The sequence below is a fragment of the Triturus cristatus genome, chromosome 10 (assembly GCF_964204655.1).
Source record: "Triturus cristatus chromosome 10, aTriCri1.1, whole genome shotgun sequence".
Taxonomy (NCBI): Eukaryota; Metazoa; Chordata; class Amphibia; order Caudata; family Salamandridae; genus Triturus; species Triturus cristatus.
In genome coordinates, this window is record NC_140593.1 from 374,743,748 (window position 1) to 375,897,180 (window position 1,153,433).

A 1,153,433-nucleotide genomic window follows, 5' to 3' on the forward strand; every position below is an offset into this window, starting at 1 on the left:
CCCAGTTCCATAGTCTGCACCTGAGGCCTTACGCCACATCCACGCGTTTATATATATCAAGATGAGACGAGGAGAGGAGGGTTCGTTCATTTGGGACAGTACTAAACGACACAATCACGTTTTACATCAGGCACATTCACAAAGTGCACACACAAGTTATATTTGACAAATGTACAGTTTAGAGACTCGTGGAGGTGACCGGGAGTTTGTGACAGACGTCTGTAATGTTGACACAGACCACCATTAACCGCGCCCTCTCGCGCTCCTCTGTCATCTGGAATTCCCTTCTGGGGCTTCTTTGACTCGGCCACAGCCCGAGGACCACAAGCTGGTTCAACCAGTGAAACTCGAGCACCGCTGCAGCGATGCGACGAACTTCATTTCTGTAATGCAAACTGGTGCTCATGTACAGCGCTCTGACACCTTCGGGTCGAGTTGCGCTACATAAAATTTGTAAGATAATGTTCCATAGGTGTTACGTAGATCACTCTGTAAATAGATTTATTTGAGTTATTCCTTGGGAAAAATGCGTCTGCATCTGTTAGGGCGCTATGCTATGGTATACATTCCTCCTACATTGATGGACGTGATGCCGAGTCAAGACTGACACATACAGTCAGTTTTTGCCATTTTTGTCAGGCGGACTGCACCGGTAACCCTTACTTCTAATAAGAAGAGTGAAACTACAAGTCCCACCATGCACCGAGTTAGATGTTCCTTGAACTCTACGACTGCTTGGGGATGGCTACGCACAACATGTGTGAAATGTCAACAATGCGCGCGCTTCGATCTTCTATGACGTAAGCATTTCGATTCAACGCGCAGGTGTTCTTGTGAGTTTCTAAAGTCAGGCAAAAGGAGGTCCAGGATAACCCAGTTCATTGGTTGTTAAAGGGCGACAAGCAGGGAGCGAGTCCACCCGGTGGCCCAGGGACCTGTCCTGCAATGCTGATGAGAGTCGAGGCAAGCTCGGGCATTGTGGCCGAACTCCTTTGACCCCCTTGCAGTGACTGACTGGAAGCGCTCTTCCCTGCTTCGAAACCCGATCCCTGCGATGCATCAGTTATGCAAGAAAGAAAAGGGGCTGGCCCATCGCAGCGCATCCCCGAGGAGTTAAAAGGAGTGCCCAGGCTTGCACCAGGGAGCGCACAAGTGTGTTGTGGGAGAGTGCTGCGCTCCTGGGGACACAGGTGGACCAGGCAGGTGGCAAGACTGACGCTTTTCAGGTATATATTTACGTTTTGTCTATCAGGAATGACTGATTTATAAAATAAATGTATGTATGCGTTGTCCTGCCGCTAGCGCTCTGAAGCGTCTGTGAGGTACCAATAGCACTGTAAGGAGTTCAAACAATGACAACTGAATTATTTTATGATGCGCTAGGCTCAGAACGGACTCCGTGCGTACCTTAGAGTCATTTAATCGAGGTTCAGGGAACGTGCCTTTGAAGTTTAAGACCTGGGCTTTTCTTTTGCTTGTTGAGAAAATTGTAAAAAGAGACATGCCCCTTTTAAAGTACTAGTGCGTTTTTTTTATTTTACATTTTGTGTACTATAGGGCACCCGGTTGGGGCGGAGGTTGAAACGGAAAACACGGACTAATAATCTCCCTAGTCATTAAAATCCAGTCTCACAGAACCGGTTCATCTCTTGAAAAGCCCCCTTTACCTCTGTTTTTACCCACGCGCTAGCCATGCGAGCGTTTCACAATTCAGCCCTTTGAGACATAACGACATCAAATGGAATCATTTTAAATACATTGAATCGCATTGGGACCGCCAGTTGTTTTGCAAGTGGCAGCTTTATTTTGCGTCAAATGATAACACGTTTTAGCAGCACTTCGAATAGACGCAGACGTTGTGCAGCGCGATGTTAAACGAGTGCTTGAATTTTTAGATTCACATACGTCGCAACTTTTCGGATATTGGAGTTGAACGTATAGGTAGAAGAGACGTGTCTATAACATATTTTTGCAATTACTATTTTTCTAAGCTAATACTATGTTTTCCAAATATCTACATATATATAATACACATTTATTTTTAAAAATATATTTCTATCCAGTAACATCAATCCACAAGTTACTGCTCCTAAAGTTTGCCTCTGTCAGTAAATTGCTGATGGAGTGTCACTCTAACTGAAGATGCCACTGACTTAGAGTCTTCAGATGATTATAAACATGTAAATAGTTAAAAAATTATATTTTTAGACTATATTATTATAAACAATATTTCCCCCCGATATTGTTGTACTTGCTATTATAAATGTAGAGGTGCGATATTGTGGTAAACCATATTTTTGACACAATATTGTTTACAACAAGTGTCAGTGATAGAGTAGGTGTGCCACAGAGATGTGAGGGAAGGGAAGAGTTTTATTAATGTCTTGGGACATGTCTTTGTTTTATGATTTTATCTATGCAATTGGCAAGGTAACTACGATCCCAACCAGAATCCTCTATTCAGGGTCCACTCATCTGATAATACATTGATGCGCAAAGTATGGCCCAGGGGCCCCCTTGACCTTTACATGCGGCCCCACTGACCTTTACATGCGGCCCCCCTGACCTTTACATGCGGCCCCACTGACCTTTACATGCGGCCCCCTGACCTTTACATGCGGCCCCCTGACCTTTACATGCGGCCCCCTGACCTTTACATGCGGCCCCCTGACCTTTACATGCGGCCCCACTGATCTTTACATGCGGCCCCCTGACCTTTACATGCGGCCCCCTGGTCAACAGGAGCACTGGGCTGCAGTTTACTCGGTTTAACTCTAACAATAAAAAGATGTTAAATAGATAGGCAAGCATTTACTTCAAGGTTAATTGGTGTTAAAGGAAGGATGTAACCACTTTACCGTAGAAACACCATCATTTTCAAACACAACTTGCAGCAAAAGTGTAAAAATCTCAGTGTCTTCAAAATTCAACAAGTGTACCCAGTTAACATGCAGAACATTTTCACCTTAGTACAACTGATTATATCCGTGCATTTACAAGTATTGATTTAAAAGTGACAGGTTTCAAACATGAATTTAGAAACATTTCTTCCATCTACCCTGACAACAATGCCAATAGTGAACTAAAGAGGCATGTCAGTTATGTGCCCTCTTTGGGTGGCCTGGCTTCCTAATATTCATGAACAACATTATAGTTTAGTAAATCAAACACAGGGCAAGGTTTTGTACAGCACACATCCTGAAGCCATGTATTTTGGGGTCCTCTTAAATGTGGCAATGAAGAAAAAGGAGGGAAAGTGAAATAAAACAGTTGCCTAGGATCACACAATTTGGGAAAGTGGGGAAGCTGGGAATAATCCCAGGTTTTCTGCTTTCACATTGTTCTATTCAGCCGTTAGATGTATATGTTAGACTTCCCTTACACTCCCCTTACTGCAAATCAACCCCGACCCGACACCAACCCGCTGGCATCAATGTGGCCCTCGGCCATATCACACATCAAACCTTTGGCCCATGGTAAAATGTTTGCAAGTACCCATGTGATAAAGCACGGATCCTTTCGAGGACGAGTCATGGAGGCAGCTACCTGGATCAACCTTTAACATAATCCTGGATCAGAACCAAAATACTAGCAGTTCAGGAAAATTCTGAAAAAAAGAATATACATCAACCTTCATTTAAACACTGCTCATGCTCAAACGTCACGATTAACAGCAGAGGTATAGGTGCATACAATAAAGTATCGGAACTGCGATTCTGAGTGCAATGGGGGCGTGGCCAAACGCATAACTAAAAATAAAAAAAATCTATTTCCTATAACTATATTGTTAGATTTACTCTTAGAGGTGACTGCATGTAAAACAAAAAGCATATACCTTAAACGCAAGACAAATGGAAATTAACCTGATCTTCGCAGTGCTGTAGACCCCCTACTTTCCTTTCGACCTGAAGCAACTCCGGGTCATCATTAACCGTGCAGGAACTGTTGTTCTTTGTTAGAAAGTTTGTGAACAATTTAGATAAAGCTTAAAAAGCTTGGAAACGTCATTCCCAATAGATCCCACCCACTTCAACCTGTGCTTAACATCAGGCATCATTATCAACAGTCTAATCAGACTTGAAAGTCCCACCATTTTCCTCTCTACACATACCATCTCCAGCACACTAATGTAATATAATTGCCACGTATAGCGCTTTTCAAAACTTCTCAACAAATAAATAAAATTCCATTGCCCAAGAACATTGCCTACAGTAAGGAGACAATCCTCAATATTTCTTCATCCTAAACTGGATGCACATAAATTTTCGCCGGGCATCATTGGCGCGATGGAGGCAAATCCGGTTTTCCTTCTAGGGCCTATTTCAGTTTTTTAAGTTTAAGTGACGTAGGAGGGGTGGCCGCACATTTGCATAAATCAGAAGCCCTTTGCTGGCTCTTTGTTCCCATTGCGACCTTATGACCTGGCTCTTCATCTGCAAATTCTCTTGTTGCTGTCATCTGCGCCGTGCTGAGTGAAAGTAGTGGCCAACGTTGAGTAGGTCACAATCAGGTTGCACAGTTGTATACACATAAGTACCTTAAAGTAGTACACTTCCACCAAAGTAATCAATTGTTTATCCATTTTATTTTCTCCTTCTTGTTCAACACTTTTCTTATTTTCCATCACGTCAAAAGATGTAAAATTCGTAAATTAACTTTTAGCGTATTAATGTTCTTAGTATTGCCCATCCTGCGCCGTGCTGGCATTGGTAAGACATTTGGGGTCTCAGAAAGCTCTGTTACAAATCAAGTCAAAGCAATCACAAACAACTCCACGACTTTTCTCAAACTTCCCACCCCTACTTAAAGGGTTAACAGACACCCTTTTTGTTCATTTAGACATTTCAAGGAATATCATTTTCAAGGAAAGGTCTTTCCTATTCCACATCGCCTCTGAAAACCATCTGAGAAACGGACCCTTTATGTTTTTGTTCTTTTGGGTGTCTCCTCTATTTTCACCCTATATATTTAAGTTTAACGCCCTGAAATTACATGATTGGTTAATTAGCTCTTAGGGGCCAGGATTGGCTATGCTTCTTTACCATCATGCTTTTATAATGGTCCATAGCGACCGAAAAATTAAGCTTATTTCATTAAAGTGAACTCGCTGGTGGAGTCTGGGAATCGAACTGTAGACAGTCACGGTGTCTATTTATAGCACCTACGACCTCAGTGTGCACGCGATGGGCTCCCTCAAAGTCACTTAACTCGTTCCTCGCTTTAAATTCTAGTTCAACCTGTTAAAGAAACTGCTTCCTCGAGACAAGTCTGGGCGAAATGTACATTGAATAGAGCATCCTTTTACCTGACCTTGTTTATGTAATAAAAGCAAAGTTCTACAGTTAAGTCCATTCACATGCAAATAAGGCAGTGCACACGTTTTAAGGAAAACAGTGTGGGCGGTTTAATTATTATGTGCAGTTCAGAAATGACTACCTGGGAAGTGATGACGTGCCCTTATAATAATTCTTAATTAAAAGGTCAGTAGCCTATCTTATGGAAATAACAACCTAACATAATCACACATGAATACAAAAAAGAATATTTTTTGTTTTAATATTTAAAAAAAATCACAGGTATTTTTTCCATATATCAAAAGCGCAACTGAGCTTTGTAATGGCTGAAAGTGACAATATGTTTTTTTAACAGGCATAGGCAACTGTAATATGCTGCTCAGCCAGGTTGTGTGTGTATGTTGGAATGTTGGAGTTAGAATGTTGGAATGGTTTGAGTCAGTTGGTCTATGGGCTGAGCAGCGTACAGGCTGCTCCTGGTGGGGCTCGTTATTTATATACTTAAATACCTGTAACTTCAATCATCAATAAATATACTTGAAGTTACCAACAACGAACGGACATTTCATCATTCATATTTCCACTTATTACAATTGGTACCAGAAGTGGGGTTATTTCTATTCCCCACAATTGACGACGATTGGAAAGACCTTGCTCTTCAACCCTCAAGAAACTTCAAGTATATTCAAGATAAAGAAATTCAAGATAAAGGAAATCCTCGAAAAGCAGCTTAAACTTACTTGCACCGAGAGCCCCACCAGTGACCTCCCACCGGTCGCCCACAACACCAGAGTGCAAGTCCCTGCTTGGGTTTCTTTCTACTGCCTGCAACTACGAGATCTGAGGGTTGTTCTTGTCGCGCTACGAACAAACTTTCTACTGCCTGCAACTACGAGATCTGAGGGGCCTGCTTCCTGCAGTTCTTCCGACATCCTTCGCCATTATTTTGGGTTTCCTGCTCAGATTACAGAGCAACTTTCACAGAGCCCAGATCGAGGGAAAGGTAATCTGAACCGGTGTTTTCAGTGCCAGCTGGGGAGATCTGATACCAAGTAAGAAAAAATATTTTACATGACTGAAGGCCATTTGACAAACCCAGGAGTCAGCTGCATTGTCAATTTCGCTTCGACAATTTAAGCTGCAAAAAAAAAAAAAACGGAACTGTGTAATTATCTGCTGCCATCTACTGGAGGTTACCGGGAATCTTATTTGCCTGCAATTTCGTTGTTGAAAGGAAATGTTCCGTTCTCTTTCACTTCGGTAATTAGTGTCATGCGACAATTGAACACGGCGCAGGTACTGTATTGGTGTACTTGTGTGAGACTTCCTAATTTCTTTTTAGTCAAGGCCACATTGTAATTTTCGGGCTGATTTAATACTTTAAGCTATGTTGCCATTTTACTTCGTTTTACTATTGGCAGTTTAAACGCTCATTCGTTTTGAAAACATTTTAAAAAAATCTGCCACGAGCACATTCAGAGCGCGCAGCCTACCTCTCCTCAGCCTTACATCCTGCTGCCTCGTGAATCCATTCGTCACTCCACTGTGACGTCTTCAGTTTGTTCAGACATATTAAGCTGATTTGGTGCACGGAGATGCCGGGAGCCATCCGGCGTGGCGTCGCCGTGCGTGCCGCCATTTTAAATTTGCCACAACATCCTACTATACAGTCAGCTTTTGCCAAGCATGTTTGCTTTCGCCAACCATGTCTGTTCGCTATGCGGGATGATAAAGTTATTACAAGTTCGTTTTCATGCTGCCTCAAGTCCTTTCTTCAACCCATCATTTCAGGGTCTCCAGAATGCCAGTTGTCAATTTTAATGTTTATTTCAACAACATGGATTTTGAGACAAGCTCTCTCTTTTGAGAAATTTCAAGCGTAATCGAAGTACTGTACTTTCACTTTTTAAACAGTGCCACCTAGCTGTTATCCTTTTATCACTGCACCTCAACAAGGAAAATATAAATCCATGCGATTTAGACACTGAAAATGCAGGTCTTCGAGAGTTCCTTCCGATCCATTAATTCAACTTCTCTTCGTGGAACTCACTCCGCCTGAAGTTTCTAGAAAGTGTTACTTTCCTTGCCTGCATCGGCCTCAGTTTTCTACTTCGTAGATGTCACCATCAAAGTAGTGTGCTGTGTACTTGTCATTCATGATACCTTTATGTGTTTTTTACATAAGTACTTCACGATATATGTTGGCAGTCAAATTTAAAATAAGTACTTCATGATATCTTTACAGTTATGTTTAAAATAAGTACTGACAGTCTTATTTAAAGTAAGGATTTCGATATATTTTGTTGTTTCATGTGGTACCACCACATCTCGTGCACATTTGTTTTTCATATTGCATTTACTTTGTTGTATGTGGTACTACCACATCTCGTGCACATTTGTTTTCATATTGCAATTACTTTGTTGTATGTGGTACTACCACATCTTGTGCACATTCTTATAAATTGCTTTTGCCTTATTTCGAGTGGTACTACCACATCTAGTGCACATTTTTACAAATTGTATTTACCCTGTTTATGTGGTACTACCACATCTAGTTCACATTTTTACAAATTGCCTTGTTGCATCTCGTGCACATATTTAAAAATGTTTTGTCTTGTTTCATGTGGTACTACCGCATTTCGTGCACATTTTTTAGAGATTGCAGTTACCTTACTTAACATGTTCTACTGTTTATGTGGTGCGTTCCCACATCTATTTAATGTGGTACATCCACATCTTATGCACTTGTTCTACTGTTTATGTGGTGCGTTCCCACATCTATTTTATGTGGTGTTTCCCCATATCTATTTAATGTGGTACATCCACATCTTGTGCACACGTTATACTGTTTATGTGGCGTGTCCCCACATCGTTTTATTGTGGTCATCCCACATCTGTACTCGCAAATTGTTTTTGCGTCACGTTGTGCGTTTTGCTTTCCTTGTTTTCTTCTTCATGTTCTTGATTGTACTCTTGTACTTCCTTCGTGTCGGCCCGGCCAGCTTTCATGATCTTTGTACTTGAGTCACTTATTGCTTTGTTGTGGGTGTGTATCGGTTGTTTCCATGGGAGAAAGGGAGATGGGTGATTGAGTCGTCTTTCGTGCCTCCTGTGATCCTTATTGTTCCTTCCCACTCACTATTTTCTCATTGTTTTGGTTGTGGGTGTGTATCGGTTGTTTTCATGGTAGAAAGGGAGATGGGTGGTTGAGTCGTCTTTCGTGCCTCCTGTGATCCTTATTGTTTCTTCCCACTTACTATTTTCTCTTGGCGTTTTCTGCGTTTTCTTTCAATTTTCATATCTTGCCATGTTTTCGCTTAAGTCTTTTACTGTGACTTTTTGTTATACCTTTTTAGAGTTTCTCCCTTTTCATTGTTAAGAAGGGAGATGTTGTAATATGCTGCTCAGCCAGGTTGTGTGTGTATGTTGGAATGTTGGAGTTAGAATGTTGGAATGGTTTGAGTCAGTTGGTCTATGGGCTGAGCAGCGTACAGGCTGCTCCTGGTGGGGCTCGTTATTTATATACTTAAATACCTGTAACTTCAATCATCAATAAATATACTTGAAGTTACCAACAACGAACGGACATTTCATCATTCATATTTCCACTTATTACAGCAACTTGTAACATACACTTTTTAAACTACTTTTAGTGACAAAACAAAATGTGCTGGGTATATTTTTTAAACAATAAACTTCCTATCCATTTCTGTTTCTCTTCTTGTGGTGTTCTTTAGCTTGCTGCAAACTAAGCACAAAAGTGTGAACCATTTGCAGGTAGTTAAGCAATAACTTTCATCCTCGGGCGAAGGGGCACGGAATCCCCTTTCTAAAGATAGTGGTGGTACCCCGTGCACCCACGCCCACCCCTGACTTGAGCTCTGAATTCAATAGCGAGTGCTCAAATATGAATGAGCTGGTGGTTTCAGGTGCTGGGCGCCATCACATAATTATCAACACCGGCACTGATGACGGTCTGCCACATGGTGGCGATATTTGTCTAATTAAGAAATGAACGCAACAGTTATAAGTTAAATATACATACAAAATTACTAATACCTGCCGCCCGGCTATCTGATAGTTTTGGGGGCCTGTAACAGCTTGAATTGTCACATTTGTCGGAGTGTGATGTTAGTACCGTCCTTGGCGGCGCCGGCAGGGGCAATGGATGGTGCAAGCTACAGGGACCTTCTGACAAGGGCTCTGGCAGTTTTTTTTTTTACAAATTAAGCACTGGATACAACAAAAGTACGGTAGTGATACATTTTTAGAATTTAAAAGTAAAAACATAAATTAGGGGCGTAAACATGAATTCTCTTCAAAAAAGCACAAAGTAAGAAAATAGAAGTGGAGGGAAAAAGAAAGGAAACGCAAGAGAACAGGACATGGGGAGATGAGTGTCGCAGAGGTGCATGATGCTCTGAATCAATAATATTCTGTGTCATGGGCAGCTTTTTGGAGTCCCATATAAAAAGGGTTACGTTTAGTCACATGATATAACTGATTTGAGTCTTGTGTTCAATGACAGGCTTAACTAGTGATCCTGGCCAATAACTCTACCATGCACCCCCCACTATATAATTCAGATGAAATATGGCTTACTTAATACATTTTGAGGTTTTAGTTGCAATTTTACCACAACAAAGGATATATTATACGCATTCAAAAAACCAAGGGGTGACTAAGGTCGCATGTGGTTGTATTCTTGTCCCAATTTATTTTTAGGTAGATGGCAGACTTTCTCGGTATTTTCTCCTTTTTTTCTACAACCTTCTTTCACTGCTCCTTATCTCCACCTAGCATTTGCTTGCCACACATTTAAAGGCATTGTGTTACGCCAAAGCCTTCTCAGTATGAATGGATCTTACTCCATCTTCAGAGACTGCACTCAGACCAGTTCAAGTATGAAGTGCAAGATGCACTTTGCAGTACTCAAGTGTTTTAGAATTGCATCACTTAACATACAATCATGTAAAATGATTGTAGTGTAAAACTGGAATGTAGTGGTGGCATTCTGCTATCTCTAAGTAGATCTGCTGTCCATTGTTGTTTCAGCCTCCTATTAATGTGCATATACCTTGGCCACTGGAATTATGCGGTTGTGCAGCTGCAGCGTGTTTTTTGCACGATTCTAGATTTGACGCTTTTCCCACATAATCCAGCATCCTCTGCAGATTTCAACACAAAATATTGCTTCTAGCTCAGACTGTTCAAAAGTTACCGAAAAGCAGTGACGCGTGTTCCTGCGCAGTGGAAGGCCCTTTTTTAAATTTTGAGTGGTCACCTTTCTGTTGCTTATTTCTATGTATGGGTGTTAAACTGGTACTAAGGCGGTGCAACCTATGCCAGACGGTGTTCACAAGTGTAGAAGCATTGGCTACCAGCCTTTTGGCAAATCTTGTTTCAAGAAAAACTTTACAGCTGAGAAAGCAGCCAGGCCATCATTCTACAAAAGTAATTGGCTAAAGACAAATATTTTTTGGTTTAAAAAAGCACATATTACCATAGTAGCACCTAACGCTGAAGAGAACTACTTTGTGTGTGGATGTGCTCCTTGTGAAAGCTATAACTGACTTATGAGTCCTAATCAGTGCAACATTTGTCCTGAATTGCTTGTGTTCCATTTCAGGGAACACCTGGCCTAGCAGTATGGGCTGGGCTGTTCCCATTGGTGCTGGGTCAAGGCTGATTTGCATATAGCTGGGTCCAAACTGAGGTGGCATGTTGTACAGAACAAAGATGGACTGGTATGCGGCCTGAGTAATTACCAGTAGCTGAGATTAATTCAAACATTCCATCCATCACTTTTTTGTATGCTTCCTTCTGAAAGGATGCTGTAACTTAAAATGTATTCTGCTAGTGACCGAACAGGGGCGGGAAAAAAACCGTGAATGACACAACAGACCAATGGATGAAGTCTAGCTGAAAACTCTTATACGTACCTATGTTATACACATAACTGTTGAAAAATCAAAAGTTCTGGGCTAACACCAGACCTAAAATAGCCAATTGGTTTGCTATTGATTGCCAGTCTCTTGCCTTTGCTGATGCTTTTTTACAATATTTCTGTAAAACCTTCTTTTCTACAGAGAGGCATGAACAGACATACTTGAACAGATAGACAGAGAAAGAGAATTAGACAGACCAACAGAGAGACTTGCACAGACAGACCAAAAGAGATACTTAACAGACAGGCTTGCGCAGAGAGACAGAGAGACTTGCACTGACAGACCATCAGACAGACAAGCTTCCAAAGACCGAGAGGCTCGCATAGACAGATACAGAAATGTTTGCAAAGATAGACAGGCTTAGACAGACCAACAGATAGGCTTTGATAGACAGAAAGATGGAAAAGGCTTGCACAGACAGATAAGCAGACAGAGTGAGTCTTGCACAGACAGACAGACCGAGATGCTTGCACAGATAGACAGAGGCTCTTATAGATAGATAGGGTTGCAAAGATTGACTGAAAGGGTTGCAAAGATTGACGTTGCAAAGATTGACTGAAAGGGTTGCAAAGATTGACTGAAAGGGTTGCAAAGATTGACTGAAAGGGTTGCAAAGATTGACAGATAGGGTTGCAAAGACAGACAGTTGCAATGTTAGATAGGGTTGCAAAGATAGACATATGGTTGTAAAGGTAGGGTTCCATAGATAGATAAAACACAAAACTTGAACATGTGGCAGAGTTAAAATTAGTGATATAATAGTTAAATGTCAATGTACGCATGACACACGAGCACTTAAAGCAAACTAGAAAGCCATATAATAGGACATGTGACTAAAATGACTTGTACATATAACTGTAGCTATCAGTTAAAATACATACCAGAATAACATCCAGGACTGCAGTTAGACATGCACTTCATTGCACGCATACTAAAACAAGCATTTGCAATGCAAGCAGCCTTGCAATTGTGAAAGTTAGAGCTCTTGGCTTTGAAAATAACAACGTTTTTTACTTTTGTTTTGATATTTGCAGTGGGGTGATCATATTTGCATAGTGCTATTGCCATTCGTATGAAAGTTGTGGTGCTGGAGAACCAGAAAATGGGAAATAGGTTATGAGGGAGTGGAGACAAAAGAAATATGCTGCCTGGAAAAAAAAGTAACAACATCCTGGAAAAAGCAAACACTCATTGGGAATGCAAGATTAAGTAAAGCATGTGAAATGTGAGCAGGAAAAACATGGGTACCATAATGCTTTTACACTTATTATTCAGAAATAACGAGTGTTTTTGCATGAAAAGTTAAGGACATGACTACAGGGCCCACAAAGGACCCCTTTGAATGTCAATTGCTTATATCCTTACAAAATATAAGCAGTATGGTTTCAAAAGACCACATCCCTGAACATAGAGTAGCAGGTACACATTTCATAAACTAAAATAAGGAAAACAGCTGATAAGGATTGCATTAAACGTTTTCCGCTCTACACATCAACCGGGTATTGCAATACCTCCAGAAATGGAGCACTTCCCCCCACCTGGGAAAAACCATGTTGTTCAAAAAAGGATGAGCAAATGAAAGTAGCACTTCACTGGAAAACTCTGTAAAGTGGTGCTAATGTGTGTGGGTGTGAATAAAACCAACCTGGCTACTTTGCAACCACTTTTTTTTTTAAATTTCTTTTTCCATTTGAAATTCCTTTTTTCCCTTAATCCCGAAGCTCCACTTTGGAATAGAAACATTTCTTAAAAAGACAACAATTGCAGCAAAAGTGTTTTCTTTCTTTTTTTGGATCCATTTTACAGGGGAACAAATAAAGGAATCGAGAGGAAAGAGTGGGTAAGAGTCGTTTGTTGAGGTCACAGTTTTTAGCAAGTGAGGAGGGAGACCGAGACAGAAAGAGTTGTTACAGCAGGTCTTGTGGAAAGTTCATGAGCACCGCCTAGGCTCGACCTAAAAATTACAATGTCATGAAAACAATTTCAAATGGAATTTGGTTTGCAGAGAAATAGAGACAGTCAGAAAAGAAAAAAAAACAAAGCCTCTCCAAAAGGAATTTACAACACCATTAGTAGGAGATAGGAACAGATAGGAACTGATAACACTAGAATGTGCACTGTGTTCCACATGGAAGAGCTGGTAGAAAGCTTCCTGCTATCAGACTCTAAACACAAAGCCAGCACTAGAGTAATTATTTTATTTGATAGGTTTTTTATAGCGTTAACTAGACCGGAAGGTATCAGCGTGCTCTACAGAACTGAGAGCTAGGCAATAATCCAGTCACTGAGTATATGACATGCAACAATTTTAGGTTCAAGTGCACACAAAATATATACAGAGGAAAAAATAGTTTGGCAATGCGGGTGAAATACACAAAATATATACCCAGAAAATAGTTAGGCCATGAGCGTGGTAACTGATTGTGGTCAATTTGCACAATTATGAGTCCAGAGACAAAAAAGAGATTCTAGACAAAAGAAGCAAACAAAAAACAGCCAACTGTTCAACAGGGTCTGAGCTAAAAAAGAGAGACTAGTAGAACCGAGTTTAGAATTGCTCATGTGTTCCAGTATTTGTTGAGGAGATGGCGTTTCAGGTCTCATTTGAAGCCAGAGAAGGAGGGGTTGCATCGTACATCCCTCGGGTGAGAGTTCCATATGCCTGGAGAGTTACCCGAAAAAGAGCGAGCCTGGGTTGATTTACTTTTTAGTTTGGAAGGAACTAGGAGAAGTGTGTTGGAGTTTCTCAGCATTCTGGTTCTTCCTGCTTTTGTGAGTTTGTTGTCTAAATAGTCAGGGGTATGTGAGTGAAGGGCTTCGTGGGTCAAACAGGCAGTCTTGTATGAGCATCTTCCTTCAATCGGAAGCCAGTTAAGGGTCTTGAGGGCAGGAGTGATGTGTTCATTCCGTTTAATATCTGTTATGAGCAGGGCTGCCATGTTTAGTACTGATAATAAAGTAAAAATAAAAACACTGGCACTGAAGGGGACTACCCTGTGCGGGGATGTGCACCTTGTGAAAGAGCAAAATGCAGTCATTCAAAGTGAGGTTATCCTGTGGCTGAAGTGGGCTGACCCTCTGCCCCATATTGTATGCTGTAGTGGATGGAAACAAAATGTGAATGCCATGCTAACGGAATAATGGATGAAACTGAAAGCTTCTTTAAAGAAGTACATTATGAAGCCAGACCTAAAAATTGGAAACTAATGAAGTAATACTATCACAAAATGTGCAGCATTATGCCACATAATTAGCCTTTTTTGCTGCATAATTTAACCAACGCGGCTGAATATTTTGGCCTTCCCCTGCCAGATATTCCAGTGGACCATGAGGTAGAGACTTCAACAGACTAATAAGAAAGACCCTAGCCTGAAGTATGAGTTTATTATGTTAGAGCAGAAGCAGTCACCCAAGCAAACATCTCATTTTAATTATTACACATTCACCTGTATTTTATTTTTCAGTTAAAAAGTGTTGCAAATGTGATTTGGTTTGATTGTGATTTGGTTTGAGCACAGTATTTTTTAAATAAAATGTCAACCAGGGTTTGGAAACGTTATGTCAGCTGTCAATGTTTCCTCAACCTGCAAACGTACAGACACACCTGGGAGGCATGATGCAATAACTCCAAGAGACACGACAGCCATAGTTCATAGCCTCCTTTAGCAACAGCCTTTTGATAGTTGCTGACTCATCCTCCCTCTTGCTGCTAAAGCTTCCTCTTGCCTCATAACAATACCTGTGCAGACAGGAAGTCTTTTGTACTGTGGCTTTGTGGGATTGTTAATTTCCTTATAAAAAAGTAAGGTTCAAACAAGAGATGGCCACATACATCTGGGAGATGCATTATAATAGACATGTCTCTAATACTCCTAAGACATACTGACTTAATCATTGAAGCATTCAGGAGGTTATAGAACGACTACAAGTTGCCCTTTCGACAACTTGAAGTCATAAAGTCTGACAAATGGGTTTAGAGCTGCGTAGGTCCTATGTGGGGTCCATTAATTATTTGGCTGGTGTATATAGCCTGAACTGACCCAAAGTTATTGGAGCACTTTCCTGAGCACCAGTTACATTACAGAAAGTCACATTCATTTTTAGGCGAGGGATTCATTGATTTGCCCAGAATCATCGGATGTTGAGTTGACGCCAGGACTCAAACCTTGTTCCAATTTTCCAAAGTCTGCATCACTGGCCCATACGTTATTGTCCTCAGCTACTTGTAGGGTGAGTGCAGTGGTTGGGGGAGGGGAGGATCTGGGGGCATGACGTGCCCTTACACTTGAAATATCATAAAAACAGTTCCCCTACTTTTAATTCCAATTGGACGGGTAATTCTGATGGTTGAAATGTACCAGCTGCAAAGTAAGTCGGGGAGTCTCCTGTGTTGTGAAACCAAGGGAGGGGCAGATAGCTAAACCAGTTTTCTTGCCAGGGGGCCTCGTAGAAACGTAAATGTGCACAACTGATTAATCTGCAGATGTATAGGGCGCTTGGAAGCCGATATTAGCTCTAATCGATAGAATCACTTGTAGGTTCCTGAAGACACACATTTATTCTTTTTGAGTTGTATTTTAAGTGAGCTACCAGCTAAGCTGTGAAGTGTGTGCTTTTAAAAGATCGTTATAAAAAATATTACACTGCATACAGTCTGAGTATTTCCAAAATCTATATTTTGTAAGCACTTTTTTATCTTTATCTACATTGCACACTTTGCAGCAGCCTATATTATACTGTGTGTAATGGAAGTTTAAAATAATTACTTACATATTCAAAGTGCTTTTTGTCACAGACTGGGATCTTGTAGCACTAAACAAACACATCACTATTCTCCACTGCACCAAACAGGATTAATTTCTGTGGCTCTCTGGTGCAGTGCATTAGCTAATAAATGTTTCATAATGTACGATGGTGCAGTTCTCGCTGATTAAAATAACTTGTATTTAATTTTCATTTAATCTTTGCGTTATTTTATATGTAGTTACTTGAAGGTGAAAGACCGAAAAAAGTAACAAATATTTTGTTCCTTAGCCATGCCGTCCTCTACTCCCAGTCACCCCGCCTCCTTTGAGCACATCACCGCAGTTCCCATACTTTTTAGGCCTCGCCTAGGCAGCGCTTGCGCTGTCTCGTTGAGACATGCAGTATACACTATAGCGTGGAAGCTCCACCCATCATTTCCATTGGCTTGTGCCTTAAAAGCTGATTCCGATTGGTTGTAGGCTTGTTAGTCCCGCCTTTTGATAGACATATCTTGATGGCCCCTTTACTGCACAGACTACTCTCTTCCCATGCCTCCACTCACAATCTGATGCCTTCTCGGGCCACCCCTATTGCATTGCCAATGCTTGTTTTATTTGTCTCTCCCTGCCAATGCTTGTTTTTTGTCTCTCCCCACCCCCATTTGAGATCTCCATTTATGATTTATACAGCCCACGCGGAGACTCAAACCCTGTTCTTCAGCTCCAAAGTCGGCAGCGTTATATGTTGAGCCACCTTCTCTCTTTGATTCTCTGCACTGTTTGTTTCAGATGCTACATTTGACAGTGTTTGTTTTCATTTTATTTGTCTCGCCCCTCCACGTGTGTTGTGTTTTTTTTATGTGTCTCTCCCCATCCCCTTCAGATCGCTGTTTATTTATGATTAGGTGATACAGTCCAGCTGAGGCTCAAACCCTGCTCTCCAGCATCAAAGTCGGCAGCTTTATAGTGTAAGCCACCTCCTCGCTTCAAGACAAGCCCCCTTAAAGGGGTTTATCTTTGTTTCCCTCACTGAGTCACCCTCCCACCATGCACCCACCCTTAACCCCTTCCTCCCTCTCGCTCTCCCTGTGCTCTGCACTGATTTTGGAACAGGGAAATTCCTTCCTGCTTGTATTTAACTTTAAAGGTGGGGTTGCTCCTGCAAGCACATAAACGCTCCTGCAGCGCTGGAGAGAAAGAGAGGAAAAGGATGATACAGGGTGAAATGTGGCATACTTCAGCCGCACTGTAGCTTGAAATATTGCAGTTGTTTGTGCTTTTGCATGTTTACACAGGTGCTGTTCAGCGCAGTGACGCTGTGGGGAGAACGGGGACACAGCGTCTTAGGAAGGAGTGCGCGTGAGGCAGTAGCCAAGGCCGGTGTGTGATTTGCATCTCCCTGTCTGTGCAGCGGGGCCATCGGAGGGCAGGACACGGCAGCCTGAAGTGAGCAAGCAAATGTACCCGAAGCTGTGCTTCATTTGGCGTTTTAGTGAAGAAAGAAAACAATGTTTTATCCCAGGCAGCCCAACCTAGTACAGCATACTGTTCTCTGGTTTGCAATATCCAATTTTGTGTATGATGCCGGGAAGGAATTACACGCTAAAAGGTCCAACCCGCGGGATACCGAAAGGAAAACAGAATGCGTCTTTTATGAAAAGGCAAGGGATTGAAGCCAACTTTGTTTTGAACGCAGCAAGTGTAATTAGCTGCTGCTCTATTGACTCAGCGGAGACTCCGGCTACACCAGCCCATTTATAGTTCACTTTACTGTACAGCACAAGTAGCAATAATTCTCCACATGTCCTTGGCTTTTATCGACATAGAATTAGCCTGCAGTACTCGGTCCTGCCTATTAACGGAGAGCAGCTTTTTTTTTGGTTTTGTATAGCAAAACACCCTTGCCCCCACGCATGTTCTCTTCGTGGGGAAGTTACTGTTTACTTTTGTTTTATCGAGGAGTCGCAATTCGTGTGATCCTAATATAAAAGGTTTGCTCTCTGTGCTTTGCCCCATACATAGACCCCCGACCCCCACCTCTGGCAATTAAGCTGGATCTCACCCCTGCATTGTGAGCAGGGGCACCTTGCTCCGAAGACTCCATTAAAACAGATTAATGTGCCCAGACGGCCTGGGCAGTGGAGAATCAGTTTAAATTTCTAGACATAGCAGCTGAATTCTTAAAGGAATACCCATTAGCCAGAACTGTCATTCAATACAGAAGAAGGAAGAGAGCGAGAGGGCAGGCATAGCAGCCCACATTTGCTCCATGGTGGCGCGATAAAGGTGCTCTACGTACTCATCGGTCGTCCTGGTCTTAAAAAAATAGAGCATTTTTGAAAACCACTAAGATTATTACTGAGTGTAAAAAATGAATGAAAGAAGCGGAGATGAAGAAATGAGGATGCAGAGTGAGAAACACTGGAAGAGAACGAGCGAGAGGAGAAAGAGAAACAGTGGAAGATAGAGTAAAACGGCAAAACATGTTCAAATAGGGAAGTAGCTCACAGACAGATGCAACTCGGTAAACATCTCCATGTCAATGCAGTTTGGAAATTTGAATACATTTTGCAACTCATGCAATCAGAAATCGATTGTTCATTGACCTCAGTAAGACATGTTATAAAAGATGTCATTGGTAGTGTGGGACGTCGCTGCCATTCAGAGCAGCCTCGATGTACTGCAGCCTCCTACCCATTCCATCATTAAACGAGAACGTCACTGGGTCCTAATGTTTATCGATTCTGACTTGTTTATTTATGATAGTCCAACCTCACGTATCCTAGAGCAGGTAACTAAACCCGAGAGCTACTGTTTATGAATACTATGTAAATAAATAACAATGCTTTTACTGATATTAACTTTCTGAATTATTTAAAAGCGTAATGTCCCTAAACTTAAGAGGGATAACACTGGACAACACCGCCATGTGGCAGAGAACATCATTTTTTCGTCATTGGCATCCTTTTCCACCCCTCCAACATAATATACATTTCCCATGAATAAACACACAACACAAATTTTGTTGGGTAAAATTGCTGCAGGTTTATTACATACACCGTTATGTAATAGGTGGGTTATCTTATGGGCGATCCAAGGGCAGGCAACCAACTGGGCCGCCTGATTAGCCAGGCAGCACTGGGACGAACCCCGCCTGTGCTGCCCTTACTAGTGATCTACTTACTGAATCACGTGACAGTTGTTACCTTCTTACTTACGCCCCTTTCAGGGCGGAGCGTCACATAGCAAACCCCCCGGTTGTTCAGGCCCACAACCGCCCAAAGGACTAGCGGGGCGCCGACACGGTTTCAAGGACCCGCCCATGAGGCTCCTCGGATTTGGCTCTGGCACCCCCTATGGTACCGTGCAGAGGTACCCTTGGTACCGGCCTGCTTCCAGATCGCCCTGTAACTCCGCCTGCAACGAAAAAGGAAAACATTACAATATTCTCTGCCCCCCTCCTGCCACCACCACGCCGGGTAAGCAGTAGGGAGGGAGATGGCGTGCAAGGCGATCAAAGAGGTTGCCAAAATGGTGGGGGAGGGATATATACCTTCCCCCCCAAGTCCAGGGACGCCCAGGAAGTGACGCCCCTTGTGCGCCACAACCAGGCAGGATAGTAGGGGGGGCTCCAACCAGAGTGTCTGCCCCCAAAGGGGGCGGAGGTGTGGGGTGCCCAGGCGACACTAGAGTGCTGACCTCTCTAGTGGCCCCCTGTGGGTACCTCGGTCAGCAGCAGTTCTCACAGGTATTATAGTCGAAAATACGCACTCATGACCCCTTCATGTGAAATAGTTACCAAGTTGAAATACTAAATGCATTTGACTAAATTATCTTTACGCACACGTCAAAGCTGACAGCAGCAGTAAACTGTACTGTAATTCTACCTGGGTGTACTTTCTGCAAATGAAGGCTTAAAATAGCCAAACCATCACTACAGTAGTGGTCTCCTGATGGAAAAAATGTGTTCTTGTCACAAGCTCCAACATGTAGCACAGCGCCCCCTGTAATGCCTCTGACTGCGTCCAAGGTGCACGCACGATTCAGCTGCCTGGTTTCTTTTCCAGACCTCAAGCAAGCAAGCTCTGGCTCTCCATAGCCTGCCTCTCCCTCCCCCGAGTGAGCCCCCACCCTCCATATGAGGCAGCACCAGGCTCACACACAATTGATAAAAGTAGTTACTTTAAGGCGCGAAAGGAAAGCGCCTTAGGGTAACTACTTGTGTCATTATTGACTGAGCCTCGAGAACACAGTGGTATTTGTCTGCAGGGCTGTCAATATAATATATTAGAGCGCAAGAAAGCACCTGCAATGACGGCCCTGTTTAAAAGGCGAGAGGGGATCTGCTGATCGGATGAAGCTCCGGCTTCTGTGCTCGAAGTTGTGCTAAGTGAGAAGGGGTCGGCCCTACCTGCTCCCCCAGTTTGAAGTAGGTGATAACCTCTGCTAGTCTGTCAGTTCCCTTGCATATTTTATTTTCAGTTATGATGAATAGAAGACAAAGGCAGTGTCCACTTCTCCTATGCTGGCATCTGCACGAGACGAGTGCACGTCCAACTCTTTCTTCCACTTCCTCCCTCTTTTTCTGTCTGTCTCGCTCCTCCTCCCTTGCTTAATCAAAACCGTGACTCCAAGAAACAGCTGGTACCCTCTCTTTACTCTCTCTTTCTGAGTGACATTACGAGGGACAGTCCGGTTTGAATATCTGAAGGAAAACGAAGTGTCCGATATTTGTAAAAGGAACGTTCTTTACTGAAATCATGTAATTCTATGATGGCTTCTCTTTGGTTCTTACGCTATTGCAAGGTTTCCTCACAGGAAGGGAATAAATTGACCGCAATTGTTTTGGGGTATTTTGGAGAAGTGTGGTTGTTTGTCTGAGGTATTAACGAGACACCAGGATTTCCTTGTAAGCATCTGTCATGGGGAGTTTGACCCCATTGGAGTAGATAAATTGCTGCTTACCACTCAAGAAACTTTGCACCTGGTGTTCAGCACAGATGTTTTGCCACAGTATCGACACAGCTGCATTACATGGCAAACAGTTACACGAAGTATTTAGACTGTCATCACTCCAAAAACAATGTTTTAAGAGTGGAGCAGTGGCGGCTGGTGACATTTGAAAGTGGTGTGGCGTAAAACAATTGTACTTCACTGCGGCGAGCGAGCGAGCATGCGAGCCTGAACCACCTACGGGGAGTTTGGGGGGTTCAAACCCCGAGAAATTTTGTTTTACAACCCCACACCCCAATGAAGGAGCCGCCACAGGGAGAGGATGTGGTTTATGTCCAGAGCTGCCAACTTTGGATCCAGGGAACCAGGCTAAAGCCTCGGTGTCAGCTCAACATCCTGTGAGTCTGGGCAAATCACTTAATCTCCACATGCCATGGTATAAAACAACATGAACGTGCTTGTGAAATTCAACTGTTGCTCATGTAAATTGCTCCAATACATACCTTTGTGTCGAGATTGGGCTATAGAAACTGCAACAACAAAAAAATCTCTGCCCTGGATGGTCACTATTTAGGCACTAAAAGTCACTGTGGCGGAACTATATACCCACAAGATGCTTTTTCAACTCACCAAACCTCTGAAATGTTAAATAATTAGCCCTGATGCATAGTTATCTACTTTGCAGTTTCAAGCAGTCCACCCAAGGCCTGTCAGTGTGTCAAACAATTTTGAGAGAATAATGACAGTGAGCAGAACACAGTTAAGCAGGACAGGGTTATATAGGCTTACATACATGTGTTTATATTGAATGGAAAGATTTGTGGTTCTCAAAAATATAAAAACATGTAGAAACCGCAACATCTCATCGAACGGGGAGGATGCAAAAGATTAACACGCCATGCGGCACATTTATTGGACAATAAAATAATATAATTTCGATCATAGCATAAGCACACAGGATCCGGTGAACCCAGAAACGAACTGCACAGCGACACTACCTGGACTAGTTTCTTGAATTTGATTTTCAAGTTAATACTGGTGACGGAAAGCATACTGGAAAGCTGGAGGGGTTCAGTGATCCATCGCATCTTCAAGAGCGGGTTAGCCAAATCCCTTAGTAACTACAGGTTGATATCACTTCTCAATGTGGACCTCTAATTTTTGTCAACGTTACTAATGCAAGATCTACAGGAGTGGGCGACAGAGGCAAAAAGGCTGCCAAAGAACCAGACAGGGTTCATTAAAAAGCAAAGAACATCCACTAACCTAACGGCAGTAGGTCTCCTAATGAACAGAGCATGTGACACAAGACGCCGTTATTCATACTACAAAAGAATGTGTTTTTTTTTTATTATGGGCTCTTGTGCTTTCCTCATCCAGTGCTCTCTCCATGCTATGCTTTTCTAAGGTGTGCTGTCCAGTCCTGTCCACCTCAGCTGTGTCCCGGTCACTTTTCCATGAACCCTATCCGCTCTAGGCATCCGTCCATGTCATGAACTGACTCCCATCATGTCCACCCCAGCTGTGTCCCGGTCACTTTTCCATGAAACCTATCCGCTCTAGGCATCCGTCCATGTCATGAACTGACTCCCATCGATCTCGTTATCTATATTCCCCTTCCCTGCACACCCTCACCAGAGGCAGAGACCTAACAAAGAGAAAGATGCCTGGGTGCCCATCAGTCACTTGTTGGAGACAATTAATGCGGTAATATTTCGTTTTTAAGTAGGGGTGCTTTAAAGGAAAGTAAAGCCAGTAGGCTGAAGCTGTTGCCTTGGCATTCAGAGATGGTCAGGGCCTAGAGAAGGATGTGATGAACCCTTTCAAATATCCTTAGTTTTATCTTGGAGACACCTGTAGACATCAAGCGCCAGTGTCGTGGGGGAGTGTCGCGCAGGGCAGGGGAGGGTGTCGCGCAGGGTGTCGCGCACGCGGGGGGTGGTGGTGTCGTGTGGGGGGGGTTTAAATAAAATCCTACCTGTCCTGAGCAGGTCCGGGTCCGCGCCGCCTCGGGTACGTTACTTCTGGTGCCAACTCACTCACTGGAACGAACAGCCCGTCAGTGCTGGCTTGCAAGACGCCTCTCAGCCAATCCTGGTGCTGGAGCAGCACCGGGATTGGCTTAGAGCAGGCTTACGCTCCGCCCGCCTACCCATTAGGAGACCGAGTTTTGAGCCTTGGCTCAACCTCGCTCTCCTAATGGGCATGCGCCAGACTCGGGAAACACTAGTGCGCATGACTGGGCACGGTGCAAAAATCGCCCTCCGTACCCACTCATGCGCACTTGTGAGCTGCTGGCTGCCTGTCAGTCAACATGACGCCAGACCGCCCACCCCCTTCAGACTCTGAAGGGGGTGGGCGGTCCAACGTCATACTGACTGACAGTTCTCCCTCACAGAGGAAGCTGCGGGCACGAGGCGCGGGCGGGGGGGCAACGCCCCAACGCCCCCAATGGACGGACCGCCACTGGAGTGGAGACGTCAGTCGACCCTGTATTTGTCATGAATGACCTGTATTATTGTTAATGTCAGTGCAAACAACACACACGGCTTTTGTTGCCAGATATGGCCGTGATTGTAAAGTAAGAGTAGCGGACAACCCTAATATATATAGATACGTGGAGTGATTTTGGGGTTCACCTGGTAGCAAGGTGTTAAAGTGAAATATTATGTGTTAACATGATCTTTACCAGTAAGCAAGCATTGTGGGTAGCTGTTCATTTCATTCTGCTGTAGTGATGTTTTTTTTTTTTGCAAGACATTGTTTTTCATCCTATCCTCTTGGGCATGAAAACCCATTGTTAACTGGTCACTTATGTATCAGTTTGGAGGCGATTTAACATCGGAATCGCTTTTGAAAAATATTATGGCTATATGTTACGTTTTTTTCAAAGTGAGATGCTGCCAAGGTTTGTTGTTGCCTGGAACTAAGAATTATTAGTTCAATAATATTTTTTTCAAATCTTGTATTTTCAGTGATATGACCACCGAAAGCCCTGCTTTTATATTAAAAACAGAGTTTTGGACTATACCATTCCCCGCTGAAAGGCAATATTTCTCTACATGTGTTCCCATACCTGGCGTGTCACACAGTTTGGTGCTTACTTTCCCTCCATATTAAAGAATAGTAGATGTTTCACCACCTAGGCAAATATGCCGCATTGCTAAATACATATAAGGTCCCAAAGGCGAGACCGATGCATTGCAAATGCTTGTTTTTAATGCACTTCGACCATTGGATGAGTGTGGTAGAACCCTCTACCATAGTCTGCTTGTCTTCTGCTAAGATTAACATTGTATAGGTTTTTCACATGCTATTTTAGTCTGGTAGACAGATAGGACCCCGTCAACAATGTGATGTTTCTGTGCTAAAATGAACGGCAAATCATCCATTGTTCTTGAATAAAGTTGCAAATTGTATCTGCTGAGTTCCCGCAGCTTTCGTTCTTCAGAAACCTCTACTCCTTGAGATTCTTTGTTTCAGTACTTGGTTGGTAAAATAAAATATTAGTTGGATAATGAAGCCTCACAATGTGCAGCATAAATAATGTGTTTAATTGCATAATATTCCTATTTATTTCACCATAATTGCCATAATATTCAGTCCACTTTGACAAATATCTTGGTCCTGATTTTTTTGATAATTCGAGGGCTTTGAGTTTGGTTCACTTGCTTTCAGAACTGAGAAGCTGAGACAAAGCGCTCTGAAATAATAAGTATGTTGTGGCTTAGGACAGGTGTGGTAACTTATTAATTGTTCATTTGAATGCAATTCAAGAGCAGTTTGTAACTTCTCAACATGTGGAAATAAAAAAAATTGTGCAAGTCATTGCATGCCATACTTATTTAATGGAGCATTAACAGGAGGTTAGATGATTCAGCCTTGATTTGATGTCAGTGAACCAAGAAAGGCAGATGAATGAGAAGAGCATTGAGGGATGACACACCATAGAAACAATCAGAAGAGCACATAGTTACACAGGTTTAAAGGTCTCCACTCTCTGTTTATTTGCATTAATCAGGAAATATGTACACATTTTTTTAAACTTTGTTTATATTTGTCTTGGTGGTACCAGACAATCAGTCATCGACCCCAGTTGCATGCTTAGTACATGCCATAAAACCATTGTTTTCTGGCTCTCCATCCCCACTCCACGCACTCTGACCATTCCTACAGCTAGGCTTACATCTGCCATCATTTTTTCATTCACTCCTTACCATGACCTATCTCAGTCTGCTTCTGGCAAGTAACTGAGAGGAGGATAGTCCAGGTGACCGCTCGGCATGCAAATGCGAGTTTCTTTGATTGTGTACATCTGGGCACCCAGTAAAGCTGGTCTTCATTTTAGTATAGCATGTACATCTATTAGGAAGACTGGAACTTTGTGCTGCTTGATGACTTTAGCTTTTGCTTCCTCTTCAAGTGACACCTTGGTTGATGAGATAAACTATTACAACAACTAAAGGGAGAAAAGCAAATCCTATTTGAAAGGCATTATCTAACAGAGGGTACGAATGAGAGTAAGATGCTGTTTTGTCCATAATAAATGCCTTTGCAAGGGTAGACCAGCTGCTGCATATTGATTTCTGTCTCAGTGATGAGGGGCAACAGCATTCCACTAGGCCTCATCAACCCACCTCAAGTTTCCAGGATATGTGCTTTGATGTGCTATCCCAACTGATTTGCTTCTAACAATGTGGAGCTTGTATGGGTAGTAGATAAGAATGCGAAATAGTAGAAAAATACCCACCCATTACTCCATGACTGCCTGTTAGACCTGGCATCCATGGCGTGGTTTCCCTCTAACTTTTTGCCTTTAGAACTTCTGTTTTTTGCTGGCTTTGTTTCTGCTGGCCTTAGGACTTTGCAGACTTTGCCACTTTTAACCAGTGCTAAAGTGCTTGTGCTCTCTACACAAAACATGGTAACATTGGCATATATTCAATTGTCATATTTAATTTCCTACTAAGACCCAGGTAAAGTGCACTACATGTGCCCAGGGCCTGTATATTAAATGCTACTAGTGGCCCTGCAGTACAGATTGTGTCACCCACTTAAGTAGTCCTTTAAACATATTTCAGGCCTGCCATTGCAGAGGCCGTGTGTGCAGTTTAAACCTGCCATGTCGACTTGGCAAAATAAACCTTTTGCTATGCCCAAACCATCCTTTGTAATACAGCTAAGCCACCCCTAAGGTAGGCCTTGGACAGTCCCAAGGGCAGTTTGCAGTGTATTTAACTAGTTGGACATGTACTTTAAATTTAGCAAGTCCTGTGAGTGCAAAACTATTTGATTTTCGCTACTGCAAGTCCCAACTCTCCCATGGGATAACACTGGAGTTGCCTTCTTACATGTTATAAGTGTAATTTCCAAATGGGAAGAGATAACTGGTTCATGTTTGATGTCTCAGGAAACCTACTTTAAAATGCTAATTTATGGAAAACTCTGATTTATAAATTACAATTCTAAAAATGCCACTTTAAGAAAGTTCACAGACACATTTGCAAAACAATTTATTTATCAAAACCACCAGATTGTAAAATGAGTCTGGTTCATTGACGATATATTTTGTGTGTGGAATGGGCTAGATGATACTTCAGTTTTTCAGCTAGCTAAATCATAGTTCGGCTGGAAAAATTCAGTTTGACAAGCAAAAGTTCCACTATTACATTTTTGGATGTTTTAGTAGTTGGAAAATGTGGTTAATTACAAACCATTTTTTACCAAACCTACAGACGGAAACAAGGCATTGCATTATGCCAGTCATCATCCACAAAGCATCCTTGACATTATGCCCTATGGACAATTTCTAAGAGTTGTGAGAAATTGCTCAGAGAAAAGCAAACATTTTTTTCATGCTAAGGTACTGATGGATAAACTCAAGGAAAGAGGATACCTGAAGAACTCTATGAAAAGACCATGGTGAACTCCACAAGACACCCTCTTGGAACAGAAAAAAGTGAGGACCATGACAGACCACAGGGTTTGTGTGTCTACACTCTGTCCTAAAACAAACCAATCCAAAAGAACTATCAGACAGAATTGGCATTTGATTAAAAATTGGATACATCTTTTGAAAAGCCATTATTTGCCTTAAAGAAAGAATGTGTATTATAGGTAGTCAATTCATTTAGGCCTACACACAACCACGACTACTATTGAGAAATAATTTGCGTCCACTATGGAATTTATCACCACTGGAGGGACATTTCAATTGTGGCACATGTGTGTGATGCAATCACACAATTGAAGGTTCATTGTTTCAACATTAAAACATCAAATGGAAACAAGACATTTTCAAATTGTAAAGCCAAAAATGTGGGGCCCGATTCTCAGAAGTAATCTGAGACATAATCCTAAACTTACTACTTTTGGTATTCACAGAAGGCATTTAGTAGTAGTAAAGTTAGGATTTTGTCTTAAGTCTGTCTTAAGTAAAAATCCTAACTTTACTACTACTAAATGCCTTCTGTGAATACCAAAAGTAGTAAGTTTAGGATTTTGTCTCAGATTAGTTCTGTGAATCGGCCTCAATGTTTATACAGTAAGATGCCCGTGTTAGCAACAATATATTGGGAAAACTAATCCGGAGATTTGTCAAAAGATCACCCAGCACCAATCAAGAATATGACGGAGAGTGATTGTGGTTCCCCTGGTCAGCAATTGGATGGAAAAACAATATACTGAAATAGATCTGCACTGTGCGATCAATAATAAAACCTGACTCTTGAAGAGGGGATGTTAATCTGAAATTGACAAAAAAATGAGACCGGCCTCATTTCGTATTTTAATACTGTCTCTAATGGAACAAATCAGATGATGGAAATTCAGAACCTGTCTACACTGAATATGAACCCAGTGTCATAAGTACATATCCGTTTTTGCTATATTCCAGCTTTTCATACGGTAACTTTTGGGTGCTGTAATTCTATCAGAATTTCTCTTGGTTTAATTGAGGTAGACAAAATGAACAACCTATCCCAGAATGCCTTATTTAGTGACTACTGATCAGGGAAGCACCTCGAGTCATCTGAACCGATTAACCAATTAGCTGCAATTGTACCAAAACGGAAGTTGTATAAGTCCTGGTAGTTTGAAGTTTAAAGGAGAGAGACTGGGGATTAGCGTCCGGTTTAAGTGAGCCCCGCTTCCATTTGAGATTGAAATAGTGGCAAAGAGGTGCCCTAGGAAGCTACCCTCCACTTACACCTCATGGCCGAATATCTTTTGCCCTGATTATTTATTTGTCAGAAATGTTAGCATCATACCATTCCCTAGATCATGGATACTCTCAAACATTTTCCAGGGGGCCAAAAGGTTTGCCTGTCATGTGATTTGAGGGCCGTATTGAAGGCCGGTTTGGGTGGGGGGTGTAAGGTGGGCATAGCGGAGGCAAAGCATATACATATAAAGGAACATTGCACATTATGAAGCAAGAACATCTGGGATCAATTCCAGCTTTCCCACTTGACCAGATTCTGTGATCATAGACAATTGCTTTTATTTTACTTTACCTTCTTTTCCTTTATTGATACATATAAGAGAACCTTGAAATATTTGACTTCAGGGTGCACACTGTATGAAACCTTCCCTTGCATTTTATTTACTAAGTTATGATGTCAGCCATGTATAATAGGCACCCTGGCTGCTCAGATGGTAAACATAACTGACATGCCTCTTAGTTCACTATTTGCAGAGTTACCAGGGTATTGGGAAAGCATGAATGTTTTTAAATTCATCTTTGCAAACTATCACTTTAAAGAAAAAAAAATTGCAATGCACTTATATAATCTAATCTACTAAAACGAAATGCTTCAGCATGTTAATGAAATACTTTTTTAAAGAGACTATCAGATTTGTACAGTCTTCAAAAACTGAAGGTGCATGTAAATTTGAATGGTGCATAACACCTTAATTACTCCCTTTCACTTTGTTCAGCTGTAAATAAATGTGTGCCCCTTTATTTAACATAATTCTCAACGTTAGTAACCAAGTCGAGAAACAGCATCCTAGTGCTGCTGTTGACCCCGGGGCCGCATGTAAAGTTCCGGAGGGCCACATGCTGCCCCTGTGCTGTACTTTGAGTATCAGTGCCCTAGAAGATTGTGAATTGATTCACTTCTTCCAGCATTCCATCCATCTATTGTTTTGCAATGTTCACCCGAGTGGGAAGGATATGCCGAGATGTGGGCCCCTTGCTTGCTGAGCCACTGGATTTAAATTGGCCAGGCTGATGAGGGGTGATGCCCCGAAACCGGTCTCAGGACTCTTGTTTTCCAGTCCAAGGAGGTAGGGCCTGGCAGTTTGGGCTGGACTGTTTCCATGAGGATCAGGGTCTCCAAGACTGATGTGCATATGGCTGGATCCAAACTGGAAGGGTGTGACTGAGCAGAAGAATGATGATTTAGTCCCAGGCTGACTGGGTGTGAATGCTTTAAACTATTTTAGCATGCTGTCCATCTATACGTTTTTTTTGTGGGTTTTTTTTTTTTTTGTATTTTGTATTGAATTTATAAGGCGCACAGCTACCCACAAGGGGTCTCCCGGCGCCAGTAGATTCAGAGAGTACATCAAAGAAGTTGTGCGGAGAAGAGCCAGGTTTTTAAGTCCTTGCGGAATTTGATGAGAGATGGTTCCAATTTCAGTGTGGACGGGAGAGAGTTCCACAGTTTGGGGGCGATACAGGAAAAAGAACAGCCGCCCATTCTGGACAGTTTGAAGGGATCCTAAAATTGCCCTGAGTGGACGATCTGAGAGTGCGAGAGGGGGAATAAGGTTGAGCCAAGGCCATGAGATAGCCAGGAGCGCGCCCTTGCTTGATTTTATGCAAGAAGCAGAGGGCCTTAAATTTGATTCGGTGAGTAATGCGAAGCCAGTGAAGATCATTGAGAAAAGGGGAGATTGCGGATTTCCACGGGACCTTACAGAGGAGGCGAGCTGCAGAGTTCTGTACCAGCTGAAGTTTTCGCTGAAGCTCCTGAGTGATGCCAAGATATAATACATTGCCATAGTCCAGGCGAGAGGTGACCAAGGCCTGGATCACCTGGCGTCTGGAACCTTCTGGGAGCATCCCTAAGATTTTACCCAAGATGGAAAAACAGGTGGCCGCTACCTTCACCACCTGCTGACGCATGGAGAGAGAGTCATCCACTATAAAACCGAGATTGCGGGCATGAGTCACTGGAATAGGTACAGGACCCATTTCAGCCGGCCAATGTAAAGGACCCCAGAGATGTTTTTGCTTGCCCAGGATGAGCACTTCAGTTTTATCTCCGTTTAATTTCAGGAGATTAGTCTGCATCCAGTCGGCGACTCGCCTAAGTCCAAGTTTGAGAGTGGAAGGAGAATCAGCAGTCGCAGAGGAAAGGGAGAAAATGATCTGGGTGTCATCGGCGTATGAATATAGGGAGAGACCAGAGTCTTCGACGATGGAGGCAAGGGGCTTCACATATATGTTGAAAAGCAGTGGGCTCAGCGAGGAGCCCTGTGGGACCCCGTGCGCTGATGAACGAACCGAGGAAGAGGAGCCAGACGAGACCACCTGAAAAGTGCGATGGTCTAGAAACGAGGACAGCCAGTCGAGGGCCGAGCCCGACACCCCTGCAGATCTCAGAACTTTCAGAAGAATGGAATGTGAGACCGTATCGAAAGCGGCGCTTAAATCCAGAAGAATAAGCGCCGCAGTCTGGCCGTGATCGAGATGCAAACGAAGGTTCTCGGTGACCCCCAACAGAGTGGTCTCAGTGGAAAATTGGGCGCGGAAGCCAGATTGGGAAGGATGTAAAAACCCAGTGGACTCCACGTGTGAAGTGAGGTGTAGGTTGACATGACGCTAAAGGATCTTAGAGAACATGGGCAGTAGGGAAATGGGCCGAAAGTTGGCGAGAATTTTAGGGTCGGCGCCAGATTTCTTCAGAAGGGGCACCACCAGAGCCCTTTTCCAATCGTCTGGGACAATGGCTTCCCGTAGAGAAGAGTTAAGAAGTTCTTGAATAATCAGGAGAGCATCAGAAGAAAATTGACGGAGGATGTTCGGTGGAATGGGATCCAAGGGGGAGCCTGAATTAACTTTGGCGAGACAGGCTGACAGTGAGTTAGCATCCAGCAGAGGCCATTTGGAAAGCAATGTGTCCTGAGCTGATGGAGTCGATGGAGCCTGAGTGGAGGGGTTAAACACATGGACATGGGGGATGGGGGACAGTGTATTATAAATGGCTTCGACTTTAGATAGAAAGAAGTCCGCTATTTCATTACATTGCGCTTCTCCAAGCACAGGAGGTGTGGGGCCAGTGTTAGAGCCAGCCAATTTCTTGACCATGGCGAATAGGGCTTTAGGTCGATTTATAGCCTTAGCAATGGACTGAGAGACAAAGAGTGCTTTTGCTTTTCGGCAGGCTTGATGGTATAGCCTGAGTGCTGCACGATAGATTAGTTTGTCATTACTCGAATATGATTTCCGCCATAGCCTCTCCAGATGTTTGCACTTAGATTTAGTGATTTTTAAGGCATCGGTAAACCACGGGGCGGGAACAAGATGGGGGGTAGGTGGCCTGCGGCGCAATGGAAGGTGGTGATCTATGTTAGATGTAAGCCAATGTGACACTTCCTGAGCCAAGGTATTGCACTCGATTGATGTCTGGGCAGCTGGCCATCAAAGCGGCGTTAAAGGCCAGGATGTCAAGTTTAGACCAGGCTCTAGAGTGAGGAATCTTCTCGAGAGGAGGCGAACACCTATTGAAGTCAGCAGGTAGTGTGAAATGGATGGCAAAGTGATCAGACCAGTCAAGGGGAAGAGCAGGATAGGTGCAGTCAAGCGGAATGTTAGAGAGGACAGGGTCAAGTAGGTGCCCAGCCTGATGAGTGGGACCCTTGTTAAGTAGTATTAGATTGATGGCTTCACAGTCGGATAAAAGTGAGCCACCTAATCGATTCAGAGGGTCCTCTAGATGGAGATTTAGGTCTCCTACAATAGTAAAATTAGCTGCCTTCATAACAAAGGGGGCGATCTGATCTGTAAATGAGGTTAACCACTGTGTGGGTTTGTCAGGGGGACGGTAGATGAGTAAACCTGATAAGGTTAATCGTGGAGAAACCACTAGCTTAAAAAGTGCGGCTTCGCAATGAGGCAAAGGGACAGCATCCAGAGAGCCAAAATGAATGTCTTTAAAAATAATCGCGATTCCCCCGCCTTTACCGGACGCTCTGTCTTGCCTGACAATAACATAGCCGGGTGGAAAGGCACATTCAATGTCAGGACCGGAGGTCACCTGAAGCCAGGTTTCCGTCAGTAACATAGCATCAGGCTGGGTGGAAGATAAAAAATCAAAAATATGTTCACTATGCTTGGGCAGGGAACGGCAATTAATACTCCAGAACTTGTAGGGAGAGGGGCGTAGTAGATGAGAGGGAAAAGAGCCAGTGGGGACGAAATTGCAGTGCGCACATCTGAAGGGGGCCGGGTCAGAGCAATCCAGCGAAGAACAGGAAGAAGAGGCAACATTAAGGCTGTGAAGCTTCGTCGGGGTATAGGATATTGAATGGTCAGTGGCGGGGCCCACAGGTGCAGAGTTTCGGGACGCCGGGCGCCTCCGGACACGGACGGGCGCAGACGGGCTTGCCTTTGGCGCACCTTCGGCGCGCCGTCGGCGTGCCCGCTACACCCGCCCGCTGCGCCGTCGGACCTGGGTCTGCATTATGTAGGGGTTGAGGAGGGAGGGGCTAATCACAGCGCAGGTGCGACCAGACCCTGGAACCCAGCAGCGGCAAGCCCAGCCTCCAGCGCCGTGAACGCGAGGAGTGGGCGAAGCAGCCGAGCAGGGTGAGTGCCAGAAGCCAGTTTAAAATAGCGAGTGCAAGCGCTAACAGCAAAGATCAATTTGTTTTAAAAACCAATTCATACGCTCTAACCTCCGGCTTTCCGCCTCAGAGGGATGTTACAGTGAATCTAGTGCGAGCGGGGGAAAGGTGCAGATTTAAATAGGTCAACTGGGCGGGGCAATCCCAGCGCAGGTGCGACCAGACCCTGGAACCCAGCAGCGGCAAGCCCAGCCTCCAGCGCCGTCAACGCGAGGAGTGGGCAAAGCAGCCGAGCAGGGTGAGTGCCAGAAGCCAGTTTAAAATAGCGAGTGCAAGCGCTAACAGCAAAGATCAATTGGTTTTAAAAACCAATTCATACGCTCTAACCTCCGGCAGGGTATGTACCACGGTCCAAGTAGGGACCCTTGCTTCTAGTCAGGGAAAGGGGGATACACTGTTAAGATAACCCCTGCTCACCCTCTAGGTAGCTTGGCCTGAGCAGTCTAGGCTATCAAAGGCAATGTGTAAAGTATTTGTACCAACACTCACAGTAACACAGTGAAAACACCACAGATTTACTCCACACCAGTTTTAGAAAAATAAGGTATCTTTACTAAAAACTTCACAAGACCAAATACTACAGACAAACCAACATATAATTCAAAAAGGTTACTTTAAAGATAGTTCAAGAGTTTGCAGAAAGTACTCCAGGATGTAAAAGTCAGTGTCTTGCACAATGCGAATCTCAATGCACAAAATGCGACACTTTCGTGCCCAACAGTACCTGTAGTTGCGATAAGGTTCCCAAAAGCTATAACAAGGAAGCTTGCAAAGGCGATGCGATACTCCTGAGATACTGGGGAGGCTTTGCAGCAGCCCTGCTTCACGCAGCAGAGGTGGATGCGCCGGCTCCGATCTGTAAGGGGAGGATGCGATGACTTTGGCCTTCGTTGCGTAGGTTTCTTAGGGGGAAGCTTCACGCGACACGCTTCGATGTGGCACGATGCGCGGCGCAGCGTTGACTTCCGGCGCCGCAACTCTCGATGCGCCACGGAACGGGACTCTGCGTCGACGCACACGATGACTGGAGACTTTTCACGCACCGGCAGTGGTGCGGCCCGCAAACTGGTTCTGCGACGACCCTCGCAATGTCAGGAATCTTCACGCTTCGGGATGATGCTCGATGCACTCGGCGATGCGGGGACCCTGCGTGTTGCGATGGTGCCGCGAGGAAATTTTCCACGCACTCTCGTTCTTGCGACACGCAATCGGATGATGCGTTGGGTACCAGTTACTCTTTTCACGCTTCTGCTTCCCAGCTCCCAAAACACAGCAAAACGACCTCCTGAGGCCCCAAGACTGGGTAAGCACTCCAAGGCAGGTCAGAACTCCCTCAGCAGAGTTCCAGGGGAGCTGGTGGTGAAGTCCTTTTGTTCCTGGGACTTCTTAACAGGGAGCCAGCTCTTCTCAGGCCCTTGGAGATCAGAATCAAAAGAAGGGGACACAGCAAAGTCCTTCCCCTCTCCTTGGCAGCAAAGCAAAACAGCAAGCAGGCAGTCTTCTCCTCTTCAGTTCTTTTCAGCTTTCTCCTTGGCAGAGGTTTCTTCTTAGTTCCAAAGTGATCTAAAGTTTAGGTGTCTGGGGTCCTCTTCTTATACCCCTCCAAGTCTTTGTCTCTCTGTGTTTCAGTGGGGGGATTCCCCTGCTCAAACCGGTTCCTGGGTGTGCTCTGCCCTGGAGCACCTGGTTCCTTTCAGAGTGAGGGGCAGGGTCGTTAGACGCTCAGCAGGAGGTGGAGCCTTCTTTGTTCCAGCAGAGGCAGAGTCCTCAGCCTGGCCAGCAGGGGGTGGAGCCAGCTTTGTGCTGGCAGGGGCAGCCCTATTCAAACCCAGGGACTACTCCTCCCACCCATCTAAAGCAGATCTCCCTATTCACCCTGCTGCTGACTCATCCAGGCTCCTGGAGCCACCTGGCCCATCACATGACACCAGTCAGCCAACCAGCACACAGGCACACAGGAAGGTTAAACAGGAGAATAGCTACTTTCTAAAAAGTGCTATTCTCACACAGTGAATTTAAAAACCATCTTGCTAAAAAGATGTATAATTAAATTCTGAACACAGAGATACCAAACTTGGATTTTCTATCTTGCCCTTATGGGAAGATAGACATGTAAACAGCCTTCCCCATTCTATCCTATGGGCAAGATAGCCTCTCAGCAGTGAAAAACGAAAATAGCTGTAATTCACTACCAGGGCATGTTACACACCTCAGTACATGCCCTACCTTTCAGATACACTGCACCCAGCCCAGGGGGGTACCTATGGCCACCATAGGGATGCCTGACATGTACAGAAAGGGAAGGATAAGGCCTGGTCAGTGGGTGCACTGGCCAGGTCGACATGGCAGTCCTGGACTGCACATAGGCACTGCAAGCAGGCCTAAGACATCATTTTAGCGCTACTCCTGTGGGTGGCACAATCAGGGCTGCAGCCCACTAGTAGCATTTGAATCACCAGCCCTGGCACACCCAGTGCACTTTACTAGGGGCTAACAGGTGAAACAAATATACCAATCATGGATGACCAATCAATATAACGATTTATACAGAGAGCATATGCACTTTAGCACTGATCAGCAGTGGTAAAGTGCTCAGAGTCCTATTGCCAACAACCACAGGTCAGAGAAAATAAAGGAGGAAGAAGCAAAAAGTTTGGGGATAACCCTGCAAAAAGGGCCGTTTCCAACAGAATCTGTCTGTGCGTGGCTGTCACAGTGGCTGTATAGGTGTGTGAGTGGATATCTTAGTGGCTGTGTGAGAGGAAGTGGCAGTATAGATGTGTAGTGGGAATATGAATAGCTGTATGGGTGGCAGTATGAATGTGTTCGTGGGTATGGGAGTAGCTTTATGGGTGACTAGGTGGCTGTGTTATTGGCTGTATTGTCTAATGAGGGGGGAGTGTGAGTGGCTGTTTAGATGAGTAAGTGGCCTTGTGAGTGGCTGCATAGGTGTGTGAATGGGTGTGTGAGGAGCTGTATGGGTGACTTAGTGACTGTGAGTGGCTGTATATGTAAGGCAGTAGGTGTGTGAGCGGTTGTATGAGTTACTGAGTAGTTTGAGTGTCTGTATCGATAAGTGAGTGGGTGTCAGTGCCTGTATTGGAGAGTAAATGTATATGTGGGTGGGTGTAAGAGTGAGTGTGTGAGTATGTTAGTGGTTACATGGATGTGTGACAGGGTATGTAAGTGGGTGTGTGAGTAAGAAGATGTACGAGTGACTATAGGTAAGTAAGTAGGTGTGTGAGTGGCTGTGTGGGTGAATGAGTGGGTGTGTGATTGGTTGTATGAGTTAATAGGTGTGTGAGTGGCTGTGGGTGAATGAGTGGGTGTGTGATTGTTGTATGAGTGAGTAAGTGACTGAGGCTCTATGGGAGAGTATGGGGTTGTCTCAGAGACTTTAGGTGACTGAGTACATGTGTTAGTATCTGTATGAGTAAGTGAATGGGTGTGTGAATATCTGTATGGGTGAGTGACTGGTTGTGTTCGTGTTGTAACGAGCGAGTGAGTGGGTGTGTGAGTGGCTCTATGCATGAGTGAGTGGGTGGATAGGTATTTGCATGAGTCTGTGATTTGTTATGTGAGTGGTTGTGTGAGAGTGTGTGTATGAGAGGTGGTATGGGAGTGTGAGTGATTCTATTTATGATGTAATCAGTAATGTCACTGACCATGTCATGAGCGATGCATTGTGGGGGCATAAGTTATAGTTAGGTCAGGTAACTGTAACTGCTGAATTTTACTGGTTTTGAACAAGGGAAATCTGAGTCTAACTAGAACAGCCCTGTTGCCTTAGTTTTTTTCCGTGAAAATATATAATATACACCCTTACCTGCACAATACTTACATTTTCGTTGTAAGTGCATGCATGGTACAGGCATAGTCGTTGTAAAATCCTGCATGGTAAAAACATGCTGTGTTCAGCTGTCGTTATAAAGGCTGTTTCCCGCTCTAACATAATGCTTTCGATCCTTCTCATTTATACTGCCAATATTATCGAACAGTGTTAAAGTTGTGCTCATTCATTGTATCTTTGGAGAACATGGCTAAAACATGAGTCTATAGCTAATGAGACCAGGTTGGGCAGTTCTTCCAAATAAGGATCATGTGTGCTCAGTACCACTCCAAAAAAATGTTTGCTAAATAATTTGAATAGAAGTATCAAATGTTTATGAAGTCATTAACTCAGTAGGATTTTCTGCTGCATCAGAATCTTAGACGGCCTGATTTAGATATCAGCGGACAGGTTACTCCATCACAATGGTGACGGATATCCCTTCCGCCTAAATCTAAATCTCATTGGATTTTATTGGATATATATTTCGGTGGATGGGACATCCATCCCCCTTGCGACGGAGTAACCCATCTGTTAGTATCTAAGTCAGCACTTAATTCAATCTAAAATACATATAATGCTGTTTCAGCATGACATTCTTTCCAATACATATTTGTTAAATTAAAACCCACTGCTTTAGAATGATGTGACAGTAGAAGAATATTTCATATTACCTGCAACGTTTGTCCTTGCTTGTCAAAGTTATCTCATCTACAGCACTTAAAGAGGCACTTACATGTGGCTTCTGTTACTTTGCATTTAAACCTTTTAAACTAACATTAATATTGAGTTTTGGTTTGTACAATGGTAGTCCTTTTAAATTCTCACCTTTCTATTATGTAAGGTGTCACCCGTTTTGTTGGTATTATATAACTGTTAAAATAGTTTAATAGTCATGCATTTTTGTGTATATCTCATCGTACGTTTCCATGAAAATGGCACACTAAAAACAGTTAAGCTTTGACATCTACCAAGACAAACAGCATCATTCTTGCGTTGACAAAGAATGGACGGTGGCAGGTTTTGTGAATTTACTGCAAAGTAGTATTTGGCGGACACCTGTGATTAGTTGTCAAGGTTCTTGTAGACAGCATTGTGTGAGCAGCCTCCAGTCTCTCTTTGAAAGAGCTGCAATTTTTCCTGGAAGAGTCACATAACAATAACATGTTGCCACAACATCTTGCAGGAGCCATCTTTTGAATTCCTACTTGTTTGTGGTAGGCGTGTAGATCTGATGACACCTCAGCATGACTTGCTCTTTCCAGTTGAGCTGGTATGAACATGAATTGCGATGTTTCTTTGGATGATTCTATCCTGATAGGTAGTGACAGAGCGAACAACATCCCAGCGCCGCTTCTCCATGCTGATCTGAGGCAGAAGTATGCTAGACATGAACAGAAATCTAAACCTTCCCATCGGTGGATCTGGTAAAAAAATTTGTAAATCTCCTATCTACCTAGGCATGCACTTAGGCATAGGAATACATGATTTCCCCCATAAATGTGGACCTATGTAACCATTATATCTTTATTCAGTTAAGTCTATTTTGCAGGAGCACTTCCAGCGGGAAATATTGTCTCGGTTAGTTTCATTTACCACAATGCGCTTTACGTTCTGATGAGGCGTGCGGCTTAAGAATTGCTTTCATTGCCGGAGTTTTTGTTTGCCTCCTTATGCACAGTTTCTTTTGCAAGAATGTAGCTGTAACATAGCCCATGCATAATATGATGTTACCATTCATAGGCCGCTTTCTACAAATGTGTAGCTTGAGTTGATTTTTCTAATGGAAAACAGATGGCAGACAGTTTCTAGAGTGGGGTCACAGGTTCCGTTTTGTATTCCCATTTCAACCTTTCCACTCTTTCCTGATTGTTCTGAATAGGAGATGCCATTCCCCCATTCTGGTTCTTAACCTCGGTCGGTTGTGGTGTGGAGAGTGTGCACCAGGTCAGTGAAGGGAGTTTGTGGGCCGTTTTGAGGTGTGCAGTTACAGCGACCAGTAGAGATGAATGCATTCTCTGTCATTCGCCAAGCCTTTGCCAAGTTCATGCCCCCTGTCTGTCTGCCCGCAGATGCCACTGGCCTCTGGCGCATAGGTTTGCAAGGCCTCTGTTTTCTTCATCTCAAACTGCCTGACAGAGGCAGAATTAATAATATACACAAGCAACTTATTTGCCTATAGGAAGTGTGAGTCAAAAAGAGCTTTTGTGGTTAAGGAATGCTAATTCTATACCACCAGTCACATGATTGCCAAATATATATAACAATGAAGACATTTTTGAGTGCATATTGTTGAGGGCACTGCGTAGCGCACTGGCTGTGGTCAGGGAATACTTGATGGGCGCTTTTCATTGACCTGTTTCCATGAAAGAATTTGGGATGGTGCGAGTAGAGGGTGGTAGGGATCTTCTCACTGTAGCTTGAAATTCCATTATAGCATTATTCATCAAGAAAATAATACCTGGGGTCGTTTACAAAGTGTACCATTTATTTTCTTAGTTCGCTATGGGATCTGTGCAATTTAACGTTTGGTAATATTTGTGTTTGATCGTTTCACATGCTGGAAGGTTTAAATGGAAGCAACTACTTAGTCACTAAAGGTCTGCTTCCTGCAGAAAAGTGCAGGTACTGTCCCTTTTAATGTGCATCAATTCTGTAGAAGAGTACTGAGGCTGTACCATTATTACCAAGGCTTTCTTGTATGAACAGTCCCTAATACTGTACCAATGAATGTAGTCCCAGAGGAGTATATTATAATAGGAAGCCTAAAGGTGGTGGTACTGATCCAGGTACAACAGTCTACTGACAAGTGCTAGTACTGTCCATAAATGGTATAGCAGCTTAGTGCATTTGCTGTATATTACTACTTAGCAGTTCTGCTGAGAAGTGGCAGGCTAACTGCTGTTTAAAGTTTGCCCCTATGTTAATATGGGACAGTAAACATTTAGGGGTCCATTACGATGGCATGCGAACAAAGACCACCCAAAACTGTAAAGGAGCCAGGGACCGACTGCCAAAGTCACGGCGGTCCTGCCATGTAAATTAGGATGCGCCCGCCACACTGGCGGGCGCATCCTGGTCCCTTTACATTGCGGGTGGATCTGCTGGCTGCAGACCCACTCGCAGTGTAAATGGACTGCGCACGGCTGTGCCATGCACTACATGGCAGGCACCACGTGGTGCCTGCCACGTAGTGCCTGGCAATGAGGGGGTACCATAGGTGCCCCCCATGGGCACTCCCCACCCTCCCAACACCATGGGGGCTCGCTACGGGCCCCCAACAGCAAAGACCACGAGCCTTTCCGTGGCAGCAAAGCCGCCATGGAAAGGCTAATTTCCGCACCTATCATAATATGGATGGTGGTGTCTCACAGAGACCGCCTCCATGTTATGGCCTTTTTCCGCCGGGTCGACAAGTCGACCGGCGGACGGTCTTTCCGTCCGCCAGGGTCCTACCCACCATACTAATATGGCGGGGGGAAATGGGTGGCGGGCGGGGAAGGATGTAGAGTGGATCGCCACAGCCATGCAGGCAGTGGCGATCCACCCTACATCCTAATCGACCCCTTAGTTTGGCATCTGTGTGTTTCCTACAATATGACATATACAATGTCCTATTAATTTCCCTTTGTCTTCTTTACAACCCACTGCCCCCTAACAAACCCACTGGCATGCCTACTTCAAATGCCGCACGTTTGGGTGACTTTTTGAGGTGTGTCTTATATAAATGTTTTTCATCCATTTAGCCATTGTGTTCTAGATGCAGAGAGCCTGTTTTGATGCTGATCGCTGATGACTCTCCTCATTGAGTTTCTTTCCTCTTTTTACCTTTTCAGTAGTGTACAAATACTGTGTGGGGCATTGTTTGCCTCAGCCTTACAGGTTTCAATCCAAAGGCACCTTCCGTCGGAAGTCAGCCTTCACCTTCCTTATTGCTGCTGTGTCCTCCTGACCACATGATCGTGTCCGATAGGACACTTTGGCAATCTCATAACTGACGTATGTCTTAAAGAGTGGATTGGGTGAGGTTTTGCACTAGCAATTACATTAAAGATAAATATGTTAGTTCTACTTCAGTGAAGGTACTTGTAGGACCTGGCCCTTTCTGCAGGGTTATTCCCAAACATTTTTCCATCCTCTGGCTTTTTTTCTGTGTGACCTTCATTCTGTTGGCTTAAGGACTCTGGGCACCTTACCGCTGCTATTCAGTGCTAGAGTGCACGTGTTCTCTCCACTAAAACATGGTATGTTCGGTTTACACCTGTTTGGCATATTTTATTTACTTGTAAGTCCCTTCTCTAGGGGTATGCTATGTACCCAGGGCCTGTAAATTAAATGCTACTCGTGGGCTTGCAGCACTGCTTGTGCCCTCCACTGACGTAGCCTTTCAAACCTATCTCTGTCCTGCCACTGCAGGGTCTGCATGCACAGTTTACTGCCACTTTGACTTGGCATTTAAAATTTCTTGCCAAGCCATAAACTATCCTTTTATTATACATCGGTAGGCCCTAGGTAGCCCTATGGTCAGTGTGCTGTGTAAGTAAAAGGTGCAACATGGGCCTTTATGTGAGGCATGTCCTGGTAGTGACAAACAGCCTATTTTGTTTCTCACTGCTGTGAGGCCTAGTCCTCTCATAGGCTAGCATTGGGAATTCCCTTACATGAGTAAAGACTTGTGTATCACCAATAAATCATCTGTGGTATTAAAATGGTTAACAGAAAATGGTTCTAAATTTTACATCCAGTAAGTTCATGCCAAATCCATACCTCTGAAATTGTTGAAAAAATTATGCTTTACATTTTTTCACCAATTTCAGGAGTATGGATTTGGCATGAACTTACTGGTTCTTACATGATTTATTGGTGATACACAAGCCTCTACTCATGTTCACCATCAAAAGTTGAGTTGTTGTTTGAGATTTGAGATTTGTACTAGATAAAGACTAAGTTTCAGTTTCTTCTATTTTTATAGGATAAATCCCCTGATGAAGGGCACTGTCTGAAATGCATTGGGTGTATTTATGTGACAGGTATATGAATCCAATCAGAATCATTTATTATGGACATTAAGAAATTAACAAAGAATGCAAGTCATGAAAAATAAATAGAAACATTAGAAAGAATTCTTGTAAAGAACATTACACCTTTTGGAATAATTTTATTTTAAGTGATCTTAGAGTGCGATTTGGGGAGGCCCCCCCTTACCCTGGGGACACCGCATCATAGTCAACATTTAGAAGGTGGGCATTTATATGTGCTTATGACTTTGTCATTTGTGCTATGCAGCATGAATCCAATCCATGTCTAGGCCTGGGTGACAGCTACACTTTGTTCATTTTTTCCAGACAGCTCTCAGAGAAAGAGTTGGGTGTGACAGGGTTACAGCTGCATTCTGATTGTCTTCCTGGGCTTTACATTTAAATAGGTTGTGTGCTGCCCTCACACAAAGGGCTGATGTACCCCGTACTGACGTCTGGAACCAAGGTTGGGTTGAAAGAGGGCCGCTCCTGTGGCATGGTGCGGCACCCAGGAATCCCTGTGCTTGGCAACTGGAAGTACATGTCCTACAGAGTAGCTGGTTTTGCTTGCCCTGAGGCATGGGTTGTGGTCCATAAATCTCCTAGCTAAGCGCATGGTGAGCACTCAACCCTTCCCAACAAAAGCAGCTTGTGTGGTGTTCTAGCACCGCCCCTCTTACGGAGAGATGTTGCACCAAAGACACATTGCCTGGGCAATGTGAGTGAGTCCACCTCAGTCAGACTGGCTGACCCTGCCCACCTGGGAGCAAGTGTTTTGCACGTGGGTCCCGCTCCTGAGACCCACTGCCATTGTTGGGAGAAGACTCCCTGGACTTAACTGGGTTGCCCCAAAAGGTACTGTGGGGTTTACGGAGACCTGTAGAGGGGAGACCGCCATCCCGTGTTCCTTTGCAGGCGTCCTGGCCTTGTAAGAAGGGGCAGGGTTTCACTGTTGGCAGCTGCACTGCGTGCTTGAGGGCAGCCGCCTTTGCTTTTCCCTACACGACGGAGACCCGGTGAGGTGGCCCCATTGACTGTGGCAGTGTATGTACCCTCGCCAACCCCCTTGGGGCGCACATTGACTGACTGTGGTATTGTGGCGTGGGTTCTCGACAGAGGCCACTGCTTGAAAACTTTCCACATTCAGAAAAACTGCCCAAATTACTGTAACCTATGTAGTAGGCGCACAAGTGCCCCAGTACCCTAATTTGTTTTTTACTAGGCCATAGTGATTACCGTAACCATGCTAATAGTAGTGCAGGGATTCCTGTGTCTACGGTTACTTACTGTTATTGTTGTGCTTTTCTGCTGCATTTTCTTGCCCTCCGTATTCACTGAGATTAGGAAGTGTGTTTTGATTCTCATATTGTCAGGTTAATGAGTACTATTTCAGCATTGGCATTGTGTGCACATTATTTATGATTCATTTCTTTTAGGTCTGAGTTCATGTATAATATACTATATATTTTTGAATTATTCTGTGGCGTCTCTATGTGGTGTATTCATGGTGTTTCTATGTGAGGGTGTTGCACAAACGCTCTACACATTGCCTCTGAAGATACCATGCAGTGGCTCTCAACTGTCTCCATTAAATTCATGGAGAGTTTTTCACGCTATTCTTAATTTTATTTCACTTTTGTCACTGAATTCCATTTTCAAAAGACCAGGTCCACCCATTAACATTATACACGACACACTGGAAAATTTGTAAAACTGGAATGCTTGCTGGCGAGGTGGAACAAGTATTACAGTTCCTAGAAACAGCAGAATTGTAGTATGAATCAGTCAGTCATAAATACTTTTTTCTGCCTGAATGCCATAAAAGTTTTCACTTCTTCAGTATCCATAAAATAATAAACACCTGATGGTTAGAATACAGGAATATGCGTCATAATTAAAATTCAAGAAAAGCACCAATTTAAAACATGAACCAGGAATTAAAAGGGAAAAGCCATCTAAATAATTGAGGTACATAAATATACAATTGATAGGCAGGTGTTAAAAGTTAACAAGTTCTCAGCTTTGCACTCATCTCTTGGTACACCCCCCCCCCCCCACCCCTCCCGGTCCCTAGATTTTGCCAGCTACGCAGTAGGGCAAAGGCAGGTGTATTCAGAGATTATTCAAATGATGAGTAAACAATAGAACATCTAAAAATATGAAAGATATAGTTAAAAACATTTACTAAAATTGGCATTGTCCAGCCTTTTGGGCATTTTTTCCTAATGCCCCATAAAGGACTAAAGAATTTGGCAACCACACAGGCAAACAAGGGTCTTACATTTTGCAGGGCTTCTGTGTGGTTGCAAGTTTCCTACTGTTTGCAGATAGGTCTTAGCCAATTTGCTCTAGGGAGTGCATACGTCGGGCCGACAAACCTTAAATGGCCAACCAATTCAACGGAAGCTTTACAACCAAAGCAGCTCTGAGATATCGGTGAATTGCGGTGCCATCTTCCAGTGAAATAATTCAGGGGAGAGTATTGAATCTAAACTGGTTGTATAATGTCCTATTGTTTTGGACTTGTTTGATATCTATCGCTTCAAAGAGCAGCCCAGTTTATGGTCCACACATTCTGATGTTAACTTCCCCTAGACACGCTGAGTAACTCAGCTTGTGCTACCTAATCCCAATATCATGTTTTTACTTGGCCTTTTAGGGGGAACAAAGAAAGGTCATTATTTTCCCAAGTTCCTTGCAACTCCATGTCAGATAAAAGTCTCCTCACGTCGCCCAGCTCGTTGATTTTATTAGATTTGTCCAGGCAGCTGACTTTCGCGATGGCATTGGCATAAGGGAACAATCAGGGAGTGGACTTGATCATTATACAAAATAACAATGGGAGGAGCTAAGCTTTATAAAAAATTGATTGCCTTCCCATATCCAGCTTTAGAGGATGGAGTGGGGTATTTGTGGCAACATCACCGGACTCCTTGGGAATTATGCTCAAATCTGGTGAGTTTATCCATTCTTTCAAATTCCCGCAATTCTGACCCATAGAGAGCAGAGCTTGCTGCTTTTAGATCGTAGATTTGCAACGCAGCAGCAACCTGTTTATAATTGAGGTACGATGTTCTTTCCCTCAAGGCCCCAACTATCTGTTTGTGTTTCAGGGTCATCTTAGTTACATGGGGTTTCCAGGATATATTTTAAAATAGTTTTATGCCTAGATGATGAAAAGTCTACATCTACTTATGAGGATTCCATGCAATAAACTTAGTTTCAGTCATATTTATCTCTAAGCATCGCATGTCACAGAAATCATTAAATTGATTGAGGAGAAGCTGGAGCCCACCCGGCGTTTTAGACACCAGCAAAGTCTTGTCTGCAAATAGGAAGGTCACTACTTTTTCTCCTCCTTGGGTGGGTGCTGGATCCTGAGATAAAAACTGGACAACCCTATTCATGTAAAGGGGAAAAATGCATAGGTGCCAATAAGCACCCTACTCCCTGCTGACCTATATTGGGTCTGGGAGTTGCCCTTAATTGCCCCACCGAACTCTGGCAAAGTTGGCCTCATGAAGGCAAATGACCAAAGTAAAAATTTCACTTGGCAGAGACATATCTTTTAGTACTTTGCACTGATTCTTTCTTGGGAGAAGATCAAAGGTTGTTTTTAGATCGATAAAAGTAACATTTAAGCTACCCTGGCCAATGACCACAATTTCCAGTATAAAAGAAGGAGACGAAACACCTGATCTATTGTCCCCGTCTTTTCTCTAAAACACGCTTGGTAAGGTGTTAGGATTTCCTTGTCTCTAATCCAAGCCTTGATCTTAAGCAAAAGTGTATGACAAAACACTTTTTGAATTGAATCAATTAGGCTTATGGGCCTATAGTTACAAGGTTAGAGCCCTATCGATCGCCTTTCCTGAATAGGGGAATCACCTCAGCCCCCTTCCAGGGCCCTGGAATTGAGGCACCTTATGCTATAGCATTAGAAAGTATTAAGATATAACATGACCAGCTGATACTATCATGTGAAAATAGGTCCCCTAGAATGCAATCCGGGCCCAGGGCTTTTGCTTGAACAATTGAACCAATAGAAGCCTCAATTTCACCCAAAGTAAATAGGTCCCTGTTGACAGTCTGGGAAAATATTGGAGAGTCTGCCAAAAGATCGGGCATGCCAGAGTCTGAATAAAGGTCTTTAAAATGCTCATGCCAGTCAGAGCCCAAGATATGATTTGCATAGGGCACCGATTGGTCACCCCATGCAACCAGAGACCAGAACCTTTTTGAGTCCTTCCTTAATGAGCTGCCATCTAGTCTCGCCCCACTCTCTTTTCGCTTTCAAAGGGCTGACTTACAGGCACTTGTGGAAATTCTTACATATCCAGGATCCTTGAATTTGATGGCCTTAAATAGTTGGATCCTGGAGCTTCTGCATTCTTGATTAAACCAAGTTTTTGGATCCCTATTCGTATGAGTCAGCACATAAGCAACTTTTTATTATGTCAAGAGACGACTATATAGATAAGAATTGTACTGAGTAGAGTACCACTTGAAAATGGGAAATACCATTTATGTTGAATGGAAAACTTGCTCTGGGCCGCATTACTGATTTATGGTCGTCAAAAGCTTATCCATGTTACATTGTTATATAACAGTAAATATGCACATGCCTTCGCTTTCTGGAGTATGATCTGTACATTTATGTAAAATATATGAGCTGTAGGACTATTAAACATCAGACAGGAGTCAGGCATGCATGAGTGATGGACAAAGTGAGGTTTAAGGGCACTTGAAACAGAAATGCTCCAATTGACAAAAACATACTCCAAGTAGGGGGTAAACAGCCACAAAAGGAGAAACAAATTGAACAATTCCTATATCTGTATGTTCAATTTTTAACTAAAAGGTCATGACGGACAATCGTGAGGATAATTAGGAGTGACATATTTGAACTTTCTCACAAGCATCGCTTTTTCAATGCACTAAAAATGATGACACAGACTCCCGCCTTTATTTGAACCGAATTGGAAGCACCTTTTAGATTAGAAAAACGCTCTAGAAGTCGAAAGGGACCAGTCACGTGTCTGTTGCAATAAAACATGGAATGCACATTCTAAAACTTAAAAAAAGATTATTTGCGATTCGTTTAGGGATACTAATGTTTGACAAACTAATTTAAGATGCAAATCGATGTCAATGTGTAGGCATATGCGATGTGACAGCTGAAACTGAAGCCAACGTGCCCCTCATTCCTCCAACATGCATACAGGCCTCTGGATCTACCGGCTCGAAAAAGCAAGGAGAACATGTCCTGAATGTGTCCACGAAGCAGTGACCTCACTCCAATTTAACCGAGCCAACGATGAAAGCAAAATATATAGCCAATGTTACATAATGAAACAACACAAGGATGGTCCATGGGGACACAGTACTATCAATTGACTATAAAACGAACCAATAATGCTAGCTGATAAACACTGAGTGTAACCGGAAATGAAAATATAATTCTGGGCTCCTATAAGAAAGTACATGTCTACAGTTGCCTTTATGGAGACGCCAGTACAACTGTGGCATGTGTTAGATGGCACATAGACGTGTAATGACTACAAGGGCGGACTGTCATGAGGTGATGTGTGGATAACCCGGCTTGTTTTGCATCCCCTGGAGTTTGGACTCGTTCAACTTCTTTCTTTCTAAGTTGCTTACCCCAGTCTCGGCTTATGAACACATATTTGATGAGCCATAGTCTGGTTTGATCTCAGTCGGGAACTCCAGCCGGTCTTTTATTTTGGAATACACCGTTCCCCCACGCAGGATGCAGGCAGACTCCAAGTTTCCGAACATATAACACAGGAAACTCCATGTGCCAGATACGTGCAGAGGAGTGTTTTCTTCGGATGAATATTATTATGAATGTGATTGGCATTTTTTCAAGTTAAAGTGTGCAACACAATGTTTTGAGTAGTATACCTGGGTGAAACTTCAATATTTATAACTTTAACTAGTCACGTGGTCCAATAAAACATGTTCCATTGAGAAACTTTAGCAATAAACAGAGTCTGACACATTGACTTTTGTACAGTACTACCATGGAGTCCAATACCTTGTTCATGATCATGACTGAACCATCAGACACAGATCTGTGCTCTCACCACGGCTGCAAGTAATGAGATTCTGTGCTCTGGTTCTACTTAAATATATATTTACAAGGACTGGAAATAGCCAAGTAGCTTTTCAAAAATCATGTATGTAGATGCACAGAGACTGATATGCTATTTATTACCATTGTTGAAGGGGAAGAGACCCCATGAGGCACTGCCCCCCTCCTCGCACTTTAAATAGCACATCACACTGTGTGCCTATTTATATACATAATATATATAGGTATATATGCAATACACACGTTTGAAAGAGAATGTTATAAACCTTGGCAAAATTAAATAACGAGCTAATAAGTCACCGTCAATCTAACAATATCTGTACAGCGTGATTTACCAAAAACCAACCAGAGTTCTATTTGTATTTTATTTTATGATCTTAGAAATTCCAGCACTGTAAAGGCACTTTACCAACTGAAGCGAGATGAAGGAAGAAATCCCAACCTACCCGGAGAAGAACATTGCTGCCTTTGGTAAGCAGAGTGATACCATTCGGTTCTTTTCTGCTGTTGAAATTCAATATTGTGAGGCTATCTAACATTATGCCTGACCAACAAGGTCAAATGTGGCTTCTAAAAGCTTCAGTAGGTTTAATATATGGCTTGCAGTTTCTTTTAGAATAAACATGAGGCGGCTAGGCAAGAGGTCTAGTGAGACACTGTCTTTCAGGATCCAAGAAAGATGGTTCCATATGATCATATCATCTATATCAAATATACATCAAATACAGAGTGCTTGAATCTTGATCTTGCGTAACTATAGCCCTACAAATATTAATTAATGAATCAAGCTAAACTCATTTCGTATACATTTTACTTTTGGGTTCATTTTCTACTCCAACTCCAAATCTGGCATATTTGATTACATGGCTAGTAGTAGGATCAGGGAAAGAGTATGATGTAATCAAGAGGGTCTAGTCTTGAAGAGGCTCTCGGGCCTGGGATCACTTAGTGTATATCCCTGTTTGGCTGGCCATCTGAGCTCTACCTCGGTTGTAGCGCTTCGGCCTAAACCCTGCAGCACCTCAGACACTCTGGAAGCTGTATCTTTACCTGTTTCTTGACGGTGCTTATCACAACAAGCTGAAGCTCTCAACCTGGATTCCTAAAGCTTGATGAGATCGTCCCGACTCTGACTCTGGTGAGCCACAAAGTAGCCTGCTCGGGACAGCTGCCATCCTTGGTCTGGTAAGACCTGTCACTCCAATCTCACCCACCTGCCCTCTATGCCTGCCAGAGGTCCTGGGTGATTGGCGGTGAACGGCAGAGTCCACCATTTTGCCAACGGCTTTTCTGGGTTGAGCGGGACTGGAGCCAAGAATCCTCTGACCGTCCTCGTCGAGACCCGTCTCCCACCACAATGCTTCATTCAGCCAATGAGCGTTGTCCCCATTAGTGAGGCCGGAACCCGGCTTCCTCCACTCTTCACCTTGCACCTATATTAGGGGTTCTGCTGAGCACTGTGCTGGCTTGTCTCCACTCCTTGCAGGAATCATGATGTCAACGGCATCCCTACCCCGGTTTTGCAATCAATCGAGCCCACCCTGCTGCCAGGCATGAAATCTGTACGGCTGGGAGACTCTTGCTACTGCTCTGAGCCCTGATCCACTCAGCCAGGATGCCAAGGTGGCGGCTGATTGCTGGATCCTGGCATGATCCCCCACATGTTTTTCTGGGTTGGTGCGGACTGGTTTTTGCCTGGTGTGCATCCTACAATATTGACAACTCTCAGTTTAAGGCTGAACTTCTACACATTTCTCCCTGCAGCTAGTGAGTGGTAATAGTCTGGTTGACTTTAGTTTTTTGGCCTGCAACCTATTTATCGTCTCTCACGCGTGATTCCAGAAGAATGAGCCTTATTGTTGTAGTAGCTGTGTCTGACTGGGCATGCTTGACTCTCTAGCCTAACCCATTTGAAAAAGCAACCTCAGCCTCGTATCTGATCTGGGACGTCATTCTGTTCTCACGTAATATTTGAGGTTTTTAATTCTCTTATGTTTGTCCTCTTCCTTTTTCGACTCAAGAAGGCACCTATGTTTGCTCCTCTTTTTGCTTCTCTTTTCTTTACACAGCTCTATTGATATTTATAGAAATTGACATAAGGCTGTGGCTCCTTCCTGAATACAAAAATATACAAGGAATTTTCAAGCCTCTCCATGATTTAACCTTTACTCCTGCTTCTAAAAGGGCAGACGTCTTAGAAAGTTACCATCATCATTCTCTCTTGCTCCCCATGTATACTGTTTCCCAGCATGGTGCTACCTCATGCCGACTAGCGGAACTCCCTTCTATCCCCTGAAGGAAACAACTCATTCAGCATAAACTACCCTCCTAACCTAACCAAAAATGCCTCAAAAAATCTGAAACATAAATCCTCATACTAGGTAAAGAAACTCTTATCAAATACCCCTTCTTCTGCTACAACAAAGGAACTGTACAAAATGGTCTACTCTTCTTCACCATTCGGCATGCGCAGTGGAGTAAAGTGTTATCCTCTCTACCCAATATCACCACCACAAAGAATATCCCTCATAGGCATAAATTCACAACCAAGTCCTCACCATTGTATAATGCTGTAGTCACCATCTCCAACTATAATAACAGCACCATGCTCCTTTAATCATCAGATCGCATTCGGGATCTTTGTCAATCTCTTCTCCTACATCAAGAATAAGTTTGACACAGCCACAACTCCACCTGCCCCCTCGCAAATACCCACTGAACTCTTTCCCGGTAACAACCTTCTCTCCCCCACCCCACTTACTCCTCTTCTCTCCTTTCTTCTCTAGCAGACATCTATTCATACACAACAGCAGTCCGATTTATCCCTTCCTATGTAGACACTGCCAACATTGTCCAATGACAACATCATCCCTCCAACACCCTTCCCAAAGCTTCTAAAGTACCTGGTACTAAAACACCTGGCAACCGCGACAGTTTACACAACACCCTAGCTTCACCAAGACTTTGATACTGGACACTACCTAGAATCATACCCCAAAATGCCCTGATTCAGCCAGTTCTCAATATCACTGTGCCCCCTCTAAACAGAAGCCCTCTAGAAGCCGCCTCACCTGCACTAGGCTTGAAACCAAAAAATTGGATCTACAGTTGATTAGGACTGACATCCATAATCTCATGCACATCACCACCAACCTAGAACATAATTGGTCTATACATATGAATCACCCTCAGAATCATATCTTACTAATTCCCAAACGCCCTACCACTGCCAGCCCTGTTAATGCCGGGACTAATCAATTTAGCTGCAGTTGCAAACCAAATCCTTTCTGCTTCTCCCGACCCAATAGGCTAGTTAGACAATTATTGAACAATTATATACTTCCCCCTCTTAGCCACATTTAACCCTGCTTTGACGGACCACATTATATCTACTAGAAAAATTCAGACTATTATCACTCACCCTATCAGGAAACACTACCCCAGCTCTAGGTACATTAATACTAAGAACCTCAAACCAGTACCCATCTCACATACTTCCAAGATTGCCACCAAAACATTCCTCAAATGGTCGTGTAGTATATAGCTTTAAGATGTATAAGAGTCATACAGTTCTAGATTGTAGAATGTATTGTGTGTGTGAGTTCTGTAGTAAGACAGTTCTGCTGTGGAGACTGTCAGCGTTGGTGGTGTTATTCCCGTGTGCGGGGGGCTGTAATAAAGAACTCATCTTATACCATACTTCTTGAGTTGGACTTCATTTATGAGTATACTACATTGAATTGGCGACAAGGATGCTCAGCCCCCTGCCAACGTTTGGAACGAGTGCGTGATTTCAGACTCAATTTGGGAAATTTATGGATTATACGACGAAAGGAATCACAACGGAAGTTACAACTTGTGCGTGAGTCCAATTGCGCTTGCTAGCAATCCGTGAGATAGTTTTCTTTTTGTTTGTTTATCCATTTAGTCAACCCTGCCAACGCTAGTGCTGCGTATATTTGAAAGTGCGGCAGTTATTTTAAGACTTCAGTATTGCTTACCTCGCGCGAGTGACGACGTCCATTCTTCAGCGCGTAAGCTTGCTTTGAAAGACGCTTCTAGCTGGTGGCAGAGCAACGCGCAATACGTCAGTCTACGTGTGTTACGAGGTCACGCAACGTGACCCTGGCGGCCATCTTGGTTATCTGATCAGTGCTAGAAATGCAATACAAGTGAAGCATTTCGATCGGAACATCGTTTCAGACAGTTTTCAGTTCAAGAAATTTACCGTTTTGCATAGAAATTCCTCCATTACCATTTTATTATTTGCCATACTTATTTATAGTAGACATTTAAAGTTAAGTGAACATGGATGGTGAATCTAGCACAGTCTCCACTGCAAGCAAGAACTCACAAAGTACAAATGTCAGCATAACTCTCAGCAATCCAAAAGAATTCTTAGTTAATCCTGGAGAACCCGTTATTAAATGGCAAGAATGGAAAGAGTATTTCATTAATTACATTGCTACCTTGGAGGATAATGGTAGTATTATGTCTCCTGAAAGGAAAAAAAGAATTTTAATGCATTGTTTAGGACCTGAAGGTCTCAGGGTATATAATCAGATGCAGAAAAATGAGAGGAGCGCAGATGTTGACGTGTTCAAGTGCGCAATTGCTGATCTTGATGAGCATTACTCACCTATTGTGTGTGCGGCAGTATCTAGACGCACATTTTATAAACGGAAACAGGAGACTAATGAATCAATCGAAGATTATGTCTCCGCTTTAAAGAATCTTGCCATAAAGTGCAAATTTGGGGCTTTACATGACGACATGATTAGAGACCAAATAGTCATGTGTACAAAGAATAAAAGTATCCAAGACAAACTCTGGATTGAAGGTGACTCTAGCCTTAAAGACATCATTACATTAGTTAAGAAGGCGGAATTGTCAGAAAGGTGTGCTAAAGCTGTTTCTCATTCAACTGAGACAGTCACTGTTAATAAAGTTACTGACACCAGAAAAGACAAAAGTGTTACGTACAAACAATCTAAATCGTATCAAAGCAATTGGAAACCACCTTACACCAAGAAAGAGGAAAATTCTTCTTCTCAGTCCGGCTTTGTATGTTACAGATGCGGAAGTACTGCGCATACTGCGAGATTTGAAAAATGTCCTGCTAAATCTACAAAATGTTCTGTATGCGGAATCGTGGGACATTTTTCTAAAGTTTGTAGAAGGAAGCGTTATAAAAAATCACATGTAAGTTGCATCACTAACAGCAATTCAGATTTGTCAGACAACAATGAAGATGAAGACTCTCCAGAGAACTCGAGTATTTCCAGCGGCATTACAAAACATGTTGTGGTCAATATTACGAGCAATGATAGCAACAAACCTTTATGTATGATTTCCTTTGGAGGTGTGGTGTTACAGGTTGCAGCGGACTCTGGGTCTCCTTTCACTATCATTGCTAAATCAGTTTGGAATGACAAATTTGTTAATGCCATTGGTCCACAATTGCAACCCACTGATGTGAATCCAGAAAGTTTCACGGGGCAAAAAATTGATATGTTGGGTTTCAGATCTTTAATTTTTGAGTTCAAGGGTAGAAGAGCACTATGTAAATTGTATGTAGCTCAAGATGGGCCTTCAGTTTTAGGTTGGAGAGACCAACGTTCTTTAAGTATCATTTTGAATCCGAATAGTCCTGAGCAAGTGCTTGTCATGTGTGAAGCGGAGAATACTAAGAAATGGGTTTTAGAAGAGTTTCCAAAATTGTTTAGTGGCAACATTGGAAACCTTAAAGGTTTTTCGCACCAAATTTTGACCAAACCCAATGCAGTTCCTAGAGTTCATAAAGTACGACACATTCCATTAATTGTTCGAGATGAGGTTAAAAATGAATTAAAGAAATTATTAGATGCAAATATTATTGAACCAATTGAGGCATCTGAATGGATTTCTCCCATAGTGATTGCTAGACGGTCTAATGGGAAATTCGCATGTGCATAGATTTGAGATATTTGAATGAGAATATAATTGTTGATCAGTTTCCTCTCCCGAGAATCGATGAAATGCTTGCACTCACCAAAGGGGCTAAATGGTTTTCAACAATTGATTTGTCATGTGCATATCATCAAGTTTCGTTACATCCATTGAGTAAACACCTTACAGCCTTTTGTACCCCTTTTGGTTGTTACCAATTTCGTCGCATGCCATTTGGGTTAGCATCCGCGGCTGCGGTATTTCAAAGGCTTATGTACGAACTTCTGGGTGATATGCAAGGTATAATTTTCTTTCAGGACGATATTCTTATAATGGGTCCTAATAAGAAGGTTCATGATGAGCGTTTAAGGAAAGTCATGAATATCTTACAAAATAAAGGGGTTACGGCGGAGCTTTCAAAATGTAAATTTGCAGAAAATAGTGTAACTTACCTAGGCCATGAAGTAAGTTCTTTAGGTATTAGACCCAAGGCCAGCTTAGTAAGAGCCATTAAAGATGCTCCCCCTCCCAAATCTAAAGAAGACCTTAGATCCTTTTTGGGACTAGCAGAGTTTTACTCTAAATTTGTGGACAAGTTTTCAGAAAAAACTTGTGTAATGAGATCTCTTCTCAAAAATAAGGCACAATTTATTTGGTGTAATTCATGTCAAAAGTCTTTTGAAGAAATAAAAAAAGCTGTAGCGCAAGCACCTAGTCTCCAAGGATTTGACCCTGGTGCACGAACTATTGTCACCACTGATGCCAGTAGCAAGGGGTTAGGGAGTGTGCTTACACAATTGGGTGAGAATAATGCAGAAGTTATTATTGCCTTTGCTTCAAGATCCCTTACCCCTACTGAGGAACGTTATTCAGTTGTTGAAAGAGAGACCCTGGCTTGTGTGTGGGCCCTAGAACATTTTAGAAAATTTCTTTGGGGTAGGAAGTTTATTTTACGGTGTGATCATAAGCCTTTGACTAAGTTACTAACCACTGAAGGGTTAACCAGTGCCACAGCCAGGATAGCGAGGTTATCAATGAGATTGCAAGATTTCATGTACGAGGTGCAATACGTTCCTGGGGCTAAAAATTTTACTGCAGATTTTTTGAGTCGCATGTCTTTACCTTTAGTTGAGCTCGATATGAATCCTTGGAATGAATTCTCAGTAGCTCACATTTCGTCAAAAGTCCAGTGCAGTTTTAGTAAAGAGGAATGGCTTGAAGCAGAGAATTCAGATCAAATTCTACTTGTTCTTAAACAATTAATTATGAAAGGATGGAATGGAATTGATAAAAAATTTGTGAATGATGACTTGCGTGGTTTTTGGGAAGTTCGGAATGAACTGAGTCTTTCAGACGAGTTTGTTTTACGGGGTGACAAAATTGTACCACCGAAAAACTTAAGGAATAAAATAATTAGTTTAGGCCACGAGGGGCATTCAGGAATCACTCGCACCAAATTGCGTCTAAAAGAACTGTATTGGTGGCCTAAGATTGACTTAGATGTAGAAAGGTGTGTAAGATCGTGTGTTAAGTGCGAAGTTTCGGATAAAACATTGAAAACTTTCAATCCACCTTTAGCTTCTCCTAGTTGCCCCAATTTTCCTTGGGAAGTTGTAGCTATTGACTGCATGGGACCAATTTGTTGGCATGATAATTCGCAGAAATACATTTTGGTACTCGTCGATACCTTTTCACGATGGTTAGAAATGTGTGTTGTGGATACCATCACTACCAAAACAGTGATAACATTCTTAGATGATATCTTTTTAAGAGAAGGTTTCCCTAAGTTTATCTTATCTGATAATGGTGTACAGTTCAAATCCTGTGAGATGAAAAATTATCTGAGTGCTTCTGGGGTTCAACAGAGATTCACAGCATTATATCATCCTAGTGGCAATGGTATTGTTGAGAGAGCTAACCGCAGTATTAAGGGTGTCATACAACTTGCTAACAAAGGTGACCTATCTTGGGAAGAAGAATTAAAAAAACTCCTTTGGGCCTATAGAAGTACTATTCATGGTACTACTGGTAAAAGTCCTTTTTCCTTAATGAGAGGGAGGATTCCCCATTCAAAGATTAATCCAGGATGGTTGAATAAAAGTGGGATGGTTTTGTGTGATATTCCTGTTGTAAGAGAGAATATCAAAGATTCTCAAATGAGAAACAAGTCCTATTATGATTTAAAACATGGTACTAAACAAGTTAATTTACAGAGTGGTCAATGGGTTAGAATTAAAAGTGCTAGGAAAGTGTCTAAGACTGAAAGCAAGTTTAGTGAGCCCAAATTGGTTGTCAAAGTTATGAATAACACAGCTTTACTTCAAAATGGTGAGGTTTGGCATTGTAGTCGTCTGGCACCAGTTTCATATAGTTCTGAATCTGAAGAGCGGAACAAATGCAAGAATTTTTGGTGGCTAGATACATGTAAATTGTCACAACATATTGATGATTCTAATCCAAATGATGAAAATGTTAATCAAAGGATATCTTCTGATGTTAATTTGGAGGTTTCACAAGATTGTAGTGTTGTTCCAGATAGTGTTCCTGTTCCAGAGGTTCCATGTGATGAAAATGTTTCTCTGGGGGGCAATCATCAAAATGTTCAGGATCCTGTTTTACCACAAGTGTCTTGCGATGAAAACATTGTTAAAACGTCTAGTGGTAGAATTGTCAAGAAACCAAAATTGCTAGAAATTTTTGATTGTACTTAATAATATGTAGATTTTAAGTTACATTTATTTATTTATTTATTCATTTTTTTTTTTATTTTTTTTTTTGTTTTCATTAAAGAAGGGGGATTGTGTAGTATATAGCTTTAAGATGTATAAGAGTCATACAGTTCTAGATTGTAGAATGTATTGTGTGTGTGAGTTCTGTAGTAAGACAGTTCTGCTGTGGAGACTGTCAGCGTTGGTGGTGTTATTCCCGTGTGCGGGGGGCTGTAATAAAGAACTCATCTTATACCATACTTCTTGAGTTGGACTTCATTTATGAGTATACTACAGGTCGTTCCTCAATTGTCAGTCAGCAGTGAAAAACTCTGCTGACATACATGATCTTCCACTTAAGTTTGATCAAAATTCTCCATCAAAGAACATGACATTACAGCCAAGCCAACACGTGTTTCGCGAGTATCTCGCTTCTTCAGGGCTTCAAATTTTAAGAAGCGGGTAAATCTTACAAATATTCAAATTCCCCAATTTTTCTTGTAACCTCAATCTTTTCTTTTGAATTATCATCTGTTATCAGTTATGAGCTGAGCCATCGTCTGTTTCGTCTCGCCAATTGTGATTTGGTTTCACGCTGCACAGCGGCCTTTCTTGTAGACCCCTCAGGTGCTGAGGCTCTCAACCTGTATTGCTAGAGCCTAAGACCTTTCTCACCCACCTGCCCTCCATGCCTGCCAGAGGTCCTGGGTGATTGGCTGTGAACGGCAGAGTCCACCATTTTGCCTACGGCTTTCCTGGGTTGAGCCGGACTGGAGCCAAGAATCCTCTGACCGTCCTCGCCGAGACCCGTCTTCCACCACGATGCTTCATTCAGCCAATGAGCGTTGTGCCCCATTAATGAGGACAGAACCCGGCTTCCTCCCCCTCATCACCTTCCACCTATATTCGGTGTGCTGCAGAGCACTGTGCTGGCTTGTCTCCACTCCTTGCAGAACTCATGATGTCAACAGCATCACTACCCCGGTGTCGCAATCAATTGAGCCTGCCCTGTCCCCAGGCACGAAAGCTGCACAGCTGGGAGACTTACTGCTCTGAGCCCTGATCCACCTAGTCAGGTGTGTGTTTGCCGAGACCCTCAGCAATTCCCCCTCCTTCGGTGTGGACTCCAAGAGGTTCTATCTCGGGGCAGCGGAGCCATGCCAGGACTCCTCTGCTGCAGCCTCCGGCTTGGTCTGGGAGGGGCAGGTTGCCAGGCAACACCAGGGATTCCTTTGTGCAGGCCGTGCTCTTGCTGGGAGATCTGCAGGGAGTATTGGAGCAGGCGGATTTAGTTGCTCTGCTGTCCTGGCAGGCCAAGCATCCTCTGCTGTACCATAGAGCCACTTGGACAGGGGGGATCCCAGAAAATGTATGCACACACGGCGCACAGCCAGGTTTGTGGCAATACAGCGCTCACCACACGCTGATTATGAGGAGACAGCAGAGAGATCACCACGCGCTCTCAGGCCAGTTGAGGGGCAAGGAATGAAGCACTCCTCACACGCAAGGAGGGCACCAAACACTCACCCTGCGCTCTACTGGCAAGGACACGTGGCATTAGCAGTCCTCCTGGGAAAGCACTGGGACACACCAGCAAGGTGCAGACAGGCAGACCAGCATAAGAGTCCTCAGAGAAAAGTGGCAGTCCTTATTTTAGGGCAGCACATCAGTACTACAGAGGAATCAAGTCCCACAGCAGTTCCTCCTGGCTGTCCAGCAGTCGTCTGGTCCCAAGTCCCACACAGTTCTCTACGAAACATGGGGTCACAACCCCTGTACTTATACTCCCAAAGTCTTTGGTTTGGGGGACTTCAAACACCTTTTAGAAGTTCACAACACCCACATTCAATCCCCAGCCCTGGCTTCAGACCCACTACAGGGGTGGGGGGGGGCAGAGACAGCATTGTGAAAGGCAGTCACAGCCCTCTTCAGGTGCTAGCAAAACCCCTCTCACCACTCTAAATGTAGACCAGGCTATTCAGCCCAACTGTAAGTCACTCAGGAAAGGACCCATCTCAACCCCTTGTGGCTGTCTAAAGTGAATGCATATCCCCAGCCCCTGTCATTCCAAAACCAGACAGTGAATACACAACCAGGCAGGGCACAGAGAGCTATAAGCAAACAGAAATGTCAAATTCTAAAAGTAGCATTTCTAAAAAAGTAATGACAAATCCGCTTTCACCAATAGGCAGGATTTATCACCATTATTCCAAACATACCAAACATAGCCACACTTCCCCTTTGATATCAGAAATTACCACTGAAATGCATATCAGGGAATCCCCAATGCAATCCTATGAGAGGAGCAGCCTCACAGCAGTGAGAAACCAAATAGGCTGTCTGTCACTACCAGGACATGCCACACAACAAGGGCACATGACCTATCTTTTACCTGCACAGCACCCTGCCCATAGTGCTACCTTGGGCCTACCTTATGGGTGACCTATATGTAGTAAAAGGGGAGTTTAAGATGTAGCAAACAATTTGAATGCCATGTCACTGTGACAGTAAACTGTGCACAAAGGCCCTCCAGCAGTAGAGGCCTGAGACAGGTTTGAAAGGCTACTTTGATGGGTGGTTCAAGCAGCACTGCAGGCACACTAGTAGCATTTAATTTACAGGCCCTGGGTATATAAGAAACCACTGTACAGGGGACTTACATGTAAATTAAATGTGCCAAACCGGTGTAGACCAATCTTACCATGTTTACAAGTGAGAGCACATGCCCTTTAGCACTAATCAGCAGTGGTAAAGTGCCCAGAGTCATATAACCAACAAAAACAGGTCTGAAAAAGTACAGGACGAAGGCAAAATGTTCATGGATAACCCGTCAAAAAGGACCAGGTTGAACACCCTTTGGTGAGCAGTTTCAAATCCTTTCCTCCTGGAGCTAAACCAAATCCAAGCCTGCAACAGCTGTACCCATAACAGAGGGGCCACCTTATATTAAATCATTGCAAAAGTTAACACCAATCAAATTGAATCCATCCTATCTTGCAACTGGACTTACCACCATTGCATTACTTCCTTATAGCTGAAAGGGCTGTCCTCTCCATTGGCCAACCTGTGTAAGCTAAACATTGGGTCAGAGACACACATGACATCAACCCAATCATGCTGTCGGATATTACTAATGGTAGCCTGCTCCCTCCCCTCAATATGTATGACACTCATGACCTCACTGATCACTACACCAACTCCATGTTGAAAATCATGGACACTATTGCCCCCAAACAACTAAAGAGAGTCCGGTATAAAACATTAAACCCTTGGTTTAACTGTAACCTTAATCAGTAATGGCGATGCCTCGGACTTGCTGAAAGAGCATGTAGACTGACCCCCTTTATAATGAACCTCAAACTCCTTCAACAAAAACTGAGCGCCTACAATAGGCACATTTTACATTACAAAGTAGCATTTTTTTCGTGTTCAACTAGACCCCTCAATAAATCGACTCACATATTTATTTATTTTTAATTGTCAAAAAACAGACGAACTGGAAAAGTAATGTCCCTTCCTCAGACAACAAAACTCTAGCTCATAGCTGAACTTTCCCTCCTTCATTGCCTAGAAAACCATGCAAATACCACCCATCCAAAGAACACTATTAAACTCTTAGCGTTCCAACATCCCCAACACCCTACTCCTTATGCTCCGAAAGAATGCTTAAGAACTCTCCCCATAAATCTAAAAACAGTGCCACCTGGTCCAGCTTTCTAACCGTTGAAAGTGACATCTCAAAACTGCTGATATCTCTGAACCACTCAAACCACTACAATGATCCTCTTCCTGCCAAACTCCTTAATGAGACCACTCACACATTACTCTCCTTGTGGACTAGGATCACCAATGCTTCACTTACCCAAGGCTCTATACCTGATTGTCTAACAACTGGCCAGGTCAGTCCCATCTGAAAAAAAGCCATCTCAGACCAGTTTGCGCTCAAGAACTACCACCCTATCTCCAACATCCCAACTTTGGCCAACTCCTGGAAAACTATGTGCACCTACAGCATCGAAATCACATTGAGCAATTCCAACTCCTCAACCAATGTCAAGCTGGGTTCAAACTGGGCTATAGCACCAAAACTGCCCTGATAAACATTGTTGACAATGCTTTTCGCCCACTTGATCAAAACAAATCTTGCTTACCAATCTTACTTGACCTGTCAACTGCATTCAACACTGTCAATAATGAGAATCTACCAAACCTATTGGAAAGCAGGATGGGTCTCTCTGGCACCATATTAAAATAGTTCTCTTTATTCCTACACAACAGATCACAGTGCATACCAATCAACCACGCTCTAGCTGATCCCTGTCATGCTGGGTCTCCCCAAAATTCTACTCTAACCCCTACTCAGGGGTTAGAGTAGCACACTGACAAACTCAACACTGGTTGACTCGTAGCCACCTCAATGCACACATTTTTTTATTCTTACTGATCTCACAGTCCAGCATCGCCCCTGGGATCAAAGACTGGCTCCCACATCTTATTGCCTTGAACTGTACCCCACATATCATTGACTTCACTAAATATCTAGTAATCGTTCTGGACAATAAACTCTCCATAAAAAACATAAAATTGGTGTCTGGACCAGAGGAGCTAACCATCAACTACAAGCATTAAGGAAACTAAAATCATTCCTACCAACATCAGATCTCAAAACAGCAGTTCTAGACCTTGTGATTTCCAAATTAGACTTTGGTAGTGCAACCCGTGTGGGCCTTTTGAATATTAAACTTTCACCGCTGAAGGCTACTTTGAATGCCACTGCAAGGCTCATCACTGGCTCAAAAAAAAAAGGAATCCTATCACCCCGGACCTGCTCTCATTGAATTGGCTATCAAGCGAGGCTAAGATCCGTCTCACGGTTGCCTGTATGACCTACTTGAGCTACAAATATGCATCAAAAAGAAAACCTACAATTAACCTTTTACGACATTGCCCCAAAAATCTGGAACTCTCTTCCTCTGGAGACCAGGTACAATCCTTCCACTTCCTTCTTCAAAAAAGAAGTACAATTTCTACTATCAAACAGATTCCTCTCACATTGAACCCTTACATCCCTCTCCTAAGGCGTGACTCTATTTACTGCTTGCCTGAGATCATCATGACACCAATTGCAGTTTCCCCAATCCATTACCTATAAGGGACTATTTGCTCTTAACTTTGCTCCCATTACTCGCTATGTAATTTTTGCTTATATGACCAGTAGCATGTTGGTCTATATCGCTCTGTCACCCAACTGGGTCTTGTTCACACTATATAAAAGTCCAAAAATTAAACCATTTGGAAAGGTGTTTTTTAACGTCAGTATTTTTGTAGTTAATTTTTCAGAGTTGACTTTTTCAAACCTTATTTTTGCATTCTGTTTTCACAAACTATATAAGCGATTCTGCTTCACAAACCATCAAGATTACTCTTTTCAAATGTAAAGAGCGAATTCTGAACTTCCAAAATATTTGGGGGGAAAACACGAATTAGGACTTTAAAAAAGGCAGTTTTGCATTGCAAGTCAGAAACTCTATCTGGATGGAAGTGCAGAGCCAGTGTCAGATGTACAGGCCAGGTAAAGTGATTCCTGAATAAAGGCTTGTAGTATCACACCTCTAGATGTAAATAATTCATGGACCTGAGTTCAGTTCAAGAAACCACCAGTTCATATGAAGCTGCATTCCAACAAACACGCGCTGTGTAGGTGTGTCCGCTCAAAGACATAATTTCTAGAAAGATGCTTAAGAGGAGTACTATGACCTGACTGGGATAATCTCTTCCACGTTAATCTCTGACAAGCAGAAGCGACGCTGATACTGGACAGTGATGGAAGGTAAATTCAAAGACTCTTGCATACCTACTGCTTAGATTAATATAAACAGTACTACGTAAGGAAGCAAGTAATGAAAAACAATGTAGACGGCCGCCCCTAGAAAATAGCCCCTTCCTGAAGATGCGTTTAGTTACTTATCCATTATTTGAGTGAGCAGTATAAGTGGGTTTTTCCTTAAATGTGTGATTTTTAAAACCATAGCCGGATTACAAGGTTTGCACAAATGTTTACACACAGTAGCAAATGGAGCTCATTACGTTTTGCCCCACAGAACATTGTGTGCAAGGCAAGGTATAAAGGTGCCAAGTAGCACCAGTTTATTTTGCACATTGTGAACTTCCTCAAAAGTAGTCCTTTCAAGGAGTAGTGTGACTGTTTTAATGTTAAATTAAAAAAAAAACTGTAGAGCTTCAACATGCGAAAAGCAATTTTCCTGCCAAAACGTGATTCATTTATGGTTTGAAAAAAAAACTTCGTAGTTCAGAACTGCGAGTATTTCTGTGTTTGTTCTATAAAGAGTTACATTTTGGTTTAAAAATATGAATTTTACTGTCTTATGAATCGAAAAGTAAAACAGCTAGATTGTTCTTGCTACGAATGCTTAGAGGAAGATAGTCGTTGCAAAAATTATGTCGCTGCTGCCTAAGGCAAGCAAAGTTTGTTCAAAGAGTTTGGAGGAGCAATTGTATTGCACACCAACATTTTCAAACAACATTGTATATGAGCATGTGTAGATTACTTTGAGATTAATTTTGCTATGTTTATGTGTTTCTCATGTTCTTAGTATTATTTCACAGTTTTTCTTTTATCAAAAAAGAAGAGCAAACACAAGTTACTACATTTATGTTTTTATTCATCTATTTCAAAAAGATTATGCGAGGTTTTTTGTTGTGAAAGTGAGAATTGCATATTGAAAGTGAATTTGTGATATGAAAAGTCTCTTAAATAAGAGGTACTACCCACTTTGCCTCTCAGCTGTGTTCGGATTCATGCTTTCGAGTGCAGCAAAGCTAACAATTATGCCCCCAGAGTGTTTTCCAGTAATCGTGGGCAATCCAATTATCATATTTTTTTATCCTATCGCACACATCTGTCTTTTTTCCAAGAAGTCTGCTTTCTCCTAATGCATTGGAACCTCAAAAACCCCTTATCCCGCCTCAACCTTTCAATAGTTGCAAATTGTTCACCTGCAATCTATTAAGTATGCCTACTACTTTCTCAATTAATGGTACTATGTGTGTGTATGTGTATATATATATGCTACTGGAAGTTTCCAGTAGGTAGTTATAGTAAGGACCTAGTTTCCATAGGAGAAGTGTTTTTTGAGTTGCTTATAACTTTGGCGCCGTTTGACGGATCTTTATGAAATTTCCCCCCAGAAGTACCATTTTCTGTCTAGTTGTGCATGAAAAGTTTTGGGGTGATCTGTTAAGTGAGGGCCAAGAAAAAGTAGGGAAGAGTGAAAAAGTGCTTTTCACATGTTAATTCCTAGAGAGAATTTAGGACACAACTACAGCCCGAAATGCTGAACGGAATTGCACCAAATTTGGCAGAAAACTAGGTCTTGGTAGAGAAAGCAATACTTTTGGTATTTATTGTAAATCTGTTCAGTAGTTTTGAATTTATCAAAGAAAAAACAAACTTGCATATCTAGAGACGGTAACATTTCCCAAATCCTCCCAATCTCGTTCAGAGATCTGATTGGCTGCAACACTTCAACTAGGAAGCATTGGCAGCCATCTTGGGAATCTGCCACAGCTGAGCCTCCCCAAAAATGTGAAAATAAAGAGAAGGGGGTAAGGTAGGAATACCCTGACTCCCTAGCCGTGGTACTAGGGTCCCCCAGGGACCCCGCCACTGCAAAAAATGCATTTTGTAAAAGCAATATTGGTGTGAAATTGTGAGGATTAGCAAATTCGAGTAAAAAATAAAACAGTGTGGTCTCCATGCTTGTTTGAGTTCGAGCCTCCAGGTGGGCCAAGTCACGTGGCTTATTTTGATACATAAATGGGAAAGGATGAGCATGAGGCCCCCTTTCGATAGCCGCTATGGGCCCCAGGGACCGCCACTTCCCCAGGGTCAAGCGATTATTAAAACCTGAGGAGGGGGTCTGTGCAGCCACCCTCTGTAGGGTTTTTATGGCCCCCGGGGCTTGATCGAAAAAATAAGAGAGGGCTGTGCGGTCACAACTCTTTAGTTCTAAATTGTCCTGGGGACCACCACCTCCCCGGGATGAAGACATTTGAAGGGAGGGGCCACACAGCCACCCTCCCTGGCCATATTAAGCCCCAGGGAAAAATCACATTCCCTGGTCCTTGCCAAATTTAAACAAGGAAGAGGCCCGTGCGGCCACCATCCCTCTCTTCAAATTAATTTGCACTGGAGAGGTGGTGTTTGCCAGGGCTAAATATCGCCTAAGAGTTAGGTTTTGTGGCTCCCTCCCCCTTCATATTCCTTCATCCCTGACAGATGGTGGTCCCCAGTGCAATTTATAACTAAAGAGGGAGCTCTGCGCAATCAAGTCAAGGAGAGGTGACAGTCTGTGTCTATAAAAAGCCTATTTAGGGGGTCTGCGCAGCCCCACCAAGAGCAATTAATGACACTGGAGGCCGCCACACCCCAGGGCTGACTCCCTATGTCCCTGGGTGCCCAGCCCTAAGTACATAGTGGTTTGCTCTCACATGTTGGGAGCTTTGATGCTCCGGCCAAGCGAGAGCAAACAGTAAGTCTGCCCTCAGTGGGCTAAAGTAGAAAAACTATTCCTGCTCTCTGGGAGCAGACTTAATCTGTTTTACTTGCTGCTGTTAAGGACCATTCACACACCCACTCGCTCATCAGTAGAGCCACACACTGACTCCCTCACCCATACAACCACTCAGACAGCCACTCATTAACCCATACACCTACTCACACAGCTACTCACTCACCCATATAGCTACTAACTGTGAGAAAGTGCCATCTTTCTTGCATGGTATGCCCCCACTTTTTGCTGAATTGCTGAATGTACTTTGACTGAGTGTGCCCTGGACTCATGCCAATCGGGTGCCCAGGGCCTATGTTCCTTCCCTAAAAACCAAATTGGCAAACCCTGGCCACATGCCAGCCCCTGGTAAATGGTACCCTAGGTACCCAGGGCCTTGTGACCAGGGAAGGCCTCTAAGGGCTGCAGCACTCATTGTGCCACCCTTAGAGGTCCTGTACCCTAACACACACACCCTGCCCTTGCAGGCTGAGTGTCTGGGTACAAGACAAAACAAAGAGTCGACATGGCACACATCCCTACTTCTAATCCCTGACATCAGCCCGGAACCGCGTACCCTTCACACTCTGCACCCGCCAAGCCTGGCCTGTGCCGGAGTGAACAAAGACCATGAGGACGACCCCACGGCGACTGTGACCCTGGGTCTGGCACCCAAGAACTTCCCTCGACGCTCCTGAAGATGCCTGCAGCCTCAGAACCAAGTGCCCCCCAACCGCGATCAACAGAGGGTAAGATTTCCTGACACCAAAAGGCACCCCTGCACCCGGCGCCCCGCGGCCCCCTGTGCCCAACTCCGGGGTACCTACCTATCCTCCAACTACCCAATTTACCTCTCGAAGTGGTGGTGGCACCTGAAGAATCTTCGTCTCCAAGCTTGCAGTCTTTTTCTAAACCGGAGCTTTCCCATTGAAATCAATTGAGCGCCCTAGGACTCAAAAGCACCCTGCACCCAGCCGCCCGAGTGGCCCTGGCAGTGTAACCTCTACACCTATCTACTTCCCCATTTGCCCTGAGCAAGTGACCATGAGCCCAGCTCCCACAGCCGCGTGGCCTGCTAGTCAGCAGCCACCAACTAAGGCCCCCCTGCCTCCCATGGGATAACATTCGGCCTAACTCTCTGCACCGACTGCCCCTGTGCTGCTGAGAGTGTAACAACTGTACCTACCTGACCCCGGAAGACCCCTGAGTCTATGCCCAGAACCTTAACTCTGCCAGTCGAGTACTTACCTTAAAGCCGATAACTCAATTTTCTTTATTGCGTAGCATTGACTGTTTTTTCCTGAAATTTCTTCTGTGTGGACTTTTCAAAACCTAAAATATTCACCAAAAATCAGCCGAGTAACGAAAACAAAAATACTCACCTGCTATTAGGTGTGCTCCCAGTGCTGGATCTTGGTGCCCAGCACTGACTCTGAAAAATATTCACAACCGTACTTACCAGTAACCCAATTTTCTTCCATAGGAAACCATTGACTGTTTTTCTGTGAAATTTCTTCTGTGTCGATTTCAGCAAACTTTAAATATTTTTTTAAAAATCGTATAAATTATGAAAACGTAATTACTTACCTGTTTTGGATAAAGGTCCCAGTACTGAGTCTAGGCACCCAGTACTGGATTACAAAAGTAACGAGAACATACTATACCTGCAACTTGAATTTTCTTCCATAGGGAATCATTGACTGACCCAGGACTGAATCTAGGATCCAGTCCTGGAATTCCAAAAGTAATCCTAAAAGTAATCTATTGCAAATAACTTGAAACTTCCATGCATGATTGTGTTTAAAATTGTGTTGCCTATTGCAACCACTTGTAGCTTTCTACAACAGTCAATTGCATATTGCAAAAGTATTTATATAAAGCATCTCATTCTGAGAAAGTATATTTTAATACCTATTGTTGGTTCTAAAATAAAACAAGTATATTTTTTTATATATAAACCATTGGCCTAGAGTTCAGTTATTGAGCGTGTGAGACCATTTGCTGACTGAGTGTGTACAACAAGTGCTTTACACTGTCCTCTGATACTGCCTTACTGCTCGACCAAGCTACCACTTTAGAGAGTAAGGTTATATCTAACGTTAGCCTCTGCCAAACCTGTGGGGTCTGTGGACTCTGTACACCCTGTACCTATTTGGGAACAGTATATACAGAGCCACTTTCTCACACTAACACACACACTTATTCACCTATACAGCCACATACACACCCACTCACCCATACAGCCTCTAAATAGAGCCTCTCACACACCCACACAACAACTTACATACCTATTCACACATACATACACGCACTCACATGTCTACTCACTCACATAGCCACTCAGTCACCCATATAGACACTCACACACCCACTTACCAGTATAGGCACTCACTCACACACTCACTCACCAATACAGCCACTCACATACTCACTCACCCATACAGCTAATCGCATGCCCACTTATTCACCCATGCAGTTACTCACACACCCACTCACACACAGATACGCACAGCCACTTACATAATACATGTAGTATCACTCATTAGTAGTACACAAAGTATACTAATTTAACATTTGTAGTACCTTAGTATAGATGTTTCACATTTATAAAACACTTACAATTATTAGATGATGTCATCAGTGAAGTAATTTCTGATGTTATCAGTGATTTCACGGAGCATGTCCTGAGGGATGTAATATGTGAGGTCATAAGCAGTGCATTGCGGGGACGGAAGTTATAGTTGGCTCAGGTAACTATAACAGGCTGCATTTCAATGGTTTTGTATGAGGGACATCTGAGCCTAACTATAATGTCCATGTAACCTTTAGTTTTTTTCAGTGAATTTTTCAGTTTTTTATTTTTTTATTATAAATTTTAGTTCCTAATTATAACGTCCTTGTAACCTCTGAACAGATCTAACATTCTGCTCCACAGCCTTTCATTTTCAGAAATGGTGCTCCTTTCCACGGCGAGCAGCAATGCAATTCATTTTGTTTTCCAAGATGCTCTCAGCATTGAAAGGTCACTTGACCGTACCCCCACCGTCTGGCATTTATCTCCTCGCTGCTTTTTGCCTCAAAAATGCCATGCATTTCACTCATGGCCGACGCGTTTTGAGGCAACGCTTCTTCTTCATGGGCAGAAATACGCATTGAAAGTCATCTCATTTCCGGTATCCTTTTATTAGAAAATTTCCCTGATTAGCTTTTGCTTTGTGCATAATGATTAGTGCATTATGGGTGTTATAGTCCAATGAGATGAGTTACAGTTCATTCCTATAGTAGGTACAATGTCGTGTTACAAATTATACAATATATCTCCATCAACTCGTACAAAACCAGTGAATTTTAGCTGTTATTGTTAGTGAGCTAACTATAACTCGCACCCCCGCAATGCTCTGCTATGACCTCACATATTTCAACACTCATGACATGGTCTGTGACATCACTGATGACATCACTGATAACATCACTGATAACACCACTGATCGTCTCATCCATCCAGTGACCTTGACTGTTTTAAACAGTTTATGAGTAATAAATATATATACCAATGTATATTGGTGAATCAGTGAGTGTGAGATTGCCTGTATGAATGATTTAGTGGTTGCTTGACAGACTGTATAAGTGAGTGATTAGATGTCTCAGTGAAAATATATGGGTAAGTGACTGGTTGTGTGAATGTTTGTATCAGTGTGTTAGTTGGTGTGTAAGTTGCTGAATGAGTGTGTGAGTTTGTTGTTAGTTGCTATATGTGTGAGTGATTGGTTGTCTGAGTATCTATATGAGTGTCTGTGTGGGTGGGTGAGTGTGTGTGTGACTGCCTGTATGGATGAGTGATTGGGTGAGTCGGTGGCTGTAAGGGTTAGTGGTTATCTGTCAGGGGCTCAATGGGTGAGTGAGTGTGTGTGTATAGATCTATAAATCAGTGAGTGGCTCTGTAAGTACTGTTACAGATGTGTGAATACATTTGAGAATGGTAGTGTGGAAGTTGGAGTGGGTGTCTAAAAGGTTGTATGGGGTGTGAGTAGGTGCGTCAGTCATTCTGTGGATGATGTCATCAATAATGTCGTCTGAGATGTCATGAGTGATGTCACTGACCATGGCATGAATGATGTAATATGTGGGGTCATAATTAGTGCGTTGCGAAGGCATGAGTTGGAGTTAGCTCACTAACTATAATGGCTTAATTTCACTGTTTTTTTACAAACGAATCCTGAGCGTAACTATAACGTCCCTGAAGCCTTTGTTTATTTTCAATGAATTTCTATGATTTTTTTAATTCTATTTGCTAACTATGACATCCATGTAACCCTTAGTTTTTTCATTGACTTTCTAAGTTTTTTTTTTTAATTTGTAAGTAAATCACTGACTCTTTGTGATATGCAAGGTTCTCTAAATGTGTCTGTAAGGGCCTGCATAGATTTCCTCCTGGGTGTATTAGTGAATATTGGGTTATTTAAGTGTGTGTGAAACTGTCTCCATTAGCACAAGATGCATATCGGTTTTAGTGTCTGTCTGCTTTTCTTTTTTGAGTTTAAAGAAAGTTTATTGGATATAAGCAGTAGATACATCAATAATACAATCTAGCATATAGAAGCAATACCAATAGAAAATAGGCTATATATAATAAGGAAAGAAGAAAAAGAAAAGAGGGGAGAAGAAGGGGGGAGGGAGAGAAAAAGAAAAATATATGTAAATCCTATAACAATACCATAGAACAGTATTATACACCAAATATAACAGGTACGTCGTAATGAATCTCACTACCACAAATTCACTTATATATTGAGAGTATATATAAAATAGAACAACATTTAAGTTACCTTAATGGAAGTAACCTTAATTTAAGGAGGCTTGGAAACTTCTTCTATGGCTGGAACATGGGATGGTAAAGATTGAGCAGATAAATCTAAAAAATTGGTAACAGGAAGCCACAACAAGTCACGTTTAATAGCCAGAGTAATCGGGTAAACATAAGCTCTATCTAACCTATGATTATAACAAACGCCATACCACCAGGCTTGAAAAGAAACATTAGAAGCATTTTTCCACGACTTAGTGATCTGTTGAAAAGCAACAGCAATGAGTAAGTCAATAATAAGAGTATTAAGGGAAGTGGATGAGGGCCAAACTTCCGCAACACCACCTAGAAAAATATGAGAGAAAGAAAAGGGGATATGCGTGTGAAATATTTTGTTAATTTGCTGCCAAACTTTAATCCAAAATTGATGAATGACTGGGCAAGTAAACAACATATGTTTAAGGTCTGCAACAGGAGCCGGACATGACCAACAAGTAGAGGGAGAGAAAGGATTAATCTGATGTAATTTGGCTGGAGTAATTAATAGTCTATTATATATAAAAAATAATGTTTGTGTAGTATTTGCTGCCCTAGAAGATTTCCTTATCTTAGTCCAAATGTTATCCCATACTGACGTGGAAAAGGAAGTGTTTAAATCGGATTCCCAATTAGTTTCAACTGCAGATTTGTCTCGAGTCTGATTAGTGTGTCTCAATTTCTTGTAAATTTGAGAGGCTGAGGGGTTCGATTTCAAGAATGAAATCGTAACAGGAGAAGAAATGATCTGTGTGGAGGGAGTCACGAGTTTATCATAGGAACTTTGGGCAGCTGAGGTCAATAATTTATATTTAGAAAGAAATGAGGCGGGAAGAGAGAAGCGTCGTTGCAATATGCGGAAAGGAATGCAAGTATCGCCCATGAAAAGTTGATGAGTCCATTTAAGACCAAGATTGAACCATTCTTTCCAAAAAAGAGTCCGATTTTTGATCTTAATACAGGTATTATACCAAATCGGTGATTGCAAGAAATGGGTACGATCATCTAAACCATCTAGTATAAGAGGATGAAGAGTTTTACGAGTATGCTTAAGAATGGGAAGGGAGAATTTCTGATTAGTATTCGATATGGATAAAGTCATCAAATGAGAGAGGGTAAATGAAAGAGGATTCAATATCTACCCACAGAGGTAATGATAACGAATCAGTCGTATTTTGAGATAATAAGGAAGAGGAATTCTTAAGAAAGAAGGAAGTATGGTATAATGCAAAATCAGGGAAATTAACCCCACCCAAATTTTTAGGTTGTTTAAGTTTGGAAAAAGACATCCTAGATTTTTTGTTCTGCCACAAAAATTTTGATAAAATAGTATATATTTGTTTGTAACAGGATTTAGGGATGTTAACAGGCAGATTAGATAAGAAAAATACGATTATAGGGACCAACATCATTTTTACAGAATCCAATCTACCCCACCAAGATAAAAACAAGGGATGCCATCGTGTTGTGGAACTAATTAAAGTTGATTGGAGGTTCTTAAGATTGAGCGATACAGTTTCCTTAATAGAAGGAGTGAACCATAAACCTAAGTATTTAATTTTGGTAGGATTCCAGTGGAAAGAAGAAGATACAAAATCAGCATGAAAACAATATTTATTTAATGGAAGAATTTCACATTTATCTACATTAAGTTTGTATCCTGAAACAGAAGAAAAAGAAGAAACTTCTGAAAGAAAAGCCGGTAGAGAGGTCTGAGGGTTAGATAGAAATAAAAGAATATCATCAGCGTACGCCGAGATTTTTAAGTGTTTATCGCCATAAGGGAAGCCAGTAATATTGTCGTTCATCCGGATTTTAGATAAAAAGGGTTCTAAAGTCAAAATAAATAAAAGAGGAGAAAGAGGACAACCTTGTCTGACACCACGGAGAAGCGGGAAAGAAGACGAAACAAGGCCATTAGCTAAAATAAACGATCTCGGAAAAGAATAGAGTAGAGAAATATAGGATAGAAATCTAGGGCCAAAACCAAACCAAATAAGAGTCGAAAAAATAAACTGCCAATTAACCCTGTCAAAAGCCTTTTCAGCATCCAAAGCTACGGCTGCTAACGAAGACTTATGGGATTGAGATTTACTAAGGACATTGAAAAAGAGGCGAGTGTTATCTGAGAGACGACGACCTTTAATGAAACCACATTGTTCTTTGCCAATTAAATGAGGTAAAATATTATCCAAACGAAGCGCAAGAATCTTTGCAAAAATCTTATAGTCTAGATTGATTAAAGAAATAGGTCTGTAGTTTTTACATAGTGTATGATCTTTACCCTCTTTTGGAAGAAGACAAATCAAAGCTTCTTGAAAAGAACCTTCATATTTTCGGGAAGATATAAAAAACAGGAATACATTAAGTAGTTTGGGGATAACTAATTTGGAAAAGTGGGTATAAAATTCTATGGTAAAACCGTCAGGACCTGGAGCCTTCCCCTTTTTAAGTGACTGAATAGCAGTAAGAATATCTTTAATCTAAATATCAGACTCTAAAGCAGAGAAGTCAACATCTAAAGAAGGAGGCGGAGGGATGGAAGCTAAATACTGATCAATGTCAGATAAAAGAGGAGTAGATTCAGGAGTATATAGGGATTTATAGAAATTAGAAAACTCCAAAAGAATGTCTTCATCTTTATGAAGCACGGCATTAGCAGAGGATACGATAGAATCAATTTTAGTACGTTCCTTTTTGATCTTGAGATATTTAGCAAGAAGATTGCCAGATTTGTTCTGCGCACTATAAAATTTAGCACTAGACTTGAGTAAATATAAATTTGCAGAGTCAGTAGAAAGCTTATTGAAAGAGAGTTTAGCATTAATTAATTCTTTCAAGGTAGATTGACTTTTCGATAAATAATAAAGATGTTCCAGTTGTTTGATTTGTCAAGTAAGTGCTTGAGAAGAAAGAAAAGCTGCACGTCGTTTTCGGGCAACAAAGGATATAACAAAATCTCTAGAAGCAGCTTTAAAGGAATCCCATACAAGTTGAGGAGATAATTGAGGGGATTCATTTTCTTCAAAGAATAAGGAAGCGAATTCGAGAAAGGCAGGCGAGAACTTAGGGTCTAAAAGGAGAGAGTTATTGAATCTCCAGCGTCTATTTCCTTTAATGGGAGGAAGTAAATCTAAACTCAAGGACACCGGGGCATGATCAGAGAGTAGAATAGAGCCTATGTCCGAATGAGAAATGTGCTGAAGAAGAGCTTTGGAAATAAAAAGATAATCTATTCGGGATTGGGAGGAGTGAGCAGGTGAATAATAAGTATACTCTTGTAGTGTGGGGTGGCAAAGCCTCCAAGAGTCCACAAGAGCTCTTTGAGAAATAGTAGACATGAATTGAGAATGCATAGAAGACGGGACAAACCTGGAATTCCTGTCAATAAAGGGATCCACAATCATATTGCAATCCCCCCCAAAAATTAAGTAGTCATCAGTACATTGCATTAAACGGGAGAGAATTTGAGGCCAAAACAATTTATCCGGGGAAGTGGGGGCATAAACATTAAAAATAATAAGAGGAATCTTGTTAATTAGTAAAGAGATCACAACCCATCTACCCTCAGAATCATTATCTTGACTCATGAGTTGATTATCTAAGCGTTTGTGACAGAGAATAGCAACGCCATTGCGTTTTCCGGAACCTGGTGATGCGAAAACATGGCCCACCCAACATCGTCTCAATTTAGTTACTTCAGTGTCTGGTATATGAATTTCTTGTAGAAGAACAATATCTCCTTTTAAGTTTGCAATATGAGACAAAACTCGTTGACGTTTGATAGGAGAACCCAAACCTTTAACATTCCAAGATATAATGTTTAACGACATATTAGATCTTATTTAAACATATTCAAAACTGTTCATAAAAGAATATATTGTGCATAAAGGCAGAAGTAATCAAAGAACACAGCAAAACATGAAAACAACTTCTTATTGTGGAAAAATAGCAGTGAGAAACAGAGAAGATCAGGAAACAGTATAGAAAAATGAGAATGAGGATAGGAGAAACGTTTTAGACAAATGAGAAATATAAAAGAACAACCAGAGATAAAGAAGAACAGAGGAGTGAGGAAAAAGGAGGGAAAGAGAGAAAGAAATAGGGAACAGAAGGACAAATTAAAGCTAACAATTGATAAAACAGTACAATAACAGACAAACGTACCACAAAAGAACAAGAATAACGGGGTAGGTGGAGCCATATGGGGAGGGCCACACGTCAGACGGGAGGACGCAGGACGCGAAGCACACAGAGAAACACCATCCAGGCGAAACGTAGAATATTAAGTAGGGGGGCACGGAAACCACAACCTGGCAAAAAAGAAATAAAATAAGATAACAATTAATGTGAGAAGTGATAACGACATCAAAAACTTACGAAAATGACTGATACACACGAAGTGTACATTTACGGGTAGATACGCAACAAACACTACACAACATATCATGGTTTAGAGATATCCATGGATATTCCTTTACACGAGTCCAAAAATTGCTGCAGGACAGCTGGGTCTTCATAGTTGGTGGTTCTGTTGTTAAGAGTCACTTTAAAAAGGCAGGGGTGGAATAAGCCATAACGGGCATTCAAACTGCGTAGAGCTGGTCTCATATCTAAAAACCTTTTTCGACGGTCAGCCGTTATTTTGGCATAATCCTGAGCGAAGAAGAGGTTGGAACCGTTACAGGAAATTTTCCCTCGTTGTTTGGCTGCTTGTAAGACCTTAAGTAGATCCGTATACTCCAGAAAGTACAAAATTACTCCTCTGGGTTTTGTTGACGAAGATGGAGAACGGGGACTCTGGCCCAAACGGTGTGCACGCTGGATATTTAATGGAGGAGATTCCGGAAGACCAAGAAGAGTCGGAAGAAATGACTGAAAATAGGATATGGCGTTAGAATCTTCAAGACCTTCAGCCAAACCATAAATGCGTAAGTTATTACGCCTATTACGATTTTCCAACTGTTCAACCTGTTGCTGAAGACGTTCAACATCTTTATGAATAAGAGGAACCTTGTCAGCGAACTCCTGAACAGCGTCAACACGTTTCTCCAGACCATCAACCCGCTGCTCAGTGTGAGACCAGTTATCCTCTAAGCTCAGCAAACGAGTGTTGGTTTCCTCCATATAGGGTTTGAGGGCACGGATCTCCTCAAGAATAAGTTCCATTGAAAGAGGCGTAGAAGAGTTAGTGGGAGATGGAGGATTCGCTTTCCCTCTTTTCCTAGGTGTGAAGGGAGCTGAAGATGGAATTTTAGACCCCTGTTTGGAGCCCAAACGGGTCGTAGAAGAAGAGGAGCTTTTTATGGCCATAGAGTCACTGAGAGCTTCATCTGTAGTTTCTGGTAAAATAGTAAAAGGATTGAAGTCCTCTAAAGAGGCACCAGCGGATTGCGGCACTTCTTTACGGCTGGTCCGAGATGTCGCCATAGTGTAGAGTTGAAAGAGGGAGATTCGCAGAAAAGTTCCAGAAAACAAAATCACTGTAGAAAACTTCCAAATTGAGAACAAACACAGTACCTCTCTAGACGCAGAAATGCTGGTGACGGCTTCAAAAGAGACTGACCCAGAGAGTATTGTTACGCAAAGCAAGCTGGCAGAGGTATGGAGTCTTGACAAAGCAGTTTTTAACCCACAAATCCAGAACCAGACGTGGAGCCAAATAACTTGAAGTAAATAAATAGCACAGCTGCAATGTTCAAATACGAAGACCCAAGCGCATCATAACACAGGAAATCAATGAGGCCATAGAAAAATTCTCGTTAGGTAATCATTTCAGGCGAAAATACGCAACTTCTGAGGTAAAATAGCAGGGAATGCGAAAAACGCCTGAGAAATGAAAACAAAATGGCGGCCGCGAGTGCATTTCGGCCGTTTTGAGGAGAAAAAGCTGTTAGAAGCTCACCAAACGGTGGGAAAGATATTGCGTTGCATCAGGATACACTTCCGACGCTGATAAAAGCACTTTCCGCACTCCGAAAAGGAGCGAAAATATCCTGGAGAGGGTGTACTGTGTCACGGCACTACGGAGCTCCCGAAATCGGCGTCCATCACCGAAGACGCCGAAGCCACGACCCGTCTGTCTGCTTTTCTAGTTAGATTTAAGTTTGGGCAGTTACTGCCCATGCAGGTAAGAGCAGTGGGGCGGGGCAGCCAGTTGGGGGGGGATTTTGACAGTCAATGAGGAAAAATTCATTATTTATTCAGCTGTCGCAATCCCGGCCCAAACGCCCCACCGCTCTTACCTGCATGGGCTGCGGCTGAGTCTGGGTGTAGGCTGGATGTATAATTGGGCATATAGGTAAATGTGTCTCTTAGGGGCTGCATGCTGGGTGTTTTACTGTGTCTGTGCTTTTGTATTTAGCTGTGTCTGATTGAAACTTGGGTGGTAAAGTGTATGTATAATTAGGAGCATAGGTCTGTAGGAGTACGTGTACCTCAGTCAATCTTCAGAGTACATGTCTGAAATTTTAAGCATAGAGCTCCCTACACTATGGCCTAGCTACACCCTTCCTTAGTGCGGCCTCATATGTTATAAAAGAGCAGTTTAAACGATGTGTAGGGTTTCTAAGTAAGAAGACAGCCCTAACTGCATGGACAAGTCAATTACACCACATCCAACACATAACGTATAGGTTTCTAGCTATGCATGTCAGATTAAAATGTGGGTAGCACATTGCATGTACACTTCAGAACAAAATTCTTCATAATACATACAGTTCACTCAATATAAGTACATAGTAAGCACACAGCACCCTACGCTATGGCCTAGCTAGCAGCCTCATAACATGTTTTAGAAAATGTACCAGTATCTGTTTTGAAAGCACTAGAAATATGAACGTACATTGCTGAATAAATACCACAGTGCCTGTATTATGAATGACAAACATGTTTATAATTGCCTTTGATACAGCTACGTATATATGTACTTTGTGAGCATCTTAGTGAGCATATAAGTGCTTCTTTTGATGCACCAATGGGTGAGAGAGAGCCTCTATGCTTTACAAACATGTCACCTGCATCATAAGTGCTATACTGTATATAGTGCTTGCCATAACAGTGCCTAACACTCTTATATTTCATATGCCAATATAATTATGCAGCATATCTCACTATGTATGCACATACAAATCTACCCTGTAATTCTGCAACACCTACACTAAAAAGTATGTAACCCATACCTATCAACTTTGACAGATTCTTAATTCATATACAACTACAGTGCATATTTTCCACTTCCAAATGTGAGTGTTCTAGTCTTCTTTTATAATGGAACAAATAAGACTACAACTCCCAAAATTCAAATAAAAACATTTGTTATAAGCAGCATATCATATCTACACTTATAAAACTTTGACATCTTAAACTAAATTATCACATGTAAGTTTAACCATTAGTGTGCAGTCTTTTCTTCTACCACTTACAAAAGGGAATACAAATGCAATATCGAGCTCCATGGAAACACATTCTAAACTAACTTGACTGACACCTGGTCTGCAAATGAGACAAACTGTGTCTTAGTTACCTATTAATATATATGTATAAAAACACTTACAATTTCAATTATATATCATTCTTTTTTGTTTAAATACTTGTGTATATATATTTCAAAATCTTTTATTACAATATGACATAATTATATACATTATTACTCAATTTTTTGACTTGCAAAGAAATCTAATTAACATATCAGAATATTGAGTGTGTTGGTAAAATCGCTTTTATTTCTCTTTTTTGATGAATGCAATATTCTCAGTGTTTGTAAAAACTTACCACAGGAATCGCATACCACTCTCATACAAAGCAACCGTAAATGGCAACCTTCTGCACTTTGCATAGCCTGCCACTGCAAAAGTCAGCAAATAAAAACATTACTTTCATATTTCATTGTTATAACTGCATTTCTGAATGGTTACTGCCCGTTAACCCTATCCCTTTTTTTAGATGTAGCCCAAAACTGGCCTTTGTGTCAATAATTGCGAAGTAATCGTGATCATGCAATGAATTCGGGAAAAAAATCCGAAAAACCTACTTTCCTTTACAGTTTTAACATTTTACTACACTTTTTTGCGAGATCTTCGCTAGGTAATCTCACTTACCTTATAAAACAATGAACCAAAACCTTTCCAATTTATCAAAATTAATACCCGTCTCTTTAACATCCTTCCCCCAGTACACCCTCTGCAGAATCTCCATAATAACCCACTAGAACCAGTAGGTCACACATTCACAGCACATTTCAGAAGGGCCAGACTAGATACAAAATTAACTACAAGAGGTGTGGTTTTCTGCACATACTGTAAAGCATATCCCACTACTATTACATTTGTTTCTATTTACCAGAGCCAATCAAACATCTATTTACTAATCAGTTCCAAATGCTACCTATTTTTTTTACCTACATATTCCCCCACTAAATCAAATGTTTAGTATTTTTCGAACCAGCATCACACATGCATTTTCACTATCTTTCATAGTACCAACTGTGATATATAGCTGCAGACCTGTCCAGTGTGCGGCGACTCCGTCCTACAAAATGCTTAGAGTGTGGATTGTGGGTTGCAGCTATGTCTGTTGGGCTGCTGAGCCTGCAAGAAAGAGGAGTATTAACGGGGCCTTGGGTTTGGCTAATGTGTACATTACTTGAATTGGGCAGAGAGGATTAAAGTTTCATTAATTACTGCCTTTGGTTCAAACCATTGTGGATTCACCAGCCCCAGACCTCATGATTGCGCACTGTGGTGGGAATTACCTAGGCATCTTAACTGGAGTAGGACTAGACATTCTAATGAAGAATACCTTTGCTGAATTGATGATGATTTTCCCCTCGCACTATCTTGGTATATGCTAACATCTGTCAAAGACAAAAATGGAAGTGATCTAATCAATTCTGTCCACAGATTGACAAAGCCAGTAAACATATTAATAAAACTGTTTCTGCTTTCCTCAGAAACCAACACATGGGTTCTATCTATAACCACAACCTGCATTTTAACAAGCATGAAATCAATAGAAGTGATGGAGTTCACTTTACAAACGAAGGGAACAGGGTGTTTCTAAGCAACTTGAAACTCTGCGTACAGTCTTATCCAGTGGTGGCTCAGGGGCGTTGCCTCACTCACTGCTTTGCAGCAGCGAAAGTAAAAATAAAATGATAATAACTTGACGTTATCATCATTTTATTTGTTCCTGCTGCGTCAGCATGGGGTGGTGCTGCTCTGCTGACAGAGTAGGGATGGAGTGGCGGGCACACTGAAGTGTGCATGATGCTTTGGCTGGCCATCTCTGGCCGGCCAAAGTCAGGCTCACTGTTAGAAATGGGATTTCTGGTTGGCTAAGGCTTGCGCAAACCAAGCCGAAACAACCACTCTAGAGCAAGGGAGTTACACGCTGAAGATAACCCCTGCTCACCCCCTTGGTAGCTTAGCACGAGCAGTCAGGCTTATCCCAGAGGTAATGTGTAAAGCGTTTGCCCAACACACAAACACAGCAGCCACCCACTAGGCACACCACAAAAGTAACTCCACACAAGCGTATATCAAAAATAGCCTTTCTATTATCATAAACACATTAGACACATAATCACACATTTACACTGTGCCAACTGGCACTAGGCAATTTTCACAAGGTATTATATACAGGACCAGGCCAATCGGGCCATGGTCAGAACCATCAGAACAGGTAAGTAAATACAAAACACAACCAGTAACTACTGGTACCATAATGACCTAAGCATTATCACATTAGCATTAGACACCATCCTAAAATATCATAGCATGACATTAGGCAATAAATCACATTAGGCCCAAACCTCATCAGCGTACGTACTGGGCCTCACCAGCATAATCACAGTATGCATAAACATCCTAAACATATAAACACATTATCTCATAGGCATCACAAGCATAAATCACATTAGGCATAACTCACGGTGCATAAATCACATTAGGGCCTGGCGCCCTTTCAACCTGACTGCCCCCCTGGCAAACTGGCCTTCTCAGAGGACTCAAATGCCTCATGTCCCAAATGTCAGGGCGTGCTGCTAATGCAGAAAGATCCACAAGTGTGCAATTGTGCAGGCCTAAACGTTGCAGCTGCCACTAATTGCTGTGCAGCTGTGAAAATTACTGTAGGCCCTGGCACTCACGGTGCCCTCTGGAGACCCCATTGGGACTCTCTCAAGCAAAACATGCCCCAACGTTGCAGCTGCTGAGCTTTCGCAGGGCAGCTGGAGGAACGCACAAAGCAGGCCTGAGCATCACCATGCCTTTTTAAGTCCCACTCTGGGACTTCCGAACAAAATTACACTAAATTTGTAGCTGCCCGCAAACTGCGGTGCAGCTGCGGAGAAAACACGCACTGGAACCAACAGCGCCTTGGGAGCACAAGACAAACGCTTCAACCTCAGCCCACACTCACTGGTCTGCTGGGGGACTGTGTTCCTCCGTGCTGCTGAGAAGTGCAAGGCTCCGGTCTCCAGGCACCTCCCTCGGTCTGGGACAGGTGCCGGGTATCCTTCCTACTTCGCCCGGTTGGATGCCTCCTCTCCCTCACTGAGCATGTGGGGCTGTCTCCAGACATGGGAGCCTCGCCGACGATCCGGGCCCCGCTTGCCTGTTGTCCTTGGCACCGGGCCTCTCCTCACTTCACCCGGGCCCCCTCCTGGGACCCAGGACTTCGATGTGGAGTCTCGAGGCTCTGGACTTCCTGCTTCTGTTTCGCGCAGGTCGGCCCACCCATGATCAGGCTTTCAGGATGCCTGACTTCCTCGGCGGCGGCTCCACACCGGCTTCTCTCTCCTGGGTGAACGCGGGTTGGGCTCCCACCCTCAATGAAAGTAACCATGGATGGGCACCTACTCGTCCACCATATCAGAAATGCGGGGTGGGCACCCGCCATCAAATAAAATCAAAAAGCTGGGTGGGCACCTGCTCGCAAATAAATCACGGAAGCGGGGTTGGCACCCGCTATCATTAACAGCATAAAGCGGGGTGGGCACCCGCTGTTATTAGCACAACCAGCGGGTGGGCTCCCGCTCGGTTTCACAGCACGGTGGGGGAATCTCCACGCCGGGATTCCCTCGAGTCGAAGAGCAACTCAGCGCTGCAGTGCCTATGCGCGCCTCTTCTTCCAGGGAACAGAGGTGCTCACAAGGTGCTAGGAGCCACAGCTCCAACAGCAAAAGCACTAAGGGATTAAGGGGCATAGCAGGGCCCAGGGAGGACAGCACACAGGGCCCTCCAGCAAGAAGGCAAGCCTCCTGGGCCCCCAGCAGCAGCAAGGCCCCAGCAAATCCAGAACAGCTCAACAAACATAGGGTCACAGCCCCTAAATTTATACCACATTTCCCTTTGTCTGCAGAGCACAGGGCTTGGGGGGACCAGCTAGAACTGGTTCTGAAGCACTCTGTTTACAGTGCTCACACCCTTCTTTGGGAGATGGGGGCTCGGCCATCAGACACTCCACAGGGAGGCAAAGCCAGCATTCACTAGGGCAGGCACAATCCTATTCAGGGACCAGGGACTTCTCCTCCCACTACTCCAAACGCTGACTCACCCTGCCCCTCCTGGAACCACACACACCTCACCAGCCCCAGTCACTCAAAAGCCAGACATGCAATTCACATCAGGAAGGCAGACACATAGCACACAGAAATGCCACCTTCTAAAAGTGGCAATTCTAAAATAGTTATAATAAATCTACACACACCATTGTGTAGCATTTATTATTCCTATTTCAAACATACCAAACTTGACCACGCTGCGCCTCTCATATCAGGAATTACCACTGAAACACTTATCAGGGAATCCCCAATGCATTCCTATGGGAGGGCAGCCCCACAGTAGTGAGAAACCAAAATGGCTGTTTGTCACTACCAGGACATGTCACACACTTAAGGTAAATGTCCTGTCTTTTAACTACAATGCACCCTGTCCATAGGGCTAGCTAGGGCCCACCTTAGGGGTGACTGACATGCAGTAAAAGGGGGGTCACAGACATGGTACACACTTTAGGTGCCACGTCCCAGCGGCAGTAACACAGCGCGCACAGACCCAGCAATGGCAGAGGCCTGAGATCGGTTTGAAAGGCTACTTTGGTGAGTGGCTCAATCAGCGCTGCAAGCCCACCAGTAGCATTTAATTTACCAGCCCTGGGCATATGAGATACCACTTTACAAGGGACTGACAGGTAAATTAAATAGGCCAAACAGGTGTAGACGAATCTTACCATATTTAACACCGAGAGCACACGCCCTTTACACTGCACAGCAGTGCTAAAGTGCCCAGAGTTCCATGGCAAAACAAATCCTCTTTCAGCATCTAACAAAAGCATGATTAGCTTTTTCGTTTCACATGAAATCCCGAATTGATATGGTGAAAGGAATTTCCCATGATTTTTTAAAAATATTTTACAGATTTGGGAATGTTTTTCAGCAGAGTCAGGCTACTCCTTCCTATGTCTCTCTCCCACCCAGCAAAGAATCAAATATCCATCCAGTCGGGTAAGCATACAATTCTAACTGCAGTCTGAGTATTCACCCATTGGCATTTACTTTCCCTTCCGATCTATGAAGAAGTACTACAAAAGCGTGACCTCGTCTTTTATAAATATTTCAAACCTTCCATCTTTGACACGCTTAGTTAAGGACCAAAAATGTTTACTCAATGTGTTCTTGTTATTGTTTTTGAACAATAATTTTTTAACTTGTCCTTCCATAAGGTCTTAAGTGTGGTTTCAATGAAATGTAAATTAAGAGTTTCCATCTGAATTGTAAAACTGGCTAACTAAGTGACATTTTACAGCAGATGTGACCATAGACGGCTATGAGAATCCAAGCTTTGAGAATGATGAAAAACCTGCTCAAAATGGGACTGCTAAGAAGAGTAAAAAAAAGTAGGTATTTCTTTGTCACAATTTTCAGCTACAATGTTTGTAATATTTTGCACAGCCTAATTGTTTGCTTTCCCTTGCAGAGATAAAACTGCCAAGCAAGCAAATGCGCCAAAGGGAATGGTCGGACTGATAGAGCTGGTAGGTATATGCAATAGTGTTCTCTTACAGTTTGTTAGCCTTCTTCAAATTATACATTTTTTCAATCCCAAAACTGTATATATTGTCTGCCATATCAATATGTAAGTTGATCAGAAAATGTACTATAGAGATGGCTAACACTCCGAATTAAACAGTAATCCTAATTTGAGCATTGAAATGCCTCAGAACATGTCTCTGGGTGCAGGTTCTGTGTTCCAGATGTTTTGAAGGAATTAAAATCTCTGTTGATCAATAAATATACAGTAAGTAAAGAGATGCACAGGAGAGAAGGAACGCATCCTGCAATATAATGTTGGCAGTCTTTTTTGCTGTATCTTTGTGTTGGCTTTAGAGCTCTGAGCACTTTACCACTGCTGACCAGTGCTAACGTGCATGTGTTTCTCCCCTAAAGATGTTGACATTGGTGTATACACAATTGACAATTGACATATTTCGTTTACTTATAAATCCCTTGTAAAGTGTCATATCATATACCCAGGCCTGTAATCTAAATGCTACGAGTGGGCCTGCAGCACTTGTTGTGCCACCCACAGTATGCCAGATACCGGTTTAAGGCTGCCATTGCAAGGCCTCCATGTGGAGTTTACTGCCATTTCGACTTGGCATTTAAAACCCTTTGCTATGCCTTAAACTCTCTTTTTATTGTACATACATCACCCCTAAAGTAGCCCTAAGGGAACAGTGCTGTGTAGCTAAAAGGTAGGACATGTACTTTTAAGTTTCACATGTCCTGGTAGTGACAAGCAGCTGACTTTGTTTTCAACTACTGTGATACCTACTCCTTTTCATAGACTAGCATTGGGAATTCCTTAAAACACTGTAAAGCTGTAATTTCTGATTAGAAACCAGTAGCTGCATCATGTATCATATATTTGTAGGGTGATGATGAATCCTCTTTAGTGGTAAAGTTGGATTTAACATTACTATTTTACAAATGCCACTTTTAGAAAAGGACATTTCTCTTCTCTAATTGCTCTGCGTGCCTTACACCCTGTCTCCTATACACATCTGGGTGGGTGACAGGTACACTTTGTGTATTTCCTCTAGACAGCCACAATCACAGGAAGGGTGGGTGTGACACAGGACTCCTCTATATTCATCTACATTCTGATAGCCCTTCCTGGGCAGGAAGAGAGGGAGGGAACGGACACTTACACCTTCATAGGAAGTGTCCTTTGCCCAGAGAATTGCTGGTTTACCCCCAGAGAGAGCCTGGCAGAGAGAACTGGGATTGGAAGTGGTTCTTGTGCACTTCCAGGGCCTGCTTTGAAGTCACCCCCATATCAGAGGCTCAACTGGGTATAAGTACTGGGGTTCTGACCCTACAAAGACGGTACACTACTGGACCTGTGAAGAACTCTGCCAAGAGTAAAGACTGCTGGGCCACTTTGCCTTACTGCTGCTCTGAAGAAACTGCTTTCTGCCCTGCTGAGGTCAAGAGCTGGACCCATCTTACTTGAACCCAGAGTGACTCCAAGGACTTGCTGGCTTGCCCCCTGTTCTGAAGTCTCAGGGTCATCGAAAACTTCCTTCAGCCCTACAAAAGCACCTGGACTTTGCTATCTGTGAGTTCTGCTCTGCCAAGGGGTGCCAATCCAGCCCTGGGCCCTTGAAAGGAGATTTCTGCTGTCCAAAACCATCAAAATTGATGCAGTGATGACTTTGTACCGATTGGAACTGACACATTGCCCTTCAACGCTAATCAACAACATCGTCTCGACAGACTGCACGCCTCAACCAACAGCTCAGCTCGACGACGCAGTGCCTGCATCAAAAAAGGGTTAGTCTTCATTGACTGCGTGGATCTGCGTCAACGCCGCACCTTCATCTACGGGATCAACAACAACACGGCGTCTTCTCCACTCCTGGAATCGAGTCTTTGACATTTGCTCCATCCAAGCTACTTTGCCAGTGGGACCTGCATGAGTCCTGTAGCCGGCCTGCCCTCTATCATAGTTAGCCTAAACTTTGGATTTTCCCTGTTTAGCGCAATGTGAAGTAGCCCCTTAGAGCTATTGACTGCTAAGCAATAGTTTTGGTTTATTCCTAAAAATTTCATAACTCTAGTTCTACCTATTGAATTGTTGTCATTTTGGTCTTGTTTTACTCATAAAAATACTTTCTAAACCTGTGAGGCATATTTTTGTTGATGTTTTCATTGTGTTACAGTGTGTGTTGCACAAATACTTTAAACATTGCCTCATTCAATAAGTATGACTGCTCTCTGGCAAGGTACAAGTGTGTGTGTCTAGCTTTCCCTGACTAGGATTATGGTTCCCACTTCGACAGGGTGCATACCTCTATCAACTATAGACCCCATTTCTAAAACAGTTGTTCTTCAAAATACATCCAGCTGCTACATCAATTATAAATTGACTCCCATATGTCCAAATATGAATGCCATGTGGGCTGTCCATGTATAATGCTTCTGTATCTGTATTGATAAAATTGCAAAGGAACATGTAACAAAACCCACCTCGAGGCAATGGAGCCGACCCTGTACCAGGGTCTGAACATTGAAATAGAAATGGTAGATGACACTGATGAGAGAGCAAAGTGACATGGTTCTATCGTATGTTCTGAACCAACTGTGTTTTGTCGAAGAAGAATATAGGATGCCTCTGGGTTGCCACTCTGTTTCCCTGCTCCCGTGTCATCCCTGAAGTGTCTGAGCCACTCCATTGCACCTGTTGAATCCTCAAATAGAAAACTAGTGAGTGAGTTACACAAGCACTTCACTCTCTAGGCATACGGACAGTAGGTGAGCTGTTTGTAGGTGGGCTGTGCAAAACCTGGGATGATATTAACTCCAGTGAACCAGAACCTTCCATTTTGACGCAATTCTAATTCCACAGAACATGACACGCGCTGCGTGATATTCTAGGTGATGAATACCTCGAGCCCCCAGAATTATTAGCTTTAACACACATTATACGGACAAAATCCCCAAAGCGAATCGTAGCTAATATTTAAAACACATCAATGTCATGCAGAGCGAACCATTACACCAAGGCTCGTTTGGCATGGCAGCGGGACTTGAATATAGAAATAGCTGACACTATGTGGACCTTCTGCTGCACCAGTACCAAACGTATCTCACTTAACGGGAGGCATAGACTGGTACACTTTAAGTACCTCAATAGGGTATATTACACCCCGGAAAGACTTCACAGATACGGATTACGGGATGACACATGTGACCGCTGCAGTGCACAACTAGCTGATTTCCTCCGTTTGGCCTTGACCTGCCTAAGGGTGTCTGCCTTCTGGGCTCAGTCTTTAAGGAACTAGGTCAAATTTCTAAACTAGCCTTAGAACCTGACCCAATGCTGGCATTACTGGGCTACTCCAAATTAATACCCAAGGGGGCCAGAAGGTTGGTTGATATGGGACTGCTGATGGCCAAACGTAGGGTGGCAATCAACTGGTGTCGTGGACCACTCCCCACGATCATTCAGTGGAAGAGTGACATGACATTCTGTAGTGCACAGACGGAACTTTACAGCGAACTGCTCCCCCTAAGTAACAGACCTAAACATTTCTGGGAATTATACATCTACCTATTCACCTCAGCATGCGATGTTAGCGAGACACCTGATTTAACGCAAGACTAGAACACTCAGAGATTTGCATTAACTTATAGTAACACTGTCGATGTGAACTTTTCATTCTCTTGCTAGATACAGTTATAACATGTTAAATCGACGGACGACTATACATGGGTGGGGAAGTGCTACTGGGAATGCCTAATTCTTAATCGTGACCACTAAAAACCTGTAATGTCTTCAATTGATGCTTACTTTCTCATATCTGACAAACAAGTGTACAGTGCAATGTTCTTCTGATATGCTGAGTCTCACTGTTGTATGTTCTAAGAAAGTCAATAAAAATAAACCAAAAAAAAGAAAACTAGTGAGTGCGGGTCGCAAAAATAGACAGAACAAAGCTTTGAACAGGCACTTGAATTGCGCACTCAAAGAAACATTTGGTTATCAGCACATCTTCAGGTCACTCGTACACCTCCACAAGCATTAGAAGAAAAAAAAAACTGAGCGACCTCAAAAGATCTTTCATGGCAGTGTCAAGTGTGTCCTGATATTAGAGATATTGGACATAGGACAAGGACAATAAAATAAAGTTACATTTCTCCATCATTAAGTCATGTAACTATTTCCCCTGATTGAAACTGTGCACAAGTAAAGTTTTGGACCGTGGAGTACTCGTGGAAATATGCAACTGTCTTAGAATTCCACAATCACTACTGACATTCTTTGCAATGCCAAAAAATCAGAAATGTCTTTCATGCTTAGGAGTGAGTGTTTCATTTGCGCTGGTCATTGCCAGTGTTCACTATCAACACCATTTTTTTCAAACATGTAGCTAGAAAGGAAGCTTTTCTTCTGAATATCTGTGCAGAGACTTGCTAATTGTGAATGGTACATGTTGTTAGGTAAGCATTGCTTGTTGTTCCACCACTTCCAGCTTTGGAGTTCTGCATTTTTGTTTACACCAAATTAAGCACTATTGGGAACCAATCTGCCTTAGTAGATTTCCAACTTTGAGAGCAACGCTTTGCAAATCAGAAAAACTGTCTGAAAATGTATCTTATGATCATTTTAAAAATCTGCAAGACTCTGAACCATGAGGACTGGAGGTGGGCGTCAGAGTGCAGGAAAAACAAGTTGCCTGAGGGTATGCATGCATTATTTTTAACTGTATTTCGGTGAAATGCCTAACTTTATTTCATTGTTTTTCATTACAGTTTACCTTTGCTGATGGGCTTGATACATTTTTGGTGATTCTAAGTCTGCTATGTGCCCTTGCCAATGGCGTCGGATTGCCACTTATGATCATTGTCTTTGGTGAAATGACTGACAGCTTTGTCAAGAGTGGTCAGACAAATACAACTGCAGGTAAATATATATTTACAAATACTGTTCAACCCAATAATTGAGTCCACTTAAATTGCAACCAGAGATTTGTGTAGTCAAACTGATCATATTTCATAAACAGTGTCCAACACTCCTAGTTCACTTTGATTAGGAATTTTGCATTTCCTGTTGAAAGTCAATAGTGATTTAATATATTGAACTGGAAAATGTGGGCATCTTCTCAATTTGGAACAATATATATCATCACAACAAAAAGACCTGGTTATAAAAAACACTCATCATCGATACATGAGTTCCATCAAATGGGTACAGAGTGAGTAAATTGGTGAGTACCAACCAGTAGCTCAATGGATAGTGCTTAAGTGAGGCACTTTCTGACCCACCTCACATTTTTTCTTTATTATAATTAATGAGCCCATTTTGAGACTGTTGGCCAATGGACTTGTGACCTGAACTGGGTGACTGATGATCTTTTAGCAATGACTAACACATATAGTGGGCATGAATAGATAAATGAGCATAGCCTTACCAAGGAGTGAGATATGATACCCATTTGATGGAAATCATGTATAGGTGATGTGTTTCTTCTAACCAGGTCTTTTGTTGTGAAGTTCATGAGTGGGGGGCGTCATGGTTATTAGTTGCCTCTTATGCTGCTTTTGTTGATATGATACCTGAAAGTATTTGCAAACAAAAAAGAATGTCTGTCCTATCTATAGGCATGTATGTATGTAGTCTTTCTATAGTGTGAACTTAGCTAAAAGGCAACGGAGAGCTGCAAATTGTCAAAGACAAGCATAAAATCTATGCATTATGATGTAGTGTTCTCTAAGGCATTGAACAAAATGCCAGACAAGTGCCCCAGGAATGGGATGTACAATGACTTTGATACTCAAAATAATCAAGATTTTGAGATTGAGGCAACAATGAAAACATAAAGGAGCAGCATTTAGTTGACCCAAAATGATTCCCCTTGCAGCTTTAGTATAATTTTCTTCATGGTTTACAAATTCTTTTTTTTTCTCTTTGCAGCAAATATATCAGTGCTATCCAATTCCACTTGTTTCCAGATTCCTGATTTTGATATAGAAACTGAAATGACAAGGTGAGGGGAAACCCATTGTTCGTTGTTGTGACACTAATTGCTGGCCAAGTGAATATAAATATAATATTTCCATTTATTGATGACCTCATGGCTTCATTGCAGCACTTAGTATGGGCTCCATCCTGGCAACTCCTGATGACTATATTTTTTCATTAGTATTCGCTAGTGGGTCATAGATTGTCTAGGAAATTCTTTATCTATGACAACGGATTAATGGCATTCTGCCAATAAAAACAAAGTAAACACTGAAGGTACATGCCAGACAGTGCCATTATTATTGCGGTGCTTGTGAGTTCCTCGTATTGCTGTTTTAAGGATTCTTACGTACACAAGCAAAGGCATGTATTAAGTACTTATGTTCTGAACAACTTTAATTTATTACTAATTTTCAGCTCATTTTAGCTTTCAATATGGCTTGCAGAATCGGGCGGCACTCATAAACAGTTGAATCACAATTAACTTAAGAGACGATGTGTAAAGAATTTGTGCAACACACACAAGCACACAGTAACACAATGAAAGCACCACAAAAACTTGTCACATGTTTAGAAACATAGACAACAATTGTATAAGTAAAACAAGACCAGAACAACAAAAATCCAATAAGTATAACTGGAGTTATGAATTTGTAAAGAATAAGCCAAAAATAGTGCTTTGAAGTCAAAAGCGCTATGGGGTTACTTGAGGTTGCGCTATACTGGGGTAAACCCAAAGGTCATGCCAGCCACAGTAGAGGCCGGCTACAGGACTCAGACAGGTCCCACTGACAAAGTACTTTGGATGGCGCAAGCATCAACATCGAAGACTCAAGTCGAGGAGGCGATTTATTTTGGTTGGAGGTGAAGCATCGGCGCCGATCTATGCAGTCGATTGCTTCGGCATCGAACCTCTTTATGATGCTGGTGCTGCATCAATGTCGATCCGCACTGTCTGTCGGCGGCGAGTCATGCAGTCTGTTGAGGTGATGCCGTCGATCAGCTCCTGAGCTGGTGTTGAAAGGAAATGCATCAGTTTCGATCAGCACAAAGTCATCACTGCATCGATTCTGATGCAAAAACATCTGCAGAACCCACTTCTGAGGCTCAGGACTGCATTGACACCTCAGGCAAGGGAGGACTCAGATGGCTGAGTTTGTAAACGGTCTTTGATGGCCCTGATACTTCAGGAAACAGAGGGCAAGCCATTGGAGTCACTCTGGGTTCAAGTGAGATGGGTCCAGTCCTTGTCCTCAGCAGGGCAGAGATCCGCAGGGCAGCTCAGCAAAGCACACCAGCATTTCATTCAGAACAGTCAGTCAAGCAGAGTGGCAATCCTTGTAGCACAACAGGTTTTGCTCCTTGCAGAGTTCTTGATAGGTCCAGTAGTGTACTGTCTTGGTAGGGTCAGAGCCTACGTACTTCTACCCAAATGAGCCTTTAAAGTGGAAGTGACTTCAAAGCAGGCCCTCGAAGTATCCAGGTCCCCTTTCATCCTAGCCCTGTCTGCCAGGATATCTGTAGGGGGTAATCAACCCTCTGTGTTGGACATAGGACACTGCCTATTCAGGTGCCCGCTCCCTCTTCCTGCCGAGGAAGAGCTATCAGAATTTAGATGAATGCGATGAGTTCTGTCAGACCCACCCTTCCTGTGTTTGTGGCTGCCTAGAGGGAATGCACAAAGTGTAGCTTTTACCCATCCCAGATGTGCATTGGAGACGGGCTGCATTGCACAAAGAGCAGTAAGAGAAGAGAAACGTCCACCTTCTAAAAGCGGCATTTCTAAAACAGGAATGTTGAACCCAACTTCACCATTCCACAGATGTGAAACTTGATGCAGCTACTCCTTTCTAATGACAAATTACAGCTTAAAGGTGTTTGAAGGAATTTGCAATGCTAGCCTAAGAGAGGAGTAGACCTTACAGTAGTAAAAAACTAATTTAGCTGTTTGTCACTACCAGGACATGCAAAACTTACCAGTACATTTCCTACCATTTACTTACACAGCACTCTGTCCTTAGGGCTACCTAAGTCCTACCTTAGGGTTGACTAATATGTAATAAAAGGGAAGTTTAAGGCTTGGCAAATGGTTTTAAATGCTAAGTCAGAGTGTCAGTAAACCGCACACACAGACCCTGCACTGGCAGGTCTAAGACAGGTTTGAAAGGCTACTTGTGTGAGTGGGGCAATCAGTGCTGCAGGCCCAGTAGTAGCATTTAGATTAGAGGCCCTGAGTATTTGGTATACCACTTAGCAAGGGACTTGTAAGTAAACTAAATATGCCAATAGAGTATACACCAATATCGCCATGTTTAGGGGAGAAGCACATGCACTTTAGCACTGGTTAGCAGTGGTAAAGTGCTCAGTCCTAAAGCCAACAAAAAGAAGGTCCGAAAAAGAGGAGGACATTTGGGGTGAACCTTCAGGGAGGCCATTTTCCAACAGTGCTTCTGTTTGAAACCTCAAAACAATGGATAATTTGGTTAAATTTAAAGCAAGTAATAGGTGCTGTTCCACTCACATTGCAAGCAGTAGAGAACCTGACTGTTTATAACAACAATCGTCTCACAATTAAGAAAGAGGGTTCAGTGGTAATTGAAGACTAACATTTTTTCCTTAAACAGGCAATACAGGCACTTTATTTGGTAACCTCACAGAGAGGTACCTATCTGAGTGCAATTATATCGGCAAATGATACCTATGTGAGTTTGATGGTACAGCAACAAACCACATGGGCTTCTTTATGATGCACAATAGGAACTTACTTCACCATAACTGGCTATGCTGCAATGCTTGTTTGAAAAGGATAGGATTGACTTGAATGTGCTGTACTTGGCTGTTTGGAACAGGATTCATTTTAACCAGGAAAGTCACAAGTGCACTGTACAAAATGCACAGCCGAAGACGCAAGAAATCTCGATATGTAGGAAAATCTCTAGTGCAGAAAGGAAAAGACTGAGAACCACCTTCAGACTATCGAATGTACCCCAAACGAGAAATGTAAAGATAAAACACAGCATGGAGGATGCAAAAAAACAGATAAGAAAGCCAATGAGTAAATCAAAAAAACATCAATTGGATTTCTATGAAGAGCATTTATAGTTCCTCTAAATAAAATGCAATTTCTCTTACTTGAAATTTCACATAAATATGCTAATATGTTACAGCTGTGCTGTTTTGTTGGTTTTTAAACCTGAGCTCATTAAAAAAAATTGCTTTGTTTTAATCAACAGATACGCATATTACTTCATTGGAATTGGATTTGCTGTGCTTGCATTAAGTTTTTTTCAAGTATCGTCAATTTTGGTGGCTGCTACCAGACAGACTGCAAGAATCCGGCAAAAGTTCTTCTATGCAGTCCTTCATCAGGACATGTCTTGGTTTGACACTAATCAGATTGGTACTCTGAACACTAGATTAACAGAGTAAGTAGGTGTATCTTGATGGATATTGACTCAATACATGTCTATTTCCATTGATTGAAGTTAGCATTCATGTTACTGAAGTATATCAATTCTAGTTGAATTGACAACCCTTTCACTGTTGTGTGTGATGCTGGTCAAATGTTCATTATACATTATTATATGATAGAAGGTGCTGCATTCCAACACCATGAACTGTATTGTTGTTCAAATTGGCATAGTATTGTTGATGAAGATGATTGGCAAGTGGACAGTTTGCATGTTTGGTGGTAAAAGTAGAATGTCTTGGGCTAAAGGCAGTGGAAGTTTCCTTGGGAGGGAAGTAGCTTGTTCACCTTTTTGATGCCTTGAATGAAACTAGTGGATACATTTTAGACCTTGTGTACTCAGACCAGATAGTCCTCATAAGGCAAGCATGCAGAGTATTTACATTGTGCTTGAAAGATTTGGCAACTTGATTCCTAGACAATGGGCTATATTAGTCGCATTGGTGGCAGGAGACAATGAAGTTGTTCACAAAGACTCTATACACCTGTTTGATTGAAAACAAGGCTTTGAGTTTAGAGTTCATTCCTATATTGCAGCTCAACGATAAGCCACAATATTTGGTACTGTTGCTTGATGCGAATCTGTCTGAATAAAATAATGGAGAGCGGATAAGCAAGTAAAGAAGGCCCATTAACAAAGTCTGTCTCAGCTCATCTACTTTCAAACCTCATCCCCTCTTGTAGCACCTTTGGTGCAAAAAAGATACTTCTAAATTCTCTGGCCACAAGAAAGGTAGGTAGATTGGCATGTTGGCTGCCTAGGAGGTGATTGCAAAACATTCTGCGCTGGTCCCATGATCAGCAAAGTAGTTGATGAACAGTCCAACCATAGAAAGCGTGCTGGGTTGACAACATCAAAGGCAACTGGCAGGTAAATTAGGACAAGAACATAAGCGAATCATTCTGCAAAAGTCTGGATGCTGCTTCATAAAATTATTCGTGCATATTCAGTCCCATGTCATGGAACAAAGGGGCCCTGACAGGACATTATATCTCAAGAGATAGTTGTTATTTGCAAAGGTATTAATAGTGCTGCAGTAACTAAGTCATCAAATTTGCTAATCATGTCAGTTAGTAAAATGATAATGTGAAGGAAATAGAAAAAACTAGGAAAGGTTTTTAGTTTTTTGTACTTGAACAACTTCACCTCAACAGATTTCCAACCATTCTGCCATTGTTCTAATTCTAGATTCTAATCACTTCTTGAGTTGCAGCTCAATTATGAATATGACCATAATGGAATTATTGTTTCTACAGGTTACTTTGCACATTTAGTGCATACTAAGTTTCATTTCAGGAGATGACCCTTGTTATGTTATCTGGATTGGTATCGCGTGACTGATCACCCAATAGGGTATCCAGGCACTGGAGCAGGTGTATAGGTCTGATAGTTCTGTGGGGGTTAATAGAAGAGGCAGATTTTCAGCTTCTTTTGGAGTTCAAGTAGGGAGAAGGAGGCCCTAATGTGTAGAGGAAAGCCATTCCATGTTTTGGATGCGATGTAGGAAAAGGCTAGGCTTCCCATTCTGATTTTGCGGATACAGGAGTATGTGTGAGATCGATTGAGGATGAGCATAGGTGTCTGGTAGCTTCGTGGAATTGGAGGCGGCTGTTGAGTTATACTGGAACTAAGTTGCACAGTACCAGGTATGCATGTGTGAGGAGTGGTTGGAGACTCCAGCGTAGAGTGTGTTGCCATAGTCTACTCAGCTTGTGACAAGTGCTTGAGTGAAGGTCCTGGGAATATATTTGAAGATTTTTCTGAGGATGTGTAGTATAAGGAAGCAAGAGGAGCTGACTGAGTTTATACATGCTGCTCTGTTGAGTTTTCTTACATGGTTGGTAGATTTTGATGTGGGACCAAGGTCTGATGGCCGCTAAGAGGTGCTCCTGAGGATCAACACTTACTTCTTGTTGGAGTTGAATTTTAGGCAGTTTTCATACACTCTGCTACATGGATCATGCATTTGGTTAAGCTGGTTCTGGTGGTGGTGAATTTGTTGGACATTGATAGGATGAGCTGGGTGTCATTGGCGTATGAATTGATGGAGATACCATGTTCTCTGATGACATCGGCGAGTGGTGTCATGGAACCGTTCAACAGGGTTGGGCTGAGTGATAAACCTTGGGGAACTACGCAGATCAAGTCCTTGGGATCTTTTATCTTATTCCTGTGAGGAAGGATCCTATCCATTGGAGGGCTGGTTCTTGGATGCATTTTTCGTGTAGTCTTTTGATGAGGCTGGAGTGAAATATGGTGTCGAATGACGCAGGTAGGTCCAGCAGTATGAGGACAGTGGTTTCTCCTTGGTCCAGCAAGGTGTTGATCTTATCTGAGGCAGTGATGAGTGCTGTTTCAGTGCTATGATTGCATCAAAAAACAGACTTGATGTGGTTTAGTATGTTGTGGAGTTCCCTTCTTGTGCTGGAAGGGAATAGATGTGTTCTTTTACAGAATTATTTTATAAAATTATTTCTCAAAATGAATATGTCAGAATTTTGAGGCTTCCATATTTGTGAAATGATTCTCTAGAATCTCAACACTGTCTTATTTTATATTGGCAATGTAATTAGCAACAGCTTTAAAACTGAGCTGTCCTTGTCATCTTGATTCTTTTTGTACACAATAGCACATTTATTTGATCTACGAATAGGCATTTGATAGTGGTGGGATTCCAACTCGCAATATTTGGATATTTTGGCAGCAATAACGGTCCTAATGCAAAAGTGAACATTTCCTAAAATTATCCTTAGTGTAAGACCTACAACAACTTTCTTTTCAATAGATATCGTGTTTCAGCTGGCATCCCTTTCCCTGTTCATTGATTCACTAATCTGCTACAACATTTAATGGATGTGTGTGTCCATACTGTTGAATAAAGTAGTCGTTGAAAATACAGAACAAATCCATGCATAGTTAAGGCGTACATTCTAACATCAGTGATTGTGACTGTGAGTTACTCTCTAAAGCATCTGAGAGTAAAGGCACCAACATAAAGCAGTCCAGTTATTTTCGGAATAAAACTCCTCAGTTTTAGTTGATTTTACCAGTTTCTACCTGCCATGATTCCACAAAGAGAATCTCGCAGAGATGATATCTTGAGAATTGGTGTACTGTTTCCGTTGCCCATTGTCCCATTGTCTCTCTGTTTCACTGCCAATGTGGGAGGGTTCCTTATGACTCGATTTAAAAGTGCATGTTAAATAAATGGGATAAAAATTAAGTCTTTTATAGTAGCGTGTTAAAGTTAGATAGAGCAATATGTGTTTTTGGACCAGTCCCATATAGGTATTTACTCACAAAATCTGAACTTTAGAACAGTGCATTTATAGAAAGTAGTGAAAATTGTGGCAAAAATCAATCTAATAAAATGTGTTATTGTTAATCCATTTTAGTTGAAGACCTTTCACCAGTACTGTCTTTCCTTCTAAGTTTTTACTTACTTGAACTGAAATCTAAGGACAAAATATTGTTTCTTGAAGGCAGATTATCTACGTATGCCTACTGGTTTATGTATGTCAACATTGATAGATTTATCGCAAAGGAGCACGTGCCAAGTACCATTTGTAACTAAGTACTTTGGGGTACAAAAGATGATACACAAGAATAGATAGTGAAGCAGTTAAGAAGAAACCAAGTGACAGATTCTAACCATTAAAACTATGCCATTAGCAGGTAAATCTCCCTTTAATTTAAAGAAGCAACATTGTAATAGCCTTGAGGTTGGTGGTGGCCTAATTCAGCTAGCCTGTTACTTCCCAGTGATAGGTAAGTGGGGGTCTGGTTTTAGCCACTATCCTAAGGGTAAAAACCGCTTGCTCTACTAAAAAGGTGTATGAAATTGAATAGCTGATTATATATGGGATAAAGTACCATCTACCGTATATTAAAAGGTTATTGCAAATGACAGAGGAGATCCGTGACCATATAGTGGAATGAGGTCAATGGCCAAGATGCAAAATCCTTGTAACATGCAGCAGAGGATATGTTATTCCTTAATACATTGTCACAACATCATCCATCCCAGAAATTGCTTCAAATCCTTAGTGTCTTGAGCCTTCATTTGAATGAGCGATCGAGGTTGCAGACATGAAGAATAAAAGCATAATCTCTGGTGCAAATGTAAACACACCAAAAAACAGTTAGTAATTTTTTGCCAAAGCATATCAGTTTAATGTAATTCAGATGTAAAATAACAGCAACTCTGAATGAGTAGGAACATGCAGGAAGATTCATTCTTTTCAGTAATGAACTACAGCATGCAAAAATAAACTTGTTTCCATACATTTCTCCTTTGTACTGGATCACTGTTCATTTCCGAAAAACAAAACGGAGGAAGGAAATGTGTTTAAACTGTAGCTTTAATAATGCTCTGTGACATGTCTTTGACCTTGGCTGTTGGATATGGCTGCAGGCGTTATGACGTCACAACTCAAGTGTAATATGTTAGTACAGTTGAGCAACCAAGCCATGTTCTTATTGCAAGTGACTAGAGATGCCATAACTCGACTGTAAATAGGAATCTAGAGACAGATTTGTATACCTCCATGTATTATAAAGTAATTCACTTTATCACCATTTTATAGCAATGTTGCATAGTTTAGAAAATGTGTATTTATTCATTTAAGATGTGTTTATATATTTGTTATGCTACACAATAAATGAAAGCCAGCACACCTATCAGAACACAGGCCATTGCTTTGCCATCATTTCTGTCAGAGACAAGGAAACATACCAGCAGTGTGACAAGGCTTCCTCCATTTGAATTTTATGTTTAATCTAAATGAGTCCTTCAACTGCCATTTTATTGTTCTTTTTAGTTGTAAGCACGAATACATCATGCAATGATTTTTGTGAAATAAATACAGATGGAAATGCATTATCTAGACCTACTAATTGATAACTGGGATGATGTAAGTGAATGTACTGTTGCTAACGTTTAATTGCCTTAAACAGTCCTAACAGATTCCACCTGTTGTTTACTTTTCCAGTGACATTAATACTATCAATGAAGGTCTGGGAGACAAAGTTTGTATTTTTGTACAGTACTTTGCCACATTTGTGACTGGAATCGTTATTGGATTTGTGAAAGGCTGGAAGCTCACCTTGGTTATTTTATCTGTTAGTCCACTCCTTGGAGTATCGGCGGCGGTTTGGTCGAAGGTGAGTATAAAGTAACGTATTGTGCAAGATATGGTTTCTTTCTTCATGTTAAATTTGTACTGTTGGCATTGGAACAGGGCAAAGCAAAGTTTGTGTGAATACGTGGTGTAGCCACAGCTGCCAGTCAAGGTATTTTATCCTGTAGCCATTTGCATACTGATAGCAGCAGCTTTGAAGTACTAATTGAGGGGAGCACTCATGTTATGGTGACTCTTGGCAACTGTGATGAGATCTAAGATCTGACTAATTTCAAAACATTGGCCTGATTCAATACCCATTAAACAGAGCCTGAATCCTCTGTGAAAATCAACAGGGTAATTATTGTTTAAGTAATGGCCATCATTATGTTTGAAAACAGTCCTGGCTCAGTAAGATAATAATTCGAAGGTGAATTTGGAATTGTATTTGTGGCAATTTACTTTCCTTTTGAAATTCTGCATCAAACAACTGTGGTTCATTGTAAGATGTATTCTATCCAGCCCACCATTGAAATAAGCTTCCCCTAGTTATGAGGAAAGAACAGAATATTCTTAGGTCCAGGAAGACCTTAAAAACTTGATTGTTTCAGTACATATACTAATGGCTGAGGTTGCCATCTTGTAACCTACTTTACTTTGTCCAAATCCTCACATATTTGCTAAAGCTCTAGAATACATCTATATTTGATGACCGCACCGTGCTTTATAAATGCACAGGTGCAAAATGGATGCCTAGAGCAGGTGGCTGATACTGGAGCTCCGAGATAGTTCACCCCTATTGACCTTCCTAAATCTTGCCACATCAAATACTGGCCAAAGTAAAGTTCTCAAAGACTTGATCAAGACTGTTCACAGTCAATCTGTGGATTTGCTTTGCGCTGTGAATCACCTGCATGGGTATCCAGGCGCCTGCAGGGTGCAATAGGCTCAGTCAAAGAGCCAAGTCTTGAGTGATTTTCGGAATTCCGATAGAGACTGGGTGGTGCAGAGCTGCAGGGGGAAGTCGTTCCATGCCTTCGCTGTGAGGTAGGAGAAGGAGTGCCCTCCTCCTGTGCTTCAGTAGATGTGGGGGTGAGCAATCAATAGGGAGGCTTACTGGAATTGTCTGGACGATTGGTAGAAAATCAGGTGGTGGTTGATATAGGCCGGTCCCACAATGTGAAAGGCTTTGTACACAGGGCTCAGTATCTTGTATGGGGAACAGCCATTACAACGCAGTTTTTGCCACGCAGTGCAGTTACATTGCATGCGTTACAACGCATGCGATGTTACAACGCTATGCCATTACAACGCAAGTCTGTACATCGACTTGCGCTATCCCAACACCTTCTCTACTCTTAAGTGGACTGGAGTTGGAATAGTAAATTACACTTTTTTAATGTTAGCACGCCATCTAGCGCAAGTCGATGTAAAGACTTGCGTTGGAATGGCATAGCGTTGTAACATCGCATGCGTTGTAACGCATGCGATGTAACTGCACGCGTGGTAAAAACCCACGTTGTAATGTCATACATCCGTCAATGATGAGTCTAGCCGCGGGGTTCTGGATGGCCTGTGGTCTGTTGAGAAGCTGAGTGAAGTTTCTGTAGTAGAAAGCAATGCCATAGTTGTCTGCTTGTGACGAGGGCTTTTGTGATGGTGCGCCTGATGTTGGTGGGAAGTCACTTGAAGATCATTTGTAGCATGCACAGAGTGGAGAAGCAGGCTGAGGAGACTTAGTTGACCTGGGATTTCATGGTCCGCTCTCTGTCAAAGATGATGCTGAGGTTTCTTGCGTGATCGATTGGGGAGGGTTCAGGTCCTAATTCTGCAGGCCACCAGGCATCGTCCCGTGGAGGGGGTTTGGAATTATTGACGAAGATCAGGACTTCTGTTTTGTCGGCTTTAAGCTTTAGGCATTTCTCTCCCATCCAGTCAGTGATGGTTGTCATGCTGCTGTGGAATCTGGCTCTGGTGGTGTTGGGATCCCTGGAGAGGGGATGTTGTGCAGTGGCCAGAGCTGCCAACTCAGGAGCTGGGGATCCGGGTTCGGGTTTCGGCATTGGCACAACGTCCTGTGATGCTGGGCAAATCACTTAATCTCCACCAATTCCCATGGACAGTGCCTAGATACACCAACTGGTGATAAGCCTTGCTATATAAATCTACAAACTTTGTACGGTTTCTAAGAATTCAATAGGACTGTGTATTAGATCAGCAAAACATCCTAATACAGAGTCTGACTTCTTATATCATCAGAATATGTTGGTTTGGCTAGCTCACAGTACCACATCCAAACTCCTAAACCGTCAGAGTTATAGATGCTGTCGGCAACCTCGAACATGACCACTCTTTTTCCCAATAAATTCATGGAAGCAGATCTATCCCTTTCAGTTGTCACTTTTGCTTGGCCCAAATTTCACAAAGAGAGAAGCCAATCATTAATTTTCAAATCCGAAGATCTCAGCCAAGGAGTAGCAAGATTAGGACTGTTATTGCATGTAGAGGGATTTCTTGCAGGGTAGGGAGAGGTGACAAGGAACTACCCAGAAACCCTCATGGCCTACTGCGAAGAACTAGCCACATGCTATAACTTGATCAAATCATTCAAAGTTTGTCGTTTTTGTTTACAACCACAAAAACAAAGTTTGAGTACCTTAGATAGCAAGTACTGGCGCTAGCACACCATAGGACAGGCCAAACTTTTTTTATCTTCAATCTATCAATTCGGACTATATTTCCAACTTTAGGAGACCAGCCAGAAACCAGTGGTTGCACCTTCACTTCATCATTGGCAGATCGAGAATTCACCTCAGAAGTCCTGTAAGACAGTGAAACATTCATTGATGTCAAAGGGCTAATTCTCTGCCACTGCCCCAGAGTTATCAAGACCTGGTACAAACATTGGAACCCCAAAAAATGGTGTACAACCACCCAACATTCATCTAGGCAGAACATTTAGAGCTCTTTGTTACGAACTGAACTTAATACCCTAGCTGTGAATGACTGCTGTAAGTCACAGTTCTTCTATTTCACTATCAAATTTCCTTCAGGATGATAGGGAGTGGTATAATGTACCTCAACACCCAGGGTGCCCATAGTGTCCCAGTATACCTTAGCGGCAAAAGCCGGGCCCTGGTCTGAGTGGAATATTGCCACTGCAAATGTACCGATAAAGACTTGCTGATCTTTAATAACAGTTTGAATATCAGACAATCGCTGTGGGCCACACCCATAGCAATTGAGAACTATATTCAGCTGCCACTACAATATATTTGAAGGTACCATCTGTATGGAATGGTCCCCAATGATCTAAATAGACACATTGTAATGGCTTATTTGAAACTAAAAGTGGTGAGCAATGGTGGAACCTTTTATTTGTTGGCAAACATCACAACAATGTACAAACTTTCTAGTTTGCTGATAAAGACCCTGCCACCAGTATCGTTTATGTAATAAACAGTAGCCACCACACCTGCCTGGGCAGATGCCAAACCCTTATAAGCAGCTATTATAAACACTAACCTGTGGTCCAGGTTGAGTATCATTCAATCACCCAACCCATGAATGAAATGAAATGAAATGAAATGAAAAAAGGTATTTAATAAAGCGCACTGTGGCCAAGCGGCTTCCTGGCGCTAGGGACCTGAATCAGGACTCACAGGATCAGCTCGAAGGACTTAGGAGGGGAACGCCTGGGAGAAAAGAAAAGTGTTGAGGGCCTTACGGAAGTGAGAGTAGATGGGAATAGAACGAATAGAAAGGGGAAGACTATTCCAGAACTGAGGGGCCAGGACTGAGAACCGCGTGCCACCCGTTATGGATTTACGAAAGCGGGGAATGTGCAAAAGGGACATAGAGGAAGAACGAAGAGTGCGACAGGGAGCATACGAGGAGATGAGAGAAGTGATGAAAAGAGGGGCAGAACGGGAATAAGCCTGAAAGGCTAGGCAGGCCAATTTGAAAAAAGATCTAAAGCGGACAGGGAGCCAGTGAAGAGACTTGAGCGCAGGAGTGATGTGAGAGGATTTAGGGAGGGAGAGAATAAGTCAGGCAGCTTGATTTTGAATGGCCTGAAGTCTGCGGGATTCAAAGGCGGGAATACCCACATACAGACCATTTCCATAGTCGAGGCGGGAGGTGACAAGGGCCACGACTATGGTTTTAAGAGCATCAGTAAAAAAGAACCGTGAGATCTTCCGGATAAGACGGAGGGACAAAAAGCAAGAGGATACAACAGAGCTAATCTGGTTGTGCATTGAAAGGTCATGGCTGACTTTGATACCAAGAGTACGAACAGAGGCAACAGGTAAGGGAGGGGGACCGAAAGAGAGGGGCCAGTGTGCGGGAGACCAGGGATTGGAGGGACCACCAGTGAGGACAAGTTCCGTCTTGTCCGGATTGAGTTTCAGGTGATTGGCACTCATCCACTCAGAAATAAAAACTAGAGTAGAACAGAACTTAGGAAGAGAATCAGGGGAAGAGGACAGATCGAAGATGAGTTGAAGGTCATCTGCGTAGTTGTACACAGAGACCCCCAGCTGAAGAAGAGATGTGATAAGAGGTTGGATATAGAGATTGAAAAGAAGGGGGGAAAGAGAAGAGCCCTGGGGAATGCAGGCAAAGGGAATATTGTCAGGACTCAATTGGTAGGAGTTCTTGGCTGAATAGACTTTAGGTAAAGGCTTGCCACTAGCTGAGGCAGTGACCGCAGCCACCGTATATGTGTGAAATGTTTGTGAATTTGCATTTGCTGCAGGAAAATTAACCCAAGAATAAAAAAGAAATTCACATTTATGCACTTAATGAGCCTCAACCACAAAGGTTACGTCTCCACTTCCATTGCTGAGCCCATATCTATTTATGTGATTAGTTACCGTTTGTCTACAATAGCATTAATTACAGATTGCACTGCTATATTAATGAATGGAATTCAAAGAAAAACACTATAGGGGACTATCCATTTAAAAGACCACGCTTGATCAACCTACAGAAATAAATAGGTACTTCCTATTAAACCTGAGGAGGATAAATCCTTATTGCGACGCACATCTCCATATAAATGTAATAAAGGAGCCTTGTGCACACTCAAGAACTACTCGGGAGACCCATTAAATGGATACCAAACCTAGAACATTGGTATTTCCTATGAATTTTTATCGGACTGTGTATTAGGACAACAAAACTTAATAATACAGAGACTGTGTCTAGTTATATCAGTAAATATTGGTTCTTCTAGCTCACAGTACACATCCAAACTCCTAAACCTCCAGAGTTATAGATACTGTCAGCAACCTCGAATATGACCGCACTTATTCCCATGGAATTTGTGGAAACAGATCTAACCCATATATTTGTCACATTTTCAAATGTTTATTGAAAATATCTAATCCTTGTAGGTAAAACTTGAATTTCGATTATTAACCAGATGAGACACATCATTGTTTATTAGTATTATTAAAATGCAAAAAACACAAATAATTAAAAAATGTTGATCATTCCTAAAATTACTCCTATCTACCACTAATACCCCTGAATTAACGAGAACATGACAAGAGTACCCCATGCCGGGCTCAGTTGGAATGATAAAACCTCATACCTTGGTGAAATGTCTCAGGAAGCCAGCTTCAGTGCATTAACGAATGCACTGAGTGTGGAAGCCTGAATTCATCTCTGCCTGCACAGCTATCCATCTTAGAATGACCATAGGGGCCTGTGGAGCTTCGCCTCATTCACAGCTCTCTGCAGCATTCATGATAATTCCAGTGTGAAGTGCCTCTTGCCTACACACAAAACGGATGCTGTTCAAATAATAAAACAGCCTCATCTCATTCTGCAAGAGACGCAGAAAACATCTTCACTTATTCTGGGTAAAAGGAGTTGTCTCCTACAATCACATAATAAAGCAAGGACATCGCATTCTAGTATGTTTCCCTGAAATGAACAGTGTAGAATAACAATGTCTAACTTATAATAAATGTGTGTGTGTGGCATTTTATCATGTCAGTGAAAAACATGTTCAAACCACCATCTTAAAAAGATGCTAAATAAAAAAGGAAAACTAAAATGGAGACTAAATCTGGGAATAATGGGAAGAACCTCACTCCATTTGTTTTTTTTCCACTTTGATGACCCAGATGACTTTTTCAGTTAAAGCCTTATTAGGGCATAGTTTACAACAGTGGTATCAATAAATTGAATGATGACATTTTATAGGTCACATTAAGAAGAATGTGAGGAAAAGAATTCAATGCAAAATAGACACATGATTAAATATATAGCAATGGTGTTGGCGTAGTTTGTGTTTAAGTAAGATGGAGATAGATGAAAGCATTCAACACGTGTTTAAATCTTCAAACTAACCAGTATTCTTAACTTTTAAATCTGTCTTTCCAGCTTTTAGCAACATTGACTGTTAAAGAACTGTCTGCCTACGCGAAAGCAGGAGCCGTGGCAGAGGAAATTCTGTCCGCTATAAGGACAGTTGTTGCCTTTAATGGACAGCAGAAAGCACTTGCAAAGTATGTTCTTGTGAATTTTTATTTTATAAACAAGGTGAACTATGATTTAAAACAGTGAGCTGAATATCTTTAAATATTTTACTGCAAATGTGTGTAGCATGTCCAAATGCTCTTTCCTTTGTCTTGTTCTTTTTAGGCGTTTTTGCTGTGTGTTAATCTGGAAAGTGTAAACCCAAATGATCACAGAACAATGTTCACCTACAGGAAATGTATCCATTGAAATTGCTGCCTTTCTCTAGAACCTTAAGCCTTGGCTGAACCCAATTTTGTCAAAGAAAAAAAAGATTCCTACAAAGCTCCTTATGTGTAAAACTGACTATGGGCCAGATGTACAATGCTTGCATTAGGACTCGCAAATTGTGTTGCTTTGCTTCACAATTTGCGAGTTGCAAAATACAATGTACAACAGTATCACAGACAATGTTAGCGATTCCCAATGGGGACGCACATTGCATTCCTCATCAATATTCATGAGGCAAGTGCAATTTGCCACCCCATTGGAAATGGCTAGCACTCCCAGGGATGGTGGCCTGCTGGGGTCAGCAGACCACCGCGTCTGGGACTGCTTTTTACATAAAGCATTTTTTTTAATGCAGCCCGTTTTCCTTAAAGGTAAATGGGATGCATTTAAAAAAGAAAAATGAAACGTTTCCGTTTCGTTTTGTAAAGGGAGGCAGTGGTCCCTGGGACTACTGCCTGCTCTTCAAAAATATTTTCGCACCCATTCACAAAGGGGAAAGGGGGCACCTTCCCATATGCAAATGGTTTGCCACCTACTTGAAGTAAGTGGTAAACTGCAAGTGTTTTGTGACTGCAAATGCGGTCTCAAAACAATGGTACATACCATTTGGACTCGCTATTAGGAAGTGACGCCCTTGTCATGCCCCTAGTGAGTCACAAACGCTATTTTGTGAGTCTGTGACTTGCAAAATAGCGTTGGTACATACCACCACACCACTGTTTTTTTTGCGGTCGCAAAAGGGTTGACTACCCTTTTGCGACTGCAAAAAACAGTCATACATCTGGCCCTACACGTACAATGTGCAGGAGAAGTCTTCTCTAGAAGTGTCATTGGTGTAAACGTATTCAATATGTTAATAGCAATTAGATATAGCTGGATAAATCTGCATAGCTTCAGTATACCATGATACATAATTCACTTATGGTCAATCTTTTGAATGTCTCATTGATATAAAATGTTGAAATTAGACATATGACCAAGGCTACAACTAGTTTCTTTGAGGGTGACAAAAATTGTAAAGGAATATTTTTTCTTTGTATGTTTTTTCAGGTATGATGTGAACTTAAAGGATGCAAGAGATGTTGGCATGAACAAATCACTGACAACCAACATATCAATGGGCTTGACTCAGTTTCTCATATTCGCAGCTTATGCGTTGGCTCTCTGGTATGGGACAAAATTAACTGTTGAAGAAAAACAAAACTACACCATTGGAAATGTGCTTACTGTAAGTAAGTCATGGAGAATGTTTCGGAGACTGAACTGAAAAATAAGAATGTATTCTGTAAACAGCAAATATCCAACCAAGCAGGACATTGTGGTTTTTCACAACATTTAATTTTAGTTGCATAACTAATGATATGCAGAATTTAATGAACGTATATTTCAAGGATGACTGTAAGTTTTGGAAGGTGTGCTGAAGTTATGCACTCGTATCACACTTACAATTAGTGGGTATTCAAAGAAAATGCTAGGGAAGCGTTCCTTGAAAATGTTAGCAAAAATCACAATGTCCTATGTTGACACTGTCCACAGTTACGTTCAGTGTCTTCCCACATTCATGTACACCTCTAAACATGAAAAATAATTGCCATTGTAAGTGTGGGAACATGTATTAGATGTTATTGGGAAATGAAAGCCTTTTTGTGGAAAACGTCTTTTAGTTACAGGAAACACAAGGAAAGGATAATTTTGTAAATTTCTTTCCCAAAGCTGTAGGGTTAGGGCATCCAAGATTATCCACGAAAATTATTTTTTCCCACAATGCCACTAAATATCCCTTTGAAAATGGGGAACTCTGGAGCCCCTCCCAGTCTCACCACATTATTTATGACTGGTTCATTCTGGTGTAAAAAAAAAAAAAGAGCAGGGAAAAACACCACAATATTTCAGAGCGGTATGGGAAAGAGATTGCCATGTAGAGTGTGTGTTTTACAAATCCCATAATCCTTCAACAGCAAAATTGTGATCAATCTGCTGTCATGGGCATAATTGACACCGGCATAGGTCAGGAAATTTGATAAAATTGAAACTCTAAATAGAGGGGTGTGTGGCCAAGATGGCAACCAGAGCAGGACTTTGAGTGGCCGTGCCCAGTCCCCGCCTGCAGCCTTGGTGAGATGACCTACCTCCGCCCATCATGGGGTGAGTATGCCCCCCATGACTCCCACCTTGGTGGAGAGCCCAGCTTGATTGGATACCCGGCTGTGAAAAGCTGCTGTGAAGTGGAGGGGAAGCAGGGGCAGTGGCCACAAGATATTCCTTGGCTGGGGCCCCCCACGACCTATAGGGGATAAGTATGCCCCCCCTGCACTCCAGACACCCGCCCTGCCATCAGATCTCCGGGGTGGCTGACCCCAGGGATGACTGCTGTGCATGCTGAGCGGGTCTTCGGGCCGGGGGCTTGAGGGGCCCATCCAGGCTGAACTGGCTAATGTGGACTGCAACCTACCCATGCAGGCGAAAGTAGAATCAGCATGGGTGCCCTCCTACATTATGAGGGAATCCCTGCTGCCAGAGGGGAGCCTCATTCCAAAGCCCTCTTGTTTTAAATGCGAAGATGGTGAAGCCTAAACAATCCAGGACATGTCCTTACCTGTCGACAATCCTCTGGCCCAGGACAGTGGGGTGATGGAAGGAGAAGGTACTTTGAGCAACCTGGAGGCCACTATGGTCAAACATTCATGCCAATTTTCAGCAATCTTAGAGACATCCTGGACACTAAAAACACATTAGAATTCAAGATTGATGCGGTCTCTGAGAGGATGTCAGGCTACTTGGGGTTGACCAGGAAGTGGCAGGAAGAGTGGATGTGACTCAGCACTTACATCACTGCGTCCCACAGTACAGGCACAACTGTCACCGCTACAAGGCATGCGAATGGATATCACCACCTTAAAGCGTACAGCTGAGGATACAGAAGGGCCATCAAGATGGTCATCAACATATGCTTCTTGGGCTTTCCGGAACATTCAGAGGGCCCAAGTGTGGAACCTTTCGTTTAGCACTGGCTGGAGTCCACAGTGCTGTTCAGCAAAGTAACAAAATACTTTTTCGATCAAACTTGCACACCACCTACCTGGCCATTCCCCGCCCCCAACCCCTCCTGCCAGGGGCCCTTGCATGCCTGAAGATATCATGTCTCCTGAATTTTCAAGACTGGGATCTGATCCTTCAACTTATTAGGACAAAGGGCCCTTGGCAATTTGAGGGCACGAACATTACTGCCTATTTGAACTTTTCTGTGGAGGTGCAGCAATGTGGTGGCTCATACACTGCAGTAAAATAGCAACTGCATAGCCTTGGTCTCAAATATGCACTCCTCTTTCCTGCAAAACTCAAGGTCATTAAGGAGAAGAAGACCAGCCTCTTCTCAACCCCTGAAGATGCTTGGACATGGTGGCATGCCCATGGGCCAGGCGTTGCCTCTGGAGACTGCCCAGCAGGCAAAGGATTGGTTGGTCCTGAGGTCACACAGTTGCCACTCCAAACGGCCAAGGCATCATTCAACCACCAACCAAACTCCCAGGGAGTGGGCTTAGGTAGTGGCAGAGGTGTTGCAGCAAAGCTGTAACCCCTTCATGAGTCTGCAGCTGGTTTGGATACAAATGATTATGCAGACTCTCCTGATGGGTACTGCTTGGGCCCGGTGGTGACATAGCTTTTCGCAGACTACCTGATGTAGAGGAATCTGGCTCACATGGCTAGTAAGCCCCGTGTCCAGATCCATGGGCTGGGTGGACTAGGGACTGGGTTGGGTGTGGGGAGATTGGATGTAGGACGCCCAGTGTATTTCAATGAGCCCAGTGGGCTGAGGACCACAGAACGCTAAATGCCAGGCACCCCAGTTCACGATATTGGACTTGATTTATACAGTTTATTTATGTATGCTTATAATGTATTTGTTTTTGTAATGGCTGGATACCGGATTGTGACTGGCCAGGGAGGGTGCGAAGGTTAAGTGGGGGGGGAGTTCTACTGTTTGTATGTTGTGGAAATACAACTTTACCCTATATGCATCACCACCAGCAACATCATGCGGTTGCATGTCTGGGAAGGTCGGGGGGAGGTGTTCACCAGACTGAGGTGGTCACCTGGGCCTTTTAGCTACAAACACATTTAATGGCTGTGCCAACCCAGACACAAGCACCACAGTATAACCTACTGAACCTGAAACATGAGGGGCATGACCACTCCCACCCACCAGGATAGGAAAGAACCACAGGAGTATAACCCATAAACCAAGCTGAGATCTGGGTAGGTGCGGTATAAATACAACAATATCTCAGCCGGATTCATTAAGACTGATTATATTTGTATGTACAGGACATTACAATAAAGGAACAAAGGGCGAGATATTTGTTAAATGTGCTCTTGGGCATCATATATTTTTTAGAAGACCAGAAAAATACACAACCGTTGTAACAGGACAGTTAGGCATGAATGCGAAGGCAACCCAAAAGAAAAGTGCACATCGTGCTCGTGACAGGAAGTTACGGCGCAAGTGACAACGTGAAAAAACACACTACAGCGCAAGGCACAAGCAAACCGTAATGTAAAATATATACAAGATAAAAAGGTTCACACAGTAATTATTTCAGATAAATAGATTGTCATTTTCAATATTTTGGAGAACCAAAGTGCGAGGTGCGCCTGAGGCGTTTTTGGCTGGTGGCCGAGGGTCGACTGCGTTTCGATCCTGTTAAGTTAGGATCATCATCAGGACCGGGTGGCCTATTTGATGAGTGCTGTATGGAAAGAGGGAAGTATCAGAGCGGCTGGGGGAAGAGAGACGGGGAAGGAGTGGTAGAAATGAAAGTTGGAGGGAGGAGAGGTATGCCTACCTGATGCACGTAAGGAATTAGTGCTAGTGTAAGGAGGGGCTCGCTGTAGTATTCGAATCAACTAGGCAGGACGTCAGTAACGAACGTCCGGGCAATTTCTGAGGAGAGAGACGATGTGCCGTAAGAGAAGGAGCGGGGATGGGGGGGAAGAGGGGGGGTGCGGAGGGCGGGAAGAAAGGAAAGGCAAAACCTAAACAGGAAAATGCAGGAGAGAACTCACCGGCCAGAAGCGGAAAACGGGGGGAAAAGGAAGGAGCAAGTTGCAGGGACAAGGCCCTGATCAGCTGTGCCAAGGTTCGGGAGGATACCTATTCAAAAGGGGGTAGCGGACAGGGTGATTAGTAAACCTCTGTATAGGAGAGGAGGATACCAATGAATCTGCAGTTTTGGGCAGTCGGGGCATACTTTGAAGCGAAGTGGTAATTTTGATCTCCGAATAAATCCAACGGTTATGAATCACCGGGTCGCCAGGAGCTTGTGCAAGATACAGCCGGTGTCTAACAGGAGAACGTAGGACTGGCCATAAAAAAGGAATGCTTGCGCCGAGGGTGATGACCCGGGGGGCGCTGATTGGTTCGCAGGGGAGGGGGCGGGGCGTAACTAGGGACACCGGATTGAGGTGTCCGCAAAGAAGGAAACAGAAGAGGTGCTCGAGAGCTTGAGTGAAGGAACGGCAGATATCCCGGACAAGGATAGATTTGTGGTGGTGGCAAAAATGCTAATTATGGGATGAGGGCAAGGTTTAGGCAATTCGTGAGATAAAACAACTAAGAGGAAAAAACAATTGAAAAGCTGTAAGCATGGCATGGTACATGATTATAAAGTGAGACAATTGACATTCATACACAGAATTAGCAGTATTATAAAACCATGTGAAAATACAGGAATTCAATATGTAAGGTATCATATCAATACACATAGTGTTGAGGCTTGCGGCTACGCGCACATCGGATGTACTTTGGGGACTGAGAGTAGATCGGCTCGTGGTTGATGTAAATGACCGGCATATCATAATCGAGCAAGGGTACATCAGATCAAGATGAAAAGGGTTTCAGGTTGGGAATTGAATGGTGCTGTTCCACTCATCAATAGTGTTCAGACTCTGGTTAACAGAGTTGCAGCGTGTTATCCATTTGCACTCGCTTTTAATCAGTAGAGATTGCAGATTGCCACCTTGAAGTGGAAGACAAGGTTGGTCAATTACTTGCCATTTTATGTCAAGTTCATTGTGATTCATCTCAAGATAGTGAGCTACCAGGGGGGCTGTAACGATTTTGCAGTGTATTCTGCTTTTATGTTGAATAATTCTTTGTTTAACCATCTGTGTTGTCTGACAAATGTAGATAAGGTTACACGGGCATTCAATGGCGTAAATCACATTCTGGGAGCGATAGTTGGTGAATGTATTTAGGGTGTATGATTTGTTGTTGTATCTGAATTCCTTGGTGTTGGAGGTAAGTTCACAGACGCTGCATGTCTGGCATTTATGATGGCCGAGAAAAAGTGGTAAACCCCAGGCGGCAGTGATGGTATTGGATTTGATGGGGTTGGTAGGCCAAGTGATGGCATGAACTAAATGGTTGGATAGATTGTTCCCTCGTTGAAAGGAAAAAATTCTTGGCTCTTGGAAGGATTTGTTAGTTCTCAGTAGTGTCCAGTTGTATGAGATGATTTTCTTCACTTGATTGCTGCAAGGGCTAAATTTGGATACAAATGGAATTCTAGAGTTTGTTTTTTAAAGTTGTGGTGTGAGTAAGAACTCGCGGTGGCAGTACCAAGCTCCTTTGCGTGCACGTGAGATCAATCTTCGTGGATATCCTCTGGCGATCAATTTTTTGAGTAGGACCTCGGACTCCCTGAAGTAGTCCTTGCACCACTTACAGTTCCTACGAATGCACAGGAATTGGCCATATGGCAACCCATCTTTGAGTCTACGAGGATGGTAGCTCAAGGAGTGTAGTAGAGTGTTCCGTTCCGTGGGTTTACGATAGAGCATTTTTCCAATTTTTCCTTCTTAGATCTTAAGATCTGACTTAACCATTAAACCAGCAGATAAAGGCGGGGGGATCGTAGTAATGGACGATGACAAATACGATCTTGAGATCAAAAGACAACTCTCGAATACTGCTCATTACCGCAAACTCACCCAGGATCCCCTACCAGACCTGAAAAACAAAATTCAAGGCAAGCACAGACCAGAAATATCATTTCCACAAAGGAATTCACCTTCCTCAACAACCCACATCCACGCACACCAGTGATCTACGTCTTACCAAAGGTCCATAAGGATATCACTAACCCACCCGGGAGACCAATTGTCTCGGGCTGTTATGTTATGTTATGTTAAATGAAGCTTGTAAAGCGCACTGACACCAATGGTTTCCTGGCGCTAATGACAAAAGAGTGAGAGCAGCAGCAGAGTGACAGACAGCAATAGGCAGGTTAGCAAGGAGGGGGGAAGAGGGAAGTCTTTAACAGTTTCCTGAAGTCGAGGAGGGAGGAACTAGACTTGATGGGGAGAGATAATGAATTCCAGAGGGAAGGGGCCAGAAGGGCGAAAGAGCGGGCACCGAACCTTTTAGTTTTGACTCTGGGAACAGTCAGTAAGTGGAGGTAGGCAGAGTGTAGATTACGTGATGGCTGGTATGCCGTGACTAAGGATTGCAAGAAGGCAGGGCTAGTGCAGTGAAGTGCTTTATAGATGATGCACGCCATCTTAAAAGCTGCCCTTTGACCGATTGGCAGCCAGTGAAGTCGCTGTAGTAGTGGTTTTGCCGACTGCCACCTGGGGATTTTATAGATAAGACGGGCTGCCTGGTTCTGGACAACCTGAAGGCGATGCAGAAGACACTGAGGAAGACCATGATAGATGGAGTTGGAAAAATCCAGGCGGGACAGGACCAGGGAGATGATGACCTGGATTAATGCAGGGGATGAAAGTAGGTGGCTGATCTTACGGATCTTCCTGAGCTGGTGCATAGAGGAGGAAATGACAGCCCCCACTTGGGCTTTTAGAGAAAGTTCAGCATCGATTATCACGCCGAGACTTTTCACTGTTTTCAGCGGGACCGGAAGAGGGCCTAATTCAGTGGGCCAGAACTGTGGGCCCCAGTGACCAGAACTGGAACCAGGGAGAAGTAGTTCAGTCTTCCCCGGGTTCAACTTTAATTGATTAATATTCATCCATTCCAAAATGTGGATCATGACAGAATGGAAGGTTTTAACAGCATTAGGGGAGTTCAGTGGGAAGATGATTTGCAGGTCGTCGGCGTAGTTATACACCGTGATATCCCAGTTCCTGAGTGACTGAATGAGTGGGCGAAGGTAGAGGTTGAACAGCAACGGCGAGATGGAGGAGCCTTGGGGGACTCCACAAGTAGTTGCAGTTCTCCCGGCTGTGTAAGGGCCTCGGCGTACGGCCTGAGTTCTGCCGGTTAAAAAATACATGATCCAATTAAGGGCGATGCCCTGGATGCCCGCCTGTGCAACACGGCGGAGGAGGATGTTATGGTCCACCGTGTCAAACGCGGCGGACAAGTCCAGGAGCACCAAGGCTTGAGGAGTACCAGCGTCCGCATTACTTCTCAGAGTATTCAAGACTGCGAGAATGACCGCCTCGGTCGAGTGGGCAGGTCTGAGCCCAGCTTGATTGGGCTCAAGGAAGCCAGAGGACTCAATAAAGTGTGACAGAAATTGAGTAACGTGGGCCTCCAATAACTTTGAGAGGTAGGGGAGGAGGGAAATGGGACGATAATTAGAGAGTTCTCCCGGGTCTGCTCCAGGTTTTTTTAAAAGGGGCACCAAAATTGCCTCCTTAAAAGATGCAGGGACAGAGCCGCTGTTGAGGGAGCTGTTCAACAAAGGGAGGATGTGATCCGGTAATTTAAGACAGATGTCCCGCATGACTGAGGGTGGACAACAATCACTGGGGGAGCCAGATTTGACTCTAGTTGCGAGTCGAGCCAATGAGTCAGCGTTAAGAGCAGGGAGCGTCGTGATGACTGAGTGGTTATCAGGCATGGAAACCTGGGGGGATGGCTGGGGAGGAGAGTGGATTGAGTCTTTGATTTTTTTTTATCTTTTCGATAAAGAAAAGGTTGAGGGCATCGCAAGTTTCTTGAGAAGGGGTCTGAGCAGGAAGGGTTCTGTCATCGGTGGTAAGCTCATTCATAATTTTAAACACTTCCTTGGATTTGTTGGCTGCAGAGAGGAGCCTGTCCGAGAAGTGGACTGATTTGGCTAAAGTAATGGCTGCTTTGTATTCTCTACGCACACTAATGTAGAGTAATCTAGCTGCATCAGAGTAGGTGTGCCTCCAGATACGTTCCTGTTGGCGTACTTTTAGTTTATGTAATTTAAGGTCATGCGTATACCATCTATGAGAGGAGGCATGTTTAGTGGGGGGGAATCGCGTCAGCGGGGCAAATTGATCGCTGGCCGACTTCAGCCAATTAGTGATGTTGCTGTCTAGTGTGTCGCTATCAGGGCAGGCTGTAAGATCCCGGGCTGGGCTGGTGTCTGCTAGGGTCGTGAGAAAGGCCTGGGAGTCCAGTGTGCTCCATTTTCGAGAGAGCCCGCCAGCCATACGAGGAGTCTGTCCTAGAACCTCTAGGTAAATATATAGACGCAGTGATTAAAGAATTTGTCCCTCTTACAGATACCTTCATACGAGACAGCATGGATATGATCAAGACCATCGAAGACAGACCATACGATATCGAAACAGAACTAATGGCGGGTCTTGATATAGAATCTCTATATACGAACATTCCTCATGATGAGGGTATCTTAGCCATCAGTGAATTACTTGAGAGCAGACCAAGACCTACCTTAATCCCCACAGACTTCATCATGGACCTTCTGCACATTGCTCTGGAAAATAACTATTTTCTTTACCAAGATGAATTCTACCTACAAATCAAGGGGGTTTCTATCGGCGCTTGCTTCGCCCCTAATTTTGCTATCCTCTTCGTCCATAAACTAGAAAAATGTCTCATACTTACTCCAAATAGCCCGTTTAGATCACATATTTCCTTGTGGCGACGCTACATTGACTAGGTCCTTCTATTATGGAAAGGTTGCGCTGAGACTCTAACATCATTTGTCCATTGGCTGAACAACTCTCAACCTCATCTTAAATTCACTTCTGAATACAGAATCAACGACCTACCGTTCCTAGATCTGACCATCCTTGCTGAAGAAGGAAAAATTGGAACAATGCTCTATCGTAAACCCACGGAACGTAACACTCTACTACACTACTCGAGCTACCATCCTCGTGGACTCAAAGATGGGTTGCCATATGGCCAATTCCTGCGCATTCGTAGGAACTGTAAGTGGCGCAAGGACTACTTCAGGGAGTCCGAGGTCCTACTCAAAAAATTGATCGCCAGAGGATATCCACGAAGATTGATCTCATGTGCACGCAAAAGAGCTTGGTACTGCCACCGCGAGTTCTTACTCACACCCCAACCCAAAAAAACAAACTCTCGAATTCCATTTGTATCCAAATTTAGCCCTTGCAGCAATCAAGTGAAGAAAATCATCTCATACAACTGGACACTACTGAGAACTAACAAATCCTTCCAAGTGCCACCACTTTTTTCCCTTCAACGAGGGAACAATCTATCCAACCATTTAGTTCATGCCATCACTTGGCCTACCAACCCCATCAAATCCAATACCATCACTGCCGCCTGGGGTTTACCACCTGTGCTCGGCCATCATAAATGCCAGACATGCAGCGTCTGTGAACTTACCTCGAACACCAAGGAATTCAGATACAACAACAAATCATACACCCTAAATACATTCACCAACTGTCGCTCCCAGAATGTGATTTACGCCATTGAATGCCCGTGTAACCTTATCTACATTGGTCAGACAACACAGATGGTTAAACAAAGAATTATTCAACCTAAAAGCAGAATACACTGCAAAATCGTTACAGCCCCCCCTGGTAGCTCACTATCTTGAGATGAATCACAATGAACTTGACATAAAATGGCAAGTAATTGACCAAACTCGTCTTCCACTTCGAGGTGGCAATCTGCAATCTCTACTGAATAAAAGCGAGTGCAAATGGATAACACGCTGCAACTCTGTTAACCAGGGTCTGAACACTATTGATGAGTAGAAAAGCACCATTCAATTCCCAACCTGATACCCTTTTCATCTTGATCTGATGTACCCTTGCTCGATTATGATATGCCTGTCATTTACATCCACCACGAGCCGATCTACTCTCAGTCCTTAAAGTACATCCGATGTGCGCGTAGCCGCGAGCCTCAACATTATGTGTATTTATATGATACCTTACATATTGAATTCCTGTGTTTTCACATGGTTTTATAATACTGCTAATTCTGTGTATGAATGTCAATTGTCTCACTTTATAATCATGTACCATGCCATGCTTACAACTTTTCAATTGTTTTTTCCTCCTAGTTGTTTTATCTCACTAATTGCCTAAACCTCGCCCTCATCCCATAATTAGCATTATTGCCACCACCACAAATCTATCCTTGGCTGGGATATCTGCCATTCATTTACTCAAGCTCTCGAGCACCTCTTCTGTTTCCTTCTTTGCGGAAACCTCAATCTGGCGTCCCTAGTTACGCCCCGCCCCCTTCCCTGCGAACCAATCAGCGCCCCCCCGGGTCATCACCCTGGGTGCACGCATTCCTTTTTTATGGCCAGTCCTACGTTCTCCTGTTAGACACCGGCTGTATCTCGCACACGCTTGTGGCGACCCGGTGATTCATAACCGTTGGATTTATTCGGAGATCAAAATTACCACTTCGCTTCAAGGTAAGCCCTGACCGGCCAAAACTGCAGATTCATTGGTATCCTCCGCTCCTATACAGAGGTTTACTAATCACCCTGTCCGCTACCCCCTTTTGAATAGGTATCCTCCCGAACCTTGGCACAGCTGATCAGGGCCTTGTTCCTGCAACTTGCTCCTTCCTTTTCCCCCCGTTTTCTGCTTCTGGCCGGTGAGTTCTCTCCTGCTTTTTCCTGTTTAGGTTTTGCCTTTCCTTTCTTCCCGCCCTCCGCACCCCCCCTTCCCCCACCCCCCCTCTCTCTCTCCCCCCCCCCCTCCCCATCCCCGCTCCTTCTCTTACGGCACCTCGTCTCTCTCCTCAGAAATTGCCCGGACATTCGTTACTGACGCCCTGCTTAGTTGATTCGATTACTACAGCGAGCCCCTCCTTACACTAGCACTAATTCCTTACGTACATCAAGTAGGCATACCTCTCCTCCCTCCAGCTTTTATTTCTACCACTCCTCCCCCTGTCTCTCTTCCCCAGCCGCTCTGATACTTCCCTCTTTCCATACAGCACTCATCAAATAGACCACCCGGTCCTGATGATGATCCTAACTTAACAGGATCGAAACGCCGTCGACCCTCGCCCACCAGCCAAAAACGCCTCAGGTGCACCTCGATCTTTGGTTCTCCAAAATATTGAAAATGACAATCTATTTATCTGAAATAATTACTGTGCGAACCTTTTTATCTTGTATATATTTTACATTACGGTTTCCTTGCGCTGTAGTGTGTTTTTTCACGTTGTCACTTGCCCCGTCACTTCCTGTCATGAGCACGATGTGCACTTTTCTTTTGGGTTGCCTTCGCATTCATGCCTAACTGTCCTGTTACAACGGTTGTGTATTTTTCTGGTCTTCTAAAAAATATATGATGCCCAAGAGCACATTTAACAAATATCTTGAAGTCTCTCGCCCTTTGTTCCTTTATTGTAATGTCCTGTACATACAAATATAATCAGTCTTAATGAATCCGGCTGAGATATTGTTGTATTTATACTACACTCCCACCAGGAGACATCACATTCACACTTATTTGAAGAGGCGCCACATGCATAAGGCACTCTTATAGAGACGCACATGACAATGGGGAAGTTGTGTGAGCTCTGGGTGAAATGGAGGGGGCAGATATATGGGACAATGATAGCCCCAGGGTCCCCTCCATGACAGCTACAATGTATGTCTGGAGGGGAGGTGCATGGTTGTGGAAGGCTACCTAGACTGCATGTCCCCTTTACTGCTTGCAAGTTATGCTCTGAATGCCGGCCACTCGACATTCCCGGGCTGCCTCACTCAGGCTCTCCTTAGTGACCCATACATCCCTACCATTTGGGGCGGGGACTTCAATTGCAGTGCAGTGCTTGGCTCCTTGATCCTACACACTGAGTACTTGGTATGTAGGCTCTTGGATCACTGCCTGCTTCTGCAAATGCTGCATTGGGGTAGAGCCCACCCCGTATTCTTATGTGGAGACTCCAAACAGAGGCACTCCAAGATATTCCCTTAAGCGATGCCCTAGCAACGCATATCGCAAAATCGGGCTTCCCCGCCCTCAGAAATGGAACGCTCATAAGGTGGTTGTGAGGGAACAGTGCATCATAATGGTGTGAATACTTTGCTGCTTTCAATGCCTTGCTGTCCCCCCCGGTTGCTGGAGATGTATGAGGCGTGGGAGAGGGGTTGACTTCTGTATTCACTCATAGAATTTTTGATAGTTGTGTTGCCAAAACTGGGCCGGGACCCCTTGGATGTTCCTTCCTATAGTCCACGCTCACTATTAAACTAGGACTACAAAATTGTTGGAAAGGTTTTGGCAAATAAGATACTCCCTGGGATTAGTGTGCTTGTACACCCGGACCAGAACGGGTTCCTTCCTAGATGTACCACTTTCCTCAACATTTGCTGCCTTCTCCGACTACTGAGGGACCCCCCTCCGAAGGGCATCTGGATCCCAGTAGCTGTCTCCCTCTACATAGAAAGGGCCTTTGATAGAGTGGAATTGAAATTCGGGTTTATGACCTTGAGTAAGATGTACTTTGGTTCAGGGTATCTTCGGTGGCTCCATGCCCTCTATGGGTAACCAGTGACGTTGGTTAAGATGGGACTACTGATATCTGAGATCTTCGATATCCAATGAGGAACCTGGCAGGGATGGCCTCTGTCCTCCATGAAATTTTACCTGTCCATGGAGACATTGGCCTTTAAACTGTGCCTTTGGGCCTGCCAGTGGGGGAATTGAGTTGCAGGAAATCCAACACGTGATCTCCTTATATGCCAATGACACCCTCATCTATTTGCGTGACATTGGTACCTCACTTTCGGGCTTAATCTACCTACTGGATCACTTTCGGGGGTATCTGGTCTCAGAGTGAACTGATCCAAGTCCTGCCTGTTGCGCTTTACCTTATTCCAAAATAAGACAGGGAAGGTCTACCCCCCTCTCGCCTCTCATGGCAATTTGTCATGTTCAAATACCTGGGCATACAGATTTTCCATTCCAATGGTGACCTTGTGGAGTAAAATGTGGGTAGAGAGATAAACTCGATCTGGGGCTCCCTGTCATTCTGGCTATTGCTGCCACTCTCACCTGTTGTCCGGGTGTTGATCTCTAAGATGCTCATACTCCCACGTCTGTGGCACTTCTGTGCAGCCCTGTATGTTGTGATTCCCACACGCTTCTTCAAGGATCTCAAAAGGAGGCTGGTAGAACTAATATGGGGAATGGGCAGACTCCGGGCAGTGCTTGTGTCCTTCCAGAAACAAATGAATGCATGGCCCTCCCAATAAGAATCTTCCTGACTTACAATGCAGTATATCTGTTGGTCACTACACACTGGAGGTGGGGCAACACAACCACCTACAGCAGAACTGCTATATGTGACTTTGTCCCACGGGGTGTTCACAAACTCATAACGACCCTTGCAAACAAGCAATGGAGATAGGCCTTGCAGCAGGTTAAAGGGGTATTGCGTAATCCGTGCTTTCATGTCCTGCAGTTCAATTGCTTACATCAGGCTTACCTCACACCGCGCTATGCCTCAGGTGCAGCTCACCTGATGCAGGCTTTTTTCACATGGTGTGCCAGTGCTCCGTGATTGAGTGGACTTGGAAGGAAGTGGTCAAGACCACTTCTGTGCTGGTCAACTGAGTGGTCTTGGCAGGCCGTAATCCTGCGTGCTAGGCGTTCACCCAAGGGGGATAAATACATGCACAGATTTTTAGCTTGAGCGTTTATATTGTCCCAGCTGCAAATTGCTATGTAGTGAAAATCGCAGGTGGCTCCAGAGGTGACATTCTGGGGCTGTGTATTGCTGAAGTGGGTGCATGGCGAGGCAGATGTTCTAGCAGAAGCACAATGGCAGGGCGTAGACGAGACAAGGGGAATGATCTGGAATATTTACATTCAGAATCTTGAAGCACGAGACAACTTATGAGCACCCTGACCATCCCTGCACGCACCTTTTACAGCGTACCCCTGGGATGGAAATCCAATATGGCTGGGGAAACTGACCCTAGGTTGGGCCCTGACAAGAGGGCTACTGGACCCTGGATTGCCCAGAGATAAACTAGTGTGTCCTGCCCCTGACCCGATCGCAGTACACGATTGGGGTTGCAGCCCCTCACATGCCTCAACAATTTATCCTACTGGTGAGATCCCCATATACTCACATCCGACTCGGTGATGCAGCGAGTGCCAGGTAAGTGTTTTTTGTTTTTTTTAATTTAATTTTACTTATCCCGTAGACTTCCCCGTCCCACCATCCACAGCTCTTATCTGTGCTGGCCGCCACTGCCTTAATTTACACATTTTTGACTTTGAGGTGTCTTTTGGTCAACGTTGCAGTAAAGGGTTTTTACAAAACTTCTAAACGACTTTCCTTTTTGCAGCTGTCCACATTGCCCCATGTCTAGCTTAAATTGTTTTAGAGTTACAATTGGCGAAGCGTGTTAGTTGCTCCGTCTTTTAGTGACAGTGTGGCCTCTTTTCCCGCACATTGGGCTTCCGCATACACTATGTCACAACTGTACAAGAAACAATAAAGATGCTGCAGTGTGTAATCCAGGTTGCAAAATCAGTGATTGCCATTTGGATTTCTCCCTCACTGGCAGTTTGAATATGCAGTGGTTTACAGCTCTTCTGAAGCAATTTACTTCCACTTGGCGCTGGCCGACTGTATATATTTATATTGCTGCTGTAATTATTTGCCCAGTGACCCTCCAGGTCAGACTGGCACAGAAGAGGCACCCATTAGTGTATTAATACATTTTAAAATGTGGTCTTAATGTGCACATTTAGGAAGTTTGGAACTTGGCCCACTGTACAAGTGTGTTGCAAGTTATGAAAGAGTGCATGGATTTGAGCTTGTTATTTTTTTTCTGTTATGACAAACCTGTTCACTTTCAGTTATAAATGCTGGGCAAATGCAGTGAATGTGAGCAAATGCTTCTCTGCAGTAGGAACAAAAGCTACAGCCTGTTTTCATGCTCTTACATTTCCATGTTCCCTCTCTCACATCCAAAAGTTTAAAGTGTAGTTTTAAAAACAGTACTTTAGGATCCTGTGAAAAAGCCAGGTCAAGGTAGCTGCCGTGCTGATATTTTGGCTGTCCTTACTATTGGTGAGAAGTGTTGCTTTGTCTGGAGGGATTTCAAGTCGGTTTCTCTGGATTTAGTGATTACTGTCATCTTCAGAGTCTGTTTGAAGGTTCCACTGTATAGAACACTATCTGATTATAGTTAGCTCTGTGGGTTCAGGCCAGCTATTTTGGCTTGGGGACCTCTGACACTACATGTTTTACAAATACATAACTGCAGTTCCATTTTTGAGGAGTTTCCTTGGTATTCTATAAAGTACTGAACCGCATGAGACTACCAAGTATCCTGCCTAAATGTTTCTTTTGAACGCAGTCTACAAAACAACGTTTTTAAGTGTACATTCCCGTGGTGTAAAATCGCACATTTAATTTATAGCTGCTTTCAAAGGTTCTTTTTATGTTAGACCATGGGTACTCACAAACTTTCTCTTTGGGGCTAAAATTACAATCTGGTTTGTAGCCTAGGGCCTCACTGATGGGCCTGCAGGTGGGGTCACTAGGGGTGGGGCTAGAGTAAAAAAATAAAATCGCCACTTTTTTATAACATTACTAGACCATGTTGTATTTCAAAATCAAATGTATCTACAAAGCTACAAGGAGGACATTTTGATAATACATTTTTATTATCAGACAATAGCAAGTCAGTTGGTAAACTCATCCTCACTGGGTAGTTTGGGGTGTCCAACATGATGTAAATAAAGCAGGTGCATTTCAATGAAATAGCACTATTTTATACTACTCTGTGTTTATAGTACAGGAAATCTCTTCCCAACAAACCTCCCCCGAAAGAGACACAACACACGCTTTGTAAACAGTTGTAACAATATTAGTACTTCACAAGGGCCCTCTGAGACCTTACCGCATCCCATCTGTCACTTTAAAGGGAACAGCTTTTTGTCTCCTGTGGTGACCACAGTTAAGGCATCTATCTAAAATCCTGCAAGCGACTGCTTGAAGAGGCCCAGACACCTAGGTGCAAAGGCATAATGCATTCTTGTATGATTAATTTGTGTAATTATTGGTAAATGTTCTTTTTGAAGTGCAAGAATTTTGTTGCAACTCTCTTTGGCTGGAGAATGCCACCTGCACCCCACAGCTTCCTCCGACCCTCACAGCAATGCATGTAAACACTGGCAGGCATTCCAGGCATTAGCAGGTGCATTATATCTGGGAGCCCTTTACAGGCCTGGGAGGAAAGCCAAAAAAACAGCTCATGGTTCAATAAAAAAGAAATTGTCACTTTTTCTTCAAGGGTACCGAGTCTCGGCAATTTGGTATTCGGTTTCTATTTAGCGAGGCAATGGTTATATAGCCAAAGCATGACATCACTTTCTGATTCGCATTAATTGGGAAAAGCAACGAGAAAGCACTAAGAAAATGGGGGAAAGGAAGGAGAAATCCGTGAAAAAGGAGGGAAAAGCATGGAAAAAACAGTCAGAAAATGGGGGGAGGGGGAGAAGGCATTGAAAAGGGACGAAAAAGCAAGCAGAAAGTACAAAGAAAACAGGCGAGAAAGCAGTGAAAGAAGGAGGGAAAGCACTCAGAAAACGGGAAGGAAGGAGAAAGCAGTGAAAATGGAGGGAAAAGCAAGGAGAAAGTACCCAGAAAACACGAGGAAAAGAAGGAGAAAGCAGTTAAAAAGGAAGGAAAAACAAGCCAAAAGCACTCGGGAAAACAGGGGAAAAGGGAGGACAGAGCTGCGAAAAAGGAGGGAGAAGCAAGCAAAGCATTCAGCGATCCTACCTTGAATGGAGCCCCAAGCTGCTCTGTGGGAGGTGAGGAGGAAAGCAGGTTGGCCCGATCTTGGCAGGCCCCCTGCTGCAGTCCTCGATGGCATCTGCAAATGCAGGCGTGAGCAGGCTGCAGACAGCATCAGAGGTGCAGGCTTCAGGCGGAGAAGTCGTCGGCAAGAGGCAGCAGAAGCTTTCCGAAAGCCCCCCTAAAAGTCAGATGTGAAAGCACAACAACTGACTTTTAAATGGCCTTTGCTTCCCACCAGTGCCATGCGTGACGTCACAAAGGTGGCGCATCAGTGCAACACCACCGCAGCACCACCTCTGCATTAGCGCAGCACCATTTCAGCAGCACCACCTGACCATCACTCTGCACCACCACACCACAACAGCGCCAGCACAGCACCAACTCCGCATCACTCAGCACCACCTTAGTATCAACCAGCACCAGTGCAGCACCACCTCAGAACCAGCACAGCACCACATCAGCATCAGTGCAGCAACACCTCCGCATTCGTTGCTATTCCCTCTTAACATACCCACCAGTCTAACAGTTATCTGCTGCATAGCTTTGCTTTGTGTTCACCAAATGCCCATGTGCTCGCTAATTTGTTTTTAAAATGTTTCCATATTACATTTCTCTTACCAATGTCATGCTATATTCTTTTTGTCTCTGTGTCCCTGGACTCATTGCTGGGCCTTCCATTTCCCTTAATACGCAATACAATGTCAGAAACACCTTTACGTGCTCAGATTGAGTCTTTCAGGCGTATGTGAAGCCTCATTTGCCCTTGTATTTCGGCTCATACTTGGCTAGTCACCCTTGAAGAATGAAGCACATAACGCTCTTACATGCTCGTTTCATACTGCCCCATAAATCTTCATGAATCTGTGTGGGCTATTTCTGTTTCGTGATGTACCATTTTCTGCTATTTACTAAGATGATGAAATTATGAGTTGGGCCTTTGATTTAAAAAAGCAATGCTAGAATGTGACATGTGAGGGTGTGTGCAACATTGGCAGCTTTTCGCATTTAGCATATCTGCCGAAGGACCCTTTGCGATAGTAGTTGTATATGCATATAATAAAACTACCTTGACTGTTGGGAATCCCTCTGTGATACGATTCTACACTTTTACAGTGTGCATAGTTGTTATAACAGAACTCATAACAAACACTGCAATAACTTGGCAGATGAGTATTTTTTGCTTATTGGAATATGTGTCTCTGAGTCTGCGCTAGCGCTTCCACGCACACACGTTTCCTTCAGAGTCTTAGCTTTAGCTCAGTACAATCCATGCAGCCATTAATCCCTTCTCAGGAGATGCTGTAAAACATGTGCCAGGCCCACTGACTTCTGTGGGTGAAGGACAAGCACAGGTAATTTGAAATGCCCTCACAGGAGCTATGCCTGGTTAGGGGTCCTCTGTAGAAGTTTTCTTGAAAACGAAGTCATGTGATAAGCATGTTGTTTTTGTGCAACCGAGACACATGAGAAAAAGATTGAATTCAATTGCAGCTGAGTATTTTTTTCAGAACCGCTACTAATCACTATGTTGGGCTAGCTATCAGTCATACTTTGTAAGTGCTGAGCCCTGAGTAGAGCTTAGTTTATGGGTCTCAAATGCACTGCTTAATCATGTTCATTTATCCGTGATACATTCCTCAGTAAAGTTGTTTGTCAACTTATTGTGTTAAGCATAACTTGTTTACTTGGGGCGCCGTGTTGATGAAAGAAAGGCGCGTGCCACTTCATTTGCTGTGCTCTCTTTTTTTTTTACTTCCCCTGTCATCAGTGGTGCCCATACTACTTTATTTCCATGTTTTTGCAGATACAGTGACAGAAACCTTTTAAACATGTGCATACAATCTCATGGAAGTTCACTGAAGCCAAATCTTTTGTCAGAAATGAGTATGTCCACTCAATTTATAAATTCAGCTTACCAGTTCAGCAGTTGATAACAAGTGCTGGATGCAACAGTATTTGCATGTGTGCACCCTCAGCAGTCTCCTCCCCCTCTCCTCTGATGTTTTATGAATGGCGGGGAATTTGCATAGGCTCAGGTTGCAGCGCTTATTGGTCAGAGCTGGGAGTAAAGGGTTAGATAAGCCACTGCCTGTCAGTTCCTGAGCATGCTGGCCATAACCCTTCCTCTGTAATAACGTTCTAATTTGATGAAAAGCTGTGGAAATGATATTGTACCCTCAGTTCTCAAAAATAGAATGAAACAAGACGTTCGCAGTGTTTTAGGTTCTTAAATAGGCAATGGCTCGCGACGAGACCAATATTTACCTTTGTTTTTTAGCTGCTGCCTTTTCTGTCTTTTCGACAGCCTAACACCTAAAGTTTTGTTAAGACATGAGAATTTAACTATTTGCCCCCTCTGGGCTTGAATAAGAAACACTGACATCCTTTGCTTAGGCAAAAAAAACTGCTGCCTTATTACAGCTTAAACATGGCTTGTTCCGTGTTAGACCATCCGCGAGCCTTATGTTTACTGCACTCCACTTCACCTCTGTGTGTTTTTCTGCATTCCCAATATTGCTCCATCAGCAAGTGTTATTTTATCGCATAATTTCCAGTTCAGGATTGTGACAGTTTCAGTGCTGAACGATCACATGTTGTTTCCGACTGGAGCAGTGTTTGTGTGACACGACAGTCCCATTGAGCCACTGGAACCGAAGCATGCAAGGATGGCGGGGATCAGTAACTGCTTTCTGAGACTTATTGTGTTTCTGTGTTTACCTATGTAAAGGTTTGCCCAGTGGAAGACACTAAGCACTTTACATTTGGGGGATGGGCATAGTATGACTCCACAAAATAGACTCTTCAGTTTTCCCATTTACATGGTGTGAACTATGTGACTTGTATTTCCAGTAGGAGTGTTGGTATCTTAGATGATGCGTCATATTGCTGCTACTATCCGATTTAGCAGACTGTAAGCCTGTGGAAGGTTTATTGGCCTAATCCTGCGCAATTGGTATCATGTGTTCACGCATATACAAAACAAGCTCTGTAAATAGTGTATTGTGATCTTAGTGCAGCCAGACTGTAAACAATACTACAAAAAAGTAGATAACTATATCTTGTCACTTCATCTTTTCAATAAGGAATTTTTCAATCTTTCTCCAAAAACGTGAGTGTGTCCATGTTTAGTGGTGTAATATATCTGGTTAGCTCTGCTCATCTCTCCCTCACACTCCCACCTCCACAGACCTGTCCTCTCTCACCCTACACCCCCACTTCCCCTCATCTCTCCCTCACTCTCCCACTGCCACCTCTCATCCCTCCTTCACACTCCCTGTCTCCTCTCTGTACTGCCTGCTCACACATGCTGCCTTCCTGTACCTCCTTGCACTGTGCACTCGTGCACCTTTTGCCTCCCCTCCTCGGGGTGCCCCTCCCAGTCGTCTCCGTGCTGCTCTCACTTCTATACAGAAACTGAAAGATGTGCACCGTCTTTTTCGTTACTCTCTGTCAGATCACATGCCTCTCGTGGGTCAGTGCCCATCCTTGGTACTCTGCCATCAGCTGGTTGGCAGTCATTGCCTCTCCGAACACCTGCCCTACTTTGACGTTATTAAGATTTCTTTGGGAAGAGCAGCTAGTCCTTCTCTCTCTCCCGTACTCATTCTCACCCCTCTTTCTCGCTTTCTCATGCACTCTTCCTGCCTCTCTCATGTGGTTGACTTTAGGTTTTTGAGTGCAGTTTCTTTTCCATGCCTTTTTAAGGTTGCTGTCCCTGAATCCCAGGCTCTCCTCCTTCTTGGTGTGTCTTCTGTGTTCACAGGCACTCCCTCTTTAAGCATCTGTAGCCTGCTCCCCTTCTTTCTCTCTCTCTCTTATGCTCCTCTGTCTGGAATCCATTCACCACTTTGTGCACAAACTACCTGTCCCTCTCTAACTTCCTGTCTATCAATTTTGTGCAATTCCAACCCCATCTATCCACCATGCCACATATTTCCACTTCACAGATCGGCCCCATACCATACAATTCCACAACTAACAATGCAACCTGCATAATTCCACACCACATACTTCTACTCCACTCCAAGCCAATACACATGGTTAAAAGACATTGTCATTCACAACATTAATAGCTCTAACTCTCGCAAATGTGAGACCTATTGGCATTGCCAATGCTTGTTTTAAAATAGCACCGTATGTTGGTCAGTCAGTATTTGTCCGGGAACATTATTTCCGTTGTGGTTCCATGTTTCATAGTGACACTGCAGTTGTTACACAAACATTTTTCTTTAGTGCATTTATTGTTCTAAATGTGCAGAATCTGTATATGGTGGGTATATAAATAATTTTTAACCTGAAGCGGTCTAGCTATTACTTTTGAAAACTGCTAAATATATGAATTCACAATTTCCTTATCAGTTAAAGGCAACCTGCAAAAAAACAATTAATTTAAACTTTAAAGCAGAACTTACTGTGGTTGTTTTTGTGTGATTTATTAGCTTCCATATTACACTTTTACATTTCTATGGAGAATGTGACCATTGTAAATCAGAAAATACATTCCTACCATTTTTTACTCATTTATGAATAGGTATCACAAATCATTCTATGGAGCTTGTTTTAACATTAATATCTTTTGAAGGGCACCACACCATCAGCTGCCAAGGTTTTGCTTATTTTTTACACCTAACTTATTCGGTGACACATGTTTGTTTTGGAACCCTAGGGTTTTAATACATTGACATCACTTTCAATTGTCCTTACTCTGAAAAATGATCGGCCACCACTGCCACACTTCCCCGGTCTCAAGTCATTGCATGAATATAAAAAAATCACTGAGAAATCTTTCCACAGACCAGTTAACAATACATTCTTCTACTTGAAGACACTCAGAACTTCTTATTAATAGCAAATTGACTAATCTGAGGCTATGTGGTTAAAATTTGCAAAGATCCAACCCCAACTGCCCCCTTTGGCTAGGGGGCATATGTATCAAGCCCTTTTCCCGTTCGCAAAGGGGACGATTCTCAGAATCGGCCCGTTTGCGAACGGGAAAAGGCCTTTTGGGATGTATCATCCCAAAAGGGAAATCGCAAATTAGAGAATCGCAAAATTTGCGATTCTCTATTTTGCGATTACATTTAAAGAATCACAAATTGCGATTCCTTAAATGCGATGTAGCAAGCACCTAAGTTGTGCGAATTTTGCATAAGAAATCACAAATTACCACCAACTGACAGTTGGTGGTAATTTGCGAATTCTTTGAAAAAAGCACTTTTTTGCTTTTTTCAAAGTGCCATGTGACACACATACATGCCCTTAGGGCATGTATGTGCGCCACATGTGCACAAATGCTCATTTCAGGGGTGCATCAGGGTGTCCTTATGACACCCTTGCAACCTTGAAATTGCATTCTCAATTTGCGATTCTGTAATTGGGAATCGCAAATTGAGACTTTCTTCCCATTCATTCCTATGGGCCTCTACGCCCATAGGAATGATTGGGAAGGTATTCCTTAATTGCGAATCGAGATTTGCGATTCGCAATTAAGGAATATTAAGGAATCGCAATTATTCTTGCGATTTCTACATGCATAGCATTTTGCAATTCCTTAATAGCAATTCGCTAAAAATCGCTGTTAAGGAATCGCAAATGAGCTTTTTCATACATATGCCCCTAGATCTCCATAGACAAGGGGTGTCCAAAGTAGTCCAATCAGGCCATATCACTACAAGATATTCAGGCTCACTACAATACATATACATGCAATTACATTGAATGAAGCTTCCTTACATAGTTTATGGTTATCCATTTCGCTTGGATACCCATACTATGATCCCTTTCTTTCTTGCAAGTTTCTGGTGAAAAAATGCCTGTGGCATACTTTCACATCAATGGTCAGTTGCCGGGCTGGCAATGGTCATTGTTAGACTATTTGTAATTCTACACATTTGTGCAAGGACTTTGGAGCATATAAGTAACACTACGTCTTTCATACCTGAATCTGATCATTTAAACCATTTTAACTGAGTGTTTTAACTGGTGTGTTTTTTTCATACTTAGGTTTTCTTTGCGGTTATCATTGGTGCCTTCTCATTAGGACAAGCTTCCCCCAATTTGGAAAGTATTGCCAATGCTCGTGGTGCTGCATGTGAGGTGTACAAGATTATAAAAAAGGTACTGTGAGAACGCTACTTTTTGATGTGCATAGTATTTTTGTATGATGTGCAGACCTATGTTGTTTTATTTGAGTTAGTTATATGTTATCCTTTGTATAGCAGTCTCTAACATTAGCATGGCACCAAAGCACTTTCTTAATAAATAAATGGATAATTTTGTTTCCGACGTGCCTTTTACATTTCACTGTGGTACTGCCTAACATATTATTAATATTTGTTATAAATTAAGTAAAAACAGCACTTACTATTAAAAGATTACATAGTTTACAAGCTAGTTCCTGACTTTTAATGTTGCATGAACATTCATAATGTTGTTGCTACATTGCATGTCTCACAACATTTGACCAATGCACACAATAAAACACCCTTTATAGCTCAGCCAATAGAGTAAATTCCCTGCCACTATTATAGTTTTACTCTAATAAATCCAAAGACATTGAAGCTAAAAAGTTCATATTTAACAACTTCTGATGTAGAATACTAGTCAGTTCTGTCAGTTTATGCACTGTACAAGCAAACATTAATTTTCTGGGTATAACTGTTAATGGACTCAACTATTTCAGTGGGGACAACAAACCTTTGAAAACAACTAAAAGTCTGAAACATCGGTATGAAATATTGGCTATTGCAATGAATAGTTGGGCTTCTACAGTACTAACTTAATCAACTAATTAAATCATGGGTGAATTCTATAGATATTCTTCCTAAACAATAACAGTAATTCATCACTATTTCTCAGGAAGCATGCACTTATATTTGTTTTCATGCTGAAATTTAAAGTGCTTTTCAGTCTGGTAGAGTATGCAATAATTATTTCAGTGGATGTACAATGAATTGAAGCTCGCCATTTTGAAGAGTAATTAAATTAAGTTTGTATTTACATTTCCCATTTACCTCAACTTGTGATGGAGCCATTAAACATTGAATACATTGGGCATTATCAAATTTCAATACCAGTACATGATTTGACAATGTCTGCATAGTGAGCAGGATATTTGTACAGCAGTTTTTGGTATGCCATATTTAAATAGAATTCCTGTGCCAAATGATATTTATTTGTATAGCATTAGTGTATTCGCAGCAAACCTAGCTAGTTGTACAAATGTTTTGAGTCAAAAGACAGAACTAAAAGGGTTTAGAGAATGATATTCTTTATATTAAAATAGAATTTACACATGATGATACCTCCAGGAATACGTTTGGTTTCAGGAGGGCCAGTTAGTTGCATTAAAGTTGCATTTTGAATACCTTAGCATACATGTGCACTTTCAAAACAGAATAACATTACATTTCACATACTGGGATTTTTTTTGCATATTATACTCGTTATGTTGCATGAAGGATGATCAAAGATAACCTACATTATGTTACTCTTGAATGGGTGACCCGAAACCTTTAAATATGTAGTATAGGCCTCAACTCTTGCTCCATCTAACGGCTCCAAATTATTTTAATTGAGTTGAGGATTCCAAGGATTCAAACCATATTTTGTACTCATTTGTTGATAAATTCTTAATGGTAGGTTATATGATGAATCACATGATTGCATGCATCACTGGATAGCCAAAACATCCTGTTTAAATATGTAAACTCATAGGTCAACAGCTTAGGCAATGGCAACACTGTTGACCGTCTGCTCTCAATCTCCTGCTCCCACAATATGATGCCGTTTGTTCTATAACTACTAACTCCTTACTTCTGACTCCCTTAGATGTTGTATTTCATGTCTCCACCATACATTTAAAGGTGTATATACTATCCTTGATGTGTCACCTAAATGTACATTGTTTCAGGTCAAACGTCTCACCAGTGCAACATGCATACATTATTTGTGGAAGTAAGCCAGAGGTGGAGAGAGCATAGTCTTTTCCAATGATGCAATAATGAACTTGGAGGAGACTCCTTCACCAGTAGTTGAATTGTAGTGCTCTCAACTATGTTACTAACCAATAGAATAAATATCTGTTTTTCAGGAACGTTTAATTGACAGTGGCTCTAAAGATGGATTCAAACCAGATAGATTGGTTGGACGGATGGAGTTCAAAGACATCCATTTTTCATACCCTACTAGGCCTGACGTTCAAGTAAGTTAGTGCTCTAAATTCAAGCATCTATGTTTATATTAATACTACTAACATATGAAGTAGAAATAGTCAGTTAATATCCCATTCCCATGTACACAACATAGCTCACACATCTATACTATTGAGTTAGAAAATAGTATGGAATGTACTCTTTGGCAGCACCAGGAGTGTTTATTTATTTATTTATTTTTTAAAACTTGTTTTTATTAATTTTGTGATGTTGTTACCAAGACAAATAAGAACAGCATATAATGCAAGCAGCACATCAGCAATCCACAAATCCCAGACATAGAAAAAAAAATGCACACTTCGAGCAGATTTGTACATCATGCACAGTCCACAGATAATGATGAAGCAGTGTTAGGGTTTAGGTCCATCAGGTATGCTCATCGCCCATCGAGGCCTATGCCGCACGCGGTCACCTGCGTGGGCCATTACACAACTCATCCTCATATCCCGTCAAAGGGGATCATCTCAACGTGTCAGCAATATCTGGCTTCATCTGAAGGCGGCCAAATTACCCAGCATTACAGGTAGCCCCATGTTTGCCGACTATATATCCACCTTACCACAGATCACATCTCATAAATCTAATCAACACATATTACCTTATTCATATCGTATGTTAAATTTGCATCCTCCTCTCACCTCCTCCCCCATCAACGCATTTGTGTTATCCTCGCCAGTGTGAAGTTGGAGATGATGCTTAAGGGGTCTCCATATGTCTTTGGGTCGGTATTTGTGAGGTAATGTTTCAGCATATATAGCACCTTGATCTTGGCTGTATATCAGATCGTCTAGCCACTTTTTGAATTTAGGGGCGCGCCAGGAGTGCTTATTGACTGAGTAATAAATCGTATTAAATTGTATTCAGTCAAACTGCTGCTATTTAGTGGGCAGAACTGTTTAAGGCAAAGTCAAATAATGACCAAAGGAAGTTTTGGGCTGTTAGATTCTGGAATGAAAATGGGCTTTTATTGGATAAGGTAGTAATTTATCTCATAATACACGGCTCACCTACATTAGTGCTCTGTGTATGGAAAGTCTCTTGTCACTTTTGGATTCATCACAGCAAATAACAAGCATCCTGGAAATATGACCATTGGTAGCCTCGAAGGGCTTAAAAAAAAAAGCTCCAATGGTACACTAAGTCCAAAGCGTTTGCCTGCCACTCTTTTTAAATATATTAGGAATATTTATTTTCTTCTCTCTTCTCACACTACCTACAAACAAAGATCATAGCGGGCTCCTGGCACAGTTCAATCTCACAGCCACGACACATAAATCGGTCAATGTAGACTTATAACTCTATTAGAGGTTGAGGCCAATTTTGTTGAAAGACTGCCATCATATGTAAATTGGTTCCGTTTGACCAGCCTGATTTTCATCTAGCTGCCTTTATGACTGATAAAATTTTGTCTCTTTCAATCATGGTCAAAAATCTATATAAAGTAAAAATCAGCATGTTTTATTGATTTTATAGCGGCATTCAATTGAATACAAAGAAACCATTTAACACAAAATTTACAAATGGGCCATACCCTCACTGTTTCTTCATGCCATTTGGATGCAGAAACTCATTGGTCAACACCATTCTGGGATCAAATAAAAAAGTAACCTTAAAGATCTATACAAGTAGAGGTCTGAAGCATGGGTGTGCACTTGCCCCTCTTATTTTCAGTCTATAGATGGCTGATTCAAAGGGCCATCTTGATACTCTAAATCCTCATCCTCCCAAAATTGCCAAGCAACACAAAACATCCTAGAAGTATGCTGATGACATTATTGTTATACATATTACTACAGATGGCCTACAGAGGTTATTAGAAGTCTTAAATGTATTTTGTAAAACTGATCACATGAGTACTAATCTTGATAAAACTAAATTTGTAATCTTTGGCAAGTTTCGCAAATATGGCTTATGGTAGTTAGGCAAATATTTTAAAGAGTAGGAAAGATGAATGCTATAAATATCTAGGCATTTGCGTTGATAGAAGATGCAGCTTTCATCAACACCTCACATCATTAAATCCAAAAGCAAATTCCTTATATTTTGCCTGAACTCTCTAGGAAGGTTGATTAAAAAATCACTCACTTGTGCTAGTACTTGTGGTTACAAAAGCTAAAATAATCCCTTCATCAGCATATGATACAGAGGCCTTTCCAGGAAAACTTGCAAGGTGTCTTTATCTCACACAGTGCAATACCTATGGGCCTCAGTTTAGGCTTACGCATTCAACGTGTCAGGAACAGATCAGAATGGAGTATGGCCTAATACTCTATGATATCTGCATAAAAAATGTTTAAAACTCAAAACTGGACTTTCAAATATTATGTATGGAAAGAGATCAGCAAAGGGAAGTCCCTGGAGACAAAATATAAATTCTACTCTCGTCTTTTTGAAAATCCATGAGCTTTAGAACACATAATTATCGTTTATTGTTTTTAGGTTAATTGTAAACCCTTGTATGAAGAAAAAATACAGTTTAGAAAAGTTCTGATTGAATGGTCATCTACTCATACAAAAAAAGTATTCCCACATAAACATCTGGCAGACTCCCAATCAGTATATTTTAAGACAAGATCTAATGCATCTGAGGTGTGTCTCAACAATTACATACTTTTTGCCAGGCTAGGCCCCATGTCCAAACACAAGCAAATGTGAAATTTGCATTATAAATCGGAACCACTTATTTACACATTATGCCCCTGTCAAATCTTTAATACAGAGTGCATGCAATAGCTGTGCTGCCCCTTCACTCAATTTAATGTGTAGATGCTGCCATCCAAATACGGTCTACTTAAGGGGTGAACAATCGCAAAGTGTAAAAATTCATTAAGGTCACTGAGGCTTTATTACTTCATAAAGGCAATCAATTGCTTTAAATTATTTTTGCCAGCCTGTGATTAACAGCATTTATATTTTCTGTACTGATGGGTCTAGATAGGTTGTTATTTTATGTATCCTCAGCTGAGGTAATTGTGATTGATTAATGAAAATATTGTCCGAATAGAGTAATCCCATAGGAACAATGTCATATTTTAAAACCTATTATGGAAACAATTTTGTAGTAGTAGATCATTCGATCTTTCATATAACATAACAAGTTGAGACCGCTATTGTGCTACTGACTTTTGTATTGATCTCATCTTAACCAACTGCACAAATTAACAAGTGACTTCATTAGCAGAGCTCTCTGTTCATTTTGTGTAACTAAAGTAACTTACACAGGGGGTATTTTACTACCATGAGTATATACAGTGCAGCTAACATCAAGTTATTCTTTTTAGATTTTGAAAGGCTTGAACCTGACAGTTGAGACTGGAAAGACTATTGCTCTTGTTGGGGCGAGTGGATGTGGGAAAAGTACTACAATTCAACTTCTGCAGAGATTCTATGACCCTTTTCAAGGGGTGGTAAGAACTTATTTTCATCAAGATCCTTAAGAGATCTAATGTGACAGTAATGGAACACCATGTGCTCATGACCATATGCCTAAGAAGTATGTTTTCCTAGCAAAATAATATAGAATTTTCATTTCATTAGAATACATCATAGACCTAAGTATGCACATAACATACAGAAGTGTGTGTAAATAGTTTTACAATCACTTGGTCCATATGATTAATGAAAGTGGCATATGATATTATCTTCTGTCCTTAAAGTGGTTTGTCCTGCCTGCAGATAGTTGAGTTTCTAGATTCTTCACCCGTAACTGTATTTGGCAGGTGGAATGTATATGGTCGTTCCCTTGCTTTTCTGAATTAGCAGCTTTTGGTTCCAAATCAATCCGTCCATTTTATTCATGAAAGTATTATATGATATTATGTTCTGTTCTTAAGAGTGATTTATCCTGCAAGCAGAAGGTTTTTATTTTTTGGATAGTTCACCCTTATTGTTTTTTTACATGTGTAATATATATGGCTGCTGCCTCAATTAACGACTTTTAAAAGCTTGATGACTTTTGCCATTTCATGGTTGCTATCTGGAATAGAAATCACTAGGATACCATCTCTGTTTGAATGATTGTCCCATAAAGTAATTGAGAGTGGGCAGAGACGTCAGCTTTTTTATACTGTTTAGTGTTCTTTTCTTATTTTGTCTAGTGTTTTTATTGTTAACCTGGCATAAACTTTGTTTAATATATGTTCAGTATGTTAATGTTTTGTTTACTGCACATATTGTGTACCTAGACTTGTATCCTTATTAGATTGTGGTGTTAATTTTTTGTAGTCTTCATACAAAATAGAGTCTGTGATCAGAGTTTCTAGACCCTGGTAAAAGTGTAGGCTCAATTGCACCTCACCAATTAGAGAGAAAACAAGGTGAGCTGTAGCCCATGTACTGCCAAAAAATGATGAGAGTGATGCATTCTGGGTAAATATAAGTCCTGTGGACAGGATTATTGGTGAGTTCTGAATTTCTTTTCACCATGAATAGACCTACTCAAGATTCCCCGCTTGGAATATGTTGTAGGATTTATTTGTTTAAATTAATGTCCTATCCTAGTATATATAATGTGAATAGTTGTAACTGTAAAAATAAACAAAACAATGGCAATAAAAACTGCTCATAAATAAATATTTTGATGGAACTAGTCTCTGTTCTCCAGCTCCTCCCTTCTTGTCTCCAGCAAAGCTGTTTTAGAACCAAAGGGCCCCATACGAATTTCTAAGTTGGCCTCTTACTGACATTATTTAGTGGAACACCAGAAGTGTTGTTCTGTTTGAAGAAGGTCAGTGTTTATCCCTGTGCTCAGTAGCGTTTGTGTCTCTGGCAAGCTGACAAGACCAGACTCTCTCTAAGATGCCTGTCTGTGGCATTCATGACGGACGTTTACACCTACGATCTAAGTCTTCCGCCTTGCACATTTCTATGCCAGTACTCAATTTGTGAAAAGAAAATCTGCCGGGCCCTTGTCAGGAGCCCACTGCAACTTGCAGCACCCATTGTCCCTGCCAGCGCTGTCAGCACTGCCAGTGACCGTTCCAACACCACTTCTCCAAGTGTGGCAATTCAGTCTATTCCAGACCCCCACAGCTGGAAGGATGGCTTGGGAGCCAAGTATCAGTTCTTTCTAAGGTATATTGAATTAACAAACAACTGTTCATGGGCCATTTTTTAAGTTATACGAACAGCGTCACCATGTGGCAGATCATCATAAGTATCGGTGTTGACAATTAAGTGCCAGTGTCAAGCACCGGAAACCACCAGCTCAAAATAAGCATTGTTCTGTGCCTAGCTACAATACACTTTTTAGAATTATTTTGAAATGGGCAGGCCTCTCGTTGAATGATGTCAAATGCAAGAATTGACATATTAATGTTGCTGTACTTCCACATAATTCTATAATGCCTTATAAATCATATGAATATATATGTGAATAATTGGTACACTAGTAAACTATTATATTTTGCATTACCTCCTCTTTGATTTATTCTTTCTGTGGCATTTGCAATTGATGATCATAAATTGTTCCTTTTGAAGCCATATTTTGTGCAATTAATCTTTCAAAATGTGGCACAATGAAAGCATGGCACCTCATACCTATTACATACATAATTTAAAAAGGTGGACTGTTTGAGATGAACTCAATTGGTGCTTTAGTACTGAGTCTAAACTCTAGTTTAATTTACATAGTTCTTTACTACCAGGTTGTTTGTAAGAGCAATACTCTTTTGTTTTCAAGGTTTAGGCTCCAATTCACATGGTATTTATAAAATAGTACCATCACATTTAGCATCAAAATGGCACAATTTTTAGGAGGGTGCAAAGTTCCTATATTGTGCAAACAAAAGGCCTAATTACGGTGGCGGAAGGACCGTCGCGCAAGCCAGCCTAGTGGTGGCGGTCATTCCACCATTGGACCGTGATTTCCCCCGCCCCAGATTACGATGGTGGTGGGATCCAGTCTGCAACCGCCTGTAGACGCAAAGACGGTCCGCCAAGGAACTGCCACAGGCAATCGTTCCGATTACCTGGTGGAGCGGTCTGCATTCATAAAATGGTGGCGGTGCCTAGCAGGCCATTGAAAGTCTGGTGGAGATTGGTTTTTGGGGTCCGTTGCGGTCCCCAATGTGTTTGTGGGGTGGTGTTGGTGCAGTGAAATGTAGGGGGGTACCATGGGTACCTCCCCAGTGCACAAAGTGGCAGGCACCATGTGGTGCCTGCCGTGTAGTGCAGTAAAATGCACAACATGCATTTTTAACATTGCGGTGGGTGCTGTTGTCTGCAGCACCCGCTGCAATGTTAAAAGTGTAAGGTGTGACTACTAGGGTGGCGGTCACATCCTAATTTTTTGTGTGGAACCACCGCATGTATTGCGGATGGTCCCGGTCGCCACTACGATGGCGGACGGACTCCAGTCCATCAGCCATCGTAATCGGCCCCAATGTGTCTTGTAGATCCTGAATATTGCTTTATCACTTTTGCAGGGAGTGCTTTGCTTTTTGTAGTTTTTCCTTGCAAATTGGTTCTGAAAATGGATGTGTCATTTTCCCATAAGCAAACTTTAAAATTGTTTTTCTCAACACTTTGAAACTTTTTGAAAGTTCTCAAGCTATTTATTCCCCCTCAGTATAACATTATATGTAACGTGAAAAGCCACATGCACATACCTCTGGAAATTATGGGTAGTAATCAGGTTCATGACAATTATGAGATGTTAGTTGACAACACTTTGAAACTGTGATCACCCCTTACTATTGTTGGAAGTCTCAGAAGTTCTTAAGATTTTACTACCACAAAGTATGAACTTTCATCTTGTACTTCAGACCAGAATTCATACCCATGCACTGGTGGATGTCTGATTACATTGCGGTCAGTGATGCAGCTTCCTCAAGGTATAGGTTCATCCACTAAACTTCATAAATGTGACTTAAGGCTTACGTTTGTTTGCAATACAGACAAAAGGAGTCAAAATACCAGAAGAAATTCTGATCTCAAACTACCCACTATACACGAAGACCATCTAAAAGAACTGATGGATGGGAAATGTACAAGATTATGACCCATGAATATCCTAAATAAGAAGCAGGTGTAGCTAGAGGGAGCATTTGCAGTGAGCAGATGGAAATCAGACATAAATGTTGAAGCAACTACCACGATTCTCATGGACTATAAGTAACATCATAATTAGTTTTCTGCTGTGGAAAGCAAAGTGACCATGCCATATCATTCATTTTTGTAACTGTTATTCTTTTTTAGTTAAATATCAGAAGAACTCTGGGTTTTGCATTTTTTTTTGTGCCAATATATGGGATTAAGGTAGCAGACACCTCCAAAAGAACACTGGGTTAACATAGTAATGATAATGCTATCTAGTTTATACTATCCTAAAGCTATTTGCACTTTTTTTTTGTATCTGACATTTTAGGTCACAGTGGATGGCCATGATATTCGAACCCTCAACATTAAGTGGCTGAGAGAAAACATTGGAGTTGTAAGCCAGGAACCTGTCCTGTTCGGCACCACAATAGCAGAGAACATTCGCTATGGAAGGGAAGATGTAACTGATGCTGAAATCGAACAAGCAGCTAAAGAAGCCAATGCTTATGACTTCATTTCCAAACTGCCAGATGTAAGCAGACATTATAATGTTTTAATACAGCAGTATTATCCTATGTACCTCTGATTAAGACATATATTTCACTGAGTCACTTGATACTCAAAAACAGTTGTATATTTGTTATGTATAGACATTGTCCACAACATTAGTTTTTTTTTTTTTTTGAAACCGTTTATTACAAAATTAAAAAAATATACAAAGATGGGCCTACAACCTTCAGGCCGGCCGCTAGCAAACAGAAGGAGCATATGGTACAAACAATAGCGCGCATGCTGCGGCAAGGGGAAATGCACAGGAGTTAGCAGCGTTGATAGCCACACCATCCGGACCCCACATAACGGTTTCTTTTTGATATAAATAACAACAGGAAACAAATCCACAAGGCAACCCACAATCGGAAACAGCAGCATGTGCTCCCCTAGAAGGGGGACCCTACCAATCCAACACACACAACATTAGTTTTTGAAACACATCTATTCTCTGCCCAACCTTAGTGTAGCAAAGAACCGAACCCTGAAGTTTGCACTCTTAGGATGCCAATCTGCTACCTTCCTTTGAAGGTGGAGAAATGTAATCCGCTACACTGTACCACTAACTATAATCTCCTTGTAAGCCTTGGATCTCCACAGACCCCTGATTACAGGACAAAGTAGGTTGCACTGGTGAGTGGCTCGCATAGAACCAGTTTTAAAGTAGCATCAGCTCTCTTAATGTAGGAGAATGAAGCACAACTTTGGGCAAGGAGGGGGAGCGGATGCTTAGATGGTGGTGCAAGCGGAAGTAGGACTAGAGGTAATATTTTGGTATTGGGGAAGTGTAAGTGGAGGGTTTTGATGAGGGCAGATGGGAAGCATATTTTTTCATTTGAGAGAACTTAATCGGAGCGCATTTCCCAAGATGGATAGGAGTTATCTGGTTATACATTTTCCTTTATAGAGCACGGACAGTGCCACACAGACTACAGAAATAAAGGTTTGAACACGTTGAGTTTGCTTAAATCTTGCTATCATGCTAAGGGAGCACTTAGAAGGGTTTAAGAGGACCCAAAACACCTTTATACTATCCTACAGAAAGATGGTGCATTCATAGACTGCACCCATAGTTTCTTCACCCTTGTATCTGCACTACTGAATACAAATAGTGTACCTGTGCAACCAGCAACTGTGGCTTCCTCAGACCTAGTTCTGAGAGTGTGAAACTCACCATCCTCTAGTGAAGGTAACAAGATGGTAATGCCAAGACTACTACTTTCCGAGGCCCATCATGGGAGTACTATAATGCAAAGTGCTCCATGATATAACACTATAGATGAAGGCAGGGGCATACTGAGTCATGTGGTCTTTCATGCCTCAGAAGAATGCAGTTTGTGATAATGGGTATGGGAAGCCACTGCCCATGGCACTATTCCCTGTTAAATATGATGGTGCTAAACTATATCATGCACAGTTTATATAGTATAGACCACTCTATTAGTAAAAAAAAACATTTAGCTGGACTCCCTATGAATGGGGCTATTTCAGAGCCAAAACTTGAAACAATTTTCAAGTAATCTTCTTCCTACTCCAAGATGCAATACATACTTTCAAAGCAGTATGCCAGATGTGCCCAACATTTTTCCATGGAAGGATGTTATCCTGCCCGATTTACAAAAATAAAATCCCCAAAAAATCCACATTAGATACATCTACATGCAATTACTCTAAAAGGGATAGTGATTAAGCTAAATGGCTGTAATGGCTATGGCAACACCTGAAGAATGTTTTTTGATTAATTTGCCTATCCTAGAAATCTTTCTATTATCAAATGTTTCACATAGTTGATAATCTTACTGCATATATTGAAATTAACTATTTGTAATGGTGCGTAGATGTTTGTGTTGGTGGAAGCCGTTTTTTGACCTTTTGATAAAACTGAATTTGTCACAGAAATTCAACACAATGGTGGGTGAAAGAGGAGCTCAGCTGAGTGGAGGGCAGAAGCAGAGAATCGCTATTGCTCGCGCTCTGGTGAGGAACCCAAAGATCCTGCTCCTGGATGAAGCAACATCGGCTCTTGACACTCAGAGCGAAGCCATTGTACAAGCTGCTCTGGATAAGGTACTATATTAGTGTAATATCACAAATGTTTTTCTGCAGTGTATTTTTAATTTTTAGATGTCATGCAATATTTTGCAGAATCAGGACCTTTAAAATCCCTTGTAGAGAACAATAATTTGGAGATTACAGACTACTGATCTTCTGCACAATCATTTACTTTGTGCTGATCTACAGAAGAAACCAGTTGAAAACTGCTCATTACTTTACATGAGGTCTGCTCAGTTGCAAGCGATCTGAGTGCATCTCTCTAAAGAAACTGTGTTATTAAATAATGTTGCTACAAGACAACACATTGGGTATTTTGAAAATATTATCAGAGCTCACAGGATGGTTTACTAGTTAATCACTCAATGCTGACATCGGTGTGGCACCTACATGTCACAAGTTTCAAACTCTAGGGTCAGACTTTCATCCACCTAAATATTAAGAGAAAGCTTGCATTACAAATTGCTTTACTTATACTCTTGCAAAGTCATTGAAAGACTAACAAACCCCGTTGCACCAAAAAGTTATCAGATTGCTAGCATGTTGTTTCTCTTCCCAATTACTCTATCACTGTATTAAATGCATTGTGGCATATTATGCTCTATGATGTCAAAGTAAAAGGTAGAGAGAGAGAGAGAGAGAGAGAGAGACCACCATCTCACTTCCCAGCCCTCAATTTGCCCCAATGCATCATGGTGAATTTAGTAGTATTCTTTTATTTTTATACACACACTCACTCTCTCACTCTCTCACTCTCTCTCTCACGTTATTTATTATTCCACTGTTGAGTCAAGGAACGGCCCATGATTTACGAGAAGCAAAGACTCATATGACTCCTCATGCTGCCTACCCTCCGCAATGATAGTAAATAGCATATTACACTTTGCAAATATGCATATATGGTATATACCATGCCCTTTTACATGCGTATTTCCTAAGGAGAAAAGTTATCCCAGGATGCAAGGGGTTACATTTGTAAAATATGGTAAAGGCACTTTGCAGAGGCTTCGTGACTATTGGGGTTGTTTCCATGTGTTAATAAAAATGTAGCATGCAATCTGAGGCAGTAAACTGTTTTTTTTCTCATGTTTTTTTTGCTCTGCCGGGGTAATAAACACGAATCGGACCATTGCACAGTACTAATAGGTGTGTTAAAGTGCATTTTTTCATATAGTAACTCTAAATATTATGTTACTTGGTCACGTTTATTTTCATTGTCATGGTATATATATTTTTATGCCAGAGGTGAACCTGCATATGCATGAAGAAAAGTATCACGGAAAAAATATATCTACAATCGTTCATGAAAAGAGCACATTTAATTACCCCTTCAAGAATATCAAATAATCATATAGAATACATCTGGCATCATTTACAATATATCACAAGAAAACAGGCGTTTATACAATGAAAGATACAAACACATATATCACATAACATCAATTAAATGTATAACACACAACAATTAACCCAAACGCAAACAATTTTCATCAGTGTCCCCTTCTAAGTATCAGGCGGACCACTTGGAGGTAGTCAAACTAAAAAGTGGGGGACACAAGCAATGAGGGCAACTATGACCCAAACGTTATTTCAGGTGTCCCAACGACAGTCTGTGAATCACTGAAGCTCAGGTGACTCCTCCATCCAATATCTGTCGACGTGACCACGTTTCAGCCAAAGAAAACTTGAGGCCTCTTCAGGACAGGGGTTAAATGACAACTATAACAATAAAGGGGAAGGGGGAAAACATTAATCATATCTACATGGACCCATGACTAGGGGTGGTGACCAAGCCGTGCACACAAATCCAAGTGCCCACAAAGGGACCAGATACACCTTACATCCCAGAGTGATTTATAAAGGAAGAAAGGAGATGGATATGTGCCACACAACGCAGGGTGACAGGGAGTATCTAATATCATCCCTCACCATAGTGTGCAAACTAACTAATTAAAAGAAAGTGACACCATCTAAAAATGTCTCTCACTGGACCACCGTCCTAATGTGCTATATACATATCCCAAATAACGAGACCAGGAATAAAAAAACCTTATATCCCTACACCTACAGTCCTGATACACTTACATGTATCCTCTAAATATACCACTTCCAAAGCTGCTCACTAGATATCGAGGAAAACGTTCTGTCAATGACAAGGAGAACAGAGCAACAAAGTGTCACAGGGGCTGCTGAGGTAGTAAATCAATATACACAGAGTAAATAATTTACATTCGTCAAACACGTAGGTATGCACCTACCTTGTAAACGCTACTCGCGCTTCTATACTGTTCCTTCCCTAGAGATCAAAATCACCGGTTCTCCACACAGTTTCTACGAGATAATGGAAAAAAGCTGTTTTATATACTCCGCGACTCTATGCCCATCTTCAGCGGTCTAAACCGAGGTAAAAATTACACTTAACCTGCAGCCACCCCCGCTGCACATGGCCAGCCTCTTTAGTGTCCATGTATCTCTTTATTTTCTCGGCAAACAACTGCTATTCATGCAGTGCATTAACATGATTTTGTATCAATGTAGGGAGCTATTTACACAAAGTGCATGTCACGTATTTGGGTGACCATTTTTTTCACTTGTAGAATGGTGGAAAATTTCTAGATAATGGATTTGTGTGGTGAACTGGAATGATCAGCTTGAACATCTACCAGTTCTTTTTTCCTTAGTTTCCACCTAGATTTCACACCCTCTTCTTTTCTAGAATAGTAGGAAAAGATTTGCCCCGCCCTAAAAAACTGTAAAGTCAAGAACTATTTGAACGTGGAACAATTAATTTTCAGGAACCAACCAAACATCTGCAAGGGTCAATATCGATGTGCAGATCCTCCGTGAACCCTGGCAAATAGTAATGGGTGGGAACTGCATGCTCTGGTTTTGTGATCCCACAATTTTTAAAACATGAAGAAAAAAAATCTAATGCTTCATATGTGTGTTGTTGTTGTTGTTGTGATTTAACCCCTAATTTCAAACTTCATGTTAAAATGTGTTTTCATGCCAAGCATAATGTTTGAAAAGGTTTACAGGGTTTGTGGTACTCATTAGGTCGAGCCTAGGGCACACCTGGGGTATAGTGCACCCTTCCTGTATGGGTGACTTAACTACATCTCATGCAGTGTATGGGGAATGGCACACAGGGCTGTGTGCCCTGTCAACTCTTTGGTTTTCTATGCACTAAGACAGGCAGCCTGCAATGGCAGGTTGCATGGTCTTGGTGAGGGGTCCCCAGTGGACCATCTAGAGTACCCATGCCCTACGTACCATGGGTACCATTCACTGGGGACTTATAAGGGTAGCCGACATGGTGCCAATTGTGGTAAATCTTTAGGGAAAGAACACTGGTATTGGAAACCTGGTTAGCTGGGACCCAATGCACTGAAGTCCAAGTTGCATAAACAACCAGGCTAAAAGGGGGCATACTGCAACAGACACCCAGTTTCTCACATCCCTACAGTCCCTCACATACCCTGTTAAACACCCATACAGCCATTAGCACACCCAGCCACACATCCATACAGTCACTCACCCTGTCATTCACACATCCAATCAGAGGCCCAGAGTGCCACTCACACATCCACACAGACACTCACACACCGTCATACACCCAAACAGCCATTCACACACCCACTTACAGACCCAGAAAGCCACTCCACTACCACATCCACTCATAGATCCACAGTCACTCACACATTCCACTCACACATTGACTCACACAGCTACTCACACAACCACTCACTTATTCACACACCCACATAACCACTCACACACACTCATACAGCCACTCACACACTCACTAAAGACCCACAAAATCACTACCACACCCACTTGCAGACCCACACAGCCACTCAAACACCCTTTAACACACTCACACATCCTCTTGCACACCTACAAAACCATTCACACCCCTACTCACATGCCCATACAGCCACTCACACACCCACAAAAATATTCTTTCATCCACTCAAACATCCATTCACACACTAGCATAAAACCAAAGGTTACAGGGATAGTATAGTTAGGAAATGGCATTAAAAAATGTAAGACATTTACTGAAAAAAATAAAGGTTACAGGGACATTATAGTTGGGGTCAGATTTTGAGCACACAAAACCATAGAAATTCAGTAGTTAGTTAGCTATCTCAAGTAACTATAACTTCTGCCCTAAGGTAACTATAACTCGAGCCCTCACCATGCACTGCTAATTACCACACATTACATCACTCATGACATCTTCTGTGACAGCATTGTTAATATCACTGCAACATTTGCAGTGAAATTATTAATGAGAAACTGTGCATGGGGGGGGGTGAGTTAGTTACCTTAGGGCACTAGTTATAGTTACTTGAGATAACTTTTTTTTTTTTTTTTTGTTTTTTTTGTTTTTGTTTATTGGCATTTGTAATTGTATACACACAAAACAAAAACAATCATAACATTGCGGTCACGTCACAACAGCATCCTTCATCCAATTTTGTCTATACATTCCTAAACAGGAGTTTCCTATACCCACCGCCATTGATCACATGTGCGTTTCACTCATTAAGTCTGTTGCTGTGATTGCAAATATTGGGTTAGATACACCCAGTAGTCTTTGGGTTGCGATCTAGCTGGAAGTTCTTCCTCATAGGTCTTCAGGGTATCTCTGCAGTATGTTAGGTCCGTGAGCCAGTCTGTGGGCTTCGGGCTGCGCCTGCCATTCCAACATATCGAGACCCTCCTTCTAGCCATTAGGAGCGCAATCATACAGAATCTGCGTTTCAGGGCCCGAAAGTCAGGCAGTAGCCCCAGCAAACAGGTTTTGACCTCACATCGCACTTCCCCGCCCACCATAGCCCCAATCTTCTGCGTCACCTGCACCCAGTATTCTCCAACTGCCTCACATGACCAGGCTAGGTGCATGAAATCTGCCCCGTCTGCCCCACAGCGCTCGCATCTAGAGTCCTCCCGCAGCCCATAGCGGTGCAGCCTGGTCGGTGTGTAGTATGTTTGGTGTAAGTATTTGAAATGCAGGATGCGAAGATTGCCGTTGGGTGTCAGCATGCCCGTTAGAGTACAGGCGGTAGTCCATTCATCCTCCGTTAGCGGAGTGTCCAGACAGCCATTCCACTTCTCCATGGAAGCAGTCGTGGTTGCCGCTATGTCCTCCTGCATCTTCGTGTACAGCGTGGACACCAAGTGTTTTCTCGCAGGTGTGGTGATCAGCCACTGCAGTGCGGTTAGCCCCGGGGGTTCCAGCGGATATGTTGGGTATAGCTTTTTCATAGCCCTCTGCAGTCTGTGATAATTGAAGCGAAATAATGCAGTCATGTTACTAATAAATGTCAGGTTGTCTAGTGTTTTGAAGGTCCCGTCTTCGTACAAGTCCCCCATAGTATCAATGCCCACTTGGCGCAGCAGCTCCAGTCCCACTTTCTCCTGCGTGACCGATATAGCCGGGTGCCACTGAAGCCGGAGTGCCGGGGCATATAGTGGCAGCTTATTAGCTTTTCTGCCCATTGCATGCCACGCCTTGTTTGTGGCATCAATAGTGTTTATGTCGTTCATGTGCAAAGGGGGCCTGCGATGGGTGATAATCGCCTCCAGTGGAACCGGCATAGCATCCCCTTCCTCAATTGCTGCGTGGGTGAGAAACGGGACCTTGTGATACCAAAAATGTGCATATTGTGCCTGTGCGCAGAGATAGTATAGACAGAAGTCAGGAACCCCGTACCCCCCCTACTGTAAGGCAGCGTCAATGTCCGCATCTCTACCCTAGCCGTCTTTCCCGCCCAGATAAGGCGGAGGACCAGCGATGTGATCCGTCGGAACACCTCCGCTGGAGGATGAATTGGGATGTTAGTGAAGAGATAGAGTAGCTTCGGCAGCACCACCATTTTAACAATAGCGATTCGGTCAGCCAACGACAGTGGCAGCTGAATCCACCTCCCCACCTTCGCGTCTAGTGCGTCAATCACCGTTCCATAATTAGTCCGGATCACTACCTCCGGGTCCCTGTGGTACCACACACCCAGATATTTTATCGGGTCCATCTTCCATTCAAGGGGATAGTCCATAGGATGTGGTTGCGTGCTGTCGGTCAGTGGAATGATCATGGACTTGGCCCAGTTTATAATGACCCCGGATTGCCGTGCGAATTTGATATATTCCCTCAACAGGCTATTCAGATTGGCCTGCGGGTCTCTCACAAAGAGTAGCATATCGTCTGCGTATAGTGATATGTGTAGTGGGCGCTGCGGGAACTGCAGGGCCGAGTAGTGGTGCCCCTGTCGTATTTTGCACGCAAGGGGCTCCAGTGCCAGCGCGAACAGGAGGGGGGACAGGGGGCAACCCTGCCTCGTCCCTCTCCGAATATCTATGGGGCTTGAGATATATTTATTCACTTTAACCCGTGCCACGGGTGCGTCATATAGTAAGTTGATCCATTGGAGGAACATGAGCGGGAAGCCCATCCTCCTCAGCACCTTGCTCATATAAGTCCATTCCAGAGAGTCAAAGGCTTTGGCCGCGTCCAAAAAGACCGCCGCCGCCTTCGTCTCAGGTGTTAAATAGTGCGCGATTGCAAATAGTGTTCGCGTGTTGTGTGCCGTGGAGCGTTCCGGTATGAATCCAGATTGGTCAGGCAGGACCAATCTGGGCATGAGCGGATTAAGCCTGGCCGCAAGCAGTTTTGCCAATATCTTGTTGTCCACGTTTATAAGGGACAGCGGCCGGTAAGAGTCGCAAAGTTCCGGGTCCTTTTGGGGCTTGGGTAGCGCCAACAGTAGCGCCTCTCGCAGGGTGGGCGGTAAATGTTGTTGCTCATGGGCATTGCCATACATTTCCACCAAATGTGGGGCTAGGCGGTCAGCAAACGCCTTATAAAATTCGCCCGTGAATCCGTCTGGGCCCGGCGTCTTGCCGTTCGGCAGCGATTTAATAACCTCAGTGACCTCCTCGACCGTGATGGGCTGGGAAAGGTATTCGCGGTGTGAGTCTGATAGCCACGCTATCGCCACGTCTTCGAGGTAGTCCGCGAGTTCGGTCTCATTGGCCGTTGGCCTGGATGCATAGAGTTCACCGTAGGCGGCCACAAATTCACCCAGTATTGCTTGCTCACCATAGTGTCGCTCCCCATGTCGCCCACGGATCACCTGTATGTTTTGTGGGGCCCGGCCCTCGCAGATGGCAGTTGCTAGGCGCCTGCCCGGTCTGCCGCCCTCCCCGTATGCCCTCGCCACTTGTCTTTTAGTGGTGTATTTAATTTCGTCGTCCGCTAAGCCCTGGAATTCGGACAGTGTGTTCCTAATGTCCCCTAGCAACTGGACATTCTGCGTGCTCTCATATTCCCGTTCGAGGAGTCTCAGCTTGTCTTCCCTGACTCGTATTTGCTGTCTGATGTCCTTTAGGATACCTGCGTTAGTGCTGATGCAGACCCCTCGTATGGTGGCCTTGCAAGCCTCCCATAGTACTCCCGGGTCGGTCGTAGGAGTCGCATTGGTGTCAAAAAAGTCCTGTATCGCCTTCCCAATGGCATCCGCATAAACAGGATCCATCAGCGCTTTGGCATTAAATCTCCAACTGAAAGGAGGCGGTGTGTAATTCGGGAGCTCCATAGAGAGGAGCACCGGGCTGTGATCTGAGAGTGTTCTGGGTAAGTGCCTAACTTCTCGTGTCCACAATGCTATGTCCCCCGACACCAGCCAGTAATCTATGCGGGACCAGCTGCCGTGTGATGCAGCTACGTGTGTGGCCTCCAGCTCTCCCGGGTGTCTACTTCTCCAGATGTCAGTGAGTGCTCTGTCAACCATTATGTCATGTAATACACGTAATGCTCGCCTGTGTGGCTCCGTCGTCGTTCCAGATCTATCAACATCCTCCGAGAGCACAAGGTTAAAGTCCCCTCCCCAGATCACGTGAGGCGCCTGTAATTCACGTAGTTTACCCCACATTAAGTGGTAGAACTGTGGATCATCCACGTTAGGCCCGTATACATTCACTACAGCTAGTCTCTGACCCCTCAGGACCCCAGTCAGTATGACAAATCTCCCCATTGCATCCGTCTCCACCTTGTCTATCGTATAATTCAGCCCCTTTCTGATCAGTACCAACACCCCCCCCGCGCGTAGGAGGAGTAGGATGAATGGTGTACCGATTCGGCCCATCTCCGTCCCACATTCAGTCGGCGCGCCGGAGCGCAATGTGTCTCTTGCAGTAGTGCAATGTCTATGCGTTGCCTGTCTAGGTAGGCTAGTGTTTGCCTTATTTTCTTGGGGTTACCTAGCCCCCGCACATTCCATGTTAGCAGCCGAAGACACCCTTCACCCATTCTGTTCTCAGCCATCGAGCCGTATCAACCTGTTTGCACCAGTCGCCCCCACCTTTAGTGAATGCTCCCAGCACCTGGCGCAGCGGGCAAGGGCCCCATTAGTCCCCAGCAACGGTAATCGGATTTCAGCGATGCATCTCATGCGCAGTGACCAACAGTTTAACAGTTCAACCACAACCCGTGTCCCCCCACCCACTTTAGCACCCCAACCATGCCAAAGACACACCCCAAATTTAACATTAAACATCAAATCAACTGAAGTCGGGGATCACCCTATTCGGGGGGACCGCCTAGAGCGCACCATTCCATCCAACTTAACGGATGGGGACGGGATCGTATTATGGTTCAGAGCTCAGCAGCTCCCATGTTAATGTAGGCATTTCAACAACCCTTTCCTTTACCCGGTGCAGCAGCCCTTACGAATCATCATCCCCATTATGCATTAGCATTATCTTGCTATTCAGCGGGCAGTGCATAGTCCTTCGCTTAGTACCCCTCAAACGTCAGACCCTCGGGGCCCCGTTCCAGCCCAGACTGCCAGAGACCATCAGTCTTGTTATCCAGTTAATCGGGTCTCTCCTAGGCCCGCGACGTGTGTGGCAACGCGTCACACAGTAGTCAAGAATATCATTATGTGGGCTCTATCGCTGTGTGGCATTGTCACTTCGGAGTCCCACAGGCAGGAGTCAGCGCACAGCTCCGCAGAGCTGTAAAAGCAGCAAAGGTAATAGACACCACTCTGGCACAAACCCAAATATACTTGCTCACAGTGGGCGAACTCACCGTCTCCACCAGACCGAGTGTCTCAGTTGTGTCCTTGCCAGACCCCTCATATCTCGACCTGGTCGCAGGTTCACCCGGTTGTGCGGAGCATCCTCACCGGTCTTCTCGTGGCCCAGCTTGTGACACGTCAGTCCGAGTCTGCACCCTTATCAGCCCTTTGTTTCTCTTTGCGCTTGGTTCCAATTTGTTTGAGGAGTTCATGCGCCTCGCGAGGCGTGTGGCACAGCGTCGCCCGCCCTCCATGTGTTACGCGCAACCGGGCAGGATAGAGCATTGCATAATCAATCCCCAGGTCACGCAGTTTTTTTTTTGACCGGATTAAATTCCTTCCTCGCCTGTTGGACTGCGAACGTGAAATCCGGGTAGAAGGCCAGTGTATTGCCTTGGTGCGTGACCTGTTGCTTCTCTCTCACGATGCGGAGGATTGCATCGCGGTCCCTGTAGTTGAGGACTCTGGCGACTATAGGGCGCGGGGGAGCCCCTGGCTTCGGCCTCGGGGCCAGTGACCTGTGGGCGCGCTCAACCAGGAATAGTGGGGACAGGTGTTCTGCGCCCACAACGTCCTTAATCAGCCCCTCAACATAAGATTCCATTCGTCCAGTGTTGGTGGACTCCGGGACCCCCGTTATTCTAACGTTGTTTCGCCGCGATCTCGCTTCTAAATCCTCCGTCTTGTTTTTTAGCGCCTCCAGCAGCCTTTCCGCCTCCGTGCATCTTTGAGCTGTGTTTTGTGAGGCGTCCTCTACCGCTCCGAGCCGGGTCTCCGCCTCCGTCAGCCGCTCGCCGTGCCCATCCAGTTTGGCCGCCATGTTGTCGACCCGCAGCGTGATGGTGTCCAGTTTACCATGGATGTCGTGCAGGCTTTGCTGGATGGCCCGCAGCGCCTCCGCCATGCCTGAAGGAGGCAGCTCTCCCACGTCCGTTGTTTCGTTTTGCGGCGGTGTAGCGCCCTTGGGCTGACGCTTAGTTTCAAATGCCAGCTTAGTTTGCGATTTGTCCGGCTTCCCCATCGCGTCCTGGTCCTTTGCCGGCCAGCGAAGGTCGCGCTCGCAGAAGTATTGGGCTGCGCTGTCCGCTCCGCCGGCGTGGTGTGTATCGGCCCGGCAGAACAGCGTGTGCAGATTTCAGCACGTCTCCCCTCTCCTGCACCTCTGTTTTACGTCGTGGGCCACCACTTGTTGTCAGCCGGTGCCACCCAGCTCCACCAGGTTCCGACTGCCACCCAGCATACGTTATCCGAGGAGTAGTTTCACGCGGCCGTCTGCTCTTCAGCGGCGCCGTAAGGACCCGGCTGCCCGCATGTCACCGGGCATCCCCAATGGCGGTCATCAGCGCACAGCAGCGGCAGCGGCGGCGGTCCCGTGTAGTGGCAGTCGCGTGATTCAAAGACCCCAGTCGAGTCTCCACCAGAGTCCCGGTGCAACAAAGCGGCCTCAGCTTCCACCGCCGGCTGCCCCCCGGCACGCGATCTCGTCGGATCCAGACAGCCAGCTTTCACCCCCTCCTCGGATAGGTCTACATGTGTGACTTCGTTAGGTACTGGCAGCAGTCCCAGCAGAAGGCTCGCAGGGGCAGTCCGGGTCGGCGCCGCATCGCTGTTTTTACCTCCGACTCACCGGCATGTCCATTGCATGTCTCCGCATTTAGAAGCACGCAGCGTCCCATGCGTGTATCTGGCCAGCCACCGACCAGCCAGTCGCGGCGTCCCTCAACAGCGGCTCCGTTCCGATCTCCCGGGCGCCGCCATCTTGCGAGCCGCTGCTCGCGCCAGACGTCGTGCGGGGGATTTCAAATTTCTGGGGCTAATCGGACGCCCTGCCGTCTCTCACTCGCTCCATCTGCGGAGCCCACCTTCCGATCGTTTCCGAGACGTTTGCGGGCTTCAGCACTCCGCAGATCATGCCACTCGCGCCATTTGTGCGTCCCGTCCGGCGGAGCTGACTCAAAGGGCAGCCATTTCGCCGTGCGCCCTCTAGCGCCCCCCTACTTGAGATAACTTTAACTGGTGAATTTCTATGTTTTTCAGTGTAAAATCTGAACCCAACTAGAAAAACTCTGTAACCTCTGTTTGTATTGTAGTGAATATATATAAATATATATCATATTCTCCAAATCTAAAATCCAACGTTGTGCCAACTGGCTTCTGATCATCGGTGGTACAATGCGCTACACCCAAGGCAAACTGTTCCCTCCATAGATAAGGCATAGAGCACAGCACTCTGTGGCAGAATAGTAGGTATAAAGTAACTTTATTGCATCCTCAGCGGAGTAAAAAACATCAACGCATTTTGGCATCCATAGCCCTGTTCATGATGTTGAGCGCTGTTTTTCAAATTGACCTAAATACATTGTTCAAAAGAAATACACAACACAAACAACGGACCAGCCTGACTTACGCTGACTAGCCCCATCTTGATATTTGTAAATAAATCACTGTCACTAAACAAATGTATAGATATCCTGCAATAACTTCATTGCTTACAATTTGCACAGTGTATCTTGCTGTTTAAAATTCATAGGACATACAGCATTGTGCACGGAGTGTATCATATTCTGAACTTTCAGTGCTGAAAGAAGCTTGTAAATAGCAACCCTGTGACATGCACATTTCTGTAGTCAGAGTTTGACTTCTCATGTGACAGAAACTGAGAGCTATTGTGCCACTATTCACAGCTGAACAAATTGTATTAACATCCACACCTCATGTACTATTTATGGGGGTCTGCACGCACCCCAAGACTGTTTTGACTGGGCACCTACATGACCTAGTCTACCATTCTACCTCCCATCAAATTGCCTCTGACCCAGACAGAATCTGCATGACCAGTACAGTCTCTAAAAACACCTCTCAATCCCCTTGATTGGTCACAGCCACAGTGTTCATTGGACTCTTCTGTTCACCTGCCACATGCACTGTAGAGGCATGTTCAATGTGGTCTAAAAGCCAAAGTCTGTGGTGCCAGTGAGGCCATATTGATGAATTTTGTTTAGTTCATGTATTTCTTTTATGTAGTCCTGCAGACTTAGAAGTGTTTGGACATTTTACAATGAAGTAAAGGAGGCAAAGTTGCAATGGTAGATGGTATGTTCAAATTGTAATGGTGGACGAAGTGCAGGAACGTGCCTCATGCAGGTGAACTCTGCCTGGCACATCAATTATGCCATCACATCATGAGTTGGGGTGCTTTTGCTCTAAGAGTAGCTTTATCTCCCCTCCCCCCACATGAATACGCTTGAGTTGCTAAGCATATTTAAGAACGTCTTACGCCTACGTTTTTTTCTCCAGACTGTCTGGGATAGTAAACATTTAGAGCACGACTACGCAACGTTTCTCCATGTGTTCTATTGCCTGAGAATATCCAAGAGGGCTATCATCCTGTAGGTGGTGAGATCTGCGGTGTCGCCTTTTTTGTGAATCGGTTGCAGTAGAGAACCTTTCCAGTCTTCGGGGATTGTTGCATTAGTCAAGCAAAACTAATATAGCGGCGTAAGTATAGTTGCCCAGAACTCAGTCGATTGTGCACATCGGAAGGTTTGCTAACTTCTTCAGTAGTTATTTGTTCTGCCCCGATTTTTTCTGATTGCATTATGCTGACTGGTACTTGGTGAAAGTAATTGGTTGTCTGAAAGGGTGCTGGAGGTAGACTTGCAGTACAATGTTTTCACATGATTGATCCATTTATGGCTTTCGTCGGTCGTAGCCATGCCCAGACAGTGTTAATGTATTGCCAAAATTCTGTGTGTGTTCCTGACTGAGAGCCACGTATGGTGTGATATTTTGTCGCCTACGCTTTTGTAATTACGATTAGCTTATCTCAGTGTTCTCTTACTTTGTTGGATTTTTATGCAACAAGGTTGATGTTGACAACACGCCCTTTTTTTGGACCCCCAACGAAGAGTTTGCTTGTTTGCGCAGCAGTAGATGGCACAGCTCCGATGCCAGATTTGATCATTTTAAGAGTAAATCCCCTTCTGTGAGGTCGCTGTTGATTTTTAGCCAATTGTTTTTCCAGGCTGCCAAACCAGATGTGAATTTTATTCCCCTTTAAGCATCCCTAGAGCATGTGAATTTCTTCCCTGTAGGACGAACCCACAGTATTAATACGTGTTTGCAGTGAAATTGCTGTGAACAGTGGAAGATGGTCTCTTGTATGCCGCTCTGGTTTTGAAAATTCGACTACTTGTTTGTAGAGAACATTGCTAATAAAAACATGATCAATAGTTGATTTATGGTTCTACATAGGTTGTTTTATTCTGGCGCGGGTGACGTCATGTGCATCTTGTATGGACCTCAGTCGGTAAGTACTGAGAGATGATGAAAATGGCAGTAAGAAAAGTGTGAGTATGGGTCAGCAAAATTTAAGTGGGACTCGTACAATTATCCTGTTGTGGACAAAGTATAATTTGTGTGCTCTGAAAACATTTAACTCTGCTACTTTCCTGAGTAAAATGCTCTCTTCCCATTTCTTGAAGGCTAGAGCTGGGCGCACCACAATCGTGATTGCTCACCGTCTCTCTACAATCAGGACGGCTGATGTAATTGCTGGATTTAACAATGGTGTGGTGGTAGAACAGGGGTCACACAATGACCTCATGAACAAGAAAGGAGTCTACTACTCTCTGGTGATGCAGCAGGTAATACCATTGAAGTATCTCATCTGTCTAAATTGAGGTTTTTCTTCATGTTTTCTTCCTCTGAAGGAATTGAGTTAGTGTGCTATGCATTATGGATGTTGGCAGATATTATTCTCCTAAATATGAAGTCTTTCCTTAACCTCATTTATAATGGCCATGGCATTGCATGTTTTCAAGGAGGGCATCTGGGGGCAGTGGAAGATGGCAACTGAAATCGTACTGCCAGCCCTCTTGCTTCTCTTGAAAAAGATACACCTTACACCCACTCATTGGGATCCTGAAACCAGGATGTGTTGCCAACAGGTGCAGCCCATTCACCATATCAAAGCTTTGACATTTTTCTTCAGTGAAAATGTAGACTATTTGGCAGATTGGGGCTCTAAGTTATTGACACTCAATGTGTCTAGAAACCCTACCTAGGTAACCATCCTGTTCTTTGTAAATGGGGTGGCTCATTTTCGGCAGCTAAGCTATGATTAAAGCAGAAGGTGGAGCAACACAAAAGCCCAGGGATATGAAGAGAACCCCTGCATCACATTTATGCCTGTCTTAAAGCTCAGAACTGGGGAAGAGGTCCAAATGTTCCTTGTTTGCATTAAGAAAAATCACATCCTTGGTATGCCACTGAGTTTTATTTTTGTGATTAGAACCCCCACTTCCGCTTTGCACATCTTGGGATACACAAAGGTGAAATGCTTTCCTAGTACCTTTTATCTATTTTGTTCTTCCAGTCTTTGTCCAGCTTATCTAATTTCTGTCCAACCTTATTAAACCAATTCCATATATCGAGTCAACATATAGCAAGCAGTGTGTCATCTCTTTGGCTCCTGCGGGGCAATTGCACAGTGCCTGATGGGCTGGGCTGGCAGATCAGTGTACGCACCAGAATTTTACAACTTATAGCCCAGTTGGCTGGATTTCACTGTTGATTTCCCTGATATTACCACAAATATTGCCTGTAGTAAACACAAATGCATGCCACCTCCCATACAACCTAGCTTTAAAAGTTCAAAACTGCCCTGATTTGCAAATGTGGACTTCTTTTTTAGCGATCTGGTTTGATAATTGGGGCTGCTTTGATTTTAGTGCTCAGGCTGATTTTTTTATTTTCCTAGCCTGACCCTGATTGCTCCCCAGATACAGCTGTTCGGCACTCCACCATCAAGCCAATCCCTTTCATGCATGTCAGATTTCCTTCACATGCATTCTCAATACAGTGCCAAATATGGCTGCCATTTTCTCACCTTTCCGATGTTTTTTTTTATAATCATGTCTTGCTTACATTTTTCATATGTATCCACTTTTGTTGTCTCCCTTTCTGTCCTCTTGGAGAATATATAATTCCACTTCTCCACACTCCATTCTGAGTAACATTTATTTGCTCTCCCATTGTTGTGCTTTTCTTTCTTTCTGTTTGTCTTGCTCCTTCTTTGTAGATCCATTTCAGGCTTTCTTTTCTCAATGTGTCTCTTGTCTCCAAGATGCACTTCCTGTCTTCTTGCATATTTGTTAACTTCATTCTTCATCTCCAGCTCTTTCCCTGTTTTCCATACCCTTTTTGTCTCCAACAGCTGGAGCAGGCATACCTGGAGTACCTGTGGTGTGAAGCAGGGTATGCTACTCTCTTAGGCTTCTTTTCTAGGGCGAGATTACACTTACATTTGCACTCACTTCAAAATGTGTATTCTAATATTGTCCTGCAGGAACCTTACACTCTATCAGTATGCTTATCAGCTGCACAGCACAAGGGTCCTTGTGAGCAGTAGAGGCTCGTGGAGGGAGTGCTGCGGGGCGGGGAAGGGAAGGGGCAGGGTGGGGGGTAGTAAACTCTGGCTCACGGCTGACTGGAGTAATGTAAATAAAGAAATAAATAAAACACATTTTACTGCGTGCGCTGAAACGCAAAATGGCGAAGCAGCGCGCGCAATGAAATTTGTTTTATTTATTTACATTACTCCGGTTGGCTTTGAGTCGAAGTTTACTACCCCTCACCCTGCTCCTCCCCCGCCCGCCCGCCCGCAGCACTCCCTCCACGAGGCGCTACTGCTTGTGAGTTACATCGAAAGATCTCTCCAATCTCCCCTGTTTGGAAGGCAGTTAGAAAGACCAAATGTGCTTGCATGAAATAATTAAAGGGTAAAATGGGTAGACCGACCATAGACACTGAGATTAGATTGCCACCTTTCCCAGAGAAAAATACCAGCTACTTGTTCATGTTTAAGCTTTTGCAAAGGCTGACCTTGATACTAAAGTAAGACTTTACATAAAATTGTTTGAATTCGTTTATAACATGGCTTTGCACTCTTTGTTTACTTTAACTATTAGTCATGGAATTGTAACGCAGCTCCAAAACACGTTTTAATTTTTGTATACTTATATGTGCTATTTTTAGTATGTACTGATAAAAAGAAAAAATACGTGCCTTGGGCGGTTTTCCTAATTATTGTACCGGGCAAGACACTAAAATACAGGTCCTACAAGTAAAAAACACAGCCTGGTGGATACCATAGCTGAGATTCAGTTCAGTAAGCTATAACTTACAGTTTTCTCTGTAAAAAACAACTCAAGTGCTTTGAAAGCTAGACCTATGCATCCTCTGTGGTGCAAAAGATTGGCAACATTCACAGGGCCTTTGTTCAACATAATCCCTTTATGCATATCTGGGATGGCAGAAACTGAGCCCCCACCCCCCCACCACTTTATGTGTAGAGGCATATTTAGTAGTGTGCACTAGATAGCAGTTAATGTCATTTCCCTTAATGTCTTGAATACTGGCTACCAAAGCTTCCATGTTCCTTGCAGGATGTGACGGTCTCACACCCTGAGGGATCACAGTTACTATATTTCTTGCAAAAAGTAAAAAAAATTGTAAAAAAGTAATGCGATTTAAAGACCATTATTGCCTGCAGTCATTAAACTGGTCTTTGTGTGTGGTAAATCCCATTGTTTCATATGTGCTCTGCTAAATTATTTCCTTTTGTCTTAAAGAGTCAAAAAAAACATGAGGTAGAAGAAAATGAATATGAATACACAGATGATGACATTGATGAAGAAGAAGAAGAGGAAAATTATGAGACTATACCAGAGATCGCTGATACACCAGAAGTGGAAGCAATTAGACGGGAAAGCATAAGGAGGAGATCAAGTCGTCGATCAAGTAGGAAGATGTCTTCCAAAAGAAGAAAGAGTAAGAAGGAAACGGAGCCAGAAGAGAAGGTATGCATCTTTTTTAAAGTCAATGTGTCTTGAGGATACGCCTGTCTAAAATGTGCGTGGAGATTACACTTGCAAAAACACTTGTAAAAGCAGTTGTTTTGATTCTGAGACCGCATCATACAACATGGTGATGGATGGAATACTTGAAGTAATCTCAGCCACTATTCCTGCCACATTCAAATCCATTGTTTTTCACCCATCATGACAGTCTAGACAGAGCACTGCCCTGGGATCTCATTCTGTGACAGGCCATTTACATTAGAAGTATCACTTGCAACCTCCACAAGCTGCACCATCCTTCAGCAATGACATTCAAACTGGCACTTGGGAGTGCAAATCTCTGCAGCACTTTGGGTTCCCATTTTTGCAAAAGACTATAATACCCTCCACACTATACCTGAAAAATGACTGTTGGATTCATGTGATCCACTACATGTTGAGTGCAAGTGTCTTTGTAGAATTGAAGCTGAAATTGCAATGCGCATATGACCCCTGGCAAATTTCAAGGGAATAGCCGTTTCTCCTCTACCTTGCGGTACACCGGTCCTTTGGACCATTTTTACAGTTGCAAAGTACAGAGTGGTTAATGCCCACTATGCGTATGTGCTCAACATTTATAAAATGTAAGCTGTCCAAATTTAAAAGCTTAGAGTCTTGTGCAAGCGGTAGACAACAGGAAGTGCAACTGTTGTTCCCTTGCCCTGCTTAATGTCAGAATCTCAGTGTGACGCTTGTTGTGTCATTTTGACCTCTGTGGCTTGACTGGAGAGTGGTGACAATGTCAACAGACTGGGATGTCCATACCTAGGAAGGAGGTCAGCTGTACTAGGCAGGTGTCCAGTCTAACAGTTTACAACAGGTCTCAAGCAGAATCCTTCTCCATTCATTTGAATAGGGTGGGTGGCTCACGACTATTTGTGAATTGTGCCTTTGCAATGCAAGCGCTTGGAGCATCCCTTGTACTGGAAAATGAGATCATTATCACACCACGATGCAAACAAATGTTACTGCAAACAGCATGTTTTGAGAACGAGGCCTAATAAATGATCCTCCTTTTTTGGAAAACTGTGCAGTAATCATTATCTTGCTGATTTATATAACATAGTTGGAAAAGTACATACGGAGGCTTATGCCTACATTCACAATCAATTTCCAATGATCATGGCATTAACGAAGTAGTTCATGACTCCTCCTGGTAATCCCTACAGTAGCCGGTATCTTGAAGTAAGTCTGACATTCTTTATGAATTATGTGTTAGTCCCATGCTAACAATTTATGCAGCAATAATGTTGCAAGTCCTTAAATGTGCTATACAAATGTTATTCCCTTTGAAACAAAATACTTTTTCCCACATAGAAAAACCTTCCTCAAGACTACTGCCAATTTTGGCATCCGCCTCACAGATTTTTTTCTGTCCTTGAAAGGTAGAAGGCTCAGTAAAATATTAAAAGCATGTTAGTGAGTCCTCTCGAGTTGTGTGATAATGTTTCTGTCTTTGCTGTGTAGCGCATGTGTTTTGTGGAAAGCATGTTCTGAAATTATTCATGGATTTTACATTATGGATTTATTTTTGCCTTTCATTACCGTAGGAAGTGCTTCCTCCAGCTCCTTTCTCCAGACTTCTGGCTCTGAACAAACCTGAATGGTGTTTTATTATTCTTGGAGTGACTGCTTCTGCTATTTGTGGTGGCATATATCCTACGTTTGCTGTCATATTTGGAAAGATGATTGGGGTAAGTTAAAACTTTGTTTGTACTTTTTGTTAATGAAAGATAATCTTTCGTCTGTCAAATCCCTGCCCTCTTGAATCCAACTTTCTTTCACAATTGTATTAACCCTGGTAATATCATCTTTCTTTAGCAGGTTTTTAGGGACCTTTCTTAATCCCATTATGTGTTTCAACTGCGAAGATCTAATGTGTCACGCATGAATTCCAGTTAAAATGAAGGTAGAGCACCCCAGACACATTCTGCTCATCGAAATGGCCAAAAGTACAACATTTGTTAACATAATACATTAAATCGTATCCACTAGTTTAAGGAGGAAAATGGGCTACCTTATAAGGACCTGATTCACAAAGTAATTTGCACCTGCAAGTATCAATTTACAGGTTTTAGTGGCCTGTCCTTTTTAATGAAAATTATCATGTTTGTTATTCACAAAGTATTTTACACACAGTTTTCTAATATTTGGATTCTTTTGTGCGAACATATTCTTCTCAGGGACCGGTGTGGGTTTGAGAACATCCACAAACATAATTATGAGTATTTACAAATATTACCTTGGTCAATTCGCACCATTACTTACTTAGAAATGCTCAGGGATTTAGTCCTGCAAGGGAAGGAGTAAATCCGATTTCAAGGACGGAATTGGAAAGGAACACTTCTAAAAATCAGTGGGAGTGTTGGATAAGGTGTTGCACAAAAATTTTCGGTAGTACTCCAGAGTACATGCTTCTGTCACAGCTGCCCAGACATATCCATAGAAACCTTTGGGAATTAAAAAGATATTCAACATATTCTCATCCTCCTCCCCCCCCCCCCCCCCCACCCAACTGCCTGACGGGGATCTGTAGGCTCAGAATAATGTTGAACAACTGCTATCAGCTAAAATATCTTACTACTTTGTGTTTAAATTTGATACAAAACATCATAACATGGATGCTATTTGTTACAATGTTCTTCTTTTTACTTCATGCGCAAACCAAAACCTAGACAGACACGATAAACATGCGATTTGCTGCATCGAAAGCAAATGTTGGAATATTGCTGATTTCTTTTAGGGGCACTGACTATATGACAGTGACACAACATATTCTTAAACCGAAAAAACACATGGTCTCAATTCATCAAGGAAAGTTTTATGTGTTTCTTTTGCCATTTCTTTTTAAGGCATTTCAAGAACTTGATGATGCCAAAAGAAGTGAAAGAACGGCTCTACTCTCGCTTATGTTCTTTATTCTGGGATTAATCAGTATTGCTGTATACATTGTTATGGTAAGCACATTTGTTTATTATTTGTTAAGCTTTATTACTGTAACATCCAAATGGCTGTTAACATCCTAGTATATGAGACGTTTTATTTTCAGGATGAATTGAAAGCATTGTTTTATTCATACAGTATAAATACAGATAAAATATACAATTCATGTGGGAAACGGGAGTTATTCAAGCTTTGACTTCTAAAGTTTGAAAGTGCCATCTAAGCATAATGGTCAGCAAGTTTGTATCCCATGGTCGTGCTGAAAAGTGGGTGATTTTGTTTTGCCTTATAACCCTCGAGTAATAACTCTTTCTTTTAAGTAGTTTATGTATCTATTTACAGTTTTATGTATCATGTTATCTAATTCACAGATGTCAAACTGCAGTATACGATAAAATCAGTGTCTAATTTGAGCCGCTGGTTTCCAGTGCTCGACACTCTGTTGTCAATAACGGCACTTAATTGTCAAAATTGGCACTTATTACAGTCTCCACATGGTGGCACTGGTTGTCCAGTTTTTAGATGAGCAGAACAACAGTTGTTTATTATTTGTATTTTTCACATTTGTAGAGTGCATTATACCCAAGGGTGTCAAAGCGCTAGCAAAGAAAAGAACTGCTGCCAGTGAAGTGACAGTTCTATGCATCACGGAAGGGAGATAATCCAGGTTTTCAGATGCTTGCAAGAGGTAGCATGGGAAGAAAGACTGGCAATATGAGTTGATATAGTGTTCCATAGCTTGGCAGCAGAAACTCAAAAGAACCACCCCCCTCCCATCTGACTTTTCGAAATCTCTGTATCTCCACCTTCCTAAGAGAAGCAGACCTTGGCTGTCTATTAGGGATGTACCAGTGGAATACTGTTCTCAAGTGCACTGTCCCCTGGCAATGGAAGGCAGTATGAACTAGACAGAGGGCTTTGAAAGTCACATGCTTCCTGACTGGCAGCCAGTGCATGGAGCAAATGCTCTTTCTGACTGACAGACATTTGGGAATCTCCAGGACAAGATGGACAGCCACATTCTGAATAGTCTGAAGTTTATTGCGTGTGGTTTTGTTAATATTTAAATACAGAGCAGTGCAGTAGTCAAAGTGCGATGTAATGAAAGCGATGACCACTGCAACTCTGAGCTTGGCTGGAATAAGAGGAAAAACTTTTATTAGAGTTCTGATAATGTAGAAACAAGAGGCAGCAATCATCTTAACCTAAGTATTGAAGGAAAGAGAGGTGTTAAAGAACGCTCCTAAATTTTTTGCCTCTGTGACTGGGAGAGATGTAGCGGGCCAGAAAACTCTGGTCACCACAGTTAGGACTATACTGACATTTGTTCTCCAAAAATAAGGATATCTGCCTTGTCATTCAATTTAAGCCAATTCTCTTTCATCCAGTTGTTAATTTTAATCATACAGCATTTGAACTTTTCAGCCACCGCCAGAATGTCATCGGATGTGGATACAATAAATTATGTATTATCTGCATAAGAAAGTACTTGGAAGCAGAAGGACCTAATCAACTTGGAAACATTATGATGCGCTTGCCGCCTGGCCTAATGAACTGTGATCACCGTCTAAAGTATCAAAGCCAGTAAGAAACCTCGGAATGACCATGGACTCCAAGCTATCGATGAATGCCCAAGTGGGTAAACTAGCAAGATCAGGCTTTGTGTACTACAAAAACTCTGCAATGGATCTTCCAACATTTGGGATTCCCACACAAGGTCCAAGCTACCATCTCCCTTGTTCTGTCTAAACTCGATTACGCCACTAGCCTCCACCAGGGATCCGCTTTAATGATCATGAAAAGACTACAACGGCTCAGAACTTGGCTGCCAGACTACTCCTGCATATCAAACTGCGAGACCACAACTCCCCTGTCTTGAAAGCACTGCATTGGTTACTGGTTGCCAGAATATCCACGGTCAAGCTGCTTTGTATCAGCCATAAAGCGATACATGGAACAGGACCACTCTTCATCAGGAATAAAATGACCAAACACCTTCAACAAAGGAACCTCCGCTCTAGAGTGGCACCTCGCCTCAACATTCCAAGGTACAAGAAAAAAAACATGGGTGGCACATCCTTCTCTGTTCAAGCAGCCAAACTATGGAATTCCTTACCCCCCTCCAAACATAAGATTCACGGACAACCAAATTATCTTTTCCCCACATAAGCACCATACGCAAACAGAAATATACAGCATATCCCTCTATATATAAGCATTTATTTGTGCCATAGATATGTACCTATATATGTGTATTACTTGGTATAGAAATGCAGAATAATTATGTGTTTAAAAAAAAAAACGTTTTTAAGTACAACACTTCAAAACCAGAGTTCATCTAATGCATCTTTAATCTACATATAAATACTTCCTTTATGCATCTATATACCTTCCATGTACTTGGATCTATATATTTATTACTTTTCTCCCAAAAAAGCATATTCCATGCACTACCGTAGTTCTCACCCTATACCTCTATCAATATCTTTAATCTACATATACTTACTTCCTTCATGCATCTATATACCCTGTCTTAACCGCTATGCCCCACTTTCTAGTTTAGCTGATCAGGATTGACTAAATGACCAAGGGGAGACAATAGTAAATCTTATGTTATTAAGTCCCCAGGAGTACACTGTTGATGAACAATTAATAAAAACAACTGAAAGAAGTACCCAAATAAAGTTTAAATCATGAAATAAAGCCGGGATCAAAAACAAGCTTAATGATAACCTATGGTTAGATAGCCTTAAACCGGTTCAATTACTATGTCTCCACGAGACTTGGCACACTCAAGAGCCATATATCAATGGTTTTGTCACTGTCTCATCCCCAGCTATACCATCTGCCTCCGGGCGAGAAAGGGAGTTTTGGCAACTTTTATCTCTACTACAGCGCCAATCGAACTTAAAAAGATGTATAATGGTTCCCCTTATTTTCAATTGGTCCTCTTAGTTATGGGGGAAAATCAACCCTTTATTGTAGTGAACTTTTATAATAACATCTTCAATGTTACCCGTTATAAAGCTGTGAATGAGCTGGAGAAAGTACTGGCTGACTTTGTATGTATATGGGTGGGGGATTTTAATATAAGCAAATGTAGTTTTACTGACATAACTGGGATTAACTTACAACATTTCCCGCATGACAGCTATGGGGAAAAGTTCAACAAACTCTTGTGCAAATATAGTCAAGAAGGTTTTTCATCAAGAGGGAAAGAGGGAGAAACAACAAACTCAACCTTTCAAGGTAAAGGAAATCCAACTTGTATAGATCACATTATAGTGTCCACCACTGGCCTTAAACACTGTGGTCTACCAAATAGGGAATTCACCAGATTTAGCTACCACGCCTCATTGACTTTCTCAATAATTGTTAAAACAAATGGGCCGGAGGAAAAATGATTGTTGCCTAACATAGTGGCAGTTGGAAAGAATACAATAAGCATAAAATGGACAGGTATCAATGAAGACAGTAGGCTGAATAAGGTTGTTAAAGACAATAAGGAAGGTTTCTCCATTTGCACTGACATTGACTCCCCCCTGGTATGATTATGACCGCTTATGAGAAAATTACTCTTGGCTGTATCTATTTACTTAAGAAAAGAAAGCACTACCACAAAAAGGAAGGTAAAAGACTGGTTTAATCATGACTGTACGCGGGCAAAACAAGAGTTTAATAAGGCCCTACACACAGCATGTAGGGATAGGCATGAAATCAAACGACTCAGACTACTATTTAAAAAGGCCCTAAAAGCAGGAAGAGTGAGATACGAGAGGATGCCTGCTTTAAATTGAACCAACCAGGGATTCCATTCTTTTTTGGAAAGTGATAAACTCACCAATGTGGAAAGACGAAGAAGATCCCATTATTAAAACAGTCATTACCCCCAAGTGACTGGCTTACCCATCTCAGTGGAATTTTTAATGCACCTACCAATAATATTTAACTGCCGCCCTCCTGTGATTCCTCTCCAAGAAATAAGGTTGGAGGAGGTAATTACAGCAATAAATAGGATGAAACCGGGTAAGGCACCGGGACCCGATGGGGTTCCAGCTGATGCATACAAAAATTATATACAGTTATGGGCACCAATTTTAACCCGAGTTTGTAATGCAGCTGCTACAGGATGAGTCCCAAAGACATGGAAAGATAGTAGAATCGTCCCCATCTTTAAAAAGTGGAGTCGGGGAGATGCGAGATGCCACCGCCTCATCTCCCTCCTAGACTCATCCATTTAGATCATGGGGCAATAGTCCTTGAAAGAATGGAAAAGTGGGTTAACGAGAGTAACATCTTGACCGACACCCTATATGGCTTTAGGGGGAGATGGGGACAGTGGAGCAGTGCATAAACCTGCATCTAATCATCGACAAGTATACGATGGCTAAGGATGATGCTTTGCAGACCTAAGCTCAGCTTTTGACTGCGTAAACCATGCTAAATTGTGGGAAGAAATGATTGATGTGGGTACCCCTGATGACATCGTCTCATTTTTATCCCAATTATATGCGAGACTGACATCTAGAGTAAGATAGGGGAGGGAAGGAGAGTGTACCCCCAATTTTAAGGTGTCCAGGGGAATTAGACAGGGGTGTGTTATTGCACCCCTACTCTTCTCACTATATATAAATGGGATCGACACTACTCTCCAGAAATTAAATACTGATGCCCCAAAAATTGGAGTACGACTGAACCCTCTGCTACTGTATGCAGACGATGCGGTTTTCATCTCTAGAACCGCTAATGGATTACAAAAACTGATCGAAGCATTCATCTCATACCATGGAGCAGAGACCTAAAAGTAAACCTGACCAAACGTTTGTGATGGTCTGTGGTCGAGGCTGGGCCAAGAAAAAGCATCATTATGTAAGGGACTATAAGCTAACAGCAGTACAAAATTTCTCCTACCTCGGTATTTTATTTTATTTTAATAGTAATTGGGCTCCTTATTTAGACCAGTCTAGAACCATAGAGGCGATCTTTAGATTTTGAAATAAAATAGGTAGCAAACCAATCAGTGTTATGCTTAAAATATACGGCAGTAAATGCCTATCAGTAGCAACCTACGGCTCGATAGTGTGGGGCAATGGCAATCTCAATACATTGCAAATGTATGAAAATAATTTTTTCTGTCATTTGCTGGCCGTACCAAGATCGACCGCCACATATCTCTTGCATAAATAGCTGGATGCACCATGTGTGGCCGAACTAGTAGAAGCAAGAGCTTTGTGCTTGTGGCAGAACATTTGGTGCAAAGATGGACAAAAGTTTATAAGGGATACAATTAGGGATTGCTTAGCTTTGGAACATACTAACAAAATCCCATGGCTAGCATACACGGATAAACTATTAAAGAATATTGACAGAGAACTATCGGTTAAAAACCCCACAGACATTTTACAGTTTAGTAAAAAATAAATCAAAAAATTGTATATGGAGAAATTAAGTCCGGAGAGGGCTAGGAGGGTTGAGGAAAAAAGAAGCGTATCGAGATACATGGCACATATTGAGTCAACTGGTTTACCCAATTATTTGGTTAAAATTGTGAACACTCAGGATAGATTTTATATGACAAGACTGTGTCTGGGTACAGTTCATGAATTGGTAGCTTTCCCAAAACATGAAGAAAGGCAGAAAATTGTTTATAAATGCCCACGTGGTGGGAAAGCAAATCAGTCCACTATGCACTTTTTGTTGTTTTGTAAATGTTACCGCAACATTAGAAAAGTTTTTACGGACAATTTTATTGCACAGAAACTATCTTTTTATGAGAATGCCGTGAAATGTATTTGTACTCTTGAGAATGAACTAGTCTGTTGCGCTGATGCTGGTTTTATCAGCAGGGCTGTATATAGAAGGAAATCCCTTGCACACCTAGACAATCTAGTCTACGAAGCTGATCGAAGTATGCCTCTTGATTGAGAAGTAAAATTTAATAGACTGAAGAACATGGTGTTTTGTTCAAATGAAGTCTTAACAGCAATTGTATGTATTATTTAAATTTTATTGATAGTAAGTTTTAAACGTATGTACTTTTATGGATAAAAAAAAGTTTTATGATGATGCATGCCTGTCCATGTTGGCTTAGCACAACTGATCTGGTGAATAGGGCTGTGGCTTTAGTACACAGCAATGTTAGTTTTTTTTTAATTACAGTTTTATTCTAATGTTAGTAAGCTTGTGCAATGAGAAAATAATTTTGACACTTTCAATGCAAGACTGCAACATGCTTCAACTAACCAGTGTATTCTCTGCAGTAAATCGTTTGTGCATACTTTTGAAAATTGGTATGATAAATGAAAGTAGCAACCTACAGTTGGGTTGGTCAGAATATATATAATCCACACAAATCTTACATTCATCTCTTTACCATTGTTTGTTCAATTTTACAGGGGTTTACATTTGGAAAGTCTGGAGAGAATCTTACAAAGAGATTGAGATATGAGTCATTTAAATCATTGCTAAGACAGGTATGTCAAAATACCAATGTAAAACCTAAGCAGCAAATGTAATATTACTAGAGGGTTTAATTGTCTCTGTTGTATGTGTTTAAGTGTGGTAAATGAATAGGCCATGTCACAATACCTGGGTATCCAAGTCAACAGCATGTCATTGAGCTTTAAAGTAATACATAAATGGGACATACTGTACTATGCACAATTCATGAGTAAGTCATAATTACAGAAGGAGCTTTGAATTGGGATCTTTGGTCTGAGGGCATGCACTATAATGTATCAAGGGTATAATTAAATAGCCCATTTAGTGATTTCTTTCTATTTCTAGGACATAGGGTTTTTTGATGATCACAAAAATGCTGTTGGAGTTCTGCTAACACGACTTGCCACTGATGCTTCTCAAGTCAAAGGGGTATGGAAAAAAATCATCTTTAAATACGATTTTAAAAATACTAAGATATACTTGTGAATGAGTAACAAGCTATGTTTCACATTTTTCAGGCCACTGGAAGTCGCTTGAGTCTTGTTACTATGACTGTGTGCACGCTGCTGACAGCCATCATCATTGCTTTCGTGCATGGCTGGCAGTTAACATTGCTGATCCTTGCCTGCGTACCTATCCTCATTGCTGCAAATGTCATTCGTATGCAATCAATTGCTGGCAATGCAACAAAGGGCCAAGCTGCTTTGGAAGAAGCTGGAAGAGTAAGTTTGGAAGCACATTTATTTATAGTGTTATTTAGGCTGGCACCTCTCAACATTGAAAACAACTTGAGTGACAGGACTGAGAATTTCAGTTCTAAATTAAGCAAAGTAAGGGAGTGGTAGAAATTGTAAAAAGAGCAATATTCAATAGTTTGGACTATTCTTCGATTGAAGTATCTATAGAAGTGGACAACATTTAGTTTCAAGCCTCTGTAATAAATGGAATAAATGATAAATCCAAGAGAAATCAAGGCTATTAACTGATCTGACAGAAAATATATAGCTATTTCCCACTGCCAGTGAATTTTTGCCAAATATTGAAACGTTATGAATATGTTGAAAACAGAAAAAAGTGCATTGTTTGAAGTACCAAGTTCCCCAAAATGGCTTTGTTACTGTACGGTATTGCTGTGATTAATCACATTTTAATTTTGGCAATAATCTGTTTAAGGGCACGTTTTCTATGATGTAGTAGAATGCTTTACTGTAGCGTCCACCCAGGCCTCAGCACATGTAAATGATTACACCACACACGGAGCTTGGTATTACACATCTTTATTCCTCAGCGTGTAACCATTCACTGAACATTTTAAATCATGAATTCATTCCCCACACCTGAGAACTTGCATCACTATTCTACTGAGTACACCAAGAACCAAAAGGGTCCAGTCACCTCTAAGTCACAAGACACTACACTTACCTTTAAATACAATAAGCATTTACGTTAAAGTATGTTGTCAATGATACTTACTCTTATAAATAGTCCTTTCAGTATTTATAGCTATTAAAATGACCACTGAATTGGATCCACAATGGATTATGTTCAATTGATGTATTCCAGATTAGTCCACAAATACCTTTGTAAGTCTACAGTAAGGTGTGTACTCCAAGGACCATGCTAATCTAAACATTAATCATCATGGCAACCACTTTACAGAAGTTGAAATTTACTACTGGAGTTTTGAAACGAGAGCTTAGAAATAATCCCAAATCAAATGTCAGCTGAATTTGTGTTTAAAGTGTGAATTTTTAGAACTCAGCTGCACTTTTGCAACTAGTATTCTGTCAAATATGGCTACATGGTGTGTCAAAGAATGTATATGGTGGTGCTGGTAACTCATTCACTACTATTATAGGTGAAATAGAGGTAAATAAAATGAGAATTCATTACTGTACAATAAACTTTACAACTTTAGTAAAGCTGGATGGTGGGACACCAGCAAGTAATTAAGCGTTAACACAGTTCTAGTACAACAGGAAATACAAGCAATACCTGAAAGAGAGTGCTAGTTATGTATTTTTTGAATTTACATTGTTCTAATTCTCAATTTAAAATGAAAATTTCTATAAACCTGAATGAATTTTTACTTTTAATATTTTCTATTTAATTTAGATCTCAACGGAATGTGTTGAGAACATAAGAACTGTTGTTTCATTAACGAGAGAAGATGCATTTTTCGACCGATACATGAAGAGTTTGGAGGGACCTTACAAGTGAGAATCACATGAGAATCTTTTTGATGATGTCCTTTACATTGCACATTTTGGTTTCTTGTTCTGGTAGAAGTTAATCTGAATAATACTATGTATTCAGATGGTAAATCCCTTGATGTTTTCCATGCATGCAGGTACATTTCCATTAGTAAAATTAATATGTGCTAGAGTTGAGTAAATCCAACTGGAACCAATTGATCCAAAATGCACTATGAGATTTCTTGGTATTCTAGTTTGGGAACTGAGTAGTTACCATCAATAAACCTTATTGCGGTAAAAAAAAAAAAAGGAAGCATACATAAGACTATTAAAACATTAACAGCTCATAGTAGAGAAAATATTCGATATTTGGATTACTAATTCAAATTAACTTTGCATAGTAAAATTGTCACCAAATTGTACAGAAATAATAATTGTTAAGAACAATAGCATCTTTGCAGATATATACACCCTAAGATGATCTAAGAGTGCAAAGGATTGGGTGCAATTATCATCATGATACATGAAATGAGTTGTTAAAAAAAAAAAAAATTCCTTTTGTGGATGTATACCATCAACACTAATCTTGAAAGAAATAGGTTTAATCTAGGATGCACAATAACCCTTTGTTATGCCACTAAAGCACATCAAAAGACACTCCATCAAATCCAGTTACATTTAACTCCTGGCATTTCTCTTAATGGCTAGCTCCAATGTAAAAAGTTAGCTACTGCATAAACGGTCAACTCATTTGTTTGAGCATGCAGCAATCTGAATGCCACATGGCACTGTTTGGTGCCAAGCGGCCTACACATTGTAACTATCCACTGCTTCCTCAGAAGCTCTTAACCCGGAGAAAAAAAGAAATAATGTAAGGGTTTCGTCCACCTGTAGGCAAACTGGACATACATTGCTCAAATCGGTTGTACTCTTCCAATCATTACAAAAACACTTAACGGAGACGGTGCCATACTGAAACGAAACTTAATATACAGTTGTCTGGCTGATAGTACCAAAATAAAGTAAAGAAAATCTTTAAACCGGCAATGATTTTTAAGAGCCATAATATTTGAAGTGAGGGTTCCTAAATTCTTACTACTGACTTTCGAGCCCCAAATATAGGCCCAGCATAGTTCCTTTACATGGACTCTAGCTAGAGGCTTCTGTTGACTCTTGGTTTTCCCAGTAGTCCTCTAGACCCAATGGTGACAAAGTTGCCTTTAAATTAGTTATCAATTTTACTTTCTTAACCTGGTCCAGGTCTGCAATTTCCTTAAAAACTCTAAATTAGTTTTCCAAAGAGTTCCACAGTCTCCACCAGTAAAAGAAAATAGGTCTTAATTTGGCCTTACTCTTGATCGATTTCATACTAGTGTCCCACAACAAAGTGAACATTGGGGTACTCTTGCGTAGATTCTATAGTGTTCTTATAAAACCATTTTCGTCTGTTGCCAAAGTTGATAGCTAACTGTTGCCACACAGCTCGGCTTCATATAGGGCACTCGCTATAGCCTTTGTCTGATAAATGTTAGGAGCTGCTGATATCTGCCTTGTTTTTAAAGAGTTGTACAGTCTCAATATCCCCGTAACATCGTGGCACATGTTTAAGCCACTTTTCCTAATTTGGGGAAGCCACAACATTTTTGCTGTTAACCTAATGCCCAAATAGTCCAAATCAATCACCCTCTCAAAGCTACGGCCGCCCAATTTTATGGACCCTGTAAATGCCTTGTGTGGGTTAATGGATGTAAACTGATCCATTAGGGTCTCTAGGCCAGCCGGTGTTCTAGACACCAGCAACATATCATACACAAATAAAAGTATGGGAGCTTTTTGGCCTGCAATCATTGGTGCATCGCTCCGACACTAGTTCAGTGGGGTCACCACATCTTTCAAATACAAGGAGCAGAGAGTGGGGGCTAGTACTCACTCCTGTTGCACCCCTCTCTCAACCTCTGTTTGTTCTGTAAGCTCGCCTTGTTGACTCCAACATACTTGTGCATTAGGTGTCTGAATTTAGGAAATTTAAGATACCGGACATGGAAGGGGGATCCCCTATAGATCCAAAGCCTCCCAGAGATTGACACAGGAACATTGATTCACAAGATCTACAGATGGATTCTGACTAACACGAGGAAAACAGTCACCCAGGCCCTAGTCAGCAGCAGACTCGACTACGGAAACGCCCTCTATGCCGGAGCCCGATCCAAGCTCATCAGCAGACTACAGAGAATCCAGAATGCCTCCGCACGCCTGATCCTTGACGTCCCGCGCCACGACCACATCACCCCCCACCTGAGGAACCTGCACTGGCTCCCCGTCGACAAAAGAATCTCCTTCAAGCTCCTGATCCACGCACACAAGGCACTCCACAAAACCCCGGCCCAGCCTATCTCAACAGTCGACTCTCCTTCTACGTACCCAACAGGAATCTCCGCTCCGCTGACCACGCCCTGGCCACGGTCCCACGCATCTGGAGAACCACTTCCGGAGGCAGGTCCTTCTCCCATCGCGCCGCCAAGACCTGGAACACCCTCCCCCTCGACCTGCGACAAACCGAAGACCTGCTGACTTTCAGGAGACAACTCAAGACCTGGCTCTTCGACCAGTAACAGCACCACCCCCCCCACCCCTCCCCCCCCCCCCCAGCGCCTTGAAACCCTACCGGGTATGTAATGCGCTTCACAAATTATGTGATTGATTGAATGTGGTTTTTAAGTCCACAAAAACTGCATAAATGGGCTTTTTGGATAACTTCTGTTTTCTAGTGTATGGCCAGGAACCTGAACACCTGATCTATGGTACTAACATGGTTTCTAAACCCTGGCTGCAAGTGCGACAAGGCATTGGCACCTTCAATCCATGTGTCAAGTATGTTCAGAATCCTCCTTGAGAATGCTATCTGGGAAATGTCTACTAGACTAATTGGTCTATAATTCAGTGGTAAATCCTTAAAGCTCTTTTTGTGGATAGGTACGATCTCTGCAGCTTTACAGGGAGAGGGGATCTCAGTCCCCTCTAATCTTGTGTTTGCAAGTCTGTTGAAGTATATAGCCCAACTTTCCATATTGGCCATAAAAAGATCCCCAGGAATCCCATCAGGGCCCATAGCTTTGTATGGCACAATGCTCCGGCTGGCCTCTAACTCTATGGTCAGTCCAGGTTTATGGGTAAGAATCTTGTAGCTTAATGGTGGCAGAATCCGCCTCTCCTGCCACATTGTGTAAAATTGAGAAGTGCATCCGCCAGACCTGGGGCTGTATGAAGTTGGTCAAGATAGATTTTCCACACTGACCCCCATTGTCCACTAGCTGTCAAAAATAGATTCTTTTATTTTTACCACAACATGTAGGATGTCTCAGAATTGGGTATACCAACCCCTGTGAGCCTCCAGCTGCACTTTTTAATATTAGGTCCTCTTGGACCTTTATGGCAGTAGTAAGGTTCTTTTATTGGCTTCCAAGATCTTTAGCTTGGTCGTAACTCTTGCCAATTTCACTGTACATCTATTATTTGCTGGCCTAATAACCCTGGAGAGTGACAGTGAGGCATCCTCTAGATGAGCTATTCTATCCACCAATGTAGAGTGATTAGCATTGTGATCATTATCATTCCTTGCAACCACCTTCATATCATTGACAAACCTCCACGTGCAAAGAAACAAGGACAAATTCCTGGGTAATTATACTTGTGTTGGGCTTGAAGGTCTGATCTCATACAATCCATTACAAGCCTGTAGGCCACAGGACAGGATTAGAGGCATCAGTTGGTAAGTGGCGTCCATGCGCTGCTTCATAGGTGGTGCTCCAAAGAAGAAATACCCAATTCTTCATCCTCCACCTCGCTGGGGTAATCACCATGGCTCAAATGTTGTATTGAAGTTCCTCACGACGATGAAGAATTCACGGGTATCAGAGTCCCCCTGTGTGTCATTAAATGCTTCGATGTAGGTCTTTCCCCGTCCCCTTTCACCCATCTATTATAAATGTTGTACATGTGGATTCTACGGCCAGTCTAGCTAGTAAAAGCGATGCCCTGAATTTCAGAGGAAGCTGTGTTAAGTAGGCCTATGTTGGTGATCAATCATGATTGTACCCAGATTGTTAGACCACCGGAAGGACAACCCATTCCTGTATAGTGGATAGGAATACAAACCTTCAAATGGCTTATCCTATACACAGGTTCCAAACATCATGTCTCCTGGAATAGGCAAATATCAAACTGATCTATAAACTCACACCAATCAGGATCTCAAGGTTTGCTTTTCAGGCCCACAGGTTCCAGGACAAAATATTGATAGCATTTAAATCTTTACTATGTTCCTGTTGCTGCACAATGGGGTCACCTCGACTGATGACCCTTAATTCAGGTCCCGCCCCCCACTTGTGACTTTTTACATACCCTCTCACTGAGCTGTAAATCACTGACTCAATCGGGTATGTTATAGAGGGGCCTGGGGCTGTATCAATCAACCATTGATGTCCCCAGTACTTCTCTAGGATTAGGGATAGTGGGGTAAGAATGTGCAGCATGGGGGCATGGGTGCGGCGGTCTATATGTATCTGAGAACCAGGCAGGTGTTTTTTGCATAGGCACACTATTTAAGTGTGCCATACTTTAAGTTCCATATAATAAAAGTTGATTCCTGATGGATCGTGGGATCTGTTGAATTGGATAATGTCCGAGCCAATTGGAGAACAGCAATTATGCACAACTCTTATCAAATGGGTGCATTTGTTTTTAAGTGACTCTTCGTTCTCTCTTACCCCAGCATTTAATTTAGGCACGTTTTCAGGTAAACGCAGCCGGGATTCCTAACCGCTTCACTATGCTTCTCCCTATTTAGAGTCCTCCTCTTTGTAGTATCACCCCCAGAAGTGTTTCAATCACCTCGATTAGAATGTCAATATCCTCAAGCATCAGATTAATCTGGGGTTTGCTAGCTGGATCTGAAGGGGTTAGCTTAGGGCTTTTGTGCATTTTCCCTGGCAAGTTCTCAGTGGCTTTGTGCTTCCCATGTAAACAACTCCCATAGGACTATACTTATGTTGGAAAACAAATTAGAAAAGATAGGAGAGGACTCACCCTTGTTGCAGTGAAGAGGGTGGCCTTGTGAGTCGAACTTGGCTGGGTGGCTGAGTAGCATATTTTGTGCAGACCCATGGCTAATTGAAGCTAACACAATTTCCCAAAGTCACAGAATGGGTAAAACCCTTTGATATATTAAGCCCTATATCTATTTAAATGGGGGAGAGCATTATGATGCTGGCCTCTGGCTATCACCAAACAAAGAAAAGCTTGTTTTGAAGGAACATTCCCAGATATGTGCCCTGAAGCTGTCACATATTGGTGAAATATATTTTCATACTTATATGTCAAAGGGCCAGCACTGTTTCAAGATATACAGAGAACATAATCAAATATACAGATGATATCAAACTCTGAATCTTTACAAATTAACTCCCCAAAAACTATCAAACACATCTCTCTCTAAATGTATATCCATCTCAAAATATGAGACAATACTAGTATATCACTGTCTGAATACTGTCTGGTAGAAAATGTGGTGTCCTAAATATGGTCTAGAAAAATATTTTCCCATTGGATTCAGTATTATAAAATGCACATACATTGGGTTAATATTTGTATAAATGATATTTCAAACACAATATTTATGTCATATAATATTTATGTAGACAATATTCTGACCTACATCACAAAGTAGAATATTAAGTAGATCTCAGAAAGCTGAATATCCTGATGCTCTCAATTGTTTTCCAATGGAATGGCCTTCTACATGTATGTAGTTTGAACTTGACTCCTAATAGTAGAGAAGGGTGGCATGACAGCTGTATTTAAAAAAATGCTCACACAATCTATCTCTGGTCCCTGTCCCAGAGCATGCACATCATCTGCTCATCTAAGGAGGGGCCATCTAGAGAAGCGGTAAAATCTCTTCAGCCATAGATAATGGCACTAAAATAGTGTCCTTGCATACTTAGAAGTATTACATTAAAAATGTTTTATAGTTTATAAAAACCTGGCATGATTTAGACAGTAGCAGATCTAAGGAGTTGTTTTTTTCTTCAACGTTCAGGAATGTTTTGCTTGTATAATTATGAACAAATTAGAAATGATACAAGTTGGGTAATAATTTGTGACAATTATAGGCCTTTGGACACTATGGGCCTGAATTAGATCTTGGCAGATGGATTACTCCGTCACAACGGTGACAGATATCCCATCGGCCGTAATATAAATCTCGTAGGATATAATGAAATTTATATTGTGCGGGAATAACCCGCCTGCCAAGACATAAACCAGGCCCTATTTTACCAAGCCTGAGCATTTGTGCTAGTTAAAGTAGGCAACTCATGGCTGCTACTCTCAGAATTCAGACCTGATCAATTAGAGCCAGCACCAATAGACATTTATTTTGACACTTAATAATATGTCTTTAGAAATAATTGAAGTTGTGTTTCTGAAATGGCAAATGTCCATACAACTACTACTTTTTGCCAGAGCAGAGAACTAATATCAAATTACTAGATACTCACTACAATAGAGTTGTGCCCCAGATGACTGAATTATACCTACACCTAAAAACATAAACCTGAAAAACACACTGAGTCAATCTAAAATTGAAAATAAAGTAGGCATAGTGATTACTCATTAAAGATAAAATGGTCCATGCTCTAGAAATTTGAGATTCCAATCAATAGATCACCTTTTCATGAAAGAGTCCAGTATTTTTCTCTTGAAACCAGGTGTTTGACCAATAATTAGAACAGCAAATTCACCCTTTAATTGCAGACCTGCCTATAGCTCTTGACCCTATCATTTTAGGACTGTAAAGGAAGCTATGAGTTTTAATTTCTTTCTCAGAAATAAATACATGTTTGTTTTATTTGAGTTCTGATGTGTGTTTCAAGTGAGGCATGACATTGGTATGTAAAACTGAAAAAACAGGCCTGCATTACAGCTGACCACGTTCCATCTGGAGCAATGATTCCTATGCAATTCTCCCACTCACAGTTCTGACTGGCACCAATATCTCTGTTTCTGGAAATCCCAGGTGTACTTAATATTTCTGGGCCTAGATACAACTGGCTGGTTTCACATGTGGAGCATACAGTGCTCACCCCCACTCCACACCCATGCCCCAGACATTCCATGTTCTCTATACAAAAAGATAAGCCCAGGCCAGTGCCAGAGCTCTAGCTAGTCCCCCTCCACCCAGAGCACAATACAGGTGGAGCAGGCAAAACTCCCTCCGTCTCAAACACAAGGAGATGATGGACAGAGCGCTGAAACTTTTCAGACACTCACCCCCAGTCACAGATCTGGGTTGAATCCATCATCGTTCTTTAGCTCACTTCGCCACCTCAGTTCAGGCCCAGCTATATGCAAATCAGTCTTGACCCTGTGCCTCATGGGAACAGTCCAACCCGAACTGCCAAGCCAGGTCTTCCCTGAACCAGAAACCAGCATCCTGTGACCGGTTTCTGGGTAACACCCTTCATCAGCCAGGCTAGCTTGAATCCAGTTGCAAAGTGAGCAAGGCACCCACATCTTGCCATACCCTGCCAACTTAGGCCAAACAAAGCAAACACAAGGAGATGATGGATGAAGCGCTGAAACTTTTCAGACACTCACCCCCAGTCACAGATCTGGTTGAATCCATCATCGTTCTTTAGCTTACTTCACCACCTCAGTTCAGGCCAAGCTATATGCAAATCAGTCTTGACCCTGTGCCTCATGGGAACAGTCCAGCCCGAACTGCCAAGTAAGATGTTCCCTGATCGGGAAACAAGCATCCTGGGACCGGTTTCTGGGTAACACCCTTCATCAGCCAGGCTAGCTTGAATCCAGTGGCAAAGTGAGCAAGGGACCCACCTCCGGACCAAAAACTCCCTCAGTATACCATCAATCTACCCTAACCCTGACCCACATCTTCACGTCCAAAGATGCCCTCCTTTTTACACACTGTTCCAGCTCCGAGTAGGTGGGAAAAGCCAGTAGACTTCACCCTGGAAATGAACAACTCGTTAAAAGAGCTGATTCTTCAGTCTGAGTAGCTAGTCCTCATTCATGGGAAAAACCTTGCAATTTATGTGTGAATATATTCACAGTAAATTGGAATTCTAGCCCTCTAGTATCCCCTCACCAAACTCTTAATGAGCGCCTTAGGCTAGCTATTAGCATTTCTGTTCCTTTTGTTTTTTTAATGTTTGGTGTACCAAGCAACATACAGTAAGTAAAAATGTATTGTTTTTGATTAATTGAAACCATTACAAAACTACATTCTGATAAAACATTTTGGTTAATTGCAACATACAATTTAAACGGATTGCTACAGTAATTCTCAGATGTACATAAATTGTCAAAAATTGCCCTGAAAAATAAAGTTAACTTAACTAAACCTGAATCATTTTACTATACAGGGATTCGTTGAAAAAAGCACCTATCTATGGAATCACGTATGGGATCTCCCAAAGCATTAACTTCTTTGTTAATGCAGCAGTGTTCCGGTTTGGTGCATGGCTTATTGCTCATTGTCTCACACAATTTGAAAATGTTTTTATGTAAGTATAAATTTATGATATTCAGTCATCAGAATGCTATTTAATTTTTCCTGATATAGATTAATTCAACTATCTGAAGAGATAAAAGGTCATTTTAATAAAGTATCACCACATGTTTTTGGCTCAAAGTGAAACTAATAAAATAAAAAGTATGCAACTCATTTGAACAATACTGCTGGTGCTTTTCTTTGTGAAAACACTATCGCCAGGTGTCTTGATGGTTACAACGTTTGTGTAAAAGATAAAAATGCAACAGCTGACAAAGGAAATAAGGTATGGATTTATTGTCATGATGATATGCTAGCAAGATACAGTAATCTACCTTGATGTGATAGTCGAACAAGGAAAAACTGTGTTCATAATGGACCATAACACAAGTAAGATTTTTCAATGAGTCTAGGTAGATAGTTTTCCTCCAAGTGTTTTTCACAATGAATTATTGCTTAGAACAAGCTTGTGCAGAGTTTTTTCTGTAGAAGGTAACCTCTGTCTGAACCACATCATGGGTTTTTGACCTGTTGAAATGAGTGCTTAACAGTTATAGCTTTCATGTATTACTTGGAGCATTGCATTTTATCAATTTTAATAGAATAAAGATACCAAATCTTGGGTCTTTTTTGTTTAATTAAATTAATATTTAAAAGAATTTGAAAAATAGCATTAGAGATGCAATACTAAATGCTTCTCTTATTAGTCTGGATGGCCAAAGGGCAGAAATGCAGTTAGTATGATGGTGACATTTAAAGGGACTAGATTACAGTGGTGACTGAACATTTGAAGCTATTCTGATTCTATATTTCCACATGGAGAATACTTTTAATTGTGTAGAACATCCTTGAAAAAGTGGCCTGTTCACTGTGAAACATGTGCTAGCTGATCTTTTTGTCTAGGGTTGTGGGACACATAATCTGTTATGACATTTGGTAATTAGAATTCTGACACAACTAATTGTTCAACAAGCTAAAACATGTAATAGTTTTCTTTGAGAATAACCGTGCACAGCAATCAGAAATAACGTATTTTGGAGAGAGTAAAATAATTGATAGCTTTTCTTTATAGATTAGTTTCCTTATCTAAGTAACATGAAAGAGGTAATTGGTGAGCTTTCCTGCAACTAGCGCTAAACATTTTCTTCCATTATTTACCGCCAAAATAGTAAATTTATTAGTAAAATTGCTCTTAATAACTTGTGCTATTGGGCTACATTTATTTGTACTGCCTGGGCCTGAATATATTTTTATATTGTCAGTGAAAGTAAATCGTATCCAATAATATGTTATTTGTAACACGTATACTAATAAACACAGACTTCTACATTTATTATTACAGTGAAAGATGGAATTACCTCAATAGAGCACACATCTAACTTAAGGAATAACAGATTAATGACTTACAGGTTCCATTCTACAATTAGTTTACAGAAGAAACCAACTCAGGCCATACCCAGAGGGCCTATGTATTATGGTTTTATTTCACTGATCAGCCTTAAACCTTTGTGCTCTGGTTATGGTTAAATTGATTAAATACATTTTTAATAATTAATGTACATAAGAACATAGCCTAGTATAAATGATGTATGCAGATGTGCAGAGTGTATTATGCTACTTATCAACATTGCCAAGGGAGGGCTGGGCATGCTGACCCCTCTTATGACGAATGATGCATCCACATTAACAATGGTAATTAATTGCATATTAGTCTATTTACACTATGCACGTCTGCATGTATGTATACATTTCTGTGTCATTAAAAAATCAATGTGGCCTAATATGATGTTTAGACCAACTGTACTAATAAACACACATTCAAACATTCATTAATACAGTGTAGATGTCAAATTTAAGTTAAACTCTTTACGACAATGTGTACATGAAACACATGTACTGCCTCATAGATTTGCACGTAACAGTTACTTTATAGAAAGAAACAACTCTTCTAATAGTCATGAGCCTTTCCGTGTGATTATACCTTTTATGCACAAATTTAACTTCTTGCATTCTTGTTTTGGTTAAATAACGTTTGCTAAAGCAACTACACATGCCACGGTGTACTGATGTGCAGAAAATATTTTTATTTTTATTTTTACATTATGCTGACCAGGCAATACAAAGAAAACACATTATACACTAAACAATAAAAGGATCTATAAAATTCACTGCTTACCTTTCTGTAATGACCAAATATCCACATACAAAACAGTTCGCAAAACACTAAAAATGAAAGTGCATTATCAAATGTTATATCATTCTTCTAACATCATTCCAAGGTGCATAAAATCAAAAATAAGATATCCTATTATCAATATAAAAAGCAAAAAACCTATTCTAAAAACAAACCAGTTGTCCTTGCTGATTAAATATAATCGCTAAGCATTATCGTATCCCATAACATATTCTTATAATATCACAGTCTAAAATTATTTTTAAAGGATCCTGGATTTAGCGAACCTTTAAAATTCTGAAAATCAGGTGTAACAAACGTTTCCATTCTATAATAGATGTCCTTAAAAAACAATGTAACCCAATGAAAACAGAACGAGTTTTCAGAAGGGACAAAGAGGAATATCCATTCTATCATGATTTATCATTCTCTAATGTATAAATGCTGGCATCTGGCCAAGCCTGAGCATCAGTGACCACCTTCTAACAATAGTAATCTTAATATCACACAGATAGGATTGAGGACACATCTGTAATCCGTTTCCAATAGATGGGACATTTTAGTTTTTTACCCACATCTTCTAAATTAAAACGTTTGAATTTATGTTTGACTACTCGCCTTAGTACACTCTTCCGTTGAGCTACTGATATACACTCTGTATCAAATGATGGCTAACTATCAAGACTGTCCTAAATATTCTGTGGGTTTATAATCCATGGTGCTACTTTATTAAATCTGTAACTAATATATAATTAGCTCCCTTAGTGAACCCTTAACTGCATTAGAAAGACAGGCCTAATAATGGAGGATTATTTCCTGGTATGTAAATACTATTTTCATCAGGAACAGCACCAGTCCCAGTGCACTATTACTGTACCTCTCAGGAGGCCTAACCATTTTTTCCAAATATTAATTTCTATAATCAAAAGGCAGTTACATTTTTTTCTCCAAGAGGACTTCACAAAAATTCAAGAGCAAATGTATTATTTTCGAGTTATAGGTGTCTCTAAGAACTTTTCCAGATTTAGGCCCCAATTCAGAGTCCATTCTACGCAATACACCCACTATCTTGCTCTTTGTTCCTGTTGATCAATAAGTGCTTTAAAATTTAGATAGTATTTAAAAAAGAAACAAAAATACCTATAGTCCTTAACCACCACTAGTTGTGCACCATTTAGCCACCATTGCTGATTATTGTTTTTCCATATACTACTGGAAAAACATCAATTTAGTCTCAGTGAATTCACTCTGCAGTATTCTGAAAAGCATCTACTTGCTTCAAAAAGCCTACCGGAGTGAGATCCAATATAACTATCATCTGCATAATACAATGTGGAAACAGCCTCTGCACCTAGTTTCGGTGGAAAGGAGTGAGCCTGGCTTAGTCATTGACGCATCAGCAATATAAATAGAAAAAAGCAGAGGGGATAATACACACCCTTGCCTTAAGCCATTAGGGGTCTGCATCCTCCTAGATAGAACACCATTAGTCCTATTTCCACTCCTGTCCAAGACCTCTCATGGAGCTGGATTATCAGTTTTAACAACCCAAGTGGAATATTCTGCTTAGACATTTTCTCCCACAGAAGAGCCTGGTTGATTGTATTGAATGTCGTTGGCAAGTCTATATATGAATCATAAAGAGTCTGTTTTCTGATGAAAGCATAATCCTCAGCTAACAGTTTCAATATTAGACATCCATCAACTGTTGAGTGATCACTACGGAAGCCCAATTGTACCTTGGAGAGTACTGCCACATTTATTGTCCACCTTTCTAATACATGCAAGAGATGTTTAGCATAGATTTTACTTGGGATATCCAACAAGGTAATCATTCAAAAACACTTGGGAGATACAAGGGGCCCCTTTTCATAGAGCGGAACTCTTATACTTCCTTTCCAGGATGCTGGTATATCATGACCTCTAATTATAGCTATAAACACTGGGGTAAAAACTTGAGCCCGCAAACTAGGTTTAAAGCGGTACAAAAGGGGGTGGTGATGGACGGAGCATCAGAACCAATCAAACACTCCCACCCAGTCAACAGATCTGGGTTTGATCCATCACCGTTCTAGGTTTAAGCTTAAGTATATTAGTGGATAATCCATCTATCACTTGAGCTATTTAACTTTATTATTTCCTCTACTCATCTTACTGTGGGATTTAAAGAATACTGCTCCAATACCACAATGTCAATTTTTTATTTTATGAGCAATTCATATCGCCAAATCTTAATGTATATAACTCACCAATATACATAACCCACGGTCCCATTGATATTACCCATTGCACCCCAGAAACGCTTTGTTCTTTCTTCATGAGGCTGCATCTTTTTCCCTTGAAAAAAACTTTCCTTAATTTTTGTGTGAGCTTCTTCCTGTATAGTCTATTGAAAAACCGTTTATTAGCACCACCCACTTTATAGGCCACCCTTATTTTTTTATTTAGCTCAATCTTTGCCTAGTCATTTAGGGTTCTTTATTTACCCTTGCATCCCCTTCTGTTCTTAAGAGCAGTTGATGAAGCCTCTCTTACAGAGGATAACAATTTATCATTTTCTTTCAGGAAGACCATTCGTGGTCCATTATTCTGATCTCTCAAGACCATATCGATTTTGTTCACAGTCTGGTGTTTCAGTTTTGCAGTCTGTATTATCCTATGCTTATGTTTCTGACGTATTGGTGAACTATTCTGGCACCAATCCATTAAATATACCAAGCTGTGCATAGTGAGATAAAGAAGTTAAAGATCACCACCTATTAACATACCAATTTAAAAATCTTCACCATCTGAACACTTCATAGGAAATTATAGCATAGTCAATTAGACTGCCCAGTTTCTCATTATCAAAAGTATTTTTCCCAGCTGGTCACTCTTACACCTTCAGTTGATTATTGTCCTGTTCAGACTATCGCCAATTTCCCGGCTTTCACATCCCCAATATTTTTAGCAAGAACTTGGTGTGGTATCCCAAATACATTATCCTTCTCCGAAGATAAATGATCATCCAATGCTTTGCTGGGGATCTTTGCATTAAAATTCTCCTACCAATAGAATTGAGTCACTACCTATTAAGTCCTGAATTTTAAAATATTGGGGTGATTTTTGTTTCCTATTAATATCAAATCCTTTAGCTATTAATCCTGTTTTTTTTGTGTGAAAAATAAGTATTTACTTTGATTAGGTCTGTACCAGACTTCCTCGCTCATATTCCCTTACTTATTCTCAGACCTAATGTTATAATAATTAAAACTCTTGAAACTCAGTAAAATGTTTTTCACCTGCATATTATGTTTTACTAAGACCAAAAATGCTTGTCACCTTTCAGGGCATCCATATTTTCCCTTAACTATATCCACACTGTAAATCGTATAGTCATTCATACCAATCTCATTAGTTTCAGAAGTCTTTCTATTTTCTCAAATAGGCAATAATGATCTTATATTCCTTTTCAAGCCAGCTATGTTCCATGACGGGACCAAAACATCAGCATCATCAGGACCTTCGGATAGGTGATCTTATGGCCACTTTTTCCGAGTTATTTGTTTCTGCCACCCAATTCCATTTATTTTCACACTTCACAGGTGTTTCATAGGAGGTTGTATAGATTTGCCTTTGTTCACCAATTTTGTTATAACAATCCTCTCCATCCTCTAACCAGGTAGCTCTGATTAGCGATGTGACTTAATGTATTGTTTGACAGTGCCACACTTTGTATGTCTTGGGTAACAATCCGGTTGGTTCCAGCCTCCCACTGCTTATCAAATAAGTCTAAAAGGGACCCAAAAATTCTCATCGTAGCATGCACATCGTATCTCATCAATTGTATTAAGAACTACCTCAGCAACTATCCTGTAGTGAAAATGAACCGTATAGCCACGATGCTGCTATATTAGTAGCCTTTGGGAAAGATCCCACTGCAATATCCTTAGAAACTACTTAAGACAACTTAGATATTGCATTAAAGAGAGACAATATGTTAGATCTATCTATATCTACCAGCTGCATAATCCAATCTGCGACACTGTAAGACTTAGCAGGCCATCTACTCCTTACCTGGCAAGACTTGCCAAAATGAGGAACCACTGAATCCACCTCAGCCTTTCTACCACCCTTGCAATACCTTTCCGTTGTCTTATCAGTACCCCAATCTAAATGGCTTTTGAAATGTCCACATAACAGTAAACTTTTTTGAACATTTACCAGGCCTGCTGTCTCTATTCACTCTTTTTCTGTGCCTGGACCTACTGACCCTGCGATCAAAGTTATCCCAGATCTCACCCCGTGTTCTTCCACCTCCTGCTCCTCTGAATCACTTACTGACGTGGTCTCAAACTGCAGCACCATTTTCCATTTTTATTGTAATCCTTTGTTTCCGCAATCTTTTAGTTTTTTTTTTTATTTATGGTGGACCTTGCTAACTTTTTTTTCTGGACTAGCAGGAACGCTTTATCTATCTTTTCCTTCTCTTTCTCACACTCTACCCCATCCAATACAGCCTCTAAATCTCCTACTGGACTAAATAAGTTCTTTTCTGTAGAAGCTATTTGTGAGCCAAAGTCGACACCTGTGACTGAACGCTCCTCCTTCTCACCTTTACTCAAAAGTACCTTAGGATATGTCACCTCTATAGCATTCATCTAGGTCCACATGTGACAGGCAGTTTTAGCTACCATCTTCACACTAGACCTTGCGATCCCAGGTGCTTTAACTGTATATATAGCCGGACACTAAGCTCGGCTGATCTGCACCTGGCCGAGTACCTCAGGTGCGCAGGGCTACAGCAGTTGGCTGCTTGTTCAAGGCATTGGCGCCCGCCATTTGGAACTCTCTACCTCTCTCTGCCTGCAGTATATCTGACCATTGGATTTTCAGAAGGACTGTGAAGACTTGGCTGTTTTTCAGTTACTAAGCTGCCTCCTCCTCCTACTCTGCTAGACAGTCAGCACCGGGACGTACTGTTGCTGGGGCAGCCATGAACTTTATGAATATTTTAACATAACATACCTGAGGGATCATGGTTTTCTTACACTTGTACTTCTCGTTCTTCATCCTTAATTCTGATAAGAATTGCAATATTAATAAATTAGTAACCACATTATGCTCTCGGCCCTTCACTAATTTAGAAATTAGTGAATAATATGCTATTTATTCCCATTGTAGAATAAAGGGAGATGTGTCATGACCCAAGCTTTCACCTCCCATAAAGCATGGTCTTCCCCTACACTCAACATCAATAGTAATAAAAATCATATTACACTCTGCACTTCTCTCCCTCTCTACACCACACACACACACAATAGTTTTGCAGTGGTTTCAACGTTCGTATTTCACAGAAAAGAGGTCTAACTGTGAATAATTTCCTGATAATTGGCTTCCCCCAAAAAATGAAAGAGTTAAAATGCGTTTTTTAAGGCAGCACTTAATCTTTCATCTACTGCTGTTAAAAACAATTTCACAATGACAGTGCTGCTCTCAGAGCATTAATCAGCAAACCTGACAAGCTCACCCTTGCAGGCTCATCATTGAGCTAAGCTTCTACCAATGAATCCTCCTCAGTGTGTGAAAATAAAACCCTTTCACCAATAAGTTATGCTGTGCCAAATTATCCTTAACAAAAACACACTTTTCTCAAAATATTGGCAGGCATATCTGCAGTCTCATGCTATTAATGAATACTAAATGGATGTCTATCAATGCTCAATTTTTCTAAAGAGTGCTCAAGTAATAAATTATGTAAAATACATAATGAGTAAAATGGTCTTTTATTACCATCTCATGGTTCAGGTGGCATATATACTCCTTTTTAGGCCTCGTGGTTAATATTTGCACATTTGGGTTCTCACAGGGAATTGTGAAATATGGAACATATTTCATGATTCTATGTGAATTATGAATTTCTATTTGATATTGAACGTCCCCAAAACGTACAGTTCGCAAGACTACTAGGAGTATGCAGCATGGAGGACTAAATTATGCAACTGGCAGTATTTTCATCCATTTGAGCTACAAACATTTGTGATGAAATCACATTATGTAGCAAATACCAAAAATCCATAACAATACGGTAAACACTGCAGCCACAGAATCCCATACATCCACTCACCCACACCATTGCCTAATATTTTATCAATAATTTATTGGAAAAGGGTAAACAAAGCTAAAACATTAGTCAGTGACCATTGTTAGATGCACTTTGAACAAAACAGTTTTTTCTGACGAACTACCTTTTTGACTTCGTGCTCACACAGCAGCACTTCAAATACTCTGCAAAGTATTACCTTCCTCAGTCAAGAAGAACTTGGGACTGGAACAAAGTGTGGTGGCTTGAAACCCACTTTGATGTACATTTTCCAGACACTCAAAGATTTCAATACCTTTTGGGGGGTTCTCTTTCAAATGTCAATACAGGCAGCTCCCCAGACACAGCATTTGTGCAAGGAGATAGTTCTCACAGCAGATGGCAATGGAGCTGGCTCCAAGCAGAAATATCCAATTTTGGGCCTTGCATTACCAGGAACAGACCTAGGACATTACATACATGGTAGAATAGTGTGATTCCAACGTCAAAACTAAAAGTTGGGATGCCAGTTTCACATATAGATTGATCATCAGGGGAAGGGCACATACCTGTTTACCATGCAGGGGATATACTCGTCCTAAAACCAGTTCTGTATCATATGGTGTGTATCTAGAAGAGCCTCACTGCAATAGGCATACTCTATGCAGTACATTAATAATTAAATGTACAAACATGCATATAGGCAAATTTTTAAAAAACTGAATTACCTCCACTAGCTATTGCTAGGAAAACTCAAGTTAGTCACCATCAGAATGATTAAGTCACTTAATCGAAAACCCCATTGATGGTGTTCGTTCAAATATTTTTTGCGGAATATGCATGATGGTGCTGGACTTGCGTTTACGCTGAGACATTGTCATCATACAATGTACAAGCCACAATTCATTTGATTTTGAGTGTCACATGGCGTTTTCGTGTGCCACAAATGCCTACTATCAAAGTTGTATTCCTTATTAATTTACCTGGACTGCTCCAAGGAGTTAAATGGGAATAGAGCACATAAAGTAATAACTTCATTTTGGTTTTAAACACATCTACAAAATATTTAATTGCAAGTAGAGTGATGATTTATCAGTGACAAACACTGTCATTGAAACAAAATGTGCACTGGATTTCCCATAAATATTCTCATTGAAACACTGTCCGTATTCAAGGTCATATATCGGTATAAATTCACACTCCAACGATTGAAACATACTTGTGAAAGTATTGTGTTTTAATTTAGTGTTACTATTTACATGGTAAAAGTAAGAGGGTTTAGCAACATGTTTAGCTTAGTTTGTTTAGTTTGTGCACTTTCATGAGTTAAATACAGCACAAGGAGAAAGAAGATGGTATGGTCCCCAAGAATACAAGATCTTGTTGAAAGTGATGCTTCTCCTAGATAATCTGTTACAAGTTAAATCAGGTGATGGATATGTTGGTCCATGCAGGGCAGATCCATGCCAAAGCTTTGGGATATCCACATAAAATAGGTGTACATACAATGAAGCAAAGGAAAATAATTTAGTAAGTGACAGTACTGTGACCTACATTGAACACCCCTGCAATAGTTCCTCCTCACGCAATTTTTTTATTTGATTTCATAAAGTCAGTGTTGTATTGATATTTGAGTTAATTCTTGGTTTCTATATGCAGTGTATTTTCAGCAATCATGTTCTCCGCTATGAGTGTTGGCCAGTCCTCTTCCTTTGCTCCTGATTATGGCAAAGCAAAAGTTTCTGCTCAACGAATCTTTCAACTTTTGGACAGAAAGCCACTGATCGACAGCTATGATGAAGGAGGGGAACAAATGGTGAGTACTAACACTTAACATGCATTTTCCTCATATCAAAGAGGCAGTAGACTTACTAAATAACAATATGATTTTTGAATTTTATTGAATTTCTCAGTTTTTCATCAGCTAATTCCAATGTTTAACCTTTAGACATAAATGGTTTTAGTTGTATGCAGTTATTTTCTTTTTCCATATTTGCATTTATTTTGAACAACAGAATGTATCAAAGAAAGGGAATAAACTTACAATAAAATGCTATGAAGCAAAATACATGTGCTGCGTTTTATGAGTCTTTAGGGCACAGTGCTTCAACAATTCATGGTAGACAAAAGTGGTAATATCAATTTGGGAAATTACATTATTTGCAGTGGCCTTTTTCATCTTTATATTAAGATGTGGCGAAATAGCTATATTAGGAAAAATAAATTCACTAATAATAATACTACTATTGACAGAGATGCCACAGTTAAGTATTGTGAGTCATTGTAAACTCATAGATTGTTAAGAGGTAATGGACATGGATTACTATGCTTGACAAGAAGAGCTTAACAGCATCACACTTAGGGCCTGATTTAGAGTTTGGCAGAGTGTACTCCCTCGCAAAAGAATCCACCAAACTGAGGAACGCCCACCCAATTTACAGTTGGGCGCACCTTCAGTATGTCGCCAGCAGAGACTACCCAGTTGCTGCCACTGACATACACCTCTGATAGCGCAACAGAGTAAGGGTTGTCTAAGGTTTCACCATTTGTCCTTCGTATTTGAGCTTGCAGTTGGTGAACAAATAATACTTTTCACTGTCCGTCACAGATAAGGGGCAGTGAAAACTCAAACATTGACCCCAACTCAATGGAAGAAAATGCAGATGGGAGAGGTCATTGTTTCTTTTTAAATTTCAAAAACAATATCCCGCTTTAGGATTGTGTTGCTGGCACCGTCTGTCAAAATGTCAATGCATTGACAGGAACCGCAGTGACAGGTTCCTGCTAGTGCAAGAGACTGGTATTCCCAAAGGACAACCGAGTACTTTACTTTGTTTTCGCGATGGAGTAAATCCCATCTGCAAACTTTAATCAGGCCCATAAATAGTTATTAATTTATTTTTGGTCACACTTACAACCATGCAGTGGTTCTTAATATTGTTCTACCTTCACTGAATTGAAACATATGTGCTGTTTTCAAAACAATTAGTTTACTCCCTCACAAATACCTACATAAAAAACACATTGTTAAATGCTTTATTGACATATGCAATGATTTCCTGCTAGGAGTCAAAGAGCAATGGAGGGAAACAATTCAACTATGCCTCTGGCAACGATCCTGGGTTACAGTAAATCATCTCTGACAATTTCTTTGACATTTATTACAAGTCTGGCAAATAAATGAATGCAGAAATATAAAAAAAAAATGTTTTATGTTGAAATTATAAACACAAATTAGTACTTCTTACGACAAACAGGCTAATAAAGCACCCCACCCCAATGAATATTGTAAAGATTGGCAAAAGTGATTAGTTACTTTTTTTCTCTAGCATTCATGTCATTAGAATTTTCAGGTCAAATACTTTCTTTGAACGACTAAGCATACTAAAATGGAGCTGAGACAAATTTAAGGTGTGAGATTCTAGTGACTAACTATTCATAAATTAAATATTCAAATCCTATCACAAGACCTGTTTAAATCCAGCTTTACCACTCACTGTAAAAATACAACAGTTAGTCAATGTATATGTGTGTTTTTTTTTACTTTTAGAATAACTTTGAAGGAAATATAGAATTTAAGGAGACAAAGTTTACATACCCAACAAGACCAGACGTCCAAGTTCTGCAAGGCCTCAATTTAAGGGTTGCTAAAGGACAAACGCTTGCACTGGTTGGAAGCAGTGGATGCGGGAAGAGCACCACAATTCAGCTACTGGAGAGGTTTTATGATCCTGCTGAAGGCCAGGTGGTAAGGAGCAATGCTATATTGTTTACATACGGTTTATTGAAAAAAGTCCATTAATAAAAACTTTACTGAAGTGAATATTACTGAAACTTGTCAAGCTTTGGGGTAAAATAATTTATAATTAGCATGAACATTTCAAAGGGTAAGGAGCCGGTGCACGTGCTCAGACTAACAGACTGCTATCTTTAGTGGCTGCGCAGAAACCACTCGCCCTTCAACAATCTGCAAAGGGCAAAAGGTAACCTGCAAGCAGGTCCTCGTGTCAGCTCCCCCTGGGAGAGTTCTTCTGTCCAGCTTCCCCGCAGTCTGCTATCCTCTGCTGCCTGTCTACCTGTCTGTGCCTCCTCTGCTCGTTTCTTGCTCTGTTTAGCCTTTACTTCTCGTTTTTCTGCCCCCTGTTTGGCCCTCTTTGCTCTGTTTTGCTTTTTCTGTTTTTTTTGCTACCCTCTGTTTTGCCTTTTTAGCTCGCTTGTTGTTCTGCCCTCTGTTGTGCCTTTATTTGCTCGTTTCTTCGCTCTACCCACCACTTCCACAAGACCTGGCTTTTCAACAGAGACCTCGCACCCCAGTGCCTGAATATTCCCAGTGGTGACAGTGTGCTCTATCAATCAATCAATAAAGGAATTTGTAAAGCGCACTACTTACCCGTGAGGGTCTCAAGGCGCTGAAGGGAGGGGGGCACCGCTACTGCTCGAAGAGCCAGGTCTTGAGATGTCTTCTGAAGGTGAGCAGGTCCTGGGTCTGCCGAAGGTGGGTGGGGAGGGTGTTCCAGGTCTTGGCGGCGAGGTAGGAGAATGATCTGCCGCCGGTGTTCTTTCGTTGGATGCGGGGGACGGCCGCGAGGGCGAGGCTTGCTGAGCGGAGCTGGCAGGTGGGGGTGTAGAAGTTGAGTCTGTCGTTCAGGTAGGCTGGTCCGGTGTTGTGGAGTGCTTTGTGTGCGTGGGTGAGGAGTTTGAAGGTAATCCTCTTGTCGACGGGGAGCCAGTGCAGGTCTTTAAGGTGGGGGATGATGTGGCTGTGTCAGGGTACGTCGAGGATCAGACGTGCGGAGGCGTTTTGGATGCGTTGTAGTCGATGCAGGTGTTTGGCTAGGATTTCTGCGTAAAGTGCGTTGCCGTAGTCCAGCCTGCTGCTGATGAGGGCCTGTGAGACAGTTCTCCTTGTTTCGGATGGGATCCACTTGTAGATCCTGTGGAGCATGCGGAGGGTGTTGTAGCAGGAGGAGGAGACCGCGTTGATCTGCTTCGACATGAAGAGGGAGGAGTCGAGGACGAATCCGAGGTTGCGTGCGTGGTCGGTAGGTGTGGGTGCCGTTCCCAGCGTTGTAGGCCACAATGAGTCATCCCAGGCCGAGGGGGTGGATCCGAGGATGAGGACCTCCGTCTTGTCCGAGTTCAGTTTCAGACGGCTGCTCTGCATCCATTCGGCAACGGCCTTCATTCCCTCGTGGAGGTTCGTTTTGGCGGTGTGCGGGTCCTTGGTGAGGGAGAGTATGAGCTGGGTGTCGTCGGCGTAAGAGATGATGTTGAGGTTGTGCTGACTGGCTACTTGTACGAGGGGGGCCATGTAGATGTTGAACAGCGTCGGGCTGAGTGATGATCCCTGGGGTACGCCGCAGATGATGTCGGTGGCTTCGGATAGGAAGGGTGGAAGTCGGACTCTCTGGGTTCTGCCGGAGAGGAAGGATGTGGTCCAGCTGAGGGCTTTCTCATGGATCCTGGCTTCTTGAAGGCGTGTTTTTAGGGTGCGATGGCAGACCGTGTCGAAGGCGGCCAAAAGGTCCAGGAGGATGAGGGCTGAAGTTTCGCCGTCTCGAGTTGTCGCCTGATGTCATCTGTGGCGGTGATGAGGGCTGTTTAAGTGCTGTGGTTTCCTCTGAACCCGGACTGGGACGGGTCCAGGATGTTTTTGTCATCGAGGTGGTGGGTTAGTTGCGCGTTGACTATTTTCTCGATGACCTTCGTTGGGAACGGGAGGAGGGAGATGGGTCGGAAGTTCTTGAGGTCCTTGGGGTCCGCCTTGGGCTTCTTGAGGAGGGCGTTGATTTTGGCGTTCTTCCAGCTGTCCGGGAATGTGGCTGTCTCGAAGGAGGCGTTGATGACCTTCCGTAGTTTGGGTGCGATGGTTGTGTCGGCTTTGTTGAACACGTGGTGAGGGCAAGGGTCTGACGGTGATCCAGAGTGGATGGAGTTCATGACCTTGCGTGTTTCTTCGTCGTTGATGTTGGTCCAGGAGGTCAGGTGGTTGGTCCAGGTGGTGTTCGCGGGGAGGAGTCTGGCACGGTCAGGTTGATCGGGATGTTGAAGCTGTTGTGGATGTCTGCTATCTTCTGGTGGAAGCAGGTTGCCAGAGCGTTGCACAGTTCTTGTGAAGGCGGGACGTCGTTGGGGTTGGAGAGTTCCTTCACGATGCTGAAGAGCTCTTTGCTGTTGTGTGCGTTGTTGTCCAGTCTGTTTTTGAAGGAGGATCTTTTGGCCATTCTGATGAGGTGGTGGTGTCTACGAGTGGCGTCCTTGTGTGGCTGTAAGGTGTGCAATCATGGAGCCATTTCTTCTCCAGTTTCCGGCAGGCGCGTTTGGAGGTCTATAGCTCGTCGGTGAACCAGGTGGCTTTCTTGCTGGCGTGGTTGATGGGGGGTTTCCTGAGTGGTGCGATGGTGTTGGCGCAGTCTTCAATCCATTGTCTGAGGTTGCGGGCTGCTGTCTGGGTTGGTGGAGGCCGCAGGTGGGTTCTGGGAGAGGGTGGAGGTCAGTTGGTCTTTGGTGACTTTGCTCCAGCAGCGACGTGGGAGTTGTTGGGTGTGGTGGTGCGTGGTTGGCTTCTTGAAGGTGAAGTGGATGCAGTGGTGGTCGGTCCAGTGGAGTTCGGTGGTGTGGTCGAAGGCGACGTGGGTGCCTGTGGAGAAGATGGGGTCCAGCGTGTGGCCGGCAGCGTGGGTTGGTGTGATGACGAGCTGTTTGAGGCCGAGGTTTGCCAGGTTGTCAATCAGGGTGGTAGAGTTGGCATCGTTGTTGTTCTCGAGGTGGAAGTTCAGGTCCCTGAGGAGGATGTAGTCTGTGGAGTCGAGTACGTGGGTGCTGGTGAGGTCAGCGATGGAGTCGCTGAACGGCGCCCTGGGTCCCGGGTGTCTGTAGATGAGCGTTCCTCTGAGGGTGGTGTTGGGGTCAGTGTGGATTTGGAAGTGCAGGTGTTCGGCGGTCTTGAGGGTGTCCTCTGTGTGGGTGGAGACCTTGAGGGTGGACTTGTGGATGATGGCTATTCCTCCTCCGATTCCGTTGGTGCGGTCTCTGCGGGTGATCTTGTAGCCGTCAGGGATGGCTATTGCGATGTCGGGCGCCGAGGAGTCGTTCCACCAGGTCTCGGTCAGAAAGGCCACCTCGGGGGCGGCGGTGTCAAGCAGGTCCCAGAGCTCGACGGCGTGTGTGCATGCGGAGCGGGTGTTGAGGAGTATGCAGCGGAGGTGGTTGGGTCTGGTCTTTGGAGGTGTGCTGGCTCTGTTGCAGGTGAAGCTGCAGCTGCGGCAGGAGAAAGGTCTGTGGGTGCGCTTCGGGGTGGCCTGGAAGCAGCTGTGGTTTCGGCCAGTATTGAGTGCATGAAGGGCGGCAGCGTCGTAGCGGTGTCTGGCGTAGTGGCTGATTGATTGATTGACGCCACATTATTTTAAAAAAAAGTTTTCACCATACACAGAAATGTAAAAAACTGCTTGTGGGCTTCTTTTCTGTGCTACCCTTGTCTAATCAAATTCTATTACAATATTGATAAAGTTCACGTAATTATTTTACGGTGACAACATAATTCCAAGGTATGTTGTAGATACACCCTTTTATTTTCTTGACAGTTCTCTTTTTTCTAGTTTGCAGATGGAATGGACACCAAATCCTTAAATCTGCCTTGGTTCAGGAATCAGATGGGAATTGTGTCGCAGGAGCCTATTCTTTTTGACTGCAGTATCTCTGAAAATATTCAGTATGGCGACAACAGCCGAGTTGTTACTCAAGAGGAGGTGGAAGAAGCAGCTAAATCAGCAAATATTCACAGTTTCATTGAAGATCTTCCAGAGGTATGTAAATATTATAATATAATTTTATTCTATTGTACTAGTTGAACAGCAATGATATTCCTTTCCAGTAATGCAATGTATGGTAGCAAAGTGGTGAGAAGGTGGCTATCTTGGATATCACTCGGGTAGTCCCTGGTATGACGTCAGAAGAACTGTACACATGCAGAGCTGATGAAAGGGAAATTCTGCCTCAGCCTGATTTTAGAGAGGAGTGTTTATTGAACAGAGCCGGAAAATAGGACAATCCTGTGAAGACTTGATTTAAAAAAGGAGTACCACTTTTAGGAAAGTTGGGGACAGCTAATCACTGCCCTCTAATGATTTCAGAACAGAAGAGAACTTTTTCAGCTGAAATTGTGTTTGTTTTGTTTGGATACTTATTACTTCAGAATGACCTCATTTGTTCCACAGAAGTAGATCAGCTGGTCTGTCTCTTTCTATTCTTGAAGTTCTGTTTTGTTTTCAAATGCAGAAATACAACACAAGGGTTGGAGATAAAGGAGCACAGCTCTCAGGGGGTCAGAAGCAAAGAATCGCCATTGCAAGAGCGCTTGTTCGAAAGCCCAAGGTGCTGCTCCTTGATGAAGCTACGTCTGCTCTTGACACAGAAAGTGAAAAGGTTTGTAATGTCACAGTATTTTAACTAATAATGCCATTAACGTGTATTAACAGTTTAATCAAGCAAGAGTTTCTGACGTCAACAGGCAGCAATGCATACTGGACAAACGTCCTCTTTATCAGGGGCCCATTTTGCAGTGCAAGTTTTTAAAGACTGCGTTTCAATCCTAAATTGGAAATATAATTTCCCATCTAGAGGTAAAATAATTTGATCCCAGTGTGGTTCCAGATGAAATGTGGATTTAAATTCACAAGTCTCCAATTAATGAGTGACCAATGCTTGCTCTAACTGCATTTTCGTCCACCCACTGCCAATAATGGGCTTTCAACAGCCTTGGTATTAAAGGCGGACTTAAGAGTGGACTGAGCCAGTAGTCCCCAAGACCAATGTCTACAAGCAACGTGTGAACCTGTCTCAGCCACGGTATTTTACAAAACTTGTCTGTAGTCATCTTATCCCTTAATGCGCCACCATATTATGCCAGCTCAGGCGGAAACCACAGCGTCTCCAGAATAACTAAGTCTGCAATTTGGCTCTCTCTGCCAAAGGTCGTTGACCTATCTCCAACATCAAAGGTTTAAAGGCGGTACTTTGCGGTAAATTGAAAAAATTCTGCAAAAAGCGATTTTCTGATCTTCTCAGGGAGGAAAGGTCAGAGAAACCTCATAACTCTGAACCATAAAAAAAGGCACCAATAGCTTTAGCATCATAAATTGGCAAAGTAGTAGCAATGGGTTTCATTAAGGAGATATTGCACTCTCTGACTATAGCTCCCATTATTTGTTTGTGCTTGAGAGTTAGTAAATGTAGCTGAGGTTTCCATGAAAGGTTCGGGGAGATATTCACTCCCGAATAGCTAAAGAGCTTTACACTATCAAGTAGCACACACCCCAGCTCAAGTTTTCCTTTGAAAGATCTGTGCTTATCAAAGAACGTTATCTTTGACTTCGCGCAATTGATTTCCAAACCTCAAAAAGGAGCTCTTAATCCTATTTATAACAGACCTATCAAAGAGAGATGACCAAAGACAGAGGTCTAGATGGATATAATCGATAAGACTAGAATGGACTGCGCAGTTATATGTGTCCGCACCAAGTCCATCAAAGATGGTTCTGCCTTTAGTGGCTCTAAAGCCGACATGTAATGTTGAGGCTTTCAACTGTAAAGCAGACTCTGTCCATCTCAATACTGGGGGAAGATCGAGCTTTAGTACACCTCATCTTCATTACTTGCATCACTAGAGTCATCATTATGTAAGGGCTCATATGTGGTTTTAAAATACCCCCTAGAATCAAACCTGGATAAGGATAGCGGGCTGACAGGAGTTCCTCCAGGGCTGTGATAGTATGAGTTCTTAGTCCACCCCTAACACCTCTGGAACATATATATTAAATATATCGATATTCATTGGCCCCTCTCTTTCAGCCGCAAGGCAAATAATCAAAATGTCTGGTGAGTCAGTGTTGAGCAATTGGATTTCACAGTCCAAAGCCATTCTAACCCAGATGGTAAGACCCCCAGAGGGCCGTCCAGCCAGTCCACAGATAGCAGGAATAAAATAATTCAAATAACCAAGTCTGAGAACAGGTTCCACACGCCAGGTTTCTTGGAGGAAACAGATGTCATACTGCTCAATAAAAAAGTTCCTATCAGAAAGAATGAATTTAGATTTCAAGCCAGCGATGTTCTAAGATGAGTAAAAAAGCCCATTATTGGCCCTGGAAGGTTTTCTAAGGATGCGTTGGTTTACTGGCACTTGTTTGATTTTGTGAGGAAGAACTCTGCTAATAGGTAAACCACCTACCTTCTGGCCATCAGTATCTGGGGTGATCATATGATGGTCACCAGGTCTTGAAGGCAAAGAGTGTGAAGTAGGAGATAATATTTCAGATACTAGAGAAGATTTACTTAAACATGGGCCAGTAACGGCATTTCTGAGTGCTTTAGAGAGAGCTCCCTGTCTAGCTGGATCTGAGTCAGATTCTGGGGTAGCCAAGTGGTCAACATCATTTCCACCAAGAATACTAACGGATGGCTGTCAATCCACCATCCTGAGTGGAGAGTTAGCTCGAAAAGAATTAAAAAGGCTACCTCTGTCACTAGGTCGGACAGAGGGGTAGGATGGCCCCTGCCAGGAACCATTTACTAAAAGTGTCTTGAATTAATTTTCTACTGTGTTGGGGGAAACGTCCTAATGTCCAGAGCTACTAGATTGTCAACCAAGAATTTAGACATTAGAGTCAATTCAAGATGATCATATGGACAATGAGAAACAGTCATCTGTTTTACACTAATAATGTTGTCACGAATACTAGATCGGCAGCCCCTTACATGACGAATCCAATGTATTGCCTTATTTTTTAGGGATTCTTCCCCTTCATAGGGGGACTTTTGCAGTAGTTTGGGTACATTCATCATAAAGATGGCAGCATGATGTCTAGCCTTTCTAACAGGTAGCCCTTTGACAAAAGACAGTGGGTGTTGTGAAAAATCGGGACGATCTGTTACACATCCTGGGTGCGGTATCTGTGAAGTTACACTAGTTTTAACAGAATAGGGCTCCATGGGCCTAGATAGAACACAGGCTTGGTCAGAAATAGATGAAGAGATAGGGAAAGAGGTAGAACATATCACAGAGGAAGGTGCAATCACCTGATTAGATAAAGGGACAGATAGGAGAAATAATCAGAGGTAGTGTGCTGATTTCCGGACCTCCAGTTTCTATGGTAACTACTTTTGCATGTTTTAATGATTCAGTCAGCGAGCAAACCAGTGATTTTAAAACCCCTACTTCATTTCAGCAGTTAGGGTGGTATAATAGACATGGTCGCGTGGGGGAGATGTAGGAACATTAGTTGACCTAAGTATATCTCCACATTTATTGGGAACATCTTGATCACTTAGAGCTTCAGATAAAACAGCAAACCAATTGTTGGATATTAATGGATCCGCAATTGAAGCTTGTGATGGTGTATCAGGAGCCAGGTCAGTCAAAATGGACGGTGATAGAGGAATCTCTTCCCCATTTAGGGAGGCCGACTGCGTCTGCTTGTTTTGTATATTAAACATTCTGGGTATTTTTTCCTCCTGGCTACTCACACCCTTGGAGGGGGGAGTTCTAATCGCTGAGGAACCTGTATCAGTCGGCGCTGATGTTAGAATAACTTCACAATTGCCAAGTAAGGTATCGATTCTATCCATCACACGATTGCTGCCGGCATTGTGCTTCCTTTTCTTTACTTTCTTAAGCCCCAACCCAGCCCCCCTCTCTGCTGCTTTTCTTTTCCACAGCACATACACAGCGGGGAAGAGTTGGCGCTCCACAGGCAAGGAAAGTCCAGGTGTTCTCCCACAGCAGGAACGCAGCAAAAGCAGTTCAGTAACATGTTAACGGATCACCGTTTGTGTGTGCTACAGTCCAAGATACCATTTTGCGGATGCCAAAGGTTTGATTTTGTGAATCGGACTGTTTGCAACTGCAAAACAGCTTTAGTTCATCTGGCCTTGAGGTGCTTAAAAGCAGCAAGTGGGCCTGGAGGAAAATGGGGGAAGTACTGGTTATAACATTTTATACTTTCCAGTCTCCCCAATTAACAATAAATCACTTATTGCACTGACTGCTCAACCATCCATAATTAACTAAACCAGCCATCTACAAATAGGAGAACCATTTAAGGGCAGTTATTTAAAGATACCACTTACCTTAGCACAAACAGCAAACTAAAGCTCCTTACCCAAATACGGGCAAACAATAAAGAGACACAGCACGGCACAGAAGTACCTAGAAGAACGATCTAGACAGTCCTGTGTCTGGCAAGGAATGGTTGTTCAGCTGTTTATAAACTAAAGAAATTTCCATTATTGGCAGACACTGCCTACTCTCCGGGCCAGACAGGGTTTGTATTCTCCCGGTAAATCCCACTGGGCATTCCCCGGTGGGCTGGAGCTCGTTTTAAAAGACATGTACCCTCCGCCACTTTCTCCAGCTCTTAGGTGGATTGCAGCAGACACCGGGTGGGCTTCGAGAGAGAGCAAGAGAAGGAAGAGGTAAAAGCGATCAGAGGGAGAGGAGACAAAGACAGAGAGAGAGAATTGATGGATGGAAAGAGTGATAGCGGAAGAGGAAGGGAGAGTTGCTGGTTGCGGCATTTTTTTCCAGGGCTGCTTTTGGTTCCCTGCTCTGTCCCTGCCCACCCCATCCTAAATGCATTCACATAATATATTTTAAACCACTTCACTTGGGGTTGAAAGATCATTCGAGATATGACGGATGCAGAGCAGAGCCTGTCGAGGCTCGGTTTTATCTGCATATACAAGACTTCAAAATAAGTGTACCAGGAACTATCCCAAACAGCAGGCGCTTCCATACAAACTTCTATCCTGATAGCTCTGTTATTATAATTGAATACAGAATACTTTGACACAGTTGAAAATTGAGATAGACAGATTAATACCAAATATGAAAATGTTGGTAAAAACCTGTTCCATGAGAACGTCACAGTCCATTATGAAACTGCAGATTAGAATGCTTGTTGTCCTGGGTTTTATACTGTAGTAGGTGAAGCTGTCATGGATGTAACAATGGTATTGTTATGCAACCTTCCAAACAGAGATGGGCATTTTGTATCACTATACTGCTTTGAAAGTGCAATTTAAGTAACAAAGTTTAAAAAAACTGAGCAAAAGTCTCACTCCCTGCTTTATTAATTAATAATGCACTATCTCTGATGTCACTTGAGATTGTAAATGGGATTTTCTTCACTTTTAAGAGTTGTGTATGCTTACAACTTTCAGCTACTACATTTTCTATGCATACTTATAGGGAATTATTATCCAAATGAGGATACGATCTATACTATAAATGGATGCAAAATAAAGTAGGAGTTTCTCGACAAGTCACAACATTGACAAGTTTGTATCTTTGCAGGTTGTACAGAGAGCCCTTGACAACGCCAGACTCGGCCGGACCTGCATTGTTATTGCTCACCGCCTGTCGACTGTACAGAACGCGGATATCATTGCAGTATTTCAGAATGGAAAAGTGGTTGAGCAAGGCACTCACAGCGAGCTCCTAGCAAAGCAAGGCATATATTATGAACTTGTAAATGCACAAGTTTCCCATTAGCAACGATTATTACTATATATGTACATATTTATATTCTTGTTATATTTGAAGTATGTGAGTATTTTTTGCAATAAAATCTGGAGTGAAACCTGTGTGTAAATTAATGCTTTCTCAACAGACCATCTAAATATTTTCTTCCATAACTTATGCTGGATGATGTAGCATGAATATTTGTAAGGGATTTTAAGAAATTATGAAAAGACAAATGAGCAATATTAACATTTAGGGAGCTAGATCAATAGCGTAGGCCTTTCCAGAGCATCAGATGTGCCATGGACACCTGCCAGCTCGCTCCTGTCAAGATTTCATTTCAGCAGCTAACTTGAAAACAAAAGGCTACTTTGCGCATCACACACGAGCAGCTTAAAATTATATAACAAATGCCACAGTATCACCAACTCGATCTTGCTTTTTTAGACTTTAGAAAAATAAACTAAACCATCAAAATACAATATTCTCGCAAAACGTTCAGGAGAAACAAGTTTAACATTTCTGTATGGGTTACTGTAATTATTGGGTGAAAGAGTTCAGGTTGGTAGCCCAGTGTTGGGGGAACAGTAAAGAAGTGGTAGAATATGGCTTTCACTACAGGTTTGGGTGGTGTGGTGATGGGGTAGTCACACATTGCTGGTCATAGCAGTTTAGTTCTGATAGTGCCGTACTGATGGTAAAAATGTGGATCTGGTGGATCAAAGTGCTGTGCTGGTTAAGGCAGAGCAGCTGTGGGTCATGAAAGGAAGTACTGGTAGCTGTTAGTGCTTTGCATGCCAGGGCAGTAATCCAGGGAGGGTGGTGAGATGATTTGAGGTTGTAGTACAATTCTATTGGGAGTAGTTTAGATCTAAGGTGGTAGTATGATGCAAGAGGCAAAATGTGGGTCTGGAAGGTGGTAATGTGGTCCTGGCTGAAAGTAGTTCTGGAGGTCAATCAATCAGGTGGCTTATAGAGCACGACTACCCACCCTTAAGGGTCTCACGGTGCTGGGGGTGGACTGCTGGTCAGTCGAAGGCACTGTGGTTCAGTCCAAGAGCCAGGTCTTGAGGTCCTTCCTGAATTGAGGCAGTGACTGTGATTGCCTGAGGTGGAGAGGAAGGGTGTTCCAGGTCTTTGCTGCGAGGTAGGAAAAGGATTTTACTCTGGTTGTGGTCTTGCACATACATGGGACAGTAGGTAGGGCCAGTTGGGCAGAGCGAAGGTCTCTGGTGGGTGCATTGAATGTGAGGCAGTGGTTGAGGTATGCAGATCCCACGTCATGAAGGACTTTGTAGGCATGTGTAAGGAGCTTGAAGGTTATTCTTTTGTTGACTGGGAGCCAGTGGAGGTCTCTAAGGTGGCCGGTGATATGGCTGCAGCGGGGTATGTTGAGAATGAGTCTGGCAGAAGCGTTCTGAATGTTCTGAAGTTTCTTGAAGTTTCTGGTTGATGCCGGCATATAGTGTGTTGCCGTAGTCCATTCTGCTGTTGATGAGTGCGTGGGTGAACATCTTTCTAGACTCATTGGGGATCCATTGAAGATCTTTCAGAGCAGGCATAGCTTCTGGAAGCAGGATGATGAGACGACATTGATCTGGCAGCTCATGGTGAGCGAGTAGTCCAGGATGATTCCTAGGTTCCGTGCGTGGTCTGTGGGTGTGGGTGGGGGGGTTCCAAGTGTTGTGGGCCACCAGGAGTCGTCCCAAGGCAGAGGGGGTGGAGCCCATGATGAGGACTTTGGTCTTCTCTGAGTTGAGCTTGAGGTAGCTGTTCTTCAGCCAGGTGGCAACAGCCTTCATCCTGTTGTGAAAGTTGTTCTTGGCGACTATGGGTTCATTGGTGATGGAGAGAAACAGCTGGGTGCCGTCGGCATAGAAGAGGATGTTGAGTCCATGGTTCATGACGATGACTGTGAGCGGGGCCATGTAGATGTTGAAGAGAGTGGGATCAGGGAGGAGTCCTGAGGCACTCCACAGCTGATCTCTGTGGGTGCAGAGTGGAACTGTGGTAATCTGACTGTGTTCAGCTGGTGAGGAAGGAGCGGATCCATTCCAGGACTTTCTCACGGATGCTGACGTCATGGAGTCGTGTGCAAAGGCGGCTGTGAGATACAGAAGGATAAGGCTTACAGTTTCGCCTCGGTCGAGGAGGCTGTGGACATCTTCTGTGGTGGCGAGAGGGGTGGTCTTGGTGCTGTGGTTGCTTTGGAAGCTGGATTGTGAGAGGTTCAGGATGTGGTTTGCTTTGATGAACTCAGAAAGTTGAGTGTTAATGGCCTTTTCAATGACCTTGGCTGGGAAGGGTAGAAGTGAGGTAGGTCTGAAGTTCTTGAGATCTGTCGGGTCGGCAGAGGGTTTCTTCAGCAAGGTGTTGATCTCTGCATGTTTTAGTGTTACGGGAAGGTGGCAGAGTTAATGGAGCAGTTGATGGTGCAACATAGTTCGGGGGGGATGGTGGTGCTAGCTCTATTGAAGGTGTGGTGCAGGCATGGGTCCAAGGGTACTCCAGGGTGGATGCTTTTCATGATCTTGAGGGTGTCAGCAGGGAGGGGAGTCCTTCTGACTAGGGTCTGTTGTCATTGGGTGCTGTGGTTGCGGGTGGGGTGGAAGGTTCTTGGGTATCGGCTGTTGAAGCTGCTGTATATCTCCTTACTCTTGCAGTGGAAGAAGGTGCCAAGGTTGCTCCACCATCTCTTCTCGAGCTATCTACAGGTGCGTCTGTACTCCTGAAGGGATGAGGTGATAGTATAGTGTTCAAAAGTAATAGGGTGGTGTTGGGAAAGTTGCTGAAGTTATGAGATTGTACTGCAGTGCTGGGCACTGTAATGTGGTAAGGACAGACCTGTGCGATCATGCCAGGGTAGTGGTGAGTGACCTGTTCAAAAAAGGTGATCAGAGGTTAACAATATGCTTAAAAAATTCATCTGGATGACAACTGGTCTGGTTTTTATTGGCCATACTTTCACTTTAATTACTTTCTCAAGAGTAAGATTTATAGTATGAATAATGGGAGCTCTTCCTGGTGGATGTAAATCCTCCATAGAGCTGTCATGCAAGTTAAAGAATTGCCCAACCCATCCTTCATTTGCTCCGATGGCATCCAGGACTTTCAGGTTACTACATCCCTTTCTGTCAAGAGTGACTTGCTCCCAGAAACTTGAAGAATAAGGGTCAGCCCAAGCATTTTCCAACTCATTCGCATCTTTTATCACACGCATCTATAGAAGCAGGACAGGAGGTAGGGCTTTCTGTTACCCGTCAGTCAAACCCAGGAACGACCTCCCGCAGCACATCCGGTCAGCTGCGTCACTTATGGATTTGGGCAAGAAACTGAAAACCTTGCTTTTCAATTGATCCTTCTCGCAGAACCTGCACGCACTCAATGCCTGGATATCCTCAACAGTGACAGGTTTCATGCTCTACAAATCCATGTTACATTACATCGATATTTGCCTCATTTGACTATTCTCAGAGAAGTAACTTGTGGCACAAAAGTATCCTTCCCAAATCCTGAGTCCTCTAAGTCAGTAAATAGCCATGGCCTAGTTGGAATTGAGTCTTTGCCAATAGTATATAAGATTTATATTTCACCATTGTAAGAAATTGGGCTATTGATTGAGCCCCTCACCTGTGACCGGTACAAGGCCATTTCAGACCCGGTTTTGCTGCCTTGCACCTCCTGCGTCACCTCCTGCATCGTCTCCTTTGTCTCTCCTGTCTCTCTCACTCTCCATTGTTCTTTCTCATCTCTTGGTCAGCTTTTCCCTTTTGCATTTCTCAAGCTCTTTTCTGACTCTTTTTCAAGTAAGCTATTATTGGCTTTCACCCCGGCTTCAGACATATTGGAGGCCAGTGCTACGCGTGCAGCAGAGGTCACAGGTGTTGGTTTTGAGGCATCAGTCAAACAATGTCTCTTAAGCGTGCTCCTGATACCCAAGGCAAGCGCCATAATTTTGCTCTCTTAGGACTTGTACTGGCTAAGCGATGCATTGCCATACACAGGGCCCACCTTATACCCCCTCCCCCCGGCTGTATAAGTGGAGGGCAGACCTGCATGAGTGGTGAGTGGCTGAGGAGGGCCAACTGCGCTCGGTCCACACTGATGAAAATGCAGACCATGACCTGGAGATGTGGGGAACTATGTTAGAGGGCCTGCTGATGAATGGTGGACCAAGTGCAGAGGATGTGGCCTCCTCACAGATGGTGGCTCACAATGCTTCTGAGGGGACTTCGGGGATGATCCCCTGACTGGTTGAATGAGTTGGTGCATGGCCTATGATAGCATGAGGTACCTGGTTAGGAATGCTAGAGACTGAGTAGACTGCGGGACAGACCATGCCCTGAAGTGTAGGCTCTGGTGGACAGACATGGGATGGTTTCCCACATGCCCCCCTGTCTGCCACATCGAAATAGCTGGATTATACGACTCACTGGGCAGATTGTGCCTCACAAGATTGGCACCCCAGGCATGTATTCGATCTCCCCCCCCACTCATATGAGATGATGTTCTGCCCCCTCTGAGATAGGGGGGCCACGTATAATAGTTCCCTACCTGCTACTTGAGGATTCTTTTAGGTAATACTGCCTGACTACCTGTCGCTGCCAAAATTAATTTTAATTTGTATTTGTTAATTTTGTTATTGTACAAGATTAATATCTATGGGAGTTGTTCTATGTGCCATACACAATGACGTATGCCCAGCAATGACACTTGTGAGCTGAGCACATGAGCGAACATTGAGGCCACGGTGATATCCTGTACTAGTTACCTGATGTGTAAGGTAAGCTGTGATTCATTTTTACTGCTTTGTGACCCGAAATGAAAACATACAAAGTGAAATCTGTGTAATACAAAACATTAATCCGTACTGAAAAAACACGCTACTATACTTATGCCATAGAAGCAGCAAAAGATTCAGCCAAAGAATTATTTGCAACTGTAAAAAAGCTCACCCGTCCCCCTGAAAACATCATCACCAATGCTAGTTCAACTTTCTGCAATTCCTTTGAAAACTTTTTTCCAGGACAAGATCAAGGCAGTTTACAGCAACTTTGCTTTTCTAGAAACAGCTTTCTGGACAGCCATTATCTTCAAACTACCACCTGGCAGCATACACTTCTGACCTAGCAAAGCATTCAGTAGACTCACCCACTTTATTGTCTTTCTCGCCTCTCACGTTAACCCAAGTCATGAACCTGTTGCACCAAACCAAATCAGGTTCCCTGCTTGATCCCTGTCCTCCTAGGATATTCCAACTGGCACCTGAAACCATTCATCACATCTTTTGGCTATTTTTATCTTAATGTTCAACATGGGCAGCTTCCCCACCAAATGGAAATTTGCATCAGTCCTCCCACTGCTGAAAAAAAAAAACTTTGACAATGACGCAATTAATTACAGGCCTATATCCAGTCTGCCCTTGCCCAACAAAATGGTGGAAAAGGCGATGAACATGGAAATTAACACCTTCATAGGGACCCAGGGATATCTTGAACCAACCCAGTTTGGTTTCAGAAACCATCATAGTACTGAACTTGCCTCGAACAGTATATGCCGCAAGCAGTGTCCCTTTGGTACTTTTAGACCTCTCCGCAGCATCCAATACTGTCAATCATAACACGCTACTTGACCACCCCGTTTCAATCGGGAACCAAGGCCAAGCACTTTTACTTCTGTAAACCCTTCTTAGTGATTGCGAACAATTTATGGCTCTGGAGAACTTAAAATCACTATCCTTCACTTTCTCGTGTGGGTTTCCTCAGGGCTCCTCGTTGAGCCCTACACTTTTTGATGAGTATGTGGCACCATTGGTGAAATCGATTCAATCCTTTGTGTTCTGGGTGGTGTCTTACGGTGACGACACCCAAATTGTCATATCCGTGGCCAGCAACCCTACTGATACTCTACACACTTCCACAACTGTCTTCTAGAGGTTGAAAACTGGACGGCATAAAACTGTTTAAAACTCTATCAACAAAACTGAGGTCCTACTCTTGAAGCAAAATTTAATTTCGGTCACCTTCAAGGTGGCCACAAGCACTAGGATCTCTCACCACCACACCATAAGTAAGGTGAAGAATTTTTGGGAGTTACCTTTGATAGTCCTCTCTTGTTCAAGGTCCACATCAATACCAACACCTCTGCCTCCTTTGTTATGCTGAAACTTATTAAAAGGATCTTCCCCTATATATCACAACACCTAAACAAAAATGGTAACTTCAGCCCTTATTCCATCAATGCAAGAAGGCTGTGTGGACCCAGCCGTATGCAAATCAGTCTTGACCCAGTGCTTCATGGGAACAGTCCAGACCGAACTGCATCCTTGGACCAGTTTTGGGGTATGTCACCCTTCATCAGCCAGGCTAGCTTGAATCCAGTGGCACATTAAGCAACTGTATTTTGCTCTCTTGCCCTAAGTGTGCCGGGTATGCCCAGACATGGGTACCAGGCTCTCTGTACCACTGGAATCAAGCTATCCTGACTGATGAGGGGTGAAACCCCGAAACCAGTCCTAGGATGCTTGTTGCCGGTCCAGGGAGGACCTGGCTTGGCAGTTCAGGCTGGAGTGTTTCCATGAGGTACAGGGTCAAGACTGATTTGCATATGGCCAGGTCTAAACTGGGGTGGCATGGTGAGCAAAAGAATGATGGATTTGACCCAGATATCTTGACTGGGGGTGAATGTTTTGATTTGTTCAGCATTAAGTCCATCAATTGTGCTTTCTCGGCCTAAGTGTGCAAGGTATGCCCAGACGTGGGTCCCAGGCTCACTTTGCCACTGGGATCAAGCTATCCTGGCTGATGAGGGGTGAAACCCCGAAACCGGTCCTATGATGCTGTGTTCACTGTACATGGACGATGTCGCCCTCTTCTGTGCGGATGGGAAATCGGTACAATCCCTGCTGGAGGCGTGCACGGACTTTGACAAGGCATCAGGGGCGAAAATCAATGTGGACACGTCACAGGCAAAACTCTTCGGGCGATGGGACCTCTACAACAAGCCTCTCCCCTTCCCCATCGAGGCAGGACTGATGAACATCCTCGGCGTCTGGTTTGGAGGACCAGGGGCAGTAGCAAAGAGCTGGAATGAATGCCTGGCCAAGGTGAAGCAAAAACTGGGCCTCTGGAGCCTGAGAAACCTGAGCATTGAAGGGAAGGCTCTGGGGCTCAGGAACGACGCACTGCCCATGCTGCAGTATATGACACAGGCCTGGCCACTCCTGGCCAACGTAGCATGGGCCATCAACAGCATGGTGTTCCACTTTGTCTGGCACTCAAAGATGGACAGGGTGAAAAGATCAGTCATGCAAAAGGAGCACCGCAAATGGGGGAAGCAGTCCCCGACATCTCAACGATCCTCAGGGCCTTCTTTGTATGTGGCTGACTCCGAATAACCCTGTCAAATATGAACAAGGACCACTCGGCCTACAAGGTGTTCCACTTTTTCCTCCTCCCGGTGTGGAGACAGCTGGGATGGGATAAGTGGGAGAACGCTGTGACTTTCAACTGGGACCTCCCATGGTACTACAGGGAGGTAGAAAAGTTTGTGGAGGAATTTGGGCTGAACAGTGTTACTCCTAGCCTTTGGAAACCCAAGGCCATCCACAAACTGAACAGGACCAGGGTCACCACTGAACCAGTGAGCGACCTGCCACCAGCAACGGCAACACATGTGTGAGGAAATGTATCCTCCCCAACTCTGACCAACAGACACAAGGACATTGAATGGATGACCGTGAAGGGGGGCCTGCCAGTGAGGTCATTCATGCACAGCAGAGGCCTGTGCCAACACAGGAACTGCCCAAGGGGATGCACTGCAGAGGAATCCGCACACCATCTTTTCTGGTCCTGCCCCTTTGCCCAGAGACTAAGGGCTGCCTTATGACAAGAACTGGTAGCCCTATCCAGGGGTGCTGGAGACTCCTCTGTTGTATGAAGGACATTCTCCTGTACGCCAGGACCTGCCTGGTGACCAATGGAGAGGTGGTAAACAGAGAAGGGTGCCGCAGGATGGTGCTCAGCCTGCTAAGAGACTATGCAGCCATGGACAATAAGTAATTTGTGAGTGTTTTACGCCCGTAATTGTGGACGCAAAGCATTCATACATTGGATTGCGCTCGCTATTAGGAAGGGAGCACCCCTTTCGAATAGCGAGTCGCAAAACCTATTTAGCGAGTCGCAAATAAATTGCGACTCACTAAATAGGCTTTGTACATGGCCCATGCTGTTTTTGCGTGCTCAAACGGGTTCGGAAACCGTTTGTGCATGCAAAAACGGTCGTACCTTTTGCCCTTACTGTGTTAACAAGGAGTACAAAATACAAAATTTTTTGACAATGCAAAACAAGTTGACAAAACATGACACTCACATCTTTGCTGTTTGTAGGTTGTACAGAGAGCCCTTGATAACGCTAGACTCGGACGGACCGGCATTGTTATTGCTCACCGCCTGTACAGAACGCGAATATCATTAAGTATTTCAGAATGGAACAGTGGTTGAACAAGGCACTCGCAACGAGCTCCTAGCAAAGCAAGGCATATACTATGAACTTGTAAATGCCCAAGTTTCCCATTAGTAATGGTTATTAATATTATATGTACATATTGCAAATATAACAATAAAATTAAATTAACAGTATTGTTATATTTGCAATATGTGATTTAAAAAAAAAAAAATCTGGAATAAAAACTGCGTGTAAAATGTGCCCTCTCAACCTATTACCTAGCCATTTTCTCCAATCATTAATGTGTGATAATGCAGGAAGAGTCATTGCAAGGGGTTCTAGGATAGAACCAAAACTCTTATGAGCACTATTAATATTTACGGACCTAGATCGAAAACGCAGATCATTCATGGGCATCTTATGTGCCACAGACACTCGCCTGCTGGCTCATTGTAAGATTTCATTACACCAAAGCATGAACCAAATGGCTTCCTTTGGGCATCACATACGAGCCCCTTAAAATTATGTAAATAATGCCACAGTATCTCCAGCTATGGCCTCGATCTTGCCTTTATATACGTTTGAAAAGTGAACTTGAAAAATATGAAAATTATTACATGGCGACAATCAGAATGCCCAATTCTCTCAAATCATTCAGGGTGAACAGGTTGAAACATTTCTGGTGGGCAGTGTAGTTTTGGAGTGGAAGGCTCATGTCGTGAGCCAGTGATGGACCAGTAATGCAGTGGTAGAATAAGACTTTGAATGCATGGGTATATAGTGTGATGTTAATAGGTTGTGATGTTGTGGTTGAAGGTATTCGCGCACTGATGGTCACAACAGATTCGTTCTTTGGGTGGCAGTGTTGTGGTGGCGATGATAATGTGGATCTGGTGGATGGAAGTGCTGGGCTGCTGGAGGTAGAGCGGCACCTAAAATGTAATACACTTCTGGTGACTGGACATACTTTGATGTGGTGTGGCAGGTCGGTCACCTAGGCAGGGTAGGTTGGTATTTTGGGGTAGTACCGCAGTTCTGGAAGAACTAGTCTTGTATTGGCCTGGTAGTATGATGCAAGCGTCGAAGTGTGGGTCTGGAAAAGATAATGTTGTCCTGAGAGGTGGTAGGGCTGGAGGTCATGGTGTAGTGTTTGGAAGTTATAGTGCTGCGTAGTAGTACAGTGCTGGAGAGAGTAATGTGGTACAGACAGAGGTGAAATTGTATGATTGATAGTAATGAATGACCTGTTTAGAAAAGGTGCCATTGGTCAACATCATGCTTTGAAAATTATATCAGGATGCCAACTGGCCCGGCTTTTGTTGCCAAGTAATTTCCTTAATGCTAGAATACCTTTCTGAGGAATAAAACTTACACTATGTTTAGAGGGAGCTGTTAGAGAATTGCTCCACCCATATTTCATTTTCTCTGACATTATCCAGGTCCTTGAGTTTACTACATCCCTTTACATCACAAGTGAATAGCCTCCAGAAACGTGAAGAACAAGGGTCAGCCCTTTTATTTTCCAACTCATCCCAGGTCATCTTTTATGGTGTAGAATTCCTCACTCTGTGTATCTTGTAATATACTAATATTTTCACCTTTTTGTCGTGGTATCTTATGATTAGGTATATAATTCCATCTTCAGTAGCCTGCCCTTTCCTTGCTTGACCTGAGAGCAGGAATATTGGCCAGTTTGCCTTAGCTATCTCCTTGTTTGTCTCGACAAATGCCTGGATCACAGGCGAGTCATCTATGGTGGGGATGGGCATTTGAAGAGAGGAGCCATGGGTGTTTTACAACTTTCCCTGAGATGGTAACATGACCTGTCCTTCTCCAGTGACCCCATCGCCTTTTAATAATCAAAGGTATCTGTCCTGATCTACAATGGAGGGTAAACGTGTATTAAAGGAGCAGGCTAAAGACCGGAATAAGTATCGTTCTTTAATGTATCAATTATACAAAAACGTTTGCACAGGTAACAAGACATAACTCAGAAATCATAATATAATCAATTTCACTGAAGGTTCTCACCCCGGAACAGAACATACACACGTGTGGCTTGCGGAAGCCGCCCATTCACACTAATTTGTGAGTGCACATACATTGCAATATCATTAACCACTAAAGTTCTTTGCAAAAAGAATTATAGGGTTTGCACTTCTCCATAGGAACCCATATAGACCACAACAGCAAGTAAATCAGACATCTCTGGAAAATGTTATGATATACTATTCCCGAATTAGAATTTTAAAAGTAAGCAAAACAAATTCATCTGTGTTATTTTAGGCAATTTCAAGCACTTGAGGGTCCTTAAATTAAATGTGAGGTTGGTCATTTTTCACTCGAAGTCAAGAGCTACCTAAACAGCCCAAAGTACTACCGGCAGACCAGGTGCAATTGGTGGCCTGCATATGGGTCATTGGTAATTATCCAAGGGGCAGGGCTCGGTCAACCACGTTTCCTGGAAAAACACAACCTCATAGTTGCTATAAAAGGAAAGCCAACTTGGGCTATCCAATTTCCCAACCAGATCTGCAATATTTGAGAATAAAAATGCACAGACCAACCAGTTGTTTTGGGGATACCATCTGAGCCTCACCCCACATTAGCAGAGGTAGATAATCCCTCAGTCTAGGTGAGTTCAACTGAGGAGCATTCCAGGCTATTCGTCCATCGAGGTTTAGAATTAAACCTGTTGCTAGTTTCATACTCGCCAAATCTAAGGACTTAGGTAGTATGCTACTTTTGTTTAACGATTCCTACTGCCTACCGATTTGGAAACGCATTCCTCCATTTTGTAATAGCTGCTGGTTGCCTGCGATGAGATCAGAAAACAGTGTCTTCCAATCATATCTGTGAACTCTTTTCAGCTCTAAAGTCAGGCTTTTATTTAATGCTGTTTTCTTTGATGTCATATTACAATTACAATTTTATTTTGTGCCCTTTGAAAGATTGCCATTACTATCATTTGAAAAATAGATGCAGACAGAATGCACCAGCTTTCAACCCCAGGCCTTTGAAAATGATTTCTTCTGGGCATTTTAAGAATGCAAAACATGGGGCGGAGCTAGAGGCGGAAGAGGACGGCCCCTCTTTAAGAAAGCTCCGATCCGTAAGACGTCTAGGCATCAGATCCCTGCATATTATCAGTGCTACGTGCCAGGTCCCTCATCAGGAGGCCACTGCAGCTTGCACCACTCCCTGCCTGTGACTGCGCTTCCAATGACAGTACCTGTGTGTTAGTAAGTGTGACAATTCAGTCTATCTGAGGCCCCCCAAAACAATAAAGAATGGCTTGGGCCGCAGGTATTAGCTGTTTTCATTGTATATTGATGTAATAAATATCTGTTGTTCTGCTCATCTCTAAATAATACAAACAGTGCAAGCATGAAGCAGCTGTCATAAGTGCTGGTGTTGACAATTAAGTGATGCTGCTGAGCACCGGAAACCACTGGCTTGAATTAAGCACTGATTAGAGTCCTTAATCTGCCCAAATGTGGTGATTCTGAGAATCTGAACACTTGCAGAGCAGAAAGAAGTCAGGAGTTATAGTAGCGGTAGCAGTGTTCTGCTGAAATTCGACCTTGCGTTCAGGGGAGAGAGAGGCCGACCCTAGTAGTATTGGGCATCGGGGGTTCCTATCAATAGGAACCCTCCGATGTGCCGTTCCCTTCCAGCTCCTCCACTGTCACTCGCCCACTCCGCCCTGGCTGACAATGCTTTGACTGCACTCCGGGACCTCTGTTCATATTAGAGAAGCTGCAAGTAAAGCTGCAATCCCGGTGATGCACATGCCGTTCTAGACCTATGGCAGGCCTCCAGCATAAAGGCATCCCCAACAGTATGGAAGCTAGCGGGAGTCTGCAAAAATTGTCTGCGGCAAAGAGGTACTAGACTCCAGCAGTGTTGGGTGTCGGTGGGCAAAGCATTTTGGTACCTGGTAAGCCTACACCCACTACTCAAGCTGCCTTCATAGGCAGTGGCGTAACGAAAGTTGAGAGGGTTCCCTTGCAAGGTACACTTTGGGCCCCCCCACCCTCCTCCGGATTTAATCCGGAGTTCTCAGGCCCGAGTACTGTGCTGAGGGGCTGAGGGGCTGCCTGCAGCTGGGCCCCCCCCCCCCGCACCGCAGGGGCTGCGGGGCCTGTGTTACCCCCCTATTTATAGGCACTGCGTGGGGGAAAATATATGAGCTACATGCAGTTAAATATGACCTTGTGCCAGCAGAATGGGTGATCTAAGGCTATGCGGACCTGTTGAGGGATATAGGAGGCACTCTGATATATAGGTTTTATGCTTCATTATTGTGGAAGAGGAAAGTAAAGATGCTGCTGGTACAAAGAGCCCACAGAATACAACTTTTGGTACTATTCAAAGTAACACAAGGAACATTCCACAGTGGAACATATAAGTAGCCAATAGCATAACATATAATGCTTACCTAAAGTAAAGGTTAACATAGAAAAAATACTTTCTTAACATGCCACTCATCCGGTTTCCTTTTTCTTTTTAGAATGTGTAATCAAACTAAAGTAGACAAAAAAACAAACACAACTGTGAAACATACAAAATAAATTGACCTAAGAAAATAGATCATTCCGTATATCTTTTTGGCAGTCAGACAGTCCTATCGCTCCTTCTCAACAATTCATTCTCAGAATCTCTTAACATACTTTCGTGCTTGTTCTTTGATATGAATTGGGCCCCATCTTTGATTTTTGTTCCATGTAATTTTTTTCCACTTTGGCTATTCTAGACAAATTCCACCATTGCCCATTTGACACACGTACAGCATTACCTCTCAACTCAGTGACCGAAACAGGATCTGGAAACCTCAAAAAACCTTTTCTCTGCAACACCGGATCTTTAATACAAACCATATCTCCTACTTTAATTCTAGACTTCTTGATAACCCTGTCCTTGAACCCAGCTTCTCTCTGACATCGTAAAATTCTGTGTTTGTCACTCAATAGCTGAGCTTTCTCACAGCCACTCGAAATGTCACAACTCTGACCCATTATATCCAGCTTCCAAAAAGAAAATAAAGAGGATACCACCTTTCTTCCTCTCATAAGCTTACAAGGTATCTCCCCTGTGACCGAATGGGGTGTGGACCTGTAAGCCCAAATGAACTCTCTTAAAGCAGTTTCACAATCCATCTTAGATCTGATAGCACATTGTATACACTCCACCAACACTCTGTTGAATCTTTCAACGTTTCCATTGGCTTGAGGATGATAAAGGTGAGTGCGTACATGTTTCACACCACACTTATCCAGGAATTCTTTCATGGCAAAAGAAGTGAACTGAACTCCATTGTCTGTGAGAAGCTCCTCTGGCGTTCCTTCTCTTGAAAATACATCACAGAAAAAATTCATCACAGCCCCTGTGTTAGGTACCACCACTCCTTGCACCTCCACCCACCTTGAAAGATGATCCACCAATACTATGAAATACCTCATTCTGGCAGGCAAGATATGAAAAGGTCCCACAAAATCTACAGCAATTCTCGGCCACACTTTAGGATTGGTTACAGGAATGGGGGTAGGTACAGTAGTGATCAAATGCTTATCACTAGAGCAACATTGTGTGCAGTTGGATGTATGCCGTTACAACGCATATATTTACATTGCGGTACATTACATCGCGGTTTTGACAACGCAAGTCGTTACAACGACTTGCGTTGGAGGGCGCTGGACTTAGGAGTAGTATAATTTACTATTCCAACTCCAGTCTACGTACAGTAGGGAAGGTGTTGGATAGTAAATTATACTATTCCTTGTCCTAGAGCGCCATCCAGCGCAAGTCGTTGTAACGACTTGCGTTGTAAAAACCGCGATGTATTGGCATCGCTATGTAATCCCCGCGTTGTAAACGATGTTTCCCGTGCAGTTTCTCACCAATCTCTCTACATCAGTGTCGACACCCGGCCACCAGAAATCATTTCTTATTCTGCGTTTAGTCATGCCTAAATGTCTGACATGCTCAGTCTCGAGAAGCTTATCTCCTCTTACCAACACCTCACCTTCCAATTATATTTCTCCGCTACCTTGCAGTATGGTTGTAATGACGTCTCCGGAGACTTTTCTCTCGGCCATCCCAATTTTACCAATGATACCACCATGCTTAACTTCACATCCTCATTTATTCTCCAGCACCACTCAATCATGTCAGCACAAATCACTCGGTCTTCATCTTTAGCAATTATGCACTCTTCAATTTCATCATGTTCAACTTCCATACAGTCATTTTCCACAGGCAGACGAGATTAAAAAATCTGCTCTAAAATTATTACCACCTGCAATATAGCTTATTTCGAAGTTAAATTCTAACAATTGTGTCGTTAGTCTGTCTAACCTGGCTGTAGATTTTATCTTCATGCCTGATAGGATGTTAACCCATGTTAACCCATGGTTTGTGATCCTTTCTAAGGTCAAATGTTCTTCCCCAAAGATAAGGTTTACATTTTTCAACACTCAAGACACAGGCTAGCATCTCTTTTTCTATCCCTGTCCACATCTCTTAACTTCCTGGACGCAAAACCTACAGTGACTTAAGCACCAGTGCACATCTGGGACAAGACAGCACCCAGGCCATATGCACTGGCATCTACAGTCACAAATATGTCACAACCCTCATCATATGGTTGCAAAGCAGGTGCTGACAAGATACTCTGCTTGATACACTCAAAACTATCTTGACATTCACTGGACCAAATTAAATCAGAATTATTTTAAGTAGATTCTTGAAACATGTAGTCATTTTGGCATAATTTTGTATATAATTGGCATTAAACTTACAAAGCCCTAAAAACAATCTAAGTTGTTCTCTGTCTGTGGGATGTGGTGCATTCACTATGCCCTCAGCAATACTGTGTTTAGGTTTTACACCTTCAGACGTCAACACATGCCCTAGATATTCTATTTCATTAACACCAAAGACACATGTGTCCTCTCTGATTGTTACACCATAATTTTCCAACACAGACAAAACTTTCTCAACACACTTATCATGCTCCATCAGAGAGTCAGCATAGATCAGAATGTCATCTTGGAATACAACTACATTCAAAACATTGACAAACATCCTTGTCATTACTTTCTGGAAAACCGATGCCGCTGCGGGCAGCCCAAATGGCATGTGGCAATATTGAAACATCTCATGAGGTGTACATGCAATGTACACGCCACACAAAGCGCACTACTCGTTGACAAAAATGCTTGATTCTCAACAAAGTAAATGCAATTAAACAACCATATGTGATTATGAATTCTCTTTTATCATTCAATCGTAATGTTTCTTCGACATGTTAGCTAGGTCAACATATACTAATTCATTACGCTCCATAGAGCTTACACAAATGTTAATAATGGTACATGGCAGACAATGTTACATCACGTTGCTTTGTCGTCAATATCCATTTTTTAACTAATTAAAAGCTTCTTTTTCCTTGCTTCATTTTTCCAATGCAATTTCTGGTTCCCATAACCCTTTAACAGGGGAACTGCAAAAGTAACGTTTGGATGTTTATACAATCAAATCATAAACCGACAGGAATAGTATGTAAATTAAACACATAAATGAACAATGTATCCCAGAGATGCTTAATTATAAGATGAAACCATATTTGGTGTGTTCTCCAGTCACAACCAAACTACTGGTTTTCGTGCGTGTATAGCACAGGACATGCCATACAATTCGCTCGTGCAACCATTGTGAACATCAACTTGTTTGTGCAACCCCCGAAAACTATAAGTGCCTACATGCCAAAACTCCTTCTCCACAAGCGATGTGCTCAAGATCTTAACCAATAAACATCCCGTGCCCAAATGTAAAATTCAACACGTACCTAAAGAAACATATCTGAAATATCCGGGATCAGTTATTCAATACGAGCTTCACCACTGTGGGGAATATAATTTATGCTAAAGGCTGAATTGTCATCCCATTTTTACAAAAATCTAGATCTGTTGGTTCTGCCACATTACTTACTTAAAAGTAAGCCTCCAGAAACTGGCAACTGCTGCATCTATATTTGTTGTACCACTCGTAGTGAATTCCCGAGGTCTGAAAAGATACATGCTGTAATTATCTATTTTAAGAGTTTCTGTGCGAGACTCCGGCGTGCGTTTTTAGCTGCTTCCCGGCATGCAGTGAATAGCGTAACCGTCATCTGAATTCAGATAAATGTGTGACACGAACGTGCGTGAAAAGAAACGTGAAGTAAGAATACCTCCCGCTGGTTAATTAGAGCACATATCGCACCTCACAGAGCCAATGATCGGTACCCATTACTGACACCAGATATCTTTGGTATTCTGACTACTCATGACAAACATACTGAAAATGTACCAACAAATATACAAACAAAATAGACATGGTACACTAAACTTGAACCACTCTGCATTCAGCCCATGCTGTTGCCTATGTTTGATTGTGTGCTGGAGATCCACTGAAGTCTGTATAACAGGCTAATGTCTGACAATGGACACTTTGATCATAAAATTCATGCAAAACAGTTTTCAAAGTTGCATGACAGTGACAACATAATAGAAACTATTATAAAAAACACACATCTCAATTTTATCATTTAACCCCTTTGCTATCAATGTTTGGCGTAGTTTGATCCAAATGGTCTCTCTACAGGCTTGATGTTTGTGTGTGTCTCTGTCCTGTGTAGGAGTAAGATTTTACAGAATAGTGAAACGCAATTGCGGTATGTTATGCTGTGTGTCAAGCCAATGTGTAGCTAAGAAGGAATTTCTGTTTTGTGTGCGTATCGTACTTTTGTGCTCAGTGATTCCTTTCTTGATTTTTCCATCAGGTGTGACAAAAGCAGTAAGATGACGAGACTGCTCATTTAACACAACCTGATGGTATGCTGTCCTGAGATCCAATTTTGAAAACCATTTAGCCTGTCCAACAGTATTAATCAAATCTTCAATACGCAGAAGAGGAAAATTCTCCATCCAAATGGAATCATTAAGTGATCTGAGCTCAACACAAAGACGTAATTCTCCAGACTTCTTTGTAGCTAGAACCACCAGAGAAAGCCATAAACTGACATCCACTCGCTTAATGATTTCATTATCTTGCATTTCCTTCAGAATTAAGGATAACTCATTTTTAACACTATATGGTACATTGTGTAGTTTGTGTTTTATAGGTACACTATTCTCTTTAACATTGATGGTGTGGACAAAATTACTAATCTTCCCCACTTTGACTATAAAAACATTCCTGAAAGATTCTTTCCATGACTTTTGATCAGAAACAGTATTATCAATAATGATAGGCTGCTTATGACCAGGTCTAATCATAAGATTCAAATCAGCCTGATGCCACCACCTTAACATGTTAATGGCTTTGCGAGCCACATAAACTTTCTCTTTGATAGTGTTGATTTCAAAGGTGATATTTGCACAGTATTAACCATCTAAGTCTATCCTACTGCCATTGAAATCAGTGGTAATTACATCAGGGGGCAGTCATTCCTTGCCAATCCAGTGTTCATCATGCTTTTCACAAGAAATAATAATGGTATTTAGGCACCTGAATCCAAGAGTAATGGAATATAAATCCCATCAATGAGCATAGGAATATGAGGCTCATTATATTTCTTGTCACTGTGAACACAACCAATTTCTACACATTCTACAGACATCAACTCATCTATTCTTTTTTTTAATGATCTCAACGTCTTCCAATGTTTGTTCTTGTACACTCCTCCCCACCAACATGCCTACCTCGTCTACACACTTTACCAAAATGGCCAATTTTTGCACCTCTAACATTCCTGTGCAATAGCAGGAAAATTCTTAAAATTTGATAAATGTAATGAAGATCCGCATCTGAAACACATTTGCTTGTTTGGACCCCAAGTGGACCCCCTCCCCCAGTTAGGATTCACCGAAAAATCTTGCACTGTAGATTGTTTGTTATAAGAGACACTTTGCCCCTGTGTTTTGAATTTTGCAACAGATGTGTGTGTCAACACTTACTAATTGTTTAGAATCTTCAAGAGAGGTTTCTATACTGTTAGCAATGTCCAGTGTTTCATCGAATGAAGGATTTTTACAAGCAAGCAATCTTTGTTGAACTTTCTTGGAGTAACATCTTGCAACAATTTGATCACGTATTAACTGAGAAGTAAAATGTTCAAATTCACAGTACGCTGCAAATTCTTTTAAGGCTGTGACATAAGAATCCATGGATTCATTAGGCACTTGTACCCAAGTGAAAAAGTTGTGACGATGCACCACCAAATTCACTTTACCTTCAAAATGCGTTTCTAATTGTTTTACAGCCACTTCAAATTCATCGTAGTCTTCCTCACTGACGAATTCAGGGAAGTTATCAAAAATATTTTGGCCTTCAACACCGAAATAGTAATAAAGCAAATTGCGGTTACGATCAGGCTTGAACTTCAGGCCATCCATAGCTCCTAAATAAGCTTTAAATGATCTATACCCCAACTGCCATCTTAAAGGAGGCTCTCCAGGATCTTGCAAAAAAGGACTAAAAAAACATTCACAGTGTGCTAATCACTAAAATCAAGTAAGTGAATAACCATTAGTATTTTCTTTTTCAATGAAGCGAAATAGTGTGCTAATCACTGGGACCAGAAGGTGACCAAATGAAAGTGTGCAAATCATTGCAATGTACAACAAGCAAGTTGCACTGTAGAAGCTCTAGCTGGTAATCCCACCAGAAGTGAAACTGTCAGGACAGTGGAAACTACAGTGGACACAACACAGCGGGTAATGCTGAACAAAAACCTTTTTGTCTTGAAATCAAAACAGCATGCATCAAGAACTGGCAGCGCGCACCAAGAACAATGCTTTGCCGAATGTCGAAAGCCTTGCAGCAACCTCAGAATCCTGCTTGCTGTGACACTTGCACAAGAAACACATGCTTGCACGTTGCAGCAATCTCGTATTCTTGCCTGCGAAGGGACACTCTCTTGCTCGACAATGGTAGAGACATGCTGAATCCTGCTTGCGAAGGCACTTGCACGAGGGACACTCGCGCACGTGGGGATAACAGAGACACACTAAATCTCCACGCACTGCACAGGAGCATTAGCCAAAGTCAAATTAAAGTTAAAAATGTAAAAATAGAAATATGCAGCATCACTCTTAATTAAACCGCGAATTAAGTGAAACTGGATGAAATCCTTCGGCACTTTAAAAAAGGAAAACAGTACCTTGTGAAGGGTTCTGATTAAATGTAGTAACTGGCACAAGAGTAGTATCCAAACACAATCCCTGGCGTCCGGACATTGGTAGGTCCCACGCGTTGGAGCACCAATTCGGTGGTGACTTTCTTCCGTCGTTGTTCTGGACATCCAGGCTGAAGCCCTGCGTCATCCCCTTAGAGGTTCGCTAGTAGGACAAATTCTCTTACACTTAACCTTTTTTTCCCCCTTTCTGGATTACCGTTGAAGCCATGATACAGGGATGGTACTCCTTAGGACATCCTTCTGACCGTCTCGTTGACTTCAGAGTAGAATCGTTTTTTTCCCTCCTGTCCTGATGAAACGGCACTCATCCATTAGGAGATTATAGGACCTTTTAACCACCTTCACCTCTCACCACACATACTAGGATGCAGCAGGTTGAATTCTCCTTGCCAGCCACGACTCCTGTAGACTGTTTATAGCCATAGCATCAGTGCCCAGCGATTAAAGGTTCTTAAGGGCACTCATAGCTATTTTTTAACACACTCACTGCACCCACTCTACTCACCACACTCCTGCCCCACCACCTCATCACATAGGGCCTCCCGGCTTACAACACAGAAGACCTCTGGCAAAGAGCCCCCTTGCGGGGCCCGTTGGGCATTGCAGCGCCGGCCCAACGAGGAGCTTCCCTATGATGAAGCATGACACCTCTCACAGTGTGTGAGGGCCCTTGCTCCTAATTGGAGCTCTCCCCTCTCTCTGTTCCTTCTCTTACCTGGCATTCTGGTTCCTTCTGACCTTCCCAACCCCTTCCTTAGGAACTGCATACCCAATTGTTTGACTCCTATGTTTACGGGCATGTAGGCTGGACCTATACCTTAAAATCCCTTGTCCCTCCATTTGTGTACACAAGAGAATCCAAACCTTAGGATAAACACCATGAAGCCGGTCGTCGCTAAATTTTTTGACTGAAGAAGGAGGCACTCTGATATGTAGGTTTTACGTTTCTTTATTATGGAACAGGAAAGTAAAGATGCTGTTGGTACAAAGGGCCCAGAGAATACAACGTCTGGTACTATTCAAACTAACACAAGGAACGTTCTACAGTGGAACACATAAGTAGCCAATAGCATAACATATAATTCTTCCCTAAAGTAAAGGTTAACATTGAAAAAAAACTTTCTTAACATGCCACAGGACCATACAGTGAATGACCCGGCAGAGACAGAGCAATAGCCATCACAGCCAAAGCACACACAGGGGCAGGGTGACGATCACGGAGGAGAGGGGATGGGATGAGTGTGTGTCTGCTTTCACTCACTCACTCCCCCAGGCTGATAATTTTGAGTGCTTGCGAAGCACTGAAACTTTAGAAGACCTTAACCCAGTATCACTAATTGTATGAGGAGGAAAGATAGTGACCTGTTCGGTCCCAGTGATCATATACCTTTTGAATAAGGGAGAAAGTAGGTCTTCATCCCCATAATATACCCTTTTACAGCATAAGGACTAAAAGCTGAGTCCCAGCTGGAAACAGAGAAGCATCATAAAGTTCCTTGCAGGGAATGGATTTCAGAGGCCTGTGGGTCCACGCGATAACTACAATCAGCCAGAAACATTAACCTCACTGTACGCCCTACCCCCTATAAAGAGTGAGCGCAAGGGACTCAATTGACTGCCTCCACCCCCAGCTATTACGGTATGTCTCAGAGAGGTAGAGACTACTTTTTACAGCATTACACGGAGATCCGCACGGAATCCATATAGTGAGGGTACATATATCTTGAAAATGAAGGGCCAAACATACAGCATAGAGAAGGAACAAAGACCGACAGGGTCATCTCACCAATTACCTCTTCAAAGTAAAGAGACTCTGTGGTATGGTCATATACGCTCTTTGACCTGTAAATCAGCAACCAGGCAATTGTTGTTCTCTTAAACAATTTGGAAACCTAAACAGGCAAGTCAGCAAAACCCCCCTGTCACCTCCACAACAGACATGTAGGCATCTTAAAAGAAATGAGGAAAATTAGTTCAACTCTGGCTAAGATGGGTGCTAAAATTATGGATCTTACAACGGAAGTAAAGTCTATGCAGCAGGACATATCCGCTTCCCAGGGGTGCCTTGATAAAGTCAATTAGAGACTCACATCCATAAAATCTGTAATTAATCACAAGCTGGATTGGGGTAGACACATAGAGTATCTGAATAAAAAAGTGAGGGATTTGGAGGACAGGTCCAGAAGAAATAACTTTCCTGATCCTAGGTCTTCCAAAGAGATCGGAAGGCAATGGCCTGGCCACACTCTTGCAGATCTTCATCCCTCAGATCTTTAATATGTCCATTCAGGAACATTTGGAGATACAAGGCACATAGGCTGATGGAAACCACAGTCTCCTGAGAACTCTCGGCCAATCATAGTATGCACACTAAGACATCCATCAACATATCCGACACATTATACAAACGGCCAAGAAAATTGGAGCCCCAATCCTGCACGAAGGACATAGCCTCTTATTCACAGCGGATTTCTCCCTCTCCATGATGCAAAAGCGAAAGCGCTTCCTGGCTCTGCAACTCAGACAAAAGCAGATAGACAATAGACTTGGCCTAATGGAACCATCTAAAATGTTAATAACAATAAATGTGAAAACCAGAAACATTTAGGGCCATATGTAGGTACCTAAATACCGGTCGGTAACGGCCGAAAATCGGTAAATATCCCGTTACCGACCGGTATTTAGGCAATTGAGATGTAGGTGGCTGGATTTCAGGATTCGGTAATTTACCGAATCGGAATTTTAAGAAATCGATAAAATACAGATTCGGTAAATTACCGAATCCTGAAATCCTATGTAGGGGGCACTCAAGTGAGTGCATTTTTGGTTTCTGGATTCGTTATTTACCACCAACTACAAGTTGATGGTAAATAATGAATACCTTTTAAAAAGCAATTTTGTGCTTTTTGAAAAGTGCCATGTGGCAGACATACATGCCCTTAGGGCATGTATGTGCGCCACATGTGCACACATGCACGATTCAGGGGTGCAACAGGGTGTCAATGTGACACCCTGCCACCAATGAATATGCTCCCCCTATTACCGAATCGGTAATAGTGAATGGCTTCCCATTCATTCCTATGGGCCTCCAGGCCCATAGGAATGAATTGGAAGGGATGCATTATTACCGATTCGGTAAATACCGAATCAGTAATACCGAATATTACCGATTCGGTAATAATTACCGAATGTTTACCTACATTCTATTTACCGATTCATAAATACAGAATCGGTAAAATTCGGTATTTATGAATCGGTAAATATAAATTATCTACATATGGCCCCTAATCTCCTAGGTGATCTAGAGCAATTCCTGAACTCTGGATGGAGAGGATATGGATGCCTTGACAACGAACCAAGAAAAGGATGGGGAAAAGAGTACCACAGGGGAATCTGCCAATATATCACCCCTGTTCATCCAGGACAGGCAAGGGATTCTACAGGGAATCGGACTGCACAGTTGAATTCTAGAGACTTCGTAAATCAAAGGTCAATGAAAGCAATTAGATTCCACTGTTTCTAAGATCGAAACGAGATCGTAAGTGTTCTGTTAAAAGATTATTGATGACGCGATCATGACATTACAAAAAGAACTGAAGTGCTCTCACTCTACGGTAGTCTCTGGAGTTTGTATTGCTGCCAGCTGACTGCCTCCGCACTCTCGGTAGCCGCCGTGATGACCGCAAAGCCATTCAGCAACACTCGCTTCCGATCCGATCAGAGGAGCGGGAGAATAACGAGCGTGTGCAGCCGGGCGTGGTTTCCTTTTATAGGAGGGACGCGCCCATGAGAAGAGTCACGCTGGAAAGATGTCCGTGGGGGCGTGACCAGATCTCAGCTGTCAGAAGTACGGCTGTGGGACAAAACTTGGCACCATCTAGTTCAATGAAATAATGCAACAAATAAACATATAAATAAACAAAAGGCAAAAGGTGTCTGCACAAGTTTTTAAAGTCAATGCATGGGATTCTCTTAATGATACTAAGTGTGGCATGAGATCTTGGCCATTTTTGTACATTCCTTATGACATTTCCACCAGTAACGGGTAGAGGAATGGCACAGTGTATTCTGCCACAGACATTGTGTGAAGAAGAACATGCGCGGCTCGTGCGTCTGTCACGAGGTATGCAAGTGCCCCTAGAGTGGCAGCCCAGAACCATGACAGCACTGTGGTTAGAAGCAGTCATTCAGTGAATGATTCTGGAGCGATAACGCCCTCTAAGAACAGCTCTAAAATGTGTGGGGTGGAAATATCGATCCATAAACCACTGGCTCACAAGGTGATTACATCTTAGATTGATTTACACAGGAGATGGGTGTTTGCGACATTGAAAATCATGGACAAAAATGTCATAGTAGCTTCAATATATACCCATCCAACTTGGGGCGAAAAGTGCTGTGGCAACAAATGATGGACGGAATGCTGGACAGGTGTGCCTAGACGTGCGGCCCATGCCCACTGCACCACTCGATTCAAGCTAATCTGGCTGATGAGGGGTGATGCCCTGAAACAGGTCCTAGCATGCTTGTTTCTGGTCCAGTGAGGAACTGGTTTGGCAGTTTAGACTGGACTGTTCCCATGAGGAGTGGTCAAGACTGATTTGCATACAGCTGGGTCCCAACTGGGATGGTGTGGTGAGCAAAAGAACAATGGATCAAACCCAAATCTTCGTGACTGGGGGTGAAGTTTGCATTGTTCAGCATTCCTTTCATCAACTGTTCTTTTTGGTTTTGTCAACCTAAGTAGGAAGGATATGCCCAGACATGGGTCCTATGCTCACTGCGCCACTAGCTTTAAGCTAGCCTGGCTGATGAGCTATGAAGCCCCGAAACCAATAATAGGATGCTTGTTTCTGGTCCAGGGATGACCTGGCTTTGCAGTTTGAGCTGGACGGTTCCCATGAGGAGCAGGGTCAAGACTGATTTGCTTATGGCTGAATCCAAACTGGGGTGGCGTCGTGAGCAAAAGAATAATGGATTAAACCCCGATCTTTGTGATTGGGGATGATTGTTTGCATTGTTCAGCATTCCATCCATCAATTTTTCTTTCTGCTTTTCTCATACAAATCATCTCAGGACAAAGCTAAATTGAGGGAACACATCCAATTGTTTCTGCTAAAGAATGAGGGGTCTGTATCCTCCACTAGGACAGTGGGCTTCCAACCTTTTAATGGTGTGCCCCCCCCCTACCCCTGGAAAAAAAAATCATCGGCCCCCCTCAGAGGTTTTCACAATTATTTTATTAAATTGGCAATGTTAAACATGTCTAGACTTATTTAAACATTACAGTTAAGTTCTGTTACCCTTTTAAAGATACAATAAAATACATGATTGCCAAACATACTATTATGGTCAGTCAGGTCATACTAACGCATATAAATATCCATAGTGTGATTCTTAGTAGTAGGGGTGGGGGTTTTGAAGAATGTATGGAGTCCCTTCCCTTTTGATATATACTCCCAGCTAGGATATTAACAACAAAACATGTTAGTGATGGCCCATTACAGAGCGGCTTACTGATGCTCATTATTTTCAGCTTAAAACAAAGCACTGTTATCAGCATAATGCTTGTTTTGGCCAGAGCCTGCCCCCTCCCTTATCACTTGAGGCTTGCCTAGGGGGGCCCGGCTCCCAGCTTGAAGACCCCTGCTCTAGGATGTTGTGGGCAGTGGGCAAGGCAACCCTAAGGGGAATGATGATAATGATGGTCTCAGGGATCATAAAGAGGATATTTAAGTCTGACCTGGTAAAACTAGAAGGCTTGGTTAACATACTCACACAGGCTTATTCAAAACAACCTACCCAGCAGGTTGGGAGGCAACTGGAGGGAGCAAAAATATGCCTCAACTACCTCTTTGCAGCTGCAGCTGCAGCAGAGAAGGCCCTAGTGAAATTGAAGTGGCAGAAATATGATCAAGGTGAAAAAGCAGGATGACTTTTTGCAGCCATACTGAAACAGAGAGAGTTGCAACTAACTATCCCAGACACTAGAGGAACAGGGGAGAATTTGTTAACCACCCGACAGACATAGTTAGCAGCTTCGAAGAGTATTATGCACACCTTTGTACTTCAGAACTGCAACACAATGAAAGGCGCATTGCAGCACTTTTGGCACCCTTGCCTCTTCCTGTTCTCACTGACAAGGGTAGAGCTCTGTTGTCCAGGGAGTTCACGACGGACGAGGCAGGGGGAGTTATAAAACATCTTCCCACTTGTAAATCGCCCAGAGAGGATGCCTTCCCTGGGGAGATGTACAAAATTGGAGGTGCTTTACCTATCTTCCCGATCACTGCTTCTCTCCAGTAAGTGACAACTGCAGGAGCATTAGGTCCCATCTTGAATGCAGCCACTATTTCTGTATTATTGAAAGAGGGGAAAGATTTACTGGAACGTACCAGTTACCAGCCAATTTCTCCTTTGAACTGAGATCTCAAAATCATGGCCAAAACACTGGCAACCCATTTGGGAAAGCTAAGACCACATCTGTCAAAGACAAGATTCCTTTGGGCTCCTTTAAGCATTCGAATGCACACAACTATCAATCACACACAGGCCCAATCACCAACACGGATAGAAACCAAAAGAATAATATAAAATACAATATACAAATTAATTTTATTGTAAGGATCCTTATGAGATTCAAAATTTCTATAACAAGTTAAAACACATGTATCATCAATACATTTCAAATGTTCACATTAGTTAAAAACAAATCATACAAACAAATCATACAAAAAAAATGGGAGAATATAGTAGACGAAGGAGACTTTAAACATCTGATAAATCAAATGAGCACACTAAGTACATAAAAAAAAATATATATGGGTATACATGATGACCCTGGTTCAACACTTAATGGTGTGATTTTCTCCTGATTGAACCCTGTATTACTTAGGTGCGTTTTCCAAACAGAGTGACGCGTTTTGGTGGTATTCTATGGTCCACCACCTTCTTCAGGCTTACAAATATGATTCAGTGTCTCTCAACACAATTATTTAAAAAACATTGCATGAAAGTTATATTTAAAATTTGTACTTTGCCAATAGACATATAATTAATACCCTGTCAAATTTTGTCAAAGTCTAAATTCAATTGAAACAAAAAAATTATAAATAATATACAAACATGTATATTGAAAACATTTATATTAAAATCTTGGTTCCACTAGTGGTGATTCAAATGCCCGTACCCAACACACAGACTCATACAGCATCCGTCATCAGAAATACTCTCATGTTTATAGTTCCAAAGTGTTACCCACCAATAATATGATAGGACAATATACATGGGGGAATCTGTCTCCTCCCCATTTGCGGCTTTCTTCTCTCATTGGCCACACAGTTTACATTAAAATAGGGGCAAATGCCTGTACCCATCACACAGATGAAACACATGAGTTGAGCTGAGCTTCACTGGACCATTGAGCCAGAACACAGCCACTCAGTTTGTTTTTAAGAAGGTGGATTACCATTCTAATAATGTGGACTATCCAACCTTTTTTAACATCACTCACTTGCACCACATCTACATCTGCTACATCGGGTGCCCGTCGGGCATTGCAGCGCCGGCCCGACGAGGAGCAAGTCTATATGATGAAGCATGACACCTACCTTGCTGGGTGTGTGAGGACTCTGCGGGCTGACTGACAAAGTCACCGCAGGGGACCCTCATAAGAGGGCGGCCCCTTTAGTGCCACAGGATGGCACACTGGGCAGCCTAGTGTCCAGAGACCCCTTCGGGGTTCCGCTTGTCACCTCCGGCCGGGGTGGGGTTCGGGAAGAGTTATAAATTCCTCCCCCGCCCACCTGGTGGCCTCTTTGTCCCCTCGCCCTGACGCCGTTTCGGTTGTGCTGGGGACTGCTGCCGAGGTCGAGAGGAGGGACCACGAGGTTAGTCTATTGCCCCGTCCCCCGTTGGGGTCCCACCACTCGGGCCATGCCCACGTGGGACCCCGTCCCACATACTTGTGCCCTGCTCAGTCCCCGCGTGGTCCGCTCCTGCCGGTACCGGTGTGGCTTGGGGCTAGGGAGTGGGACGGGGGCCAGGGCTCTAGGGGTGTTTGTCCCTGAGGCAGCAGCCTCGCTGGCCGGCACAGCAGTTGCCGGGGTCGCGGCCTCTACCACTGGGGGGGAGGTAATCTCCTTCTCCAGCACGACCACTCATTCCACTCGGTGGTCATTGATCAAGGTTGTGGGCCCGACCGATAGGGGCCCCACGTGGCATCTTCCGAAGAAGCCGGGCTAGCAGGCGAGTGGGATCCCTCGGTGGGTTTTTCCATTGGCATCAGCACCAATGGGTCGCCTGTGGGTCTAGCTCGGTTCAGGCTCAGGTCGGGGTTACCAGGGCCTGGGACACCCAATGCGTTGGGGGGGAACAGGGAGCATCGCGGTGCCCCCCACCCTCTTTCCAGGGTTTCAATCGAGCCCATCTGTGCGGAGGCAGCTATGCATTTTCCCCTGTCTGCCACACATGCTTCAGGAGCTTTGTCCCTTCCCTTTCTGGGCAGTGCGGGGGAGCTGATGGCTTGCGCCAGCGGAGGGAGCAGTCCTTGCCGCAGGGGGCTTCCAACGCGGTGCCTCCGGCTGCTGTACTGGGGCCCGTTTGGGAAGGCGCTTTAGGGATGGGAAGCACAAGGGCGGAGGTCGTCACGGTACTGCCCGCGACGTGTGACACTGCCGGTTGTAGAGGAAGTAGTGACATGAAGTGCTAAGCGAGGATGTTTTGAGGAAGTACGATGGCTTGTATCCCGACCTGGTGCTCTTGCTGTTCTGGTCCCCGCTTTCCCTGCGAGCGACGGGGCTCGCCCTGAGGGGCTATTGTTGTGTTATCCCCAGTCTGTGGGGGCCACCTGGGGGTGTGGGCCGGACACGGGCTCTGCTCGCCGGACCCAGTATGAACACGCTTGTCAGCCCCACTGCTTACGTGCAGCATCACTGGCCCCATGACCTTGATGTAACATTTGCGGCACTGCACGTTGCACACGGGGGCCTGTTGTGTGTGCGGGAGTGGAGGGCAGTGAGCGGCGCATTATAGAACAAGGATGTGCAGTACAGGGAGGGGCAGCCAACCTGGCATTCAGTACGATAAAGCTGTAATACTAGATTGCCAAAAAAGTGTGCATTTTCCCCACCCCCTGCTGCTGCCCTTCCTCGGTCCTCCTCTGCTGCTTGTTGCCACCACCCGTGTGGTCAGGTGATGTTGCCAGGACACGGATTCACCTAGTGGACCGATTTTCCCCGGACGGCATGTGTCCCACATGTTTTCACATAGGCCAGTTTGCAGCCCCCCTCCTGTTTACACAGGTGGTGGGGCGGCTTTGATGCCATCTAGATGGTTCCCCTCCACTGTAATACTTCTTATGAACAACAAGGTTGTTGACGTCCCACGCCTCGCTCTGAGGGTGCTGAGAGTGGCGCGTTCCCAGTTACGGGTTTTAAGGGTTTTGTTATGCCACATCCATGTGTACCTTCCGTGGCAATGCACCCGTTTCCAACAACAGAAGTGGTGGCCTTATACCAGCTTGCCACCGGTTGAGGTAGGCGGGCCCTCACCGGCCGAGAGTTTCATGGCGGGGGGTGGGGGGGGGGGCGTCACTTGTGACTTTAGGTGTATTATATGCTGGTTTAAGCACAAAAGGAGAATGTATTTATCAGAGTTTGCTAACCTCAATGTTGTTATGATGTTACTTGTGATATCATCATCTGGATGCAATGAACGAAACGGCCATAGACAGGTAGGGGGGCACACTAGTCCTACACAGTTTCGTAACAGATGTGTTTCAAGCACGCACTCAGTTACTTTGGCCACGCCCCACTTAAGAGACCCACGAGTCCCGCTGCTGCCAGTTCTTTGCAACTTGGAAAAGAAATGCAGCAGCTGTTGGTATACATGGCAGCACGCACCCCCGTGGGTAGGCTGCAGTGGGACCTTTGGGTTTAGAACAGCAAGTGAGTACACACCCCAAGCGATACCATGATCATTTCTGAGCTGCAGTCACGTTTCAACCCCCCCGCAGCGGCGGTTGCGACATTGCTGGATTAGGGGGCGAACGGAAATTATTTCCAGTTTTTGTTCGGCTTTTTTCCCGCACCACAATGCCCCGTTTAGACTGGAGGGGACATTGGTACGCACTGGCAAATAGATTTGCCCGTGCCTCCGCCGTGCTTCTTTTGGCCTGATGTCTTCTTAGTTAGGTTGATTTGCGGGAGGTAACTGCCGACAGGGAGGGGGGAGCCTAGGTTATCCGGGCAGGCGCAGAGGTAATCCGCCCCACCCACCCGGCCTGCTCACTGTGGGGCCCCGCTCTTGTCCCGAACCTGGTCTGCCCTAGCTCTGGTTCGAGTCTTGGCAGTGGTTTGCACACCTGTGATTCTGGGCATTTCCCTCACTCTCCCCGTGTCCAACATGTAATACCAAGGATACTCCATGTATTGTATGCCTTTTGGGGGGGGGGGGAGAACACAGAAGAGACTGATGCCATATTGGTGCAAACTGTGCTTGCAGGTGGGGGATCATGGGTACAACGGAAGCAGGTGGTCCACTTCGTTCATGGACATCATTGCACACGTGTCATTTCATTTTATTGTCGCACGGACAACCCATTTTAAGGAGTACGGGGGCATCGCCTAGACATATTTACAGTGTAGCTCGGTGATCTCCTGTGATTCAAGTCTTACAGTGCGATAGGATTGTTGAGAGTAGCGTTGTAGGCAGTCGGAGCGTTAGGATGTGCTGCGATACTGGCACAATTGAAGGAGGTAGTTTATGTGTCTGTTGTGAAGATATTTTTTCAGTCGCAGTTACAGCTTCATTATTTTGTGTATAAAGTGGAATTTATAAGGAAAATCGTTCCATACGGCTGGTCACATTCCACAGTCAAAGTTAGTTGCTTATAACATTGAGTTAAAAAAAACTAACCATTACTTCTGACTCACCACTGGCTACATCTGTGTGTGGGGGGAGCCTCTCGGTGCGTCTCTCCTTCCAAAACTGCAAACTTACAGCACTAAGGGCTCTTCCATGCCTGGTGCTTTGCAGCAGCTGTACGATCCTCTCGGGGTTTTGTTGCTCGAACTGGTGCAATTTCTGATATTTATGTTTTCATCGTCTTCTTGGCTTGATTATGCTTGCGAAAAAGTGTCACTCATAGTTGGTTAATTTTCACTATTACGTTGAATTATGAAAAGGTCACACATAGCAATCTAAAACTTTGGCAGCTTTGTTCTATGTGTTTTGATCCCAGGTCCTCTGCCCTCCATATTCGGACCAGATCCTCTTATGGTACGTGGAAACACGTCACTTACGTCATGCAGTGAGTTTGGTGAGTAGTGTCTCGGCCGCTTGTATGCGTACTTCGTGTTCTGGTGAGCCGCAGTTCTGAATGTTTAGGTCAAAAGTTGCCTGTGTAGGTTTAGCTGATGTGGTCAAAGCGTAGGCCCACAGGTAAATACGCAGGTGGGACAATCGTCTTCCAGGGGGTCCTTTCAAGCAAGCACAAGGGGCAAACAGACATTTTGTGGGGCACGCAAGGGGGGGAGACACAGGGCAAGTTTCAAAAGGTCCCCCCCGGGTACATGCCGCCCATTTAACAACGGATCCTGCTCCTGGGGTAAGATGTGCAATTCCTGCATGCGTGTAACACATGTGGCGGGCCCCACCCAGCGGTTTCTTGCCACACAAAGCAGGATAGACAGCCAGCCGACAAAGGTGGGCAGCAAAGTTGAGGCAGAAAGATCACCAATATCTAAACCTCCCCCTCCTCCCCACCCATCGCCCACCCACGTGCACCACCTAGTCCCCGAGAGCGACTCAGACCTATCCGGGAGCCTTTTCACCACAGCTAGTCCAACAACACCCGAGCACTCCACCAAAGGCCCTTCCCCTTTCAGCCTGGCCAACATCACGTCTCTCCTCAGATGGTACCCCAACGTACCAGATAGCCGCATGCTGCTGTTTGGGTTTAACGAAGGCTTTAAGATCCCCTATGTGGGCCCCCGGGGCAACAGAGAGGCCGACAACCTCAGATCAGTGAGAGAGCAACCAGAGGTAGTCCAGGCCAAGGTAGAGAAGGAGAGGGCCTTGGGCAGGGTGGTGGGTCCATACTTGCAACCCCCGCTGGACAACTTTGTGGTCTCACCCCTGGGGGTGGTGCCCAAGAAGGACCCGGGGGCTTTTAGACTGATTCACCACCTCTCTTACCCAGAAGGCACATCAGTTAACCAGGGGCTAGAGGAGGGCACCTGCTCCGTGTCTTATTGTACTCTGGATGTGGCATTGGACCTAGTCAGGAGGGCGGGCAGAGGGTCCTGGTTAGCCAAGGCGGACATCGAATCTGCTTTTCGCTTGCTACCAGTCCACCCGAGCAGCCATCACCTGCTGGGTTTGAAGCTAGAGGGCATGTACTTTTTTGACAAATGCATGCCCATGGGTTGGGCTGTGTTGTGTGCATATTTTTGAGGTGTTCAGTTCCTTCCTGCAATGGGCCCTCCAGGAGACCTACGGGGTTGTAGGGGTGACCCATTACCTAGATGACTTCTTGTTCATAGGGAGTGACGGCACGCAGGACTGTAAGCAGGCCCTTGAGGATTTTGAACAGCTGGCCAGTCACTTGGGGGTCCCCCTCGCGCCAGGTAAAACGGGGGGTCTGGTGCAGTTTTTAACTTTTCTAGGGATCGAGCTTGATACCATCGCAGTGAAGTCCAGATTGCCGACAGACAAGGTCTGTGACCTAGCACAACATATTCAGTCTGTGGTTGGGCAGGGCAGGGCCACCCTGGAATGCATTCAAGGCCTCCTGGGGAAACTGAATTTTGCAGCAAGGGTCAAACCAGCTGGAAGAGTGTTTGCCAGAAGGCTGGCCAGGGCCACCGCCAAGGTCACTAAGAAGCACCACATGGTAAAACTAAGCAAAGGCATGAGACAGGACCTAGCCATGTGGGCGGAGTTTCCGGCCAACTTTAACGGCTCAGTAATTTGGATGGCTCCCTGGGCAGGCAGCCCGGACCTAGCTCTATTTACAGACGCATCAGGCAGGGAAGGATTCGGGCCATTTTAGACAGGGAATGGTGGGCCGAGAAATGGCCCAACGCCTGGCACAAGAAAAGGATCACGGCCAACATCACAGTGTTAGAGTTATTCCCGATTGTGGTGGCTTTCCACTTATGGCCTACAGTACTGACGGCTAAGAGGGTCCTTTTTTGGTCTGACAATCTGGTGGTAGTGCAGGCCATTAACTCCCAGTCAGCGAGTTGTCCCCTGGTTTTGTGCCACTTGAGGGAGTTGGTGTGGGCTAGTCTGTACAACAATGTTGAATGCACGGTGCGACACATTCAGGGTGTGCAGAACACAGCGGCTGACGCTCTCTCTCGTTTTCAGTGGCGCCGGTTCGGGGAGGCATGGCCGAGAGAGGAGGGGACCCCTTTCCCAGCGCACCTTTGGTTCCTGTTGAAGTGGAAAAGTGACTGAGGGGGCTGGGTGAGCTATCCCTAGCACCCAGGACAAATAAGAGATATAAGTCCTGCGTGTTTAAATTTTGATCAGTGTTTGGGGCATGGGATGAAGGTGAACTATCTTTAGAAAGCAGAGTGCAGTCCTTCATATTGTGGGCTAAGGACAATGGGAAGAGTCATTTGTGGATATCGGGACATCTTGCAGCAATCAGCCACCACGCTAGACTAAAGGGCCAGTCAGATCCAACAAGACCCTTTGTGATCAGAGCTGCAATAAAAGGGTGGGCCAGGAGTGAAACAAAGGCACCGGACAATAGGTCCCCCATAGACTTTGAGACACTGCAGGGGATGCTAGATTGGATGCACAAGGCCACTCACTCTGCGTTTGAGGCTGCATTGTTTGCTGCCACGTTCAGCCTGGCTTTCTTTGGGGAACTTCGAATTAGTGAGTTGGTGGCCAGAGCAAAGAATGATAAGTCTGGGGTGGCACTGAAAATACAAGATGTGGTGCTCTCAGGGGATTCCCTCAAAGTAATGCTAAGAAGGTCTAAGACTGATCAGAGGGTGGAGGGATGGGTTTTCTGGCTGTGCAGTCTGGGGGATGGCAGGTATTGCCCAGTCAGTCTGTTTGCCGCCTATTTGCCCTGCGCCCGGCAGCAGATGCTTACCTTTTCCTCCACGCAGGCTGCACCTCCCTTACAAATTACCAGGTGGAACACATTATGCACGCATGCCTGGCGCTGTCTGGCAGCAAGGACCCTAGCAAGCGTTTCTGCAGCCACTCTTTCCGAATAGGGGCAGCAACTACAGCATTTAACCCCTTGTGTGCCCATGACGAGCTGGACTCGTCATGGGCCGCGGTTGCGCTGTGCCCATGACGAGTCCAGCTCGTCATGAACCCAGCCCGCTAATGCAACGCCCGGCACAGGGCGGGGAAAGGGTGTGGCACACAAGGGGTTAAGGAAGGCTTGCCAGCAGAGGGTATCAGAAAGGTGGGGCGTTGGCAATCCCACTGTTTCAAGAGATACATACGGTCATGAGCCCACAAACTTTATTGGCCTTTCAGCAGCCGGGTCCTGGCGACTGACGGATGTGTGGTGTGAAGTTTATTTTCTGTTTACAATTGTGTAGGGCCATGAGCCACGTAATTTGATTTGCTCGCAGGAACCGGTTTTCCGGGTACTGGCGGCAGTGTGTTGTGTAGTGTAATTTTACTGTTTCATTGTGCGTGCTGTGTTGTTAATAAACGTTTTGCAACATCACATTTCTTTATTTACCAGGAACAAAGGTCTGGGTGATTGGCCACTCTGGCGTCAGCAGATTGGCACAGTGGGCTGAAAGCAGGAAGTGGAGCCATGGCTTTTCCAACACCGAGATAACCTAGCTAGGGTATCCGGGCATGCGATGGAATGGGTTGTTGGACAAACTACAGCAGAGATTGGTGGGAGTTACCAGTCCCCCGAACATGCTAGTTATACACCTGGGGGGTAACAACCTGATGGCCCTGGGCAAAAGGACATTGCTTCAAATCATGAAAGCCACAATTTGCAAATTAAGCAATCAGCTAGGGACATGTGAACTGTGGTGGTCAGAGATCACTCCACGGCTCCTGTGGCAGGGAGCCCGATCAGGGGAAGCAATGGAGGCTGCGCGCAGGAGACTCAATTGCGCGATGCGTAAATTCACCGAACAAATGGGCTTTGGATTCATAAGACATGGTTTGCTTCATGCTAAATCCACAGGTTGTTTCGGGGACGATGGGATACATCTCTCCAGAATAGGCATGGACTTGTTCCTCCTGGACCTAGGGGAGGCCCTGGAAATAGCGGGATGTAAGTAGGTGCGCCGGCCTTGGTGGGGGGCCCTGGCTGCGACGGTCGCCACACCCAGGGCTGTGGCGGGGTTACTTGGCGATCCAGAGGCAGAAAAGTACTCAGGGATACCCTCTTCAGGAGCACAAAGGGTGCTGAGGCCGAATATCCCCAGGAAGTCTGTGCGGTGGACCCCATCTGTTCTACGGGCGGTTACCAACCTCTACAACCGGTGGTCACTTGAATGCTCCGCCCCTCGTAGGGGGGGGCGTGAGTTATATGGTGGACCAATGGTTCACCGGAAGTGGGAGGGGCTATCCCCTCACCACAACCTCTAATGCTCCGATTGGCTAAGGCCACGATGCAAGTTGGCCCATCAGGTGGTAGGCCGCGCGGGGCGGCTTGCCTTTGGATCGCCTGTAAGATAACCCACCATGTTGGCATATTTGGTATGCTAATAAACCTGCAGCAATTTTCTCCACCAAAAAGTTGTCTTGTCTGCTTATTTATGCTACCTGTATGTTGCTGCGGGAGGGCCGGTGAGTGTGGCCGATATTGGCACTATGCGGGTTGACCGACAAAGTCACCGCAGGGGACTCTCATAAGAGGGCAGCCTCTTTAGTGCCACAGGATGGCACACTGGGCAGCCTTGTGTCCAGAGACCCCTTCGGGGTCTCGCTTATCACTTCTGGCCGGGGTGGGGTTCGGGGAGAGGTATAAATTCCTCCCCCGCCCACCTGGCAGCCTCTTTGTCCCCTCGCCCTGATGCCGTTTCCCTCCCTACCGCTTACCCGGCGTAAGCAGGGTGGGGGGGAGGATGTTCTAATCTTTTTATTTGTGTTGCAGGCGGAGTTACATGGCGATCCAGAGGTGGGAAGGTACTCAGGGATACCCTTTTCAGGAGCACAAAGGGTGCTGAGGCCGAATATCCCCAGGAAGTCTGTGCGGTGGACCCTGGGGTGTGACGGCACCCCATCTGTCCTACGGGTGGTTGGAAACCTGTACAGCCGGGGGTCGCTTGAACGCTCCGCCCCTCGTAGGGGGGGGGGCGTTCGTTATATGGTGGACCAATGGGTCACCGGAAGTGGGAGGGGCTATCCCCTCACCACAACCGCTAAGCACCGATTGGCTAAGGCCACGATGCAAGTTGGCCCATCAGGTTGTAGGCCGCGCGGCGCGGCTTGGCTTTGGATTGCCTGTAAAATAACCCACCATGTTGGCATATTTGGTATGCTAATAAACCTGCAGCAATTTTTTAAGCACAAAAGGAGAATGTATTTATCAGAGTTTCCTAACCTCAATGTTGTTATGATGTTACTTGTGATATCATCATCTGGATGCAATGAACGAAACGGCCATAGACAGGTAGGGGGGCACACTAGTCCTACACAGTTTCGTAACAGATGTGTTTCAAGCACGCACTCAGTTACTTTGGCCACGCCCCACTTAAGAGACCCACGAGTCCCGCTGCTGCCAGTTCTTTGCAACTTGGAAAAGAAATGCAGCAGCTGTTGGTATACATGGCAGCACGCACCCCCGTGGGTAGGCTGCAGTGGGACCTTTGGGTTTAGAACAGCAAGTGAGTACACACCCCAAGCGATACCATGATCATTTCTGAGCTGCAGTCACGTTTCAACCCCCCCGCAGCGGCGGTTGCGACATTGCTGGATTAGGGGGCGAACGGAAATTATTTCCAGTTTTTGTTCGGCTTTTTTCCCGCACCGCAATGCCCCGTTTAGACTGGAGGGGACATTGGTACGCACTGGCAAATAGATTTGCCCGTGCCTCCGCCGTGCTTCTTTTGGCCTGATGTCTTCTTAGTTAGGTTGATTTGCGGGAGGTAACTGCCGACGGGGAGGGGGGAGCCTAGGTTATCCGGGCAGGCGCAGAGGTAATCCGCCCCACCCTCCCGGCCTGCTCACTGTGGGGCCCCGCTCTTGTCCCGAACCTGGTCTGCCCTAGCTCTGGTTCGAGTCTTGGCAGTGGTTTGCACACCTGCGATTCTGGGCATTTCCCTCACTCTCCCCGTGTCCAACATGTAATACCAAGGATACTCCATGTATTGTATGCCTTTTGGGGGGGGGGGGAGAACACAGAAGAGACTGATGCCATATTGGTGCAAACTGTGCTTGCAGGTGGGGGATCATGGGTACAACGGAAGCAGGTGGTCCACTTCGTTCATGGACATCATTGCACACGTGTCATTTCATTTTATTGTCGCACGGACAACCCATTTTAAGGAGTACGGGGGCATCGCCTAGACATATTTACAGTGTAGCTCGGTGATCTCCTGTGATTCAAGTCTTACAGTGCGATAGGATTGTTGAGAGTAGCGTTGTAGGCAGTCGGAGCGTTAGGATGTGCTGCGATACTGGCACAATTGAAGGAGGTAGTTTATGTGTCTGTTGTGAAGATATTTTTTCAGTCGCAGTTACAGCTTCATTATTTTGTGTATAAAGTGGAATTTATAAGGAAAATCGTTCCATACGGCTGGTCACATTCCACAGTCAAAGTTAGTTGCTTATAACATTGAGTTAAAAAAAACTAACCATTACTTCTGACTCACCACTGGCTACATCTGTGTGTGGGGGGAGCCGCTCGGTGCGTCTCTCCTTCCAAAACTGCAAACTTACAGCACTAAGGGCTCTTCCATGCCTGGTGCTTTGCAGCAGCTGTACGATCCTCTCGGGGTTTTGTTGCTCGAACTGGTGCAATTTCTGATATTTATGTTTTCATCGTCTTCTTGGCTTGATTATGCTTGCGAAAAAGTGTCACTCATAGTTGGTTAATTTTCATTATTACGCTGAATTATGAAAAGGTCACACATAGCAATCTAAAACTTTGGCAGCTTTGTTCTATGTGTTTTGATCCCAGGTTCTCTGCCCTCCATATTCGGACCAGATCCTCTTATGGTACGCGGAAACACGTCACTTACGTCATGCAGTGAGTTTGGTGAGTAGTGTCTCGGCCGCTTGTATGCGTACTTCGTGTTCTGGTGAGCCGCAGTTCTGAATGTTTAGGTCAAAAGTTGCCTGTGTAGGTTTAGCTGATGTGGTCAAAGCGTAGGCCCACAGGTAAATACGCAGGTGGGACAATCGTCTTCCAGGGGGTCCTTTCAAGCAAGCACAAGGGGCAAACAGACATTTTGTGGGGCACGCAAGGGGGGGAGACACAGGGCAAGTTTCAAAAGGTCCCCCCCGGGTACATGCCGCCCATTTAACAACGGATCCTGCTCCTGGGGTAAGATGTGCAATTCCTGCATGCGTGTAACACATGTGGCGGGCCCCACCCAGCGGTTTCTTGCCACACAAAGCAGGATAGACAGCCAGCCGACAAAGGTGGGCAGCAAAGTTGAGGCAGAAAGATCACCAATATCTAAACCTCCCCCTCCTCCCCACCCATCGCCCACCCACGTGCACCACCTAGTCCCCGAGAGCGACTCAGACCTATCCGGGAGCCTTTTCACCACAGCTAGTCCAACAACACCCGAGCACTCCACCAAAGGCCCTTCCCCTTTCAGCCTGGCCAACATCACGTCTCTCCTCAGATGGTACCCCAACGTACCAGATAGCCGCATGCTGCTGTTTGGGTTTAACGAAGGCTTTAAGATCCCCTATGTGGGCCCCCGGGGCAACAGAGAGGCCGACAACCTCAGATCAGTGAGAGAGCAACCAGTGGTAGTCCAGGCCAAGGTAGAGAAGGAGAGGGCCTTGGGCAGGGTGGTCGGTCCATACTTGCAACCCCCGCTGGACAACTTTGTGGTCTCACCCCTGGGGGTGGTGCCCAAGAAGGACCCGGGGGCTTTTAGACTGATTCACCACCTCTCTTACCCAGAAGGCACATCAGTTAACCAGGGGCTAGAGAAGGGCACCTGCTCCGTGTCTTATTGTACTCTGGATGTGGCATTGGACCTAGTCAGGAGGGCGGGCAGAGGGTCCTGGTTAGCCAAGGCGGACATCGAATCTGCTTTTCGCTTGCTACCAGTCCACCCGAGCAGCCATCACCTGCTGGGTTTGAAGCTAGAGGGCATGTACTTTTTTGACAAATGCATGCCCATGGGTTGGGCTGTGTTGTGTGCATATTTTTGAGGTGTTCAGTTCCTTCCTGCAATGGGCCCTCCAGGAGACCTACGGGGTAGTAGGGGTGACCCATTACCTAGATGACTTCTTGTTCATAGGGAGTGACGGCACGCAGGACTGTAAGCAGGCCCTTGAGGATTTTGAACAGCTGGCCAGTCACTTGGGGGTCCCCCTCGCGCCAGGTAAAACGGGGGGTCTGGTGCAGTTTTTAACTTTTCTAGGGATCGAGCTTGATACCATCGCAGTGAAGTCCAGATTGCCGACAGACAAGGTCTGTGACCTAGCACAACATATTCAGTCTGTGGTTGGGCAGGGCAGGGCCACCCTGGAATGCATTCAAGGCCTCCTGGGGAAACTGAATTTTGCAGCAAGGGTCAAACCAGCTGGAAGAGTGTTTGCCAGAAGGCTGGCCAGGGCCACCGCCAAGGTCACTAAGAAGCACCACATGGTAAAACTAAGCAAAGGCATGAGACAGGACCTAGCCATGTGGGCGGAGTTTCCGGCCAACTTTAACGGCTCAGTAATTTGGATGGCTCCCTGGGCAGGCAGCCCGGACCTAGCTCTATTTACAGACGCATCAGGCAGGGAAGGATTCGGGCCATTTTAGACAGGGAATGGTGGGCCGAGAAATGGCCCAACGCCTGGCACAAGAAAAGGATCACGGCCAACATCACAGTGTTAGAGTTATTCCCGATTGTGGTGGCTTTCCACTTATGGCCTACAGTACTGACGGCTAAGAGGGTCCTTTTTTGGTCTGACAATCTGGTGGTAGTGCAGGCCATTAACTCCCAGTCAGCGAGTTGTCCCCTGGTTTTGTGCCACTTGAGGGAGTTGGTGTGGGCTAGTCTGTACAACAATGTTGAATGCACGGTGCGACACATTCAGGGTGTGCAGAACACAGCGGCTGATGCTCTCTCTCGTTTTCAGTGGCGCCGGTTCGGGGAGGCATGGCCGAGAGAGGAGGGGACCCCTTTCCCAGCGCACCTTTGGTTCCTGTTGAAGTGGAAAAGTGACTGAGGGGGCTGGGTGAGCTATCCCTAGCACCCAGGACAAATAAGAGATATAAGTCCTGCGTGTTTAAATTTTGATCAGTGTTTGGGGCATGGGATGAAGGTGAACTATCTTTAGAAAGCAGAGTGCAGTCCTTCATATTGTGGGCTAAGGACAATGGGAAGAGTCATTTGTGGATATCGGGACATCTTGCAGCAATCAGCCACCACGCTAGACTAAAGGGCCAGTCAGATCCAACAAGACCCTTTGTGATCAGAGCTGCAATAAAAGGGTGGGCCAGGAGTGAAACAAAGGCACCGGACAATAGGTCCCCCATAGACTTTGAGACACTGCAGGGGATGCTAGATTGGATGCACAAGGCCACTCACTCTGCGTTTGAGGCTGCATTGTTTGCTGCCACGTTCAGCCTGGCTTTCTTTGGGGAACTTCGAATTAGTGAGTTGGTGGCCAGAGCAAAGAATGATAAGTCTGGGGTGGCACTGAAAATACAAGATGTGGTGCTCTCAGGGGATTCCCTCAAAGTAATGCTAAGAAGGTCTAAGACTGATCAGAGCGTGGAGGGATGGGTTTTCTGGCTGCGCAGACTGGGGGATGGCAGGTATTGCCCAGTCAGTCTGTTTGCCGCCTATTTGCCCTGCGCCCGGCAGCAGATGCTTACCTTTTCCTCCACGCGGGCTGCACCTCCCTTACAAAGTACCAGGTGGAACACATTATGCACGCATGCCTGGCGCTGTCTGGCAGCAAGGACCCTAGCAAGCGTTTCTGCAGCCACTCTTTCCGAATAGGGGCAGCAACTACAGCATTTAACCCCTTGTGTGCCCATGACGAGCTGGACTCGTCATGGGCCGTGGTTGCGCTGTGCCCATGACGAGTCCAGCTCGTCATGAACCCAGCCCGCTAATGCAACGCCCGGCACAGGGCGGGGAAAGGGTGTGGCACACAAGGGGTTAAGGAAGGCTTGCCAGCAGAGGGTATCAGAAAGGTGGGGCGTTGGCAATCCCACTGTTTCAAGAGATACATACGGTCATGAGCCCACAAACTTTATTGGCCTTTCAGCAGCCGGGTCCTGGCGACTGACGGATGTGTGGTGTGAAGTTTATTTTCTGTTTACAATTGTGTAGGGCCATGAGCCACGTAATTTGATTTGCTCGCAGGAACCGGTTTTCCGGGTACTGGCGGCAGTGTGTTGTGTAGTGTAATTTTACTGTTTCATTGTGCGTGCTGTGTTGTTAATAAACATTTTGCAACATCACATTTCTTTATTTACCAGGAACAAAGGTCTGGGTGATTGGCCACTCTGGCGTCAGCAGATTGGCACAGTGGGCTGAAAGCAGGAAGTGGAGCCATGGCTTTTCCAACACCGAGATAACCTAGCTAGGGTATCCGGGCATGCGATGGAATGGGTTGTTGGACAAACTACAGCAGAGATTGGTGGGAGTTACCAGTCCCCCGAACATGCTAGTTATACACCTGGGGGGTAACAACCTGATGGCCCTGGGCAAAAGGACATTGCTTCAAATCATGAAAGCCACAATTTGCAAATTAAGCAATCAGCTAGGGACATGTGAACTGTGGTGGTCAGAGATCACTCCACGGCTCCTGTGGCCGGGAGCCCGATCAGGGGAAGCAATGGAGGCTGCGCGCAGGAGACTCAATTGCGCGATGCGTAAATTCACCGAACAAATGGGCTTTGGATTCATAAGACATGGTTTGCTTCATGCTAAATCCACAGGTTGTTTCGGGGACGATGGGATACATCTCTCCAGAATAGGCATGGACTTGTTCCTCCTGGACCTAGGGGAGGCCCTGGAAATAGCGGGATGTAAGTAGGTGCGCCGGCCTTGGTGGGGGGCCCTGGCTGCGACGGTCGCCACACCCAGGGCTGTGGCGGGGTTACTTGGCGATCCAGAGGCAGAAAAGTACTCAGGGATACCCTCTTCAGGAGCACAAAGGGTGCTGAGGCCGAATATCCCCAGGAAGTCTGTGCGGTGGACCCCATCTGTTCTACGGGCGGTTACCAACCTCTACAACCGGTGGTCACTTGAATGCTACGCCCCTCGTAGGGGGGGGCGTGAGTTATATGGTGGACCAATGGTTCACCGGAAGTGGGAGGGGCTATCCCCTCACCACAACCTCTAATGCTCCGATTGGCTAAGGCCACGATGCAAGTTGGCCCATCAGGTGGTAGGCCGCGCGGGGCGGCTTGCCTTTGGATCGCCTGTAAGATAACCCACCATGTTGGCATATTTGGTATGCTAATAAACCTGCAGCAATTTTCTCCACCAAAAAGTTGTCTTGTCTGCTTATTTATGCTACCTGTATGTTGCTGCGGGAGGGCCGGTGAGTGTGGCCGATATTGGCACTATGCGGGTTGACCGACAAAGTCACCGCAGGGGACCCTCATAAGAGGGCAGCCTCTTTAGTGCCACAGGATGGCACACTGGGCAGCCTTGTGTCCAGAGACCCCTTCGGGGTCTCGCTTATCACTTCTGGCCGGGGTGGGGTTCGGGGAGAGGTATAAATTCCTCCCCCGCCCACCTGGCAGCCTCTTTGTCCCCTCGCCCTGATGCCGTTTCCCTCCCTACCGCTTACCCGGCGTAAGCAGGGTGGGGGGGAGGATGTTCTAATCTTTTTATTTGTGTTGCAGGCGGAGTTACATGGCGATCCAGAGGTGGGAAGGTACTCAGGGATACCCTTTTCAGGAGCACAAAGGGTGCTGAGGCCGAATATCCCCAGGAAGTCTGTGCGGTGGACCCTGGGGTGTGACGGCACCCCATCTGTCCTACGGGTGGTTGGAAACCTGTACAGCCGGGGGTCGCTTGAACGCTCCGCCCCTCGTAGGGGGGGGGGCGTTCGTTATATGGTGGACCAATGGGTCACCGGAAGTGGGAGGGGCTATCCCCTCACCACAACCGCTAAGCACCGATTGGCTAAGGCCACGATGCAAGTTGGCCCATCAGGTTGTAGGCCGCGCGGCGCGGCTTGGCTTTGGATTGCCTGTAAAATAACCCACCATGTTGGCATATTTGGTATGCTAATAAACCTGCAGCAATTTTCTCCACCAAAAAGTTGTCTTGTCTGCTTATTTATGCTCCCTGTATGTTGCTGCGGGAGGGCTGGTGAGTGTGGCCGATATTGGCACTTTAGTTCCGACTAGGAGGATCCCCCCCCCCCCTTCCTCTATTCCTCTTTCTCTTTGTCCGCCATGTGGGAACAGCATACCTTTCTTGTTGATGACTGTTTTAGGGAATGTAAGCTGGACCCCTTATAAAGCCCTGGAGTCCCCCCTATTTTGTTTGAACATATAGAGGTGGCCACTGTGCTGGCAGTCATCTCTAAATTTGGCAGAAGCCAGTCTGTCAGGTTGGCAGAGGCGATGTCTTTCATCAATCTCTAAATTGGACCCCTTAACTGCGCTCGGAAACAAAACTGTAAAATGAACAAGGATTTTTTTTTCCTCAAGGACTCAAGAAAGTTTTGCATAAAATTAAGACCACTGCTGTAGGTGCTGGGGCTGGGGGACTGAACGGAAGTGTGTCTGTGCGTCCGCACAAAATTATAAAATCCATTTGGCCCATGAAATTCTATTAACTTCCGATGAACGAAAAAAAATCATTTACTGACCACAAGAGGGTACTCTACAACTGTATAACATCGACCTATTATAACCGTTCTACTGCTTTAGTTTTGCTAAAAAAATAAACGGTCTTTTCTGCCACCTCGTGGTATCTGTCGGAATACCTCAACATCCATAGGCATCGTCTCAGGTCTGCACTTTCTGGGTCAGGTGATTTCATCGTCCAGACCTCGTGATTTCACTCAAACTCTGGGAGAAGCGGAACCAAAGGCGGTGCAGTTCTACGTGTGCTGCTAGCTGAGCGTTGGTTTGACCCGTGGAAAGGACGCCGTCACGCCAGTGTCGCCTTTCATTTCGGCGCATTAGCCCTGCGAGACCGCACCGTCGCTGCCTGCAGACCGCCGGTAGGAGTGTGTGTATGGTGTTATGTTTCTGCTCCTGGAAGGAATGGTCTGTTTTTTCGCCGCGGCGCGTTAAGTCCGTAAACAAAGCTAGTCGCCGCTGCTGGTGCTTGCTACAGCACAGAAATGCCAAGCAACCATTATTTTCAAAAGCGAACTTTAAAAAATCGTATTTTTTTCCTGCTATGTTTTTCGAGGAATCTAAGCTATCATTCCGACCACCGGGAGCCACAAATATCCATCATTTAAAATGCGTTATATTGTGACGCGACAATGGAAGGATTGCATATTACACAAAGACGACTGAATATGTTTAGTTGTTCGTGAAACATTGACACACTTTACGATGGTGCTCAAAACAGTCTCGTAAACTTAGCAAGGTTGTTATGTTTTCTGCCCTGGGCCGTTGTATCGATGTGATAACACTTTCTCTAGGCCTGCAGTGGGATGTGAGTTACGGCTTATGCTTGGCATCCTTGGAAGGGCGGTGGGTTGCACTTAAATTAGACCCTGCGCTCCAACAGGAGCTTCACTTAGCCACTGACTGGTATTAATATCCAAGACTAGAAGCACCATTCTTCCACTGCATCACACCCACAGATCTAATGACCATATATTCAGGTCTGTAAACCGCACCCTCGGGACCTTGAATCCTTTGGTGACTCCCATATCCCCTTCACCTTTGCTTATCATCGGGTCTCTGAATCCCCTATCTGCAGTCTGGGACTAAAACTCCTTCTAAATGATCTTCGTTTCGCATTAATATGAGCCCTGAGGTTAATGGTCATCCTCCGGTCTCGAGACGTCTGTTCACTCTCAGAGACCATTGGGCTTTGCTCATCCCAGGTCCTCGAGGCCTGCTATCAATTTGTCACTAAATTACCAACTTCCTAGTAGGACACTTACTCTAACCTCCCGCTTTCCAGTCACCTGAGGCTCCTGCCCAGGTTCAGAGCCTGATGTTCCAGCTTTCTCTCAGGTGCCTTTGGAATCCAGCACATCTTCTGGTCATCTGATATCCATATTCACTCCTAAGCCCTGTAGTTCTTGTTTACTTTGGCCCGAATGCCCCAGGACACCCTCACTTCCTTGAGAACCATGTTCACTCTAAGAATCTGTGAAGCTTATATTTACCCTTAGTTCCCTAAGTGCTCTGCTCACCTTAAAGGCACGAGGCTCACCAGATCCCTGAAGCGCCTGTTGGCCCCCAATCCTCACAGGGGGACTTGCGGGTGAATGTGCTTCAAGGATGTTTTCTCACTTAAGGTCCCTGACCCTCCAGTTCACCATCAGGTCCCAGAGGTTCGGTCCCACCCTCCATTCCCTGATACCGTGTCCACTCTCAGGACTTCAGGGCGTCTGCTAGCCAACAGGGCTCCTAATCCCCCCCCCCCCCCCCCGCCACCCCCAGGTGCCAGAGGCCCTTGCTCTCTGTGGCATCTGGCTAGGCTCAGGGGCCAAGAGACTCTTCCTCATGGGCTTTGAGCAATGAAGCTCTCGCTCATCCTCGGGTTACTGAATCTCCTTTTCAGTTTCACATCCCAGAAGTTCGTGCTGCCTTCAGACCACTGACTTTCCTGGTCACCCTGAATTCTGCTGAGACTTCTGCTCCAGTAGGTGGTCTGAAATCTCCCAGCTAAACCAAAGGCATTGGTGACTGTACACACCCAGGCCTTTAATGGATCCTCCTTTTGGTTGCCACACACCAGCCTTTCTGCATTTGATATTTTAAATGTCTAAAACAGCTTGGTAGCTGATCGCTTTTATATTTTGGGCAGGCATGGTCTGAATCTTCTTGGCATGCGACAAGAAATCACTCAATCTGCTTTCTTGAATGTTATCTTCTATATATCATCTGTTACCTTACGCTCTTTTGCTTACCCACATGGACAGCCAAATTGTCCCTACACTCTGGCACTCATTCCTCTCGCTCCCTTTTTGCCCCCTTATTTCATCTTCATCCAGGGCCTCTACTAATGTTTCTGTGTCTCCATTTATCATACCGATTTTTCATTCTGTCTCCCGATTATTTCTTTCTCTATCTCCCTCTGCATTCTCAGTCCCACTCCCCCCCCCCCTTATTTTTCATCTTTTTCCTTGTCCCTCTCTAGCCCCTAGTGTGTGTCTCCGTCTCTTCTCCTCCCCCCCCCCCCCCAGTTTCCCTCAAATGTGCTCACTATCCTTTCTTTCTGTCTATAAATCCCACACTCTCAATCCTCTGTCTTCATGTCCTGTCTTGTTGCAGTCAGCAACTGACTGATATAGAAAACCTTGGCGTTTACAGACGAGGGCCATTGCCAATAGAAGTTCAAAGGCTTGTTGTCCGTGTTTCACAAGATTTTCAAAGGTTCATGGAAGTGAAGGGCCTTGTTCTACCTCTGGAGGTGGGCAGACTAAAAGCCTTTTTTACAGTTTGGTGGTAATGGAAAAGTGCCTAATTCTGGTGGAAGGGTTAAAACCAACAGTGGCGGCTCGCACAGGTAACACTGTGAAGCGGGCCAGGAGCGGGGTGGGGGGTAGTGGAGTGTGTAGTACGACAGGAAAGGTGAATGTAAAGAAGTAAATAAAACCACTTGCCTTGCGCTTGCCACATCGCCGAGTCGTTACCTGTGCGAGCCACCACTGAAAACCAAAAGCAAATCCGCTGGCAGGATTTCCTTTACCATACTATCCCATTCTTAAAGGAAATTCCACTGGCTCTCCTTCCAGTAACCTCCCAATCTCTAAATCAAGCCATGCACTGCTGTAATGTTGCAGAACTTGGGGGCATATCAACAACAACCGGCGATAATTATCTCTAAGCGCACTTAGCGCTAGGATAATTATCGCCGGCTAGCGTGAATTTTTATCGCTGATATAGCGTGCTATTAGCAACGCTTATCTCAATAGCGATAAAAATCCACACGCTAACAGGCTAAAATGAGATTATCGCTGGAAACCCAGCGATAATCTCACGTTACCTTGTTGATAGGGACAGGCAAACTTAGCCATGATATCCTCCTTCCATAGCATATCATGGCTAAGTCAGAAAAATACCAGACGTAAAAAAGCAGCGTTAACCGCGGTTAGCGCTGCTTTTTTTGTCTCTAACAGGGTTAGCGGCATTCTTGATAATAGGAGAAATGTGGCTTAGCGACATTTCTCCTATTATTTTACTCTGGAACGCCCCCTTTGCATCTCATTAGAGATGCAAGGGGAAGCGTAGAGTAAAAGGGTGCTAACATGCAAATTTGCATGTTAGCACCCTGTTGTTGATAGGGCGCTAGTTTTATCTCTCCTTTTTTGGCTTTTAAAGCCAAAAAAGCAGAGATAAAGCCCTTGTTGATATGCCCCTAAGTGTGTGAGACTCTATCCACTTGTCCCTATGCTTATTGACTAGGCAACTTCTGAGACCCCGTCCCCCCCCCCCCCCCCCTTCTCCATTATTCATTCACCTCATCCTTCACCAGTCTCTATCCCTTTGCTGTCTCCCTTCTCTCCACTTTTGCTTTCCACCCTTCTCTCTCTTCACGCTAATGTCTCGTTCTACTGTTCTCCCCACTCAGTATTTCCATTCTCCATCTTCTCATTAGCATTTTAACTCTTTGTTTCTCTCTGCTTCCTTCCTCTCTGCTGCATATTTAATTTTCTTCCTTTCTCTTTTCTCTTATCACTCCCCACCATTTGTTTGCCTGTCCTTTACTCACCATGCATTGCTTTCTCTCCCTCCTTTAATTTCTCTCACCCCCACCGGATATTCTGCCCCTTTATCATTGTGTTCCAGGATGGAAAAACAATGGGTTTTCTACATCCGCATAGTCCAAAAAGCCATGCGAAATTATTTAAACATTTTTATTTTTTAGTTTGATTGCTCTTCAGCCATCCATAGCTCCCTCCCCATTCCACAAGTGGGGGGAATTTATTTGGAATGAAATTCCCAAACTCAGTCCTATATGTCATGGCACATTCTTTAACATAAGCCTGGCAGCAGGCACCTGCAGCTTCTTTGTCTGATTGTTGAGGCTTACTGCAGGGAACAGAGACCACGCCTATCCTGACTCCCCATGCAAGACTAGTTAATTGTGCTGCTCAGAAGCAACATCTCCCCCAAAGGGCCCAATGTCGCCTACTGAAGCTGATATGAAAGAAGGCACACCATATGTTATGCCTGCTCAGGACGGCCCATTGTTATTCTGCACATGACAATGAACCGGCCTGAGTTTGCGGCTTGGTCATACTAGTGCTCACCTATGGCTTCAGCTGCCTTTTGTGTTCTGCACCAGCAGCAAAGTTGACCCATACACGTGAAGCCACTGTATCCATCCCCATAAAGCCCATCAGCTGACCTCGGCAATCTGCCCATCGGACAACGGTCAGTTGCCCTCCCTAATCTTGGCCAATGGTCCAGTCACAAATCCTGAATGATCTTTGCTGGTTCTCGCATTATCTAACCCTTTTATTGGCCACAAGATGTCCTACCTTCTGACAGCAAGAAGTCTCTCTATAGACGTAAAAACAAATAATGTTACCAGAATATCCATTTTTTGCAAAAGCGGCATGTCATAACCACATTACTTTGAAAGAAACAGAAAAAGTGGATTGGCCAACACACATAGTGCCACTGTGTGTCACAGCCAGCGAGGAACCAATGTCACAGAGTGAAACACAAGGTGGGCTGGAAACTTCTACAAAGAGTGGGTTTCCAGCTCCTGATTGGAAGGGCTACACAGCTGACGTCAATTATAGGCTTTTGTATCTCCCCAGGACATCAGCAGCATACTGAGAAGCTTTTGTGTTTTTTTACATTTTTTATTTATTTCCTTTTCTGGGCTGGGGAGTGAGGGGAGGGATAAAAGAGCCCCACAAGCAGTGCTCTGCACAGAGTCCCTCTCTCCCACCAAGCCCCAAACAGTGAAAACATTTTAGAAGTTGCAGGTCTGCTAACATTATCTTTATACAATTGCATAAAACCGTGGTTCTAGAAGTACATATGATAAGTAGTTAATTTGCATGTTGTGTCTGCAGTGTAGTTACACGTGTGTGTGTGTGTGTGTGTGTGATGAGTAATCCACTCAATTCTTGTGCTCAAAGCTGTTACCACTGAGTATGGATCCCTTGCTCTTTAGATATGTTAATTAACGTTCAGAGGGTAAAAGCTTATATTTCCATTGCATGTTTTGTATTGTTCTACCACTCTGTAACATGCTGTTGTTCCTTGCAATCTAAGATATTCAGTAAATAACTTTGTGTTGCATCTCTCTTTATTTGTGTGTGAGAGAGAGAGAGAGAAGGAAAAGACCTCCACTTTAATGTCTAGTACCTTCAGGAGTCAGTCTTCTAAAATAGAGACACACGGTGTGACTCTTCTGAGCTTTACTGATGAACATAAAAATTTACTCGGTCTGCCTTTCTACATTCTTTACTTCCTCCTCCTCATACCTTTGCAGCCCAAAACATAGCGTTTTAAAAAATTCAGTTTTAGGTTTGATCATGTGAAATGGAAATCTTGCAAATTACTTGCCTTGTCATTTAGGGCCTAGATTAGTTTTCGTTGGGCTTGGATTATTGCGCTTGCACATTTGGTTCTGCTCTGTGTATTCTCGGTCCTCAATGTTTCAAAATGGTTGCTTGGTGTGTTTCTCCCCACATATTCCTGTGGGATGTGTGCCTGGGTTTCTGGTAAATCCCAGTGTTTCACAATATGCTTTCCCTCTAGCCAAATCCAGGGTCAGAGACACAATAATTCTTTCATCATGAAATGCTTTCGACCCTCTTTGTTAGTTGCCCAATGGAATTTGTGGGGCCTTTTTTATTCATGGTGAAGTGGGCTGTCCTGTGTGCAGACCTAATTCTGCTTACCTTTACTGGGTTTCCTCCTTCCATTCATTGGAAATAATTTCTGGCTGGTCTCCTGCATGGCGAATAAGCAATGGCCAAGGTGGGCAAACACAATTGACTTACAAAATCAGTTACAATCATGAAGTCCCAAAAGTTTAAGTTACTAATGCTTATTGGCATTTAACTTATTTTGTGTTACTTTAAGTGCACCACTTTTGTCTAATAGAATTGATTTTTTTCAGGAAGTTATGGCTAAGATGCAGAAGAAGATTAATTTGTTTGTGATGGTGACCCTGGCTGTGGCTCTGAATTTATGCAGTGCTGAGAAATGGATGAGTCCTTTCCGTAAAATGTTCAAAGGGATACATGTGTCCACACCAACAAGAGGAGACCCTGGGAAACCTCTGTTCCTCACTCCATACCTTGAAAGTGGAAGGATCCAGGAAGGTACAAATGTATTTAATTTTTTCAATATATAAAGGCAGAATTTGCTGTTCAAAATATTTGTGCCTATAACGGTAGCTGTTTCAAAATTTAAAACACTTGAAGCAGAATGGGCTATTTTTTTTTTTCAGCCAGCAATTTATGCTCCTTGAAACAAAATAGTTACATATTTTGGTAACGATACCGAAATCTAACCAAACTTTTCATTTTATAATATTCTATAGTTGTCTTTGTCTACTGTGTATTCTAGCTTTCAATTCTGTCCATCAAGAAAACAATACTTTAGAGTAAATACAGTTTCACATTATGGATTGCATTACAATCCTTTGTAACAATTTAACATGTGTTTTATATACGGGTAATAAATTTACTAAGAATGTGATGTCAAAAATCTATATAGAAAGATATTGTATGGATGGTGGATTTGTCTTTTGTATGCTAGTCTACTACAGTTATAAAATGATGCCAAAAAGGAAGAGAGAAAATAGAGGGAAAAGCTTGCAAAGGAAACCATTTCAGTTCCTGTTGCTTGAAAGATTAGATCCAGACAAAAGGAGCGCAATCCCTCTCTAATGTTCACCCAGTCTAAAGTCTTCAGATAGTCAGTCCAAATTTCAAATGCAGCTGGACCGAGGTGTTCGCTCACTAACCTGTACAAATCCAATGTTTTACATTCTAATAGAAAAGAAAGCAAACCATCTTATGAATTAACAACACGTCTCCCTACCTAATTTCAAGGCAACACACCCAAGACTAACAACTCAGCTCAACAACACATAAAATAACAAGTCTTACTCATTTAAACACTAACCAACAGTCCATACCCTCTTGACCTTTACCAATGTGTCTGTTTTCATTCATCAACAGCCACAACCGCATGGTTCTAAGTCCCAGCAAACACCTTGCATGACTTTAACTACTAACACACACCTTCACTCTTTCTTTAAATCAGGCTTCCTAATATGCACCACATAACACAGCTTAAGACACCTCACTTTATATTTATTATCCCATATTTTATATACTGTGTGATGCTTATATATGTTTTCCTCATAAACAAAGTACAGGTCCAATCCACGGCTGGCACGTGCTTTGGACTGCTAAAAACGATGAGGAATTTCCTCCCCCCTCCTCCAAATTGCACATAGGAAAACAGTGGCCCAGGCTCTGAACATGTCCAGTCTCGATTATGTAAACGTGCTGTATCTGGGTCTTCCAAACTACCTAATAAATCGTTTGCAGGTAGTTCAAAATGCAGCGGCCAGGGCAGTTTTGATAGTGGGGCCTAGAGACCATATGTCTTCTCATTTGAGCGCCTTACACTGGCTTCCAGTAAGACAGAGGATTTGTTTTAAATCCCTGGTTTTAACGTTTAAAGCTATGAATAAAATTGGAGCACCATACCTCAGAAATAAGATTCAGCTCTATAAACCCTCCAGAACACTACGTTCGTCCTCCCAACAACTAATAATTGTGCCCAAATTTCTCCTTTCTCGAAAGGGCGGGCGCTCCTTTCAGGTGGGCGCAGCAAAACTATGGAATAGCCTCCCTCTCATGCTGCGGCAAGAATGCGACCTTTTAAATTTTCGTAACGGCGTGAAAACTTGGCTCTTCCAAAAATAAGGTGGTAGTGTACTCTGGTTCGCTCTTTGTGTCGGGGTCTGACCAGCGCCGGGACACTCCTTGGAGTAGCTGTGCGCTTAAGAAATACCCCATAACATAACATAACAGAACGACATTCAGCCAGTGGGGTGACATCTACTCCTCACCATAAATGTGAAACGTTTACGCTGAGGTAAATAGAAAGTGCAAATAATTTTTAATTCACCCCTCTCTGAATCCCCCAGTGTGCTATCTCAATTTGCAGCTTCCACTAGACCCAGGATGTTCACGACATAATAATTTTATATATAAATTCCACATTCTGTGTTCCATGACACATATATAATGACCGAATGAGAACCCAACGCTGTGAGTTAGTAACAACGCTGTCAGTTCAGTAAATTTTATTTTAGTATATCTTTCAACCAATAATACTTTTTGCCCAATTATTACTGACTTTGCTTTGCAGTTTTTGAGGAAATGTTTCGCGTATCATACTGCCTTTGAAATGTATCTTTCGAGGGGTAAGGAATGTGGTTGAGCCATTCTAGCACATAGACGCGTGTTGATCTCAGGGACACGGCCTCCTGTTTGATGGCACCTCGATGCAGTTCTGATCTTGAAGGGGTCTGTGAGTACCACTAATAAAAAGAGCATGCCCAACTGAACAGGGAGGTAAACTCCATTTCTATAAATTGAAGAAGGCAAAGAAGTCTAAGAAGTGTAGCCAGCCAGCAGAGGAATAATCTCTTCTAGTTTGGGTTGGTGGGACATCTGCTTCGTTTTTTAAGTTTAGGAAAACACTGGGGAAGCACCCAAATTTAGTAAGATATTGTTGTCCTCGTGCCCAAATATCATTCATAGTGCTCTGTTAACAGGATGCAATATTGCTCTTGAAATTATAAGTTTCGAAGTAGAGTTAACAGGAGTATTATTCCCTCATCACTTTTGTTTCCTCCCTTGATTTTGCCTTCGTAGTGATCACTGAATACATCTTCAAACTTGATTCAGTCACCATTGCCTTTTAAGGATTTTAGAGAATAGTTTGAGCTCCGAACATATGGTAGACACTGAGCTTGTTTTGCTGCTCTGTCTTCCATTTGCAAATTTAATGGTGTGTGGAATTCTTGAATATTTCGTAGTGCAGACGAAAATTTCTTCCCAAGAGCTCCAAAACTTGGTTCCTTAATTCGTTTTCAAATTGATAAAACAAGTGCTCGCGGTATCCTAAATTCCATATCCTTTTTTAGAGTAAGAAAGTTCAGAATCATAGTGATGTGTTTTAGCTGAGATCCAGAGTCTCTGGTATTCATGACTGGGTATTCTTTCCATCCAGAATTGCAGACTTGTCATGTTAGCATTGGCTACATCTCAAGAGAAGGAAGGTGGGTGGTGTATCTGCACAGTAGATTGTATGACCTTAAAGGACATCTATATTAAATGTAGTAAAGCTGTATGTCTCAAATAGCCTTTATGGTTTAAATCTTTTATTGAATTTTCAAAAATATACAAAAAGGCTCCCACCCAGGAAAATAACAACACCTTGCTCAGTCTCTGAATGGTGGCTAGGTCCCACACTTCTCTGCTGCAGTCTAAATCAAACGTGGACCAATCTGGAGACGCCATAGTAATCTACAATCAGATGTTATGGAGCAAACCATATATAAAAAAAAACTTCCCCCCCCCCCCCCCTCCCTTACCCCAACCCACCCCCGTTCCACGTCCATCTGTCCCCCTTCCCCCACTATCTCAGCCGCTCCCAAGCCCTACCCGTCCGTCCGCCCCTCGGACAGCCGCAGCAGGCGCAAATAGCGGGGACAAGTAACCTCCCTAAACTCTGAGGACAACAGTGCCAGAAAGGGCTTCTACAACTCCCCATATTTGGAGCCCTCCCCGGTCAGTGTTAGTGTGAGTTTTTCCATGCCTATGCATGCCACAATTGGTATAACCAGCCCGTAAACGTTGGTGTGTTGGGAGTGCGCCAATGAGTAAGTATGTTCTGTGTCGCTGAGCCCAACGCTATGGCTATCTGTCGTTCCCTACGCGATTTAAGCAGGTATGTCAAAGGGTTTGGGAGGCCCAACAGTATGTACGCCGGGAAGCGCGGTATCGTAGTGTCGAAATGCTTGTCCACCTCCTCGAGCACCTGGGTCCAGTATGGCTGGACACACTCACAATCCCAAAGCAGATGGGCAAAGGTGCCTATCTGCCCACATCCCTTCCAACAGTGTGCGTCTCTCTTCCCGTCTATCGCATTTAAGCGCTCCGGAGTGTAATACCAATAGGTCGCAATCTTTGTGAGGGTGTCCGTGAGTCCCATGTGGTACGCTGAGTGTCTGGCCCTGTAATATATCCCCCCCCCCCCCCCACTCCTCGTGAGTCAGATTCCTACCGAGCTCCCTTTCCCAACGTGTCCGTCCTACGTTGTAAGTGTGCGCGAATCGCATTTGGAGCATTCTATAGAGATCAGAGATTAGCTGTTTAGCTGATGATCGTGTTATTAACCATCGCTCGTACTGGGAGAGCCGCCGGTCCGCAAATGGGCGATCCGCCCATCGAGCGCCCAGTGTCGAACCTGGAGGTATCGGATCCGTTCCTCCTCTGGTAACCCGTATTCCTGCCTGAATTGCTGGAATGAGTGCACCCCCTCCACATCATACATATGATAGAGGAAACGGCAGCCAGCCGGTTTCCACCCGCTGAAAGCCGCCGAGTCCATTTCAGGAGTGAACTCCGGATTGTCGAACAGGGGTGTAAGCGGGGAGGGAAAGGTGGTGAGATCATGAGAGACGTTAGTACGATCCCAGATTTCTAAGGGAACGTGGGTGATGTGAGCGGCGTAGAAATTGGGAGGCCTGTGCTGCTTTCTCAGGAAGGGGATTTCTTGTAGAGGCCGGGCCGCTACCGCCTGGTCTTGAAACAGCCAATGTTTCTCCGACTCCCAGCGGCTCCACTCCACCAGATAGCGTAACTGTGCGGCCCGGAAATAGAGCTGAAGATCGGGGATCCCGAGTCCCCCATTTTCAGGTGCGAGAGTGGACAACGACCTCTTCATGCGCGGCTTCCGCCCGTTCCAAATTAACTGGGCCAACTCTGAGTGAGTCTGCTGAAGCCACCCCACCGGCGGTTACAGAGGAATGGTGCGAAAGAGGTAGAGGATCTGTGGTAGTATGGTCATCTTGACCGCCGCGACCCTACCCAACCACGAGAGGGGATAGTACTTCCACTGCCCTAACTCTCTGCGGATCTTCCGGCGTAAAGCGGCATAGTTGAGGGCCACCACTCGTGAAAGCGTAGGAGCCAACTGGATCCCCAAATAGGGGACCGATTCCTCTGCCCATTGAAAAGGGAGTGAGCTCTGCAAATGTTCCCGGGTGGAAGGAGTCGGGGAGAGGCCAAGAGCCACCGACTTGTCCGCGTTCACCTTGAACCCCGCCACTCGTGCAAAGGCATCGAAGTCCGCCATGCACGCCGGCAGTGCCTCCCGTGGGTTTGATAGAGACAATAGCACATCGTCCGCATATAGGCTGATGGTGTGAACATGACCCCCGAACTTCCGGAAATTCCCGGATTTTGCCTGATCTTCTGGGCAAGGGGTTCCATATATGCAGCAAAAAGCAACTGCGACAACGGACACCCCTACCTCGTGCCCCTTGCTATAGGGAAGCTAGTAGACGTGTGGCCATTCACCCGAACCATCGCTGACGGAAATTTGTAGCAGTTAAAAATATGGGTGCGGAATTTCTCTCCCAGCCCCATCCGTAGCAATACCTGCTCCAAGTAGGGCCAGTGAACGCGGTCAAATGCCTTTTCAGCGTCGATCGCGAGCAAAATGTATTCTCCCGCCGTACGAGAGGCTTTCTCGACCAAATGCAGAACACGTTTCGTATTGTCGGGGGCCTGACGTTCTGGGATGAACCCTGCCTGATCTGGGTCAATTAGGCGTGGCATATAAGATGCCAGTCGGCCGGCCAGGATTCCCGATTAGAGCTTAAGATCGACGTTCAACAGCGAGATGGGGCGGTAGGCCCCACAGCGAGTCCGATCTTTGCCCGGCTTGGGGATGACTGCTATGTGGGCCCCCAAGAGGTCTGGGGGGATCGCCCCCGCGATCGAGAAGGAGTTGAAGAGCCGGGTGAGAAGGGGCGCCAGCAAGGTGCAGTACTTCTTATAGAAGATGGCGGTGAAGCCATCCGGCCCAGGGGCTTTTGCCGGTTTCAACCGGGAGATAGCAGCAATCACCTCCTCAGGGTGGATGTCTCCATCCAGCTGATCTGCCTGGACCTTGGTCAGAGTTGAGAGCGTGACCGAGTCTAGGAAGGCCGCCCCATTATCGGCAGTCGACTGAGAGCCGGTGTACAAGGTAGCGTAGTATGCACGAAATGCATCAGCAATGTCCCTGTCTTCCGTAACTCTCGTACCGTCCCCCTGGCGTTTCCGGACCTCCCGGAGTTTGTGCGCGAGAAGGCGCCCGCACCTATCCCCTCCCGTGTAGTAGGCATGTTTTAAACGAAGGGCCGCGTATTCCGCTCCATCCTGATAAAGAGCAGCCAGCTGCTGTCGAGTGGCTCTCAGCTGCCGCCACACCCTAGGGGCACCCGTCCTCTGATGCATCCGCTCCAACTCCTTCGTTTTTTGTGTAAGCTCCTCCCGCTTGCGTCACCGCTCTAGATTGTCGGCAGCAGAGATAGCAATGAACTCTCCCCTAAGGACCGCCTTCATCGCCGCCCACTGTGTCGCTAAAGTTGTCTCGGTATTGGCGTTGTGTGCAAGATAATCTGTGATCGATCTACGAATCTGCCCCACCACCTCCTCCCGGTGTAGCAGGGAGTCTCTAAGGCGCCATATCCTATCCGGTCGCACCACCGGCGGCAGAGTCAAAATAGTAAACACCGGAGCGTGATCAGAAAGCGAAGCCACCCCTACCTCTGTCGTGGCCATCTATCTGACCGCGGAGGAAACCAGAAGGTAATCCAGCCGCGCATATGTTTTATGTGCATGAGAGTAATAAGAACTCCCGACTCTGAGGGTGGAAACTACGCCACAAATCATCCATCCCTAAGTCTCGTAGACGGTCAAGGCCCGCCGCTGAAAGTGCACCTGCCTGATGTGTGCGCTGACAAGATCTATCTTGTACGTTATCAAAAACGAGATTCAAATCTCCCCCCCAAGAGGATATGGAGGTCGCTCGTTGCCGTGACTTCCGTGAGGGTGGACTGCAAAAAGCTCTCCAGACCCTCATTGGGAGCGTAGAGAGAGCCGATGGTAAAGGTTAAGGCTCCCAAGGCAAACCTGTAGATCAACAGCCGTCCTCTAATTTCCGCCTCCTTCTGCAAAACCTTCCCCCTAAACCGCTGGGCCACCAGGATCGCTACCCCCGCAGTCTTGGTGAGGCTAGAAGAGAAGAGTTGTACCGGAAACTTGCGGGACCTGAGCCGGTGACAGTCTTGAGCTAGTAAGTAGGTCTCCTGGAGGAGACAAATATCAGCCTGGGAGTTCTCCAAACAGGACAGCACGGCTCTGCGCTTTACCGGGTTGTTAAGACCCCTAACATTAAGGGTTAATACTTTTTGTGTGCGGCGCCATTCACTCCATCTCGCCATCTCAGAAAATGCGATGTGCACTGCGCAGCCCGTGCATGAGGAATGTGCCGTGGGCAAGCGGTGCGTGCTCCCTGTGTGTTTGCAACCGTCACAACCCCACCCCATGATGGACGTGGAACCCCATTCCCTCCCTCAACCCGCTCCCCCCAACCCCTACCCAAACATCCCAACAATTAAACAGCAACAGTCCGTATCCAGTGTCCTCCACCTTCCGGTGGATGGTGATGTAACAACATAGGGTGAGGTAGCACAATGAGAAGGTCCCCCTTCCACAGGCGGCTCGTTCAGAAATCCAGTGGTGATGCCGGCTACAACGGTCACACAACTCCGCTGGGCGAAAGACTACGCAGACCCGCGGAGACTGTCTCTAGTGCTCATTGCTGTCCTCTGAGGATCTCCGCCACTGGAGGTTTCTTAGCGCGCTTACGTCTGCCCTGTTGGCGCCAGCAAGGTCTGGCCGCCTTTGCCTCCGTTGGGCCCCCCTCAGCACCGCTGTCTTCTGCCGGTAAATCCACCCCCAACAGCTTTGCCGCCTCTGACAGGGACCGCAATTGGTAGAGTGTGTTGTCAATGCGGAACACCAAGCGGAAGGGATGTCCCCAACTATACCAAATGTTGCGCTGCTAAAGGTGCGCCGTAATCGGCTTAAGTCTACGTTTATGGAGCGTGAGGGCCGATAGGTCCGATAGGTCCTGGTATAGAACCGGCGCGTGGTCTCGGAACTTCACTGGGTGTTGTTGACGGGCTTTACGCAGTATGTCCTCTTTGGTGCGGTAGTCTTGCACGCACACTAAGATGTCGGGCGGAGCGGCGGATGAGGGCCTCGGGGGACCCACCCTGTGTGCCCGGTCGATCCGCAGCTCCGACTCCAGTGGGCGTTCTAGGATAGGATTAAAGAGCTCTTTCGTGAATTCAAATAGATCTTTTGAGTCCTCGGTTGTTCGCACTCCCCGAATGCGTATATTGTGGCGTCGAGACCGGTTTTCTAGGTCTTCCACATGCGACTGAAGGTCGACCTGCTGGTCATGGACCCGAATGATCTCTTGTTGTAGCGCCGCCAGTTCTGTGTCGCGGCCATCACTTTTGTCCTCCAGCGTGGCGACCCTTTCCCCGATGCCGTCCACATCCCTGCGAACTTCTTTAAGTTCCGCCGCAAATTCCTTTTGAAGATTTTGGATATCAGCTCTCAGGCCAGTGAACATGGATTCTAGAAATTACTTGGTGATCGGTTCTCAAATAGCCTTTAAAGCACTGAAATGGAAACATGCAACACTAATTCAGCAGTGGACACTGGAAGCCTTTGTTCAGCTAGAAAAAATCTGGCAATAGATGGTACTGCTTGTACAAACATTTCAGCTTAAGTTGGCGGACCATATTTGTGCATTAAAGGGGAGGAAAAGGGAAGCAAAAACTGGTCTTTGGAACAACAGGCAATGGAATGTTACAGGCATTGCAACCACCTAATTCAGGAACTGTGTAGAACAATTAGAATGGGCTTAAAAATGCAACTTAGTAGATCAGGAATCGTTTCCAGCAAACAGCAACGTGCGCAGTGAATGCAACTCAACAGATTAATGCATTGCAAAAAGCAACAGGACAGAAACGGGCATTGCAGCATCGTGAGTCAATAAGTCACAGGCTCTGGGATCAAAACTGTTGGCTTTTCCTCTGTTAGCTTTCATTACAGTTGTTCAGTTCTATTACATACGTTATTTTCAGGAGTAAGAAGCTTTGACGCTGACAAGTGATGGTATTTAATGTTTGGCAGGGCCATAAAAATGCGGCTCGCAACCCCACGGTGCAGCTCACCCAGGCTCAAACTGAAGAACTGAAATCCTGGGATGAATGATCAAAAGTATGTAAGAGACACAGGTGCAGATTTAAGAAGATGGATCGATCTAGGAATGGTGATTGCCTAATGAGGTCGAGCTGATGAAAGCTACTGAGGACCAATAAAAAAGACATTTGTGACAGACTTCAGACCAAAATACCAGGAAAGAAAAGCAAAATGGGGAAAACCTACTACTTGGTTAGAGGGTGAAAGAACCACACTTCCGATATGGCCCATACTGGTAGGCACAATTTCTGTTGATAACCTATTGATGTGAGGTTAGCAAAAATGGCATCAGTTTTCACTTGTCCTTGGGCCCTATTAAGTTACTCTATTTCACACATCTCTAGATAGCTTCCCTTCAAAATGACTGAGGAACTAGCATGGCCGTAAATATGATGAGGAAAAGCAGCTTGTCTGGGAAGGATCTTGGACTGAAGCAGACAGGTCAAAGAATGTTAGAGATGTTGAACCCCACCACACAGATGAGGATACTAGTTCCCCAACATTCCAAACTATATAACCTATAACACCTGCTGCTCTTGGGTTCATCATAGGTGTCATTTTCCCCCACTAGATCATTATCTGATGCTGTCTGGAAAATGGGGTGTTTACCCCCAGCACTCTTATCATCTTTGGCTTCACCTTATAAATTGGGCCTATGGTGCAAGACTATTTCATGATATTGTCAGCTCAGTATCTGAGATCATCATCGAGCGATAAATTGATATTCTTCAATCAAGCCAAAAAGAAATGCATCTAAATAAATGCATTATTTCTCTTTAATGGCCAACATCACAGATTTCATCCGGATTGCACCTAACTTGAATTCTGCTCTTCATTTTTCAATATGAAGCTATTCCTTTTAAATGATCTTGAAATATTCTTCCTCTCTCCAGTGTTACCTTTGTGCTCTGTGTTCTGGCCTTGTGTGAGAATTCTCCTTCATGAAGTAGTCTTCATTCAGCTAGACTCTAGCTTCTTTAACTAATGGGATACTTAGAGCTCTAGTTTTTGACCATACTTCTCTAATTCTTTGATTTCTCTCAGCAGTGTATGTCAAAGGCTCAATCAAAATCTGTATCACACAATTTGCTAAATGTAGTTGTTCTTTTATGTTCTGGTAAGAGGAGGGCATGGCTGGCAAGATGGCCGACCGGCAGTGCTGAGCGAGAGCTCCCGGCCTGACTTCATTGTCATCCTTAATCCTGTTGCCCCAGAGGACCTTCAGAGTGTGGTACCCCATCCCTGTCGAGGGCTATGTGCGAGGGTTGCTTTGTTAGCCTCCTGACTAATCCGGGACAGAAAGATCTCCACCATAAAGAGGTGCCTTGCCTGGACTGCAGCATCGAGGAAGGTCGGGGTGGGCTTTGCACCCCGGCCAAGCACGACAAGGGTGAGGCTGGGACTGGCATCCTTTCCCTGGGCAGTAACGGAGTAGTGAGACTCTCCACTGGAGGCTGGGCTTGTGCCCCCACCCCCTGAGCAGGAGGTGAGGTTCCCTATATGGCCACGCCATAGAGGGCTGTTAACGATTGGCAGGGGACCAGCAGCCCACCCCAGGAGGCAAAAATATTGATCCAGGTGCATGCGGCATTGGGTGCTCCTGTTGTTTGCCTGGGCCCCCTTGGTGTCAGCGCAATATGGACCGGACTTACACACAGGTGGGGGGGGGGGGGCACTGGAAGGCCTGTGAGTTCAGGTGCACAAGCTCAGTCGGGACGCGTTGAGAGGGGAGTCCCTGCATTCCTGAGATCGCTGAACTGTTTTAATCCCCCGCCTGAGGTGGGGCAACCACAGGCAGCTGGGGTTGTCTGCCACAGGCACGAGACCTCTGGCTACCTGCGCACCCAGGAGACATGAGAAGGCCCAGTTTGTCTCCCAGCTGCAGTTCCTGATTTGCTCCGCAGTGATGTCTGTGAGGCATTGTTTTGCACCGAAGCCAGAGGGCTATGGTGAGCCTGTGGAAGATAGCGGAAAAGGCCTGTTCGAGGCCACACGCAGAGAACAGTAACTGTAGAGACAATTGTGGCGCCCCTGCTCTGCTGATACAAGTGGAAGCACCAGGTGAGTCCTGAGCTGTGCTGAATTTGTATGCGGACCCCAAGTGGATGGGTGATCCTGGCCTTACATCACAGGTGCCTTGCCTGGGGTGTTAGCGGTTAATATGTCTACAAGGGATTTTCTTTCTTTTGCTCAATCTAATATCTATTATGAAAACAATGGTCGCAAGCTCTATCCAGTGCCTTACATCAAATAATTAAAAAAAAATTAATTGACATTCCAAGTTTCACAAATCTGCCACAGATAATTTCACAGAGGTGTAAACTTTTTGAAACGTAAATTTATAATGAAAATCTTATCAGAGGGTACAAAAAACGATTACAAATTATTAGTGATAGAGATTCAAAAGTGACTTGTTGTTCTAAGCATCTCATTATTACTGTTGTGGACACCTATTTCAAACAATATGTACAACAGCAAAAATGTAACTGGTCAAACAGAAAACAAATCCTCAGATGAACAATTAACAAACAAATGGGTGTAGTTGTCTAAGGTTCAGTCTAGATAGTGAAGACATCTGTTAGACCATCTTCAGGACGGTAAATTCATATGTTGAATGACCCCTAGAGGACTACATGAGCGACTTCAGAATGTAGTAAAGTTCATTAATATTGTCCGACGTCTTTTATCCCCCTTAGAATTACTAGGCCTCCAATGACACAGATTGTAAAAACCTTTAATAAACCTCAGCTGGGACCCTCATGGACGCAGATTGTTAAAAATCCTAATTTAATGACAGTGGCCAAAAGTTTGGTCCCGTCTTTAACAGGCAATACAGATACTGACTCTCACCTTTTTCAGTCCTGGCTCTCTAACACCAGCAAGGCCATTACGCCCTTAGACATAAGGAGCAAGCCGCTAAAACCAAAAAATGCAAATACCCCCTGGTTCACGCCCATATTGGCTCTTGCACGATTGCATTGTAGGCAATTGGAGCGGCAGTGGAGAAAGGGATATACGGAGAAACAAAAAAAAATTTTCAGGGAAGGTAGGAAAGCATATTTCTCCCAAATTCAACTGGCAAAAAAGGAATTCTTCACAAACAAAATCAAGTTGGCTCAAGACAATCAGAAGACGATTTTTCAAATTGTAAAATCTTTCACAACACCGATGGCGGAGCAAAGAGAGTTGCCCGCCTCTCAGTCACTATGCGATCAGATTTCCTTGTTCTTCGAGGAAAAAATCCTCACAATTCAGAAAAACTTTCCAGCTGGCAATTGCTCCCTTGACTCTTCTCCGACGAGTAGCTCTGCCTCTCTTGTGGCTTTCACACCTGTATCGTTAGATATGACCCTTATGGCCACGAAAAAATGTAAATCGGGGTCGCCCCTGGATGCCTGTCCTCCATCGGTTCTTCACAAACTGTCAGAGGTAGCAAACCCCTTGATTAATCAGATCGTTAATTCGTCCCTTAGCTTGGGCATTGTCCCAGCAGACTGGAAGTTGGCACTGGTTAAACCATTAAAAAAAAAAACAACACATTGATTCAGCTGTGCTCTCCAATCAACGCCCTATCTCACTTCTTCCAACCTTGGGTACAATCACGGAAACTTTTGTCTTAAAGGAGCTTACAAAATTCATGGAAGACCAACAGATTCTTCACCCTTGCCAAGCAGGATTCCGACCCAAACATTCCACGGAATCAGCCCTTATTGAAGTTTCTGATGCCCTGATGCCCTGAAGATGATTGCAGACAGAGGTAGGAAGGGGGTACTGATTCTGCTGGATTTGTCAGCTGCATTCGATACGATCTCTCATGACATCCTTTTGAGACGTCTCGAATGCAGCGGCATCTCAGGCACGGTGCTGAAATGGATCAGATCCTTCCTGACCTCACGGAGACAGGCTATAACCCTTGGTCCTTTCCTCTCTTCTGAACGACCCATTTCAGCAGGAGTCCCCCAGGGATCTTCCCTAAGCCCATTACTTTTTAATGTCTACATGGCCCCTCTTATCACTCTGATTAGTTCCTTCGGGATTGAGATTTCTGTCATACGCAGATGACACTCAAATGATTATCTCTTTGGAGAACGACTCCACGCAAGCTGAAATGAATTTTAAAGCCTGTCTAACTGCTGTCCTCCAATGGATGTCGATTAATCATTTGAAGTGTAACACCGATAAAACAGAAATTCTCCCCATAGGGACTGGCACCTCCTTCCACCCGTCAATGTGGTGGCCTGATGGGGCTACCCCACCCCCTGAGGTGGTCAAGGTCGCCAAGAACTTAGGAGTCCAATTTGATAACTCCCTTTCCTTTCTTCCTCATATTAAAGCAGTCGCAGGAACGTGTTTCGGCTTAATTAAAACTCTAAAAAAATTCTTCCGGTTCCTTCCTTTGTCAGCTAGAAAGTCCGTAGCAGTGGCCCTGATACTTTCTCGTATGGACTACTGCAACGGGCTACTGGCTGGAGCAAATAGATCAGTTCCCAGAAGATCCTCAGCGTCTGCCGCCTTAAATAAACTTCATTGGCTCCCGGTCCACAAAAGAATTCTCTTTAAAATCCTTCTTATCACGTTTAGGGCAAAGATGAAGATTGGTCCTAAATTTCTGTCGGCACGTGTCACTCCTTATACTACCACCAGACATCTCAGATCCTCTTCGGCAAACCTTCTAAAACTACCCAACTACAGATATAAACTAAAAGGTGCAAGAACCCTAGCCTTTTTGGGTGCCAAAGCATGGAATAAGTTGCCAGCCCAGATTAAACTCTGTAATACTGAACTTTCATTTAGGAAAGATCTCAAAACTTGGATTTATGGTATATCGGACGACTGTTGCTTTGCTCTGATTTAATTACTCTCAGCAAGTCAATAACCTGTGCCCTCACTACTGTATGACGCCAGCGCCAAGATACTCCTCACGGAGTGATAGTGCGCTATACAAATACAATCTCAAATCAAATCAAAAGAAGAAAGCTACTAAATAGCTAATGTTGTTCCAAGGAGGTCCGGAGAAGGGTGCGACACAGTGGTGTCAGCACTCCTTCAACGGTCCTCATGGACCAATTTGTTTAAATTCCATCGTTACCGGTTACTTAGTATTTGAAAGGGACGGGCACTGCTCCATCTGGCATTCCGCTGCCAGCAGTCGGCGTTGCCTTGGGTGTGGCATAGCTGGAGGACCCAGCCTGCCCCCCCCTGCTGCTTGACGTTTAGTGAGGCAGCGCAGAGATCACCGGCCGGCAGATTTGGGGTTACTACCCAGTGACCACTGACCCTGCTTATGAGACACAGGAACTTAGCACCCACCGACTCGCCTGGCAGTGTCTGTCTGCCTCCTGTAGCCCTATGAGGGGAGACATTCCCCGCGCCATGACCCTGGCAGTCCTGCTGTTGGTGTTGTGAATTGGAAGTGTGGGAAGCGCAGATTGCTGGAGTACCGTGAGAAAGATAATCGCACCAGCACAAGGAGGAGGTGTCCCGGGTGGGTGACGCAGTAGGCTGCAGGGACAGAGGGGGTAAGTTGGCCTCGCCAAGGGGAGGACTCGGACAACTGCGCCTGGCAACCAGGACCCTGTAGATGCTTATTGTGCTCTAACCCATCACTGAGCAAGCACAAGGCAGCCAGAGGTGCACAACAAACAAAAATGTATCCATTCACAGCACCCCGGAAACAGGCGGAGGCCTGACCGGAGATGGCATTGAGAAACCGCGGGACCCGCAGGAACCAACAGGGGCCCAGATCCTAGTGGCTATCGAGGCATCGAGCTCAGTGGTTCAGGCGAAGATCGAAGCCATGACATTGGAAGTTAATCTTCTGAGAACGGATCCATGCAAGGGGAAGAATGATAAGTCGAAACAAAACAGCAGGCGTCAACAATGTAAGAAGAAATGACTGCGCTGAAAGCCATGGTGGCCACTCGAGTCCCGATCACAATTATTGGAGGCTCGAGCAGAAGATGGAGAGGGATGCTCCCCCTGATGTAATCTGAGGTTTGTGTGGTCCTCTCAAAGGGGAGAGTGTGCGCCCTGGAGACATTCCTAGAGGACTGGATCTAAGGTTCACAGCTCTTTGTGGTGGAGAGGGCACACATGTTGTTAGCCCCACCACCGCGGCTGGGATGAACCCCAAGAACTGTAATAGGAAAGATCAATAACTATAGCGATTGGGATACCTTTCTACAGGAAGTGCGTCAGAAGGGAGAGTCCAGACTTTGAGAACCATTTGCAGCTTCCTGGACTAGGGGAAGGGTTGTGGGGGCCATCGTCATTTGCAGTAACACAAGATGGGAAAACACATGCAATTTCTCACATGGAATGTGAGGGGATTGAATTTGTTTAAGATATAGAACTCATGCCTATCTCAGGCGGGTGGGAGCTCACATCGCACTACTACAAGTGACACACTTATTAGATACCTTTTTGCCCAAAAATTACAGAAGAAATGGAGAGGACCACTTTTCTCATTGACCTACTCCTTCTATGCCAGAGGGGTGTCCATTTGGATAGTGACTGATGTCTCGTTCCAATTGCGTGGTCACACCTCAGATTGGCAGAGCTCTATGTGCTCCTGTATGTTTTAGATGGTGGGGAGATCTGCCTCCTTAATTTATGTGCACCAAGTACTGACGACTCTGGATTTTTTGGGGGAACTGGAGGCTGAGCTCCAGCCCTGTGTTGGAATGCCCATTGTATTGGTTGGGAAATGTAACTGTGTCCTGGATTGTCAGCTGGATAGACCCCCCCCCCCCTCCCTGTCTCCCCCCCCCCCCAACCCCCCCCCCCCCCCATACTGTGAACAAAATCCCACATGGTTGTGAGTTTGTGAGAGACAATGGCCATGTTGTAGTTTGTAGACATCTGGAGGGACCTGCACCCCACAGCCAGGAAACGTTTTTGCTATACACCTACTCACAGGGCTCATAGCCGACTAGACCGCTTCTTATTAGCAAACAATGGAGCATTAAACGTCCAGGGAGTGAAAAATCAAGTTTGTTTATTGCCAGACATTTCACCCTTGTTATTGGAGTGTGGGATGAAGGGGACACAGACCTAACATCCCACTGTGGAGGTTGTGGCTAGAGTCGCTGGGGGTCATTGAATATAAGGTAGACATGCAGCAGGTGCCGCAGGACTACTTCAACACCAACTGGAACTTTGCTGGGTCGCGCTGAATAGAGTGGGAGGCTTTGTAGGTGGTTGGTAGGGGTGAAAGCCTCAGCAGAACCTATGAAAGAAACAAGAGCAGGAGCTGAGAGAGGGAGCAGGAACTCCCTACTAGACTACAACGATGGACGGTGAGGCAGGCGGGGGGAGTTTTTGGGCTTACCAAGACACACTGGCGGGTCGCTACCACCTGGGACAGATTAGTTTGTCATGTGTGGCGTGATTATAGGAAGCGGCTGCACAGGGAGGGGGACCAGTTGGGACAAATGCTGGCTTTGGTTGCTCAAACTCGAGCGAACCCCCCCACCCCCCCCCACCCCATGTAGATTCTCTCCCGTAACCGGTCGGACGGCCTAATAGCAGTAGGGCAGGCAGCAATTATTTCATTGCTCCAAGATCACCTGGAAGTGGTGTACATGAGACCAACGGGCAGTGGAACTGCAGATTTTCTAAACCAAGTCAATTTTCTCCAACTAACGCAGGCCCAGACAGAGGGGCTAGATGAAGACATACAATTGGAGGAGCTACAAGAGACCCTTCTTTGACATGGCCCGTGGTAAGTGTCCTGGGGCCTGATGGTCTCCCGGTTGAATATTTTCAGGCATACTCTGCCTCCCTGCTTTCTGCTCTATTGGAGAACCTTCGTGAGGCACTAAACAATGGTGCCTTGCCTACCCATATTTGAGAGGCGCTAATAATTATGCTCTTAAAACTTGGTAAGGACCCAGCAGGCCCTGTTTCATACAGACTACTGTCCATGCTCAACGTGGACATCAAGCTACTAACGAAAGTGCTGGTGCTTTGATTAGGGCAAGTGGTAATGCACCTGGTACAGAGTGACCAATGCGGCTTCGAGTCGGGGATAGACACATGAACCTGCGGCACGAAACCCGGGCGTGTCTGTGGGGGCAGTGTTGGTTGCCCCGAGATTGAGAAGGCATTTGATACCCTGTCTTGGGAATATCTATTGGAAGTACTGCATCAGATGGTATTGGGACAGGGTTTTAATCATGGCTTCGCCTTTTATATCCAGAACCCAGAGCAAGGGTGCGCACTGGACAAGCAGTGTCCGATGCATTCAATATAGAGAGAGGGCCTAGGCATGGGTTTCTGCTGACCCCGCTCCACTTTGCACTTGACATGGATCTATTGGCGATACATCTGATTGCCAAACTTAAAGACTGTGGTGTGCGAGTGGGCAACGTGATAAATATTGTGTCAATGTACGCGGATGACACCCTGATAAATGTAATTGATCCAGATCACTCAGTGCCCCGCCTCCTACAGCTTATGGCTGACTTTGGGAGGGTGTCTGGCCTACATATCAACTGCCAAAAAACAGTGCTTTTTCCACTGGCGTCCTTAGTTGATAGTGCAGAGGCCGAGCTCCCTGTGGGGAGGGGGTTGGGGAAGTGTTCTCTTCCGGTGCAAGAAGTGGAACTGGTACATGCAGTCCCCCCCCCATTTCGGAGGGAGAGGGGAGATGTGCCCGGGCACCGGTGCAGTAACACCAGATTTAAGTTCTACTGCTTACATGGAGCATACCTGACACTGCAGCATCTGCATAATGTTTATCCAAGATGCTCTGCTGGATGTATGAGATGCTGGCTGCCCCTGGCTGACTTTGGACATAACAGGCGAACATAACCGGGAGTGAGAAATTTTAGGAGGAGATATTGCGAGAGGTGCATAGTGAGGGGTGCAAAAGTTAAACTAGCAACACATCATTGCCTTCTAGGACTGTTATCACGCCCTAAAAAAGGTTGCAAGATGAGATACAGATTTGCCTAGCTGGGACTGGTACGTGCCAGATGACACATTGCAATTCACTGGGCAAGCCTTGTGCCACTGACTGGGAGGGGGGTAAATGGAGGGCTGATTTACTGGAGTAGGCAGTGGCTGAGGAGTGTCTGCTCCAAAGGGTCCGCTCCGATGATAACACGAAAAGGGACCAAGAAATCTGGGGCACAATGGTAAATATTCTGGGAAACAACAGTGAGGCAGCGGATGGTGTGTGTGTCCTTTTTATTTATTTTTTGTCCTCATTTGTGCAATAATCTACCAGAAAGCAAACAAGAGGGGCTCCGCGCTTCCCTCTAAACGGTAACGTGGTGAAGCATGAATCCCCAAACTTCCTTTCCCTTGGAGTCCAGACAGAGAAGGACTTGGGGGCTACAGTCCTAAACCATGTACCCGGGAGTTATTGCATAAATTGCTAAATCATTGGATATTTTTGGGTCGGACATTGCACAATTAAATAAGTTAATATACCTGTGAAAATAAACTAAATTGAAGACTCCCGATCCCAAAAATCAAGCTTCTTTATGCCCTCCCTGTTCTTATCCAACATTCGCACCCTTCGTATTGAGTCCAACCATTCCCTCTTTGAAGGGGGGTGCAGACTTATCCACTTTATGCAGAGCTCACACCTTGCAAGTAGTAGCAGCATAAACAACCGGTTTCTCTGTTTCCTATCCAAACTGACACCTGACTCCTCCTCGTTCAAAACTCCAAAGATACATAAAGTCATGCTTACCTCCAGGTTTACGCTCAATATTGTTGTGAGAACCAGACTTGCATCGTGCCAAAACACCTGGAGGCTGGGGCAGCTGAAAAACAAGTGGAGATCATCGGCTTCTTCCTCCCCACACTTAAAACAGCTTTTTACAACCTGCCTGATCATCCTTGTCAGCTTTCTCAGTGACTAATAAGCCCTAGGTGTCATAAACAGATGTTTTTTTTCTGAGAGAGGCAGCACTAACAACACACCATAATATAGACATCGATGTTTGCCAGAGATTCTGTACGTCTTCCGACGAGAAGTCTTTCCTCCAGATTTCTGTGGGAATGACAAACTCCTCTACTCCGGCAAGCACAAACAGCCAGTACCACTCGGATACCTCTTTAATTTGTCCAGGACCCTTTAGGAATTTTTTCTTCACATCTCCATTTCCAGCCTTGTCCTTTGGGAGTGCTTTTGTCCAACTAACCAACTGATTATACTTAAATCTGGAGATGTTCCCATTCGACAAAGATAATTGTTCCCAATCCACTAAGGTCTGCCCATTAAGTAACTGGTTCCATCTTGTTGTCCCTGCATCTGCTAACGGGGATGAAAGTTTATCTTTTAGACACTCAGGGGTTCCTGGAGAGGCCCATATTGGGGCATGACTTTTATAGTACAGGATTCACGCTGCCCTTATGATTTGAAACCATAACTTAAAAGCTGCGTGGAGAATTTAGATTTTTCACAGCCTGTTGGGCAGAAAATCTGGATTTTATTTAGGACACGGAGGCCAAGATTATGCAAATCTTCTTTATTGCCACAGCTCAGCAGTAACAATAAGAGAATATAGAACTTCAAGGAACATTCCATTACAGTATAAAGTCCATGAACATGCAGCCATCTTCCTTCTTTGTCAGAAGCTGCGAACAAGAAATAAACTCAGAAAAGAACATGACTTCAAATTGATGTGGAACGAATAACTCCTTTCTTTAACAATCCGTAGACTTCTTATTCTGCAAGATAAAAGACACACCAGGTCAAAATATAAAATCCCTAGGGAGGGTTAGAAAAGTGGGGGGGATAATCTTGGCCTCCGTGTCCTTAATAAAATCCAGATTTTCTGCCCAGCAGGCTGTGAAAAAATCTAAATTCTGTGGCACGACACGGAGGCCAACATTATGCAAGTTTAAAGTGAAGCAAGAACATTATCAATCACATTATTGATTGGTCTGAAATACCAATTCTTAAACATGCTTTCATTTGACCAGTCAGCTGCTCTAAGGATATCCTGGAGTCCTCCACCTAGCATAAAAGCTTTAGAAGCAGAAGCACCTCTGAGAGAGTGCGCACCAAAAATAGAAACTTCAACACCATTCTCACTCATCACTTCTTTAACCCATCTAGCAAGCGTGGGAGAAGAAACTGGATTATGAGGAGATCTGTGAGAAATCAACAGTTGAGTTCAAACTCTTCTCAGACTTACCGTCCTTCTTTCATACTCTTGAGACAATTAACAACTCATAGACTTTCATTAAGAGGAAAGAAAGGGTAGAAAATAGAGGAAGACATAGTTTGGGTTTTTTTCTTAAGATAAAAACAAACTCCCTCAGGCTGGTAAGACCTGTTGAAAGGATCTAAAGCCTTAACATCCGAGGTTCGCTTGAAAGAAACCAAGCAAAGTAACACAGTAAGCTTATAAGAAATGCGTTTGAGGGAGAGGTTAGCGTTATCTCCCCAGGAAGAAATAAGTTGTAATACCAATTTAACGTCCCATAAGGCTGAGTATTTCGCAGTTGGAGGATTAAGAACTCGCATGCTTCTCATAATCTTTTTTGTTAAAAGGCTTTGTCCAACTGAGACACCATCAACTAAGGAGTGACCTGCAGCTATTGCCGATCTATAGACATTAACAGTTCTATAACTTAGGCCAGAAGCGAAGAGTTCCGATAGATAGTTAACAACGTGTACTAAATCATTTGAAACAGGATCATAATGTCGTTGAAGACACCAGCGAACCCATTTTTTCCAAGCCAGTCGATATGCCTTCCTTGTTCCGGATGCCCATGACTCAGATATGAGTTGAAAAGCATGTGGCAAAAGGCCAGGGATTTGCCATTGTCGCCTGAAATCTTCCAGGCCATCAGAATCGATAGACCTTGGTCTATGAGGGAATGAGATTAGCCGTGAGGACCTAGGAGTAGTTCCCCGAAAGGAGGTATTAGAATTGGGAAGTCCACAGCTATCTCCAAGATGATAGGGAACCATGCCTGAGACCTCCAAAGGGGGGTTATCACCACCATGTTCTGAAGGTATCGGCGAGTGTGTAAAAGAAGAAGAGGAAGCATGACAAACGGCGGGAAGGCATATGGCTTTAAGCCTTGCTAGTCCTGGAGAAAGGCATCCACCCCTATTGCCTGAGGGTCTGGCTTCCAGGTGAAGAAATTCATTAATTGAGTATTCATTCGGTCTGCGAAAAGATCTGTCCCGAAGGGACCCCATTTGTCTTGGATTGTCATGAATAGCTCGCTGTTTAACTTCCAGTTGCTGGAATCCCTGATATTCCTGGAGAACCACCAGTCCGCTACTCCATTGTTCAAACCAGGGATATGTTCCGCAGTGACGGACAGTCCCCTGTTCAGACAATAGTCCCAGAAGGTTTTCGCTACTTCGGTAAGACCCTTTCAATGAGGTCCCCCCATCTTGTTTACGTATCTCACTGCAGAGACATTGTCCATGCGTAACATTATAGAGCATTTTATTGAGTTCTGGGTGAAACTCCGAACCACAAAGGAGCCTGCTAGGAGTTCCAGGCAGTTGATGTGTAGTTGCTTCTCTTCGGGTGTCCAAAGACCTCCCGTCAAAGTTGCCACATGTGGCACCCCAACCCTCTAGACTCGCATCTGATTCTATTTTTCAAATATGGGGATTCCCCAAAGATGGCTTTGCCATTCCAGGCTTCTGTGTTTTTCAGCCACCAAGATAGTTCTTTCCTCGAGTCTTCGTCCAAGGAGGTCATCTGAGTGTAAGAGAGAGACGATTTTAAAGCTTTCGCTTTGCGTCTCTGGAGGGCCCTGTAGTGTAAAGGGCCTGGAAAAATCACCTGAGTGGTTGAGGAAAGGAGACCCAGGATTCTGGCTTAGAGTCTCAAGGGAAAGACTTCCAAGGAAAGTATCTTTTTCAGTTCCTTTCGGAGTTTCTTGATCTTTTCCCTTGGTAATTTGAGTTCTGCGGATACTGTATTTACCAAGAAGCCCAGGAACTGAGTTTCCTGGCTTGGGGTAGTGCAAGGTTTCTTGGCATTTATGACGAAGCCTAGATGTTCCAGAAGGCGCATAGTTAGATTTGTATGGTGAGAGACTGTCGCTTTGGACCGACCCATGATGAGACTATCGTCCAGATAAATTATTAGTCTTACCCCCCTCTCCCTTAGCCATGCTACTACTGGACGTAGGACCTTGGTGAAGCACCAGGGGGCTGAGAATAGTCCGAACGGGAGAGAGCAAAATTCCCAGAGTTTTCCCTCCCAAGTGAATTGGAGGAACTTCCTGTGTGGGGCCAAATTGGAATGGTCAAATAGGCGTCCTTTAAGTCTAGACGTGTTAGCCAGTCCCCTTTTCTCAGGACATCTCTTAGGAGGTGTATTCCCTCCATCCTGAAGTGGTGGTAGGATACCCATCCATTTAGACTTTTTAAGTTTATGACAGGCCTCTGTCCCTTGTCTTTCTTCTCTGCTAAGAATATATTGCTGATGAAACCTGTTTCTGAACTCTCTATTATAGCCCCTTTTGTCAGTAGATCCTTTACCTCCTGAGATACTAGTTTTTTCTGTTCTTGAGACAAGATTATTTCGGGAGGTGCCTTTGATTGGAAGGGAATGTCTGTAAATTCTATTTTGTAACCCTTCACGGTTTCCAGAACCCACCGGTCTTGAGTTACCAAGGCCCAGTTCCCAGAGAAAAGGGCCAGTCTCCCTCCCACCTTTATGGGGGTATCTGAATGGTATTCGATATTCTTACCTGTTGAGAATCCTCTGCTGGCTCTTCTTTTGCCTCAAAATGGTCTACCCCTGTTTCTGTGTCTTTGAGGGAAGAACGGTTGGTTCTGGTAAAAGGACGACTGTTGATATCTTGATCCTCGTCCCAGAAAGGGTCTTGGGGTAGCTTGTCCTCGGCCGGGGAACCGACCCTGCATTCTCCCGGCCCTTCCAAAAATTCTGTCCTGGAAGACATTTTGAATGTCACGTTGTGACTTCTGAATCGAGCTAAATGCCCCAAAATATTTGGCCATATCACAAATAAAATCTTCTCCAAAGAAGAGTCCTTGCGAGGAGGCTCCTCCCTCTTTGTTTGCCAGTTTGATAAGTTTAGGGTCAATCTTAAGGAGAACGCCCTTTCTGTGTTCATTAGAAATGGCAGTGTTTGCATTGCCAAGGAGGCAGATGGCACGTTGGACCCATTCACGCAGTTCTTTAGGGTCAATGTATGCGCTCTTGGCCAAGTCAAATATTTTAGTTGAAGGTCCAATAGTGTAGAGTAGTCGGTCCTGGCAAGACCCAAGACTTTTATCTATCCCCTTTCTAGGGTCTTTTGCACCCTTTGCGATGAAGGCAACGACCTTAGGGTCAAGTTCAGTGGTCATTGCAATTTTATCTGGGAGGGATGGGCGGGGGCATTCAGACCTCAGACTGGATCTGACATTCTTGGCAATCTTCCTTCTCAGCCAAAAGCAAATGTAGTTCGCTACGTGTTGGGAGGGTAGCCATTCAGGGGAAAGGGGATGTTTGATCAAAAGAGGGTTGAACATATAGTCCCTGAAGGGATCAGTAATACCCATTTTTGGTCTGAGGCCTTGTTTGCCTCTTCAATGTTTTCCACAGGTTCATCTCCCATATCTTCCGAATCTGTATCAAAGCCTGATGAGCATGAAAGATCTATTTCAGCCATATCATAACTATCAATATGTATAGGGAGTTCAGGCCCTGTTTTATGGCCTAGTGTGATGCCCGAGGTATCGTTCTGGTCACTGCCTGAGAGAGCTGCCTTTACTGTTTTCTTGGTTTTATTTAGCACTTTTTTCAGTGCATTGTGGTGCAGCTCTTTTCTTTGGGCCTTGACTGTCCCTTCCTTCGCACCCAAGATATGTGTTGTGCTGGTAGAGGGCTATGCCCTTGATAGAGATTCAAATTTCTTAGTAATGGTCTCATTAAGTGAGTCCACAACCTTGTCCATGGTCTTAGTAACCAGACTCGCTCTTACCCTCCAAATTGAGTTCAGGAGATAGAGACATTTTGTAAGACAAAAGGTGTTAGGATAAAAATGAGAACTTAAATTCCCCTTAACTCTCCTGACTCTTGATAAGCAGGGCAAAGTCTTTATTTTTATTTTTAAAGGGTTAAAGGAGGGCAAGCGTGTGTAAAATATGTTGATATCTGAGGGGATGGGCGTAGAAATCTGGAAGAAAGACAGCACGGTGCAAAATGAGCGAAGAAACCGTTGCAACTGTCAAAATGTTGCTAGCTGTAACCTGGAAACCATGCACGTCTACAGCGTGCGTGGCGGTGCCCAAGTGACTTTCCTTTAAGGATCGCCCTTCCGCGTAAGGGAGGCGATCCTGTTCCATGTTACGAGGTACTCTGCGGGAGCAGGCAGGCTCTGTCAGCACACAAACGAGAAGCTTGCGGGAGCCGGGAGGCTCGAGCGAGGTAAAAAACGAAGGCAACGCGGACCGCAAAGATTATGCGGTCGCGTCTCCTTATGTTTGGATCATTACGAAGCGTTGCCAGGCGATGAGGAAAGTGACGATAAATGCGGCCGGGAATGAAATACCCGGCCGCATTTCTGTACTCTTCCCTCTCGCTGAAAGCGCCACTAGGCAACGGGGGCGATTCAAACCGCGCCAGTAGGAGAGGGCCAAAAGTGGTTAATCGGTGTAACGCAGAAGCGTAAACTTAAGATCTATATTAAAAATGAACGAAGAGAAACAATACTGACTATGTAGAGTCAAGGAAAGAAACACAAGCGCATGATAGGGTCAATAGGACCCAGTTATGCGTGAAAGAGGTAAATACAGGTTCAAAGAGGTATAAACAAGCTCAAACCTGTAAATAAATACAATAGTCAGGAATATACAGAATAATAAGGACGAAGTAAATGAGAGTACTTATCTCTGAGAGCAGCAGCAATGAAGAAGGAAAATGGCTGCATGTTCATGGACTTTATACTGTAATGAAATGTTCCTTGAAGTTCTATATTCTCTATTGTTACTGCTGAGCTGTGGCAATAAAGGAGATTTGCATAATGTTGGCCTCCGTGTCGTACCATAAAATCTTTAGTTTCACCTTCTTGAAATATTTTGGATGCCCGAATTTATACAGGAGCCCGTCCCCCTCTCACTGATTCATAGCTTGTAGGTACGTAGGATACTTCCAATGATCCTGCATTAAAATTCTCATTGCCTTAAATTGAAAGGCCTTACAATACTAGAACATATCCCGGCTAGCAATTCCCCCTGATTTCCCCCCCCCCCCTCCCCCACGAAGCTTCTTCCACGCAATTCTGGGGGCCTTAGAGGCCCAGATAAAGCTGGTCAAAACTCCCTGTAATTTGTCAAACCAGACCTTCTTAAATTCTAGCAGTATTGATGCGAATAGAAAGGTAATCTTAGGTAGTATTGTCATCTTCAAAATGTTTGACCTGCCTAAAAAGGAGGGTGGAAGCCCTGCCCAGGACCTTAGTAACCTCTTAATCTCACTTACTACCCTCTCAAAGAGCAAGCGTGTCACATCTCCTAAATTTTTATACACCATGATTCCTAGATATTTCTTTGAGTCCCTTACCAAGGAGTTATTACTCTGAGAGTTCCACTCCCATCACTTTCGATTTCTGCCAGTTTTTCTGGGAACCAGAGACCTCCCCGAACTTGCTCAAGATCACTGATATTATTGGTAAGGAGAGCGACAAGTTAGTTGTAAACACCATCAAGTCGTCAGTGTATAGGGCCACCCTCTTCTCCCATCCCTGGAATACAAATGGGAGAATTGTTTGACTAGCTCTAAGTTTATTTGGAGGGGCTCAATTATAGATGTCAAAAAGAAGGGGAGAGAGAGGACACCACTGTCTTGTTCCTCCTTCACATAGCTATCTTTTGGGTAAGATTTCCGTTAACCAATATCCTGGTGGAAGGGTTCTTATAGAGTTTCAGAACCGTGCCCAAGGCTGTCCCCACGCCGCACCTCTCTGTGACTTTATGCAGAAAAGACCAGCTGACCCTGTCAAAAGCCTTTGCTGCATCAAAGGTAATAGTTGCCAGGGGGAGCCCGTTTTGAGTTGCTATATCAATGGTCCCGACTAACTTGTCCGTTAATTCATGGATCTGCCTGCCCTTGATGAAACCCCTCTGATCCAGATGTATTGGATCTCCTACGACTTCCCCTAATCTCGCTGCCAAAATCTGAGTAAAGATCTTATAATCACTGTTCAGCAGTGAGATAGGTCTATAAGACTCACAAAATTCAGGGTCTTTCCCTGCCTTATGTAAAAGACAAAAAGTGGCTTCCTCCCAGGATGTTGGTATGTTGCGCCCCCAACAAAAATCAAGTTAAAGAGGCCAGTCAAAAAGGGAATGATCTCTTCTTTTAAGGGACAGATGAATCTCATTTGGGAGAGTATCCGGGCCAGCCGCCTTCCCCCTTTTCAATTCCCTATTGCCCCTGCTTCTTCTTCAATTGTTATTTCTGCATTTAACGACTCCCTCTGCTCCTCTGACAGTGTTGGTATTTGCAAATCTTCAAAATACTTCTCTAATTGCTCCATTGACGCACCTTTCTCTTCTGTGTATAGTGTTTGAAAAAACTCTGTGAAGGCTCCCTCTATCTCCCCGTCCTCACACTTAAGCGCACTTTGCCCTTCTATGCTGATGGCTGGAATTTTGTTTTTAATTTCCAAGCCAGAGGTTTGCAGCACCCCTCCCCATATTTATAGTTTGCAAGCTTGCTCGCCTCTAACTATTCCCTCCAACAAACAAGATAACTCTTCCTTCCTTTCCTCCTCAAGCAAGCTAAAACCCTGGGCCCCTTATCTTTGACTCTGCTTCTTAACCAATCCTTCCAGTTGTTCAACCGAACCTCCAAGGAACCTATTTTGCTCCTGGTAGCCTTGTGCTTGAAAGCAGCCATATCAATCAGCCTACACCCTTATATGCATCCCTGACCGTCTGCGATGCAGTACTCGTGTCATTTATATGGAAGTATTCCCTAGTTATCTTCTTCTGTAGAAGTAGACCTTAGCAAGGCCTACCGGTGCTAGGGGTTCACCCTTCTTTGCGCACTAGTCCTCAGACCAATAAGTAGAGATTGGCACAGAAGCTGGAATATCAAGAAAATAGTTTAATAAACCTCATGAGGTGGAACTACATTCATACAAAACCCTCAGGCAGTGTATGAGGTAGTACAAGGAGTAGAAGAACTGTGGGTCTTTTATACCACCGCAGGAGCTCAAAAGGAGGCGGTACAAGTACACACAAGAATAGCTATTCACTTACATGAATTTACAGAAAATGCTCAGTCAACAAAGTTGGAGGAGAAATGAGTTGCTGACATCAGTTGAAACAGCCTGACATCTACGAACTAAGGCAGGTGCATTCTAGAAGCTGGGCCTCTCTGAGCATGTGCAGTGCTCTGGCTCAATACTGAAGGAGTTAATTATAGTTCCTGACTCAAGTGAAATAAAAGAGCAGTCAACAGTGAAGAGGGAGAAAGCTCATGGCGAGGCACATGGTCAACTAAAATGGCTGCTACATACAAGATGGATTCAGCTCATGCTAACAGCGATCTCTGCTAAATTCCCACACTTAACTGCATCACCACTTGGGGATCTAATAATAGAGCTCTGTCCAACGTCTATCTTGAGGGGGGGGGGCCCTAATTTCCACCTTCAGTTCCAGATGAACCGCTGAATGATCTGACAAGTGGGCTGGCATATGTTCCACCTTACTAACCATCCTACTCTATCCTTTATCCACAAGAAAATAATCAATCCTTGAGGCGTGGCCATGTCTCCTAGTCTTAAAAGTGTACTTTTGATCACCCACCCCCTTCTCTCTCCATACATCCTGCAGTCCAAAGTCTTGCATACAGCATCTGAGCATTGATCACATTTGAGGTAAGTTTGACTCTATGGATGGCTTCATAATTGGCCACCTATCCTTCCTAGGGTCTAGTAATAAGTTAAAATCACCTGCCAAGATTAGGGGGGCAGTAAAATCCAACAATTGGTTATACAGGGATTGTAATGGTGAGGGGTCATCCATATTCGGCCCATAATAACCAGCGATAACATATGGTCGCCCCTGAATCTTAGCTTTAACTACCACCCATCTCCCTCTGGGATCTGAATAGGCTTCTATTATTTCCACTTTCGCTGCTTTCTTAAGTATGATAGCCACCCCTTTGACACAGCAGTTTTGATTAGTGCATATCGAAACATCCACCCATTTTAATTTCTTTGTTGCCTCTTCCCATTCCGCTTTTAACAAATGTGTCTCCTGCAAAATAATAATCTCGCTATCTACCACTCGCAGATATTGCAATATCTTCTGCCTCCTCCTCCTTGCCCTCAGCCAGTTGACATTCCAGGATAATATTCCAATCATCTTTAAGATTAGTGTTATGCTTCAGACCCTGCATTCTCCCTCCGACCACAATCACTCTAAACCACAAATTTGGACATATTTTTTTCCTATTTGTTCCCAACTCCCCTGTGAAGCAATGTGTATTAAAAAAAATTGTGAACACCCCCCACCAACCACCCCCTGGAGAACCCTCCCATCCTTTCTTGGGCTGAACATGTTCACCCTTCGAGGCCCTGCCTGCTCTGGTCTGGACCCTATCTCGCATCAACTACTGTGGCTTAATCTGGTTTATAAATAACTCCACTTTTTAGGGATCTCTGAAGTTATGCATCTTGTTTTGCCACATAACTCTTAGGGATGAAGGGAAACGCATTTGCGCTGTTGACACCAGTGATTTCAGGTCCTGAATAAATTTGCCTAGCTCCCATTGGCGATCTTGGGTGACCCTGGAGATGTCGGAGCGGATCCTAAACAACCAATCCTCTTTTTTTGTATATACTCTCCTTAAGCGCCTCAGCTAAGACCCTCTCCTTCGGAGAATAGGACTGAAAGTTAATAAACGTCCACGGATTTTTCCTTGCCCCAGAACTCCTGAAAGGGTCTCTATGAGCCCTTTGTATATCTTTCTCCAGTACTGATGGATCCAGACCTGGAATAAACTCGCAGAGCAGATTCACTAGAAAACTTTTGACACTTTCACCTTCTTTCCCCTCCGGGATATTTAACAGTCTCAATTTATTTCTTCGGGAATTATTCTCCAAGGACTCCACTTTGTCCCTGAGGTCTTTTTCCCTTGATTTTAGTGCTTTTATTTCCTCTCGGTTTTCCTCGACCTCCTTGCCGAGATCCGTCAGAGAGGCCTCAACTATTGCCACTCGGTTCATCAAAGAGGTCATTTTTTTCCTCCAATGCCTCACAAGACTCCTGAAATTTGCCCTGGTTTCTCTCAGAGACGGCGAACTTCTCTCTCATCAAGATCATGGACTCCATCAGTTTTCCCACCCCAGAATTTGATACAGCTTCTTTAGATGTCTGTTGATCAGACTGCGTAATAGTTAAACTACTGGGGTTATCGTGATTTGGAGTCAGGTGTTTACTCCAGTCTTGGCTTTGTACGCTGTCTTGGCCCCCATGTAATTCCGGGGTCTAAGACTCTACCTGAATCGCTTCCTGAGACATTTCCTGATCGCTCCTCACCAGAACCTGAAACCTATTACTGGGTGCAATACTTGCCTCTGCAGGTCCCCTGCGGCTCTCTTCCGAGGCAGGGGTTTGTTTTTTCCAGCATAGTCAGTTCACTAGCTCAAATGAAATAACAAGGGCCCCCTGTCCAATAATTGTATAATTCCTAGGGCAGGGTACTATAAAGTAAGGTATAAATCCCTAGGCAATATAATTCAAATATCTGTAATCAGTTGGTATATATATGCCCTACAAGTGCAATTTAGATATCAGAAAAAGTGGAGTGCAACACTATATAAATTCAACTAACACTTACTAAATTAAAAACATTCATTTAATGACATATTAAAAAACATTTCATAATACAAAGTAAAATACAATTGTATGGACATTAAAACATTGTGTTTTCATCAATAAACATAATAACTACAGTTGCATAAGTGCATATTCTTTAGTGGCTGACGAGTAGATTCTTTTTTTCGACGCGCGTTTCGACGCAAACCTGCGTCTTCATCAGGAGAGGCCACACGTTAACTTTGTTTGTATCTCCTATAAATTTCCAATGGTCAGAAAACTTTATTTCTTTTGCTTTATTGTCAATCTTTTTGGGATGATTACTCGTGAATAGTTTTGTTCACCAGATTTAAAGCTCTCTTCCTTTTTATATCATGATAAAAGGTGTGATACAATGAATCGAAGTATGCTAATATAATTTGTTCCGTCTTTCGATGATAAATGATTAACGGTGAAGACGGCAGTTTATTAGGCGAATGTCATCATATAGATATAGCTTCAGATATTCTTATCGATGTATATACCGGCGGCGTCTCTGCGTCCTACTCGGTCTGTTACGTGTCAGACTCCGGGGAAGGAGAAGGCAGCCTAGCTTGCACATTCAAAAAAAGAGCGCAGAGACTTTGGGTTAAAGAGCCTCACCCTTTACCCTAGACGGGTCAGATAGCGGTGGGGCTAGAGGTTTAGCGTGCCCTCCCTTCCGTTTCTGTGAAGTATACACTGGTAGAAGAGCCGCACTTTTAATTGGACAGATGATGGGGGTGGGGGGATGCCTAATTTCCTTGTTCGTAAGCAGCATCTTATTTCCTGTTTCAAGTTCCCCTCCCTCTGTTGAGGGGTGTATACAGTTTCCTCCTTTTCTTTCTCCTGGTTCCCCTGGTCCCCTCCTTTCTTCTGGTGGCTCTATCCTGAGCTTACTGGGGGCTGCAGCCACCCACACACTGGTTGAGGACTGAGTTGAATCTTGGAGGACCCACAACACGCCCACACCCCTTAGTGAAGGCCCACATGAATTTAGTGGCTGGATGGGTAAGTGATGTGCATAAGACCTGCGACTGTTGAGGACACAGCACTGCTAAGTGCCCCTCCCCACCCCTTCTGTGCTCCAACGGACGGTCTGACTCGGGTGTGTCCGCTTGTATATGTGTGCATGTGTGTCACTTCTCCATCTCCCCCCCCCCCCCCCCCCCATGAAATACCACTCCCACCCCCTCCACTTCGTTGAGGGTGGAGTACTCCTATTGGATGACCCCCTCACACCTTTGGGAGGATGTGACACTGCTATGCTGCAGATCTATTTGTTTGTATTTTGTTCTGACTCCGGGTGTCACCCTGATGGTTTTATTCCACGCATCTGTATGTCCCGTAACATTTGCAAAATGTGAAAAAGAAATGTTGAAGAAATAAACCTGTTCTGGCAAGAAATCGGTTGATTTGGTTGGGGGTGGAGAGGTGGATGCTTAACTCGGGCAACCGCCATAATCCTGATCAGGATGAACCACAAAAGTCACTAAACTAACCTGTGCTTAACCCTTTGGTAGCTGGCACAAAAGCAGTTGGGCATAACTTGGAAGCAAAGTGTAAAGATCTTATGCAACACACAAAATGTAATAAAGTAAAAACACAAGAATAATCCCAAAACTAATTTTGAAAAATTGAGTAAATTTATAATCAATAAAATGATACCAGAACAACAAAAATCCAATTTGTAGAACCGGAGATTTTTCAGTTTTAAGTAGAAACGGTGCTGAAAAGAGCCGCTCATGGCTATCTGGTTGGGCGAAACCGAATGACGGTCAAAAGTTCAGGCTGACCGCGATGGAGCGCGGGTTGGATACAAGGACTGGGTTAGTCCCTCTGAAAAAAGTTACCTTCTCAAAGTCTGGGGGCGTTTGCGGTGATAAAAGAAGTGAAGAACGGGGAGAGTGTTACGGATGTTAGTTTCTGTAGCTCGAAGTGCAGGACTGACCGCAGATGGTCGTGGCTGTAGCACGAAGTGCATATCTCAAGTAACCCGTCATTGTTGGCAGTTGCTCTGGTAAAAAAAAAGTCTGGTTCACCCATTGGTGGTCATCGCGGGTGGAAGTGTCTCGATGAGAACAGGCCTATTCGCGGTAATGAAGAGACCAAAACTTCAGGATTTAATCTTTCTTCACAGAAGGAGCTCAACTGATGCCAGCCAAAGGTCTGGGACATGGGGTGGTGCCCCTTGGGGATCAGGAACTCACTCCAGCAGAGGCCAGCAGGGCTCAGGCAGGTCCCGTTTCAGTGCAGCTGGTCAGTTTCAGGGAGGTCTTTGGAGCTTGTTGTGTCCGTATTACTCAGACAGGAGATCAGCCAACTGACCCATGGGGTTTACGCGGGTAGCCTGTGGTGAAGAGAGTAGGTCCAGCCTTCATTCTCAGATAGCAGGGCAGTCCTCAAGCAGCAAGGCAGCCTTCTGGGGGGGAAGTCAAGGCAATCCTCAAGCAGCAGGGCAGTCCTTTGGCAGACAAAGCAGGCCTCAAGCAGCTGGACAGTCAAGCCCTTCTTCTGTTACGTCCACTGGTCACGGAGAGTACTGAAGAGTGGCTCTGGAGGTCCAATATTTGCATCTGGAGCCAGCCTTTGAAGTGGGAGGATTCCCTATACTACCCACAATAGGTTCTGGAAAGTTCTTTCCTTTTCCTGTCCAGACTCTAAGAAGTCTGAGATGACCAACGACTAGTGTCAGGTTCCTTTGTGGGTGCTGTAGACAAGACCTTTTGAAGTGTAAGTGGTGCAAGGCACAGCTCTGCACACCATCATTTTGGCAGGATGGACCATCCTATCCACATATACTCCCCTTTTTGTCTCCCTGTCTGGAAGGAATACACCACCCCAACAGCATAGCCATTCAGCCATGTGACCCAGAATACTGGCAGAAGGAACAAATAACACAAGAAAATGCCTGCTTTTTAAAAGTGGCATTTTCAGAATTGTGATTTAAAATCAGACTTTACCAATACAGATGATTTAAAATTCATTTGAGTCTAAACAGCATATCTCTAGCTGCTCCCAATCAAAACTTATCAGTTATGGGGTTAACTTATAACATTTTAATGTTAGTCAATGGGAGGGATAGGCCATACAACAGCAGAAAGCGACTTTAAAGGTTTTTCAATGCTAGGTCATGTAAAACTTAAACCCACATGTTGTACTTTTTACTTTTTAAATACAATACACCCTGCCCTGTGAGCCTAAGACCTGTTTTAAAAGCTAATGTAGCATGTGGCACAATGAGTGCTGCAGGCCCACTTGTACCAAATAATTTACAGTCCCTTAATACATACAGTACCATGTACTAGGCACTTACAAGTAAACTACACATGTAATTCAAGTAGATGCAAGTTGTACCATGCTTTTCGTGAGATAGCAGAAGCACTTTACCACTGGTTAGCAGAGAAAGAAAGTGTACTAATGTCAAAAATATGGGTTCTGCAACACGAAGCAAAAAACAGGGGGAGACCCTGCTAAAAGGGCCAGGTCCAACAGTTCACATTAATATTAGGTTCCAAGTCCAATAATAAAAGAACATTCATCACTTTGAGTCCAGAAACTTCATTTGTCAATAAAATAGTCACAGGCAATTTGCTGTTTTGGCTTTGCTTGGTTACACTTTGTTCACCCAGCTAGCTTTTGCATAACCAAGATTATTGCCATACTTGTTCTTATCTAATGAAATCATGAGCTGGTTCTTTACTTTTGTCTGATGCCTGACCTTTCGGGCCCAGGCTATTCCTTGCTTTATAGCTTTTAGGTGCTAAAATACCTTCATTTATAATTGCAAATTACCATTCCTGATTCCCATTATCAGGATTGGTGTGATTTTGCACTTACAAATGGGAACTCTCCTCACTGCCTATCCTTCTTGACCTTTCTGCTCCTTTTGATACTCTTTAACAGTATATACTGGTCTCCTCTCCCTTTCATCAATTGCTACCTCTTCACCTGTAGTTCAATAGATCTTTGTTTTACCTTGACTGCTCTTACACTGTGGCTTGGGCTGGTCACAACACTCTGGATTTCCTACAGAGTTCTGCATGCTTTGGTCTAGGGTAATCTACTTTTCCCACCTGCAACTAAACTACTCCCCGGGGCTCCTTGGTCACATGCTTTGATCTTTCTTGCCACCTTCATACAGATGACTCCCAGATCTCTTTCCATCTACTGTTGTAACACTACTCTGCGTAAGATGGTCTCAAATACCTACCCTCTGTCCAACCATGGTTGTCTTCTCACTCCCCCAACCTTAATCCTTCTAAAATAAATGTTGGTCTTCCCCCATGCTTGTCCTCCTTTTGCATGTATACTTTCCCCATGACTCTCTTTCTTGATTTGCAGGGTAAAATAACCACATCTTTTTTAATTTTCCTCTTTTCTTCCACCAGATCTCTGCAAATACATTTTCCTGCTGCTTTCAACTGTACTATCTTAGAAATGTCTACCCCTTCTGAAATTGAAAGCCATTAGGACACTTTTTTCTAGTCTTACTTTATTTTGTCTTTTTTACTGCTCTTACTTTCTAGTTAGTCCTTTGTCCCTTCCACGCTTCGTTCGGCTCAGTTTTTAACTCGTCCTCTGCCTTCTTTCATCAGGTCTCTATTCCCCCCCCATTTTCTCTGCAATGACTACCATTAGGGCTGCATCTCCTGAGGCTTGAGCCGGGAGATGGCAGGCTGTTTACTCGCGCTTTCTATTCTGCATATTTCCACTGCGTGGAGGTACCATTGCTGCTACATTTATTTTAGGACTTGTAAACTTTTAAACAAATTTTAATTGTGCTTTTAATTGGGGCAGGAACTGTTGGGAGTTGCATTTTACTTACCTGAATCTTGGGGAGCTTCTACTTGGCTGTAGGGGCGGGGGCCGCCATCTTGGGGGAATCACGGTCGGCGGTTCAGCTTCTTTGGCCCTGACAAAACTTAAACCCACATGACGCAAGTGCGCAGCGGGCGCGCCAAAGGCAAGCCCGTCTGCGCCCGTCCGCGTTCGGACTGCGCTCTGCGCCGAAACCCCAGGTTGTACGACTATAGGTAAGATACCCTCTCTTACTTATTCTAGCAAACAGCTACTGGTGTTAAATAGGTACACAAGGACATTTGGCTGTGTCTGTCTGGATCCTAGTACAATGTCTGGACCAATAATAAAGACCTGTACGGGGTGTCAAACAACCCTTCCAGGGTCAGGTATCACATATCCAGCCAGGGAATCTGTGAGGAAGGGTTTGAATAACAAGGCTGTTCCTGCTTTTAATTGCTTTCTTTTAAACGCACGCTCTTTGGTGAAACACAGCATTGAATGTGCATCTCTAATAGAGGCAAGTAATGTTCAAATAGCCTTTATAACGGAAACATGGACTGATGAGGCATCTGGCCCAGATCTTGTGAAGGCAACTCCTCCTGGATTTTTATGCTACACTGCAAATAGACCTTCTAAAAAAGGAGGAGGACTGGCAGTTATCTATCACAGCTCCATTAAAGCTAGCTTTGACATAATGCTTAATCCTTTTTATAAAGCGTTCTCCTTCTCGCTCAGCCTCTCTGATCATTATATGCTATTGGGGAATCCTAGTGTACAGACCTCCTGGTCCTAGGAATCCGTTCTTAGCTGAGGTCGGCACACTTTTGGAAGCTGGCTTGAGTCTTGACTCGTACACTATATTGGGAGATTTTAACTTCTATCTAGAGGCTGTTGCAGATAAAGATACGCTAAACCTTTTAGATATAATGAATAGTGTTGAGTTAAAGCAATTAGTGAAGGGACCCACGCATTTGGCAGGGCACACGCTAGATGGGATTTTTTCAAATTTCCTATTCCTTTCTGTTGTAAATGTATTACCTCTTCCATTATTATGTTTGAATTGACCATTCAAGAAGGCCGGGATAGGGATCCCCCTTCTAGGAAAACAAAGGAGATCATAGCCTGGAATAGGGTAGGAGAGAAAGAACTTACTGAGCTGCTGTTTTCGACTCAGGCTTCTCTGCCCTTGGAGGTGGAGGAAGCTTCTGTTGCCTACACCGCTTGGATAGAGGATGCCTGTCATATCCTAGCTCCTAAGAAAGTAATAATTTCCAAGAGGATACAGCCCACGGCTCCTTGGTATTATCAGGAACTAAGGACCCTAAAATTGAAATGCAAACAATTGGAACAGTCCTGGAGGAAGGACTATCATCCAACTAATAGAGTTTTATATAAACGAGGCATCCTACAATATAAACAGATGCTTTTTAAAACTAAACGTGAGTTTTTTGCTGGACAGATTAAATCAGCTAGTAATTCCTCTAAGGAATTATATAAAGTTGTTACTAGGCTTGCACATCCACCACCTGCAACTATTTCACCCAGCCAGGCTCTCTGTGAAGAAATGGCCACGTTCTTTCAATCTAAAGTGGAAGCCATTTACAGCACTTTTAAGGACCCTGTCGGTAGTACATCTGGGGATTTGTCCCATGACGTTGAGGCAGGGCCCGGACCAAAATTTAGCATTGATAGTTTTCCTCCAATAAACTACCCAGACACATTTAAGCTTCTTGTATCTGCTAGATCAGGCTCACCCTACGACCCGGGCCCAGTAGCAATTGCAAAAATGGCTTCTGAACCTTTAGCTGGGACGCTTACAACTCTTTTCAATGCTATGTTCTCAGAAGGGCTTTTCCCTAAATTGTGGAAAATTGCGTCTGCCCTGCCGCTTTTAAAAAAAAACCTAGCCTAGACAGCAAAGACCCAAGCAGCTTTCGCCCCATTTCACGCCCCCCTTTGCCCTCCAAATTGGTGGAAAAATACATGAATACTATTGAGTTCTTACCTATGGAAAGCTAAGGTTCTGGATCCCACTCAATTTGGGTTCAGAGAAGGTCACAGTACCGAAACCGCCCTCCTTGAATCCACGGAAGAGATTAGAAAAGGGCTGGACCAGGGAGGAATGGCGGTGTTCTTGCTTGATCTCTCCGCTGCCTTTGACACGGTCCATCATGGTGTATTGATGGATCGTTTATGGGGTTGCGGAGTGAAGCTTGGTCTCTCCTTAAATCATTCCTTTCAGACAGATGCCAGACTGTCTCATCGGGTGAGTTTGTTTCCACACCTTTCTCCCTTCCTTGTGGGGTGCCTCAGGGGTCCTCCGAGAGCCCTACGCTTTTTAATGTATACGTCTCCTCTTTAGCCCCCTTGATTGAATCCTTCGGCTTTGGTTTAACATCTTATGCCGATGACACCCAAATTGTCATCTCCTTGCAACCAGGTCAGGAGGAGGCAACTGGTGAGAGGCTTCATGATTGTATGGGGGCAGTGGGAGAATGGATGTTGCAAAACTGTTTAAAATTGAATGCTGGCAAAACAGAGGTGATTCGGTTCGGTAACAATCTTAATCTCTGGACCCCTAGCTGAGGCCATGGGGACTCTTCCAGTACCCTCCAGAAAAGTTAAGAACCTGGGGGTGGTGCTGGATGAACACCTTGACATGCGTGATCAAGTAAATGCCGTGGTCTCTGCTACCTCTTATACCCTCAGGACCATGAGAAAAATTCTGCCCCTTCTGCCGGCCGACTGCAAGCGTACAGTGGTTACGGCCTTGATCATGTCAAGACTTGACTATTGTAACAGCCTATACTTAAGTATTCATGAGCGCAGCTTACAAAAACTTCAGATGCTCCAGAATGCAGCTGCCAGGTTGCTCACGGGAACTCCGAAATTTGCTTCCATTTCGAGTTCAATAAAAAAACTTCACTGGCTGCCTGTAAAAAAGCAAATACTTTGTTTGGTTTTTCGAGCTCTCCAGGATACAGGCCCATTCTATCTGAAACAGCAATTTCAGTGGTATGTGCCCGGAAGATCCTTACGTTCATTAGGAGCTAAACTTACTGTAGTGTCCACCTCTAAGAGAGTTAGATGGGGAGGCAGAAGTTTTTCCGTTGGGGCAGCCAAGGTCTGGAATAAACTTCCTGTTGGCTTAAGAAACTGCAATGACTTATTTGCTTTTAGGAAGGCGCTCAAAACATGGCTGTTTTAATTTCCCCTGGCCAAAACCGTAGGAGGATTGTAGCAAGCGCCGGGACACCTTCGGGTAGCTGTGCGCTATATAAGTTTTACTAACATAACATAACAGTCCTGCATACATTTTCACTGACACCAAAACGTAGAAGTAGGTTTCAACCCCCCTCCTTTAAGGGCACCTGATCTTGTTGAATTATTGGCTGGAGAGGACAATCCAAACCGAGCTCAGATCACCTTGATATCATTGGAATAAGATCAGTTTGGAAGAGCCGGCTAAGGGTCCTGCTCTGGTTGCAAACTCCCCTCAATATGTAATAGAATGTCACCCTCTCTCTTCCATTCTTCATACTCCGCTCTGCATGTCATTTTCCTCTTTCATCCACCCCCAACCACCAGATGTCCGGTCTACCTTTCGATCATTGTCTCTGCTTGCCCCTAACCACTGGAACTATCTTCCCCTCTGTATATACACTCTACTCTTCCCCCTTAACATTTTGCTGCAGATAACCTCCTCATTTCTGCTTCCTACCATTGATTGTGGTAATTTAAGCATTTTTAGGTCTCGCCTGAGAACTAACGAGGGCTCAGAGTCCACTCATTACTTACCATTGGTTGGCTTCTGAACGCAGTAGACCTGTTCTTTCATAAACAGTTAGTCAAGTTTTTATCTGCATCAGAGAAAAGCAGACGTTATGGTATTGTACCCTGTAGGGCCATGGGCATGTCTGCATGTGGGTGTAAGCTGCCTTCAGATCTAGTGCAGTAGAGAACAGAGAGCTGTAACGGACATGAAAGGCTGCTGTCAGAGCTCGGATGTGACACAAATATTCATTTGTTTTCACAAAAAACAAAACTTGTACAATCAATCGGCCTCCTCTAGTATATTTAAATTTGAGTTACACGCCACATTTATGGTGCCTAGTGCAGTGCTGTGCGCTCTTGTCTCAGGATCCTGGGCAGCATCTTTTGTGGGCATTGTTGATTACCCCTGGTAACCCAATCCTCCAGCTGGTCGTGGTCACTAATTGAATAATTAAGGTACTCTTGATGTGTACTTGGCTCTTCAAGGGTCCTAAGTAGGCAAGCATGAAATTTCGCACTATTATTTTACTATCCTTGACTCAAAAATGCTGGCTATGGCTGTTACCTTACCTCTACCCAAAGGCTAGCAGGTGGTGCCTCTGGATGATTTTCTATTTTTCATCCAACGTTTCTGCTTCTTGCCTGAATTTCTACCAGCTGTGAATGAAAAAGGGGGCTTGGTCCGCTGTTAAATCACTGTATTCAGTAATACCCCTATAACGCCCTTCACCAGGTGTTTTTTTTGGTTTAAGCTTTCTTGCTGGAACAAGCGTGAGGAACTCAACTGCATCTGTCTGAATGCTGCCTGAATGCACAAGTTGACTAAACAAGCAAAGACAATAGGTCTGGCCAAGATCTATTGGCGTTTTCAATTTTATAAAAAATTACTATCCATATTTTAAAGCAGCACAGCTGCTGTGAAGCTTGGCTGAAAGGATAAAAATGTCAAAAAGTGATATGATGTGACCAGCGTTGACTGAGTCATTGCACTTTTTGATTATCATTTTTTTTACTTTCACTGTTGCACAGCAGCCACGCTCCTGTACAGAATGGCTTTAAAAAAAAAAAAAACTCTGACAAAGGCAAAACCTATTACTTGTTAGTTCCTTCAGTTTGTACACAATCTTAAGTTAACATGGTTGTAGAATGCTTGCCCAAAGTGCTACCACATGAATTCAACGAATTTGACAGTCTCGTGACCATATCATCTCAGCATATCTTCTCTCCAAGACTGGGTAATGAGCTTTCCATGGTTGGTGCTCCTGCAAAGGTTGTAGCTGAAGACCACCTGCAAGTTGGTGGGTATTCATTGAACGACTGTGGGTAGCTTTCCACCTTAACACTTTCAGAGATGTTCTTCGGTCGAACAGGTATCTCCTTTTTCAACATAGCCAGGTGGAATAACATGCCCCAAAAAAGTGTGGCGGAGCACCGCCAGGGGATTCTCTTTGGGGTAAAACCCATGTCCCCATGAGAAACAAATAACGTTTGCTTCCACAACGCACCTTAGCATGACACTTCTGGATGTGAAAAAGGCGCAGGAGCATTTCTGTATTCTTACCGGGTATAACATGAGTACTCCTGGGATTGTGCAATTGTTGCAGCTTGAGAAAACCTCAAATTGTTTAAGAAATCCATGAAACCTAGACATAGACTTAAAGCATAGCTGTAGGCCTGCGTGAATAAATTTAGACTTTCAGCTAGTGAGTATTGTGAATTTGATCCTTTGCCATGAGGTTAGAAGTGCCAGATGACACTCATCCATAAAGAGTCATTTTTAGGTCTTGTCCGAGCCAGCGCATGCACTGTCTCAGGCGAGACATTTAGTAAGTGGGTTTTCAAAGTGCTACCTACCGGCTTTTGCTGGCCTAAAGCTTGCGTTCACGCGAGCGTGAACGTGCACAGCTGCCAGCTTTCAGCGCCCGAGGGACCATCTGGAGCGTGATTACTTTCACTTTTGGCGCTGCTGCGCGCGAACTACTCGCGTGTTTGCCGGCGCGCGCGTACCCCTGCTTTCACGTTTTCCGTCTTGTTCTGTTATTTCTATTTGCGAATTTAAACTCTAATCCGATACGATCTCTATCATTCTACTCGCGATGAACCGACTCGGCCACACATTAACTTGACGTTGTAAACTTCCGACTGCTTGATGGCGCTGCTAGCATGCAAATAACAAAAGAACAGCTTGAAATTAACTGATCTCCTAATAAAGCACCCCATAGACTCCGAGTCGCTAATGGCATCAGGCATCTTGTATAAAACTGATGTAACCAAATGATAACGGAGTCCATTATTAATGACCCTTGCCCCCCCCCCCTGATGTTTAGACATCATGGTCTATTCAGTGTGTGTTATAAAACTTACCGTTGTGATTAATGACATCACAGCCGTCAACAGGGACCTCTTCATTTATATTTCTGATGGGGCTAATACGTACTTTCTGCCTTGGATATATCTTGATTAGGGGTGTGCTGCAATTCTGCAGCCTTCGCATAGGTCTATGAAGGTTACAAAGTATAAATCTTTGGCTTATCCTGTATAAATAATGAAATGTGTGACAATTTATATCACAAATGCACTTATTTAATACTGAAAGAATAGTTCTGCATAAACTATACTTTGCAGACAACGTATCTTGTTCTTCCACGTAACGCTAATGCACGTAGAAAAGTAGTGCCAAATGTACACTGCATACCTTTTCCTTTTGTATGTAGAAGAGCTCTGCAGCGGGTAAGCTTGCTGCGAAACATCTGTGTATGTATCTTGTGTACGGAATCTATTCCATCTTGGGCAGGCTGTGTCCGACTAGAGTGAGGCGGTTCTTGCTATGCAGTCAAAAGTACCTCTCTCTTGCAGTGTGGAGACAGCATTTGCAAAGGTAAACCACAAATAATGGCAAATTTAACAAAGGTTATCAAAATGAAAGATTGCAAAACTTTGCTGCAGAAACACAAGCACACAGAATAAACACTCCTTACGTTGAAGTACATTACATAAGGGCCCTGCATCGCTTCTGAATCTGCAGCACCGGGGGAAACAACCAACAAGCATTGGCATAGCCAATAGGTCTCGCCTTTGGGACCTTATAAGTGTTTATCCATGCAACAGTTGATGTTGTTGAACCAAGGATGTTGTGCTGCATGACTAAATACTTATAAGGTTCCAAAGGCGAGACCTATTGGCTATGCCTATGCTTGTTAATGATGGGGTAAGACACGAGGCTTAAGTGTTTCAGAAACATAGATTCTCCTTCTGAAAATGTTTTTTTAGATAGCGTCGCATTTATGCGCAGAAAGAAAAATGATTTTAAAACTTTCTTACAATTTTAATGGTTTAATTTTCAGCAAGAGAGTTGAGTCTTGTGGGCCCGTTGCCAGGGTACAACGTCAAGAGCTACTCTGGGTATTTCACAGTGAACAAGACCTACAACAGCAACCTGTTTTTCTGGTTCTTTCCCGCGCAGGTAAGATTTCAAGCTGTAATTGTGACCCGTATGACCCAGGCCTTTCAAGCAATGCAAAACGCCAGCTGCCTTACTCAAACTACTGTATGTTTTACAAAATGTGGTACTTCACTTTCGCGTCCACTTATTGATTTTTGTAGTTGCTTGTCTAGAAACTGAGCTTGCTTAGATACAAATGTCACTGACAGGCCTTGGACATTTTCATAGTAACAAAAACCGCATGACCGTCTTGGAGTCATCCCAGGACACCATAGGGAAGCTCTTTAAATGCACTTGGAGCACTCCGAGTGAAGCATCGAGTTTGCAATGAACTACTGGGGTGGTTTGGTATGGAATGTTTGTTACCTTGTGAAGATAGTTTTTATTTTTTGGAGTGTGGTACTGCCTGGAAACGTGGTTATGAAATTTTTTCGCGACGTTACATGGTGCTCCCATCACATGTTTATGGTTTTAGATATATGAAGCGAGTGACTGTGCAACAATGTTATAATCTTTTGAAGCGACCCATAGCATCTGTTGTGGCCTCTTTTAAAAACCTGTGGGCACCCAAACCACTAAGAAATATTTTAATTCTGTGAGCAAACCTTGTATATGATTTGAAAATCCAAACCAGGCAGAAGACATTATTTCAAGACGACACAGTGGAGTTTGTCACATCTTGAATCCGTACGTTTCGCAGAAGCTTAGCAGCGAAAACTTTAGTGTTTCCTTATGGGAGTCCTCTTAAGTAGGGATGGAGCCTTCATGCTCCCTGGCATCTTTGCAGCAATTGACCTGTGAATTACACCATTATCTTTCAGCACCCTTATGATTAGAACGGTAGTTAGTGCTCAACTCACTCATGGGTGACCTAATTCCTGCTAAGCTGGAGATAACAAGTAATGCGAAGTGTGTTGTTAGTTGACCTACTCTGCAACACACAATGTCATGGAACTCACCGACTGAACTTAGCTGCATTATTTGAACAATGTTAACAAAGTTGGGCATGAAGCAGTGCTTGAATAACCTTCCTCCTGATTTGGCTGCAACCTTAGAAGGGAGTTTTATCGGTTGTCAGCAGTTCTAGGTCATTTTAAGATGTCTGGAGTTACTGCAAAGGACTTTTTTGTTAGACTATACATACCTCTTGTTCTTTGTGTCTAGCTAGCTTATTAAACATGTGAATGAAGCCTCCAAAAAGTCCAGTTATTGCTTTGCTTAAACTACGGGTTTCCTTACTAATGTACATTTTAAGCCAAGCTGTAGAGAAATAAACATTAGTTTCAAAAGAACACTAACATTTGTTATACAACAAAATCTTTGGCCCCATTTCTTATGGACTATCATGTTCAAGTGCCTCTTTTTGACAAGCAATCAGTTGTAGACCTAGTGTTTCCATGGTTTATAGAGTCCTCTGTGGTGGCAAGCGTGTGCATAGGTTTACATTCTGTGTTCTTGTATGGTATTGCATTCTGTTTTTTGGGTCTAGCTTAGACACAGCTTTACATTTTTTCACCAGCCTCATGTATTGAGAAAAGTTCATAAATAAAAATGTGTAAATATTACACAGTGCAAATCGGTGCTATGTAGTTGTGGTTCAGCTGTACTGTCTATTGAAAAGGCATTTTTTGGTTTGCATATAATAGCTATGTATAGTTAGTGTTCTTGTTTTGGCCATCTTTGTCCATTGGTCTATTAAGCTGTCATTATCATTTTCTTCCAATCAACGCAGAATACTGCATTTGTCACCCCACTTCAGCCATTGCCTTGCTTGACCCTGTGGTGGACATCATTTTGCCTGATAATATGCACATCTGTCTGATAAGAAGTAGAAATTAAAACCAAGGCTGGTGGGCCAATGCGTTACTGTTGTCAATGCTTGTTTTTCATTCCATTCTTCATCTTATTTTTTTTTAAATATTCTTTGTGTGTTTGGACTATGTGTTCAGGTTACAGTAATTTAAAACCTACAGTACCTTTGCTTTCCGCCAACAAGAATCTTGTTTCACTATGATGTGCCTTAAAACTAAAACAGATTTTTACTAGCTATAAATACACCTGCCTGCTTTTTTACACCAGTACTGTCGCATTAAAGTGATATGCATTTTTTTAAATATACACAACTTTTAGTGCAAGTTCATGGCCACCATGTTTAAGCTGTGGCATGTTTTGTTTCCTTTCTTGTGTTAATTTTGTGACCTGGGCAAACACAAGAAGAGGTTGGACGGAGTGCTGAAACTTTTCAACTACTCAAGAGATCTTTTGCTCACTGTGCCACCCCAGTTCAAACCCAGCCATATGCAAATTCGTTTTTATCCTGCTCTTCATGGGAACAGTCCAGCCCAAACTGCCAGGTCTGGTCCTCCCTGGACTGGAAATAATCATTCTGGGACCAGTTTCGGCGTTTCACCCCTCATCAGCCAGGCTAACTTGAATCCAGTGGAACAGCGAGCAACGGAGCCACGTCTGGGCATACCTTTGGCCACTTAGGGCGAACATAGCAAACAAAAAGATGAAGGACGGATTGCTGAAAACTTTGAACCACTCACCCCCATGTTGCTGTGTGCGCCCTAAGTGGCTAAGGGTATGCCCAGACGTGGGTCCCTTGCTCGCTGCAGCACTGGATTCAAGCTAGCCTGGCTGATTAGGGGGTGATACCTAAAAATTGGTCCCAGGATGCTTGTTTCCGGTCTAGGGAGGGCCTGGCTTGGCAGTTCGGACTGGACTGTTCCCATGGGGAGCAGGGGCAAGACTGATTAGCATATGGCTGGGTCCAAACAGGGGTGCAGCGGTGAGCAAAATAATGATGGATTAAACCAAGATCTGTGGGTAAGTGCTTTAAAAGTTTGAACACCCCGTTCATCATTTTATTTTTTTTTGTAAATTTGTGACCTGTGCCTACAGAAAATGGAAGAAATCAATCCGCTTGCCAACCCAGACCTTTTGGCATTCCCAATTGAGAGACAGTTAAGTAACCGATGCCAGTGTCTAACAACCCTTCCATGTTTTGAAAAATTTGTGCTGATTTTGTTTTGATTGAACAGGTTCTTGGTGACATTATAAGTTGCAGCCCTTTTTAAATGCATATTAAATTGCTTTTGTGAAAAAATGCCTTAAAAGATTTATCAACTGTGATTGATAAAAGTACAGTATAATACACCATGTAAGTGTTAATAAAACAGCTATGATATATAGGATCTCCTGTACCCTTTTGTTTGCTTTTTAGTGAACATATTTATTAAACTTACTTAATTGCTTTTATGTGGTACATTTTTTTTTTTATTGAGCAGAGAAAGGAAGATACATTATACATGGTTTCAAGCATTACATTTTAAATAGCAACGGAATATATGCAAAACAGGAAAAAAAGGAAAAGAAGATTAATTCTATTATATCATACAATGCATCAAAATTCAAATCCATGGCAAACTATAGAGCCACTCCATTAATCTTTTAAAGTCTCAGGATAAAGTGCAAATGCAATAACCGCAAATCATAACTTCATAAAATAGAGTACAAATGCAATGAAGATTAATTTCACCTAAAGTGCAAATGCAATATCAACGCAAAAATTCTATCGATGAAATGAACCATTTTTGGGTCCTATAGTATAAAGAGTAAAAAGATTAAAGTGCAAGAGCAGATAACAACCAATAAATACATTAAAGATTCACATCCAGGGAATGCAAGACATGGCTTCATGGAGTAAAATGCAACTGATAATGCTCAAGAAGATTAATTCCATATAAAGTGCAGATGCAGTATCAACAAATAATTCTATCAATGAAAAAAGCCATACCTGGGTCCTATAGTGCAAAGAGTGAAATAGTTAAAGTGCAAGTGCAGCTGACAATCAATAAATACATTATAGATTCCCCGTAAGGGAATACTACCCCCCCCCCCCATGGCTCTCTCCCCGGGCGAACTTTTTTTTTGTTTGTTTGTTTTTTTTTTTTTTTTCCCCCGCCCTACTCTTTTAAAAAAGTTATCAAGAACCAATAGATCCAAAGCTATCCTTAATTACAAGTAGTTCTCTAAACACCTTCCAATTTTTATCAAATTTCATTATTCCCCCAACTGTCCTAGCATAGGCCTCTTCAAATGTAAAGGTCTTTTTCATTTTATTGAACCAAGCTAGATGATTTGGTATCTCCTTTGATTTCCAATTTTGGAGTATCAGAGAGCGGGCCACCATACAGGAGATTGCTATAAGAGCTTTATCCGCGCTGGATAAAGATCGAGGATGTGATCAATGGTCTCCCTCTCAGAGTCACTGAAGCTGAGACTAGAATATCCACAATCGAGGATCAAATGAGCTCTGTTTTGTTAGAGTCTAGGGAGGCTGTTAAAAAGAGAAGATATCTTGAGAGTAAAGTCGAAGAATTAGAGAGTCACTCTAGGAGATCTAATCTCCGGATTGTAGGGTACCGGAGGGGATTGAGGGTTCTCAAACTCTCCATTGGGTCAACTTATTTATAAAGCAGCAAGTTATGCCGGAACACGAGGGGGATCTTTCCATTACCAGGGCGCATCGTGTTCCCGCTCAGCCTTTCCCTAACTCTCCATTCCCACGGACGATTCTCCTCAACTTTGCCGACTACAGAATAAAAGAGAAAATTCTGTCAAGCTATTCAGCAACTGCAGTTTTCAATAAACGAGACTCAGAAATGTCGAATCTTCTCTGACATGACTGCGGTGGCGGCTCGCAGAAGAAAAGAGTTTAAGATGTTGCATTTATTCAAGGCGCATGGTGCCCAGGCTTCGATTGCCCAACAGTCCAAGCTACGGGTCCTGGTGAAGGGGAAGTTCTTTGTTTTCGGACCTTGAGGAGGCCCAGATATTTTTGAAGGAGCTGTCTAGACCCTCTACAGAATCATAGTGGTGAAATTCTTAGGTCTGTTGAGTAAAGATACTGTAGAGGGCCTAGTTCACTTTTCTCTTTCTTTTTTTTTTGTATAGAAGGTTCTTGTTTTCTTTATCGGTTTTTATTGCTTTTTGTTTTTTGTCTCCTGCTAGGGGAGGGGCCGGCCCATTTTGGCCGCTACACAGGGTGCATAACATGCCACCCAGGATTGATGATGGGGGGGGGGGGGAATGTGGACAGCGTGGTCGCAGGAGAGGGGGGTTCACATTTCCAAGGGGGGGTGGGTGTTTAGGGTTTTCGGGGTTAGGGGAAGGGTCATCACAGAGAAAAAAAGAGCAGAGAAAAAGGTTTATGAAATGCTTTTTCTGATGATTAGACATGGCAAGCACTAGACTACAGATTTTGTCGTTAAATACCAATGGTCTACTGAATAAAAAGAAATATGGTGCACTTATTAGATGGGCTTCCTCATTGGATCCTCATGTTCTTTTTCTGCAGGAAACACATTTAAAAACGAATTCCCCAAATTTATACATCCCTAAAAAAAATTCTAAGGCTTTCTTTGCCTCGGCCGGGGTAGCAATGAGAGGGGTTGCAATCTATTTTTCTAGCAAAATAGATTGGGAGTTTTTGCAGGTTCATAGAGACAATCTCAGGAGATGGATTTGCGTAACAACTGTAGTCAAGGGTATAAGACTAAACTTTATAAACTATTATGGCCCAATTACTGATAATGTTATACCCCTGAACCAGATATATGAAATGCTGTTTGTCTCTCCCGGTCAAACTATTTTTGGAGGAGACTTCAACTTTATCTTAGACACAAGGAAGGATACTACTAAAAAAACAAACAACTAAAACCAAATACAAAAAAATAATGAGAGCAATTCAAGAGGAATTCTTGTTGGTAGACTCTTGGCGGCAACTCCACCAAGATACAGACTTTTTTACTTTCTACTCCCATCGGTTCCACTCAGCCTCCCGGATAGATTATTTTTTAATATCTAGGTCATTACAAGTCCCGAATGCATGGATCGGTGCTAATCCCTTTTCAGACCATGCATTTGTTGGGAGATCTCTAGTCTTGGGGCAGGGGCTCAGGCAACGACCCAGATGGCAGATGGATCGCCTTCTCCTCCAGAACACAGAATGGATTTTGGGGTTTAGAGAATGGATCCAGCAATATTTTATGCTTAATGATAATACTGCTCCCCCATTTGCCATCTGGGGCGGCTTCAAGGCTGCAGCTCGGGGCCAAATAATAGCTATGATGGCCAGCCAGTCGAAAACGCGGAGACTGAAAATAGCAGATCTACAGAATAAGGTTAATCAAGAGTATGCCTTAATGATTCAGCTTCAGGCTAACCACTATAATGAGGCTAGTTCAGCATTAAGGGAATTTTGTATCCTAGAGGAAATTTCTATTTCTAAAATCTTCCAACAAAAAATTTATGAGGAGAGCCAGCTGATTGGAAAGCTACTAGCTAGCTCCACGAGAAAAAAACCAGAATCCTCTTTGATTCTCGCTCTTAAGGATCCGGCGTCTGATGATGTTACAGTGGATAGAGATAATATTGCACGGATATTTCTTCAACATTATGGCCAGCTGTATTCAACAGAATATCCCACTAGTAATGAACAAATCCGGATCTATCTCTCAGATATAGATCCTCCCAGGCTTCCGGAGAATAAAGTTAGAGAGTTGGACGCAGATATAGGGGAGGTAGAAATAATAAAAGCAATTAAATCAATGGCTGGGGGTAAGGCGTGTGGTCAGGATGGGTTTCCTCTGGAATTTTATAAGGTTTTCATGAAAGAACTGGCACCCCCATTAAAGAGACTTTTTAACAAGATTAGAAAGGGTGGAACAGTACCAAGCGAGTTTAAAGAGTCCATTATAATATCATTTGTAAAAAAAGATAAAAACCCGGAAGATGTTAATTCATTCAGACCAATAAGCCTACTAAACTCCGATTATAAGATTCTGATGAAGCTGTGGGCCTTGCGTTTTCTCCCTATGGCTCAAGAAATAATTCACAGGGATCAAACAGGATTTATCGCAGGTCGATCTATGGCTATGAATACGCAATTTTTAATACACGCCCTTGATTTTTTTAGTACCAATAAAATTCCCGCGGCAGTTATAATGGTCGACACGGAAAAAGCCTTTGACCTCGTGAATTGGCAAACATTATTTCTTACTTTAGATCACTTTGGCGTTCCACAACAAGTAATTAATATGCTTCGAAATATATATCATAACGCGAGCACCAAGGTGGTCATTAACCAAGAACAGATAGGGGAGGTGGCAGTAAAACGGGGAACGAGGCAGGGATGCCCACCGTCCCCCCTACTGTTCACTTTTTTTTATCGAACCTTTGGTTTTAAAAATTCGAAATAATGCTGCTATTATTCCTCCAGTACCTGCTATGTCAAAAGTTAAGCTATTTGCTGATGATATTATTTTATATCTAACCCCGCAGAAAGAGAATCTAGATCGAGTTTTTTCTGAATTTTCTCGGTTCCAACAGATCGGTGGCTACAAAATAAATGGAAAAACAACCTGAGATACTCGTTTTTAATTCGGACCCTAACTTGTTTCCTATCAAGTTCAGGGCTCAAGCTAAGAAACTAGAGCCCATAAGATATTTGGGTATCTATGTTACGAATCAGTATCATATATTATTTGAATTGAATTATCTGAGGACTAAGCAGAAGATAAAAAGTCTATTAGAACAATGGTCTGTCCTCCCACTCACCATTATAGGGAGAGTCTCTATGATCAAGATGTCTATCCTTCCCCTTTTAATATTTTTATTTTTAAATGTCCCTATACGTATCAATCAAGTATATTTTAATGAATTAGATACCTTGTTTAGGGAATTTATCTGGCCCAAAAAAGCCCCCAGAGTTAAATTATCTATCCTGCAACTTCCCATAATTCAAGGGGGGCTAGCGCTCCCGCAGGTACGAATCTATTACGAGGCTGCTTTGTTAAATTTTGTGTCTACATTATTTTACAAGCATAATTTTGACTGTTTTTTTTGTTGATAAAATGATCTTAGAAGCAGGAGCTCAATCTTCTTCTTTTTTTCAAAAAACATCTAAATTACCTAAAAGGACCCGCTATAAGTCTCTCCGAGATTTATCTTTTAGGCTGCAGGCAGCTTTCAAGAAAGCTAGTTCTTCTGGCTTTCAATATGTTACATTGAGGGAGTGTAATAACATCGGTTTGCACCTTCAATCTAGACATATTGATATATGGGAGGAATCTGGGTTCTTTCTACTTAAGCACTTTATTGTTCAAAATAGTCATGTCCTGGCAGGAAATCACCTCAAGAGCTGAAGGCCACAGAAAACCCACGTTTCTTGAGTATCTTCGGATAGTTCATGTTATTTCGAATACGGCAGGCATTTTAAATACTCCACACAAAATCATGATTGATTTATATGCCTCTAATTGTTGTGGGTTGGCTAAGTGGTACTCTTTATTGAGGAATCTGGTCCAGGACAGGGCTGTATTAAACCATTTGGAAAAAATAGCTCGGGAGACGGGCTGTAGGATTAATCTCCAGGAGTGGGAGAAAATCTGTCTCTTGGGCTATAGATCCCTACGTGCTGCCAACTTTAAAAGAATGTCCTTTTTATCAAGGTGGCTTGTTTATTGGACACCCTCCAGAATACAGAAAAAATTCCCCGAATCTCCAAATAGGTGTTTTCGGTGTCAGCAGGAGGATGAAGGTGGCTGGCATCATATTTTTTACTCTTGCCCTTTATTGGACCAGTTTTGGGGAGAAATCTTTAGCGATTTGGGTACTGCCTTGGGCAAGTGTTTCTCTCCTCAAGGTGAAATCGCACTATTTGGAGGTGTGAGGGACGAAGCTTTATGTGGTACATTTTGATGTACAATCCTATTTCTTCAGCACTTAGAACACATACAAAGGACCCTCCCCCAATACAAAACCATTACATATTCTAGCCATTTCAGGGAGACATGCTGTTGACACCAAAAGCGGGATCCTGCATTCGTTCTATCTTTCAGATCAGTGTGCCCACCAGGTGTGCAGTGTAGAACGGAGTATCCCTCCCTCTTTCCCCCGAGGTCAACATGTGAGTCATGTCACTCTCAACCTAAGTTTACATTTTATTAATGGAGAACAAATGTAAGAAAGAATTAAGCCCAGATAATCATGCCAGAGAGTCAATGACCATCTGACTATCCAGATAATAAATAAAACAAAAAAGTAGCAAGCTATAGAGACTCCTAGCGGCTAGTTGATACTGTCCGTGTTCCAATCCCCCCATGTTCACTGCAAGCACGTGAGCTGTCATGTGCCCCACAAGCCAGCCTTGCACTCTGATTTGCCCATCACCAGGGCTCTGCACTGTCAATCAGTGTTTTCGCTCTTTCCCCAACTGAGTTATGCTTCCTTCCCTAGCTAACAATGGAATATCATCCAGGATTGCTGCCCAAACTTCGATCGAATCACTCTTCCTCTTCTCTCTATCCATCTCCTACCTCAAAGGTGTGCTTTCACAACTGGCCAATAGAAGACGTGCAGACCTCCAGCTGTGGAAGCTAGGACATCCAGGGGCTTTCCAGCTGAGTGCCTTGCCAGAACCAAATGCAAGTCTGCCAGCCTGGATGTGAGTGCATTGACCTTAGTTCTTGGGAACAAACCCAGCAAGCAGACCCCCACAGATTTCGCAATGGGTCTATCAGTCACCACTGTGACAACTCCATACCATATGAGAAAACTCAGCATCTGGTTCCCCACATCCGAAACACCCCACCTACGATCCTGGGAACATAAGGTTCACTCACCTGGGTGTAATGTACATCCTGTACAAGTAGTAATACTGTACCAACTTGAAATGTGCATTACTAAAGACCTTGGTAATCTGCTCAAGAATCCTGGTCCAGTCTGCATCACCAATAGGGGTGAACATATTCGCTGCCTAATGCTTGCGCAGTGACTCCAGTCCCCCTTTCGATTGTTCCAGTAATGCCCAATATTAAAGCAATGTTGTGTGCCTGCACCCTCCAGAGTTGCAAATGCCATGAAGGCACACATGCAGCAGTAGTTCACTCGCACTGTGTGAGAAAGTGCCATCTTTCTTGCATGGTATGCCCCTACTTTTTGCTGAATTGCTGAATGTACTTTGACTGAGTGTGCCCTGGACTCCTGCCAATCAGGTGCCCAGGGCCTATGTTCCTTCCCTAAAACAAAACAAACCCAAATTGGCAAACCCTGGCCACATGTCCGCCCCTGGTAAATGGTACCCTAGGTACCCAGGGCCTTGTGACCAGGGAAGGCATCTAAGGGCTGCAGCACTCCTTGTGCCACCCTTAGAGGCCCTGTACCCTTACACACTCACACTGCCTTGGCAGGCTGAGTGTTTGGGTGCAAGACAAAAACAAAGTCGACATGACACACATCCCTGTGTGCCATGCCCATCACCTACACTGCCATGGCATACATAAACCGCCCCTCTAGCTGGGTGCCTTATGCCAATGGTGTGGGCACAGGAGCAGGAGCCCTGTGCCCCTACAGTGCCCAGGTCCATTCCTGAGCACTGTAAGTGCAGTGCTGCCATTTAAGAGTACATGGTGCTGAGAGCTCGTCAAACACGAGCTCCACAGCACCATAATGGCAACACTAAAGACTGAGAAGTTTTGTATCAAACTTCTCAGCACATTAAACCCACACTGATGCCAGTGTGGGATTTAATGTACCAAGCACCCCAGAGGGCATCTTAGAGGTGCCCCCTTAAACCTAACCTACAATCCACGTCTGCTCTGAGGCTGCCTAGGCTGCCACCCAGCAGACATGTTGCTGGACCCCTGGGTAGGAGAGCACCTGCTCTCCTGGGCCTGCAACAATGCCCATCCTGGGCGAGGTGCTAAATCTCCTCCCCCAGGATGGGCAGGGGGAAGCTTCAAAGGCATGCTGCCCCTGTGAGCTTCCCCAGGCCACTGCAACCCCCCACTCTGGTAGGAAGCTTTGGCCGGAAACCCCAAATAAGGACAGGGAATGTGCCAGCCTGCCAACCCCACCCCTCAGGTGGGGGAGGCAAGGTGAAGCACATCTCCGGGCTCTCGCCATCTTGAAGATGGGGATCCCTACCCTATCATGACTAGGCTACTGCTCCCGCTCCCACAGGAGAGAGGCAGGATAGGGGGTGTACCCACCCCGGGACAGGGACCCATTGGTCCCTGCCCTTCACCTACCTATAACGCCCCAAAATCTAGTATTTTAGGGGCACCCTGAACCTTCCTTCCCCAGATTCAAAACTACAAAGAAGAGCAAGAAGAAAGAAGACCTGCCCTGCAGATGCTAAAAAGAGGAAGACACCAACTTCTTTGGCCCCAGCCCTACTGTCCTGTCGACCCTCGAACCTGCTCCTGCTCCAACCCGGCATCTCTCGTGGCCAGCAACCTCACAAACCCCGGAGGACCTGGCTACCTTTTGGCTCTAAGCCCCTGGGACTCCCATGAGTAGAGGCTCTACTCAAAACCTACCTCTAATCCCTGGCTGCAGCCCGGAACCGCGAACCCAGCACACTCTGCACCAGCCAAGCCTGGCCAGTGCCGGAGTGAACAAAGACCCCGAGGACGACCCCACGGCGACTGTGACCCCGAGTCCGGCACCCAAGGACCTCCCTCGACACTCCTGCCTCAGAACAAGGTGCCCCCCTACCGCGATCAAGAGGGTAAGATTTCCCGACACCAAAAGGCACCCCTGCACGCGGTGCCCCGCGGCCCCCTGTGCCCAATCCCAGGGTACCTACCTATCCTCCAACTACCCAACTTAACTCTGAGAGGTGGTGGCACCTGAAGAATCCTCGTCCCCGAGCTTGCAGTCTTTTTCTGAACCGGAGATTTCCCATTGAAATCAATTGAGCGCCCGAAGGCTCAAAAGCACCCTGCACCCAGCCGCCCGAGTGGCCCTGGCAGTGAAAACTCTACACCTACCTACTTCCCCACTTGCCCTGAGTAAGTGACCAGGAGCCCAGCTCCCACAGCCGCGTGGCTTGCCAGTCAGCAGCCACCAACCAAGGCCCCCTATCCCTCATAGGATAACATTGGGCCTAACTCACTCTGCACCCGGCCGCCCTAGAGTCGCTGAGGGTGAACCAACTGTACCTACCTGACCCTGGGGGACCCCTGAGTCTATGCCCAGAACCTCAACTCTGCCAGTCGAGTACTTACCCTTAAACCGATAACTCTATTTTCCTCATAGGGTAACATTGACTGGCTTTTTCCTGAAATTTCTAGTGTGGACTTTTCAAATCTTAAAATATTCACCAAAAATCAGCTGAGTAACGAAAATGAAATTACTCACCTGCTCTGGGGTGAGCTCCCAGTGCTGGATCTTGGTGCCCAGCACTGACTCTGAAAAATACTTACAACTGTACTTACCCGTAACACAATTTTCTTCCATAGGAAATCATTGACTGTTTTTCTGTGAAATTTCTTCTAAGTGTCAATTTCTGCAATCTTTAAATATTCTTCAAAAATCGTATAATATCTGAAAACGTAATTACTTACCTGTTTTGGATAAAGGTCCCAGTACTGAGTCTAGGCACCCAGTACTGGATTACAAAAGTAACGAGAACATACTGTACCTGCAACTTGAATTTTCCATTGAGCTCAATGCATTGTTGTGTTTAAAATAGAGTTGCCTATTGCAACCACTTGTAACTGTTTACAAAAGTCAATTGCATATTGCAAAAGTATTCATATGAAACATCTCATTCTGAGAAAGTAGATTTTAAATCCAAGTTTTGGTTCTAAAATAAAACAGCATATATTTTTTTATATATAAACCATTGGCCTAGAGTTCAGTTATTGAGTGTGTGAGACCATTTGCTGACTGAGTGTGTACAACAAATGCTTTACACTGTCCTCTGATACTGCCTTACTGCTCGACCAAGCTACCACTTTAGAGAGTAAGGTTATATCTAACTTTAGCCTCTGTCAAACCCTGGGGGACTGTGGACTCTGTACACCCTGTACCTATTAAGGAACAGTATATACAGAGCCACTTTCTCACATTGGTGGATCAGCGGTGGGATACAAACTTGCATTTGTTGGACTACTTGGTTACCATCTGATCACACGACAGAACTCTTAAAATTGCCTTTAGAATTCTGATAGGTCTTTTCCAAAATTACTAAAAGTCTTGCTAGGGCCTTGCTGAAGTCCCATTAGAATTTTAGAAAAATAAGTCACTATAGTCAGGGTAGAGGATTAGAACTGTCCGGTTAGAATGACTCAAACAAACCCAGCTGTTAGTGACAATAATAACATGGACCTGGTGGAGGAGCTCGACCTCACACCTCACTTACACTTGTCTTTCAAGGAATTGAGGTCCCTATGCAAACTTAAAAATTTACCAAGGCGCCTGCATCCAACCAAACTAGGGCTCCAGGAGCTCTTGGCTGAGTATGCTAAGGACGACCCATCTGAACATGGTGATGGCCAGTCCGATGAGGAAGGGGAAGCAGAGGAGGTTGACAATACCCCCCCCCCATACTATCCTCTAGGGAGGAGAGGGCACCCATACCCTTCAATTCAAGGATTAGCAGCTGGGCACCTAGAGATTACACAGGTGACTCTGGTACCAGAGAGAACACTGGGGGACCCACCAGTGAAGAGGACGGCCTAATGAGGCTGGCCAGAAGACTAGAACTGGAGTCCAGGCTCCTGGCTCTAGAAAAAGAAAGGAGAGAGATGGGTTTAGCACCCATCAATGGTGGCAGCAATAACAAAAATAAGGATAGGGAGGAAACTTCTGACCTTAAAATCCCCAAAGGGATTGTCCCTAAATTTGAGGAAGGTGATGATATCACCAAATGGTTCACAGCCTTTGAGAGGGCTTGTGATATCAGAAAAGTAAGGAAACCTCTCTGGGGGGCACTCCTGTGGGAACTGTTCTCTGGTAACTGCAGAGACAGGCTTCTGACCCTTTCTGAGCCAGAAGCAGCATCCTATGACCTCATGAAGAAATCTCTGATTGAGGGATTTGGATTCACCACTGAGGATTATAGAATTAGATTCAGGGGGGCTCACAAAACCCAGACCAAGTCCTGGATTGATTTTGTAGACTTCAGTGAAGACACTGGATGGTTGGTTAGCTGGACATGGTGTGCAGGATTTTACTGGATTGTACAATTTATTCATGAAGGAACATATATTGAGTAACTGCACAAATGAAAAGTTGCATCAGCATTTGGTAGACCTAGGTCTAATTTCTCCCCAAGAATTGGGAAAGAAGGCAGACCACTGGGTCAAGACTAGGGTGACAAGGACAGCCACTGGGAGTGACCAAAAGAAAGTGGTCACAAAACCTCCCAGGGGAAAGGTGGTGAGAATCCCCAAGATAGAAAGTCTGAGTCTTTCAAAGGGCCCCAAAAACCTGTTCAGGTGGGTGGGACCCAAACTACTCCCTATGTGCCTCAACCATATAGGGGGAAGAACTTTGATCCCTTAAAGGCCTGGTGTAATAACTGTAAGAAGTCAGGACACCTAACTGTAGCATGCCCCCACAACAAAGCCCCTAAGGCACCCAGTACAGCTACTCCTGGGGCAGCAAGTATACAAATGGGGTCAGAGGTGTACCCTGAGCAAATCTGGGAACACACTGAAGCAAGTCTAGTCTCCTTGAGAGAAGTGGAGTTTGCCACTGTAGCTGTGTGGCCCCCCAACTTAAAAAAATACTTACAGTACCCCTGGGTGAATGGAACTAGGGTAGAAGCTCTGAGGGATACAGGTGCCAGTCTCACTATGGTGAAAGACACACTGGTTTCCCCTGAGCAATACTTGATTGGGAAGTCTTACCCAGTCACCAACGCTGACAGTGTCGCCACTAGTCATCCCATGGCCATGGTAACATTAGGCTGGGGGGGGGGGGGGGGGTTACTGGCCTGAAACGGTAGTGGTCTCTCCAAAGTTGCCAGCTGCCTGTCTGCTTGGAAATAATCTGGAAACCTCAGCCTGGGCTGAGGTTGAGCTAAAGGCCCATGCAGCCATGCTGGGCATCATTGAATTGGTGTGTGTGCAAAACGGAGCAAGAGGAAGGGTGAAAAAGTAGGTCTGGAGCCTGAAATAATGGCCCAGCCAACCAAGAGAAAAGGAAAGAAGACTGGGGAACCAGCTTCTACACAGCCAAACATTCAGGACCCCTCTCCCCAGGGAGAGGATTTGGATACCCCTGAGCGAACTGAGTCCATGGAGCTAGACCCTTACCAGGTTGAACTCTTGGGCCCAGGGGGACCCTCTAGGGAAGAGCTGTGCCAGGGTCAGCGAGACTGGCCCACTCTTGAAAACGCCTGAGGCAGCAAGCTGTTTCAGAAGCAAGGGGAGATGTCAGTGGTACCCACAGAGCTTATTGGGAAGAGGGATTACTGTATGCTGGGGCAAGAAACCCCACTCCTGGAGCCACCAGGAGGGTGGTAGTGCCACAGAAGTACAGGGAGTTCCTCCTAACTTTGGCTCATGACATCCCCCTAGCTGGACATCTGGGGCAATCCAAAACTTGGGAAAGGCTAGTGAGTCACTTTTACTGGCCCCAGATGCACCAAAAGGTGAAGGAGTTTGTCAGCTCCTGTGTTACCTGTCAAGCCAGTGGCAAGACAGGTGGCCACCCAAAGGCCCCCCTCATCCCACTACCAGTGGTGGGGGTCCCCTTTGAAATGGTAGGAGTGGACATTGCGGGTCCACTTGAACCTCCCACAGCCTCAGGGAACAAATTTATTCTAGTAGTGGATCATGCCACTAGGTACTCTGAAGCAATTCCACTTAGGACTACTACAGCTCCTGCAGTAGCCAAGGCCCTCCTGGGTGTCTTCACCAGAGTGGGGTTTCCTAAAGAGGTGGTTTCAGACAGAGGTTCCAACTTCATGTCTGCTTACCTAACACACATGTGGAAGGAGTGTGGAGTGCAGTATAAGTTTACTACACCCTACCACCCACAAACCAATGGCCTTGTTGAGAGATTCAACAAGACATTGAAAGGTATGATCATGGGTCTCCCTGAAAAACTCAAAAGGAGATGGGATGTCCTGTTACCATGCCTGCTTTTCGCTTACAGGGAGGTACCACAGAAGGGAGTAGGTTTCTCACCCTTTGAACTTCTGTTTGGTCATCCTGTAAGGGGACCACTTTGTCTTGTAAAAGAGGGCTGGGAGAGGCCTCTTCATGACCCCCAAACAAGACATAGTGGACTATGTGCTTGGCCTAAGGTCCAGAATGGCTGAGTACATGGAAAAAGCATCCAAGCACCTTGAGGCCAGCCAGGAGCTCCAGAAGCACTGGTATGACCAAAAAGCTGCACTGGTTGAATTTCAACCTGGGCAACAGGTGTGGGTTTTGGAGCCAGTGGCACCAAGGGCTCTCCAAGATAAATTGAGTGGCCCTTACCCTATCCTAGAAAGAAAGAGTGAGGTCACCTATCCAGTTGACCTGGGCACTAGCAGGACACCCAAGAGGGTCATCCATGTGAACCGCCTCAAGCTCTACAATGACAGGGCTGACATCACCATGCTAATGGTGACTGATGAGGAGCAGGAAGCAGAGAGTGAACCTCTCCATTACCTCCTCTCCTACAGCCCAAAAGATGGATCAGTAGATGGTGTGATCTTCTGAGACACCCTCTCTGCCCAACAGCAGACTGACTGCAAGGATGTCTTGCAGCAGTATGCTAGCCTCTTTTCCCTGACCCCTGGTCTGACAAACTGGTGTACCCATGATGTGGACACTGGTGACAGTGCACCTGTCAAAAACAAAATCTATCGACAGTCAGACCAAGTCAAGGAGAGCATCAAAGCTGAGGTCAGCAAGAGGCTGGAGTTAGGGGTCATTGAACCCTCTGAGAGCCCCTGGGCCAGCCCAGTGGTTCTGGTCCCCAAACCTCATCAACAAGGTGAAAAGAGAGAGATGAGGTTCTGTGTGGACGATAGAGGGCTCAACTCTGTCACCAAGACAGATGCTCACCCTATCCCAAGAGCAGATGAGCTGATGGATAAATTAGGGGATGCCCAATTCCTCAGTACTTTTGACTTAACTGCAGGGTACTGGCAGATTGGCATGGCCCCAGGAGCAAAAGAAAAGACAGCATTCTCCACCCCTGATGGGTATTATCAGTTTACTGTGATGCCCTTTGGGGTAAAGAATGCCCCTGCCACTTTCCAGAGGCTGGTGAACCATGTCCTGGCTGGAATGGAGTCCTTTAGTGCAGCTTATCTTGATGATGTTGCTGTCTTTAGCTCCACCTGGCAGGATCACCTGATCCACCTTGGAAAAGTTTTAGAGGCTCTGCACAATGCAGGTCTCACTATCAAGGCATCCAAATGCCAGATACGGCAGGGCACTGTGGTGTACTTGGGCCACCTTGTAGGTGGAGGCCAGGTACAGCCCTTACAACCCAAGATCCAGGCCATCATGGACTGGATAGCTCCAACAACCCAGACCCAAGTCAGGGCATTCCTTGGCTTGACTGGATACTACAGGAGGCTTGTGAAGGGGTGTATGGGTCCATTGTGACCCCCCTCACAGAACTCACCTCCAAGAAGATGCCCAAGAAGGTTAACTGGACAGTTAGTTGCCAAAAGGATTTTGACACCCTAAAAGAAGCAATGTGCTCAGCACCAATTCTAAAAGCTCCAGATTATGCCAAGCAGTTCATAGTGCAGACTGGTGCCTCTGAGCTAGGGATACGGGCGGTCCTATCCCAGACCAATGATGAAGGCCAAGACCAACCTGTTGCTTTTATAAGCAGGAGGCTACTCCCCAGAGAGCAGCGTTGGAGTGCCATTGAGAGGGAGGCCTTTGCTGTGGTTTGGTCCCTGAAGAAGTTGAGGCCATACCTGTTTGGTACTCACTTCCTGGTTCAAACTGACCACAGACCTCTCAGATGGCTAATGCAGATGAAAGGGGAAAATCCAAAACTACTAAGGTGGTCCATCTCCCTACAGGGAATGGACTTTGAAGTGGAACATAGACCAGGGACTGCCCATGCCAATGCAGATGGACTTTTCAGGTTCTTCCACTTAGACAATGAAGACTCCATAGGGCAAGGTTAGTCTCATCACCTTTCGTTTGGGGGGGGGGGGGGTTGTGTGAGAAAGTGCCATCTTTCTTGCATGGTATGCCCCCACTTTTTGCTGAATTGCTGAATGTACTTTGACTGAGTGTGCCCTGGACTCCTGCCAATCAGGTGCCCAGGGCCTATGTTCCTTCCCTAAAACAAGCCAAACCCAAATTGGCAAACCCTGGCCACATGGTCAGCCCCTGGTAAATGGTACCCTAGGTACCCAGAGCCTTGTGACCAGGGAAGGCCTCTAAGGGCTGCAGCACTCCTTGTGCCACCCTTAGAGGCCCTGTACCCTTACACACACACACTGCCTTGGCAGGCTGAGTGTTTGGGTGCAAGACAAAAACAAAGTCGACATGACACACATCCCTGTGTGCCATGCCCATCACCTACACTGCCATGGCATACATCAGCCACCCCTCTAGCTGGGTGCCTTATGCCAATAGTGTGGGCGCAGGAGCCCTGTGCCCCTACAGTGCCCAGGTCCATTCCTGAGCACTGTAAGTGCAGTGCTGCCATTTAAGAGTACATGGTGCTGAGAGCTCGTCAAACACGAGCTCCACAGCACCATAATGGCAACACTAAAGACTGAGAAGTTTGGTATCAAACTTCTCAGCACATTAAACCCACACTGATGTCAGTGTGGGATTTAATGTACCAAGCAACCCAGAGGGCATCTTAGAGGTGCCCCCTTAAACCTAACCTACAATCCACGTCTGCTCTGAGGCTGCCTAGGCTGCCACCCAGCAGACATGTTGCTGGACCCCTGGGTAGGAGAGCCCCTGCTCTCCTGGGCCTGCAACAATGCACATCCTGGACGAGGTGCTAAATCTCCTCCCCCAGAATGGGCAGGGGGAAGCTTCAAAGGCATGCCGCCTCTGTGAGATTCCCCAGGCCACTGCAACCCCCCACTCTGGCGGGAAGCTTTGGTCGGAAACCCCAAATAAGGACAGGGGATGTGCCAGCCTGCCAACCCCACCCCTCAGGTGGGGGGGCGAGGTGAAGCACATCTCCGGGCTCTCGCCATCTTGAAGATGGGGAGCCCTACCCTATCAGGACTAGGCTACTGCCCCCCTCCCACAGGGGAGAGGCAGGATAGGGGGTGTACCCACCCCAGGACAGGGACCCATTGGTCCCTGCCCTTCACCTACCTGTAACGCCCCTAAATCTAGTATTTAGGGGCACCCTGAACCTTCCTTCCCCAGATTCCAGATTCAAAACTACAAAGAAGAGCAAGAAGAAAGAAGACCTGCCCTGCAGCTGCTAAAAAGAGGAAGACACCAACTGCTTTGGCCCCAGCCCTACCGGCCTGTCGACCCTCGAACCTGCTCCTGCTCCAACCCGACATCTCTCGTGGCCAGCAACCTCACAAACCCCGGAGGACCTGGCTACCTTTTGGCTCTAAGCCCCTGGGACTCCCATGAGTAGAGGCTCTACTCAAAACCTACCTCTAATCCCTGGCAGCAGCCCGGAACCGCGAACCCAGCACACTCTGCACCAGCCAAGCCTGGCCAGTGCCGGAGTGAACAAAGACCCGAGGATGACCCCACGGCGACTGTGACCCCAAGTCCGGCACCCAAGGACCTCCCTCGACACTCCTGCCTCAGAACAAGGTGCCCCCCTACCGCGATCAACAGAGGGTAAGATTTCCCGACACCAAAAGGCACCCCTGCACGCGGTGCCCCGCGGCCCCCTGTGCCCAATCCCAGGGTACCTACCTATCCTCCAACTACCCAACTTAACTCTGAGTGGTAATGGCACCTGAAGAATCCTCGTCCCCGAGCTTGCAGTCTTTTTCTGAACCAGAGATTTCCCATTGAAATCAATTGAGCGCCCGAAGGCTCAAAAGCACCCTGCACCCAGCCGCCCGAGTGGCCCTGGCAGTGAAAACTCTACACCTACCTACTTCCCCACTTGCCCTGAGTAAGTGACCAGGAGCCCAGCTCCCACAGCCGCGTGGCTTGCCAGTCAGCAGCCACCAACCAAGGCCCCCCTATCCCTCCTAGGATAACATTGGGCCTAACTCACTCTGCACCCGGCCGCCCTAGAGTCGCTGAGGGTGAACCAACTGTACCTACCTGACCCTGGGGGACCCCTGAGTCTATGCCCAGAATCTCAACTCTGCCAGTCGAGTACTTACCCTTAAACCGATAACTCTATTTTCCTCATAGGGTAACATTGACTGGCTTTTTCCTGAAATTTCTAGTGTGTGGACTTTTCAAATCTTAAAATATTCACCAAAAATCAGCCGAGTAACGAAAACGAAATTACTCACCTGCTCTTAGGTGAGCTCCCAGTGCTGGATCTTGGTGCCCAGCACTGACTCTGAAAAATACTTACAACTGTACTTACCCGTAACCCAATTTTCTTCCATAGGAAATCATTGACTGTTTTTCTGTGAAATTTCTTCTGTGTCGATTTCTGCAATCTTTAAATATTCTTCAAAAATCGTATAATATCTGAAAACGTAATTACTTACCTGTTTTGGATAAAGGTCCCAGTACTGAGTCTAGGCACCCAGTACTGGATTGCAAAAGTAACGAGAACATACTGTACCTGCAACTTGAATTTTCTTCCATAGGGAATCATTGACTGTTTTCTTTGAAATATTTTCTGTCAACTTTTAAAATAGCTAAATATTGTTTAAAAATCATTACAGTAATTAAGTCGACTTTCATCACTTGATTCTGAGTACTGACCCAGGACTGAATCTAGGATCCAGTCCTGGAATTCCAAAAGTAATCTAAAAAGTAATCTGTTGCAAATACCTTGAATTTTCCATTGAGCTCAATGCATTGTTGTGTTTAAAATAGAGTTGCCTATTGCAACCACTTGTAACTGTTTACAAAAGTCAATTGCATATTGCAAAAGTATTCATATGAAACATCTCATTCTGAGAAAGTATATTTTAAATCCAAGTGTTGGTTCTAAAATAAAACAAGCATATATTTTTTTATATATAAACCATTGGCCTAGAGTTCAGTTATTGAGTGTGTGAGACCATTTGCTGACTGAGTGTGTACAACAAATGCTTTACACTGTCCTCTGATACTGCCTTACTGCTCGACCAAGCTACCACTTTAGAGAGTAAGGTTATATCTAACTTTAGCCTCTGTCAAACCCTGGGGGACTGTGGACTCTGTACACCCTGTACCTATTAAGGAACAGTATATACAGAGCCACTTTTCTCACACACTGGTCTTACTTCAACCGTGCATAGCCACCACCACCTCCCCATAGAGAAGGACGTGGCGTGCTGGCAGCCGGTGCCACCCCACTAAGGCCACAAAGTCCACAACCGACCCATCCGCATAGAGTTCTCCTATTGTGGTTATCCTGAGTGCCACCCAGTCTCGAAGACCCCCCAATTGCCACAGTGTGGTATGGCCAACAGCATTGTGAGTAGGAGCCCGCAAGCATAAGGCTCTCCCATGTGCGTATTTAGCAAGTCACAAGACCACACATGCAGAGAGCAGTAATTAATATCCCCCTGTTCTGTGTTTGAGGCATTTTAGAGGGGGCCAAAAGCAATCCTGCTAGAATGTCCCTCGAGAGTGCCAGCACAACATCACTCCTCATGGTACTCCACCGGTAATCACGCCATTGCCCACACATTTCAGTTGCGTCACCAAATAATACAATTCCAAGCCAGGGACTGCCATGCCCCCCACCGCTGCAGGTAATTTTAACTTTGCAAGCGCTGTTCTTCAATGCTGGTGTCCCCATATAAGCTAGAATAAGAGGACATGAATATTTTTGGGGTAACCTGTATCTGTAGGGTCGATGGAAAAATATAACAGTCTTGGAAGAAAGACAATTTTTGATAAGGCGACTCTGCCCGCTACTGACTATGATAGCAAATGGCACAATTTTAGGGAGTGTCACAACAATACCCTGGCCCTAACAATTTTGCCATCCAGCAGCTGGTCCAGTGTCCAGTAAATTCGGGCTCACAAGTATTGCATAGTAGCTGGTTCCCAGCGTAAAACAATCCTTAGTGCCTGCTATCTGTTGCCTGACTCAGGGGACACTACCGGGTACTTGCATGCTTCCTAGTGAACACTTAATATACACCTGTTGCAGGGACTGGAATCTCCCCTGCATGGCATACAGGTGTGTTCCTAATCCTGCAGTGGCCATCATGTATATATGGTATCCAGACTTTTATTTTGCCAAAGGTGCAACATTGACTTTAGTATCTGTGCAGAGGCTTAGTCCTGTCCCTGGCAGCTTGACGTCCTTGACCTGTCCTGTAACCTGAAAGGGCTCGCCCAGCGTATCCTCACTGTGGGCAGTGGACTACTGTCCTAGTCCTAGGTACAGCACATAAAACAGTAGTGACATCATACTGTGTTTGTAAATGGAGTCCTTAGTGTAAACGGACCTTTTTATCTCTGTCACTGGGGTGGAAGCTAACTGGCCTACCCGAGTGAAGATCCATACTGGATGCTCCTGGTCTGGCCTTGCACAAGATGGAAGATAAGACTGTGCTCCAATTCAGGTGACGTGTTTTGCCAGCTTTCCTGTAGATGAGGAGGGTAGAGACAGAAATTCAAGGATGACTTTTATTAGCAAGGAGTTGATAAGTCTTTCTGAGCACTAACCATTGGTGGATGGTAGGAGTGAGGGATGGTACAGCAGTTTCTATTTTGAGAGGAGAGGAGCTTCTAGGTGAGACCTGCCCATTTTATCTGACCCAGATTACTCATTCAGTTGGTCTGATGGCATCCATGTGCAAACTTCTCTTTGTGCCTCCAATGTGGGTCTTCCAGATTGAAGGCAGCTCTAGTGCTACCTGCTGAGAGAAGCATTGTTAGATAAACTGGCTGTGTCTGCGGTTACAGTCTGTGGCAGTGGGTTCAAATCACATGTCTAGAAATAATAATATATACGTGGTATTTCTAAATTGCGAATCTGTCGAAAAGGCAGTGAAGGGCTGCACAGTGTCAAAGACAATCCTAAAGTCAACTAGTGTTAGGAGCGATAACTGGTTTATGGACTGTTAATGCATTTTGATGTAGTGTTGTCTAAAAACTTGTTTCTTCAACTCTTTCACAAATTGGAGCAGCATTGGGCGGTCCTGAAGGATACAGGGATGGTGTTCCATATCCTAGGTACATAGATGGAAAAGGCCTGCTCCCTTGTGTTTTTTTCATTTTTAGGTCTCGCCTAGGCAGCGCATGCGCTGTCTTGTTTAGAGATGCTGTATACAGTATAGTTGGGGAAGCTCTGCCCACTTTTCAGCCTTTTTTCCCATTGTCTGAATCCTAATAACTGCATTCTGATTGGTGCTTGGCTATTTAATCCCACCTCTTGACGTCCATGTCGTCATTTTTATCCTTACAAGGCTATCTGCCCCTTTACTAGGAAAACTGTTTTGATCCCCTAACTCACCCCGTTCCCTCACGCAGTCTGGAATTTGTTTTTACCACAAACACCTCCCCACCCCCTCCCATTCGTGCCTTCTTTAATGCCCGCAATTCCGTTTAAAATGCAATAGGGCTCCCGTAAATACGAGTCCTATTGCATTTTCAATGTTTGTTTTCTGATTGGTGGCTGTATTTGCACTCTTTGTCTCGCATGCGCGCGATGCCTTACATCGTACGCAAAGTCTAAGGAAGTAACAGAGAAACCCTACTCACGGCGGAACCAGGGTAATATTTATATATAAGAAAACAATGGTTCCTGTGGATAAATAGAACTAATATTTGAAATACTTGTGCACATTCGCAATAAAAGGACCATCTAATGTCAGAGGGCAAGAAAAACTTTCTACACAGTTTGCTCGGTATAACCTATTTTATGAAAAAATAAATAAACAATAGGTACATTTCTTTCAGTCAAAAGTAGCACTGTTTGTGCATTGTGTCCCCAAGTGAAGAATTGGAACCAATAAGTGAATATACAAAGTGAATTATTATGTACACGGTTTCCAAACAGTACTACTTTTGACTGAAAGAAGTGTACCTATTGTTTATTTATTTTTTCATAAAATATTTTATACCGAGCAAACTGTGTAGAAAGTTTTTCTTGCCCTCTGACATTAGATGGTCCTTCTATTGCGAATGTGCACAAGTATTTCAAATATTAGTTCAATTTATCCACAGGAACCATTGTTTTCTTATATATTACATCGTACGCATGCATGACAAAACCGTGGCGTTTTTAGAAATCACTGTGTGAGGCAGAGACAGCACAAGCAGCGAAGAGGCAGACGGCCTGGTTCTGGTTCTGCTTCTGCTGCTACTGGAGACCCGGCGAGTGCAGGGCCTTTAAAGACAAAGCGGCCCCTCTTTTCCTGTTCTGGGGTTTGGTGTCCGGAGTAGAGGAGTACAGTTCCGACAACAGCTGCAGCAGGCGACGGGGTGAGCTCAAATATGGAGCCTTCATCTCAGAAGTGTCTTGTATATCTATTTTGGTACTTGCTTTATCTCTCACGCTGAGGTTTTGAAAGTGTACTTAATGCTGTACAACTAAAAAAGACCATTGTGTACTTTGCTTAAAAGAATTCACGCGCACTCATAGCAGTCTTTGATGTATGAAGCAGAATGTTGCCGTTTAACATGTAGTCTGCTGCATGTCAGCAGAGTGGTGTTGTGGAATGTTCGGAATGTTAATGAAGCTGATGTCACTGCGTCCGCCTTCAGCACCACGCTGCGGGAGGCAACAAAAGTTGTGAAAGAATGCGTCCCCGCTCAGTGCCTGGCCAAAGGACACATACGCGAATGTCGCCACCAAGGTACCACATCAGCATGCGTGGAAGGTGACCGAGTGTATTACTTTTTTGTCCAATGACACAAGTTGCTTTTGTATCTTTAATACTCTTTCCCTAACAAAGACATCACAGCAGAAACTACTCTGAACATTTTCAAATAAAGCAGTTGAATCCTACTGCTTTTTTGAGATTAGATGAAAAATGAAAAGCCCAAAATAACGTGGTTACTCTCCGATAAGCTACTTATATTTTTGCTAACCATTGTCTGACAAATGCAATCTTATCTGCATGCAAGTAAGTGTAACGTTTCAGCTAGAATGTATTCATTATATCATGGCTGTCAAATTACATATACTATTATGATTAGAAGCTAACTGTTTTAGGGTATTCCTTATTTATACATTTCCATCTGTACTTATCCATTTATTTCTGGGGGCCCGACCGCAGCTCTGCAGTGCATTGCTGCTCACAACCACGACTGCCCCCCACCCCTGTGGGGGCTATAATGTAAATGCTGGCCGCCAGTGAATATTATTTAATTTCCGAGCTCCGCCGACCAAAGGGAGAGAGCCAGGCCCTCCTCCCATCTGGCTATTGCAAGTCAGGTGTATTTTTTTGTTGTAGTTTTATTAGCTCAAACTGGACCAGAAGGTCACCAGTTCCGTTACACAGGGACACATTCATTATTTGGTAGGCATGGGGAGATTAAGTGATTTGCCCAGAATCCACCATGTTCTCGATGCAATGTGGGCCTTGAAGTTTGGCCTTTTAACCGTTTCATCATGGGCTCAAAAAAGAAATGTGTCTTTCTTACATTTCTTAGCACCCAGGATAATATGCTGCATAGCCCAAAAACGTATAAGGTCCCAAAGGCGTGACCGATTGCATTGCAAATGCTTTTCTTAATTCCAAATATTAAAGTTAGCACTTTCAACCATACAACACGTTGGTGGAATACGTGAAGCAATATTGAAAGGTCATAGCGGCAAGGAATTTCCATTTAAAAACCCTTTGAAAACAACCGTTTTTCAAAGTTATTTGCTTATATCTTCTAAGGGCCAGCATTTGTATTGCTGAGTGATATGTTACACAGTTATTTGCATATCAGTCAAAACAATCGAAATTAAATACATTGGGGTGAAAGGCCTTGAAGTCCAGGAACTTTTCAATCGTTTCACTCAACAACAACAAAAAACTTCGGTAAAGCCCCTGTGTATTAATCCTTTGCATAAACAACTTATCATGGTCCCTCAATGCCATCAACTACAAATGGATAATGCATTACGTATTCGGCACACATATTTATTTTACAAATCATAACAAAAAGAAGGAAACGACGTTTCTTCTAGTTTGAAAAACCTTCAGAGGGGCAGTTGGAATGTCGGGCATTGCCACAACTTCCGTTCCAGCTGGTTTCACTTGCACTCATCGCCCCATGTTCATTGTGGACAAATTAAGCCACAGTCCAAATGACAGAAGTGGCTCTATCATTAGCAACAAGGGCTAACCTGGCTACCCTCCGTCTTGGAGATGGGAATTGACAGCCGCCATGCTTATGTTTTATGCGTTCTTGCATTGTTCCATGATAAGCCACAAATGTTGCAGTTCTTTATCGTTTTTTTCCTCAAACACACCACTATTTAACTATTTTGGTAAAATAGAGTTTAACTTTATTGGTTTATTTACGTGCCCAGGACTAGTCGTGCATTTTGGATTGCTGATATTAATGACGAGGATGGAACTGGGAATCCGTGGATATCATTCATTGAGGTGACATGAAGGAACTTAGATGGTAGCATTTATAAAAATAAATATTATTATTTTTATTACATCATTTACGTCGTATTGTATTTGTCCCAGGATAAGGTGCCGCATAGCTAAAAAGATCCTAAGGTCCAAAAGGCAAGGCCTATTGGCTATGCCAATGCTTGTTACACCTAGTCGGCATTCTGAAGGTGTTCTGGCGGTACGTGTGCCGAGTACCATAGGAGAAGATGAGCTTTTCTTCTTTCTTTTCTTCAGCGTGCTTGTCCTGAATGCTGTATATAATGAGCATTATCAAAGCGCATAGGTCTCCTCTTTGAGACTTATCTGCATTGTCAATTGTTTCTAGTGATGCTGTGCAGCATAGCTAAAGAGGAAACACAAAAAGCAGATGGTTTGACGCGGCCAGTATGCTTATTTTGTACACTCCTGCACCACACATCCACACGACTACCAAACATGAGGGTGCTTTTTTCTTTCTATTTGCTCATCTAAGTTGAAATGGTAAATGAAAAACAAATATAGTGCAAAAGAAAATTTTTATGCATTTAAAAAAAAAAACAGTGGGTCGGAGGGAGCACCAAAGAGAGTGGAAGCATCACAGGGCGTAGCCAGAAGCCACGCGGAGCGCGCAGGATGAGTACATAACACGGGTGAGAGGGAGCAACATTGAGCATGAGGCAGCAGAAGCACTCAGGTGAGAGAGCACAGCGTGGAGCAGAGGAGAGGCACAGAAAAGAGCAATGCTTCGGGAGAAGTGCGCTAGGACAAGTACAGTATGGAGGATTGTGGGTGAGAAACACACGGGTGACAGCAACTGGGAGTATGGTGGAGAGGTGACGAGAAGTACACAAGGGGGACAGCTTTAAAACACATGGACTCTCATGGAGTGCTTACCCGAAAAGAAACAAGCATTGGCAAAGCCAATAGGTCTCACCTATGTGAAATTTATTGTATGGTCAATATTTTATAGCCCTGTTGTACAGGAGCATGGCTGAGAGTAAAATTTAAACGCTATAACATGCCCAGCATTGATTGCTTTATAGCACTTTTATTTATTTATTTATTTATTTTTAACTTTAGGCAATGCTGTACAAAGCCACTAGATCTCACTTAGGCGAGGCCAATTGACTTTGCCAATTCTTGTTATTAATTTGAATGCATGTGGTTTTTCATTTTTAACAGGCATTTTAGAATGATCTGGAAGTTTTAGAAAGTGTTTTTCCTTTGTCCACCAAATTTCTTAAGAATGCAGAATAATGTAAATTTCAGATTCAACATTGCCTTCTCCTGTTCATCCCCATTAATTTATATAATGGTTTGCTGGTGAGTGTAGGGCTACTTTAATTGTTTGTCAGCTGTAGCGTCCTCCCCACCCTTGGTTTCCGTCAATGACTATGCCACACACGGAGCTTCGTATTACATGCCTTTATTCGTCGGCACGTAACTGCAAACTCAATATTCTAAACTAGTCTTCATGGCATTTGGCTCTAACACCTATGTCACAGTTCTACAGAGTCTATCAGGAGCCAAAAGGGTTCCATCATTTCTAATTGGCAAGAGACTACATATCCCTCTGTTAAATACAAAATTATTATTATTTTATTTTTTTCCAAAATAGACCTTGTTAGAAATGGGGGTCTCTAGTTGGCAATGGTTTGCACCATGTCCAAATAGGGACCCTTGGTTCTAGTCAGGATAAGGGGGATACACTCCTAAAATAACCCCTGCTCACCTCCTTGGTAGCTTGGCACGAGCAGACAGGCTTATTTCAGAGGCAGAGTGTAAAGCATTTGTGAACACATACAGTAATACAGTGAACACACTACAAATGGACACCACACCAGTTTAGAAAAATAAGTAATTTTATATAAACAAGCCCAAACGGCAAAAATCCACAATACAGTATCAAAAATAGGCTCTTCAATAGTAGAAATAGTTCAGTTCAATGCAAGTCGTAAATGCAACACTTTTCAAATAAAGTACCTTAGATGCGCCATGCAAAACCAACAAAAGGGTCGCAGGGAAGGCGATGCGTCAGTTCCTTGCTTCAGGGGAGGCAGCGCACCTGTTCCTTACTGCAGCGCAGAGGAGGCGATGCGTCTGTTCCTTATCGGAGAGGAGGGGATGCGTCAGTTTCTTATTATGTTCCTGTTACGATGAGACAAGATGGTGCCTCGATGCAGAGTGACGGTCCGGTGCGATGCGGTAAAATGGTGGCTTGATGCGACGAACCGGTCCAATGCGTGAACTTTTGCAGCCGCATGGCAGGCGCTGCGACTATGTTCTTGGTGATGCGTCGGGACTCGGCGTAGATGCGGCACACTTCTTCCCTGTGGCTCGGCGATCTGTCAGGTCTCGGTGCTGATGTGACATGCTTCTTCATCGTTGCGTCACGCTTCCAGCGACAAACAGTCTCTAGAGGTCCTAAACAGCAGCAGGCACACCTCTGCAGGTTAAAATTACCATCAAGGAAATTCAGGGGAGCTGGTGGTGACGTCTTTGTATCTCTGAGACTTCAGACAGGAGGCAAGCTCAGTTTCAAGCCCTTGGAGATCTTCCTCAAGATGACAAAGCAAAGAGCAAGGTCCTTTTCTCCTTTCCTTGGCAACAAGTAACCACTGCATGCCAACCCCAAATAGCAAACCGCACAGGAGCAAGTAATCTTCCTTCAGCTTCTCCGGTTTCTTCTCCTTGGCAAAGGTTCCTCTTGATTTCCCAGAAGTGATCTAAAGTTCTGGGGTCTGGGTTCCCCTTTTTATACACACAAATCCTTTGTCTCTGAAGGCAGAGAGTGTCTGTACCCAGCCAAAACCAGTTCTGCCCTCTCTGGTGCAGTTTCCTGGCAGGAGGTGGAGACAGCATTGTTGAAAGCAGACCTGGCCCAGGCAGGTGAAAGGAAATCTCCTCCCCCTACTCTACATTCAACCCAGGTCTCATTCAGCCCAGCTCTGACTCATCAGACTGCTGGAGCCACAGCCCTCCCCCAGCTCCTGTCACTCACAAGCCATGTAATACACAAACCAAGCAGAGGCACACTGGATAGCTAGGCACGAAAATACCTACTTTATAAAAGTGGTATTTTCAAACACAGAATGTTAAAATCCCCCACACTAAAAGATGCACTTTAAAATTCTGAGTTCAGGCATACTGAACTTTATTTTCCAACTTGTTCCCTGGGTCAGTTATGTTTAGAAGATGTTATAATCGTACTGCCAATTCTGGCCTATGGGAACAGATAGCCTTGCAATAGTGAAAAACGAAATTGGCAGTATTTCACTATCAGGACATGCCACACACATCAGGGCATGTCCTACTTTTTACATACAATGCACCCCTGTCCACAGGGGTACCATGGCTACCTTAGGGATGACGAACATGCACAAAAGGGAAGGTTTGGAGACTGGCAAGTGTGTGCACTTGCCAAGTCGACATGGCAGTCCCAGACTGCACACAGGCTCTGCAATGGCAGGCCTCAGCCACATTTTACAAGCTGCTTTTGTGGGTTGCACAATAATTTGATTTACAGGCCCTGGGCACACGTGGTGCACTGTACTAGGGTCCGACAAGTAAATCGTCTTCGCCCGTCCGCGCCAGGTCGCTGCCAGTGGCCAGTGCCCCAGGTAATGCTACTACTAATCTGCACTTTATTTTCCCTGAACTGATAAAATACTCCAATGCTGCCCTCAAAGATATTGGATCTCGGATTCTTTTTAGAAATCCTCTTACCCTTTCGTGCTCACTTCCAGCAACCCTGGAAGGCCCTGTCTCCTGCAAACATTGTAGATTTCAGTGCTCAGTACGCAATGAAATCTCTGTTAAGAAGCTGCCTCCTCATTTAAAACCTTTAAGTTTACCATATCAAATCAAATCAAACGAGCTTTATTCGGTTGTGCAAAGAGAAACAGCCATAAAAGCACAATATATTAACAATTAACAAGGTTAAAAGATATCACGGATGTAAAAATCATCCTAAAAATACCAAACGGCTGGCAAATTCATTTAAGCACGGTGCAAGTTACTCAATCTACCCCAAAGGAAACAATTTTCTTAAAAAAATGAATTCTGCCAGCAGAAATAAAAAAAAAAAAAACCCACAACCCGTTCTTAGTCAAGGTTCTGTCTGTGCCTAACAGTTTGTTTCAGGAATAAGGCTATGGATTTGGCGAGAGGTTCTGCATCTAGATGTTGGAGAGCAAGAAATGCAGGGCAGCACCTACGGAGACCCCAAATTTTTTAAATCGGAATAAGCCACTGTTTCCTCAAATCCTGATAGTATTTACAGAATAGCGTGATATGAATTGTGGTTTGAGGGGGAAGACTCATCGCAGGGGCAAACTTGCAAAGGTTTTTCCCAGGTGTTAATTTTGGGGAAGGTAACCAGATGATGGAAAATATTAAATCTAAATCTGGTTAGCAAGAACCTCTCGTAGCCCGAGAAATTAAAAGTTAAGTAAGGCTGAATTGTCAGGGTTGTTTGGCTCAGTAGAGAATGTTGAACAGTGGGTTTGGAAGCTTCACCGGACAGTCTCAAAGACTCTAGATGAGCCAAACATACCCTTTTAAGCTGTTTTCTTGGTATTACAGCGAATAAAGTGGGGGAATAAAAATATTGTAGCATGCCAAGGTCGCTAAGGAATTTCTTAACATAAGAAATCCATCCGATCTTATGTGCGTTATCTAGGGAAAGACAGTCCTCAATAAAGCCTTGAGAAAAGATGGTATCATTTGTTGACCAAATGCGATGCCATAGGAGGAGGGGTTCAATCCTAATCGGGTCTGTAAGGTAGGGCAGACCTGCTTCCAAATGATAAGCATAGGTGGATGTGGCCCTCCGAACAGCCAACAAGAATCTCAGAAAGGTATTTTCTACCTTTTGCACCTCTGTGACCTTGGCAAATCCCCACACACCAGCCCCATAAATGACACTACTGATACATTTTGCCTTATAGATCTCTAAGAGTTCTACAGTAGGTCGCTGGCCTAGTTTATTTGCGAAGTTAGCCAAAGCAGCTGTAGTTCTCATAAAAGTGAGTTTTCTCGAATGAATAGCGTGTTTCCAAGAACTTTTATGGTCAAATACGATGCCCAGGTACGGGTATGTAGTGGTGCTCTCTTATCTTTGGTTTTCAATAAAAATAGATTTTATGTCCATAATCCTTGACCCGACAGACATTACGAAGGTTTTTTTGATGTTAATCTTCAGGTCAAGGTTGGCCATAAAGGTATAATATTTTACGAGAGCACGCTGTAATTCCATGGGGGTACACGCTAAAATTACCGCATCGTCCGCAAAGAGTAGAGCCGGGATTGGGCGTTTATTTATGGTGGGGAGGTCCTGGGAATCCGTTAACATGGCTTTTTCCAAGCCGTTAGTGTAAAGATTAAATAAAAAACGGGGCCAGGACACACCCCTGTCTTACCCCCCGGTCCACTCTGAACGATCTTGTTACCTCTCCCCCCAAGCCGTATCTAACTCTGGCTGTGGCATCTGAATATAATTCACGTAATAGGGTTATGAGGGACATCTCTACTCCCATCTCTGCTAGAATTGACCACAGCTTGGAATGGGTAACGCAATCAAAAGCTGCTGAAAGGTTAACGTAGGTCATATATAAGGCCCCCCCTTTTGCATCCACATATTTGCTTATTAATAAGGATAAATTGAGGGCTTGCTCTGTAGTACCCAAGCCCTCTCGGAACCCAAATTGAAGGTCAGACAAAACTTTATTATCGGATACCCATTGCTGAAGGCGTCCCAGAATAATGCGGCCAAAAAATTTCCCCAAAGAGTCCAGCAAGGAAAAGGGCCGGTAACAGGATGGCGATTGACGATCCCCTTTTTTAAATATGGGCACAAGAATTGATTTGGACCAAGAGTCAAGAAGGCCCAGAGCACAAGTTGCGTGGAAAAACCTAGTTAATATTGGCAACCATAAATCCGTGGTGAATTTAAATAAGTCAATTGGGACCGCGTCGGGGCCCGGCGCTTTACCATTTTTACTGGCCATTAAAGCGGACCCCACCTCCTCATGAGATATATTGATAGGCAGAGGGAAAGTTGAAGTACTTGACCCCAGTAAGGTTAAATCTATTACGTTTGGGGGAAGGCTAAAAATGTGCTCAAAATGATCGACCCATAAATGTTCGTCAATTGCAACATCAATACTAGGGTTAGCCGAGGTATCTGTTAAAAATGGGGACTTCGAGGAGGAGCCTAGCGCGCAACCATGATGGACGCATAGGCACAGGGCTCCCGAGACCCACGCAGCCTCCCACGTTTATCCTGGACTTCATCCTGATACTTTGAAGGAATACTACGGGCGAACCTACGCTGAGGACACTCCTGTTCTCAGAACTCAAATCGGACTCTGGGAACTTTACTTCTTCGGTCTTTGGGAAATAGGCCTGCTCCGCGCCGTTGCCCCGGGCTCGGGTTGGCATCGTCCCCGTGTCCCAATTGAACAACAACGGATCCGGAGCTCCGGGCAGACCCATGCACCCCGGGTTTCACTTTCGCTTTTGACTCTCCTCAGTGACGTGGGGAGCGGGCGCATGCGGAGGCTCCACATCTGAGCAGCCCGGAGGCCGGCGGGTGAGATCGGTAGTGTGAGCTGTCTACCACTGACTGTGGTGTGCCCCCCCCGGGGAACCACTGCAACACACGGGCATCCAAGAGTTGGCTTTCCCTGCCGTGTAATGGCGGCCCGACTAGACGGGGACAAGCTAAGGCCCAAGGCTACCCCGAGAGGTGGCTATGTGCAGACGAATAACATGGATCGATATGCCCATTAGAAGGGGTCTCCGGGTCCGAGTGGGCCCACAGAGGTGGCTCGAGAGGGACTGTCATCCTCGGCGGAGCTGACACTCAACGATGTCATGGGTGCCATCGACGCCATGAAGGAATCGGTTGGCCAGCGGTTTGACTCTCTGGCCCACAAGCTGGACACTGTGTCAATTGATGTTAACCTACTCCGAGCGGACCTTTCGAAAACCAGCGACAGGGTCAACTCACTTGCCCTCACGACTTCGGGCCTCACGAAAGATGTTACTGACATGCAGACGGAGCTTCACAGTCTGAGGGCCCTCACCGACCTTTCGGTCAAGCGGTTGGAGGATTTTGAAGGCCGGGCACGGCGAAACAACGTGCGCCTTGTAGGTGTGCCGGAGAGGTCGGAGGATGGGTCAGTGGATCTTTTTGTGGAGGAATTGATCCTGAATCACCTCGTGCCGAAGGGCCTCAGTAAATACTTCATGGTGGAGCGGGCCCACAGAGTCCCGGGGGGTCGGCTAAAGCCGGGGGCCCCACCGCGACCCATCATCGCCAGGATCTTTAACTTTAGGGACCGCGACGCCATCCTACAGACCTCCCGTGCAAATGGCCCGCTGAAGTATGAGAACGTGGACGTTAGCTTTTATCCTGACTTTACTCAGGCGGTCCAAAAACAGCGCATGGGGTTTCTGACTGTGAAACGGCGTTTAAGAGACATGGGACTGAAGTACGCCATGCTTTTCCCGGCTAAGCTTCGTGTTGAACTGGAGGACCAGACAAACTTCTTCGACCGGCCTGATGCGGTGGAGGAATGGCTTGATACATTGCATCGTCGGCGCGGGGGAGATGAACGGACCGAAGACGACGGGGGTGGCTCGGCGAAGCACCCGTGAACTACTGAACTATGGTTCCTGGCTAATCGTGTGTTGAACTCAGACTTTGGTCAGGGGTGACCTAGTACATGGGACTGCATTGCCCTTCCTTTTGTGTCGGGGGGGCTGCGGGGTATCTGGTGGGACTCTTCCTCCTCCGGGGGAGTTTTCTTTCTTTTCGTAGACTAGGTTTATGTCGGGGCGACAGGCACACTGCGAGTTGGGGTGGCTAGATGTTCTAGTGCAGGGGTGCAGGGTGGGGGGGTGTGTCACGGGAGTTGGGGGGGGTGGTGGGGGGGGGGAGTTGTTGTTGTTTCAGGCTAGTTCTATACCAGGTGATCGATGTCCTGTTTTTTGCTCTCGTAGTGGGTGGGATGATCGTTGTGGTTGGGATGGGGGGTAGGGGGTTGCATATTTTAACTTGGAATGTCAATGGCTTGGGGGATCGTGTGAAGCGAGGGGTGGTGCTACAATATCTGAAGCGTCTCTCTCCTGATATCGTCTTCCTACAAGAGACGCATTTGGTGGGTAACTCCTGTCAGGCATTGAATAGACGGGGCTACCGTTTGGTGGCTCATTCCGGCTTTACCACTGGGTCCAGAGGGGTAGGCATTATGGTCCGAGCCTCTCTCCCGCTGGAAATTGATGAGGTGAAGCACGATGACCGGGGGCGTTACGTAGTGCTGGTTGGCCGGTGGGAGGGTAGGACTTTGTGTCTGGTTTCAGTTTACGTCCCCCCTGGGTTGCAGACTACCACCTTCGCGGATCTGGGAGGTCTATTGCTTGGGCTCCCTGAGGGCCTGTTGCTGGTTGGTGGGGATTTTAACTCTGTTGTGTCTGGTAGAGAGGATCGACACCCGCCCAGAGACCTCCCTGGGGCGCATTCTTGGTTAGGTGGTTTTATGGACACTATGGGATTGGTTGACTGTTGGAAAGCGATGCACCCGGGGCTGGCTCAGTTTACGTTTCACTCCGGGGCCCACGGCTCCCTGTCTAGATTGGATTATGTACTGATGCCGGCCGCCCAAGCCCCAATGATTGGAGAAGTTAAACACCTTGCTCGTGGAATCTCGGATCATTCCCCGGTGCTGCTCCACTTGGATATTGCCCTGGGGGCTGGGGGGAGGGTGGCACCGATTAACCCCTGGTATCTCCGTGACCCCACAGTTCGTGCCCAACTGGTGAAGTCTCTGGACCGGTTTTTCGCTGAAAACCAGGGTTCCGTCTCGTCGGCTTTGACATTGTGGGAGGCCTTTAAGGTGGTGATCCGAGGGCAGGCCCTGCCCCTGATCTCCCTTGCTAAAAAGCATAAAAACGAAGAGGTAGTGCGCCTGGAGTCTGATATAACTAGTATGGAAGGGGATCTTGGGCGGGGAGTCACGAGGGAGAAACTTCATGCCCTTAGCCTTAAGCAGTCGGACTATAGGGCGATGGTTACGAATGCTGCGAAGCTCGCTAGTCGGGAACAGCAGGGGCGCTTGTATGATGTGGGTGACAAGGCTGGAAAATTGATTGCGTGGCTGGAAAAGAGCGAAAGAGCGAATCGAGTGGTTCCGGTGATTGTGCGTGCCGACGGTGTGAGTGTCACGGATCCCGGAGAGATAGTGACTTGTTTTGCAGATCATCTGCGTGGCGTCTATACGTCGGTTTCGGATAGGCCGGAGGATGACTCTCGTCAATTGCTACGAGATATTACGTTGCCATGCCTCTCTGTCTCCGACAGAGATTTGATGGATGCGGCATTGACGAACGATGAGATAGCAGTGGCGATTCGCGCGCTCCGCTCCGGAAAGGCTTTGGGCCCGAATGGTCTGCCGATCGAGCTATACAAGCTTCGTCCTGAGACGCTGGCGCCTCATCTCCGTGAGATGTGTAATGCGTCGCTTGAGGTGGGCTCCCTATCGCTGGACCAACGGCTTGCAACTATTGTGGTACTCCACAAAGAGGGTAAGCCGCGAGACGGTTGTGCATCTTATAGGCCTATCTCACTCTTGAATGCCGAACCCAAAATTCTTGCGAAGATCCTGGCAAATCGACTGATTACTGTAATTAGCGACCTGGTTCATCCTGATCAATCTGGTTTTATTCCGCATCGCAACACCGCGCTGAACCTGCGGCGTCTACATGGAGTTCTAGCAAGAGTCGATTGTATCCAGGAGCCCACCATTTTGGCGTCCTTGGACGCCACGATGGCGTTCGATACGCTGGAATGGTCGTATCTTTGGGCAGCACTGGCCAAGTTTGGTTTCGGACCCGGATTCATTGAATGGGTGAAACTGTTGTATGTGGAGCCGCTGGCGCAGGTGGTGGTGAATGGTAGGGTGTCTGCCCCCTTTGTGCTCGGGAGGGGCACCCGCCTGGGTTGCCCCCTGTCCCCGCTTCTTTTTGCTCTTGCGCTGGAGCCCCTGGCGGCATGGCTGAGGTGGGAACCCTCTATGGCGGGTATCCGGTGGACACCGACGTTTGAGGACCGTGTGTCACTATACGCGGATGACATTTTGCTTTACCTCACCTCGCCGCGGAAATCATTGATGGTGGTGTTCGATGTTTTGACCTCCTTCGGCCGCAATTCTGGGCTTGTTATTAATTGGGCTAAGTCCTGTGTATATGTGTTGGTTGGTGACCCCCCTCTTCTCCCTCGCGGCTGTCCGATTCAAATCTCTCAGGCTGGATTTAAATATTTAGGCATTCACGTCTCCTTGAGTTCGGCGGTTCGTTACTCTCTGAACCTGCTGCCGCCGCTTCAGCGGCTTCGGGCGGACGTAGTTCGGTGGCGGAAGCTTCCGTCATCGCCGCTGGGTAGGGCGGCCTTATTTAAAATGTCTCTGCCACGTTTTTTGTACGCCCTACAGAATACGCAGGACGTGGTGCCTACGCGATATTTTCGGGAGGTGGAAAGCCTGCAGCGACAGCTGGTGTGGGACTGGAGACCACGCATCGCTCTTGCTAAGCTGACTCTTCCATGGTACGATGGTGGCATAGCTCTTCCTGATATCAGAAGGTATTATTGGGCGTCCCAGCTGGTGGCAGTGAACCATGGGACGTATGGCCCGGCTTTGAACCCCGCATATGAGATGGATAAGCTATTGTTGCCGGGTGGGGATTTCAATCGAATGCTTTATTCCAAGACGGGACGCACTAAACTTACGGGTCCCACGAACAATGCTGTACGCGCATGGCACGGCGCCACTGCTGCTATGGGCTGGAAGGGTCGCCTGACTCGTGCGACTCCACTGTATGCTTCTGAAGAGTTGGGCGGGCTGTGGCGCACTAAGGGATTTGAGAAGTGGGACACGATTGGTATTAGCCGAGTTGGGGATCTGTGGGCGAAGGGCGCTTTTAAAACGTTCGATGCCCTTCGGACCGAATATAGCCTGAGCGATAGGGAATTCTTTCGTTACGTGCAGATCCGCCACGCCCTGCTTTCTGCCTTTCCGAACCCGGCTGATCTTCCCGAGGCCTCCCCCTTGGAGGACCGTATACTTGATGGTTACTTGCCCGACAGCACCATTTCCCTGCTCTATAAAAAAATGATTAATACTCGCGCTGACCTCCTTACCCGCCTGCGAGAAGTATGGGTCGCTGATGGCCTAGAATTGGATGACGAGGACTGGGTTGCGGCTGTATTCTCGCCAAGAGAGGTGGCCATACCCGCTCGCCTTAGATTTGTGCAGCTAAAGATATTACACAGGGTCTATGTTACCGGTCCCCGTTTGCTTCGCTTGGGCTATTCGAGTGATGGTTTATGTAGGCGTGGCTGTTGCCTGCCTGGTACTTTTCTGCATATTTTGTGGGAGTGTCCAGTGGTTGTCCGGTTCTGGTCTAGGGTGCATGCAGTGATGGAGGAGGTCACTGGTGTGGCCCTACTCCCGGAGGCACGGCGCTGTGGGTTGAATGTGTGGGAACCGACTGATTGTGACGCGGCCCAGGAGCGCTGGGTGACGCTGGGCAATATGATAGCCAAAAGAGACATCGCGCAGCTGTGGGGCTCGGGTAGGTCTCCTACGGTGTCAAAATGGAGAGAAAACCTGGATTGGTGCATGTTCCGGGAGAAAACCGTGTATGTTGCTAGAGGCAAACCCAAAAAATGGAATAAGATGTGGGGTCCGTGGAATTCTTACCGTGGTGATATATGCACGCCCCCCTTGGTGATCGCCTCCGATGTAGCTCTGTCCCCTTAGCTTGGATATTCCTGTTCCTTCCTGGAATTGGTACATGTGTTTTTCCCTGCCCCCCCCTCCTGCCTCGCCCAATACTAGCCTTTGCTTGTAGGGCCGCTGAGAAGCGGCGCCCCCCCCCCCCATGTGAGAGCAAGTCTCTGTTTATATAGTTTCATGCCTGGTTTTAGTTTTGTTTTGTTGTTTCTTTTTCATAAAATGTCAATTCAAAACCTTCTTGTTGGATGGAGTTCAGTTGGGGGCCTGTTAGCCACCCTCCCGTGCAGGTTGCTTATTTGCTGGCTATATTGAGTTTCCTTTTTGCATGCTAGCGGCCGGCCTCGGAGGTTGTAGGCCCGTGACTGTACATAACTGCTGTCAAAGGTTTTTAAAAAAAAAAAAAAAAAAAATGGAGACTTCTCAACCTTCCAAAAAGCAGCGCTATCCTTAAAGATGCAGGATTTATGCAGTTGGTCCCATAGATCTTTTTTTAGGTTATTCTTCCTGTGTTTTAAAGCCTGACTATAATTTTTCCTGGCGGTAGCAATTTCCTTTGTGTTTCCAACCTTTTTATGGAGGGCAGCTTTAAGATTTTGATGTGCCTTCGAAAATGAGGTGTCAAACCATCTTCTAGCTTTATTTTTGATTTTAACAAATAAAATATCCTTAATTGCGGCTAGAAGTACTGCAAAGTTTTCCATGATTCCCTCGTTCGAAGTAACTGGGTCGAGACACTTATCAATCACTGGTCTTAAACTTTTGACCAGGATCGTTGTGATAGCCGTCTGGTCCACTTTTTCCCACCTTAATGAATAACCATTTAACCTATCTAGTGTTAAGTTGTTTTGAGATAAGGTTGACCTGATGTTAAACCTCTCAGATGGCTTGGTGATATTCAGAGTGATACTGATTGGAAAATGGTCGCTGATGGCAATGTCATGGGTATTACAGGTATGTAACAGTTTACCCGTAGCCGCGGAGAAAAAAATAAAATCAATTGTGCTTTGCTTGCCTCTACCATAAAAAGTAGGTACAACAGGGATAGGAGGGTTCACCAAGTCATTAACAAGGGCAAAATCTAAGCCAAACAAGATTTCATTCAAGGAATGCCCAGCCAGAGTATGCGAAAAATGGGTTACTTGGTCGCCATGTTCGTCCACGATACCACAAACGTCATTTCCACTCCGAGTACATAGGTTTTGGTTGAAGTCCCCACCCCATATTAGAACCAGCTCCTTGTGAGTCTTCCTTGATAGTTCTAGGAGGGAGGCGTGTATCTCCTTGGTCACCTTCAGTAAGCCATCCACGGGGAGATTGTTATAGAAATTCACAATTACAAGGGCCTTAGTATTGTTCTGATGGAAGACAAGTATTTGGAAATTTAAATCCGATTTTAAACAGACTATAGTTTTAAATTGTAGATTATTAGATACAAATATAGTTAGGCCACCTTTTGCTCTACCAAAGGGAGAAGGTGAAGCTGGGGAGAAAAACGTTTTATAACCCTCCACGTGCAATTCGGAGGTTGCCCAAGTTTCCTGGAAGCATAAGATGCCAAAATTGCGGACGAAATCAAGCCAAATATCATTTGTGACCTTTGCACGCAAGCCCGCCACGTTCCAAAATAATATTTTCGAGGATGGGTCCTCCTTTTTTTTTTTTTATTGTGAGTTTAGGGGACCTTCCCATGAATTCCTCACGATGGACGATCTGTGACATAGGTAGAAGGATTGGTTCGATCAAATCGCCATCTAAATTCGGGTTGTCCAGATAGGCACCAGAAGTAGATGTATAAATTGTGATGTTAGGCGAGAGACCCTCCGAGGAAAGTCAATCCACCCTTTCCAGATCAGGGAGCTGATCAAAATAATTAAAAGTTGGAATATTGTACCTAATTCTGGGCCCCTCCGTCAAATCCGCATTTGATAAACCCGTGGAAAGTGTAATAGGGAATAAATGGGGAAGTTGGGGATAAAAGAAACTCAAGTCCCTTGTGGAGATATTGCTATCGCCACAAAGAGCAGACCAAGAGCAGATATGTTGGACCGCTCGCCTGTCCCTAAAATTGATCACAATGCAGTCCCCTGAAACCTCCTTTCTTCTGTGACCCAACCAACTTAACCTTCTCGCAAATAGTATTTCCCCAGATATATTAGGCGGAAGCGGCCTGTTCTTATTTAGCCACTGAACAGCTTTGTTTCTTAGCTCAGGGTAGGTTTCAGAATTTTCCTGGGATAGCTCCGGAACTCCCTCCAAAACTATAGTATAAGGTAGGGATTGTGGAGGGAGATCGATGTGTGGAAATGGCCTCTTAGGGTTAGTATTTCTAGGAAGTTCCCTGGAAATACCAGGGATCTTAATCGTCAGTTCTGTGGGTACCATATCTTTACATGGAGGACCTGCCCCACTTTCCATGGTCTTAGGTACAGGTAACCCTAAGGCCACCTGGGAGGACCTGATCGTGAAGGCGGAGTTCCTCGATATTTGGGGCATGCAGGGGTTATTAGCAGAAGTTAACTGTTTATTGTGACCAGGGCTGGAAGCATGAGGTCTAGTACTTGATGGTAAATCTATAATCTTCGTATGAGCACTGGCCAGCGGTTGCTCTGGCACAATGGAGGAGTTTTTCAGTACTTTCTCCAGATTATCTATCTTTACACTAATACATTTAACCCTTTCAAAGAGTGGGGACAATAAAGATTTCATAAGGTGCTCGATTTTAGCAAAGAGTCCCTCACTGTGTGATGGAAGGGTAGAAGGAGAGACTGCCATTTCGGGTGGTTGAATATGAGGGCCTGTAACAGTAGGGAAGATGGATATCATTTCTGGAGTATTGTTGCTAACAGTTTTCCCTTTTGCTATGTTAGATTTGGCAACAGCTTTCTTAGGTTTAGTACCACCTATACTTCCTTTAGGTTTTTTAACAGGTTGTCCCTCCCTGTTAATGTTTGGTCTTACATCTGGCCTTCTGACCTCTAGTTATTGGCCTCGGGGTAGGACTGTCTACCCTTTGCGACAAGGCTGAGGGCATGGTAGATGTAATAGGTGTGTCAAAGGACCTGTTACCAGTGAAAGACTCTGCCTGGGCAGGGGGAACAGGAAAGGAGTCACTAAGGGAGATGGTGGGAGTCAATGATTGTCTTGATGGGCTAGAAAGAAGTTCTGGGGAGACAATGACCAAGTTAGCAACAGTATCCTGGGAACTAGAAGTATGGTGAGCCCACGGGAGGGCAACAAAGGATGGAGCCAAAATCGAATCCTGGGAGGTAATGGTAAGGGTCAATGTATTGGTCGGGAGCACGGGGAGAAAGGAACCTGCTGGAAGGGAGAGGCGACGTTCTGTGTGTTGAATGGAGTTAGCAACTACCCCAATAGTTTTCTGCAGCATACGGTCAATGGCTGTCAGACTGGGAAGTGGTTGGTTTGGAATGTCTTTATGCTTTGGAACGTGGGCAGAAGGAGCGGCGCGCGTCTTCCCCATAGTTCACCGCTTTGAGTGGCGGAAGATTATATTATGTAGTATCCACGGGAAACTGGAGTTCTCAGGATTTCAACAAAGGTAATACATAGATAAACAGGGATTAATAGGGCACAGCAAACCTATATTGCACAGGTTCGATATCTAAACCACAAGACGCAAGAGGGGGGGCCTCTGCCAGCTGCAAGCAGTTCCGCCTTATACCCTACGTGACCCACACAATAGGAACAACGGGGTCCTAAAATAGCCCACCAGCACAGAGGAGGGGGGTAAGAATGTCACAAAGGTTCCTTGGGCTTCAAGTCCCGTGAGGCTTGGTGACGTCAACACGACACATACGATAGGCAATGCGACTCCAGGTAACAGTAGAACAGCAAGCTGAGTCAAGCAATCATGCCACGTGTCCACAGTCACATCAGTACTTACAATTGCAATGGAGCGCTCCAGCTACGGATGTCAGGGGAGTTGCCAAGCCCAGCCTCCTTCGGCCTTTGACGGGCAAGGACGGGCCCGCCCTTGGCCCGGACTTCGCCCGGGCGCTGCCCGCGCGCGTCCCGCGCTGCGGGGCAACTGCAGGCCTTAAAAGAAGCCCAGGCGCTGCCTGATGTCGTCTGCGGCAAGCGCCCGTGACTGAGGATGCTGGGGGATGTCGTTTTCTGGTGGCTGATCCCCTCACGGCGGCGATATTAAGTGTGCAGAGGTGAGGTACAAGCCCCCAACGATGGCCGTTTCCCTCACAGCAGGCTCGTAGATCAGAAATGTAGCACCAGGGCTGAGAGGTTTGACATATCAACCCCTGCTAACCTGGAATTGTTTTCTGGCCAATGTGCGTTCATTACCCAAGCATGCTATCAATATTTGGGATTTGTTATCCTCTACCCTTCCTCATATTGGGCTTTTAACAGAAACTTGGACAAAGTCCCATTCTAATCCTGATATTGCTATCGCTCTCTCTGAGGGCTACAGCATTCAAAGGCAGGACAGGCCTCTTAGGACAGGTGGAGTTCTAGCAATAATATTTAAGGACACTATTAAAGTAGCAATCATTGAACACCACTGTACCGACATGATGGAGATATTGATTTTCAGAGCAGACGTACATCCGCAATTGTGCTGGAAGGGTGCCTTGGTCTATCGTCCTCCGGGGCCCCTATCCAATTTTTCAGATCTACTGGAAGTAATCTCTCCACATGTGATTTCCACCAACAATTTCCTTCTACTTGGACTTCAATGTTCAGGGAGAAAACCTGGGAAATAAGGAAACTCTCTCTTTGCTAACAGATCTATCCACTCTAAATCCAAGGAAAATTAACACCAATCCTACACATCAGGCCGGACACATGCTCGACCTCATTTTAACCAATTCCCCGAATATCCGCTACAATACAACGACCCCCCTTGAGTGGTCAGACCATCATTTGGTGGACTTCTCGGTTCAGTGTAAACAAGAATTGGGTGGCCATAAAACCAGACCCACTAGAGTTTTTAGGCAGTGGCACAAAATTACTCCTCAATCCTTTCAGGATTCCTTTATTCCTCCTCGCTTGGAAGAATCAGACTGTATAGAGGATCAATTAGCATCCCTGAATACCAATCTTATGGCAGCTATTACTCATTTAGCTCCTTCTAAATCGCAATTAAACCCTCTCAAACGTGAGCAGGCCCGTGGTACTCACTCACTTTGAAAACAGAGAAATGCCGGTGTAGAAAGTTAGAACGGACTTGGCGTCTCTCACATAATCAAATTGACAAAGACTTATTTAGAAAAGCTTTGGCAGCCTATCATAAAAATTTGAAGTTTGCCCGAAAGCTATATATTGCTACCCAGATTGATAATGCCGAAAATTCCTCTCATACGCTTTATCAAATATTAAATACATTTATCAACCCCAAAGCATGCAATGTTGATGTTGCCCCTTCACAACTTCTTTGTGATAACATTGCTAATTATTTAGTTCAGAAAGTTGAAAATATATATTTAAAAATCACTTTGACGACTGGTTCCTGCCCTAGTCTGAATACGAAATTAATCCCCATTAAAGAGCCATTACACACCCTAGATAGCTTCCCTACATGTACCATTCTTGATGTTGACGCCCTTTTAAAGAGCACTAAATCAGGCTCGCCTTTAGATCCTATGCCGGCTAAAATTGTAGCCACTTTGTCAACCTCTCTATCTAGCCCCATTTGTACTATTCTTAATAAATCATTGGATGAAGGTGTTCTTGCAGCTGAGTGGAAAGCAGCGCAGGTTGTTCCTATAAAGAAAAACCCGAAGCTACCACCAGAGGACATTACTAATTACCGACCTATTTCTTTACTTCCCCTTCATAGCAAACTTCTTGAAAAACATATCAATAAACATCTTTACGAGTTTGTTGAAACCACCAAGTGTTTAGATCAGTCGCAGTCCGGATTCCGTCCGAAATACAGTAGTGAAACTACTTTGGTGGAGGTCATAGATAATATTCGAATGGCAGCAGACAAGGGTCAGGCAGTGATGTTGGTCCTGATTGACTTGTCGGCTGCCTTCGATACCATATCCCATCAGGTACTTATTACCCGCCTTAAGAAGATAGGCGTTGGAGGCAAAGCATTGAGTTGGTTAATTGACTTCCTAACCAATAGGACGCAAACCATCAATCTTGGTCCTTACCGCTCTCAAACTACATGTATCAGCAAGGGGGTCTCACAGGGCTCCTGTTTAAGCCCTACGTTGTTTAACATCTATGTGGCCCCCTTGGCAGGACTCCTCAGAAGACTGGGATTCACCCCTATATCCTATGCTGATGACACGCAACTTTTGCTGTCATTTGATAAATCGAATCCACTTACCCAGGATATCTTTTCTGAGGGTATGAAGGGTGTTGCACAATGGATGAAGGAGAACTTTCTACAGCTGAATACTGAGAAATCAGAAATTATGCTATTTGGAGAGGCAACACTAAGATGGTCCACTAGCTGGTGGCCAGAGTAATTAGGCCCTGCTCCGTCCCCTAAAGATGTAGTAAAGAATTTGGGAGTGCGTTTGGACAAGGGTCTAACTTTGGAAGAACATGTAAACAGTATTGCCAGAACTTGTTTTCATACTCTCCGCACTTTGCGAAGGGTTTGTCCCTTTCTTCCTATTCACACTCGTAAAACCCTTGTTCAATCATTGATTATCAGTCGACTAGACTACTGTAATGCCTTATTGATTGCAGCCAAGGAAAAATCTCTAATTAAATTACAGGTAGTTCAGAATACTGCAGCTCGTTTAGTAAATAACGCACTTCCTAGAACCCCCTCTGCTCCCCTCCTCCGTGATCTACATTGGCTCCCTATAAAAAAGAGAATCTGGTTCAAAATTTGTTGTATTTTTTTTAAATCCTTACACAATATGAGTCCTGGTTATTTAGCTAATAAATTAGTCCGATATGCTCCTACCAAATTGCTGAGATCTAGTAATTTAGCATATTTGTGCACCCCCCGCATTTAATTTGCGCGGATGGGAGGGAAGGCGTTCTCTCATTTGGCACCTCAATACTGGAATCTCCTTCCATTACAATTACGTCAATGCACCAATTTTTTTGCTTTCAGGAAACTGCTGAAAACAGACCTTTTTTAATTCTACTCTCTTGATGATCAGTAGGTTGCTTCAGCGCAGGGATACCCTGTATGGGGTGATTCAGGCGCTATATAAAACCCATAAATAAATAAAAAAGAAAAAAAAAGAAATAACCAATCATGGAATCGCTAATCCATAACACAATTTACAAAAGGGAGCACTTGCACTTTGGCACTGAACAGCAGTGGCAAAGTGCCAAAAGCATCTAGACCAGCAAAAACAGATGAGACAACAGCATAGAGTGGAAGGGAGACTTACGCCAATGGTGCCAAGTCTAACAGACTTATATAAACATGTACTATTAAATCTCTTTAATCTTTTTGGCACTTTAATTGTTCCACCTGATCTTGTTCTTGGAAAATGTCAGCGATGTAGAGGCAACAGCACTCACTGATGTTTCAGACTCAGTCTCTCCTTCATGGTTAGATCTGATAAACGATTAGTTAAGTGCCTGAAATGAGAAGAGTCTCTGGTACTAGACTTCCCAGGGCCCTGGACAGTCACCATGTGTCCTTTAGTAGACACCACTTGAAAAGGTTCTGCTTCAAATGGAGCATCAGATTTTCTTCACTGCAGTTGTCGTACGAGCACAAAATCTACTTTCTTAAAGACAATGTCATTCGCATGTCATCTTTTGTCACCATACGCTTTCATCTGTTTGTTAACCAAGTCCTTCCAGTGAGCCGCTGTCTCATCTTTCTTTCTCTGATTGGTCCATTGGGGTAGCTTGGTGTTCATTGCTCTCCCGAACATCAATGTCGTTGTACTTTCACCTGTGGTCTAGTGGGATGTTAAACAATAAGCTCTCAAGGGAGAATTAAACACTGTTTTCAAATCAAGCTTCTCAAGAATCGCACACTGCACTGCTTTGTTTAGCATACTCAAAGCGCTCAACAAGTAGATCGGCCTGCAGCCACACAGGTGTGCTCATCTTATGCTTTGTATTCAAATGCTCCAAAAAATCTTTTAACTCTTGACTATTGTCAGACTTAACTATGGCTGGAACAACCCATGTCGCAAATATGCCATCAAGTCATTCAATGTTTCGCTCTTGAGTAGTAGATGAAAGATCTTCTATTAATGGAAATAAATTGTGAGTATTCATCTATAATCACCAGCAGGAAATGCCCATTGTCGAGTGGACCGAAGAAGTCAATGGCTAGTCTATCCCAAGCATGCATTGGGAGTTCTGACATGCTGAAGGTGTGGTGAAATTTTTTTGTAGAAAGGCAGTTGCATAGATGACTTGCCTTTAATTCCCTTTCAACCCTGTCATCAAGATAAGGAAACCAGGCTCCATCTTGGAGAGCTCGTTTTATGGCGATAATTCCACAATGTCCTTCATGAACAACTTCAGTTATTTCCTGTCTCAGACTCTCCGGAAATAGAATTCTCGACCCTTCGAGACAGACAATTCATCCTTGACATTGTTGTATTTTTGATAATCGCCATCACCTCTGAGTGGTTAAGTGTGTTGGTTCCATGACTGATGTTTAATATCATCCTTCAGCTTTAACGTGTCACTATCGTGACTCATGACAGTGATAACCTGGGCTAACAAAATGGCAGCTGGTGTGCTTCATTTTACAATATAGTTAATATAGGCCTCAGCCGTCTTAGAAAGAATACCATGACCGTATATAGGCGCTCTGGAAATGTAGTCAGCAGGGATCTGATCCTTCCCTGGATGATGCACAATGGTATAATTATACTCCTGTAACTGCACTCCCCATTGTTCAATGTGAGGAGGCATTTTGGCCTTCGGGTTGTCAAATATAATCAGTAAAGCTTGACGATCAGTTACCAGCATAAAAGGTTTTCCATATAGGAATACATGGAAATGTTCACAAGCTCAAACCACGGCTAAACTTTCTCTTTCTGTTTGTGAGTAAGCACGTTCTGTTTGGGACAAACTTCTTCTTGCGTATGCCTTCGAGCATTCGGGTGTCCGCTGTGCAAGGATAGCACCTAACCTGACTGGGCTAGCATCAACACCAACCTCTGTATGAAACTTCGGATTGAAGTATGCCATTTCAGTAGCATTCTCAGTGGCTTGTTTTCTCACATTCATGTGACCAGTGAAATGAAACATTATTTTTCGTCAAGTCTCTCAACTTAGCACTTAACCCCTTCGCTGCTGCGGACATTCCGCTGCAGCGCTGGGGGGGGCAGGGGGGCAGCGCGGCGGGCCTGTGCTCATGACGGAGCCGCTCCGTCATGAGCCACAGTTGAGCTGTGCTCATGACGGAACGGTTCCGTCATGACTCCGCCCATTTGCGTTGTCGCCCCGCACAGGCGGGGAAACAGCGCCGCGCAGGCGGAGCGGCCGCCGGCAGGATTGTCATGACGGAACCGTTCCGTCATGAGCACACGACAACCGTGGCTCATGACGGAACGGTTCCGTCATGAGCAGGGAAGGGGTTAAAGTGCAAATCTGTCTCTCTTGCCAATCTCTCTCTCGCTCCAATCTCTGTGGAACCTTTAATTCTGAAATGTGCCATGACTAATTCATTTCTAACGCCATAACATCCACATGATTTAATGGGAGTTACCAGGCCCATCAGAATTATACATTTTTATTTTCACACAGATTTCATCTGCTGAAAGCAGCTGAATTTCCCTCTGAAAATCAGGGGGAAATCCTGAATTAATCAATATGAAAACACCAGCATGTTATTCCGTTAAACCTGTATTCCCCTTACTAATCTACCCCCAGAATGCCCTGGACTCCTGCCAATGGTAGTTCCTGGGTGAAGAAATAACACAGACCCAACTGGATATACAAACTGCAGGAGTGCAAAAAGTACATTGCCTGGTGAGTTTTATGCTAGGTCCCTGACTATTATAAAAAGAAGTCCCAATCAACATTTTAAAACTCCTAAATGGAGAGATAATTTAGAAAGGTCGTTCAGTGTACATCTCATGCACTCTATCCTACATAAAATACAAAACCCACAATGGAGGCAGAACCCAATAAATGTGTATGACAAAGCAAAATAGTATTTCAAGATAATCAACTACTATCTGTATTGTGCCAATAATATATTAAAAAGAGAGAAAACAGCAGAACACCGGCCCTAATTAGGTGTCTAATGTGAGCCATAGTAAGTGGAAATACAGATTTAAATTGCATTTTCTATCTCTTGTGTCCTGCTTCCTCTTTTCAGGTCTCCCACTGCTCGTGTTGCTCCCATATACCCCCCCAAGGATATGCATTGCTTCTCCCACTTGGCTCAGCAATTCCTTTGCTTCCCCCAACCGAGCACATCTGCTGCTCCTCCACTTTACTGTGCCGCTTGTCATAGTTGAAATTTCATACCACTTGTGTCCTCTATTATTTTTATTATTTTAAATTTTTTTGGGAGGGTCTGGCAATTTGCTCCCAGGCCGCTCCTTTTCTTAAATATGCATTTGCACATCTTTGTGTTTTTATTTTTAATCTACCACTCCGAGATGGGCACCTGCCATCTTAGAACTCTAATAAGAAAACAGTAAAATGGGCAGCTTCTTTGTGATATACGTTTGGTACTGCATGCATACATATACATCATACCATTGGAAGCCATGGAGTGTTGATAGTGCCAAATATTTGTTAGAAAGGCATATATTTATATAACACATTAAAAGATACATCCACCATAAGAACACATGTAAACTTTCCTCTATTTTAACTCCTGCCATATTGGAATAAAAATGAAATATTTCGTATTTTGGTACTTCGTGAAGTTCTACTACATTCATCTTGCCATTTTTTCTCTTGTTTTTCTAAAAGTGCACAGCAACTGGGTAATACATTTGCTGATGCTTTGTGGATCTCTAACATTCTAGAACCTGAACCTTTAAGGAACAGTTTGTGCTCTCTATGTATTTTAATCCATAAAGTAAAATAAAGGCTTACAGCACATAATTGGTTCAGCTGTAGATCAAACTCTTTAAATTTTGAAAGATGTTTTGTGGTGATGTTTACAAATCTGTGTACATTTGTTCCACGCAAAGTCACACAAGAAACCCCGAACAGATGCTGAACATTTTGTCTTTTTTGAAGGATATCCATTTTATTAATTATTTTCTACTCATTTACCTTCTTTTATGAAACAATTGAATAATCATGAATATAGTCCTTAATGTCTGAGTTTAACTTCACAATGCTTTAATGTTTACGTAGTGTTCAGGAGATTTTAGCATTGTCCAAAGTATTCTTCATGATAAATATGACTTTGGGTGTACTATCTTTCACCCTTGATGTAACATTAAGAAGATCATTCCTATTACAGTTCATGGCACTGGATTTTGTTCCTGTCTGTAAAGATGATATATATCCAAAAAGTAATCCCACAGGACCAATTTGTCAATCTTGCTGTCTGAATCTCTAATGTTGAAATAATTACACAGAGCATCTGACCAAAAGGAATTCATTGCAGTCCACTTAGCAAAGAGCAGTGTGTGTCATTCATCACATAGTACTATTTCTAAAAATAACAATTGGTCAGAATTATATGTACGTGTAAATAGGAGATTAAACCCTCTTTCAATTAAGGCTGTGACATAGGTGTTAAGGCCATTGTTGCATCTACCACAAACAATGAGTTTATATATGTACCTTAGTCACATAACTACATGTTTGTACCAGTGTTTATTTTCATTGGACCAGACAACATTACATTTCCTAAAGCCCATCAAGAGGTTAGCGTAAGTTAGTGCTACACACCAACCCACTGACCATTAAAAATGGCCATCCAACAAAACCCTGTTTTGTCAACACCACAATTTGTCAATCATGTTCTAAAAGATCAAGCATATTCTAATGAGTACTCTGATACTGAAATCAACAGGAGAGGAAGGGAACAATTCAGGAGCACTCCTACTTCCCTCGAATTAAATCAAACAATCAACTAAGGAGTGTGCCAAAAAAGAAGAAGAGAGAAGAGCAAGCATGTAAACAGTCACAGTAAAAATCTACCGTGGACCCCCTGGAGGATAGAGTGCTGGATGGACACGTCCCTGACAGCACGATCTCACTGATCTACAAAAAACTGATCAACGACCGCTCAGACTTGTTGACTGACCTTCGTGAGGCTTGGGTAGCCGATGGGCTGGAGCTGGACGACGAGGACTGGATCTCCGCGGTGGCCTCCCCGAAAGAGGTGGCCATACCGGCTCGCCTTCGTTTCGTCCAGCTCAAGATACTCCACAGGGTCTACATGACGGGGCCAAAGCTCCTGCGTATGGGCTATGCTGAGGACGGTTTGTGTAAGCGTGGGTGTGGTGCGCTGGGGACTTTTCTGCATATCTTGTGGGAGTGCCCGGAGGTGGAGGGGTTCTGGCGTGGTGTGCATGAGGTGCTGCGAGTGGTCACGCATGTGGCGCTGTTGCCCGAAGCGAGGAGATGCCTGTTGAATGTGTGGGAGCCTACCGATTACTCGGTGCCGCAGACGTGGTGGGTGACTCTGGGGTATATGGTTGCCAAGCGTGATATTGCCCAGCTGTGGGGATCCCAGAGGCCCCCGACTGTCTCGGCCTGGAAGGAACATATGGATTGGTGCATGTTTCGGGAAAAGGTGGTGTATGTGGCGAGAGGTAAGCCCGCGACATGGGTGAAAGTGTGGGGCCCCTGGAACGCCTACCGCGGGGGAATCTGTGCTCCACCGTTATTGCCCGATCCGTCGCCGGCCCCGTCCCCTTAGCCAACTCATCCCCCCGGTACCTGGGCATTAGGTGTACCCAGCCCTAGTTCTGATCTCTCCCCCCCCCTCTTGAGATTCCTATGGATGGCTAGGATCCCCCCTCTAGGGGAGCACGTGTTGCTATTCCGATTGAGGATTGCCTTGTGGGTTTGTTTGTATTTGTTGTTCTTTAAGTTTAAAATGGAACCGTATAGTGGGGTCTGGATAGTGTGGCTCGCAACGATGTTACCTCCTGTGCATGCTCGGCCGCAGCACCATGTGTTTTATAAATGTATATCGTATGCTCCTTTTATTGCTAGCGGCCGGCCGGAAGGTTGTAGGCCCATATTTGTATATTTTTTTGAGTCTTGTAATAAACGGTTTCAAAAAAAAAAAAAATAATAATCTACCGTGGAAAAAACCCGCTAGGTTTCTAAAAAAGCCCTCACTCACCAACCTGGTTGGTGACATGCTTCATCATTGGGCCCCACCCGGAGTGGCCGAATGCCACCCTATTGTGCTGCGACGCCAGTTTACTGCGGAGCTGGTAGTAGATGTCCAGTGAAAAGTGAGTAGTGAGATTAAAAATTTCTAGATCGTGTCAAAAAATACTTAATTAGTTTTGCCAATCAGACATGAATAAAATATATAAAGTGTGGGATAAAGAACTAAATTAAAAGTTCAGTTTTATCCCTGGGGGTGTGGTCAACATGTTTCTGCCTATTTTTGAGTGTTAGTGAGGCTTTCATCAGGACCAAAGGTGTGGTGGTGAAACCCGGCGGTATGGGCGCGCTAAGGCCCACCCTAACCAGGGGTTTCTAGTGTTAAAAATATTAAACACTAAGTGTACATTCCCTCGAGTATAGAGGAACCGAGTTTATTAATAGGTACAAGCATTCAGTGCACCATGGGTCACGGGAGGGGGGTGGTGGCGATATGGCACACCGCCCACGACGCCTGGCACCCACTCGGGAACCTGAAAGCTCCCTCTTAAAACCGGACCCCGACTTAATGTTTTTTAATATTTTTAACACTAGAAACCCCTGGTTAGGGTGGGCCTAAATATAGAACACGACATTTCGCAAATCTCCCGGTTTCTTTGGGGGGGAAAAAAAGCTATCTGATTTATATTCTAAGTAGTTAGCCAGCAATCTGTAATATTTTCATTTGTCCTTTCATCAGCTCTAGACACATTGTTTGCCAGTCACTGAGGATTAGTGCAGGCACTTTATTCTTAATGTCTACTCCTTCTCTCCCTGCACGGTTGGCCTCAGTGAAACTTGTGTTGATCCTTCTTCCAACACAACATAACACAGCAATACGGTCCACCACAGTGCATTACATGTTGTGTGCAGCTTTGATGCTCAGTTGGAATGCTTAACTTCTGCGTTCCTGAGACATCTCATGGCTAAGTCAATGCATCAAGTAGAACACAACACTTCCCATGCATTTCAATGGTGTCTCCTCAAGTAGCATTCCTTTTCTTCTAGTTCCGATATATTCCTCTGCTTCTCAGGAAGCAGCAAGGCCTACAACAGATCAGTTCTTTATAAAAGATTACCAGTTCTTTATAAAAGATTACCTCCCTTCTGATTTCTCATTTATCTCCACTAATTAACCTCGCTGGTTATGCACTCCTAATCCAATGTTCCATTCAACTGTATGTTGAAATGCCCAAAGGCCACCATTGGGTGCGAACAGGAACTGGTTCAGTTGCAAGTTTGTTTCCAAGCACCTCAGTCATTGCTCAACTGATATCAGTAGAAGCCCAAACCTCAGTTTAATCTCTATCTTCTAGCACATAGCAAATAGTATGAATATGGAAGGCACCACCAAGAGAAAGATAGCACAGTTTAGCTATTTTCCCTAGAGCTACCATCCTGGAGCTCTAATTTGTACATCGTACAACAGATATAGGACATAAAAATAGGAGGAAACCATTCCCCAAATAAAGCAAATATTGTTAATAATTTTAAAGAGTCTTTAGAATTCCACATTGTACTGCAAAGAAAGGGTTTTAAGCCAAACCAGCAAACTGGTTCTTTGCAGATAAATAGTTTTAACTCGCGGGAAGAAATATATTCTTTGCAACCAACTAGTTCCCAAAGGGAAAGGAACTGAGTCCGGTAAAGAATCTTTGACAAGATAATTCTATTTTTAACACAGTAAGTAAGTATATGGTGTTTCTATAACTCAAACCTAGCCAAAACGCAGTGGAGTGCTGTAAATAGTGCAAGATCTGAACCTCATTATTCTACTGCACCCCAATCATTTAGATCACTCCCAAATTTAATTCCTATATTCTGCTCCAGCACATTTGATCTTGTGATTAGATTCCCCACACTCTTCAACATTAGGCCTAACATAAAGTAATAATTTACTGAACAGTAAAATCATAAGACAAAATATACCATCTGCTAAAATCTAATTGTTAGATTCGTTAGGAACACTTTCTAGTACAAATGTAAAGTCTTGAAGCAAATGAAGAGAGTCTTGGAAGGAACAGGAAAGTCATTTAAGAAAAAGGACACATTCTCTGTAGGAACTTGGAAAGTCTGTGGCTCACCCTAAAACCAGGGATTTTTTTTGTACTAATTTCTAACATAAATAATGATCAAACCAACAAACTCACAATGGCATGACTAGTGACAAGAAATGTTTAGGCAAATCAAGAGTAATTCATTTCGTTAAAATGCTCATTGTAGTACTGTGTGGCGCAGAGTAGCACAGAGTTGAGTGGAGCGGAGTGAACTGGAGTGTCATGGAGTGGTGTGAAGGGAGTAGAGTGCCGTAGAATATAGCGGAGCGGTGTAGATCACAGTGGAGTGGCTTAGAGGGTGGTGCTTTGAGTGGAGTAGAGTGTTGTAGACTAAATTGGCGTAGAGTGAATTGTCATAGAGTGGAGTAGTGTAGGAGAGTGGAATAGAGTATTGTATAGAGGAGTGGCGTAGAGTGGAGTGGAGTGGAGTGGCATAGAGTTGAGTAGTGCAATGGAATAGAGTGTAGTAGTTTGCCATACAATAGAGTGGAGTAAAGTGTCATGGAGTGTCATAGAGGAAGTTACATAGATCTTTGTAGAGTGGATTAGTGTTATAGAGTGGTATAAAGTGGAGTAGAGTGTTGAAGAAAAGAGTGGCATAGAGTGGAGTAGAGTTTATTGGAGGAGAGCATCGTAGAGTGGCATAAAGTACAGTTGTGCAGAGTAAGATTGGTGCAGAGTTCTGTAGCGTAGAGTGCATTGGTTTGGAGTAAAGTGATAGATTATTTCAGAGTAAAGTTCAGTGGCATAGAGTTGATGCAAGGTAGATTACAGTGGCGTAGAGTCCATTGGCGTGGAGTTCATTGTTACAGAGTAAAGTGGCAGAGTGGTGCAGAGTAGAGTGAAGTTGCCTAGACTGGAGTGGTGTAGACTGCAGTGGCGAAGAGCGCAGTGGTGCATATTCGAGTGGAGTAGACTGCACTGCATAGAGTAGAGTGCTGCAGCGTGGAGTGAAGTGGCGTAGAGTACAGTGGCACAATAGAGTGGAGTGGGGTAGAGTAAATGGGTGTAGAGTGCAATGGTGTAGAGTGGCGTAGAGTAGACTGTAGTGAGGTAGAGTGCAGTGGTGTAAAGTAGAGTGTTCCAGAGTAGAGTATAGTGGCTTACAGCGCAGTGGTGCAAAGTACATTGGTGTAGAATGCAGAGGTTCAGTTAGCTCTTTCTATCAGTGCTGGGAGTTCCTTTGCTTGGTAGCTAAAGACTATTTAACATTACAGAGGCATATGGTGTATTGAGTAACGTGGTGTAGGGTCTATTAGCGTGGAGTGCAGTGGCATAGAGTGCAGCAGCATAGAATGGAGTGGCGTAGGGTGGAGTGACGCATAGTGGAAGAGAGTGCAGTGATGTAAAATAGAGAGTATTGGTGCAGGGTAGAGTGCAGAAAGGTAGTGATGCAGTGGCAGGGTGCAGTATTGCAGAGTGCAGCAATGAATAGTAGAGTGGCACAGAGTGCATTAGCGCAGAGAGCAGTGGTGCAGAGTTTTACTGGCTTAGAGTACAATGGAGTAGAGTGCAGTCACGTAAACAATTGTAGAGTATAGTGTTGTAGAGTGTTGCGAAGTAGAGTATAGTAGCACAAAGTGTACTTATGCTGAGTAGTTGGAGTATAGTGCATTGATTTTGAAAAAGTGGTGTAGAGTTGAATGGTGCAGAGCGGAGCAGCGCAGAGTGGCACAGAGCGGAGTGGCACTGAACAGTGTAGAGTGGATTGGGGCCTAGTGCAGTGGCATAGAGTAGATTGTTTCAGAATAGAAGGGAGTGGTGCATGATAGAGTTTAGTGACATAGAGTGCAAAGTAATTAGAATGGATTGGCATAGAGTGCATTGACGTGGAGTGGTACAGAGTAGAGTTCAGTGGCATAGGGTGCAGTGTTGCAGAGTAGAGTGGCATAGAGTGGAGTTGTGCAGAGTGTAGTGGTGCATAGTTGAGTAGTGTGTGCTAGAGTGCATTGGCGTAGAGTGGTATAACATAGAAAGGCATAAAGTGTACAGAGTAGAGTGCAGTGGCGCAGTGTGGAGTGGCATAGTGTGGAGTGGTGCAAAGTAGAGTGGAATATGCAGGGTGTGGTAGCACGCTTCCATTAGACAACCCATCTTCAATTGAAATCTCTATTACATTTGCACAGACATACAGTTTCACTGATAAAATATACAGCGCACAAACGGTAATGTGTAGAAATGTCATCACCTGTATTAATTTGTTTTGATCATTTTAAAATATTTGTTTCCACCACACTTCAGAATTACCAAAAATGTGCTTCATTTGGGCTTTTGTAATTCATACATATCTGCACAGGTCATTTACAGACATTCACATTTTGTTGTGTGCTAGAAAAAAAATCCTCAAGCACTCTCCCAGAGCCAGCAGGATTGTCACATAAATCCTCTCACTTTTGAAGTCAGAGAAAGAAAAGTAGATGCCAAGCTCCCTGGAAGACGGAGCCTGACATTTGACCTCTGGCTTTGAATGCACAGCAAATGTGATATGACAAGATGAGGACGGAATTTAAAGGCTTGCTTGCAGAATTCAAGCACTGGTGGATAAATACAGTTGAGGCAAGGGATGAACTCGTGCTCGACAGCTCTAAACAAATACAGCCGCAAATAGAAAGCAAGGACATGTGAGATACAAACCACAAAGCCAATTGTAAACAACAGGTGGAATGCATTCCCAGGGAAGCTTTCCGAATGTCACCAAGCTGTCCTTAGCAAGCCAAACAGCTGCGCTGTCTGATAGACTTCGACCTAAAAATGGTGCCTTATGAAAACGTGGCACAGCTTAATCATGTTATTAAACACAATTCTAAGTATATTAGCAAAATAGTTTCAAGTGCAGTATAATAAATGAATCTGTTAGTACTATAATTCATCATAAAAATCATTAGTAGTTCAAAATTTTTCATCCAAAGTGCATGTTTAAAAAAAAAACTCACCAATAGTTAAAGGCAAGCTTAAACTCAATGAGCAATGGGAGAGGAAGTGGAGTTGTGAATGCTTAATGCATTGGGATGTAATGCTCTTTAAAGTGCTGAGTCTTCAACACATTTCTAAATTTGAACTCCATTGAGTGGTTCTGATAGATACAAGGATGCCGTTCCAGATCCCGGGTGCATAGAATGAAAAGGCCTGTTGTCTTGTTTTTTTTTGTTTTGTTTAAATTTTTACACTTCTTAATCTGCAGTCTGATGGTGTCCTGGCTGTGGATGTGCCAAGAAATAACAGAGATGGTAAGCCTGTCTGCAAGATACGCAAGGGTGCTGGTTATGATGGTTTGTAAATGATGCAGCTGGATGGCAAGGGGAGTCAAATGGCTTCCATCAGAGTGGGGGTAATGTGATCATATTTCTTCAGACCCTCGACAATATTTGCTGCAGTATGCAGCATGCCCCTAAAGGCTTCCAGTGTGGACTCTGGGAAGCCATGGAGTAGGGCAGTGCCACAAATCAAACGCAAGAGTACAAGGGCTTGAACAGCAGTTCTGAAGTTGCTTTTTGGAAGAAACAATTATCCTTTCTTTAGAAAGGAGAGCTGGTACCGGCCATCTTTGTTTTTTTGAGAATGTGTTCCTTGAGGGCGAGTTGGTGTTTGGTGTGAATCCAAGTGATTTCACATTGGGTGGAAATTGGGGTTCAAAGCTGCCAATGTTCATGTCATTCAACCAAGTTTTTACTGTATCTTGTTTGTTGTTCTTGGCAAATAAAAAGTTCTATCTTATTTGGGTTGAGCTTCAGGTAGGTGCTGGACAATCGGGCCTGCATGGTGTGCAAGCTGTGTTTAACTCAAAAATCTTAACACGTTTTCCCTTTTGTGCTCTCAATTCACCAACCAGTATTTAGCAAATCAATTAGAATGCACTGAACCTATCTCTTGCTTCATATTCAATACTCCTCAATTAAACAACTGATTTTAATTGTCTCCCCTTGAAATATATTATATATATATATATATATATATATATATATATATATATATATATATATATAATATAAAATGCTAATCATTCTATCCACAATATATACATTGCCATTTATACAATATTGAATATAAAATATACCACAGTACAAAGGAGTAAGAAATTATTCCTCTTCATGTGTAAAATTTCAACCGTATATATACACCCATATGTGATGTTCATATACAGTCCCCGAATAAGCAGGCCTACAATTGTCTGTCCACATTATGTCATGGCTTGTAAACATATACATTCAATAGTGAGTACCCTAAAGTGAAGACTAGGACTGCTCACCATTAATAAAAGATTAAGTCACAAGCATTCTGATTGATTTGCAAAATACTGGTTGGTGAGCTGAGAGCACAAAAGGGAAAACTTGTTAAGATTTTTGAGCTGATCTACCTACCCAGTCCCTTTTGGCTTTAAAAGGGTAACTCTGTTTTCAGAGCAAGCTGTCTTTGAGGCATTGAAAGTGTGAAGCAGATGAGACTTTCAAGAAGACTTGTATATTATCGGAAAATCTGAGAAACTTGATGCTTATACTAGTGAGTAGAGATCCAAGCAGCTTCACGTGAAAACTGAAGATGACAGGAGACAGTATGGAATCTTGGGGCACTCCACACATAATGGGGTTCTTTTGTGAACTAGAGGTGCCAATGTGAACAGACTGGTGTCTGTTGGAAAGAGAACCAGTGAAGGACATTACTGGTGAATCCTATTTGAGACTCTAGGGTGTGTATGAGTGTGGGTTGGTCAAATGTGCTGAAGGCAGCTGAGAGGTTCAGTAAACTTATCTGAAACTCCTACCCCATACACCACAATAAATTATGATTTAATAGTTCAATTTAATTGCATCTAGATTTGAGGATAAAAATAGGGTAGAGGAATGTGGCATGTTGACATCTATTGCCTTGTTGGGTACCTTGCCTATTAATGACCACCACTTCAACAGGTTTGAGAAATGTTTCATCTGTGCTCATAAAGGTCTTCATGATTAAGGACTTGGTGGTTTTTGACCAGGGTATCAACAACTCTAATGGTTAACATCGTTTTGTATATGCAACTACTATGCCCAATATTTTCCATGTGTGTTTGAATTTGCATAATAATTTAATATATACATATATGTAGTGAATGAGAACCTAGCAAAGTAGGAGCAAAGTAAAGAACAGTAATTGTGCGCCCTAAGATACAATACATCATCCGCACAAAAGATGATGGGTGGAATGCTTGCAATAAGTATACCCACTGGCAATCTCTCGGGGTAATATTCCAACCTCATGTTCTTTATCCCACCATGCCACCTCTGATTGGACCCAGCCATATTTAAATCATTATTTGTCCTCCTCCATTAGAACAGTCCAATCCAAACTGCATAGACAGGTCCACTCCGCACTGTAACACAAGCAATCCAAGACCAGACCAGATAATATAAAATACAAGATTGTTTTCCAGGAGGCAGGTAGCGAGGTTAATTAAAGACAGTAAAGCTCTTTGAAGAGATTTTGAAAACTTAATTCGGTACAATACCGGCATTAGCAGTTGAGGGTTATCAGACTACCTTGGGAAATACGACTCCTGCTTGTTGATCACCCACACTTAATTTCTGAGGAGATTAAGGCTTTGGTTTGATTGTGATCAGTTACTAGAAAATGAACAGTGGGGGATCCTGGAGCCAGTATTTGACGCAAAGAAGACTTCTGTTAAGAAAAGGAAGAGCTTGAAAGATTGTATGTTGATGAATGGAAGGTACATTCATTGCTGCAGGATCTGGATGTGAAAATACAGATCAAATGTGGTCACGGTCCACTTTTACCTTCCCACATATATGTATGCATTTGCCATGCTGACATACCTGCATCGCTGATTCTTGACTCAGATGTTTCAAACAATCAGAGAGTACTTGGATTGTGTAATTTCAACTTCTTTTAATTATTTTCATGCAATTATTTGTAACTTTAAAATACTTAAAATAACTTCTAGTGAGTACAAGTATTCCCTGCCAATACCCATTAATCTTAAGTAACTTGTAAACATACATTTTTAGGTCTCGCCTGAGCCAGCGCATGCGCTTTTTGTGTGGCCTAGAGCGTGCAGTTACGTGCACAGTTACGAGCAGAGGCGCCGTCTGGCTTTCCTCTCATGTCGTGGCTCATTAAGTGCATCGCTCGCAGGCACCCTTGCAGCCCGCCATCGCGATCACTTTCACTAAGACGGCCGCGTCACTTTTTTAACTTTTGTCCCCTTTCATGCCTCCACCAGTGCCCAGCACACCTGTACATACTTGTAGTCTAGAGCTGTTAGTCGTGTTGTGTCCTTGCTTTGGTTTTCTTTTTTTTACTGCTTGTCTCTGTGGTAAACATTCAACGATCCCTCCCTTTAGTGCTTAAGATCAGCGCGGCAGCCGCTTCACAGCCGCCGCGCTTTGTTTAATCATGGAGGGCGCTTGCGGAGCCTGCGCACATTTTTTTGTTGTGCCGGGTGCAATACTACCTTCTTCCCGCTTAGGCTTAGCGCATTCTAGGCGCCTTTCCAACCACGTTGCTTGCCTTGCCTAGGGAACGCTTCCTGCCTGCAGGTCCCTACCAAACACTGTGTACACAAGGGATCCTGGTTCAGGACCTCCTTCAGGGACATGCACGGCTCCGGAAGAGAGGGAGCGAGCTGTCCACTGCCAAAGGAGATGACTCCTCGAGGCTGCTTAGCTATAAAACCCAAGGATTTTCACTCGAGTCCTCGCTTCTATGTTTCACCAAACTGTGTGAAAGACAGAAACAAATGGATGCTTGCAGAATATTGTGACACCCAACCCAGATTCTTTCCTTTGGTGCTTAAATGAAAGGTATTTTATAACGAAGGCCTCGCTTCAATTTGTATTCAACTACAATGCCTTTTATTGAAATGTTTTTTCCTCCATACACACGCACTGAAGTCCCGAAGGACTATACAGTAGCTGTGTAATGATTCACAATAAGTTACTGAAAAAGGATCTTTATGATAGAATGACATGTTGCAGTCTTTGTGATTTCAAATGGGCGAAGGTAATCAGAAGCCTCAGTCAGTTTCCGTGCTGTCTGGAACAAATATCGGTTGCAACCACAGCATCACTCAGCGCCACCTTAGCATCACTCAGCGCCACCTTAGCATCACTCAGCGCCACCTTAGCATCACTCAGCGCCACCTTAGCATCACTCAGCGCCACCTTAGCCTCACTCAGCACCACCTTAGCATCACTCAGCGTCACTCAGCGCCACCGCAGCGTCACTCAGCGCCACCGCAGCGTCACTCAGCGCCACCGCAGCGACACTCAGCGCCGTCGCTGCGTCACTCAGCGCCGTCGCTGCGTCACTCAGCGCCGTCGCTGCGTCACTCAGCGCCGTCGCTGCGTCACTCAGCGCCGTCGCTGCGTCACTCAGCGCCGTCGCTGCGTCACTCAGCGCCGTCGCTGCATCACTCAGTGCCGTCGCAGCGTCACTCAGCGCCGTCGCAGCGTCACTCAGTGCCGGCGCAGCATCACTCAGCGCCGTCGCAGCGTCACTCAGCGCCGCCGCAGCGTCACTCAGCGCCGCCGCAGCGTCACTCAGCGCCGCCGCAGCGTCACTCAGCGCCGCCGCAGCGTCACTCGGCGCCGCCGCAGCGTCACTCGGGGCCACCTCAGCGTCTCTCGGGGCCACCTCAGCGTCTCTCGGGGCCACCACAGCATCACTCGGGGCCACCACAGCATCACTCGGGGCCACCACAGCATCACTCGGGGCCACCACAGCATCACTCGGGGCCACCACAGCATCACTCGGGGCCACCACAGCATCACTCGGGGCCACCACAGCATCACTCGGGGCCACCACAGCATCACTCGGGGCCACCACAGCATCACTCGGGGCCACCACAGCATCACTACTCGGGGCCACCACAGCCACACTCGGGGCCACCACAGCCACATCACTCGGGGCCACCACAGCATCATCACTCGGGGCCACCACAGCATCATCACTCGGGGCCACCACAGCATCATCACTCGGGGCCACCACAGCATCATCACTCGGGGCCACCACAGCATCATCACTCGGGGCCACCACAGCATCATCACTCGGGGCCACCACAGCATCATCACTCGGGGCCACCACAGCATCATCACTCGGGGCCACCACAGCATCATCACTCGGGGCCACCACAGCATCATCACTAGGGGCCACCACAGCATCATCACTCGGGGCCACCACAGCATCATCACTCGGGGCCACCACAGCATCATCACTCGGGGCCACCACAGCATCATCACTCGGGGCCACCACAGCATCATCACTCGGGGCCACCACAGCATCATCACTCGGGGCCACCACAGCATCATCACTCGGGGCCACCACAGCATCATCACTCGGGGCCACCACAGCATCATCACTCGGGGCCACCACAGCATCATCACTCGGGGCCACCACAGCATCATCACTCGGGGCCACCACAGCATCATCACTCGGGGCCACCACAGCATCATCACTCGGGGCCACCACAGCATCATCACTCGGGGCCACCACAGCATCATCACTCGGGGCCACCACATCAGTATCACTCGGGGCCACCACATCAGTATCACTCGGGGCCACCACATCAGTATCACTCAGCAAGACCAGAGTATCATTCAGCACCTCAGCATCGTCTCCGCACCAGTCACCGCCACCACTACCGCCTCAGCATCCCTCAGCACCACCTCAGCCTGCTCTCGGAATCTGGCATCTGTTGATTCTCCCCTAGCGTCTGGCTGCTGCTAGTGTTATAATACAAGTAATTGTTCCCAACCTTCACCCTCCAGTTGTTTATGCCCCTCAAATTAAAGCTTTAACAAACAACCATTGGAATAGGCAGAAACAAGTTGCCAGCATTGCAAGAACAAAAGAAAACAGGACATTTTTTATTGTAAATATTTTTTTTAATATGGTTGTTCAGTTGTACATAATTCCTTCTTGGTCATATCTAAGGTAACAAAAATGCTTCTGACACTTTTTTATGAAAACTTTTTAGCATGCTGCACAGCAGCTACACTTCTCTACAGCACAGCGTAAAGACATTGGCAAAGTCAATAGCTCTGGCTAAACACTTATAAGGCCCCAAAGGCGAGACCTATTGGCTATGCCAATGCTTGTTTACCTTGGGTGACAACTGCGTTGGTTCCACATGAGAAAAAAAGACTACTGTATGACTGGTTTGTAAATGAGTGCAAATTACTAAAGTCTGAACCGGGTACCTTTTATAAAGGCAAAGAAAACTCTGAGGAAAAAATGCAGTAAAACATACACAAATTAGGAGAGACCATTAAAATGTGGGTGCATTTAGAAATGGCAATACCTGTAGAACGAACTATGATTTGCTGAAGGTTCTGCTTCTGAAAGTTAGGTAGAACAAAAATCCATTTATTCGTAGGCTGCCAGTGCCAGGATGCTAAAGCGAAATTAGATTTATGTGTGAACTTGGATAGTGTGAGTTAACCACTTTATACAGTTGTGTCGGGTAATTGATGTGCGCAGCGAAACTAATATTAAATAATGTATACTGCAAATAGTAATGCCAGGGACTTTGAATCATTGCCGTTTTTCAACTGGCGAAAGAAATAAGTTAAGTGGAGCCCACCAACTAAACACGTCCCTGAGGTCCAAGTGTATAAGATCTCTCCAGTATACACATCAAGCCAATCTAGTACCAGGGTTGTTGGGAGTGAGGCGAAAGGCTTTGTGATGCACTTGAATACATGAGCCCTGGAGGCATGAAGTTTATAGTTCAAGATTCATGCGAAGGGGAACTGTCTGTAGTAGACCCATCTCATTGCAAGGTATGGCAAAAACAGTTTTAATGTTTGTGCTGTAACCCCATTATGCAGGGGTTTGTGTATTGGTGCTCAGCATGGTTTCCTGAAGTGAGCGAGAAAAGTAGACCAATGTGTTCATTATATCTGGAATTTGGCAAATAAGTTATGAATTGGAATGCATTATGAATTGGTTCTACCACACCTCACTTTAATGAATGTGGAATCAGATTTTGATGTAGTGGATCTGGGAATATTGTGGCAGACCCTCTGAGAAGAGGGATTGGATAGTGGTATGCACGAGGTATTATTACCGATGCACGTTGTGCTATTGCCACAGTTTGTTATGGAAAGTGAGGTGCGAGACCTGAGGTGTCCCCTCACAGCTGCCCCTTCCCAGATTTCTTTTTATTTCTTCAACAGTCTAGAGCAGTGATACTCCAAGTACGTCCCTGGGTCTGCATGCGGCCCTCCTGGCCTTTACATGCCCCCGGTTGAACAGCATCACTAGATTGCTGTTACTGTACAAAGCACTAATACTCAAAGACCTCAAATAAATGGCAAGCATTTATTTACAGTCAAACTGAAGTAAAACTAAAGAAGCACAGAAGCTGCCCTGCACCACTTAACTTTAAGAACGCGTTACTTTTTAAAGACTTCTTGCAGCAAATGTGTAAAACTATGATAGTCTCTTCAAGATTCAAAAAAGTGTATTTCATTAACCTGCAGAGGCGTTTCACCTTAGTGCATCGGATTATAAAAGTGCAATGCCATTTTATTTTATGGTGACAGTTTTCAAACTTGAAATTAGAAACATTCATGCCTCCACTCCTTACCCTGACAACAATGACAAAAGGTAAAGTGAAATAAAACAATTGCCCAGGATCACACAGTTTGGTCATGTGTGGAAGTGGGGATTGATCCAAGGGGCTATTCAGCCACTAGATACACATGCACTGCTTCCCCTACGCCCGCCTACACCTCCCACTCCCCGACTGCCACCATTTTTTAAAAAATTTTTTATTGCAGCCGGAGTAAACACATATTATATTACAACACAAAAAAAAAGAATCACAGAATAGTACAAATCCTCATCCTATTTAACAATCTAAGACAAAAAATTATCTTAAATGCAACTTTACTAAAATTCATAAAAAGCTCAAGCCTCCCATAACTCTATCAGTTCTCAATAGCAATTTCATATATCTCCCATGGCTAATGATCAAAATTGAACTTGGTACCCCATATTCTCTCAAACTTCTTAAGGCCTCCAATGCGTGCGGCATAGATATATTCGCTCTTCTTGACCCTCCTCATCTTCTGAGCCCATTCCATAACTGAGGGTATGGAATCCGAACGCCATTTTTGTAGCAGAAGCGATCTTGCGATCGCTGTTGCTATATAGAGCAACCTCATCATGGATTCCGAGAAGGGAAGAGCTGGGTCATATCCAAGTAAAATTAGCCTACTATTAACCTCAAGCTTTATATTGCACTCTTGTTCTAAGGAAAAAAATACCTCAGTCCAATAAATATTAATATTTGGGCAGCTCAACACAATACGTGACCAGTTGGCGTGTGTATAATTCATACAGCGAAAGCATTGAGAGGACTGGTTAGTGAACATCCTAGCTAAAACGGCGGGAGTTCGATACAATAACCACTTACTAAAAAAATAACATCCTACGCCAATTAGCCCCTCTTAGTGTGCAGAAATTTAACTTATTAATTGTAGACCAAATCTGAGGAGAAACTACACAGTTCTCATGATCTGACCATTTCTTAACTGCTTTTGACTCAAGATCCGGTTGTTTGAAAGAAGCCAGGAATGTTTTCCAAGCACCTGGATTCTTCTTTACTGCTTTAACTAACAAATCCTCTGCAAGCTGATTTGGGGTCATAAAAGAAGTGGGGTTTATTTCTGTTAGATATTTATATAGACATCCATAAGAGTTAACCAGAATAAAATCCTTAGCAATCACTAGAGATATTTCTGCTACCGTCATCCAGTTACCATCCCTTAAGCCCTTAAGAAGTCTGATACTTTAAGGTACCAGACTTCCGCCCACTTTAATGTCAGGTGTGTAGGTTGTTTAATTCCTATTAAGGGGAGGATTTCTTCTATTAAGGTGGCTGAATTAATTGCTGGGATAGAATATTTTTTAATGAAGGCCTGCCGTCTTTTGAAAATACATTGGAGACATTTATATCGTACCAGCTTTGGGTACCTGAACAATAACATGGGGGGGTTAATCTGAGTTTCAGTGCAAATTAAATTCAGAAAAAAATTGCAGTAAAAATGTATTTGTGGTAGAGGCTTGAACCTAGATAAATGCTGTGCAAAATATGCGTCATAGTAATATTTCAGATTCGGGAGTGCAAGCCCTCCATGATCTACATCTTCATATAAAGTGCCAAGTGCTAATCGTGTTTTTTTTTTTGCCCAAACAAAAGTTGTAAACATAGACTCAACCTGAGAGAAAACGAGCCTGATAAAGTGCATGGTATTGAAGAAAACAGAAAATTAAACAATGGTAAAACAGACATCTTGATAAGAGCAACCAGTCCTAAAATGGATAAAGGAAGCATATTCCAACGAATCAATAACCCTTGAACTTTCCTTAAAAGTGGCGTATAATTTAGTTTAAATAAATCTTCGAACGACGCTGAATAGAGAATCCCCAGATATCTTTTTGGGTTAAGATTTACTGAGCCTTGGATGTCTGGATGTAAATCGAAGGCAGCTCTACCACATTGTATAACTTCCGTCTTAGCTCTGTTTATTCGATGCCCTCCTAATGTTTCAAAGTCCTCAAATAGTTTGAAGACTTTGATTTGCACTTCTATTGTAGGCTTAATTAAAAGCATAATATCATCTGCATAACGTTTTATAGACGGCATAGTCGGAATTGGATGGATGATATCTGGGGAGTTCCGTATTGCAATTGCCAAGGGTTCAATAAAAAAGGCGAATAGCACTGGAGATAGAGGGCATCCTTGCCTAGTGCCACGCTTAATATCAATGGACCCTACCACGGTCGAATTAATGATTACATTTGCCACTGCATTCTTATACAGATTCTGAATTAAGAGTATAAAAGACGTTGGAATATTAAAAGAATTCAAAATACAAAACAACGTCTTCCAAACCACCAAATCAAAAGCTTTTTCAGCGTCTAACAATAAAACTAGCGCGGGGATCTTCTGAATTTCAAAATAATCCAAAGCTTCTGCGAGAAAATGGGTATTGGTAGCTAACTGTCTACCCGCCAAGAATCCATTTTGGTTGACATGTATCAGTTTTGCCGCATATTTGTTGAACCGGAGAGATAAAAGTTTTGTGACAATTTTGTAATCCGAGTTCAGTAGTGTAATTGGGCGATAAGAGTTGGGATCCCTTTTGTTTTTACCTTTCTTCGGAAAACTAACAATATTTCCCTGTTTAAAAGATTCTGGAATACCCCCCCTTCTAGCATAGAATTTATCAAAGAGAGAAAGAATTCACCGAACGCCTCAACATTTTTTTTTATAAAATTCGGCGGGTAAGCCATCTGGACAACATGCTTTAGCGTTAGGTAAGCTCTTTATCACCTCTTCCAACTCTATTAATGAAAACGAGCGGGCCATAAGATTTTTATCTATTTCCATCCACATAGGCAGTTGATATTCAAGCAGAAACTTTTTCAACAACAGATCATCAACTGACTGAAGTTGGCCATAAATGGTCTGATAATGTGCGATCATAATGCTATTAATCTCACCTGGATCCTCCGTAAAGCCTGCTACGCATGGGCAATTCAATGCTTTGATTTGATTCGTAGCTGCTTGTTCCTTGGCCTGCCACGCCAGTAACCTACCAGTAAAATTACTCTCTTCATAAATTTTCTGCTGAGACTGTTGGAAAAAGATCTCGCTTTGAGTACTATATAGAGTACAAATCTCACGCTTGGCTTGTTCAAGCTGTACTTTGGTAGTGGAAGAGGGATTCTTTAAAAAGGCCACATTGCAAATATGGATCTTATCTTCAAATTTTAATTTCTCAACCCTAGCGTTTTTGGCAGTGACTGCCTCTTGTCTTACTACTAGTCCCCGGATAAAGGCTTTAAGTGTATCCCAGACTATATTTGGTTCTGCGGAATGAATGTTCTGGATTAAAAATTGTCTGATCTCAGAATCCATGAATTTTACCCACTCGGCATCATTCAGATGCAACTTATTAAATGGCCAGCGCTTAGGTGATTTTAAACCAGGGCCCACGTAGATTTCCAAAGATAGCATTGCATGATCCGAAAACCCATTGAAAAAGAAATTTTGTTGACAAAAATCTAAGTTCTGGGAGATCAAAAAAAAATCAATGTGTGAGGAAGAGCCAAACCGTCCTGATCCACATGTACATTTCTTTAAGGTCGGAAATGCTGTTCGCCAAGGATCTTGTAGCTTTAGCATATCCGCATGGTCTTTCAATGTTTTAAGAGACCTAGGCTTTGTCTGCCTTTTCCCTTGGACTGTGGAATCCAGATGTGGATTCATCAATATATTGAAATCCCCTCCCACAATCAAATCTCCTACAACATGATTTAAAGAGAGAAAAAGATCGTCATATACTTTGGCGTCATCTTCCACGGGTGCTTACAAATGTCAGAGGGCATGGCTTGGATCTAAAAGAGCATGTCACCCAACACCACCTCCCGAGTTGATCCTGACCCGAATTAATCCACTACTTGTAAGCCTTTTTTTATAAATATAGTAGTCCCTCTATGGGATGCAGAGGCAGATGAAAAAACCCTGTAGATGGTCCAGGTTTTAAACATTGAAAATTCCAAAAATGTTATAGTCGAGATATGAGTTTCTTGGAACAGAATAATTTCAGGATTTTCTGTTTTCAGCCATGCTTCAATAGCCCGCATTTTTTTCTGATTATTCAGGCCGTTCACATTGAACGAAATTATTTTTAGCCTATTAACCACTTAACAAAAAAAAAAATCCAAATAACCAATTAATGTAACATTCCAAAAAAAATACAAATGTAACATAAAAAATAACTGACCAATCATTGAAACTACCGGCTACATTTTCCCTATTTTTTAGCCTCCCATCCCACCCCCAGAAAAGTAGAGTATCCCCCCTCCACCGCTCGTTCCACTTTCCCCAACCCCCACTCAATTTGGGTGTCATGTTATTACACCCTGGTGAATCTATCACTTACCCGCCTCCCAACACTGTGATGCGTGTTCCTTTGCCCTCCAGGATTCAATTTTCTGAGAAGCCTTGCTATTGTGATAAAACCCTCTAAGCTAATCTCCCTAAACAAAAAGAGTAAAGAAAGAAGAAAGTGAAGAGAGAGGAGAAAAGGAAGTTTCTAATTTTCTCCTTACAGGAAGAGCTTTATATCGAATTTACTCCTATTTCCGTGAATCTTGGAAAAGGGGCGAATATAGAACATTGACTATATCAACCTAACACCATTCTAATCCCTTGTAATCTTCTCCAGAAAACCCTGTGCCTCATCAACATCCCCGACCGCCACCATGTTGGCATCCATGCGGCCCTCAGTTATACCACAGACTAACTTTTTGGCCCCTGGGAAAATGTTGGCGAGCGCTCATGGCCTAAAGCAAACCACTAGAATAAAGACTATCCGTATCCTTCTGCTTCGCTTTGCTATTGCTATTATTTGCAGATGGCATTTCTCTAATGACTCCTGCTAAGAACTATGTACATTGTTTGCTGCCTAGAATGACTTATTACAGTAAAGAGAGAGCACAGAGAATAAATAACGACCAAAATGATGATTTTCGGACCCAGTCACCTTATCTGTAAAACATTTGCTCCAAATGAAAAAAAGAATCTAGAAATTGTGCACAATTTTGACTACCTGAATTTGCTATTTGCTAATGCATTACGCTGGGAAGTCCAATAGGAAAGTTCATGAAATATTAACATTAACACAAATCATTAAGCTGAAGTTTATTTTTATGTCGTCAGCCATCCTCCTCTGGAAGAAAGGTTATGGCCCATATCTGGGGTTTGTAGGCATGGCAGTTTGGTACAAGACTGTGCTGAGATTCTGGGATTCAAGAGACTATTCTATTGGTCATTATTTCTCTAGCATGTATGTAACGGGGGGCCCGCAGCCCACGCGGTGTGGCAAGGGCACTGGCAGTGCTGGGGCCCCTTAGGCACCCATGCAACAGGCCCAGCTCCAGGAATTTTTATTTGGGTGGGCCAAGGGTGCATTTGGGTGGACCACTGTGGGCTCGATTTGTTGCATATATGTCTGGGCAGGCCTGCTTCAGGGCCCTCCTTTATCTCTTCTTAGTCTTACAAGGCCCAGTAAAACGCACTCTTTTCCAAGTCTCTTTTTCAATGTTATCACTCTCAAAAAGTGTTTTTTCCATGTAATGTCCCTTTGATGGGAAGAGGAGGTTTCTGAGGTGGGATTATCAGGCAAGTGACAGTTCTCAAGCTCCCTTTCTGCGAGCCTTCAGTGAGAATCCCTCTTCATTACTACCTCCGCCTGACCCTAGACTCTGCAACGCACTCCCTTACAGGCTTGATTATCCACTACTCCTCTCCAGTGCACCTTATCTCACAGCTGACCTTGGGCCCCATCCCCATATCAGGCACCATCGGGCTCCACTTTCATTTTCCTGGTAAAAACATTAGAAAAATCACCTTCAAACTTAATACTTTGTTCTGTACTGCTTTACTAATTGCGCCGAGTTATTTTTTGGTGCTCTTAATATATTGCCTTTTATTTCCAACGCCCAAATGTATATTTCTCCTGCTGAGGTCACTGTGTAAGTGTCATTACTGCTGCTGAGTTGTGGTTTTTATTTTCAATAAAAATTGTTTTTTTTAAAAACTTAAAACATTGAATATAGCTGTACATATAATTAGCACGCACTTTAAAGTATGTTCCACAGTAGCCCTTATGACCCGACTGCTAATTAAATAAACAAAAACAGAAAGGCCATGACAATGCGAAAGTCTTTTTTGGCGCCACACCAATAACCTTTACTACCACCTTCCAACAGTGCCCCTCATCCCTCCATGGCCCCCCCCTATTGACCTCCTCCTCGGATTCCCTCACTGCCACACACAAGTGCCCCTCATCTACCCATAGCCCCTCCCCCTCATGACCTCCTCCTCAGACTCCCTCACTACCACCCTCCACCAGTGCTCCTCATCTCTCCCTAGCTCACCCTCCACCCCATGACCTCTTCCTTAGATTCCCTCATTGTCACCCTCCAATAGTGCCCCTCATCGCTCCATAGCCCCTCCCACTACCTCCTCCTCGGATTCCCTCACTGCCACCCGGCAACAGTGCTCCTCATCTTTATGTAGCCCCTTTCTCATATGCATTTCATTTGTTGTATAGCGCTACTCATATCAGTGTAGTGTGTGTCAGTACTTTACACCACGCACACATTATACAGAGACAATGAATCATACAAGTATGTAAATCAGTCTACAGGGAATGTCACATAAACCAATGAGGATTACAAGGTGTATGAATCACGTCATCCATACTGGTGGGCAGTATATTTTATCTTAAAAGGGTTTGGTCTGGGGAAACACAACCTTAGGATTTAAAGAGTATTCCATGGGTGTAGGAGAGTGGAATCTGACTAATGGTTGCCCCCAACTTTTTGCCTGGTATTTGAGTGGTTTTTGACTAGTCAGGCTGGGATCCTGCTATCCAGGACCCCAGCCTATCTGCTTTCTCCCTAAAACTGTTGTGAGTACTCTAGGTACAAGCCTAATTGAATGCTGGGCATACCCTACCAGTCCCTTGTAGATGGTACCCTAGGTACCCATGGCATGGGTCCCCCAGTAGGCCTACCAGGGCTGCAGCACTTATTGTGCCACCCTGGGACAGCCATACAAACTGACACCACCAGACCACTACTGTAGTTTGGGTAAGGTGGTGCTAGCACCCCTTACAGGGATGTAGGTACCCTATATCCCACACCATTACAACACATATACTCTTAGGTCACCCCTATGGCAGGCCCTGGTAATCCTACAGGGCTGGGTGCTGAGGTATGTGTGAGGGGGGACCCCTACGTGAGTAGGGCCTCTCTGCAACCTTCGTAAAATCGTTACTGGGTTGTTTGTAGTGTAGCCATACCATATACTCTTAACCGCAATAACTTGAGAATGGCTACACAGAACCATATCGTGTTTGGTGTCAAACATGAAGGAATCATACCCCTAGTCCAGCCATGGGCATGAGGGTACGATTCCCCCTTACTAGAAGGGCGATATGGGAAAAGCGGTACAATTTAGACACCAATTTAAAAGTGCACATGTACCACAAAATGGCTACTGTCCGCCACCTGCACGACTCTGGCTGGCTGTTGCTGGGGAAAACCCCAGCCTCGCCATCTGGACAATAGGGCTCCTGTGGCAGGGAGGTGCCAGCACCTCCCCAGACAGGATATGTGGATTGGAACAGGGTGGGTGCACCAAATGTCCTTTCAGAGTTGCACGTAGGCAGCTGCAGAGCCCCAATTCTGCATACACCGCCTGGAACCGGTTCAGGGGCATCCTGCCCCTCGCCCAGGCGGGAAACACACAAAGGGGAGTGGGTGTAGCCACCCTTTTCCGCCTCTACTCTGATTGGTAGGCTCTGGTTGGGACCATCCCCTAATCTTGGGGATATATGTGAATAACGTGGCCCCAGAGCCTCAGATTAATCCAGAACTTTACAGAACTGACCTTCGACGAGCTGCTGCCCAGCTGACTGAAGAAATCTCCCTTGGGATAAAGGAGTTATCCCCCTGCTTGGCAGGCACCTGAAAGACTGCAAGATACCCGGTTGGAACTTCGCTGCTCTCACGAACTTCAACGTCTTCCAGCAACCTTGAGGTGGGTCTCTAGAGCATCCCAGAGTCCTGTGAGCGTGCCCAGCAAGTCTGAGCACCGTGGGCCACGTGGGTGCCGAGATCCCTGCATACCCCGAGACACCGGCCACCTCTTGCATAGCACACGACCCCGACCAGTGGGGAAGTTGTGCTTTGGCCCATTTCTGAGCCAACCTTCAAGCAGCATCCGTGCCAAATCTCAGCTCCCTAACCCGCTCCGGTGGCCCGTGGGAGCCCTTTTACACACTCCATTTTGCTGCCTTCCGCGGTCCCTGGTCTCTCGACTTGTGGGCCCTGGCGGAGGACAATCTTCACATCCAAGAGTTCCCCTGGTTGCTCCAGGCCTGCTCTGCGCTCTCTCCAAAGGAGAGCACCCTCAGACCTCGTGGGTCTGCACCAGCAGCTGCTTTGTTCATCTTGCGTGGGTTGTGGTTGCCACGGCTTAGTGGATCCAATCGGGATACTAACACCGCAGCGACCCTCATCCGACGTGGGACAGTCGCCCTCCAGAAGCTGGCCTTCCTTAAAGCCTCCCGGAGCCCGTGACTGCAGAGCCAAGCTGCCTCTTCCTCACCTGAAGCACCCGACATCGAAGGGCTCCTTGCTTTGAGCCCCCTGGTCACTGTGCCGTGACCCAGACTCTGTCCCCTCTGCTTTCAGGTTCTTCTCTACATTTTCGACATCTTAGATCTTCACGACTTCATCGACGCTTTCAGCTAGCAGCAGTTTGGACTACTTTTCCATTGAAAATCAGCCCGCGACCCGACACCAGAATCGACCTATGCACCCGGCTTCCCTGGGGCAGGTAACAGTGGTACTTCGGTACTCCTGTGCTGGTGGGCTCTCCAAAGCCTTAAGTCTCAAGCCTTAACTTTGTACTACTGCTAGAAGTGTCTTTAATCTTTAAATATTCAACCGCGACATTCTCCATAGGCTAACATTGCGATCCCAATAGCAGCTCTTTGCACTGCACGCGTCTCCCGTGGGTCCCCTTCCTCATAACTGTGGGTGGATTCTGAAGGGGCAAGCGATCCTGAATGCCCTAGGCATTGCCTGTAGAATTGTCGTGGTTCTTATACCACTATTTTAGTATATGGTTTGGTCCCCCCCAGTGCTTTAAGTGGGAAAAATAAACTGGGGGTGCTCTAAAAGGGGCGTGGTTAAAGTATTGAAGGGGCGTGGCCTATCCGAGTAGGGGCGTGGTCTAAATCAAAATAACTAGCACTGTGTGCTTAAGAAAATCATGAAGTCGCATCCAGCAAAGGATAATAAAATAGGCAAAAAGGTATATTTATTAAGTATAACCCATAAAAATACCAAACACTTTAAAAAACACGTGTTGGGGTGTTGCTTTCACCAGCCCCACATAAAAACCATAAACAAAAACACCCAAGAGTAGCTTTGACCTCGCTGGCCTTTTAATGTTTGCACACATGGTGCCCAACTCTAAGAATCTAGGATTTTCCAACTAGGAAGAGCTGGCGAGAATCACCGCTGCCTGCGCATATTTTGTGTTTTATCGCCCACTGTATATTATGCGCGATGCAACGTTTTGAAAAAAAAAAAAGAAAAATACATTAAAATAATAATGATAGTAAGAAATATATATATATTTTATTAGCACGGGGTATTATAGTTCCAGTCATTGTAATGACGTCACGCCCATTCCCTTTTCCAAAACGCATCCCGGGCACAGCAGGGCCCAACTGAAACTGTAAAAGCCGCCGCGTCGCTGTTCCAAACCCCCCGAGACCGGAAGTCTGTCCATTCGCTACTTCGAAAAGTCGGAGAAATAAACTCCACCGTTACGGTCGCGTTTCTCTCGACCAAGTTGTACCGCTAATTTTTTTTATTCTTACCCAAAGCCTCTTTCGCAGCCGGTGTACGTCTTGCGCAAATACGAGGTTCCTCGGACCCCGGCAGGCTATTTGTACTTTACTCTGCGGATACATGTTATATACACTGTATACTGTAAATTAACACGCATATATTAATTAATGAATAGCCAAAAGACACTCTCCCTTAAATGGTAGCAGGTAAGTAAGAGTAAACCATCTCAAGGGGGCTACTTCTGGCTGTTATTCTTCGAAAACGTTGCTAACGACGCTTGTCACTTTAACGTCCTGTATCCCATTAAACGTACAAGTTACCAACTGACCTACAAAAAATGTGCTCGTTCAAGCCTCCTTTTGACTTCAGAAGTTTAAGGAGGATGCGCCAATGGGGGAGGGTGGACACCCTTGAGGCTGCCCCTGGGGCGAGGGGGGTGTACGGAAGGCTACGGACGGGTTTTAGCCCAGGGCGGAACATTACAGGTAGGGCGAAGAAAAGCAATCTAGAAGCGTGTTGTTTTCATGGAACTATGAGCTGAAAGCTGCAAGCCACGAGGGGCCGTGTGCGAGACTCGTACAGTAACGTGGGCATGGAATGCCAACCATGACAGTGCCAGGCTCCTACTTGCCTGGTGGCGCTGCGCCTACTTTTAAAAGAGTTTAAGAACCGGGCTGAAGAATGTACCTTGGCAGCAGCATGCACGAGAGAGGTTCACACTGTGCAACCTTCGCTCCAGTGCAAGACCCTTCGGGACAGAGACGCACCACAGCACATTGAAATTAGGTTCAGAAACACGTTCCTCATACCAACCTTCTTGCACCACGGCATTTAAGTGCGGGGGAAGGCACTCGTGCAAGGCACCTCGGAGAGTCGGAGCCTCGTGTGTTTATCTGTGTTGCAGGAGGGGAGACTCATTCAAGGCAGCTAGGTGCACGCCGAGGGGCCTTCTGTAGTGACGTCAGGCCGTGACCACTGAGCTGATAGGTTCCCAAAAAGTTCAGCAAAGTGGAGGATGGCGAAGGGAGACGGGGTCAGGTTACCTAACAGTGCAGCAACAGTGGGCAGAGTCTGAGCACCGGCAGTTTTTTTTTGGGCCCTCAAAACGGGTCCGAAAACAAAAAAATAAAGAACGGACTACCTTTAGTAGCCACGAAAATAGAGCCCGATAGAGACCCATTTCGAGGGCCCCAAAAAAAAACTGCCGGTGCTCAGACCCGGACAGACCCGGCCCACTTAAAGCCCTGGTCCCCCCCCCTGGGGCCCATTGATTTCTGTGCTATTTATTGTGTTTATAAATGCTTGTTTGAAGTGTAACTTTGCCACTAGTCACATAAAGTGACTGTGGGATTCTGTCTAGAATAAATACATATATTTTATATATATACCTGTGTGGACTACTCTTTCATTTGGTTATTCAAGAGGTTATTATGGTAAAACAATAAGCTTAACACTCCTTCAAGACTTAGCCTGAAGGCTGCTCTCCACAGCTACCACTAGGATAGCTTTCTTTAAAGGTTGTCTTAAACCTATCATCAATAAGAGTCGAATTGGACTGGTGCAAGGTGTCCCTATAACTAGGAACAGCATATGCCAGGCCAACTTCTCACAATGGGGGTCAGCTTTACTGATAAAAAATATATATCTGCCCAAACATACTCATTTTAGCAGCATTAGAATAGTGAAAGACTGGGGAAGTTCTAACTATATCACAAAACAAAAAAAGCGCGAAGTTCTAACTGTACTATTCATGTATGTATGGAGCTCTTTGATGACAGTTCAGTGGTCACTGTCCTATGTTAGGATTTTAACTTCTGAACTGCAAGTAGCACAAGGATCTCTGTGACAAAGGCAGTAACCCACTGAGCTTCCACATAAAACACAGTTCATCTGCATTTAAAAACTACTAACAGACAAATGATTGCTCTCCAGCAGGATCATTAATCACCAGCGTTATCTGGGCATTTTTTATTGTTTTATTGTTGTCCTGCATCAGCCATGATAATGAGGAAACTGTTTAAATGAAGCACACATGTAGTATGTGTCCTGCTGGGCCTGTGCAGATCTTAAAAAGAAAAACAACTAGTAACACATTCTCTTACCTACTCCATTAGTCAAACTTTGTGCCACAGCCTCATGTGATAAGCCGCTGCAGGGGTCAGGAAAGGTGAATCAAAATAAACTTGTTTTCCCCTGCGCTGCATAGAAAAAGAAATATCCACGCAGCAGGACAGTCGGCAAAGGTTACTGGTGCCAAAGAAAGGATTTGTCCCGTTCGCCATGCCCCTGGTGGAGATGAAAGGGTGACAAAATAAACCAAGCCTCGTTAACATGTACATGGTTTTTAGGTCTCGCCTGAGACAGCGCTTTTGCGATCACTTACATTTCGAGGGCGCTTTGATGTTTTCAGTGAGCCGCGCGGCCACTGAGGACATCAAAGCGCCCGTGAACACCATTTGCCACCCCCACCTCTTCAGCCAACTTACTCGCCATGTCTGCTCTGGATTCTTGTGCCTCTTTTTGTAACTCAGGAGCAGTAACATTGTCGTGGTGTCACTAGGGCTTCAAGTGGATGCTTTTTCAATATTATATACAAGCCACAGTTACTGCTAATTTATCTTATGCAACTAACAACGATTGACAAAGCCAATAGTCCTAACTTGTTGTAGATATCATGTTACTTGTTGTGTGTAGCTGTAAACACGTAGCTACAGCCGCCCACCTAGTGCTTAATTTGTAACAAATAAGTGCTGGTGTTTTAATGAGGCAGAAGCTTTACACTTTATACTTTTTTTTTATTTTGCGTAACACAGAGGACATCAACTGAAATTTAATAGTGGCTTGGCTACAGCCACTTTCCCAGTGCTTAATTTGTAACAGAAGAGGTGCCGGGGCTCTGATTAGGTGGCAACTTTACACAGCATGTTGTTTTGTTTAGCCTGCCTAACACAGAGCACACAAACCGGAAAAATGGGGAGGGGATGTTCTTTAAAGGCCACTACTGCTAACTTACGAGTTTTGAAACCAGGTTTTAATGTCTGAATATGCTTAATAGCCTGTGATTGTGGACAAATTAGTTGATATTTCTATAGACACAAACATAAATATGACCTAAAGTGGAGCTACGTTATTATTTTATTTGTGTGTAGCTGCAAACACGTAGCTACAGCCACCCTCCTAGTGCTTAATTTGTAACAAAGGAAGTGCCGGTGTTTTGATGAGGCAGCAGCTTTACACTGTATATGTCTTTATTTAGTTTGCGTAACACAGAGCATATAAACTAAAATTCAATAGTGTCTTGGCTACGGCCACTTTCCTAGTGCTTAATTTGTAACCAAAGAGGTGCCGGGGCTTTTATCATGTTGAAGCTTTACAGAGCAGGTTTGAATGGTTAGCCTGCCTAACACAGAGCACAGAAACCCTACAAATGGGGAGGACATGTTGTTTAAAGGCCAAAACTGCTACATGCCACACACTGATGCACGCCACACACTGCTGCATGCCGCTGCACACCACACACTGCTGCACGCCACACACTGATGCACGCGTAACACTGCTACACGCCACACACTGCTGCACGCCACACACTGCTGCACGCCACACACTGCTGCACGCCACACACTGCTGCACGCCACACACTGCTGCACGCCACACACTGCTGCACGCCACACACTGCTGCACGCCACACACTGCTGCACGCCGCCACACACTGCTGCATGCCGCCACACACTGCTGCATGCCGCCACACACTGCTGCATGCCGCCACACACTGCTGCATGCCGCCACACACTGCTGCATGCCGCCACACACTGCTGCATGCCACCACACACTGCTGCATGCCACACACTGCTGCACGCCACACACTGCTGCACGCCACACACTGCTGCACGCCACACACTGCTGCACGCCGCACACTGCTGCAACCGTGACACTGCTACATGCCACACACTGCTGCATGCCACACACTGCTGCATGCCACACACTGCTGCACGCCACACACTGCTGCACGCCACACACTGCTGCACGCCACACACTGCTGCATGCCGCTGCACGCCACACACTGCTGCACGCCACACACTGCTGCACGCCACACACTGCTGCACGCCACACACTGCTGCACGCCACACACTTCTGCACGCCACACACTGCTGCATGCCGCTGCACGCCACACACTGCTGCACGCCACACACTGCTGCACGCCACACACTGCTGCACGCCACACACTGCTGCACGCCACACACTGCTGCACGCCGCACACTGCTGCACGCCGCACACTGCTGCACGCCGCACAATGCTGCACACCGCACACTGCTACACGAAACACTGCTGCAGGCGCCACACTGCAGCACGCCACACACTGCAGCACGCCACACACTGCTGCATGCCGCTGCACGTCTCACACTGCTGCACGTCTCACACTGCTCCACGCCGCACACTGCTGCACGCCGCACACTGCTGCACGCCGCACACTGCTGCACGCCACACACTGCAGCACGCCACACACTGCAGCACGCCACACACTGCAGCACGCCACACACTGCTGCATGACGCTGCACGCCACACACTGCTGCCCGCCGCACACTGCTGCCCGCCGCACACTGCTGCCCGCCGCACACTGCTGCCCGCCGCACACTGCTGCCCGCCGCACACTGCCCACATCTGCTGCACGCCGCACAATGCTGCATGCCGCACACTGCTGCACTCCCCACACTGCTTTTATGCGAATTTATGCTACTGACATTGTAAATGACAATGCCTTTTGTTTGTTTTAAGACCAAAACATAAATAAAAGGAATTGTAATTTTACAATGCCAATAGCTCAAACTCTTATAATTGCGAGACCTATTGCATTGCAAATGCTTTTTTAAAGAGCTGTGAAGTACTTGGGTGCGGCTGCGATGAGCTCGAAAACTGTCTGTCTCTGTGTGTGCGCCCGGGAGCTGTCTCGGCCCGGGCTGACACACACAACGTGTGCTCTGCGCGCCTGCCTTCAAGCCCTCACTGCGAGGGCCAAGGCTCCTGTTTGGGTGGGCCTGGCCCACCCGGCCCACCCGCTAGAACCGGGCCTGCCATGCAATGTCATTAAGATCTTTCAAAATGCAGAACAGAAGCTTCTGCTGCCTGTGGAAAGCCTGATCTGTTGAAAGTGCCCGGACACTTGCTGAAAATAACACCATTGCCAAATGTATTCATTTATTGTGGCAATATACAACATGCTATGACAAGGCACCCATCTGACTCTGTTTCATCTCACAAAGAAGGGAGGATAAGGACTGAGAGAAGAGGGAACGAACCTACAGGGTATTAGAAATGACAAGGAGACAGGACATTGGGAAGGATCAAGAGAGTAAAAGAGAGAGAGATAGAAGTTATCAGGTTAATTAATCAAGGGACAGAGTAAGTGAGTTGGAAAGATTGAGAGCAAGGTTATAATGAGATAAAAGAGAAGGGGCTGAATGTGAAAAAGAGAAACACTAGAGGGAGAAACAGATGGAGAGCGACATGCAGGTGAATACGAGACACTTAAAAGAGGGAGGCAGAGACATGATAAAGTGAGAGAGAGAGAGAGAGAGAAAGCGCGAGAGATGTTTTCAGAGACAGATGGGAAAAGAGAAGTCCGAGAGAAAGAGAAGAAAGTAAAAGGAAAATACAGTACTTCGACCCTGTTCATGCGTGCTCCAGAGACGTTTTTGGTATTTATCACATCCAATAAAGTCAGAGAAAAGAGAGAGACACTAGAGGGAGAGACAGATGGTGAGGGACATGCAGGTGACAAACAGACCCTTAACAGAGAGGTAGAGACATGAGAAAGTGGGAGAGGGGTTTTAAAGAGACAGGTGGGAAAAGAGAAGACCGAGAGAAAGATAAGAAAGGAAAATACATTACTTAGACCCAGATTATGCGTGCCCCAGAGACGTTTTCGGTATTTATCAAACCCGATAAAGTCCAGCAGCCCTGGGTTGGGAATTTTTCAGGTGCAATAAATAGCACCTAAAAGGTTCCTAGGGAGAGTTTTCCCCAGTGATGGTCTGTGAGGCTTTGTGAAGGTAGTGTATGGGGGACAAGATTAATTGTGGTATGGCAGCCGCCCCACCCCCATCATACTCTGCAGGGGGCCCATTCAGGTTTTGTTACCCCCATTGTTCTCTAGGCACTACTGTTGAAGTAGTATTGCTACAAGGTGAGAAGCATTAAATGTTTAGGGATCCTTTAACTGCGGGCTGCCAGGTATGGGTCCAGATCTTTGCCCATTTTGCAATATAATCGCCGATTATGTAAGCTAGTTGCATTTAGAGTTGTATGGAAATGTATCTTATCTAGATATTCTGAAAATATTGCTTAAATGTAGGCCCTTGCGGACAACTGTTGGGTATCCCTGCCTAAATTTTGGCATTTCAAGACATAAAAGTATGTAAAAAAGTTAGCGTAGTATCCTATGGCTAACACTGATGTATATTGTAAATCAGTGTTAGCCCATTAGAATGTTTTTACTGCATTATGGTTGTCCTTAGTAATAGAATGTTATGCTTTGAAGAGCGTCAGTTACTAGGAATATGGATCTGGGCTTGATGCCAGCTCAACTACTGAGGGTGGAGTGTTTATACTGATTATACTTAATCAAGTATCCTGCTCTACAATCAACTTGCTGCCCTCTACATCATTTCAGTTAGATTCCCTGTGTTCTGGTGATTACTTTTAAACCCAAACCTAGCTTCTGTTTCAAAGATATATATATTGTCTTTGACATCACAACGGCCAGTAAAACAATTTGATTTCATTTGCTTCTTCGGTTATTTTGCCTTTGTCCAGGTTGAGCCAGAAAATGCCCCACTTTTGCTTTGGCTCCAGGGTGGACCAGGAGGAACCTCGATGTTTGGATTATTTGTTGAACATGGGCCATATGTGGTTAACAAGAACCTTACATGTAAGTTTTACTTTTGATTTACTGAGCAAAGCTTAGCCAAGTAAAACTCGCAAACAAATAGTACATTGTTATACAAAAACTATAGCTGTGTAAATTTCTCTTTCATGTGATACAGCCACCCATCTTTATGAATGTGCCTCTTGAGGCTGCCCCCTAAGGCCTTCTCGCTAAGTATTCCATCTCTTTTTTTAGCACTGAATCCGCTGTCACTGCCCTTCCTGTCCCAAACTCTATTTAATTTGCACTTCATAGTGCTTATTGGCATGCTAGTTGCCATTCATGAAATGGACGGGTACCGTCTCTTAACAGTGCCTCAAGCATTTGATAGGGGTTTTTATTAGTATCAAATACCCTGACTAGATGCTAAGCGAAAGGACTGTTGTGATGTGTCCATTTGTTTATGTTAAATCTGGTTAATGAGGGCCTGTTCTGAGGCATACTTCTAACTGCTTATTCCTCACCTTTAGAATCTCCACAGACACCATACTGGATCTGGAAAGGTTTCATAGCAGTTCTCCTGTGTGCCTGCAGGTGGCACCATGCAGCATCGCAGTGACTCCGTTTCGCCCTGGAAGTGACTGAGCGGAGCTGCACATAGGTGCCAGGCCGGCGTGCTGTTTGTTCTTTCTTTTCCATGCCTTTGAACTCTGATCTGAAGCCCTGCTCTCCTTTCTCTTGTCAGATTGACAGTTTTTTTCTCCCAAAAATTGTAAATCTGTGTTCAAGGAACCATGTTCCCTCCCAAAACTACGGGATTTAAAGCTTGTCATGACAGCAACAACAAATGTTGATGACGGACCCGCACCAAGTGCGTCTTTTGCGTTTGGGATACGACTCCAAGTCTTGTGAAAAATGGTATTGAATACGAATCGGAACCATGAAGCGAAGCTGTACATCGCTGAACATGGGAAAGAAAGCAACAAAGTCCAGCTCAGTCGAGAGCTCAGGCTCTATCCTGCTCTCAATGCTGCTCACCGACAGACCCTATTTGTGGTTTAATCCTTCCGGGAAGTCAACGTTTTTAAGTCAAAACAGAAGCACAAGAGGGCCAAGCAAGACTCTGCTCCAGCTCCCATTCTCTACCCTCTGAGAAGACCATAGGGCGCCATGGCGCCAATCAGTGTCCCTACCGATCTCCCGTTGGGTAGCCGATTTCACAATTGGTCCCAGTGCATCCTGGGTCATCAGCATGCCACAACAGATTGAGGCCTTTAGGGAGGCTAGATTGCACATCCTTGCCACTCTTTTGGTCCCTTCTGGCATTCATTTGGGTCCCAAGTATCCTCAAGGATTTCCAGTTGGGCTACTGCCACTGAATCCGGCCTGTGCACTGTCTATGCCACTGGAACCCACATTTGGTTTTGCACCAACTTCTGTGCCGACTTCCATTCTGGTGCCATAAACTATGCCGGTCCCTTCGATGACCGTGCCTGACGTAAAGCCCTTAAGGTCCAACTGCATCTTATGTAGGCCCTAAATCATCTTAGCTAATGGAGGTCAACATCTTCTCACTCTTAAACAATGGAAGTCACCATCTTTTCAGATTCATGCAGAATCCTTGTCATGTCTGCCATTAGACGCAGATGTTGTCTAACCTTATCTTTCTAAGAACTGTGAAAGTGTTAAGCCATTTTATTGATGACCTAGATACAAGACTTAAGGCAACATTCGTCTAGGTAAAATGTCTACTTTTCACCATGTTAAGGTAAAACAAGAACACCTACAGATATATAACAAAAATATTTAGTCTGAATTGACGTCCTTGCTTACGAAGTCTTTTTTAATAAAATAAAATCTTAAAAAGGGCTTACAGCCCACCTACAGCCAACCCATTACTTACCATTCGTGGGCCTCGCCAGTCACTTTTGTTTTCTTGCTTCTCACTGGTCAGCAGCAGCCTCTCGTGTCATCAGATTGTATTTACTGTTGTCTTTCCTCTGCTTTGGCTGTTTTGGAACTTGGACCAAGTACTGTTTCCTACTGGTGCCTAGTGGATGGAGGCCAGTGTCCTTCCACTGGCCGCCACTTCCAAGGTATTTTTTTTGTTTTAAAATTTCTTCACCGCAATCCATACGAGTGCATGTGTTCTGTCGTCTTCCTGCACAGAATGCTTAGTGGTGTTTAGGTTTCATTTGAATGTGAGCCCTCGAAGTTTGATTTACAGTAAAAGCTGATCTGCTTGGCCCAGGGACCTCCTTCATTGAGGTATGCGACGGAAAACCTCCCTGAAAATCTGTGTTAAGAGTGAGGTGGGCGAATACGGTTGGCCTGCCGCAGGACTTCCTCGGGTGTCCAGTGGTTTCAGGAGCCCCTCAAGCAATAGTGCTCTCCCGTTGGTCCTCACACTATGTGGACTCATGCCCTCCATCCCGGTTTCCTTTGCTTGCCAGAGGATCCCCAAAGCGCTGATGTCGCACCCCGGAAGTGTAAGCCCACTAGTGTATCTGTGGCTGAAACAAAGGCTGAGTGCCGTCAGTCCAGAAGTCCACCCTTGTCACAACTGTCAGTCGTGACATGTCACGCCGGACACAGAGTTAAATACACTGCCCTCTGCCTATACAGGTAATCTTATATGTTATAAATGCAACAACAGTAGTATAATATCAATAAAACCGCACTGTATGTTAAGCACGCCGTTCGTGACGGTGATATTTCCCAGCTCATTGGTACTCCTTTATGGCATGAGGGTGCATTAACCATCTGAGCTGTATTACTTGCTTTCTTACTATTAGACGCTATAATGGCCAATAACAACCAATACTTTACATGAACATTAACTACGATTGTAAGTTAAGAGTTAACACCTCTACCCTATGCATACTGTGTCTATGAGACATGCGCACTCTGGGTGTGTGTCTGGCATATATTCAGTGTTCACAGTTGACCAGTACACGCTTACAGAGTGTAAACAGAGCCAGAGGAAGATAGGCCAAACCAGTTCACTTAGCCAATGCTCGTTCCATATTCTGTTAATAAAGAAATGTCTGAGACACCCTACTTGATGCACATAATTTATGTCAGACATTCATAAACTTATGTCAGAAATTCCAATTTCTAATCAGATTTTGTATATAAGGACTACCACTTGACCGCTTTTCATGAGAGGTCCTTTGGCCATATTCTGCCAGAGAAGGTCTCACCTACATTCAGCACACTGCACACGTCAGAGATGCTACATCTCTGCTGAAGCTGATCAAGCAGAATCCTGGAGGAAGACCAGCCGACTGCTATGGCAGTGTGTGTTTGCCCTTCACAGGGAACTGTCTTCATGCCTCCACTGATAAAGACCGCCTTTGCTGTCAACAAGGTATGCAGTGCGTCTCTTCTCACTAAGAAACTCTAGAATGCAAGTTGCTCTTCCATCCATGCTCTTAGTGTAGCACATAGAAATAGGCATTAGGGTTTTAGGTATTAGATCAAATTTAAAAACATGTAGAAATTTTCATTTTACATTTGTTATTTATAACATGCTTTCTTGCAGTTTTTATAATCTGTGTTGTTATTTTAGATATACTGAGGAACAGATTCTTCCTGTAGTAATAAATGCTTTTTCTCAGGTGGTCATTAATCTTAGTATAGTGCGTGTGTTTGTCTGATACTATAAATAACAAGATAAGGTTTGCTGCTGTTTCCACTGTGCTGCTGAACTGAAGCACTGAGGTATTTAAATCTTAAATAAACCTCCTTGTCAACTTCGTATTGGAGCATGAGAACAAAATAATGTTTCTGAATGCTTTTAAATGTGAGAAAATTCAAGTGAAGTTAACTTCAGCGGACACTGTGCCATATTTATAAATGAAAAATAGTGACTTGTATTTCAAATGGGAGAAATGTAAAGTGGATAAAAATATTTATATGAAACATTGAGTCAGTGTTTTTACTCCACTTTCAATTTAGCCAATTAAGTCATACTATTTTATGAAGCCTATTTCTTCACTTTAAAATCCTCCCATTTAAACAAATGGCTGTATTTTTCTGTTACTACTATGGCACCATATCTACAGGCCACTCTGCAAGATGCCAACTGTTTGTAAATGCAACAATTTGAAATTGGAGAAAATGTAAATGATTTGTATGGAATCCATATAAACAAAAAGGTTACTCTTCAGTTTAATTTTCTTCCATTTCAAAGTGTCGCATTTACACAGCAGGCAACTTACTCCCAGTGGCTGGTAGAAATGGTGTCATATTTATAACTGAAAAAAAGCAATTTTTTAGGTGTGAGAAACTTAGTGCAGACTAATGTTCTCTATTATGAAAAGTTTTTGCAAAACATTTTTGTGCACTTTAAATGTCTCCCATTTAAAAGAAAATGGTTGTATGTTTGTCTCATACATGTAATAGTTTGAATTATGGCGAAAGGTGTGTCCTGTCCCACAAGAACATACTACACAGACGCTCATTCACCCATACACATGTATCCCATTCATACGAACACATGTTCATACATCCCCAAAGACCATGCTCTCACTGACAAACATGGCAGCCCTTTCATAGGCCCCTATTCAAAGTATTGTGTTCAAACCCTAGTCTTTGGCTCTATGGACATTAGGCTTAGATTAGATTCAACTTGGTGTGGGGTGTCTTGTAACATTGCGTAAGTGGCTTGGCCTTCAGTAGCTCCTGATGATTTTCACTGATCAGAAGTAGCTCTCACCACAGAAAAGTTTGGAGACCCCTGGCCTAAGCAATATTAAGGGAGAGACTGCAGTTCTAGCCCTACGTCAGAGACTGATGGCCGTTTCAGGTCAAGACCATGAATGGAAACTACCAAAAATAATCACAAAAGATTATGAGTTTGTAGGTAGAGATATCCTACGTACTCAGCCCATTAAGCCACACTTAAAATCTAAAAACACTCGGGAGTCCGTTAAAGAGAAATCTGCAATGCAAGGGAAGATAAAAACAAAGTAAAAGATGGACTGGAACACCCGCTTCTCGGGAATCCGGCAGGGGTGAATATAACTTAAGAGACCTCAAGAAAATTAAAAAGCATGAGCAGTATCTGTATTATGATAGCTGCTCATCATGTTCTTTTCAGGACCCTGACAGTAAAAGAACAGAGACAGGGAGCTGATTAGAGTACCAAAGAAAAGAGTACAGTAGGAAAAGTAAAGCAGGATGCAAGACGGGCATAGCGTAAACAGGGAAGATAAAGGATTGCACTCTAAACCCCAGGAAAGAAGAAAAACGTAGCAGGACATTTTAAGAAACCAGCTACGAGTCCTCCTGCAAAACAGGACTTGGGCGAGAACACACCTCGACAGTGCTGCAGAACTCACAATAGTAAAAAATACACTTCAGAGATTTGTGGATGCAAATCCAACTGATGACTTTATACAGATCGAGACTCCAGTCAACATTTAAATACTCCTGATATGGTATGTCCTCTTGAATTTATATGTTTAGATTGTAAACCCTATTATTATAGACTCTTTTGGTCACAATTATATGAAGATTATGATATCCTATCAGAAGATGACACACCTCCAGGCATAAGGGTAGCCTTCGCTCCCATAGTGCCCTGAGGATGTCAGAAATCTGCCACAGAATCCTTACCTTAGAATTATCCCCAGGCGTCAGACTGGATCCAGAGCATTTTTTGTGAGCAGTACTCCTGTACAGTGGTAGGTGATGTATTTTGGCTTTGAATGGTATTGTGGCGTCATCTGCCTATATAGACTCCACAACAGGACTGATGTCCGTTATTTTCTTTACGCATCAGTCAGTGCAGATCTGGAGAAACCTATCCCCCGTCATTCTTTTAACTGACCTTTTTCAACCTGACCTTTTTCAACTTTTTGTTGAAGTTTTTTTAGATCTTTCTCCTGGTGTGGCAGGGATGTCCACTAGGAAAGCTGGCTTCAAGCCCTGCAGCGCCTGTCACTAACATGTCTTGTTTGCCTCTGAAGACCTGCATCAACGGCCACACCATGCACCCAAAGGTCTTGAGGCGGTGGTCCTTCAAGCCCATTGCCACTCTATCTCGACGTTCTCAATCCCGTACGAGAGGATGTTCCTGAGATTGACTGCGGAGCCATCGATCTTCTTCAGAGTCGAAGTTGTCCAGATGTTCAAGTAAGTCCCACAAAAAGAAAGAGTAAGAATTCAAAGAGGTCTTGGACTTCACCTTGTCCGTTGAAGTCATCCATCGAGACGAGGAAGCATCATCCTTCAAAGCCTGGCTCTGTGGTTGAGCCTGCACTTGGGCAGGCTCTGTGCCTCCCCTAATGTTAGAATGCCGGAGCATCTCCCTTCCAACTCCGTAATTTTTATGAGGCCATGCACCTCATATTTGGTACCCCCCAAGCAAATCTGCCTCCTAGCCCAGTCAGGCCTCTTGGGTCCACGGACGGGACCAGACTCTCTCCAATCATACCACTTCAACCTTCCCCCCATGCCAATCCAGATGTCAATGCCTACGCTCTCCGGCGGTGCTGTCCCCATTCTCATCTCTACTCCGACACAGAGCTGGAAGGGCGTCGCCTGATGCCGACTCCGGCGCCAACTGGAGCCTTGCATTTCAGGCCGGAGCCTGTGCCCTATTCTTATGGACCAGAACTTGGGTAAGATTGGGAGAGGCCACTGGACCATGAGGAGTACCAGCTCCTAGACTCCAGCATGGACTGGTGTGAAGACTTGGTGGATGCCAGTGGAATGGACACCTCCCCAGATACTGTGGTCCGGAAACCCTTCATGCCTTTTGGGCCATTACTCCCATACACTGTGGCATTCGGTTGTGCAGGTGCTGCCTATGGTCCAGGAGGAGGCCTGGGCCATACTCTCCCAGGCTATGGCAGACAGAAGAGATGCAGCCAAGTTCCCGATCAGATGTGGGCTGGTTATGACCGATTCACTTGGCAGAGCGGTTTCTTTATCCGTGGCCTTGTAGTGCTGCACCTGGCTGAGAACGACTGGCTTTTCAGGGGATGTCCAAGCCTCGCTGATGGACATGCTCTAAGATGCCTCCTGTCTCTTCAGAGACAACACAAACTCAGAGCTAGAGTGCTTCAAGGATAGCAGAGCTATGACCAGGTCATTAGGTCTTTCTATGGCACCTGCCAACCCCAGCCCACCCTTTGTGGCACGGAAGGGGCTTCCAGCTGCATCTTTCCCCACCCAGCCACCATTGCACGCAAGCTCCCAAGCTTCTGCGTGGTCAAGGAAGCAGTACCCCCAGACCATGTGGGTCGGGTACCCAGAGGTCAGGCTAGTCCACCACCCCCCTGGCAGCCACAGCCTCAAAACCTCTTTAGCTCACCTGCCAACCATCATGGGCAATCAGTGGGCAGCAGGGTATCACCATCACCTGCACAACTGGAGGTCAGTAACATCAGACCGCTGGGTTCTCCAGATTGTCCAAAGAGGCTACTCCCTCCCTTTCATGACTACCCAGCCACCTACTTGCAACAAGCTGACTGAGGACCATCTCTCCTTACTCCTCCAGGAAGTGGCAGCTCTCATGGCCATGGGAGCCATAGAAAGGGTCCCGATGCCAGAAGTGCATCATGGTTGCTATTCCTGCTACTTTATGATTCCCAAAAAGGACAGAGGCATTTGTCATATGCTGCACCTGCATCCTCTCAATTTCTTCTTCAAAAAGGAGAAATTCAAAATGCTCATGTGTCGCAGTCGGACCCTCCACAGCCCGACTCCGAGCATATGTGATGAAGCCCTCCCTTCTTTGCCGTTTCAGCCCCTGGACTGGGAGATCGCCCAGGCAGGATCACCACACTTTCCTGCTAGTGAACCCTGGCCCTTTAAGACAGAGGAAGGACTGCCGGAATCGTATACCTGGGGGCGGAGTCCCGTTCCGACGTCGGCCGATAAGGATTGGTCATCAGTTCCAGAGAGGTGTGCTATCCCGGAGGAGGAAGACACGGAAGGAGCATCGGAGGAGACGGAAGGCACCAACCTGAGAAAGACCGCCGAAGCAGACGCCGGAAAGCCAGGAGGCCAACGTTCCTGCCCCTCGCCCCGCTGCGCCCCTGGAGGGACGTGGCTCAGCCAGGTGCGTCAATGTTTACGTGGGTCGTGGGAGGCGGGTGGAAGCCCCGGAAAGCCAGGGTAGCGAAGCGCTTAGTGTGCATTATGCGGGGTGCTTCTGAGAAACACAAAAGCATCTAAAAACCGGATTCCCTCTGGTGGCGGACCCTCCCTCACGTCTCCCAACTTAACTATCCGGGTGAATCCCCCTCACTCCTTTTCCCTTTTGAATACAAGGAAAGCCCAACACTAAACCGTGCTATTTCTTTTGTTTTGTTTTGGGTGCCTGGGAGAGTCGTTACTACAAGGAAACCTACCTGTTACAAGTAGACGAAACCCTCCCAGAAGTAGCCCGGCATATGGTGGAGAAAACCTGCTCTTTTTTTTGAAGCACAGAGAAAAGGACTTTAAGTTCCCTTCTAGGGCTTATTTCCAGTGACGAGAACTATTTGTTGCGATTGGACCTCCCATTGCTGTAAATTCTAAATAAAAAAAGGCTCATTCTACTTCACATAGCTGTTGGCTCCTTTCTCCCCTCGACATATGGTGGAGAATGCAGGCAGATTAACCTCTCGTATATAGAGTCCCCATGGAGAACCTTATACAGCACATCGTTGAGGGCCAAAAGAAGCTCGAATGGGCTGTGGAACGACAGTTGACCTCCGCACAAGCGGATAGAGACATATTCAAAGACCTTATGAAGGCGCAGATGGAAACCCTCCTGAAGGTAGTAGAAGATTCCGCCTCGCCTACCCCAGGTCAGAGACAGACCAAGGCAGTATCTGCTCTCCCTACTGTGTCTCTTCAAAAATACTTACCGGGAGAATCCACCACCGGTCGGAGTGAGAAGCACCAGGACACGTACCCGTGTCGGAGAGACGTTGAGGTAGACACGCACACGTGTCCCCTAGCGGTACTAAGAACCTTGTGATTTCGGAAAATAGATTGAGATACTTTCGAAGGATCTGTGAACTACATAGTCTGCATAGACGTGACTCGCGGGGATAATTATCTCTTCTCTGTAGGTTGGTAGACCATAGCTATATAGGAAGTCCTTTATCTAAACAAGGCTGATTGAACGACTATCCGTGTTTCGATGGGACGCATGAGCATTACATATTTCTTGATATTTTAGATTACTTCCGGTCTTTTAGCCCTGAAGAGTCAGAGTGTGACCTTCTCTCTGACGAAACACGTGTCTGCTGGCTTTTTGTGTTCTCGCCTGATGACCCATTAAAGGATACACAAAAATTGTGAAGCATCAACATTTTTCATGTCATACCAATGACACACAGACTCTGTGGAACCGATATCTGTATGAGTGCACGGGACTGTTGTTTCATGTTTTAAGTGTGGGTTTTTCCATACGGATTGAGGGGTTGAGGGCTTCCCCCCTCCCTGTCAGCACCATACCTTACTGTCTTTTGTATTAATATTGCGTATATTGAATGTGTGCGCCATTTTCTTCCTGTACATAAAACCCTTGCTTTGTGGTATTTACTTACCGGGAGAAGACCCAGACGCATTCTTACTAAATTTTGAGCGGGCCTCCGGCTGGCCCGTCAGTAAATGGCCGTTTTTTCTGGCACCTCTCCTAACTGGGGAGGCTCAGGCAGCCTACCAGGTCGCTAATGCAGGTGGGGACACTCCTTACGATGACATCAAGCTGGTCATCCTGGATCATTTGGGGATGGACACTGAAGCATATCGCCTGAGGTTTCGGAAAGAAAAAGGTACCCTGGTTGATACCCCGAAAACTCTATATTATAAACTGAAATTAGCGGCCGAAAAATGGCTAAAACAGCTGAGAGGTCCAAGGAAGAACTCATGGGGGCGGTGATACTGGAACAATTCCTAGAAGCCCTTCCCTTCTCAACCCAACGGTGGTTAAAGCAACATGCAAACCTCACAGCTGAACAAGCAGTTGAGTTGGCGACTGCCTTTTCGCGGGCTCAACCCCGGACAGTGCCTTGGGAGACTGAGCAACAAATGAACGCTCCCACCCCGAGGAAACCCCTTCGCCCTATCAAAGACCAGAGCGTATAAGACTGAACAGAACTGATACCCCTAGTAAAGCTCCCCAGTGTTTTGATTGTGGGGAGTGGGGGCATATTGCTCGCTTCTGTCCTCGCAAGAAAGCTGAGGAACCGATGGACGTAAGCTACCTGCCCCAAAGCCTCATGTATACGGCGGAGATGGGGACTTCCTTCTATGTGAGTGTACATTTAAATGGGGGAGTGGTGAAAGCTCTCCTCGATTCTGGCTGCCGCCAGTCAGTGATTAAAGCCTCCTTAGTGAACCCATCTCAGTGCATCCCCGGCAGGAAGGTCCTTATACGATGCGTACATGGAGATGTCCGTCCCTATCCCTTGGCAAGAATCCTCATACAGGAAAAAGGGGGGGTCCCGTCCTCGGTTCTTGTAGGGGTGTTAGATACCCTCCCGGAAGAGGTAATTATAGGCACGGACAAACCTGACTTCCTGTCTCTGTTCAAAACCTTGATAGAAAGAAAGGACGTTCCGTCTCAGAACGCTTCCATATCTGGTGCACTACTAACACAAGAACCATGGGTGTCAGATAGGGATTTTCGATGGGCTCAGAACAATGATGCCTCCCTTCTACATGCGTGGTCGGAGGCTCGGAAACCTTCCACCACCTCCTACCCAAAATTTCAAATTACGAATGACTTATTATACCACATAGCGGGCCCCGGGGAAAACCCCCAACTATTGGTCCGCCAAGATTTTATAGACCAGATATTATTCTTCGCCCATTCCCATCTCCTGGCCGGTCATATGGGGGCTGAGAAAACCACTCAGGGTCTTTTGCGATATTTCTACTGGCTAGGTATCTACACTCAGACAAAAAAATATCGCAGGCAATTCCCCGTGTGTCAGAAACTAAACCCTTACACTCCTCCACCAGCCCCATTACAGCCCTTGCCCATAATAGGACAGCCGTTTGAGAGAATTGGGATGGACCTCATTGGACTCCTTCCCAGGTCAAAGAAGGGATTTCGATATGTACTGGTTCTAGTGGACTACTGCACCCGCTTCCCTGAAGCCTTTCCTCTCCGAGCCCCCACCACCGCAAGTATCCCAGACAAACTGGTGGAGTATTTCTCTAGAGTAGGATTCCCCCGTCAAATCTTAACCGATCATGGTACTCCGTTTGTTTCCAAGTTGATGGCCCAAGTATGTAGGACCCTAGACGTCAAGCATATCAGAACCTCGGTCTACCATCCTCAGACCGATGGTCTGGTTGAGAGGTACAATGGGACACTAAAACTTACCCTGAAAAAACTCCTAACCGGGAGGGAAAAGACTGGGACAGATTACTTCCCCTCGCTCTTTTTGTCATAAGGGGTCAGGTACAGAGCAGTTTAGGGTGTTCCTCATTTGAACTGCTCTACAGGAGACAACCGAGGACTCTACTAGAAATGACAAAGGAAGCCTGGGAAAGTGACAAAACCGATACACAAGACCTGTTAGACTATACTCAACATCTACGGGCAAAAATAGGCAAGCTTTGGGAGTTAGCCCATGCCACTCTGGATAGGAAACGGGTACTACAAAAACAGACATACGACAAAGGAAAAAAAACTGAGGACCCTAGCGACGGGAGACTGGGTTCTGATACGTATACCATCCACCCTTTCAAGCGTTAAAACCGACTGGAAAGGACCTTTCCACATCGTGACCACTCTAGGTAACACCACTTATCGAGTCCGATTAGGTCCCAATAAGGTGCAAACCTATCACATTAACATGTTAAAAAAAATGGTTAGGACCTACCCCGACCTCAAACCAGTTGGTACAGACCTCCCTGCCAAGTGCCTGCACCCTCTCTCAGGTGCCCATTAACGAGACATTAACCACCCCCCAGCAGGATGACTTCCTTCAGATGTTATCCAGGTTCCGTTCCCTTTTTTCCGATCAGCCAGGGAGAACAAGTCTCATTGAACACCGTATAGAAACGGAGGCAGGAAAGGTGGTAAGACAAAGACCATATCGGCTTCCAGCGTCCCGACAACTCGCTGTCTCAGAGGAGATTAAACAAATGTTGCAATTGGGAATCATCCGTCCCTCAACCAGCGAGTGGTGTTCACCGATTGTCCTGGTGCCAAAACCCGACGGTTCCATCCCTTTTTGCATAGATTTCAGGCAAGTAAACGCCATCTCTAAGCTAGACGCTTACCCCCTACCCCGCGTAGATGATCTGGTGGAACGCCTGGGTAAAACCCGTTACATAACAACATTAGACTTAACGAAAGGGTATTGGCAGGTCCCCCTACGTCCCTCTGATCAGAAAAAGACCGCTTTTTCAACCCCTGACGGTCTTTTCGAATTCACAGTCCTCCTATTTGGTCTACATGGCGCCCCAGCCACCTTCCAAAGATTAATGAATACCATACTCAAACCCCATCACTCCTTTTCGTCCGCCTATCTTGATGACATTGTCATACACAGCCCCACATGGGAACAACACCTAGAAGACTGTCGCAAGGTCCTGACCTCCCTTCAGGAGGCAGGACTGCACATTAACGCAAAGAAATCCAGGGCTGCCTTCCATAAAGTTAAATATCTAGGGTATGTCATCGGAAATGGATGTATTGAGCCCCAAGAGGAGAAAATTTATTTATTTATTTATTTATTTATTCACTTATAGAGCGCATGGTCACACCAATCGGTGTGTCCCCGCGCTGAGACATCAAAATGGACCAGATAGAGCCGAGCGATGAACAGAGATCTGTTTTGAGAAATAGCCATGTCTTCAATTGTCTGCGAAAAATATATTCGCTAGGCTCCGTTCTCATGGACAGCGGCAGCGTATTCCATAGTTTAGCTGCCAGGTACCTGAAGGAGCGAGCTCCCATTCTGGTTCTGAGTATTTTCGGGATTGTCAATAAAGCCATATCCATGGAGCGTAAATTGCGCCCCGGGATATATTTTGACACCAGTGCCTGAAGATAGAGGGGGCTTTTTCCTGTCAGGATACGATGAACATAGCACATGGCTTTAAACAGAATTCTCTTTTCTATGGGTAGCCAGTGTAGGGTGGTTAGGGCCCTTCTAGAATTCGTTCTCCTAGGGAGGTTGAGGACTAGGCGGGCTGCCGCATTTTGTACTCTCTTTAATTTCATGAGTCCTTTCTTGGAAGCACCTATATACTGAACATTACCATAGTCCAGTTGAGATGTAATTATAGCATGGACTATGGATTTCCTGGCTTTTACAGGGAGCAGGTCAATGACTTTCCTCAGGGTTTTCATTGCTCCATAACACTTTCCTGCAACCTTCCGTATCTGGCTGTCGAATGACAATTTAGAGTCGACCCAGATTCTTCACTTCTGTTTTAGGGAGAGGAGCTTGTCCTAGTGTATTAGGCCACCAAGCAGAGGACCAGATGGTAGGTGTTTTTCCGACTACCAATACTTCCGTCTTATTTCCGTTCAATTTGAGGCAATGGTCGGTCATCCAGTCTGCCACTTCTTCCATGCATTTAGTGAAGCGAATCGCTGCCTGTTCTCTATTTTGGGATAGTAGCACGATTAATTGGGTATCGTCAGCATATGATACAATCAATATCTCATGCTTTTGCACACACTCCGCTAGTGGTCCCGCATATTTATTAAACCGGGTTGGGCATAAAGTCGAGCCCTGAGGGACACCCTGCCTTAATTGGAAACTGTCTGATATGTGTTAAAGTTGTGCTACTTGAAAGCTTCATTGGGATAAGAAGGAGGTCAGCCACTGGAGGGCACGCCTCCGTATGCCACAAGCCTCTAATCTTTGCAGTAGTAGGGAATGTGAGACGGTGTCAAAAGCTGCGCTCAAATCCAAAAGGATGAGCGCAGCGGTCTTCCCTTCATCCGCATATTTTCTTAGGGTCTCTGTAGCCATCAGCAAGGCAGATTCCGTGGAGTGTGCCTTTCTGAAACCTGACTGCAAGGGATGGAGGATAGCATTAGCAGTAATGTGATCCACTAATTGTCTATTTGTTATTTTTTCTGCTATCTTTGCCAATTAGCGGTAGTAGCGAAATGGGACGCAAGTTCTACAATACGGAGAAATCCAAAGAAGATTTCTTCCTCAGCGGTTTAACAATGGCCTGCTTCCAACTTAGAGGAACTATCCCGGTCCTAAAAGAATGGTATATCAGTTCAGAAATATATGGTAAGATCATATTGATGCCAACCAATAATGTATCCGGTCGTGCTGGATCACGGGGGGGGATCCTGATTTTATTCCCCTAATCGTGGCTATGAGTTCTTCCCTCTCCGGTCCTATAAATTCGTTTAATGTCACACCCTTAAACTCCTCCTTGCTGCCCGAGTGCTGATTACAGCCCATTTGGGCTTCAGTCGGAAACAACGCATATATCTTTGTGACTTTATCAGCAAAGAAACCTGCCACTTTATTGCAGATCTCTTTGGAGGAGGTTACCACTCCTTCTTCCTCATTATTTTTGAGGGATTTTAATATAGTAAATAATTCCTTATGGGAATTTTCTGCACTATCTATTTTGTCAGTATAAAACTCACGTCTAGTTTTCTTTATCAGTGTGTGATAAGCTTTTAAATCCTTATGGTATTTATCTTTAGATATAGTGCAATAGGTTTTCCTCCAGGCTCGTTCTGATTTTTACAACCTTTTTTTGCCATACGTAGTTCCTCATTGAACCACTGTGCTGTGGCTTTAGTTCTCTGAGGGATTCTAGTAGTCCAAGGTGCAACTTTATCCAGCGCCCTGGAAATCCAGGCCTCAAACTGCTCATTTGCCATATCAATATCCTGTAGGTTTCTTTCCCATCAAAGCGTGTTCGAAGGAGGCGGTGTCAAAGTTGTTCCACTTTCTAGTGGTAATTGCCTCCTTGGAGGGTGGCACTCTCGTTCTGTATGCTGGAATCGTAAATGGAACCATAAAGTGATCTGACCAAGGAACAGGCCAGGGGGCTCCTATTTCAATCTCCTCCGAGTTCGTAAAAATAGGATCTAATATATGGCCTCCTTGGTGCGTTTGTGTTTCTACTTTCTGGGTAAAATTAAGGGTAAGCATATCTTTACAGATAGCATCTACTTCTTTATTATCAGTCTCATCAAAATGTATGTTTAGGTCCCCTAGAATCAGCAATTTATTATGCCTCAGTGCTGGGTGTACTATCTTCTCCTCCAAACTGGCCACAAATAAGAGCAATACAACAAGCTCCCTTGCCAACAACCAAAAGGGAAGTTCGGGCTTTCCTTGGGTTGCTGGGTTATTATAGACGGTTCATCCCCCACTACTCTGAAATCTCGGCCCCCCTCACCGACCTCTTACAGAACAACACTCCAAAAGCCGCCCTGACTGACCCCTCCCTTACAGTACGTCTTGCCCTACAGAAACTCAAACAGGCCATCACCAGTCACCCCGTTTTGATCTCCCCAGATCACTCCCGACCCTTTATTCTACAGACGGATGCCTCCGACATTGGAATAGGGGCCGTCCTCTCTCAAATCATTACAGAAGGAATCGAAAAACCTATCCTTTTTATCAGTAGGAAATTGTACCCCAGGGAGCAGGTCTACCCCGTGATAGAGAAGGAATGTCTGGCCATCAAATGGGCCGTGGAGAAACTCCAGTATTACTTGGAGGGCACTCGTTTTGTCCTATATACCCACCATGCTCCTCTTGTCTGGATGAGTCGTAACAAGAGTAACAACCCACGTGTTATGAGATGGTTCTTGTCCCTTCAGCCGTGCGCCTTTTAGGTTCGGCATCGGAAGGGCCTCCTCAACGCCGACTTTCTCTCCCGCCTTCCTATTGTCCCCGAACGGGACATATCTAGGAGTGGGGTGTGTCGCAGTCGGACCCTCCACAGCCCGACTCCGAGCATATGTGATGAAGCCCTCCCTTCTTTGCCGTTTCAGCCCCCGGACTGGGAGATCGCCCAGGCAGGATCACCACACTTTCCTGCTAGTGAACCCTGGCCCTTTAAGACAGAGGAAGGACTGCCGGAATCGTATACCTGGGGGCGGAGTCCCGTTCCGATGTCGGCCGATAAGGATTGGTCATCAGTTCCAGAGAGGTGTGCTATCCCGGAGGAAGAAGACGCGGAAGGAGCATCGGAGGAGACGGAGACGGAAGGCACCAATCTGAGAAAGACCGCCGAAGCAGACGCCAGAAAGCCAGGAGGCCAACGTTCCTGCCCCTCGCCCTGCTGCGCCCCTGGAGGGACGTGGCTCAGCCAGGTGCGTCAGCGTTTACGAGGGCCGTGGGAGGCGGGTGGAAGCCCCGGAAAGCCAGGGTAGCGAAGCGCTTAGTGTGCGGGATGCGGGGTGCTTCTGAGAAACACAAAAGCATCTAAAAACCGGTTTCCCTCTGGTGGCGGACCCTCCCTCACGTCTCCCAACTTAACTATCCGGGTGAATCCCCCTCACTCCTTTTCCCTTTTGAATACAAGGAAAGCCCAACACTAAACCGTGCTATTTCTTTTGATTTGTTTTGGGTGCCTGGGAGAGTCGTTACTACAAGGAAACCTACCTGTTACAAGAAGACAAACCCCTCCCAGAAGTAGCCCGGCATATGGTGGAGAAAACCTGCTCTTTTTTTTTCAAGCACAGAGAAAAGGACTTTAAGTTCCCTTTTAGGGATTATTTCCAGTGACGAGCACTATTTGTTGCGATTGGACCTCCCATTGCTGTAAATTCTAAATAAAAAAAGGCTCATTCTACTTCACATAGCTGTTGGCTCCTTTCTCCCCTCGACATCATGCTTGCTATATTCCTGTCTGCCTTGAACTGGGAGACTGATGATAGCATTGGACTTGCAAGACGCACATTTCCTCATCTCCGTCCTGCCTGCACATTGACGCTACCTGCGGTTCACGGTGGGCCGCTAGCACTTCTAGGCCGCCATGCTTGCTTTTGGCCTTACTAGGGCCCCTCGGGTTTTCACCAAGGTAATGGTGGTGGTTGTTCATCTGCGGAGATCAGGAGTACCAGTCATTCCCATTCTCGATGACTGGCTGTTGAAGGCGAACACAATCCAGGCAGTCGTCCTGCACCTCCAGACTATGGAGAACCTCCTGCACTCTCTGGGCTTCACTATCAACATGCCAAAGTCACATCTGATTCCTTCTCAGGCACTCCCTTTCATCTGAGCTGTTCTGGCAATTGTGCAGTTTCAGCTTATCCTCCAGAATGGTGAGTCCAGGATATTTAGACTGATACTGATGTTTTAAGCCTCTATCCTGGGTTTTGATGGGGCTGAATCTGAGGCTGCTGGATCTCATGGCCTTCTGCATCCTGCTTGTGACACATGCCTGCTGGCATATGCGGGTTCTGCATTTGTACCTGAAGTTCCAGTGGGCACTGTATCAGGGAAATCTTTCCGACATGGTCCAGATCATGGAGGTAACTGCAAAAGATCTTCAATGGTGTTTAACAAACTGTGATTGAGTCACGGACAAACCACTCTCCCGTCCCGAACCAGTTCTGACTGTAGGGACAGATGTGCCACTCGTGAGTTGGAGCGACCATCTGTAAGAGGTGGAGATTAGAGGCCTCTGGCAGAATCTGGACTCCACATCATCCTACTGGAGCTGTGGGCAATCCGGCTGGCATTGAAAGCCTTTCTACCCTCCATCGAAGGAAGGCTAGTGCAGGTGTTCATGGAAAACACCATTGCCATGTGGTACAGCAACAAACCGGGCGGGATGAAGTCATGGACCCTTTGTCAAGAGGCCTTGCACCTCTTGACCTGGTGGAATGTCAGGGCATTTGAATGCCATTGCGAAGATGCCTAGTAGATGACAATGGCATCTCCAGCCAGAGGTGGTTCAAGGTCTCTTTCAGCAGAAGAGAGAGCCTTGGTCGGATATGTTCACCACAGCAGAGAACACGCAATGTCAGCACTTCTGTGCGACAGAGTTTCCAAGGCAGCTTTTGCTAGGTCTCTTCTGTGCCTTTCTGCCCATATCGCTCCTGCCCAGAGTTCTCAAGAAGTTGAAGAAAGACCAGACCCAAGTCATCCTTGTGGCTCCGGACTGGGCTTGGAGAGTTTGGTATCCCGAGCTGTTGAGCAGGCCATCAGTCCTCCGATCAAGCTGCCTCTTGGGAAGGATCTTCTGTTGCAGCAGCAGGGAAGGGTTCTCCCCCCGAGCCTGTCAACGCTTGGTCTTATTGGCATGGAGATTGAGCGGTGACCGTTGACAGCTTTCGATCTTCTGCACAAAGTCTGCAAAGTCATCTTGTCAGACAAGCGCCCCTCCACCAAGAGGGTATACGTCTGGCACTGGGGTAAGCTTGTGGCATGGTGTGCAGAAAAGCATGTTGACCTTCAGGTCCTTCTGTTTATTCTTTCTCCTGCCCAGCAGGACTCTGCTTTGGGCACCTTAAAGTGTTATCTTTTTACCTTCTCAGTCTCTCTGCGGTTGCCAGATCAACCATCCCTATTTAGATTCCTTGCTGTAAATAGGTTTTTGAAAGGGCTCCAACATATGTTTCCACCTTAAACCATTTATCATGTCCCAGTGAGACCTCAATCTTATACTTGTATTTCTGATGTGCACTCCCTTTGAGATGCTACATAAGTGTCCTCTCCGGCTCCTTTCTATCAAGACCACCTTCCTAGTGGTGATAACATCTGCCAAGGGGGTTAGTGAGCTTCAGGCTTTGTCATCTATGCCTCCATACCTAACCATCTTTCCAGACATGCCGGTTATTCGCCACTACAGCTACATTCCTGCCGAAAGTTGTCACTTCCTTTCATGTCGGTCAGTCCATTACCCTGCATACCTTTTATAATCTACCACAACCCTTTAAGTAAGAGGAGCGACTCCATCGACTGGATCCAAAAAGAGCATTGTCATTCTGCCTTGACCACCCAAAAGATTTCCGAGTGGGCGACCCACCCTACGTGAGGTATGTCGGAGCCAATAAGGGGAAGACTGTTCAGAAACTAACCATCTCTTGATGGATCATCTGCTGCATTGAAATCTGCTACGCACTGGCCAAGAGGCAACCGCCTGAAGCTTCGCCTGTTCATTCCACCAGAGGTAAGGCTGCTCCCGCTGCATTATCATGCAGAGTTCTGGTCCTGAACATCTGCCAGGCAGCACCGTAGGCTTCTCTGCACTTGTTCATCAAGCACTACTGCCTCGACAATCAGGTTCTTGAGATGGGCTCTTTGCCCTTTCAGTCCTGTAGCACTTTCTAGTGTGTATTTCTTCTGCTGACCCACCTCCATGGAGGTATTGCTTGGGTATCTATTCTAAGGTAAGAATTCTGCAGCTAGAAGTCTCTATCAGATGAACAAGTTACTTTCCTTGAATAATGCCTTATCTGGTAGTGACTCTATCTAGCTGCAGATTTCTTACTGATTCACCCATCCTCCCCGCTCTGCCAACTAGATTTTTAGGGTCAAGGCTGTCCCCCTGCATGGGGGGGCAGCAGTGGTCCGTGTTATTCGTGGCTCTGTGCTCCAGGCATATAAGGTCACAAAAAGAAACTTACGTCAGTGCACTGGGGTGGCACCTATATAGGTAATGCGTGTGTCATTTCAGATGCAAATGACGCCATGAGGAGCTGAATAATGCCACCTACCGGCGTGCAGGGGTACTTCTCACGAAAACATTTCTGGAACCAATGTCACACCTAGGGATAGTTCTAAGGTATCTGCAGCTAGATAGAGGCTCTGCCAGATGAGGCATTACCAAAGGTAAGTAACTTGTTCATTTATGCCAGTGAATAGGTTCTGAGACAAGCACCAGTCTAGTACAGAAATAGAGAAGGGTAGGACAAACACTCTAGTCCACATGCCATTCCCTAACACTGTAAGCCACAATCTCAATACCCTTTTAAAGCCAAAAGCAAAACATGGTATAAAGCAAAAACTAGATCAGTTGCAGTACCAGGGCATAATAGCATCTTGTCTTTCCCCAATAAATATTCCCCTTTTTTTCTGTCTCCAGACCATAGAATATTTTTGGAGTAGATGAATTTTAATTTGCACACTGAAACATATGCTTTACAAAATTTACATAAAACAGGTTTAATGACCAACCTGGTGCAGAAAAAACAGCCCTGGATATTCCCAGTGGGTTCTTTTGTCGGAACATAAAACGCAGTGTGGTTTTCGGAATTGGGGGCGTGTTTTTCTTTTCTCTCCTCTTGCCATTGGCTGGAGGAGAAAATGAGAAAAGTAGCAAAAAACACGCCCCCGAATCCAAAAAGGACGGGGCCTGTTCGGAGAGACAAACCTTTTCCAATGGCTGGCCAGCATTCAAGAGGCCAGCCAATGGAGAAGAGGGGAGAAGAGGGGCGGGTTCAAGCCCCTCTTCTCCAAGTCATTAAATCTTGCGAGCGAGACTGCGCAAGCGCAGCCTTCGCTAGCCGAGACCTAAAAAGCACTATGTGGCCAGCCCTTTACAGCCCACCACTGAAGAGGCCAAGAATGATTCAAAGCAGCGCCTCCCAGCCTCTCTCTACTCTGATTACCCTACCCCCTGAACAAAGCAGTTGCATTTCTAGCTCAAGTTCCCAGCCGGTGATATTTGAGCTTAACACACTAAGCAGGACATTGAGTGCAACAAATACTGCTGATGCTACCGATATGACAGTGGCCACCATCCAACGCAATTCCATGGTTACTGTGAAATTCCACCGTGTTCTGCATCATTTGAGCGGAAATCTTTTCTAGAGCCTCAAGAGACCAATAATATTGAACATGACTATGTATATTTCACAGAAGACTTTTAAACCCCTTCTGCAGTCACTCACTGCCAAAGACTGCTTCATTTTTGTCAGAGATTTTGTGACGGGTATTTGATTCCTCCGTGGTCCTATGCCTCATCATTTGGTTGTCAACAATACTCGTCATTCTACTGCTACTGAATAGACATTTCGTCCCTGCAAAAACAATTGCCTAGCCTGTGGTACGTTAACTACAACTACACTCCTCATCCCACAGAGCCCGAAGAGGTCTCTATGCTGCAAACATTACAGCTTATCCTGTGCACGAGGGCATACCCTGGGAAAAGGTTCCATATCAGATCATGGGACCCACTGAAACATTGCAATTGCCTTATGAGATAAAAGTGGAAATGAATGGTTTTCTAATCCCCAATACTGTATCAGATGACTGGGAAATTGAGACTGTTAAAACCATTATGTCTGATTTACAGGCATTTGCTACCTTAAAAAAAATTTAGCGCCCTATTTGAATTCAGAAAATTAAAAAGAAATGTATAATTATCACCACTATGCACATAATTGAATACGTAGGACTAGCTATCCTAGAGAAATTCACAATTACACAATGGGAACATTGTGAGGCTCCGCCTCCTGAGAGCCACTTTAATTTCTTTAAAAATTCCCTTACTTTCAGAGTGCTGACAGATCCAGTCCTTCAGCCTTCTTATTATAGAAGCCACAGCAGCTTCCATAAAATATAATCACTACCAACAAGCTGATTTACTCTATTGAGTTTAGTCAAAATCTGGTTGTTCACAGATATTAGTATTGGAATGCAAATGGTGATGAGAAAAGTATTTGGAGAGCAAAACTTTGGCAGATGCAAGGAAAAGAAGCCTTATTTCTACCCGTATAATACCGAAAAAAATATCTTCCTAAACAAAACTATCCAACAGACTGCATGTCTGGGATATGGAGCAGTGAAGGACTTCCTCTTCCAAAAAGTAATTTCACTATCTTCAATAATTGGCAATTTCAAATAAATCTATCTGACTCCGACGTAAATGATATGATACAAAATGGAACCTATCATTTGACTAAATTTTTTGTTCAAGGTCTGGCCTTCTAATTCTGATACCCATATGCAGCTTTCCCTTTCCAACACTCCTTGACCTAAAATTAATCATCCCGATCCACGTTACAATACTCAAACTCCTGTGGTAGTTATCACATGTATTGTAGGTAAGCTATGCCAACAATGGCTGGAACACTCTAGTCTTTCGTGTGTGAAAGAAACCTTTTCCTCAATTACCGAGAATATGGATTATTTCTGACTTTTTCTTCTGCGAGGACTAAAATATTCCATGCCACAGGAATATATTCAATTTACAATAAATTAAATAAATATTCAGAGAAAAACTGCAGAAAGAATTGGGCAAATGGATCAAGAAAACATGCAAACAGCTATAGATAAAGGATTGTGCACGCTTTCGAGAAGGGTATATTATTTAGATCCCATTTTGTCCTCAGCCCTAGACCTCCTTAAAGGAGACCTGCAATTATTGAAAACAGGAGCAGGCTCAGTAAAGGGCAATTATGCAACTAGATTGGTCTCTACAAACACTTGGATCAGGTTTCATGCGTTAGCAACTTCTCAAACAACTGTGTTTGAACCATATAATTTGATGCTCGCACAAATAACAATGGCCAAGAAAGACTCTAGATACACCCTATTAAGTATAGAACATGTTGAAGATGCACCATTTACGGTCGGTGAAACTCCACCTATTACCTGGTTAATACATGGCATTATTTAATTGCCCATTACAGCCTTTCATTTTCATGACTGTCAAGAATCTAGATCTAAACCAAGAATAGCGCTTCATAAACTAGTCCTTAACTGGTACGACGGTGGTATTAGCCTCCCGGACATTAAAAAATACTATTGGGGGGGCGTGGTCTCGCCAGGAATGGAGTAAGACGTGGGTCGTTGCCGCTCCGGGCCGCCGCTGCCATCAACCGCCTCAAACAGCGGTGTGACGGCGGCAACTGGACCTGGACAGCAGTCCCTGGAGGGCGGAATACTGGGGGCATCGGCCTAGGGGGTCGGTGATAGCGGCAGAGGCCGTTCCGCACCAAACGGACTAAGAGTCGGGTGCCGGCCGTGCTGTCCGCCATTTCCTCTTCCTCCGATCAGCGCGCTTGGCGGGTCCCGAGCAGAAGGGACGTCGCGCTGGTGGCTGCCGGAGAAACTTTGCCTGGGGGTCCCGGCAGTTGCGAACCCTGGATTGCGGGAGCTGTGGGAGCGGAGATCCCGAGACCCGAGCGGCGGCTGCAGTCTTCAGCGTCTGGACCTGGTAGGCCGGGAACTCCCGGGTGCGCTGGGAGCTTGCTGCGGGCCCGGTGGAGGCCGTTGACGGCGTTGGGTGGAGGAGGCGGCCCGACGCGGAGGGAGGAGAGTGGTGGCCTTCTGAGGGTGTCGCCTGGCTGGTGCGCTTGAGAGCACGGAGTACGAGGAGCGCCCACTGCCATTTTGTGTGCTGAAGCGTGTGCGGCCTGGCGGAGAGGATGGACCACGAGGCGGCTTGGTGAGAGCAGCGGCTGGGGGAGAGCAGCGCTCCTGGTGTGCCCGGATCCCAGTGAACTGTTGCCTGCTGACTGCATGCCCCCCACCCTATGCGGCTGATGCAAGCTGTCCGGCGCCCTCCCTAACTGCACCCTAAGGCCACGGGGTGGTACGCTGGCGCTGAGTCGGTGGTAGGCACTTGCTACACCGCGCCCTGGGGACCTGCGACCACCGGCGCACGATCGGGAGCGGACCAGCGAGCTGCCGGAGCGGGGCAGTGAGGATCCCGGCACCTCGCAAGTTGCTTTGGGGCCCCCGACCCGGCGGCAGCATCGCCGTGCTGGCGGCCTGACTTGAGGCCTACTGGGGGCCACTGGAGGACGCCTCGACCTGGGGCACTGTGAACTCTATCTGCCTGGCCGTGGCCCCACCTGGTGGACCGGGACTGGAACGGCGCCTTGACGAGTGCAGCGGCACCCCCACTGCATCCCCCCCGTTGGACTGAGTTGGTGGGACCACTCCTGGAGGGCAGGTTGAGTGTTTGACAGCCCTGCACAGCGCTGTGGATTGGGATCTTGCCGCTTCCCCTCTCCTGGTGTGGAGCTTGCCTTCCTTCGCCTCGTCTCTACAGCGCTGCTTCTCGAGGACCTTCTGGAGCGCGGTGCCCTGGGTCACCGATTCGTCGACTGGGTCCCTACTGCCACTCCTGGGCTACGTGGCTGGGAGGTCTGAGCTCTACCCTGAGTGGGCGTTTGAGGAGACCAGGGTTCTCGCTCCTTCCCATCGAGAAACTGCCCTCCGGCACTCTTGCAGCAGCATGACCCGCACGAAGCCAGGGAAAGAGCCACCCGCAGCCCCCAAAGACACTTCAGTCAAGGACTTGTGGAGCAAACCGAACGCAACATTAACGGGACCTTGGTGCCTCTGCAGAACCAGTCACGCAATCCTTCATGGCGTTGTTCATGCAGGAGCTTAAGACAGAAATCGGGTCACTCCGCACGGAGGTCCAAGCGTGAGTTAAGGAGCTGCGGAGAGATGTGGGGGGAGCTCGGTGGCCGGGTCGACGACTTGGAGAAGACCTTGGATGCGCGTACGGAAGACCAAGAATACTTATGGCAGCGGCTTGCCACTTTGGAAGAACAACATGTCGAGCTTCAGATTAAACAGGAGGATTTGGAAAACAGGGGGCGCCGGAACAACATACGCATACGGGGGGGTACCAATTGGAGCAGAAGGAGCGGATATAATGTCATTTGTGGCGGACCTGCTTCACGACATCAGAGGAGATGACGATACTTCGCCACCCACCCTGGACCGTGCACATAGGGTCTCGGGACCGACTGGAAGGCCAGGACTTATCCCTGACATCTTGACACGGGTCCATTTCTTTGTCGAGAAAGAAGCCATTCTTAAAGCGGCTAGAGATAAACCTGAAATCCTCTGTGGGGGTAAGCCCATTCAGTTGTTTCAAGATCTGGCCCCAGCACACTCCGGCGCCGGCGGGACTTCCGGACCATTACGGACAAGCTGAGGGAACTCAACATCCGGTATCAATGGGCCCATCCCTTCGCCCTCATTTTTCAGTGGGAATCCAAGCGTCGTGTGCTGCGATCCTACCGAGAGGTGGCCCAGCTGCTTCAGATCCTGGATACCCCGCCGGCCAGCCCCTCGCGCCGCTCTGCCAACCTCCGAGTCCCGCTGAATCCGCAGTGGTCCACGGTGCGCCGCCCTAGACACCCTTCCTCACCAGATGGAAGCAGATCCTCCCGAGACAAGCAAGATATCATAGAACACATAAAATCCCTGGAGGGTGGCCCGTCGCCGTCTGGATCGCAAGCGTCCGCTCCCAAATAAAGATTCTCACTACGGAGCATCCTCCCTGATGGCAGCTTTGGAACTGAGATGGCTGTGGGCATGGTCGGCCTACGGCTGCCTTGATCTTTCCTCCTTTGGCGCCCTTGACGCCTCCCTCGGGGGCGTACCTCTGCCTAATCCTCGGCGCGACACCTGTACTGCTGAGGCGGTGGTCCAGAGCGGACCTTCGACATCATGGATTCACAGATAAGCGATGACAAACCCCCACTCCTATTTCTGGGAGAGTGACATCTCCGGGACAGCTTGTGCCGTGGTGCCTGGCTACTCCCTAGACTGGAATAGGCCCTGCTGGCCCTGTTGGCCGATCAAATGTTCTAGCATGGGAGGTGCCCTGCTAGTGGTTCTACACAAATGACTACTACACCTTCCTGGAAGATTGTCTCCCTTAATGTGAAAGGGCTCAACTCACCCAACAAGAGACGCCAAGTATGGCGTTATCTGCTACTGCAGAGCCCTGATATCATTTTCTTTCAAGAAACTCACCTTCTCAAGTCTGATGTGGCCCGGATGGCACACTCATGCTTCCCCCATCAGTTCTGGTCCTCGGCTGCCACCAAGACAGCGGGGGTGGCTATCCTTTGCAGGGCGGGGATACCCCAGGGGGACACTAAGGTCCTTCGAGATGCCGAGGGTCGGTTCTTGCGGATAGAGGTCCGGCGAGGGAACCGTCCACTCACTTTGTGTAATATATATGCCCCCAACCAGGGTCAGGATGCCTTCTTACGCAGGGTAATCAGGGACCACCTTGAGCCAGTGAACTCGGACCTCATAGTTGGAGGGGACTTCAATTTGGTGTGGGATGCGGAGCTAGATCGCTGTGGAGGCGCTTTTCACGGGGTGGGGGCCATGTCTGCGGCGGTCAAGAACTCCCTAACCTCCTTAAACCTGGTCGACGTTTGGCGGTATCACTCTCCCGGGCTGCGGGACTACACCTTCTACTCCCATGTGCACCGCTCCTACTGACCTTCTCCTCGTGTCGCACTCTTTGCTCAAAGACACCATTTCGGTGTCCCACTCTAACATCTCGATCTCTGACCACGCCCATGTGGAGATGCTTTTGCGAGAGTGTTCCACCCACCCGCCGCGGTCGAGCCGATGGAGATTCCCGGACCATGTTCTCCGAGACCCGGTAGATAGGGAAGAAATTCAGGCGGCCATCCTGGCATATTTTGAGGATAATGACTTACCGGGGACCCCCCTCCCCCTCCTCTGGGACGCCTTCAAAGCTACGATACAGGGTACTCTCACAGCCATAGCTGTCGCAAGGGCGCGCGAGGCCCAGCTCTACGAGACCAAACTTGCGCGCGAAATTGGGACGCTTAAAAAGATGGACCAGGAGCGCCCGCTGGCGACGCACAAGCGACGCCTAGCCGTCCTTCGAGGACAGCTCCGTGTGCACAGGACCAACAAGGCTGAACGCGCCCTGATGGCGCTCAAGCAGCGCTACTACGAGGGTGGAGACAAGGTGGGTGCTGTCCTGGCGCGGCGCTTGCGCACGCGAGCAGCCAAAGCCCAAATAGCAAAACTGCGGAAGGCAGACGGGTCATGGGCCATTGCGGAACCGGCAAAGCTTCAAACGTTCTGCGACTACTATGCGGCTCTGTATGCTAGCGATCCGCCCGCGGCGGACCTGATCTCGGAGGCCATAGACGCATGTAACTGGGAGCCGCTGAGCAAGCGCCACTCCGAGCTTCTGGAGGACTCTATCACCCGGGCAGAAATAGCTGGTGCCCTGCAGGATCTCCCGCTCGGCAAAACGCCTGGCCCTGACGGGCTCCCGGTGTCGTTCTATCGCACTTTTCTGCCGCAATTACAGCCGTACCTCTTGCGTCTTTTCAACTCGTTCGCGGAGTCAGTCGGGCCCTCCTCGGACATGGCAATGGCTGAAATAGCCCTTATCCCGAAACCCGGTACGGATCACACCCTTTGCTCCTCTTATCGGCCTATCGCCCTGTTAAATACGGACCTAAAACTGTACACTAAAATCCTTGCTAAACGGCTTAGTACCCACCTACCTAACCTCATTGAACCTGACCAGGTGGGGTTTATACATCAATGTCAGGGCACGGACAACGTGCGCTGCATTGCTTATATTGTTGGGAAGGCTAAGCACTGGGGGATACCGGCCTGCCTACTATCGCTCGATGCGGAAAAAGCGTTCGATTGGGTGGACTGGAATTTCCTCCGGGCCGTCCTGCGGAAAGTGGGTTTGGGTCCTAAGATGGTAGCGCGTATTATGGCTCCCTATATTTCGCCGGTGGCCAGGGTAGGAGTCAACAGCCAGCTCACGCAACCTCTCCCCATCTGTAGAGGCACTCGGCAGGGCTGCCCCCTGTCGCCCTTGTTGTTCGCCCTTGTGGTGGAACCCCTTGCCATTATGATACGTCGGACATCTGTGGTATATCTCTCCGCGGCTTAGAGCATAAGATCGCTCTCTTTGCGGATGACCACCTTCCCACTCTCGCCGATCCCTTACGCTCGCTACTGGCGGTGAACTCGTTGCTTCAAACCTATGAACACGCCTCCGGGCTTAAAATTAACCTGCGAAGTCCTGGGCCCTCAATCCAACGATCCCGGATGGGGAACTTACGGCGATCCAATGTCTATACTGCCGAAGATCCTCTCTTCCAAACCTTGCCGACACCTATTCCGGAACATCAAATCCAGAGGCTCCAACGCGAACTTATCGCATTTGTATGGGGGGGAAGAAACCACGCTTTTCTAATAAAATCCTGAAACTCCCCCGGGATAGGGGCGGATTTGCCTGCCCTAACCTCCTCGATTACTACTGGGCGTCACACCTCCGCTTTGTGCTGGAATGGGGGGCGTGGGAGAGTGAAAAGGTATGGTTTCACATGGATAGGGCAGTCACTTGTCGCCCGCTATGGGATCATGCTTGGCTGCCCCGGGAGGCACGCCATCGTATCGCTTACATGGCGGTCCCTACCAAAATGGTCCTCGAGATCTGGGACAAGGTGGCTGTTCGTAGGGGCCTGACCACTTTTCCGTCCCCTCACACCCCAATCGCTCTCAATCCGCATTTCCCACCGGCGTGTCGCCCACCCTACTTTGCGAACTGGACGGAAACCGGCTGCAGGACGATACGAGATTTATTCGTAGGGGACCATCTTAAAACCTTTGCCCAATGCCAGCGAGAGTTCGGGCTGACAGAGAGAGACACATTTCAGTATATCCAACTACGCCACTGGATACAGGGTTTTTCTCTGACGCAGGCAGCCACGCGGCCTTACACCCCGTTCGAGCAGCTGGCGCGCACTTTCGGCACTTATAAAGGGGCTGATCTCCCGCATATATAAGGTGCTCCAACACACACAGCGACCGGATCCCCACCCATACCAATTGCGATGGCAAAACGTCTCTGGCTCAGGTGTTACCCTTTCCCAATGGTCAAGGCTCTGGGGTGACATCCCCAAAATCTTCCGCAGCATCCCCCAACAGGAGTCGGCCTACAAAGTGATGACAGTGGTACTACACCCCCGCTAGACTTCAAAAATTTTTCCCTAAGGCATCCCCCTTATGCTGGCGTTGCACTCAAGCGCTGGGAGATTTCATACACATCTGGTGGACATGCCCTCTCCTAACTACCTTTTGGAAAGAGGTCCTTAGCCATATAAAAAAGGTGTTAGGGTATCCCTTGCCGGAGGATCCGCTTGTGGTTCTTTTGGGCCTTAGACCAGTCGCCCTACGAGCTATGACGGGCCGTGATCGACATCTTAGCCTCCACATGCTGGGAGCCGCGAAACCTGACCCGCCTTCCATTAATGTGTGGTTTGCCCGACTGTGGCATGTGGTGGCGATGGAGTTTCTCACGGCGCGTCTACAACTCCGAGATACCAAGTATAGGAAGCTCTGGAAGCCTTTGGTCGATCATCTGGGGCGACTAGAACATGTTAGACTACAACCACCACGACTCCGGGCCTTGAAGCTCTTTGATGATGTGGTGGATCCAGCGGAGCCAGGGGGTTTCTGGGGACCTGCAGATGGCTTGCAGTATATGCCCCTCACAGCTACCCTCCCGGAAGTGAGAACCTCGCCTCTGGAAGATTCCAACTCACAGCCACCACCAGATAGCAATAGTGGGGCCCACGCTCCTCCCTCCCCGCCAGGCCTGCTTCCTTAGACCCTGTACCCCCTCCTTTCCTTTCCCGTGTTCTGACCCCCCCCCCCAACCCCAGTTGGTTGGTCACATCCTTGTCAATCTTTGATGCAGGAACGGTAGCAGATAGCCCTAGCGCTGCAGTGGGGAAAGAACGTTTAATATTCTGTTGTTGTTGTGTCTTGCCCGCCTGCAGGTTAACGACCTACACACTGCCCTGTACGTCACTGATGAATGCTATTGTGCTTACACCAAACACAATCTAGCCAGTATCAGCCTTTTCATGCTGTGCCTGCTGCAGCACACGATTGGGGTACAGTAGAGGGTACACTTATGCGCTGCTCGTTTGGATTGACATTGAATGTTGGGACACAATGCTTGCCACGGCTGAATTGAACACTATATCAGACAAACTGCCTGCAGGTACAGCTAAGCTCTACTGGGAAATTTATAGAAATTAGGATACCTGAGATCTTTAGGATAAGGGGTCCTTGGCCCTCGAGGGCGTGATTGGTGAAGTTCACCGAGTTCAAGCTCACTTGGCAAGGTTGCAACTGTCTAAACAGGTCTACCAAGCAGGTGGCGTACGCAGGGCATGGGGTCTCTAAGGCGGGAAACTCTGTTCGTTGATGACTGTGCATGGGCCAGCTTTTTCGGCTCCTGAAAGATCCCCCTGTTTTGCTGTATACGCATCTGTCTTTGGATATCTGTAGTTTTCTGCTGCCGGCCTCTATGGTTGTAGGCGAGTAAGCTGTGTATTGACTCTTGCACGACCTTTAAACTTAATAAAAGTTGGTTTACAAAAAATACTATTGGGCGGCCCATCTTGCCGCCAATAACCAGGGCACGTACCGCGCCCTAGGAGATCCGGGCTATGCCATGGATAGATGGCTGCTGCCGGGCGGAACGTACAGCAGAGCTCTTTATGCATATCCCAAGAAGCTCCCCTTAACCGGCCCCACCATGCACTCGGTCCAGGTCTGGTATTCCGTGAATAGGAGTCTGGGGTGGGACCGCAAACTGACGCTGGCTACCCCTCTTTTGCATTCAGAGAAACTTGGAAGCTTATATTCCTCCAAGGGTTTTGACAAATGAGACCTTATTGGTATCTCCCGAATCGGGGATCTCTGGGTGAAGGGTGATATACTTAGCTTTGACCAGTTACAACTACAATATGAGCTTGCGGGTACTGAATACTTCTGTTATCTGCAGGTCCGGCATGCCCTGACCACGGCCTTAGTGAGAGGCTCCTCCCTTCCCGAATCATCCCCACTAGAGGACAGACTATTGGTTGGACTGCTCCCACAGAAAGCCATATCACTGACATACAAAAATCAGTTGCATTGCAGGAGTCCTGGGACAGGGACGGCTTGCTACTTGACGATGAGGAGTGGAGAGAGGCATTGGCCTCCCCCTGGGAGGTGGCAATTTCTGCTCGCCATCGACTGTTCCAATTGAAAATACTCCATAGAACCTACGTCACCGGGCCACAGTTGGTCCGTATGGGACGAGGGGAGAGTGCAGACGACAGTGTGGGCGGGTTGTCACCCTCATGCATATACTCTGGGAGTGTGAGCCGATACAAAGTATTTGGAGGGGGATACACATAGTCATGAGAGACATCCTTCACAAAACTATCAATCCAGAGGCTAAGAGGTGTTTGCTAAATGTGTGGGAACCCACTGACTTGACAGGGGCAGTGAAATTGTGGGCCACTCTAGGAGCCGCTGTCGCCAAGAGAGACATTGCCCAGATGTGGGAGGGGAGACCTCACCTCCTACACTTGCCATGTGGAAGACGCATATTGATTGGTGCATGTTTAGGGAGAAGACAGACTACGTGGCAAGAGGCTGCCCCCCAAAAGTGGTCCCACGTATGGACCAAATGGAATACGTATAGGGGAGATATGTGTTCCACCAGCGGCTACAGTAGAAGATGAGCCTGTATCCCCTTAACAGCTCTCCATGCCCGAGTGTTGTATTTCTGTTCTTGAATAAGTCTCCCAAAAACATGCCATATTCACTGATTTTCTTTGTTTACATTTGAAATGCCAATGGATTTATTTCTGTTGAAAAAAAACAATAAAAAGTTATCTAAAAAAAAGAATATAGATCTATTGGCTGGTATGAAATTATGCATAATTCACAATTGTTCCATTCATTGAAGTTTCCTTTGTACCAACATCTGTTTAAATGGAAATGAAGATGACCCTTTGTACATTAGTACGGCAAATTGCAGAAATCCCCTTGAGCTCTGGCTTCTGTGTGACACCAAATCAATTCACGGAATGTGTAGCGCTTTGAAGCCAGGGTTAAGTTGTGTTTTATCGGTTTCCCCTATTGTATCCGATCCGACACATCATGAACTCCTGCATAACGGTTCTTATTTATCTCTAACAAATGGTACTTGCCGTGGGTTGGACCATGGTCAGCCATACCCGATAACCATTTCAGAAACTATACGGTGTTGTGGAAGTACCTTGTATCCTCTGTCTTAAAAAAGCATTAGGATCATCCCTTGGCCCAGTAGAAGTATGAAATCTATGCATTTTGATGGTTTAAACAAATTATTGTCTTTCCTTTTACAAAAAGAAGTCCCTTTAACTTTAGAGGTTGAAGTTTATAATTTGCAGAAGGCCAGGACTGCTTCAATTCCGGTTGTTACACACACACACAATACCTGAGATATTTTGCTAATATCGTACAAGCAATATTAAATTCATCGGTGACATCTCTTAAGATCACCGGATCTGGGCTGGTGACTGTATTTAAAGCAGTATTTGGACTTATTCCGTCATTTTTTTTTCTCCATTTTTTTGGCGGATTTTATTTTTTTTGCAAGTTGAGTTTTATTGATCTAAACAAAGCAGAGAACCAATGTTGCATATAGAATAAAAATAAACCAAAAATACAACACATGCTATCCACATCATAGGATTCGATAATAAAGTCCCAATTGAAATATGCATTAATATACAAAGTATCATGCTGTGGGAGCAAATCAAAGTAGCATGTGCAATACAAATAGGACGATGCAATGCATAATAGGAAACACAAAGAGCTCTGTCCAAAAACATCCAAAAAAAAGGAGCAACTTCCTACCTCAGTTCCTGGCGACTACCCCTCCCTCCCAAACACCTGCAGGAATCTCAACAAAATAATACAGTAATAAGACAGCCCTCCCCTAGTGTCACACTGTCTCTGCTTAATCTCAGTGATCATTAATAGCATCAGGGGATCAGCAATACCAACCCGGTATTCCGATGTCTCTACAACAAGGACCCGAAAAGGTCTGATACACCACCTGCAGAATCCCCTACTGAGAATAATCCCCCTCACTCTTGTCCCCTGAAAGTCAGCCAATGCATTGTCCCATGCACGTGCAAACTCCATGGGCCTCCTACCCTGGTGCGTCTTGTGGAGCAAAATTATCCCTTCCCATGTCAGCCAGCATAAAACGTCTGCTCTCCAGACCGCCTAGCGGGGACCCTCAGCATGTTTCCAGTGCATCATAATTTTACGCGTGGCAAGCACCAAAGTTAGGTCAATGAACCGAATAGTGAGTCCGTGTTTAGCAGGCCGAGGGAAGAGGCCCAGGAGACAACCGGGGTGAGAGGCTCAGGACATGAGCTGGAGCCTCCTCCAGAATGCTCACCACTTCAGCACAATGAAAGGTCAACCTAGGATATCCCCAGAGCAAGTGAAGGATATCCCCAGTAGTATCAAGGCAGCAGGGGCAATCAGGGGGACTTTGGGCACCACCTTCCACATTATGGCCTTGTCATCGTCTGTCAAACGGGCCCCCAGGTCCGTCTCCCAATGGTTTTGTAGCACTGTGAAGGGGAAACGCACATCCTTGCACAGCGTGCTGTACAATCCTGAGACCAGCCGACGGATGTTAGAGGTGTCCCATAGGAAGCAGCAACTATGGAGCCTTCACGGCTCTACTCCGCGCCCTCCACAAACAGTGTGCAGCGATGTAGTCTGGGTGCCATAGACCAGAAACTGACCCGCTTGAATGGTAAACTACGCACATAGGTCAGCAAATTGTCACAGCACTCCATCAGCGAATAACGCAACCACAGTTTATAGTGCAGCCTCCTCCCATTCCAGCAGACGTCCCCCTCCACGCCATGCAATTGCGTAACTAGCACCCGCAGTAGGAGATTTGGAGGGTAGTGAGACCATATCCGGGCACGCCTAACAACCCTCATCCAACCGGTTCTGGGGACTGCCAGGTCATGCCACCCATAGAAGCAGCCAATCTGGGGTTGAGTGTAAGGGTCCACAGCTACTGAAAACTGGGGGGCTCTGGAAGCCTCATTATCTCAGGGGCCCTCCTTTCCTGGAAACAACCCATAAACTATTGCAATTGTGATGCCAGATAATAAGAATAAAATCAGGGGCATTCATCCCACCATCGGTTGTGACACGTTGTAGTTTAGACAATTCAACATGCCGCACTTATATTGCTCTCTAAGAGGTCGGGAGAGTCTGATAAATCAGGACCCTGACATATTGCACCGTAGTCTGCTCCCACAGCATGTCATCTACATCCGGGAGGTCCTTTCTCTCTCAATGGATCGGGACTAGGCTGGTCTTAAGCCAGTTCACTCGAAGGCCAGATGTCTTTCCAAACGCCATTAGAAAACATGCCACCCTCTCAGTCTCCGTGTGCAGGTAGAGGCTTTTTATTGTATTTTACATGTATAGTTTGATTAAGTGTATTTTGTTTCTAAGTATTTTAGACTTCCTTAATTAGAGAGCATGGATTTCCCTATACATTAGATCAATCCCTATTGGTTAGACACACCCCTATAATGTTGCGTTCAGACATACAAGCTGGGGATGACGTAAAGCCCCTAAGGTCCAACTCATGTAGGCCCATCTTGGCTAATGGAGTTCGCCATCTTCTCAGCTTAAACAGTGGAAGTCGCCATGTTTTCTGATTTATGCTGAATAATTGCCATGCCTGCCATTAGACGTAGATGTTGTTGAGCATATCTCTGTAAGAACTGTACACAAAGCGTCAAGCCATTTGATTGAGGACATAGATACAACCTTCGTCTGGGTCAAATATCTAGTTTTCACCTTGTCCAGGTTAAATAAGAACACATACAGACATATAACCCTATTAATTTAGTCTGAATTGACATCCTTTTACCTTTATATGTTCATAAGGAAATGTCTGGGATGCACACAGTGATGCCCATAATCTCTGTCAAAACAAATACAAGGAGATGATTTATGGAGCGCTGAAACGTTTCAAACACTCACCCCCAGTCACTATTAGATTTGGGTTGAATCCATCATCATTCTCTAGCTCACTTCGCCACCCCAGTTAAGACCCAGCCATATGCAAATCAGTCTTGACCCTGCTCCTGATGGGAACAGTCCAGCACAAACAGCCAAGGCAGGTCCTCCCTGGACTGGGAAAAATCATCCTGGGACCAGTTTCGGGATGACACCCCTCATTAGCCAGGCAAGCTTGAATCCAGTGGCAAAGTGAGCAAGGGATTCTCGTCCGGGCATACTCTGCCAACTTAGGGTGAACAAAGAAAACACCAAGAGAATGATGACTTAAACCCAATTCGCCCTAAGTGGCCAAGGGTATGCCCAGACGTGGGTCCTTTACTGACTGTGCCACTGGATTTAAGCTAGTCTGGCTGATGAGGGGTGTAACCCCGAAAATGGTCCCAGAAGGCTTGTTTCTGGTCCAGGGAGGACCTGCCTTGGTGTTGTGATTGGTCATGGGAGCCTGGCTGTGCTTCCTGTTCCTCGAGTCTGACGAGGAGAGCAGGAGCAGAGACGCGGGACCCGGCAGTAAGAGTGTGTTTGTGTGTGTATTACATTGTGCAGACCCCCCCTCCTCCCCGCCCCCACCACCTGCAAGCCATGCCAGTTGCCACTGGAGCTATGCCAAAGTAATATCTTATGCAACAGCCTATCCCAATGCCGCCAGAGGAGGGCCCTTTACCAATAATGGTGCCCAACTCTTTGCCAAACATATTTCTGCCCTGACCAAGGTCGCGTCTCAGATTCACCCTGATGCACCCGGTCTCCATACAGTCATATTCTGACAACACAACTTTTCTTTTGATGTAACCTTTGTAAAGCGCTCCGATACCCTCATAGGGTCTGGTCTGCGCTATATAAAACCTTATAAATAAACATTGCTTCTACAGCAGAGCTGTTTGGATTTGACTCAAGAATTGCATGTGTATGAGAATAGAGATGATGGGGATGATTTTCCCTCACAATATAAAGACAACAACCTATACATGGACCCATGATACTGGGTTGATTTTTGCAAACACCCCAACCCACCACCTCACAGGGCACCAACAGAATAAATTAATTCCTTTTCTGTGGTCATTAGGTGTGCAGCTGAGGTTTAGGAACTACAAATCCCTTCTCTGGAAGTTAAAACGTATGTATTTACAGAGGTTTCACTGCCTCTGCATACCACATCTGAGCTGACACATTAATGGGCACCTGGTCTAAGTCCTGTTCTTGCCCTTCCTACTGTCCCACAGAGGCCTGCAGTTCAAGGTAGGCCATTAGCATTTTTAATCTGCCTTGCTACCCTTCTGCCTTACCAGCACCCTTCCGGTATTCACAAAAGTGAGGCTGCATATCTTCGGAGGACTAGGATACCAGCTTCCCCCTACCCCTACGACTGTCTGTTGAATGTGGGTTAGCCACATTGCATCTTAGACCACCTCCAGATGACAGTGAACCTCTTGACATCCTTTGGATTCATGACCCACATACTGAATTCACACCGGACTACTCCTTCACAGAGGCTTCCTTTTATAGGAGTCATCTTGGATAGGATATAGTTAAGGGACTTCCTTCATCACAAGTACAAGACATTTGGGCTATGATCCTAATGTTATAGCCTCGGCCCTTCATCTCAGTGAGAGTGGTTCTTAGACTTCATGGCCTCTTGGCCTCCTGCTTCAACTGTGCCAGGTGTCATATACCGGATCTGCAGTGGAATCTGTCTGATTCCTTCCAGGTTTTAGAAGAGACTGCAACAGATCTGAAATGGTGGCTGCTTACCTGAATTGGACCAGTGGCAGACCACTTTCCTTACCCCTTCCCAGACCTGATGGGTAGTGATGGATGTGTCCTTATGGGTTAATCTTGGAAAGGTGGTGATCAGAGTACTCTCTGGCAAAAGCGCAACTCCACATCAATCTGAGCCAAGGGTCTTTGACTGGCATTTAAGGACTTCTTACAGGTTCTCACAGACAACTCCACCACCATGCGGTACTGCAACAAACAAGGTGATGTCGGTCTCCTTGGTCCTGTGCCAAGAGTCTCTACGCCTCTGGAGTTGGCTGGCGCATCAGGACATCTCTCTGATCGTAAACAGTATTGTGGCATCTCTAAATAACCAGGCGGACAAGCTCGGCCTACGGTGCCTGGCAAATCGTTAAGGGCGGTTGCAACGCGAGGTGGCACAGGGTATTTTCTAACATTGGGGAGAACTCTGGCTAGATGCTTTCACAATCATTGAGTGTACTACATCAGAGCTTTATCACATTGGAGTTTCCAAGAAGGCTCTCTGTACGACACTCATTCAGATTAGAGTGAAGCACAGGACTTCTGTACTCCTTTCAACCTCTCCTTCTGATGATGATGATCAGGAATGATCGAGTCCAGGTCATCATATTGTCCCTGGATTGGGCCAGATGAGTGTGTTACCTGGCACTTCTGGGCATGAGCATCTGTCCTCTGATCAAGTCATTGCTTTGGGCGAATTTTCTGTCACATCAGCAGAGCAGTGTTCTGCACCAAAAACTGCAGAATATATAGCCCGATACGTGGAGATTGAGCATTAAAAGTTGACTGTGTTTGACCTACCTCCCATGGTTTTGGATGTGATCCTTGCTACATATCGTCCTTCTACAAAGTCGGTTTACACTGGGTGCTGGACAGGTATGTGGCCTGGTGTGGAGCCCGCAACATAGTTCTCTTGCAGACCAAACTGTCTGATGTTTTATTGTTTTTGTCTTTGACCCAGCACTCTGGCTTAATATGGGCACACTTACAATTATTTGTTGGCTTTTTGGCTTTTTTGCTTTTGGAAGACCAGTCGTCTTTGCTTAAATCTCCTGCTTGATCAAGTTTATAAAAAGTTTAACACACATGTTTCTTCCAAAGCAGTTTGTGATAACCCACTGTAGGATCTCAATTTGGGCCTGACTTTCCTCATATGTACTCCCTTTGATTTAATGCACAGGTGCTTGCTACGTCTACGGACTCTAAAGACTGTCTTCCTCATCATGACACTTTAGCTGGTCACAAGAAACAGCGCTTCAAAATTTCATGGTGCAGCCACCTTACACCACCTTTTTCCCCAGATAAACTGGCGTAGAGGACCAGGATGTCCTTTCTGCCAAAAGTCAAGACTCTTTTACATGTTGGGCAATCCATTAACATCCCAACGTATTTTGCTCCTCCTCGACACTTGAAAACAGAATATAGACTCCTTTGGTTGGACTCCAGGAGAACCTTGAGTTTTTACATCGATTGCACAAGAGTGGATGCTCGGCTTTTTATGGAGTTCCCTGGAGCAATAAAAGATAAGGAAGCGCAGAAAATGGCTTTGTCAAGGTGGATAGTCCCTGGCATTGTGTTCTGGAGCCCGCTTCTTGGCCAATCTGTAGCAGACGGTCTAAGGGCTCATCTCATCAGGGCCAAGGCTGCTACCCCTGAGTTGGCACTTGCCATGGTCTTGAAATGTCAGGCTGTGACGTTGGTATTAGCGCACAAATTCATGGAGCACTACTGTATTGACATCCAGGTCCAAAAGGATGGACATTCTGCCCATTCAGACCTGCAGAACTTGTTGGTCTGAGCCATTTAACAGATCTTCTACCTTGGGAGGTACTACTTTGATATATGTTTTAATGGTGAGGAATTTGCAGTTCGAAGTATCCATAAGAAGAACGTTACTTAACTTCTGTAACGCCCTTTTTGGTGGATGCTCTTACTGCAGATTTATCACTGTCCTCCCTGCTCTGTGGAATGGTCTCTTTCTGACTAAAATACTCCCAAACTGGAGAGCTGCACACTGGCCCTGCAGATTGGTTGGAGGGTGCTGTCAGAGCCAAGAAAGGAACTGATGTCCGCACACTGGGGTGGTGCATCTATGTGGCTCCTCTCCGTTCACTTCTGGTGTGGAATTGTCACTGCTCAGCCGCATCGCGCCTCCTGCTGGCATGGTGAAGCACTGCAGTGAAAGCTTTTCGGCCTCTGTTGATACCATGGTTATTTTATAGGCCAGGAATTTACAGCTGGAGTGTTCACTATAAAGAGCGGTACTGAAGGTAAGTAACTTGTTCTTCTGTCTCTGTGTCCAGTCACAGCAGTGAGGTCAGGGTGCACAAATCCATATCAGTTTGAAAATGTTTAGGGATTGAGCAGGAAACACCTATTTCCTGGTTGTGGCGCTTTTACTGTGCTTGTCTATCCAGATATCATGTTACCTTAATACATCTTTTCTACTGAAATGTCTCCACGTGAATCTGCCCGTTTCCTGTCATCTTTATGTACATCTACATAAGTATTTTGGAATAAGTGCCTTACAAGGAGGAATACGGCATTACCAGTTTCTTCCTTAAATTAAACGCCAATAAAAGCCTGATCATCAACCAAAGTAATAATGATGGAAGAACACACCAAAGTCCAAAATTGTGAAAATAACTTTTGCTTTCTGTTACGAAGTGTCATGAATATAGACAGTCATGAACATCGGCCCACATTTTGAGTTCTACTTGGTTTTTCTAGCTGGTGATAATGGCTCTCATCCACTTACAATCCCTCATTTCTTTCGGCTGCAGCCTTGATCTCATTGAAAGATGTTCTCAGTAGTGTAACCAGACTGGTGGGGTGGAGTGTAAATAAATCTAAGCATTACTCCTCCATATTCCGATACCCACACTGGGCCTACATCGAAAGCAGTATAGCTTTAAACAGCCGCGATGTCGGTGTTTTAAGGTCACGATGTTCAATGATGCTGACTCCATGCATCTCTCTGCTTACCAGCTGAGTGGCTCACTTGCTTCCAGCAATACCATTGTAAGTCAGCCTATGCACCAATTATTCAAAGTTGTGTTGTGTCCATTTCTGGGTTTATTTACCTCTGATGAACACATTAGAAGGGATACAAGTCAATATAAACCGTTTAATTGAAAAGGTTAAAAGCTCCTGGTTACTAGTATTTGAACGCTTGTAGATGCATGTCATTTCCATGTACAACACACTCTCGTTGCCAGCTAATATATGCCCCTGTAACATTAGTAGCATTTTTTAAATACCCCTTATATTGTCACTGTCGGCATGCCGGTTTCCATACTAACCTATTCATAGTACGTACTGCCTCTCCTCGGGCACTAAATGTTTACTAGTAGCACTTGCAACAACTAATGAAAATTACAAGTCATTTCGGGCGTCCGGGTTAATGAAATCAGAAAAATGCATTACTTGCTTCCATGTGCTCATCTAATCACAATTGCCTGTGTTTACATGCCCCTGTAACAGGTATTGCATGCTATAAATGTGCCCCAGTAATAGCAGTGCCAATCTCCACATGTCTCGTTTGTGGCGGATGTTCACTGCCATGCTGGTTAACTGTCATGTTTTGTTGTGGTATTGTGTAATTCCCTGCATTTTCATCTCTTAATTGTGTTGCATTGCTTCGCTGTGTCTGGTGAAGTGTGTGGCAGTCTGCGTTATACTGTCTCATTTGTGTTGTGTTGATTCTATGTTTGATGAGGGAGTTGTGTGTGACTTTGTGGTGTTCTCCATCATGTGTATTTCAGAGGTCTTGATACAGAAATCTGGGTTAAACTGAGTCTGCAATGTATGAGAGGTGGCACGGTTCTCTGGATGCAGAAGGGATGAGCATGGGATAATCAATAAAAGCTTTGGAGATGACATGTAGACAATCCTATTATAGTTGCCCATCGATTAAAAATGTGTGATGCGAAAACAAATATCCCTTCGTGTGAGGATTGTATAATGTTTGATTTTTACATGTTATATTTAATTCTGAAGTAAATAAAAATGTGTATTTTGTTTTATTATCTTTTTAGTGAGTGCACGGAAGTATCCCTGGACATCGCATTATTCTTTGATATACATTGATAATCCAGTAAGTGTAAAATATGGAATGTGAAATGTGCCTAATTTAATCTTTTTGCCTAGATTAACGAATGCCGTTCAACAAATCAAGAAGGATGCATGACGAAGAATAGATGTGTGGTGTAAAAAAGGGCTCAAGTAACCCTGAGAGATCATTACATTTTATAACAAGTCTAACTTCACCAAATATGTTTAGTAACCAGCTTTGGCAAAGCTGATTTGTCTCGCCTTAGTGGCCTGATCATATTTTCCATGGTTTTTAGCCCCACTGCACAGCATCCGCAGTGTTCTGCAGCGTGTCTAAACATAAGATTTTTTTTAAAGCCTTTGATGCTGCCTTCATCATTTTGTTGGTGTGCGCTCCAACCATGAGCACACCCACAAAATAACTCTGCTGCATTTATTTTTAGGTTGAGCCAAGGCAGCGTGCATGCGCTGTCCGGAATACCTGCAGTAGTAGATAAAGGACTTGCCTTTCGCCTGCTGGCTTACCATTGGTTAAGTGCCATCTCACTCTTATTTGCTGCTTTCTAAATGGCTCATCCAGCAAAGAGTCACTTCCATTTCTTCATAGATGAGCACCGCTCAAGTACAGTTTTCTTCCCATTCCAATGATCCTATGTTGTTTCAAGAACTCTATTTTTTTTTTATTTTTTTTATTTTTTATAGTGGCAGCTCGACATGAGGAGCTGCGCTTCTCATATGGCACCCATGCCTTTCTTTTGTTCTGCACTGCTGCCTCCTCCTCTGCTGGCTCGCTGCTGCCCCGCTTATGGACTGCTTTATATTTGTGGCAGCGCGGCATGCCGAGCTGTAATGTTTTTATTAAGACACCTGAAAATTGAGCTTCTTCAGTACAGGAAATCTTGAACAGTCCCATTTTGATATGCTGTGGGGTAAACACAGAGGTCAGACAAAACAGTTAAAATAAACAGTGCTGCCATTTCTGAAAAGTCGTGCTTGCTTTTATTAATTCAAATAGCAATTATGAAAAAAGCATGTAACATCAAAAGAACAGTTCTTATTTAACAATATTTTATTAGTAAGAAACCCAAAAATGTTATTCATTAACAGCTGCTTCGTTACATTTAATTTTCCCAACACTGTACGGTTGTTTCCTTTAGGGAGAAATATGCTGCATGCATTCTAATGTACTGTGCTAAAATGGCCGCCACTTTTATGCTTCACAAGATAAAGTTCTCTTTAAAAGTTCTAGTTCCGCTCCTTCCACCATTGGCATCATCCCAGCGTCGTTGCCTGAGTAACTGTAGCTTTGCTCTTTGACCTGACGTGTTGAGTTTGTGGCGGGAGATTTCAGCATGGCTGTGCACAGGAATTTACTACATTCAGATTTTCACTTCCGCCAGAAGAGTTTCTGTATTGCATCGGTCGAGAGTGGGTCATTACACAGAGAGACGATTCACAAAGCTATTTGCATAGTTACTTTTTTCACTGGTGTAAAATTAACCCTCAATGTTTAGAAAAAGTTAAGTTGTAAAACGATTTAATTGCACCAAGGTGCTCATATGAGTAAATCTCCTCCCTAAATGCAGGAATTTCACCTGACCTATTTCCAGCCTGAAATAGGTTGTGGATTTACTCCTGTTAAGAGAAGAAGTAAGTTACCTTTGACTTTGAGGGCATAAATGGACAGGAAACGCCCCCAGGTAACACTTGTATGCATTTTTGTTAGATTAATATATTGTACTAAGTGGCCCCCTTGTTATTTCATGGTGTGTGCATTTACCCCAGCCCACCTTGCTCTTTCACATTGTGTGCATTTACTCTATGCTACCTTTCTCTTTCAGTGTGTGTATTTACCCCAGCCCAGTTCTTAATTTGTAAATAAACAAAAAAAAAGTGCTAGGGCTCTCCTCAGGAGGCCTGCACCACTCATCGCCCCTGCCTGGGCTGCCAAGGATACGTTGCTAAGAGGGCTGCAATCTTCTCTGCGCAACACATTTTACCTGCACTAAATTGACAGGCACCTAGAGGTGATTCAGTTGGCACTATGTGTTGCACAAAAATATTCAGCTTTTGCCCCTGTGATCGGAATCTCAAAACTCATCTTTACTTGTTAATATTAGCACGCGCGTGTGGCTCACACGATTCTGCAAGCCTTCCCATCAGGCCTCCTAAAGTCTTTATGTATTTCTCACAGCCACCTCCACCTCCCGACCTCCCCAGCACACACAGGTTGCACATGAATTTAAGTCATGGAGCAGTGTGCACCCCTCACTCCCCGCTCACAGTCTCCTGGTACCTTGTTCACTGGTCTGCCTTAGGCCTGCATGTTCTCTCGCTGCTCTCAGCACTTCTTGTTTACTTTCTTTGGGCTCGTTGCCTTTATGGGTAGGGACATTCCCACATGAGAACAGAAAACCCTGCCAGAAATAGTAATGTCTGTAACTTGCATCTTTTCAGACATTGTGAGATCTTTATATAGATTCAGTTCTTTCGACAAAAACATGTATAGTCCCAAAGTAGTTGTGTAAAAGATAAATTAGTCGGTTAATTGTTTGTACCTATTACTGCAGCACAGTTCTCGGCAAACAAAACATGTCTGCTTTCAAGGCATCTCCTTTGGATTTACAGAAATATCCTGAAGTTAGGCCTTGTTCTTTGTTTCACTGGCTTAACGGGCCCAACACCTTTTTTTTAAAAACCCATTAGCACTTCTTGTCTCCACCGTTCTCGTAGAAGCTCTTATTCTCAGCCTCCTTTCTATGATCTGCAAAAACCTTTTTTTTTTTATAATAAAATGTTGAATAAAGCATACCATTTTCTTGTGGTAGTTGGACGACTGTGTAGCGGCAGCTTCAGTTTCACAGGCTAGAAACGGGCTCTGACAATGGTGGTGTCGCAGTTGGCTCCCCTTCATCAGTCAGCACGTTTGTCTCTAAGCTTTTGAAGGTTTTAACATGTATTTTGGTAGTGCGTCAAAAAGGAAGACAAGAATAGAAAATCACTTTCCCAACTATGGTATTGTCTGGCCTCATGTACTAAAAAAAATCACAAACATAAATACGAACGTATTTAAAAGCATAGAAGTACTTTGAGTTAGCCCTCTGCATCCATACGTCTTTTCAACTGTCATTCACATTTTACTTCCATGTGCCACATCTTGCCACATGGGGCAGTGGGACAACCCTCTTCAGGCATTGGCTCCCATGCACTGTGAGTGATAGCTTTTGCCTGATCACATGTGGGTGTCCACCTAAACAGAAACGTACTTCAGTGTCAGGGCTGGTGGGCCAACGCTTTAGTCTCAAAGTACTTTCTTTCCATTCTTTATCCTTTATGAACCATCAAAGCCACATGCCAATGCAACACCCTTTGGCTTTCCCTATGCCTGTTTTAATTAGTTTATTACTAAACACAGCAGGTGTGGTGTGCACTTTAATAGAAAGGGAATTTCCCTATCCCTAGTTATTTATTCTAGGTGCAAGACCAGTTTTGGGTCTAAATATATTTTGATGAGGTAGTCTCACCCTCATAATGTGCCATTATTCATCATTGGCCACTTCATCCCGCCCTGGTAATGTGAAATTAGCAGCGTCGACTCGAACAATAAGGTTTCCTAATAAACGCACACACGCACCCGCTGTGTTTAGATGTTTCTTCACGATGGAGTGTGGTGTTTAGTCCTATTTTCTCTCCAAGGGTGTTGATGTGATTGATTAGTTTATACACATGCTTGTGTAGTATAATTGCCAAATAACTGCTATCACACTTGTAAAATAATCACTCCCTCGTGTCAGTCACATTTATTAAATGATTTTTTTCTGTCTGGTTTTGCCCTCAGTGCAGAGGTTACAATAAAGTTCCATGCACTTACCTCACTTTTTATGAAGCATAACATCCCTATTTCTCTCTTGTGTCACACTGTGCCAAAGCCCAGAGACCCTTCAGCTCCTGGTGTCTGCACTCCAAGATGCTACTGGAGTCAATTGTCTGTTGACCAACCGTGAGGCTGTGGCATGGTGTAAGTTGGGATGTGTCAGCGCAGTCATTGTGGCCAACTCAATCTCCCATCATTCCTGCTAAGAAGTCTATCCTACATCCCAGTTTCTGTATGATACCATTGATAAATTCACTGAGAGGGAGTGCTGTGTTCAGACTCCATCCTCCATTTTTCCACAAAAAGAGTATTAGAACTACACTGCGCAGCATTACCATAGATCGCGTATCTGCTATGTTCGCACACAGCCGCTCCTAAGTTAAAAGATAAAAACGCAGAGGACTGATCCAAAATGTTAGAGGGACCTCTCTCTCATATGAATATCCATAGTTTTAACATCCCGTTGGCCATCCTAATGCTGAAGGGAATGATGTCAAAGGCATCACTTAAGAGCATCCCATCCGACATTGCCTCAAAAGCAGACCACTCCCATCTGCGACACAGTATTGAATAGTGCTTGCCATGCGCCTTTGTTTATTAATGGAGTCGGATGCTTTTTTTCTGTTTTTGCCTCAAAAGCACATTCCTCCCACCTCCGACACCGCAGGACCACGCACAGTAGGAGGAACATGGAAATAAAACAGGGTGTAGGTTGGGAAAATGTGTAAACATAGGTAGGAGGTATGGCTGGAGGGGAGACAGAAGCTACATGTGGTTTAAGGGAAAGGCATATGGAAGGGTGAATCAAAGAGGAGAAGCACATGTGTGAGCGCAAGAGGAAGGTGGTTAGAAGAAATGGTGGCAGAGCAACACAGCATGCAAGGGGAGAGATGCACACGAAGGCGATGGCTGGAAGGCATAGACACTCATGTAGCACTTAACACAATATAAAATAGTAGTACTTGGGAATCATGCAGTGGAAGCAGAGATGGCAGCCAATCAAACTGATTCTAAAGAGGGAATGTTCCCCGGTAGCGACATACGCAGGCTTGACAAGCTGGATACGAATAAGGAGACAAATGAATGACTCAAAGCTTACCAATGGTAAGCAGTGTGCAGGCTCTAAGCTCTTCGTTGTTGTTGGTAAGCCACAGTATGTTTGGCAGCAGGCAGCGCATGCGCTGTATAGTAAGCTCATCATAAATATGACTATGGTCCCTCACCTGTGCAAGATGGCATGCTTTGGCATTGGACCAATTCCTCACCCCCAGACAGGACCAGGTGGAGTTCCAGGGAAGCTAGAGTTTTTTTCTTTGAGGGATGTGACCGAAGTGGTTTCACACCCGAAGGCCAAATATTTGCGTAGGACAATCTTACTTGAGAGTGGTACACTGAAAGTACAGCTTCTTGTACTACTGCCAAGGCCCCTAGAAGTAAAATTGTCAGAGGTAGATCAAACTAATCAATGATTGACATCTCCCATCGGAAACTCTCAAAACAAGAGGGCAGGTTACGACCCTTGGTGCCTGCAATTTTATGATATGTGAAGTTATGTGATGTGATTTTGTTATGGTATGTAATGCTATGATATGTCAATGTTATGTTCGAGGCATATGAGCCGCAGAATACATACTTGTGCATAAATCGCCATCTGGTGTTTGGCTCAGAAAATTGCAGTTTGTTGTCTTGGAAGAAGTCTTTGTAGCCACAAGATAGGTGACTCCTCCCTTGGACTACAGTGTGCATGTGCATCGACTCCATCCTCAGCTTGTTTTTTTCCGCCATCGAGTTTGGATGTGGCTTGCTGCGCTCCGGTTCGGTACTGTGTTCCTAAACCTTTTTTAGGCGCGCAACCATCACCACTCAACCGTATTTTCTTGTTCGCTTGCCCTTGACGCGCTAACTTTAAAATTCTTGATTCTGGTCATTGACGCGGGCCACTGGGCCTATCGGTGCCACTCGGGCCTACGGCTAATGTAAAGGACTCAATTTAAAAAATGCCCCCAGTGTGGAGCCAAATTTCCACACAGTGAACACCACAAGGTCTGCAACGTTTGCCTATCGCCAGAACACGAAGAAAAGGATTGCCAAGCCTGTGCCTATTTTCGATCCAAGAAAAGCATCCGTGATTGCCGGGTTCGACGACACGTTATGGCGCAACAAGCTGCACCGGTGACAGAAGACATCTTCAATGAAGGCCCGATGTTCCAGAGGCAGAGGATTGACCAGATCACTCCAGGTCAACGAGTGAGTACAAACGTCCCTGCCCCACCCGAAAAACAGAAGGCTCCGGTCAAAACTTCGCCTGAAGGCCTTAGTCAGGACCGAAAGAAAACTTCAGAAGCCCCGCCTCCGGGCCCGGCTCCGAAAACAAAAGAAAAGCCTTCCGGCAGCTAGGGACCGTGCAAACCTCAGTTCAGTACCGAGAAAACACCTTCGGTACTGAAATCGGGGAAACACATCTCCATTAAGCCCAAAAAGGCCTCGGCGTCGAACCCCTCGGCACCGAAAGACCATAAGGCCTCGGAACCGGAAAAACACTGAAAATCTTCGGATCCGAAGAAAAGTTCCGACTCTGCACCGACTTCAAAGCCAAAGGAGCAAAAGACTCGCTCTACGGCTACAGAGACCAAATTAAAGCCACGCTCTGAACCGAAAATTCGGCACCAAAAAGACAAACGGGAAGAACTGTTTTGGCCAGATCCTGTTGATCCAAAACAGAAAACATTACATGTGGACCCTAAAACAGGCCATTTTGTCAGTCTTCCAACAAAGAAGAGGATATATGATACCTCACACACACCTGAGGTGCCTGTGAAGAAGAGAGACTTTGCAACTTCACCCCTGAGACTTTCTTCTCCTATCCTTCCTACTAAACCTTTGTCTCCTATACACTCTCCTAGACTTTCTCCAAGCTCACCCTTACCACCACAGGAAGAGGATGATTTAGGGATGGGGTGGACACGATAAAGATCCCTTAGATGACCCCGATGATGACGACACTACCCCACCACAAGATAAATGGGACAATTACGATGATCGCACAGATCCTCCAGACTTGCCTGATCCAGACCCATCTAAGCCATCGCCCCCAGATGACAGTATAGGGCCAGCTCATTAATAGGGCTGCGCAATATCATGGCGTGGATCTGCATTCTGACCCCATGGAGGAAGACTTCCTACTGGACACTTGCTCAGTCACAAAAAGCAATACACAGCAGCTCTAGAAAAAATGAAAAAGGACACATACACTGCGAAATCTATGGGTGCATTACAATTTCAGACCACGCGAGGTTCCTTTCGTCGCTCCTTCTATAGGGGCGGATCCAAAAACATTAGCATAGACACGGTTTCCTCCTCCTACAAAACTCCTACACAAACATTCCCCAACAAGGGATATTTTAGGGGGGGGCAGTGGAAATAAAGGGAGAGGACGAGGTAACCACAAACGAACCTCCCCTACTACAAAAAAATGACTTCCCTCCGCTCCCTTCAGACCATTCCACTCCAGTCGGAGGAAGAATATCACAGTTCCTCCCTGTCTGGAACTCCGTCACTACAGACGAGTGGGTAAGACAAATTATCCAGTATGGTTACTGCCTGGAACTTACCGCGACTTCCCCAACTATACCACCCAAACAACTTCCAATGTCCAAGGAACATCTAACGCTCCTCAAACAAGAAGTTCTATCACTTCTTCAAAAGCATGCAATAGAACCAGTTCCCCCTCCAACAACAATGCACGGGGGTTTACACCCTTTACTTTCTCATCCCAAAGAAGGGTGGTACACTCAGACCAATACTGGATTTCAGACCACTCAATATCTACATACAATCAGATTATTTTCACAAGTTCACTCTTCAACAAGTCCTCCCACTGCTCCAACAAGGCGACTTCCTTGCCACTCTAGATCTCAAGGACACCTACTTCCATATTCCTATACTTCCTGCTCGCAGGAAATATCTAAGGTTTATAGTGGACGGCCAGCACTATCTATTCAAGTTCCTTCCATTCGGAGTGACCACAGCACCCAGAGCCTTCACAAAGTGTCTGGCGGTAGTAGCCGCCCACTTGCGCAGACAACAAATTCATGTGTTTCCATACCTGGACGACTGGCTAATAAAAGGCAAGTCATATAGTCAGTGTGTTCACCACACTCAACAAACAATTCACCTGCTCCACAACTTGGGGTTCAAGATAAACCTCACCAAATCACATCTCCAGCTGTCCCACATACATCCGTATCTAGGGGCCACAATAGACACTTCCAAAGCCCTTGCATACCCCAATCCAGTCAGGATAGCCAGTATGCAAACCCTCATGACAAAATGTCAACCCCAACACTCACTACCAGCTCGAGTGTTTATACAACTCAAAGGGATGATGGTCTCTTGTATTTTTATAGTACCTCATGCAAGACTTCAGATGCGCCCTTTACAAGAATGCTTAGCACGTCAATGGAACCACGCTCACGGTCAACTTACAGATCTGGTGTTGGTGGACAGCCGCACACATCGCTCTCTGCAGTGGTGAAACACACAAAACCTTTCCAGGGCGGCCGTTCCTAGACCCAGTTCCACAGATAGTGCTAACAGCAGACGTATCACTCACCGGCAGGGGAGCTCATCTCCTAAACCACACAATACAGGGCAGGTGGACCACTCAACAAAAAATGCTCCACATCAATCACCTAGAATTACTGGCAATTTTTCTAGCATTACAATCATTCCAAGTACATCTCATCAACAAGACTGTCCTTGTCCGCACGGACGATATGACAGCAATGTATTATATACAGAAACAAGGAGGAACACATTCTTTGCAGCTTTCTCATCTAGCGCAAAGCATATGGACATAGGCCATTCCGCAAAACATATATCTTCTAGCAGAACATCTCCCATGAGTACACAATCAGATTGCGGATCTGCTAAGTCGTTAGACACAGCAGATACACGATTGGTAACTTCATCATCAAGTTATTCACCCATTTTTCAAAATGTGGGGCCACCCAGACATAGATCTGTTTGCCACACACGCAAACGTGAAATGCCCAACCTTCGCCGCCAGGTTACCACACCCGTTGTCCAAGGGCAATGCGATATGGATGAACTGGTCAGGCAGATTTGCGCACGCATTTCCGCCACTCCCACTCATTCCGGTAGTAGTACGCAAGCTCAACAACAGACTCTCAAGATGATCCTAGTTGCTCCAACATGGGCCCGGCAACCATGGTTCAAAACACTCCTGGAACTCTCAGTAGTTCCACACCAAAAACTACGGCTCTCCCCAAAGCTGCTTACGCAGAACCATGGAGAGATACAGCATCCAGATCCAACTCAACTGAATCTAGCAATCTGGATCCTGAAGTTCTAGAGTTCGCTTACTTCAATCTCCCACCGGAGTATATGAACATTATTAAAGAAGCCAGACGCCCTACTACTAGAGCTTGCTATGCAGCCAAATGGAAAAGATTTGTCATTTACTGCAATAACGACAAAATTGATCCGCTAGATGCTTCAATTCGCAACATTATCTGCTATTTGCTGCATCTACAAAGATGTAATCTAGCATACACATCCATACGGTTACATCTTGCTGCCCTTGCCGCTTACATGCAAAACAGACAACATTTGTCATTATTTAGGGTACCCGTTATCAAAGCGTTCATGGAAGGCCTTAAAAGGATAATTCCTCCCATAATACCACCCTCTCGGGTGTGGAATTTAAACATTGTCCTTACTAGGCTCATGGGTCCTCCATTTGAGCCTCTACACAAATGCGAACTGCAGTTCCTTACATGGAAAGTAGCTTTCCTTGTTGCAATCACCTCTCTCAGGAGAGTAAGTGAGATCCAGGCTTTAACTTTACTAGAACCATTCTTACAAATGCATCATAATAAGGTGGTTCTCAGGACAAATCCAAAATTCCTTCCCAAAGTAATCTCTGCTTTCCATCTTAATCAATCGGTAGAATTGCCCGTTTTCTTTCCAAAACCAGATTCTGTAGCAGAGAGTGCTCTTCACACACTAGATGTCAAAAGAGCTATACTTTATTACATTGACAGGGCTAAACCCTTTAGAAAAACAAGCAATGGCATAGCCAATAGGTCTTGCCTTTGGGACCTTGTAAGTGTTTAGCCATGCAACAGTTGCATAACTAAATACTTATACGGTCCCAAATGCGAGACCTATTGGCTATGCCAATGCTTGTTTTCTTTCTGTTCCCGTTGGTATCTGTCTCTGGCTGCCCTTTCGCACCTCCTGTCAGTGGGGCCTTGTGTGTGTGGCGGCAGGGGCTGCAGTTCCGCGCAGACCGACGGACATCTTGCCTGGAGACGGGAAATTTGCACAACAGACCTGGGGATGAGGGTCTCCTGGGGGGAGGGCTTGAGTGACTTTAGGGATGAAAATACTTGGAGAGGATGTGAAAGTTGTCACTTGGACACTTAAAGACAAGATCTGCTGCGTAGATAGCAGTCACTGCTGCCAGGCGCCAGAAAGACCTGTCTCCCCTCCGCTCAGCGCTCTCGCAGGGCCGAGGAGACGAGGAGAGCAGGGGTGCAGCACCTGACCCCCGCGTGCCTCTCGCGGATTAATACTGGTAACAAAGGACTGGTAATATAGGAACCTCCTAAACAGGTAATAAAAGAACCACCTCGCCTCCATGTTGGAAACAAACAGCCAGCCCTGTTGTGCAAGTAAGCGCTGACTTACAGCCGCCATCCGTGGACAATCGCAAACTGTTGCTGTCATTAATTCAACAAAAAGGCGGCACTGTGAAGATCACATCCATTCCTAAAAATATTCAATGAATTCAAGTTCAATCAAGTTGGTGCCCTTCAGAATTAAAAATTAAAATATTTAAAAATACATCAGTAGACAAACCACGTTAAACACCACTAACATGCAAACACTTTCTTTTTGAGAAATTCTACATTTGATAATGTATTGGTAACAATGTTTAAATGTAACGATCCTAGCACAATGGGATACATGTAATCCTCTAAGGAAGTGGGATATGGGAGGGTGGTAGGGCACGTCGCGCGCACTAAGGCGGAGAGCGGCATGCAGGCTGGCAAATGGTGTGCACTTTCGCGGCCGCTTTGATGTTCTCAGTGGCCGCGCGGCTCACTGAGAACATCAAAGCGGCCGCAAAAGTGATCACGCAGGCTAACAAATGGTGCGCGCGCCCGGCGCACATGCACTGTAGCTGGAAGCCTGGAAAAAGCCACTAGTTTGCACTTCCAAAACCCGCTTACTAAAACTCTCGCCAGAGCAGCGCTAAAGTGCTGGCTCAGGCGAGACCTAACTGTTTGTAGCTTTCTCACCACCTTACAAAGGAAACCCCATCTCCAAACTGGAATTGCCAGGTGGATAGTCAAATGTATTCAAATACACTATCGAAAAGCAAAACGCACATTAACAATTCCCCCTAGAGCGCACTCAACACGCAAACTTGGGGCTTCCATGGCATTCTTAGGGAACATTCCCTTAGATGATATTTGTAAGGCAGCAACATGGTCTACGCCTCACACCTTCACCAAACACTACTGTGTAGACGTGCAGGCAAAACAACAGGTTTATTTAGGCCAGGCTGTTCTTAAAACTCTTTTTCAGACCACTGCAACAGATGCAGGTGACCACCGCTAAGGGAGACCGCTGCTATAAAGTCTATGCACAAGTATGTATTCTGCAGCTCATATGCCTCGAACGGAAAATGCTACTTACCAGTATGCATCTGTTCTTTGCATGTAGAGCTGCAGAATGACATACGCCCATCCGCCTCCCCGGTTCCTCTATCTGTTCCAGTGTTATCTTACTTAGATACATTACACATGGACATCTTTTCTGTTTCTTACAAACTCCATCATTTCTCTTCATGGCGAAAAACAATCTGAGGATGGGGTTGATGCACATGCGCCCTATAGTCCAAGGGAGGAGTCTCCTATCTCGTGACTACAAAGACTTCTTCCAAGACAAAAACAAACTGCAATTTTCCGAGCCCAACACCAGATGGCGATCTATGCACATATGTCATCCTGCAGCTCTACATGCCAAGAACAGATACATACTGGTAAGTAGCATTTTCCTTTGTATGGTGCAACTTCTCACCTGTGTGGGTATCCAGGTGCAAGAGCAGAAGCGAAGGTCTAGAGGAGCTCTTAGTTGAACATCATGTCTTCAGCTTCTTGCGAAAGTTGAGGAGTAGTGTTGATCCTGATGTGTGGATGGAGTCCATTATAGTTTTTGACTGTGATGAAGAATATAGGGCAACCTCCTGTCTTGCTTCTGCGGATGCGGGGGTTTCGTGCGAGGCAGAGAAGTGGAGTGTAGATGTCTGGAGGGTTGGTAGAGTTGGAGTTGGTCGTTGAGGTAGGCTAGCCCTGCGTTGTGGAGTGCTTTGCAGGCGCGGATTAAAAGCTTGAATTGACAGCATTTCAGGATGAGTAGCCAGTGCAGTTTCTGTGAGGTAGGGCATGATGTCTGTGCTTCTGGGGATGTCTGGGATGAGTCTGGCAGCGGTGTTCTGGATGGTTTCGAGTACTTTAGCGAGTTGTCTGGAGATGCTGCTGTACACTGAATTGCAGTAATAGTCTGCTGGTGAAGAAGGCCTGGGTGATTGTGTGCCAAGTGCACGTGGGCAGCCATTTGAAAGCATTCTGAGGTTGTGGCATCAAGGTGAGATCACAGCATTGACTTGTTTGTTCATCTAGAGCTTGTCATCAAGGATGATGCCAATGTTTTGGCATGGTCAGTGGGCGTACGATCCAGGTCAGGTGGACACCAGTATGAGTCCCAGGGGGGAGTACTTATTGCTGAAGATCAGGACCTGTGTTTTATCAGTGTTGAGCTTGAAGCAGTTCTCTCGGACCCAGTTTGCTACTTCAGACATGCAGGCAGTATATTTGTTTCTAGTAGTGTTGGCTATGTTGGTGAGGGAGAGAATGAGCTGAGTGTCATCGGTGTAGGAGACGATGTTGTGGGTTCTTATGATGTGGCAAGAGGTGCCATTTAAACGTTGAACAGGGTCGGGCTGAGTGAGGAGCGGCTCATAAGATGAGCTTCTTAGGTTCGGAGATGAAAGTGTAGTCTGACCTGCTGTGTCCTATTGGAGAGAAAAATGGAGATCCAACTTAGTGTTGTTCTATGGACTCCTGGTTCCTGAAATCTGGCGATGAGGGTGCCATGGAGACTGTTTTGAACACTGCCGGGAGGTCAAGCAGGATAGGTGCAGTGGTTTCTCCTCTGTCCATAATTGAGTGGATGTTGTCTGTTGCTGCTAGGAGGGCATTGTCCGTGCTGTGGTTGTTGCAGAGTCCTGATTTGGTGGAGTCCAGGAGGTGGTGCTCTTCAGGATGGGTAAAGAGCTACTTTTTGATCTTACACTAGGACTTTAGCTTGGAAGGGTAGGAGCGAGATGGGCCTGTAGTTGCTGAGATCATTAGGATAAGCAGAGGGTTTCTTCAGCAGAGTGGTGACCTCCGGTTGTTTCCATCTGCCAGCGAAGTGTCTGTTGAAGATGGAGGAGTTGATGATGGTGGTGAGGTTGGCGCTGATCAGTGTGCTTCACAGGCTGTACATGGGGTGAGGACAAGGTCTGAGGAGGACCCTGATTAGATGGTCTTCACAATACTGGTGAGTGGGCTCCAGTTTGTTAGGGGTTGGGAGCTCCGGGTAGTGGTTGGAGGTTGCATGGTGATGTCCTCAATGGTTGGTTGAGGTGCGAAGTTGGAGTAGATTTTGAGGATTTTGTCCAAAAGGTTGTCCCAGAGGATCAGCATTAAAGTGATGGTGTTGTTGGCGGCTGTCAGATTGGTGGATTCCTTGAAAGTGTTGAAGAGTTCTGTATGTTGGAGGAGGATTCGAGTCTCCTCTCTTGTTCGCTCCTTGGATAATACTGACCTACTCAAGGAGCTTCCAGGTCTAAGTGGCACACTACTAACTGAGTGCCATTTAAGTCCGCGACTCCATAACCCAGCCAACCATACTGATCAGAATGATACCATTACACCACCTGTTTACCTCGCACTGCAAGCTATGGGAGCAGTCACAATACATTTTTCCAAAATGGCAGACACAAGGAGAGACCATTCATCTGCTCTTGCACAACAAACACTCTTATTAGTAGAGCTAAAAAAAGACCTAAACTTGTTTCCATCCATGCATTCCTCCAGAAGAGGAACCTAACCCTAGAAAAGATAGCATCTTCCTTTGCCAATTTGGCTGGACATGATGACAGTCAATCTCTTACAACTTTTGTCTGGGAAGTGATCTATAGAAAACCTCAACTTTGTCTGGTTACAGTGGCTCTCTGTACCTCAGTAGAAGTCCGTACAACCACACCTTCTTTTAATATAGCAAACCAACACAGATAGAATTTGTACGACCCTATCACAATTCAGATTGAAGAATCCGCTTCTGTACTAGTAACGCATCAAGATTAAAAAAAGGCTTAATCTGATGAAATTGAAACCAAAACCTTAACAAACGATGGTCTATCCAACTATCCTTTAACAGTTTACCAATCATAGGTTCAAATGAAGAAATTCAATCTTACATTAGTAAGTGTTGCATAAAAAAGTTACGGAGGTTAAAAAAAATCTAACCTTAAAGAGTCCAAGCCTTGTCACAAATCAGTCCGTTTATCCAAGAACTCTTCCATTTTGTTTCCATTATTCAGTAGAGTGGACTCCACCGTGATAGTCAAATATATTGGCAGTGCACTTGTGATAGGTAATGGGATCACACCTGACAAAGAATGCAACCCACACAATGCAACTAATGTTTTCTTAAAAAGTGACCAACTTATTTCTCTAAAGGGAAAGAAGCAATGACACCCAGGGAACAACTTGTTTCCCTCAAGAACTTTATCAGATCCTTCAATTCCATCTGGCACAGACAATCTTGAGGACCCAGGTTTTATTAATATAACAAGTACCAATGTTACTGTGCATAACCTGAGCCCTCAAAAGAATTCATCAGAGCCCCCCCCCATCCAAATTCCATTGTGTTCCACTGATCATTTAAAGTCAGGCCCATTAAACCTTACGCAAACAATACCGGATGACTTTGATCTTGTTCTCAAAGAACCCAACATTGTTATTACAAACGAGCTCCTTCTAGTAGACTCCACCAACTGTTCTGACATGTCAGTTATGTCTGAAGTGCATCCAACCCACTAACATTCTATCTTGGACACTACTTCATCTGTTCCACCTTTTATAGTCTATTGTGGACTTCAACAGTAACATGCGCAACCTTACTCCCGATTATACTTCTCAAGAACCTCAAACTATTTCAAATGGCTAAAACTGAGGCCACTCCCCCCCCCCCCCCCCATCCCCCCCTCTGGTCCTTGAAGCAATTGGACAAACAATACTGTTGCAGAAAGAAGAGCTGGCTAACTGTTGTATTCTCATATCAATACAAAGTAAATCAAAATATCCTTATATATTACAAGTTCAAAGCAAAAGTCCGGATCAATTCCCAATATTAATGCACAAAATGAGATGCTTTATTTGCCCTAAAACTTTTGTACAAACTACAATTTTAAGCACCCATACATTTAAAAATCTGGACACTGGGTGGCAAGAGGTCCTGATGGTTCCAATAATTATCTGTCCTAATCCAGATGCAGCGGTCTTGCCGCATACCTAAAGGTTGTGAAGCCTCACATTGAACCCCTCTATAGCTTGCCTTGAACTACATTTGACATCAAGTGGAGCTAATCTCTGGCATGCCAAACCCTCCAACCTGCCTCATTTCCATATGAATTAGATATTTACCAAACAAGACAGGATGGGCACACCGGCCGGGGAGCTGTTGGTACTAATCAATAGCAGCTTAGCATTAAAAACTGATGTCCTTAAATCGAAGGTGGAATATGTACTACAAGTTTTGTTAGGCCAAAATGGACAGAATCAGTTATCATTGAATATATACTTTCTACCATCATTAATAAAAAATAAATCAAATGTTTTTATTGTTTTTAAGAAAATAGGTGACATGTCAGATCCTACTTCTACAAGTACAGTTATGATTACTGGGGACTTTAACAATAACTTACAATACAATTATTGGAGCAAAATATCGCACATGGATCTTCCAGATTAATCTTTCAGTGTTCCTCCTCTTGTAATAGATGACAGATGTGCTAATAATGAACGAAAAAAGAAATAATTGTGTGTACTGTTATTTGTCAAAAACACAATATATACAAGGGTCACAGGGGAATTGATTAAGGACTGACACACCTCCAATCCCCAATCAGCACTTAACAACTAACAGGAGATGCTCAGTCTATTCATAAAGAACAAACAGCCACTGAACGCTGTGAAAAAATGTCAAGAAACCTCTTCAAATAGTTTGCTCATCACCTAGCAGGAGTTAAGAGTCCATCAGCCCACCCTTACTGGCGGAGCTTCGTCATCTGAGACTCTAGGAGGTCAAGATCTAGGGCCACAGTATTGAGCCAACAGGCCCTGCTGGGTGCCCAGCCTGATGCTCCTGGAAAAAACTCTTGCCAAGGTGTATGTTCAAACTATATAGACTCTAGTGACGTGCAGTGCTCTAGTGTAAGTGTGAGTTAAAAATGGCTACCTGGGCAAAAAATATATTTATTGAGAATTGTCCAGGTGTCATATTTTAAAAAAACCAATAGTCTTGAAAAAATTGACTATTTCCTGGCTAAGTCTAATGTGGTCGACATGTTTCAGCCGAATTGGTCAACTGACCCGGCTTTCTTCAGGACCTAGATGTAGTGGAAATGAAGGCTACTGCAGGATAAACACCTTTCGTGCATAAAATCGTGAAAAACAATACTCAAAAGGAAAATACAATAATCGAATGAGACTGTGGCAATTGCCACCCTACCGGACAAGCAACCTCGTGCTTGGGGGTAAGAACTATCTCTTCTTTCCTAGAGAGAATTCAGAGAGTCAGACCATCAGAAAAACGTATCCTACATAAATCACAGCATCAGTGACTACTTATTCAGCAGTGCTCATTATGCACTGCTTAAATTACGGAAGAACCCAAACAATGGTTTCATGCAAAAAAAGGATTGAAAAAACTGTACTGAACTTACCCAACTTTTTGTGGGAGAAAAGCCTCACCTCACCTCACCTCACCTGGCTGACTGCTCGGAGATGGAGGCACCGCTCTGTTTATATGTGAAGAAAACCAGAAAAGTTGCATATTCATACTAATCTGTCTAAACACTTCACATGTGCATCAAACACTATAATTAACCTATAAAATCAATAACCAAAAAAACGCTGTCCCTCTTGGATATAATAATGCAGGTAGATGAAAAAGGTGTTCTCTCTAAAACCTGGGTTTTTCAAAAGATACAACAATCAAGCCATTAACAATAATGAACACCTCAATCAATGTAGTGGCTCCCAACTTATTCCAAAATTGAATACAACAGAGTTCAAGAGGAGCAACACATACAGTATGTGAGGTTCGGGAAGAGAGGTGATACCATCTCAATGTTAAAAATGGGCATAGATAGACCTACAACCCACAGCCAAAACACGGGGCTCTCTTCTCCTTACCTGTCCGTCGGTACTTCTGGCCAGACTACGAGCTGTCTGGGAGGTGACGGCAGGGGGAGGGAGAGCTCCTTAAATACACGCCTTGATTGGACAAAATAGCTTAATTCGTATCAGGTGTCGATATTCCCTTAGTAAAAAGACGCATGCCCCTAAAAAGAAAACGCGAGCTCCGAGACACTCGCTTCGGCACATGTGCACTCCCAAACATGAACCGGCTGAGTTGCACGGCATCATCAAATGCCATGCTTCAGGTGATGACTCTTCAGTTGGCACATGCGTGGTGTGAGGAGCCAGTAGTGTTCCTTGGCTCCGCATGCGCATTAGATTGAAGACCAGATTAGATCGTCTCTCGTAGTGGCAGAGTCAGCACGAGCTGTGAACTCAGACTATCGTGATGGCGGAATGCCAAAGCAACAAACCCGTTCATCACCTCACTCATTAACAACCCACAGGAGTTCGATCTTATGTCAATGGACCCAATCTAACAGTGCATGTGTGCACTTTTGAGATATGCAGCAGCAACCAAACCCTAAACTGGGCCGTTTGTCATGTTAACAGCGGCACACTTAAAACGAAACCAGGGCACACGCCACCATCAAAAAGCCTGCTCCACACATAAGTTTCATAAATCTAAGTGTAACCCACACCAACGACCAGCAGTGACGGCCACCTTTAACATTCAGGTTGAAGAATAGAAGAACCCACCCACTATTAGACCAATGGTTCATAGGGGATGGCACATGCCTGAATGTACAGGTGTCTGTAGGATGAGATATAGGCACTCATATGCACAATTGCATAGATACCTATTCGAATCAACTGTATTATCAATGATTCAGAATGTCATAATGTGATGGAATGTTTATACACTAGTCAATTTGGAAACTAAGAAGGTCAGACATGGTTTCAGATAGAGGCCCATGGTATCCTGTCATTGAGGCCATGTGTGTCTGTTTTCAATCTAAAAATCCACCTCTGCTCCTTTGAAAACAGAAATCTTGAGATATCTGCTACGTGCTGGGGAATAAAGGGACGTTCCAGCACAAGCCATCTCAGATCATCGGCCTTATGTTGTTTGGCCAAAAAATGGTCTGTCAAACAAGTTGACTGTTTCATACACCGAATAGTGCTCTTATGCTCGCTTATACGGAGCTTCACTTTGCGTGTGGTGTAACCAATGTAATGCAGAGCACAAGGGCATGTGATCATATAGATCACACACTCAGAATTAGTTTGTGTGATTCTGCAATATCCACGGACGGCTAGTGCCTATGTCCACTGATGGGGTTTTGGTTGTCTGAGGACAGACACTGCACGAGCCACAAGGATAGTGGCCTCGTACAGGGGGTAATGACCACAGGGTATTAACGTCACATGTAAACTGTGACAGTGGTCGCGTGTGAACCAGACTGTTCCGTAGACTTGGACCTTTCTTGAAAGCAAAAAGAGGAGGCGAGATGTTTTCGGATGCCACGTTAAGGATGTGCCATTGCTTGCGTACTGTTTTTTGTAATCGATTGGAAAGGGTACAGAAGGTGGTTACAAAGGTCAGCCTGTCGTTGGGAATTTTCCGAGTGCTGTCATCCAACAACGCATCCCGATTGTTATTCGACGCACTCTTCCAAGCTTGACGTACCAAACGCTTGGGGTACTGGCGTGACCGGAGTTGGAGTGCCCGTTCACTGGCATGTTTGTCAAAAAGATCCCTAGTGGAGCAGTTCCTCCGCACGCGTAGGAACTGGCCCACAGGAAGATTCTCCCTGAGGGCCCTAGGTTGATAGCTATCAAAGGGAAGAAGAGAATTCCTCGACATAGGTTTTTTGAATAGTTCACATTGCAATGTGTCTTCATGGGAAAAAATGGAGATGTCAAGGAAGGATAACCGTTGCTGACTGTACTCGATGGTAAATTTCAAAAAGGAATTTTGTTGATTGAGCCACGTGTGAAAAGACAAGATCTCTTGGCTAGTGCCCCGCCACACCACTAGTATATCATCTATGTACCTCTTCCACAGCACCAGATGTTGACGATATGGGTTGCTGTGGTTCAGTACATGATTTGGCTCGAAAAGATGAACATAGAGGTTGGCGAGGCTGGGCGCAAAAACGCTACCCATAGAGGTGCCAGAAACCTAAAGAAAGATCTGATCTTCGAACCTAAAAAAATTCTCCATCATTGCTATTCTGGCACACTCCATGATGAAGGTGACGGGAGTCATGCTGTTCAGCTCACGTGCCTCCAAAAGTCCCCTGATAGAGTCCAGAGTTTCTTGTTGGGGAATGCACGTATGGAGCGACTCCACGTCAAAACTGGCCAAAATATCGGTACTGATGTTAAACTCGATCTCAGGCAAAATCCGTAATACATCAGAAGTATCTTTGAGGTAGGTAGGCATCTCAGCAACCATAGGCCGTAGGAAGAAATCCACGAATTTGGACAGAGGCTCAAGTAGTGGGCCGATCCCAGATATGAGTCGTCCAGGAGGTGGTCGTTGACTTTTGTGGATTTTAGGGAGGCAATAAAAATATGGCATCACAGGGTTGTTGGTTACCAAACATTTTGCCTCATGTGGCGTGATCCACCCTTCTGCCTCACCCTTCTCGACTAGCTGTTTTATCTCCAAAGTTAACCTGGGTGTGGGATCTACATCCAAAATCCGGTAGGATTTGGTATCCTTGAGCTGTCTTAGGCATTCGATCCGATAGCTCACGGTATCTTGAAGGACCGTGGCACCCCCTTTGTCCGCTGGCTTAATAGTAACTGACATATCTCTTGTCAAATTCTGGAGGGCCAATCTGTCCTTTTTAGTGAAATTACAATAGTTGGTCGACCGTGTATCGCATAGTGCCATCACATCATGAGTTACTGCCTTCTCAAAGGTGGTAACCTGGGAAGGAACCTGATGTGGCAAAGGTGTAAAATTACTTTTGGGACGTAGACCAGTATTCATGTTGTTCATATTGGCGCTGGGAGACATGCGGTCATCCGACTCTCTGTTTTTAAAGAAAAAGTGGAGCCGAATTTTTCTAAAGAAGTTCTCCAGCTCACACCTCAAAGCAAAAGGATCACCTAAATGTGTGGGCACGAAACCTAACCCTCTGTTCAGAATACTCTGTTCATCTTCTGTAAGGGTCCTTGAGCTCAGGTTAACTAGAAGATCGTTCATTCCCCGGTCGAGTTGGGGGTTTGCTGCTGGTTGCCCCTCCTGCTCCGAGTATTCGGAAATGTCAGATCTGGTTGCCAATGGACCATGGGAGTACCTCTCCGTTTGCCCCTGGCGCGACTTTGACCCTGGTCTAAAAAAGACTGTTTGGGGTAAAACTGTTGTTGCGGTGGAAAAGATTGCATGTGTGGTGGGAAAGGGGGTGGTTGGTAGCCCCAAGGAGCCGGTGGCCACCATTGGCCTTGATTTGGATAGAATCCTTGGGTACCACGCCTTTTGTTGGATCTGCGGATTTGTCCTCTCCCTCTACCTTGGGGTGCCCCGGTAGTGTAGGAATCGGAGTCACTAGATCCTAAATCGGACCCAGACGATGAATAGTTGGACCCGTAACGCCTGCCTTTGTTATTAAATAACGGGGCCACATAGGTGTCACTAGTATATGGGTAAATTTTCTCCCAAGAAAAACGGGCTAAATCTTTCTTGAACTTGTCTATTTTAGTGATCAAAATGTTGTCTCTATATTCCTGATTTGTCTTGTTTGTCTCATCCAGTTGTTTCTTATATAGAGCCGATGTAATGGTGGTTTTGATTTGTCCCTCAAGTGTTTGGATTTCAATAAGAATGGCATCAGCCTGGCGTTTCGCCGTGCTGATAATCAAAATTAACGAGTCACGGATACACCGCCAGGCGATAAGTGACCAGTCCCGCATGAATTGTTTGTCCGTGAGAAATAATCTAGGTGTGTTAGTCACAATTAAACCAGTGGGGGCACATTTTCCTCGTAAATATTCAGCCATGACTAAACCATGGACTGCTGTGCGTGACTGTGTCTTTCTAAGAGTAAGTAGAGTGGCCCAGTCATCCTTTGGGCTCCCTGTGATTTCCGGTAGGGAGTCCAGAATACTGGGATTATCAGACAGTATAGTACTAAGAGTTTCATCATCAAAAGCTAAACCTGCAAAATCAGCCATCGTGGGACGGGTGTTTCAGCGGTCAAAGACCTTAGGGAGCGTTTTTTAAGACTTCTTAGAAAAATCTGAAGTCTAGACAGGACCCGCAGCCGTAGCTGCTCTAATCACCAAAAACACAATATATACAAGGGTCACAGGGGAATTGATTAAGGACTGACACACCTCCAATCCCCAATCAGCACTTAACAACTAACAGGAGATGCTCAGTCTATTCATAAAGAACAAAAAGCCACTGAACGCTGTGAAAAAATGTCAAGAAACCTCTTCAAATAGTTTGCTCATCACCTAGCAGGAGTTAAGAGTCCATCAGCCCACCCTTACTGGCGGAGCTTCGTCATCTGAGACTCTAGGAGGTCAAGATCTAGGGCCACAGTATTGAGCCAACAGGCCCTGCTGGGTGCCCAGCCTGATGCTCCTGGCAAGAGTTTTTTCCAGGACTCTTAACTCCTGCTAGGTGATGAGCAAACTATTTGATTAGAGCAGCTACGGCTGCGGGTCTTGTCTAGACTTCAGATTTTTCTAAGAAGTCTTAAAAAACGCTCCCTAAGGTCTTTGACCGCTGAAACACCCGTCCCACGTTGGCTGATTTTGCAGGTTTAGCTGTTGATGATGAAACTCTTAGTACTATACTGTCTGATAATCCCAGTATTGTGGACTCCCTACCGGAAATCACAGGGAGCCCAAAGGATGACTGGGCCACTCTACTTACTCTTAGAAAGACACAGTCACGCACAGCAGTCCATGGTTTAGTCATGGCTGAATATTTACGAGGAAAATGTGCCCCCACTGGTTTAATTGTGACTAACACGCCTAGATTATTTCTCACGGACAAACAATTCATGCGGGACTGGTCACTTATCGCCTGGCGGTGTACCCGTGACTGGTTAATTTTGATTATCAGCACGGCGAAACGCCAAGCTGATGCCATTCTTATTGAAATCCAAACGCTTGAGGGACAAATCAAAACCACCATTACATCGGCTCTATATAAGAAACAACTGGATGAGACAAACAAGACCAATAAGGAATATAGAGACAACATTTTGATCACTAAAATAGACAAGTTCAAGAAAGATTTAGCCCGTTTTTCTTGGGAGAAAATTTACCCATATACTAGTGACACCTATGTGGCCCCGTTATTTAATAAAAAAGGCAGGCGTTACGGATCCAACTATTCATCGTCTGGGTCCGATTTAGGATCTAGTGACTCCGATTCCTACACTACCGGGGCACCCCAAGGTAGAGGGAGAGGACAATTCCGCAGATCCAACAAAAGGCGTGGTACCCAAGGATTCTATCCAAATCAAGGCCAATGGTGGCCACCGGCTCCTTGGGGCTACCAACCACCCCCTTTCCCACCACACATGTAATCTTTTCCACCGCAACAACAGTTTTACCCCAACCAGTCTTTTTTAGACCAGGGTCAAAGTCGCGCCAGGGGCAAATGGAGAGGTACTCCCATTGTCCATTCGCAACCAGATCTGACATTTCCGAATACTCTGAGCAGGAGGGGCAACCAGCAGCAAACCCCCAACCCGACCGGGGAATGAACGATCTTATAGTTAACCTGAGCTCAAGGACCCTTACAGAAAATGAACAGAGTATTCTGAACAGAGTGTTAGGTTTCGTGCCCACACATTTAGGTGATCCTTTTGCTTTGAGGTGTGAGCTGGAGACCTTCTTTAGAAAAATTCGGCTCCACTTTTTCTTTAAAAACAGAGAGTCAGATGACAGCATGTCTCCCAGCGCCAATATGAACAACATGAATACTGGTCTACGTCCCAAAAGTAATTTTACACCTTTGCCACATCAGGTTCCTTTCCAGGTTACCACCTTTGAGAAGGCAGTAACTCATGATGTGATGGCACTATGCGATACACGGTCGACCAACTATTGTAATTTCACAAGGACAGATTGGCCCTCCAGAATTTGACAAGAGATATGTCCGTTACTATTAAGCCAGCGGACAAAGGGGGTGCCACGGTCCTTCAAGATACCGCGAGCTATCGGACCGAATGCCTAAGACAGCTCAAGGATACCAAATCCTACCGGATTTTGGATGTAGATCCCACACCCAGGTTAACTTTGGAGATAAAACAGCTAGTCGAGAAGGGTGAGGCAGAAGGGTGGATCACGCCACATGAGGCAAAATTTTTGGTAACCAACAACCCTGTGATGCCCTATTTTTATTGCCTCCCTAAAATCCACAAAAGTCAACAACCACCTCCTGGACGACCCATTATATCTGGGATCGGCTCACTCCTTGAGCCTCTGTCCAAATTCGTGGATTTCTTCCTACGGCCTATGGTTGCTGAGATGCCTACCTACCTCAAAGATACTTCTGATGTATTACGGATTTTGCCTGAGATCGAGTTTAACATCAGTACCGATATTTTGGCCAGTTTTGACGTGGAGTCGCTCTATAGTGCATTCCCCAACAAGAAACTCTGGACTCTATCAGGGGACTTTTGGAGGCACGTGAGCTGAACAGCATGACTCCCGTCACCGTCATCATGGAGTGTGCCAGAATAGCAATGATGGAGATTTTTTTTAGGTTCGAAGATCAGATCTTTCTTCAGGTTTCTGGCACCTCTATGGGTAGCGTTTTTGCGCCCAGCCTCGCCAACCTCTATGTTCATCTTTTCGAGCAAAATCATGTACTGAACCACAGCAACCCATATCGTCAACATCTGGTGCTGTGGAAGAGGTACATAGATGATATACTAGTGGTGTGGCGGGGCACTAGCCAAGAGATCTGGTCTTTTCACACGTGGCTCAATCAACAAAATTCCTTTTTGAAATTTACCATCGAGTACAGTAAGCAACGGTTATCCTTCCTTGACATCTCCATTTTTTCCCATGAAGACACATTGCAATGTGAACTATTCAAAAAACCTATGTCGAGGAATTCTCTTCTTCCCTTTGATAGCTATCACCCTAGGGCCCTCAGGGAGAATCTTCCTGTGGGCCAGTTCCTACGCGTGCGGAGGAACTGCTCCACTAGGGATCTTTTTGACAAACATGCCAGTGAACTGGCACTCCAACTCCGGTCACGCCAGTACCCCAAGCGTTTGGTACGTCATGCTTGGAAGAGAGCGTCGAATAACAATCTGGATGCGTTGTTGGATGACAGCACTCCGAAAATTCCCAACGACAGGCTGACCTTTCTGACCACCTTCTGTACCCTTTCCAATCGATTACAAAAAACAGTACGCAAGCACTGGCACATCCTTAACGTGGCATCCGAAAACATCTCGCCTCCTCTTTTTGCATTCAAGAAAGGTCCAAGTCTACGGAACAGTCTGGTTCACACGTGACCACTGTCACAGTTTACATGTGACGTTAATACCCTGTGGTCATTACCCCCTGTACGAGGCCACTATCCTTGTGGCTCGTGCAGTGTCTGTCCTCAGACAACCAAAACAACATCAGTGGACATAGGCACTAGCCGTCCGTGGATATTGCAGAATCACACAAACTGTAATTCTGAGTGTGTGATCTATATGATCACATGCCCTTGTGCTCTGCATTACATTGGTTACACCACACGCAAAGTGAAGCTCCGTATAAGCGAGCATAAGAGCACTATTCGGTGTATGAAACAGTCAACTTGTTTGACAGACCATTTTTTGGCCAAACAACATAAGGCCGATGATCTGAGATGGCTTGTGCTGGAACGTCCCTTTATTCCCCAGCACGTAGCAGATATCTCAAGATTTCTGTTTTCAAAGGAGCAGAGGTGGATTTTTAGATTGAAAACAGACACACATGGCCTCAATGACAGTATACCATGGGCCTCTATCTGAGACCATGTCTGACCTTCTTAGTTTCCAAATTGACTAGTGTATAAACATTCCATCACATTATGACATTCTGAATCATTGATAATACAGTTGATTCAAATAGGTATCTATGCAATTGTGCATATGAGTGCCTACATCTCATCCTACAGACACCTGTACATTCAGGCATGTGCCATCCCCTATGAACCATTGGTCTAATAGTGGGTGGGTTCTTCTATTCTTCAACCTGAATGTTAAAGGTGGCCGTCACTGCTGGTCGTTGGTGTGGGTTACACTTAGATTTATGAAACTTATGTGTGGAGCAGGCTTTTTGATGGTGGCGTGTGCCTTTGTTTCGTTTTAAGTGTGCCGCTGTTAACATGACAAACGGCCCAGTTTAGGGTTTGGTTGCTGCTGCATATCTCAAAAGTGCACACATGCACTGTTAGATTGGGTCCATTGACATAAGATCGAACTCCTGTGGGTTGTTAATAAGTGAGGTGAGGAACGGTTTTTTGCTTTGGCATTCCGCCATCACGATAGTCTGAGTTCACAGCTCGTGCTGACTCTGCCACTACGAGAGACGATCTAATCTGGTCTTCAATCTAATGCGCATGCGCGGATGCGGAGCCAAGGAACACTACTGGCTCCTCACACCACGCATGTGCCAACTGAAGAGTCATCACCTGAAGCATGGCATTTGATGATGCCGTGCAACTCAGCCGGTTCATGTTTGGAGTACGCATGCGCCGAAGCGAGTGTCTCGGAGCTCGCGTTTTCTTTTTAGGCGCATGCGTCTTTGTACTAAGGGAATATCAACACCTGATACGAATTAAGCTATTTTGTCCAAGCAAGGCGTGTATTTAAGGAGCTCTCCCTCCCCCTGCCGTCACCTCCCAGACAGCTCGTAGTCTGGCCAGAAGTACCGATGGACAGGTAAGGAGAAGAGACCCCCGTGTTTTGGCTGTGGGTTGTAGGTCTATCTATGCCCATTTTTATTATTGAGATGGTATCACCTCTCTTCCCGAACCTCACATACTGTATGTGTTGCTCCTCTTGAACTCTGTTGTATTCAATTTTGGAATAAGTTGGGAGCCACTACATTGATTGAGGTGTTCATTATTGTTAATGGCTTGATTGTTGTATCTTTTGAAAAACCCAGGTTTTAGAAAGAACACCTTTTTCATCTACCTGCATTATTATATCCAAGAGGGACTGCGTTTTTTTGGTTATTGATTTTATAGGTTAATTATAGTGTTTGATGCACATGTGAAGTGTTTAGACAGATTAGTATGAATATGCAACTTTTCTGGTTTTCTTCACATATAAACAGAGCGGTGCCTCCATCTCCGAGCAGTCAGCCGGGTGAGGTGAGGTGAGGCTTTTCTCTCACAAAAAGCTGGGTAAGTTCAGTACAGTTTTTTCAATCCTTTTTTTGCATGGAACCATTGTTTGGGTTCTTCCGTAATTTAAGCAGTGCATAATGAGCACTGCTGAATAAGTAGTCACTGATGCTGTGATTTATGTAGGATACGTTTTTCTGATGATCTGACTCTCTGAATTCTCTCTAGAAAAGAAGAGATAGTTCTTACCCCCAAGCATGAGGTTGCTTGTCCGGTAGGGTGGCAATTGCCACAGTCTCATTTGATTATTGTATTTTCCTTTTGAGTATTGTTTTTCACCATTTTATGCACGAAAGGTGTTTATCCTGCAGTAGCCTTCATTTCCACTACATCTAGGTCCTGAAGAAAGCCGGGTCAGTTGACCAATTCGGCTGAAACATGTCGACCACATTAGTCTTAGCCAGGAAATAGTCAATTTTTTCAAGACTATTGTTTTTTTTTAAATATGACACCTGGACAATTCTCAATAAATATATTTTTTGCCCAGGTAGCCATTTTTAACTCACACTTACACTAGAGCACTGCACGTCACTAGAGTCTATATAGTTTGAACATACACCTTGGCAAGAGTTTTTTCCAGGAGCATCAGGCTGGGCACCCAGCAGGGCCTGTTGGCTCAATACTGTGGCCCTAGATCTTGACCTCCTAGAGTCTCAGATGACGAAGCTCCGCCAGTAAGGGTGGGCTGATGGACTCTTAACTCCTGCTAGGTGATGAGCAAACTATTTGAAGAGGTTTCTTGACATTTTTTCACAGCGTTCAGTGGCTTTTTGTTCTTTATGAATAGACTGAGCATCTCCTGTTAGTTGTTATGTACTGTTATTTGACCTTGGGAATCGGATGATAAACAGGAGGTTTCCAGACAATCGCCCAACATGACCCACATTTATTTCACTAAATTCAAAAAGAATAATTGATTATACCCTATCTGCTCTCTTGCCTTGAAGAGATCAGATCATTCCAAGGGGGAAAGGGATCATAATCTCCAATTAATTGTATTGTACTTCAGCCATAGCACTTGGGATACCGGTAAACCTCAAAAGGTCCTTTAATCTCTATACATTAAATAACAACTATATGGAACAGTGCTTTCCATGCTAAAATTGAAAAACTGTTAATCAAGTAGTTTATGGCCAAAACACTTAAAAGATAGCTCAGTGGTGCCAATCCTACACGTCAGTCAGCTAAAATAATGGGAACAACTGTTGAGATAAATCTTCCTTTTTATTTCCTCAAAAGTCATGCTTTAGTAAACACACCAATTTAACTCTATCAATCATCTAATTGTAATTGCAGAATACAGCAGACAAATGCAGCTACTTATAATAAACCAATCTAAGGTATGTCAAGATTTGTGGATAAAGAATGCAAAAAAGCGTTGGAGGATAATATTGAAGATCCATCGAACACACCAAGATACGGCATGAGCACAACTGCATTTTGCAAATTAATCTAATAATTCCTGGTTATTCTGGTCGTTAATTGATCATGGTCTTGGTTCTCACAAAGTTGCAAATGACTACTGTATACCGTATGACAAGTGGCAATTGTATATCAACGAAACCTATGTTAACTGGTCACCCATGATGCATGCTCATCCTGCCTTCCGCCGATGAAAAAAGATTGATTAAGGTGTCTCAACGATCAAAAGTCACCTACCCAAACTGGATCCCCATTGAAATACTAAAACCGGATCCCAGTCTCTGAACCGTGACATTATACAATTTTTTTTCATTCATCCTTCAAACAGGTAGAATCCAGATGTCCTGGAAAGACGCATTAAAACACCCAATTCAGAATAAAGGAGGACCCAATAAAATACTGCAAAATTGCCCTCCTCAACTGAAGAAAATCAATTCACCAATTTTTATGAAACCTTCTTCATGACTGGGCATCCTTTAACAAACTAATGTCAACCTATCCAGATTAATATCTGGCTGCTCTAGAACAGTCTGGAGTCTCTCGGTTTTTGGGTGAATAATACATATGCTATATCAAGCCTTTGGCAAAGTAAATCATAAAAAACTTTGGCACAATGCAACAAATAGGACATTAATCAATCTTTGTGATACTTCCTGATTTTGCTACATGACTGCTCCTGGCTTCAGAAAAAACTTGCTGGGTGAAGCTTCTCTTCCAATATGAACGCCACAAATGGCTTAAGACATTGCTTTTTTCCCCAGTGCACAGCAAGATCTCTTTATTTTTTAATCACCCAGATGGTTGAGCTCCTAAACTCTGCGCCAAACCTATTTGCTATTTCACTTGCGCCAACAGTATAGTCCTATTCTCATTAACCCCAAACGGTCTCCAGTTTAAAAAATCAAAGGTATGTAAATTCTACCAACTGAATGATCTTCAAATCACTTGTGACACGATCAAAATGATGTGATTTGGTCCTGCTAGAACCCGAATGAGACTGAAACTCAGCTGCATTGTAGAAGAAGTGAAGCAATACAAGTACCTTGGGAAAAAAATTAATACAAAATTAACCTGGACAGAACACATAACGAACAAGAAAATTAGGGCATATCTTATCACTGTCACTAAAGAAATAATTCAGAACTTAAAGAGGTCTGGCCATCTGCCCGTCTATAGAGGCAATCAACAGTAAACTCATCCCATCTCTTCTTCTTGCTTCTCTTGTCTTTAAAGGCAAATCAATCACAGCACTGAATAAATCTTACATAAACTAAATAAGGTTTCTGCTGGGCTTCGCTCATGCACCCCGCACAGTAAAATTTGCCTGGGGCTATCTTTAACATTGTTATTTGTTGGACATATAGCAGCAGCCATAAACTATGTGTGTGACTGCATTGCTGCCAAGGAGGATTCTCTTAAACTTCTCCTATATAAAGAGTTATTTATGACACAAGAATCTTCAACTGCACCGAATCATGCAGCAGTTGACAATGCCATTAAAGAGCATAACCTACCCTCATTGCCCCTTCTTTCTAGTTTGTCACTAGCCCACAATGCCCTTATGAGGCAGACCCTGAGGAAGAACTTTAGACATGTCGATCTGATTACCTCCCAGTCATACATCCATGCTGACTATCCCATCAATACGTATTCGGATATAACTCCGGAATACCGGACTCGCACATTAGGCACTGCTTGCAATCTTATGTACATCCCAATCTCTCAGGTTGAAGGCAAACCTTTAGTATTCAAAGCGACTTCAAAGTCATGTTGGCTCTGTGGTTATGCGATCGAGTCCATAGAACATATTATTTGACTATGTCACTCGTTATTGGACTTAAGAAAGTAGTATTTGAAGTCTGGCTCCATTAAAGCAAATTGCAGAACAGTACATGAAGGAATTGGGTACCATTTCTCCTCTAAAGACAGTCAGTTCATTGGGAAGGTGACAACGTTTTTGGTCCTCACATATTGTTGTCTTCTAAAAAAATATCGATTGATACTCTATTGCAATTGGACACTATTTATATATTTTTCTGTTATTTTAAATTATTTATGAAAGGCACTGTCTGTTTTCTTTTCATGCTTTAACTGTTGTAATTGATATTTTATTTTTTCTATGCAATAATTATTTTCATTTTCATTCTGCTCCTGTTTTGAGCTTCAGTTGTTTTGCATTTTGTCATTTGAGGTCTGTCGACCCATCTGAGATATTCAGTATAGAATAGAGTTAGGTGGGTTACTGGAGACATAGAACTTTGCATGTGTGGCATGCTGGCGTGTATTTAATTATTCGCTCCAGGGGAAGCCAATGGAGGTTGTTATGCATCATTTTAATTTAACTAATTTTCTTTGTCATGGACATAAGTCTTGTAACTGAAGGTAGAATGACTTTTTAACAGTGATAATATCGTTTTAGACAGACTTTTTTGCCTTTTTTTAAATAACACATTATTGAGTTTTGCACAAGATAGAAAATATACAATGCATGAACAATACAGTTTTAAGTGCTGTACGCTTGGCACTCTTTCGCCCCACATCTTCAGTTTTTACTTGCAAATGAGTACATCTTGTCTAGAGTGCAGCCACAGCCCTGCATATGTCTGTATTTTAGCATTTAAGCTTGTAATGTATGTTAGAAATGGCGTTCTCTAGTTGGCAGAGTTAGGTACCTTTGTCCAAAAAGGGACTCGTGCTTCTAGTCAGGGTAAGGGGGATACACTTCTAAAATAACCCCTACTCACCCCCTTGGCAGCTTGGTTCAAGCAGTCAGGCTTATCTCAGAGGCAGTGTGTAAAGCATTTGTGAACACATACAGTAATACAGTGAAAGCACTACAAATGGACACCACGCCAGTTTATAAATATAAGTAATCTTTATCTAAACCAAAACCAGACCAAACGACAAAAATCCATAATACAGTAATAAAAATATGACTTTCAGATGATAGAAATAGTTCAGTTCAAAGCAAATTGCAGATGCAACACCTTTCACACAATGTACCTGGGATGCGTCACGCAAACAAACAAAACGGGTCGCAGGGAAGGTGATGCTTTGGTTCCTTACACTCAGGAAATGTGATGCGTCGGTTCCTTGTTATGGGGGAGGTGATGCGGTTCCTTACTGCTGCGCAGGGGAGGTGATGCGTCGGTTCCTTACCGGAGAGGAGGTGATGCGTCGGTTTCTTACTGCGTCCCCCAACAATGCAACAAACTTGGCTCCTCGATGCGATGATCCGGGACGATGCGTGGATTCTTCCAACTCCCAGCGGAAAACAGTCTCTAGTGGTCCAAAACAACAGCAGGCACCTCTTTGTAGGTCAGAACTCCCAGGAAGGAAGTTCGGGGGAGCTGGTGGTGAAGTCTTTGCATCCCTGAGACTTCAGAACAGGAGGCAAGCTCAGTTTCAAGCCCTTGGAGATCTTCCTCAAGCAGGGGGACACAGCAAACCGCAAAGTCCTTTTCTCCTTCCCTTGGCAGCAAGTAGCCACTGCTGGCCAACCCCAGACAGCAAACACAAGGGCAGTATTCCTGCTCAGCGTCTTCGGCTCTGCTTCTTGGCAAAGGTTCCTCTTGATTTCCCAGAAGTGATCTAAAAGTCTGGGCCCCTCTTTTTATACCCAAAATCCTTTGTTCTCTGAAGGCAGAGAGTGTCTGTACCCAGCCAAAACCAGTTCTGTGGGGCACTTTGCAAGTGCACAACAACCTCCATTGTCCGTGTGAGCCCTGGCTCCAGACACACGACAGGGGGGCAGAGCCGTCATTGTGGAAGGCAGGCACAGCCCTATTCAGGTTCAGTTGCTACTCCTCCCACCACTCCGAATTCAGACCAGGCCTATTCAGCCCAGCTCTGACTCATCAGACTTCTGGTGCCGCTGCCCCTCTCCAGCCCCTGACATCCAAAAGCCAGATATGCAATACACAAACCTAGTAGAGGCACACTGGATGGTTAGGCAAGAAAATACCTACTTTCTAAAAGTGGTATTTTCAAACACAGAATGTAAAATCACCCTCACTAAAAGATGCACTTTAACCTTCTGAGTTCAGGCATACTAAACCTTACTTTTCTTTCTTGTTCCTAGGGTCAGTTATAATTCTAAGATGTTATAAACAACTCCCTACCTGTCCTAACGCAACAGATAGCCTTGCAATAGTGAAAAATGAAATTGGCACTATTTCACTATCCGGTCATGCCACACACATCATGGCATGTCTTACCTTTCACATACAATGCACCCTGCTCACAGGGGTACCTTTGGCCTACCTTAGGGGTGACTAATATGTAGAAAAGGGAAGGTTTAGGGACTGGAAAGTGGGTACACTTGCCAAGTCGATATGGCAGTTTCCAGACTGCACAGAGGCTATGCAATGGCTTTCATGAGTCACATTTTACAAGCTGCTTTTGTGGGTGGCACAATCAGTGCTGCAAGCCCACCAGCAGCATTTGATTTACAGGACCTGGGCACACACAGTGCACTGTACTAGGGTCTCACTAGTAAATCAAATATGCCAATCATGGAATCACCAATCCATAAACACAATTTACACAGAGCATATGCACATTAGCTCTGATCAGCAGTGGTAAAGTGTCCAGAGTCATAAAACCAATAACAAGTCAGAAAAAATACAGGAGGAAGTCAAAAAGTTCTGGGATGTCCCTAAAGGGCCAAGTCCAACAAAGTTAGAATCCCTCTTTGCGATAGCGATGCCTCTGTTACCTGCCCACGTACCCCATTCTTTTGTGTGTTACCGAGGGCAACTTCTGACTTCGTAGACCGGCTGCTCTCTGATCATACACCTGTCCATGCCCTTTTCCACTCCACGGGGGAAGGTGAGGGCGTCCCCCTTCAATGGCAGCTTATGATTTTTAAGGAACGTCTCCATGTCTGAAGAACTACCATTGTTGCAGGAGAGTTGGGGAAATTTCCCCTCCCTTTTTTTACCTTTAGTAAGAGACAAACCATCAAGGTCTTCCTAATTGTTGTAAATATATAGGATAAGAACTGTTTAAAGCTTCAGCTAAAGAAAGCTGAAGTAAACAATGAAGGGCACTGTTAATGACTGCATGATTTCTACCCCAGTAAAGTACAGAGCAGAAATTGACACTCTTCAGAATTGTGGCATGTTTTTTTGGCCAGTTTTCAGATTAATTTGGATTATTTGCTTTTCAGGGTTCCATGACTCATTTTATTATTACTCTTGTATTTGTAATACTTATGTACATTTTATTTTATTTAATTGTTGAGTGTAGCCTGAAAATAATTCTTCCTAAATAAGCGCCTGTTGGCACCACGCTCTGAATAAGATCCCACCAGTAGCCCAACGTATCGCAATGGATTAGGCACACGTGAGATCAACTTTAGTCAATCAATGCCCAAAAAATCTGTGAGCAGCCTTTAGGAGAGGCTCTGAAACCAGACCACTAACAGAACTCTTTCCTCGATTTTCAACCTTACCAGTGCTGCTTTCTTTCCTTAAGTTTGTAGGGTGTTCTGTAATATTGGGCTCATAAAACATTCATGTAGCCCTTCTAGCAGAGTGCACACGCTGAGCTTATTGAATGTCAGTTGAGCCGTCTCATTGAGAAAGTTTGCTATTCAATATTTTAAGGCTGCTTCGATATACAACCTTTCCCTCCTAAACGCTGCATCATGGTATCTCTTCGAATCACAGTCACCAGTGCCATGCAGGAAAAAACATTGGTGTAGACAAAAAGAGGCATGCATTTCTGCTGCCGAAATTCTTCACTTGCGGATCAGCAAATAATCTTGCGCATTTCATATGTACCATTGCAAACGTTCATTATGAGAGAAACTACTAAAGGCTTGGACTGGATGGAGATATGTAGGCACACATTTAAGAGCCATCTTCGATACATGTTCTTGTTGCCTGTCTGGGAGATCATTAATCTTGCTGGGGTATTGACATGAGAGAAATAAAATGTTGCTCTTACGTGTAGCAAATTCAGTATACCTAGCCCTTAGTTTCACTTCAGTCACAGTGGCAGACTATTTTATGTGATGCTTGTAACAAAGTAACATTTCACTTTTCAAGAAGATGTCAGAAATGTACCTCCCGTTTTCACGGTTCTGGATTTTCAAATATATTCCCCATTGGATGTAAAGTATCAAGGAGTGCGATATGTATGTATGTATATGTATATGTGTGTGTGTATATATATATATATATATATATGTGTGTGTGTATATATATATGTGTGTGTGTATATATATATGTGTGTGTGTATATATATATGTGTGTGTGTATATATATATGTGTGTGTGTATATATATATGTGTGTGTGTGTATATATGTGTGTATATATATATGTGTGTATATATATATATATATATATCAACGCTCTTGAGGTTTGCCACACAAGCAGGAAGCACTCGGACAACAGGTAAGGTTAACCTCACAACCTTTAATCTTCGGTACAGACGGACTCAGCACGCAAGAAACGAACAGTCCCAACGCTTTGCCTTACGCGTTTCGATTATAATCTCTTCTTCAGAGGCTGGACGTTGATGGTTGCAATTGCGAACACTCTCCCACCATTAATTGGCACTATGACACGCCCCTCGATGGGCCGCCCAGATGAGTTCCATGCTTGCTGCCTTATGGGAAAGAGAGTTCACTCATTTCGCCGTGAATCGGTGCTTACTTGTCTGTCGTTTATTCAGGCTCTGGATGAGCCCCTCGCTTGCTGGTTCGTCTTAATCCTCAACCTGTTGCCCCACACGAGGACGGGTGAAGCCAGGTCCCCTGTGGCCCCTAGTCATCAAAGGGTGGTGCATTCCTAGCGGCTGGGCTGCCGCCTATAGATCAACGCTCTTGAGGTTTGCCACACAAGCAGGAAGCACTCGGACAACAGGTAAGTTTAACCTCACAACCTTTAATCTTCGGTACAGACGGACTCAGCACGCAAGAAACGAACAGTCCCAACGCTTTGTCTTACGCGTTTCGAGTATAATCTCTTCTTCAGAGGCTGGACGTTGATGGTTGCAATTGCGAACACTCTCCCACCATTAATTGGCACTATGACACGCCCATCGATGGGCTGCCCAGATGAGTTCCATGCTTGCTGCCTTATGGGAAAGAGAGTTCACTCATTTCGCCGTGAATCGGTGCTTACTTGTCTGTCGTTTATTCAGGCTCTGGATGAGCCCCTCGCTTGCTGGTTCGTCTTAATCCTCAACCTGTTGCCCCACACGAGGACGGGTGAAGCCAGGTCCCCTGTGGCCCCTAGTCATCAAAGGGTGGTGCATTCCTAGCGGCTGGGCTGCCGCCTATAGATCAACGCTCTTGAGGTTTGCCACACAAGCAGGAAGCACTCGGACAACAGGTAAGGTTAACCTCACAACCTTTAATCTTCGGTACAGACGGACTCAGCACGCAAGAAACGAACAGTCCCAACGCTTTGCCTTACGCGTTTCGAGTATAATCTCTTCTTCAGAGGCTGGACGTTGATGGTTGCAATTGCGAACACTCTCCCACCATTAATTGGCACTATGACGCGCCCCTCGATGGGCCGCCCAGATGAGTTCCATGCTTGCTGCCTTATGGGAAAGAGAGTTCACTCATTTCGCCGTGAATCGGTGCTTACTTGTCTGTCGTTTATTCAGGCTCTGGATGAGCCCCTCGCTTGCTGGTTCGTCTTAATCCTCAACCTGTTGCCCCACACGAGGACGGGTGAAGCCAGGTCCCCTGTGGCCCCTAGTCATCAAAGGGTGGTGCATTCCTAGCGGCTGGGCTGCCGCCTATAGATCAACGCTCTTGAGGTTTGCCACACAAGCAGGAAGCACTCGGACAACAGGTAAGGTTAACCTCACAACCTTTAATCTTCGGTACAGACGGACTCAGCACGCAAGAAACGAACAGTCCCAACGCTTTGCCTTACGCGTTTCGAGTATAATCTCTTCTTCAGAGGCTGGACGTTGATGGTTGCAATTGCGAACACTCTCCCACCATTAATTGGCACTATGACACGCCCCTCGATGGGCCGCCCAGATGAGTTCCATGCTTGCTGCCTTATGGGAAAGAGAGTTCACTCATTTCGCCGTGAATCGGTGCTTACTTGTCTGTCGTTTATTCAGGCTCTGAATGAGCCCCTCGCTTGCTGGTTCGTCTTAATCCTCAACCTGTTGCCCCACACGAGGACGGGTGAAGCCAGGTCCCCTGTGGCCCCTAGTCATCAAAGGGTGGTGCATTCCTAGCGGCTGGGCTGCCGCCTATAGATCAACGCTCTTGAGGTTTGCCACACAAGCAGGAAGCACTCGGACAACAGGTAAGGTTAACCTCACAACCTTTAATCTTCGGTACAGACGGACTCAGCACGCAAGAAACTAACAGTCCCAACGCTTTGCCTTACGCGTTTCGAGTATAATCTCTTCTTCAGAGGCTGGACGTTGATGGTTGCAATTGCGAACACTCTCCCACCATTAATTGGCACTATGACACGCCCCTCGATGGGCCGCCCAGATGAGTTCCATGCTTGCTGCCTTATGCGAAAGAGAGTTCACTCATTTCGCCGTGAATCGGTGCTTACTTGTCTGTCGTTTATTCAGGCTCTGGATGAGCCCCTCGCTTGCTGGTTCGTCTTAATCCTCAACCTGTTGCCCCACACGAGGACGGGTGAAGCCAGGTCCCCTGTGGCCCCTAGTCATCAAAGGGTGGTGCATTCCTAGCGGCTGGGCTGCCGCCTATAGATCAACGCTCTTGAGGTTTGCCACACAAGCAGGAAGCACTCGGACAACAGGTAAGGTTAACCTCACAACCTTTAATCTTCGGTACAGACGGACTCAGCACGCAAGAAACGAACAGTCCCAACGCTTTGCCTTACGCGTTTCGAGTATAATCTCTTCTTCAGAGGCTGGACGTTGATGGTTGCAATTGCGAACACTCTCCCACCATTAATTGGCACTATGACACGCCCCTCGATGTGCCGCCCAGATGAGTTCCATGCTTGCTGCCTTATGGGAAAGAGAGTTCACTCATTTCGCCGTGAATCGGTGCTTACTTGTCTGTCGTTTATTCAGGCTCTGGATGAGCCCCTCGCTTGCTGGTTCGTCTTAATCCTCAACCTGTTGCCCCACACGAGGACGGGTGAAGCCAGGTCCCCTGTGGCCCCTAGTCATCAAAGGGTGGTGCATTCCTAGCGGCTGGGCTGCCGCCTATAGATCAACGCTCTTGAGGTTTGCCACACAAGCAGGAAGCACTCGGACAACAGGTAAGGTTAACCTCACAACCTTTAATCTTCGGTACAGACGGACTCAGCACGCAAGAAACGAACAGTCCCAACGCTTTGCCTTACGCGTTTCGAGTATAATCTCTTCTTCAGAGGCTGGACGTTGATGGTTGCAATTGCGAACACTCTCCCACCATTAATTGGCACTATGACACGCCCCTCGATGGGCCGCCCAGATGAGTTCCATGCTTGCTGCCTTATGGGAAAGAGAGTTCACTCATTTCGCCGTGAATCGGTGCTTACTTGTCTGTCGTTTATTCAGGCTCTGGATGAGCCCCTCGCTTGCTGGTTCGTCTTAATCCTCAACCTGTTGCCCCACACGAGGACGGGTGAAGCCAGGTCCCCTGTGGCCCCTAGTCATCAAAGGGTGGTGCATTCCTAGCGGCTGGGCTGCCGCCTATAGATCAACGCTCTTGAGGTTTGCCACACAAGCAGGAAGCACTCGGACAACAGGTAAGGTTAACCTCACAACCTTTAATCTTCGGTACAGATGGACTCAGCACGCAAGAAACGAACAGTCCCAACGCTTTGCCTTACGCGTTTCGAGTATAATCTCTTCTTCAGAGGCTGGACGTTGATGGTTGCAATTGCGAACACTCTCCCACCATTAATTGGCACTATGACACGCCCCTCGATGGGCCGCCCAGATGAGTTCCATGCTTGCTGCCTTATGGGAAAGAGAGTTCACTCATTTCGCCGTGAATCGGTGCTTACTTGTCTGTTGTTTATTCAGGCTCTGGATGAGCCCCTCATTGACGAACCAGCAAGCGAGGGGCTCATCCAGAGCCTGAATAAACGACAGACAAGTAAGCACCGATTCACGGCGAAATGAGTGAACTCTCTTTCCCATAAGGCAGCAAGCATGGAACTCATCTGGGCGGCCCATCGAGGGGCGTGTCATAGTGCCAATTAATGGTGGGAGAGTGTTCGCAATTGCAACCATCAACGTCCAGCCTCTGAAGAAGAGATTATACTCGAAACGCGTAAGGCAAAGCGTTGGGACTGTTCGTTTCTTGCGTGCTGAGTCCGTCTGTACCGAAGATTAAAGGTTGTGAGGTTAACCTTACCTGTTGTCCGAGTGCTTCCTGCTTGTGTGGCAAACCTCAAGAGCGTTGATCTATAGGCGGCAGCCCAGCCGCTAGGAATGCACCACCCTTTGATGACTAGGGGCCACAGGGGACCTGGCTTCACCCGTCCTCGTGTGGGGCAACAGGTTGAGGATTAAGACGAACCAGCAAGCGAGGGGCTCATCCAGAGCCTGAATAAACGACAGACAAGTAAGCACCGATTCACGGCGAAATGAGTGAACTCTCTTTCCCATAAGGCAGCAAGCATGGAACTCATCTGGGCGGCCCATCGAGGGGCGTGTCATAGTGCCAATTAATGGTGGGAGAGTGTTCGCAATTGCAACCATCAACGTCCAGCCTCTGAAGAAGAGATTATACTCGAAACGCGTAAGGCAAAGCGTTGGGACTGTTCGTTTCTTGCGTGCTGAGTCCGTCTGTACCGAAGATTAAAGGTTGTGAGGTTAACCTTACCTGTTGTCCGAGTGCTTCCTGCTTGTGTGGCAAACCTCAAGAGCGTTGATCTATAGGCGGCAGCCCAGCCGCTAGGAATGCACCACCCTTTGATGACTAGGGGCCACAGGGGACCTGGCTTCACCCGTCCTCGTGTGGGGCAACAGGTTGAGGATTAAGACGAACCAGCAAGCGAGGGGCTCATCCAGAGCCTGAATAAACGACAGACAAGTAAGCACCGATTCACGGCGAAATGAGTGAACTCTCTTTCCCATAAGGCAGCAAGCATGGAACTCATCTGGGCGGCACATCGAGGGGCGTGTCATAGTGCCAATTAATGGTGGGAGAGTGTTCGCAATTGCAACCATCAACGTCCAGCCTCTGAAGAAGAGATTATACTCGAAACGCGTAAGGCAAAGCGTTGGGACTGTTCGTTTCTTGCGTGCTGAGTCCGTCTGTACCGAAGATTAAAGGTTGTGAGGTTAACCTTACCTGTTGTCCGAGTGCTTCCTGCTTGTGTGGCAAACCTCAAGAGCGTTGATCTATAGGCGGCAGCCCAGCCGCTAGGAATGCACCACCCTTTGATGACTAGGGGCCACAGGGGACCTGGCTTCACCCGTCCTCGTGTGGGGCAACAGGTTGAGGATTAAGACGAACCAGCAAGCGAGGGGCTCATCCAGAGCCTGAATAAACGACAGACAAGTAAGCACCGATTCACGGCGAAATGAGTGAACTCTCTTTCCCATAAGGCAGCAAGCATGGAACTCATCTGGGCGGCCCATCGAGGGGCGTGTCATAGTGCCAATTAATGGTGGGAGAGTGTTCGCAATTGCAACCATCAACGTCCAGCCTCTGAAGAAGAGACTATACTCGAAACGCGTAAGGCAAAGCGTTGGGACTGTTCGTTTCTTGCGTGCTGAGTCCGTCTGTACCGAAGATTAAAGGTTGTGAGGTTAACCTTACCTGTTGTCCGAGTGCTTCCTGCTTGTGTGGCAAACCTCAAGAGCGTTGATCTATAGGCGGCAGCCCAGCCGCTAGGAATGCACCACCCTTTGATGACTAGGGGCCACAGGGGACCTGGCTTCACCCGTCCTCGTGTGGGGCAACAGGTTGAGGATTAAGACGAACCAGCAAGCGAGGGGCTCATCCAGAGCCTGAATAAACGACAGACAAGTAAGCACCGATTCACGGCGAAATGAGTGAACTCTCTTTCCCATAAGGCAGCAAGCATGGAACTCATCTGGGCGGCCCATCGAGGGGCGTGTCATAGTGCCAATTAATGGTGGGAGAGTGTTCGCAATTGCAACCATCAACGTCCAGCCTCTGAAGAAGAGATTATACTCGAAACGCGTAAGGCAAAGCGTTGGGACTGTTCGTTTCTTGCGTGCTGAGTCCGTCTGTACCGAAGATTAAAGGTTGTGAGGTTAACCTTACCTGTTGTCCGAGTGCTTCCTGCTTGTGTGGCAAACCTCAAGAGCGTTGATATATATATATATATATATATATATATATATCTATCTATCTGAAGCTGTAAGCTATAATGTTTTAATTTTTTTTATTGTAAGATTTATTTCCAATCCCTTTTCTGATATTTTACCCATGTCCTATGGAGGTAAATGGGGCAGACTTTTTTCTCGATAATACAAAAATATCAGCTGGGCTTTACCATATCCGGAATGTTGCTATGCTCGCTCAATCCGATTAAATTTTTGATGGTTAACAGATCATGAAAAGGAAGTACTAGTTGATTGTTATCGTGTTGTCATTTTTGTATCCTCACATCGACGAATGAGCACGTTTCTGACTGGCTACATTTGGTTTTAAGTCTATTTGACTCTTCTTCAGAATAGCCCTAACTAATTTTAACATGGAGGAATATATGCATTAGGAAACAGCTGCTGCTATGGTTATGGTGCCGCTCGCTGAACCTGACACGGACTGTGGGATACCTCGGAGCTGGTTTGTGCCCTGCTGTTGCCACACCGACTGGAGGGGAAGTCGCGCTGCCTGTGGAGAGGCCGTTGCGGAGCTTGAGAGGCCGGGACTGCGAGGACCAGGGTGCTCTCTGACCAACTTACTCGGCACACCTGGTGACTCTTCCCGGCCCCGCCCCCTTATCGACCCCTAGTATAAGCCTATCACCCGAACGCGCCCGGAGCGAAGACCGGGCAAAGAGCGGGCCGTTTGAGGCCGTTCGAGTACGGGCGAGGGAGGGCGTGGGGCACCTCAGCCTGTCTGTAATCCACCATATACCAGGTGCTGTTGGTGACACTATGACTACGAGAGAAACCAGGAGCAAGAGTGCCATGGCGACGGGAAGGCCAACAGGTACATTGGATACATACTTCGCTAAAGCTGGGTCTCCTCTTGTGGATGAGATCTCCATTCTTGAAAGACGCATCTCCCAAGAAATAGACTGGGTGAGGAGATCCTCCTTGGGACCCATTGCACACGTTACCACTCCCGTCAAGCCACCAAATCCCATAACACTTCCTGTAGGGGGGGTAGTTGGGCTGTCTGTTCTCCCAGTCTCATCTGATATTAACTGCTCCATTACCTCCTCTATTGATTGTGTTAATTCTGAGCAAGCAGAGCTTAGTATACTACCTCTTCCAAACTGCAAGGGCCCCACAGCACACACCACTGCTGAGGTAGTTGTTACCGATTTGATCACAAGCATTACCAAGGACCCGATCCAGCCCACACAGGGGGAGAAGGAGGGAGCAATCCCGAAAATGGATAAAAGGGCTTGTACAATAAGGGGGGGGAAATCTAAAGCCCCTAAAGCCAACTTTAGGGTCAGGGGAACTAAACAGGACATAGTTAGCAAAGGGCTGGTCCCATCCCGTAAACCCGAAGCCCTGCACCAACACACCCCGGCAAAAAATCCACCTAGCCAACAAAACGCTGCCGGGATGCATGATAGTATGTTCATTGGTTTACGCACCCTATTGAGGGAATTGCTCACTCCCTTAGAAGACCGCTTGGCCAACATAGAAATCTGCTTAATAGATCTGCGTAAGGGATTACTAGGTCTAGTCTCAGACCAAAGAGCAGGTACGCATGCAGTAGTTGGGCACCCCATAGGGACTTCTAATTTACCTTTTAATCGTATCACCTCGTCTCCTGCACCTCCCACAGTTACCCCATTGGAAAATGTTCAGCCAGCTTCTTTGTCAAAATCTGTTCCCGCACTACCCTGTAACCACCAATCCATCACAGGATCTACCAGCAGGCCGAACTTATCCGGTCCGGCCTCTGGTTCTGATCAGGAAAAATTACCAAATGATGCAAGGAACCTTACAGACAGGCAAGACTGCCAACAAAACTGGCGCAAAGTGATAAATTTGCCTCCCGAGGCTGCTGCCTATTCTGCTGTTCTGAAGGGAGTACCCTCGTTTGAGGGAAGTGTGGTGGAACCTTACGACTCTCTACACAACAAGGTCACTAGCTGGCTAAATATTCATAGGCCATTACCACCTAATACTAAGGGAGAAATTCTCATGGTAAGAAGAGTTCCATGGATCGGTTATACCGATAAGAAATGTGTTGGTGACTGCATAATTGTAAATTTTAGGAACCCTAAAATTGTGCCCTATATTTGCAATTGGACTGGGAACATAGGGTCTACATCTATCGAAGTGGTCCACCTGTCATATTTTTATCCCAATATCCATAAGCCAATTCTGAACAATGACAATGGTTGGACTCGGGTCGGATCTGCTGCTGATGGCCGCAGAGTCAGGCCCACCCGTAATGCTCCCAGTACCAACTTTGGTAACTTTTTACATCCTAATAGATACAGCTGTCTTGAACAGATAGATTGACTTTTTAAGGGTCAGGGGCATGGCGGATGCGAAATAGATATCGCCATTCAAGAATATGGTGCCCCTCGTGGGGAGAACCTGACATCTATTAACCCCCATGGTCAAGAAACTGATTTATCCAAAATCAAAACTATATTGTGCTGTACTAATAACAAGTTAAAATTGCCAGTCTCAACACATCATAAAGTAGACCCGATGGAACCATCAACTTTGGAAATATCTTTGCCTAGGCTTATGGCTTCACCAACGGAAGCTGCCCCGCTTAAAAGTGGTGGAAATGATCCGGACCCGTTTGACGACTCCTTAAAGGTTCTCTCCTGGAATGTCGCTGGCATTGTCAATAAACTTGACACGAGCGACTGGGACTCCCTGATAGCAAATAGCGACATCTGCCTTTTCCAAGAGACATGGGCAAGGGAACCATTATCTAGAGTGGGGTATGCTGTGTTTGAAATAAACGCGATCTGGTCAGGTAGAGGGAGGCCCTCCGGAGGATTGGCGATCTGGGTAGCTAGTCACATTGGGTGTAATGCGGAGAGTCTACCGACTCTCTCGCAGGATATTCAGTGTGTTCTACTCAGGTGGCCTAACGCTTTAAGTTTAGCAATCATTAATGTATACTCCCGCCCCACCAAGTTGGCCATGGAATCTCCCACACTTGATGATCTTACTTGCTTCCTGGCCAGCCTCCCTAATGACTTTAAGATAGTCCTGGGAGGCGACTTGAATTGTCACTTTGAGCCCTTAGAAGGCCTTAAGGAAGGAGCCCTCGCAGCGGAAGATGACCTTTGGGGTGTTCCGCGCTGCCAATCCCCATATGTTAAAATCTGGTCTCCCTTAGTAGTACAAATTCTGTCCTTAACGCTAAACTTCTCCTTAAGGGCATGCAATGGCCGTAGTATTTCAGATACCCCTTCTGCATGCACTTTTAATAGGATGAACCATGAATCTAGGTTAGATTATATTTTTGTAGATATTAGTCTCTGGCCCAAGATTCAGGATTTTAGAATAATAGCAAGAACGGACAGTGATCATAATGCACTTGTAATGTATATGGCGCACCCTAAAGGTGCTGCTCGATCACTTGCCGTTGAGCCCAGTCAAGATCCTGGGAACTTGCTAATTAGTTCCAATAGACGTAGGATTAAATGGGGGAATCTGGCGAGTTCAGAAGAGTCCCTAAGTAAAATTTTTCGGCTAGCACTCCCGAAGCTAATGGAAACGGACAGTCTAATCTCGCAGCCAAGAAACCTGGAATCTAATAAGAAATTAGCCCACATCCATGAAGAACTGGTGGCCCTTTTAGGCGAGGTCTTTTACCCAGTGTTACCACTAAGGAAAAAAATAACTCTAACCCCAACCTGGTATAATGCATCTTGTAAAAAGGCTAAGTCCGAACTATTGAAGTGTATTAAAAAAGGTTCGGACAAGCGCAAACTTGTTGAGCTTAGACGGATTTATAAGAAAACCATGGCAGTGGCGCGAGCTGACTGGGACTGGAACAAATGGCAGGATTTAACATCAGCATTGGAAGCGAAAGATCTGAGGAAATTTTCGTCCCTGGTGAATACTGGTATGCCAGATCCCAAAGCTGCAATAGAGCCAAATATTGCAGCATCTGTTTGGGAGACCCATTTTGGCCAACTATGCCAGGAACCACCTCAAATTGATGGTGGAAGGGGCAGGGTTTTTACTGTTGCTCCTGCCCCAGTACCAGCCTTGGAATTTACTCTTTCTGAGGTGGTCAGTGTTATTCTAGCCCTGGCGAGGGGGAAGGCCCCTGGTCTTGATAGGTTGCCAGGCGATCTTTTTCGCTCATACCCAGACATATGGGGCCCTTATCTTCTCACCCTTTTTAATGCCATTCTGGGTGGGATGGAGATTCCTTGTACTTGGCTGGGGGCTGAGATAGTGCCCATTTTCAAAAAGGGCTCTCCTCTACTCCCAGCCAACTACAGGCCAATAAGTCTCATAGATGTCCCCCAGAAAATGTATTCCCGCCTACTCCTAAACCACCTCACGGAGTGGATGGAGGAAAATAAAATTCTCAGCCCCTTACAAGCTGGCTTCAGGAAAAACACGTCCACCATGGATCAGATCTTCCGCCTCGTACTCCTATACTGGAAAACTGTGAGCATTGAGAGGGGAAGGCTGTACATGGTGTTCGTGGACCTGAGGTCAGCTTTTGACCTGGTCCCCAGGAAGAAATTATGAGACATTAACGGGGCTGGGAGTCCCACTCCATCTATTAAATGCCATTATTAGGCTCCATGAAAACAATTTTGCACAGGTCAGGTATGGAAGGACGGGTGCGCTGACATCTAAATTTCCAGTTCATAGAGGGGTTAGACAGGGTTGTGTTCTTGCCCCGACCCTGTTCTGCCTCTATGTTAACAACGTAATTGCATATCTTGACAATGTTCATGATAATGATGCCCCGTCTTTGGCCGGCAGGAGGGTACCGGCCATTATGTTTGCGGATGATACCCTCCTGCTGTCCAAATCTCCGATGGGGATCCAACGGATTTTAGATGGTTTTGGCCTTTTCTGTAGCCAACACGGCCTGGAAATAAATACAGGGAAGACCAAGTTTATGATATTCAATCCTACAGCCAAAACTAGACCAAACCCATCCCTGAGTTCAGTAACACTGGAGAGAGTAAAAACCTTTCAGTATCTAGGGGTAACGCTGCATGAGAACCTATCATGGGAACCTCACGTAGCAATCAGTCGCTTAAAACTTGCAACTGTCGGGGGGAATTCTGAAGGTGGCAAATTCTTCCACCTACAAACCAATTAGCCCGGCAGTTGTAATGTACAAGTCTCAAGCCAAAGCAGCTGCATCCTATGGTGGAGAACTCTGGGGATACAAGGCGGGCACAGGAATTATTATTGTAGAAAACAATTTCTTAAGGTGTCTCCTGGCCCTCCCCCGAGGTACACCCCTTCTTCCCCTAAGACTAGATAAGGGCCTACCCTCTATAAAAGATGACCTGGAACTTATGCCATTAAGGTTCTGGCACAGGCTCTGGTCTACTGTTGAGCTTTTACATTATAGGCAAGAGCTTGTACATGTCATGAATCTGAATTCCTGCGATAAAATCCCCTGGCTAGCCTCCATAAAGAAAGAACTTCATCGGCTGGGACTCCCCGAATTATGGGAGTCGCCTGAGCAAGGCTGTCATGGGGTTTCTCGCAAACGCCTTGTGGGTATATATAGGGAGCAACGTTATGCCTCCCTGGTCTCTGCACCTAACAAAGGGTCCCTGACTGATCGATTCTTGACTTTCAAGGACTCTTATCAGTTTGAGGGATTTATGGACATTATTTTCCCCATCTTATCTAGAAAATTGTTCATACAATGGAGGCTAGGGACTCTCCCTATTAAAATTTTTACCCACAATTGGACAAAAAAGAATGATAAAATCTGTCCAGGCTGCTGCATTCATGATGAGGAAGAAACCCACATTGTGTTCTTTTGCCCAGCTTATAATAGACCAAGAAGATATTGGCTAGGTCCGCTATGCAGAAACCTGGGCATAGGAGTCATCTGCAGGTGTACAGAATATTGAAAACGAACACTGATCCGCATATAGTCTTTGCAGTTGCAAAATTTTTAACGGCTATGTGGCAGATAAGGTCTAAATTAACTAATAACTGTTCTGTTTAATGGATTCCACTACCTATATGTCCGAAACCTTTTGTATACTGATTTTATTGACTCTATTAATTGTTTTTATTCTTAGTGACTGTTTTAAATGTATTGTGTGATTGTATCTTTTATGGCCTAATTGGCCGAAATAAAGAAAATTTGGATTGGATTGGTTATGGTGTAATTTCAGAATGTTAAATATATTAAAATGACACGAGAGCTCAACATTGATTTTGGAACACAAGAAGCCCTGCAGCTAATAGAAAACTGGCAATTACATATATATTATGAGACATGCCCCTGTAAATTACTCACTGGATTCTTCAAAATATCAAACATTGAAGAGCCCCTAAAGGCACCAAGAAACACCCTGGAGCCCAGTGGAACTGCAAACACCATCCGACAACTGCTCACAGCCATAATGTAACAAACTTTGCAGAGGAGGGAACAGGTAAGAAGGTGTCGGAATACTGCAGGGGAGAAAAGCGGAGGGATACTCAACATATAATAGAGGTGAGGGACTCAGAGCTGGTGACTGGCAATGCGAGAGTGGGAAACCTACAACAAGCAAGATCTTGACAAACAATATCATAATAGTGATCACTGTATGAAAAGTAACCTGGAACTAGTGTGCCTGCTCTGCTGCCTCCTACCCAGTAATGAGTATGCCTGTAGTCCTGCACGTTTTCCTCAGCAGCAAAGAGCCTGTCCTTCTCAATCACAAGTCTTTCTGCACGTTTCAATTCCTCTGTGTTCGCTTGATTGAAAACTTGGCGTAGATGGAGAAATAGAAACGAGATGGAAACTGGAAAATTATGCCAAAACATCTGCGGATCTGTGTTTTCTTAAATATCTTCAATCCCAATGAATATAGTAGTGTTCCAGAGGCATCTAATTAGAAAATTGGTATGAGTTTAGTGATTTGCACTCCAAGTGGTTATCTTTATCTTGAATCTAATCAAAGAAGAATGTGAAGTTTTATGTAAATATGTCATTCTGTATTTATGCCAGACTAGACATTTACTTACGTGCAGTTCAGTTAGGGGCTTCTGAGACCAAATGTTGTGTGGGTCATTTATAATGCACAGCTTTTACCATCACGGGGCTTCTAATTACTAGGCCAATTCATTCAACAGACGTAACCTATAACTGAAAGCTCACAGAACAGTCTCCAGTGCTTTGTGCATCATTTGATGATTATCTTTAAATCTCAGGTTGTGGGAAAGTTCATTTTTTGCCTTTATGGCCAAAACTTCACAACCTCCAAATTTGGCAGTCTTGACTTTCAGAGCTACTATTTAAGCAATTTTCTGTCATTGCAGAGTTTTTCTTGGATTATACACTGAACTTTTTTCTTTGGCTTTCCTATGCACAACCCTGTGAACTATAAATAGGAGCTTAAAAAAGCACTGGCCTTTATTACAGGCAGCCAGCAGCATGTAGATAAAGCTAGCAAAATATAAGCCTCTCGTTTAGTTTCATCAGTGTATAGTCTGCCTCATTCTGCAGTCTGAGACTGACCAAGAGGTATTCAGATATTCACACAGAAGCACTATTTGAACAGTCCAGTTTGTATACTTGATTAGCCAGAACTCCCTGTACTCTGCACTGAAAAGAGTAAATACAACTGGCATGCAGCTGTTTTAAAATAGATGAATTCTGCTTGCTAGTCTCAGCATGTCTGATCCACTCTCCCAGGCACCTCACCCAACTCACTGGATTCAGGAATTTAACCTAGGTCGCTGACCAAATGTCGCCAGGGCAGGTTAAAGAACCTGTCCCCTCTACCTTGATTTCAGTCTTCTGTGGAACAAGATTTTACTAATTCATCGAGATCCAGTTATGTAACTTTGTTAACCAGACTGGTCTTTTGTTTGTTTGTTTTTGGTCTGAATCTGCTACTTCAAAATCAACTGTGCATTGTCTGCAGAATTTAAAAACTCGACCTAGATTAGTCTTCATGGGGACACCAACAACGTGCAATACAAGTTAATAGACTGGGATTAGCTACATGTAAAAACTCCTGACCTAGACAGCCTTCCAGCTGGGTTTTATAAGGCTTATAAGGGTGTCCTAGTCCCCAAGCTATTGGAGATATATCGCGTGCCCTTAGACAAAGGGATGCTGCCTCCGATGCTCCGTGAATCCCTCATAATGACGCTGCTGAAGCCTGATAAAAACCCACTTGAGGTGACCTCTTAAACCCCCCGCCTCCACCCCATGGTAGCCACTGACAATAAGATACTTAGTAAGGTTGCCGGTTGCCTTTTCGAATATATGCCCCTACTGGTTCATGATGATCAAAACGGCTTCAACACTAATTGCTTGACCACCCTCAACATACGCAGACTCCATAGAGCGTTAGAGCTGTCCCATCCCATTAGCCCTTTGCTGCTTGTCTAGAGATTGATCTAGAACGATCTAGAACGAGCATTTGACACTGTAGAGTGGGAATACATGTTTACAGAGATTTGATTGTGTGACGCCCCGGTGTACTTGCGCCGCCGCTTCATTTGTTGATTTTATATAGCTCCTACAGCCCGGGTTAAGATGGGTCAACTCATTTCAGCCCAGTTTTAGATCAGTTGAGGAAGGCACCAGGGATGCCCACTGCCACCACTCTTATTCGCACTGGCAGTGGAACCACTGGCCCAACGGCTGCGGTGCAATGGGTATGAGCGGGGTATCCTATTAGAGGATGAGCTACAGGCAGTCTCCCTCTACATGACAATGTCCTTATTTACATGTGGGACGTCAGGCGAGGACTTGGAGGCATTGAAATAACACTTGAGAAATTTCAAAAGCCTCTGGTCTGAGAGAGAATTGGATGAAGGCTTGCATGATCCTCGTGAGCACAGTTTGCCCACCACAACATCTAGCAGTGGGACCCCCTCAATTGAGATGGGAGCTGTCCACATTTTGTTATCTCAGGATTTGTATATATCACGATACTAGGGTCTTAATAGACAGAAACTCCACTAGGTATATTGCCCCTTTGAGACCTCAATTGGCATTTGGAGCAAACTCCCACTTACGGTGCAGGGTTGAGTCTCCCCATCCAAGATGGTAATGCTCCCCCAACTCCTTTATTACTTTTATAACCTACCGGTCCACGTACCGAGCTCCACCTTCCATATTTTGCACTGCATGCTTGTGACCATTCTCTGGAACAAGGGACATCAACGGGTTGCCCTGCAGAAGCTCCAGCTATCTGTTGACAAAGAGAGCCTAGAAGCTCCTAACTTTGGACATTAGCAGCCCAACTGCAATGGTCGCCCCGTTGTCTGGCAGACTGACATCTGGCTGAACTGAACTTTCCCATCTTGGTTCATGCTGCCCAAGTGACCCACGACTTGTTACAACCTTCGGGTAAACTTCCCCCAAACAATCTAAAAGCTTCTGACCATAGCATACACTAACTATATCAGATAAGATTTTATGGCAGAATCCTTCAACTAACCCCAGCCTTGACGCCATACACACCAGAGATCCGTATCAGCTCCTTGTGCCCCTTCAGAGAGCTCCTTGGGAGGGAGGAGATAGAACTCTGGGAGTCTAAGGCGGGTAGGTACCCTAGGCGCCGTGTTCCAAAACGCTGCCCTTGTGTTCTTCTATTAGCTCCTCGTCGATCATGACCTACCCCTGGGCCATTTTCTAGCACATTGCACTCTTCTTGCTAAATTGCAATGGAATTGACAGATCATGGACATAGCACCCATGCACATGTGATTCATGGGATGGGTGGCGGACGGCGCCCCATCAGATGGTTCACACGTGCGATGGCTCCTCCACCACAACACCTGTTGCACTCCAACAGACAACACTGGGAACGGGATATTGGTTGTGCTCTAACACAGAAAGAGTTGGACAGGGCTCTTGTATACCCACGTAATATTTCCTGCAATACTAAATTTCAATATATCCAACACATCTTACACACAGCGTACCTCAAAACAGCTCACTTGCATAGAAAATATGGCAGTGTATCAGTATGCCCCAGATGTGCTCCCATAATGCAGACATGGCGCACATGTTCTGGAAATGTCCAGATGCGCAATTGCTGTGGAAGGCGGTCACGGATAACCTGACTGCCATTACGGAGGGAGGACTTCTGCATAATGGAGTTGTCTCTGCTGGGGTTATGTAGGCATAAAAAGGCGGGCGGTGCCTTTAATTGATTCATAGATCTGGCCCTGCTTATACCTAGGAGAGCCATTGAAGTGGAAAGATGCTCATCTTCCTGGTATGCCCTATTGGTTTGCGTCAAGCTTAAGTGACACAGGACTGAATCGGTGACACTCCACAGAGAGGTGGTGAGAGGCCTGTGTAAGGTCCCCATTGCACTGGAATGGGATACACTCCTACATGAGCTGCAGGTGCTCAGAGGAGCACAGGATGGAGTGTTGGACGGGGGATCATGATCGCCTAACACGTACTACTCCAACCCACACTTATCGCCTAGCACTCCTTTCCCCTCTTCTCTTCTCTCCTCCCTCTCCCCCTTCCTTTTCATTGTTCCTAAGCCCATACCCTACCTCATCGAGCCTAGATTCATCCATACTGTCAGCCCTTGAACCACTATGATAGAGGGACAATGCATCTTTGTCTGATCTATGATTAAAGCTAGATCCCATGGCTATCAACCAGTGCCGCATGGATGATGTATCACAGGTACAGAGATCTTGATGGTTTATAATGGGGATGACCTACCATTTCACCTTGTTTCACACTTTTTTTGTTAACTATATAAAGATGAGCTAATGCCTCCTGTAGTAATATTCCTCATTACCTACAGTATACTGACCCACTGGGAACATGTAATGTATTGTTGATTACATTATCATACTGTACTACAGACTGTGCTACCTTTAAAATCAATACAATTGGTTAAAAAAAAGTTTAATAATCAGAGCATTTCTCTTCAGACCGCCAGCTCGTACACTTGTAGTAATGGTGCAACTGACTCAGGAGAGAAAGTCCATCAGTAAATAGTATATAGTCTGAACAAAAGTCCACAAATACAAGTCAAGGATGCTGTGCAATATTTTATTCTGGGTGGTGAAGAGCGTGTTACACCCAACGTGTTTTAACTTAAAAAGAAAAAAAAAGCCTTCCTCACGTGTGCAATTCTATTGCAAACACGTCCTGTAAAGTGCTCCAAACAATGTGTAAGTGCTAATAAACATCAAAATAGACTGAAAGAATCCTGAATACCGCTTCCTGAAAAGTGGTGCCATATTGGAACAGGGCTTTTAAATCGTTTAAAGTTATTAATTCCATAACATCACCATGTATCAAGCAAAACAGTCCATTTACTGCTCCTCCATTGTAATGTAATTTCAGAAGATCTGTCACAATTTCATGTTTTAAACCAAACAAAATTCATAGTCCATGATTACTAGAGTCCAAAAAATCCAAACATTGGAAAGCTTAATATTAATGCCCTAGTGAGTTATTGATCTTTAGCTCATGCAATGTAAACATATATAAGGGCATTCAGATATCTGCTGCTAAAGCGCTTTTAAGGCACATTTGGGGATATTGCTTCCATCACAATGGTGCATCCTACTCTCAGACTCTATTAACTTTCGTCTAAAACCAATCAAACCAAAATAATTCAATAAAACATCTAAAGAAATATATATACCCTGTATAATAAAGTGACAGCATCCATTAGAAGTGAACAATTAAAAAGTTGCAGGATCATATTGTTTTTTTCAGTCTAAAATAAAATAAATTATAAGGATAAAATCACTAAAACACAGTATCCAGGCAATTAGGCAAATATTGTTATTCTTAATCTATATTCAGGTCTGTAGGAGTCTTTGTTTCTAGGCTCAAAATGTATATGGATTATAGTCGACTGAGGGCCAGTTTCTATTGCTACCTCTTGGTTTTAGTTTCGCTCTATAAAGTGCAAACCATTGCAGCAGACTTGCATTGATATGATGTTCTCAAAATGTCTTCCCAACGGATAAGCCTTATTTCAATGCATAGTGTCCTAGACCCCTTTTCATTGCAGGATGTGTAGTACTCCCCCCACATTCTGCAGTCCACAGGGACAATCAATATGTAGACCACACATAATCCGAATTGCATGTGAGGAATTTCTCAATATTCCCAGGTCGATTAGAATATGGAACTTGTAACTTCTCACATCATGGCTATTTTTACGGACCTTACAATTTTTACAGACAAACCCAAATTCGTTTATTTCTACTCACGCCCTTCAACGTTCTTTCAGTTTGCATCAGTATATGCCTCAAGAAAACATCACATCTGTTTGTTACTGGAGGATTGGGCTCTGCCATAAAATCTTTCTGATCAAAAGATATGCAAGTTTTTTTTTTTTAATAGCATATTAAAATCCCCAGATTCCCTGCTATATGTCTCCATCTTTGTTTTTTGTGGAATGATTAATGAGATCATTTCTATCTCTAAATTCATCCGGTCTGATAGCTTCTTTCATCACCCCAGATGGTTAGCTTCTCTGTTTGAATCTCCTAAACGTGTCATCCCTAATCTTGATAAATGGCTCATCTGTACCACACTTACATTTGGCTCACAGCAACTTGCCAAAAGGAATGCTCCATTTTATCTTTATTTCAGGATAGGCAATCGCAGCATGCAAAATGCTGTTGCCCTCTATATCTTTCCGAAATAAGATTCTTTAATTTCGCATCGAAAACGTGGACCCTTAGATCCAAAAAATCAATTGTTTCTAAACTAACAGTACTCATGAGTATCAGATTGTAAATATTTCTGATCGGAATCTGCACAAATTCTTCAGCCAGGGATACATCCCCTTTTCAAATCAAAAATAAATCATTGATTTATATGATCCATATTATGATGTGAAATTGTGTGTTGATTTGTCTTTGGCCCAGACAACCTGCTTCTCCCACCTGCTCTGCGCCAAATTCGCATGGGGGCAAAGGAGATGTCCATAGCTTTTCCCTTTGTTTGAATGTGTATATTTCCATCAAATAGAAAGATTGTTATGGAGGCAAAACCTAATCATTTTAAGAAGCAAACTGTAAGAAGTGAGTATGCAGTAGATCTAACCGTTTAAGTGTTTACTGGCCTGTCCCCAAAGCGCAAGTTAAATATTAAACGTGAAGGGGCGTGGACCCTGTGGTACACCATGGTTGAAACTCCGAAAGGAACAGGACCGAAAAGACCTAAATGATTGATCAGGAAAAGAGGATTTAAACCAGTCCGAGTCTTCTCCCTGCAGTTCACGATTTATCAGTCTCATAATCGGGATGGAATGATTGACATTTTCAAAAGCAGCTGACCGGTCCAACAATATCCATTCTCCCACACTGTTCATCCACCTCTAATCACAAGTCTTCTAGGGTGGATGTAATCGCTACCTCAGTACCATGATCCTTTCTAAAACCATACTACATTTTATTGAAGCCCTCATTACAAAACCTACATGGATGTACATCTTAGTATTGGATACTGGGTGACGATTCAGTGCACCCTTTTTTTGTCTGCTCCAGCAATTTATAGCAGAATGTGACATATGCCTCTTTTCGGGCTTCTGCACTAACTCCATCAAAGAACCAATTATACCATTTCTCAATAAAGCATCCTCTTTTCCTCTCTGATGGTGCTACTGTTCTAAACATTATCGCCAGTTACATATTCAAATGGAACCCCAGTGCTTGCAAGCCCCAACTAATTTATCCTATTGGTAAACAAAGGCTGAACACTTAGAAATATTTTCATTAACTAATGATCACGGCATTCTGAATAAAAGTTTGCCTTTCTAAAATTTGCTTGCTGCCCATTTGCTAAATACTAGAAATATTTTCATTAACTAATGATCACAGCATTCTGAATAAAAGTTTGCCTTTCTAAAATTTGCTTGCTGCCCATTTGCTAAATACAACTGGAAGAAATGTAAAAAAAATTGGAAAGGAAATTGTAAATGTAGAAGAAACCCAATAGAATGCATTGCAAAATTCCAGAAAGGCCTTTCCTGCTGAGGTTTTTTTTTTTTTTACAGTCAATCATATCTTTTTAGTGGGTATATATTGATAGAAATGGCAATAGTTGTGTTTTATGTGATTGAAGCATCGATGCACTCCATAGATATTTATTTTAAATCATTTTTTGACTAAATACATGTCCTAATAATATATTCTTCCTGGTCAGGTTGGAACAGGCTTCAGTTTCACTGATGATGATCGAGGATTTGCGAAAGATCAGGTCGACGTTGGAAGGGATTTGTATAGGTCAGTTCAGTCTTCCTAATTTGTTTCAGAAAGCTTTTATTTGTGTGTGAATTTATACATATATGTTGATTGGAAAAAAACACTAAAATTCAATGATTATTCTTTTGTTTGATAACCAACTTTTGATTTTTGCATACAGTGGCGACCAAACACAATCAACACCACTGCTCACCCTAACTTATTTCGGTACAGTACAAAGCATAATCGAGTCTTAGACATTCCCTGTATCCAGCTTCACCATTAGCCCCATATCATCCTATGTTTCCGGGGACAGCCCCAGCTTCCTCGCCATTCCAGCTCAGAGTGGGTGGTCAGAGACCTCCATTTGCAGGGGATATCCCGCTTGTCAACCATGGTTGCAGCCTTGTAATAAGCTGGCTCTGCATATACTATACCAAAGTGAGGTATAGTGTGCACAGAGTCCAGTGGAACCCCAAAGGTAGGCAGAGGTAAAAGTAGATGGCACCTTACTCTCTATTTGTGGTAGTGGGGTCGAGCTTTAAGGATTTATGAGGGTTGTGTTGAGAATTTGTTGTACACACTCAGTCAGCAAATGATATCACACACTCAAAGACTGAACTTCAGACCAATTGGTTTTGTATAAAACATATTCTTTTAGATATTTTATTTCATTGAACCACGCAAGCCTGCCACAGGTAAGGGATAAGTACTTTGCAGTAGTAATACAGTTTCTATTGCAGTTGTATATATACTTTTGGTTTGATTACAGTAGAACTACTCGTAGTGCAAGGCTTCGAAATATTGTACACATACTTTGCATTGGCTTTTCAGTAGAATGTCAAAAAAATTACTTTTCTTACACAGTGCAGTATAACTGGATACTGTACTGGGATATTTCATGTAAACAGGTAAGTAAAAGCGTTTTGGTTATTTTGTTACAGTTTGGAGACTTATATAGATTTTCCAACTCCACACTTAGAAACTTTTCATAGAAAAACAGTTAATGTTATCCAATGGAGGGAAATAGGGTTATCGGTTCAAAGGTAAGAATTCGGTTGTGGGAGTTGGTATTCTGGGGGTAGACTGAGGGGTCGCCCAGGGTCAAGGATGTACTCTTGTTACACCCTCAGCGGCACTAGGGCGGCCGGGTGCAGAGTGCTGAGGCCCAATGTTATCCAATGGGGGATAGGGTGCCTCCGGTTGGTGGTGGCTTACGAGCAGGCCAGAAGGGTGTAGGAGCAAAGCTCCTAGACTTCCGCTGAGGGCAAATAGGGGTTCAAGCCAGCACAAAAGGTGCACCCTCAGCGGCACTAGGGCGGCCGGGTGCAGAGTGCTGTTTTTGCGTTGGGCGCCCTGTAGCTTTCAAAGGGGAGTCTCCAGATTGCAAACACACTGCAGGCTCGGTGACTAAGGTCTTCTGGGTGCGACCACCACTTGGAGAGGTATGTTGGGGGTTGGTTAGGCACGGTCAGTTGTGCCACCCAAGGCCTTGGGGCGTCCGGTGCAGGGGTGCCTTTTAGTGTCGGATCTTCTTACCAGCTCCTGGTCGCGGTTGGGTGGACTTTCCAGTTTGAGTCAGCAGGCGTCGGCTGAAGGCTTGAGGTGGGTCAGGGGTCAACAGATCTTGGGTCAGGATCACCGGGAAGACCTCCTCATGGTGTTGGACCACTCAAACTCGGGCCGCGGGCGTCTGGTTCAGAGTGGTGCAGACTCGCTGACTTTTCCGGACCTGGAGTCTGTTGGTGAACAAATCCGGTGTTCACTGGAGATAGTCTTTTCTTTTGAACGCAGGGCAGGTCCTCTGGGTTCTTGAGGCTGCTGGCTGCAGGACACACCGGAGTTTCGCTTCTGCAGGTTCACGTTCGGAACAGGCCGGTAGGGCTGGGGAAAATGTCAGTGGGGACAGCTGTTTGGTCCTTCTTCTTTTCTTCTTGTAGTTTCTTGTCTGAGGAAGCAAGGTTCAGGGGTGCCCCTAAATACTAGATTTAGGGGTGTTACAGGTAGGTAAAAGGTTGGGTCCAATGGGGCCCTTCCCTGGGATGGGTACACCCTCTAATATGCCACCCTCCAGCGGGAGGAGGACATAGACCTCACCCTGGTTGGCTGGGTACCCCCATCTGCAAGATGGCTTGGACTGAGAGTTGTGCTTCACCTCGCCTCCTCCACCTGAGGGGTTGGGTTGGCAGAGGTTGGCACAACGCCCTTCCTAACTTAGTTTTCTGCCAGTTCTCCTGCCCAAAGTGGGGGTCAGAACCAGTGGTGACCAGTTGCAGGAAGCTAGTTAAACAAATAATGGGGTAACCCAGTATCCCTCAGAACCTGGGCAGTAAGTTATAAGGTAAACAGTGGTTCCGTTGGGTGAAAGAATTACTTTACACATTAGGCATAGTCAAGCGTTATTCAGAAAATATGCGATATTCCACTGTAAGCAACACACAAGACAGTTCATATGCAAATCAAATTCTTTATATATAAATTACGTCATTCATATATGTATGCATCGATATTTCATGAAAGGCCGTCAAGCAATAGTGTGATGATACAAGTGACACAGTGAATAAGTGCTCGGTGACAGTGTGCGTGATATGTACAGTTGTTTAAAATCGAGGATATTCGAAAGTGGCCAGAAGGTTCAATAGTAAAGCTGCGTGATGGAAGAGTTCCTTTTGGCGCAGATCCTATGTAAAGGTCCACATAATAGTCGACGTTTCAACCCTAGTACTGCACTCTTGATAGGTCAGTGCGGGTCTTCATCAGGACTTGGATAAAGGGTGACGGCCTGTTAGTGACAAAAGGGACTTGGTCAGGTGTGTTGACATCAGTGAAAGGACAAAAGTACTAAGGGTGGCAGGTGACTCACCTTAGTAAGAGAGAAATTCAATTCAAAATAGTCTGGGCCTGTGGAGTTGATGATCTCAGGATGGGGTTCCACTTAGTTATTCAGTGTGGTCAGGGGGCCTGTAAATAATTCGGGGTAAATTAAATTCATCCCAAACAAAGAGGTGAAAAACGATCAACGTGAAGGGGGAGCCTGACTTGCTCACCTATGTTGATTCACTGGTCCCATCGCATTCGGGGCTCCACAGTAGTAATTCAAAAAGGTTGCATCTAGAGAACAAAAATTTGTACGTTTGAGTAAATGACCACTGCAAATCGACCGGTAACTGGAACGAATATTACAGGGTTGGCGCTCACCTAAGTTCATGCGCAGTGCTGTCTAAAATCCAGGCGCTTCTAATCCCTTAGTGTGGGTGATGTTGGCTCTTCAAACGAAGTTAACTGTGAAGAAGCCATAATCAGGTTAGAATTAAAAGCCTGAGACCCATTTGGGAGCACAGACTAAAAATATACGGGTCGCTTGGGGAATTCGAAATTACCTCATTCGGAAGATCGGACGGCAGGCCTGGGGGTCCTGGCTCATCTGATTGAATCGGCAGTAACGTCTGCAGTGAGTCTGCATAAAAAGCCGAGAGTAACGTGCGCGTGTACGCCAAACGCTGTGGGTTGCTAGGCAACGAGTTGCGCTGGCGCCAATGAACGTAACTAATCATCCTGTGTTACCATGGTAACGAAGTAAACAAATACGTCATGTAGGAAGAACGGCTTCGTGGAGATTCATGCACCAATTGCTGTGCAACGAGTGACGCGTGGCGCGGGCGCCAACGAAAGGGACTAGTCATCATGTGTTACTAAGGTAACCAAGTAAACAATTAAGTCGCAAAAGGGGAGGACATTCACCAAATGCGGCGTTTCGGTGCACAATTGAAATGCGAGGTGCAGAGTCGATGATACCCAGTGCAGGCAACCTGATTTAGTGAGAGCTCCATAACTTGCAAGAGTGGTGCCATACGAACACATATTATGGAGGTCAGCATACGATTCGTCTCCACTCAAGGTTTACAATGTGCTCGGGTAGCCGAGGTACAAGTAACAAGATACCAATAATTTGTGCTACATTGTACGGTTCACAACAGTAATTCACATAACATAAAAAACGTAATATTCATGTCAACAAATAGAGATTAGAAAATTCAGAAAGTACAAATTCGTACATAAGTGAAGGATTTAGACAGTTCTATGTTAATCAAAAGCTCATGTATGCTAAAAAGGGGGTTTGACTGAGCATCGGGGGGCTCATCAAAGTAGACCCAAAGTAGGATTCAGGAAGTGCAAGTTCGTACTCAAGTGATGTATTTCAGACATTTCGTTGTTTGTCAAAAAACCATGTATACTGCAATGGGTCTATCTGGGGGCTGATCAAAGTAGGCCCATTTGTTTCGAGATCTCCTCCATCTCGTTCAACCCGTTCTGGACCGAGTTAAGTAAATGGATCCATCTACACTCCTTGTAGTTCAGTATCCTCGCAATCGACCCCCCTCTGCTACTAGGGATGATTTTCTCTAGTACCCACCATGTGATGTTGTTGGGAGAGTGATTGTGTGATGCATAATGGTCAACCATAGGTGCTCCATGTACCTTACATCTTATCCTACTCATGTGCTGCAAAATTCTGACTTTCACTTTCTGAGTTGTTTGTCCAACATATGTGAGTCCACAGGGACATTGGATAGCATATATAACATTCATGCTATTGCAATTAGTAAACTGGGAAAGTTTGTATGTTCTACCAGTATACGTGAATGTAGTTCCTTCATAGCATAAGTCGCATGCCTTGCATTGACCACATTTGTGGTGTCCAGATACAGGTGCCAACCCCAGGAGATCCCTAAGGTCAGGTTGTTTAGGTGTGTCCAGGTATGCATTAACCACCGAATCCTTAATGTTCTTGCCTCTTTTGAAAGCAAATGTGGGATCCTGCGATATCTGTAGTTCACTCGCGACTAGGTTCCAGTATTTTTTTACGACTTTCTTTATTTCATTGCTTTTGCTGTTGAATGTAGTCACACAGACTATCTTGTCTGTCTCCAGTTGTTTTTGGTTAATCTCTAACAATTGTTCCCGGGGGCAATACCATGCCCGTTTCTTTGCCCGCTTGAGTAGACCTGTAGGGTAACCTCTCTCTCTGAGTCTAGACACTAATATTTCAGATTCCCTGAAATAGTCTGTCCTTCTTGTGCAGTTCCTCCTTAGTCTGAGGAATTGGCCATACGGGAGGTTGTCTCGCAGGCTGCGTGGGTGATGGGACTGGTATTTGAGTAATGAGTTTCTTTCCATGGGTTTACGATGCAAATCACAGTATAGCAGATTGTCTTGTGAACGGAATGTTAAGTCCAGAAAATCAATTGCTTCGTTGTTACATGTCATAGTGAACTGGATATCTGTGGATCTAATGTTCAACCAGGTGAAGAAATTATTGAGTTCAATGTTGTCCCCATTCCAAATCATTATCACATCGTCTATATAACGCTTCCATACTGAGATGGCATTCAAGTATGGGTTGTCCAGACTATACAAGTGTTCCTCCTCGTAATGGTCCATGTACACATTAGCTAGACTTGGGGCATACGTAGCACCCATGGCTACGCCTTTACACTGGTAATAGAATTGTTTTTTGAAGGTGAAATAGTTCTTTTTCATGGCAATTTCCAGTAGAGAAATCAAAAATTCTGTAGGGATCCAATGTGGTCTTGATCTGGAGTCCAATGTGTTCCTGATAACATCCAACGCAGCGTCTTGGGGAATTGAAGTGTACAAAGAGGACACATCTAGTGTGACCAAGAGTTGAGTCTGGGGATCAAATGCCTGACCTTCAAGTATTTGTATAATGTGTGTCGTATCCCTTACGAATGATTTTGTTTTTGATACGAAGGGTTGTAAAAAATAGTCTATGAATTGATTGAGTGGTTCCAGGATCGAGCCACATCCCGAGACAATGGGTCTTCCAGGTGGCTTCTCCATTCGTTTGTGTATTTTAGGTAAAGTATAGATGGTCGGTATTCGAGGGTCTTTGCTGTTGAGGAACTCATATTCATGCTGGCTTAGGAATCCTTTAGAGAGACCTCCTTTGGTCACTTTTTCTATCATAGATTTCAGAATTGGTGTGGGGTCACGTGGGGTTGGTTGGTAACTATCCTCCATTCCTAGTTGACGTTCAAGCTCCTCCACATACTCGTCTGTGTTTTGTAGTACCACTGCACCACCCTTGTCAGCTGACTTGATGACGATGGTTTTGTTATCACTCAAGGAACGTAAGGCACATTTTTCTTCTTTGCTGATGTTGTATTTTATGTACTTCCTTTCAGCCACAATTTGCATGATTTCTTGAAGTACAATTTTCTCATATGCAAGTATTTTGTCACTCACCATGTGTGCCCCTGGGGTGAAAGTTGAGATAGGTCTAAATCCTGTGGCAGAAGGCAAAGGATTGTAGGTATTCTTGCTGAAATAGTACTTCAATCTGATTTTGCGAAAGAAGCGTTGTAGCTCGATTTTAATCTGGAAAGAGTCTGGGATGACTGTGGGGACAAAGGAAAGTCCTTTGGAAAGCACATCCCTTTCAGCCGGAGACATAGTGTGGCTTGATAAGTTGATGATTGGATCAGATGGATTAGTGCTATTCTGATTCGTCGTGACAATGATGTTGGTTTCAGGTAGGTCAAGGGACTGGACAAGGGGTGTATGAGCCTCTACCATATGTAAGTTTGCCTCCGTGTAGAGATTTCCCCGTGTGTTTCCGGTTGGTAGAACCGAACTCGTGATGTGCCTTGCTGAGTGTTCCTGCCCCTGTTCCATCCTCTCGGTCTCTCCCAGTTCTGAGCTCTCCCTCCGCCCCTGTTGTTTTGGCGGTAGCCCTCTCCTAAAAAACGTGGACCCTGGTTGGTTTGTGGGTTAGAAGAAGGTCCGTCAGATTCAGTATCTGAGCCACTGCCTGCAGAGGAATTCGAGAAGGTGTAAAATCTTCGGGGTCCCTGTCGACTTCTATTGCTGAAGAAACCTTGGCTGTCTTGCTGGTAATAGTCGTCTGATAAATATGGATAAGTAATGTTTTTGTCGTAGTTCCTTATCCTTGGATAGCTTATCCAGCTTCCTGTTCAGAGTGATGGTATTGAAGTCAGAGAGTGTCTTTTCAGCTCTTTCTAATGCCTCCCTGGCGTTGGTAAGGGAAGTGTCATCAATAAGTTCCTTTTTAAGGTCCGCTATTTCTTGTGTAAGCTTTTTTACGTATTCTATTGCTGTTTCTACCCCAAGGACCATCCAATGTCTGGAGCAGTTGTTCGCTACGTAACTGAATCCTTCTCTGAATTTCGGGATATCTATGAATATAGCGGGTTCATTACGTACTTGTAGGCCTTTGGGAATTATGTTAGACTGGAGGTATTTTGTCAATACATGCCCGTGAAGGCGTGCTCTGATTAGCTTCTTCTCCAATCTCTCAATTTTAGCCAATTTCTCATTCAGACTGGTGTCTGCTGGCACTCTATCCGAGCCTAGTAGAAAGCCAGAGGCTCCCTGGTCATGTATTAATTTGGCTATATAGTCTTCACTATATGACAAGGTTTCTCTTTCAGACATAATACGACAATACACAAAATTAAGCACAAATTGAAAATTATGACAATACACAAAATTAGACACAGATTGAAAATTAGTCCAAAAACATTAAATGAGAGTAAAAACCCTCGCAGGTAAAGACCTGCACCAATTATAGTTAAACAAATAATGGGGTAACCCAGTATCCCTCAGAACCTGGGCAGTAAGTTATAAGGTAAACAGTGGTTCCGTTGGGTGAAAGAATTACTTTACACATTAGGCATAGTCAAGCGTTATTCAGAAAATATGCGATATTCCACTGTAAGCAACACACAAGACAGTTCATATGCAAATCAAATTCTTTATATATAAATTACATCATTCATATATGTATGCATCGATATTTCATGAAAGGCCGTCAAGCAATAGTGTGATGATACAAGTGACACAGTGAATAAGTGCTCGGTGACAGTGTGCGTGATATGTACAGTTGTTTAAAATCGAGGATATTCGAAAGTGGCCAGAAGGTTCAATAGTAAAGCTGCGTGATGGAAGAGTTCCTTTTGGCGCAGATCCTATGTAAAGGTCCACATAATAGTCGACGTTTCAACCCTAGTACTGCACTCTTGATAGGTCAGTGCGGGTCTTCATCAGGACTTGGATAAAGGGTGACGGCCTGTTAGTGACAAAAGGGACTTGGTCAGGTGTGTTGACATCAGTGAAAGGACAAAAGTACTAAGGGTGGCAGGTGACTCACCTTAGTAAGAGAGAAATTCAATTCAAAATAGTCTGGGCCTGTGGAGTTGATGATCTCAGGATGGGGTTCCACTTAGTTATTCAGTGTGGTCAGGGGGCCTGTAAATAATTCGGGGTAAATTAAATTCATCCCAAACAAAGAGGTGAAAAACGATCAACGTGAAGGGGGAGCCTGACTTGCTCACCTATGTTGATTCACTGGTCCCATCGCATTCAGGGCTCCACAGTAGTAATTAAAAAAGGTCGCATCTAGAGAACAAAAATTTGTACGTTTGAGTAAATGACCACTGCAAATCGACGGGTAACTGGAACGAATATTACAGGGTTGGCGCTCACCGAAGTTCATGCGCAGTGCTGTCTAAAATCCAGGCGCTTCTAATCCCTTAGTGTGGGTGATGTTGGCTCTTCAAACGAAGTTAACTGTGAAGAAGCCATAATCAGGTTAGAATTAAAAGCCTGAGACCCATTTGGGAGCACAGACTAAAAATATACGGGTCGCTTGGGGAATTCGAAATTACCTCATTCGGAAGATCGGGCGGCAGGCCTGGGGGTCCTGGCTCATCTGATTGAATCGGCAGTAACGTCTGCAGTGAGTCTGCATAAAAAGCCGAGAGTAACGTGCGCGTGTACGCCAAACGCTGTGGGTTGCTAGGCAACGAGTTGCGCCGGCGCCAACGAACGTAACTAATCATCCTGTGTTACCATGGTAACGAAGTAAACAAATACGTCATGTAGGAAGAACGGCTTCGTGGAGATTCATGCACCAATTGCTGTGCAACGAGTGACGCGTGGCGCGGGCGCCAACGAAAGTGACTAGTCCTCATGTGTTACTAAGGTAACAAAGTAAACAATTAAGTCGCAAAAGGGGAGGACATTCACCAAATGCGGCGTTTCGGTGCACAATTGAAATGCGAGGTGCAGAGTCGATGATACCCAGTGCAGGCAACCTGATTTAGTGAGAGCTCCATAACTTGCAAGAATGGTGCCATACGAACACATATTATGGAGGTCAGCATACGATTCAAGTCTCCATTCAAGGTTTACAATGTGCTCGGGTAGCCGAGGTACAAGTACACAAGACAAGATACCAATAATTCGTGCTACATTGTACGGTTCACAACAGTAATTCACATAACATAAAAAACGTAATATTCATGTCAACAAATAGAGATTAGAAAATTCAGAAAGTACAAATTGGTACATAAGTGAAGGATTTAGACTGTTCTATGTTAATCAAAAGCTCATGTATGCTAAAAAGGGGGTTTGACTGAGCATCGGGGGGCTCATCAAAGTAGACCCAAAGTAGGATTCAGGAAGTGCAAGTTCGTACTCAAGTGAAGTATTTCAGACATTTCGTTGTTTGTCAAAAAACCATGTATACTGCAATGGGTCTATCTGGGGGCTGATCAAAGTAGGCCCATTTGTTTCGAGATCTCCTCCATCTCGTTCAACCCGTTCTGGACCGAGTTAAGTAAATGGATCCATCTACACTCCTTGTAGTTCAGTATCCTCGCAATCGACCCCCCTCTGCTACTAGGGATGATTTTCTCTAGTACCCACCATGTGATGTTGTTGGGAGAGTGATTGTTTGATGCATAATGGTCAACCATAGGTGCTCCATGTACCTTACATCTTATCCTACTCATGTGCTGCAAAATTCTGACTTTCACTTTCTGAGTTGTTTGTCCAACATATGTGAGTCCACAGGGACATTGGATAGCATATATAACATTCATGCTAGCATTGACCACATTTGTGGTGTCCAGATACAGGTGCCAACCCCAGGAGATCCCTAAGGATGAAATATCGATGCATACATATATGAATGACGTAATTTATATATAAAGAATTTTATTTGCATATGAACTGTGTTGTGTGTTGCTTACAGTGGAATATCGCATATTTTCTGAATAACGCTTGACTATGCCTAATGTGTAAAGTAATTCTTTCACCCAACAGTTGCAGGAAGCAGCAAAAGGCCTGGGGAAGCTCAAGAAGGCAGCAAGCCTTGGAAGCTTCCCTTTCGTGGACCCTGTCTATCCTGGGGGGGAGGCTTGGCACCTCGTCCCAGGATATGCATTGTTTCAGTCCCACGAAAGCAGCAGGCTCTCGAGCCAGGGGTCCATAAACAAGTCTGGTGGTGGCAGCTGAAAGCAGCTATTCAGCCTGGCCACTAGTGGTAGATCGTTTTTCAGGGGGCATCTCTTAGATGCCCTCTGTGTGCATTTTTCATTAAATCTCACACTGACCTCAGTGTGGGTATAATGTGCTGAGAAGTTTGATACCAATCTTCTCAGTTTTCAGTGCAGCCGTTATGGTACTGTGGAGTTTGTAATGACAAACTCCCAGCACCATATACTCTTAATGGCAGCACTATACTTACAATGTCTAAGAATTGACACTGTAGGGGTACATGGCTCATGCACCTGTACCCTCACCACTGATATAGTGCACCCAGCTAGAGAGGTGACTGACCATGACAGGACAGTGGGTTGTAGGCATGGCACACATTGCTAGCATGGCACACAGCCATGTTGACTCTTTACTTTGTTCTGCACCAAAACACTCAGCCTGCAAAGGCAGTGTGTGAGTGTAAAGGTACAGGGCCTCTAAGGGTGGCACTATAAGTACTGCAGCCCTTAGAGGCCTTACCTGGTCACAGTGGCCTGGGTACCTGTGGTACCATTTACCAGGGACTGACCTGTGGTCAGGGAGTGTCAATCGAAGGATTTCGAAGCTTCCTTAATGTCGATAGGAGTTGCAGTTAGGGGACATAAGTTGACAGAAAGTTGTACTGTTTGGCCTCGAGTTGGCCTTCAATCCCAACAAAATGCCCCTGGGAGTCGTCCAGGGAAGCTGAAACCACTGGGGAATCTCAGGAGAAGCCCACATGGAACTCAGTTGTAGCTGAAGCGACCAAGAAAAGAACATTTCGTGTCCAAGTAGTGGGTCTCCTAAAGCATAACTACTTCTGGTTGAAAACGTTTCAGTTACCGCAGAACGGCCTATCGTTTGATAAGACCTAGAAAGCTGTTAATATTCCATGATAAAACTTTAACCATCATCAACTGGGTTGGGCAATTAATGGGGTGAAGTTTCTCCAAGGTGAGATGCGGGGAGATCTAGTGGAAGACAATCACCGTGGAACTGTGGAAAATGGTAGGCTGTACTACATGTGTGGAGAGTGCAGGGAAAATATCAACAGTATGTGTGGACAAACCTAAACAAACATAACAACCCAGCCACCCTCCCCACACTTCCAACATGAAGTATCTTTCGCCCCATCCCTAATCATTGCAGAAGTCAAATAGGGCTACATCCAACCGGAGCCTTCTGGTGGCACCCACAAGAGGATTATAGTGCCTGACAGTAATCTCAACATATCCTGATATTATGTAACAATTTGGCAAGCAAACAACCAACCCCGCTTCTCAATCCCCCCAACCCCAAAGGTGTGTCAAAAAGTTGTGCATGGCAGAGGAGCCAGGTTTCTGCATTGTCTGGCCTTGTCCGGATGCCAGAACAGCTCCGCTCAGTTGGTGTTCTAGCGATTATGGAAGTGTCTCAGTCGTCAGCTCTGGATCTGAAGGTCTGTGGTGTCGGGGAGCAGGGCATCTGGATTCTGGACCCAAGCTCAGACTGTGTAGCTATGTGGGTGCAGCGAGGTCTACCCTGTTCGCAGGCCAATGCAGTCTTTTCGAGAGTGGGCTCATTTCCTCCTGGAAAGTTTAGGGGAGGGAATGGAGGCCATATCCTCCATCTGCACCTCAACCCCATCTGGCCCGCCAGGATGTCACCCACTCCAAGGCCTCCTCTGGAGTTGCAAAGAAATAGGTCAGTGAGTTAAATATCACTTTCAGTCCGGCTGGAAAAAGGATTATATACTGTAGATTGGCACAAAGTTTCTGTTTGGCATATTTGAAAGCGCTTCTGCGCTGTTGGACTGTACAGGTATAGTCAGGGAAGGCCATAATCTTATTCTGAAAGTGCAGGTCTTGGAGATGTCATTCTCCTTGAGACCAGACAACACCATCTCGATAATTGAGACTGCAGGCTACAACAGGACAAGGAGGAACCATCGGAGGGGGCCGACTGGCCAGGAGCAGTTTGCTCTTCCTACCATAAAGCACAGGATCGTTTTTCAGCAGGGATACAGGATGGCAGCCAGTCTTCTAGCAGTCGATCGATGCCAGACATCTCCTCCCCCTCCGGGAAGCCAATGAATCGGAGATTGTTCACTCATGATTGTTTTTTAGTGTCTTTGACCCATTCTTCCAAGGATGCCATAGTGGAGAGCAGTTTAGAAACCTGAAGCTTGAGGGCGGACATCTAGTCTTCCATCCAAGAGACTGTTCTCGACATCTGTCACCTGGCCAGCAACATTGCGGAGGTCCTGACGCAGCAGGACACATCCATGTGCACTTCAGCCACCTTATTTTCGACCACTCTCTGGATTCTTGAAGCAACCTAAGGATAATGTCTTGATTGGCCTGGATTTGGGGAGGGAGGGGGGCAGCAGGAGAGGGGGATCCCCAGCTGTGCCAGATACACCAGAGGCTGGCCTGGTGTATTGATGCATTTTTTTCTGTTTTGGTGTTAGTGGGGTGGGTCTGTCTCGCCCCATCTGCCAGTACATGTCAAGCGATCTCGTCGTGAGTGGGTGACTGCACCTCCCGTGGTCCACTTACCCCAGGAGGGCAGCATGAGCAGCCAATGCAGTCAGGAGGTCTCCGATATCCCCACTCGAGTGTGCCAGGAGAGAGTCAAATCAAAGCTTGTCGCACCCCCAGCATGTTCTCTTAGACCTCTGCAGTCCTCTTCACAGCACTCAAAATCTCCCTAGTGTTCGGAAAGCACCCAGACAGGCCCAGCATAGCCTGACACGGCACAGCAGGTGGGAGGAAGGGGGGCCCCCTTTGATGCAATCAAGACTGTGGGGAGGTAATGAGGTGATCATCTCAGAGGAGCAGGGGCCCCCATTCCAAAGTTCGTTTTGCTAGGCCTAGGGCCCTCCAAGTAGCCTAGGGAACAGGTAGCCTAGGGAAGCAACCTCCTAGGCTTACCTCCCTCTGCCTTCAAAACAGGCCCACAGTAGTCCGGCTCCCGTGATCACCAGGTGGTTAAATCCAATCGCACGTGGGGTGGCCTCACCTCTCTGCTGCCAGCACCAAGTGCAGGGTCGCTCTTCAGCTATGTGCTATTATGGGCGTACTGAGTGTGGCCCCACGGCCTCTGCTGGAGTTGTGGAAGCAGTGTTTAGGCTGCAAGTAGTCTGTGCATGACAGCGCTAAAGTGCCTACCGATGCCTCCTACCTCTGACTGCGCTGCCCAAAATAGCGGTGGAGCCCACTAGTGAGAGCCGAGGAGGTTGTGCAGGCCCTGAAGGGCACTAGGGCTCCTGGATCCTGCAGCTAATCCCGGCTCAGGGCTTAGTGGGGGGCCACCAACCTGCTCACACCGAGTGTTGAGTTTCGCGCCGTGAGTGTGTCGGCATCTATCCCCTCTGGATGGTCCTGACTTCCTGCATCTCCCTGCTGCACCTCGTGATGAGGGGGCCGGTGATGGTTGCTGTCGGGCCGGGATGGCAAAGGATGTCTTTTGGATGCTGAGGTAGCCCGTCTAAAATACTGCTGCCATCCTGGTAGCCTAAGCCATGCCCCTCACTGTTCCTTAAATTTTGGACAGTGATGTTTTGATACAGAATATATTTTGAAAGTTTCCAAGGAAAGTATATTGCAGCATTAAAAGATGGTAGTTTTTAATGACAGTCTTCTAAATAAAGCAAATCGCCAAATACCATACTAGTTCCACATTCGTAACAGACTTTTTATTATCTTTCAGCACCAAACACTATGGGAAGACCTAATTTGTCAAAACATTTGGAAATAATATGATAATGACATTTTGAGCTAAAAATAGCTTTACCAAAGAGTGGTTAGCCAGATTATCTATTTCATGTGTCCCATGGCGATCAAATGTTGCCATCATATTTGGATATAGCAAAAAAGAAAACTCTGGATTTCTTGTTCTCAATTGGTCAAGTTTTTTAATCCTGCCTAAATTGTTTACCACCCGTTAAATATAGACTCTACATAGATTTGTATTGGTAGAATATAATTCTTGCCCAAACGTACAGCATGACCGCGAATTATTGGATGTTTTAGATAACTTTGGATGTTTTGCCATGAATGTGCAAGGCTCTGTATTATTATTTTTATATATTTTGATTTGTTAAACTTGAGTAAATATACATTATGTGAATTAGGATGTGCAAGGCCAGATTAAGACAACAAATGATCTAACTCGCATCTGTCGTGCCAACAAAACCTGACGTGTAACATTTTTATTAACCGGTTATCTTAAGTCCTTCTCAGTGTATATCTTGAGTTAGCTTCTTTCAAGGTATTCTGGGGACTTTATTCTTCCGAAACAAAGTCGTTTAACTGGAGTTCGTATTTTTGTTTTTGAAAATATCTCAATTGTAGTTTGGAAGTTGCTGGATTAAGAAAAAAAACAGCTAAGGTACAATGACCATTTTTTTTTTATTGTTCACCCTGCCTATTATTGATAACGGTAAGGCTTGACAGTGAACAATTTTTTTTTGTTTTTATCCCAGTCCATTTATTGATATCCTTTTCCTTTTCCAGTTCTTAGATTTTGTGGAGTTCTTAACCCAAGATATTTAACTTGTTTAGTAATTTTTAATGAAATTGGAAGCTGTTGCTTCCTGGTTGGTTGTATTCCAGATCGTCAGCTAAGTTTTATTGATGATAATCTTATAGCTGGAAAAGAGTTATAGTACTTTGCTTGTGATGTAGGTTAACAAATTCTCAGGTGTAATCCTATCTTTTGTGCCTCCTTTATATTTACAGTGCACTTATCCAGTTTTTACAGATCTTTCCTGAATATCAAAAGAATGCCTTTTATGCCACTGGAGAGGTGAGTTACTGTATAAATATTTTTCGGTACAATTGGCTTCCTTAAAATGCAGTCAATTGTAGAAGTCACAAAGTTTAAAATTATATCATGATTATACCAGAACACATGCTTTACATACAATATTTATTTCTGTTATTAGACTAACATCTTGGTGATGTTTGGAGAAAAATTAAATAACTATGAATATTTAATGCAAACGTTTGAACTACTGGTTGTTACATACATGAAGTTATTTTCGTTGGCTGAGGGCATACTTTTTTTTGCAAATAAGTGGTTGGACATGAGTAATTTAGAATCGAGAGTTCATGCTTGACTTTTGTGAGAATTAAAGAAGTGCAAGCATGGCTTTTTCGAGTTCATATAACCTGTATTGCAGTATCTGTTTTTATAAACCCCTAATTGATTAGGTAGAAAAATTGGAAACCTGCTTATTTCTTCATAAGAACTGCGTAAGGATTTCACGCATTAGAACTACTTCCTTCATAACCGAGGGCCTACAAATATGCTTCTATTTAATAGGTATGGTGCTTTAAAGTCTAACTACCTGCCTAGCCAGAGGTCCTGTTTGTGGAGCAGCCTCAAAATCTTTTTTGTTGCCAGTTCACTCGTACCTCACTGTCTAGAGGTATGGATGTCTAGCTCCTTGTAAAGCTTCTCCCACTGGGCAGGTGATAGAAGATCAATATTCTGCCTCTGAGGCTGTCTTGCAGTTTGTGAAGCACATGACCACCAAGCTGCCCAACCTCTGTGCAAAATGCAAGACCACAAGATGCTCCCCTTTCCAGAGATCAGAGAAGGACCCTGACTTCACCATCTGAGCTGTTGCAGCCAAACCCCCTCTTTAGCGGAAAGAGCACCACTTTCAAGCAAATACAATTGAAACTTAAAAGGCTTGATTATGTCTAAAACATAGATATATAATCTCTACCAAGCCCTGAATATCATCAAGCAAGGTTGAGATGTGTGACTCAATACTCAATTATTCAAGAGTTAGCCAATATGTTAGCTCCCTTATGGACACTTGAGACACCCCCTTTCCCCCCCCCCCCCACATAAATGTGTGTGTGAGACTAAGCTTTTTTTACATGACTATAGCACCCTTGATCTTGTATGACTGCCATAGGGTGTTATTGCTCTGAACTGCTATCTTTCCCCAATCCAGATCTCCATGGGTGAGGCGTTCCGACCGACGCGCCGTATCTGTTCACGGTTATCTCACCGTTAAGGATATTGCCCTATTGTTTTATCCCTAACTGGATACGCCGCCACGGTCCATCCACAAGACAGCCTGCACTCGTGCCTAACCGCACAGTTTAATTTACCATCGCACCCTGCTATACTCTTTTTCTATTTCCCCAAATGAGGACACACATCTACGGTCCTCCTGGCGACCTTCTGATCGTCAATTATTGACCACAGCAGTTTTTACTCAGGCATGTAATGTAATATCATGATGATGATCCCACTATTGCTCTAATGGGATCGAAACATCGTTGAATCTCTGTACACCGTAAACACAATTTAATTTGCTATTGTTTTTGTGTAACAATGTCTCTGTACATTTGTGCTTGTTCTATCTAATGTATGATCTACAAGTATTTGTTCTGCCTGAGCCCTTGTTTTGTTTTATATGTACCTTGCTGGACACAGAATTGTATCCCCCACTTTATTTGCTGCTAATATATGCAATATGAAACTAACCCTGTCCGGCTGGACTGCATTAATATAGTACTGATTCTTGGTCTATATTTATTCCCTCCTCTCCTATTGTCCTTGTCTGGGACCACTGTGTTTGTAACTCATTGATACCCAAGGCCCCTGACTACTACCATTAGGTTCCCTTGTTTCTAATAACACCTTTCTCCATGTAGCAAAAATAATGCTTCCGTTTTTGAATGTGGCATATCATACATATCCTTAAATACCTTTCAAGGGTGACCCTAGCACTAAAATGACATGCACTATCACTAACAACCATTTTATACATGTATTTTGAAGCAGTCAGGGGTGATTCTGATCCAGTAATCAAGGCATTGATTATTGATTTTCAATGGGAAGAGCCCAGCAAAACTGTACAATCATTCACTGGTTGAGAAGTCCTAATGTCTAAAGCTCTGCCTAAAAGTAGGTGGCTTACTACTCATCCCTTCTATATTGCATATTTTTGATAGGTAAACACTATACATTTTGAGAATGCTACTGACATTGCAGCATAACCAAGTGTGTGCGTGTCCAACATTATTTTTGTTCATTCTTAAATCCCCAGTAATGATTGCCAAATCCAGGTCAGGTGCTGTGAGCAGAGACAATAAAGAACAAATATATAAGTGGACTGATGGGAAGCTTGATGGAGTGATTAGACTTGTGCTTGCCAATAAGACTCTCACTCTGGGGACCAGACCTAATACAGCTGCCCTAATGGACACCACTGTTTAGAAAAAATCATAAATTGCCTACTTCTCTGGTGAGGGAGTATGATAATCATGCTACAAAGGTGTTGGAATTGGCTTTTAAATTACTGCAGAGTTAATGATCCAGCATGTTTGTCTGTGAGATCTGATAGAGACATCTAGCTGCAGATTCCTTAACTTAGAATATCCCCAGGCCTCAGATTGGATCTGAAAAACTTTCTGCAGCTCCCTCTAGGGATCGGGCCGCTCACGGGGCCGTTCCGGTGGACACCGTTTGGAGACGGGTAAGCACAAGCGGAAGTCACGGAGTTCTTCCTCCCAAAAACGTGACGCAGGGACCCGCTGCTCTCGGTCCTTGCCAGGCACTGGCGCCCTGCTGTCGTCTCCTCCGTACCCACCCTTTCCTGGTGTCGGAGCACACAATCCCAAACGGAGGCTTACTTAAAGGCTCTCCAGTCTTTCTTTGGGTTACCCCCTCTCCCTGGTGCCCCTACGGGTTCCACAGAGGAGGAAGGCACTCATGTCTGGTCTTCGCCGGCGGCTTCATCCTCTGCACCAGCTGAGTGTGTCGACTCCGACCCCGAAGTCGATACGACGTCGACGGGATATGGCCCAGAGGGGCATCCCAGTCATCCGTCCGTCCAGTCAACACATAGCCCGGTGCGGCTTCCTGTGCTGATGTCAGCTGCGGCACCGAGTTTGTCGCCCTGTCGATCTCCTTCCTCCCTGCCGGTGGACGTCGAGAACCTCCAGAGGAGAGGCGATCCGGGCATGGATGGATGGATGGCGACATTCGACGTCGGTGCCGGTGTCTCCTCTATTGATGGAGGATGTGCCCCCTTTGGGCTCACCAAGCCCAGGGTCGTTTCACAGTCCCTTGGTGCAGGTGCCTAGTTTTCCTTTGCCTTTGGATCAAACCCAGGATGCTCCGCATTTATTTTCTAGCGGTCGGGTTAGCCTTCAACCGTCCCCAACCGACTGTTTGTTGTTGCCTCCCCAGCTTGCGATGGAGGCTAGTGTGGCCTTCGTGAGAGCTATTCGCAGGGCTACGGATATTTTTTGCCTGCAGCCCCCTGGGGTTTCCCTACCCACTGATCCTTTACTGGATCTCCTACACATGGAGCCTGTGGATGTGGATCCTTCACTGCCCCTTGGCGGGGTCCTTGTTTGATATCATGCTTGCTACCTGGGCAAGGCCTTCCTCTGGTGACCCTGTGTATAGAGCAATTGCTCGCCGGCATTGCCCGGCCCCGGACGATCCGGTTTGCTTGTCCCTTCACCCTAGGGCTCAGGGTCTAGTTGTCCAGGCGGCTTTTGCCTTGCAGCCTTCTTTCGCTCTGCCGTTGCTCCCTCCCACTAGGGAGTCTCTGTGGCTGGAGACATGTGGGTGCGATATTTTTGCCTCCGCCAGTGCAGGCATCCGTGCCTTAAACACATCTTGCATGTTCGCACGTGCTTCCTTTGCGACTTGGTTGAGCTCCTTCTTCCTTCTCTCCCAGAAGCGCCCGCACTGACTTAAATCCCCTTCTTCTTGATGGCCACGGATTGGCACAATATTCCATTCGATCGGCCCTGGACGCTACCAACTCTGTTAGTAGAGCAATGGTACGGTCGGTTGCTATGGGCTGCCATGCTTGGCTGCACGATAGTCGTTTTCCCGACAACGTTCAAGACGCTCTGTGGGATCTGCCATTCAATGGTGTGGACCTTTTTGATTGTCACGCTGATTCAGCGGTCTCCCGCCTCATGTCTGGTCTCCCGTGATTTGCTGGCCCTTGCAGCCAGGCTTTCTCGACCTTGTTTCCTGTCTTTGTCACATGATGTGTGATTTTATGTTGCGATTGGCTCCAGAGGAGGCCCCCTTGCCGAGGTTAAGATTTACCCTATGTGGGGTATTTAATGGCTGTTGTGTAGCTGCCTTCCTACAAGGAAGGCTTGGTACGCTCCTGTGGAGTATTCTTAACAGAAGTTCTTGTGTGGATCATTCTGTCTTCTCTTTCTGCTCTATGCGACGCACAGGTTGGCGTCGCTCTATTGCATTTTCAATTAAGGTTGTGGTCTACGGTTGTCCGTAATACTTCGAACCATCGGTATAGGATTATTAAATTGAGGCTCACCTGCCTTTCACAGTGGCATTTTGCAGCATCACTGTGCTCCTCTTGTCCCTCTTGGCTGCTCTTCTTTTCGCCAGCCACTGTCCCTTGGGGCCGTTGTTCTGTTACTTTCAGGCACAGTTCTTCCACGGCTGACGCCCTGCCATTTGTTAGCCTCACGGCCGAGCCACTGTGCGGCACGCTTCTTTAGTGTTTGCATTTACTGGGAGTGCACCCTGCTCTGATTCACTATCATAGGGTGTTTGCGTTGTTTCTTCCACAGTGCTGGCTCTACCCTCCCCTCTTCAGGATGGGTAATAGTTTCTCGTCCTTCAGCCATGTCTGGACTTGTTCATGAAAGTGGCGTCTTGCCATGTACATCTATGCTGTACATTGCCTTGTGCCCTCCATTTCTGGGCACTTCTCAAACAGGAGTCTTTCCACTTTCCCAGCTGCTTTCCGCACAGGTGTTTTCCATGCTTTGGGTTCCTGCTGTAACACTCTCAAGGGAAGTGTTCTCTTCAGGATACTCGCTTCTTGGGTCCCTGGGCCATTAGGTTGGTTCTGACTGTTTCCACCATCATGTCTGGCTCCATCTCCTCATCTGTCTAGCGGGGGACCATGGATCCTCCTGGGCGGGGGGCTGATGTTGCTTATCGGTCCGAACATTGTCCTGTCCAATTCTGCTTCCACATGACTGTTGGTACTTTTCGCGTACCATGGTCTTGTATTATGTAACACATCATTCGTTATCTTCTTAATCTATATCTGCTCTGTGATCTTCACACAGCAGAGTCGCGCAGGTGATGTTCCTTCCTGTGGTGTCCGTGGTTTTCACCCCGGTCTGCTCATTCTATGAGCTCTTGTGTGGGTGTCCAGCTTGCCAAATACCCCTTTTAACATGTTGCCTGCTTGCTAATGCATCCTTCACATCTGGGCTGCTACCCTACAGGGGTTTCTTTCCTCTGCTTCGTGTGGTTCTAGCGTCCACACGGTAAGCTTATGTGTGTTCCTGTCTACCACATGATTATAATTTTTACTGTAGTCCTGTTTTGGGTGCTTCTGCTTGTTGCCGTCAGCCCTCTCACTTGTCTTGTGACAGGGCGACTGTGTACTGGAGTGTCTTGTGTTTCTGCTACTTGCTGGCTGTGGGTCGGCATCCTGCCACTGCTGCCCCACATATTTTGGCTGGTGCGGGATCGACAGTGCTTTTTTACACTGTTGTGCATACTGGACTGGTATGCACTGACCCTGCCATACCAGTTTGTCATCTCTCTGGGTTTTACTTACAGTCAACACATCGGACCCTACGCTCAGTTTCTCTTCTTGAGAAGCCATGAACTCTCACTTCCGCACCAACATTTTTAGCTTATGCTTTCTTTCTCTCAACCCGCTCTACATACGGGGGTGTTCATGCTGTTTTGTAATGGCTTGTGGTGCCTTTGCCTCCCATTGTTTCCCGCGCTTTTCAGAGCTTTGTGGTCTGGTGTGGCTGCGCTGACTTGCAGTCCCTACCGTGTTTCGTCACCTTGCTGACGGCTAAGTTCTCTTGGGAACATGGTGGGGTTCGGGCGCAGACCCGCCTCCTCTATGGGTATGGCTTTGGTATCTATTCTAAGTTAAGGATTCTGTGGCCAGATGTCTCTATCAGATGGACGAGTTACTCACCTTCGATAGCAATGTATCTGGTAGAGACAGTCTAGCCGCAGATTCCTCAGTGCCCTCTCATCCTCCCCGTTCGGCGAAGACGTTTTCAGGTTGGGCTTCCTGCATTCGCCTCCCTCCAGGCAGCTTTGTCTTTCTGCGGGGTAACATCTTTCACTTCACTCCTACACGGCATGCTTCATTCTGTGTTGCTTGCTCTACTCCGCCCATTCTTGTGATTAGGCGGTATGCCCATGTGTCATGTGTCCTTTTGCATCCCTACACCCTGGGTTGTCCAGTGTGGGATCTACTCATGGTTCCCCACCCACCGCTATCCCCTTCTCAATCTCCATGGGGTCTCTTACCTCCCCTGCGGTCCATTGGTTTGAAGTTTATTGCCTCTGCCTCTGTTTATAGGTCTCTTACTGGGGATACTATGTCCCTTTCTGGTGCCGTCTTGTGGTGGATTTTCTTTGCTCATGTGTTCCGGACTTATTGTCCTTCACGGTTATATCTTGTGCTTGCATTCTTTCTGTTTGCTACGATGTTTTTTCACATCCTCTTCTGCCTCCAGGGCTTGGTTCTCAGAGTGGTGCTCTGCTCTTTCCCTTTGTTATTATACACTATACAGTGCCTAGCACTGTCCTTTATGGTGCTGTTTTTCACCATTCAATTTATTTTATTTTCTCATTCTTTACGCACACTGTTACCATACTCTTTTTCCAATGAAAACTGACGTCAGACCGCCGGAAGGGGCATATATGGCTCCACTGACGTCACGTCCGTGGATGACATCAGGGCGGAGCCGGGTGGCGCTACCCCCCCCCCCCCCCCCCCCCCCCCCCGCGGCAAACAGAGGTGCTGCTGCGGAAAGTTTTCCTGATCCAGTCTGACGCCTGGGGATATTCTAAGTTAAGGAATCTGCGGCTAGACTGTGTCTCTACCAGATACATCGTTACCGAAGGTAAGTAACTCGTCCGTTAGGGAAAAACAAAACCTTTCTTTGTCGAAAGGAGAGCGCATACTCAAAGGATTTGGGGGTAGAACTAACTATTGAGGGACAGTCAGAAAACCTGTGAACAGGCCACATTGGATTATGCTGATGTTGGTCATCAGGCCAAGCCATTCACACACTTTATAAATACCTGTCATATGGAATGAAGGCTATGGCTAATACCAGTGTGTAGGGAACAGGATTGTTGTTGAAGTGGAGAAAATGTCTTATAAAGCTATACAAATGAGGGGTCTCTGGTGGATCTATCCACACCACTCACAGTAATGAAGCAAGTCTGTGCTAATGTGGTGATGACTGTTAGCTCCCTTTAGCTATGTAGGCCTCATCTGTCTGGTGCTTTAGAGTTCTTGTTCATCGATCATGTCCCTTCCATTGGGTGCTGCAGCTCTCATTTCATCTGTCTTTTGCTTTGGCCCCTTTTTTCATCCTTCTTGTCCCTCTTCCACAGTCTCATTTATATTACGCCTTTTCCACTCTGTTTCTGTGTCAGTCCTGTCTCTCCTTTTGTCAAGTACTTTAGACTCCTTACACATCTGCTATATGCCGTCATTACCTTTATTTAATGAGTACTTTTGAGTCCTCCTTCACCAATTGTGTGACCCTGTACCCCGTGAAATCTACCTCAACCTTGATCCTCAGCCCTTTGTCTCATCCCACTTACGCTAAACTTCCCTATCATTATTGTACCTTGGTCTACTCTGTCATCTGTCATTTGCCTTGGTTTAGGTTCTCATCGGTTGAGCTCCTTTCTCATCTTTCATTCTTCTTGATCCCTTATTTCCTGCAGTCTCTTGTCTTGTACCTCAGCCTCTGACCCCTTTCATCAATCATATGCCTCTGACCCTACTCCCAACCCATCTGCATCCACCAGGTTCTTCCCCTTGCTGCTCTCATCTGGCTTCTGACTCCCTCTCTTACTCATCTGTCTTCTTGATTCCCTTACTCAAGCATGTCAGCATAAACCATCTCCTCACTTGACTGGCACCTCTCTCTTCTCCCAGAAAGCAGCACAGATTTGTGAGTGTAAATTTGAAATACTGATAAATACTTTTAACCCAGTGCTTAATTTGTGAAAGATAGAGTTCCGGTTCCTGAAGCCCTGCTCAGAAGTTAGCAGCTGGCGCAATTAAACAAAAGTTTCCGAATAATAAGGCTGTTAGTCTTTAATCCACAACCAGCCACTTCCTGCATTTTTTCTCACTTGCAGCTTACTTCTTTCTCCCTTTGTGAGCATTTTGCCATCTTTTTCTTCCTCAGTTTTTCCGATCTGTGTGTTTTTTCTTCTCTTGCATTCAGTAAATATCTGATGCGGGAAATAAGTGCCAGTGGCCTCCAAAGGCACCACCTGCTCAAATAAGCACCGTTCTAACCACAAATTCTCCCAGTTTAGAATATCCCCAAGCACAAGGCTGGATCCTCAAACTTTCACATAGCAGTGCTTCTACATGCCAGTAGGTGGTGCTGTGCAGCTCCGCATTGACTTTGTTCCATTTGTAAATGACATATAAGTGCACCCCTGCTTGCTGCAATATGTTCCCTTCTTTCCATGCCATCTAATGAAAATGTGGCGCTCCACTCCTCCTCATTGGTTTGATGAGATTTCCAAAAATATTTTCAAACTATGCAATGCATCTAGGTTCCCTCAAAAAAATTACAGGATTTTTCGGACTATCACAGACATATGTATGTGACCGACATGCTCGAGGTGTGCCTTTGGTGTTTGGACTCGCCCGCGACTCAGCATCATGTGAGAACTGTAACCTCATGAGTCCAAAGCTGATCCAAGAATGTAAATCAAAGCTGTACTTTTCCAAACACCAGAAGAAACTGCACAGGTCCTGCTCAAAGTTAAGAGGATGGAATTATTCCCACTCCTGTTCCCCAGCAGGTCCTCATTGTGGTCAGAGTCCTCTGGCACGTCCAAATCTAAGTCGACGAGGAAACACAAGAAAGCCAAGCAGGACTCGTCCCAGTCTGTCGCACTCTATCTCCAGATAAGTCAAGAGGGTGTCAACATTCCAGTGGGTCTCGCCCCTGATTCAGGAGGAGCACATCCCACAATCCATCCCGATGCATTCCGAATTCTCCGTATCATCTGCGTTGCCGCAATAAGTTGAGGCCTCCATGGAGGCGATGTTGCATATCTTTGGCACTTTCTGGTTCCCTTTGGCAGGACTGTAAGCCCCAAAGAGCTACAGGGGCATCCAGCCAGGTTACCACCAGTGGATCTGTCCTTGTTACCTTCTGTACCCCTCAACCTTGCTTCTGTTCAGCACAGGATTCAGTCCTGACTGCCGTTTATATGCCAAAATCTGAGCTAGTGCCTTCAATTTCGATGCCAGCCCGACTCTGTTGGTGCCATAGGACGACCCTCAAGTGAGACTGTTGTCTGACTGCGAGGAGCACTAGTCTCTACCATGACAGAGGTAATGCCCTGAATCTACTTTGTCGCACCTGGTCCCCACAAAGTCAGGTTCAGATTGAACACTGCCACTGGCACGGAGGCAACCTCAAGTACTCCATCCACTTTTTTGCTCCGACTCTGATCAGAGTAAGCCAGCCTTTGTAGATGACAGTCTAGATGAGGGGGATGACTTTCACCCTCATTATGATGACTACAATCTCCACATCGACTTTCAGGAGGCCACTGGGCTGGAAACTTCCCCTGATAGTAGTTTGATCTCCTCCGGGGACAACCAATGGAGGAAAGTGCTTCTTTTACTGCAGTGATTAGACATGCAGCTGAGGGTTTGCACCTATAACTCCCTTCTGTGACTGTAAAGACTATTGTACTCCGTGAGGTGTTAGAGCCTAGGCAGGCTTCCTCCAAGCCTATGCTAACATTCAACAAAGCCCTTACTGACACATTGACAGACAATTGGGTGACACCTAATTCTTTCCCTCCTGCGAATAGACACATTGCCAGGCATCATAGACCAGCACCAGGCAACCCCAATATTTTAGCCCAACATCAGGGAGTTGGGTGATTCAAGCTTATGCCAGCAAGGTGAACACCAAATCATTTCCCACAACCCACCCCCAGCCAGAATCAAAGAATATTGAGAAACAGATGTTCTCATTGGCCAGCCTAGTTTTGAGGTACACCAATGTCTGTTACCTACGTTACTGATATATTCATGCCCACTGCGACTTGGTCAGCAAGATCTTGCTGGTAGTCTTTTAGGCTCAAACCATTCAGGATGGTCAAGATGCAACCAAATAAGTCATTATCTTTTGCCTGGATATTACCAGTTGCTTGGGTCGAGCTGTCGGCACCAGTGTAATTCTCTGTCATGGATGAAATATGCAGGCTTTTTCTGAGAATGTCCAGGAATCCCTTATGGGTATGCCTTTTAACGGGTCTTTGCCTGTTTGGCGAGAAGGCAGATTTAATCTTGTAACACTTCAAAGACCGCTGAGCTGCAGCACTTTCCTTGGGACTTTTGGCATTTGCCAGGAATTTTCCTAAGCAATTTCGTCCCTTTCAAGGATACTTCACGGTTGGTGTGCAGGCGGCTCCTGGCCCTTTGCCCTGCTTCAGGCATCCCAGTCCTTTCAGCATCAATTATGGGGTTAAGACAGACACCACAATGTGCAAATCATCAGGGACACCGGTCATCGCTGCCTCCTAACCCTGTGGCATCAGCCTCCAAGTCACTTTAAGTTGCCCTTAGTGGCACACAACCACCCTATAGAATGACGGATCCACCAGTTTCTTAAAGGGTTGCAAAGGTTCATGTCTGACATATTGGTCCTCCAGATCGTTGACTTGGACTATGCCCTTGCATTCCTTTCTGGCCCGCTGCATCTTCCACCCACATCAGAGCAGCTTTCAGTGGAGCACCTGGCAATTTTGTTGCAGAAGGTGCAGTCTCTCTTGTCCAAAGGGTCCTTAGAGAGGGTACCAGCCTCAGAAACCAGGACTGGTTGTTACTCCATCTATTTCCTCCTGCTGAAGAAGGACCGAGGTCTTTGTCCTATTTTAGGTTTGTGCTCGCTCAACACCTTCCTGCAGGACAGATCCAAGATGGTCGCACTGGTCCAGGATCTGCCTTCCCTGGTCCTGGGTGACTGGATGATAGCCTTGGACCTGCCGTACGGATATTTTCATATGCGTGTCCTGCAGTCACACAGATATTACTTGCAGTTCAAGGTGGGCCAGGAGCATTTTTTTATTTATCCAGCCACTGCCCATAGGGTATTCACGAAAGTGATGACGCTTGTCTCGGCACAATTTCTGAGATTGGGAAACCGGCTTTCCCTTACCTCAACAATTGGCTGTTGAAGGCGGGCTCACCAAATTATTTCAGAGACCACCTCCATCCAGATGGTGGCAAACTTCCTGACATCTTTGGGGCTCACAATCAACATGCCAAAGTCATGCCTGACTCCTTTGCAGAGGCCCTCTTTTATTGGCTCCATCTTGGATATGATGCAGTTCAGGGCCTTCCCTGTATCACAATGAGTTGAGGACATTCAGGCTATGATCCTAATGTTTCACCTCAGTCCGAGGTCTCCATGAGAGTGGCTCTGAGGCTTCTTGTCTTGTTTGTCAACCATGTTGGGTGGTATATACTGACTCTGCAGTGGATTATGAAGTTTCAGTTGGGCCAGCACCGAGTGAACCTTTCACATTCAAACCAGGTAACTGAGGAGAATGCAAAATATCTTCAGTGGTGACTGCTCCACCTCAATTCGACCACCACCAGGGGAACATGTCCTATTCTATCCAGGTATTGGAGGAGTCTGCAAAGTATCTTTAGTGGTGGCTGGTTCACCTCAATTCGACCAACGGCAAGCTCCTATTCGATCCTCACCCAGAACTCACAGTTGTGTTGCTGAGGGGTTAGACAGGCTATCTTGGAGAGGTGGAGATCAGAGGACTCTTTTCCGGGAGAAAACCCGAACCCTGTTGGAGTTGTTGACCATTTATCTGGTGCCGAAGACCTTCCTGCTGTCTATCAAAGGTAGGCTGGTGCAGGTCCTCCTGGATAACACCACCGTAATCCAAGCAGAATAGTGTGGGGTCCTGGGTTCTGTGCCTTTAAAGTTAGCTTGGTTGTCGGGGCATTTCTTTGAGTGTGAACCACCTGGTAGGATCTTTGAACACTAGGACTACAAATGACTGTTGCACTCCTAGGTGGCCAAGGCCCATCAGTGGCCTCTGAGCTTGGGTGTGCGGACGATGACCTCTGGCTGGTAATGAGGATGTTAACAGTGCCAGGCTGACACACTCTTGACTCTCACTAACGTGAGCATCAGGCACATTTCATGCAGCGCAAGTAACACCCGCACTCCGAAGAAGTTTTCCATGATAAATCTTTATTCGGCTAAAGCGTTTCGACTTATCCGGTCTTCGTAGAAGACAATATATAAATGGTGGTGGTCTCCTATCACCTTTAAACACAAAACTCCCACATGAATAAACAGTCGCTGGAGGGTGTGGCCATCAAGCCAAGATGGCGGACGCAAGATCTTAGAGCTCCGCACCAATACCCCCAATTATCCTGAAAAACCTCAGCGACAAATCAAATTAGCGAAACAGTGATCCCGTTTGGGTACTGAGCACACATACCTGGCAGTTTGAAGCACAGATGGATATCACAAGGTGAGGACGAACGACGTTGAGCCTAGTATGTGGCAGACTCAAGGAGCACTGCGATTGTGTGCTGCAGTGTGGGTGCCCAACTGGCTGGGATGCGGCCTGCCTCTGCTGGATGTGCTTGGCCCTGAACACACCGGAGAGGCTTCGGTTGGTCCTCAAGATTTACCACAGCGGTGAGCGCCTGCCCAAAACTACGCCTGCTGGGCTGTGTAATCGCAATAGCCCCAGAAAACGGGGCCCTGGCAAGAAGCCACGGCTGATCGACATTGGTCGTGGCACTCAAGTCAGGGGCAGTGAAGGCCACTCAGCGGTGTCTGTGGTGGGCGCTGCCAAAAAGAGGCACCAAGAACCGTATGTCACCTGATGCCAGAGAACTACTAAGCGAGCTGAGAGAGCGGACCAGACACGGGTAATCCAGCTTTGAGAAACAGGATATTCCAGTGCCAAACAGGTGAGACGGAGTGACTCGTAGAATCCCTCGGATTAGGTGGAGCGCAGGGACCAGACTGCTTGAGTGGTGTGTGGTGGAATCGCGAGGCTGGGCACAAGGGTTTGATCGGGACCAGGCTGTAGCACAGCAACAAGAAAGAGAAGCTAAGGCTCGCGGCCATAACACAGGTGGAAGAGTGACCTGACCAACAGTGGAAGGGAAAACAGAGATGGCTTGGCATGGCCAGTAGACACAGGAGTCCCCGCTAATGGACCACTCGACCGGTGCAGCTATGAGAGCCAGCCTGGACCCTGGCCCTTATTTCAAAAACAGGCAAGAAAAAAGCACAGAGGGAGGCCCGAGAAATTCACGGTCATAAACTTGCCAAGATACACTGAGCCCAATTACTCTGCATGTGAAAGCATGCATCCAGTCTACAAACACTGGCTACACCAGGTGCACCGCATTGTCTGGCCGAAGTTAGGCCCTAGGCTGACTACCAGAAATCGCAGTGGAGAAAACTGGTTATAAAATACAACATGCAGCAATAGAAGTAACGGGGAACCCCAGGAGGTCGGTGATAAAGGCCCCAAATAATAAAGTTACCCGCACCTGACCTCCTCAAGAATAGAAATAAAGAGTGATTTCGGCCCCACCTATAGCTGGCACAGCTGAAAACTGAGAGAGGATGGATATAACCTAACCGGTGCATATGTAAAGCGCACGTTCACCCCCAACGGGGCATCTTGGTGCTGAATAACAGATGTTTATTGTTACCCAACTCAATGGTACTCTTTGTATCGACCTCAGAAAGGATGAGAGGCTGAGTGGACCTGACCGGGATTTGAACCTACAACCTTGAGGTTGAACACAGGCCTCTGCAGGGGATGCATTAGTCTACTAAGCCACCAGACACGGCTTAATCGCACACATATAGAGTGAAGCCTGGGGGTTGACTCGGAGCCCGGCTCACAAGTCATGGAATAGACATGACAGGCGTACAAGCCACACCCCCAGTTGGAGAGTCTAATAGTGTTCACCAGCCGATGAGGTGTGTACTTACTTGACGCATCTCACTGGATCAAGAGGACACAGGAAGAACCGCGCCATGGCCTCAATCCAGCTGTGGGAGACTTAACACCTCTCTTCACTGACTATAATCCTATCAGATTTCACATTGTTGGGCGCAGGCCATCGCAAATTGTCAGAGATAGTCCAAACAAATGAACAGTCGCTCTCAGAACTTCAGCCAACTGTCCGGAACCACACAGCAGCAATCCAAGATTCCCTTTTACAGAGTGAACTCCCTCGAGGATAGACTTGAAGACTCGGAAGGACATTCCCGACTCAATAATATACTGGTCGTAGACCTTCCCGAGGAAGAAGATCAACATCAAGTGCTATACGTTGAGCGATGGTTGAAAGAGCACCTTCCTGCCAATGCTTTATCACCACAATTTGTGGTAGAGCGTGCTCACAGAGTACCAGCCCGTAAACCACCACTGGGATCCAGACCGAGACCACTCCTCTTCAAGCTGTTAAACTATAGAGACAGAGATGCAGTACTGAGAGAAACCCGTAAGATGTTAAGTATTGAAATCCAAAACGGCAAAGTCATGTTATTCCCTGATTACACTGTGCAGGTACAACAGAGGTGCGGGTCCTTTTTTCTGGTGAAGCACCAGCTTCGAGAACTAGATATTTATTATTCACTGCTTTTCATGGCCCAACTGCAGTTGGTGACACAAGATGCACCAGTTTTTCAACACTCCATCAGATGCATTGGGCTAGCTGGAGGAATCGGGCTTACTGTCAGGGCCTAAGCCGCGAGCAGAGCGCATGCATCCCAGAAGAAACAAACTACCATGCCGACGGGGCAAAGGCATGGGCCTGGGTCGTAATGCGCGGCCGATTGCAGTTCCCGATCTGGAACAGCGGTTAATGGACTAGAAGCAATCCAAGTTGCTGCAACCATTCGATCTGAAATTCAAGACTCTGATCATGACACAAGTTCTGCCCATATATAGCCCACAAATAGCTCAACTCCCACCAGATCTGAGGACGGTGAGCCTTCGAACTTCCCAGACATCACACCACAGACGTCCAAAAACATAACTTGAACGTTACATACGAACTGATCAATATGCACAGACACGCAAAACCTAAGAACTACCACGCTCCTCTTCTATGCTGGACTCCTGCACAAGCTATGTGGCCAGCTGCAGCTCCTGACTCCGGATAACAGTGAATGGAAAAACAAGAGGCGATCCATGCTACAGCGGATGCCTAATATGAGTGTCAAGATCCCGGTTGAGACCCAAGCTCTGCTCACACACTGGCTCAGAATGACACTACTCTCACCGGACCGGATTGCCCCACACCCCCTGAATTCGCCGGACTTTACACTGCAGCCGCTTGAAAACTCAATTTGAACATTTAATAACAACTGGACAGTGTGTACAGGTATGTAGAAACCAAGTACTACTATACTCCTCTTCTACGCTAGATCCACACATATACATCACATGAGGCAACAACTCACCCAAAAGTAAAGACAAAGATTTAACTGTTCACTAAGCCCCATTACCTCCCCCATAGCGGAATTCTATACCATAGACTCGGGAGGAAGCTACATTATACCTGTAACTAAAGGCAGTATCTTGACATCACAGGCCTGTAGAGCACAGCCCAACAGCCAGACACAGGCCACTATTGTAACTGCCACTGCAGCATTGTTTGAGCGATCTCCAATTGGGAAATCGCTCTCATATAGTTATACGGTTGATAGTTAATCCCTTACCTTTATTTATGTTACAGACACTTACCAGAATGTTAAACCAGCGCCTGGTCCCCCTCCATGCAGACATGCCCTACAAAGCAACAGGGATAATACAGTTGGAACATGGTGCACACAAACATTATCACATGGAAGATTAGGGGAATGCATACACCTGCACGCAGAAATTCAATATATGCATACCTACAACAGAGATCCACCAACATTGCCCTCCTGCAGGAAACTCATCTAACCCAGACAGAGACCGTAAACCCCCATAGACGATGGCGAGGCCAGGTATATAGCACAGACTTCTCGCCATCCAGCCCCTGGTCCCCCATTTTCTGGCCCCCTTCCCTTGGTGCCCCACCTGTTCCCTCCACCTCGGTTAAAACCCTAGGCATCAAGCTCAATTCACAACTCACCCTTCACTCCCAGGTGAGCTCTGTGGTTTCTTCCTCCTTTCTGGCTCTTCGCACCATTCGCAAGGTGTCCCGTTTCTTTTCTTTTGATGCCCTAAAACTTATCACTCTTGCCATGGTCGTATCCCGCCTGGATTATGGCAACGCCCTATATGCAGGTATCCCTGCATATAGTCTTCGGCGTTTGCAACAGATCCAGAACCAGGCGGCCCGCCTGGTGTTCAAACTCCCTAAATCCTCCCACACCACTCCCCTTTTGAAAGCTTTACATTGGCTTCCCGTCTGGGCCCGTGTCCAGTTTAAGCTTGCATCTATCACCTTCCAAGCACGACTGGGCACGGCGCCAGCTTTCATCTCCTCGGAGATCATTCCCTACGTTCCATCTAGGGAACTGAGGTCATCTTCCCAATCCCTTCTCACTGTCCCACGGTTCCGAAGAAAGAAATGGGGAGGCTCGAAGTTTGCGACTCTCGCCCCGACTTTTTGGAACTCTCTGCCTGCAAAACTCAGGGCTTCAACCTCATATCTGTTATTTCGGAAACAACTCAAGGCATACCTTTTTGCCAAATCCTTTAATTAATACCTTAGTCTCTCTTTCTTCCCCTAACCCGGGACTTCTTCTCTGACCTCCTTCAGTTTTTAGCGCCAAGAAACCGCTGGTGTACGTGCGCTGTACAAATAATTTTAAATAGAAAATAGAAATAGAAATAGGTGCATTAATATGGATAAAGGTGGGGGGCCCTTATGTGATTGAGGAAACAGTCACAGATGAAGACAGCAGATATGTGTGCACTAATGGCAGGCTGAATGGACAAACTATCCTTGTAGGCTCTATATATGCCCCTAATGTAGAACAAACCTAATTTTTACTTAAACTGACTGCAGTCCTAGCCCGGTGGATTGGGATCCCCTGGTTAATTCCAGTCTCTGACGCGAACCACTGCTGCATCCTGTGGTAAATAAAATATCACGCTGTCATAATTTTTCAGATATCAATAAGATCATGCATAAAGCAAGAGGCTGAGTCTGTGGTATCAGATTCATAAAGGGCTTTATTCCAATAACTCGAGTCAAAGGGAGAATATCTCCATCACCAAAAAAGGATCTGGACGGGGCTGAAAAGTATTCTCAATATTCTCAAAACATTATTCACAGAGTACAGTATATATACATTTCTCAATTGTACGTAAGCAAGAGAGCAAGAGAGAATGAGATAAGAGCATGTGGGCGTGTAAGTAGGCGTGAAGGTGGGCGTCCATGTGGGCGTCCACTTGATGATAATGGGTAAATTGTCATGTGTGGGTGGATACCTGGAGATGATTTCGCAATGTCAGCAGAAATACTTGGCAGAGATGCGCGCGCAGCAGCATGACGTGTGATAGACGTGCAACTAGAGGGAGAAAGGGACTTGACATTTAGCTCTACATGTGGAGACAAAAGTCTGGGGTTATGTCAACCTAATCCCTAATCATATCTAATATCCTATGTTTAAAGAACTGTGTTATCCACAAGGGAAGGGCTCTCGGACAAAATCTATTCTATACTGACTGTGCGTGCATGTACAAGCGTCTAAGTGTCTACACTAAATGCGAGGGGGTAGGAATATTCCATGGTAACAGGGCTATGAATTACTTGCATGAGGACAGAGAAGCCGGGCCTTTTGCTTGGTAACTGGAAGAATGTTTACTTAAACTACTAGGCAGGAATGCATCGGCTGAGGGGGAAGCAGATAATTCGAAGGTGAAATACAGTTCTTGGCAGAGAATAGGCTGATGTCAGGCTTCGTGAGCCGCGCAGAGAATGAGACAAAGTTCATGGTCACAGATGCAGGCTCAGACTGGAGCTTTCAGAGGCAGAAGGCAAGAGGAGTTTCGATGGCAGAATCAGGGCCTACTTGCCTGGACTGTAAAAATGGCATAAGTGAACCATATAAAGCCGGTGGCCTTTCATATTTAGGAATGGAATATCCGGCCTGTTCATGGCGGATCTGACAGAGGACATGTTGACGGTGGACGCACATGTATTTGTGTCTTCATAACTGGAACTGGAGGGAAACATACATGTACTTGTGACATGCACATAGAACCGTTGGGGTCCAAGATAGGGGACATAACTGGTCAGGAGAATCCACATTTCCACATTCCCTCCTTGTCCCCTACTTGCCCTTCAAGAGATATCAATCTTCATCAATCCATTGATCTGTTCATATAGCATCATTTGTTCTTCTTTCTTCTTCCGTGATCTTGAATGAAATCTTGGTGGTGGAATACACGATGTGGCACACAGACCACAGATCGCTGGTCCACATTGTAGACATAGACAGCAACTGAATAGTATGAGAAGGCCAATACCTAGGAAGGATAGGACCCTCCATCCAAAGGTAGATAATACACTCCAAAACCAACCGGACCAAGTCCAGGTGCCTGGATTCTGGTGTATCTGGCTTACAATCTTATGAAGGCGAGTTATGGCTTTATATACAGATGGCGAATTTTCTGGTATGAAAAATGCAATAGCTTGATCCGATGACCCTACAAGCTCCGCCCCTATCGGCCAGGATAACGTCAAGGACAAGACTATTTTGAAGCACAACAATCCGCATAGCAGACTGCTCTTCTGTTAAATTGCCTAAGGCGGAAATAGTTTCGTTCACTACTGCTTCAAGGGTTCTGGTTAATCTACGTATCAGCTTACTATTGGTAACTGTACCTATATAGGGAAAGAAACCTTTATTGAAATCTGTGTATTTTTCCCATGCTGCTTCAGTGTAATCGACAATTGGGAGATCTCTCTGCTGTCTATTGTGTACTAAATGAGTATTTCTATGATAATCAGGAGGAGCTAGGAAAACAGGTGGTAGGAGGAATGCTATGTAACAGGTACCATCCCAATCTAGAGGTAGGCGTATATATGCGGTCTGGCCACATATAAAGTAGGAATGACGAGAAGCTCTAAATGTAGACTTGCCTTGATCACTGAATTTTATTACAGTGGTGCATTTACTATGGCCCATGTGTATGGAGCCATTCTTTCTTATACATAATTCCTCTTTTACTGGGAATACGGACATGGCGGGCAAGATTGGTGTAGCTTCAGATTCAACGTTCAGGATCATGAGGTTAAGTGTAAAATTACCTAATCCATATACTTCATTTCTTAGATCAGTTCCTGTTCTTTTGGGAAGTCCCTCCTTGTTAGGGTAGCAGACTTTAAGCAAAAACTAAATTCAGGTTTCCCCATACCCAGTTGTCTTGATAAACTGCGGAATTCGAATCTAGGGAATTAATCAAACTAAACCATGCTCCACAGGAGCCATTGTGTGTGAACGGATAGAGAAAAAGGGGCAAAAACTCCCTTATAGTTCTGATAGGGGGGGAGTCGGCCACAGACCCAGCAGTCTGTAGCATTGCTAGTCTGATGTGAATGGTGCAGCATCTGAATAAAGGTATTGTTGCGTAAGGCAAGTCGATATGATAGCTCATAGGATGGCAGATCACTAAATGTGTGCTTTATGGTGTGCTTTATGGTATCATTAGTGGAGGAGTATAAGAGTGAGGCAATAGGAGGAAAAATAGCATGTAGTATTAAGCTGATACATATTATCGTGATGCACATAAGAGATTGAAAAATTACAGTCACTATACATCTATTTGCTTCTTATCTAGCTCTCTTATTTTTGCTTTATGTTATTGTCCAAGATCTTATGCGAGCCAGAATACATGTTCAACCGCTTCACCACCTAGTGGACTTAATTGATCAAACGGGTTCTGACTTTTTGAATCAAGGTTTAGCTTTGTGGAAACTTCTGGGCATTCTCCTCTAGAAAATGTTGTTCAAAATCCAAAATCATAGTTCAAAGTTTTTTTTTTTTTTTTTTGTAAAAGAGTGGTGAAGGTGCAATCATCCTTTCCGCCTTTTGACTTTAACGGCCGTCCCCGTGGTCCAGAGCACTGACTTTGGCGCCTTCCATCCAGGAGCGATGGAGTATTCTTTGACCTGGGTGTTGTCAGGGAAGGCGGCAGCAACCTGCGAACAACAAGAGAGTAGTGCAGACATCAAGGAAGCCAGGTAATCTGTCAGCATGTTACTGTCAACATAAGTAATCTTTTAGGCATTGGAGTGCCCCACATATTTGGTGGTCTACCAAAGACCACTTCATAGGGAGATAAGCCTGTTCTAGAATGAGCTACCATTCGCATGTAAAAGAGGGCAACCGGCAGGGCTACCATCCAGTCTATACCTTTGTCTGCGCAAAATTTTAATGTCTGATTATGTCTTTCTACAAGGCCTGCTGCTTCAGGATGTCGCACACAATGGAATTTCCAGGTATACCCTAACAGAAGGGACACCTGCTTCATTAGTACCAGGACATATTTGTAACCTCTACATCTGTTTATTTGGATATAATCCATTTGGAGCACTTCAAAAGGGTGGTCAGGTGGATGGAATCCACCTTGTTCCATCGGAATGCCTTTACCTGGATTGAATTGGCAACAGATCATACATGTTCTGACCTTTTGTTTCGCTGCTGCACGCAGGTGCTTGTTGAACCATATATTCTGTAAGCTATCTATCATTGCTTTCTCTCCTAAGTGTGCAGGACTATGTGTGGTATTTATAATCACTTGTACCCTTGAATCAGAAAGAAACTATGTGGATTTGCCCTTATTCATCCAACCCTGATCAGTCAGCACCCCTCCTTGTTCCGACCATTTCTTTAATTCGTCTAGAGTAGCATGTGTCTGAATGTCTTGTACATCCCTGGAAGGATCCCTAACTGTCATGGCTTTGGACAGTGATAGTATCTGTGATTTTGTCATGTCTAGTGGGGTCTGAGCTGTCTGTTTAGCAGTTCGGTCTGCCAGATCATTGCCTTGGGAAATGGTATCTGTGGCTCTAGTATGTGCTTTACATTTTAGGATAGCTATGGCTGTTAGTAAATGTATCGCTTCCAGAAGGGCTTGAATATGGGGGCCATGCTGTATCTTGGCCCCATGAGAGGTCAAGAAACCTCTTTCTCGCCAGAAAATCGGTGTAAATGTTTACTCTCAGGTGCTTAGCTCTTATGCACGCTTGTGTCAGGGCGATGAGCTCTGCTGCTTGTGCTGACAATATGTCTATTCTTTTAGTCTCTATTATTACAGTATCAGCAGTCACTGCATATGCTGCCACTAATTCTCCCGCCCCTGTCCTCATGCATGAGCCGTCAACATATAGTGTTAGGTCGGGGTCTGGGAGTGCAACATCTGTCAAGTCTTGTCTTGGTTTAGTCACGGTATGTATTACTTCAACACAGTTGTGTGGTGAAACGCTTTCTGTACTGGAGGGCAAAAGGGTAGCAGGATTCAGTATGTTGCATCGTCTGATCTCTATGTGTGGTTGAAATAACGTTGGCTCATAATCCGTCAGTCTAGCTACAGTCAGGTGTTGTGTTTGTGTCCGGTTCAAGAGAACCTCTACTGCGTGTGGTACTTGTACTGTCAGAGGGTGGCCCAGCACTATCGAGTCACTTTGTCTTATGGCTAAGGCCGTTACTGCAACTGATTTAGGCACGCAGGCAAAGCCTGTGCTACTGGGTCTAATGTACTAGAAAGATAAGCACAGGGCTCGTGTTTTCCTGCATGATCTTGTGTTAGGACAGATAGTGCTGTTCCATCCCGCTCTGTCACAAAAACATAAAACTGGTGCTTGACATAAAGCTCTCTTTAATTCTTCAAATGCCACAGTGTGTTCTTGAGGACTTTAGTCTTTTTGTGTCTTGGGCTGTGAAAAACCAGAAATCAATTGAATACGTTCCGGTGCCCACAACTAATTCCCCTGAAAGATCACAATAAAACATGAGAAAAAGGGGAAAGCACCATACCTATTTCCTTGGCTTAATTTCTAAGGGGGCTAATTTCTAAGGGGCTTAATTTCTTAAGGGGCTAGCGGGAAGCGAACCTCCTCAGGGGCCAGCAGAAAACCAATATTCTCCTCCTTCCCCCCCCCTTTTTGACAGGAGGAAATCTGAAACAGATTTCACTGCTGTCAAACACTATCAAACCCTGTGTCTTGTCAACACTATTAATCCCTGTGTGTAGCTACTGGGCGTAAGCAAAATTATAGGAGATACACAGCGTATGTGAAACGGCGAGAAATCCTTCAAATTAATGTACAAACCTCATTGTGTTAGCTCATAAGCTGGCCAAATGACATCTCATATGCAAATGTCCCTATTACATGAACCTACACCAACCTGAAGTCAACATTAATGCTAGGAGGCCCTAATAGGAATGCTAAATTACCTAAATATTCGGAAAACCAAGTTTAAGAACAGTTGTTAATGTTGATAATTAATAATTTATCTGCTAAAGAAATCAGTCATTGTGCAATAATTTCCACCTATACAATAAATAGCCTAATTCAAAAACAAGTCAACCTTTGGGGCCACCACTCACAAGAATGAGCTTACTAAAGCAAACTTTAAAAAGGAAATCCTGTCAGATATTTTCTCATTACCCTAAATACCGAGCCTTATTTGTCACTCTGTGGTGGCAGTCCTTATTTAAAACAGGCCTTTCAAGAGTTAAAATGCGAGTGCACAGATCATAATTGTTCCTTAATGTCCAATCTGGAAACATATGACCGAGGCTGCCTGTCTATAAGAGAAAGGCAGTTATGTGAAAAATATTTTAGTCTTGCATAGCCTTTTTCTTTTGTTTCATTCATCTCCAACACCAATTAGACATACACTGATAACGTGTTGTCTGCTATTTTGACAGCATGATAATGGTAATATCATGTCTGTGAAATTTAGTAATTGTGCCAAGCCATCAGTATACCGGGCACAGAAAGCATAGATAATTACACTAACATATATAAATGAGCAGCGATGCGTAATTACAGTACCTACAGCTCAGATGCGAACATTCTGGCCTGCTTAATTTGTCAGGCTTATAATCAATAACTTATTTACCTGCCCTATACAACCCCATCTGGCAGTGGGTCATCCCAATGATGACCGCGTCAAGTCTGACACACAGGATCAGCAACAATAATCAAAAAATGACGAACACACGAACCTGTCTCTTTTTTTTTTTTTTTTTTTCTTTTTTTTTTTATTATTTTTTTTTTTTATAAAAATGTGCTATGCTTCTTTGTACACAATGTACCCTCATGTCCTAGTCGAAGATGCATCTCACATCTTTCCTCACAGACCCGTAACCACTGGATCATTTATCCAATGCAACTGGTGGCAGCTTGTGGCCACAATTCAAAAATGTCTGAATTTGAAAATCGTTTTTATATAGGCACATAGCCCTTAAAATTCCAAACAAGAGCAACATTTTACTTTCTGACCAGAAGCAATATAACAATTGCTAAAAAATAAAACAAATCTTCTCCATAGACATTTCCTCGGGGCACTTGTTTTGCACAGAATAGAACAAGGGAATCTTTCTCGACTTACATTTCTCAGCTGCCCTGTCTTATCAGAGAAGTTAAAAATAGCCCCTCAGCGCGGCCTGAGCCTGGGCTGCCAGCCATCTTTTTTTTGTTTTTCCTACTCCTGGCCCCAAGGCTCTCCAGCTGCAGGCATTACACAGATGCGATGTCAGAGAAGCCTTCTAAGCAGTGCCCTGTTCTGCTCCTCTCATCGGCCCCCACCTACACTGGCTACAAGGTCAGAATCTGTCTCCGATTTCTGTATCACATTCTGCTCTACACGGCCCCCACCTTCTCCTCACTCTGAAGCTGTCAAAGACAAAAAGACTACTCTATTCCATAAAAACTGCAATAATTCGCTCAATTGAAAAATTATTTTTACATACAATTTGCACTCAGGGGGTCATAATCTTACCGACTTGACCCAGCACATTGGCTCACTGGACCATCAAGAACACAAACCTGTATTCATGAAAAATTTGCAAATTCGAAATACCCACAATTCTTTTTCCAAGCTAAACTTGTCACTAATTATTTTTCGTTAACACTTTGTACATTAGGAGTTTCATCAAATCACAGGAGTTGCTCCTTCTCTAGCTGCACCCCTCTCAATTTCCTATTGACAACGTAGTCAAATGTTGGACCATGTAAACACCAGCTATGCGCTGTTCATGTGGTGGGTGGCTCAAGAACCTTTGGGCTACTATGTAATTAATATATGTATTATAACTGGTCTTTTTACTGGGGCCACTCTTGCTAGGTCCTCTGAAAGGACGGGATAAATACCAGCAACGTCAGTATTTCTTTTTCTGTCAGCCTGCGCTCATTTTACCAGCTCTAATTCCTCCTGTAACATCTCATCCTTGGCTTTTCCAGACACCAGTCCACTTCTCTCTGCTTCGTGAAACACTTACTCTGTCCTTCTATGTCACTCCTTGCGCCAAAAACTCAATGGCATCCTTTCATGCTGGTCTACATTTCCTCTTACATAAGAGTGTTTCGTTGTCTGTCTACTTGTTCTGCTTTTACTCAGATACCTTCCTCAACTAATACGCTTTCTCGGGCTTTGTCTGAATCCTCCCTACTTTTTCTCTATTTTTCTGAGCGCTTACTCTGTGCGTCTATGCTATTCTTTACGCCATAATTCAACAGCGTCTGTCTGTGACTGTCTAGCTTACCTCTTCCACAACTCTTCTTCGACTTTCATGATACATTCGGCATCCCAGGTCCCAGCTACGGGCCATCTCTGACTTTCTGGTAACTCTTTGGTGTAGTCCACCCATAGATCAAGGAATAATATGGCGTCTAAGCCATGCTTGTGATACATAAAGTGCCCTGGAGTGTCCCTAGGAGGAATAGGAACTGCTGCTTCAAGCACCCCTTTTCTCGTAGTAATCTGTCTTAACTTCGAAAAGAGCAGCCTATTGACAACTGATCTGATACTTAATCTTGAACACACTTAATACAAAAAGCACAACAATGAACAATCATTCATACCACAATATGCAGGACATTTTAACACATTAAACATTAAACATAAAACATTTTAACCTTTAAAAATGACCAACAATGATGACAGTCTGCATAACTAATCACCAAGCAGAATTCTTGACAATAACTAGATACTTCGGAATACTTGATATACTGCTAAACAGTACATATACACTGCTAAACAGTGCAGACCGGATTTGTGTACCCAAATCCGTCTTGACCGGCACAACCTATGTGCGCGTCAACACGCCTCCCCGGCGATGGTACTCACCGGGTAGCTCCTTGAAACGGAAGGCCTCGGAGAATGGACTGGACTCGACGACTGCGGACATCGGACCCTCTGGACATCGGGACTTCGAAAACCTGGTGGGCCTCTGTATACCTCGGACACGGCTCTCTCGCAGGTGGGCTCTGGGTAGACAATCTGCGTTCCTCACCGCCTCGTATGGATGCCTGGTCGCAGTCTGTCCCCTTCGTTGGCCTGAGGGAGTTGGCGGGAAAACCCGCGACGTGCACGCTTGAAGTCCATCACGGCTATGGAAGGGGGCAAAACTGGACCTTCATCTCCGGCGTGTGGGGAAAGAGATTAAACTGTTCGGGCGCCATTCTGTGGTAAATAAAATATCACGCTGTCATAATTTTTCAGATATCAATAAGATCATGCATAAAGCAAGAGGCTGAGTCTGTGGTATCAGATTCATAAAGGGCTTTATTCCAATAACTCGAGTCAAAGGGAGAATATCTCCATCACCAAAAAAGGATCTGGACGGGGCTGAAAAGTATTCTCAATATTCTCAAAACATTATTCACAGAGTACAGTATATATACATTTCTCAATTGTACGTAAGCAAGAGAGCAAGAGAGAATGAGATAAGAGCATGTGGGCGTGTAAGTAGGCGTGAAGGTGGGCGTCCATGTGGGCGTCCACTTGATGATAATGGGTAAATTGTCATGTGTGGGTGGATACCTGGAGATGATTTCGCAATGTCAGCAGAAATACTTGGCAGAGATGCGCGCGCAGCAGCATGACGTGTGATAGACGTGCAACTAGAGGGAGAAAGGGACTTGACATTTAGCTCTACATGTGGAGACAAAAGTCTGGGGTTATGTCAACCTAATCCCAAATCATATCTAATATCCTATGTTTAAAGAACTGTGTTATCCACAAGGGAAGGGCTCTCGGACAAAATCTATTCTATACTGACTGTGCGTGCATGTACAAGCGTCTAAGTGTCTACACTAAATGCGAGGGGGTAGGAATATTCCATGGTAACAGGGCTATGAATTACTTGCATGAGGACAGAGAAGCCGGGCCTTTTGCTTGGTAACTGGAAGAATGTTTACTTAAACTACTAGGCAGGAATGCATCGGCTGAGGGGGAAGCAGATAATTCGAAGGTGAAATACAGTTCTTGGCAGAGAATAGGCTGATGTCAGGCTTCGTGAGCCGCGCAGAGAATGAGACAAAGTTCATGGTCACAGATGCAGGCTCAGACTGGAGCTTTCAGAGGCAGAAGGCAAGAGGAGTTTCGATGGCAGAATCAGGGCCTACTTGCCTGGACTGTAAAAATGGCATAAGTGAACCATATAAAGCCGGTGGCCTTTCATATTTAGGAATGGAATATCCGGCCTGTTCATGGCGGATCTGACAGAGGACATGTTGACGGTGGACGCACATGTATGTGTCTTCATAACTGGAACTGGAGGGAAACATACATGTACTTGTGACATGCACATAGAACCGTTGGGGTCCAAGATAGGGGACATAACTGGTCAGGAGAATCCACATTTCCACAATCCAATGCTCAGGCACTAGCTGGATGGCTAGAGCTGCCACGTCAACCTATATGTGCTATACTGGACCCATAAGAACACATGCTATATACACAACATTAAAAATATGCCTCTCTTTTGCACCACTATGCACATCTCTATCACTCGACAGAACGGGGAAAATAAAACCTGACTAAATGGCTTTTTAGACACGGTTCAGTTACCTGAAACTACCCCAGAACAAAGATGCTAAATTCCCCGATAACCCAAGACGAAATTTGTAATGCAATAGCGACCCTGGCCACAGGTCAAAATCCCTGGCCAGACAGCTTTCCAGCTGAATACTACAAGATGTACACTGCATCCCTGGTACCGCGGCTGCTTGTGCTATATGTTAAGGCCCTAATTGAAAAGAGACTCCCTCCGTCAATGCGACAAACAAGTCTGGTATCTCTGCTAAAACTTGATAAAGATCCAGTAGTGCTGGGCTCATACAGGCCCGTGGCCCTCCTCAATACAGGTTATAAGATGCTGGCAAAGATCTTGGCAGATCGACTGGCACCTGTGGTTCCAACCTTGGTGCTTGAGAATCAAAGTGGGTTTGTATCTCAGCACCTCCCTAAATCTGAGACGATACTTCAGAGTTCAAGCATATGCAGTTCCCCAATGGCCATCCTCCGGTTGTCTGATATTTGACCTTGAAAAAGCTTTTGACTCCCTGGAATGGGAGTACTTGTTTGTACACTGCAGCGTTATAAGGTGGGACAAACCTTTATAAACATGGTACAGTTACCATACACTGAGCCGACGTTGCGTGTACGTGTGGGCACATACATATCAGACCCCATATCAGTTGAAAGGGGAACAAGTCAAGGGTGCCCGCTATCCCCACTCCTGTTTTCATTAGCCATTGAAGCACTTGCGGAAACCATACGCACTAAAGTAGATGGGGTCATTCCGCTAGCGAATGGAGTGCACAGAATATCCTTATATGCTGATTATCTTCTTATACATAAAAACATGCACTTGATCAACTCTGGACTAGCCCACACTCTGGAGGAATCGCCTCCATATCGGGGCTCCAAGTTAAAGCGTCAAATTCATCCTTTTGACCCTTTGATGAGAAATGTCAGGACCCAGTATACACTTTACATGGGGTGCGGGTAAAGTGGCAAGTGGACATATTCCGCTATCTAGGAGTCAGAATATATAGGCAGCCTCTAGATCTCTTGGAGGATAATTTGGGTAGAGCGCTCACTGCTATTCGTTCTCAACTGACGTTCGGGGGTACACTACCACTATCAGTAACGGGCCGAGTGGCACTAAACAAAACGGAAGTACTCGTCATGGGCCCAACACCTGGAACGACACCTGGTGGCCCCCCGCCCTCTTAAGCCCCCCCCCCCCCCCCCACCCCTTCGGACCACGCAAGCAACCTGGACTCCTGGACTCAGACCTCAAAATGGACCGACCAGTTCAACTTCGTCTCGTCCTCCTGCTTCCACACCCTCCACCTCCTATGTAAAACCTTCAAATGGATCACCCTCGAACACAGAAAGACCGTCACTCACGCCCTGGTCACCAGCAGGCTCGACTACGGCAACGCACTCTATGCCGGAATAAACAAAAACCTCACCCGCAAGCTACAGAACATCCAAAACGTTGCCGCAAGACTGGTCCTCAACCTGCCAAGAAACTGCCACATCTCCTAGCACCTGCGCACACTCCACTGGCTCCCCATCGAAGCTAGTCACCTTCAAGATGCTAACCCACGCTCACAAGGCCCTCCACGACACCGGACCATCGTACCTGAACAGCCGACTCAAATTCCACGCACCCCAAAGGACCCTACGATCAGCCCAGCTCTCCTACACCGTGGTCCCCCGCACCAGAAAGACCAGAACGGGAGGTCGCTTCTTCTCCTTCCGCGCGGCCAGATCCTGGAACGACCTTCTGCTCCACGTCAAACAGATAACATCGCGCCCCATCTTCGCAAGAAACCTCAAAACCTGGCTCTTTGACAGACCCCCTCCTTGATGGACTGGAACCTGCGACCCCCTCAGCGCCTGGAGACCCTTACGGGTGAGTAGTTGGGCTTAACAAACACCTGATTGATTGATTGATTGATCCTCCCTAGAGTCCCCTATTATTTCGTAAATCCGCCACTATTCTCTCTTCCCATAGTGAAACTAGTGCGAAATTTCATCTGGGGCAGCTCCCGGCATCGGGTAGCGATAAGGAAACTTTACCTGCCCATGAATCAAGGAGGCCTTGTGGCTCCAAATCTAGAACAATATTACTTAGCGGCTCAACTTCAATGGGTGGCGAGGTGGTTGGCAGGTTGCCATCTCTGTGACACGGCGGCTGACCAGCCGCCCTGCCCTTTGGCTATTCTGGTTGGGCTGTTCCACCCCTGCGCGAAGATAAAGCCCCCTGAATCGCTGCTGCTTAAGGTAGACCACAGATGTTACAGCAGAAGCCTCTATATTACTAGACATGTCATACCATATGCGCCAAAGATACCGTTGGAGGGGAACACCCAGAGGACAATTGATAACCACTGCTGCTGAGCTACGGAGCTGGCACGACTTAGGGATCCATGACATGGGGGATCTGTATCTGGAGGGAACCCTCATCCCATACGATACTTTAGTTGAAGAAGATAGATTACATCAGGCAACACACAGCAATCACATTGCTACCTCTTGGACATCACTGGGAGGAAGACTTGAAATGACCATTTACAGTTGCTGAATGGGCTTCCATACTTGAAGACCTGGTTTGTATACCCAGAAACGCATGTCTACACCAAATAAGTACTATATTACACAAAGGGCACACCTCGCTGCTGCTAAAGTTAATCGATACTACAATCACGCAGCCGCTGCGTGTCCCCGCTGCTCCCATGTAGATGCCGATATTCTACATATGCTATGGGAGTGCCCCAACCTACACAGATAATGATTAGAGGTAGCAGATACCCTTCATCATTGCACAGGTCGATCCCTCGCATTTGAATGGTCAATATACATACTACACCTGTATCACAGACGCCCAATACACAAAGTAACTTCACGGTTCATTGACCTGGGCCTGGTGGTGGCAAAAAGATTAATCACCTGGAGATGGAAAGCTCCAGACCCACCACACGTGCTTGCATGGAGAAGATCCATGTTGACATGGGCAAAAGCGGAAAGCATAGTGAAGACACCATGGGTATCTGCAAAGACTCATTAGCCCCAACCTGGGATGCTATACTCATTGAGTTACAAAACATACAAAACATACACTGCAGCATCACGGAGGGCTAAACTACTAGGCACCCTATAATTCAGGCAGAGACACCATAGGATGAGACCATCCGCTGATGTGAGGTTACCTTAAGATAGTGGATAACAAATAAGACTGCATGCCTCCTTACATTGTTCCACAAACGCAAGCTAATATCTAAGACATGTGACAAGATACCTGAAACTGTTAGAGGGGACCAAGGAGTGCTTTGGTACATTACTACACCAATCCTGATTTTTAGGTCTCGCTGAGCCCAGCGCATGCGCTGGCTCGGAGAGACATTTTGTATGTGAGTTTTCAAAGTGCTGCTGGCTGGCCTAGCGCTTGTGTTCACGCGACCGTGCACGCGCGAACCGCTAGCCTTCAGCAGCACTTTGAAAACTCGTGTGTCATCGCGATCACTTTCGCTTTCAGAGAGATCGCGATGACGCACGCTTTCAATGATTGTTTTAAAAACACTTTCCTCGCACCACTCGATAATCTGCTCCCTCCTGCAGCGCTGTTGGGTCGCCGCAGCGGCCGGTCAGTCCCCGCGTCCAGGGCGCTCTAATTACATTTAGCTGGAGCAGTCCCAGACTCACTGGGCCTCGTCGGCTGCCATGCGGTTGATCCCCAGTCGATTACTTTTGGGCTCCTTCACCCATGCACATCTCTGGGAGCTTACGCAGCATCCCCCCCTCACTCCCTGCCGGTTGTCCTTCCACCCGAGGCTCACTGCGACATCTGCGGCAGAGCCCCAAGCGCACTCCTTCACCAGGAATCTCCATTGCAAGACCGTTGAGTCTGCAAGCCTGCATGTAATGGAAATGTTAACATGCAGCTATGTAGCTGAGCCGGAGCCACGATCCTCAAGCATGCCAGGCGGCCGCCGTTGCTCAATGCTGCGGGCGGGGTCCGAGTGAGTTGGGCTGCTGGAAGCCAGCCAGCACTACCTTTCGCCGGCCCTCCATGTAGGAAGTGCCCAGCGTTGGCCAGGTATCATGATTTTAGAGTTTTGCGGTCCAATGTGCTAGCACGCAGAGCCTGTGTGACGCGATACATTCCTCTTTAATTACGGGCCTGTTTCACAGCTTATTCTCGGCACACCACGCACCGCCACCTGCTTGCTTGCAGAGAATCCAGGTAATTATAGGCGAAGATTTCCATTTCTGTTTTGGCCATGCTGCACTGCCTGTGTTTTGCTGGTGTTTTTTTTTTTTTCTTTATTTTTTTAAACGTGACGATTTTGAGCAGGCCGTCGGGAAAAGGCAGCCGGCACTGCCGTGACCCTCAGAGCTGAGGACACATGACCAGCCGCCCAGAATCATGAATGGCCGGTCATTTCCTTTCATGTCACCCCGGCCGGCTGGTGGTTCTAGTCCGAGCTGTAACTTTAATGAAAATCGCGCTGGCCTCACCAAATTGCTCCGCTAGTCTCGCCTCGCTGCTAAGAAGTATGTGCCTCGCGAGTGTCGACGACTTTTAGTATCAGTTTGCTAATGCATTAATTTGCGCCCCTCAGTAAAGTTTAGCAGAGGTGAGCGAGTGGCTGCTGGCGGCACTGTGCCTGCAGCTTGTGTGATCTGGTGCAGTTACGGCCGGGGCTCTGTGTCTGGCTGACTGACTGAGCCGTGCAGCCGTGAGCCTGTAAAACAGGAAACCACTTCAGAGTTTTTGAAATACAGCTAGCCTGAGGTCACCTGGCTGTGACCTATAATGTAACTTAGTGACGGTGTGGATCAGTCTGTCTTAACCTCGTAGGCACTGACTCTCTCTGATGCTTAATGTCTGTTGCCTTATGCAGCGCTGGGCGGCTCGAGTAAGTCTGCTGACTTAGACTGACTCTAATTAGACAGCAACTGATGATGAGATCAGACCGTGTTCATAGCTACCAAGGTTTCAGATTGCTGTGTGGCATTTTCATGATTTCAGTGTAATTGGGGCCTTTAACATCGTCTTGGAGTGGAGACTCGATTGTCAGAGAGCGGCCTGGAGTTCAAAGTACTGTAATGCATTTTCATGCCATTAATATTGATTGCCAGGGTAGGAGCCAGGGGGCCCAGTTGCCGCAGGCTGGTTTAAAGGAAGGATGGTCTGATGCACCGTCATGAATGATCAGATTACTTATGACCTGTAAAGCGCTCTGTTACTCGCAAGAGTCTTGTTTGCGCTATATAAAACTTTCAAAATAAATAAATATTCAGACCAGCTGCAATTCCAGCCTGCCCTCTTTACCTTATATCAGCAGTCTGTCCTCAGTGCCCTTCCATTTCTGGTGCTTTTCAGCGGTTTTAAGTGCTTCTTAGAGTTTCTTGGTGCTCAAATGGAGGCAATTTCTGCTATTTGTTACCCTTGTCTTCATTGCTTGATTTTACTTGCACGAAAGTGTCACTCATAGTTGTTGAAATGTCATTCATAATTTCACTGAAATTATGAAAACGTCACTCGCAGCAATCTGAAACCTTGGCAGCTATGTAAATCATGTCATTGATTGGAGTGGCGGCTGGTGACATTTGAAAGTGGTAGGGTGTAAAAGTTTGCAATGAGTGCCCAGCAAGGAGCGAAACATAAAATGACAGGCCCCCACACCCTCAAAATGGATGAGCCATGCTGAGCCAAGGCCCCTATTGAGGAAAAAGCGTCCCTTCATTAGGTTCATGATTAAAATCAATCATTAAATTTGCCGCACAGTAACGCAGAAAAATACTGGCTTCTGCTGATTTTCAAGTATTCTCTAAGACAGACATAACATGCCCATTTTATTATACGATTAAATAATGGGCTTTGACTGACAGCGGGAGAATTATTGCTGGCGCATAAATGAGAATAAGTTCTTCTGACAATGATTGCAGTACTGTTCCACCCGTGCATACCCCCTTCACTCTCACCACCAACATACATGTGTTTTTTTTCCACTAAATGAATGGAGATTCCTTACCTTAAGGAAAACATTTGGGCAAAACTTGACCTCCCGGACCGGTCATACAGCTCAACTCATTATTTTTAGATGAATATACAGATCTTTTAATAACCACAGCCATATCCCCGGGAACCAGAATGGAGCAGGCACACAACGAACTTTAACAACCAGCCTCCTGCCACTATTTATGACTGGATTAGACAAAATCCAAATTGCAAAGCACTTTGCAATCCTCCAAACATTAAGAATGCCAATGACAACGAATGGGGGCTCTCGAAACTAAGGAGAATATCTGAATACATACCGCCAGGACACAACTGCTAAGGTTCACACTTGCATGCTTGCATTGCACTCTGACATGCATGTATTTAAAGACAATATGTCTTTAAATACGTGCGTGTCAGAGTGCAATGCAAGTGTGAATCTTAGCAGTCGTGCTCAGCCCTTTCTGCTAAGGTTCACACGTGCTTGCTTGCATTGCACTTTGACACACACGTACATAAAGATAATGTGTCTTTAAATACGTGCGTGTCAGAGTGCAATGCAGGCATGCAAGTGTGAATCTTAACAGAAAGGCCTGAGCACGACTGCTAAGATTCACACTTGCATGCTTTCATTGCACTCTGACACGCAGTGTTCAAAGGGGAGATGTTAGAGGCCGGAAGGGGGGAATATGGAGCGATTGCAAACCCTAAAAACAAATGACGCCGGGTAGAAACTTAGCAGCTTGACAAACAGAGGAGGCAATTTGGCAAAGGATAGTACTCACGCTTTCAGCTACAGGACAGTATGGCGTTCCTCCAATAGACGTCTCTCAGCTGCAGCTGGTGAAGGACGAAGGGAAATACATGCCCCTGCACAGGCACACGTTACCGAATGCAGGTGAGGCAGAAGTTGATGGGCCGGCCCAAGTGAGAAGACAGAGGGCTGCAGAGGCTGACGGGTGACCAGGAGGCAAAAGGCTTCACCAACGGTTGTAAGAAGGGACATGTGAAATACTTTGTCCCAACTTTAATACCGCCTCCTATTCTCATAGGCTGACAGCATCAAGGGTCAGCCATTCAGAAGAGGAGGCGGGATCCTGGAAAGACGACATAACCTACATAGCAGACCCGGGCGAGGTAATTACACGACCGAAGCCCTGGAAATACTGCTGCTTTAGGCAGCGCCTGACTGCCCTCACCTCTGCCTCACAAACACACACTGCGCATGCGGCAGTCGGGCGATATTGAAGTCGTCCATGTCACATGCGCACTTTGTGTTTGTATGCTGCTGTGGTGCACTGCTACTAGGATGGGCAGTAGGAGTGCCTGAGACCAATCTTCGAGTCTCCTTCTTCTCCTTCCTCCAAGTCTAGCGGGGCTCCGCCCCCAACGCCCTCCTAGAAGAACCGCCCCTGATTGATTGAATCTTCCTGCCCCTTTCGGGACTTGGTGGTAAGAGAGACGCAGAGTCTGTAACCTGCATCTGCAGTATATATGTGGTTTAGCGAAACGTTCCTACCACAGAAAAAACTTGGGTATGGTGCTATAACATGGAACATCACACGCTACTTTTCCAGTTGTCAATAAAGGTACATCTAGATTTTAGTGCTGTTGAAAGCTAAGTCTAGACTGAAATGTATAGCTTAAAACTGCTCCACAAAAAGATATGTGGCAGGCGTTAATGATTTTACTACTGTGTAATTATACAGCATATCTGTCTACCCTTATGGTGTGGTAATCCATCTCCAGGGGGGGGGAGTGGACAATCAAGACGTGTTTTTTTTCCTTGAGCGTTTGCCAAAGCCCACATTCTCATTAGTTGGTTGGCACTCACAAAATGCACTCCAATCCGGTCCCACTCTGGAAATGTCCGAAATTTACTTAGTGGACGGGAAAAGGAATAGTGTATCTCCAGAGTTTGTGGAGGGGCAGGGGAAGAAGTTTCTCTTGGGCTGGAGGATGTGTACTTGGCCCAGAGAACTGCTTTTTCAGAATGCAAAATTATACCTTTCTGATTTCTCCACACTGGGGAAATAGCATATGTCACGTGACATTCCAATGATCACGCCAGGAAAGTTGAGAGAAGTGTAGCTTTCCAGGATTCCTACTCGGAATGTTTCTATACTACTAAAGGTCGTACATTTACACATGCGAATAGGAGTAAGCCTACCTGTGTAAATCTATGACTATTTTTTTGTCAGTCGATTTTTAACAAGTTTATTTGTAACATTTGAGGGAACTCCACTTTAAAAAGGTTGTTTTAATATTCATGTTTGAAAATTGCAAGGGCTTTCTGGCTACTTTGCATCCTGCTAAATATCCAAATATGTATTTTATTGGCTGACATAGTGGCATGGGCTTCAGTGTCCTAAAGATGCATATAATTGTATCCCTGTCCCGACCAAGGGCATCACACAGTTGAATACATCTATCGTATATATTTAGCTTAGTATCAGCAATGTGTTACCCAATTCCGGCTAAGCAATAATTTGCATATTTCCCTAAATATTATTGGTTTAATTTCAAAAATGAAAGATATGTGAAAATGTAGCTAATTTTTGTAAGTTAAGTTTGGATTTAGGTTCACTTGATTATTAATTAATCTTTCATTTAACTTGAAGATAATTATAAATAACATATTATGGAGTTTGTGAATGGCTATAAGGTGATAGGCATATGTTGATGGCATTGGTGTTTGAAGAATAAATGTAGAAGTTCGTAGCATATCAAATGCATTTGGATGCCTATGCAGATTGAATTAAATATTATATACAACAAGCATTGGCATAGCCAAAAGGTGTCGCCTTTGGGACCTAATAAGTGTTTAGCCACGCAACAGTTGATGTTGTTGCACCAGGGATATTGTGCTGCATAACTAAATACTTATAAGGTCCCAAAGGCGAGACCTATTGGCTATGCCAATGCTTGTTGTTCTTTAGTTGCCCCTATTGTATTTTGAACGGCCTCCCTGATTTCAAGGCTAAGGTATGGAACAGACCAATGCCACTGTAATATGGTTATCACGCTCAAACTCCAAAATATATGTTGACCCTAAGGTACGCTATTTGCAATGTGTAACCCACTGACAACCATTTACTTGAACAGCAGTGATGAATAAGAACCTACCGGGCTTGTAATCGTAGCATCGTAATCCTCACATTGTGTTATGACTATTGAGAATTAACTTCTGTACCGCATACCATGCCTGTAAACCCTGTTTGTGTGTAAACCATAACAAAATAAATAAAAACAGATTGAAACAAAAAAAATTATAAACATAGTGGATAGACTTACGGGACCTCATTCACTATTCAGATCCTTGGAAGAAAGACTGATGTTACAGAGTCTAAGCAAGGTAGAAATATGCAAACATACTATTCAACACAAGTCTGTAATTTCCATTGTGAATATACAAGGGCAAATATAAAATCTTAACAAACACATGAGCTCTATCCAGGTTTCCATACCTGCAGAGTCATTGGGAAGCATACATTGATACTTACACACTAAAAATGAAAATTCAAAGTAATGAATCAAATGCCTATTAACCGTTCATATTGTCCCACTGCACCATAAGCAGTGGTGCAGTTGTTACAGCAGACCAGCAACTGTGTTGCAATGTCAAGTGACCGTGAAAGATTTTTAAACCGAAGGCAATATGCTAGTACAAAGGGCCCCACACTTAGGACATCAGGACGAAAACTGTGATCATGCTAGATACTCTGAATGACAATACAATTATGGACAAAAAACACCACATCAAACATACATTCCTTCCAGACAATCCGCTCATTCAAAAAGAATCTACCATTGCTACACACCCCTCATCATTACGAGAATTCAAATAAGAGTTTCAAAAAACAAAAGTCATCCAGATAAACAACCAAAACATCGATCTCCAAAAGGGAGGAGCAAGGCGGGGCACAGGAGGGTGGGATGAAGAGGGAGGCTTGGATGGAGATGGAAGGGGGTGCTGAAGTGGAAATGAAGCTTGCAGGAGATGAATTAACCTAGATGAATGTGCAGTCCCTCATCTTGATTAAGGCAATTTGGGCGTTTGCTGTTGAGGCAGATTGTATATTCTGACTCCAATTTCCTCAGTGCCCGTTCTCATTCACCACCTCTCAGATTTACTAGGATCCGGTCAACACAAAAAAATGAAATCTGGTCATTGTTGAGCCCATGCACCTAATTGCAGTGTCTTGCCACTGGATAGCTAGAACTAAAGTGCTCCAAGATCCGTTTTAACACGTACCACAAGAGCAAACCAATACGTACACAACAAAATCACTGTTGCAGTTCAAAAATGTCTTATCTTGGCTTTTCTTCCTGTGGATAAAGAGTACGTTTTCTCATTTGTACTGTGAACACACGCCTTGCTCCTACAACACTTATAGAATCCTATTGCTTCTCTCAGCCAAGACCCAGTGAGACCTTGCTGTCTCTTGCGGTAACTGTGTACTAGCATGTCCCTGAGGGAATCACACTTGCGGTAGGTCAGCGAGGTCGAGGGCTTATCAATTTGCCAATCACCAAGTCCAAGCAGACGAAATGCTAATGCTTGCCAATTATGTTGCTAACAGCAGTAGACTCACAATTGAAAGTGGTAATTAGTCTCACGTCATTTTTGCCACCTTCTTTCTTTTTGGGTCTCAGTTACTGGTCTGCCGTATCAACTGCACCACTGCTTATGGTGCAGTGGGATAATATGCAAGGTTAGTAGGCATTTGATTCATTACTTAGAATTTTCGTTTTTAGTGTGTACATATCTATATATGCTTTCCGATGACTTTGCAGATACGGAAACCTGGTAGAGCTCATATGTTTATTTTTTAAGATTATATATTTGACCATGTTTATTCACAATGGAAATTACAATCGCTTGTTGTAAAGTAAATTAGCATATTTTTACCTTGCTTAGGCTCGGTAACATCAGTCTTTCTTCCAAGGATCGAAGTACTGAATGAGGTCCCACAGGTCTATCCACTGTATTTATTAATGTGGGAGTTTTGTGTTTAAAGGTGGTAGGGCACCACTACCATTTGTATATTGGCTTTGAGGAAGACTGGTTAGGTCGAAACACGTCTACCAAATAAAGATTTATCTTCAAAAACCTCTCCAGAGTGCAGGCCTTACTTGCGCTGCAATGCAGGTGCTGTTTTTATAATTATGGTGTCCTGTGCCCCGCTGCCTTTGACCAGCCTTGCGAGGTGGAAGTGACCGGATGGCCTCCCAGGAGAAAGATATATATATATATATATATATATATATATATATATATATTCCACAGGAAAAAAACAAAGGTTAAAGTAACCTTATAGTCCAGTGAATGTCAGTGACATTAACGTTTTGAACTAAAAATAAAAAAAACACAGAAATTCACCAGTAGTTAGCAGAGTTTTTTTTCTTTTTTATAATGTTTATTGATTTTTATTTTAACCTTCGGGGACATCAGAGCAGTTGAGGATTTACACGTATTCAGATATAACATTTAGTACAGAGTTGCAGTATTACACATACATCGTATATATGCAGTTATTGACATTATTATGTCTGTTGTACCACTATTGAACAATGCAAACTTTGCAAACTGGAATTAACTTAGCTTACTATCAGCGTGTGCCTTATGAATTTGCTAAATGACCCTTGGTGCAGGTTACCATTGTGTTCATGATTTGTGGTGGTTTGATGGATTTCCTGACAGAGACATTGGTGTTTATGCTTAAAGAAAGACTGATCTGTAGCTTAGCTTTATCAGTGTGGAAGTCCCACTTATCATGTTTAATCTGTTGCGAAGCGTGGAGGGAGATGTGTGAGGCTGGGATGGCCGAGCTTCTAAGCGTAGCAGCCCCAGGTTGGGTCCATCCAGAGGAGAAGTGTGTAGTAGGACATTGCAATGGGATCAATTCTGCATGGGGGTGTCATTTTGTTAGTTTTCGTGGACTTTCGATTCTACATATTTTAAGTACTTTTGCCATTCTGGCGGGTTAGGACTTGTAGAGTTTGTTTGTATAGTGTCCAATAGCTGTACGTGTTCTGCAATCAGTGCTTTCTTAAGATCTGCAAGCCATACGGGTATGCGTGTGGATAGGCTTGACTTCCATGACATGGCCAGTCTGCGTTTGGCCGGACCAAGTGCCAAATCCAAACATTTGTTGATGTTTTTCCGCCTGGTGGTGCGTTTGGTTTTTCCCAACAAGAAGGGTAGCCCCTGTGCTGTCAAAGTCTCAGTGGCTTCCGATAAAATGTCTGCCACCTCATTCCAATATGTTAAGATGTTCAGGCAGTCACAAATCATGTAAGAGAACGTGGCTTCGGTGCTATGGCAGCGGGAACATATGTCAGGCGAGCCCTCATACTTCCTTGCTGGTTTCAGTAGTTAGCAGAGTTAACTATAACTTGTGCCCTCACCATTCTCTGCTTATGACCTCAAATATTACACCACACAAGACATATGCTATGACATCACTGATGGTATCACTGCGGCCAACCCCACTTCGGTTGTGCACGTTGGGGTGTTGGCCACATGGCCTGCAGCCAACCCCTCCACATGCATGTAACCTTTAGCTGTGCACGTTGGGGGTTGACCACAAGGTTGGCCAGGCCCTGTGGCCAACCTTCTAAAAGGCAGCCAAACCCACACTGCACATGGCCTGCACCGGTGGTTGGCCACCGGGCCTTGAACTGGGGACCCCATCCCCCAGTGCCCTTTTTTTCTTTGTAAAGGGGAGGGGGGCTCGTGTGGCCACTTTTTCCAAACCTATTATGGCACTGGGGGATGTGGGAGCCACGAGGCCAGATGCGTAACATTAGTCCATACAAACCCTGCAGTGTGGAAGGGCCCGAGCTCCAGGAGCCACCTGGCCGGAGACCTCCTGACTTGGTCTGGGGGTGCGCCCCTCCATTAACTTTGCAGGTGGGACCCCCTCAAGTTTCATTACACCACTGCATGTAGCCCCACTCCCCTATTCTCATTAGGCCCTGGGAGCCCCATCTCCCAGCCCTTATTTATTTTAAAGGGAAGAGGGGCCACTAGACCCTCCCCGATCCTCATTCCCCAGGGCCATTACTAAAAATAAAAGGGAGCGGGTCGTGCAGCCTCTTACCCGAGCCTTGTTAGGCCCTGGAGACCTAATCCCCCAGTGCCATTACTTAATTAAGTAAAAGATAGGGGGACAAGGCCCCCAAGCCTTGTTAGGCCCTGGGGACCCCATCCCCCAGGGCCACTGATTTCAATAAAAGGGCGGAGAGCTGAGCAGACCCCTTCCTAATCCTTTATCAGCCCCGGGGACCCCTTCTCCGGGCCCTTACCACATAAAGATGGGTACCCTGTTGCCCACCCAGGGCACCCACCAATACGATTGGTGGCACGGGGGAGCCCATAGGCCCCCGCAGCCCAAGATGGCTCCACAAATGCAGTGGGAGCTAGCATTGCTCCTGCTCGCAGTGAGCAGCTACTAATGCTGCTCCCTGCAGGCTGGAGCAATATTTTAATCTGTTTCCCTGCCCACATCAACAAGCAGAAAAGGCAAAACAAAGAGCACTCAGACACTCGCACACCCATGCACAGACCCACTCAGACTCACGGACTCACGCACCCTCTCAAAGACTCACGCACCCTCTCAAAGACTCACGCACCCTCTCAAAGACTCACGCACCCTCTCAAAGACTCACGCACCCTCTCAAAGACTCACGCACCCTCTCAAAGACTCACGCACCCTCTCAAAGACTCACGCACCCTCTCAAAGGCTCACGCACCCTCTCAAAGGCTCACGCACCCTCTCAAAGGCTCACGCACCCTCTCAAAGGCTCACGCACCCTCTCAAAGGCTCACGCACCCTCTCAAAGACCCACACATGCACCCTCTCAAAGACCCACACATGCACCCTCTCAAAGACCCACACATGCACCCTCTCAAAGACCCACGCACCCACGCACCCACCCACCCACCCACTCACCCACGCACGCACCCACTCACGCATGCACACACCCACGCACGCACCCACTCACGCACCCACTTACCCACTCACTTTGACAGACCCACTCAGACTCATGTACTCCCTCACAGACCCACTCACTCATGCAACCACTCACCAACCTGCTCAGGCACTGACAGACCCACGCAGAGACTCATGCACCCACTCTCAAAACCCCTCAGACTCATGCACTCACTCAGACCTAACCACTGCCAGTCACTCTGTGTTGAATTCAAACCCATCTTTCTTTTGCCCGCCATGCCACTTCAGATTACACCCAGCTACATGCAAATCACTTTTGACCCTGTTCCAATAGGAAAAGTCCAGTCTGAACTGCCAGGCCAGGTCGTCTCTGAACCGGAACAAGCCACCCAGGGCTGGTTTCTCCTTGATTGGGGTCCTTCATTCAGGTGTATCTTACTTCCAATGGCACAGCGATTAAGAGACCCACGTCATGGTATACCCTTACCCACTCAGCACATCAAAGACCCAAATTAGGGCAAAACTGGTCCTGAGTTGCTTGTGTTCTAGTCCAGGGAGGACCTAGCGTTGTAGTTCGGGTGGAAGGTTTCCTTTGGAGCAGTGTCAAGAATGATTTGAATAAAGCTGGCATGGAGTGGAAAATAACGATGAACTGGGATGGAGCTGTGATTAATTGCCAGTGACTGGGATTAATTAAAGCATTCCAGCCATCACTTTTTGCATACTTTTGTGTTCTGCTCTAAGTGGGGCGTGTATGCCCATACACAGGACCTCTGCACGCTGTCTCACTGGAACCAAGCTATATCTGGCCGATATGAGCCCTAACTTGGGTGAAACCGGTCCTGGGTTGCTCGTGTTGAGGGAGGACCAGGCTTGGAAGGTTGTGCTGAACTGTTCTCATTGGAGTAGGGTCATGACTGATTTGCATATAGCTGGGTGCAAACTGAGGTGGCATGGTGTGCAAAATAACAGTGGACTGGAATGCGACCCCAAGTAATTACCAGTGTCTGTGATTAGTTCAAGCATTCCATGCATCACCTTTTGTATACTGTTATACAACAGTACTCTTGTGTCATCAAGAAAGTGAGTTTCTGACACTTGAATCTATTCTATACAAATATCTCGATCAGAAGTGAGTTTTATTAGAGCATTTTCACACGGATGATGCCACAATGGAGTGATGGATTCCTAGAACTTTACTAGTAGACCTACAACAGATTAGCCTTAATTTCAAATTTCGGCCAAAACTGAATTACAAGTATTGGTAATTACCATGCAGATTTCTTGCTAAAGGCCGGTTTAATAAAAGCACGAGAAAGGCCTACAATATTCCAAAAATCTAAGGTGGAAATCAGTTCAGTGACAACAATTCCCATATGTTATTCCCCCTTCCCAGCTGCAAAGTTCGGAATCGAACAGTATTGTCAATAATACGGTGCAGTATCAGTAATCCCAGTTGCAGCATTGCCATTCCACTTTACCAGGCCACACGTAATGAGCATGTAAGTGTGGAATTTAAGTTTTCGTTAAAGGGACCCCAGGCTGGATGGTTTTGCACCCACAACTTTGTTAAACTATCACAGCCCAAGTCTGCACAATTGTGCGCGCATGATACAGAGGCATGTATTCCTATGAAGAATTGCTGTTTCGTGTGTGAGTAGTGTGGCAGACCTAATTGCAAGCATGTGCACTCATGCTTCATGCACCTGTTGTCCAAAGTGATGCCTCCACCATGCTGCTTAGGTTGCACAGCTGTCGGACTTCTAGTTTTCTTCTTTGGCAAGCATCCCACTTTTTCTCCAGGACCATAACATTCGCTTCCTGGTGATGTCTTCTTGGTCTTGAGCAGGATGGGGCCTGGAATTGTGTGGAACCTGCCTCCTGTCTCCTGATAACACTGGTTAAGGTTTGCAGCTACATTAAAGTCCCTTGTATTAGTCATGTGGCAAATAGATTAAGTGTTTGAGTAAATAGCCACTATAGTGAATTATCTTAATCAATAAATATGGGATTGTGCAGTGGTTTGTGGATTAAGCGTAAGATTTGGATTGAACACTTTACTTTAAAGTTCATCCAGTCGGTGTTTGAAACTGTGCTCTGGAATCCGTTTTGTCTGGTTTGTCTATCGTTGTTCTTCCACCGCCCAACAGATGGCGAAATCATTCTTATTTTGCAACTTAGCCAAGTCAGGGTTTCGTACTTGATGCTTTTCTGCTAGCGGTGTGCATGCACTTAAGTGGAAAAGGTTTTTTTTTTTTTTCATTGAAAACCCGTTGCTGTGCTTTCAAAAATGTGTGTTTAAGTGCGGTCCACCAGAAGAAACCATGCATTTTATTTTGGGCACACCACGACTACCCGCAGAAAACCCCGTGTTAATAATATCTGTGTTCATTCTGAAGCTTTAATTCCCAAAGGCAGTGCTTTAACCGTTTTCTTAAGTCTGTTCAGTATATATGGTTTCTCATTAAATACACATTCTCTTAACTCTGGCTATCCTGCTTCGCATTGAAATGATGTCCTTAATGCGCTTCGTCTGACAACACCAAATGAACACACCAGGACTTTGTGGCTTGACAGGAGGACCAATGTAACATTGTCAGACTCCCTGGTCCTGGTGCAGTCTTTGGTTTGTAACACATGCACACCCCAGGGACCGTAGCAAAGACACAGGAATCCGTCTGTCGTCCGATGTTGCACATCCTTTGGGCTCTTTTGGAGGATGTCTTACAATTTTGCTCCTGAGTGGCAGCCTAGGAGACTTTTATTTGTATTTTGGTGAGATGTGGAAAATGGTTGCATTTCATATCTGCAAAAACAACAGCTGATGGACAGAATGCAGAACAATGTCATACATTCACCCCAGTACAGAGATCTGGTCCTAAATCCATCGTTTTTTGATCACCATGCCATTCCAGTTTGAACCCAGCTATATGCAATTCAGTCTTGACCCTGTGCCTCATGGGAGCAGTCCAGCCCGAACTGCCAACCAGGTCCTCCCTGGACTGAAAACAAGCATCCTAGGATCGGTTTCCGGGTTCAGATCAGTTGACTGGGGGTGAGTGTTTGATTTGCTCAAACGCTCCATCCATCATCCCCTTTGGTATTGCATTTCATATCTGCCTCCCTTGGACATAAACATGTTAATAAAGAAGCTGAACCCTCTTATATATTGCCGTGGGTCCGGAGTGAGAGGGGGGTACTAGCTGTCGGTGGGGGTGAAGGTTGTATGGATGCAGAGCATCCCGTCACTGACTAATCGCTGGTCCTGTGCTCACTCCCTGGACTGGGACAACCTGAATTGGCCCTTCGTTGTATGTCGAGCGGTCTGCTTTGAATGCAGAACACTTCCGGACATGTTTAATTTCCCTACCTTAACAAAACATTAGTGTACAGCAAACAAGTACAAGCACCTTGACGTAGGAACATTTTCAATGTATGCAGTACACATTTGATAAAGTCCATATATACAAATCAAGAAAGCTGCATAGCGGAACCCAAATATCAAAGTGGAGGCAGCCTTTAAGGTGGCTGTCATGGCGGAATATTAATTTCACTCAGTTTTCCCATTGTTGGCAAATTAGGGTTGCACCCCTAAAGCACTCCAAGCAGTGGGCAGAAAAACAGAAACGTTTTCTATTAATAGTGCCTTGCCACTGTACACTTCAAAACTCTTCGGAACTAGTTATGGTAACCCTGATTATGTGGACAAGAGAGAGTTTAGCTACATTGAAACATTAGCGCTATGTTGGCTGTGTTCTATTACAGTTGAGTCACAAATTCTTGTGTATTTTTAGGTGAACAATGTTGCCACTTATTCATAGAGAAAATAATGTAATTATCTGCGTTTGTCTTTAGTTTTCATGTAATCACAGCCATTGCTTTCTTCAACAAGACACTATATAATGTCTTTCATCAGAGACTCTATTACGTTCACACAGCTCCACGCAGACATTTGACTGCAGATGAGTACAGTGGAATACATGAATTCCATACCTAGAGAATTCTAAATAAAGTTGCAGACAAAATGCTACCAATTTGTCTAAATGTTGCCAGTCCATTAGCTTCTTTAAGGTTACAGAAACAAGGAGTACTCATTTTTAAAGTAAATAATGGAAAACCAATCTGGGATTGTGAAAGACAAAAGTCCTCACATGAGGACCTCTGTACCTTACCTTCTTGCCCGTATTTGACTTTTTCTGTCCCTCCTACTCTATTCTCTTGGCCAATCCAACTGTCTTTGTCCAATCAGGGTGCTCTTCACTTTTGGTGTTCTCCAGCAGAAAACCAGGCTGTGCTGTCCAGGAGTTCCACCTGAAGTGCACCCGACCCCTCAAGCGAGGTTTGCTAGGTCTCCCTCGATCCAGGCTAATGGGAGACTGCTCTATCTTGACAGTAGAATCAATAGCTTGATGGCACAGGCTTTTTATGGACAGCACATACGAGAATTAGTCCTACCTCCTCAGCCAGTTACAATTGCTCAGTCCCCATAACTGGTGTCCTTCACTCGCTCTGTTGCAGTATGTGCTCTGCAGCAAATTTGTGTTTGGACTCATTCGTGATGGTCATTGGAGACCGAGAGGGATGCATTGGATTCTGTAGGCAAGTAGAGTGGTCCATTGCATAAAACACAAAATGGTGGTTCATTATGGAGGATCCCTTGCAGAGTGAGAGGTCTTTCAGGCTACCTTGGAGCAGACCCTAGAACTGCACCTTAGGGACACTATAGCACCCTCTTCAGTTTGTGGAGCATTACTAACTTCACCATTGGATTCGCTTATGGTTCTTTTGCCTTCTGTGTCTCAGGATCACACTTTTTTCCCCATCCAAAGGCATATCAATCATCATTGCAGAAGCACTGAGGTCCAGGGGTCCAAGGAGCCCACTGACCTCAAATTATGGCTGTCGTCTTCTGCAGAGCACGGGTTGAGGAGTCCTCACTTTGATCCGTCTGTGCTCCCTAATAACTCCCTTGCCTTATATTGAATATCCATATCCCATTAGTGCAGCAACAGGTCTATTTTCACATGTAGACTCCTAGCATGCTCAGCCACGATGGACTGTTCGTTTTCTATTGTTGAAGGAAACGACTTAAGGCTGAATTTCTGTTCCACCTACTCTGAGTTTATTTGTCTCCTTTCGCTTGCCTCCTTCCTTTCTCATGACCTCTATTTTTTAATGACTAACCCAGCGTTTCCCTACTGCCCATCAGAGCACCCAACAGTAATTGCTGTGCCCATAGAATACATCATGAAGCCCATGACTTTCTCGATTGCTTTGCTTCATCGCGAGAATGTAGCTGGAGGAACGGCAGCACTATGAAAGCACACAATAATGGAGAAATTAGCCCCTCCCCATGCAGTGTTAATCTTGCATAGACACAAACGTTGTTAATATTTTTCTGTTTGTGGCCAAAAGTTAAAATTTAAACTGAGGGTACCATTATGATCCCCTATGGCCAAAAAGCTACACTCACTCAAATGATGTAAATTCTCTGCAATGCTTCCTTTACGTTAGGAGCATGTAATGTAGGTCCAGGAGTGCTTGGTTACATGCTCTATTTTCATGTTTGCCACTGCCTAACTATGTAAATGTTCTACTGAATTCTCAGTATTCTCAGCGCAGCATTCCACTGATTCTCTTAATATCTCAAATAAAATATTATGCTGATTTGAACTGTCTTAGAGGTGGTTGTGAAACCATTTATGACTTAGCAAGGTTGAGCTCTTTGAGGCCTAGTTTTGATACTGGATTAGCGCTCGCTGATGGAACCATTTTTATGGAAAACGCTGCTCTTCGAGACTGACCCATCACATATCCACAGAACCTACTCATGAAGAGCTCCATTCTCAAAGCCCAGAATTTAAAGGTCCACCAACTACTCTGTCCTCACCTTTGGATTAGCTTCTCAACGTTTATTGCATTTATAATGAATTTCAGGAGTATTTTTTTGTGAGAAACCTTTTTATGAAGCACAAACTTTAATCTTGCAGACTTTCCACCGGATGGTAAATCCACGTAAGTAAATTGTGCATTGACATCGACTGTTTTCACCACTGGGAAAAGAAATTGCACATCGAAAAATCCTATACTCCACCAATAGTGTGGATTAACTGTGTGGATCTTCTTTTCCTTTCCCTTCCCGGAAGCCACAAGGAAATTTCTGCACAAGTTTCCAATGTGGATAAGTGCCTACAAAATTTTGAATAGTCACAGACTAAAGGCTTCCTTTCACTGTTCATCCAGTTCTACAGGGTACACAACCAAGAAACTGCTCTTGTCTCGCCCAATACACTTATTTGTAATGGTAGAAAATACATCATGCTAGAGGGTTTTCCTCTATTGTAAGCCTCCCTTAATGATTGTAAAATTCCCCCAAAAATTCTATGGATCGGGCAATGTCATTTAGGATTCCAAACTGTTTTATTCTACACACCCTAGTGTCATTTATATTCACAAAAAATGTCAATTAATTAGAAGGGCCCTCCGTTGCAATCTTTCAAGAGCATTTCTATGAAATACTTTGTTTACCTGAAAATAGAATTAGAGCACTGTTAGTAATGTGATTATTTATTGCAATGTTAATTGTGAACTTTTTATAGGCACCGAATTTTTTTTAATCAAACTTTTAAACTTGTTAACTCGACCATATTTATGGCGAGTTTGTCCCTTTTGTGGTAGTGGTTGAAGTGTCAGTACCAAAATGTTTATTTCTTACCTAAGTAGATTAGAGTTTTATAACACGCCTGATACTGAAATTATTGCAAACACCAATATGTTATTTTATTTCGCTAGCATATGGAACTCTTTCTAACGGGGATCAAAACATAACTTCAACTGTTGAAGTAATGGCTAAATATTTTCTTCCCTGATTGTAGCAGCTGTTTTCAGTTTTAGTAAGGAAAGACAAATGTGTCTGGCAATTCACCCCACCTAAAGGCATAAAAATCAACTTCAAAAACGAGCACAAGCTGCTATTGATATAACTAATTACCGATAGTGCAACAAAAAAGTCATGCTTTTCATGCCTCATCATTTAGCAATGTTCTGATTGCGGCCACAAAAGCACCATAAAGTATGTTTTTTGCCGCCGTTCATCTTAAAAGTTGCGGCATTAGATTCTGTCTTGTAAAATTACAGCCCACTGTTGGGACTGCACCATTCCTCATAGACTCCTGCTGATGGTCTCACACGTTCTCTCAATTGAATCCCCCTTCGCTCCACTAACTTCCTTAAATTTGAGGACTTCTCTCTTTTAATCTTGTTCTGTGTAATGCACACTGACCCCACCAGTGTTATCTTCAACCGTGCTAAATAAAAAGTAAAATGCATCTAGAGATAACTTATTCCTCGTTGATTGTCAATCCAAGAGGGCTGAGAAACCTGTTCTGTTCAAAATTTGGGATTATCCGTAGTGAACCAATTTGGCACTGCCCTCCTCCATCCCCTATTATACACATGCAAACAATTTTCGACAGGTGGTAACTGGCAAATATAGTTTGGGAAAAGCATTAGTTATAAGAGATTTGCAGTTTGTATTGGAGAGTGGCGCTTGCTACATTACCATGTTAACCCCTATTTTAAGGTGCAAAATTTGAAGTGGGGCGGTACCACCACGCCATGTAAGTGCCACAATTTAAGTATCATTTTTTTCTAGGAATTGGATTGCTTCCCCAAATAGAGGGATACTTGTAAGGAATTTAAGTAAAACATCTATTCTATGCATTTTATTACCAGATCTAGTTGGATTTCCAATTTTCTGCATGCATTGAAATAGCCCCCAGCTTTATAGTGGGAAATCGTACATCCACTGGGGAAAGGTGTCATCGTCTGCTTGTCTGAAGTAGTTTCCTGTCTCTGGGCTTCTATAAAATAGTACTATTTTAGAGCAAAATGACATTTCCGCAGCGTAAAGATTCGGCAGGAGACAGGCTAAATCATCTTGAGGGTGCTATATTTATCAGTCACCTGCCTTAATCTAGAAATCAGTTCTCCTTCCCTGCATCTTCTCTATACTAGGGGTGGGCGGAATTTGCGTAATCGCGTTACGCAAATCTCCGCGAAACGGTAAAAATCTCCGCGAACACGCAGAAATTCCGCGAACACGCGGAATTGCTTGTTCGCGATGCTTTTTCCTGTTCACAATCGTTGTTTGCGTGCTCGGGGAGAAATATCTCGCGAACAAGCAAAAAATTTTGCGAAGTCGCGGAAAGCAGAATTTTGGGCAATTTCGGGTTCTCCGCGGAACGCAAAATTACCCAAATTCCGCAAATTCCGCGAGCGGAACGGAATTTACCACCCAGGCCTACTCTATACCCATGACCGCTTTGTAGTAGTAGAACGAATGTCGGTTGTGCACTCTGCTGCTCCAGTGTTAATTATTATCTGATTTGGAGTATTGCGATTACTTGATTATTACTAGTTAAAGTGTGTACATATACATACATGTATACGTTTGCTTGACATTTAAGTATTGAATGAATTATGAAAAACTAAAATATTACATTATGAATCTATTTCTGATTCATACTATCGAAGTGTAAATTAAGGCCCCTTATAGAATGATGTTGTTTTTCTGAGTGTTCAATGCATTATAAAGTTTATTTCGGAACATTGATTCCTTTAAACTTGCAGACAATAAAACAATCATTTAAATAGAATGTTTCGAAATTAAGACCATTTAAAATCCCGTAAAGCCTGTCATAAAAACTCTTAAAAAAATAACAAATTATACAATTCACTTAACACAGCCAGGACTAACAAACACATTCATGTGCAATAGAAGCAGCCTGTGCAAACAGGCGATATGTCCTGGTCGAGAATTTAAGACCTTTAGCTTTCCTTATTAACCCAGCCATTATTAAAAACCTAAATCCGATCTGCGCGCCATGAGAGGTATTTGACCTGTTTTAATTACATTTTGGCAGTCCACTCGGCACCCCTTTACATTGTCCTGCTCCCTGCTGACGAGAGGCAACTACCTCGAAACACGTGTCCAGGGATGGCTAAATGCAACACATACTTTTTTCTTTTTACACATCGTGGCATAGGCATACCCGCCGTCGCCACTACATTCACCACAGTCCTTTGGGGCAACTTGCTGGTGTGACGAGCAGTGTGCGACCAACTTGTGTTCAAATTATTAAAAACCTACTTGGAGCAACCACAATGTAAATGGATGTGTTTCCCTTCAAGATTTTCTAAGTGCTTAAATGGATTTGTCCAGTGCTTGAAATGGAAACATAAAAGTGCAGGTACTCTGTAACAGAGTACCTGCTTGTTTCTGAAAAGTGCCGGTACCCTCCAATGAAAAGTGTTGCCTTTCTCTTGATGGTCGTATCAGTCTGTCATTTGGCTCTGAGTAAGGTTCGGAATTCAAACAGTGTATGAGTGGTAACAGGGTCTTGGATAACACCTAAAGCACTCATAACTCTTCTGCTATGATTCCCACCTCTACAGTAAAGTGGAAAGATAGATGGAATATGTAAAAAAAACAAAATTAGTAACTCTTAGTGGTTCACCATGTAAGAGATTCAATGACTACGTTATTGAGTAAGAGATTCAGCAAGTAGATAATTATGCAATAGCTTGATCATCCGGGTTAGCCAATGCATGTGTGATTGAGTATGTCGACATAAGCTACTAGAGATGCTGAAGGTGTGGGACTGTATGTCAATAAACGTTAGTTATCCATGCATACCCTAGTGATTGATCCCTATTGTAAGCTGTTCCCGTGTTTTTAAGTAAGTATCACAGCATCTTAAAAATCTGCCTTTAGGCATTGGATTCGTGCTGTCACTATTTTAACCAATGATGTCATGTGTGAAGTAGTGAGCAGAAGGAAGGTTTGTGTCCATGCCATCGCTGGGGAAATTTCAAGTGCTTTTAAGTTTTAGGTTATTGACACAAAGTCCAGCGGTGGGTCCTCAGCTGAGGAACATTGCCCCACAGGAAAAATAAAATGGTAATAACACCTTGCTATATCAGTTTATTTTTCAGTACTGGCTCTGTTGTGTTTCTTTTTAGGTACATTGGAGGGGCTGGGCTGCCCACAGAGCAGGGGGAGGAGTGGTGAGCACTTTCTAAGTGCACATGACTGTTTGGCCTGATCTCTTTGGCCGGCCAAACAGACATGCGCACTTAGTATGTTCTCCACCTAGCTGTACTGCACAGCCGGGTGAAGAACATGTACAGGCTCCCAATACCTGTCTGAGGGCCGACCCTGGCCACTCAGACAAATCACGACACTGCTGTTATGCTGGTGACAGCAGCGTCGTGATTGGCTTAGGTGAGTCTGAGAGCCTGTGTAATTCCTGCATCAACCAAAGAGGATGGAGGAGAGGTGGCGGCCAGCAGGTAAGTGAGATTTTTGTTGTTGTTTGTTACCTAACCCCACCTCCCCGTCCCACCACTACTGCCCTGTAGCAGCCGCTATTGGCCAAGCCCCTCAAAATACAGCGTCCGATTTCTCACCCCTAATGTTTGATACATGGGACAAATGTCCTCTAGTGTACAGTACAAGGATAATGCAAGTCACCAAGGAGTTCCATAACCTGCAGAAGAGATGCTAATGGCCGAGATTCTGTATAAGGTAATGGAACTCCGAGTGTACTTGCAATATCCTTTTAATGCGTGCACCAGTACCCTTCCCCAAAAAGCTGGTATGCTTTGTCTTGTGTTCCTTTTTAGGTCTCACGCCTAGCGTTGCAGTGCGTAGCACTGCTCGCGCAGCGAGAGACCTCTTGTAGGGGGTGTGAAAACGTACCTAGAAATCGCTCATGCTTTTCCCTTTGTGTTAACGTGATTGGCCTTTCCGTTCGTGTTTTTATTTAACACTTCAGACAATAGGCCAAAGGCGGGCGCATTCCTCCACCCATGGCCTATTGGTGTCTATTACGTGCATTGCTGATATGTGGTTTCAATTATCGTGCCCAAACACGGGCACGATAAGTGAAACCACATGGCTTGCTGTGGCGCGCGCAGCAGTCGTGGGCTTCTTTGGCGATCGCTTTCACTTTCGCGATCGCTTTTTCTGTTGCTTGCTATTGCGGCGCTAAGTCTTTACAGTGTCTCGCTGGATTAATACGTGTGTTTTCTGATAGTTTTTTTCGCGTTATATTAATTGCTTGCATGCATGCGATAAAGTTAGCCTTGATGGGGCTCACCTGCTCGCGCGCCCTTCAGTGTGTCCTGCCTCCCAGGTCTGCGCTGAGGGCCCAGGCAGTGCTCAGGCCTTGATCCGCAGACATGCTGGCCCCTAATGCTGCCCTCTGCTCCCTGCTCCTGGTTCTCGGGTTCCTGCCTCTAGGCGCTATAGCTGAGGACCACGTGCTTGTGCTGCTATGGTCTACCCAGAGGTAGGTGAAACTAACATGTTGAAGAGGCTTTTGCTGCATATACACCTAAAATAGAGGGTTTTCATCGACTAGTTCTCCTATTAAAGTTTTGTACAACTTCTAATTACAAAGACAATTTGCCTGTACAATGGCTGTGCAATCACTACTCCTCGTAATTTAGAATCCATGCAGCGATTTTATTCAAGCGTCATATTTGGAAAATATTGTGGATACAAATATTAGTACTCAAACAAAATTAGTACTCATTTTACCGAACACAGACGATGAAAGAATGAGTGAGTATCTCCCATCTTTACTGTCGTCTTCCAACTTCATCTCTCATCATAAATCATCAGTGTGCGCGCATAATTAGGCACAACATTTATTTAACGTAAATACATGGAAAACAGTCACCTTTCCGCATGTCATCTACTCTGGGTGGGTAATCCCAATGCTGGGAGCTGCACATCTAGCTACGTCCTGTGACCAGGCGCGCACTGCCGCTAAAACCTCTGTGGGATGTCCCTGTGCCACATATTACAGGTGCAGTCAGGAGGTCTCCCCCCTCCTCTCTTTTTTTCCCACTGTTTCTATTTTCCCATCTTCTCTATCTCGCCTCTCTCTATCTCTTCCTCTTCAACTCTCTCTTTTTAACCCGCTCTACTAATGGCTATCTCTGTTTCTCTCTTTCCCAACACCTCCTCTAATCCTTCTTTCCAGTTGATGATCAACCAGTCCCCGCTAGGGAGCATCAAACAAGGCGCTGCATCAGGCAAGGTGAAACTAGCCCAAGTTATAATGACTCTTTTTAGGTCAAAACATTGCTTATGACTTCTTGGGGAACTTCTGAAAGCTCCCCTGAGAATGTATTCCGCCCATGGCTTACCATTGGCTTAGTAGTTTGTAACTCACATTTGCTTGTTTTCTATTTGCTGGCTTTACTTGTTTTAGGTTGTTCAGCATGTCTTTCACTGTCCCGTGAAGCAGCACCTGTTTACTGTAACTTTCCACAAGAAGTGCCTGCTTTCTGTAAACAGGCCTGTTAATTTTGTTACTGAATGCCACTTTACTACACTCTACGACACTCTACCATACTCCACTCTACACCACTCTACTCCACTCTTCTCCACTTTACACCTCTTTACTTCACTCTACTCCACTGTATTTGACTCTAGGTAGCTATAAGCCACTGTACTCCACTCCACTTTGACACACTACTTTATTCCACTCTATGACACTCCACTCTGATACTCTACGCCACTTCACTCTACTCCACTCTATGACCTACACTCTACAACACTCTATGATGCTCCACTTTTCTCCACTTTATTCCACTCTGCACCACTGTATTTAACTGTAGCTCGCTACAAGCCACTCTACTCCACTCTATGCCACTCCACGTTATGACACACTACTTTATTCCACTCTGACACTCTGCGTCACTTCACCCTACGGCACTCTACTCCACTCTATGCCACTTCACTCCACTCTACAACACTCTATGCCGCTCTAACGACGTACTATACTATACACTACTTTACTCCTCTCAACGTTACTCTGCGCCACGACATTCTACGTCACTCCACTCTACAACACGCCACGCTGACACTCCACTGTATGACACTCAGTGTCACTCCACTGTATGCCACTCTTCGACACTCTACTCTGACAGTCTATTCTATGACATTCTATGTCACTCTCTGCCACTCTACTGCAATCCACGCCACTTTACTCAACTCTACGCCACTCCACGCTACACCACTCCACTCTATAATACTTTACTCCATTCTATACTGCACCCCTTCACTCTACCCCACTCCACTCTATAGGTCTCGCATTACTGAAAATTAGAGCTGGTGTGTGTTGCATTATTATTTGCAACGCCAAAAGCTCAAACTTTTACTAATGCTTGTTATAAATGAACGTGATTACAGGTTTGTAGAAAATATCTGGAATCTGTAGTGCAAAATGAAACACACCAATATACAGAGAGTAATTTGTTGAAAGAAAACGTGCTATAAGCAGTTCAATGTAATTCTACGTCATGACTTGCTATTCACCCTGCCTGCTGGTCTGGCAGTAGCGCATTGTGACCTCACAACTCAATTGCAATAAAATATTACAGTTGCGGAGCTACATATTGCAGGTGACCAGGGATGTCACAACTTGACAGTAAACGAAAATTAGAGGCAGATTATATACAAGGTTTGCAGGCTCCACGTATCACAAGTGAATTTGTAAGTGGATTTTATATAAGAGGATAAAAAAAATAATGGCTCACTGTTTTTAATTATGGCATGATAGTCTTATTTTTGAAGCGTAATACAGTCATGCTGATCTTAGGCAATCAAAAAAGTGACATGTAAGAGAGTAAATTAAATGTGTAGAAGAATGAGTTGAACTGCATATTAACAGCGTCTATCATTAAAAAACAGCGCATTAATAAGTGGCCAAAATTGTTATTTTCGCTAACATTCTACTTTTACCAAGGAAGCTGGTATTCGGATTCACCTGTCCACTACATGGTATAATAAGGTAATTCAATAAATCTGTGTGTAACTAGACACTATCTTGCTCAATTACAACCCGCAGAGGAGTTCTATGTTCTTGTGGAAATTCCACAAAATATAGATCAAAGCAGATGTGGATTTTAAAAGTCGATGCCCTATTTTTCAGCCAATCAAATCCATCTCGCACACATTTTTCTCAGTTTATTTTATACTATCGATATTTTCACATTTCCATTTTCTGAAAGCTTTTTACCATAGCTACATCAAAACCAACATTTTCTATCCAGTGTAGCCAAGCCTCACTTTGTAACCAGCATTGTTAGGTGAGTGTATAGTAAAAGAAAATACAATAAAGTGAAGTAGTAACGTGTTGTCCTTCCAGGCATGTTATCTTTTAATTTTACTTTATACCAAACCGATGAATTTTATAGCTCTGTCTCCCATTGGTTCACATTTGTTAACTGTTTAGATTAACAATGAGTAAATAGCATAGCAAAATTGTTGGCAAAATCTACTTTGTTCATTTTTTTATCATGTCCAGCTCTTGCAAAAGGAGCAAAAGTAAAAAAAAAAATGTTGCACACTAGGAGGTGATTGCAAGAAACTTAGCATACTGCACCAGCGGCGACTCCTCAGTTATGGCGAAGGCTTTATTTTTTGTCACGGAGCCGAGTCTTGGGGGCGGGGTTATACTGCCTAGAGCACGGCAGGAAGAATGGAGGAGTGGTGAGCACTGCTGTCAGTGTGCTTGTCTGTTTGGCTGGCTGTCTTAGGACTGCCAAACCGACATTCTCACTGAAATCTCTTCAACCCAAGCTGCGTTGCCAGGTGGAGAACAGCAGGCACTGTCTCCCAGCCCCCATCGGAGTGCAAAACCATCCTGCTCAGACCAATCCCGGCGCTTCTCTAATGCTGGGTAATAGTATTACCAGCATGAGAGTAGCGTCTGGACTGGTCATGAGGGGGCGGGGGGGAGGGAGAGTCCGGAAGCTTCAGCCTGTGCACTAGCAGAGGAGAAGAGTGGTGAGTGGCAAGCAAGTGTGTTTTTGTTTTGTTGCTGTCCCCCCACACTGCCCCACCACTTTGACCTGATACCAGCTATTACAGAACCCAGATCTGTGACTGGGGGTGAGTGTCTGTAAAGTGTCAGCGCTCCGTCCATCATCTCCTTGTGTTTGCTTTGTTCACCTTAAGTTGGCAGGTTATGCCCAGACGTGGGTCCATTTCTCACGTCACCACTGGATTTCAGCTAGCCTGGCTGATGAGTGCTGTTAGCCTGAAACCGGTCCCAGGAGTCTTGTTTCCGGTCCAGGGAAGACATGGCTTGGCAGTTCGGGCTGGACTGTTCCAATGAGGCACAGGGTCAAGACTGATTTGCATATAGCTGTGTCTGAACTGGGATGGCGAAGTGAGCTAAAGAACGATGATGGATTCAACCCAGATCTGTGAGTGAGTGTCTGAAAAGTTTCAGCGCTTCATCCATCATCTCCTTCTGTTTGCTTTGACTAGCTATTACTGGCCTGCACCACTTCTGGTGCCTGTGGCACATACATGAGTAGGCTGAAAGAAGGCTTGCTCAGGGTCACCAAGTACACAGAAAAGTATGCGATATCTTTGGGGTCTCTCGGTTCGCCAATTTGTGTCACACAGATCTCTAGCTGTTCCCCGTTCACTAGTTCCAGTGCTACATTAGCAAGAGCTCTAAAATCATCTACACTCTGACTCCAGTGTCTAGGATTTCAAAGTTTGTACCACTTACTGCATTCTAAGCAGTGCAGGGTCCATATGCACACATTTTTTAAAGGTGAAAAGACTGGCTGCCATTAAGTACCACCTGAAATACAAGTACCTCGAGATATACAAGTAGATGTTTGTAAACAAAGTGTAGATTTTTCTTGGACGTTTATGGGATTCCACGTCTCTGGCAAAACGTTACTTGATTACTCGAAATGCATTGCTTACTTTATGCTTAATTTGTACACTTCATTGTTAGTAATTTTCTTTTTAACCTGTTTATGTTACCAGTTTATCTCTGTTCATTAAGGTTTTTACCAGACTTTGAGGCTCTGAAAATTCTTTGTTCTCAGATGGAGTCTGGCTCATTTTCTTGTCACACCTCGGTGCTAGGAAATCCCTTTCTTAAAGGAATCCTGCACATTTCATCCAATTATTCTTCCTGAAAAAACTTCCTGATTACACTTGGACCACGCATAATCATTGTTTGCGCTTCTGAAAGCCAGAAAATTATTTGGTGAAATATTATTTGCAACTGAGAAATTCTCTGATCCGTTTCGATGAATCGGACATCCGTTTATCCCTAGGTTGCTCTTAGGAGTGCATTTTTTAATAATGCATCATAAAGGTGGACATTCTAACTGTTAATCACGATGCTAGTTTTGTATTTTATCTATCTGTAGTTGTGAAACCCAACACTGGAAATGACCTGCATGAACCGTGACACATTTCTTTTTATTCACTTTTTTCAAACATTAGACCACTTTTGGTATAAAGGCAATGTGGGTAGCTGCCTCATCTAGTTGATTCTTCACTTGTTCATCCTCATCCCTGAGCTGCATAAAAATCATAGATGTACTACTCATGGTGCTGATGGGGTGTTGAAGGGCATCACAGAATTTTGATAACCTAGTCGGCCTACAGGTAGGATGAGCTAACCTTTCAATTAAAATATCCAGGGAGCCCAGCCAATGAAATGGGTGCACTCACCCTCTCGACCATTAGCATTTGGTAACATAATTATTTTGTAATGTGCTGACACAAAGGTTTAAAAGAGTAAAATGTATGAACCGCTAATATACAAATTATAACTGCTAATATACAGACTACTCGCTGAGGAGGGTAGAAGAATGGACGAAACTTAATTATGTTGCAAAAAATAAACCCGAGATTGGGTTTAGCAAAGAGTGGTCTTGGACAACCTTAGAACCTAAAAAAGCTCTCCAAGTGGTAGCTGTGGAGAGCAGCCTTCAGGCTTAGTCCAAAAAGAGTGTAAAGCAGCTTGTTTTACCAGAACAGAATTTTATAGGTATAGCTTAAGTGAAAAATAACCACACAGTGTATTTATAAAAGTATGTATTTATTATAAGACTCTCACTAACACATTACAGATATCTCCTGTCCAGAGATATACACAATGCTCACAATACTTTGCAAATAAAACAGGTAAGTAGCACGGATACACACTGGTCGCCAGGGGGAGACGAAACCATATACACTAAAATAGTGGTATGTGAACCACGACCCCAAGTCAAGATTATACCCAGAACACGCAGAAGTGCTGGGGACCCAAAGAACCACCCGAGGGAAGTACCCAGGAACCCCACGTAGGCCGTATGCAGAGTGGGGAACACGACCGCGTGCTCAAGTCAATGGGTAAGTCGCTGTTGCAATTTTAAAGAAGGACCCTTCCCAGTGGACCCTGAAGAAACCCCATGGAGGACAGCAGTTTGGAGAGCCACCCACCCGTGGATACCCTAGGAACCAGAATACCTACCCAAGGAAAACCGGGTGCATAGGTGTGAAGTGGTGTCGGAAACCAGTGTCTAACTCAGTGGAGGACTTTAGGAAGATGCCGCTGCTGGAGAAGGTGAAAGTGTCCGGTGGAACCCAAAGGTGGATTCAGGATGACAAGTACCTGCAAGCAGAGGGGACAGAGTCCACTCAGTAGTGAGCAGGAGGCCCGGAAGTCGAATGCTCCCCGATGTCAGGTGTTGCAGGAGAGCTTACGGTGACCTTGGAGCTGCAGCTGTGCGGACCAGGCCACGCTGTGGAAGACTAGGAGCCATTCACAAGCTGTCCCACGTCAGATGTTGAGAGCTGAGGGGTTGATGTCCGGGCTCACCAACAAGCCTTGGCAAATGCAACCAGCGTGGAAAGCGAAAAAGGTGCAGTGTCGGGACTAGCAAGGTCCAGGTGACTCAGCACAAGCAGGGGAGTCAGAGCAGGCCCCGAGCAATCAGGGGATCCTGCTGGAATCAAAGAAGATCCTCCAGAGGACCCACAGGCCGGAGGTACTGGAGTCGCAAGAGAACCTCGAGCCGCTCACCAAAGATGTAGGCCCACGGCAAGCGATGCGGTGAGGATGAAGATCTTAGTCATAAGAGATGCCTGAGGTTGGGGCTACTTTTAGCCCGATTATCTTAGAGGAAGGAAGCCAACAAGCCTTTGCAACGGCAAGTCGATGCTGTGCAGAGGGGTTCGGTCCCTGCAGCTCCGATGAGGGATACCAGCCTCAAACTTGGTGAGAGGACAGGACAGGCTTCAAGAAATGTGCAGAACCACCATCTGTGTTGCTGAGCCTTTCTGAGTCCCTGGTAGCCCAGTATCAGCAGACTGGTCAGCTTCATTGTGGTGCCTGCAGATGCAGGGAAGTGACTCCTTTACTTCAAGGGAGATTCCTTCAGGTGTCTTGGATGTCTACAGGCCTTGGAAGGTTCCTGTATGGAGCACAGGCACAGACGTTGCAGCAGACTTGCAGGACGACGAGACCAGGAGCAGCAGGAGTCTTCCCAGTTGCAGTCTTGGAGCACAGAGCAAGGTCCAGTGAAGTCCAGAGTGCCCAGATGGTTGAAGATGAAGTGGTGTCTTGATACGAATCTTGTCCCACGACGAATCTAGGGGCCCACCCTTAGATAAGCCCTTAAGTACCCTAAGGAAAGGGTTGGGACGATTCAAGGTTCCCTCCCAGGGGAGGGGTCGGACAGTGGGGAGGATACTCCCAAGTCCTTTGTTCAGTTTTGGGCCAGAGCGGGAGCCAACAGCTCCATGAGCTGGTTTGAACTGGACTATGCAAGGAGGGCACCAAATGTGCCCCTTAAGCAGACTCCGTGGCACTGGCAAGCGCCCCCACCCTGCCCCAATACACTAAACCTGTCTGGGGTGGTCACACCTCCCTGTGACAGGATATCTATTGTTCTGCCTTCCCCTGCTCGAGCTTGGCTCAGCAGCAGTAGGGCAGAAACATGTCTCTGGTCTGCAGCAGCCCTAGCTTGCTGTCCGGTTCTGGAACACTGGTACCGGGAGCACTGAGGGCCTCCCAGAGGAGCTTAACAGTGCATGGAATCATACCTCCCATACCAGTGTAGAGGTATGATTCTAATATGTTTGATACCAAACATGAAAGGGTTCTTTACAGCCAGTTTAGAGTTAGCCATCGCAATGCACTTATAACCCGGGAGAATGGACTCCAAAGGTTGTAGGGGTGCCCTGCTCATGCAGGGGCACCGTCACACTTGGAATCGAGCACCCTGCCTTCAGGATTGAAAAGCCTGCTTTATGGGTGATTTAAAGGATTTAAGTGCAGTGACCTCAGATATAGGGAAACCTATATCTTTCGTAAGTGGTTCTACCACCAGCTTACACAGACTGCAATGGCAGGTCTGTAGTGACAGTGTTCTCCCATGGGTGGCATAATACATGCTTCAGCCCATGGGGGGGATCCATGGTGTACCTGTGCCCTGGCTACATCAGTACCAAATACTAGGGGCTTATAAGGATACACCAGTAGCCAATTTGGGATGCATCTTAGTACTCGCCATAGCCAATTGAGGGGAGAAAGCAGAGACATGGTTCCTGATTAGCAGGATCCCAGTCAGACTAGTCAGAAACAGCTTAACACCAGGCAAAAAGTGGGTGTAACTATAAAAGCAGACCCTACTTTCCTACAACTGATAATAACTTTGAAATTTGCTTCCAATTTCTCTTCCATTGATGTCCCCTTTTGCGCTGACACATTCAACATCAGGGTGTGCTTAAAATTCTCCACTTTCTCCCATTTCTGTAATCTGTGGCATTGGCTGTCAACCACAATGGTAACAGATCTATGCAGTTGTAGATCCTGAGTTTTCGAATAAAAGTCAATGTGAACACAGCTCATGTGCAAAGCAGACTTCTAGTATGGTATCTGGCACAAAGACATCCTACTGTTACAGGACACAAGCAGCAGACCGCTTAAGTTTTTGCCACAATGCATAGTGCAGGTCAAATGACTGGCCACACTGGCTATTCGGATTCCCAGAATGAAAGACACTCTTCGACTTGACCCTCCATATGTGTAGTCACCATCTCAGATGCACTATGCCCATTCCTTCTAGGAGGCATCACTTATGACTTTGTCAAGCCATACGTACGGAAACGGAAGTTCCCAGTTGGCACTTGTAATGGAAAATTCCTCACCTTGTGATTACCCAGAGGGGCCAGCCTGGATATGAATATTTTTCATAGCATTGCTCCCGCATGCCAGTAGGTGGGACTGTGCAATTCCACGCCTGCTTCATCCCACCGATAAGTGACATTAGAGCCGGGTATAAGCACCACCTCTGCACGATGATGCCAGTTCTTTCCTTTCCTTCCCTTCGGATGCAGATCCTGAGCTTACTCTGAAAAAGTTTCTCGTCCTTTGACACATTTGTCTACAGCATTTTCTTCACAGTGTGCAAGGGAAATGTTCCCTCCAAAAAGGACTGTTTTTAACTTTGTAGGGATTGTCAGATGTTGAGGACACACTCATTTTTGTGGCCATTTTAACGGAAGATCTACTTCGCACTCCCAAGTCCTCAGGTAAGTCCAAGTAGAATTTAAAACCTAAAATGAAGCAGGATTCTCCCACCTCCTACATTTGAATGACCATTTTACCCAGCAATACTGCACTGTATATAGCTTGTTCACAACCAGCATTTTGTTGCACTTTGTCACTTCAGCACTTGCCCTGTTTTGTTTATTACTTGTGACAGCCCCTTAGTGTCATGTACACAATGTTAAAAAAGTAGAAAAAGTGATTATTTTTCTTCAATACAAAAATCTTTTTGGATTGATTCATGATTGGTGTGTCTTTGTGTTTTTTCTCCAATTTTGTGCATTAATTGCTTGCACACAAATATTTGAATAACTGCTTTTTTCACCATTGTTTTTTATTAAACAAGGACAAAGAAATTGTATACCCGACGGAACCAACATTCCTTCTCATTCATTTGTTTTGGTTCTGTTAAGATGGAAACCAATAGTTATTACAGAAAATTATACATTCATTTATGAAAATGAAATCACGTCCCTTTTACCTCAATCGCCCGTCATGAACTCCACATCAACCCCGACTTGCAAATACATAGTCAGGCCTTGGGGTTACTGATGTATAGGTCACAGGTGGGATGGCACGTAGTTAGCAGATAACTGCACAAACAAGAAACCCTAGATCAATCCCACAGATAGGCACAGCGACATTACAATGGTCAAGGGAGAATGACCCTAAGAAAATACACATGGCCGGAGAGGGTACGCGCGCTCCTAAAACACCATAAAGTCAGATGCCACACGAGTTAGGAACATGTAGTCAATGAGAACACAGCACACGCTGTGATCACGCGCTTTCCGATGCTGGACATCTGGACACGTTACCCACTGGCCGCATTTTGTCCATGCAAGGTCCAGGACCACCTGCAGTAACCATTTGACCATTAATTTATGACTTTAATGCAGCAACCAACATTCCTCGCTATATTTATGCTTCGCCGGAGAACTTAACAACCTGATCAAAATTGTATTTAAGAAGGATGTCAACTGAATGTAAATTGAGACAGTCCTCCCTGTGACTGTAAAAGTTCTCCCGGCTGCTACATTTAATTAAAATAACTGTCCCTGTTTTGCCAAACGCCTCTTGTGTATTTTTAAGGTATTCGTACTCCAGTAACCGTTTATAGCTCCAGTGTGCCTATATTTGTTGTTCATTTCAAGGGCCATTGATTGTTACCTGATGCCTTTATAAAGTAGTTCAGTATTCTCTGAGGTTTTCTCATGTCATGCTTCCTGATCTTTCTATGACAAAATCTTCAGTAACCAGAAAGATTTGATTCATTCCAACTTTAGGTTCTTTCAGTACACGATCTGCAACCCACTGCTTCTGGAAATACTTGTTTACATTGTATTCAGTCCATTCTGATATACCAACAAGGTGTGAATAGAATCTTAGTGTCTTAGTCTTAGTTTGTTCTCTCATAGCCCAATTAAACCGGCACTACAATTTAGAGAGGTAATTTCTTGTCTGTTATAGATTGATACCTCTGGATGCATTATCTACAGTGTGGCGTTACCTCCTAGTTTCGAAATCTGCACCTCGTAATTAATGAGTGTTAGTGCTGAAATACTGAAACACTGAGTGCAGGGGGAAAAAAGTACACTACGGAGACAGCTGTAAAAAAACATGCACTCTCATGGAGTGTTCAACCAAAAAGAGAGGTGTGCTGAAAAGCAAGAAGGAGAAGCACAAAAGGCAGCCATTCAAACTGGTGATAAAGAGGCAATGCTCCCTTGGAGGGACAAACACGAGATTGACAAGCTGGGGCATGCAAATGAGAGTGACAGGAAAACCAGCTATTGATCTAAAATGGGCGGGCGCCAGCACATGTTGTCTAGTAGGCAAGACCTAAAACATACAGTATCAGCCTACCTGATAAATGCCAAAGCTGTAGTGCATCATCACTGAAAGCCTCTTTGTTGCACGGGAACAAAACAGCACAGTGGATTCTTATTCACCAAAGGGGTCTCCGGTGGGACATCAGGTCTCAGGGTGCACCGAAGCCCAAAATCTGCTGCAGCTGTCAGGGGAGAGGCGTGGCCATTGTAGAGGGCCACCTGGCCTCTACTAATGTGTGCGTACGCACGGCACCCCTCGTGACCGGGGTCGGTCCGAGGGTATATAATAAATGGGCAGAGGTCGCACGTGACCTTACGGCCAGACCGTAACAGAGTGGTTGTGCCCTTATTTCTGGCTGCTAATGCTTAGGCTGCGTACCCCGTCCCAGCACCATTACACTGGCGACGAGGGTGTGTTTGCGGACCCCCGCTGCTGTGTTGCTGTGTCCTGCTGCCCGTGCCTCGCTGTATCGCCGGAGGCGGTGTACACTGGTGGGCGCGCGCACCCTTCCCTGACGGTGCGCGTCGGAGATCGAGGCCCTCTTGGTTCCAGTCGTGGGGACTGGTCGCGGTGAGTGCCGATGGCCCCTGCAGCATCCCGCGATTCGTGCTGGAGTGCGTGCCGGCTTAAAGCTGCGCGATCACCCTGAAGACCTGAAAAGTAACCGGTGAGGCTGCGCGCACGCGCACCTGTGTGCTGCTCCGACCGGCGCGTCGGCTACACGTGGCCCTTTATCAGTACCAGCGTGGGGGAGGTTGGATGCACGTGACCCCGCTTCACATGGCAGCAAGGGGAGGACGGTGCCTAGTCAGCAGGGGGCGCTATTAGCCTGCAACCCCAACTCAGAGCCACTGTTCTGTCCCTAAGGAAGGGAGCCCCCCCCCCCCCTTCTTGGGGTGCTTGTAGATCAGGGCCAGCAGAGCAGAGGAGGGAGCCCCCACCCCACACCTGGTGCAAGGAGGGGCAGCCTGGCTAAGGGGAAGACAGAGCCTGCGGGGGAGCAGTTGGAAGATTCCTTGAGCAAAGAAGCCTGAGAGGAAGAAGTGGTCCACAGCACCCGGCTCCGGTGGTCAGTGGCGCAGAGTGCAGCAACATGGGCGATGACCCGGCGGCCCAGGCTCCGGCCCGACAACCCCTCACTTGCATGCCTCAGTGACGTCACTACTGCCTTTCAGTCAGCTTGCCGACCCCGCCATCGCAGCGCCAAGATGGAAGCGGTGGGTAGGACGCCTCAACCACTATTTCACGGGGACTCAAGAGCATGACGGCAAAGTGAAGCGGTCACTCCTCATGCACTTCGGAGGTGATGAACTGTACGAGTTGTTCGACTCGCTACCCAATACCGGAGCAGACGACGACTATGATGCCGCCATTGCCGCGTTGAACAAATACTTTGATCCCCAGATGAACCCGGACTATGAGCGGTTCAAATTATGACAGGCTCATCAGGCGGAAACAGAAACAATGGATATGTTTTATGCCAGGCTCAGAAAATTAGCGGTAACATGCATGAGCATAGACCACAACGACGAAATTAGAGCACAGTTGATTTCTGGATGCAAGGCGGTGGCCCTGAGACGCCTCATCCTGCGACAGCCAGGCATTTCACTAGCCCGTTCGCACGAACTCTCCGACAAACGCGCGGAGGAAATGGAGGCTGTGAGGCTACGGAACACGTTGGTGGCAGAGGCGCCCAAGCCGGTCAGGATAAAGGAGGAGATGGTAGAGGCCATCCAAAGACGACGGGGCACAGGAAGCAGGCCCAGTGGAAGATGTGGATACTGTGGGTTCGACCACGGTGACCAGGAAAGGTGCCCCGCGAGGGGGCAGGCATGTGCTAAGTGCAGGAAAGCCAACCATTATGCCAGTGTGTGCCGCGGGCGAGGGGGGAAGAACATGTGGCAGTGCTCCCAGAGGACGCCCGGGGAGTCTGAAGCACCTCACACTGGAAGACCAGGAGCCCGTAGATGCCCCAGACAGAGCCGCAGACACGGCCTACTACTAAGACGACGACAACACGTTTGTCATTTCGTTCACGGGACGCACGGGCAAGAAAAGACGACCACCTCCCATGTGCCAAGTCAGCGTCAATGGATTTCCCATACAGGCTCTGATCGACACCGGAGCATCGGTGAACGAAATGGACTCCAACCAATTTGATATACTACAGCCCAGGTCAGCGCTCATCCCAAACAGAACCAGGATCTTCACGTATGGGGGCCCCGAGCCTCTCCCATTGAGGGTCATGATTGAGGTCAAGGTCTCGAGCGATGCTCGCAAGCTGACAGCAACGTTCCACGTAACAGAAGGAGGAACAGGCACGCTAATAGGATGCCACACGGCGGAGGATCTAGAGCTGTTATTCTTTGCGAGGCAGGTACATGAAAACCATGCTGAAGACGACATGAAAGAATTTCCTCACCTCTTCACGGGGCTAGGCAAGCTCAAGAACTACCAGGTGAAGCTGCATATTGACAGCAGCGTCCAACCGAGAGCGCTCCGACACCGACGGATACCACTGCACCTCCGCTCGTTGGTGGAGCACGAGCTGCAGACCCTGGAAGACATGGGAGTCCTAGAGAAAGTATCGGGGCCCACACCGTGGGTGTCTCCCCTGGTGGTGACACCTAAGCCCAAACAACCTGGCGCCATCCGCTTGTGTGTGGACATGCGGCTCCCCAACCAGGCCATTCGAAGGGAGCGGCACGTGACCCCGACGATGGATGCCATCGTAGCAGACTTAAACGGAGCCCAGTGGTTTTCCAAACTCTACCTCAACTCTGGATACCACCAGCTAGAGTTGGCTCCAGAGAGCAGGTATATCACCACCTTCTCAACGCACGTGGGCTTGAGGAGGTACACCAGGCTCAGCTTTGGAGTGTCGTCCGTGGCAGAGGTTTTCCAGAACGTGATCCAAGAAACTCTCTCCGGCCTAGGTGGGGTGATCAATCTCAGTGACGACATTTTAATATACTCACAAAGCCTCGAGGACCACCATGCCAGGCTGAGAGCCATGCTACAGCGACTAACTGACTGCGGTCTCACCCTGCACCGGAAGAAGTGCGCGTTCTACCAAAGCTCCATCGATTTCTTTGGGTATGTGTTTTCCAGGGAGGGGCTCCGAGTGGACCCCCGGAAGGCGGCGGCGATCAGGAATGCTCCAGTGCCGCAAAATCCAACAGCGATCAGAAGTTTCCTTGGCATGGCGACGTACTGTGGGTCGTTCCTCCCAAATCTCGCCACGATCTCAGAACCACTCGGGCAGCTGACAAAGACCGGAGCGCCATGGGCCTGGACGCCGAAGGAAGAAGCCGGATTTCAAGGAGTCAAGAAGGCACTGCTGGACCAGACGACAATGGCATACTTTCATCCACGACTAAGCACGGAGCTAGTGGTCGATGCCAGCCTGGTGGGGCTCGGTGCGGTTCTTCTGCAAGAGGCGCGGCAAGGAATATATGTGCCAGTTGCGTACGCCAGTTGGGCGCTGTCGCCGACGGAGACACGGTACGCGCAGATTGAGTGCGAGGCCCTGGGTATTCGTTGGGCCTGTCAGCACTTTTACCTGTATCTGTTTGGGCACCCTTTTCGAGTCATGACAGACCACAAGCCTCTACTGCCGCTGTTCAGCGGGTTGAACAGACTAGCACCACCCCGGATTGAGCGGTGGGCTGTCCGGCTACAAGCCTACTCGTTCCAACTGGTGTTCCATCCGGGTGCCAACAACCGCGCGGACTTCCTGTCGAGGCATCTGTCGCAAGCAGAGGAGGGACCGCCATCGGAGGACAGCCTGACGACAGAAGCGTTTGTACAAATGATTGAGAATGATGCCTGCCCGTTGGCGGTCATCAAGGATGATCTGTGCAACGCCACGGAGTTGTACCTCACACTGCAGCGGGTCAAGGAGGCCCTCACCACCTGACGTTGGCACAGGTTTCTGGATGGAGTGGCTGGCCTCATCGAGGAGGAGCAGAATGCTCGAAGACAGCTATGGAAGGTGCGCCATGAGCTCTGCATCGGAGAGTCGGGCCTGGTGCTCCGCGGCCAGAACATCGTGGTCCCGCAAACTCTTCATAGCCGCCTCGTGTCCCTAGCTCACCAAGGTCACCAGGGAGTCGTGAAGATGAAGGCGAGGCTCAGGTCTGAGGTATGGTTTCGGGCATGGACCAGATGGTTGATAAAGAGGTGCGGATCTGCCACTCGTGTGCCATAACCGGAGCCGATCCTGTCCTCGCACCTGTAATCACAGAGGAGCCATGCAACACGCCCTGGACCAAAGTGAGCGTCGACTTCGGCAGTTTCCCCAACGGGCGGCACACCATGGTCGTAATGGACTCATGCACAAAGTTCCCGGTGGTCGAGCTAGTGCCATCCACAGCGTTCACGCATGTACAGCCTGCCCTCGGAGATCTTCGCAACCTTTGGGCTACCGGAAGAAGTGAAATCGGACAACGGCCCGCCATTCCAAGGTCAGGAATTTCAGGACTTCCTGCAGAGGTGGGCGATTAAGCACAGAAGAATCACACCTCAATGGCCCCAAGCCAACGGGGAGGTTGAGCGATTTATGAGAACCCTCAACAGGGCAATGCGCATAGGAATGGATCGCCATCAAGACCCAGAGACCTGCCTCCATCAGTTCCTGTTTGCATACCGGCAGACGCCACACTCGACGACAGTATGCGCTCCGGCCTCACTCCTTCTAAAGCAATCCCCTCGGGATCTCATCCCCGAAGGTTCCAACTGGGCACCACCTGGCCTAAGAGCCCAGCAGAGGCTCCAGCAGACCAGCAACAAGGCTACCCTCAGCCGCGGGGCCAAAGTCCCGGCCATCCAGGTGGGGTCTCGGGTGATTCTGAAGGATCGGCATCCTGGCTGGAAGTTCCGCACGCCGTATGAGCCAGAAGAGTGGACGGTTACCCAAGTAAATGGAACAATGGTCACCGCCCAGAGAGGGCGGCACACGGTGGTCAGTAATGTCCGGAGCCCCAGAGGAAGAAGAAGACGACATGTATAGCTTCCCAGACAAGAATGCCCCGAGTCCAGGGGCGAGTACAGTGCCGCAACCTAGCCAAGACGCCGAGGGTCACATGGGCCCCAGCCAAGAGAGGGTACCGGAGGACTCCAACCCGGAGCGGCCTCAGCGCTGTGCCACCCCAACACAAAGGGGACCGTTGTCCCGAAGCCAACACTACCGGCTGAGGCCAAACCCTGCACCCAGTCAAAAGCTGAAGGACTATGCCTGACAAGTGGCCGAAGCGATGGCGACATCATCTGGGTGCGGGCCAGAGGCTCAATGAGCACGTTGAACATTACAGCATTTCTCTGTCTCTCTTTCTCTCTAGCTCTTTCCTGCTCTCTTGAGGATCCACATATCCCTCTTTCCTTTCCCTGCTGCACTCCTTTCAGCTAAAGGCCTCTACTAATGTGTGCGTACGCACGGCACCCCTCGTGACCGGGCTCGGTCCGAGGATATATAATAAATGGGCCGAGGTCGCACGTGCCCTTACGGCCGGACCGTAACGAAGAGTGGTTGTGCCCTTATTTCTGGTTGCTAGTGCTTAGGCCGCGTACCCCGTCCCAGCACCATTACAGCCATCTTGCGCTCTTAGCACTGCCTTCTCCCCCGTAGCGCGGAGCGCCGTTCTTTACTGGGGACCGCAATTGACACCTGAACCCGCCGATAGCAACACCATGGTGGGACACCAGGTCCCAGGGTGCACCGGAGCCCGCAATCTGCTGCAGCTGTCAGGGGAGAGGCATGGCCATCTCGCGCTCTTAGCGCTGCCTTCTCCCCCACAGCGCGGGAAGTGCGCAGGTCACGACCGGGCCAAGGGCGGACCCGTCCCGTGATATGAAGAGGCAGGGCAGGGCCACGCCCCTTGGCTCTAACTTTTCAAACTTCGCAGATCTGTTTTTTTGATAAGCTTGTTTGACTATTTCTTTTTATGTTTTGCCCCCTGTTGTTTAGGCCGGAATTGGATGTTTGTTAAAACACTTCCGCATTTGAGAAAGGGTTTTACATCAATTACTTAATTACTTGTGGACCTCCTATTGTGGACTAAAATCATTACAGTAGCGAGAAAAAGCTTTGAAAACGTTTGGACTTTATTGTGTGTGCGTGGCAATCTTGTAAACTTTTTTTTATTGTTTAATTGTAATGAGAGGGGTGGTAGAGAGGCAGTTTCCAAAGGTCTTTTAAGCGGTTGCAAAAAGCATTACTTCCTACTGCTCGTTCTCCTTTGGAGGGTGATTCTGTCCCGAACCCGTATCCTATCCCCCCGATTAGGAAGCAGTAATTCCAACTAGCTAACAAGGGTAAGACTTGCAGACAAGGATTCCCCTCTGATACATACCGTTAGTATGGGCAAACGAAAAGCTATGAAGGGTACGGACCAGGGGGGGAAAAAAAAGCATTTACAATGCAATAGGTCTCACACGGACATTATTTTGAGCTATTGTCATTGTAAATGTCATTTTTTTTTTCTTTTGTAAAAAAGTTATAGACAATATCACTGTATTTTTTTACACAATCCTTAATGCTGGGCAACCTATTTCTGAGCCCGGGCACAAAGGGATGATACACCTTGGAGTGTGACCAGAGCTGACACAGCTCATACAGCTCTCAGAAGTCACACAGCTCACGAAGCTCACACAGCTCACACAACTCTCACAGCTCATATAGCTCTCACAGTTCTCAGCTCACAAAGCTCCCACAGCTCACAGAGCTCGCACAGCTCTGAAGACTGTCATGGCTCCCACAGCTCACATTGCTCTCACAGCTCTCATTCTTCACACGGCTCTCAGAGCTCACAGCTCTCACAGCTCTCACAGCTCACACAGCTCTGACAGCTCTCATTCCTCACACGGCACAGATTACACAGCTCAAACAGCTCTCGCAGCTCAAACAGCTCTCACAGCTCTGACAGCTCTTATTCCTCACACGGCTCTCACAGATTACACAGCTCTCGCAGTTCAAATTTCTTACACAGCTCACACAACTCTCACAGCATACACAGCTCTCACAGCTCGCTCTGCTCACACAGCTCAAACAGCTCTCACAGGCCACACAGCTCTCACAGGCCACACAGCTCTCACAGGCCACACAGCTCTCACAGGCCACACAGCTCTCACAGGCCACACAGCTCTCACAGGCCACACAGCTCTCACAGGCCACACAGCTCTCACAGGCCACACAGCTCTCACAGGCCACACAGCTCTCACAGGCCACACAGCTCTCACAGGCCACACAGCTCTTACAGTCCACACAGCTCTTACAGTTGAGACAGCTCTAACGGCCCACACAGCTCTAACAGCCCACACAGCTCTCATTCCTCACACAACTCTCACAGCTCCGTCGTGAATGTAATGCAATATCAAAGACAACATTTTAGACTATGTATCAATTATAATGTTTTATATACCAGAATGATGAAAGGCTGAGTCTGGCTTGCTAGGAATCAAACTAGTGGCACCTTATCGCTGCATTTGTTGCCAGCCAGCGTTCAACTAGCTGAGCCGTCTTGCCATCTAGACAGCGTCTTATGGTGTTTCATTAAATCAGGGGTAGTGACGTCCAGCGGTGATTAACTATCAACCGTCTTCCATGAACATGGGATTAAATCATAAACATGGATGAAAACAAAGTGTGCTGTGGGTCGGTCCTGGGTAAGGGTCAGTGGTGGGGAAATGTGGGTTTTTTACGCGTTTTTTTGAGTGCTTAAAAGGCGGGTGCTGTCTCCCCAGGGGAAATACCCAGTTTGTACAGTGCGCCCCTTTGATTTTATCATCGACATACCACGAGCAGTTCGCTTGATTTGAACTAATTCCAATCTTTGCATAGAACAGGAGCGGGTGACTAAATCCAAATACCCAAAATTAATCCGTTTGAAAACTGAAGTGCACTTCCATTAGACTTCCCGGATCACAGCTCACATAGCTCAAACAGCTCTCACAGTTCTCATTCCTCGCACGGCTCTCACAGCTTACACAGCTGAGCTCTCGCAGCTCACATTTCTTACACAGCTCACACAACTCACAGCATACACAGCTCACTCAGCCCTCACAGCTCGCATAGCTCACACAGCTCACAGCCCACACAGTTCTCACAGCCCACACAGTTCTCACAGCCCACATAGCTCTCACAGCCCACATAGCTCTCACAGCCCACATAGCTCTCACAGCCCACATAGCTCTCACAGCCCACATAGCTCTCACAGCCCACATAGCTCTCACAGCCCACACAGCTCACATTCCACACAGCTCTCACAGTCCACACAGCTCTCACAGTCCACACAGCTCTCACAGTCCACACAGCTCTCACAGTCCACACAGCTCTCACAGTCCACACAGCTCTCACAGTCCACACAGCTCTCACAGCCCACTCAGCTCTCACAGCCCACTCAGCTCTCACAGCCCACTCAGCTCTCACAGCCCACTCAGCTCTCACAGCCCACTCAGCTCTCACAGCCCACTCAGCTCTCACAGCCCACTCAGCTCTCACAGCCCACTCAGCTCTCACAGCCCACTCAGCTCTCACAGCCCAAACAGCTTACACAGCTCTTGCAGCTCAAATTTCTTACACAGCTCACACAACTCTCACAGCATACACCGTTTACATAGCTCACGCAGCTTTTACAGCTCACGCAGCTCTCACAGCTCTAACAGCCCACAGAGCTCTCAGCTCACACACAATAAAGCAGCTGACAGCATTAGGCCTCATGTAGCGCACTGTTTGCCGTGTGATAAACTCATTAGTTACTTGGAAAAGGATCTTATTGATGGCGGTCGGGAGTGGGATTTGATTATCGTCCATCAGGAGGTCGTAAAAGGGCTGTACGGCAAACGTGCACACAGTGTCAACAGTTACACTGTTTAACACGATTTGTGCAAAGGGAAAACGTGCAAGGCGCGGGGGGTGCAAGAAAAGGACCTGCTGACACATATAGCGCCTCAGAAGGAAGGTGAGAGCAGGAAAGAGAGAGGGGTGGAAGGCAGGAGAGAGGAAGAGAGTTGCTGGCACAGACAGCACCTCGAAATTAAGAAGAGGCAGAAAGGTGGAGGGAGTAAAGTGGAAGGACGAGGAGAGAAAGACGGGGAGAGAGAGGGAGATGTAGCCACATCGTTTCAAAAGGAAGGTGAGAGGAGGAGAGAGGCGGAGGGAAGGAGAGCGGAGGAGAGAGGCGGAGGGAAGGAGAGCGGAGAGCCAAAGCAGAAAGACATTCCGACAGGCTGTTATGCAGACAGACAGGCGTACAAATAAGTACCCATAGCTAACGTACACGTAGTCAAAAAGACACACAGAGAGGCAGACAGAAAAGAGACATTCAGGAAGGAAAGAAGAAAACCACACAGGTAGGTCGACAGTAAGACAGTCAGATGGACAGCTAGAAAGGCAGGTGGACGGACAGAAATACAGGCAGATGCAGTCAGAGGTTCTGTTCAGTGAGGTGGACAGGTCACTAGTTTTCAGACCATAGATAAGCCCGGTGTGGCAGTAAGGGTGGCGTTGGGTCCAGCCTGCCCCCAGCCGCAGTGACACTGCGCCCTCTACACACAGGCGCTACACTGTAGGGAGCAGGCAGTGCCACGTGCAGCGTGGGCCCGCCGCCGCCTCTACTCCCCAGAGCTTGGCTCGGGCTCAAGGCAGGAGCCGCCGGGGATCCCCGGAGCCAGTATAAGGGAAGAAGGAAGGCCTCGCAGCAGAGACTGAGCTCTCGCTGTCTGTGAGGTGCATGTGGCTGAAAAGGACGCGCCCTCCGGCTCCCGGAGCACCCCAAGGTAAGATGTGCATGGCATGCCATGGGCATTCGCGGGGCGGACGGTGTTCACTTGGTAGTAGGAGGAAGAGAGCCGCCTCTCTGCAGGGACAGCCCGCGCGTTTCACAGGGTGGCAGACTTCATTCAAGCAGCTTTACTTGGAAGCATGGCTCCCCACACAGTCCAGGGTGGCTGCGATGCCAGTGTGCCTGTCAGAGTGCAGCGAGCTCTGAAGGTGGCAAACCTTCACTCAGCCTTGGTGCCTAGATGTGGTGCAGGGGCACCATAGTCAGTCCAGCACATCACCAACACTGTTATATATTAATAACTCGAGGTAACTACCGGGCCCGGGCGCTTGGCTGTCCCAGACCAGGTTCGCGGAGTTTAGACGCCACCTGCAGGCTGGTGAGATATTACACGACACAAAGCCAGATCTCTCGGCACACACGTACACGGCCAAGGGCTCAATTTGTTAAACAAGCGCACGCCATGACGTATTTGCTCGGCTTTTTCTGCAGAGCCACTTGGACGGCCTCGCCTGTTAAAAGGTTTCTTGTCTTTATGGGGCCATGTATTTGGCCCCATAAAGATAAGAAACCTTTTGCGACGAACGCAAAGCAGGCGAGTCCGTCCAAATGGGATGGCTCAGAAAGCCAAGCAAATACGTCACCGACACCTCTTTTCCAATGGCTGGCCACCGTTTAGCATAAACGGTGACGCCAGCCAATGGAAAAGAGGGGCGGGGCTTAATGCCCCTTACAGAAAATACCACATCTCGTTAAATCTCGCCAGCGAGACTGCGCATGCGCGCAGCCTACGCCAGGCGAGACCTAAAAAGAGCAGCAGAGAACGGTACTCAGGAGGAGATTTACGAACTGCTGGAAGAAGTAGTCTCATTACTAAGTAATAAACATAAGCCAGACAGCACACACAATTCCAAGATCACCGCATTCTATGGGAAACGTGAGAAAAATTCCCAGAAAAAAAAAACTAGTCCAAAACCACGTGAAACACCCGTAACCATCAAGATTCCACCCCTCGAAGTTGTAACCCCTGTACCAGTATCATTAGCTCAGTCTGAAATAGAAAGCCACATAGAAAGATCGCAGCCAGCTAACCCTATAGAACCAAGAAATTCAGAAGTTTCACTCTGTCCAGACAGGTGTATGGAGGCTATCCCAACAATTGTGTGTACCAATAGATATTCACCATTAGCCCAAGAATCCGCATCAGTCAATGGAAGTACAGACTCTCCAACCCACAACCCGGTTCTATTAACACCCCCAACCCATTAAAAACATAATAACCGGCGGGTCCAAACTCTCCATCCCCCTCGCCTTACTAATGACACAAAACACTGGCTCAAAGGGCTCAAATTAAAGTTTCTGCCCGGTTGGTAACTGAACTAATGCAGAAGGTGTAGAAGCCCTGATAGAGGAAGTTGCTCTGTTAAAAACACAAAATAAGAACCTTACTTCACAAGGCATACCGGTGAGCCAGGTAACCTCAGAGGGAGCACAGGGCCTCAATAGGAACCAACATTATGAGCCCAAAACTGCAAACACCCCCAAAACATTGAAGCGACCAAACACCCATGCACCAAAATCAACAAGTGATATGCACACTGGAACACAAGAACTTACCCATATAGGGGGGAAATGTTACGAGGGCAGGCCCCCTGGCATCATGACAAGGGTGGAGAGAGGGGACGCACGGAATGTCAAGGGTGACATTGGTCAAAATTAGTCGTACAAAAATGCACTAAAACGCAATTATAAGGTGGGGGGCAACTCAATTACCTAAAAGGGCCTATAATAACCATAAGGGAGCGAGATCCTCAGAGCAAGCAGTCAAAACATTGTCTAAACAATAGAAATCTAGATCTTAGGCAGAACCACAATACTAATGCATTTAATGACAAAAACAGTCAGGCAGACCGGACACTTTACATGACTAATATTTCTAAACTGGCCCTTTCGTCCTATAGGGAAGACGAAGAGTCACTAAAAAACAAGGTAATCCATTGGATTAGATCCAAGCGCAAGTGCTTATCAGTAATGCGCTCTGACATTATAAAAGCGGAGCGTCTAGTGAATAGGCACGAACCTTATGACACCATTTTCCTTGTCTTTAGTTCTACAAGTATAGTGGACAGGCTGTTAGCAATGGGCCTAAGGGCACCCTCACATTCCAACTCTATGGTGAGGTTTAATTTAAACCGACCCAGGTCTGAGATTGTACAACAGAAAATGCTCGCAAACACTGGTCAATTATTACAAACTAACTGCACTCAAAATGATCTAGAGGCAGTGGACTGACTAGGAACACAGGGATTTGGGGACATGCACTGTATCATGCCCTCATGTGCCCCCAACCTACTTAAAGGGACAATTACCACGTGACCACTCCTACAAAACATACCAGGGAACCGTCAGAAAAAAGGACGGGATCCCGGAAATAGCAGTAACTAACTCTTATACCCAGAACGGTAGTGAGGAATATATACAAAGACTGAAGCATTTGGTCTCCTGGAATATAGCGGGTGAAGACTTAATAATTAGACCCACAATGGCAAGATTATATAAATCGATTCGATTTTTGTCTATTGCAAAAAACATGGGCTCTGGAACCGCCATATAAATTGGGCTATAGGACCTTCAGTACTATGCTGTCCCTTCCTCGAGAGGCAAACCATCGGAAGGTCTAGCCATATGGGTTAAAATCACCTTAAAGATAGATATAAGCCAATTTTAATTTTCATCTCCAGACATCCTAGCGGTAAAAAATAAAAATACATAACAAATGAGAAATCCTCCTGCTAAATGTCTATAGTAGACCAAGAGCAGCTAGTACAGAATCCCAAGTACTGGAGATACTGGACAATTTCCTAAGTATTATTGACCCCAGGATATCGGTAATTATAGGCAGGGATTTTAATTGTAAGTTTGAGCCTGTGGTGGGCCTAGAAAATGTTCTAGAAGAGGAGGATATGGCAAGGGGCATCCCTCCATTGGAGGCCGGAAATTCTGTTCCTTGCACAATGGTGGTAATGCAACTGGCTCGATTGGTTGCAGGGCAAGGACTAAGGGCATGCAAAGGTAGGCTGCCATCAGACAGCCCAACTGCAAATACATTTAAAAGAGGTACCTCCAGGAGCAAAATCGACTATATAATAATAAGTGCCACTTTATGGGGTAACTTACATAATCTTCAAGTGGCTCAAAGAGACGATAGTGATCATTTCCCACTTTTGTGAAAGTGGAGGGAATATTTTTCGAAACATGGGCATTAACGGAAATCTGTCCAAAGTAAAACCCTTCCTTAAATCCACTGATCAGAAATAATCATAGGGCATTAAAGTGGCCTTCCCTCACTGGAAATCCCCAAACCCTGTTAAAGATTTATAATACCGTTGCATATATTTTAACTCCTCATAGATACTCTCCTATGTGACATCCCAATTTTGCAAATACATCTTATCCTGGCTGAAAAGCTAGTAATCCTCCTGAGTAAAATTTGAAAGAATCATCGATTACCATTAAGCATTCCTCTCTTAATCCCTGCTTTACCAAGGAATGCTACGTGGCAAAGAAACAATTGATTCTGGCCGCTCGGTCTAACAACACAGCAAAGTAGGACCCAGTATAGGAAATTACTAGCTCAGGCAAAAAAAGATTGGGAGGAAAGTAACTGGAATAAATTACTTGTGGCAGCAAAAAAGAAGGACCACATGGGTTTTTGGAAACTTCTAGCCCAGGGTAGCAAGGCGGGAAATACCAGTTTGGACCTTTATTTAGATCCAGGCACATGGTATAATAATTTTTCAGCTTTATACTCCGATCCTGGCAATTCGGCAACAACTGTCAAACTTGCCAAGGGAACAAGCACTGAGGTAGCCGATTGGCCCGGACCCTTATAGCACTCCCTACTTTACCATAGATGAGACAATAGCAATACAAGCGGCAAAGCCAGGGAAGCCCCAGGCCCGGACAAGATTCCCGGTGACCTGTTGAAGCATGACATTAAGGTTTGGGCACCCTATGTAAATTTACTCTGCAATGCGGTAGCCACAGGTGCACCAACACCTAAAACATGGAAGGGGGCCACAATTATTCTCATCTTTAAGAAAGGAAACCGTCAAGATCCTGCCAATTATAGGCCAATTAGTTTCATAGATATACTGCATAGATATATGCCACACAGTTATTACTCAAGTTCAACACCTGGTTAGAAGAAAATGATATGTCCCAATATCAAGCTGGGTTTAGAGCGAGAACAAGCACAATAGACCAGGTTTTCAGACTATTATGCATAATATGGAAGTACACCAAACTAAAGGGAGGCCACATGTATATAGCCTTCATATATTTGAAGGCCACATTCGACCTCATCCCTAGGGGCTCCCTGTGGAATTCCCTAAAATCCCAGAGAATCCCTGATGACCTTCTTTCACAAATAATACATCTTCATACAGACAATTATGCAAAAGTTAGATGGGGACCTAATGGTGAACTCACTGAAGCAATTCCAATAAAAAGAGGAGTGAGACAGGGATGTGTACTGGCATCCACCCTTTTCTCACTATATGTCAACGATGGTGTGCAACATCTACAGGGATGTAAGCACAACTTGCCAAAGTTAGGTGGGGTGTCAGTACCTGCCTTACTCTTCGCAGATGACACGAGATTACTATCTCAAACGCCGAAGGACCTGCAAAGTCTTTTAGACCGCTTTGGTGCTTTCTGCATGGAAAAAGACTTACAAATTAATACAAATAAAACCAAATATATGGCTCTAAATCCGCACAAATCATTCAAGAAAAACATTATAGTCGGAAATCAAGAATTGGAATATGTGTCGAGCTTTCATTATTTGGGTATCATGCTTGACACCAAACTGTCATGGACGCCTCCAATGCAAGTCAACATTGGTCCAAAATTCCATGGCAATTGTGAAAAAGCATCAAAAAAGTACATACAAGGCAGTGTCGCCGGCCCTAGAAGTTTATAAGTGTAGGGCACAAACAGCAACCCTTTATGGTGCAGAACTCTGGGGCATCACCAACCAAAATAACCTCACTGGAAGAAAACACATTTATAAGGATGTTATTGCAGCTTCCCATACATACACCTATTATTCCCATAATTCAAGATCTAAAACTCAGGTGAATTGAGTCCCAAGCCGTATTAAGACCTGTATTACTCTGGGTACGTTTGTGGATTATACAAGAGCTCAAGCATTATAAAGAAGGGCTAATCGAGGTATTGGGACTCAACCACAATGTAACCCTTCCATGGCTTAGACATGTGCGTTGCTAGTTTTATAAGTTAAGTTTAAACAGCTATTGGGACGACCCACAATCTCTGACATCTGACTCAGGGGTCTTTGAAAAATTCTTATTGGATGTATGACCAGGATAGCGTACATCTCAGCTCGGAAGTGGGAAGGCTGACCTCACAGTTCTTAGCCATAAAACCGGTTCCCCTGTTTGAGGATTACATGGACAAAATACAACCCGAACTAGCGAAGTCCTTATATATGAAGTTTCGCTTCGATGTGTTACAGACCAAATTTAATACATCCAAGTGGTCATGTAAACATTCTAACGATAAGGAGACCATCTGCACTTTATGCACACAAAATGCTGTAGAAAGTTATCCGCACATACTTTTTTTCTGCCCAACATACTCAATCCCTCAGGAAAAAGTGGATTAAACATATTTGTATTAACCTGGGACTTAGATTACATTTAGGAGCATTACGCATTTTAAAAACAGACACATTGCAGCAAATAGTTTTTAGCCTTAGTAGATATTTATTTGCTATCAATTTAATACGAAAGAGAAATGGACCGAAATTTAAACTTATTAATGACTATCTTATCTACTGATTCCATCTATTGATTTTAGTATTGTACACTATGCATATAAACCTTTTTTTATGTATAGCATGTGTTCGAAATCGATCCTATGATCGATACACTTGCACTTTATTATCTACAGGAATATTTTAACTATCACTTTTAGCGTAATACATTAAGTATATAATCTATTGTTAGTGTATATGATGTGTTTGAACCCGATACTGTAATTGATGCATCAGCACTTTATTATCTACACGATTGATTTTGCACTTAAGTGTTCTCAACTAAAATAGGCACACAACTTATAGCGCCTACAAATAATGCTATCCAGGAAATAGAAAAAGTGACCAACGCATTTGCACTTTACAAATTGTGTGGTTATTCCCCTGCTCAAGTCCCTGGGTTTTTACAAACTAATTGTGTTTTATAATGCCATACATTGTCATTCAAAAGATGATCTTAATAATTTAAAAATAGTTGCTGGGGAAATATCTTGTAACCTTTATTTGCAGGTCTGGATCATCATATTATATTTCGTATTTAACCTGGTATGCGACTGATATGTATGAGATGTTGGAAATTGTCTCTTTCATGATTTTTTTAAATCGAGTAAAGATCTGAAATATAAAAATACTATTTCATTCCCATTGAATAACCAAGTTATCTCCACTTACTTTTAAATTTACATAGGAGTTTTTTGGGTTTTTTTGGCTTATGGATTAAGCTAAAAGTGCTATATACATGTTTAGAAATCTTGTTGCGTAGACCTCTTGTGAAAACATGCTTCTTAATTCACACCCATTTCTGAGGCCTTCCTCTTGTTCTTTTTTCGTTTTCTTTTAATGTAACTTGATATGTGTTCTCAATAAGGTGTGGAAATAATAATAGTATACTAACACATACATTCATTTAATAAAGTACATATTCACCGTGAAGGTGGTTTGTTGCTGTTTATTTCTATTGTACTTGTGTAGTTGGGGCAATTAAAACTGGGTTAAGCTGGTTTTTAATGCTTTCTGGAATGGAAGATGATCTTGTTATTTGTAAGTAATCCTCAGGAGGATGTCAATTTGACCTCCAAAGACCCGTCCATCTGTGCAAGCCTTTTGGAATTTGGAAACGTGAAGAAGTAAATCAGTGGTAGAGCTTGGTTGTCAACCTGGAGCACATTAGGCTAACCTTTGCCTAGGAAAAGGTGCACTTTAATGGCAGTAGACTTGAAACTAGATCAGGAGTGGCAATAGTGGGTTCAGGAGGCTGGATCTTTGACATTATTTTGGTATAATCAGCAACTATTTAAATTAATTAATTAATTTTGTGTTCATCGTAAGTAAATTTGCCTTATGTGCCTATCCTGAAAATATGGCAAACATCTGGCCTCCCCACCCTATGCTGGCCACCTCTTTGTTGATACTTAGTATTTATGAAATAAAATAAGAACCTACACCATAGTTGCATATATCTGCATTTGCCCACTTGAATTTATCTAATGTATGTTCCTTCTTGATCAAATATGCACAATATTGTTCCTACAGTCTTTGAATCCAATATATTCGCTGCAAGTTGTCAAATAACATTAATTTCTTCTTGATTCTTTTAAATGGTGAACTATTAAAACTGAGGAGGTGGAGGCCAGTAGCTTTTCCAGGTGCCATGAGAGCAACCTTTTCTTTTTATTTCTCCTTTGCCATAGCACGTCGGGTTTGTCAGCTAAAATGCAGATATCGGTTAAAAGGCCGAGTCTGAGCTTGTTACATTGAAATCAATATAGGTTGACCAGATAACTCTGGCCATATTGGCAGCATTTTCCAGTCCATGAGTTTGGTAGGATCTTAATACTTTCTGGGACTTCTATTCTTTGTTCACTACTATTGAACATATGGATACACATTTCCAATTTACAGGTGTTTGTGAACTGATTGAGCAGCACTGGAACATTCGATTCAAGGTGACACCAGGTCACTTAGTAACACTAAGTCAATATGGGCTTTTTAGTGGACACATTTGCAGGCAGCAATGCACACTTTTTCATTTACTAACCTAATCAAGTTAGCGCATTGATATTGTTAGTGCTTACACATGTATGCGTAAACCTGTTGATGTAAACATTCTAAACTATTTGTTCTTTGTTTCAGTCCTATGCTGGCAAGTATGTGCCTGCAATTGGCTATTACATTCATACCCATAACCCAACAGCCAAGATTAAGATCAATTTCCAGGGGATGGCCATAGGAGATGGTCTCTGTGACCCTGAAGTGGTAAGATTTCCATTGAGTCTTTCTAGCTCCGCGATGACATTTATGTTGCGAATTATATCCTTCGTGCTATAAAAGTCACTTATTCTTGATCTCCATAGCCTTTTATTGTAGTTACAATTCCAGTCATAAATTACACCTGTAAGTTACATATTCATGCAGTGAACATAAAGCATTCCTAGCCAGAAGAAATAAGACATATTTTCACCGTCTTAAATGTGCATTTGACACGTTGCATAAAACCTGAGTGTTTGTTGTTGAGAAAGTAAATATATCTCTATCCTTCGAAAAATGGCCAGTTATAGTATTTTTCCCTGACACATCCCTACTTCGCCTTCGCTTTCCCCGCACTTTAGTAATTGGTGCCTTTTCTCACATTGGCAGCAACACCTAACTTAAAATGTTTCGGGCGTCACTTACACGTTCTCTATGGTGTAGATAAACGACTTTTGAAGACTTGTCCATACCCACGCCTCTGAAACACTAATGAAAAAATCCACGTGTGCCTCGGCTAAAACATATTGAGTGCATCGTTTATGCAACTTAAGAAATGTTCACACTTTTATTTTCAAAATGTAAATCTGTACTTGCACCTTTGTAGACCAGGTGGTATGTAAGAAGGCGTTCAAATGGTGTGCTTTTTCCAGACATTCGTCTGAATTAGGCCTGGAAAATCCTTTATGAACCCCATTTTCATGAACGTTTATGAACAAAAGGCTCCCAGCTACTTGCTTGCCTCATTAGTTTTCATTAAAAAGTGGTCGGTTTAGCTGCTCTTCATGAGTGATTCAAAATGTAATGCTTCTTTTTTTCTACAAAAGCACAAAGAAAAGTAACTACTCTCATAAACGTTAACTTAGTTCTTTATATGTCTGTGTGGCAGATGTTGGGTGGCTATGCGGAATTCTTCTACCAAACTGGCATGGCTGATGAGAAGCAGAGGGCGTTTGTCCAGCAGCAGGCCGACCTGGGAGTAATCTACATTCAGCAGCAGAAATGGATCGAAGCCTTTGAAGTAAGTTTTGGAAAACCGCACGCTGCCCTGGTCACAATGAAAACCATGTGAGTAGGTCAGAGGTCAGACCGTACAATAATGGCGGACCAGCGTTTGCATCACGGAAGGGGCTTATGGCTTGAAAATAGAGTGCAGGGAACTGTTCACGTTTCCTCTCATTTGTTTCAGTCTTGCTTTATACTTGATTGCTCGAGCCGATAATTGTCTTTCATGTGCTCCTTCGGTTACGAAGGCGACATATTTTTTTTTTTTTATGCTGAAGGATTAACCTCTCGTACTGAAATTAGATAAATCCTTATAAATGAACATCTTTTACAAAACAGCTTGCACATTTGAAATTATTTTGCAACGTGAAATCTGGTTTTGCACAAAAAAAATGCGGCACATGGACAAGGAAAAGTCCATAAACTATTTATGCATTTTTATATAGCGCAAACATTACCTAAAGGTGCTAGAGCACTTTACAGAGGAAGTAGATAGCCGAGGTGTTGGTACATTACATTAGGCACAAGCTTACATTATGCATGGAAGATGGTAAATTGAAATAAGCCAAAAACATGAGAGCATGGCTCACTATATAAACTGCAGTGGCCATAGCAATTGAGTAACCGTAACAGGGTGTGCACATTAGTCAGATACAAGACTGGGTCTAGTAAATCAAGATAGCCGGTTAGGCCTCAACACACAGATCAGTGCAAGCCAAAAAGGTGAGATCCAAGCAGTGGAGGGTACCTCAATCGTCTTTGAAATGAAAGGACTTTCAGCGTTGATTCAAAGATAACTTTTGAGGTAGTAATGAGTATGTTCGGAGGCAAGGAATACCATGCCCTGGTGGCACTTTCTGAGAAGGTTTGTATTATACATCATTGTTTTTAAAAGACAGAGGTTGTATCAGCAATGTTTCAGGATTCTATGATGGTCTAGTGACCACAAATTACTCAAGTTTGTCAGCCAGGGCTTTTTTTTAGCGATAATAGCGGTCTTGAATATAACCCTGCCTTTAATTGGTGACCAGCCAAAGTGGTACCAGATTGGGTAAATGTGATCATTCCTTTTGGCCCCATAGACAACCTGCTTCAGAATGTAGAATGATTTAAGAGGGGAGCGATGACTTTTGGGAAGAGCAGTCCAGAGAGAGTTAAAGTAGACAGTTCTAGATAGCACCAGTGATAGAACAAGAGGTGTGTTGAAAAAATGCAAATTTCGAACAGTTTGAAAGCTTTATTCAACATGAAGAAAGACAGCGTCAAATGCCACCTCGGCTGTTCTCGTCAGCTCTCCCAACGACCGACGTTGCAACAGTCTTTGGAATGTAGGTAAATATCAAGGTAAGGGGGGGACAAGGAGCAGGGCACAGGAACAATACATGGTTAGAATAATAAATGTGTGTGTATATATGTATATATATATATATATATATGTGGACGGAGTGATTTGGAGTCCTCCAAACGACTGGTAACAATACTAATTAAGTATGCTGATATAGATAGGGCAGCATTATTAGAGGAAATAGCAACTATCAATGAAGAACTGGACACCATGGGGCAGATAGAGGAATAAATTAAATTCCGTCAGGAAATGAGTTGAGACTAAAGATGGAAGAAGAAGAAATAAAAGAGAGGAAAACTTAAAATTTCCATTGCGATAGGACCGATTATGAATTGGGCCAGATTCTTACCTTTGCGAAGAAATATGAAGCAATGAGATCAATGAAGAATAGTAAAACTACAGAGCCAAGGGCAGGGATATCTAAAATTCGGGACATCAGTTCTGCCCCTGACAGCGAATCAGATCGTGTTACAAGGAAGAGCCAGCCAAGACAAAAACATAATCCAGACGAAGAATTGGGTTTTTTATGCAACGAAAGGAGGCAAAACCTCCGTCCAAGAGCACAAAAAAAACAACTATGGACAAACAAAAACCATAAACTCAGACAAAGAAGGAAGGCCAACAGAAACAGGTCCAAGTCAAAGGAAACATGGAGGCTGGAGGAGAGGCAAATAAATGAAGGTAGAAACGACGATAGAACAATCATGAACCTATCAAACATAGCACTCAGTGACATGGACAAAAGGATTTTGAGTTTGGGCCTATCATATTGCCCCCTGAGAAATTTCAACTATTCTAAAACAAGGGTGGACGTTTTCAAAAGTGTAAGGAAGCTAAAACTTAAAGTTCCATGCTCTAAACAAGAAAGATGAGAATTATGCTAATGGCAATGAAACAAAAAAGACAAAAACTGACATGTCAACTAACGTCGCACAGTCAGATGCGTCCTTTTGTGAAGAAATGCAGGAACTATGGGAAAGTAACAAAATAGTCCTTGAAGATACAACTATGAAATCCAACACGATTGAAACCAATCAACCCATAAATTACAAGAAAAGAGGCAATAAGAATAGGGGCCTAGAAACTCCTTTCAAAGCTAAATCCTCATTCAACCATGTAAACACTCGTGACTCCATCGATGTTTTCCACGAACGAGTAGTGGAACAGGTGAAACAACTAAACACAGCAACCAAAAATACCAGATGGAAATACAACAAACCAAATCAGGAATATGAGCAACTAATGAAAAGATTAAAAGAAAATAACAACATGGTCATCCAGAACTCGGATAAGGGCGGGAATATTGTCCTTATGTCAAAAGAGGATTATACGAATGGGGCGTTCAAACAACTAAAGGGCAACACGTGCTATGCAAAAAGTAATATTGCTGAACTAAAATCAATGTATATAATTTACTATACCAAACTAACGGCATGGAAAAACGAGTTAATAACCGCTCAGGAGTACAAATTTTTAAAGCATGATCCCCCAGTGGTACCCACAATTTATTTTATCCCAAAAATCCACAAAGATCCTCAAAAACCACCCGGCAGGCCAATAATATCAGCCAGGAATAGCTTACTCGAAGCACAAATCTCAGTACGTGGATTTTTTTCTCCAAGATTTGGTCAAAGCTTTGCCATCATATGTGTGACACCGGTGACTTTTTAAGAAAACTCTAAGATTTTAACTGGCAACAGGAATATCTATTTATAGCACTGGGTGTGAGTTCACTTTACACCAGCATCAGACATCCAGATGGCTTGAGAGCACTTTGATTTTATCTGGAGAAAAAAGCTGAAATCATAACAAATCAGAACAAGATGCTAATGGAAATGGTGGAATTTTGCTTGATGAACAATATATTTATGTTTAACAGCTTATTGTTTAAACAAACCAGAGGTGTGGCTATGGGGGCCAGCTTCTCCCCCAGCTATGCATGTCTGCGTATGGGCTGGTGGGAGGAGCTGGTCCTCAGAATCCAACACAGACCGGCTATGACAAACAATGTCAAAATATGGTTACGATTTATTGATGACCTGTTTGTGGTATCGGACGGCAATGTGAATGAAGCCAATGATTTTGTGAAAGCCCTCCATGTCGATGAGTTAAATTTACAGTTCACAGCAACCATAAGTGCAATTGAAGACACTAAGGGTTACGTAGCTAACAACAAGATTGAAACTAAACTATACCGCAAGGAAACTGCAGGCAATTCTACATTACATGCAAGCATTTCCCATGCAAGACATCTTGTAAATAGTATCTCCTCTGGGGAAATGCTACGTCTGCAGCGTATTCATAGTAACAATGAGGATTTAAGGGCAGCTCAGGCAACTAGGAAGGTGAGGTTCTTAGAGAGAGGTTACTCCGGAAGGGTGATTGATAGCGCCATCTAAAAATCCATGCATCAGGAGAGCTATGAGCTATTGTTAGCAAAACATCCGAGTAGTGACATCCTCGCCCTACAACCGGTCAACTGGGGACTGCTAAGGAATTCAGAATCATTGTACAATGTAGTCAACAACACAAACCGCTCCAGTCTATTATTACACGCAATTGGCACATGGTACTAAGTGATCCCATTATTGGACAGAGTCTACCGACTCGCCCATCTATTACATACAGCAGAGGTTTATCAATGAGAGATGAGTTGGTTAAAACAAGCCCGAGGTCAATGAGACTACGAATTGGTTACAGACACACACAAAGGTTTCTTTAAGTGTAAAACCTGTAAGGCGTGCCAACAAGGTGAAAATAGGATAACATATACAACACCATTTAGTGCCAGAAACATAAAAATAAATAAACTTCTGACATGCAAAACAGAATACGCTGTTTGTTTTAATATGCCCTTGCAATCTACAATATGCAAGTAGCACCAAATTACAGGTTCACAAAAGGATTTTGCAACATATCTGGACAATTAACAATCAAGACAATACCTATCCTGTGGCACGCCATTTTAAAAGTAGTCCTGAATCAAAAAGCCAAGACCTCAGAAATTTTGTGATAGACTCTGTACCACCCAGCAGAAGAGGAGGCAATAGAGAACAAAGATTGCGCCAATTGGAAACAGGATAAAATTTAGAACTGAATTCCAAACAACCAGCAGGGCTGAACGTAACAGAGGACCTTTTTACATGTCTGTGATAATTTTTTAATACAATATTTATATACTGGGATTTTATATCGATGGATCAATTCTTAGTTAAGGCACATAGTAGGTGTTTTATATGGTATTTATTGACATGTTTTATTGTATACGAATGTTTCAAATCTATGATTTTAGATATTTATATCATGAATATTTCACATATGTATGCATTGATATTTGTCAGTAATTTATTGACGACACTGAAGCTATTTTGCACAATATACATGCAGACAGTTGCACATGCTAATATTTTGCATTTCATTGCACATGTAACATACATTTTTCACATATTGATCTAACAACCCGCCTAACTATTTAAATCTAATTTTACATTTCAAACTTCAAATTAAGAAATTGAATCCGACATCCAGTATTCATACCGACATAAGCAACCAGACAAAGGTCAAACCATTACATTTCAGAATGGTAAGGGTGACAGTCAAACCAGGAACGTGAGCCAGGTCAGAGTGAGCACTGAAAAGGATCTTTGATTTCAGCTTAGGAAACTGGGGCTCCAGTATCCGACATACTAGTTTGATAGTTAAAGTTGTCAACTAGATTAGATCACCAAGATTTGTATTAAATCAGATGCACCACAAGACATCTGATACAATGAGCGCATGCCAGGGTATCGCATCTTATTGTGGAATTGGACACCGGGGCTCCAGGACCAGAAAATGCAGAGAGATAATCCGCATTCACATTACCATACATTTATATCGATAATTAAAGTTTGCCTACGTGAGCAGGATTAAACCCACTATGTGAGAAGATGGTATCTGTGTTCACCACAATGTTTGTAAAGCGGTTTGGGTTTCAGATGTGATGCACATTTGCACTTTAGCACAAGAGCACTTTTTATCACTGAACTATATTTACGCAAGAGTAAAAACGGGACTGAAGAGATTGGTGGAAAAAACGCTTTTGAAATGTCAACTGATAGAAATCAAGTTGCGCGTTTGTAATTATGCTTGTTAAATGTATTACAATGCAATCATAAATAGAATTTTATCATATATTTATAATGATTTGCACTAAGCATTGTCCCAGCACCAAAGAAACTACAAAAGTAATTTTTCAATGTCTATTGCGTAGCCCGTACATGTGGTGTCAACCACGCACACAACAATCACTTTAACCAAAGCTAACGCTGAACTACTATCATGTGATCAAGGCTTCTGCAAGAGCTGAAACGCGTTATGTCGATCTGCAAGAATAAAAATTAAATAGCACTGATTCCCGTGGTCCAGACCTGTTTCTTGGAAGTATCCAGAGTTGAAATATATATATATATGTATATGTGTGTGTATATATATATATATATATATATGTGTATATATATATATCAGAATCTCTCTGGACTATTTAGACATACGAGTCTACATTAAAAATGGGAAAATTTGCACCATCCTCTTCCGTAAGACCACATCATGCAACAACATTCTACAAGCCAATAGTGCACACCCAAAAGCCCTGAAGTGGAGCATTCTGTATGGAGAATTCCTGCGGGCTCGCAGGAACTGCTCTGAGGAAGTGGAGTTTGAAAAACAGTGACCACAATGCTGGATCATTTCTAAAGGAGAGAGTATCCAAAGACAGTTCTAGAAAATGCACGTGAAAGAGCCACCAATACCAAGAGAGGATTTATTGTTACCTAAGGACACTAGAATGTTATCAGAGTCAAATGGAGAACTATTGAGATTCATCACGGATTTTAACAGCTCAAATCAGAAGGTAAAACAGGTTATCAATAAACATTAGAGTATTCTTAAAGATCAGGAATTGAATCCCTTCATTAAAGAACCTGTTAACATCACCTAAAGAAAAGTATCGTCTTTGGGGAACTTATTGACACAAAGTTATTTCTCCAGTTAGTGTACAGCAAAAAACAACGTGGTTATCACAGAAGGGCTTTGTGAAATGTATAAAATGCAAAGCCTGTAATTATGGCCGGAATATGTCTTAAATCACTACGATTCAAGGTATTAAAAAAAAGCAATTAAGGCGAGAATCACATGTGAATCCACACATGTGGTCTACATGTTGGAGTGTAGATGCGGCCAAAGGTACATCGGCAGCACGCTAAACAAACTCTAATTGCGCATCCTCCAACAATTATGGGCCATATCAAATAAAGACTTTACATATGTGATGGCTAAATATATCTGGAGAGAGCATGAAGGGATTTTAGACAAGAATACCCTCTGGTACTGTAGCATTGAACATATAACGGCCAATATTAGAGGAGGAGACAGAGAGTTAACTATAAGACTTGCAGAAACTAGATGGATTGTCAATGTAGGTATAGAGATGCCTTGGGGCCTAAATACAGATGCAGAACTATACACCTTTCTGTAAATCTTCTCCTCTAGAAGAATGTGATGAAGAAATATGAATTCGTTATAATGAGGAGTGGAGAGTCCAATAACCTTGCAACGGAATGTCTGTTGATGAATATTTTTCTCGAGTACAGAATTCTTCCCTGTCTTAGTTTTCTTTGTGTTAAAAAAACTTCTCTTCTGGCTTACTTGTTTTCCCTGTGTTGGAAATAAGAAGTCTCATTCTGTGGTGTATAGGCATGTTAAATCAATTGGGCCTAACTAGTGTTTTTAAATACTCTTTCCGAATCACTGATTGAGAAAATGAAATCAATGTATTAGACATTTCTTAAGTAGGATATGAATGGCTATTTTTGTGCTAAAATGTTTAGGAAATGCATTGTGTGTAATGTTTACATTGGCATAAATCATTGACAGTGGTGGATATAACTCCATAAAGGTTAGAAAGTATATATGAGTTTCAATGTAAAACAAATGTATAGTAACAGATGTTTGCTATCATATGGGTTTCAGCCAATTTTACATCGCACAATACATAATGGTTTTTTTTAAGACAGACTCAAAGTTCTTTAGGTATACGTTGGAAAGCATATGGCACTTTAACATATATTGGAGAGCCTGAACTATACAGTTAGGATTGTTGTTCTATTAAGTAGTAATGATTGTAGATTGGACCAAATATGAACAGTTTCCGTTCTTTCCATACATGGATTACGGAGATATCAGCATTGAGGGTTACACATTTATTATGTATAATCTGTCCCGTAACTCCTCCCCTGTTTGTATTTTGTCCCTCACTTGAGGGAGTAAGCACTTAGCACTTTGCATTTTTTAGAAGTATAAGGAGCCTTATGATAAGAAACATTTTACATCTTGGTTACATCTTACCCTGTAGTTTAGAGAATAAGCACAATGCACTTTTTTGGAAGCACAAGTCACTTTAATTGGTGAACCCTATATTCTAAAAAAGAAAGCATATCTATAAGCACAACATTCGTTATTATAGTAACACTAGACAGGCAGTTGCAGAGTTGGCCTCATGGGGAGAGATACATCTTAGACAACAGATTTAGAGACTTGTAAAGCATGAGATTCTGTGGTCAGGAAGGAATTTTCCCAATTTTTTTTTAAAAACCAAAAGAATATTGTATTAGAAAATTGATGAATTTTCTGGTTTTATTTGAATTCTCAGTAGTATATTAACAAAAGTAGGCTATTGGATAATTTGAAGAGGATTGTCTTCCGTTTGTTTCCTTCCTTTTTTCCTGTGTACTTTACAAGTGTATATCTCTTTTGACAAGCTCTGTCACTCAAAAAGAAGTTACTAATAATTATGTTGCTATTACTCAATCATATTTGAAGCAAAATTTGAATGTGTCTCCTTTAAGAAACTGACATTGTATTTAATTAGTGGTGGGGGGGGGGAATGAACTATGCTTCCCCTTTAAATAGACACTCTTACCAGCACACTTTGACCCAGTAGAAGACGCAAGCCGAAACGCGTAGGTCATCCTCTTTGTATGCACCCCTGCACCTTGCTGTTGTTGGCTTCTTAACAATGAGGCTTGCTGCAATAATTAAATAAAGCCCTTCGTTGCCAGGACCTGTTTTGTGCCGTACTTCTGTTTCGCCCTTGGATTGTGTGGAAGGTTTGAGGAAAGAGGGCAGTTACGGGAAGCCTGTGTTGACATGTGTGTATATATGTGTATATATATATATATATATATATGTTTGTCTATGTCTGAGAATCTTTTCAAAGAAGTTACAATTGAAAGCACAGATATTTGGCCCTGGTGCTGAATTGGAAGTTGAGCCTGTTATCGAGGATGACTCTTAGGGATCTAGTATTGTCCACAGTTGTGGATGTATTGTTACGTAGGTGGATTGTGTCTATCCAGGATTGAATCGGAAGTCATTACATGAAGAGTAATTTAATTTTGGAAGGTTTCAGTTGTAACTGATAAAGTCATCCAGTCTTGAACTACACTCACAGAATACTGATGATAGTAGATCCCCGATTTTCTTAAGACTCCAAGTGGTTCCATATAAAGGTTGAATAAGGTGAGGGGTAGGATAGATCCTTGAGGGACCCCTTGAGCTAGGACCCTCGATTTGAGAAGCAATCATTAATTTTTATTCTCTGCAGTTAGCCCATGAGATATGACTTGAAACACTTGATGACTATGGCATAAATATGCATTGAATGTTTTAGTTCACCAAGAATCATTCAGTGGTTTACTGTGTCTTAGGACGCTGCAAGGTCCAGAAGAATCAGGAGAAATGAGTTGCAGAAGTCTAGGCTGCAAAGTGGATCATTGACTATCTGGAGCAGTGTTGTTTCAAAGCTGCACCCTTGATTGAATCCATATTAGTGTTCATCTAGGATGTTATATTGGATGTGTTGGTAAGTTGATCTGGTACACCAATTTCAGTGTTTGCACAGAAAGGGAGATTGTAGATGGGACAAAAGTTGTTGAGGTCATTCACATCTCCATTGGATTTTTTGAGGAGTGGATTAACTTGTCCGGTCTTCAGGCAGTCTCTGGGAAAGTTATTTGGCTGAGTTATCAGGAATAGGGTTCACCATATGGTTTGATGGCTTGTTTTTGTGATGGTTTTCAGAAGTTCTTCCTTCCTGATTGTGTCAAAGAGTTGCCAGTTGGGATGATGGTCCAGACACAGAAGCGATTTTGCTTTGAAGGCTTGGTCATTGAATTTGAGAGACGTGTATGTGGAGGGGCAGTTAGCGTTTCTTGACTGAGTCGATGAGGGACCTAAAGTGATTTGACCATATCACTTGGCTGTATAAAGCTAACCGTGTACTAACGTTGTACCCCTTGTCACGCTCCGGCAGAGGGGGGGAGGATGATTTTAGACGAGTGCTGCAGGAAAGGGAATCGATGCAAGCATTAGGATTCCCCCAACAGGCTTCCCAGACTTCCCATTTTATAAATATTCAGTTTGTATACTTGGTAGAGCATATCTAACCCCAGCCCAGTTGAAACGCTACTTCCCTCCTGCACAGGTGGGCTGCCTGCATTGCCGTGCACCTGATTTGGATCTTACACACATGCTATGGTCCTGCACTGTTAATGGTGGTCGGTACTCACTATCCTGCGGGAGGTCACGGAATTGCATGATATCCACACATGGAAGGCGTGCTCCTTGGGTACTTTCAGGCATAGCAAACAACATAAGGTGTGCATCTGCTTCTTGTCCCTGGCTCTCTTCCTTGCTAAGCGTGCGCTCACTCCAAAGGTGCTCTACAACCGCCCTGCAGGCGACACTGTGGCTTGGGGCAGTAAGCAAATGGGGAGCTGTTGAGAAAGATGCCCTCCACTATGAAGAGGTTTGTCATTTGCACAAACGACCTATCTCTTCCCAATGGGCTACTCTTCTACAGGTCCTACAGGGAGTGGAAATGACTATCTTTCCCCATGACTTACGCACGCCACCCCTATGAACCACCGGCTCCAAGAGGATTCCTGCACTTGATTTCTGTTTCTACCTTCTCAAGCTTTGTTTCAGTGATCCCACTGGCCTATCCGCCCATGCTTATACATTTCCCCTTTGCATGACACGGCCTGCTGCTGTCTCCTAGGTCATCAGCCCCACCTTCGCTCCCTTTCTTAATTTTATCCCCATTTTGCAGCAGTACACTTCTGACATTAACTGTAGCTCGCTGGCTGATTCTTTATGGTCATTGCTGTTCCTCATACAATTGTCCATTTACTGTTTTATGCTTCCTCCCATGATGCAATGCTCCTGCTGTATACTACTGTCAATTTGATTAACTCTGCCGAATGGAAATGTTGTTTTAATAACGAAAAAACAAATCAATACATTATTTTTTTTTAAAAGTGATTTGACTTCTCTCAGAAAACATTTCGGAAATGCAAGATTGATGGCAATTTTCTCCATTTTTTTTCCTGTAGTCTCAGGGCTGTTCTTTCCTCATACAAAGATTTCTTGAAGCAGGGAACCAATAGTTTAGGCCTTTTTTCTTTTTCCTCTGAAGTAGAGTGTGCTTGTGAAGCAGGACCGAGAGAGAGTCAAAAGTAATTGATGTCGGTGGTGGGACTGATGGGCGGTTGTAACTTCTGTGTAGTGTTGTTTAGTATGTTCATGTCCATGTTTTTAGTGTCACAGTGCCAGGTTATTGACTTTTTCAGACTGGGTTTAGGTTACACTTATTGTTTTTTTACTGTGGTTGACGAATGTTAGCAAGGCAAGCCAAAACACACAACCTGGCATATCGAGACACCACCTGTACAGGTTTATATAGAACCCACAAATCTGTGGATCTGAGTTCTAAGTGTTACGTTAGCTTTTAACGTTATCCCCTTTACTAAGAGTAACGCTATTTGAGGCTGGCTGGATACCACTGCACATTCACAATTCATCAATCTCATTATGTTGTTTAGAACATCAATAGGCAGTAATATTTTAGTCCATGAATAATAATGGGTCCATTTATCCTACTTTAAATACTGATATTGATTACATTTTACTGGAGCAGCACCCTATATCTACTTCAAAGGGCCCAGGACTGGATTGGCACCACTTGGCATGGTGAGACCATCAGTCCGGGTGCTGTACATGTGTGGATTGATTTCTTTGATGTCCCTGAGACTTCTAACAAGAGGCAAATCAGCAAGCCCTTGGAGTCACTTTGGTTCTGGGTTGTATTGATGCAGGTCCAGTCCTTCTCACTCTCAGGCAAGGAGGTCAGCAGAGCAGGAGTCCAGCATAGTCCAGCAGGATGACCGTCTTTTCAGCAGAATATCCTCGGGCCCAGAGTGTACTGAGGTGGTGGTGCCTGAGATCAATTACCCATACCCAATTGCCCCTGCTCTGGCACCACACTCACTACAGGGGGCGATATGCAGCCCTCTGTGTGGGGACAGAACAAAGCCTATTCAGGTGTAAGTGAGGCATTGCTCATCTCCACCCCCCATCAAGCCAGTTAATGTCCCATTAAGGCCCATCAGGTCAAACCTAAGCTCCCTATGTGTGTGGCTGTCTAGAGGGAATGCACAAAGCTCCTCTGTCACCCACCCCATATGTTTATTCAGTGACAGGCAGAAGGCACCAAATGACTAAAGTAAGAAAATGACAACTTTCTAAAAGTGGCATTTACAGAGTTGCAATTTAAAATCCAACTTCACCATAAGGTATGATTTTAAATTGTGATTCCAGAGACACCAAGACACCAAACCTGGGGGTCCAAGCTCTTCCCAGTTGGAATTTACACTTCTAAAATGTAATAAGGTAACCCCAGTGTTATTCTATGGGAGAGTTGTTCACTGCTAGGACATGTAAAACTTAAAAGTGCATGTGCTACTTTTTAAATACACTGCACCCTGCCCTTGGACTGGCCAGGGGTTACCTTAGGGGTGACTAATACGTATTGAAAAGGAAGGTTTGGGCCCGACAAGAGACTTAACCTCTTCGGTGCTCAGGACGTCCCCCGGCCGTCCAATGTCACAGTAGGCGTGTGCGGAGGACGGCCTGAGGCCGTCCAAACCCCGCCTGCTCATTAATTCTACCGCACAGTGGGAGAATTCGCGCAGCATCGAAGGGGTTAACTTGCCAGGTCGATATGGCAGTTTTAAACTGCACTCACAGGCTCTACAGTGTCAGGCCGGAAACATGGTTAAAAGGCTACTTAAGTGGGTGGCACAATCAGTGCTGCAGGCCCACTAGTAGCATTTAATTTAAAGGCCCTGGGCACGTGAATGGCCCTTTACTTTATATTTATAAGTACATTCAATATGCCAATTGTGAATAAGCCAAAGTTACCATGTTTTAAGCAGAGAGCACATGCACTGGTTAGTAGTTGTAAAGTGCCTAGAGTCCTAAAGCCAACAAAAACGATTCTGCAAAAAGGGGAGGAAGAAGGCAAAATGTTTGGGGATGACCCTGCAGAAGGGACCATTTCCAACAAAAGGCTTCTCCACTCTGAAGATTGGAGAAAACTAGTTTGCGTTTTGATGTAAATTAAATTTCTTTGGTTTGCCTTACTTTCTTTGTTCCGCTTGCCATAGTTTAAATGAAGTGGCCTTATGGTAAAATATTAAGTGCCTATGCAGAGTTAGTGCAATAGTCTGGTGCAGTAAAATCACTTCGTTATTTCTCCAACTTGACAGACAGGACCTGTGTAATTATGTACCTTCCTTTCATTCTTTTCTCAGAACACTGGTGTTTTAACCAGGCTCTACTAGACAATGATAGTGTCCCTTTGGACCAGAGCAATCCAAATGTTAAAGTAGTTGGGCAACTCCATCAAACGAGGTTAGGGGAAATAGGGTAATATACTAATTCACCATTCCTGGGCAGGACCTCCGGTTCTGTTAAATTCAGAAATGTTACATGGGATGCGTTCTTGGTTTTTGCAATGAACTCCTAAGAGACATTAATAAATGCTCAACAGATGTGTTCGCAGTATTGTGCATCAACGCACATCATAAGCAAACTGGTTTTGCTAGGCTACTCTGCTACAGGACATGATTGAGATTGAAAACTCACCATTAGGGATTTAGTTAAAAAGTTATTCTGCGGTCAGGAGAATTGACAACAGAGCTACAGTCTTGGCCTCTGTGTGTGGATGCCTGGAATGCTAAGTTGCTTTAAGGGAATGCCCTATCCATAATGATAGAATTCAGTTGTGAACGATCAAAATGGTGGTGTGTGATCTTTCGCTCCACATTGGTGTGTTTAATTCTTGTTTGGCGCAAAGCCGGCAGGTTTTCATGGAAGAGCTGGGTGTTAGAGAAGTTCATAATGCTGACAGCCAGGGGTTGTATCTTTGCTTAGCATTACAGATGCGTAATTTAACTTTTGTGGCCCTCTTTACTTCTCAAAACATATCACTTGCCTTTGCCTTCTGGTGTATCTTTTCCATTAAAAAGCTATGCTAGAATTACAGAGATAAGAATGTCTGCTGGTGTAAAATGTAAATGCTATTAACTATGGCAGATGGATGGCTGCATTTACCAAGCAAGGTGATTGAGGCTGTGTGAAGTCCTGGACTGGCAGTACCAAAACTGCAGATCAGACGCATCTAAGTTTGCATCCTGTGCCTGTAAAAGAGGTGTTTTAAAGTATTTTTGGTCAATTGTATTTTGACTGCTGCTGATTGTGATATCCTCAGGTTGTGGTAGTTCAAACATGAGGAAAATAATCCTTTCAAAGTATGCGGTCAGTGTGGGATGGGGCAGAGGAATGGAACAAGTGGAGCATGCTCCTAAAGATTTCAAGTTGAAAAATGAGACAAAAGATGCTGCATTAATTCGAGAAAATGTTGACATCCTTTCAGGTGGAATATCTTCTCTGCCTTGCACATGTGGTGGCACAAAACAACATTTCAATGACCGCTTATTGTATCTGGGCCAAGGACATTCTGGGAGCCTGGCAGGGTCAATGGGCTCCAATGCAACGAGGACAGTTTTGTAACTCCAAACTTACTTGGTTCTGCAGTTGGTGGTCAGAATTCTAAGCAGTTGTCATAGATTATACCCTGCTGTACCAGGGGCAGATGTTAAACTATGCATTTCTGGCCCACCTTGATATTTAGGGGAGGTCCAGTAAAGAGGAAGCAGTGTGGTTTTGTCCTGATCATGCCCTTTTGGCCTACATATGTCGCGTTTCACATCCTACTCGCACTAAACCTGGAGACTACCCTAACAATAGCAATATGGAGGATTTTGGGTGTAAACTGCTAAATTCAATTTCTTTGGGTCTAGGCTTCCCGCTACACACAAGAATTCTGGGCACCTGTACCAACCTAGAATTATATCTTGACCTGGCATAAATGTGCAGGCTGGTGTCCACAATGGGATATTATCCCAATGCAGATGTGCAGGTTTTGTTTATTTATTTTGAAATATTGCTAGACAATATAAACATACCTGAATTGTCAATGCTACCAGACCAATGCTACATTGTAGGTGCCCCAGTGAAGAAATGTCCACTGGAATGCAGACTTCTGAAAGTGGCCTTTTCGGTTCACCACGGGCTCATATATTCTCATTTCTGGTACGTAAACCAAGTTCTGATGCAGTCTTCTTCGGGAATTGTGGGTATAGTTCGAAGACATTTATGGCTCCAGAAAATCCAGCAATGCTTTGATGTCTGAACTCCTTCAATAGTTTAAGAGATTGTGCCCTGGCCATCTCCGGCCATGTTTTACCTAGTCTGGACGTACCCACATTCAGTCGCTATGTTTTTACTGGTTTCTAAAAACCAAGGTGTCTACATGAGGCAAGGAGGATATTCAGAGCTTGCAAGTTGAGTATCCACGTTTTGTTGGCTGACAACTCAAGTGAAGTTTGGTTCCTTGGGAAGAGTTGTATAAAATGAGATTCAGCAAAGTATGCACTAAAGCAAGGAGAATTCCTAGATGTGCTCAAATGATGTTTAATGGACTGTGATCGCCAGAGTTAGTCATGTTTTATTTGTATTCTTTACTAGCAGGCAGTGGCTGCCGCCTACCTACAGAGGTAGGGCGGTCGCGGGTGGAGAGGGCGGCGGGTTGGGAAGGGGGGGAAGAAATAAAATAGAAGTATAAAAAAAACGACCTGCTGCTCCGCAATGCTCCAGTCCCTCTGACGCCTGCCTCGCTGTTCGCCTCGGACAGACAGCCAAGCACACATGCGCACTTATGAGTGCACTCTACTCCTCCCTGACATGCGCCATCCTGCCCTATACTTTTGTATTGCTTGGCTCAGACAGCATAAATAAAATGATAATAACATTGCGTTATCTTTTTATTTATCGTCTGCTGGTACGGGCTGCGGGGTGACGCCCCTCCGCCATTATGGAGGAGCCGTGCCTGCTAGCCGGTTCAATATGGTGAATACAGGCTTCTTTGGTAATGTCGTCTTCGCTACTAGTTTCAAGTGATAAAAGTAATGCATAATATTCTCTTCATATGTTTAATGAAATCGTAACGTTACTTGAACATAGTTGCATTCCAGGTAACAAATATCAAATATGTTAGGCTGTGCCAGCTTTAATTTGTTCTTTTATATCACAGGTGTTCGATTCGTTATTGAACGGCGACACAACAGAGTACCCTTCCTTCTACAAGAATATCACAGGATGCGACAACTACTTTAATTTCCTTCAGTGCGAGGTAAGATACCTTCTCAGACATTTTCTATTTAACCGGTTATTTTTTGATAACTACATGCATCTAACTATATCTGCTTTCTAACTTTCTCTGTGCGAAACCGAGCGCGTATCCTTAAAAGAATATAGTGTTAGGCCTGTTTTTCAGTTCCAGTTCCAGTTCTGAATGCTCCATACTAGTTCTTTTCCGTGGCTGCAAGAAAACTGCTCTCTTGTTACCTTGTAAAACGGCTCTGCTCTGTTATGAAATATGACCTCGCCAGGGTTTGTGGAATACAGAGTATCTTGGAGGGGATTGCATGCCTTTCCTCGTACATCAGGCGCCGAGGGACGCTGGGTGTTCTGAAATGCACATTTGCTGGTAAGAATCTGCCTTCCTCCTACCGCCCTCTGAGCTCATCTTTTCACGGTTGTCGGGACGCAAGTTGCAGCTGTTTCCACTTGTATTTAAAGTGGGGGGAAGGCTGGCAAAGGGTAGATCCATTGTGCTATATGTCTGCGAGTAAAAAAAGAGTAAAGTTTTACCTGTGGTGCTTAAAGCCTTTGTTTTGTCGTTTTGGCAGTTTCTTTGTTTGATGGTCTATTTCAAGGCGGTTTTATCTGCCATCTTCTTAAATTGTTAAATTATTTTTCTTTGGCCGGCAAACTTTAATGATAGGTTGTACTTTAAAGAATCTCTTCAGACGGATAAAGCAGTAATGCCAAAACTCCTCAAAAGTAAGAATGTGTAACATCTGGGGATCAGACGTCTGACTCTGGCATAAATAATTGTATTGGATACAAAAACCAGCAGACAACAGTCGCAAACAACAAGGCTGCAGCACTGTACTCCACCAAGAACTAAGCATCATCAGACTGTATCAGTATGGGAAGTAGCCGTAAGACCTTCCAAGTAATCTATGGCTCCCTCTTTTTGCATTAAGAGTGAGACATATTTTCTCAATTACACTCTCGATCTGTCTGGATACTGGACCCTTTCCTAGTAAGGTATCTAGGAATTCCCTCCTGCACTGACCTGTGTGTGTAATGCAGACCACTTTGAACTCGACCATGCTTTGGTTGGAAGCCAGTTCAATGGTAACAGGATGACAAAGACCTGATCACATTTCCTGGTGTCCGAGACCAGTCAGGTTGCAGCACTTCGAGTTGCTTTAATAGGGTCAAGTGGATTTTAGGAATTCCAACTAATATAGAATTAACCTGAACCAGTCTTTAGTAGACTAGGGCGATTTTTTTGTGTATTATTGTAACGCCCTGAACGTCTCAGGATCGTTTAACAGACACGATAATGAGAACGCAACAACTTGTGAAGGTTTAGTTATTTTAATGAAGGCAAAAATAATACAAGGAATAAACAAAGGTTATAGTCACTGGAATCCTCCAGGCTAAGTACGTTACCAGCCCACAGCACGGATGGTCCTAACCGTCCTCTGCATATACGCCGATCCCGGCGTATGCCAACAGAGGGCAGAAATGAAATGGCCGACAATGCCAATCGGTAGGCTGTGAGGGGCACGAAGAGTGTTGGGGAGAATCGAGGAGTCAGGGAAACACCCAGCCGGGGTCTCTACCTGAAGGGAGCAGCCGCTCAACCTCTTCCTCAGACTGCACCGGGACGCGGAGTCACCTCCTGGTGATGCGTCACCGATACCCCAATCACAAGCAAAGAAGACTGAACCGAGAGCAGCCGCTCGATCGATCCCGTGGACTTCCGAGTCTGTAACGCGGCAAACACCTCCTGGTGTGCGTTACAGCTGGCAGTCCCTGTATCTCTGGTCGGGCTGGGAGTTACGACTCCAACCAGCAAAAGCGCCACTGCGCTTTGACTCAGCCGAGTCAAAAAGCGAAGCTCAATGGTTATCCGGTAGAGCTTCCGGGTCCTTCACAGGTGACGATGGGGCAAGACACGGCCCAGGGAGTAACGACTCGACCTACCTCCGTTCTTGCCTTACTGGAGCACCACTCCGGAACACTGCTCTTCACTAAGCAGGTACGTCGGTGTAAACACAATATCCGACAGCGTTGTACCTCCCGGTTCCTCCCTTTATAGGGCGTGTTTTCCTTGAGTTATGTAACAGCTCTCCTGTTTACATAAGGGCGTGTTTTCCTTGAGTTATGTAACAGCTCTCCTGTTTACATAAGGGCGTGTTTTCCTTGAGTTATGTAACAGCTCTCCTGTTTACATAAGGGCGTGTTTTCCTTGAGTTATGTAACAGCTCTCCTGTTTACATAACCTCTCAACCGCTAAGCATCCTGGGAGATGTAGTCCGTTTTCGCTGGTTACCGTTTTCCTCCCCTCGCATGACAGGAATTCTTGACAGTACATCCTCCCTCTCAGCGGCTCCCCACGGGTCCAGCGCTGGCAGGAAAACGCCGATGGAACAAGGAGACCAAGCGCGGAGCATGAACCCCTTCAGCCGGTTCCCATGACTGCTCCTCCGGGCCATAGCCTTTCCACGCAACCAGGTACCACAGCTTCCCCCTGCGCCATTTGGACGCCCGTATGCCCGACACTTCATACTCCACCTCCGACTCCACGCATACCGGCCTAGGTGTCCCAGACGGCTTGGAGGGTGCTGGTTTGAGCAATGATACATGAAAGACAGGGTGTATCCGCAATGACTGGGGCAAGCACACCTTCACGTTCACGGGACCCATACACTTGGTAATTCGATAGGGGCCCATGTACTTGGGATGGAACACACTGTTCTTTCGAAACCTCATGTTTCTTGTGGATATCCAGACGTAGTCTCCAGTGCGGTACAGTGGCCTGGGCCTTCTCTTCCTGTCTGCCGCAGCCTTGTATCTTCTCTTGGCCTCTATTAGGACAGCCCTTGAGCGCATCAACGTGTCTTTTATGTGTGCCACCCTGTCCGCTGTGGCGGGAATCCTGTCCTCTCTGAACGGATGTAGAAATGGCAAGAACCTGGGATGTTGGCCATAGTTGCTATAGAACGGAGATGACTGTGTGGAGCTGTGAGTGGCGTTGTTATAGGCTATCTCTGCAACCCATAGCAAGTCGACCCATTCTTCCCTGCCCTGGTCCACAAAACATCGCAGGTACTGTTTGAGCGTTTGGTTCAGGCGCTCGGTTTGGCCGTCCGTTTGAGGGTGGTAGCTGGTGGACAGGGCGGTCTTAACATGCAGCGCAGTGCACCAAGTCTTCCAGAATTGCGCAGTAAACTGCGACCCCCGGTCCGACACGATCACCCCAGGTAATCCATGCAGTCGTACCACATTATTTAGGAGTAGTGACGCCAATTCCCCGGCCGTAGGGACTCTCTTGCAGGGGATGAAGTGCCCCATTTTCGTCAAGTAATCCACCACCACCAGTATTGCCGTCATCCCCTGGTCTACCGGTAGGCCCACCACGAAGTCCAGTGATATGCTATCCCATGGTCTATCCGGGGTCGGAAGTGGATGTAAGAGCCCTTGGGTTCGGCCATGGTCGGCCTTCATGGTAGCACACGTAGGACACTCCTGTCCCCACCTCCTGACATCCACTCTCATGGTTGGCCACCAGAAATGCCGTCCCATGCTAGCCACCGTTTTTTCAAAGCCCAAATGACCTGCGCATGGAGAGTCATGGCACCAGATGAATGCTTGTTTCCTTAGCCTAGGCGTGGGTATCAATAGGCACCTGCCCTTCAGGGGTATCCCGTCCTTCAGCTGCCATTCTCTGTGACTGAGGAGCCACCTCCGCCATGCGAATGACCTGATCCCTCTCTTTATTCCCCTCAGGAAAGTATCCGGTTGGATAACCCCCAATACCATCCTCGGGGAAATGATGGAATGCTCGGTCGCAGGCAATAGTTCCTTAACTGCAGATTGACGGGACAGGGCGTCCGCCTTCCGGTTTTCCGTCCCCGGCCGATATGTGATGCGGAAGTTGAACCCTGCAAAGAAGATCATCCACCGCAGCTGTCTGGGAGAAAGGTGTCTTGTGGCCGTCATGAACTGTAGGTTCCGATGGTCCGTGTACATCGATACCACATGTCTTGCCCCCATCAACCAATGCCTCCATTCGGTGAAGGCGTCCTTGATTGCGAGAAGCTCCTTCTCCGCAATATGGTAGTTGCGTTCGGCGTCGTTGAGTTTGCGGGACATGTACGCAACGGGATGAAGCACCCCTGTGTCGTGGTTGCGTTGGGACAAGATAGCCCCCAGCGCCACATCCGATGCGTCCGCTTCCACCACGTAGGGGAGATCCGGATCGGGGTGAGCCAACACCGGCGCCTTACCAAAGGCGCTTTTCAGGGCCTCAAAGGCTGTGTTCGCTTCAGGGGACCAGACAAACTCCTTGGACTTCCTCAGTAGCTGTGTGATTGGGGCCACCAATCCTGAAAATCCATCTATAAACCGCCTGTAAAAGTTGGCGAAGCCAATGAAACTTTGGACGTCCTTCACGCTTTGGGGCACCGGCCATTCTTTCACCGCCTTGATCTTTCGTTCTGCCATCTCCTGTCCCTCTGGACTCAGCATCACTCCGAGGAATTCCACGGATGTGACGTGGAAGTCACACTTGCTGAGTTTACAAAACAGCATGTTTTCCCTCAGCTTTTGGAGCACCGCTTTGACGTGATGTAAGTGCTCCTCCACACTGGACGAATAGATGAGGATGTCGTCGATATATACGACCACGTAGATATCCAACTCCTCTCTGAATACCTCATTCAAAAAGTACTGAAAGGCTGCCGGGGCGTTGCACAGACCGAACGGCATGACGAGGTACTCAAAAAGGCCGAACCTGGTCTTAAAGGCGGTCTTCCACTCGTCTCCGTCCCTCATGCGCACCAGATGGTATGCCCCTTTCAAATCCAACTTGGTGTAGATACGAGCTTTCTTGACCTGTTCCAGAAGTACACTGATGAGAGGCAAGGGGTACCGATTCTTTACGGTTATCGCATTCAATGCCCTAAAGTCCACACAGGCTCTCAGCTCCCCATTAGCCTTCGGGATGAAGAAGAGTGGCGAGGCGGCCGGAGACTTGGACGGGCGGATGAATCCTAGCTTGAGGAGTTTATCCAGGTACCCCCGGAGATGCACGTTTTCAGGCTCCGTCAGGGCATACAGCCTGCCGCTGGGAACGCTGGCCCCTGGCACCAGGTCGATCTGGCAGTCAAACTGTATGTGGTGGTAGCACTTCCGCCTTCACCTCATCAAATACATCCTCAAAACTGTGATAAGCCTGGGGGAGAGCCACATCTTTTTCTGCCGCTGTAGCCGCCGTCTGACTCCCGCTCTCATCTGCGTCAAGGGATTCCGTTCTTATTCCACAATGCAGGATGCAATACGGTGACGTCAGTTCGATGCGATGTGTTGGCCAATCCACAGAGGGGTTGTGTTTCTGTAGCCACGGCAATCCCAATATGACGCCATATTGGGGCGCTCGGATGATGTTAAAATCGATTTGTTCCAAATGGTTCCTCCCACATCTCATCGGAAGGACCCCCGTGTGCTGCCCGATGGGCCCCGTCACCAATCGCCTTCCGTCTACAGCATAGACGTCTTCGGGTACAGCTTTGGGAAGAAGCACTAGCCCTAGCCTGCATGCCTCGTTGTGGTCCATAAACATGCCAGTGGCCCCTGAATCCACCATGGCCACTACGGGTATCCACTGGTCATGCACTCCCACGTGCACCGTGAGAAACAGGTGTCGTTGTCCCTTAGTGACCGAGTTGGAAAGTGAAGGGATGGATGAGTGACTCCGAGATGCCCCTTCTTTGGTCTGGGAGTCCTCTAGTTTTCCGCCGGTACGTCCACCACGGCTGTTACCGACCGGTTGGCCCGATAACGTGACGTCTTCGGTTTGGCAGGGCATTCACGTACGTAGTGGCCTTTTTTGCCACAATATAGGCACAATCCTTGTTTACGGCGTGACTCTTTCTTCGTGGCTGTGAGGCTCGCTCGTATTGCGCCGATGTCCATGGGTTCTCCCTTGGATGCGATGGCAGTTTCAGGACTTCCCACTGTCACATAGGATGGAAGGGATTTTCCTTTTCTCCCATGATCTCCCTTTCTTTCACTTAGCCTATGTTCCAGCCGTAATACCAGGTTGATAAGGCCCTCACATGTCTTGGGTTGTGGGTCAATATGAGCCACGGCGTCCTTGAGCTCATCGCACAGCCCGTGATGGAAGAGCGCCGTCTGTTTAGCAACAGGCCACTTGGTTTCCGCAACCAGCCTTCGGAACGCGTTGAGATACTGCACCAGGTCGTTGGATCCCTGTCTCAACTCAAGCATTTCACGGTCCGCCGTGTACGAGTCAGCCCTTCTGTCGAAGACCTTCAGGAATTCCTCGCGAAAAGCACCCCAATCACATAAGATGGGGTCGTCCCTGCTCACCAGAGGTACGGCCCATTGTGCCGCGTTTCCAGCCAAATAAGATATAAGGAAATCCACACGAGCCTGACTCGTGGGGAACGCCCTTGGTTTGCACGATAAATGTAGCGCCACTTGTGTGAGGAATACCTGCACTGTGTTAGGATCCCCACTGTACCTCTCTGGTGTTGCCAAGGGGACGGCTACCGGCATTTCCACTACTACCGCAGGGGTCTGGTTCGTGAGGGAGGTGCTGGGCGTGAGCGGGTCCAATTGGATAGCATCCAGTCTGGCTTTTACATCGGCTGTTTCTTGCCTGGAGGCAGCCAATTCAATTTGCACAGTCGCTAAAGCAGCCAGCACATCATCAAGTGTTGCCATGTCTGTTATCGACCGGGAGACAGTTAGTGTTATTAAGGTCGGATATTTTGTAACGCCCTGAACGTCTCAGGACCGTTTAACAGACACGATAATGAGAACGCAACCACTTGTGAAGGTTTAGTTATTTTAATGAAGGCAAAAATAATACAAGGAATAAACAAAGGTTATAGTCACTGGAATCCTCCAGGCTAAGTACGTTACCAGCCCACAGCACGGATGGTCCTAACCGTCCTCTGCATATACGCCGATCCCGGCGTATGCCAACAGAGGGCAGAAATGAAATGGCCGACAATGCCAATCGGTAGGCTGTGAGGGGCACGAAGAGTGTTGGGGAGAATCGAGGAGTCAGGGAAACACCCAGCCGGGGTCTCTACCTGAAGGGAGCAGCCGCTCAACCTCTTCCTCAGACTGCACCGGGACGCGGAGTCACCTCCTGGTGATGCGTCACCGATACCCCAATCACAAGCAAAGAAGACTGAACCGAGAGCAGCCGCTCGATCGATCCCGTGGACTTCCGAGTCTGTAACGCGGCAAACACCTCCTGGTGTGCGTTACAGCTGGCAGTCCCTGTATCTCTGGTCGGGCTGGGAGTTACGACTCCAACCAGCAAAAGCGCCACTGCGCTTTGACTCAGCCGAGTCAAAAAGCGAAGCTCAATGGTTATCCGGTAGAGCTTCCGGGTCCTTCACAGGTGACGATGGGGCAAGACACGGCCCAGGGAGTAACGACTCGACCTACCTCCGTTCTTGCCTTACTGGAGCACCACTCCGGAACACTGCTCTTCACTAAGCAGGTACGTCGGTGTAAACACAATATCCGACAGCGTTGTACCTCCCGGTTCCTCCCTTTATAGGGCGTGTTTTCCTTGAGTTATGTAACAGCTCTCCTGTTTACATAAGGGCGTGTTTTCCTTGAGTTATGTAACAGCTCTCCTGTTTACATAAGGGCGTGTTTTCCTTGAGTTATGTAACAGCTCTCCTGTTTACATAAGGGCGTGTTTTCCTTGAGTTATGTAACAGCTCTCCTGTTTACATAACCTCTCAACCGCTAAGCATCCTGGGAGATGTAGTCCGTTTTCGCTGGTTACCGTTTTCCTCCCCTCGCATGACAGGAATTCTTGACAATTATTTTTGAAGTCTTGATCTGGGATGAATTATTTTATTCTTCTAAGAATTCCGAGTTGGTATCAGTGCACTTTGGGGTGTTGATTAACTGCGCTTGTATATTCAAGTGTTGGTCCAGGCAGAATCCCAACAATTTCACCAAGTCAATAGTGTTAGGAAACATGTTCAGGAGTGAGCTCTATTTTAAGCCATTCGTTGATCAGGATTTTGCAACTGGTTGGTGAGATGAAGAGTTTCAGGCATTGGGCTTGAAACCATTTAAAATGCTCTGCAGCTTTCACCCTAACAAGGTTGAGTTCCTCTTAACATCTTCAAAGGAAGCAACATATCATGATGCAAGGAATGTATATTGATGAAAGTTGAACTCTTTAAATGAAAGGATGTTATCTCATTGTAAACTGATCAATGTTCTACTGTACAACGAGTATTGAAAAAATGAAATAAAACATGCAAGGACTAAATTTACCACAATTCTGCACAGCCTTACTTGAAAGCAGCCTTGCAGTAGGCAACCACCTGTGAAAAATTGTGTTCTGCTTTGGTTGATCTTACAAAGAGCTACAGTTTATCAATCCAATATGCTAGAGGGCTCTGGGTAGTTTTCCTCATTTTCTTCGCTGTCTTGCCCTTAAATTTATTACATGATTGTTCCAGAGAGAGAAGTCTGGGAAGCAGTCCTCCACTGCTAAAAATTAGGGGACTTCGTGTCCAGCCAGGCTGAAGCTTTGCATGAAATATATAACTTTTCTTCGCATGCGTTTACTTTGCATGCCGTTACTACGCGGTCGTTAGTACGATCGCGTTGTTACTTAGCATACCTTTACTTCGCAATTCGCAACTACGAATTGCAGTAAGGGGGTGCTGGATGTTGGAATAGTATAATTTACTTTTCCAACTCCAGTCTATGCGGACACTAGGGAAGGTGTTGGATTTTAAATCCAACACCTTCCCCCCCCTTACTGCAATTCGTAGTTCCGAATTGCGAAGTAAAGGTATGCTAACTAACAACGCGGTCGTACTAACGACCGCGTAGTAATGGCATGGGAAGTAACGCATGCTAAGTTAACGCCGCTTCCCTTTGCGAATATATAACTTTTCTTCGTTTGCATGTCTTAGCAAATACAATAACAACAAATATATGGCATTAGGAACACCTCTTGAGGCCTTGAACATGCTATCCATTCCCATTATGATGAGTTCTGAGGTGAGTATCATCTGCTTATGCAGTATTCTTTCTATAAAATCAAACATTTCATACCACTTTGTCTCCAGTTGTGGGCAGTTAGCAAACATATGTACTGAGTCAGGACCCGCCTGATAATAGCGTGGTTAATAGACTGTGAGCTGTAAGAGAACAGAAGAAAAGTCAACCATAAGAGAAATAAAGACAATTCCTAATGCGAAATAAAACTTGAAGCTAAGCAGGCTCAAGAAGTTTGCAGCAGTTCACATGAAAAACTTGCCTTTTAGGCACAGTAGCACACCTTGTAAATTACATATTGCAAGTACATATCCTTTAAAATACATATTTTCAAAATACATATCACAAAATACATATTTTTAAATTACAAAAATGTAAGAAGGCGACAATCTAACAATAGATAAACAAGAGATTCTGTATAGGTAGTGGTTAAGAGGTCGTTTTGTAGCCTGTTCGGGGACTTATGGAGGTTGGGAAGTGGCAAAAAGAGTGTCTTCCAAACAGTGCTGTTCTGTGGTTTCCAGGGGGAAATTTGAAGAGTGATGTTGTCGGTCCCCTTTAAATAAGCAACCCGGGATAGCCAGGATCGAAACGAGGTAGCAGCTGTGTTTTTCTGGTTAGCAAGAATGGACTTACTCTCCTGGTAGACATTTTTTTATCTGCAGTCTGTATCATTATGTGACTTGAGTTGTGGATCCAGGAATTCTTATATTAGGGAAAGATCGTCACTTCTCAGATGGACCCCTAGTAGTCTGCAGATAAAGTTGAATATGCAGTTCCAAAAAGGAGAGACCGCACTACAGTAGAAAAGTAAATGAGAGCGGTCCCCAGTGGCTTTATCACAGTTCCAACATGTTAAGTTCTTTCTAAGGGACAGCTTATGAAGACGCAAAGGGGTCCAGAAAGTCCTATGTAGGAGCCAGATTTTTTGTTTGGGAGAGAGAAGGGGTGATTTTATGGGTTACAACTAATTTCCAGATTAGATGCCAGGTGTCTGGAGAAATAATCCCCAGGCCATCCCATTTCTTCTGAAACTTGGAGGTCAGGTATAAAGTTTTTTTGTCCAAAACTTTTTATTGCATTTTCAAAGATTAACAACTTATGAGGCTTAACAAGGCTTTGCAGCAAGCCAAGATCATCCGATAGCTAAAGACAAAACACATCTTTTCCACAAGTTCTCGGCATACCCTTGGTATGTTAAGGTACAACTTCCCTCATTATCAAATTACATATATCTAGAACTCTACAAGTCCCTCGATGCGCCATTACAGTATGGGCGAGAGCCAACCAAATAAACAAAATAGAAGCAACTAAACAAACTTGTGGTACTTGTTTCACTGAGGATAGTGCGATGTGAACAAAGGCCTGATCAAGGGGAAGGTGCTGGGGCCCCACAGTTCCCGGACTTAGGGGAGCGGGGAATCTACCCATGCGGGGGATGCGATATCTTCAAGGCCCCTGGAGGGGCCACAGCAAGATCTAAGTTTGCTACGTCTGGAAAAGATACCGCAGTCTGGGACCACAGGCGAGGAGTGGCAAACCTTCCTATAGGAACCCCATCAACGGACCACAAATATAATCAAACCCTTCTCAAAAATCTGACATAATGTCAGTCATGCGTTGGAGGGCTAGTGCTCTCCACAGCCAGGCATGCCATTGAGAGAGGGGGTCACCGGTTTCTTCCATGCTGCTGCCACTGCCATTTTTGCTGCCCTCCGACATAACCACAATTTGGAATGGTCTCCTAGGGTTTGACGTTTCAGGCTGGGCTCGCGCAACCCCAGCAAAACCTGTTCTGGGTAGTTTGGTATCTGGTATCCTAGTTATCGCTTTTATTTGGCAAAGCTTTTCCTTCCAAAACGTTTGAATAACGGGGCAGTCTCACCATATATGGAGGAAGTCCCCCCAATAGCCCACATCCCCGCCAGCATCTGTCCGTTGTATTCGGAAAAAGAGTGTGTATTCTTTGGTTGTGTAAATGCCAGCCATACATGATCTTATAATGGGCTTCCCTTAGGAACATGGAGTGGTTATATTTAGCAAAACCTTTATTTAGAGAACACCATTGTTTCTCTGTTATGGGGATCTGCAGGGTAGTCTCCCAGAAAGCTTTATGTTGGGACAACCCAGGAAAGGAGAAAAATGCTGGAAATCGTGGGAAGGTGCCAACACTTCAGAAGTCTTCGATCTTCTTTTTTTTTTTTTTTAATGCATTTATTGATTTAGAAACAAGATAACATTACAATTCAGTTGCTTATCCTGTCCCCACTCCAACCACCCCCTAAATAAGGAGAGAGATGCGAGTCAAACCATGTCCGTACATAACATTTGGATCACTTAGGCAGCACATTTAGCATCATCACATCAAATTACAGCAAATCAGCATCACAGACACATCTAGAAAGTATGAATCATCTCTCCCTTCTACATCTTGTCTCGGTTCAGGTCTTTCCGTTTCCTTCTGTAGCCAGACTTCTACTAAGTGCCATTCCATCCTTCCTCACTGTTCCACTCCATTGTAAACCAACTTGTGACGTAATCTACATGCAGCCCGTACCCACCTCGCAAATTCCTATAACCATTGGTTTTGTGTTGGCTGTTGTTTGGTCATCCATCTCAGGGCTACACTCTTCGTTCCCACGGTGAGGCCTAGTTCCAATACTTACTCCGCATATTTAGTGTGTTTATTCTGGGTGACTAGTCCTGGCCAGCACATCTGTATTATTTGCTGTGGTCAAGTTTTTGACTTCTCTCCTAAACATGAGTAAATTTTAAAAGGATCAAATTTAAAGTCCTCATTAAAGAGTATGGTTAAATCTAAAAGGATCTCAAAAAGCTGGGAAACCCCAGTAAAGGAAAAAAATGTGGGAAGGTGTCAGCATTTCAGAAACTCCGTCAAGAGTCTTCTAGGGATAGGGAAATAAGTGTTAGCTTAAGCCACACTTCAGCAAAGAGTCAAAGGGATAAGCTTGGAGGTCTATACCTCTCCAAGTCTGATGGAAAAGTGGCCAAACTCGACCTATTGGAACACTAGTTAATAACACACCAATCTTTGGGTAACACCCATTGATCATACCATCAGCAGCTCTATTCTCCTTTCCATTGTCACAAGCTGCAACATTAGCAGATTTTCCCAGGATAGTCCTGAGAATGACATTGGCCTTTGGTACCTGCAGACCCTCGCAACATTGCTGAATAGAGTCAGCTGTTAACAATCTGCCTTTCCATGCTTTCTGTCAAGGTCTTATTCTCAGGCTCTCTATTGATAGTACAGAGTTGCATCTATTCTCAAACTAACAAAACATGAACGTACCTGCAAAGGAGAAGTTACAGAAGCAGAAATGGAAAACAGTATTTTAGGCAGAAATAAATATAGGTCTATTCATACTAACTTAACGTGTTAACTCAATGGTGCACATTTAATATGTGTGTGCACATACAGCTACAAATGAATAAGAAATGTCGTCAGTACATTGGATTCAGAATTAAATTCATGTTACAATAAAAGTATTGGTAATGTAACCTAAATACATTAACATAAATGTAAATGAGAATTACATTCTAGATTTAAATGTAAAATATTAGTGCACATGTTTACATAAATCATTCTCATTTCTAAAGTAAATGCATTGTAATATTCTGAGGATGGTTTCTATCTAGTCTCTAAGGAGTATATATTATTTTAATGTTAGGGCACACAGTATATATGATTCCTAGGTCTGCAATTAATGCACTTCAGTGCAGAGTTCAAGTGCAACGCTTTCCATTAACAACGTTAGGACACACAAGTGTGTAGTGGTAAGTGCCCATATATATGCATATTTATGATTTGTAAGGGTGGAGTCCAAATTCGCTGCTCCTCAAGTTACAGTTGAACTGGAGAAGGTTGACCATGAGCAGAGCAACAATAACAGTGGAAAGTAACTAAATTCATTGCAGCTTGATTGTGCTCTGAGGAGCTTGTGAGGAGAGGATATGTGCAGAGGGAGCACATGAGTGACAGATAAGACTTTGATCTTGATCAAGATGGGCTACACAAAATCATGGCCTAATTACCATGCATTAACACACTTCTACACATCATAGGAATTCATTTTTAAATGCAATCCCATTATCTCGGTCTTTACATATGTCATTGTATGTTTAAATGCTTAGTGTACATTGTTAATGATGCACAATAATACAAACTCATAACAATCTTTAACACCACCACATGTAGATGAACAGGACTCTGGAGTTATGAGTCCCAATATGATGGCACTACCAACACTGTCCCATCATCAGCCATCCCAAAAAGTAAACACAATACATTGCACTGTTAGGCTAGATATAAAACAGTTCAAACAAGTAAAGAGCAGAAGACGGGTCACCTTAAGTAATGTACCCAGCATATCTAACAATATGGACGCTTCAAAGCCTTTTTGAAAAGAGCTGGAATCCCACCTTCAAGAATAGCGCAGAACCTTATCGAACACAGAAAAGGAAAGATCCCACCCCTTTGGCACCCATGGTCACCCAGCAACACCCTGCCTTCCCTACCCCTCCACATTGCACAGTTCTCCTGTCCCTCATCTACACAGTCCTGAATCTCTCCCCACCATATTGTGACGGAGTACATTGATGTCTTCCTAGTAGCTTTATATTTATCAGTACCAGTGTCTTATCTGATAGTGACATAATTTAAATTGCACGTAATAAACTTTTTAAATTATGTTTTTACAAACCAAAAAAAGAGCAGAGCAGTTAGTTATTCTTACTTATTGCAGTTTTTCGGCTTTGTGTTATCAGGAGCCAGCAGACCAGGAATACTTCAGCAAGTTTTTATCTCTCTCAGAAGTAAGGAAATCAATTCATGTCGGTAACTTAACCTTCAACGATGGCTCAAAGGTGGAGAAGCATTTGCTATCTGATATTATGAAGACAGTAAAGCCGTGGCTAACTGTTCTCATGGACAACTATAAGGTGAGATAATTATATATATATATTTTTGTTTCACATAAAAATAACTTTCAATATTTAAATACTTCGGTTTTGAGTACTTTTCTTTTTTCTGCTAAACTGATTATTTAGACATAAAAGTAACATACCATAAGATAATTATATATTTCTTTTTCAGCAAGCCTAATCATTACATTTTTAAAAGTCTGAATATATTGGTGATGATTATTTAACGTAGTGATGAAGAATGCAATGCAAGTGTGTATGTGTGTATATCGCTTACCCTGCTGTTCCCGACTTTTGGGGCTGGTGCTCGATGGCAGGAGCAGGACCCCCATTTAATATTACACGAATTCCTGATACCATTCAAACAAGGAATAGCCGGCACTCCAGAAAATACTTCACTGATTGATTTATTCAACTGCCTGATGCGTTTCAACCTCATGGTCTTTGTCGAAGCCACATTAGTGAATCGTATCCATCTCCTTTAAAAAAAAAAAAACTTTGACAAAACATTTCCTCTTAAACCTAGTGAAAAGAGTGTAGTAATTATTTTTCTTACATTTAAATTACAAATGCCATTAGTTCAGGTTTCCAGCATGCTATTTTTTAATGTATTATTTTCTAATGCTTTCAATATTCTTAATTATGTCTAACTTGAAGGACTTCTCCTTCATCTAGGGCACCTGTCAGTAGTTTAATTTGCTTCAACTACCTCCTGGTTGTTTCCTTTTCTTCTCATTCCTGTTTGCCTTTCTTCTCTCTAATTTTTCCAAAATCACTCAATTTCCGAATGCATTTTATTAGTTCAGTGATATGTAATCGCATTCCTCAAGAACACATTGTCTCTGGGGGAGGAGCCAAGATGGCGACCGGAGCAGACGCTTGAGCGCCCGGCTCCGTCGGTCCGTGGCCTCGGACTACTATCCTGATGCTCATCCTTGCCGATTCTCGAGGTGCACCGTGTGCGAAGACGCGCTGACCGCGCTGCTGCTTTCCCGGAGTCTCAACCCGCCCGGATGCCCGAGTTCTGGGTGCTTTTGTCCTCGGCACTGAACCCTGCGCCCTTACGGCCTTTGCCGGCCTCCTGGAAGCTCCGCAGTTACCGGACCAGCTAGCGCTAACCTGAGCCCCGCGGTCCCGATCTCGCCTTGCACCATGGATCGTTGCCGGATGAGCCCGAGGAGAGACGGCCGGACACCTTCTGCATCCTGTGCCTGACGGGCTGGAGCTGTGGGGTGGGCCCCGGTGCGGTGAGTCTCCTGCCCCGCTCTGAGGACCGAGCTGCGGGGGGCTGCTGCCCCCTTTGCCTATTGCCTAGCCAGCGGTGAGGGGGACCGGCGAGAAGATAAGCGACTGTCGGCCTTTCCTGTTGCGGCGTAGACCTGAGGGGAATTGACCCCTTGCCACGACCCCCCCCCCCCTGGCCAGTGCACCGTATAGCGGCAAAACATGGCGTTGAGTGCCTGCTCGCGGCTGGGGGGTGATACTCCGGTCTCGCCCGCTGCCCACTTCGCCCTCCCTCTTCCGGACACCAGCTCCACAGTGCCGTCCCGGATTGCTGCTGATGTTGGGGCCCAGCTTCCGCTGACATGCGGCTCCGTTCTGGCTGTCCTGCGGGACTTTCAACTACAGATGTGCGCTGGCCTGCAGGCGCTGAGTGATAGGTTTGACCCCATACTGTCGGCTGCGGGCCGTGAGCGCACTGTTTGTCATCCACAGGGCGTAGGTCTCCCGGTGCTCTTGTCCTCTTGCGGGGACGCAGCGGCGGTGTATGATTGTGCTACACTGGTGCCTTCATCTAGCGCTCCCGGCGCCCAGGGTCCACCGCTCTCCACCTCAACTGCGGATACTTTGTCCCCCTGGTCATGGCAGCCTGCTTCATTGTTCCCTGCCTCACCGCGTCCGCGAGGCTATCCTGCTGAGCGATACCTAACGGCTTCGAGGGACCGTCCGCGGTGGCCCACTGCTGCCTTTTTCTGGAACTCCTGTACCTTACTTGCCAGGTTTGGATTTTATGTGGTGCAACGAGGGACCCCAATCGGTGGTCGGCGGCCATTTCGTGATCCTACTTCATCATCCTCTCACAAGCGGCCATCTTGTCTTTGTCTGCTCGGGACATGGGGCCTTCACGCAGGAGCTGGTTTAATCCCAAGCCCGCGATCGGGCCAGGGCTAGACTGACTTCTATCGCTATGGTTATGGACGGGCTGGCCTGGGACTGGGACTGTATGTATGTTTTGCGCGCACTCGTCGCGACTTGTATCCCTTGCTTAAACTGTGGTGCCATGGTATCTTTGCATGCCGTTTTTTGGCGTAGAGGGCTTCCAGTGTGTGGGGGCCATAACTGGCTGATGGTTCGGGGCGCTCTGGTGTCCAGTGGGCTCCTCCCCACCTTCTTTTCTGCTTTCTTCCCTTCTTTACTCTGTTCCTACTTTCTCTCTTCTCTATATTTCGGGTTCATTGGGCGACAGGCACTATGCTGGGGGGGGGGTAGGCCGTAGCCTCCGCATTGGTGTAGGGTGGGGGGGGTAATACTCTGTTCTCAATTAGTTCTATGGGCCTTTCTCTTTTATGTCTCTGTGCTCTACTTTCTTCGATTCGGGGTCCGGGTGTGGGGTGGATCGAGTGGGGGCGGCTCTGGAGGGGCGCGTACTTGCTCATGTGACTATCCTGATATATCTCTGCACCGCCTCACTGATTGAGATTTTACTCCCATTGTTGTTCTTACTGATGTTGCTGCTCGCCCGTGTGGTGAAGCTATCTTGCGGACTCGAATCTACTTTGCTCTTATCCTTCATTGACTTTTTTTTTTCTCTGATAAAATCATCAAAAAACTTAAAATTAACCTTCACCTCTCCTTCCCCGGGTTTCAAAGATATCTCCAGTATGTAACTTATAACCTGTTGTTAATCCTGACCGTTGATGCACGGGGGCTGTAATGTGGGTATCAGTGCTTTACTGTATCGTGGCCGGCCTGACGGTTGTAGGCCCGTATTTGTTCTTTTAAGATGCACGAATAAAGGTTTTTAAAAAAAAAAAAAAAGAACACATTGTCTCAATAGCTTCATCAGAGAAAAAAATCCCATCTTCAAATAGGTTGGTCTCACCCTGTGTTGTTCGTGTCATAAAGAAAATCATTCTACCTTCTCTCAATGACTGAACTGTTTGCAGTGGGTACCGGCAACAATCTGTGAATTTTGTGATGTCAGGATAAACCCTGTCACAGGTGCTCCTCCAAAGGCTCCTTGAACTACAATATTCGGAACAATATCATTTGGAGCAGTTGTGCGAGTCTCTAATGGCTGTGTTGTTATAAACCTATTAACGGGTGCTTGTACATTTACCATTGAAGCAGTAGCCCCTGGAGGGATTACTGTAGGAACATTCTCAATTTGTGCAGGCACAACATTTGATATATCACATTGTACAATATGTTGAGTCATCTGTAGTGGTTTTCATTTTGAATAGCATTTGGATCAACAGTAGCTGTAGCCACTGTCACATTAGATGTTGAAGTACTCTCAGTATTTGTTACAGGGGCCACATAAGGTAGTGGATGCTCGGCCAACAATGCATCCAAAATGTAATTCCCTGAGTCACTATTGGAATCTGGTTTCTTGGTAGCTCCCTCATCATCTTTTCCCTGTCTTTCTTTTTCTCCATCGCCGGTTTGTCAGGAATAATGGCTGGTTACTTTATAGTCCCTTTGAATATAGCTTAACTCTAGCTCTGTTGTTCTTCATCCCATCAAGCATCTGCATAATTACGCACTGCCCTCTTAGTTTATTCCAGTATTTCTCTCTCTCCTTAGCATGTGCTGTTTTCTCCCAAATATTTAATGGTTAGTATTGTGTGATGTAGGTGGTACGTAATCTCATATAGCTTTTCTCTCAATCCCTCAATAATTCTCAGTTTGAAGTGCCATATTTTGGGAAACTCTATGGACTTTCATTTTCAGTGATCTTGCACCATTTACGGAGTCACAAACCACGTAACTCCATATTCATAGTCCTATAATGTGCTGGTGTACCCTCAGAATGCAGCTCTTCAGACTCCTGTACTCGAATTATGACATCACCTCTCACAAGACTCTTAGAGCCAAATGTATCAAACATTTTTGAATTCGCAAATGGTCCAATTCTCAGAATAGGCACGTTTGCAAATGCAAAAGATGCTTTTCACATGTATCGGACCCCATTTTGCGATTCGGTAACCTGTTACAGAATCACAAAATGGGTTTGTGATTCGGTATTTGGAAGGGATAAGGGGACCACTGCCTGCTCTTAAAAAATGAAGTGATCTATTTTTGTTTTCTAGATGCAACCTGTTTTCCTTTAAGGAAAACGGGCTGCATTTAAAAAACAAAAAGATTGCTTTATTTAAAAGCAGTCACAGACATGGTGGTCTGCTGACCCCAGCAGGCCACCATCCCCTTCATTTTAGCGTTTCCTATGGGGGTCGCAAATTGCGACATACTTCATTATTATTATGAGGTAGGTCAATTTGCGACTCCCTAGAAATCGCCATGTGAAACACTTGGACTTTTATACATTTGTAATAGCGATCACCTAATTGCGATTTTTTGAAAATTGCAATTAGGTAATCACTATTACAAATGTTGATACATGTGCCCCTAAAGTCCTTTAAAACATTTCATGATTTCAAATTATTCAACAAATAGCAAACGACGTAATTCAGATTTTCAAATGTTTTGATTCCATTCCATAAACGTCCAATTTCTTTTCTCCAATCCTGTTAAAGCTTTAATACTTAAACTCATTAATCCATCTCAATGCAGCAATTTGATCTTTAACAGCACTGCAGTTCGTGTCGTCATCACCCGATAACAGCGCAACACCTACCAACCATTCACAGCGTGGCACACTGACGTATGATCTCACTCCTTGCAGCAGTTCACCCTGCTTTACTATTGCTCTCATAAACACAATTCTACAACTTTAAGCGAACATAAATTAACAATCTGTCTGCTCCACTAAAGAAAACAAAAAGTAATTCAACAATTGGAATTTTAAGGTTTTTATGCCTTCCGACTTTTCACTCTAATTTCCCACACGTAAATGAAATCTCGACCAGTAGGAAATCATCATAATCAATGCAGCTTCACCTTTTGTGCAGTTAGGTTCTGCTAACATCAATCAATATTAGTACTGTCACACCAGTTTGTTACAATGTCTACCTCAATTGTGTAGTTGAAGGTACCTCTTGACCTACACCATAGATCTCTAGCAGACAAGAAAGAAGACTATTTCTTAGTCTATTAACCTCCTCATCTTCTTCGCAGTAAGCACATAAGCATCACCAATTCATTCAACACGCGTACACCAATATCTCAAGAATCAAACACATTAGTAATCACAATTCACAATGCATAACCCTATTGATACTCACAGCTCCAATGCAGGAAACACCTTCGAAACCACACCTTGCCAGTCTTTAAATTCTGAGGTTTGTGCATTGGGCTTTGGGCATTACTCTAACTCATGGTAATTTTTCCTAGCTCCTCTTCTCATAATGTAAACAGTCCTTCTGCTACCACATTTTGTTAGAGCAGGAATCATTTCTCATTTAAAAGAATCTGGATTTACCATCACACGTGCTAATTCCTGCTCTTTTGTTGTCTGTCTGGACGTATGGATCTTTGCCATTGTTTTAGGAAAGGGGAGACCAACAGATACATTATATTCACAATCCTTAATCTATTTTCAGTCAATAAACAGAGTTTGGTTAGAGTTAAAGGGTTTTAGTAATCAAAATCTTTTAGTAAATCATCTTTATTAGATCACAAGTTAAATTAATCAAGTTGAGTCATTAGAATATTATTAGAAGTCAATAATCAATCAATAAGCAATAAAGCTCAATAATATGGATTAGGCACATTCTTTAAAGGAGAGAATCCCTATTCTAAGACTATGGGAGTAAGGAGTCAGCCAGAACCCATGAAGAGTACTTTTTCGAGAGAGTGAGATAAAGCATAAAGCTTTAGCATTCCAGTCAACTCAATAGATCAAAATTAATTGAAAGCAGAACTTCTCATAAAGAGAGGTTCAAGAAACTCAGTAGTCTCGGAGCAATGTGAAATACGGTCTGGGTGAAATGGAGAAGTATAAAGGAAAAGTGTTAATTTACTGTAGCAACACGCTCTATTAGACTATTAATTTCAAGTAGCTTTTTAACATGTTGCTCCTTCCATCTCCCATCAACCAATCCGCATTCGATGCTCTCCTGGGAACATGATCACTCCTCATCTTCTCACTGAAATACAATAGTCCACCGACGGCAATGTTAAGTTTGCAACTAAATTGTAATGATTAGGAATTAGGAGTTCATATGGGCCAATTTCTCATTCAGGTCTTTTTTCTCACTTATTAAACTACACTTCTAACCTTCGAATGTAACAAGTTTGTACATTAGCTGACAATGATCTGTATAAAAATCAAAACATCTTTATGAACGAAAAAGCATTTAGTATATCTACCATTCATATTCTTTAAAAATGCTGCATCTCCATAAAATATGAACTCTTCATTACCCCATTGACTGACAAAAATGAATCCTGAGTTAACAATGATCTTTGCGAAAGTCGGAACATTCTCTGGAAATATATGAAAACCCCTACGCATCTATTATCTGTAATAAGACATGTTGATTGAAAGGTCAAGAAATAAAACTGTACTCGTGTTTAAGCATTTCTAGTCAAGTCATCTTTTCGAGCAGTGTTACTTTAGACATTTAAGCCCTAGTACACGTAAAATATGATTGCTTACTACAAGTTATGCATTTTAAGCTCATTTTATTTTTCATTAAATTTGCATGTTATTTCTGCACATTATTATAAAATATAATATTTTTCTCGATATATTAAAATGTATCCTCAATACCAACAATTATACCATGATATATTTAGTAAGTTACATTGATCTATAAGTAAGATGAAACATCTGAAATGTTGCATTAATATCTTCTAAATGCAATTGATGCCAAAGAAGTGGCCACAAACATTTACTTTGATTCTTCATTTAAACCTAGATTTGTGTGTAATAAATGTTACCCTTTGTGTGAGTAAAATTAAATATTTTGGCTGAATGACACATCTGGATGTATGATTTTTAAAATTCCTGGGGTATCTTGTGATTATAGACATGTGTAAATTATAACTAAGTGAGCTGTTGAAAAGGTCTAGAAAAGCATCCTTCATCTAAATGTAGTAGTAGGCAGCAAATACAACATTGCCCTTTTTAGTAGTATTTATTTTACTAACATTCGACAAAAGGTGACAATAAACCAAAGGTGTCCATGGTTTTTAAGTTACACAAATATTCTTTGCACTGGCTTTTATAAACGCTTATTTTAATGGATTCCACCTCACTTTTTGATTAACACCCCTGTTGAATGGTTGCTCCTCTGAAGAGCGCCTGGGTCAATTTTAGGTCTTGTCTACAAGACCGCTTTAGCTGCATGGTAAGAGCTATTGATTAACAGGGTGTTTAAAACGCGCATTGGTATCATCTTACAGTGTTTTGCAAAGATAAACATCCTAAAAAAGTAGTGCCTCTCTTCATTCTTACAAACGCCCATCCTACTCCCTGTTTTTTGTAACTTTTATTTATTATGTATCTGAGGGTCTAGCATCTGAAAAGTGCTACCAGGCTGATGGGTTCTTTTTTTTTATGCTCTCGTATTCTTTTTCGACCTCCTCTACTGGGCAGTGCATGTCACCATTGCTGCTCCTCCCTCCCTTCTCCCCACACCTCTCTCGTTTTGCTTGCCCTCCGTTGTGTTGATGCTCCCTCCCTCCTTCACCACACCTCCCTTGTGTTGCTTGCCCCCGCCCTCCCAATGTCCATGGTCTTGCTGTCTCTCCCTCTCTTCTCCTGTCCACCACAAAAAGCATGAAATGAAGCCAAATAGCGTATGCTGATGCGAGTGCTATTTGGCTTTGTTTTTTTAGACCTATTATACAACAGCGTGAGTTACTGTACAACATGGCTTAATGAGAAAAAAAAAACGAAATGGCGTGGTCAGTGCTGGCCGCGTCATAGGGCTTTTTTTTCCTTACTTTAAGGAATGTCGTTCCGTGACCCATGTTGCTGTGTAACATTTCTACAAATACTTTGGCAAAACCGATAGATTTTTCATAGGTGAAACCAATTGGCTGTGCTAATGCTTGTTTTAGTAGACTGTTCCATCATGGGTCACAGCCATTTCAAAACCGTTAAGTGCAAAATAATAAAGCACATTGAAGAAAAAACAATGAAAACAAACATTGGCGAATTCAGTAAGTCGACACTAACTTGTTAAAGGTGACACCTATTGACTCTCCCAGTATTTCTGATGTTATCATGAGATCCATGCATTATAGCTTCACCAGTTGATTGGAGATGTCCGACAAGCAATCTTGACTGATATGTGGATAGTGGAGGAAATGTATGTTCAGAAGGCACTCAAGGACTCACGGTGTGCAGATGTCATTTCTTTTACAAGGTGTACACTTTGTGGAATTATATATCGTTATTTGATGAGGTTAGCATCTGAAGGATATTGGGTTAGACTTGCAGAATGGAAAGTACTGGAGCTTAGCTTGTTCTCTTTACATAACCACCACTCAGTTCTTGAACGATGATACTGCTGAGAATCCCATACCAACTATCCCCCCCCAAAAAAACTACAATCATGCATGCATGTCTGACTTCAGGTTCCCAGTACGAGAAAATCTTGAATTACCAGATACATTGTGTCATAACCAGCTAAGAAATGGTAAAAGTAAGAAAATAAAATGGTGACATTCGGAGACAAAGCTACAAAAGAGCTCACCAGCAGAAAAAAAATGCTCCTAGGGGCATCGTGTACACTTGTACACAAATAAAATTTGGACTCAAAAGGAGCTCCCAGCACAAATCTTATTTTCGTTTAAAAGAGGGTGAAACAATGTGCGTGATTCTTACTGCAAGAGTACTTGTTATTTGTCGATGTAATTTCTGAGAGGAACAGGTTTATTTCTTAAAATAGATTCTCTGTTTGAAGAATGTCGGTCTTTCATCGACAGCTCTGATTTCCTACTGAAGCAGTCTTCTTGCACGTAATGTACACTATGTGAAATGTGGGTATTTATTTTGGTGTGGTTTCAATAGGTACGACCTAAGGCTGTAAACCTAAGGTGTACAGGCACTGTTGGCCTAACGGCTAGGGCGCTCGACCTCGGACACGGGGGAACTGGGTTCGAGTCTCGGTAACGATGCTAAACCTCCTGTGATTCTGGGCAAATCACTTAATCTCCCCGTGCCTAACAAAAAAAAAATGAATGTGCGTCCTCATGTAACGTAACTGGTGCTATGTAAAGCGCTCTGATACCTGATTGGATTCGGGTCAAGTTCGCGCTATATAAAACTCTGCTTAAAAAAAATAAAAAAAATAAAATGTACACATTTCTTGCTTTTGGTTACTAGGCCAAGTCGTGCTTTCCAGTGAGTTGTATGGGGAGGCGGTCAATTAGGGGGGCTCTAGAAATTAAGTGGCTGGGAGCTTTTGAGAGGGCTGCATGTTTGACTGAACATTGAATGGGAATTTCTAGAGATGCCTTCAGAAGGGTCAGCTTCATGACAACTTTTGTAACTTCCTGAATTAAGGTTCGTACGTTTTTCATCTATTGAACAGTTTGGTACTTTGGAATAATAATACACAGTCAAGCTACTCTATGTAATGGGTCCATTTATCCTACTTTAAATACTGATTAAATATTACTGCCTATTGATGTTCTAAACAACATAATGAGATTGATGAACTGTGAATGTGCAGTGGTATCCAGCCAGCCTCAAACAGCGTTACTCTTAGTAAAGGGAATAAAGTTAAAAGCTAACGTAACACTTAGAACTCAGATCCACAGATGTGTGGGTTTTACATAAACCTGTACAGGTTGTGACTCCATATGCCAGGGTGTGTGTTTTGGCGTGCCTAGCTAACATTCGTCAACCACAGTAAAAAAAACTACAAGTGTAAGCTAAACCCAGTCTGCTTCGAACCTTTTTTTTTTTTTTTTTTAAATGATGATGATATCATTTTATGGTCTAGTTCAGCAAATGTTTATGTAACCTCTGTGCTGCTCAGTCGATAGCATTGGAATGTGGCCACTAGCAACACAACTCAGAAATAATAAAGCCACTGGCAGACAAAAATATAGTATTATTTTACATTCACAAAACGTACTCCCATCTCAATGAAAACATTGTTAGACGAAGATGGTGGAACAAAATTTGGTTTGCAACTAACCACACTTAGGTGTGCGAGTAAGCATCATACAAAAGCAGAATGTCTTTTTTTAAATTAATTTTGCATACGACAAAAAAAGGGATACTAATTAAGGGGTCAAAAGAAAAAAGCTAAATCTGTCTAATGTGCATCATAATACCGTGATCTTGTGTTTATTGCATGCTATCGTGTTAATGCCTTCTAGTGAACTGTAAATAACAGATGCTAAACCTACTATCTATAATGGTACTTAAGTTATAAATGTTGTAAGAAAGAAACCTGTCTGTTCAAACTCATCTTCGCCCTTTAACTCACACAGATGTGAGCAGCAGACATTTAACTCAGTGAGTGAAGTTGCTGACAGTGCACAGTTAGATTTCTTCTTTAACATTCTTGGTACACTTTAATTGCCAGCTAAACATCTACCCCATACATTTATGAGCGTCATCCACGTTGTTGACAAATAATCCATGTATATGAAAGCAGTGCTTCAAGCCCATGGTGTATCATGCGGCATGGCAACAGAATGCAAGGGCTTGAGCCACTGTCGGCACCGAAATAAGAAGGATGAGTTGCCAGTGGAAGGAGCTACAAAGTAGGTCTACTACAATTCAAACACAACTGGTGACACACACAAAATAAATATGAATATATTCATTAGAATTTGCCACTGTCGCAAACGTTCTACGTATATTAGAAAATGGAAACCGTAATGATTAGGTATTGATGTACAGTTGTGAACTCCATGCCTAACTCCTGTAAAATAAGATGAAGCTAGGAGGCTTAAAATAAATTAAAATAGTGAAGTCACTCAACTCTATAGATGTGTTTTGGTGGCTTATTTACGGTCTCACAAGTTACAATTATGGGCTTCTTTCCTTCTGTTCTGCTGATTGTCAACTTTGACTATTCCCCCAACAGTCGCCCCAATGCAGTCCTTCTTCAAAATACAATCAGTTGCCTACATCTCAAACATTCTCAAAATGAAACATATAGCAACAACCATACTGTTCTTTGGATCATCATGGATAATAAATATCCGTTGTAGTGTGCTATATTATACTATGTTAAGATGGCCTTGAACTTAATAATGCCTTAGCGTCCCCAGTGGTTGCATCCATGCTGGATTACGCAGTGTTCTTTTCTGTAGAAGCAGTCCTGCCACCATCTTGGATCATGTGACCTGTGTAGTGAGTTCTTTTGTTCTCTGGAACACAAACATTTCCAATATTCTCTATAACCTTTATGTTAACCTTTCTTCTCCCTGTTTTTCGACCACGCCCATATGGTAAAAGCATGCAATATCCCTACGGAAGAAAAGGAACTTGGTCTGATAACCTTTCATATAAATCTCGGTTATTGTTTCTTCAGTACAAAGTTATTGCTCTCAAGTTAATACGCTGCATTTACAGATGATGCCGGAAACATAAAGCATGGGGTGATGGTGTGAGGATTGAGATATTTAAATATGTCATTTTTATTTTACACAGCATACTTGCCTTACATAGGTCCTATAATCTTTTTTAGCTACATACTGGGGATAAGTATGAACTATGGGGAAAGTAATAATGGAGGTGGGACTGAAATTTAAGCTGTTGGTGTGTGAGAAAGAGAGGAGATATTATATGAATCGGACCAAACATTTTGAGCTGCTTGATTTTTCCCTCATCCCATGTCAATTACTGCAGCCAGTATCCCACTACCCCTTTCCCCATCTCCAGTAATTGTGTGCACGTCAGAGGAGGATGTTTGCTTTGGGAGGTTCAGTCGTGTTTCTGTTGCAACACGTCAGGATGATTGTCCTCCCTCTCTATTTTTCACATATTTGCCTTCCTGCATTATGGACAGCCCTGATCTTACTAGTTGTATGTTCATTTTGCCTCTGTTAACTGCTTCCATAATTCTATCCATCTTAAGTAAGAACGAATCTATAAAGGCAGATCTGTACATCTTAATTTTACAACTCTAAACCCTTCCATGAGCTAGAAAACTGCATCTTCTGCCTTGAAACAACACTGGACAGATTGTGCTTATTCTCAAGCTTGCCGTGAACTGGACGCTTGGATCCAGTTTTCTCCATCTTTGAAAATAGCTAGCTGTTTACCGGACACTATACTCATTAGAAATTTGCTGAATAAACGGCCTGGGCAATTATTGGATCTCTGCATGATAGTTTCCTCAGTATCTAGAAATGTTGTAGAAACTTGGGAGTTAACCAAAGATGGGGGTTTTGATGTCTCACCCTTTCTTGGTCATACTTGGTTTTGTAGTAACGTTAAGCTCTTGAAAAATTATGTTTGGCTGCTACCATTCAGTGTGGATCGCACATGGAATCCAGCAAAAATCTCACTATCTCCAGTTGAATTTTCTACCATCACCTCGTGCTTCAGTCGTAGTCTAGGCAAAAAAAGATGCTGTGTGGGTTACATAGAGTTTGGTGGACATGGGCATCTGCCCAAAATTCACAAATGTTCTGTCCATCCTATTTAGGGCCTGATCTAGACCTCGATGGTCGGTTTAACTAAAGATTTCCACGAGCCCCGCAGACATCGCTTTACATGGCACTGCGCTTCCTGTCAATGTTAAACAAAAAAAAAATGGTTTGACGGACCGCTCTGTCAAACATAACAGGCTGTCAAACTGTTCCTGTGTGTAACACTGCATACGCACCTCTGCCGTTTCTAAGAACGCTATTGGAAATTAACAAGTGTTTCCATTACCCAATTTAATATCACTTCACTTACAAATCTCTGCACGGGATGACCTTAAAAGGATTCAAACTCCTGACCTGGTATTCACAGTAGATTTGAACAGGGAGCTTTTAGGCATTTAGCCATCTTGCGAGCTCTGCTTTGTCCCAAAGTGGTACCTTAAGACTGTGAAAACTTTACCTCTCACGTCCATATTGTTTGTCGTTTTGTTATGGCATCCTGGCTAAATTATTTTAAGACTGGTTAGCATAATTAAGATATTTTTTCATACAATTTTCTTTGCAAACTCTGTTAGACTGTCTTGCCTTTGATTGTTTTCCTATACGCTTTTCACTGTGCATGGCGTATCACCCACGAGCTTGATATCTTTAGTCCTTTTACAAAATGTTGTGGTATGAAACAGTTTCTCTCTTAATTTATTGTCCAAAATCTAAGCCATTTGGGCCATATTATAAAAAAGGAAATAACATGACCACTTAAGATCCTGTTACCTTTCCAAATTTTTACTTTTGTTATCCGTATCCGAATGTGAAATCCATTAAGGTCCATGGCGGTGATTGTGTATTTTCTTTCTGATTGTGTTGGGTGTTGCTGAAAATTGCTTGGATAATATTTCCATATTTTTTCCACACAAAATTAAATGGCTTAACACCAAAGTTTTAATATATGCAAAATATGTCGCTTACAGCACACTTAAACATAACAATCCAGCCTAAACTAATTTGTGATCACTAAGCATGTTTTTATTTTAGCTGAGTACGTAATGTATACTGCTGCACTGCCATTTTAGTTTTTGGTTAAAAGTATTAATAAGGAAAAGTGGAAATTCCCCATTGAACTTGCTCATAGCCTGACCTACACTTTAATTCTAGAGAGACAATTAGTGTGGCTTGCATGATGATTATAAAATATTATTTTGTACTAACCAAAACGTGAAAAAAAATTCTTTAAAGAGGTCACAAAAAAGAAAACATCTTGCTATTAATTTGCTAATGTTCACTTCAAAATGAACTTATAGTAGGCTTTAACTAAGAAATAAAAAGTAAATCGCAACATTTGTGTTGAAGTGACTATGAAGACTGCAGGGAAATTACCTTATAGCTGGATATTATATTAAATAGTCTTTTAAAATTAAGTGATGTGTGATTGTTAGTTTTATAACTATTAAGACTTTCAGTCGAAATATGAATTTCCACTAGCTTTACTAGGTTTACACAAGCGGTAACAATAATTTAATCATTTACTATTAACATTTCACACATTTGCTCAGTATTTAAACAGTGTGCTAATGACCTTTTAATAAATGCTCCTATTGAATTTGACGGTTTGAAAATGTTTTCCTTTTTATTTATTATTCCTTTGTAGACCACACGAGAGACAGCATAAATATTTAAGCAACCTAGCATTATATTAACTTTCGCCTAGATTCATTAAAAATCTATATATTTTCTGTAGGTTTATTCTGAGTGTAAACTTAATTTGATCACCCTCTTAATCTTGAACATTTTACAATTCAAGCATGTCTCTGGGCCAGCCTTTTTTTTTTCTTTTTTTTAAGATTGAGATTTTGTACAAGAAAAAAACATGAAAACAATAAAATAAAGATAATGACATATTCCAAGTGATATTATCTGCATGTGACAGTCAAATGAACATACATCGTAGCACCAGTCTAAAATAGAAGGACAGTACAGCAAACATTTGGGCGGTCCTGCCCCCAGAATGACCTAGAGCTCATTATCGTCTGTACATTTACCTTGGTGGGCAATAACATGGGAGGCTAAGTGGTCAGCATCAAAGAGGTGGTCGCGCTACGAGGCAGAATCATGGCCAACGGGACGAGCCATCGCAGGAGGTGGAGCGTCGTCCGGTTCGGTAGTCGTCGGGGTTGTACATCTTGTCATACATGGGGCCCAAAAGTTTTGGGGTCTGTTGCGGGGTGGTAGTAGCTCGCTATAGTTTTCCGTTTGAGTGGACCACTGTGCTATTGTAGGTGTCGGGCCGCGAAGCCAACATAGTTCAACGCATCTCTTAGCTAGGAGGAATGCCATCTTCACTAGACATCTGTGTGCTTTAGGAAGAGGTTTGGAATAGCCCAGTAGGGCTAGGACCGGGTCTGGGGATAGTGCCATATCCGTGATACGATTAATTTCATTAAAAACATCTCCCCAGAAGCAGGCCAGCCTTTTTAGGTACTCTCTGCAGACAGTTTTGTCTGTATTTGACCTAATATTAACAGTACTCTTCTTAGAATTAGTACAGAGTTTGTAGGCTTAGGGTCAGCCCCCTCCAGCCATGGATTTTATGTAGGTTTCATGGCTGGGTAAGCTATCCTTCAAATGTGTGGGATTTTTGAAAGGTTACATTGTCCCAGAACATTTCAATTTGGTTTTGGTGAGAGAACTCTAGCAGTCCTCATTTCCCAGTTCTCCAAAACCACTTGCTTACTTTCCCTCACCCTGACAACTTCTCTCCATTGTTCCCCTCACTTCCCACTTGCTTGCATTATCCTTAGTCTCTTATTCTTTCACTGCTTACCTCACTCGTGCCCTAATTGTGTCTTCACTCCCAGTCATCACACCATCCTTGCTCCACTATTAATTCCTGTCATCAGTCACTTTATTCCTGCCAACTCGCTTCTCCCCGTAATAGCCATCACTTACCCTTTATCATTGCTGTTTCTCCACTGCCTCAATCACTCCGTCCTACTTTTGCTTATCCTCACCTCCCTCATTATTTGCTGACTTCGTATTTTTGGTTGCTGCCTTGCACTTTATCATAGAATGCCGATAGTTTGCATAATACAAGTCAAAGCGAATACCTATAAATATTAAGATCACTTTCAAAACTTGCAGGAGGTGGACTTGTAAACCTGATAATGACTATCACCTTCACAAGCTACAATTGGAATATTTATTAGTGCCATAAACAGCAAGCAGAACTCAGGCTTGCAAAAGTGAATATACAAAATTATTTTTTGAAGCCAGGCCCTTTCTATGATCAGCTGTACTGTACATCAAAGCACACTCAAGAGTTTTGCCGTAGTTCCTTTCCAATTTCAATAAATAAGATATTAAGGGCCCGATTAGGATGTTGGGCAAAAAGCCTCTCATCAGGGGTCGGAGGCTCTCCACCCAACATCCTGGGTTTCACTCGGACAGCCTTATTTAGATGACGGTGGTCAGAATGAAACCAGCGGGGAGATTCCACTCCTCTTTTGACAGGCGTTGTGAGCCCGTCGGAACAGGAGTGGAATAGCAATCCCTATAATGACCACGGAGCAAGGCTCGGCTCCGCCGCCGGGATTACGATGTCTGTTTCTGACAGCCAATCCATGTCCGCCTTTACAGCATGGTTTGGCTGTCGGAAACTGACTTACGGGGCCCCTAGCAGGGCCCCTTTCCTCCGGGGCCCTCCCCAATGTGGTCTAGGGGGCACCTATTGTGCCCCCCTCAACATCCCTGCACTGTGTGGCCACAGGTAAGATCAGGGCTGTCCATAATGCAGGAAGGCAAATATGTGAAAAATAGAGAGGGAGGACACTCATCCTGACGTGTTCCAACAGAAACACGACTGAACCTCCCAAAGCAAACATCCTCCTCTGATGTGCACACAATTACTGGAGATGGAGCAAGGGGTAGTGAGATACTGGCTGCAGTAATTGACATGGGATGAGGGAAAACTATCATAAACTACTGCCCCTTAGTCGGAAGCATCAGCTATTCACAGTTTGGCTGTGCAGGCTGTAGTGTCTTGCGAGTTAGAAATGATGGAACCCTTTTTGGCTCCTGATGGACTATGTAGGAGTGTGACATAAATGTTAGAATGGAATGCCTTGAACGCTGGTGTAGAATGTGGATTTCGCAGTTATACGCAGACTAATAAAGACGCGTAAAGGAAGCTCCGTGTGTGGCGTAGTTATTAATGGGCATCCTGGCTGGGGGAGATGCTACAACTGGCGATGAGTTAGGCAATAAATAACCCGAAGATCGACAATGCTGTCCCAGAGAGTTTGCTGTGATCAAAGCAATCTTCTTGTGCGTGCCACCTGTGTTGCAATCGAAGTACGGAATCAATGCTTAATACATGTGGATTCAAAGCGCTACCCAAGTCGCTGTAGTGTAGTTGAAAACAACAAAAGCATTGCAAAGAAATCTACATATCAGGGACTGAGAACCTGCTGGTCAGACCATACGTCAAGGTACCGCACTGCTACCAATAGGCAGTCATACGTAATCCAGAGCAACGCTAAAGACGGATACAACCAGGATTTCAAGGAGCTGCAATTAATTATCACAAGTTGTAAGATAACGTTGCAATGCGAAAGTAGTAAAGACAAAGGTCATGCAAACGGACATCAAAGAATAAAACTGTTATTTACTCACCAGAACCTAAGGAAATGTGAGCCAGTGCAACCTCAGCGCCGGGTGCAGCAACCCACGTAAAGCACATGGGTGCTTATGACACTGGTGGGTACTGAAAAGCTGGCAGAAGGGCTGGCAAGGCGGTCTAATCGGGAAACTTACCAGTGGGCTACAATCAAAACGGTAGCTGATAACTTTGAACTACTGAAACTCTGATTTTCCAATGGAGGCAAAGACCAAAGCCTTAGTTTCAAAAGTCATCAAGGATTATCCAGAGGCCAGCACCTCTCAAGGCCTTAGAAATGGCTCACACAAGCCTACTCAAGATGAACCACTGAGGGAGCTGGAGAGAGCTCCACCCTCAATATCAAACACTCCTAGAAATGGTTACCATGCTGCTGTTTTCCTGAATTTACCACCACCATACAGCCAGAAACCAAAACGTTAGATGGCCTGCTTGGATAGGGATTTTTGATGATTTTATTAATGCACTTGAAGAGACTGATAAATTATCAAGTGTCTCAACAGTCTTGCTGGTGATGGTGTAAAACAAGTCATAAATGCGAACAAATGAAGACGTCACAAATCGTCAGATTAAAGGAGTGTTAAATCTCAAGTTTAATGTAATGCCAAATGTTGATTACGAATGATACATCTTCAGCTAAGAACGTCCGAATGTTAGTGAAACCATTGATGAATTTGAGGAGAAGTTCGGCACACTCATCAGACATTGTAAGAATGATGAATTTAATGAGGAATAAGCTCTGTGTCTGAGAGTTATTGATAGATGCTTGTCAGTTTCATTCAGACGACAAATGCTCAGAGAAACTCTGTCTGGAGTGAATGTTAATGGCTGTCAGAGCTGAAGAGCATGTTGATAGACAAGCTGCTGACATGGAGGCCGGAGGTGCCTGAATTAATCCGTCCTGTGTGTGAAAAGTAAGCCAAAACAAAAGACTGAAGGATACAAAGTGATATCTACACGTAAAAAGAAGTTGTGTTTTTGAAGTGGTTTTTAGTTTCCACCCGAAGGTAAATGTCAATACGCAAAGGCTATGTTATTGAGAACCATTCTGTAACAGTTCACAAAACGAAGGAAAAAGTAAGTGCGTCATGGTGCGAAGACAAAATGGCCACCAGAACGTTCCAGAAGCTACATGCGACGCACAAGCCCAAGCGGAGACATCAGTTGAGACAAATCGACACTGAACAAACTCACTCATCATCTAAATCATCGTCCAACGGTTCTTCTGTATCAATATCAAGTGGAAGTGATAAAAACGATTGCTCCATGTCAATGTTTACCGCAGAAAAGCGTGCACAAGTTGGTTTAGTCGCTTGTGAAGAAAAATGTCAGTCAAAGAAAAATCAACAAATGCACCAGTCATTCAAACATTGATTGAAGATTACATTGAAACAGAATGTGCTTACTCACAACCTGAAAAGGAAAGCTTAGCTGTGGTCTGGGCTTGAGAAAATATCCATGTATTCTTTTACAAAAAACCTTTTATGCTAGTAATGGATCATCAAGCTTTACTGTCTATTTGTGACAATACAAAGATCAGCATGCCTCCTCACAATGAAAGGTGGTGACTACTGTTACAAGAGTATAATTACACCATTGTGCATCATCCAGGAAAAAGATCAGAACCCTGCTGACTACTTTTCCAGAGTTCCTATACATGGTCACGGTACTCCCTCCAAGAAGGCTGAGGCCTATGTGAATTTCATTGTAAAATCAAACACACCAGCTGCCCTTTCATTAGCCCAAAGTTAAAGCAGAAGGATATAATTGCACATCAGTCTTGGAACAACACCCTTGACTAATCACTAATGATAATGAATATCAAAAATACAAAAATGTCAAGGATGAACTGTCTGTTACCCAAGAAAGAGTTATTCTTTGAGGGTCATGAATTCTGATTCCGGATAGTCTGTGAGAGAAAATAATTGAAATGGCACATGAAGGACATCGTGCAATCGTTACCACAAAACTAGCTCTCCAAGACTGTGTATGGTTTCCTTATCTTGATGGCAGGGTTGATGAGGAATTAAAGGCCTTTCATCTATGCAACTGGCTTTCTACAAAAACTACTCACTACACCACGGGCATGTCAGAACTTCCAATGTGTGCATAGTAGAAAATAGCGATTTACTTTTTCGGTCCACTTGACAATGGACATCACCTGCTGGTGATTATAGATGAGAATTCATGATTTCCATTAATTGAAGTACTTTCATCTACTACACAAGAACGAGTTCATTGAAAGACTTGATGGCATCTTTGCAACATGGGGTGTTCCACCCATAGTGAAGTCCGACAATGACCCTCCTTTCAGTAGCAGACTTGTTAAGCATTTTATGAGTACACTAAAGAAAGTTGTGCAGAGTGCTAATATTGAGAAGCTTGATTTGAAAACTGAGTTGAATTCTACCTTGGGAGCATATTATTAGGCACCCCACTTGACTACAGGTGAAAGTCCTGCAACATTGATGTTTGGGAGAGCAGTGAACACCAAGTTGCTTCAATGGACCAAACCGAGAAAGAGAGATGGGAGAGCAACTAATGAGAAAGAATTGGTGAGCAAACAAAAGATGAAAACATATGCTGACCAGAGACAACTGTATTTTCACCTAACCATAATATATCTAAACTAATTTTATAGTGGAATGATAGCTCACACCTTCGAGTCTGAGCAAGGTCAGTTCTTTATTCTTGTCAATAAAATTAGATGACTGGTAAATAAGGGTAATTTTTTTTTTAATTCATAAAGCCAGTTGAGTAGGTGGCCATGCATCATAGAAACTGCTTGAATTGCCCCTGGTGAATATTATGTAATTTTACTTCCTTCGTCTCACCCATATCCATTATCAATGGCTCTTCTTTTCTTTGTGTGTCTGATTTTGCTTTGCCCTTCAACACTACCTTCATGCATTCTGTCCATCATTATCCTCCCTCCTTTCTCTTCTGTTTCCCCTGCAGCACTTCAAATTAACCCATATGGAGTTTAAAGTGATGTACAAAAATGTATTTCTTGATCAGGTGCACCTACTGGTATTTAAAGACAGAGTTTGTCAGCGAATAGACTGCAGTCCGGGAAATGGCGACAAGGAGGATCTTGAATTATGTCATTTATTTGTGAGCTTTATTATGCCCCTCGTACCTCAGATGATATTGGTGTACTTGACTTTTAAAAAGTACAGTGACACACAGTCAAGTGTATGATCCATTTAAACTTGAATTACATAGTACTAGAAAATGTATGCAATATGACAGTTGGGAATGACCAAGGAGAAGTAATGTCTTGGAGGGAACAACTTGCCTTTGTTATGTAGGTTGTGGAGAGAAGGAGCTAGTTGCTTATGTTAAAGCTGAATATTATTCTTCCTTTTTTCTTAGTCTGTTCTCCTGGCATCTTAGATTTTGAGGGAGCAAATTCTACAATGAGGGAGCAGATCCAGCAAATGATTTTGTCACTGCTAATCGGGGATTATGAATCTTCTCAAAATGCATATATGATTTTATATTTTTCGTTCCTACAGATATATTCACGTTAGCTCAGAGGTATGGTGGTTGTTGATGTCAAGTGGTTTTGAAATTGAAGTAGGCGAGCTTGAATGTAATTCTTACCTCTAGTAGTAACTCTTTAAGCTCTTACATCTGGAATTATGTGGACATACTTTTTGGACCCAGATGCTAGTTTGAATACGGAGAGTAGCAGAGATTTGATAGGAGCAAATTAGTTTGTGGGTATTTAAATGAGAAGCGTATTTCCACAGTCTGTGTTCGAAATAACAGTGGCTTAGATTACAGCATCAAAATCATTTTAACTAAAGGTTTAAATATTATAAGGGTGACAAGAACTACAACAGAATTCACTGTACTCTCAATGTATGTTTTCATGGAAAGAAATGTTACTTCTGTGACTATGTTGATGGAGAGAGAATTCCTGTTCATCCAATCAATACAGCGGAGATGCACTATAAAACAGCCAGCCAACACGTGTTTCGTCGTATGGCTCATTAGCCTTTGACTTCTTCAGGTCTGAGCTAGAGTAAATCGATGTTGTTCCTTATAAAGGGTTACAGCAAACAAATGATGCACGGAATGCTGACAATGCAAACATTCTCCCCCAGTCAAAAGATCTGGGTTAAATCCATCGTTCCTTTTCCCACTACGCCACCCCAGTTTGGACCCAGCCATATGCAAATCAGTCTTGTTTTCTCTCTGCCAGAGTTTTCATGGCGGCCTCCCTGCCACGGAAACTTTGACAGTGTGAAAACTTGTAATATGCATGGCGGTGCTGCATCGGAACTAACAATCATATTCTGGCCTCAAGACTGTTAGAGTAGTCGATCCTAGAGATGACCAGAGCCATGACCACTTAGACAAGGTCTTCAGTGGTAAGGAATTTTCTAATTTTCCTGATTTTTCAGAGTTGCAAGAAACAGGAAGAAGTGACCGCTCCTAGCTGGGGCTTCATCGAGAGATCCTCATCAATGAGGACCCCGAGGCATTTCACTGATTTCTAGGGCTGTGGGGGAGCACCCATCGCTGGTGGACAGAATGCTGGATTTCAAGGATCGAATTTATTCCTGGTTATAACAATTTGGGTTTTTTCAGAGTTTAACTTTAGATGATTGCTGTTCATCCAATCACTGATGAATAGTATTGTGTTTTGAAAGGCTTCCTGTGATTCAGACGAGTTGTTGATAGGGAAGAATAACTGCATGTCATCTGCATAGTTGTAGATTTTAACATTCATGTTTTTTTAAAGTGTGTACTAGAGGACGATGTACAGGTTGAACAGGTGAGGTGACGGGGAGGATCCCTAGAGTAATCTGCAGTTAATCTGAACCTTGGATGAGCTTAAGGGGGTGAGCCGAATCTTTTGGGAGCTGTCTTTAAAGAAGGAGATGATCCTGTTAAGAGCTGTGCCCTTCAGCCCAGACATGGTCCAGCAAGTAGAAGTGGTCAACTGTGTCGAAGGCCGCCGATAGGTTAAGGGGAACCAGTGCTTGGTTAATGCCCCCGTCGACGACTTCTCGCATGTCATCCACTACAGTGAGGATAACCGCTTCAGTGAAATGGGTTGGCCAGAAGCCTGCTTGATGAGGATCGAGGAAATTAGATTCCTCCATAAAGGAGCAGTGGTGATGAGCGACATGAGCCTCTAGTATCTTCGCTAGATAAGGAAGCAAAGAAATAGAGCAGTCGTTTTCAGGTCTTCGCCAGTTTTTGTGTTTTTTTAGCAGAACTGCAATGGCGGCCTTAAAGGGGCTAGGGACAATGCCTTGGCTGATGGTTGAGTTACAGAGGGATATAACCGGGTCTGGGAATACAGAAGACACTGTTTTAAGAATTTTTGGGAAGCAAGTGTCATTTCCTGTCCTAACTTTAGTCAGAATTGAGAGATATGCTGGAAGGTATACGGTCTTTTATCAGCTTGATTTTATCAAGGAAGTAAGAGTTGAGGGCTTCGTATAGATTCTGAGTAGGTAGTATGGGCAAAGTTACTTTGTCTGGGTTTGACAATTCAGAAACAATTCCGAAGATCTCCTTGGATTTGTTCAGAGTTTAGTATTTTATTAGAGAAAAAGGTGGATTTAGCTTGCATAATACGTTTCTTATACTCTTTGAGGTGATGTGTATAGATTTCCTTTTTGTTAGGCGAGTAATTGTTTTGCCATTTACATTCCGCCCAGCTTAGTTTGAGTTTGGCAGATTTCAATTCTTCAGCGAACCATTTGGGCGCGTTGTGGCGTCTGGCTTGTTTAGCTTTGCAGAGGGGGGCGTGTGTTTTGCTCACTACTGTTAGCCATTTGGTGATTGCTTCCTTGTGCCTGTCTATACATTTGATATGTTTAGGAAGGGTGCTAGCCAATGAATCACAGAAAGAGTTCAGATTTACTCTGGACCGATATCCGGGACGTGGATGATGTTTAGGCTGAGGTAGGCCAATTACTGAAAATTTGATGACAGTGGTCGGACCATGTTCAAGGGGAAACTCTAAGAACCGTAAAATTAGGGCTGGATTTGTGGACCAGACGTGGCCGCCAAGTGTGTGGCCATTGATATCGGTGGGTGAGAATGCATGTTGTTCAAAATGAAGGCTGCTGACATAGTCCATTAAATCTGTAGATAGTTGCCCTCTGGGTTATTCATTAGCCCAGTAGTTAGTTCACCGACTAACAATATTTTGGCATGGTTGATAACAAAGGGGGGGGGGGTTGACTCTGGGAGAAGTTGTGGGAAGTGCTCCATATAAATCCTGGGGGTCTGTACACGAGAGCGCAAGTCAAGGGAGAGGTTGATATGTCAAGTTTGATCAGCAGGCTGTCAACAGCTGAAAGATTAAATGAGGTTAGTCTGGTGAAACTAAGCTGTTTATTTATTATTGCTGCTATGACTCCACCCTTTTTGCCTTCTGGTCTGTTACTTTGAAGTATGCAGTATCTTTCTGGAAGACCTGCTAAGATATCCATGTTTCGGTTAAGAGCAAAATGTCTGGTGATTCAGCATCAAGGAAATTGAATATTTCGAGCTGATGTTTGGCCATGGATCAAGTGCTGAGATAAGTAATTGTGAGTTGGTTGATATTGACCTTTAGAGGGTTAGGATTTAAGTTTCTGACTGGCGGTACGATGGAGGGTTCAATAGATTGTAAGTGTATAAACTGAACCGTGTAGTGGCCAAAATTGAGGGACTGCAGGAGGATCATAGGAGAAATTGTCCATTCAAGCCGACTGTGAACCAACTCTCACCTTGTATCAGAGGCCACAGAGTTCAATAAGGACAAGAGGGCTCTGCACGCCATTATCCAAAGTGTGTTGAATGTCGTCATGGCTTTTGATGGTAGCAGTTTCAGTGCAGCATCATTTAGGAAAACACAACTAATCATAAGGAAAAGGTGTTCAATTTTTTTTTAAGGAACATTGAGTTGAGTGGCTACATATTTTTCAATAACTTCTCTAAGGGATGGGTAATGTCTTTTCTTTGTTGCAGTAATATGGTAAACTGAGCAGTTTTAACAAGCAGGGCGGTCTTGCCAAGGTTTATAGTCTTAATGTTTCTGAAAGCAGTGAATTATTACTGCAGTTTGATTGCTTTGAGAAGTTTGCGGATCTAGCAGCATTTTGAATTGTGGTGTATAATCTAAAGATGTAAACTAAAAACATAAACATTAAATAGAAAGAACAATTACATTTTTTAAAGTTCGACAAGAGTTTAAGTTCTAGTGCAGGTACCATTCTTACAATCTAAAAACTGGGAGCATCCAGTCGTATGGCTTTTCAGTTGTTAGCCATTTTGAGCAAATTGTACTTGGGTTACATTCACTTCTACTGTCCTCTCTACATGTTATGAGAATAGAGGAATATTAATTTAAACAGATTGTTCAGTTATTTACACTGTTCAGAATAAAACAGTACCCAGCTTGGCTATACATAGCGAGTAATAGGCTTCAAGTGCGACTACAAGGAGTGTGCTTAGTACACATTTTGTTGCTGAAATAAGAAGTTTTATGTCTGCATATTTCTACCCAGCAACATTCAGCACGCAGGCATTTCTAGCACCCAAATACATTTTTAGGGTGAAGCCTACTGTCTGGTTGCGAAAAGACTTCTCGTGGGCATTCTGAACGTTTCAATGGGAATATATCCACCCATTTCTTAGCATTGGCTTTGCAACTCAAGTTTTCTGGCTTTCTGTTTGCTGGTTTTGTTTGTTTTAGGCTGTCCAGCCTGTCTTAGTCCCTCCTGTGGAGCAAAGTTTTTCACCAGCATTCCTTGCATTCATCCACAAATCCTCTCTTTCTGTAAACAGGCCTTTAAATTTTGTTCTTATCTTGTCTTTAGACTCCACTTTATGCCACACTAATCTACCCCACACCCTCTACACCACTCCACAACACTTTACTCCACTCTATGCCCCCTTCTCTACACCACTCCACTCTGTCACACTATTTTACTCCACTCTATACCACTCCACTATATGCCACTGCACTCTAAACCACTTGGCTCTAGACCACTCTATGCCCCTCCACGACTCTACTCCACTCCACGACACTCTACAACACTTTATTCCACTCTTTGCCCCTCGACACTCCATGTCACTCTAGTCCATGACACTCCACTCTACAACACTCAACTGAACTCTGTCAATCTACTCCACTCCACTCTACTCTACGACACTTCACGCCACTCTCCTCTATACCACTAACTTGTAGCTATGCCGAACAGCAGCCACGCTGGTTTACAACATGGCTAAAACACATTGGCAAAGATGATAGCTCTTGCATACCCAAGACCTATTCCCTTTACCAATGCATGTTTAAAAGTAGGTAGTTCTGGAATTCAACTATTGTACTGATCTCACCAACCACAGCACCCTGCAAAATGCAAAATATTGTGATGACACATTATTCCTTCACATTTACAAATGGAAAACCACAGAAACACAGGCATGAAACTGAACGCCCTCTCCTCCCACCCTCGGCTGGAAAAAAGTACAGATGCAGGATGACACATCGCACCAGAGAGGGACAGGTCAAAACTGCAATCACCAAATGTTGTGTATGTTAAACAGCCATTTTATGTTCAATCAGGCAAGCAGTCACAGAGTAGCCCAGCATCGAGTGAAAAATAACAACTCGGCCGCAGTAGTCGTGGCTCTGCCTTCACAGACGGAGTCTCAAAGGTTAATGCTCACCAGATTGGACAAAGCAAGACACAAATACGAAACCGCCAGAGCAAAGGAGCTGAAGAATGTCTAGAGAATCCATCACCAAGAGAATCCGAAGAGAGAAAAACATGATAGAGCTGTAAAGGATCTGCAGTGATAGTAAATGTGTAAGAGCCTGTGGAGTTGGTGCAAGATTTCAGGGTGGACATTAGATCCCATCGGTATGCCTTGAATCCCCTTTTTACGTCTGGCTACAGACAACTTTAAATGTTTTGTATAGCTCTTATCAGTTTTCTCAAGAAAGTACAAGAAGCAGCAGAACAGAGGGATATGGTGTTTTGGCTGCACCCCATCAGGCTTTTGTAATTTTTTATTTTGTTTTTCATGGTTTGCAATTGTTTGGATGGAAGGTCCATCAAGAATATGGCATTTTGCAGTTTATTAAATCGTTCCTATTATATTCCCATGGGGTTTAGTAATTGGGCTCAAGAAGCATTATTTTAGCCCGTGCATGTTTGATGGTGTTGTGGTAAATAAAATTCCTTTACCTGGACTTAATTTGATACAGAAACATAATAAAATAGCTCAGTAAAATGAGAGGCAGAATCCGTGGTATTAGAGATTCGGAATGGGCTTTATTCCAGTGATCGATTATAATCGGTTGCTCCAAGTTCCATCACCACGGGGGTTCAGGAAGTGAAGTACATACTTTATTGACAAGAAGTAACTTTTATAGTACATACATTACAATGAAGCGAATGCAGTAGGCGTAACAATTGATAAGAAAAATGACGATTTATCTGCGTAACCAAAAATGGGTGGAACAAGGAGTAAAAAGGAACGTAATTGGTTATGATGTCACATATAGGTGGATCTATAAGATAATACTTGGCATAGATGCGCGCGCAGCAGTATGACGTGTGATTGACGTGCAACTAGGGGGTGAAGGGGACTTGACATTTAGCTCTACATGTGGAGACAAAAAGTCTGGGGGGTCAAGTCAACCTAATCCCAAATCATATCTAACATCCTATGTTTAAAGAACTATGTTATCCACGAAAGAAGGACTCTCGGACAGAATCTATTCTATACTGACTGTGCGTGCGTGTACAAGCGTCTAAGTGTCTACACTAAATGCGAGGGGGTAGTAATATTCCATGGTAACAGGACTATGAATTACTTGCATGAGGACAGAGAAGCCGGGCCTTTTGCTTGGTAACTGGAAGAATGTTTACTTAAACTACTAGGCAGGAATGCATCGGCTGAGGGGGAAGCAGATAATTCGAAGGTGAAATACAGTTCTTGGCAGAGAATAGGCTGATGTCAGGCTTCGTGAGCCGCGCAGAGAATGAGACAAAGTTCATGGTCACAGATGCAGGCTCAGACTGGAGCTTTCAGAGGCAGAAGGCAAGAAGAGTTTGATGACAGAATCAGGGCCTACTTGCCTGGACTGTAAAATGGAGTAACTGAGCCATATAAAGCCGGTGGCCTTTCATATTTAGGAATGGAATATCCGGCCTATTCATGGCGGATCTGACAGAGGACATGTTGACGGTGGACGCCCGTGTATTTGCGTCTTCATAACTGGAACTGGAGGGAACATACATGTACTTGTAACATGCACATTGAACCGTTGGGGTCCAAGATAGGGGACATAACTGACCAGAAAAATCCATATTTCCACATTCCCTCCTTGTCCCCTACTTGCCCGTCAAGAGATATCAATCTTCATTAATCCATTGATCTGTTCATATAGCATCATTTGTTCTTCTTTCTTCTTCCGTGACGAATGAAATCTTGGTGGTGGAATACACGATGTGGCACACAGACCACAGATCGCTGGTCCACATTGTAGACATAGACAGCAACTGAATAGTATGAGCAGGCCAATACCTAGGAAGGATAGAACTCTCCATCCCCAGGCTGATATCACACTCCAAAACCAACTGGACCAAGTCCAAGTGCCTGGGTTCTGGTGTATCTGGCTTACAATCTTATGAAGGCGAGTTATGGCTTTATATACTGATGGCGAATTTTCTGGTATGAATACGCAGCAGCTTGATCCGATGACCCTACAAGCTCCGCCCCTATCAGCCAGGATGACGTCAAGGACAAGACGATTTTGAAGCACAACAATCCGCATAGCAGACTGCTCTTCCGTTAAATTGCCTAAGGCGGAGATAGTTTCGTTCACTACTGCTTCAAGGGTTCTAGTTAATCTACGTATCAGTTTACTATTAGTAACAGTACCTATATAAGGAAAGATGCCTTTATTGAAATCTGTGTATTTTTCCCATGCTGTTTCAGTGTAATCGACAATTGGGAGATCTCTCCGCTCTCTGTTGTGTACTAAATGAATATTTCTGTAATAATCAGGAGGAGCTAGGAAAACAGGTGGCAAAAGGAATGCAATGTAGCAGGTACCATCCCAATCTAGAGGTAGACGCATATATGCAGTCTGACCACATATAAAGTAGGAGTGGCGAGAAGCTCTAAATGAAGATTTGCCTTGATCACTGAATTCTACTGTAGTAGTGCATTTACTATGGCCCATATGTATGGAACCAACTTTTCTTACACATAATTCACCTTTCGCTGGGAATACTGACATGGTGGGCAAGACTAGTTCAACTTCGGATACGACATTTAGAATCATGAGATTAGGTGTAAAATTACCTAATCCATATACTTCATTTTCTAGATCAGTTCCTGTTCTTTTGGGGCGACCCTCCTTGTCAGGGTAGCAGACCTTGAGTAAAACTAGGTTCAGGTTTCCCCATACCCACTGATCTTGGTAAACTGCCGTGTCTGAGTCTATGGAATTGATTAAACTAAACCATGCTCCACAGGAGCCATTATGTGTAAATGGGTGTGGAAAGAATGGCAGGACTCCTTCATAATTCTGATAGGGAGGGAGTCGACCACACACCCAACAATTGGTGGCATTACTAGTCTGATGGGAATGATGTAACATACTAATGAAAGTGTTATTGCGCAGCGCAAGTCTATAAGACAATTCATGCGGAGGTAAGTCACTAAAAGAATGTTCTGCGGTAACATTGTAAACGTTTCTGGCAATAGGGTAATATATGTGCAACAATATACTTGCAGTAATTATTAAAAGACTTAAGGAAAACAAAATTATTAATGTCACTATGCAATGGCTACGCAGTGATTTACAATACGCCTGTCGTTTCAACATTTTTCGCGACTGTCCATGATTCAGGTCTAGAGGATACATGTCAGAGACAAATTCAACCGCTTCACCTTGGAGAGGACTTAAACAATCAAATTGTCTGACGTTCTAGGCCTCAATTTTACTTTATAGAGTTCGGTTTCAGTCTTTTCAACCAAAGGAAGTTTTGAATCAGTCTGTGAGGGAGTGCAGGGCACAATGTCTATATCCGAGGATAGTCCATGAAATTTCTTGATATGACTTGAATGAATCCAGCCCTTGCGGCCCTCGATCTTCACGGCTGTCCTTGTGGTCAGCAGAACCAACTTGGGTGTCTTCCACCTGGGCTCCAGCTGAGTCTTTCGGTCGAAATTTCTCACAAATACGAGATCACCCGGAACTACGTCATGGGGTTTCACCTCAGTGTTGTCGGGAAAGGCTGCAGCTACCTGTGAACGACAAGATTGTAGTGCAGACATCAAGGAAGCCAAGTAATCTGTCAGCATATTACAGTCAACATCAGTTATTTTGCGTGGTACAGGCGTCCCCCACATATTTGGTGGTCTGCCGAAGATCACCTCATACGGGGATAGCCCTGTTCGAGAGTGTGCTACCATTCTCATGTAAAAGAGTGCAACTGGTAACGCTACTATCCAGTCGACACCTTTCTCTCTGCATATTTTGGACAATCTGATTTTCAGTATCTGGTTATGTCTTTCTACGAGACCTGCTGCCTCGGGGTGTCGGACACAGTGGAATTTCCACTGATATCCTAACAGAAGTGAAACGTGTTTCATTAATTCGGATGAGAACGGCTGGCCGTTATCTGAGTAGACAACACGTGGTAAACCGTATCGTGGGAAGAATTCTCGAACCAACTGTTTGGCAGTAGTCGGGGCAGTGTAATCTGAAACCGGGTATGCCTCCGTCCAACGGGACAGAGCGCAGACAACTACGAGAACATATTTGAATCCTCGACATCGTTCCATCTGGATATAATCCATCTGGAGGGCTTCAAAAGGGTGATCAGGAGGATGAAATCCACCCTGTTCTACGGGAACGCTTTTTCCTGGGTTGAACTGGCAACAGATCATACAGGTACGGACTTTTTGTTTGGCTGCTGCTCGTAAATGTTTATTGAACCAAATGTGTTGAATGCTGTCTAGCATAGCTTTTTCTCCTAGATGTGCTGGACTATGTATACTGTTAATTATAACTTGGACCATTGAATCAGGAAGGAACCATACAGACTTTTCCTTCATCATCCATCCTTGGTCCGTTTGGATCCCTCCTAATTCAGTCCATTTCTTTATTTCGTCTGGTGTAGCATGTGTCTGTATGTCAATTACGTCAAGAGTAGGATCTTTAACTGTCATACACTGTGTCGGTATCGTGACTATTGTCTTTGTCATGTCGGATGTTTGAGTTTGAGCAGTCTGTTTAGCTGTTCTGTCGGCTAGATCATTGCCTTGGGAAATGATATCCGTAACTTTCGTATGAGCTTTACATTTCATAATTGATATTGCCGTGGGTAGATGTATTGCATCTAATAAGGCATGAATGAGGGGTCCGTGCTGAATGTGGGCACCGTGGGAAGTTAAATAACCTCTCTCTCGCCACAGCACGCCGAAGTCATGTACAACTCCGAATGCATAACGTGAATCAGTGTATATGTTGATTTTTTTATTTGTAGCTTGAATACAGGCTTGTGTCAGAGCGATGAGCTCTGCGGCTTGAGCTGACAAAGTATTTATACGATTAGTTTCAATGACTTCAGTATCTGTGGTGACTGCGTAAGCAGCCACTAACTCTCCTGTACTTATTCTCATACATGAACCATCTACATACAACGTCAGGTCTGGATCTGACAATGGAACATCTGTCAAGTCCTGTCTGGGTTTCGTCGTGATTGTAATAACTTCAATACAGTCATGAGCTAATGGGTCTGTTCCGATTACTGGCAAAAGTGTGGCAGGATTCAATGTGTTACAGCGTCTGATTTCTATATGTGGCTGAAACAATGTAAGTTCGTACCCTGTAAGTCGCGCTATAGTCAAGTGTTGTGTTTGCGTTCTATTTACAAGAACCTCTACTGCGTGTGGTACTTGTACTGTCAATGGATGTCCTAACACTATGGCATCGCTTTGTCTGATTGCTAAAGCTGTCGCTGCTACTGATTTCAGGCATGCAGGCAAAGCCTGAGCTACGGGATCTAATGTACTAGAAAAATAAGCACATGGTTTGTGTGATCCTGCTTGTTCCTGTGTGAGTACTGACAAAGCAGTACCTTCGCGTTCTGTAACAAAGAGTGTAAACTGTTTTCTGTAACATGGTGTTGCTAAGACAGGTGCTTGACATAAAGCTTTCTTTAGGCTTTCAAAAGCTTGTGTATGTTCCTGAGTCCAAGGGAGAACAGTCGATGTGGCTGCCTCCTGTGTGGTTAACTGAATGAGTGGTTTTGCTAGAAATGCGTACTGAGGGATCCACTGCCTGCAATATGAAGTGAGACCTATGAAAGCCCGTACTTCCTTTTGTGTCTTGGGTATTGGCATGTTAGCTATTAACTGAATGCGGTCGGGTGTAAGCTGCCTTCCCTCCTTGGACAGCGAGTGTCCAAGATAAACAACTCGCTGGACACAGAATTGCAGCTTAGAAGGGGACACCTTGTGCCCCTTTTCGGCTAGAAATTTTAAAACTGTCAGTGATGCTTTTTCACATTCCGGTTCGCTTCTCGCGGTGATCAGCAGATCATCGACGTATTGGAGCAGAGCAGTGTTAACTGGCATGTGGATACTATCTAGTTCTCGTTTCAGTGCTTGGCTATAGATGCTGGGGCTTTCTGTAAATCCTTGAGGTGCGCGTGAGAATTTAAAGCTACGTCCATTTAAACTAAATCCGAACAAATATTGGCTCTCCGGATCTATTGGGACGCTGAAAAAGGCATTCTTGAGATCAATTACAGTAAAGAATGTTGCTTCGGAATCAATGGCTGTCAGTAATGACGAGATATCTGGGACCACAGGGAATTGTGGCACAATGCATTTGTTTAATTCGCGCAGATCAATAACCAATCGATATACTGGCGGGGCCTTTGGATCTGTTCGTTTAAGAATCGGAATTATCGGTGAATTACATACATTGGAGTCTGTTTCCACAACTACTCCTTGGGCAATGAGCTCGTCAATGATTTGTAGTAAAGCCACTACAGCATCTGGTGGTAACTTGTATTGTCGCATTCGTGGTAGCACCACTCCTGCCTTTAATGTGACTCGATATGGTGTAATATTCATGCAACCAACATCAGTAGGGCCTTGTGCCCATAGATGTGTAGGTAAAGTCTGCAGTCGGGGATCCATGTCTCTAGACACATAGTGACCTTTAAAATCACGTAAAAACAACCTTACTCCTTCCGGAGAACAACATATTATGGCTCCTAGAGCTTTCAATGTTTTTATTCCTAGCAAGTTTTCTGGACATGATTTAGTAAGCAATAAATCTGTAGTTCGGGTCAGAGGTCCTATCGTAAGTGGAAGAGGCTGTGATACTTCATTAACAATAGGTTTTCCTGAAAAACCAAGGGAAATATTCTGAGAGCCTGAGAGGGGTACCCCTGGAACTTCACTACGTTTTATAGTTGTTCGACTTGCCCCTGTATCGAGTAAAAATTTTCTATCTTGGCCTAATAATTCACTATGTACATAAGGTCCTTCTTGATCTACAGGAATCTCGATAAGGGGTAAGTCAACTTCCCTCTCTAGGCTAGTTCATGCGTAACGCTGATACTCAGGATATTCATACTGGGCGGTCTGATACATTTGTCGTGTTGTTGTCTGTGTGGCAGCAACAGGCAGCGCTGGTGCAGCTGGCACAAACTGTATTGGCTGTTGTGCGGCTGGCATGGCCTGGGCATGCTGCAAAGCTCCTTGTTCATTCTGATCTTGTCTGAGTGGCCGTGATCTTTCTTGTGTTTTACCTATGGCGATATTATGTTTTAAAACTGGACAATCGTGTACGTAATGACCTGGCTTTTTGCAATAATTGCATGTCCCTTTTACAGGTCCTGCTGAATCGGAATGTGTCATACCCTTTTTATGTCCTTCAGCTGGAACTGTCTGGGAAACTAGCATTTTCATTTTCGTGTCTTTCATGCGTCTGTGTTCATGTTCTTGTTCCTCTCTAATTCTATTGTGATGGTACTGTAACATTTGTAACATTTGTGATGGAGTGTTACCTTGCCAGGTACTCTCGAATTTTAATACTCTATTCTTTACTGGGGGCAGGGCATTTTCTACTAATTTTGTCACAAACAGATGTGGGTATGATTCGCTACTTGCTTTTATGCCACTATTTATACCAAAACATTTTTCAAATCGGGCATAGTAATCACTAGTGTCTTCATCTTGCTTCTGTTTACAGGCTGAAATTGTACCCCAATCTTCTTTTTTCGTAGTTAATAAACGTGGCAGTACCTGTACTAATAAACCTGGTAGTGCTTTAGTTTTATCCCCAAGTCCTGCTCCTGCAGTTCGGGCCTTTTCTTCCGCTTCTAACACTGACCATTCTATCTTTTGGTCTCCTACCTCCCACTCTTTTTCCTTGAGTTTCTCATAAATACCAGCAGGCATCAATACCTTTAATATTGTCATAATGTCGGGATAGGTATACTCTCCCATGAGTAACATGTCTTTAATTTCTCGGTGAAAACCCGCTGGATCTTTGTCATGACTGGGTACCACTTTCTTCATTTGTAACAATTCTATTTTTGATATGGGCGTATATACAAATACGCGCTTAAACTCGTTGTCCTCGCCTTTTATTGGGTGCACTTCTCGTAAGGGATTCTGTCTATCCATGTGATACGTGGTTCTTTCCTTGACGGGCAATGAGACATGCTCTGCGCATACAAAAAGAATATACTGCTTTCTTGATTCTAGAATTTCTTTAATTAATTTAGTACTTGCACCTCTCCATTTATTCATAAGCAATTCAGTCAATATGTCAGGTAAGGGACCAGGGTCCGAACGCTGACTCCGATATAGTATAATGAGTTGTTGAATCATATAAATCCCAACTAACCTCTGTTCATCTGGGGTGAGATTCAAAAATGTGCGTACTACTGTATCATCACTATATTTTCCGGGACTGTCCACCCAATGGACAGCTGCCCTGGCTAAATCTTGTTCATCCATAGAATCGAGAAAATGATAACCCCTTCGTTCTCGGAGTAGTTTGTCGGCGGTTTGGAACGAATGCTCGTTAGACCTGATGTTAATTATAGGTATTTGGAAATTCCTATTATTATCTGGACATATCGGACGTATCGGGTCAATAGGACATCTATTATTATTACAAGATCTTCCTCTACCTACATAGGCTATGGTGTCTGACTGTCCTGCGGGCAGTCCTGACCCTTCCTCCTCGTTTTGTTCGAACTCGTCTACCTCTAATCTCTCTTCGTGTAGGTGTTCTATTTCTTTACGGATCTTTCGGCACATGGCTATTATACAATTTTGCTTATCATGTCTCCCTTCTGATATATTCTGGCTCCATCTGGTAAGAATTTGCATTGCTTCCGGGTTTACCCCCGGTCGGTCTTGATTTCTGATCACACAATTTATGAGGAAACGTAACAGTTCCCCCTGTATCTCTACTTTCTGGTATTCCATAGCTCTGTTAATACATTCTGGATCTCGCCCTGTTTGGACAAAATGATATATTTTATCTAGATGCGCAGTCATTCCTGGTAACTTCCCTAAATACACTGCGGCTCGTCTGATACGCAATGATGCCAGGGTCATTTCGTCCTCTTTACCGGGCACAGGGTCATATCTGCAATCTATAAGAAGTTCCTTCAGCGTACGGGCACTTATGAGTTTGGGTGTACGTGAATGTGCTGACTCTTGAAAAGTAAGTTTATTTATTCTGGGTGGCGTAGAAAAAATATTGGTAGCACCTCCCGTGGCCCCATCTGGGGTGTCGGGTGTGAAAGGATTCGTCGAACGTGACACAGCAACTACAGGTGTGGACATAGCTATAGAAGTAGCTGTAGGGACGGATGTAGAAACAGATGTGCTTGCCGGAACTTGTGACTCGATCTGTTGCTGTAGGGATATGGGTACTGGATCTTGGCGTTGGATCTCCCTGGTATGCGGTCTATGTGGGGCGGAATTAGCATACTCGGGAGCTGCGTCATCTAAATATGAGGAAAGAAAAACATCTTCTGCGGTTCTAGGATGCCCCTTAGGATGTACCTTTATTGGGAATAATGGGGGTGGCAAGTCTTTCGGTATCTCTGGAGTAGCCTTAGGTAATCCTTCGGCCAGAAGGGGATACATACCATTCATAAGGGCATTTCTTTGCCTATCTACTTGTTCTGATTTCACTCGGATACCTTCCTCAATTAATAGATTTTCTCGAACTTTGTTTGAACTCTCTTTACTCTTCTCTTCCTGTCTACGTGCTTTTTCTGTACGTCTATGAGATTCTTTACGCCATAACTCGACGGCGTCTTTCTGTGACTGTCTGACTTTCCTTTTCCATAACTCTTCCTCGACTTTCATGATGCACTCTGCATCCCAGGTTCCCGCTGCGGGCCACCTCTGACTTTCTGGTAATCCCTTGGTGTAATCTACCCATAAATCAAGAAATAATATAGCGTCTAAGCCATGTTTGTGATACATGAAGTGCCCTGGAGTATCCCTAGGAGGAATAGGGACGGCTTCTTCGAGAACCCCTTTTCTAGTAGTGATCTGTCTTAGTTTCGAAAAGAACGGCATATTGAGAACTGACCTTATACTTGATTTTGACCAACTGACCTGATACTTGATTTTGAACAGACTTAATACAATAAACACGATAAAGAACAGTCATTCATACCACAATATGCAGAACGTACTTAAAACATTTAACATTTAACATTAAACCTTTAACTGAAACAACAATGATGATCGTCTGCATAACTAATCACCAAGCTTAATTCTTGACAATAACTAGATACTTCGGAATACTTGATATACTGCTAAACAGTACAGATACACTGCTAAAACAGTGCAGACCGGATTTGTGTACCCAAACCCGTCTTGACCGGCACAACCTCTGTGCACGTCAGAAAATGCCTCCCCAGTAATGGTACTCACCGGGTAGCTTCGGAAACGGAAGGCCTCGGTAACTTGAACTTGAACCGGACTGGACTCGACTCGTCGGAAACTGGACTTGACTTCGAACTGGTGGGTCTCTGTATACCTCGGATCTTGCTCTCTCAGCTAGGCTCTGGTCGGGATACTTCGCACTTCTCACCGCCTCGTCTGGGTGTTGATCGCAGTCTCAGTCGCCCCCGCTTGACCGGAGGGAGATACAGGAAATCCTGCTGGTACGCGTTATTGTCCGTCCAGCTGTGGCAGGAGACCGGGCCTGCAACTCACCGCCAGCGCGTGAGATGAGAAAGTGTCCCTGTTCGGGCGCCATTCATGTGGTAAATAAAATTCCTTTACCTGGACTTAATTTGATACAGAAACATAATAAAATAGCTCAGTAAAATGAGAGGCAGAATCCGTGGTATTAGAGATTCGGAATGGGCTTTATTCCAGTGATCGATTATAATCGGTTGCTCCAAGTTCCATCACCACGGGGGTTCAGGAAGTGAAGTACATACTTTATTGACAAGAAGTAACTTTTATAGTACATACATTACAATGAAGCGAATGCAGTAGGCGTAACAATTGATAAGAAAAATGACGATTTATCTGCGTAACCAAAAATGGGTGGAACAAGGAGTAAAAAGGAACGTAATTGGTTATGATGTCACATATAGGTGGATCTATAAGATAATACTTGGCATAGATGCGCGCGCAGCAGTATGACGTGTGATTGACGTGCAACTAGGGGGTGAAGGGGACTTGACATTTAGCTCTACATGTGGAGACAAAAAGTCTGGGGGGTCAAGTCAACCTAATCCCAAATCATATCTAACATCCTATGTTTAAAGAACTATGTTATCCACGAAAGAAGGACTCTCGGACAGAATCTATTCTATACTGACTGTGCGTGCGTGTACAAGCGTCTAAGTGTCTACACTAAATGCGAGGGGGTAGTAATATTCCATGGTAACAGGACTATGAATTACTTGCATGAGGACAGAGAAGCCGGGCCTTTTGCTTGGTAACTGGAAGAATGTTTACTTAAACTACTAGGCAGGAATGCATCGGCTGAGGGGGAAGCAGATAATTCGAAGGTGAAATACAGTTCTTGGCAGAGAATAGGCTGATGTCAGGCTTCGTGAGCCGCGCAGAGAATGAGACAAAGTTCATGGTCACAGATGCAGGCTCAGACTGGAGCTTTCAGAGGCAGAAGGCAAGAAGAGTTTGATGACAGAATCAGGGCCTACTTGCCTGGACTGTAAAATGGAGTAACTGAGCCATATAAAGCCGGTGGCCTTTCATATTTAGGAATGGAATATCCGGCCTATTCATGGCGGATCTGACAGAGGACATGTTGACGGTGGACGCACATGTATTTGCGTCTTCATAACTGGAACTGGAGGGAACATACATGTACTTGTAACATGCACATTGAACCGTTGGGGTCCAAGATAGGGGACATAACTGACCAGAAAAATCCATATTTCCACAGTGTATTTACTGTGCTGACAGGAGCACGTTTATTTTGCTGATTTGTGTATTTTTTGTTTAGGAATTCTTCCTTTTCGGATGCCTTGATTTTTTTTTTTTTATAACGAGATGATGCTATTCACTAATCTCCCTTGTGCATCAACTTGTTTTACTTTACTATTGTGATATCGTATTAACGACTTTATTGTTCACAAGGAAATACGTGTGTTCATAGAGGTTCACAAAGATGAACATTGAAAATACTGTCCCTTGTATGCCCTTTAAGTTCACCCCTTACAAGACAAACTTTATCTTCTAAGTTCTTTTCATAACATTCTTCTTTCAGCATTCAACTTTCATTAGGCGGTTTTAGCTTTCTGTCAAGGTCTAGCATCACCACCACAAACTACACACAACACACATCATGCAAAATACATTCTTCAGCAAGCATTAGCAAAACCAATAAGTCTTGCCTTTAGCTTTGCCAGTAACGGGTGTGAAAGCATTTTATATAAATATATATATATACTTTTGTATTTAAAGGAGTAACGGGAAACATTTCAAAATACTGCAGACAACCAATAACGTATCTTAAAGAATCTAAAAACATAACCTTGAATTCTATATTTTCATTCTTTATAAAGCCCATGGGTTATTTTTCAAATATTCGAACATCGTTATGGGAAGAAAAGCAGTTCTGAGGCCATGTGAGGGCAGAGTGAGTATGCCACAATATCAGCGAGGGTCAGTGCACAGTGCAGAGGTGGCCAAAAGGGACTCCGTTGAAGAAGAAGCCTCATATTCTGGTTGTAATGTCCACAGACCTGTTTGTGAACTAAATATATGCGTGTTGCCACAATCCAAGATATCAAGGGGCCATAATGTTCTGCAGACCACAAAAAGACCCCCGTTGTCTGAGTCAACAGGCCACTGAAGTAAAAACACAATATAAAAAACTGGCCAAAAGTACTGGATTTAAGCCCTAGCCAAGGCCTTTCCCACGGAGACGTTCCTACTTTGCATGCCTCATGGGTTTTGTGAGCAATGTTTCTGTACCTGCTTACTGTATGTGGCCCATGTTTTGAGGCACTGTAAGCAATACTTTTGCACAGGAACATGGTGGCAAAATGTACCCTGTGTCCATTGTACAGGTATGCCAAGTTAGCAGCAATGCAATTTGTGAACCATTTCCAGAACCCAACTTTCAAGATAGCTATACATGTTTCTTTAATTTTAATCAGCCATTAAAATAACCACTAGCTTCATGGCAGGTTTACGTGTAATGTTGTGCAGCAGTTTCTGCATTGACAGAGGGTGCGAGCTTTGGCAAAGGCAATAGCTGTCCGCTCAGGGAGAGCTATTGTCTTTACTAATGCTTTTCTTCCATCATATTCATACAGACGTGTATTGATAAGCATGTGCTCTCATGGCTGGAAAGCTCAGAATGGGTTTTCTATTAAAGAAAACCCATTTAAATATGGCCACTGATCCTGGCCTACATTTAAAAAAAAAAAAAATCGTACAGTATGTGTGACCAGCCATGATATTTTAGAAAACAAATATTTTAATTAAGAAAATTGCATTTTATTTTCCATGGGGACTGGGTTGGGTCCCAGAGTCGAACCAGGAGAGGGGGTGGAATTAAGACTGAACGAAGGAGGAGACCTAGGAAACGCATGCACTCCCAAGCGCTAAATCTAAATTGAGTCCCCACGAGTACATAAAAGGATAAAATTCATCCAATCAGAACACTGAGACTGAAATGCTGTTGGAATGGGAAGACACAAGTCTAGTGAGTAAAGCGGTCAAATCAGGGGCTGACAACTAAGGTAGATATCAAAGCCATCCTGTCACGATCAAGGCCTGACCCAAAACCCATTTTATGTGCATCTAATGTATTGGAAACAGCAGGTCTGGCCAACAGGTCGCGAAAGCAGTCTTCAACCAAGATCTAAAAATGACCCACGGAAATTGAAACTAGAAATGCGACAAATGGGCTTTTTCTGTAACTTTCCCCTTATTGACAAATCTGTGTGAACCTTTCTAGGATATTTTTAATGAGAAGGTTTGCCAAACAGGGCTGAAGTTATTATCAGTCCGCAAAATGCTTTTTGCAGGGGCCTACTGTCTCAAACACTAACTTCCCTGAGCGTCGAACCTTCTTATGCTATATATAGAACCATACAGACAATTTATTTTCATTTCAATTTTTCATTGACCTCCAGTAAAATATGGCAATATTTTGTCTGAGCATATATTTTTCAGTCTCAAAGTGCGAAAGAGGACATTAAAGGTGCAACCAGTTTAATGATAACGTTTTGTGATAATGAAACTTAAACCGCACGAGTTTTTTAAGTTTAAGATTGCCGGTCAAATATATATTGCCAGTTTGAATGAGCACAAAGCGATTTGCAATTTTGGGGAAATGTCAAAACATGGAGATTTCTTATAAAATGCAAGTTTGCTATATCTGGTAAGATTTTGTTCATTTGTACTTTTTCGTTTTGTGTTTACTCGGAAGCTTCCAGCAGGTCCAGGAATTTTGTAAATCTGGCCTCACCCTGAGCATATATATATTGACATTTTCCCTAATTCGTTCAGCAACACTTCCTCCTCCACCGTTTTCATTTGTCCATTTATAGAAAAGCTTGCTTTTCATGGGAATTGAACGACTTATCCGGTCCTTTATATTGGTTTCATCTGTTGGTGTTGCCTCGGTCTGTAATCACAACGGATCAGAAGGCTTTAAGTGTTCCTCTGTAAGCTCATTCAACCTGTGTGTCAAGCCCCTGTAACTCCGACAACATTTTTCAACTAAAAAGCCAGCTTCACCGCCTTCCTTGATTAGAAGGTCGTTCTCAAGTGATGAAAAAAGTTCAAAGAAAACCCCAAGCTGTTGAGTTATAGCTTCCGAGATTTAACATTTGACCAGAACGCACTTACCTCTAGAGTTTAAAAAAAATAATAATTATTAAATGGTCTGTTAGAGAGTGTGTATCAGTGACGAGTAACTTTGAACTCAGGCCATAGTCCACAGTTTCCGCTTAGGCACGTTGTAAGAATACCTGAATAGTTCTAGCTGGAGACCGGTCACCTTGCATACGTGACAGCCATTGGTCCTGAATCACTTCTTTATTTTGAGATGGAGAGTACCGGCACTTTTCAGCAGAAGTGCAAACATTTTAATTGGAGAGTACCAGTCCTTCTTAGAAGCACGTAGGTAATCTGGTATAAGGTACCTGCACATCTATTTTTCCATTTTAAGCACTAGGAAAAGGGAGAAGTCTACATGCAAAATCCATTCCTTAAAGAAAGCTGCAGCAAAGATTTTTATGCAGAGAAGCCATTCATGAAAGTCGAAATTCTACTGTGTATTAATATTCTTTTGATGTTTTAAGTGACTCTCTCTTAATTATTAGTTATTGTTTCTTGGATGTTAGTGAGTGGACCTAGCAGATAAGGTGCACTTTAGGAGTTGTATGTGTTCGCAAATGTGTACATAGCGTTTGTCAACCTTATCTGAATATTTAAGTCTTCAACTAAATGAACCAGTTATAAATATTGCTGTGAATGAGCGAAAATGCACGCTTTGTTTTCACGGTTTGTATGCACGAAGGTAAGTCTTCACATTCCAAGATAAGTTAACGGTGAAAGTTCACAAACATCCTTTCCATAAGCTTGTGGATCATTTGCTGAATTTGCATTCATGCGTGTGCAAATGATGTTAAGAAAAGTGCCATTGTCACTCGAGTGTTACTGAGAGTCAAGCCAGACTCAGTAAGACTTCCTGTTAACGTTCTCTCCATTATTTCTGTATTTTTCTAACTTTTCTTTGGCTACTTAAAGCACTTTGTTTCTGGTGAAAATGTCATTACAACCAGACTGATTTCATGCTCGGAGCGACCACCAACCGTGGTCTGAAATCTTAAAGCACAGCTATAATCTAATAATAGTTATGTTTCATCCAGCACATATTTTGTCTCTGTCAGAACTCAGAGGGCCAGAAGGCATACAGGCATTACTGGGCCAAACTGTGGAGGTTGAGGCCTTTCACTCCTGATGTCCCAGAGCCCGACCTACTACAGATCCTGAGCAACTGGGTCAAGTGCCCCTTCTGCACTTGGCTCTCAGGTGTAGCTATTGTAGAGTAGCCCAAGACTCCCTCAGGATTGGTGAGGGCATGGATGTCATTTGAGGCTAGGTAGGGGTCACACATGAGAACTCTAACTTGCTCTCTGCTACTCCTGCCACTTCCTTTGCGACCCCTGGCCTCAGAGGGGGCAAACCTTTTGACTCCTCTGAGGCCAGGTGTCGCAAAGGAAGTGCCAAGAGTAGCAGAGAGCAAGTTGAAGGTCGCAGCTGCGATCTCTAACTAGCCCCAAACGATGTCCTTGGAGTGAGGGGTAAATACAAGTCAATGAACACGACTCGTAACTCAAGGGGCACAGCTGTATCAATAAATACATTTTAATTTTAACTCTATGCATTCAAAGCAATGTTACGACATTTACAAGCTATAACAAATTTTCCCTTGAGGGCGGGGCTCAAGTGTTTAGCTAACAAGTCTCTGTCCCACCCCCTCTTCGTAATGTGGTCAGGTTTATTCCCCATTCACTGGTGGCTGCATCCCGGTAATGCTTACTAGTAGATCTTCTCTCAAGAGTCCGCTCCGACTCATTGAAAGATATGAAAAGATTCTTGGCACTGCAGCGCCCTCAGCAGCGAGTTTCCCAGGATCTGATAGGCCCGTAATCAATGTTACCCCCTCCAGCAGTGAAAAGTGGGGAACTGGATTCTGATGCTTCACGCTGGGGTTCCCGGTGATGTGGCAACGACCCATGGAAAACCCGGCTGAATCCTTGATGCTTTGGAGTGACCTACGGTTCACTGCTTGTTGGAACTTTACATTTTTGCAGGGTTATTCCCAAACTTTTTTACTTCTTCCTATTTTTCCTGACCTGTTTTCATTGGCAATAGCCCTCTAGGCACTTTACCACTGCTAATCAGTGCTAAAGTGCATATGCTGTCTGTGTAAATTGTGATTCTGATTGGTTATCCATGATTGGCATATTAGATTTAGTGGCAAGTCCCTAGTAAAGTGCACTCACTGAGTGTGAAAGGGCCTGTAAATCAAATGCTTCTAGTGGGCCTGCAGCACTGGTTGTGCCACCCACACACTGCGCGCACAGTTTTAAACTGCCATGTCGACCTGGCAAGTGCACCCACTTGCCCGGCCCTAACCTTCCCTTATCATACATGTAAGGCACCCCTAAGGTAGTCTCAAGGTACCCACCTGAAGAGGGTGCAGTGTATGTGAAAAGTAGGAACGTACTGGTTTATGTCACTTGTCTTAATAGTGAAATACTGTGCATTTCGTTTTTCACCATTGAAGGGCTTTCTGTCCCATAGGCTATCATGGAGCTGTACTGTAACATTTTACAGGTGTAAATTTCAATTGGGAACAGATAGAGATTTGGAGTTTAGGCTCTCTGAACTCAGAATTTAATTACACATCTTTTAATAAAGGTGGTTTTTAAACTGTGTGTTTGAAAATGGCACATTTAGAAAGTGGGCATTTTCTTGTTTAACCATCCTGTGTGCCTCTGCCTGTTTGTGTATTCACTGTCTGGTTTTGGAGTAACAGGAGCTGGGGATGTGCATTCACTCTAGACCAGGGGTACTCCTAGTACGGCCCGCGGGCCGCCAGCGGCCCGGCAAGCCGGCCTTGGCGGCCCGTGGACCTTGCAGACCTCATATGCCTTTGTGTTTTTTATATCGCCGGTTGCGAGCTATGGGGGCTGGGCGATTCTTTTAAAGAACATTCACTTGTTAATGAGGCTTTGTTGTATTTCACCTCTTCTTAGCGCCCCTGCATCTCCACTCTGATTGAGTGGAGATGCAGGGGCACTAAGAAGAGGTGAAATACAACAAAGCCTCATTAACAAGTGAATGGTCTTTAAAAGACCTGTGAAGTACTTGGGTGCGGCGGCTGTGTGCATTCCCAGGAAGCTGTCTCAGCGCGGGGTGAGGTGACTGAGGGTGACGAGGACAGCAGGGTGAGGTGATGGAGGGCAGCAGGGAGTGAGAGCAGGGGGTGAGGTGACAGCGGGAGGAAGAGGGAGGGAGAGAGAGAGGGAGAGGGGGGGGAAGAGCTTCCCTTGCCATCAGCCTCAAAAACTTTGGGAAAAACAGGGCTGCCCATCACCTGCTTCGGTTCAGGGGGGACGGAGGTTTCCCTTCACCGTACTCTGCCCCCCGCTACAGTGAGGACCCTGAATCAGCGGGGCGTATTGAGGAGGAAGACACTGAAGACGAGAAAGAAAGTGAAGTCGGGGAGCAGGGTTCGCCCCACGTACACCTAAACATACCCAGACGACTCGAGGCTTCCGAGCAGCAGAAAAAGAGGGAGAGCCCCAAGACATCCCCATTGGTGATTTCAATGAAGAGGCCATCCAACGAAAACCTGAACAATGACCCAGCAGCCTGATAACTGTGCTCACAACCTTTGACCCAAACCTTTTGTATTTACCCTTTGTCTTTACCTACATGTGGCACAACAAAGTGATTTTCAACCCTTTTAGTCCATGCCCGGAAACACATCGCAACATTTTAACACAACTTATTTCTGTTCAGATGTACAAATATTTCTTTCCATAGCAATCGGTTCTGTAGGCTTTGAGACATTGTTTCTTATTATTGTGTTTTTCGGAGGTTCTGTTTTACGTGATCTTTTGCTGCATTACAAACGTCTAAAAACGTTACACTAAAAATATAATTTCTTTCCAATACGTCTTTCTTGAAACCTTATTACATTCAACTGCCAAATCACTAAAAAAACAGACAGAGGGAGACGGAGAGAGGGAGAGACAGAGAGAGAGGGAGGGAGACAGAGTGAGAGGGAGGGAGGGAGACAGAGGGAGAACAGAGGAGGAGGGAGGGAGACAAACAGAGTGAGTGGGACAGGGAGAGAGGGAGGGAGACAGAGAGGGAGGGAGACAGGGAGGGAGACAGAGAGGGAGGGAGACAGAGAGGGAGGGAGACAGAGAGGGAGGGAGACAGAGAGGGAGGGAGACAGAGAGGGAGGGAGACAGAGGGACGGAGACAGAGGGACGGAGACAGAGAGAAAGGGAGACAAACAGTGAGAGAGAGAGATAGAGGGAGGGAGACGGAGAGAGAGGGAGAGAGGGAGGGAGGGAGAGAGAGAGGGAGACAGAGGGAGGGATACAGACTGAGAGGGAGGGAGACGGAGTGAGAGGGAGACAGAGAGGGAGGGAGACAGAGAAAGGGAGAGTGATAGAGAGAAGGAGAGAGAGAGAGAGAGAGAGGGAGGGAGACAGGGAGGGAGGGAGACAGAGCGAGAGATAGATAGATATGTGTGACTGCCTGGTCTGGTGGCTCAGTGGACGAAGGCGTCCGCTGCAGGGGCCTGTGTTCAACCTCATGGTCATAGTTTTTTTTTTTTGGTCTAGCCCCGCCCCCTCCCCACTAGCCCCACCCCCACCGGTGCGGCCCTCAGCCAGAAACCACACTGTAAATTTGGCCCCCGAGAGAAAGTTTGTGAGTACCCCTGCTCTAGACAGTCGCAAGGTGAGTTGAGGTTTATCATCTCTTTCCTGGGTGACATATAGCTGGGCTGAATATACCTGGTTTGCATTTACAGTGGTGGTAGGAGTTGTTACAAGCACCTGAACAGGCTGCGTCTCCTTTGCACAATGCTGTCTTCACCTCCTGTAGTGGAGCTGGACCAGGGAGGACAAAACTGGTTTTTACTGAGCTCAGAGGCTCTTGAAACAGACTTCAAAGACAAAATGGGGTATAGATATTAGACCTTAAACCCCAGAACTTTATATTACTCCTGAACAAAGAGACCCCTGCCAAGAAGAAGAGCTGTCAGGAAGAGTACTGCCTCTTTGCTGTGTGTGCTTTCCTGGGTTGGCCTGCAGTTGCTGCTTCTGTCTGTGGGCAGCGGAAAGGACTGGACTTTTGCCTTGCTGTAGTTATCCTGCTTAAGAAGATTCTCCAAGGACTTGAAGCAAAGCTTGTCTCCTGTTCTGAAGTCTCAGGAACACAAAGACTGCACCTGGACTCCTCTGCTGGACTCCTGGTTGCCAAAGGATGCCAATTCCAGTCCCTGGGCCCTTGGAATCGTATGTTTGGTTCTGCAACCCAAGAATAACAACACAGATGCCATCAGCGACACCACCAGTGATGCCGTGACCTGCACCGAGGCCTTGGGCACTGCTCAAGAAGTGCACAACCCTCCGTCCTTCCTACACTGCAACTCAGATGCCCGCCGACACCTTCAAGTTATTGATCTCTCGGATGCCATCTCCGCCAGCGCCCGAATCTCAACATCATGGAGCCGATGACCGACTTGGGTGACTTTCCAAACCCATCGACACCGCACGGCTGAATGGAACAGACGACCTGCTGCTGAAGCTGCCTCACCTCTCCAGCAAGCCCAGACTCTACGCCTCGCTTCCTCACAGACTCGATGCGTCGTCTTCCCTGTGGCAGTAAGGAGCCGGCCTTACCAGGGCCATCAACGCCTCACCTTCACGACGCCATGCACTGTCTTTTGACTTTGTTTTCCAAGGTACTGTTGCTTGGGGGTCAATGTGAGTCTGTGGATAGCCTGCGCACCTTGCGGTTGGCGTCATACTTTGGATTTGTGCTTGTCACAACGTCGTAATAGCCCCAGTTGGAACTATCAGGGATGGCTCCTCCGTTATGGTGGAGGAGCGTTGTCCCCCTGCTGAAAGCCAGCAGATGCTACCAACAAACATAAAATGAGACTAAAACATTTTTGTTAACATTTTATTTGTTGTCCTACAGGCTCGGCTCAAGGGTGGAGCAGGGCCAATCATCCTGACGCTGCAGCACCAGGGAGGAGGGGGAAATGGTAGACACTGCTAAGTGGGCATGACAGTTTGGTCAGCCCAAGCTGTCATGCGCACTTAGCCTTCCTCCACCTAGCTGTGTTGTACAGCTGGGTGGAGAAACCAACACAGGCTCCCAGTCCAAGCCTGAGTGCCGAACCGAGGCACTCAGACCAATTCCAGCACTGCTCATATGCTGGAAATTGGGAGCCGTTGGAGCAGGTAAGTGTAATTGTAATATTTATATATTTTTTTCTTTCGTTTGAATACCTACCCCGCCCTACCACTTCACAATACCAAGACCGCTACTGGGAGCTATATGTTTCTATGAGCTGTCTTTTTGCAGTAATTAAAAGTCATATTTTGAGTTGTGCAAGTTGGATTTTTGTCATTTTGGTCTTGGTGTTTTCACTGTGTTACTTTGTGTCTGGGTGCAAATACTTTACACATTGCCTTTGGGATAACCTCTCTGCTCATGCCAAGCTACCAAGGGGGTGAGCAGGGGTTATCTAAAGTGTGTAATTCCCTTATCCTAACTAGAAGCAAGGGTCCCTCTGTGGACAAAGCTACATACCTCTGCCAGCTAGAGGCCCCCATTTCTAACACTGCTCACAGTTCTCAGGCGATGACCTGGTTCTGCTCTCAGTTCTCGGGCGATGACCTGATCCTTGCAGCAATTTTGACGTCGGCAGCCCCTCCTAGCATACAGTATTGCTGGTGTTGAACCTCACCACACAGTAGTCCATACCACAAAAGCCCTTTCTGGGGTTGCCACAACCAGTACCGCATATACTTCCTTTCCTGCTTTCGGCAAAGCCTGTGGTGAAAATGTAAGTCAAAGTCCCCAGAAATGAGTGCCATTTCCCACCACTTGCAACCACCAGCATAAATTAAGGAGTGCTCTACCTGCCTACCCCGAGAATCCACCTGCTTTCATTGATAACAAAATGGAGCTTGTACAATTGAACATACAGACAGATCTATAGGAATCCATGGCCCCTGCGATCCCCCAATTTTACGGATTTTCAATCATGACAGGGATAACTATTAAAGCCATCTGGTTTACTTTTTGCACTTTTTTTTTTTTTTTTTATAATCCCCCTCACCCCATAACAGTATCTTACTACCCACTTGGGCACTGTATTCTACAATCTTACCCTCTTCGAGTTTAAAGTGTGTATCTCACTGCCAGAGGCGGTCATACTTTCTCGGTCTCAGGTCTACAACTCTGTTATACCTGAACCCCTTCACTCCTACATGTCTTAAACACAGTCCATAAAATGCATGAAACACAATTGTTCTATCACTTCACGTAAGTTTCAATTTGAATTGTTTTAATGTTAACAGTGTATGCCTTACTATTGTAATGTAGCAGCTGACCGTAATATCCTACAGACCTTTCAGTTTGCAGTTAGTGTAGTAAAGAGACTAAAAAGTTTAATAATGTTTTTTTCCAACCTCGAATACTGAATCTGTAATTACCTGTTTCCTCAGGATCTGGGATGGTCAGGGAATTCTGCGTTTACTTGCTTTGGAATGTCCATAGATATTTTTGTAAAACTCTTTTCCCGCTGCAGGTCATAGACCACTTTGGAAAAGGGCGCCTTTATTGTGGTATTTCCCTGCAGAAGTTGTGGTCGTAATTTAGGCTTAATGACACTGTTGCAGCCGTTTTATTTACTTTGTAGCTGTATGTGGCCACTTTACAAGACCTTGCTTCGAGCAAGCACATTCACAGCCCATGTTAAAACCATCGTAAACTTGGGTTACACAGTAGGCTGAGTCTCAAACCTCTAAACCTACCCTCGGAGATGTAACAAAATGTTTAATTTCAGAGCTGAAACTACCTTGCTGCTAAGCCCTTTTGAAAAATCTCAATAATGCCACAGATTTTTCATTTTTTTGCAGTTTTATTTAGCGCGAACTCGACACGAAGGTATCGGAGCGCTTTCCATGAGCACCAGATTCCATTACAGACGCACACATCAATTTTAGGCACAGGGAGATTAAGTGATTTGCCCAGAATCACAGGATGTTTGAGCCTCCCGCCAGACTCGAACCTGGCTCCTCACCTTCAAAGTCTTCCACCCTAGCTGTTAAGCCACACCCTCTCCCCTTAAGCCTCTTGATGTTGGTATACATCTTCGTAATTGAAAAAGTGATTTAATGTGCTTGAAGGATGTGCCTGATCATTGCAATATGTAAGAGAGCTTGTCAGGAAATTGCACTTCAGGAAATAACACTTCCAAAGCCATGGGGCCTCTCACTGGCTCATCTGCTGCTCATTAACTCACGATAATGTACACATTTACTTCGTTATTTAGAGGTTTGTTTGTCTACCCCTGAACACAATGGTGAAGGAGGCTGAAGGGACGAACATATTTGCGAGAGGTTCGTTCACCGTTCACACTGCAGAGAACACCAGGGTGTGGTAGAATAGGCTGCACAATTATTTGCATCGAACTAGAATTCTTAATTGTGTGCTGCCTCATTGGCTGTGTGATGGGTTACGTCACGCACCAATCTCTCTCTCTGCCTGGACCATCGCAGTTCACACACTGGCTCGACAACTTGTGCGTGGTGTTATTGTAAATGATCACGGTAGGCGTCCCATTCCGTCTTTTTTGCACCTCCAACCTTTATATATATATGCGAGAGTGCAGTATTTCTCACAAGGAAGGGAAACAATTCCACTAACAGTAAAACAACTGCTAGTACTGACAAATGGTGTTTCCGTTGATTTACTGACATTTTCTTCAACTACATTTAAAAAAAAGTGAATTTTCTTGTGCCACATTCACATTATTGTGGCGATAAACCGAGTCACTGTTCAGGTTACTTATACTTTATAGAACTTCAAGAAGACACATGTAATCAATGCGTAAATCAGAGTTGTTATGGTACTATGTAGGCGAACGCTACAAGAAGCAAGTCTGATGACAGTAAGGCTCTGCCGTTTTTGAAATGTATTTTAGTGATGTGAATGTCTTGTTTTCAAGGTCATAAAAAGGACATGGTGATAACTGATTATGATGGCCACTTCTCAACCACAGATTGGCCCCCTTTAGAATAACCCCACCCTCCAGACTGGAGCCTGAAGATTTAAAACAGCATTGCTGCCATTTGCCAGTGGGTGGCACCCTGTGTCTTCACATTGACTTCAATCCGCCCCGGAAGTGATAATGGAGCAGCATATAAGCGCCACCCTCGAACTTCTAATTCAGTTCATTTCTTTCCGCGACTTCTCAATTGGCTCCCAGAGCTAGCTCCCTCTTATTTTCATCAGCTGACAATTTCTTTCTCAAAATTCTCTTCTCTAGTGTTCAAGGGAACAATATCCTCTACAAAAACTAAACTTTGTGGGAACTGTCCCACACAAATGGCTGTAGCAGCCTCCCACAAGGTATTCCTATGGTGTTTGGGTTGGGCACGACTCCGTTAAATGAGGAATGTGCCATTAGGAATGTGAAGGCAATATGGGAACCTGGAGCAAGGCTGTATGTTGCAGAACACTGCAAATAGTCATAGAAGTCTCATTCCCCCTCGAAGTGGAGGGTGTGGACCAGTTACTGCGACAAGTCCTCTTTGCGATCTGAATCTTCCGATTAGTTGAAGCTGTTTTAGCCAAGAAGGCCACGTACCAGAGAAGTCTCGTGGACATCAGACAACCTCTTGCACTCTGTCCCCCACTAAAGCGCCAATCCTGCAACAGATTCCGGGGCCATTGGCGATGTCTTAATAGATCAAGGACGTTTTGCAACCTGGGTAAACTCCTGAGCTTTCACTGACAATTATTAAAGCCCTGACTGACACCTCAATGGATACCTATTGTAAACGTTGCCCACCAGTGAACAGGCAGGAAGCTAGACGCCATAGGCGGCGCAAAATGATCCTTATTTCTTGAATCAATACCATGTACCAGAATGTCTGGTGGTTCAGGCTGCTACCAGCAGGGTAAACTCAAATTAATTCCCTAAGACTCCTTACCCCCCCCCCCCCCCCCCCCCCCCACCACCAATGAATCAAAGAGAAATGAGCCATTCAGGAAGCTCTCCTATCGGTCAGTGGCAGCTGTTCGCTGGGGAGATATTCTTGCACTATATGAGACATGGTTAGAGAGACCTTCCTAGCAAATCTAGAGCAGGTTTGGCCAACCTGGCTCAAACCATCCAGGATGGTCGTGATGCGGCCAAGTATGTAATTTGGACAGGACACTACAGATTCCTCCGGCAGAGTAGTCTGCACTAATGAGTTGTTTCGGCATCATGCATGGATGGGGATCCATGGGCTTCTCTGGTGCCTCACTGATGATGTGCAGTTTCCACTCTGGAGTATGTCAAAGAAAGTCAGGCCATGACACATTCTTTAGGTTATCTACTCCTGCTAGACCGTATCCTCTGCAGTTTTGCTCCTTTCAAGGCTACTGCAAAGGCTTGGCTTGCTGGCAATGGCAAGGTCCACCACCCCCACAACAAGCACCCCAGTCCTCACAGGGTTAGGGAAGAGATCAAGCAGACAATGTCCAGAGATGAGGGGCAGTGAACTTCCCAGTCCTCTGCCCCTGTGGCATCGGCCTTAAGACCGCTTTAGTTTGCCCTTAGTGGCACCCAGCCACTCTGTTGAAGGCAGGATCCGATATTTCCTCCAAGGGTGGCAAAATATAAAATCCAACAGGAGGGTTCTACAGATCGTTCAACTGAACTATTCCCTGCTATTCCTTTTCGACCCTCCACATCTTCCACCCACATCAGAGCGGCTTCCAGAGGAACACCTATCCATTTTTCTTCTGGAGATGCAGACTCTTTTAGCCAAAGGAGCCATAGAGAGGGTCCTGGCTCCAGAAATAAGAACTGACAGTAACTCCAGTTATTTCCTCCTTCCAAAGAATGATATAGGCCTTCGTCCTAATTTGGATCTCTGCCCTCTGATCACCTTCTTGCAGGAGGTCAAATTCAACATGCTTGTGTTGGCCCAGGTTCTGTCTGTCCTGGATCCAGGCAACTGGATGGTGGCTTTGGGCCTGTTGGACGCTTATTTTCATGTACCCATCCTCCAGTCCCACAGACGCTATTTGTGGTGTATGGTAGGCTACGAGCATTTTCAATTAGCTGTGCTCACCTTTGAACTCGCCAGTGCCCTCTTGTTTTCACAAAAGTGATTGTGGTGGTAACAGCAGCATAATTTCCAAGGATGCGGATTCCAGTTTTCACCTACCTCAATAGCTGGCTTTTAAAGGCAGTTGTAGACAACCTCCAGGCGACAGCGAACCTCCTGATTTCCCTGAGGTTCACTATCAATGTGCCAAAGTCGCACCTGACTCCTTCAAAGAGACTTCCATTCATCAGAGCCATTCTGAATATTATGCTTTCACAGGGCATTCCCTCCGTCATGACAAGTCCAGTATATTTGGGCTTTGGTACTTAACATTTCAACCTCGCTCCGGAGTCTTAGTGAGAGTGACTCTGAGGTTTCTTGGCATTTTTCATCTTGCTCATTGACTATGCAGGTGGTATATGCAGGCTCTGCAGTGGAACCAGAAGCCTCAGTGGGCCCAGCACCATGGGAATCTGTTGGAATCTACCTAGTTTTTGGAGGAGCCTGTGGTTCCGTGAATTCTGAACCCATTCAATGAAGGTTGTCGTATCGTGATGGTTTTGGTATCAGCGAACCGCGACTGACAAGTGCGGTATGCGTAAGCGTTTTCGACATGCTACACCGATGGATTCACTGTGTATTTGACGATCTAGTCTGCACCCTTGGGTTCCATTTTGTGCATAACCGCCATTTTGTGGTTGCCCTCACATAGGCTAATGACTACAGGATGACTGTGGCCAAGCGAGCCTCGAGGGACGCATACACCTTAGCTTGAGTTCATGTTGACTCCTGTTTGACCTGAGTCAACTGACCCTGTTGCCCGAGGCTAAACTTGTTGAGCCAGTACCTTGTTAAGCAGCTGGTCAGATAGAGATCAAAGAGCAGGACATTATTGATTCTATGGCACACGCACACACCCCTCTATCTTGCTTCTCATCTGTTTCTGCTCCTTCCTTTTATGGCCCTATGGCCTAAATATTGATTTGGGTTGAGGACTTTTATGATGGGCCCGTCCGGCCTGTTCGAACAAGAATGCTGGATATTTACCTTGTCATTGGCGATGGGTTGGATAACTGAAAGTGGGTTTGTCGTTATGTGATGCCTCTGTAAATATCATCCTCTGATTGGTCAAATTTGTGAGTAATTGATGCTAGCCAGGAACTTGGTTTTTGGCATAAAAGACGATGCTCCGCTCTATTAGGTTGAGCAGTCTCCTGAGAACATACACCGTGTTGTACTTCTAGGATCTCTGTTACTGGCTGCAGCTAATAAATTTGATCTTTGATGTCAACAGAAGAATCCCGTGTCTCTGTACTCTAAGACAGGTGAACCCGAAGACTTCGGGCGTGTCCCCTGCGCCGCTGGGTTTAAATCCCGGTTCTTCAAGCCTGCAGAAGATCTGCTGTGGTGGCTGCTTGACCACAGTTGGACCAGCGGGAGACTCCTTTTCATGCCCCACCCAGAGTTCGCAGTAATGACCGATTCATCATTGCTGGGATGGGGAGGTCATCTGGGAGAAGTGGACATTGGAGGACTAGGGGCTTCAACAGAAACCCGGCTCCACATCATCCTCTTGGGGTTGTGGGCCATTTGGCTGGCGCAGAAGGCCTTCCTGCCATCCATCAAAGAGAAGGTGGTTTTGATCCTCAGAGACCCCACCACAGCCATGTGATACTGTAACATGCTGTGCAGGGTGGGGTGTTGGGCCCTGTGCCAAGAGGCACTTCATCCCTGGAGCCTCACAGCATTTTCATGGTGGTTAACTACGTGGCAGAATTTTTAAATCCAGGGTGAACAAACTCAACCAGAGGAGCCTGACAAATCATGAGTGGCGGTTACATCCCGAAGTGGACCAAGGCATCTTCCAGCATTGGGGAATGCCTTGTCTAGATCTTTAACCCATAGTCGAGAACTTGCAGTGTTAAAACTTTTGTGCACTGGAGCGCTGGGTTTTTCCTAGATGGCTCTCTCTCGGAGACGCATTATTACTAGAGCAGAGCATGGCATCCCTGTGAGCGTTTTGCCTGCCTCTCCTGCCCTGAGTTTTATTAAAATATCAGGAACGACCAGGACCAAGTAATCCAGATGGCTCCATATTGGGCCAGAAGAGTGTGGCACCCAGAACTTCTTGCCATGACCATCTGCCCTCCGATCAGGCTACCACTTCAGGAGGACCTTCTGTTGCTGCAGCAGGGCAAGGTGCTGCCCCTAGGCCTGCACAATCAACACCTCCATACGTGGAGATTGAGCGACAACAGTTGACTCCGTTCAGTTTACTTCCTGAGGTTTGGGATGTTACCATTGCTGTGCAGCAACTCTCTACAAAAATCATTTATGCAAGAGGATGGGCACGTTTTTGGCCATGTGTAGAGCTCATGACACAACCCCATTGCAGGCTCAAATTGCCGATGATTTACAGTTTTTAGCCCAGCAAGAACTTGCAGTGGTTCCTAATACAGATTATCTGTTGGCTCTTTTGGCATTTTTGCATTTACCGGACCACACATCCTTGTTTAAATCACCTGTTGGGATGAGATTTTTAAAAGGTTTGATGCATATATTTCCTACAAAATGTTTCATGATGCATTTCTCCCTAACTTTCGTTGTGTGCTGTTTGAGTTGACTATCAGCTCCGTCTTGGGCTCACTGGCACAAGGAAAGGCATTGCAGTGCAGAAAAATAACTTTGTCCAGATGGTTTGTCCTCTGCTTTAAGATCTGCTACACATTAGCCAAAAGGATACCAAAGGGGATGATGGACGGAGCGTTTGAGCAAATCAAACACTCACCCCCAGTCAACTGATCTGGGTTTAATCCATCATCATTCTTTAGCTCACTCCACCACCCCAGTTCAGACATGGCCATATGCAAATCAGTCTGACCCTGTGCCTCATGGGAACAGTCCAGCCCGAACTGCCAAGCCATGTCTTCCTTAGACCGGAACAAGCATCCTGGGACCAGTTTCGGGTTCATAACCCTCATCAGCCAGGCTATCTTGAATCCAGTGGCTAAGTGAGCAAGGGACCCACGTCTGGGCACACCCGGCGAACAAAGCGATACCAAAGGGGATGATGGACGGAGCGCTTGAGCAAATCAAACACTCACCCCCCATTCAACTGATCTGGGCTTAATCCATCATCATTCTTTAGCATCTTGGGCACAGGGTCAAGACTGATTTGCATGTGGCTGGGTCCAAACTGGAATGGCATGGTGAGCAGAAAAACGATGGATTTAGGCCCAGCTCTCTGTACTGGGTTGAATGTATGACATTGTTCTGCACTCTTTCCATCAATAGTTATTTTTGCATTTGTCACCCCAGGTGGGACGGGTATGCTCAGACGTGAGTCCCGTGCTCTCCATGCCCCTGGAATCAAGCTATCCTGGCTGAAGAGGGGTGAAACCCCGACACTGGTCCTAGGATGCTTGTTTCCAGTCCAAGGAGGACCTGGCCTGGCAGTTCGGGCTGGACTGTTCCGATTGGGTATAGGGTCAAGACTGATTTGCATGTGGCTGGGTCCAAACTGGAATGGCATGGTGAGCAGAAAAACGATGGATTTAGGCCCAAATCTCTGTACTAGGGTGAATGTATGACATTGTTCTGCACTCTGTCCATCAATAGTTATTTTTACACATTAGCCAAAAGGCAGACATTGTGAGGGCTAATTCCAGCAGGGCACAGGCTGCTACCACTGTGCTGGCAAGCAGAATGTCTGTTCTGAACATTTGCCATGCTGCGACATGGTTTCAGTGCCCATGTGTACGAGGCACTATTACCTTGATGGCCAGGTCAGATAGGAGAGCCTTTTATTTTATGGGGTTTTCTTGATGGCATTTATTTACTTGGGTATGCTATAAAGCAATGATTGTCATGTTTCAGTAAATCTAATGCTCTGAGCTTTCAAAAGGAAGGTACTAATGCAAAGAATAATATGGTAAATTGTATACCACTGACCGTGAGGTGGATGCTCTAGCTGGCACTTTTGATCATGAACATTGCAAAAATTCATAATGAGAGGGCTTTTTTGTAGGGTTTGGTTTTAATGAGATTTTTGAAATAGAGCAAATATGGTTCAGTTCTGAACTGAGAGTCCACATTGTTTCTCAGGCTTGGACCCAAAACTCTCAGTATCTATCTGCATATTTCAAACAGTCGAAGGGACAATGAGTAATCAATGCAGAGCATCTTGAATTTAATCCTGATACCCCCAGGAGCCTATAGCGTGCTTTCAGAGCTAGTTTAGTAAGGTCAAATCAGGCTTGGATCCAAAACTCTCGGTATCTACTGCGTATTTTAAATAGTTGAAGGGACATTGAGCGATAAAATTAGAGCTGCAGAGCATCTTGAATTTAATCCTGGAACCCAACAGGAGCCTGTACAGTGTGTTCAGGGCTAGGTTAGTATGGTCAAATCTTGACATATTTTGATGCAGTGATTTCAGATCTTTGGAGCCTATCTACAAGATCTTTGTCCAGCTTGAATATACCACATACTTGCAGTAATCTATCCATCTTGCATCAAGGCTTACTGCCCGTTCTTCGCTCAATCTGACATTTGTAGGAGTGGGAGAATCCTTTAAAGCATGCAGAGCTGATTTGAGACACCCCTAACCAGAGCTGAATTTAGATTTTTCACTTTCTGGGAGGAGGAACGGAGCGAATGCAAGGGGGGGGGGTACTCCTGTAAAATGAAGCAAAGCAGTGGTTAGCCCTCTAAGAATAGGGTTTCAGCCTTTATTGCATTGAGACGTGGGAAGCTTTCACTCATCCAGTTTTAGATGTGGTGTAGGTACCAGCTTCTGTTGGGCTGTGAGTTATTTCCCAGATAAATGTAGACTTGTGATTCATGAGCACATGTTCAAAAGATTCAATTCTGATTTAGCAACTGAGACAAGGTAGGTGTAGTAATTAAACAGGAAGAGGGTGGGAACATGGTGGACACAGCACAGTGCAGCGTATGAGAGAGTAAATCGATGAAGGAATGAACTAATCCAGTTTAGGGTGTTACTGAAAATTTTGACACATTCTATCTATCTGCATGATGGTGTATCCAGGTAGGCTGTGTCGCTAGCTACAGATAGACCAACAATTAGATGCAAATCGACCGTCGACAAGAACAATCAGAGTAGCTTGCTGTCCGAATGGGAATTTGTTACGGTTCAGCACCTTGACTGTCACATCCTATATGTGTCACCAGGGAATAATCAAAACCAAGGATTTTGTCCAATTTAGCTTGTAAGATATGACAGTGAGTCACTTCCTTTTGAGATCGTTTATCTCTTGGAGGTCAATAAACGGAATACCTTTTGAATACAGCATTACTAATACATGCTAGTTACAGCACTGTGCATAGCAAAATGTCCGTAACGTGCTCTTTAGAAGATACAGTTACTTCTTATTATTGCTTCTGTTGTTGTTGGAATAAAATTACCAAAACGCGTACCATACTGCTTCTGGGCTCGTAGGTCTTTAAGTATTTAACTAGTCACTCTTACCGTAGAATATTAACCAGTGTTTGCCAAACACAGAAATGTTGGTGATTTGATAAGTATTTGTGTTTACAATAGGCTGTGCCTTTTACATCATTGAGATTTAAGACAAAAAATCAAAGATTAGCCTTTGAAAATCCTTCTGTTCCATGATCTTGACCTAATACAGGCCTCAGTCCTGTTTCGTGTTTCCCACAAACCGAGCCTAGAATTTAAAAATGTTAAGCCCAGATTCTTGCGATAACTGCCTGTCCCCAAACTTCAAATTTAAGCATAACATTCTTCGTCAGGGTTTGGCCATCTTGAGATTGGCTATTTTGTGTAAAGGGATGCTAGATACTGAACCATACCTTAAGTTATGGTTGTCGGAAAAAGTGAATATACATTTGAGGATTTCGCAGTTGCACCCAAGAGACAAATTACCCACATGGCACCCGCAAATAATGCCTTAGATTTTATAACCATTGGCCACATTCTTAAAGCTACTAGCATCTGCAAGTTGGATTTACATTTAACAACAATCCCTCTTTTCTTGAAGGAGCTGTTAATATATTTGCAGAAGTGGAAACAACCATTAGCAGGAACAAGGCCAATAGGTATTTGAAGACTTCCTGTGTGTCATTCCTTGGCTCCTCTGGCAGTTTCTGAAAAGTCAGCGAACAGAGCGGAGATAAATGATGTAGATAAATACAAGGAAGAGTAAAACAGTGCAAACCAAATACCGTATTAGTATGACTCAATGATATCCCCCTCTCTTAAAATAAGGAATTTCAGATACAACCAGATAGGATAATCTAAACTTTTATGGTTTGACTTGAAGGTTCCCATTACATTTGTTTAAAGCTTGTTGATAATTGTAATTCAATCTTGAATAACAGGTTTTCCGTAAAACATGCATTAGATAAAATCATGTGACCAGTCTGAGAATGATCTAAGGATTTGATCTCTGACCAGATGGATTTAGATGCGATAGCCTAAGATGATTAGCCTCAAAGAAAGCTGGGTCTCTTCCTATGGGTTCCTTGATCCATTGGACCCACAGGGTCAGAGTGGAATAGGAAATGGTCTGTGCTTTTTCTTGGTAGAAACAGTTGAAGTAGAGGGCATTCTCACATATGCAGTTCTACTTTAATGACGCTTAAGGCATTTGCTCACACTTAATGAAGGTTGGTCAAGATAAGAATGGCAAGGGTATGCCTGGACGTGTGTCCTGTGCTCGCTATGCCACTGAATTCAAGCTTGCCCGGCTGATAAGGGGTGATAGCCTGAAACTGATCCCAGGAGTCTTGTTTTCCAGTTCAGGGGGGACCTCGCCTGGCAGTTTGTGCTGTACTATTCCTTTGGGGAGCAGGGTTATGAATGATTTGCATATTACTGGGTCCAAACTGGGGTGGCATGGTGACCAAAAAACAATGGATTTAAACCCAGATCTATTACCGGGGGTGAATGTTTGATAATGTTCAGCATTACGTCCATCATCTTTTTGTGTTATAGTCGCCCTAATGGCAAGAGTATGCCCAGATGCGGGACACGTGCTCGCTATGCCACTGGATTCAAGCTAGCTTGGCTGATGGGGGGGTCATACCCCAAAACTGGTCCCAGTATGCTTGTTTTCCCATCCAGGGAGGACTTAGCCTGGCAGTTTGGGATGGACTTTTCCCATGGGGCTCAGGGTCATGACTGATTTTCACATGACTCAGTACAAACCTGGGTGGGGTGAGCAAAAAATGATGGATTTAACCCAGATCGGTGACTGAGAGTTAATGTTTAACAATGTCCAGCATTCCGTACATCATCTTTTTGTGTTGCCAGAAACTCTCAGTACCACCAGAAATAGAAAGTGGCAAATAACCCTTCTCTGATATTACCTATAGAAATCTGTAAGTAACTGTTGAAATGAAGTTACAAAGGGAGGGCAATTCAACAATAGTTCTTGCAGATTTGGATACCACACTTGATGTGCCAGGCGAGAGTCACTGTGACCGGATCTGCTTTGTGATGTCTTATATGGATTAAGGCTCTGGTGGTCTTCACAAATGAGTAAAATGCATAATTTATTGTTGTGGATCATTTTGAAGGACTCTATCCATGACTAGAGCCTATAGATCCATTTTCCAACTAAAGAACATCAGAACCTGAGAATCGAGCTGGGAAGCAAAGAGGTCTATTGCAAAGTGATCCTAAAAAGAAGCAACATTATTAAGTTTCAAAAGAATATTTATTGGGAATACAATAAAATGTATCATCAGATAAAAAGTGATATTATATCAAAAGGAAATATTATTTAACATACTAACATTGGCATCAAGGCAAATAAATACATAAGATAAAAAAGATCTATGGTAAAGACAACAGGAGTAATAATTGAAAATGAATAAGCATGTAAAATAAAACAAGGTTACATTTGAATAAATTAAGGTTACATTTGAATACATCAAGGTGGTTGAGTAACTTCCTGAATAGATGGTATTGGAGCAAAGGAGCTTTTAGCATTATCTAAAAACATCGTAATAGGGGACCATAAAAGTAATCATTTTTGCTTCAATGACATGGGAAAAACAAAAGTTGTGTCAAGTCTATGATTATGGCAGACCGAGTACCACCAAGCCAAGTACGAAAGTTTGGAGGAATCCTTCCAATATTTTGTTATCTGTTGAAAAACAGTGGCAATTAGCAGATCAATGATTTGCGTTTGTGATTTCGGTTTATTCCAGCTATTAGCAAGGCTACCCAGAAAAATATTAGCGAATGTCAGGGAAGCGATAGTTTTAAAGATGGTATTGATTTGGGACCAGACTGCTTTCCAAAACTGCAAAACTTGTAGGCATGAAAAAAGTAAATGTTGAAGATCAGCTTGTGGGAGTGAATAAGACCAACAAGTGTCAGGAATGTCAGAATGCATTTTGTGTAACGAAACAGGTGTTAGTAGCAATCTGTTGTAAATAAAAAAAAGTTTGTGTAGTGCTGGCTGTCCTGGAAGATTTCCTAATTTTCGTCCGAATTTTATTCCAAATAAGTATGGGCCATTGTATGCTTAGATCAATTTCCCAGGAAAGTTCAACCTTAGTTTTGGATCTCTGTAAGAGCGGGGACAATAAACAGGAGTAAAGGATGGAGGCTTTAGATGATCTGCAAATGATATTTAGCCAGGCGTGGTCTAATGGTGCAGGGGCAAGAGGCAAGGAGTGTAAGTGTGAATAGGAATTTAGTATGGCAGAGCGTAAGGCTAGAAATTTGTGTAAGAATGATAATGGTAAGCGATATAGGGAGCGTGTTTTTGATAAAGTAAGAAAATAATTGTTTTCAAATAACTGATGCCCTTATCTCTCCAGGTTTTCCAATAAACTGGTTTTCCTTTGATACAAATGAGATTATTATGCCATATGGAAGAGTTGAGAAATGTATGTAAATCATGTGGCTCAACATGAAGAAGTTTATTCAAGCTATTACATGAATATTTAATATGTGTATGTAAGTTTTGCGGTTTCCTCGTAAAAGATGGATATTCTTGAAAAGAAAATAGGGAAAGGAAGGAGCTCTCCAAATCTACCCAGAGGGAGATCCGGTGATGGAGTCGACAACCATTTGGATAAATGTTTCAATGAGAATGCCTTGTGGTACTTAAGGAAATCGAACACCCCCTTCAGATTTCGGGCGCGACCACTTTAATGAGGACATTCTGGCTTTTTTATTTAGCCACAAAAAAGAAATAAGAATGGAATTGATTTTATGAAACCATTTTGTGGGGATGGTCATTGGTATATTAGAAAGAAGAGAAAGAATAATAGGTGTCAACATCATTTTAATGGTATCAAGACGACCCTACCATGAGAGATATAGAGGGTTTCATTTGGTCGTGAGGGAAGTAATTTTCTCAATACATTTATTAAAATTAAGCCGAATTGATGATTAAGGGAAGAAGTAAACCATATACCAAGGTATTTTATATGAAGGGGGCTCCACGTAAATTTATACAAGGAAAAATCTTCTTTAAAAGTGTATTTGGAGAGGGGCAAAATTTCATATTTGTCATTATTTAGCTTGTAGCCTGAAACTAAGGAGTATGATTTAACTTCATTCAAAAAGGTCAGCATGGAAGTATGGGGTTGGGAGAGAAATAAAAGAACATCATTGGCATAAGCAGCTAATTTGACCTGTAAAGATTTAGAGGAATATCCTGTGATGGATTCATTCTGTCGTATTTTAGACAAGAAAGGTTCAAGGGCTAAATTAAAAAGGAAAGGAGATAAAGGACAACCTTGTCTCACACCCCTATGTAGAGTAAAATGAAGGAGATGTAAGACCATTGGCAAAAATAGCGACCTTAGGGTTGGAATACAGCAAAGAGATCATGGAGATGATTTTTGGGCCAAAACTAAACCATTTTAATGCCTGAAAAATGAAAGGCCAATAGACTCTATCAAAAGCTTTCTCGGCATCCAAGGCTATGGCTGTTAGGGGTTCTGTAAGATTTGGCGACTTAGAGATGATATAAAAAAACAAACCAGTATTATCATTAATAGATCGACCTTTAACAAAACCCGATTGTTCTTTACCTAACAGTTGGGGCAAAAAGGATTCCAATCTGAGAGTTAATGATTTCGAAAATATTTTGTAATCTATGTTGACTAGGGAGATGGGTCTATAATTTTTGCAAATAATGTAGGTCCTTTCCCTCTTTAGGGATAAGACAGATTAAGGCTTCTAGTAAAGTCCCAGAGGAATTACCAGAAGAAAGAAAAGAGGAAATTAAAGAATGAAGCTTAGCGATTATTATTTGGGCAAAGTGTAAGAAGAATTCAACAGTGAAACCGTCTGGGCCTTCTCTTTTTTAAGTGATTTGAGAGCAGTAAGTAGATCAGTCTAGGTCAAGTCCGTCTTTAGGAGATCAAGATGTGGAAAAGGAGTTGGGCTTTTGTGGCTTGAAGAGAGATATAGGGAGATATCATCTTCAGAGGGGTACATTTCAGGAGTATAGAGTTGCTCAGAGAATTGAGCAAATTCTTGTAGAATGTCAGCGTCTTTGTACTTAAAAGTGTTTGTGTCCGATATTATGGATTCAATATGTAATTTATTCTGTTTAGGCTTCAGATAATTAGCTAATAGTTTACCGGATTTATTTTGTCCTCCATTGAATTTAGCACTAGTTTTTAACAGAAACAAAGAGGCAGCGTCTGTTGTGTCTTTATTATATTGGATTTTGGCATTAATGAGATCTGTTAAGCATTACTTCGATTTGGAAGTGTAATAAGTATGTTCCAATTTCTTTATCATCGAGAGGAGTTAATTGTTTAAAGCCTGGGCAGTTTTCCGTTTATTAGAAGTGTATCGAATAATAAAGTCCCGAGCAGAAGCCTTGAAAGCGTCCCAAATGATATGGAAGGGCATAGTGTTGTCATTATTAAAGCGGAAATATACATGAAAAAAAGAAATAAAGGAAGAATTAAAATGAGGGTCCAAAAGCAAAGTTTTGTTGAATCTCCATCTCCTGAGATATGGTGAAGGAGGCAGTAAGTCTTACAAGATGGAGACAGGAGCATGATCGGAGATAAGGATGGGACCTATATCAGCAGAAATTAGTGATTGAGAGATATTATGTGATGTAAAAACATAATCAATTCTTGATTGGGTCTGATGAGGTGCGGAGTTAACAGTAAATTCCTGCAAAGATGGATTACATAGTCTCCAAGCGTCAGTTAAATGTGAATATTTAATAACTTGTGTGAAAGTTTTATGTGCTTTGGAAGGGACGAAGGGTACTGTGGATTTCCGGTCTAAAAAGGATCGAAAACTTGATTACAATCACAACTAATATAACATTACTAGAAAAATTGTGGGAAATCAGTTTCTGTAAGTGGGACCAAAAGGGGGCATCGCCAGAAGTGGGGACGTAAACATTGAAAAGAGAGAGCAAAACGCCATCAATCTCTAACCTGGTAAATAACCATCTACCTTCATCATCTCTTTCTTGTGCAACAAGGGAAGTCCGCAAGGATTTGTGAATTAAAGTAATAACACCATTTTGTTTGCCATCCCCAGGAGGAAAAAAGAGTTCACCAACCCAACTCTTTTTGAGCTTTAGAGATTCAGACTCAGTAAGATGAGTTTCCTGCAGCAAAACGATTTTAGCGTTCAATTTAGATAAATAAGATAAAACCCGTTGTCTTTTAATAGGGGAATTCAAACCTTTAACATTCCAAGTAATCATTTTTAAAACCATAAATCCGGGAAAGAAAATGAATATTAAGATGAATGAACCATAATGCATATACCATTCACATATAAATAAGATGCCAGTAATAGCGTACAAAATTTGAAACTTAATAAAAAGAAGAGAGAGAGGGGAAAAGGGGAGTGAATAAGTTGAAGAGGTAATTCGAAGAGAATATGAAGGAATAACAACAGTTTAGGAAAGAACTAGTGGGATGAATGAAAAGAGGAGAGAGAAAAAAAGAAAGAGGGTAGAGAAAAAGAAATAGTACGCAACACAATAGAGAAGACACAAAGAACATACTTACAAATAATCCAAGACACATATAAGTTGGGGGGAAATGGGGCCACATGGAAGAGTGACGACTCCAGACTTCGAGCGGGAAGGAGCGAGAAACGACGGGCGGTACAACATATGGGGAAATACCTCCAAGGAGCGGAACCTGCAATAAGAGAAAGAAGATAATAAGCAAATGAACATAAACCAGCAAACGGGAGCATTGACTACAATCAAACAGGAACAAATAGAAAATCAACAGTAATTATGAAAAAACTCAATAGAAAAATAAGTGTTCAGTCAAAACAGAGCAACAGCGACGTAAACATATCAACATAAACCAGAAAATGGGATCCATGACTACAATCAAACATCAACAAATAAAAACATCAACAAAGAAGCAACATTATTAATACTGAAGTATCTCTCACTTGTCAATCAAAGTGTGGAAGTGTCTGGAATGCCAATCTGCCACTTTATTCTGATGCCCCTAAAGATATTCTATCTTAATCATAATATATCAGTATATGCAGAACACATAGGACCTCTTTGCTTGTTTAGCTGTCTTGATCTTATCAGCTACTGATGCTTGAAATATCTAACTGTCATGTGTTGACGTCAGATTGTCATGTGAAGGAGGACAGAAGAGCATGCATTGCTTTTTATGAAACTTTGGATTGCAAAGAATCCCACAATAAGCTGTAAATAGTTTATACGGTGACAACGCATTTTTGGACCAGTTACCTTATGTTCAGTAATGTCCATGTTTTACTCCCCATCCTAGCAAACTGGCATTTTATTCTAATGAAAGCTCAGGAAGGGGTTAAAAAAAAAAAACATTACCATAATAAGGGCCTGATTTAAATCTAGGCGGATGGCTCGCCGTTCCACCATGGGAATGGAGTAAATTACTTAGTCTCCACGATGGAGGGACTGCCCAACTAATTCACAATTGACAGCCAAGCAGGTGGTCATTTATAAAAGCATTGGCAGGAACCACCATCATAGTGGTCCCTTTTAATGCATTTTTCTCTTTGTTACAGGGTTGCGTCAGCAGGACGCAGCATTGCAGTTAAGGGTATACTTTTTTTATTCACAAAAAGAAAATTCTATAATACGATTTTCTTTTTGTAAATAAAAAAAGTAATGCTTCCCTCGCCATGGGAACCATCTCCCTCGAGCATTATTTGCATTTTACTGTCCCTCACAGCCGGGGGTTGCCTGGCAGTGAAACACAGTAAAAAATTACTACATGTCCGCCCATCCTAATTGGGCAGGTGGACATATAGTCATTTTTCCGATGGCCCTTAATCCACAGAGCAAAAACCAAAGGAAATGATGGACGGAGTGTTGAACATTGCAAACACTCACCCCCAGTCAACTGATCTGGGTTTAATCCATCACTGTTCTTTAGCCCACTCTGCCACCCCAGTTCAGACATGGCCATATGCAAATCAGTCTGACCCTGTGCCTCATGGGAACAGTCCAGCCCGAACTGCCAAGCAATGTCTTCCCTGGACCGGAAACAAGCTTCCTAGGACCGGTTTCTGGCATTTCAGCCGTCTTCAGCCAGGCTTGCTTGAATCCAGTGGCAAAGTGAGCAAGGGACTCACGTCTGAGCATACCCTGCCAACTTATGGCGAACAAAGCAAAAACCAAAGGAAATGATGGACGGAGTGTTGAACATTGCAAACACTCACCCCCAGTCAACTGATCTGGGTTTAATCCATCACTGTTCTTTAGCCCACTCTGCCTCCCCAGTTCAGACATGGCCATATGCAAATCAGTCTGACCCTGTGCCTCATGGGAACAGTCCAGCCCGAACTGCCAAGCCATGTCTTCCCTGGACCGGAAACAAGCTTCCTAGGACCGGTTTCTGGCATTTCAGCCGTCTTCAGCCAGGCTTGCTTGAATCCAGTGGCAAAGTGAGCAAGGGACTCACGTCTGAGCATACCCTGCCAACTTATGGCGAACAAAGCAAAAACCAAAGGAAATGATGGACGGAGTGTTGAACATTGCAAACACTCACCCCCAGTCAACTGATCTGGGTTTAATCCATCACTGTTCTTTAGCCCACTCTGCCACCCCAGTTCAGACATGGCCATATGCAAATCAGTCTGACCCTGTGCCTCATGGGAACAGTCCAGCCCGAACTGCCAAGCCATGTCTTCCCTGGACCGGAAACAAGCTTCCTAGGACCGGATTCTGGCATTTCAGCCGTCTTCAGCCAGGCTTGCTTGAATCCAGTGGCAAAGTGAGCAAGGGACTCACGTCTGAGCATAGCCTGCCAACTTATGGCGAACAAAGCAAAAACCAAAGGAAATGATGGACGGAGTGTTGAACATTGCAAACACTCACCCCCAGTCAACTGATCTGGGTTTAATCCATCACTGTTCTTTAGCCCACTCTGCCACCCCAGTTCAGACATGGCCATATGCAAATCAGTCTGACCCTGTGCCTCCAGTGGCAAAGTGAGAAACCGGTCCTAGGAAGCTTGTTTCCGGTCCAGGGAAGACATGGCTTGGCAGTTCGTGCTGGACTGTTCCCATGAGGCACAGGGTCAGACTGATTTGCATATGGCCATGTCTGAACTGGGGTGGCAGAGTGGGCTAAAGAATGGTGATGGATTAAACCCAGATCAGTTGACTGGGGGTGAGTGCTTGCAATGTTCAACACTCCGTTCATCATTTCCTTTGGTTTTTGCTTTGTTCGCCATAAGTTGGCAGGGTATGCTCAGACGTGAGTCCTTTGCTCACTTTGCCACTGGATTCAAGCAAGCCTGGCTGAAGACGGCTGAAATGCCAGAAACCGGTCCTAGGAAGCTTGTTTCCGGTCCAGGGAAGACATGGCTTGGCAGTTCGGGCTGGACTGTTCCCATGAGGCACAGGGTCAGACTGATTTGCATATGGCCATGTCTGAACTGGGGTGGCAGAGTGGGCTAAAGAATGGTGATGGATTAAACCCAGATCAGTTGACTGGGGGTGAGTGCTTGCAATGTTCAACTCTCCGTTCATCATTTCCTTTGGTTTTTGCTTTGTTCGCCATAAGTTGGCAGGGTATGCTCAGACGTGAGTCCCTTGCTCACTTTGCCACTGGATTCAAGCAAGCCTGGCTGAAGACGGCTGAAATGCCAGAAACCAGTCCTAGGAAGCTTGTTTCCGGTCCAGGGAAGACATGGCTTGGCAGTTCGGGCTGGACTGTTCCCATGAGGCACAGGGTCAGACTGATTTGCATATGGCCATGTCTGAACTGGGGTGGCAGAGTGGGCTAAAGAATGGTGATGGATTAAACCCAGATCAGTTGACTGGGGGTGAGTGCTTGCAATGTTCAACACTCCGTTCATCATTTCCTTTGGTTTTTGCTTTGTTCGCCATAAGTTGGCAGGGTATGCTCAGACGTGAGTCCCTTGCTCACTTTGCCACTGGATTCAAGCAAGCCTGGCTGAAGACGGCTGAAATGCCAGAAACCGGTCCTAGGAAGCTTGTTTCCGGTCCAGGGAAGACATGGCTTGGCAGTTCAGGCTGGACTGTTCCCATGAGGCACAGGGTCAGACTGATTTGCATATGGCCATGTCTGAACTGGGGTGGCAGAGTGGGCTAAAGAATGGTGATGGATTAAACCCAGATCAGTTGACTGGGGGTGAGTGCTTGCAATGTTCAACACTCCGTTCATCATTTCCTTTGGTTTTTCCTTAATCCACAGAGCCATCAGACGTTTGGCCACAACGAAGACAGAGTAATCTCTGCCGTGGCAAACTTAAGGTCTGCCCCATATAGATCAGACGGGCCACTATGTTGACCGGGAGGGAGCTCCATTGCCGCTGCAACCGAATTCCCCTCCCACCAACATATGAATCAGGCTCTCAGTCTTTAGATGGACTTTCAATATTTGTAGCTCTGATTTTGCCACGAGATCTAGTGCAAAGACACTTGAATAAGCCAAAACCTGTCAAACGTAATTAATTTGTGTAGAACAATGAAAAGAATGTTTTCCTAATAAGTCATGTGAATGCCTGGTCTTCCAGGAGTATGATGATTGGTGTCATGTGTTTTGGGAAAACTAAAGAGCCAATGACATCCTGAAAAAGAAGAAATTGGTATACTATCCCTTTTTATTGAAATTTGAGGAATTTCTGTATGCCAAACAAAACGGTACTGTTAGGCAAGCATCTTGAAGATTCAACTGTGTCAACCGATGATGCTATACCACAAAATAATTGACTTCCCTGGTTTTGGGCTCTTCAGCTGATTTGAAACAACCTGCTCAACAACCAAACCGATGTTGAGAAGTACTTCAGATGTCCTTGCACTTCATTTACCAACCATTCGAGGTTGGGAGAGGAATGATTGGGAAGATGCAATTTTATTTCTGGAATCTCAGTTGGAAGACCCTCCGGATTTGATGTGATCTCTGCCATATTTTCTGACACAAAGACTAGCTCCAAATGATGAGAAGGGGTCCAAAAAAACAGTAAGCTCATCTCTTCTGAAATCCTCCTCTCATGCACGGAAGCCTTTCCGTCTTTTTGGGTAGTAGGGAGATCTGTAGTTCTGGTAAAAAGTTAAGATTCCAAGAATTTAGTAAGCACATGGAATTTGGAAGTAAGCAGGCAGTAGGGCCACTCTAGTGTAAATGTGATGGTGAATACCCTCCTCAATAATATTTGCACCTTTTCTAGTGATGAAAATGTCGAAACATGTATTTCCATTTTAATATTAAATCTATCATTAAAAAGTAAGCAGGTCACTTCCGATCTGTATTCCGTTCCATAATAATAACCCAGTTTATAATTCATTTTTTAATAAGCGACCTTTACATTTCTCTAAAGATAGGGTTACATTTACATTTCCCAATAGACAGCCCCCACTTTGCTAATGTGCAATAATTCAGGCGCTGCTGAGGAACTCCATGTTGATTTCCTTCCACAATGGCATGCTTTGGGCTCTCGCAGCTGGTCAAGGCTCCTACACATGCAGCGGAACATATACTAGACGGTATTTTCTCGAATGAATCCTGGCTGAAGGTGCACTAGGTGATGCCTCTCATCTGGTCTGATCATCAGGCAGTAGATTATGCACTTGTTCTGCCATATATTCAGAACAATAATAGCTCTGATAATATGACATATAAAGGAAACTTGAAGGGGGTATCGGAAGAATCCTTTTCAAAGGGCCTCAGATGCAAGCGCCACATTGATCATGAGGATGTGGACTGAGCTGCCGTAGAGTTCTCAGCTTGGCTGAGCTCGACCTTGGATTAGGTTGCACCCATTAAGGAAACTAAAAATTTGAGGAAGCTGCTTACAGCGCCGTGGTTCGAGGAACTGCTAAGACTTTTAAGGCAGGTCTGTCAATGCCAAGAACTCTCCTGGCCGAAAAAATTATGATGAGCAGGAAAAACCATATTTAAGGCAGCTATTAGAGAATATAAAATAGCCATCAACAAAGAAAAAACCCTTTTCTGTATTATGAAAATTGAGTCTGCCAACTCCTCAAGAGAACATTTTAAAGTAATCCATCTGCTTTCAGCTCCTCCAGTCTCTTCTGACATAGAGGTCTCTCAGGAGTTCTGCAAACAATTGGCAGAATTCCTTCAAACAGAAATCCTTAACATATACAAAGAGTTTGAATCCTTAAACATGGAAGCTCACATTTCTTCACAGTTGAACACTCAGACTCCGCTGAGCCTTCCAGAGGCAACTGGGGACAAGGAGAAACACTCAGCGGCACTCTCCTGTTTCCCACACTTGACACGTCTTTGTCGACGCAGGGCAGGCTGCAGCTCTGATCCTCTTCGGTCTGTCCGCAGCATTTGATACCATCCCAACCCTGCTCACAGAATGACTACAGGAATTGGGATTGCAAGATGTAGCACTGAAATTGCTCACCTCCTTTTTTTTAAGGACAGATCCCAGACTGTGATTGTGAATCACTTTAAATCTGATTCGTTCTCCTTGCCATGTGGGGTTCCTCAGTGCTTGCTCCTGAGTCCAACCCCATTTAACCTGTATGTCTCCCCACAGGCCAAACTAATATGTTCCTTTGGTCTGCAGGCCATGTCGTACGCTGACCACACACAAATTGTTTGTCTATCATGAAAAACACGAGGCCATTAACGCTAATTTTAACAATTGCTTGAAGGCAGTGGCCACTTGGATGGGCAAGAACTGTTTGAAACTTAACGGTGAAAACACAGAGGTCCTGATCTTTGGGCTCCACCCGAACCTATAGAATCGCAACTGGTGGCTGGAATTCTTTGGCACACTACCCACTCCGACTGAATCAGCAAAAACTCTAGGAGTAATCCTGGATAGCGATTTGTCACTGGATCTTCAGGTCAACCACACAGTTGCAACCTGCTTCTGAATCATTAAAACACTGTGGAAATATTTTCCTTTTATCCCTCTACTAGAGCACAAAAAAGTAGTCCTGGCGCAACTTTTGTCCAGGCTTGAGAATTGTAATTGGCTTTATCTTGATATTAACAAACGGCACAAACAAAGCTCCACATGGTACAAAATGAGGTGACAGGATTGACCCTAGATATCCCTAAACACTAGTCAGTCTCTAGAGGATTACTCAAACTTCACTGGCTACTGATCAAAAAGCATAGCCTATTTAAAGCACTGTGCATTGTTCATAAAGCCCTATACAATGCAGGTTCTGGAGAAATTAGAGCCATGTTTCAATGGTACACCCCTGTTGGAAAACTTCGCTTGGCAGACCATAACTTGGTTGTGTCCCTGGGTTTCATAAAGCAAGATGGGAAGGCAGAGCAGTCTTGGGGGCTGCGGTTAAACTTTGTAACTCTATTCCCCATTGCTTAACCTGCCTGCCTGAAGATGCATACTCCCTTCAGAAAGGCCTTAAAAACATGGCTTCACCCTATATTGAGGCCCAGAGGATTTTGCTGAACATGGAACTTAAAGGAAACTCTGCAAAAAACAGACTGACTACTAGCGTCTGATGCCTCTGGGCATTTGCGCGCTTTTATAAATCTTTTTAATTTCATTATATTCGTAATCTTGGCGAGCGCTCAACCGCATCCAGTAGTTTGTGCTGTCAATGGGTCCATGCCATGACAGGTCAATATATTTTTCTTCAAGTTACAAATGTCCTTTGAGAAAAACATCAAAATTTTAAACTCCTTTTGCTGGAGTCCTACTATAGTATCAAAAAGGTGAATTGGGACCTTAGAGATTGGGATGTAACATGTTGATGGTGCATAAAGTCTGAGGTATGCAGTTTTTTTTTATTTTGCTGGATCCCATTGCAATGTACATAATTAGAGTAATTGTCGTATACATCTGCAGTGTCATTAGCATCCTGTTCTTCAGTATTGTTCATTGTATCCGGTACAGTCCAGTTCTGTGGCATTGTTCTGCTTCTTCCTCAAAGCTTGTGTTGCAGGGGAGGAAATCCTTTGTGAAGAAGTACATAAACAGGTGTGTCAGTAATGGCAGGAGTGCCAGATAACTTGCTAAGCATATCAGCTCTGCTGTCCTATATAAGGCGACTAACAAAGACAGGCCAGCAGCTGTACTTTTATTTATTTTTTATGTGTTATTTTCTTACTAGCTTCCACTGGACTTTTTGGCCTGAAGGTTGTTCCAAGATATTGTTGCGTTTAACTCTTGTTTGTTACTTTATAATATGTTTAACTCCAACATCATTCTGTCAATTAGATTAAATGCTCATGATTAGTCCTCCTGGCTGGTGGTGTTTGTATTTGACTTTAGATTGTATCCTTTGTATGTTTGCTCAGCAGCAAGTGATGGCTTAAGGACAGAAACATTGCCTTTACTGCTGGCTGTTGTTAATGTTAACCGTATTTGTGGTTAATTTTCTTAAACTGGCCCTCTTGTATCCCTGCCTGCTAGATAAATAATTGTGTGTGCTTGTAACATATTCCACCATATGTGGCACTAAAATTCCACCTCTGGAGAAATATAGATAACTAGATGTAACTTTGTTGCGCCATGCTAAATAATTTGCTGGTTCAAGAAAGTAATATTCACACAATGGAGATTCAGTGTTGTTCCATGTCTGACTCGTGCTATGAATAACTGTAGCAATGTATCTTAAATTCTCCTAAGTAACCCGTATAATCTAAGAGAACATTGGCTACCAGTGGCGGCTCCCCCATAGGGGTGTGGGGGCGTTGCCCCCACTGCTTTCTCGCAGCGCGAGAAGGCAGAAACATAAAATGGTAAAACTACCATTTTATGTTTCTGCTTCTCACACTGCAAGAAAGCAGAATGCCTGGAGTGCCTGGTTGTGGGAGGGCGGGTGGGTGGTCCTCGTCATGGGCAGTCACGCACACTCCCCCTTTTTCTCTGTGTAGGCTGCTGCAAGCAGCCTACACAGAGAAAATGGCCTGGCTGGGGTGCTCTCCGCTGCGCCTCACCAATCACAACGCTGCCATTGCAGCATTGTGATTGGCTTGGGTAGGGGAGGGAGAATTCCTGCTGGCTCTTTCCTTTTTCCTGTTCCTGCAGCCTGGACAGATGCGGGACCGGCTGCGCCATGACCGGCCAGGAGCGGAGGCTGCTCGGTAATCGGCAGTAAGATACGTTGTATTTTTTTATTTTTTATTTCCCCCCGTATCCCCCTCCCGCGAGCATGCCGGCTGCGGATGCCTGGCCCCTTGCCGACACTAATCATATACACTGGACCAATAATATTGTAGAAGAAGCCACGAGGACACCATAATGGTATGATTTGCAGAGGTGCACGGGGATTACTGTTGGGCTTCTTCTCTCTATTTTATAAGCGCAGACCCATTAACACCCAGCACAGCTACTGTACGTGATGCTGCATTACGCCGCTGTAATAAGGTGGGCGTCCTGGCGAATTCACCGCCTTTAATTCCCGCGATTAAGTATTCCAGCTTCCACACAATGGCAACATTCCCCCAGAGATAAATGCCAGTTTATGTAATTGGCCTTTCATTCTAAAATGTTCACACAAATCCTGTAGGATCGTGATGCATGCTGGGCGCTAGGACCAGCCCACGAGGGGAGGGAAACCAGGGACTGAGAGGGAGGAGCGAAGGCGGGGAAGGGCAGATAGAGTAAGAGCAGGGTACAGTAAAGTAAGAGAATAAATAAACGCTCATAAGTATTCACGTGTCGGTGTCATGCTTACTGTCTTACAACACTACAACTGGCGACGAGGAGTGGTCGTGGACCCTGCCTCCCTTACCTGCATCCTGGTGTGCTTCGCTGCCTTGAAGCCGTGCTGTTTCGCGGACCGGGAGCTCACCCCTGTCGCGCTGTGACCCTGCCGCGTCGTTCTGCGCTGCCTCGGAGCTCTGCTGCGCCCTGGGGAGTCTGCCCCAGCCGCGTTGGATCCTGTGGTGCTGCCATCATCATCGCGATCTGGGAGCCCACCCCGGTCGCGTGCGTGCCCTCAGACGGTGGATCTGCTAGTCGGGACCCGGGAGCCCACCCCGGTCGCGTAGTCTGTGCCCTGCGCGCTCGTGTTGCTGCTGCCATTGTGGGAGGAGTGCTGAGCCCTGTGAGGCGCCCGGTGGCCGAATCCAGCTGCGTTCAGGTACCGGTGCCTGTATATGTTCAACCTGCTGCAGCTGCTGCCCTCGTGTGTGTTGGGCTTGCAAATCTCGCGAGGAGCGAGATCTCACTGCGGCCATCTTTGAGTCAGGCATCTCCTCCAATCCCCTTGCAAGGAGTGCCCGGCAGCCATTTCGGGGTCAGGCAAATAGCTGAAAATAGCAACAAGCCTTGGCAAATGTTCCTCTGAAAGACAATTAATGCTTTAAATGACAATTACAAGGCCACATTAGCATTATACGTGGATTGCATCCCTACTAGGCTCCCTGCTGGTGAGTCTACAGAATATAAAAGTGCAGATAAGTGTCACATATACTGAATTAAATTGAGTGACAAGCGCTGCGAGGGCTTTGGTGCAAGACTGGTCACTACCAAGGAGGTGATCAACTGTCCTCTACACAGTTGCATATAATGTCTGGATCACCCACATCAAGGCAGGGCCATGCCTCAGAGTACTAGCGCCGGACCGGTGTCGTCCACGTCCACCACGCACATGGGTGGCCAAAGACTTGGCATGCTCGGAGTCCCCTTTTTACAGCCGCCGGTACCTCTAGTCCTCATTTCTGGGGGAGGCATGGGTCTTCGCTGGCAAGAATGGCTAGAGGACTTTGAAGACTTCATGAAAGGGTCACATGTGACTGAGGAAGAGCAACAACTGATTGCACTACGGAATTTGAATGGGAAAGATGTTGGCCGACGCTGCTTCGTCATACGTCAATGTGCGGGACGCTCTAAACAGAAAATGTCTTCACAAACGAAACATTGATTATGAAAGGTACACATTTAACATGGCATCTCAAGAAAAAGATGAGCCCATGAGTACGTTCATTACGCGACTGCGACGTTTGGCTCGTTACTGTGAATTTGACTCTTTCACAACGGAAGATGCCCTTTGCCTGCAAGTCATAGAAGGATGCCAGTCTGAGTCGTTTCGCAGACGCCTATTAAAGAAAAGCTACTCTCTGGATGAAATCTAAGAAATGACGCGAGTACACGATCAGGCAGAAGAACATGCCAAGAGAATGGAAGCTGGAAGAGGTGAAAAACGGGAACAGGCATTTAGGCTCCAATCTCACAACACTAAAAGGTACTCCCCTGCAATGCAATGACCATCCCGATCCAAAGTGCAGTCTCACTATTCAAATCGCCGTCGTCGCAGTACCAGTCGTACTGACAAAAGACAGGAGCGCCAGCTTAAATGTTATCGTTGTGGATATGACTTCCCTCACATGGAGACCTGCCCTGCGTTAGGCCAAAAATGCAGGAAGTGTGGCCGGGACAGCCACTTTGAGAATGTGTGCAGAGCACCACGCAAAGACAATCATGGAGACAATTACAGACAGTCCAACACTCGTCATCATGCCAGAGCGGTGTGGGACCGCAGAGATTCGTCCACTGGTTCTTCACAGTCCAGCCGTCATTCTCATGGGACCTATCAATCCCGTCGATTGCAATCTCGTGAGTCAAGGTCGCTGTCACCAATATCGCCAGACAGTGATGAGTATGTCTGCATGGTCGTGGATCCGGACCAATTGAAAAAGTACCCGCGATTACACCTCAAAATGGACACTCACTTGGCCAAATTTGTTCTGGACAGTGGAGCATCTCTCAACTATATCTCAGTTGCAGAATACAAGAAAATTAATCCGCCACCGCATTTGCATAAAGCTGCCGTCCGCGTGTACACCTGGATGTCAAATGAACCTCTCCCGTATTTGGGACAATTGCCGACTAATCTCACATACAAAGACAGGACTATTCCAGCCCGCATCCATGTCATTGATGGTCCTGAAGCAGATTGTCTTCTCAGCCTGCCAATGGCGGAACGACTTCACTTAGTTGAAATTTTATACAAAGTTGATGATGAACCTGACATAGTTCACAAGTTTCCTAAGCTATTCACCGGACTTGGAAAGATGGCGCACTGTCAGTTGCGACTGCACATAAAGAACGTGTAACTCCCCTAGCACAAAATCACTTAAAAATCCCGTTTCACCTTCAACAGTCTGTAGAGTAGGAACTGCAGGACCTTCTCCAGGCTGACCTCATCGAGAGGACATCAGGACCTACTCCCTGGGTTTCTCCAGTGGTTGTAGTGCCCAAAAAAGGCTCACCTGGCAAAGTGCGTCTCTGCGTAGATATGAGAGCACCCAACACCGCCATCGTAAGAGCATGACACCCAGGGCCTCACATCAGTGACATGATTGCGTCCCTCAACGGTGCGCAGATATTCTCTAAACTAGACCTTAACAAGGGTTATCATCAGCTGGAGCTCCACAAGAAATCGAGATATATCACCACATTCTCGACTTATCAAGGCCTGTTCAGATACAAAAGACTCCGTTTTGGAGTTTCATCTGCTGCTGAGATTTTTCAGGAGGCTATCAGGAAGGTAATTCATCACATTCCCAACACGCTGAACTACAGTGATGACATCCTTGTCTATGGCGCGAAACTGCAAGAACATGACACAGCACTAGACCGAGTCTGTCATGCTCTGCTGGATGCCAATCTCACGTTAAACAAAGACCAATGTGAATTTCACAAATCCACACAAAAATTCTTCGGACACATCTTCTCCGGCGCAGGAATGAAACCCGATCCAGAAAAGATTGCTACCTTGAATGAGACCCCCAGGCCGCAAGACGCAGGAGATGTGCGTTCATTTTTGGGCATGGCAAGCTACTGTGCCCGATACATCAAGGATTATGACACCATCAGTTACCCTCTGAGAAAGCTGACCAAACAAGGACACCCGTTTCAATGGACCACAAGATGTGATCAAGCATTTCATGCAATCAAAGCTGCGGTTGAATCAGCCAATAATCTGGCATACTTCAATCCTAGAAGAAAGACGGAAATCACTGTAGATGCGAGTCCTGTAGGACTTGGAGCTATACTAGCTCAATATGACGAGAGAATGATCAGCGATATACTGTAGCATATGCCAGTAGGAGTCTCACGGACACAGAGAGAGCATACTCTCAGCCGGAAAAAGAAAGCTTGGAGGTGGTCTGGGCCTGCGAACACTTTCACATCTTTATCTACGGAAAGCATTTCACACTTATCACTGATCACCAGGCCCTGGTAGCCATCTTTGGAAATCCTCGCGCCAAGATGCTCCCCAGAATAGAGCGCTGGGGTATCCGCCTTCAAGAATTATACCTACACCATCATCCCGAAACCAGGAAAAGCTGCCAATCCAGCTGACTATATGTCCACACATCCCAAGGCAACGTCCACATCCAATCCCTCAGTAGCTGAAGAATATATTCATTTTGTGGTGGCTCAAGCCAGACCACCAGCCGTCCCTTTGGAGGCCATCCTTGACGCTACCAATGAAGATGCCACACTCCGAAATATAAAACATCGCATTCAGACGAATAACTGGAGACATCTGGAGGAATCCGGACAGAGTGAACATATTGACAGTCCTGAGCTGTCCTCTTTCAGGCATGTGAAAGATGAACTATCTTATCACCTCAGATGGTCTTATACTAAGGGACAAACTAATCATCATTCCGAAACAGCTGCGCCAAGGAGTCATCAACCTAGCGCATGAAGGGCACAGAGGTATTGTTGCCACAAAGAGGCCGCTGCGGAAGCGAGTCTGGTTCCAGACGCTTGACCAGATGGTCGAACTTACACTGAAGGACTGTTCACAGTGTCAGTTGGTGAGTCGAGAGGAGCCTCCTGCGCCTCTCCAAATGTCTAAACTGCCGGATGGTGTGTGGCATTATGTCGCAGTGGACTTCTTTGGCCCGTTACATTCTGGCAAGTACATCCTGGTCATAATGGACCAGTACTCACGTTTCCCAATTACGCATCTCACAGTGTCAACTAAAGCCGCCTCCACCATACCTGTATTGGATGAGGTTTTCGCAGCATGGGGCATAACGAAGGTTGTCAAAACGGATAATGGCCCACCATTCAATGGGCAAGAATTTGCTGCTTTTGCCAACCATCTAAACTTCAGACACAGGAAAATTACTCCCTTGTGGCCACAGGCCAATGGAATGGTGGAAAGATTTATGGCCACCCTAAAGAAGACCATTCAACAAGCAGAACAGTCCAAATGTGACGTGCAAGTGGTATTGAATGAGGTATTACGAGCATATCGCACCACACCGCATCCTACCACAGACAGGTGTCCAGCAACACTAATGCTGGGTCGCACCGTGCGCACAAGAATACCGGTCTGGGAAGATGCAGCCAGTGGCATGTCTCAAGACTCTGACGACGAAGAAATATCAGCAAGAGACAGACTAAAATAGATGAAGGAATACGCAGACAGACGAAGAAAAGCTGCACAGCCATCTATCCAGGAAGGAGACGTGGTATTGGTGCGACAAGAACAGAGAAAAGCAGACTGTCGATATCATACATGTCCTATAGTGGTGACGAAACAAAAAGGGACTATGATCACAGCTGAATCGGAGGACAAGAGAATCACGAGGAATGTGACGCATTTTCAGAAGTGCACGCCTCATGTCAGAGATATGCTAACTGCACCCCGTACTGTGGTCCAAGGAGATGCACCTGAGGTAGCAAGCGAACATCGACCTGTCATGTCTCCGGTCGAAGGGGAACGGCGGCTCAAGAAGCACCCCTCCGGCCTCAGCGAACTCATCGAAGACCCGTGTGCTTGATCGAAGAACTGCAACTATGGGGTATTCTATTATTGTATACTCCGACATGCATGGACACACTTGAAGTATTTCCAATTGTTAAGAAGGGGGAAGATGTAGGATCGTGATACATGCTGGGCGCTAGGACCAGCCCACGAGGGGAGGGAAATCGGGGACTGAGAGGGAGGAGCGAAGGCGGGGAAGGGCAGATAGAGTAAGAGCAGGGTACAGTAAGTAAGAGAATAAATAAACGCTCATAAGTATTCACGTGTCGGTGTCGTGCTTACTGTCTTACGACACTACAAATCCCAGAGCAGCGGCTTCTTCCCAAGTAACTGTACATCAAGAGGCGGCTGATACACGGGACACGGAGCTGGTGATTACTCCGACGCTGTGACAAAATCTATTGGGGAGAGGCAACCGGGTGGGCCTTATCCCTCAGAGCGGCGCAGCTGATCCAGGGTTATCCGTTTGTCACTGGAGTGGGCGAGGGTTTAGCTGTCCACGGGCTGAGCCTGCACCTGGCCAGGAAAGATTGGAGCAGGCCCGGAGCCCTCTGACAGCAGGTAACATAACATCAAGTATTTAGGAAATATACGATTCACTCTATCTGCTCGGTAATCGGCAGTAAGGTACGTTGTATTTTTATTTTTGAATTTTCCACCTGCGCCCTCCCTCCCGCGAGCATGCCGGCCGCAAATGGTCGGCCACTTGCAGACTCTAATCATGTACACTGGCTGAATAATATTGTAGAAGAAGCCACGAGAACACCATAATGGTATGATTTGCAGAGGTGCAGGGGGATTACTGTTGGGCTTCTCTCTATTTTATAAGCGCAGACCCATCAGGTATTTAGGAAATATACAGTTCACTCTATCTGTCCCACAAAACATAAGAAAAAAAATGAAATATCTAATGTTTACATTTACTGACATTATGCAATGCTCATGCAAATCCTTCAGTTCATTAACCCCTTCAGTGCCCATGACGAGCTGGACTCGTCATGGGCCGCGGTTGCGCTGTGCCCATGACGAGTCCAGCTCGTCATAGACCCCGCCCGCTAATGCAACGGCCGGCACAGGGCGGGGAAAGGGGCGGGCACTGAAGGGGTTAATAACGTTATATATTTTACGATGGAAGGAGTGTATTGTATAGGCTTAGGCAGAATTTAAAAATAAAAGAATATGATGAGCGCTTCAGAGATTTGATCGCTTTCTCACCTGGAACTGGACAATGACAGCCAGAACAAATGACTTCTCAGGACAGCTTATAAAACTGGGTTAACTTGCAGTGTGAAATGGCTTGGTGCCCTCTAATATCTGCTGCCAATCCGATTATATTCAGCGCTTTCTGGAGCTCTGGACTGTTGCACTGTAATTTGATTGGTGAATAACTGAAGGGGCCATAAGACAGAAAGCTCATATTTCTTTATGCTGCATGGGCTTTTGTTAAAAGAGAGCAAGCAGCTGGTGCAGAAGCGAAGTTCCACTCCATGTCCTATGATCTCTCGTTGATTTACGTTAGAGCAGCGATTACCCGTTGATAGAGCCTCACATGGATTTCTCGAAATATTTAATTTCCAAAATAAATGACCACAATAGTAAGCGTAGCTCTCGCTGCGGAGCAGTATGACAATACTTTTACGACCCCACCACTTTCAAATTTCTTCAAAATCGACCCCGAGCACACTATAGGTAGTGTCAACAGTCTTTGAAATTTCAACAGTTTTTGTAATATTGAAAGAGTCCAATAGTTTTAGATCCAATGTCCATGAATTTATTCAGTCTTTCCAGATTTAATTTTGAATTCAGGTAATATTTCTAGGCACAGCTAGATCTCCACTTCATAGAAAAGACAGTCTTCAGTTCACAAAGAAAAACACAGCCAACACGTGTTTCGCCGTGCAGTATAATGCACAAATGACTTCTTCAGGGCTGCAAACCCAAAAGGAACAAAATTACTTCATATATTCTGTACAAAAACATATTAAGGTATATCATAATTAAAAACCCAAGATCAAAAGTCAGATGTTGAGCAAAGTCCAAGTCTTATAGAGAAAAGTAATAAGTGTTTAAGCACACCCCCACCAAAATGTAAGGCAAATCCTTTAGAGGAAATGAGAACAATAGCAAAGGAAACTGAAGATTATATATAGAATTTCTCTTCACCTGATCCAAAACATTGTTTAGTCAATACCGCAAAAAAGGGAAATCGAATAGTAGACTCCCTTAGAAACAACCGTAAAGTAGTGCCTGTGAGGTTGAGAAAGAACACACAGCATAAGCGTCATTTTAAACCTAGTCTAAATATCCAAATATTCAAGCCTATAAAGGAGAACCATATTCACCTCACTAGTTCTGTCTCACTAGTTTCCGTTCCTTTATCTATAATCAAGTATATAATAGTGCGATCACATGTAGAGATCAAGAAACTGTAATTAATCAGAAAAGGACAAGGTGTACACTGATTCTAATGTTACTATGAATCTTGAGACAAATTACACAATGACTCCCCCCAAAAAATAATTCATATAGTAGATGTATACTCTACCTATAAAACCGAAAATAAAGTTCTGATGATCCGATGTCAATAACCTGATACTTGAAATTCGGTGTGACACAGGTATGGTGTGACACAGGTATGGCTATCTCAGTCCCTCCACAACGTAAAAACCTAAACATAGTAAAAGAAAAAATCTACTGAAGATATGCTCCTATAATGTTATTTGGAAAGCAGAAAAGGTAGGAAGAGAGCATCTCTATTTCTTACCTATCTAAAGGATAACCGATTATTCATACCGCTACTTGACTTATGGTAGATGGATGAAATAGTGGTAGCAATCTAAGAGCTATGTCCAGAAATTCTGGTCTGTAATCACAAATAAAATAAGTAATCAAGTATAGGAAATGCTGCCATCACTAAAAATAGCATATTAAAGTCATCATGGTTATACCTGAAGAGATTATTGCATTTTTCAAATGTCACCAGCCGCCACTGTTGGCTACACACGCATAAATGTTAAGTTTCCACCTTAATCTTCTGGGTCACAATCAGTTTTAAAAAAAATAATAGGAAATTGTACCATTTTATGCAATCTTTCAGAAACCTGCCCCCCTAATTTTGGTGGGCGGGGGCACAATATTGAGTCTTATCCAATTGGCAGAATTCCTATTAGCAAACCTTTCTATCAAACAAGTTCCTTATAAAAACAAATATACTACATTTTGCTGGAGAATTAAATAAGTAACTAAGAATACAGACAACTTATATCATACGTTTGTAAACCGGTACAGGCATTGCAATTTTGCTATTGTACAATAAGCATCCACAATAACACATTTCTCCAGTTGAGGCTCATCGTTAAGGGTGGAGGGGACTGCCCCTCCACCTTTCACAATGCTGGAGATGAGTCTGTCAAGCTGAGCAAAGCCAGGCTCTGTACTTGTGCTAAATGCTCAAGAACCAATATTTGCTTAGCTGTAGATTTCACAGCCCGATGGGCATGGCCTCCTCAGCCTGGCCAAGTCTTCTGTGACTCTTCCCCCCTCATGATGAGGTGGAATGTAACTTGGACCTGGGCCTTTCAGTTTTAAACCCTGAAGTGCCCAGGGCCGAGTGTCCATCAATGACATTCGTCACAGAGTGGGGTTGGGTCTGCAATTCTCACTGGTCCCCTTCACGCTGTATGACTAGGTTAAGGAAGGTCCTCGACTCATTGGCTGAGGGATTGCATGTATGAATGTTTGTGTATTTGTGCATGTGTGTGGGCTGTGAATGGGTGTGTGTGTATATATGTGTGAAAGACAGTGTGCATGTGTGTGTGCGCCCACACCACCCTACTGCACATTACGGGCCGTTACTAAGTTTCTCATACAGCAAATAGTGTTTTCAGCTGTCATTTTTTCATGGCACCTTCTTGGCTCAAGATTTCTGTCGATTCTGCCTCTCCCTTTTTGCAGTCTTGGACATTTTGCCCTAAATACAGTTTCATTTCCCCAATTGTACATTAAACTACAATTTTTGCATTGGAAAGCACAATCTAAACACCAATGATTGTCTCTTATTACTGGAGCAGGTGCAATTGTGCACTGAAAGACTTTTGCAATAAGGTAATTTTTGCAACACTCGTTAATGCAAATGTACTTTTTTGCACCATTTATTTAAACAATGTTTAATGCCCAATTGCCCAGGGCTGTACTGCACTTTATATTTTTCACCATTCAAAATGCTTTTGTATATTGTCTGCTGTTTGTATACCAATTTGAAATTTGTTTTGAGTGCTATAGTCTTTTCCTGCAGAGTTTGTGGTAGTAACAAAGACATCTTTGCCATGGTTTGCTGCTGCATTTATTTGCTGGCCGGGTAACATCTTGAAACATTTTAAAGCACCTCATATAAAAGAAACAGCACTGGCACTAAATGTTCACACACTTTTGTAATTCCAAGGGTCAGTTTAAGTGCAGTGGGGCATGACGGGGCATTGTGCTGTCTGAGTTCCTGTCGGGAAATTACACTTCTAAGGCTTCATGACCACCCCCTGTTTCATTTGCAACTCATTAAACCCAACTTAATTACCAGATATACTTCATCATTTAACGGTTTTTGTCTGCAACGGGCCCATGCGTAACAGGAAGCGAGATGAAGGCGATAAAAGCGTTTTTTGAGCTAACGGTTAACTTGCAGATCATGTTTTTTGTACAAATCCTGTCACCAAAGATTTTTCTTTTTTTTATTTTTAAATAGATGCTGTGGAATTTAATTTTTTCGAGGGGACTAAGATTATTTAGCAGTTAGTTTGAATTCACAAGGTGTGTAGCTGGGAATTAAATAGAACGATAGGCAGGGACAACGAGTGCAGTTTGGGGGAGGGCAATGGAATTGCCAGATATTTATGCAGGAATTGGGGACCCCCAATGTATAGGATAATTTGAGGTTAGGGAGAAGAGGGGAAGGCAACTACACAATCTAGAAGAGCTCCCTCATAACCTATATTACTGTCTCTAATCTGAGAATCAATTCAACATGGGCTAACAAGATATACCAGAGCAATAACGGAATGTAAAGAGAACATTTCAATGTTATTATGATTTATTTAGCCTTTTTTTTGTTTATTTCAGTATCAAAATTCTTTGACTTTTTTCTTTTTTAAATATAAAAATATTATTTTAAACACTTGCATACAATTGAACATGATTGTTACATAAAATGTTAAATACAAAGCATTCTTAAATTAATAACCCCTGAATGCAAGTTCATAAAGATTTTCATTCATGCTACACTACACACATTCAACCTCATACAGACTCATACAACATACACAAATACATGTATCTGGGATGTGGGAGACAAATGATAGCATAATCTCTACGACCAATTAAAGTAGCTGCGAACAGCAGGATCTAAACGGCATTGGTCAACGCGCGTTTTGGTGGCTTAAAAGGATGGAGACACCACCTTCATCAGGAACTTAGCCAGATCACAAAGAAACACAAGAACACCCAGGGGATAATAATATTAACACTGAAAAAGTCTGACAGCGGAGGGGGCCACTGATAGCCAATGTCGTTTGTGACCGTATTTATACTGGAGATGCACATTCTAGAAGTCTCTCGTTTAATGTGCACTTGATTAAATGTGCTTTGATAATGTGTCAGCAAGGTTGAATCTCCTAATAAGGTAGGGCCAAGCACTATTCAAGCTGTTTAGATCCTGCTGTTCGCAGCTACTTTAATTAGTCGTAGAGATTATGCTATTATTTGTCTCCCACTTCCCAGATACATGTATTTGTGTATGTTGTGTGAGTCTGTATGATGTTGGATGTGTGTAGTGTAGCATGAATGAAAATCTTTTTTCATGAACTTGCATTCAGGGGCTATTAATTTAAGAATGCTTTATATTTAACATTTTATGTAATAATCATGTTCAATTGTATGCAAGTGTTTCAAATAATATTTATATATTTAAAAAAGAAAAAAAAGAATTTTTATACTGAAATAAACAAAACAAAAGCTAAATAAATCATAATAAAATTGAAATGTTTTCTCTTTACGTTCTGTTATTGCTCTGATATATCTCGTTAGCCCATGTTGAATTGATTCTCAGATTTGAGACAGTAATATAGGTCATGTGGGAGATTTTCTAGATTGTGTAATTGCCAGATGTTTATCCACAAGGTCCCTCCAACAGATAGATTTCCTGTTGGCTATGCATTGGAAGAACAAAACCTTGAACCACTCGATTTCGATTGTATTCTTCGATTCTTATGTCTGGAATTCGTTACTGGTTCCTCTTCATAATGAACGTCCCTTTTGTCATTTCCTAACAGTTTGAAAACCCTTCTATCTTCTTTAGCTTGTTGCGTTTTAATTGCTAGTTGTTTTTGTTTGCAGAAGTCTTTTATCTCTTATTGTTCTTTTAGGTTAGGCAAGGTATTAGATTGAGCCAGGCAAATAGCACCAGTGTTGTGGTCAAACAGCAATGCGTCAAGGCCCCCCTTCAGCTCTGCAGTGAAGGAGATGTTGTGTAACTACGCCGTCAATTTTGGAATCTGCGGACCTAATTTCTAATCCTGGCTCCAGCATTTGACTGTAAAAAACGTGTGTTTCTGGGCTAGGCTCAGAACCACAAACCTAAAAACTGTAATTATGAAATGTAACCTCATTGTGAAATGCACATGTGTGAATCCCCAATTAATGTATAGAACTCTGTAGCTCCCTATCTCGGTTCTTAATACAGAAACACTAATACCCCCACCCCCATTTCTGAGAGATTTACATTTTAAATAAAAGCACTTTATGCTTTCCATTAAATAAACATAGTCTCTTCCATTTTGATCATAATCTGGTGGCCCTTTTCCATTCTGAACATTGAATTACTACAATTTGAGGGCGGGCTCTGGGTCTTTGACAATACCTATGTACTGTGACATCCGTGCATTTTCTTTTGATTTAGTGCCACGTCCTGGACAAGTTTTAACAAGGATCAGGCAGTAGAAATAGAATCCCTTTTTTGGATGCAATTACCAGATGCTTAACAAGTTTGTATAGTTAATGCATATTTGCTGCAATCAGCTCACTTATGCTGTCATTTGTTGAAAGATCTGTCTATAAATTACTGTCATGAATAGGGTTGGCTGAGGTTACAGTGAAAATTGTAAATAAAGCAGAAGGGGGGAGCACTGCATAAAGTAGGATCCCAGACCTCAGAGGCATGAGGACTCGAAACTACTCTACACCACTGCACTCTATTCTGAAACAATCTACTGTACGCCAGTGCTCTCAGCGACGCGACACCCTACTCTGCACCACTTAATACCACTGCACTCTATACCAATGCACTCTACGCCAATTACTCTGCACCACTGCACTCTACACTAATATACTCTAAGCCATTGCACTCTGTACCTGCACTCTACTCCACTCTATTCTACTCTGCTTCACTGCACTCTACAGTGCTCTATTCTACTCTACACCACTGTACTCTACGTCACTGCTCTCTGTGCCACTACCCTCTACAGCACTCTGTCCTTCACCACTGCACTCTGTGCCACTCTGCTATACACCACTGCACTCTCTGCTACTCTACTTTATTGCCTCTGTTCTGTAAGGCACAGAACTCTACACCACTGAACACTGTGCCACTAAACTCTGCATCGCTCCATTCTACTCCATGCCACTCTGGTCTAATCTGCATCACTGAACTCTGACACTATATACCATTGCACTCCATGCCACTTCACTCTACTCTGAAACAATATATTCTATGCCACTGCAGTGTACAATACTCTATTCCAATCTGGGCCACTGCACTCTACACCACTTCACTCAAATCCAATACATTCTCTGCCAGTGCACTTTATGCCAATCTACTTTGCTCCGCTGCACTGTACGCCACTATACTCTACACTGTTGCACTCTGTCACTTTACTCTGAACCACTGTATGCAACTGCACTCTACACTAATGCACTCTATGCCACTCTCCTCTACACCACTGTATCCTGACACTGTACTCTTCAGCACTGCACACCTTGCTACTCAACTCTGCCACTCTACACTGTGCCACTCTACATTGTGCCACTGCACTCTGCTCTGCACCACTCTACGCCACTCTACTGCAGTCTACGCCACTCTAATCTACTCTGCACCACTGCACTCAAAGCCACTTTTTTCTTCTCTGCACCACTGTACTCTGCATCACTGCTCTCTGCGCCACTACACTCTCATACATTCTACTCTGCACAACTGCACTCTGTGCCACTCTGCTATACACCACTGCACTCTACAACAGTATACTCTGCAACACGGCACTCTCTGCCACTCTGCTTTATTGCCCCTCTACTGTACGCCACTGAGCTGTACGCGCCTGAACTCTGCAACGCTCCACTCTACGCCAATCCACTTTAAGCCATTCTAATCTACACTGCACTCTATGCCACTTCACGCTATGCCTCTCTACATTACTCTGCACAACTCTACTCTATACCAGTTCACTCTACTCCTCTCTACTATGCACCAATGCACTCTTTGCCACTGCACTCTGCACGGCACCACTCCAGTCTAGGCCAGTCCACTCTGCACCACTCCACAACACTGCACTCTGCAACACTACTCTCTACCACGCCACTCTATTGTGCACCACTTCACTTTACTTCATCGCCTCTTCACTCTACTCTGAAACCATCTACTGCACTTTGCCACTGCAGTTTACACCACTCTACTCCACTCTCTGCCACTGAAATCAATGCTGATTCAACCTACTCTACACCACTGTGCTCTATGCCACTACTCTACCCTGCACCACTATACTTTACCCTGCACACTCCACTCTACTCTAAAACAATCTACTCTACATCGCTGCAGTCTCTATGCCATTGCACTCTATGCCTCTGCAGTCTGTGCTATGCCATTGTACTCTAAACCACTTCACTCTACGCCATTGCACTCTGCACCTCATTACTCAAAACCAAGCACCCTACGCCACTGTACCTACGCCAACCACTTTGCACCACAGATCTTTACGCCACTATACTCTACAATATTCTCCTCTATGCCACTGCACTCTACGCCGCTGCATGCTATGTCACTCTGCAACATTTCATTCTATGTCACTGCACTCTACGCCACTCTATTCTACTATGCACCACTGTACTGTACTCTGTCACTGCTCTCTGCACCACTCCATGACCCTGCATGCTGGCACGTTACTCTGCATGAGTCCACTCTGACACTCCTCATGAGTGCACTGTATGCCATTCCACCACTCAACTCTATGCCAATGCACTCTACACCAGTGCACTCTATGCCACTTCACTTTACGCCACTCTGCACTCTACCTTACACTGCTCCACACTATGCTGTGCCGCTCCACTCTGTCAATGCATCCTAAGCTACTCTATGCCACTGCACTCTACGCCACTCTGCATCACTGTACTTTACGCCACTTCACTCTAGGCCACTTTATTCCTCTATGCTACACTTCACGCCACTCTACGATACTCCACTTCAAGATACTCCACTCTATGATGCTCTACTTCATTAAACTCTGCTCCCTGACACACTACTCCACTGTATGCCACTCCACTCTGAAACTCTATGCAACTACCTCGATGCCACTCCATGCCACTTTACTCTGACACACTACTCCACTCTATACCACTTTGCTCTGACAATCTACTCCTTGCCACTCTATTCTACAACAGTCTACTCCACTTTACGCAACACCCTCTATGCCACTCCACTCTACACCACTCCACAACACTCTGTCACTCCACTATACGGTACTCTACTAAATTCTGACACTATACTTCACTCTGCGCCACTCTACTCCTTCCACGACACTGTACGCTACTCTGACACTCCACTTCACTCCTCTCCATGCCACTAAACTCTACTGTACGCCACTCCACAAGATTCCACTCTGCTCCATTTTACAACCCTCCACGCCACTCTCCTTTACCGCACTAACTTTAAGCCATTGATGCCACTCTGGTGTACAACATTGCTAAACATATTGGCAAAGCCTACAGCTCTTGTATAGGCGTGACCTATTAGCTTTGCTAATGCTTCTTTGCAATGCAAGCACTCCATAGGAAACTCAGAATAGCAATAGCATGACGTGAGAGCGTGATACTCTTTTGGGCAAAGCCAAAGTCCACTCTGGGTATATTTGAATGCATGGATAATAATAGGTTATAGATAGAACTGCGCTGTCACACCAGACTTAAAAATTGATTGATGAAATAAAAGCCACTGATATTTATTCTGGGGCACTTTCCAGTCCGCTGGCCTGCACAAGGTTTGTACTATCACTGTGAGTGTTTGAAGTGGTGGTTTACACAACAGGTTCTGATGAGACGCTTAACACCGCACGTGTTCTATTTCATCAGGGTTTCTATGAACTAGCTGGCACTAAATGTGTTTAGAATTAGGCAGCTTAGTGGTGCACACTCACTTTTCACATGCACTAATTACAATGAGGGCTAGAAATTGAATGAAAATTATTTTAGTTTTCTGGAGGTCCAAAAAAAGAAAAAAAAACTCCAAACGGTCCATTTGCCAACTGAAAAAGAAAGGAATCTTCAACGCAGGGATGGCCTCAGGTTTCCTTCTTTGACTTAACATAATTTCATCTCCGCTAACCACGATTTTCATGATTTTGTCAGCAGAGAAAGTTAGGATTCAGTGGCGAAGATTTTAATGAGGATGCACAACATGTATAAGTGATAAATGGTGCACTAGAATATTGAGTTTTTAAAAGGAAACATAAGATATCTTTTAAGGTTTTGCGCTTACTGCAAGCATGTATATACGGTAGACCTGCGATAAATTATTTACACATTGCAGAATGTGTTTAAACCTGACTCAAATATTTAGTACAGGAAGCAAATCCTCTGCATTCTACAGCACACTGAAGAATTGGAATTTCAGCATGTCTACCTCTCGCACAGTCATTTATTTGTTCAGCATGAAACCCACTTTCTCATGCCTAGTGTCGTTATCTTGTGATCAGCGAATCAAAACAAGAATGTCTGCTCCCATCTGGAACAAATGAGACCTCAAGTTTCACCATCCCAGTGAGTTATAGAAAGAGGCCTGCCTGTAACTACTTGTAACTCAACTCTGTAGGAGAGCTGAATTTTTTCCTTTAGGCTGTATTTCATATTTTTATTTTTATTGATCTGTGTTGGGGAAATAAGTACCCGCTGTTATCGAATTAAATATTAAGTTACCTCGTAATAATTTGAGATGTGATTGCTACATTGCAAATCCTACCATTCGAGATTGTTGCTATGTGCTCTTATTTTCTGCGATATAAAACTTTGCTTACGAAGATATTTTATTTGCCTAAATTATTACGTGTTCGTGGCCTAAAGAAAATTAAATATTTTACAGGCACAGGGCGTTCGATTGGGTTCTTCATCTCTTCCCAGATTACAAGATCATCAAAATTGCCTTAGTGTTTTCTTAAGATTATGCCATGTTCGCTGTATAATCTTTATATAATCTACTGTCACAAAGATTGTAACCCGTTGTCATATGTAGCCACAACAGGCAGTGCCAGAGGAAACCGGCCAATAGCTCAAAAAATCACCTTTTTGTCTTTTCCAACCATTGTGTAGAGGTTGGTGTGATCTAGTTGTCACCAAAATGATACAGGTAGTGGAAGAGAAATCCCAAGCCCTTTGACGACTAACGGGATCATAGGCGCGCCCATCACGTGATCATTGATCCAGACGATGTGTGGTATACTTTATTCCAAAGCAGTCCACAGTGGATAAACTCAGTTGTTTGTGTTTGACTCACTGGATGTGGAGACCCTTTTTCAGCTGTATTGACATTTGCTGTTGTTTTAGATGTTCAAGGCACAAAGGACAATCCAAAGGCGAGTGGCACTGCTGGAGCCTGCTGAGATACTGACTTGTTTCAATAATGGGTCAGGCGGGTTGCAGACCGAGTGGGGTAGAGGGCATGGGTGCAGTGAGCCATTGCCAGGAAGATAGCTAATCATTCACTCAGTCACCCAAGCAAAGCTGTGTCCTGCCTATTATGACTACTGTGTGACTGAATGGGGAATTCACAAGTGTCCTCTTTGGGCATAAGTTTGTGAGGGTGCAGAGAAGGATGCCTTACATACTTAAATTAGCTTACTCGCAAAATATTTAGAAATGTGGAACATAAATATAGGGCGTGTACTTAGTGTTATATTCTTAGCATTATTTTGAGAAACCTTAATGTACTCTTGTTACTGTTATTTCTGCAGCTTTCGTAGGTTTTCTACTGCAGATTTGACCTTTTTTACATATAAATTTAGACGCTTTCTAGTCAAACCTATCTGTAAGGTGTGCCCCACCCAGAAATATGAGTTACCAGTACCATATCAATTACTCTTAGTTTAAATGGAATAAACTATAAATATCTGGGCCTGGCATTAACTGAGATCCTACTCCTGGCGGACGCTGTGAATGTATGCGAGTAAAGTTGTAACTCTCGGTTTGTATTATTATGTACGTAAATCTCTTTATATTGGTGTCATGTGGTCATTCATAGTAGAGTGTTTCGTCTGCTTCCCAGGAGTGGTGTAAGAACTAGCATTTTGTCTTCTGTCTCCATCACCATGGGACTTCTTACGTGTTATTTTTTGCCTGATGTGAACTTGCTATTTTAGGCCCGTAAGTAAATATGTGCATTCAAGAATCTGCTGTTAATCAATGGTAGGAGACAAATTGCTGTCCTTTTTCCCGTACATTCCAAAGCTGAAAAGTATTGTTAAAGGTATCAGAGTGTGATAAGTGTTTGATTAATTTTTAGGTCTGACTATTTAGTAGCCTATTGTAGGGAACCGCAAAAAACAAATATATATGCATATATATATATATATATATATATATATGATATATTCAGGGGTGTAGCTTGGTCATTAAGGTTGGGGGTGGGGTGGCGCGAGCTTCAGGTTTCCCAATAATCACTCTGGCACAAAGGGGTGTATACCCAATTCTCACGCAGCGCAGCAGCCAAAAATGCTGTGCTGCATGAGAATGAGAGAGTTGAAGAGCACTACATTTACAGAGATATGGCATTCTTCTCCCCTCTCCCTAGTGTTGGCACGCAATCGGGTAGCCGTGTGCCACACACACTTCTGCAATATGGTGCAAGAGTGTCTAGAATATTGTTTTGAACTGGAAGGGCACCCTGCTAGTACAAAAGATAATGCTTAGACTAACTTTAAAACTTTTTCCCACTTTGTATGTGTGCTTTACTCTTTCGCACACATGCAAAGCTGGAAAAGAAAGGAGTAATGAAAAAAAGCATATGTGGTAGCGTCGGAACGCCCATGGAAAGTCTACTTGGCGCTAAGTAATGCAAAGTAAATCTGTGCGCTACTCTGCATTATTTCCAAGTGAATTTCCAGCACAATACAAGTTTTGTGCCGGAAAGTAAATTGTGAAAAAAAGATTTTGCGTTGATTTATGTCACTTTTGTGACATAAATACGGCACAAAATCCTACTAAATATACCCAATAATGTTCAAATACATTATGCGACAAACAGGGGGCACGAGAGGGGCTTAAGGGGGAGTTGAAAGGAGAGCAATGGAGATTGGTAGGTGTACTACGTGGGAAAACACATTATTTTGTGAAATAACCCCAAAAAAATGCATTCTCTTTCCAATTCGAGACAGGGAGAGTGTGTACGTTTTTAGTGTGTGTGTAAAAAAAATCTTTGGGAAATCTGACACACTGCACCACACGCGACTGAAAGCACCTGTACCCAACTGTTTATCATAAAATACATTTATTGGGGGTGTAACACCTCAAACACCCCCCAAAGCTCCCCTGATTATATTAAAGGGTCCTTCAGCCATCGCTCATTTGGGTTGAAACCCTAATATAGACCACAAACTATCGTAGGACACGAATATCGTTGACAGACTCTCCTGGGACAAAATATTAAAAGTTAAGTATGTATAGATTTTCTATAGCCAACTCCACATAAATATATCTTGGCGATATATCTTTAAGGTACATAGATGTGAAGTTGAGAATAGTTCATGTATACTTACCTATATGCACTTACCACTTTTGTTCCTCATTGTTTTGTCCATGATATTAGTGTGCCACGATATTCTTGTAGTCAATAGCAGCCATTCAAATTGACATCCTAGTTGCAAAGGGGAATGGATCAGCCGCTTTCAGCCACAGGCTTTGTTTCTCGGGTGCAAAATATGTCCGTGCAAAAATGAGTCTAGACCAGAATGCAGCAATGACGTATGCCCTGCAAAATTTGCCTAAGTTAATCTAAATTCGACCCTTTGTTTCTTGATCCTGGCTTCCTGCTCACGGCATTCACTTGACTTTTAGACCCATCAGTGACTTTGAATTTGATTGTCTTTTGGTGTTCCATCACCTACAGTGCGTGCATGCACTGCTCCAATTCCACTACTACTTTACCTATGGCAATGGCATCCTTCAACAACCGATTGCTAGCAGCCCATAATCTTTCATTCATGTTTTTTGCTGAAACAATGAACTGGCCCTTGATCAGTTGATCAGTCATGGGTACACATTGGCACCTGATGGCCAATGCTCTCGGTCTGGCACCAAATTCATCGGAAGATTTTTCAGGTCCTTGAGGTTGTACGTAACATTTATGTTGGGTCATAACAATGTTCAAATCTGATTTCCAGCCAACTCTTGACCTCCTTGTAAATAGCCTGGATGATGACTCCTTTAACATCCACACCTACATTCCCATATATAAATATACATTGACTCTCTTTGCCCAGAGCACTCATTAGTAGTGCTTTTTCCTACTAGCTGAAACATTTACTTGGTCTAGTGCCTCTATATAGTTCTCAAAGATTTCGTTCCATTTCTCCAATGGGATCCTTGGAAAACCTGAATGCTGAGGGACGTCAGAAAGCGCAATATTTGCCTGAGCAGTTCAGTGAATGAAAGAGGAGTTGGAGGTACTTACATTGAAGTTGGCAGATGTTTCCTCAATTAAATGTGAATTTGTATAATGCGCTGCAAAAAACTGGTATGTGGAAACAAGGTTTGGCTCCAGCCGCTCTGGGGTGATGATCCGCGTAGCCTCTAGGGGTGCTGCCTTTGTGGTTAAGTCCCTCCTATGTGAGACACAGCAGGAAATGACTCATGCTGCAGACTCCGCGCACTTCCCTAAGGTCTACTGACTTGGTGTAGGGTTACAGGGCGGATTGCTGCTTTGAAAACGCAATTTGCTTGGATTCTCCACTGGGTTCCTTGCAGCAACTCACTCTGCGCTTTCTCGCTCGGTTGCTGTTCAAGTGAGTGGTGCGCGCAATCAACTGACTCTCATACCTGCAGTGCCAGAGGCCACCGAACCTGCACTTACATCCAAATGCCTCAAAGTCAAATAAAGTTCTTTTTGTAAATATTTACAGCGTCTGGCCCTAAAACGCTCTGCTGCACCACTCACACCGGGCTATGTCATTGCAGGTTTACAACACCAACAATTGGGTTGTTGTAGGTGAACTGACTGGCACAACTTGCTCATCACCAGAATGTGATGATCCGGTGGTTACACAATGCATGCCAGTCCTGAGTGAGTTCAACTCGATAATTTTGCGTAAGAAACCAGGAGCCAGTGGTGGCTACGTAGCCAGTCATTAAGAACTGATGCTCTGGCGGTACCAGTAGGAAAAGGCTCACGGAACATACAACATTGAAGTTTGCAGGGTTCCGAAAATGAAATCAGCAACCGGGTATAACCGAAAACCTCTGTGTATTCGGCCATTCACGACTCAGTCCTTTCCTCGGTGACATTCAGGACCTCTCTTCATCAGTCCACCACTCGGGAGCAGGCCCACTGTACATGTGACGTGTCTTCTCCCTGCATTCCTTCCAGCAGTCTGTGCTTTTGGTTTTTTAATTTTATGTGGAGTACCTCCAATACAAGGTTGTCTCATTGTAAATGCATTTATACAGCAGTTACTGCCCCAGACGAGGCGTTGAAGTGTTTTACGGCCAGGAGTACGCTACTCCGAAACCCAAGGTTGGTGGTTATCCAGTTGTCATTGTTAGTTATTACGATTAGTCATATGCTCTCAATAAAAAAATTGCAAGCATTTACTCTAGTTAAAACTAGAAAGGTGTGATCATTAGTGGGGGTTGGTGGGGCTATGTGGTTTCGGATAAATAGTTGGTGAGATAGATATAGGCTGGCGGAGATTAGGTAATGTTAGGTTGCAGGGATATGGACTTAAAGAATGAGAGGTTTTGATCTGTGAGATGAGGTGTCAGTCAGGTGCAGAATTGCAATAAGAGATTTAAGCAGACCGGCATGAGAATGAGAGAAGGCTATACTCAGAAATAGAAGGCATGCAGAGGATAGAAGGTGAGAAGTGTCACTCTTAAAGGTAAAAGAACAAATGTACGGGCCAGTAGGGTTAACGCATGATACAAGTCCTGACGGGGGAGGGGGGAGTGAAACATGAGATGTCTAGTGAATGTAAGACAATTACCTGTTAAGATTCGATGTGTTACACGTTTGTACTGTGATATGGTGTACCCTGCTTATGTTTCCTCCAAGTGTTCCCTGTCTGAATTAATTCACACCACCCTTTCTCCTATGGCCCATGCCATCTCACAGAGTGAGCATTGGCCACGAATGTACTACTTGAAATGTTTTCAATCGATGGCGCTCTGCAATGGGTATCTGGTGTTTTTCTCACGCCCAGAACTGTTGCATTCTGTTACACCTAGGAAACCATGTTATTAAGACCTTCATCGGGGAAGAGAGAGGCTTTTTTCCAAGCTGTTAACCACACAAAGCCAACATATGTCTGTAGATGCATGGACATTGGGTTTGTTGGTTTAGTTCTCTCCAGGGACCATCAACTTTGAATCCATTTGCTTACTCGTTGTCTTTCATATACTGTCTTCAGGATGGCTCAGTGAGTTGAGCACACAACACAGGAATATTCAATAAACGGTAGATCAGGAATTTGAATAGCATTGCCGACTCAGCCTTCCATCCCTCTCAGGTCAGTTGCCTGAGTAACATTAAATTTAGTAACAGCGCCCGTGTACTTCTCAGTTGGAAAGCAGAAATGTTAGGCCTACACAAAAAGCAGTTCTCTGGGGAGGTGCCTGTAGTAACTAGTAATTACACATGCACAACTGCTCGTGGTTCTTGGATGGTGCTAGTTTAATGGTTATATTTACACCTGTTCATCACTTAAACAATCTTTAGGTGGAATCCTTTTTGGGGAAGGGATTGCCGATACTAATGCTCGAGTTAATGCACCCACTGCAAGTACCTGTGAAGCCTGAAAGCCAAAGGTTTGAATTCAGGCTAGGCCATCGCAACCTTTCATCTTCCCATGGTTGTTGAAAGTGAGCACCACTGTGCGAGGTGATAGTAAATGTTAAGATTTTACCAACTAATCGTACAAAAAGCAAGTTGCAACAGTTGTCATTGTGAAGATAAACCCTTGGAACAGGACTGGCTACACCTTTAAGATCTAACAGATCATTTAAGAATCAAATGTGTAAATGAATTTATTTAGGGCTTTTAAAAAGTGCTAATGTGGTCGGTCGGCTAGACTGCCGTCTTTGGTGCTGGAAACCAGGGTTCGAGCCTCGGTCGCGTCCACATCCTGCAATTCTGGGCAAATCACTTAATCTCCCCGTGCCTGAATGTGTAACGTAACCGGTGCTCATGTAAAGCGCTCCAATACCTTCGGGTGGAGTTCGCGATATATAAAATCTGCGCACAAAAAGTGCTATAGTCGAAATATTGGAGCTCCCTTACAACTTAGTCTCTGATGACCTCTCGGACTCACGGCGGGAACCCTCCTCTTCACTCTGATGCGTGATTGATGGCTGCCCTGTGCAGCAATGCGATGGTCTTCACGCTAGACAGCAGCGCACAGCATTCCTACAGACATGTATGCGGCTCTCGAATGCAGATGCCACGTGGATTAGCGCCTGGATCAAGGCCTCATAAATTGATGCGTAGGAGAGCCTGAGAAGCCGAGACAGATAGCAGCCAACTGGGAATGCTTTGTAGCCTGGAACCGCTTAGGTTACTGCTCAATCACTTCTCTAAACAGGAAACCACAAAATGTCGGAGATTAAGGTCACTGGATCGGGGGAAAGAGCACAAGTTTGTAAAGTATTAAAATAACAGTTGGCAAAGAAAAAAATCCGAACCGGACTGAAAAATACATTTACATCATATGTATCCAAAGTCATGGCCATACTTATAAACCAGCTTGCATGCTTCTCTTTTTTCAAGCAGAAACATTTCCCAAGGAACAGCATACAGAAGACTGATTTTTATTCCAAGCCTTTTCATTTGAAAGATGCCAATCGACAGTTGTATGTGATAGGTTTAAATTCATCCTCGGGCTTTGCAGAGGTTTTCCATACAATTTTAAAACTCTGAACACCACATGAAATCTGAATGTCTACCATTAAATTAAACCGCAACTAGTCACGCAAATCAAGCCGTTGTCTAAGATACCACCACCGTTGTCTTAAAGTAAACCAGTATCTATGCACTTCTTACATTGCCAAGGCATCCAACTCCTCATATTAAATTTTAAAGTTGTTTAAATAATCAGCCAGTAAAATTTCCTAAATAACGTTCAGACCTTCTTAAAATGTTTGTGACTATAAGGAGCTGTTCTTTCACCATTAAGTTTTCAACAGTGTGGCTCTTCAGTTCACTTTGCGCTTCCGGAAACTTCTTAAAACACATCTCTTCATCACTTCACACTAGCAGGACATGCCTATCAGTCTCTCCGCTCCACAAGCGCTAGGAGGCCTCAGGGTAGCTAAGCGCTATACAAATTCAATTTCATTCTTCATTCATTCACAATAGCGTCCTATCACCATTGCTCATCTTCTGGCGCTAACACTGCTCTCTTGAAGACGTGAACAAAATTGATTCAACCTTCAGATCCTCTTGTGCTTTGACTGCATCGTCTGCTTCAGCCATTATTTGCTGCCATGCGGGACCATGTTGTCTTTGTTGTAAGTATTTTAGCAGAGCGCCAGGTGGCTTTTATTGCAGCGGACCACAAACTCTTTTTCAACGGTGATGTCAGAGTAAGTGATTTTATGAATGCTTTGCGAGTGGTTTTTCGTGGTCTCTATTAATCTAAATGTATTGATCAAGATCAAAGTAGTTCACTTTACTTCTGTAAGCTCCATCATGACGTACAGAGCTCCTTACAGCTTTCTCTTATTGTATATCGCAAACTTTATTGTGTCGGATGTTCTCAGAAAAATCACAAGATTGCTTCACAGCTGTATTATTGTGGAACCAAATTTCAAACTGGAAAAGTGTTTAGGGATAAACTAGTGAAAGTGGTTTTACATCAGCTTATCAAAGAGAATTTTTTTTGCATTTTTAAACTCTTGCACAGATACTATTTGGATATTTACAATTTTTGGACTATATCACTCGCTTCTTTTCAGAAGACTCGGAATGTAGGTTGTTCTTAACTGCTTCAATTGTAAAATGTAGGCAGTAGTAGGGAACAAAAGAAAGTCTGCCTTGTTGTACATAGTTGCAGGCTTTTACTTGTCACTCTGTGGCCACTGGACAGTCGAGTGTGGGCAAGGGGTGAAATCAGGTCAGTACTAGCTAAGGCTTGGTATAGTACTCTTTAGTTTGTAACAATTCTCTGGTATATTTTGGGTGCATGTGCTTGAGTCCACCACTCAATTGGTACTGCGCGTTGAATGGTTTGCAAAACTGTTGGGGGGGGAAAGTAGCGGTCTTTTATTGTTCTCAAGATTCATGAGCCTACCCACTGTTTGTTACTCCATGCCAGGTGCAGGGTTGTCTGTCTGGAGGATAAGCTTGAATTGGTTGAAGCTACACTTGGGAGGAATGGAGATGATTTTTTGCTTTTCTCTTGGGCTCTGTGGGTTGAAACAGGCACTTAAATGCACAGCAAAGATTTAGGGCCCTGATCTTTTGCCACTCACCTGAAGTACTAACCGTACTGACAACAAGCAGCCAACCAAACTGGCACTAGTTTACTTATTGTAGTAATGAGTGGACTGGTAGCGCCCGAGGAAGAGAAAGGTGGGTGTGATGTGTTAATCCTCTCTTACAATCCTTGTCTGCTTTTGAATGAATGAATGAATGGAAAATTTATATAGCGCATAGCTACCCTCGGGCATCCCAGCGCTTTATCTAGAGTGACCAACAAAAAGAAGCTGACAGTTCGACCGCTTTAAGCCGGAAAGAGAAGTTTTCAGAAGTTTCCGGAAACGTAAGAAACACGTCTCTGTGCGCAGACACAGGGGAAGATTGTTCCACAAGATGGCTATATTAACTGAATATCTCCGCCCCCCGGCCAGAGCCCTTCTAACTCTAGGAACTTGAAGAAGATGTTTTTGGTCCGAACGAAGGGCCCTGTTAGCTTTATAAGCACAGCTAAATTCCGCAGGATAGGAGGTCCCTTCCCCTGAAGAATTTTGTGCGCGGTACAAAGAGCCTTAAATTTGACCCTTTCGCGCACCGGAAGCCAGTGCAAGGCTATCAGAGTGGGTCTGGCTGATTGCGTCCTAGGTGTATTCATAAGAAGCCTAGCCGCAGCATTTTGTACTTGCTGAAGTTTATTAAACGTGACTTCAGGGGCACCTAAAAAGATGATATTACTGTAGTCTAATCTAGATACAATAAGCCCCTGAACAAGTAGCTTCCTAGACGGCCAAGGTAGCAGGGGGAGAACTTTCCGAGCTGCACGGAGAAGACCAAAGCACACTCCTGCCGTTTTTTTTGCCTGAGTCCTAAAGGACAGGTCACGTTCCAGCCAAAAACCCAAACTTTTAATCTCTTCTTTAGGGCTCGGCAAAGCTCCCATGCAACTGGGCCAGCTGGAAAGAGGAAGAGAGGGGGTTTTGCGTCCGAGCAGAATTAGTTCGGTCTTTGAACCATTCAGCTTCAACGCTGAATCGCACATCCAGGTGTGAACCTTAGACATGCAGGAATGCAGCGAGTCGGGATTCTCCACCAGTTGGGATAGGGTGACCACCAACTGCGTGTCGTCGGCATAGCTGACGATCTTAATGCCAAATGGGGCCACCACATCTTCCAGGGGGGCCATGTATACATTAAATAATGTTGGGCTCAGAGAGGAGCCCTAAGGCACGCCACACTGGAGGGGGATGGAGGCCGAGCGTTCGCTACCTTCCCAGACCTGATACGTCCGGTCGCAAAGGAATGACTTGAGCCACTTCAATGCCACACCTGCCACCCCTATATCTGCCAGCCGTTGGATCAACACTTGATGGTTCACCGTGTCGAAAGCAGCACTGAGGTCCAGGAGGATCACTGCCACTGACCCTCCCGAATCTAAAATGCTCCTCGCTTCCTCAACGACTGCCAGAAGAGCAGTGTCAGTGCCCTGGCCGGAAGCCGGTTTGGGAACCTCGTAACAAGCCATTCGCCTCCAGGAAGTATGACAGCTGCCGGTTCGCTAGTCTTTCGGCAATCTTACTAAGACCAGGGAGGAGGGAAATAGGCCTGAAATTTGCCAAATCAGACGAATCTAGATTCGGTCTTTTCAACAAAGCCTTTACCACTGCCCTTTTCCAGCTCGGTGGTACCATACCCTGCGCAAAGGAGGCATTGATAAGGTCCGCAACTGGGGCTGCGATGGTAGTTGCTACCAATTTCAAAAATCTCATAGGGACCGGGTCCCTAGGAGAACCACTTTTCAACGAACCCAACTCGTTGCGAACTTCATCCACTGAAACTGGCCCGAAAGTATCCAGGTAACCATGGGCACCTCGAGATTGGTTATCTATAAGTGTGGTTCGGGCAACCTGTGGAAGGGTGCTAAGAATATTAACTATTTTCATATTAAAATAGTTTGCAAGCTCCTTACATTTCTCGCCAGGGCTATCAAGGGTTGCCAACGGCTCGGGAACTTTAAGAAGTTCATTTACCACCTTAAAAGTTTCTCTGGAGGAATTAGCAGAACTATATATTCTCTCCTCAAAAAATTGGGCCTTCGCAAGACGGAGAGCAGCTTTATACGCCCTCATTGCCGTGCGATAATCCTTTCGCCTCGCCTCTACCCCCTCCTTTCTCCATGCCCTCTCCAGCCTCTTACAGCCCCTCCTGAGTGATCTCAAGTCGGGCGTATACCATAGAGCCGAAACCGCCCTCTTCTCCCTTATTAACATTCTTTTCCTAGGAATGATAACATCAAGAGAGCTGGTCAGCCACTGGTTGATATTTGCATCTGCACATACCGGGTCCGCAACATATGAAGGGCGCGAACCTTCCAAAACATTAGCCCAGCTGTCAGCCGACAGCCTAGACCAGGCTCTCTCCAAAGAACGAGCCTTTGGGAGAGGGATCGTAGCCCGCTTAATATGCCAGGTAAAAGGCACCAGAAAATGATCTGACCACGGAAGGGGCAAAGGAGACATGGTTTTAAGAAAGGGCATGTTAGAAAAGATAGGATCCAACAAATGACCCTTAACATGCGTAGCTCCTAAGTTGGAGAGATTCAGCTCAAAGGCTTTAAAATCGCTCAACAGGTCTGCCGCTGTAAGATCATCGGGATCGTTAAAATGGAGGTTGAAGTCTCCTAACGCTAGAAAGTTGGCTGTGGAGGCAGCTAAAGGCATAGCAGTCTCCATCAGCGAACTCACGAAGTTACCCACACACCCCGGGGGGCGGTAGACCAATAGACCTGCCACCGACAGCGTAGATGAAATCCGCAGAGAGAACCGACAGCTCTCACAGTCTAGAACTCCTCCGGGCTGCGCCCTACACACAAAACTGTCTCTATAGATAATGGCAATGCCGCCCCCTCGCCCCACCGGTCTATCCAGATGGTATATAAGGAAGCCTGGGGGGAGAGCTTGGACTATGTCAGCTCCAGCACTCAACGTAATCCAAGTTTTAGTCAAAAACAGGACATCTAAGTTCAGGTCCTGTATCAGAAAGTTAATCTCTAAAGAGTTGCTAGGAAGAGAGCTACAATTCAGGAGTGCCATAGCTAGGCCATTCCTACGCTTTCCTGACTCAGTTGACTGACAACTCCTACAACCCAGAAACGGTTTGACACATGAGTGCATGTACTTACATAATACATCTTTAGGGGGGCGCAAAGAAAGGAGATCCTCGCCAGAGTAAGTAATCCTTATGGCATGTGCTTTTGCCAAGAGGTCTGGCCCTAAGCCCGGCTGGGCCCGGACGGGCACAGACGGGCACAGACGGGCTGGACTCTGGCGTGACTCTGGCGTGACTCCGGCGGTGCTCCGGCGTACCCGCTGCACGTAACCGCTGCGCGTCCGCATGGCCTCCTTAAAAGGGGTCAAGCGTCCTTGTGACGTTCCCCCGACCAACCCTCTGTCGCCTCCCGCAGTCTAGCAGTCCTATACTGCTCTAAGATGGCCGCCAAAGTTCCCAAATGACGTGGAAAGGACCCGCAAAAGCGCGGTGCAAAAACAATTATAGTTCAGGTGAGTGGGCCGATTTTAAAAACAGGGGAAAAGGCAAAGCAACCTCAAATTAAATATAGCAACAAGGACAGTGTTTAAAAAGCCTCTCAACCAGCGAAAAAAGCAGCAAATACTGCAGCGCGCTCTGACCGCTCCAGGGAGTCAGTCACTCCGCCAGCAAGGCTTGACCCTCAGATTTGCCCTCCTTAAAAGGGGTCAAGCGTCCTTGTGACGCTCCCCCGACCAATCCGCTGTCGCCTCCCGCAGTCTAGCAGTCCTATACTGCTCTAAGATGGCCGCCAAAGTTCCCAAATGACGTGGAAAGGACCCGCAAAAGCGCGGTGCAAAAACAATTATAGTGCAGGTGAGTGGGCCGATTTTAAAAACAGGGGAAAAGGCAAAGCAACCTCAAATTAAATATAGCAACAAGGACAGTATTTAAAACGCCTCTCAACCAGCGAAAAAAAGCAGCAAATAGCGCAGCGCGCTCTGACCGCTCCAGGGAGTCAGTCACTCCACCAGCAAGGCTTGACCCTCAGATTTGCCCTCCTTAAAGGGGTCAAGCGTCCTTGTGACGCTCCCCCGACCAATCCGCTGTCGCCTCCCGCAGTCTAGCAGTCCTATACTGCTCTAAGATTGCCGCCAAAGTTCCCAAATGACATGGAAAGGACCCGCAAAAGCGCGGTGCAAAAACAATTATAGTGCAGGTGAGTGGGCCGATTTTAAAAACAGGGGAAAAGGCAAAGCAACCTCAAATTAAATATAGCAACAAGGACAGTGTTTAAAACGCCTCTCAACCAGCGAAAAAAGCAGCAAATAGCGCAGCGCGCTCTGACCGCTCCAGGGAGTCAGTCACTCCACCATGTGTTTGACACATCATGACTTTGGAGAAATGAACTGTGTCCCATCTTTTATCAAGACCACCTGGTTTTCAATACACATACAGTACATCTTATTGATCAGCTTTTCATTTTTTTACAGTGACAGCCGATTGTCTCAAAGCCAAATTTCACTGCTAAACCTTTATTTGTAGTTGGATTCCTGTTCACACCTTTAGCCAAGTAAGGTGGAAGATGAAACAAGTTGGCCAAAGCAGACTTTATTGGTTCATTATATGGACCATGGTGGGCTGCAATTACTTTATGGAGAGGGGTTTGTCGTGTTTTGTGTTTGTGCGAACGAGGCCTCTAGTGGTCCTCGGCAGACTCCTTACAAGTATTTGGTAATCTGTTGGGTGTGATTAAAAAAGTTTGTGTCGCAGTGCATTCAGTTAACGGCCGCATGCTGAAGAATAAAGACGTGCAAACCAGAGCTCCGTATGTGGCTTAATCTATTAAATGCTCCCGGCTGCGAAGGATGCCACAGTGTTGTTCTATTCTTGACTTGATGAGGCTTCGTTCTAGAAACTCATCTTCCAGCTCTTTAATTGATTTACACGGATTTTGTTCCGGAGGTGTGTTTTCAAAATGTTTGTGGTGTGTCATGATATAGAGTTATTATGTAAAAGTTTATCTACGCGCATGGTGGATACTTTGGGGTCTTTTTAAACTGTACTACAGAGGGTGCATACAATTGTCAGAAAATGTGGCCAGCAAGATTTATACATTTTCTTGCCTGAACCTTAGGTGAGTTGTATGGCATTTGCCTGTCACTTCTCAGTGGTCCAAGCTTTTTCATGCTTACTACATGAGGTGACAGAAGTGTCATCTGTGATAGCCAAGTAAATTTCATATGGGAGATATTCTATATAATGTGATCTATTAGTGGTTTTGTGCGATGTGTTGTGATGGTTAGTACTGTTTGGAGCCCAGAGATAGCCAAATGCAATATAGCCTAGCTAAGATGCACTGCCTAAAACATTATTCTGGTATTTCATGTAAAATATCTTGAAGGTTAATACTGATGGCAGCCTCTTGCCATCCAACAATAAAGCCAATCTTAGCTGTGTTGGATCTATGAGGAATTATGGGGCTAAACGTGTCTGTTGTATGAGAGTTTCTGATGTGTTGTTGATATGTAGTCTATGTAGGTACGTGTCCTGCTATCCTATGTCCACGTGCAGTTTCATATATCCAGGTTCCAACTTTGTGTTGTGTTCAGCCTCCTTTCATATGTATGGCACATACTTTAGGCCGCTGCACCACACCTCTTCCTTTTCTGAGGTGAGCCCACCATTTCCAGCATGTATTCAATGCTTGTCGTGAATTCAAACCATTAATGATGAGCTCAACAATAATGTGACTCTACCTTATCACTGTCCAATCGCTGCTGATATAGCAGTGATAAAGCCTTTGGTGAAAAATGCTGGCTGGCAAAATCTGGACCCAACTGCTAAAAATGGAAAGAACCGTAAAAAGGCTGCTCGAGAGTATTATGGTAAAGTAGTAGACGAATAACATAGGTTAAAAACACACACCTGCCCCAAAGTGAAACTCACCAAAGTTCTCTAAAAAGTGTGTCCCGCGAGAAACAGTCTGCAGGAAACCATGAATCCAACTAACAAAAAAAGAGGAAAACCGCTAGAGACTTCACCGCAACGTAATAACAGATATGGTCAGTAATAAATGCACATGATATGCCCATCTTTGTACCCGACAAAAAATCTTACCCAGTAGAATACCTAGAGTACTTCGTCTAACTATTAAACAGATGATGTTCAAGCTCAATAAAAAGTAAATGGACAGATGGTATGCTATACTGAACAAATGATGTCTAGATCTCATACTATTAATAGTCTTAGAGCTCTCGCAGGTCCTTTTGGACCTTGAGGGAGAAATCAGAGAACTAAATCTCCTGAAATATCGCATGGAGCCCAGTATTTGAGATACCACATTAGCAGATATCAATAATAAACTGTACTCGTTCGCACACGAGATTCATGAACATAAGATTTGTAAACTCAAAAGAGACACAAAAGAGAAACTTCAGGTAGCAAAATACCACATCATCAGAAGAGAGTATTGCATCTATAAGTGAAACTCAACTTAACCATCCACCAATGGTTGATTGTTTACCTTTAGTCTGCAGCAACACCACTTTCAGTGATCTGTCTACCCCAAAGGAGAGAAGTCCTGCTGCAAACAACCTGCATACACAGCCAACGGCTCAATCCATAGATGCAGCAAAACCCAGAGAGGCTGGAGATTCAGTAAAAACAGTTGCATCCACAATGAGACAGCAGAAGAAACACTAGTCATTAATTTCTCTACTACTGATTTGACTTCATCGCGAATATCTGTTTTAGATTTAGGCACATCTTTCGTTACCACATTTCGTACAAGTGCCCTCGACACTGATATAGCATTATATAAATTTACCAGGAAACTACCCAAATCGAAAAAGAGGAACCAAGATACTGAGAATTCAAACCGAAGAGTACATTTGTTTCTCCTGTTTCTCACAAAATGATTGACGTTTTTGAGGCACTGGTCAAGAAGGACCTACAAAAAGTGTCAGTCTTTATCACCAAACATACCAATATGTCCAAGAAAGAAAAAAGCTGCTCTGAAAACACTGAAGAACAATCGATCACTGACTTTTTTTCCAGCAGACAAGGGGGTGCTCTAGTTGTTACGGACTGTCACTTTTACGAAAGAAAGGTAGAAGAACATCTGATGGATGACCTTACATATCTACCACTGCAACATGATCCTAAGGCAGTGTTTTTGGAGACTTTGGCTTCAATATTAACACGAGCCATAGACATGGAATGGATCAGTGAGAAGACAAAAAGTTTTTAATACACGGAACACCCAATGCGGCTCACACTCTACATGCTCCCAAAGATTCACAAAAACCTTCTTGACCCCCGCCACACCTTTTAGACCTATTGTCTCAGGGTATGGGTCCATTCATGAACCACTTGGCCAATATTTGGATTTTTTCCTACAACCGTTGGTGCAAGCGAGCCCATCGTACCTATAGGATACCACACACCTGTTAAAACTGTTAACCGATAGTCACCTTATAAGTACACAAGTGTGGTTATGCACAGTTGATGTGGTAGCCCTTTACACATCTGTTCCACACAAAGAAGGTATGGAAGCAATAGAATGGACACTCATAAATGAGGGTGAAATGCAAGCCAACAAAATATTTTGACTTGAATCACTCCTCTTTTGCCTCTATCATAGCTATTTTCAGTGGAAGCAGACATATTATCCTCAAGCCAACGGTACCTCCAGGGCCTTTTCCGGGGCACTGAGTTATGCCAATGTCTTCTTGTTGAAAGTTGAAACATAACATATTTTATCCAAGGACAGTTGGACACTGAACCTCATGATGTATCGACGATACATTTTTTTCTCATTTAGCAAGGTGAACAACAGGATTTGGAAGACCATTTGGAGGATCTCAATTGCAAGAATACAATTCACACACAGCATTGAAAGACAGTGCATTACTTACAAGGACGTAAAAAGCATGCTTGTGTGGACAGAGATCCAGACTAAGATTTTCAAAAAGCCTACTGACAGAAATAAATCTTTATTGTACAGCATTCTCCATCCACCAACTCTCAAACAGCACCTGCTTTTTTCCCCAATTCACTCGAATCAAACTTATTACAGCAGATAAAGATCACTGTGCTTCGACTATACAGGAATATAAGCAGCAATTTTCACAATGTGGATATCCACAAGAGGTACTAGACCGAGCTGAACAGCGAGTACACGTAATAAACAGGGCGGAATTACTGAAAAATAACCAAAAGTGGCAAAAGAAAGCGGATTTTGTTACTACATGTGCAACCGAGTCTCCGACCATCAAAAATATTATTCCTAAGTGGTGGGAGCTACTACATAGAGAACCAGATTTTAGAGGAACATTTGCCAATCCGCCTCCATGTCCTTACAGAAGTCCAGAAATCTTTAAAAATTGTTGTCCTTACCAGAGGAGATCAATTTAACAGTGCATAGAGGCCTGATAAAATGCCATAACTGCACTCACTGTAATATTGTGTTGGTAGGCAAGAGCATCTTTCAACCATGAACAGGCAAGCAAACCAGTGTAAATTATGCAGCAGACTGCAACACACAACATGTAATATATGCCATTAAGTGCCCTTGCGGGCAAGACCGAAAGGAAGATCAGGACAAGAATCACACAGCACAAAGTTGTATCAGGACCAAGACTCTGAATTCACCTTTGGCAACCCATTGGGATGAGAGCAAACACATCGTCGCCCAAGTTCGCTTTACAATCTTAGAGATAGTGGTACCGCAACTAGGCAAGGATTTGACAAGGTTACTATCACAATGTGAAACTTACTGGATACGATTTTTTGGATACTCTTAACCCCAAATGACAAATTGGAACTTTTTTGCTTCCTCTAATACTCTTCTTCAACATAATCACACCATCTTACACAACTCCAGTGTAGCCATGTCCTCCACCTCCAGTTGTTTAGTTTTCTTGTTCTCCATCTAACAGATGTACTGAGTCTCCTCATCACTCCTTTCTTCACCAGCCTTTCATGCCAGCTCTAACCTTCTTATTTCCTTTTCATTCGTAGATAGTCAGTTTATCAGTGTATGTCATTCAACTTACTTTATTTTATTTTACTGCTCTTATGAGTGGTTCTTGACCATCTTAAATGTCTTTTCAGAATTTGTTACATAAGACCAGCAATGTTTATGTAATTTCAGCTTTTATACTTTGTCTTTAAATGCATACAATTTATGCCATCTGCAATGCAACAACATATGTGGTCATACTCACATCCTGTTTACATAGTCAATGTTACTTATACCTTCAATTTAATGATGTTTTTATATTTAGCAGTATGCTCTAGGACTACTGTGCAATATTATTCTGGTATTATGGTTGCGCTGCATATATCAAATTGTGTTATGTATTCTCACAGAGCGGTTACTCGAACAAAGTATAAAATGTGTAATACTTTTGAGACTTGGTCTTGGGAAATTGAGCACCTCCTTTATCATTAAACATAACAACCGATATTATTTAGTAGTTGATGCATTGGTTAGTTGTGACTATCACAATGTTTTTCTAGGCACACAATGATTTGCTCACCGACCCGATTCAAACACTAAAGTTTGAGCACTCGTAGTGGCACAGCTTTTTTATAAACATTTTTGTTTCACAAGTAAGGAGTCTTCTCTTTCTTTCCGTCGCACTTTTCCTATTTTAGAACGTAACTCGTTATACGAATTTTCGCCATTTGTGCTGCGTTGCGGTTCACCACTGACAGCTTTCACGGAGGATTCATTTATTTTCTAGAGCTTTCAGGTAAGATTTTTTGTCGGGTACAAAGTTGGGCATAACAGGTGCGTTTATTACTGACCATCTCTGTTATTGTGTTACGGTGTAGTCTAGCCGTTTTCCTCTTTTTATCTTTTTGTTAGTTGGAATCGGGCTTCCTGCAGACTGCGTCTTGCGGGTCACACTTTTTAGAAACCTTCGGCGAGTTTTCACTTTGGGGCAGGTATGTGTTTGTTTTCTGTTTTTAGCAGTTGGGTTCAGATTTCACCAGCCAGCATTTTTCAACAAAGGTTTTAATCACTGCTATATCAGCAGCGATTGGACACTGATAAGGTAGTGTCAGTGTTATTGAGTTAATCATAATCTGATCGAATTCACGGCACGAGCATTGAACGCGTGCTGGAAATGGTGGGGTCACCTCATATACCTTTGCATGAGAATTCTCAAAACTAATTTTCAAAATATGTACTCTTCTACTTGGAATATCATTCTTGGCCTCTTCCGAGGTGGTTTGCAGGCAGATCTCTAATAGTAACTTCTTTAGTGCACTGTCACCTTCGCTGAACTTTGTTCCCTTTTCATTTCTTCACTGTATTGACTCACAGAGCACTTTGTTGCACATTAGGAGATTTAGAGAATCATGGCATTCACCACCTGGAAGAACTATTCAGTTATGTTGGAGTTTCATGTGATGGTTGGTAGCCTTCTGCAGTTTTTATAGACATTGGGAATAGTCCCTCACGGTATGAGGTCATGTATATAACATATTTTCAGATGTTACATTTCGATCCGTTTTTGATTGTAGACACCCCTGACGAAGGACTTCTGTTTCAGCCCAAAATACATTGGGATGAATTGCATTGCTAGTCTCACAGTAATGTTAAGACTAGCCTTCATATGGAAGACTTATTGACAAGAATGAAGTCCTTGAAATTAAATCGTCTTGATCAAGATTTTGTCTACGACTGTTATAATGTGTAACACTTTTGTGTGTTGAATACTAGTATCTATGTATATATAATTTTTGTTCACCTTGGTAAAGTGTTCATCTGAGTCATAATTGGAGTTTATTCCCGTTGTTGGAAATAGCAGTGCACACTGTGTCCAGAGCATTCGTTCTAGGTACTCTCATTAGTCTCATTTGGGGGTGAGGTAGAGTCCCCTCACAGAGTACATACAAATTAGTTTAATATCATCATTTCGAGTTACACTGGAGTACAACACAACTTGTTTCATAGGTTAGCAGAAAGGGCCGTTTACCCACTCGGTCCTGTAGGATTTCCAAGTGTGAAGGGCACTCCTTATAACTCCCATCTTTGGGTGGTCCTGCTTATATAATTATTTAAAAAGTGAAAAGTTTGTGGTTAGAAGTATACTTCAGAACAACATACCTTTGGTAATGCTATATCTTAGTGGATACTCTAATTAGAGATTCCTTACCACCGGCCTTACTTCCTGTTTTGTGGTGCATGCTAATAGGTTTTATAAGGCTCCTCTAGGAAATTCGCCTTTTATACGTTGTCACACCTGATTTTTCGTTTCTTGCTGGTCCCTATATTTTTCATGGCTTTAGAACTCTGTGCACTTTACCCCTCCTAGTCAGTGGTAAAATGCATGTGCTGTCCCTCTTTACATGGTTGAATTGTCCTAATCTGAATTGGTATATTTAATGCCGCTATAAGTCCCTTGTATGTTGTATAAAATATATCCAGGTCCTGGATGTTAAATGCCACTTGTGGACTGCAGCACCTATTGTTCCCTCTACAAAATAATTGCAGGTCAAATATGGCTTTAGGCCTGCCATTGTTCAAACATGGATTTAGGCCTGACAGTAGCAGTGTAAAACCTACAATCCAGTCTCTCAAAAAAAACATTTTGACAGGTCAAAGTCTTTCTTTTAGATAAAAATATTAAGAAGTCACCCTTATAGGGGCCCTGTAGCCCACAAGGGCAGGGAGCATGATATTTAAAAGTATGACAATTACAAATGTAATGTTAACATGCTCATACAGTGACTAGTGCCCAAAACCTCTTTTCACTGTGAGATGCCTAGCTCTCTTATGTAGAGAACCAGAGTGCAGATTAAAATACTAATAGTGTATCAGTATGGGACCAGCTAGAAAATATAATTAAGCACCTATTTTTATTAGTCAATAAAACCCAATTCAATGGTGAAATCGTATTCTTAAAAATATTAAGCAAAATTAAATCTTAGAAAGGTACCCAATACCTACCTGAAGTAATTTGAGGCTAATTTTCATTTGCTCTTCAGCTTCTCCTAGCTAGTAATTAGCCTTAAATGTGTGAAATGCCTCCCAGGAACAAATAGGCTGACCTGAAAGGGTAGAGATTTCGTCTCTGAACTCCGCAGAATATGTAGGGTGGGGTCTCTCTGGGCATCCTTTTTGCCACCTTATTGTCCAATTCCGCTTGAAAGGTCTGCTGGGTTTACATATAGAACCTGGGCACACTTGAAAGGGGAGAGAAGAGAATGCCAAGGCAATTCTTGGGGATCCACTGTCTGATTGCTGAAGGGTTCTGCTTTTGTCCTACAAGATGTCGGTTTCTGGGTTTGCTCAGAGCCCTTGAGACACACTTGAAAGAGGAGAGAACAGGATGCCAAGAAATTTCTTGTGGCTCCTCAGCTGTCAAACAGTCTTGTTGATTGCGTATAACAGAGAGGGGTCTTTGGGCCCTTCCCTTTCAATCATTAGCTTTCTTTGAGCAGCCTCTTTCAGCCAGTGATTTGAGACTTTGTCAATCGCATCTTGGCTCTGCCCAGTGCAGTATTCATCTTCCACTTAATGTTATTGGTGGTTTGGAAGCAAACTTTTTCCTCGACTCAATCAAGCATTTGTAAAGCGCACTACTTACCCATGAGGGTCTCAAGGCACTGGGGGTGGGGAATGTTGCTACTGCTCAAAGTCAGGTCTTGAGGAGTCTTCTGAAGGTCAGTAGATCTTGGGTCTGCCGTAGGTGGATGGGGAGGGTGTTCCAGGTCTTGGCGGCGAGGTGGGAGAATGATCTGCCACCAGAGGTCGCTCTTCGGATGCAGGGGACTGTGGTGAGAGCAAGGTCGGCGGAACGGAGCTGGCGGTTGGGGGTGTAGAAGCCGAGTCATCTGTTGAGGTACGCTGGTCCGGTGTTGTGGAGTGCCTTGTGTGCGTGGGTGAGGAGCTTGAAGGTTATCCTGTTGTTGACGGGGAGCCAGTGCAGGTCTCCCAGGTGGGGTGTGATGTGGCTGCGGCGATGGGTGTCGAGGATCAGGCGTGCAGAGGCGTTTTGGATGGGTTGAAGCAGTTTCAGGAGTTTGGCCGAGGCTCCTGCGTAGAGGGTGTTTCCGTAGTCCAGCCTGCTGCTGACGAGGGCCTGGGTGACCGTTCTTCTCGTTTCGGTGGGGATCCACTTGTAGATCCTGCGGAACATGTGGAGGGTGTTGAAGCAGGAGGAAGAGACGGCGTTGACCTGCTTAGTCATGGAGAGGGTGGAGTCGAGGATGACCCCTAGGTTGCGTGCGTGGTCGGTCGGTGTCGGAGCTGTTCCCAGTGCGGTCGGCCACCAGGAGTTGTCCCAGGCCGAGGGGTTGGATCCGAGGAGGAGGACCTCCGTCTTGTCAGAGTTCAGCTTCAGTCGGGTGTTCCTCATCCATTCGGCGACGGCCTTCATTCCTTTGTGGAGGTTGGTTTTGGCGGTGTGGGGGTCCTTGGTGAGGGAGAGGATCAGCTGGGTGTCATCGGCGTAAGAGATGATGTTGAGGTCGTGCAGTCGGGCGACGTGGGCGAGCGGTGCCATGTAGATGTTAAACAGCGCTGGGCTGAGGGATGAGCCCTGGGGTACGCTGCAGATGATCTTGGTGGCTTCGGAGCAGAAGAAGGGGAGGCGGACGCTCTGTCTTCTGCTGGAGAGGAAGGAGGTGGTCCAGTCCAGGGCCTTCTCTTGGATCCCGGCATCGTGGAGGTGTGTGCATATTGTGCGGTGGCAGACCATGTCGAAGGCGGCTGACAGGTCCAAGAGGATGAGGGCCGTGGTTTCTCCGTTGTCTAGTAGGGTCCTGTTGTCATCGGTGGCGGCGATGAGGGCAGTTTCGGTGCTGTGGTTGCTGCGGAACCCGGACTGGGACGGGTCCAGCATGCTGTTCTCCTCGAGGTAGCGGTTAAGTTGTTTGTTGACAGTCTTCTCGATGACCTTCACCTGGAACGGGAGCAGGGAGATGGGCCGGAAGTTCTTGAGGTCCTTGGGGTCCGCCTTGGGTTTCTTGAGTAAGGCGTTGATCTCGGCGTGCTTCCAGCTCTCCGGGAAGGTTGCTGTCTCAAAGGAGATATTGATGGCTTTACGGAGATGGGGTGTGATGGTGGTGCTGGCTTTGTTGAAGATGTGGTGTGGGCATGGGTCTGGCGGGGATCTGGAGTGGATGGTGTTCATGATCCTGATGGTGTCATCGTCATTAATGTTGGTCCAGGAGAGCAGGCGGACGGTGCGGATGGTGGTCGTGGGGGCGTAGGTCTCAGTGGTTGTTGAGGCAGTCGTGGCGATGAAGCTGTTGTGGATGTCTGCGATCTTGCGATGGAAGAAGATGGCCAGCGAGTCGCACAGGTCTTGTGAAGGGGGGATGTTGTTGGTTTTGGAGCCGGGGTTGGAGGGTTCCTTCACGATGTTGAAGAGCTCTTTGCTGTTGTGTGCGTTGTTGTCTAGGCGGTCTTTGAAGGAGGCCCTTTTGGCAGATCTGATGAGGTGATGGTGTCTGCGTTCTTGTGGGCTGCGTAGCTGTCCGTTGTTCGTTCACAGAGCCAGTTCTTCTCAAGTTTTCATCAGGTTTGCATGGAGGCCTGGTGGTCTTCAGTGAACCAGCTGGCTTTCTTGCTGGTGTGACTGTTGGAGGGTTTCTTGAGCGGGGCGAGGGTGTTAGCGCAGTCGATGATCCACTGTCTGAGGTTGTGGGCGGCGGTGTCGGGGTCGGTGGGGTCGGCGGGTGGGCTCTGGGCAAGGGTGGTGGTTAGCTGGTCTTCAGTGACTTTGCTCCTGCAGCGGCAAGGCATCTGTTGGGTGCGGTGGTGCGTGGTGGGTTTCCGGAAGGTGAAGTGGATGCAGCGATGGTCGGTCCAGTGGAGTTCGGTGGTGTGGTTGAAGTAGACGTGGGTGCTTGCAGAGAAGATGGGGTCATGCGTGTGGCTGGCGGAGTGGGTGGGTGTTGTGACAAGTTGTCTGAGTCCGAGGTTGGCTAGGTTGTCGATCAGGGTGGTGGAGTTGCTGTCGTTGTTGTTATTGAGGTGGAAGTTCAGGTCCCAGAGGACGATGTAGTCTGTGGAGGTGAGGGCGTGTGTGCTGACGAAGTAGGCGATTGTGTCGCTGAACTGTGGTCAGGGTCCGGGGGGTCTGTAGACGAGGGTTCCTCTGAGGGTGGTGTTGGGGGCGGTGTGGATCTGGAAGGGCAGGTGTTCGGTGGTGCTGAGGGTGTCGTCGGTGTTGGTCGAGACTCTGAGAGTGTTCCTGTGGACGATTTTGATCCCTCCTCCGACTCCGTTGGTGCGGTCCCTGCAGGTGATCTTGTAGCCTTCCGGGATGGCTATTGCCATGTCGGGTGCCGAGGAGGGGTTCAGCCAGGTCTCCGTCAGGAAGGCGACGTCTGGGGTGGTTGAGTCGAGTAGATCCCACAGTTTGACGGCGTGTTTGTGGGCGGAGTGGGTGTTGAGAGGAATGCATCTGAGGTAGTTGGCTTCTTTCCTGGTCTGTGGGCTGGCGGGCGGGATGCTGGTGAAGCTGCAGTTCCGGCAGGAGAAGGGTCCATGGGTGCGCCTCGGGCGGCCAGGAAGCAGGTGTGTGATCATCCGGTGTTGAGTGCGTGGAGGGTGCTGGCATTGTAGCGGTGTCGGGTGCCATGGCGGTTGCGGGGGACAGGGGTTCGGGCGCAGTCCAGGCACGGACGGGCGCAGACAGGCTTGCCTTAGGCATGCCAGCTGCGCAGCGGACAGTATATATGGAGATGTTGGAGGGAGAAGCAGCTGGGAGGAGGGAGCGGGGCTGCGAATGGGCGAGCGGCGGGGCGGGACGCAGCGGTGGGAATAAATGGGTGAGGAGCGGCGGGGGGAGCAGAGGGCAACTGGGCACAGAAACACAGGGGGGAGAGGGAAAAATAGGCAAGGCCAAAAGCGGGGCAAAAAAATACTAAACAGGGCGCAGAATTCACAAGGGATGAAAGAAAAATACAGTTGGCAAAAACACAAGACAAAACAAACCAAGTACGGTGAGCGAGCCTGAAACTCGTGACCTGCAGCAGTAGCGGGCTCGGGTGGGCGCTCACACCGGCTGGAGCTGTTGCAGAGGCGATGGGAGCGACCTGCCTGGGAGCAGGGTCAAAGGTCTCAAGTGCTTGCAGTGAACTAAATGAGGGGCTGCTTTATACTATGACTGTCCGTACGTGCCTGCTGACTCGACTCCCTTACGTGTGTCTGAATAATTTGCTAATGCTGCCGTATCAGCACAATAAACCCAGACCTATTGGTTATGCCATTACTTGTTAAACGGATAGACCTCGTTCTTCTACATCATGCAAAAGAGTTATTACCCACCAAGTCCAAAAGAATAATTGAAAACCAGTGTGGTGTATGCTCGCTGCCTGTTTGTTATTATGGTTCACGCATCAAAGGCAGACTTGATTAATTTAATTGTCATGATTGTGGAATACCAACATATGGAATGTTTTAATGACCGAGGATATTTAATACCGGTGTTAAAGTGGCCTCATTTGCTTCTGCAGGCAGTGATCGCTAACTCTGACCAAAACGCTCGATATTCATCTTTAACACACTTTATTGACGCATGTTAATACATTTTATTCCAACCAAGCCACCAATTGACAGTTGCATACTTATTCTAATTTGGTTTAGAATTGCAAAATACATAAACTAGGTTTTCCTACAGCATATATATGTTTATATTTATTCTCTTTGGCACTTACCATAGTGTGTACTGGGTGCATATTTTAATAATTTAATTCCGTTTTAATCGCCCAATTCTGATGAGTCTCGAATATCCCTAACTGCGAACAATCGGCTCATTAAAGTCACATTACACTACATGTTCACAGAAGTTATTTATTTAATTTTTTATAGAACCATATCATTTTTTTAGATTCCAAAGCGGCTCCGTCGAGCAAACAATGGAGTGTTGAAGAAAGAATATTTTTCTTTCTTTGAAATCTAATAAAAAGTTATTCTTTTGTCCCGCTCTACTCTTTGTTCTTCGGGGCATGTCAATACACTTTTTAGTTAGTTTGATGGGACTGCGGTATTAGTAACTTAGTGTTTCACATGTCTTGGTCAGTTAACTGCATTTACCAGCAAAATGCAAATGTAGTGGCCATTTCAAAGGGGAGTAAACTGTCTCTAAATGACAGTGCGCTACCTCAACAGTGCTCCAAAATTCACCACTAGCTGCATACCACACCATTACCACTCTCCTGCTGAGTGGGTGTAGCACATTTGCTACACTTGTGTTTTTTTGTCGGAAGGTTAGATTTTTCACAGTTCCTTTGACTTTGTTGATATAACATTGACAGTACACCCGCTCTGACAAGCGTTTCAGCGCCAGTCATGCTATGTTGCGTTTTTATGTTTTTCTATAGCTGGGCGTGGTACACCGCGCATACTGGAACAGTAGCTGGGTGTGCGGTGGACCTGTATCTTGAGTGTTGATGACCAGTTATATTTCTGGGGAGTACCATGTTGACACTTACCTGTGCTGTTCCCCTGAACAGTATGACCCGACTTACTGTGCTGCTACAAGACTTAGTTGTGACAGGCTGTGAAACTGGCTGTGAGAATCGAACATGGGCCTGATGTACTATTCCTGTTTGCGAACACGGATCTGCAATTAGCACACCAACTGGTTTGCAAAAGGGAATACAATTTGCAGTGCAACCTCTGCCTTACTAGGTCGCATTGCTAATGGGTAAATTCGAATGGGAGCACAAAACGACCTGCCTAATGAATTTTAATTGGACAGGTCATTTTACCACCTACAAATGCAGGCATTAGAAGCCTGCAGGAATCAATAGACCTCAGTCCCTGCATTTGTATTATGCAACATAAAACGTTTGTTTTTTAAAGAAGCCCATGTCTATTTAATGAACTTGTGGGGCTTTTAGAAAAAAAGGAAAAAGCTTGGGAAATTCTTCAATGGAAACATTAACTGGGCCTAGTGTGGGTTCAGAGGTTCCCTTGCTCCACTTCCTGCGCCCCACGACTCTCAAAATGAAATCCATCTTCCTCTTTGCAAATTGGCCACTACCCCAACTCGGAGGGTCAGTAACTCATCAGTAGTTTACAATTGTGATTAGAATCAATTGATACATTGTTCTCCGAATCATACATAGGAGGAGGTTGTCTCTTTCATGCCCCCTCCTCTTCTCGATAGGGACAGGATCCTCAAAGCCTGTTTGCTCTCTCACATTCAGGGTTTACAGTCACAAAAGGGGATTGTAGGCCAGGTCCATATTCCTTTGCAAAAACCTTTACATTGGTTGTCGCTCCTAGTGAGTTTTTATGGTCTGTAAGACCAGCAGGCACTGACACTGTCTTTTTGACTCGCATCATATACTGAGATTGAAAGACCGGGGCCATGGGTTATCTAAATGTTTTACTCTTCCCCATTTCTGTTTCATTCCCACACCAACAATCTTGGGGGCTGAAAGACTGGGCCTGGCTAAGACATAACTTTTTTTTTTACCGATCATAGGTTTTGCTGTCACTTTACATCCCCTGTCCTAACTTTGGTTTGCCAGTATAAATTGGCCTTGGAGATTACCGCTTTGAACATAGATCTTTGTCCATGCCTCGATTAGTTGAACATTTTCGAAATGTATTAACAATATTAGGATACTGCGCTTACCGTGAAAGGCCTACTTATTACTCAAAGGAATTACCAAATTGGACACCATAATAGCAAGTCACCCTTTTTGAATTCCTCTGATTTGTTTTGTTTTTAGTTTTTTAGACATTTCAACTGTCTTTCTGAGCAGCATCAAAGTCTCAAGCCAAAATGTTTTACAAAAATTAAACTAAAAAAGATTGAACAAATAAGGATTTCCTTTTGTGGTACTGTTCCATTTGATGAATAATATCGGAGGGCTGCACTCAATTGTTCCCATATAGTACCAGACATTTAGCGACTTCTGAATGTGGAACTTGTGGAAGACGTCTGGAAATTAATGTCCTTTCGTTTAGATGCACCCATTCACGACTATTCACCCTATTTTGGGTTCCTGATTGGGGGCGGTGGAGGAGTCTACTCACTTTGTCATTTTCTAGAGGCTGTTGCATTGCTTGCATGTACCAATGACCAAGAGCCATTGTATTTGGCACATGGTATTATGACGTTGTGGCACAACCCAAAACTCATCTACATGCCGTATAGAGTGACCATACTGGTTTGGTGAGTCAGTTGATCCTTGACTTTCTTCTCCACTCTCTATTCTGTCCAACACCCCCAATGAGCCTTGCAGCATTCCAGAAAAATGACTAATAAAAAAGGGCACCTTTCACCCTCGATGCCTGGAATCTGCCACCAGGTAGTAGTTTCTACAAGCTGTCCTTAGAACTGTCACAGCCTCCCTAGGTCAGATCCCAAAGCTGCCAAGGCAGCTCGAGGAGGCTTGTGTCAAACTTCAGAGTGCTATGAAGAAATCAACCAAAGTCAGCTGAATGGGAAGCACACCCCTCCTTCTACAGCTATTACCGGCTCACCTTGCCCCAGCGGCCGTCCAATCAGATTAGGAGGAAGGCCATTTCTGCCCTTGCTTTAAAACCACCACCTTAAAACACCACCAGGGGCCGTATTACATAAGGTGCCCCGGGAGCGCAACGGGTGTTTGCTTCCGCTTTGCACGCCCCTGGGGAACTTTTTGTATTATAGAAGGGGGCGCAGATGCTTGTGTGTCCCCATCTATAATACAAATATCCACAGAGGGTGTTCTCTCATTTGCATTGGGGCATGCCCTATGCAAATGAGGGAATCCCTTTGACACTGCGCCCGCGCCATATTACAGACAAGGGCGCAGAGTCAAAGAAGCCCACAGGAGGCGCCCTGACAGTGCACCATTTCAAAGGTGGCGCACTGTGAGTGCGCCCCTTGACAGCAGCCATCTGCAGGGGGTAAAAGTTGTCCCATGGACCCCCCTCAGGCATCCCCTTGCAGGCGGGTGCAGTCACACCCGCCTGCAAGGGGATCTCTAATCCCCTTTGAAAGTGCAGGCGGGTGCCGCCTGCATTGTGAAAACACGGACTGCTGCTCCATGTTTTCACATTAATCCACTGCCCCCAGGACAACGTAAGCTCGCTGCTGCCCTGGGGGCAGCGCATACACCGTAATGGGGCGCAAACAATGCCAATACATAATACGGCCCCTCAATGACTTTGAAGTACCCCTTCCCTCCATTGCATTACTCAATACCTTGCTTGTTATTCCACACTAAAAGCCTCCTTCACTCCATGAGTAAGCATCACACATACAGTAACTACCCTTAACCTTACATGGAATTAGAATATACAAAGTGCTTATTCATGCTCCTCAAACTTGTTAATTTGACCTTGAAAAGTAAATGGAAGATATAATTTTACCGTCGCAGATGTTGTCTGGTTATTGCATAACAGAAGTTTGCTCCATGCCCATCTAGGTGCAGTGTGGTTAGGGTCAAAATGGAAGTTGACCATGAGCAAAGGAAAGTTGTTTGACATCAAATGTTGACCCTGATATGAGTAAAGTATCTTAATTGTGTGCTAAGATGCCTTTCTGTACTTACATCCAATATAACATTGTTTTATGTAGTCCTTTTTATGCAATTCAATCTGTAATTGGTTTCAGCTTTATCTAAGGGAGACTTTCTGTGTACTTTGCATGGAAAAACGCAGTAGGCCTGCCAAGAATATCAACCGAGCTCCCCAATAGAGGTGGCCTTTAAACTTTATTTTACTGGTTATGTGAATTGTATTCTCTCTCTTTTTTCTAACATGAGATCTCATAAACATCTACATTCAAAAGCATTGGTATTGTATGTCAGCTGCATATTAACTTTGATTATTTGTGAGCTCATTCATTTTTCTTTTTACACCCTCTTTAAATTTAAAACCACTGACATTGGCCAGTTATGGTTATCAGCATTACTGAAACCATAGAACATCAAACTTTAAAGGAAAGAACACTTAATGAGGGTCGGGTGTGGAGCGGGGTGTGGGTGTGTGTGTGTGTGTGTGTGTGTGTGTGTGGTGCCAATAGCCAAACTTGACATTTCCCCTTAGCATACATCTTTTTTCAGTTTTTGCTGTTTTTCGGTCCTGCAAAACTCCTCTGAAATAATTTTTCATTTTGTCTCGGTTTGGAAATTTCTCTTTCAGGTGCTAATGTACAGCGGACAACTTGATGTGATTGTGGCTGCTCCATTGACGGAGCGTTTTTTGCCAACCGTGCCGTGGTCCAAAGTGGAAGATTACAAGAATGCTGATAGGAGGTATTGGAAGGTCCGCCCTTCTGACACCGAAGTGGCTGGTTATGTCCGGCAAGCTGGGGACTTTTATCAGGTAAGATTAAAACATGAGCCACATGGTGGAAAATTGGGAGCGAGGTAATGACAACAAATAAAGTACACTCTATAGGTACAAAAATTCAACAAAAGAATGTGTTGTGTGGCCTTCGGCAGTTTTGCTTTGGGAAGTAAAATCTGGGCAAGATCCAATAAACACTGAAATTAACATGTTTGCACCTCTGGATTTCCTTTTGCGCTTCTTTCTTTAGTAGAACTAGAACGCACACATTGAATGTCATGATGTAACTAAAAAGTGACAGATGTCAAAGTTGACTTTGCAGATTTGTCCCTCGTGTGGATGCATCTCTTCTCATCTGGATACCTTACTGAACACATTTCTGCTGACAATTTAAGATCATCTATGCGTTACATGGAGCTGATGGTTTGCACATTGGTAGTGAATTAAGCTTGAAGTCCAAGAGCTGGTGAAACTTAAATCTTTTGAATACCAGTGGGGGGCAAGACTGATTAACTCTTACAGCAGTCCAGTGTGGTGAATAACCTGTCTACTAAATGTCTTTTTAGGTCTCGGCTGGCGATAGCAGCGCGCATGCGCTGCTCTCGGCATTCGAGAGCTTCTTGAAATCAATACGGTTTAGGACAGGGACTTGAAGCCCCGCCCCCTCTTCCCATTAGCTAGTGTCATATTTCAGGCTAAACGCTAGCTTTCTATTGTAAAGGAGGCTTCTTAGACCCTCCTAGTTACCACCCTGTCCACTTTTGGCCCCGCCCACCGGGACTAGATCGTTTACTGGCGGAGTTACAGGTCCCCCTTGATAACTCAGTAAGCACTATTTTATTTTCATTTTTAGCGCGGTACTAATGACTGTGCACCGTGCTCTGTTTTTGTTTATTTGTTTTATTTAATTTTGAAACTGAGCACGGTACCGCTTCATGGACACCGCGCTCGGGTTATTGACCTATTTCTTAACTTTAACACTGAGCGCAGCGCCTGCTTCAAGGACACCACGCTCAGTGTTAAAGTTAAGAAATATATAAAGAAACAGAGTGCTGTGTCCCTGAAGTGGCACCGCGCTCAGCTTTAAATTTAATGCTTATTCTTTTTCCCCTCGCAGCCCGATCCATGTGTATGTTTATTTGTTTTATTTAACTTTGAAACTGAGCTCGGCGCCGCTTCACGGACACCGCGCTCGGATTATTTATATATTTCTTAACTTTAACACTGAGCGCAGCGCACGCTTCAAAGACACCGCGCTCAGTGTTAAAGTTAAGAAATATATAAAGAAACCGAGTGCGGTGTCCGTGAAGCGGCACCGTGCCCAGCTTTAACTTAATGCTTGTTTTTTGCGCTTTCAATGTTGCAGCATGTGTTTGGACAGAAGGAACCCATTGTACCGTGGTAGTATTGAAATATTGCAGGGAGCACCTACAGCTGGGCTTTAAATCTCTTTTCTCATTTTTCCATTAACGCGCTGTTGTATCCTTCATCGTAAACCCAACTCACATAGCTTTACTAATGGCTCGTGCTACAACCCTGGAAGATTAGCTCAGTGGCGCCCCCCAGAGAGGGAAGAACTGCACAGAGAGGTGGGATTTGATAGCATGGAAGGAACGGCCCGCCTTAAAGTGGTTGTGGACGAGGCGAAAATGACCGACTGCGGGCAGTAACGCACACAGACTTTTGTACAAAATGCATTCATCCTTATGTGATTATCATTTTTATTTCAAACTGAAGCAAGTTGATGCCTGGGATGAATTTAAAAAAACGTTTAACTTGAGTAGAGATTTGTGGTCATTGTCTGTGTTTTGCTATTCCTCTAAAACATATTTTTGACATTTTAAGGGCTATATACAAGCAGCAACTACAATCAGTAGTATAATTCCTATAAATGTGAAAAATTAATATGTAATCATCACCTATTATAAATCAAACATATTTCCATTAGCAAAAGTATTATTGGACTTAGAAACTGAAAGCGAAAACCAAGGACGTTCCCTTTGTTCGTTTATCACTTGAGCATTTTACTTAACTAAGTAAGGGTGCTGCTGGCATTCTGTTTTTTAAAGAGGCAACGGTTAATTCGTTAGACACGGAGAGTAGAGATGAATCACTGCCTACTGCCTTTCTCACCAAATTTAACACCTTATCTTATTCTCTCAGCATCAGGGACCCTGGCAACGGTGCGTCAAGGGTGGGATAAAAGGGTTTCCCGCGGGGAAAGGATTTTCTGCCCCTGGGCTTTAAGTGGGATGAAAACAAGCATTGAAAATGCAATAGGTCTCGCTTTTTATTAAGTTAAAGCCATTTGATTTGCTATACAATACCATTAGCAAAGCAAATTACTTTAAATTAATCAAAGGTAAGACCTATTGCATTTTCAATGCTTCTTTAGTCCTTGGCTCTACGAAATATCCTGTTATATCAGTCAAACAGGTACTTAAATGGACTGTCACTGAAATTGGTACACTTGCTGTAGAACATGATATAGGGTCGCATTGAGTAAGAATCTAAGATGAGACAAAAGTAAGATGACACAACAGATTAGTATCAGATGAAAAAACTGATGGCTGTTTTAATTTCTGAGTGATGGAGAGGACGAAATCCTAGGTGTTTCTAAGGAAGAACCTTCTTTCTTGGACAACTATGTCAGATTCCTCCATGCGTTCGGAAAGTATAAAAGGTACATTTTCTACTAGCTTGAGTGATACTACAATGGCAGGATAAAGACTGGACAGTTCATTCTGTGAATGTCGAAAATGGTTCTCTTTGAAGCCTCCTAAAATCATTTACTGGTCAGTGGCACGTGAAGCTGTGCCTGACCTAAGCATGGGAGGCTATCATTGTGCATTTGTGGCTGCACATGGTTTTATCAGTAGGTATGTCATTGTTAAAGAAGAATTTCATTCTGAAAAAGAGGAGAAAATACTTTTATTTCATAATTTTAACTCAAACAGCTTGCCAAAGCTTTTCAGTCCCATGATGGCAAAAAGAGATGTTTTACGTAAATCACACATAATTTCAAACCCTATTGGCAGTATCCTTCACGCAGGTATGCAAAGGATGAAATATAGTGCACCACAAATCAGGGCATGGCAACTGGCATCTCTCATAGATCAAAAGGGCACGTAATTTCCTTACTCCCAGAATACAAAATCTAGCATGTTTTTCTACTCCACAAATAGAAAAAAATCAATTGCAGAGACCCATTTTTCTCCTTCCCAAATCTGTGCTCTGCGCAAGGAATGGATGGTCATATTGAGAGTATCTGGGTATCTGCCTGCCAGTGGACTGATCACACCTAGAGCCAGACTGCCCAGCCCTTGTGTCCCAAAAGTGTTCAGTTCTTTCTCTAGCATTAGGCCCTACTCCCGCTGCGGTCGGAAGAATGGATGATGCTTGCCATCTGCCGCCCATGTTAGGCCTCGTGGGATGGGCCCTGGTAGGGATGTGTCAAGAGCAGTACCCATGAGCAACTGATCCTCTCTCTTCTGAGATCAGGCAGTAGATACTCCTGGAAAATTCCACTCAAGATATATTTTCTCTCTTCAGTCTAGCTCACCAGTTGGAGTTCCTCAACAATCATTCTTGAGTATAACCAGTAACCTCATCCTTCCCTCTTGAAGGAGATACAACGTGTGACCTCTTACAGGGTTCCCACACTGCTGAAAATAACCAGCACTTTGAAGTCTCACAAACCTGAAAAGAAGGTGGCACGCGTATAGCACCGGTATTTCCTCTACTACAACGGATATGTTTGGCTAGGGATGTTAGCAAAATATATATTTACTGTGAAGGAGTATAATATAACCGTGTATTAATCCAATGCTTCGTATTTGATGAATGTCGAAAATGACCTGTGGATTGCATTGCTTTGTATTTTGCTCCAAACACCCTGACTGTCTCAGAAAACATAAAACCAAAACCCGCCAGGGTATGACAAGGACTCTCTTAGAGAGATTAGGTGCTTCTTGCAAGTCCATGTCTGGTGTCGAAACATTGGCTTTCAAGATTGCAAATGCTCACACCAACTTAAAATGCACATTGAATAGTAAAATGCCGAATATCGAGAAAGGCTGTCTACAAACAGTGATGATATGCACTTTCCAGATGGATCTATACCCTTGCAGAATGGTAATAGAAAGCTGAGATGAAAATCAAATCTCTAAAACTGGCATGGGTCCCTTAGGAGTATGATTCATATTAGCCTTTATTGTTTAGTGATGTAGAAAATAACAATGCAGTAGTTTTGGGACTATTTGAATTTTGTAATTTCTGGGGTTGGGGTGAAAGGGGGTCTCTGACTGGCAGAATCAATAATAAACATATCAAACTAAACTTAAACCCCGGATTACAACAGTACAGAATCCATCATTTTTCGCTCCTTTTGTTGACTGGCTCCTTGTTCCCTATTTAAATTCGCTGTTACAAGAACATCTTATCTGTATATGTAGCTGTGTCCAAAGCAAGTGATTTTACATCTCAGTGGAGTAATATTGTCAAAGGAAGAAGGACATTATGAGGTGGGTGGTTGTGGGACTTTAGTTGTAGAGGTAAAATTGAACCCCGGCAACACCTTCCTTTCATTGCCAACTGAATATTGCGTCTTAGAGCTGCGTAATTGTTTATCCAAAGCACCATGGGGCACTGGATCTTGTGTTGCGGGGCAGCTGGACTTGAAACCAGGAGGGCAGAGGGTACCTAGTCTGTTTCTTTGGGTTACTATGGCAGCAGCATGTATGTGCTTCACTTGAGATGGAGTACACAAAGTGATTCAAGCATTCCACCCATCACTTGTTTGTATACTTCACTATGATGACGTGGGATGGAGGCAAGCATACCTAATCTGTATGCTTTGTTATTTGGGCACCTGCATCTTCAGCTTTCCAGAGAGAGAGAGATGGGCGTTGTCTGTCTATTATTGTTTTCATCACTCAGGACAGCTCTCTATTTTTGGTAGTCCTGTGATAAAGGGAGGACCATACAGACCTGCCTTGTTTTTACTGGCCCGCTGCATGTCTCAAGCCTCCCTATGATTGTGTTGGAGGTGGTACATTTATCTATTTTTTTCTTGGGACAGCCATATCATTTTGGATGTTCCAGATGGAGGAGTTCCGAGGCCGGTATGTCCTTTTAGTTCATATGTCTTAAAATATCGTGTTATCAGGCCAGTTCTCCTTGTCCTCAGTGTCTAAAGAAAATTCAAACAATCCTTGTTGGCAATATTGGTGCTTGTCTTTGAAAACCAAGAAACCAGATACTACTGCATGGTCATTGAATGCTCACTACCTCCTCTTAAGGCTTTGACATTTTGGAGGTAGGGAAGTCAAATATTTAAGGCTTGCTATTCATGGGTGATGTGTGTTAGACCGTTTAGTTCAGGCAGTGCATCCATCACTCAAAATAAATGTAAAATCCAAGTATTGCAAATTGAGTAAACTAAATCAGACTTTTATTTATACTGAGGTAATGTGCTCTGTAACTTTAAGAAGCTTCATAGCATTTACGGTTGTTCTGCATTTCTACTGAATCGCTCCATCTTTCCTCTGTTCATCAGGGGGAGTGCATGCCGTGAACTGGTGATACCTTTATAATAATGACACTGTAGCCCAGAACAGCATCTGCTTGTAGAGCACGCAGATCAGTTCACACTTACTTTACTGTTAAGTTTCCTTTCTTCAGGAGGAACTACAGCTGGCATTCGTAGTCTGACACTGTCACTCTTTGCGTCACTAGAGCATCGCTGGATTGGTGAGGAGAGGCTCTAGCTGTGGTGGTGCTGGTATCATGGGATGTTGGATGGGGCAAGTACTAATTCTTGCGGGAGCTTCTAAAGGAACTTTTGTGAATAGTTAATGTGTGCAGGTTAAAGCCGACAGCTGCTGTGATTGGCCCCGTGATGATTGCAGGAGCTGTATGTGACGGATGACTTCCCGAAGCCATGAAAAGCAGAAGAACCTACCACTGGTTCACAATCATCTAGTGCTGGCCAGACGCAGAGCGTCACTGTGGGTGGCAGGCCACATAACACAATAATGCGACAATGGTGTCATCCAGGCCAGCCTCGCACCTGCGACAAGTCATTGGACTGAACATAATACTCTGGTTGCAAGGAGCCCCAGTGGATGATGTGCCAGCGATGACAATTAGAGCTAGCGGTCAAACAAGGTGGCATGCAACCTGCAGTAAAATTTATAATGGAGCAAACCAGTGAAGAGGATCAGCTTCTTCATCACTGGCAACGATGTGGTACAGCCTTTGTTTAGCTCACTGCTGATTTTTCTTTACCTGCTAACAGCACAGGCCCTGGATGCTTGTCAGGCTCTGGCTTTGCAAAGGTAGGTCCTGCTTTCCAGGCAGTTTACACCAGTGTCAAAAGGCCTCTGTTGCCTAGCTCTTGTTCTCAGTCAAAGGTTTACAGTCCTTACCACTCAAAGGGAGATAGCCAAAGACCCTGCATCAGGTCCTCGCTATCTTTTACTTCAGTGTGCAGACCTATTTCAGTAAATGGAAAACACTGGGTGAGCCGAACGGGTCAGTTTATATCTAGGCCTGGGGCACTTGAACTGTATTCAGCTGTCCACTCAAATTGGTTTTCTTTTCAGGTCTACCACCGATGCATGGCAAACAGCTGCATGGAACTTGCCACTCCTGTTTGTGTATTGGCCTCCAGACAAACCTCTGAGAGCCCAGAAATGACATCCCACCTAGATTTACCTGATAAAGGCAGTAGGTAGAATTCCTGCTGCAAAGAGGTCGAAAGCCTCTACCGACCGACTATAGTCACCTGCTCATGTGAAAGGGAGAACCACTTTGGGTGGAGCACTAGCAACACTCGACCCCGCACTAGTGGTGAACAAGGGTCTGGTCAGTGTGATTCTTTTGGTGGGCGGGCAACTATGGTTGAATAGTTTGCCATAACTATGGAATTTGGGTGTTTTTGATGTCATGTTTAGAAAATTGTGTTTTATACTAGAGGATATTTTTTTGTGATAAATGAGCAACAAAGCATGCCTCCTCAGAGAATATATTTTGTTTTGTTATAAAATACATGTATTAATAGCCACAGTACGCGCAGGGTAAGAGCCACTCCACTTGGGCGCTGGTTGTATGATACAGACGTCAGCCTTTCACTTTGCCTGGCACTCTGCCCCAGGATTAAACACGTCTAGGGCATGGACAATATCCAGCTCTCTTAAGCATAACTTTTGGCACTCTGCCATGCACTGTGCCAAGTACTGAGCGCATAACTCATGGAGCAGCGATTAGCCATACCCTGCACCCCGTGTGGACGAACGAGCAGCACACCCAACTTCTGAACGAACAGGGCTATCCTTTGGTAAATGTTTTTTTACCTTCCGACGTAGTTAAAATGTTAAAATAATTGGATGTAAGGTTTTTGAACCAGCTCACCCGGCTTGTGAACATATTGAGAAGAGCAGAGTATTTCCACTCTGACTGCAGTTTAAGCCATATGGGGTAGGGATACACACTAAGTGGTAAATTACTTTTTCCTGTGAAAAGTATAGACAATATATTATATTAGATATTCCTTTACAAAAATTACAGGTAAAATGAAAAAATATGATTACGGAAAACATCTGAAATTGGCCAGTTGTGACTGGTACTTGGCCTTCAGCACAGTGGCGTAACGAAAGTTTAAGGGGCCCCCTGCAATGTACACAGGGCCGGACTGGGAACCAAAACCGGCCCTGGCAAAGTGCTCGGCCGCCCCCCCCCCCCTCCGGACTTGGGGGTGCCGCCGAGCTCTTTGCCAGGGCCGGTTTTCGGCCGATTTTGTTACAGGGCCGATTTTGCAGCTATGCTGCAAAAACGGCCCTGTAACAAAAACGGCCCCCAGGGGCCCAAAACCGGCCCCCACCCGTGCGGCGCACCGGGGGATTGCCCGGTGCCCGCTACGGCCAGTCCGGGCCTGAATGTACACAGAGGGGCCCCTGCTCCGGATTTAATCCGAAGCGTGCAGACTGGAGTACTGTGCTGAGGGGGCCCCCTGCAGCTCGGGGCCCCCCGGCACTGCGGGGGGATGCGGGGGCCTGTGTTACGCCCCTGCTTCAGCAGTGCACAGTGGTGTTTGGTTGCAATGCCCTGCTTTTAGCTCGACCCTGCACCACCCTCCCTGACACCACTAGCTGTGCTTGGCCTGTGTTCATGCATAGCAAGCTATGCGATTACAGCCTGGCCTGCAGTAATGCCTTTAACTGGTCCTTGTGAACTAGATGTGCCTGGCTTCGGACCATACACCACAACATCTGGGGAAGCCTCTACATCCACAGTGCTCACTACACAAAGGTTTTGCGGTATAAAGATGCACTATAATGTATTTTTAGGTCTCGCCTGACCCAGCGCATGCACTGGTCTGGCGAGACTTATTGAGAGGGCTCCAAAAAGTGCTACCAGGCCAGCCTAGAGCTACAGTGCATGTGCGCGGGCGCGCTTTGCCGTGCTTGCCGCGATTACTTTCCCTTTCGCGGCCACACAGCCACTTTGATGTTTGATCGCGATCACTTTCATGGCCGCTTGGCATAGCCAATAGGTCTCACTTTTGGGACCTTATAAGTATTTAGATATGCAACTGTTGCATGGCTAAACACTTATAAGGTCCCAAAGGCGAGACCTATTGGCTATGCCAATGCTTGTTGTTATATTTTTTTTTCAAGATTTGCACAAATAAATATTTATTTATTTTGCGACATTGCTTTGGATCTGCAAATCCTGTGAGAAAACCAGCGACTTATTTTTAGTGACAGGATCTGCGCTTCTAGGTTCCCCGCACATCTTCCCAGGGCCAGCGGATGCTCCTCTCTGCTCTTTCAATACCATCTGTAATTTTTTTCAGGACGCAGGTTTCGGTTCCTAACATCTTGTAATGGCTGCCAGCAAAGTACATTTCCTTGATCCACGAATCCTCTGAGGATCATCAGTTCCCTCATAGAACGATGGGAAATATACTTATTAACCCTTCACAGCCCAAGCAACGCCTTATTTCAGTGCCGATATCTAATAAACCAATGAATGGATGTACCCAAACCAAAAACATGCACTAGTCTGGGTACAGTTCTAGTTTCATGCCAATTTCTCGATAATTCTATTCAGCAGTTTTGGTAGTAGTGAGTACAAACTTTCCCATGCGAATTAAAAGAGAACACACAGCTTTTAAACTCCCACTTCAAATTCTTGCCTCCTCACGGAGCTGCACGAAACTTGACATGCCAAATCCGAACCATGTGTGCCGTTGGATTGGAAACTTTTGTGCATATGCATCAGACGGCACCAGTGTTATAAAAATAAAAAAACAATGCCTTTCAGTGGAAACCGAGACTTCTCATTACTGTGTAGAGTCTTCGTCGTTGGCTGTGTAATATATACAATTGCTCTGTCAGTCTATCCTGTTGGAATGGTTCGTCTGCACCTTTATTTGTTCCAGAGCTCATTTCCTTGGAAACAAATTGCAGAATAAATGTATATTTCATACAAGGTTTGGAGCACGGCTTTAAACAAAAGAAAATAGCGCTCTATACACCACAATGACTTTATATTAAAGTAAAAAAGAAATAATTGAAGTTCTAAGAGAAGTAATGCCAAGCCTAATGCCAGTCTAATAAGGATATTGTAAAGCTTTCTGTTCACCTACACTTTGTTTTGGTTGCGCATTTTGCCACCTTACTAAGAGTGCGTGACGTTGAAGTGCCTTAGCAGACTTTTTAGAAGAAAATGGAGTTCTGCTCTTTCTTGGGTTGATGCACTATGACGTTATTGCATAATGTGCCAAGCTATTACACCAAGCTTCCATCTGGAGGATATTTATGAGGCATTAGCCATAAGTGAGTGATGTAAGTTTCTGCAGGCACACTTTATGTTCAGATAACCCCTGCAGTCCTTCGTTTTTATTTGAGCAATGTTCGAAATTTTAGCGGGTTTCTTTGTGACTGGAATCCCTGCTTTCAATCATGTTGGAAATAAATGGCCTGAGACAGAATAAAACCATCTGTGGCGGTGGGAATGTTGAGGTATTGCATTTGTTTAGCAGAGAGACTTCCTGATGTTCAAAAACGTTTGCCCTTAGGAGGCTCCACCAGACATTCACAAGCCGACTGTAAAGTGCATTCTTTTAATAAAGTAATCTTGTCTGAGAACATGAACTTAGGGGTTGATTAACAGCTGTAGGAATAGAGCCAATGTTCATGCATTCATCACTGATTTTTGTTCTCTTCAGGGAGCCTCTGTTCTACTGCACTGAGAGTAGCCTTTCTGATTAAAAATATGTCAACCTCTTAATGTTCTTAGTTGGAGAATTTTGAAAGCTCAATAAAAAAGGTATTAGGCCGGACCACATCACCTTTGTCCAGCAGCTGCAAGAACCCAATTCCCGACAGCACCATTATACTATTGTGTCCTTTGGTGCTGAGGCTGGGCCCTATCAGCGCGCCCCAATGAGCAGGCCCCAAGAGCCTCTTAGTCTTATACTGAACACGTACAATATCCAGTAATGAAAGGTAGTGACTAGAAAGTGCCACTGTAAGAATCTGAGCAGAGATGCTTATGGCAGAGGTATGTACACGCCTAAATATGAACAAAACCAACATTGCCCTTTTGTTCTCCACAAGCAAACTCGTGATGTGATATATTTCAGGACATACTTGTCTCCAATAAGAGCTTGGAAGTCCATGGTGGCCATAGAATCATTCTGGTTATCCATTTTTCTTAAGATAATTTATTGTTAAGTGCTTTACCAATGGTATAGTGGTGGTTCAAGAAATCTGTTTGTTTTTTAAATGACTGTCCAAAAGCTCAAGTGGGCCAAAGCATTGTTATATTTGTGAAACAGAACCACCTCGGCCCAGCTCAAGACTACCCGAGAAACACTATAGCTATCCTTCAACTTCTTCATCATCCACTTCATTGTGGACCGACAGATAAACTGTACTCTCCTGCCACCCTACTGTCTACAATATCTTCATCTCTCTCCTCTCCGTTCTGGAGAAGCTTCACCCACTTCCTCCCCAGTTTCCACCTCTTACCATTGAGACTTCCACTCCTAACTGTTATCATGAAACATTCTCACCTACCCTCAAATGCTCTTTTGAAACCCAGCCATCCAAACCATTGTTGTGTGACAGTCGCACACCCATGCCAATCCAGTGGCTACGACAAATTCACTTCACCCCTCTTCATTATTGAGAACCTTCACCCAGTTCCTGGTTTCGCCATTGAGCCATCCACAACTATGTGCCTGTTACTATGGAGCACACCCAGCCACCTGCAAATGCTCTTTTTAAATCCAGTTGTAAACCCTCAAAAAAACTCAGGCAAATATATACCCATTCGGCTAAGCTGCACATTATGTATGATCACTGATCCATCTGAAAATATAGGTCCTGTAATTGACTGAACAAAGATATGGTAATAGGTGCCTAAAACACCTGATTCAACAATGTTCTTTAGTCATGACCCAAAATCAACACGAAGTGAAATGGCAAGAAAGTGAACAGTGTACGCTCCTATTGTTAATGTGGAGTTAACCTGCACAGAACTGTTGGGCACAGCATACAGATCATTCAATTGAAATAAAAGCAGTAAAAGGCAGTTCTGCAGGGTAAACCGGGTGAGTTCCTCCTGTCTGTTATTTTCTCCGGGAATGTATGGGCAGTGCCAGTGAGTTTCACTCCAATGGATCGATGTGGAGGGAGTTTGCAATTGAGCTTTCCACAGACAAACAAAATGCTCCAAGAGAGAAAAACACTAACATTTGGTGGCAAAATAAGATATGGAGCACCTGCGTCAGTGTGGAGATCTGTCCTTTTCAGTTCTTTTGTGAGTTTTGTGGCTGCAAGGAGCATTCGATGAATTGTGCTCTTTTGGGTTTGACTGGTGGCACTCCAGTATGCTCACTATCCTTTCACTAAAAATCTGTCATTCTTTTTCTTAAAACTATGTAATTCACTAAGTCTGAGACGCAATTCTTGATGCCATCCTCTAGTCCAATTATGCTTCAAGCATATTATATAGATGCAGATGATTTGGGCTTTGAACATCTCCTTTTCAAGTCTGCAGATGAGAATTTGCAGATGTAATAGCATTATCATTCTTCTCTCGACACATGGGATAGGCACAATTACTGCTAAACAGTATTTATCACACCTTTCAGCAAAGATGTGTCTATCCTTTAAGTCTTCCCCAAGATAAAGTGGGAAATTCCCCTGTTCTTCGGTATAGGGAAAAGAGGCAAGTCCTCGACTGTTGAAAACATTTTGAATCTGAAAGTTACAGGTTACAATGCAGCTTACTTATACCTCACTTTATAAATGGTTTGTTGGAATCTGGAAATCATAATTGGGGCAGATGAAAGAGATTTTAAGATTTACAGTGTTACCTTTTCTTACATGTCTCCATGTATTCTAATGAAGTATTTTATATGTTCCAGCAAATTCTGAAGACCTCTGCTGTCATGGTTGAATGTATTTGAAATCATATCTGAGTGTTGGATAACTTTTTCAAGTTTCCATTTAATTTGATTTCGGAATTTAGATATTTGTAATAATAACAATAAAGCCAACTAACAATATAAATTAATATCCATTGGTTGCTAATATGTTCTCTTTTTAGAGATTCATATACTTAATGGGAAATTAATTTAGAAGAATCTACTGATACTCTAAAAGAAACGTTGTTTAAGATAGTGGTGCATTAAAACCTACGTAATCAAGTCTTGACAACAACCGGCAGAGGATCTAATCTAGTCAAGAATATATTTTTTACCGAAAGAACAGTATTGACTCAATTCTGCTAAGCTCTTTACTGACTGACTGACTCATTTATTAAGCGCTCAAATGCAGAGGCATCTTGGTGCTGAGTGAGCAGAAATGCTGGGCCACACTGATTAATCTGCCAGTTTGGGAAAGAGCCAGGTCTTTATTTTTTTCCTAAAGATGGTCCTTTAGATTGCTGTCAAACATGAAACCAAGGTTCCTGGCCTTAGTTACGGGAATGGGGCAGTTCCCAGCCTCAGTGGGCCACCATACTTGGCTCCAAATTGAAGGCTTCTGCCCGAATTCGATCACCTCCGACTTTTCCGTGTTGAGCTTTAAAAAATGTGAGCTCATCCACTGCATAACATTCTTTAGGCAGTTCCTAAACCTAACCGCCGTCTCGTCCACATCTTGAGTTACTGATACCATTATCTGGGTATCGTCTGTATACGATCCAAGCATCAGACCATGATCTCTTATTAGTCTGGCCAGAGGGGTAGCGTAAAGATTAAACAACATGGTTGACAACTCGGATCCCTGCAGGACACCGCACGGAAGGCCGAATTTTGCAGACTTGAGACCATCCCAATCTATCAGTTGTTGGCGAGATGCCAGAAAAGATGTCAATAGGGTTTGAGCCGACCCCTCAATGCCTGCCGCCCTCAGCCGTTGCGTTACAAATGTTACATTGATAGTATTACATTCTTTTAACGTTGTATACATTTTATCTCACAATTTCAGAAATATATATTAGGTGACAAGATATAGGTGACCCAGCTGTTATATTTGGGAAATGCTCCACTTTTATTACACATTGAAGTTTTGGAAAAACATTTATTAATAGCATGTCAAGCATTAATTGTAAGTTAAAACTGATGTCTGTAATGTTGCAAGGGTTTCGTGATTGATCAGAAAATAGAAAGAATGTGTTTATCAAATGCAATTTAAAACTCATTTGTTTAGACGTAAATCCAACATATAATAAATTATTGTGTTTAGACTAATACGAAACAACAAACCCCATGATAAAAAGAATGATAGAAACACGTTTTTAAAGTCTAGTCTTCTGCTTCTGGCTACTGGAGTTCATGGAAGTGATTGTAAATTTGAGACAACTGATAACTGAGTGACAAACGATTGAAGTTTTACTTGAAAAATACTTGGGACTCAAAAAATGATATTTTGGATGTTTTTAATAACAGCATGAATTGATTGGATAGATGAGTCTTTTGTAAACTAGAAAAGAACCACTTAAGGAGAAGAAATTAAACCTTTAGCCTAGTTTTTAACGGATTGTAATCAAGACTGTTAATTTTGTTATATCATTCATATAACAGTAGTTAGATATTCTGCATTATGTTTAAAAGCAGTCTGTGGCTACAATTTGGCCGTGCAATGTTGTTAATCGAACGGTCTTTCTCTGAAGTTTGATAAGATTAGAAAAAAACTTTTAAAATGAATCAAATTGTATTGGGCATATATTATATATTCTGTATTCAGTGATAATCTAATCAAGATTTTTAAATGAATGAATGTATGGTGCCTTGTTTGCCTGGACTTCGCCGTGGGCTGTTCCCTGCACCTGTGGTGTTTTTCTTCTGCCGCAGCTCCTCGCCGGACCCGCTTCGCGGGTCCCGCTTCGCGGTGTGGAGAGAGGCGCCTTGAGCATAGAGGGGCTCTGATCTTGGACACCGGACTCTGGGCTTTGGCAGGCAAGTACAGGGCTGCGAGCGGACCCGCAGGGACTCCAACTCCCAGGAGCCCCTGCGTGAGGTCAACCCACAACACCTGGGTCGCTCTCCCTGACTGCCACGCCCCCGCCCTAGCACTTGAAAGCAGCCCCCTTCCTGATCGACGTGGGATACCTTGTTTGCCTGGACGTCGCCGTGGGCTGTTCCCTGCACCTGTGGTGTTTTTCTTCTGCCGCAGCTCCTCGCCGGACCCGCTTCGCGGGTCCCGCTTCGCGGTGTGGAGAGAGGCGCCTTGAGCATAGAGGGGCTCTGATCTTGGACACCGGACTCTGGGCTTTGGCAGGCAAGTACAGGGCTGCGAGCGGACCCGCAGGGACTCCAACTCCCAGGAGCCCCTGCGTGAGGTCAACCCACAACACCTGGGTCGCTCTCCCTGACTGCCACGCCCCCCGCCCCACCTCCTTCTCTTTTATTTTTGCACTGGGATCCCGCTGCGCGGGAGCGCGCGGGAGGGCGCCGGGAGAAGCCCGGGACAAGGGCGGGGCCGTTTGTGGCCGTCATAGGCCGGAGTAGGCCGGGCTGGGCCTACCCTCTTGGTTCTGCCGTTTGCCATCAAGTCCCTAGCACAACAAGCTGATAAATTGCCCCATAGCTATCATCACACTCTAAGATACCATGCCGTCCCCGGTAAAGGAAAGTACCCCCATAAGGCAGGCAGGAACAAAAAATATGACCTTAGAGAATTACTTTCCTCGGGCGGGGGGAGATGGGGACAAGGAGAACACATTAAGCCGGCTCAGAGCTGAGCGGAGACGCTCTATAGATAATTTGAAAGGTAGACCTCTAGGAGACTATCCTCCCACACCTAGCGAAGACTTGACACTAAATGAAGATGTTCCGATCCTGCTTAGGGATGTTACAAAAACGCCCCCAGTGGTACTTATGAGCTCAACCCCAGTGAGTAGCACAAGCCCAAGTAGGGGGACGATTGACTTAATTTCTCAACCGCCCCCAGCATCAAAGTCTAGGAAAGCCAAACCTAAAATAGCTGTAGCACAAGGGGTTTTTGGGCCCCCACCAAACAAACGTAGGAGGAAGTCGAGGGGTGTCCAGGCTAAAAACAAACCAAAGATCCCTCATTCTGATTTTGGGAAGTCATCCAAACCCTCCATATCAACTGTGACAACGGTGGCTGACTTACATTCTAAACCCGCTGCACAGGATGGTGTGGCTCCCGTCCTGACTAAAGAGACGGCTAGCAACATTGTTAATGCCCCCCTCTCTGTTGCTCCGCTGGGTAATTTGGAATTCCTGCTTAGGTCACTTTTGTTACCAATTAGTAAAAGCATAAAAAAAGTGGAAATCAGACTAACCATTCTTGAGGCTACACTAAGCAGTATGAAAAATCCGGCCAATTCTCATGAGAGGGCTCCTAAACCTATTGCCACCCCAACAGCTCCAAAAAGTGTTATGCATCTTGCTCCCTCACAGGTTGCAACTGCGGCCGCCCCACCACAAACCCAGAGGAATAACCCTGCCCCAAATAAGCTACCTAACCCCATAGGACCTATACCCCCTGCAAATGCTGTTCCCCCGGTACAGCCCCCAGATAGTGTTGCACCGACTCCACTAATGAAGCTTCCCCCCAGGCCACGTAGACCCAATTTACCACCAGAGGCGAATGACTTTACAGTAGTCATGGCGGGCGTCCCACCACTAGAGGCAGGTGAAGCCGAGGATTTCTGTGCTCTGAAAAGTAGGGTGATTAAGTGGCTAAATTTGAATAGACCCTTACCCGTACACTTAAGCAATGAGATCATAATGGTCAGAAGGGTGCCTTGGATAGGGAGAACACGCAAATCCATCATAGGGGATTGCATATTGGTGAGCTTCAGGGATGCTGGAACAGTTGCTCACATATGCCAGGGAAAGAATAGATCACAGGTAACAACAATTCAAGCACTTCATGTGTCTTTCTTCTTTCCCCCCACCCCAGCCCCTGTACACGTGACCCGTTCATATGACAACTGGGAAAGGGTGGGTCGAAGGGGTGTTCATCACGAGTTCAATCCCAGGCCATTATTTAGCCGCCCAGAGCTACCCTTCCATACATTCAATCGGTTCCACTGCCTGGATGGTCTTGAGGGGGTAGATTGACAAAGAGATAATGGTATATGGGGTATAGGGGGTAGAGGGGTTCCAAATGCTGAGTGGGAGAAGCACAGCCCCGAGGCAAAACAAAAGTCATCAAGTTGCGCCCGGAGTTATGTGCTGGATGAACCTAGGGTTGTAGATATTGCATGTATAGGTGACGCACAGGGACCGGAATTGGGAAAACAAGTGCGAGAATCACCTGGTGGGTCACAGGGAGGAGGGGTCCAGGGGGGTGAGGCACTAAAAATCATCTCATGGAATATAGCTGGCCTGGCTGGGAAATTTAATAACAAAGAGTGGCTTGACTATATCAGAAAATTCCATGTAATTTGTCTGCAGGAGACCTGGGCCCAGGAGAATAATTTCCACCTGCAAGGGTATAAGTGTTTTTTTGTTCCTGCTCAAAAATCAAGATCAGGGAGAGCCATGGGAGGTTTAGCTATTTATATAGATCTGAGCCTTCCGGGAAGTTACACTTGCCTTGATTGGAATTCCCACAGGATTCAGGCAGTCAGGTTCACTGGGAAAGGTCTTAGATTTGTTGCAGTAAACCTTTATAACAACGAGATAGCGGGATCCAACATCTCTCTTGTTACTGAATTAGATAATAGGTTGGGCCAGGTCATAACAGGCCAAAAAAATGGGCAGCCACATGGGTTGGTGGTTATGGGAGATTATAATTGCCACTTGTGCCCGGTACTGGTCCAAATAAGCACAGATTGGTCCCGATGCCCTATGGAGAAGGGACCGCATTTCTCTCATACGCCGTTGGGCTCAGCTTTCAGAACGTTACGGTTTAAATATGACCTTGAACACACCATTAATATGGTAGGGATGCAGGAGGATGGCACACTCCCCCCCACATTTAAGGGTAGAGGATGCTCTTCCTTCATAGATTACATTCTGGTCTCAAGGTCCTTAATTAATAAGACAACTAGTGTAGGGATCGAATGGAGTGGCTTTAGTGACCATAACCCTCTTGTTTTGGAGCTGCAGTATATGGTGGGTCTAAGTATTAGAGTTCAACGCACCTTCACTGAGAGAGCAACAGACCAAGGCAGGAGACTAAAATGGGCTAAAATAGACGGGGAAAAGTTCTACAAGGGCCTGGTGGACGCAGGCATACTTGCTATTAATGATTGTTTGGACACAGAAGTCCACGGACCGAGGATAATGGAAGCTTTCGACCAGATCGCTAATCTGGTCGATGGTTTGCTAAAGACTAGTGTCCCATTTAAGAACCACGGGAATCCCCGATGGTTCGACAAAGACTGCTCTAAAGCTTTGAGGGAGCTGAAAAGCTGCCTTAAAACTAAACCAAGGGTCCCCCACAAAGTTAAGGTGTGCAGAGAAATTTATAAAAAGGAAATTAAGAGGAGGAAACTTGCCTTGCAGGCGGAAGCATGGGCAGATTTACGAGAAGCGGGGGAAAGAAAGGACCTAGCAGGCTTTTGGAAAATAATTAATAACCCAACTTTCCAGGAAAAAGATACCCCGGATATAGGGGCCAATATTCTCCCAGAGCAGTGGGTCAACCAATATAGGGGCCTGTACAATCATGAGCCTGGTTCTACTGTAGACCTACCGGCCATTCCAACTGAGGCTCCACTGGCAGAATTCTCCATTAAGGAGATCATTGCAGGGATTGAGGGCCTGACCAAAAATAAAGCTCCGGGGCCTGATGGAATCCCCCCTGATCTGTTTTTGAGTAACATCGAACTCTGGGCTCCCCTAATGACAAGGGTTATTAATACTGCTATCATCTGTGGCCTGCCCCCGTCTTGGTCCACGGCAGTAATTGTGCCGATTTTCAAAAAGGGCAACAGGGATGACCCAAAGTGCTACCGCCCGATCTCCCTGATTGATGTGTCAGCAAAACTTTTGGGGAGGGCAATTCTTAATAGACTGTCCGAGTGGACCGAGGAAAAAAACATCTTCTCGGACACTCAATACGGATTTAGGGCAGGGAGGTCCACTAGTGACCAGTGCCTGAACCTTTATTTGTTGACTGCCAAGTATACCATGGCTAGTGATGAATCCATTTACATGGGTTTCATGGATCTGGCAGCAGCATTCGATCACGTCAATAGGGAACAATTGTGGGGCATGATGCTTAGTATGGGGATAGAGAGTGGTCTAATTAATATATTGAGGGAACTGCACAGTGACACCACCGCCAAAGTCCGCTTTAATAGGGAGGGGGGGCTGACTAGTTCTTTTCCCTGTAAGAGTGGAGTCCGACAAGGCTGCATTCTTGCTCCCTTTTTGTTTTCCCTTTATATTAATAATTTGGAGCAGTTTCTGTTGGGTCTGAAGGCAGATTGCCCAAGGGTTGGGTCGCGTCATATTCCTGTTCTGCTTTATGCAGATGACGCGGTACTGATCGCACGGACACCAAGGAGCCTACAAATCCTGATTGATGGTTTTGTTAGGTTCATGAGTGCCTTGGACCTTTCTGTAAATCTGAGTAAATCCTATGTGCTCCTGGCGGGGAAAAAAACCACCTCTAAATTTACATATAAAATAGGGAGCCACATTGTGGAAGAGGTCAAAACGTTTCCATACCTTGGTGTAACATTCGATGGTGCCCTGCGGTTTGATACCCTGGTGGAGGAACGTTGTGGTAAAATGATTGCATCTAACGGGGCAATTGCTAGCTATGGCAGGAGGCTAGGAAGATGGTCCCCGGAACAGGTGATAAATCTGTACAGCTCAGTATCATGCTCCAAGGTAATTTACGGGGCAGAAGTATGGGGCTTTGTCAATACCACTAGTATCCAACGTGAAGAAAATAAATATCTGAAATCACTCTTGAGGGTACCACAAAGTACTGCTGGTTTGATTGCCCATAGGGAGCTAGGGAGACCATATATAGAAGATTTGATAAAATTGAGGCCTATTATCGCTTGGTTAAAAATCTGGTACAATCCTGACGCGACACTTAGTAGAGAAATCTTATTGGACTGCCTAAAAAGGGACAAGTGTATGCGCATCCCCTGGCTCCTTTATGTGAAGAATACCCTGGAGGAGCTATGTTTTGGGAACCTCTTTACTCATCCTGTAACTATTGTAGCCCAGAATAAACTGCATGTAGGGAGAATTTTTCTAGAGCGGAAAAACCTACGCAGAGATGAGGCTGAAGGGTGTAAAAAGACAGTGAGGGCCCATCACCTAGTGAAGAGCGTGGAAAGTATGGAGCCATACTTGTTCCTCATGTACAATGCACAGGATAGGTTCCTGATGTGCCGTTTCAGATTGAACCTTCTCCCATTTATGTTGGCATCACCAGCGGGGTTTGCTACATCAATAGAACAGAAGGGGCCCTGCGGCTGCGACAACAGGTCTCCGCAAGACTCCCTTCATTTTGTTCTACTCTGCCCCTTTTACTCAATGCCCAGACGCAGATACCTTGTAAATATTTTGAAAAATGCTAATTTGGTCCACGCTAGGGAGGCACTTGTATTCTTACAGAAAGCTGAGGAACCCCAAACACTGTGTAGTATTATGAACTTTATCAAGGTAGCACTTCGTTTAAGGCTTACTAGAGGAGAAGACTGAAATGTTTTTACTTTAACTTTTAAGTGTTAAATATGGCTATATTGTTGTATTTATGTTTTGTTAATTCACTGTACAAAGAACCCTGAAATGTTTAATGACTTTTTAACATGTAAATATGAGTGTGCTTTTATGGTGTTTTTTTAATCACCGAATAAAGATTCTTTGACTTGACTTGACTTGAATGTATGGTGTGTAAAAAAAAGAAACCTAAAACATTAACGATTCTTAAGGGACTTCTGCTAGTACAGGGTGTTTAAGCATATTTAGGCTACAATGAATACTCAATGAGGTGTTTTCCAGTTCGCCAATATTTAGGAATGAGCCTATATTTTATCTATGCGTTATCAAGAATATTAAGTAGTCATTGAAAATCTTTTCCTGACGTCATATTAAATACAGAATGTGCACATTTAACCCTAAAGAGAATATTTTATAATATTTTCTCTTGGAAGGCCAAATAGTTTTGGAAATCATCAATATGAATTAGTGGATAGTTCAAGCAGTTGACCAAAATTGTGTAGGTTGGTATACTACCGCTGATTGATTTTATTTTGTTAAACAGATTCAATGATACCCAATGTTAAAATGGAAAAGTGTCCATGCTACATGGATCTACACTAAGTGGGATGTTGAGACAAGAAATTATGCAACCGCATTGGTATGCAAAGTAGGAGACACAAAGTGTTATTTGAAATAGGCACCATGAGGCCAGAACATTCACTATTTGGCTCGCTAACTGCCACAATAATGACCATGGTAAAACCAACTATTAATATAGCCTCTGGCAAGCAGATGAAAAAAATCCTTATAAATTGTATATCTATTACGCTATGCCTTTGAGTCCCACTTAGACCAGTCGAATAAGCACAAGCCAGGCTACACTTAATAAGGTGTTAGACCTGTCATCCTTAGAGTGGTCTACCCCCCACCTTTTGGCTTTTGCTTCCCACTTTTTGCTGTATCTTTTTGTTGGCTTTAGGACTCAGAGCACTATACCACTGCTAACCAATGCTAAAGTGCATGTAATTCTCCCGTAAACATGGTTACATTGGTGTATACCTGATTAGCATATATAGTTTACTCGTAAGTCCCTTGTAAAGTGGTACCTCATGTACCCGGTCTAGGAAGCTTGCTCTATATATACTATACCAAAGTAAGGTATAGTGTGCACAGACTCCACTGGATCCCCAGAGGTATAGCAGGGGCTAAATGAGATAATCACTAGCAGTGCTGTTTGTGGTAATGTGGTTGAGCAGTTAGGCTTATCAGGAGGTGTGATAAGCATTTATTATATTCACTCACACAAGAACTGATGGAACACACTCGGAGATTGAATCTCAATTAGGTAAGTATAAAAAAGGAATAATTATATTTTATTTCTAGAACCTAGCAGGACTTGACAAAGGTAAGTAGAATATGCTTTCAAATGCTAAACTTTACAAGAAAATGCAATTGTAGTTGAAATTTGAATTTCTGCAGGTTTGTATTGGCTTTTAAAACAGTTTAGAATACATTGAAATTACTTTACATTACTCTTGCATTACTTTTCAGTTACTTTGACTACTTGGGGTGATATGCCTAGATATCACACTATGGGTGCTACAATACAAAGGTAAGTAAGACACTTTTGGGTTCAAGCCAAGTTACTTTGGATTCAATACAAAAGTCTGTTCAACACAGAACATTTTTGGACAAAAAATCAAAACATGTGTTCCTATGGAAGGAAAGAATGTTATTGGTTTGCAGGTAAGTTAATGACCTGACAGAATAATTGTTTGGGGTTTGAACCAAGGTTCACAGAGGCACTCAAGTTGCACCACCACCAGCTGCACTAGCGCAGCTGGGTGCAGAATGCAAGGGCATAATGTTAGCCAATGGGGCTAGGGGGCATTCGGTCAGGGGTTACTCACAAGCAGGCCTATAGGTTGTGGGAACAAAGCTCCTGGGGTTAGGATCGGCACTGCAAGGGCCAAAAATCAGCTCAAGAGCTGCACCACCAGCCACATAGAGACGGCCGGATGCAGGGTGCCAAATAGACGTTGGGAGCCCTGTTGATTTCAATTGAGATCTCCGGTTCAAAAGAAGTGCTGAAGGCTCAGCCAAGGAGGATTCCTGAGGGCAACCACAGGCAAGAGAGGTAAGTTGGAGGGATACCTGGACACTGTCGGTTGGGCCACCCAAGGCCGTGGGGCGTCGGGTGCAGTGGTGTCTTTGGGGGGCGCATGTTCTTACCAGCTCTGGTCGTGGTCACCCCTCTGGTTGAGGCTGCAGGTGTCAGGTAGAAAGTTGAGGCAGGTCGGGGATCAACAGACCCCAGGTCAGGATCTCTGGGGAGACATCCTCTTGGGGTCGGGCCACTCGAACTCGGGCCGTGTGTGTCGGGTGCAGAGTGGTGCAGAACTGTTGATTCAACTGGATCTGCGGTCTGTGTTGGAGTCTTTGGTCGAGCAAATCTGTTACTCACGGAACACATAGTCTGTTTAGCAAAGGCAGGGCAGGTCCTCCAGGTTCTGGATGGCTGATGAACACACCAGGGTTTCGCTGGGCGCAGGTCGAAGTCAGAGCAGGCAGGTAGGGCTGGGGCCAAAGCAGTTGTCATCCACCTCTTCCAGCACAGCTCTTTGGTGGTTCTTCAATCTGAGGAGGCAAGGTTTCTGTGTGCTCTGATTATCCATGCTGGAGAAACTTACCTGCTGGTGTGACCCGTTCTTCCCCTGTACTACAGCCACCCCCACAAGTAGCTTTTCAAACCTGTCTCAGGGCTACCATTGCAGGGTCTGTGTGCACAGTTTACTGACTCATAGACTTAGCGTTTAAAACCTTGCCAAGCCTAAAACTTTCCTTTTATTACACATAAGTCACCCCTAAGGCAGGCCCTAAGTGACCCTACGGGCAGTATACTGTGCAACTAAAAGGTTGGACATGTACTTTTAAGTTTTACTTGTCCTGGCAGTGAAAAACCGCAAAATATGGTTTTCACTGCAGTGAGGCCTACTCCTTTCATAGCCTGGCCGTAAAAAGACATCTCTGAGAGTGAGCAAGATTCTATGCCAGGCTATGTGCTAGACCCTTTACAATTAGCTGTGATCTAACCCTCATAACATATGCGCCTATTCCTAGCACACACATCTGCTTCATCACTGTACCCTTCCAAAGATCTTGAGTTTTTTGGATGCCCATCCACACAGGAAGTCACATAACTAGATTCCCCATCATCCAGAACACAGCCGCAAGACTCATGCTCGACCAATCATGGTGCATCCGCAACACACCCCACGTCAGGAAGCTTCGCTGGCTCCCCGTTCACAAGTGCAGTCAATTCAAACTTTTCACGCACACATACAAAACCCTACACAACACAGGACCAGAATACCTGAACAGCTGCATACACTTTCACCAACCCACCAGACAACTACACTCACTCACACACTGCTCATATTCACAAGCAAAACTGGAGGTCGCTCATTCTCCTACATTGCACCAGACATGGAGCAACCTTCCTCAACACATCAGAGCCTCCTTCTCACTTCTTGATTTCCCCAAGAAGCTGTAACCTGGCTCTTCATGTAAGCACCTTGGGACCACAAACCTTGCATAAGCACCTGGATACCCTCTTGGGTGATTAGTGCGCTATTAAAATCAACATAGCATAACTTCTATCTGCATAGGAAGTGACATTTCTGGTTTCCTGTGAAAATGGCCTTTAAAAGAAGAAGCCAAGCAAGCAGACTTACTTTCCATCACCCATCTGCATAGGAAGTGCCGTCATTGGATTTCCATTCTTCCCTCTGCACAGGAAGTGACATCACTGGTTTCCTGCCCACAGTACCCTGCGCTCCTCCCTTCTCCAAGGACTTTTTTAATGGTGTCTGCAGTTCAGACGTGCTGCTGGTATGCCAAAGGTAGGCCCGTTGGTGCCTGGACTGCGGTCAGCACCAGGAACCCTGAGTCTCCCCCTTCCAACCCCTAGCCTGCTGCACTCCTCCATGCTTTTAACCCAGGCTGATGTTTGTCACACTGCTGCCACACCACACAGCACAGAAGGAGCATTCACATGTGCCTTCTGCTAGTTCTCATGCACTCTCCCACACCCTACACTCCTGCACCAAAAGCACCCAACAGCTCACTTGCTCACACACACACACACACCAGTGACCTGCTCACACAGCCCAAACACCATCCAGACAACAAGCCACACTTGCATGCATGCTCCTCAACACCGCTCACTCACCAAGCATGCCACAGAGATATGGTACCTACTGTACACCATGCTCTGGTCCTGCTCTTTCTCACTGAAACATAGCTAAACCCAACCTCGGCACAGGACATCCCTACAGCCATCCACACTGGCTACAAGAACACCAGACATGACCATCTGCACAGGCAGGAGATGGAGTTGGCATCATATTCAAAGATGCCATCAGCTGCACCACCTACACGGACATCCCCACCAGCTACATGGGCTAACTCGCGGTCAAGATACTCATCACAGTCAAATTCTGCCTGGCTGGACTCCTTGTATATAGACCACCAGGACCCCGCACCAAAATCACCAGCTGCATCGCGAACGTTGTTGCACCCCTCATCACCAGCACCTTCATCCTCCTCAGAGACCCTAACCCTCACCTAGAAGACCTTAACGATCTAAACTCTCCGGCCCTTCTAGAAAACTTTAGAAACCTTAATCTCTCCCAGCACTTTACCAAACCCACCCACTATGCCAGACAAATATAGGACCTTATTTTCCTCTCAGTCAGTAACATCACAGTTGACAAGCCAGCAGCTTTGACCTGGACAGGCCATGCCATCATCCGTTGCATCATACCTATCCCACACTTCCACAGAGCTCTGACCAGCAGAACCACCCACTGCAGTTGGAAAAGCATCTCAGAAGAGGAGTAGGACCCCTCTGTTGGGAAATGGCCCTCAACATTTTTGCCTTCCTCTTGTTATGACCTTCTTTTTGTTGGCTTATGACTCTGAGCACTCTACCACTGCTGACCAGTGCTAAAATGCATGTGCTTCTCCACTAAACATGATAACATTGGTGTATACACAATTGGTATATTTATTTTACTTGTAATTCCCTTGTAATGTGGTATACTATATACCCAGGGCCTGCAAGTTAAATGCTACTAGTGGGCCTGCAGCACTGATCGTGCCACCCATACAAGTAGACTTTCAAAGCTGTCTCAGGTCTGCCATTGTAAGCCCTGTGTGTGCTGTTTACTGCCACTTCAACTTGGTTATTTGAAACCCTTTGCCAAGCCTTAAATTCCCCTTTTATTACACGTCACCCCTAAGGTAGACCCTAGGTAGCCCATAGGGCAGGGTGCTATGTAAGTAAAAGGAAGGGCATTTGCTTTTAATTTTTGCATGTCCTGTTAGTCACTAACACCCAGTTTGTTTTTCACTACTGTGATGCCTACTCCTTTCATAGGTTAACATTGGGAATTCCTTATTACACTTGTAAGCTGTAATCCCTGATAAGAAAGGAGTAGCTGCTTCATGTTTAAATCTTTGGAATTGTAATGATTAATCCTCTATACTGGTACAGTTGGATTTATCATTACTATTCTAGAAATGCCACTTTTGTAAAGTGTGCATTTCTATGCTCTTACTGCTCTATGTGCCTGCAATCTGTATCCGGGACACGTCTGGAGTTGGTGACAGCTAGTCTTTGTGCTTTCCCTCTAGACATCCACAAACACAGGAAGGGTAGGTGTGACCGAGAACTCACCTGCATTCTGATAGCTCTTCATGGGCATGACGAGAGGGGAGCTGACACACCTGACTAGGCTGTGTCCTGTTTCCCGAACAAAGGGCTGATTACCCCATGGATAGTCTGGAGCCAGGCCTTCGAAGAAGGGCCTTTGTGCACTTCAAAGACCAACTGGGTATAAGTACTGGGGCTCTGACCCTACCAAGACAGACACTTCTGGACCTACAAATTGACTCGGTCAGAAGAACTAATGTGCTGCATCAAGGACTGACAGACTGCTGATCTGGAAGGTCTGTGTTTCTATTGTGCTGCCCTGCTGCTCTCTGACTCTGTTAAGGAGAACTGGGAACTGGACTTTGCCATGCACAGAAGTGATCTCCATGGGCTTGCTGGCTTGCCTCTTGTTGCTTAAAACTCGGGAGTATCAAAGTCTCTACCCCTGCTCCTGTGCCTCGTTCCCTGGAAGTGGACCCAGATACTTGCAGCACAGAAATCAATGCATCTCCAATATGCATGTAGCAGAACCAGCACATCGACCCTTTTGCTGTAGTTGCATGTGGTGCATCGCACTCTGAACCGCCACATCGCGTCCTGAACCACTGCTTCGGAACCAATGCATCGCTACCACTGCGATGAGAAGATCTATGCATCGTCCCTCCAGCGTAGATTAACCCAGCTCACCATCTTCAGAACCATTGAACTCGGAAGTGGCGCTTTGTTCACTCAATCGCTGCCATTGAGTGAAGAAAATCGACGCATCACCTAGACTGCGGGCCCGACATTGACGCAACGCTCATCTGCACCCCACATCTCGCTGTTGTGACCAGGGACAAGGTACTCTGGTCCCCGGGCCTGCGTGGCTATTGTCCCCAGCCTGCACTCCATCGCAGTCGGCATGAACTGTTGACTTTGCCGCAGTCCTTGGCGATCTTAAGTAACCCCTAAAGCACTGTTGCTTCTAAGCGCTAGTTTTACACTTATTCTTTTAAAATTCATATCTCGACTTGTACTTATTGGATTTATGTCATTTTGGTCCAATTTTGTTGAGAATTTAATAATAAAGCCATCAAGAACCTCAGAACCTGGGTCACCGCATGCACCAACACCCTGACTCTCTTCAAGCGCAACCCTACGGCAAGAGCCTGACCCTAGGCCTACTGTTACACAGAAGAACTCAAGCTGATGAAACACCATTGCAAGCAACTTGAGTGCAAAACTCTGCAAATAAAGACATCTCCAAAACAGACATAAGACGGTAACACCAGCCGATACAGAACACCAAGCGCGTAGCTCTTGCAGATCGCGCCAACGCCAGCACTAACAGCAGCAAGGAAATCTTTGCAATCATCAAATATTTCACTGCATGTCCTGCAGTAATACCCCCTCAGACTTTTGCTACAAGCGCTCAGAATTATTCTGTAACAATCACCTTCATATACAGCAACTTCGCCCTTCAGCAAGACCCAGTCACAATTCCATTTACCATCACTGCCAATGAGCGTACCCTGACCTTGTGGCCTGCTGTCTCCACCTTCAAAATCACTGCTACCATGTCGACCATACACTATGGGGCTCCATCTGCCCCTTGCCCCCCCCACATCTTTGTCAAAGGGCTCTTAATGAGCAGTGAAGCACTAACACCATCTTCAGTGCCTCCATAAACTCAGCCACTTTCCCAGACACCTGGAAACATGTCAACCTCATGCCCCTGCACAAGAAACCAAATGCTGACCCGGCTACGCATTCCAACTACAGACCCATCTCTCCTCTACCATACCCTGCAGAAGCCTTAGAGAACTAATCAGCCGACTCCTCATCGACCATATCTGCAAACACCAGCTCTTTGACGCCACGCAGTCCGGATTCATTCCCAGCAACAGTACAGAAACAGTTCTTAGCACTGCCTCAGACGACATCCCTATGATCCTTAACAGAGGAAACATGGCAGTCCTCATTCTCTTGGACCTCTCTGCAGCATTTGACACACTCTCCACACCCCATCCTCATCAGGCCCTTGCTCAAGTTTGGCATCCAAGCACCCGCTGTACGCTAGATATGCTCCTTCTTAATGGATAGATGAAAACTGGCAGCTTACTCCTCGCAAGCCCGCAAACTCATCCAGAGAGTGTCTCAAGGTTTATCGCTCAGCCCCATCCTATTCAATGCATACGGGATCCCACTGGCCAATGTCATGCATGCACATAACATCAACATCTATGCGGATGACCCGCAACTTATACTCTCCTTCTCAGACAAGACCCCCAAAATGAGAAACCTGTTCACTGCCTGCATGACCCAAGCCACTAACTGGATGAAAGCCAACTGTCACAAGTTCAACTTGGACAAAACAAAAGAAGGGATCTTTGGCTAAAACACCTCACCATGGGACACCAAATGGTGGCATGTCGAACTTGGACCCACGCCAGGTACCTCTGAATAATCATCGAAAGCAAACTGGACACACAAGTCAAGGCCGTCACTGCATCCTGCTTACACAGCCTGAAGATGCTGAGGAAGATCTTCAAATGGCTCACAAGCAACAGTAGAAAAACGGTCATGCCCTAGTCACCAGCAGGTTGGACTATGGGAATACCCTCAACGCCGGTATCACCAAGCAACTGACTAGAAGACTACAAAGCATCCAGAACTCGACAGTTAGGCTCATCCTAAACCTCGCACACAGGACTTGCATTACACCACACCTCAGGAAACTCAACTGGCTCCCAATACGCAAACACATTAAATTCAAGCTCGCCACACACACACACATTAAGGCACTACATATCTCAGGCCTCACCTACTTGAACAGTTGCATCTCCTTCCACTAACCCCCCAAAAAATCTCAGCACTGCTTGCACACATCCCACACATAGACAGAACCAGATCAGGAGGACAGCATTCTTACATTGCTCTTAAAGCATGGAATGGCTTCCCAATCCACATCAGAGCCTCCTCCCCTCCCCTTGAATTCCACAAGAAGCTGAGGACCTGACTTTTCAGTTATGCAACCTAGGTACACATACCTGCTCAGCACCAGGATACCCTTGCGGGTGATAGTGAGCTTTAGAAATACACATAACATAAAAGAGTTTAGGCCTTCCTTATAAGGACTCCTCCTATCAAGAACAATGGATATCGTGTCCCTTTGGAAAATGCATCTGTCATACTCAGCGTTTGTACAGAAACTAATGAAGAAAAAAATATAATCCAGCAAGCCTAAAGAAGCAGCAGATTATCAAATGTTTCACTGTAGTGGACGTATGAGTTGATCTGAATTTGTGCTGGATAAACATGTAATTTAAAACTAGTGCTTAATTTGTGCCGGTGGTTGCTGCTCGTGGGAAATGGCAGGCTTTATCAGGGAATGGGACTGTTTTTCTTGCTCAGTTTGACTCAGAGTAAAATCAAGAAACTAGAAAAGGAAGACAAAAGGAGAACTAAAAAGATAGTAAAAAAAAGTGACAATTAAACAACTCATTGATGCAAAAGAACCTAAAAGAGTGAGGCAAAGAGACGGGAAGTGCATGGTGGTAGAAAAAATAGTGACGCGGTGGAATCAAGACTAGGCAATCTTGGTATTTGGAAATCCTGATATTCAGCAGGGCCTGTGGTGGGCTCCTAAGATAAACTTTAGACCTTGCACTTATTATTATTTTTTTTTTACAATATAATCTCTGTGTTGAAGATATTGGGCGTCTCTATTTTCTTTCTCTGTTTGATTAGTTGTACTGCAGCACAATTAGGCCGTACCAGTTGAAGCCCGCCAGACACCTCCAGTGATGAAACATGCTGCTTTGCATCAGCCTCAAGAGTGGTTCGTTTTTTCCTACATGAGTCACAAGTCCCCCGCTAGACCAAAAGTAAATGGAAGCAGATAATCATTGTGTTAAGACTTTTTGAACAAAGGGAATTAACTCTGGTCAGTTTTGAGGTTTTCCAGGTTAAGATATTATTACAACATTCTATCGGGGTAATTGTGGCCTCTTTCTATGAGGTTTACGCCTCCTGTCCAGCTCACAATGGGTGTTCCAGGGCCAGAGATTAGGAAGGTGCATGGCAGAAAAAAGGATACAATGTGTAAATCGTTACTGTAGATGTAACGTTTAGGGAAAATCTTGGCATGCAATTGCAAAATCATCGTGTGTGTGTGTGTACAGGATACAGATGTCATTCTTTCGTGGCTACATCACCATTACTATTCAGCAGGAGAGGCACATGGAGTTACAGCCAGTCATACAATACTCGCTCGCCTGGCTTTCCTCATTTTTCGCAGTTGTTTCCTGCTGTTTCCCTCCAGCAGGTCAGTTTGGCCTGCCTCTCGTTTGGGTGATGGAAGAAACAGCACATTGTAGAAAGAAAAATTGATTTTTTTTCTCATCACTGAAAAATGGTAACATAGGGATTCCTCGCCAGCGATCTTGGTGAAACCTGAACATCGCAGGCTCGAGGCCAAACTGCTCGTCTCGGCCCCGTCTTTCGGGGGGATGATAAAATAAAGTTTTGTTTTGCTTGGCGATAGGGTTCAATTTGATAAAATCATTTCCAAGCCACATTTTGCTAAAATAACATTTCAAAACATATTTTAAAGTAACATCGTCTTTCTGGCAATTTATTATTTTGACAAAAACAGCCTTTTTATGAATTTCGAACTGTCTGAGCTTTTTTTAATCAATTTGATTTTTTTGTGTTATACCTTGTTTCATTTATCACTCGATCTCTCCATACGTACACTATATATAATGTATACACATACAACACAGACAAAGCTAGCATACTGAATGCACATTTTGCATGCCTGAAAATGTTACGTGTTTGTGTACATGCGTGTGTCTGTCTTTCTCTCAAACCTGTGCGTCTTTGGTGTGATTTCTCATCTTTTTTGCTTCTGACCTCCTGTTTTTGACTGTGTGCTCCATTTGTTTTTGCTGCTTTTAGGGCTCTGGGCACTTTTTACATCACTGCTGACCAGTGCTAAAGTGCAAGTGTTCCCTGTATAAACTGTATTGGTAATTGGTTTCTCCATGATTGGCTTATTTCATTTACTAGTAAGTTCCTAATAAAGTGCACCAGGTGTGCCCAAGGCCTGTAAATCAAATACTACGAGTGGGCCGGCTTCACTGATTGTGCCCCCCACATGAGTAGCCTTGCGAATATTTCTCAGACCTGCCATTGCAGTGCCTGTGTGGGCAGTTTTGAACTGCCATTTCGACCTGGCAAGTGCACCCACTTGCCAGAGCCAAACCTTCCTTTTTACTACATGTAAGTCACCCCTAAGGTAGACCCAAAGTAGTCCCATGAACAGGGTGCAGTGTATTTAAAAGGATGGACATGTATTGGTGTGTTTCGTTTTTCACTTTTGCCAGGACTATCTTTCTTATCGGGTAACATGGGGATTGCCTTGAAATATCTTTTAAGTGTAATTTCCCATTGGGAGCTGATAGAGTTTGGAGTTTTGGGTCTCTGAACTCATAATTTCAAAATACTTCTTTTGGTGAAGTTGGTTTTTAAATTGCATGTTTGAAAATGCCACTTTGTATATCGAGAAGGGGAGAAAGTGTATCTCGAGATGGGGAAAGATACTATTGAGGTGGTGAGGGGCAGAATCATTCGAAGTAAAATATGCAAAAAGGACCTCTTGCACCATACATTGACCAACTATTTTTAGAAGGCTACATGATAATTCCATACCTCCTGACACCAACACTTGTTGGGGATCTTTTGGTCATTATGAAAAGAGCATTGTATATGTTGGGCACTTTTAGGTATGTTTTTGTTCAATACCTAACAAAAAGTATTAATATATGTATACATCAACTCCCAGCGTCTGTTTGCTGCAAACTTCGATGCATTGCCAATTCCAGCACCAGAGCGTGTTTCCCGATTGGCGCACCCACCACGGCTTTCACTGCAGACCCCAGCTTTCCGTCGCAGCGTGTCAGAAGAACCGCTGCAGTACAAGTTTCAAGCACCACATCACCGAAGTCTGTGATGCACCGCTCCAACTCCGACACAGTACCTGCTTTGCGGCTGTGGACTCGACGCAGCGCCTGCATCACCGCTGTCGCATTGACGTAGCACTTCTGGATTTTCGACGCATTGTCCCTAGGTGCCGATTCTATCTTCGACGTTGCCCAGCAGTAAGGAACCGAGGGCGCGTGTCCAGACATCGACGCATCACCTACCCTACCCCTAAGGAACAGTCGCATCACCTCCCCTGACAGTAATGAACTTATGCATCACCTCCCCTGCCTAGCACTAAGGAACCGACACATCACCTTCTCTTGCTGGAAGGAACCAATGCATTACCTCCCCTGGGAGTAAGTAACCGACGCATCGCTTTACTTTGGCGCCTAACCTCCCCTGCGTCCCGCATCGTCTTTGATTTTGACATATCAAAGGTACTTGGTGCTAAAAGTAACGCATCCATTGATTTCTAAGAACTACATTTCCTTGATCTTTGAAAAGTGATATCTTTACTTGTGTATGTTGGATTTTGTCGTTTGGTCTTTTATTCAGATAAATATTGGACATTTTTCTAAACTGGTGTGGACTTCTTTTGTAGTGTTTTCACTGTGTCACTGTGTTTGTATGTACAAATGCTTTACACATTGCCTCTGAGATAAGTCTGACTGCTCGTGCCGAGCTACCAAGGGGGTGAGCAGGGGTTATCTTAGCTGTGTGACTCCCTTACCCTGACTAGAGTAAGGGTCCCTACTTAGACCGGGTGCAAACCACTGCCGACTAGAGACCCCATTTCTAACAGTGTGCATCTGTGTGTGTGCGTGTGTGTGAAAATATATATATATATGCGACTCGGGGCTCATGTGAGAGCCTTTCATCCGACATCGTATCGAGGGTGCATTCCATTTGGACTGTCAAAGGACTCTATTTCCCAGAAGGCTACGTGCTAAATTACAAAGCAGCCCATTCGGGTAAACGATATTGCCAAACATGGGATTCATGACGTTTTTGCACCCTTCTGACAACGTGTGCCTATGAGGAAGATGGATATCGAAACGCGTCAGGCTGTTTGTCAGGTGTCTTAATTACGGGCAGCACGCTCCCTGTACCAATAAATAACTTTGCGGGGAAAAGTACCTTGTGTTTGAGTGCAGCTCAATTTGTGGACACACCCCCATGAGCTGGATATATATGTATATATATATATATATATACACACACAAAATAGAAGCAAATACTGTGCCTGGAGTGGTAATTGGCTTTTGTCATTTTACAGCTCGGCAAGGACAGCACTGTGCTAGTCCTTTGCTTAAAGATTTTGATAGAAAAACAGACATTTGAGGTGAGCAGATCTAGAGTGTCGCTGGTGTTGAGAGTGCTCCATACAGGAGCCGCTTTCCACCTAAACTTGAGAACTACCCAGAGTTCTCTGCTTCTTTTTTGCATAATTTATTAGTCACTCTATGCCTGAAAGGGTATTTCTTTGATATATATATATATATACATAGATAGATATATATATATATATATATATATCTATCTCCTACTGGCGGTCGCCAGTAGGTAGTTATAGTTAGGACCTTCTTTCTATTCAAAAAGTTTTTTTTCTTTTCCCAATAACTTTAGCGCCGGTTGATGAATCTCCATGAAATTTTCAAAACATTGGTCCCGCTCCGGTCAGCTCCTATCCTGAAAGTTTCGGGGATATTCGCCAAGTGTGGGCCGAGAAAAAAGGGGGGTCCCAAAAAGAGTTTTCACCATGTTATTTCCCATAGGAAACATTAGACACGACTACAGCCCAAACTGCTGAACGGAATTACACCAAATTTGGCAAAAAGGTAGCCCTTGGTTCAGGAAGAGACCTTTTTTTTAAATGGTGTAAATCCGTTCAGTAGTTCCTGAGAACTTCAAAAAATAGAGGTCAAAAAATTAATTTCCCATAGGAAACTTTAGACACGGTTACAGCTGAAACTGCTGAACGGAATTACACCAAATTTTGCAAAAAGGTAGTGCTTGGTTCATAAAGCGACCTGGACGGGACCTAACTACACAAGCACGAACTTGGCTCTAATTGGCTGCCAACACTTCAATCCAGGAAGTGTTGGCAGCCATCTTGGTGCAATATTTTTTAGGTCTCGCCTAGCGACGCAGCGCATGTGCTGCTCACTACAGAAACACCACTGCACTGCCCTAAACCACCACCCCTACACTGCCCTAAACCACCACCCCTACACTGCCCTAAACCCTGAAACACTAATCCCAGCATGACCCCTTACACTGCCTGAACACCACTGCACTGCCCTAAACCCTGAAACACCACCCCCAGCACGACCCCCTACACTGCCCAAACACCACTGCACTGCCCTAAACCCTGAAACACCACCCCCAGCACGACACCCTAGACTGCCCGAACACCACTGCACTGCCCTAAACCACCACCCCCTACACTGTCCTAAACCCTGAAACACCACCCCCAGCACGACCCCATACACTGCCCGAACACCACTGCATTGCCCTAAACCCTGAAACACCACCCCAGCACGACACCCTAGACTGCCCAAACACCACTGCACTGCCCTAAACCCTGAAACACCACCCCAGCACGACACCCTAGACTGCCCAAACACCACTGCACTGCCCTAAACCACCACCCCCTACACTGTCCTAAACCCTGAAACACCACCCCCAGCACGACCCCCTACACTGCCCGAACACCACTGCATTGCCCTAAACCCTGAAACACCACCCCAGCACGACACCCTAGACTGCCCAAACACCACTGCACTGCCCTAAACCCTGAAACACCACCCCCAGCAAGACCCCCTACACTGCCCGAACACCACTGCCCGAACACCACTGCCCTAAACTCTGAAACACCACCCTCAGCAAGACCCCCAACACTGACCGAACACCACTGCGCTGCCCCAAACCCTGAAACACCACCCCCAGCACGACCCCCTACACTGCCCGAACACCACTGCTCTGCCCAAAACCCTGAAACCCCATCCCCAGCATGACCCCCCTACTCTGCCCAAACACCACTGCTCTTCCCTAAACCCTGAAACACCACCCTCTGCATGACCCCCTACACTGCCCGAACACTACTGCACTGCCGTAAACCCTGAAAAAACAACCCCAGCATGACCCTCTACACTGCCCGAACACAACTGCTCTGCACTGAACCCTAAAACACCACCCCTGCACATCCCCCTACACTGCCCGAACACCACTGCTCTGCCCTAAACCCTAAAACGGCCCCAGCACGACCCCTTCACTGCCCGAACACCACTGCACTGCCCTAAACCCTGAAACACCAGCCCCGCACGACCCCCTACACTGCCCGAACACCACTGCACTACCCTAAACCCCGAAACACCAGCCCCCACACGACCTCCTACACTGCCCAAAAACCACTGCACTGCCCTGCCCTAAACCCTGAAGCTCCACCCCCAGCACGACCCCCTACACTGCCAGAACACCACTGCTCTGCCCTAAATCCTGAAGCCCCAGCACGACCCCCTACACTGCCCTAAACCCTGAAACACCACCCCAGCACGACCCCCTACACTGCCCGAACACCACTGCACTGCCCTAAACCCTGAAACACCACCCCCTGCATGACCCCCTACTCTGCCCAAACACCACTGCACTGTCCTAAACCCTAAAACACCACCCCCAGCAAGACCCCCTACACTGCCCTGAAACACCACCCCAGCACGACTCCCTACACTGCCCGAACACCACTGCACTGCCCTAAACCCTGAAACCCCACCCCCCTGCATGACCCCTTCACTGCCCAAACACCACTGCCCTAAACCCTGAAACACCACCCCCAGCAAGAACCCCAACACTGCCCGCACACCACTGCCCTAAACCCTGAAACACCACCCCCAGCAAGAAACCCAACACTGTCTGAACACCACTGCACTGCCCTAAACCCTGCTACACCACCCCCTGCACGACCCCATACACTGCCCGAACACCACTGCACTAAACCCTGAAACACCACCCCCTGCATGACCCCCTACACTGCCCCAACAACACTGCACTACCCTAAACCCTGAAAAACCACCCCCAGCACGACCCCCTACACTGCCCGAACACAACTGCTCTGCACTAAACCCTAAAACACCACCCCTGCACATCCCCCTACACTGCCCGAACACCACTGCTCTGCCCTAAACCCTAAAACAGCCCCAGCACGACCCCCTACACGACCCCCTACACTGCCTGAACACCACTGCACTAAACCCTGAAACACCAGCCCTGCACGACCCTCTACACTGCCCGAACACCACTGCCCTAAACCCTGAAGCTCCACCCCCAGCACGACCCCCTACTCTGCCCGAACACCACTGCTCTGCCCTAAATCCTGAAACGCCAGCCCCAGCACAACCCCCTACTCTGCCTGAACACCACTGCACTGCCATAAACCCTGAAACACCACCCCCAGCACGACCCCTACACTGCCCGAACACCACTGCTCTGCCCTAAACCTTGAAACACCACCCCCAGCAGGACCCCCTACAGTGCCCAAACACCACTGCACTGCCCTAAACCCAGAAACACCACCCCCGGCACGACCCCCTACACAGCCCGAACACCACTGCACTTCCCTAAAACCTGAAACAACACCCCCAGCACGACCCCCTGCACTGCCTGAACACCACTGCACTGCCCGAACACCACTGCACTGCCCTAAACCCTGAAACACCACCCCCAGCAAGACCCCCTACACTGCCCGAACACCACTGCACTGCCCTAAACCCTGAAACACCACCCCCAACAAGACCCCCTTCACTGCCCGAACACCACTGCCCTAAACCCTGAAACTCCACCCCCAGCAAGAACCCCAACACTGCCCAAACACCACTGCACTGCCCTAAACCCTGAAACTCCACCACCTGCATGACCCCCTACACTGCCCGAACACCACTGCACTAAACCCTGAAACACCACCCCCAGCACGACCCCCTACACTGCCCGAACACCAATGCACTGCCCTAAACCCTGAAACACCACCCCCAGCACGACCCTACACTGCCCAGACACCACTGCACTGCCCTAAACCCTGAAATACCACCCCCAGCAAGACCCCCTACACTGCCCGAACACCACTGCACTGCCCTAAACCCTGAAACACCACCCCCTGCATGACCCCATACACTGCCCGAACACCACTGCACTAAACCCTGAAACACCACCCCCTGCATGACCCCATACACTGCCCCAACACCACTGTACTGCCCTAAACCCTGAAAAACCACCCCCTGCACAACCCCCTACACTGCCCGAACACCACTGCACTTCCCTAAAACCTGAAAAACGACACCCAGCACGACCCCCTACACTGCCCGAACACCACTGCACTGCCCTAAACCACCAGCCCTGCACGACCCCCTACACTGTCCGAACACCACTGCACTGCCCTAAACCCTGAAACACCACCTCCAGCAAGACCCCCTTCACTGCTCGAACACCACTTCCCTAAACCCTGAAACACCACCCCCAGCAAGAACCCCAACACTGGCCAAACACCACCGCACTGCCCTAAACCCTGAAACTCCACCCCCTGCATGACCCCCTACACTGCCCGAATACCACTGCACTGCCCTACACCCTGAAACACCACCCCCTGCATGACCCCTACACTGCCCGAACACCACTGCACTAAACCCTGAAACACCACCCCCAGCACAACCCCCGACACTGCCCGAACACCACTGCACTGCCTTAAACCTTGAAACACCACCACCCTGCATTACCCCCTTCACTGCCCGAACACCTCTGCCCTAAACCCTGAAACACCACCCCCAGCAAGAACCCCAACACTGCCCACACACCACTAACCTAAACCCTGAAATACCACCCCCTGCATGACCCCTAAACTGCCCGAAAACCACTGCACTGCCCTAAACCTTGAAACACCACCCCCTGCATGACCCCCCTACACTGCCCGAACACCACTGCACTAAACCCTGAAACTCCACCCCCTGCATGACCCCCTACACTGCCCGAACACCACTGCACTGCCCTAAACCCTGAAACACACCACCCCCAGCACGACCCCCTACACTGTCCGAACACCACTGCTCTGCCCTAAACCCTGAAACACCACCCCCTGCACGACCCCCTACACTGCCCAAACACTGCACTGCCCTAAACCCTGAAACACCACCCCCAGCATGACCCCCTACACTACCCGAACACCACTGCACTTCCCTAAAACCTGAAACACCACCCCCCAGCACGACCCCCTACACTGCCCGAACACCACTACACAACCCTAAACCCTAAATCTACCCCAAGCACGACCCCCTACACTACACAAACATCACTGCACTACCCTAAACCCTAAAACACTACCACCAGCACGACCCCCTACACTACACAAACATCACTGCACTACCCTAAACCCTAAAACACTATCACCAGCACGACCCCCTACACTACACAAACACCACTGCACTACCCTAAACCCTAGAACAGTAATTGTTGGAAAGGCGTTCGCCGGAGGGGGGTTCGATGCACGTCTTGCCCACCCCTTTGACCCACCTCTCCCAAGTAGGCCGAACCAGGCGCGCACACCCTGAGCTTACACTACGAACAGAGTGACACCACACGTATTCTTTGTAGGACGATAGGTTCTTTTATCGAAGGTTTCAAGGGATCTTTATGATCCAAAGCGTAAGGAGTACATCAGCGGCACAAGAGTCTACAAATCGGTGGTAGGGGAATGGGGGTAGCGGGACAGTCTTTGGTGGTAGTGTCACTGCGAAGTACCCTGCGGATAGCTCACAATCCTCGAGCTGGAGGGTGTTGTTTCTCTGGGCGATCTCTTGCCAATTTGTCCTCGAGGGGAGAGCCGCGAGTCACTCAGCAGGCACAGGTAGTCGGAGTTCGGGAGCCGCGATCTTATCAGCAGGGCTCAGATGGTTCAATGGCTGGGGGCCGCGAGTCACTCAGCAGGCCCAGGTGGTTCAGAGTTCGGGAGCCGTGACCTCGTCAGCAGGGCTCAGATGTTTCAATGGCTGGGGGCCGCGAGTCACTCAGCAGGCCCAGGTGGTTCGGTGTTCGGGAGCCGCGACAGCGTCAGCAGGCTTCGATGGTTCCAGGTCTTCTCTGCCATTCATTCCTCCGGCCCCCTTATTATACTCCCCCTGCCCTTTGAAGTCCGGAGTCCTCGCAGAGAGGGGCCTTGGGAGACTGCGGGGGTTCGGCGGGATTTCCTGCCGCTCGTTTCTTTGGTCTTTTAAGGTGGGTCTGGGAGGGACCCCAGACGCTCGGCAGGCGAGGCGCCTGCTCCCCAGGGGCCTGGTGGCCGATCGAGTCCTCCCAGGGGAAGGCGACCCGAGGTGTGACTGGGCTGGCGCCTCTGGGTCTGGCTCGGGGGTTCCCGCTCCCTCGGTCGGACATGCGTGATAGGGTGTCGAGTCTGTCGGGGGCTCTGGCCGGCCCTTGGGTTTGTGTGGCTGGGGCGGCCGGAGTCGGAGATGCCGTGTCTTGGGGGTGGTTGCAGGTTGGCTGAATGATCGGGAGGGCATACGCCGTGAGGCCGGTCTCACAGTAATCACCACCCCATGCCCAATCCTCCTTACCTCTCACTCCTCGTGGTTCGTCTCTCCTCATGGTTCCTGCGTCATGTCGTCTCTGAGGGGCGGTGCATGTCGTTGTGAGGAAACGGAACAGCCTCTGTTTCCTTAAAACGACGTGGATCGTCTAATTTTTTTTAGAACTCATGGTCATTTACCATACATACCTTTACAACTAAATTCGTTGTAAAGGCATGTGTGGTAAATGACCATGCGTTCTAAAAAAAAATGCGTAGTAATGACTTCGCGATGTACTACGCATGCGTGGTAATGCATGCATTGCAATGATATCGCAAAGTAAAAAATGTGTTGTAACGGCTGCTTACCGATCAAAGTTGGCCCCTGTTGTTCAGTGAGTCGTTTTTTTGATAAATTAGGAGGAAGGAATGTGGGTTTTTTTTACGGAAAAGTGCATTCCCGGCTTTTGTATTGTGAAAGTGTTCGCGTGGCCTGGTTTCACTTCCGGTGAGAGAGTGGAAGAGTCTGTGTGGATCTAACGGGGTTTGGACGGGGCCGGCGCGACACGTCATCAGAAAACACAGCTAATGGAAAGCGCAGTCCCCGAAGTGTGGAGCAGTGCCATGAGAGGTCAACGAGTGTGCGTCCCACCGCATTATGACCGTACCGCGTGACCCATGTGCCACCTCCAGTGTACGGAAGGCAGAAGCGGCATCCATCGCAGGTCCTCTTGAAGACCGTTGTATAACTAATTCTACATTTTGGAACTAGGGCATTTTAACCTTGTTTTTCCTACCAGATACAAAGAGAAGGTCCTGTGTTATTCAGTGCCCTCGTTACCTTTTCTGTGGGTAGTGGTGTTTGTCACTTCGCTGCCCCGCCGGTGCAAGCGACTGGGCTCCCCACCTCATGTGCCATCTGCAGGGCCTCTTCCCTCGGATCACTGGTTTCGGTTTCTGGAGTGGTAACATTAACAGTTGCTCCCAAATGCCTAGCCTGAACACTTAGGTGAATATCCCCTGCGCCAGCATTCCGCGGAAATTCTTTCCTAGCTCTTCCACGTCGATGACGATGTCATAATAGCACGCCTCCGCTCGCGACACCGTATGACGTCATAGGAGCCATAAGAGGACCTTGTTGGCGTGCTGACGTCCGTTGCACCCATTTTTTCCGTGCCACCGAGGTAAACAGGTGGACCGACACATTTTCACATGTATACATAGTATACTAAATATATATATACATTATTATTGAAATAGGTGGAAAAATTATGGTTGGAAAATGCAAGTAACTACATATGTAAAAGGCAGTATATGTGAATGACGGTGTATATAAATAACTATATGTGAGAGTCCGTAATTGTGAGATTGGCTGCATGGATGAGTGTGTATTTGTATCAGTGATTCTATGAGAGAGTAATTATGTGTTAGTATCTGGATGAATAAGTGAGGTTGTGTCTGTATAACTGCATAGGTGAGTAAATGGAAGTATGATTGATTCTCTGCATGACTGACTAAGTGTGTGAGTAACTGGATATGTGGCAGTCTGTGAGTGTCTGTATAGGTGTATGAGTGCATATGATAGTGTTGTATTGATGAGTGACTGCATGTATGAGTGACTGTATGGGTGAATGAGTGGATGTATGTGTAGACCTAGGAATCAGTCAGTGCGTATTTAGTAACTGGTATTGATGTGTCTATTTTTTTTTAAATGGTAGTCTGTATTTTAGAGTGGATGTATCAAAGGTTATATTCAGGTGTGAGGAGGTGCATCAGATTTTCACGTGGATGATGTCATCAGTGATGTCATTTGAGATGTCATCAGTGATGTCACTGACCATGTCATGAATGATGTAAAATGTGACGTCATCAGCAGTGCATTGCGGGGGCGCGAGTTATAGTTAGCTGAACTAACTATAACGCTGGAATTTCTATGGTTTTGTACGAGTGAAATGTCCAACTAACTATAACTTTCCTGAAACCTATGTTTTTTTCCAGTTAATATGTATATATGTATGTGTATGTTTTTTTATGTACGTTGCCTGTTTATTTCTAGGGGAAAACCCAAACCCCTATATATTTATGTTGAGGGCTAGATTTGCAAATAGTACACCCTCAATGACCTTCCTGGACTTTGATTTCCCAAACCCAGCACTGATCAACATATATTCTTTGCATATGCTGACTGTTAGATCTGGGGGTCTCTAGTTGGCAGGGCTAGGTAGCCCTGTCCAAATAGGGACCCTTGCTTCTAGTCAGGGTAAGGGGGGATACACTCTTTAGATAACCCCTGCTCACCCCCTTGGTAGCTTGGCACGGGCAGACAGGCTTATCAAAGGCAATGTGTAAAGTATTTGTACCAACACTCACAGTAACACAGTGAAAACCCCTCAAATGGACTCCACACCAGTGTAGATAAATAAAGTACTTTTATATAAACTACACAAGACCAAAACAACAAAAATCCAACATACACAGTTCAAGAATATGGTTTCAAAAAGAGTTCTTAGTTTAGCGACAAAATCATTCACCTTAGCGTCAATTTTAGCCAACAGTACCTGGTGATGCGATAAAAGTTCTTAGCGGCGCTCAGGCGTTGAAAAACAAGCAACAGCGTCAGTCCTGAGACCCTGGGGAGGCGATGCGACAACCCCGCTGCACGCAGCGGGCGTGGGCGACGAATCCAGTCTGTATGGGGAGTGAGGCGATACTTGTATGGATTCCAAGGCGTAGGTTTTCCGGTAGAAATTTACTCGCTAAGGCACGATGCAACAAAATTTGGCCCGCTAACGAACGGGGCGACAATTTTCACCAGCGATGATCTAGGTTGGCTCTGCGACTATATTCGCAGCGATAAAATTCTACCCGCTAACGAGCGGTGCGATGATTTTGGCTGGCTCTGCGACTATGTTCGCAGCGATAAAATTCTGCCCGCTAAGCCGGCTGTGCGTGAAAAAGTGTAGATCCTTTACTTCTTTCTTCTTGGTCAGCTTCCCAACAGCAGGCATAACTTCCAGAGGCCCCACAATTGGATCAAGCACTCTAGGAAGGGCAGAACTCACTCAGCAGAGTTCAGGGGAAGCTGGGGGTGAAGTCCTTTTGTTCCTGGGACTTCTTAACAGGAGGCCAGCTCTTCTCAGGTCCTTGAAGATCTCTTCAGGCAAGGGGACACAGCAACAGCAAAGTCCTTCCCCTCTTCCTTGGCAGCAAAGCAACTGCAGGTCAGCCCACAAACACACAGCAGGACAGTCCTTCCTCTTCAGTCTTCCAGCTTTCTCCTTGGCAGAGGTTCCTTCTTGATTCCAGGATGATCTAATTTCCTGTAGTCTGGGTCCCAATACTTATACACAAAAATCCTGTATCCTCTGCAGGCAGAGGGGCCTTGGCCTATTCAGAACCAGTTCTGGAGCACTATGTTTACTTGGTTTCTTCTTTCCTTTGAGAGAGGGGGGCAGGGTCCTCAGCCACCCAGCAGGGGGTGGAGCCAGCATTGTGGAAGGCAGGCACAGCCCTATTCAGGCCCAGGTGCTACTGCTCCCACCCATCTACAGGGTAATTTCCCTATTCAGCCCTGGGCTGACTCATCCAGCCCCTGGGAGCCACCCCTGTCCCTGTCACTCACAAACCAGACAGTCAATTCACAAACAGGCCAAGGCACACAGAAAGGGCAGAAAAGGAAAACAGCCACCTTCTAAAAGTGCTGTTTTCACACACAGGATTTAAAAACCATCCTTCCTAAAAGATGTGTTATTAAATTCTTGAATTCAGGGATACCAGACTTTAGCTTTCTATCTTGCTCCTATGGGAAGATATGCAGGTAAACATTATACTCAGCATTCCCCATTATAGCATATGGGCAAGATAGCCTTTCAATAGTGAAAAACGAAAATGGCTGTAATTCACTACCAGAGCATGTCACCTACACCAATACATGCTCTACCTTTCACATACACTGCACCCTGCCCAGGGGGGTACCTAGGGCCTTCCATAGGGGTGTCCAATGTGTACAGAAAGGGAAGGGTTAGGCCTGGCCAGTGTGGACACTGGTCAGGTCAGCATGGCAGTTAGCAAATGCACCCAGGCACTGCGGTGGCAGGCCTGTGACACCATTTTAGGGCTACTCCTGTGGGTGGCACAATCAGTGCTGCAGGCCCACTAGTAGCATTTGAATCACCAGCCCTGGAACACTCAGTGCACTTTACTAGGGGCTGACAGGTGAAATAAATATGCCAATCGGGGATAACCAATCAATATAACAATTTACCTAGGGAGCACTTGCACTTTGACACTGATCAGCAGTGGCAAAGTGCCCAAAGCATCTAAACCAGCAAAAACGAAATCCAGCACTGCGTCAAAAATACAGGAGGTAGAGGCAAAAAGTCAGGGGAAACCACGCCAAAGATGCCAGGTCTAACACTGACGTTCAGAATTCCAAGTTGGTGAGTGAAGACAAACTATTAACCTGTATTCTAGTGCACAAAATATGACCACAATGAGCGTTATGCAACAAACACTGCAATTTGAGGCAAGATGGCCACTGCTCATGTCATGAGTCTCCGCTTTCTCATGGGTGTCTTGGGTTACTTCACAGTCTTGCAGTAAAGCATTTAAGCCATTCAGAGCTGTTGTAAGAAAATGCAGAATCTAAGGAGCTTACTCAAGACACCATGAAAGCTTTCTATTTCTACTTTTCAAACTTTATTGGCAGTCAGAGTTCCCAGATGTTTGTGCGAATGTTAAAGGATCTCCGGTTCAAACCCCACATTGTAATTTTCTCATTTTTTTTTAAAGGCTCTGGGTTCCTGACAGCAAGGGTTGTATCATTTCAAAATGTTGTTTTTTTGTTTTCTTTGGAAGATTCATACCACTTTTGTCCTCTGGGCCTGTGGAACCTATTTCTTAGTCCGATATTAACTAGACAGAGCAGACTCATAGCTTGAAAACTCCAACAGACACTCTGTGTATGGCACTTGAATGTTCCTGTTCATTCATAGAGCAACTTAACACTTCATATGAAGGGGTGGTGTCATTCTGCAGTACCCAAGGGAGTCAAAAGAATGAAGTTTAAAAGCATACATGGTGGTCCAAAATGTGTGTAGGCTACTGAGCTGGTTTCTTTTATTTTTTCAGTTATCTTTTTATTTGCTTTCAATTATTTGACCTACCAACTATGAGCGTATTTTATGACAAAATACAGATATCTACATTAGTCTCAAAGTAATAGGATCTCTATGCATCCCCTACCCTGCCTCTACCCCTACCTCAGGTGGTTTAATCAACCAAAACCAAATGTCAAGTGCTCCTTACAAAAAGACAAGTCTCTTAGTTCTCCATGTTTAAATAGTGAGTCAGGTAGGTTTGTGTTTTTGAGCAACCATACCTGAACTCTTTCAGATATTTTATCAGATGATGCCACTGGCTGTCAACTTTGTTTCCCATTTTGTTAATACTCCATGTCAGTTTCTCCATAGCCAGCGACATCCAAAACTTGTTGGCTTATGCTTGCATTTTTGGGATAATCTGTGCGTTCCGTTTCAGTCACAATAGTTGTTTTGCTGCTCGGAGTATATTGTCATCAGTCTCCAGTCCGAATTACTACGGCATCTACGTTCAACAGGTCTGACACCCAATATAACATTCTCTGGATCTAGTCGCAGTGGGTAACCCATCACTCTCTTAATAGAATTTCTTTCTAAAAAATCGTTGCCCACCAAATGTGTAATGCATCTCCCTTCTGTCAATAACCCTTGCAAGGAACCACAAGGAGTTGATGGACGGAGCGCTGAAACTTTTCAGACACACATCCCCAGTCACAGATCCGGGTTGAATCCATCATCGTTCTTTAGCTCACTTCGCCACCCTAGTTCAGACCCAGCCATGTGCAAATCAGTCTTGACTCACAGGGTGGGTATTGGTATTCAAAATCACAATAGGTTGGTAGACCTCACTCCTTATAGTATGTTTTGCTGGGTTATAAATGAGGTTAATAATGCATATGATTGGAAGACGGTTTGGGAGTCTAAAAGGGAATTAAAGAGTTACCAAGAGCAGGACCAGTTCTGATTGGAATTGTCAGGCTGGAGGTCCGTTATTGCCTCAACCTCTTGGACTGCAATTAGATCCTCCAAATTGTGTCTACTGGCCTTAGTTAATTTTTATAAGTGTGCTGCTCTAATAAGCCTTTGCATCCTCCAATCTGACTCTGTCCTCTCTATTAAGGTTTCAATAAATTCTAGCAATGCTTTAATTTTATCTTCAGTTCTACTAAGGTTGTCTCACCCTTGTCCCGGCAGAGTGGGAATTTTACTAGATACCCCCTGCATTCTCAATCTTCTTGCCAGGAGTGAGCCAGTTTTGTTGGCTTGCTAATAGAATCTCTGTTTTAAACATAGTAGTGCTTTCTCAAGTTTTTCCATGGCCAGAAGGTAAATCTGACCTTTCAAAGTGGTGGGTTGTTGCAGATGCGTTTAGTGAGCGAGACTTTTGTGCTGTTCGATGGCTAGTTGTAACTTTGCTTCCATTGACTCTCTGCTTATCTTTCTGGTTTAACCCCGTTTTGTTTATACTACTAGGCAGTGGACTCTGAAGACCGTCTTAAAGGCTTCCCAGAGAACATTCAGCAACACTTGCCTTGTGTTGTTTCCAGAAATTACTCTGATATTCTTTCAGTTCTTGCATAATTCGTCGGTCTTTGACCAGCGATTTATCAAATCACAAGGTAGAGAGTTCATGTTGGGGTTTCAATGCCACCGTCCCTTCCAAACTAACACTGCACGATCTGAGATGGTTATCGTACCACGATTGACAGAGGATGGAGCCTCTAATAATTTTGGTGAACCACATATAAAGTCAGTTCTTAAAATGATCGATGTACATGTGAGAAGGTAAATTCCTTCCTGTCCAGGGGTTTGGTTCTTTACAGGTCCATGGGCCCCAGGTCTCCATTAATGAAACATTGTGTGGAACATTACCCCTTGTGTGTATCTCCTGTGTGGGTGTCTATCTAGAAATGTATCGGGCACAAGATCAAAGTCACCTACAGAGAAAAGATTGTCCAGGCCCCACTGCCTGGGTTTGGCAAGCAGATTAACATTTTATTTTTTCCTGTCCATGTTTGGGGCTATATAAAAAACAAAACCACTGGTGTCATCCCTCTATGCATATGTAATGCTCTTCCCAGGTGTACCTAATCCACCTTAAAGTACTGTGTGGGGGAAAGTTTGTTTCAACAAGTAAATATCAGAGGATTTCAAATACGTCTCTTGTAAGCATACATTTCTTTCATTTTAATCATGTACACTTTGTATATCATTTTCTTAGGAAGGGAATATAAAAAGTAAACGCTCATTACTTCCCCTGTACAGTGGGCTAATGTATTCTTTCTTTCATGACTTGGTGAAAGCTTGGGGGCAGGATGTGTAGCAAGATGTTTCTATGTACCATGGAGATTCATTGGGTTTGGGCTTTTCTCATGGCACCTGTTTGTAAGGCAAACACAACAAGATGATGGATGGAGTGTGGAAACATTTCAACCACTCACCCCAGTCAAGAGAACTGGGTTTAATCCATCGTTCTTTTGCTCACTATGCCACCCCAGTTTGCACCAAGCCATATGCAAATCAGTCTTGACCCGGCTCCTCATGGTAACACCTCATCCCGAAATGTCAGGCCAGGTACTCCCTGGACTGGAAACAAGCATCCTGGGACCGGTTTCGAGGTATTACACCTCATCAGCCAGGCTAGATTGAATCCAGTGGCACAGCAAGCAAGGGACCCATGTGTTTGTGAGGCCTCACCTCCCTATAGGAGTATCAATGCCATATCCTCCGAACCCACCACAGAAGCACCTGGACTGTTTCATTTCTTTCTTCTGGAGTTACTACTGCTACTTACCTGGTGGTCACTGCTAGTGGTATGTGTCTTGGTTCTCCTCTTTATTCCTTATTTTGGCTGCAGGTCTTCTTTGTTGAGCGCTGTGTTTCCAATTGGGGAAAATTGAGATGCAAATGTAAAAGAAAAAGGGAAGGTATCTGGTACATGCATAGCTTATGATTCCTTCCCACTTCTGGACACCCTGGGAGAAAATGGATGAGAGAGTGTAAGAGCAATATGAGCAGTTGTGGTGGAGCAGGAGAAGTGCACGATAGAGATAGCTGGAAAACACACACTCTAAGTGCTTAAGGAAAAAGAAAAGATTATTGCTTGGAAAGTGAAACTGTGCTCCCTTCATTACACCCTTCCCTCATGGACATTCAACCTTGGTTTCCATGGCAACTGATTTGAAAATCCATACAAGGAAGCTACAGGTCAAACGTTATTAAAGCATAGTCAGCTCTGCAGGTCTGGTTACGTGTCTCGTTGGAAGCCACTTTCCACTAATAATAAATATAAACCTATTATCAACCCATTAACAGTATGAATTCGTTTTTATTCCAATCACAATACGCAATGCAAATAGCAATTATTGACCACCTAACCTACTGTTCAGCACTCCAACACCTGCCAATCGCAAGCTTTTCACAAATTTATTTTCCACATCCTTCCTTTTTAAACTCCATTGTGTTTGTAAACATTTCTCGTCCTGCTACTGACTACTCTTGTGTCCTATTCCTGCATACCGGCATCAGCTTATGTGAATGGATTGTGGGCCACAGCTTTGTCTTCTGGGACAGAGAGCATGCCAAAGATTGTGGCGTTGACAGAGATCTTGGATTTCCCCAAGTGGACATTATTTGAGTTGGCCACAGATGTATGAGATGGCATCAACTGTTGCCAATGATTGACAGCATTTTGGATTGCGAGCACCCAGACCTCAAGATTCTGCACTCTGGTGGCATTGATCTGGGCACAGTCACAGGTGTAGGACTCCAAATACAAATGAAGAATACATTGGCACAATTAATTGCTCTTTCCTCACACTCCTTTTGTGTATTCCAACATATGTCAAAGGCTGAATTGGCAGTGCTCAAGCCAATTTTGTCTAAAGATTGAGAAATCTTGGAGACATGTCAATAAAGCAATTTCGGTCTGTGACCATAAGATGAGCTCCATTTGCCACAATAATATCTGCTTTGACATGTCAGGAGTGTATCAAAAGGATGGAGTCCACGTCACAGCAGAAGGAAACCAGATGTTCGAGGCATATGAGCCGCAGATTATACACTGTGCATATATCGCCATCTGGTGTTGGGCCCGGATGTTTGCAGTTTGTTTTTCCTCTTGGAAAGTCTTTGGAAGTCACGAGTTCGGTGACTCCTCCTTTGGTTGGTATTGCGCATGGGCTTCGGCTCCATCCTCAGATTGTTTTTTTCCGCCATCGGGCTCGGATGTAATACTTCGCGCTCCGGTTCCGAACTTCCCAGTTCACCGATCGACGCATAAATCCTCGCTCATCGAGCTTCTTCAAAGACATAAATCATCTTACTCATCTTCTCTTCGGCACTTCTTCGATTCCGGTGGTCGACAGCGGCCTTCGGGCCTATTCCGGCTCCGGTCTCGGCTGATGGAAAGAACTCCCTTCAAGAAGTGCCCTCGATGTGGGTCCAAATTTCCTCACACCGATCTCCATGAGGTGTGCAACCTCTGCCTCTCCCCAGAACACGAGGCCCGAGACTGTCCCGCCTGCAAGTCTTTTCGCTCAAAGAAGACCATTCGAGATCGACGGGCTAGACGCAACATGGCGCACTCCTCGACCTCCGCTCCAGTCGACATCTTCGGGGACGACGTTGAAGCTCCGGGACAGCAGGACATCGAACAGGAGGACGACGACCTCGTCAGCGCTTCCGAGGCCGACGACTCAGATGTGGAGGACATCACTCCGGCGCAGCGGGTCGTGAGTACAATTCCCCCTCCCACGCCGATACCGAAAAAGGCTTCGGTCACACCTTCGCCTCCAGGCCTAGGCAAGACCAAGGACACTGCTTCTCACACCCCACCTTCGGGCCCAGTAAAGAAGCCTAGTAAGCCTTCCGGCAGCTCGGGATCGAGCCAGCCGACCACCGGTGCCGAGAAACACCCTTCGGCACCGAAGAAAAAATTGGCCTCCACCTCCACGCCGAATCCGACACCGAAGCCTTCGGGGTCGAAACCAGCCACTCCGGCGCCGACTAAACATCACAAGACCCTCGGCACCGACACTCCCGTGCCGAGAACTTCTTCGACACCGACCAAAAAAACGGAGGTTCCAAGGAAGCACAGCTTCGATAAACCTAAAAAGCCGTCGGCACCGAAACCTTCCGCGCCGACCGAACAACCAGGGTCACAGGAGCTTTTCACACCGGATCCTTTGCAAAAAACTCTCACCAAAGACTGGACACTTGACATTGTCTTCAAAAAAGAGACACTTGGACAAGCCAGCTCCACCTCCAAAGAGAAAGGACATTGCTACCTCTCCTTTCAGGGTGCCTTCCCCACCTCCTCCTCCTCCTCCTCCTCCTCCTCCTCCACCCTCTCCACCTCCACCCCCTCCACCTCATCGTTCCCCCACCTTGTCTCCTGTCCCAGACGATTTGGGGGACCCTTACTATGATCCAGCAGATGGGCCACAAGATCCCACCCCTACTGGATCTCCAGACCCATGGGATGATTATAACAATCCGGACATCCCAGATGTCCCACAGGATGACCTTTAGCCATCTAGGCCATCCCCTCCTGAAGATTCCTTGGGTTTTCACCATTTGTTACAACGGGCGGCACACTATCACAGGGTGGAGTTACACACAGACCCAGTGGAGGATGATTTTCTCCTAGACACCTTTGACGATACACATGGGTCCACTGCCATTCTACCTATGTTAAAAGGCGTAATTAAACATGCCCCTGAGGTTTTTAAAGACCCAGTCAGGGCCAGGGTCCTAAACCCTCGGATAGAGAAAAAATACAAAGCCGCACCCACAGACCCTTCTTGCATTAAAGGCCCTGCACCATTAGACTCCCTAGTGGTGTCTACAGCTAGGAAGCGCTCAAATTCTCAGGCGTCAGGCGAGGCGCCCCCACCTGACAAAGAATCCAAGCTCCTAGATGCGTCAGGGAAGCGCACTGCGTCACAAGCGGCCAATATCTGGCGTATTGCCAATACGCAAGCATTGTTGGCCCGTTACGACAGGGCGCATTATGATGAGCTAGAGACCATCATGCACCATCTCCCTGAAAAGTACAAGACTAGGGCTAATGAACTTATTCAAGAGGGGAAAACAATAACCAACACCTCGATAAGATGTGCCCTAGATGCAGCAGATACAGCCTCCAGGGCCATAAACACCAGTGTCCTTCTCCGTCGCCATGCCTGGCTCAGGGTTTCAGGGTTTAAACCGGAGGTACAAGCCTCCATATTAAATCACCCCTTCGACCAAGACCATCTCTTTGGCCCTAAGGTAGACGAAGCCCTCGAAAAAATGAAGAAAGATACAGACACGGCGAAATCTATGGGAGCCCTACAGACACAGACTCCCAGGCGATCCTTTCGCCGTTCTTCCTTTCGGGGCACGGGCAGAGGCTACTCCTCGGACAGTGCGTCCACCTCCTATAAATCCCCCCTCAATCTACCTTCACCAAAGGTTATCAAAGAGGCGGATACAGAGGTAATAATAATAAGGGCAGAGGCAAAACAAATACCGCCTGCTCTGCCACACCTCCTGCCCAATGACTTTCCCCCGCTCCCTCCAGACCATTCCACTCCGGTCGGAGGCAGACTACAATATTTCCTTCATGTCTGGGAGACAATCACCTCAGACAGATGGGTGACACAAATTATTCAGTCAGGGTATTGCCTGGAATTAACATCAACACCCCCCAACATTCCACCCAGGCACCGCCCTATATCGCAAGAACATACTGCGCTACTAACACAAGAGGTGATCTCCCTCCTGCAAAAAGGAGCAGTAGAGCAGGTCCCCATAAATCAAAAAAATTTAGGGGTCTACTCCCTGTACATTCTAATTCCAAAGACAGACGAGACCCTACGACCTATCTTAGATCTCAGACCTCTCAACACCTACATTCACTCAGACCTTTTCACATGGTAACCCTTCAACAGGTTCTTCCACTTCTCTCCCAGAACGATTTTCTCACCACTCTGGACTTAAAAGACGCGTACTTTCACATCCCAGTACACCAGTCTCACAGAAAGTACCTCAGGTTTGTGGTACACGGACAACACTACCAGTTCAAGGTGCTCCCGTTCGGGGGAACAACAGTACCAAGGGTTTTCACCAAGTGCCTGGCAGTAGTGGCTGCACACCTCAGAAGACAGCACATTCACGTCTTCCCTTATCTGGACGATTGGCTGATAAAAGCCACGTCCTACCAACAATGTGTGCGACATACCGCCGCTACAGTCCAACTACTTCACGGGCTAGGTTTCACGGTGAACCATCAAAAATCCCACCTGGTACCATCACACACAAAACAGTATCTCGGCGCCACCATAGACACCTCAAAAGCCATAGCCTATCCCAATCCTGCCAGGATTGCAAAGATACAAGCGCTGCGTCAAAATTTCCTATGTCAGCACTCTCTCCCAGCAAGAGTGTTTATGCAGCTCATAGGGATGATGGCCTCTTGCATCTTTATAGTGCCGCTTGCAAGACTCCAAATGCGTCCACTCCAAGAGTGCTTGGCGCGCCAGTGGAACCAGGCCCAGGGACAACTGACAGATCTGGTGTTGGTAGACGGTCGCACCCATCGCTCTCTGCAGTGGTGGAACACCACAAACCTTTCCAAAGGTCGACCGTTCCTGGACCCGGTCCCACAAATAATCCTAACAGCGGATGCATCGCTCTCCGGCTGGGGAGCTCATCTGTTACATCTAACAGCACAGGGCACGTGGACGCCGCAACAGAAGTTACTCCACATCAACCATCTGGAGTTATTGGCGATCTTCCTCGCCCTAAAATCCTTCCAAGCGCAGATTTCAGGCCCTCATTCGCACAGACAACATGACTGCCATGTACTACATTCAAAAGCAGGGGGGCACACACTCTCCACAGCTCTCTGTTAGCACAGAGCATATGGAGATGGGCAATTCCACAAAAGATCTTTCTCCTAGCCCAACACGTCCCAGGAGTACAAAACACCGTGGCAGATCTGCTGAGCAGGCAGACACAGCAGATCCACGAGTGGGAACTTCACCCACAGGTTCTTCACCCGTTCTTTCAGAAGTGGGGGCATCCACACATAGACCTATTCGCCACCCACGAAAACAAAAAATGCCCAAGCTTCGCCGCCAGATATCCACACCCATTGTCCGAAGGCAATGCGATATGGATGAACTGGTCAAACAAATTTGCAGACGCTTTTCCACCTCTCCCACTAATTCCATTAGTGGTGCGAAAGCTACAGCAGCATTCCCTAACTCTGATCCTGGTAGCTCCAACATGGGCCAGACAACCGTGGTACACCACACTGCTGGAACTCTCAGTAGTACCACATCAAAAGCTACGCCTCTCGCCATGCCTCCTAACCCAGAACCATGGAGAGATCAGGCACCCGGACCCAGCTCAACTCAACCTTGCGATCTGGCTCCTGAGGTCCTAGAATTTGGATACCTTAACCTTCCCCCTGATTGCATGAACATTATCAGGGAAGCAAGACGCCCTACTACTAGGGCGTGCTATGCAGCAAAGTGGAAAAGATTTGTTGTTTACTGCCACAACAATACAATCAATCCTTTAATTGTATCCATACAGCACATTATATGTTATCTACTCCATTTACAAAGGTGTAACCTAGCATATACTTCCATTCGCTTACACCTCGCTGCAATTGCTGCCTATTTACAAAATAGGCAGCACCTCTCACTTTTCAAAGTGCCTGCCATCAAGGCCTTTATGGAAGGCCTCAAAAGAGAAATTCCACCCAGAGTGCCACCCTCACCTGTTTGGAACTTGAATATAGTTCCCACACGGTTAATGGGACCCCCTTTCGAACCATTACATAAGTGTGAGCTACAATTTCTCACATGGAAAACAGCTTTTCTAGTGGCCATCACTTCCCTCAGAAGAGTTAGTGAAATACAGGCACTCACTATACAGGAACCTTTCCTTCAGATGCATCACAACAAGGTTGTACTCCGCACCAATCCCAAATTTCTACCCAAAGTCATTTCTCCATTCCATTTAAACCAGTCGGTAGAATTGCCAGTCTTTTTCTCGCAACCCCAAACAGTTGCGGAAAGAGCCTTACACACACTGGATGTTAAAAGGGCTTTACTTTATTACATCCAGAGAACACAACCTTTCAGAAAAACCAAACAGTTATTTGTTTCCTTCTCCCCACCACACAAAGGCAACCCTATTTCCAAATCAGGGATAGCTAGTTGGATTGTAAAATGCATACAGATTTGCTACCAAAAAGCAAAACGAACGCTATCGGTTCCCCCTAAAGCCCACTCTACAAGGAAGATAGGAGCTTCTATAGCTTTCCTAGGGAACATACCACTAGATGACATCTGCAAAGCAGCGACATGGTCAACACCGCACACCTTCACAAAACATTACTGTGTAGATGTGCAAATCAAGCAACAGGCTAGTGTGGGCCAAGCTGTACTAAAAACACTGTTTCAAACAAATGCAACGGATGCCGGTGGTCGCCGCTAGGGTTGGGTACTGCTATGTAATCTATGCACAGTGTATAATCTGCAGCTCATATGCCTCGAACGGAATATGCTACTTACCAGTATGCATCTGTTCTTGGCATGTAGAGCTGCAGATCTATACACGCCCACCCGCCTCCCCGGCTACCTGTATCCGTTCCAGTCTTATCTTATTTAGATCCAATACACATGGGTTTCTTTACTGTTTCTACTACGCTCCATCTTTCCCTGCTGGTGAAAAACAATCTGAGGATGGAGCCGAAGCCCATGCACAATACCAACCAAAGGAGGAGTCACCGAACTCGTGACTTCCAAAGACTTTCCAAGAGGAAAAACAAACTGCAAACATCCGGGCCCAACACCAGATGGCGATCTATGCACAGTGTATAGATCTGCAGCTCTACATGCCAAGAACAGATGCATACTGGTAAGTAGCATATTCCTTTCCTTAACATCAAGGAATGTATCCATTTCTACCTATAAGTGTACAAAACACTATTAACCCAAAGGTTCTTTTCAAAGCCATTCAATCAGAAAATAACAGTATTTTTTGTACATTTTTTTGTAAATTTAGCAGCTCTACTGTAATGGGAGATAAACCGGTGAAACTGAATGTTTTCTGGCTATGTATGGCACAGCAGTGAATCTGCAGCTCCAATCTAACTTTCTTTAAAACAATCGAAATGATATCCCAAACTCTCAGTGAAAGTTACAACTACCTATGTGTGTATACAGGTTCATATATGTGCAAGAATGTTTGTGTGTATATATATATATATATATATTCACTGAAAAAAACCATAGGTTTCACACATGTTATAGTTAGCGGAAATTTTACTGATAAAAAACCAAGGAAATTCCCCGTTATAGTTAGTGCAGGCAACTATAACTCACGCGACCGCAATCCTCTGCTGATGCTAATACTGTATTTAGACACTTATTTGCCCATGTCTTCTTCCATACATTTTTAGCTATACATATATTACAAATATTATTTTTTCATAAACACACATATGTCATCAGCAGAAGATTGCGGTCGCGTGAGTTATAGTTGCCTGCACTAACTATAACGGGGGAATTTCATTGGTTTTTTATCAGTAAAATTTCCGCTAACTATAACATGTGTGAAACCTATGGTTTTTTCAGTGAATTTGCAAGGTTTTTTAAATGCTAATTCCTAACTATAACGTGTGTGAAACCTATGGTTTTTTCAGTGAATTTGTACGGTTTTTTAAATGCTAAGTTACTTTACGCCATTTGTGGCGTGCGCGCCCACTTAACGCAGTTCGTTCCGTGCGCGCACGGTGCGCCCACTTTACGCAGTTAGTGCCGTGCACGCCCGGTGGGCACGCGGTGGGCTACGCGCACCGCGTGCCCACGTTACGCTAGATGGGCCATGTACGCACGATGCGCTTCGCGCACCGTGCGCACATGGAGGACATATGATGCACTTCGTTTTGAAAGGTAATATTTTAATTTTTCGTATATGTTATAAGCCATGCACAAATGGTGCCCTTCGGGCACCAATTGCACACGGGGTGGGGAGAGTGTGGATAATTTTTTTTTTTATAATTTTTTACCTTACGCGTACGGTAAGCGTAATCGGCGAAATTAGCGAAAAAATAAAAATTCCGTTTTTGCCCTTGGGGGATCTTTGGGGACTCCCTCAACATTGCTATGTGTGTGGGAGCTGTCTAAACAGCCCCTTGACATGTTTTTGTGCTTTAGATTTTAAACATCACTCTCTGTGCGAGAGAGAAAATGGCGGCCGCCGCTTCCTGGTTTCGGCCGATTCGAATGTTTACTAAGATCTAAGAGCCAATCAGAATCGCGCTCGCGCACGCCACCGTACGCGTACGGTAAGCGTACCGTAAGCGCACCGTAAGCTGGCTCAGATATATATATTGATTTAAAGGCTATTTTCTCAGAATCTACTGAACAGATTTACACCAAACCTACAAAAGGCACTTCCTTGACCTGAGGACTACCTCTCTGCCAAATTTCTAGTAATTCTGTCCAGCCGTTCGGGCTGTAGCCCTGTCTAAAGGTCCTATGGAAAAATGCATGGGAAAAACGCGTTTTGGGACCCCTCTTTTATCTCAGCCCCCGCTTGACGAATCCCCCTGAGAGTTTCAGGGAAGGAGCGGAGCGTAGCGCCCCACCTATTTTGAAAAATTCGCGAGGATTCGTCGACCGGCGCCAAAGTTATTCAAAATAGAATGTTGCGGATTTCCTATGGAAACGTGGTCCTAACTATAACTACCTACTGGCGACCGCCAGTAGGTAATATATATATATATATATATATATATATATATATATATATATATATATATATATATATATATATATATATTGTGTGTATGTATACAAGTGAATGTGTGTGTGAATGTAGTGGAGTTAGTGTGTACACAAGGGTATGTCACAGAATTTGTGGGGTGTGTGTGTGACTGTGTGGGTGTACTTATGTGTAGGTCTTTGTGTGAGTGTGTGTTTGGGTGTACTGTCTGGAGTGCAGGTGTGGTTGTGTGGTTGTATCTGTGAGGCAACGTGTGTGGAGGTGTGTGTGTGACTGAACTTGTTAGGGTGTCTTAGTGTGTGTGTGTGCATGGGAATGCATGTGGAGGCATGTTTGTGATTGAACATGTGGGGTGAGTGTATGTGTGATTGGGTGCAGGTATGTTGTGTGCATTTTTTTTTTAACAGTGCCTAGAATTGTGGGTCGATTACAGAGCTACATGGAGGCCACGCTACGCACTGCGATGGATCTACCGAAAAAAATCTTAATTTGTTTCAACCTTAAACATGTTCCCATTACAACTCACTCTGACCCCCATCACCACCAGCCCATTTGTGGGGGTCTGGGTGCTTCTACCCTGACCCCTTACACAATTTTTATTTTATTTCTGGAGGATACTGAAACACAGTCCATGAGCCCCAAGACTGTGGCTGCAACTTGCTGTTGAGTTTTTAGCCAGCCAATCGGACATGAGCATAATCTTGCGGATCCACCATGAAGGATCCATGGTGGATAGGCTGCATGAAATACACTTTAATTTTTAACCTTCATTTCACAAAAACTACTGAACAGATTTACACCAAATTACAAAAAGCATACTTTTTGGATGAAAATCTAGCTTTTTTTCCCAATTTGATGTCATTCCCTACAGCTGTTTTTGCCGAATTACTGTTTAATTTTCCTTTAGAGAATTGCATGGGGTAAATATGTTTTGTGACGTCCATTTTTCTCTGCAACTGCTTGACGGAGGACTCCAAGTTTTTACAGGAAGAAGGTGAAAGGGTGGGACTTTTTGTGACGATTCATCAAACAGCACCAAAGTTATTAGCAAACCAAAAAAATCAATTTTGAATGGAAACATGAACCTAACTATAACTACCTAGTGGCGACTGCAACTGAACACCAGTAGGTAGTTATAGTTAGGATCTAGTTTCCATAGAAAAAGTGTTTTTTGTTTTGCCAATAGCTTTGGTGCCGTATGCCGAATTGTCACGAAATTTTCAAAACTAGTATGACAGTCGGTTCAGCTAATTTTTTGAAAGTTTCGGGGGGGATGTGTTAAGTGATTTCCCCATGCAATTTTTCATAGGGATTTTAGACATGACTACAGCCCAAACCGCTGGACGCAATTACACCAAATTTGGCAGAAAGGTAGCTTTTGGGCCAGAAAGTGGCCTTTTGTGATTTCTTTTAAATCCATTCAATAATTTTAGAGATGTTAATGAAAATCCATATTTGTATATATAGAGGACATGAAGGCTTCACGAACCCTCCCGATCTCAATGTTGAGATCTGATTGGCTACCAACACTTTAACCAGGCAGCCATCTTTGGACTTCTCTTCAGCTGAGTTCCACACAAAATCTTTTTTTTTTTTTTTAAAGAAAAGGGGACAGGTTAGGAATACTCTGAACCCTTAGCTCTGGTCATGGGGTCCATGTGGGGCCACGACAGGGTTAAAAAGCACTTTGAAAAAAATTGCTGCAAAAACACCACTGAGCCACAAATCCGCAGCAAAAATAAAAAAAAAGTGGGGGCTCCCCCACTAGTTTTGAATAGAGCTCCAGGGTGGGCCAGGTGCTGTGGTTATTTTTTTTTTAAAGGACGGGGAGTACGGAGGCCTTCTCCAGGGGCTAAAGAAAGATTAATGGGGGGCCGCATGGACCCCTGAGCCTTGGGACCACCACCTCCCAGGGCTAAATAACACCCATAAGTATGTCCCCCACAGTGGGATTGCTCATACCTTGTTGGAGGTCCCACCCCCTTTCTCAACCACTCTACAAAGGAGCCTCCTGGTACACTACTGGTTGAGGGAAGAAGTCTCCTTGGCTGCTAAAGGTCATTGGAGGCCAAAAACCCCTATAGCTGTCACAAGTAAGTCTGCCACAGTGGGATTGCTCAGACCTCATTGGAGGCCACACCCGCTTTCCAACCACTCTGCAAAGGGGCCTCCAGGCACACTCCTGGTTGGGGGATGAAGTCTAGGGGTGAGCACGCCGCTGAACCCCGCTCCGCTGGCGGTTGTCAGAGTTTTTGCCGAACTCCACTTTCCAAGTAGAGCTCAGAGTGGCAAAACTCTGCTGGCGGAGCGGAGTTCGCTGCACACCCCTATCAGAGACTCACACAGCCACTCACAGACCCACTCAGACACTCATATACCCAATTACAGCCCTACTCATACTCTCTCACACCCACTTAAAAACCTACTCATCCACCCACTGAAACACTCATGCACTCACTCACACTGTGTCAAAGGTTAGTGGTTACAGGTAAGAAATAAAAAAATAAAAATAAACCTAGAAATTCACTTAACAATCCAAACGTTACAGGGACATTATAGTTAGGAAATAACATTTTAAAAACAATAGAAATCCACTGAAAAAAGCAAAGGTTACAGGGACGTTATAGTTAGGCTCAGGTTTCACTTGCACAAAGCCAGTGACGTTCAGCAGTCATATTTAGCTGAGCTAACTATAACTCTCATCCCCACAATGCACTGCTTATGACCTCACACATTACATCACTCATGACATGGTCTGTGACATTATTGATGACATCTCAAATAACATCACTGATGACATCATCCACAAAATCACTAACTTACCCACTCACACCCCCATAGAACCTTTCGTACACCCATTCCCACACAACCATTCACAAACCCATTCACAAACCATACTAGTACTTACACACCCACTCACTGATTCATAGACCCACTAAATCACCCATTCCACTTCTCTTACAGCTACTCACTAACTAATACAGCTACTTCCATATCCACTCATACACCCATAGAGCTACTCACACACCTGCTCACTCACCCATAGTTACAGTCCCTTACTCACCCATGCAGTTACACACACAGACACTTAATCATACTGATACTAACACATACACACTCACTAACCCATACAGCCACTGACTCACTCACCCATACAGCCAGTCACACACACCCTCACCCACCGATACAGGCAGTTACACACACCCTCACCCACCCACACAGACACTCAGACACCCATACAGGTACTCAGACACCCATACAGGTACTCAGACATCCAATCGGTCACCCATACAGCCACTCACATACCCACTCACACTTCAACACCAACTGACACATTGATACAACCATTCACACATTCACACAACCAGTCACTCACTCATACATTCACTGAGATACCTAATCACTCACTTATACAGTTAGCCACACACCCACTGAATCATCCATACAGGCACACATACACCCACTGATTCACCAATACACCTTGTTGTATATATATTTAACATTTATAAACTTTTAAAAACACTCAGTCACTGGATGATGTCAACAGTGATGTCACCTGTGCTTGTTTTTCAAGAAGCCTCTGGGTGAGCCAAGTCCCGGAGGTATGCTGTCTTTAATAAATGAGGGGGGTGCAAGATGCTCCCCTCCTCGTGCTTATTTATGCCCCAGAGATCACCACCTCCTAGTACTAAAACAGGGGACGCGCGGATCCCGGTAACCACCACCTCCCAGGGCAATAAATAAAGAAAATTGAGGGAGCTGCCCAGACCCCCATTGAGCCCCAGGAATCGCCACCTCTCCAGGGCTACAATAAACATTAAAGATGGGGTCCGCGCAGAACCCCTCGCCCGGCACCGGGGACCATCAACTCCCTGGGCCAAATACTTATTAAAAATGGAGGGGACCACCACTTCCCTGGAATGGCCTGTGCACAGAGAAGGCGGGGGCCATGTGGCACCCCTCTTGGAGCCATTAATGGCCCTGGGGACTGCCACCTCCTGCTAGGTCACCGGGTGCCCATACTGGGACATAGCGGTTTGCTTTTGCTTGGAGGGAGCTAACAGCTCCCACCAAGCAAATGCAAACACTTCCCTTCCAGCAAGCAGGAGCTGTCAAAATGCTCCCACTTGCTGAGAGCGGAAACTTCATCTCTTTCCCTGCTCGCAGTCATTCAGGCAGGGAAAGATATGAAACTATTGCTCTCACATGCAGGGAGCTACATTTCCAGCAGCTCCCTGTGTGCCAGAGCAATGGCAGCTACTGAAGGAGCCGAGGAGCCGGATGGTCCCTATCCAGCACACTGGGTGTGACCCGGGCACCCTGGGATAAATGGGTGGGCCCTGGAGAATGGGGTCCCAGGGGCTGAAATCGGCCTGGGCAGGAGTGGCCCTACAGCCCCCTTCTCCCATTCAATTAAGGCTGAGCCCTGGGGATGGGGTCTGCGGGGCCGCAACAGGCCCGAAATGGGGCTGCGCAGCCCCCTTCCCCATTCCATTGTGGCAGGCTCCAGAGGAGGGGGTCCCCGATGCCTATATCACCCAGGAAGAGGGGCCGTGTGGTATCCGTTCCGCACTGAATTGTGGCTGGGCTCCTAGTGATGGGGTTCCCGGGACCGCGTGGGACACCGCCCCCATTAAATTTTAGTCAGGGATGGGTCCCCAGGGCTCAATTTGGCCCAGGGGATGGGGGTCACACAGCACCCAACTTTCCCCATTAGCTGTGGCCGGGCTCCGTGGGATGGGGTCCCAAAGGCTGTTCTGGCCCTGATTCACATTTCACAGAAATTAAACCTCAGCAGGAAGCACTTACAAATATAAACATAGCAGGTGCCCCGTTGAAGCTCCACTTCTATAAAGGACATATGATCCTAACTCCTGGGCTTGGCAAAGGCAAAGCAAGTGTATGTGTATTTTCACAGCAATTCCATATTGAAAAAGGATTTTAAATTCTTTGTGGAGGTGACTGCATCGTTGATCTAATGGAGCGTAATCTGTATGGGACTGTGACGAGTGGGTTCTTTGTTGTCCTGTCCTGGTGAGAGCAGAGTCCATGGTTCTCCCTTTGCCAGATTTGAAAATTGAAGTTGTATGCGGGGGGGGGGGGCTCCATGCTGGACAGAGGAGTTTACCAAATCTCTGATGTCACAGAGATACTTATAAAGTCTCCAATAAAAGAGCGTCCATATCGCTTTAATTACTTTGTTGGGCAGACTGCATCTTGTGACTGTATTTATTATGGTCAGGAGAATATGCTCCTTACATAGTTATTGACAAAACCTTGCTGCGTTGGGATTCGGAGAGTTTGTTTGCGTCGATTTACCCATTGCTACCGACTTTGTTTTCACGACGGAAACTTACACATTAGTTAGATTCTGATTGGAAGCTCAAGACCGGTTAACCTGAAACAGACTGATCTTTTATGCGATATTCAATAAGGAAAGAGCCTTGAAAAAGTCACTTGTGTGACGAAACACAAGTTGGCTGTGCTTTATGATGTCACCTACTCCATATGATCACTGTGCTTCATGATGTCACCTACTCCATATTGTTGAAGATTTCAACTTGCACATAATAAAGAGACTTGGATTCAACATATGGGATTTCTCGCTTATTGGATCACATAACTGTACTTTGGACCTTACTTTACAGACTCTGGATTTGGTTGCTTACTGAGTGCTTTGATAGCTCTTTGTATGCATAAACATAGCAGATGCCCCCGTTGAAGCTCTACTTCTGTAAAGGACATATGATCCTAACTCCTGAGCTTGGTAAAGACAAAGCAAGCGTGTTTCTCTGCAATTCCATATTGAAAAATGATCTGAAATCCTTTGTGGAGGTTACTGCATTGTTGATATATTGGAGCGCAACCTGTATGTGACTGTGAGGAGTAGGTTCTTTGTTGGCCTGGTGAGAGTAGAGTCCATGGTTCTCCTTTAAATTGCTAGGCGTATGCAAATGTGGAAATTACTTGGATGCTTCTCTGTTTGGCCCCACCCACCTTAGTAGTATCCAAAGGTCTTCCTGCCTTTTGCAAGGATGATGGACAGCTTAAGAAGTGGCTTCCCCGGCGTGTTACCCACCGATTTTGGTAAGGAATTCTTGATGCAGAGGAATAAGAGGACATCGCCACCAAACGAAGAAGCACTTACCTCATATAGTTAAGAGGAAGGACCCTTGTTTTATGGAGATTTACCTCTTTATAGTCTCCTCATCTTCTCTATAGGAGGATTCATGTTATCACATATTTCCGGATAACAACGCACCAGGAACAATCACATTGCCAAAACGCACGTAAGTTCATTGGTAACATTTCCTCGTGCTCCGTTACGCAGCTGTAGTGTAGAATATGTACTGGCCATTTACCCAAGAAGGTATCGCTTAGTAATTAACTAATATAAAGAACTTCACTTGGGTAGAGACTACGTTGCTCACTATGAAGGGGGGCGCGCAACTAGCGGTGCTCCTACCCTGGCTCAGGCTACCATGTCATGAATGATGTAATGTGACGTCATCAGCAGTGCATTGCAGGGGCACGAGTTCTAGTTAGCTCTAACTATAACGCTGTTTTTCTCTGGTTTTGTAGAAGTGAAATATCCGACTAACTATAACGTCCCTGAAACCTTTTTTTTCCAGTGAATAAATATATATAATATTGCAGCCAGAGGTTGCATTGCAGCAAACAAAATGGATTATGAGTGACATGAAAACGTGCTTCGACGCCTCGTCAGGGGTAGTAAGCGCTATATAAATGCAATTTCAATACAATACATGTGCCAGGATAGCGTGGTGAGTTTGACATGCCTCAGATAAGTAAGGACTGGGACAAGTAAGGAGATGGTTAATGTCTTAAACATGCGCTTATTTAAAGTGTGCTGTTCTTAAGTTACTAAGCAATTCAAAGTGCAGGGTGTTGGCAGGCTCATTAACAAAATAATGTTTTTCTTCTTGGCCTCTGTGACTTTAAGAGCGACAAACGTCGTTTAGTCTGGCTCCATCGTTCAGTTGTTCGAGTGTCTTTTAAAACAAAAACAATTGTATTGATTCATCAGACTTAAGTAATGACCTTACTTAACGTTTTAAAATACAATGAAAGTGTGAGGCACCTTGTGGCTTCTTTAGCATGGTCTTCTCAAGCTAAAATTCCACTCGCTCATGCCGAGAAAATGTGCACTTATATTTTGCTTTGAGTTGCTATGGGAACTCCCTTGGCACTGAAACTAATGGGTATCCGGGCGCGTATTTCCTTGTGGAATTATACTCATTTTAATCTCATTCTTGTACTCTGTTGAAAGCAGCCCTCTCCTCCTCCATTTGACACCAGTGACACCAGTCCTGGATGGGGAGGGAGGGGGGGGGGGTGAGGGTGTACATTTTCACACAAAGTCCATTGCGGGCGCCTCTGACTGACCATCTTTCTCCACTGTAGTGATTGTGGGTCCAATCCTATCGGGGACCTCTGCAGACCCAGCTGGGGTTCCCCTTTCATCACCCGTTTGTTGATTTTTTGCACCACCAAGTGGGCCATTTGATTTCACAATTCGACATTTTGCTCTAGTCTCCAAAACATAAAACATCTCTTTACATACTTTAACATTTTTTCCACGGGCGAAGAAATCTCTCTAGCCTTGAATAACGCTTCTAGCATGACCGCTTCTCTTTTCTGAACCTGCCAGTATTTTGTCCCACAGGCACGAAATAATTAAAGTTCCACTGTCATTTCTACATGATGAAGTGCTAAGTGACACCCACGCCTATACGATGTTTTTGTCATGTTATACTCCCCATTCTCGACATTGTTGCTTTACCAGAGCCAGACACATAAACATCCCTGCATTACTTCATGAAGCCGACCCCAGCCTCTCGTGGTAAATTGTGATTAGACACGTACGTTATTGTGGAGCGCAAACAATTGTCAAAGAATGTAAATATTTTATTACAGACCTCAAGGCATGCTGGAACATGTGGAAATATACGGAGAACTGGCGTCAGGGGAACAAAATATGAAACATACGGATCTGAACTCGATTCTAGTGCGCTCGAAAGAAAAATCTAAGAGAGCTGCGCCCACGTTCTCTTCCAAGAAGCCAGCGCGTGCAATAAAGAACACCGTAGAGTCCTCCCGGTTTAATCGCCTCGGCTTAGGTGCGAGACTAACACCAGCCAGGAAGTGACGATAACGTTTGTTGTTAGAAGGACGCGGGACCCATTACTTCCTTTTGTCTCTTGCGCAGAGGGTATTTTCAGTCTAGGCCTTTAAATTTCGCTAACAGATGTCCCCCGACCCCCCACCCCAATAAATCCGTCTTGTTACTTTATGGAGTACATTCAAGGCGGGGGTTGACAGCTGTTCCGCCGTATGCAGACTCTCTTCTGGTTTACCCTTTAGGAACCCCTGACTCTGCAAACATGGCGTGTTTAACAAAACAACAAGCGGCGATGGGAACCGGAGCACTTCCGCGAGTTGAGTCGGCGAGGGATGAGATGCGAGAAGATTAAAGGAGTAATAAAGGTCTGCATTGTAACTCCACTCACACGTGTGTAGCACCGTTGTCAACTAACTTGGTCTTAAGGGGTGATTATCAACCAGTGCGATGGTTCCAGAGCAGTCACTCCCTTCACAGTTTGCAGTCTGTAGCGTGTCTCGCGAAATGGAGACACTTGAAATGCTGGGGAGTGTTTGATTTGGGCCAGTAAAAATGAATGTGATGGAATTAAAAGTTTAGTTTGATTCCTTATGCTCTGTCGCTTTCCTGGAACACGTCTCTAGTCTTGCGAGAACAGATAAAACTCTTCTGAAGCGTGCTCTCAAGATGCTGTTTATTACCGCTGGTGCCAGTTCCAGCCCGTGCATTCCATGTATACAAGTCGGTTCCCAGCAGGCCCGGCTCCAGGAATTTTTAGTTGGGTGGGCCAAGAGTGTATTTGGGTGGGCCACTGCAGGCACCAATATGTCGCTTCTTGTGGCAGCCTACAAGCCCTAGATTACATCATATCTATTTGCAAACAGTCACCATGATACAACGGATTGGTTCTGAGTGTATACAGAGCATGTGGAGAGTTATTTGAAAGTAAGAGCAATGTCTGGACCTAAGTGCAGACCCTCAAATTTCAACACACCAGGCATGATTATCCACTTTTCTACCATCCCTCTCCTGTGCACCTTATCTCACAGCTGACCTTGGGCCACAGCCCCATATCAGCCACCATCCAGCTCCACTCTAATTATTCCCGTAAAAACATTAGTAAAATCCCCTTCAAACTTAAAACTTTGAATATAGCAGTAAATATAATTAGCACACACTTTAAAATATGTTCCACAGTTGCCCTAATGACCTGAATAAAACCAAAAGGCCATGACTGGGCCGGCTTTAGCTCTGGTTTGTAAGTCTTTTTTGGCCCCCACCAGTGACCTCTTTCTCCGCAGATACAATTACTACCACCCTCCAACAGTGGCCTTCATCTCTCCATAGCCCTTCTCTTATATGCATCTCATTTGTTGTATAGCACTACTCATATCAGTGTACAGCAGAGGTCTTCAAACTTTTGGGTGCCGAGACCCCCCCTGTCAACATTTTCAGTCGTAAGGACCCCCTCCTGATAAACATTTCTAAACCTGTAGGCAGGGCTTCTGGAATTACGAGGCAGGTGAGGACCAAATTACACGACAGGCTTGACTAAATTGTGTGGGAAGAAAATTTAAATAATGTTATGTGATGCAGCGTTATTTTGGGCTAGAATTGCTTCATTATTTTTCATTTTTTTGCACACAGTAACACTGAGGAAAGATTTCACCCCATCAATACCAGTTTAGAACCAAAATACAGCAATTAACATCAGAAACATGTCTAGTCAACCTTTGAGATGGGCCATCCACTCCACAGGAATACGTGCTGCCATATTAGAAGCTCACCTGGCCCTGGCCGGGAGCAGCAGGGGTCCCTTAAAACCCTGGCGGTCTTGTGCAGAGTTAAGCAATTTACCCATGCCACTTTCCTCTCACCCCTCCCTTCCATCCCTCTCTCCTCTCCTCTCCTGGATCCCTCTCTCACTTTGCAGGCCATTTTATTTCACCCCTTCTTACAACTTCTAAACTCTCCCCATTCAACTTCTCACTTCACCCTTAATCACCTCTTGCCATTCTGCCTTTTCACTGCCCTCATCTCTAACAGTTTCTCGCATTTATCTCATGGCCTCTCTGGCCCTGTCACCTCCCGTGCCCATCTGCACTTCTCATTCATCTCAAGTCTCTCCATTCAAATTGTTGTCTATTTGTATCTTACACCTCTCCCGTCCCCCATTCATCTTTCACATCTATCCTTTGTTTTTTCACACCTTCTTGAACCAATGTCCCTCTCCCCTGTTACCTCAGCACCAGTGCTTAATTTGAGAAGGTGGTTTCCGTTGCTCCGCACTGGCACCTAATTGTGCACACTGGCAATATGACCATCTGCCACATGCCACTTGATGGCTCTGTCTGTGTAATTTATAGATGAGCAGAACAGCTGTTTATTAATTCAATATACATTAAAAACGATAAACTTCTGACATCCATGCCATTCTTATAGCTTTGTGGGCTTGAAATAGTCACACTTGTACAGTGTTATGGTTGGTAGTTGCATAGGTATTGACATTGGCCGCACATGCAAGGCAGTGGGTGGTTAAAGTTGCAGTGGCCTACTGGTGAGGTTCCTGGCACATGTTTAATTACAAATTAATCACTGCTCAGCACCCACCCCAGTACTCCCTCTCTTCCCCGATCGCTGCTGTCCCTCACCAATGTTGCATCAAATTACTTTTTAGGTCACAGATCATCTCTCAGCTATCTTCTCTCACAGTTTGACAGTAGCCCTCCTCTGTGCCCGCAACTTATCCTCACACTCACTTCTTGCGTGTCTGCACTTCCCTTCGGCACTTCACATTTCTCCTCATCCCTGGCCTCTTCAATCGAATTCTCTCACTCCCTTGCTGTACTTTCTCATCCTCTCATCTCTCCTCACCGAGCACACGGGTCGGACCCGTATGCTCCTCTTGGCCTGTGCCACTCTGCTTATTGTTCCCTAATTCAGGAAGGCACGAATTGTCTGTCTTGCTGTTTTGGTGCAGGCCACACAGTTATGGAACGTGCACCCTCCTTTGCTTCTCTCCACCAAGACTCTATTATCCTTTAGGAAGATATAAAAACCTGGCTCTATGCTCTGTAGGTCACCCCTTTTGGCTGGTTCTCCTTCCCCTTCTGTATGTTTCTCATTTGCCTTCAGGCAGCAGATGGCTATTAGCCCCAGGACACCTTTTGGTAATAGCAGCACACTACAAATGTAAATAATAATAGTAGTAGGCAGAAGCATAGGAGCGACTAGACCCAAACTTCGCGAGGGGGCCTACACTCCCAGGCAGGGCTGGCCATAGCACTGGCCACAAATGGCGCAACAGTCTTTTTTGGTGCCCCATCCCCATTTCCTCCTTCTCCATAAATTCCCTCACTACCACTCACCAACAAAGCACCTCATCTCTCTGTAGCACCTTTCTGACAAACATTTTTTTTTATAGTGCTACTCAGTTTACTCACAGTTCTGTGATCTGCTTAGTACATGTTCTTTGTAGCAGGCACATTAACCCTCTGCACTCTGTGGTTGAGAAGTGTGCCCATGTGAGTGCACGGTGAGTGATGCAACAGTGTGAGAGTAGCGAAAGAGGAGTTGACTGCAGGGTGAGTGAGGTTACCATGAATTTGGGTGCGGATGTAAGTGCAGAGTGGGACAAATGAATGCATGGTTAATGATGGGCTTGTTTGAGCAAGTTGCAAATTGAGCAGTGAGGGGACAGGTGAATGAGGTGTCGCATGAGTGCATATGAGTGGTGTGACTGCAGGCTGAGGTACAGGGTGAACAACGCAAGTGCATTGTGATTGCAGAGTGATCACTGTGAGTGCAGTGTGAGAGGGTGAATGATGTGAGTGCATGGTGATCAGTGTGAGGGCATTGCGATCGCTGTGAGTGCAGGGTGAGCGTGAAAGTGAAGTGTGAGAATGAGAAGTGAGTTCTCTGAATGCAGGGTGCATTCCCAAACACTTGAAGTAACTCAGCATATTATTGACGGCAGCGTAGGGTTTAAGACATAAGTTAAACTATTGCTATTCTGACATTAATCAGGGATCGAGGGTGGAGGAAATAAATAATATGCTGATCCTGCAACACACTTCCAGTCCTATGGTTAGGGTTGCCTGCTCATTATTTTGATGTCCCAGACAGTACAAAAATAAGCAGTCACCTAAAGCTGTATATTTCAGCACTCATCTGTGCGTACTTGGAACAGCAAATATAAATAAAAGCACTTTTAATTGTGTTCTAGGGCTGCCTCAATGATCCATGACTGATAATTAAAGGGAACAAAGACAGAAAAGTCACATTACGAATGAATGCATATGATTTTATTTACAATCCCATTTAGTGTCAAAAGGAGGCCTTTGCAGGCTCTTTAAACATCAAATGGCCGGTATTTCTCTTCTTGCAACCCTACTTTATATTTATTTTCATGAAATGCATTCTAACACACTACTGCAGTAAATGTGAAATACAAATGTAAGGAAAAGGCAGAGTTGGGGCCCAGGGGGTACTGGAACTAGAAAAAATCAGTAAGCACTTTACAAAAGGTATGTAAATCTGCAAATGGTCCTTAAGGACCTGTGAAAAACTCAGGAGATAAGACTGCAGACAGCCCAGCGGAGCCCACAGCAGCTCGAGCTGAGACACACTACGGGGGAGGAGGGGGGGCTGAATCCCTTGTGCCTCGCAGAAGTGTGACCGGGAAAGCGCGACCCCCTTTCTACACGGCCCCCCTGGGGGTCGCGCCCCACACTTTGAAGACCCCTGGTGTACAGTGTCAATACTTTACACCACTTACACATTATACCGAGACAATGAATCATACAAGATTGTAAATCAGTCTATAGGGAATGTCACATAAGCCAATGAGGATTACAAGATGTAGGAATCACATGGCATCCATACTGGTGGGCAGTATATTTTAAGAGGTTTTGGACTGCGGAAGCACAAACTCAGGATGTAAAGCATACCCCAGTGGTTGGGGGTTGGCTTTACTAATAAAAATGTATATCGGCCCAAACTCTTTTTAGCAACATTAAAATAATTAAAGACTGGGGAACTTCTAACTATATAGTAAAACAAAAAAAGTGATGTATCTATACCATTCATGTTTCTATGCAGTTCTTTCATGACAGTTCATAGGTCTGTCTTATGTTAGTTTTGTAACTTCTGAACTGCAAGTAACACAAAAATCTCTGTGACAAAGGCAGTAACCCACTGAGCTATCGAAATAAAATACAGCTTACCAACAGGCAAAGGACTGCTCTCCAACAGGACCATTAATCACCAGTTCTCTGGACATTTTTTATTGTTGTCTTGCATCCATGGCCATGATAATGATTAAAACAATTTAAATGAAGCATACACAAAGTATGTGCCTTGCTGGGCCTGTGCAGATTTTTAAAATAAAAACAAATAGTTACACATTCTCTTACCTATTCCTTGTGTCAAAGCCTGATCTGATAAGCAGCTGCAGGAGTCAGGAAAGGTGACTCAGAATAAACAAACTTATTTTCTCCAATGCTGAACGGAAATGGAAATATCCACGGCAGGACGGTAGTCAAAAGTTACTCGGTGTCAAATAAAGAATTTGTTCCCTTCGCTGTGCTCCTATTGTACTTGCACGACACAGTCCACGTTTCTAAAAGGAATTGGGTGATTGGGGATTGGCTGTGAGAAAGAGCCCAGGCCCAATAACGCATCTCCCAAACTATGAAGAAAAGCAACGTTTGGCGCAACGTTTTAAATGAAAGTAGCTATTTTCTATTGGCCTTCATGTACTCACTGCGAGGGCCAAGGCTCATATTTGGGTGGGCCAGGCTCCTTTCACATTTCATAAAAGTGCTGCCCAGACCAGCTTGCAGTCTCTTCTAGATTTTTCACTCTTTTTTTGTACCTCCTATGCATAGATGATATGCATATACCCACTTCTGCTAGAAAAAAAAGTTATCCAAAGAACTCTCTATTTGTTCCTCACCCCATCAAGTACACCTTCACTGGTTTCATCACAAACACCTCATACAACGTGTCTATCTATACTGTCTTTTATATATATATATATATATATATATATATATATATATATATATATATATATATATATATATATATATATATAATCTACTGGCGGTCGCCAGTAGATAGTTATAGTTAGGACCGAGTTTCCATAGGAAATCTGAAAATTCTATTTTGAATAACTTTGGCGCCGGTTGACCAATCCTCGCGAAATTTTCAAAACTAATGGGGCGCTCCGCTCAGCTCCTACCCTGAAAGTCTCGGGGTGATTCGTCAAGCGGGGGCTGAGAAAAAAGCGGGGTCCCAAAACGCGTTTTCCCCATGCATTTTCCCATAGGACCTTTAGTCGAAGGTACAGCCCGAACGGCTGAACAGAATTACTTGAAATTTGGCAAAGAGGTAGTCCTCAGGTCAGGCATGTGCCTTTTGCATATATGGTGTCAATCTGTTCAGTAGTTCCTGAGAAAATTGCATTTAAAAGTACATAAATATCTATAAGCGCGCACCCTGCGTGCACCCTAACGTGCGCGAGCGCAATTCTGATTGGTGGTTACATGTCAGTCAACATTCAAATCAGTCGAAATCAGGAAGTGTCGGCCGCCATTTTGTGTGTTTGGTGTGTGACAGTGAAAAAGAAAGGTGGAGAACGTGAAAAGGGGGCAGGGTAGAGAGTTCCTGACCCCCTAGCCTTTGTCAGGGGGTCCCTGAAGGACCCCGAAGGGTGAAAAAAATATTTTATTTTATTTTTTCAAAAATTCGCAGGGTGCGCGCACCGTGCGCGCACGGTGAAAAACCTTAAAAAAAAAAAAAACATTTTAAACGAGCCATTCCATATTACAGGATACAGTCAATCTATAACTATATACATAGGTAGTTTATTGTAAAATAAATATATAAAAAATATAATACATACATAACTTAGCATTTAAAAAATCTTACAAATTCACTTTAAAAAACCATAGGTTTCACACATGTTATAGTTAGCTGGACATTACACTCGTAAAAAACCAATGAAATTCCCCCGTTATAGTTAGTTCAGATAACTATAACTCGCGCGACCGCCACTCTATCACAAGGATGATGTCATCAGTGATGTCATGAGTGATGCCACTGACCATGTCATGAGTGATGTAATATGTGACGTCATGAGCAGTGGATTGCGGGCGCGCGAGTTATAGTTATCTGAACTAACTATAACGGGGGAATTTCATTGTTTTTTTACGAGTGAAATGTCCAGCTAACTATAACATGTGTGAAACCTATGGTTTTTTAAGTGAATATATATATATATATATATATATATATATATATATCTCATCTATGCTAAGATGCTAGCCTTATTACATGTACATATTCATTATATCAATCCGGCACTCCCACAGCCAAAGAGACAATAGAAAAACACCCAATGAGTCCTTCAGATATTAGACCCATTACAAATACACTTCCGTCACATCATCCCATTGTGCCCACAACCAATAACTAATGATGAAGTAGGGGCCCAGCGCTCGCAGTGATTCCTAAAAACCATCACTGTTCCATCCCATAACTCCTAAAGCTAAAGTCTCATTTACTACCACCATTCCTGTTATTTCCCAATGCCCCACTTTCAGCCCCTCCACCTGAACAAAGTCGATCAGTTCATCTCTCTCCCTCATCACTTACCAGCACATTAGAGATCTCAACTATCCATCAAAAACGTAACTCCATCTGGGATGATGTATCTAATCCACTAAATGTCTTCTCTGGTCTGAGGCCATGTCCCTCTCTCTCTCTATCTCATGCCCCAATGATATCTACAAACATTCCACAGTCCCAACCTTTACACTGACTTCTTTGCTTCAAGTGGAAAACAGAGGCTTTCAAACATTAAGAGATTCTTCCACGAGATCTCTCCACACTCCAACCAAGACATTGAATCTTCCTCTGACAATGCATCCAAGGTAGTCCTCATCAATAATTCTCACATCATTAAACCCCTCTTTTCTCACTATCAGACACAGAATCTACAGACCCAAAAAAGTAATTTATTTTCAATATGTTGATCAACATCTGCATTCCTGTAGTCAGTACCCCCAGTCATAACATACTATAGCCTTATAGCCAGCCGTAGTAGGCTCTACCGGCCACTAAAGGCCCCCTCCAGCCCTTTAACAAGTGAGTGGGCCTTTAATGGCTGGTAGAGTCCACTACGTAGGGCTCTAAGGCTATTAGAACATTCCGCCCCTAGAGGGCAGAATGTTATAATTTGTAAAAACAAAGGCTTCACGGAGCCCGAGGGGGTTGTAATCACTCTCTCATTGAGATGCTTAACCTAGCATCACCTACTTCACTAAGACGTTGAAGGTATTCACTGCAGTCCGAATCATTTGAGATATTGATAAAAAATATAGAAGCTATGATCTGCTCTCTCTCACACTGAATTGACTGCGCTCCTGTAACCCTACTGAAGTGCCAGGGCACTGCAATCATACCATATCTAGAATATTGACAAACTTACTCTTGCCAGAAGTAAATACAGGTATCCTACAAAAACTGCTGACTAGTTCCACAAAGATATAAGCTCTCAGAGAAGGCTCACGAGTGCCCATGAGAGACAATTAAAGAAAACCCCTTCTGCCTGTAATTCTCAGCCCTATGGATGGTGTGACAATTGCATATAAATGATTTTTCTGCCCAAATTTTCATTTTTCTGCTCAAATTTCTAGTATGCTACGAATATAACTAAAGAGCGTTCCAAAATCATCTATGATCAATAGCATCATCAAGGATCCATCACCCAATGCTTCTAATAGTGACAAGGTAGCGAATCACTTAAAATCAAATAATAAAAAATCTGAGATGACATTGACCTTCTTGCTTGTCAATATAGACCTGAACAGCCTACTGTGTTTATGATGGCACCTTCTGTGCCATGGTTCTTGTTCGCCTCATCTCAAAACTTGACAGAATTATGCCATTTCAAGCACTAAACCATCCATTTATTTCTCCAAAACAAAACCTCTCTTGCTATTCATACAACATGTTGAGGCTTTTGTTCTCCTGTGACTTAACATCATAAACCTCTCTCTTGCTCTGGCTCGTTCCCTGGTGGAATTTACTTTGGTCATGTCTACCCTCTTCCTAAAACATAAATAAAACTTAAGCCGACTCTGACTAGCTCGAGAATTACCCTTCACTGGGCTACATTTCTGGCAAAGCTCACTAAAAAACGCATATCAACTCAATTAGAGAGATTCATATTCAATAGTCAGCCTCTGGAACTGTACCAATCGGGGTTTAGATTGGACCACAGAACCAAAATCGCTATATTCAAGATCATTGATAGCTCTCAATGGATCTCTGGGCTTGTGTTAAACTGGTTCCTCAAGCAACAAGTTTAAAAACTAAAAATGCTCTCCTACAGCAACATTAGACCATTCTTTGCAAACAGCGACTAAATCCTTTTACAAGCCCCGGTGATATCCTGTATTAAGTACTGTTGTGCTCTACTAACTGAACTGCCATAAGAACAACATAACCTCTCTCAAAGGTGCCCAATATTCAGCTGCCAGGCTTTTCTTTGGCATTCCTCCTGCTCTCTCTGGCATGCTTTCCAGCCCTATGGACCTGAAGGGGCTCCCAGTTGGAATACTGCTGACAGATCCGTCCTCACTGATGTTCCAGTGGACCAGTCACAGGTTCAGCACCCGCTCTGGTGCAGACTTCCAGCGAAGCTCTGAGATCCGCGTCTGTCCCTCCATCATTGGTGCCAATACCAGAGGAGAATCCTATACTGAATCAGATGATTGTCCTCCAAACTATCGTCAGCTCGACCCCAACCAAGGTCATGCTCCAAATCCGCTATGGTGCACCAGGTTCCGGTACAGTCTTTGTTGGATTTCATAATTCCACCACCACAGAGGTGCCATCAGTTGTTCCTCTGTCTTTTAGGCTCCGACTCGGACCAGAGATTGCCACCAGTCAGAGATGATGATGTTGGGAATGGGGATAACTAAACCCCTTCCTTTCACCCATTATAACAATAACAGTCTTTGCATGTAATTACAGGAGGCCAATGGGCCTAATACTTCCCCTGATAATAGGGTTGAATTTGCCTCTTGGACCCCCACCGGAAGAGAGTGCTTCCTGTGCCGTGGTAATTCGATGAACAGTTGAGGTCCTGAACATATATCTGCCCTCAGCTGAAATAAGGATAAAATACCTTACTGAGGTTTTTCAACCTGGGCCAGCCTCATCTGAGCCCTTGCTTTCATTTAATGAAGCCTTTACTTATACCTTCATGGGCACATAGTCCAAGCCCAGTTCATGCCCGCTGGTGAATAGGCATGTGGCCAGGTACTATAACTGGCTTCTGGCAGGCTGGTTTTCCTTACACAGTATCCAACTCCAGAAAATCCGGTGGTACAGGATTCCACCAGCAAGCGAACCCTAATTAATTTTCAATGAATCTCACAAACCCCTGTCAAGCCCCATCACCTCCCACCCCAGACAGGGTATTGAATATTGAAGTGTTCGGAAAACAAATGTTCTCAGCTAGCCTAGCATTTAAGTCAGTCATTGGTGTTTGTTTATTGGGCCTTTTAAAAATGTGATTTCTGGTTGGTATGGGCAAGCGCCTAAGCCAGGCAGAAACCGCCACTCTAGTCAGGGCAAGGGAGTTACACACGGAAGATAACCCCTGCTCTCACCCCCTTGGTAGCTTGGCAGAGCAGTCCGGCTTATCCCAGAGGCAATGTGTAAAGCGTTTGCGCAACACACTCACACAGCAGCTACACACTAGACACACCACAAAAGAAACTCCACACAAGGTTATATAAAAAATATCCTTTGTATTACTCATAAAACACATTAGATTATAAACACAAATATACACTGTGCCAACTGGCACTTAGGTATCACTTTACAGGCGATTATATACATTACAGGGCCAATTGGGCCACTGTCACAACCATCATATCACAGTTAATGAAAAACACCCAGTAATTACTGGGATTAGCACTTATGCAGAAACCACATTAGGCATAAACACATTATGCATACCTCATGTTGGGCATGAACCCCTACCATAGCGCATAGTTGCACATATCATCAAACCGTGGTGAGAACATTATGCCGAACACCAATAACATGCATAGGGGCCATCCAGGGACACATCAATACATCTGGGCATCTGAAGGAGCAGTTTGGTTAGGGAGGGAAAACACCTTTCTCCCACCTGTGGCGGGGAGACTTCCCTCAGTCCCCGCCACTTGGGCAATGGCCATAATACCATGAGAATTCCCCCTGAAGCGGCCTCCTTGCTCCTACTGCCCACAACTGAAAATAAAGTAATGCCCCGAATGCAGTCTGGAATGCAATCAGCCCCGGGTTGGCCACATGAAGCCCAATGAGGGCAGAAACCTGGCACCCGGCTGCACGGAGCGTGAGGCGGTCCGGCTGGCTACACACCAACTAAAGCTCAGCAGGCGAATCTCCACCCTACCTCTCCCCCCGGCCCCTCTTCTCGGGACTGGTGACCACTCTGGGGTGAGGGGGGCCACAATATGACTCCTCTACCTGGGAGCACCGTCGCCGACTGCAGCGTCCTCACCCGGTCTTTACTCCTTGTGCCAGGAGTGTGGGCAGCCCCCCGTTACACTAGACCTCCACTGGTCTCGGACGTCGATTCGGGGGGGAAGCCGACGCCTTCCTCCCCCCTCCTCTGTCCTGGCTCCACTTCGGAAATGCCTCCGCCTCACATCAACCAGGGCCCACTCCAAGAGAGAGAGCCCAGCAACACTCACCACTCGTTGGGGGCTGGGCAGGTGAAGTCGTAGCCGTCCGCTGCAACAGATGGCCCGGCTCTTCAGATCAGGTGCACTCGGACCGCCATCCCCGTTCTTCTGTTGGGAGTGTAGTCATGCCTCCATCCACACTCTGGAGTCACGCGGGCCTGCTTCTCATCCCGGGGGCCCCGTCCAATAAGGCAACAGGAGCCTCCAGCATTTGCTTTTAGCAGCACTGCCCGCAATCAAGCTTCCTGGGCATAGCTCCGGCCACAACCAGGCAGACTGCCTGACTTCCTCCTCTCGGCACGGCTGCTTTTCCCCCAAGCACCCACACTCACTGGGGTTTATGGAGGGGGGAGCACTCCTCTGGCACAGCTCCCCCCTTGGTTAGCAACTCTCTGCCCTCACTCTCTGCTGTGAGGACACACACGGGGCTCTCCTCTGCACCTCCCACAGTCAGGCAACAGCCGCCTGCCTTCCGGTCTCCCTGAAGCACTCACAACGCGCTTCGAGCAGTAGCCCCCCTTCCTCAAATTCCAAGGGGCAAAGGGCACACAACAAAAGAAAGGTGAAGCCCTCACGATGCGCTTCAAGCAGTAGGGCTCCCTCTCTTCAGTGGTACTAGCGACGCCTGCACCGGGATCCCGGCCAGGCAGGCCAGTACATCGGGGACACTCAGTAGGTGACCAACCTTCTGCCCAGCCAGCTCCAGATCAGCACACCAGGCAAAGTCCAGATGGTGGTTCTTCCTGGCAGTCCTCTGGCCAGGTGCAGTTCCAGTCCCACGCAGCCTTTTTTGGTCCAGTTGAGCTCCAGCAGCCTGCCGGCTGCAGGCTTTAAGTAAGCCCCCCAGCAGCACACTTTCATGGGGTCACAGCTCCAATACTTATACCCTTTAGCTTAGTGTCTTTGTTCTCCCCCTGCCACAGGGCTCTGCGCCCGGTCCAAACCAGTTCTGGGGACACTCACACCTTTTTCTAAAGGTGCACCACCACCCCCTTTGTCAGTGTAGGCCCTGCCCCAGACACACCACACGGGGGCGGAGCCAGTATTGTGGAAGGCAGGCACTGTCCCATTCAGTCCCAGGTGCTACTCCTCCCACCACTCCAAATGCAGATTGGCCTATTCAGCCTAGTGCTGACTCACCCAGCCCCTGTCACTCCAGAGCCAGACATGCAATACACATCAGGCAGGCACAAAGACACATAGCACACAGAAATGCCCCCTTCTAAAAGTGGCATTTCTGAAATAGTGATAATAAATCTGCGAACACCATTGCGCAGCATTTATTACCAAACTTGACCACTCTACTCCTCTCAGATCAAGATTTACCACTGAAGCACATATCAGGGAATCCCCAATGCATTCCTATGAGAGGGCAGCCTCACAGTAGTGAAAAAAACAAAATGGCTGTTTGTCACTACCAGGACATGCCACACAGTTAAGGCACATGTCCTACCTTTTACCTACAATGCACCCTACCCATAGGGCTAGCTAGGGCCTACCTTAGGGGTGACTGATATATAGTAAAAGGGGAGTCTCAGACGTGGCACCCACTTTATATGCCACGACACAGTGGCAGTAAACTGCGCGCACAGGCCCTGCAATTGCAGAGGCCTGAGACAGGTTTGTAAGGCTACTTTGGTGGGTGGCGCAATCAGCGCTGCAAGCCCACCAGAGGCATTTAGTTTACTGGCCCCAGGTATATGGGTACCACATTACTGGGGACTGATAGGTAAATTAAATTAGCCAAACAGGTGTAGAGCAATCTTACCACGTTTTACCATAGAGAGCACATGCACTTTACACTGGAATACAGCGATAAAGTTCCCAGAGTCCTAAAACCACCAACACCATGCCAGAAAAAAAATACCAGGAGGAAGGCAAAAAGTTCAGGGATGACCCTGCAAAAAGGGCCAAGTCCAACAGGGCCAGTATGCACACGCCTTCTGGGAAATGGCCAGCAAGATGTTACTGGCGGTCCCTGGGGAACTTTGGACCTCCTTGGCTCATGCCATTCAAGATGGTCAGGATGTGGTAAACTGCATGATTCGTGCTTGCCCTGTTACTACTGATTGTTTTGGATCAGTACTTGGCACCAGTGTATTGCTCCATTGCCATGTATGGTTGTGATCTACCAGATTCTCAGGAGACATACATGCCTCCTTTATGGATATGTTTTTCGATGGCTCACGTCTATTCAGCAAAAAGACTGATTCTGCCTTTAAAGGGAGTAAGGCCACTGCGCAGTCTGTTGCTCTTTCGGCCGCTGCCAGATTGTTACCTCACCAGTTCTGGAAATTTCAAGGCAGCTCGAGGTGTTTGGCAGACAGTCAAAGTCAACCTCCCCAGCCCCCTCTGGAGTCACCCGTGTCTTTTATGTGGTGCAGGCAAGTGTGCAAGTCATCTGGGCATCATTCCCCCTATTCTGCGGCATCCGTCTCCACACCACTTTAGCTTGCCTATGGTAGCACCCAACCACCATGTGGGAGGCAGAATCCAGTACTTAAGCAATACATCACATTGGACAGATGGGTCCTCAAAATCGTTTAGCATGGTTATGCCCCACCATCACTTTCTTCCCCAACTTACTTCCATTCCAAAACAGACTGGCTTTAGGTGGAGTACCTGTCCATTCTAATGCAAGAGGTGTGAGCTTTACTTTCCAAGTGCACTATTGAGAGGTTTCTGGACTCAAAAACTGGAACAGGTTGTTAGCCTATTTCCTCTTGCCAAAGAAGTATATAGGGCTTCAGTTCATCTTGGATTTTCGCTCACTGAATGCCTTCCTATCAAATCCTATCAAGGACAAATTCAAAATACTCAACTGCCCCAGGTTCTTTCTGCACTGGATACGGGCAACTGGATGGAGACCAATGACCTGCAGGGCATATGTTTTCAGACACCAATCCTGAAGTCCCACAGATGTTATCTGCAGTTCAAGGTAGGCCAGAATCATTTTAAGTTTGCCATAATCCTATTCTACCTCACCTGTGCCCCTCATGTGTTTACAAATGTGATGGCTGTGGTTGCTGCCCATCTTCGGAGGTTGGTGATACCTGTTTTACCCCACCTTGACAACTGGCTTTTGAAGACTGTGCTTGCCACAGTCAGTCATAGACTATCTCCAGACTGCAAACGTCCTGACTTTGTTGGGGTTCATGATCAGTGAGCCAAAGTTGCAGCTCACCCCTTTGCAGAGGCTTCCTTCTTTAGTAGCTGTCATGGACACAATACAGTTCAGAGCATGCCATCCTTTGCAGTGATGTCAAGATATTTTGCCTATAATCCCAATGTTTAAGCCTTGGTCCTGAATCTCAGTGGGAGCAGGTCTGAGCTGCCTTGGCCTGTTAGACTCCTGAATCCTACTTGTTGACTACACCAGGTGGCAAACGTGGACTCCTCAGTGGAATCTGAAGTCCCAGTGTGCCCCACACCAAGGAAACCTGTTAGATGCCATCCAGTTTTCAGAGGTAACTGTATGAGACCTGGTGGTTGCTCAAGCACATTTGGACCAAGGGCACTACCCTCTCCCTTCCCCACCCAAAGCTGACAATGGTGATGGATGCATTACACTGGATTGGGGAGGTCATCCAGGGGATCGGAGGACTCTGGTCTCCAGCAGTAACTCCAGCAGTAACTTGGCTCCAAGTTATTCTGTTGGAGTTGTAGGCCATTAACCTCATGCTGAAGGCTTTTCTGCTTTCTTTTAAAAGAAGGCTGTTACAGTTCCTCATGGACAACAACACCGCCATGTGGTACTGCAGCCAGCAGGATGAGGTGGGGGCCTGGATCCTGTGCCAAGAGGCTCTGTGCCTCTGCCTCTGAAGTTGACTGGAGCATCAAGGCATTTCCCTGATCGTGAACTACCTAGCTGGATCTTAGAACACAAGGGCGGAAGCGCCTGGTGGATTAACAATGGGTCTTGACTCCCAAGGTGGCACATGGCTTCTTCTAACAGTGGGTAGATCTTTCTACCACTCTAGAGAATGCTCAGTGTCTAAACGTTTGTTCATTGGAGTTCACTTACAAACTTTCACTAGGACCATTCTCGCTAGAGTGGACAATGGAGCCTCTGTATGCCTTCCTGCCTCTGCCTCTCTTTCCCCAAGTTCTGAAGATGAACAGAAATGACTGATCACATGTCATCCCAGTTGCTTTGTAGTGGGCCAGGAGATTGTGGTACCAGGAGATTCTAGGCTTGAGCCTCTGCCCCACAATTAGGCTACCACTTCAGTAGGATCTTCCGTTGCAGCAGCAGGACAGAATTTTGTGCCTGGGCTTGCACACTCTACACTTCCATTCATGGAGTTCAAGCAGCCGCAGTTGACTGCAGTGATATACCACCTGAGGTTATGAATGTCTTCCTTGCTATCAGGGATCCGTCTGCAGAGTCAATTTGTCAAGCACTGGGACACATTTATGGCCTGAAGTGGAGCCTGAAAAACAGAACCTTAACAAGTCAAATGTTTTATTATTTCTTTTTCCTTCGATATTTTTGCATTTGCCGTAGCAATTGTCCTTGTTTAAACCACCTATTGTGATGCAGTTCATTAAAGGTTTAAGACGTTCCTCCCCCCCCCCCCCCGCAAGCCGTTTGTGATGTCACAGTAAGACCTTAACTGTGATGTAACTCTTGTCAATTCTCTTGAGTATTCCTTTCAAGCCGATGCAAAGCTGCTCATTTCATTTTCATTTTTTAGACAGTCTTCCTCATTGCAATCACTTCAGTTTGTTGCCTGAGTGAACTTCAGGCCCTATCGGTACAACTGCCTTATATTACCTCTTTTCTAGGCAAACTCATGTTGAGGACACTGGTGGCCTGTTTACCAAATTAATGACTCCTTTCCACATTGGACAATGCATCACTCATCCAGCAATCTTTGCAACGTCCCACCTCTCAAAGGAAGATGAGAGAATGGACCCCAACGAAGATTTAAGCTTTTACTTCAATCGTACCAGAAACCTTCTGGTGGACAATTTACTTTTTGTAGGGTTATCGGAGGCAAATAAAGGAAAGACTGCAGAAAAGGACTCTGTTGAGGTGAATAGTCCTTTGCATTAAGATCTGCTATGCACCGGCCAAAAAGCAACCTCCAGAATGTCTGAGAGCTCATTTGGGCAGGGCTAAGGCAGCTATCACTGCGTTGGCAAATGGAGGACCTGTCCTTGACATCTGCCTGACTGCAACGTGCGTGTCAGTGCACATGTTCACGAAACAGAACTGCATTGACAGCCAGGTCTGGCTGAAAGGACATTTTGTGTGTTGGGTACTGCAAGACTTTCTGGTCCGAGTCCACTTCACAGACCTCCACCATGGGAGGTACTGCTTTGGTATCTCTTCTAAAGGTGAGGAATCTGCGGTGTGGAGTATCCAGCAGAAGGAACGTTACTTGCCAATGGTAACACCCTTTCTGATGAATACTCTATTTAACCGCAGATTCCTCACTGACCTCCAGCCTCCTGACTCAGTGGAGTGACTTGTTTTTTTCATTTGGAAAGGACCCAGCTTCGTGATCCTCACACTGGTACCAACACTTGTTAATGTTGTACATCTGAGAATTTTCCGGCAAGAAACCGGTATCCCAGTTCATAGATGGGGCTTAAGCAACTCCGCTTTGTCACTTCCAGGGCACAGGGAAGCCAATGCAAAACAGCACATTGCAACCTAGGGTGCACGAGAACGCTGGTATGAAAAGTTTCTGGATCCTATCTGGTGCCTGGAGAATATTCTAAAGGTATGGAACCTGCAGTTATATTGATTATTCACCAGAAAAAGCAAACCTGAAGGTTAGTAACGTGTTCATTACTCAAGCGAAAAAAATGGATAGAATCACCACTAGCTCTCATCTTCCTCAGATGATGAACTCACATAGCCCTCTCACCTACAAAAACCTCACTAACGCTTACAAGACATACATTTAAACTCCACATCTCATCTCGTATACAAACTGGAAGTGTCTAGAAATCTAAGAACATTTTATTTGCTTTTTTTTTTACTGAAACCATGCTACAAATCTCAACTTCATAGAACTAATATAGTTACTTTTACAATTCTCAGCAAAAAGAATGGATGAATAAATGTAGCAGAACCATCCTCAGTTGAGCGAGAAACATGACTGATGCCAGGGCACCTTGCTTAACTATATAATTTCTCTATTTTTGAATATTCTATTTTTTTTGTTTTTGGGTTCTGGAAGTAGACGTACGTCATGCTGTTTCAGGGGGAAAGCGAACAACTTGCCCACAGCAGTCCTTCATTGCATCGCTACCTTTCTCTAAAACACTGCCACACTTGGATGTGAACAAATCGTATGTAAGAAATACTGCTTTTTTCTACAGCCCCAAATTGACATATCTGACAGCCAGGCGTTTGTAGAAGAGGGCTACATTTTCAGTATAATTATTATTGTGGTGCAATGATAGCGACAGATCCCAGCCAGTATCCCGGCCCTAAATTAAAGCGGTTATGAATTTCACCCCAGAAAAGGTAAGAATCGCTTGTACCAATAGATACAAGGTCCTTTACCATCTCTTTTCCTTAAGGAGAAAACCACTTAAATTTTCCATCTGCTCTGAACAGGCGGATAGTGTCAAGGAATGCTGAGGGGACGGGGGTGTGAAGCTTGGGATGCGGAGAAGGTTTGTGTCTGTCCTGAGGAAGCATTACCTGTCCTCCCCAGACTGCTGAGGTTTCAGGTAGGGGCTGTCCACAACCCATGCAGCATTTTAAAGGCCGTAGTGTCTGAGTCTGGGATTACAGGTTCTGGAGTTTCTCGAAAAAGTAATTCCAGGCCCGGAAGTACTTGGAATTGTGGGATGTGGAATTTCACTAAGAGTTATAACTTCGGCTAAAGTACCACAGCTCGCAATGAGGGCCTTAGTGTCCAACATTTGGCCTCCAGTGCATCTATAAAATTAATTGGGAGTCTACCCAGAGCTCTGACAGTGAGCAGCTTTTTCGCTAGGAGCGCAAATACAAGCTGAACCATTGGAAGGCCTCCAATTAAATTACACTACATGTGACATGTAAACAATGAACATTTATGAACATAAACTTAGAAGGAATTAGCAAAGAATGTCCAAACAGACAAGAAATGATTACACTATTGGACTGTATTTCTTTTTTTTTTGACAGAGTTTTATATAGGCGAATTTGACCCTAATCGGGTATCAGAGCGCTTTACATAGCACCAGTTGCATTACATGAGGACACATTCATTTTTGTTTTAGGCGCAGGGAGATTAAGTGATTTGCCCAGAATCACAGGATGTTCAGCGTCATTGCCGAGACTCAAACCCAGTTCCCCAGATTCGAGGTCGACCGCCCTAGCCGTTAGACCACCACAGGGTGGGTGATAGTGATTCAGTAGTTCAGCGCCTGGATACCCTTACTGTGATAAGCAGCGCTTTTCAAGTCCACCTTACGTTACGCTACAGTTAGGTGTCACTCAACATTAAAATGGTCTTTTTTCATTTTGCTTTACAACTTTGGTGCAGCTTGATACAGCTGCATGTCATTTGGCACACAACTACCAATTTCAGCTACATTTTAGTATTTGAGGTTTCATGGTGTTCTGCCAAGTGAAAAAGATAAACGGGGGCATGGGTCCAAAAAGAAGCATTTTTGTTTAAACTTTCACATACATTTTGGCTCTCTTCTATAACAAAAACTGCCTAATAGAATTATTCCAAACTGGGTTAGAAGTTCATTATTTACTGGGGCGCTAGAGGGCGCACAGCAAGATGGCCGCACCCTAGTGAGGCTCTGTCCGGCTGAGTGCTAATCCGACCAGAATCCACCTATTAATTGCTGCATCTTTGCCTCTACGGTGCCTGCATGGCATTGTGAAGCCCTCCGACACGTATTGAGGGTGGTTTGGGCTGCTGGAAGTTGCTGTAATTGAGATTTTGCAGTCCGTTAAATTCCGACCGGCACCGAGAGAAAAAGGGAAAAAATGGCGGCCGCCACGAGGCTCGGACTGTGACCCTCGTTTGTTGCTGTTGGCCACCCCTATGGTCGGAGGTACATGCCCACTACTGCCGGGGCTGTTGTGTTGCGTGGCAAGCTTCCTGCGATTACTGACTGGGGAGGTATCTGGAGCCACACACGAATGAGCGGAGGGCCGAGCTCCGGCTGACGAACGCGGAGCCCCGGCTGAATATCGCAGCGGCCATGCCCCTGATGATGCTGACATGCCTGAAGTGGAGACCGGAGCAACCAGGCGACGACAGCGCTTACTGGCGCCGGCTGTGGAGAGTGGGTGCGGCTTGGCCAAGGCTGGTGGCTGAGGAGGCGGGCGTGGGCCTGGGAGAGGGCAGCGGCCTGCAAGCTGTGGCAGGTGTCTGGTAGGTACGGAGAGTGGAGGCCGGGGGTTCCTACCTTGCACGGGAGTGTTGAGTGCAGTGCGGGGTCTGGAGCGCTGGAGCCTGCGGAGATCGATCGCTGATAAAAGCTGTGCACTTGATCCTTACGGTGTGATATAACGCTGCTGCGAGGCCTCTGCCTGGGGACTCATATTTGCTGGCCTTCTATGCACGCGTCTGCCTGATACTATTTCTGCCTGTCCTGGGTCTGCTGTCTGCCACCTACACACGGGTGGTTGCTGCTGGCCTCTGATGTTTTGCGTGCTGCTTCTCCCCCGTGTTTGCTGTCAAGTGGGGCTGACCTGTGAAAAGTGGCGAGCAGTGCTTCGGTGTACGAGAACATTAAAAGAAGCAAGACACATCGCCTCCTAAGAATTAATAGCACAGGGTAGTCTGTGCATATTGTGACTGTGGAGCCTACACTGTGAGCAATTGACGAACTGGCAAGCGGCGGCGCTGGGGGTCAGCCTTGACTGGGCCCAGCTGAAAATCAGTTCGTGTCTCTACAGCTGGCCGCGTGGGTGCTGTTTGCTGTATGCCCCTGGTACGGCGGGGGTCCCCATAATTTTGTTGCACTGTGCCTGTTGGAGGGTCTCTGTCACGGGGCCTACGACGCATGCTTACTGAGTGGGTGAGGTGCAGGCCCTGCTGCACACCACCTGTATTGACGTACACAGATAGGAAGGTGCGGTACTGTCCCTGGGGCTTGTGCTTCATTTGTATTGTAGACTACTGCAGGTCCCTCAGATCTATACTGCCTTAAATCTAGTATAAGTTTGCTAGGAGTGCGAATCCTGCACTCTACTGCACTTGCTCACCAACTCGCATAAGTGGCGCACCTAGAGGTGGTGGAGATGGGGAGAACTGATAAATCCCAGCCTCGCCTCACGTTAGAGGCGTGAAAATCGTCAAACATTGCAGAAAGCAGCGTCTGACTCAGAGGCAGACACTCAGAACGACAATCCTCCCACACTCGAGTCCACGCTGCTGGCTATGCAACGCAGTCTTCAATCCATTAAGGGCACAATGGCGACGGTGAACCACCGACTAGACCATATGTCGACACAGCTGGAAAAACAAAATACTCGCATGGGGGAGGTGTAGCAGCGGGTATCTACAGCGGAGGATGGCCCGAGTGAACTCAACGAGAAGGCTCTTAATATGGAGAAAGTGTTAGCCCTTATCCGGGCCAAAAATGAGATTTAGAGGCGCGGTCTCTGCGCAACAACATTAGACCCCCTGGGCTGCCGGAATCCGCCAATGTTGGTAAAATGGAGACCTTCATAGAAAACCTCATTAAAGAAATCTTTGGTGCCGATCAGCTTTCCAATATGTTTATCGTCGAGCGCGCCCACCGCTCTCTTGCTGCTAAACCTGTCCCGGGGGCCCCTTCCCGCCCAATAATAGCTCGACTATTAAGCTATAGGGACCGTCACACTATTTTGCAGATGGCGAGGGAAAGGGGCAATATAGTTCACCAGGGCAACGTACTGGCCTTTTTCCTGGACTTTACTGTGGCTAGTCAGGCAGCCAGACGGGAGTTTGGCGCTGTGAAAACATTTCTGCAAAAAAGAAGGGGTCCCATATGCAATGTTATATCTTGCCCGCCTACGCATAGGCCTAGACGGTGACTCCAAAATCTTTTTAACTCCCAAGGCTGCCCTTGAACACGCTAAACAGTTGAAACGTAGGAGGCGGGAGTCAAGTGCTACACAAGATGATGAGGAGCAGTAGAGGGATGCATTGAACTTTTGAATATTGTAACCTCACTATCTTTACATGACTGTAACATGCATTTATTCTTTTTAGGGTTTATAAGCCTGCATGCTGGATTAGCCTAATATGCCTCCAGGGGGTTGTGGGCTCAGGTCATGTGTCCTGGGGTGATGGGAAGTGGTGGGGCTGGCTTCCTTAATGGACTTACTGTAATGTAATTTTGCCCTCTTAGACCTGAAGTTACAGAACGACATTCATTACTGTCTAGTTAAGGATCTGGTCGCTGGATGATGTGGCCCGATGTCCTTCCCAGTGTCTGTGGGCTCATTTCTGATGTGCGCTGTTTAGGTCAGTGCTTGCAAGATGGCACAATTACTAGACCTGCTCAGCCACCTCCTACTAGTTGGGAGGCTAGCAGTGCTCTGACGCCCCCCCAATAGGTGTACCCCATATGCATCTCTTATGTTTTGTGCTCTGTTGGGGAAGGGTTATACTATTTTGGGATGGCTTTGGCGAGTTGGGGATGCTTAAGTGGGTGGGGGGTTGGGGGGTGGGTACAGGAGGGGTGAGCCGGCATTGTTCTTCTATAGTGAATCTAAATCTGAGGGGTTTGGTGAGCTATGGTATACATGTGAGGTACTATTGCATTTCTAATAGCTTGATAATGTGTGGACTGCATGAGTGGTAGAGTAAAGTGTCTTACCTGGAATGTGAGGGGACTCAACAGCCCCAAAAAGATTAGTTCCGTCCTGGTATGCTATTGGCGTTTCTTCAAGAGACACATCTCAACAAGACCTCGGAACAAAAAGTAGGCGCACGTTGGGGCATGTGTGAGAATTGCGTCCTCTTACTCCACTTACTCCTGGGGGCGGCTGATTCTTGTCAAGAAAGCGGTCTCATTTTCTGTAAGACGCGCAGAAACGGACGAGTCTGGGCGAGTGGCGATGGTGCATGGTCAACTGGGCGGTATGAGTCAATCAATCAATCATAGCATTTGTAAAGCGCACTACTTACCCGTGAGGGTCTCAAGGCGCTGGGGAAGGAGGGGGGGGGGGGAATGCTGCTACTGCTCGAAGAGCCAGGTCTTGAGGAGTCTTCAGAAGGTCAGCAGGTCTTGGGTCTGCTGTAGGTGGATGGGGAGGGTGTTCCAGGTCTTGGCGGCAAGGTGGGAGAACGATCTGCCGCCGGAGGTCACTCTTTGGATGCGAGGGACTGTGGCGAGGTGAGCGGAGCTGGCGGGAGGGGGTGTATAAGCTGAGTAGTCTGTTGAGGTACGCTGGTCCGGTGTTGTGGAGTGCCTTGTGTGCGTGAAATAGGAGTTTGAAGGTTATCCTTTTGTTGACAGGGAGCCAGTGCAGGTCTCTCAGGTGGGGTGTGATGTGGCCTCGGCGAGGGATGTCGAGGATCAGGCGTGCTGAGGCGTTCTGGATGCGTTGAAGCCGTTTCAGGAGTTTGGCCGAGGCTCCTGCTTAGAGGGCCTTTCCGTAGTCCAGCCTGCTGCTGACGAGGGCCTGTGTTACTGTTCTTCTCGTTTCGGTGGGGATCCACTTGTAGATCTTGTGGAGCATGTGGAGGGTGTTGAAGCAGGAGGAAGAGACGGCATTGACCTGCTTAGTCATGGAGAGGGTGGAGTCGAGGATGACCCCTAGGTTGCGTGCGTGGTCGGCCGCTGTCGGAGCTGTTCCCAGTGCGGTCGGCCACCAGGAGTCGTCCCAGGCTGAGGGGGTGGATCCGAGGATGAGGACCTCCGTCTTGTCCGAGTTCAGCTTCAGTCGGCTGTTCCTCATCCATTCGGCGACGGCCTTCATTCCTTCGTGGAGGTTGGTTTTGGCGTTGTGGGGGTCCTTGGTGAGGGAGAGTATCAGCTGGGTGTCATCGGCGTAAGATGATGTTGAGGTTGTGCAATCTGGCGACGTGGGCGAGCGGTGCCATGTAGATGTTAAACAGCGTTGGGCTGAGGGATGAGCCCTGGGGTATGCCGCAAATGATCTCGGTGGCTTCAGAGCGGAAGGGGGGAGGCGGACGCTCTGTGTTCTGCCGGAGAGGAAGGAGGTGGTCCAGTCCAGGGCCTTCTCTTGGATCCCGGCGTAGTGGAGGCATGTGCGTAGAGTGTGGTAGCAGACCTTGTCGAAGGCGGCTGACAGGTCCAGGAGGATGAGGGCCACGGTTTCTCCGTTGTCTAGCAGAGTCCTGATGTCATCGGTGGCGGCGATGAGGGTAGTTTCGGGGCTGTGGCTGCTGCAGAACCCGGACTGGGACGGGTCCAGGATGCTGTTCTCTTTGAAGTAGTGGGTCAGTTGTTTGTTGACGGTCTTCTCGATGACCTTTGCCGGGAACGGGAGCAGGGAGATGGGCCGGACGTTCTTGAGGTCCTTGGGGTCCGCCTTGGGTTTCTTCATTAGGGCGTTGATCTTGGCATGCTTCCAGCTCTCCGGGAAGGTTTCTGTCTCGAAAGAGATGTTGATGGCGTTTTTCCGGAGATGGAGTGCGATGGCGGTGCTGGCTTTGTTGAAGATGTGGTGTGGGCATGGGTCTGACGGAGATCCTGAGTGGATGGTGTTCATGATCTTGATGCTGTTGTCGTTGTTTGTTGGTCCAGGAGAGCAGGCGGTTGGTGCAGATGGTGGTCGTGGGGGCGGAGGTCTCAGTGGTTGTCGGGGTGGTCGTGGCATTGAAGCTGTCGTGGATGTCTGCGATCTTGCGATGAAAGAAGGTGGCCAGCGAGTCGCACAGGTCTTGCGAAGGTGGGATGTCGTTGGTGTTGGAGCTGGGGTTGGAGAATTCCTTCACGATGTTGAAGAGCTCTTTGCTGTTGTGTGTGTTGTTGCCTAGGCGGTCTTTGAAGGAGGCCCTTTTGGCGGATCTGATGAGGTGATGGTGTCTGCGGGTGGCGTTCTTGTGGGCTGCGTAGCTGTCCGGTATTTGTTCACGGTGCCAGTTCTTCTCTAGCTTTCGGCAGGTTTGCTTGGAGCTCTTCAGTGAACCAGCTGGCTTTCTTGCTGGTGTGGCTGTTGGAGGGTTTCTTGAGCGGGGCGAGGGTGTTGGCGCAGTCGTCGATCCACTGTCTGAGGTTGGGGGCGGCAGTGTCGGGGGTCGGTGGGGTCGGCGGGTGGGCTCCGGGTGAGGGTAGTGGTTAGCTGGTCTTCGGTGACTTTGCTCCAGCAGCGGCAAGGCATCTGTTGAGTGCGGTGGTGCGTGGTGGGTTTCCGGAAGGTGAAGTGGATGCAGGGATGCTCGGTACAGTGGAGTTCGGTGTTGTGGTTGAAGGAGACATGGGGGCTTGCGGAGAAGATGGGGTCAAGCGTGTGGCCGGTGGAGTGGGTGGGTGTTTTGACGAGTTGTCGGAGTCCGAGGTTGTCGGTGGAGTTGGTGTCGTTGTTCTCTAGGTGGAAGTTCAGGTCCCCGAGGAGGATGTAGTCCGTGGAGGCGAGGGTGTGTTTGCTGACAAGGTCGGCGATGGAGTAGCTGAACTGTGGTTGAGGTCCGGGGGGTCTGTAAACGAGGGTTCCTCTGAGGGTGGTGTTGGAGTCGGTGTGGATCTGGAAGTGCAGGTGTTTGGCGGTGCTGAGGGTGTCATCGGTGTTGGTCGAGACTCTGAGAGTGTTCCTGTGGACGATGGCAATTCCTCTTCCTAATCCGTTGGTGCGGTCCCTGCGGGTGATCTTGTAGCCTTCCGGGATGGCTATGGCGAAATCTGGTGCCGAGGAGGGGTTCAGCCAGGTCTCCGTCAGGAAGGTGACGTCTGGGGAGGTTGAGTCGAGTAGGTCCCAGAGTTCAACAGTGTGTTTGCGTGCGGAGCGGGTGTTGAGAAGAAGGCATCTGAGGTGGTTGGGTTCTTTCCCGGTGGGCGGGTTGGCGAGTTGGGTGCTGGTGAAGCTGCAGTTCCGGCAGGAGAAGTGTCCTTGGGTGCGCTTCAGGGCGGCCAGGAAGCAGGTGTGTGATCGTCCGGTGTTGACTGCGTGGAGGATCCTGGCATCGTAGCAGTGTCGGGCGTCGTGGTGTTCACAGGGGCCAGGGGGTCTGGTGCTGGGCACGGTCCAGGCGCGGACGGGCTTGCCTTAGGCGCGCCTTTGGTGCGTCAGCGGCGCGGCCGCACAGCGGCCGCCATATAAGGGGAGATGGGAGGGAGGAGCAGCTAGGAGGCGGTAGCGGGGCGGCAAATGGGCTGGCAGGGGGGCGGGGCCACAGGAGACGCAGCGGCGGGAAATACAGGCGGAAAAAACAGTAAGGCACAGTAGAACGAGACGAATAACGGGGGGAAAAAAGAATGAAACAGAATAAAAAGCACAGAGTGGGGCGCAATACAACACAGTAAGGAGGCAAAGATACAGCAAGGCACAGATACAGGCACAGGACCTATGGCCTACCACTGGCCTCGAACGTCTGACAGCGGCAGCAGTGGGCTTGGAGGGCGCGGACAAACAGGCGGTGCTGTGCGGCGCGGGGAGCGACCTGCCTGAGAGCAGGGTCAAGGGTGTATTATTGGTCAATATGTATGGGCCGAACATTGATGGTCCGTCTTTCTTCTCAGATGTGTGGCGCCGCATCTCAGGGTTTCCTCCAACTAAGATACTTTGGGGAGGTGACTTCAATGTATGTCTGGATGCGGCTCTGGATCGGGTGGGTAGTGGGGTTGCGATGCCCAAGCAGGCGTCTGAGACGCTACTGGGGATTCTAGATTTGGTCAATCGACATTTCTGGAGACTTCAACACCCTGGCACGAAGGAAAGCCCTTCATATCTTCTGTTCATGGGACATGGTCTCGTACAGACTATTGGCTGGTTTCTGAGGTTGTGTGTACATGGGTGGTGAGAGTCAGTCACATGGCTCGCACGCTCTCAGATCATGCGCCTGTGGTGCTGGAACTACAGGTGCCTACATGTGAGAGGCTGCCATTTGCATGGCGTTTGCAGCAGGCGTCGCTAACGGATCCTGTTTTCAAGCAGACTATTGGGGAGGCTATTCGTAATTATTTTCGGGAAAATGAGGGTTCTGTTGAGAGTGCTGTGGGAGGAATTTAAGGTGACCATCAGAGGAACAAGTATAGGCGCACAAGCAGGTGTGCTGCGGGACATCAGACGCAGAATAAAAAAAATTAGCAGCTGATATCTCTACACTTGAGCGCGCATATGAGAAGCAGCCCTCTCCTGGCACATTAGCTGAAATTAGGGATCTTGTCACAGAACATAATGACACCGTCGACCAAGAGTTACTTCATTTATCCAGACGTAGTACGGCTTGTTACTACGGGGAGTTGGGACGCCCTAGCCGTTCTTTAGCCCAAAAGCTGGCAGCATCACGTAGCCAGTAGTGTATTACTGAATTATTATGATGGAGTTGCGCACTATACAACGCCCAAGATTAGCGAAATTGTTCTCAACTTTTACACCAAGCTATGTGCAAATAGGGGCTCGGTGCCTCCAGAGAAGATGCACTCCTATCTCGATGATTTTGCACTGGGGTGGCATTCACAGGGTCATAGGGAATATACAGCGCAGCCCTTTGATGTTGAAGATGTCAAATTAGCGATAATGTTGCTTCCTACGTGTAAGGCTGCAGGGCTTGACGGGCTCCCCAGCGAGTTTTATAAAGCTTATGTGGATGATCTGGCCCCTAGGCTTCTGGATGTATATGCGGGGGCATACGAGGAGGGGAGACTTCCGCCCACTCTCAAAGAAGCTCTGTTGGTGACCCTTTTGAAGCCTGACAAGACTGCCAATCGGTGCGATTCCTACAGACCTCTCTCGATAATTAATATAGATGCCCAAGATATTGGCAAAGATGATAGCCAATAGGCTTCAACTGCTGGTTCTCCTCCTGGTCCTCCCTGAGCAGTCGGGTTTTGTGACTCCTAGATCCACAGCACACAACTTGCGAACGGTGTTCTCCATGCTTCATTACTTCGACCCCGAATTCCAGGCCGTGGCTGTGTTGCTCGACGCAGCAAAGGCCTTTGATTCCCTTCAATGGGGATATATCTTTACGGTCTTGACCAGGATGGGCTTTCCCCAATTCTTTCTCCAATGGATTACGGTTCTCTACACAGATCCAGTAGCACAAGTGCACGTAAATGGGTGGGTGTTAAAGGCTTTTCCCATAGAGAGGAACGCGTCAGGGGTGCCCCTTGTCCCCAGTGGTGTTCTCGCTGGCGCTGGAGCCACTTGCTTGTAAGTTGCGGCTGCGGCACGTGACGGCTACTTTGCGATTTCGGCAGAGACCACCAGTGGTCTCATTGTATGCCGATGACATGCTCCTGTATGTTCGTGAGCCAGCTACTTATTTACCTGAAATGCTCCGGGAATATGTCAAGTTTGAGAGGTATTCCGGCTTAGAGATCAATTGGTCAAAGGCACAGGTATTCCCACTAGCGGCTGGCACGCGGGAGATAGCACTTGACTTTCCGCTGACGTGGACCCAGGTGCCGGTAAGGTATTTGGGGATATGGCTACATAGAGACAAGTTATTTCTGCGAACTATGGCCAAGTCATCACATGGATCACCAAGCAGGCAGAGCGTTTACCTCTTTCGCTTGCAGATCGCATTGCGGTGACCAAAATGGCTGTATTACCCAAATTGCTTTATCTTTTTGTTAATATTCCTATAAAGCTGAATATAATGTTATTCAAGACACTTCACTTGGCATTACTTACATTTGTATGGGGTGATAAGAAACCCAGATGCAGTTGGGACTTCCTGGTGCAGCCATTTGATCGTGGAGGCTTTGAGACTCCAGATCTGCGGTTACACTATCTGTGCGCTCAAGCGCAGTTTGCACATTACTGACATTTTCTGCAGAAGTTTCTTCCTCACAGTGCTATCGAGTCGGATGCTGTTCTTCCCATGCCCCTGTGGGCGGTGACTCTCTCAGGGGGGGTATGGGTGGTACCAGGACTTGAATCAATTCTGTAAAATGTACTGCTTGGGCCTGGAAGACTCTAACCAAAAGATCTCAGCTTCCCTATCTATAGGCCCAGACGCTACCACTGGCTGCACACCCTGATATCTCGGCGGCGCAGGAAAAGCCAGCTCTGAGGGAATTGGCGGCAGTTGGAATCACCCTCATGGGGGATCTGTATAAACAGGGTCAGTTTAGGTCCCTACAGGATGTACAGGGTGTCGGAACCGTGGCTTCATGCTGGGTTTTGTATACGTCAGAGTAAGGCAGGCAATTAGAGCCATCTACCCGAACTTCCCGATGGAACCTACGACCCTGCTTGCGGTGCTAGCAGGAGAAGAGAAAAAAGGTCTGATTACCAAGCTATATAATGCCTCTCTGCGTGAGCAAAAGCCGGGGGAAACGCCACTCTTATCTCAGACGGAATGCCGCTCTGGGATCTACGTTCACTCTCGAACAATGGAAGTCCTGCTGTGCGCTAACGGGTCATCTCACTGCGAACTGCAACATTCGCATAATTCATTTTAAGTACTTGCATCAATCATATTATACCCCATTGCAACTTTTTAGGTTTGGACTACGTGAGACTGCGGGCTGTATGAGGTGTGGGCAGGCGGAGGCTGATTTTTTGCATTTGGCATTGCTGTGTGCTGGTATATCTGCATTTTGGTCCAAGGTGGTGACAGTGGCGTAACAAAACTTGAGGGGGCCCCCCTGCAAAGTGCATGGAGGGGGCCCCCCCACGCTCCTGACCCATTCAGGAGTTCTCAGGCCTGTTTGTTCACAGTACCGAACGGGGGCCCTGGAGCTCAGGGCCCAATGCACCACAGTTGATGTTGCTATTGTTACGCCGCTGGAGTGCAAAACAAAAAGGCGGGGTAAAAAATGCGTTTTAAAGACATTCAACGTCTTTAGTTGTTCTGTCATACAACCACTTAGGTATAGCTATGTGCAAAGAGGAAAGTATCGGGCAATTTGATAGTCTGTGTTAGTGAAATACAAATACATGATTGAATCCTCATGCATGTAGGCATTATTCTAATCAAAGAGGACATAGTAGGAATGTGACAATCTGACATGTTTACATGAACAGTTCTCCATGCATGTATGTAGGCATTGTTCTCTGCAAAGAGGTGGTAGGTAATGAGAAAATCTGACGTTTACATGATCCATTGCCCACACGTGTAGGAATTCTTCTCTGCAGAGAGGAAATAGTGGGCAATGTGACAATCTGACATATTTATAAAATACCCTTGCATGATCATTTTTCCATTAAAATGGCCACTGTTCTTTGCACAGTGGAAGCTCGAGGATCCTTCGATTAAGTACGCACACTCCTTTTCATTCACAAAAACTTCAAAGGTATTTTCGGCACCTTTATTCCTTTTGGTAAAAAAAAATCTGAACGAATAATATGCAGTTTCTGACGCAGTTAGCAGAAAGGACCTTATGGAACTGGGGACCAACTAAGTACAAAAAATAATGTTCAAAGAGCATAGAATAGCAGAGGAACATTGACCTTTAAAGAACCCATACCATAATAAATAACTCTTCTTGTTTTGAACTTCAACCAATTAAAACACCCTTTCTGCTCAAATTACAGGAGCATTTCAACAATTGCTCATATCAAAACCACCCCTGTAACTCCTTTCATGTTTGCAGCTCATTTCAAGCGCTCATTTCCTGTGCCCGTAAACACTATTAACTTCAGAGCCATGTCTTAAGATCCTTAGGAGTTCCACTCCAAACCAACTACCAATCTAAATAGAGCTTCCATGCCTGGGTGTCAAATACGGGCAGTGGTCGAAGCGGGGGAAAAAAGAGTAGGGGAACTGTAGGCAGAGAATCAGAGGGTGGGAATAACCTGTGGATTGGGTCAGTGGGCGGAGTCAGAGATGTGGCAGAAAGAACAAAATATCTCAATTTTTAGTATTTGTTTCCCATTTCACTAACCGGTTACAGCTCATTACGTTATTTAATTTAACCAATGGATACACATGTTTATTTAAGGCTTAATATGAGTTATTGACATTAAAATACATTCACTTAGTGAGATACGTTTCCAATCACAGAATGTCCCAAATATCCTTAAAAGTGCAATAGCAAGCTATTTGTCTCCCAGCCATGGAGTTTGTCATCAGCACTTCTCCCTTTTTCCACAAAAGCAGTTCAAACATGAATGGCAAAATATCCTAGTTTCCAAATGTTTCCACATAATTGTGGCTCTGCCATGTTTGCCACATAATACACAATCTGCTACATAATCTGACGATTTTAACTAGTAAATTGTTTATAGCTCAAACGGATAAAAAGTTCCTAAAAACTGTGACTTGTACTGCTGTGAATTGGAGGGCCCTTTGCAAAGGTTGACTGGTCGCCTTTCTCGCTGCTGCAGTTGTAAGTTCTACTGGTACTAATAAGGACAAATCTTTGCAGAAACTGTTAGCATGTGTAAAAATGTCAAAATAAAGAATCAGAAAATTTACAGCCCCACTTACACCAGTGTAGGATGTCAGAGCACTTTACATCACACATATTACACAGAGACAATCATTCATACGTGTGTAAATCACTGTATAGGAAATGTTACATAAGACAAAGGACGACAAGTTGTAGGAGTCACATGACAACCATACTAGTAGGCAGCATAGGTTAATAGTGATTGGTCTGTAGAAACACAAACTCAGAATTTAAGACGTAATACCATGGTTGGTGGTTCTCTTTAATAATCAGAATTGATTTCTACCCAAATTAACCCTTTTCTGCAACATTAGGATAATCAAAGACGGGGGGAAAAATCCATTACACTCTAATTTATATCTTGCAGTTTGCATGCAGCTCTTACATGACAGTTAAGAGCTCACTGTTGTATGTTAGGATTTTAACGTTTTAACTTCAAGTAACAATAGGGTCTCTCTGACAAAAGCAGTAACCCACTGACCTATTACATTATGTGATCTGCATGGTACATGTTCTTAGTAGCAGGCACATTAACCCTCCGGGCATTCCTTTCCATGAGTCAAAACGTCCACTAGACAAAACACCATCTCTCTCTACTAAGAACATTAATCACTGGAGTTATCGTGACATTTTTATTGTTGCCGAACATTGTTGGAGGCCAGGAAGGAGGCAGCAAGTGCTTTTAAAACCATATTATACTTGCAAACACTACGCCCCCACCTGAAGTCGGCACCAGCCGTGGTCCATGCAGGTAACAACGGTGGGGCCGGGTAAGGGGGGATTTCGAGGGACGATTCAGAGGGGAAATTATTTATTTAATTTTCCCTCTGGATTGTCCCTTGAAATCCCCCCCCCCCCTTACACGGCCCCTCTGCCCACCGCTGTTACCTGCACGGACCACGCCTGGTGCAGTCTCATTGCACTAGAGCCACCCTGCTCAAGGGTCCTGTGACCTCAGTGACAGTCACTGTCACTCTATGGTGTGCTGCTTCATAGGCATGCCTGCAAGACTGAAGGTGAACTGTGGCAGACAGGCCTTCAAGATTAACCCACTCTTGCCACTGCTAGGGTCCACCTGCTGGTGCTAAGACACCAGGACCTTTAAGATTTTGCGGGCCTTCTAAGGTCTAGCATGGGAATGTGCTCCCTCTGGGGAAGTGGTCTGGTGGCCTGGTCATTAAGGCTGAACCTGGATCCCCTGTTCCAAATTCAGCAGCTCTGACCATAGTGCCACATCCTCTTCCCCACTGAACACCATACTACCCCACTGAGAGAAACTTTCACTGCACTGGCCCACTATAAACACCTGGATGTGACGCACTAGACAAGAGCAATATGCTGCCCAAAAAAAATTAACATCCTAGAAAAAGCAAACACTCATAGGGAATGCAAGATTAGGTAAAGCATGTGAAATGTAAGCAGGAACAACATGGTTACCTTTTTCTTTTTACACTCATTGTTTAGAAATTAGTGAGTGCTTTTGCCTGAAAAGTTGAGGCCATGACTACAGGGCCCAGAAGGGACCTGCTTCAATGCCCATTGCTTATATCCTTACAAAACGTAAGCAGTATGGTTTAAAAAGACCACATTTGTGAATACAGAGCCGCAGTATGCATTTTATCTTCCAATTCACCCATCAAGCTGGTATTTCAGTACCTCCAGGAATAGTGCACTTTTCCACCCAGGGAAAACAATGTTGTTCAAAGAGCGACGAGAAAACAAAAGTAGTGCTTCACTGGCAAACACTGTAAAGTGGCGCTAAAGTGTTTAGGCGTGAATAAAGCAATCTGGCCACCTTGCAACCACTCTGTCTTTCTTTATTTAGTTAGTTATTTTTCATATTTTGAATGTTTTATTTCTCTCTACCCCAAGGCTGCACTTGGAAATTGAAATATGTCAGAAAAAGAGGTGTTTTTCTATTTTGGATCCATTTCACTGGGGAGCAAATAAACGAAAAGAGGAAAGAGAAGGTAATACCTGTTTCTTGAAGTTTTGGGTTTCACTAAATGAGAAGGAGCGAGACAGAGAGGGAAGAGGGGGAACAAAGTGGAGGGGGCAGCTGCCAGCGGCAGGAGAACTGGACACTGTCCTTGTCTTCTCTGGGCACGAAGGAAAAGACAGTCCTTTTCCTTCCCTGCCAGTTCCACCCGGCCCCGAAAGCCGAGCCTTAACTATCGGCCTTGGCGATTTCTGCAGTCCGAGAGGCCTGTGTTAAAATTAAGTTGGGGAACTATAAATAAAGAAGTAGGGGCACGCCGTGCCCTGCCCATCCCGCCCACTGAAAACGGGTAGGTAGGAGTGGTATGCAGGGCTGACATTTGGTATCCCTCAGGCAAGCAGGACTTTGACGAGTGTAGTATACTGTGTGTGCTGTTGCACTGAGGGGGCCCCTGGAGCGCGAGGCCTGCGGGGCCATGTCTTCGAGACTCTGACTCACCTGGTGGCAGGCACAAGCAGGCATCAGAAGATCGCAGCTAGCTGCTAGCAATTAATTATTGAAGTATGAGATCAGGGTCTGTCTCAGTGCCCCAGACCCACCGGCCACCTAACGTGCAGTTTCGATTGCGCATGACAATACCACTGAGCCCTGCCCCACCCTGAGGTTGAAGACCACGCAGCCGTGCAACATGTAGCCAGTACGCACGCAATATTTAATTTATGAGGCAAAGCAGCAACGCCGACGAGCGTAACTTTAAAACTACGTCCCAGACGGACATCACCGACCCAGCTGTCATAGAGTGTAATACTGTGGGAGCTGAGGGGGCCCCTGAAGTGCCAGCCCCCCCCGCAACGCGGGGGCTGCAGGGGCCTTTGTTACGCCCCTGGGTGGCAAATGTACTCACTGCTATTGTGCTGGAACCTGTGCGCTGTGCCCCAGAGATTTGCCTACTTGGGAATGTTCAATTTTTAAAGCCCTGCAATCGACGCTTGGTTGCTGTCTCAACCTTGTTGGCTAAAAGAGCTGTAGTGCAATGCTAGGGGGCGAAAACCACTCCCACTGTAAAGAAATGGTTCCGTGACCTACTTTACTGTAGAGACCAGTTGAAAGTCTACGCGGAGGAACTACCTGAGACTTCGCGCCCAAAGGACTTCTGGGCCCCACTAACTGTATACCTACTGACTATTCCAGACCTGTAATACTACAATTGATCATGTGCTATCCTATACTCGGACACTGCTTCACTTGCATTGGGACTCCACCTCTTGAATGTGTTTATGCTCTGCCACTCATAAGCGTTTGCTTTGTTCTGGATTCACCACATTACTTGTGTACTACATTTGATATGCCGTCTGGGTGGGGTTTGTTTTTCTTGCTGATTGATGCTTATTGACGTGTAACTTCATATAAGTTACCACGCTTTTGAAAACTGAATACACATTAATAAAAAATAAAAAAGAAGTTAATTATTTACTTCTATCAGACTCTTTTTGTTGTTTGGTGTAAATGTATAAATTAATTTTTGAGATATTGACCTAAATATGTTGAACAGTTTTTGAAGGGTTACACTGATAGTTAAGTTTCTGTTTGCATTGATATTTGGGAAACTCCTAATATCTGTTGCTTGCTCTTTGTAAACTTCGTCAAGGGATGGGTTGGAGTTGAGGGGACAAAGTGTTCATTCTCCAGTAACGTTGTTGCTGTTTGAATCTACTTGATATTTTCCATACAATTAACAGGTTAAGTAATACCATTGCTTACATCTCAAGTTTTCCCCTAGATAGGAGGAGGGGTGGTGGTTGGGGGGGTTGAAGAGGGAATCAAAAAGGCTTTGAATTACTAATAAATTTGACACCAATTGACGAGTCTGCATGAATTCTCAGATACGGTTGCCAGATCTGCAAGAAATTTCACGGCTTAGGCAAAATAAAAAGAAAGATAGAGTGCAATGATGAATGCACACGGCATGACTTGGCTTGCTATTGTCTTTGGTTTTTTTTTACCATTACAATTTGCTGGATGACACATGGAGAGGTAAATGCAAAAAAAAAAAATAATAATCTAAACATGCGAAAGCACTTTTCAAAATGGAAGCATCGCAGCAGCAAGTGGTAGCAGCCAGTCCCTTTAACTTAATTAAAATTGAAAAAAAGTTTCTTTTTAAGGACTATGATGGGAGGACTTTGGAGCAATGGAGGAGTGGGTGGTGGGAAAAGTCAACAGGGTAAGGTATGGAGACTGGGCCGGGGAGAAATGCAGAAGCTTGAGAAAAAAATTAAACGGAAAGAACTAAGTGACGGAGGAAGCAATGGACGAGTTGGGACTTGAAAGAGGAGAAAGCAACACTGAGCACGCACGGGTGCAATTTGAAGGGGGAAGCAGCACATGAGGGCAAGCAAGAAAACACAGGCACTCATGGAGTGCTGAAAGTAGTTGTTCCTGGAATGTGAGCAGCGGAAGGATTCAAGTTATCTGTGAGGATAGTGGTGTATTACATGGTGTAGTTGTGCCGGCTCACCATGTAAAGCGCTCACGATACTGACTTGGGTGTAGTCAGGCTCCTTTGTTAAACCTTCACTCAGCCTAGCTGTGGCTTTAAGCAGACAGGTCTAAACAAAGGAACAAGTGTAGAGCATTTAGAAGTGCCAAAACAACAAAAGAATAATGGCACGCAGCATGAAAGAATTCCAACACCAGTTGATTAAAATAGATCATAGTTTTATGAATTTGTATTCACTAAAATAAACAGAATCAACCAAAGGGTTCTGGAGAAAAAGATTAAGTCAATCATAAATCTGTGCTTTTCACGCTAAATTCCAACAAGCTTTGGTAAGCGGAAAGTTTGGAAACTTTGTTAAACTTTAATAATGTTGAATTTGACTACTCTGCCCTTCTTGGATGACCAGTTCTAGCAGTGAGGAGGTCAAGGAGGCCAGTAAGGAGTTTTAGGAGAGTTACCTTGTCACCTAAACAGTCTCGGGACCAGTTCTGCGCTGTATGGGCTAGCCGTCATAGATGTCAACTGGGTGGTCCTGATGTTAGGTATATAGGCTTCTTTAGAAGCTGTAAAATGCTGACAGTGTCATGCGGTCAACAGGGGTCTTCCTAGGGTTATTCTTCGGTCCATGGTCCAGGTGGGTGCAACACAGGAGTTGATGTACCTTGAAGTCCTCTTTGGTCCAACCGAAGTCCAGTTCCACTAGACTACTGTTCTCCAGTCACAGCAAAAACAGCTGTTCCCTTTGGCGACAGCTGTTGTCCATCTTGGGTTACCAAACTGTACTCCGATGACTCTCTCGGGTCCTGCGAACTCTGGTTTAACTTTTGAGAGTCAGCACTTGGTTGTCCGGGTTGCACGTTGGAGGTGAACAATGGATTGTGGAAATTGACTGGCCAAAATGGGCTTCTTCTACTTTTGTGGCCCCTATGCTGTAATAGGAAGTTGGCCAACTGACTCTTGGAGTGCACTTCAGTCTAGGGCTCTGGAGCGACTTTAACATGAGCAAGGCACAGCAAGCACAGTCCTCTTTGCTAGCCCAAGGATCAGCAGGTGGAGTCTATTGGTTGGTGCAGCCTCTATTGACAGGTCCAGAAAATAGCAGGGCAGTCCTTCTTCAGTCCCCTCCCCAGTCCAGTTGTGATCCAAGGTCTGGGTGCAATATTCATGCCCAGAAAGTGCCATTGGGATGCAGTAGTAATTAGCCTATAGCCCTTCCTGCCTGATGACGACTTCCTGCAAAGTATGGCATCTAGATATCTAAGAGTGCACTATTCTGCCCACTCCCAAGATGGCAGAAACCCTTACTCAGTCTGTGGAGCGTAGTAGCCTACCATAGAGGTATGGTTACCTGAGGGCTACAGTCCAACGATTTGGCAACTGTCTTCCACCCTCTGTCCTTCGCGCCAGCTTGTCTGCCTGAACAAAAGAGCAGCCCCTCGTGTGTGTGTCCACCATTTGCCCATCAATGTCCTCCGCTTTGAAGCTCGCCTTTTGGGCTCACACCCTGGGTGTCTTCGTGCCAGGAAGAGGTAACTTCTCTTCCAATGGCAGGCCTCTATTGTTCCAGCTTCTGAGAGTCATGCACACCTCTCCCCAGGAGGGCAGAAGGCCCTCTTGTAGCCAGCATCTGAGAATGCCCACTGGAAGACATAGTCAACAGAGTTGGACTTTCTAAAATTGCCTTACACTTAAGTTATATTAAATTAGGCTTTGGCATCAATTCAAGTTTAATGTAACAATTATTTGGATACCTTGAAGTAGCAACTTTAGTAGTCCCATTCAGTAGTCAGCACAGCTGACTTGTCAATGCGTAAACCTATACATGCCAATGAAGCTACTAGCTTTTGCACAGTTAAATTTGCAATGTGGGGGGTATGCTTTTAGGACATATAAAAATATGGCCTACTTTTTAATAATTAGCACCCTGCCTTAGGACTTGATAGGCCTGTTGTAGGAGTCACCTAAACATATTAGAAAGGGAGGCCTGAGTTTGCCATTAGCTTAAATGGCAAAGTTGAGTTAATAATTTAAACTGCTCTGCTAGTCTGCAGTGGCAGGCTAGGTGACCTGTTTTCATGCTGTCACATCCAGGGTGGACCAATAAGTGCTGCAGCCCTGGTGGGGCACTTTGTTACAGGCCCTGGGTACACGTGTAACCATATACTATGAACATATCAGTAAGTAAAGTGGGGTATAAGACAATCCAACATCACACTTAAAGGGTCAGAGATCTTGCACTGAGGTCTGGTTAGAAAGCCTCAGTGTACTCTGAGTCGAAAAACCAGCAACATCAGTCCAAACGTTGTGGTGATCATGGGAACAGAGGCATTTCCTCCATGATCCAATCAAAAAGAAAGTAAAGAAGCTGCGTTTCAGGGGAGACACAAATAGAAGAAGAATTAAAGCCATTGAAAGTGACAAGAAAGCTGTCCAGTGGTAAGCGGTGGGCTATCTCTAAGCCCACTGCATGTTTTGGTATGGTCCAAAGATGATCTTTCAAGAAAAGACAGCTTAACTCTGTTTGTAGACTAGACATAACAAGCATTTGCAATGTAATAGGTCTTGCATTACTGATAGTTTGAAGTATTGGTGTTGCAAATAATAATGCAACGCCAATAGCTCATACTTTCAGTAATGCAAAACCTAGTGCATTGCAAATGCTTGCATAGTGAGCCAGGAACCAGCATTGTATTTCTCAGTGCAGTACCGCAAGCTGCTCCAAGAGGTCCCTAGTGAGCAAGGCACCAACACTGCAAGTCTCGGTGCAGTACCGTAAACTGCTACTAGAGGTCCCTAGTGAGCAAGACATCAGCACTGCATGTCTAGGTGTAGTAGCGCATGCTGCTCCTAGAGATCCCCAGTGAGCAAGGCACCAGCACTGCATGTCTAGGTGCAGTACTGCAAGCTGCTCCTAGAGGTCCCAAATGAGCAAGGCACCAGCACTGCGGACCTGTTTTGGTCACATATGGTACTGCACCCTGCAGAAGATATGGTAAATTCACCCTACCCGTTATGCATTGCATGTAAGACAGTACTACGAGTACATTCAAATAGCTATGTCCATATATACAATTAGTAGCTTTGAAATGTGACAAAAGAATTATTAGATTAATTTGGGATTAGGTTGTACTCTGTCGAGCTGATGAAGCGAAATTTATAGACTATCTCATATAAATGTGAGATGGTCTAGTGAGCAAAGTAACCACTGCCAGCTTAGGACTAAGTGTGTGTCTTGCCTGAAGCCTTTTAAGAAAATAGTGCCTTGAGGCTGTAATTAAAGCCTAGGGAGTAACAACACATGTAACACAGGGGGTGTCCTCATGGGAGGTTACAAGAAGAGGGGGAGAAATGAGAACTCCTAAGATAAGGTTGTGCCTAATACAACCGTGGTCGTGGGGAAACTAAGTATTTCTTTAAGTTACCCTCACACACCCTAGTGGTGTCATGCTTCATCATCGGGTCACCCAGACCCCTAGAAGTCCGGGTGGGCTCGACCACAGTGTTGGGAGTGCTTGTAATATGTTTTTCGGCAGAGGGAGTTAGCTAAATAAAATACCGCAGGCAGATCCCCAGTATCCCTTTATTCTTGGGTCTGTCTGGGTGATTAAAATAAATAAAAGGGGTCTTTTAGGAGTATTATGGTCCTAGGACCCTAGTGCCGACATGTTTCAGTCCAAAAAGGGGGCCAAAAAATGGCCCAGGACTTTCTTCAGGGCAAAAAAGTAACTCCCCTATGTGAGTGTAATTACTCGTGATGGGGTGTCCCTATCCTGTCAGTATGGTGAGGGCAGAGTAGCTGCTCCACGTGATATAATTAAGAGTGGATGTATGTTGACTGCCAGGCTCCATCTGAAAAGGAACAGTAGAGACAAACAACATATAAAAATATCAGCGGTAGGGTTGCCGCTTGGTTCATTTCTCCTTAAGCGGCATAGTGATTACCGCAAGTGGACATGCGTGTATCTATGTGCGCATGCTCTCGTTGGGAGGAGTGACCTCCTGTCGTGCCACTCAAAATGACTGTAACTTATCGTTGTATTAGTGACAGGCATAACGTGCGAGTGGCGAAATGATTCGCATCCTAGCGATAACAGCGTGATGTCTGTTTTAGAAGGTAGCGTGCACACAATGTCTCCAGATACTAGTGCACACGAGAAACGTGTATGTTCCTGGTGATTCCAAAATTAATCTATGGATGTGTTTTAGGTGAAAAAAAATTGGTTAAAAACATATATATACACGTAATACACATGCATACAACACATTCATTCGTGCTAGGTTTTCAGATATACTTTACCCAAGTCGGGGAGGTTGGCTGCGTCTCACAGGACCAGAAGGCTAGATTGGGCGGTCCTGGGGGAACCGTGAAAAAGAGGTTTGTCACGGGGCAGACTAAGTGAGTGTGCCAGTGCGCCGTTCCGGATAGGTAGGGCCAAAGAAGCGAGTGCTGACACATTTAGGAAAAAATGGGACATCGCGCTGGTCGAATTACTTACTTATTTAAGATCGGTCGCCCTGCCTGCTACCTGTTTGGTTCTGGTCCTCGGCTCTCGCAAGTTAGTAGAGCGAGAGTCGCGCATAAATAACAACGAAAGCGCGCCGGAAAATCGGGCTGATTGGGACCACGCCCCTCAATTACAGGAAGTGACGTGATACGTCACGGCGTGTGGTGGTGGATGGTGAAGGGATTTGTAGTTTATTGTGTGGGTAATGGGGGTACAAACTGACGGACTGGTAATGGCTTCATCCGGGGAATGTCCAAAGTTATACGAGTGTAAGTGTTAGCGCTCGTGTGTAATAATAATAATTAAATGACTAACGAGCGCCGCAGGTATAATGTGAATGGACAAATGCACCCAGATGTTTCGAACAGTATTGATATTAAATCCATCGCAGCGGGCACAGTCTATAGATATCTGTTCATTGGTATGTGTACCGCAACCAAGGGTGGAGAGGACTTAATTGGTTGGTTTCAGATAGTGAGTTAGTTTCAGATAGTGAGTTCGTGTAGGGATACAGTATTGATATCAAATCCATCGCAGCGGGCACAGTCTATAGATATCTGTTCATTGGTATGAGTGCCACAACCAAGGGTGGAGAGGACTTAATTGGTTGGTTTCAGATAGTGAGTTTGTGTAGGGATAGATATGGAGATCGATTTTCTTTGGTGCATTGATGCACCTGTGATAGCGTCTGTTATTGCACTGGTAGTATTCCTTACTAGTCCGGCAACCCGGAGAGGGGTTGACGGGGATATAGAACGTCAGTAGTAGTCGTTAGATAATGTATATGTGACTCAGTGTAGAGGTTTACGGTGGTGGTCACATGGGGTGATTATTAAGTTGGCTCCACGGTATAGAGTCATTAAGTCCCTTTTCATGTGTCCTCAAGCGATACACCCAACGTTGTTCTCTCTCTAAGAGTCTTTTCTGTAGATTTCTGGTTCCATTGATCTTTTCAATGATTGTCCATCGTATGTCTGTATCTTTGTGATGTTTCTCCACGAAATGTGTTGTTAATCTGGTGGCTGTAATCATACGTCTGATGGTGCTCCTATGTTCGCTTATCCGAATTTTTATTTTGCGGCTTGTCATGCCTATGTAGGTCAAATCACATGGACATTTGATGAGGTAATTGACTCCTTCAGAATTACAGTTGGTGTGTGATCGTTGTTCCCATGGGGTGTTCAGGCCAAGTTCGAGTGTTTTGCTGGGTTTGGTGAATTCACAGGCTACACAGGATCCACAAGGGTAATGTCCGGTCACTGGTGGTGTATTCCATAATGTTGTCTGGATGTCACCTGCATTACCAGAAGTGTCTGTATGGATCAGGGTATCTCTCAGACTACGGTTCTTCTTAAAAGAGAACATGGGTCTGTCATATGAGAGTTTGTTGGAGGTGAGGATGGGCCACCTTTTATTTATAATCTTTTTTACATCATTGGAGGACGAATTGAATGTGGTAACACAAATCATGTTCTGGGGTTGTTGTCTTACTTGAGTATCAAGCAGGGCCTCTCTAGGGGTGTTCCGTGCTCTCTTTTTGGCTTGTTCAATTATTTTAATTGGATAGTTTCTTTCTTTAAGCTTGTCTGTGAGTGTTTCTGCCTCTTTCTTGTAATCTCGGATTTCGGAGCAATTTCTACGTATACGTAGGAATTGTCCTACCGGGAGATTTTCCCTGAGAGATCGTGGATGTGCGCTGTCGAATCTCTAGAGACTGTTTCTGTCAGTCGGTTTGGTGTATAGCGAGCTGCTCAATGTGCCATCTTTAGCAATGATGTTAATATCCAAAAAAGGAATGGTTTCTCGGTCTTTATTGATGGTGAATCGTAAATGAGGATTAAGATCGTTAATCCATAGGGTGAAGTTCGAAAGGCTCTGAGTGTCGCCTCGCCATACCATAAAGATATCATCAATGTAGCGAAACCATTTATAGATGTTGTTAGTGTATGGGTTAGCATTCCAAACATGTTGGTTCTCAAAATGGCTCATGTATAGACATGCTATACTAGGAGCGAAGGTGCTCCCCATAGAAGTTCCATGGGTTTGCCAGTACAACTGGGATTCAAATTTAAAGAAATTCTCCGTTAGTGCCAGTCTCATTAACGTAATGATCCATTCCTTTGGTGCAGTCCACTGCCATTCGACATTCTCTAGGAGTTGTTCAATGACTCCGATGCTTTCGGTCTGAGGTATACTCGTATACAGCGCTTCTACATCTAAACATATTAGAAAGCAATTCGTTGGGTCATATTCAATGTTAGTCAGAAGATTCAGCAGATGTTTTGTATCTTGCACATACGATGTTATCTGTTTAACCAGGGGGCGCAGAAACCAGTCAGTATATTGGGAGAGTGGTTCCAGAATCGAGCCAATTCCTGAGACTATAGGTCTCCCTGGAGGAGGTAACTTCCCCTTGTGGATCTTGGGGATGGTGTAGAATAGCGGGATTCTAGGTTCCTCTTGATTCAGAAACGTGTGTTCTTTTTTAGTGATCCACCCCTTCCCGAGTGCATCTGATGTTAGAACTGATATAGTTGTCTTGAGTCTCTTTGTGGGATCTCGGTTGATTTTTCTGTAGAATTTCGTGTCAGCCAACAAAGTGAGACACGCTGTCTTGTATGCCAATGAACTCTGGATGACTGTGGCACCCCCTTTGTCAGCGGGTTTGACTATTATTTCTGTACGATTTTTTAATTTTGTCAGGGCCGTGCGTTCTTTGTTGCTCAAGTTGTTAAAAGCATTAACTCTGGGTTGTAGTTCTTCTACTTCCTTGGTGACTGCTTCTTCAAACGCTAGTACTTCTGGAGGCATCATGCTTGAGGGTGGATAGAAGGTCGATTTAAGTCTCAAATCCGTGTACTCTCCATCACTGGTGACTTCTTCCTTGTCTTGGAAGAAAACTTTTAGTCTAATTTTCCTAAAAAATTCCCCAAGTTCACAGCGTAACTGGAATTTGTCTAGGTGGGTGGTTGGAACGAATCCAAGACCTTTTTCCAAGACTGACATCTCATCTGTAGTGAGGGTTATGTCTGTTAGGTTTACTACTAATCCCTCATTGTGCTTGTCCCCGGTTGTGGTTGGTCCCTGGAGTTGCTCCTTGTGTTTGGTCCTGGCCTGTCCTCCTCCCATTGTACTCTTCTGTTGCCACGTCTTCCTCGTTTCCCCCTCCTTCCGCCCTGGCCTAAAAAATGCTGGTTAAATTCAGGTTGGAAGTAGGGTCCCATTGGAAATTGTGGCGGTCCTTGAAAAGGGACTGGACCAAATGGGCCAGACCATGGGTACATTTGTGGATGTCCAAATCTTTGATTGAAGTTTCCGCGTCGAGGTCTTCTTGGTTTGTTTTGCCAATTCCTATACGAACCATCACTAGACCAACTGTCCTGTTCGGAATCGGAAGATCCCGAACGGTCATTGCGTGAGGAACCTGTGTCTGAATTGTTCTCTCCTTTGTAATCATCCTTGATGTAGGGGTATATCTTCTCATGGCTGAATTTTTTAAGATCTTTCTGTAGTTTGGAAATCTTTTTTTGCATGAGATATTCCTTGTGTTCTGTGATCTCTTTATTCACTTCTTCAAGTTTCTTTTTGTAGAGTGATAGTTTAATTTCTGTAATTAGGTGGTCTTCGCTGGTTTTGATTTTGATTAATATGGCATCTGATAAGCGCTTGGCAGTGTTAATTATCAGGATAAGCCAATCCCTCGAGCAGCGCCATGCAATGAGTGACCATTCTTTCTTGAACAGAGGGTCATCCAGGAAGATCCTGGGTGCATTTGTGACCAACAAGCCTGTTGGTGCTATGTTCCCACAGAGATATTCTGTCATGATGGCTCCATGTAAGAGGGTTCTCATCTGACAGCGTTTGAGTTCTTTTAATTCCGGACTAGTAAGGAATACTACCAGTGCAATAACAGACGCTATCACAGGTGCATCAATGCACCAAAGAAAATCGATCTCCATATCTATCCCTACACGAACTCACTATCTGAAACCAACCAATTAAGTCCTCTCCACCCTTGGTTGTGGCACTCATACCAATGAACAGATATCTATAGACTGTGCCCGCTGCGATGGATTTGATATCAATACTGTATCCCTACACGAACTCACTATCTGAAACTAACTCACTATCTGAAACCAACCAATTAAGTCCTCTCCACCCTTGGTTGTGGTACACATACCAATGAACAGATATCTATAGACTGTGCCCGCTGCGATGGATTTAATATCAATACTGTTCGAAACATCTGGGTGCATTTGTCCATTCACATTATACCTGCGGCGCTCGTTAGTCATTTAATTATTATTATTACACACGAGCGCTAACACTTACACTCGTATAACTTTGGACCTTCCCCGGATGAAGCCATTACCAGTCCGTCAGTTTGTACCCCCATTACCCACACAATAAACTACTAATCCCTTCACCATCCACCACCACACGCCGTGACGTATCACGTCACTTCCTGTAATTGAGGGGCGTGGTCCCAATCAGCCCGATTTTCCGGCGCGCTTTCGTTGTTATTTATGCGCGACTCTCGCTCTACTAACTTTGCGAGAGCCGAGGACCAGAACCAAACAGGTAGCAGGCAGGGCGACCGATCTTAAATAAGTAAGTAATTCGACCAGCGCGATGTCCCATTTTTTCCTAAATGTGTCAGCACTCGCTTCTTTGGCCCTACCTATCCGGAACGGCGCACTGGCACATTCACTTAGTCTGCCCCGTGACAAACCTCTTTTTCACGGTTCCCCCAGGACCGCCCAATCTAGCCTTCTGGTCCTGTGAGACGCAGCCAACCTCCCCGACTTGGGTAAAGTATATCTGAAAACCTAGCACGAATGAATGTGTTGTATGCATGTGTATTACGTGTATATATATATGTTTTTAACCAATTTTTTTTCACCTAAAACACATCCATAGATTAATTTTGGAATCACCAGGAACATACACGTTTCTCGTGTGCACTAGTATCTGGAGACACTGTGTGCACGCTACCTTCTAAAACAGACATCACGCTGTTATCGCTAGGATGCGAATCATTTCGCCACTCGCACGTTATGCCTGTCACTAATACAACGATAAGTTACAGTCATTTTGAGTGGCACGACAGGAGGTCACTCCTCCCAACGAGAGCATGCACACATAGATACACGCATGTCCACTTGCGGTAATCACTATGCCGCTTAAGGAGAAATGAACCAAGCGGCAACCCTACCGCTGATATTTTTATATGTTGTTTGTCTCTACTGTTCCTTTTCAGATGGAGCCTGGCAGTCAACATACATCCACTCTTAATTATATCACGTGGAGCAGCTACTCTGCCCTCACCATACTGACAGGATAGGGACACCCCATCACGAGTAATTACACTCACATAGGGGAGTTACTTTTTTGCCCTGAAGAAAGTCCTGGACCATTTTTTGGCCCCCTTTTTGGACTGAAACATGTCGGCACTAGGGTCCTAGGACCATAATACTCCTAAAAGACCCCTTTTATTTATTTTAATCACCCAGACAGACCCAAGAATAAAGGGATACTGGGGATCTGCCTGCGGTATTTTATTTAGCTAACTCCCTCTGCCGAAAAACATATTACAAGCACTCCCAACACTGTGGTCGAGCCCACCCGGACTTCTAGGGGTCTGGGTGACCCGATGATGAAGCATGACACCACTAGGGTGTGTGAGGGTAACTTAAAGAAATACTTAGTTTCCCCACGACCACGGTTGTATTAGGCACAACCTTATCTTAGGAGTTCTCATTTCTCCCCCCCTTCCTTTATTTGTTAGATCTCTTCTCAGATCTGTTAGAGTATTTTTTGTGCACATAGTTTATATGGGAGGATATACTCTATACAATCCTGCCTCTCCTACCCCTTAAGTCATTGGGATTTCCCAATACTTTGATGTGTCATAGGTTACAAGAAGAGACAAGGCGGTACTAAGGAGGGACTACCAAGCCTATTGACCAATGATAAGCCACCATTTACAAAGGATAGGGACAGGAGCCAATTGAAGCATTAGAAATGCAATAGGTCTCGCCTTTTATTAAGTTAAAGCCATTTGCTTTGCTATACAATACCATTAACAAAGCAAATGACTTTAACTTAATCAAAGGCGAGACCTATTGCATTTTCAATGCTTGTTCTTTCAAGCATCGATGGTAGTCGTTTCGAAACCCTGTGGGTAGTTTAGCGCTATGGGACAATGTAATTAAAAGGACGCTGGTGCCTCGGGACACCGTGCAGGACCGGGTTTGGGCGGCGGCGACCCTGTGCACGCAGCACCGCCTAGCGGTGAACTCCTCCACTCTGGCAGCACTGAAGACAAGTGCAGGCGCTCGCGCTCCACCTGAGCCCCGACGCACGTGCCCCACTCCCAGCTGCAGTACCACGCTATGCCGAAAGGGCACGTGGGCAGTTCTGACCCAGTGCCAGCTCTGCTCATGCTGCTCTCCACGTGTTTCACGGGACAGCCGAGACTTCTAATAATGACAAAATTATATCGAAATAATTCTTATACAAGTTGTGTTATAGTTTTCTGTTAATACTACTTCCCATTGATAAAACAGCATTGAGGGTGCGCCGTTGTCTCCCAGCGAGCAGGTGACACAATCTGACGTCGTTTTTTTTTTTTAGCCCCCATACTAACATTCTGACCTGGAGTAAGGACCTTCAGAGGGTTAGTGCACATGCTGCAGTGCTGTGCATTTATAGTACAGGCCTCGGGCTCTGCCACGGCTGGCTCAACCTTTCACTTCCACCGTACTAATGATTTGTGTCAATAGCCGCATCTCAGATGCGGCATCTGCTACTACAGCACTTAGAAGTCAGGCCTTGTCAGCAAGCAGTGTATATGCACAATAGCCTGAACTCAACCCGAAAGTATTGGGGAGCTTTACACAGTGCTTTAAGTGAGATGAAAAAACTGGGGAGGGTCTCTGGGGCGTGGCCGATGTAATTAAGGGCGTGGCTTAAAGATATCCAATGCTAAAAATCTGTGCTTATCATAGTATGCTGCCCATCGGGCATTTTACTGTTTCTATCCTTGCATCCAGATATATACTACAGCAAGTAACATTACACCTACAACAAGCCAGGACTATTGGCTTTGCCAATGGTTGTTAGCTGCATAAGATAAATAAGCAGCAACTATGGCTTCGTTGCATATATAATATTGAAAATGCTTCCATTTTCAAATGATGACTGTGAAAGAACTAGAACGAGTCTCTTAGAAGTTGTCTTAAAGGCAGTGAGCAGTGGCACTGCCGCAGAGTTAAGATGTATCTGTTCACGGAGAGGGTGAGGGTGAAAATTGACAGCCCGATAGGCACCCATCTCGGCACCTACTTTTTAGAACTGCCGGTGCTGAGCACCGGCAAGACCTGCCTCACTTAAAGCCCTGGCTTCACAAGGACACGTTCACTTTTTGGTAGGCATGGGGTGATTAAGTGATTTGGCCAGAATCACGGGATGTTGAGCCAATGTCAGACTCGAACCTGCTTCCCCCATTTCCAAAGTCAGCAACCCTTATGCCACATCCTCCATTAATAACGAAGGCGCTATATTTGCTTCAGGTCGAGTTACTAGCCTGAGTGTATCTAAATGCGCGCCAATGTTACAGCGAGTCAGCTTGCTGTAAGGAAACATACACTTGGCGTATTCAGATGCTTTCCCGAATTCATTTAAAAAACACACACTGCTTGCATACTGTTTCTTTCATTCTGTGTGCTAGACTTCTGTCCTACTAAAACGCGATTAAACTAAATGCGAACCACTGAGCTCTGTTGCTCCTACAATGAATTGTCTTACTCAAAGAAAGTCGCAGAGTTATTTTATTACAGTTGCAAGCAACTGCGACCGTGATTTTCCAAGGATCACACAGTTTGGTGAAGCGGGTTAGCCGGGATCATAATTCGCTTGTTTTGGAGCCACAACTGACAGTTAGTAAACTAACTATACTACCAGTACATAAGGTTTGGATATAGTTGTGTTTGTCCATATATTAGAGATGATTCTTACACGTGTGTACGTACATATACTTTTATTTCATCGGGTGAAGAATTCTGAACTTGCAAACATAGTCAATATACAGTTTTTCCCAGGTCAACCGGAAACAACCTGCCTACATTTAAAACAGGCGCGTCAGTATCATCCGCCTCAAATGCTACTCACTTGTATCGACCCCAGGAGGATGAAAGTCTGAGTCAGCGCGCGCATCCGGATTACACATAGATTTCCAAGCCGTTTACATTATCCCGCCTGATGTGCGATCAGATGGTCAGAAAACCTCTGAGGCTGTACTAACTGAGCACGTCTGCGAGATGGTACATATGGGACCCCACCTCTGACCCGCCCACCCCGCACCCCTGTCAGATACCCCTCCCAAAGTCTAACAGAGCAGAGTGTCTGAGGTGGAAGGACCCCTGAACCCGTTTTGTGACCCTCCCCCGTCTTACGTGATATATTTAGCTCACTTTAACTTATTAAAAACACTTGCACTTTACACAAAGCAGGCCTGATGTAAGTCTTAACGAAACATAAAAAACACTATCATAATAGTATCACCGCTCTCAGTTTGGGTGTATGGACCATTTTTTGTGCTATAGAAGTAATATCTTTTATTTATTGCCTACTAACGAGATCATATACAGCCTGTTTTTAATACTGTAGTAGAGTGCGCGTTGCGACAAATATCAAATTGTCATATGTCACAACCATTCACAACCCCGATAAAAATAATATATATTCAAACAATAGAACAAATAAAAAAAGATTGTAGCCGCTTTAGAAGCTGAGAGGTCGCACAGTGTCTAACCGACTAACTTTCAGGACTGAGTTTAGGTAATTATTGATCGAGGACGTTCAAGCGCTTGCAAGTGTCTGGAAGGAGGGGATGATGGCGCTTTACATAATAATCGAATGCGTAGATACATAATTTTATTAAAGAACAATTGAAAACATGTTATAGCACACCGCACCAACTCCATCGCCCTTCCGTTAATGATCTCAGAAAAAAGAAACCTGAAGTGACACTTCCATGATTCAGTCTCGAGACCTGAAGGCTGCATTCACATTTATTTATTTATCGGTATAGCGCGAATACTCCATGGACTGACCGCTTCTGAGCGCTAGAGATGTAAACAGTATGTTAGAAGGAAGGGAAGGGAGAAGATTAAAAGCCAGCGTGCATTGTTTAAGCTACTGGATATGTTACCAGCGAGCAAGTTCTTGAATGCCGGTTCCTTGGTTGTAGCGCTATACAATGTAACACACAAATCAACCTTGCACGATCACCCTTCAACACCGTGCGTTTCACCCGGTAAGATACTTTTCGGCACTCCTTAAGAAATATTAGATATATTTGAAATATAGACGTCACAGTAAATGTCTTTTTAGCGTGCTAAATATGTGCATAAGCAGCAACACACTTAATTTTTCACAAAATATGAACTAGAAATTAAAAATGTATATCTTTATAGTATTTACATTGACAGGTCACGAGAGGCTTTAAGGTTGTTATTCTATAATAATCACTGCACCCTGAACAATCCAAACCCAAAGTTCCATTATACGGCATTGATTCCTTGTTGATGGTGATTTTATTAAAACCTTTTTATCGCATACAAACACAACACAGCCAACTAGTAAATTGTCACCGAGCCACCCACTGCATCTGCTCGGGCGCTGCCCGACGTCGGTGGAGGAGGAGGGGGAAGTCAGGCTGGAGAGGGCAGCGTCTCTGCCTCCCAGGGTTTGGGAGTATTTCCAGGCAGCGGGCAGATATTCACCGAGAGGTGTCGACTGCACACCCGCTTGGCAGGCAGTATGCACCCGCCTATAGTGGTGTAAAGAGAAGGGTTTCATTTGGAAAGGCCGGCAGGACAGGGGCATGTGCAGTCAGTCACACACCAAACACGCATCCACTTTTAAATCATGTGCAGATAAAAATAAAAAAGTCAACTGTAAAAGACGAGCGGAAACGTGAGCTCGGAATGTCTCACCTTCTCAGCCATTTTAGTGAATTATCAAATTGTCACCGAGCCACCCACTGCATCTGCTCTGGCGCTGGCCGAAGTCTGTGGAGGAGGAGGGGGAAGTCAGGCGGGAGAGGGCAGCGTCTCTGCCTCCCAGTCTTTTGTCGACTGCACGCCCGCTTGGCAGGCAGGATGCACGCGCCTATAGCGGTGTAAAGAGAAGGGTTTCATTTGGAAAGGCCGACAGAACAGGGGCATGTGCAGTCAGTCACACGCCAGACACGCATTACCTCGTAGGAATTCCGGTCTGAAAGCGCTGCGCTTTCAAAGTGAAAGTGGGCATGCGCGCTCAATTTCCAATCACATGCATGCATTTTGCCATTAACCTAACCCTCCCACTCACTGGAACAAAGATGGCGTCGACCTGTCCACATGGGCCGTCCTAAAAGTGGACAAGGAGGTAACCAGGAAGCCAGATTTCCAATCACGCGCCCTCGTTTACCATAAACGATGACGCGAACCAATGGGAAACAGGGGCAGGTCTTCAAGTCCCTTCTAAATCCGTATCGATTGCAAAAAGCCCTTGCATGGCGAGAGCAGCGCATGCACGCTGCTAACGCCAGACGGGACCTTAAAATGGGCCGAAAGTGGGCATAGTTTTATGTTCATATCATGAATACAGCATGTCTCGAAGAGACCGCGGTAGTGCTGCCTAGGCGAGACCTAAAAAACTGTCTGTAGGAAAGACGTAAAAACAGAAATATGAGCACAAATTTCCCTCTCCGCAGGAGTGTTATTTAGACATTAGATTTTTAGCTGTTTAGTTCTTAGGATATTTGTTCCACAGAAATCATCGTAGATTCTGAACTATTTATTGCTTCACTATTTTTTACAATGTACAGGATGTTTTATATTGCCATCTTTCATTGTGGGGAATTTTCACAAAGATTCTTTATTATGCCTTGAATTATTCGCTAATATGATTCCTCCATGGCAGTCTAGGGTTATCCTGTCTCTTTAACGTTCTAAGTTGCACTATTGGCTAGCTTTTTTTGACAGTCTGGCATTGCCAGTTGGTCCACCTTGAAAGGGCTAGTGTGGACAGCTTTATTTTTTTGGTTCCATTACATCCTTACGACAAAAAAAAGCCCCTCAAACCGTCCCTTTTAAGCAGGCCCATCTGAAAGTGCCAGACTTCCTGTTAGGCCAGTCCATCACTGTCAAAGGACATCCATCTGTTTCCTTTCCGGAATATAGGAAATATAATTTCGAGGCATATGAGCTGCAGAATTCATACTTGTGCATAGATCACCATCTGGTGTTGGGCTCGGATGCTTGCACCTTGTTGTTGTCTTGGAAGAAGTCTTTTGTAGTCATGAGATAGGTGACTCCTCCCTTGGACGATAGTGCGCATGGGCATCGACTCCATCCTCAGATTGTTTTTTTCCGCGATCGTGTTCGGATGTAACTTCAGCGCTCCGGTTCAGTACCGGGTTTTCCAAACCCTTTCAATGTGCAAACCATTGAAACTCGACGGTATTGTTTGCGTGCCTTTTGATGCGCTACCTCAAATACTCGATTCCGGTCGTTGACGCGGGCCGCGGGCCTATCGACACCGTTCGGGACTTCAGCTAATGGAAAGGACTCCACTAAAAAAATGCCCCCAGTGTGGAGCTAAATTCCCACACAGTGACCAACACAAGGTCTGCAACCTTTGTCTCTAGCCGGAACACGAAAACACCGTCGGCGCCGAAATCAGGAATGCTTCCTACTCCTGCTGTCTCCAAAAAGGCCTCTGCACCGAAAGACTAAAAGGCCTCGGATCCGAACAAACCTCGACAACCTACGGATCCGAAAAAGATTTCCGACTCCACACCAAAGCCGAAGGACCCTAAAATCCCCTTCTAAGGCTCCAGAGCAGAAATCAAAACCGCGTCCGGAACTGAATAAATCGGCGCCGAAAGCAGACGCCATTGAGGAAGAACTGTTTCTACCAGATCCTATCGATCCGAAACAAAAGACATTGCATGTGGACCCTAAAACAGGCCATATTGTCAGTCTCCCAGCCAAGAAGAGGACATTAGACACCCCACACACTCCTGAGGTGCCTGTGAAGAAAAAGGACTGTGCAACATCACCACTAAGAACCTCTTCTCCTGTTCTTCCTGTTGTTCCTACTAAGCTTTCTTCTCCTAGAAAGTCTACCATACTTCCTCCATACTCACCACCACCACAGGATGATGATGACTTAGGGGGTGGGGACCCACATAATGACCCTTTCAATGATCCTGATGTTGACACAAGCATACCACATGAGACATGGGATGACTACGATAGTAGATCCTCCATACCTTCCTGATCCAGATGCATACCCCACAAGGCCATCTCCCTCAGATGACAACATTGGGTTTAGTCAGCTCATTGATAGGGCTGCCCAATATCATGGTGTCCAAATGCATTCAGACCCCACCGAGGAAGATTTCCTGGTAGATACCTTTGCACAGTCACAAAAGACAGTCCAAACACTACCCATGCTCAAAGGTGTCATTAAACATGCACCGGACGTCTTCAAAGACCCTGTTAGGACCAGGATTCTCAATCCTCGGATTGATAAGAAATATAAACCCGCCCCCAATGATCCCACCCACATTAAAGGTCAGCTCCCTTTAGATTCCCTAGTGGTCACCAATGCACGGAAACATGCCAACTCTCAAACCTCCGGTGATGCTCCATCTCCGGACAAAGAGTCTAAACTACTAGATGCCTCAGGCAAACGAGTTGCCTCTCAGGCAGCTAATCACTGGAGAATAGCTAATGCACAAGCTTTGCTTGCCGGATATGATAGGGATCACTACGACGAGCTTGAGGGCCTAATGCAGCATTTGCCTGACCAATACAAGGCCAAAGCCAATGATTTGATTGAGGAGGGCAAGTTCATCACAAACGCATCCATTAACTGTGCCCTCTATTCCGCAGACACTGCATCTAGATCAATTAACACTAGTGTGTTATTGCGAAGACACGCATGATTGCGCATTTCTGGTTTCAAACAGGAAGTACAGACTACTATCCTGAATCAGCCGTTCAATCAAGAACAACTTTTTGGCCCAGCTGTAGACCCAGCATTAGAGAAAATGAAGAAAGACACGGAGACTGCGAAATCTATGGGAGCATTACAGTCTCCATCAACACGAGGCTCCTTTTGTCACTCCTTTTATAGGGGCGCATCCAAAAACATCAGCACAGACACTGGTTCTTCCTCCTATAAAAGCCCCACACAAACACCCCCCAACAAGGGATATGTCAGAGGTGGGTACAGGGGAAATAACAAAGGGAGAGGCCGAGGTAACAACACTCGCACCTCCCCCACTAACAAACAGTGACTTCCCTCCACTCCCTCCAGACCACTCCACTCCGGTCGGAGGAAGACTCTCACAGTTCCTACCTGTCTGGAATTCTATCACTACAGACAGGTGGGTAAGACAAATTATCCAGTATGGTTACTGTCTGGAACTTACTGCAACTCCCCCCAACATACCGCCCAAACAGCGTCCAATGTCCATGGAACATCTAACGCTTCTCAGACAGGAAGTTCTCTTACTGCTTCAAAAGCACGCAATAGAACCAGTTTCCCCAGAACATCAGGGGACGGGAGTTTACTCCCTGTACTTTCTAATCCCCTAGAACGGTACTCTCAGACAAATACTGGACCTCAGATCTCTCAATTTCTACATACAGTTGGATCACTTTCACATGATCACTCTCCAACAGGTCCTTCCACTGTTACAACAAGGCACCTTCCTTGCCACATTAGATCTTAAGGATGCCTACTTCCATATTCCCATACACCCTGCTCACAGGAAATATCTAAGGTTCACAGTGGACGGCCAACACTATCAATTCAAGATTCTCCAATCCGGAGTAACCACAGCACCACGGTCTTCACAAAATGCCTTGCGGTAGTAGCTGCACACTTGCGAAGACATCAGATTCATGTGTTTCCATATCTAGACGACTGGCTCATAAAAGCCAAGTCACACAGTCAGTGTGTTCACCACACTCCCCAAACAATTCAGCTGTTACACGACTTAGGGTTCGCAATCAAGCACACCAAGTCACAACTACAGCCCTCCTACATACATCAGCATCTAGGGGCCATAATAGACACTTCCACAGCTACAGCATACCCCAATCCAGCCAGGATAGCCAGTATGCAAACCCTCATCACAAAATTTCAACACCAATACTCGCTTCCAGCTCGAGTGTTTATGCAGCTCATAGGAATGATGGCATCTTGCATTTTCATAGTACCTCATGCAAGACTACAGATGCACCCCTTACAAGAATGCTTAGCACGTCAGTGGAACCAGGCTCAAGGTCAACTTACAGATCTGGTGTTGGTGGACAGCAGCACACATCACTCTCTGCAGTGGTGGAACATACAAAACCTTTCCAAAGGGCGGCCGTTCCTAGAGCCAGTTCCAGAGATAGTGCTAACAGCGGATGCATCCCTCACCGGCTGGGGAGCTTATCTCCTAAACCATACAATCCAGGGCAAGTGGACCACTCAACAAAAAGTGCTCCACATCAATCACCTAGAATTACTGGCAATATTTCTAGCCTTAAAAGCATTCCAAGCACATCTCCAAGACTGTCCTAGTCCGCACAGACAATATGACAGCAATGTATTACATACAGAAACAAGGAGGAACACATTCTTTGCAACTGTCTCTTCTAGCGCAAAGCATATGGAAATAGGCCATTCCACAGAACATATATCTTCTGGCAGAACATCTTCCAGGGGTGCAGAATCAGATTGCGGATCTGCTAAGTCATCAGACACAGCAGGTACACGAATGGGAACTTCATCCTCAAGTTCTTCAACCATTTTTCCAAATGTGGGGCCAACCAGAAATTGATCTGTTTGCCTCACACGCAAACGCAAAATGCCCAACCTTCGCCGCCAGGTTTCCACACCCGTTGTCCAAAGGCAATGCCATATGGATGAACTGGTCAGGCAGATTTGTGTACGCTTTTCCACCATTCCTACTCATGCCACTAGTACTACGCTAGCTCAAGCAACAGTCTCTCAAAAAGATCCTAGTTGCTCCCACATGGGCACGACAAACATGGTTCACGACACTCCTCAAACTCTCAGTAGTTCCACACCAAAAGCTACTTCTCCCCCCAAAACTACTCACGCAGAACCATGGAGAGATAAGGCACCCAGATCCAGCACAGCTGAATCTAGCAATTTGGCTCCCTAAGTCCTAGAGTTTGGTTACTTTAACCTCCCACCCGACTATATGAACATTATCAAAGAGGCCAGACACCCTCCTACTAGAGCTTGCTATGCAGCCAAATGGAAGCGATTCGTCATTTACTGCAATAACAACAAAATTGACCCGCTAGATGCTACCATTCAAAACATCATCTGCTATTTACTACATTTACAAAGATGTAATCTTGCGTACTCCTCCATAAGATTTCATCTGGCTGCCCTTGCCGCTTACCTACAAAACAGACATTTGTCATTGTTTAGAGTACCCGCTATCAAAGACTTTATGGAAGGCCTTAAAAGGATAATTCCACCCAGACTGCCACACACTCCGGTGTGGAACCTAAACCTTGTTCTTACTAGACTCATGGGTCCCCCATTTGAGCCTTTACACAAATGTGAATTACAGTTCCTTACATGGAAAGTAGCTTTCCTTGTCGCAATCACCTCTCTCAGGAGAGTAAGTGAGATCCAGGCTTTAACCATACAAGAACCATTCTTACAAATACATCGTAGGAAAGTGGTTCTTAGAACAAATCCAAAATTCCTTCCAAAAGTAATCTCTGCTTTCCATCTTAATCAATCTGTAGCGTTACCAGTGTTTTTCCAAAACCCTGATTCTCTAGCGGAGAGCGCTCTTCACACGCTTGACGTCAAAAGAGCTTTACTCCATTACATCGACAGGACTAAAGCCTTTAGAAAGACGATACAACTGTTTGTAGCTTTCTCTCCACCTCATAAAGGCAACCCCATCTCCAAAGCTGGGATTGCCAGGTGGATAGTCAAATGCATTCAAATATGCTACCAGAAAGCAAAACGCACATTAACAATTCCCCCTAGAGCGCATTCAACACACAAACTAGGGGCTTCCATGGCATTCTTAGGGAACATTCCCCTAGAAGACAATTGTAAAGCAGCGACATGGTCTACTACACACACCTTCACCAAACACTATTGTGTAGATCTGCAGGCGAAGCAACAAGCTTCTGTAGGCCAGGCTGTTCTTAAGACACTTTTTCAAACCACTGCAACCGATACAGGTGACCACCGCTAGGGGAGACACTGCTGTACAGTTTATGCACAAGTATGAATTCTGCAGCTCATATGCCTCGAACGGAAAATGCTACTTACCTGCATGCATCTGCTCTTGGCATGTAGAGCTGTAGAGATTCATACGCCCACCCGCCTCCCCGGAACTTGTATCTGTGCCAGTGTTATCTTACTTAGATACATTCACATGGACATCTTTTCTGTTTCTTTCAAACTCCATAATTTCCCATCCTGGCGAAAAACAATCTGAGGATGGAGTCGATGCCCATGCGCACTATCGTCCAAGGGACAAGCCAGCTATCTTGTGACTACAAAAGACTTCTTCTAAGACAACAACAAGGTGCAAGCATCTGAGCCCAACACCAGATGGCAATCTATGCACAAGTATGAATATCTGCAGCTCTACATGCCAAGAACAGATGCATACCGGTAAGTAGCATTTTCGTTATGCACTCTTGTCTTCTCTTGCTTTGTATAAAATAACAAGTTACTTACCTTTGGTAACAATCTTTCTGGTGGATACTTTATCTAACCACAGATTCCTCACCTTGTGAATACTTTTCCAGGAGTCAGACTGGATATGGAAACTTTATAGCATCACGTCCTTGTACTGGTAGGTGTTGTGCTGCTCTGCATTGTCGTCATTTTGCTCTGGAGGTGACATCTGGTGCTGCATATCAGACCACTCATGCATGCTGACGTCAGTTGCTTTTTATACTGTCCATGCCCTCAGACGCAGTGTCCATTGGCAAATTGGTATGACCAGTGTGCTGATCTCTCGACTGCAACCTTTGTAGATGGAAACCAGTCCAGTTTGAAAAACTGGGAAGTGGGAGGCTCAGTGAGGAATCTGTGGTTAGAGTATCCACCGGAAATATCATTAATGAGGGAAAGTAACATGTTCTTTTGATGGATAAATGTAACCACAGATTACTCACCTGGTGAATAGTTGCTAAAGCAGTACCTTCCAAGCTGGTGGGTTTGTGAACAGGTTCAGACCAAAAACTCCTGCAGGACTGAGATGGCAAAAGGCCTCTGTGAGAACTTCTGTTATTTACTGAGAGGTTGAAGCCCTACTCGAGCCATAACCACAATCACTGTCAGGGCGAACCACAAAACGTCATGTCACCAAATTAACATGTGCTTAACACTATGGAGGCTTAGCACGAAGCAGTCAGGCTTAGCTTAGGGGCAATATGTAAAGTATTTAAGCAGCCCACAAACAGCAATAAAGTTAAAGCAAAAACACAACACAAGAACAATTCCAAACCAAATTAGAAAAATAGAGCATAATTTAATGAATTAACACTAAAACAATCAATTAAAATGGAACCGAAGATCTATTCAGTTTTAGAGATTTAAGTAGGAATAGCACCTAAAAGCACAAAGCACCGCTTGTGGTCATCTGGTTGGGCTAGACCACAGGAAAGTCACAAGTTCAGGCCGACCACGATTGAGCCATGAGCTGGATACAAGGACCAGATTAATCCTGCTTAAAAAGTTACTGTCTCAAAGTCCAGCGCAAAGAATCCAGTTTGTGGTGGGGGTGGCCGCCAGAAGCAGGGAGTGCATTGTGGATGCTTGTCGCTGTAGCATGAAAATCTAGTCTGGTGTAATAGGTGGAAATTTCTGGAGCCTCGCATTGGCGGTCACCTCAGGCTGTCGATGCTGTAGCACAAAGAGCAGATCTCACGTTGCCAGTTGTTGCTGGTGGTCGCTGTAGCGTGAAGAGTCTGGTTCATCGGAGTTTCGCATTGGCGGTCATTGCAGGTTCGAATGGGCTGACCTCCACTATGCTATCGGTGTGTGAAACAAGCAGGAAGAAAGAGTCCAACAATCCCAGCAACCTTTGTGTTCGCCTTACTGACATCCAGGACAGAAGCTGAAAAATCGGGGCCATAGCCAGAATGCCTTGAACTCTCAGTTCTGGGGGAAAGGACTGCAACTGTACTGTATCTAGAATGGCTCAAATGAAAAGGAATGTCTGCAAAGAAGTCAGATGTGATTTTGGCTCATTGTTTGTGAACACCAATGATGTTAAGGGGTTCACCCTTGCCTGGAGTTGGTTGACGACTGCCTGATGCAAGTTAGTCTTCAGCAGCAAGTTGTTGTGGTAGGGACCAACTGGTACTCCTCACCTCTGTAGATGTCTGCCAACCCCACCATGACTTACATTAGCACCTGAGTGGTGCTAGTGAGCCCAGAGGGAAGCACTTCGAACTGAAAATGCTCTTGGCCCCATCATGACCCCCGGGTAGCACCAGTGGAACTGCAGGACGGCGATTGTAATTGAATTGTGAATATAAGCATTCTGCAGGTACAACACCACCATCCAGGGTCAAAGGTAGGAAGTACCTGGGCTAGCATTAGCATCTTGCATGTGTCCTTACAGAGGAAGGCATTTAGAGGGAGGGTGAAGATCTTAAATAGGATAAAGGCGTTTGTCCTTCAGCAGAAGGAAGTCGCGGCAGTAACACGCAGTTTCTAATTCAGAGTCACGAATCCTCTCAATGGCCCCTTTGGCCAAAAGTGTATGCATTTCCTGCCGTATGACTGATGGATATTTCTCCGGGAGCCTCCCTGAAGTCGGTGGAAAGTGCAGCGAGGTAAAAAGAAAAGGGAGGACATAGGCTTGGCAGACACTTTGTATGACCAACTTGTCCCTTGTGGTAGCCTGCCACCTGTGGAGGAAATATCAGATCCTGCTTCGCAAGGGTTGGCTGTGTGCTGGGAGAAACACACAGAGGGGCCGCAGCTCACCTTGACGAAAGTGTGACTATAGGGAGCTGCCCTCGCTCCTCCGCCAGTTCAAGTTTAGATTTTAAATGAACTCTGTTCCCATTGGAGAGCAAGGCGCTCTACCATATGTTCTCAGAGTAAGTTACTCATCAAGGGTTTCTTCCCTGCACCCCTGGAATAAAGGAGGTAGGGTTAGTACCTGAGGGATCATTTAGTAGTGAGTCCTAATGAAAGCTGGGTTATTATATTGTACCGGCTGAAACATGTCGACAGTTTTTGCAGAGTGGAGGGGTTGGTAACTCATTACAGGTTTCCCATACCACCATCCACTGGTCCTGGTGTGACCAGTTTTACTCTGGACAGGGTACCCAGTATTAAAATTGTTAGCTGGGACTCCCTGTGGCCAGTTTTTATCACTTTCTCTGCACCTATTTTCACTTGTGATCCCCACATTAATTGTCATCTATTTGTTGTATTGTCTTCCTCCTCCCTATTGCTCCACCTCCAGCGTTGGTCTGTGCGGAGGAGTGTTAGCGGCCCTATGATGGAGCATGACACAGTTTCCTGTGTGTGAGGGCAGTTTTAACACTCCTGTGTGATTTCCCCACTTCTCTGACTTACAGCGTTTTATGCACACATCCCTCTTCTATGTAGTGGTTTCATGTGTGCCAGGTAGGACACACTAAAGCGGTTTTGCATTTGCGACCTCGAAGTGCAGGGGACTGAACTGTACATTGCCCCTGCTGCCCTTGATGTATTTGGGAACTGTGGCCTCAGTCATGAAGGGGTTGAAAGGCCTGGTGGGTTGGAGGAGGAGTAGTCTGGTGTTGACAGATGGGAAACCTGTACCGTAGCCATGAAGAAGTCATAATTGCTGGTGTAACTCCCGCATGAGAGCCGACAGAACCAAGGAACGCACTGTGACTGCTCTCCTTAAAGTGATTCAAGGCTGAGTCAGCTTTATCACCAAAAAGGTGGGATCCGTCCAAGGGCCACTCTGTTAAAAATGCCTGGACGTCCCCGGAGAATCCTGTGGATGTCATCCATGCATAGCGACGGATAGCCACACAGATGCCTATAGCCGTTCTCAAGCAATCAGTCATGTCCATTGCTGAGCGCATTAACATTGTGTGGCATCACAGCTGTCTTGAATAGCCTGCCTGAGAGACGCCTGAAGGTGATCTGGAACTGCCAGTAAAACCTGAGCCACCTTATTCCAAAGGGCATTAGAATAATGGCCAAAGAGGCCGCTAGCATTCACCGATCTAAGAGCAAGGCTTGTGGAGGAGAATATCCTTTTGCCAAAAGTCTCAGTTCCTTAGAACTCTTGATCGGAAGGAGTGGGTGAGAAATCATTTGGATTGACCCTGTTGGTGGAAGCTGGAAGCATCGGAATCGCTGGTGTTGGATGTTGTGTTAGCAAAGCAGGACCTCCATACGCAGAGCGATGGCGAAAGACAACCTGTCTACTGGCGGTTGTTGCCAAGCAGGGCTTTGCCCAAGTACCCAAAATGTTGTCAAGAAATACCTTTTTAAAGGGTAACAATGGCTCATTGGAACCTGACCATGTTGCAATACTTTAGTTAGTACGTTAGTTTCAACTTCCATGGTTGGCGGTTGTTAATCTAGGACTTCAGTTGCCCTTCACATCACGACTGCGATGTAAGCATTTCATCCATAGCAAGACCTGGGGAACACACAAGGCCAGTATCAGGCAAAGCGTCGAGCCCACTGGCATCCTGTAATTCTTTGTACCAGTTGTCGTCCTGATACCCTGGAACTTAATTGTCCGCTTCCTCATAGCTGTCGTCAGAATCCATGTCGAAAATTCTGGGCCCTACTGTGAGATAAGGGCAAAGTATCAGCCTCAGTGATGAGCAATAGCTTGCATGCCAGGTGAGATTTTAGTTGAGGGCCAGCACAGTTGGTTTAGCTGAAGCTGGCACCGAAGTCAATGCTGGACACGATATGGATGCAAGGGGCACTGGCAGGGCTGAGGGCGGGCTCCCAGACGAAGTCCACCTGGAGTCCCCTGAAGTTCCTTGGTGCTCAAAGGTGCGCCTGAGGGAGCCCATAAAGTGCCAGATATTTGTGGCATAGTCTCCCCGAAGACTTCTGCTTGCTGCAAAGTCTATGAATGACTTAAAAATTCAGGACCCAGAACAGAATCTGCTCTGATGGTGATTGGGAAAAGACGGAGAGGCACATTGACACTCTTGCGCCCTTTTGGAGTTCAAGAGTGGTGGAAAGGTAGCATTTTCCTCTAGATATTTTGTAATGTGTTTTTTCTTCGACTTACCCAAAGATTTTGACTGCAGCGAGGAGCTGCCACAGGCACTAGTTCAGGAACAGTTCTTTTCTTCTTACTTCGACTGGTCAGTGCTCGGACGCCTCTTGTGCTTGGTGACAAAGTTTGGCTTCGCGTTCCCAAATAGCTTTCGGGTTCATCTGGGTGCATTCGCCACACGCCTTTGAGTCGTATTCCAACCCCAGGCACCGAAAACAAGACTTCGTGCGGGTCTGTCACAGACACTTGCTTGTGACAGTCCCTGCACAGTTTGAACTCTGTCATTTAAGGATGGGGGGGGGGGGGGGCATTTCCCTGCTGGCACACTGGATAGTCTCTGAGGAAAACTCTTATTAACAGACATGGGGAAAGCTCTGGATATTCGTCTGAAGGCACTGAGAGAAAGAAACTGAAGTCAGCGAACAAGTGTAGCATTTAAATGCTACTACGCATGTCCCTTCCTGATTGAAACAACATCATCGCGAAGCCCCGCGCAGCCTACTGGGGCAGAAAAGTTTCTGGATTCAGTCTAACGCCTGCTGGGGTATTCACAAGTTGAGTAATCTGGAGTTAGAAGTAGCCATCAGAAAAGAAACGTGTGCCCATGAGATATGGAAATTCATTTTTAATTTTACCCAGTCATCACCTTACTTCATCCAGGATAAATGTCGGTCTTTAATGGGTTAACCGCGGCAAAAGTTAAGTTATTGCTAGCTCCTTGTCGGGTGTAGTAAGCGCTGTATACATACCAATTTCCTAAACTACTGAGCTGGAGTCTAGTCATCATCCCAGGTTTGTAGCAAGAAAGGAAAACCTGTTTTATTAAGAATACGTTTCGCTGGAGTCAATCTGCCTGTTACAGACAACTTTCCTAAAAGGCTCATGCGAGAGTCGTGGCATCCCTCCAGCTGGGATAAAGGTTAAAGCTGCTAGGGATTCCATACAGACTGTTATTTTAAACAGCTAAAACAAAGTCCGACTTGCATCGCATTTCAAGGCGTCATATGTGGGCTGCTTGCTGTGCGAAGCACCCGCAAGACTTTTGTCTCCATGTTTATTGCCTTTGTTTAGTTCTGCTGCAGTTTTCTTCCCGTCTGGCTTTCACAGCACATTAACTTCTAGCCCTGCAACACAAGAGAAGCCCAAAGGAAAGCGGGCCCGTAAACGCCCACAGTCGAGGCGTCCGCGCGCTAGTCAAATAACCCTCTGCAGTAATGCGTCGGGTCACAGGTCACGCCTGACCTCCTGCTGCCGCGGGCATAGACAGTGGGTGCATCTGGTGGCAGCTGAGCATCGTGCGCGAGCTTGCACGTGCCTGCCATCTATCAGGAACTCTGAACGCTGCTTTGCACTTTATGTAAACATTAACTGCTCTGACTAGTGGGTCAGCCCATCTGCCACACATCTCATGTGGACCTGTTGTGTTTTTTAATGCCAAATTTCCAATATAGTTCTCATAAGTATCAACGTTAATCATTGCCTATTCTGCACGGAAACATTTACAGAGACTGTGCACATGGCGACATAAACAAGAAACACATTAGCTATTAGCTTTTCTAATTTGTTCATTGCTTATTTTGGAACATATTTCACATAATTGAATAAATGGGGATAGGACCATAAGACCTTAGCTTTACGGACATCAGTCTACCGAAATGGTTGCAAATCCCCAGGTTCTAAATGCTGGCTGCTGGGAGTTTCCCTGGAAGGCCCCCTTATTTCTTCTTTCCATCTGGTTCACATCAAGGGATCATCTCGAATGTTTTAAAGTATGCAATTCCCACACAGACGCTTGCCCCTATATACATGTCCTAAGCTGTACTCCTGGCTGTTAAAGTTACTTGCTTTACTGGGTTAGTCAGAACAATAGCCCTACCCGGACCAAGAGGCAGCATTTGAAAACAAGCATTGGCAAATCGATTGTGTTGCGTCTGACAAGGGAAGTATATAGTAATAGGCAACTTTATTTGCGTTTCCCCATGATGTCATTGAAAGAAATCCCATAACGAAGCAATATATTAGGTTCCAAAAATATGGAATCTTGAGTAAGAGCCCAGTCACTAAACTGGCTGCATTAGCAGAGTTAAGCTGCATCATCAAAGAAGAGTATTGTATATGAAAAAAACTGAGAAGATGAAATTGGCGAAGTGAGAGGTTAACCTAAAGGGGATTTACAGCAAAATATTGCTTACTAGATACTTTTGACAAAAGGTCAGTATTTTTTAAGATGGCCCATTACAGCACACATCTTTTTCCTTAGTGACAAAAAATCTGTAAATGCAGCAACGTGTTGTTATGGCATTATGGTGAAACAAATGAATGTGCTTGGGCAGTTAATTAATAGCTCTATGACAAAGTAAATGCATCAAAGGACACCATCTGGGTTTTAGTACAAAGCTACATATCTCATCTGATGACTACTTAATGCTTTATTTTCTAAACATAATTAGGGAGCACAAATGGGATAACATAGCCAGCCAAGAATGGCCATGGGCTTGGACAGCTGGTCTAAGCAGTGACAAACACATGCAAGCCAATAGCTGAAGGGGCTAACCAAAAGGCCAGTCTCTCTCTGAACTTCTTATTGTACCTTTTTGAAGAATTGCTGCAATATGGTGAAGATTGGTTGGTTAGAAACCCCTGCCTCCCAGAACACCCATGTGGCCCAAATTTCACTCCAAGCTGCCAAAAATGCAGAGCTGGCCAAATGTAAAATCGCATGGGAAACCAGTCTAAACCTAGACATTTTAAGCTCAATTCCCTTACTTAATTAGCAAATTCTCATTTTACCAATTTACTCACCAATCACCGAACCCACATTAAAGCTAATACAAATTTACCTCAACTAGCACATAATATATTCCTCTTCAAACAAGAAGAGTCCACATCCGTGTGTAGGGAAGTCACATTGATTACCCATGCAACAGCACATCAGAGCTCAAAGTTTACTCCACAACTACATAACAGAACAAAATGATTCTGCACATCTATCAACGATTCTGTCGCTAAACCTACAATCTTGCTCATCTACTCAGATCTATTATGCAGAGTGCAGAACCCTATATTTCTAAGAAAAGTGATGTTTTTTTTAAGTCCTATTTTTAGGTCTCGCCTAGCTATCGCGTAAGTGATCGCTATGCGAGACTATAGTAAGGGGCTCCCAAAAGTGCTCCCAAAAGCGGATTGCATGGCGAGCACGCGCACAATCACGTGCATCGTGCCGCCATGCAATCCGTTTGGCATCCTACTTCAAAGGGTCCGCTCACCCGCCTGGAATGCGCTCCCACGCCCCCGCCAAGCGCGCGCGCCACGCTCCGCCGGGCTTGTCTTGTTCGTCTTTTTAAACATTCACGTTATCATGTGCTTACAAAAGCCTGCATGTTCAAAATGGGTTTCTTTATTTTCAGAGCGAAGGGCTTTACGATGTACGTCTTTAACATTATTTAATGCCAACAGAGCGCGGTCTTTTTATATTTGTTTGTTTTTAGGTTGCCATGAGCACATAACTGCGCTGCACGCTAAGCTTTATATTAATAGCAGCGCACATACTTTTTGTAGTACAAGTTAGTACTTTGCTTTATTTACTTTGCTATTATTCCAGCTGACCTAATATAACTGAGCCCACTGTCTGATGTCTGATGCTTGCGGATGTCGGATGCCTGATGCTTGTGGATGTCTTATGCCTGATGTCTGATGCTTGTGGATGTCTGATGCTTGTGGACGTCTGATGCTTATGGATGTCCGATGCTTGTGGATGTCTGATGCTTGTGGATGTCTTATGCCTGATGTCTTATGCCTGATGTCTGATACCCGATGTTTGATGCCTGATGTCTGATGCTTGTGAATGTCTGATGCTTGTGAATGTCTGATGCCGGATGTCTGATGCCGGATGTCTGATGCCGGATGTCTGATGCCGGATGTCTGATGCCGGATGTCTGATGCCGGATGTCTGATGCCGGATGCCGGATGTCTGATGCCGGATGTCTGATGCCGGATGTCTGATGCCGGATGTCTGATGCCTGATGTCTGTCTGATGCCGGATGTCTGATGCCGGATGTCTGATGCCGGATGTCTGATGCCGGATGTCTGATGCCGGATGTCTGATGCCGGATGTCTAATGCTTGTGGATGTCTGATGCTTGTGGATGTCTGATGCTTGTGGATGTCTGATGTCTGATTCCTGATTCCTGATGTCTGATTCCTGATGTCTGATTTCTGATTCCTGATGTCTGATTTCTGATTCCTGATGTCTGATTTCTGATTCCTGATGTCTGACTCCTGATGTCTGACTCCTGATGTCTGATTCCTGATGTCTGATGCTTGTGGATGTCTGATGCTTGTGGATGTCTGATGCTTGTGGATGTCTGATGCTTGTGGATGTCTGATGCTTGTGGATGCCTGATGCTTGTGGATGTTTGTTGTCTGATGCATGATGTCTGATGCTTGTGGATGTCTGATGCCTGATGCTTGGTGCTTGTGGAAGTCTGATGCCTGATGTCTGATGCCCGATGCCTGATGTCTGATGCCTGATGTCTGATGCCTGATGTCTGATGCTTGTGGATGTCTGATGCATGATGTCTGATGCTTGTGGATGTCTGATGCATGATGTCTGATGCTTGTGGATGTCTGATGCATGATGACTGATACCTGATGTCTGATGCATGATGTCTGATGCATGATGTCTGATGCATGATGTCTGATGCATGATGTCTGATGCATGATGTCTGATGCATGATGTCTGATGCATGATGTCTGATGCATGATGTCTGATGCATGATGTCTGATGCATGATGTCTGATACCTGATGTCTGATACCTGATGTCTGATGCTTGTGGATGTTTGTTGTCTGATGCATGATGTCTGATGCATGATGTCTGATACCTGATGTCTGATTCCTGATGTCTGATGCTTGTGGATGTCTGATGCCTGATGCTTGATGCTTGTGGATGTGTGTTGCCTGATGTCTGATGCATGATGGCTGATGCTTTTGGATGTATGATGCTTGTGGACGTTTGATTCCTGATGTCTGATGCTTGTGGATGTCTGATGCTTGTGGCTGTCTGATGCCTGATGTCTGATGCTTGTGGATGTCTGACACCTGATGTCTGACACCTGATGTCTGACACCTGATGTCTGACACCTGATGTCTGACACCTGATGTCTGACGCCTGTGGATGTCTGACGCCTGTGGATGTCTGACGCCTGTGGATGTCTGACGCCTGTGGATGTCTGACGCCTGTGGATGTCTGACGCCTGTGGATGTCTGACGCCTGTGGATGTCTGACGCCTGTGGATGTCTGACGCCTGTGGATGTCTGACGCCTGTGGATGTCTGACGCCTGTGGATGTCTGACGCCTGTGGATGTCTGACGCCTGTGGATGTCTGACGCCTGTGGCTGTCTGATGCCGGATGTCTGACGCCTGTGGATGCCGGATGTCGGATGTCGGATGTCGGATGTCTGATGCCTGATGCCTGATGTCTGATGCCTGATGCCTGTGGATGTCTTATGCTTGTGGATGTCTTATGCCTGATGTCTGATGCTTGATGCTTGCGGATGTCTGATGCCTGATGTCTGATGCTTGATGCTTGTGGATGCCTGATGCTTGTGGATGTGTGTTGCCTAATGTCTGATGCATGATGTCTGATACTTGATGTCTGATGCTTGTGGATGTCTGATACTTGATGTCTGATGCTTGTGGAAGTCTGATGCCCGATGTTTGATGCTTGTGGAAGTCTGATGCCTGATGTTCGATGTCTGATGCTTGTGGATGTCTGATGCTTGTGAATATTTGATTCCTGATGTCTGATGCATGATGTCTGATGCTTGTGGATGCCTGATGCTTGTGGATGCCTGATGCCTAATGTCTGATTACTGATGTCTGATGCTTGTGGATGCATGATGTCTGATTACTGATGTCTGATGCTTGTGGATGTCTGATGTCTGACGCATGATGTCTGACGCATGATGTCTGACGCATGATGTCTGACGCATGATGTCTGACGCATGATGTCTGACGCATGATGTCTGACGCATGATGTCTGACGCATGATGTCTGACGCATGATGTCTGATGCCTGATGCCTGATGCTTGTGAATGTCTGATGCCTGATGTCTGATGCTTGTGAATGTCTGATGCCGGATGCCTGATGTCTGATGCATGATGTCTGATGCTTGTGAATGTCTGATGCCGGATGCCTGATGTGTGATGCATGATGTCTGATGCATGATGTCTGATGCTTGTGGATGTCTGATGCTTGTGAATGTCTGATGCTTGTGAATGTCTGATGCCTGATGCCTGATGCTTGTGAATGTCTGATGCCTGATGTCTGATGCTTGTGAATGCCTGATGCCGGATGCCGGATGCCGGATGCCGGATGCCGGATGCCGGATGCCGGATGCCTGATGTCTGATGCCTGATGTCTGATGCATGATGTCTGATGCATGATGTCTGATGCATGATGTCTGATGCATGATGTCTGATGCATGATGTCTGATGCATGATGTCTGATGCATGATGTCTGATGCATGATGTCTGATGCATGATGTCTGATGCTTGTGAATGTCTGATGCCTGATGCTTGTGAATGTCTGATGCCTGATGTCTGATGCTTGTGAATGTCTGATGCTTGTGGATGTCTGATGCTTGTGGATGTCTGATGCTTGTGGATGTCTGATGCTTGTGGATGTCTGATGCTTGTGGATGTCTGATGCTTGTGGATGTCTGATGCTTGTGGATGTCTGATGCTTGTGGATGTCTGATGCTTGTGGATGCCTGATGCTTGTGGATGCCTGATGCTTGTGGATGCCTGATGCCTGATGTCTGATGCCTGATGCCTGATGCCTGACGCATGATGTCTGACGCATGATGTCTGACGCATGATGTCTGACGCCTGATGTCTGACGCCTGATGTCTGACGCCTGATGTCTGACGCCTGATGTCTGACGCCTGATGTCTGACGCCTGATGTCTGACGCCTGATGTCTGACGCCTGATGTCTGATGCTTGTGAATGTCTGATGCCTGATGCATGATGTCTGATGCATGATGTCTGATGCATGATGTCTGATGTCTGATGCATGATGTCTGATGTCTGATGCTTGTGAATGTCTGATGCCGGATGCCTGATGTCTGATGCATGATGTCTGATGCATGATGTCTGATGTCTGATGCTTGTGAATGTCTGATGCCGGATGCCTGATGTCTGATGCATGATGTCTGATGCATGATGCATGATGTCTGATGTCTGATGCTTGTGGATGTCTGATGCTTGTGAATGTCTGATGCTTGTGAATGTCTGATGCCTGATGCCTGATGCTTGTGAATGTCTGATGCCTGATGTCTGATGCTTGTGAATGTCTGATGTCTGATGCCTGATATCTGATGCCTGATGCCTGATGTCTGATGCCTGATGCCTGATGCCTGATGCTTGTGAATGTCTGATGCCTGATGTCTGATGCTTGTGAATGTCTGATGTCTGATGCCTGATATCTGATGCCTGATATCTGATGCCTGATGCCTGATGTCTGATGCCTGATGCCTGATGCCTGATGCCTGATGCCTGATGCCTGACGCATGATGTCTGACGCATGATGTCTGACGCATGATGTCTGACGCATGATGTCTGACGCCTGATGTCTGACGCCTGATGTCTGACGCCTGATGTCTGACGCCTGATGTCTGACGCCTGATGTCTGACGCCTGATGTCTGACGCCTGATGTCTGACGCCTGATGTCTGACGCCTGATGTCTGACGCCTGATGTCTGACGCCTGATGTCTGACGCCTGATGTCTGACGCCTGATGTCTGACGCCTGATGTCTGACGCCTGATGTCTGACGCCTGATGTCTGATGCCTGATGCATGATGTCTGATGCATGATGTCTGATGCATGATGTCTGATGTCTGATGCATGATGTCTGATGTCTGATGCTTGTGAATGTCTGATGCCTGATGCATGATGTCTGATGCATGATGTCTGATGTCTGATGCTTGTGGATGTCTGATGCTTATGAATGTCTGATGCTTGTGAATGTCTGATGCCTGATGCCTGATGCTTGTGAATGTCTGATGCCTGATGCCTGATGCTTGTGAATGTCTGATGCCTGATGTCTGATGCTTGTGAATGTCTGATGCCTGATGCCTGATGTCTGATGCCTGATGCCTGATGCCTGATGTCTGATGCCTGATGCCTGATGTCTGATGCCTGATGTCTGATGCCTGATGCCTGATGTCTGATGCCTGATGCCTGATGCCTGATGCCTGATGTCTGATGCCTGATGTCTGATGCCTGATGCCTGATGTCTGATGCCTGATGTCTGATGTCTGATGCATGATGTCTGATGTCTGATGCTTGTGGATGTCTGATGCTTGTGGATGTCTGATGCTTGTGGATGTCTGATGCTTGTGGATGCCTGATGCTTGTGGATGCCTGATGCTTGTGGAAGCCTGATGCTTGTGGAAGCCTGATGCCTGATGTCTGATGCTTGTGGATGTCTGATGTCTGATGCTTGTGGATGTCTGATGCCTGATGCTTGTGGATGTCTGATGCCTGATGCTTGTGGATGTTTGTTGTCTGATGCATGATGTCTGATGCTTGTGGATGTCTGATGCCTGCTGCTTGATGCTTGTGGAAGTCTGATGCCTGATGTCTGATACCCGATGTTTGATGTCTGATGCCTGATACCCGATGTTTGATGTCTGATGCCTGATGCCTGTGGATGTGTGTTGCCTGATGTCTGATGCATGTTGTCTGATGCTTGTGGCTGTCTGATGCTTGTGGCTGTCTGATGCTTGCGGATGTCTGATGCTTGTGGATGTCTGACACCTGATGTCTAATGCTTGATGTCTGATGCATGATGTCTGATGCTTGTGGATGTCTGATGCCTGATGTTTGTGAATGTCTGATGCCGGATGCCTGATGTCTGATGCTTGTGGATGTCTAATGCTTGTGGATGTCTGATGCCTGATGTCGGATGCCTGATGCTTGTGGATGTCTGATGCTTGTGGATGCCTGATGCTTGTGGATGCCTGATGCCTGATGTTTGTGGATGCCTGATGTCTGATGCCTGATGCCTGATGCCTGATGCCTGATGCCTGATGCCTGATGCCTGATGTCTGATGTCTGATGCATGATGTCTGATGTCTGATGCTTGTGGATGTCTGATGCTTGTGGATGTCTGATGCTTGTGGATGTCTGATGCTTGTGGATGTCTGATGCTTGTGGATGCCTGATGCTTGTGGATGCCTGATGCTTGTGGAAGCCTGATGCCTGATGTCTGATGCTTGTGGATGTCTGATGTCTGATGCTTGTGGATGTCTGATGCCTGATGCTTGTGGATGTCTGATGCCTGATGCTTGTGGATGTTTGTTGTCTGATGCATGATGTCTGATGCTTGTGGATGTCTGATGCCTGCTGCTTGATGCTTGTGGAAGTCTGATGCCTGATGTCTGATACCCGATGTTTGATGTCTGATGCCTGATACCCGATGTTTGATGTCTGATGCCTGATGCCTGTGGATGTGTGTTGCCTGATGTCTGATGCATGTTGTCTGATGCTTGTGGCTGTCTGATGCTTGTGGCTGTCTGATGCTTGCGGATGTCTGATGCTTGTGGATGTCTGACACCTGATGTCTAATGCTTGATGTCTGATGCATGATGTCTGATGCTTGTGGATGTCTGATGCCTGATGTTTGTGAATGTCTGATGCCGGATGCCTGATGTCTGATGCTTGTGGATGTCTAATGCTTGTGGATGTCTGATGCCTGATGTCGGATGCCTGATGCTTGTGGATGTCTGATGCTTGTGGATGCCTGATGCTTGTGGATGCCTGATGCCTGATGTTTGTGGATGTCTGATGTCTGACACCTGATGTCTAATGCTTGATGTCTGATGCATGATGTCTGATGCTTGTGGATGTCTGATGCCTGATGTTTGTGAATGTCTGATGCCGGATGCCTGATGTCTGATGTCTGATGCTTGTGGATGTCTGATGCCTGATGTCGGATGCCTGATGCCTGATGCTTGTGGATGTCTGATGCTTGTGGATGCCTGATGCTTGTGGATGCCTGATGCCTGATGTTTGTGGATGTCTGATGCCTGATGCCTGTGGATGTCTGATGCCTGATGCCTGTGGATGTCTGATGCTTGTGGATGTCTGATGCCTGATGCCTGATGTCGGATGCCTGATGCCTGACGCCTGATGCTTGTGGATGTCTGATGCTTGTGGATGCCTGATGTCTGATGCCTGACGCTTGTGGATGTCTGATGCCTGATGTTTGTGGATGTCTGATGTCTGATGCCTGATGCCTGATTCCTGATGTCTGATGCTTGTGGATGTCTGATGCCTGATGCTTGTGGATGTCTGATGCCTGATGTCTGATGCTTGTGGATGTCTGATGCCTGATGCTTGTGGATGTCTGATGCCTGATGTCTGATGCTTGTGGATGTCCGATGCCTGATGTCTGATGCTTGATGCTTGTGGATGTCTGATGCCTGATGTTTGGGGATGTCTGATGCCTGATGCCTGTGGATGTCTGATGCCTGATGCCTGTGGATGTCTGATGCCTGATGCCTGTGGATGTCTGATGCTTGTGGATGTCTGATGCCTGATGTCGGATGCCTGATGCCTGATGCTTGTGGATGTCTGATGCTTGTGGATGCCTGATGTCTGATGTTTGTGGATGTCTGATGTTTGTGGATGTCTGATGTCTGATGCCTGATTCCTGATGTCTGATGCTTGTGGATGTCTGATGCCTGATGTATGATGCTTGTGGATGTCTGATGCCTGATGTCTGATGCTTGTGGATGTCTGATGCCTGATGCCTGATGCTTGTGGATGTCTGATGCCTGATGTCTGATGCTTGATGCTTGTGGATGTCTGATGTCTGATGTCTGATGTCTGATGTCTGATGCCTGATGCCTGATGCCTGATGCCTGATGCCTGATATCTGATTCCTGATGTCTGATTCCTGATGTCTGATGCTTCTGGATGTCTGATGCCTGATGTCTGATGCCTGATATCTGATACCTGATGTCTGATTCCTGATGTCTGATGCTTGTGGATGCCTGATGCCTGATGTCTGATGCTTGATGCTTGTGGATGTCTGATGCCTGATGCCTGATGCCTGATGCCTGATGCCTGATGCCTGATATCTGATTCCTGATGTCTGATTCCTGATGTCTGATGCTTCTGGATGTCTGATGCCTGATGTCTGATGCCTGATGTCTGATGCCTGATGTCTGATGCCTGATGTCTGATGCCTGATGTCTGATGCCTGATGTCTGATGCCTGATGTCTGATGCCTGATATCTGATACCTGATGTCTGATTCCTGATGTCTGATGCTTGTGGATGCCTGATGCCTGATGTCTGATGCTTGATGCTTGTGGATGTCTGATGCCTGATGTCTGATGCCTGATGTCTGATTCCTGATGTCTGATGCTTGTGGATGTCTGATGTCTGATGCTTGTGGATGTCTGATGTCTGATGCCCAATGTTTGATGCTTGTGGATGTGTGTTGCCTGATGTCTGATGCATGATGTCTGATGCTTGTGGATGTCTGATGCTTGTGGATGTCTGATGCTTGTGGATGTCTGATGCTTGTGGATGTCTGATGCTTGTGTATGTTTGATGCCTGATGTCTGATGCTTGTGGATGTCTGATGCATGATGTCTGATGCTTGCGGATGTCTGATGCCTGATGCTTGTGGATGTCTGATGCATGATGTCTGCCTGGTGCCTAATGTGTGTGGATGTCTGATGCCTGATGTCTAATGTCTGATGCTTGTAGATGTCTGATGCCTGATGTCTAATGTCTGATGCTTGTAGATGTCTGATGCCTGATGTCTAATGTCTGATGCTTGGAGATGTCTGATGCCTGATGTCTAATGTCCGATGCTTGGAGATGTCTGATACTTGTGGATGTCCGATGACTGATGTCTGAGGCCTGATGTCTGAGGCCTGATGTCTGAGGCCTGATGTCTTATGCCTGATGTCTGATACCTGATGTCTTATGCCTGATGTCTTATGCCTGATGTCTGATGTCTGATGTCTGATACCTGATGTCTGATTCCTGATGTCTGATGCCTGATGCTTGTGGATGCCTGATGCTTGTGGATGTCTGATGACTGATGTCTGATGCTTGTGGATGTCTGATGCCTGATGTCTCATGATTGATGTCTGATGCTTGTGGATGTCTTATGCCTGATGTCTGATGCGTGTGGATGTCTGATGCCTGATGCTTGTGAATAAATTAAAGGCATTGTCATTTACAATACCAATAGCTCCAAAACTCGCAGTTGCGAGACCTATTGCATTGCAAATGCTTGTTGATGATGTTGGATGAAATGTCAGTATTAGACCCTCACACATCATCCCTATTAAAATAACAGTATTTAAAACAATCTATTTAAGAATTATTCACGGTTATCAGGGCAAGACTCTGCAGAACAGAGCTAGCAATATCAGCCCCCTCCCCCCTGAAAGGCTGGGGCCCTAGGCCAGCGCCCACTTTGCCTATGTCTTAAAACGTCTCTGCCGGTATACCCCCTGTCACTTCAGAATACAGCTATTGGGACATCTTTACCCCAAGTCAGTTCGTTGTGCAGTACTAGGGACTGTTGCAGTCAATTAGTAATACCTTTTTGCCGAGGCAAAAAGGTGTAAAGCTGCGGGGATCCTTGCGAACCAGGTCACGCGAGTGTCCAGCTCCCAGATACCACTTTATTTTGACCTTCCAAGGACTTCAGTGCTGCAGATTGTTACAGAAAACCAGCATTGGCATAGCCAATAGGTCTCGCCTTTGGGACCTTATAAGTGTTTAGCCATACAACAGTTAATGTTGTTGCACCAAGGATATTGTGCTGGATAACTAAACAGTTATAAGGTCCCAAAGGCGAGACCTATTGGCTATGCCAATGCTTGTTAGAAATGTTCTGTTTTGCTTTTCACTGTTGGAAGAGTGGCCTTTCAATCTCAGGAATGCTCTGTTCTTTTCAGTCCCTGAGCAAAGTATGTGCTATAGCGGTGTCAAATGAACTATCCTTTGTCACATTCTCATTCTTTGAAGGATTTCATCTCCCTCATCACAGCTTAAGAGTCCTTCGTTGAGCACTCATAATGCACACCTACAGAAACTCAGGCAGAGATGTTGCTCTCATTAGCAAAGTATTTTCTTTGCACCCGTTGAAACTCTCATCCCATCAATCTTTGATTGAGCAATGATTGTTACTCATTAAACAGATACTCCCTAGAAACACAACTAGCAAACATCTTCTCAATCTTATTCATGCATAATAATTGAGACACATTGCTTTGTTTGTCCTAAGTTGGCAGTGTATGCCCAGACGTGGGTCCCTTGCTCACTTTCCCACTGGATTCAAGATAGCCTGGCTGATGAGGGGTGTTACCCCGAAACTGGTCCCTGGAGGCTTGTTTCTGGTCCAGGGAGGACCTGGCTTTGCAGTTCAGGCTAAACTGTTACCATGAGGCACAGGGTCAAGACTGATTTGCATATGGCTGGGTCCAAACTGGGGTGGCATAGTGAGCTAAAGAACCATGATGGATTCAACCCAGATCTGTGACTGTGGGGTGAGTGTCTGAAAAGGTTCAGCACTCTGTCCATCATCTCCTTGTGTTTGCATTGAGACACATTGTCAGTTTTCAATCAGGGATACTTTGGAGTGTGTTTGTTGTTCTTTTGATAGTTTCAAACGAGCTACAAAACTAGCCACACAGAAGGCTAGTCCTTATGATATCCAGCAGCATCTACTGTGATGGCAAATGTATGTGCTCTAACTGCAAAGTCCTCTTGTTTGTCTTAACCCTGAAGTTCAGCTAGGGCAGGTATTATTGACAATAAGTCCAAGCAGCGTTATTTTTTATGTGACCTTAATACGACTTTATTTACATTAAGGAACTAGGCATAGCAACTTTATGAAATCTTCTGAAACATCTGTTACTCTATAAATGTAGATTGTCTAATGATTGGAGGTAAGAATGTACAGAAAAACTGTAAGGGAGGAAATTGAAGGTTGTCAGAATGTCTAGGAAATGTTTAAAAACGTGCCATGCACAGTGATTATTACCAATCTAATTCACAAAGTACTATGATGGATTGCATTGGAAAGAACGTATTTTGACCAGAGGCAGCATTGCTGCTTGTAAAGGTGGTTTCCAGCCTTAATGTGTATTAAGCACCTTATCTCCTCGGCTGATCAAGTCTTTGTGGGGCATATAGGGTATTGCTACAGTCCTTCTCTAAGTAAATTTATCTTGCCCATTCACACTTATTGTTTCTTCATTCACGATCTGTCAAACACATTCATCTTGTAATCCCTACATAGTGCTTCTTTTGTAACGTGGGTTCTGAGAGAAACGCATATAGACGGCTTCAAAACTTATCATACATCTGCCAGCCCGTCAAATTTTGGGAGACCAAATGGTGGCTTATGTATCTATATTTCAAATATGCTGTCAATAAAAAGAATCTTGTTCTTTATGTCCGAACCAAACTATTAAATTGTAACATTAAGTGTGGATAGTAATAATCTTGCAATTATAGTACATTTTTATAATAATATCGCCAAGGAAAAGGTGGAAGATACCGTGAAACATTTAAGACACGCATTGCAAAAAATTCAGATCCAGGGACTGCCCAAATTGTATGGGGAGGGGACTTTAATACTAACATGTGTCCACACAATAACGACCCGATATGTGGTTTGATGGACGAGGAAACATATTTATGTTGGATCTGGGTTTCGCTAACACATTAGTTTCACCTCCCATCCCTTTTTCGCAAACATTTAGCGGTCGATTCCGATCCTGGATTTTTTTTTTCCCGTACGACTCGTATCCGTATTTTTTTACTTTCGAATCGTACAAGTCCCGTACAAACGGCGAAGTACGATATGTGAAAAATACATACGAATCGCCTCGTACCCCAGGCGTACCCCCCACCCACGTATGTCCGCACCATACCCCAGGCATACCCCCACCCGCGTATGTCCTCACCGTACCCCAGGCGTACCCCCACCTGTGTATGTCCGCACCGTACCCCAGGCATACCCCAATCCTCACGTATGTACGGTCTGTACATACGCGAGGATTGGGGTACGGTGCGGACATACGCGGGTGGGGGGTACGCCTGGGGTATGGTGCAGACATACGCGGGTGGGGGTACGCCCAGGGTTCGCTCCGTACATACGGGGGTGGTGGGGGGTACAGCCGTACATACGGGGTAGTCGGTGGTACGGTCCGTACAAACGGGGGTGGTGGGGGGTACGGTCCGTACATATGCAATGTTGGGGTACACACCGTACATGATGACATGTACGATGTGGGTGATGGCGTATACGTCGCGTAGCGGGCCCCCTTTTCCTCGTGCATTGCAGCGTACTTAGCTTTTCCAGCACTTTTTGGCTCCCGTAAAAATATAGCCGTGTGGAGTGCTGTAGGTACGAATCGTACTTGCTGGTTGGTAAAACGCTGCCTGACTCCGTGCGGACGTCGCGTACGCGCTGTCCAGGATCGGAAGTGTATGTATTTTTTAGCCGGACGGTGTTTTTTACGATTCGTACAGAAATACCATTTCCGTACGAATCGTACTTGCTGGTTTGTACGGTGGAATTCCCGGGTACGAGTCGTACGGAGAAAACGCTCCGTACGACCATTTGTACCTGGGTTTTACAGGATCGAAATCGGCACCTTAATGGGAGAGGTTTGAGTTCTATTAGATATTTTATTTTGCTCTCGAAACATCTCTCACATAGCTATATTATGCACTTTAAATCCTATTATACTATCAGTGATCACTTCCCACAAACAGTAACAATATTATCTAAAAACCTTAAACAATATTCTAATAAAGATTTGGACCAAACATGTTATAATCTGGAGATTGATAGAACAAATGGTTATTCCCTGAAGTGGGAAGCGATTGATCCTAATAAAATAACAAAATTAGTGGTTGGTAAGTCACTGGACCCAATAATGAACTGTTTAAACGAAAATACGTCACAGGAGATGGTTTTAGAAAACTTTTTATACATAACAAAAATAATAAAAAACACCCTGAAGGTAGAGACAAAAAGGGGAGATAAAAAGAAAAACGGGTGGTTCAATACTGACTGCACAAAAGCCCATTGTGCACTTAAAAAAGTAATACATAATAATGACAAAGATAAGATAGAAATCAAACGAGCTAGGAAAGCATATAACCAAGCAATACAATTACGTAAAAAGGAGATTAAAAACTCTATTTGGGAACATATGCCATAGGGCTAGCACTTTAAAAGATAGTAGGGCTTTCTGGAGTGTAGTGTAGTTCCCCTTTTTTCAGCCCTGAGGGCAAACCCTCAATTGAAATTGCGATTGATGAAAATCAGTGGGTGGGACACTTTTCTAAAATTTTTGGACAGGTGGAGGTGCCTGTAGGCAGACAAGATTTTGTACCACCATCGGCCAATGAATTGGTAAACTACCCAATAGATGTACTCTATTCTTTAAAAGAAGTCCAAATAGCACTGATTGCAAGTAAAGGAAGCAAAGCCCCCGGACCTGATGGGGTTCCGGTTGACATATACAAGCACAACCCAGATCTCTGGACTCCATTATTAACCTGTGTGCTTAACGCCGCCACCACGAGGGGACTAATTGAAACTTGGTCTGAGTCTATTATTGTCCCCATTTATAAAAAAGGAGACAGGCAGGATCCATCTTGCTATAGACCAATCTCTTTATTGGATTCGCTGGGGAAGGTAGCGGGTAGGATACTGTTAAATCACCTACAACAATGGGCCGAGGAGAAAAATATACTCTCGGATTTACAGTTCAGATTTAGGGAAGGGCTGAGTACAATCGATCAAGGGCTCAATTTGTCTATATTAATGGGTAAATACAAAAAGGCAAGGAGGGGGAAATTACATCTGGCGTTTGTCACAGATTGGTTACTTTTCCAATGGTTAACGATTGGTCTAAAAATGTATTGATCTGTCCGTGTGACAATGTATCTTCACAATCAACGATGCATGTTGTCCTGTTTTGTAAATTCTATCAGGAACTAAGGAAAAAGTGGATAAAACCGATCTTAAAAATATGGGGTCTCCGACAATGCCGCCCAGCTTTTATTGCTCTCCAATTTCTTGATAACGAATGTTTAACAGTAAATGTCGCCTCATTTTTGAAGAAAACAATTAAGTGCAGGAAACCACTTGATCTAGACTTTCTTGTTAGCACTAATAGTATGTCTTTGTAATTTCTTCTTTGCAGATTAATAACCTAGAATGCAAACATAAGGGTTTAATTTTTTAGCTAAAAAATCTAACATGAACAATTGCAAATTCATGGGAATTCTCAATAATGTTTTTTTACTATAATCTTGGTCTATTGATCCTATAATTTTTAAAAATAATGTACTGTAGGAGTGATTTCACAAGTGCATCAACATTTTAACAGAAATTATGATGTTTTTTAAATGGTTTTTAGATTATCGAAAACAAAAATCAATTGATAATTTTATAAATGGATATGTATGCTTTTATGATTTTTATGTGACAAATTGAAAAACGTATTTTTGATTGATTGTAACGTAACGAACTTTATAAGTAGTAATGCTCATTTGCAGTTCTCTCGGACTTTGAGTTTTCTATTCAAATCTTCCCAATCTTGAATTGGAGCGAATTGTCACCTCCCTGATATTTCAGTTTGAAGCCCTGAATGTCTAATATAGATTACTCCATTTGACAAAAAAACTCTGGAAATATAAAAGTTTTTTCTGACCATGTGAGACATGTGTTTCAGATTCTCTCTACTTTTTCTATTTCAAACTCTACCATCATATATGCCTTAGATGGAGCAGACACCGCTGCTAGGGGCATAAACACACCTATCATGCTCAGAAGACATGTGTGGCTACGCACTTTCGGGTTCAAACCCGAAGTACAGCAACATATTATAAATGTCCCTTTCAATGGGGAACACCTCTTTGGACTAGCTGTAGACGCTCTGCTGGAAAAAATAAAAAAAAGTCTGAGACTGCCAATTCAATGGTTGCCTTAAAAACAACAACAACCCTTTTGGAGGTACCAAGGTAGAAGAGCTGCAAAAGCCCCTACCACATAAAATAATACCGGTGTCAACAGCAACAATACCACTAGCAGGGGCGTGGTTACTATCGTGGAGGCTACAAAAATAGACAGAGGGAGAGGCACCCCCAACAAGGGCACTCCGCCACCCACCAAAATTACTTGCTCACACTTCCCCCCCCCCCCCCCATCAATTATGGCAAAACATAACTTCAGGTCAATGGGTCTTTGTAATTGTCAGACTAGGATATTACTTAGAACTACTTCAATAAACACCAAATATTCCCCCCAAAAAGCAGGGTTTGGATCCACAGCATCTACACCTGCTCAAAGAAGAAGTAAAAGCATTACTACAAATAAGGGCCATTGACATACCCCCACACAGGTTTCAAAACAAAGGAGTGTACTCCATTTATTTTCTAATACCAAAGAAAAATGGAACCCTAAGACCCATTTTTAATCTGCGGCCAGTCAGTTGCTACATACTATCAGAACACTTTTACATGGTCACATTACAAGATGTGAGACCACTACTTCAAACTGGTGATTTTATGACTGCACAAGACCTGAAGGACACTTACTTCCACATTCCAATCCATGCAGCACACAGAAAATCCCTGAAGTAAGTGGACATCATTATCAATTCAAAGTACTACCCTTTGGAGTAACAACAGCCCCAAGGGTCATCACAAAATGCTTAGCAGTAGTAGTAGCAAAACTAAGAAGAGAAAGCATTCATGTGTTTCCCTACTTTGACGATTGGCTGATCAAGAGTCCAAACAAGAACCAATGTCTATCAGACACCCAAAAGACAAATCTCTTACATCAATTGGGTTTCTCAATCAATGTGACAAAATCACATCTCCTATCATCCCAAATTCAACCTTATCTGGCCTCAATACTATCTTAGGGACCGCTTACCCCAACCCCCAAAGGGTTCTCAATCTCCAGAACCAATGGGATTTTTTTCAGTCACATCACCACCTACCAGTTAAACCCATAATGTATGTACTAAGAATGATGGCATCTTGCATAGCAATAGTGCCTCGTGCTAGTCTACACATGAGACCCCTCCAGAAGTGTTTAGCATCTTAAAGGTCACAAGCGGAAGGGAACATGGAAGATCGAGTGTTGGTTTCACCCAACGTTCATCAGGCTCTATTGTGGTGGAACACTCCAAACCTATTAGCAGGGAGAGCCTTCAAGGAGCCAATCCCGCACATAACAATCACAACCAATGCATCACTTCTGGGATGGGGAGCTCACATGAAGGACATTGTAGAACAGGGACACTGAACAGCACAACAGGGGGTTCTACGCATCAACAAGTTAGAACTACTGGCCATTGCAATGGCTCTCAAAGCGTTCCTCACAAACATAGCAGGGAAAACCGTCCTCCTGCTTACAGACAATATGACTGCAATGTAATACATTCATAAACAGGGGGGAACCCATTCCATACAATTATCCAAATTGGCACAAAAGATATGAAAATGGGAGCACAGTCACAACATCCACCTCCTAGCACAATACATACCAGCGGAGGACAACACAATTGCCAACTTCCTCAGCAGGACACACCAGCAGGTTCACGAGTGGGAAATACACAGTAAATTATCACAAACATACTGCCAACAGTGGGGAACCCCCACAATAGACCTGTTCGCAACAAAAGAAAACACATAATGCCAAAGCTTTGCATCCAGACATCACACCCACAATTCAATTGCAATGCTCTATAGACAAACTGGTCAGGGATATTTGTGTACACTTTTCCTCTTCTCCCACACATACCTTCTGTGGTCAGGAAACTCATACTTTAATTACTTTAATTCTGATCGCACCCACCTGGGCCAGTCAACCTGGGTACACAACACTATTGGAGCTCTCCCTGCAACATCACGAGAAGTTACTCAATTATTCATATCTTCTCACACACAGCAAGGGCAGGGTGAGACATTCCAATCCTTAAAAGCTCAATCTTGCAATTTGTCTCCTGAGCTCATGTAATCTGATTACCTCAATCCACCTGACAAACCAGACTATTTTCAAAGAAGCAAGAAGACCTACCACTAGGGTTTGCTATGAAGCAAAATGAAAACGTTATGTGCATTACTGCACAACACAGCACATTAACCCATCTTCCCCAACAGAACAACAACTAATATGCTACCTGTTACACTTACAAAAGTCACAGCATGCACCTACATACGTCTACATTTAGCGGGCATTGCAGCATATTTACAAAACAGGAAACACCAGTCACTTTTCCGCTTTCCTGTAATCAAAGCCTTCACAGAAGGATCAAAAAGAGTCATTCCAAAATGTACTTCTCCAATACCAGCATGGAATGTAAACATGGTCTTAAACGGCTAATGCGGTCACCATTTGAGCCACTATATAATTGTGAACTGCAATTCTTAACATGGAAAGTAGCTTTCCTCGTAGTGACAACATCCTTACGAAGGGTCCGCGAAATACATGCACTCCCAATCAAAGAACCTTACTTCCAAGTTTTCTCAGACAAAGTGTGTTTATGCACTAACCTGAAACTTTTACCCAAGGTAATTTCTCCTTTCCATCTAAATCAAAGCTTGGAGTTATCGGTTTTCTTTCCAAAACCACTAACTATCCCAGAACGTGGTTTACATATACTAGATATTAAAAGGGCTCTTGTGTATAATGTGGAATGTACTAAACCCTTCAGAAAAACAAAACAGTTCTTTGTTTCTTTTTCAAATCCAACCAAAGGAAACACTAAATCGAAAACAGATATAGCCAGATGGATTGTTTAATACATCCAAATATGTTATGCAAAAGCAAAAAGGACACTAACAACTGTGCCAAGTGCCCATTTAACAAAAAAAGTGCTACCATGGCCTTTTTAGGAAATATCCCTCTAAAAACCATTTGCAAAGCAGCAACATAGATAAACTCACGCACTTTCACAAAGCATTATGTGGATGTTCAATGAAGACAACAAGCTCTTGTTGGACAAACAGTCCTTCAAATATTATTTCAAGCAACCGCACCATCTCATGCCTAAAGCCACCGCGTGGAGGAGAACTCCTTTACAGTCTATGCATAGCATGTGTATCTGCAGCCAATACATGCTGCGAATGGATCATGTTACTTACCCCGCAAGCATCGATTCATGGCATGTAGTGCAGCAGGTTCACATGCACCTCCCGCCTCCCTGGCAAGTATTAGATGGTAACGAAATAACTACAGACACATCATGTCTAACAGTTAATGCTACTAAGCAGACTAGATCTTCATTCCCTTCATGGCAAGGGGAAAACAAACTTTCTAAGAAATAAAGCATTCAACTTGAGCAAAGCTTGGAGGGTAAGGAGAGAACGCATGACTCAAATTATAACACGTCCTCGAGGAAAAACAACTTGCAGAGTGCGGGCCCAAAACTAGATGGCAGGAGTATGTATAACATGTGAATCTGCAGCACTATATGCTTACAGGTTAAGTAACATGATCCTTCTTTAGCATATCAGCATGCAAAACAGCAGTTATATGATTTCACAAAGTCACATATGGCATTGAGACAAACTAGGCCTCCACACGTAGAAAGATGACGCTAGATCAAGATTCTGGTTGGCTCTGAAGACTGATAACAAATCACGAACTGACTTATATTCATGCATGAACCTTCATTGCCTCCCGCTCTCAACTGGGTTGCCAAGGAAAGAAACCTTGGGAATTTCTTCAAAATGTTCTTTATATCTTTTATTCATGCTTCTCTTCCTAAAAGAGCGGAAAATCACAGCCAGCATGTTTTGTCTACACGAGGCTTCTTCAGGGCTGCAAACATGCAGAAAACACCAGTATAAATACATGCAAAGTATAAAACGACCATTAAAAACCAGCCCCAATCTAAAACACTTGTGTGTATATATGGCTGTAACTCAGCCATCCCTAAAATAGAAGATAATCTCTAGGCACCATGACCTAAACAAATGACATAGTGAAACGTAACATTATAACAATAAAATACACCATTACAAATGGTCAACAGTGAAAACATCTCTGGCTAGGGATTTTTACATACATTAATTAGTCATAACATGGATATTACAATAAATGATGATATAGGTCTTAACTTAACCGCACAACAGTGCACACAACACCTACACTGTAAATAAAATAGATAATATGTAAAGAATAATAAACTAACAGACGCTGTACAATCAAGGCAATCCTTCTGAGAAGGGTAATGGCTAAGACAGTGCACATGCCGAATGTGACACTGCATTTTGTATTGCATTTGGTGGCACTCTGCCGTGGAGTAGAGAACTGAGGTAGAAAGAGAGGGCCACTATGGGGGGGAAGTGCGTTACCTTTGTCAAACACGTGGTTGCTCTACGATAAAGTTAGCTTCAGAGGAGTTTTGCAAAATAAGTTTTACTAGTGAAAAACATTCCTATTGATTCCAGATGTATCTTGGAGTTGTCAATTGGTGTCTACAGTGCCTTTTAATTTATGAATTTATGATGGTGGCTGCTTTAATCAATAGAAGTATCCCGGTTTCCTCTGCTTTCAGTATATAGTATGGTGTATAAAATATTGAATGGAGTATAAATTAATTCTATCAAGTTTATATCTTAGTTGTACACCATCACCAGTGCTTCCCTTTATGTGCTGCTATGTCATTGACACCGCCAATGTTTGGCATAGTCTTACACAATTACTGTAGTCTATTGATCACCCTGATACTTCGATTTGTATGCAACATTTAGATTAGCAAGAACCTTATTGGATGCCTTAAAGTACCTATAGAAACCCATTATGCTTCTCTGCTGCATTGTTTTCACGACTACAGTGCACACCTTCACATTACATATCTTCTGAATCCTCCTCACTTTCTTTGAGAAATACTTTGAAGTGGCTGACGAGAGGTATGTTTGCCATATAAACATCCAAAATATATAAATTAGTACTATTAAAAATGTTGTGTACTAACATCTCAACACTTTCTAACCTTATCCCCTTTAGCCTGTGTGAAAGTGTAAATGAGACTCAGAAATCATCACGCTCTTAAAACATTCACAATCACGGTTCTCCTTGTTGGTCATTATGCACCACTGTTAAGACAAATACCCAACGCTAGTGTTAAAAAAAAAAAAAAAAAGAACCTGACTATTTAGTATGTTGTAGTTTAAAAAAAGGACAAGAAAATGACTTCAGACACCATCTTCTTATAAACTTGCACTTAAAAAAACTATGCTTGGAAAATATACAGACCACTAAGAACTGCCTGAATGCACTCCAAAAGAAAAATGTAATCATGAATGGGGTGTCCAATGGCAGCTAAACCCATGTGCTCATGGACCCCCACATTGGAATATTGCGGCATCCTGGGCTCTAAGGGGGCCTGACCGTGATAGATTAGCACAGGGAAGTCCCTCATGATGTGAGCGACCCCGTTACTGTAGCTGTGACAGCTTCATATAAAGCTCTGGGGTGTTGACATGGCGTGGGCCAGCCTGCATGCAGAGGTGCTCACGAAGTAAACTGTGGAGGCACAGGCGGCCATGATCGACTGCACACCGCAAAGCCAGGGCAGCTGGAGGAGGAGAGAAGTGCATGGGCTGTGCGACACCCATGCCCTGCTCCCTGAGGGCCTGCTGGCCAGTGGCAGCTCATCAGCAGTCCAGGGGGATGGTGGTTGGCAGGATGGAGCCTGGCAGGAGCAGAAAGCAACAGCAGGGAGAAGTGAGACTGCTCAACCATGGACCCTGCTGTGCCAGAATCTGCTGGGCCAGCAGCAATACACCATTGAAGGCCCAGATGAACAGCTGAACAGTTGCTGGAGCACGACTGGAGCAGAAAATAAGCGAGAACCGGGTCTGCGCTAAAAGCGGGGGGGGGGGTTGGGTCGAAGGAGGGCCAACTGAGACAACCATTGGAAGCCTGATAACTTCCAAACTATCTGGAACAAGATGGGTAGGCTTAGATCCCAGTGGTGCACACAACAAACACAAATGGGCCAGTCTGCAGCCACTGGGACATGTCAAGGAGGAGGGGCCCCATCGGAACCTGAGAACAAACTGGCAATGCAGGTGCTGAGGGGCCCAATGGGTGCCCAAAATCTGGTGTCAATGGAAACCTTGTGCTCAGCATTGGAGACAAAAATAGACTCAATCTCCCAGAATGTCAACCTGCTACGAGTGGACCTGCACAACGTGGCTGAGAGATCGTTGACCACAGAATGAGACGTGACAGCCTTGTAGGATGAAGTCCAGACTCTTACAGAAACAGTAGGCTCACTCACAGAGATTGCCATAAAGTTGGAAGAGAGGGTCGAAGACCCTGAGGCTCGCTTGCACCACTACAGACCCTGCTTTGTGGAATTCCCAGAGGGAGTCAAGGGTAAGGCCCCAGAACTGTGTCTGGAAAGATGGCTAAAAGCAACGCTTGACTCTTCTGCACAATGTTGATTTCTTGTAGTGAAAACCACCACGAATATTGATTGCAAAACTCCTCAACTACAGAAACTGGGATATAATTCTACCTGCTGTTTGAGAATCCAGAGATCCGATACTTGATAATGAGGTTATCCACATATTCTCAGAATACAAGGAGTGGGTTCAATGCCTCAGATCGTCCTTCATGTCTGTCAAACAAAAACTGAAATCTATGGACATGGGATATATGTTCCTGTTCCCACCCAAAGAGGCCTGGGATTGAGTAGAAGCACATGGTGGAAGCCGCCCCCCGCCTCGATAAGCGTCCATGGAACTCGGGGAGGTGAAATGTGCTAGTCCTGATAACAAACCCGCGGATGTTGAGGGAGCACGCGGTCAGATTCTTGCCTGGTGATCCGTAAAGAAGGCGTCCTGGGTCTTGAAAGAGACAGAGAGGAGGCCGGAGCCATGGTGGAGGCGGCAACTACACTGATTGGGGATTTATCAAAGCCATCAGATTGCCTGCACTCAAACCATCCGTGATTGAATCTGGTTTCCTGTATTATTACTGAGTTACTAAAACAAATGTTTTTTCTTCTGGTTGATAAAAACTGCACACAGTAGAGAACCCCGGGTGACACCCCCCTCTGGTCCAAGTGTTTACCCGTAAGTGGGTAGGGGAAAGTTTAGTTGGCTCAGTGAGAGAACAGACTTATTGATGAACTAGAAGTCTGGGCAAGTGAAGTCGCGGTGAAGGGACTCCGAGAGACAGAGTGGAGATGTCCCTCAGGTGGATGCCAGGGCATTCCTGAAAGACAGTACGCAAGATAAAATGACAAACACAATTAATATGGTCACCTGGAATGTCCAAGGGCTTTACACTTTTGTAAAAAGAAAATGGTTACAGATTTTTCTGAGGTGACAGAGGGTCCGTATAGCATGCCTCCAAGAGACGCACCTATTGGATGGGGAGGAACACAAGTTGCGGAAAAAATAGAGGTTACACTTATACTCCTCGATCTACTTCAACTAAGCAAGGAGGGGTCTTTATCTGAATTGCCCCTGGTGTCCCCTTCCAGATGATATTCCTTAAAGCAGACATAGAAGGCAGGTATGTGCTGTTGTATGGCACCCTGGATGGTAGCGCGCTGTGCCTCCTTAAACTATACACCCATAAAACAGATTTCTATGTTGGTTTTGAGGACCAACCAATCCCCTACATAGATACACCACTCATATGGGCAGGAGACTTTAACTGTGTCCTGGACGGTGAAGTGGACAAGCACCCCCAAACAGGAAACGTAGCTCAACAGGACAGCTACACTTAGGGGGAACGTTGAAAAAAAAAAATGTTGCTATTTGGAGGGAAACCCACCCAGATGGGAGGGTGTTTTTTTTTGCTACACCCTGCGCCACGATGCTTTAAGTAGATTGGACTGTTTTTTTACTCACACGATTTCAGACAGGACGGGAAAGATACTGTATTTTGCAAGATTTCTTTCTGATCAAGCTGCACTCCTATTAGAATTTAGCATGTAGAGGACAAGACCTTGTGCTCCAATGTGGAGATTAGACTCAGAAGCTCTGCAGGACGACGCCTATAGAGCAGGGCTCAAGGAAGTGCTGACTGGATAAATTAAACCTAATTGGACAACAGCAACTGCCAGGGGAACAGAGTGGGAGGCCCTTAAAGTTGTCATGCAGGGAGTGTGGGTGTATCACTAGAGTCAATAATTCACGGATACAGCTGGAAAGAAGTATTGGACTGAGAACAGCAGCTGGAAAACATGCAATCAGTTGACCCGGCAGGGACCACAGATTGTATATGTCAGTCGGCCATTTTGTGTAGACCCTGTGATCTGTGGGATCGAGTCACGAGATGAGCGTACAAATAAAAACTTCATGCTGAAGAAAACAAGATGGGCCGCTTATTGACCTGGATACTTAAAAGGGAAACGCCACCACCTGTAATTCTGGCCCTGACTCGGCCTGATGGTGAGGCTGTAACTACGCAGATGGGGATTACCGAGCTATTGAGGATGCATTTTCAGGATTAATATAGGGGTAAAAAGTGTCACATCAGCTGTTTTGAGAGACTGGGTTTTTGGACCTGGTCCTTCTGCCTAGACTCTCAGGGGAACCGTATGAGGCCTTAGTCAGACCTTGGTATTGATGAGCTAACCGAGGTGGTCAAAGAACGTGCTTGATGTAAGGCGCCGGGCCCTATGTGCTGTTGGCAGAATTTTACCAAACCTATTCCTGTCAACTGACTCCTAATTTGATGGAAGCCTACGAGAGGCCAAGCAGGAGAGAAAGAGAACTCTCAACCTTCGTGCTATACACTTGCCCCGTGGCAAGGATCCATACAGGAGGTGTCATCTGGCTACATAGATATCGCTCGAGGGACCTGTCCCAATTTCTTTTGGCCCTGCTTATGGAACCATTGGTGTTGTTGCTGTGAGCGGTTCTGGCGGGCTCCGGGTTACAGGGAGGCCACACCACACATATTGTATCAATGTATGCTTGTGATACCCTTGCATATCTGAAACAGCTGTGTTGTTCTCTCCACTTACTACTACTATGGGTTCTGGAAATTATTGGGGCGGCCTTGAGCCTTCAGACTAACAAAAATAAAACTGTGCTGTTCCCACTGGGTAGAATGACTAGCAAAGGAAGGTTAGAACTGCCAGACCCAGAGCTCCACTTGTAAACACAGACATTCCGATATCTTGGCATACAGGTAGCCACACGCCTGCAGATCAATATGTCCTTAATATGGGTAAAGTGATAGCCGGACTCCATAAGTCGATTAAGTCCTGGAACAGGATCCCACTCTTGGTCATAGGCAGGGTAGCATTTAGTAAAATTTTGTTTCTGCTGCGATGACTGTCATCCAAAATTCATTCTGTATCATACCGAAGAAGGCATTTCAAGAATTAAATACTCTCCTTATCTCGCTGGCATGGACTGGCAAACGGAGCAGGGTAAAGCTAGAGATGCCGATGGGAGGGTTGGGGCTCCCTGATCTTCAGCTGTACTACCTAGCAGGGTTATTGCAGTATGCGGTACAGAAGCATGATGAAATGACGTGGGACAACAGAGCCACACCTTCTAGAGCGGGTGTATAGTAGAAATCCCTTTCAAGCGTCGAGTTCAGTCACTAACTGCAACATTGAGAGTGAAGTGGAAAGAATCGCTGTGGCCAGTAACTAAGGTTAGATTTGAACTTCATGGTTTGTAAGCCATTGGGGTCAGGAGTGAAGATCTATATTAAGCTATTTTATTTTTTGGGTTGGTATCATAGTTTGATGTTTGTACATAGCTAATTGTAGCTGTATTTGGATTAACGTATTAGAAATGTAGATGACTAATCTACACATCTTGAATATTATTTATTCACATTCAGCATTGCTTTTCATCTATATTGAGATACGGTTTATTCACTTGTTATTCACATGTCCTTGCATCTTTGTTCATATAGCCTGCTTACACCAAGCTTACTTTCCCTTACAAATCTCAGCTAATATCTAAGCGGAGGAAAGTTGTCTGTGCAGCACTTTCAAGTTTTTATTCAAATGTCTCTAAAGTGATCTAAGTGATAAGCTAAATCAGCTGTTACTGCTGGGGTCTCATAGCCCTCACCTGACTTTGTCATGTAAGAAATTAAATGCAAAGGGAAGAAGTGATCCCCCAAATGACAAACAAAGTAACTAATTTTCCTGTGATTTAGGTAATGCATTCTGTAGGTGAATTGCACACCAGTGTTTTTCAACTGCTTAAATGGCAAAAGGACGTGCCTTCCCATTCTACCCTTTGTATAGACGGCATCCCTTCGTTATTAGCCGCATACATGAGTGTTGGGGTAAGGCTTTTGAATGAAGTGCCTATGGCAATCACCTGTGGCAATGGTTGCTGGATTTCAAAATCGTAGGAGTGCCTAAGTAGTAAATCAGAGAAGGCGTAATTAGGACTGTGTCACTTTTGAAAGACTTGTGTAATGAGAGGGAGTATAGCAACTCTTCCATTGAGAACACAAAGGTGAAGAACAAACAATGGTTTTATAGTCTGTTAGATTGTTTGATCTTTGTTTCATTACTAAAGCCTTTGAAACATCTTTACAACCAGTCTTCATCATTCTTAGTATTGGGCAGATGGCGTTTAAGAACACCAGTAAGAATCAAGCCATTAACATAATTGTTGCTAAATAAAATGTTTGAACATAAATTAAATGAGTAACAATGGCTTTCTTGTTTCCAAAACTAGGCTTGAAATACATGTTAACCAACAAAACTCATGAAACAGTACAGAAAATGGCCTTTGCTGTAAAAATGTTCAGACATGAATTTAGAAACACCGGTCATATTTAATTTTTGAGCTATGCCCTGTATCTTTATTTAATTGATGATGCAAAGGTGCTATTCATTTGTTTGTATGTTTATTAAATGTTAAATATATATAAAATTGTGGTTGGGATATTTATCAATGTAAGCTGAAGATTTCATCCATCAGGATAATAATTAATGGTAAAGTGGGAGCCTTGTTACAATAAGGTATGAATAAATGTTTCCACACTGTGATTTATCAGCTGGTTTACAGCAACCATTAAGGCCGCTTACCAAAACCGTACTGGCGCTTGAGCTTTCCAAATTCCCTCTTTTTATTTGATCAGCTGAACCACAACAGGGAAAACACACCAGGAAAAATGGTAAAGCAATGGTGATGCAGAGATTGGGGCTCACTTATTAGTGTTACATCAAATAGCAGCATTTGCGTTATTAAAGTTTGCTTTGAAATCATAATCTTTGATCCAACAACACAGTAGTAGCTCAGCAATGGCTGAAGCAAGGTGTTTAATAGAAATACACATCAACAATTTCACCGACCTAAAACAATAATAATCCTTCTTGGAGAACCCTTTGAGAACAGCCCATAATGACATCTAAAATAGTTCTCACCGGATCCTGCAACTTTATCTGGATCCATCGTGCAGATGAACCATCTCCCTGCAAAACAGTCTAACCCCTTGAACCTCTGCAATTGACATATGTTAGCAAGACTGATCTTGAGCACCGGCACTGATTTATGAGCTGGATGAAGAGGCTATCCAGCCATTGACTTCCCAGCTGGAGGATTGTGCACTGCCGCTGCCTCACATCGGTCTGATAGGATTCTGTCACTTCTATGAACTCCAGCAGTAAGGTCCTCCTCCTTTGTGTGTACTCTCCAAAAGCTAGCAGCTCCCTGTTGGAGAGCCTCTGTTTGCCTCTCCCTCTGCAAAGTGACTCAGTCCTCATTTCTCTTCCTGACTAAATTGAGGATAAAATGCCTTGTTCACAATCAATCACTAAAGAAATTTCTCAAGTAATTTTCAACGAATTTTTGAGGAACATTGTTTGCTTGCTTTACAGGAGCACATTTGCAACTGTATCCAAATGGAAAGGGACTGTGGAAGTGTTTGTGAATACTTACAAATTCCCAGGTTTTTCCCCAACTAGCAATGGAATACTCCCTACCAGCTACAGGAGCAGATTTACTCCCACATAAAATTACACCATCCGATTGTAAATTTGCATTTGGACAAATCAGTTTATGACTTTAAACGCATGCTTTTTAAATTAAGTGATTGAATTTTCCATGCAAATCATACTAGTTAGGCACATATTTTAATTTCTTTTTATTGAACATATAACAGAGCGTACAGAGTGGTGAACAGGTGGACAGGGGAAATGCATATGTTTCTCCTGTAAATATTTAATTTCCCCCAGATCTGCTCCCATATCTTAGGTCATCCCCTGGCTTCATAAACAACTTTCTACGCCACCATGCACCAGTCCATGTCTTTCTTCCATTCTATTGTGGATGCTCCCCCGCCCCCCATCTCCGGGCTACGTTGTGCTTGGCGATCTCCGTCCCCAGGATTGCCCAAATTTGCTCTTTGCAGGTAATATCCGTTGCATTCCATGCATTGAGGAGGCACCGCTTAGGCGAGGGTTGCAAATCCACCCCTCGCACCCCCAGTAGGCACTTTACTATATCCTCCTAATAGGTTTTAATCTGCGGGCACTCCCATAAAGTATGGTAAAATGAACCCCCCTGCCCACACCCTCTGTGACATTTGGAGTCTAATCTTCTTCGAATCTTTACTATTGTAGTACAAAAAAAGGTTGGGTCTATGGAGTATTCGAAGTTGAACTAATCTATTAGGCACATATGTTGAACGTAGGTGTGCAAGTGGCTCTGTGAATCCACTGTAAGTTGCTTTTCAGTGGTAACCATCAGATTTGAATCCAAACAACTGTGTTTAGCAAGATAAAAATTGCGATTTAACTTTTATTTCCAGCCACATTTGTATGGCGGTAAATAGGAAGTGTTACTATTAACTAAATTGTGCTCAGTTTATCAACACCAGAAGGGGTTCCAACTTGTGACCTGCAGGGATATAATCCAGAGTAAAGCATATCACCCCATTAACAAAACAACTCTCTCAACTAGTTATTAAACTAGCATCTATATGCATACTATGTACAATTACATTATCCTAGAAACTAAAATGAAAGAAAAGGCTCCACCCTATTGTCCACTTAGAATAAACATGCCTTACTTCAGTGTTTCGTTACAGGTATTTTTTTAAGCTAAAAGGGACCTTACCTTTTAGTGTGAGTACTGGATCTTAAGAGCCGAGTATCAATAGTATTTGTGCATCCACAAACGTATTGTCCCCTATATTCAATGCAAAATCTATTGGAAGAGGAATGTTTTGAGTATATGGCTCTCTAGAAATTAGCACCTCCCACTGGGACTCCAGACTGAACCTTCCTGATTAAGGTCAGAAAATATGTATGTGCGACCTGCATTAGTACTAGTCAAAAGTCTTACTGCTTTCTATGTGACTGTTGGTCTGTCTCATTCTGCCAGCACTTGTAAGTCAGTGGTTTATGGGGGTTTGTATGTAACAAATGCATGCATTGTCTATCTCTAGCATTGCACTTGAGCGTTTGCAAGTTAAAGGCTTAACAAGGATGTTTAAATCTAGCTTACTAGAATTATGACAGTTTAAAAGTAAAAACTTGTGTTTTTGACAGTGGCATGTTAAATGTGTCATTTGTTTTTTATTTCAGTTTTTAAAAGCATTTTCTTTATCTATCCCAAAGGTGATTATACGAGGAGGAGGGCATATCTTACCGTATGACCAGGCTGAAAGATCATTTGACATGATTCACCGATTTATATCTGGTTGTGGATGGCAGCTCAAGTGATAATATAATTTATATGATATCCACACGTCTGCCAAGTGTGATCTTTTTCTTAAATTTAACTTGCTGAATATAGTACTGATTGAAGATTGTTTGAATAAAAGAGAATAAATACTTCATGCAAGTTCTGTCACCACTAAAATCTTACAACAACTTTCTTACTTGAATAAAGTGACATCTTTGTTCTCTCTGTTACAGTGTTAATGGTATAAAGAAAATAGCTCAGGAAATGTGGAAAGTTCTAAAGTTTTATTAGTGTGTTGTGGGTTTATTTTTGACTGCATAATTGCATTGCTTTTTTAACAATGCTGCCAGCTTAGAAGAAATTCAAAGATACTATTGGAACTAAGGCACCTTCCATACATGTGATGTATATACCAATGTTAATAAATGCCTATTAAAATCCCTTAATGTCCTATATATATATTTCATTAAATTGAAACTGTGTGCTAGATCTGTCTGGAACATTGTGTGATTGCGCTGCTATTAATGATTCCTTCGTCAACACAATATTACTACAATAGTTAAGACAACCACATGCTGAGCATGCATTGCATTGCCTTCTGTTCCTTTATAAATACTGTTTAAGAAATATAACTGAAAATTGACATGACCAAAACATTATCTAACATAATATTGGCATTATATTCTCTGGGGTCATCTCTTTCGTCATTTGTACAGTGTTCATAGTTTTTAACATGCCTCTTTTAGACCGTAACCACATGAATTTACTGCCTGGTTCTTATACTCTATGCCTTCTAGAAATGTGCCCTAAGTGTCACTGAAAGATTTCTATGCATCGGGTCATTTAACATTAGTTTTTGATATCCACGGTGGATGTCCCTACTCACCCAAATGTGTTTAGTGATTTTTCTTTTTCTGCCTGACATAGTATGTAATTCTACCACTCTTTCTGTATCCCTTAACTGGCCTCCAGTCATGGTTCCTCTGTATCTCTATGGTCCAGAGGCTAGTGGGCATTCTCAATTTATTTAGTCTTATCATCCTGGGTGATATGTCCAGCATTCTAATTCTACATAAATCTCTGCTCCATGTTTTTTATGTGGCATCAAATCCCATTCATGTAGAATTTTTTTAAGTTCAAGAAAGTTTTATTGGTAGATATAAAGGTGTCTGTAAAATATACAAAGCCGTAACCTCATTCAGAAATATCCAGAAAAAGCATAGGTGCGAATATACAAATCAAACTTGTAAATGACAATGAATAAAAAACAGATAGTTCATGCAAAATCTGAGAATCAATAAATATAACAAATTATAAAAGTGAATAGGAACCATTAGGGGATCAAGGAGGTTCAAAATCTTCTTGTTGTAGTGGCAGTGGTTGAGAAAATCTTTTAGCACTTGCATCAAGAAATATTGTAACAGGGGACCATAAATCCAAAAGCTTTGTTGCCAAAGTCATAGGGTAAACAAAAGCAGTATCCAACCTATGGTTATGGCAAACAGCGTACCACCAAGCTCTGTAAGAAATTTTTGTGGAGTCCTTCCAGTTTGTAGTAATCTGTTGAAAGGCAACAGCCAATAACAAATCAATAATTTTAACATTAAACATCATGTGTTCCCAGACAGGTGAGAGGCTTCCTAGGAAGATGTTTACAAAGGAGAAGGGGAACTTAGTGTCAAAAATTAAGTTAATTTGAGACTATACTTGTTTCCAGAAAAGGCATACAGGTACACAGGAGAATAACATGTGGAATAAATCAGCATTCGAAGATGAACAAGTCCAACAAGCATCCGACACAGTTAAAGAACGCTTACTTAGAGCGTGCGGTGTTAATAAAAGTCTATTATACACAAAAAACATTGTTTGCGTTGTGTTTGCTGCTCTAGAAGACTTACGTATTTTAATCCATAGGTTCTTCCATAACATAAGTGGCCAAGAGGTCTGCAAATCATGTTCCCACGCCTCCTCTATTATAGATTTCTGCCTGACAGACACAGTATCATGTAGAAAACTATATATGGTGGAAGCTTTGGGAGTAATTTTAACAGAGTGTGCAGTTGTGAAAGGGAATGAGGGCTATCGGAGATGGCAGGAGCGCTAGATAATCGGGCGTAAGTAGTCATCACAGCTTCCATTAAGAGATTGTATTTAGTGGTAAATGAGGTAGGCAGGTTAAGCAAATGACTAAGGGAGGAAAAAGATAGGAAAACTGTATGAGAAAATAACTGGTGGACCCAATGTAATCCTCTCTGTCTCCAGGTTTTCCAATAAAAAGGTTTACCGTGAATAAGCAAACTCTTATTATGCCAAATAGTTGTACTGAGAAATAAATCTATAGTGTGTTGTGTAGGAGGAATTGGTGGCTGGAGAAGTGTGGAGGTCAATTTGATTATGGGCGTGGAGAGAGTCGGCGGTTTGCGAGAGAAAGAAAGGTATTCTTGAAAAGAAAAGGGAGAAAGAAAGAGACGTTCAAGTGAGGTCCACAAAGGGCAATCATCTGCGGGTTCAAGTAACCAATATGATGCCTGTCGTAGAAGGAAAGCTTTCTGATACGATCGGAAATCTGGGAAATTGACTCCGCTATCAGCCTTGGAACAAGTTAATCTCTTCAGAGACATTCTAGGTTTCTTATTATTCCATAAAAAAGAAGAGAGAAGTGAATTAACTTTCTTAAAAGACTTCACAGGGATTGGAACTGGAATATTAGATATAGTATATAAAACTATGGGCGACAACATCATCTTGATGGTATCTAAGCGACCCCACCAGGATAGGTAGAGGGGATGCCATCTAGTGGTCAAGTCGGAGAGCTTTTGAATGCATTTAGTCATGCACAATGCTACAGTGTCTGGAATGTTAGATGTAATATATAGCCCTAGGTACTTAATATGATGAGTGCTCCATGTAAAGTTCGAAGCACAAAACTCCGATCTAAAAGTGTATTTTGTTAAGGGCACGATTTCGCACTTGTCATTATTTAACTTATATCCAGAAATAAGGGAGTACGCTTTAACTTCAGCTAGAAAGGTAGGAATTGATTCACTTGGATTAGGCTCCAGGTTGGATTATGCCAACAGCCTGTACCTGGGCCTGCCAGAGTATCTGTTGCAGAGGCTTCAAGTGGCACAGAATGCGGCGGCCAGGGCCATTTTTGGCCTAAGTAGACGCATCAGCGCCGCTGGGTTGTTGGTGACGCTACACTGGCTACCCATCCGCAAACGGATTGCCTTTAAGGCTCTGACCTTGGCCTATAAGGCTCTCCATGAGGTGGGAGCTAAACACCTGCAAAAAAGACTCTTTTTTTTACCATCCCACTCGTGCGTTGAGGTCGGAATCTTTACTACTTGCGGTTGTTCCGCGTGTGAAGAGGGCTCGCCTAGGGGGCCGCTCCTTTAGTTTGCTGGCCCCACAGATGTGGAATGCCTTACCGCTTGCTTTGCGGGGGGCGACTACTCTTCTTGATTTTAGGAAAGGCCTCAAAACCTGGCTGTTTTCTCAATAGGTTTGTGTGTTGCTCCGTTTCTTTTGTGGACTTTTGAATTGTTTTCTCTGTGTTGTGTTATTTTGTAATCTGTTCACCTTACCTAAAGCGCCGGGATTCTCTTTTTGAGTAACCGTTGCGCTATACAAAAAAATTAATAACATAACATAACAAATAAAAAGCAAGATGTCATCAGCGTACGCTGCAAGCTTATTATGGCAATTGGTCGTTTGAAAGCCTTGTATATTTGGGTTCTGTCGTAATTTGGAAAGGAAAGGTTCTAAAGCTAAATTAATTAAAAAGGGGGATAATGGGCAGCCTTGACGGACCTCTTCCTAAATCAAAAAATGGAGAAACTAAACCATTAGCGCAAACCGCAGCACGAGGTTTGGAATAGAGGAGAGATCAAAGATCTAAATTTGGGACCAAAGCCAAACCATTAAAGAGGGTAGAACAAATATGTCCACTCAACTCTGTCAAACGCTTTCTCCGCATCTAATGCGATTGCTGCAAGGGAATGTGTGAGGCGAGATGACTTGGACAGAATATTAAAAAGAAGTCTGGTATTATCTGTGATAAAATGCCCCTTAACAAAGCCAGATTGTTCTTTCCCTAACAAATTTGGTAAGTAGGAATCCAACCTGACGGCCAATGCTTTTGAAAAGATTTTATAATCCATGTTGACCAGGGAAATGGGCCTGTAATTTTTACAGAATTTAGGGTCTTTGCCTTCCTTGGGAATAAGACAGATCTGTGCCTGTTAGAAGGAACCAGAAGATTTGTTTAAAGAGCTAAAAAAGTTCATTAAGGAGTGCAGTTTGGGCAAGATGATCTTGGAATAATGGAGATAGAATTCAACAGTGAAGCCATCCGGACCCAGTTCTTTATCTTTTTTAAGGAGCTGAAGTGCAGATAATAATTCTTGATGAGTAATATCAGATTCCAAAGAAGAGCAATCCACAGAGGAGAGGTAGGGTTTTGGTATGGTAGAAAAGAAATGAGATAAGGAATGTTGGGAGGCTAAAGTTTCAGACGAATATAAAGATTTATAAAAAGAGGAGAATTCGCTTAGAATTTCAGCATCCTTAAATTTTAAATTTAAATGAGTGTCATGTATCGCTTCTATATTTAATTTGTTCTGCTTTATTTTTGAATAATTGGCCAATATTTTCCCGGCTTTATTTTTACCTCCATAGAACTTTGCACTAGACTTCAATAAGTATAGTGAGGCATCGTCAGTCGATTTCCTGTTGAATTGCAACTTAGCGTTTATAAGAGCTTTCAAACAACCTTGTGAGTGTGAAGTATAATAGGAGTGTTCTAACTTCTTGATATCTTGAAGAAGATTCTTAGTATGCTGACGAATATTCCTGCGTTGTTTGGCAACAAAGCTGATAATGAAATCCCTTGCCGAAGCTTTATAAGCATCCCATATGATTGAGAACGGCATGTGTTCGGTTTGATTAAATTCAAAATAATCATTGGAAAAATTAGTGAAAGAAGCGGTAAACTCTGGATTTAAAAGAAGAGCATTATTAAAACGCCATCTTTTAGGGATTGAGGATTTAGGTAAAATATCAATGCCAATCGAAACTGGAGCATGGTCTGAGAGTAAGATGGGGCCAATTTCTGCGTATGTAAGTGTTTGTGAAATATTGTAAGAGAGAAAAATATAGTCAATTCTAGATTGAGTATGATGAGTAGGGTAGTAAAATTAATATTCCCTGGTGGTTGGATTGCATAAGCGCCAAGCGTCTAGGAGTTTGTGTTGACTAATAGTATGAACAAAGGATTTATGCGACTTATTGGGAACAAAGGGACAGCTAGAATTTCTATCAACAAATGGATCAAAAACTTGGTTACAATCGCCAGCTAAAATAAAATTATCTTCTATACATTTTGTAATGTTTTTGGCCAATGTAGACCAGAATGCGGGTTCCCCACATGTGGGAGCATACACATTAAGTAAAGAAACTGATGCACCCTTTAACAATAGTTTAACACTCAGCCATCTGCCAGCACCATCAGACTCTTGCGATACTAATGAGATTGGAAGTGACTTGCGACACAATATCACTACTCCGTTACGTTTTCCGTCTCCTGGAGATGAGAACACATCCCCCACCCATCCACGTTTCAGTTTTAGTGATTCAGTATCTGTTAAATGAGTTTCTTGTAAGAATACCAAATCAGCATTTAATTTAGCTAAGTGAGTGAGGACTCTCTGTCTTTTGATAGGAGAGTTTAAACCCCTAACGTTCCATGAAATGAGCTTCAATGACATAGGTAATCAAAGACAAAATGGTTTGAACCGTTGAAACATAGAACCAATTCGTTATGACAATATTGTGTACTGGTAGGAAAGATCTGCAATAGAGATAAAGACTCAGAGAAAAGAGAAATATAGAATGTGAATGATGCAAACCGTAGAAATAATACAAAAAGGACAAAAATTTAAAAGACAAAATTGAAAATGCGATGAGAAATGGAAAGACCGCAAAAAAGAGTGAAAGTAAGAATACTGAGTAACATCATAAAAAAGAGAGGATGGGACTGATTAGGAGTATAGAAGACAACAAAAGCGAAAAAGGAAGAGAATTGCAAAACCAAGTAAGAAACGATAAACAAAACAAAAGACATACCTACAGTAAGGGAACAAGAAAAGGGGGAAGGTGGAGCCACATGGGGCAGACGAAACATCCAATGAAGACCGAACCAAACCATGGAGGGGACACACCATAACCGGAACAGGACTGTGAAGGCAAAGAAAGGTGAAATGGTTAAGCGTGCTTAAACGTATAAATTAAGTAATAACACAGAAGAAGTATTATCGTGTAACTATAATTAGCGAGAACTTGAACGAGTTAAGAATAGGATTAATACAAACGAACAATAACATATATCCGTTAATCAACGAGGAAATGGCAACTTAGAAAGGAAATTAATATAAATCAAGTTCCATGTGAAGATGACGGCCCTGAAGAATCCATGAGAACTGTCTTGTGTGCATTAATAAAGCTCTGCGGGCGTATTGGGTCATCATATGTGGTAGTTTTGTTGTTGTAAGTAACCTTGAAAATACATGGATGGAATAAGCCGTATCTGGCACCCATAGAGCGAAGATCTGGTCTCATGTCAAGGAAAGCTTTTCATCTTGACGCAGTAGCTTTAGAGTAATCCTGTGCAAAAAACAAGGTAGCGCCAGACCAGGAAGTTTTTTGAAGGGCTCTAGCTGCAGCCAGGACTTTTAACAAGTCTGTATATTCCAAAAAGTATAGAATCACACCTCTCTGTCTCTGTGGGGTTGAAGTATTGGTGGTGAGACGACCTAACCTGTGAGCACGTTGTATATTCAAAGCAGTGTCCTCTGGTAAATGAAGAATCTTGGGAAGAAAGGACCTAAAGAAAGCAATAGGATCTGTACCTTCCACTCCCTCTGCCAAATTAAAAATGCGCAAGTTATACCTCCTATTTAGATTTTCAAGGTCCTCAACCTGTTTGTGTAAGGTTGATACTTGAGATTGTAAAGAGGTAACGCATTTGGTGGTGTCATGAAAGGAAGTAACATTCTGTTCCACAGATGTAAGCCTAGCATCAAGTTGCAACCAATTATTAGATAAGGTTTGTAGTTTGGTATTTGTTTCCTCCATGAACGGTCTGGAGCTCTTATTTCTTGTAGTAATAATTCCATCGAAACTGTAGAAGTAGGCTTAAGTGGCGAGGAAGGATCTTTTTTTAAGCGTTTTACATTAGTTTTCCCTGCTGGCACTTGCGTAGGCTCCATAACTGCGTTGCGTTGGTCTGTTGGAGGGAGACCCAATCTGTCTAATTTAGAAAATTCCGAAAAGACTTTAGAATTCTTAATGAAGACACGTTTGGGCTTAGAGATGGTAGAGAGGGAACCTTTTGTTCTTCCCATGAAACTTTAACAGCCAAAATCTAGGAGGTGATCACAAAAACACGAAGTGATGAGACTGACTGCAAGGCGGGAGATATGGTTGGAAAAAAAGATCAAAATGTCAAGATACAGCCTTAATAAAAAAAAAAAATCAAAATTGAAGACTGTGTGTGTGCGGAATTACCACCACAGAAAAAACAGTTGAGGTACTCGAGAAAGCACTGTAGAGCGTCAAGAGCAAAACGATGCAACAAGGGAGTGTCTCACTGAGAGAAGCAGTATCCACAAAGTCACACAGGGTATGGAATTAAACAAATGCGTCTCTTGTTAATGCGGAAAAACCTTCAGCACAAGACTTGAAAGGGAGGGTAGAACGACAACTGCAACCGCATCGCCTCAACCCCCGTGTGGAGGAAAAGCGAAACAGGGTTACAGCGCTGCCATGGGCCTCCATAGAAAAATGGCGTATAGCTAAATCAGAGAGAATCTGTAAGCAATAAAGGGTGAGCTTCTCAAATGGGCAGGCAAGCGTTGGCAACGCACGTGAAGATGAGGGAGAAGCAGGAACAGCAAAATGGTGGACCTCCCAATATCACCTCACACAAGCGCCATTAAAGTCGTTGAAAGTCAGCTTAAAGGAGACCAGGGCCCATAATAAGACGTGCCGAAAGTAGAGAAAACCGTGATACCTCAGATGGAACCTGAAGGTTGCAGCATAATAAGGGTAGAGAGTTTCCATAACAGGGGCATTTCCTCAATACAAGGCAAAATCAGAGAGGCATTTTGATATTGCCACTAAAACATGAAGGATTTTAATGACCAGAGAAAGCGCCAATGCTGATAGCTATTTAACACAATTCAATGGGCCGTAGAAGAAAAATCAAACAACTACGTCTGTACTAATTAATAGTATTTATTCAAAATGAATCTTTTAGTCATTCAAAGGATTTTTAAAGGAATGCTAGGGCAAACGATTAAACACCTAAGTATTACAAAAACACTTGTTGCAAAAAAACAACTAATACGAAAACCATGTCAAACAATGTGTATTAGAACTGCCAATGTGGCAGATACACTAATTTATACATTCATTCAGGCGCCACTCCTCATTCAACAACACACACATACACACAACACAATGTGCCAATGGTTACCATTTTGTAGAGTTTTAAACAACCAAAGGACTACCCAAACAAGGAAAAAATGCAATAATAAGACCGTTTAAATGTGCAACACAATCTATTCAATAAACAGTCATTTTCATGAAATAAACACGAGTTTTGACGCTGCACCAAAACGGACTAATTAAACCAATGTTTGGAATAAGCAGAAAGACGGTCTACGCGTTTCGAACCCCGTTTGATTAGGCTTGTGGGGTTCTCATCAGGACCATAAATCTAAACAGAAAAGAGAGAGAACAAGAAGAGAGAATTTGAGGCTGAACTTGAATCAAAAATACTGAGAGTACAAATAACATGGTTTCGCCGCCTTAGGCTGGCAAGACTTACCAGAGTGGCAGAGAATGTCTGAGCTATGTTCGAGACAAAGTAGAACTGAAAGAGAATGGACGGAAGTATGAATGAGTCAATGTCTCAAGACGAAAAAGGACATTCCGACTAGTGAGAACTGTACGTAAAAAAGAACTTACTTGGGGATGAATCCCGGGGGGCACGAATGAGCGACACAGTAAAGAGTGGTTCAAGTCATCTTGCATTCGATTAAGGAAGCGGAACAAGTTGCGCTACCAACGACAACAGAGAGAAGAGAGGGAACTTTAATTCGAGCAGAAACAGAAGAGAAAGGGTTTGAACCTAAATGTCACTACAGCGGGATAACGCGTGTGGAAAGTAACGTACCTTGTGAGAAACTTGATACAGCGTTCATGCGGCACTGACGGTCTCTCGTCTGCCGGAGGGAGATGATTTGCCTGGGTCGTCTAATCTGGGGAAAAAAGGATAACGTGGCATGAATCTAAGTTGCTGGCGCGCATGGAATCCTTTCCAGCGCACAGAGAAGCGCCAAATACCTGATTAGTAATGGAGAACACGTTTCTTCGTTCTAAGTCTGAAGCGAGTGCTTGGGAGCCAATGCTTCCGTGTTGAGACTAAATGGAATCCTGGGAGGACCACGGGATTCTGGGAGATGTAGTGATGGGAATTCAACCGAAACAGGAAGTAGAAGTATAATGAATGAAAATTTGTTGCAAAATATTTACTGGACCACAAAGTGGTAATGAAAAACATAAAGCTCAATAAATGCTTAGACACGGGAGGGGTCTCCATACTGACTGGTCATAGTTAGAAAAAATGCACCCCAAAGGGCTTTATAATCTGTAAATTTCCGATAGTTTGTTTAGTCCCGATATCGCAGTGTCGAATTTAACGATCAACATCGCTTCCCGTTGTGAGAGCTTCAATTCAATGTCACCTCCTCTTGGGTCACGTTCCACTTTTGAAATTACCGTCCAGCGGAGGTCTTTTTCCGCATGCATCATTTTGCGCCAGTGGTTGACAAGTGGTGCAGATTCAACGTTTTTCCTGATTCGGGACTTATGTTGGATTATTCTCTGGCAAACTTCCTGGTTAGTTTTTCCACTGTATAGTAGAGCGCAGGGACAGATTATTCCATAAATCACGTATTTGGTTTTACAGTTCGAAAAAGTATCATGCTTCCAGTGGATCCCTTTGTGGGAAAACAGCGACCCTCCCAACGTTTGATCGCAGCACGAACAAGTCCCGCATTTATGATGTCCTTTTATTGCTGACAGACCCAAAAGTTGTCTTGTTGTGGGTTCCAACACTTTTTTGGTAGTTGTTCGCACTATATGATTAGCCACATTCCTTTCTCTCTTGAAGGCGAACAACGGCGAGATTTCCAGGGATGGATCCAAGTATTGAATAAGATGCCAATTCTGATGGATCACTTTCTTAAGTTGGTTGGAATTGGGACAAAATGTGGATACAAATACTTGGCGTACTGTAGAAGATTTTTCTTTTTTCATGAGCAATGTTTCTCTGGGGGTCCACCATGCTCTCTTAATGGCGGTTTTAACCAATTTTTTTGGATAACCCCTGTCTCGTAGTTTTTCCACGAGATTGTTGGCATGGATGTTATAATCATCTTTGAAAAAACAATTCCTTCTTATTCTTAAAAACTGACCATACGGTAAGTTTTCTTTTAGGCTTCTGGGGTGGTTGCTTGAGAATAAGAGAGCCTTGTTTCTGTCCGTCGATTTAGTATAAAGTGTAGTAACTAAATGCCCTTCAGAGGGAAAAACTTCTACATCCAAGAAAGGTATTTTGAGCATAGAAGAGTTGATGCTGAAATTAATGTCTGGGGTTCTCTGGTTGAGCCAATCAAAGAACTCCATCAATTGATTGTGACTACCCGTCCATGTCATGAAGATATCATCGATGAACCGGAGCCAAGATGTTATCAAATGTTTAAACGGGTTGTTGTTATAAATAAATTTCTCTTCGTACATAGCCATGTATAATACTGCCAATTCTGGGGCGAAAGGACACCCCATCGCTACGCCTTTTGTTTGGAAGAAAAACTCACTGCCAAATGAAAAAAAGTTTTTTTTTTAGGGCAAAACTTGCCAGTTCGACAATCCACAGACATTAAGTTCAGCATCAACTCTTCTGTGCTCAAAATACCTTTCTTGGATGTAGAAGTTTTTCCCTCTGAAGGGCATTTAGTTACTACACTTTATACTAAATCGACGGACAGAAACAAGGCTCTCTTGTTCTCAAGCAACCACCCCAGAAGCCTAAAAGAAAACTTACCGTATGGTCAGTTTTTAAGAATAAGAAGGAATTGTTTTTTCAAAGATGATTATAACATCCATGCCAACAATCTCGTGGAAAAACTACGAGACAGGGGTTATCCAAAAAAATTGGTTAAAACCGCCATGAAGAGAGCTTGGTGGACTCCCAGAGAAACATTGCTCATGAAAAAAGAAAAATCTTCTACAGTACGCCAAGTATTTGTATCCACCTTTTGTCCCAATACCAACCAACTTAAGAAAGTGATCCATTAGAATTGGCATCTTATTCAATACTTGGATCCATCCTGGAAATCTCGCTGTTGTTCGCCTTCAAGAGAGAAAGGAATGTGGCTAATCATATAGTGCGGGCAACTACCAAAAAAGTGTTGGAACCCACAACAAGACAACTTTTGGGTCTGTCAGCAATAAAAGGTCACCATAAATGCGGGACTTGTTCGTGCTGCGATCAAACGTTGGGAGGGTCGCTGTTTTCCCACAAAGGGATCCACTGGAAGCATGATACTTTTTCTAACTGTAAAACCAAATACGTGATTTATGGGATAATCTGTCCCTGCGCTCTACTATACATTGGAAAAACTAACCAGGAAGTTCGCCAGAGAATAATCCAACATAAGTCCCGAATCAGGAAAAACGTTGAATCTGCACCACTTGTCAACCACTGGCGCAAAATGATGCATGCGGAAAAAGACCTCCGCTGGACGGTAATTTCAAAAGTGCAACGTGACCCAAGAGGAGGTGACATTGAATTGAAGCTCTCACAACGGGAAGCGATGTTGATCGTTAAATTCGACACTGTGATATCGGGACTAAACGAACTATCGGAAATTTACAGATTATAAAGCCCTTTGGGGTGCATTTTTTCTAACTATGACCAGTCAGTATGGAGACCCCTCCCGTGTCTAAGCATTTATTGAGCTTTATGTTTTTCATTACCACTTTGTGGTCCAGTAAATATTTTGCAACAAATTTTCATTCATTATACTTCTACTTCCTGTTTCGGTTGGATTCCCATCACTACATCTCCCAGAATCCCGTGGTCCTCCCAGGATTCCATTTAGTCTCAACACTGAAGCATTGGCTCCCAAGCACTCGCTTCAGACTTAGAACGAAGAAACGTGTTCTCCATTACTAATCCGGTATTTGGCGCTTCTCTGTGCGCTGAAAGGATTCCATGCGCGCCAGCAACTTAGATTCATGCCACGTTATCCTTTATTTCCCAGATTAGACGACCCAGGCAAATCATCTCCCTCCGGCAGACGAGAGACCGTCAGTGCCGCATGAACGCAGTATCAAGTTTCTCACAATACTTTCCACACGCGTTAACCCGCTGTAGTGACATTTAGGTTCAAACCCTTTCTCTTCTGTCTCTGCTCGAATTAAAGTTCCCTCTCTTCTCTCTGTTGTCGTTGGTAGCGCAACTTGTTCCGCTTCCTTCATCGAATGCAAGATGACTTGAACCACTCTTTACTGTGACGCTCATTCGTGCTCCCCGGGATTCATCCCCAAGTAAGTTCTTTTTTATGTACAGTTCTCACTAGTCGAAATGTCCTTTTTCGTCTTGAGACATTGACTCATTCATACTTCCGTCCATTCTCTTTCAGTTCTACTTTGTCTCGAACATAGCTCAGACATTCTCTGCCACTCTGGTAAGTCTTGCCAGCCTAAGGCGGCGAAACCATGTTGGTTGTACTCTCAGTATTTTTTATTCAAGTTCAGCCTCAAATTCTCTCTTCTCGTTCTCTCTCTTTTCTGTTTAGATTTATGGTCCTGATGAGAACCCCACAAGCCTAATCAAACGGGGTTCGAAACGCGTAGACCGTCTTTCTGCTTATTCCAAACATTGGTTTAATTAGTCCGTTTTGGTGCAGCGTCAAAACTCTTGTGTTTATTTCATGAAAATTACTGTTTATTGAATAGATTGTGTTGCACATTTAAACGGTCTTATTATTGTATTTTTTCCTTGTTTGGGTAGTCCTTTGGTTGTTTAAAACTCTAGTAAATGGTAACCATTGGCACATTGTGTTGTGTGTATGTGTATGTTGTTGAATGAGGAGTGGCGCTTGAATGAATGTATAAATTAGTGTATCTGCCACATTGGCAGTTCTAATACACATTGTTTGACATGGTTTTCGTATTGGTTGTTTTTTTGCAACAAGTGTTTTTGTAATACTTAGGTGTTTAATCGTTTGCCCTAGCATTCCTTTAAAAATCCTTTGAATGACTAAAAGATTCATTTTGAATAAATACTATTAATTAGTACAGACGTAGTTTGGTTTTTCTTCTACGGCCCATTGAATTGTGTTAAATAGCTATCAGCATTGGCGCTTTCTCTTGTTGTCCATACGTATTGGCTCAGCCTTGCTGATTAGAGCCACACCCATTCTTGTTCCTAGGGGATTTTAATGACAGCAGGCACGAGGGCTTGTAATAATGCAATCCTGAAACAAAACGAAAGGCGAATTCGCCGAAGTTGCAGTCAAAGCCGGCACTCGCAGTAAAATCCGGAAAACAAGATGGCGGAAATCGCTGAGGAACTCGCACAGTTGCCTTCACCTTCAAATAGTTTTGAAAATTCGTTGCAGGAGATGACAAAAAAGTCGACATGCGTTCGGGCGTCGGTTCATGGAGCTTCACAGCCGATAATATGTGTGCTTTGAAGAAGGGGAAGTGTGTTCTCCCCTCGCCGGACCGGGAGCCTCACGGGAACGCCGCCATGCCCGATGCCGCCAAGCCACTCCCCCCCCCCCATGTAGAATTTTAAACTTTGTGAACTTTCCCCTGTGTTCTAGAATCCCTTTGTTGTGACTATCAAAAATGTTTCCCATTGAGCATGAGAGACTCATTTCAATCTTGAACTACTGATACTGAAAATCAGTAATCATTTGACACGTACGGCAGAGCTAATTTCTCCATCTTCATTCTGTTTGAAATGTGCTGCACTGGAGCTTAAAATTAATGAATTTGGAGTTTTAATGCAGCATTTCAATTCAGTGAAATTCCAGTGTAATTTCTTTACACGGCACAATGTAGATTTCAAAATCTGAGATGAAATTATGTTCCACTGCCTTAACACATCACCTAGAAATTGTTCCAGAGTGAGGCTTGTAGGTCAGTGTTAAGCTACTCAAAGTAATTTATGCAGCTTTTCCAATTTTTTGACACCATTACAAATGGGGTGCATTTTCATTCTCTACTAATGTCAAGTAATAAATTGTGCTCATCAGTTGCTCCCTGTACTTTACTGTAATTGTATAACCTTACAGGATTTTAGAGGACACTTGAAAAGACAAGGAACTTAGCTCTGCATTGCATACTTTAAAGCTAACTGCATGTAATCCTGCATTGAACTTGGACATCACTTTTTTTGGAGAGTTCCCTCCTCATGTGATGCCCCCCATGTGATGCTGCTATGCCTGTATGTTTCAGGAAGTACCCGCTTTTTCTTGTATTTTATTTTTTAATCCCTCCCAATGGTGGTTTCCTCTCCTCAGAGATAATGGATCATTTTTGTGGTACTGTCGGGTCCATGGATTCCAAATCTAACTCTATTGTTTAAATACTTAACCCCGTGAGACTCTTAGCGTCCGCAGGTCTTACCATCTTTAGTGAGAACAATTTTCACTCTATCAGTTAGCCCATACCTGAGATCTTACTACTGGAGCCCAGGTCACAGGTCTGTGCAACATTGAGGACATTAACTCATTATCTAGGTAACATCAACGATGTAATTCAGCTTGGGTATTGTCAGCTTAATAATTTATGAGCCGGTCCTACATCGATTGATTTATTGAACTTTATTCCATTTGTGTCAAAAGCACCATGAAAGCTACCCTTCTTCCCTTTAGAAGTTCATGGACTTTTAGAATTATTCAGTGGCATACATTTTTGAAACTTTGTCTCACCTGACTTAAGCATTAATGGATCAGTTTCATAGCATTCATGGCATCTTTGCGTTGGTATCATGGCAGCACTGTATTTGGTACCTATATATGGTCATTTCAATCTCTTGTTGTGCCCTGCAGTAGTCCCTCTTAATTCTGAAAACAATCTCATGTATTCATTAAGGTCAAATACGAGCATAAAAAATATAGAATTTGGTTGGGTTCTCAACTCCTATATTAGGCCAATGGGTGTTTAAAACACATCAACTTTTTCAGGTCTGATTTCCACTTCAGACCCTGACATAGAAAGACCTGAGTGTTTCGATTCCTGTCCTGACAACCTTTAGAAATCCTAGACATTAATAATTAGGGTCAGGAAAGCCTGCAGCATCCCATAATTAATGTTAACTGAGACCATGCTGTTGAAGCAGCCTTAACTCAGAAGCAATCCTGTTCCCCTTATTTCAGAGGTTTGCTTCTGTGCATCTATATTCTATACCCCAGATCAGGTGTCGGAATGGGTCATGTTGAGGAGGATGCAGTCCAGCACAGTCCAGCAAATTTTACAGGTAAGTTGGCAGTCGATCAATATCTTGCATTATGTCAGGTTTATGTGTTGTCTAATATCATGTCTGTTTGATTCATAGGTCTTTGAATCATTAGCCAATTATTTTCATAAGTTTTTTTATACTTTCAGTTACTGTGATTAGTTACTTAAATGAGTTACTAGGTTCATCAACCATGCGCATGATTTCATCCATGTGCAGAATGAGTTTATTCCATTAAATACTTCTAACTGCAGATTCCTCATCTTTTGAATATTCCCCAGGCGTCAGACTGCATCTAGAAACTTTTCCAACAGTACATTTGCACATCGGTAGGTGATTCCGTCCAGCTCTGCACTGATGCCGTTCTGCTCTGGAAATGACGTATAGGGCCTTTCTGAATAAAACTTCTAGCCACATATTCCTCACCTATTGAAATTCCCCCAGGCATCAGACTATTATCTGGAATATTTTTCATAGTATCTCCGTGCCGGAAGGTGGCAGCGTGTGGTGCTGCACTGACGCCGTTCTGCTCCCGAAGTGATGTGTGTGGCTTATGTAGGCACTACTCCCACATGCTGATGTCAGTTCCTTTCTTTCCACAGATCCGGATCTTACCTCGTCAACAGAGTGCAAGGGATGTCATCTCCTAAGACAACAGGTTTTATATTCTGTAACAACTGCCCAAATCAGATGTCTGTGAAGGGGCTGTAAAGGGGTGGCCGTACCAGAAGTAGGATGTGGTTGTTATTCCTGCTACTATCTGGTCCCAAAAAAGAACTGAGGTCTCCAGCCTATTTTAGATCTGAGCCCTCTCATCGCCGTCCTCCAGAAGGAGAAATTCAAAAATCTCACTATGGTCCAGGTCGTGTCAGCTCTCCACCCTGGAGACTGGGCGGTGGCATTGAACCTGCAGGGCTCCTGTTTCCATACTCCCATCCTGAAGCCCACTGGCGCTTCCTGCAGTTCGTGGTGGGAGAGGAGCATTTTCAGTTCACTGTGCTCCCCTTAGGCCTTACAAGCGCCCCTTGTAAGAAATACATGGTGGTGGCAGCACACCTTCGATAGTCAAGGGCGGCGGCCATACTTCAACGACTGGCTGCTGAAGGTGGGCTGGCTCTAGGCAGCTATCACTGCAGCAAACCTCCTGTCATCTTTGGGGTTCACTATCAACATGCCGAAGTCACACCGGACTCCTTCTCAGATACTCCCTTCATCTGAGCCATTCTGGAAACAGTTTGGTTTTGTGCCTTTCCCTTGGTCAAGAGAGTCCAGGACATTTAGGCTATGATCCTGATCTTTCAGCCTCTGTCCTGGATTTCAGTGAGGTCTACTCTGAGGCTGTTGGGGCTGATGGCCTCCTGAATCATGTTGGTCGAGCATGCAAGGTAGCATATGCAGGCTTTGCAGTGGGATCTGAAGTCCCAGTGGGCCCAGCATCAAGGAGACCTCTCCGACCATGTTCAGGTTTCGGAGGAGATTGCAAGAGATCTCAGTTGGGGATACTGGAACGCTATTGAGTCACCGGCAGACCCCTCTCCTTTTTTCACCCTGCGTTTACATTGGTGACCGATGCGTTGCTTCTAGGCTAGAGCAGCCACCAGGGATAGGTGGAGATCAAAAGCCTCGTTGCCAGACTGTCTGATGTATCGTTGTTTGTTCTGCCTCTCGTGCGGCAAGGCTTTGGGCACAGTTAAGAGTTATCTTTCAGCACACTTGGCAATCTTCCGGTTGCCTGATTAGTCCTCTGTTTAATTTATCAGTTGTGATGCGCTTTTTGAAAGGGCTGCAACACGTTTCCCCTTACCCATTTGTGATACCCCAATGGGGTTATGGATCTCAGACTTCACAATGGGAAGATCAGATTCTGTGCCGCCCTCCACAGTTATGTAGCAGCGGAATCAACCGTTTTCACCTCTGGATTCTGACTGTAGTCAAAAGGCACATTGTGTAATTCTAGCGACGCAATTTGATAGAGGCAAGTTATATAACATGAACCCCAGAACCTTTTCAGTTCCTATCTCTGTATGGTTATGTTCTGCCTCTGGAATTATTTTCAGCTATTTTTTCTTGATTTGCTTGGTTATTCAGAAAACAAAAGGTTTCCACTGAGCTTGGGCATCGTTTTTTTTTATTTGAGCAGAAATCAGGCATACGTTGGACTCTTTTTCTTTATGTGACTATCTTGCATCTATTCAAACAACTTGGTTTATAAATCGGGTATTTCTGCCAATCTGAGGCACTACGCGTGCTTGGCTTGAGGGTTTTAAAGTGTCTTGGATGGTTCAAAGCAAGTCATCCTTTATAACTGCTGATAGTATTATCATTTTGGGCTGTTTAAGTTCATTCTAGGAGTTTCTGTCTCCTGATGGAAGGGATGTTACTGTTTAACTCTAATATCTGACTTGTCATATTGCTGTCATCAGGCATATTTGGCCCTTAGAGCAGGGTGGCCATGATGGTACTTGAGAAAGAGGGTTATCTAATATTCTCCTCTTACCACGAAGGTTTCTCATAAAACCTTGCATAAATTCAGTGAGCAGTGTATTTACAAGATGTCTGCCACATATGCAGCAGTTGTCTTTTTGGGTCTCCTGTGCGATGCTAGGTTTCCTTGCTCTCCCGCTGGGCAGGATTTGTGTCATCGGTGACACTGCACAGCCTTACTTGCTGCCTTATGCACCTCTCTGGCACTTCTCATCAGCCACAACTCTTAACACACTTTCACCCTCTAATGGTTGCCATTATACACTGCTGACCGGTTTTACGGATCTTTTCTAGGGGTCATAAATGCAATAAGAAGTTGACGCTGCAATGTTGTACGAGCTAAAAAGCATTTCGTCGTTCCAGAAGCAGTATAGACCCCAAAGAACTCCTGGATATTGTTTCGACCTTGTTTTAACGCGATTTGGCCGCCTGCCTTGCCCCAGCAATTTCAAATGTCTAATCATTTCAAAAAAATCCGTCATCACAGTTGAACTGATGTGAAAATAGTTTTCATTTGTTTATTTTATTGTGGTGACGAAAATGTTCAGCTGTGTTCCCACAATTCACTATGTAAAAATGACGCCCTCGGAACCAAATCCCTTTCAAATCTTCACCCTTGATGCAGCCTCCCCTCCCTCCGTGGTTGCAAATTAGGAAATAATTGGTTGTGTTTTTTCAATGAAATGCCCTGTTATTGCTCATATGATTGATAGAGCTGTTCATGACCTCCTTTTGGCCCTGAGTGGGTCTCCGTCACTCTCCACACCGGGGCCTTAGGACATGTATTACAAGAACATTCAGAATAGGATGGTTCTGTTTTGTATTTCATTCAAGCGAGGCTGCCTTAGGAGTTCCTTCACTCCCTATGTCTGCAGAGGAAATGATGCATTCTTGTTTGCTTTCTCTAAAAGATTCAGATGTTGCCGGATGGAGCTAGCATGGACCAAATGCGAATAAGGGATGGTAGGAATGCGAAAAAATGTGGTTAGTAAGTAAGGCAAATGAGAGCATTAGTCACGTTTTGCCTATACATAAATAAGTGGTGTGTGTCTGTGTGGATGGATGGATGGAAGGACTGACGGATTAGGTAGGTGATTGAAGGTGAGTGTAGGTGAGTGTAGGTGTTGATAGGAAAAGGGTGGCAGAACAATAGTGACCATATGATTGGCTACGTGGCTGATCAGTAACAAGAGTTTGAATCGGCATTGCCACAAGTAAGAATAAGGGAAAAATCTTGGTATGTCTGATAGTCTCTGATGTAAGTGAGGATGTGGAAGGGATTACACACCACGATTGAGATGCGGCATGGCTGGAATCTGACAGACCGGTCACCAGTTTGTACATCGACAGATTACACGCGTATTTACCTTAGTAACTCACTCATCACCCTGACTTCCACCCAGAAAATATTGAATCAATATGGGGAACTTTTTCATCCTACTGTGATGATCCACAGTGTTTTAATCTGAGGGCCCTGGATGAGGGTATGAAGAGCAGGAACTATCAGATCTGCAACTTCCAATAGTACAAGGTTGATTAAAGATTATGAAAGACCACATTATGCCATAAGGTGTCATTGTCAACTCCACACTTGTGATGTGAAGCATAGGGCAGGGTTTGGCAGGCCTGACTTGGTGGCGTGTGGTGGAAGATGTCCAGATGGGCTGCTTAATGGTGCAGGCAGCAGAGAAGGAACAAGAAACTTTCAGCATTGGCAGGGGATCTGAATCTCACTTTGGAATTTGAGAAGTGAGCTTTAGTTCAAGAGTAGCCCCTGAGGGGAGAGGAATTAAGCCAGATATCAGCTTCACATATCAATAGAAAATTGACAACGACATTTGAGTGGCCCTCTTTAAGAATAGATCTCAATGTACCCTACCCCAGGGGAGTAATGCAAAATAATTGGGATCCCTTGCAGAATGTGATGAGGTACCCCTGAAAACCCCATATCTCTCAGATTCTCATTGGCATTAGGCTGAATGCTGGCCCCTTGAAGTGTTAGGGCCCCCCCCCTGCGTCACAGAGACTGCAAGGGTCTGCATTACGCCCCTGCCCTACCCTCCTGCATCGGTAATAGAAAGAGGACAAATTGAACGCAAAGCTGTAGTCGCAGAACTCAGCAATTCTGAATCTAAAAATGTAAATGAAGGAAAATAATATATAACTGTAATATATAGTTTTAATGCGTGAAATGATTACTAAAACAAAAGAAGGGAAATGTAACTTAGTTGTAGACCGAGTTCATAGGTCACACCATTTCAAGTCATATAGTTTATTGTACTTGCCATGACCAGTGTTTTATAACACGTTTTGAATAGCTAATTGTCAGGATCAACGAAAGCAAGGACATATCACCTATCTGGAGTCGCAATGCTCACATTTCAGGACCACTGAAGCTGCCGCCAGTTACTTACTGGGCTATTTAGGACCTTTCGGGAGGATGTACAGGTCCCAAGCAGCTGAAATAACACACCCCTCGTAATAAAGAAAGACATGGAAGCCTCTTTTCGAAATGTGAAACACCTGTCTGGGAAATGCATAATAATAAACCACTGAACTTAAAGGCCATGGGTGTGCTCACTGTATTACAAGACAGTCCCTGACCTTCAGCAACTCAGTGTACCTTCCATCCTGGACACACTAGGTATAAAAACACTGGACACTCACTCAGAGCTGAAAACAGTGAAAGATTAAATGAAACCGTGTAAGAAATTGCGTTACTGGTTGAGGGGGTAAAACCATACTCTAGCAGCAACCACAATCCTTGTCTGGTTGAAGTCGCAAGCAAACCCAAAATTACCCTGTGCTCAACCCTCTGGTAGCTTGGCACAGAGCAGTCAGGCTTAAATCAGAGGACATATGTAAAGTATTTGTGCAACATTTCAAAAAGTAGTACTGTGAAAACCCACTATAAAAGATCCTACACTAGATTGGAAAAGTAGTCCTTTTTAAAAATAAATAAAACAAGACAAAAATGGCAAAAATCCAACTAGTAGAACCGGTGATATGCAGGTTTAAAGATTTAAGTGAAAATAGTGCCACAAAGCACCAACTGTAGATATCTGGCCACGCTGGACAGGGACAAAGTCACAAGATCAGGCCGACCGCGATTGAGCGTGGGCCAACTACAGGGACCCAGTTAAGCACGCAGAATAAGAATGACTTAAATCCTGGTTGCAGAGCATTGATAGATCCCGCGCCAAGGATGCGTTGTGCAGCCGAGGCGATGTCTGTTTCAAGGTGCTGCGAAGTGGCAATTCAAGGTCTTGCATTGTTGTCAAGGATCCTGTTGATGAGGACTTAGAATGTGCAGTCCAGCGTTGCGCAGTCAAGACAATGCATCGGTTCCGAAGAGCTGCATGGCTGCGATGCGAAGAGATGCGTTGTCTTCAAGGCAGCCGTCAATTATAGATTTGCGTTGTGAGGGTTACATCGCTGAAGCTTCACACAGCGGCAGTGCTGATGTTGGCTGCGAGGTCTATGCAGAATCCTTTTGCTGAGAGAAACCTCACTGCAGAGGCCATGCTTCGGTTCTGCTCAGGGTTGCATTGTGCAGCAGAAGAGTTGCGTTGAGCCTGCTGGATCCACAGATGGGCTAGCTGAGCACCTTCAGGCCCACTTCCCAGGGACCAGGACTGGGGTGGCACCACTTCGCAAGGTAGGACTCACAGAAGGAATCCAGTTGCTGGGTTCAAGGTTGTTGGAGCTTTCTGTGTCTAAGGCTCTAGTCAGGAGGCCAGCAAACTAGACCTTGGAGTCACTTTGGGGTCCTGGGTTCAACAGATACAGGTCCTGACCTTGTCACCCAGGCAACAGTGCAGCTGGCAGCAGGCGACTCAGCAAGGCAGCAGTCAGCAGAGTGGCAGTCCTTTCAGCAACAGAGCACTCCTTCCTGGCAGAATATTCACAGGTCCAGAAGTGTCCTGAAGAGTTGGTTTCTGAGGTCAAATATTTATACCTGGGCCTTCCTTTTGAGTGGGAGAAGCTTTTAGAGCTTTCCCCTTGAAGTACCCAGGGTTTCTACCTACCCTGCCCTAGGTTCAGAATAACTACAGGGGGTATTCAGCCCTTGGTGTGGTGGCAGGACACAGCCTATTCAAGTGTAAATAGGGCTGTGCCCAGCTCCTCCCTCCCATTCTTCCAGTGATGGCTCACCCAAACACACATATGCTCTCTATTGTGTGTAGCTGCCTCCGAGGAATACACAAAGCCCAACTGTCAGCTACACCCAGTCAAGTGACCCAGAGGCAGGCTACAGGCCCTTAATGACTAAGCAAGGAAAGGCCAACTTTCTAAATGTGGCCTTTTCAAAATGTCATTTAAAACTCTACTTTACCATAAGAGACGATTTTTCATTACAATTCCAAAGACGCCAAACATGAACTGGTTACCTCTTCCCATTTGGAAATTACAGCTTATTTAATGTAATACGATATAACTCCAATGTTATCGTATGGAAGTTGTAGGCCTTGCAGTGGTGAAAAACAAATTTAAGAGTTTTTCACTACCAGGACATGTAAAACTAGCTTACATGTCCTACTTTTTAAATACTTTGCAGCCTGTCCTGTGGGCTCTTTAAGGCATACCTTAGGGGTATTAAAAAGGAAGGTTTGGGCCTAGCAAAAGGTTTACTTTGCCAGGTTGAAATGACAGTTTAAAACTGAACACACAGGCTGTAATGATAGGCCTGAGACATGTAAGTAAATTAAATATGCCAAATGGGAATAAGCCAATCTAACAGGTTTTAGAGGAGAGAGCACAAGCACTTTAGAACTGGTTAGCAGTGGTAAAGTGTAGATAGTCCTAAGGCCAACAAAAACAAATTCAGCCAAAAAATAGGAAGGCAAAAAATCTGGAGATGACCCTGCGGCTAGGGCTAAGTCCAACAGTAAGGATCTATTGCCATGGAAGGAGGAAGTCCAACACACACTGAGCAGTGCCATTCATCAGGGAAAACACTTCAGACTTGCTCCTAGTTGGCTGTAAGGTATGAACTCCTAAGTAGAGGGGAAATGTTCACCAGAGGGTCAGAGACCTACAATACCATGTCATCCGCATAGAGCAAAACATTCTCCCGTTATTAATAAAGAGGCACCTATGTCCCTGGCAATTGTGGATAGTGCAGGCTAGAAGGTCTAATGCATTGCGAAGACTAATAAAGTTAATAGGCATCAGTGTTGCATGGGTGTACTGACTTTGTGCGATGTTTGTTTTGTCGACTGACATTTAGCCGCCTGCACTACAGCTCCTAATTAAACAGCACTACCATTGTAGGTGGTGAAATAGCAGTTGGCACAGTGAGAAGGTGAGTGGGGGCAGGTGGAGGTACAGCTGTGTGGAAAAACCAAAACAAAAGCAAATTCCGGCATCCAGAGTGTGTTGGTGATTACCTTGTGGTGAAATGTCTGGAATTCTGGTGTATGCCTCTTCAATTATTAATAGAGTTTGAAAGAGTTCCTTTGAGCCTAACTTGCGCAGTCTGAAGTAGTGAGACCCATTTATGAGTTCTGACCTAAGACCTGTTCTCTGCAAAACTCCCCTCATGAAATCCGACTCCAGGGAGTTGAAAGCCTTTTGTGAATCAAGAAATGCTGCAACCGCAGCCATCTCCTGTGGAGTAGTGAGGATATCATGCAGAGATTGAGCACAGTGGCTCACCCCAGAATAAATGCAGTCTGCTCTGAGAAGATCATAACTGATTTTAAAAGAATCAGGCTATTTGCAATAGTTTTTGCTAGACGTTTAGTGTCTGAGTTGAGTAAGGGTAGCATCCTGTAAGTGTGCTCCATTAGTTCCCCTTACTTTAGAATCACCAAGACAACTGCCCCTTGGAGGAAAAATAATGGTATTCCACTGTCTCACCTCATATATTTCAAGCAAGTCTGAGGCTAGAATATCTATAAATTCTTTATCAAAAAACGGTGGTCAGTTCGTCACTTTCTGGCATTCTCCCCTCTTCCATAGTATTTCAGGAGCAGCCTGCACTATTTCAGGAATTGAGTTGAGCTGCAACAGTGGCTCGCTCTTAGCACATCCAGCCAGGCTGTGGTTATCATTTGAAGATAGGCTTCTAACTCTGCATCCACCCTTGAAGGCCGAGAGGAGGACAGATACGAGTAGTACTTGGTAAACTCCTAAAGTATAACCCTTGTGCCAAATACTTGGTTTTACTGTCTCTTCTTCAATGCAGGAGATAGTAGATGCCACTCACAGTGGGCATATTATTGCAGCAAAAATGTAGTCCAAATGCTCCACCTTACCCTACATCCTGACCACTGCATATTTTGCCAGTTAACACACCCCCTGATCTTGCTCATCTTGGAATTCTAGCAGCAGTTTTTTCCAGCCCTAGTTTTGACATACTTTGTTCTGTGACCCTGATTTCATACTTAAGTTAAACCAGGTAGTCACAAAGTGATAGGAGCACTCCATAATGCTTAGTTATTAAGACACATTTTAAATAAACCTTAAAAGTCACATCCAAGTTACATACCAAGGTAACAGATCCTCTATTTATTTCAAAATAGTACTTAATGGAGGATCTCAGTTCCGACCTGGAGTTAGATTGAAAGAAAAGTCCAGGACAGAGATGGCTGGAGAGTCCTAGTTTAGTTCATATACCCCAGGAGGGGTAGGAGGCATAAGTAAGTAATCTGTCCCAATCTGAATACAGTATAAAGCATTGCCTCAAAAGAGAAGCACCAAAGACTGTGTCCAAAAAGAGGACATTGAGCCTCAAAGATCCAAAAGTCCATGATTGTCCATAACATGCAGAATCTCATGCTCCATAGATAACACGAGCCTTGTCACTGCACTTGACTCATCATCAGAAGGGCCCGGGATAGTGTTCAAGTGTTTACCCCCGATAATTGGATCGAATTAAAACTGGAAAAGGTGGGTGCAATGCTCCGGTAAAGCTGTGGGGTTTCAATATAGGTGATCAGCCTTTCATCCATTCTACCCTAGATAAGAGGGTATCACCCAGACGAATCAGTCACTGACCTCAGTTTCAGTTAATGGATGGAAGACTCGTGTATAAGAATAGCCACATCTTTAGGGTATATTGCCTGATAAACCAATATTGTAGTGCTCCGGCCAAGTGCCCGAAATTAAGCCACCATATTCTGCAGCTAAAAGGGGCAACAGTTGGGTGAATGGCTAACCTGACTACTCTGTGGGGGTATGAGCAAAGAGACATTTCACATCCAGGTTTCTTCCCTGCTCTGTTGCGTCTGTATCCACCCCATGTGATAAATGGAGGACTTACCCCATGCCCATTGGTGACAAGATGCACCACACAGCTCCCGCAACTAAAAATGTTGTCAAGTAGGAAACGTGCTGAAGTGGTGAACTTCTTGCTTATAACTTACTAAGATTGCACCTTTAAGTGGTGAAAGGGTGGCTAGGCTGTGCAAGTACTGGGCACAAAAAGTTGAGTGAATAATGGCTTAGTGCCCTTTGGACATCCTTAGTCTAAAATGGACAAATTCACAGAAACACTCCTAGGCTCAACCCCCCCCCACCTGGTACAAAACAGCGATATAGCAGTTGGGGGCCTGGGGGGACTCATGATTCGGAGGGAACAGAGGCAATACTACAAGCCATTCAGGCATTTTGCACTGCTCTTGAACTGACAATGAGACTGGTGGGAATGGGTGCAATGTTACTTGGATAAACCCCACGTAATGTGTGGACGGTTATGCAGCTATCTGATGTGTCTGACCTGCAATACACTCTGGGAGCTCAGTGGGTAAATGACTCAACCCTCCAAAACATCAAAGCACTGGATGAATGTGCCGAAAACATGGAGGGATGCGTAGGAAAGAGTAATCTCTGATTTGTGAGGTTGCCCAAGGGAGGAGAGGGCTTCCAACCCAATACATTCTTGGAGGACTGCATCCAAATGTGGGTGCCAATAGACAAAATTTCATCCAGTTTCATCATAGAATGAGCACATTGCTCACTAGCACAAGAATCCCATCCTAGAGCCCCACCCGACCGATCATCTCAAAAATTGAACAACAGACAGAAGGACAAAATGGGCATGCTTAATTTTGATTCTTCCTGCATCCTTATCTAATTGTACTACACTTGTGTGATCCAACAGCAGAGGTATTCATTTGAGATGGGTCAAACAAACACTGAGATTGATCAAAATTAATTCTATACCACTATTCTAAGCTAAATTAGTGGTCATATTTAAATCCAAGACCGCATTCTTTGAATTACCAGATGATGAAAGCTAAAAAAAAAGATTGGAAAAAAAAAGGACTGCACTAAACTGCCTGCTATGAAAATGATACAGATGAGAAAGGATACTCAAACGACAAGTCTCAAGATCCATAGGCAAAAAAACCAGGAGAGGTAGGCAAACCAGAGGTGCTGGATGAGCAAAAGCCAACCAGAAGTTACTTACGGGCTCTAACTTTGAAGCAGACCTCCAAAAATAGGATACTGCGGTAATTAAGTGAAATAGAGAACCAGTAGTGAAGGCAGATCCTAGAATAATTCTGAATTGCACCATCAAGTCTCTGGGCTTACGATTCTAGTTAAATGGTCAAGCAAACTAGGGCACAGAAGCAAATACTCCACAGTTTACTACATTAATGTGGGCTTGAATTCAAGTGACAGATGCGTCCAGTATAGAAGTAAGCCATTATAGAAGTTGGGTTGGGGGTTACATTAGGGTACATTTATAGGTTGAATGGAATCTACATTGCAAGAATGCATACAATTATAATATACTCCAATTTGATCAGTTAGAGATGCTAACACAGTGGGTCTGACATGTTGGATCAGTTGCCTAAATGACAGACTCCAGAAAGGGACAGTGCAGCAATACATTACACGGTATGCACCAATGGTGTTGGTGGTGCAGGAGACGCACTTGCTAAACAATAACTGCACCTTTCTATGTAGACATGATGTCTCAAGAGTTTTCCATGCAGGATTCACCTGAGGATCCAGAGGAGTAGCCATACTCCTCCGTACATGCTTTCCATTTAAGTTACTCATACAGAATGCAGAGAGACCATGCAGATTAATTTCCATGTCTGGGGAACTGGGTGGCCGACCCTGGTGAATATATATATATATATATATATATATATATATATATATATATATATATATATTCAGCTCGGCGGGGAATGTCCACAAAGTAAACCGCACTCAGCAACGAGAAGCTTTCCCCAAAGCTTTATTGACAGGTATGAGTAGTCGATATCACCAGAAAATTATAGCATCAGGCCGCAGTCCGACGCGTTTCGAGTTGCCTCTTCTTCCGAGGAAATGCAGCCTTCAAGCGCTTGCATGGCTCCGCCTCTTAAGTAGTGCTTCTATCGCCTGCCGAAATCGGCACACTGTAGTAATTACAAGCGCTTCCATCTGTGGACATTATTTATGACTCTGTCTCCCATAATGCAACGCCATACATACAGTATGCCGATTTCGGCAGGCGATAGAAGCACTACTTAAGAGGCGGAGCCATGCAAGCGCTTGAAGGCTGCATTTCCTTGGAAGAAGAGGCAACTCGAAACGCGTCGGACTGCGGCCTGATGCTATAATAATTTTCTGGTGAAATCGACTACTCATACCTGTCAATAAAGCTTTGGGGAAAGCTTCTCGTTGCTGAGTGCGGTTTACTTTGTGGACATTCCCCGCCGAGCTGAATATTTAGCGGCCGTCCTGCCGCTGAACCTGCACCACCCCTTGTTGGGGTGCCACGGGCCTTTTTGAATAGAGAGCTCAGTTCGTGGAGCAACGAGTAAAGGATTAGAACAGTCGAGTTCACTGGGGCTCATGTGGAGCTTTTTTTCGGCAAGTAATTACAAGCGCTTCCATCTGTGGACATTATTTATGACTCTGTCTCCCATAATGCAACGCCATACATACAGTATGCCGATTTCGGCAGGCGATAGAAGCACTACTTAAGAGGCGGAGCCATGCAAGCGCTTGAAGGCTGCATTTCCTTGGAAGAAGAGGCAACTCGAAACGCGTCGGACTGCGGCCTGATGCTATAATAATTTTCTGGTGATATCGACTACTCATACCTGTCAATAAAGCTTTGGGGAAAGCTTCTCGTTGCTGAGTGCGGTTTACTTTGTGGACATTCCCCGCCGAGCTGAATATTTAGCAGCCGTCCTGCCGCTGAACCTGCACCACCCCTTGTTGGGGGGCCACGGGCCTTTTTGAATAGAGGGCTCAGTTCGTGGAGCAACGAGTAAAGGATTAGAACAGTCGAGTTCACTGGGGCTCATGTGGAGCTTTTTTTCGGCAAGTAATTACAAGCGCTTCCATCTGTGGACATTATTTATGACTCTGTCTCCCATAATGCAATGCCATACATACAGTATGCCGATTTCGGCAGGCGATAGAAGCACTACTTAAGAGGCGGAGCCATGCAAGCGCTTGAAGGCTGCATTTCCTTGGAAGAAGAGGCAACTCGAAATGCGTTGGACTGCGGCCTGATGCTATAATAATTTTCTGGTGATATCGACTACTCATACCTGTCAATAAAGCTTTGGGGAAAGCTTCTCGTTGCTGAGTGCAGTTTACTTTGTGGACATTCCCCGCCGAGCTGAATATTTAGCGGCCGTCCTGCCGCTGAACCTGCACCACCCCTTGTTGGGGGGCCACGGGCCTTTTTGAATAGAGGGCTCAGTTCGTGGAGCAACGAGTAAAGGATTAGAACAGTCGAGTTCACTGGGGCTCATGTGGAGCTTTTTTTCGGCAAGTAATTACAAGCGCTTCCATCTGTGGACATTATTTATGACTCTGTCTCCCATAATGCAACGCCATACATACAGTATGCCGATTTCGGCAGGCGATAGAAGCACTACTTAAGAGGCGGAGCCATGCAAGCGCTTGAAGGCTGCATTTCCTTGGAAGAAGAGGCAACTCGAAACGCGTCGGACTGCGGCCTGATGCTATAATAATTTTCTGGTGATATCGACTACTCATACCTGTCAATAAAGCTTTGGGGAAAGCTTCTCGTTGCTGAGTGCGGTTTACTTTGTGGACATTCCCCGCTGAGCTGAATATATATATATATATACACACACACACACACACACACACACACACACACACACACACGCACACATACATACCACCTCCTGTGATGCATTCCCACCAGAGGGAACTGGGTACATGGATTGTGGATGCCCTTCCAAGTCTTACAGAGATTGAGGTGACTTTAATGCCACAACAGACATGGAGTGGGATATATATATATATAAATAGCAGCAATACACAGTACGATACCAGGCTGAGCATTCTCCATGCCTCTGATAGGTGCTTGGAGGTACTGGGACCCAAGATCTAGGGACTTATTTCCCTGCAGCTCAGCAGCTGTACTTATCCATTGATTATTTAATAGTACCCACCCTAGACATGGCCCATGTGACTAGGGCCTGAATCATTCCTAAGGGTTTATCACTTCATATCCTCATAGAACTATATATAGAATAGGGCACTGGGTGGGCATTTGATATGTGAAAATTCTATGCTTGTTCGCTTATAGATACTGACCTAGTACAGCACTTTTAGGAGTCCACACTCAATTTCAAAATCAATAAGGATTAAGTCACATCACCTAAAACACTGTGGGAAGCATAAACAGTTAGCCAGTGGAGATCTTTCCTTTATAGAATCAAAAGTAAGCTAAGGGAGAAAGCCATAATGAGGTCGTAAACCCACTTGCCTGGTCTAGAAACACAATATTGCACCCCTCACTCTGAGCTTCTCCTAGGCAATTAGAAGCTGTCCGACTGACCCACAAACACTCTTAAATATAGCAAGGGAGAGATGGGTGGGCTCACAAGCCAAGTGTATCAATTCAGAGACAAGGCAGGGAAACATATACATTGGCTGGTGACCAAGACCGAAGAGTGCAATAGAGTCCCAGGAGTGTACACGAGATAAGATCTTCAATCTACAGTGTCTTTTGAGGGAGAACCGTCCTCCAGATACAGCCTCTGATAAAACCTCCTGAATTCTTCCTGGATATGTGTTGGATCACTAACTTGTTCCCCCTGGTCATTAAGAACTTTCTGAATAGTGTTTGCACTGACTCTATCCTTAATCCAGAAGGATAGTATTCGCCCCATATCTTCATTATTTTCAAATGTCATTAAACGTTTAGCTTGAATTCTCATAAGTGACCGGTCCCAAAAGTCCCTTACTAGGAGTGGCCTACCAATGGCGAGTTGATCGAGGATTGACAGAAACCTTTCCCTGTGCTGACTGCTCACACTCTCCGCCAAACGAGATTCCAGCAGACTGAGGGAAGACGGTATGTATGCATCTGACTTGTCCTCCTCGTTTTTATGATATGAAAAATATTTAATGGTATACCCTCTACAGCAGGCTTTGAGTGTGTCCCAGACCAACAAAGTGGAGGGAGAGCAATCATGAACTAAAAAAAAAACCTTAATTCCGTATTCATAAAACAAATATATTCCTCATCAAGTAGAAGCCTCTTATCAAAGGTCCAGATCTGAGAAGGATAAGACTGAGAAGATTGTTCTGCTGCAAAAACAAAGACAGTGTATTATGATCAGAGATTGCTCTCTGATTCAACTGAATGCGAAGGAGGGATAGTATAAAATGACTAACAAGAAACATGTTGATCCAGGAACATGAATAATGAGGGGCAGAGTAGTAAATAAACCCTGGCTCCGTGGGCTGATATGTCCGCCAGACATCAACTGTGTATAGGAACTCATTAGCTGCCACAAAGTGTCCCTAAGATGTCCCTTCCCCTTAGGAACCGTACTCGGATGCCCACGGCGGGAAGAATCAGGACAAGGACCAGGATAAGGAGTGATATTAAAATCACCACAAAGGTTCAGGCCACTGATGGAGCTCAGTCAACAAGTCATTAAAAACGGTGGGTTCATCCCCATTAGGACTATAAACAATGCCCAAGGTTATTTGAATCTTTCCCTGGGTAATAGTTGAAATGAGGCAATGACCATTAGAATCCAGAATATATCCCCCGCAGCCCAGCACTTATCCTGCTCCAGGAGAGTGATGCCCCTCTCAGTAGAAGAAAAACAGGTAGCACTGAGCACTTGGTATTCCAAGTCTACCAAAAAAGCAGTTTCCCACTTAGTAAGATGAGTCTCCTGCAGGCAAACAATATTCGGGCGTAAATGAAACAGTTCCTCCTTTAATAACCTATGCTTATGGGGTGTCTTAATCCCATTTACATTCCACGAAAGAGTATGTATGTGCGATAAATTAATTAGCAGGCACTATCATTGAGAACTGACTGGGACTCAGTGTTCTAGCTTGGCGAATCCAATCACACTGCTTGAAGTTGAGTCTGCAGTCCGTCAAATCGCCAGGGGATAAGCGTCCCGCCCAGATCAAATCCTCCTTGAGTTTTATGTAGCTTCCTTACATATTCTCGCCCCTCTTGTATATGATCTTTTTAATTCGTTTGAATCTTTGGGACAGGTACCCAAATCTCAATCTTAAACTAATATTGTCATCTTCACTAAGAAAGGGAAAGACCCTAAGTTGTGTGGGTCATATCGACCAAATGAATGAATCAATATTGATTAAAAAATCTACACTTCGATCTTGGCCAGTAGGTTATCTTCGGTAATCTCCGGCTTAGTGAATGAGAACCAGCATGGATTTATGCCAGATAGAGATACTACTGCCCTTGGTAATGCAGCCATTACTACGTTAGAGATAGGGCCTGGTGAAGGGGGCATGATTGGAATGATAATGTGGGATGCAGAAAAGGCATTTAACCATGTCTTCTGGGAATTCCTCTTGGTGGTAAGGGGGGCCTGTAGCTTTGGTCCCTGGTTTATCAACCAGGTACAGCAATTGTATAAGAGTTTGACGGCTAGGGTCTTTTGTTCCGGAACTCTTTCAGACCCTACAACAATCAGGGGTACTCAGCAAAGATGTCCTTTATCATCTCAGTTATTCGTGTTATATATCGGGCCCTTTATTCAACTTTAAAATGGGATGAAGGGATTCACCCACTATATGTACATCAGCTTGAGCTCAAGGTCTTGGCCTATGCGGACGATGTGGATATTCTGACCTCCTCCCCAGATACCGCCTTGACAGCAATAGATGCAATTGCGACTCAGCTTGGGGCTTTGTCTGGGTTTAAGCTTAATATCGACAAGATTCAGGTTTTGAGCAATCTCTCTGGTTCGAGACTAGACAGTCGCTGGGTGCGGTTGGCAATAAATCTTGGGGTTCAGATATCATTAAAAATGGTAGAAATAATTGAGCTCAATTACAGTGAAATCTTCTTGAGGACAACAGAAACCTTCAATAAGTGGAACAGGTTACATCTGGGGATAATTTGGAGGTTCAATCATATTAAAGATTTCATCTTGCCTCGCTATCTCTACCTTTTTAGGTGTATACCCAGGGACTGCTTCTCTACAATGGTGGAGGAGCATCGCCCCACTGCTTTCCCGTAGTGCAGGAAACCAAAACATAAAATGGTAATAACTTTTAGTCATTACCAGGTTATGTTAGCTTTGCAGGCGGGCGGGTGGGCGGGGCTGCCCTGCTCGGGGAGGAGTGGTTTGCCCACTCCTGAATACGCAAAGACTATTAAGTCGTCCGTCTCGGGCCACCCAAACCAGTCATGCACACTTTGCCCTTCCTGCATGGAGAACCTGCCCACCCCTCAAACCCCTGGCTGAGCGCCGTGTCACGGCACTCCAGACCAATGACAACACTGCATCAGCGTTGTGATTGGCTTAGTGAAGGGAGCCTGGCTGCCTGCTTCCAGTTCCTTTCGGAGGCAGGAGAGCAGGAGCAGAGAAGACGGGGGGGGGGGGGCAGTGGAAAGGTAGGTTTAAATTTTTTTAAATTTTTTATTATGAATACCCCAACTCCACCAAGCGCCTCCCCTCCCCCCCCTCACCCCTCCCCCCTTTGTCCACCTGAGAGCCATGCCGGCCGTTATTGTGTATACGTCTCTTTCTCCCTAAAGCTTTTATTAATAAGATTGCAGCATCTTGCCAGACATTTATTTTGAGCTCTCGTAAACCTAGATCCAAGATACAGCTTCTTCAACTGCCTCGGGAAAGCGGGGTTTCTCCATACCCAACCTCGGGTTTGCTATCTAGCCGCATTCATGTCTAGATTAGCCACAGTGCTTGGTGGAGAGCTATGGTCCCGGGGGATTTATTTCCAGAGTATTTACCTTGGGGTGATCACATCACCCCTTGAGTCGGTATTATTGACATGATCTATTTAAAAGGGCTAGCTTTAAGACCTTTCGAGTGTATCATTCCATCAGGTCTTATTTAAAAAAAGATTGTACAATAACTTTGTACTATAACTATACATGCTTTGGGTATAATCCTAACTTTCCTCGGCATCTGCACAAGAGGTTTTTAGAATGTTGGAAAGACTCTAATCTTTTTACATTAGGGCAGCTATTTGAGTGTGGTACTTTCCTATTTTGAGATCTTGCTGCAACAGTTTTCTCTCCCTCGTGCCGTTATTTTCAATACCTTCGGGTCAGGTACATTTAAAGTAAAATAAAAGCAGAAGATGCCTGTGCCTCAGCAAGTTGTTGGGAATTCCCGATGAAGGGCCCCCTTAAGGGAAGCATTAGTCTTGCCTATAAAATGATTTCTTTAGCTGAGGCGGGGAGAGGGCCGACCTTTGTCAGTCTAGGGCTGATAGCAGCCGGCATCATGGTGGGGAATAACCAACATAATCTGTTGGCACATTGTGTCCTGAAAGCTCACCACTTTAAGTTTATAAGCACTCTCTATCTTAACCCTTTCACTTTATACTATGATGATTAGAGAAGATGCCAAATGCTTTCGGTGGATGGTCGAACAGTCGGAGGCAATGCATATCTTCGACCTCATTAGTTAAATCTTATTGGGATAGAATTATGGGGCAGCTGAATCTGATTTTTGTGGCTAATGTAGAATGGGATCCCAAGTTACTGGTATAAGGACATTCTCCAGTAGGTCCCACCTCAAATGGATGGGATTCATTTTTCGCAGTATCCCTGCCAAGATTAGTGCTGGCCTGACACTGGCTCCTTAAAGTGGCCCCAATCCCTTTGCTCTGGTGACATGAGTTCTTGAACACTGGTGTCTTGAAATCGCCTTAATCGACAACGATGAGTGGAGGGCTAGGTTAAGCAGAATGTGGGACCTTCTGAGGGGGATGCTTAGTAGTTTTCGGGCCATCTAAGACTGGTCATGACCTCTTATCGGCAAAATTATTTTTCTATTTACTCTGCAATGGCTTGTTAATCAGAAGCACCCAGTACTTTATTTTCAATTGACTGTCGCTGTATTTTGTTTTACGGCTCTTGTATTTCTCGGATGATGGCCTATGTGTCTTTTCGCAGTTTGGTTGTTCTTGATTTATGTGTGTGCCATTTGTGGAATTGAAATCTACTCCAATAAAAAAAAGATCTCCAGTCTACAGAGTATTGCAGGAATATTTGGCAATTATTAGAATCTATAAAAGGTCAAGAACCTGACAATTGAGGGGCATAGGAGGAGAAGTTCGAAGATATGCTGGTTACACGCCTACCAAACGAGGACAGCCTGGAGCTGGAGAAGCCCCTATCAACAGAGAAATTAGGATAACACCCAGGACCCAACAGTCTTCTAGTTGAAATATTTGAAAAGCTTTCCACTATTGTAACTCCATGCTTAATTAAGGTGGTAGAAGAGGCTTCCCTGTCTGGCAGATGCACATATGGTAACCATGGTAGTGATAGAAAATAAGGTCACCTGCTGGAGATTTGTGGTGCAAACCGCCCAATCTCCCTTATCAACACATAGACTGATATCATTGCCAAGTCCTTTGCAAACAAGGTGATTCTCTCCCTGTAGCATCTAGTCCAAAATGGCTTTATCCCAAAGAGAGGGATGAAACACAATCTGAGTAGAGTATATCTGGCCACGGCAGTAAGGCATACATTGTTCTTCCTAGCAGTGATTATGTCAATTGGCTTTGAAAAAGCATTTGACACTTGAATTGGAAATATTTATTAAATATATTATTATTTAAATTATTATTTGGTTTATTTATTCAGTTTTTTTTTTTTTTTTTACAAGGGGCCCCGGTGCCCCTGCTGCCATCCCCACTGTGCCCATGGGCATTTTGCTACATTCAATTGCAGCAATGTTTAATTTGTGCTGCAGTATAGCAGTAGTGGCCACTCGTATTGTGAAGTGGTGGGGCGGGGGGAGCACAAAAAACTGAGCTATAACTATACAAAATACAATTTTTCTGCTCCGACAGCTGCCGCCTTGCTCCCGATCCTTGCGTCCCATCCAGGAACTTCCGCACACTGTACAGGCTCCCAGCTCCCTATTCCCAGCATGTGAGCTGCACTGGGATTGTTCTGAGCACGACGGTTCATCACTCAGACATAGACTAGGAGCCTGTGTTGGTTTCTCCACCCAGCTGTACAACACAGCCAGGTGGAGAAAGGATAAGTGTGCATGATGCCATAACGGTGGAGCTGCCCCTGCAGTACAGGTGGCAAAACGTCAGTCAGCATAATTAACACAGACCACATCTGCATATCCAAAGTTACCCTTCCAAGTCCTGGACCCTTTCTTTCATAAAATATAGGAGGAGGCCCAACAACTGAACAATCCCTTCCCACATTGATCACATCAATCTTCAGTGAACTTCTCACCAATGTTTCCTAGCAACAGCCAAAACACAGTGAAAATTAAGTGCGATTAATGATTGCCATGCCAAATGGTACCACTCTATACAGCAACATGCCCGCATGCATAGTAATATAAATTGACTCACTCCTAATCTTAAAGCTGGAAATCAACACCAGAAAGAGGCCCTCCTTCAATTCTCCCCTTCAGGCAGGTGAGTGAGGAAGGACATAGGCCTCCTCTATTGTTACAGTGAATGGATTAATGTGCACTACAGTACTGATCGCTCTGTGTTAACATCAGTTGCGCAAGGAGCTTCAGCTAGAGCAAGCATATAACTATCACATCCACTTGTTGCATTTGACAATCATACATAGCCATTCACTATACACTAAAAGCCCCCTCTTGCTAATTGATCACTTTGCTGGACCATGATATCCACTTACCCCCCATATCATATAACATTAAGGCTTTCCAGCATGCTGGTCAGTTTGGTAAACTGTGTTTGTCATTAATTGTCAATCATAGCTAAGGCTGACTCAGTTAGGTATTTCTCTATATGAGAAGAAAGACCTCAAGCCAAGTCTTTTTTTATGAACATCCCAGCTGATTGTGGGTCAGTGAAGAAGCGTGCCTTTCTTTGTACATAACCTTCAGGTGGGCTGAACGCAACATGGCAAATTGAGATTCATCTTCTTCAAGCATTTTTTTTTAACATTTATAAATGCCTTTCATGGCTCCTGGAATGTGAGCATGAAGGTGGGGAAAATGGGGAGTTTTATTTCTCTTAGACCAGGTACCTGCGCAGGTTATTATCACCGCCCTAGTAGTTAAGGGGTCAAGCAGTTCTATAGCTTGGAGGGTAGTGGGGACACCCAGCACTGGGTGAAGTGTTAGAGATTGGCATGCTCTCTCAATGTATGTATGTATATGGTATTTCTATAACATGAGCCTAGCCAAAAGGCAGCCAAGCACTGTGCATAGTCAAAGACAAGTATTAAGTCAACGAGTAAGAGGAGATCGAGTCTAGTTGAAAGCGATTAATGCACTGTGATGTAGTGTTCTTAAGAGGGGAGTCTTCACATCTTTCCTAAATTGGAGCAGCGTTGGAGGTGCCTGATGGATACGCAAATGTTGTTGCAGATCCTGGGTGCATAGATGTAAATGGCCTGCTGTTTGAGGTCTTGTTTTTTACACTTCTGAATCTGATGATGTCTTGGCTATGTGTGTGCCGATATCCACCAGAGATGATGAGCTAGTCTGTAAGACAGGTGCAGTGCTGGTCGTGATAGCTTTGTAATTGATGCAGTTGGTTTTGAATTTGGTGGCATTTTATGAGCCTTAGGGCTTGAAGCTGTCAAGGTTCATGTCAGTGAGTCAGGTTTGTACTTTATCTTGTTTATTGTTCCTGACAAATAACAGGAATTCTGTCCTGGCTGGGTTGAGTTTCAGGTAGGCACTTGACATCCAGGTCTGAATGATGCGAAAGTGTTTGAGGAGTTGAATTTAGGAGAAATTAGACCTCTCAATTAGTTTGAATAAAGCATACTTCACATACAGTCCATCATTCCCAGTGCTAGTCTTCTCAGACACTCCCACATTTTTTTTTCATATTAATTCAACTGGATTCTTAATTTTTAGCACTGATTACCTATTGCATCATCTCTATTTTTAGCAATTTTTCATTCCATGCATTAGAATCATCCTGAGCCTCAGAATTATGCTTCTCTGACGTATTCAACCAAGAGATGTGCTTGTCTAGCCTCTCAGTTATGTGGTCCATGCATGCAGTTAGGCTGTCTATGTTGTCATCTGTGGTCTACAAACTGTTCATCATGTCTAAGAGCAGCTCCTTTACATTCATCTCTTCTGTGGGGTCCCTCTGGGTCGGGAGGACACCACATCAGCTGCCATCCTCGCAGCAGTCCTTATAGATCTTTTAAGATCACATGACAGCTTCTGATGTCCTTTCCCATTCCTGGCTCTACAGGGAGCATGGCTCAGTGATACACAAAGTTAGAACAGTCCTAGGTACAACTGACTTTTGGCACAGCGCTAAGTTGCAATTTGTAGGTAAGTCAGGGTGGGTGTGGTCCCCTACCCAGATGACTCTCCTTTCAGAAGATACCTCCAGGAGTGTGGCTTCATAGTAGGAGTGATAGCAGCACCCAGCACCTTCACCAGAACTGTCCACAGATCTTTCCAAGGGCAGTGCAAGGAGGCACCAGGCAATCAGGTGGTGCCCAGGCTCCTACCTCCATAACAGAAGGGTCCTCCGTAATCTCCTCAGAGGACGCAGGATATCCAGGCCTACTCCAGAACCGGATTCATTCCAGAAGAAGGGGGCATCCCCTAAACACAGATCCAATATTTGGCCTGAGCAGGGACGTTAGACGACCCCCACTAGTCCTATTCCAGCAGAGGCTGCTTCCGCTGCTAGATGATTTCTTCAGCACTATTGCCCCCCTCAGTCCATTCAATACATGGTGGTCCACAACCCTGCACACTTCAAGGGATGGGTCCAAACAAAATTACTTTCCTTACAGCTAATGAAGGCCTCCCTCCAGGCCTCTGCACTGTCCTTGGGTTCCTCGAATACAGCTTAGGGTTAAACTGTGCCCGCCCAGCATAGGCATCAGAAGAGGCATGTTGGCACCACTTTTCACAAGCCTCCAACATCTTTGGTTGGCAGTGTGTCATTAGTGCAATCCACTCAGGGACATAGGCAGGCATCCGGCATCCAGGGTCACCAACAGTCTGTCACTGTTGGGCTTCCGCAGGCTGATGCATCACAGCACGGGGGAGCCAGTGGAGTCAGGTCCTCCTTGCCATGTATTACATAAATAACGGTCCCACTTAGATGGTTCTGACTGTCATCGCCCGCTGAATAAGGGCAGCTGCATATTTCACCTCAGAGAGTTCGGTCATTACAGAAAGTGACAGATTGTATGTGCGGCCTGTAGAGCATGGCTGAAGAGCAGCTATCTTTGAAGTCAGCTCTCTATACACCCTTATATTCAATTTAATAACCAAAATTTCTTCCCCTTTCTTCGCCTTGCCAATTATCCCTCTGTGGTATTTGTTGTTTTGTATTACTTGTTTTCCCAATCTTTAATCTGTCACAACACATACTATCCTCAGCTAAAATATCCCTATTGAGTAAAGGGCTGTTGTACTTAATTACTGAACGTACCAGTTTTTTCAATTTAAAGACAGAGCTCGTTCAATTTTATCAAAAGATATGGCTACAATTGTTCTTTAAAGACATAGAACCCAAAGAACAAGACTCTGTCACAGGTCTTAGATCCACCTTCCACCTTTTACCCCACTAATTCAATGATGCCACCGGAGTTAATAACCTTTGACAAATTAGTACTAGGGGGACTAGATAACGTGAAAACAAATAAATGCTTTATACCATACAACATTACTTTACAAGAATGAGAGGCATTACAAGCACTAAAAAATGACAAAACAATAATCCTTAAACCCACCGACAAAGGGGGTGGCATCGTGATCCAGGACCACAAAGACTATGATGTAGAAATCCATAAACAAATCAATGAGGAGAGACACTACTAAAACTAGGTACAAACCCGTTGTCAGACATCAAAAAAGAAATCTTGAAAGTCACCACAGATGGAAAAGATCAGGGTTATATCAGTAAAAAGGAATTTGAGTTCCTGAATGTAGAAAATCCCCAAACTCCTGTTTTGTATACACTCCCGAAGATCCACAAGAACACCACTAATCTCCCTCTGCGCTCTATTTTATCTGGGTGCGGGTCTGCTTTAGAACCTATTGGGAAGTACATTGACTTTTTCATTAAAGATTTTGTCCCCCACACAAGAAACATATGTAAGGGACAGTATGTACATGATTAATTTGATAGATGGCATGCCCTATAATACGGAAACAGACTGGTTGGCAACCTTAGACATCTCCTCGTTGTACACCAACATACCCCAAGAGGAAAGCATTTTGATAATAGAGAAACTGCTAGAGACTAGAACCAGGCCAACACAAGTTCCTATGTGTTTCATCATCTCCCTGCTCAGAATTGCCCTTCAATTCAATTATTTTGTTTCAGAGGGTACCTATTACCAACAATGCTCTGGGAACAGTATGGGGGCTGTTTTTGCACCAAATTTAGCAACCATCTACATGGACAATATTGAACAAATCTATGCCCTTGATATTAATAACATCTACATTTTTCTAATTTGGTCTGGCAATGAGACTGAATTTAATGAGTTTGTGATATTCCTTAACAACATCCAAAGGCACCTCACCTTCACATCCACGATACACAAGTCAGCCATAGCCTTTTTAGACCTAAACATACAACATGAAATGGTCTCTTGTATACCAGCCTACACAGGAAACCCACAGAGAGGAACACACTCTTAGCATACAAAAGTTACCATCCACGAGCGCTATAAGATGGTTTACCTTTTGGACAATTCCTGCGATAGCGCAGGAATTGTTCACACAAGGAGGACTATATGACAGAGGCCCAGGTATTGAAATCAAAACTTCTGGCCAGAGGCTATCCCAATAGACTTGTAAGAAAATCAATCAAACAAGCTTGCTTCTGCCCAAGGGAAGAGCTACTAATCACAAAAGACAAAACTCCTATTGACAGACTCATCTGTGTGACTACCTTCGGCGTGCACACAAACAAGGCGCACAATTTAATTATGAAAAACTGGGATCTGATAAAAAGCATTGATTCTAATATAAAGCCCTCCCATGTTTGCTTTCAAACGAGGCAAGAATGTAAAAGATCACTTGATACGCTCATCCACAGAAAGTACTGTGCGGAAAAGTAAGACATTAGAATCAACCTGGGGTCTACCAGAACTAAAGGGACACTTTAAATGTGGCAACTGTGTCTCCTGTGCCTCCACGTTTGACACAAACACATTTGAGCATGCAAATGTGAAACAAACACTGGAATTCTTCTCAAACTGCTACACACATAATATTGTCTATTGTATATGGTGTCCATGTAACTTACCGTACATTGGACAAACACAACAACCTATCAAGGCACGCATTAGACAGCATCGTAGGTGCTCTGTACCTAATGCCCCTAATGCTCTGTACCTAATGCCCCTATAGTAACCCATTTTGCTGGAAAAAATCATACAACTGATGAAATAAAATGGTAGATCATTGACAAGGCAATTGTTCCAGAAAGAGGGGGTGATCTTACACAAATTTTACAAAGATTAGAATGCCGTTGGATAGAAAGGACAAACTCCATAGACTGTGGACTGAACCCTGCCGAAGAGTGGAGGGACTTTGTGACCCCACTGACGAACTGAAAGTATATGGTAATTGTCGATTGGTACATCCACCATGCTTTGTATGCAAACTGTGTCCTCCTGCTTCCAATGGCCACATGACACGTCATGTGCTTATTCATGTATGTTATCTTTACCCATTACAAACACTTAACAATATGCTCACTAACACTGTTATGAACATACGTATATTTAACCATGTGTGTCGCTGTATCAGATTGCTAAACATTGTTGTTCCAAATGTATTCAGACAAATGTCATCACTGTTTTTCTAAAGAAATGCTTTCAATTTAATTGAGAAATTTGTTTCACACTGAGTTCTGCTACAATATTGTTATGAACTGCATCAATGTCGCACTTTGACTATTATGTGTTGCCTTCACATAATAGATGTTTTTTCCTAATCGCCGAATGCACTTTACTTTTGTCCTGATATCCATTGTTCTACTGCAACTGTTAAAATGCCGGTTGCACCTTGCATTAGTCATTACTGTCCAATTCAAGAAATTTTTAATCCGCACAAAAAACTAATTTTTACATTTAGAGATCCTGCCGAAACCGATAAATTGTATTTTATTTAGGGTACCTCTCCACTGGTCTTTTCTCCCTTTCCTTTACAGAGAGCGGAAAACTGGATTACACTACCTGGTGGCTATCGATAGCGATGCCTGCTGTAATATCCGGTTCTGACGAGATTCGCCAGAAAAGTACTTAACCGCGATGCAAGTTCCGTCGTCTTGTCATTCATCGTCATCATCATATACTTTATTCGGCTTTTCAAACAAAAACTATAAAAGTTACACACATAAAAAAATACAGACCTGTATAAAAAGAGACGGGGTGCCCCCAATTAGTTAATGTAATCAGTCGGCAAAGGGAATAAAATATCATACAAATGTTAAAAGTAAACGGAGTGAAAGAGGATCTAGCAGCCAAATAATTATACAGTTCTAATCACAGCTCGATCTGAGCCTAACTGCTGCCTTTAAAAAACTGAGGACATACCATAAAGTGGATCCTGAAAGTAATGCTAAAAATGTAAAAGCGGGATGTACTTGATTAAAATTTAAGGATTTAAGGATCTGTCTCTTTTGTGCCTGTCTGTGCCTTTTTCTGCTTTGTGTCTGTCTCTGTGCCTTTTTCTGCCTCCTCTCTGCTCTTCTTCCCGCTGCTACTGCCCCTGCGGCCCCTCCCCCCCTGCCAGTTCCCGCTTCCCTCCCCCTCCCCTACTTAATGACGGCTGCTGCGAGGGAGTGTGAGCAAGTCCTCTGACTCCTGGTCAGGGACCTGCTCTCCCCCCTGCAGCTACGCTCCTAAGTGCCACTGCTCCAGTCCGCTGGCTGCTGTTGTTTGGTTCTGTCCTTGTGCCACTTTGTTGTTCTGTCTCTTTTGTGCCCATGTCTGTCTCTTTGCCACTTTGTTGTTTGTCTTGTCTCTTTTGTTCCTGTGTCTGTCTCTGTGGCTTTTTCTGCTTTGTGCCTGTGTCTGTCTCTGTGCCTTTTTCTGTCTACTCTGTCCCCCTCATGCCCGTTTCCTGCCTCCTCTCTGCTCTCCTTCCCGCCGCTGCTGCCCCCGCGGACCCTCCACCCCACCAGTTCCCGCTTCCCACCTCCCAGCTGCGCTTCCCTACCCTCTCCCCTACTTAATGGTGGCTGCTGCGTGCCAAAGGCAAGCCCGACCGCGGCCAGCGCCAGGGACCCCGGTTCTCCTGCCATCCACCGCTACGAGTGCCCTGCTCGCACTCAACCCCGGAAAAGACCACAACTGCCAGAGATCGACGCCAAACACCACCCACGGCCAGTTCTCCTGCTGACACTGCCAACAATCCTTTACCATAAACAGCTCCCCCAATACCCAGGCTGAACTCCCGCATCACCGAAGCCCTGATGCGCATCCTCCCCAATGTGCACTCTCTTCACAGACACACCGCGGAGATCTGGGACCTGCTTGACACTCTCTCGCCAGACGTTGCCTTCTTCAGAGAAACACGGACGAACGCCACCTCCACCCCCGACATCTCCACTGCCATTCCCGACGGATACAAGATCCAAAGAAAGGACCGCCCCCACCACACAGGAGGAGGACTCGCCATCGCACACAAGAGCTCCCTCTGACTCTCCACCTCCAACCGAGCAGCCCCCTATCCAACACAGAGCACCTCCACTTCCAGATCCAAACCAGCCCCGGAACCATGCTGTGTGGGACTCTCGCCTACAGACCCACCCGGCCCTCCTGCCTCTTCTGCCACCACCATTGCCGAGCTCGTCGCACCCCATGCCATCGCCTCCCTGACTACATTCTCACCGGAGACCTGAACTTCCACCTTGACAACCACAGCGACCCCGACTCCACCACCCTCCTTGACAACCTCGCCAACCTCAGACTGAAGCAGCTCATCAACACCCCCACCCACAGACCCAGACACACCCTTGACCCCATCTTCGGAGGAGGGACAAACATCCATTTCAGCCACACCACGCAGTCCCTCTGGGCAGACCACCACTGCGTACTCTTCACCTTCAACACCACGATCACACCCAAACCTGCCCCGTGCCCACCATGAAGGAACTGGAGCAAGATCACAGAGGAACACCTCAACGACACCCTCCTCCAGGACATCCCCTCTGCCACGACCGAAGCCAACTCCACAGCCAAAGAACTACACCTCTGGAACTCCGGCTGCACTGACAAGCTCGCACACCTCCGCCACCCCGTCAAACAACACCCCCTGAAGGCCGCCTGGTTCACCACCGACCTTCAAGAAGCCAGGCGCTCCCGCAGACGCCTCGAGAAACTCTGGCGGAACAGGAAAATCACCAAAGACCAGAACAACTGTAGGAGCACCATGAATGAATACCACCAGCGCATAGGAGCCACCAAGTGGACCTTTAGCAAGAACAAAATACACACCAACGCAAGTATGCAAAATAACTCTTCAACATCATTCAGTAGTTCACAAAACCCCCCAGCGAAGCCAGGGACGGCTCACCATCTCAGGACCTCTGCAACAAGCTCAGCTCCTACTTCCACCTGAAAATCAAGGCCCTCTACGACAACTTCAGCGAACAGACTCCGGACACAACCCCCCTCTCCACCACCGACAACCAGCCGACCATCACCACTTGGAAACCGGACACCACTGATGACACCGCCACGACGATGAAGAACACCCACAAAGGAGCCCCCACGGACCCCTGTCCACCGCACATCTACCACAGAGCCACCGCCTCCATAGCACGCAAACTAGGCCAGACATCACCACCTCCCTCGAATCCGGCATCTTCCCCCGATGACTGGAAGCAGGCAGAGGTCAAGCCCCTCCTCAAGGAACCCTTGGCCGACCCGACGGACCTAAAAAACTACCGGCCCATCTCTCTCCTTCCCTTCGCAGCCAAAGTCACCAAAAGATTCATCAACGCCCAGAGAAGAGAACGCCATCCTCGACTCCTCCCAGTCTGGATTTCGCAGCAACCACAGCACCGAGACCACCCTCCTCACCGCCACTGATGACATCTGCATGTAACACGACCAGGGCCACACTGCAGCCCTCATCCTTCTAGACCTCTACGCAGCCTTTGACACCATCTCACACCACACTCTCACAGCCAGACTCCACGACGCCGGTATACGAGGAACCGCCCTCAACTGGATCCGCTCCTTTTTCTCCGGCAGAAACCATAGGATCAGACTCCCTTCCTTCCTCTCCGAACCTACAGAGATCAACTGTGGAGTACCCCAAGGATCCTCGCTCAGCCCCACGCTCTTCAACATCTACACGGCCCCCCTCGCCACCATCGTCAGACAGCATGGGCTCAGCATAGTATCTTACGCCAATGACACCCAGCTCATCCTCTCTCTCATGAAGAACCCCGAAGACACCAGACTCAGCTTCCAAGAAGGAATGAAAGACGTCGCAGCCTGGATGAGCGACAGCTGCCTAAAACTGAACTCTGAGAAAACAGAGGTCCTCATCCTCGGACCCTCACCCACTGCATGGGAGAGCTACTGGGGGCCGCCTGCCCTCGGAAACCCACCCACCCCGACGGACCACACCCAAAACCTCGGCCTCATTCTAGACTCCTCTCTCATCTTGACCCGTCAGATCAACGTTGTCGCCTCCACCTGCTTCACCTCCCTCTGCATCACCTCCCTCTGCATCCTCTGCAAGACCTTCAAGTGAATCCCCCCTGAATGCAGAAAGACCGCCACCCACGCACTCCTAACCAGCAGACTGGACTACAGCAATGCTCTCTACGCCGGAATCAATAAAACCCTGCTACACAAGCTCCAAACCATCCAGAACACCTCAGCCAGTCTCGTCCTCAGAACCCCACGAGCACATGACCCAGCACCTATGAGACCTCCACTGGCTCCCCATCGAGAAGAGAGTAACCTTCAAGCTACTCACCCACGCCTACAAATCCCTCCACATCGGATCCAAACACCTCAACGAAAGAGTCTCCTTCCACGTACCCAAAAGGAACCTCCGCTCCACCGACCTCGCCCTGGCAGAGACCCCACGCATCCATAGAACCAGAGCAGGCGGAAAAGCCTTCTCCTACGTCGCAGCAAAGAACTGGAAGGAGCTCCCAGTCAACATCAGATGCTCCCCCACTCTGCACACCTTCAGAAAGAGCCTCAAGACCTGGCTCTTCGACTGATCCGGAGCTGCACCCCCACCCCCACCCCCCAGTGACTTCAGACCCTCACGGGTGAGTAGCACGCTTTATAACCCCTGATTGATTGATTGCCTCCTCAGATTAGAAGAAACAAGAAGAAGAAGGACTGAAGAGTCATGCTGAAGAAGAAGAGGAGGACACCAACTGACTTGGCCCCAGCCCTACCGGACTGTCTCGACCTTGACCGACTACAGCTAAATCCTGGTGTGTCTTGCAGCCAGCAGCCCCCAAGAACCCGGAGGACCTGCCCTGCCTTCCCAAACCAGACTTTGTCTCCCGTGAGCACAGGATTTGCTCACCCACAGACTCTGGCTCCTGCCAAATCCGCAAGTCTGCACCATTCTGCACCCGACGCCCAAGGCCCGAGTTCGAGTGGCTCAACGGCACAAGGAGGGCTCCCTGGTGATCCTGACCTGGGATCTGGTGATCTTGACCTGCCTCAAGACTCCAACAGACGCCTGCAGTGTTTGTTACAACTGGAGAATCCCCGTTGAAATCAACAGGGCACCCGATGCCAAATCAGCACCCCGCACCCGACCGCCCCTGTGCCACTGTGGGTGCACCTTGTGTGCTAAATTGGATCCCCCTTTGCCCTGAGTCTAACACCAGGAGCTTTGCTCCCACAACCTTGTGGACTGCTCGTGAGCATCCACCAACCGGAGGCCCCGTAACCCCCATTGGATAACATTGGGCCTCAGCACTCTGCACCCGGCCACCCTAGTGCTGCTGAGGGTGTTTTGAGAGTGCATACTCGATCCTGGGGGAACCCTGGTTCTAACCCCAGAATACCAACGACAGAACCTAAGTACTAACCGACAAACCAATAACACTGTTTTTTCCCATAGGACTGCATTGACTGCTTTTCTGTGAAAAATCTTGTGTGGAGTTAGTTTGTAAGAAAACCCTAAGAAACTGCATATGTGTAAAAACTGAATTGCTTACCTTTTGTCTAGGAAATGCCCCAGTGTGATATCTAGGCATATCACACTGATTAGCAAAAGTAAGTTAAAAAGTAATCCAAGAAGTAATGTACACAGTAATTTACAAAGTAACTGAATAGTAATTTTGACTGTTGACTTACCTGTAATTAACCAACTGCATTTTAACCTGCATTCAACTGTAATTCACTGCATAAATCTTGCAAAGTATTATTATACTTACCTGTACCAGGCCTGGCTTGGTTCAAGAAAATAAAATATAACTAAATATTTTTTTATACAAACAAATTAGTCTGAGTTCAGTCTTTGACTGTGTGACATCATTTCTTGCCTGAGTGTGTGCAATAAATGCTAAACACTACCCTCTGATAACGGCCTTACTGCTCGCCCACACTACCACAAATAGAGATTAAGGTATTATCTACTTTGACCTCTGCCTACCTTTAGGGTTACACTGGGACTCTGTGCACACTCTACTTTACTTTGGTAAAGTCAGTCAGTCAATCAATCAATCAGTCATTTGTAAAGCGCAATACATACCCGGGAGGGTCTCAACTCAAGGCGTTGCGGGGGGGGGGGGGGTGAGGGCCGCTACTGATCGAACAGCCAGGTCTTGCGCATCCTCCTGAAGGTCAGCAGGTCTTGCGTCTGTCGTAGGCTCAGTGGGAGGGTGTTCCATGTCTTGGCGGCAAGGTGGGAGAAGGATCTCCCGCCGGTGGTAGTTCTTCGGATGCGTGGGACGGTGGCTAGTGAGAGGTCGGCGGAGCATATCTGGCGGTTGGGGATGTAGAAGGAGAGCCGTCTGTTGAGGTAGGCTGGGCCGGTCTTGTGGAGTGCCTTGTGTGCGTGGATGAGGAGTTTGAAGGATATCCTCTTGCTGACGGAGAGCCAGTTCAAGTCCCTCAGGTGGGGGGTGATGTGGCCGTGGCATGGTACGTCGAGGATCAGTTGTGCCAAGGTGTTTTGGATGCGTTGTAGTCGTTTGATGAGCTTGGTCGGGGCTCCCGCGTAGAGAGCGTTTCCGTAGTCAAGTCTGCTGCTGACGAGGGCCTGGGTGACTATCTTTCTTGTGTCTGTTGGGCTCCATCTGTAGATCTTGCGGAGCATGCGGAGGGTGTTGAAGCAGGAGGAGGAGACGGCGTTGACCTGCTTGGTCATTGAGACCGTTGAGTCGAGTATGATTCCCAGGTTGCGTGCGTGGTCGGTGGGTGTCGGGGTTGCTCCCAGTGCCTTCGGCCACCAGGAGTCATCCCAGGCTGAAGGGTTGGTGCCGAGGATGAGGACCTCCGTCTTGTCCGAGTTCAGCTTCAGACGGCTGGTCTTCATCCAGTCAGTGACGGCCTTCATTCCTTCGTGGAGGTTGGCTTTGACGGTAATGTGGTCCTTGGTGAGAGAGAGGATCAGTTGAGTGTCGTCGGCGTAGCATTTTAAAACTGCTTGTGAGTGTTTTTTCTAGGTTATCTTGATTGATTTTCTAAATACTTTGAGGAGGCAATACAGTAGACTTCAAGTATTATTGTTTCTTAAAGAAACTATTATCTTTCTAGGAGAAACCATTTTGCACAGTTAGTTAGCTCAAAAAGCTTATTATAATTATTGGTAGAAAATAATTTTTAGCGGCTGTATGGGTTCACGGACACCCAGGGGTCCGTGGGTGACAGGATGAGAACCACAGGTGTAAAGGACGATTGTAGTTTTTTCACATGGTGTTGTGGTAGTAAAAGGTTTCATACATGTGCAACAGTGCAGAACAATGTTCAGCTGCGAGGTGCATGTATAATGAAGCAAACCAATCAAAAGCAAAACAAATATGGCAAAAGGGTGTTAATGTATTCATCAACCAGATAAAATAAGGGTTTGAAAAATACCGGTCTAGCTGTTCTTGGTAAGCAAGAATGATTTCAGATTTTGCAAAAAACATTGCTAAGCGTTGATGTGCTGAAGGAAGCCCCTCCCACTGTTGCACATCAGTGATCTTCCACCACACACTGCACATTTGGATTCGGAGAAGAGAAGGTTTGTGGCAAGTAGATCGTAAAGTTTTTGCAGGTTAGGAATATTGCAGTTTATTTTCACTCAGTCGGGAACTAGTTTGTTTTCGAGTATTCCAGATGACGCATAACATTGAAAAAGAACCAAGGGGCATATCATCAAGCGGCAGCGATAATTATCGCTGTCCGTGTTTAGTGTGAACATTTCTATAGCCGTCTATCGACGGATTCTATCACCTGGTTAGCGTTATATTAACAACACGCATCGTCGAGGCGTTAGAAATCCCAGCAATAGCGGCGAAAAGCGGGAATATCGCTAGATTTCCAGCGATAAAGAACAGCGATAGGGAAATCATTGTTGATAGGGAGATGTGGATTTAGCTTTATAATCCACCTCCCATGATACATATAGGTAAGTAAAATTAGCAGGTGTTAGGATCTGGCGATATACGCGGTTAGCGCAACTTTTTATGTCGCTGGGCGGATTAGCGATATTCTTGTTGATAGTGGGAAGCTATGTTAGCGACTATTTTAGCTGAATTTCAGTCAGGAACGCCTACCTTGCATCTCATTAGTGATGCGAGGCGAGGCGCAAAGAAAATGGGCTCTAAGGCATGGATTCACGCGCTAGTGTGACCTTGCTGATAATGCGATATAATTATCGCCGCTTTTCGCCTGAAAACGGACGCTAAAGCGGCGATAATTCTATCGCAGCCCCTTGATGATATGCCCAAGTTCTTGAATATAAGTCATCCAAAAGGTGCATGGGAACTTGATAAATAATATGTCTTGCAAAGGCCAGATATCGCACACATTAACCTATTCTGTGCTGCCTGCAGGTTGACAATAATGCTTTGGTACATGTTTAGTAGATTGTTGAACAGTAACCCTGACAAAACACACACTGCTTGGATCAAATGACTGGGATTTGTTAACATCAAAACGTAAAGCTAATGTAGATATGTTGCAGAGATGAAAATAAACAGGTGTTACAATGCTTGTAATTTGAATAACAAAGCACAGAGTATCTTTAAATATAATACCCAGATTTCCGATGGCACGAGATACTGTTGGAAATGTGCCTCATTCTGACTGCCAGTCTAAGGGACGTAAAGGATCTTTAGCTCCAGTATAGAACATCCAGTCTTGTGCCCATTAAGACAAAAAAATAGTTATTTGGCACCTAAATCGTGATTTTTTCTAGGCGTCCTGTGGTTACTTGTCACCAGAATTATCATGTGTAAATACACTTTAATTTCTGTGAAACCACTTAATAATCCAGGAAGGGGTCGCTCGACTGTGGCACAATCGGACACAAGGTACACGGTAAAATAAAACTTAAGGCATGAATCTGAACTAAAGGAATGTAACAAAAGTAGAATGCATAATCGAAAGAGGAAAAAAATTACTCACTGAGCTGCCTAACGAACTCACTGAAGAAGTCACGGACAGGAAATGTCATAGCACGAGCCACCCTCCTCACCCATGGGACAGAAGCAGAGGACATGTAGGAAAGAAAGACTAGTGGGAATCAGCTGGCAAGATGCGGCTCTACCAAATCTGCCTTGTCTGGGTTGCAGATGTTTTAGGCGGTTCTCTTAAAGCACTGCATACGTCATCTGGGTCCCCAGGAAGGTGGGAAAGTCAAAGCTGCAGTACGGAGCAAAGGAGAAGGAAAGAACCTGCATTCACAAACAAGCATGAACAAAAGCAAACGGTCTCGCACTTGGGACTTATTGGCTTTGTCGCTTTGCCCGTGGATTTTAGTCATGTTGTGCAGCACGCCTACAAAATTATGCACGCACTTTTTTTGTTAGTTGGATCAGTAACTAAATAGGAAGAAAAACAGCAGGGAGGGGCATGGAGGCAAAATGAGGTGGGACGCATACAGGGGCGAGAAAGCAAAACGGGGGGCAAAAACAACACAGGAATGGCAGAGAAGCACATGGCAAGAAAAAGCAGTACAAGAGGGAGCGCAGAAGCACACAGCAAGACAAGGGATCACGGAGGAGGGGAGAAGCAACACTGGGGTGAAAACAGCACAAGAGAGGCAGAGAAACTCACAGCAAGAAAGCACAGCTCAGAGAGGGGGTGGGTGGAGGCAGAAGCACACGGTGAGACTAAGCTACACAGGGACCAGGAGTGATGGGTCAGAGAATCACACGGAGAAACAGAGCAGCAAGGAGTTCGGGGAGAATACAAGCACACAGTGTGAGAGAGCAACACAGAGTCAGGGGCAGTGTAGCACATGAGGGAGACAGCTGGAAAACACACACTCTTGTAGAGTGCTTAACTAAAAATAAAAAAGTAGCACCAAAAAAACGAGCAGTGTAAAGACACAGTCATACACCCATGCTGCAGGTATAGGGCAAACGCATAGCAGGGAAGTAAAGGCCACACAAACAGTCAACTAAGAAGCAAGCACAGGAGAGGGACAATGAAGCGAACAAATGGTAATTGATGGGCGGGCTTTAAGTACTGTGAGCTAAGAAAATGTCTGACAAGAGACAGTGCATGCGCTGTCTTAGGCAAGACCTAAATATTATGCGGTGGACCAGGGGACATCGGCCACGTGTAAAAAAAGAAAAGGCTAAAGGCATCATAGTGTAACATAAAACATAGAACGGTGGGTCAGCGAAACGAAAAGGGAGAGATAAGTGGCATTCAGCCCAGGAATGATCAAACAATTAGTAAAATGAATAAAAAACAGGGAGAAGGTGGCACTAAAAAGCCCAGGAGATGATCACTCTGAATGGGATGGTGTGCTATAACACAAAAAATAAAAGAAAGAAGAATACCATTATTTTAATGTCAGCCGAAGGGAGATAGTATTGAGTATTGCTGCAGAGGGGCTCTCCGGACAGCATGGGCAGAGGGCATCAGCGGCTACAGTAAGAGACATGGGGCTACAGCCGAGGGTGGCTGAATAGGAGATACGTTTTTTTTATTTTGAGAGTTTTATAATGTGCAAACATGTCCCAAAGGTATTAGAACAACGTATAGAGCATAGGCAGTTACCGTTACATACATCTTACAAAACCAAAGGGATTATTTTACTGATATAGAATTTAGCTTTGTCCGCCCACACCATATGGGAAGTACATTGCATCAACACAACTAGGATCATTGTCCTCATGGTCTGATCATGTTTCCTCTGCGACGACTTTGCAGACTTGTGGTGTGGAGAACCAAGTGTTGTAGTATGGTTACATTGATGAGTCAACGTCAATTCAGTGCGGGAGGAATCTATTAAATAAAATCTTATTAACCTCCCTTTTGAAAACCCTGGTCGATGGGTACAGATGAGTCTCTGGTGGTAGAGAGTTCCACATATTGGGGGTTGAACTGAAGAAAGCACAAACATGTGTTAGCCATTTCCTAAATCTCAGCGGTATAGGAGGGGGCTTGTGCTCCAAAGAGAGTGACTTCCTCCTCATAAAGTCAGATTGTGGGCTAGGTACTCAGGTACACTATAGTGCGGGGCTTTGTGCATCAGGCAGGCTATCTTGAGGATGATCCTAGCTTCAACTTGAAGCCATCCTAGGGACTTTAGTGATGGTGTGATATGGTCAAAGTGCCTTAGTTCCATTAACACCCTAACTACAGTGTTGAGGTCTGCCTTTAGCAGTGCGAGTCATAAATTTGGGAATTCCCAACATAGTTGCATTTCCATGGCCAAGCCTAGATAAAACCAAACATTGTGTTGCTATTTTGAGATCGGAAGACGTATTGAATGGTTTCGATTTCTTCAGCAGCCTAAGATGCAGGAGAGCACTTTGTGTGGATGTAGTAATTTGAGCTCGCCTGTTGAGATTTTTGTTGATTGTTATGCCAAGGGATTTTGTGGATTCAACGATTGTGGGATTGCATCCCAGCCTATCCAGGTGAATAAGCCATTCTTGTAGGGGAGGGGAGCTGTGAGAGGGAGATATGACCAGGAATTCCATCTTTAGAGAATTAAGTTGGAGGTGGTTTACTACTAGCCATGTTTGGGTTAGCCACAGTGTATCATTGAGACATATAATGGCTTCTAGGGAGGACATCTTTAGGTAGATCTGAGTATCATCAGTGTACATGTGGTAGGATATGTGTGCTTGATTACGGATCTCTTGTGAGAGGTTCCACGTACAGGTTGAAGAGTGCTGGGGATTGGGGCCTTGTGGGAGTCCCAGTCGGACCGGAGATGGTTTGGAGAACGAGCTTCCCAATTTGATACGTATTTGTAGATAGGACGTGACCAATTTTAGGACGTGTCCACACAGCCCCATTCTACGTTCAAGCAGTTTGAGGAGGTTGCTGTGTTTGGTTGTGTCAAATGCCAAGGAAATGAAGCCCAAATCTCAGAAATCATGCGTATCAAGATTAGACCAGAGCACAATCCATCCCTTCCAAAACCAAAAGGAGAGAATGGTGGAGTGAAATGGCAAATGATTAAAACCATGGTATGTGGGCATTTAAAGATTGCACGTCTCTTTCGACACCAGGAGAGATAGGCATTAAAAGGCAAAGTCCATCTGTGAAATATAACTTGAGTAAAAGAGGGCTAACCAAAAGATAAAGATCAAGTAGCAAGGGCTGCCTGAGAAGGGGAATCCTGGAAGATAAAACAATGTAGTTTCTCAAAAGAAGGAATGTAAAGGGGTCCCAAGGCAGGAACACACAGCAAATCAGAAACAACCAATACGTCTATTTTAATGTGCTAATACATGAAAGGAACATGGTGCTTGTATGTGTTAGCACAATAAAGCAGGAACTATTGACTTTGGCAAGAAGGCAATAGAAGCAGGACTATAGTGCCGGTATCACTCACAATAAAGCTAACCAAAAGAAACACAGTGATAAAGCAAACATGGCCGCACCAGGGACCTGGAAGGCGTTTCTTGCTTTGCCTCTGTGTTTCTTGCACTCATCTGTTTTATTTTGTCTCATACCAGCAACGTAAGAAGTCTGCAAATGAAAACAGGAATGCTGTGGTTTCAGTGGGGATGTTCAAAATGGCTAATACAAATAAGGATACTTGCAGTGTGGTGTATTAGCTGTAAATTATTGAATGACTGGATGATGTGCTGGTAGCTCTTCCAAAGATGTTTGTTTATTTTTATATAACATAAAATCATAAAGATGGAAAAAATGAATGATGCCAGCACTTGATTTGGCACCGTGTCTGTAGCCCTTCTCAAATGTTAATGGCCTGAGATGAGCATTTATTTCGAAGATTTTTTATGTTCACGGCCCCAGCTGTTGTGTCTTCCTGTGTTTATTGTAATCATAAAACAACAACGCAGAAAGCCAGAAGGCTGGCGCCATGGACATAAAAAGACTAGCATTCAAAAGAAGTACACACGGCCTTGCAGAATGTGACTAGGGGGCCCTGAGTCTGTTATATCTCAGAGATATTCATTGGCTTTAGGCTGAATGGGGGCCCCTTGAAGGTTTGGGGCCCACTCCAGTGGAGTAACACAGGCCCCCACAGCCCATCTGTGGCGGGGGGGCCCAACTCCAGGGTGCCCCCTGAGTAGATAACTCTGGCCGGAAAACTCCCGATTTAGTCCGGAGGGGGCCCCTCCCCATACCTTGCAGAGGGGCCCCCTCAAGTTTCATTACACCAGTGGCCCCCTCTGCACCACCGGGGCTGCAGGGGCCTTTGTTACGCCCCTGTGGCATTGACATATTAGGAGTTCGCACACAATGCACAGGGCACTCACATAGTAAAAGAACTACAACCGCTACTAAAGCAAGTGCCTGCATACACACACTGCAGCCCTCATCCTTCTAGACCTCTACGCAGCCTTTGACACCATCTCACACCACACTCTCACAGCCAGACTCCACGACGCCGGTATACGAGGAACCGCCCTCAACTGGATCCGCTCCTTTTTCTCCGGCAGAAACCATAGGATCAGACTCCCTTCCTTCCTCTCCGAACCTACAGAGATCAACTGTGGAGTACCCCAAGGATCCTCGCTCAGCCCCACGCTCTTCAACATCTACACGGCCCCCCTCGCCACCATCGTCAGACAGCATGGGCTCAGCATAGTATCTTACGCCAATGACACCCAGCTCATCCTCTCTCTCATGAAGAACCCCGAAGACACCAGACTCAGCTTCCAAGAAGGAATGAAAGACGTCGCAGCCTGGATGAGCGACAGCTGCCTAAAACTGAACTCTGAGAAAACAGAGGTCCTCATCCTCGGACCCTCACCCACTGCATGGGAGAGCTACTGGGGGCCGCCTGCCCTCGGAAACCCACCCACCCCGACGGACCACACCCAAAACCTCGGCCTCATTCTAGACTCCTCTCTCATCTTGACCCGTCAGATCAACGTTGTCGCCTCCACCTGCTTCACCTCCCTCTGCATCACCTCCCTCTGCATCCTCTGCAAGACCTTCAAGTGAATCCCCCCTGAATGCAGAAAGACCGCCACCCACGCACTCCTAACCAGCAGACTGGACTACAGCAATGCTCTCTACGCCGGAATCAATAAAACCCTGCTACACAAGCTCCAAACCATCCAGAACACCTCAGCCAGTCTCGTCCTCAGAACCCCACGAGCACATGACCCAGCACCTATGAGACCTCCACTGGCTCCCCATCGAGAAGAGAGTAACCTTCAAGCTACTCACCCACGCCTACAAATCCCTCCACATCGGATCCAAACACCTCAACGAAAGAGTCTCCTTCCACGTACCCAAAAGGAACCTCCGCTCCACCGACCTCGCCCTGGCAGAGACCCCACGCATCCATAGAACCAGAGCAGGCGGAAAAGCCTTCTCCTACGTCGCAGCAAAGAACTGGAAGGAGCTCCCAGTCAACATCAGATGCTCCCCCACTCTGCACACCTTCAGAAAGAGCCTCAAGACCTGGCTCTTCGACTGATCCGGAGCTGCACCCCCACCCCCACCCCCCAGTGACTTCAGACCCTCACGGGTGAGTAGCACGCTTTATAACCCCTGATTGATTGATTGCCTCCTCAGATTAGAAGAAACAAGAAGAAGAAGGACTGAAGAGTCATGCTGAAGAAGAAGAGGAGGACACCAACTGACTTGGCCCCAGCCCTACCGGACTGTCTCGACCTTGACCGACTACAGCTAAATCCTGGTGTGTCTTGCAGCCAGCAGCCCCCAAGAACCCGGAGGACCTGCCCTGCCTTCCCAAACCAGACTTTGTCTCCCGTGAGCACAGGATTTGCTCACCCACAGACTCTGGCTCCTGCCAAATCCGCAAGTCTGCACCATTCTGCACCCGACGCCCAAGGCCCGAGTTCGAGTGGCTCAACGGCACAAGGAGGGCTCCCTGGTGATCCTGACCTGGGATCTGGTGATCTTGACCTGCCTCAAGACTCCAACAGACGCCTGCAGTGTTTGTTACAACTGGAGAATCCCCGTTGAAATCAACAGGGCACCCGATGCCAAATCAGCACCCCGCACCCGACCGCCCCTGTGCCACTGTGGGTGCACCTTGTGTGCTAAATTGGATCCCCCTTTGCCCTGAGTCTAACACCAGGAGCTTTGCTCCCACAACCTTGTGGACTGCTCGTGAGCATCCACCAACCGGAGGCCCCGTAACCCCCATTGGATAACATTGGGCCTCAGCACTCTGCACCCGGCCACCCTAGTGCTGCTGAGGGTGTTTTGAGAGTGCATACTCGATCCTGGGGGAACCCTGGTTCTAACCCCAGAATACCAACGACAGAACCTAAGTACTAACCGACAAACCAATAACACTGTTTTTTCCCATAGGACTGCATTGACTGCTTTTCTGTGAAAAATCTTGTGTGGAGTTAGTTTGTAAGAAAACCCTAAGAAACTGCATATGTGTAAAAACTGAATTGCTTACCTTTTGTCTAGGAAATGCCCCAGTGTGATATCTAGGCATATCACACTGATTAGCAAAAGTAAGTTAAAAAGTAATCCAAGAAGTAATGTACACAGTAATTTACAAAGTAACTGAATAGTAATTTTGACTGTTGACTTACCTGTAATTAACCAACTGCATTTTAACCTGCATTCAACTGTAATTCACTGCATAAATCTTGCAAAGTATTATTATACTTACCTGTACCAGGCCTGGCTTGGTTCAAGAAAATAAAATATAACTAAATATTTTTTTATACAAACAAATTAGTCTGAGTTCAGTCTTTGACTGTGTGACATCATTTCTTGCCTGAGTGTGTGCAATAAATGCTAAACACTACCCTCTGATAACGGCCTTACTGCTCGCCCACACTACCACAAATAGAGATTAAGGTATTATCTACTTTGACCTCTGCCTACCTTTAGGGTTACACTGGGACTCTGTGCACACTCTACTTTACTTTGGTAAAGTCAGTCAGTCAATCAATCAATCAGTCATTTGTAAAGCGCAATACATACCCGGGAGGGTCTCAACTCAAGGCGTTGCGGGGGGGGGGGGGGTGAGGGCCGCTACTGATCGAACAGCCAGGTCTTGCGCATCCTCCTGAAGGTCAGCAGGTCTTGCGTCTGTCGTAGGCTCAGTGGGAGGGTGTTCCATGTCTTGGCGGCAAGGTGGGAGAAGGATCTCCCGCCGGTGGTAGTTCTTCGGATGCGTGGGACGGTGGCTAGTGAGAGGTCGGCGGAGCATATCTGGCGGTTGGGGATGTAGAAGGAGAGCCGTCTGTTGAGGTAGGCTGGGCCGGTCTTGTGGAGTGCCTTGTGTGCGTGGATGAGGAGTTTGAAGGATATCCTCTTGCTGACGGAGAGCCAGTTCAAGTCCCTCAGGTGGGGGGTGATGTGGCCGTGGCATGGTACGTCGAGGATCAGTTGTGCCAAGGTGTTTTGGATGCGTTGTAGTCGTTTGATGAGCTTGGTCGGGGCTCCCGCGTAGAGAGCGTTTCCGTAGTCAAGTCTGCTGCTGACGAGGGCCTGGGTGACTATCTTTCTTGTGTCTGTTGGGCTCCATCTGTAGATCTTGCGGAGCATGCGGAGGGTGTTGAAGCAGGAGGAGGAGACGGCGTTGACCTGCTTGGTCATTGAGACCGTTGAGTCGAGTATGATTCCCAGGTTGCGTGCGTGGTCGGTGGGTGTCGGGGTTGCTCCCAGTGCCTTCGGCCACCAGGAGTCATCCCAGGCTGAAGGGTTGGTGCCGAGGATGAGGACCTCCGTCTTGTCCGAGTTCAGCTTCAGACGGCTGGTCTTCATCCAGTCAGTGACGGCCTTCATTCCTTCGTGGAGGTTGGCTTTGACGGTAATGTGGTCCTTGGTGAGAGAGAGGATCAGTTGAGTGTCGTCGGCGTAGCATTTTAAAACTGCTTGTGAGTGTTTTTTCTAGGTTATCTTGATTGATTTTCTAAATACTTTGAGGAGGCAATACAGTAGACTTCAAGTATTATTGTTTCTTAAAGAAACTATTATCTTTCTAGGAGAAACCATTTTGCACAGTTAGTTAGCTCAAAAAGCTTATTATAATTATTGGTAGAAAATAATTTTTAGCGGCTGTATGGGTTCACGGACACCCAGGGGTCCGTGGGTGACAGGATGAGAACCACAGGTGTAAAGGACGATTGTAGTTTTTTCACATGGTGTTGTGGTAGTAAAAGGTTTCATACATGTGCAACAGTGCAGAACAATGTTCAGCTGCGAGGTGCATGTATAATGAAGCAAACCAATCAAAAGCAAAACAAATATGGCAAAAGGGTGTTAATGTATTCATCAACCAGATAAAATAAGGGTTTGAAAAATACCGGTCTAGCTGTTCTTGGTAAGCAAGAATGATTTCAGATTTTGCAAAAAACATTGCTAAGCGTTGATGTGCTGAAGGAAGCCCCTCCCACTGTTGCACATCAGTGATCTTCCACCACACACTGCACATTTGGATTCGGAGAAGAGAAGGTTTGTGGCAAGTAGATCGTAAAGTTTTTGCAGGTTAGGAATATTGCAGTTTATTTTCACTCAGTCGGGAACTAGTTTGTTTTCGAGTATTCCAGATGACGCATAACATTGAAAAAGAACCAAGGGGCATATCATCAAGCGGCAGCGATAATTATCGCTGTCCGTGTTTAGTGTGAACATTTCTATAGCCGTCTATCGACGGATTCTATCACCTGGTTAGCGTTATATTAACAACACGCATCGTCGAGGCGTTAGAAATCCCAGCAATAGCGGCGAAAAGCGGGAATATCGCTAGATTTCCAGCGATAAAGAACAGCGATAGGGAAATCATTGTTGATAGGGAGATGTGGATTTAGCTTTATAATCCACCTCCCATGATACATATAGGTAAGTAAAATTAGCAGGTGTTAGGATCTGGCGATATACGCGGTTAGCGCAACTTTTTATGTCGCTGGGCGGATTAGCGATATTCTTGTTGATAGTGGGAAGCTATGTTAGCGACTATTTTAGCTGAATTTCAGTCAGGAACGCCTACCTTGCATCTCATTAGTGATGCGAGGCGAGGCGCAAAGAAAATGGGCTCTAAGGCATGGATTCACGCGCTAGTGTGACCTTGCTGATAATGCGATATAATTATCGCCGCTTTTCGCCTGAAAACGGACGCTAAAGCGGCGATAATTCTATCGCAGCCCCTTGATGATATGCCCAAGTTCTTGAATATAAGTCATCCAAAAGGTGCATGGGAACTTGATAAATAATATGTCTTGCAAAGGCCAGATATCGCACACATTAACCTATTCTGTGCTGCCTGCAGGTTGACAATAATGCTTTGGTACATGTTTAGTAGATTGTTGAACAGTAACCCTGACAAAACACACACTGCTTGGATCAAATGACTGGGATTTGTTAACATCAAAACGTAAAGCTAATGTAGATATGTTGCAGAGATGAAAATAAACAGGTGTTACAATGCTTGTAATTTGAATAACAAAGCACAGAGTATCTTTAAATATAATACCCAGATTTCCGATGGCACGAGATACTGTTGGAAATGTGCCTCATTCTGACTGCCAGTCTAAGGGACGTAAAGGATCTTTAGCTCCAGTATAGAACATCCAGTCTTGTGCCCATTAAGACAAAAAAATAGTTATTTGGCACCTAAATCGTGATTTTTTCTAGGCGTCCTGTGGTTACTTGTCACCAGAATTATCATGTGTAAATACACTTTAATTTCTGTGAAACCACTTAATAATCCAGGAAGGGGTCGCTCGACTGTGGCACAATCGGACACAAGGTACACGGTAAAATAAAACTTAAGGCATGAATCTGAACTAAAGGAATGTAACAAAAGTAGAATGCATAATCGAAAGAGGAAAAAAATTACTCACTGAGCTGCCTAACGAACTCACTGAAGAAGTCACGGACAGGAAATGTCATAGCACGAGCCACCCTCCTCACCCATGGGACAGAAGCAGAGGACATGTAGGAAAGAAAGACTAGTGGGAATCAGCTGGCAAGATGCGGCTCTACCAAATCTGCCTTGTCTGGGTTGCAGATGTTTTAGGCGGTTCTCTTAAAGCACTGCATACGTCATCTGGGTCCCCAGGAAGGTGGGAAAGTCAAAGCTGCAGTACGGAGCAAAGGAGAAGGAAAGAACCTGCATTCACAAACAAGCATGAACAAAAGCAAACGGTCTCGCACTTGGGACTTATTGGCTTTGTCGCTTTGCCCGTGGATTTTAGTCATGTTGTGCAGCACGCCTACAAAATTATGCACGCACTTTTTTTGTTAGTTGGATCAGTAACTAAATAGGAAGAAAAACAGCAGGGAGGGGCATGGAGGCAAAATGAGGTGGGACGCATACAGGGGCGAGAAAGCAAAACGGGGGGCAAAAACAACACAGGAATGGCAGAGAAGCACATGGCAAGAAAAAGCAGTACAAGAGGGAGCGCAGAAGCACACAGCAAGACAAGGGATCACGGAGGAGGGGAGAAGCAACACTGGGGTGAAAACAGCACAAGAGAGGCAGAGAAACTCACAGCAAGAAAGCACAGCTCAGAGAGGGGGTGGGTGGAGGCAGAAGCACACGGTGAGACTAAGCTACACAGGGACCAGGAGTGATGGGTCAGAGAATCACACGGAGAAACAGAGCAGCAAGGAGTTCGGGGAGAATACAAGCACACAGTGTGAGAGAGCAACACAGAGTCAGGGGCAGTGTAGCACATGAGGGAGACAGCTGGAAAACACACACTCTTGTAGAGTGCTTAACTAAAAATAAAAAAGTAGCACCAAAAAAACGAGCAGTGTAAAGACACAGTCATACACCCATGCTGCAGGTATAGGGCAAACGCATAGCAGGGAAGTAAAGGCCACACAAACAGTCAACTAAGAAGCAAGCACAGGAGAGGGACAATGAAGCGAACAAATGGTAATTGATGGGCGGGCTTTAAGTACTGTGAGCTAAGAAAATGTCTGACAAGAGACAGTGCATGCGCTGTCTTAGGCAAGACCTAAATATTATGCGGTGGACCAGGGGACATCGGCCACGTGTAAAAAAAGAAAAGGCTAAAGGCATCATAGTGTAACATAAAACATAGAACGGTGGGTCAGCGAAACGAAAAGGGAGAGATAAGTGGCATTCAGCCCAGGAATGATCAAACAATTAGTAAAATGAATAAAAAACAGGGAGAAGGTGGCACTAAAAAGCCCAGGAGATGATCACTCTGAATGGGATGGTGTGCTATAACACAAAAAATAAAAGAAAGAAGAATACCATTATTTTAATGTCAGCCGAAGGGAGATAGTATTGAGTATTGCTGCAGAGGGGCTCTCCGGACAGCATGGGCAGAGGGCATCAGCGGCTACAGTAAGAGACATGGGGCTACAGCCGAGGGTGGCTGAATAGGAGATACGTTTTTTTTATTTTGAGAGTTTTATAATGTGCAAACATGTCCCAAAGGTATTAGAACAACGTATAGAGCATAGGCAGTTACCGTTACATACATCTTACAAAACCAAAGGGATTATTTTACTGATATAGAATTTAGCTTTGTCCGCCCACACCATATGGGAAGTACATTGCATCAACACAACTAGGATCATTGTCCTCATGGTCTGATCATGTTTCCTCTGCGACGACTTTGCAGACTTGTGGTGTGGAGAACCAAGTGTTGTAGTATGGTTACATTGATGAGTCAACGTCAATTCAGTGCGGGAGGAATCTATTAAATAAAATCTTATTAACCTCCCTTTTGAAAACCCTGGTCGATGGGTACAGATGAGTCTCTGGTGGTAGAGAGTTCCACATATTGGGGGTTGAACTGAAGAAAGCACAAACATGTGTTAGCCATTTCCTAAATCTCAGCGGTATAGGAGGGGGCTTGTGCTCCAAAGAGAGTGACTTCCTCCTCATAAAGTCAGATTGTGGGCTAGGTACTCAGGTACACTATAGTGCGGGGCTTTGTGCATCAGGCAGGCTATCTTGAGGATGATCCTAGCTTCAACTTGAAGCCATCCTAGGGACTTTAGTGATGGTGTGATATGGTCAAAGTGCCTTAGTTCCATTAACACCCTAACTACAGTGTTGAGGTCTGCCTTTAGCAGTGCGAGTCATAAATTTGGGAATTCCCAACATAGTTGCATTTCCATGGCCAAGCCTAGATAAAACCAAACATTGTGTTGCTATTTTGAGATCGGAAGACGTATTGAATGGTTTCGATTTCTTCAGCAGCCTAAGATGCAGGAGAGCACTTTGTGTGGATGTAGTAATTTGAGCTCGCCTGTTGAGATTTTTGTTGATTGTTATGCCAAGGGATTTTGTGGATTCAACGATTGTGGGATTGCATCCCAGCCTATCCAGGTGAATAAGCCATTCTTGTAGGGGAGGGGAGCTGTGAGAGGGAGATATGACCAGGAATTCCATCTTTAGAGAATTAAGTTGGAGGTGGTTTACTACTAGCCATGTTTGGGTTAGCCACAGTGTATCATTGAGACATATAATGGCTTCTAGGGAGGACATCTTTAGGTAGATCTGAGTATCATCAGTGTACATGTGGTAGGATATGTGTGCTTGATTACGGATCTCTTGTGAGAGGTTCCACGTACAGGTTGAAGAGTGCTGGGGATTGGGGCCTTGTGGGAGTCCCAGTCGGACCGGAGATGGTTTGGAGAACGAGCTTCCCAATTTGATACGTATTTGTAGATAGGACGTGACCAATTTTAGGACGTGTCCACACAGCCCCATTCTACGTTCAAGCAGTTTGAGGAGGTTGCTGTGTTTGGTTGTGTCAAATGCCAAGGAAATGAAGCCCAAATCTCAGAAATCATGCGTATCAAGATTAGACCAGAGCACAATCCATCCCTTCCAAAACCAAAAGGAGAGAATGGTGGAGTGAAATGGCAAATGATTAAAACCATGGTATGTGGGCATTTAAAGATTGCACGTCTCTTTCGACACCAGGAGAGATAGGCATTAAAAGGCAAAGTCCATCTGTGAAATATAACTTGAGTAAAAGAGGGCTAACCAAAAGATAAAGATCAAGTAGCAAGGGCTGCCTGAGAAGGGGAATCCTGGAAGATAAAACAATGTAGTTTCTCAAAAGAAGGAATGTAAAGGGGTCCCAAGGCAGGAACACACAGCAAATCAGAAACAACCAATACGTCTATTTTAATGTGCTAATACATGAAAGGAACATGGTGCTTGTATGTGTTAGCACAATAAAGCAGGAACTATTGACTTTGGCAAGAAGGCAATAGAAGCAGGACTATAGTGCCGGTATCACTCACAATAAAGCTAACCAAAAGAAACACAGTGATAAAGCAAACATGGCCGCACCAGGGACCTGGAAGGCGTTTCTTGCTTTGCCTCTGTGTTTCTTGCACTCATCTGTTTTATTTTGTCTCATACCAGCAACGTAAGAAGTCTGCAAATGAAAACAGGAATGCTGTGGTTTCAGTGGGGATGTTCAAAATGGCTAATACAAATAAGGATACTTGCAGTGTGGTGTATTAGCTGTAAATTATTGAATGACTGGATGATGTGCTGGTAGCTCTTCCAAAGATGTTTGTTTATTTTTATATAACATAAAATCATAAAGATGGAAAAAATGAATGATGCCAGCACTTGATTTGGCACCGTGTCTGTAGCCCTTCTCAAATGTTAATGGCCTGAGATGAGCATTTATTTCGAAGATTTTTTATGTTCACGGCCCCAGCTGTTGTGTCTTCCTGTGTTTATTGTAATCATAAAACAACAACGCAGAAAGCCAGAAGGCTGGCGCCATGGACATAAAAAGACTAGCATTCAAAAGAAGTACACACGGCCTTGCAGAATGTGACTAGGGGGCCCTGAGTCTGTTATATCTCAGAGATATTCATTGGCTTTAGGCTGAATGGGGGCCCCTTGAAGGTTTGGGGCCCACTCCAGTGGAGTAACACAGGCCCCCACAGCCCATCTGTGGCGGGGGGGCCCAACTCCAGGGTGCCCCCTGAGTAGATAACTCTGGCCGGAAAACTCCCGATTTAGTCCGGAGGGGGCCCCTCCCCATACCTTGCAGAGGGGCCCCCTCAAGTTTCATTACACCAGTGGCCCCCTCTGCACCACCGGGGCTGCAGGGGCCTTTGTTACGCCCCTGTGGCATTGACATATTAGGAGTTCGCACACAATGCACAGGGCACTCACATAGTAAAAGAACTACAACCGCTACTAAAGCAAGTGCCTGCATACACACACTGCAGCCCTCATCCTTCTAGACCTCTACGCAGCCTTTGACACCATCTCACACCACACTCTCACAGCCAGACTCCACGACGCCGGTATACGAGGAACCGCCCTCAACTGGATCCGCTCCTTTTTCTCCGGCAGAAACCATAGGATCAGACTCCCTTCCTTCCTCTCCGAACCTACAGAGATCAACTGTGGAGTACCCCAAGGATCCTCGCTCAGCCCCACGCTCTTCAACATCTACACGGCCCCCCTCGCCACCATCGTCAGACAGCATGGGCTCAGCATAGTATCTTACGCCAATGACACCCAGCTCATCCTCTCTCTCATGAAGAACCCCGAAGACACCAGACTCAGCTTCCAAGAAGGAATGAAAGACGTCGCAGCCTGGATGAGCGACAGCTGCCTAAAACTGAACTCTGAGAAAACAGAGGTCCTCATCCTCGGACCCTCACCCACTGCATGGGAGAGCTACTGGGGGCCGCCTGCCCTCGGAAACCCACCCACCCCGACGGACCACACCCAAAACCTCGGCCTCATTCTAGACTCCTCTCTCATCTTGACCCGTCAGATCAACGTTGTCGCCTCCACCTGCTTCACCTCCCTCTGCATCACCTCCCTCTGCATCCTCTGCAAGACCTTCAAGTGAATCCCCCCTGAATGCAGAAAGACCGCCACCCACGCACTCCTAACCAGCAGACTGGACTACAGCAATGCTCTCTACGCCGGAATCAATAAAACCCTGCTACACAAGCTCCAAACCATCCAGAACACCTCAGCCAGTCTCGTCCTCAGAACCCCACGAGCACATGACCCAGCACCTATGAGACCTCCACTGGCTCCCCATCGAGAAGAGAGTAACCTTCAAGCTACTCACCCACGCCTACAAATCCCTCCACATCGGATCCAAACACCTCAACGAAAGAGTCTCCTTCCACGTACCCAAAAGGAACCTCCGCTCCACCGACCTCGCCCTGGCAGAGACCCCACGCATCCATAGAACCAGAGCAGGCGGAAAAGCCTTCTCCTACGTCGCAGCAAAGAACTGGAAGGAGCTCCCAGTCAACATCAGATGCTCCCCCACTCTGCACACCTTCAGAAAGAGCCTCAAGACCTGGCTCTTCGACTGATCCGGAGCTGCACCCCCACCCCCACCCCCCAGTGACTTCAGACCCTCACGGGTGAGTAGCACGCTTTATAACCCCTGATTGATTGATTGCCTCCTCAGATTAGAAGAAACAAGAAGAAGAAGGACTGAAGAGTCATGCTGAAGAAGAAGAGGAGGACACCAACTGACTTGGCCCCAGCCCTACCGGACTGTCTCGACCTTGACCGACTACAGCTAAATCCTGGTGTGTCTTGCAGCCAGCAGCCCCCAAGAACCCGGAGGACCTGCCCTGCCTTCCCAAACCAGACTTTGTCTCCCGTGAGCACAGGATTTGCTCACCCACAGACTCTGGCTCCTGCCAAATCCGCAAGTCTGCACCATTCTGCACCCGACGCCCAAGGCCCGAGTTCGAGTGGCTCAACGGCACAAGGAGGGCTCCCTGGTGATCCTGACCTGGGATCTGGTGATCTTGACCTGCCTCAAGACTCCAACAGACGCCTGCAGTGTTTGTTACAACTGGAGAATCCCCGTTGAAATCAACAGGGCACCCGATGCCAAATCAGCACCCCGCACCCGACCGCCCCTGTGCCACTGTGGGTGCACCTTGTGTGCTAAATTGGATCCCCCTTTGCCCTGAGTCTAACACCAGGAGCTTTGCTCCCACAACCTTGTGGACTGCTCGTGAGCATCCACCAACCGGAGGCCCCGTAACCCCCATTGGATAACATTGGGCCTCAGCACTCTGCACCCGGCCACCCTAGTGCTGCTGAGGGTGTTTTGAGAGTGCATACTCGATCCTGGGGGAACCCTGGTTCTAACCCCAGAATACCAACGACAGAACCTAAGTACTAACCGACAAACCAATAACACTGTTTTTTCCCATAGGACTGCATTGACTGCTTTTCTGTGAAAAATCTTGTGTGGAGTTAGTTTGTAAGAAAACCCTAAGAAACTGCATATGTGTAAAAACTGAATTGCTTACCTTTTGTCTAGGAAATGCCCCAGTGTGATATCTAGGCATATCACACTGATTAGCAAAAGTAAGTTAAAAAGTAATCCAAGAAGTAATGTACACAGTAATTTACAAAGTAACTGAATAGTAATTTTGACTGTTGACTTACCTGTAATTAACCAACTGCATTTTAACCTGCATTCAACTGTAATTCACTGCATAAATCTTGCAAAGTATTATTATACTGATCGAACAGCCAGGTCTTGCGCATCCTCCTGAAGGTCAGCAGGTCTTGCGTCTGTCGTAGGCTCAGTGGGAGGGTGTTCCATGTCTTGGCGGCAAGGTGGGAGAAGGATCTCCCGCCGGTGGTAGTTCTTCGGATGCGTGGGACGGTGGCTAGTGAGAGGTCGGCGGAGCATATCTGGCGGTTGGGGATGTAGAAGGAGAGCCGTCTGTTGAGGTAGGCTGGGCCGGTCTTGTGGAGTGCCTTGTGTGCGTGGATGAGGAGTTTGAAGGATATCCTCTTGCTGACGGAGAGCCAGTTCAAGTCCCTCAGGTGGGGGGTGATGTGGCCGTGGCATGGTACGTCGAGGATCAGTTGTGCCAAGGTGTTTTGGATGCGTTGTAGTCGTTTGATGAGCTTGGTCGGGGCTCCCGCGTAGAGAGCGTTTCCGTAGTCAAGTCTGCTGCTGACGAGGGCCTGGGTGACTATCTTTCTTGTGTCTGTTGGGCTCCATCTGTAGATCTTGCGGAGCATGCGGAGGGTGTTGAAGCAGGAGGAGGAGACGGCGTTGACCTGCTTGGTCATTGAGACCGTTGAGTCGAGTATGATTCCCAGGTTGCGTGCGTGGTCGGTGGGTGTCGGGGTTGCTCCCAGTGCCTTCGGCCACCAGGAGTCATCCCAGGCTGAAGGGTTGGTGCCGAGGATGAGGACCTCCGTCTTGTCCGAGTTCAGCTTCAGACGGCTGGTCTTCATCCAGTCAGTGACGGCCTTCATTCCTTCGTGGAGGTTGGCTTTGACGGTAATGTGGTCCTTGGTGAGAGAGAGGATCAGTTGAGTGTCGTCGGCGTAGCATTTTAAAACTGCTTGTGAGTGTTTTTTCTAGGTTATCTTGATTGATTTTCTAAATACTTTGAGGAGGCAATACAGTAGACTTCAAGTATTATTGTTTCTTAAAGAAACTATTATCTTTCTAGGAGAAACCATTTTGCACAGTTAGTTAGCTCAAAAAGCTTATTATAATTATTGGTAGAAAATAATTTTTAGCGGCTGTATGGGTTCACGGACACCCAGGGGTCCGTGGGTGACAGGATGAGAACCACAGGTGTAAAGGACGATTGTAGTTTTTTCACATGGTGTTGTGGTAGTAAAAGGTTTCATACATGTGCAACAGTGCAGAACAATGTTCAGCTGCGAGGTGCATGTATAATGAAGCAAACCAATCAAAAGCAAAACAAATATGGCAAAAGGGTGTTAATGTATTCATCAACCAGATAAAATAAGGGTTTGAAAAATACCGGTCTAGCTGTTCTTGGTAAGCAAGAATGATTTCAGATTTTGCAAAAAACATTGCTAAGCGTTGATGTGCTGAAGGAAGCCCCTCCCACTGTTGCACATCAGTGATCTTCCACCACACACTGCACATTTGGATTCGGAGAAGAGAAGGTTTGTGGCAAGTAGATCGTAAAGTTTTTGCAGGTTAGGAATATTGCAGTTTATTTTCACTCAGTCGGGAACTAGTTTGTTTTCGAGTATTCCAGATGACGCATAACATTGAAAAAGAACCAAGGGGCATATCATCAAGTGGCAGCGATAATTATCGCTGTCCGTGTTTAGTGTGAACATTTCTATAGCCGTCTATCGACGGATTCTATCACCTGGTTAGCGTTATATTAACAACACGCATCGTCGAGGCGTTAGAAATCCCAGCAATAGCGGCGAAAAGCGGGAATATCGCTAGATTTCCAGCGATAAAGAACAGCGATAGGGAAATCATTGTTGATAGGGAGATGTGGATTTAGCTTTATAATCCACCTCCCATGATACATATAGGTAAGTAAAATTAGCAGGTGTTAGGATCTGGCGATATACGCGGTTAGCGCAACTTTTTATGTCGCTGGGCGGATTAGCGATATTCTTGTTGATAGTGGGAAGCTATGTTAGCGACTATTTTAGCTGAATTTCAGTCAGGAACGCCTACCTTGCATCTCATTAGTGATGCGAGGCGAGGCGCAAAGAAAATGGGCTCTAAGGCATGGATTCACGCGCTAGTGTGACCTTGCTGATAATGCGATATAATTATCGCCGCTTTTCGCCTGAAAACGGACGCTAAAGCGGCGATAATTCTATCGCAGCCCCTTGATGATATGCCCAAGTTCTTGAATATAAGTCATCCAAAAGGTGCATGGGAACTTGATAAATAATATGTCTTGCAAAGGCCAGATATCGCACACATTAACCTATTCTGTGCTGCCTGCAGGTTGACAATAATGCTTTGGTACATGTTTAGTAGATTGTTGAACAGTAACCCTGACAAAACACACACTGCTTGGATCAAATGACTGGGATTTGTTAACATCAAAACGTAAAGCTAATGTAGATATGTTGCAGAGATGAAAATAAACAGGTGTTACAATGCTTGTAATTTGAATAACAAAGCACAGAGTATCTTTAAATATAATACCCAGATTTCCGATGGCACTGTTGGAAATGTGCCCCCATCACGAAATTTGAAAAACATTTTGACTGCCATGTACGATATCAGTACTTGCTTTGGTAGTGTGGCTTTAGTCCTTGTATCAGTGAATGGCCAGTGTATTTCTCTTGTGATAGTATTTTTTTATTATGCACCCAGCTCATTGAGCTTAAGGTGTTCTTTGTAATCACAAAATAAAATGTGAGAAATCAAAAGATTGGATTCCATGCACATAAAAAAGGGACTACAGATCAAAAGAAATACCCAAGGCGTTGACATAATAGAAAGACTTCTGCCGCACTACCTGTGCATTTGGCAGTATCATATGCTCTTCGGAAGCCACGTTAGGGTGTGGCTTTCACAGTGTCTAAGCATACGTTCTGGTATTACACATGTCAGCAGAGCCATTTTGATATGAGGCTGTTTCGAAGGCTAAACAACTAGGTAAACATATTAAGCAACTTTGATGGAGAAAAATAAAGCAAAGAAGCAGTGGCAAAGCCAATTGGTCTCGCCTATGCGTAAAAGTAAAGTTAGGAAAAAAGCACTGGCCGCTTACTAGCACTTTTTTCTGGCCTGACTTTTAGCCATGATGCACAGACACACTGCTGTACAACATGGCTAAAAGGCTATTGGCTTTGCCACTGCTTGTTTTATGTCGAAGGGAGCTCACGGATGAACTGCTGTTCTCTGTAACATGTCTCTCTTTTAAATGTAAAACCATTACTCAGCTGAGGCATTACTTCAAATCAACGGGCAGCTACCTTGTGCAGCACATTTAAAAAGAGCACTTTTTCACTGCAAATGAGTATATAATTCATGCTGCTTGTATATTTTTAGGTTTCGCCTGGCGTTAGTAGCGCGCATGCGTTGCACTCGCCATGCGAGGGCTTCATGGAATCAATACGGTTCCAGAAGTTGTGTCGCTGCTCCGCCTGCAATTTTGATTCGTGCACGACGTTTTGCGTCATGGACTATACAAAACTCAGTGTAATGATTGCACTGGAAGCAATCATTACACTGAGGGTTGCCACCCTGTCCGCCTTTGGACCTGCCCACCGGGATTGGATCGTTTACTTGCGGAGGGACACGGCCCCCTTCAAGCTTTCCTTTACAGGGACGGCGAGTACCATATTTTAAATAAACAGTGCTTGTTTGTTTTTACAGTGCTTGTTTTTATTTGAAGTGCTCTTTCACTCTTAGCTTATAAACAGTGCTTATTTTGCTTTGCAGCGCATTTCAGCGTGCTTGCACTTTTAACAATAGCAGTCTTCCCCATACCGCCCAGTCCTGCACTCCAAGCCTTCCCGGGCTTTATCACTTCCTTGCAGTGTGCGTGGCGCCCGCTTCAGGGTCACCGCGCTCGTTTATTTGTGCCAACTAACTAGCTTGCATATCGTGTAATTTAGGCTGCCAGCAGACAAGCAGCTGCCCCCGGGAAGTGACGGAGCAAGGAGGACAACTAAGGAAGCTGAAAACACATCAGCGCTGAGAAGGAGTCTTAGAGGAAGGTGGAGGGGGGAGAAGCAGCATGGCGGACCGGCTGCAGCAGGGCACCTCCCGCCACAGCCATGCAGCCACCAACCTCCTGCTGTTGGGCGCCCTCCAGCTCCTGCGCGGACTCCGCTAAACGGGCGCAGCAGCAAGGTCAGAGCATGAGCTACGTCCGTGTGCTCCTGTTTTACAGTTCATATGCCTATTCAGTCCTCTTACACCTCCTCCTTGTCTGCTTCCCCTCTCATGTTAGAACCCTCATGTCCTCCTTTCTCCTCCGTCTCTTCCACCCCTTCCAGCACATTACCCCTCTCGCCCGTTACCATCTTTATTGCCCTTTTAACCCCCTCACTCTGCCCCCTAAGTAACGTCGCTTGTTCTACAGCTTTACGCCTTTCCATTTTTCACTTGTTTTTCTTTTCACTTTGACCAAGTCTTCAACTTGTCTCTTCAAACCCTGGACTTCCTTTCACCATCCTTACTTCCTCCGTTTCTTTCTTCCTTTCTCCTATTCCCCCCGTCCACCTATAATGCATTATAAACTGACCAGCTGTTGCTTTTTTCTAGCATTAACAAACCCAAAACATATGCGAGCGTCCTCCCCTGGCTCTTCTCTCCACCCATACACTTGTTTGGCCTCCATCTCCTTGCTGTGGGGCGCTCCCTGCTTCCACCAAGAACAAGCATTTGTAATACAGTAGGTGTCGCATTTACATAAGTTTTAGCTATTGGCATTGTAAATGACAAGTTTTATTTATGTTTTGTTTTTAAAAATGTAAATAAAAGGCATTGTCATTTACAATGCCAATAGCTTAAACTCGCATTAATGCGAGACCTATTGCATTGCAAATGCTTGTTTAAGTAGGAATGGGGTGGTGCTGTTCAAGTATTAGCAAATTACCCCATTTAACATCTTTTCGTTCTGAAATGGGCACATTGGCAATATTGTATCTCTGCGGGGATGATAGTTTCTGGATTTTGCCTCACTCCAGTTGCACCAATTACGTGTCTGGTGTGCCAGGTCATGTGTTTGAGTGTGCCAGGGTACAGGGCTGACTCTGTAAGCCAAGTGGTGCAGGAGGGGTTCTGGGGGTGGTCAAGGGCAACAAGGAGGATTGGAGGCAATGTGACAGTAAAAAAAAGCACCATGATGCGGCCAGCACTGACTGCATCTTAAGCGTTTGTTATGGCAGGTGGTGGGGCGCAATGCAGACAACTGGAGGGTGGGAGGTGGGAAGGAAGAAGCACTACAAACAACAGGAGGTTGAGGTGGGAGAAAAGAAGCAACCCAGACAAGGGTGAGGAGTAGGTGGGAAAGAAGCAACACGGACAGTAGGTGGGAGGGGAAGGAGCAATGGGGGTTTGGAGGGGAAGAAGCAATAGAGGGCGGGAGGGGAAGAAACAACACAGATGGGAAGAATAAAGAAGAAAATAGTACCTGAATCACAGTGAGCAGTGGAAGGACACTTATCAAAGTAAATCAATCCTTACTTGCTCCAAATGAAAGAACCGTAAGTGACATTGGCAAGTGCTGGCCAAGTAGAAGCCAGCAAATAAGAGTGACAATGAAGCCAACAAATGGTAAGCAATGGACGAGCTCCAATCCCTTATAGTACACTACACGTCTCGCAGCGACAGCGCATGGGTTGTTGGCAGGAGAGATATGAAAAGCTTAAGATCCCAATTTTCAATGAGGTAGCAATCTTAAGCGGTGTTGGTAGAGGGAAACGTTCCTTTTAAAACCTTGTGATTTTGTGAGATGGACATTTTAAGGTCTAACCGTCATGATGGGAAAACCCACAAAGCTACTATGTGGCCATCTTAAGCTTGCACTCAAGTCCTGGCAAAAGCATTTTCAAAAAAAGCTGCTGCAGTGAAAAAAAAAAAAAAATGTTTATTTATTCAAACCATGTAAGACATAAAGAATAATATGTGTGGTGACTGAGTGCACTTTTTAAATGCCTATACGCATTGTAAATCACACACTAGAGAGGAGGCTGAATGATATACCAAACATCCAATACCACGAGGTGAGAGAGAATTCTATAAGACTGCAGCTAGACCTAAAAACTGGAGGATGGTAAACAGCAGCTTTTAATAAGTAACAAGCAACTGGCAAAACCAATAGATCTCGGCATTGAGACCTATTGCCTTTGTCAATTGTAGTAAGAAATATTGCTGACAAAAATGTGTCAAAAATATCATTTACCACAATATTGTGCTTCTATACTTATAAAGATAAGTACCAAAGTATCGGAAATAAATATTGTCGACACTAATATAATCCAAAAATATACAAACATTTGAATAGAGTTCAAAGTAGGTAATGTTAAATATTTTAATATATAGATTTTCTAATATGAAAATTAAATAAATTGCATTAATATTTAATACTATATATAACTATATTTACATAAACACATAAACATATAGGTGTTTATGTGAACATACATATATATATATATATGCCACAAAATGCCAACAGAGGAGAGTCGACGCCGTGTCGTTCAGTTAATCTGCTTTATTGTCAGCTGTTAATGTCAGACGCGTTTCGCCTGCCCAGCAGGCTTGCTCACTAACATTTCAATAAAGTTTTTACCATCAATTTAACTGAAAATGTTGCCGTGTCATGTGAGGACTACAAAACATAAAGGGTGAAGACAGACTTGTAGTTTTAACTCAGAATTCATCATTTTAACCAAACCAGTGCCGTGCCTTGTACAATAGTTAAATTAATCAATCACAATACAAATGCAAGTGCAATACGTATTTTGACATTGATACACCCAAACTGGTGAATATTAAATTACTAAATTGCTTAATTTTAAATCATGTGCTCAAGGGCGGGATCGCCCGAAACGCGTAATGGCGGACAACGGCTAAAATAAATTAATCACCGAATTATTGGGTCTGTGCTCGTTTGTTTTTTAAGAAGAAAAGTGAAGGCGAGTTGCTGCATATATATATATATATATATATATATATATATATATATATATATATATATATATATATATATATATATATATATATATTTTTTCACTGAAAAAACAATAGGTTTTAGGGGTGTTATAGTTAGCTGGACATTTCACTCGAACAAAACCATTGAAATTCCTCTGATATAGTTAGTTGTACTAACTACATCTCGCGCGTCCGCAATCCACTGCTGATGGTGTCACATATTACATCATTCATGACATGGTCAGGGACATCACTGATGACATCTCAAATGACATCACTGATGACATCACTGATGACATCATCCAGTGATTGTGGTTTGGTTCGTTATTTAAATATGTATTATATATACATATAGCAATTTGCATTGAAGAATGAGTGGATATATAAATATAAATATCTGGATGGAGGATTTAGTAGCAGTGTGATTGACTGTTTACTTGACTAATTTATAGTGTCTCACTAAATATATTGGATAGTGACTAAACTGTGTGAATATCTGTATCACTTTGTCAGTTGTTGTGTAAACTGCTGCACCAGTTGGTTACTAGCTATGTGAAAGTCTATATTAGTTATAGATTAGTTAACTGAGTATTTGAATGGGAGAGTGAATGTGTGTGTGGTTCGGTGGGGGGGTGTGACAGCCCAAAGATGTGTGAATAGTTGATTGAGTAGGTATATGAAGTTAAAACTACATGTTATAACAGTTGTTTGGGTGAGTGAATGTCTTTATGGGTGTGGTGATGAGCCAATATATGTCTCAATGGTACATGTCCAACACACTAGAAAAATAAAAGCCAGTGTATGTGTCAGTTGTTGTATATAAATAAGTATACATAAGACTCAGTGATTGTATGAGTGACTGTATGGATAACTGTATACTTGTAATAGTGTTTTTATAACACACTAAGTATGAGTTATTATCTAAATGAATAGATGAAGTGGTGTTTTTATAATTGTATAGCTAAGTAAAAGTAAGTATGATCTATTGTTTGCATAAGTGAGTATGATGACTTCATAAGTGATTAGGATGTGTGCTGGTGTGTCATGTCGATATAGGTGTATAAGTATATTTGAAAGTGTTCTATTGATCATTGACAGCATGTATGAGTGAATCTATAGGTAAGTGATTAGATGTGTGTATAGATCTAGGAATCACTGAGTGGGTGTTTAAAAACTTGGATTGGTGTGTCAATGGTTTTAAATCTGGCACTCTGTATTTTACAGTGAGTGATGAAAGGTTATACTAGTGTATGATGAGGTGTATCTGATTGTCACGTGGATGATGTCATCATTGATGTCATCAGTGATGTCATTTGAGATGTCATCAGTGACGTCACTGACCATGTCATGAATTATGTAATATGTGACATCATCAGCAGTGGATTGCGGGCGCGCGAGATGTAGTTAGTACAACTAACTATATCGGAGGAATTTCAATGGTTTTGTTCGAGGGAAATGTCCAGCTAACTATAACACCCCTAAAACCTATTGTTTTTTCAGTGAATTTCTAAGGTTTTTTAAATGCTAACTCCTAACTGTATCAGGCCTGAAACCTATGGTTTTTTCTGTGAATTTCAAAGGTTTTTTAAATGCTAATTGCTAACTATATCAGGCCTGAAACCTATGGTTTTTTCAGTGAATTTCAAAGGTTTTTTAAATGCTAATTCCTAACTATATCAGGCCTGAAACCTATGTTTTTTTCAGTGAATTTCAAAGGTTTTGTAAATGACAGTTTGTAATGTATTAATTGTTATACTGATTTTTTTAATACTGATTTACTACATTTTTTAAACTGTTTATTTTTAGATATTTTATTTTTTTAATTACATTATACATTACAATACAAAATATACTTTCTCAGAATGAATTACTTTAGGTTAAATACTTTGCAAATAGGCAATAGACTTTTAAATACAGTAGTTACAGTTGTTGCAATGTGCAGCACAATTTCAAACACAATGCAACATTGAGCTCAATGTGAATTTTTAGTCAAATGCAATTAGTTACTTTATGGATTACTTTTCTAACCACAGGACTGGCTCCTAGATTTAGTCCTTGGACATCTCCTGTAAATAGTTGAGTAAAAGTGTTTTGGTTACAGTAGTTATTTTTAAGGAATATTATTGTATTTTAAAAGTTGACACTTAGAAACATTTTCACATAGAATCACCAATGTGATCCTATGGCAGAAAATTCACTTAGCAGGTAAGTAGTGTTATCGTTACTTTTTCTTACTCAGTGGTGGATCCTGGATCCAGCACTGGTGCATCTCCTGTAGACAGTTGAAAGAATGTGTTTAAGTCATACAGACGATTTTTTAGGAATATTTTTAGTTTGTAAAAATAGACACTTGGAAACTTTTCTGGTGAAAACCACACAATGGATTCCTATGGAAGGAAATACAAGTTACTGGTAAGTACGCTTAGAATTACTTTTCAGGGTTAGTACTGGCCTAAAAGATGTAGCACAGGGTTCTCTCCTGATAACAGGTGAGTACATCGGAATTCGTAGTTCGGCTGATTTTATAGGAATATTTCTACGTTTCAAAAATGGACACTAAAAAACTTTTCTGGTGACAACCACACAATGGATTCCTATGGAAGAAATACAAGTTACTGGTAAGTACGCTTAGAATTACTTTTCAGGGTCAGTGCTGGTCTAAAAGATACAGCACTGGGTTCTCTCCTGATAACAGGTGAGTAAATCGGAATTCGTAGTTCGGCTGATTTTAGAGGAATATTTGTACGTTTCAAAAATGGACACTTGGAAACTTTTCTGCTGAAAACCACACAATGGATTCCTATGGAAGGAAATACAATTTACTGGTAAGTACGCTTAGAATTACTTTTCAGGGTCAATACTGGGCTAAATGATGCAGCACTGGGTTCTCTCCTGATAACAGGTGAGTAAATCGGAATTCGTAGTTCGGCTGATTTTAGAGGAATATTTGTACAATGGTGAAGGAAGGGTGCGGGTCCTGAGGTGACGTGTGCAAACACGCCTTGTGGCGCGTTTTAAGTTGAGGAATTAATTCCTCTTCAATCCTGCGGTCCCCTGGGAGCCAACTAGCCCACCAGGTACCTCCAGTTTGCGCCTGGGAGCTGCGTTGCAGAGAGCCACACCCCTTTTTACAACACTCTGCAATGCAGCTCCGTGGCGCTTACTGGAGGTACCTGGTGGGCTAGTTGGACCCTAGGGGACCTCTGGATTGAAGAGGAATTAATTCCCCAACTTAAAACGTGCCACAGGTCGTGTTTGCACACATATCACCTGAGGCCCCGCTCCCTACCTTCACCACTGTGCAAACGCGCCCCGTGGCGTGTTTTTAGTTGGGGGATTAGGTCCCCTTGAATCCTGAGGTCCCCTGGTGGCCAACTAGCCCACCAGGTACCTCCAGTTTGCGCCAGGGAGCTGCGTTGCAGAGAGGTGTTCAGAGGCCACGCCCCTTTTTACAACACTTTGCAAGGCAGCTCCGTGGCGCTTAGTGGAGGTACCTGGTGGGCTAGTCGGCCCCTAGGGGTCCTCTGGATTGAAGAGGAATGAATTCCCCAACTTAAAACGCGCCACAGGGCATGTTTGCACAGATATCACCTCAGGCCCCGCCCCCTCCCTTCACCACTGTGCAAACGCACCCCGTGGTGCGTTTTAAGTTGTGGGATTAAGTCACCTTGAATCCTGAGGTCCCCTGGCAGCCAACTAGGCCACCAGGTACCTTCAGTAAGTGCCACGGAGCTGCGTTGCAGAGAGGTGTAAAAAGGGGCGTGGCCTCATTACACCTCTCTGCAACGCAGCCCCCTGGTGCATACTGGGGGTGCCTGGTGGGCTAGTTGGCCCCCAGGGACCCCCAGTATTCAACGGGAATTAGTTCCCCCTCTGCAAACGCACCAGGGGGCGCAATTGCAAAGTGGTGTAAGGAGGAGGCGTGACCTTTTTTAGAAGGGGGCTGTCTAGCCCCCCTTCTTTTTCTAATTTATTGGCCCTGGGGACCCCATCCCCCAGGGCCTGCCACCAATTTGTTTAAAAATAAAAAAATCGGGAAGGGGGCCGCGTGGCCCCCCTCCGAGGCCATAATTTGCCCTGGGGACCCTATCCCCTGAGGCATGGCCCTTTTTTCTTAACTTATTTTTGAATTTTTTTATGGAGGGGGGCTACATAGCCCCCCTCCTCTGGCCACTTTAAGGCCCCGGGGACCCCTTCCCCCGTTGCCGGCCATTGATTTTTTAATTTTTTTTTTTTTTAAATTTTAATGGTGGAGGGGGGCCACGGGGCCCCCCTCCCAGGCCACTTATGGTCCCGGGGACCCCATTCCCCGGGGCCTGGCCTCTTGTTAGGGGCCATGGGGGTCCCCAATCCCCCCACGGTCCCAGCCGGCTCCCTGCGTCCTGCAGGAGCCGGCATTGCTTTTCCACATAGGGAGCAGCTAACATGCTGCTCCCCATGTGGAAAAGCAATCAGCTTTGCTTCATTGAAGCGCAGGTTTCCCTGCTCTTGCTTCAATGAAGCAAAGCAGTTTGCAATGACAGGGTGGGAGCCGCGAGGCTCCTGCCCTGTCATTGCAAACTACAGTGTCCTGGGGGTGGGCACCCCGGGACACTGCAGGAGCCGGCCCTGGGGGGTGGCAGTCCCCAGGGCCTATACAAGGCTCCAGGAGGGGGGCCGCTTGGCCCCCCTCCCACACTTACAAGTTGCCCCTGGGGGTGGCGGTCTCTGGGGGGGCCTAATAGCCCACCCACACCAAATTATTTCAAGCCCCGGGGGGTGGTGCTCCCCGAGGCAGTGTGGGGGGGATTGGGACCCCCCTCAAACTTTTTTTTTATTATGCCCCCGGGATTTGGCCCCCCCCCGGAGGCAAATTAGCATATTCAGCGCGGGAGCCCGCGCTGAATTCTTTTTTCTATCGGGAGGATCTGCGCATCCAGCGCGCATCCTCCCGTTTAAAAAAAAAAATAATAATTTTTGGGGCCTTGGGGGTCCTTGAGGGACCCCCTGAGCAGGCCTAGGGGGTTAGGGTGTTTCTACCCTGCCCCCTTGTCGCGTTTTGCGTCATTTTTTTTTGGCTTTCTTGTGCCTCAGTTCTACCGAGGCACAAGATGGCTGCCAACACTTCCTGATTCAGAGTGTTGGCAGCCAATTAAAATTCAGCTCGTGATCGGGAGTGTGCGCGGATCCTCCGAGGCCAAAGATATATATGTACTTTTAACTGTAATTTTCTCAGGAACTACTGAACGGATTTACACCATTTAAGCAAAAGGCACGAGTCTGAACTGAGGACTACCTCTTTGCCAAATTTGGTGTAATTCCGTTCAGCAGTTCGGGCTGTAGCTGCGGCTAAAGGTCCTATGGGAAAATGCATGGGGAAAACGCGTTTTGGGACCCCCCTTTTTTCTCGCCCCCGTCGAATCACCGTGAAAATTTTGCGAAGATTCGTCAATCGGCGCCTAAGTTATTCCAAATAGAATGTTGCGGCTTTCCTATGGAGAATAGGTCCTAACTATCTACCTACTGGCGACCGCCAGTAGGTAATATATATATATATATAGCTAACTATAACTCGTGCCCCCGCAATGCACTGCTGATTACATCACTCATGACATGGTCAGTGACATCACTGATGACATCTCAAATGACATCACTGATGACGTCATCCAGTGAGTCTGTGTTTCTGTAAAGTTTTAATATGTTTACTATATATAGGGAAAGGCCTGTTGAAGAATGAGTGGGTGTACAAGTGTGTGAATGGATGATTTTCTAGGTGCGTAACTGACTCTATAAGTGAGTCATTAAATGTATCTTACTGCAGACTAGTGACTAAACTGTGTGAATATCTGTATGTGTCTGTGTGTTGGTGTATAAGTGGCTGCATGGTTTTGTCAATAGCTATATGAGTGTCTATATGGGTTATTGATTGGTTGTCTGAGTATCTGTATGGGTGCCTGAGTGTTTGTGTGGGTAGGGTGTGTGTTGTGCATAGATGTGTGAGTGGGTGATTCTATGGGTGCATAGTTTTAAAAATGCAACTGTAATGGACTGTATGGTTGATTGAGTGTATGTATGGGTGTGTTAGTGATTGAATGTATATCTCAGTTGTACATGTGTCAGTAACTACATATGTGAAACGCAGTGTATATGTGTGTAAGAGTATATAACTATCTATATGTGAGAGTTTGTGATTGCGAGAGTGGCTGTATGGATGAGTGTGTGCTTGTATCAGTAATTGTATAAGAGCGTCAGAATTTGTTAGTATTTTTATGAGTAATTGAACTTGTGTGTGTTTAACTGTATAGGTGAGTAAATTGGACTGTGATTAATTATTTGCATGACTGACTAGGTGTGTCAGTACCTCAATGGATGATTGGTGGTGTGTGAGTGTCTATATAGGTGTATAAATGCATATAATAGTCCTGTACGGAGTGACTGTAAGTATGAGTGACTGTACAAGTGAGTGAGTGGAGATGTATGTGGAGTCAATGAGTGGGTATGTAGTTATTGGTATTGGAGTATCTATGGTTTTCAAAATGGCCGTCTGAAATTTTGAGCCGGTGTATCAAAGGTTATATTAGGGTGTGAGAAGATGCACTAATTTATCACATGGATGACGTCATCAATGATGTCATCAGTGATGTCATTTGAGATGTCATCAGTGATGTCACTGACCATGTCATGAGTGATGTAATATGTACCGTCATCAGCAGTGCATTGCGGGGGCGCGAGTTATAGTTAGCTGAACTAACTATAACAGGGGAATTTCTAGGGTTTTGTACGAGGGAAATGTCCAGCTAACTATAAAGCCCCTGAAACCTATGGTTTTTTCAGTGAAAATCTAAGGTTTTTTAAATGCCAATTCCTAACTATAACGCCCCTGAAACCTTTGTTTTTTTCTGTGAATTTCAAAGGTTTTTTAAATGCCAATTCCTAACTATAACGTGCATGAAACCTATGTTTTTTCTGTGAATTTCAAAGGTTTTTTAAATGCTAATTCCTATCTATAACTTATCTCTAAAGATATCATGTTTAATGATTTTCATTGGATTTCTATATTTGTCAAATTCAGTGTGTCAATTACATTAATTATGTTTTTATGAAATTCTTTTTTATCACCATTTTTTTAATTTATTTTTTTAATTAATTCTTTTAAAAACTTAAAAAATATTATTTGTTTTTATTGGGTTTTTCAAACATATTTTTTTATATTTTTCAAAATATTTTTTTAACTATATGTTCAAAACTTTATTTTATATATTTTTTCCATGTTTTTGGATCCGCGCACCCTATGCGCACCGTTCTCGATCCCTACGCGTTATGATCCGCGCATGGTATGCATTGGGTACGTGTTTAGTGCACAATCACAATGCGACCGGTACACGACTCCCAGCCTATACGCGACACGTTCGATGTACGTAACGCGACGTTTACGCGCTTTCGCAATGCGTCATCTGCGTCTATGATGCGGTAGATGCGCAGATCCCGCGAAATATTTAACATTTAAAAAAACAGATATATGTATTTCATGTGAATATTAATTGAAGACAAACTCTAAACTAGTCTTAAAAGTAATATATTTTTACATTTAATCCTATATTTTTTTTAATTCAATTTCGCGGATGTGCACTGGGTGCGTGATGCGTAAGCGCAGGGTGCGCAGATCCCATGTGACCTGCAAAAAAAGAGATTTGATTGGTTCATTACACTTCCTGTTCTAACTATTGAAAGACCCCACCTAATTCAATCATTCTTCTTTGACCTTCTTTGGAGGAGCATCTCTTTGCAGAGAAGTAGATTTTTTAGACAAAGTTTACACTTAGCTCTAACTTTTTTCAACTAATAATGGCTTCAGGGCAGCAGGCATCACCTGCATCTCCTCATACATCTGAGGATACATTTTTGGAGAAGGCACCACGCCCACAACGTTTTTCTTCAGTGGTGTGGAAATTTTTTACTTTTCCCAAGGGGCAAACAAAGACCAATGCCACCTTGGTCACGTGCAAGATTTGCAAAAGAGTTCTGTCACGAGGGGATCCTAATAATAAATACTCGTACGGCATGGCAAGTATGATGAAACACCTAAGGACCCTTCATCCGAACAATCTTGCACGAGAAGAGTGCAAACGGATGAGAAACACTCCTGCTCCTGCGCCTTTCTGAGTTTCTTTTATTTTTTATTTTTTTCTGGCATGATTTCTCTATTTTTACGTTGAAAAACAGTATCTTTAAAAAAGAATCACAAATAAATGTATATTAATAACTTTCAAATGTATACTATTCCATTACTGTACAAACACATTTTATATAAAAACAGACTAAGAAACTATAGCCCTGAACCACAAGTGTGACGATGGTTAAAACACTACATGCATAGTGCATACTGCTTTGAAGCAGTTCATGCCCTAAAGCCTACCTCACTAAAAGACTACATGCTAACTGACTGAATGATTACAGTACTATAAGGAGACACACTGGGTGATTGACAGGGTGTTTGCTAGAAGTGTATGAATACTGATTGGGGAATTGAAGGTGTGAATGATAACTGTGTAGGTGATTAGAGGACTGCATCCATAGTGAATAGGCATTTGAAGCAGTCTATGTGCTAAGGCCTGGCTCACTGCATGAGTACTTGGGTACTGTCGGAATGATTAGAGTACAGCAAGGAGAGTGCCTGGGTGAATTTATAAGTGGTTGGCTTTTGACACAGTGAATGGATTAGTACTTGGTAATGAATAGGTCACTAGAGGAGTGCAAAGGGAGTGACAGGATGTTTGCTGGACTGTATGGACACTGACTGGGGAATTGAAGGTGTGAAAGACAAGTGTATAGTATGTGAGAAGACTGCATGCATACTGCATAGACATTTGAAGCAGTCTATGTGGTAATGTATGGTTCACAACATGAGTACTTGGAAACTGACTAAATCATCAGACTACTGCTAGGACAGTGCCTGGGTAAAACTTTTAAATTTTCAGTTCTGGCACAGTGAAGAGAATAGTACATGGTACTGCACTTTAGTGTCAAACCCTGACTCATTTTATCAATGCATAAGCAAAGAATAGCTTCTAAAGCTACTAAAACTTGACAACATGACCGGTTTTTAAAACAGTTATCTGTCAGCAAATACACGATGTTACCAAATGCTTCTATCACAATCCTTACCGAAATGCACACAGACTCACAGTGTGATTTTAGACAAGCAACACTATCCTAGGAGTTTACCAAAACTCATTCACTAGTCTAGCAGAGGTAAGGGTACTGCACACAATCAACATATTTAAGTACAGCACATTAGTGTCAAAGCATGACTCATTTATTCAACGCATAAGCAAAGACTGGTTTCTAATGCTACTAAAACTTGACAACATGACAGGTTTTAAAAGAGTTATCTGCCAGAAAATACACGATGTTACCAAATACTTCTCTCACAGTGGTTCCCAAAGGCACACAGACTCACAGTGTGATTCTAGACAACAACCACTATACCTAGGAGTTTACCAAAAATCATTCACTACTGTGGAAGTGGTAAGGGAACATCACACAATCTACATATTTCAGGACTGCACTTTTGTGTCAAAGCCTAACTCATTTAATCAACGCATAAGCAAAGACTGGCTTCTAATGCTACTAAAGCTTGACAACATGACAGGTTTAAAAAAAGTTATCTGTCAGAAAATACACAATGTTACCAAATGCTTCTCTCACAGTGGTTCCCAAATGCACACAGGCTCACAGTGTGATTCTAGACAAGCACCACTATCCCTAGCAGTTTACCAAAACTCATTCACTACAATGGAAGTGATAAGGGAACTGCACACAATCTACATATTTCAGGACTGCACTTTTGTGTCAAAGCCTGACTCATTTAATCAAAGCATAAGCAAATACTGCCTTCTAATGCTACTAAAACTTGACAAAAAGACAGGTTTTAAACAGTTATCTTTCAGCAAATACACAATGTTACCAAATACTTCTCTCACAGTGGTTCCCAAATGCACACAGACTCACAGTGTGATTCTAGACAAGCAACACTATCCATAGCAGCTTACAAAAACTCATTCACTACTGTGCAAGGGGTAAGGAGACTACACACAATCTACATATTAAAGTAAAGCACATTAGTGTCAAAGCATGACTTATTTTATCAATGCATAAGCAAAGACTGGCTTCTAATGCTACTAAAACTTGACAACATGACAGGTTTTAAAACAGTTATCTGTCAGCAAATACACGATGTTACCAAATGCTTCTCTCACTGTGGTTCCCAAATGCACACATACTCACTGTGTGATTCTAGACAAACAACACTATCCCTTGCACTATACCAAAACACATTTCTTCATCTAGAAGGAGTACTACATTTTAGTATAGAAACATAACTCATTTCACAAATTCATAAACAATGACTGGTTTCTAATTCTACCAAAATATAAAAACAGCACAGTTATCTGTCTGCAAACACATAAAAAACACAAATGCTTATCACAGAATGGTTTCTACATGCACAAACACTGTCAATAAGATTGTAGAGAAAAAAAGTACTCCCTACACTTTAGCAGGAGAAATACATTAGTCTGATTAAAATCAAAATAGTCTACATACATCCCCTCACAATTAAATAACTCACCTTTCAAGTTGTTTTTTAGATTAAGAAGTATATCAGTCACACACCAGATATCAGTCACACACCAGATTTTCTTATACCGAATCTCTGCACTGTGCACCTCTCAGCAAAAACAAGGAAGGGCAAAGTTTCCCTTTCATTTTCCACACATATACATGTAGACATCAAATCACAATCCTTCACACATACATTCAAAAGCAAACACACATTTCTATTGGTTAAACATTTCAACCCTTTCCAAATGAAATACATTTCAACCCTTCCCCCAATCTGCCTTCTGCCTGTTACCATAGAAACAGGTCATGGAACACTCTACTGAGCACACAGGTCACAAGTTCAGCACACAATGTTGCTAAACAAGACAGCAAGTGTGCTTGACTTTTCAACATATCAGCTTATCATATATAATGTTCCTTACAATCAGTTTTTGTTAACCAATAAGAATCATGCCTTTAAAAAACAGAAATATACACCCTACCTTTCAGTGTACAACGTTGTCATACAACCAATGATTTCTTGTCTTTTTTCAAAAAAAATTTCCTTGGATCCGCGCACCCAACGCGAGAGGATCCGTGCACCAAACGCGATAGGTTGCGCGCAACCTGCGCGCATTTTGACGTTTTTTTATTTTTTAAAAAGGGGGCCCCAGGGGGTCCTTCTGGGACCCCCTAAGCACCTCTAGGGGGTCAAAGTATTTCCACTCTGCCCCCTTTATATGTTTTACACACTTGTTCCCCTTGCTTCTTCAGCCTCGCTTCTACCGAGGCAGAAAATGGCCGCCAACAGTTCCTGGTTTCGAATGTAGACAGACACTCGACAGCCAATTAGCATTCAGTGCGCGATCGGGAGGGTGCGCGCTTGGTTCGGGGAGGGTGCGCTCAGAGTGCGCATAGGGTGCGTGGATCCTCAGAGGCCATAGATATATATGTACTTTTAACTCTAATTTTCTCAGGAACTACCAAACAGATTCACACCATTTATGCAAAAGGCACGAGTCTGAACTGAGGACTACCTCTTTGCCAAATTTGGTGTCATTCCGTTCAGCGGTTCGGGCTGTAGCTGCGACAACAGATCCTATTGGAAATTGCATGGGGAAAATGCGTTTAGGGACCCCTTTTTTCTCGGCCCCCGCTTGACGAATCACCACGAAACTTTCAGGGTAGGAGCGGAGCGGAGCTGGCCAAAATTTTGGAAAATTTCGCGAAGATTCGTCAACCGGCGCCAGACTTATTGGGAATAGAATGTTGCAGATTTCTTATGGAAAATAGGTCCTAACTATAACTATCTACTGGCGACCGCCAGTAGATAATAAATAAATATATATATATATATATATATATATATATATATATATATATATGGAAACCACAGTCCTGAAACAATCGAAGTTTTGAGATCAACAAAACAGGTACGGACCTCCAACGTGGTGAAAAATCATTTTCTTTTATTGTGCAGTTTTTAAAAGTGCCAGTGCAAAGTAATTCGACAGCAAGTGCCCAGCCTGACGCGTTTCGACTGCCCAACGGCAGTCTTGATCACATGACGCGCTGGACCAATGACAATGTATATATAGTTGAAACTATAGAGTCACATGGTATAAACATTCCAAACAGTTATAGACACAAGCATAGACGGTGAAAACAGACCAATACATTCGTAAAGTATACTAGCTTGACCATAATACATCGTGTTTGGAAAAATATGAAGATAGTCAAAAAAAATGGCATAGTGCTCCAAATTTCATGACATTAACCTCCCCACATTATGTTATTTTGATTCTTTAGATTTTAACATAGCAAAGATCATTTAAAACAAGAAAGTTTTCTTATTAAAAAAAGCTTGTGCTACTTTGAATCACCAATGTCTGGAAAACGACTAGTATCTTCTTTAAAAGTTAAATTGGATTCACTTACAAATGCTCAAACATATCAGTCTTTTCAATCACTAAAATGGAATGTAATAATGTGCAAAAACTATGCAAAAAAGTGCTAATGTGCTAGTGCAAAAAAATATATATACAAGGATAAAGCAGCATGTATGCAGACATCACTTGAGTCTAATTCTTATTTTCATTATCTTAAATTCCTTCTTTCTTTCTTTCTTTCCTTTTTTTTTCTTTTTTTTCTCTCTCCTTTCTTTTTATCTCTCTCTTTCTGATTTTCCCTCTCCTGTGGTATTTTCAACACAGTTTTGAGATCTCATTTTCCAAATTAATCAGTTTCCTTCAACCTATTAAGAACATACAAGAGTAACACACAAAATGAATATTTCAATGAATTAGTTCATAAAAGAATAAATATCAAGACAATCACGTTCACAATAAACCTGCGGTCTAAAAGAACAATAGTTTAAACTGTCAGATGTTCAGAAAAACATATTTGACCACAACACATTTTATAATTCAGATAAAATTCATAGAACTTTAAAATCGGCAATATATCTCTCTTAAAACCAGTTAAAATCTAAGATAACATAGACTAAAAAACTGGAAAATATAAAGAGAATATACACCGATTACAGGAGTCGTCCCAGAGTGTACATTTTATCTACCATAAATAATTATAAAAAGTTATGCAAATCATCACTATTGTTCAATCCATTGGGCATTTTAGTGTCGAGCAACATAATTAATTCTATTTCAACCTGTCTTAACCTCTTTTCTCGATTTCCTCCTCTCATATTTTTGGGTACTGCACTAATAACATAATAACTAAGATCATTCAAATTGTTATCATGTACCAGTTTAAAATGCCGCGCCACAGGATAATTGGGATCAGAATTCACAATCGCTCTCAGATGTTGTAATATTCTGTTAAACACCTGTAATTTGGTACTGCCCACGTAAAGTAAGTGACAGGTACATTCTAGGACGTAAATAGCGAAATCTGTTCTACATGTGTAGTGACCTTGCATTTTGACTGGTTCTGGGCTAAAAGCTGTGACATATTGTGAAACATTTTTTCCAAATTTACAAGCTCGACATGAACTACACCTTGAGAAACCTGATCTTGCCGACAGCCAACTGTTAGAAGTTATAATTTCAGGGCTATTTCGTACCAAAGCATCCCTCATTGAGGGTGCCCTCCTAAAAGTAAGGCTAGGTAGTTTGGGCATAATTCGAGACAAAGTTAAATCCGAAAGAATAATTGGCCAATTCGTATATAAAATCTTACGGACTTGTCTCTCTTGTCGACAAAAACTTGTAATTAACCTTATATTGTCAACCGCCTGGACAGCCAGACTGTCCGAGCTTTCATACAACTGTCTGGATGAACTAGACATGTCAGGTAAAACATTCACATCATTCATTATATTGGCTTTGTCACGAGCTATTGTCAAATCTGAAGCTTTATACCCTCTATTCAAGAACCTTTCAAAAGCTTCTACTTGACATTGTTGAAGGTCCCCTTCATGACTACAAATGCGCTTAATTCGCAAGTATTCCACATAGGGAATACTTCGTATAAGATGTTGAGGGTGTGAGCTAGTCGCATGTAGTACTGAGTTACCAGCTGTTGTTTTTCTATGCAATTTGGTATAAATCATGTTGTCTTTGACAAAAATTTCAACATCCAGAAACTGTATCCTACTGTCACTGATATCCGATGTAAAAGTGAGATTTAGGGCATTAAAGTTTAGATCATTCACAAATTTTTGGGCTGTTTCAATAGAACCTTTCCAGATAATACACACATCATCTATGAACCTCCACCAGTGAAGCACATGTTGGTCATAAATATCTTGATGAGTAGTTCTAAGGACATGTTCCTCCCACCAGCCCACGTGTAAACACGCGTAACTAGGGGAGAAACATGCCCCCATCGCCACTCCGCGTACTTGCTGAAACACTTCACTATTAAATAAGAAAAAATTGTGAGTCAAACAAATCTCTATCATTTTGACCAACATTTTGTTATGTTCATACATAGCAATATTTCTTTTATCCAAATAATAGCGCATAGCATTAATCCCGTCACTGTGGTGGATACTGGTGTACAAAGAACTAATGTCCATTGCTATTAAAAGACAATCCTCTTCCCATTTTACACTTCTTAGTTTAGTTAGGAAATGACCAGTGTCCCTGATAAAAGATGGCAATTCCTCCACAAACTCATGTAGATATATATATATCAACGCTCCAATCCTCTTCATATAGAGAAATAAGCACTCACGGGAGACGCTCGGAGGACAGGCGCAGTCCCTTTTCTATGTTGACATACTGATGTTACGCATGTACAAATAATGGCGGCATCCCGGCATGTTGACAAACACCGAGGAAGGCAGTTCGCCGAAACGCGTTTGTTTGAATCGGAATAAAAATTTCCTCCGAGCGTCTCCCGTGAGTGCTTATTTCTCTATATGAAGAGGATTGGAGCGTTGATAATTTGTGGACTGCACCGCCACAGTAAGAGCACCCGCCTGCGAGTGAATTCCCGGAAAAGGTGCAACTTGAGTGTATATATCTATTTGCACAAACTTTTTGAGTGTTTTTTTTTAAATTGTAGATATAACAATGGGATTATTGGCTTATAATGACGGCCCACTTGGGCTGTATTGTTCATTTGATAAAAAAGAAAAAGATAGCTGGTTATTTATGTAAGTGTCAGCAACATATTGACCAAGAATTCACTTAGAAGGAATGCGAACAACTTAGGGAGGTCTATCAGACACCTAAAAAAATGTCAGAATCTATATGTACTGTTATAAATAATAATAGCAAGTACTAACCAACACAGGAAAATCTGTTTTTATATATATTCAGGTTTTTATAGATTTATATATTTTTGCAAGTATTTATTCTATGTATTTATACAATGATGGATCTTACTGTGATTGAATGTTTACATGATGACATGTCGTAGTATTTCTTCTATGTCAATGTAGTTGCAATGACACCTGAAAGCCATTTCCTGTTTACTACCTTAAATACCACTCCTGCCGTTAGCAATGTGTCATGTGATCAAGACCCGAGTGGGGGTCGAAACGCGTTATGACGGACTGGCTGGGCAACTAAATAAAGCACCTTGATTGGCACAAATCGTCTCTGTCCGCTTTTCGTCTCTGTGTTCGAGCGAGGCACTGGCAGCGGCGTTTTGCATTAATTTGGAGTACCGAGAAGCTTCAGCGGTACGAGCGGAGCCTCTCCCCTTCAAGGGCCAAGCAGCAGGAAGCAACCAGGGCCGGTGATCCGGAACTGAATTGGAAACTCCGGCGAGGAGGAAGCTGCAGGAGCCCCTAACTGCTGCGTATCAACCTATTTTCGATATTGAAGTAGGTGCATTCCGTGTCAGTTGACCGGAGGGCAGCATCAAGAAGTCAACGAAGGTAGGACTGAGCAGAATTGTTAGTGGGGAGTGTGCGCGGTGTGTGTTTTGGACATTGCTCTTAGTAGCACCACCGTAACTTCAATCAGGCTTTTTATCAGGTATTAAGCCACAACTACAGCCAATATGTCCGCCGACGCATTGCGATATCGGGAAGAAGCTGCCAGCTCTATGTTTCTGGACTCCCCGGCTGGGGAGTCACAAGCTGTCACACATCCCGCAACTGTGTCTGGAAGTCCCAATATTCGAGAATTGTTCAAGAAACTGGAAAAACTAATGCGCTCAGAACAATCCAAGTGGTGGGAGCATAGATCGCTATCCCGCTACTTGGAGGTCGGAAGAGTGCCGAGAGGATTACGCATCACCCTGGCACCAAGTTATGAAAGCCCCGACCCGGCTATGCTCGCTGAGTGGGCGGAATCTAATCTCGAGTCATCCAGTAGATTAATGAAGATCCTAATTAAATATGCGGAGAGTGATCGCGCTAAACTACAAGCGCAAATAGAACTGTTGGAGGTGGAAATCAGTAAAATGGAGAGCACAGATCAAGTGATAAAATTCAGAGACGATATGATGGCACGTCTTAAGAAGGACGAAGAGGTTATAAAAAGGAGAAAGACATTCAAATTTGAAAGAGATCGGGTGGATTATTTAAATGGCCAAATTTTTACTTATGCTCGTAAATATGATGCAGTGAAAGCAAGAGCTAACAAACCGCCACAAAGAAAGTTGAGCGAAGCAGCAGCCTTGTCAACATCGACTTCGGAACTGAGTTCAGCTGCAGAGAGTGACCCGGAGGGGGAAAGCACTAGAGCACAGCAATTGGGGTTTACAAAACTATCCCTAGCACAGGAGGTCGACTGCCTGTGCCAAGACAGACTTGACACTCTGAGGCCGCGAGCATTACCTGGAGCAACAACCAAAAACTCAATTACAGGCGAAACCAGAGACGCAAATGCCGCAAAAGGAAACAAAAATATGGGCAAAAAGACAACAAGGAGAAGATGGAACCGATTCCAGAGCAGGGATCAGAATCCAATATAAATCCCAACTCAGTAATCAACCTCACTACCTTGCCCTTATCAACAGCGGAAATGACAGTCCTGGGATTAGGCTTATCATACTGTCCCCCTTGTAACTTCAATTACGCGGACACAAGAATGGACACATTCAGATTTATACGCAAACTGAAATTAAATAAATTCCATATTTTACATCCTAACAGGAAAAATATGTTGCCAACATCAGAAAATCTGGAGAGTCCTCCACTATTAACAGCGGGCGATGTGGATCTTTTCCAAACAGCATGGGATCTGCAGAATGAACAAGGAGGGGCAGTCAACATTGGGGTTTTTTCACAGCATATTACAAAAAGAGCATTTGAAACACCATTTAAGCCTAAATCCACCTTTCAACCAATCATGCTACGTGACAATTTGGATGTTTATCATGAACTTGTTGTGCAGGATTTGAAGAAACTATACATTGCTACTAATAAAACCCGCCACAGTATGAATAAACAAAATCTATGTTATCAACAACTTATAAAGAAATTGGAAGCAAATACTGGCATAATTATAAGACAGGCGGACAAAGGTGGCAACGTGGTCTTATGGCCACGGCAGCTATATATGGAGGAAGCTGAACTGCAACTTTCTGATACAGCATGTTATAAAAAGAGCAATGTCCATACTGTTAAATTGGCATGGGATGACCACTATCGCAAGCTTCTTGCCTGGAGAAGTGGGGGCTTGTTAACGAATGAGGAATATAGTTTTCTGAAAAAGGAGCACCCAGTTATCCCCACATTTTACTTGATTCCCAAGGTGCATAAAAACATTGCCAAACCACCGGGCAGGCCAATAATCTCGGCCATTAACAGCGCCTTGGAAAACACTTCCAAATATGTGGATTTTTTTCTTCAGGAGTGGGTCAGGGGGCTAAACTCATATGTACAAGACACATCTGATTTTTTACGCAAAGTTGAACATATAACATGGGAGGCAGACATGTTATTAATGACTCTTGACGTAACATCCCTCTATACTTCGATAAGACACTGTGATGGCCTGAAGGCGGTTGAATATTTTTTAGATTTGCGACCAATAAGTTGTGTGTCCCATAACAGAATGTTATTACAGATGATAACTGCATGTCTTGAGCAGAATTTTTTCCTTTTCAATAATCAGGTCTACCAGCAGATCCGGGGCGTAGCCATGGGGGCCTGCTTCTCCCCCAGTTACTCATGTTTACACATGGGACTGTGGGAGGAGCAGGTCCTGATGGGCGAGGTCAAGGATATCATGGTGAATCATGTGGTTATGTACCTGAGGTTTATTGATGATTTGTTTTTTATTTGGAAAGGATCGGAACAGAGTGCACAGGCATTCGTGGATAAACTAAATAACAATTGCTTGAATTTGCAATTTACATCAGCCATGAGTAAGAATTCTGCATATTTTCTTGATGTGGAGTTGTATGTGAAGGACAGCAAATTGGTTACAAAGCTATACAGAAAGCCCACTGCGGGGAATACAATTCTTCATGCCTCTAGTCACCATCCCCAGCACTTAATACGCAGCATCCCGTATGGCGAGATGCTGCGTATACGACGGATCTGTAGTTCAGATACGGACTGCATTCGTGCCCAAGAGGCTAGCAAACTACGCTTCTTGGCAAGGGGCTATTCATGTAAAATCATAGACAGTGCGATCAAGAAAACAAGAGGCTTATCCAGATGTGAAACTTTGGACCCCAAAAATAAACAATTCACTACTAGTGAGGATACTTCGAGTGCCCAATCCAGGATTATTCTAACCTTTAGTAGACAACATCAGGAGCTAAGGAAAATCTATTCTCGTAATTGGAACTTGGTACAGGGGGATCCCATTATTGGCGATTTAGTGGCCAATAAACCAGTTCTAACTTTTAGGAGATCAGCTTCGATGAGTAACAGGTTAGTTAGTAACTGTCCTGAACTTACCATTCCTACAACTTGGATGGCACAAATTAAGGGTTTTAAAAAGTGCTCCACTTGTAAGGCTTGCAAATTTGGACAAAACAAGACTCATTACATCAGTCCTTTTAAATCTGAACCCACCCTGATTAAGAAAAGAACGACGTGCAAAACAGAATATGCTGTGTATGTGCTGGAGTGTCCTTGTGGACTGAATTATGTGGGTAGCACTAGGTTACCGGTCCATAAAAGGATACTCCAGCACATCAGAGCTATTACAGGGAAGGATCAGGCATATCCTGTCGCTAGACATTTTGAGCTGTTACATGATAGTAACCCCAAGTTTCTCCATTACTATGTTATAGACACGGTTCCACCAGTGAAACGTGGTGGTAATCGTGAGGGTAAATTGCGCCTTTTGGAGACACGATATATCTTGGAGCTCAACACAAAGAATCCGGCTGGATTAAATGCTAATGAGGACTTTTTTACCTGTCTATAGGATCTGTATGTCCCTTATACGATGGGTATGTTCATGACGCGTGTGAGATGAGAGACAGCTTTAAGTGACGAACAGCGAAAAGAATGGGATATATGAAACCTGAGGGAATTAAATAAACATCTATTACCATGAGATGGTAATATCATATATGAATTTAGATCCCCTATATCTTTTTAACTGTTTTAAAACGAGGAAACTATCTGGTATATATACTTTTTTAAGGGGAAGGAATATATCCTTTGCACTACTTTGCACTATTTGCACAAACTTTTTGAGTGTTTTTTTTAAATTGTAGATATAACAATGGGATTATTGGCTTATAATGACGGCCCACTTGGGCTGTATTGTTCATTTGATAAAAAAGAAAAAGATAGCTGGTTATTTATGTAAGTGTCAGCAACATATTGACCAAGAATTCACTTAGAAGGAATGCAAACAACTTAGGGAGGTCTATCAGACACCTAAAAAAATGTCAGAATCTATATGTACAGTTATAAATAATAATAGCAAGTACTAACCAACACAGGAAAATCTGTTTTTATATATATTCAGGTTTTTATAGATTTATATATTTTTGCAAGTATTTATTCTATGTATTTATACAATGATGGATCTTACTGTGATTGAATGTTTACATGATGACATGTCGTAGTATTTCTTCTATGTCAATGTAGTTGCAATGACACCTGAAAGCCATTTCCTGTTTACTACCTTAAATACCACTCCTGCCGTTAGCAATGTGTCATGTGATCAAGACCCGAGTGGGGGTCGAAACGCGTTATGACGGACTGGCTGGGCAACTAAATAAAGCACCTTGATTGGCACAAATCGTCTCTGTCCGCTTTTCGTCTCTGTGTTCGAGCGAGGCACTGGCAGCGGCGTTTTGCATTCATATATATATATATATATATATATTATCTACTGGCGGTCGCCAGTAGATAGTTATAGTTACAACCTAGTTTCCATAGGAAATCTCAAAATTCTATTTTGAATAACTTTGGCGCCGGTTGACGAATCCTCGCGAAATTTTCAAAACTAATGGGGCGCTCCGTTCAGCTCCTACCCTGAAAGTCTCGGGGTGATTCGTCAAGCGGGGGCCGAGAAAAAGGAGGGGTCCCAAAACACGTTTTACCCATGCATTTTTCCATAGGACCTTTAGTCGCAGCTACAGCCCGAACGGCTGAACAGAATTACGTGAAATTTGGCAGAGAGGTAGCCATAAGGTCAAGGAAGTGCCTTTTGCAGGTCTGGTGTAAATCTGTTCAGTATTTCCTGAGAAAATAGCATTTAAAAGCATATATATATATGGGCGGAGCCTAACCACACATCTCATCCTGAGATCTTATTGGCTGTCAGCACTTCATCCAAGAAGTGTTGGCAGCCATCTTGGGACCAATATACATGATAGCACCTCATTAAAAAGCATTGCAGTTAATAGAAGGTTTTAAGACTTTAGTTACATTATAAATCATTTGTTGATGGTACCATACTCATTTTAGGAATTGTGGTATGTTCTAAGGTGATTTCACCATGTGAAAAAGCCTTCTGCTGGGATATCATGATTGAGAGAAAAATATTTTCTCATGCTTTTACCACAGAGGTTTGGAAGGTGATCTATAAGCTAAACTGAGAGCTTATTTTCTGTAAATTCACATTATCTTTCTCAGTCATGTGAGAATGAAGTCTGACATTCTCAGTAAAACATGTACATCCAACAAGGGCAGAGACTGTCAGTTAATTCCTTTGTGTTCTACTGCAGCTTCCCAGAGTGTTCCAAAGAACTACTAGAGCGCTAACAGTCCTACTTATGATAAACGTATGGCACACCTGAAGCCATCTTGCTTGGATTAAAGTGGTAACTCTTAAAACATTTATTTTAAAAAGGAACAAAATGAGGGGGTTCATTTTTCCATAAAAAGTATGATTAGTGCTGAAGAAAGAAAATGAGGGCACATTTTGAGTGACTTCTCAAATCCTCTTCTATTTCATTAAAAAATTCTGACATGCAGACTGAAACATGCACTTTTAATACCAGGAGCAGACTTCCATGGTGAACAGTAGTTTTACTACAGTGATCTAATGAGCAACTAGAGTGCTAACATTCAGAATTTATGGCAAATGTGTGACATATCTGAATACCTTCATGATGGAATCAAAGTAAAAAACTGAAAGCATTTCCTACTGAGGAGACTGCAGTACATGAGGAAATTAGGAAACTTCATAACAAATATATCTCCCAAGATGGCCACCAGAGACAAAAGAGCCCAAATGTAGCCCAAAATCACCCAGATGTAGCCCAAATATAGCCCAATGACAGAAGTGTGCAAAACACTTATTATTTTGTGTTTTTGCAGTGTTATATAGTGCAGACTTGTCAGGTATTGGAGTGCTTTACATGAGCATTGGTTACATCACACAAGAACAAATTCATTTTGGTTGTAGACAAAGGGAGACTAAGTGATTTGACCAGAATCACAGAATGTCGAGCTGAAGCAGAAACTTCAACCTGGTTCCCCAGTTGCAAAGTCTGCAGTTCTGGAAGTAACACCACATCCTCTCCCCTAAGTGCAACATTTAATCAAGTGGTCAACTAGATAAAAAAACATAAAGATAACAAATAATTTAAAAGTGCTTTGTCGCTATTTGAAAACTCAGAAAATATGTCCCTATTTTAGTCTTTTAGAGCACTAACCATAATTTTGATGCCAAGAAGACCCTCTCATATATGTAATTTCTAAAGGAAATGCTCTAGGTATTACAGTTTTGATTACATCAAGATGATGTCAGGCGTTCCACACTTTTGTAATAAATATAGAATGTTAGCAATCTAGTTGATCATTAGGATACTGTTGAGAGGCAGAGGCCAGGGGCACGGACTCTGAAAATTGAAGGCAGGTAGGAGGGTGCAAAGGCAACAATTTAACCACACTGAGCAGGCAGGAAGGGCCGTGGAAGCACAACAGACTATGGAGGGCAGTGGAAAGGGGGGCAGGGGCAACAAACCAACAATACAGGACTTGCAAGAGAGGCTGTTGGAGGGAAGATCTATTACGGGTCAAGGAAGCTAGGGGCGGTCCCCAGAGCCCCGGGAGCCACCGCAGAACTGAGCAGGAGAGTGAGTCAGGGACAAAAGGGGCACCTTAATTTGAGCCGGGGTGCCTAGGAACGCTTGCTCCACAAAATGAAGAAAACAGACATATGAGACGTGGAATTGGAGGCAGAACACAATGGCAGTTTAATGAGAAGATGCAACTTCAAAGACACCGCAGAATAGAGACATAAAGTACATAATACAGAATCCAGATAATCATACAGCTGTCATGATATTCTCTGTATCTCAATTAATGTACTGACAGAGAGAGAGAGAGAAAACACATCTATAAATGCATCATGAGAAACAAGTTACACCAAGGAAAATGTTACCTAGGAACACTCACGTTTACTCTTAGAGCAAGTATTCCTGCAATTACAATACAAAATCTTTTAAATGCAAAAGTAAAGAGAACAATGGTTAAACATAACATGACATTTCATATAGGTAAAATAGAATAAGATACTTCAAGCAAAGCAGAGCAAGACATTTTAAGCAAAGGAAGACAAGAGCTCCCAGCTCTTGGGGAAAACCTGCACAGCCTGTTAACCTACATACAGACGGCGAGGTAGTCCGTCGATATCTGTGGGTGCTCCCTTTTTATATCATTTTGTGGGCTCCTTTGCATGCTACATCTACCTACGTATGCTACCCAAAAGCTTTGTCTGCAGATTTTACCAGACATTTCGTCATTTACCAACTTAATGCTGACAATGGACTGGGTGAAAAGGTCAGTCTCTCAGGCCAATCGCTTATCGTAAGTTCCATAGAGCAAGCAGAAAATAATGGGTATTGTACGGGAATTCAATATATTCATGTATAAAATCTCCTCAGTTCTCCTAACTTGACGCTCTGCGGTTGCCACTTCCTTAAAAGCGGGAAACCTGCCCAGGAAGCAAGTACCAGTCCAGGTTGCAGCCTACTGTATGTCGACAGCTTCAGGGGGATGTTGAACTTTGATACCGAGCACGGAGCACTCGGGTAGGGTGGGGGCTACTAGTTTGGAGCAGAAGGCCTCGCAGACCTGCCTTCAGACTGCTATACACTAAAATTGCAGAGCTATGGTCAATTTAACAAAGAGGCCTACATATTGAACAGAAGGGCCTACACAGGGGTTTTATGCTGGCTGAGTGGTAAGGATGTCTCAGGATAATTATATAGCAACACAGGACCCGCTGGTCAATTTAATACCGCCTACAAATGCGGCTGGCAGGGCAAGGACAAGGGTCTCATACTTCGGGTGTGGACAGAACGGGCCAGGGGCCCCCTGTGATACAAAATCTACCCTCCTTCAAGGCTGTGGCAATGTAATAGACCATTGTGGGCAGAAGGAAGAGGCAATGGTAGTACAACCATACATGCCAACAGACCCGATTCAGCCAGGAAACGTCCAATGTTTTTAAGCTCAAATGGGCTTTATTTGACTGTCTCCTGTCTACAATATCCTCTTTTTCAATGTAACTCAAAGGGGAAAATCAATACCCCAGTTTTTTTTCAAAATCTCCCTCTTACCAAGTTCAAAATGTTCGCAAGTATGGTACATTGGATCATGGAAGGAAATGGGATAGGGACATGGACTTGGATAACAGAGGACAGGAGGGACATGGAGAGGTGCACCAAACTGACCCTGCAGGGCAGGCATCAGGGTTTGCAGCAGTACAATACACCACACAGGGCATGCAGGACGGGAGTGCAGCACAACAATCCATAGAAAGCAAAAGGGAGGGGACAGGACCATGCACATGGACAACAGAGGGGCAAGAGGCAATGGTAGCTAGCTGACCATAATGGACAGACAGGAGAGAAAGCTGCAGCATAACAGACCATAAAGGGCAGGAGGGACGGATCAGGGGCATTACAATGGAACAGACAAGCCAGGAGGGAGGGAGTAGGGGTCTGCACATGTAAACAGAGGGCTGGGGGCAAGGGGGCAGGGCAGGAGCAGCAAGATAGCAATGGAGGTCAGGCAGGATGGGCACTAGAAGCAAGACACACCATGAAGAGCAACAGTGAGACTGTGATGGCATACACACAGACCATGGAGGGAAGGTGGGAGGGGGTCAGGGGCAGCTAACTGACCACACAGGGAAGGTGGGAGGGGCCATGGCAGCACAGAAGACCATGCATGGCAAGTGGGAGGGTTAGTGGCAGCACAATGGCTATGATGGGCAAGAAGGAGGGTGCAGGGGCATGCACAAAGGACGATGGAGGATAGAAGGGAGGGTCAGGACCTGTGCACAGACAAGAAAGTTCAGGGAAAGGGACCTCACAACAGACCACATGGGGCAGGCAGGAGGAGCAGTTGCAGCACAACAGACCAGGGAGGGCAGAAGGGTGTGGCAGTACAATGGACCATGTAGGACAGGAGGAAGAGGATAGGGGCATGGCATGTGGACAGGCAGGGTGGAGGTGGCAGGGACAGGTTACAGTCATCTGACAATGCTAGGCAGGTGGGAGGGGAGTGGCAGCTCAACAGATCACTCAGAGTAGATAGGAGTGGCAGGTCCATGGGACATGGTGGGCAAAAAGGATGGAGCAGGGGCATGCACAAAGACATCGGAGGGCAGGGGGAAGGAAAATAGGGGCAGCAAGCTAAGCACAGAGTTTAAGCAGGAGGTCAATGATGGGGCATAGAATTGGGCAATGGAGGGCAGGAGGAGTGGACTGGTACATCATACTAAATTGAGGGCAGTGGCAGCACATCAGACCATGCATGGCAGGAGGGAGGAGGCTAGTCCATGGATTCACACAACAGAGGATAGGGAGGAGGGGGCTGGGGCAGCAAGCTAACTGTTCAGAGAAGGCGGGTATTAGGAACTTTATTGTTTTTAAAACATTGTGTCTGTGCGAACTACTTAAAATATGAACAAGTATGCAGCATAATCTCACTTTTATTCAGGAAGAAGAGGACGTTTGTGACTGTGACTCCGGGCTCACTTGGCAGAAACACCCCCTGACCCTCCACCCCCTATCGCAAAATGTAATGCCCGTGAAAAGGGTAGGTGAACACAGTGTTATATAGAAAATAGTCCTGAGAGCACGATTGAAAATGAAAACTAGATATAGTGTATGGTATAAACTATGCACCAAAAAGTGTGATATAAGATGAACCGGGCGTGAAATATAATATGCAATACATTGTGCGCAATGACAGATTCATTGGAGAGCGCAAGATAGCACAGGCACTAGCGCGTGCTATGCGATATGCGCCTTGGAGTGTAATATGCACAGGGCAGTGTTGTGTAACCTAACTAGTCTCTAAAGTTGTAATATAAAATATGTGCTGGGGAGTGTAACGTTGCATATGCACTGTGACAAACATATGGATCCCAGATTGTAATATGTATGGCATAGCACTGTGCGTTATAACATAGGCATCGAGGACGGCACGTTAGATGGGGCAATATAACCCGTGCGAAGACAAGTGTGGCATGACATATTCACGGGGTGGTGTTACAGTGCACATGGGCTAGAGAGTGTCATAGCATATGCACTAGCTAGTGGAATACAACACAGAGGTGTGTGGCACTCGGCAGGCAATGGTGGGTGTAACACAGCATTGGGCTCTGTCAGGAGCGCTCTGTGACTCTCAAGTGATGTTCGTCCCCTTTCCAGAGAGTAAAATAAAAAGTATTACACATCCGGCAGTGGATGTGTGTTTTATTAACCGTGAGGGGGGTTTCTTGCATAGTTATGGTCGAATTTTTGCCGAATCTCCTTTGAATGGCTTGGTGCGCATGTGTATTAAATGTGCCCATCAATACGTACCCATGTTTGTATAAATAAACGACAAGGGTGTCTACCGGGATTAGGCACGGTAGGGCATCAGACATGTCAGAGCTTCACTAGTGGTGTAAATACATTCCACGTGGATTCATTGTATGCATAGTCGCCTTTTAATGAATATCACTCAAATCGTCATGGTGATAGGTACGTACGGTTTGTCCAGCATGTCCTAGGTGTGTCTATAAATATATCTTTTTTTAAAATAATAAAAAACAGTGGCTGGCCCTGGGGATTGGGGTCACAAAAATATAATTAGGAGACAGGCCCTGGGGGATGGGGTCATCAGGGCCAATAAATTAGAATAAGAAGGGGAACCACACAGCCCCCCTTCTTATAAAATTAAAATAAATAAAAGACTGGCATCGTGCCGGAGGCCATGCCCCCTCCGTGCAGCAGTCTGCAAACGTGCCCCCAACAGGCATCTCCAGTATGCGCCAGGGAGCTGCGCTGCAGACAGGTGTTCTGAGGCCAAGCCCCTTTTTACACCTCTCTGCAACGCAGCTCTGTGGCGCTTACTGGAGGTACCTAGTGGTCTAGTTTGACCCTAGGGACCCTTAGGATTCAAGGGGACTTAATCTCTCAACTTAGAACAGCCACAGGGCGCGTTTACACAGTGGTGAAGGGAGGGGACGGGGCCTGAGGTGACGTGTGCAAACACGCACTATGGCACGTTTTAAATTGGGGATATAATTTCCCTTCAATACTGAGGGCCCCTGGGGGCTAACTAGCCCACCAAGTGCTTCCAGTAAGCGCCACTGAGCTGCATTGCAGAGAGGTGGTCCAGGCCGTGCCACTTTTTACACCTCTCTGCAACGCAGCTCTGTGGCACTTACTGGAGGTACCTAGTGAGCTAGTTGGACCCTAGGGACCCTCAGGATTCAAATGAACTTAATCTCCCAACTAAAAATGGACACAGGGCGTGTTTACATAGTGGTGAAGGGAGGGGACGGGGCCTGAGTTAACGTGTGCAAAAACGCCCTGTGGCCTGTTTTAAGAAGTAGTTTTAATCCCCATGCCCTATTATATACTAGGGGCTTACAGAGGAGGTCATGCTAATCACAGGGGGACCCCAACGCATAATGTTCCCTAGTGTATGTAGGTGTTTTCACTGTACTCTAAGTGTCTTTTAACATAGCACTGGCTCTAGGACTGGTTAGTCAGACTCAGTTACCACCAGTATCCGTCTGAAAAAGTTGAGGGTACAGGATGATTTTGCAACAAGGCTTCTTTCTGCTCTTCTTTTTGTTCTTTCTGCACGTTATTCTTCTTCCTGCACTTATCTTCGTATTTGAGGACTTCTGTTGCTTCTTTCTGCACTTCTTTTGTTTCTTTCTGTGCATTTTTTCTTCTTTCTTCACATGTCCTATCTCTGAAGGCATAGTTAGAAATTAGCATTTAAAAAACCTTTGAAATTCACAGAAAAAACCATAGGTTTCAGGCACGTTATAGTTAGGAATTAGCATTTAAAAAACCTCAGAAATTCACTGAAAAAAACATAGGTTTCAGGGGTGTTATAGTTAGTTAGACTTTTCACTTGTACAAAACCATTGAAATTCCCCTGTTATAGTTAGTTCAGCTAACTATAACTCGCGCGCCCGCAATGCACTGCTGATGACGTCACATATTACATCACTCATGACATGGTCAGTGACATCACTCATGACATCACTGATGACATCTCAAATGACATCACTGATGACATCACTGATGACATCATCCTTGTGATAGAGTGGCAGACCTCCTCTCGCCCTAATATAACCTTTGATACACACATTCAAAAATAGAGACTAAAATTTTCAAAACAATGGACATACCAATACCAGTTACAACAACCTCTTCAGTAATTCTAAGATCCACATACACATCCACTCATTCACCAACAGTCCTATACAGTCACTCATACATGTACTCACTCATCATATGTACTCATACACCTATACATCCTGTTACACAATGCCACTCATCCATAGAGTTACTCACACACATAGTCACTCATGCTAATAAAGAATCAAACATACATTTACTTGCATATACAGTTATACACACACCACCACACTTACTTCTACGGAAACTTACACATAATTAGTCTTTTAAACAATCACTTATAGAAACACATACTTATTCATACAGGAACTCTTTCAATCTCTCACTCTCACATATACTCACATATATACACCAATAGTCACATATACTAGTTTAAAACATATGTAGTTACTCATAAAGACACTATTGAGACAGTCATTCCCTCACTAACACACCCATACACACACTCATCCACCCATACAGTCCTGCACACATGCTGTGTTCAACACATACAAACAGTGAGTCACTCATTCATGCACCTATGCACTACGTAATACCCCCCACCGAACCATGCAGACACTCAGACTGATACTCAAAAAACCAACTAATAACCTATATAGACACCCATGTAGCTACTCACCAACCCATGCAGCCACTTATACACAAAGTGAGAGACTGATACAGATATTTACATATTTAAACATTACTCACTAAGCCATGTATTCACTATGATACACTTAATCAGTCAGTTACACAATCAATTTTTCAAAAACAAATCATCCATTTAGACACTTATATACCCATTTATTCTTCCATCGACCTTGAGATATACATATATAAAACATATTTAATTTTCAGAAAAACACACATTCACTGGATGATGTCATCAGTGATGTCATCAGTGATGTCATTTGAGATGTCATCAGTGATATCATGAGTGATGTCACTGACCATGTCATGAGTGATGTAATATGTGACGTCATCAGCAGTGCATTGCAGGCGCGCGAGTTATAGTTAGCTGAACTAACTATAACAGGGGAATTTCAATGGTTTTGTACAAGTGAAAAGTCCAGCTAACTATAACACCCCTGAAACCTATGTTTTTTTCAGTGAATATATATATATATTTATCTGCTACAAATTACAAAGTACAGCACTCACGGGGGATGATTTAACCCAATTTATTCGGTTAAACTATACACAAAAGACGCGTTTCGGCGACTGCCTTCGTCAGTTTTGCAAGGCGTCCCGGGACAGCACAATTTAAATCAAATACATTACAGTGATTGATGGTACGGTGCTCCTTTAGACGAACATCAAAAGAGGACTTCAAAAATAGGTTTAAAGAAAAGTTTCAGCCATCTTTAAACATGTTAATGTGATCAAATAATGAATTGATTGCCTTTTTGCCCTGAATGGGCTAATACCATTAATCAGTTTTGCAAACACGAAGACCAAGGTTAATATTTCATGACTATAAAGCCCTCAGATGGGCATATCCGGTCAACCCGGTCAAGAGACATATATATATATATATATATATATATATATATATATATATATATATCAGTCACACACCAGATATCAGTCACACACCAGATTTTCTTATACAGAATCTCTGCACTGTGCACCTCTCAGCAAAAACAAAGAATGGCAAAGTTTCCCTTTCATTTTCCACACATATACATGTAAACATCAAATCACAATCCTTCACACATACATTCAAAAGCAAACACACATTTCTATTGGTTAAACATTTCAACCCTTTCCAAATGAAATACATTTCAACCCTTCCCCCAATCTGCCTTCTGCGAAGCGCACCGAGCGCCCACAGCGCGCGCACCACGCGATTTAAAAAAAATATAATAATAATTCACGGTGCGCGCACGGTGAAAAACCTGAAAAAAAATAAAATAATAAATAAATAACTTAGCATTTAAAAAACCGTACAAATTCACTGAAAAAACCATAGGTTTCACACACGTTATAGTTACGAATTAGCATTTAAAAAACCTTGCAAATTCACTTAAAAAAACCATAGGTTTCACACATGTTATAGTTAGCTGGACATTTCACTCATAAAAAACCAATGAAATTCCCCCGTTATAGTTAGTGCAGGCAACTATAACTCACGCGACCGCAATCCTCTGCTGATGACGTCAGATATTACATCACTGATGACATATGTGTCTTTATGAAAAATAAATATTTGTAATATATGTATAGCTAAAGATTAATGGAAGAAGACATGGGTAAATAAGTGTCTAAATACAGTGATGTAATATCTGACGTCATCAGCAGAGGATTGCGGTCGCGTGAGTTATAGTTGCCTGCACTAACTATAACGGGGGAATTTCATTGGTTTTTTACGAGTGAAATGTCCAGCTAACTATAACATGTGTGAAACCTATGGTTTTTTAAGTGAATATATATATATATAGATATATATATTACCTACTGGCGGTCGCCAGTAGGTAGTTATAGTTAGGACCCCTTTTCCATAGGAAATCCGCAACATTCTATTTTGAATAACTTTGGCGCCGGTCGACGAATCCTCGCGAATTTCTCAAAATAGGTGGGGCGCTACGCTCCGCTCCTACCCTGAAAGTCTCGGGGGGATTCGTCAAGCGGGGGCTGAGATAAAAGGGGGGTCCCAAAACGCGTTTTTCCCATGCATTTTTCCATAGGACCTTTAGACAGGGCTACAGCCCGAACAGCTGAACAGAATTACTAGAAATTTGGCAGAGAGGTAGTCCTCAGGTCAAGGAAGTGCCTTTTGTAGGTTTGGTGTAAATCTGTTCGGTAGATTCTGAGAAAATAGCCTTTAAATCAATATATATATCTGAGCCAGCTTACGGTACGCTTACCGTAAGCTTACCGTACGCGTACGGTGGCGTGCGCGAGCGCGATTCTGATTGGCTGTTACATCTAAGTAAACATTCGAATCGGTCGAAACCAGGAAGCGGCGGACGCCATTTTCTCTCTCGCACTCTGAGGGGGGGGCTGTAAATAAAGGCAAAAAACATATAAAGGGGCTGTTTAGACAGCGCCCATGCACATAGCCATGTTAGTTGAGTCCTCAAAGGCCAAAAACGGTAAATTTTTATTTTTTGAAAATTTCGCCGATTACGCTTACCGTACGCGTACGGTGCGCTTACGCTAAAAATTTTAATAAAAAAAAAAAAACTCTCTGTGCATGGCATATTATTGTCATCACTTACAAATTAAATTTAACAGATTACCTATTACAAGGAAGCGCATAATATGTCCTCCATGTGCGCACGGTGCGTAATGGTGGCACGCGGTGCGCGTAGCGCACTGCGTGCCCACCTTGCGTGTACGGCACTAACTGCGTAAAGTGGGCGCGCGGTGCGCGAAGCGCACCGCGTGCTCACCGTGCGCGCACGGTGCGCGAAGCGCACCGTGCGCGCATGGAACGAACTGCGTTAAGTGGGCGTGCACGCCACGAATGGCGTAAAGTAACTTAGCATTTAAAAAACCGTACAAATTCACTGAAAAAACCATAGGTTTCACACACGTTATAGTTAGGAATTAGCATTTAAAAAACCTTGCAAATTCACTGAAAAAACCATAGGTTTCAGACATGTTATAGTTAGCGGAAATTTTACTGATAAAAAACCAATGAAATTCCCCCGTTATAGTTAGTGCAGGCAACTATAACTCACGCGACCGCAATCTTCTGCTGATGACATATGTGTCTTTATGAAAAAAAAATATTTCTAATATATGTATAGCTAAAAATTTATGGAAGAAGACATGGGCAAATAAGTGTCTAAATACAGTATTAGCATCAGCAGAGGATTGCGGTCGCGTGAGTTATAGTTGCCTGCACTAACTATAACGGGGGAATTTCATTGGTTTTTTATCAGTAAAATTTCCGCTAACTATAACATGTCTGAAACCTATGGTTTTTTCAGTGAATTTGCAAGGTTTTTTAAATGCTAATTCCTAACTATAACGTGTGTGAAACCTATGGTTTTTTCAGTGAATATAGATATATTTAAAATCCAAACTAGCAAGTAGCTCCTACTGGAACGCTGGGACCCTCGAAGGGTGGCGTACACTCCAGTGGAGCGTACCGGTGCTCAATATTACAAACCAAAAAGTCAATCTCGAACGCTCTCTGGAAGAATGCAGGCAACCAACAATCTTGAATTCCAGATTTAATCCACACAACGCGTTTCGGCGAGAGCCTTGATCACGTGTGAAAGTGCACGGTAATACAGACACTGACAAAGTTACACGATCGAAAATAAACATAAACAAAGGACACTGTTCACTCACAATACCACTGGTTGTGGCAGCCATCTTAGAATGCTAAAAAAATTGTCATCTCAATGATCATCTTACTATGTTCTCGGTATCTCAGGGGCCTCTGTTGTAAAAAGTGCTCACACGCCTCTAGTCCCTGCTGATGGTCTATAATGGTGTAAAGTGAATGCACATCGAGAACAATGAAGAGAAATTCAGGGTTCCAGACTAAATTCTCAATCTTACAAAGGAAATCCTTGGTATCTCTCAAATAGCTTGGTAGTTGTATCACGAAGTCCCTCAAGAAATGGTCTACATATTTAGAGATATGCTCACTGACGCTATCAATGGATGATACTATTGGGCGCCCCAGTGGTCTAGTGCTGTCTTTGTGCAACTTGGGAAGCAGATACAGTATAGGGAGTTTGGGATGATGATTTTTCAGGTAACAAAATTCCTCCCATACAAGGAGTCCCTTATCCCTCCAAGTGGTAAGTTTTTCCCAAATGTCAGTAATACTATGATCATAAATATCCTCAGTGATGGGTATGTAGAATTTAGTGTAGTTGAGTTGGCGTAAAGCCTCATTTATGTAATCCTCTCTGTCAATGACAATATTACCTCCTTTGTCCGCATGGCGGATGACAATGTTAGTATCCTCATGTAGTGATTTCAACGCCTGTCTCTGGGTATAAGACAGATTATCAGGGGTGTCCCTGGGTTGATATCTGCTCTTGTGTCTCAGATCCATGAGTGTCTTGATAGTACAGTCATGGAAAGTATCTATGTTGTCATGTGGTAGTAGGGGTATAAAGGTGGATTTAACCCTGAAGGCTGTCCTGGCAGCCGCCCCTTGTTCTAGTTCCATGTTCTCAAGAATCTGTGTGGTGCCGATTTCGTTAGCTGTGAGTTCACTATCATTGTCAAGTTCAGCTATGGCAATCAAGGTGTCCACATCACCAATCATGAGATTATTATCACTAATCCTAGTGTTATGATGTCTAACCTGATTGTGACCTAGTCTCTTTAATTTGTGCCATTTGTTTTTGTTTGAGTTTCCTCACAAATTTAAACAAATCGATTCTAGTATCCGTATAGTTGAATGATGACGACGGACAAAATGAGAGGCCTAGGCAAAGAGTTCTCTTGTCCATACCACTCAAAGGTCTTTTTGACAGATTGACTACTGTTCTGTTTACCGTGTTCATATCCATCAGTAGTTCTTGTTGGAGCGTTTTCTGCGATTTCCCATTCCACCCCTTCCTTTGCCTGTATTGTCAGCGTTGTTTGAGTCTCTTTTTTCGGTTTCGACATTTCCTTGTCCTCTGCCTCGACCCCGATCTCGTCCTCTCGCTCTCGTTGGTGGATTGTCCCTCGTCGTTTGTCGGTCCTTCCGCATGACCCAAAATTCGTCTAAAAAATTAATCTGTCTCGGAATACGCTCCTCGCCAGACACATTTCCTTCTGAAACATCGGATTCGGTGTCACTCATAGTGGAATTGTCCGTCACTGTGTTGGTAGTGTTGACCCCTGTAGGTGAAGGAGTTTGGGCTTTGTACAGATGGTCATATTTTTTGCTAAGGTCAATATTCTGCCGCTTTCGTAGTCGGCGTAGTCGCGGTTCATTTTCCATTGCTTTCTTGCTTTGATCTCCTCCTCGTTCTTTCATTGGGTCAAGCAACTTGTTCACTGTTCCGCTATCCATTGATTGGGATAGTTCAGTCATGATCTCTTTTATGAGTTTCAGAGTCTCCTCTCTGTCTTGCCAGGTGTACTTGATTAATATTTCCATCATTGTCCTTGAACTTGCTGCTGAGTGTTCGGACCATTCTTGCATCATTTTAGGGTTGGGTGCTTCGTACGTTGGGGTAATAAAAATTCTTAGGCCCCTTGGTGCCATGGCCTGGTCAACGTAATTCTGCAGTAAGATCGCCTCCCACCATTTAGATGTTTCTGTGCGTTTTAATTTTTCTAATTTCTTGATTTTTTCCTCCCAGGATTGAGTTTTTGGGTCTGTTCTGTCCGTTTTACCCTGTTGGTCAGTGACTCCTGGTTTCCTGCTAAATAAAGTCAGAGTGGCTGCTCTCCTCTCTGCTTCCTTTTCCATGTTGTGCTTAAACTGGAATAAGTGCTTATTTGTTTAAGTGCCCGTCTTCCCCTCTCCCAAAAATGGAGAGTTCCCTTTGCCAAACGTTAGGGATTTTCTGAGGAATTATTTCCTCTCATATTGCACACAAGTGTCTTAATTTCCACAAGTGCCTTCTTGTGGTCACACACAAAGGAGGTGGTTACCCTAGTTGTCTCAGCACATCCCCACTGCACAGGGATGTTTTCACAATGCAGGTATCCTCGTGGCCCTTGTTGTTCACGTATACGCACAAATCGGGTAAGTCCGCTTATATTCCAGTAAAATACCATCCGGTGGTGTGCGTATACCCAAGGCACAGCAGTGAAGTCAGTGCAACAGAAGTAGGAACAAACACACACTCGGTAGTTTCTACTGCTCCTGCCGCTGCCCCGGGGAAATGGTTGCGTCACGAATCTGCCGATCCGTTACCGCGGCACCCCCCACAAGGGACGGACAGAAGTAAAGTAGGCTTACCTCCGTGTCAGTCTGTTCCGTGCAGTCCAATCTCCTTTCTCCTGTGTGCGATCAACCTCGTTTGGCCGGTCCAGTGCGCTCCTCCATAAATCCAAACTAGGAAGTAGCTCCTACTGGAACGCTGCGACCCTAGAATGGTGACGTACACTCCGGTGGAGCGTACCGGTGCTCAATATTACAAACCAAAAAGTCAATCTCGTACGCTCTCGGGAAGACTGCAGGCAACCAACAATCTTGAATTCCAGATGTAATCCACACAATGCGTTTCGGTGAGAGCCTTGATCATGTGTGAAAGTGCACGGTAATACAGACACTGATAAAGTTACACGATCGAAAATAAACATAAACAAAGGACACTGTTCACTCACAATACCACTGGTTGTGGCAGCCATCTTAGAATGGTAAAAAACATTGTCATCTCAATGATCATCTTACTATGTTCTCGGTATCTTAGGGACCTCTGTTGTAAAAAGTGCCCACACGCCTCTAGTCCCTGCTGATGGTCTATAATGGTGTAAAGTGAATGTACATCGAGAAAAATGAAGAGAAATTCAGGATTCCAGACTAAATTCTCAATCTTACAAAGGAAATCCTTGGTATCTCTCAAATAGATTGGTAGTTGTATCACGAAGTCCCTCAAGAAATGGTCTACATATTTAGAGATATGCTCACTGACGCTACCAATGGATGATACTATTGGGCGCCCCGGTGGTCTAGTGCTGTCTTGGTGCAACTTGGGAAGCAGATACAGTATAGGGAGTTTGGGATGATCCTTTTTCAGGTAACAAAATTCCTCCTATACAAGGAGTCCCTTATCCCTCCAAGTGGTAAGTTTTTCCCAAATGTCAGTAATACTATGATCATAAATATCCTGAGTGATGGGTATGTAGAATTTAGTGTCGTTGAGTTGGCGTAAAGCCTCATTTATGTAATCCTCTCTGTCTAGGATGACTATATTACCCCCTTTGTCCGCAGGGCGGATCACAATGTTAGTATCATCATGTAGTGATTTCAACGCCTGTCTCTGGGTATAAGACAGATTATTAGGGGTGTCCCTGGGTTGATATCTGCTCTTGTGTCTCAGATCCATGAGTGCCGGCAGAATGCAGGCAACCAACAATCTTGAATTCCGGATTTAATCCACACAACGCATTTCGGCGAGAGCCTTGATCACGTGTGAAAGTGCACGGTAATACAGACACTGATAAAGTTACACGAGCGAAAATATACATAAACAAAGGACACTGTTCACTCACAATACTACTATTTGTGGCAGCCCTCTTAGAATGGTAAAAAAACACATAATCAGTAAGTACATAAACAATGTAGTTGAAATAGTTGATAATTAGCGCGTCTAATGCGCGTGCCATCTGAGACCACGTTAAGGACAATGCATATTTAGCAGCTGTAAATAGGTCACATAAATAGTGAAAGGTATATGCTCATGCATGCATATGTGAAGTGCGACTATGCGCAAATGCGCCTATCAGCTCCAAGATTACAGTCTAGGTATGAAGGACCAGTCTGGGTACAGTGACAGTGACAAATTCCGCCCAAGCTAATGATGAAATAAGCGCAAGTGTGCATGCTCCCATTCTCCGTGTCAAGGGAATATGGCAGCTAGAAAGTCACTAGAAAGGTGTATGCCCACGTAAGCGTACATGAGGGGAGACTGTGCGCCAATCAGCACATAGTAACACAATGGGCAAAATAATAACAGGGAATCTCTACTCATGGAGAGATGCGCACGAGTGCGCGTGCTCACATTGTCTATGTCTGAGGACCAATGGCACAGAAAAGAACATCGCAAAATATAACGGGCAATGTCCTAGATTCCACAGTTGAGCCTTGGGGTGAGGCAAAAGGGGGGCAATACCAGTGGTATTATGAGTGAACAGTGTCCTTTGTTTATGTTTATGTTTATTTTCGATCGTGTAACTTTATCAGTGTCTGTATTACGTGCACTTTCACACGTGATCAAGGCTCTCGCCGAAACGCGTTGTGTGGATTAAATCTGGAATTCAAGATTGTTGGTTGCCTGCATTCTTCCCGAGAGCGTACGAGATTGACTTTTTGGTTTGTAATATATATATATATATATATATATATATCTCTATAGTGTAGCAAGATTATGACAAATATTTATTTTAATTTTTTTTTAATATTTTGAATGTATATATATTTATAGCAAAACACATTAACTAAAGTACTATAAACGTTTAAATAAATGTACAACTCAAAACAAATAATATAAAATATAAACAAAACAAACAATGTTATAAAATATATTTAACCCATATTATGAAAATTATAGGAGTCTAAGAATATTAAATATACTATTCCCACTATTTATGCAACAGTAGGGAAAGTGTTGGGCTTCGGAGGGGTAAATTTACTATTCCTACTTCAGTCTGTGCAACAGTGGGAAAAGCATTAGATTTCGGATAGGTTACATTTACTATTCCTATTCTGGTGACCACCCCCACCCACCTCGCCGGACACACGCTCGACGCTGTCTTCTCATCCAGCAAGGACATCGTCTTCAGCCACGCCACCGGACTCCACTGGACGGACCACAGTTGCATCCACTTCACCTTCAGAAGATCCACGATCCACCACCACCAGCAACAGGTTGCTCGTAGAAACTGGAACAAGATCACAGCCGACCAGCTCGCCGCTTCCCTGAGCCAGCACCCTCCCGCCAGCTCAGCGAACCCCAGCCAGGCCGCCAACAACCTCACGAAGTGGATCAGCAACTGCGCAGATGACCTCGCCCCACTGAGGACCCCGCCTAGCAGAGCCGGCAGCAAGAAGGCTCCATGGTTCACCGACGAACTCAAGAGCTACAAGAAGAACTGCCGAGCCCTCGAGAAAGCCTGGAGAAGGGAGCCAACACCGGACAACATGACCAACCTCAAGCTCGCCACCCGGAAGCACCATCAACTGAGCCACGCCACCAAGAAAACAGCATTCAAGGACCGGCTGGACAACAACGCACACAACTGCAAGGAACTTTTTAACATCGTGAAAGAGCTCTCCAACCCCAACGCCGGAAACAACGACATCACCCCGTCGCAAGACCTCTGCAACTCCCTCGCCTCCTACTTCCACAACAAGATCGCGGACATACACAACAGCTTCAGCCCACAAACAACGCTCCCAACGACCGCACCAACGCCCCCCACCACCACCCTCAGCGCCTGGACCCAGATCAACACAGAAGACACCATCTGCACGATGAACTCTATCCACTCCGGATCTCCGACCGACCCCTGCCCCCACCACGTCTTCAACAAGGCCGACACTGTCATCGCACCCCACCTGCGGGACATCATCAACACCTCCTTCGACTCCGCCACCTTCCCTGAGAGCTGGAAACACGCCGAACTCAGCGCTCTACTAAAGAAACCAACAGCGGACCCCACCGAACTCAAGAATTACCGCCCCATCTCGCTCCTCCCGTTCCCAGCCAAAGTCATCGAGAAGACCGTCAACAAGCAGCTGGCTGCCTTCCTCGAGATGAATGGATCCCTCGACCCCTCACAGTCGGGCTTCCGAGCCAACCATAGCACCGAGACCGCCCTCATCGCTGCCACCGATGACATCCGAGCCCTGCTGGACAACGGTGAGACAGCGGCCCTCATCCTCCTAGACCTCTCCGCGGCGTTCGACACTGTTTGCCACCGCACCCTAGTGCAGCGCCTCAGCAACATCGGAATCCAGGAGAAGGCACTGGAATGGATCATCTCCTTCCTCGCTGGAAGGACACAGAGAGTTCGCCTACCACCGTTCAGATCTTCAGCCACGGAAGTCATCTGCGGCGTTCCCCAGGGCTCCTCGCTCAGCCCCACCCTCTTCAACGTCTACATGAGCCCCCTTGCGGCCATCGCACGCCAACACAACCTCAACATCATCTCCTACGCCGACGACACCCAGCTGATCCTCTCCCTGACCAACGACCCAGCCGCCGCCAGAACCAACCTCCACGAAGGGATGAAAGACGTAGCCGAGTGGATGACGACCAGCCGCCTGAAACTGAACTCAGACAAAACGGAAGTCCTCATCCTGGGCTCCTCGCCCTCCGCCTGGGACGACTCATGGTGGCCCCCCGCCCTGGGCACCGCACCCAAACTGACAGACCACGCACGCAACCTGGGCTTCATCCTGGACTCCTCCCTCTCCATGACCAGACAAGTCAACGCCGTCTCCGCGTCCTGCTTTAACATCCTGCGCATGCTACGGAAGATCTTCCGGTGGATCCCCACCGAGACTAAGAAGACGGTCACCCAGGCCCTCGTCACGAGCCGACTGGACTACGGCAACGCCCTCTACGCCGGAACCACCGCCAAGCTCCAGAAGAGACTCCAGCGGATCCAGAACGCCTCAGCCAGACTCATCCTCGACATCCCCTGACGCAACCACATCTCCGGACATCTGAGAGACCTGCACTGGCTCCCCGTCAACAAGAGAATCACCTTCCGTCTCCTCACCCACGCACACAAAGCCCTACACGACCAAGGCCCGAGCTACCTCAACAACCGCCTCAACTTCTACGCTCCCAAACGCCACCTTCGATCGACCAACCACGCCTTCGCCGCCGTCCCCCGCATCCGAAGAGCGACAACAGGAGGAAGGTCCTTCTCCTACCTGGCCGCCAAGACCTGGAACACCCTCCCGACCGACCTTCGCCTGACCTAAGACCACCTCTCCTTCAGGAAGAAACTCAAGACCTGGCTGTTCGAGCAGTAGCGGCACCTCACCCCCCCCCCAAGCGCCTTGAGACCCTCCGGGTGAGTAGCGCGCTCTATAAATGCCTTGATTGATTGATTGATTGATTCCAAACAGCACAACAGTAGGGAAAGTGTTGGAATTCGGAGGAGTAAAATTAACTTTTCCTATTACAGTCAAAGGGCCGTATTATGACTATGATGGTCCGTGGGACCGCCGCAGTCATCGCCCGTAGTAGTCATTGTGGCGGTCCGACCACCGCCACACTGTGGGACCGCCCACTGTATTATAATTGTGGCCGTCAGACCGCCACTGAACTGCTGCTACAGCTGCGGATCAAGGATCCTGCCGCAGTTTGACAGCGGTTCAAGGCCAAAAAATGCTGGCGTTGCTGCAGCAGCACTGCAAAGCATATTTTGAACTGCCTCTCTGCCACCCTCTTCATGGCAGTCGCACCATCATGAAAAGGGTGGTGGTGAGGCAACCAAGGGGCCCGACAGGGCCCCCATGTGTCTCTGTGCTTGGGGGTGTATGCAGGAGGTCACATGTAGTGCCCCCCTTAAATCTGCACCCCCCCCATTTCCTGCACGGTGTGGCATGTATGCAACAATGAGCAACAGTAGGGAAACTGTTGGAATTTTACTATTCCCACTCCAACAATGCAGAAGGGAAAGTGCAGGTGTGGCATGTATTCCACACCATGCAGGAAGATGCAGACAACACTCTGAGAGCGGCGGTCTGCCTGTTAAATGAGCCTGACAGACTGCCGCTCTCATAACGCCGCTGGACCACCCGCCAGACCAGGAGAAAACTCCTGATCTGGCGGGCGGTCCAACCACGCGTTTGACGGTCTGCACCATCCAATGTGGGACCGCCAAACTTGTAACAAGGCCCTAACCAAGAGTAGGCAAAGTACTTCACTTCAAACATATTATATATGAGTAACCACATGAATGTAAAAATGTTGTTACTCTTAATAATAAAATGATTAAATAACATGAAAAACATCTATTTAGTTTACATAATTACTATTCAAAAAATTATCAATTGATAAATAATTGTTATTCAATTATTTATTAACTTCCCACCCTGTACCCCTACAAACCTAGCAGCCTGCACCTAAAATATAACTAGATAAAAGGTATTTCATAATTTACATACTTAAAAGCAAATAAATAATTAAAAAATGTTAATAAATTGTTACTTAAGTGTCCACCCTATACCCCTACAAACTTAGGATCCACAACTAAAATATAATTAAAATAAATAAGTTTGTCATATTTTACATAATTAAAATTCTATCAAATAATTAATTTACAAATAATAATGAATAGTTAATTCATATTACTTAATTAACTTCCCACCCTATACACCTACAAGCCGAGCATCCGACAGCTAAAATATAAGTATAATAAATAAATTACATAATTTAAAATCTATTAAATAATTAATTAATAATTAATTACTAATTACATATTACTCAATTAACTTCCTACCCTAGACTCCTAAAAACCTAGCAGCCACAACTAAAATATAAGTAAAGTAAATTAGTATTCTTTAAATTCCATAATTAAAAATCTATTAAATAATTAACAATTAATAAGCAATTGTTAATTAATTATTACTTAATTAACTTCCCACTCAATACCCCTACAAACCTAATAGCCCACAAATAACAAATAACAAAAATAAGTCAGTATTCCATAATTTACATAATAAATATCAATCATATAATTAAATGAAATGTATGAAATAATTCATTAACATATTTATTTCCATCCTATTACTTACAAACCCAACAACATGCTATGACTATAAATTACAATTAAAATTGTTTAAAAAATCTATATCACATAAATGTACTTGCTATATTTAAAAAAATAACATTTATGTAAGCAACAGTAACACATACAATTAATATATCGAATAAAAACACATTTAAATAATTAAAAAAGGATAGGTTTAGCCACTATATTACTGAAAACGATATGGGTAGAAAAACAGCAGTTTAAACAGTTCCCAATTCAGATAAACCAAGAGTTCAATTCAAACAGTCATGAGCAAACAAAACCTGCCTTAAATAAAAATCAAGTAAAAAGTATTGTAGTAAAGAATATAGAAGCAACAGGTGAAATAGTGAAGGTTTGTAAAGTTTTTCTCAAAAGGATTCAGAATACATACGTATCAATCCTATAGCCAGATTTGAAATATTAAATTCAGAAATGGAGCACAGAGTGTACTTGTGCTATTGCTCAACTTCCACAAAAATCTCAGTGCGATACCATCTAGGGGAAAAGCAAAGACTCCTGCTTTCTTTGTGCTATCCTTTGAAGACAAGGGCTATGCACGAAATGTACTCTTCACTACCATCAAGGAGATACAATGATAGAACACCACAGCAATAACATTAAAGACTAAAGCAAGGCTCAAACAGCGTTCAAATAAAAAAAAAGATTTATCAGATTTTAGTCCTAAAACGTTCAAAGAAAAAATTATAAAGTGAAACTGAGGAAAAATAAGGTTAGCTGTGCCCATTGGCAGACAATGCGAACAACAGTTAACATGGACCACATATAAATCAATGTAAGTCGAGAGGAAAAATATAAAACGGTAAAAGCAATAATGAGATAGAGAATGATCTGACTCTCAAATGCACAATATCATCCAGACATGATGTATTATGGACAGCGACGAATGTCACTCTTGTGGGTTGTCCCTTTCTGCAAAAATGTCCCCAGTGATATGGGTTTGATGTATTACAATATGGTCAGATGAGTGTGTCTGGTAGATACAAAAAAAAACGCCCAGTAAACGGCAGGGTTCAGACATGCATGACACTTATCTTTACACATTAAATAAGATCATCACAAACATATGGCCACGCTAAGACGCTGTTCAATCTGTTTTCCAACAAAAACAATGTGGGAGTTCATTTTCATTATTGTTATTTGGCACTAATACAAAACTTGTGTTTAAATTACAAGTTGCAAGTTGTCTTAATTCAGACATATTACGAATACCAACATTTTAAAGTTAGTCAATAAGAAAACTGGATTCATGTTTCTGAAGTTTGTAGGTAATGGTATGGTAAACAAGCATTGGCATATAGGTCTCGCTTTTGGGACCTTATAAGTATTTAGTATTTAGTAAGTATTTAGTTATGCAGAGCAATATCCTTGGTGCAACAACATCAACTGTTGCATGGCTAAACACTTATAAGGTCCCAAGGGCGAGACCTATTGGCTATGCCAATGCTTGTTTTTAATGCACAGAAGAATAAATGAGTCGCTGGCTTTTAGTCTTCTACAGGCCTATCATTTTTAATCAAGCAAAAGACTATGCATAAGCAGTCTACTTGGGCATGACCACTTTATAAGAGACAGTAGTAGATTTAATGAGGATGTGCTACAACTAATAATAAATATTTTGTTCTCGGCCTGAGGTTTAAGTGATCTGATGATCATGAAACAGAAGTGCTAAGGGTGGCAATACCTACTAACAAATCTCTGCTTCTGGGTGGCTTCACAGGAAACAGGAATAACAGCTGATAAAAATTTTAAAAAAGTAGAGTACAAACAAACATGAAATCTCACTACGTGCCTCTGGTCTGGGCACGTCGAGCTTCCTTTGAATGGCCGATGCTTCCAAAAACAACAAAGCGAGATGTCCTGTTTACCCGGTTTGGATTCTACACCGAAGGGAGATGCGCTGCAGTGCCCCTAGTGCCACGGCCTGGTGGTGGCACACGCCGATGAAGACGTGTGGCTGGGCATGTAGCATTGTGACTCCTGTAATGAGGCGCGCGCAAGAGTGTGCCTGACGCACAATAATTAGGACAGGCTGCCGATTAGAATGGCGGATCGCTTTCAAACAAGCCCAGCGAGTGTGCCACTGAAGCAGAGCAGGAAAGAGTTGTGGTTAATCGAAGAGGCCAAGAGTAGACACAGATTGCCCTCCCCTGCTTTTCTTTCCGTAAGTGGTCCAATCATTTCCCGCGCCTTTGTTTCTTAAAAGCTGGAAGATACAATAGAAGCCAGAGAAGGAAAAAAAATAGGGTTTAGGAAGAGAGGGGTAAAATTGGTTATAGACCAAAGAATAAGGGAAATGAAAACAAGAGACTGAATGAGCAGAGAATGGTATATGTGCATAAATGGTAGAAAAAAGAAATATGAGCAAACTGTAGGGCGGAAAATAAAAGAGAACAGGGTATGGAAAAGGCAAGAATGAAATCTAGTGAAACAGCAACCACAGAGAAAAATAAATATAAGAGAGATGGAGATGTGAAAATCGCAAGTGAAAATATACAGCGGAGACAGAAGAGAACAAGACGGCAAAAGTGAAAGCAGGGGTGCACGCGACCGCGCGACGGCAAACACGCGAGCGGCAAAAGTGAAAGTAATCAGGGTCCAGATGGCGCATCGGGCGCTGAAAGCTGGCGGCTGCGCGCGCTGGTGCGCGTAACAGCAAGCTGGTGGCCGGCTGCCTCTGGGTAGAACTTTCAAAACCTGCTTACTAAATGTCTCGCTTGAGACAGCGCATGCACTGGCTCAGGCGAGACCTAAACATGGCTAAGTCCTCTGTCCTATGCTGCAGCGTAGTCGAACTATAGCTAGGGTTTATAAGGGGGGGGAAGCAATGGATCAGGTCATGAATGTGTTAAAACAAAAGTACTACTCCCGTGCAAGAGGGGCTTGGACAGGATCGATCATGTTCAGCTACAGTAAAAACACTGGAGCTGCTAATAAATGCTTTTTGAGTCTAAAAAGGGGGGGGGGGGTAAAGTGGCTATGCAACAGGCTGATGAGGAAGCTAAAAATGATTAATAATCGTGCCAGCCAGGTCTTAAAAAGGTAGAGCACTAAAGGCTTATATATACAGGAACCACAGAAAGTGCAACCGTGCAAGAGCAGATTTCGTTAAGAGGAGCATATATGCCAGTACAGCATGCAAAATAAAGTGCAGAATATGATTGCCAACCTGGGTAGCTGAAGGCTATTAACCTCATAAGCTTGTGTGTGCAAGGACCGCAAAAGTACAAGCCTGCCAGAGCAGGTTTAATTGGAAAGAATCTTATATGACCGTACAACAGGTAAAATAAAGTGCTATGTGCAGTTACCAGCAAGGGTGGTTGGCGGCTTTATGCTAAGTGTAATGGTCATCCAAAATAACTAATTCCAAGCGGTAGAAGAGGGCCGGTTGTACTAAAGTACAAAGTTAGAAAAAGACACATTTATATTGCTGGCATTCTAGCATGAGTAGGTGGACAGAATCACAATACGTGTAGCTGAAGAGTTTAACAATAATTGGTTTGGAAGCAGAATGAAGCCAGAGTGAGAGATCCATGCATGTGCTCAACAGTACAATGCTTCGATATCTCAGATGTATTAAACAGTTCAGAAATTACTTTCTTGAACAACAGTGCCATATTGCTCATCGCTCTATCAGGAATTCCCATTACATGCACATTGTCACGTACAGAGTAACCCTCAAGATTTTCAGATTTGACTTGAATTTGTTTCATTGTCAAAAGAAGCTTTTCTACAGTGGATGGGGAGCCTGTGTATTGTTATCTTGGTTTGGAAATCATCTGACTTTTATCATTATTTCTGTCTGCATGTTTACCATGCCTCGATTGAACATATTCACCTTGCATACGAGTCTTCTTCTCCCCTGCAAGCCATTAAACTGCAGGGTGCTACAGGCCTCCACCCATGCCCATTAATATTCGTTATACACACAAAAACCCTCAAAAACATCTGCCAGGACAACCACATACACTTTGTCTCCCTATCAGAAATTGGGCTCTCACAATTCTAAAAATATTTACTTAATGTGCTTCAAACCAATGTATTAAAGGACTTTAGTTCGCTGTAATTTACTTGATAGCAATATATTTTTTAGGGTGAATGCCAATTATTATTTGCTGTTTTAGCCCTTGGGCTATTCAAAATACAAACAATCATAAATAACACTTTACATCGATAGGCACAAATATAATAAAAGCAAATTTAAAAGATTGGCCTTTGTGAAGCAATTCATCTCCGACAGTTCTGCAATACTCCAGTATTTGCTTTACTATAAAAAGGAAATTTGCGTCTGGACAATGCGCATGCCTGAGAGATGTAAAGTGCAAACTTCTAGTGATAACAGAGACAGCCTTCTAGTTTACGTAGGCAATTACTGTGAAATAATTTTACAGTTGTTGACTCTGTATCTGCATACATATTACTTCTGTGTAGAATGATACACACACCAATTCTCCCTTCTATATGGAATAGTACTGCTTCTACACGTTCTCCCACCTCTGAACTGACTGGGCACTGGTAATACAATCTATTGCCCTAGAACGCGTCCCTCTCAAGCACCTAAAAAACAATTGAGCTCTGCAGTGTGCTGTTAACAAATAAACATGAACACTGACGCGATGATGATAGCCGAGGGATGGGAGCCACACCATGAAGGCTGATTAACATTCACTTGCTGGACACAGCAGAAGTAAGCTTTCCAGAAGTCTCCATCAACAACAGGTTTTCTTGGAGTTATTCTGCACTGAAGTGATAATGACAAACCTCAAATTTATCAAATTCTCGCTATTCTGATTTTGAGGTACGGAATAAGCAGCCGCGTTTAAGTACATCGGGATTCCTTGTAGTAATTCAACTGATTATAGATCGTGTGTCCTCGGGATTAATGGGAGAATAATAATGATTTTTAAACAAGGCAGGGGTGAGCACGGAGCAGAAAAAAATGTGCAGCAATAATGTCGTCCGGCACTCTAGCGCCTCTCAGTGCATTATAGGGATAGATTTCACAAAAATACAAACATTGGTCGCGGGGAATGCAAAGATGGGCCCTGCAGTGGGAGAGAGAGGCGGAGGGAGTTGTGTGCGCGCACCGGCAAACACGCGAGTGGTGCGCGCGCAGCAGCGCCCAAAGTGAAAGTAATCAGAAAGCTGACAGCTGTGCACGTTCACGCTCGCGTGAACGCAAGCATTAGGCCAGCAAAAGCCGGTGGGAAGCACTTTTAAATCCCACTTACTAAAAGTCGAGCAACAGCGCATGCGCTGCTATAGGCTCGACCTAAAAAAACAAAGGGCCATATTATCAAGGAATGGCGATAACATTATCGCCGCTTTAGCACAGAACCTGGGCTTCTATGGGAATTCACAAGGGCATATTATCAAGCCCATTGTCGCCGCTTTGGCGGCAGTTTCCTGCCGCTAAAGCGGCGATAATGTTATTGCCGTTCCTTGATAATATGGCCCAAAGTAACATAAAGGAGAAATACAAAAGATGTAAAGTAAGAAGAAGACTGGAAGGTTGAATATAGAACTATTTATTTCAAATTTCGGGTTTAGCTATAATTATGGTTGGTGTTAACCTGCAAGAGGTGAATGCTGCATAAAACCTTGACGGCACATTCTGCAAATGGGATGATATCCCCAAACACAAGGGTATATGTAAAAAAAAAGAAAAAAGAAAATACAGAGGGACTCAAGCTCTTCTTACCCAATGTTGTGGCAAACGCTAGGTAAGCTTGTTTGTGACCAAGCGCTTCTAAGGACAGGAAAGTGACACCTGAGCAGAGAGGTAAGCCTTTGCTGCAGGGACTCACAGCAGCAAATTGGATACCTCAAAGGCCACTGCTACAGCAGTGCATCCAAGCCAGTACAAGCTAAGATCCACAGCGCAGCTCTCAATTCCTGCCGCATCCTGAGGCCATCGGACTTAAAAAGGAATTCAGCAAAGTGAGATGTTCCATCAGGGCCGGACTGGGAACACAAACAAGCCCTGGCAATTAAGTTGGACCGGCCTGGGTAGTGCTGGTGGGAAACACTGCTGCTGTGCTTTTGTTACCAGGGGCTGATATTGCAGCACTACTGCGAAACCGGCCCCCAGTAACAAAAACAGACCCCAACAGTCAAAACCTCCCCCCGCCCTTCCGGCCAACTTGGAAAATGCCTGGTGCCCGCTACGGCCAATCCAGCCCTGTGTTCCATGTCAAACACAACTTCTGCATATACCTAAGGGCCTTGCCAGCGTACATCGCACTAGGCCATAGCCACACCCAGTAAATCTGTCACCAACTTGCCTGATCCCCAGGCCCATGGGCCGCACCGCATGCAGCAGCAGCTGAAGGAGCCTACGCTGGAGCAGGAGACATTAAATCCCCACAGCACGAGCTTAAGCAATTGCCCCAAACAGTGTGTTTGTGTGAGTGATGCTTGCATGGCTGCTGTCTGTGCTGCACCTTGTATGTGAGTGAGGGAATAGGCTTTGACACTGCCAATGTAAAACCAGTTAATTGAGTCTCACTGACATTTGGAAAAAAAGTGTCAGTGTACAAAAACAAAAATGGTTGTCTTTGTTAGTGCTATTGATTCATTTGCACTAGGGATGACAGTCACATTGTTCAACAGTAGTACCATCTACGTTGATAGTGGACCAGTGTGCATCTGGACAGAATCTTTGGCATCCAAGGGCACTGTATAGTGTTGTGGGTGGTTAGTGAGCCTGGTCTACTGGGTGAGGGGGGCATGTGTGTGTGGTCCTGGATAGCTCAGGCTGATATGTAACAGCAAATGTAAACGCTCACTACGATACCATTGTTCCTCAGAATGTCTGCCCAAATGACACACCTAAGGACTTTCTTGTATGGGATAGTTGGATTTCTTATATCTATAGTGTTGTATTGTAATTGCATTTATATAGCGCTTACTACCCCCTGACGAGGCGTCAAAGCTCTTTTTCGGCGAGTAGTACGCTACTCCGGAACCCATAAAGGATTAGTGTTGAATTAGTATAGTGAAATATGAAAGTAATTTGAGTGGTGGATACGTTAGTCAGTTATTTGTTTTCAGAAGGATAGCAGAGGGAAAAAAGTTTTGCATTTATATACGCTTGTTACCCCTGATGGGGTGTTGAAGCGTTTTTTCCAGCAAGTAGAACGCTACTCCTGAACCCATAAAGGATTAGTGGTGAATTAGTATAGTATTGAAAATAACTCCTATAACTTCCTATTATAATAGAGTTTATGTGCAAACGAGCAACGGTTGTGGCAAAAGCGCTAATCTTAACAACTAAGAACCTTATTCAGGAACATTTAGGAGAAATCTGTGCATTTATGAAACAGACACACACCACTGATGTGTGTATATATCTGAGCATTCAGGAGTTTGCAAAAATGCACTGACATAGGCATGAAATGTGTGCAAATTTCAGATTGAAATGCGTGCACTTCCTTTTCTGAACATAGTCAGGAACTGTCCACGGAGTGGACAGTCCACAAAGTCAATATGGTGGGTGTGAGCATCTTCACGAAAATGTGTTATTTTGTCACCTCAAGGGTGTTATATTCCCTATAAAGAAAACACCTACCAAGCCCCCATGACTTTTGGGGGGATTACTTCCCCCTTAGGACACGTTTACACTTTGACTTATGTCAGAGCAGAACAGTGGTATGGTGTGTTTCCCTGTGGAAGAAACAAATAAAATGCTAAAATGCATATTTGTGCTCAATTTATTCAAAGGGTATATTTCACGTGGTATAACATTTGCATGCGTACATGTTACACATGTGAGTACTAGCGTATATTACCGGGAGTACTCCTAGAATTCCCTGTAAAGATCATGGGGCATATCAGCAAGCAGGCGTTAAAAAATTATCGCCGCTTTTGCGTCCGTTTTCGGACGAAAAGCGGCAATAATTTTATCTTATCTAAAAACCTTATCTGCAAGGTCACGCTATCGCGTAAATCCTTGCCTTATCTCCATTTTCCTTAACGCCCATCTTTGCATGTCTAATGAGATGCAAAGTGGGCGTTCCTCCCCAGGATAACGGGAGAAATGTCGCTAAGTGACATTTCTCCTATTATCAAGCCTCACGCAAAGCAGCATAGCGACAGGAAAAGTAGCGATAACCTCTGTTATCGCTACTTTCCTTACGCCTGCTTTGAAACTGACTTAGCCATGATATCCTATGGAAGGTGGATATCATGGCTAAGTATGTGAGGCCCTATCAGCAAGCTATCGCCAAACTTCGTGGGATTATCGCTGGGTTTCCAGCAATAATCACACGTTTGGCAGTTAGTGCTAGGATTTCTATCGCTTTTGAGATAAGCGTTGCTAATAGCACGCTATCTCAGCGATAAAAATCCACGCTAGCCACAAAAGTAAAACTAATTACATCCTGAATGGAACACGTCTAGATTTTTGAGTGACATTCTCTTGTCCTGGTAATTTGGGATAACTCCATTGGATATGTTGGGTAGCATTGTTGGAACAACAGGTTACAATTATTTAATTCTGAGTCTACTATTAAAATCGCGTAGCACTTATAAATGCAAAAGTTCGGTTCATATCCAATCTTGAAATGCCACACATGAGCACACAAAACTACCTGGAAGTGGGACAGCCCAAACCCCCAAACGAGCACACGTCATGAATGACCTTTTCCAGAAATGTGCATATCAGGCTTCCTATGATACCCACCATGATCAGACTCGCATCGTGTGTGTTCCATTGTTAATGAAGTTCGTCTGTTTGCCAGTTACTCCCATCATAATCCCGCGAGCACAGCAATGAGCTATGGATGTGTATTGGGTTTCACGTGCACACAGCTGCAATCAGCCACTATTGTCTTGTTGCTAACTCCAGTCTCTAGAGAAAATCAGAGTTAAGAGTATCTGAGCGCAGCATCTGCCTTAAATTTAAGTCAGAACCTATGTTGTATAATGCATACCATGCTTTGTTCCCAAATGAGTCTGAAATTAGCAAACCATGCACTGAGTCACATGGAAAGTAGTTAGAAAGTGACATTACCGTGTTTACATAGTTCTCCTTTAATAGTGTTTTGGCTGCATTCATTCACACCTCCAGGGCTCAATTGTTTCATAGATCTCTAAATGTCTGCAATAGGGTAATTCACTAGAATCCCTTCCTTCCCATTTCTCATTCTGACATTCGTATCAATGACTGATTCATTAAAAAAAAAATCGAAAGTATGGTTTTCTTGCAAAGGCCCTAATGGTTATTAATCTTCGAGAGAGAGTCTGAATGAGCGCAAGGGGGCCGGCGACTTTTACCCGCGGAAACACAGATGTCCTGATAAAAATAAACATAGATTTTGGAATAACCATTAGAGTTTGGAAAGATTGACAACTGTACAACATGTTTCTTCCTGCCCTGAGTTGCAGGCTGGGCTGGTTTATGGGCATCTCTGCAGAACGTCTTCGCAAGGGAGCAGCCGGTCGAACAATGCCCGCGTGCCACTGATGAATGCCCGCGTGCCACTGATTTCATTAACGAAGACAGACGCGTGTGAGCTCTGAGGGTCACCAACACACCAAGGGATGCTTAGGACGGGGGTCAAAGAGGTCGTCGATTACCCTGGAAGCACAACACAGAGGCTCATTATAGACATGCGTGAAAAGGGCGTGGCCGTGGCAGAAGGACGCACAAAGACGCCTGAGAGGCAGTATGCTTGAGGGGGCGGACACCCTACAATCGGCTTACTTTCTAAACATTCACGATTAGTTAAAAATAAATACAGCAGTTATGGTTCATTGTATACCCTAATTCATAATGAAAAGTTGTAGATCAACACCCGTATATGTAGTCATACATGCGGGTGTAAATTTACAATTTGGGGTGAATTCACTAACATTCTCATTAGTCTGTCTGGAAATATGTGCTAGGACAGCTGTCTAAGCAGGACTACAACTAGGAATGTGTGTGACATCTGCTCTTTCACCAGCGGGTGGTGTTAGGGGATGGGGACTATTCTCCTGGGGAAATGAGCCTGTTGTAGAAATACACATTTTGTCTTCTTTTATCTGCAGCGAAAACTTCCCCGGGTTATGTTATGTGTATCTGTAAAGCCGACATGGACAAACCTTTTCCCCTGCACCAACACCAAGTTTGTTGTGTGCCATTACCCTTCTTTTTGATCAAAGAAGGGGGGACTAAGGGCTTTTCAGAGGTCCAGCATACATGCCGAAATGAAGTCAATCCAAAGAAGGTATGCAGTTCCTAACTGGAAAAGGGGAGACAGGTCAACTAGGTGGTCATATGTCCTTACTTAATAGTAGGAGGGAAGGGGAATTCCTCCTTTTGGAATTTAAGGCCCTCACACACCCAGCTGGGTGTCATAGGGCGTGCTCCTCAATAGGTCGGCGCTGCAATACCTGACGGGCTCCCTATGAGGGGCTCTTTGGCGGAGATCTTTTATTCCATGCCGTTTGGTGCCGTGGGTGTGAGGGGACTAAAGGTGTAGATGTAAGGAGTGAGGGTCAGCGGACCGTGGAGGGTTAAAACAGGGAATGGAAGTACAAACAAGAAACGGTTTAATTAATATGGATTTCAACCTGGTTAAAAATAATGTGGCGTACTCCTGATATAATAATGTGACAGGATACCGCGCTCAATCATGTGGTCAACATGTTTCTTGCCTAGGTGTCATACGATTTAGTGCGGTATCTTGCAATTTGTAAAAAAGCCATCCAAGACTTCATCAATGCAAGCACGCTTTGATCAATTTCATGTGTTCCATCATCACATCTAGGGACTCGCGCAAAGAGGCCACCTTGGAGTGCCGATTAGCTCTATTACCCATATATGATATAGAATTAAATTGTGCTGATAACTATCTATATAATAGATCCACCAAACACAATAATGTATCTATTGTACGACAAAGAAGTGCACCATAGCAGTGAGTTGTTACGAATACATCTTAACATATATATATAAAGAGAAGCAATAAATACTAAATTATATGGGGCTTAGTCTGAATAAGGAACTAGGCTCCTACCAAAAAGCAAGAGAGAGACAAAAATAATAGCAACAAAACTAATGGGCCCAGTGATCCCTAAAATAATCAACATAACCTTAAAGAAGGAGATGAAAAAGAATAGCCCACAGTCATAATCGGAAACTCTAACTAGCAAGAACTACATATTCTTTTGACAGGATCCATTTTTTATTCTTTATCATTTCACATCAAAATCTGGCTGTACGAAGCTGCAGCTCCAGACATCGCATTAGCAATTCCCGCTGGTTGTTCTGTCTCCGAGTAAAGGTAAATTGGTGGTGGCGTCGCAAATATCTATAGAAACTCTTATGTGCGTACACTTACTAATCACAATCGCCCTTTATTGGGAGAATGTTTTTTTGCTACTCTTAAAATCACACATACCTACTTGTCGACTTGTGCTCTCACCTACAGACCACCTGGCCCTAAGTATTCTCAGGCATCTTAATGGCAGACACACAAAAGCCATTGAAAAAACCACAAACCGATATGCTCCAACCGAGCATCCTACTATGTATGCAATTAACAGCTGCACCAACCCAGTGGCATGCAAAAACACTATTCTTCCTATGCAGAACTTATGTGATGACTTAGCCACTTTTTTTTCCAAGATTAAGTCTTCAATATTTGGGACAACTTTCCACCAGATGTTACAGTGGTTTCCCTATCTGACAACTATCCTCAGACTTCTCCAACTTCCCAAGCTTCCTAAGCTGTAACTGATCACCACTGAAAAATGAATAACCTTGTTTCTGCAATTACATCTGGCTTCCAGCTTGCCCACCTTGTGTGATTGCCTCCAGCTCACACATTGTAACTGTTCATCTTATCCAAATGTGTAACCTTTCACTCACATCCTGCACACTTCTCTGCTGCAAATATTTGGCGGTTCTTCCTTTTCTGAAAAAAATGTAGACAAATCCTTAAATACTGGCCAGCTAAAGATTCCATGTCTCTGCTCCCCTTTAAATTAGTTGAAAACACATGTTAATTCTCTTGTGAATAATTTCCTAGAAACCAACCACTATTTAGATGAATTTCAGTTTGGATTCAGAGCTCACTATGGTACTGAGACAGTTCTTCTTGCGGTCAGTGATGACTTATAGGTCACTTTAGATCAGGAGGGTCAGCTGTGCTGATCACACATGATCTGTATACAGCCTTCGATGCCGCATCTTATACTTCATTGTTACGACATCTATGGGATGCTGCTATATGTGACTCCACATAAAAATGGTTTCATTCCTTTCTCATGGATAGATCTCAGCACATATCCTTGCTCCGTACAAATCATCCTAGTTTTCCTCTTTGTGCGGTGTGCTCCAGGGGTTAGCACTTAGCCCAACACTTTTCAATGTTTACATCACTCCTCTCTTTGATCTGATTAGATCCGTTGGTTTCAGCATGGATTCATACACTGATGAAATCCAAATGAAACTGTCCATGATCGATAATGTGCATATCATCCAAGACCAATGTTTCCTCATTTATGTCAGCAATCGTCTTCTAAATGTGCAAAACCAGCCTAAAGCTGAACTCATATAAGACTGAGATGTTTTTATTCAGGGACAAGGGGTCTGTATGGTCTACAGCTTGGTGGCCTATAGAACTAGATGTTCCTCCAGCATCTACTTCTTGTGCCTGGAACCTGGGCATCCTGTTTGATGACAAAGTGTCCTTCGTGACTCAAATCTCTCAAGTTGCTGCCACTTGATTTTTGATCATGCAAAAGAGCAAGACCACTGACTCATTGTCAGTGAAATGGCTCTCCCACCCTCGCAGCTCCCATATATAAGTGAGGCCCTCCTGAGCCCCTGCACTCACGAAGTGATGATGTTTGAGGCCCATCACCACCCGCAGGTTATACCTGCGCCTCATCCCTGGTGGTCCAGTGGACCTCTGACTCCTTCTCTCGCTCCGCTCTATCCTCTCTTTTCTGCTCTGTTTTTCCTCGTTTTTCACCCTTTATTTTTATTTTCACCCTTCCACTCTCTTTCTATCACTTTTCTTCACTTTTTTCCACTTTTTGTGCCCATTTTTACTGCTGCTGCTGCCCCCACGGCCCCTCCCCCCCAGCGCGACCAGCCCAAACCAGTTCCCCTCCCTGCTCCTGCATCCCAGCTGTCCAGGCCTTCCCAACCCATACTTAATGGCGGCCAAGCGCAGCGGGCGCAACACTGGCCTGTCCTGTCTGTGCCCGTCCGCAACCCGAACATGACAAGTCCAGGAACCCTGGACCTCCGCACCGGCAACGCTACAACCCAGCGGCACTCCACGCACTCAACCCAGGTTGCAACAACAACTCCTAGCTAGCCTCACCAGCCGACACCCACGGACCCTTCAGCTGTCACCGCTGCCGGCACACCTGCAGCACTGCCAGGACCACGGATCCAGCACAACCCGCCCACAGCAACACAACTGCACCAAAGACCCTGCAATGCATCCTCCTCAACGTTCGATCCCTCCACAAACATGCCACCGAAATATGGGACCTCCTCGACAGCACCACCCCGGACATCACATTCCTCACCGAAACCTGGACCAACACCACCTTGGGACCAGACATCGCAATCGTCATCGCCATTCCCCAAGGATACAAGGTCTCCCGGAAGGACCGCCCCACCTGCCCTGGAGGAGGAATCGCCATCATCCACAAATCCACCCTCTGGCTGGGCACACTCCCCGATAAGCCCACAGACCTGATGGAACACCTACACTTCAATATACAGGCCAGCCCTACCACCACCCTCAGAGCAACCCTCATCTACCGACCCCCCCCAGACCCCGCGGACCATTCACAAACTCCATCACAGACATCATCTCCCCGCAGGCCATCGCGTCCACCAACTACACTTTGCTGGGAGACCTCAACTTCCACCTCGACAACCAACTAGACCCCAACACTAAATCTCTCCTGGACAACCTCCACAACATTGGAATCTGCCAGATCATGACTGAACCCACACACTCAGCTGGACGCACCCTTGACCCCCTCTTCACAACACGAAACTCCATCACTTTCAGCCATACCACCGAACTCCTGTGGACAGACCAATGATGCATCCACTTCACCTTCTGAACACCCACCATCCACAGACCCCAGCACCTGCTCCCACGATGAAACTGGCCCAAAATCACCGACGACCAACTCACAGCCTCACTCTGCAACTCCACCCCAACCATCACGGAGGACGACGACCCCAACACCGCAGCCCGAACTCTGCAGAGATGGATCTCCGACAGCGCCAACACCATAGCCCCCCTCAAGAAGAACAACAACACACACGCCAATAAAGACAGATGGTTTACCACTAAACTTCGAGAGTCCAGATGCACTACAGACCCATCTCCCTGCTCCCGTTCCCAGAGAAAGTCATTGAGAAAGCCATCAACAGCCAACTCGCCACCTTCATCGAAGAGCACAACATCCTCGACTCCTCCCAAACAGGCTTCAGAAAAAACCACAGCACAGAGACCGCCCTCCTCGGCGCTACAGACGACATCCGCTCCCTCCTGGACAGAGGAGAAACAGTACCCTTCATTCTCCTTGACCTCTCAGCGGCCTTCGACACAGTCTCTCACCGTACCCTAACACGCAGACTTCCCGATGCAGGGATCAGGGATAAGGTCTTCAACTGGATCCACTCTTTCCTCTCTGGCAGAACGCAGTGGGTCAGACTCCCTCCCTTCCTCTCGAGCCCTACACCAACCACCTGCAGAGTCCCCCAGGGATCCTCCCTCAGCCCCACGCTGTTCAAAGTCTACATGGCTCCGCTCGCTCCATTGTCAGAACCCACGAACTTAACTTTGTTTCATACGCAGACGACACTCAACTCATCCTCTCCCTATCCAACGAACCCAACGCAGCCAAACACAACTTTCAAGAAGGCATGAAAGCAGTCACCAAATGGATGAAAGGCAGCTGCCTACAACTCAACACTGACAAAACTGTACAAAAGTGCTCATCATGGGCCCACACCCCGATGCCTGGAACGACACCTGGTGGCCTCCCGCTCTCGGAAGCCCTTCTACTTCCACGGACCACGCACGCAACCTCAGAATCATCCTGTAATCCAAACTCAAAATGGACCGCCAGATCAACTCCGTCACATCCTCCTGCTTCCACACCCTCCACCTCCTACGTAAGACCTTCAAATGGATACCCCCAAACACAGAAAGACTGTCACTCATGCCCTCATCACCAGCAGACTTGACTACGGCAATGCTATCAACGCCGGAATAAACAAAAACCTCAACCGCAAGCTACAAAACATCCAGAACGCCGCCGCAAGACTGGTCCTCAACCTGCCAAAACACTGCCACATCTCCCAGCATCTGTGCACACTCCACTGGCTCCCCATCGAGGCTAGAATCACCTTCAAGATTCTCACCCACGCACACAAAGCCCTACACAACACCGGACCAGCATACCTGAACAGCAGACTCGAATTCCACGCACCCCAAAGGACACTACGATCAACCCAGCTCTCCTATGCCATGGTCCCCCGCACCAGAAAGTCCAAATCGGGAGGTCGCTCCTTCTCCTTTTCCTTCCTCGCAGCCAGAGCCTGGAACGCCCTACCGCTCCACCTCAGACAGACAAAATCACTCCCCATCTTTCGAGAAACCTCAAAACCTGGCTTTTCGATAGACCTCCTCCTTGATGGACTGGAACCTGCACCTCCCACCTCCCCAACGCCTTGAGACCCTTATGAGTGAGTAGCTGTGCTCAACAAACCATGATTGATTGATTGATGCACACGCTCAACAAAATGTTCTCCTTTGTGTCGATTTACCTCTTGCAAAAACGTCGCTATTGTGTTATCACCTGCCTGGACTACAGCAATCCAATGCATGCCATTTTACCGCAATATCTTATAGGAGGAATTATAGGAGATCCATGTTGCAGCAGCCAAGATCGTTCTGAATCTACAACGGGGCAAATGCATTAGACAACATCTGAGAAGTCTCCACTGGCTTCCATTCTATAAGAGAAGTACCTTCAAAGCTCTTGGAGCTGTAAAAGGCTCATGGAGCCTTTTAGAGATCCGGGCCCGGATGTCTCCAGCAAAGACTTGTCCCTTACCTGCCAACCTGACCTGTCAGGTCAGAAAATGCAAAGCTCTTTAAAACCCTTCACCTGCGGTGATCTCACCAAGGCAGTACATATGAAGAATGGTCCCAGTGTACAAATTGGTGTGCATAAAAGGACCTAAGAATTATATACAGTTAGACACAAAATTGTAGTATTATTGATGAACAGTGTTGTTTAATCACACTGAACAACCAGTATATTATAACATTTCTTAACACAATTTTTAAAGCAGTGCCCCAGATGGGAAGGGTGAGGGTATAGTGAATGAAGTGAGGATAAGGAAGTGAGTGGAACAGTGTACGATTCACAAAGTCAGTTATTTCGCAGAAAGGGGCTCATACAAGAGCCGGGAAAATCACATTAGATCCAGACGTTTAGATAGCCATAGTTGCAAACAAAATCACAGTGATGAATCGCTGTTGGTCAAACTGGCTAGTGTGGTAGATGTTGACATTTCGACCCCTGGAGAGTGGTAGGTAAGTGTATCCCGTACGTTGGGGGTCTTCCTCAGGACAGGAGTGTAGGGAGGGGAGAATAGGGGCGAGTTACCTGGAGATAGAATAGAAAGAAAATCTTAAAAACTGAGGTTTCCATGAAGGGAGTGGGTAAAAATTATACAACAGAACCTAAGTCTCAAAGATTTACCATCAGTGGCCCAAGCGATGGGCCTGAGGAGAAACGGTGCGTGGGCTCCAAACTGGTGTGAGCGAGCAAACACCTGTAAAAGTAATGAGCAGGTTCAGAATACAATAGACGGTCCACCTAAGTAGGGAAAGAAATTGTAGGGCCTGTCAGGTCCACTTCCTTGTGAAGGTGCTGATTCATGAATGAGTAAAGAGGAAGGGGCCAGTCAGGGATAATCTGCTGGGCCTGGAAAGTAAATTAATTCTTGTGCAGTCACACCATCGGGCAAAAATGCTCCGTATTCAATTGTTTCTAAGATGAGATAGAGTGTAAATTCAGTTAACTGCTCTGACTCCAAACAGAGAGAAAAATAAACAAGTGCACCTTTGTAATTAAAGATCGCATGAGGAAAAATGTGTATGCCGTTAAAGACCAAATCTGATTGAAAAGTAACAAGCTCCGGGAGAGAGCCGAGCCAGAGAGCCTGCTGTTACATTGTTGTAAATCACACGAGTCTATAACGAAGGCGGCAGATCATTTGCTTTCATCACAGCGAGTACCCCGAACTTGCTTCTGATGTCATTGAGATCCACTGCTTCTCTAATACTGTTGAGGAAACAATGTAAAATATGGTTGATCAATTCTCTGTAGGCCTCTCTTGCTTCTCCCTTTCTCAGGATCGTTACCTACCCAATAGTACCAGAGATACCAGTAATATAAATACAAATAATGCTGCAGCTAGTAAACAACAATAATTACCTTTTGGTTTTGGCTTCATGGAAAATCAAAACATATAAAGTACACGAATAAACTGGTGGATTGGCATGTGGAATTTCTGGAATACAATTGGTTGAGCATGAGAGATATGCCAGCTAAGGATAGAGTTTAGCGTCCTCTCATTCCCAAAACAATACCTGCTATTTTCGCTGGTGGACAACTCATGCTGTAAGAAACAAAAGGGCATATTCTCAAGAACGTGTGATAACCATCGCAAAAGTTACTTAACGCAACCTACAACATCGCAGCCCATCGCAGGAATTTTACGCCATGTTAACCAGGTATTCACAACACGGCGGTACCATGCGATAGTCACCAGATAACGTGTCAACTAACCGCATTAAAATGAACGCCACGCCGCAAAACGCGAATGCAATAAATCCTGCGATGAGGCCAATCGCGGTACAAAAAGCTCAGAAAACCAGCGACAGGCCTGCAAATCCCATGCGGCTTGCGGGAAAATGCAACAGAAAAGCAGAGTAAACAAGCTGTGAGATGACAACCTGTGAGCACAACCCCACAGCTGTGATGCAGAACAAATGACCATTGTAGATCGGCATTTTCCCACAAACAGCCACAATGCACATAGACATTCATTCAGTATGTAACATGTGCCAATCCGGAAACAAACATGGCACACACTATGAAACCGCATCTCCCCCTCACATTGCAGAGGGACAAGCAACACCCCCTGCGCACTGACATGCTATGTACATGCCCAGACAAGAATGAAAGCACGGACCAATGCATGTCGTGGGCCTTGAGTCACAGGGTGCATCCCTGCATCATGGTGGCACATAACAGAGCACAAACGAATCCCTGTTGTCACCTGTAGGCCACAAATGACAGCCAAAATGGAATGACATGGGACACATGTGAAACTCCGAAGAGTGGGATACCCTAACAACTGTGACACACAGAACTGGCAGTTAGAATACGTGACACCATAAACAGCCCCACTGCACAGACCATCAACAAATCCCACAATTGACGGCACAACATGTCGCACCCACACTTTTCTGAGTGAAGTGCCTGTACAGATGAATGACATGCACGGAGGGAATGTGTATCGGAATGCTTTTATTAGCACATGCAGTGCCTGTGGCAGTCAATGTACTCTGCCATTACTGCGAAGAACCCACACAATATGACGTCAACCAGAGAAGAAACTGTCAATGATGTAGTCCCTACAGGCTATTCCGGATGTGGCTGCAGTGGGGTGTGGTCCACCTGCCTCATCTTCATCATCATTGTCCGGTGCATCTGGCACTCGTATCCATGGGGCTTTGCTGCGCACACATATGTTGTGCAACACACAACATGCAACGATCATCTTGCACACAAGGTCTGGACTGTACAGGAGCTTACCACCTGTGACGTCCAGGCACCTGAAACGTGACTTCAACACACCAAATGTGCGCTCCACGATGCCCCTGGTGCGTTTGTGGGCCAAATTGTACTGCCTCTGGGCCTGTGTGTTCGGGGCTCGCAGGGGTGTCATCATCAAAGCATAGAGTGCATATCCTTGGTCACCTGTGACAGTGAAGAGAGCCAAGAGTCACGACTACATACTGCATGATGTGTTGGCAGGCTCACTGGTTCATTGGTATGTGATATGTGTGACTTAGTGATTCCTGCATGACATGTACTGCGTGTTGCAAATGAGATGCATCACTGTGTCCTACGTAGCCTCACTGCTGCACCTCCAGCACATTCACTAGTGTGCGCAGCGCGATTACATCACATGCACCCCTACGGCACCCCATTGACATGCCTGTCTGCGCATGTCTACGGGACAGAGTACGACACAGTCATGATGCTGCACAGTATGTGGCCTGCCACGTGTGTGTAGGTCCATTGTAAGGACAGTGCTGACACAGATGTAGAGCACCTGCCTGGCTGAACTTGACATACTGGTGAGGGTACATCTGAGGCTCATGCTGCACTAATAGCGACACACACAACAGTTGGCATGTGTGATCCCTGACTCCGAGCGAGCATGCCCTCCCCCATGTACCCCTTTGGCCGACCACACACACCAGGGACATGCCACATAGTAACATTGTCGAATGCGTGACGGGTGGCGCAGACACTACAACAGAGACACATGCATCAGCCACATCCTTGGCAAGGCCCACACTCAACCACACCCAGATCCACGTGTTTAGGAGCCACACCCCTACGCAGTACTTTCATACGCCAGGCCAGCCCACTCCGCTCACACTTAACAGGGGGGACATAACAAGCTACATTTCAGGGATCTTCCCCACTGGCTGTGGTGACATGGTTGCGTCCACTGTCCACTACACTCCATACACCAGCGGTGTGTGTCGACATGGATATGTGTGTGGTCTGCATACTGCAGTGTGTCCAGCACATCCACGCCACACTTGCCATTGTGTACAAGCTTTTTAATGGGTCACATGCCTCGTTCGCACATGCTTGGTTCCCCCCTCTCCCCACAATCTGCTATTGTGTAGCTGATGTGCCATGCCGTTGATGGGTCATGACATGGCTAGCCCAGGTTACCACAGTAAGTTGTGCTGTCGTGTCTGTAGGTGAGCATGTTGTTTGGCATGTTGCATGTGAGTTTGTATCATGTGCATTCCCATAGTTGTGAGTTGCACAATTGTGGAGTTGAGGTGTGTGGTGTGTTCATGTGGTACTTACCAACGAGCAGGGCATTTCCGTAGGTGTCATCCTGGAAGCACCGGTTGATGATGGACTGTCGGAAGATGTATGAGTCATGCACACCTCATGGGTAGTTCGCGACGACATTGGTGAAGAGGCCCCGGTGGTCCACTATTGCCTGCACATTGATGGAATGAGTGTGCTATCTGTTGCGATAGTTGTGTGCAGTGTCAGCAGGGGGCATAAGTAGGTCATGTGTGCAGCCAGTTGCGCCCAACACTAGCGGGAATGCAGCTATGGCATAGAAGCCTTGCTTGGTCTCCCGCTGTTCCTGCACAGTGTGGGGGAAGTATAGGTACTGGGGTACCAAGCCGATGATGGCATCCAGAACAGGTTTGAGGAACTTTGATAGGGCTGGCTGTGAGACCCCTCCGTCTCTGGCGGTTCTTGGTTGGAATGTTCCAGAGGCCAACAGGTGCAGCAGAGCCAGCAGCTGTGTCTGAGGTGGGATTTTGGTTATCCACTGTGTTGGTACCGTCAGCCTGTGGGCAATGATGTTCTGGATGCAGAAGATGGTTGTCCTTTTGAGCTTGTAGTGGGCAATGACATACTCTGGTGTCGTGTTTGTGAAGCTAGTGCGTTTTCGGAAGGTCCGCGGTCTGTGTCTGAGCTGCCTCTGTGGTGGTCCGGGAGGGGGAGTGGAGGGGTGCGGGGGATGGTGGCGGTGAGTGTTGTGGGCCTGTTGGGGCTCCGGGCTGCATGATGAGTAGCTCCATGGCATCTGTTGTTCTTCAGGTGTGGCTGGGCTCTCTTTTGTGGTGCCGGCTGCCATCTGACTTTACACCAGGTCAGAGCAGGTGTTAATTTCCTGCTGCTAACGCGCCTTATCGCATGTTTGGTGGTCGTATCGCCGATCTGGCTGGCCGTTGAGAATGTTGTGTAGGGGTGTTGTCACGGTTTTTTGCACGGGTACGCCTACTCTGCATCTCATTAGCGATAGCTGCGGCGGTCATCTGTGGCGATGTTTTTTGCGGCTGCCATTGCAGGTTAACTGATGCTACTGGCTGTTGGCACCAGCTTGTGAATGGGGTGATGACTTTATCGCGAGTTTGGCTGCGCTAAGGTGCCGTTAACTCGGAGATAGCTCCTTGAGAATATGGCCCAAAGTTTAGTTTGTAAAAAGAACACTTTGATCCAAGCATTTGTTGTGATGGTCATGTGTTCTGTATCAGTGTCTACTGGTTAGTGTGCCTGTGTATTAGATCTTTTCTCACTGGTAGATCGAAGAAACGGACAAGGCCTGCATTAAAATTGATTTGTGATGGCTGTGGTATGAAATTCAACTTGTTTTTTTTACTGTTTGAAAGCCATTATCAGTAAAACATTGCATAAATAGCTGCACGTTAGAGCCAGTATTTTAGGGCAAAAACATAATATGAGACATGGAAGTGGCTCACAGAGCCAACATATTCTAGCTTTTATGCAGATGGGTCCATGTACCAAACATATCCAGATTATATTTTAGTCAGAGATGGAACTTCAAATACTTACCGCTGACTTTGGGACACTTAGGCCCTCATTATGAGATTGCTAGAATTTGGTGCATGGATACGTGGGGCTGAAATCTCCAGTTGCAGCTGGTAAGCTCTTGCCAAACTGAGGCAGTCGAAAGAAACTAGGAATAACTGCAAAGACCCAGAAATGCTTGGTCCTTTGACATGCATTTTTTTCCATTTGGAGGAGAAAACTGCTGGCATTTTCCATCTGCTCAGAGTAGGTGGAAAATATGGGGATGTCAAGAGTAGTGGACTGGAGGGGCGAGGGCAGGCTTCAGACTTTTGGGAAATGAGTGCTACATTCTCCTTCCATGCTGCTGCCAGGGTTGGCCCTGTGCTGCTGCAGTAAAGGCAGGCCCGGTGTCTCTCGGCCTGGAATAATCGGGTCCAGAATTTGCAGACCCGATAATTCTGGGACCGGATATACTTGTAATTGTGGGTGGTGTAATTCCACGAGAGCTTATCGCTCTTGATGGAATACTGCTACTAGGAATGAGGTCCTTGGGGTGGTTGAAGGAAGGCATACCTAACTGCTGTGGGTGAAGGGAGGCATACCTCACTGCCAAAGTAGGCCCATCCTTTAATTGCGCAACCTAAGATCGTCAGAAAAAACTATAGAAGTAACTACATGTTTTAGAAGCACCATCGTGTCTTATGCCACAACCCTGGGACACACCATATCTCTATTAGAGAATATGTACTCAACAGTTTTCTCAAAGGGTGTTTGCCAAGTTATTATTGTTATTTTCGGACTTCCTGTCGGTCCACCAAAGGGCTGCAGCCAACGTTCCCAAAACAGCATACTCAGCAATAAAGTACAAAGCAGAACAGACTTATCAACTGCTGCTTCTACTGCTACTGCTGATAGCCCCAATTCTAAACTCCCTAATGCTTGGGTAGTTGCTCTACTGAGGTACTATAAATATTGAATACGATGATCACCCTCAATAATATTCAGCATTAAATTGGCCATTATATACAACTGTGCCGCAAGAATAGTTGTAGCTTTACAAGAAAATACATTTCATAGTATTTTAAGAACATGCTCTTGTTATGTTATTTAAATGTAATACAACACACAACTCACCCATGGGCATCCTGGCACTGCAGCAGTTTTAACAAGTATCAGCAGAATTTGGAACAAAGGAATTTAGAATATAAAGCAAATATAAATGTTTAAGATCAGTGCATTTTTGTTAAACTTTGGATTCAAGAACATTAATTTATGCAGCCCAGTTTAGGCCTGCTATTTATGTTATATATGGAATAAAGTACCCCCTGCCGTACATTATAAGAATATTGCAATTCACAGTGGAGTTCCATGACCATATAGAGGAATGAGGCTGAAGGCAGAGTTCCTTTATAAGGTTTTGGAATTCCGACGTGACTTGCAATATTTTTATCAAGTACTAAAGGGGCGCCTTTATTATCTATAATACGTGACAACACCATCACCTTTCACACAAACCACTTAAATCTTTGGGTGCATAGCTCTTTCATATGAAAGAGAGAGTACGTTTGCAAACACAAAGAATAACAAGCATTGGCAAAGCCAATAGGTCTCGCCTAAGCAAAATCTATTTACTTTGTCAATGTTTTTTAAGGCATGTTGCAGAGCAGTGTGAACTGTTGTGCAACATGGCTTGAAGTCAAGGAAAAAAGCATTGACTGTGTCATATCGCTTTTTTTCATATCACTCTCTTTCAAGCCATGTTGCACAGTAGCCCACGCTGCTGCACAGTATGTTTAAAAAAAGCAGAAGGGGAGAAGCAACACGAAGGGAGAGAGGGGGAGGAGGACGAAGCAACAGGTGGGGACAGCAACATAGAGAAGGGATGAGTAGGAGGAAAAAGGAAAAATAGTACATCAATCACACCGCAAGCAGCGGACAGGCACTAGTTACGTTGAATCAATGTGTACTTGGTCCGTGCTCCACAGAAAGAACAGAAGTGCTACATGGCCTGCGGTGGCCAATTACGAGGCTGCAAATAAGAGTGACACTGAAGCTAACAAATGGAGAGCAATAGATGGGCTCCAAGCACTTCATTGCAAACAATACGTCTCATAAGCAAGAGTGCATGCAGCGCATGCGGCACATGCGCTTTTGCAGTCTGGACCTAAAAATAGAAGTCCAGATTTATCAAGGTTTGTGATGCCCTTAGGCTCCGTGAAGGGCCCTGCAAGACTTGGCTAATCTGGTGTAGCGCAAAGCAGCACAAATCACTGACTTATGTTGTACTGCGCCGGGAAGGCAATACATGGGTGGAGTATGGGTGTTCCCATGCATGGACCTGTGTATTTTGATGCATTTCCTGATTTACAAATAGTGGTAGACCTGAGAATGCATCAAAATTGTCTGCCTTCCCAACCGTGGCAGATGAGGAGAAATATCTTTATTCCTCCAAGTTGTTTTTCTCTTTCTAAGTGTACTGCATTCTGCAGCATACTTAAGAAAGAGGAAAATGTCTCTAGGGTTTGTTTTCATGAAGGATGGTTCCCCTTCCTGCAGAAACACAATCATGCCTGTAACCCTTGTGCAAAGATGTTGGCATTGGCTCTAGGCTGCGCTAAGTGCCCAAGCACAAGCAGAGGAAGAATGCACCAAATTTTGATGAATATGGCACATACTTGCCCTCTCCCTTTCACGCAATGCAGCGCTGCTAGGGGTCTTGTTGCGTTGTTCTGTAAGAAAAAAATTATAAATCTGTGCCAGAATCTCTAGAACAAATAAAACACATCAAAAAAGCTGTTGGATATTAGTTGCAAAAAGATATTAATAGCCGTTTGATACAAGTTAGTTTAAAAAAAAAGTGCAGTAGAAACATGCTGAAAGATTCAAAGATTTCTAAAAGGAGTGCAAAAAAATAAACACGCTGCCATAAATATCTCTTTTCTGCTTGTCACTGTAAGGTAGATAAACAGAGCACAAGAAAGTAATGCAATGTTTCTTTTACATTCCTTAAATGCTGCTTTAATTATGTTCCATGACCTGACCTGCCTTTCCCCTCGAGTGCTGGCTCTGGCAACAAGCATGGTGACATCAGAACTCTACTGTAATAAGTTGAGTTCTGACCTCATTTCTTTATAATTGTTGACTGGGTGTGTAAGAATTCGCGGATTATAACAATATTAGAAGGGTTTGTATACAGGGATTGCAGAATCTCATGTATCTTAATTAAATAACTGTACTATAATCTTGCTCCAAAGGGTGCCTCTAATATAACACCTAAACATGTTCTTGCTGCTATTCCCAAACATCATCACTTTAGGCTTAGAGGAACTAATAGCAGATGGCTTTCATTAATTATTTCCACAGTCCTAATTAAAGACGGTACAAACCAATCGGAGTTTGATCAACCAATTCCAAGTCTTCTCCATATGGCAGTACGAAGACGTTCATGGAACACAAACATGGGAAACACTTGCTTTGAGATAAGGCATGTGGTAAATCAGATCATAATGCCTAGTTGTGAGTGTTCTCTGAAAATGTGTCTAAAGATCTAAAGAACGGTCTAGAGAATGGTGCTTAGCATTTCCCTTGCTAAACAGGCGCCCCCATTCATCTAACTAAAATCACCTTGCAAGTCTTACAACTTGCAGAAAGTGGTCGTATCCAAATATCAATTCTAGCCCACTCAAAGACCAAGTGCCCTTTGCTCGCTTCTGCGCACTCTGCTTTCCTAACATCAGACCCGGTGACACTAAAACCCTATCTTGGATCTGGGCAACTTTATAGACTTTCCATCTATCCATTTCAGTCCTGACGTATGGGCCTCTTCACAACCATGGAGGACCAGACTTGAGCACATTTTTCAAGATAAACCTATTTATTATTTGATGGTGTATTGTCAGTAATACTACATCTTTGCCCTATGTGTTTGGTGGGTGCTTATTTTTTAAGCATTAGCACCCAAAGGCGTAATAACTTGCCACCTATCATAACTACTTCTTAACTTACCCTGATTGGGAGAGTATCTCTTGTCTTGCATTTTCAACTTATCAAAATGCTCCCAAAAGACTTTAATGGGCATCAACCCCTCTTTTAATGGGGATCACACACCCTTCAAAACTTCTTTCTTGTTTTGTGTTTTATGTTTTTTTAGGTTCTTGTTAAAGCATGATCAGACTGTATCACTGGGTGGCAGAGCACCTTACATGGCATGGCCAAGAACTCACAGGAAGCAGGAAAAAAACAGAGCACAAAAAATAGAAGTATATGTCCTTGGAATGTTATTGGTATTTTATAATGTAGGTCTAGGGAAACCAGATGCAATAGTATAGTAAAGGTTATGAAAGGTCTTTAAGGAAGTTCGGTTTCCAGTACTCTGTAAAAACAGAGATCGATGTGGCCTGTCCGATATGCCTTGGTGTTCTCCTTTCTACAAAATATTGCTCACCCCCATTGACTTCAAAATGCTAATAATGAAAAAGACGATGTCAAGATGAATAACAATATATTCAGGTATAAAACCAAAATCGCATCTTTTTTGACAAATTTCACTGTTGTGAACGCCACATCAACCCCGGCTCAGAATTATGTAGTCAGGCAGGTTCTGAGATCCAGGCCCTAGGTCACTGATTGGCAGGTCACAGGTGGGGTGGCACGTAGCCAGAAAACCAATGCGCAAACAGGAATACCCAGGTCAATCCCACAGATAGGTGCAGCAACACCACAATAGTTCAGGGAGATTGGCTCCAATAAAGCACACATGGCCGAATGGGTGCGCACGTTCCCAAAACACCATCTGGTCAGATGCCACATGAAGTTATAAACACATAGCCAATCAGGACACAGCACACACAGTAAATGCAGAGATCACGCGATCCTCATGCCGGACATCTGGACTCGTTAGCCACAGGCCGCATTGTGTCCACGCAAAGTTGAGGCCCACCTGGATACCACGTCAAATACAGTAATTTATGACTCCAAAGACAGAGGGTCACATTCCTTACCAAAAAAGGATTGCCAGAACTATTTTATTGCATTCAAGGAATTATATAAAAACCCATGTTAGACCGATTGTAAATTGAGACAGTCTTCAGACCCTATGCCTGTTGCTGATCTCCCTGCCACACTGTTTAATTAAACAAACTGTACCTGTTTTGCAAAACACCTCTTGTCTCATATTTTTTAAAGATATTTCATGTTCAAGCAACAAAGTGGTTCACTTGCCTTAAATATCCGACTTCTACCTGCAAGGGCACTCAATAAGTAGAGAGGCACACCATCATCTTCTTGAAGCCTGTCAGTTTAAACCATGCTGTCCAGTTCTTGTAGATGCAAATGTTGATATTCCTTTGACCTCAAGTTATAGGGTCAAGGGACAAAATAGTTCTGCTATAATAGTTAGCAATTATAATGGTGTACCTGAGAAGGGAACTATAACAATCTACCATTCATATATTTATTTCAAATAATTGTGTACAACATCAACACACTTTCTTATAGCTGTTACAGAGTGTTTTTGATGAAGTAAATATACAGACTTGAAAAAAATAATAGCAAAGTAGAGTGAGCACAACCAGACACAGTATGCCTCATACATGTAAGTATGTATGTGATCTGAACGTCTATGTCGCGGAAGACAAGTATCAAACTCCTCTTATTTTCTAATTTGGAACTTTTGCGTTTTAAGATCCCCTGTCAGCTGAGGCCTGTTGGTCAGGCCCAGCACAATGTGCTCTGTAAATAGAAATGCTTCTATTAAATCATTATAGGACTTACCTTTGTATGCCTGCCTTTGCTCTTTTACAGGATGCACGAAGCTGGCTCTATACATACAATACCGAAGTAAGGTACAGTGTGAACTGAGTTCAATGGATCCCCATAGGCTTAAGTAGATAACACTAAAAGCTCTATTTGTGGCAGTGTGGTTGAGCAGTTAGGCTTATCAGAGAGATGTGTTAAGCATTTGTTGTACAAACTCAGGCAAGAAATAATTACACACACTCACATACTGAATACAAGACCAATTGTTTTGTATAAATAAAAATGAGTTCTTTGCTATTTTATCTTTAGAACCAAGAAGACTCAGTTGCAGGTAAGTAACAGATCTTAAAACTAGCAATATTTTTCAGTAAGAGTATGCATTGTTTTGCAAAAGCAATAGAATTACTTTACAGGAATATAGAAATGCTGTCAGAATGTCAATCAACAATAGCAAAAGTTAGCATTGACAATAGATACACATTCAGTACGAGGAGGATGCAATGCAATCCTATGGGAAGAAAACAGTTATACCCATTAACAGGTAAGTGCACAACTTGCTCTTCTAGTCTTCAGGGGTTTAGACCAACAATGGGCAAGGTTCAATTTAAGGTACATACTGCACCACCAGCAACACTGGGACAGCCGGTTGGCGAGGTCACTGAGCCCATTGTTAGTGAACAGAGACTCATGGCACCGAAAAAGGTACAGATTGCAGGTGTGAAGGAAGTGGCCAGTTTAGGGTCACCCGGGTCACTCACAACCACCTCTCAGCCTTCCATACCAAATGAAGAGTCATCCAAACAGTAGAGAATACAAACCAAGTATATGTTTATTCAGATACACTCAAGTGGAGCCCCGTCTGCCCAGTCGCTTAGGCGTGCTGCAGAGAGGACTGACTTCAGCAAACATAGCAATACATTATGTACATTTCAGAACCAAGGAAGACCCACCCATAATGGAATTTTCCAAGCAGGTGCAGCTAACACAAAGAACTACAGTAGGATGGATTTCGATTCTGAGGCCCGGCACACAGTAGCTTCTACCCAATTCACTCTGTCCAAACCTGCCGCTAGAATGGTGGGAGAAGAACTATGTAAAGAAGTCACTTCTTAAGTTGATTATTAGGAGTTTATTTTGGTTACAGCATCCCCAGCATGACCAACGCCCTCCAGCTCTTCAACTGTTCAACCCTTCTTTAACATTCTTTTACATTCCATGCTAGGTCATCGGTGACCTCATAAGATTCTACATTACTAACACTGGAGATCATTACACATCTTCCTTCTTACGGATTTAAATAGAACAAAAATTAACATTAAAAATAACATATGAAAGAATTCCAAAAGTACATTAAACTTAAGAGACACTAAGTTTTACATTTGTTGCATATATCTAAACATGAGAACATAATATCAAATTTGTATATATTACACCCTATGAACGTTAAACCTTGCATATGTCACTCATACGTCTCATTCCACCATTTTCCATAATTACCACACTCCGTTTTACCTCTTACTTTGCAAGGATGCGAATATTTACTCTCTCCTTTGGGAACAAAACCTCTTTTCTTTACCACCACCCAATCACCAGGTGCTACTATGCAATATTTTGCTCATTTCCTTTGATTGTAATACATTACATTTTTATACTGTGAATTCAAAGCCTTTCTTTTAATTTCCTCACGATCAACCTCCACACTCATAGCAGTACAACTACCTCTCAACCATACAGGACACTCTTTGACACCCGGTTGTCTTCCCTTTAAAGAAACAAATGGAGAAACACCCGTCACAGAATGGGGAGTAGTCCGGAAAACACACCATTTTTCTCAAATCCTTCAACCATGGAAGATGATTTGCAAATGACAATTGTATATTATCCATCACTAATCGGTTTATCCTTTCAACTAGACCATTGGCTTGCTGTCTAAAAAGAGCTACTTTTTAATGTACAATTCCCATGCCAGAAAGATAGTTCTCCATTTCCCTTGAAATGAATTGTGCTCCATTATCCGAAACAATACTTGTAGGAATACCTTCCTCAATAAAAACGTCTTAAAAAAACTCAATAACGCTAGCAGAAGTCACTTCACCAACAATTTTGGGTACAAACCATTTGATATGAAAATCCACCAAAACTAAGATGTACCTACTTCTTGACCCTAACTTGGATATGGCATGACAATGCTAAGCCTCTTAATGTAGCAACATAAGATGCTATATTTTCATCTTGTTTCTGAACTCTTGAAAAAAACTTGTGTCTTTCCAGTACCAAGTTAGTTTTAGGAGTAAACTGAATGTCAAGCATTTGCATTGACATTTCAAAAACATTGTGAGGTTGTCCATCACCCATCCCCAAGGACAGTTCCGGCAGATCCTCATAAATTCTCCTTCCTTCAATCCCCAGGTGATGAAGTAGAATCGCTTGTCTTCTAAGTGGTCCATATCGATCTCCACCAATGGCCAAAATATATGTAAGAAAGAATGTTTTCCATTGTTTCCATGGTACAGGCGGATCTCCAGGTGAGGACAAAAAAGGTGGAGGCGAAGCCATAGATTGTTCAGCCATGTCAATATTGTATTGTATATTATTATAATATATATAATAATAATGTAACAAATTAACACCACCAAGTTTGTTGTCTTTTACGAACAATATATACGGTAGCTCCAATGTTATGGAACGTACATGTAGTAGGAGTTTGCTTTAATCAGTTTAATCTTTTCTTTTGATCTTTCAATCTTTTCTTCAGGGTAGACAGTTTACAGTAAAAATTGTATTGGCATTCAGAAAACATTTGTTAATAGAAAGGCAGATTTGTTATCCTCCAATGATATGGGAGCTGGTCTGTCTGCTGTACTTGCTCCAATATGAAAAAAAAAACATTTCCTCTTCAGCAAGGTTTAGAATCATGAGCTTGTGCCGCTTGTGTAAGTCAAATATACGTAACCACAATAGTGCTTTACACGCGCTTCACTTGTCAACTATATTTAACGCGTGCCAACTTGCACGCCGATCATAACCGCAATCATATTATTATGTGGCGCGCGCCGATTCACGCGCCGATTACCACAATAGCACTTTACAACACGCGCTTCACTCGTTGCTATAACAACGCGCGTTGACTAAATGCTTACACGTTCTTGTTGCTAGAGCGTCAACGCGGGTCAAATTGTTGGCATAACAACGCGCGTTGAGTCAGACGTGTGCATCGATGCTTGCTAGCGCATGCACTGCCATGACAACGCGAGTTACGAAAAATGCGCGTATCAATACCGATCTTGCTCAAATAATATAAATTCAATGTTAGCTCAATATATGCGTAAATACATATAAAAGTTATACCGCCAGGAACTTCAGTGTTTCCTTAAAGTCGTCTTCACATTGTTTCAATTCTCTCCATTACGCGGTGTCCAAAGCTTCTTTTAAATGTTTCCCAGGGGTGGGGATGCTGAAAGTCTGTCCCCCGCAGAGCATCCCATCCTCGTCGCCAATGTAAAGAAGTCACTTCTTAAGTTGATTATTAGGAGTTTATTTTGGTTACAGCATCCCAAGCATGACCAACGCCCTCCAGCTCTTCAACTGTTCAACTCTTCTTTAACATTCTTTTACATTCCATGCTAGGCCATCGGTGACCTCATAAGATTCTACATTACTAACACTGCAGATCATTACAAACTCTATCTAGTGGGAAAGGTATTCTCTAATAAGAACAGTGTATTCATTAGCAGAACAAGGCCTAACTTTGGAGAAATTAAACTTTCCACAGCCTGCTTCACGAGGAGACAATAAGCAGCTAATGGCATGATTCAAAATGGCGGCTAAACATAAAATGGTGCCCCGAATGCTAACTTACATAAAACAATTGCACGAACAGAATAGCAAAAACATGTTTATTTATTCAGACCATCCTTTTAGCCTTCACTAACTAATTTATGTGGTGGGCAGAGAGGACATAATATGCTTGTGGGTAAAGGGACATCAGTACACGGAACAATCCATATACTCAGTATCAGAAATAGAAGCTGCAAGGGATGATGTAGAATCAAAAATTCCTTTGTCAATCTGCATCATTTCATCAATGCCTTTCTGTAACATAACTGCTGCATTAGTATCATGAACTTGCATAGTGACACAATAGGAGCAACAAGCTGGGAGACATTGTATGCAGAGGCATCACGTGAAGAAGATACCAGCAACCACAGCTAGGAAAATGAGGATCTTCCAACCCCAGGATTTGAGTATATTCCAGAACAATCCTGATAGTGTCCCAGTACCTGTCTCTTGGTGTATGTCAGACGAAAGTCTATGCAATTTTTGTATAGCTGCATACACGTTGGGAGTGTGATCAGGTATGTAAACATAACAACTGCTGTTGCCAATGATGCGACAACCTCCACCCCTATCTGCAAGTATGAAGTCTAACACTATATGGTTCTGCAAAGTGACTAATCTTGGAGCCTGAAGCTCAGCAGTGATGTGTTTTACAGTATTCCAGCAGTTGTATTAATAACCCCCTTGACAACTCTTGTTAGCCGATGAAGTTGAAGACTATTAGCCATGGGGCCCCAAAAAGGTAGGAGACCCTTTATGGTATCCCCAAACTGTTGTGCGGTGGTATCTGTCTGATCTATATCCTTTGTGTCAATAACCCTTCTGACTCAGGGCAAGTATGTACTCCTATGCTGCAGCTGATGACCTTCATGATAATTGGATGGAGCCACATACACAGGGGGAAGGCGGAAAGAGAGATAACATCTGCCTGACCATCCCCTCGGAAGCCAGACATGAGCTTGGGATCCACAGACAAAATAGACATTGTGGGGTAGGACCAAGGGTGGACTATTAATCGTTCTCAGCCTGTAAGTGAAATTGCACTTACTCTCCTCCGCCTTTACCTCCCCAATCCCCTGGACACAGAAACTAGCAGTTGTGTTGACCACGGATACCGGCATCGGTTTGTCCTTGGTAATATTGCGTGCTTGGAAAGATTGAAAATACTCAGAGGTGTTGAACCTTTGGAAATCAGCCACTTCCATTCGTAGCCATGTTCAGTTCTTCACTCTTTCATATGCGCTCCTACAGGATTTAGGGGACAATGTACCGAAGGTCCTTTGTCCTGCTGGTCCTATGGCAGCAAACCCTTGATGAAAACGTATATACTATACCACAGTGCCAGAATCAGCAGGTGTCATAGCCAGAGTAGAGAATTGGAAATGGTAGTGCACCATAATGAACAATTCAAACCAACCTTCACAGCTATCAATATATGACAATGGCATGGACAACAAATTGCCGCTCTTATGAGTAACTGAGGGGAGCAATCCACAAACCCAACAATTAGTTGTATTGGACACGGTTCAGTGACTAAATATCGAGGGACATAATATCGAATGCCCAAAATATCGACGCCAAAATATAGAAGGACAGAATATCGACTCCCTATCTACAAACAGGTAAGTACTAAAATATCGATTCCAAAATATAGAATGTTAAAATATAGTTAGCTAAAATAACGAATTTTTTAAATGTATTAAAAATAATATAAAAGTAATTAAATATTAAAAACAATTAAATAAAACATACATAATATAATATAACAAAGCTTAAAATGTAAACATAATAAAAGTAATGTCAAAAAAGTAGAGATTTTGTTGGATAGTGAGAGCGTAAAAATTACTATTTCCACTCCAGTGAGTGCAACAGTAGGGAAAACGTTGGATAGCGTAGGTGTAAAAATTACTATTCCCACTCCAAAGAGTGCAACAGTAGGGAAAGCGTTGGATAGCGGGAAGGGAAAAATTACTATTCCCACTCCAGAGACTGTAACAGTAGGGAAAGCATTGGATAGCGGGAAGGGAAAAATTACTATTCCCACTCCAGTGAGTGCAACAGTAGGGAAAGCGTTGGATAGCGTAGGGGTAAAAATTACTATACCCACTCCAGTGACTCCAACAGTAGGGAAAGCATTGGATAGCGTAGGGGTAAAAATTACTATTCCCACTCCAGAGAGTGCAACAGTACAGAAAGCATTGGATAGTAGGAAGAGAAAAATTACTATTCCCACTCCAATGAGTGCAACAGTAGGGAAAGCGTTGGATAGCGTAGGGGTAAAAATTACTATTACCACTCCAGTGAGTGCAACAGAAGGGAAAACGTTGGATAGCGTAGGGGTAAAAATGACTATTCCCACTCCAAAGAGTGACACAGTAGGGAAAGCGTTGGATAGCGGGAGGATAAAATTTACTATTCCCACTCCAGAGAGTGCAACAGTAGGGAAAGCGTTGGATAGCGGGAAGGGAAAAATTACTATTCCTACTCCAGTGAGTGCAACAGTAGGGAAAGCGTTGGATAGCGTAGGGGTAAAAATTACTATTCCCACTCCAGTGAATGCAACAGTAGGGAAAACGCGGGATAGCGTAGGGGTAAAAATAACTATTCACACTCCAAAGAGTGTAACAGTAGGGAAAGCGTTGGATAGCAGGAGGGTAAAAATTACTATTCCCACTCCAGTGAGTGCTACGGTAGGGAAAGAGTTGGATAGCGGGAGGGTAAAAAATACTATTCCCACTCCTGAGAGTGCAAAAGTAGGGAAAGTAATGATTTAATTTTAAAATCAGATTACATTAATTATCAATACCAATAAAAAGTTAATTAAAAATAATTACCAATTAATAAAAATGATTTACCATTGGAAAAAATAATTAGCAATTAATATAAATTAATTACCAATTAATAATTAATTAGTAATTAATTATCACTACATATAAATAAAAATTAATATTTACTTTATTACAATTAATTTACTTCTCACCCAATTCCCCTATAAACCCACAACCCACTCCCAATAATAAAAAATACAATTAACATTATCAATTAATCAATTAATACAAATTATTTAGCAATTAATAAATATTAATTACCAATTCATACAAATTACCAATTAATACAAATTAATTACCAATTAATAATTAATTATCAATTATCAATACACATAAATAAAAAAAATTATATTTACTTTATTAAAATGTATTTACTTCCCACCCAATTCCTCTATAAACCCACAACCCACTCCCAATAATAAAAAATACAATTAACATTATTATCAATTAATCAATTAATAAAAAGTATTAAGCAATTAATAAAAATTAATTAGCAATTCATGCAAATTAATTTCCCATTAATACAAATTAATTAACAATTAATAATTAATTATCAATTAATTATCAATACACATAATAAAAAAAATGATATTTACTTTATTACAATTAAATTACTTCCCACCCAATTCCCCTATAAACCCACAACCCGCTCCTAATAATAAAAAATACAATTAACATAATTATCAATTAATCAATTAATATACATTAATTACCAATTAATAAAAATTAATTAGCAATCAATAATTAATTATCAATCAATTAATTATCAAAACATATAAATATAATTAATATTTAATTAACCATAATTAAATTACTTCCCACCCTATTCCCCTATAAACCCACAACCCGCTACGGAATTAAATTACGCAAAAATGAAATTACATAACATTCATTAGTTTGAAAAAAAAATAAAACATACATTACAAAAATTATACATAATTTTAACACATATACTACCATACATAACACTAAAAAAAATTGATATTATAGATATTTATATTTTTAAATTCGATATTATGGTAATCTATATTTTAACATTCGATATTATGGAATTCTATATTTTAAAATTCGATATTATGGGAATCGATATTTCATACCCCAATTTCGATATTCTGACGTATCTATATTTTGATATTTCGATATTCTGTCCTATCTATATTTTAGGATCGATATTCTGGGCAGTCGATATTTCTGAATCGATATTTAGGGTGTTCACCATTGGACACATCATATGCCTGATGCAACATTTGTAAAAATACATTGTCTGTGTAAAGCTTTCTATGCTCTTCTTTGTGAGGGGCCAAAGTAACAAAAATGTGCTCAGGGGGAATGGTGGTATTACCCATCAGGGAGTGCACAGGGAGTTTCTCCTCCAAGAACTAAGGCATTCCAGGTACTGTTGCTAGTACCATCACAACCATGTATATGCAAATTCTTTTGCTCTTTTTCGACCAACCCTTCATTGAATGCGGTGGTGCAAATGGCTGTTCCTCCGCAGCCACAGGCCGACCAAAAGGATGCATGATTAGGCAAAGAAAGAAATGCAACGAAAATGATACTAAAGCAAGTGTTCCCAGTGTCCGTCTGAGCCTCACTGGTACAGGTTCCTATTGTTCATCAAACATTGGCGCTATTGACCACCGGCAGCGAAGCTTGCTCAGTCCTAATCTCTATATAAATCCCACGATGATCAGGGTAAGTGCCCACCTCCAGGAGAGCACGTGCAACTTATCCTGTCCAATGTCATGAACAGTGCACAAATCTCATTTCACTCTATACTGACTCCGTTGGTACGACAGCAAAGTACACCCTAGCTTACACAGTCCGTCCCTGTCTAATCTAACTTCTCCTTTTGTGCACTATTCCCAAGTCGAGCCGCAAATTGTACCTGGCAGCCCCAGGCACCATTAGATCAGCAAACAGTGGCTCCTTTATTGCTCTTATCTTTGGGGGGGACCGCTACATTCAACACGTCATCCTTTTCCTCTTCTGTTTGGGTCCAAGTCAGTTTTGCTTTGCTGAAGGGGATGAACTGAGGCACCTTTTCACACTCATCGTCCCCTACGCTGTCCCTCACCCATTGGTCATAGGGCAAGAGCTGCGGGATCCTGCGGCAGTGAGTAGCATGGATCCAGGTCTTTTGGCCGGCAACTTTCACGGCTGTATGTGTGCCCAGGAGGACCTGTTCGGGTCCCTTCCAACGCGGCTCCAGACTTTTCTTCCGTTGGAAATTCTTGACTAACACGTAGTTCCCAGACCGAATGTCGTGTCCGGGGCCCTCTGGTGTGGATGGCAGGGACTTGCGAACCTGTTGATGAATAGAACGAAAATGTTCAGTTAACTCGCAAAGGTAATCTGTTAACAATGGGTATTCAATGTCAGAAAATCTACGAGGATGCGGGACACCCCAGACATTCACGGGCGCCCAAACACGACCTTGTATGGTGACAATCCAGTCCTAGATTGGGCTGTTGTTCTTGTTGACAAAAGAGAACATGGTAAAGCATCTGGCCACTGCAACCCTGTTATCTCCTGGATCTTGGCCAATTTCAGTTTGAGAGTGCCATTGTACTTCTCAACCAAACCTGCCGACTGTGGGTGATTTGCAGCACGAAACTTCTGTTTCATGTGCAAACCATCACAAATCAGCTGAATGACCCTGGCATTAAAATGACTTCCGTTATCACTCTAAATCAAACGGGGCAAGCCGAATCGAGGAAAGAACTCTTTCAGGAGTACCTTTGCAGTCATAGCGGCTGTATTGTCTTTAGTGCGATAAGCCTTAACCCATTTATTGAATGCACAGACAACCACCAACATGTACTTCAAGTTATTAACCCTATCTAACTCTATGTTATCCATCTGGAGCACCTCATATGGGAAAGTGGGTGGTGCAAAAATTACCAAGTGGTGTATGGATACCTTTTCCGGGACTGTGCATAATGCACACCATGCAATATTTTACTAAATGTGCAGCTGTCTTGGGGATGTTGTCATTTTGCCATACAGGATCTAACAACTTGCAAATACCTTTAGCACTGATATGGGCTGGGCCATGGGCTATTGTGACCACAGAAAGGACATATGCATCTGGTAACATCCATCTTTGCTTTCCTGACTTGTCAATCCAATATCCCTCATCGCTCAATTGTGCTGTGCTCTCCTGCCATATTGCTAATTCTTCCATTGTAACCTCACTTTGGATCTTTTTCACGTTCTCAAGCGTATCCTCAAACATAGCACCTTCCGGCACCCACCTGGCAGGACCTGCCACAAACATTCTCTTCATGTTAGTCTGTGCTGTTTCCTTAGCTGTGTGATCATTAAAAGCATTCCCTCTTCCTACATCATCAGTGATCTTTCTATGGGCACTACACTTCACTATTGCCAACTTCTTAGGGAGTGTCCAAGCAAACAGAAGTCTCATTGTAAGGTGACCATGTTGGATCTTGGCGCCGTGGGAAGTAAGGAACCCTCTCTCAGTCCAGAGTCGCCCAAAATTATGCGCGACCCCAAAGTCATACTGGCTGTCAGTATAAATATTGACAACCAGTCTCTCACTCAATCCACAAGCTCGAATAAGGGTAGCTAACTCAACTGCTAGGGCGGACTGATAAAGGCCTTGTGATGTCTCTACGACTGTATGCAATGTGGTGATGGCATAAGCAGCAGTTGTAGTGCCATCTGGCAATTTGAAACAAGAGCCATGGACATATAGTTCCCCTTGTGGGTCAGATAATCTATTGTCTTAAAACAGAAAGTGCACAACCAGCCGTCTCATGGTCATATAATACAAATGTCTTGCTGTAGTTAGGCGTGCCAAGCACTGGAACCGAACAAAGCGCACTTTTTAATTGCTCAAAAAAGTGCTGACATTCAGGCGTCCAAGACAGGGGTTCATGCACATCTCTAGTAGTCAAAGCAAACAATAAACCAAAGAACATTTCAGTATCTGCAAGTGTCATTACTGTAGAAAAAGCAGCTTCAGTCAATTTTTTATAATATGCCGTAGGACTTTTTCTAGAGTCGGGTAAGTGTGTTTTAAGAGATAGTACTTAACTTCAAAGCTTGACTATAGATACTTGGAATTTCTGTATAGCCCTAAGGAGATTGACAGAATCTAAAACTTCTGCCAGCTAGGGTGAACTCAAACAGATATCTGCTATCAGGATGAATATTAGCACTAAAGAACGCATTTTTCAAATCAATGACAGGAAAGAAGTTAGTAGAAGAGGGAATCATTGTCTGAAGAGTGGTGATGTCAGGAACCACCGGAAACAGGGGAATCACTACTTTATTAACTTCACGCAAATTGATCACAAAACGATAAACATCTTCATGATCATCAGAGGAACCAGAGGGTGTCTTTATAAGAATCAGAAGAATAGGGCTAGTGGGAATATTAGCAGTCGTCTCCTCAACCACACCTTTCTCATTCAAATCCTGTATGATCTGCAACAAGGCTCGCTCTCCTGCCTGAGGTATTTTATATTGAGGGACATGAGGTAAAATGGCACCATCGTTAACGCGTATCGCAACAGGCATTATCTGCAACAATTCCACGTCTGTGTTTCTTGTTGCCCACTGAGTGGATGGCACGTCTTTAAACTCAGCGGGAAGGGGTGCATCTTTGGACAGACACTGCTTAGCGCACACCACATCCGGACCTATTGTCATACAGACACCGTTTGGAGAACAATAATTGTGGCATGCAACTTTTTCAATAAATCCAAAACCATAAAATTCTCACCATAATTAGATGTCGACAAGAATGGCGAATCCACAGTGAAAGGACCTATGGTCAATGCAAGAGGTTTTGAAACAGGGCTTACAACCGGTACACCAGAAAAACCTACCGAAACATTATTTTTGCCAGACAGAGCTGCCCTAGGGACCAAATAGTGAGAAATAGAACTGTTCGTTGCACCTTTCTCCACCAAAAATTCCCTAGCTGAGCCATGCAAGTTCGCAGTAACATAAGGACCATGCTGATCTACAGGTATCGGAACTGGTCCCTCACTATGTCCCTGGCTGCCCTAGCTGTAAGACATTCCTGTCACCTCATCTGTGTTATAATCATCCTGATAATACTCTCTGCCCCGGGGGGCAGGGGGATCATCAAAGTAATTATTATCAGAATGACCTTGTGAGGCCGCAGCATTCTGAACAATGTCTGCTCCTCCAGCTCCATGACCCCGTCCGCGAGAACCTCGTCCTCTTGGGGCCACCACCTTCTGCAACAACACAGGACACTCGCTACGCCAGTGTCCCTACTCCTTACAATACACACATTGATTCGGCCCTACAGACGTAGTATTCCTGCTAGTATGTGGAAGCTGCTGGGCCAAACCACCATGTCCTCTACCATTCCCTCTAGACGCATACTGCAACAACACCTTTGTCTTCAAATCCTTGCACTTCTTCTCCGTCTTCTTCTTATACTCATTTTACCTGTGCTGATGATACAGTGCCATTTTCAAAATAACAGGAGAAGAGGTGGACCAGGTGCTCTCGGAAACCTGCAATCTAATCACAATCTTAGGAAGCAAATTTGAAACAAACAATCGGACACCTCCCTCAATAGGCAAATCCTGCCCACTATAATTCAGAAACATAATTTCAAACAGAGTGAAAAAATCAGACACACTCTCATCTTTCTTCTGACGACAAGCCGATAACTTGTCCCAATCAACCTTTCTCGTGGGATAAGAGAATGCATATACGTGATAATGAGGCATGGCAAAGCAAGTATCTCTGCTCTAGGCTTATCACCTGTCTTCCTGTCCTGATCCCATGCTTTTATTTGATCCGATGTACCTCCCAGTTCCGCCACATGATCTTGTGTATGCACTTGCCTCCAAATATCAACCGGAACCAATAAACCAAAGAACATTTCAGTATCTGCAAGTGTCATTACTGTAGAAAAAGCAGCTTCAGTCAATTTTTTATAATATGCCGTAGGATTTTTTCTAGAGTTGGATAAGTGTGTTTTAAGAGATAATACTTAACTTCTTTTTCATGGAGTATAAATCCACTGTTCTTGGAAACGGGATGCTTCACCTGGTCTGATAACAACATTGTGCTGGTCTCTTAACTCTGGTATCTCAGAGTGATATATAGGGTGAACCTCCCGCATCGGAAACTGAGACACCGAGGTGGGGCTCCTCTCAAGTAGCCTACCCCGGTAAGTAATACTACCAAAAACTTGATCAGGCCCCATATTAGTAACATATGTATGATCTTTAATATCATATAAAATCCGAGGTGCTGCATCTTTGAAACACTGACCCCAGAGACCAATCAGAGTAGCAGACATATGCTTACGGGCATGCAGCTGTACATAAGATTCATAAACTCTGATCACGTTCCACACGTCTTCCACACCGTAAATGGGATTTCGAGCCCACTGGGCAGCCTGATTAGCTACTACCCTCTTTTCATCATCTCCCACATCAGATCGCACTAACGTCCGTCTCATACGTTCCTTAAATTTCATCCAGTCTCTATCCTCGAGTCCACGTACTGGTGTCCCACTATTCAGTAATGTTAGGGAATGAAAGGACAGAGTGGGAGTAGCAACACAAGAAACAGGCACTAACGTTGCTGCGAGTTGCGTCGTAGGTGTAAGAGCTGGCGAAAGAGATGCTGAAACAATGGGTGAGACAGGAGTACTGACAGTCATTGTTGCCGCAGACGGCGAAGACAAAAAAAATACAAGAGGAGCTGTGGCCAAAGCAATCTAATCAGCAGAAGCAGGAGAGGCAGAAGGAGCGGGTAGCTGAGATGGAATGGCGATGGAATAGCGGCATATATCCTCTGCGGGGCATATGGAGGCAGGGGTCTAGTATCTAGCAATTCTTCCACAAAAGTATTATTTTCTTTTAGGGCTACATAGGATTTATCAATATTCCATCGAAATATCCTATCTGCATGTTTGATCCCTATCTCTTGCTTTTCTCTGTCATGTGCTACAGCTTTCTGAATCAATATTTGCATTCTCATCTTTCGCACCTTTCTCTGCTTTGCCACATTCGAAGAGAATCAAACATAGACTGCCTACTTTGCTTCGCAAACAACTTTTCCTGTAAGAAACCTTTTCTTTGCTCATCAAAAGTACCCGTTAACGACCACTGTAACTCGCCATTGTCCCTTGTATATTTTTGCCACAACGTACTAAACATAATAGGGCCAAGGCCATGCTTAACATACATATCAAAATTCGGAGTGCCTTCTAGAGGTGCTGGCTGGCTTTCTTCCAATCGAGTATCAGCAGAACAACAACGACAGCCCAAACAAAACAGTTTGCTGAGACCAGGCATTCTCAAAAGGAAACAAGTTCACTACTTATGCCTGGCAAAGTATTTGCAAACACTTCACCCAAAATCGATCCTCAGGCTGTACCAAATTCAAACCAAAATGGCACCATATCCACAAAGAGCCAAAACAAACTCACCTGATATATGCAGGTCAAACTAATTTATTCTCCACTGTCGACTCTTTGGACCAAATGGTCAGATCCAAGGGTTCGCTGTTCAGGAGTCCAGTCGGGATGATCACACGGTGAGGCACCGTCCGGTGGGACAGAAGGGGCAGCTGCGAGTTCAGGAACTCTCTTGTGCAGGGATCCTTGATCCATCCATCCGCGGGAGGGGATGGGTCACTCACCCGAAGGAGTCCCCGTTCAGGCGCCAACTGAAGAAAGTGGCCAGTTTACGGTCACCTGGGTCACTCACGACCACCTCTCAGCCTTCCATACCAAATGAAGAGTTGGTCAGACAGTAGAGAATACAAACCAAGTATATGTTTATTCAGATACACTCGAGTGGAGCCCCATCTGCCCAGTCGCTTAGGGGTGCTGCAGAAGGACTGACTTCAGCAAACATAGGGATACATTATGTACATTTCAGAACCAAGGAAGACCCACCCATAATGGAATTTTCCAAGCAGGTGCAGGTAACACAAAGAAGTACAGTAGGGTGGGTTTTGATTCTGAGGCCGGGCACACAGCATCTTCTACCCAAGGTCCCTCTGTCCCTGCCTGCCACTAGTCTGGTGGAAGAAGACCTGTATTTAGTGGGAAAGATACGCGCTAATAGGAACAGTGTATTCATTAGCAGAGCAAGGCCTAACCTTGGAGAAATGAAACTTTCCACAGCCTGCTTCGTGAGGAGACAATAAGCAGCCAATGGCATGATTTAAAATAGCGGCTAAACATAAAATGGAGCCACGAATGCTAACTTACATAAAACAATTGCACTAACAGAATAGCAAAAACATGTCCATTTCACCAGGTGGTACCTGTAGTTTCATGGGCACAGACCCCGGAGGTTAAGGCAAGCACAGGGGGTGAGGGAGCACAAGGCAGCACCCAAGCTACATCACCAGTGGCACAGGGGAGGCCGGGTATTTATTTATTTGAAAAGTTTCATATAGCGCTGGCTAGACCCGGAGGTATCAGTGCGCTTTACATGAGGACGAGCATTGTTTCAGAGCATAGTTACAAGTTACATAGTTACAAGTTACACAGTTTCAGAGCATAGTTACAAGTTTCTGGAGCGTAGTTACATGCATTAAAAACATACGTAAGGGTAAAAGCAGGTAAGGGGAGAAATTCAGGGGAGAGGGGATAGGAGCAGGGGAGGTAGACAAAGAATGAAAGAGGGAAAGAGGTGGGGGAGGGTGAAAGAAACACAACTGGGAGACGAGGAAAAACAGTGTCCAACGTCCGGTGTGCTGTGATCCCAGAGGAAATGGTATCATTCCCACACCTCCGCTGTGTGTGACTCCCTTTTCGCTGTGGACTCTCTCAGAGGGTCTCTGAGACTCCAGGGCATACAAACTGGATCCCTCCCCAACAAGGGGAGAGGGAGTGCTTTGGCAAGGAGCGCCATTCGCAAACACCTACGCTGTGTGTGGCTTCCTTGACTCTGTGGACTCTCTCAGAGGGGTCTCTGAGACTCCAGGGTATAAATGCTGGATCCGTCCACAACAAGGGGAGAAGGAGTGCTTTGGTAAAGGGCACATGGTTACAACAGTTAGAGTTGCAAAAGTCCAAAACAGAAGAAACAAGTCCCCAGGAGAGAAAAGAGGGAAGGGGAGGAGGGGGCAGGGGGCTGGGAAGTGGGTCAGATCTGGCAGATCTGCAGTGGTAGTTGCATAGTCAAACACAGAAGAAGAAGTCTCCAAAATAGGAATAGAGGGAATGGGGGAGGGGAGTGGGAAGCAGATCAGTTCTGGCATACCGGCAGTGGGACAAAAGGACCTTATGGGGGCCCAAGAGGTAAGAGTATGCGGGCCCATAACCCAGATGGTGTCACTAGTCGCTATATAGTCGGGTATAGGGTGAAAATCAGCGTTGGGTGCCCAATGCAAAGAAATGGAGGATCTCAGTTGCACAAAGAGGCTGCAGGCTAGGACCAGGAGGCTGGATGAAGGTGACCACTGGCTAGACAGGTAAGTTGGGAGGTCTGGGCATCATTGGTTGGGCTCCCAAAGGTCACGGGCTGAGGATGCAGGGGCACCGTTTGGTGTTGCTTCGCAGTCAGGGGACCCTTTGTGTAAAGGCTGAAGGCGACTTTGTGGGGTCCAGGAGAGGTCAGCCACTGATGGATGGAGGTCTGGATTGATAGGGTGACTTCACTGGACAGGTGAACCACTCAGACTCTGGCCATGGGTGTCTGATGCAGAGAGGGCAGAGGTCACAGATCCACCTAAATCCGGAGTCCTTGAAGTTGGAGTTTTATGACAGGCCCACTGACCTTGTGAGATCTGTTTTTTGTTGAAGAGTGGCAGTCTTCGTGGGGTTCTTGGAAGTCACTGGCCACAGGACAGGTGTCATTTTCTTCGCAGGCTCTTCAAGCTGGAGACAGGCCGGTAGGGCTTGGGCCAAGGCAGTCGTCATCTTCCAGCTTTGCTGCACAGTGTCTTCTTCATCCTTCTTCTTCGTAGGTTGCAGGAATTTGAGGATCAAGCCTCAGGGCTGCCCTTAAATACTGAAATTAGGGGCATTACATGTATTGGCAGATTGTAGCCAATGGGCTACTTGCTTTTAGGGTGACTACACCCTTTAAACGTCCCTTCCCTTTGGGGAGGGGGTATCCGCTAACCTGATTGGGTAGAACTCTTCCTTTCAAGATGGAGGATTTCGTAAGAAGGAGGTCACCTCGGTCCAGGGCACCTTAGGGGTGGTCCTGGAATAGGAGGAGACACACCTCTACTGATTACTAATTTTCCCACCGACCTTGTCACCAGAAGTGGGGCTTGGTCGGGGGGGTGGGTATCTCCACTAGCTGGAGAGGTCCTGGACAGCATATAAAAGGGTAGGAAGACTTTTAGGCTTGTCGCCCTGAATACTGTTCCAGCTGGGGGGGGGGGTAGGTGAGAAGCACTTCCACCCCAAGCAGGCTTTATTCCTGACCCACAAGAGCACAAGGGCTCCCATCTCAGGGGGACAGAAGCATGTGTGTGTGTGGCAGGCTGGTGCAGACCAGTCTGCTGCACACTAAAGAGAGGGTCGTTTTTCAGGAGACATCTCTAAGATGCCCTCTGAGTGGATTTTGTCATAAATCCAACACTGGCATCAGTGTGAGTTCATCATGCTGAATCCTTATTATTCAGTGAAGCCATAATGGAGCTGTGGAGTTTGTAATGACAAACTCTCAGCCCATGTACTCACTATAGCTCCACTGCACTTACAATGTCTGTGAATGGGCATAGACACTGTAGGGGCATATTCCTCATGCAGCTATGCCCACACCTGTGGAATAGTGCACCCTGCCTTAGGGCTTTGAGGCCTGATAGAGGGGTGACTTACCTATGCCACAAGCAGTGGGTTGTGGGCATGGCACACAGCGATGTGTGCCATGTCGACTCTTAAGTTCTGTCTGCACCAAAACACACAATCTGGAATGGCAGTGGGCAAGTGTTTAGTGAGGGGTCTCTGAGGGTGGCATAATACATGCTGCACCCCTTAGAGACTCTCTCTAGTCACAAGGCATTTGGTACCAGTGGTACCTTTTACAAGGAACTTACATGTGGGTCTGAGGTGTGCCAATTGTGAAAACAAAAGTACAGTTTTGGGAAAGAACACAGGCACTGGGAACTTTATAGGCAGGGACCCAGTGCACACTCAGTCAAAGTGCCTCAGATATCAGGCAAAAAGTGGGGGGTAACCATGCAAACAGGGGCACTTTCCTACACAATGAATTTGGAAGTCACAGTCCGTCAAACAAACAGTAAGTATCCTCTTGTAAGTCAATATTAGCACAAGACAGTCTGTTTTGCTGCTGAGGGATCAATTATGAAATGTGTCAGTAAAATAAGTGATGCCCACTGTTTTCCACATCAGTTTTCAAAAATTATGCCATCTCTTTTGTAGAACGAATGCACCTTTTAAATAAAATGAAACTGCATCATTACATTGAAACTTCAGTTTGTAAATGAGAGCATCTCCAAAATTAAAACAGAAATATATAGGGGCTTGGATATATCAATTTTGCAACCAGATTGGAGCTACTTATTATAATTGGGAGAAAGGGAGTAGAAAGACAATTCAAATACTCTCCACATTCAACTAAACCTCTAGTGGCCCCTAGTGAGTAAAACACATATCTCTAACCTTTCCTTCACTCTTTCAGCCATCCATCTGTTCATTCGTTCTCCTACCCTTCCATTCACCCATCCATCCTTTTACCTTTTCAACCTTCCATCCTTTTCACCCTCCCATCCATCCACCACTCAATTCATCCATATGTTCACACATTTGTCTGTCCACCGTTTCATCCACTCATCTTTTCATCCTTTCATCTGTCCATTTTTCAGCTTTCCATCCATCCACCCACTCATTCACCTTTCCATCCTCCCATCTGTCCATTCTTTCACTTTTCAAGCCCTCCAATGAGCCTTCCATTCAAACATCGATACATCTAACCACCTTCCTTTTACTCTTCAATTCATTCATCCTTGCGCCCTTCCTTCCACCTTTCCTTCGTTGTGTTTCCTTCCTTTCGCCTTTAATTACATTGATATTTTGTTTTCACATGCCTTTCTTCTCCCATTCCTTCTTTCCAGTTGGTACCATTTTTTTCTTAATCTTTTTTCTTTCTTACTTTTTTTCCACTCCCTCAAATCGCTGCTGCCTCTGTCTTTTTTCAATGTTTCCATCATTTCTTTTTCTGTCTCCTTCCATGAACTTGGCTGACTTATCAGCCCATAACCACATACCTGTGTCCTAGTATTCTTAGACCGTTGTATGGACCTTTGTCTGCAGACCACAGACAGAAAAGGTCAACAAAAACCAGATTGGGTCCAGTGGCATCCCCCATCTATCGCTGCTAAATTGTGCCTCATCAATCTCCAGGAGCTTAAAGAGTCGGAATATATATTTTTATTATTGTTAGCATTTTTTATTTCCTTCTCAAGGGCAGGATGCTTTAGATGTTCGTAGGATAAAATTGAGTTTATCAAAAACGTGTGTGTGTGTGTGCGCGCGTACGTGCGTGTGTGTGTGCGTGCGTGCGTGTGTGTGTGTGTGGGTGCGTGCGTGCGTGTGTGTGTATAGCTGTGAGACAGAGTGCTTTACAGTGACGACCAAAGAGTGTTACAATTTCTTGTAAGTAGGGGCACTCTCAGACCAAGGGCTGGGTGACAGTCCAACTAAGGCAGGGGTATTCAAACTGGGGGGTGCCCCCCCCCCCCAGGGGGGCCTCATGTGATCCCAGGGGAGGGGTGCCAGGCTCTGGCCTAAAGATGCACCATGCTGATTTCAGGGGGGTGCTGAACAGCAGTAAGCCACTCTAATGGGCCATCACTAAAAAAGGTTGTCATTTTTATCCTGGCTGGAAGAAGGTGTCAAAAGGGAAGGGACTCCAAATGTTCTTCACCCCCACACCCCCGTTTTGAATAACCACACTGTGGATACTTTTACACGTTAATAAGGCCTGCTTGACCAGCATTGGATGTTTGGCAATCATGTATTTTATTAAATTTTTAAAACGGTACAGAACTTAGCTGCAATGTTTAAGTCTAGACACATTTAAACATTGCCAGTTTAATAGAATAATTGTAAATTTTTTTGAGGGGGGATACTTTTTCTTCCCAGGTGGGGGTGAGGGGCGGCATTGAAAAGTGTGAATACCACTGTACCAAAGCATTACTCCTCATGCCACATCAGAGTGAGTAAATGAACAGCAGTGGTGTCTCATTCCGATAATACCATCATGTGGCTCTTTGAGTTCAAGCCTGGGATTGTAGCCAGGCAGTCTTGTAAATATGTCTTTGCATAACCTGCCCTCAAATGTTGATTGGGAAAAGGGTACTGGTAGCTTTAAAGTGCCTACCATTTATAGTGCTTGTTAGGACCGGTGCCCGGTTTATGGTGCGTTGAGACAATTTCCCGAGCTGAGATAGCTTAACAGCAACAACACCTGGAGCGCTGTCATTCAACAACGAAGCCTGTACCCAGGACGAACAGCGCCCCCAGGCGACGGATAGCAGTCCATGTGTTATTCCGACTGGCCGGGTAAAAGGCCCTTAACTCGAAAAGCAAGCAGTAAATGACATAGTCCCATTATGGCATCATACCACACCCTTACCACAACAGAGTATGCATGCATAAATAAAAACACAACACAACTTTTGTTTGGGAAAAATATTGCTGCAGGTTTATTCCATACAGAAGTATGCAATACGGTGGGTTATCTTACGGGCGATCCAAGGGCAGGCAGCTGTACCAACCTATGCTGCCCTGCCCGCCTGATGAGCCAAGCACTGTGGAGAAACCAATCAGCGCTACCCTTATGGGGGTGATCCCCTTACTGGATCACTGGTGATCCCCTTACTGGATCACGTGACACATTGGTCCCTTATTACTCACGCCCCTTTCAGGGCGGAGCGTAGCAAGGCAAACCCCCGGTTGTTCAGGCCCACAACCGCCCGAAGTACTAACGGGGCACCGACGCAGTTGTTCCAGGACCCTCCACACGAGGTTCCTGTGATTTGGCTCTGGCACCCCTATTGTGCTCTTGCAGAGGTAACCTTTCTGTACCCATATGCTTCCAGATCGCCCTGTAACTCCGCCTGCAACAACAAAGAAAACATTACAACATCCTATGCACTTCGCCTGCCAACCCCACGCCGGGTAAGCGGTAGGGTGGGAGACGGCGTGTCCGGCGCAAAGAGGATGCCAAGATGGCCGGGGGAGGCATAAATACCTCCCCCTCCTCTACGTGCCGGAAGTGACTCGTATGGTAAGGGGACTCCTCCTAGAGTCCCCTATTGTTAGTGGGGGTGGGGAAATGCCCAAATGGGACTAAGGGGGGCCGCCCGTTTAGGGTGGCCCCCTGCGGGGGCTGCGGGCAGCCGCATAGTCCCATTATGGCATCACACCCCACCCTTACCACAACAGAGTATGCATGCATAAATAAAAACACAACACAACTTTTGTTTGGGAAAAATATTGCTGCAGGTGTATTCCATACAAAAGTATGCAATATGGTGGGTTATCTTACGGGCGATCCGAGGGCAGGCAGCTGTACCAACCTATGCTGCCCTGCCCGTCTGATGAGCCAAGCACTGTGGAGAAACCAATCAGCGCTACCCTTATAGGGGTGATCCCCTTACTGGATCACTGGTGATCCCCTTACTGGATCATGTGACACATTGGTCCCTTATTACTCACGCCCCTTTCAGGGCGGAGCGTAGCAAGGCAAACCCCCGGTTGTTCAGGCCCACAACCGCCCGAAGGACTAACGGGGCGCCGACGCAGTTGTTCCAGGACCCTCCACACGAGGTTCCTGTGATTTGGCTCTGGCACCCCTATTGTGCTCTTGCAGAGGTAACCTTTGTGTACCCATATGCTTCCAGATCGCCCTGTAACTCCGCCACAGCTTTGGAGGCGGCCACCGTCGCCTAAAGAGCCCCCCACCAAAACAGTTCCTTTCTCACTGCCACCTGCAACTTCACGGGCCGTCTTCATGTCCAGTAGGAACAGATCCAAGCCCACCTGTGCCAAGTGCACCCCAACTTTGTCAAAATAACCTTTGGTGTTCGCCCGGCATGGCTCATGCCTGATCGAGCCAAAGCCCCTTGATCTGCGAATTCGCGCAGGGAGCGGTTTATGCTTCTCTGGGAATGGACCAATGCCTCGCATGCCCTGCAAGGATGTGATGGCCTCCCAGGAGGGGGCTCTACTCTTAAACATCGCTATCTTCCTTCAAGCTGAAGTGGCTCCCACCTCTTGAACCCTGTAGTTGCAGCTCTTCTAGCCTCTTGTGCACCCTATCACCTGGTTCGATGGAACCGCAGCACACTTGTTTATAGGACCGCTTCCACAACCAGCCTATATACTTGGCTATGTGGGCGGGGCATTTCGCGCATCACTGAAGCGACCCGTAACCCGACCTGGGAGCAGAGGCACCTCTTAGTTGAGGTTGACCCGACATGTGCACAGACCTTCTCTATCAATAATCCATGGCGAACAAAACTGTTTTTCGCCTAACGCTCTATCACAGATGCCCACGTACCTGCTAACCAGCTGTGACCCTTGATGTTCTATAGGTCTTGTTCCCACTACATTTATGCAGTTTCCTGCACGTACGCTTCTGCCCCTGTATGGGTGGGAGAATACCTGCAACATTGCAAATCCCACTGCACTCACATTCTCAGGCAGTCCGGTTGGGGGAGAGGGGTCCTTAGAATTGGCTCTGCTACATTGCCTGGCCTCCTAGCCTGCAAGCACCTTTGTCTGACAGCAGACTTTCTGCTGTGTTGCCTGTGCATTGTCCGCACCCTGGTGCAAGACGTTCCGTTCTATACCTCTGTTAACAGACTGCCTTCAGTGAGGCAGGAGTGAACGGTTGTATGTTGGGGATTTGGCCATAAGAACCTTGGTTTGCTTTGGCAGGGATCAAATTGTTGTATCTGTCACACTCCAGATAGTGGCAATGTGCAGTTCTGTTGCATTCTACACTACAGGGTGGGACTACATACCCCAGGAGACCACGGAGTCGTGTGTATATTACCAGTGATACTATTAGAATCTAAGGTTCCCAGTGTCAATTGATGACTATCCCGCCCTGGAATATGTGACATTAAGCAAGGGAGCCTTTGTGTACTTGCCATTATCCCTCCTGTTGTACAGTAATTTTGCCTTTGCAGTTTAATCTGTGGTATTCGCCCCCAGACTTCCCAGGTTGCATACTGCTGGCCATGTGTGCAGATGCTGGTGTAATAAGGGAATCTCCCATTGCAACTTGCAATGACACAACGCCCGCTTGAATGTGCTATGTTGTAAGCGATCAAGTGATAACATCTCTCCCCTTTGAAAAGATACTACAAACAGCACCGGTCATTAGAACCTTAAGCAGCGCACAATTTTCACCTGGGCATACCTCTAATTGAGAATGGCTCTGCACCGCAGTATGCCCAGAGACACACATTTCTTAAACATATTCACTGGGTTTGCCACTTGGCCCCCTTCTGGTTGGTGATATGGAACCTACTACCCAGCATAAGCTGAAAGTCTTGGGTTGCCATCCTACCACCTGTGTCCCCTGAATCACCCCCATTTCCTCCCCGCAATAGTCCTACTGTTAAGTGGCAATCAATTCACCATCCCTCCTTTCCTGCCAGACTGGTGCCTGTTCAGTTTTATCTGTGGTGACTGCACCCAGACTTACCATGCAGCTTTACTGCTAACAATGTGAGCAGTTGCTGACATTGAGGGAAACTCACGCTTGCAACTACCGCGATTATTTAAATGATCATGATACTGCGTGTCAGGTTGAAGTATGCACAGGTAATTGACACTCTCCCACGTGTAGTTGCTGAGAACTAGTTCATCAAATTCAGCCAGCCACCCCCCTAGGTGGAGGCTTGCACTCCCAAACTTCTGCTAGTGTAAAACCCGGTCACACTTCCTGTTCAGTAGAATTTAGTAATTCACGACACTGACAACCCCAGGGGCCTAATACTGGGCTGTGTATATGCGGCCCAATATCACCTTAAACAATTAGCTTGGAGTGGATGGGTGTTAACATAGACTGGCTCAAGTGCAATACCTTTGACAATCACTCCTGACAAGATGTGCCAACGCAGGTAGAAGTAAGAGTTATCAGGCCCGCCTTACTTCCTTTCCCAGTTCGACACAGGCCGAAGAAGATGCCCCTTCCAGTCACTGGTTTTAGGCCATGGAAGGATAACCCGTGGGGCAGACAAGTCTGTTGGAACCGGTGGTGAACAATATGTGCAAGTCCCTGCCCCTGGCAGGATATTGGGAATGCCAAATGGTCTATAACCCCTTGGCATTATTTGTGCTCTAACGCCGTGTTTACCAAACTTCTTGCATCGCAGTCTACTTGTTAGATGACACCTACCACAACCCGCCTGCTGCCCTGGCTAAAGTGCGGGTGAATATGTCTTAACAGAGGCTACCTGTAACCTGCCCTTGTTTGCAGAGGGCACATTTTAGCTGCATCTACCCTACATAGCAAGACATGACAATATTACGAGCCCAATTCCCAATAACTAATTTTAAACATTGTCCATCAGGGGCCCAGGCCTTGCCTTTGCCCTCTGTGGTGTGACCTGGATTGCTCAGACAGGGCGACATGAGGTCACCCATTCATGTGTACCCGTTCTTCTTGTGCTACACTTGCTGGGGGATTAGTATGCTCCTCGTCTGTTTGCTCGGAATTAGTGATGGTCCCTCGAGGGGTGAAAGGTCAGGGCCTTCTCCCTGAAGCTTGTCCATCCAGAATTCTACAGGAAATCTGCAGCATTGCTTTGTAACGCTTTTCCTGGTTCCACTATTAATTATGGTCGATATGCTCTCCCCCAGTTTGAACAAAACATCTTAGCTAATCGTACGCCTGCCTAATTCCCAGGGCTAACTAGTTTAATGCTGTACAAATGAAATTGCCCAACCAAATGAGGCCTTGCACTGAAACTTTACTGGGTTGTCCCAACTTTCTTTTAGAGCTAGAAACGCCCCCCAAGTCTACATGGTACCTGTTTCTATATGGTGCCAGCAGATGTTGCTCCTAAAGGCGCAACATCTGCAGTCTCAACAACATTTCGCAGCACCTCTCTTTGCGTTGTCATTGCCCAAAGTAAGTGTAAAATTATACTTTCCCACCAATGGGCTGGTAACCGGTGGCAAAGAAAGACAGAACCTGGGCCTAACCTCCCGGTTTCCTACAGTAAAACAATATTTATCTTGCACAAGTATCGAATGTGCCACATGCATCCATGCCCTATCATCTGTTGCTATGCAGATGTCATCCAATTCAATGACATAGGCGACATATCAACCAGTTCTTGCGCTTTTGTGGGCAACAAAATTCCATATGCCGGGATTTCTCCACTAGTACCTATGATGCTGAAACCTGGACTTGAAAGGCACACATGAGGTTCGACGATCGCCCCAATGCTAGTCGCCATATTTCCAACTTATCAATATCGTCTGACTTACTGAGGGCACTACGAGGACTCGTGGGACGGAATAACGGTCTGAAGCATTAGTGCCAATTAAGAAACCGCCAGGAAACAGCGACATCATGCCAATGGGGCCACTTCCCTGAAAACCTGCCCCAATCCAGTACCCCCCATAATACTGAAACCCAGACGTACACCCGGGGAGCCAACATGTGACTCTGGTAAAGGTGAAAGAACGTGCGACTTACATCCCTGCGACCCAGGCATAATACCAAGTTAGAAACGCAGATCAATATAGGCAAACAAAAGGACCGCCGAACACAGCTGTGCCACATCGGAGAAGAACCATCTACAGTTTAGAGCCCACTGAGGGGAGAAGTACAGTTCCCGCGTACTTCAAAACCACAACACTAAAGAGGAGGTAGACCTCTCTGGAGTGCCCCACCTTGGTCTCCAGACATGCTCGAGTGCTAGTGAGGGTGAGGGCAGAAAAACAATGACCAACTGATGCCCCGGGTGGGCGTGCATCCCTAGTCTTGGTGGGAGCACACACTGCGTCCCTGGGAAACCCTGGCTCACATAACCATAACAAACCGTGCCCATCGCGCCTTCCTGATGCGCACACGCCACATGCTCCGCACAGCCCCCAGCGCTGAGGTGTGGGCATACTCCGTGCTCCTGTAGGGGCAATTGGCAGCTGAACTAGCTGCTGCTGTGTTACAGTATTGAAAGCACGTCACCGTCCCCGCATATTGGATGGAATCATTCGAAATTTGGACGAGTGTGTCTGTGCACTGTCAGTAACCTTCCTCGAAGTGGGCATGAAAGAACTGAACTGTATCAATTACTAGCCGTTCCAACCGGTGTCCCCAATACTTTTGGCCGAGGGCGGCTGGTAGTACTCCCACATGTGCGATTGATTACAAGTAACTGCACTCCTGACCTCAACCTTCAGGTTGCCGTGTTGTAAACGCCTCAGAGCCCCCCACGCGTGCCAAAGAAAGCCGTGCCCTTGCCTGGTATTTTGCCGCTATGTTGTTGCATCCCTATATTTACTACAAAGGAACACTACACCTACAACAAACTCATCCTTTGGCCTAGTCAATGCTTCTGTTTGTATAAGGTAAATAGGCCACAATTATAGAACAGTTGCATAGCCAAACGAGAGCTAGCCGCCTCCATCCATAGCTGCCACGGTTTCAGATTGCTATGTGTGACATTTTCATAATTTCAGCGCCACTGTGAGTGACCTTCAAAAGACTATAAATGACACTTTCTTGGAAAGCAAAATCAATCAATGATACGGCGCATATCCAACCTACCCATGCACATTTCAGAAAAAGGTTAGGGCAGCGGGGCCTGTGATGCAATCTGCCGGTATAGTTTGAAATCTCTTGATGGCTCCAACAGTCAACCCCATAATGGGAAAGATCTCCCACTCGGTCTGTACCCCTCACTGTATTTGCATTGAGTGGTCCTATAACTAATTTTAACAAATGGTGTGCATGTGTGAGGCGTCTGCGAAGCATGGTTCATGTCGTGCCTGTTCAAACACGTGCAGCAAACTGTGCTGACATCGACACTGTGGGACTGTTGTTAAAAAGACATGCTCATCTATGGCCTAATATTAGTCAAACCGTGCAGCATACGACAACGGACATTAATTCCATCATATGTCCTCCATATTTCCACTTCTTTTCAGGCTTAGTGATGGTACAACATAGCCACAGTGCCAACCCGTGGCGTACCATTTGCAACATGGGCAAGCATAGAACTAGTGACTGTCTTATAGTGTACTAGAAGCAACACATTCTAGATTAGACATGCAGTCAGCAAGGCATCCTTAAATGTACATCACAAACTCCCTCTTTATAAAGTATTGAATCAAGCCGCAGGTGGCGCTCCAGAGCAGGCACCGTTGCAAATCACGTGGCAAATGCCTCTCTTTTCCGGTCACTTGCCCGAATGCTGGCGGGAATGTTGCTCGCAAACACCACCCCCCTGCGTTGCATTTTTAAATTGATTATATATATTGCTGTTCTATTTTTGCGCTGCGTGACCAGCATGTATTGGAGCATTCTACGTGGGAATGGTTAGAGATACCCACAAGCCAAAGTTCATCCCGCCACCATCTCCAGAAGACGGCACTCCCGACATGGCCCGTGCACACCCTGACTCTGGGCCCTCAACCCCCGCCACCGCCACCCCCCAACCTGAAAGCAGCCTGGCAGGTGGCACCAAGAGGGCAAAATAACCACCTCAGCGGGCCCCGAGCTCGCCCCGCAAAACCGTGACGCTGCCCGCAGGCACAGGAGCGCGATTCAATACCGTTGGCTGGAACCCACTGATCAGCGCGTAGCACCACGAGGGGAAACTCCTGTCTCCTCTGAGGACGCTACATGGAGTCAGCAAGACGCTGCAAGGATATCCAAATCCCAAGTGGATGAAGAGCGCCAAACAAGGTCTAAAAGGGGGGCCATGGGAGGACTAGACCAGACTTTGTCCGAAATATTTACCGACAACCATCCCGACATTCTGCACCCTAACAAACCGATACAGAGGTCGATGAGGTTGCACACACTGGCCAAGAAATGCCAGGAGGGTGTAAGTGCAACCTGAGTGTCATAGTTAACTATGCTCCAATCCACACATCACATGCCTAGCAACCCCCTGTGATCCGAGTGGGCACCCGAACCCCTGAGGAGGACAGGGAAACCGAGCACGTGCGACGTGGCTGCACCATGCCAAACGCAGTGCCAAACCCACAGTGCTCAGACCACCGGCCACAGCCTGCCCACCCGCAATGCCCCGCCATGCGCTGCACAGCCCCTGTCCTCATGTAAAGCACTAATACTTTCGGGTCGGGCTGGCGCTACATAAATATGCCAGAAACATCGCTACCTACGCCCGCGGGCTCAGAGTTCCGGTAATTTAAATACGGTGCTCATGTAAAGCGCTAATACTTTCGGGTCGGGCTGGAGCTACATAAATATGCCAGCAACATCGCTACCTGAGCCCACGGGCGCGGAGTTCCGGTAATTTAAATACGGTGCTCATGTAAAGCGCTCTAATACCTTCTAGTCGAGCTGGCCCTAATTAATATGCGAGAAACCTCGCTGACTGGGCCCGCGGGTGCAGAGTTCCGGTAATTTTGATACGGTGCTCATGTAAAACGCTCTATACCTTCGACTCGAGCTGGCGCTACTTAATATGCGAGAATTATCGCTAACTGGGCCCACGGGCCCAGACTTTCAGTAAATTCAATACGGTACTCATGAAAGCGCTCTATACCTTCGCGTCGAGCTGGCGCTACATAAATAAGCGAGAAACATCGCTAACTGGGCCCGCGGTCGCGGAGTCTTGTTAATGTCGTTAATGTAAATACGGTGCTCATGTGTGGCGCTCTGTACCTTCGGGTCGAGCTGGCGCAACGTATAACTATTGGCGCGTCTGGGGGGGGTGCGCGGGGGCCCCTGTCCCAGCTATCGCCGTCGAAGTCCCGCCGGACTCGATGCGACAAATTCTTTAGCTGTTCTGTGCTGGACCGCGGGTGCAGCATGCTCAGTGTGGGGAATTGAGGAGTGCCGGGAGCGAGGGTTCTCAACAGCTGGCCAGGGTCCCCCGCGGGCATCGCCACACAGTGGGACGGGAGGGCATTGCTTGCTCTCGCCCGCCTCCCGACGCACCAGGCCCTCCAACTCAGGACAGCGTGTTCTTCCCAACCCAGACCACCCCTGGGCACCTCAAGCCCCGGAAGGGTGGGCCTCCCCAGTGAACCGGGAAACAGACCAAATCACAGGAACCTCGTGTGGAGGGTCCTGGAACAACTGCGTCGGTGCCCCGTTAGTCCTTCGGGCGGTTGTGGGCCTGACCAACCGGGGGTTTGCCTTGCTCCGCTCCGCCCTGAAAGGGGCGTGAGTAATAAGGGACCAATGTGTCACGTGATCCAGTAAGGGGATCACCAGTGATCCAGTAAGGGGATCACCCCCATAAGGGTAGCGCTGATTGGTTTCTCCACAGTGCTTGGCTCATCAGGCGGGCAGGGCAGCATAGGTTGGTACAGCTGCCTGCCCTTGGATCGCCCGTAAGATAACCCACCGTATTGCATACTTTTGTATGGAATAAACCTAACACATATCTCTAACCTTTCCTTCACTCTTTCAGCCATCCATCTGTTCATTCGTTCTCCTACCCTTCCATTCACCCACCCATCCTTTTACCTTTCCAACCTTCCATCCTTTTCTCCCTCCCATCCATCGGCCACTCAATTCATCCATATGTTCACACATTTGTCTGTCCACCGTTTCATCCACTCACCTTTTCATCCTTTCATCTGTACATTTTTCAGCTTTCCATCCATCCACCCACTCATTCACCTTTCCATCCTCCCATCTGTCCATTCTTTCACTTTTCCAGCCCTCCAATGAGCCTTCCATTCAAACATCGATACATCTAACCACCTTCCTTTTACTCTTCAATTCATTCATCCTTGCGCCCTTCCTTCCACCTTTCCTTCGTTGTGTTTCCTTCCTTTCGCCTTTAATTACATTGATATTTTGTTTTCACATGCCTTTCTTCTCCCATTCCTTCTTTCCAATTGGTACCATTTTTTTCTTAATCTTTTTTCTTTCTTACTTTTTTTCCACTCCCTCAAATCGCTGCTGCCTCTGTCTTTTTTCAATGTTTCCATCATTTCTTTTTCTGTCTCCTTCCATGAACTTGGCTGACTTATCAGCCCATAACCACATACCTGTGTCCTAGTATTCTTAGACCGTTGTATGGACCTTTGTCTGCAGACCACAGACAGAAAAGGTCAACAAAAACCAGATTGGGTCCAGTGGCATCCCCCATCTATCGCTGCTAAATTGTGCCTCATCAATCTCCAGGAGCTTAAAGAGTCGGAATATATATTTTTATTATTGTTAGCATTTTTTATTTCCTTCTCAAGGGCAGGATGCTTTAGATGTTCGTAGGATAAAATTGAGTTTATCAAAAACATGTGTGTGTGTGTGCGCGCGTACGTGCGTGTGTGTGTGCGCATGCGTGCGTGTGTGTGTGTGTGGGTGCGTGCGTGCGTGTGTGTGTATAGCTGTGAGACAGAGTGCTTTACAGTGACGACCAAAGAGTGTTACAATTTCTTGTAAGTAGGGGCACTCTCAGACCAAGGGCTGGGTGACGGTCCAACTAAGGCAGGGGTATTCAAACTGGGGGGGTGCCCCCCCCCCCAGGGGGGCCTCATGTGATCCCAGGGGAGGGGTGCCAGGCTCTGGCCTAAAGATGCACCATGCTGATTTCAGGGGGGTGCTGAACAGCAGTAAGCCACTCTAATGGGCCATCACTAAAAAAGGTTGTCATTTTTATCCTGGCTGGAAGAAGGTGTCAAAAGGGAAGGGACTCCAAATGTTCTTCACCCCCACACCCCCGTTTTGAATAACCACACTGTGGATACTTTTACACGTTAATAAGGCCTGCTTGACCAGCATTGGATGTTTGGCAATCATGTATTTTATTAAATTTTTAAAACGGTACAGAACTTAACTGCAAAGTTTAAGTCTAGACACATTTAAACATTGCCAGTTTAATAGAATAATTGTGATTTTTTTGAGGGGGGATACTTTTTCTTCCCAGGTGGGGGTGAGGGGCGGCATTGAAAAGTGTGAATACCACTGTACCAAAGCATTACTCCTCATGCCACATCAGAGTGAGTAAATGAACAGCAGCGGTGTCTCATTCCTATAATACCATCATGTGGCTCTTTGAGTTCAAGCCTGGGATTGTAGCCAGGCAGTCTTGTAAATATGTCTTAGCATAACCTGCCCTCAAATGTTGATTGGCAAATGGGTACTGGTAGCTTTAAAGTGCCTACCATTTATAGTGCTTGTTAGGACCGGCGCCCGGTTTCTGGTGCGTTGAGCCAATTTCCCGAGCTGAGATAGCTTAACAGCAACAACACCTGGAGCGCTGTCATTCAACAACGAAGCCTGTACCCAGGACCAACAGCGCCCCCAGGCGACGGATAGCAGTCCATGTGTTATTCCGACTGGCCGGGTAAAAGGCCCTTAACTCGAAAAGCAAGCAGTAAATGACATTGTCCTAAAGTAATTGACAACGCAGTGCTCGGGTTTGGCGCTAAGCCCCCACCCCCTTCTATTGATCAGAAACAGAAGTGTGGGCCCAGGTCTTCCCTCCCCTCCCCGCCGGGTCTGCAACTCTTCCAATCCGATCCTCTTTCCTTCCATGGAGTCTCGGGGGGAAAAGTGTGGGAAGTACGAATTTCCGCCTGTGTTTTTTTTTCCTTCGCATTTTTCTGAGCTTTCCAGTGTGCTAGTTCAACGGAGCCCTCCTGCCAGCTGGGAGGTTTTGGATAAGAAACAATAAGGGTTTTCAGACTCTGCTTCTCCACGCTCGCGGCCCTGGAGTTCACGGGAGTCACTGTGTGGGGGTGATGAAGAGGAGAGGGCGGGGAGCTTGAGCCCGGGGGCTCCAGGCCACCAGCTGTTCCCCGGCTCAGTCCGAAATAACAACCGGGCCTGCTGGGAACGTTCATGGAGGGACACAGAAGCGTGTCTGTGGAAGGAGAGATGTCCGAGAGAAGGTGGCGCCGGCACAGATCACCGTCCGGGCCCTCAGAGATGTTATGAACTTGTGTTTGGGGGCTCGTCTGCTGCCCTCGCTGGAAGGTGAGCTGGGGCCTGCACATCTGACCGCTTGCGGGCAACCAGGGAGTGGTCGTAGGCCGAGGGGCATGCAGGAGAGGCGCCCGCTATGGGCATGGAGGCACCCGGAATCCTGCGGCTGACGGCGGTGCTCTGTGGGCTCGGCCTGCTTCTCCCTTCCGCGGATCTGATCTGTCCGGAGCCGTGCGACTGCCAGCAGCACCAGCACATCTTGTGCACCAACCGGGGGCTTCGAATGGTGCCGAAGGCCAGCAGCCTGCCCAGCCCCGAGGACACCCTCACCTACAGCCTGGGGGGCAACTTCATCAGCAACATCAGCGCCTTCGACCTGCCCCGCTTCAGCCGCCTGCAGAGGTTGGACCTGCAGTACAACCAGATCCGATACATCCACCCCAAGGCTTTCCAAAAGCTAGGCCGCCTGGAGGAGCTCTACCTGGGCAACAACCTGCTGTCGGGCCTTGTCCCTGGAGCCCTGACGGCCCTGCATAAGCTGCGGGTGCTGAACCTGAACGGCAACGAGCTGAGCGCGCTGGGCAAGGGTTGCTTCGCGAGCCTGGGGAGCCTGGTGAAACTGAGGCTGGACGGCAATGCGCTCCAGGGCCTGCAGGAGGCGCTCTTCTCGCCACTGGGGAACCTACTGTACCTGCACTTGGAGAACAACCGCCTTCGCAGCCTGGCCAGGGACGCTTTCTCGGGCCTGGGTCGACTGCGGCTACTTAACCTCTCAGGTAACCTGCAGGGGGCGTTGCGGCACCCAGCCACCTTTCGCCCTCTGAGCGCCCTCGACACCCTGGTTCTCTCTGCCAACCAGCTGCAGCACCTGGGGGGCCGGGTGTTCGCACCTCTGGGGCGGCTCGCCCGCCTGGTGCTCAGCGACAATCGCCTGGCACAGCTGGAGGACGATGCCTTCGAGGGGCTGGGGACCCTGCGAGAGCTGAGGCTGGACGGCAACCTCCTGACATACCTTCCCGGGGCGCTCCTGGAACCGCTCCCAAGCCTGGAGGTGCTGGATTTGAGCCGGAACCTGCTGTCCAGCATACACCCGGCGGCCTTTGGTGGGCTGCCTGCACTGGGGGAACTGAGGCTGCAGGGCAACTTGCTGACCGCCCTCCCTGGCCAGGCCTTTGCTTCTAACCCTGCTCTGCACCGCCTTGACCTGGATGACAACCGCTGGACCTGTGACTGTCGGCTGCGGGGCCTGAAGCAGTGGATGGGCGCCACGCACTCCCAGGGACGGCTGCTCACCGTTTTCGTGCAGTGCCGCCACCCGGCGCTACTGCAGGGGAAGTACCTGGACTACCTGGAGGACGCTCAGCTCAGCGAGGAGGCCTGTCTGCCGGGTGGCAGCACCGACTCCCCTCTGGTCCCCGCAGACCGCAGCGGCAGAGAACTTGCGGGGACACGCTCTGGGGTACTGTGGGTATCACTGCCGCCCAAGCGGGCCAGCAGAAGGAGAGGAGGGCGGCGGAAGCTTCCGCCCCAGGCCAGCACCAAGACTAGCGCCACCGCCAGTACCCATCACAGTCAGCAGATGGAGCACGCCCCTACAGAGGGGGGCCGAGGACCGGTGTCCGAAGCTCGCATGCCAGCCCTTAAACACGCTTGGCGGCGGCGGCAGGGCACCCATCCCACCGCCCCCAGCATCCTGAACCTGCTCACTGGAGTGGCCCCTTCATCACCCAGCCCGGCCAGCGCTGTCCCAGGGCCCCGCTCTCTCCCACACGCAGCCCGGGGCCACTTCCCTCCCTTGGTGTCCGATCCCTGCGAGTTCAACAAACACTTTCTGTTTAACCTGACTGTGTCTGCGGTGACGAGCAGCACTGCCTCTGTGCGCTGGGGGGTGCGGGACCACCTGAGCCCTCTGACCGCGGGGCCCGTGCGCTTCCGCCTGCTTTACGATCGCTTCGGGCAACAGCCGCCCCCTCAGAGCCGCTTTCCCCGCTTCTTCTACCTGCCCGAAAGCGCACAAGCGGTGGCCACGCTGCGGGAGCTGCGCGGGGACACCCCCTACATGGTGTGCGTGGAGAGCCTGCTGGGGGGGCTCGCCTGCCCAGTGGCCCCCCGGGACCACTGCGCTGGCTTAGTGACCGCTCCCGAGGGCGCCCGGCCCCTGGACTACCAGCTGCTGATTCTGGGCCTGCTGGCGGCCAACGCGCTGCTGGTGCTGCTAGTGCTGGCAGCCTGGGGCTCCCGTGCCCTGCGCCGGGGCTGGGCCCGCCGCAAGGCTCCCGTGCCACCGGCCGTGCGCCACATGTACTCCACCCGCAGACCTTACAGATCAGTGGGCACCGGGGTCTCCGGGGACTTCTCGGGTTTCCAGGCGCACCGGCCCCGCACAGCCATGTGTGCCATCAACGAGGCGGATCTAATCGAGTTCCCAGGGCCCTGCGAGCGTTTCATGGAGGGCAACCTACGCAGGGAGGAGGCCATGCCGAGGTTCACCGACTGACAAAGGAGCTTATGGCCCAGGTCTCCACCTTTTAACTTGCAACGAGGCCTTGCTGTGACTCCACAAACATGCTGGACCAAGTTAAACTAATCGCGAAAAATAATTAGTCCGGATGTGTTTTTTTAGCTGTTCACTTTTGTATTTCGGAAAATGAGGAATACACTCCAAGCAGTGTTAATGTGAGAGTAACAGCCTTGGTGCAAGCCAAGAGAGAGAAGATGGACTGTGCAATGGGGGTTTGTGGAAAACGGGCTGATGCATTTATCAACAGCGAGCCCAGCTACTACCATAAACCCGAGTGCCAAACTGCCGACTGACTGTTGGAAGAAGTCACTGTTTTTTTGTTTGTGTTATTATAGCTTTGTTAACAAAACGCACAATTAATTGCTCAACAAACTGCCTCACGGAAGTATATAACGTTAGTAGGTATCCACGAGGCACTATTCCATTCGATGACCTACTCAGCTCTCAGCAGGCCCCAGCTGTTTCCCAAAGTTACACTGGCTTTCTCAGAGCTGTTGCTGTCTTGTGTGTTTTCCATGATTTTTCATTTGCCCGTTCTGCTGAGCTGTTTTGTGTGGCCCTGGTGTATTTGTCATGTCTCTTTGGTTTTGTTGTGGGGCTATAACGGGCATTCTAACACACATGCCCCTTCAAGTCGAGGCAACGTTTCCTCGAGATACAAAGGAGTTCCTCTGTTACATCACTTAATTTCGGATGTTCGCTAGAACATCACTTCATTTAGGATGTACTGATCACGTGGTACAGCCGCCGAACTAATTGCAGGACTCTGCCACGTATTAGAGGGCATATTTAGTTTCCGTTACGGGTCTGGAACATACACTATCGCAGTATAACAGGCCCTTGCAGTCTCCAGTATGAGTTCTCATGCTGCCATTGCAGAAACATCCTTTTGTCTTTTTCAGCTTGGTCCCGCATTCCGGCAGAATTAATAGTGTTATCACTCCAACACGAGCGTTTCTTCATGTCCGCCCCCAATGGTACGTGTTCAGGTTTACGTGCGTGCCATGGTGGTTATTACGGTAATAGTCCCCTCTTCTGAATGACACGTAGGTTCAAGCCATTGCTCTGAATACTCGGGTACTAGAGTTGCATGCTTATCAAGTGGCGGTACAGGGACGCTCTGCTGCTGTTCTTAAATGGACCACCAGCAATACTTCTCTACGGAATTAGATGAGTTCCCTGTTGCTCCCGTTATTTGCATATATATTTTTATGTATGGTACTATACGTCTAGATAAGAACACATCGTTTCTGTGTTAAATGGTAGAAGCAGTTGTTATCGAGTGTTTTTGAGAAACAAACGGCCATAATTTCTATAAACGACTTGGCACGAACAATTCTTTTCTTCACGTTCTTTAAGCAGAGAAACTAATAGCAACTCCTTAGTTACAAAAGCAACGCCGCGCGTGTTACTGATGTGCCAAAAGCGCCCTCTGCTGGACAATACGCAAACTGAGGGTTTTGTAGTACTTTGATTTGCCAAAGATTTGGGACATGCAATATTTTCGTCAATGTTTACGTTATTCAGTGTGTACGCCTGTGACAGATCGTTGGTTCAGGTCATTGATTAGTTCCCGCAGGATCCTAACTGTGCTTTGACGTCTGAGTTCAGAGAGAGCTCTGGACAATGGTACATATTTTCACTTTGTAACTTATTCATGAATACCATTGTTTACGTCGTCCGTTGTTGCCATCTGAGGCCTCAGTGTTCTGCGGTAACACATGCAAGTCATACAATATTATTAATAGTCGTTGTGTAGTGTTACTGTCACTCGACTCAATGGTACTTATTTTACTGACCTCGAAAGGAGTATTTGCTGGGTTAGAATTAAGGCACTGGCGCCGCCTTTGAGTTGTTGAACAGGGCAGAGGACACGATCTGAGAAACATAGGTATCTGTTTTCTGATTTTAAATGGCTGTATTTTAACAAATCAATAGGCGTTGGGCCTGATTTAGAGTTCCTATCACACCTCCATTATATCGTAATGCGCTTGAAGTGTGGGGGGAGGGCACAAAGGAGGGAGGGTATGCCTCAAGTTTGAGACAAAGTATCCCGTCAGCCACACTCTAAGCCAGGTTTTTTGTCCTGGGCATGCGTCACTCCTAAGCCTGTTTACTCAGCCCGAATGACCAGGTTTTCCTGCTGCCAAGTGTCACTGTCAGCGATTGAGTCAAACACGCCCCCTAGCGGTGGAAGACTTAGACTGCGGGGAAACAACCATTACAACGCATGCGTTACAGCGCATGCCATTACCCCGCATGTTGGTACAACACGAAGGGCTTGTTGCAGGGTGTAGAAGGTGTTGGATTTCAATCACACACCTTCCCTAAAGTTGCACACACTGGAGTTGGAATAGTAAATTATACTATTCCAACTTCCAGCGCACCCCCGACAGCAACTCAGGGTAAAGATTTGCATTGTAACGGCATGCTGGGTAATGGTCTGTGTTGTAATTTCATACAACCATCTGCGGGAAACAACCGTTACAACGCATGCGTTACAATGCATGCCATTACCCGGCATGTCATTACAACGCAAATGGCTTGTTGCAGGGGGTGGAAGGTGTTGGATTTAACTCCAACACCTTCCCTACTGTTGCACACACAGGAGTTGGAATAGTAAATTACACTACTCCAACTTCCAGCGCACCCCCGAAAGCAAGTCGGGGTAAAGATTTGCGTTGTAACGCCATGCTGGGTAATGGCATGCGTTGTAACGTCATACAACCTAGACTGCATTAGTGTTCTGGAATTATCTTCAATATATTTCCTGTTTTCTCATTGGTCAAAAGAAACCCACTAATATTGTATTGAAGAATTAAATCCTGCAATGCACTAGAATGTCTTTTTTAAATTGACGTTAGCAACTCCTGACGTGTTAAGTAAAACGCCGCATACAGATACGTACTGCGGATTAACCAGACGAGCAATCGTTCAGATTTCCAGATATTGGGAATATAGGAAAACAGTGTTGTTTTCCAACTGTGCTTCTTCTAGCTTAGGAATTATATACAGCAAGGTGCAGTTTAGTGGACCAATGCCTATCCCCTCTCGGTACAGCCAGTCAAATATGATTGTTTTAAATGCAGGTACATAACGCTTTCTATTTACTGTTTGTATATAGTGTGTGCGCCCAGTAAAAGGAAATTGTCCAGCTCTAGCAACTATTTCCTAACTAGTCTATGCGACCTCAAAAGCTCGAACAATCCCAATTCTGGGGTCCTCATAGTATCACGTGACTGGTTAAGGTCTTGACACTTCAGGTGACTCATTGTTTTTCCTGAATGTCACCAAGGATCCATAATTGAAAAAAATGATTCCTTGGACCACTAACAAGTAAGTCCTTTTAGACAGTGGCATATCTAAAAATGATGGGGGCCTCTTGCACAATGTGATGAAGCCCCCCCCAAATCTCCCATATCTCACACATATTCCATGACCTCCAGCTGAGTGGTGCATGTTGGAGTGTTAGGGGCCCCGGCGTTGCAGGGGCCTGCATGCGCCTCTGCTTCTAGAGGATGGGGGTCAGCATTTATTGAGCATTAAAACATGCATAATTTTTTTCTTGACCCAACACTTTAAGGCCCTCATTTTAACAGGTGCACAATTCACTTTTGAGGCAGAATTGGGGCCCCAAAACGGGTTCTGTCCCTGCCAAACTCAACAGGTCAGAAATTGCAGCTCCAGGGGTCTCTGTTTCCCCCAACAATCCAAACTTCTTTTTTTATTCATGTACCATTTGTAGCTCATCCAATTGCATGCGCCCACCGGCAGAGGCGCAACTAGAGCCAAATTTCGGGGGGGGGGGGGCTAAGAAAAAAATTCGGGGGGGGGGTTGAAACTTTAAGCAATATGCAGAATGGAGCTGCAGGGGCTCGTAGAAGGGGTGAAACAACAGCGAGGTCTCATTAACATGCGAATGGTCTTTTAAAGACCTGTGAAGTGCTCGGGTGCGGCTGTGTGTCTGCCCGGGAAGCTGTCTCATCCCGGGCTGCCACACACGACGGGGGGGGCTGAAGCCCTTCGAGTCCAATGGGTGTTGCGCGCCTGCCCACCGGTCATGCTGGAGCCTGCTTGTGGGCAGGGCGTAGCTATCAATGGAGAAGCAGGTGCAGTTGCTTTAGAGGCCTGAGGAGCCCACATTACCCTGAATGTTATGGAATTTAACTACCCAACCAATGGCAAGGGGGCATCGTCCTTGCTTGCACGATGGCCCATAGAACCCTTACAGCACCACTGGTTGTAGGATGAAGTGCCTCTCTTTGAAATGGCATATGCACATACAATTTGAAGAGGCACGATCAATTAAGATGAGCTAGTGGCTCCACTTAGAGACTAAAAGAGTTTGACGAATAGTAAGCAGTCATGTACGGAACATTTTTGAGAAGATGTTTGAGTTAGAAAAAAAATGTGAGCTGCATCTGTTTAAAAACGATAGCGGCAGACCATAACCAATCCAGAACAGTGCCTCGCAGACCTGCCTAGCAAGGCTGATCAAGTCGGGTGGAGTGGCTGACCATGGCAAATGCTGCTGACAGATCCAGTAATATCTAAGCATTGATACAGCTCTTTGTGATGGACTCGCTTTTAAGGTAGTCTGGCACTGCCAGATTGGCCCTCTTGTAAGGGTTAATGTGTTGTCTGTTTTTTTTGCGCCCATCATGGACCAGGGGCCAAATATAAATGGCTCACACACTAGACCATTCAAGTTGGGCCATCTGGCAAGGCCAGACTGCCCAAAGAGACCAGTCCAACAGTGCCCGCTGTTGTAAGATGGGAGCCAAAGGTCTTTACGTAGAGTCATCAGGGCGGATCGGTACCCACAAATCCCTTCAAGAGAGTCCACAATTTGGTCAATGAAGTCCTTTGATATTGTATGGTTTTCAAATGCAGTCTTGAAATATTTTGGGACATCCCTTGATGTGACTGGTATTAATGCGATTTGTGGTTTAAAAAAATATGAAGTGCATTCATACTTATTTTCCCGTAAACAGTTGCATGTAGAACATAATTGCAAAATTCAGATGTTTCTTGCTTGCACTTAGAGACTCTATATTAAAGGCACATAAGCAGGGACTATAAAGTATTTTACACACAAATATCTGAAACAGTTTTGCATAGCTAATCACGACGCATGGCTGGCATTGTTGAGCTACTACCATTAAGAAGCATGACTGCATTTAAATCTTCCCTTGGGGAGGTTTCTCGAATGCTGTAGGTTCTGAAACGCTTGGTATGGCTAAAGTTGAGCTATGCTTCCAAAGCCCACTCGCCTTTTCACAGCTGTAGCCTACTGGCAACCTCCCATATCTCAGAAAAAAGTCTGCCCCTGAGCCATCAAAATGGGACATTCATGTTTCCTCCTTTTAAATAATTCAAACTACACCCTGGCTGTTCTAAACCGCTAGTAGAGATGGCACCCTGCCTCTCCTCACACCTGCAACTAGAGATCACTCAGCTGCCTGTTGTTCTGTCTGTCTCTTGATGGCTGTGTTTATCTTCCCCACTTCTGTCTCCCACAGCACTCTCCTCATGTTTCACTGTCCTCTATTTAATCCTTTCAGAGAAGGCGTGGATTGAGGGAGGATGAGAATGGAGTCTGAACTAACATATCTTGCCTGAGCAGCTGTTGTATAGGAAGGGGGTTAGTGACTTTAAGAAGCCCAAGTAGATTTGAAATGTTCCTTGTTGCAATCCTTTCAACTAAGCAGACTTTCGTGAGCACAGAGATTCACGGCGACTTCTTTTAAGAACACAGAGGCGATTGCTTTCATATTGTGAGCTCTGAAAGAAAGCTCACAAAGCTGCTTAGATACATTTTGTGCATTTGACTGTCAGTGTTTTAAGGATTTTTGGGCCCACAGGCAAAACATGTTTTGGTGCTCCTCATTTTGACACTGTGAATTTTACTACACAGTTTCTACTAATTGAAGCTGAAATGATGCCAAACGAATACACAGAAACCGAGGGGCATATTATCAAGCACTGCGTTAAAATTATCGCCGCTTTAGAAGCAGAAAACTGCTGCTAAAGCGGCGATAATGGGCTTGATAATATGCCGCAGAGAATTCCCATAGAAGCCCATGTTGACACCAGAACATGGGCTTCTATGGGAATTCTCTGCGGCATATTATCAAGCTCATTATCGCCGCTTTAGCGGCAGTTTTCTGTCGCTAAAGCGGCAATCATTTTAATGCCATTTCTTGATAATATGCCCCAGGGTTCTTACAAAAGCAGTTGAAAAACTTCTTTCTGGGGGCCCCAAAACTCTTAGAATGACACTGGAGAAAGACAGAATGAGTTATAAGAAAAGGTAGGCATAGAGAAGGAGAGAGGTTGAGATATGAAAATAGACAGAAAAGTGGACTAGAAAGATAGAGAACGTTTACTTTCCCAGAGGGCCCCTTGGAGGGTGGAGGCCTTGGGCAAAAACCCACTTTGCCCATGTCTTAAAACGTCTCTTTCGACTGTCGGTATTCCAGACCTTTTCTTAACACGTTCACCTGTCACATATGTAGCAAAACAAATCCTTATTTATCATCCACCCCAATCATGAAAATACTTTCAAGCATCCTCACTCCCACGCCATTTAACTTCTCATCTCACTTTCCTTCATATTTTTGTGTTTTAGGTTTTTTATGTTATGGGGTTGTTGGGAGTTGAGTGCAGCAGCATACATACACACAGTCTGCAGAGTCAAGTTTAGCTTATCATCACAAGGCTTCGTAAGAAACCAGCAGAGTATTGTTCCTGCTTAAAACTGCATTTTATGTATTGGGTGGGAGTATTTCAGTTCCTGGAACTTGAATGGGGTATATAGTTTGTTTTATGATTTTTGTTCTTGCCATTGATAGATGAACAACCATAAACATGATTTTCCCTCTAAATGTCAGCAAATAAGACCACAGAAAGAAAGTTCTTAGAAATTTGACCACAGTGGCTAACAAAAAATATATTACATCTTTTTATAAAACATAAACTGTTCATAGAAACATCTCACCTACCCGATTGTTATTTAAGCTAAGCAAATGATCGTGCAAGCATAAACAAACCTCCTGTCCACCTGCACCGCTTGTGGTATTTACCAGGAACATTTTTGATGCTTTGAGGTCTTGGGTTTGAGATATTTACCTACAGACATTGAGGGAAGCAGCTTCACCCAATCATTCTATCACCTCTTCCTGGCTTCTTCCGTTGGTGTGCATTTGGCACCTGCTCAAGGGTAGTATTGCTACTAGCAGTTGATTCTCTTTGTCTTCTTGCAATGTGACTTGAGCGGGTACTGTGGGTTTATTGCTTATCACGTAGTGGTTTGGTGGTAGTAGGGAAGAGAACAGAAGTGAGCAGAAAGTATTGCTTTTTGGGGGAAAGCCTCTTAACTTTAAATTGCAGACTCCTCTATCCTTCACATTGGTTCTTTACTGGTGTAGACTGAACACATTAGGGGAAAAAAGCAACCAGATTTTGGAACTTTAATCAGTGTGTTAGTGATGCTCAGGAAACCTGCCTGACACATGCTTACCATTGTGTCAAATGGCCGCAGGGGCAGAAGAGTGCAAGGTGACATTAAATGGTCACACTTTGTAGAAGGCGGACAACATTAATGCTGGTAAACGAGGCGGTAACTCATTTTAAAGATGGTTAGAAATGTGGACATCAAGCTACACTGACATATTGTTATATGGCCAGCTGTGCTTGGAGTGCTACTGTCACTTGTGCTTAAATTGTGGCTTTTTAGAGAAGAACCAATCTGGAGGATCACTAAAATGATCCAATAGCTGGAATCTAAACATCCTGAAACACTCCTTCCATCTGCAGCACTCGATCGATCGATATTAACTTTATTTCGGTTCAATCAACCATAAAAGGGCACAGTGCCAAAACATTTTTTAACTTAATCAATCCAATCACATTTCATGCCAGTGTACATATATTAATCAATTTCCAACATTATACGATGCAGCCCTATACCTACAGTCAAAACCAGGGAAACAAAAACCTCAAAGCGAGAACCCTTACGGGTGGGCTCCTAAGGGTCCGTCATGTGATCCGGGTTATCTGTGTTATTTCGAGATGAGGGCGGCTCAAACAAATCACTGGAATACATAGATAGTATATATAAACCAATAAAAATCTGAACATTTTAAAACTATAAAACCATAAATAAATAGCATTGGACTGGTATCTATCTCCCAGCTATACCTCTGCCCGGTTTGAGAGGGGGAGGTATATGCATAAAAGTATTTAAAAAAACCCAGGCCTAATCAATACCTTATTCAGGGGGTGTTAAAAACTTGATAATTGCAGTGCCTGCCACTCTATTGCAGATTTTATCCTTAGCGCTTTCTAACGACCGTGGCACCCTTGATGAAATTCAGGACCGTGATACAGATATCTCTTGCAGCCAGTGAATGCAAATATCTAAAACCTTCTTTGTAAGTGCACAGACATTGCTTTCTCAGTAGGGGAAGTAGAAACCTTGCTTTCAAAGGGTTATAAAGTGCACCAAATAATACAGGGTACTTTGTTTAGACAAGGTATCACAAAGACATGGAATGAGCTTTGCCGATAATCTCCTTGACATGGGAAAGCTATCAAAAAGAGCAATATGGCTAACCGAAATCTTGCAAGGTCAAATGTATTTTGTGAGTTAGTGCAAAACACTAAATAAGACTGTTATTGAGTACTCAACGGATTAGCCAGAACGAGGGACAGAGTTCCAAACTTGTCCCTGGCAAGGAAGATGGCGCATGTTAGCCCTGGTAAAGAATGCAGATTTAATAGTGTCTTCTGCTTTGGTGGTCATAATTTGAGTATTTTCAAAAAAGTCACCTAAACCAATTTCGTGAAACCTGCATTTCAGATAATGGAACCAGGGGATCTTATCTACTCTAGAGATGGCAAGACAGTCCTTAATGATATCTATTGAAAAAGACAAACCCTCCGATAACTAGATCTTGGCCCATAAACACAAGGTGGCAAGGCCAATGCGATCCTCGATAAAGTCCAGACTCAATTCTGCATGGCAAAATGCTGTTGACGCACCATTAGGTACCATCAGGATTCTTCTAAGAAGTTGTTCTCTACCACTAGTAGCTTGTTGCTTCCACTGTAACCCCATACCCTTGCCCCATAAGTGGCAATGGAAAGGCATTTTGCTCTATAAAGGGTTAATAGTTCTTTAGTTGCTTCCTGTCCCAATTTAGCTGCAAACTGAAAGAGCACATCCGATGCCCTGCTGGTCTGTTGCGCTCCTACGGTCAACAGGGGGTCCCAAGTCAGCTGTGCATTAAAAACGTTACCCAAGTATGAATTTAAAAAAACTTTTCCCATCACTTTTCCCTGCATTATGAATGTTCTGTTTTTGTAGTATGAGGACATCATGCCATAATGTATCATTTATTAAAATTAACTTTTAAATTAAGAGATGTCATAAAATCTGTAAAAGCATCAAGGGATTTCTGAAGGCTCAAAGCTGTCCTTGCCAACAGGACTGTATCGTCTGTGTATGAAAACAGTGGGATGAAATTACTACCAATCCACGTGAAATTAAGCTTCCTCTTCAGTAAATAAGTATCCAGCCCATTTGTGTAGATGAGAAATAAAAAGGGGGCTAAAATACAGCCTTGACGGACCCTCTCAATTGAAACGATTGGTTGAGTTTTTTCTCCCTTACTTCCATATCTTATCCTAAACGTGTCAGCGTGTAGCCTACGTAAAAAGACTACCAGTGCTTCCTATACTCCCATGTCTCCCATCTGCAGCACTCCAAGGTAGAACAATAGTTTTCTCATCTTCCCAGCAGTAGCTGCATTATTTAGTGCTGTGTGTTTGGTGATTCATGTTTGATTGGTGGAGCATGCCGGTTGTTTGTAGGGTGAACTAGAGACCGAAAGATAGTTAGATTTGTCTTTGAGAGCGATACCAGCCATATTTTGAGAAACAATTTCTCTTCTTTCAAGTATTAATTGGGTAATATGTGAACTAGTTACGTTTTCTTGTATGAAAGATTTTTTTACCTCACTTAAACAAAAGCAGTATAAATGTTCATCCAAATCTTATTTTAATTATTTGCTCGGCTACGGCATTTTTGATTTAGTAAAAAATCAGTTTTACTTCTTTTTTTACTAGACCACCTTGCCGAAGTCAACATGTTATCAACTGCATTTTTTAAAGACTGTTATCAGTAGTTACATAATTTCTTGTTGTGGTTTATGTTACCTCTGTTAATACTTTTTTGGTGCTGTTTTGTCAACCCGTCAGGAAATTGGACTGTATTGCACATATTGAATATTTCAGTGATGGTGCTATATGTTGACATTTAAGACCACTGTATTATGTTTTTTTTTGCTTTTCTGTTTTGGTACGTTTATACTCAAATGAAGTTTCTGTTTCTTCACTCATAAGTGGGGCCTTAAGTTATAACTATTGGCAGAAGAGACTGCCTTAAGAATTTCCAAGGAATGGAACAATGTATATCGCTATTGAGATGTATGTACCTTAGACACGTTAACCAGATCAAGGGATATTCTTCCAATGGGAGATGCAGAATTGTTGTGTTTTATTATTTGATATGCCAATAAACTCTTTTCTATGAATAACAATCAGGGGTACATTTGGAGTTTTTAAACCACCTGAATTGACTGTGTTTTAGGTTGCAATAAGTATTTAGTAAGTCATGCCTACTTTCCAAATGAGGGACTGCGAGCATCACGTCATTGCCCACCATGCTGGTGATACAGTGATTGAAGGTGACTTCCACAAGACTTTACTAACTACTTTGATGTTCCCTTTTGCACTCTTGGTGCTTTGTCCAACAGTGATCCTGTCCTTGTCCTACTGGCAAAATAAACACATTCTTAATAGTAAACCTCAAATGAGTAAGTATTATCATCTCCCAGTCACTGAGCAACCTCATAAAGCTGAACAAGAAGTAATCATGAAATAAAAAAAATACATTTAACAGGGAAAGAGAAATGCCTCATAAAATGTTATGTGCAATGTGAAGTTGAAAGATTACAAAGAAAGCCAATGGCACTGAGTTGGATACATTGAGATAAACGGCTAGTACTGAGCTTTCAGTGCGTACTTCAACTGAAGGCCAGAAAAATCACCCAGACAATTGCTTGGTAGCGAATGCGAGGTTTCTCGGCGATCTCCTTAAGCCAATAACGTAGAGCTGATGGCAACATGCTGATGCCATTAAGGGGTTAGCCTACATTGACTTTAATCTTTATCTCTCATGCACTTTGATGTGATGTATTTTCTTGTCCAGTTTGGAACTTATTACTGCATAGTTCTTGCTGTCATGTTTGCTATTTGAAGATAATTATTTTTACCTGTTGGTGGGGGTAATTAGCAGTTCTTGGCCAAGTTCTTCTTCGTCCTGCTCTTCACTGTACATGTTTCTAGGGGTGATAAGTTCAGGTGAGTTCTCTAGCATTTCAGGTGAGGTCATGTGTTGACCTCCATAACGCGATATAAAAAGACATAATGTGCATCCACGCACAGCAGGTGCGCCAGGGGTGCTCCGAAGGCAAACCCATCTGCATCTGTTGGTGTCCCAACCGTGGTAGTGTGCAGCAAATCTGGTGGAGCAAAAAAAGTTCATTGGAGGTCACTGGTAAAATATTGTATTCTCATGATGAACGTGTAGCACGGGTTCTTATTCCACTTGCCAATGAGGTTATGACCCATACACTGCTGTCTCCTCAATTTATCACTGACTCCTCTCCTCTTTGCATGACCCGCATAGCTTCATCTACATCATTTAGGTCAGCTTTGCTCAATGTGAGTTCTTTACTCAGTGCTGAAATGTTTGTTTTTACTGTTGAGCAATATCTTGATGTCTTTTTTTGTAACCAATGCGTGCCTAAAGGATAATTCTGTTTCCAATATTGCTGCTGCTCTTTCAGCCGGTGACAACATTGATTTTATTGACCACATGGATGGTGGCTGGGCTTTTACTTATTTAGAACATCTTTGCTTTTTTTAACATTGTTATGAATGATTTTTAGAGTGCGGTATATTTGTTGTGCTCTTTGTCTCCCAATCCTATCCAATCATCAGTCTCTGTTGTCTTGTATGTAGACCTTGAGGGATTGACTCCCAATTCAGTGACAATTTATCTGAGCTGATATTTATATTAGTATCAAAAAGTGCTCCAGATCTGCATGAGGTGGTGATTTTAAGTTAAGAGCTGATAACACAAATTCCTTGGCCACCAGTACCCTGTTCGATGCCGACACCACTTTGGGTTTTATAGAAATGGTGTCACTCACGAGCTGCTGATCGTATCACTGACTTGCTTTTTCTTCTTCAGATTAGATTTTAAGTCTTATTGCATCTCATATTCTTTTGCCAGAATACTATTCATCACCTTTAACATTCACCTTGCTTCTTCTAATACATTGCATATGTCTTCCTTGAGCTCATCAACTAAATGCCAACTTAGCAAAGTTAAAATTGATCAATTATCTTCTGAGTTACATAAATCAAATGTTAACCCTGGTTCTATTCTCAATCAAGTCAAGTCTTGTTTAATATGTGAATGTCAAGTGCTTATGACACCATTTCTCTCGCTATGATCACAGTTTCATTCCTAAAAGGCCACTCAGCGAGGTGGAATTCTGATTACCTCACCATACCCAGAAGACAATGCAGAGCATTAGAGTAGAACTGGTGCCATAATTATTCATCAGAAGCGATTTATACTTCTGCCTTAAAAAACATTAAGCGGAAGTCATGAGAGCCCACATTCTGTATTATTCTCAACAGTTATCAGAAGCCCAGAATCCCACAAGAGAGTTTTTTTTTTAATTCTAAGGGTTTGATTGCAAGTATAGGGGATATTTATAACACATGACAAATAACGATACCGCAGGCTATGCTTTTTATCAGGGGCACAAAATAGCACCTGTTACAAGTTTTCGGGAAACAACATGCAGATTTTGGTAGTTAAAGCCCCAAAAACTGCATGATAAGGTAAACACCATATGCTTTTCCCCGGTTAAATTTCAACAGGCATGACGTTCCCAAATTTAAAGAAGGTTAAGATATTTAACACATCCGATAATTATTGGGTGCGATAAATAACACTCAACTCGTAGTTGCAACCCCCACGCAAACAGGGGTTGGAATATAATGCCCCTCTTGTAATCAGGCCAATAAAATATCCTCAAAACTTGCATCTTTACCTCTTAAGCATCCCAAGATTTACATAATAGACTAGCTTTTTCTTCACATCAAAAAATCACCATCATTCAGAAATCTTTCTTTTTTCTTTTTAGCAAGGCCTAGCTCTGGCACTATTTTTTGTGCTCCCTTTCTTTCACATTACTTAGATCAAGACTCCTGCCATGCGAATCTGCTCTTAAGTTGATTTGTCAAGTTAAATTGGGATCAGCTCTTGACCCATGCCTTGCTTGGTGCTTTCATCTTGTTGATTCTGTCATTGCTCCCAAAGTTGTAGATATAAAGCAATCATTTTAAGACACTTCCATACCTAATTATTGGAAGCAATCAATGGCGATACCTCTCCTAAAAAAACCTTCAACCAGTGCCTTCACCCATAGCAATTACCAGCCAATGATAAATAACAGTACCGCCGGGTATGTTATTTTTCGGCTGCAATAAATAGCACCATTATGAGCTTCTGTGGAATAACATGCAGATTTTGGTGTTGATCCAACAAAATAGATTCAATCGAAAAGAAGGGGGAGAGATAGAGAAAGGAATAATTCAGGGCAAAAGAATTTCCTATTTGGAAAAAGACCCATCACTCACCAACCTGGTTGGTGACATGCTTCATCTTCTGGGTCCCACCCTGACCGCCGAATGCCGTCAGGGTGTGCTTCGACGCCTGGAATTCCAGCGGAGCGGGTTTTCGTGTGTGTAGGTGAGTGAAAACGTGAATGATGAAAAATAAAAGTGATATATTAAAAGTGTCAGCGGTGTGCTTCCTAATAATTTAATATGAAGCCACTTGGCACGATTAAAACCTGTGAATAGATATCGTAACTGGTATTAATGGCCAGTGATATCAGTGTTGGTATGTGTGTGAGGTCAACATGTTTCAACCTTTCTAGTAATTCTTAGGTTTTCGTCAGGACCAGGAATTTGAGGAACTCGCTTTGTTTTATACTCATATCCAGACCGGGGGTTCGGGATCCTCATTACCCTCACTCTCTCTATTGTTTTTTTGGATCCAACAAAATACACATGATACGGTAAACACCATTTGCTCTTCCCGTTAACTTTCGAGAGTGTTGCATATCCAATCGTTGGAAGCAGACTATGACGAAACCTCCACTATACAAACCTTCAGCCAGCATCTCTGCCCATTGCAATTACTAGCCAATTTTGCTTCTTCTCTTAGTGGAGAAGGTGTCAGGGTTTCTGGCAAGAGTTCAGGACTGAAGCACTCTTCTGGGTTAAGGAATCTTTGACTATGGAAGTCGTGTACTGATCTCAGACATGTTGAGGAGGGAGATGGGAGGGATGAGCAGACAGGGGGGGGTTGACTCCAGGACGGGCAACAGGAGATCCGTCGGAGTGACCTCGTAGGGTTCCACGCATGACTTACACCTAGATTGGGTGATGTGGGAATACGCATCTACACACAGGATTATGTGCCGTAGCTTACTCACTGAACATTACCAGGGGAGAGGGGGAGTATACAGGGGCAGAGACGGTGATATGAACAATGGAGCTGGTCTAATTTTGAGGTGGTTGAGGTTTTCTATGTTTGTTTCATTATTGTTTCTTTAAAGTAGATATGGATTCGGCTGAGGGACTCAATGGGACATCCTGACGTGCTCATGTGGGGGAATAATGGGCCGCACACACCAATGCTTAAGATCTGTACTTTATTAGGGGTTCCGAGCAACTGGGTGGAGTCTCCATGCTGCGTCCCAACTATGTCCCTATCATGTGCACCATATAATGCTGTTGCAACTAAGGAACTCATATGCAAGTAAATCGAATTCCTGTAATTGTGTTTGAAAAATCAATAAAAACAGATGATAAAAAAAAAGAAATGGAAGTCGTGTACTGATGCAGAAGAGGAAGCTAAGGCATTCAACAGGAAAGAACAAACACAAACAGGGTAAGGCACAGGAACAGGATAGACTAGGCAAAGCAACCCTAATGTGAACAAAGAGAGAATGGAACCAATAATTGACAAACACAGTGGGTTACCACACAGGGTAGTTAGGGTAGACTCAGGAGTTTCCACAGCAACAGGGGATGTCAATGTTTCTGTGCAAACTACACTTACAGATAGTCACCCTCCAAACCCCATAGGAAGGAGGCAGCAGAAGTAATTATGTACCAGGACCCGAGGGCACACGCAATGATTGTACTTACACTCACCAGACAAGCCCTTTTGTGTTCACCATGAGACACAGTGGTGATTGCTAAGAAAACAGAAATGTAGCACTGTCACAGTTAAGACACTTAAGACTACATGTAACACAAGACAAAGGATAGGGCAGCCGTTGCCTCCTGGAAACCAGGAGCCCACTCTAGTGCAAACGGAATACCCTTATACTAGGTGCGAACAAAATTGCACACTTACCAGACACAAGAGGAGTACACAGAGAAAGCTCTAGAAAGGATCCCAAGAGCTGAAACAAATAAGCAGGAGCAGGGAATTCAAGGGGAAAAAAGTGGAGAACAAACAGGACATGACAAGCACTAGGATACTAGGAACTGTAGCAAACAAGAGGCTGGAACTGCAAGGAAACTAGACACTGAAAGAGAACCACATGCAGGGGCACATAAGTAAGGAGCAGAAGATAGGAGACTGGGGGAAAATACAAGAGCCATGACCAACAAAGGAATAATGAAAGGGAAATAAAAGCAGGAACGTAAGAAACAAACTAGTAACAATTAGAAAGGGAGCAGCCCAGGAACTGTAGAAAAAAGACAGACAAGGGAGTAAAGCAAAGCCAATGCAGGGCTGGGAGAAATCTGCATTGAGTTGCACAAGAACAGGATACAGGCTCTGGCTGAAGCAAGGCATGAACTTCTCAGGAAAACAGGCAGTAAGTGAGCCGGTACACCAAGAAACTAACTTCAATGCATGAATGAGGAGCTTCAGGTAATAGCACCTTTAAAGCAGTTCCAAGCAACAGTAGGAACAGCAAGCCCAGGGTAGAGTCACATAACTGGGCTGCACAAGACAAGTCACAAGTGTGTGCAATTGCCACCTCTCGCAGGTTCCTAGAAGAAAGAATATAGTGCAGATGAACAACTGGACTACTCCCAGTGGATGTTGGGTCTCTATTAATACAGTGCAGTGCATTCTGGGATCAGTAGCCCATGGAAGAAAACATTGGTTTTCCAAGGAGTCCAGTACTGAAATGGGAAGGAGGCAGAAGTCATACAGGGACTTTGGATGTGTCTTAGTGGAGATTTCCAGGCTGCAGTTGGTCTATGTCCAGGGTCCCCCAGAGGTGGCTTCTACTCCCCCGATCCTACTGGATTTGTAAGGTGCCTTCGATACATTGTTTCACACTATTATAACTCATAGGGCTGAAGAGCCTTGGAGTGGGGCTCTCCTCTTTCCTATCAGAGTGTATTCAAGCTCCCAGACTTGAGTACTGCTCTCCATATGAAACTAGAATGTATGTTTGGTGCTTTGGGAAATATTTTAATGGACCTAGAAGCAGTCCAACTAAAACAACGGGCCAAAACCTCTACCCATAATCAAGTCACCTACTTGACCCCATTTTCACCAATATACCTGACTTGGCTACAGGAGACCCTATTGATATAGAAATAGCCAGACCACAAAATAATTCCTTTTTAATTGAACAGAACAAATCTTGCTGTCTCCACACCTTGCCAATCAAGTATTAGAAGTAACTGGTCTAAACCGGACATAGAAGCATGGGAGCACACGCTTACCAACTCCATCCTCGAAATGACAGGAGACATAGCCACTAGTTACAGCAGTTTTGAATCTTGGATGCAGAACCCCCAAATTCACCTGGTGCCTCTTACACAACCGAAGGCCACTCGCTCCAGTCACCGAGCGCCATGGTTCTCAACTGAACTCTTGAAACTGAAAAAGGAATCCAAACAACTAGAAAGGGCTTGGAGGAAAAGTTACAATGAAAATAGTAGTAAAAATACCTACAACAAGCATTGGCATAGCCAATAGGTATCGCCTTTGGGAGGGGTTATTAGTTTTGCAGAATATAAGGCTTTCTTAAGTAATCTATTAAAAAAAGCCTGAAAAATGGGAAACATGCATCGAATTGTACTAGTTGATTTTTTTAGGGTATTGTAGTTGAAGGCGTATTCATGGGAGTTTGTGTCGGTTAGTACTTACCATACACTAGTAGGGATTATAATAATGCACTTTTTTTATTTTTGTTTATTTTATTTTATTTTATTAAGAAAGTATTAAGAAAGTAAACATAATTTTATTATACACACACGACTAAATACTATGGTGTAATTTAGAAACATTTACATTATGCAGATTGAAGTACTTTTGGTAACATTTTCAAATGTTATTTGACCCCCATTGAATTATGCCCCCCACCCAAAATCATACCCTATGGCATGGCATTTGTATTAGCTGCAAATTTTCAAGTTTTAATAGCTTTTGCTCATGAGCATACCGGCAGACACCGGCTGAAATTTAGCCCCTGTATGGCTCTAGTGGCGCTGCCAGGAGTCCTGGAGCTGCCACTAGGCCCATTTATGAGGGTCCTACTGTGCCCCAAACACTTGTTTTGCTGCAAATGCTGGAGTAAGAAGCCTATGCTCTTCTCTGCCTCGGAGACCTTGTCACTATTACTATGCCTCTGCTAAGTCATTAAATTACACTTCAACAGAGAGCGGCGCGCTGCACAACCGCCCTAAGGCATGGCATATGTATTAGCCGCAAATGTTCATGTTTTAATAGCTTTTCCTCGTGAGCGTGCCGGCAGATACCCGCTAAAATTAAGCCCCTTTATGGCTGTAGTGGAGCTGCCAGGAGTGCTGGGGCTTCTCGTTTCCATTCGCAAGGTTAAGCAAGGGCGGGGGGAAGTTTTTGCAGCGCCCCATGCCACAACTGAACAATCATTTAAAAGAAAAGCAGGGTGGCGCGTTAATATCAATTAGTAACCTGGGGCAGAGGCTGAAATCCATAAAATAAAACAGCAATTTGCGACTGTCACTGCAGGGGCGGGGGTCTGCTGTCCCTCGCCGGCCTCCGTACCGCCCCAGCCTTTTCAGTAGGATTCAAACAAAATCTGCTGGTATTTCTGCTTCAGGATTCCAGTTGCAAACCTGTTGGCAGCTGTTCAAAGCCTTGTTGCATGTCTTCTTAGGAGGGGCCCCACTCACTGGATTTTAAACCTCCGCCAAGTGAGACACATGAAATGTGATATGCTGTTTTACACTGTTTGTAAACTGCAAGAGGTGCCACATGATTGCAGCATAATTTGCCTTTCTTTGCTGCATAAACAAGTCAACCCCACCACATAATTTTGTCCTTTGCCGCATAATTCCAGTGGATTTAGCTAAAAAACAAATCAATAAAGCAGAAATGAACAGAATTGAGAAAGCGATGGAAAGATTAAAAGAGACATAAAGACATCCAGAGGCAGGGGGGCAAGAAAGAGGGGGAGGACGATAAACAGAGGGAGAAAGGAGAGAGTGAAGGACGAGAGTGAGAGAGGGAGAAGAGATAAAGAGAGAGTGAGAGATAGAAAGAGGGAGGGAGAGAGAGAGATAGAGAGAGAAAGAGGGGGAGAGAGCGAGGGAGAGAGAGAAAGAGTTAGTTTTATGTAATGCGAACATGACCGTTGTGGGTATCAGAGTGCTTTTGAATGATCAAGGCGACATGTATAAAAATTACAACATCATCAAAGCAGGTATGGGAGAAGCCCTTAAAAAAAGACACAGGTTCTAGGCGGACAACAACCGTTACACAGAAAAAGAACATATGGGGCATATTTACAAGGGAATGGCAGAGAGTGGTGTTAAGCACAAAATGCTAACGCCACACTCCGCCATTCCAAAAATGCAGGGAGGACCCATATTTACACAGATACGGCACATCCCTGCATTTCCCCTAGCGCTGGCGCTTAATTAGCTACCTAGCGCCAATACAGGCACTCTTACACCATAGAGCAAGCCTGCGTGCCTTGAGGGAATGATTGTTTATGTGTAGGAAGGTGTTCCTTTCTGCACAGAAACAATCATTCATTGCGTTTTGTTGTTTCTATGTGTGCTGCATAATGCAGCACACATAGAAACAGCAAAAACGAGGAGAAATACAGCATTTCTCCTCGTTTTGCCTGTTTAAGATCAGGTTACCCCTGGTTTTAATTTTGGCGCTACCCTCCTATTTACACCACCCTTGTAAATAGGGGGCAGCGTCAAAATCAATGGGTGTTGTGGCGGAACTCCCACCGCAATACCCATTGCCCACCCCATTCATGCTAAGTGTAGTCTGAAAGGGTTCCCTATTTACAAGGTGGCTTTAAGCCATGTTAAGTGTCTTAACGCCGCCTTGTAAATAAGGTGAAGCCCCTATTGCCAAAGGAACATCATTAAAAGTGAAGTTCCTGTGGCGAGAGGGGCTTTTAAATATGCCCATGGTCTGTGAGAAATAAGCATGCATGTAGGCTAAGGGATTATTCATGTCCTGGAGTAGAGTTCATGCGTTCAATGGCATGAATTTGTTCATCAGTAACCTTTTGACTTCTTTCTTGAATGAAGCAGTTGAGGGATTCATTCTGATTTCAGGGGGGGAAGAGTGTTCCAGATTCTCGGGACTATGCCTGAGAAGGCTCGGTTGTAAATTTTCTTTTTACACAAATTTGGTGGTATCAGCAGTAGGGAACTAGTGCTGCTAGATGCTCTGACACCACCAGACCGCTTTAATTTTGTGCAAGGTCTCTTGGAGTGTTGAAATGGAGGGCTTTATGGGTCATGCAGGCAATTTTCAAATGAATTCTAGCCTCATATGGATGCCAGTTAAGTGATTTCAGGTCAGGAGTGATGTGATTGTTTCTTTTTGATCATGTGATGAGCCTAGCAGAAGAGTTGAGACAGGCCCTTAGTGGTACCAGCTTAGTCCTTTTGTAGGCCGCATATGGTTGCACTCCCATAGTCCAACCTGGAAATCACCAGAGATTGAACAGCGGACTTGAGGTCTTCAGGCGAAAGAAGGCTTTTATTTTTCTTAAGATGCTTATGTGGAAGTTTGCTCCTTTGGTGACAGAGCTGATGTGCTTCTGCATATTTAGATTCTTGTTCAGTATTATTCTCAGAGATCATGTTGACTCTATAATGTGTGGTACGCAATTCAGTGCTGTTAGTTGTTTCATTCATTCTGCCATGCAAGGTGAATGTTTGGGTGGGGCGATTAGGAGGAATTCTGTTTTGAGAGTGATTAGTTTGAGGTGGTTACCAGTCAGCCAGTTTTTTGTTTTTTTTAGGTTTGTGTTTAGAGACCTAACATCTTCGGGGGAGAAGATTTTTAAGTACAGTTGGGTGTCATCAGCATATGTGTGATAGTGGGTGTTAGATAAATTCAACAAATCGGTTAGAGGTTCCATGAATAGGTTAAAGAGAGTAGATGAGAGCAAAGATGCCTTGAGGGAACCCCTAAAGTGACCAGTGTGGGGTTGGATAGGGACATATTGACCATGATTCTTTGACTTTTGTTCTAAAGAAAAGAGACAAACCAGTTAAGAATGGTCCCCGATAGTCCCATCCTACATTTAAGTTGGTCTAGGAGGCTGTCATGTTTGACTGTATCAAAGGCTGACGAGAGGTCAAGAAAGATAAGAAGGCTGGATTAATTCTGTTCCAACATTTTTAGTGCATCATCAACTATGTGTGTGATCACCGATTGAGTGCTGTGGCCATGGAGGAAGCCGGATTGGAACTGATCTAAGAGATTTAATTGTTCAACGTGATTGCACAGTTGCACAGTTGAACATGTACACATTTTTCAATGAGCTTTGCTAATGTCAGAATTTTATACATTGGGTGGAATTTGTTTAAGGGATCCTTACTATTGGCAGTAGCAGCACAGCACAGAACAGAAGCATTTTAAGCATTTTAAAAGTTTGATTTTAATTCCAATTGTAGTTACTTTGAAGGGCTCCTTATTATTGGAACTAGCGGCACATTTTACTGGGGGCTACATCGATTTTCATCCTACCTGCCTCACCATTACTGCACAACTCCATCAGGCGGTCATGTCTCTCCCCGTTTCACCACAGGTTTTTCCTGCTTGAGTGGTGGGAGATGGCGCATGGAGGGAGAGGCTTTGGGCACTTTCGGTTTAAGGGGAAGTAGAGCGGATGTTAGCAGTCTAGCTGTTAACCTCCCTTACATAAACAGATGGCTGGCAAGACACGCAGCAGGGGCGCCGCTGGAGCACCGAAGGCGTGCCTAAGGCAAGCCCGTCTGCGCCCGTTCGCGCCTGGTTGTCACCAGGAACCAGGACCCCTGTTCATCCTGCAGCAGATGTAAGTAATAAGGATTGGGTGATATACTAGACAAGGCCCCTAGGCTTCAGGAAAGATGAACCAGATAACTGCACTCAGTTACATAATACCATATCATGTATGACAATGGAAGGACCCTTCACATGTAGAGCATGCTGTTTTCAGAGCATGAAACAAGCTACTCTTACTCTTAAGAGTATGATGCCCTGTGGAAGTAATGGTCAAAGTTGCTACTTAGACCAGACTGATTCCCCTCCCCTGACCCCCCTGGAATCGCAAAACTGGAACTGCCTATTATGTAATGTGAGATCTCGACCGAAACATTTGACAGAAATATGGGACCTGCTCTCTTCCTAACTCCCCGACATCGGGTTCCTAACGGAAACCTGGATAAAACCCAGCTCAAACCCATCTATTGCTGTGGCTCTCTCGGAAGGATACCGGATCCAAAAGTTGGATAGAGATTCCAGGTCGGGGTGGGGGGGGGTCCATGGCTATTATTCATAAAGAGTCCATTAAAGTGTCTATACTTGACTAACTAAGTAAAGACACTTTGGAAGTTTTGATTTTTAGAATAGATCTGCTCCCCCAACATGGCTGGAAAGGTGCTCTGGTCTATCAGCCCCCGGGGTCCCTCTCTAATTTCTCACTTCAATTAATTGAATTAATTCTACCACATGTGATTTCAACTAGAAACTGTTTGCTTCTAGGAGATTTCAATATCCATAGCGAAAATACCACAAACCAAAACACTGCTACCTTTCTGGCAGACCTAACCTCACTGGAACTAGGTAAGATCAATAGTGGTCCCACTCGCACAGCGGGACATACGTTAGATATTATCTTTACCAATTCCCCCAATATCTTCTGTGGTGCCACCTCTACACTCACTTGGACAGACCATTCACTAATAGAGTTCTATATTAGGGGCCCGGGGACACTTAACAATTCTCGTACTAATTCAGCCAGGTGGCTTAGACAGTGGTTCAAACTCACGCCAGAGGATTTTCAAAAAAATTTCCTTAGCCCTCAGAATTCTGATACAGGTAATGTGGAGGAGTGCCTAGCTTGTTTCAAAACCACTATTGACAGTCTGGTCCCACTGAAAAAATGCCCCAACGTAGCCAGGTTGCCTCAGACAGCTTGGTCCTCTCCCAATCACCGAACAGAAAAGAGCAGTTGTAAAAAATTGGAATGACTATGGCATTTATCACATCACTCACAGGATAAAGAAAGATACAAACTAGCACTGGCACAATATCATAAAAACATTAAATATGCACATAGAACTCATATAGCGCAAGAACAGGAACAGGCAGGGAATGCCCCTAAAACCCTCTATTAGATTCTAAAAACCTTCACCAACCCCAAGGCATGCGATAAAGAAGAAATATCCTCCCAAGCCCTATGTGACAAACTAGCAATACATTTTACCCAAAAAACTGAATAGATCTACAACAAAATTACTGCAGCTGAAAGCTCTCAGATTAAATCCACCTCTGACCACCATGCAATTGCAGACAATGCACAGAGGTTAGACACATTTATGGCACTCAAGCCCGAAGATGTGGAGACTCTACTTAAAAGTATAAAATCAGGCTCCCCATTAGACATCATCCCTGCTAAGATCACCTCATTGCTGGACAAACAACTTGCAGCTCCTATTTGCTCAATTCTGAACTGCTCTATAGAAAAGGGTATACTCCCCGCCGCATGGAAAGCAGAACAGATAATTCCCATCCGGAAAAATATTATGCCCCTATGGAGGATTTAGCCAATTATTGTCCCATTTCATTACTACCTCTCCTGAGCAAGGTACAGAACCTTAATTAATCTCAGTTGAGCTTCCGACCCGAACATAGTACGGAGACTGCTTTGATTGAAGTTACTGACAACATAAGAATGTCCTTAGACAACGGACAAGCGGTGCCGCTGGTGTTTCTTGACTTATCGGCAGCCTTCAATACTATTTCCCATCAGACCCTGCTCAGGAGGCTTGGGGAAATTGGCCTCCAGGGAGTGCTTTGAAATGGATGACGAGTTTTCTGTCTGACTGAACACAGACTGTAAATCTGGGCCCGTTTCGTTCTAAAACCACAAAATTGAAAAGCAGGGCTCCTGCTTGAGTCCCACTTTCTTCAACATTTATGTTGCCCCCTTAGCAAGATTACTAAGAAATTCAGGAATTGTTCCTATGTCTTATGCTGATGATACTCAGCTTCTACTCTCCTTTGACAAGAACAATCCCAATGCTCAGTCAATCTTCTCCGAGGGTATGAGCACCATTGTAAGCTGGATGCAAAAAAACTTTCTCTAGCTCAATGAAGGGAAAACAGAGATAATGCAGTTTGGTGAGGTTGTCTCCTGGGTGGTGGCCCAAGGAAATGGGCACCGCACCTACGTCAAAACTAGTGACAAAAAACTTGGGTGTCCGTTTGGACCAGAAGTTGACAATGAAAGAGCACGCAACATCAACTGTCGGGTCATGCTTTCACGTGCTTGGTCTCCTAAGGAAGGTATTCCCCTTTCTGCCACTACACACGTGGAAAAAACTTATCCAGGCACTAGTGTTAAGCCGGCTAGATTATTGCAATACCCTGATGATCTCAGCAAATGAAGCATCTCTGAATAGGCTGCAAGTAGTTCAGAACACTACTGCCCAACTGGTAGCTAACTTCCCCCCTCGAATTTTCTCCCTGCCCCTTCAGCGACAGCTACACTGGTTGCCAGTACGAATGCGAATCAGGTTTAAGGTTTGTTGCATCGTGCACAAATCTCTGAATGGCAAAGGCCCTAGCTACTTAGCGAAGAAACTGACCAACCTGCCGACCCGATCTCTCCGATCAGGGTCCAAATCTCTCCTTGTTACTCCTCGCTATAATAAAGACTGCTTGGGAGGAAAAGCTTTCTCTGACGTAGCCCCTACCCTCTGGAATGCACTCCCAGTGCACCTGCGACACAGTTCGAATCACTTACAGTTTAGAAAACACCTTAAAACCCTACTGTTCTAATCCACCTCTACATGTGGCTGGTAGCAGCAATTTGAGATACCCCTTGGGAGGTGATTCGGGTGCTCTATAAGAAATAAATCAAATCAAATCAAGTCTGCTGTTGTTTTTTTTTAAAAAATGGGAATAAAATGCCCTGCTTTAAGGCAACCAGTGATCGATCCTTGAAGTAATGCGGCATTTACTATTTAATCCAGAGAAGGAGTAAGGACAATTTGATCTTACTAAAGACGTTCATTGGTAGAGGGACGCTAAATTGGTTTGAGGGTTTTAGGGCTGTAAGGATTTTGAGGATGTCACTTTTATCAAAAGGTTTGAATATGTTCCATGTAGCATTGTTTTTGGGGGAGTGTTTTTGGACAATTTCTAGCTTTGTCTAATTGGCGTCTAAAGAAGTTCGCTTTGGAGCTTCTAATTTGTTTGTTGTAGATGCTCCTTCATGATCTCAGGATTTAAGGTTTTCAAGGGACAGCGACGATCTCCAACCTCGTTTAGCCAGTCTAAGCTTACATCTTTCTGAATTAAGGCTGCCATTGAACTAACACTTGGAATCTTTGGTAGACATTCCTTTTAGCTGTAGGGGTGTTGTTGAGTCTAAAAATGTCAAATGGAGTTGCTGTAATGTTTTGTGAGGTCATGGGCACCTGTCATATCCTAGGGGGGTAGCAGGATGTTGTTGCTGACAGATGTCAGATCGTTCTAACTAATACTCTGCATGCTCCTTTTCCATTGTTTGGGTTTCTTTGGTTGACCTTTTCTTGTCTTCACTGGTTCCGTGATGAGGAAGATGTTGCAGTGATGATCTGTCCAGTCACAAAGGATGATAGACTCCAGTTGGATGGTGTTGCTCTTGGCAATGATATGGTCCAGGGTCGCACCCAAGTTATGGGTAGGACTGGCACAGAATTGAGTCAGGTTCAGGTCAGCTAGGAAGGTTTTCAGGCTGTTGACTGCTTGGTCATTAGGGTCATTCCAGTGGAGGTTGAAATCTCCAAGGAAGATGTGGATGCTGTGTTGTCCTGCGTTGGTTGAGATGATTTCCATCATTTGTTCTATTAAAGTTATGTTGTCACCTGGTGGGTGATAGATCATGTGCAGTTTGCACAATGGACCGTTGTTGACCAAAATGTCAATGCATAGGTATTGGCATTAGGATGTGTCCATTTTATGTGACTGTTTCACCGCGATATTATTTCTGTGTGTGCAGGCGATACCCCTACCAGGTCTGCTTGGTCTATCTAAACTAATAATGTCGTGATTAGGTGGCACTAGTGGGTCATGGGTAGGTGAGGAGGCATCATTTCGCCATGTTTCAGTCATGATTAGTATGTCTAGCTCGTGCACAGAAGAAGGGGCAAGAGAACCAGGAGGCACTTACATCCATTGCCAAGCCCAATTTGGCTATGCTTATGAATTTCTTTAGCTAGGCCATACATATTCCTGTCCTGTATTTTTGCCGGGGTAGATGAGCTTCAGACATGACCTTTCTCTTGAGATGCAATACAATCACTGTTCTGAGTGGAAGATGAGAAACATGCTGCTGAAAGCAGGCCCTTATTCTTCCACATACGTGGCTTATGGGACCTAAGTATCAAGTGGTTGAAGTGAAGTATTTCAAAGTGCCAGAATGGTGTTCTAGTTTTATGTCAGCATATGGGAAGCAGGAGACAGTTAATTAGTTCAGGTGCATCTTTACAGTTTGAAATTCTAACCAAGGCTTCTCTAACAATTGCACGAGGGCCCCTGGTAGCTCTCTAGCTACCTGTAAGTAGCTCTCCTGTGTGCAGCTCTCCTGTGTGCAGCGCAGCCTACTAAAATAAACGTGTTTGCTTGGTTGAAGTAATATAATTATACCAAAACTGAAAAGCATGTATTCAAGGTGAAAATATGCCTATTTTCAGAACTCATAAACTGATGATTGGGGAAAAATAACAGATTTTAGAAAATATATTTAAAGCCAATATATGAGTAATAAATCATACAGCGTCGGGCAGACTTAGGGCCCGATATATACTTTGGCAGTCAGGCCTTCATCTGATAGGGCGACAGAGTCCTTTATTCTTTAAGGCCGTCGGAGGGTTCTAACCACAGCGGAGACAGAGTATTCTCCGCCATCATTACACCAAAGGTGCAACCACATTTAAATCTGCTGGGCGGCCCATTATGTGGGCAGGAGGGTAGTCTGTTGCCATTGCGACACTACCTTTCAGCTAACATATAAATCAGGCCTATATTACTCACATTATTAGCTTGGTACCAGGGGCATTACAGCTATCTCTGTTAGGAATTACCCATGTAGAGGCACTCCAAATTCATAAAGCCTATTTTACATAACTGGGCAACCCTGTCTAAGGCACCGAGTTGATCCTAGCTGGTAATCTTGCATGTGGTGGCCACTAATGTAATCTTGTCTGATTTGCTCACTATTACAGCAGTAATAATAGCTGTTTGGGATGATATTAATTGAGCAAAAGTAGCTTGCATTACAGAAAAGGTTGAAGACCCCTGTTCTAACCATTCACATTACACCAGAATTTCCCACTTCTGGAATGTTGTACCTGTTGATGTGCAGAGACTGGCTTTCCTGCTTTCAGTGTGTACTACAGACACTTGTTGCTAGATTCCACCATGCAAAAGGCTACAATAGGAGGACTGCTTTAGAAGGATACCTTTTATATTCTTTCTAGTTAGCCCCTGGCAAAGGCTAACCATATCATTTTTATGGCCCTGCAGTGTCCTGTATGCAAGAATAATCAACAGCACAGAACCAGGTATTTCCAATAAGCTATGCTTTATTATTCATTTCCTCTCTGCTAACTTTGTTCCTCTATTTCTCAAGGAGCTTGTCTCCACCCATGCCATTCCTGGACTATTAAATCTTAGGAATGCTCTGTCCATTCCCTATTCAGTTCCTGGGTAAGATGTGGTGCCAAGTGTCCTGGCTGTGAATCTGGAAGGACTCTGTCCTAGAAGATGCTAGCATCTTGGTCTGTTGACTGTTGCTGACTTTGTTAATGGGTGTTTCTTGCTCTATCTCTTTGGGTTGTGTGGATCTTATTTACATTCCTTCTCTCTAATGTGATTTACTGCTACTTTTCAATTTTCCCCATTTGTATTGTCCTCACAAAGTGTGTTGGTGTTCTGATTTCTGGGGTGTAATTACATTGGTATAGCTACAGCGGGTTGTTTCCTCCTCTCACCTCTCTGACCGGTTATTGTTTGCGCCACTTTCATGAAATATTCCACTACCTGATGTCTTCTTTGATGTGTCTGTGAGGTTGAATGCCCCAGGTCATATGCCATTCTTTAGTGGTGCTGTTACTTAGTTGGCCTGGTCTTGGGATGGCGAGGTTTCTGTTTTGCTCTCCTCTACCATTTTGAACATTGGTGGATAGCACTGTGTGACACATCTTTTGCTGTGGTGTCTTCTTGTGCTTGGTATATGTTCTTGTGAGACCTTTCTTTGCTGTCTCTTCCATTCACATTTCTCTTGGTCTCTTGTGTCTTCTTTCCTGCTCTCCTTTCTTGCACTGCGATAGGCTGTTTTGTCCCAGACCAGCTCACCCGATTTGGCCCCTTGAAGTTTGTGATAGACAGCCCTCAATTCCCCATAGCCAAATGCATGCTTGCTTGTAAGTGTACTGAAAGGGCAATCTTGAGTCAGGTTTCTAGCATCTTGATGGAAGCTATTAGGAACTTGCTGGGCTCCTGGCATGCCAAGAGAGAAATTTAGCATTTTTTATCCAGTTTCTCTTAGGGTTAATATAGCACACAGGGCTTATCTAAGTTTTTTGTATGTCTTATTTTTTTAAAGAATTTTCTAATTAGACCTTGGATGTCACTACTACTGGTCGGTCAAAAGTGTTTATCTGTTGATTCTCCTGCTGCTTCAAGAAAGTCATAATGTGACTCCAATTGTCTCTTTTATCTTGATCCCAAACTTTTGGTGTTGGTGTCTATGATGGGGTTTGCACTTAGGGGCAGCTAGTTGAGTTTTGAGAATCTGATTCTCTCTTTAAGACATGATGTAAAGTTATTTGACAGAATCTCTTTCTATTATAACTATGTACAGTAGTTTATTTTGCCCTTGTTTTGTGTTGTATCACTATTACATTCAGGGCAATTTTCCTGCCCACCTTTGTCACCATTTGTTCTGTGCTGTATGCAAAGGTAACAGACAGCATTGAGCAAGGTATTTCCAATAGGCTATACTGTATTGTTGACCCCTTCTCTGAAAATGTGTTCCTCTACTCCTGGGAAGTTTGTCTCCGCTTATGCCATCCCTGCGCTATCCTATTTTAGGAATACCCTGTTACCCCACGCTCTTTATGTCCAGTCCTTGGACTGGAAGTGGTACACAGTTTCCTGCCTTTGACACTAGGGGCACTCTGTCCTGAAGGGTCCTAGTGTCCTTATGACATGACTTATTCCCTCTTCTTAGAGAATTATGGCACACAGGATTGTTATGAACCCCTGCTTTAGCAGCTAACGCAGGGGTGTAGTTCTTGATGGGCCTCATCTGTCTGCAACTCTGCAAACAAAGGTTCATAATTAACGTGAAAGTGTGGGTGGGTAGGTGAGTGAGTGAAAAGATGGATGGATGGGTGGGTTTGATGGATGGATGGATGAGCGAATGGGTAAATGGATGGATGAGTGGATGGATGGTTGGCTGGCTGGACGGATGTATGGATGAGTGAAAGGATGGATGGCTGAGTGAAAGAGTGGATGGACGGATGAGTGAAAGGGAGGATGGATGGATGAATGAAAGGATACATGGACGGATTAAAGGGTGAATGGATGGATGAGTGAAAGGGTGAACGGATGGACGGATGAGTGAAAGGATGGGTGTAAGTGAGGGTGGATGGATGGATTCCATAGTGGATGGATGGATGAGTGAAAGGGTGAATGGATGACAGATGAGTCAAAGGGTGGATGGACAGATGAGTGAGTGAAAGGATTAATGGATGAGTCAAAGGAAGGACGGATGAATGGAAGATGGATGGGATAAAGGATGAAAGGATGTGTGAAAGGATTGAAGGCTGAGTGAAAGGGAGGATCGATAGATGGAGTGAAAGGGTGGATGGGTGGAGTGAAAGGGTAGAGGGATGGATGAGCTAAATGATGGATGGATGGATGGATGAATGGATCGATGGATGAGTGAAATTATAGATGGATGGGTAGATGGATGGATAGGTTTGAAGAATGGATGTGAACACTGATTAATGGACAGATTGGTGAAAGACTGAGTGATGGATGAAAGAATGAATGGATGACAGAATGTAAAAGTTAATTGGATATCAGTGGGTGGATGGAAGGATGGAAGCATAGACCCTTGGATGGAAGAGACAATAGAGCTCTTTTCAGGAGGGTAGCAATGACTTAAACTGCTTGCGTGGTGACATAACAGCTGTTGTTCAAAGTGGGGGGTATTTTAATTTTCTGACTATTTCCTTGTTGGCACATCCCTGAAACAATATCTTCTCCTTTCCCAAGGAAGGACTACACGACAGCTGGAATCGATCCTCTGGCTTACAGTCAGCATTTAACCAAACCAATATTCTCAATTCTTTATTGTATTTATTGTTAATCACTAGGACAAGCCCAAACTGTTAATAGTAACTTATGCTTTACAATTCGAGAAGAAGAACTATATACAGTCCTACATGTCTGGTGTTTGTACACCATGATCCATGGGAAATAATATACATATATAAAAACCAAAGGTTAAAGTAACGTTATAGTTAGGTTAATATGTCCATGACAACATTATCGATTTGAACTAAAAAATCCACAGAAATTCACCAGTTATAATTAGGAGAGCTAACTATAACTTACGCCGCCACCATGCACTGCTCATGACCTTACATTTTACATCACTCATGATAAATGTTTCCTCTAATTTTGTTCTTCTGTGTGCGGCAATGAAGGGGCTCTGTGCACCACAGCCAGAGTTATGTGCGCTAAAGTCTATTGAAAATACTCTAGGCAAGTGAGCACAATGTGCGAGCTAATAAACTTACTGGTGTTTACTCCGATGTCTGATCGTATGAAAATAAATGCAAAATGGTTCATTTAGCAATATGTAACCATCATTTCTGAGGCAAAGGATTTAATGTATTTCCATTGCAAGCCATTTGGTCACATCAGCACTTTCTACTTTGTGATCACCTATGACAAAAATGCTAAGAACAAGTTTAGCCCTCAAAAATGGTGTTATAGCCCTAACCTAATGTTTTCATGTTTTTATTAAACTGTATGTTACCTCTCTGTTGATGTAGACTGTGATAGGAAGAAATGCTAGATGTAAATAGGGAGCCTGGTTTAGCCTCTTACACATAATTTAAACAAATCCAAATAACAATGAGCTGAAATGCTTTCTGAAGCTGCATATTTTACTGGTAGTTCAATACAATATTGCAATAAAGGATGCATGCTGGGAACTCTAATCCCACTCATAGTGATGTGGCCAAACTACAAATCCAAGAATGGAAAGTGTAGTTAGGTAAGAACTGTTGCTCATGAGGTGTCAATTTCTACACTCATGCTCATTGGCAATTAGCATTTTTTGACTGGTCAATCTCTGTCCATTTAACAGGCTGAAATTCAATGATGTAAATTGCAAATAAAAGGTCAATTGTCAGCCCCAAATTCCCCATCCCGTTCCTAGACATCAGCTATGGTGACTGGACAGGAGAAATCCAGCTCTGTCAGAGGGAGTGACACCAGTCCCCAATGTCGCCATGTTTAGCTTGGCTTCTGCCTTTGACAAGTGTTACAGCAGCCCCACAGACGTTGGCAAGCAGCAAACTACTGTCTTTGTGTACTGTTCATCAGGCAAGTTTTACTTCAGATTGCAAGGGGCCCATTGAGATTAGCTCAAGCAGAGCTGCTGTGGATTATTACTACTGTTGCTCCATGTCCAAACAGATCAGTTATTATAAGCATATCCCAGCATTACAGGTCTACAGCAGGCCAGAAGATTGAATGCTGGCTTTGCCAATTATACATCTTTCAAAATTACCACAACGGTCCAGAGACGTACTGTGAAAAAGAAATGAGCTTGAGTACAGCACAAGTTGCTGTATTTAGGGGTTTGAAATTTGTTAACCATGATGTACATCGTGGGTTGTATTTCAGTCTGTCGCTTCGAAGGCACTGACTTTAAAGTATACCGGTATGGTGTTAATTTGCTATCTATGTTTGCAGGGTGAGGCAAAGTCTTTAATGTGCCGCGTGTTCCCAGCGCTGCGAGGCCGTTGTGAGTGCTCCTAGCACTACGGGCAGCTGTTCTCAGCCTGTGCACGACCCATACATGCCAACAGACCCAACTGAGGTGGGAGACTGCCAATTTCTGAAGCCAAAATGCCTTTATTTTCACAGTATCGCAGATGAAATTGCCTCTGCTTCAATACAACTATTCTGGAAAATATATTCCGCTGACTTTTTTTTAATGTCTCTCACTTTCCTGTTTTAAAATATTGGCATGCCTGAAGACCTATTTTCTTGTACTGGGGGTTTCACTGCTTATTTCTCTGAGAGTGGGAGGAAGCCCTGTGTGGATGCCTCTGTGACACTCAGGTAGTAGCTACACTAACATATCTCGAAATCTTTATTGTGATCTCATCAAGAATCAAACTTTTAATTCTTTGTGATAAATGGTACAATGTGACAGAGGTGCACACAGTGTGGGTGCAAGGTGTTTTGTCAACTAAAACAAACGTGTGCATAACCTGCCCTATAAGAAAGGTGTCTACTACCACCACTTTGTACATGAAGCAACACTGACAGTGCACCTGGAACAGAGCACATGCCTTTCCAGGGGAACCAGGTACGAGTGCACTGAGCAAGGGTCAAAAAGAAGTCTTATTGAAAGTGTGGGGATTTCCAACTTAGAACTTGTTTTAGGGATATCCACAAGTGCCTTAACAAGGAGCTCTCCTGCTTCCGAGCAGCAATCTTGATTTAGGACAAGGGGAGGCAATATTTTAATCCCATAATCTGATGCTGACCTATTAGTTGCCCATTGGCAGGGAACTCTCAAATTACCTTGCTTAGCATTTTCTCTATCTTCTTTAGTACTAGTTATTACCTTCAGGATCATAGTAACTGTGTCTTGAATAGAGTCAGCTCCCACTACAAATTTTTGTAAGAGTGCTAAAATGGAGGATAAAAATCTCTCTAAGAACAAAAGTGAGTCTGAGGCTTGTACTCCTTAGCCTGGAGGCTTACATGAAAGGTTCCCAATTATCACCAGATCAGGGGATCACCGATATTTGAGATATTACCATAGAATGGTCTGAAGAAGTACTACTAAAAGGTTTCAGGCCAGTTGTTTGTGAAGGCATAAACTGAATTTTAAAATGTTCCTTCTCTTACATCCTGCACCTTTAATTAAACTCTGGGTCTATATCCGGGAGGGTAATATCCTCTTTCAAAAGATAAGGTACTTCCTCCTGGGTTATTACCCCAGTTTCCCCTAGCGATGCGGTTGGAGGTAGTGAATGTACAGAAAGATTATCAGTGACTTGTCCGTAGGGGATTTCCAAATTACAATTGAGATCCGTTTGGATAGTTTTCTCTTTACTCCAAAAAGAGAAAATCTGATTCTTGCCTTTTAGCACATTGTGTGTCGATCGGTTCCTCATAGGGTTAGATTTAGTTTTGACGCAGTCCCTTGACAGAATCAAGCGGTCACAGCAGAGTTTCCTTGCGGTCATTTTAGTCCTTCTTCAGCTGAGACTGTGTCGTTTGCCAGATGGAGTTATGCACACAAACAGACTGATCCAAGCTTGGCCCAATTTATAAAGGATCTCCTTTAAAGGAAAAGTGATGCAGTGCTATTGCCAGGCGACTTACTATTCAGAAGCGTTATGAAAGTCCAAATGCTAAGAGGAGGGGACAGTGACAAGCGGGATACAGGGCCATAAACCCTCACTGATACCTGGCTCAGCCACCTCCGCTGCTCAAGCACTCACCCTCCCGGTGAGGCCCCCCTAATAAGGAGCTCACACCGTGCACAGCAATCTCCTCACCTCCTTACTTCTTTCCTCTTCCTTACACTACTGGGCAATCCTCACCACCATGGCTCGGGCTGAATTACTTGGTGTCTGGGCAAAGATCAGAAGAACTGCTTCTGCACTGCTGCACTGGAATCCGGCGACCAAATATTCAATCACACAAGCAAGGGTGAGTACTCCTGTAAGTGCCTATAACCACTGCTGGTCCCACTGGCGCGAGGGCAGCAATGCGGGAGACAGAACAGGTATCTTGCAGCAGGGAGCGGGGTATGAAAGCGCTCACCCTGCTCAACCCACGCCGCTATGTACCTTGCCCCGCTACGAGTTAGCCAAGCTCAAAGCCGGACTCCGGGCTCGGTGTCACACAATGCACCTAGCAGTGGTTCCTATACCTCTTTTGTTGCTGCTAGAGAGAAGTGCATTACAAAAAGCTGTTTGTTGGCATTGGATTGGGATTTCTTGTAGAATTATTTATTGCTTTTGTGTTGTTTTAAGAGAAGTTTTGATTTATTTTAGCTCAGTCTCACACATATACCTGTTTGCAAGACTGTGTTTGAAATTGTTACTTTGTTTAGAATATGTTTCCCAGAGGTGCCTGCTTTTAAGGCCTAGGTGTGAAGTTGTTACTTTGTTTCAGCGCACTGTGGCTGGTTGAATCTGCATGTTTTCAAAGCTCATGTGTGAATAATTACATTGTAGCGGTGCAAGACTGTTAAGGAGTTTTGCTTCTGTTTATTTCATGGTCAGATAAATTGTATTATTTGTTGCAAGGCAGATGCTTGCCTAGGTAAATATTTATCCATCAGCTACTTGGATTTATGTGAATACCATTTAAAGGCACAACCTTTTTTCAGTGTGCTTGTTTTAATATATTTGCTATCACTTGTTAACCCCTCCCCTGCTCATGACGGAGCCATTCCGTCATGAGCCACGGTTGCCGTGTGCTCATGACGGAGTGGTTCCGTCATGCCGCGACCGTTGGCGGCCGCTCCGCCCATGCGGCGCTGTTTCCCCGCCTGTGCGGGGGGACAATGCAACTGGGCGGAGTCATGACGGAACCACTCCGTCATGAGCACAGCTCAACCGTGGCTCATGACGGAGTGGCTCCGTCATGAGCACAGCGCCACCGCGCTGCCCCCCCGCACCCCCTAGCGCTGCGGCGGAATTCTCGCCGCAGCAAAAGGGTTAAAAGAAAAGTTTGTCGGGGGTTCAATTCCCAGTTTGCTAATTAAAGGGATTGAACGCAATGTTAATAATGAGGAGGATGAGATTGTTAAAAAAATCCTTTGTGGATTTTTGGACAGGTCACTTAACAGTGCTATTCACAAAGTGGTTTCTTCATCATTTAGCATTTAGCATTAGAAGCATGGCCGCTGATGTAGGAAATTCTGTGGTGAATACTTTTACAAGCTCCTTAATACCTGCGGATGGTGGGTTACGTTCCCAGCAAGGTAATTCTGTAGCCATGCCAGCAAGAGAATGATGAAGATAAATGACGTTTCCCCTCAAAGGCATGAGGGGGGTGAATTTGGTGGTGGTTCAAAGAGATAATGACTTGATGTCAATGTGGCAAAAGCCAATTGTGTGTAATATGGGAGGCACAAGTAAGAGCCTCTGTGATGATTTATGATCTCAAAAGTTTGATGAATACTATGACAATGTCAATTATAGCAAAGATGAAACTGGAGATAAGCCGCCTCATGTTGGTATGTTTTTTTGGATAAGGGAGATACACCAAGGTTTGAGCCTGGGCTCATTCAGCATCCAAATTCAGCAAAGTGGGCTCCTCCACTGTTTATTGGTGACTGTAGTAAGTCCATGATACAATTTTCAGTGGACAAGTCATGCAACAAAATCACAGTTCATAACTTACGTTTTTTTCTGTGTTTTACCCTATTGAGTCTTTTTTGCTCGGTAATTCCTTACAACATGGAGGCTCCAAGGGGGCGTGCCCTGTAGTCACACTTCATCAACGGTAATATCCCGTATGAGTACCTACTTTCCGGTCTCTGCATCTAACAAGAATAAGTTCTGTTGTTTAATATACTTTGTTCCATTTTTTAGATTACCTTATATAAGGAAAAATTAGTATACATTTTAGTTGTTATTTCTGCTAATTTCCCCTGATGATACTTCTCCCAACAACAATTTGAAAATATTCTTGCAGCTGTTCACATATTTTCCTGAAGAAAATAATGGGACCATTGGGTAGAAAATGTAACAAAATTGCATTAAATTGAAAATATGAATATATAACCACCATTTCAACACAACTGCAAAGTATTTAAATACAGGCAGAGGAGAAAGGCTATGTCAGAGTTGTAATGGATCCCCCAGCCTTTCTATAACATTGCTTTGAAGCTGGACACAATGCTGTGCTGTGTGCTCCCTATGGTGGTGAAACGTACAGATCTCTTTTCTTTGCATTAATGAGAGCTGGATGGATGGATGATTGTGAGTAAATGCAGATAAAATGCAGATTAAAAGCATGGTGCAGCAGATCTTTGGTTTACGTCATTGATTCTTTTTTACAGCCCTTTTTAAAATATTTTATTAACTAAGCAAACAACAGTGCAAGAAATGTTATATAGGTAGCAACACTTTACATAACGTCCTGGGCAATGTTGGACTTCCAAGAGGCAGTAAAGCAAGTGGGTAACCAAGACCTGGAGGGTACATACAACCAATGTGCGAGAGACTAGCACCCCCTGAGAGACAGAGCAGAACAACGTAAATCCACACCACCCCTTGGAGAAAGGATGGAGGGAAAGCACTGTGGATTGGTGCTGGGGGGAAGGGGGTATGGAAAGGAAGTGGGGTCTTAGGGAAGAGGGACTGCATCCCCCTGGGAGAGCCTAGGCTGTCCGATGGGTGAAATGGCTATTTGTCAGCAGCTCAACAAGCAATTGGTTCATGGTTATGGGGATAATCAGTAGCCAGGTGTAGATAATAAAATAAGGATTGGAGGAAAACGACAGCAGATGTGCCCAATAGGCCACAAATTCTTGTCTTTTTTCATGCACACCCCTACAATGTTTTTTCTAAACATAGTAAAAAGAATTCTATCAACAGAGGTGCCTTATCACCAAAATCTGTTGGTCAAATTACATTATTATTGGAAGTAATGGGTATTCCCTATTCTCAGAAGAAGGAATTAGTTATATATGCAACTAAAGCTAAGTCGTAGAGTAACACAACATAATGGGTCCTCCTTCCAGAATGTGGTGAAGGGCCCCACAGTCTTCCACAGATCAGAGATTTTCTTATGCCTTGGTCTGAATGGGGGCCACCTGAAAGGTTGCAGGGGCTTGCATTATGCCGCTGAAGCTAAGGTGCCTTCTCTTGCAAAATGATTTAGCAACTTCTTCGCAGTGAAATCTTATGTAGGATATTTTTGGAAATTTAGAGCATATTGCCTAGCCTCTCAACTGCATCTGACGCAATCAGCCATAAAGCACTGACAAACCATCTGCAGCGCAAGATACGAGTTACCTGAACCTCATTGGTTTTGGGCCATTCATTCCTCTTGTTAACGAGGCACCTAGTAAGAGAGGACAGCATCTGACCCGAAAGGAAAGAGATTGCCTATAACCTATCACAGGATTTGCACTCTCACCATTTTTGTGCAATTTCTAGAATTGCCAAGTCAAAGTGAAATGTTGCTGCCTATACACTCCCTTCCCTATCCAGAAGCAACATTTTGGTGCCGATTCCGATCCTGTAAAACCCGGGTACGAATGGTCGTACGGAGCGTTTTCTCCGTACGACTCGTACCCGGGAAATCCTCCTTACAAACCAGCAAGTACGAATCGTGCAGAAATACCATTTCTGTACGATTCGTACAAAAGTACGTACGGCGAAAAAATACCCACAATTCCGATCCGGGACATCGCGTACGTGACGTCCGGACGGAGTCAGGCAGCGTTCTACGGACCAGCAAGTACGATTCGTGCCTACGTCACTCCGCACGGACCATTTTTCACGGCAGGCCAAAACTGCCGGGAAATTGAGGACGAAGCGAAGAAGGAGCACCGGTACGCGACGGACAGCCATGGACCCCATCCTACGTGTCATCCCGGACCTCCTAGTCTACGACCTGGTGCACAGAAACCCACGCAGACGCTGCAGAAGGTCAGAACAACACCCGGGGGCAACGGGGGGGCCAGGGGCAGGAAACATAACCCCCACCCAAGTTAAATTGTAAATATGTCCTGTACATACATGACCTCCTGGCTCTGGTCACTTCGGGGGGGGCGTGTCCACCACTCCCTACGTACCGTCACAACAGAAGTGGACATGGACGCGTACCCGTCACCACGACAATGGTGGTACGGACCGTACCCACGCTGTGGGGGCGTGGGTACGGCCCGTACCACCATTGAAGTGGTGATGGAGGGGTACGCGCCGTACCCACGCCCTCAGAGCGTGGGTACAGCGCATACCCCTCCATCACCAATCGAATGGTGGTACGGGCCGTACCCACGCCCCAACAGCGTGGGTACGGCCCGTACCACCATTGGAGTGGTGATGGAGGGGTACGCGCCGTACCCATGCCCTCAGACTGTGGGTATGGCCCGTACCACCATTGGAGTGGTGATGGAGGGGTACGCACCGTACCCACGCTGTGGGGGCATGGGTATGGCCCGTACCACCATTGGAGTGGTGATGGAGGGGTATGCGCCGTACCCACGCCCTCAGAGCATGGGTACGGCGCGTACCCCTCCAACACCACTCCAATGGTGGTACGGGCCTTACCCACGCCCCCACAGCGTGGGTACGGCTCGTACCACCATCGGAGTGGTGATGGAGGGGTACGCGCCGTACCCACACCCTTAGAGCGTGGGTATGGCCCGTACCACCATTGGAGTGGTGATGGAGGGGTACGCGCCGTACCCACGCCCTCAGAGCGTGGGTACGGCCCGTACACCCTATGAATGCGGGGTTAGGGTCCGTCCCACCCGTACCCCTACGGCACCAGTACAGAATGGATACAAGGCGTACACACGCCATGAATGTTGGCATTGGGCCTGGTGCAGCATATAAGCAGTATATTGGTGTGTGTGTATGCACAGGACAGCAGTGTACTGCACCAAGTGGGCGGTGGGTGGCTGCAGAGGACTCCCAGCAGTGGACAGACATATGAGGGGTGGGTGCAGAGGCCTCCCAGCAGTGCCCAGACATATGAGGGGTGGGTGCAGAGGACTCCCAGCAGTGCCCAGACATATGAGGGGTGGGTGCAGAGGCCTCCCAGCAGTTCCCAGACATATGAGGGGTGGGTGCATATCACTCCCAGAAGTGCCCAGACAAATGAGGGGTGGGTGCAGAGGCCTCCCAGCAGTGCCCAGACATAAGAGGGGTGGGTGCATATCACTCCCAGCAGTGCCCAGACAAATGAGGGGTGGGTGCAGAGGCCTCCTAGCAGTGCCCAGACATATGAGGGGTGGGTGCAGAGGCCTCCCAGCAGTGCCCATACATATGAGGGGTGGGTGCAGATGCCTCTCAGCAGTGCCCAGACATATGAGGGGTGGGTGCATATCACTCCCAGCAGTGCCCAGACATATGAGGGGTGGGTGCAGAGGCCTCCCAGCAGTGCCCAGACATATGATGGGTGGGTGCAGAGGCCTCCCAGCAGTACCCAGACATATGAGTGGTGGGTGCAGAGGCCTCCCAGCAGTGCCCAGACAAATGAGGGGTGGGTGCAGAGGCCTCCCAGCAGTGCCCAGACATATGAGGGGTGGGTGCATATCACTCCCAGCAGTGCCCAGACATATGAGGGGTGGGTGCAGAGGCCTCCCAGCAGTGCCCAGACATATGAGGGGTGGATGCAGAGGCCTCCCAGCAGTGCCCAGGCATATGAGGGGTGGGTGCAGAGGCCTCCCAGCAGTGCCCAGACATATGAGGGGTGGGTGCAGAGACCTCCCAGCAGTGCCCAGACATATGAGGGGTGGGTGCATATCACTCCCAGCAGTGCCCAGACATATGAGGGGTGGGTGCAGAAGCCTCCCAGAAGTGCCCAGACATATGAGGGGTGGGTGCAGAGGCCTCCCAGCAGTGCCTAGACATATGAGGGGTGGGTGCATATCACTCCCAGCAGTGCTTAGACATATGAGGGGTGGGTGCAGAGGCCTCCCAGCAGTGCCCAGACATATGAGGGGTGGGTGCAGAGGCCTCCCAGCAGTGCCCAGACATATAAGGGGTGGGTGCAGAGGCCTCCCAGCAGTGCCCAGACATATGAGGGGTGGGTGCAGAGGTCTCCCAGCAGTGCCCAGACATATGAGGGGTGGGTGCATATCACTCCCAGCAGTGCCCAGACATATGAGGGGTGGGTGCATACCACTCCCAGCAGTGCCCAGGCATATGCGGGGTGGGTGCAGAGGCCTCCCAGCAGTGTCCAGACATATGAGGGGTGGGTGCAGAGGCCTCCCAGCAGTACCCAGATATATGAGGGGTGGGTGCATATCACTCCCAGCAGTGCCCAGACATATGAGGGGTGGGTGCAGAGGCATCCCAGCAGTGCCCAGTCATATGAGGGGTGGGTGCAGAGGCCTCCCAGCAGTGCCCAGACATATGAGGGGTGGGTGCGGAGGCCTCCCAGCAGTGCCCAGACATATGAGGGGTGGGTGCATATCACTCCCAGCAGTGCCCAGACATATGAGGGGTGGGTGCATATCACTCCCAGCAGTGCCCAGACATATGAGGGGTGGGTGCAGAGGCCTCCCAGCAGTGCCCAGACATATGAGGGGTGGGTGCAGAGGCCTCCCAGCAGTGCCCAGACATATGAGGGGTGGGTGCATATCACTCCCAGCAGTGCCCAGACATATGAGGGGTGGGTGCAGAGGACTCCCAGCAGTGCCCAGACATATGAGGGGTGGGTGCAGAGGCCTCCCAGCAGTGCCCAGACATATGAGGGGTGGGTGCAGAGGCCTCCCAGCAGTGCCCAGACATATGAGGGGTGGGTGCATATCACTCCCAGCAGTGCCCAGACATATGAGGGTGGGTGCAGAGGCCTCCCAGCAGTGCCCAGACATGTGAGGGGTGGGTGTAGAGGCCTCCCAGCAGTGCCCAGACATATAAGGGGTGGGTGCAGAGGCCTCCCAGCAGTGCCCAGACATATGAGGGGTGGGTGCAGAGGCCTCCCAGCAGTGCCCAGACATATGAGGGGTGGGTGCAGAGGCCGCCCAGCAGTGCCCAGACATATGAGGGGTGGGTGCATATTACTCCCAGCAGTGCCCAGACATATGAGGGGTGGGTGCATATTACTCCCAGCAGTGCCCAGACATATGAGGGGTGGGTGCATATCACTCCCAGCAGTGCCCAGACATATGAGGGGTGGGTGCAGAGGCCTCCCAGCAGTGCCCAGACATATGAGGGGTGGGTGCATATCACTCCCAGCAGTGCCCAGACATATGAGGGGTGGGTGCAGAGGACTCCCAGCAGTGCCCAGACATATGAGGGGTGGGTGCAGAGGCCTCCCAGCAGTGCCCAGACATATGAGGGGTGGGTGCAGAGGCCTCCCAGCAGTGCCCAGACATATGAGGGGTGGGTGCATATCACTCCCAGCAGTGCCCAGACATATGAGGGTGGGTGCAGAGGCCTCCCAGCAGTGCCCAGACATGTGAGGGGTGGGTGTAGAGGCCTCCCAGCAGTGCCCAGACATATAAGGGGTGGGTGCAGAGGCCTCCCAGCAGTGCCCAGACATATGAGGGGTGGGTGCAGAGGCCTCCCAGCAGTGCCCAGACATATGAGGGGTGGGTGCAGAGGCCGCCCAGCAGTGCCCAGACATATGAGGGGTGGGTGCATATTACTCCCAGCAGTGCCCAGACATATAAGGGGTGGGTGCATATTACTCCCAGCAGTGCCCAGACATATGAGGGGTGGGTGCATATCACTCCCAGCAGTGCCCAGACATATGAGGGGTGGGTGCATCATCCTCAGATGACCACAACTACATGGGTCCATGAACACATCCCCAATGTGCGACTATGTTGAGAGTGCCATATCAACACATCACTGACAGCAGTGTCCCACTCCCATGAGGATGGATGTCATTCCCCCACTGCATGACACACCACATGTGGGTGCGATGACAAATGACACATGCATGCCCACCCCTGGCGGATGCAGCACAATACACACACTGAGATCATGTCACAAGACTGTATAGTTATGTGAAACCCACTAAACTAAGAGAGCCAAAGGGAACACACACTGTCACGCACATTCCAAGACTGATAGGAATGTACAGGTGCTGGCACAGCCACCAAGTTGTTGTCTCCCATGGAAGGAATAGGGTGGACTTACCACAGATACAATGCCCACAATTGTCAGTCAGGTGACCAAATACCCTGCAGAACAAGTACCATATGTGTGCTAGGCTGGGAGTACACACATGCATAGTGCGGAAAAGGGACCATTTCCCCATGGAGGCATGGCAACATACTCCATACACAAGTACAGTGACTACCAAGGATGGCACAGACGATGCAGCCGGACACATTGCTGAGCAGGCATGGACATAGTTGAAGGGATCCATCAGCCACCAAGGGAATGTAGACACAGGTCAGCACAACAATGGTGCAACTCCCTGCAGGGAAGATGTCAGGTGCCACAGAGGAAGGAACACTCCTTGGGACAATGTCTCAAAACACAAAGAGCATACACGACCAAAGAATCATTGCAGAGACCTTGTGATGCCACGCAGATACCAGGGTCTACCCCATGAGCAGCAGACTACTACATTTCCCAGATACCCAACACATGATCACCACCCCAACTCATCCAGCATCAGCACCAACATCAATACCTGAAAAGCAATTGTGTGCAAAGTAAAAACAAAATGCTTTATTCAGCATGAAAACAAAAAGTAGAAAAGGACACTATTTACAAAGGCCATAGGCCAGTCCAGACACGAAGTCCTGGCGGGGGGGACACATGGCCACGCGTCTCCCCTAGCTTGCCTGCACATTAGATACCTCTGGTTGATCGACTGGGGTGGGGGCATCACGTGGGGAAGGACCAGGCACCGCAGGGACAGGAGGGGGTAGGGCAGGTGTTGGGGGTGCAGGGACGGATGACTCCACCACAGGGGGTGGGGCAGCGCCAAAGGTGGAGGTCAGTATTGCGCTGCACACGTCTGCAAGATCTTGCAGCGTCTCCCCTGCACCCGAAGGAACCACAGGCCCCAAGGAGGGGGGGGGGTCGGAGGGATGGGTTGCAGCGCTACTGGGGGAGGTGGTGGACAGGGGGGGGGACTCAACTCCCCTACTCGTGGAGTGCCTTGCCCGTTTGCGCGCAGGTGAAACAGTGGGGCTGAGGCCCAGCACAGCCAAGTAGGTCTCCTTCTCAGACTGTGGGGCAGGGGAGCCGAGGGGAGTGACATTGGAGGGACTGGGGAGTGAGGCATGCGGACTCCGACTGTGGCTGTGTGTCTGCCTGTGTGCCCTAGACCCAGTGGGTGTGCCTTCTTCCCCCTGAGTGTGCGTGACAGGAGGTGTGCGCTTGCCCTTCCCTGTTGGTGTGCTGCCTGTGTGTGGTGCCTGCCTGGGAAGGTGTGTGTGTGTGCTTGGGACAGGAATGGGAGTGGGAAGTGTGGATGGCGCAGGGGTAGGTGGGGGAGCAAGTGCTGCAGGACACTCACTGCTGCCGTCAGTGACGAGTCCATGGACCTCAACAACATCCGTTGGTCAGACATCGCTGATGACATGCCCTCCATGTACGACACCATCTGTGTCAGCAGTCTGGTGTGGCCATGGAGGACAGTCAGGATCGATGTCTGCCCAACCTGCAACTGTCGCTGAATTTCCACAGACTCGGCAGTGAGGGCAGCAGGGTAGACAGGGGCAGGGGGTGCGGTGCCTGGCACGAAGGAGACACGTTGTTGCCCTACACGGACAGAAGGGACCGGAGCAACTGGGAGGGCGGTGATGGGAATGGAGGGGGCGGTGACAGTTGTAGTGCTGCTGCCAGCTGTTGGAGCAGCCTCCGCCCCCTCAGGGAGTTCAGCCTCGGACCCGTCTGCATCGTAGTCGGTGGTGGTACTACCCTGGTCCTCCGCCGCACTCCCTTTCGCCCTCCATGCCACTTGATGCTGCCGACTCGCCATGCCGGTGTCTCCCTCGGTGTCCCCCAATGATGCTGTGGGCAAGGTGAAGAGACAGGAAATAATCAGTCACCTGTGTACATCTGACACATGAGTCCAAACTAAATAGGTCACAGTGCATATCATGAAAAGCATCATGAGAAACATCTAGAATACCCAGCACATATGTAAGCCCTGCACTCCCCAGTTGGTTCACCCAACATGCCCCCTGAAATAATGAAAATCAGGACACCACAGCAAATAACTGGATATCCAATTATACAGAGAAGCTAGTGTCTGTGAACAGTGGAGCACAGGCAGACCATGACGGCATGCCACCTCCTGGTCACTGTGAACGAAATAGTATTCGTGCACCCAATGCCAAATAACAGATGCCAATGCTGAAGGGGTCCCCACACTCATAGTACTGTACTGTACTGTGAGTACTGTAGAAAAGCAAAAGTAATACTATCTGATCCATTGGGAAGCACAAAACTTTACACAATTGACATATTTGGAATGTGTGAATGTCCCACCTGTGGAACAGAACACACATGTGCATGAATATCAGAAGTCACACAAGGAGGTGCACACAAAACTACATTTACACAGTCATTGTATGAGCTGCCCGCCTAATGCCAAGAAGCCAATGTTAAGAAGAAATGTGGTATCAGGAAGTACATATACATGGCACCACGGTGGTCGGGATGACTTGACACCAGTAAGTTGGCATCAGCAACAACCAAGGACTAACCCAAATGCTAACACACTGTGGGAACATGGATATGTATAATTCCTAAACAAATTTTGGACAGAAATGTGCCCATGTTCTAATTGTGCCAGCGTGTTCCACAAAAGTGTAAAAGTGGTACTTGTGCACTCCCTTGGGAGACATCTGTCATGCAGGCACATCATTGTCCTTCACAAAAATCAAAGTGAAGCATATAAACTATTGGGACATTTTGACAAGTGTAGTGAGTGCCAGGGCACATGACTTCTTGAATAACAACTTAAAACATGGCACCTGTCACATGGCCATCCGTACCATGATGACACTGTTGGCAACACATCTGACACACTACCTGTCATGTGGAGTGGCACACATGTCCAGACACAGAACAATGCATTAGCAAATGGCCCTGAAATTGTGTTGGAATAAGGAGCACCTGCACTGAGGAGACACCCTGATGTGAACGAAGAATGTCCACACAGATGTCAGCAGACACAGACCAAACCACATAGCATCTGGAGCACACACCCGTGCCAATAATGGATGAGCAGGAAACATGTTTTTTAACTTGTGACACATGCTGCAAAGCACAAACATGACACCCTGCACAACATGCCTGGGTCACTGCACGTTGAGTGCCTGTCCAGGCAATCATCACACACTGGTCAGACCTGGCAAGGAGACATAAGGTTTGGACATGTAGTCCTTGCCCGCAAAAACACCCCATACCTGAGACAATGTGATTGAGACAGTTCAAGAAGTGACACCTCTCAATCTGGCTTTACTAAAAAGTGCATCAGGAAATCCTAAATGTACTCCACATCACCTCGTGAGGCTGCCAACACATATTTGTCACAAACAACCTCAACAGATTGTTGTACATAGACACACAGGCACTGGCCAGTGTGAGGATGCAGAAGCAAAATGGGGTCAGCCTGTACAATGGGCACATGTAGCACACTTTAGATAAATACAAATGAGGCCAGGGAACAATGCCACAGAGGCAAAACTATTCTGAACACATTGAGAATGGGCACAGTGTTGGATGACACACATGATACCGAGGCAAGGGTGTCTTAGGGTACTGTAGTGGGCACACTGCTCCATGGTCCTGGAATTATCTGACTGTAACATGAGCTACCGTCCCGGCACTATGCATATCTCCCACTCATGCACATCATGTCTGGGGCCACAACATCGGTCATGCATGCTGCAAGTCTGTTCATTTGAAACCTCACACTCCTATGTTGAGACTCAGCATCAGTGCCAACTGATATGGACCCCCAAATGACTGAACAGGACAGGGCACAGGCAAGGTAACAACACATGTCTCCGACCCCACCCCCACATGATGCAGACAGCAATGTGCACTTGGATTAACTGCCAGCCTAGATGACCATGTTCAATAGTGATTACACGCAGACCAGGGAACACATGTCAAGGAGGGGAAAGGAGGAAGAACAGCAGCGGATGACTTTGGGGAACAGAAAATGCAATGCACATATTAACCCTGGCAGTGTATCCATGCGACTGAGCACTTCCCAAAGCTGGTGACACACAACAAACACACATGTACCTACCCCCTTGCTGCTGCTGCTTCTCCTGTAACCGCCTATCCATGTCAGGGAAGACCACCGCCAGGATACGCTTCATTTGGTGGGTCAGGCGCCGGCGCCCGCGGTTCTTGCCTTCTGGTGAGTCCCCCAGCAGGACCCAGGCGATCCTCCTGGTCCAGCACCGGATGTCCTGCCAGCGTTTCCTCACCTGTGACAGGCGCCGACTGCGACCCTCCACGGAGATCACGGCCCTGACGGCCTGCTTCCATATCTTCCCCTTCTTGTAGGTGGTTACCTGTGAGGATGCCAAAGTGAGAATAGATCACTACACCTGCCCCATGTCACAGAGACACACATTAGAACATCTTTGAATTGTTGAACAGGGCATAGTATGCTGCAAAATAATAGCACCTTTTTCATAGGGACATTGGCCTCTGTGTAAGGCCCAATGTACTACATGGCATTGGAAGTACACAGGTGGCATGAGGGGTGCGACACACTCCCTGATCATGGCACACACTGTACATCACAAGCAACACAAAGCTGATGGCCAGCACCTCCAAGCAGTCACATGCCCCAGGCCACTGACCCAACATCCGCAGACTACACAGACACACACAGGCACAGATCATTCACCTGCCAGTGGCAACAGCCGATACAAACCTCACTCTACACATGTGCCACTTGCCTGGGGGGTGTCACAGGCGTGGGGCTAGCTCAGCAAGTCAGACACACAGCACGGATCACTTCTCACATCAGATGGGTAGAGCTGTTGCCTCCTCAATGCAGCTGTGGTGCAACACTCCACATAGACACTCACCCACATGACAAGGAACATTCACACACATCAGTGTCCAGATCATTTGGACACTCCCACCACAGCTCCACTCAACTCACACACATCTGTGGGTACAGTCACCTGTCACACAGGGGGAACACTGAATCACCTCAGGACTATAGAACAAGAAGGGCCAAGAGGATTAGCTATGCTGAATGTGCCATGCAGCATGCAGTGAATGTCACAGTAAGCACAATGCAAGTGAGGAGTGCACATGACATGAGCCATTCCCCCCCCCCCCCCCGGGACCCACTCTAAACAACATTTCATGTCTGTCACACCTGGACACAATGCCAGAAGTGCCAGTCACAAAAAGAAGGGGCACAGTCAAAGGTAGCACTCACCTGCACCCCTGGTCTACCATACAGGCTGGGGAACTGTTGGAGGATGACGTCCAGCAACGCCTCATTCTCTTCCTGTGTGAATGTCTGGGCCCTCTCCACAGTCCGCGACATGGTGCCAGAGGAATCACAAGCAGCAGCAGTGGTGTTGAATCAAAGGTTGTGCAGGCAAGTGCCCTCTCATGGGTTCTGGCTGACTTATATCTGCCTTGCTGGGCTATTTCAGCAACAGGAGTACAGAGTGATTGGTCAGACTCATTTGCATCCTACGTTTCCTCCAATCCCTTTAAACATACACCAGTGACAGCATTAGCATTTTTTCAAATTTGCAGCTTAATGTCAAGTCAACAACCACTTTGCAACACTGTATAATGTGGCCAACTGCTTTTTCCAGGCCACATGATGGAAAAATGTGATATTTAAACTGGGTATCCATGACAACCAGCATGCATGTAGGCCCTAATACTTGTCCCTTATGTGTCCCCATTGTAATTTTCAAATCCCCACACAGGTACAGTGCGTTTCACACGTACCCCTAGGGCACAACTACTCTAGTGATACGGCCCGTACCCGCGTGTGTACGGCCCGTAGCACTATGGCTTACGCCTACGCCAACACTACCATAGTGCTACGGGCCGGACACACGCGGGTACGGCCCGTAGCACTATGGCGTACGCCTACGCCAACACTACCATAGTGCTATGGGCCGTACACACGCGGGTACGGCCCGTAGCACTATGGCGTACGCCTACGCCAACACTACCATAGTGCTACGGGCCGTACACACGCGGGTACGGCCCGTATCTCTATGGCGTACGCCTACGGCAACACTTCCATAGGGATACGACCCCTACATACGCGTGTACGGGCCGTATCACTATGGCATACGCCTACGGCAACACTACCATAGGGATACGACCCCTACACACGCGTGTACGGCCCGTATTTCTATGGCGTACGCCTACGGCAACACAACCATAGGGATACGACCCCTACACACGCGTGTATGGGCGGTATCACTATGGCGTACGCCTACGGCAACACTACCATAGGGATACGACCACTACACACGTGTGTACTGCCCGTATCTCAATGGCGTACACCTACGGCAACACAAACATAGGGATAGGACCAGTGTGTACACGTACGTGTCTACGGTCCGTACACACACGCGTACTCCTGACCAACCCCTATATAGTGATACGAACGTACACACGCCCTCAGAGCATGTGTACGGTACGTTTTACAGCTCACACTGGTGATAGGAGACGCACAGGAAAGGAATGGAGGTGTCAGACTCGCACAGGAATGGACATCAAGTCATTGTCAGTGCAGTCCTTCATGTGTAGGGCCTAGGTGTGTCAGGCAGTGATGTGGCACATGTCTCCTCATGTTTTAACCCAATAGTTTTGTGATGACCTGTGTACACATGTCATGTGTGATGGGGCACTATGTGGCACACTTCCCCTTCACACCTTTAACATTTGTGCATGGAGTACTAACTTGTCAAGCACTGCATCGCTGGCATGGCACAGTCACCAACACCCGCAACTGTCCCCTGATGCCAGGTACACGGATGATGACACCTGACATCTAACTACCAGCGTGCCACGATGTGACTATGTCATGTGTGTGTCATGTGTTCCCATGAGCTTGCTGTTGGTGTTCTGTCAACTGCATCTTCTGTAGCTGCATCCAACATGTGTCTGTGTGTAGATGCCCATGTCACACTATTACGCACACCAGGCCACATGTGGAATCACACGTAACGTGTGTCTGTATGCATCGAACAGGGACTTGCGAGCTGAGGACATATCTGCGTAGTCTCAATGTCTGTGTGATCAGTTTTGACATGTACCCCTTCATGGCAAGGTGTGTGGTCTGTCCTTTTTCAATGACATGTGACCTGTGCTTCTAGCTTGCCGCCAGCTGTCTGTATGAGATAAGATCCTTCAAATGCACATATGTGGATGTATGTCACTCCTGTAATGTGTCTGGCTTTTCACTCACACTGGCCCACAGCTACTTTCATGGCATGTCATGTAGACCTTGACAATCCACGTTTGTAGCTGGCTCTTGGTAGGAGTATCACCTGGCTGGCATACGTGTGCAGGATGTATTGCACAGACCAGACTCTGTATGTAGCATATGTGTATTAGCTGTTAAACATGTGCTCAGTTCATTGACATTAGTGTAGTAATGTACTCAATCTTCGTTATTCCTTCCAAATTTCTGCAGAGCACCGCCTCTCCCCCGACCAATGCCAGACTTGGCTGCCATGAGGGAACATGACTGCATATGCCGCTACAGATTCCCCCAACAGTTAATTGTGGACCTGACAAACAGGCTGGCACCACACCTCCAACCGCGACACAGTTATCCGACTGCGCTGACCCCCAAGATGAAGGTGATGTCAGCCCTACATTTCTTTGCCACCGGTATGTTTCAATTGACCATAGCTGATGTGGGTGGGATATCCCAGACCATGTTCAGCCGTGTCCTGCATGATGTTTTAGAAGCCATGTTGGAGCACCTGGATGAATTCATCCATTTTCCATCTCGTGAGCAGTTGACAGGTATCAAGCGTGAGTTCTATGCGCTGGGAGGGATGCCCCATGTAATTGGGTCCATTGATGGGACACATGTGGCTTTGGTAACACCACAGGCACAGGAGGTAGCCTTTAGAAACCGTAAACATTATCACTCCATTAATGCCCTTGTGGTGTGTCTTGCTAACATGCTGATTTCCCATGTCTGTGCACGTTATCCAGGGTCAGCACACGATGCCTACATCATGAGGCATAGAAGGGTGCCAGAAATGATGCTGCAGCTGCACAACGAACGAGCATGTCTTGTTGGTGGGTAGACTCTGTTTGTCCAGTATTTAGCGGTATCTTAGTATGTGCCGGCATCTCCTGACCCACTTCTTTAGATGATGTTTCCATGTAGGGGACTCTGGCTATCCCAACATGCCATGGCTGGTGACGCCTCTCCGCAACCCCAGAACAGCTGCAGATCACCGTTACAACAACGCCCATGGGCAGACCAGGTGAGTGATTGAGAGGACGTTTGGCCTCCTGAAGAGCCGATTTCGTTGCCTCCACAAGACAGGCGGGTCCTTCCCATATGCACCGGTGAAGGTCTGCAAAATCTTCCTTGTGTGCTGCATGCTGCACAACATGGCAGTGGAGAATGCTGTGCCACTCATCCTGGATCCGGATGAGCAGGAACATCCACCCGTAGAGGATGACGGCCTTGGTCACGAGGCAAGTGAGGAGGAGGAGGAGAAGGACATCCGGAGTCAGCTCATACGCAACTTCTTCTCATAATGGTGAGTCCCTGGGTCTGAGTGTGCACGCTTGGAGGCTTGTGTGGCATGTGTTGCAATGTGTGTGTCCAGCTGACTGTATGCTAAGTGACTTTGAGGAGTGTTCTGATATGTCACTCGAGTGCTGATGTCATTCCAGACATTTTAGCTGACACACTCAATTGACAAGTAGCATGGTGTCACCTTAGTCATGTAGAGTACATGACCATGCATGCGGATGACTATGTTTTTCCTGACTTCTTGTGTGTCTCTCATCCCCAGTTAGTTGCGCATGCTGTCTGCTTGTGGCATCGTTGTGCTCCTGCTATTCCTCATGAGTAATGCAACGTGAGCTGAATCAGCGTTACATGCACGGACATTGTGAAAAGTCTCCTTTGTGTAAGTATTGCAGCAAGGCATTTTGGGTGTGGTAGTTGTTTGTAATGTGTGGGCATTGCTCCTGTGCATGTTTTGTTACTATGCATACATGTCGACTCACCATGGGGCACATGACATGTAGCATGACTCACATGAATTGATAGTCACACTTCGTGACAGTCATCTGTTATGGGATTGTGGATTTTGATGAAGGCATCAATGTGTGTACAACTTCCCTCGGTAACATACGTGAGGCTACGGGTGGACATATTGCGGGACATCCCCATAAGAGGCTCAATGGGGAATTGCAGCCTCTCTGTGTGCAGCAGGGGATGTTTGGCTCACCCCCTTCACTTGTGTGCCACTCCAATGGATTTACAGCATCTGTGGTGCGAAGGGGGTGTCCAGTGTAGGTCCCACATGTTAATCCAAAAGATCTGTGAGTCTGTTAATATTGATGCATTTCCATAGGTGTGAGTCTGAGTAATAAAGGTGTTCCTCAGCCTCCAAGGTGCCTCATCTCTGTCAATGCAGGTCTCTTGCCACTGTGCATGCGCCATCTCTGGCATGGTTGTCAATGATTGTGCATATGAGTCTATGTGTAGATGAGCAACCTGCATGCTGTTCTTCATGTATTTGATTCTCTATTGTGCATGAAGGCCATGGCTGTGTATGTGTTTGGGTATGTTGGTCCCCACAACGGGCCGTCAACACCTTCTGGGGTGTGTTTCCTGTGCGCAGCTCGGCCTTCAGTTTCCTGATCCGTGTCAGTCATCTTAGGTTATTGTGCATCCTTTGTTTCTGGGTGTGCCATAGAAAACCGGTCACTCCTTCCTTGACATACACCTGTTGCAGTAGTCCTTTCTGCAGAAAGGGCACACAAAGTTTCCTGATTTGGCAACACACACACATCAAAGATGCTCCTCCCTTCGTCCCTCAACCCATTCATTTGGTTGTCATCAGCTTGTCTGTGCCACAGTTGTGGCCACGCGGTGCCAAAGGCTGGACCGTCTGCACATGCAGTGTGCATTGCACGACCCTCAGGTCCTTGCATGACCCACATCACACTAGTCTGATGTTGCAGCCACCCTCCAAGCAATGTCCATCCACATATCTCCCGCCTGCTCTCAGGCATACACTAAGCGCACACACAACACCTTTGCATGATGAGTGTGCAACTCCAACTGACTACACAGCGCTGCCACGCCTTCCAGGCCCTGTCACACCCACCAGGTCATGTCCCTCCTACTCCCCACCAGCTCTGTACCCGGCAAGGCCATGGGAGTGGGACTCAAGGCTTATGCATGTAGTATGCTGTCGTCATGAGGCACATGGCACAGGTATCAACTCTCAGCGTGTCAATCTACAATGTGTCCAGGACCCCCCTCTCCACCATCACATGCGCACACAACCTCAACTCGTATGCCATTGACAGCCAGGTGCTCCTCACCAAGGACGCAGACATTGCCAGTTCCAATATTCTAGATTGCATGAGATCCATTGATGAATGGCAGAACAGCAGCCACCTGAGGCTGGACTTGTACAGGACTGAGGTCAACATCTGAGGATTGTCCCCTTACAGCTGTGTCAACTGCTTGTGTCCCACCCGCAGAAGCCCCGCACAAGCACCCAGTGTCCACGCACACAAGATGGTGTTCATCATGGATTGCTTGCTCACATTTGCCATGGTAATCACCAGTATCTGTACCTCAGACTGCATCACCCTCTGCATTATGCACATGATCTCCAGATAGATCCACTCCATGGAAAGACAGACCATCCCCCAGGTCCACGACAACATCCGTGTCAAATACTGCCCTGCCCTCTACGGGGCAGCCACATCCAAACTCCCGGGACACTTGTCCACATCCAGGCTGCATCTGCACACCTCAGCTGCAACATCCGGCGCCCCAGGCACATCACCGTCCAGCAGAGATAGCTACAATGGATCACTGTGTGCTGCAGGATTACTTTCAGACTCCCCACCACACTCAGGAGGCAGGCCACAACCCCGACCCAAAACCAACCATGTACCACTGTCATCCGAGACCCCGTAGTGCCATCTCCGTGCATCCAACCTTGACCTGGCCACCATTCTTCAGATCCACCGCACTCCAGCATGCAGGACATAGTTCTCCCACCTGGGAACACATACCTGGCACTCCCTCCCCGGGAACCTCCAAATGAGGCATGACCTCTACGCCTTAATGATACTCTTCAAAATAGGTCTGTCCGCACAGTATTGCAAGCCCCCCCCCCCCTCAGCAGCTTGAGGCCATCACAGGTGAGTATTGTGCTCCATGTCTGCATTGACTGATAAATTGTGACCCATGTGTGTCCTGTACCAGACTCAGATCCCAGGGTATGGATGGCTGGAGTTAGTTCAACACTCAGGCATAGTTTGACATTTGCACACACATATGTTGTGGACTAATGCCAAATGACAGCAACATCTCATGACAAAAAAAGAGATTTTATTTTTGGTGGGGTAAGTCTTTTGGTAGATGTACTAAGGTGCTCTACCGGGTGCATAGAATCCAAAGTTCACAGGGGGAGATGGCATCCTTGTCAGTTGGAGTCATCAGAGTCCAGACCACAGTGTTGGTCATCATTGGTCAGACTGTGACCAGCAAGTCCATGTGGCAGAGAATGTCATTGGGTGAGGTGCTGCTGTTGCGCCAGTGGGCCAGGTGCCTGGCCAGGTGACCTGGGAAATGTGGATGGTCCGCTGACTCTCACGGTCTTTTCCGTGGATGACCCGCCTTCCTGGGGGGACCCTCAGATGCAGGCCTTGAAGATGTCTGTGATGCTCCGTCGGACGAATCCTCCTCTTCCTCCCTTCCTGTGGCTGGTGGTGGTCTTCACCTGGTGGCACAGGGAGGATTGCCCATGTTGTCGGCGATCCGACGGAGTGAACGGCTCATGTCCGTTTGCACTGCCAGGAGCTCAGCCAGCCTTGCATCCATCCATCCTTGGTGTTGTTGTTGACTGGCATGTTGCTCGGCCTGCAGGTTCTTCATCTCGTCAAGGGTCCCCTTCATCTCTGTGAGGCTCGACACTACCTGGCTGATGCCCCTGGTGTCACGCCGGTATGTGTCCAGGATGTGGCGTATGTGTGACATACCGGTTCCCTCAGCTGCCTGGTCAGGTTCTCGCCTCTGCCTGCCTCCACTCCCACCACCCCTGCCCACACGAGCCTGGCCTGCCGTTGTGGGCACATCGGGTCTATGAGACCCCTGAGGGATGGCATTATCGGGGTTTTCTGCCTCCTCCTGGGTGCCCGGTGAACCTTGTCCCTCCTGGTCAGACTGGCTGTGTTGTTCAGTGCGAGCAGGTCTCGTGGGTGTCTCCTGGGATGTGGCAGGAATGGGGGTGGTGGTTGGCACAGATGTACCTGACGCAGGTGCTGCAGGGGCTTGGGCACCAGAGGGGCCAGGTTGGTCGGGGTCATCCACGGAGTGGTGAGAGTCGTCGCTGCCGGTGGGATCATCTTCACGCTGAGCCTGGGACTGTGATTGTTCCCCCCCATTGTTGGGGGGAGGTCGATGACGTTGCCCTGTGTGTGAGAGAGAGACAATGTTAATGCTGTTTCATGCCCCATCCATGTTTCATACATATTCAAGTTGTCACAGTTCCTCCAGGTAGTTGGATATGCCTAGCATTCCTCTCAATGTCCACTTGGGGATGGGTATGTTGCGGGGGACAGATTGGTATGTTCTCCTGAGTGTTTGACCAGTAGAATTTTGGGTGGGATGCTTATTTGGCGATGGATTGGTCTTGTTGTGTCACATGTCCATTGTGAGAGTGAGTAAATCCGTTGCCTGCCCCGGGGGTGTGTGCTTGTGTAAGGGGGGGTGTGTGACCGGGCCTGCTGTTGGGTGTAGTGTGATTTGTCATTGGGTCTCCCAGGTGATGTGTCTGTCCCCTCATGATGCATGCTGGCATGACAGTGAGTTTGAGGTCCTGTGCTAGATATCTGAGCTAGTGGAGTTGGTGTTTGAGTGTACAGTGGTCACAGGAAGGCCTTGTGCTGCATACAGCAGGGCCAAGTGTCAGCTACCTTGTCAGTACTTTGCCAGTCCCTGTGCATTGGGCATGGTGCATGGGTATGTACCTAGGCCATATGGGCTGAGGGCATTGGTGTCTGCTTCTGAGTTGCACAATGTGTTGTGTGAGCCCCACCCTCCCAGCATCCCGGACATCCAGTCTTGGGTTTGTGGTTGGTGTGGCCTGGGACATGGCATTGCCTTTATTTGTGAACGGGGCATGGAGACGTTAGTGGCATGAGCGTGGTTTTTGAGTGTGGTTGTGTGCGGTTAGGGCTTGGGGGAAGTTACGTGCATTTGGTGTATTTGTGGTGTGGATGCCATTCCCCCCATGTTATGTGAGTTGTTTGTGTACTCACCAGGCTCTGCGACTCCTTCGATTCCGTGTACTCCCACCGGCGGAAGCATGGCCATCACCATCACCATCTCCTCCCAGGGATGGTAATGTACGGGTCTGCGGGGCAGCCCGCCTCCAGTGATGTTACTCTGGGCGTATTCCTCGTTCATTTTCCTCTTGACTGCCCTGCGCAGATCGTACCACCTGGCTTGGCATTCATGCCTGGTCCTTCGGATGGGCGCAACAGCATTCACCTTATCGACAATCCTCTGCCACAGGCTTGTTTTTTGGGCTATGCTGGTCTGTCTGACCAATGTTCCAAACAGCTGTGGCTCGACTCTGATGACTTCGTTGATGAGGAGGTCCAGCTCCGCCCTTGTGAACTTTGGATTCTTGTCTGTGGACATGTTGTGGGGTGTGGGTGTGGATGGTTGTGGGTGTGTGGGTGTGAATGTGACGGTGTGTGTGTGAATGTGAAGAGGGGGTGTTTGTGAATGAGGTTGTGTGAAGGTGTGTAAGTTAAGGTGTAGTTAAGGTGTAAGTAAGGTGCAGTTGTTTGTCTGTGGGGTCTGTCAGCAGTGGGTCTGTTGCAAAGGCTCATGGGTTGTGTGTGTGGGCCCTTTTTATTGGTCCATTTGTGGGTGTGGCTGGGTTTGAATTTGTGGTGGGTGTGTTATAAGAGGTGGTTGTGATTTAGGGCCTCTGTTTGCCTGTTTGGATGTGCCAGGTCAGTCATAGAGATGTATTTTGTCATGTTGACGTGTTTTATGGTGTTGTGCGAGTTGAATTGACCCTCCTTGTGCTGTTTTACAGTGTCCTGGTTCTGTACGAGTATTTTTCGCGTAGGTAAGGTCCGTACATACGCAATGCTGGGTGAGGGTGCTGGGGTACGGTGTTGGGGTACGGTGCGTACAGGTACGGGGCTGGGGTACGAGCCTGGGGTGCGTCGCATACAGGTGGGGGGCTGTGCTACGGTGTTGTGGTACGGTGCGTACAGGTGCGGGGCTGTGCTACGGTGTTGGGGTACGGTGTGTACAGGTGCGGGGATGTGCTATGGTGTTGGGGTGCGGTGCGTACTGGTGCGGGGATATGCTACGGTGTTGGGGTACGGTGCGTACAGGTGCGGGGATGTGCTAGGGTGTTGGGGTACGGTGAGTACAGGTGCGGGGCTGTGCTACGGTGTTGGGGTACGGTGCGTACAGGTACGGGGCTGGGGTACGAGCCTGGGGTGCATCGCGTACAGGTGGGGGGCTGTGTTACGGTGTTGTGGTACGGTGCATACAGGTGCGGGGCTGTGCTACGGTGTTGGGGTACGGTGCGTACAGGTGCGGGGATGTGCTACGGTGTTGGGGTGCGGTGCGTACTGGTGCGGGGATATGCTACGGTGTTGGGGTACGGTGCATACAGGTGCGGGATGTGCTAGGGTGTTGGGGTACGGTGCGTACAGGTGCGGGGCTGTGCTACGGTGTTGGGGTACGGTGCGTACAGGTGCGGGGATGTGCTAGGGTGTTGGGGTACGGTGCGTACAGGTGCGGGGCTGTGCTACGGTGTTGGGGTATGGTGCATACAGGTACGGGGCTGGGAGACAGGCCTGGGGTGCGGCGCGTATAGGTGGGGGGCTGGGGTATGGTCCTGGGGTACAGGGCGTACAGGTGCGGGGCTGGGAGATGGGCCTGGGGTGCAGCGCGTACAGGTGCGGGGCTGTGCTACGTTGTTGGGATACGGTGCGGAGGGGGGGTACGGTGCTGACATATGGGGGTACGGTGCTGACATGTGCGGGGTGAGGGGGGGCTGTACGACTCGTATCCGGGCACAAGTTTACCCGTGTACATGTGTGCTACAGCGTTCGCTCCGCACGGGGCCTTTTACATGCGGTTGTGTATTCGGACAGGCGGTATGACTCGTACTTGCGCGCTCGGACTTCTGTTTTACGATTTGCACGTAAAAATGTCCGGCTCCCTATCGGACACTTTTCCCGACGCTATTCGGACGTAAAAATTTACGGCTCCCTCTCGGACCATTTTCCCGACGCAATTCGAATGTATTTTTCACGTACGAATCGTACTTCGCAGTTTGTACGGTACTTGTACGATTCGTACGTGAAAATATACGGATACGAGTCATACGCAAAAATTTTTACCCGGATCGGAATCGGCACTTTGGTGTGTGTAGGTGGCAAATGCCGCTGCTTGCTGGTGGCCTAATTTTTCCTTGCCCTAAGTAGAGCTATGAAACCTACATATTTCCTATAGCACTGGTGAGCGTGGCCATTGGTACTATTTTTTTCGCTGTGTTTCTTCTACATTAGGCATTGCCATGTAACACAATACTAAAATTACACTATAAATTGTTCCACAATCAGGGACATTTTGTGAATTTGACTAGCAGAACCCCACTACATCACGAGTACAGCTATATTAGTCACTACTCACAGGTACATTTTTGTAACAATTACATTGGCAATTACTACATTACAGGAGTCATTAGATGGCAGGTAAATATATGTAAGCATTAGAAATAAAAAGTATTTTTATGCTATGGTGCATTAAATATATACTACTGTGCAGTTATTGTTAAGCAACACTTGCCAGTGAAAAGGGATTTTTTAAATTTCACTTTTCCTTTTCACCCCATGGTCAGATGTGCCCTAAATTTGACATTCGTTTGGTGTAGTCAGCTAAGGTCTGGCATACCACGTTTTTCAAATGTGATTGGGTGATGAAGGGGATTTATTTTTTCCCCATCATGATTTAAAAAAAATAATAAAATTATTGTGACTTTTCACACTGTGGCATAAAAAAAAATCTGCAGCACATTGATAGGTGCTGGACCCCAGGTGGATCCTGGGGAAGTGTGGTTGGAAAGCACTCAGTGGCATGGAAAATGGTGATTTAAATATTTTTAAAAAGTTGACGTTGCCACAATAAAATCACAATTTTGAAGAAAATTGTGACTTTTCAGCCACTAATTTATGCCTCTGATTAAAGTCACCAGTTAGTATAGAAAATCACGAAACAGAAAAGAATTTCAACATTATCATAGCAAAATTAAAAAAATAAAATAAAAGAAATGTAGGTCAGAAAACCCCATTGTGCAGAGCAACTGCACAGTGCGGTTGGACACTCAGAGCAGGTTGAAAGCAGCACTGGCCATAGTATCCTCATTGATAGTGTTAAAAGTAATGCATATTTGTGTGAATATCTATCTATTTATCTATCCATCTACCAATTGATATGTAGGTTTAGGGGGTTTACCCTCACAATATTGAGACCCCCGATGTAGTGTCATAGAACCTGAATTTAAGTGGGGGTTGCAAAGTACATACCTTTTAATTAATACATCACCAACACAAGGAAACAAATGAAACTTCATATTTAGATCTGATACATGCCAATATAACCACATTGCCAAGCAAGTGACTTTACAGCATCTGTAATACAGCCTTTAACATGTTTTTTTGGATGGGGGGAAGTTCCTTGCGTTATCGTGGTGCAGTTGTCATATTACATCTCCTTGGTGGTATGGCCCTTTCCATATAGCCTTAGGATTGCGGCTAAACTTCCTGTGATCTTAGTTTTAAAACTCTCCATATTTTTCCAACTCTGTATGTACACTGCAGTGTACAGCACATATGGAAAGAAGAAAATGTATTAAATCATATTTTGGTACTGAAAGGGTCTCTTGCTACTACAAATGAATGTAGCAAATATTCACTACGGTGCAAGGATGTGTGCAATGGCTATATAAGTACAAACACATACATACATACATACATGGCAGCGAAGAGTTACTCCTGTTGGCGCTTTATAAATTATCTCTCCCTCAGAGATACAAGCTAGTCAAAAAGCAAACAAAAGTCTCCCTCTGCCTTTATATATAAGTCTCAGCACAAGAGGGCGGGCTTCTCCTCCACCACTAGATGTCCTGTGTTTGGAATGCTAGCCCAGGTATAAAGATTCCGTGGCCGACCAAACACTTCCATTTAAAAGAATCACATTGTTTCTGCTGGATTCAACGCTAAGGATTTGAAATGGTGTTTCACTCTTTATGACAAGTGTGGAGAATGTTTACACCAACCGTATGTTAATTTCAGTCAGACAGTGGCTGCTGGACATTCATTGCTCGACACACACGAAGCTTTAGGTAGCGGTTGATGCATCCAGTGCCGATTTGAAGCGCTGCAAATGACAGGTTTTTCAGTTCCAAACAGTGCTGTACTTATTTTCCACATGCGGCGAAGTGCGTTCTGAAAAGGATATTTTCTCCTGAATTGTGGTGAATGCAGGGTAGCTTGGCCCACGAGAACTGGTGAAGCCAAAACCGTCCAAAATCAATTAAGTCCCGGATTACAATACAGGGAAACAATGGCACGGACTAAACAAGGATGAAACTGGTACCGCCCAGGGGCAGAGAGGGAAGCACAGGAAGGCTGGATGGCCCGGGGCTCCGACTGAGAGTGCACATTCGCACCCGTGCCGTCTCTTTTCAGGATTCTAAAAGCGGCTCTTTTTATGATTTCTTGCAAAAATCCGATCTGAATGAGCTATGTGCTTATATATAACGTGTGGAACACCTGCGGCCCACCGTGGTCGTCCCACTTACATCCCTTAGCAGTATGAAAACCAGAGCCTGGGAAGGTGATCCCCATCGGAACACACACTCAGCCTCAAGGCCAATCTGCCTTCCGGATCTTACAATCCTACGAGCTCTTAAACTCAGTCTACAACTCTCCTAAACCATGTCTGAAATCAGGATTGATCAAAATGATAAGAGTGAATAGTGCATTTGTCTCAAAGCAAACAACACAGCCGCTCCTCGCTCCCTACTTCTGTAAGGGGTCCTGGGGTCACACGAAGAACGTGATACATAAAGTAGTGACACTCTCAGCAGGTTAGATAGTACCGTGCATTGAGTGCCTGTTGTTGATGTCTGTGTTAAGCCCACAGGAGCGGGCCCCAGTAGGGCCAGCTCGCACCTTTATCTCCCCATGGTGGATGCAAAGTGTCCACTAAAGTGTGGTAATGGTAACGCGTTTATTCTATTGACAACAGGCAGTTCAGCTTGCAGTATGTGCTGTATCAAAATGACTAACATAGTTTGCGGTATTTCTATGAAAACGCGCACAATAGTTTACGCTGCTGTAACCAAATTTAGTGAAGAAAAAAATACATGGTTAATTGCTAAACAAAGGATCATATCTGACTCGTTTGCTCACTTACCTTCCGCTCATACACGAGATTGCTGTCCAGGCCACGAAACGTCTGTCTGTCCGCTCTTCACGAAGGCGGGAAAAGGCAGCAGTTAAGTGTTAGGGGTAGACGGAACCAGAAGAAAGTAGAGGGAAAGGCAAAGTGAAGACAAACGGAATCCTGCATGCAGTGCTGGGAGGGTAATGGGCAAGTGTTTTGAGTGCTGCATTTGCTCTGTTTCTAAGCGCTACTTATTTTGAAACACAGGAGAGCAAACCAAGCCAGCAAACCTTGAGCCAAGGGTGGACAAGGGAAGAAATCCTAAACCTGCGAGGGGGGATTGAAAACGAACTAAATAGCAAGATTAGAAGAACAAGGATGTGATAACAAGCAGGAAGTGGGATAAGGGAGGGGGTGGCAAATGGTGTACATTTCGGGGGCGCTTTGATGTTCTCAGTGGCCGCGCGGCTCACTGAGAACATCAAAGCGCCCCCGAAATGTACACGCAGGCTGCCAAATGATGCGCGCGCCTGGCGCACATGCACTGTAGTTGGGGGCCTGAAAAACACTCGTTTGCACTGCCAAATCCCCGTTTTCTATAGCTCTCGCCAGAGCAGCGCTAAAGCGCTGGCTCAGACGAGACCTAAAAAGCACCATTTCCTAGTAAATCTGACACTGTTGTGCTCTCTCTGTTCACTTTAACTTCGGATGCTTGGCTGCACTGCATGACAAGTTAGAAAATCGTCCCTTTAGTCTTTTTAGAAAAGCAGGGCAGACCCAGTTGTAGGAAAAATCGAGCCTTTTAAATGTAGCCACACGTATAACTATCAAGGGAGTTCAGGTGTCCCTTCAGTGCCAAATCCTCTCTACGATCCCAACTATAAGTTCCATCTCAGAGATTGTAAGTGTTTTTAATGCTGTAATGGCCTCCCTGGGGCTATCCCCAGCTCAATTTGCATGTCCATGACCAGAGATTCCTTCCATACCTGTCTCATAACTGACAAACATATGTTCAGGCATTGAGAGTTTGGTGCACAAACACCTCTGCTCTACAGATAGTAAAGACCACAGAATTAGCCATGTAGGCCTCACCTGGAGGAGAAACAGTTTTGCTTCTGAAACACCAATTGAATTCAACCATTTACTCCAGTCGTATGGTGCTGCTGTAAAGCACAGAGACCCATCAGAACTTTAGGGCACTATACTAGTGCAGACTAGAGTTATGATTTACTGGACCAAACATAATTCCAAGATTATAAAACGCTTCCACATTTTCTAGAAGGTCCAAGAATCTAGGAAGATGCAAGACTGGGTGGGAAAAAACTGTCACTGCCCAAATCAATCAATCAATCAATCAATCATTTATATAGCGCACTACTCACCCAGAGGGTCTCAAGGCGCTGGTGGAGGGGGGTCTGCTACTGCTCGAACAGCCAGGTCTTGAGTTGCTTCCTGAAGGCGAGGTGGTCCTGGGTCAGGCGGAGGTGGGTCGGGAGGGAGTTCCATGTCTTGGCGGCGAGGTAGGAGAAGGACCGTCCCCCTGTGGTGGCTCTTCGGATGCGGGGGACGACGGCGAGGGCGTGGCCGGTCGATCGAAGCTGGCGTTTGGGAGCGTAGAAGTTGAGGCGGCTGTTGAGGTATCCTGGGCCTTGGTTGTGTAGGGCTTTGTGTGCGTGGGTGAGGAGTCGGAAGGTGATTCTCTTGTTGACCGGGAGCCAGTGCAGGTCTCTCAGGTGTCCGGAGATGTGGCTGCAACGAGGGATGTCCAGGATGAGTCGTGCTGAGGCGTTCTGGATCCGCTGGAGTCTCTTCTGGAGTTTGGCGGTGGTTCCGGCGTAGAGAGAGTTGCCGTAGTCCAGACGGCTGGTGACGAGGGCCTGGGTGACCGTCTTCCTGGTCTCGGTGGGGATCCACCGGAAGATCTTACGTAGCATGCGCAGGATGTTGAAGCACGACAAGGAGACAGCGTTGACTTGTCTGGTCATGGAGAGGGAGGAGTCCAGGATGAAGCCCAGGTTGCGTGCGTGGTCTGTTTGTTTGGGTGCGCTGCCTAAGGCGGGGGGCCACCAGGAGTCGTCCCAGGCGGAGGGTGAGGATCCCAGGATGAGGCCGTCCGTCTTGTCCGAGTTCAATTTCAGGCGGCTGTTCTTCATCCATTCGGCTACCTCTTTCATCCCTTCGTGAAGGTTGGCTCTGGCGGTGGCGGGGTCGTTGGTGAGGGAGAGAATCAGCTGGGTGTCGTCGGCGTAGGAGATGATGTTGAGGTTGTGCTGGCGTGCGATGTCTGCGAGGGGGCTCATGTAGACGTTGAAGAGGGTAGGGCTGAGCGAGGAGCCTTGAGGAACGCCGCAGATGACTTCGGTGGCTTCAGATCTGAACGGGGGAGGCGGACTCTCTGTGTCCTTCCGGCGAGGAAGGAGGTGATCCACTCCATTGCCTTTTCCTGGATTCCGACGTTGCTGAGTCGCTGCACTAGTGTACGGTGGCAGACAGTGTCGAAGGCCGCGGAGAGGTCTAGGAGGATGAGGGCTGCTGTTTCTCCGTTGTCAAGCAGTGTTCGGATGTCATCGGTGGCTGCGATCAGGGCGGTCTCGGTGCTGTGGTTGGCCCGGAAGCCAGTAGGACAGACTGCCCTCTCCTTGGAATCACTCATTGGGGGCAGTCTTGTCTGAGCCCACATATGCTTCAATACCCAGTGCAAAATCTGCCTTCCATTCCGAATTAAATGTAGAGCTTAGCCAAAATTAAACTGTATCCCTATCCATGCTACACTATATAGCGATTCCATGTCAGTCGATAACTAAACTGCCCAAAAAAGACTAATACTAATTACCTTTGGGCTACAGACATATAGGCTGAATTAGAGTTTTGGGGGCATATTATCAAGGGCCGGCGATAAATATTGCAAAGCGCGCTTAGCGCTTGCATATTTATCGTCGGCTATTTCTGGAATTTATCGCCCAGTTAGCGCATTATCAACAACGCGCATCGCTAAGGTGATAAAAATTCCAGAGATAGTTGGGATATCGCCGTTTTCCATGGTGGAAAACGGCAATATCCTAGATGATAGGGCCTGTTGTCTTAGCCACACAATCCACCCCCCATGTTAGGTATGCCTTAGTCAGGAATTTAACAGACGTTAAATTCCTGCGTTAAGGCATACTTAATGCGATTTTATATATCGCTAACCCTCCTTGATAATATTGCGAAGCTGCCTTCACGATATTATCCGATGTTGTTTTCACAGCCACGGCTCCTTTGCATCTCATTATCTATGCGAGGCAAGGCGTGTGAAAAAGGGGCAATACGTCAAGGAATCCCGCGCTAGCGTGCCCTTGATGATAGTGCGATAATATTATCACGCTTTGCGCCCGAAAACGGGCTCTAAAGTGGCGATAATATTATCGTCGCCCTTTGATGATATGCCCCCATGTGAAGGATTTATGAATTGGAGGATGCAGTGTCCGTGATACACAGGTGGTAGAAATTCCACCACACTTTCTGTGTGAATTATGGTGTCAGAGGTTTCTCCACCAAAGATGCTCTCCTATGAGAAGAGACTCTTGGGGGGAATGCCAGTGGAAGTTTCACCAATGCTCATGTCAGATGTGGGATTTTCCATCTCCAAATGTAGGCACTGGAAATGTAACCTGAAAATGTTTCTCATTATCAATGAATACTTAGTTTGCCTCTTTGCTGAGGAGCATTTGCCAGCATGCTATGGCCATCTTTTTAGTGTGCTAGCATTTCCATGTTCGCCTTGTGATTACTCTGGCAAACATGGTGCTTGATCAGACAGTACAGATGAGAAGAATGAATGGGTATTATCTTTGGTACAGTAAGCATCGCTCCTCAGCAACCTTGATGACAGATAGGTACAGCACAGTCAGTGCTTCAGGTTAGATGGGTAAGCCACTAGAGAAGTGAATGAATGATTCTCTATTTTTTGACAGATCATCCATAATAGTCCTCTTATGATTCAGGTCCTAAAGAAAGTGTTTTGGGGGCAGAATCTGAATTCAACTCACATTCTTTAAATGCATCTGTTGAGCATATGATTCTGTGAATGATGTAAAATCATCACTCCCAGTTGAAATCAAGCCTTACTTGCTAATAATCTGTGCTACCTCTTTTACTGTAAAATGGTCCTTTGATTTCTACCTTGGTTTGTGTTATACAATTGTTAACATATACACAAACAGATGATTGATTGCCTGGACTATTTAAAACAAAATGCAGGATTTTGATTCAACACTTTCCAGTTAGGTTGCTGTTCCATTAACAGCCTATTGAGGATCAAACATAGATGCAACACATTTGAAAGCAAATTTTAAAAGTGGTTATTATATGCTTGCAGAAAAAAAACTATAACCAAAACTATGATTGCTACTCAATATTCAAGCGAAAATGAATTATTTTATGAGGAATACAAATATGTGAAAAGGCGCATTCCAAAACAGCAAATCACTCAGAGCGTCAGACAACTATTTTGACATATAGTCTGGAAACATATTTCGCTGCTGCCAGAACTCATGTGATAAATAAAAAAAGGCAATTTGGTTCAGTCCTTTACACCCATTAGATACTTTGGCTTAGTAGCCATTACTTCATGAAACTGTCATTCATATTTTGGACCAGCTACATGGAGTATTTTGTCTTTACCATCATGCTATTGACTGCTGAGTTTAGTAGCCCTTTTCAAGAGTGCTTCCAATGCAATGCATGGACATTGAAGAATCCATGCCCTGCAATGTAGTTACATTCCTTTGCATACACTGAACAACACCTATCCTGCCTATAACCCTTCTTGCACTTCTTCCACCACTCCTACTCCTATCAATTGTACTGCTTCTACTCTTATTCCTACCACTTCTCCTATCGCTATTCCTTCCCCCACCCAATGCATACAAGATTCTTTCCCCAAGTTTTTCAGACACTACGTCTGCTGGTGGATTGCAGCAGATTTGCTATATCATGGAGCCATTGCTGGGAAAAAGTTGGGTGCCACCTTCTTTGGGTAGATTCATTTAGAGAAAAACGTATTATTCTCCTGCAAATTGTCATAAAAGGAAATTATTTACTTGTCCACTTGACCTATCTTTGGCTTGCCAGCATACACTTCCATATCCTTCCACCATCAGCTACTTCACCTGCTCTCAGTGGTTAAGTGTGCTATGCTCAAGTGTGTGCATCGGTCATCATGTGTTTTTTAAATCACACAGGGCTTGTATACCTGCAACTATGCCTTCGGCCTGCTTCTGCTCTTCACCCAGCATTCTCTTACGCATTGCAAATACATGTGTTTATATGTATGTGAGCTGTTTTTAGGTTGCGCTTACTGGACAGTGCAGTTGTTTATTTGGGTGAAACATATTGTAGGCATAACAAGAGATTACAGGGGATTATAGCCTATCCATTATTTACCACGGGTTGGCCTTCTTGTCACTCTAATTTCCTTGCCTCTTATTCAATGGCTTTCCTTTTTCCCTGCTTGTCTATCTTGTGTTTCTTCCTCCCCTGGAGCACAGCCTCTTTACCATCTCTCTGATTGATCCATCCACAGCTCACATTTATGGAATTACTTTTTTTCATTAACACTCCATGGGAGTGCATAGGTTTTTCCTCTCTTATTTAAATTCTGCTTCTCCACTGAAATGTCTCACCCCCAACTCCCCTCGTAAGCCTCCCCCCAACACTCTCCCTGTTGTCCACCCCCCACTGTACCCCGCCACTTCCAATGATCAATCCCTTGCACAAAATGTTACAACGCTGAGCCACACTGGGCTAGTCAGCTTTCATCAGCTGTTGGAAAGCCCATGCCGGAGAGGTTGAGTCAAGCACACAAGCCCACCAGTAGTGTGCATCTAAGATTGGTTGGCTCCGTCCTTATAAGACAGTAAGTTGCCTGGAGGCTGGTGACACAAAGTGATGGTAATCGATGGCCCCTTCGTTTATACCTTTTTTATTGATCCTTTTTGTCCAATGACTTTCTGCCATGGCAGATGTCTCATCTGATTCCCTCTCCTTTTTTAGATCAAAGCATCTGGTTTGCCAAAGACATCCTGCAGATATTCAGAAAGCTTCCCTGGGAATACATTCTGCCTGTTGCTTACCATTGGCTTTGTGGTTTGTAACTCACGTTTTCTGATTTTCTATTTGCTGCCTTTATTTGTTTTAGGCTGTCCAGCTTCAGTTCGTCCCTCCCAAGAAGCAAAGTTTTTCACACTACGACTCCTCTAATTCTTCAGGAGTGCTCTTTTCTATAAACAGGCGTGTAAATCATGTTCTTATCTTGTCAAATTTGCTGTGCATTCAAAGTCAGAGGTCAAATGTTATCCTCTGTCTTCCGAGGGAGTTTGATGTTTACTTTTCTTTCTCTGACTTCAAAGTGAAAGGATTTATGTGACAATCTTGCTGGACACTGAGGGTAGGAAGGGATTTTTTTCTAACACACAACAACATTTAAATGAACTGTGTAAGTATTTCAGAATATATCAGAATTTGGAAAGTGCAAATGAAGCACATTTTTTGTTAATTCTGAAGTGTATTGGAAATTAATACTTTAATATGATCAAAACAAATCCATACAATAGGTGGTGCAATTTCCACACATTATTGTTTGTGTGCGGTATAGTTTTACTTATAAAACTGTATGTCTGTGCAAATTTAATTGTAATTTCAATTGAAAATGTGTTGTCTGTAATGGCAGTGTGGTACCACACCATGCATACTCCACTCTATGCCACTCTATTCTGCTCTGCACCACTCCATGCCATTGCACTATACTCTGCACCACTCCATTTTACACCACTCCTTGCCACTGCACTCTACTCTACTCTACACCACTGCACTCTTTGCCACTGCACTCTACACCACTCCAGTCTAGACCACTCTCCTTTACTATGCAAAAGTGCACTCTATGTCACTTTGCAAAACTGCACTGTATGCCACAGCACTCTGTGCCAATGTACTCTACACTGTACCACTCCAACACTCTATGCTCCTGTCCTCTATGTCAATCCACTGCACCTCATCTCATCTACTCTGCAGTACTGTACTCAATGCCACTGTGCTCTACACCACTTTATTCTACACTATTACACTCTACACCACTCTTCTCTATGCCACTGCACTTTACCCTGCACCACTCCACTCTACGCAACTTCACTCTACTCTGAATCAATCTACTCTATGCACTGCACTGATCGCCACTCTACTCCTTTCTGCACCACTCCACTGTACGCCACTGCACTCAACGTCAGTGCTCTCTACGCCAATGCACTATCTGCCAATTTGCTCCACACAACCTCACTCCATGTCACTGCACTCTACACCACTTGACTGTGCAGCACTACACTCTACGTCACTGCACTCTATGCCACTGCACTCCACGGCACTATGCTCTACTCCACACCACTCTACCCTGAACCACTCTACACCACTACACTCTATACCACTCTAATTTGCACCACTCCACTCTACGCCACTGTACTTTACGCCACTCCACTGTAAGCAACTCTACGTGACTCCACTCTATGCCACTCCAATAACTACACTCTATGACACTCCACTCTATGACACTCTACTCTTCTCAATTCCACTCTAAGACATCCCATGCCACTTTCCTCTATGCCACAAACATTTAGCCATGCTGAACAGCAGCTACACTGGTGTACAACAAAGCCAAAACACACTGGCAAAGCCAATATCTCTTGCATAGGCGAGACCTAGTGGCTTTGCCAGTGCTTTAAAAAAAAAAAAACTTGTTGCTTTGTGAATTTACATTTTACGAATTTAACTTTATTAAAAGAGACTCTGTAATGCAGTGTCTGTTTTGTGGTGTAATACAAGGTGATGGATATTAAACTGTATTCTTTGTAGCTCTCAGGAGAGGAGCAACGCTGCGGGTGCAGGGATCCCCACAGGGCAATCAAGTTTATGTGTCAGGGGTGGCCCAGTACCAGCCTTCTGTAGGAGGCAAGCAAATGGTTCCATGCAGCCTTTGACAATGGACATAAAATCGCAGTTTGTGGCTAGCTGCTCCATCATTGCAAGTCAATTACACAACTGAAGGAAAGAATATTCTGAAAACATTACATCTTCATCATAATAGCATGGTATTTCTGTCCGAAGTGTGTGTGCTTTTTCCTAGGGTCTAGGCTTTGCAATTGGCAGTCAATGGGGCAAGTACTGACCCAAGAAGTCATCAAAATTTTAAACATTGTTTTTGTAGGGAAGCAATTCGTCGTGACAATTGGCATCAGATATCTGCACTAATAATGCATTTTTGAAACTGGAGAAGGGTTGGTACTTAGCCACAGTGACAGAAAAAAAAGTAAATATCCAGTTTCAATATACCTATCAATACTGTTGTTTTTTCAGTTTCTGGGAGTGCCCTGTTATTCACTGACAATTCAAGTGAAACTAAGAGAAATAATCATAATTTCTCAGTATTGTATAGTGAGTGATCTATAAGGAAAAGGAGATATAAACTCAAGGTCTTTTGCTCTATATCCTCTAATACTTTTGGAGCAATTATTAAAAAGTATAATATAACAATTTGCAAGGCTCTAATTTTGCAAATTTACTCATTCTGAAATTCTCAACAAAAAAAGAGCATACAGTTTTGTGATGACACATCTGTGTTTATTGTGCTGGTTTGCACCAGCAAGTAATCATTTTTTTATTTTTGCTGATGTGGAAAAGCATCAGCGAAAAGCAAAAGAAATTGTCAAAGTCAGTGTGACAGGGCGGACCCGCTACCCGAGTCCACTAGCGAATGGTGGTTGGCCATATCTCCATCTCTCCCTCTTGTTTCCTCTCAGCAGGGTGACTGGTGAACGTCTGACCCTTTATTACCTCCCGCAGAAACTGAAGAAGAACACGGCTCCTTTAACTGGGGATTTCACTGGGAGGACGGTCCACCCCCATCCGACGTCACAGAGGTCCCACCACCAATACGAACGGAGGAGTTCCAGAACAGCGTGTGTCACCACCGGAGAGGAGGAAGCCGAGTTAGGAGCCGGAACGTTGGTGATCTACGCGGAGAAGCCCGGAGAAGACGGAGGGAAGCGAGAGAGCAGTTCCACTGTAGCCGAGGAGAAGCCAGGAGGCCAACGTTCCCACACGCCGCAGAGCCACGCTCCCAGAGGAGCATGGCTGACACAGGTACGGGACAGGTTCTCAGGGTGGGTTGGGAGGAGAGGTCGCCCTACCACCGAAACCGGATTCCTACTCCTCCTATTTTTAATAACAATCCTCACGTCACCTTCCCTGTTGCACTGAGCACCACAACATCGTATTGTATAGTTCACCAGAGTGCCTCACAACACAAGTGAGTGGTGCCTTCGTCACCCCCGGCCCGAAGTGAGTGTGGCTTAAAGACTGAGCGTCCTCCTGATACCCTTTTGTTTTGTTTTTGTTTTTGTTGGCCACATCTCCCCTCCTCCTTTGACTGGAATCGGAAGGACAACGGAGAGTAGACCCCAGAAGAGAAAGAGTGAAGCTGGAACCTACCGGGTTGAATCAAATCCCTCTAACCACGACGGATACCGCCCAAACTGTCTCAGGAAGAGTAACAACTCGACGCAAAAGTGTCTTAATAAAAATAAAACCTTATTCTAGCAGATCTATTTCCCGAGTTGTTAATCCTACCCCGCCACGGTCAGGTTATGCATTTAAAAGGTGAAACCTGTTGGTTTTGCCAATGCTTGTCATTTCGTATCAGCAAAACGTTGGAACTCGCTTCCAAGGCAGTTTCCTCTTCTTACCAATCATCTTGCATTCCCCAAGTCCATCAAAACCAGGGTTTGCCCTGGTAAGTGTAAGTCTGTTCTCTCATTTAGCTCCTCTGTTTTCATAAGCACTAGGATGTGTGCAATTTTCCTTGGAAACAAAGGTTCCTTCACTATATTCCATGTATCTCACAAACATTGATTCAAAACTTCAATGGTTCATAATTCATGAATTTATTCATTCATTTTTATGCACATTCCGCTGAATTTCATTTGTTTCATGATTGAATCTTAATTGTATCAAAGCGTAATGTTTAAGAAACCCAATGCATTTCGGGTCAATTACAGACCCTTCATCAGAGGTCTAAGGAAAAATACAAAAGAAACCATATAAGCTTTATCTTACATAATCAGTGAACATTTTTCACAAATTGCAAGTTCATTCAAAATTATGTCAAATGAATTAATCGCGCCGCCTGCACTCTTATCAATTATCAACTAAGGTCCTCCCTGATACAGATATTTAACAAACAAACAAGTAATGCGCTTGTGAATCACACAACTGCAAGCGATGCTCTCGATTATTTGAAACCATCTAATACACTGAACCTGCTGTCAAAGAAATCTAAAGGTGCTTACTTTCAAAACACGTAGGAGAAGCTTAAAACGCACATCACGCATGGGTTGTCTCTGCGTATCAAACAAAGTAAATAGTTCGGGTTTATATTTTTGGCTTCCGCCTCCATCACATGTTTAAAATGGACCACTGCCCTTGCACTCAATATTCCCCTTGTACGTGACCTGACTGTTTGCTATCGGTGTCATTATGTCAATTCGGGTCAAAACACGAAGATATTACGATGGCAATCTATTGAGCCAAATGTACAGATATATATTGGTTTCACACATCTTATTCATAGTGCAATCATTCCTGTTAAGTCTTATTAAATACATTTCTGATTGGAAGTGGTATTCGACCTATTGTCACATATTGTTCAGATGAGTAATAAAGCATTATTGAAAACACACAAACAAAACAAAAGTGAACATTTCGCATTTCAGAGGATTACAAATGTAACATCAAAGAAAACATGTAAACTCGATTCGATCATTCATCCCATGCGGTTGCATGGAATTGAGTTTTATTATCCAGTAAAATTCTGCTCTTTTAAGTTGTTTATGAGGATCCATATCACATCGTGGTTGAATAGCTTCTAAGATTGTAAATCTAATTTGTGCAATAGTATGTCCTGCTTCAAGCCAATGTGTGGCGACTGTGGATTTCATATTCTTCATTCTAATATTACTTTTATGTTCGGTGATTCTAACTTTGGTTTGTCTTTCAGTTTGTCCCACATATGTCTTACCACACGGACATTTAATGACATATATTACATTTTTTGTGTCACAAGTACTTGAATGTAGCAACGGTATTTTAGTACCTTTGGTAGGATGGGTGAACTCATTCCCTTGAATCACATTATTGCAATGCGTGCAATGTTCACATCTTAGCATCCCTTTAAAAGCTTGTTTATTTTTCTTTTTTTGTTTCTTTGACAAATATTCTTTGAGACTCTTTGACCTTTTAAATGCAAAAGTGATTTCTTCATCAGACAATGATTTAAGATCCGGTTCTTGTTGATTAAGCGCCCAATGTTTTTTCATGATCTTTTTAATTTTAGGCGCTTGTGTAGAGTATTTTAATACACAAACAGTTTTTTTTTTCGGTATGTGTTTTAGTGGTAAGTAATGTTTCTCTGTTTAGGTGTGACACTTTCATAACTGATTCTTTTAAAATATTCATTGGATACCCACTTTTGCGGTATTTCACGATCTGATTATTGATGGTGGCTGACACATCTTCAGGATTAGAAGTAATACATTTCAAACAAATAAATTGTGACAAAGGTAAATGTTTTTTGAGAGATTCCTGATGGAATCTTTTGAAATGTAAGCAATTATTGCAATCCGTATCCTTGATATAAACATTGGTTTTGACAATATTATTTTCAATAGTTACTAACACATCCCAAAAATATATTTGGGATTTCTCAATGTGGTAAGTAAATTTAATGCGATCATGCCACATGTTCAAACCGATGATATTATCTAGTAATGCGTTCTTGTCTCCCTTCCAAATTATAAAAATATCATCGATGTATCTCTTGAATACCATCAGTCCCTTTGTCCAGTCTGCGTTCTGAAGGATATGGTCGAATTAAAATTTTGCCATGAAGATATTTGCGTAGGACGGGGCCCACGCAAATTCCATTGATGTTCCATTACATTGCTCAAAAAACATGTCTTTCCATTGAAACATTGATTATTTTCAATGTTTGGCACTGCTAGACACAGTGCAACGGATGTAGGAGCACACTATAAACTTGGCAGAATTTGGAAAAAGCTAAGATAATAGAGTGCACAGAAAACACATTTTCGTTATTTCATAAGCACTAGGACATCCAATAGAGTATTAGACACACTTAACAAATCCTTTAACCTAACATGATGTAACATTCCATGCAACCTCATGATGTATTCTTTTTCCCACACACTTGCAACCAGCTATTCACCCACACCATCTATCATTCTACTTACACTTATCCACTGCACACTCATGTATTTCTCCTTTCATCCACAGAAATGTACCCAGTCCTCCATGCACACCAAAGCACCACCAAATCCCCAATGAGTCCATCATGGACCACACCAAAGCACATATTAATTCCTCAAAACTAAACATACATTCATCAACTCACAACTAAATATTCATCCATCCATCCACACTCACACCCATCCAGCTACACAGTCATACCAATCCCTCTAAACTAGTCGTCGCTGGCATGACTCACGGTTGGGGGAGCAGGGGTCATGCAGGGAGGGGGTCGAGTGGGGGCAGGGGGTTAATTTTAAATATAAAAGAATAGTTAACTTACCTTCCCTGACCCGGTCCGGTCCTGCGTAGTCTCTGCTCCTCACAGGAAGCAGGCAGCCTCCCTCCCCTCCTCTAAGCCAATCACAATGCTGCAATGGCAGTGTTGTGATTGGCTGAGACGCTGACCACACAGTCGTCTATGGGGGGGCCATTTTCTACCTGTAGGCTGCATGCAGCCTACATGGAGAAAAGGGAGAGCGTGTATAACTGTCAAGTCAGCGCCCTCAGAGTGGGGAAGCCACTCCTCCCCTGCCCTACTGCAGGACCACCCTCCTGCGAGCCCCCAACAAAACCCTTCTGCTACCATTTTATGTTTCTGCTTCTCGCACTGCGAGAAAGCAGTGGGGTGACGTTCCTCCGCCCACATGGAGGAGCCGCCCCTGCTCTAAACCCACCCACCATTGTATGCACACACAACCATCCAATCACCTTACTATCCTTGTATACAATTATGCAGCCAACATCCACCCATGCATCAAACCAACATCCACCTGTGTCTGCATGTACCAGTATGCATGCTGTCTCACTGTGTGTCGGACCCTCTCTGTATTGTCTGTATATATATATATATATATATATATATGGTTGCCTCTATGTGTTTTCTGATTATGCACTTAATTTGTTTGTGCTCTAATCTGAGTATGTTGTGCATTTTTACGTTTTTATTTATTGGTGGCGGGAAGCTATCAGTTGGTTGCGAAGTAACACTGTGTAATTAACCCCTTAAGTGTGGGTGTCAGCCAATTGTCGGCACCCATACTACCTTCCTAGTGCTTCTGTTGTCCATTGGCTGACAGTAGGGAGGTATATAAAGGCCCCTATGGTGCTGTCCTTTATTTTATATTTTTGGCTTGGGCTCCTCAGGAAGAGCTTCCTGAGCAGCTTAAGTGTTTTTTTTTACTGTAATGACGATCGGCGCGCAGGGTGCGTTGTTATCATTGCAGTAAAAGTGAAAGAAAAATGAGCCAATGTGCTTGTTTCACAATCACTGAGTCAGTGCTTGGGGGCATATCTCAACCTCCAAGCACAGATTCTTTTCGGGTAGGTATCGTTGGAAAGGGGAGAACATCCCCTTTCCAAAGGTGCCTCTGATCAGTGGATTCCTGCTTGGGTTTTGCTATAGGAGAGCGTTCCTCAAGCAGGGATCCACCCACTAGGCACCAGGGATAGGGAGAGAAGCCCCCATTTACAATGTTAGTGTTTCTGTCCCTCCATAAGTCCAGGAAAGCAGTCCAGTTGAGTCCATTGGGCAGCACCACAGTCCATTGACAGAGGTTCAGTTCAAGGTCCAGAAGTGTCTGATTTGATGGGGTCAGAGATCCAATCCTTATACCCAAATGTGCCTTTGATGTTAGGGAAACTTCAAAGACTGGTTTTGAAGTGCACCAGTACACCTTTCAACCCAGCAAAGAATAAATGGAGGGAGGCAGGCAAAAAGTTGGGGGAAGACCTCCCTAAGGCTGTCAGGTTTATTGGGCACAGTCTGTTTACTCCCCTCAGGGGTGGATTGGGGCAATTTACCTTAATTTCCCCCAGGGGGCAGAAAGCTCACTGAACACTAGGGACTACATTTATGAAGTATATTTGTGGGAGAGGCAGCCACCCCGGGCCCCTGCTCTCCCCCACTCCTTAGCCCAATAGACTTTCTGCCCCCCCCAGGGGGTGGATAAGGGTATTCACCCCCAATCTCCCACACGGTCAACAGAATTCCCACTAAACACCAGACATTCAAAACAAACAAAAGGATGGTGTGGCTTACCTTGGCCTCAAGCCTAACCACCTCCCCAGCAAGGGAACAGTGTCTTTCTGTCCCCCCTGGGGCAGGTAGGAGTCTTGTCCCAATTGGGGAGATTGCCCGAAATTTGCTTCCCCGGTGGTAGAAAGTCCACCTGACACCAGGGATTTTGGCTTTAGGGAAAAAGAAAGTGGTGTAGATATTTCACTCTTGCATTGGTCACACCCCCACCCCCAAAAAAGAAACAAACCAGTCTTTTTGCCCCTTCAAGGCAGACATGAGGTTTGCCCCAATTTGCCCCTTGTGGCCAGAAAGCCCGCTGTATGGCCAGAATATATGTTTTTAATACAATAACGGGGTGGTTCTGGTCCATCCTAACATTTGCCCCACCATCACCCCAAAGTCTTTCTTGACCCTGTGCACTAAAAAATCTCATCCCAATGGCAAACGAGAGGACATTTAGGGCCATATGTAGGTAGCTAAATACCGGCCGGTAACGGCCGAAAATCGGTAATTTTCCCGTTACCAACCGGTATTTAGGCCTTTCTCATGTAGGAGGCATGTTTTAAGGATTCGGTAATTTACCGATTCCTTATTTTAAGGAATCGGTAAAATACCGAATCCTTAAAAGCTATGTAGGAGGCACTTAAGTGAGTGCATTTTTGCATTCAGGATTCATTATTTACCACCAACTACAAGTTGATGGTAAATACCGAATACCTTTAAGAAAGCAATAATTTGCTTTTCTCAAGGTGCAATGTGGCAGACATACATGCCCTTAGGGCATGTATGTGCGCCACATGTGCACACATGCACGATTCAGGGGTGCAACAGGGTGTCAATGTGACACCCTGCCACCCTTGAATATGCAACCCCTATTGCCGATTCGGTATTTACCGAATCGGTAATAGTGAATGGCTTCCCATTCATTCCTATGGGCCTCCAGGCCCATAGGAATGAATGGGAAGGTGATTCCTTATTACCGAATCGGTATTACCGATTCAGTAATAACGAATATTACCGATTCGGTATTTTTTACCAAATTATTAGCTACATATGAAATACCGATTCCTAAATACCGAATCGGTAAAATTCGGTATTTAGGAATCGGTATTTCATATTTACCTACATCGGGCCCTTAATTCCTTAGGGTGTTTTACATATGGGACAGGAGATTGTGGATAACTCCCAATATCTTCCCACTTGCAATGGTGAATGGCTGCATTTGTTTGGCTTGGGTAGACTGCCACCTGGCGAAACCTACCAGACCCAGGCAATTCTGAAAACTATAAACCGGGAGAGTTCAGGGTGGTGTGCTTTGCATGGATCTCGCAACATTGTCCTACTCACAATGCCATGCAAACTGCAAACTTTGACTAAAAACACACACTTTCCTCACATGTCTCTGAGGAAAACATCTGAAATCTGTGGGGAGTCACACATTTCCTACCACCAAGCATCCCCCCCAGTCTCACAAGAGTACCTCATTTCTGTGGGTGGGCCAAGAGACCTTGACACAAAAGGCCCTGAAACACTATAGGGCCGATTACGATGTTGTTCGGAAACTCTTCTGACAGAATCGGTTTCGGAATCGTTTTCGACCGAATCGGGTTCTGCGAGTCTGACCGACCAATTGCGATGCTTGTGACCATCATTCGGTCAGACTTGCATTGACTTCAATGGGAGCCTGTGTTCCCATTCGAGAAAACATGCTCCCATTGAAAAAAGAGTTGGTTGGGGAAAACCTTGCACCCTGTGGCGGGGCATCTCATGGTGCCTGCCACACTGTGCATGGTTGGAAAGAGGGGTCTCTTGGATACCCCTTATGGGCCCTAACTGGAGGCCTACGAGTGAAGGGAGGGGCCTGCTGCGGGCCCCCAAAGTCGGATTCCGACAGCCATTTCATGTCGGGCATAGGGAATCGGAATGGCTGTCAGAATCGGCCATTGTAATCGCTCCCTTCGAAACCTTGTCCATAGAAGTCTATGATTCGGCTCTGAAAGACTCGGGCTGTCCGAATGCCTTTCGCAACCGAATCAGACAGCCCGAACAGTTACCTAACATCGTAATCCGTTGGTTGGAAATGTGTATGATTCAGTTGGAAACATAGGTGCCGAATTCCGAATCCCATTCGGGGACTTTCCATCCGACATCGTTATCGGCCCCAGTATAGAGAGAACAGCAATAGGGATAGCTGCAGCATTTGGGGCTGTGCACCCATGGAAACGTATGAACCACAGACATTTTTGAAAACTATACCATGAGATTCCAGGGTAGTTTACCTTGCATGGATCCCATGAGGTTTTCTTACCCACAATCCGTTGGTTGGAAATGTGTATGATTCAGTTGGAAACATAGGTTCTGAATCCTATTCGGAGACTTTCCGTCTGACATCGTTATCGGCCCCAGTATGGAGAGAACAGCAATAGGGATAGCTGCAGGATTTGGGGCTGTGCTCCCATGGAAACCTATGAACCACAGACATTTTTGAAAACTATACCATGAGATTCCAGGGTAGTTTGCCTTGTATGGATCCCATGAGGTTTTCTTACCCACAATGCCCTACAAACCTCAAACTATGCCTGAAGTTCTTGGGAGGGGGTGATGGTATTTTCAGTCGCTGAGGGGTTGGAGAGAACTCCTTGATGATGATGAAGAGTTCTTTGCTGTGGTTGGGGCAGGCTTAGATGCGGTCAGCTAGGGTGTTCCTTCTCATCTCTATTAGGATTTGATAGTACTAGCTGATCGATGTCTTGAAGGTGGTTCTGTCAGTAGGCTCCTTGCTGGTGCCCCATTTCCTTTACAGTTGCTTGCATTTGCGTTTTGCGGTTCTCAGTTCCAGGGTGTGCCAGTGGATCTCTTGAGTTTGATGGGGGCGACTCTAGGGATATTTACAAGGGCATTACACCACTGGAATGTCACTCTTTTTCGACATTCCGGTGACGCAATGCCCAGCTCCATATTTACAAAGTAGCGTTAAGCCACTTTGTGTGGCTTAACTCCACTTTGCCAATATTGTCATCTTCCACATAGGTATCTTTGTGCAACGGGTGTTGCTGTGGGCGTTCCACAGCAACACCCATTGCTTTTTTACGCTGGCCCAGAGTCACGAGGATCTGTAAATCTGAGATAGTGCAAAAAACGATTGCCACTGTATAGCAGGTGTTTCGCCTCGTTTTTGCTCTTTCTTTGTGTGCTGTATTTTGCAGCACACATAGGCAGAGAAATCGCTTTTAAAGAGTGTTTATGTGCAGGAAGGTGTCCCTAACTGCACATAAACAATCATCCCTGAAACACAGACACCCTTGCACCATGGTGCAAGGGTGTCTGTGTTGGCGCTAGGTAGCTTTTTTAGCACCAGTGCAAGGTAAAACACAGTAGTGCTTTGTATTCTAGTAAATACGGTGCCCCCCTGTGCAAAATTGTGTGCAGCGCCTCGCTGTGCCATTTTCCTGAAATATCCTCCTCTGTCGGTGCAGTCGGAGCGCAAAGTTCTTGACATCCTGTTCAAGGCTGGTAGTGGTGTCGGGCGGGAAGTGTTGAGGGGTCAGTCCATTGGCTTTCGTATACTTTGTTCCAGCTGCGGATACCTTGTTCCAGCTGCGGTGGCATGGCTGCACTTGACTCTGTAGCTGGCTGTGAAGATAGGGTCCAGCGTGTGTCCTGCAATGTGTGTGTGGGGCAGATGACTAGCTCGGTAAGGCCAATTTTATTCATGCTTTTAAGAAGGTTGGCTGTGTTGGCATAATAGGGGTTGTCGAGGTGAAAGTTGAGGTCTCCGAGGAATACATAATGTTCAGTGTCGATAGCTTGGTGAACTATGAATTTGGGGGATAACAAAAGCAAAAAGAACACTTGATGAACAGAATGCAGAACAATGTCATACATTCAACCCAGTACAGAGATCTGGACCTAAATCCATCGTTTTTTTGCTCACCATACTATTCTAATTTGGATCCAGCCATATGCAAATCAGTCTTGACCCTGCACCCAATGGGAACAGTCCAATCCAAACTACCAGGCCAGGTCCTCACTGGACTGGAAACAAGCATCCTAGGACCGGTGTCGGGCTTTCAGCCCTCATCAGCCAGGATAGCTTGACTCCAGTGGCATGGAGAGCACAGGACCCACGTCTGGGCATACCCATCCCCCTCGGGATGACAAAAGCAAAAAGAACAATTGATGGACAGAATGCAGAACAATGTCATACCTTCACCCAATTACAGAGATCTGGGCCTAAATCAATTGTTTTTTTGCTCACCATGCCATTCCAGTTTGGACCCAGCCATATGCAATCAGTCTTGACCCTGCGCCCAATGGGAACAGTCCAGCCCGAACTGTCAGGCCAGGTCCTCCCTGGACTGGAAACAAGCATCCTAGGATCGGTTTCGGGTTTTTAGCCCTCATCAGCCAGCAAGGTAATTCTGTAGCCATGTCAGCAAAAGAATGATGAAGATAAATGACGTTTCCCCTCAAAGGCATGAGGGGGGTGAATTTGGTGGTGGTTCAAAGAGATAATGACTTGATGTCAATGTGGCAAAAGCCAATTGTGTGTAATATGGGAGGCACAAGTAAGAGCCTCTGTGATGATTTATGATCTCAAAAGTTTGATGAATACTATGACAATGTCAATTATAGCAAAGATGAAACTGGAGATAAGCCGCCTCATGTTGGTATGTTTTTTTGGATAAGGGAGATACACCAAGGTTTGAGCCTGGGCTCATTCAGCATCCAAATTCAGCAAAGTGGGCTCCTCCACTGTTTATAGGTGACTGTAGTAGGTCCATGATACAATTTTCAGTGGACAGGAGTAACACGCCAGGGTGAATTTAAAATGGTCTTCAGGTTGCCAACCCATGTGGTATATTTTAATAATGGTAACCTTGGATAAGGATCAAAAGCAATGATGGATGTGTTGTGAGAAACCAATGAACTCTCACATTCTCATTTTAGGTCGACATGTTTCAGCCATAATGTCTAAGCAGCCTAAGAGGGTCAGTAAGGCTTTCTTCAGGACTAGATTTTCGTGTGTGCCAAGCCATGCAACAAAATCACAGTTCATAACTTACGTTTTTTTCTGTGATTTACCCTATTGAGTCTTTTTTGCTCGGTAATTCCTTACAACATGGAGGCTCCAAGGGGACGTGCCCTGTAGTCACACTTCATCAATGGTGATATCCCGTATGAGTACCTACTTTCCGGTCTCTGGATCTCACAAGAATAAGTGCTGTTGTTTAATATACTTTGTTCCATTTTTTAGATTACCTTATATTAAGAAAAAAATAGTATACATTTTAGTTGTTATTTCTGCTAATTTCCCCTGATGATACTTCTCCCAACAACAATTTGAAAATATTCTTGCAGATGTTCACATATTTTCCTGAAGAAAATAATGGGAACAGTCAATATAACATTGGGTAGAAAATGTAACAAAATTGCATTAAATTGAAAATATGAATATATAACCACCATTTCAACACAACTGCAAAGTATTTAAATACAGGCAGAGGAGAAAGGCTATGTCAGAGTTGTAATGGATCCCCCAGCCTTTCTATAACATTGCTTTGAAGCTGGACACAATGCTGTGCCGTGTGCTCACTATGGTGTGTAACGTACAGATCTCTTTTCTTTGCATTAATGAGAGCTGGATGATTGTGAGTAAATGCAGATAAAATGCAGATTAAAAGCATGGTGCAGCAGATCTTTGGTTTACGTCATTGATTCTTTTTTACAGCACTTTTTAAAAATTTTTATTAACTAAGCAAACAGGGAACAGTGCAAGAAATGTTATATAGGTAGCAACACTTTACATAACGTCCTGGGCAATGTTGGCCTTCCAAGAGGCAGTAAAGCAAGTGGGTAACCAAGACCTGGAGGGTACATACAACCAATGTGCGAGAGACTAGCACACCCTGAGAGACAGAGCAGAACAACGTAAATCCACTCCACCCCTTGGAGAAAGGATGGAGGGAAAGCACTGTGGATTGGTGCTGGGGGGAAGGGGGTATGGAAAGGAAGTGGGGTCTTAGGGAAGAGGGACTGCATCCCCCTGAGAGAGCCTAGGCTGTCCGATGGGTGAAATGGCTATTTGTCAGCAGCTCAACAAGCAATTGGTTCATGGTTATGGGGATAATCAGTAGCCAGGTGTAGATAATACAATAAGGATTGGAGGAAAACGTCAGCAGATGCGCCCAATAGGCCACAAATTATTGTCTTTTTTCATGCACACCCCTACAATGTTTTTTCTAAACATAGTGAAAAAAATTCTATCAACAGAGGTGCCCTATCACCAAAATCTGTTGGTCAAATTACATTATTATTGGAAGTAATGGGTGTTCCCTATTCTCAGAAGAAGGAATTAGTTCACATATAATATGCAACTAAAGCTAAGTCGTGGAGTAACACAACATAATGGGTCCTCCTTCCAGAATGTGGTGAAGGGCCCCACAGTCTTCCACAGATCATAGATTTTCTTATGCCTTGGTCTGAATGGGGGCCACCTGAACGGTTGCAGGGGCTTGCATTATGCCGCTGAAGCTAAGGTGCCTTCTCTTGCAAAATGATTTAGCAACTTCAAGGCAGTGAAATCTGATGTAGGATATTTTTGGAAATTTACAGCATATTGCCTAGCCTCTCGACTGAATCTGACGCAATCAGCCATAAAGCACTGACAAACCATCTGCAGCGCAAGATACGAGTTACCTGAACCTCATTGGTTTTGGGCCATTCATTCCTCTCGTTAACGAGGCACCTAGTAAGAGAGGACAGCACCTGACCCGAAAGGAAAGAGATTGCCTATAACCTATCACAGGATTTGCACTCTCACCATTTTTGTGCAATTTCTAGAATTGCCAAGTCAAAGTGAAATTTTGCTGCCTATACACTCCCTTCCCTATACAGAAGCAACATTTGGTGTGTGCAGGTGGCAAATGCCGCTGCTTGCTGGAGGCCTAATTTTTCATTGCCCTAAATAGAGCTATGAAACCTACATGTTTCCTATAGCACTGGTGAGCGTGGCCATTGGTACTATTTTTTTAGTCGTGTTTCTTCTACATTAGGCATTGCCATGTAACACAATACTAAAATTACACTATAAATTGTTCCGCAATCAGGAACATTTTGTGAATTTGACCAGCAGAACCCCACTACATCACGAGTACAGCTATATTAGTCACTACTCACAGGTACATTTTTGTTACAATTACATTGGCAATTACTACATTACAGGAGTCATTAGATGGCAGGTAAATATATGTAAGCATTAGAAATAAAAAGTATTTTTATGCTATGGTGCATTAAATATATACTACTGTGCAGTTATTGTTAAGCAACACTTGCCAGTGAAAAGGGATTTTTTAAATTTCACTTTTCCTTTTGACCCCATGGTCAGATGTGCCCTAAATTTGACATTCGTTTGGTGTAGTCAGCTAAGGTCTGGCATACCACGTTTTTCAAATGTGATTGGGTGATGAAGGGGATTTATTTTTCCCCATCATGATTTAAAAAAAAATAATAATAATTATTGTGACTTTTCACACTGTGGCCTAAAAAAAACTCCGCAGCACATTGATAGGTGCTGGACCCCAGGTGGATCCCGGGGAAGTGTGGTTGGAAAGCACTCAGTGGCATGGAAAATGGTGATTAAAATATTTTTTTAAAGTTGACGTTGCCACAATAAAATCACAATTTTGAAGAAAATTGTGACTTTTCAGCCACTAATTTATGCCTCTGATTAAAGTCACCAGTTAGTATAGAAAATCACGAAACAGAAAAGAATTTCAACATTATCATAGCAACATTAAAAAAATAAAATAAAAGAAATATAGGTCAGAAAACCCCATTGTGCAGAGCAACTGCACAGTGCGGTTGGACACTCAGAGCAGGTTGAAAGCAGCACTGGCCATAGTATCCTCATTGATAGTGTTAAAAGTAATGCATATTTGTGTGAATATCTATCTATTTATCTATCCATCTACCAATTGATATGTAGGTTTAGGGGGTTTACCCTCACAATATTGAGACCCCCGATGTAGTGTCATAGAACCTGAATTTAAATGAGGGTTGCAAAGTACATACCTTTTAATTAATACATCACCAACACAAGGAAACAAATGAAACTTCATATTTAGATCTGATACATGCCAATATAACCACATTGCCAAGCAAGTGACTTTACAGCATCTGTAATACAGCCTTTAACATGTTTTTTTGGATGGGGGGAAGTTCCTTGCGTTATCGTGGTGCAGTTGTCATATTACATCTCCTTGGTGGTATGGCCCTTTCCATATAGCCTTAGGATTGCGGCTAAACTTCCTGTGATCTTAGTTTTAAAACTCTCCATATTTTTCCAACTCTGTATGTACACTGCAGTGTACAGCACATATGGAAAGAAGAAAATGTATTAAATCATATTTTGGTACTGGAAGGGTCTCTTGCCACTACAAATTAATGTAGCAAATCTGCACTACGGTGCAAGGGTGTGTGCAATGGCGCATGGCAGCCTAAAGTGTTCCAGCGCAGGGAGGGGGAAAAAAAGCACCATTTCCTAATAAATCTGAGACTGTTGTGCTCTCTCTGTTCACTTTAACTTCGGATGCTTGGCTGCACTGCATGACAAGTTAGACAATCGGCCCTTTAGTCTTTTTAGAAAAGCAGGGCAGACCCAGTTGTAGGAAAAATCGAGCCTTTTAAATGTAGCCACACGTATAACTATCAAGGGAGTTCAGGTGTCCCTTCAGTGCCAAATCCTCTCTAAGATCCCAACTATAAATTCCATCTCAGAGATTGTAAGTGTTTTTAATGCTGTAATGGCCTCCCTGGGGCTATCCCCAGCTCAATTTGCATGTCCATGACCAGAGATTCCTTCCATATCTGTCTCATAACTGACAAACATATGTTCAGGCATTGAGAGTTTGGTGCACAAACACCTCTGCTCTACAGCTAGTAAAGACCACAGAATTAGCCATGTAGGCCTCACCTGGAGGAGAAACAGTTTGGCTTCTGAAACACCAATTGAATTCAACCATTTACTCCAGTCGTTTGGTGCTGCTGTAAAGCACAGAGACCCATCAGAACTTTAGGGCACTATACTAGTGCAGACTAGAGTTATGATTTACTGGACCAAACATCATTCCAAGATTATCAAACGCTTCCACATTTTCTAGAAGGTCCAAGAATCTAGGAAGATGCAAGACTGGGTGGGAAAAAACTGTCACTTCCTAAATAGCAGTAGGACAGACTGCCCTCTCCTTGGAATCACTCATTGGGGGCAGTCTTGTCTGAGCCCACATATGCTTCAATACCCAGTGCAAAATCTGCCTTCCATTCCGAATGAAATGTAGAGCTTAGCCTAAAACTAAACTGTATCCCGATCCATGCTACACTATATAGCGATTCCAGGTCAGTCGATAACTAAACTGCCCAAAAAAGACTAATACGAATTACCTTTGGGCTACAGACATATAGGCTGAATTAGAGTTTTGGGGGCATATTATCAAGGGCCGGCGATAAATATTGCAAAGCGCGCTTAGCGCTTGCATATTTATCGCCTGCTATTTCTGGAATTTATCGCCCAGTTAGCGCATTATCAACAACGCGCATCGACGAGGTGATAAAAATTCTAGAGTTAGTTGGGATATCGCCGTTTTCCATGGTGGAAAACGGCAATATCCTAGATGATAGGGCCTGTGGTCTTAGCCACACAATCCACCCCCCATGTTAGGTATGCCTTAGTCAGGAATTTAACAGATGTTAAATTCCTGCGTTAAGGCATACTTAACACGATTTTATATATCGCTAACCCTCCTTGATAATATTGCGAAGCTGCCTTCGCGATATTATCCCATGTTGTTTTCACAGCCACGCCTCCTTTGCATCTCATTATCGATGCGAGGCAAGGCGTGTGAAAAAGGGGTGATACGTCAAGGAATCACGCGCTAGCGTGCCCTTGATGATAATGCGATAATATGATCACCGCTTTGCGCCCGAAAACGGGCTCTAAAGTGGCGATAATATTATCGTCGCCCTTTGATGATATGCCCCCATGTGAAGGATTTATGAATTGGAGGATGCAGTGTCCGTGATACACTGGTGGTAGACATTCCACCACACTTTCTGTGTGAATTATGGTGTCAGAGGTTTCTCCACCAAAGATGCTCTCCTATGAGAAGAGACTCTTGGGGGGAATGCCAGTGGAAGTTTCACCAATGCTCATGTCAGATGTGGGATTTCCCATCTCCAAATGTAGGCACTGGAAATGTAACCTGAAAATGTTTCTCATTATCAATGAATACTTAGTTTGCCTCTTTGCTGAGGAGCATTTGCCAGCATGCTATGGCCATCTTTTTAGTGTGCTAGCATTTCCATGTTCGCCTTGTGATTACTCTGGCAAACATGGTGCTTGGTCAGACAGTGCAGATGAGGTGACTGAATGGGCATTATCTTTGGTACAGTGAGCATCGCTCCTCAGCAACCTTGATGACAGATAGGTACAGCACAGTCAATGCTTCAGGTAAGATGGGTAAGCCACTAGAGAAGTGAACGAATGATTCTCTATTTTTTGACAGATCCTCCATAATAGTCCTCTTATGATTCAGGTCCAAAAGAAAGTGTTTTGGGGCCCGAATCTGAATTCAACTCACATTCTTTAAATGCATCTGTTGAGCATATGATTCTGTGATTGATGTAGAATCATCACTCCCAGTTGAAATCGAGCCTTACTTGCTAATAAACTGTGCTCCCTCTTTTACTGTAAAATGGTCCTTTGATTTATACCTAGGTTTGTGTTATAACATTTTTCACATATACACAAACAGATGATTGATTGCCTGGACTATTTAAAACAAAATGCAGAATTTTTATTCAACACTTTCCAGTTAGGTTGCTGTTCCATTAACAGCCTTTTGAGGACCAAACACAGATGCAACACATTTGAAAGCAAATTTTAATAGTGGTTATTATATGCTTGCAGAAAAAAAATTATGATTGCTACTCAATATTCAAGCGAAAATGAATTATTTTATGATGACTACAAATATTTGAAAAGGCGCATTCCAAAACAGCAAATCACTCAGAGCGTCGGACAACTATTTTGACATATAGTCTGGAAACATATTTCGCTGCTGCCAGAACTCATGTGATAAATAAAAAAAGGCAACTAGGTTCAGTCCTTTACACCCATTAGATACTTTGGCTTAGTAGCCATTATTTCATGAAACTGTCATTCATATTTTGGACCAGCTACATGGAGTATTTTGTCTTTACCATCATGCTATTGACTGCGGAGTTTAGTAGCCCTTTTCAAGAGTGCTTCCAATGCAATGCATGGACATTGAAGAATCCATGCCCTGCAATGTAGTTACATTCCTTTGCATACACTGAACAACACCTATCCTGCCTATAACCCTTCTTGCACTTCTTCCACCACTCCTACTCCTATCAATTGTACTGCTTCTACTCTTATTCCTACCACTTCTCCTATCGCTATTCCTTCCCCCACCCAATGCATACAAGATTCTTTCCCCAAGTTTTTCAGACACTACGTCTGCTGGTGGATTGCAGCAGATTTGCTATATTATGGAGCCATTGCTGGGAAAAAGTTGGGTGCCACCTTCTGTGGGTAGATTCGTTTAGAGAAAAACGTATTATTCACCTGCAAATTGTCATAAAAGGAAATTATTTACTTGTCCACTTGACCTATCTTTGGCTTGCCAGCATACTCTTCCATATCCTTCCACCATCAGCTACTTCACCTGCTCTCAGTGGTTAAGTGTGCTATGCTCAAGTGTGTGCATCGGTCATCATGTGTTTTTTAAATCACACAGGGCTTGTATACCTGCAACTATGCCTCCGGCCTGCTTCTGCTCTTCACCCAGCATTCTCTTACGCATTGCAAATACATGTGTTTATATGTATGTGAGCTGTTTTTAGGTTGCGCTTACTGGACAGTGCAGTTGTTTATTTGGGTGAAACATATTGTAGGCATAACAAGAGATTACAGGGGATTATAGCCTATCCATTATTTACCACGGGTTGGCCTTCTTGTCACTCTAATTTCCTTGCTTCTTATTCAATGGCTTTCCTTTTTCCCTGCTTGTCTATCTTGTGTTTCTTCCTCCCCTGGAGCACAGCCTCTTTACCATCTCTCTGATTGATCCATCCACAGCTCACATTTATGGAATTACTTTTTTCATTAACACTCCATGGGAGTGCATAGGTTTTTCCTCTCTTATTTAAGTTCTGCTTCTCCACTGAAATGTCTCACCCCCAACTCCCCTCGTCAGCCTCCCCCCAACACTCTCCCTGTTGTCCACCCCCCACTGTCCCCCGCCACTTCCAATGATCAATCCCTTGCACAAAATGTTACAACGCTGAGCCACACTGGGCTAGTCAGCTTTCATCAGCTGTTGGAAAGCCCATGCCTGAGAGGTTGAGTCAAGCACACAAGCCCACCAGTAGTGTGCATCTAAGATTGGTTGGCTCCGTCCTTATAAGACAGTAAGTTGCCTGGAGGCTGGTGACACAAAGTGATGGTAATCGATGGCCCCTTCGTTTATACCTTTTTTATTGATCCTTTTTGTCCAATGACTTTCTGCCATGGCAGATGTCTTATCTGATTCCCTCTCCTTTTTTAGATCAAAGCATCTTGTTTGCCAAAGACATCCTGCAGATATTCAGAAAGCTTCCCTGGGAATACATTCTGCCTGTTTCTTACCATTGGCTTTGTGGTTTGTAACTCACGTTTTCTGATTTTCTATTTGCTGCCTTTATTTGTTTTAGGCTGTCCAGCTTCAGTTCGTCCCTCCCAAGAAGCAAAGTTTTTCACACTACGACTCCTCTAATTCTTCAGGAGTGCTCTTTTCTATAAACAGGCGTGTAAATCATGTTCTTATCTTGTCAAATTTGCTGTGCATTCAAAGACAGAGGTCAAATGTTATCCTCTGTCTTCCGTGGGAGTTTGATGTTTACTTTTCTTTCTCTGACTTCAAAGTGAGAGGATTTATGTGACAATCTTGCTGGACACTGAGGGTAGGAAGGGATTTTTTTTTAACACACAACAACATTTAAATGAACTGTGTAAGTATTTCAGAATATATCAGAATTTGGAAAGTGCAAATGAAGCACATTTTTTGTTAATTCTGAAGTGTATTGGAAATTAATACTTTAATATGATCAAAACAAATCCATACAATAGGTGGTGCAATTTCCACACATTGTTGTTTGTGCGCGGTATAGTTTTACTCATAAAACTGTATGTCTGTGCAAATTTAATTGTAATTTCAATTGAAAATGTGTTGTCTGTTATGGCAGTGTGGTACCATACCATGCATACTCCACTCTATGCCACTCTATTCTGCTCTGCACCACTCCATTTTACACCACTCCTTGCCACTGCACTCTACTCTACTCTACACCACTGCACTCTTTGCCACTGCACTCTACACCACTCCAGTCTAGACCACTCTCCTTTACTATGCAAAAGTGCACTCTATGTCACTTTGCAAAACTGCACTCTATGCCACAGCACTCTATGCCAATGTACTCTACTCTGTACCACTCCAACACTCTATGCTCCTGTCCTCTATGTCAATCCACTGCACCTCATCTCATCTACTCTGCAGTACTGCACTCAATGCCACTGTGCTCTACACCACTTTATTCTACACTATTACACTCTACACCACTCTTCTCTATGCCACTGCACTTTACCCTGCACCACTCCACTCTACGCAACTTCACTCTACTCTGAATCAATCTACTCTATGCACTGCACTAATCGCCACTCTACTCCTTTCTGCACCACTCCACTGTACGCCACTGCACTCAACGTCAGTGCTCTCTACGCCAATGCACTATCTGCCAATTTGCTCTACACAACCTCACTCCATGTCACTGCACTCTACACCACTGGACTCTGCAGCACTCCACTCTACGTCACTGCACTCTATGCCACTGCACTCCACGGCACTATGCTCTGCTCCACACCACTCTACCCTGAACCACTCTACACCACTACACTCTATACCACTCTAATTTGTACCACTCCACTCTACGCCACTGTACTTTACGCCACTCCACTGTAAGCAACTCTACGTGACTCCACTCTATGCTTCTCCAATAACTACACTCTATGCCACTCCACTCTATGACACTCTACTCTTCTCAATTCCACTCTAAGACATCCCATGCCACTTTCCTCTATGCCACAAACATTTAGCCATGCTGAACAGCAGCTACACTGGTGTACAACAAAGCCAAAACACACTGGCAAAGCCAATATCTCTTGCATAGGCGAGACCTAGTGGCTTTGCCAGTGCTTTAAAAAAAAAATCTTGTTGCTTTGTGAATTAAATTTTACGAATTTAACTTTATTAAAAGAGACTCTGTAATGCAGTGTCTGTTTTGTGGTGTAATACAAGGTGATGGATATTAAACTGTATTCTTTGTAGCTCTCAGGAGAGGAGCAACGCTGCGGGTGCAGGGATCCCCACAGGACAATCAAGTTTATGTGTCAGGGGTGGCCCAGTACCAGCCTCCTGTAGGAGGCAAGCAAATGGTTCCATGCAGCCTTTGACAATGGACATAAAATCGCAGTTTGTGGCTAGCTACTCCATCATTGCAAGTCAATTACACAACTGAAGGAAAGAATATTCTGAAAACATTACATCTTCATCATAATAGCATGGTATTTCTGTCCGAATTGTGTGTGCTTTTTCCCAGGGTCTAGGCTTTGCAATTGGCAGTCAATGGGGCAAGTACTGACCCAAGAATTCATCAAAATTTTAAACATTGTTTTTGTAGGGAAGCAATTCGTCGTGACAATTGGCATCAGATATCTGCACAAATAATGCATTTTTGAAACTGGAGAAGGGTTGGTACTTAGCCACAGTGACAGAAAAAAAAGTAAATATCCAGTTTCAATATACCTATCAATACTGTTGTTTTGTCAGTTTCTGGGAGTGCCCTGTTATTCACTGACAATTCAAGTGAAGCTAAGAGAAGTAATCATAATTTCTCAGTATTGCATAGTGAGTGATCTATAAGTTAAAGGAGATATAAACTCAAGGTCTTTTGCTCTATATCCTCTAATAATTTTGGAGCAATTATTAAAAATAAGTATAATAGAACAATTTGCAAGGCTCTAATTTTGCAAATGTACTCATTTCTGAAATTCTCAACAAAAAAAAAGAGCATACAGTTTTGTGATGACACATCTGTGCCTATTGTGCTGTTTTGCACCAGCAAGTAATCATTTTTTTATTTTTGCTGATGTGGAAAAGCATCAGCGAAAAGCAAAAAAAATTGTCAAAGTCAGTGTGACAGGGCGGACCCGCTACCCGAGTCCACTAGCGAATGGTGGTTGGCCATACCTCCATCTCTCCCTCTTGTTTCCTCTCAGCAGGGTGACTGGCGAACTTCCGACCCTTTATTAACTCCCGCAGAAACTGAAGAAGAACACGGCTCCTTTAACTGGGGATTCCACTGGGAGGACGGTCCACCCCCATCCGACGTCACAGAGGTCCCACCACCAATACGAACTGAGGAATTCCGGAACAGCGTGTGTGTCACCACCGGAGAGGAGGAAGCCGAGTTAGGAGCCGGAACGTTGGTGATCTACGCGGAGAAGCCCGGAGAAGACAGAGGGAAGCGAGAGAGCAGTTCCACTGTAGCCGAGGAGAAGCCAGGAGGCCAACGTCCCCAAGCGCCGCCGAGCCACGCTCCCAGAGGAGCATGGCTGACACAGGTACGGGACAGGTTCTCAGGGTGGGTTGGGAGGAGAGGTCGCCCTGCCGCCAAAACCTGATTCCTACTCCTCCTATTTTTAATAACAATCCTCACGTCACCTTCCCCGTTGCACTGAGCACCGCAACATCGTATTGTATAGTTCACCAGAGTGCCTCACAACACGAGTGAGTGGTGCCTTCTTCACCCCTGGCCCGAAGGGAGTGTGGCTTAAAAACTGAGCGTCCTCCTGATACCCTTTTGTTTTGTTTTTGTTTTTGTTGGACACATCTCCCCTCCTCCTTTGACTGGAATCGGAAGGACAACGGAGAGTAGACCCCAGAAGAGAAAGAGTGAAGCTGGAACCTACCGGGTTGAATCAAATCCCTCTAACCACGACGGACACCACCCAAACTGTCTCAGGAAGAGTAAGAACTTGACGCAAACGTGTCTTAATAAAAATAAAACCTTATTCTAGCAGATCTGTTTCCCGAGTTGTTAATCCTACCCCACCACAGTCATGTTATGCATTTAAAAGGTGAAACCTGTTGGTTTTGCCAATGCTTGTCATTTCTTGTTTTTTTTTTTTTTTTTTTGGTCCTCATCTCACCATATAGCACCTGCAATAAAGAGCAGTAAGCCATCCTTTTGGACCTGAACTCCCCCAGGCATCTGCATTTTGCATTAGCTATAGGCCTGCCCAGGCCAACTTCTTTTTGAAGCTAGGTGTAATCATAGGACCTGGGGGTACTAGATCAATCTCAAGTCTCTACCCCAAATTACAAGTGGTGACCAAATGCTAAGTTCCATACCATCCAAATGTCCAAGATCTAGTCGGCCAGCACTGAATGAGGCCCTCAACCATTTTTCGTACAGTGGGGGTGATGGATTTTTCCACAGCTTACATATCTCCCTTCTGGCAATAAGGATTAAATACATAATCAGACCTTTTTGTGTTGCTGACATCCAGTTCATCAAATCATTATTAATGCCAAAAATTACTAACGGGAGGTTCATGTTGATTTTGACTTTGAAAATGGCATGGAGTGCATATTCCACTTGCTGCCAGAAGGCCCTTAATTTCCCACAATCGAAAAAAATGTGTAAATCATCAGCCGGGGAGAATTCACATCTTGGGCATTTTGCAGATACAAGGGGAGCAAACTTAGCTATTTTCTTGGGAGTGTAGTATAACCTGTTGATAACATAAAAATGGTTCTTTTTTAATGAAGCTGGTTTAATACACTTATATAATGTAAGAAGTGAAGGTTCATATAGCTCTACAGCAGCATTGTCCAGGGCTGACAGGTTCCAAACCGTCTGTTGTGGGGGATGTGGTAAATATTTCATTACCGGTACTATTTTTTATGCGGTAAAGTCTAGTAAGAATAACTCAGTAAATATAAGAGGCAGAATCCGTGGTATTAGAGGTTTTAAAAGGCTTTATTCCTATACAAAGGAATACAATTCGAATTGTAGGCTTCTATTCCATCACCACGAAAGTTCAGGAAGGAAGGGTAATACATTATTGACAGGTAATCACTTTTATAAGAATCACATTATAGTGTAACAGATGCAGGAGGCGTAACAGTTGATAAGAGAGATAAAATATGCATACGTGACCAAAAAAGGCGTAAACATGGGTGTAACTAAAATACGTCATTAAACATGATGTCACAAATGGGTGGCTCCATAAGAGAATCCTGCAATGTCAGCAGAAATATTTGGCAGAGATGCGTGCGCAGTCGCATGACGTGTGATTGACGTGCAACTAGAGGGTGAAGGGGACTTGACATTTAGCTCTACATGTGGAGACAGAAGTCTGGGGGTTATGTCAACCTAATCCCAAATCATATCTAATATCCTATGTTTAAAGAACTGTGTTATCCAAAAGGAAAGGTCTCTAGGATAGAATCTATTCTATACTGACGGTTAGTGCGTGTACAAGCGTCTAAATGTCTACATGAAATGCGAGGGGGTAGGAATATTCCATGGTAACGGGGGCTATGAATTACTTGCATGTGGACAGCGAGGCCTGGCCCTTTGCACGGTAGCTGGAGGAATGTTTACCTAAACTACTAGACAGGAATGCATCGGATGAGGAGCGGAGTAGATAATCTTGAAGGTGAAATACAGTTTTTGGCAGGCAACAGGCTGGATCAGGCACCGTTAGCCGCGCAGGGAGTAGGACAAAGTTCATGGATACAGAGGCAGGCTCAGACTGGAGCTTTCAGAAGCAGAAGGCAGGAAAAGGCTTGATGACAGAATTCAGGGTCTACTCGCCTGAATCTGTAAAATGTGGAAAGTGAACCATATAAAGTCGGTGGCCTTTCATACTTAGGAATGGAATATTTGACCCATTCATGGCGGATCTGAAAGAGGACATGTTGACGGTGGGCGCACATGTATTTGCGTCTTCAAAACTGGAACTGGAGGGAACATACATGTACTTATAGCATGCACATGGAGCCATTGGGGTCTACGATAGGGGACATAACTGATCACAAAATTCATATTTCCTCATTCCCTCCTTGTCCCCTACGGACCCTCAGGAGATATCGATCTTCATTAATCCATCGATCTGTTCATATAGCATCATTTGTTCTTCTTTCTTCTTCCGGGATCTTGAACGAGAACTTGGATGTGGGATACACGATGTGGCACACAGACCACAAATCGCTGGCCCACATTGTAGACATAAGCAGCAACTGAATAGTATGAGAAAGCCAATACCTAGGAAGGATAGGATTCTCCATCCCCAGGCTGACAACACGCTCCAAAACCAACCGGACCAAGTCCAGGTGCCTGGACTCTGGTGTATCTGGCTTATAATCTTATGAAGGCGGGTTATGGCTTTATATACCGACGGCGAATTTTCTGGTATGAAAATGCAGCAACTTGATCCGATGACCCTACAAGCTCCGCCCCTATCGGCCAGGATGACGTCAAGGACAAGACGATTTTGAAGCACAACAATCCGCATAGCAGACTGCTCTTCTGTTAAATTGCCTAAGGCGGAAATAGTCTTGTTCACTACTGCTTCAAGGGTTCTGGTTAATCTACGTATCAGCTTACTATTAGTGACTGTACCTATATAGGGAAAGAACCCTTTATTGAAATCTGTGTATTTTTCCCATGCTGTTTCAGTGTAATCGACAATTGGGAGATCTCTCTGTTGTCTATTGTGTACTAAATGGGTATTTCTGTGATAATCAGGAGGAGCTAGGAAAACAGGTGGTAGAAGGAATGCTATGTAACAGGTACCATCCCAATCTAAAGGTAGACATATATATGCGGTCTGGCCACATATGAAGTAGGAATGATGGGAAGCTCTAAATATAGACTTGCCTTGATCACTGAATTGTATTACAGTGGTGCATTTACTATGGCCCATGTGTATGGAACCATTCTTTCTTACACATAATTCCCCTTTTACTGGGAATACTGACATGGCGGGCAAGATTGGTGTAGCTTCGGATTCAACGTTCAGGATCATGAGGTTAAGTGTAAAATTACCTAATCCATATACTTCATTTTCTAGATCAGTTCCTGTTCTCTTGGGAAGTCCCTCCTTGTTAGGGTAGCAGACTTTAAGCAAAACTAGGTTCAGGTTTCCCCATACCCAGTTGGCTTGATAAACTGCGGAATTTGAATCTAGGGAATTAATCAAACTAAACCATGCTCCACAGGAGCCATTGTGTGTGAACGGATAGGGAAAGAGGGGCAAAACTCCCTTATAGTTCTGATAGGGAGGGAGTCGGCCACATATCCAACAATTTGTGGCATTGCTGGTCTGATGGGAATGATGTAACATACTAATGAATGTGTTGTTGTGCAGCGCAAATCTATAGGACAACTCATGCGGAGGTAATTCGCTAAAAGAATGTTCTGCAGTTACATTGTAAGCACGCTTAAGAATAGGGTAATACATGTGCAATAGTATGCTGGAAAAGATGATCAGAAGACTTAGAAAAAACAAAATTAATAATGTTACTGTGCAGTGACTACGAAGTGATTTACAATACGCATGCTTTTTAAGCTGCATCTGTTGATTTCTTTCTCTATTCCGGTCTAGAGGATACATGTCAGAGACAAATTCAACCGATTCACCTTGGAGAGGACTTAAACAATCAAATTGTCTGACTTGCTAGACCTTAATTTTAATTTGTAAAGTTCTGGTTTTGACTGCTCAACCAAGGGGAGCTTTGAGTCTGTCTGTGAGGGAATACAAGGTTGAGTATTCACACTGGATGGTAGTCCATAAAATTTCTTGATATGACTCGAGTGCAACCACCCTTTTCGTCCCTCGATCTTTACGGCTGTCCTTGTAGTTAGTAGAACTAGCTTCGGCGACTTCCACCTAGGCTCCAGTTGGGTCTTCCGGTCGAAATTCCGGACCAGAACCAGGTCACCAGGAACCACGTCATGGGGCTTCCCCTCAGTATTATCGGGAAAAGCTGCGGCTACCTGTGAACGACAAGATTGTAGTGCAGACATCAAGGAAGCCAGGTAATCTGTCAGCATATTACAGTCAACATCAGTGATTTTGCGAGGTATAGGCGTCCCCCACATATTTGGTGGTCTACCGAAGATCACCTCGTACGGGGATAGCCCTGTTCGAGAATGTGCTACCATTCTCATGTAAAAGAGCGCAACTGGTAAGGCTACTATCCAATCGACACCTTTTTCTCTACATATTTTAGACAATCTAATTTTCAGAGTTTGATTATGGCGTTCCACGAGACCTGCTGCCTCGGGATGTCGGACACAGTGAAATTTCCATTGGTAGCCTAACAAAAGGGAAACGTGTTTCATTAGTTCGGATGAGAACGGCTGGCCGTTATCTGAGTAGACAACACGTGGTAAACCGTACCGTGGGAAGAATTCTCGAACTAACTGTTTGGCAGTAGTCGGGGCAGTGTAATCTGAAACCGGGTAGGCTTCTGTCCAACGGGAAAGAGCACAGACAACTACGAGAACATATTTGAATCCTCGACATCGTTCCATCTGGATATAATCCATCTGGAGGACTTCAAAAGCATGATCGGGAGGTTGAAATCCACCCTGCTCTACGGGGATGCTTTTACCTGGATTAAACTGACAACATATCATACAGGTACGAACTTTTTGTTTAGCTGCTGCTCGCAAATGTTTGTTGGACCAAATGTGTTGAATGCTGTCTAGCATAGCTTTTTCTCCTAGGTGCGCTGGACTATGTATTGTGTTAATGATGACTTGAACCATAGAGTCGGGAAGAAACCATATAGATTTTTCCTTCGTCATCCATCCTTGATCCGTTTGGATCCCTCCTAATTCAGTCCATTTCTTTATTTCTTCTGGTGTAGCATGTGTCTGTATGTCAATTACATCAAGGGCGGGATCCTTAACTGTCATGCAATGTGTTGGTGTCGGAACTATTGTCTTTGTCATGTCAGCTGTGTGAGTCTGATTCTGAGCAGTCTGTTTAGCTGTTCTGTCAGCTAGGTCATTACCCTGAGAAATGATGTCGGTAACTTGTGTGTGGGCCTTGCATTTCATAATCGATATTGCAGTAGGTAGATGAATCGCGTCTAATAGGGCTTGAATGAGGGGTCCGTGTTGGATGTGGGCACCGTGAGAAGTTAAATAACCTCTCTCTCGCCACAGTACGCCGAAGTCATGGACGACTCCGAATGCATAACGTGAATCTGTGTATATGTTGACTTTCTTATCTTTGGCTTGAATACAGGCTTGTGTCAGAGCGATGAGCTCTGCTGCTTGAGCTGACAAAGTGTTAATACAATTTGTTTCAATGACTTCAGTGTCTGTTGTGACTGCGTAAGCGGCCACTAACTCTCCTGTACTTGTTCTCATACATGACTCTACATACAATGTCAAGTCTGGATCCGACAAAGGGATATCTGTCAAGTCTTGTCTGGGTTTCGTCGTGATAGTAATGACTTCGACACAATCATGTGCCAATGGATCTGTTCCGCCCACTGGTAACAGTGTGGCAGGATTTAACGTATTACAACGTCTGATTTCTATGTGTGGCTGAAATAATGTCAATTCGTAACCGGTAAGTCTCGCTATAGTCAAGTGTTGTGTTTGTGTGCGGTTCAAGAGAACCTCTACTGCGTGTGGTACTTGTACTGTCAATTGGTGTCCTAACACTATGGCATCGCTTTGTCTGATTGCTAAAGCCGTTGCTGCCACCGATTTCAGGCACGCAGGAAGAGCCTGAGCTACTGGATCTAATGTACTAGAGAAATAAGCACATGGTTTGTGTGATCCTGCTTGTTCCTGAGTGAGTACTGACAAGGCAGTACCTTCGCGTTCTGTAACAAAGAGTGTAAACTGTTTACTGTAACATGGTGTTGCTAAAACAGGTGCTTGGCATAAAGCTTTCTTTAAGCTTTCAAAGGCGTGTGTGTGTTCTTGAGTCCAAGGGAGGACAGTCGATGTGGCTACCTCCTGTGTTGTCAACTGGATGAGTGGTTTTGCTAGAAATGCATATTGAGGGATCCACTGCCTACAGTATGAAGTGAGGCCTATAAAAGCCCGCACCTCCTTTTGTGTTTTGGGTGGTGACATGTTAGCAATTAACTGGATGCGGTCGGGTGTAAGCTGCCTTCCCTCCTTGGACAGCGAGTGCCCAAGGTAAACAACTCGCTGGACACAGAATTGCAGCTTAGAAGGGGACACCTTGTGCCCCTTGTCAGCCAGAAATTTTAAAACCGTCAGTGACGCTTTTTCACATTCATGTTCACTTCGGGCGGTGATCAGCAGATCATCGACATATTGAAGCAAGGCAGTGTTAACTGGCATGTGGATACTGTCAAGTTCTCGTTTCAGTGCTTGGCTATAGATGCTGGGGCTTTCTGTAAATCCTTGAGGTGCGCGTGTGAATTTAAAACTTCGTCCATTTAAACTGAATCCGAACAGATATTGACTTTCCGGATCTATTGGGACGCTAAAAAAGGCATTCTTGAGATCAATTACAGTGAAGAACGTTGCTTCCGAGTCAATAGCTGTTAGTAATGAAGAGATATCTGGGACCACAGGGTATTGTGGTACAATACATTTATTTAATTCGCGCAGATCAATAACTAATCGATATACTGGTGGTGCTTTTGGATCCGTTCTTTTAAGAATCGGAATTATCGGGGAATTACATACATTGGAGTCGGTTTCGACAACCACTCCTTGTGCAATGAGCTCGTCAATGATTTGCAGCAAAGCCACAACAGCATCTGGTGGTAACTTGTATTGTCGCATTCGTGGTAGTACTACTCCTGTTTTTAGTGTAACTCGATATGGTGTAATGTTCATGCAACCAACATCAGTGGGGCCTTGTGCCCATAAATGTGTAGGTAAATTCTGTAATCGGTGATCCATATCTCTTGACACGTAGTGACCTTTGAAGTCACGTAGAAATAGTCGTACTCCTTCCGGAGAACTACATATTATAGCTCCTAGAGCTTTCAATGTTTTTATACCTAACAAGTTTTCTGGACATGATTTAGTAAGCAATAAATCTGTAGTACGTGTCAATGGACCAATCGTGAGTGGAAGAGGTTGTGTTACGTCATTAATTATGGGTTTTCCTGAGAATCCAAGGGAAACATTCTGTGAGCCTGAGAGGGGTGCCCCTGGAACTTCACTGCGTCTTATAGTTGTTCTGCTTGCCCCTGTATCAAGTAAAAACTTTCTGTCTTCCCCTAATAGTTCACTATGTACATAAGGTCCCTCCTGGTCTACAGGAACCTCAATAAGGGGTAAGCCAACTTCCCTCTCTAGGCTATTTCATGTGTATCGCTGATAATCGGGATAATCTGCTTGTGCATACTGATACATCTGTTGCGTTGTTGCTTGAGTGGCAGCAATAGGCTGCGTTTGTGGTGGTGCTACGGTCTGTTGTGGAGCTGCCTGTTGCGTAGCTAGTTGTTGCGGAGCTAACCTAGGTTGTGCATGCTGAGGGATTTGTTGTTGATTCTGATCCTGTCTAGGTGGACGTGGTCTCTCCTGGGTTCTACCTGTAGCAATATTATGTTTCAGGACTGGACAATCGTGTATATAATGACCTTGTTGTTTACAATAGTTGCATGTCCCTTTCGTAGGACCTGCGGAGTCACCCTTTTGATGACCATCAACTGGGACTGACTGAGCAACAAGCATTTTCATTGTTGTATCTTTCATACGTCTTTGTTCATGTTCTTGTTCTTCTCTAATTCTATTGTGGTGATATTGTAACATCTGTAACATCTGTGATGGGGTATTACCTTGCCAGGTACTTTCGAATTTCAATACTCTATTCTTGACTTGTAGCAGAGAATTTTCAACTAATTTTGTCACAAACAGATGTGGATATGACTCACTACTGGCTTTTATGCCACTATTTATACCAAAACATTTTTCAAATCGGGAATAGAAATCACTAGTATCTTCATCTGGCTTTTGTTTACAGGCTGAGATTTCACCCCAGTCTTCCTTTTTCGTAGTTAATAAACATGGCAGTACCTGTACTAGTAGTCCTGCTAGTGCTGTAGTCTTTTCCCCAAGTCCTGCTCCTGCAGCTCGGGCCCTTTCTTCGTTTTCTAATGCTGTCCAATCTATCTTTTGGTCTCCCACCTCCCATTCCTTTTCTTTGAGTTTCTCGTAAACACCGGCGGGTAATAGGACTTTTAATATTTTCATTATGTCGGGATAGGTATACTCTCCCATGAGTAACATGTCTTTAATCTCGCGATGGAAACCTGCTGGGTCCTTGTCATGGCTGGGTACTACTTTCTTCATTTCTAATAATTCCAGTTTAGTTATAGGCGTGTACACAAACACGCGTGTAAAGTTATTACCGTCACCTCTGATTGGGTGCACTTCGCGTAACGGGTTCTGTCTATCTATGTGATACATTTTTCTTCCCATAATGGGAACTGGAACGTGTTCTGGGCATACGAAAGCTATATACTGGTTTCGAAATTCTAGAATTTCATTAATTAAATCAGTACCTGACCCTCTCCATTTATTCGTGAGTAGTTCTGTCAATATGTCAGGTAAGGGTCCTGGATCGGAATGTTGGCTTTTATATAATATAAGGAGGTGTTGAATCATGTATATACTAGCTAAACGCTGTTCGTAGGGGTCAAGATTCAGAAACGTGTGTGCTAGTGCACCATCATTGTATTCGCTGGGACTATCAGCCCATTGTATTGCTGACCTGGCTAATTCTTGTTCGTCCATGGAATCGAGCATATGATACCCCCTTCGATCTCGGAGTAATTTATCAACGGCTTGGAATAGGTGATCAGGGGATCTTGTATTTAACATAGGATTTGGAAAATGCCTATTATATTCTGGACGTATTGGACGTATCGGGTCATTAAAGCCTCTAGTATTATTATGGGGTCTTCCTCTACCTACATAAGCTATCGTTTCTAATTGTTCCGATTCTTGCTCCTCCTCTTCTTCTGATTCTACTCTGTCTGTTTCTCGTCTCTCTTTATGTATTCGTTCTACTTCCTTGCGGATCTTTCGACACATGGCGATTATACACGCCTGTTTATCATGTTTCTCTTCTGATATGTTCTGACCCCATTTGGCAAGTTTTTGCATGGTATCATGATCTGCCCCGGGCCTGTCTTGATTCCTAATTACACAATTTATGAAAAAACGTAGTAGTTGTCTTTGTACATCCACTTTCTGGTATTCCATAGCTTCGTTAATACTTTCTGAACCTCGCCCTGTTTGGACAAAGCGATATATATTGTCTAGGTGTTCAACCATTCCTGGTATCGTCATTAAATATAATGTAGCTCGTCGTATACGTAGTGATGATATGAGCAGTTTGTCCTGTCTACCTGGCACTGGATCGTATCTACAATCCACAAGCTGTTCTTTAAACATGTCGGATGTCGCTAATTGGGGTGTACGTTGGAGTGCTAAATCTCTAAGGGTCTGTTTATTTCGCGGCGGGGTGGCAAACATATCTGTCGTACCTCCTGTAGCACCATCTGAGGTGCTAGGCACGAAAGGATTCGTTGGACGTAGGATAGAGATTGTAGATGTGGGAAAAACTGTAGACACAGACGGACCTGTGGGAACTTGTGTAGGAGGTTGTAGTTGCGGGGATACAGACGGATGCTCTTGGTGTTGAACACCATCGGCAAGCGGTATGTGTGGTATGGCATTAGCATACTCGGGAGCTACATCATCTAAATAGGAGGAAAGGAAAACGTCCTTTGCTGTTTTGGGATGCGCTTTTATCGGGAGCAATGGAGGAGTTAAGTCTTTTGGTATTTCCGGGGTAGCCTTAGGTAACCCTTCGGCCAGAAGAGGATACATACCATTCATAAGAGTGTTTCTTTGTCTATCTACTTGTTCTGATTTTACTCGGGTACCTTCCTCAATTAATAGATTTTCTCGGGTTTTATTTAAATTCTCTCTACCTTTCTCTTCCTGTCTGAGCGCTTTTTCTGTACGTCTATATGATTCTTTACGCCATAATTCAATGGCATCTTTCTGTGACTGTCTGGCTTTCTTTTTCCATAATTCTTCTTCTACTCTCATGATGCAATCTGCATCCCAGGTCCCCGCTGCGGGCCATCTCTGATTCTCTGCTAACTCTTTGGTGTAGTCCACCCATAAATCAAGAAATAATACGGCATCTAGGCCATGCTTATGATACATAAAATACCCGGGAGTGTCCCTAGGTGGGATGGGAACAGCTTCTTCGAGTACCCCTTTTCTGGTTTTGATCTGTCTTAGTTTCGAGAAGAGCGGCATTTTTAGACCTTATTACTAGAACACACTTTATACAATGAACACAATAATGAACAGTCATTCACACCACAATATATAGAACGTATTAAAACATTTAACACTTAACAGTTTAACGAACGATGATAACTAATAGAAAACTAGTTACTGACATAATACTGACACTAGATAATACTTATTTATATGCAAGACATACTATATATACTGCTAAACAGTACAGATACACTGCTGAAACAGTGCAGACTGGATTTGTGTACCCAAACCCGTCTTGACCGGCACAGACTATGTGCACGTTAAATGCCTCCCCGGTAATGGTACTCACCGGGTAGCTCGGAACGGAAGGCCTCGGAACGGAACTGAAACTGGACCGGACTGGACTGGACTCGACTGGACTCGGAGCTTCGGAACCTGGTGGGCCTCTGTATACCTCGGATCTTGCTCTCTCCGCTAGGCTCTGGTCGGGATACTTCGCACTTCTCACCGCCTCGTCTGGGTGTTGATCGCAGCCTCAGTCACCCCCGCTTGGCTGGAGGGAGATACAGGAAATCCTGCAGGTACGCGTTTCTGTCCGTTCAGCTGTAGCAGGAGACAGGGCCTGCAACGCACCGCCGGCGCGTGAGATGAGAAAGTGTCCCTATTCGGGCGCCAATTTATGTGGTAAATATTTCATTACCGGTACTATTTTTTATGCGGTAAAGTCTAGTAAGAATAACTCAGTAAATATAAGAGGCAGAATCCGTGGTATTAGAGGTTTTAAAAGGCTTTATTCCTATACAAAGGAATACAATTCGAATTGTAGGCTTCTATTCCATCACCACGAAAGTTCAGGAAGGAAGGGCAATACATTATTGACAGGTAATCACTTTTATAAGAATCACATTATAGTGTAACAGATGCAGGAGGCGTAACAGTTGATAAGAGAGATAAAATATGCATACGTGACCAAAAAAGGCGTAAACATGGGTGTAACTAAAATACGTCATTAAACATGATGTCACAAATGGGTGGATCCATAAGAGAATCCTGCAATGTCAGCAGAAATATTTGGCAGAGATGCGTGCGCAGCCGCATGACGTGTGATTGACGTGCAACTAGAGGGTGAAGGGGACTTGACATTTAGCTCTACATGTGGAGACAGAAGTCTGGGGGTTATGTCAACCTAATCCCAAATCATATCTAATATCCTATGTTTAAAGAACTGTGTTATCCAAAAGGAAAGGTCTCTAGGATAGAATCTATTCTATACTGACGGTTAGTGCGTGTACAAGCGTCTAAATGTCTACATGAAATGCGAGGGGGTAGGAATATTCCATGGTAACGGGGGCTATGAATTACTTGCATGTGGACAGCGAGGCCTGGCCCTTTGCACGGTAGCTGGAGGAATGTTTACCTAAACTACTAGACAGGAATGCATCGGATGAGGAGCGGAGTAGATAATCTTGAAGGTGAAATACAGTTTTTGGCAGGCAACAGGCTGGATCAGGCACCGTTAGCCGCACAGGGAGTAGGACAAAGTTCATGGATACAGAGGCAGGCTCAGACTGGAGCTTTCAGAAGCAGAAGTCAGGAAAAGGCTTGATGACAGAATTCAGGGTCTACTCGCCTGAATCTGTAAAATGTGGAAAGTGAACCATATAAAGTCGGTGGCCTTTCATACTTAGGAATGGAATATTTGACCCATTCATGGCGGATCTGAAAGAGGACATGTTGACGGTGGGCGCACATGTATTTGCGTCTTCAAAACTGGAACTGGAGGGAACATACATGTACTTATAGCATGCACATGGAGCCGTTGGGGTCTACGATAGGGGACATAACTGATCACAAAATTCATATTTCCTCAGGGAGACTCAGCCACATCGATTTCCAAAAGCCTTTTATACCAAAGACCTGCCTCTTTTTTAATAAGATTTGTATTTTGGAGAAGAAGCTCTATTTCCCAGTTTCCACCTATATGTTCTCTCTCTGCGGTGAACCAAGAAACCAATTGGAGGTATTTAAACTTTGAAAATGAGCTACCAATTCGGGATTTTAACACCTCCCATGGATGGACACCTTCTGAGGAGATGAGATCAGCCCAGATCATAAGACCAGCATCTTTTATAGGCTTCGCAAGGCTGTCTTTCAGACAGGCGGGCAGACAGGGGGAATCCCAAATAGGAGCAAACTCTGAATAATAACAGATCCCCCACATTCCCCTGATTTTATACCACCCATTTAAGGCTGTTTTTAATACCTTCAAGCGTACCTTTTTAAAAAACCTTGGGGCTCCAAACTTGTATAGGAAACCCTCTCCTCCACCTTCGAAGGTCGCCATTTCCTTCAGGATCATCCCCCAGTTAGAATCCCCCGGAGAGATAAGTAGCGCCCGAACATTTTTAAATTGAAACGAGTGGGAATACCATAACAGATCGGAAAGAGCAAGGCCTCCCTTCAGAAGTTTTCGCCTTAGCTTCTTCCAGGAGAGCCTTGTAGTTTTATTGGACCAGATGAAACTACCTATCTTGCCTTGGATTTTACTAATATCTCTATTTGAAAAACCAAGAGGGATGGTACTAAATAAGTAGGTTAATTTTGGCAAGATTACCATTTTTACCAGGTTAACCCTTCCATATATAGTTAAGGGTAAGTTCTTCCATCTTAGAAATAGTTGATCGATCTCATTAGACACTTTTTTCAAATTAATCTTCGGGATATTGTCTAGGTTGCTTACTATAGTTACCCCAAGATACCTAAATTCCTTACTGATAGGGCCAGCCCAATTCTCGATGTTCCAGCACATCACCTCCGTTTTGGAGGAGTTAGAAAGATAACCTGAAAAAACTCCAAACTCCTCCATGATTAATTCTACTCTAGGGAGTGCCTTACTTGGGTTATTAGTATACATCAGTAAGTCGTCTGCATAGAGGGCTACCTTGCTACTATATTGGTTAACACTGAAGGGGGTAATTGACTCATCTAATCTTATGGCTTGAGCAAAAGGCTCTATATACAGATCGAATAACAGGGGCGAGATAGGGCAACCCTGCCTTGTCCCCCTGGTTATTGCAAAGCTAGATGTTAACAGGCCATTTAGCAGAATTGTAGCAGTGGCACCCTGGTAGCAGTTGGTCAAAGTCTGAATAAAAATTAAACCCAAGCCCATTGTTTTCAGGAGTTTCCATTAAAAAATCTAACAAACGCGATCAAAGGCTTTAGCTGCATCAAATGCAGCGACAGCCAAGGGCTCTGCCCTTGCTATTGCTAGATCAATACTGCCAATTAACTGCAGAGTCTGTTCCTGGATAAATCTGCCAGGGATGAAGCCCTTTTGGCCCCCATTTATCAAAAAAGGGATTACCTTGACCAATCTCTCTGCCAGTATACTCATAAAGATCTTCTAATCAGCATTTAGCAGGGAGATTGGTCTATATGAATCAGCTTTACGGGGGATCTTTCCCTGGTTTTAGAACGAGAACAATCGTAGCTTCTTTCCAAGAATTTGGAACTCTACCACTTGGACTATATATAGAGTTAAATAATTCACACATCCCAGGGACTAACTCATTCTGTAGTATTTTATATACTTCACCTGGGAGGGCATCAGTCCCTGCAGCTTTGTTACTCTTAACCCTGCTAATATGTAGTTTTATTTCTAACTCTGATATATGGGCATCTATAGAGAGTCGGCTGCTTTCAGTTAAAACAGGTAATTCTTTAAGTTGCAACCACTTTTGAATACTATCTGAGTTTGGTATAGACTCCTCTCTATATAGATCTGAAAACAGGGAAACAAGACATCTCTGCATGTCCTCCCATTTTCCTGAGCTCCCCCCACTCTCATCGATTATTAGTTCACTGATGTTATTTTTAGCACGGTCTGCCCTTGCTTTCCAGGCTAAAATAGCCCCCGCTTTTTCGCCGTATTCAAAATGTTGCATATTTTGGACAGACCACTGTGCCTTGATTTTTGTCTCTAATTTTCCTCTATAGACCTGCCGTAGATGATCAAGATCTTTATGGACTTGTGTAATTTTTTCATTAGAGTACTGGGGATTATTTGTCCTTTCATCCTCCAATTTGCTTATATTATTTTCCAAGTTTTTAAAAGTTAATATTTCTTCTCTATTTTTTGAGCAAATCAAACTGTGGAGTTGACCTCGTAGGTTTGCTTTAAAAGCATCCCAGACAAAATCAGAGGAAGTGGAGCCCAAATTGAGACGAAAATAATCTACTGTAGAGGCTTTAAGAGCATTAATAATATCAATGTTAGAGAGCATTGCCCTTTTTAATGTCCATCTAGGACTGGGGGTACTCCTTCCCCCTGGATATGAAAAAGAAAAAAAATAGGAGCATGGTCCGAGAGGATGGTGGGTAGGATCAAAATATCGAGAACATTCTCCAGGACAGTCGTATCAGCTAATAGATAATCAATTCTTGAGGAGTGACCATATTTCTTGCTGAAAAAGGTAAAACCTGCTTATCTCCTTGCTTTACCCTCCACACATCGGCCAAACCGAGCTCATGCATCATATTAATCATCCCACGGCGAATATTAGGGTTTCCAACATAGTGACTATTATTGGATCTATCCCGAATGGGGT

General features: G+C 44.8%; 4 protein-coding genes across 6 annotated transcripts; all 4 read left to right on the forward strand.

The window, feature by feature from the left end:
• The first annotated feature begins 1,087 nt into the window (after positions 1–1,087).
• Positions 1,088–199,070, forward strand: LOC146789453 (ATP-dependent translocase ABCB1-like). 2 transcript variants are annotated; one of them, XM_085631599.1, is made up of 29 exons: positions 1,088–1,226; positions 48,140–48,229; positions 82,608–82,698; positions 82,779–82,836; positions 87,620–87,770; positions 88,782–88,854; positions 92,063–92,254; positions 97,291–97,462; positions 103,816–103,940; positions 105,232–105,409; positions 128,210–128,323; positions 130,299–130,409; positions 133,701–133,826; positions 137,786–137,989; positions 139,903–140,073; positions 153,632–153,793; positions 156,782–157,009; positions 158,599–158,742; positions 159,901–160,005; positions 166,387–166,464; positions 166,778–166,861; positions 166,951–167,154; positions 168,548–168,648; positions 177,072–177,212; positions 187,093–187,249; positions 188,984–189,181; positions 193,032–193,238; positions 193,711–193,857; positions 198,785–199,070. In XM_085631599.1, exons 2-29 carry the CDS (start codon positions 48,181–48,183, stop codon positions 198,980–198,982), a joined length of 3,969 nt encoding a protein of 1,322 aa, XP_085487725.1. In that variant the 5' UTR covers positions 1,088–1,226; positions 48,140–48,180; the 3' UTR covers positions 198,983–199,070. The 2 variants fall into 2 exon arrangements, with proteins under 2 accessions (XP_085487725.1, XP_085487726.1); XM_085631600.1 differs by having other exon boundaries at positions 82,611–82,698.
• A 43,698-nt stretch (positions 199,071–242,768) lies between these two features.
• On the forward strand, positions 242,769–871,567 carry CPVL (carboxypeptidase vitellogenic like). Of its 2 annotated transcripts, none has more exons than XM_085631603.1 (13): positions 242,769–242,969; positions 249,026–249,230; positions 290,985–291,103; positions 371,866–371,980; positions 412,305–412,363; positions 466,903–466,982; positions 482,003–482,069; positions 563,302–563,424; positions 564,305–564,436; positions 580,299–580,397; positions 594,209–594,382; positions 713,378–713,560; positions 871,060–871,567. In XM_085631603.1, exons 2-13 carry the CDS (start codon positions 249,032–249,034, stop codon positions 871,162–871,164), a joined length of 1,455 nt encoding a protein of 484 aa, XP_085487729.1. In that variant the 5' UTR covers positions 242,769–242,969; positions 249,026–249,031; the 3' UTR covers positions 871,165–871,567. The 2 variants fall into 2 exon arrangements, with proteins under 2 accessions (XP_085487729.1, XP_085487728.1); XM_085631602.1 differs by having other exon boundaries at positions 242,830–242,969; positions 249,030–249,230.
• On the forward strand, positions 713,574–794,767 carry LOC146789455 (uncharacterized). The gene is made up of 5 exons (XM_085630052.1): positions 713,574–713,604; positions 715,688–715,707; positions 763,558–764,505; positions 776,038–776,105; positions 794,497–794,767. Exons 1-5 carry the CDS (start codon positions 713,574–713,576, stop codon positions 794,765–794,767), a joined length of 1,338 nt encoding a protein of 445 aa, XP_085486178.1.
• A 173,172-nt stretch (positions 871,568–1,044,739) lies between the features above and the next one.
• On the forward strand, positions 1,044,740–1,051,474 carry TRIL (TLR4 interactor with leucine rich repeats). Its single transcript, XM_085631604.1, has one exon. The coding sequence runs from the start codon at positions 1,045,295–1,045,297 to the stop codon at positions 1,047,653–1,047,655; it is 2,361 nt and encodes a 786-aa protein (XP_085487730.1). The 5' UTR covers positions 1,044,740–1,045,294; the 3' UTR covers positions 1,047,656–1,051,474.
• The last annotated feature ends 101,959 nt before the right edge of the window (positions 1,051,475–1,153,433 follow it).

Coding starts and splice junctions, on each gene's coding strand:
- LOC146789453 (XM_085631599.1), top strand. CDS start 48,181: ATGAAGGAAGAAATCCCAACCTACCCGGAGAAGAACATTGCTGCCTTT. Junction 88,855..92,062: donor ATAGAAACTGAAATGACAAG/GTGAGGGGAAAC, acceptor TTTAATCAACAG/ATACGCATATTACTTCATTG. Junction 187,250..188,983: donor ATGAAGGAGGGGAACAAATG/GTGAGTACTAAC, acceptor TTTTACTTTTAG/AATAACTTTGAAGGAAATAT.
- CPVL (XM_085631603.1), top strand. CDS start 249,032: ATGGCTAAGATGCAGAAGAAGATTAATTTGTTTGTGATGGTGACCCTG. Junction 563,425..564,304: donor GTCTCTGTGACCCTGAAGTG/GTAAGATTTCCA, acceptor TCTGTGTGGCAG/ATGTTGGGTGGCTATGCGGA. Junction 564,437..580,298: donor AATGGATCGAAGCCTTTGAA/GTAAGTTTTGGA, acceptor TTTATATCACAG/GTGTTCGATTCGTTATTGAA.
- LOC146789455 (XM_085630052.1), top strand. CDS start 713,574: ATGAGCCACATGGTGGAAAATTGGGAGCGAG. Junction 713,605..715,687: donor GGTGGAAAATTGGGAGCGAG/GTAATGACAACA, acceptor TTATTCTCTCAG/CATCAGGGACCCTGGCAACG. Junction 764,506..776,037: donor TCAAAGAGGCGGATACAGAG/GTAATAATAATA, acceptor TCTTCTCTATAG/GAGGATTCATGTTATCACAT.
- TRIL (XM_085631604.1), top strand. CDS start 1,045,295: ATGGGCATGGAGGCACCCGGAATCCTGCGGCTGACGGCGGTGCTCTGT.